We start from the raw sequence: 1122015 nt of genomic DNA on the forward strand, positions 1-1122015 counted from the left end.
AAGCATTTCTTCTTATCTCTTCCCTGCTGTGCACCATCTCTTCCCTCTGTCTCCTCTTTCCCTCCATCCCTATGCACCATTTCATCCCTCTCCCATGGTCAGACATCTCTGTCTTCCCCCCTCATATGGTCTGGCATAGCCTGGAATTTCTCTCCTCTCCCATGGTCTAGCATCTCTCTTTCCTTCCCTCCCTCTTCCCAAAGTCTAACATCTCTCTCTCTCCTCCTTCCCTTCCATTCTCTCTCTCTCCTCCTTCCCTTCCATTCTCTCTCTCTCTCCTTCCCATTCCAGTGGTCTGACATCTCTCCCTTCTTTGGGTCATCTCTCCTCCCTCCCAGTGTAACATTTCTCCCTTCCTCCTCTCCACCAATTCTTCCTTTCCCCATACACATCATCTCTCTTTTCCTCTCATGCCACATACCTATGTCCAACAATTCTCCATTCCTTTTCCCTTCCCCACCGGCAGGATTTCTTTCACTTCCTTCCCATTACTCCACCTGTGCAGCATCTCTCTTTTCCTCCTTTCCTAACACCCCCACTTGTGCATTTGTCCTTCCCAACCCTCTCCCAGTATGTGCCATATCTGTCTTCCCAACCCCTGAACATCTGTCCTCCCTGCCTTCCCAACTCCCTACCCCCAACACCCAGCCTCTCCCTGCCAGGCTATGCACCGAGCCCCCTTCCCTCCCTCCCTGTCATGCTCTGCACCCAGCCCCCTTCCCTCACTACCCCCTGTCAGGCTCTCTGCACCCCGCCTCCCTCCCCCCTCCTGTCAGACTCTGCACCCAGCCCCCTTCCCTCCCTCCCCGTCAGGCTCTGCACTCTGCCCCCTTCACGGCTCTACACCCAGCCCCTTTCCCTCACTACCCCCACTGTCAGACTCTGCACTTAGCCCCCTTCCCTCCCCCCCCCCTGTCAGGCACTGCATACAGCCCCCTTCCCTCCCCTGTCATACTCTGCACCCAGCCCCCTCCCCCGCCCTGCCCTCCTACTTCGCTGCTAACCCGGTGGGTGGCGGCATCCACAGGATGCATTTTCTTCTGCCGCTCAGCGGCAACAAGCACGCACTTTGGCATTCCTGCTCGGTACTGATCGGCTTTTTGACTGGCTCCTGTGAATTCCTACGATTTTTTGAAAGCCAGTCAAAAAGCTGCACCTCTGGACCACCAGGGCTAAATTTTGGGGGAGTCACAGCCCCTGTGGTCACCCCCGTTCCGACACCTATATAGCTCGAACTCCTCTTACTGACCGACAGGTGCATTCATTCTGTAGCTCCTCAGTATCTCTCCCTACACCCTTCCCCAGGAGCTCCATTCATCAGGTAATTCATTCTTATCTGTACCATTCTTCTCCACTGACAACTCCAGACTCAATTCCTACATACAAACTAAGATATCTATGTCAAGAGCCCTAATGAAATAATGTAAATCCTGGACATGGCCAGGCTCTTCTAAATTGTAAATCCCATTGAACTCCTTCTGGGGGCATATTAGCGATCCATAAATACTCATGTAATGTAATATAGGGAAATTACTTTATCTGCCATCATTTACTATGTTACTTCTGTCTTGCTGCACTGTATGCCTGGAATAGACTTCCCGAATCACTGTCAGTACATCATACTCCATGTCTGGCCCAATTCAAATCCAGACTAAATGTCCACCTTTATAGGCTGCCTTTAGCTCTTAACTTCATAGTTACTTATTTAATACCCATATCGTTTTAATCATTCCCATAATAAATTAAAATCCCTAATACCTTATTTGTCCTGTTTGTCTCTCATGAATAGCTTGTAAGCTCTGTCAAGCAGGAACTATCTCTTACATGTTTATATAAAGCACTGTGTACACTCTAATGGCACTGTAGGAAAAGTAATAGTGATATTCAGCAGTGGAGCATCACCAAGACACTGGCTCTAAAGATGGCTCAGCTCATTGGAAACTTGTGAAAGGATGTGCACACTGGAAGCATACAGTAGCTTGAGCCAGTGTGGGCCAAGCTTTAAGAATAAGGTGACTGGGGTTTCATAGCATCATACTGCCCAGCCCAGAATGTTGGCATAGTCTGACAAACTATGCCGAGTTTGACAGACTTACACTATATTATTGAATAACAAGAAGCAGAGCAATCACTTCAGCATAAAGATACCATGAATGGATGAGGAAGAGAACTGGCTTGTGAAAGTGGAGACATTAGGAAGAGATTCCACAGCCACAAGTGGCACTAAGAGAGCATGCACATGTCCCTAGCCTTGCACTCTCCTTCCACCAGGGCTGTAGCAAGCTATAATTGTGCTCTGTGTGACTCACCCACCAGGGCACCCCCCAAAACCATCTATCCCCCTCCCAAAGATGCCCCTCCACATGCACATCCATCCTGAAAGCCTCCCCAGAAGAGTTTGCCCTCCTAAAGATATCCTTCCCCAAGAACATACACTCCCCTAACAAGGAAACAGCAATCCCATTCGCTGCTGCCCATACCATTCTGGGTTCAAAATTGTGGCTGTGACTTCAAGCAGATAAACAAGCATTCATAGATAAATGGATAGCTATTTTGAACAAGTGTGCAATAGATCTTATGTTGCTTATTACAGACACTACATCCCAAGCTGACACAGAAATGAAAGATAAAATTATCAAACAGGAACGGAATCTTAAACATTGCAGGATTTTGATAAACAATTTACGGAATTACAAACAAGCCTTATTGCAGTTTGAGCATGCAACTTAATTGCATTGAAAATTGCCAATTAACAAGCGATTCTTGGCATGAATTGACACTAATTAGAATGTATGTGCATAGCTTTCTAAGCATATTCTCTAAAGTGGTGTGTGTAAATTTTAGTGTATGGTTCTTAAAAGGGATGGCCAAAGGAGGAGCATGGGCAGGTCATAGGCATTCCTAAAAGTTAGCCACACTATTATAGAAGATTCTAGATCCATGCACAACTTAGGCACAGACATTTAGGCCTGATTTTAATTGGCACAAATGCCTGTACCTAAATGTTAGTCACACAGATGGGGTTATGTGTGATTCTATGGATGGATCATGTCAATAAATCAGACACTGACTCATGGCAACATGCCCCGTGATTTTTATTTATTTATTAAAAAATGTATATACCGCATATAACTATGCGGTTTACATATCACATACATAAAATCTTACTTTCCCTGTGATTTCCACATATAGCGTACACTTAACTAGACAACATCATTAACATTCCCCCAATATAAAATGTCACTATACCAAATCAAATCAGAAATTAGCAATTAAGGAGGCAAAAAAGCATTGGCTCAAACTATCCATTCCATGGTAGATGACAAAACCAATCAACATATACAGGCAGAACAAATCAAATTCAAACACTTCAGAAATGCAAACAAACTTTAAATCATATATTACTGTCAGAATATTCTGAAAAAGGTATTTTCAGATGAAATAAGCATCAGCATAGAAAAGCATTAGCAAATAATTGCGTTTTCAGCATTTTCTTCAGCAGTAATCTGTTATTGCCTTCTCCCATGCAGTGTGTGGCTCTATTATATTGCTGCCTACAGCACCTGGTATTCTAAGGTGGTCTCCCATCCAGGTACTAGAGAGTTGCGTGGGGACATAAATCCTACCCATCCCCACCAGGATCCTCTCCGTCCCCACCCATCCCCGCAAGGATTTACCTCCATCCCCACCCATCCTCATAAAAATCAGCAATTGCTTCCGACAGGATCATCAATTCCACAGTTTCTTTTGTGTTTGCGCTGCTGTTTTCCTTGTGGAATCTCTTTGGTGGAACCCTTTTTTTGTTTTCTGTTCAGGTAATTAACTTATAACCCCCCTCTTTTACTAAGGCTGACGTGTCCATTATATTATATGGATGAACCCTGCTTCCAAAGCCTTCCATCCCCGTGGGAGTCCCGTTGGCTAGAGCAGGGTCCCCGTGGGAGTCCCGTGGGCCAGAGGGGGGCCCCCGTGGGAGTCCCGTGGGTTAGGGGGGGCTTCCCGCGGGACTCGCGGGATTCCCACGATCCCCGTTCCCGTACTGACCTCTACCAGGTACTAATCAGGCCTGACCCTGCTTAACGATAGTAAGAGCAGGCTTACTCAGGCAGCCAAGCTGTAAGCTTGTGTGAGTCTATAAGCCATGCCTAACTTGGAGGCGGTTTATAGAATAGTGCTAAGTAGAGAATGGCACAGGGCCAAATTTTTCCTTGTCCCCACGGGAATTTTTTTTCATCCCATTCTGCACAAGCCTCAAATACTTTAAAATCATAAGTATTCGAGGCTTGTGCAGTTAAGACAGAGCTTACAGGAATGGGGCAGGGGCAAAACTCATGGGGACAGGAAAGGGTAACTGAGTTCCTGTGGGGACGGGGACAAATTTGTCCCCATGTCATTCTCTAGCGCTAAGCGCTGATTTTTGTGGCAACATATATAGAATTTACTACTTTTGTGTCTTTTGTAACTTTGATAAAACTTCTCAAAATTTTATGTGAGGAAAAAGTTATTTAAATATTACATATAAGGACTAATTGGTCTATCTAAAAATGTAATATTGGACTGATGATTGTACCTGTAGGAGACCCAGATATAATGATCCACCTTTGACATCCCTACTTCAAGTTTCAAGTTTATTGACTTTTAATATACCGACCATCAACAAGTATCTGGCCGGTTTACAATAAAATATTTAAAATAGAAGTTAAGATAATAAATATTTACTTACAGGATATATATGGTTTGAGAACTTTGAGGACCTTGTTAAATTAATTTGAGGTGTTTTTGTTTTTAACATTGGTTTGAATATCCACCTCTAGTTCGGGACAATTGCTTATCTGCTGATACTTGTCCTGAAGATGCTATTTGAATTTGAAATTTCCATATAGTACATTACATGAGTATTTATGAATCGCTAATATCCCCCGGAAGGAGTTCAATGTAATTTACAATTTAGAAGAGCCTGGCCATGTCTGCAATTTACATTATTTCATTAGAGTTCTTGACATAGATATCTTGGTTTGTTTGTAGAGAACCATGTTGCTGCCCTTAAAATGTCTATTGGAGCTACTATGCATTACCTCCACTCAAGAGGTTGCCAGGCTAGAAGAATGGGCCATTACTGCTACTACTTGTCAATTCTATAGTGTTGCTAGATGTACGCAACGCTCTCATATGTTCTCTTTGGAAAGAATAAAAAAGTCTCAAGGCTACTATTTCCCTCTGACTATATGTGTTATAAGCAATGGTGAAATGTTTCTGAATAAATATAAAGATTTGCTATATTATTTATTGTAGATGCTATTGCTTATATGAAACTATCAGGTTCAGGAAAAATACATGACAGCATAGGCGATTCTTGCCAGATCAAGTTTAATTCATACTCTACAAAAGTATATTTAAGAGGCAAGTGCTCAGATCTGGACAAATGAAAGCACAATTGATGCATTTACATATGTTTACCTTAGAACATACAAGAGAGTATACCCTTTTGGTACACTTGATTTTTTGTTAATATGCCAATTTCAAAGTACGTATATTCCTTCCCTGGCTCCTTTAACAGCATGAGAAAACAACACACATCCTGTCTGAAGCTGAAGTTCACAGTGTCTGGGAGAGAAACCTAAAGAGCCCCTTTGAGCGGGATTTCTATTGTTTGGAAGGGCTACAGCAGGCACTGGGCCTGTTTCCTGCGCACTTAAGGGCAAACAAAGCACTTGGCTTCCTTGTCTCCATGGCAACTTTCACTGATGCTCTAGTCTAGCTGACGCCTTGCTGCCATCTGCTTGCCATGGGGCACAGCTGCAGCTAGGATTTTCAACCTCATACTGTTTGAAGCTGGCTTTTTGCATTCAGCAGTCAGATTGACCCAAATATTGTAAGAGAGTAAAGGGTCGTGGATATGATATACCACATTTCTGTGGTACAACTAATGCAGTTTACATTTATTTTTTGCAGGTACGTTTTCTGTCCCTAGTGAGCTCACAATCTCAGATTTTGTACCTGGGGCAATCGAGTGTTAAGTGAGTTGCCTAGGGTCACAAGGAGCCACAGTTGGACTCAACCTAGTCCCCCAAGTTCTCAGCCATTAACCATTAGCACTAACCTTTAGCAACAATAACCTGATAACTGCTACTTAATTGACTAAGGCTATGGTTTGAAAGCAAAAGAGAAGAAGACTTTAAACTTTCCACGTGAAGGGCCACAGGTAGCATTTTAAACAATGGAGGGGGCCAAACATGGAGTCTCCCAGGGCCAAGAGTTAGCAGAGCAAGTGATGGAAGAGAGACCATGTATGGCATTTTAACTGATTTTAAATGCAGAGTTAAGAGGCAGGCAGAGGCATGGATTCTAGGATTGAGACAGATAACACTACCCCAATCCCCCTTAAGCACCTGCCTCCAGAAGGAGTGGGAAGCAGATGGATAGAAGGATTGTGTGTGTAAGTGTATGTACATGTGTGGCAATTAACCTCCCTACTTTCCCTCTCCTTTTCTTTCATGGCCTTTTTTTTCCAATCTTTTTCTTCTTTCACTACCCTCTCTTGCTCCCTGTCCTTTACGCTGCTTTCTCATATTCCTCTATCTTATGCTTCTCTTCCTCTTCCCTCTCTCATCTTCACCCTTTACCACCTCCTCCTCCAGTTCTACAGGCTTGGAGCCAGACACCACCCATACACATGCTTCTGGTGCTGCATCACTGAAAGCAGGGAGTCTCCACACACATCCCAGCCTTGCAGTCCCTGAGTAGGGTGCAATGAGCATCCATACATGCCTGTCCACACTACATCTCCGGGAGTCAGAAGCACTTCTGCATGCCTCTGGTGCTACAGCCCTGGAGCAAGATGATAACCTGCACATCTAAACCTGCATTGCCAAGAGCAGGAAGCATATTTTCCCTTGATAGAGATGGTGCCTAGCCCATGACAGGTGAAAGCTGAGGCTGAGCTGCGATTTTAAGGACCATAGACAGTTGGGTGGATTCAAGTTTGGCAGGTTTAGAAGTTTGAAGTGCTGGAGGCAGTGGCTATTCTCAGTTCTGTTATATTTTTTTGTTTAAGTTTATTTTATTTTTCCATTAGTAGTTAAACAGATAGCCAGATACAGTACTGTGACACAACCAATAAAGAAACCATCAGTCCTGTTACTTTTCACCTTCTTCCTGAGGCTTTTCACACTTTCCCAGCAGAGAGGAAGAAGAGGTCCTAAGTAGAAGGAAAGATGAATAAGGAAGAGAAAAAGAGGGCTGAGAGAGGGTTGCCTATAGTCTTCTGGCTGAACCCCCCCCCCCTCCTAAACTGAGGCAGAGAGGGAGGAAAAGAAAGAGACAGGATCAAGTGCTTAGATAAAAGAAAGCAAAAAAGCTTGCTCTGAGGGCTGGATTTGAACTGGAGACAGGAAAAGCATGAAGGACCAGAAAAAATAGCTCAGAGGGCCACCTTCAGCCCAAAGGCCTTACCCCTAGTCCTTACCCTTAGTGGCATAGTAAGGAGGGATGAAGAAGCCCAAGCATCACCTTGGCAGGGACACTGACATCTCTTCAAATTTTTGCTGGCAATGAGTAGGATCTTTTACCTACTGCTCATGGTGGCCTCATCCATCCCTTTGGTGTCATTTCCTCTTAGTGGAGACCAGGAAGTGACAGAGAGAAGGATGAGGCCAGCATGAGCAGTGGGTAAAAGAAGCTGCAGAGGTATGGTGGCTACCACAGGGAAGGATGCATAGGGAATGCATGGCATGGTGATGCCGGGGGCAGTAGGGGGTACAAGACACGGCCATGCTGTATGTCTCCACCCCGGGCACATGCTACACCACTGTTTACCCCTGCAGAAAGTGAGAAAGTATAGTAAGCCCATCCAGTCACTAATCGGGTGAAATGCGTTTTCCATCTCCTGTATTACTCAACTAGATCTTTCACTTCACCATCAGCATATAGAGATAGTAGATAGTTTTAAGTATAGTGTGTGGCGCAGTGATTAAAGCTACAGCCTCATCACCCTTGGGTGATGGGTTCAAACCCATGCTGCTCCTTGTAACCCTGGGCAAGTCACTTAATCCCCTCATTGCCCCAGGTACATTAGATAGATCGTGAGCCCACCAGGACAGACAGGGAAAAATGCTTGAGTACCTGAATAAATTAATGTAAAACCATTCTGGGTTCCCTTGGGAGAATGGTATAGAAAAATTAATTACAGTAATTAAAAAAAAAATTGGGAATTATAACTGACTAATTATACGAGGACGCACAACATATAATATGTTCATATAATGACTCAAAATGTTGTGTGATCGTGGCACCGAGGTACCCTCTTCAAACCCAGCATGCACCCCAAAAGAGGGAGAAAAAGCCTCAGACTAATGTAGCAGTATAGAACCAAAAGGTACAAATCAAAACTGCTTTTGATAATTTAACTGGCCAAAAACTCCCTCACAGAACAGCTGTCATTTGAGAAGCAGGTTTCATCTACAGTTGCGAAAGGATTTGGGGCATTAAGACAGCTTAGAGCTATTCGAGATTTCCTGGATGAGAAATCGTTACATACTTTAGTCCATGCTTTTGTTCTATTTAAATTGGATTATGGCAACTTGGTATATGTGGGAATAACAGTTGGGCAACTGAAACATTTACAAACAGTACAAATTGTGGTAATTCGGCTGTTAGGTCGCGCACACATCTATGATCATGTAACTCCATTATATTTGAAATTCCATTAGTTACCAATGGAATTTAGAATTAAATTTAAAATCCTGATGCTGGCACAAAGGGCATTATTTGAATTATAACCATTATATCTTTCTAATCTAGTGTTATTTTGCACACCTAGTCGTTCGTTGAGATCTTTAAATGACAACAGAGTAGCTGTTTCCCATATCTCAAAGGCTCACCTTGCCTCAACCAGAAATGGTGCATTTTTCTACTTAGTTCCAATATTGTGGAACAATTTACCAGTAGAGTTAAGGAAGGAAGAATCATTTCAAAATTTTAAGAGACATCTAAAAGCACATTTTTAAAAAATGGCTCTCCCGAATTGAATAATGGAATGGGAACTGCAATCTGCATTAATTTGTATTAACTTGTACTGATTCGTGTTGATTTGGATTTATTTATTTCATATAACAGTTTTAGTGGATATGTTTTAGAAATGTTAATTTCTTTGATGCTCTCAAGCTCTGCCAGTGATGGCAGATGAAATTCAATGTAGAGAAATGTAAAGTCTTGCATGTAGGAAACAGAAACCCGAAGTACAACTATATGATGGGAGGGCTGTTATTGGGTGAGAGTACCCAAGAAAGGGACTTGGGGGTAATAGTGGACAAGACAATGAAGCCGTCGGCACAGTGCGCAGCAGCCGCTAAGAAGGCGAATAGAATGCTAGGTATTATCAAGAAAGGTATTACAACCAGAATGAAAGAAGTTATCCTGCTGGTGTATTGGGCGATGGTGCGCCCGCACCTGGAATACTACGTCCAATATTGGTCACCGTACCTTGGCAATACTCAAGAGGGTTCAGAAGAGAGTGACACGTTTGATAAAAGGTATTGAAAACCTGTCATACGCTGAAAGATTGGAGAAACTGGGGCTCTTTTCCCTGGAGAAGCAGAGACTTAGAGGGGACATGATAGAGATTTACAAGATCATGAAGGGCATGGAGAAAGTGGAAAGGGACAGATTCTTAAAACTTTTGAAAACTTCAAGAACGAGAGGCCATTTGGAAAAATTAAGAGGGGACAGATTCAGAACCAGTGCTAGGAAGTTCTTCACCCAAAGGGTGGTGGACATCTGGAATGCGCTCCCAGAGGGCGTGATAGAACAGAGTACGGGATTGGGATTCAAGAAGGGATTAGACAATTTCCTGAAGGAAAAGGGGATAGAAGGGTATAAGAATATAAGAAGTTGCCCCCGCTGAGTCAGACCAGAGGTCCATCCTGCTTAGCGGTCCACTCCCGCGGCGGCCCATCAGGCCTAGTGCCTGAACAGTGGTCCCTGATTAATTTTGTAACTTACCTCTAATCCCATCCCTATAATCTACCTCTACTCTTATCTGTACCCCTCAATCCCTTTGTCTTCGAAGTACCTATCCAAAGCTTCTTTGAACCCCTGTAGCGTGCTCCTGTTATCACATCCTCTGGTAGCGCGTTCCATGTATCTACCACCCTCTGTGTGAAAAAGAACTTCCTGGCGTTTGTTCTAAACCTCTCCCCTTTCAGTTTCTCTGAATGCCCCCTTGTACTTGTTGATCCCCTTAATTTAAAAAATCTGTCCCTGTCTATTTTTTCTATGCCCTTCATGATCTTGAAGGTTTCTATCATGTCTCCTCTTAGTCTCCGCTTTTCCAGGGAGAAAAGCCCTAGCTTTTTCAGTCTGTCAGTATATGAGAGGTCCTCCATGCCCTTTATTAGCTTAGTTGCTTTTCTCTGGACCCTCTCAAGTACCTCCATGTCCTTCTTGAGGTACGGCGACCAGAACTGAACACAGTACTCCAGGTGCGGGCGCACCATAGCACGATACAATGGCAGGATGACTTCCTTTGTCCTGGACCTGATGGGCCACCGCGTGAGCGGACTGTTGGGCATGATGGACCTCTGGTCTGACCTAGCAGAGACACTGCTTATGTTCTTATGATCTGTGAAGTATGCTGTGCCGGGAGTTGTATTAAAACCTGCACTAAAATATAACTGTTTGCTATCAGGCCATTTTAGAGACTTTTCTATCCCTTAAATTTGTTTTATTTTATTTTTAATTTTTTATCTTCTTTCATTATTTCTATTTTGTATTTCTTTGATTTTTGATTTTGGAAATGTATTATATGTTGTTATTACTTATTTTTAGTGTATCAGGTACTTTAGCTAGATTGTGAGCCTTCGGGACAGAGAGGGTAGTTTTTCTCAAGTACCTAATTAAATTTTAGTTTGATACATTGTAAACTGCTTAGGTCAGTAAAATGCAGGAGCGGTATATTAAATCTTAAATAAACATACTCACAAAAACAGAGAAAAATTTTTTTTTTACATTCAAAAAGTTTTATTGTTTTAAAATAAGAGAACAATATAATATTACAGATATAAAATTGCACAGAGAAAATTATGGTAGAAAAAGGTTTGGGTGTTAGTATTCAAAGTGATATAACCTGGCAGGAATAAATCACTCATGTAGAGCTGTCCACTGATATGCAATGACACTCAGTCAATTAGTCCCACTGAATATCAGCATTAACCTCTAAAGTCATAACCAGTGATTTTGTGGGCAGTCCTCTGGGGATGAAAATCACTGCAACACCTTAAAATAATACACTGGTATTTATAGCTGGTACCATTGGTGCAAAGGTTGTCTCGAGGTGGTTGACCTCAATGAGGATGCATACCATGAGGGGGAGACAACCTGTGATGCTAGGGAGTGTTGGCGTCTATGTTCGGTCTGCATCAAGAGGCTCGATGCCATTGAGACCTACGATGCTAGGAAGTATGCACCAGTACTGATGGCTCAACAGCCGGTACCATATGTGCAATAGGTTGTCCCGAAATGGATGACCTCGATGAGGATGCATACCATGAGGGAGACAGAGCCTGGGAAGCTGGGGAGTATTGGCTTCGTCAATTGGTCTGCATCAAGAGACTTAATGCTGTAGAGACCTATGATGCTTGTTGCAAAGTGGATGCTTCTGAGCTGACTTCCCTGATGTTGAAGTCAATGCCAATGCAAAAGCTTTTGATATTAATGGCAGAGAAGATCTGGCGATGTTTATGGTCGCGCCAAACAACTGCTACTGCTAAGCTCGACGGGCCTTACAGAGCGCGATTTGAAAAGGAACACCGAGTACAAGCCCCGATGTGGAGGGAGAACACAGGGGAACATTCTGAAACCTTCAAAACCTCACTTTCCCAATCTTACCTGATGTCTCTCACAGGGTGTCAGCCTGTGTACTCACTGTGACCTGACAGAATCAGTGTTACAACCTGCATTCAGCTCTCATGCACAATGCTGGAAATACTTCTGCAAATCTGATCTTCGGGCTGCTAGTCAGACTGCTATGTCTGACTACACCTCCACCTCTGCGGACCACCGGATGTGCACCAGGACAGGCAAAGGTGTGACGCCACAGCCGGCACCCTGAAAGACCCCGCCAAGCCTCTGAAGGGTGCCTAACAGCCTGCGCTGGATTCCTGATTAAACAGAAGATGAGACCACCTCAGGGAGAGCCCTGAGCTCCAGAGAAAACTATGCAGGCTGTCTAACAGGTACCCAGAGGGATTGGCCTGTCAGCTGCAGACCGAAGTCTGTAAATTTTCAAGCAGGCAGAGCTTTAAATTCACTCCAAGCACTAAAAGACCCAAAAAGGGGATGAAATTATATTGAATTAAAAATAATAAAATGGTGAGAGCAGAACCAACACATCTGCAGTCATGCGTACAGAAGGAAAGAACTGTAGAGAAAGCTAAACAGCCCAGTGAAGTACTATAGAGGCAGAGTGAAAAATCCAGAGTGGATTCCTTCTGCATCATATAGCTAAAGGGAAATAACCCTACTATCTAGCTCTAGAATGTCTCACCTATTGCACTGGAATTGCCTTTATTGATGCATGTGGCACCTATAAAGCAGTATAGTAGGGTTATGGTGGATGTTCATAGGACTTTTATACATGTGTTTTTATTCATGTGTTTCTGTATTTATTTTAAATTTATAAAAATAAAAGATTGTTTGTCCCAAGGTTGACGTGTCCTTTCCCACTTCCCACTTGTTCTCTCTTTGTTGGATTTTACATGGGGTTTCTGTTCCCTTTACTTTGTCCTATATTTGGGCTCATACTTAACACCATAGATGTTGTTAGAGTGCCTTATGGGTCTGGCTCCTCCTCTCTATGGTTCACTAGCCCGCCCACCTGGTTATTTAAGACACCTGTGTGATGCTGTACTAGGATTTTCCATAACAGATGCTGCTGTTCTAGAGACAGGTACTGTTTCATTCAGATCTTTGTAGGTGGAAGGGAATCAATGACTACTGGGGGAGTTGGGGGAGGGATGTCATGACTTAATTCCTCCAGTGGTCATCTGGTCAGTTTGGTTACCTTTTGGCACTTAGATGCTTCCAAAACATCTAAAGTTCCATCCAGGAAGTATTGGGAAAGGTTTGATTATCCCCACAAGACGTCCAAGTCTAGCATGCCCAAGGCATATCCATAACACATCTATTAATATGCCCCCTTGAACTCTGAATGCATAGCAGAGGAAACGTCTCGCTAGACGTTCAGGAAAATGGTTTTGAAAATTGGTGCTTGGACATCCCAGCAATTAGAGCATCCAAGTGCCGACTTAGGTGTTTTTTAATGGATGTTTTAGTTTTTTGATTGTTCCCCTAGTTGTATAATATATTCAGGTCAGCTTAGGAAATATTCTGTTATGGCCAAATTTACCACTACATTAAATTTTTGCAAACCCTCAAATAACACATTATAGAGGCCATTGTAAGCAGTATATCATTGCTCAAAAAATACTATATATCTCAAATTTTTGGCTAGCTATTAGCATTCCTGCCTTAATAGTCACGCCACAGGTTGGAGCCTGTATAGAATTGATAATTGTATAAAATATATTTCATGCATGCAGACCATCTGCTCTTAATTTTTCAAAATAAATGTAGCACGTCATCTCTACAGAGAAATAATTTTCTTGTGGCATTTGAACTCTGAGCTCATAGTTTAATTGTTCATTCTTGTAAGCTCTGTTCCACCTGTCTGCTTCTACAACATAAAACAGTAACAAAATATTTCTGGTAGAATACCATACTATAAGTGTTCTGCAATTATTTATAGAGAAACAAAATCTTGTACAGCATTTCTGCTTTTTCAGGGGTTTGTTCTTTAATTTCAGGGGGAATATACATAAACCTAAAATGTCTTTGCAATACTGTACTTGTAAAGCTCCAAAGTAAAAAGGGATGCCCAACAGAATCCTACTTGTCATGTGCTTATGTATATGTTTATCAAACTTTATGTACTGCCTTTCCTATTGCATATAGCAAAGTGGTTAACAGACTAATATATATGGAAAAAAAGTATAGCTACATAGCTACATGCTTATGATATATTTATTTATTTGATTTTCTAGCTCATCCTCCCAAAAGAGCCCAGAACGGGTTACAAGTTTACATACATAATCAAGGTTAGCGACAAGGTAGGCACAGTCTTTATACAATAGTGAGATATTTATATACTCGGTAGAAGTTAGTTGCTAGGTTAGCAGGAAACCTGCCAGGTTAGCAACTAGATGGGTACGTTATATAGTAGTGAGACAATATCTATACACAGCATGAAAAATTATTGAGAAAGACATGGGGGAAGCCACTGCTTGCCCTGTATCGGTAACATGGAATATTGCTACTCCTTGGGTTTTGACCAGGTACTAGAGATCTGGATTGGCCACCGTGAGAATGGGCTTCTGGGCTTGATGGGGTGAAAGGGTGGTTGACTTCACTGAAAGGGTGGTTGATCGCTGGAATAGTCTTCCACTTCGGGTTATTGAGGCCACCAGTGTGGCGGATTTTAAGGCCAGATGGGATAGACATGTGGGATCTATCCGCAAAGATAGATAGTGAGGATCACTGGGGTGGGCAGACTTGATGGGCCTTGGCCCTTATCTGCCGTCTATTTCTATGTTTCTATGTTTCTATGTTTCTATTGGTCTGACCCAGTAAGGCTATTCTTATGTTCTTAATTGAATATGTGTGTTGGCACTCGTTACAGCAATAAGACAATTGGTAAGGCACTTTTAACGATTTGGCACATACACTAGAGAGACAATTTCTATAAACAGCATGAAAAATCAAAAATATGTGTTGGGACTTAATTACAGCAACAGTATGATTGGTAAGGCACTTTCAACGACGTGGTCACAACTCTTAGAGTAGTAGGACAATTCCTATTTGCAATAAGAACTCTAGCATACGAGATAGGACTAAATTGCCACAACATTACAACAACTTGTTTCAACAGTGGGAGAGTTTTAACAATTCTTTATAGATCATTGGGGGTGGATCCCCGGGATAGCATATCAGAGATTTAGATAAATTGGTTTAGGATTAGGCGGTGTCTTTATGGGTGGCAATAAAGTAAAAAGGTGGTTTTTTACAGTTTTCCTGAAGTTAAATATACCTGCCAGTGATCTAATACTCGTAGTTGGTGGGATTTTGTTCCATAATCTAGGTAAGAAGTGTGAATAGGCATGTTAGAGGGTATTTTCCTGTAGACAGTAGATGGTGGAGTAGATAGTCTTCTCTTACCTTGTGATCGCAGTGGTTGGTTGGGGATGTAGGTTGATAGTTTTCCTGCCATGTAGGGTGTGACCATTTTGTCAAAGAATTTGAAAGCTACTGTCAGAGCTTTAAAGATACAGTGTTTCCAGATGGGTCGCAAGCGTAGAGCGGCCAGGGCTAGAGTGACAGGGTCGCAAATAGTTAGGTTTTTCAGTAGGCGAACTGTTGCATTTTGCAACAGACTAATACACAGTTTATTGAAAACATACCAGATTGGCCACATTTCACCCACATAACATAACATAATGCCAGATTTCTAGACCGCATAATCATTAGTTCTATGCGGTTTACAAAAGCTTATTAAAAAGATACATTAAGGATTATTGGGTCAGAAATTTTGAAAAAAGGAAAGTTTTCTATTGTTTCTAAATTGTTTGTAACAACAGGGTGTGAGCAATAAATGTTGAATATCTCTATCATGGTATGCTGCTTGGTATGCTAACGTGTGTTCAAGATAGTTCTTACTTTTGTGTCCTTTTGACTGATGGAAAGAAGGAAAGAGCGTGTGACTTTCTTCTATTCTTGTAAGAAGCTATAAGAAATACTGTGTTTCCCCCCAAATAAGACAATGTCATATTCATTTGGGGCCCAAAAAAGGCACCAGGTCTTATTTTCAGAGTATGCACATGATCATCTCTCCCTTCCTCACCTTCACCCCAATTCTTCCTCTTTCCTTTCTCTCCCCCACATGTGCAGCATCTTTCCTCCCCTCCCTCCTATCCCCCTGTGCAGAAGAAGTTTGCCCAGCTTCTATCCATCCCTCCCTCCCATTCCTTGTGCAGCAGAATCCTTGAGCACCCCCTGCCCCCATCACGCAGCCAAACCCTGCTGACCCTCCATCCTTCTCTTCACACCAACCGCGAGTGAGCCCTACCTTCATCCAAAGCAGCGTCGGGCCAGCAGCACTCTAAACAGGCTGCTTGGCATAGACTAGGGATGGAGCCAGAGGCATAGCAAGGACGGGGAGGTTCACCCCAGATGTAGGGAGCTCAGGGGTGCTGGAGCAGTCGTGGATCTGCGGTCCGCCTGCATGCAGCCATAAGCTCCAATGGTCCCCCACCCCATCTGACGTCAACTTTCTGTTCCAGGGTGGGAGATCAGCAGAGCCGAGACCCATGTTCAGGGGGGTGCTCTGGCCTGAGGAGGTACTCCACCCTGGGTTCCCATCCCACCAAGTAAGCCTCTGGATGGAGATAAGCCCCGAAAATGGCTCAGTAGTGATAGAAGAAGCTTTCACTACTCCTCCTTGCTCTTCCCTGCTTAGCGGATGCTTGATTTCAGGAGAAAGGGGTCTCTGGCTAGTATCCTTGCATTTGCTGTTTCAACAGTATGACAGAACTAGAAGTTTGGTGTGTGCAATTTTCTTCCCTTATGGCTGGATTTGCACACGCCCACATGCACAGCTTGGAGGGAACAGTGGTGCATGGAGAAAACCCATGTAAGGACACACTAATGACTAGTCAAAAAGCGGGAGAAAAATAAATATACACAGGATTTCTCATATAAAGATAGTAAAAAAAAAAATCCTATTAACTCAATAAGCATATAAAAATATAAATAACTAGCTTTATAGCCCGTTACAGTATTTAGATCAATGCTGTCTTGTTAAAATGTTTATTTTATTTTTATTTTTCCTCTAACTCTACTTTTCACTTCTCTATTACCCTCCAGGTACTTTAGTTAGATTGTGAGCCTTCGGGACAGTAAGGGAATTTTTCAAGTACCTTTCTTATTTCTAATCTTAATGTATATTTTCTGTAAACCGCTTAGAACCTAACGGATGTAGCGGTATATAAGAAATAAATTACATTACATTACATAGAGTCCCCACTATCCCCACTACTCTTCAACGTCTATATATCTTCACTAGGTACGCAACTGACCAAGCAAGGTATAAAAGTATTCAGTTACGCAGATGACTTCACAATCATTATCCCGTTTAATGCGTCACCCTCCGAAATCACCCCCATAGCAACAGAAGCACTAAACCTGATGGAACAATGGACCACAGAATTCAAACTGAAGCTCAATGCAGATAAAACTAAATTCTTTATAGCCTCGCCACATGCACATAATACGACAAAATCATTACTCATCAACAATCTTAATTACCCCATTCAACCAACGATGAAGATTCTCGGGGTAATACTAGACCAAGGGCTAACCATGAAAGACCATGTGGACTCCCTAATCAAAAAAGGATTTTTCACTCTCTGGAAACTTAGGTCCATTAAAGCATACTTCCACGCTCCAGCATTCAGAACACTAGTACAATCCCTTATACTAAGCCACCTTGATTATTGTAACATTACCCATCTGACAATCTCCCAGAAGCAAATGCAAAGACTGCAACTGATACAAAACGCAGCAGTCAGGCTAATCTTCGGGCTGAAGAAGTCCGATCACATAACCCCTTCCTACCAACTCCTGCACTGGCTGCCAATGGAGGCACGCACGAAGTTCAAGCTGGGATGTCTCTACTTCAAGGTATTATATGGTCTAGCCCCTAAATACATAACAGACCTCTTCTCATTCCCATCCAACAGACATGAGAGAAGTACACACCTGAAGTTCGTCTCCCCACCGGCTAGAGGATGCAAATATAAGAGATACCACCAACAACTTCTATCGTATCAAGCAGCCTTATGGGGCAAAGACTTAGAAAAACTAATTACTCACACAAATGACTACGGAGAATTTAGAAAACACCTAAAAACGTACCTGTTCTCGAAACACCTAGGTAACGAACCAGGACAATAGCCCCCTTCGCAATATCATTCCCAAAACTGAATTTGTAAACTGTTAACCCCCAATCACAAACTATGAATACCCCATCCATTTATGGAATTTTTCCAATTCTTTGTAAGCCGCATGGCACTTCAAGGCCCTGCAGCATACGAACTGTTGTTAATATCATCAATGTTCCCATTATCAGAAGTACACTGCTATACTCTGTAATGCGCTGTATGTACAGTTTCTCTTTATTGTAAACCACCTAAAAGTCACAAGATTGTTGGCGGTATATAAGAATAAAGTTATTATTATTATTATTATTACATTAATGGGTGCTAGAATATATGTGTGTGTCTGTCTTTATTTCTTTCTCTCTCTGTCTCCTTAGCCACTTTTTCCTGTCCATTCTCCCTTCTTTTTACCTCCCCTGTGTCCACCACCACCCCTTCACTGCTCCCCTTATCCAGCAGCAGCCCTTCTCCCTTTGTTTTACCTCCCCCCTGTCCATCAGCACCTCTTCCTGCTCCCTCTGTCCAGCAGTAGGCCTCCCTTCATTTGCCCCCCCCCCCATCCATCAGCATCTCTTCCTGCTCCCCCTGTCCAGCAGTAGGCCTCCCTTCATTTTCCCCCCTGTCCATCAGCACCTCTTCCTGCTTCCCCTGTCCAGCATTAGGCCTACCTTCATTTTTCCCCCCTGTCCACCACCACCCCTTCACTGCTCCCCTTATCTAGCAGCAGCCCTTCTCCCTTTGTTTTACCTCGCCCCTGTCCATCAGCACCTCTTCCTGCTCCCCCTGTCCAGCAGTAGGCCTCCCTTCATTTCCCCCCCTGTCCATTAGCACCTCTTCCTGCTCCCTCTGTCCAGCAGTAGGCCTCCCTTCATTTCCCCCCCCTGTCCATCAGCACCTCTTCCTGCTCCCCCTGTCCAGCAGTAGGCCTCCCTTCATTTCCCCCCCCCTTTCCATCAGCACCTCTTCCTGCTCCCCCTGTCCAACAATAGGTCTCCATTCCTTTTGCTCCCCTGTCCATCATCACCTCTTCCTGCTCCCCCTGTCCACGGGAGTTAGTACAGGGCCGGTCTCTGCTGTTCTCCCCAGAGTTTTTTATTTACTCAGATAGAGTCCTTGCCGCCCCCCCTTCCCTTCCCGCGTACCCGATTACGAACTCGGCGATTTAAGCAGCCTGTGCAGCAGTCTTCACACGCTGCTTCGGGTTCTTCTACTGCCCTGATTTACTCTGGCACGTCCCTGATGACATCATCAGAGACGCAGCAGAGCAAATCAGGGCAGTAGAAGGGCCTGAAGCAGCGTGTGAAGACTGCTGTACAGGCTGCTTGAATCGCCGGGTAGGTATTCAGGTCAGCAGCAAGGGAAGGGGGGTGAGCAGCAAAGGACTCCTCTGGTCTGTTGCGGAGGGCGGGCCCGGCTCCATTTCTCGATTCGTTCTGGAGAGGGGGGGGCAAATGCACTGTGTTGGGGGGAAGGGTAGGCAGACGCGGGGACCGGGTTGCGCACTTTCACGCTCAGTATATTTTGCAGCTTCTGTGGTGCCTGAGCTGCAGGAGAGGGAGCGGGTTGTATGCGGCGGGGGAGGCCCCGACTGCCCCAGCTGCATCTTCTTCATCATGTTGGAGAGGGATTGGACTGGTGAGGAGCTTCGGGGGCTGCTGCTGTTCTTCGCTTTTCCTGAGTGAGCCAGTTGCCATGTGTGACGTAAAAAGCGCACATTCGCACTTGTGTGGCCACATCCCGACAGAAAAGGGATCAGGAAACACGCGTCGCGAGTGTGCATGCGCGGACTAGCATTTTATTAGTTAAGATAATAGTGCTCAGTAGAAAAACACCACTTAATACCGGCAACAGCATATAGTAAGAGGTGTAATACCAAACATCATTGCATCCCCTCTACCTCCATAGCTGCTGACAAGATCTTCAATAAGTCAATATATCAAAGATATACACAAAATAATATTTTACTTATCTTTGATGATGATGAACTTTGTTGCATTGGTAGTTTTTTGCAATAAATCTTCAGTATTCTATTCCATTAATTGGCAATCCAAATCAAATGAAAAAATCCCTATGTAGTGCAAAACCAGTGTTCAAAAAATCTCAACAAAAATAATTTTGGTCCAACAAAAAATAATGTTACAAGAATCCATCAAAAGCCTAAATAATATAAAATCAAAAAGAATGTTCAATCAAGAAAATTAGCTTTTAACAATCCAGTAGAGTTCAAACAAGCCACGAGTCTTTTCTTCTTCAACACCGATCGTGTTTCACCTCAGCTTCGTCAGGAGGAAGAACTCCATTCTAGGAGCATGTATATCACCTTAGAAAATAAGCAAGCAGGATAAACAAATTTCCTTTCTTCTTTTTTTTAAATTCTTTATTCATTTTTACATCAAATACATAGTACAAACAGAAGAACAAACAAGTAATATATCATACTGCACTCTGTTCCAATCAAATAATATACAGTTATTAAATCCCACCTCCCAACCTCCCTCCCTCCCCTCCTGTATAACACTCTTTCACAAAACAAAGGGAACTAATATTAATATATCATAACTTGCAGTAATTTGGTAATGGGCCCCAAATGTCCTTATATTTACTATGATGTTCCCTTTGTATAGAATAAATGTTTTCAAACTTATAAATTTGACTTAAGGACTCCCACCAAAAACTATAATTCAAGTTATCCCAATTTTTCAGTATCATCTGCATGACCATTCCTGTCATGATGAGGAGCAATTTATTCTGATTTGCATTTATAGGTTTCTTGATTAAATAATATCGTTCCAAATAATACTATTTCATATGATAGTGATAAAGGAACTTCCAATATCATAATAATTTGACCCCAGATAGATTTCCAGAATTTGAGTATCAAAGGACAAAAATAAAGCAAATGCTCTAATGTCCCTATATCAAGATGACAATGCCAGCATCTATTAGATTTAGAATTATCCAACCTTTGCAACCTAACCAGGGTCCAAAAAGATCTATGCAATATGAAAAGCCAAGTCTGTCTTATAGATGCTGACGCCAGTGGCATACCTAGGGTATGTGGCACCCGGGGCCCATCATTTTTTGACAACCCCCCCTATGTAAAAAAATATTTTTTGTAATGACCATGAAACTGAATAAATGGTCAGAATAGAAACAGGCAGTGAAAATTTTCTTATATTCCAAACATAACATAACATAAATTATGTCTGAATTGTCATGACATCAGAAGTACATAAGGAGTAGTTGCAGGTGATGCTTGGGACAGTTCTGATTGTGTTAGTTCAGTTTTATGTATTTTTTGAATAGAAGGGTTTTTATTTCTTTTTGAAGGTTTTGCAGTATGTGGTCGATGTCAATTGGTTGTAGGGTTGGGGGTCGAGTGTTGCAGCTCGAATGGCTAGGAGGTTGTCGAACAGTTTTTTTCTTTTGACGTTTTTGGTTGGAGGGTGTGTGAATGGTGCATGAGTTCTCCTATGTCTGTTAGAAGTGGATTGAATTATTTAGCTGAAGAAATTAGTTACCCCCTCATCCCATACACATTAATTCTCTTCCATTTTTGTTCCCATTATAAAAAACACTGATAAGTTCCCAGAAAAAAAATACATTAAAATAAGAAGTGAAACAAAGGCCCCTACAGATGAGAACATAACATAAGAATAGCCTAACTGGGTCAGACCAATGGTCCATCATGCCCAGTAGCCCATTCTCATGGTAGCCAATCCAGGACACTAATACCTGGTCAAAACCCAAAGAGTAGCAACATTCCATGCTACCTATCCAGGACAAGCAGACACTTCCCCCATGTCTTAATAACAGATTATGGACTTTTCCTCCAGGAATTTGTCCAAATCTTTCTTAAAACCAGCTACACTATCTGCTTTTACCATAACTTCTGGCCACTTCATTTTTAAGTTTAGATCTTTCCTTTCAAACAGAGACCTTGCTAGATGTCAAATACAGCACAAGGTAACTTCATATGGACTTAGCTGTGCAGGAAATGTGAATCTCCTCATACACCCACCATATAGTGCAAAAATGTGCAAAGGTCTGTTTTTTTCTTTCGATCACTACATAGCCTAATGCCACACAAGCAGCGCTGTTACAAACATATTCTGTAGGTCAATGTTAAGGATAGCAAAGTTTCCTTCCTTGGACCAGAAGGAGATACTGATAAACCACTGGAAGAGATCCCAAAACAACACCCAAAGACCCACTCAGTGTGTGAACCAGTTGAGTGGAGTGGACTAACTGGGGGGTGGAAATGGGCCCGGAGTTTGCTCAGCAGAATTTCCCAGACCACCTCTTCCTCTCAACACATTGACACGCTGCCACCACCACCACTAGGAACACCTCACTGGGTAGGCCAGCTATGCTATAAACTTTATAAAACACATTATTATATTTTCTTAAAAAGCATTATATTTTAACTGAACTCTCTGACATCCTCAGCCTTTCCATTCACAAAAATAGAAGGAAGAAAAGTTCCCATTTCCTGCTGTCTCATGTCCCCGGCCTATACAATATTTTTTTTCTGCAGACCCTTCAAAAGTCTGACCAAATCCTCGTTTCACTTGCATTATAAAGTACTGAGGATGCCATCTCTCCCCAATCCCAGGTCCTAAAGTCTAAGACAGTAGCGCAAACTAATGCTGCCAGATTCAGGAAAAAAATTTTTGATTCGATTCAGCCTATTGAATTGGTTTTTCAATTCGATTTTCCTGCCCAGTTGGGTGATTTTTTTCAAAACTCCTGGTGGGTTTTATAGCTTTTTCACCCCCTTTGGCTTCTCCTAACCACACTGGCGCTGTGGTGTAAATAAAATAAAGAAATAAAAAGGACTTTTCCTCTCTCTGTTAAATCCTAGCTCACGTTTGCAGTCCAACACCAGCTCTGGCAGGATACACATTTCAAATCTGACATATTATAATCACAAAACAGAAAATAAAATTAATTTTTCTACCTTTTGTTGTCTGGTTATATTTCAAATCTTGTTGGTCCAAGGCTCTGGTTTTCTTCTGATAACTTACTTGCCAGGGTCTCCTTCTTTCTTCTTTCTGCATGCTAACCATCCATCTACCAACTCTGTCCTCCCTTTCCATTTCCCTTTCCTCCCCAGGAAGTCTGGTATCTTTCCTTTTTTTCATCTCCCTCCACAGATCCACCTTTTCTTAACTATCCTTTCATCCGGCATCTCCCCCTCCTTCCCCACCACCCCAGAGTCCACCATCTCTCCCTTTCTTTTCCCAATTACCCTCCTATCCAGTATCTCTAGCCCTCCTCCACACCATCCCTTGAGTCCAATTTCTCTCCCTTTCTGTTCCTTCCCTCCCTAAATCCCATGGTCCATCATCTCTCTCCCTCTCCTCTATTTTCAGACCCATTATTTCTTCCCCCCCCCCAAAGTTTGGCATATGCACATCTCTTTGAACACCCTTTCCCTCCGTGTACCTCTAAACCAGGGTCCCCCCCAAAGGCCTATCCCCCCTTAAAGGTCTGCCTGTCCCCCCTTGAAGGCCTGCACCCCCCTTGAAGGCCTGTCCCACCCCCTTGTAGGCCTGTCCCCCCCTGTAGGCCTGTCCCCCCCTTGAAGGCCTGCCTGCCTGTCCACCCCTTGAAGGTCTGCACCCCCCCCCTGAAGGCCTACACCCCCTGAAGGCCTGTCCCCCCCTTGAAGGCCTGTCCCACCCCCTTGTAGGCCTGTCTCCTCCTTGTAGGCCTGCCTGCCTGTCCCCCCCTTGAAGGTCTGCACCCCCCCCGAAGGCCTGCACCCCCACAAAGGCCTGCACCCCCCTTGAAGGCCTACACCCCCCTGAAAGCCTGTCCCCCCCCTTGTAGGCCTGTCCCCCCCTTGAAGACCTGCCTGCCTGGCCCCCCCTTGAAGGTCTGCACCCCCCCGAAGTCCTGCACCTCCCCGAAGGCCTGAACCCCCCCTGAAGGCCTGCACCCCCCCCCGAAGGCCTGTCCCATCCCCTTGTAGGCCTGCCCTCCCTTGAAGGCCTGCCTGCCCCCCCTTGAAGGTCTGCACACACCCCCCGAAGGCCTGTCCCCCCCTTGAAGGCCTGCCTCCCCCCTTGAAGGTCTGTCTGTCCCCCCCCTTGAAGGCCTGTTCCCCCCTGAAGGCCTGCACCCCCCCGAAGGCCTGCACCCCCCTAAGTCCTGTCCCCCCTTGAAGGCCTGTCCCCCCCCAAAGGCCTGCACCCCCCCCGAAGGCCTGTCCCCCCCTTGAAGGCCTATCCCACCCCCTTGTAGACCTGTCCCCCCCTTGTAGACCTGTCCCCCCCTTGAAGGCCTGCCTGCCCCCTCTTGAAGTCCTGCCTGCCCCCCCCTTGAAGGCCTGTCCCTCCCCCTTGAAGGTCTGCACCCCCCCCGAAGGCCTGTCCCCCCCCTTGAAGGCCTGTCCCCCCCCTTGAAGGCCTGCCTGCCTGTCACCCCCCTCCCCCTTGAAAGCCTGCCTGCCTGCCCGCCTGCCCCACCCCGAAGGACCGCTCGCCCCCCTGGTCTCCCCGCACCACCTATGAAGCGGCACTACCTATGCTCCCGGCCTTGCCGTTCAGTCCCCCCACCACCACCCCCGAAGGACCACTCGCCCCACTGACCTTCCTGCACCACCTATGAAGCAGCCGCCGCAGGATCGTGACGTCAGCGATCCCTGCGCTACTTAGGCGCTGCTTCCTGCGCTGCAGTCCCGCCCCATCTCTGACGTCAGAGGAGGGGCGGGACCGCAGCGCAGGAAGCAGCGCTCATTCAGCTCAGGGATCGCTGACGTCGCGATCCTGCTGCGGGCTGCTTCACAGGTGGTGCAGGAAGGTCAGTGGGGCGAGCGGTCCTTTGGGGGTGGGGGGGGACTAAACGGCAAGGCCGGGAGCACCCCCTCAGGGCTGGCACCCGGGGCGGACCGCCCCTCCCGCCCCCCCCTTGGTACGCCACTGGCTGACGCTGTACATCTCATCCTCCAATTCCAAATTCGTGGCCATTGAGATGCAGAAATCTGTTGCTTTGTCTCAATGCTCCAAATGTCTCTAAGACAAGTTTTGGGTTTTTTATTCAAAAGATCAGATATTAATTTGTACCACTGGGTAGCCTGATGACCTAGGAAATCTGCCTGGAAGCACAGGAACAGCAAGCTATACTGATCTTTTAAGTTCCGCCATTCAGGGAACCCTTTCTGAATAGCCTGCTTCAACTGCAACCATTTAAATGTTTGAGACTTTGAAATACAAAAAGATTGTTGCAGTCGTGAAAACTCAAGCATCTTTCCATTTGATATCACATAATCTAGCGTACGTATGCCTGCCTGCATCCAGTGCTTCCAGATGACTTTATATCCTACAATTTGGATCTTGGAGTTTAACCATAGGGACTGGCACGTGGATTGATGAATCGGAATTGGTGTTAAATTGTTTATGAATTTTAATGTTTGCCACTTGGAAACTAAAATTCTATTGTCCTTATAGAGCCTGGGCATCTGTATACCTCAACACATGACTTACATGCAATGGAGACAGGATTTGCCATTCCAAATATAGCCAATCCGGAAGATGCTCCAAAATTTCAGGAAGGAGCCAATACATACCCTGCCTCATGATAAAATCCTGGTGGTATCTATAGACATTTTGAAAATTTACCCCACCTGCCTCAATTGGTTTCTGTAAAGTTACTAAAGCAATTCTAGCCTATTTCCCCAGCTAAATAAATTTCGTAAGGATACTATTTAACTTTTTATAAAATGACCCCTTAAAATATACTGGTAACATGATCATTTGATAACAAACTACAGTAAGAATCATCATTTTAACTGCTTGGACTCTCCCCCACCAAGACAGATGTAATGGGTTCCAATGCTCATACATTTCTGAGACCTTTAGCAATAAGGATTTTTCATTTATTTTTGCCTGCTATGTTTTCCTGGTTGTGTGTCCTCTGCGCCTGCTGTGGTCTCCTTCTGCTCTCCTTTAGCGGTGGCTCGGCCCTTCTCAAGGCCCTTTCGCAAAGGCGCTCTCACTAAGGCGAGCGCCTTTAACGCTCACCTTCGACGCACGCCAAATGGCTGAGCGCCATTGACCCTTCCCCTTTTAAGGAGGAGCTCCGATGGATGATTTCAGGGGGTGGGCGGAGCTACCTCTCACCAATGCCCCTTGCTCTCTCCTGCCTTCTGTTGCTCCTTCTTCCCCTCTCCTGTTCTCTGTTCTGCTTTTCTCTCCTTCTCTTTTCCTGCCTCCTGCTTGCCTGCCCAGAGAAGTGCATGAGAGTGTAATTAAAGAATAATATTTAATATATTTTTCAAAACTATACTAAATAAAGCTTGTGTTAAGAAATTCAGGGGTTAATTTGTAACTGATTCATGGAAGATGGAAATAAGAATCCAATGTTAAGAAGCAGCTGCAGGGAAATAAATGGGAAAGGTGAGGTGTAGTTTCTCAGAAAAACAAGATACATAGGTTTTAACAGAGGAAACCAAAAGGATAAATGTTTCCAATAGTTAAGCAAATATTGAAAGCAAGAAAAAGTAACACAGAGGTTATAAGGATAGAAAAAAGTGAAATACTGCCATCTACTGGACTTAATGTGAAAGTGGATGTACAGAATGGAGAATTACATTTATTATACAGTATAATATAAACAATTCTCTGTTTTTGTTTTACTTGGGTTTTTTAAAATTCCAAACGTCAATAGTGCAAAAAACAAATATGTAACATATGTCAATAAAAGCACATTCATCGTACAAACATACATTACCAACCATTTTATCCCACCTACCTACCCAATGACTAATCAATAAAAACAAAAACAGATTCTTTCAACAACCTTTCCCTATTCAAAATAATAATATCCTCCCACCCACCCTAGATGTATATACTCAAAGGACAAAATTAGGACAGAAATAAAAATAGCCCCCCCCCCCCTCACCCCACCCTGGATGTGTATGAAAATAAACAAAAATTGACTTAAAAACAAAAGCCAACTATAGTGAAGTAATAAAAGATGTCAACGGGCCCCAAACCCGTTTAAATAAATTACTATGCTTCAACATATCAGCATTCATTTTTTTCATACCTATAGCTGGAACATAAATTTGCTCACCAAAAAGGAAAATTAAGACGATCATAATTTTTCCAGTTACGAATTACCATCTGCATAGCTATCCCAGTCATAATTAGGAAAAGTCAGCATTTATAGCGGTTCATGGGGGGCTTAATATGTAATAATGTTCCACATATGATTACCTCATATGTCAATGGAACTGATGTTTCCAATATTTTATTAATCTTTTCCCAAATTGACTTCCAAAAGTTGAGTATCAAAGGACAATAGAACAACAGATGATCCAGTGTCCCAATGTCTAGATGACAGTGCCAGCATCTATTAGATTTAGAACTGTCTAACATTTGTAATCTAACCAGGGTCCAAAAAGATCTATGTAACAAGAAAAACCATGTTTGTCTCATAGATGCTGACGCTTTACATCTCATCCTCCAAGTCCAAATTCGTGGCCATTGAGACGCAGAAATATACTGCTTTATCTCAATGCTCCAAATGTCTCTAAGACTAGATTCTCTGTAACATTTTTTAATTATAGGATACAAAGAGTTAAATACATTTTAAAAATTATGATTCCATAAAGGGCCAAATTCTATAAATGGCATCCCAAATGTAGGAGGCCAACTGCTGCCAAATCAGCCAATCGGGACGCACATTTTGGTTTTAAAAAAAAAACCTCCCAAGGCAGGCTGCCTACATTGTAGGTGCCTCCAAGAGCCTAGGGAGGCGCATAGGTCTCGCTGAGATGGAAGAGCGGGAATATACTGTATGACAGAGTTGAAGAAGAGCTTCCAGACGTTGTTATGGAAGGAATGCTCTGAGTTGGACAGTGTCCAGAACAGCTCCAATGAACTGTAGATTCTGTGAAGGCTGAAGTTGAGATTTGGGAAAGTTGATTTCGAATCCCAAACTTTGTAGGAACCAGGTAGTCTGTTGGGTCGCTACAATAACCCCATGAGATGTGGAATCTTTGATGAGCCAGTCTAGGTAGGGAAATACCTGAAGACCATGATTTCTTAGAGCTGCAGCTACCACTACCAGGCACTTGGTGAACCTCTGGGAGACGAGGCCAGGGTAGTACTCTGTATTGAAAATGCATATTCCCCACCCAAAATCTGAGGTACTGACGGGAGGCCGGATGAATGGGGATATGAGTGTAGGCCTCCTTGAGATCCAGAGAGCATAACCAGTCGTTCTGCTCGAGAAGGGGATAAAGGGATGCCAGGGACAACATGCAAAACTTTTATTTGATTAGAAATTTGTTCAGCCCAGAAATCGAGAATGGATCACAGATCGCCCGTCTTCTTCGGAACTAGGAAGTAATGGAAGTAAAACCCCCTGTTCTGCTGTTCCAAGGGAACTGGTTCGATGGCATGGAGACGAAGCAGAGCTTGAGCTTCCTGAAGAAGGGCGGTCTGGGATGGATTGGAAGGATACTCTCTTGGAGGAAACTCTGGTGGAATCTGAGAGAAATGAAGAGAGTATCCTTCCCTGATGATGGAAAGTACCCAGAGGTCGGATGTAATAATCGTCCATCGGTGGTAGAAATGATGGAGACGACCTCCTATAGAGGGAAAATGAGACAGAATCAGAACGGTGGAGGTTATGCTCTGTTTTAAACAGTTAAAAAGGCTGAGTAGCCTTCGGTGCAGCCGAAGGTTGAGGCTTCTGTTGTTTTGGAGGCTGCTGTTTCTTTAGAGGATGACGATTATAAGGAGCCGTCTTCGGAGTAAAACGCCGCTGATAGGTAGGAGCAGGGCGTGCAGGTTTTGCAGGAGCTGGCTTCGGCTTGGGTCTGACAATAGAAGCAAAGGATTTCTCATGGTCAGACAATTTCTTGGTGGCTGCCTCGATGGATTCATCGAAGAGGTCATTACCATCCCAAGGGAAGCGGTCTTGAAGATTAGGGTCCATGTAAATGGTACGAAGCCAAGCAAGACGACGCATAGCCACAGAACAAGCAGCTGCCCGGGCAGACAACTCGAAGGCATCGTAAGATGACTGCAGGAGATGCATTTTGAGTTAGGATAAAGAAGCCAGGATTTCTTGAAATTCAAAATGCTTTTGAGTATCCAAATAAGACAAAAGCTTTGGCAATAGAGAAATAAGGAATTCAAAATAAGTGATGAATTAAAAATTATAATCTAGAACTTTAGAGGACATCATAGCATTTTGATAGATGCGATGTCCGAATTTGTCCATAGTTTTCCGTTCCCTTCCAGGAGGAACGGTGGCACAAACCTTGGAAGGATGGGACCTCTTTAAGGAGGACTCAACAAGCAGGGATTGATGAGATAACTATGAGTTGTCAAACCCTTTGCGATGCACAGTTTATACCTAGAGTCCAATTTTCCTGGAACAGCTGGTATGGAAAAAGGGTGTTTCCATGCATCGACCAAAAGTCTGATTCAAAAGCTTATGAAGTGGAAGCTTAAGAAACTCTGCCGGAGGTTGAGGAAGATGCATGACTTCGAGATACTCCTTAGAGTATTTGGAGCCAGTATCTAATTGAAGATCCAAGTCCACAGCCATCTGACGAAGAAAAGATGAGAAAGATAGCTGATCTGCTAATGCTTTGCCTCGAGAAGGACTCGAGGACGTCGAGGCAACCTGGGTCAAAGACGAAGCTTTGGCAGGAAAAAAGGCATCAAACGAATATGGTGACTTGGACGAGGCAATCGAAACCGGGACATCCTCGAGGTCCTGCATTGGAGACCTCAAACAAGGAGTCGGTGGTCTAGTCGAGGTTGGAGTAGATCGAGGCTTAGTGAAAGAAGGTCTTTCTTTAGAAGAACTATGCCTGGAAGGATGCCTCGAAGAAGGCCTCGATCGTCGATGAGAACTATGCCTGGAAGCAGATCTCGAAGATCGAGGAGACTTCGCCTCAGAGATGGAAGCAGCCGATGATATCAATGAATGTATGGGACTGGAGGCTGTAGATTGAAACTCCAGAGGTTTAGTAGAAGAGCCTCGATGCCCTCCCAAAGACTCTGCAAGTGCCTCGGAAGGAATCCTCACACTATACAAGGAGCAAAGAATCTGCTCCTTGCTGTATGTGCACCGATGCCAGACCAGACACTCGCAGAGACTCTGCTCCCTGCAAAGAGTGTGGAAGGTCAGCCTGAAGCAGTGGAAGCGGCTCGACCTCGCGGGAGACTGCTGAATGCCCAGGCTGGATAAGAGGAAGAAGCTTTGTTCTCATATTAGTAAGGAACTGAATGAACTGCTTCTCCAACATGGTCTGGAAAGAAGCCGGCAAGGATGGATCCGCGTCTGAAACTGGACCACCTGCCTTTGCTGGAGGTTCCTTCAAGGTAGTGTGAGTGTGCTTCGACCTGGGAGTCTTAGGCACTTTAATCACTACCCCTGGAACCGACTGCTGAGCTATCCGACCTGAGGAAACAGGGGAAGATATAGCAGATGTCATCAAAGAACGAGCCGCTGCAAACGACGAAGGTTTCATGAGGCTCGAGGTGGAAGCAGTAGAAGCAGGAGGAACCTTGGCAGGAGTCGAGGCCGAGGTCGCCTTCAAAGTTGAGGGATCAGTAGAAGATTCCATCTCGAAGAGCTCATCCACCAAAATACAACAACAATTGAAAGCTCGAGGCTGAAGTGTTTGACAGCGCAGGCACGATCTAGGATGATGTTTAGGCCCAAGACACTTGAGGCAGCGACGGTGTGGGTCCGTAAGAGAGATCGCGCGCTGACACTTGTCACACTTCTTGAAGCCCATGACAGGCCGGGACATAGAAGTGAAAATAGCCGTCACAAGATTGAAGCCCTCGGGCTGCGGCCAAGCGGCCTGTCCCAGAAAATGGACGGAAGAAGAAATTTTTATTTTTTTTTTAACTGAAAATGAAAGAAAATAAGAACAGCGATTCGTAAGGAAAAAAACAAAAAACCACGGTTCAGAGAAGGCACAAGTAACGAAGTTAATGCAGAGTCAAAGACGGACTTCTTGGCTCCGTGGAAAACTGAGAAGATGCGCCCTACGCTGGCATGCGCGGTACGGGTGACTCAAAACTTCGAGTTTCTTCAAGCAAGTCTGCTTGTGAGGCGTCCGCATCCGGGCTCCATCGGTGACGTCACCCATATGTGAGAATACCTGCCTGCTTGTCCTGGGATAATGACATATTGTTATCCAAAGGCATTATAGAACCTGGTTTGTCTCCATACAGTACACCTCTGTTTCTGGTGTGCAAGCCTAACAGCAAATGGAGGATGGTACATGATTTAAGGCATTGAATGATGTTGTACAGTGTGCATATCCAGTAGTTCCAAACCCCACTATTATCCTTTCATAAAACCCACTGCATGAATATCATTCTATTATAGACTTATCAAATGTATTTTTGGGGATTCCTGTTGAACTGCAAGTAGGAAGTTTTTCTCTTTTCAGCTTGAGGTGTTTTCAGTTGGCAAGATTACCTCAGGGATATACTGAATTCCCCAGTATTTTTCAGAACAAGTTTCACTTGATTTAGAAACTTTAGGGATACTCTTCCTGCTGTTGCAACACTGATTCAGAATGTAGATTTGTCGATTTCAGCCATTTTAGAGACAGATTGTAAAAAGGACTCTGTAGCTCCAATTCAGTTCCTGGGACAATTGGGCTATAAAATCAATCTTTCCAAATGACAGTATTTTCAGAGGATAGCTCAGTTTTGGGGAATGACTCTTGAGTAGTAAGAGTCCAGAAGACAGCATACATAAACACTTGCTGTCTCACTGCCTACCTCAGTAAAAGAACTCCTTGCAAAATTAGGATTTTTAAATTACTGTAGACAGTGGATTCCAGCTTATAACATTCAAACTAGTGCTTTGCAACCACTACTTAAAGATAGATTCCATAAGAACATAAGGAAGTTCTTCTTCACCCAGAGTGGCAGAAATCTAGAATGCTCTTCCGGAGTCTGTCATAGGAGAAAACACCCTCCAGAGATTCAAGACAAAGTTAGACAAGTTCCTGGTGACAAGACCATACACTGGTAGGGCTAGTCTCAGTTAGGACTTTGACCAGAGGGCCGCCGCTTGAGCGGACTGCTGGGCATGATGGACCACTGGTCTGACCCAGCAGCAGCAATTCTTATGTTCTTATGTTTCCCTTAAGAGCTCTGCAGCAGGAGCATTGCAGACATTGTTAGCAGATATGTTAGGTCGGTCAAAGATATGGGGTGGGCCTCACTATCATTAACCTTAACAGCTTCCATTTTCAAAATTAATTGATTTAATTTCCAAAACAGACTATGATACAGTGGAGATATGTATCTGTGTACTCTCCCACCTCTAATAGTATTGTTGAATGAGCTAATGGTTTGATAAAACTCCACAAGCTAAAGGTATAGTTAAATAATTGGTTGAAATGCCTACCAGCTTGTAAGCAAAGTTGCTTACTTGTAACAGGGGAATGCAGCCACACTTGAAGGTGAAGTCAATTGACTGAGCCTGACTGGCGGTACTCTCCCCTAATGGTAAGCTTTGCGCTTACTGGGCATGTGCAAGAGGACCCTACTCCTTGAGCCCCTCCCTCTGCCCTGACAGTTGTGTCCCTAGCAGTAGATAATGTAATAGTTGAGGGGGATGGTGGGCGTGCAAGTGTGGCTGCATTCCCCTGCTGTCTAAGGAGAACATCTGTTACAGGTAAGCAACTTTGCTTTCTCCGGAGACAAGCAGGGGATATGCAGCCCAACTTGAAGGTGAGTCCCAAGCTGAAGTATTGAATGGGTGGAAGCAAATTGCGCAGAACTGATTGTCCAAAGCGTACGTCTTGTGATAAGCCCTGGTCTAAACAATAATGCTTTGTAAAAGTGTGTATGGAAGACCAAGTGGTCGCTGTACAGATATCCTGAAGAGGGATTGATCTCACATTTGCAATGGTGGAAGCCTTAGCTCTTAGTGCATGTGATCCAATAGAGCCAGGAGACTGAGCCTGAGCTTGAGGATAACAGAATGACGTTGCTTTCAGGTAAAAAAGTAAGGCTTGTCTAGAGTCCAAGTTATGCAGGAGTTGCTCTGCTGGAGAGGAGTGCAGAGGCAGAAAAAACGATGGTAAAGTTATAGCTTGATTCAAATGAAAGTCCGTAACCACTTTGGGAAGAAATTTGGGGCGACTTCTCACCTGCATTCTGTTAGGAAAGAACTGGAGCTAAGGATAATAAATGACAAGAGCTTGGAGTTCACTAACTCTCCTAACCAATGTCAGTGCTGTGAGAAATGCTGTTTTCCACGTGAGGAATGAGAGAGATGCAGATCCCAATAGTTCATATGGAGCCTTCATCAATTGATCCAAGACTAGATTGAGATCCCATGATGGAGGAAGTTCTCGTATTGGAGGTCTGATGTTAGAGAGGCCTCTCATGAAACGAGATACCAAAGGATGTTGAGAAATCGGTTTATTGTCCAGGAAAGGATGATAAGCTGTAATTGCTACTAAATGAAAATGGACAGAGTTTGACTTCAGTCCTGAATCTGACAAGTGAAGCAGGTATGTTAAAATGTAGTCGAGAGGGCAGTGAAAAGGGTTTTGCTTTTGAGCATGTGCCCAAACAGTAAACCGCTTCCATTTTGACTGGTAGGATTTTTGAGTCAAAGGACATCATGTTGCTAGGAGAACTGACTTAACAGATTGAGAGAATGGAAGTCGAGTTAGGAGTGAGCTTTCAACTTCCAAGCTATCAGGCTGAGGCTGCACAGATTGGAGTGAAGAAGTTGACCATTCTGCTGAGATAGAAGAGAAGGATGATTACCCAGTGGAATTGGAGGCACATCAAGAAGGTCCAGTAAAAGTGGATACCAGAGCTGTCTGGGCCAGCGAGGTGCTACGAGTATGACATGCGCCTTGTCTCTGATAATTTTCTGAAGAACTCTGGAAATGAGGGGAAAGCGTACAGTAGATCGTTCCCCCAGTGAATGGAAAAAAGCATCTCTTGCTATGGCTTGAGGAGCCAGACAGAGTGAACAAAATTTGTTGCATTGGGCATTGTCCTTGGATGCAAAAAGATCCATGTGAGGGTTTCCCCATTGTTAGAATATTTGTTGGATAACCGGATTGAGAGTCCACTCATGAGGATTGAGTTTCCTGCTGAGGGAATCCGCAAGGATATTGTGTTCTCCTGGTATATAAATCGCCTGAAGGTGTATGTGAAAGGAGAGAGCATATTTCCACAGATGGTAAGCCTCTCTGGAAAGAGGGAGGGAGGGAACCTGAGCCCCCTTGCTTGTTTACATAAAACATTGTGACTTGATTGTCCGTTTGTATGAGGACCCACTTGTTGAGAAGCCAGGATCGGAAAGCTTAAAGAGCATAGAAGACTGCTCGGAGTTTTAATGATTTATATGAAGACTCTTTTCTGTTCATAACTAAGGGCCCTGAGTGCACAGGTGGTCTAGGTGTGCCCCCAATCCTGGTTGGATGCATCTGTTGTTATGGTGAGCTCAGGAGGCAGAGGATAAAATGGACAACCCTCTTGGAGAGTCCTGGAATGAATCCATCATAGAAGAGAAGCACAAATATTTTTGAGGCAGCGGCACCCACCTTACGAGTGAGACATTTCTGATTCCAATTCAGTTTGAGATGCCACTGAAGGGGTCTCATATGCAGCTTGGCAGCTTAGTATTGGGAATGAGAGAGATCGAAGCTGCCATGTGGCCTAATAGTTGTAGAATAGTGCTAACTTTCTGATGGTCTGATGCCTGTCCTGTGGAAGATAAAGCTTGTGCAGATAGTATGTCTAAGCATGCTCCAATGAAAGTGAGGGAATGCACTGGAGTTAGAAAGGACTTCTGGAAATTGATGATGAATCCCAGATGTTTTAACATTTGAACAGTATCCTGGATGGTGAGCAACAAACGTTCCTTGGAATGTGCTACCAGAAAACAATCGTCCATGTAGGGAAATACCATATGATCCTATATGCTTAGGTGGGCAGTGACCACTGCGAGACACTTTGTGAAACTTGAGGGGCCGATGATAGGCCAGAGGGAAGAACAATGTATTGGAAATGCCCTTTGAGAAATTTGAAGCAGAGATGACAGTGGGACAGATGGATTGGAATATGCGTGTACACATCCTTCAGGTCTAGGGCGGCTAACCAATCATTGGGAGATAGTAATGGTAGAATTACTGGAAGGGAAATCATTCAGAACTTTTCTTTTTTGAGGCAGGCATTGAGAGGTCTGAGGTTGAGAATCGGTTGGAGACCTTGTGTTTTCTTTGGGATGAGGAAGAAGTTAGAGTAAAACCCCTTGCCCACTTGGTGGGAGGGAACCTCCTCTATGGCATTGCTCTGCAAAAGAAGAGATAGCTCTAGAGCAAGCTGTGGTATATGCTGATGAGGAACCTGTGAAGGCAGGGGTGGTTGGTATGGAAGGGATGGGGTGAGGAAATATCCCTGAGAGATTGTGCTGAGTACCATTGGTCCGTGGTGATTGCCTGCCATGCTGAAAAGAAATTGGTTAGCTGCCCGCTCACTGGTAAGTGGTCAAAAATCAGGATTAGGCTTTAGAGGAGCTAATTGTGAAGCTGGAGATTTTTGGTCCTGTGGACACTGCTTTTGAGTATAAGGAGAAGACTGTGTTCTTTGAAGATTGGGTCTGTTGTAAGGAAATCTGTGAGGATAATACTGCTGGAAAAATTGTTGATAGTATGGTTTGCGGTAAAGCAAGGAAGAAGAAGGCCTACAAAATTGTTGTGGCTGATTCAAAGAGTGTGCTGAGAGTTCTCTGCTAATTGTAACATCTTCTTTAAGTTGGGAAACTGTTGCTTGCACTTTTTCTCCAAAAAGCAGCATCTGCCAATCTGTCATGGAAATCTTCTCTTAAATCAGATGCTCTAAGCCAGGCTGTACGTCTGGCCGCTATTGCCACTGCTGACAGTCTGGACAGCATATCATAGGCATCATAATTTGTCTGAATTAAGTGATAAGAAGATTCTTATAGAGCCACCTGGAGGTTGGGAAGTGCCTCTGGAGTAGCAGTGTCAAGCTGTTATAGAACAGAATGCTGAAAATGCAGGATCTGCAGCTGATGAGCTATAATTTTAGAGAACAGCATAGAACGCTGATAGCCCTTGTGGCTAATAGAATCAATTAAGTGATAATCCTTCCCTGGCAGAGCGGCAGATGGAGACTTAATTGTTTTCCCCTTTTGATAGCAGATTCTGAAACCATTGAATGGTGCGGGAGCTACTGTAAATCATGACCAGGCGCTTTCTATACTTCAATTCTAAGCATTTAGACAGAAAGTTGTAAATCCTGCAGTATGTGGTGCACTGGGAGGGTTATCTGTTCCTTTAATGGAGTTTTACAGGATTGTAGAATAGATTGAAAATCCTGAGTAGTCACGGGAGTTGCTGCCTAAGTGAGACTCAACAGGTTAGATACCTTTTGTAGAAATTTGGGATAGGAAAATTCCTCAGGTGGAGTAGGTGGCAGCATGACCCGAGCTGATTGATCTGCACTGGGCATAGGAGCATTCTCCTGATCTACCCCGTCATTAAGAGAAAAAGTATCTTATGCTGGAGATGAACAGATAGGAGAGCAGGGGCCCCATCTAAATCCTGTGGGATTTCCCCTGAAGAGGGTAAAGGAAGTGTCCCTGGAGGGTTCAAATCCTCACATGCTGGGCACTGTTGGGGAGTTAAGAGGCATAGACTGTGCAGGAGGAGCAGGCTGGAATAGGGTGGCACTATTCTGCATAAATTTTTGAAAGAGGAAAAAATCTGACATGGTCTGACTAGAACCCAAAGGATTGGCAGGAGGGTCTGACTGACAAAGAAGGCCATTTAGGAGGGATTGGGACCCGACTAGGAGGCAATGGAGAAGCTGCTCATTTAGTCTTAGATTCATAACCTCCTTTGAAATACCTGGGAGTCCAGGAGACTGTTGACTAGGGCAAGGAAAGAACTGTGAAGCCAAGACAGGGCCCATGGGAGTCTTCGCTGGACCCTGCACACTTATAGTAGCCGCTTATAGCCACCGTAAATAGAGTGGACCCTTAGGAGAGGTTACTGACCACAGACCCCCAATAGGTGTAGGCCTTTGCTATTGCCAACTGTTATTTTTCCTGATATTTTTTAACTGTTCCTCCACTATTTCATGCTTACCCATTGCGTTCTCTCTCCTTATGCTACTGTAGGAATGGCACTAGTCAGAATTTGGGTGCCAATTTATTGTTTGTCACTCATAACAGACAAGGACTAAAAGGCATAATGGATGTTTTGGCAGGGTGGTACTACTAGCTAGTGAATAGCCCTTTGGCTCCTTGTATGCACTGGTGTTTATAGCACTATATTCCAATTTCTTTGTTTCTCTCATCCCCTTATTCCCATGCACCTTCACACGTTAAAAAAACCGCATCTAATTATTTTGTAGATACTGTTGTCCCTGATGAATTTCATTTTGTTTTCCTGTATAGAGACCAAGCTTGCTTCTTTCGTTGCAGGAGGTGAGTAAACTGCTACAAATGCTAAATGGATAGAAAAAATTCAATATGAACTGATATAGTCTGTTAGCCTTACTACTTGCAGGTCTTAATGCTATTTCCACAGCACTGGCTACGAATACCCTTATGATTCAGAGTAGGTTAGCTTTGGCTCATCTTCTCAAGGTGGGATCTGTGTATTGTTTAGTTCATGTACCTATATTCCATCAATTACAGTACGCCATGGAAGTCTAACCTATGTGATTCAGCAGTTACACTCCTTAAATGAAAGCAGTATAACTGCACTTCAAATATGCAATTCTGGTAACCACAGCTCAAAAAAATGTAGCTGAATTAAAAAATAGGAACAGAACAACTTGTAAGAAAAGGTTAAAGCAGCTAGAGCTCTTCAGCCTGGAGGAGATGGCTGAGGGAAAATATGATAAGAGGTCTATAAAATCATGAGTTGACATGAATTGCTTGTTTACTTTTTTTTCCAACAGTACAAGGACGTGGAGGGGGGATACCTGGGTGAAGTAGTACACATAGAAACATGATGGCAGATAAAGGTCAAATGTGTCATTTACAGAATCCACTATCCCCTCTCCAATGTGCTTGTCCCATGCTTTCCTAAATTCAGGCACTGTCTCCACCACAAGACTATGCCACACATCTACTACCCATTTTGTAAAAAAGTTCTGAGCCTATCACCTCTTAATTTCATCCTATGCTCTCTGTCTGGTGTTTTCTTTCAAAATGACTCGCCTCATGTGCCTTTATGCCACATAGGTATTTAAACATCTCCAATATTGGATCTGTTCCTCACAAATGGGGAGAGTATCTCTAATGTTTGAGTGGGTGCTCACCTGGGAAGTAGCAGTCACACAATACTTAAGTCCTAGATTTCAAACGTACAGACTAATAAATTGGGTGAGTACCTGAAGAAAGCTGTTAGGATGAGAGGAAGTGGAAAGATAGTGGTCCAAGCTGAAAGGAGCAATAAAAATGGCTACAGCCCTTTGTGAAGAAAAATAAAATCAAGAGAAATGGGAAACACATATGGTTCTCCAAACTAGTGGCAAAGAAAATAAAGGCAAAAAGTTGGCATTCCTGAAATATAAAAAATCCCCCAGAGTACAGAAAGGACTGCAGGGTGAAACTGAAAGAAGCAAAGAGAGCTACACCTACCACAGGCAGAAGAGCCAATATTAGTGAAAGGAGGAAGATGAAAAATGGAATTGCAAAACTAAAAGATGCTATGAACCAGTATGTAGAGGGATGAGGAAAGAGCAAACGTGCTAAACAAATACTTCTGTTCTTTGTTCACGGAAGAAAACCCTGGAGAAGGACTGAGATTGACAAGTTATACAAGAAAATTGAGTAGATTCTGTGCCATTCAGAGGAAAGTGTTTATGAAGCCTAAGCAAAGGGACCAGACAGGATCCATCCCATGGTACTGAGGGAGCTCAGAAGTTCTGTTGGGTCCTAGTAAAGATTTGTTCAATAAGTCTCTGGAGACAGGAGTGGGTCCTGGGGATTAAAGAGCATATGTGATCCCTATTCACAGAGAAGAAGCGGAAGAAGCCTCACTTCGGTTGTTGGAAAAATAATGGAAGTGTTGCTAAAAAAGATTGGAAGAGAGCATCCACCAGTGGAGAGACTGCTTCAAAAAAGGAGTTACTGTAATTTGTTGAGAAAGTGGATCGGTAGCTTGTTGCCACTGAGAGGCCAGGGTCCACTGAGGTATGTGAAAGTGAAGTCTGGCAAAAGGTGTCATGTGAACCGTAGAAGCCATGTGACCGAGGAGAACCATCATTTGTCTTGCTGAAATTGATGCGAGATAAGACACTTGATGGCAGGGGCGAATGAGAGTATCCCGACGTGGTGGAGGTAGAAATGCTCTGAGTTGGACAGTGTCCAGAGTGGCCCCAATGAACTGAAGAGACTGAGATGGAGTCAACTGGGATTTTGGAAAGCTGACCTCGAACCCCAGACATTGGAGGAACATAAGTCTGTTGGGTCGCTGCAATAACCCCTTGTTAAGCCAGTCGTCCAGGTATGGAAAAACTTGAAGACCCTGGGCACGGAGGGCACGTGAAGACTCTGGGGGATGAGGCGAGTCCGAAAGGAAGAACTCTGTATTGTAGATGAAGATTCCCCACCCGGAATCGTAGATATTTGCGAGAGGCTGGATGAATCGGGATACGAGTGTAAGCCTTTTTGAGATCCAGAGAGCATAGCCAATCTCCCTGATCCATCAGGGAATATAAGGTTGGTAAAAGAAAGCATCCAAAACTTCTTTTACTAGAAATTTGTTGAGGGCTCCGAGGTCCACAATGGGTCGCAAATCCCCCGTCTTTGGCACTAGAAAAGAACAGGAATAAAAGCCCATGGCCCGTTGGTTCAGAGGGACCTCTGACAGCTCGAAGGCGAAGAAGAGCCTGAGCTTCCTGAAAAATGGGAAGTTGCGACGAATTGGAAGGAGACTCTTGGAGGGCAATCTGGAGGCACCTGAAGAAAGTGAAGTAAGTATCCCTACAGAAGGATCTGAGGTGATCATCTTCCACTGGTGATAAAATTGGTGAAGATGACCTCCTATGGGCAGAAGAGAATTTTGATGCAGGGAGGTTGGTATGCTCAGATGTCAAAAAGACTGAGCAGGTTTAGTTGCAGTAGGAGTTTGAGCCTTCTGCTGTCGTTGTTGCTGTGGAGGCCTTCTAGGCTGAGGCCTGGAGAAAGCTGGTGTTGTTTTTTGGGGATAATGACATGGTGGTTGCTTGTATGGCTGAGCAGGAGGAGTCTTAGGCTTCAGCTGAATCAAGGAAGCAAAAGAGCGCTCTGTAGCAGCTTCAATAGAATCAAAGAGTTCATTTCCCTGGCAAGGCAAGTTCGCTAGACGGTCCTGCAGATTGGGATCCATATCAACAATGCAGAGCCAGGCGAGACGACGTATGGCTACTGCAAAGGCAGAAACTCTAGAAGAGAGCTCAAAAGCATCGTATGTGGCTTGCAGAATGAAGAGTCAAAGTTGAGACAGAGTTCTAATGATCTATTTAAATTCAAGACTTTGTTTCTCCAGAGCCGGGTAGAACTTAAGCATCAATTTGAAGAAATGATTAAAATAAGCAGTGAAAATGTAGTTATAATTGAGAATTCTGTTAGCCATCATGGAATTCTGGTATAACCTACGGCCAAACTTGTCCATGGTACAGCCCTCCCTGCCTGGAGGGACTGCAGCGTAAAGCTTAGATGGATGAGCTTTCTTTAAAGAAGATTCCACAACCAAAGACTGGTGGGACAATTGAGATTTCTCGAAGCTTTTGCAAAGTACTGTGCGATACCTGGATTCCAGCTTGGATGAAATGGCTGTAATGGAAAAAGGAGTTTCCATATTCCTTAAAAAAGTTTGTTTTAATACTGAAGTCATAGGAAGCCTCAAGGTCTCCTTGGGTAGATGAGGCAACTCCATGTTGGCCAAGTATTCAGGCATATATTTGGAATCAGAGTGGAGATCCAGTTGAAGACCTTTTCCCATGTCAAAGACGAACCTGGCAAAAGAAGCAGACTTCAAGGTCGAGGCACCTTCCGGAGGAGTGCGAGACCGAGGAACTGAGTAGGACAGAGAAGCCTCTCTGGAATACTGAGACAGAAGTTCAGAATCCAGGTGCATAGTGATTAAGGAAGCTGCACTACCTGCATGAAACGGAGTCAGTGAGTGAGTGTTTGCGCTTCAAAACCCTCGATGGTGAGGTCCCTGGGGTTTGAGGAACAGAGTGGGTCAAGGCAGGAGGACAAGGCTCCCTTGGAGGCAGTCTCGATGGAGGAGTCCTCAACCTCGATGGACTGAGGAGAAGCAGACGGTGTAATATATTACATTACATTACATTAGGGATTTCTATTCCGCCATTACCTTGCAGTTCAAGGTGGATTACAAGAGAATTATCCAAGATGTATTACAAGAACTTACAAAAAAAAAAAAAAAATTGGTCATCTTCAAAAAGAGTAAGAAATGGGTAAGGTTATTTGTTTGGGGTAGTTGGCTTTAGTGAGAGGTGGAGTTTGAGACTTGCAGTATTATTTCTTTTTTCAGAGTTTTCTTGAAGAGTATGGTCTTTATTTCTTTTCTAAAAGTCTTGTAGTCGAGGGATGCCGTCAGTAGATTGGCGATTTGGTTGTCTAGTTTGGCTACTTGAGTGGCCAGGAGGCCATCATATAGTTTTTTCCGTTTGACCTCCTTAATTGGGGGGTATGAGAATGGGGTGTGAGCTTTCCTATGTCTGGTTGCGGTGTTGTGGATGAGGCGGTTATTCATGTAGTTTGGACTGTCTCCGTATAAAGTCTTAAATAGTAGGCAGTAGAATTTAAATTGTATTCTTGCTGGGATCGGAAGCCAGTGCGATTGGAGATATGCGTCTAATGTGATCATGTTTCTTTAATGAGTAGATGAGTCTTAGTGCTGTGTTTTGGATAGTTTGTAGTTGTTTTGTTATAGTTGTAGGGCATGGGAGATAGAGGATATTACAGTAGTCAAGTAAGCCTAGTATTAAAGGACTGAACTATGAGCTGGAATTGAGTTTTCTCGAAGAATTTCCGAACTTGGTCTTAAGTGTCTCATGACTAAGAATGACTTTTGTATTGTTTTATTGATTTGTGGTTGCATGGTTCAGCATCTGTCGATAGTTATTCCTAGCAGTTTTAGGGTGGTTTGTATGGGGTAATTGAATTCAATGTTGATTATGGTTGGTATTTTGTTGTTTTCTAGGAGGATGAATTTCGTTTTATCTGGGTTCAATTTCAGTTTGTGATCTTTCATCCAGGTTGCTATTGATTTTAGTGTTTGGTATATTGTGTTCGTCATGGAGAGCTCAGGTTGATCGAAGGGTATGAGAATGGTAATGTCATCGGCATAGCTGTAGGAGGTTAGGCCTTGTTTGTCCAGGTGAGAGCTGAGGGAGGCTGTATAGAGATTGAAGAGAGTCGGGGATAGAGAGGATCCTTGGGGAACTCTGCAGGGGTTTGACCAAGGTTCAGATTTTTGTTTGTCTGATTTTACTCTATAGGTTCTTGATTTAAGGAATCCTTCAAACCATGTGTATACTTCATACAATAGCTGTGCGAGATTTGTTTAAATTTGGAAGAAATCTCAGTAGCCTTGGATAAACAAGGCATAGAAGTCTCAGTATCCAGAGAAGGCGAGAGTTTCTGTTGTAGAGATGTCTCCTGAGGAAGCTTGGAAGCGAGATGCCTCGAATGATGCTTCGGTCAAGGTGGAGGAGACTGTGTCCGAGGAGTAGGTGAAGAATCATTGGATGAGAACCGGCGAGACTTCCAAGGCTTTGCCTCGAGGTGTTTCGATAGGAGTCCCAGACTGCTGCTCAGGCTGGCTTGTAGGAAGTAGGGTCAAGGACGGAAGGAGTTGAGCCACGACCGAGGAAATCTGAGTGGTCAGAATGGCTTAACATGTCCTCGAACATAGGCAGAGAGACAAAGGGATCAGGTCTCGAAGGTGCAGCAGTGCACTCCAAGGAGGGCGACCTCGAGGATGAGTATTCCCAATGCTTGGAGGCATGCTTAGTTGGAGGTCTCGAAGAGGCTGGCAGGACCGTGGACATGGCCTGGAATCCTGAGACTCTGGAGGCTTCTTAGGAATGTACTGAAGGAGAGACAGGAGACTTACCCATCGAGGACGACTTCAGAGGAGCTGCCGGCGAGGCCTTCGAGACCGAAGATATCGAGGTCGAGACCTTCTCAGGCGGTTGGTCCATAGTGCCAAAAAGTTGTAGAAACTGGCTCGGCATCGACAAAAGGCTCGAGGTTGAAGGATAGCACAGCGCAAGCAAGTGTCGGGGCAATGTTCAGGACCCAAAACAAACAATATACTGACTATGGGGATCGGTGATTGAAATGGTCGTGTTGCACTGGCTACACTTTTTGAACCCGGTAAGAGGCCGGGACATAGAAAAAACAAAGTCTGATGTACCGAACGAGATGAGCGGCCAGGTCTAGGCCAAAAGGCCGCTGACTGGAAAGGAAAAAAAAAACCGAAAAATAAAATTTTTTTTTTATATAAGAACGAATGGAAATGAGAGCACAGCGAATAAATAAAAAGCCACGATAAGAGAAGGCAACAAAGGCTGCAGAGCTGAAGATGACTTCTTGGCTCCACGGAAAACGTTGAACTGAGGTTCCTCACAGGAGACGTGCACCCTAACTCGGGTGAGAAGGCACTTGCACATGCACAGTGCATCACTCGGAAGCTCTTACAAAGATCTTCAAGCAAGTCTGCTTTCGAGGCTGTCCACTGCGGGGCTCCGTTAGTGACGTCACCCACTGTTGAGATTATTCTGCCTGCTTGTCCTGAGATAAGAAATGGTTTGCTTTTTGTGGATGATACCAAGATTTGTAACAGAGGACACTGAGGGAGTGGAAACCAAGGATTTACAAAAAAGTTAGAGGAATGGTCTAATATCTAGCAACTAAAATTCAATCACTTAAATCTAGTTTTTGACTGCAAATTTTCTTCCCATCTAAGCCCCCTAGAATTCATTAAATTTAAACTGAAAACCAATGTTATTCATAACTGTCTACTCTTATACCTCCCACCTCCTATTTCCCAAAAAAAATTTCATTATTACAATCCATGATTTCTGTACCTCTGACAATCCCCACGTTCTTGGAGACTAACATACATTTTGAAGATTCTAATAACATAGCTCTGAGATGACAACCCTCTTCAATGATCTAAATTTACTCCCATTAATAAACTGATTACTGATTAAAGCTGCTGTTCCCTGGGTGGGAGGGATGGTTGCTGTTTTTCTACAGATAGAAGATTGTTTGTTGTGTTCTTATTGTACATTGCTGGAGGTTAAAATGGAAATGTTTAATAAAAATGATTTAAACAAATATCTTCTCCAACTGAGAGTAGGGCATGCATTTGATACGATTTTGGTACCAAAATCCATAGCCTCAACTTTTCATTCACTTCAAATATTACTGTGCTTTGGTCAGGTCACTCCCTTATTATTTCTCATTATTGGACTTCAGGGTCCCAAGCAAATCAGTTTCCATGATTATTCAAAATTAGAAGCCCCTACCATTTCTTCCTCTTAATTTTAATCAGGACTATTCCTGACGCAACTATGGACAATTTCCTCACAGAATGGAACCATTCTACAGTATATCCACTCTTAGATAAATTTGCTCCACGCCAAACTCAATTTGTTTCTAACAGAAGACATAAAAATCTGTGGTATTCATAAGAACTTATTTTGATTAACAACTACGCTCTTTGGAGAGAAAGTGGAGGCAGGATAAATCCTTGACCAACCTTTACAATTAAAGAACATGCTGCTTATTACAAATCCAAAATCGTTCAAGCTACATCTCTACTATTCCAAACAAATTTCAAATGCTAAAAACAACTCTATAGGATTGTTTGCTCATTGACCTCAAATCAAAGTCATTCTGATTCTTTAGTTACCTTCTGCGCAAACCCTGGCAGACCATTTTACAGACAAAATTCAAAATATCATTCCAACCCTCAAGCTCAGTCAAACTCTGTCCTTTCCGCTACTGATCCTCAGATACCTGGCCTATCCTTTTCCAAATGTTTGTTTTAAGACCCTCTTCACTTTGAGATCCAACAAATTATTAATTCAATGAATATAAAGGGTTCTAGCATAGAAACCATTCTAAATGGCCATTTCTCTATTTTTGATCCCCATATACTTGATTTTGTTTCCACCAGCCTTACCTCGAGCACCATTCCAAAAATCTGGAAGGAAGCAACCATCTATCCTACTATCAAAGATTTTAAGGTTACTGTGGCTGAAAAATCAACTACCATCCCATTTCTAACATTCCATTCTTAGCAAAAAAAAATCAGAGAATGTGGTCTTCTCCCAAATCTGACTTCGTGGAAAAAACAAAAATGTCCTACATCTGAACCAAACTGGCTTTCGAAAACATCACTCTACAGAACTCATTTATTGGCCTGATCACCAATATCACATACCATCTGGATCATAACTCAGTCGTACTTATCTCTGGTCTTTGACACAATAGATCATCGTTTTAGTTCGCCATCTTCAAGAAACAGGCATATCTGATCAAGTGTTAGATTGATTCATCTCCTATTTCAAAGACATACATCAAAAGTTTCATTCAATGGCTCTTCCTCTGACATGTATTGTATTCCTCAAGGCTCAATACTTCCCCTCTTTTCTAACATTTTCCTGGCCCCTCTGATTACTGTAGGGCAGTCCATTGACTTTTCCGTTTGAGTTTGTAGATGACATTCAGTTAACCCACTCAATAGATCTTGATAACCCAAATGACATTTCTACTATTAATCAAAAGTTGGAGAAAATAAGTAATTGGCTCAATTCTAACATGTTATTAGCTCAATGTTAACTAAATCCATGGTTTTTCCCACTTAAGAACAATTCAACCTTACTCTCTCCTACAGAATTTAAGTCCATTTCAGTACAGTCCATTAGTGTCTCATCAAAGCTGATTTCCAGAAGATTAATGGTTCTAACTTTCCACAAACATTAGCTCTGTTGTACAGAAATGTTTTTATCATCTCCGAATGATACACTCTTGCACAGTTACTTGACCATTCTTCCCTAAATATCCTCATTCACTCTTTAGTAATCTCTTGTCTGGACTATGGTAATACCCTATAAGGGAATAACTAAGAAAGAAAGTAGGCACCTACAAATAGGCCAAAATATTGTCATCAAAATAATTTTCAACACAAAAAAATTTGATCACATCACACTTCTGGTCAAAGCACATTGGCTTCCTATCGAGCACCGTATCACTTACAAAATTATGATGTTGATAATGACATTCAAAACTAGAAAAGCAGGGCAGCCTGAATTCATTAACAGACTTGATACCTCACTCTTCGATCATCTAACCAAAATCTGCTTGCAATCCCTTCATTACAACATATTAATACCATGAGAAAACATTTTTTTCCATCACCGCCCCCTTGTTCTGGAACTCAGCTCTGAACTATTTAAGAGATCAACACTAGATAATTTTAAGTCCAGCCTAAAAAAATCTCTTAAAAGATGCTTTTGAAGTATGACCGCCATTTTAAGAATGTTTTAAACCAATGTGTCCAGCCTTTCTGGCAAAACCCTCTGTTCCCGTCCTTTTGTTTTTCTCTGTTTTTCATTCTTTCCTTTACAATCTATTGTAGTTCTTCCCATTCCTCTCATGCCAGTCTGTTTAGGTAAGTCTTATCTTGTTTTTGATGTTTCTTTGTAGTTAAGTGGGTTGTTTACCTGTTTTACTTAAACCTTATGCAAAACCGCTTTAAATTTTGATAAGGTGGGATAACAAATTTTTAATGAACTTGGAAACTTGGCAAGGAAATGCAGAGAGTAATGCATTTGGGGATTAATCGGAAGGAGCCATATGTGCTGGGAGGTGAGAGGCTGATATGCACCGATGGGGAGAGGGACCTTGGGGTAATAGTGTCTGAAGATCTAAAGGCAAAAAACCAGTGAGGCCCAACTTGAGTATTGTGTTCAGTTTGAGACAATATCTGGCGAAGGACATAAGACTTGAAGTGGTCCAGGAGGAAGGCAACAAAAATGATGAGGTTTGCGCCAAAAGACGTACGAGGAGACTGGAAGTCCTGAATATGTATACCATAGAGAAAAGGAGGGACGGAGAGATGATTCAGAAGTTCAAATACTTAAAAAGGTATTCAAGAACAAAAATCTTTTCCAGAGTAAGGAAAATGGTAAAACCAGGACAATTTGAGGTTGAGGAGCCTGGACAGACTCATCAAGCCCTGTGACCACTTCCCCATGATTCTCATCCACGTCGGAACCAACGACACTGCCAGGAGCACCCCGGAGAGCATACCTGAAGACTTCAGAGCCCTGGGTGAGAAGCTGAGGAGGATGGATGCTCAGGTGGTCTTCTCCTCGATCCTCCCAGTAAGGTGCAAGGGCAGTGCCAGGGAGGATCGTATCCAGAGGGCAAACGACTGACTGCAGGGATGGTGCAAGGATATGAACTTTGGGTTCTTGCACCATGGAGAGGCATTGCAAGGACTACAGGGACCAGACGGGTTACACCTGACCAGAAGAGGTAAGAACGTCCTGGGACACCCTCTAGCCCGCCTACTACACAGGACTTTAAACTAGGTAAGTTGGGGGAGGGTACGGACACAAACAACCTACCTGGCGAGCTAAGCTGCCAATACTTTTTTTGAGACTAAGGGTCAGGGGAGAGTATACACACTTTCGAGTCTGGGGTTGGCTCACATTATAATTCTGGGTCACATTGTAATTCTGGGTCTAAGGGGAGTACACATTGTAATTCAGGGTCCAGCGAGAGAACATACATTGCAAATTGTACTAAAGGAGTTCAAGTAGCCCAAGCGGAAATACCCCCACAGGGTACACACATTTCAGAGTCTGGGATAGTAACACACTGTAGTTCTGGGTCTGGGGAATCCAGGATAGGTGCACGTTGTAACTCTGGGTCTAGGGAAAGTACAAAACATGCGAATAATGCTAAAGATGTCCAAGTAGCTCAAGCGGGAACATCCCCACTGAGACGTAACAAACATACATGGAGGGCTATATACGTAAACGCCCATAGTCTGGGAAACAAGATCCTGGAATTAGAAACAGAAATGAGGAATGCCAACCTGGATGTGGTGGCGATATCTGAGACCTGGCTCACAGACTCCCACGGGTGGAACATGGTCATACCGGGTTACAACTTGCTTCGCCAGGACAGGGAGGGCAAAATGGGAGGAGGTGTAGCATTATATACTAAAGATGACATTAAGGTCACCAGAATCAAAGATGTCCACTACACTGGGGAATCCCTTTGAGTAAATTTGGCCAGAGGGAAAGACAAATGCATAATATACAGACCCCCAAGATAACAGGATGACCTAGATATGGAATTAATCGGAGATATAGAGAATATCACCTTGCATGGGGACACAGTATTGTTGTGACTTCAACATGCCTGATGTGGATTGGGACACGCTTTCCTCTGCTTCCGGCAGCAGCAGGAGGCTATTAAACTCTATGAAGGGAGCAAGACTCAGGCAACTGGTGTTGGAACCAACAAGGGATCAGGCAATACTGGACCTGATACTTACCAATGGAGAAAGTGTCACAGAGGTCTCGGTGGGCGACACATTGGCCTCCAGTGACCACAACATGGCATGGTTCAATCTCAGGAAAGGTTTCACTAAATCTACCACACTGACCAAGGTCCTCAAATTCAAGGACACAAACTTCAAAGAAATGGGAGACTTCGTTCACCAGGCGCTACAAAGCCAAGCAGAAACCGATAACGTGGAAAAAATGTGGTCGACTTTGAAAGCCACCATACAAGAAGCAACAAACCGTTATGTTAAATCAGTAAGTAAACGGCAAAGGAACAATTAGCCACAGTGGTTCCCTGCGGAGATTTCAGACCTCATCAAGGAAAAGAAAAAAGCATTCATCTCTTACAAACAATCAGGGAAACAGGACTCTAGGGAAGTCTATCTGGCCAAGTCAAAAGCCGTCAAAACAGCAGTTAGGGAGGCCAAATTCCGCATGGAGGAGTCTCTAGCGAAGAACATTCAGAAAGGAGATAAATCCTTCTTCAGGTATATCAGTGACAGAAATAAGAACTCAGGCGGGATAGTACGTCTTAGGAAACCAGACGGAGACTATGTAGAAGCGGACACGGAAAAAGCCCAACTGTTAAATGAATACTTCTGCTCAGTCTTCACCCGCGAGACTCCAGGACTCGGTCCTCAGCTACAGACAAGGGTTGACGCAGATGACCCGTTTAGTAATTTTGAGTTTACACCCAGCAGAGTCTACTGCGAGCTGTCAAAGCTTAAGGTTAACAAAGCAATGGGGCCTGACAACCTACACCCCAGGGTGCTCAGGGAGTTGTGTGATGTCTTGGCGGAACCACACTCTCCGCACTCTTCAATCTCTCCCTTAATACGGGTAACGTCCCGTTGGACTGGAAGACGGCTAACGTCATTCCACTCCACAAGAAAGGCTTCAAGATGGAGACAGCAAACTACAGACTGGTGAGTCTCGCATCAATAGTGTGCAAACTAATGGAAACTAATCAAACGCCAATTGGATACGATCCTGAACGAGGAGAATCTACGGGATCCCCGTCAACATGGATTTACTAAGGGGAGATTCTGCCAATCCAACCTGATCAGCTTCTTTGACTGGGTGACGAGGAAGCTGGATGTTGGGGAGTCCCTGGACATCGTGTACCTGGACTTCAGTAAAGCATTCGATAGTGTACCACACCGCAGGTTGCTGAGCAAGATGAGTTCTATAGGATTGGGCGACACATTGATGAAATGGGTTGGGAACTGGCTTGGAGGTAGGCTTCAGAGGGTAGTGGTGAACGGCACCCCTTCCGAAATGACGGAGGTAATCAGTGGAGTGCCGTAGGGCTCAGTCCTGGGCCCAATCCTATTCAACATCTTTATAAGAGACTTGGCAGAAGGGCTGCGAGGTAAAATAACATTATTCGCTGATGACGCCAAACTAAGCAATGTAGTGGGCAAAAGCACAACAGACATAAATTCAATGTCCGACAACATGATGCACGACCTACTCCTAGTGGAGCGCTGGTCTAGGTCCTGGCAACTCAGCTTCAATGCCAAAAAATGCAAAGTCATGCACCTGGGCAGCCAAAATCCATACAAGACTTACACCCTTAATGGCAAGATCCTAACAAGAACTGAAGCAGAACGAGACTTAGGGGTGATCGTCAGTGATAACATGAAGACTGCCAATCAAGTGGAGCAAGCTTCATCCAAGGCAAGGCAAATCATAGGTTGCATACGCAGGAGTTTCGTCAGCCGTAAGCCTGAAGTCATTATGCCATTGTATAGATCTATGGTGAGGCCCCCACCTGGAATACTGTGTGCAATTCTGGAGGCCGCATTACCATAAAGATGTGCTGAGACTGGAATCGGTCCAGAGAATGGCCACCCGGATGGTCTCGGGACTCAAGGATTTCCTGTACAAGGAATGGCTGGATAAGTTGCAGCTGTACTCACTCGAGGAACGCAGAGAGAGGGGTGACATGATCGAGACATTCAAGTATCTCACGGGCCACATCGAGGTGGAAAATGATATCTTCTTTTTCAAGGGTCCCGCAGCAACAAGGGGGCATCCGTGGAAAATCAGGGGCGGGAAACTGCACGAGGACACCAGGAAATTCTTTTTCACTGAAAGGGTGGTTAATCGCTGGAATAGTCTTCCACTTCAGATTATTAAGGCCAGCAGCGTGCCTGATTTTAAGGCCAAATGGGATAGGCACGTGGGATCTATTCACAGAGAAAGGTAGGGGAGGGTCATTGGGATGGGCAGACTAGAGGGGCCGTGGCCCTTATCTGCCGTCTATTTCTGTTTCTATGTTTCTAAGAGCAATGCAAGGAAATTTTTCTTTAAGGAGAGGGTGGTGGATGCCTGGAATGCGCTCCCAAGGGAGGTGGTGAAGAGGAAAACAGTCAAAGAATAAAACAGGGGAAACAAAACCACAAATGCAAATGCACAAAGACAGAGTGGGATTGTCCTAATCAGAATGATGTGCACAAATAGTGTCCTTTAACTCATCTGATGTTCAAAACACCTTTATTCTTCCAAAAGCTCATTAATTCATCCAATGTCTCGACATGTTAATTATAAACAGTGACAAGTTAAAAAAAAAAGCATGGGATGAACAGAGGATCTAGATCAGGGGTGTCAAAGTCCCTCCTCGAGGGCCGCAATCCAGTTGGGTTTTCAGGATTTCCCCAATGAATATGCATGAGATCTATTAGCATACCGTGAAAGCAGTGCATGCAAACAGATCTTACATATTTATTGGGGAAATCCTGAAAACCCAACTGGATTGCGGCCCTCGGAGGGACTTTGATAACCCTGATCTAGAATCAGAAAATAGTAAATATTGAAGAACCAAGACCAGTACTGGGCAGACTTGCAAGGTCTATGTCCATATATGGCCGTTTGGTTGAGGATGGGCTGGAGTGAGCTTTGACAGAGACTTCATAGAACCTAAGCACAGTACCGGGCAGAGCTTTGTATTCTTGCCCAGAAATAGCTTTAAAAAATAAATTAAATTGAATCAGGTTAGGCAGACTGGATGGACCATTTGGATCTTTATCTGCATCATCTACTCTGTTACTCTCTTGCCTTTCCTCCAAAGTAAAGAAATTAAGTTCTTAAGTCTGTCCCCCATATGCCTTTATGATGAAGACTACCGACCAGTTTAGTAGCCTTCCTCTGGATCAACTCTCCCCTGTTTATACCTTTTTGAAGGTGCAGCCTCCAGCATTGTACACTATTCTAAATAAGGTCTCAGTGTCTTATACAGGGGCATCCATACCTCCTTTTTCTTAATGGCCATACCTCTCCCAATGCACCCTAGCATTTTTCTAGCTTTCACTATTGCTTTTTCAACTTGTTTGGCCACTTTAAGATCATACTATTGCACTCAATTCCCACTCCTTTCGTGCAAAGTTCTTCACCCCAAAACTGTATTGTTCCCTCATGCATATTCATTAAGGAAACCCTGACAACCCAACTGGGTTGCTGCCCTCAAGGACCAAGGTTGCCCACTCCTACTCTAGAGGTTACTCCCTACTCCTCTCTAAGAGGATCATTAGAGAAAATCATCTTCCAATAGTTTTGACAAACTCCTTTTTGAAAAACAAATCTAAATGAGGCGGAGTGAAAACTTGTAGTTCTCTTCTGCAACTCATGCGGGTGAAGAGAAGTAACCCTATGGTCTAGAACAGTGGTTCCCACCACCAGCCAGTCAGGTTTTTGGGATAGCCCTAATGAATATGTACGAGAGAGCTTGGCATATAATGGAGGAGAGAGGCATGCAAATCTGCTCCATGCATATTCATGCATTTCAAGACTGTCCTGAAAACCTGACTGGCGGGTTTGTCCTCCAGGACAGGGTTGGGAACCACTGGTCTAGAATGTCTCAACTATTGCACTGGAACACAGAAGACTTGAAATCCAGATTTCCAGTTGGCAAAGGCAACTGAGGCAAAGGATTTCCCTGTAAGCTGACTGCCCCACTACCACAGCTGGAGACCTCCACCATTGTGAACATGTTGCGCAAACGCCTGGTGGAGGTCTGGATCCGATACATAGAATACTCCTCCTTGGATCACCTAGTTCAGTGTTCAACCTTTTGATATCTATGGACTGGCAGAAATAAAATTATTATGTGGACTGGCAGTTGAAGAACACTGGGCTAAGTCGTGCCCATCTCTACCCAATTTCTGCCCCAGATCCCGCCCCATAATAGTACTAATTGTAACACAATTTTTTCCATCCATTTTTCATATATACACACATACAATATAATTATATTAACACAATGGTTTACCACAAAATTAAAATACAAAGTACACTATGCTTTTAAACATTCGTTCCTACCTGAAAACAGATAACCCCATGCAAATCCAGGACCAAAAACTAAAAGTACTAATATTCACAAACAAATCCTAAGATACAAAGACTCTGCAAGCAGAACAACCCTCGGAGAAAAAAAAATGCATTTCTTCCTGAACAGTTAGGACAGACAAGGCAGATGTAAAATCACTAAATACTAATATTCACAAACAAACCCTAAGATACAAAGACTCTGCAAGCAGTACAACCCTCGGAGAAAAAAAAATGCATTTCTTCCTGAACAGTTAGGACAGACAAGGCAGATGTAAAATCACTAAATAAAAAAAGTAGAATTTCCCCTTCCGTTGTCCTCTCCCTCCATGTTCCTTGCCATCTAGCCTGCCCCCCGGTGTTAGCTTCAGGCAGGTCAATGGTACTATCAAGGCAGGGTCTTCGGGCCAGCTCCCTGAGTGTTACATTGCACAAAGCTGTGGAAGCAGCTCCTCATGCGCACCCCGCACCTCATCTGGAAGCCTTCTGGGTCAGGCACAGGTAGGAGCCTTTTCCCACAGCTTTGTGTACTACAACACTCAGGGAGCCAGCCCGAGGACGCCGCATTGATCGTACGGAGGACCGGCTGCTACAGAACAATCTCTTGGGCCTGATAGAGGTGCTGGCCCTGTGGACCGGCTGAAAATTTCTGCAGACCGGCACTGGTCCATGGACCAGCAGTTGAACACTGACCTAGATCATTCAAGAACAGCATGTTTCCTTAGGTAACCAGTCATAATCCAAGATGTTCAACAAAAATGAAGGCAAAAAACAATAAGGCACCACAAGGTTTAAAAAAGTCTGAAATGCTGAAGATCAGACATCTGCAGAAAGCTATTAAGACTGCTGTTGGTCTTGTGCTTGCATACTAAGCAAGAAAGCACCTGTGGGATTTTGGCCAGGACATCTTAAACAGCCTACTGGACAGCATTCACATCAGGCTCAGCCAAATGTCACCCAGTTGTGACATTATAGCCTGCTTGACCTTGAAAGTTATTTGAAGCAGCTTTATAATGAAGTCATGACATTTCATATTTGTTTGTACATAGAATTTGTTTTCTATCCCATTCTACCCAATGAGTTCAGAACAGCTTACAGGATTAACAAAGTGTTGATTTAGCCCAGGGGTGCCCAACACCTCGATAGCGATCGACCGGTAGCTCAGGAAGGCAACGTGAGTCGATCGCAGAGCCCATCCCGGGCTCCGTGATAGACTCATTTGCCGTCTCAATCTACCGGGCCTATCAGCCTTCCTCTCCCCAACGTCAAAGACACCGACGCCGGGCATTAGGCTGTTTTTGTCATTTCAGGGGGGGGGGGGGGAGCGTGGCAGCAGCAGCCTGAAAAAGAAATCATCCTGGCCGGAGTCAGTGTCATGCTCCGGAGCTTCTACAGCCTTCTTATCTCCCTCTCCCTTCTACCTGCTTCCGGCCACACCCCCTGCTCTGCAGCTCTCTTCGGCAACTCAGCAGCAGCGATCGACACAAGCTTCCGACGTCTGGGCCTACCCTCTGCGAGTCCCGCTTGTTTCAACTTCCTTTTTCCACAAAGGCGGGACTCGTAGAGGGAAGGCCTCGATGTCGGCAGCTTGTCCTAATCACCGCCGCTGACGAGTTGTTGAAGAGAGCCGCGGAGCAGGGGGGTGTTGCCAGGTGCAGGTAGAAGGGTGAGGGAGGAGAAGAGAGAGAAAAAGAGAGAGGGGAGGGAAATAAAAGGAAATATTTCATACTGGGCTGGGCCGGAGTGGAGGGAGGGTGGAAAGATTCTGGCTACAGGGTACAGTAACAAAGGAAAAGGGGGGAAAACTGAAAATGGAGATAGTGACAAAGAAGAGAAAGGGTAAGCAGGACCTACTGAATAAGGATAGAGATAGAGGGGACATGAAGAGGAGGTGAACTAGACATAGAAGTAATGCTGAAAAAGTGGGGGGGGGGGAGATAAATACATTGAAAGGGCAAATGGTGAACATGGGGTAAAGACAAGGACAGAGACAAATGAAGATTCTGAAAAAGTGGTGAGATAGGGATATAGGTGAGATGGACACAAAGAAGGGTGATGCTGGAAAATAGGTGGAATGGTAATTCTGACAGACACAGAAGGGAAATGCTGGATCGAGAGATGGGGCTCAGGCTGGATGGAATGAGGAGAAATGCCTTGTTTTCCCGAAACTTCCTCTCCTACGTCAGAATTGACGTCAGGGAGCGGAATTCTGGTCAGCGCGACGCTTCTGCAGGGAAAGCTTGGGACGGCAGTGGCTTGGGGGCTGTTCCCCGATGGCGGTGGCAGCAAACCGAGTGGCTTGGGGGAGAGCACGGAGAAAGAAAGAAAGGGGGCAGACAGGGAGACAGAAAGAAAAAGTTGGGGGAGAGAATGAGTCTGGAGGAGAGGAAACATACAGGAGGCTGAAAAAAAGGAAGAAAGATTGGATGCAGTGTCAGAAGAAGAAAGTGCAACCAATGAAATCACCAAACAGCAAAGGTAGGAAAAATGATTTTATTTTCAATTTAGTGATCAAAATGTGTCTGTTTTGAGAATTTATATCTGCTTGTCTATATTTTGCACTATGGCTCCCTTTTACTAAACCGCAATAGCGTTTAGCGCAGGGAACCTATGAGCATTGAGAGCAGCGCGAGGCATTCAGCGTAACTCCCTGTGCTAAAACCTACTATTGTGGTTTAGTAAAAAGGGAGGGGGTGGTATTTGTCTATTTTTGTATTTTGTTACTGAGGTGACATTGCATAGTCATCTGCCGTGACCTCTTGAAAAAACCCAGAATATGAATAATTAACATTTTCTCTGCCTTTCAGTGTGCTTTGTGTTTTTTTTAAATTTTTTTGTTGGTAGATCATTTTGACTTAGTCATTATAAAAGTAGCTCGCAAGCCCATAAAGTATGGGCACCCCTGATTTAGCCTATTTCTCACAGAAGAAAACTTCCCAGCATTCTATACTATCCTTACATCTGGGAAAGGAATCGGGTGAGAAGACCATCTCTTGTATCCTAATTTACCAAGGGCAGATGTCATACCATTAAATCCCCTGGTATTTCTCAGAAGAAATCACACACAATCTACATTCCTACTGAGAGTCATGAGCGACTTCAGGAAGATTTGATCAATTCTTTTGAAACTGGACAGGATGAATACAGGACAGAAATTTGGAATTATTCACCTGCTTAAAGTCTGAAGGCAATGTCTTCCAGGAGATTCCTCAGTTTGTCTCCAGCAGATAAAGGGCATGTCATTGCAGCTGGTTTAAAGGGGTGGATGCTTCTGCATATTAAGCATAAGAAATCCAAATATCAAATGGAATGTTCCCCCACCCATCCCCTTGAACCCGAAGTCCCTTCCCCTGGATCAGCTGGCCTTTGGCATAGCTCCCCACCACCATTAAAAAAAGCACAAGTCCAATGGTGTGTTGATCTGGACTCAGCAGGAACAAAAGCAGGTGCTGTCAGGAGTGGCATGGAGAGGTTTGCTTCATTTCTAGTAGGCACAGAAGTGCTGATGAGTACAGCAGTGTATGAGGCCCCAACAGAGAATGCTCAGTGCTGTTCTCCAGCAGTCACTGGTGAAGCTTGGGTCAATGAGGCAGAACAGAGTTAACTACTGTAAACATTACTCCCATGTGGAAAAGAGACATGTTTCAACTGCTTAATTACATGTTTATTTATGTAAGCCACATTGCTCAAGTAATTTTTTTTTTTAACAGAAAACATGGATATAGCCAACATTTAGAGCATCTATGAACTTTTGAACAAGCAGCTTAACAGTTAAGGTGTACAAGAGGAAGAGACTTGCATGTACTGCTTCACCAGTTAGTAAGCATCTTAATTCTAAACAGCAACATGTCCTTGTAGGTGCTGTTAATTTAAAGCATAGTCCCTTCAGTTCTTAAGCTTTACTAAGTGCCACAGCAGAGAACCGGACTTCTCCTTTCTCACGGCTTGTAAACTGACTGCAGATCTTGGCAGCATCCTGTAAGCAAGAAGCACTAGGTCACATACTGTAAGCTGTGCAGGTACGAGTTTACTCAATACAAAGTTCATATACATCAAGTGGTAAATACGTTTTTGGTATTTATTGCAGGATCCAGTAAACACATGCTGAGCTGTAGTGCATTTTGGCAAAATCAGCCCCCCCAAGTTTCATTTGTGAATTACCTCTTAATATGTTAATCAAAGCTGCAAAAAAAAAAAAAAATACAAACAAAAAACTCCATCATGCCATAATATCTGAATCACCAAAATACAAAAATTCCCAGTGATGTGAATGTGCAATCATGTATTCATACTGATTACTGGGGTATCAGAGAGACCACGTGAGGTGAAGACACCACAAAGGTCTTGTCTATCTTCATTTATCCCCTATAGCGTAATCATAGTTAAATTTGTTGTTATTAACATTGTATAAATGAGTAATAACTTAGCATTTTATCAGCATTTTGTTCTTTTTTTCTTGTTATTTCATAGTTTTTCAAGTGATTGCTTCTGCTTTCTCCAGCGTTCTGAATAGATCGTTCCCCTGCCAACGCGTTTCGCCTATCTTTGTCAAGACATGGGGTTCTAAGTCCTAACAGGTTCCTAACTTGTAGTTGCAGCGGCTTCAAAAGGCCGCTGCAACTACAAGTTAGGAACCTGTTAGGACTTAGAACCCCATGCCTTGACAAAGATAGGCGAAACGCGTTGGCAGGGGAACGATCTATTCAGAACGCTGGAGAAAGCAGAAGCAATCACTTGAAAAACTATGAAATAACAAGAAAAAAAGAAAAAAAGAACAAAATGCTGATAAAAAGCTAAGTTATTACTCATTTATACAATGTTAATAACAACAAATTTAACTATGATTACGCTATAGGGGATAAATGAAGATAGACAAGACCTTTGTGGTGTCTTCACCTCACGTGGTCTCTCTGATACCCCAGTAATCAGTATGAATACATGATTGCACATTCACATCACTGGGAATTTTTGTATTTTGGTGATTCTATACTCTTTTGTTTCACATTTTCAATTTGTAATAATATCTGAATCACATTATATAACTATCTTCACTAATCGAGGCAGTTGCAATACACTGCTTCTCATCAAGACCATTTGACTTCACACTTCCAAGGCACCATTAGTTAAGAAATCCTGGCTTGGGTTGTGATATTGCTGGAGTACAAAAGAACCAGTGTTTTTGCTGGCAAAGAATGCTGTAAGTTACAAAAAGCACTGTCACTTATCATAACAGGTGTTATCCAGGGACAACAGGGTGACGTCACTGACTGAGCCCCGGTACGGACACTTTAAAAGTGAATCACAACTTTAAAAAGTTTAGAAAGTTTGCGATTAGCTCGCACTGTGTATGCACTTGTGCCTTCCCGCCTTAGGTAGGCGTGCGGACCCTCAGTTAAGATAAGCCAGCTAAGCCAACCAGGGGAGGTGGGTGGGTTGTGAGAATATCTGTCTGCTGTCCCTGGATAACACCTGTTACAGTAACTAACTGCTTTATCCCAGGAAAAGCAGGCAGCATATTTTCACACATGGGTGACCTCCAAGCTAACCAGAATGGGATGGTGGGAGTGTTTGCCTTCAAGAAAGCGAAATTAGGTTCTTACTGTTATTTTACTTTCTTTTAGCTTCTCCAGACCAGTAGAGGTAAATCTTTACAAGTGGATATATCTCATTATGACCAGTGGACAGTAGTCTAGAGAGGTCCTTACAGACATCTGGAAACATTGAGTATAGTGAAATGTACTAAACTGAAAGTGTACAAAAAATTGCTTTTTTTCTCTCCTTTGAAAAAAAAAAAAAAAAAATTAAGTTACCTGCAGCAATGAATTCTCCGATGTGGAGCCATGCTTCACAGGAAATGGCATTCTTCCATCTGTGAAGATATTAGAGATCTTTAGTAATTTGATTTAACTCAACTAGACCAACTTATTTGATGGTACTTGTAGGCCTCAAGTCTGTTAAGTGTATACAATATGTAAGTTTGTCAAACCAGCTTTTGTGGGATAAGATTTGATATGGTATAAGATGTTAATTTACTGGTCTAGCACTGAAGGACTTAAGCATCTCCTTCCTTGTACCTTAGTGTACAAGTATAAAAAGATTTTCCCTCTAAGAAAGGTAAAACTTCCTATCTCAGGTTTGTACACAAGCAGCGCCTATGGATAGCTAACTCCATTTGAGTTAGTCATGCCTCAGACAGTGAAGTGGACGAGTGTTGAGGGGTATCTGACAACCTAGAGAAAGTAAAGACATTCTAGAACTTGGACACACAAGGAAATGGTCGGTTAAGAGCTGTGCTCCAGGCTAAACAAGCTACTATTTCAAATTTAAAACTCCAACAATTCAATTTTATTTGGAAAAAAGATTGATAAGAAGAAAATGTCATCAAACAAACAAAATAAAAACGATGCAGGAACCGGAGGATCAGGAACCAGCAGTAACAAAAGATCAAAGCCAGAACCAGGGACACCATCAAGAGTACCACTGCCTGCAGAAGATCAAGATATGATGGCAGAAATAAAACAGATAAAGGATATAGTACTGGAGATCAAAAAACAACTACAAAAAGCAATAGATGATGTTGCTATATTAACAAAAAGAGTTGATCTAATTGACAACAAAATGACACACTTAGAGGAAAGAGCAGAGGAAGTACATACTGAGGTTATACAAAACAAACAAGCCTGGAAGGAAATGGAAATATTAAAGAAAGATCTGGAAGACTGTGTTAATAGAGAAAAAAGAAATAATTTAAGAATTATTGGGATGCCGGAAGGAGTGGAAAAAAATGATCCTATCAATTTCTTAGAACAATTCCTCCCAAAGATACTGCCTATAAAATCCAAGGTGCCTCTTGAAATAGAGAGGGCACACAGAATACCGGGACAGAAAACAACCACACAAAAAGGTCCAAGAACTTTTATTTTTAAACTACTAAGATATCAACATGTAGTTGAAATATGCCAGCTAGCTAAAGCAAATAAAAACCTAAGATGTCAAGATGCACGGATACATATTGTGCCAGACTTTGCTAGAGAAACTGCTCAAAAAAGAAAACAACTCCTTGATTTAAGACCTCAACTACGAGCACTAGGAGCAAGATATGGATTACTCTACCCAGCGGTGATGAAGGTAACATTAGGAAATAAAACACAAAATTTTAATGATTCTAAAAAACTAGCAGAATACTTTGAAACATTTGAACAACCAATGACATCTTAAAAAGAAACTTTGGGAATATTTTAAAGTATTTAATATAACAAGAAGACATTAATAACTTTTCACTTTGATTTATTATATACAAAATAATCTAAACATTAAAAAACTGTAAAAAGTTTAGAATGCTAGAAATTTTTTTAAAAAAGCAAATAACAGGAAAATGGAACAACTTGAAAAGAATGCAAACATGTCAGTAACAGAATGTTGTGGAGGGGAAAAAAAAAAAAAAAAGAACATTGATCTACCTGGAAAATTCAATATATATGCAGCTGAAGGGACGAGATGGAGGAGCTTTTTGAAAGATATCCTCTTGCAGCATGGATTATATGCTCACGGAGAGAAATGGAGAAAGGTGGAACACTAGAGATACTATGTTTGCTGAGTTGCTGAGTAGAGGAAGAGATCTGCGTGTCAACAGGAAGTACAAACAGTAGTGCAACCTGCGTGAAAACTTGTGGTCGATTGGGAAGTGTCTCATTAAAAAAAAAAAACCAAAACAAAAATCCTGAATAGAAGGCTACCAACACATGAGTAAATTACAAACTGAATCTGCCCTGCTCCTATGAATATCCCGGAAGACCCAAACGCTAAGATGTGGAACATAATGACTACAATTATATTAGTAAAAGAAGCAGAAAGTTAATTCCCACCCAGTTGGAGGAGAACAGCTGAGCCCTTCCTTTATGTTTGCCATATGTGCAAACAAGCTTGTAACCATTCCCAGCTGATACACTGAGCTAACTGTTATGCATTCTTGGCATGTTCCCTGACAAAGATAGTGAAGAACGTTAAGTTTATTATAGAAGTACTTTAAAAAAAAAAAAAAATTGTCTTCAAATGTTGTATTTCTTCTATATCTTTTTCTTATCTATTTTATTCTCATCCTTCTCATACTTTACACATATAATTTTGAAAGAAGAGAATATTGCATTTTATTGGATATTTATTTACCAATGACTTTCACTATATACTTAAACTGAATTTATTTATTTACTTAAAAATGGGTTAATAGATACTTTGACTAACCTGACAATTAATATATTGCAATTTTAGGAATCCAGATTAATAATAATTATTTAATAAACACTTTCTAGGCTTTTAAGTTTTTAGTAACGCCTTTAAGTTCTTAGGAACTAAGCTTTTAGTCAGGCTTGATTGAATTATATGAAACTCTGTTAAAATCCTGTAGATTAGAATCATTTCTTTGCTCTATTCTGTTTTAGAGTAATTTTTTGTAAAATAAAGAAAGGTAAGAATTATAAGGGAGAAAAAAAAATATATATATATATATATATATTTCTGAAAATGAATAAAAGAGAAAATAAATATAACAAATATTAGTATAAGGATATATTATACTATGTTATTACTCCATGCTAATAAGTATAAAACTATAATTTATTTTTTAGCTTGTAATGGAGTAATGTTAAACCTGATCTATGTTGTGTTTCCAAGTGATCGTATACAAATGGGGTGGGAAGGGAGGGAATGGGAGGGTATTAAATTTTAAGGGTAGGGGTAAAATAGATAATTCCTCAAATTATCTTATTTATGGGAAAATGAAGTTCATAAAAAACATTGCAGATGGGATTGTTATAATACATATTACATTAAAATTAAATGGATCTTAAAATAATCTCTTTAAATGTTAATGGTCTAAATCACCCGATTAAAAGAAAAAAGGCATTATTATTTTTGAAAAGGCAAAACGCTGATATATGCTGCATACAAGAGTCACATTTATCAAATAATGAATCCATAAAGCTAAAAGGTGATTGGGTCAAGCAATGTTACTTTTCTGCAGCAATAGGAAAAAAAGCTGGAGTTGCAATATTAATAAATAAAAAATGTTCCGCTTCATTTAAGTTTAAGGCAGCTGATCCTTTAGGAAGATGGATATATATAGAAATGGACATGGGAAATACCACCATGACGCTTTTCAATATATATGCCCCTAATTCAAATCAAAATTAATTTTTTAAAACTCTGCAACAGTTGATTCTTCCACTGGCTACTTCAAATTTAATAGTGGCAGGAGATTTCAATGCTGTGATGGATCCATTGATAGATAAAAGCCCGAGAAGATTTATAAAATCATTAGGTCTTGACAATTTGGTGCAATCTTGTGATTTAAAGGATATTTGGCGTATACTTCATTTTGATGGTCGGGAATTTTCGTTTTGTTCACAAGTCCATAATTCTTTTTCTAGAATAGATTATATTTTTGTTTCTAATCAATTAGTACATCAAGTCACACAGGCTGTCATTGATCCAATTGTATTATCTGATCATGGTGGAGTGTGGATTGAAATTAAAATAATAGATCAAAATATAAACAGACCTATATGGAAATTGAATAATACATTGCTTGCAGATAATGACTTTTGTACAAATCTTATAAAAAAAATAGAAGAATATTTTCAAATTAATGATACAGAAGAAATTTCCATAGAGACTTTATGGGATGCGTTTAAAGCATATACTAGAGGACAAATTATTTCTTATTCAGCAATGAAAATAAAAAAAGAAAAACAACAATTTATAGAATTAGAAAAATTAATAAAGTCTCTAGAATCAAAATTAATTGAAAAATGGGATTATTTGACACAACAAGAATTGTTAAAAGCTAAAGGTAAATATAATGAAATTTCTTCAAAAATCATTAGAAAAGATTTGTACAACAAGCTCTGTATTATGGAAATTCGAATAAGGCGGGAAGATTGCTTGCAAATTATCTCAAAGCAAAAAGGAAAAAAACAAAAATAATTGCAATTCAAAATGAAAATAAAGAAATGTTATCTCAAACTAATCCCATAATAAAACAATTTTTAAAATTCTATAAAGATTTGTATTCTTCCGAGCCCTATTCAGAAAAGGAAAAAGATGGTATAGAATTTTTAAAGTTAATAAATGGACCAAAGATTCCTGAACATATAAAACGAAGTTTAGAAGAACCAATATCCTTAAGAGTTAGGTACAGCATTGAAGTCCCTCAGAGTTGGATCCGCTCCAGGTGGAGATGGTTATACAGTAGAGTTTTATAAATCATTCCAAAACATCATAATGCCCTATTTATTAAAATTATATCAGAAACAACTAAATAAAGGTTGTATTACAGGTACTATGGCTGAATCAATAACTATAGTTTTACCTAAGCCAAATAAAGATCCTACTTTGGTATCAAACTATAGACCTATTTCTTTAATAAATGTGGATGGAAAAATTTTAACTAAGGCAATAGCATTAAGATTGGCTAAAGCTCTCCCTTTCATTATTGATATGCATCAAACAGGTTTTGTTGCTCAAAGACATTCGTCTCATAATACTAGATTGGCACATCACATGTTATATTTGACAAAATCCATCAATGACCCAGCATTCTCTATTTCATTAGATGCGGAAAAAGCTTTTGATAGAGTGGAATGGTCCTTCATGTTTCAGACAATGGAATGGTTTGGTATAGGATCCGGTTTTATACAAATAATAAAGGCATTGTATAACTCCCCTGTTGCTAGATTATATATTAATAATGATTTTTCAGAAAAATTTATTCTACAAAGAGGGGTTAGACAAGGATGCCCACTATCTCCTTTGCTTTTTGATATCGTTTTAGAACCCTTGTTATTAGCTATAGAACAGATAAAGGAGATACAGGGTATTCCACATTCAGATAGAGAATATAAATTATCAGCATATGCGGATGATATATTACTTTATTTGAGAAATCCGGAAACAACCATTCCAAAACTACTCGAACTGATTGAAAGATTTGGAAAATTTTCAGGATATAAAATAAACTGGAATAAATCAGAAGTACTTCCACTCAACGTACATTGTACAAAAAGTTTATTTGACTCATTTTCTTTTATTTGGAAAGAGGAAGGATTAAAATACTTAGGAATTTGGATTACAAAAACTATAGAAGAAACTATGATAACCAATGAAAAAAATTTATTACAAAAAGTGTCAGAAATGTGTGAGCAATGGAATCCTTTGTGCATATCTTGGTGGGGGAGAGTGCAAACTGTAAAAATGATGATTTTACCAATAGTTTGTTATCAAATGGGTATGATACCAATTTTTTTCCAGGGGTCTTTTTACAAAAAATTGGATAAAATATTAACAAAATTTATTTGGCTTGGAAAAAACCCCAGAATTGCTCTAGTATCTTTACAAAGACCAATTGAGGAGGGAGGGGTAAATTTTCCAAATTTTTATAGGTACCATCAAGCCTATATTATGCGTCATGGTATGTATTGGATCCTCCCAGAACCCATTGAACATATACCAGATTGGTTCTGGTTAGAATGGAGATTAATGTTTCCTTTACGTCTGAGTCATGTGATAAGTATTCAAATGCCAAGGTTATATAAAGATCATAAAATATTAATGGATACTTGGAAAACTATAAGATATAAGTAATCTAACTCCTATTCTAATAACTAAATCAACGACTCAAACAATATGGCTTAACCCAAAGATCAAAGTTGGCGGTTTTAAAATTATCTGGAAACATTGGATGATGGCTGAAATTTGTATTTTAGAAGATGTAATAAATAAAGGTAAACTGCTTGAGTTTTCACAATTGCAAAATAAATTTGGTTTAAATAAATCACAATATTTCAGATGGTTGCAATTGAAGCAGGCCATTCAGACAGGGTTCTCTGAATGGAAAAATCTTAATAATTATCATAGTATGGAATTCTTATGTTTTCAGATAGATTCCATGGGACACCAGGCCGCAATGTGGTATAAATTAATATCTGGATTTATACATAAAAAAAAAAAAAATGGTCTTAGAGATATTTGGAGCATTGAGATTAAGCATCAAATTAATGCATCTCAATGGCCACGACTTTGGTCTTGGAGGATAAGATGTACAATGTCAGCATCTATGAGACAAACTTGGTTTTTTATTTTACATAGAGCTCTATGGACCCCTACACGTTTACATAGAATTGATAGCTCTAAGTCTAATTGATGCTGGCATTGTCATCTAGAAGCAGGGACATTAGATCATCTTTTATTCTATTGTCCATTCATATTAACATTTTGGAAATCAATTTGGCCCCAAATAAATAGGATGTTAGAAAATCCAGTAGCCTTGACATATGATACAATTCTATTTGGTACTACAATGAGAGCCCATAGTCAAATCTCATCAAATAACAACAAACTTTTATTTATAATGACTGGAATAGCAATACAGCAAATTACACGTAATTGGAAAAATTGGGACAGATTGAACTATAATTTCTGGTGGAACTCAGTTTGCCATATATATAAGATGGAACATGCATTTGCAACACAAAAAGGATATATGAATAAGTTCAAGAAGATTTGGGGACCATTAACAGAATATTGCAATATTTGAATTTCAATTTCCCATGATAAGAAAATAGTATAAAGAAGGAGGGGGGGAGGGGTTAAGGGGAGGGAATTATTCTCTTTATCATATATTATAATAGATGATATTCTTACATGAAAATAACGTAATAAAGGGAGGGGGAAAAGGTTCATATTTAAATAATAATAGATAAAATCAATATATATATTGTATAACTTTATAAGAAAAATAATTACAATTATATGATATATAAAACCATAAGAAAAATAAGACAAGAAATGTTATATATAAAATATATTATAAAAATATCAAGTGTATTGTTAAGATAATTGTATGAAAATTTATGACACTTGTTGTTAAATGGAAAAAAAATTCAATAAAAAAAACTTAATAAAGAGAAAGTAAAGCCTTGGGGAAAAGACACCCAGCTTTTTCTATAAAGAGATTATGTACTTACCCTGGTAAGCTCTCTTTTCTAGTAGATAGGTAAGACATTCTAGAAAACTGCAGGATTCCACTCTAGATTTTTTTGCTATACTTCACTGGGCTCCTTAGCTCCACTTGCAGTTAGTACCCAAGAACTGAGAGCCACCAAATAGAGGCACCTGTACTAAACTGGCTCAGAAACAACTGCTCAAAAAGTAAAACCAAACAGTAATGTTAACCACCAAAGGATTCAAAAGTAACTCAAACTGTATGAAACCTATATACAAATTATTCCCAGCATACAAGGGCTGACAGGCATCTAAGAATCAGCTTGGAGAAGCATAAACAGATTGAAAATGAAGCAGGCGGAGGAAGAACTGGGCATGAGTCTAGAACAGCGGTCTCAAACACGTGCCCCCCCCCCCCACCCGGGACTATTTTGCGGCCCGAAATCTGTCCTCTCCACTTCACAAGTTTTCCGATTGTGGAGAGGACAATCGTGTACAGGCCTCGACTGCTGCTCGCCTAAAGCAGGGGTCCCCAATCTGCTTCCCTTCTCACTGCCCTCCCTCAAGCCACCGCAATCGGGGAACAGGCCAGCGCTGAGGTCTTAGCTCTCCCTGCTTATCTTCCCCAGCTCAGAGCCGACCAATTCTCGCCACCCGACATCAATTCTAACGTCGGGGAGGAAGTTCCGGGCCAGCCAATCGCTGCCTGGCTGGCCCGGAACTTCTTGTCCAACGTTAGAATTGACGTTGGGTGGCGAGAATTGGTCGGCCTCACGCTGGGGAAGATAAGCAGGGAGAGCTAAGACCTTGGCGCTGGCCTGTTCCCCAATGGTGGTGGCTTGGGGGAGGGCAGGCAGAAATAAAGAAAGGAGGGGACAGGGAGACGGGACACAGACAGAAAGGGGCATGGAGAGATAAAGACAGAAAGAAAGAAAGGGGGCACGGAGAGAGAGAAAGAAAGAAGGGGACAGGTGAAAGAAATAAAAAGTTGGGGGATGGAAGGAGACAGATGCCAGACCAGGGGAAAGAAAGGAAGGAAGGGGGGAGAGAAAGGAAAGAAAGAAATGTCAGACCATGGAAATAGGGACAGAAGAGAGATAGAAGGGAAGGTAAGACATGGAAACTTAGATTTTGAAAAGAAAGCAGAAAAATTGAATATTAAGTTAATGCCAAAGATGGATGCAAGGCAGAAAGTGAAGACGGAGAGAAAAACAGTCAAAGGACAAGAAGGCCCTGGAAACAGTTAAAAGCACAGAAAAATAAAGTCACTAGCCAACAAAGGTAGGGAAAATGATTTTATTTTCAATATAGTGATTGAAATGTGTCTGTTTTGAGAAAGGAAAGATATTAAACTTTAAATGTGAGGGCTGCAGAATAAATAGGGTACTTGGAGGGCCGCAGAAAAAATAGTTAATGACAATTTTGCATAAGGTAAAACTCTTTATAGTTTATAAATCTTTCCTTTAACTGTTAAAGGAAAGATTTATAAACTATAAAGAGTTTTACCTCATGCAAAGTTGTCATTTCTTTAATAAGACATTAACTATTTTTTTCTGCGGCCCTCCAAGTACCTACAAATCCAAAATGTCACCCCACTATGAGTTTGAGACCACTGGTCTAGAATGTCTCACCTATCTATTGGAAGAGAGCTTACCAGGATAAGTGCATAATCTTTTTCCAATGCAACAGGTAAGAATCTAGACAGAAGGGATGTACAAAAGCAGTCCCCCAAAAAGCTAGGCTTGCTGCACCGACCCAAGACTGAGAACCCAAAGGTGAGTCCTGTCTTGCCCATGGTGTAAATAGTGCACCTGTCACTAATTAACTAATTGCTGATTGAGGTACAATTTTTTTTATCATAAAACATGCATTTTATGAAGTCAAAGCTAATAGGTTACTGGGTACTCAAAGATATAAAAAAAATAAAATATAATCCAGTGTAAATCACTAACCAATTTTTATTTGATCCTCAGTAGGCTTGTATCAACTCATGGGTGCTTGTAATCATGCCGTCATAGCATGAGCCATTTCTTCACTGGATCTTTATATTATTTTTTGTATTTTTCTTATATAAACTCATGAGAATTTCTCTATAATATACTTAAAAATAGTGAACTTATATTTTGTCAATAGTGCTGAAGGAGAGCCCCCACCAACACGATCATGTTTCAAAAATTTTTCTTCAAGGTCAAGGAGACTGGCATCCATGAGAAGCACTATCCATTGGGGCTGATCTAGGCTCACTCCCTGAATCAGATTGGAAGACTGTAACCACCAGCTCAGGCTGCAACAAACTAACCCCCGAAGAGGAACAGAGAGTCCAGATCATGAATCTGTAGCAACCATTGCTGAAAAAGCACATACTAAAGAGAGTGCATGTGAGCCTCAGGCTACCTGGCCACTTCCAGGGAGGCCGCCATCAACCAAGACCTGCAGAAAGTCCTGCACCTGAGCACAGCGACAGACCATCAGGGAGCGAATTTGAGACTGCAATTTGCACACCATGGCTTCTGAAAGGAACACTCCTTAAACTGGTGTTGAATAGAACATCTAAATACTCCCAAGCGCCGAGACAGTCAAACAGTTCTTAACAGGTTGACCACCCAGCCCAGGGACTGCAGAAACTTCACAACCCAAGTCGTAACCTGGGAGCTCTCCTGAAACAACTTTGCATGAATCAGTCATCCAGATAGGGGTGTACCAGAATGCCCTTCTTGTGCAAGGCTCCCACCACCATAATCTTTGTGAAGGTCCACAGCACTGTGGCCAAAGGGAAGCACACAAAACTGATAATGTTCTCCCAAGATTGCAAAGTGAAGGAATTGATGGGAGGCCCAAATCAGAACATGCAGATAGGCATGCCTGTCGATTGAGAGAAGTCAGAAATTCCCCAGGATGAACTGCCAGAAATAGAGATTAGTGTTTCCATATGAAAAGCGGGAACCCAGAGAGCCCTGTTGACACCTTTTGAGGTCCAAAATGTGCTGAAGAGACCCCTCTTTCTTGGGCACCACGAAGTAAATGGAGTACCTGAGAAGTAGAAGACTATGTAAGAACTGTTCCTGCCTTTCCAAGGCAAGAGGAAGGTTGCCCGAGATGATGGCAAATTAAGACACGCTTCCCGCCAAAACTGAGGGAAGGGCCATCGTTAAACTGTCACATACAGCACTGAAGGTATAGCCAACCCTGCCGCTATAGCAGCAACAAAATCCCCAGCCTCCCTGGCAGATGCAACATCAAAGCCGACTGACCATAGACAGCTGAGGAAAACCTGGCATGGGCAACAGGGAAGACCGGGTCTCATCCCCGCCAACGAGCAATGCATGTGTGAAAGAGAACCCGGCACACCAACACCTGAAGCCGAGTCTCCTTCGAGGCAGCTGGAACATTTCCACATCAACCAATCGGTGCCACAAAAAGTGCACTACTTTTTTGAAGTGCTCATAATGAAAGAGCCAAAAACTCACTCACAACACCACCATGTAAAAACAGAGGCCTCTTTTTAATATCAATGCAAAACTCCTTTTAATTTTTTGTGTCTTTATTTCTTCTCACAGCCAACCAGCTGTATATCAAGAGAAAGCAGATCCCAAATGCACTCTGTAGTCAGTGCTGGTATTGGTTGCAAGGCATACAGTTGAGGCTCCTCTAGATTCAGAAAAAACCTGGGGTGGTGGGGGGACAGACTCCATCCCTTCCAAGTGTGACACCCCCAGAGCTTGGTAGGACCCCCCCCCCCAAGAGGGTCCCCCAAGCTTAGTCTAGACAGACAAAGGGGCAAGAAAGATTCACTAACCAGATCAACAGGCCTTAAACCTCAGACTGCACAGTCTACTCCACCTGCTGGCAGAGGAACGTAAACCCATCCCATTTCTGTACCTGTCTGGAGGGACAATAAAGAACAGTGCTTTGGGGATTATTCGGGGGGGGGGAGGACATCCAGAAACCGCCAAGACCCTACTTTTCCAACCTCCTCTAATGTCTCACAGGCATCAAGCCTGTGTACTCACTGTGCCCTAACAGGATCAGTGCTGCAACCTGCTTTCAGCTCTCACAATAGCTAGATGAGAATTCACTGCCACAATGCTGGGAATGCATCTGCAAAGCTGATTTTCGGGCTTCCAGTCAAACTCCTATGTCCTACTACACCTCTATCCCTGTGGACCAATGGATGTGCACCAGAATGGGAGAAAGTGCAACGACGCAGCTGGCACCCTGCAAGACCCTGCCCAAGCCTTCATAAACTTCACTTAACAGCTGCACTTGACCTCTGATTAACAGGTGGTGAGACCACCTCAGGGATGACCAGAAAACTATGCAGGCTGGCTAATAGGTAGGCAGAGAGATTGGCCTGTCAGCTACAGATTGAAGTCTGAATTCTCGGGGGCGTGGCTTAACGCGAGCACAAATGGAGGTGTGATCGCGACGCTCCTCTTCACTAGGCAACTATTAATAAAAAATTTAACCCCATATTACAGAATTTTTATTAAAAAAATAATTTCCTACGATCCTGAAGTTGTGATGGATTAATATTGACCTCCTTCGCTGAGACGGAAGAGACGCTAAAAAGGTGAAAAGCCAAGAAGTAAAAGTGCCGTTTTTTCTATCCTGAGCAGTGCGGTGTAAAGAGCTGGAGACCGACGGGGTTTGAAACTGGCGGTGAGCTGCCTAACGACAAAGAGAAAATTTTCCTCTTTATGAATAATTTATATGGTAAGCTGGTGCCTGTCAGTCTCTATAGTATGGCAGTTTTGAAGTAGCCCTTCTCTGCCGGTGATGAAGCGAGGTCTGGTGTGAAATCAACTTGGCAACGATTTTTGAAATTATTCCCTTGTTGTTAGTTCGGAGAAAACAAGAATTGTGACTGAATGATATCTATATTGATCTCCTCTGCTGAAATTGAGACGGATTCTGAGAGAGGAGAATCAAAGGTGAGATTGCCGGTTTTTATTCAGCGCTGGAGCAGCGCGGCATCAGGGCAACTGACAAAAAAGACCTGAAGGGAAAAGAAAAGTAAAACTGCTGGTTTTTATTGTTTTTATTATTGGCTTCACTTTTGTGTTGATGTGGCACGGTGGTGGGGAGAGCTGTTGAAGTTTTGAACTGTCTAAGGTATTGAAAAATAGAGGAAAAAAATCGATCTCATTATAAGGCAGTTATCAGTTTAACTTCTAAAGCTGTGACAGTTTGAAGCAGCTCTCTCCTGCCGGTACAGAGTTGGAGTCCTGAGAGAGATCAATTCATCCTCTGCTTGAAGCAGTTTCTTGAGATACAAAGTCAAGACACTTTAAAAAGGTAGAACATTGAGTGCTGCATTTGATTAATAAATAGAAAAGTTTTTTTTTATGTTGCTTTGGCTCCAGACAGGGATTGGATATTAAAACTTTTCTTTAAAAATAGATCCAAAGACTTCCTGGGACAGCATATTCAGATTTTCCCTGATGTCTCTAGAGAGACTCAAAAAAGAAGGAAAGAATTTTTAATTCTAAAACCTGGAGTGACACAAATAGGGGGTATTTTCTTTTTGAGATATCCATGTAAATGTGTAGTTAGATATCTATCATTGAAGTATATATTTACAGAGCCATCTCAACTGATTAGCTTTCTCACAATGAAACGTCTAGAAAAAGGAATAACAACGTCCATGGAAAGTTAGTTTCCTGCACTTTAGTCAGATAAGGATTTTTCTTGTTTAATTAATTTGAAATATATATGTTCTACTCTTAATTATGGACCCAATAATATTGAGGACTAGTGTGAGATCAGTTAGATTAGTATTTCCTTGAAGTAAATATTAATTTTGTAATTTTATTTCTTCTTTTGAGCTCACTTTACTGTACAAGATGTATATGCTTGGAAATATTGTAAAAATTTTATAAATAAATAAATAAATAAAAATAAATAAATAAATAGAAAAGTTTTAACTTCAGACTGATTGGGATAGAGGGCTGCCTGTCAAGGATAAAAGTGTGACGGTTTGAACGTGGCCCTCTCCTGCCTGATGTCAAGGCAAAGCCTGAGGAGAAAGAAAACTAATTGTTTCTTCTGTGCTGAATGGTATAGTGTTGGGTGCTGGGATTTCTAAGGAGCTGAAAGACATTAAAAGGAGGCTTGTTTTTTTTTTCCTTTCTCATTGAGGCATTAAAGCAGATAACTGATAAGAAATTAATGTGGAGAAAATTTCTGCTGCTTGAAGTCAGAATGAAATTCTGAGAGAGAGAGACTTGAGAAGAAGAGGAAAAGGATTTCTCTTTTGTTGACTAATATATTTGGATAAGTTCTTGACAGAGTGACTGATTTGCAATCTGCTCAGTGCTAGAACAACGCAACACTGATGTAAAAAAGATATCAAAGACAGATTACAAAAAATTGTGACTGAAAGATATTTTAAGATTCCTAACAAACCTGAAGAAATAAAATCCACGAAAAAAGAAACAGCATGGCAAGTACCAGACAAAACAAAAATGAGGCTGGCACGTCAGCAAAAAGACAAAAACAAGATCAAACAACACCAAGCAAGATCCCACTTCCTGTTGAAGAACCTGACATATTGAGTAAAGCAGAAGTTATGGAAGAACTAAGACAAATTAAACAAATGCTTAAGGATACAGTAACCAATATGTCTGAAATGAAGGAGGAAATATTAAACATTCACAGACAAATGGAAAGTAATAACAAAAGAACAACTGAATTAGAATCTAAAATGGAGGTCATAGAAAGCGAAACAAACAGATGTAAAAATGATAGTCTAGAATTAAATAAATTGAAAGATCAACTGGAAGACTATGAGAATAGAGGAAGAAGGAAAAACATTAAACTTTTTGGAATACAAGAAAATTTAGAGGGAAAAAATACTATTCTTTTTCTAGAAAATTTAATTCCAAAAATACTACAACTGGACTTGAAACAACCACTAGAAATAGAAAGGGCGCATAGGATTCCAGTTAAAAATACAGAAAATAAAGGCAGGCCAAGACCAATAATTTTCAAAATGCTTAGATACCAACAAGCATTAGAAATATTAAATGCTGCAAAGAAAGACAAAAATCTAAATTATAAAGGATCTAGAATATGGTTCTTGCCGGACTTTGCCAAAAACACAGCAAATAAAAGAAAGAGACTATTAGACATGAGACCTCAACTAAAAGAAAAAGGTTTTAAATATGGTCTATATTATCCGGCGAAAATGAGAGTATCATCTAGAGATAAATCCTTGTATTTCGAGGATCCAGAAAAACTAAAAGCTTTTCTTTCTAAACCAGAACCTATGATATTTTAACATAAAATTTTAAGATGGGTTTTGATGTCTTTATGAAATAATTATAAAAGTATGAAATATTGAAATATCTGAAAAAAGAAAAAAATGATATAAAGAAAAGACAATAAAAATTTATAAGAAAGAAAGAGCAAGATATAGGAAAAACATTAATAACATACTAAATATATGTTTAAGATAAAATTTTATGATGTAAATAATAATACTAAGGAATTATAAATTAAAAACTGTTAAATGGATAAAGACACATTAATGAAATGTTATGAAAATATGACTAAAGATATTAAAGGTTAATATAAATAGATAGAAGGGGAATTTGATTGAATATTGAATGCCTAGAGGGGAGGAGAATGTTTAGGTTACAGTTCCAATGTGTATCCTTAAGCAGCCATTGTATTGGGTGGGAAAGGGAGGGAAAATGAGAGTATTTACTAGAATGATTAAGGAAAAAATAAACAAGGGATTAGATACTTTAGGGGTAAATATGTGTGTCATGAAAAACATTTTTTGGATTCTAAATATGAAAGAAGAGGAAAAAAAGATTATAATGAGAAGTATTAAAATGTATAATGTCTTTTAAGATATATTCTATTAATGTCAATGGCCTGAATCACGTAATCAAAAGGAAAAAAGAATTAACATTTTTAAAAAAGCAAAATGCGGATATTTACTGTCTGCAAGAGACCCATCTTAGTATAAAGGAATCACAGAAACTATCGGGTGGGTGGGTAAAGGATTGTTTTTTTGCTCCAGCAGAGGGTAAAAAAGCAGGGGTAGCAATCCTTATAAATAAAAAATGTATGGCCAAGATTAAGGTAAAAAATTCAGATCCACATGGAAGATGGATACATATTGATATAGGTATGGGAAATGATGCCCTGACGTTGTTTAATATATATGCCCCTAATTCGAATCAATCAGAATTTTTAAAAAAATTACAAAATATGTTGTTACCGCTGGCTGCTTCTAATTTAGTGGTGGCTGGAGATTTTAATGCTGTAATGGATCCATTATTGGATAAAAAACCAGGTAAAAGTATAAAATCTTTAGGTTTAGATAATTTGGTTCAATCATGTGATTTGAAAGATATATGGCGTATTCTTCATTTTAATGATCAGGAATTTTCATTTTGTTCACAGGTTCATAAATCATATTCAAGAATAGATTATATTTTTGTTTCAACAAATAAAGTGCAACAAGTGATTAAAGCTTCCATAGATCCTATTATTATTTCAGATCATGCGGGAGTATGGATAGAATTACAATTAGATCAATTAGAGAATGGTAGACCTCTTTGGAGATTTGATAATACATTGCTTGTGGATGACAAATTTTTGGAAAATTTTAAAATACAAATTAATGATTTTTTTCAACTAAATTTAGTGGAGGATACATCTATAGAGAATGTATGGGATGCATTTAAAGCAACTATGAGGGGAAATATTATATCATATTCAGCTTTTATTAGGAAACAGATTAAAATACAATATATAGAATTAGAAAAAGAAATAAAAATATTAGAAGCTAAATTGGTAAGTAAATGGGAAAATGAAGTTTTGCAAGCTCTTTTGAAAGCAAAAGGTAAATATAATGAATTAACTTCAAAAATGATAAGAAGAGATTTGTTTTCCAAGCAAACAATGTATTATGGAAATTCTAATAAGGCGGGGCGATTATTGGCAAATTATCTTAAAGCAAAAAAAAGGAAAACTAATATTAATGGAATAAAAGATGATAATGGTATAATAACAAATCAAACAAATATAATATTAAAACAATTTTTAAAATTTTATAAAGACCTTTATTCTTCCGAGCCTTATTTGGAGAGACAAAAAGATGGAAAAAATTTTTTAGATTTAATTAATGGACCTAAGGTTCCTGATCATATAAAACTGAGTTTAGATGAACCTATATCATTAAAAGAATTAGAAACAGCATTGAGATCTCTTAGAGTTGGATCCGCTCCAGGTGGTGATGGTTATACAGTAGAATTTTATAAAACATTTCAAAATGTCCTTTCCCCATATTTACTAAATTTATATCAGACACAACTTATAAAAGGTGATATTAAAGGTACTATGGCTGAATCAATAATAATTGTTTTACCTAAGCCAAATAAAGATCCTACTTTGGTTTCGAACTACAGGCCTATATCTTTGATAAATGTTGATAATAAACTTTTGGCAAAAATTTTGGCTTTGAGATTAGCCAAAGCTCTCCCACATATTATAGATATGCATCAAACGGGTTTTGTTGCTAAAAGACATTCCTCTAATAACTCTAGATTGTTTCATATGTTAAACTTGTCAAAAAAAATAGATGAACCAGCTTTTACAGTTTCATTAGATGCTGAAAAAGCATTTGATAGAGTAGAATGGAATTTTATGTATCAGGCTTTAGAATGGTTTGGTATAGGTTCTGGATTTATACAAATGGTAAAAACATTGTATAGCTTCCCGATTGCAAGATTAAATATTAATAATAAGATATCTGATGGTTTTCAATTGCAGAGGGGAGTTAGACAAGGTTGTCCTTTATCTCCTTTGTTATTTGATGTTGTATTAGAACCCTTATTGTTAGCAATACAACAAACAAGGGAGATACAAGGTATTCCATATTCAGATATGGAATATAAAATTTCAGCTTATGCTGATGATATTTTGCTTTATTTGAGAAATCCAGAATCTACCTTATCTTCTTTATTGGAATTAATTGATAAGTTTGGCAAATTTTCAGGTTATAAAATTAATTGGAATAAATCTGAAATTATACCTTTAAATATTCATTGTGTAAAAGGATTATTTGACACTTTTCCATTCATATGGAAAGAAGAAGGATTTAAATATCTTGGTATTCAAGTTAAAAATACAATTGAAGATACTGTAAAAGAGAATGAAAAATATGTACTAAAAAAAGTTACGGAGTTATGTGAGCAATGGAACCCATTACATATTTCTTGGTGGGGAAGAGTACAAACTATTAAAATGATGATATTACCTGTGGTTTGCTACCAAATGAGTATGATACCTATTTATTTTCAGGGGTCCTTTTATAAAAAGCTCAATAGCATTTTAAAAAAATTTCTTTGGCTTGGTAAAACACCTAGAATAGCTTTAGTAACTTTGCAAAAATCAATTAAGGAGGGAGGGGTAAATTTACCAAATTTCTATAGGTACCATCAAGCCTATATTCTACGTCAGGGTATGTATTGGATCCTCCCAGAACTTATAGATAATGCACCAGATTGGTTATATTTAGAATGGCGCCTTATGTTTCCCCTAAATTTAGTTCATCTGCCAAGTATTAACATACCTAGAAGATACAGAGAAAATAAAATATTAATGGATACTTGGAAAACGTTGAGGTTTATTGATAAATTAACACCTATACCAATAAACAAATCAACTAATCAATCTATATGGATAAACTCCAAGATCAAAATTGGCGGAGCTCAAATCCTTTGGAAGAACTGGATTATTGCAGGCATTAGATCTCTAGACGATGTTATTTCAGAAGGTAAACTGCTGGATTTTTCACAATTGCAACATAGATTTGGTCTTAATAAAACACAAAGTTTTAAATGGTTGCAATTGAAGCAGGCCATTCAAGTTGGGTTCCCTGAATGGAAAACATTAAATAATCAATATAGTTTAAAGTTCTTATGTTTTCAAGCAGACTTCCTAGGACATCAAGCCGCATTGTGGTATAAATTAATATCTGGATATTTGAATAAAAAACCAAAAAATGGTCTAAGAGATATTTGGAGCATTGAGATTGGACATCAGATTAATGCATCTCAATGGCCACTAATTTGGTCTTGGAGAATGGGATGTACAGTGTCAGCATCTATGAAACAAACTTGGTTCTTTTTATTACATAGAGCTTTTTGGACCCCTACACGTTTGCAAAAATTAGACAGTTCTAAGTCCAATAAATGCTGGCACTAATCTGGAACCAGGAACATTAGATCACTTACTTTATCATTGTCCCTACATTAAAATTTTTTGGAATTCAATTTGGCCACAAATTAATAAATTAATGGAAAATCATATAGCAATATCATATGATACGGTATTATTTGGAATGATGATGAGGAAAAATAGTCAAATTAAACCAGAAAATAACAAGCTTTTATTAATAATGACAGGGGTTGCCATTCAACATATAACCAATAATTGGAAAAATCATAATAACCTAAATTATACATTTTGGTGGAATACAATATGTCATATATTTAAAATGGAAAGAACAATAGCAATACAAAGAGGGACATATACTAAATTCATAAAAATATGGGGGCCATTGACAAAATACTACAATGAATAAATATTAAGATTTTTCTTCTTCTTTTCTTCTTTAAAGTATCTTTTTTATGACACACATAGAGGGGGGTAATGAAAATAATATCTACATAATATTATATAATATGTTATACTATATGTATGAATGAAAAATAATAAAAGGGTGGGGGGAGGGAGAGGGGATAAAAATATATTTAGAATATGATGTATTAGATACAAAAATGATATTGTGTATTTATCAATTGTAATTTAATATTTTGTACATTTTATGTAAAATTTGAAAATTAAAAATATTATATTAAAGTAATAAAAGGGTGGGGGGAGGGTGAGGGGGAAAATCAAACTTAGATATATAATGTATTAGATATAAAAGTGATACTATGTATTTATCAATTGTATTTTAATATTTTGTACACTTTATGTAAAATTTGAAAATAAAAAATAATGGGGAAAAAAAAAAAAAAGAAGTCTGAATTCTCAATCAGGCAGAGCTTCAAAAATGCTCCAAGCACTAAATTACCCGAAAAGGGGGCAAAATTTACATCATATTAAAAATAAAATGGAAAGCAGAGCAGGCACATGTGCAGAAGGAAAGAACTGAAGGTGGAGCTAGAGAGTACAGTGAAATGCAACTGAGGCAGAGTGAAAATTCCAGCATAGATTCCTTCTGCAGCAGCATGCAGCTATGGGGAAATAACCCTGTCTAGAATGTCTCACCTATTGCACTAAAAAAGTAACTTATCTGATAACTGCACGAGACTACCTATAATCTGGTTCAGTGACTTGAAATACAACTATTTACATACTTTAAAAAAGGAATAGTTGTACATTGAGTAAAAGCAGCTTGTGCTTTGTTCCATACCCTAATTTAACTGCCTCAGGTACATTAGTGGGAGCTCACTGGGACAGAGAAAAATGCTTAAGACTTGCACAGGGTCACAAGGACCAACCACATCACTTACTGCAGCACAGGGTGAGAAAGCAGGGCCTTCAAAGGTCATGAAAACTCAATGTTTGATACTTTAAAGTCTGCACAGTCATTGTATCAGAAATGCACTGAACCATGGAGCAGGTGAGGGAAGCATGAGACTATTTTAGCTACAACCCAATTCATTTTGACAGGCATGCAGGATCTTAAGAGTGGATGCTGAGGATAGGCAGATTAGATGGGCCATTTGGGGAGCCCCGGTACGGACCTTTTTAACTAGAAAGTTCTAGTTCGCCGCACCGCGCATGCGCGAGTGCCTTCCCGCCCGACGGAGGAGTGCGTGGTCCCCAGTTAAGATAAGCCAGCTAAGAAGCCAACCCGGGGAGGAGGGTGGGACGTAAGAATATCTGCCTGCTGTCCCTGGATAACACCTGTTACGGTAAGTAACTGTGCTTTATCCCAGGACAAGCAGGCAGCATATTCTTAACGCATGGGTGACCTCCAAGCTAACAGAGAGGGAGGAGGGATGGTTGGCCATTATGAAAATAAATTTTGTAACACAGATTGGCCGAAGTGTCCATCCCGTCTGGAGAAGGCATCCAGACAGTAGTGAGTAGTGAACGTGTGAACTGAGGACCAAGTGGCTGCCTTGCAGATTTCCTCGATGGGCGTGGAACGGAGGAAAGCCACAGAAGCAGCCATAGCTCTGACCCTGTGGGCCGTGACAGCACCTTCCAGTGAGAGACCGGCCCGAGCATAACAGAACGCAATGCAGGCAGCAAGCCAGTTGGAAAGCGTCCGTTTAGAGACAGGACAACCTAGACGGTTAGGATCGAAGGTCAGAAAGAGCTGAGGAGACGAGCGGTGAGCCCTGGTACGGTCAAGGTAGTATGCAAGGGCACGCTTACAATCCAGCGTGTGCAACGCCTGTTCCCCAGGATGAGAATGGGGTTTAGGGAAAAAGACCGGCAACACAATGGACTGGTTGAGGTGAAAAGCCGAGACCACCTTGGGGAGGAATTTAGGGTGGGTACGCAGAACCACCTTGTCATGGTGAAAAACAGTGAACGGTGGATTGGCGACCAGTGCATGCAGCTCACTAACCCTCCTGGCAGAGGTGATGGCAATGAGGAAAAGCACCTTCCAAGTTAGAAGTTTGAGCGAAGTCGTGGCAAGAGGCTCAAAAGGAGGTTTCATGAGGGCTGATAAAACCACATTTAGGTCCCAGACGATAGGAGGAGGCTTCAGAGGTGGTTTGACATGGAAGAGGCCTCTCATGAACCGGGAAACCAGAGGATGAGCCGTGAGAGGTTTTCCGAGGATAGGCTCATGAAACGCAGTGATGGCACTGAGGTGGACTCTGATTGAGGTAGACTTGAGGCCAGCATCGGACAGAGAGAGCAAATAGTCCAGTACAGTTTCCACCGCCAATGAGGTGGGATTGTGATGATGCAGGAGACACCAAGAAGAAAACCGGGTCCACTTCTGATGGTAACATTGAAGAGTGTCCGGTTTCCTGGAGGCATCCAAAATGCGACAGACAGGCTGAGACAGATTCTCTGGAGAGGTCAGCCCGAGAGAAACCAAGCTGTCAGGTGGAGCGAAGACAGATTGGGATGTAGTAGAGACTGATGCTGCTATGTAAGTAGAGTAGGAAACACAGGAAGAGGAATGGGCTTCCTGGAGCTGAGCTGAAGCAGAAGGGAGAACCAGTGTTGTCGAGGCCACCGAGGGGCGATGAGAATCATGGTGGCCTTGTCCCTGCGGAGTTTGTATAGCGTCCGCAACATCAGAGGGAGTGGAGGAAAGGCATAGAGGAACCGATCCGTCCAGTCGAGCAGGAATGCATCCGGGGCCAGACGGTGGGGAGAGAAGAGTCTGGAACAGAAGTGGGGCAGCTGATGGTTGTGAGGAGCTGCAAAGGGGTCCACCTGTGGAGTGCCCCAGCGAGCAAAGATGGAGTGGAGTGGTGGAGGGTCCAGAGTCCACTCGTGAGGTTGAAGGATGCGGCTGAGATTGTCAGCCAGGGAGTTCTGTTTGCCCTGGATGTAGACAGCCTTGAGGAAGAGACTTGTGGTCCGTGGCCCAGGTCCAGATGCGGAGAGCCTCCTGACAGAGGAGGCGAGATCCGGTGCCGCCTTGCTTGTTTATGTAGTACATGGCGTCTTGATTGTCTGTGCACAGGAGAAGAACCTGAGGGCAGAGAAGGTGCTGGAAGGCCTTGAGAGCATAGAACATGGCTCTGAGTTCCAGGAAATTGATGTGATGTTGACACTCCTGAGGGGTCCAGAGTCCCTGGGTGCGTAGATCTCCTAGGTGAGCTCCCCACGCATAGGGGGAGGCATCCGTGGTTATGATCATGGAGTGAGGGGGTAGATGAAGGAGTAGACCCCTGGAAAGATTGGAGGAGTTCAACCACCATTGAAGAGATTGCTGAAGAGACAATGTCACAGAGATGGGATGAGAAAAAGGATCCGTGTTCTGTGACCATTGGTTGGCTAGAGTCCACTGAGGTGTCCTGAGGTGGAGTCGCGCCAGAGGAAGTACATGGACCGTCGAGGCCATGTGGCCCAAGAGGACCATCATCTGTCGAGCTGGGATGGTTTGATGAAGGAGCACCTGACGACAGAGGTGGAGCAGGGTCTGATGTCGGTCGGAGGGGAGAAACTCCCTCAGAGTGGTGTCGAGAACTGCTCCGATGAACTGAAGTCGCTGTGTGGGAAGCAGATGCGACTTGGGGTAGTTGATCTCGAACCCCAAGAGATGGAGGAAAGAGATGGTGTGATGAGTGGCTTGCAGCACAAGTGGAGACGTAGTTGCTTTCACCAACCAATGTAGGGGAACACCTGGAGGTTGTGAGACCTGAGGAAGGCCACTACCACAATAAGGCACTTGGTGAACACCCTGGGCGATGATGCGAGGCCAAAAGGTAGTACCTTGTACTGATAGTGGCGGTGCTGAATCTGAAAGCGGAGGTAGCGACGTGAATTCAGATTGATGGGGATGTGAGTGTAGGCCTCTTTGAGGTCCAGGGAACATAGCCAGTCGTGATGAGAGAGAAGAGGGTAAAGCGTGGCCAGGGAGAGCATTCTGAACTTCTTTGACCAGACACTTGTTGAGGTCCTGGAGATCGAGGATGGGGCGGAGGTCTCCTGTTTTCTTGGGAACCAGGAAGTAGCGGGAGTAGAATCCCTGACCCCTTTGGTCCGGAGGCACCTCTTCGATGGCATTGAGAAGAAGGAGGGATTGGACCTCCCTCAGGAGGAGGGGGGTTTGGGAGGAGTGAGAAGCAGACTCTACGGGAGGATTGTCTGGTGGAAGAGTCTGGAAATTGAGAGAGTAGCCGTGGCGAATGATGTTGAGGACCCATTGGTCTGATGTGATGACCTCCCAACGGCTGAGGAAATGCTGGAGGCGACCTCCGATAGGCTGAGGAAGAGGTAATGATGTTGGGAGACTGGCTATGCCCTAGAGAAAAGAGTCAAAAGGGCTGAGATGGTTTTGACGGAGGTAGCGGCTTGGCAGGTTGGTGAGACTGAGAGCGAGCCTGGGTTTGATGTTGTTGCCGAGGTCGGCGTGGCTCCTGTTGAGGCGGATTGAGAGGTCTGGCCGAGAACCTGCGTTGGTAAGAAGACTGTTGCCTGTAGGGGCGAGCAGGTGGAGTCTTCTTTTTAGGTTTGATCAGAGTGTCCCACCTGGTCTCGTGTGCCGAGAGCTTCTGGGTGGTCGAGTCCAGGGATTCTCCAAAGAGTTCATCACCCAGACAAGGTGCGTTAGCCAGGCGGTCCTGGTGGTTAATGTCTAGGTCAGAGACTTTCAGCCATGCCAAACGGCGCATGGCCACCGCCATGGCAGATGCGCGAGAGGTCAGCTCAAATGAGTCGTAGATGGAGCGAACCATGAATTTCCTGAGTTGGAGGAGGCTAGAAATATGTTGCTGGAAAAGAGGTACCTTACGTTCAGGAAGATATTTCTTTAAGGAGGAGAGCTGTTGCACCAGATGCTTCATGTAGAAGGAGAAGTGGAAGGTGTAGTTGTTGGCTCTATTGGCTAACATGGCATTTTGGAAAAGGCGCTTACCAAATTTATCCATGGTTTTTCCCTCTCTGCCAGGAGGGGTGGAGGCATATACACTGGAACCCTGAGATTTTTTCAAGGTAGATTCCACCAGGAGGGACTCGTGGGGCAATTGAGGTTTATCAAACCCTGGGATTGGGATAACCCGGTATAAGCTATCCAATTTACGAGGGGCTCCAGGAACCGTGAGGGGAGCTTCCCAGTTTTTATAGAAAGTTTCCCGTAAGATGTCGTGGACGGGCAACTTCAGAAATTCTTTGGGAGGTTGCTCAAAGTCTAGGGCATCGAGGAAAGCCTGAGACTTTTTAGAGTCGGACTCCAAGGGAATGGAAAGAGCTGCTGACATCTCCCTAAGGAATTTGGAGAAAGAGGATTGCTCTGGTTTGGAGACGGTGTCGGTCATGGAGGGTTCTTCATCGGTTGATGAAGCGTCCTCCTCGGTACCGTGAGGGGAGTCTTCCCACAAATCTTTGTCCCTAACGTCGGGGTGCGTACGTGTGGACATCTGTGTGGAGGGCTCGGCATGGCGGGTCTTTGAAAGAGATTTGCCTGAGCGCACCGAGGCGGTACCGGGTGAGGAAGACCGATGTCGTTCCTGGGACCGGACAGGGTCGGCAGCATCACGGGTACGTACTGTAGGTGTTTCTGCCAAGAGCACCAGCATGGAAGTATTAATCGGTACCGAGGGGGTCGACACCAATGGGACAGTGTGAGGCTCGGACCGGTCCTGTACCGGAAGGTGCGGTGCCAGCAACGCCGGCAACAGTTGTTGGAGCTGTTGTTGCAGCTGCTCCTGTAACTGTGTTTGGAGTATTCCAGGGGAGGCACCGGTACCGCTTTTTTCTTCTTCGGTACCATAGGTGCCGCTCTACGCTCCGGCGATGAGGAGGCCGATGATGAGGCACTCACCGAGATTGGAGCGGAGCGTTTGGCAACGCACTCATCCGTCGGGCGGGAATGCTGCATGCTTGTCCTGGGAGACACACACACACATACATATATATATACATATATACATACACACACACACACACATTAAGATAATATCTACTGCAGCCTCCAATGTATATTTTTGTGCACGTGATACCTCTGAAATAGATGTGGCCTTCTGATTAAGGAGGTTTCTCACATCTGGTATAGAACTAGGACACTTAAACTGATCAATGAAACCCTCCCACCCCTTCCTATACCATATGTCTACTAGTAACTGACAGTTACATATGCTGCTGTTATCCACCAAGTGTTAACATTTCGCTGAAATCAGTTGTATGTTATATTATACTACCAATAACTTTCCTATTAAGTGCCATGGGGTGTTCTGAGAACTGATGGAAGATTAGGTTTCTACCGTTCCATCTAGGATTCCATATGCTAGGGGTTCAATCCCAATCTGCAGTTCAGGTATTGCAGAAATCCACAAATTTTCTGAGCACATGCTCAACCCCCTTAACTAGATTTGTTTACCAGCTCTTAGGCTAAATTCCAAAACCAAGCAACATACCTGAACAAATCCATGACAAGGGGGTTCAGGGAGAATCCCCATCAACAGAAATAATTCATGTTTAATATTTTGCAGAGCAAACCAGTTCAGGTGATAACAGGCAAAGGCAACTCAAAAACATTAAGTACTAACTTGCACTGTGCAGAGAGCACCCCAAGAAAGGCCTTCGGTAATGTGTATACTCGCAGAAACTTTCCACAGGATCTGCCAACTGGTTGGAAAATATTCAAGCCTGAAATCTTCAAGGCAGAAAGTTGCAGGCTACCCCAAACAACTGAGTGAATATTAAAGTTTAAAGTTAAAGTTTATTAGGAATTTATATACCGCCTATCAAGGTTATCTAAGCGGGGTTTTTTTTACAATCAGGTACTCAAGCATTTTTCCCTATCTGTCCCGGTATATAGAGTGGGTCGTAGGAAATCTTTCCAGGACCAACAGAAAGAAAATTATCTAAGGTATAAATCTAATCTTCCATTCTGTTACATCCCTTCTAGATTCCATATGCTAGGTGACGTACCAAAGCCATGTTACTAGGGAGGAACAGATGAGCCTGCCTTCAAACCCAAGGTCCCGAGAAAAACAAAACAAAACAGAATGCACCACCACAAGCACTCAGTAAAAACAGGTAAAAGTATGAAGAGAGGACCAAGTAGCCACCCTACAAAGTTCATTTGGATGAATTGCGTGAGATTCCACCCATGATGCAGCCACACTTCGAGTGCTTTAAAGCAAAAATTGGCAGCTGCGTGTCATGGGTGATGTAAGTTGCAGAAATGGCCATTCAAATCCATCAGCGGTTGAGAACTTGGACCATGGCAAGGTGAAACAGTTAGAACAAAAGGGAAATCAGACAGCCTGAACTCATTAGCTCTCTCCAAATAATGGAGCAAGACCCATCGGACATCCAATTTGTGCAAGATCTGATCTTTGCACAGTGAACCTGTTGGATGAAAAGCAGGCAACCAAACCTCCTGGTCGACATTAGACGAGACCACCGTCAGCAAGATGGAAGGTAAAAAATGAAGAAAACACACTTGCATCCATAATATGGAGAAGGGTTCCTTAAACAAGAGCATAAAGCTCTAAAATATACTGTGCTGAGAATGGTGACCAGATAGTCGATTGATAGGGTCCAGAAGAAATTCATCCTATAGTGGTTCAAAAGGGGCCTCATCAAGGCCCTACAAAGCAATGGTAAGATTCCACAAAAGTAAAGGAAGATACAGGGGAGGACAGACAAAGCACTCCCATATACACCTGGAAGAGCAATAAGCAAACTAGCGCCTCCATGCGCTTGAAAATACGACAGGTCCAGAACTTTCAGGGAGGCCACTGCCAAAATGTTGTCTAAACCCTCCTGAAGGAAAGCTGGGAGCCTTCTCAGACTGCTTAATTCCTAGCACCTCACTGTGGGAAAGCCTTCCAGGCTTTGGCAGAAGCTGAAGGAGAGGGTTAACTTTGAGCGCACATAAATCGAGATATTACCTCCAAATAATGGACACCGATCCCTGAGAAGATATCGATTAAAGGGGAGCATGCACCCAAGACTAGGATTGAGCAGGTGAGAGAGTATGTGAACACTAGAGCTCTCTTGTGATGTACATATGACACCGCCATGACAAAAAAAATTGCACCACTGGTCTTTCTGCTAAAGCATCGGACATTTGGTCAACCAACTGAATAAAACAAACCAACCCCAACATTGCAGACCATTAGTCCACTGTCCCCAAGTGAAGCAAGCCCGCAACCCAATAGGTTGGCATCAGTCATAAGAATCATCCACTCAGAAAACCAAAGAAGCCAGCCATGGCCAAAAACCATCCCCTGAAGCCACCAGCTCAAATTGCTGCTAGCTGGCTCTGACCAGGGGAGTGGCATCTGAAGGGGGAACAGCGAAAACCACCAAGACAGAAGGTACTCCCGTCAAGGGTTCATGGGCACTCCGGCCCAGGGAATTGCCTTCAAGGAGGCTGCCCGAGACCCCAGAACCTGCAGATAAAACCAGGTTGAGACAGCAAGACAGTCCAAGAGAATTCTGATCTGTTGACCAAGGTTCTGAATACTGTCCCCGAGAAGGAACACACAACCCTGTCTGGAGACAAAGAGAAGCCACAGAAACTGCGAGGATGTTAAGAGTCTTTCTGAACGCACCAATGCCTGCAGCAGAGACACCAGTGTCCCCACCGCACCTTCATATCTGAGGAGCCCAGATCATGTGATATCCCAGGAAGGGTGGACTTGAACCCTCTGCAGGCAGAAGCCACTTCCAACTACAAGCACTTTGACGAAAGTACAGGAGCTGCTGCGAGGCCCAAGGGGCAGAGCTGTGAATTGGAAATGTTGCAGAAACATGAAAACAGAAACCTGTGATCCTCTGGGCAGATGGAAATATGTAGGAAAACCTCCGAGATCCAAGGACACTATAAACTCTCCCATTTGTCAAAAAGGGAACTTGCAAGAAGTGAGTGACCTATTGTAGATCCAGAATAGGTCTCCAATCCTCTGAGCCTTTCTGGTATGAGGAAGTATATCCACCTAAGCTACCATTCAAGGTCTGAGAAGTTCTAGCATCCTGAAGACTACAATGTTGCAGAATCAGACCCTGGACTCTGCTGTGGTCAACTTGCTGTAGTCCAGAAACCAAGCTGTAGTTGGGCAAGGGAGGACTAACAAGTTTCTGATGAATGTAGAGACCACTTCTAACAAAACTGGAAGACAGCCTTTGAGGGAGGAAGCCACACCTGATCCCTGGTGACAATGGCGCTTTTTTTGTGAAGCGGAGCCACTACATAAAGATCTGTGGAATTGGAACTGTGGCAATGTGGGTGAAGCCCTGGGAATGTTTAGAAGGAAAAAGCACAGTTACTTACCGTAACAGGTGTTATCCAGGGACAGCAGGCAGCTATTCTCATATGGGTGATGTCATCCGACGGAGCCTCGATGCGGACGCCTCACAAGCAGACTTGCTTGAAGAAACTAGAAGTTTGAGTCGCCCGCACCATGCATGCGCGAGTGCCTTCCCACCTAGTGCACAGGACGCGTCTCCTCAGTTCAGATAGCTAGCAGAGAAGCCAACCAGGGGAGGTGGGTGGGTTGTGAGAATAGCTGCCTGCTGTCCCTGGATAACACCTGTTACGGTAAGTAACTGTGCTTTATCCCAGGACAAGCAGGCAGGTATTCTCACATATGGGTGACCCCCAAGCTAACCAGAATAGGATGGTGGGAGTGTTGGCAACTTAGGAGAATAAATTTTGTACTACTGTTTGGCCAAACTGTCCATCCCGTCTGGAGAAAGTATCCAGACAATAGTGAGAAGTGAAGGTATGAACCGAGGACCAAGTAGCAGCCTTACAAGTTTCCTCAATAGGTGTAGATCTGAGGAAAGCTACTGAAGCTGCCATTAATCTGACTTTATGGGATGTGACTTTACTGTGAAGGGGTAATCCAGCCTGGGCATAGGAGAAAGAAAGAGATACAAGCTGCCATCCAGTTGGAGATGGTACGCTTAGAAATAGGATGGCCCAACTTATTTGGATCGAAGGAAACACAGTTGAGGAGCAGTTCTGTGTGGATTGGTATGTTCCAAGTAGAAGGTCAAAGCACGTTTACAGTCCAGAGTATGAAGAGCTGATTCTCCAGGATGAGAATGAGGCTTTGGAAAAAACACTGGAAGTACGATGGATTGGTTGAGATGAAATTCCGAGACTACTTTAGGGAGGAATTTAGGATGAGTACAAAGAACCACCTTGTCATGATGAACACAGTGAATGGTGGGTCAGTAACTAAAGTTTGCAGTTCACTGACTCTTCGAGTGGAAGTGAGGGCTATGAGAAACACCACTTTCCACGTGAGATACTTCAGATGATCCTTATCAATTGGTGCAAATGGAGGCTTCATGAGTTGAGTAAGGACAACATTGAGGTCCCAAACCACATGAGGTGGTTTGAGAGGAGGTTTAACATTGAAGAAGCCTTTCATGAATTTGGAAACCACTGGATGAGCAGAGAGGGGTTACCTTCAATAGGCCGATGGAAAGCCGCAATTGCACTGAGATGGACTCGGATAGATGTAGACTTGAGGCCATAATTGGATAAGAGCAACAGGTAGTCCAAAAAAGAAGATAAGGAGGAATGCTGAGGCTCCTTATGATGAGAAACACCACATAGAAAATCTAGTCCATTTTGATGATAGCATTGTCTAGTGGTAGGCTTCCTAGAAGCTTCTAAAACATCTCTTACAGATTGAGAAAACTGAAGAGGAGTTATGTTGAAAGGTACCAAGCTGTCAGGTGTAGAGACTGCAGGTTGGGATGAAGCAGAGATCCTTGACTCTGTAAGCAGAGAAGGAAAAACTGGTAGAAGGTATGGCTCCCTGGTGCTGACTTGAAGTAGAAGGGAGTACCAAGGTTGTCTTGGCCACCGAGGAGTGATTAGAATCATGGTGGCATGATCGTTCCAACTTGACCAGAGTCTCGAGAATGAGAGGAAAAGGAGGGAATGTGTAGAGGAAGAGATTTGTCCATTCCAGAAGAAAAAGCATCTGCCTCGAGGCGGTGAGGAGAGTATATCCTGGAGCAGAACTGAGGCAGTTTAAGTTGTGGGGAGCAGCAACGAGGTCTGAGGGGTTCCCCACTGTGAAAACATGATGAGGAGGCGAGGAATGGAGTCAATTTGTAAGGTTGCAGAAGACTCCTCAAGTTGTCTGCCAAGCAATTCTTTGCCCCTTGAATGTAGACAGCTTTGAGGAAGGTGTTGTGGCAGATTGCCCAGTCCCAAACCTTCAGAGCTTCTTGACAGAGAGGCAGATCCCGTCCCTCCCTGTTTGTTGATATAATACATGGCGACATGGTTGTCCGTCCGAATGAGGACTACCTGATTGTGAAGGTGTTGAAAAGCGTTGAGAACCTTGAAAATCACTCCGAGTTCCAACAGATTAATTGACGATCCGTACTGGTCCAGTGGCCTTGAGTACTGAGACCATCGAGATGAGCGCCCCAAGTGTAGGTCGAAGAGTCTGTCATGAGGACCTTCTGATGAGGGGGGAATTTAAAAAAGTAAGCCTCTGGAAAGATTGGAAGAGAGCATCCACCAACGGAGAGACTTCAAGGAAGGAGTGACTGAAATGTGTCGAGAAGGGTCGCAAACTTGCGTCCCATTGAGATGCCAGGGTCTACTGAGGAATTGAGGTGAAGTCTGGCAAAAGGAGTCATGTGTACTGTGGAGGCCATGTGACCCAGAAGTACCATCATGTGTCTCGCTGAGATGGAAAAGAGGGAAGACACTGTGTGACAGAGTTGTAGAAGAGCCTCTAGACGTTGTGGAAGGAATGCTCTGAGTTGGACAGTGTCCAGAACAGCTCCAATGAATTGTAGATTCTGTGAGGGCTGAAGTTGAGATTTGGGAAAGTTGATTTCGAATACCAAACTTTGTAGGAACCAGGTAGTCCGTTGGGTGGCTACAATAACCCCTTGAGATGTGGAGTCTGATGAGCCAGTCGTCGAGGTAGGGAAATACCTGAAGACCATGACTCCTCAGAGCTGCTGCTACCACTACTAGGCACTTGGTGAACACTCTGGGAGGCCAGGCCGAAGGGTTGTACTCTGTATTGAAAATGCAGATTCCCCACCCGAAATCTGAGATATTGACGGGAGGCCGGATGAATGGGGATATGAGTGTAGGCCTCCTTGAGATCCAGAGAGCATAACCAGTCATTCTGCTTGAGAAGGGGAAAAAGAAATGTCAGGGACAACATTTGAAACTGACTAAAAATTTGTTGAGCCCTGAGATCTAGAATGGGTCGCAGATCGCCCGTCTTCTTCGGAACAAGGAAGTTAACAGGAGTAAAATCCCTGTTCTGCTGTTCCAAGTGAATTGGTTCGATGGCATGGAGAGAAAGCAGAGCTCGAGCTTCCTGAAGAAGAAGGGCGGTCTGGGATGGATTGGAAGGATACTCTTAGAGGAAGTTCTGGTGGAACCCGAGTGAAATGAAGAGAGTATCCTTCTCCGATGATGGTAAGCACCCAGAGGTCGGATGTAATTATCATCCATTGGTTGTAAAAATGGAGACGACCTCCTATAGGGGGAAAAGGAGACAGAACGGTGGAGGTTATGCTCTGTTGTAAACAGTCAAAAAGACTGAGAAGCCTTAGGTGCAGTAGAAGTTTGGGGTTTGTTGCTTCTGAGGTTGCTGTTTTTTCAGAGGAGGGCGAGTATAAGGAGCCGGCTTCGAAGCAAAATGCCTTTGATAGATAAGAGTAGGGTGTGCAGGCTTGGCAGAAGATGGCTTTGGCTTAAGTCTGACTATTAGAAGCAAATGATTTCTCATGGTCAGATAATTTCTTGGTGGCTGCCTCGATGGATTCAAAGAGGTCGTTACCCTCACACAAGGAATGTTAGCCAAGTGGTCTTGAAGGTTAGAGTCCACATCAATGGTATGAAGCTAGGCAAGATGACGCATAGCTACAGAGCAAGCAGCCGCTCAGGCAGATAACTCAAAGGCATCATAAGATAATTGGAGGAGATGCAGACGTAATTGAGAGAAAGAAGCAATTCAAAGTAAGTGATGAAATAAAAAATTGAGGACTTTAGAGGACATCATAGCATTCTGGTAGATGCAACATCCAAATTTGTCCATAGTTTTTCCCTCCCTTCCAGGAGGAACTGTGGCATAAACCTTGGAAGGATGGGACCTCTTTGAGGAGGATTCAACAAGCAGGGATTGATGAGATAACCGAGTTGTTAAACCCTTTGCGATGCAGTTTTATACCTAGAGTCCAATTTGCCTGGAACAGCCGGTATGGTTGTCTCCAGGCATCAACCAAAAGTCTGAGACAAAAGCTTGTGAAGAGGAAGCTTAAGAGACTCTGCCGGAGGTTGAGGAAGATGCATGACTCGAGGAACTCCTTAGAGTATTTGGAACCAGCATCTAATCGAAGATCCAAGTCAACAGCCATCTGACGAAAAGATGAGAAAGATAACTGATCCGCCAATGCTTTGCCTCGAGAAGGACTTGACGTCGAGGCAGCCTGGGTCAAAGATGAAGCTTCGGCAGGAAAAAAGGCATCAAAAGAATATGGAAACTTGGACGAAGCAATCGAAACTGCTGCATCCGAGGTTTGGAAGTGGAGACCTTGAGCGAGAAGTTGGCGGTCTAGTCGAAGTAGGAGTAGAGTGAGGCTTAGTTGAAGAGGGACGTTCTTTGGAACTATGCCTCGATGAAGGCCTCGATCGTCGGCAAGAACAATGCTTGGAAGCAGATTTCGAAAAATCGAGGAGACTTCGCTTCGGAGACAGAAGCAGCCGATGCCACCAAAGAATGGATAGGACTGGAGGCTGTAGAGCGAAGCTCCAGAGGCTTGATGGAGGAACCTCGATGTACTCCCAAAGACTCTGCTCCTTGGATAGAGTGTGAGGATTCCTGCCGAGGCACTTGCAAAGATTCTGCTCCTTGCTTCACATGCTTGGATACCAGACTAGACACTCGCAGAGACTCTGCTCCCTGCAAAGAGAGTGTAAGTTCAGACTGGGGCAAAGGAAGTGGCTCGACCTCAGAGTCTGCTGAATGCCCAGGCCGGATAAGAGGAAGCAGTTTGGGTCCCATGTTAGTAAGGAACTGAATAAACTGCTTCTCTAACATGGTCTGGAAAGAAGCTGGCAAGGATGGATCCGCGTCTGAAACCGGATCACCTGCTTTGGCTTGAGGTTCCTTCGAGGTAGTGTGAGTGTGTTTCGACTTAGAAGTCTTGGACAGTTTAATCACCACCAGTGGAATCGACTGATGAGCTATCTGACCTGAGGATACAGGGGAAGATACAGCAGATGCAGATACCGCAAGAGCTGCTGCAAACGACGAGGGTCTGATAAGGCTCAAGGTGGAAGCAGTAGGCACAGTCGGAGCCTCGATGAGGCTGAAGACGCCTTCGAAGTCAAGGGATCAGTAGGAGACTCATCTCAAAAAACTTGTCCACCAGAATGCAACGATGCTTAAAAGCACGAGGCTGAAGTGTTTGGCAAGTCAGGCACGACCTAGGATAATGTTTCGGCCCAAGGCACTTGAAGCAATGTCTGTGAGGGTCCGTAAGAGATCTCGTGCAATGACACTTGCTACACCTCGAAGCCCGTAGCAGGCCGGGACATAGATGGAAAATAGCCGCCGCAAAGTTGAAGCCTTCGGGCTGCAGCCGAGTGGCCTGTCCCGGAAAACGAACAGAAGAAAATTTTTTTTTTTTTTAATAAAAGAAATAAAACAGTGATTCGTAAAGGAAAAAAAAACAAACAAACTGTGGTTGAGAGAAGGCACAAAGTGAACGAAGTTAAACGCAGAGAGTCAAAAACGAACTTCTTGGCTCCGCAGAAAACTGAGGAGACGCACCCTGTGCTGGGCGGGAAGGCACTCGTGCATGCGCGGTGCGGGTGACTCGAAACTTCGAGTTTCTTCAAGCAAGTCTGCTTGTTAGGCGTCCGCATCCAGGCTCTATCGATGACGCCACCCATATGTGAGAATACTCACCTGCTTGTCCTGGGATAATTATTATTTCTGCCGGTCCATAGGTGTCAAAAGGTTGAAGAACACTCTAAAACATTGTATAAAGGATGCCTAGTGGTCAACCATATGGATCAGTGCCTACAAGTTAAGCACCGCTAGGTGCTTTTTATAGAATCAGGCCCAGTATGCCCTTTATAGAACTGTCACAGGACACAAACTGGCATTTAGGTTTATGCAGTCTACGTGTATAAATACTACTATTCAGAAGCTTTTAAATTGCAACTGAGTGACCTACTATATAGCACAGTTACTTACCGTAACAGGTGTTATCCAGGGACAGCAGGCAGATATTCTTAACGCATGGGTGACGTCACCGACGGAGCCCTCGGTACGGACCTTTTAACTAGAAGTTTCTAGTTGACCGCACCGCGCGTGCCTTCCCGCCCGACGGAGGAGTGCGTGGTCCCCAGTTAGGATAAGCCAGCTAAGAAGCCAACCCGGGGAGGTGGGTGGGACGTAAGAATATCTGCCTGCTGTCCCTGGATAACACCTGTTACGGTAAGTAACTGTGCTTTATCCCAGGACAAGCAGGCAGCATATTCTTAACGCATGGGTGACCTCCAAGCTAACAAAGAGGGAGGGGGGATGGTTGGCCATTATGAAAATAAATTTTGTAACACAGATTGGCCGAAGTGTCCATCCCGTCTGGAGAAAGCATCCAGACAGTAGTGAGTAGTGAACGTGTGAACTGAGGACCAAGTGGCTGCCTTGCAAATTTCCTCGATGGGCGTGGAACGGAGGAAAGCAACAGAAGCAGCCATAGCTCGGACTCTGTGGGCCGTGACAGCTCCTTCCAGTGAGAGACCGGCCCGAGCATAGCAGAATGCAATACAGGCAGCAAGCCAATTAGAAAGCGTCTGTTTGGAGACAGGACGACCCAAACGGTTAGGATCGAAAGACAAAAAGAGCTGAGGGGATGTTCGGTGAGCTCTGGAACGATCAAGGTAGTAAGCAAGGGCACGCTTACAATCCAGCGTGTGTAACGCCTGTTCCCCAGGATGCGAGTGAGGTTTAGGGAAGAAGACGGGCAACACAATGGACTGGTTGAGGTGAAAAGCCGAGACCACCTTAGGAAGGAATTTAGGGTGGGTACACAGAACAACCTTGTCATGGTGAAAAACAGTGAACGGTGGGTCAGCAACCAGTGCATGCAGTTCGCTAACTCTCCTGGCAGAGGTGATGGCGATTAGGAAAAGCACCTTCCAGGTAAGAAGCCTTAGCGAAGTTGTGGCAAGAGGCTCAAACGGAGGTTTCATGAGTGCAGATAAAACCACATTCAGGTCCCAGACGACAGGAGGAGGCTTTAGAGGTGGCTTGATATTGAAGAGACCTCTCATAAATCTGGAAACCAGAGGATGAGCCGTGAGGGGTTTTCCGAGGATAGGCTCATGGAACGCCGTGATGGCACTGAGGTGGACTCTGATGGAGGTAGACTTGAGGCCCGCATTGGACAGCGAGAGCAAATAATCCAATACAAGTTCCACCGCTAAAGAGGTGGGTTCATGATGATGCCGGAGACACCACGAGGAGAATCTGGTCCACTTCTGATGGTAACATTGGAGGGTGGCCGGTTTCCTGGAGGCGTCCAAAATGAGGCGGACCGGTTGAGATAGATTCTCTGGAGAGGTCAGCCCGAGAGAAACCAAGCTGTCAGGTGGAGCGAAGACAGATTGGGATGCAGTAGAGACTGATGCTGCTGTGTAAGTAGAGTAGGAAACACAGGAAGAGGAATGGGCTCCCTGGAGCTGAGTTGGAGCAGGAGGGAGAACCAGTGTTGACGAGGCCACCGAGGGGCGATGAGAATCATGGTGGCTTTGTCCTTGCGGAGCTTGGACAAGGTCCACAACATCAGAGGAAGTGGAGGGAAGGCATACAGGAATCGATCCCTCCAATCGAGTAGGAATGCATCCGGGGCCAGACGGTGAGGAGAGAAGAGTCTGGAGCAGAAGTGGGGCAGCTGATGATTGTGAGGTGCTGCAAAGAGGTCCACCTGTGGAGTGCCCCATCGAGCAAAGATGGAGAGTAGAGTCGGAGGGTCCAACGTCCACTCGTGAGGTTGAAGGATGCGGCTGAGATTGTCGGCCAGGGAGTTCTGTTCGCCCTGGAAGAGATTGCGGTCCGTGGCCCAGGTCCAGATGCGTAGAGCCTCCAAACAAAGGGGGCGAGATCCGGTGCCGCCTTGCTTGTTTATGTAGTACATGGCGACTTGATTGTCTGTGCACAGGAGAACCTGAGGGCAGAGAAGATGTTGGAAAGCCTTGAGGGCGTAGAACATGGCTCTGAGTTCCAGGAAATTGATGTGATGTCGACGCTCCTGTGGGGTCCAAAGTCCCTGGGTGCGTAGATCTCCTAGGTGAGCTCCCCACGCATAGGGGGACGCATCCGTGGTGATGATCATAGAGTGAGGGAGCAGATGAAAGAGCAGACCCCTGGAAAGATTTGAGGAGTTCAACCACCATTGGAGAGATTGCTGAAGAGATGATGTCACAGAGATGGGATGAGAAAGAAGATCCGTAGTCTGTGACCATTGGTTGGCGAGAGTCCATTGAGGCGTGCGGAGGTGGAGACGTGCCAGAGGAAGGACATGTACTGTCGAGGCCATGTGTCCCAGGAGGACCATCATTTGTCGAGCAGGAATGGAGGGGTGTTTGAGCACCTGACGACAGAGGTGGAGCAGAGTCCACTGACGATCGGAGGGAAGGAAAGCCCTCATTAGAGTGGTGTCCAGAACAGCTCCGATGAATTGAAGTCGCTGGGTGGGAAGTAAGTGCGACTTGGGGTAGTTGATCTCGAACCCCAGGAGGTGGAGGAGAGAGATGGTGTGATGAGTAGCCTGTAGCACAAGTTGAGATGAAGGTGCTTTCACCAACCAATCGTCCAAGTAGGGGAACACCTGGAGGTTGTGAGACCTGAGGAAGGCCGCAACTACTATGAGGCATTTGGTGAAGACTCTGGGTGAGGAAGCGAGGCCAAACGGTAGTACCTTGTACTGATAGTGGCGGTGCAGTACTTGGAACCGCAGATAGCGGCGAGAAGTCGGACTGATGGAGATGTGAGTGTAGGCCTCTTTGAGGTCCAGGGAACATAGCCAGTCGTGTTGAGAAAGAAGAGGGTAGAGCGTGGCAAGGGAGAGCATTCTGAACTTCTCCTTGACCAGACACTTGTTGAGGTCCCTGAGATCGAGAATTGGACGGAGGTCTCCCGTCTTTTTGGGTACCAGGAAGTAGCGGGAGTAGAATCCCTGACCCCTTTGATCGGGAGGTACTTCTTCGATGGCATTGAGAAGGAGGAGGGATTGAACCTCCCTCAGGAGGAGGGTGAAGCAGACTCTACGGGAGGGTTGTCTGATGGAAGAGTCTGGAAGTTGAGAGAGTAGCCGTGGCGGATGATGTTGAGGACCCACTGGTCTGATGTGATGACCTCCCAACGGCTGGAGAATATGGTGAGACGACCTCCGATTGGTTGTGGAAGAGGTAGCGAGGGTGGATGACTGGCTATGCCCTGGAGAGAAGAGTCAAAAGGGCTGGGATTGCTTAGCAGGCTGGAGAGGCTTGGAGGGTTGAGTGGCCTGAGAACGAGCCTGGGTATGGTGCTGTTGTTGACGGGGCCGCCGAGGTTGTTGAGGAGGCGGATTGAGTGGCCTGGCTGAGAACCTGCGCTGATAAGACGACTGAGGTCGATAAGGTCGGGCAGGCGGAGCCTTCTTCTTTGGCTTGATCAGGGTGTCCCACCTGGTTTCATGGGCGGAGAGTTTCTGGGTGGTGGAATCCAGTGACTCTCCAAAATGTTCATCCCCGAGACAGGGGGGGTTGGCTAGACGATCCTGGTGGTTGATGTCCAGGTCGGAGACTCTCAGCCAGGCCAGGCGGCGCATGGCTACGGCCATGGCAGAGGCACGGGAGGTGAGCTCGAATGAGTCGTATATCGAGCGGACCATAAACTTGCGCAATTGAAGAAGGCCAGAGATGTGCTGTTGGAACAGTGGAACCTTGCGCTCCGGCAGGTACTTTTGGAGGGCGGACAGCTGTTGGACCAAATGTTTCATATAAAAAGAAAAATGGAATGAATAGTTGTTCGCCCTGTTGGCCAGCATGGCATTCTGGTAGAGCCTCTTGCCAAACTTGTCCATGGTCTTACCCTCTCTGCCAGGAGGGGTAGAGGCATAGACACTGGAGCCCTGAGTCTTTTTTAAGGTGGATTCAACAAGAAGGGACTCATGAGGCAATTGAGACTTGTCGAACCCTGGGATAGCGATGACACGATAGAGGTTATCCAGTTTACGGGGGGCCCCCGGTACTGTAAGGGGGTTCTCCCAGTTTTTGTAAAAAGTCTCCCGTAGGATGTCATGTACGGGAAGCTTGAGGAACTCCTTAGGAGGTTGTTCAAAATCTAAAGCCTCCAGGAAGGCTTGAGATTTTTTTGAGTCAGATTCTAGAGGAAGGGATAGGGCTGCAGACATCTCCCTAAGACATTTCGAAAAGGAGGACTGCTCCGGTTTGGAGGTGGCATCGAGTGCCGACGGGTCCTCATCAGATGAGGAGGGATCCTCCTCGGTACCGGGAGGGGACTCCTCCCATAAGTCAGGGTCCCGGACCTCTGGTGCATGCCGAGACACCGGGGTGGAAGGTGCGGTATGGCGGGTCTTAGATAAAGATTTTCCAGAGCGCACCGAAACGGTACCAGGAGAAGAGGACCGGCGTCGATCCCGGTCCCGGGAAGTATGACGCTCTGCCTGGTGCCGAGGAGGATCCGTCGTGGTATGGGAGTGGACCACCGGATGGGTATGAAGTTGCTCGGCCGAAAGAATCGGCATGGAGGTGTTGATAGGTACCGATGGGGTGGATACCGGGGGCTCGGTACGGGGCTCGGGTCGGTCTGGTACCGGAAGGAGCGGTGCCAGGATAGTGGGCAACAGGTGCTCGAGCTGTCGCTGTAACTGTTCCTGGAGTTGAACTTTTAAGATGGCCGAAATACGGTCATCTAAGGGTGGCATCGGAACCGCTTTCTTTTGCTTCGGTTCCTTAGATGCCGCTCCACGCCCCGGCGATGAGGAGGCCGATGAGGCACTCACCGAAATCGGGGCGGAGCGCTTGCGGGGTCGGCGCGAGGCCGGCAAGGTCGGTGTCGCCACCGTAGTTGGAGGGCGCTCGAGGGAAGAGGGAGGCTTCTTAGCCGGCTTACCTGGCGCCAGAGACGCCGATGCGGGGTCGGGCGGTGTCGAAGTAGACGGTGCCGATTTCTGTGGTACCGCTGTCGATGTCGAGGAGTCCATCGCCGACCCGGTGCCGAACAAAAGAGTTTGTTGAATTTTTCGGTTTTTAAGTGTTCTCTTTTTAAGAGTGGCACAGCGGGTGCAGGAGTCCGCCCGATGCTCCGGACCCAAACACTGCAAACACCAATTGTGTGGGTCAGTGAGGGAGATCGGGCGTGCACACCGCTGGCACTTTTTAAAACCGACCTGCGGGGGCATGAAGGGGAAAACAGCCTCCGCAAAATCGAACCCCGAGGCCTGTATAATGGCAACAGGCCCCGCCGGGGCAAAATCGAAAAAAGGGGAAAAAAAGCAAAGTTTTTTTTTTTTTTTTTTCAAATCAAAGGAAAAAGAAACCCGAAGGCAAAAGAAGAAAAAATAGGAAAAAAAGCGCGAGCGGGAAGGCAAAAAAGTGAACGGCCGTTGAAAAAACACATGCGTCTTCTTCGCTCCGCGGAAACGAAGAAACTGGGGACCACGCACTCCTCCGTCGGGCGAGAAGGCATGCGCGGTGCGGCCAACTAGAAACTTCTAGTTAAAAGGTCCGTACCGAGGGCTCCGTCGGTGACGTCACCCATGCGTTAAGAATATGCTGCCTGCTTGTCCTGGGATAAATATATATATACCTCTTAAAGTATATATAGGAGTACAACAGCCTAGCTGTTAAGAGCAGTCAGTACCAAAGGCAATAGCAATTAAAACCTGCCTAAAACTTTATTGTAACTCTGCAGACAGAGCAATTAAACTGTACTTGCTTGTTTAAAACTAGCTCTAACATGCCTTCAGATGTTAAAATGAATCAGCTGTTAAACTTATCCATAATGCCAAGAAATACGACCACGTTCTAAGTTCTGCCGCTCTCGATCCCGCCCCCCTCAGAAGTGACTTCCTGTTTTTGAGGGGTGGGATCGAGAGCAACAAAACTTAGAGCGATGCAGGCAAGTGGAAAAGTCCCGCGGCGTCTCTTTGGTTTTAGCGTCCAGTTTAGCATTACTGGCGCAGCCGAAGGTAGGGTTGGCAACTAAGAGGGCTGCCCGGATCGCTGGGCCCCCTTGCAAACCCCAATGCCAGCCCTGATTCTGCACCTGGTGGGCCCCTGACCATTTCGGCGCTGTAGGGAGGGAAGGAGGGAGGCATGCTTTAGCGCGGGAGGGGAAGCGAGCGCTGGTCCCTTTTCCCTTTGCACAGCTTTGGGACGCTGTCCCTGAAAACAGGACATTTCAGCATCCCGAAGCGGTGGGTCAGTCCCATAACGGGACGGTCGGTCCCACTGAAAACGGGTCACCTTAAGCATACCTAATTCATAGAGGCTACCATCCACATTGATGAATACTATGAAATGGAAGTTCACCCCATCTTCCACCTATCACAAAAAGTAAAGACACATTTTAGTCTGGCTACATTTCACAAGAACATATTTCATAGTACTGCTGTTAAATATCAGTATTTGTAAAGATAAAACTACTGGTTGCACAAGCAGCAAAATCATGCTTCCATTTTCAGGATGGAAGTTACAGTAGAAGAAGGATGTCATTCCATGTTAAGTGGTCTAATTTTAGACAAGTGCCCCATCTCACCACCATGGACTGAATAAATTTTGCATGCTAATTATACATGACTTAACTTGGTAAACTTAAGATTTGTCAGTGGCATACATTTCAAATAGTGGCCACTGAACTGATCGCAGAAAGAGAATCTCTGTCAAGTTGACTGGCAGGAGGTATGCCCAGTCCAGAAAAAGTGCCCCTACCCTAAACACCTCCCCCCCCTCAAGCCCACCCGGATCCCTCATGTACCATTTTCTTGCAGGCTAGCTGGAGGAATGCTTAATTCCTCCAATCAGCAGGCCTGCCTCTGTGGGCCTTCCCAGTGCACTGGAGAGGGGCCTAAGGCTCCTCAGGTGCCTGTACCAACCGGAATCTTAGGCCTTCCTCCCAGTGCATTCTGGGATGCACTGGGAGTGGCTTAAGACTCAGATGGCCAGATCCCAGGTGGCCTAAGGGATCTGATCAGAGCATTAGGTAACTCCTAGTGCATCCCAGAATGCACTGGAAGGGAGGCCTAAGATTCTGGTTGACCCAACACCTCCTACAGAAGGCACCTTACACCCCTTCCTGGTGCATTCCAGGATGCACCAGGAAGGGGAGGTCCCACCAATCTGGAGGCAGGCCTGCCGACCGGAAGGAGCAAGCATCCCTCTGGCTGGCCTACAAGAAAAAGGTTTGTGGGAATCTGGGTGTTAACATTTTTTTCAGGTGGGGGGGTTCCGGAAGAAGGGACTGGACATACCTCCTGTCTATGATCTTTGGGGGAGGGGGTGGCAAGAGGAATTAGGCACTCCTACTGCCAGACATTCGGGGGAGGGGGTGCCGCTTCAGGGGTTCCTACAGGAGGGCCTAGGTATCCCTCATGTTGGCTGACTTTGCAGCTGGGGGGGGGGGGGGGGGGGGCTTTCCTATCATGACTGCTGAGCTGATCATGGAAGGGATATACCCTTGCTGCAATCAGCTCAGCGGCAACATGATTCTCTAACCGGTGCCTGAGACATGGGTGTAGGCCTCCTTCAGATTGAGGGAGCAGAGCCAATCGCCTTCGCTGATCAAGGGGTAAAGGTTCGGAAGGGAAAGCATCCGAAACTTTTCCCGTACCAGAAACTTGTTCAGGCGCCTTAAGTCCAGGATCGGGCGCAGGTCTCCCGTCTTCTTCAGTACCAGGAAGTAGCGGGAGTAAAACCCTTGGCCCCTTTGATTTTGGGGGACCGGCTCCACCGCCCGCAGGCGGAGGAGGTCCTGTGCCTCGGAGAGGAGGAGGGGCAACTGCGCTCGATTTGGAGGACACGCACTCGGTGGGCTGTCGGGGGGTACCTCCCAAAAGTTGAGCGAGTACCCTGATGAGATCACGCCAAGGACCCATGAGTCCGACGTGATGGCTTTCCAGCGAGGGTAGTAGGCTTGTAGGAGGCCCCCGATGGGGAGGAGGCCCGGTGGAGGTGCGGAGAGGGCCCGCCCCCGTCCGCTCATTCCATCAAAAGGACGGAGACGGCTTCGCCTGCGCCATGGGCTGTGACTTTGGTGGAGCCCTAGAGTGAGCCTGGGGGCGTCGCGGCGGTGGTCTGGAAAAGGCCGGTGTGGACTTCTGGGGGTAGCGGCGAGGTAATCCCTGGAAAGGGCGAGAGGCCTGTGGTTTAGGCTTCTGCCGGACAAGAGACGCGAAGGAACGTTCGTGTTCCGACAACCGTTTCGTAGCCTCGATGGTGTCGAAGAGCTCCTTCCTGACGCAAGGGAGGTTGGCTAACCGATCTTGCAGGTTAGGGTCCATATCGACGAGTCGTAGCCATGCCAGCCGGCGCATGGCCACCGCAAAGGCTGCGACCCTGGAAGACAGTTCAAAGCCGTCATAAGCGGCATGGAACAAGTGCAGTCTGAGGTTGGAAAAATCCTCGAGGAGGAGGCCGAACTCTGTCTGGCGAGGGGTGGGTAAGCTCTCCGAGAAGGAGGCAAGCCGCCCAATGAGGTGCTTGAGGTAGGAGGAAAAATTAAAGGTGTAGTTCAGGACTCTAGCGGTCATCATAGAGTTCTGATACAACCGGCGTCCGAATTTGTCCAGTGTCCGGCCTTCGCATCCAGGAGGGACCGCCGCAGACACCCTAGAGGGGTGAGCTTTTTTTAGAGAAGACTCCACCAGTAAGGATTGGTGGGACAGCTGTGGTTGCTCAAACCCCGGGTAAGGTACCGTCCGGTACTTAGACTCCATTTTAGATGGGACCGCCGTCACCATGTAAGGAGTTTCGAGGTTCCTGATAAGGGTCTGCCCGAGTACCGGGTTCAGTGGTAGCCGGAGGGACTCTCGGGGCGGGTAAGGCATATCCAGCTCCGCCAGGTATTCATTGGAGTACCTTGAGTCAGATTGTAAGTCCAAGTCAAGGGCACGTCCCATGACCTGGACGAACCTCGTGAAGGATGGTCGGTGGGGTCCCGTGGCCCCTTGTGGGGACGGTGACCGAGACCTCCGTTTGGCCGAGAAGTAAGGAGAAGCCTCCCTCGAATAGCGGGGTTCTCGCTCAGACCCTCGGTCCGATACCGGAGACGCACTGTGGAAGCGCTCCGGGGTCGAGGACCCGCGTTGTCTCGGGGAGCCCCTCGGGGACGACGCCGGGGTTCTGGGTACCGACCAATGTCTGGTCGGGGATCCCTCCCCGTACTCCCTCGGCGAAAGCCTTGGGTCTCGGACCGGAGCCCCGGACCGAGGGGAGTCAATAGGAGCTGTGGGTTGGTGAGAGATAGCTCGGTAACCCTTAGCGGCCCCCCCGATCGAGTCGAGGGGGTGCACCCTCGAGCCGGAGGGGAACTCCGGGCTTTCTTAGAGAGGGTCTCGATTTTCGTTTTGTCCCGCGGTGCTCCGCCAGGGACGTGCGCCTCGAATGCCTCTGAGAGGAATCCGATGAAGAGGAGAAGCGACGAGAACGGCGCACTTTACCTCGAGGGGTCTCAGCGCGTTGCTCAGGCTGCTCCGGCGCACGCGAGGTCGAGGCCGGTTGAAGGTGAGCCATGGCAGCGGATAGCTCCGTTGTGATCATTGCCCGGAGCAGTTCCTGGAATACTGGCACGGACAGCATCGATGGCATGTCCAAGGCCGCTTTGCTCTCCACCGGGGGCGATCTCGCTTCGGAGCATTCCCGAGTGGTGGAGGCACGTCCTGAGGTCTTCGGGGTTTTCGCCAGGGCCATGGGTAAGGAGTTCCCATTCTGTCCGGCCATTGTCGCCGAGGTTGGCTTCTTCGACGATGTGGAACCTGAGGAAGGAAGAGGGGACTTACCCGGGGCAGAGGACTTCTGAGAGCTCGAGGCCTTCGAAGTCGAGTCCCGAAGCGGGGCCGATGTACTCGAGGCCGAGATAGAGGCCGAGGGTTGGTTGTAGCAAATAGTTCCGCCATGCGGGCCCGTCGTCGGAGCGCCCGCTGTTGGAAGGTAGCACACCGGGGGCAAGTTTCTGTTGGATGATCGGCTCCCAGGCAAAGTATTCACCAGCGATGCGGGTCTGTGAGAGATAGAAGACGCTCGCACCCGGTGCACTTTTTAAAGCCCGTAATGGGCCGGGACATCCAGGTGGCTGCAGCCAATCAGGCCTTGTGGTCGCGGCGATCTGGGAGCCCCCGGATCGCGAGAAAAAGGGCGCGAAAAGCGCGATGAGCAGGAAGAAAGAAAAAATTGTTACGCACAGCGACTTAGTGACGAAAAAAGGAAAAAATATAATAAATCGTGGTGCAAAGAAGGCACTGGGGCAGCGCTAAGAAAAACGTGTTTTCTTAGCACAGCGGAAAAAAATCGAACTGGAGACCACGAGGAGGGGATGCGCCCTCTAGTGGAGCAGGAGGCACACATGCGTGGTGCAGTCAGCAAGCTTGAATCTTCAATCAAGTTTGCTTGAAATGCTGTCCGGATCGGGGCTCCGTAGATGACATCACCCACATGTGAGAATATTATGCCTGCTTGTCCTGGGATAAACAAAAATTTTAACTAAGTTGTGAAATTTTGCAGGAATATAAAAACAAAGCTGTATCTCTACCAAGTATTCTACTGGTGGATCTTAAAACTTCAGAGATTGGTTGGGTCATGTAAAATTCAGTACACAATTTCATCAAAATCCATTATGGTGAGTTGGGGAGACTTAGACCACTTAACATGGAATGACCCAGATGCTACATTGAAATTAACTGTCGTCCCCCCCCCCCCCCCCAAAAAAAAAAAAAAAAAAGTCTACTGCACTGTGGGCACCATTTCCTTATTGGCGGGATGAATAAAATTAACACACCAAAAACCAGTTTATTGTATAACTGAACTTGTATAACCAGGGCAAGATACCCAAATTATTCTTGGCAGCTCTTGAAAAGCTACCATTGTTCTACTGGATTACCACCTAATTCAGTGGCTCTTAAACATGAATTGGGGGGGACTCCCAGCCAGGTTTTCCCTAATGAATATGCAAGAGGCAGTTTTGCATGCCTTTTACCACATGCAAATCTGCCTCTTGCATATTCATTAGGAATATCTTAAAAACTGGTTGGAGTCCCCCAATTCATGTCTAAGAACCACAGATCTAGCTCATTCATTTTTAACAAAGTAAAAACAAAACCATACTCAACTTGTGCTGAAAGTTTAATCCTTATGATCAGCCAATTTAGCTTGTATCATGATTCAAGAGTTATGCAACACTAGGATATGTTAAGCTGATACCTGCCTTGGGTGAATCTCTTCATAAAAGGTGGTTAATAAATCGCAATATAACAAAGCATATTACCCGACACTGTCCTTCCTGGGCTACTGCATCATGGACTGCCTGAATAGCCTAGAATAAAAAAGAAACCATGTCGTCATATAAACTTCTAGCATTGCTGTTAAAATAGAATATTTATTAATATCACCTCATTCTTTTCAAGATGGGAAGCCCTTTCTTCAGGAGAAATATTGCTAGTTTCTGCCAAGAAACTTTTCAGGATGGAGCTGTCACCTATTTAAAAATTTAACAGTAAATTTATTCTCTTTATTATACATTATAAAAAATATATCATAATGAGTGATAGTCTTATGTGAAATTAATGTGATAAAGGGAGGGAAAAGGGTTCATAATTAAATAATAATTGATAAAATCATTACAATATATATGTTATATAAATTCATAAGAAAAATATAAAATACATTAGAGATCAAGTGTATTGTTAAGATAATTGTATGGAAAATTTATAACACTTCGTTGATATATGAAAAAAAATCAATAAAAAACTTATAAAAAAAAAAATTTTAACAGGTTAAAAATTAAGGCAAAATTTAGCATGAAAGTTATTATCTAAAAAATGGATTAATACTTTCAAATCCCTGCAGAAGTAGCAAGCACCACCTTAACATCTCACGCCAATTTTTCTATCTTGGCATGGTTAGACATGTTTTAGCTGTATGATAGCTTGATCACTGACTTAGTGATCTGTTTGCTCTGTTACCTTTTTGTAAGGAAATGAAGCAAAATAGAACTTACTAATACTTGACCAATGCAGAATTGTCAAAATCATTTAGCCAAGATTCTTACCTACCCTAGTCGTGTTAGTCAAGTGGACAGAAAGGAATTTACAAGTCTTCAATATTACCATGTAGATAATCACATATAAAAATACATAATTGCAAAGCTTTCACAAAAAGTTGAATATGATTGAGCTCCCTGAAGATATGTTTTGAGGCTGTTAAGGTACAGAAAATCCACTCTGCTTGAAAAGCCCTACTGCGAGAGATTGCCTAGGTTTTACTAAGCGAGAACCTGCTTTAAAGCACCCATTTTACTCAATGAAAGTAAAGAGTTTGGCTAGATACTGTATCTGCTTAACTACCCAAAACTGCACTACTAAGAACTAATGACAGATTAGGTACTTACCTTGGTAATCTAGGTTCTGTTAGGATACATAGGAGTCCATACTTGAGCTGTTGATGCCCATTTCCCGCGAACTGTAGAAAAATATCCCTTTAAGAACTTGAAAACTCCTACCCTTCTGCAGTGGAGCACAGCAACACCCTCAGTTGGTATCAAAGCAAACGCCACTGAAACATAAGAAAAGAGTAGATGCACTGGGATCTTCCCTGGCAGAACACATTCTGTTCTGAAACTTATAAAATAGAACAATGATCAATAAACATTTAACTAGGAAACAGACTATCAAATTCACCTGCTAAGGGTAACAAGTTATAGGGCCCTCTCAAGAGGAAAGGGAAACCCCCAGTACTTAAACATCTACTCTTAATCCCAGGCACAGAAGATGTACCTAGATGCAGACTGGCAACATCCAAGGCAGAAAGCAGGCAAATCAAAATGAGTCCATGCAGGGATTTCTGTGTATCTGCAACAGAACGACAGACTTGAGCTGACATACCAGAGCAGTGCCATAGCATCTAGGGATGGACAGATTAGACTGCCCACAATACCAAGAACCCAAAGGCGGCATCCTCTCGAGCCGCCACATCCACTCTGTAGAACTTTGTAAAGGTATGCAGAGTAGCCCAAGTAGAAGCTCTGCAGATTTCATCAGGCAAAACAGCCCAAGATTCCATCCAGGTCACATCACACTGGAATCCATAATATGGATAAAAGGATATCGACAGGAGAGCCTGAAGCTCTGAAACCCTATGGGCTGAGTAATAGCCACCAGGAAGACGGTCTTGATTTTAAGATCCATAAAGGATACCTACTTGAGGCTCATATGATGGACGAGCCAAAACGACGGAGAACCAGATTAAGATTCCAAGTCAGACAGGTAAGGTGCAATGGAGGCTTAAGTCTCAGGAAGCAGGCCATATATGGATGAGCTGCCAATGAGTCCCTCAGACGAGTGCCCATACAAGAGATCAGCAATCTGCACCCAGAGAGAAGCTACCACTAGGCCCTACTTCAGGTCATCCTGCAGAAACTCCAGAACAGAAGGAACATAAGGGTCCACCTGTCTCAGGACACACCAGGTCTGATAACATCTCCAAGCTTTTGCATAGGCAGCCACTGTGGCTTTCCTTTTGCTGTGAAGAAACATGGCAATCACAGCTGTAGAATAACCCCAGCTAGTTAAGGCCATGTGCTAAGAGCTATGCCGCAAGACCAAAGCGGCCTGGATCCTGCATGAGGCAAGAATGACATAACATAAGAATTGCCACTGCTGAGTCAAACCAGTGGTCCATAATGCCCAGCAGTCCGCTCACGCGGTTGCCCTCTGGTCTAAGACCAGCACCCTAACTGAGACTAGCCCTACCAGCGCACGTTCTTGTTCAACAGAAACTTGTCTAACTTTGTCTTGAATCCTTGGAGGGTGTTTTCCCCTATAACAGCCTCTGGAAGGGCGTTCCAGCTTTCTACCACTCTGGGTGAAGAAGAACTTCCTTACATTTGTACGGAAACTATCCCCTTTCAACTTTAGAGAGTGCCCTCTTGTTCTCCCTACCTTGGAGAGGGTGAACAACCTGTCCTTATCTACTAAGTCTATCCCCTTCAGTACCTTGAATGTTTCGATCATGTCCCTCTCAATCTCCTCTGTTTGAGAGAGAAGAGGCCCAGTTTCTCTAATCTTTCGCTGTACGGCAGCTCCTCCAGCCCCTTAACCATCTTAGTCGCTCTTCTCTGGACCCTTTCGAGTAGTACTGTGTCCTTCAGGTACGGCGACCAGTGCTGGACGCAGTACTCCAGGTGAGGGTGTACCATGGCCCGGTACAGCGGCATGATAACCTTCTCTATCTGTTCATGATCCCCTTCTTTATCATTCCTAGCATTCTGTTTGCCTTTTTGTTGCCGCCACACATTGTGTGGACGGCTTCATCGACTTGTCGATCAGAACTCCCAAGTCCCTTTCCTAGGAGGTCGCTCCAAGTACCGCCCCGGACAGCCTGTATTCGTGCATGAGATTTTTGTTACCGACATGCATGCATTTTTGTTTACACTTATCCTGCTGGAGCCGAATCAAGTCAGCATACCACAGCTGCCTCAGCTAATCAAGTGTGTCCAGATCACCGGACATCTGTGGGCTGCTATCCGTCTCAGATGCCTCATGGGCCATGGAAGGTAGACAAGAGACCTCCCCGTGGTTAGGGCTGAACCAGAACATCCAGGCCTTTGCTCCTGCTGATTTGCTTTGTTGGCCGCAGTTGCCCTACAAAAAAAAAAAAAAAGTGGAATGTCCCACTGATCTGTGACTGAACGCTCCTTTGAGATGACTCTGGGGTCTCGAGTGATGACTGAGAACATGCTTGAACATTGTCCATGCGCCACTAACAGCGCCACTAGGTGTGTCTTCACCCACCAGAAGAGAATCTGAGCCTCCATGCTCAGGGAGGACTCCTCATGCCCCCCTGATTGACATAAGCCACTGCTGTAGCATAGTATGAGAATGTGGACTGCTCGACGACGGAGACGACCCTTGGAGTGGAAAGAGCAGGCTGAATTGCCTGAAGCTCCAGGCAATTATCAACCACTGCCCTGGATAAGACTGGCACAGAATGGGTCCCACTGGATATTCCGGTGAGAAAGCAAGAGCATCCTGTAGCAGACGCAGATCGGCTCCTGCCCAAGGGACATAGATTACAGGTTCTGGGGACCATGGTAGTAGCAAATACTGTCATGCCATTGAGACTGGAGTAGCTTGAAGGCTCCTAATAACCTGATGGAGATTCTCCTGATGGGACAGACACAGGCAGGAACAATTTCTGTCCCATATGAAATCAAACTCCTAGGTATTCTAAATCCTGTGTCGATTTGAAGCGACTCTTCCTGAAATAGAGATCACCCAGTCCAGGTGCTGCAGGAACTGTACTACCTGCTGAACAGCCCCAACACCCCTTGGACTTTAAGGGAACTCAATCAGTTGTCAAGATACGAGTTAACCAAGACAGCCAGGGTGCTAAGATGGGCCACCCAACACCACAATCACTTTAGTGACAGTCCTGTGTGCCATCGCAAACCCAATAGGCATAATTGCAAACTGGAAATGTTGAACCAAGATGTGAAACCTCAGATACTTCAGTGGTCTGGAAAAATGGGAATGAATGTACACCTCTGTCAGATCCACGGAGGCTAGGAACTCCTAGTACTATCAATGCTCTCACTGAGCGCACCATCTCCATGGAGAAGTGGGGCACTTTCAGAGCTGCATTGAGCTACCTTGAGGTCCAGAATGGGTCTCCAATAGCTGGAGCCTCTCTTTGGAACAATGAAGTATATTGAGCATCTCCCAGAGCACGAGTCTCTCTGGAACAGGTTTTATGGCTGCAATATCTAATAATCCGTTTACCCTTATCAGGGCAGTCCACTAGGAAATCCAAAAGATACTCAGAGGATAGAGGAATGTAAAATTATGTCCTACCTGTTAATTTTCTTTCCTTTAGAAGCAGCAGATGAATCCAGAGACCAGTGGGATATAGCTCACATCGACCAGCAGGTGGAGATAGAGAACTGATTTCCAGTTGGCCTTATAGCCTGGTGTTCCTCCTCTTGAATCAGTTATGCATATTGCCCCAGCATCCCAATAAAGGAGCATGAGCCTTCAAACCAAAGGAAAAAACTTCATTCCAGTGAAAAATCTTGTAATCAGAAATGTAAGAAACTAATAATAATCACCAACAATCTCCCAACCGAACTCAGAATTCCAAAGAACACGCGATAGAGAGCGAGAGAGAGAGAGAGAGAGACCATCTGGGTGGGGCTCTGGATTCATCTGCTGCTTCTAAAGGAAAGAAAATTAACAGGTAGGACATAATTTTACATTCCTTTGCAAAGCAGCAGATGAATCCAGAGACCAGTGGGATGTAGCAAAGCAACCTCAAACTGGGTGGGACGCCAAAGTCGCCTCTGCAATCACCGAAGCGCCAAAATTTGCCTCCGCACAGGCTGCCACGTCCAGCCGATAATGCTTAGAAAAGGTGTTCCCTGACGACCAAGTGGCCGCCCGGCAAATTTCCTCCAAAGACATACCACCGGACTCTGCCCACGACGTTGCCAATGCCCGAGTGGAATGTGCACGAAGCTGTTCCGGCACGATCTTCCCTGCCAACAGATAAGCCGACGCAATAGCCTCTTTTACCCAACGAGCTATCGAAGCTTTTGACGCCGCCATACCCTTGTTTGCCCCTGCAAATACCACGAAGAGATGATCCGACCGGCGAAAGTCGTTAGTCACACTTAAATAATGAAGAATCATACGGCGTACATCCAATAACCGTAATAACGCGAAACGCGCCCCCCAATCCTCCTTCCGAAAGGCCGGGAGGAATAAACTCTGGTTTACATGAAACGAAGAAACCACTTTAGGAAGAAAGGACGGCACCGTCCGCACCGACACCCCAGCATCCGAAATGCGCAAAAAAGGCTCCCTGCAAGACAGCGCCTGCAGCTCCGACACTCGTCTTGCAGACGCCATAGCTACCAAAAATACAGTTTTTAATGTGATATCCTTTAGCGTCGCCGCCGACAGAGGCTCAAACGGCGCCGCCTGCATCCTAGTAAGTACCAGCTTCAAATTCCAAGCTGGACAGGTGCGCCGTACCGGCGGCCGGATATGGTGAACCCCCTTAAGGAATCGCACCACGTCCGGGTGAGATGCTACTGACGAACGCGACACCCGGCCCCTATAACATGCAATGGAGGCCACCTGAACCTTAATCGAGTTATAGGCTAACCCTTTAGAAACGCCCTCCTGTAGAAAAGACAGAATAGCCGCCAGAGACGCCTGGAAGGGCGCAATACTCTGCTTCCCGCACCAAGTCTCAAAAACTTTCCAAACTCTAGCATAAGAGGTAGACGTAGAAATCTTCTTCGCTCGAAGAAGAGTGGCAATAACCTGATCCGAATAGCCCTTCTTACTCAACCGCGACCGTTCAATAGCCAGGCCGTAAGACCAAAGTGGGCCGGATTGTCCATGGAGATTGGACCCTGGGTCAGCAAGTCCGGAGTAACCTGGAATTTCAACCGATCGCCCGACGCGAGTTGCATCAGATCCGCGTACCAAGACCGACGCGGCCAATCTGGAGCTACCAGGATCACTCTGCCCTGAAAGAGAGCGATGCGTTGTAAGACTCGACCTATCATCGGCCAAGGGGGAAATACATACAGAAGGGAATTCGGAGGCCATGGGAGAGCTAAGGCGTCCACCCCCTCCGAGCCCTTCTCTTTCCGTCTGCTGAAGAACCGCGGCCGCTTTGTGTTGCGGGATGAGGCCATGAGATCCATGTCTGGCAGCCCCCACCGAAGGACCAGCAGCTCGAACGCCCTCGGAGACAACTCCCATTCGCCGGGATCGAGACGATTCCTGCTGAGGAAGTCCGCTTGAATGTTTTCGCGACCCGCAATGTGTGCTGCTGAAAGAAGCGGAACATGCCTTTCCGCCCACTGAAACAGCAGCATCGCCTCTTCGGCTAATTGAAGACTCCGAGTCCCCCCTTGGTGATTGATATATGACACCGCCGTGACACTGTCCGAAAAGATCCTGGTCGGATGGTCCTGAACCATGGCCTGAAACTCTCGTAGCGCAAGCCTTATCGCCCTCAGTTCCAACAGATTGATCGAACACTGTGCCTCTCCCGAGGACCACACACCCTGCACGGAAGCTTGCCGGCACTGAGCCCCCCATCCTCGGAGACTGGCATCTGTCGTAATCACGACCCAATCCGGCGTCGCTAGCGGCATGCCCCGGAACAGATGGACCTCGGTCAGCCACCAGTGCATGCCGCGAGCCACCCGAGGACTCCAACGGAGCCGGCGACAATAGTCCAGAGACGCCGGGGACCACCGAGAAAGAAGCGACATCTGCAGGGGCCTCATATGGAACCGAGCCCAGGGAACCACTTCCAGAGTCGCCACCATCGAGCCCAGAACCTGAACATAATCCCAAACCTGAGGATTGGGCGACCCGAGAAGCCCTCGAATTTGAGACTGTAATTTCTCTCCCCGTTCCCGGGGTAGAAACACCATTCCTAGGCCAGTTTCGAACCTGACCCCCAGGTGCACCAAAGACTGAGAAGGGGACAGAGAACTCTTGGGAAAGTTGACGATCCACCCTAGCGACTGAAGGAGCGAGATTACCCGTTGAGTTACCGCCACACTCTCTTGCCTGGACGACGCGCGGATTAACCAGTCGTCTAAGTACGGGTGTACCCGAATCCCTTCCTTGCGCAAAAAGGCAGCCACCACCACCACCATCACCTTCGAAAAGGTGCGGGGAGCCGTTGCCAGGCCAAAGGGCATAGCCCGAAATTGATAATGCTGGCCGAGGATCGCAAACCTCAGGAACCTCTGATGCGGAGGCCAGATTGGAATATGGAGGTACGCCTCTTTGAGATCGAGGGACGTGAGAAACTCTCCCGGCCGTACGGCCGCAATCACCGAGCGAACCGTCTCCATCCTGAAATGGCGAACACTGAGAAAATTGTTGACTCCTTTTAGATCCAACACTGGCCTGAAGGAACCCCCCTTTTTTGGAACCACAAAATAAAGGGAATAAATACCGCGGCCTACCTCTTCCGGCGGTACAGGTACTACCGCCCCTAGATCCAGGAGACTTTGAAGAGTTAAGCGGACCGAATCTCCCTTGGCTGCCCCATTGCACGGGGATACCAAGAAAGAATCGGCGACGGGAGCGGCGAATTCTAACTTGTACCCTTCTTGAATAATATCCAACACCCAACGATCTGACGTGATCTTGGCCCACTCCGCCCAAAACGCCGACAGGCGTCCCCCTAATGGAAAAGCAGAGGGGGCCAAGACCCCGTCATTGAGGGGCGCGACTTGCCGGGGTACGAGCTGGCTGCCCGGCAGCAGGTTTCGTCATACGAAAGGAACCTCTCTGTCGACCCTTAGGTCTAGTCGAAGAAAAGGCACCATACGCGGAACCAAAGAACGGTTTCCCAGACCTATACCTCCTCACCTCCCTGAAACGAGGTCTAGATGACGAGGACTTCAAAGGGGGCCTAGGCCTATCTTCCGGTAACCGCTGGGTTTTGGTATCCCCAAAATCCTTTACCAATCTCTCTAAATCTTCCCCAAACAATAAACCCCCTTTAAAAGGGAGTTTCACCAGACGAAGCTTAGAAGCCGCATCTGCCGCCCAATGTCGAAGCCATAAAGACCTGCGAGAGACAACTGAAAGCGACATTTGTTTCGCCGAAGCGCGAATAATATCATATAAGGAATCCGCTAAATAAGCCAAACCTGATTCCAAATCAGCCAGTTCCGAAGGAACAGCACCCCCGGACTCCATCAAATTATCCACCATCCCTTGAGACCACTGCAGACAGGCTCTAGCCGCATAAGAGCTGCAGATTGCGGCCTGCAAAGTCACTGCAGCAACCTCAAAAGATAACTTCAGCGAAGATTCAACCTTCCTATCCTGGGCATCCTTTAATGTAACCCCCCCCTCTACAGGCAAGGTCGTCTGTTTGGTAACCGCGGCTACCAGTGCGTCCACCTTAGGCAATTTAAATTTCTCAAATTTGTACGGGACTACTGGATACAAGAGCTGCATGGCCTTTGCTACCCGTAACCCGGCATCCGGCGTATCCCATTGAGCCGAGATCAGCTCCTGCATGGCTTCATGCACCGGAAAAGCCTTCGGTGGCCTACGGGTACCTGCCATAAGAGGGTTACCTGAAACTTTCGAATCCCCCTGAGAAATGTTTAAACTCAATAAAGCTTTTGAAATTAAGGAGGAAAGTTCTTCCCGATGGAAAAGACGGAGCGCGGAAGGGTCATCCACTTCCCTATACTGGGAATCCTCCTCTTCCCACTCCTCTACCTCACCTTCCTCCAACAACTCCGGAAGGGAAAAAGGGGAAACAACCATAGGCTCGTCCGCGGACGCGAGTCTGCGCTTTTTAAATATCGGCGATTTCACCGGAGAACCATCTCCCCTCGCCTTCTCCCCAGCATCCACTTTCAGGGGAACAGCCGGGGGCCCAGAAAACACCGGCAAGTTCACCGAGACCGGAGGAACAGGCTGACTGCACTGCAGCATGAAAGCCTTATGTATCAACATAATAAACTCCGGGGTGAACGAGCCCAGGCCAACCGCGGAAGCACCCCCCTGTTCGGCGCCGGAGAGCGGAGCCCCCGCGCCCTCCTGCACTTCCGACTCCCCCCCCCCCCTGCCGACCCCCCTTCGGCCGTGGCAGTACCACGCCGTGAGGCCGAGCCGACCGCGAGGGGCGGGGACGCCGAGCGCGCTTCACGGACGCGGGAACTGGCCCCCTCGCCTGCCTGCAAAAAAGGATCCTCAGCCGGTGCGTCTAAGCACCCCGCTGAGCACACTCCCGCCGGTGTTCGACGCTTCCCACAGCGTGAACACCGCTGACGAGCCTCTTCCGCCATCACCACGCCGCCCCTCCCAACCAGACCGGCACTCGAGGCGGCACAAAAACAAATAAATGCAACAGAAGTTCAGTACTCACCACGCTCTCAGCCCGCCCCCCTGCAGTCAGGATAAAGCTGGTAATTAATCCAAAGTTACCTCACCAGGGCACAGCTCAGCACAGGCAGAAGCGTTTTGTTTTTTTTTTAACTGGAATGAAGAAACTACAAACGCTGAGAGCAGGCAAATTCCCTCAATCACTCGGAGGGGAGGGTGGAGCAGGGACCTGGGAGGGCCCAGGTGTAACTCCTAAAGCCGGCACCAATCAGCCAGGCACCCCTATCCAACTGAAGAGCCAAAGGCTCAACATAGGAGATCACCAATCCACCAGGCACCGTTAGATTCCAGGAGCTAGAGAAATAGTTCCACCACCGCTGGGAGATAGAGCAAAACTGATTCAAGAGGAGGAACACCAGGCTATAAGGCCAACTGGAAATCAGTTCTCTATCTCCACCTGCTGGTCGATGTGAGCTATATCCCACTGGTCTCTGGATTCATCTGCTGCTTTGCAAAGGAACTCCGGTTTGTAGCCATCTGCGAACCTCCAAGACCTAGCAGTCTGAGATAGTGGCCTACCACTCCACCAGAAAAACCAATATCTTCCCCCCCCCCCATGCATGGGAGGGGAGGAAGACATCAGCCTAGCATCAGAATTGCTTCTTCACAAACACCCTGAACAAAACAGGGCAGGGTCTGGGCTGGTCTGGAGGTACTAAAAGAAAATTAGCAGGGAAGGACCTAATTTCTCCTTTAGTGTCCCTCCAGACCCACACAGAAACGGATGGGATGTACCAAAGCAGTACAAGAGAAGTTTCAGCCCAAGAAGCTGCCTGACCAAGTGGAATGAGCTTTGAGAAATTCCGTAACAGGCTTCTGTCCAGAAGGTATGCTGAAATGATAGCCTCCTTGATCCAGCATGCAATGGTAGCCTTGGAAGCACCATCCCCCTTTAAGAGGGCCCGCTCTAAGAGGACAAAATTTTGATCCGACTTACGGAATTCCTGGGTCTGCTGAACATAAGAGCAAAGGACCCTACAGAAACAAAAAAAACATCTTCGCCTATCCTAAAAATCACTGGCCGCAAATACAAATCCTTCCTTGACAGAACCTTCATGTTCCAAGTTAACAGGCAACAATCCCCCTAGCCCATTGGGTGCACCAGCTTTTCGCTTCCCCCTCCCCCAAAAAAATTGGGTGCAGAAGCAGAATATTTCTCTTCCCCCTCCCCTATTCGGTACAGCAGCAGCATTTCTCTTCCCATCCCTCCCAGCTCAAACCCGTCGGTAGAGTTGCTAGGCAAGTTGTAAGCTTCCTTCCATCGCTGACCTATCTTTCATAGGTCAGCGATGGAGGGAAGCTTACAACTTGCTGCGGCCTTCCTCGTTGCCAGGTCCTGCCTACTTTGTTTCTGCGAAGGCAGGACCCGGCAGCGAGGAAGGCCCGAAGGAAATAAAAGCAGTGAGTTGTAATCTTCCCTCCGGGGCTCTTATCATGTGCGTGCCGGCTTTCCTTCTCTTTGAAACTGAAGTTGCATCCCGTTGAGGGGGAGGGAAGAGAAGAGATAGAGTCCGAGGGAAGCTTACAACTTACTGCTTTTACTTCTTTCGGGCCTTCCTCGCTGCTGGGTCCTGCCTTCGCGGAAACAAAGTAGGCAGGACCTGGCAACGAGGAAGGCCCGAAGCAAGTAAAAGCATGCTGGCAAAAAAAAAAAGGCAAGCATCAAAACAAAATTTAGGCAGAATTTCGGCAGAGAGTCAGCCTGGGAAGGAGCATCGGCGGCAGCAGAAGGATTTGCTGGGTGGTCATCTAAATTAGCTGGGCGGTGCGCCTGGCTAAAAGGCCTTGGGGAGAACACTGCACTTTGAGGTCCAGCAACCTGAGCAGTGTACTGAAAACTCCCTCCTCTTCCAAGTTGCTTGACAAGGAGGACTTGATCTGGCAAAGGTCATGAGAAACGCCAGAGCAGGGGTCCCTAAAGTCCCTCCTTGAGGGCCGAATCCAGTTGGGTTTTCAGGATTTCCCCAATGAATATGCATTGGAAGTAGTGCATGCACATAGATAGGTATATTCATTGGGGAAATCCTGAAAACCCAACTGGATTCGGCCCTCAAGGAGGGATTTTGGGGACCCCTGCTCCAGATCATAACAGTGCTGAATCACCTTTAGGACCCACTGATCTATTGTATCTCAGCCCATCCCCAGTAAAACTCCAGCAACTAGACTCCGATTGGAACCAAGGGAAGGACCAGCAACAAGTCATTGGGCCAGACGGGCAGAGGAGCCTCTGGAGATGTTGCAACTCTACCAAGTAGGACTGCATGCATTAGAAGAAACATCCTCTGGAAAATAAAAATATAAAAGTTGCCCCTCAGCCAGGGAGAAACCTACAAAATTAATATAAAGTTGCCCCTCAGCCAGGGTGAAACCTACAAAATTAATATAAATGCCCCTGGACAAAACCACTTCTTGAAGCCTGGTGAGGTCAGTCCTCTGATGAGAGGCACTTTGAGATGCGATCTTGTCACTCAAGGCCGCAACTGCCAACCAACCCTGAAGCCATAGGGTATAGCAGGTCACTACAATGAAAGCCATGGACTTGGTTGAGTCAAGTAAAAGATCATATACGGCATCAGAGAAATAAGAAGCTCGCAGCTCAATCTTAGCAACTTCCTGGTCCACTAAGGATGATCTGATCCACGGTCAAGAACTCAATACCACTGGAAACAAGGCCAGACTACCACAAATAGGGTAGAGTCTGGACAGGGACTGCATCCAGAACTTTCCACCAAGCATGCACTACATCAAAATATTCAGGAGAGGGTCCACAGCATGAGGGAGGTCCTTATGCTTCCTCTTCAAAGTGTAAAATGGAAGACACCTGAAGAATGAGCTCCTGCAACTCTTCCTAATGAAATACGTGCACAATTGACTCATCCTCGCCAACCAGCACCTCTGAAAAGTTTCCATTCAAAACATTAGTGCCCCCCCCCCCCCCAATGGATCTGTAATGTCCTCCCCTAGATCCAAGTCCTCATCTGGAGAAAACAGATCAGCCATAAAAGAATCCTCGTTCCATGACACCCACAGCCATTTGGACAATGGCTGAGGGGACTGGACAGAGGCAGCTGTAGCAGGAGACTGAACAGGTGTGGCTGTGGAAGGGAGAAACCCCACGGACGACCCCCAAGACTGAAGCAGGACTCCCAACCACCTGTAAATAAGTCTTGCACATGGCTAACAAACTTGGGGCAAAAAATTCCCAGTGGCAATCCAGAAACCATAGCAGGCGCAGAAGACTCATTTAAGACCTGTTCCTGTTATTCCAAGACAGGAGAGAGGTCGTCCGAGGACATCCTTCCCACCAAAACCAAGGGAAGGGCCATCGACAAATTATCCCCTAAAATACGTAGCACCAAAGCCAAACTTGACCCCCTGCCGCTACAGAAACTACAGCCACCCCAGCTGCAGTGGTAAGGGAATCCCCAGTGGTCCACGACACCAAATCTGACAGACCGCTGGCAGATGAGGAAACTGGCATGGGCAGCAGAAGCAGCCTGGGCTTCACCTCTGCCTCTTGCTGACAAGCAATGTGTGTGCAAAGGGGAGCCCAGCACACAACACCTGAAGCTGGGTCCCCCTTGAGGCAGCTGGAACATTTTGTGCACCTGCCAGCTGCATCCACCACTGTGCCCACAGAAAATACACTTGTGCTGATTCAGCTTGTCTTGGGATTGGAGCAGGCAGGAGAAGTTGTGCTGAGGAGTGAGGCAAGGGAGAGAAGAGACACATGCTGAGGAGGCAGAAGAGAAGGAGCAGAAGAGGAGGCAGAGGATGATGGGCTGCGGCAAGAGGTAGCTCCACCTACCCCCTGATGTGACCCGGAGCTCCCCCTTAAAAGGGGAGGGGCCAACGGCGCTCTGATCCAGACGATTCAGCTTGTCTTGGGATCGGGGCAGGCAGGAGAAGTCGGGCTGAGGTGTGAGGCAAGGGAGAGAAGAGGCAGAAGGTGAGGGGCTGCGGCAAGAGATAGCTCCACCCACCCCTTGACGTCACCCACAGCAGACCCGGAGCTCCCCTTAAAGCAGAGAGGCCAACAGCACTCAGATGTTTGGCGCGTGAAGGTGAGTGTTAAAGGTGCTCGCCTTAGCGAGAGCACCTTTGCGAAGGGCCTTGAGAAGGGACGAGCCACCGCTAAAGAAGAGCAGAGGGAGACCACAAACGCAGAGGACATCCAACCAGGCGGACCAAGCTGATAGAGGCACACAACCAGGCAGACACAGAGGACATAACCCAGCAAATTCAGGAGACAGGCAAGCGGGCAGTAATGGAAGCAGCAGACAGAAGCATGATGTTGGGCTACCCAGTTTTCTGCACAGTTTGCCATATGTATGACTACCTCCCTTCTGGGAGGCGGTCTTACGTATGCACTTGATGTGGAGAACTGGAAAGCCTGAAGAAGCAAGTCAGGCTCCTGGAGAGCAGAATACTGGAACTGGAGGCACTTCAAACAGTAGAGGAAGAAGGCAGATGCAGAGATCAAGACAGACACCATCGAGGAAGAAGTCCGGTAACACAACAATATGAGCATGAGTAAGTCGATGTGGAGGCAAACCCCCCTCACATAAGGCCTGACATAGAGCCTGAAAGGGACCAATCACCCGATCCCCAAGCAGTTTGTAGTATTCAGGGCCCAGGCCATCGGGGCCCGGTGCTTTCGCAAGCTTTAAAGCCCGTATAGCTCTCTGAATCTCAATTCCCTGCATCGGAGCGTTAAGCGCATCTCTCTGGGCCTGTGTCAAAGCAGGAAGAGGAAGGCCACGAAAAAACTCTGCTCAGTGTCACAGCTCCCCCGATCATAGAGAGCCTGATAAAACTTTACAAAGCTCTGTTGAATAGCTGCTGGCGAAGTCGCCTCAGAGCCATCAGGAGCCCAAACAGCACAGTTACTTACCGTAACAGGTGTTATCCAGGGACAGCAGGCAGATATTCTTAACACATGGGTGACGTCACCGACGGAGCCCTCGGTACGGACCTTTTTAACTAGAAGTTTCTAGTTGGCCGCACCGCGCGTGCCTTCCCGCCCGACGGAGGAGTGCGTGGTCCCCAGTTAGGATAAGCCAGCTAAGAAGCCAACCCGGGGAGGTGGGTGGGACGTAAGAATATCTGCCTGCTGTCCCTGGATAACACCTGTTACGGTAAGTAACTGTGCTTTATCCCAGGACAAGCAGGCAGCATATTCTTAACACATGGGTGACCTCCAAGCTAACAAAGAGGGAGGGGGGATGGTTGGCCATCATGAAAATAAATTCTGTAACACCGATTGGCCGAAGTGACCATCCCGTCTGGAAAAGGCATCCAGACAGTAGTGAGTAGTGAACGTGTGAACTGAGGACCAAGTGGCAGCCTTGCAGATTTCCTCGATGGGCGTGGAACGGAGGAAAGCTACAGAAGCAGCCATAGCTCGGACTCTGTGGGCCGTGACAGCACCTTCCAGTGAGAGACCGGCCCGAGCATAGTAAAAAAAAATGCAGGCAGCAAGCCAATTTGAAAGTGTCCGTTTGGAGACAGGACGACCCAAACGGTTGGGATCGAAAGACAAAAATAGCTGAGGGGATGTACGGTGAGCTCTGGTACGATCAAGGTAGTAAGCAAGGGCACGCTTACAGTCCAGCGTGTGCAACGCCTGTTCTCCAGGGTGCGAGTGAGGCTTAGGGAAGAAGACGGGCAGCACAATAGACTGGTTGAGGTGAAAAGCCGAGACCACCTTGGGAAGGAATTTAGGGTGGGTACGCAGAACCACCTTGTCATGGTGAAAAACCGTGAACGGTGGGTCGGCAACCAGTGCATGCAGTTCGCTAACCCTCCTGGCAGAGGTGATGGCAATTAGGAAAAGCACCTTCCAGGTAAGGAGCCTGAGCGAAGTTGTGGCAAGAGGCTCAAATGGAGGTTTCATGAGTGCTGAGAGAACCACATTCAGGTCCCAGACGACAGGAGGAGGCTTGAGAGGCGGTTTGATATTGAAGAGCCCTCTCATAAATCTGGAAACCAGAGGATGAGCCGTGAGGGGTTTTCCGAGAATAGGCTCATGAAACGCAGTGATGGCACTGAGGTGGACTCTGATGGAGGTAGTTTTGAGGCCAGCATTGGACAGCGAGAGCAAATATTCCAATACAGTTTCCACCGCTAAGGAGGTGGGTTCCTGATGATGCCGGAGACACCACGAGGAGAATCTGGTCCATTTCTGATGGTAACATTGGAGGGTGGCCGGTTTCCTGGAGGCGTCCAAGATGAGGCGGACCGGCTGAGATAGATTCTCTGGAGAGGTCAGCCTGAGAGAAACCAAGCTGTCAGGTGGAGCGAAGACAGATTGGGATGCAGTAGAGACTGATGCCGCTGCGTAAGTAGAGTAGGAAACACAGGAAGAGGAATGGGCTCCCTGGAGCTGAGTTGGAGCAGGAGGGAGAACCAGTGTTGGCGAGGCCACCGAGGGGCGATGAGAATCATGGTGGCGTTGTCCTTGCGGAGTTTGGACAAGGTCCGCAACATCAGAGGAAGTGGAGGGAAGGCATACAGGAACCGATCCCTCCAATCGAGCAGGAATGCATCCGGGGCCAGACGGTGAGGAGAGAAGAGTCTGGAACAGAAGAGGGGCAGTTGATGATTGTGAGGTGCTGCAAAGAGGTCCACCTGCGGAGTGCCCCATCGAGCAAAGATGGAGAGCAGAGTCGGAGGGTCCAACGTCCACTCGTGAGGCTGAAGGATGCGGCTGAGATTGTCGGCCAGGGAGTTCTGTTCGCCCTGGATATAGACCGCCCTGAGAAAGAGATTGCGGTCCGTGGCCCAGGTCCAGATGCGCAGAGCCTCCAAACAAAGGAGGCGAGATCCGGTGCCGCCTTGCTTGTTTATGTAGTACGTGGCGACTTGATTGTCTGTGCACAGGAAGAGGACTTGAGGACAGAGGAGATGTTGGAAAGCCTTGAGGGCGTAGAACATGGCTCTGAGTTCCAGGAAATTGATGTGATGACGACGCTCCTGTGGGGTCCAAAGTCCCTGGGTGCGTAGATCTCCTAGGTGAGCTCCCCACGCATAGGGGGACGCATCCGTGGTGATGATCATAAAGTGAGGGGGTAGATGAAAAAGTAGACCCCTGGAAAGATTTGAGGAGTTCAACCACCATTGGAGAGATTGCTGAAGAGATGATGTCACAGAGATGGGATGAGAAAGAAGATCCGTAGTCTGTGACCATTGGTTGGCGAGAGCCAACTGAGGCGTGCGAAGGACATGCACCGTCGAGGCCATGTGACCCAGGAGGACCATCATCTGTCGGGCAGGAATGGAGGGATGCATGAGCACCTGACGACAGAGGTGGAGCAGGGTCCGCTGACGATCGGAGGGGAGAAAAGCCCTCATTAGCGTGGTGTCCAGAACTGCTCCAATGAATTGAAGTCGCTGGGTGGGAAGCAGATGCGACTTGGGGTAGTTGATCTCGAACCCCAGGAGGTGGAGGAGAGAGATGGTGTGATGAGTAGCCTGTAGCACAAGTTGAGATGAAGGTGCTTTCACCAACCAATCGTCCAAGTAGGGGAACACCTGGAGGTTGTGAGACCTGAGGAAGGCCGCTACCACTATAAGGCACTTGGTGAAGACCCTGGGTGAGGAAGCGAGGCCGAACGGTAGCACCTTGTACTGATAGTGGTGGTGCAGCACCTGGAACCGCAGGTAGCGGCGAGAATTCTGATTGATGGAGATGTGAGTGTAGGCCTCTTTGAGGTCCAGGGAACATAGCCAGTCGTGTTGAGAAAGAAGAGGGTAGAGCGTGGCAAGGGAGAGCATTCTGAACTTCTCCTTGACCAGACACTTGTTGAGGTCCCTGAGATCGAGAATTGGACGGAGGTCTCCCGTCTTTTTGGGTACCAGGAAGTAGCGGGAGTAGAATCCCTGACCCCTTTGATCGGGAGGTACTTCTTCGATGGCATTGAGAAGGAGGAGGGATTGAACCTCCCTCAGGAGGAGGGTGAAGCAGACTCTACGGGAGGGTTGTCTGATGGAAGAGTCTGGAAGTTGAGAGAGTAGCCGTGGCGGATGATGTTGAGGACCCACTGGTCTGATGTGATGACCTCCCAACGGCTGGAGAATATGGTGAGACGACCTCCGATTGGTTGTGGAAGAGGTAGCGAGGGTGGATGACTGGCTATGCCCTGGAGAGAAGAGTCAAAAGGGCTGGGATTGCTTAGCAGGCTGGAGAGGCTTGGAGGGTTGAGTGGCCTGAGAACGAGCCTGGGTATGGTGCTGTTGTTGACGGGGCCGCCGAGGTTGTTGAGGAGGCGGATTGAGTGGCCTGGCTGAGAACCTGCGCTGATAAGACGACTGAGGTCGATACGGACGGGCAGGCGGAGCCTTCTTCTTTGGTTTTATCAGGGTGTCCCACCTGGTTTCATGGGCGGAGAGTTTCTGGGTGGTGGAATCCAGTGACTCTCCAAAAAGTTCATCCCCGAGACAGGGGGCGTTGGCTAGACGATCCTGGTGGTTGATGTCCAGGTCGGAGACTCTCAGCCAGGCCAGGCGGCGCATGGCTACGGCCATGGCAGAGGCACGGGAGGTGAGCTCGAATGAGTCGTATATCGAGCGGACCATAAACTTGCGCAATTGAAGAAGGCCAGAGATGTGCTGTTGGAACAGTGGGACCTTGCGCTCCGGCAGGTACTTTTGGAGGGCGGACAGCTGTTGGACCAAATGTTTCATATAGAAAGAAAAATGGAAGGAATAGTTGTTCGCCCTGTTGGCCAGCATGGCATTCTGGTAGAGCCTCTTGCCAAACTTGTCCATGGTCTTACCCTCTCTGTCAGGAGGGGTAGAGGCATAGACACTGGAGCCCTGAGTCTTTTTCAAGGTGGATTCAACAAGAAGGGACTCATGGGGCAATTGAGACTTGTCGAACCCTGGGATAGGGATGACTCGATAGAGGTTGTCCAGTTTACGGGGGACCCCCGGTACCGTAAGGGGGTTCTCCCAGTTTTTGTAAAAAGTCTCCCGTAGGATGTCATGCACGGGAAGCTTGAGGAACTCTTTAGGAGGTTGTTCGAAATCTAAAGCCTCCAGGAAGGCTTGAGACTTCTTTGAGTCAGATTCTAAAGGAAGGGACAGGGCTGCAGACATCTCCCTCAGAAATTTAGAAAATGAGGACTGCTCCGGTTTGGAGGTTGCATCGGGTGCCGACGGGTCCTCATCAGATGAGGAGGGATCCTCCTCGGTACCGAGAGGGGATTCCTCCCATAAGTCAGGGTCCCGGACCTCTGGTGCATGTCGAGACACCGGGGTGGAAGGTGCGGTATGGCGGGTCTTGGATAAAGATTTCCCAGAACGCACCGAAACGGTACCAGGAGAGGAAGACCGGCGTCGATCCCGGTCCCGGGAAGAATGACGCACTGCTTGGTGCCGAGGAGGATCCGATGTGGTATGGGAGTGAACCACTGGATGGGTATGAAGCTGCTCAGCCGAAAGAATCGGCATGGAGGTGTTGATAGGTACCGAAGGGGTGGATACCGGGGGTTCGGTACGGGGCTCGGGCCGGTCTGGTACCGGAAGGAGCGGTGCCAGGATAGTGGGCAACAGGTGCTGGAGTTGTTGCTGTAACTGTTCCTGGAGTTGAACTTTTAAGATGGCCGAGATACGGTCATCTAGGGGTGGCATCGGAACCGCTTTCTTTTGCTTCGGTTCCTTAGATGCCGCTTCACGCCCCGGCGATGAGGAGGCCGATGACGAGGCACTCACCGAGATCGGGGCGGAGCGCTTGCGGGACCGGTGCGATGCCGGTAAGGTCGGCGTCGCCACCGTAGTTGGAGGGCGCTCGAGGGAAGAGGAAGGCTTCTTAGCCGGCTTACCTGGCGCCAGAGACGCCGATGTGGGGTCGGGCAGTGTCGAAGTAGACGGTGCCGATTTCTGTGGTACCGCTGTCGATGTCGAGGAGTCCATCGCCGACCCGGTGCCGAAGAGAAGAGTTTGTTGAATTCCTCGGTTTTTAAGGGTTCTCTTTTGAAGAGTGGCACAGCGGGTGCAGGAGTCCGCCCGATGCTCCGGACCCAAACACTGCAAACACCAATTGTGTGGGTCAGTGATGGAGATCGGGCGTGCACACCGCTGGCACTTTTTAAAACCGACCTGCGGGGGCATGAAGGGGAAAACAGCCTCCGCAAAATCGAACCCCGAGGCCTGTATAATGGCAACAGGCCCCGCCGGGGCAAAATCGAAAAAAAGGGGAAAAAAAAGCAAAGTTTTTTTTTTTTTTTTTACAAAGCAAAGGAAAAAGAAACCCGAAGGCAAAAGAAGAAAAAATATGGAAAAAAGCGCGAGCGGGAAGGCAAAAAAGTGGTTTCAACGGCCGTTGAAAAAACACACGCGTCTTCTTCGCTCCGCGGAAACGAAGAAACTGGGGACCACGCACTCCTCCGTCGGGCGGGAAGGCACTCGCGCACGCGCGGTGCAGCCAACTAGAAACTTCTAGTTAAAAAGGTCCGTACCGAGGGCTCCGTCGGTGACGTCACCCATGTGTTAAGAATATGCTGCCTGCTTGTCCTGGGATAATTTGGGAATATGACGCCTGCGGGCCTTGTGATTAACCAAGGAGGCCAACAGTTTCCCCGCCTTATTTCCCCACCGATGTAAACGGTATTTGTACAGCTGAATATCCCGTAGGGCCCTCTGCGCCAGTAAATCATTAATTTGACGTCGCAACTCCATGTATTGGCTCTTGAGGGCTGTGGACCCCTTTCTATGCAACTCCCCCCGCACCATGCCCAGCTGACGGGCCAAATCCATTAGTGCCTTATCTTGTACCTTCCGCTTATGGGAGGTGTAAGCTATAATTTTACCCCGTAAAACAGCTTTACTGGCCTCCCAAAAACACCACCTCGGAAACATCAGAAGAAGAGTTATCGGCTAGATAAGAATCCCATTGGTCTACCAAGAAAGTGCGGAAGTCATTATCCTCATGCAATGTGGGATTCATTCTCCAGCCAGACAAGGTCCTCTGGGGCGCCTGGTGATCAAGGAGCTCCATCCAGACCACATGATGATCGGAAAGTACGCCATCCTCAATCATCACTCTCCGGACTCCAGACAAAAGGGGTGGGGCAACTAACAAGTAGTCTAATCTACTGTGTACTTTATGCACTGGAGAATAATAAGTAAAATCAGATTCATCTGGATGGAGCGTGCGGCACAGGTCCACAAGGCCCAACTGTGAATTAACAAAGTTGACCCCCTTGTGTTCCCCCTGATGTAAACGAGGCTTAGGAGGCTTACAGTCAATAAGGGGATCAGCAGTGATATTGAAATCCCCACCGAGCACCAGTTGGTACTCAGAGAAGGGAGCAAGAGCAGCAACCAAAACAGAAAAGAAACGATGAGAATACACATTAGGGGCGTATATAGAGCAAAAAACATATTTCTTTCCCAGGAACACACCTGCCCAGATTACATACCGGTCCTCAGAGTCCGAAATCACTTTATGCACAGTACAAGTATGTTTCTTATGGAAAAGCACAGCTACACCTCTGTCTACTATTAAAGGAAGCAGAGACAAGCTCACCCACCCAGTCCCTGCGGAGCTTAGCATGCTCAGAAGCACTGAGGTGTGTCTCTTGAAGAAGCAAAACATCCACCTGCAGTTTCCTACAGTACTGAAGTACCTTACTACGCTTAACAGGAGAGTGCAACCCATCTACATTAAAGCTAGCAACCTTAACCCCAGACATAAGTACCGGATATATCCAAAAAGCACAAAGAAGACCAAAGACGGTAGCACCAGCTTCCCAGCCGAGCCGGCACGCCGTCCTCTCAGACAAAGAATCAAACTGAACCAGATTCCCAGGATGCAACCCAGCCCCCCCAACTACCCATGAACTCAACTGCCAACTCCTCCAAACAACCCCCCCCCCCGCACAATCAAAGTGGCCCACCCCCCTCCCTCCCAGCAGCCCCACCACCCCTTCCCCCATCCATACTGGCGACCACACCCCCATATCACCAACACCCACTGCAAACAAACAGATACTCACACTCACCCCTCCCCCTCCCCCAATCTCCCCCCCATTGAGCAAGTCTAACAGCAAGTACCAGTCTCGTCCACGACCGAAATGAAATAGAACATTAGAGAACTGAGGACAAGACGTCCAAAACTCTAGACATAAGGTCTAAAAAAAAAAAAAGAGGTCAAAAAGTAGCAAAAGAGAAACCAAGATAGCCAGACCCTCACATTAAAGGAAGGCATCCAGCTCTCTCGGTCAGGCCAAAGAGAGAGTCTGAAAATGTCTATCAGATGTCCAAGCCTGCTCTAAAGCCGGCTTGGAGAGGCAGCTCCTCCACAAATAGCTTTCCTGCAAGCCACCAAAGTTCCCCCCCCCCCACGTATCTGGAGGCAGTGCAACTATGTCCAATCAAAGAAGCTCCATCCAAAGGGCAGCAAAGGAATCCAGACAGGCAATATTGGTCCTTGTCCTAGATGAAACCACTGGAAAGCACGGGAGGCCCAAAGGCTCATCCCCAGACCAGAACTCTCCTCGTCCTCCGGCAGGAATGCCCCCTGATAAGCAGACTCATTACTGAGCAGGGAGGCTCTCAATGAAGTGCTTCAGCTCTTCTCGGTTCTCATAGGTCAAGCGCACCTTAGCCGGGTAGAGAAAGGCAAATCGAATTCCTCTAGAAACCAGTTGAGAGCAGTAAGGCGTGAAGGTTCTTCTTAGCTCCGCCACTTTAGTAGAGAAATCCTGAAAAATCAATAGCTTAGCGCCCCCATTGAGCAGATGTCGCGACTTCTTAAACAGGTCAAGCAAGTGAGCCTTAACAGCATAGTGTGGAAACGGGCCAGCACAGCTCGAGGTCTGCCGTTGCCATCAGAATCACGCCGTTGCCCCACACGATGAACATGCTCCACTACCACAGGGCCCTCAGTGTCTGGCAAACCGAGCTCCTTGGGCAACCATTGTTCAATCAAGTGCCGGAGCTCAGAATCTTTCAGTCTCCGGGATTCCAATGATTCTAAGATTCTTTCGACGAGCCCGGTTTTCCTGGTCTTTCACCTTCTCCTCCAGCTGGGAAACACGGGCCTCCAGAGAAGCAAGCCTGCCATCAGCCACTCCAGCTCTATCTTCCTGGGCTGATAGCCTCTCCTCTACTTGTTGCAGTTGTGCAGCCTGCCCCACCAGGGAATCTTTAAAGTCGTCCATAGAGGCATGCAGCTTGGCCAGTTTTTCATCTAGCAGCTGCGAGAGGTGCCTCATGGAGACCTGCAGCACCTCATCCAGGGAGTAGGCCGCCGCAGCGTCTGTCTGGGTCTCCGCCATCTTGCACGCCGGGCTCCCATATGTTTTCGTCGGCCGTGAAACTTTTGGCGGCATGCTCCACCGCTAATGAGTGCAAGCCGCGTTTCCCCAGCACACCGCCGATTCCCGGTGCCTAGCAACGGCTGCGCCTCGAAGGCAATTTCATGTGCCGGTCAGGGGAGGAAATCGGGGAAAGCAGAGCGGAGCTCAGTGCTCAGATGTCCGGTCAGGAACCAGCCATCACGTGACCAGACACACATATTCTAGCACCTGTTAATGTAACGGGCTTAAAGACTAGTGTTAGATATACTGATCATATGTTAGATATATTGAGAGCCCACCGGGACAGAAAGGGAAAATGCTTGAATTCCTGATTATAAAACTGTTTAGATAACCTTAATAGGCAGTATATAAAAACCTAAGAAACTTGAAACTTGATTAGCTTTTGGATGCATTGATAAAGTGGGACAATTTTTCCCCCCATCTCCACAGGAACTCATTTTCCAGTCCCATCCTAACAACTTCCTTTTCTGTTCTGCCCCATTGCTGCAACTGTCTTCATCTGCACAAGTCTCAAACACTTTAAAATCATAAGTGTTCTTTAGTGTCCTTCCAGATTGGCACAGAAATGGATGGGTTTATGCTCCTCTGCTAGGTACAAGTTGGCTGCGCAATCCCTATTACAATCAGTCTTTTCTCGGTCTCCAGTAGGTGGAGTAGTAAGCTGTATGCCATTTTGATAGCCAAGACCACCACACACACCACCAGCGACTTCAAGGTATCCCTATCCCCCTCCGGGATGGGATACAGGCAAAATGGCATAGACTGAGCAAAATGAAAAGGCACAATATCCCAAATATCCTGATGCATAGGAAGCGGTAGGTTAAGCGGATCCCCTCAAGTGGGAGGTCCACAACACGTGGGGGCTTCTTTGCATCTTCCTCAAAACACAACACCAAGGAAACCTGAATAAGCTCCTGGAGCTCTTCCCGCTGAAAAATGTGCAGACGCATCCGCACCAGTTGGCAGAACCAAAAAACCTCCGCCAGCGGCAACTGTTCCCCCCCTCCCCCCCGAGAGGATCTTGGAGGTCCCACTAAGGGGTCCAAGTTTAGAACACATCCTCGTCCCAAGATACCCTCGGCCACTTGGACGAAAGTGGGGGGATGGGGACAAAATCAGAGCTGAGGGGGGAAATGGAGGGAAAACCCCTCCCCAATCCAACTGAAGATAAGCCTTGCACAAGAAACAAAATCAGGGGAAAAATCCCCTGGAGGCCCAATGGGACTTGCTGCCAAAGCAGGAGACCCAAGCAGAAACCTGCCCCTGCTCTCCAACACAGGGAGAGTCACCTAAGGCTGTAAACAAGATGGAGGAGCTGCCCACAAAAACTGCTGAAAAAACCTCCTGAGGCCAGTAGCAGCTGAGAGGCCTGAACTGCCCCAGCTGTTAAAGCAGGCAAGCCAGCAGCAGCAGTAAGGGAGTCCCCAGCACTATCGGTGGTAAGGGAAACCTTATTTCACTGATTGCTGGTGGCTGGGGAAACCTTGTGTGTGTGGTGAGGGAAGCCCAGGCTTCCCCACTACTGCTGCCAGCACCCGAGGCACTAGAGAAGGGCATCCCTAGACACTGGCACCCAAGCCTTCATGATGGACGGCTGCATCGAACTAGCATTTGGAGCACAATGAGCACTTTCCCTTTAAAAAAGTGCTCATTGCGCAATATGCAAATTAGCTAAAAGATAAGTGCTGGTTAGCAATATAAATCAGTTACAGACAATTGAATGCTTCCCTTCAGACTGGCACTGCTTCAGGATTCAAGATTTTTTTTTCCAGAACAGACTCTACTGGCCATTTGCCTTGCCGGTATTGGTGGCAAGGCTTACAGCTAAGGCACCTCTATAAAAATTTTGGGAAGGTGGATAAAATGAGGGGGGAGGGATTCAACCCCTCAAGTGTGACACCCCCCCCCCCCCCGAGGTAGGATGGGCCCCCCAAAAGGGTCCCTCCAAGCTCAGTCCAGCACCAGGCAGGGACAAGGCCACTAAACTTCCAACAGCCCTCACTCCAGGGAAGACTGCAACAGCTTAACAGCTTAACAGCTTAACAGCTTAACAGCTGGAGACTGAGAACAGACTGGTGTTAGGGGCTGCACAGCTACTTGTATTACAGCCAAAAAGGTCTCAGTCTCCACCTGCTGGTCATGGTGAACTATTACCCATCAGTTAACTGTGCCAGTCTGGAAAGAAGCTAAATAAACAAACAGTTATTACACAGAAGTGTAGTATGTTTTGTTTTTCCTTCTCTGAACACAGAGGGGCAGATTCTATAAATGGTGTCCTGATTGTAGGTGTCATACTGCTGTCTAACCAGCTATGTCGGGGACACATTTTCAAACCCCTTCCCCCGAAGCAGGCAGCCTACACTGTAAGTATCTTGTCACTGATGCAGGGAGATGCATTGGGACACAAGCTCATCTTAAGGTTGCATATGATTTCATTGAAGTGGCCTTCGGCAAGCTGGCCTACAATTCAAATAGATGTAGCCGCAGAGTCGATCACAGCAAGGAAGTCTCCCTGCTGTGATCAGTTGAGTGGCTGCAGCAAGGAACCCATCCCCCTGTGAAGTAGGTCAACAAGAGGGATGCCTATGGTGCAATTCTCTAACTGGCACCTGTGACATGGGCACTAGTTAAGAGAGTTGGGATGGTTAAATGTCTTTCCATTAGGACAGATGCGATTCTGTATAGGACACCAGTTTATGATTCTTAGACTGCTTCTTAAGTGGCTGCCAAGACTTGCATCCTAGTCAGAATTTCCCCCAAAGTGTTCCATAACAAAAGCATTTTCTTTTTAAAGCAAAGCATCGCTATTTCTTTGGAGAGTGGTTTCATGCTCTAAACAAGTGAAATGTTATGCAGAGCACTGGTTGCTTAACATAGGTAAAAATCTGTTCACTCACCAAGCTCCATTTTGTTATTGGCTACTGCATGTATAAGGCCAACAGTCCCGCAGGAGTTGCCAATGGTCTGCTTCATGAAGTAAATTTTAGGACTTGTTTCTTGTCCTTTAAGTCCTTCAATCTGTTTCTCTCTAAAATTTTCATGCTATAAAGAGACATGAAATTGACATTTTGAAGACAGAGCAATTCATTAGGTGGGCTATAATTTATTTTTTTTAATGTTTTTTTTTTAACACAAGTTTCCCTCATTTTTCTAGGAAAACTATTTTTACTGCACAACTGGGGCTACCAGATATGTCTACCAGTAAATCTACATCCTTGTTCTGCAATCAACATATTTAAATGAAAAAGTTCAAGTTTTGTTTTTTCTCCCCAATTCTTTATTCATTTATCTTATTTCTAAGTACACATTACATCAATTGAATCATACACATCACTTGAAATTCTTTCAATTGTCATCTTAAATATATAAATTATCTCCCTCCCCCACCCACCCTTTTCACAAATATTGTAATCAAAAAATCATGTGTTATATTCATAGAATTAAACCCCCTTTCCCATAATTATACTTTCAGTGTAAAAAGTTGGATAGCTCTAAGTCTAATAGATGCTGGCATTGTAATCTGGAAGCAGGGACTTTAGATCATTTGTTATACTTTTGTCCCTGTATCATGGCCTTTTTTGAAATCAATTTGGTCTCAAATTAATTGTTTATTAGAAAACCATGTAGCTATCATCTAAAGTCCCTGCTTCCAGATTACAATGCCAGCATCTATTAGACTTAGAGCTATCCAACTTTTGTAATTTAACTGGGGTCCAAAAAGCACAGTTACTTACCGTAACAGGTGTTATCCAGGGACAGCAGGCAGATATTCTCTACATGTGGGTGACATCATCCACGGAGCCCCAATCAGATACTCTCGCAAGCAAACTTGCTTGAAGATCTTCAAGCTTGCGCGTGTGCCTTCCCACTCCACTAGAGGGCGCGTCCCCTCCTCATGGTCTTCAGTTCAGATAGCTAGCAAAGAAGCCCACCCGGAGAGGTGGGTGGGTTGCAAGAATATCTGCCTGCTGTCCCTGGATAAAGCACAGTTACTTACCGTAACAGGTGTTATCCAAGGACAGCAGGCAGATATTCTCTACATGTGGGTGACGTCATCCACGGAGCCCCAACGCGGACAGCTTTTCAAGCAAACTTGATTGAAGATTTCAAGTTTGCTGGTGCTGCACCACGCATGTGTGTGCCTTCCTGATCCACTAGAAGGCGCATCCCCTCCTCATGGTCTTCAGTTCAGATAGCTAGCAAAGAAGCCAACCTCGGGGAGTTGGGAGGGTTGTGAGAATATCTGCCTGCTGTCCCTGGATAACACCTGTTATGGTAAGTAACTGTGCTTTATCCCAGGACAAGCAGGCAGCATATTCTCTACATGTGGGTGACCTCCAAGCTAACCAAAAAGGGACGGAGGGAAAGTTGGCAATTATGAAAACAGAGTATGGAACCCCGACCGGCCAAACTGGCCGTCGCACCGGGAAAACCGGCCAAACAGTAGTGAGAGGTGAAGGTATGAACCGAAGACCAAGTGGCAGCCTTGCAGAGCTCCTCAATAGGCACGGCTCTGAGGAAAACAGATGCCGCCAGCTCTTGGACATAACGTCCCGTGACCCGATCGTGTAGCGAGAGACCAGCCCGAGAGTAGCAGAAGGAAATACAAGCAACCAACCAGTTGGATAAGGTGCGCTTGGAAACAGGGCGACCCAACGGACGAGGATCGAAAGAGATAAACAGTGGAGGAGCCGTCCAATGAGGCTCAGTAGGATGCAGGGAAAAGGCTAACTCCCTCATACAAACCAGAGTGTGAAGCACCCCTCGCCCGGGGGCGAGAGGGCTTCGGAAAAAAGACCGGAAGAAGAATGGAATGATTGAGATGAAAGTCTGAAACCACCTAGGCAAGAACTAGGGATGAGTACGCAGGACCACCGTGTCATGATGAAATACAGCAAAAGACGGGTCCGTAACCAGAGCTAGCAGCTCACTGACTCTACGAACAGACGCGAGACCAACCAGGAATACCACCTGCCAGGTGAAGTATTGCAAAAGAGCCTTATCAATGGGTTCAAACGGAGGTTGCACCAATTGAGCCAGGACCACACTAAGATCCCAAACCACCGGAGGGGGCTTGAGCGGAGGATGAACATTGAAGAGACCCTTCATAAAGCAGGAAACCGTCGGATGGACGGAGAGCAGCTGCCCATCAAGCGGCCAAAGAAAGGCAGGAAACGCACAGAGGTGGACTCGAATAGATATCAATTCGAGACCCGACTGAGACAAGTGGAACAGATAATCCAGCACTGAAGGCAAGGAGGCAGACAGCGGATCCATGCAGTGCTCAGCACACCACGCAGCAAATCTGGACCATTGCTGGGAATGGCATTGCCGAGAGGAGCTCTTCCGCGAGGCCTCGAGAACATCCCCACCGACTGAGAGAAACAGAAGGAGGGAAACACGTGGCGAGGAACCAAGCTGATAATTGGTAGACTGCAGATTGGGATGCAACAGAAAACCTCAACACTGAGACAGCAGAGAAGGAAACATAGGTAGAATCAGAGGCTCCCTGACACTGAGCAGGGAGAACCACGGCTCCCGGGGCCACAGAGGAGCCATCAAGACCATAGTGGCGCAGACCAACAGGAGGTGTACCAAAGACCTGAGAATCAGAGGAAAGGGAGGGAACGCATAGAGGAACCTGCCCTTCCAATTGAGAAGAAAGCATCCGCCTCGAGGCGAACCCGGGAGAACATCCTCGAGCAGTATCGAGGCAACCAGTGAGTGAGGGGCGAATAGAACAGAACTACCTGTGGAGTTCCCCACTGAACCACCACCTGCCACAGAGTCTGAGAATGGAGCGACCATGCATGCGGCTGAAAAGCGACCCAACGTGTCCACCAGACAACGCTGCTCGCCCTGGAAATACACCGCCCGAAGAAAAAGGTTGTGGCATAACGTCCCCTACCAATAACGAAGGGTTTCCCTGCAAAGTGACAGGGAACCAGTACCCCCTGGCTGGGTCACAGAACACATCGCCACCTGGACGTCTTTACGCACCAGTACCCTGCAATCCTGCAGCCAAGAATGAAAATCCACCATGGCAGTGGAATGGCCCGGTGCTCCAGCAGGCTGATGTGGCAGCGACAGTTCGCCCTCGACCAAAGACCCCGAGTCCGAAGGCCGCCAAGGCACACCTCTAAGCCTATGCAGAGGAGTCCATCGTCAGAATCTTCTGATACAAAGAGGTGGCCCTCCAATGAAGCAAGCGTTTCAAGGAGGGAGGCACCGCAATGTGCTGGGAAGCCGGATCCCGGATCCTGCCACCACTGAGAAGCTGAGGTCCAGTGGGGAACACGAAGATGAAACCAGGCGAACAGGGGGACCTGAACCTTGGAGCCCATGGCCCCAAAAGGAGCATCATCAGCTCAGCCAAGACCGAAGACCGCTGAGACACCCGCTGACTCAGGTGCAGACGGGCGGCTGCCAAGGCAGTGCAGAAAAGACCGGAGGTGGACTGAGGACAGAGGGGCCACCTGCCGGCATAAATGAACAAGGGCCTCCCCCTGAGGCCGCGACAAGGAGCGCAAACAAACTGGGTTCAGGTCCGCCCGACGGACTCCCGAGACTGGGGCAGACAGAAGCTGAACAGCTCCTGGACTAGAAACTAGTGCAGGGCAGGAAGGGCCAGGACCAGACTCAGATGGGCAGATGGGAACGCCCAACCGACAGAAGCGAGGCTACACCCCCGGTGCGTAGACACGAAGGAGACACCCCTCCTGAAGGGAGGGGAGGAATCCCCAGAAGGAGAGCAGCCCGAAGGCTATGCGAGAATAGTCAAAAAGAAGGCCAGGAGCCGCCGAAGCCGGCAGCTGGACCATAACCCGGCGCTGCTGCAGCTATTTCGGCCGCTGCGAAGGAGGTAGAGATAACACAGGAAAGGTATCCGGAGGGCCCCGCCGGAGAAGGAGCCAAGGCAGAAGGGATTCAGCTGAAGGCATCTAGATAGGCGAAGGACCAGTCGCGTTCTGAGAGGCAGTTAGTGGCCGCCGCAAGAGAGGCCTCAAGAAGCGCAGGACCTACGCAAGTAAAATGGCGAGAAGATCCTGGAGGTTCGGATCCCCAGCCACACTCTGCGCCAAGCGAGACGACGCCTGGTGGGAGCAATAGAGCCGGAGCAGGGAGAGAGTCTCCTCCAGAAGACCAAACTCCGTACTACAAGATTCCGGCACGTCCGCCTGGAATGAATCAAAGAGAAAGCGGGGAACCCTCCTGAACAGGAGCCGGAGACGTCGAGGCACAGAGTCCCAGACGACGTCGAGGCACTAAGACCCCGTCTATAACGGGGCACAAAACCGCAGTCTATGCCGAGGCCCAAGCCTCAGCCGATGCCGAGATATAAAGCCCCCAGCGACGTCGCGGCACCAAGCCACAGTCGACGTCACGGCACCAGGCCAGTCAACCAAGGGGCACAAAGCACCAGACGACGTCAAGAGGCATGAAGCCACGGTCAACGACGAGGCACAGAGCTCCAGCCAACGATGAGGCCCCCAGCCTCAGTCGAGGCACAAACCTCAGGCAACGAAGCACAAGTGTCAGGCGACGCGGAGCACACGGCCGCAGCCGATGTCGAAGGTACAAAGCATCCGCCAAGCCTCAGTCGACGTCGAGGCAGAACGGCGAAGCACAAAACCTCCGATGGCGTCGAGGCACGAAGCCCCAGTCGGCGTCGAGGCACACCAAAGTCGAGGTTCAGATGTCGGCACCGTACCAATGAAACTGGTAATGAAGGTGCAGCAGTGCGCTCCATAAGGGCAACCTCGAGATGAGTATTCCTATGAAAGGAGGCACACTTCGAAGGTCTCTTAGAGGCTGGCACAACTACACGCGATGCCTGGAATGCCTGAGACTCAGCCGGTGGTGTTACCGAGGTAACGCACCTTGAAAGAAAGAAATACTTACCGGGGATCAACACTACTCAGTCCGATTGAAGGAAAATGGGTCCCGGCCATTCTGCTCACACGAGGTGATCAAAGAGAGAGGCCAGGAAAGAAGAAAACACAGCTGCAGCCAAACGAGGCCTAGCAGCATGGCTGAGGCCCGAGAAGGGCCTGCCAGTGGAATCACAAGAAAGTTTTTTTTTTTTTTCTTTTTGAAACAAAGAAAATACACAATAAAACAACCGCACAGCGACTCCAACAAAATAAAGAAACCGCGGTGCTAGAAAGGCACTTAGAAGAACACAGAGAAGAGAGACAGGGCTTTCTGGCTCCGCGGAAAACTAAGAACTGAAGACCATGAGGGGATGCGCCCTCTAGTGGATCAGGAAGGCACACACATGCGTGGTGCAGCACCAGCAAACTTGAAATCTTCAATCAAGTTTGCTTGAAAAGCTGTCCGCGTCGGGGCTCCATGGATGACGTCGCCCACATGTAGAGAATATGCTGCCTGCTTGTCCTGGGATAACACCTGTTACAGTAAGTAACTGTGCTTTATCCCAGGACAAGCAGGCAGCATATTCTCTATATGTGGGTGACCTCCAAGCTAACTATAAGGGGATGGAGGGAGAGTTGGCAAGTAAGGAGAACAGGATTTGCAAAACCGACAGGCCAAAGTGGCCATCACACCTGGAGAAAGCATCCATACAGTAGCGAGAGGTGAATGAATGAACCGAGGACCAAGTGGCAGCCTTACAGATTTCCTCAATGGGAGTCGAGCGGAGGAAAGCAGACGCCACCATCGCACGCACTTCGTGGCCCGAGACTCGACCCGGCAGGGAGGGCCAGCCTGAGCATCTAAAAACGCTTCAGATTCAAGGGGAATAGAAAGTGCCTCAGACATCTCCCTCAAAAATTTAGTAAAAGAAGTCTGCTCAGGTTTTGAAGCAGGACCCTTAGAAGAGTCATCCTCATCAGAGGAGACATCCTCTGCTGATAAAATAGGCTCCTCCAAATCCTCCCACAAACCAGAATCTTTCAATAAAGGAGCAGTGGAAACTGGTGTCAAAGGTTCCACATGTCTAGTCTTATGAACAGACTTGCCTGATTTAAGAGACATCGACACCGACTCCGGCGACACTGTTGATCGATGTCTAGCAGAATCTGACACCGCCCCAGAAGACACCCTACTCGGTACTGAGGAATTTTTCTTTGACAGTGTCGGAGTATGTAAACCTGCTCGCATCGATGACGCTGATCTGGACGTCGTCAAAGTCGATGCCGAGATCATGGGCTCAGACCAGACCGGCACTGGAGGAGCCAGTGTCGACATAATAGGAAGCAGCAATTGTAACTGCTCCCTTAATTGGTCTCTCAATTGCTCTTTAACCACTGAAGCAATCTTATCTTTGAGAGACTGCACCGGTACCACTCGACGCTCCGGAGATGGAGGCCGATGAGGCACTCACCTCTATGGGAGCGGAGCGTTTCTTTGGACGTCTCGAGGTCGGCAGGACTTGGCTCACTGCACTCGTGACCTGAAAGCCTGAAAAGGAAGGGGAAGGCTTCTTAGCCAGCTTACTCACTGACACCACCGGAGAATCTTGTGATGTCGAGTGCTGCGACGATGACTTCGGTGTAGCTTCCACTACCCGTGTTGCTGAAGAACTGCCTTCCATGCCGGTACCGAACAACAACTACTGCTGAAGCCGACGATTTTTCAATGTTCTTTTCTGCAAAGTGGAACAGCGTGCGCAAGTCTCCGCCCGATGATCTGGCCCGAGGCACTGAAGACACCAATGATGAGGGTCCGTAATCGCAATCTGACGAGAACAGCGTTCACACTTTTTAAATCCCGTTAATGGATGTGACATTAAAGAAAAAACAGCCTCAGCCAAATCAAAAGCCGAAGGCTGAGTCTGATAAAAGGCCCTGCTGGGCCGAGTTCACGAAAGCATGAAAATTTTTTTTTTTATACAACAAATATAAAATAAGAAAAATTAAAACTAAACAAAAGTACAATAAAAAAAGATCAGTATAACAAACCGCGCGAGCAAGAAGGCAGTTGGAAAAAACGCACAAGCAAAAGAGCCAACTGACTAGCTCCGCGGAAACTAAATAACTGACAAACCGCGCGCCTCCTGCAGGCGGGAAGGCACTCATGCATGTGCGGTAGGGATTCAAGAACTTTCTAAGTTCTTAAAGTGGTCCATACTGAGGGCTCCATGGTGACATCACCCATCAGTGAGAATATAGGCCTGCTTGTCCTGGGATAATGGACAACCTTGTCTAACCCCCCTCTGCAAATTAAAACGCTCTGATAAATTATTATTAATGTACAATCTTGCAGCAGGGGAGCTATACAACATCTGAATCATTTGTATAAATCCTGAACCTATTCCAAACCAATCCAATGCTTGATACATAAAAGTCCATTCAACTCGATCAAAGGCTTTCTCTGCATCTAAAGAGACAGAGAAAGCCGGATCATTCATAGCTTTTGTTAAATTTAACATATGAAAAGCCAATCTAGTATTGTTAGAAGAATGTCTCTTAACAAATCCTGTTTGGTGCATATCAATAATAAAAGGGAGAGCCTTAGCCAATCGTAAAGCCAATACCTTAGCTAAAAGTTTTCCATCAACATTAATTAACGAGATAGAACTGTAGTTTGAAACCAAAGTGGGATCTTTGTTTGGCTTTGGCAAAACAATTGTTAATGATTCTGCCATAGTACCTGTAATACAACCTTTAGTCAGTTGAAACTGATAAATTTAGTAATACTTTGAAATGATTTATAAAACTCTACTGTGAAACCATCACCACCTGGAGCGGATCCAACTCTAAGAGACTTCAATGCTGTTTAATTCTTTTAGTGATATAGGCTCCTCTAAACTTTTTATATGTACAGGAACCTTCGGACCAATAATTAGATTCAAAAATTCTAAACCATCTTTTTCCCTATCTCCATAAGGCTCAGAAGAATATATGTCTTTATAAAAATTTAGAAATTGACTTAAAATATTTTCAATTTTAGTATGTGTCTCTCCATTTTCATCCTTTAATGCAATAATTTTTGTTCTTTTCTTTAAGACAGGGGTGTCCAATGTCGGTCCTCGAGGGCCGCAATCCAGTCGGGTTTTCAGGATTTCCTCAATGAATATGCATGAGATCTGTGCATGCACTGCTTTCAATGCATATTCATTGGGGAAATCCTGAAAACCCGACTGGATTGCGGCCCTCGAGGACTGACATTGGACACCCCTGCTTTAAGATAATTTGCCAATATCTTCCCGCCTTTGAGTTTCCATAATACTGAATTTGTTGGGAAAACAAATCTTTCCTTTTGAATTTAGAAGGTCTCATTTACCTTTTGCTTTTAATAAAGCCTGTAAGGTATTTTGCTCCCATTTGTCAACTAATTTATTTTCCAAATTATAAAATTTTTTAAGTTGTTTTCTAATATATGCTGAATATTAACATTAGTGACCAAATTACCACTCCAGTCCAGAACTCCATATACAAGACCACATCTACCCACTCCAAACCCAATCTAGGATTGCACCTAAAGCATGGTTATCTAATATAATAAAACGCTAGACCACGCATGCGCACTTCCTATGTGTGCGCCGGTTTTCCGTGAGCTGTAGCAACACATAGGAAGTGCGCATGCGCGGCTTATGCTCTTGTCCTGCTCCCTGTTGAAAGACGCAGCTTCTCCCTTACACTAACTGTGCCGTCGCCGCCTCTCCGCTCTCTCTCTTCCTCCCCTCCCCCGAGGCGGATGGCCAGCGGCTTACGCGCATGCGCTGGCTTTGCGCACCAGAGGGCAAGATGAAGGGGGTGTGAAGCAGCGCTGGCGGCGGCAGTGTCCGGTAGAGAACATGTCCACGAGTCCCCCCTCCCGCATCAACTGCTGCTGCTCCTGTTTGAAGCGGCCTGCTGAGGTTTGCGGCCGGCTGTAGCGAACCTCTCAGGCCACTCTCCACATGGAGCACGTTCCCTCTGACGCGATTGCGTCAGAGGGAACATGCTACCATATGGAGAGCGGCCTGCGAGGTTCACTACAGCCGTTTGTGAACCTAAGCAGGCCGCTTTGAACAGGAGCGGCAGCGGCGGAAGCAACCATGGGTGGATGGAGGGAGGGGAAGCGAAAAAAAAGGCTATGGAGCAGGCAGGAAAGAGGGCTGCTTTGGGGGGGAGAGTTGTGCTGGGGGCAGACAGCAATCGGGGGGAGGGAGGAACAGAAGGGGGGGCCACGGAGCAGGCAGGCATTGCACAACAGGGGGAGAGGTGAAAGGGGGCTGCTTTGGCAAGCAGGGGGGGCCAGGGAGACAGACAGAAAGAAAGACGCATAGACAGGGGACCTGGGAGAAACACAGACACAAAGAATGACACACAGCCAGCGTCCAGGGAGAGAGACAAATAAAACAAACACACCATACATACAGACATCTACTCTAGCACCCGTTAATGTAACTGGCTTAAAGACTAGTTTACCATAACAGGTGTTATCCAGGAACAGCAGGCAAATATTCTCACATGTGGGCGATATCCACGGAGCCCCAGTATGGACAGTATTAAAGACCATGGACTGATTGACTTAAGGTGAGACCACCTTCAGCAGAAAGAAAGGAACAGACCATAGCACCGTCCACTCCAGAAGTGAGGCCTACAAGAGAAAGCCTGCAACTCAGACATGCATCTCGCAGAAGTAATAGCCACAAGGAAACCACCTTGAGAATAAGGTCCTTCAACAAGCAGGAACCCCAGGGACTTAAGGAGGGTGCAATATCACAGACAGGACCAGATTGAGATCCAAGGCTGGAACCGAAGGCCACATTGGAGGTCAAAGCAATTTAGCCACCCTCAAAAAGCAAACCATGTCTGAAAAGTTAAACACGAAAAGTAGACAAAGCTTCAAGCTGAACTCTGACAGACCAGGCCAGGTCCCTATCCAGGCCATCCTGGAAGAATTCCAAGATGTTAAGCAAAGAGGCATGAAAGGAAGCCACTCCACACACAGCACACCACTCTCCAAAAATACACCAAACCTGCACATAAGCCAGAAGGTCGGGCGAGAAGGACAGTGGAAGAGGATCTGCCACGAGAAGACTAACCAGACCCTTGTACCATGGGTGCCTGAGCCAGTCTGGAGCAACCAGGATCACATGGCCAGGATGCCAAGCAATGTGAAGGAATCTGCCCATCACTGGCCATGAAGGAAAAATGTAAAGGAGGCCTGCTGTCAGCCAAGACTATCAGAGCATCCCTGCACCGACTGAAGAACCGTGGCACTTTGGCATTGACATTTGTGATCATCAGGTCCTTGACCGGCAGTCCTGAAGATTGCACAATTAATTTGAAGGCTACAGGACTGAGAAGCTGAATCTCTGCCCACAGCATGAGCAGAGCAACCTCCTATGCCAGCAGAAGACTCCTGGTTCCCTCCCAATGACTGACATAAGCCACTGCTGGGGCATTGTCTGAGAGAACCCAGACTTGCCTGTCAACAACATCTGGAATGCTAGCAAAGCCAGCCGGATGGCTCTTGTCTCTGAACATTGAATGACCAAGATGCCTCGAGCCACTGAGCTCCCCAACTGAGGAGAATGACGTCCATGAGAAGCCCTGTCCACTAAGGCTGATCCAGACATCCTCTGCACCAGATTGGAAGAATGGAGCCAACTGAGACTGCGACAAACTAACCCCCGAAGAGGAACGGGAGAGTCCATATTGTACAAATGGGTCAACCACCACTGAAGCAGTCACCATGTGAGCCTGGGCCCAAACTACATCCAGGGAAGCCACCATCTACCACAAGACCTAGGGGGAAACCCCCTCCCAAAAAAAAAAAAACAACAAACAACTTGCAGCTGAGGACACCGGGAAACCAGAGACAAATCTGCAACTGCAAACTGACCATTCATGCCTCTGGAAAGAAGATCTTCCCCAAGCTGGTGTCGAAAAGAAACCCAAGTACTACCGGTACTTAGACAGAGCCAACTGGCTCTTGTAAAGGTTGACTACCCATCCCAACGACTGCAGAACTCCACAACCTGAGCCGAAACTCGAGAACCCTCCTGAAAAGACTTTGCTCTGATCAACCAGTTGTCCAGATAGGGGTGAACAAGAACACCCTCCCTTGTGCAAGGCCACCACCACAACCACAATAATCTCAGTAAATGTCTGCAGAGCAGTGGCTAGACCAAAGGGAAGCACACAACTGATAGTGCCGTCCCAAGACAAGATTGCAAAGCAAAGGAACCGCTGATGGGAGGTGCAAATCAGAACATTCAAGTAGGCCTCTGTCAGATTGAGAGGGAATTTTGCTGAACCACCAGAATGAGATTTCAGGTCTCCATAAGGAAAGATGGAACTTGCAGGGCCCTATGAGCCCCTTCAATCCAAGATGGGCCTAAGAAGTCCCCTCTCTTGGGCACCAAAGTAAATTGCCACACCAGTGCAACACTCCTGTGGAGACACCACCACCACTGAGATTTAGCAATCTTCAAGTGTCTGGTAAAAAGCCCGCTTCTTCTATGCCACCCAAGCAGCAAGAAAGTGATCTGGCAAGGAGTGGGAAAACTGAGCATAACCGTCCCGAATAACCTCCAGGACCCATTGATCTGTTGTGATCTTGGCCTACCCCTGGAAAGGCTCATCCAAGCGCCCACTGGAACCAAAGCAGTTTGAGACCACTGGACTAGAAAGAAGCACAGCTAAAGTCTCCACCTGCTGGAGAGATGCTAAAGAAAACACTTCTGCTTTTTAAACAGTGCTCATATCGTACATGCAGGAAATGATTGCTGGTTAGAAAAGGAAAAAAAAATAATAATTTTCCTTTAAACTGGCTGCCCCAGGCCTTTTTATTTATTTTTATATATGTTGCCACAGCAAATAGTTAAAGGATAACAGCAGACCCCACAGGCTCTCAAAGCTGTAGTCTGTGCCTAAAGGGTGACCAGACAAACAGCCGAGGCTCCTCTAAAGCAATAAAGTTAGGTAGGAGGAAGAATTCAACTTGTTGTGTGGCGCACCCCCCCCCCCCCCAAGGTCATATGTACTCCCAAAAGGATCCCCCAAGCTCTGTTCGGAGAGCAAAAGGACAATGAAGTTCACTAATCAGATCCAACAGGCCCTAACTATCAAAGGAAAAGGCTGCACAAGCTTATCACCTACACCTGCTGAAGACCGAGAACAGACCGATTGTAAACGGGACTGCACAGCCTACTTGTACTAATGCCAAATGTCAAGTCTGCACCTGCTGGCAGTGGAACTTTAAACCCATCTGTTCTGTGCTGGTCTGGAGGGATGATAAAGAAGTCCATTTGAAACTCTTGTAGAGGGTTTTCTGGATGCTTCAATGAGGACCAATACTGGAGCAGGGTGAAGTGCCATGCTGCGAGTGTTGAGCATAGATGGGATGGAGGAGAGTGCCTTTGCTCTATGTGAGCCATGCTGGAAATAGTTGCAATCTAATGGGTTCCCAGTAAGCTGTAGGAGGGAATCAAGGTTATGGCCAACAGGGTACAAGAGATCATGGTGCCCCAATCTTAATGAAGTTTGATTAGAATTTACCTCAGTGAGAGGTATTGGAGGAAATGCATATAGGAATTTGTTTCTCCGGTCCAGCAGAAAGGCATACAACTCCAGGCAACTGGGAGCATATAGTCTGGAGCACTGCTCCTTGCTGCCTCTGAATGGTGCCTATTGGCTGGCTGTAGATTTGCCCACTAACTACCAATCACTCAGATTATCTCAAGTCCTACTCCCTAGTTAAGAAAATCCCTCAGGGTGGTGTATGACAAAGCATGACAAAGGTATAAAGCACATGGTCCATAGTGCGCACCTTCATGTGCCTGAGAATGCCCTATTCTTACTCGTACTACCACACTCCTTTGTACATTTCTCTGTTCCTCTCCTTATGGCTCAAATTCACTTTCTGCTTCTCATTCTCTCCCCAATCTTACTCCTTATCCCCTTCCACAATACCCTTCTTCCTTTCCCATCACCTCAGCCAACTTGTCTACCTTATTCTCCACTCTCAAGTTAACATCACCCCTTCCATACACACCTCATTTCTCTGTGTGCACCTCCCATCTTTGTCATTGCTATCACACTTCCCTTTTGCTTCAACCCTCTACCCCTTCCTTATTCATATACCTCTCCCTTCCATCCTCTTCCTTTCTCATGTGCCAAGAATGTTCACTCTGCCGCCAACTGCTCTACAGTCACAACCTCTGCGATTTGCACCATGCACTCTGCCTCAGCTATATCCTCTCCCACAGAGGCTACCAGTTCTCCCATACTCTAACTATTCTAGGAGGTAGCATTTGGCTCCACACCTTCTTGCAGATTTGACCTTCTCCCACTCCAATTGCACCACTTCCATTTGAAGTAAACTATGCCTATTAACGCCTCTACCTCTCTGGATAACAAGTCATTTATCATCCACTTCAGTTTCACTCAAGAGTGACTCCTGGCTTTCCATCTTGCATTATCTCCCTCTTGAAAGATTAAGATTCACACAGACAATCCCTCCAACACTTGTGCCTTTAAGTTTGTCTTAACTTCATTTGACCTCATTATGCTCCACTACCCCCACTCACCAGCTTAGCCACTGCCTCAATCTTGTCAGATGGAGCAGTTGGAGAAGATGACCTTCCCACTTAACCTCCCCCTCAGTCATAACCAACATGTTTTGAAATCTTCAAGCACTATCCTTCCATGCTCTCCACCACCATTTCACCTCTACTCATTTACTATGTTATCCAGGTCTGTCGCTAAGGATGTCTCATACAATTCTAGTCTCTTCTGGTTACTCATGCACCCCCTGGTCCCCACTCTAAGGCACACCAACCCTTAGCCTTGGTTCACGCCAGCATCTTACTACTTATGTTCCTTTACTTGTTCCACCAAACACCTTTGGCTTAAGTCTCATGCATGCCAACTAACTACTTTAAACTTATTCTGCTCTTATATTGGCCAAGCAAGACTACTATACTCAGTTAACAACTTTCTTCCAATCCCTGTCTTTGCCATGCTGAATGCCCTCAAAGCGCCCCCTCCTTCCCTCACCAGACTATGGCTGAATCCTTCCATGACAATTATCACCCTTCAATTTGCTGCAGTCACATCCTTCTCCCCATCCACCAACCTGCCAGCTTTCACCATCCCTTCTTCCTTTGCCCAAAGGACTTAGGGTGAGAGGGGTCCAGAATGGGGGGGGAAGGATGTGTTTGTTCCTCCTATCAACCCTACAACTCCCAACTTTTCTTCCCTCTCTGAAATCATGGAGAACTGCACAACTTCTGTCTTCAGCCAAGCCCACTACATACCCCTCTGCTTGGCTCCATCTCAAACAATTATGCCTACTGTTATTTCCACAACCTATCCATTTCCACTGCAGCTGTTCCCAAGGCCTTCAAATATGCAGTTGTCAAGCCACTTCTCAAAAAAAAAAAAACAAAAAACAAAAAACACAAGAGTTCACTGGACCTCACTTGCCTCTCCAGCTATTGCCCCATTTACCTTCTACTCTTACCCAAGCTACTCAAGAATCCTGTCCATCACTGCCTTAGACTTCCTTTCGTCTTAACCAACTTTTTATCCTCTACAATGTGGGTTTTGCCCCCTCCACTCCATTAAGACTGTCCTTACCTGTTCCTGGCCAGATCCAAGAGCCTTTACATCATCCTCATCCTTTTTGACGTGTCTGCTGCTTTTTGATAGTTTAATCACTGCTTATCCCTCACTTAGATTCCACAAATCTGTCCTTTCCTGGTTTGTATCCTACCTCTCACATCACACCTTTAGTGTATGTGCCGATGATCCTCTGTTGCTATCCCACTAGCAGTCAGTGTTCTGTTGTAGGATTTCTACATTTCTTCCCTCCCATGGCTTCCATCACCAACTATAGGCTGATATTCCCAGATCTACCTCTCCCCACTCACAATTTCAACAAAAATCCAAGAAAAGTTTCCACCTGTGTCAAACTTTCAAGTTTGAGTTGGCTGAAAATTTGATTTATAGTTCTTTGCAAAACCTAGGAGCTCCAGTAGACAAACCTGAATTAATGGCATACTGAGCTAGTTGCCATGATGAAACCTTGATCAACCAATCTAGGTAAGAAAATATGTTACCACCTCCCCCATAAATGGTCACAGCTACTACAAGGCTGAAGGGTAGGACCTTGAACTGAAAATGCCAAGAACCCACTCAAAAGGAGACTTCCTATGAGCAGGTAAGATTGATATGCAAGTGTACACTTTTGCGGTATAAATCATCTTTCCCCAAAAGTGTCACTAGGCTCCCAGAGACCATGCAAAATTTCCTTCACTAAGTATTTGAAAGTATAGAGATCTAGAATTGATTAGAGATCTGTCAGATATCAGGAAACTTGTTCTACTGCACCGAGCTAGAGAAGGGCCGAGAATTCTTGGTGAAGGAGGGTCTTCTGGAGCGAGCTCAAGTGACTTGTGAATGGTTTGGAGGTTTATATAGTTACGAACAGGGCATAACCCACCGAAATGCGCCTGGCTAAGATGACTACCAAAAGGAACACTTGACCTTTAAGATCCAAGAGATGTGCATACTTAAGCGGCTCAAAAGGGAGCCACTGCAAGCCCTTTTAGTATCACATTAAGGTTCCCTATTAGAAAGGACTGATGCAAGGGCAGTTGTAGATGAAGTACCCCACTCCCATCTCCTGAAAAATCTGACCATTTCAGGGTGAGTAGTAAGCAAACTGGAACAGATGTTTAGGCTCTGAAACAGGAAAATCCTGCTACCTGGACCTTGAGGGAAGCCACTGCCAGGCCTTTTCTAGACTGCCCTGAAAAAGGCTAGATTGTGATGGGAGCAGACAATGGCTCCATCTGGTTCCTGGCACACCATTGCTGGAAAGTCTTCCAAGCCCTTGCGTAAGCTGGCACAATAGATATAAAAAAAACTTCAAAAGAGTGGTAAAGAAGCTGTCACCATCTCAAAGTATCCTCGTTGCCTCAAGAACCAAGCTGTAAGACCAAAGAGTGAAGGGTTCATCAGAACAGGCCCCCTGATTGAGGTGGTCTTGAAGAGATGACTGAGCTTCTTTCCCTCTGAAGATGGACCAGACATGCATACCATGGCTGGCGAGGCCAGGCCAAGGCCACTAGAATCACCAGGCCTGGATGAGCTGTGATCCTGCATATAACTTAACTCACCATGGGCCAAGATGGAAATACATAGAGGAGCTCTTGAGTCAGCCAGGGCTGAACTAACATCCAGTCTTAAGCTTCCTGGCTGTTTTGCAACTGAAGCAGCACTTGACTATAGGTGTTCTTAGCCGATGCCAACAAGTCCATCGTTGGTTCTGCCCCATCGACTCACAAGGAGACGAAAAGCCCTCCAAGGCTTAAAAACTGAAGTTGGAAAAAAAGCATGAAAATTGGAAAGGGACGCTAAAGGAAACTTGAAAATCAGAGTCTCAGTTTGGCAGAAAACTAACTGCAGGTCTCAAGCCAGGGTCAAAGCAGGAAGGTACCAGCATAGGTGCGTTATAGGCAATCCTAGAAAATTTAGGACAGTACAGCAACTGTACCTGGGTCTTAGACGACATTATCCACATGTGATATAGCTGCTTCTCAAAACAGATTTAACCACAACAGTTAGCTTTGCTTTACCTTTTGATGTAAAGCCAAGAAACTGCTATAGCAAATACTCCTAGTTGGATTCTGCAAGAGCAGAGTTCATCCCACCCCCACCCCCCACCAAGCAGACTTTTGCACCTGCTATTCAGAATTCAGTGCAGACACAGGGCAGTAAAGAAAATAACCTGCTGAACAGTGGGTCACCTTGTGTGCAGGTTTAAACCTGAGCAATTCACATAAACCATGCCTTGCATGTGCAGAATTCCAGATTAAAGACAGGGTAGGAAGAAAAGGAGGGGGGAGTAACGTTATATGTTAAAGATCATATTAAAGCCACAGAATTGCAGGATCTGCAGAGCAATGAAGAGGCAATTTAGAAAGAGGGAATGGTGAATATATTTACATTGGTGTGATATACAGGCCTCCTTCAGACAGAAAAAGTAGATAGAGACTTAATAGCAGACATTCAGAATATATCTAAAAAGGGGAAAGTCTTACTAATAGGTGAGGTGATTTTAACATGCCGGATGTTGATTGGGGTATACCTATTGCAGGGTCTAGAAGTAGGGAGATCCTGGATTCTCTACAAGGAGAACTGTTCTAGCAGTTGGTAATGGAACCCACATGGGATGGGGGTCATACTGGACATAGTGCTTACAACCGGGGAAAGCGTTTGATGTTACAGTGGGTGATACATCTGGCATCCAGTGATCACTGCATGGTATGGTTTAATATTAAGATGGGTATAGAGAGGGCTCATTCAAAAGCAAAGGTTCTAGACTTTAAAATAAAAATAAAAATTGTTTGGATGGGGGCTTATGTCAAGGAATTGTTGTCTGGGTGGGAATGTCTGGAAGGAGTAGACATTAGGGTGGGCAAAACTGAAAGAATTGTAAGGCGACAAACCTTTGTGAGGCAAGTAAGAGGAAAAGGCCACTTTGGTTCTCAAAAGTAGTAGCTGAGAAGGTTAAGGAATAAGAGGTTAGCTTTCATAAACTACAAAAGATCGTAAAGAGGAAGACAGGCAAAAATACCTGAAAAAGTAAGAGGCTGGATGTGTAGTCAGGAAAACAAAGATGCAAATGGAAGAAAAAATAGCCGACTTGGTAAAACTGGGAGACAAGGCTTTTAGATATTAGTGATAGAAGTGCAAAAGTGGCACTGTAAGACCAAAGGTGAAGGGGAGGAATATGTAGAAGCTGATAAAGAAAAGGCTGAATTGCTTAACAAATTTGTTCTATGTTCACAGCTGAAGCACCAGGAGCGGGACTGCAGAAGACAAACGTGAATAGGGATGGAGAAGTAATAGACCCTGATCGATTTTCAGAGGGCTGTGTTCGTGAGGAGCTAACTAAAATAAAAGGTAGAGAAAACGATGGGGCCGGATAGTGTACATCTGAGGGTCCTGAAAGAAACTTAGGAAAGTTCTGGTAGCTCTGCTGATTGACCTTTTCAATGAGCCTCTAGAGTCAGGAGTGGTACTGTTGGACTAAAGGGCAGATGTGGTCCCTCTCCACAAAAGAGAAAGTAAGGTTTTGGTTTTAAATTTATTTGTTTTTATAACTTACCTCAAGTTTAACAGGAAACATTTAAATTGTAAAACATCACTTGGATTTGCTATAATATCTGGAAATCATGAAATTTAACCACCCTTTCCATCCCTAATACATCAAAAATATTCATATATTTTATACATTATATGATTTAATAAAATATCAAAAAATACCACCCCACCTACCCATTCCCATCCCTTCATTTCAAGTAAGGAAGAAGATGGGAATTATAGGCTGGTAAGTCTGACTTGTGGTAAGCAAATTAATGGAAACGCTTTTAAAACAGAGAATGGTCAAGTTTCTGGAAGCCTGTGGATTACAGGACTGGAGGCAACATGGATTCACAAATCTGGTCAATTTTTTTTGACTGGGTGACCAGAGAGCACAGGTGTCAAGTCAGTCCTCAAGGGCCGCAATCCAGTTGGGTTTTCAGGATTTCCCCATTGAATATGCATAAGATCTATTAGCATACAATGAAAGCAATGCATGCAAATAGATCCCATGCATATTCATTGGGGAAATCCTGAAAACCCAACTGGATTGCTGCCCTTGAGAAGGGATTTTAACACCCCCTGGGATAGAATGTGTGTGCTACATGTGGTGTATTTAGATTTTAGCAAAGCCTTTGACAATGTTCCACACAGATATCTAATAAATAAACTGAGTGCCCTCGGGATGGGTCCCAAAGAGATGGGCTGGGTCAGGAACTGGTTGAGTGGAAGGCGACAAGAGGGTAGTGATCAATTGAGATTGCTCTGAGAAAAGGGATTTTACCAGTGGTGTGCCTCAAGGTTCTGTTCTTTAACATTTATAAATGATATGGCTGAAGGGTTGTCGAGTACGATTTGTCTCTTTGCGGCTGATACCAAAATCTGCAATAGAGTAGACACGCTGGATGGTGTGAACAACATGAAGACATGGTGAAGCTTAAAGAATGGTCTGAAATTTGGCAACTAAAATTTAATGCTAAGAAATGCAAAGTCATGCATTTGGGCTGAAAAAAACCAGTGAGGGAACAGTACAGTTTAGAGAGTGAAGATCTTATGTGCACAACGGAAGAGCGGGACTTGGGTGTGATGATCTTAAGGTGGCCAAACTGGTTGAAAAGGTGACAGCAAAAGCTAGAAGGATGCTAGGTTGCATAAGGAGAGGTATGGCCAGTAGGAAAAAGGAGGTATTGATGTCTCTGTATAACTCTGGTGAGACACCATTTAAAATAGTGTACATTTCGGAGGCCGCACCTTCAAAAAGATATAAAAAGGATGGATTTGGTCCAGAGGAAGGCTACTAAAATGATGTGTGGTCTTTGTAATAAGGCATATGTGGACAGACTTAAAGATCTCAATCTGTATATTTGGAGGAAAGGCGGGAGAGGGTCGTTTAAATACCTACATAATATAAATGTAGGCGAGTTGAGTCTTTCATTTGAAAGGAAACTCTGCAATGAGGGGGTGTCAGATGCATGGAACAGTCTCTTGGAAGAGATGGTGGAAACAGACAGTCTATATTCAAGAGGGCCTGGGATAGGCACATGGGATTTCAGAGAGAAAGATAATGGTTACCATTTGGCCTTTAATGCCGTCATGTTTCTAAAAATTTCAAATGCCTCAAATTTGCTAAAATTAAACACATTTAAACACCACCACTTTTAAAGGAGTTTAAATACCACTTGTTCAAAGGTCTGTCAAAGAATATGGGGACAGATCTCAATATGCATACTCTGCAAGAAAGGCAGGAGGGGATGAGTTGAAACATTTAAATATCTATGGAATTAATGTGCAGGTCAGACTTTCAAATGAAGGGAAACTTCAGAATGAGAGTCACAGTATGAAGTTAGGATGTAATAAGCTCAGGAGTAACTTAATACTATTTTACAGAAAGGGTGTGGAGATGTATGGAATAGTCTCCCAATGAAGTGAAGACAAAAAGATATCTTGAATTCAAACTGACATGGGACAGGCCTGTGGAAATTCTAGGAAGTAATATCTACAGTACCATTGATGGGCAGACTGGAGAGGCCATTTGGCCTTTAACTGCCATGTTTATAACCTGTCTAGCTTTAAACTGCACATACTTTCATAGTAACTTGAATTATCTTCCCTATCACACAGCCCTAGCTAGTTATGACAACACCTGAAAATTGTGTGATCTATTAGATCCTCCTTATCTCAGACTAAATTCAGATTTGCTCCAACCAGCTGACTCCAATTTTACTTTTAATTTAACATATTGCTATGCCAATACTATATAGTTCATGATCAAAATCAGGATGGGGTGCTACGATATGTCCTGGGGGGGGGTGTTTCCGAGGGTTTTACATGGAAAATTGTATTGAGCACCTCTTGTTCCTGAGACATCTGATCTTGGTTGTTTATGACCTTTGTTCTCTGTATGCCCGGTAGGGCGTTTTTTTCTGGATTGCTGGATGTCACTTTACTCTGTTATGTTGTGTTTACTGGTTTGCTTATTTCTTATGTGGAGTTGACAGTCTAGTGGTTAGTGAAGCAGCTTGAGAACTGGGTTTGATTTTCACTGCAGTTCCTTGCAACTCATTTAACTCTCCATTACCCCAGATGCAAATAAGTGTCTGTAAACTATATAAACTGCTTACTGTATACTATATAAACTGCTTTATTTTTAAATACATTTCTCACTTTTAAGCTTTATGTAACAGCTGTAGTCCTACACAATATTTACACTTCAGTATTACACAAATATAGGATACCATGCCCCATTGACTATGGAGAAATCTAGAAAAAGGAAAGGCAGCGTGTAGCCTACAAGCAGATATCCCTCGTCTTGTTCCACAGGACCAAAGTACCTGTGCAGCTTGGTACCAGCTATGAACTTCAGCATGGAGAATTGGCACCATATTCATAAATGCCTCGCTTGTCCCACCCCCCTCCAACATTCCAAACAGAACAAGCAGGACTTTTTGCATGTGGTGCCAAGGTCACTCTATGATGAAGTGGAGTGAATGAGGGAAGACAAGGGATGTTGGGATTGATGAAAGTGAATGAAAAGTGATAGAAAGGCAATGGGGGGAGACCCATATATGGGCAAAAGTTCTGGGATTAGTGTGGTATTTATGTAGAAGGAGAATATCTTAGGAGGAGATTCCCACTTTAGAATGTAGCAAATCGCATTCCAAAAGTCAAGAGGAAATAGAAGTTTTTACTTTTAACCTCTATTAAAGCAAAGTTCCAGTTTCAATGATGCCCATTAAGTCCCAACCACAGACCAATTACTACCAAAATGAAGTTGCATTCTTTAACATATGGTTTACCCCACAGGTGTAAGAGTACACCTGAATTCTCCTTCTACATGAGGTGTTTACTTCTGCCTGAGCTAAGTTCTCCTAAATTTTTTGGGATTACAGACTTAACAAAAACGCTAGGCAGGAGGGGGAGAAGGGCCGATGAGGTTGTTTCCCTTTCTAGTGCGGCTGTTTAGTTAACTGGCTGACAGCACAGGGGGATTTGAGGCCACTCCTTTTATAAAATATACAGTGTGAAGATTTGATATTGAAAGACTGTTGGAGATAAGTTTAGATGGAAGAATACTTATCACTGGTCTCTGGTTAGAAGTACTAAAAGTGAATACAGAGAGGTATGATTGATAGTATTTAGATTGGTCTCTGTGTCCTACATATAATATATTTGTGTTTACTTCTCTCCCCTGGGGCAGCAATGGTACTGAGTCAGTATAAGGGAGATGAAGGTAAGATACACTCCTCACAAGGTAGGGAGGAAGAAGGGGAGAGTTGCTAGAAAATCACAGGGGGAGTAGGGAAGGAGACATTCTGATGCCTTGGGGGTGGGGCTTGAGGACCCCAAACAAAAGAGCACTCTGCTGTCTCTGGTTTACCCTTTTAGTACTATGGGAATATCGGCAGTTACCAGTATATGTTTACTACCAGAGCACAAGATGGCACACCACCACAGCTTTATCGTCTTACACAGTATTATGGACACTAGTCTCCCACTAGTAATTATAGGCGGAGTGATAAGGCTAGAGTGGATTTGTCCATAAGCACCATTGATCAAGTAAAGGCAATAACTCTTCAGCTTCCAGAAAACCAAGATAAGATTTCAAAAGGAAAAAAATACTTCCGGTAAGAAAACAACAAAAAGCTTCCACTATGTACTGGCTAACCCAACCTCCCTCATGCAAGAACCACCACCCTACCTGTGGTGTCAATGGGAAGAGCAGCAGCAGGGCGCAGACAGGAGACGGCACCGAGCGCAGCGATTCCGACTCCAGCCCCAGCACATCCACGAAGCGCCAGCTGCCCGTCACCCCGAGTTTGGCGAGCACCTGCGTAACACCACGAGACAAGAGGGGGTTAAGGGGAGCTGCCGCAAGACCCCGCCCCACGCAGGCGCCCACAATCTCCGAGCGCGCGGTGACACAGCACAATCAACCACTAAATCTCCCACGCCAGCTTCTAGCTGCGCGGCGATTCCCAGAGGGAAATACACACGCGCTCCAGCAGGGATATTATAACGGAACACATGTTCACAAGCCAGGCATCTAATGGGGGAAAAAAGGCGAAAGTCTCCAAATGATTGTTCACCATCTCATCGCGTTTCCCATCCACCCAATAAGTTTGCTAGTATTCTGAAACAAACACACCCTGCTGTAGCTCTATTGCTTTAGAAAAAAGATAACGGACAATGACAAGCTCTTTAGGCCATCCTTTGAACCCCAGGACCACGCCCTCATCCTCCAGCAGCCCCCATCCTCTCCCCTTCAGACCCATTTAGGAAACCTTAGCGGGCTAGACTTATTCGCGATCTAAAGTAATTATTTGTAGATCGCAAAACAGAAAAAAAAAAGCCCCAACCAAAACGTTATCTAGTCTATGGATTAAATAGTCTCCATCCAATACTTATAACCACGGAGATAATGGACTAGCCATCTTCACTGACTCACTTTATTCAGCATCTGTTAAAAGAAAAACATATATAACAAGTTAATAACCTAACAACATAATTAATTTAGAAAAAAAACTGACAGATTTTCCGCTCACCTCGGGGTTAATTTCCATCGCTTTCCACTGCATTTTGGCAACTTATAAGGAGGACCCTGCTTCAACCACAATACCTAATCCTACCAAATAAAAACGAAAGCCTAGTAGGTGCCGCCCGAAGTGGTTTTATATAGCTCTGGACCAATACCACTACTGCCTGAGAAAGAGGGGAGGCCAGGTCCGACCACACCCACAAACGGTATTTTCTCCTGCTAATGGCGAAGCTTGGAAGGACCAACCGACTGCAGGGGCCCTGCGGGGGCGTGGCTCTGTGCCGAATTCGTGCCGGACATGGGAAGTGATTGGCCGAGCGCGATCTCTCTTTGTGTGCTGAGGAGAACGCTTCACCTGCTTTGGGTTGATGCTGTGTCCCTCGTTGTTTTCTGGAAGTTGCTGGTAAAATCGCTCGTTGTTTGATAGCGCAACAAGAGGCAGCCTGCCTGCTCCCAGCCACCGTACGGGAAAGGCTCTTTCAAGAAGATCGGTGAATCAACGTATTTATCACTCTCGATTGCGTGCTTTCCCAAACTATCTCTTGTTCCAACCAACACCTGCAATGAAGAATAAAATACAGTACGGTCCCCTATGAGAGATATTGTGATTAAAGCAAAAGATGTGTTAAAGTTTGAATCACAGTGCTTTTAGGTATAGAGCTCATAGCTGGTGGTGTCAGTCTTGCCAGATTGCCTGTAATGTCATCATGACATATTACGGTACTACTACTACTTACCGTATTTCTATAGCGCTACTAGATGCAGCACTGTACATCAAAACATAGAAGAGCTTACATCTAAACAGACTAAACTGGACAAGAAGGTGCAGCTATACATAGAGCTCAGGTGGGGGAATGATGATAGGTGTTTAACACGTAGGGGAATTACAGAGGGAATGATATTAAATTATATACAATATAGTGTAATTTTTTTTTAAGTCTATCTCACCTTATCAACTATAACCAAGTTGTCCAACCATCACATGACTAACCTTCAAAGTTAACAGCTTGCTCCTGTGAGAGATTAGTCCTTATTTTATAATTTCTATCTCAATCCTTGTTTTTCTGCAGAATGGATTGGGATGAGAGTTACAAGGACTAATCTAATATCTCACACAAGCAAGTTGTGAGTGTTGCAAGTTAGTACACTTGAGTTGTGAATCTTAAGATCCCAGTTTGATTTGCAGAAAGCTACTGTGGGCAGTTACTGAGCAGTCTATGTGCACATACATACCAGGTACAGTATGTGATGCTGAAAGAGGTTCAGCGCTAGAATTAATTTACACAATAGAGGACACAGCATATTAAAATATAGATTAAAGAGGCTATTAGTCATTCTGCAGCAATGCAAAAAAAAGTACACTGTATATTTTAAAGGTGAGCACAACACAAGAAACATACTGCCAAGTCTGAGTTAGTGTAGAAGAGTTAGTTGCCCTGATGTAATGTAATGTAATGTAATGTAATTTATTTCTTATATACCGCTACATCCGTTAGGTTCTAAGCGGTTTACAGAAAATATACATTAAGATTAGGAATAAGAAAGGTACTTGGAAAATTCCCTTACTGTCCCGAAGGCTCACAATCTAACTAAAGTACCTGGAGGGTAATAGTGAAGTGAAAAGTAGAGTTAGAGGAAAAATAAAAATAAAATAAACATTTTAAAAAGACAGCATTGATCTAAATACTTTGGAAGGTAGAAGAGAGGAGAGAAAGGAATAGAAGCAGAATGGGTCAGCGTCAGTGATGAAGTGGAGCAAGTAAGTTTAGGAGGAGCGATTGACGTATCCAGAAAGGGCTTCTTCTGGCCGACAGTCCCAGGATGCCTATGTCTCCTCCCCTGCGATGTTCTCCCATCCATGCATTCCCTCCCAGACACACTGCCCGTGCCCCAGCCGCTCCAAGGAGGCTGCCCCAGATGAGGTCCACGGTGAATGCAGGATTCTCTGATAGTCTAATGCCACCTTGACCTAATGATCCCTACATCATGGACTGACACCCCCCCCCCCCCCCTGATGTAAAAATAATCCTTGGTAGTCTAATGGACCCTCTGAACCTGACCCTCCTGCTCCTGACATTAAAAAATCACTGAACCGCCCCCCCCCCCCCGGTGGACCCTTATCACCCACCTCATAAAGTGGAAAGGAAGTAGCAATGCCATCGATGACATAGTAAAGAGGGTGCGAGAGATCAGACTTCCCTGGGTGCAAAGTCAATGTAGGCACTGGCACCTCTCCACCTCACCCTGCCACCCTTGTGCCATCCATCCAGTCCCCCCACCTCCCTCCATATTATCTTCGCTAACACAAGCAACTTCTGCCTGTTGCTTGTGCCAGCCTGGTTCCACTCTGAATCACTTCCGGGTCACGGGGCCAGGAAGTGACATCAGAGGGAAATCCAACACTTGTGCAAGGAGCATGCTTGCAGAAGCCATTCACGCTGGCGAAGATTAAGAGGTATGGGGGGAGCACAAATGTGGAATGGGGCGGGGACAAGTGGGGGGTACAGAAGGAGTGAAGGGGCACAAGGGGGGGCACCCCAGGTACCTCCTACCCTTACTACACCACTGAATGCCATCATTCTAAACGACAGCATTGTGGTGTAGTGATTAGAGCTACAGCCTCGACACCCTGAGGTTGTGGGCTAAAACCATGTGCTGCTCCTTGTGACCCTGGGCAAGTGACTTAATCCTCTACTGCCCCAGGTACATTAGACAGATTGTGAGCTTACGAGGTCAGATAGAGGAGCATAATCAAAGTGCGTCTAAGTCTGAGTCACTGCATAGAAGAGCAGAGGGCAACCGCAGCAGACACAGAACACTCAAGAAACAACCAAGCAGGGAGAAACCACTTCAGACAGCAAACCGACAAGCGGATAGCAATGGAAGAGCAGACAGAAGTAGGATGTTGAGCTACCCAGTTTTCTGCACCATTTCCTATATGTATGACTACCTCCCCTCTGGGAGTCGGTCTTATGTATGCACTCAATGCGAAGAACTGGAGGGCCTGAATACTGGAACTAGAAGCACTTCGAGCAGTGGAGGAAGAGGAGGACCGAGAGGCAGAAAACTTCAAGACAGAGGAAACCATTGAGGAAGAAGTCTGGAAGTTAGAGAAGTTCATCGAGGAGGCATACAGGGAAGCCGTGGAAAATCACAAGCAACAGTGGAACTGCCCAAGATACACCCACAGTGAGTGAAGACCACCTGGAGGACAACCACATGGAAGAAATGGGTGACACAACAGCGACTCCTGGAAACAGCTGAGGGAACCCACAGGAAGACTAGTACAGTACAAGCCAACACCAGGTAGAGGAAAGATGGAAGTGCACAGAGGACACGGACCTACGGCTGGAGAGATGGCATACACCAGGGACACGGACCTGCGGCTGGAGAGACAAGGACAGGGATGGTCGTGGAGGACTCCATCATCAGCCAAGTTGACAGCCACATAGTGGGAGGAAGAAAGGATTGGCTGGTGACCTGCCTACCGGGAGCCAAGATAGAAGACATAGTGAGCCGCATCAACAGGATCATCGACAGCATGGAAGAGGAAGATACGGCGGTGGTGATCCATGTGGGGACAAACAACGTGAGCAACAGGAACTACAGCAGGAAAGGACTGAAGAACCAGTTCCGGATGCTAGGAAGGAAGCTGAAGACCAGAACGCCGAGGGTAGCATTCTCAGAGATCCTGCCGGAACGCAGGGTCAATGAGAAGAGGCAGATGGAGCTGCAAGCGTGTATGAGGCACTGGTAGGAAGAAGAAAGATTCCACTTCGTGCACAACTGGACTACATTCTGGGGAAAGAGCAAGCTATTCAGGAAGGATGGACTCCACCTCAGCGGAGACAGAATGAGGCTACTTGCAAGCAACATCAAGAGAGAAATTGAGAAGTTTTTAATCTAGGAAGAAGGGGAAAGCCGACAGTCGAAGGTTTGGGAACCGGTATACCCAGATGATAACATGCAAGAAGACTCACCGGATCATAGGCAAGACAGAAATCCTGGCAGATCGAAAGGGACACAAGAGGGGAGGAAATGCAAGAAAGTAACAGGCCGCAAATTAAAATGTATGTACACGAACGCAAGGAGCCTAAAGAATAAGATGGGTGAATTAGAAGCTATGGCACAAAAAGATAACCTTGACATCATCGGCATCACAGAAACATGATGGAATGAGGAAAACATCTGGGACACTGTGTTGCCAGGATACAAGCTATACCGCAGAGACAGAGTGGGTCAAAAAGGTGGGGACATTGCCCTATATGTCAAAGAGCGAATTGAGTCTACCAGAGAGAACACACCGGAAACGAAGAATAAGAGTGTCTATGGATCAAAATAGCGGGAACACATGGAATGGAAACGAAGATTGGCATCTACTACCGACCCCTAGGGCAGTCCAAAGAAATTGATGGAGAGATGATGGACGAGATTAAACACAACTGCAAGGGAGGCAATGCAGTTATCATGGGTGACTTCAATTATCCAGGGATAGAATGGAACCTAGGCACCTCCAGCTGCGGTAGGGAGACCAAGTTCCTGGATGCTATGGGCGATTGCTTCCTGCAACAACTTGTCAAGGAAAATACGAGAGGACATGCAATTCTGGACTTAATTCTAAATGGACTACGAGGACCGGCGCAAGATGTAGAAGTAAAGGGGACGCTGGGAACCAGTGATCACAATATAATCCGCTTCGACCTGGACACAGGGGCAAAACATTGATCCAGAACGACGGCCACGGCATTGAACTTCATGGGGATTACAAAGGGATGAGACTCGGTGGGGAAGAAGATTAAGAAGAGGATTAAGAAAAGGATAAGCACTGTAAAAACACTAGAGCAAGCATGGTCCCTTTTTAAGGTCAGTCACCGAGGCGCAAAATCTATATATATATTGCGTATCAACAAGGGATCCAAGAGGAAAAAGAACAAGGAACCGGCATGGCTCACTGTAGCAGTGAAGGAAGCGATCAGAGACAAGAAGACTTCGTTTAAGGAATGGAAAAGGTCAAAAACAGACGAAAACAGGAAAAAGCACAAACAGCATCAAAGAAGGTGCCATAAGGCGGTATGAGGGGCCAAAAGAGACTATGAGGAAAAAATAGCCAAAGAGGCGAAAAACTTCAAACCGTTCTTTCGATATATTAAGGGGAAACGATCCGCGAAGAAAGCGGTGGGGCCAAAGGGAGTGCTAAAGGAGTACTAAGCCATCGCTGACAAACTGAACATATTTTTTGCGTCTGTATTTACCGAAGAGAATATACACAACATACCGGAAGCTGACAGGCTATACGCAAGAAATGAAGACGGGAAACTGACAGGGTTGACGGTCAGTCTAGAAGAGGTATGCAGGCAGATTGATAGGCTTAAAAATGATAAATCCCCGGGACCGGATGGCATCCATCTGAGGGTAATCAAGGAACTAAAAGGGACTATAGTTGAAATGCTTCAACTGATAGCCAATCTGTCGATCAAATTGGGAAGGATTCCGGAAGACTGGAAAGTGGCGAATGTTACACCGATCTTCAAGAAAGGTTCGAGAGGAGATTTGGGAAATTAAAGACCGGTGAGTCTGACCTCGGTACCGGGAAAGATGTTAGAGATGCTGATAAAAGACCACATCATTGATCACCTTGACGGACACAATCTGATGAGGACCAGCCAGCACGGCTTCAGCAAGGAGAGATCTTGCTTGACGAACTTGCTGCTCTTCTTTGAGGGAGTAAACAGGCAGATAGACAAGGGCGAGCCGGTTGACATTGTATATCTGGATTTTCAGAAGGCATTCGACAAGGTCCCTCGTGAACGACTACTACGAAAAATTGCAAGCCATGGAATCGAGAGTGACATACTCATGTGGATAAAAAACTGGTTGGCAATAGGAAACAGAGAGTGGGGGTAAATGGACAATACTCGACTGGAAAAGCGTCACGAGTGGAGTGCTGCAGGGTTTAGTGCTTGGACCCATGCTAGTCAACATATTTATGATTGTACTGTTTGTTTTCTGTTGGAACAATAAAAATCATTTGAACATAAACGAAATTGGTACGACGAGTGAGGTGATTAAATTTGCAGACGATACAAAGCTATTCAGAGCAGTTAAGACGCAGAAGGATTGCAAAGACCTGCAACAGGACATAAACACGCTCAAGAAATGGACTGCGACATGGCAAATGAGGTTTAACATGGATAAGTGTAAGGTCATGCATGTCAGTAACAAAAATCTTATGCACGAGTACAGGATGTCCAGTGCAGTACTCGGAGAGACCCCCTAGGAAAGAGACTTGGGAGTACTGGTCGACAAGTCAATGAAGCTGTCCGCGCAATGCGCGGCAGCGGCAAAAAGGGCGAGCAGAATGCTAAGAATGATTAAGAAGGCCATCACAAACAGATCGGAGAAGGTTATCATGCCGCTGTACCGGGCCATGGTATGCCCCCACCTGGAATACTGCATGCAGCACTGGTCGCCCTACTTTAAGAAGGACATAGTACTACTCGAAAGGGTCTAGAGAAGAGCAATCAAAATGGTTAAGGGGCTGGAGGAGTTGTCGTACAGTGAGAGATTAGAGAAACTGGGCCTCTTCTCCCTTGAAAAGAGGAGATTGAGAGGGGACATGAAAGAAACATTAAAGATAATGAAGGTAATAGACTTAGTAGATAAAGACAGGTTGTTCACCCTCTCCAAGGTAGGGAGATGAGAGGGCACTCTCTAAAGTTAAGGGGATAGATTCTGTACAAACGTAAGGAAGTTCTTCACCCAGAGAGTGGTGGAAAACTGGAACACTCTTCCGGAGGCTGTTATAGAGGAAAACACCCTCCAGGGATTCAAAACAAAGTTAGACAAGTTCCTTCTAAACCAGAATGTACGCAGGTGAGGCTAGACTCAGTTAGGGCACCGGTCATTGACCTAAGGGCCTCCGTAAGAGCAGACTGCTGGGCATGATGGACCTCTGGTCTGACCCAGCAGCGGCAATTCTTATGTTCAGAAGGCTTACAAACTGTGATCTTAAGTTCAGATCCAAATTTATTTCATATATATTGTGGATACCTGAAAAGCCAAGTAGCTAAAGAGGTAACTAGGGAATGTTTCCTGAGTTGAAGTGAAAGCATTTTTCTTTTGAGCAAAGGACTGAATTAATATAAACAAAACTTTCTGTTAAGTTACCCTGCAAGTACTTCTTACAGATAAATCCATAGACATGCTGTCATCACGTGACCGGGCTATGTGGTATACTTGTCATATATCCACAGCCCCAGCTACCATAGTTCTCTGTAAAAACATAACAGGGTTACACACACAGTCCACATTAATTCCCTTAACATTCCCTGACCAGATCTTCCCGACCTCCTGGTTATCCTAAGATCCTCCCTAGACTCCTCATCTCTCCAGGCTTCTCCAGAGTCCTTCCTGACCCTCCATTAGCCCTCCAGGTCTTAGGAAGTGTCCAGTGCTCTGTTGCCCAGACTTATCTAGCACACATGAACTGAGGGCTCTCCCAACCCCTCAGTCATCTTCTCGGTCCCACCTCTGGTTGTCAAGCCTAAGCCCCTCAATTCCAGGCTCTACTGGGTTCCTGGCTACTTCAGCTCTTTCCTTGCTGGTGTATAGGTCCTCGGAACCATCCCACCACTGGGCTTTCACTACTGCACCAGTCCTCCCTGTCAGGACAGGTCAACCACATAGGGCCAGATCTCTGTCTCTACTAGTGTATAAGTCCCTGCAGACCCTCCCACCACCAGACTTCCATTCTCCGCTGCACTGGACCAACCAGTTAAAACTGATTAGCCTGGCCACTTTACTCCGCTACACTGAGCCCCTTATCAATCAGCAGTAGTTTTCAGGGCTTAACAAAAGTTAGGCTGAAGCCAGCACTTCTCTCCCTGATGGTCACCCAGCTCCCAAAGGAGCTTAATGTCTGAGCTCTTTGTGCTGGGAACTGTTCTTTTCAGTTCCACAATCAACTCAGGGTGATTGGACAGCTCCCATCAGCATGTGTAGCTCTTATGCAAATTAGCTAGGCTCACTCAGGCTCAGGATTTCTCTGTTGGCCAGTGGCAGCTACTCCACCCTGTCACACATACACATCATGCATGTGTAGATAGATAGCTACCTGAAGGTTTGAAATAATTCCATGAGCCATCCTCTGCATCCTTTCCCTATTTGTTCACTTATAGTTTAACTATAAGTTTATAGCTACTCTGAACTTTACTCAAAAGTTATGAGTGTATAGCATAGCACAGAGGGAGCACTGTTCCCCCTATATAAGCTTTATTCAAATAAATCCAAAACCAAAAAAAAAAAAAAGGAAAGCAACAGATCTCACAGTGGTAAACCAGTCAAGAAAAGTAGGACTAGATAAATGGTCTATCAAAAAAACTCAGACACCTAACAGAACAAGATTGGAAGAGGTCCAAACAACAGTTTTATTAAATAATAGGTTAAAAGAGCTCTCAGGGCCTGATTCTGTATAGGACACCAGTATTGGGAGATGTCTAAGAAGTGGCCACCGACTGCATGTCAATCATGCAGTGGCGTCCTATGCAGAATCAGGTCTGCACTCCTGGACAGATGCCTTAAAATTAGGCCAGCATTTTGCAGGCCTATATTTAAGGTGTCTGTCTCCTGTCTATGGAGACGTGTACCAACGCTTATGCCTGCACAAGGCCACTTCTGGGTGAAACCACACCCACTCCCCGCTTTGGGCATGCTTAAGCATACCTGTGCGTCTCCATAAAAGCACCACAGATGCCTTCCTTGCAGGTGTCCTTCCTCGGAAGCATTTTTTCTAAAAATGTGCGTCCTGATTGGCTGCCAGACAGCAGTAGAAAGCCTACTGTTGCCTAAAATCAGGACGCATGGTTTGAAAATCAGACCCTCAGTGTCCACTGTGAGCCTGCTTACATTACTGAATGCAACTTGTCAGCATGGCCTAACCAGAGGGGCAGCAAATAACTCTGGGGTATTATATTAAACAAATCTGATCTTGGGCGTGTCAGTGCAGATAGACCAAAGGCTCCTGACCATTCAGCCTTAGAATGTCACTAAATTATTTCTAAAATACCAGTACTTGAGATTAATAAAGAACCTTGACAGAGTGCTGGTAAGAGCCACCAAAGCCCTTGCGTTTCAACAGAAGTGCTAAAGACAGATGCTTAAATTAACCAGACAAAGAATGGCCCAAGTTGCCTGTTCTTAAAGACAGGTACTTAGGGCTCCTTTTATCAAGTCGCGCTAGCGGTTTAACACACCTAATAGCGCGTGTTAAACCGCCGGCCACAATAGCCGTTAATGCCTGGCTTGAGCAGTCGGTAATTTTTTGGCCAGCACGAGGGTTAGCATGTGATTAAAAGTCACGCGTGCTAACCCCGCTAGCGAGACTTGATAAAAGGAGCCCTTATTGTCAATTGAGAGCCATTGTTTCAAACAGTTTCCAAATTATGAACAGAAGAAAGATACTGGAAAATATGTTCTTAATAACAATAGATGCTATGTTTTTTAGAACAAGATTCAAAACTATAAATACAAGCTAAAAGTTTTACCACTTCTCTCTCCAACAGTCTCCTCCTGCTGATCTCTCTCTCTTGACTCTTGCTTATCCCCCTCTCTGCTTCCTGTCTCCCCCTTCACAGCAACTCCACATCTCACCTATTCAGAGACACATAGGAAAAATGGTATTTTCTCTTTCATTCAGAAAAGCATAGAAGCAACTTTAAATTCATAGTGTATCTCTCATCTATGAGTTGCACCTCTGTAATATTAAGTCTATTTCTATAAAATATATTCATTATACAACTACTCTTGGCTATCATTGTCATTAATTTACTTCCTGCTGCCCTTCTTGAGGCCTGGACCCTCTCGCATACCCACAAAAGACCAGTCAAAAACGTACAATTAAATATGAAAGGTTATATCCACAAAGCTATGACTTGGATATTGAGAGCTCTTTTAACCTATTATTTAATAAAATTGTTGTTTGGACTTCTTTAGAATATAATCACTTAACCCTCCACTGCCTCAGGTACAAAACTTACTTTGCAAGCCCTCTGGGAACAGGGAAATACCTATTGTACCTGAATATACTATATTTTTCACTCCATAAGATGCACTTTTTCCACCCCCAAAAGTGGGTGCGTCTTATGGAGCAAATACACCTCTCCCCCTGCCCCTGATTCGCGAGAACTGATGGCAAGCCAATCATGGAGCGGAGCAGGACCAGGCAGGAAGTGCAAAGGGTGCTCCTGCCTTTTGCACCACTTTGCAGGGATAAAGGCTGTCATCCAGCACCGACCACGCCAGTTAAATAAAGGTACCAGGGAGCTGCGGGCTTCCCAGCACCAGACCACCAGATACACCTGTAAGGTTAGACCCCCCCCCCAAAAAAATGTAAGGTTTAGAGGGGTTATATTGAAGCGGCCTTACACTCCGCAAGGTCACGGGTTCAATATCCTCACAGAAGATTCATTAGGAAGTAAAATCAAATGACAAGCACAGCCAGAAGTGATTGCATAAAGAATATAATATAGAAATACAGAAAAGCAAGATTCATAAAGATTACAATTAAGCATTACAATTAAGGAATAAGGTTTACAAATACAGACTGCTTCTGTGCTCTTGTGAATGAGAGAGAAAAACAGCTTCCTGAATTGGTGTTGTGAGGACTAAGAAAGAGAGAGAGGTAGAGAGAGAAAGGGGGTAGGGAGGGTGTTGTTCCAAGCTTCGGGTTCCAGAGAGAGAGAGAGGGGGGTGTTGCAGAGAGGAGGCTTTTATAGCTTGGAATCTTATTCTAAATATAGAAACTATTGTATTTCCCAGTATCTTTCTGTGGGGTTTTTTTTATTTTATGTTTAAATCATTTTTATTAATTTGCAAACAAAAGGATCAGCAAATATACTACAACAATATAGCAAAGTAAAAAAAAAAAAAAAAAAGAAACAAAGACATCACAGTCCCCAACCCAAACCAACTCCCCCCACCCCCCTCCCCGGGAACAGCAGCAACTATGAGTATAGAAAAGGGCAAAGCTATAATGCAGTACAGGTAAACAGGAAATGCCTAATCAAATCAGTACCAGAGTCGTCCTCTAACATAGGACGTTAAGGTACTACTACATGGAGACCACACTGAACAAAGCGTTGACCAGCAGGTGAACTTAAATCTGGAATATCTCTGCATTCCAAGAGGACTTGTTGTATCATGAATGCTCTACATTGTGACATGGTCGGTGGGTTTGAAGACAGCCAACAGGCCAAAATGTTCTTTCTTCCAAACATGAGAGCCTTGCGAAGAAACGCCTTAAATCCCGGTTTAATGGGATGCAGGCGAGCAGACATAGTAAAGAGAAAACTTGGATGCAAACGCCAAGTACAGTCTCATAAACTCGCCCCATAAGCCACCAATCTGGTCCAGAACTGAGAAATATACGGACATGTCCAGAACATATGTCCTAGCATAGCGTGAGCTTGAAAACATTTGTTACATTGGTCAGTAGCACAGAGCCGCATCTTGTAAGCTCTATTAGGTGCACAATAAGCTCTCAATAAGAATTTATAGTTCCGCTCCTTCTCAGCTGCTTGGGAAATATGTTTAATTCCAAACCGTATGCCCTGTTTAATCATATCAGCAGTGATAGGAACGTAAGTCAGTTGTCCACTTACGAGCAAGGTCCACATAATTTAAGTCTCCTGCCAACTCCTGCAAATATTTATGGTGGTAGCGCAATGGGATGGGAACCTGTGCAGTAAGATACAACGCCTCTGACATCTTTTCCTGTATCTCTTCATTTAAGACATCTGATGTTAAAGCAATCAGATAATGATGTAACTGTCTATATTGTGGCCGGGCCAGTCCCCGAGTATGTGGGAAACCCGCCTCGGACCACAGGTAGATTTATGTAGCGCCTTTTATGTGGCTGGCAAAAAGGAAAACCCGGATTCTGGATTTCTGGTCCAAGTCCTCCAAGTTTATTACCACATTCAAAATAAAGAAAAACAAAAAGGGTTAAACTGTGTAATGGCTTACAATGTCACTTTGGTGCAATGTCCAGCAACTCAGTTCAATATTCTTGCACCCAGTTATGAGGACCGTGAACAAACTGGTTCTTGTCCCCCAAAGAAAAAAACCAAAAATCAAAATCCAGTAGCAAACTTTCCCAAAGTCTCTGTTTCTTCTACTGGCCTTTATTTTCCCTCCCCCAAGGTCACTGGCAACTCGCAACCACTGCTATTTGGCTCCCATCCCGTGGGGCAGGTCTTTTCCTCACATGCTTCTATTAATCTTAGCATCACATAATTAGTAATTTTGGGTTTTTCCAAAAGTAATGATTTACCCACCTTCACCCCAGGGGTATGCACCGCTTTGCTTGATAAGCCGTGCAAGGGGCAAGCCTCCCGTAATTAGGTCTTCAGGTCCCCCCAAAATCATGCCCTCCAAGACCCCTCTGTGTTTAGCTTTTATATGGCAAGGCAACATAAACTTTAACCAAAATAGTTTCCTTCAGCAACAGGACTGCCTTTGCCCTGCTCCCAGCCTTACTCCAGAATTCCACAATAACCTGAACTGGATTCTCCTTGGGCTGGAGGGGACACTTCACACATCAGTTCCCCCTAGTTCCATGTCTTCCTCATATTCAGTCTCATCAGGGATACTACTCATCTCCCATTCATTAGGTAGGGTCTCAAGGCTATTTCCCCATTCCCTTATCTGAGGTTATTCCTCCCATCCATTACATTACATTACATTAGTGATTTCTATTCCGCTTGTGCCTTGCGGTTCTAAGCGGATTACATTAGAAGATGGCTGGTCATTTCCAGGCGATGACAATACAATTCTTTACATTACTTTACAAACTTTGCATACCTAACTTTACATAACTTTTTGTACATAACTTTACGTGGAATTACTTTGCATTACTTTACATTATCTTTACAGTACTTGCATAACTTGCATTAACTTTACATAACTTATCATACATAACTTTACAAAACTTTACGTCCCCCTCCTTGCCTGCTTGTCAGCTCTCTGGCAACATTTCCTCTCTGAGCCACAACTCCCTCCCAAGGTTTGGTGGGCCAGGCACTGTACCTTTCAGAGATTACACTCTCCCTCCTGCTGGGCTGGCCTCTAGGAAACGTTCTGGGCTGGGGAGTAGGAACACCCTGGTAGCTGCAGTCACGGCTGGTTGCTGGCCTCTCTGGATTAGAACCACCTGAGCTTCCCTGATTGACCTCCTTGCTCCTTACTTGAGGCAATTTGTTTGACACACCCCAGGGTCTGACTCCACCCCCTCCTGGGTTGGTTTTCAGTTTCTGGTCTAAAGAAAAGATTGATAGAGGAGATAATTAGTTTTCAGTGCCCTCCCCACCTGGCTTTTGGGCTGTGCTACAACCTGCTTATGCACTTTCCTTCCTGGCTGAGCCGGCTGTCTGGGCTTCATGCCAGGTTTTCCAGGGACCAGGGCTGTGTGCTTGCTGGGTTTAGTAGTCCTTTTAGCTGGGACAGGAGCTTCCCTGTCACAATATGCATATCAATCAGCAGCTGATATGCGATAGGACCATTGTAGTTGCTCAAATCCAAGTGGGGTTCCCTCCCAGGTTACCACCTGTGGACACATAATGTAGGCCACTGTCTGCCCACGTTTTGAAAGTAGCTTGAAGCAAGCCAGGGCTGAAAGAACCATTACCCACCAAAGGCAAACATGGTGTGGCAAAAGGTGAAACTTTTAAAAGTTTGCAAAGTCGTTTCCAAGTCAGACGCATAGCTGGCAAAAATAAGTCGTGCTGCAGAGAAGGTGTGTCTGGTAATTTCTTAGCATGTAATAAGTAACTAAAATGATAAGGGTTATAAGCAATGCATTCTACCTGGGGGACTGAAAAATTAGCAGTATTGCAGTACCAATCATTAATATGCCTAAGCTGACAAGCCATATTCAATTTACATATACTTAACAAACTCAATCCACCCTGGTCTTTAGGTAACATCAGAATGGACATCGGTATACGGCCCCGCCTACCCGCCACAAGAAGGCGGACAGTGAATCCATACGTTGGGCATTATGGCAATTAGTCAACATCAAAGGAAGCATTTGTAGCAAATAAAGCCATTGAGGTACTATCATCATATTATAAAGGGCTATATGACCCAATAAGGAAAGTGGGTAATCCCGTCATGCCGGTAATTTAGCCGCCATCTTGTCCAAGAGAGGAAGCACATTCAGCTTATACAAATGTGTCAAGGCCCGGGGGATTTTAACCCCTAAATATACTAAATAATGGGCCGCCCACTGTAATGGAAATTCTCCCACCCACCCAGTTTGAATTGAAAGGTCTGTAGGAAGTACAATGGACTTCTGCTGATTTAGTCAGCCCAGAATAAATCTGAAACTCATCTAGAAGGTCTAAGGCCCTATATAATGAGCGCCGAGGGTTCCCCACAAGTAAGCAAAAGGTCATCAGCAAAAGCTAATACACGAAGTTGAGACGCACCCTCCGGTAATCCCTCAAGGCCATCATCCCGCTCTAGTGTGCGAAGAAAGAGATCTAAGTATAATATGAACAGCAAGGGTGACAATGGACAGCCTTATCTCGTGCCCTTACCCATGGGTAATTTCTCCATACGTATCCCATTAACCAATACCGATGCCACAGGATCTCGATATAATGCCTGCAAAGAATTATAATACCACCCAGTAAACCCCATATATCTCAAGAGAGAAAACAAATAATGCTAAGGAACCTTATCAAAGGCCTTAGCTGCGTCAAGCCCTATGAGGAGCCCAGGATGACCACTGTTCTGCGCCCTAGCATATGCAATCAGTACCCTACGAACATTAAGAACTAAATGGCGCGTCTTCACAAACCCCCGCCTGCTCCGATGTCACTAAAGCAGGTAAGAGCGATGCCAATCTATCTGCTAGTATACGTGCAAAAATTTTCAGATCTACATTAAGTAGAGATATTGGCCTATATGATTCCAATTCTAGGGTTGGCTTGTCTGGTTTCGGTATCAAAGAAATTAAGGCCTCATTAGCATAAGGCGGCAAGATGCCTGCTTTCGGTATGGATTCATAATAGGCCAAGAGTGGACCCCCAATAGAAAGAGACAGAATTTTATAAAACTCAGGGGAATATCCATCAGGCCCTGGTGCCGTACAAAGCTTTTGCAACTGTATTGCCTTTAGCACTTCCTGTAATCGTAAAGGTCTTTTCAAAAGGGCCAGCTGAGCCTCTGATAACTTCGGCATACCAGCATCTTCCAAGTAGTCAAATACTTCAGGACCAGCATAAGGTTCCGTAGCTGCATAGAAGGTTTTAAAATATTTATAAAAACAGGCTGAAATATCTGGCTGCTTAGTTAAATATCGGCCTCCCACGTCTCACAACGCCGATATATATCGTGACTCTCGCCAGTGTTTTGTAATCGAAGCGAGCAACTTTCCCGCCCTATTACCATATTTATAATAATGGTATTTACGGTAAAGCAAAGACTTTTGCGGCCGATCATGAATTAAAGCATTAAGAGCAGTTTGCGCCGCCTGATAAGCCTCTAGATTAGGTGGCGTAGGGAATTGGAGGAAAGTAGCTTTTAAACGAGAACATTGTTGTTCAAGGCTAATAATCTCCCGCAAAATGCGCTTCGCCCGAGCCACCATATATGCTATAATATCGCCGCGAAGAACAGCTTTCGCCACTTCCCAAAATAGAGCAGGATCTGTAAGATGTGATGAGTTAAAGGTTAAGTATTCCTCCCATTTAGTCAAAAGATACTGAGAGAATTGGGAGTCCCTGTGTAGATAAGCAGGAAATCTCCAACTCATCCCCCTATTTGAACCCCCATCCAACTGCACATCTATCCAAATCATATTGTGGTCAGATACCTCTAAAGGTCCTATGTGTGCTCCTATCACACGGGGGAAAAAGGATTCCGAAGTTAAAATATAGTCTATCCGTGAAAACGTCTAATGCACCCGGGATTGGTGAGTATAATCATGATCAGTAGGATTCAAAAGTCGTCAAGGGTCCAATAGTCCCAAGGAACGACACAGATACGGTATCCCCTTGGTCTGTTTGATGGACATAACACTTCCCGGACCGGACCTATCAAGGTTTGGATCCAGTACCTGATTAAAATCTCCAGCTACAATTAATGGTAGGTCTGAGTCTCCAATGCACGCATTCACTAAATTCTGGAAATAAGGGTGAGAATATGCATTAGGACCATAGACCACCAGAAGTCGGACCACTGTTTCCTGTACCGCTATGTTAGCCAACAAATATCGACCCTGAGAATCACGGCGGAGTATACTAACTTCACACGCTAACTTCTTGCGAATAAGTGCAACCCCAGCTCGCCTACCAGAAAAAGAAGCTGAAAACACTTCACCCACCCAGCCACGTCTCAATTTTTGATGTTCCAAATTGGAGAGCCTCATCTCCTCTAAACAAGCAATAACAACCCTATGATGTTTTAATTGAGCTAAAATTTTTGTCCTCTTAATCAGTGAGGTAACTCCCGAGACATTCCACGAAATTATACGAAGTGGATGGTCACCCAACGGTCTCCCAAGAGTAATGTATTAGCCTGTTAAAGAAAAAGAGGACCCCCAGGCGCCCAGCCCCGCCTAAAAATTGACTCCAACAAAAAATAAGCTTAACCATGTACCTGCCCGCTACATATAGCATCAAAGTACAAAACCCAAACATGCCCACACTTAGCAAACCTAATAAAATAGCTGCTGTTCCCAACAAACAACCCCCCCCACCAATTTCCCCACCTATCCTTACCATGAAGGATACTAAAGGAGTCATCCACAGACACAAGGAAAATAGGGCAACCCAGCCTATTAGCCAGCCAGCCATGTAACTCCTATAACTCTAGCAAATGGGACATACTGCTCCTACAGTAAGTACTTCACAAAGAATGTCCAGAGCAGAAAAGTCAAGTACCGTATTTTCGCGGATATAACGCGTGCGTTATACGCGTTTTTACCTACCGCACATACCCCCCGCGCGTTATATGCCTGAGCGCGGTATACAAAAGTTTTTAAACATAGTTCCCACCCCGCCCGACGCCCGATTCACCCCCCCCAGCAGGACCGCTCGCACCCCCACCCCGAACGACCGCTCGCACGCGCTCCCACCCGCACCCGCATCCACGATCGGAGCAAGAGGGAGCCCAAGCCCTCTTGCCCGGCCGACTCCCCGACGTCCGATACATCCCTCCCCGGCAGGACCACTCGCACCCCCACCCCGAAGGACCGCCGACTTCCCGACAATATCGGGCCAGAAGGGAGCCCAAACCCTCCTGGCCACGGCGACCCCCTAACCCCACCCCGCACTACATTACGGGCAGGAGGGATCCCAGGCCCTCCTGCCCTCGACGCAAACCCCCCTCCCCCCCAATGACCGCCCCCCCCAAGAACCTCCGACCGTCCCCCCAGCCGACCCGCGACCCCCCTGGCCGACCCCCACGACCCCCCACCCCCCTTCCCCGTACCTTTGGTAGTTGGCCGGACAGATGGGAGCCAAACCCGCCTGTCCGGCAGGCAGCCAACGAAGGAATGAGGCCGGATTGGCCCATCCGTCCTAAAGCTCCGCCTACTGGTGGGGCCTAAGGCGCGTGGGCCAATCAGAATAGGCCCTGGAGCCTTAGGTCCCACCTGGGGGCGCGGCCTGAGGCACATGGGCCCAACCCGACCATGTTCCTCAGGCCGCGCCCCCAGGTGGGACCTAAGGCTCCAGGGCCTATTCTGATTGGCCCACGCGCCTTAGGCCCCACCAGTAGGCGGAGCTTTAGGACGGATGGGCCAATCCGGCCTCATTCCTTCGTTGGCTGCCTGCCGGACAGGCGGGTTTGGCTCTCGTCTGTCCGGCCAACTACCAAAGGTACGGGGAAGGGGGGTGGGGGGTCGTGGGGGTCGGCCAGGGGGGTCGCGGGTCGGCTGGGGGGGCGGTCGGAGGTTCTTGGGGGGGGGGGGGGGGCGTGGGGGGGGGGGGGGGGTTTGCGTCGAGGGCAGGAGGGCCTGGGATCCCTCCTGCCCGTAATGTAGTGCGGGGTGGGGTTAGGGGGTCGCCGTGGCCAGGAGGGTTTGGGCTCCCTTCTGGCCCAACTACACAAAGGTACGGGGAAGGCGGGTGGGGGTGTCGTGGGGGTCGGCCAGGGGGGTCACGGGTCGGCTGGGGGACGGGCGGAGGTTCTTGGGGGGGGGCGGTCGTTGGGGGGAAGGGGTTTGCGTCGAGGGCAGGAGGGTCTGGGATCCCTCCTGCCCGTAATGTAGTGCGGGGTGGGGTTAGGGGGTCGCCGTGGCCAGGAGGGTTTGGGCTCCCTCCTGGCCCGATATTGTTGGGGAGTCGGCGGTCCTTCGGGGTGGGGGTGCGAGTGGTCCTGCCGGGGGGGGGGGAATGTATCGGACGTCGGGGGGGGCATCAGGCTTTCAGGATGGGGACAGACCTTCAAGGGGGGACAGGACTTCAAGGGGGGACAGTGCACGGAAAGTCAGGGGGGTGAACGGAGAGTCGGGACAGCGCACGGAAAGTCAGGGCGGGCGAAAGGAGCGTTGGGCATCATGCGCGGTATACCCGTGAGCGCGGTATACAAAAGTTTTTGTACATATCATCGTGATTTCTGCGCGCTATACCCGTGTGCGCGTTTTACACGGGTGCGCGTTATATCCGTGAAAATACGGTAGATCCTGAAGCAGGGTATGAATGTAAATACCAGCTGCCTCTGGCGTATCAAAAGCTTTCCAAACTTCATTAATATAAATCTTCAATAGCGCCAGATATTGAAATTGGAATCTCTGTTTAAGTTCCACCAATTTCGTGCATAATGGATAATAGGGTTTTCGTTTGTCCTGTAATGCCATAGAGAAATCCTGGCTAAGACGAACTGATACTCCATCATACTTCAGTATATCCTTCTTAGCCTGGTACTTGCAAAGCAAATCCACCTTGTGGCGATAATTTAACAATTTCACAATCACTACTCGAGGACGAGTATCTCGGCCATTCTGGGGCCCAAGATGATGTACAAGTTCAAGACATATAGGACCCAGAGAGGGAACAGGTGGAAACTCCTCCCCTAGCCAGCGCTCCAGCACCTCCAAAAGCTGGTGGTCCGGAACTGTTTTTGGGAAACCCAAGATCCGCAAGTTAGATCTTCGGGATCGATTTTCAAGATTCTCGAGTTTCACCGCCTGTGCCTGAACCTGTTCCTTTAGGGCCAGCAATCCGCAGTGTGCGTAGTAGCGGTATCCTCCACGGAGGATACCCGTTGCTCTAATTCAGCTGTATGTGTCGCTGCTTCCGATAAAACCTGCTCAAGGTGAGTAATTTGGGAAGATAGATGGTCTACCTGAGACCCCAATACTTGAGCAACAGCTGTCTTAATATCACTCAGAGCTGCCTCCGTCAGCTGAGACACTGTCGCTGGCACAGCTTCCGCCATCTTAGGTTCCAGCGGCCTCACCCGATCGCAGTCTTTTTTAGCGGTATTAGCCGACATAGAAATGTGCGAGCGTGTGAGATATCTATCCATATAACCAAATAAGCACCCGGAAAGCGAGGTCCCCTAATGCTGCTTCAAAAACAAGAAAATTAAGCTGTTTGGTCAGGAAGCCCCAGAGCAAGCAAAGCAAACGTCTTTACCAGCTCATTGCATCATGTGACTCCCTTTCTGTTTATAATTTGTAAACTGTTTGAAACAATGGCTAGTTTAATTGATAAGGAAGGTGTGATTCTTGCAGGCATGGTAGATGGGATTAGTCTCTGGCTTCTTTGTCCCATTCAAGTAGCCTATCTTCTTGATAAACAATCCAGTCTGGCTGGATACTTAAGGTTCCTTTTATCAAGCCGCGCTAGCGGGGTTAATGTGCGCGACTTTTCTTCACGCGCTAACCCCCGCGCTGGCCTAAAAACTACTGCCTGCTCAAGAGGAGGCGGTAGCGTCTAGCGTGGCCGGTGGTTTAACGTATGCTATTACGTGCGTTAAACTGCTAGTGCGGCTTGATAAAAGGAGCCCTTACTGTATGTGAATTCTGTGCAGGAGCATTTAGGGTCTATCTGCATCAACATTCCAGAGTCAGATTGATATAATGTCCCATAGGCCTTTGCTGACATTGGTTAGGCCAACCGAAAATGCTGACTGCTAGCAATGCTAGGCTGACAGCACCTACTGTAGAGGAGGAAAAACCAAGAAAAAAAAAATTCGGAACCAAAATTTCCTCCTCTACAGGCGGGTGTGTCTTATGGTCTGGTGCATCATATAGAGCGAAAAATACGGTAATTTGTCTTTAGCTATTACTGAGAAAGCTGTGATCTAAACCCAAATTCCAGTACCAGACATGTGAAGTAATACAAAACACTACATATGTCACTGGGGACCTACAGAATAATTCTACCATAGCAGTAACTTACACAAAACACACAAGGACCTACCTAGGAAAACACAGCACCACAAACACTGCAGTGGCGAATCAAACATCAATAAACCTATAGGAAAACTGAACAAGCCAGATTAGTGCAGATCAATCCTGCACAGTTAAAGCTAACAGAATACTATCCCCTCACTCCCCTCTTGATATTCAGCCAGTGGCAGTGAGCATTTTGTTGCCTGCTGCTGGCATTATTCCCAGATATTCAATGTCGGGCCCTGTCTGGGCTTCTGCATTGAATATCCTTTTTTTTAACCAGCTAAATATAGCCAGCTAAGTCAATATTCAGCACTTGACTGTATAAGCCAAACAGCTTAAAGATAGAACTGCTATTTATGTGGCTCAATTTAAGCAGTTTACTTATGTGTTGAGGAGCCTAACCTGAAAAAGTCCTGTTTTGCCACCTGAAACTAAATATGTCCAAGACTGAGCTGCTCTTCTTTCCTCCATTCTCCATCTGTGTAAATAATACTGCTATCGTTCCTGTCTCCTCTGCTTGTAACCTTGCAGTCATCTTCGACTCCAACCTCGCATTTTCTATGCACATCTAATAGACTGAGAAAGCCTGCCACTTCTATCTCTACAACATCACCAAAATGTGCCCCTTCCTCTCTGAGCACACTACACACACCCTTGTCCACATCCTCGTAACCTCATGCTTAGACTACCGCAATTTACTTCTAACAGGTCTCCTATTGCATCACCTCTCCCCCCTACAATCTGTGCAAAACTCTGCTGCATGGTTCATCTTCTGCCAACCTCGCTACCCTTATGTTACCTCTCTCCTTAAATCACTTCACTGGCTCCCTATCCACCTTCACATACAGTTCAAACTCCTATTACTAACCTATAAATGTGTTCATTCTGTAGCCCCTCTTGTCTCTCTTTTTATGCTTCCCCAAGAACTCCATTCCTTGGATAAAGTTACTTTTATCCGAACCCTTTTCCTCCACTGCCAGTTCCAGACTTCGTTCCTTTTACTTCACTGCCCCATATGTCTGGAATAGATTACCTGAGTCTGTGCATCACTTCTCTTCCCTTGTTCAAAAATAGACTGAAAGCCCACCTTTCTAAGATTGCCTTCAATGCATAACCCTCTCCCTCTGCTTATCACCCTATCCAGCAGTTTAACCATTCCCCACTAACTGGCATCCTGTTTGTCTGTCTTGATTAATTAGATTGTGAGCTCATTCAAACAAGGACTATCTCCTTCGTGACTCTGTACAGCACTGCATATGTCTGGTAGCGCTCTAGAATTAATAATAATAATAGTAGTAGTAGTTGTAGTAGTAGTAGACTCTACCCCTGGAATGTTCACAAGTTAGTTGCTTTTGAATTTGATGCTAACTGGTAATTTTCAGTGAATGTAACTGGTTAAATGCCACTGAAAATGACTGGATGATAGCAAAAAAATGATTTAATTGTTTGGTGGCCATTTCCTGCCAGTTAAATCATTTTGAATATTGCCCAGTATGTCTCTTTCACACATGCAGATTACAGGTAGACCCTCACTGGGTATAGATTAAGTAACCACAAACTAAAAATAGAAATATGTAGAGAAAAATTAAACTAAATCCCCAAGAAGTCAGACTCTGCATACAATGCAACACCAGAGAATAGAAACATAGAAACATAGACAATGACGGCAGAAAAGGGCCATAGCCCATCAAGTCTGCCCACTCTAATGACCCACCCCCTCGACTTTACCCCCCTAGAGATCCCACATGCATATCCCATTTACTTTTAAAATCTGGCACGCTGCTGGCCACAATCACCTGCAGTGGAAGTTAATTCCAATGATCAACCACCCTTTCGGTGAAGAAATACTTCCTGGTGTCGCCATGAAATTTCCCTCCTCTGATTTTTAGCAGATGCCCTCTTGTGGCCGAGGGTCCTTTAAAAAAGAAGATAGTATTATCTTCCACCTCGATTCGGCCTGTGATATATTTAAATGTCTCAATCAAGTCTCCTCTCTCTCTCTACATTCCTCGAGTGAGTACAGCTGCAATTTATTCAGCCTTTCCTCATACGGGAGATCCCTAAGCCCCGAGACCATCCTGGTGGTCATTCTTTGTACTATCAACAAATAAAGATAACAGACCTAAATTTTAAAAAATCGACCTATTCCAACCACTACATTATAAATTATTCAATGCTAATAAAACAACAAATGGAAATATGATTAAATACATTTTCAATTAAATTTGCAGATGACACTAAACTGTTCAAAGTTGTTAAAATGCTTGCATATTGTGAAAAATTGAAGGCAGACCTTAGGAAATTGAAAGAATAACCCAAATCAGTTAGAAAATTAAAAAGCTCTTTAAAAAGTTTATTGTATAAGGATGCATTTGAGACATAGATAGGATAATTTGTCTATCATTAATGCTTATGCTCTAATACCTAATAACCAGACCTTATGTATAGGTCGCAATCTTTACTTTCTCTTCTAGGCTTATCCATGCTTTCATTATTATTTTTTGTTACCCTCCAGATGTATTTTCCCTAAATGTTTCTTTACTTTCTTTAAAGATTGTAGTTCATCCCCCTCTCCTTTTATATTAGTAATTATTTGTATGTATATATTGTGAGGGGCATTAAAAAAAAGTCTAAGTCCCCTTTTGGCCTAAGGCCCTAAACGTTGAAAGTAGAGACAGGAAAAATGTCCATTCTAAAAAAAAAACGTCCAAAAGGAGTTGTTGTTTTTTTTTATAATGGCCTGCCTCTACGTTCAGCTGTTTAAATGCCTCATACCACCACTACGTCTACACTTACCACATATAATGAACCCAAAGAAAGCCTAACCCAGCACATGTGCCTAAGGTCCCGCCCACAGGAGGGGCCTAAGGCAACTGGGCCAATTCCGGTTGGCCCAGGTGCCTAAGGCCCCTCCTGTGGGTGGGCCTTGAGGCGCCTGGGCCAATCAGGCCCTAGGGCCCGCCATTCTGAGGATGGTAGGCCTGCCAGATGGACAGGTTTGGGACCCGTCTGTCCAACTTTTTTTTAAGGTAAGAGGGGTTGGAGGTGGGGGGTGGTATTGCGGGGTCGGTGAGGGGTATCGCAGGTCTGCAGGTGGGGGGTGTTCGGCGGGCCAATCGAGGGTTCAGAGGGAGCGGTTGTAGGGGGGCTGCTTTGGGGCAAGAGGGCCTGGGATCCCTCTTGCCTGGATCGGTGTCAGGTACAATTGGATCGATTTTTCACTCCATCAAATATTACAAAGGCTATGGGAACACTTAATGAAGTTACATGGAAATACTTTTAAAACCAATTGGAGGAATTTTTTTTCACTCAGAGAATAGTTAAGCTCTTGAATGCGTTGCCAGAGGGTGTGATAAGAGCGGATTGCGTAGCTGGTTTTAAGAAAGGTTTGGACAAGTTCCTGGAGGAAAAGTCCATAGTCTGTTATTAAGAAAGATATGGGGGAAGCTACTCCTTGGGTTTCGGCCAGGTACTAGTGACCTGGATTGGCTATCGTGAGAACGGGCTACTGGGCTTGATGGACCATTGGTCTGACCCAGTAAGGCTATTCTTATGTTGGTTGCTCTTCTTTGAACCTTTTCTAGTGCTGCTATATCTTGACCGTGCCATTGAAGTTAATTAATAAATTTTTTAAAAATTGAAGAGTTCTATGTGGAACTCAGAGGGCGCTTAGCGATGCCTAAGTCAAGGTGACCGCCAATACCTACCTGAAAAGTAGGCATGGTTATGGGGCAGAAAATGGGCATGGTTGACTTAGACATTGGTAGGCATCCGAGTTAGGTGCTGGTAAATTAGGCCAAGTAAAACCTGGCCTAATGTACCAGCGCCTACCTCTAGGATGCCTAGTAACACCTAAGCATGCCTAGATGCCACTAGGCGAGATTCTATAAAGGATGCCTAGCAATTGATTGACAACCGCAGAGAGTTGCACCTACAATGTACATGCATTTAGGTGCCGTTTATAGAATCTGGCCCTTTGTGCTTAATTTTGGGCATGAGCTTTTATACCTGCCATAGGCTGGTATAAACATAGGCAGCGTAACACTGCTTTGTTTTGGGGGGCCCAGGAGCTCTGCCCTGGCACATGAGCTCTAACCAGCGCCTGAGTCCCACATCCTCCTCCTCCTGGCGCTTAAGTTAAATCTTCAGCAGCCGCCGCAGAGTGTCCACAAGACCTGTATAATAACGGGTTCCAGGTCAGGTCTGCTGTCTGACGCTGCATGGCGGCTGCATAATTGCTGCCCGAAGATTTAAACAATGCCACCAGGATAAGGGTGGGCGGGAGGGCCAAAAAAAAAACAAAGCGACCGAGAATTTGGGAGGAGGCCATGGCCCGTGTTCTTCCCCGTTCTGACGCCTATAGGTGTAAATGTCCACGCCACACTAATGGCAGTTATGCATGGAAAAGTAGGTATTCTGTAACACCGCACCTAAACTCTGGGAACACCCCTGGCCCTCCCATGGCCATGCCCTCTTTGGAGTTGCGCACTATGAAAATTAGGCAAACATGTTTTAGTATAGGGCATAGGGCAGATCGACGCATAACTTCTGACTGCCAATTAAGTGCTTGTCAATGCCAATTATTGAATGTTATCATCAATCTAGCTAATTACTTTGTGCAGGACTCTCACCATTGCCTTACACTATGAGTGCCTAGCTTTAGGCGACCTACACAGAATCCCCTATAGTACTTGTGCATGTAAGCATACACATATATTGCAGCAGTGCCAATATTCTATAATTTTAGCATGGAAATTGCGTTTACATGTGGGCGCTAAAGTTATAGAATGAGGGGAATAGTGCACTTCAGTGTTTCTTAATCTGGTCCTGAAGTATCCCTTGACCTGTCTATTTTTAAAAATATCCATAATGAATGTTCATAAGAGAGTTGCATAATCTGCTCCCATTTTATGTCTATAGATCTCATGCATATTCATTTTGGATGCCCTACAAACAAGACTGGCTAGAGCAGCCAAAGGCAACTCTGGTCCTCGAGGGCCGGAATCCAATTGGGTTTTCAGGATTTCCCCAATGAATATGCATTGAAAGCAGTGCATGCAAATAGATCTCATGCATATTCATTGAAGAAATCCTGAAAACCCGATTGGATTCCGGCCCTCGAGGACCGGAGTTGCCCATGTCTGTTGTAGGGCATCCAAAATGAATATGCATGAGATCTATAGGCATAAAATGGGAGCAGTGTATACAACTCTCTTATGAACATTCATTATGGATATTTTTAAAAATAGACAGTTCAAGGGATACTTCAGGACCAGATTCAGAAACACTGAAGTGCAATATTCCCCTCATTCTATACAAGGACCAGCTTGAGAAGCACTACATCAATACACTACGTCTTAGGACTTTACCTACATGTTTTAGTGCAGGAATACTGCTTCTGCCTTCCCTATTGAAAGAAGAACTGATAACAGTTGACTTCAAAAGAAAATGATAAATGCTAAATTTATTTATTTCCCTTTAGCCAGGTGTTTTGTACTAAATTGTTTAGCTCTGCCAATTTGATAGTTTGAATTAACTTGTGAGCAATATTAAAATATAAAATCTTTTTAATATTAGTAATAAAAGTTCCCTATTTTTTTTTTACTGCATTTTTCATATGTACTGTATGTGTGTATGGATTAACTAAGCTTAATTTCATGCAGGCCAAGTAGATGATGCAATGGCGATATTCCCCTTTGGGAAATCAATGTGAAATATATGCTAATTAGTTCTTCTCCACAGGAAATTAATATTTTATTATTTTGCTTGGTTATGTCTTTCATCTTCCGGATAGGGTAGCAATGCTGCAATGGCTAGTTAAATCCTATACTTGAAAATTAATGCGAGAGCAAAGTGTTATGTTATGTTCTTCATGTCCTAACTAGGAGTAGCAAAGATAATAGAGGGTGCCTTCGAAAGTCAATAGAAGCAAGATCTGATGTGTAGAGCCCCTTGAATAATGTTCTCCAGGTACCATTTATGTTTAAACATTTTTTATTGAACTAAAACAATATTCATTTTGATACAAAAATACACATAATTTTAATTTAGTTATACGACTAAATCCCTCTTCCATCTTCCTCCTCATCTTGTGAACAATAAAATGGAACAAATACAAAACGGTAGCTACCACTGGAAAATTGTGTATAGTCATTACCTACACCCCCCTTGCCCTTCCCTTCCCTAGACATTAAGACCTAAAGAATAGTTGCCAAGCGGTCCAAAAGTGTCCAAGGATCCATTATACCCATCAACTACCTTTCCCAACCTATTTCTCCTCCTCTCAAATGGGGTTCCAAGTGTTGATCAAATATGGAGTACATGTGGGAGGAAGGAGAGAGAGAACCACCATTCATAACCAAACCACCCTTCTTACCCATTCCACTAGTATAGCCATGTGGCAGAATACAACTGGTTGTATCTTAAAATGAATTGAGCACCAAACTGCGAGCCCTTGGGGAAGGAGATTGCACGTATGGGTCCCACACCAAGAAAAATTGCTTCCCTCAATGTGAAGAACAGGCCTTATTTCATTCCAAAAGCATCATATTCTGCAGTTGATTTCCGCATTCCCATAATGAGAGCACCCGTGCGGAGGTCCACTTCCTTAGAATCTTTTTTTTTTTTTTTTACCAAGGATTCCCATCTTCCTGATTATCAATCTGCCTCCCGCCCCTGGAACAAAAATACTTCTGTTTTATCTAAGAGAAACTTCATAGAAAAAAGTGGTATTGGAGTGCCTGTCCAGCTTTACTGTGCTGGCAAGTCCAGAGTTCAAGCAAAGGATCCTGTGATATTATATTAAAACAAATCTGACCCAGAGACTGTTTGCAGATAGTAACATATGGGCAGAGGCCATTCAGTCTAACAAAAGACCTTTTACTTAGAATGCCACTAAATTACTCCTAAAAGACCACTACTTGAGATTAACGAAGAACTTTTTGCATAATACTGGGGAGTATCCTGCAAAGCCCTGGAATTTCATAAGATGTGATAAGGACAGGTACTTAATGAATTCAAAAGAAATTAAACTGTGGAAATCCAATGTTCTTGACGCTTCTTTTATTATTCAGTTAATCCTTTAAAAACAATGTCCACATTTGTCATGGAGGACCCAACATGGGCCGTGTTTCAGCAAAACATGCCTTCCCCGGGAATCCGAGAGAATGAATACGCAACCTTTTGCAAATGTGGGATAACATAAATGTCTTGGCAAACCAAACTGAAAATCGCTGGAGAGGCACAAAACCTGAGCACTGCAGAAGTTTGCAGGAAGAATATGCAAATGTGGCCCTAGGGGCTGTGGAGCAACTGATTGGTAAGTTCCAAGGTTTGTGTATGTAGATGGTGGGGCAACTCATAGGGCCTTTGTGGATGTGGAACTGTTATTGTATTTCAGTCTGTGAGTTCTAGATAGGAATAGTGTCTAGGGCTCTGGGAGGGGAGTTTAAGAATATGATCTTTGCAGGAAGGGAGGGGCTAAATATTTTGAAATGTGCAATGAATCTGCTTAGGAGGTATGAGGAATGGGTGAGCCTGGCCTGCAGGGAAGAAGAACTGACCAAAGTAGAGTGAGAGGAAACAATAGGGGAGGAATTAAAGGGTAGGTCAGGAGAAAGCAGAGAGCAGAGAAATATAGAATGGGGGACTACAGTAGGCATGGAGCAGGATTAAGCATCCTACCCCAAAACACTACATTCAGAGAAAAAAGTGAGGAAAAAATATAAGATGAGGATAAAGAAGGCATTAAGGTGGGGAGGGACTGAGAAAGAATAGTGCTTGGGGATCCCCACCAGTCACAGCAAGGACTGGACTTCAACACTGGAGAAATAAACCCAGAAATGCATTTCCTTTTCTGTTTACCACAATACAAAGATACTGCTATATACACTTCCAAAAGCTAACATATTTCATTCAATAAATTCCTTTTTTATTTTTACCTTTGTTGTCTGGAACATAAGAACATAAGCAGTGCCTCCGCCGGGTCAGACCACAGGTCCATCCTGCCCAGCAGTCCGCTCCTGCGGCGGCCCAAAACAGGTCAAGACCTGTCTGAATCATCAGAAGGGGCTCCCTTGCCACCTTGGTTTCCCATTTAAGTCCTGCCTTCCTATCGAAGTCCTAGCCCTCCGGTCTTGCACATGCACGACCAGGTTAGTTTATACTCATTACCTGATTTACTTCCTATACTTGTGTTATATCCCAGCTCCTCCCTCAGTATCCCACGATCCCTTTATCCCTCAGGAATCCATCCAATCCCTGTTTGAATCCTTGTACCGTATTCTGCCTGATCACTTCCTCCGGTAGCGCATTCCAAGTGTCCACGACCCTCTGGGTGAAAAAAAACTTCCTTGCATTTGTTTTGAACCTGTCTCCCTTCAGTTTCTCAGAATGCCCCCTCGTATTTGCTGTCCCCTTCAGTCTGAAGAATCTGTCCCTATCCACCTTCTCTATGCCCCTCATGATCTTGAAGGTCTCTATCATATCTCCCCTGAGCCTCCTTTTCTCCAGAGAGAAGAGCCCCAGCCTATCCAGCCTCTCGGCGTATGAGCAGTGTTCCAGCCCTCTTACCAACTTACCCCCCTCTTCTACGAAACTGCGCTAGTTCCTATGAGCATTGGGAGTAGCGCGGGACATTCAGCGCAGCTCCCCGTGCTAGAAACTGCTAGTGCAGTTTCGTAGAAGAGGGGGTTATTTTTCCATCAAGTTGGTTCCAGTTTCTCTTTTTTCTATTTTCCTGTCTTCTGCAAATTCTTCAAGCGGTTGCTGTCCATTGGTTCCTCCTAACATAGTCCAGCATTTCTCTCTTCCCTTCCTCCCTCCCATTGTACAGCATCCTTACACCCTTCTATCCTAGATCCATCTCCCTCTTTTTCCCCTTCCCACTCTTGTACAGCATTTCTTCTTCTCTCTTCCATCCCCATATGCAACATCTCAAGTTTCTCAGGATTTTATATACCACCTATCAAGGTTATCTAAGCGGTTTTTACAATCAGGTACTCAAGCATTTTCCCTCTCTGTCCAGGTGGGCTCACAATCTATCTAACGTGCCTGGGGCTATGGAGGATTAAGTGACTTGCCCAGGGTCACAAGGAGCAGCACGGGGTTTGAACTCACAACCCCAGGGTGCTGAGGCTGTAGATCCAACCACTGTGCCACACACTCCTCATGTCTCCCTCTCATTCCTTCCCTTACTGCAAAGGGAGTGGGAAAAGAAAAAGATCCAGGGATACATCTCTCTCACCCCTCTACAGTAAAATTTCTCACTTTCTCATCCCCTGGCCCTTGGGCAGCATCTTTTGACCCTCCCCACCAGCTCCATGCCCAATATTTCTCCATCACCATGCAGCGTTTATCCCTTCACCACCATGTCCAACATTCCTCCCTCTTGCATCCTTTCCATCTGGCCCACCCTTCTCTCTCCACCATGCCACACAATATTTCTCCTTCCTTCCTCTCTATCACCATGGCCAACAATTCTCTCCCGTCAAATTTGGTTAATTCCCTCTCCCGAGCCTACCGAAGTACCTGGTAGTCCAGCGGGAGCTTCATGGCAGGAGTGCGGCACTTTTTCTCCTGCCTTCTCATGGTTGCCTTCTAAAATGGCTGCTATGACCTTTTGTAGGTGCTCTTGGCATTTCCTACAGTACCGCAAGACGTCACAACTATTTTAGAAGGCAGCTGCAAGGAGACAGGAGCAAAAGGGCTGTGCTCCTGCCACAAAAGCCCCTGCTGGAACATCAGATACTTCGGTAGGTGGGGGGGGGGGGAGAAGAATAGTCTCAGATTGCTGACCTTGCCCTAGCCAATGTAGCATCTCTTCCCTTCCTTCCCAAACCTTTCCAGCATCTTTTTCTCTCTCTTCCCATCCCACCCCCACCCCCAGTCCATGAAGCATCTTACTGGCCTTTCTCTTCAGGCTGCTGGCAGCATTCTTTCGCTCCTCCATGCTACTGGTGGCTGATCTGGAAGCCTACTTCTGACACATATGAATCAGTGGGCTTCTCTCTGATTGCATCAGAGGGAAGCCCTCCCTCTGATGCAAAATGCATCAGAGGGAAGGTTTCTGGGTCAGTCGCCAGTAGCATGGAGGGAAGGCTGCTGGTGGCCTGAAAAGAGCGAGGGAGTACGTCTGCATAGTACCTGATGCTGAAAGAAGGAACCATACCCGCAGGCTATGTGAATTCCTGTTGTCCCTGTTCCCGTGCAGCTCTCTAACTTTCAATGCTACCCTTAGCATTTCTTTTACGCACAAGTCCTCCATGTGTTTGCGCTAACTGCTGTGCTCTTCATTTAAAGACTGTCCAACCAGCTATGTTCATAACGCACTATGCTTTAATTTCCTTTATACGGACTTAGTAATTTGTGCCAAGTTGAGCACCCCAATAATTTTGAAAGGTTGGCTCCTATGCATGGTCACACATTACATTAAAATGAATGTGACCATTGAGTACTCTGTGGCAATGCATAGGGGTAAACTGGGGCTTCCGATATGCTGTTACTGTCCAAAGCTGTGTTCAAGGGTGTGCTGCTGGTTTTATCTCCTTTTACCTGAAGGAAACCCTGCAAGGTTATAAGGCAGACAAGAAGTTGTAGACATGTGTATGTCTGAACAAAACTGAAAAACTGCCTTCACACCAGTCTTTTCATTTGGCTGTGGGCAGTAGCATACACTGGTTCTCCGAACAGTAGTGTTTCATATGATGATTGAAAAGATTTTGTGAATTTGTACATCTTACCTATCATGATTTAATTACCAAGATTCCTGAGGCAGGCCCCTTTGGGCCGAAACATGATCATGTCGAGTCTATCATAATAAAAGAGACTGAGCATTAATTGGTCACCTTTGTTGTTTTTTGCTGAACAAAACTGAAAGCACATAAATTTTGCAGAACAGATGCTGATGTGTGCTGCTGACATGTGGACAAGAACCCATGTGTATTACAAAACCTTTTTGGTCATACATCCAGCTTGTTCACCCCTCCTCCCCATTAATAACAAGTTTTCTGCACATAAAATTCAGTACATCTATCTGCTTGGTATAGTATTATACTTGCGGTAGAAGCCAGAGGCTCAGACATCCACATGCAGTTCTACTGCAAACCTTTCTGCATTAGCCCCTGAAAGTCTGTCTTGAAAAGATAAAATAAGGAAGAAGAGCTAGGCCAATGTTCCAGAAAAGATGCAATGCCTTTGATGTGCTTGTACCATATAGAAAACAAGATCAGAAAAAGAAACATAGCACTAATAATTTAGGAAATATATCTCCACTCATATAGCAAGTCATATTCCCACACTGTTCTATCCTTTCTAATTTCCACATGACTAACTGCATACATTCCTTTAACTTACACTACATTTCAGACTAGAAATGAGTTTATAGACCTATACAGAATGTGCAAGAGCTGGTGGAGAGAATGTCCAGCTAGCTGTCATCTGGTAGGGTTTTTCATCTTGATCGCTGTGTAAGAAGTCCTAGAGGTAAGAATTTATATGCTGGTCAACTCTTACCATCCGCTTCATCCTCTGAACTTCAAAAGATGATATAATACCAGAAGACATTAAGTCAGAAAATACTAAACTTCAACAATGCAGTCAAATAAAAAGCCCACTAGAGGTCATATATATTACAGCTTATTGAGTTTGCGAAGTTTAGTATTCACTCTGAATAAGGGTAAAGGGAATGGGATTGTATACTGCTTTTTTGTGGTTACACATTCAAAGCATTTTACATATATACAGTACAGGTACTTATTTTGTATCTGGGGCAATGGAGCAGTGCTGGGATTTGATCCCACAACCTCAGGGTGCCGAGGCAACAACTCTACCACTATGCACTGAGATGATATAATAAAAGTGCCCTGGACAAAAACAACATTACTTTAGGTTCAGCATATATTTTGGTGTACCAAAATGACTTCCCGCACAGTATGTTTAACAGGTAATTTTAAAAGCTTGTACACCTGTAAATAGCAGCATTTACGCATGTAGATGGCATAGATCTGCATATACAATTTAACTGCTTGGTTACAACATGGAAAAGGCGGAATATCGAGTCCATGAGCCCTTGATCCCTAGACCTGCAAACAGCAGTTCTAGAAAGGCACTATTTATATGTGTAGGTGGCCAGGATGCAGACATTTGGTTTGATCATGGGCATGTTTTCAGTAATCTGAAAAATATGTGTGTATTTCCCATATGTGTGTGCTGGCTTTTGTGCCTTCTGCAAAACACAAGTTCTAGCTGATCCTTGGGACCTGGTGCCTCCATCAGTGATTCAGGGGGCAACTGCACTAACCCAGGGGTTGGCAATCTCGACCATCGAGGGCTGCAACCCATTGGGTTTTCAGGAATTGTCCAATGCATATGCATGGGGTCTATTTGCCTATACACTGCCTCTATTGTATGCAAAGAGATCTCATGCATATGTATGAGGGAAATCCTGAAAACCCAATCAGGTTGTAGCCCTTGAGGATTGAGGTTACCAACCCTTGCATTAAGCTCTGTGGTGTATACCACCACCTGGAAAATGAAAATGTTATTTCACTCCTCTCCTTAGTTGACACCTTTCGTACATGTACCTTTCTTAACAATGACCCTTATACACACATATATTGTGATAAACTATTTAAATAGTGCTGCCAGATTTTTTTGGGAGTACACTATTTTTTCCTACAAAAAAGTGGAATGTTAGTTGTGCTCTTTTTTTTCTGGCAACACCAGCCAATGATAGCTTCTGTGCTCCAGAAAAGCATAGTTAATTTGGGCAATTTTCTACTCTCAATGCTTGTTGAACCCTTGAGGCTGTTTTTCTATATTGTTATAAGTATGTGTCACACCCTCAGTAGGAAAAGAAAAGAATACACACTAGTTGCTTTATACAATTGTTAGTTTGAACTGTGCTCCCTCATTTTGTGTGGTTATATGTTAAATAGGCACCTACATGTGTAGATGCACTGCTTATACCAGGGCTTGAGTTGGTACACAAAACCTTCTGATTCCTTTATTTATGGTATCTCCACTTCAACTCTGTCTCTTTTATATATCTATATAGGAGTTTGCGGGGTCGGGACGGAGTTTGCAGGGACAGGAACAGAGCTCGTAAGGATAAGGTGTGGACGGGGGACAAACTTTGTCCCCATGTCATTTGCTAGGTGCCACTTTCATTAATATCATAAAATATATTACATTTTGTAATCATCAAAGGACTTGACATCAAAATATATTCTAAATGTAAAATGTTCTGAAGCAAATGGGTTAGTTAAATTATTATCTGTAAAATAATAAATTTAAGCATTATACTATCTAGACATACATACAATTTAACTCTATTAGGAGTTGGAATCGGCACATTTTCACCGACTCCACAGCCCAAAAATTGCTTTTGACTCCAATTTCATAGGCCTAGATTATATATCTAATACAGTGGTACCTCGGTTTAAGAGTACACCGGTTTGTGAGTGTTTTGCAAGACAAGCAAAACATTTGCAAAATCGGTGCCTCGGAAATCAAACGTGCTTCGATTTGCGAGCGGCGCCCCCCGCGATCCGGCACCCTCCCCCCGCGATCCGGCACCCTCCCCCCGTGATCTGGAACCCTCCCCCCGCGATCCGGCACCCCCCCGCCGCGATTGGGCACCCCCCCGCCGCTTCTTACTGTCATCTGGGCCTGGGCACCGACATATCCTGTGCGTTGGTGCCAGTGCCCGAAGATCGGCCTCCTCTTTTTGCTGGGCCTTGAGCATCTACGTATGCTCAGGGCCTGCGAGTTCACGCTCTGTCCGAGATTCTCGGAGATCTCGGAGAGAACGTGAACTCACAGGCCTTGAGCATGCACAGATGCTCAAGGCCCAGCAAGAAGAGGAGGCCGATCTTCGGGCACTGGCACCAACGCACAAGACATGCCGGTGCCGGTGCCCAGGCCCAGATGACAGTATGAAGTGGCGGGGAGGGTGCCGAGCCGAATCGCAGGGAGGGGTGCCGAATCATGGGGGGGTGCCGGATCGCAGGGGGGGCCTTCGGGGGGAGCAATGCCGGTTCTTGGGGGGGGGGGAGTGATAGAGCAGCGCTGCTGGTCTCGGGGGTGGGAACGTATCAAAGCGAGTTTCCATTATTTCCTATGGAGAAACTTGCTTTGATAAACGAGCATTTTGGATTACGAGCATGTTCCTGGAACAGATTATGCTCGTAATCCAAGGTACCACTGTATAATAAAACCCTAAGCCGCGAATGCGCACTCTTACCTGCTTGCTTCCGTTTTCCATGCGCTGTAGGTCCCCGCAGGTAGAAGTGCGCATGCGTGGCTTAGGGTTTTGTCGGCTTCAGGCGGCGCAGAGGCTGTCGGCCGCGGCGGCTCTTGGCGTTTGCAGACCGCGATGGCTGTCGGCAGAGGGCAGACGCGAGGTAAGGGGTGCTGCTAGACAGGGGAAGAGACGGGGGGGGATAAAAAGGAAGGGAGGCCTACTGCTGGACGGGGGAGCAGGAAAGAGGTGCTAGAGGGGAAGAAAAAGGAAGGGAGGCCTACTGCTGGATGGGGGAGCAGGAAAGAGATGCTGATGGACAGGGGAAGAGATGGGGGGGAGAAAAAGGAAGGGAGGCCTACTGCTGGATAGGGGGACAGGAAAGAGGTGCTGCTGGACAGGGGGAGATTAATAAAAGGGAGAAGAGCTGCTGCTGAATAAGGGGAGCAGTGAAGGGGTGGTGGTAGACACAGGAAAGGTAAAAGGAAGGGAGAATGGGTGGACAGCCGAGGAAAAAGAAAGACAGAAAGAAAGACAGAAATACAGAAAGTGGCTAAGGAGAGAGAGAGAAAGAAATAAAGACAGACACACACATATATTCTAGCACCCGTTAATGTAACGAGCTATAAGACTAGTATATATATATATATATATATACACTGTAGCTTCTGAACAATATCACTGTTTCTGCACATGTATGTAAAATAAATGCTCTGGGTACATGCTAGAAAATACATGTGGACTCTATGCCCTTATACATATTTTACGAAAGGCTCCACATTTAGCACATACATTTAGGTGACCTATCATAGAATGAGGGGTCAAATTTCCACCTCTAATTTCAGTTTATATATGTGTAGATCACCTTGAACCAAGTGCCTGGGTAAAGCGATATAAAAATGCCATATTAAATTAAATTCCAGACGTACCAAGAGAGGAACTTTTAATCACATTTAGTGAGACTGCCTTAAAATAAAACCTTTCTGGGAGAAAAAATTGTCAATGGGATGACACATCTATAGATAACTTTAAAATATACGTTGATGCTTCTAGGCTATCTTGATAGACCAGACCACATTGTGTTGCATAAAGAGTCTGATAGCTTATTTGCTCTTAGCAGCAAGATTGATGATAGCCTTTAAGTGGAAATGCCAGCATCTCCCCAACCATTAAGCAATGGAATAAACAACTGTGGAAATGTGAAATAATGCACCTTACAGCTAAGATAAAGGCCTTTGTTACTATATGGGCTCCTTACCCGAAGTGTGCAGATTTCATAAGACTACTGGAACATACATGCACTGTGATGTAATTAAAGACTAACACTACACTCTGTATATGACATGGGATCGATATTCAAAGCAATTTAAATGCCCACAAGTTCATCTCCTCTCTAGCTCCCCTCCACTGCAGTCCTCCCAACATGTGGTGGGTTGCCACAGAGGCAGCTATGGAAACAAACTACCTCCTACTTGCCTCACCAGGACCTTTCCTGTGTGGCGTTTGCCTCTCTGATACTTAACTTCCAGTGGGATCAGGGGGAGAGAGAAGGCAGAAGGAATTACCTAGGAGTTAACTAGGCATTTGTCAATATTCAGACCAGTGTCCTCTTAGCTCTGCAGAAAATGTTAGGACAATCATTTTGCTGTCCTAACTTTATTCACTTACTTAACTGTTTAGGTAACCAATTAAGTATCAACTCCACCTAAGCTCAGTTCAGACTCTGCCCATGGACTACACTAACTGGACAGTGCAGGGGCAGTTAGAGCCGATATTCATTTGTACTGTTCAGTTAGTGCCGTTGAATATCAGTAGATAGGCAGGAAGATGTGATTTCACTGGGCAGGAGTCTCTCCTGCCTAAATTACTTTGAATATTGGATGGATTGTTTATTGCAGGTCTGTGGAGTAGGAAGCAATTTTTGGGTCACTAGAGTTGGAATCTGTGAAAATGTGTTGACTCCAACTCTGACTCATAATAGAGTTGAATTGTATGTTATGCAAATATTATAATGCTTAAATTTATTTCACAGATAATAATTTGACTAACCCATTTGTTTCAGGATGTTTTACTTTTAGAATATATTTTGATGTCAAGTTCTTAGATCAGGGGTGCCCAATACGTCGATCGCGATCGACCGGTAGCTCAGGAAGGCAACGTGAGTCGATCGCGGAGCCCATCCCGGGCTCCCTAATAGACTCGTGTTGCCGTCCTGATTTACCGGGCCGATCAGCCTTTCTCTGTGTTCTCCCTAGGGCCTTTTAGCTGGGCGGTCCACCCAGCTGTCATATGCTGCTGCCACCGCTGCTGAACATGAAAAAAAACCCCGGCTTGGAGATTTCAGCCCATAGCGAACTTATGCTCCGGGCTCTAACGTGTGCATGCCGGCTTCTCTTCTCTTCCCTCCGAAACCAGAAGTTATGTCCAGGGGGGGGAGAAGGGAAGCCGGCATGCACATGTTGAGAGCCCTGAAGCAAGCGTTCGCTACGGGCTAAGGCGGGAGACAGATTAGTGAAGCATTTCCTCTTCTTGCTGCCGGGTCCTGCCTACTTTCTGTTTCCGCGAAGGCAAGACCCGGCAGCATTTCCCCCAATAGGTCGATCGCGATGCTGGTCGGCTGAAGCAGGGAGAGCTTGGGGCGGCGTCGGTTTTCAGGCCTGTTATTGGTGGCGGTTTGGGTCCTGGTCCCCAATGGCAGTTTGGGTCCTGGTCCCCGATGGCAGTGGCAGTGGCTTGGGGGAGGGCAGGGAGAAAGAAAGAAAAAGGGCAGACAGGGAGACAGACGGAAAGAAGAGAAACAGAAAAAAAGAAAGGGAGGCAGAGAGAAAGAAAGGGCAGGGAGAGAGGAAGGAAAAGTTGGGGGAGGGAATGAGGTCTGGAGGAGAGGAAGCATACAGGCTAAAAGAAGGGAAGAAAGATTGGATGCACAGACAGAAGAAGAAAGTGCAACCAGAGACTCATGAAATCACCAGACAAGGTAGGAAAAATGATTTTATTTTAAATTTAGTGATCAAAATGTGTCTGAATTTATATCTGCTGTCTATATTTTACACTAAGGTCCCCTTTTACTAAACCGCAATAGAGGTTTTTAGCGCAGGGAGCCTATGAGCGTCGAGAGCAGCAGCTCCCTGCGCTAAAAACTGCTATCATGGTTTAGTAAAAAGGGAGGGGGGTATATTTGTCTATTTTTGTATGGTTGTTACTGAGGTGATAAGTGCATAGAGTCATCTGCTTTGACCTCTTTGAAAAATCCTGGAATAGGAATGATAATTAACATTTTCTATGCGTACAGTGTGCTTTGTGTTTTTTAAAAATTTTATTGTTGGTAGATCATTTTGACTTGGTCATTTTAAAAGTAGCTCGCAAGCCCAAAAAGTGTGGGCACCCCTGTCTTAGATGATTACAAAATTTAATATATTTTATGATATTTATATTAGTGAAAGTGGCACCTAGAGAATGATATATGGAGACAAAGTTTATCCCCATCCCGTCCCTGTGAACTCTGTCCCTGCGAACTCTGTCTGATCCCAATTGCACAAGTCTTGAATACTTATGATTTTATATTGAATAAAAAGGTGTGGTAGCCATGTTAGTCCACTCTTCAAGGTGATATGTAGAAATAAAACAAAAACATAAAGGAAAATAAATATAATATCATTTTTATTGGATTAACAATGTAGTTTATGATTAGTTTTTGAAGGTAACCCCTTCTTGATTTTATATTGAAATAATTTTATTAAAGTATAAAAAAATTAGTCTGTACAACTGTCAGTTTAAAAATCACAAATACAGAGTATGGATTAACAAAAACCCTGTCTCCCTTCCCCCCTCACAAATATCCTCTCCACCATAAAGACAAACTGACCAAACCAAATTACTTAACTACCAAATGCTACATAGATAAATCATGCTAATAGAATACCTTGGTCACACACGGAGAACACAAATGCCAAATCCATAATAACTGACCAAAAATGATAAACATAAATTAAACCAAAATTCCAAAAAGCCACACCTTGCATCTAGTATAACACTTATATAGCCAAGCAATTGATGCACTAACATCGCTTGGCTATGCATAAATAAATAAATAAAAAAAACAGGGGTTTTAGCTATCGGAAAAAAAACGACTGATCTCAGTAACTGTGTTACCGAAAGGTCTGTCTGGGTTTTTTCAATTCAAACAACAAAGATTCTCCCAAGCCCCAAGAAGAAAACTGAGATGAGAGGGAGAGACCACTGGTAGAGAGGGTCCACTCAAAATAAATGTTAGATCTATTAAATATTAAAGAGAGCCCTCAGTCACACAGCCATCCTCCAGTCCCCCAGAGGTAACGGCTGTCACTGGTTTGCACCCAGAAAGGTGTCAACTGTGAAACATCCCCGGGCTCTCTTGTGAGTTTTAGTGATAAATCAGTTGAAGTTAACAACTACTTGAATTATACCAGCTGTCACCCCACCAAACTTAAACAGTCTTTGCCCATAAGCCAGTTCTTACGAATTCGTAGACTGTGTATGGACCTAGGTGAGTTTCGGAGACAAGCTCGCATCTTGTATACCCGCTTTAGGCAACGGGGGTATCCTCACAGAGTTCTCGCTCACGCCTACAATAGAGCCCTGTACACTAATAGGGCTTTACTTCTCTCAAAGGCTCCTTCCTGTGAGGATACTAAGACTATTTGTGTCCTTTCATTTTCGGACCATGCCTCCGAAGTGGCCCGGAGTATTAGGTCCCACTGGCACATTCTCCAGCTTCATCCTAGCTTTCAAGACTTACCTTGTATCGCTTATGCTCGCCCTAAGAACATTGCTGACCATGTGATCCATTCCAGATATATTTCCAACTGGACCCAGACTCAGTGTGTCGGTCAGCATGTAAAATGTGGCGACAACTGTGATATATGTGCCAATTCGATCGAGGGTTCTACGTGGCAACATCCTGGGACCCTGAAACTGTACTCTCACAAAACGGACACATCATGTACTTCTAAGTGGGTTATATACATAATCGAGTGTCCGTGCCATATGTTATATGTGGGGCGCACCCAAAGGACCATCAGAACACGTCTCATAGAACATCGGAGCCAGATCAACACAAAATCTATGAGTTCTCCTATGGTGCCTCATTGCATACAATTTAATCATACATTTCAGGACCTACGCTGGGCTGTTATTGAGCAGATTTACGAAGACTACCAGGGGAACAAACTAACTCTGTTACAACGAAGGGAACAGTACTGGATTTTTGAACTCCAAACCCTGTCCCCTACAGGACATAATGAATACATCGAGTGGCATCACACTTTTTAACCACACTCAGTGGCTCCAGCATTATTTGTGTCTTTTCTTGTTTATTTTGGACTTTATTCTTTATTACGTTTGGACTTATACAACCAACGCGAGAGTCAGTGAAACCTTTTTTTCCCTGCCCTCAGCTGTTCAGTCATGTGATGCGTCATCATAGTGACGTCTCCTGTTCTGCAGTTTAAATCGGAGGCGTCCATTCCGGTTCAAGCGCCATTTTCCTTCACTGCCAAACCGCTACAGCCCGATGATTTGGGGGCTCTTGCTCTGAGCCAGCCGTTCCTGAAGAAGGGGGTCTACCCCCGAAACGGAGTCCCGTAGGACGCTTGGTTATCTGCTGGCTGTTTTTTCTGAAAAGCTAAGTATCTTCCATTGGCTTTATTATTGAATTTGGACACTTGAACTTTCGTGTTTGGCCCCCCTGGATCAGGGGCAGAGACCACTAGTAGAGAGGGTGTTTTCACTTTTTATGCACTCCTTTGCACTTTTGTGTTATTTATCACTAAAACTCACAAGAGAGCCCGGGGATGTTTCACAGTTGACACCTTTCTGGGTGCAAACCAGTGACAGCCGTTACCTCTGGGGGACTGGAGGATGGCTGTGTGACTGAGGGCTCTCTTTAATATTTAATAGATCTAACATTTATTTTGAGTGGACCCTCTCTACCAGTGGTCTCTCCCTCTCATCTCAGTTTCCTTCTTGGGGCTTGGGAGAATCTTTGTTGTTTGAGCTGTAATTTCTTCTCCCATTTTTCGGGTTTCTTCAGGACTGGGTTTTTTCAATGGCACAGATATTTTGCCAAGCAAAATATCTGTTCCATTAAAAAAAAAAAAAAAGACCCCCACTGCTGATGATGGCCCTCCCCAATGAACAAGGCACCGGGAATTCCCCCTCCATGAGAGAAAATTGGCAGGAGAAATTCTTACTCCCTCCTGCCATGCCGTCCCCACCACCCCACATGAGAAAAAATTGGCAGGAGGGATGCCCACTCCCTCCTGCCAAGAGACCCCTCCCCAGAACAATCCCCTCCCCTCACACACACAAAAAAAGGATGGATGCCCATTCCCTCCTGCCAAGAGACATCCTCCTTCCTCTCGAACATCCCTCCTACCTTTTTTCTTTCAGGAGGAAGGGGGGAGGGGATAGTTGGGGGTGGTCAGTGGCATGAAAGTCCAGGACCGGGTGGGTGTATGGTATTTGGCCAGGCAGGAGGGAGTAGGCATCCCTCCTGCCATTTTCACTGCCATGGGGGGGGGGGAGGGTTAGTGGGGGTTTTTTGGGGAGGGCCATCAGCATGGGAGGGCTTTTTTCTTTTTATTTAATGGGGCAGATAGTGTGTGTGTAACACACACACACATCTGTGCTATTAAAAGAAAAGAAGCCTTATCAGCAGTGACAGGAGGCTGCTTTCCCTGTCACTGCTGTTAGGGCTCTGTGCATGCGTCAATCATTCACTGAGCGATTGATCTGTCAGGTTTGCATGCAAATGATTTGCACCTCCATTTACATGCAAACTTGGTAGCACATAGATCGCTGTTCCATAATTGGCCAGAGAATCATCCAACAGCAATCCTGTCGGTATTACTGACTGACTTTAGTGCATCTAGCCCTTGGTCTTTCGCAGTTAAAGTAGTTGAGTCCCAGCGCAGTGAAGGATCGTCACGATCACAGCATTCTTTGAGGATTCAAAGGAGTTCCTTCTTGGAGGCGTTTAGTTGTAATTTGTTGATGGACATTCAGTTTTTGATTTCTGAGAGGCAGTTTAGGAGTTTCATAATCTGGGCATCATGTGTTTCTCCTAGCGGTAGGTACAGTTGGATGTCATCCGCGAAGGATTGAATCTGTATTTAATATTTGCAGGTTATATCTAGGACAGGTCTAACGTAGAGATTGAATAATAGGGAGGATAGTAGAACCCCCTGCAGAACATCGTATTTGATCAGTTTCGATAGCATGTCGTTGAGCAGAATGCTTTGGGATCAGTTATTCAGGTAAGAGAACTATTGTAGCGCAATGTCTCGGATTCTGATTTTAGAGAGTCGCTCAATGAGGAGAGGATGGTCAATAGTATCAAAAGCCGCGCTGAAATCCAGCAGCACCAAAAATACATCATTACCCTTGTCCATGAGTTTCCAGCAGTTGATGATGTCAAGAAGGATGGTTTCAGTACTGTGGAATTTCCTGAATCTCAATTGGAAGGCGGATAAGGCGCCTTGTTCGTCAATGAAGATTGTAATTGGGTTAACACAGTTTTTTCCAAGATCTTGGAAACGAAGGGTAGGTTGGAGACAGGTCTAAAGTTGCCGGGCATGTTAGGGTTGATTGTGTTTTTTTTCAAAATTGGTCTGATGATAGCCGACTTCCAGTTTGTGGGCACTATGCCTGTTTGTAGAGAGATGTTGATGAGAGGAAGGATGGAGTCTACAAAGGCGTCTTTCACCGCCACTGGGAGGTGTAGCGGACAGGGGTCCAGGTTGGAGTCAGAAGAGCGAATTGTGTCTAGTATCTCAGCAATATTGTTGTGGAGGTCCAAGCCCTCTTGCCCCACGATCCCCAACCCCCCCCCCCCCCAATTACATTCAGGGCAGGAGGGAACCCAAGCCCTCCTGCCCCGCGATCCGCAACCCCCCCGAGTCCAATCCGGCCAGGAGGGAGCCCAAGCCCTCCTGGCCTCTCGCCCCCTAAAAGATCGGGCAGGAGGGAGCCCAACCCCTCCTGCCCAGGCGGACCCCCTACCCTCCACTACAATACGGGAAGGAGGGATCCCGGGCCCTCGACACAACTCCCCTGATTGGCCCCGCCCCGCTGACCTGCAACCCTCGCCGACCCCACCCATCCATACTGTGAACCTGCCGGTGCCGGGTTTTACAAATGGCCACCGGGCAGGGTTCAGTAACGACCGACTTAGACGTGTCCTCAAAAGAAATTGAAGATCCTGCTGGTTCTTATCAATATAAAACAAAATAAATGTCAGGTCCAATAAAGGTTTGCAAAAGTATTTTAGTTCAACTTTATTGCTGTGATAGCGAACAGCTATAGTGCAGGCTTTGCACTCAAATATAAACAAAAATCTGGGCTTACAAAAATTCCAGCCCACACCTTTCTTTCAGGTAAGTTTAACAATGACTCTATGGTAGCCTTGCCCTGTTAGATTCACCGTCCCCAAAGGGCAAGCTAAAGCCACCAAAATTATATAGTCTTTATACGGGAGCTTCACAATGGGATTTTAAACACAGTTAGCTTGTACTGCCTAGGCCTGGGTTTTAGCCGGCCTTTCCCAGCCAACTTAACAGATAGTTGGTGGGGGAGGGGAGTGGCTGAATCCACTAATTTATAGCTTGCCAAAAAACTGGCCCCACAATCCCGCCCTGAGGATCTTGTGTGAATTCTTCCTCACTACTACCCCTTTTTTCCGGGCAGCTACAAAATCCCATTCAAACAGAGAGACAAAACCAAAAGTCCAAATGTTCAAACAAGAAAAAAAAAACCTCTTTCTTCACTGTCATAGGTAATAAGGCACACCTGCAGCTGTGAACCTAGCACTGCTCACACTGCCTGCCCTTGCCTTGCGCTCCTACACAGCCTTAAAAGAAGACCACATTTAACAGCCACCAAAAACCCCACAGCTTATCAAACTTAGCTTTGATCCATAGAGCTATCTTCAGGTTCCAGGGAAGTATCCATGAATTCAATGGTATCCTGGCTGGTTGGTCTCAGGGACAGAGGTAACATCTGCCATCTCAACATCCAGATTCTGTGAGAGATCAGGAGCCCAGTCCCTTGAGCCTCCTTCTTGGGCTGACCCAGGGCAGACTGCCTTGTTTCTCCTGAACTGAGCCTCAAAAGCCCTGAGCTGGACACGCCCTAACCTGCAAGGGGAAGGAACAATCTGTAGCTTCTGCTGGGCTTTCTGATTAGCCCTAATTGGGTCCAGCAGTTGTGCCTTGGCTGTGCTGTGAGCCTGCCTCTTAGGCTGTTCTTTTTTCAAAGGCACCTCCTGCTGCACCGGGCTATTCCCACTCTCATCTTCCCCTCCCCAGGGCCCTGTAAACTGATGGTTTAATGGGAACTCAGGTCTTTTCTGCTTGTCTGAGCTCAGCCTGTCACTCTGGTTAGCCCTTTTTAAGGTAAGCTTAGGGATAGGCGCAGCCTTCCCTAGCACAAGCCGGGCTTCAGGGCTAGGGTTGTGACAATACCTGTTAAATGTTGGCTGGATGGACGGGTGCCAAGCCCGCCCGTCCGGCAGGCCAGCCGGCTCCGGAATGGGGCCGGTTTGGTCCAGGTGGCTGAAACCCCACCCACAGGTGGGGCCTAAGGTGCCTGGGCCAACCAGAATAGGCCCGGGAGTCTTAGGCTCCTTCTGTGGGCGGGGCCTTAGGCACATGGGCCTGGGATCCCTCCTGCCCGTATTGTAGTGGGGGGTCCGCCTGGGCAGGAGGGATTGGGCTCCCTTCTGCACGATCTTGTAGGGGGTGGGGAGTGAGAGGCAAGGAGGGCTTGGTCTCCCTCCTGGCCTGATCAGACTCGGGGGGGGGGTTTGGGGATCACGGGCCAGGAGGGCTTGGGTTCCCTCCTGCCCTGAACGTAATCTGGGGGTTGGGGATCGCTTGGGCTCCCTCTTGCCCAGATCTTCATTGGGGGTTCGGGGGTGCTGCGGGGCAAGAGGACTTGGACTCCCTCTTGCCCCAATGTCGTGGGGGGGGGGTTTACAGAATCCAGCTTTTGGGCGAATGACTGGCTCCTCCTTCGCCTAAAAGCCCTTGTGTTGGACGTTTGGGGCTTAGGCGTTTTTTAGGTTCATTATGGGTATACGTTTAGACGTAGTGTGATGGTCTGGCCATTTAAACAGCTGAACGTAGAGGCAGGCCATTATAAAAAAAAAACCTCATTTTGGACGTTTTTTTAAATTATGGGCATTTTCCCTGCTTTTACTTTCAACGTTTAAGGCCTTAGGCCAAAAGGGGACTTAGACGTTTTTTTTTATTATGCCCCTCCACGTCTATATGTTTTTCCAGAGTCAGAAGTTTGTCGAGAGTTACACCCAAAATTTTTATAGATTGTTCAATGTTATATTCTCGTCCGCTCACATGGATCGTGTTTTCTTTTATCTTTTCATTAGGCGTTCCTAAGAAGAATTTTGTTTTCTCTGAATTTAATTTTAATTTAAAAACAGTCATCCAAAGCTCAATCTGATTTAAAATATTAGTTAAAAAAAGTGATAAAATCAGGTGACAAACAGGTTAACAGAATAACCTCAGTGATGTCATCTGCATAAATATAAAAGTTGAGCTTTAGACTTTGCAGCAAATTACCCAACGAAATAAGATAAATATTAAACAATGTTGGAGATAGAGGGGAGCCCTGCGGCACCCCACAAATGTTGTCCCAGGTGTAGGATAAATTGTTATCCTGAAACACCCGGTAGGATCTTTTGCCTAAGAAATCCTGGAACCAGTTTAAAACATTTCCTGCAATGCCAATGGATTCCAGACAATCCAGTAGAATGGTATGGTCCACGAGATCAAAGGCACAGCTGAGGTCCAACTGTAAAATTATAGCGCTAGTGCCTTGACTGAAAATGGAAAATAAATAATTTAGTAGGGAGCCCATAACTGTTTCTGTACTAAAGCTGGACCTAAAACCGGATTGGTTATTATGCAAGATGTTAAGCTTATCTAAGTAGTCAGTTCTGCATTTACCATCCCCTCCATTAACTTAGTAACCAATGGAATACTAGCAATGAGTCTGAAATTAGATATATTATTTGATGATTCCTTAATATTCTTTTTGATAGGTGTTATTACAATTTGGCCCTGTTCCTCTGGGAACTTCCCTATGGATAATTGGAGATTAACCCAAACTAGTAGATTGGCTTTAAAATTAATCGGGGCCACCTTCATGATGTCTGGAGGGCAACTAGCCAGTCTGCAGTATGATTTAATGTACTTATTGTAGAACTTGTTAAATGTTTGCCAATCTATCTTAGAGAAATTAGTCCAACCCAAATCTACTATAGGGGCGTCCGGGTCCTGGACTAAAGTCTTATGCAGTAAGTGGAAACAATGCACTGAAATAACTATTGATTTTTGCTTTATTTGTGGAGAAAAACCTTAAAGCACTGCAAGCTGGAAACCGGGCATAGCCCAGCTACAACCTGACAGAACCATGGTGGCCATCTTGGAACCTGGTAGATATTGACCAGCCTCTGTCTTGTGCAGAGTGAATCATTGCCATCTATTATCACTGTTGTTTGTGTTTATGGTCTTTCTCAGAATGCTTTATTTTGTGCTATTATTTTATGTTTAAATATATTTATTGATTTTCAAATCATATAATCAAGAATACCTTGTACAGAAAGCAAATTAGCAATTCTAAATAAAGCAAGAAACATTCCAATAACATTAAATCATATATTAACTAAAATGCTCAAGTCCTCTAAATTGGATCCAAGATTTCTTATAAAATAAAGCCAAAATTAAAGAATTGAACTTAATGTACACTCTTTCATAAAGTTAGCTGGAAGGCTGATTGCTGGGATTAACCTATAGTCATAGGGCTTATGATTTTTCTACCTCCAATCGGGAGAGTGCTAAAAAAGAAGTCAACTGATTAGGCTCAAAGAAAACATATTTAACTGATCGGTGATGGACTATACATTTACAAGGGTGTCGCAAATAAAAAGTAGCACCCAAAGATATAACACCTGGCTTCAACAAAAGAAATTCACGACGACGCCTTTGCGTCTCTCGTGATAAATCAGGAAATACCTGGACTTTACAACCCATAAATTCTTTCTGTCTATTTTTAAAGAACAGTTTTAACAACCATGCTTTATCAATAGAGAGAGCTACTGTTATAATCAAAGTACTCAGTTCTACAACCTCTTTATCTGATTTTTCCAATAACTCTGATACATCCAATAGTCCTTGATCCGACGGCTTTTTTGGTAATTTAGTCTTATTAGGTAGATAATAGACTCGTGATAAAGGAGGTAATGAATCTTCTGAGGCCCCCAAAACTTCAAGAAAATATCTTTTAAACATTTCTCTAGGAGATGTCAGTGGAAACTTAGGAAAATTAATGATTCTTAAGTTATTGTATCTAGAGTTATTTTCTAAGTTCTCCATTTTTCTTCTAAGATTGATATTGTCTTTCATTAAAACTTCCTGTAATTGTTTGGATGATTTAATGTCCTGTTCAAGCTTTTGAACCGAGAAATTAGAGGCAGTCATATCCTTTTTCAAATCTTTAAGTTCAGTAGAATGTTGAGATAATTTCCCCTCAATTAACTGAAGTTTGGGACTTATGGTCTTCACTAGTCCGGCCATAAGATCCCATAGTGAGTCCAGAGTTACTTCTGAGGGTTTTTCCAAAGAAAATACAGGTAAAGAAATGTCATAGTGCTCACCGTCCAGTTGAATAAGTTTACGCTGTCCCTGAAGGTTAACTCGCCTCTCAGATGATTCCCCCTCAGCTTCTTCAAAGGAGCTCATATCCATAGGAGCTCCTGTCAGCAGGCTCTGTGATGGACTACTTGCCTCAGGGGAAGACAAGACCCCGACCTCCGGGGTTTCCTTACCCCTTGGAGAGCTGCTTAGCTGAGGTTGCGGGGGCGGCGCCCTAACGTCGGGGCTCAACGATGTCTCCAATCCCGGAGGAATCTCCACGGCCTCACTGACGCCGCTACTCCTCTGCGGGCCTCCCTCCGACGCCGAAAAAATACCCTGCATCCGCCTGATGAGTTCCCCGATGTCTCCAGCCGCGGGGGTGGCCGTGGGCCGCGAGGCACCAGCGGTGCTACGGCCCCTCCGTTTAGGCATCGGGTAAGTAAAAGAGCCACTTGCTGAAAATTGAAAATTGTTTAAGAAAAATCTTCAGAGCGGCGTCTCAGCGCGTCCAGCCAGACGCCATCTTGGATCCCTGTGTTTGTGCTATTATTTTAAGTGTAAAGACTTGTACAATAAACCTTTGTTTTTCATTTTTTGAAACTGAACTCTTGGTTTTATATGGTTTTATTTTATTTATTTGTTCAATTTTCTATCTATCTAATCTAATGCAATTAAGTGACTTGCCCAGAGTCACAAAGGAGCAGCATGGGTTTGAAGAAACACTAGCTAGGACTTCAGAGGAACGGGACTTTGGGGTAATCATCAGTGCAGACATGAAGGCAGCCAAACAAGTAGAGAAGGCCTCATCTAAGGCAAGGCAAATGATGGGATATATCAAGAGAAGCTTCGTCAGCCGCAAACCTGAAGTCATAATGCCACTCTACAGAACCATGGTGAGACCTCATCTGGAATACTGTGTGCAATTCTGGAGGCCACATTACCGGAAAGATGTGCTTCGAGCTGAGTCGGTCCAGCGGATGGCCACTAGGATGGTCGCCGGACTCAAGGGTCTCTCATACGAAGAAAGACTGGGCAAACTGCAGCTCTATACCCTAGAGGAGCGCAGGGAAAGGGGTGACATGATTGAGACGTTTAAGTACGTCACAGGTCGTGTCGAGGTGGAAAATGATATATTCTTTCCCAAGGGACCCTCGGTCACAAGGGGGCACCCGCTCAAACTCAGAGGAGGGAAATTTAGTGGTGACACCAGGAACTATTTCTTCACAGAAAGGGTGGTAGATCACTGGAACAAACTTCCAGTGCAAGTGATCAAGGCCACCAGTGTGCTCGACTTTAAGAATAAATGGGACACCCACGTGGGATCCCTTCGAGGGTCGAGTTAAGGAACCAGGTCACTAGCACTCAGACTTAATGGGGTGGGTCAATAGAGTGGGCAGACTTGATGGGCTGTGGCCCTTTTCTGCCGTCATCTTTCTATCTTCTATCTATCTTTAACCACTGCGCTACACTCTGGGTTGTCTGAAAGGAGTGCTCAGTGTTTCAGACTAACACCCCCTATAGGACTTCAGCCTTCTTTATGAAACGTCCCTCATTTTCTTTTACTGCCAACTGGTGGAGGACTGCTGTAAGGTTACCGCGGACCCTGGCCGGTGACAGGTTCCCCCGGGGTTATGGGGATCCCGTGGGGACCCTCCAGGGTCGTGGAGATCCCACAGGGACCCCCCCAAGGGTCATGGAGATCCCATGGGGTTAGAGGCACTTCAAGACTTGAATACCTTAGTGCGCCTTCTTTTCCTGCCCTCCAGCCGCATTCACCCCTCCACAAAGTAGCGTGCAGCACTCCCAGCACGCTACCCGCAGCCAGCCCAGAAGCTTTCCTTCTAACATCAGAGCAGATGTTAGAAGGAATGCTTCCAGGTCAGCCACATGCAGTATACAATTGGTCTGTTGCCCTGCAAAGAGGTGCAACTGGAAGGAGGCGGCTGACCTGGATGGCTCCGGTACAGTCTTGTGGGAGTAAGGCACTGAGATAGTTGGGCTACAGAAAGGAGGGAGGGAGCGAGTGAGTGCACGTTGGACCAAGGAAGGGAGAGGGGGGCATGAACTTGGGACAAAGACTGGAAGGAGAGGGAGGGCACAAACTTGGGACACAGAATGGAGGGGGCACGTTTGGACACAGAAGGAATGGAGGGGGCATGAAACTGGGACAGAGAAGGGAGAGAGGAAGGGGGGCACAAACTTGGAACATAGGATGGAGGGAGGAAAAGAGATGCTGAGGTAGGGGAGGAAATAGAAAGGGAGAATCGTTGGGCATGAGTGTGTGAGAGGAAAGAGAGATGGTGCACAGAGGGAATGGAAGAAAAAGGAGAATTTTGGGGCATAGGGAGGGAGCGGAGTGAGGTAGAGATGCATGGGAAAGAGAAAGATGAGAGGGAGAAATGCTGGATATGGTGGTGGAGAGGGAACAGTGGGACAGATTGAAAGGGATGCAAGAGGAAGGAATGTTGGACAAAGTGGTGGAAGGAGAGATGTGGCATGGTGCTGGAGAGGGGTGATAGAAGGAGAAATGTTAGGCATGGGGTTGGTGAGCAGGGATGAAAGATGCTGCACATGGTCCATGGAATGAGAGAGGGAAAAATGTTGGATGTGGCAAAAGAGGGGATAGGAGAGATGAACCCTGGATCCCTCTCTCTGTTTCCCAATTCCCTTTGTAGCAAGGGAGGGAATGAGAGAAAGAGAGATGCTGGACAGTGAGAGAGGAAGACATGTTGCACATGTGGGTGGAAGAGAGCAAGAAATGCTGTGTGGGTGGAGGAGAAAAAGAGGGAGAGATCCAGGACAGAAGGGAGTGAGGATGCTGTACAATGGGAAGAAGGGAAGAGAGGAAGAAACACTAGACCTTGGTAGGAAGAAGCAATGGACAGCAACAGAAGAACTTGCCATTGAAAAAAAATGAAAAAAGAATTTGCCATTGAAAAAAACAAAACAAAACCCACAGGCAGACATGTCGGTTTTTCTGATCACTAAAACCCTCCCTTTTTTGAATAGCCAGGAAATGTTAGTGCATCAATCGCTTGGCTACTTTGCATGGGGGTTTTAGCTAATTTGCAAGGCCGGATCAGGAAAATGGGCGACTGCGGAGAAAAACATTCGGTGGGCCATTTTGTGCATTGGGTTGGTAAAAGTGATCGTTGCTGAAGATGTGAAAACAGGTTTAGTGACGATCGTTGACTTTAGTGCATCTAGCACTTATTTTTTTCATAGTAGAAGTGTAAACATTTGGAATACTGATTTGTTCCATTACTGTTTGAGGTATTTTCCCCCAATTTTTCAGTATGACAATGAAAATATAGATACTCGTCGACTTACGACCTATGCAAGTTACGACTGTTCTACTTTACGTGTTTCGACAGTTTCCCCGCCAGCTGTTAGCAGCGCCAGTCTCCCGCACTCCCAAGGCTCACTACGCAGCAGTAATAATATACGCAGTGGTGTTGCCCCACATGTGTTTGTGTCTTGTTGTTTTGGCAATTTTCGATAATAATATACCCTTAACATGTCTACCAAGAGGAAATTGTCTCTGTCCACTCCTCAGCCTGCCAAAAAGGAAAGAAAGGCCATTGATTTAGAAACCAAAATGATGATAAAAAACAGTATGAAGGAGGAAATAAAGTGAATGCCGACTTACGTCCCGATCAACTTACGACCTGTCAGTCAGAACCAATTGCGGTTGTAAATCGAAGAGTACCTGTACTGCTCTAATCAGAATTGCAGAGCTATGGCTTGAGTGTTATTTCAATACTGTTGAAATAACTCTTCATTATGCTGGTTTATAAACTGCTCATATTGTGTATAATGTAAGTACGGATATTGGCTATCTAATGTTTTCTGGTGGGCATGATTTAATGTTAATGATGTTTACTCTAGGGGGCTATGAAAACAAAGTTGGCATCTTTTATGAACCTTGAGTAATGGTTTACCCTACCAGACCTGAAAGCCTGCCTCTTTTAGCACAACTCTTTAATAGGATGACTGCTGCACTGTAATAAGTGTTGCAGAGAAGCTGAGCCACAACTGGTTATACACCATAAACTTAATTGCTGACTTTTGACTGGTTTTTACATTTTTATCATTATGTATATTTCCCAGTGCATTTTCCTACATCTTTTGAAGTTTTATTCTATTCAAAATTCAGGACATTAGAACAACTGTGTGCAGTTTGGTAACAGCTAGTCTGTGAGAGAAGGTGTGAAGTTGTGAATGAAAATGAGAAGAGCCTTAGATTAGGATGAGAGAAGTGTGAGTGATGTATAAACAAGAAGATATGCTAAAATGGATTTTAAAAGACTGCCATTCCAGAGGGAAAGTGGCACTTCCCCATTAATAGCATATTTTCAATAGTAAAGTTTCAAAAATTTAACTAGGGGAAGGCTGCTAAGCACTTTTTATTATTTGAGAAAAACATTAATTTACAGCGCTCTGTGCATCTGCCAGCACTAAGAAATAATAAGTATTAGTATTTAAACTATATTTCCTAGAAAAAAAAATACTTTAAGTATTTATTTAATATATTTCATTATCTGCACTATCCACAGTTCTAGGCAGAGTACACTTATAAACTATACATTACGATTGTCCAGAAAGCACAGTTACTTACCGTAACAGGTGTTATCCAGGGACAGCAGGCAGATATTCTTAACGTATGGGTGACGTCACCGACGGAGCCCTGGTACGGACCTTTTTAACTAGAAAGTTCTAGTTGGCCGCACCGCGCATGCGCGAGTGCCTTCCCGCCCGACGGAGGAGTGCGTGGTCCCCAGTTAAGATAAGCTAGCTAAGAAGCCAACCCGGGGAGGAGGGTGGGACGTAAGAATATCTGCCTGCTGTCCCTGGATAACACCTGTTACGGTAAGTAACTGTGCTTTATCCCAGGACAAGCAGGCAGCATATTCTTAACGTATGGGTGACCTCCAAGCTAACAGAGAGGGAGGAGGGATGGTTGGCCATTAGGAAAATAAATTTTGTAACACAGATTGGCCGAAGAGTCCATCCCGTCTGGAGAAGGCATCCAGACAGTAGTGAGTAGTGAACGTGTGAACTGAGGACCAAGTGGCAGCCTTGCAGATTTCCTCGATAGGTGTGGAGCGGAGGAAAGCCACAGAAGCAGCCATAGCTCTGACTCTGTGGGCCGTGACAGCACCTTCCAGTGAGAGACCGGCCCGAGCATAACAGAACGCAATGCAGGCAGCAAGTCAGTTGGAAAGCGTCCGTTTAGAGACAGGACGACCTAGACGGTTAGGATCGAAGGTCAGAAAGAGCTGAGGAGACGAGCGGTGAGCCCTGGTACAATCCAGGTAGTATGCAAGGGCACGCTTACAATCCAGCGAGTGTAACGCCTGTTCCCCAGGATGGGAATGGGGCTTAGGGAAGAAAACAGGCAATACAATGGATTGGTTGAGGTGGAAGTCCGAGACCACCTTAGGCAGAAATTTAGGATGGGTACGCAGAACCACCTTGTCATGGTGAAAAACAGTGAAAGGTGGGTCGGCAACCAGTGCATGCAGCTCACTAACCCTCCTGGCAGAGGTGATGGCAATGAGGAAAAGCACCTTCCACGTAAGAAATTTGAGTGAAGTTGTGGCAAGAGGCTCAAATGGAGGTTTCATGAGGGCTGAGAGAACCACATTCAGGTCCCAGACGACTGGAGGAGGCTTCAGAGGTGGTTTGACATTGAAGAGGCCTCTCATGAACCGGGAAACCAGGGGATGAGCCGTAAGAGGTTTCCCGAGGATAGGCTCATGAAACGCAGTGATGGCACTGAGGTGGACTCTGATTGAGGTCGACTTGAGGCCAGCGTCGGAGAGAGAGAGCAAATAGTCCAGTACAGTTTCCACCGCCAGTGAGGTGGGATTGTGATGATGAAGGAAACACCAAGAGGAGAACCGGGTCCACTTCTGATGGTAACATTGGAAATACGACGGACGGGCTGAGACAGATTCTCTGGAGAGGTCAGCCCGAGAGAAACCAAGCTGTCAGGTGGAGCGAGGACAGATTGGGATGTAGTAGAGACTGATGCTGCTGTGTAAGTAGAGTAGGAAACACAGGAAGAGGAATGGGCTCCCTGGAGTTGAGCTGAAGCAGGAGGGAGAACCAGTGTTGGCGAGGCCACCGAGGGGCGATGAGGATCATGGTGGCTCTGTCCCTGCGGAGTTTGAAGAGCGTCCGCAACATCAGAGGTAGGGGAGGAAAGGCATAGAGGAACCGATCCGTCCAGTCGAGCAGGAATGCATCCGGGGCCAGACGATGAGGAGAGAAGAGTCTGGAACAGAACTGGGGCAGCTGATGGTTGTGAGGAGCTGCAAAGAGGTCCACCTGAGGAGTGCCCCAGAGAGCAAAGATGGAGTGGAGTGTGGGAGGATCCAGGGTCCACTCGTGAGGTTGAAGGATGCAGCTGAGATTGTCGGCCAGGGAGTTCTTTCGCCCTGGATATAGACAGCCTTGAGGAAGAGACTGTGGGCCGTGGCCCAGGTCCAGATGCGGATGGCCTCCTACAGAGGAGGGGAGATCCGGTGCCGCCTTGCTTGTTTATGTAGTACATGGCGACTTGGTTGTCTGTGCACAGGAGAAGAACCTGAGGGTAGAGAAGGTGCTGGAAGGCCTTGAGAGCATAGAACATGGCCCTGAGTTCGAGGAAGTTGATGTGATGTTGACGCTCCTGAGGGGTCCAGAGTCCCTGGGTGCGAAGATCTCCCAGGTGAGCGCCCCATGCATAGGGGGAGGCATCTGTGGTTATGATCATGGAGTGAGAGGGTAGATGAAAGAGTAGACCCCTGGAAAGATTGGAGGAGTTCAACCACAATTGAAGAGATTGCCGAAGAGACGATGTCACAGAGATGGGATGAGAAAGAGGATCGGTGGTCTGTGACCATTGATTGGCTAGAGTCCACTGAGGTGTCCTGAGGTGGAGTCGCGCCAGAGGAAGTACATGGACCGTCGAGGCCATGTGGCCCAGGAGGATCATCATCTGCCGAGCTGGAATGGAGTGATGAAGGAGCACCTGACGGCAGAGGTGGAGCAGAGTACGATGGCGGTCGGAGGGGAGAAATGCCCTCATTAGAGTGGTGTCGAGAACTGCTCCAATGAACTGAAGTCGCTGTGTAGGAAGCAGATGCGACTTGGGGTAGTTGATCTCGAAACCCAAGAGATGGAGGAACGAGATGGTGTGATGAGTGGCTTGAAGTACAAGCGGAGACGTAGGTGCTTTCACCAGCCAATCGTCCAAGTAGGGGAACACCTGAAGGTCGTGAGACCTGAGGAAGGCCGCCACCACAATAAGGCACTTGGTGAACACTCTGGGCGATGATGCGAGGCCAAAGGGTAGCACTTTGTACTGATAGTGATGGTGCTGTATCTGGAACCCTAGGTAGCGACGTGAAGTCGGATGGATTGGAATGTGAGTGTAGGCCTCCTTGAGGTCTAGGGAGCATAGCCAGTCGTGGTGGGAGAGAAGAGGGTAAAGCGTGGCTAGGGAGAGCATTCTGAACTTCTCTTTGACTAGACACTTGTTTGAGGTCCCTGAGATCGAGGATGGGACGAAGGTCTCCTGTTTTTTTGGAGACCAGGAAGTAGCGGGAGTAGAATCCCTGACCCCTTTGGTCCGGAGGTACCTCTTCGATGGCATTGAGGAGAAGGAGGGATTGGACCTCCCTCAGAAGGAGGGGGGTTTGGGAGGAGTGAGAAGCAGACTCTACGGGAGGATGGTCTGGTGGAAGAGTCTGGAAGTTGAGAGAGTAGCCGTGGCGAATGATGTTGAGGACCCACTGGTCCGAAGTGATGACCTCCCAACGGCTGAGGAAAAGCTGAAGACGTCCTCCGATAGGTTGAGGGAGAGGCAGCGATGGTGGGAGAATGGCTATGCTCTGGAGAAAAGAGTCAAAAGGGTTGAGACGGCTTAGATGAAGGAGGAGGTTTGGCAGGTTGAGTCTGTGGGCGAGCCTGAGTCTGATGTTGGTGGCAAGGACGGCGAGACTGTTGTTGAGGCGGATTGAGAGGTCTGGCCGAGAACCTACGCTGGTAAGAAGACTGTTGCCTGTAGGGACGAGCAGGTGGAGTTTTCTTTTTAGGTTTGATCAGAGTGTCCCACCTGGTCTCATGTGCTGAGAGTTTCTGGGTTGTTGAATCCAGGGACTCTCCGAAGAGTTCATCGCCCAGACAAGGTGCGTTAGCCAGATGGTCCTGGTGGTTAATGTCTAGGTCAGAGACTCTCAGCCATGCCAAACGGCGCATGGCCACCGCCATAGCAGAGGTGCGAGAGGTCAGCTCAAATGAGTCGTAGAAGGAGCGAACCATAAATTTCCTGAGTTGGAGGAGGCTGGAAATTTGTTGCTGGAACAGAGGGACCTTACGTTCAGGAAGATATTTCTGTAAGGAGGAGAGCTGTTGCACCAGATGCTTCATGTAGAAGGAGAAGTGGAAGGTGTAGTTGTTGGCTCTATTGGCTAGCATGGAATTTTGGAAAAGGCGCTTACCAAATTTATCCATGGTTTTTCCCTCTCTGCCAGGAGGGGTGGAGGCATATACACTGGAACCCTGAGATTTTTTCAAAGTAGATTCCACCAGGAGGGACTCGTGGGGCAATTGAGGTTTGTCAAACCCTGGGATTGGGATAACCCGGTACAAGCTATCCATTTTACGAGGGGCTCCGGGAACAGTGAGGGGAGTCTCCCAGTTCTTATAGAAAATTTCCCGTAAGATGTTGTGGACGGGCAACTTTAGAAATTCCTTGGGAGGTTGCTCAAAGTCTAGGGCATCGAGGAAAGCCTGAGACTTCTTAGAGTCGGACTCTAAGGGGATGGAAAGAGCTGCTGACATTTCCCTAAGGAATTTAGAGAAAGAGGATTGCTCTGGTTTGGAGGCGGTGTCGGTCATGGAGAGTTCTTCGTCGGTTGACGAAGCGTCCTCTTCGGTACCGTGAGGGGAGTCTTCCCACAAGTCTGGGTCCCTAACGTCGGGGTGTGTACGTTTGGACATCGGCGTGGAGGGCTCGGCATGGCGGGTCTTTGAGAGAGATTTGCCTGAGCGCACCGAAGAGGTACCGGGTGAGGAAGACCGATGTCGTTCCTGGGACCGGACAGAGTCGGCAGTAGCACGGGTATGCACCGTAGGTTTTTCGGCCAAGAGCACCGGCATGGAGGTATTAGTCGGTACCGAGGGGGTCGACACCGATGGGACAGTGCGAGGCTCGGACCGGTCCTGTACCGGAAGGTGCGGTGCCAGCAACAGTTGTTGGAGCTGTTGTTGCAGCTGCTCCTGTAAGTGTGTTTGGAGTATTCCAGGGGAGGCACCGGTACCGCTTTTTTCTTCTTCGGTACCATAGGTGCCGCTCTACGCTCCGGCGATGAGGAGGCCGATGATGAGGCACTCACCGAGATCAGAGCGGAGCGTTTGCGGGGCCGGTGCGGCGCCGGAATGGCCGGTGTCGCAACCGTGGCAGGAGGGCGCTCGAGGGAAGTGGAAGGCTTCTTAGCCGGCTTACCTGGGCCCAATGACCCCGAGGAAGGGTCCGGTTGTGTCGACGTCGTCAGTGCCGACTTTTGAGGTGCCGTCGACGTCGCGGCAGGTTCCATGGCAGATCCGGTACCAAACAAAATATTTTGCTGGATCTGCCTATTTTTCAAAGTGCGCTTTTTAAGCGTAGCACAGCGGGTGCAAGTGTCAGCCCGATGCTCTGGACCCAGGCACTGGAGGCACCAATTGTGCGGGTCTGTGAGAGAGATCGGGCGTGCACACCGCTGGCACTTCTTAAAACCCGGTTGAGGGGGCATGAAGGGAAACACGGCCTCCACAAAATCAAAGCCGGAGGCCTGTATGGTGACAACAGGCCCCGCCGGGGCCGGCTCGAAAAAATAAAGAAAACTTGACGAGTTTTTTTTTTTTTAAGGAAAAATAAAGTAATCCAAAGGGAAAAAAGGAAGAAATTCGGAAAAAATACGCGAGCGGGAAGGCAAACTAATGATTTCAACGGCCGTTGAAAAACATGCGACTTCTTCGCTCCGCGGAAACGAAGAAACTGGGGACCACGCACTCCTCCGTCGGGCGGGAAGGCATTCACGCATGCGCGGTGCGGCCAACTAGAACTTTCTAGTTAAAAAGGTCCGTACCGGGGCTCCGTCGGTGACGTCACCCATACGTTAAGAATATGCTGCCTGCTTGTCCTGGGATAAAAAGCTAAAGTTGGAAAAATTGTGCGAATTGAAGTTTTTTCCTTGAATTTGACTGCGTTTGATCAGAAAATAATTTTTTAAAGCCCATTCTGAGATCACTCGAAGCCACTGATTATATAAAGCTCTGCTTTACTTTAAATTTGCTATTATATTTGCTTAATGGAGCAAATTTCTTGCTATTAAAACCATACATCTTTTGTTTTCACACTCAGAAATGATACATTGATAAAGACATTTTATGCAAAAAATTCTAGCAGTATTTTATTAAATGAGCCTTCAATATCTGCACTTTATTGTGGAAAATAATAGAAATTTAACATACTTCACTAATAGCTAAATATGTACACTTTGGTGGAGTCAACTACCAATGGCATTATAAACACTCAAGCATTCAGGGCTAGATGCATTAAACACGGTCGCTAAGACAGTGTGAGTCGGTTTTGGCTGATATTTTAGTCGATTGTGGAACAGCAATGTTCTAATAGGTTTCCATGCAAATTATTTGCATAGAGGTTTGTTGTAATTTACATCAGACCATTCGATCTGAGAGCAACTGGACACATGTGCAGAGCTGGTTTGGGGAACCACAAACAGCTGAGTGGCAGGGGAAGCCACAGCCTCATATCACTCAGCTGTTGGGGCTTTTTTCTTTTTAATGGCACAGATGTTTGTGTGTTACACATGCACAATATCTGCCCCCATTAAAAAAGAAAAAAGCTCCTTCCCCACTGCGACTAGCAGGAGGAATGCCAACTCTCTCCTGCTACCCTGGCCCTTCCAAACCCCCAAACCAACCCCTTCAATTGAAGGTTGGAAAGAGGTATGCCCAGTCCTTCCTGCCTTAGCGCATCCTGCCCTTGCTGAACTTACAAATTATGCCTATATAGGAGGAAAAAAGTAGGATGATGGAGGGGGGAGATGAAATTAGGGAAAAAGAGGAATTGATTGGAGAAAAGTGCTATAAATGGCTTGAATGGAGGTAAGGAGAGAGTATGATGCTGGGCAGGGAAGAAGAAAGTAGCTGGACTCTAGCTTTTGATCTTTCCACATTCCCTGCTCTCCCTCTTGACATTTAGATGCAGGCTGGTTATCACTACCATTTGCTTCCAGATGTACTTTGTTTTTCCTTTTTTTCTTTGTTGGGTAAAGGGAAATTTGTGCATTACGAGTTGAGTGTAAATAAGGGAACACAAGAGCCCAGGAGAGAGCTGAGAGCGCTAATTAGGGGCTCGGCAGAAGAAAAAGGCAGTGCTGAAGAAGCCAGCCAATCAGGGGACACGGTGGGCCTGCCAGAAGAGGGGGGCCAATGGACGAGGAGACAGCAGAAAGCCAATCACTCAGACCGGCGTGAAATTTGAGCAAATTGAAGAAAGGAGAACATCTGCCAAGCAAATTGAAGAAAGGAGAATACTTGCCTAGCAACAATAGTCTGCACCAATCATACACCAGGGAGAAGAACCCCAAGGGAGACTGGGAAGGGGCCAGGAAGTAGGGCAGAGTGGAGCTATGCTACAGGAGTGAGGGAGAAACAGGCGGATTGGAGGAAGAGGAAACGGACAAGCCTGGGCCAGAGCAGAACTGCAGGAGAGACTGACTGGTTGCAGGTAGCCTGCCAAAAGAGGTGAGCCCTAGGGGACACTGAAGCAGGAGAGCCTGGTTGGAAGAGGGGGCTGGAGGAGAAACCTGCATGAGAGGAGAAGAAAGAGAAAGAGTTGCCTAAAGAGAGAGCTGCACGAGGGGGAGGACCTGGCCACAGAAGCTACAGGAGAGACAGAGAGCGATCAGAGAGAAGAGCCATGTAAGGGACCCTTGTGTGGAGAAAAAAAGGCCCGTTTGAGCCCCAAATAGCCTCACCCAGCTCCTCAGAGAACTTTAACTGGCATGGTCTACCCCTGGAAACCGCATGTAATCCTGCCCTCCAAGAACTGTACTTGGAGCCTGCCTGCTAAGACCTGTCTCAGAGCCTGCTTTTGGGGGTTAGCGGTAATCAGCCAGCCAGTGATTACAGTGAGCCTAGGATGGGTGGAAAGAGTCTGCCTGAATGTGAGCACAGAAGCCATTGCTGTTAGGGAGGGATAGATAGGAAACCCGTTTCATTTTTTTGTCTTGCATCAAGTTATCCCCCTTTCTTCTGTCAGCTCCTTTTTTTAGATTAGGGTTTTCTTTTATTGGTTTGTTTTCAGCTAGCGCAGTAGGTAATCCTGAGGTCCTGAGCCAACGAGCTGAGTCCAGAGGTCTGATTAGGATGTGGACTAGTGCTGCCCGATTTACGATTCGAATCGGTTCACCGATTCACAACGGGTGAATCAATTTGAATCGATTTAAATTTTTTAAAAATCGGCTTCCGATTCGGACCCTCCCCCCTCGCAACCTAAAGCAGGAGCGGCAGCGATGCTCTTGCTGGCCGGCCGCTGCCGCACCTGCTTTAGAGGGCGAGGAGGGAGAGTCAGTCGGGAAGTGCTGCTATCCGGCTTCCCCCCCTGGCGTCCGGCTTTCTCCTGGCTTCCCGCTTCCCCTCTGGCCTCCCTGCACCGTTTAGCACAGTGTTATCCAGGGACAGCAGGAAGCTATTCTCACATATGGGTGACGTCATCAGCGGAGCCCGGATGCGGAAGCTCGCAAGCAGACTTGCTTGAAGAAACTCGAAGTTTCAAGTCGACCGCACCGTGCATGCGCGAGTGCCTTCCCGCCCAGCGCAGGGCGCGTCTCCTCAGTTCAGATAGCTAGCAGAGAAGCCAACCAGGGGAGGTGGGTGGGTTGTGAGAATAACTACCTGCTGTCCCGGGATAACATCTATTATGGTAAGTAACTGTGCTTTATCCCAGGACAAGCAGGCAGGTATTCTCACATATGGGTGACCTCCAAGCTAACCGAAAAGGGATGGTGGGAGTGTTGGCAATTTAAGAGAATAAATTTTGTAATATTGTTTGGCCAAACTGTCCATCCCGTCTGGAGAAAGTATCCAGACACTAGTGAGAAGTGAAAGTATGAACCGAGGACCAAGTTGCAGCCTTGCAAATTTCCTCAATAGGTGTAGATCTGAGGAAAGCTACTTAAGCTGCCATTGCTCTAACTTTATTGGCTGTGACTCTACTGTGTAGGGGTAATCCAGCCTGGGCATAGCAGAATGAGATACAAGCAGCCATCAAAGGAGACAAAAAGTTGAGGAGCAGTTCTGTGTGGTTTGGTGCATTCCAAATAGAAGGCCAAAGCGTGTTTACAGTCCAGAGTGTGAACAGCTACTTCTCCAGAATGAGGCTTCGGAAAGAACACTGGAAGAACAATAAATTGATTAAGATGAAATTCTGATACCACTTTAGGGAGGAATTTTGGATGAGTACGTAGGACCACCTTATCATGATGAAACACCGTGAAAGGTGGATCAGCAACTAAGGCTTGCAGCTCACTGACTCGTCGAGCAGAAGTGAGGGCAATGAGAAACACCACGTTCCAAGTGAGATACTTCAGATGAGCCTTGTCAATTGGTTCAAACGGAGGCTTCATCAGTTCAGCAAGGACAACATTGAGGTCCCAAACCACAGGGGGCAGTTTGAGAGGAGGTTTGACATTGAAAAGTCCTTTCATGAATCTGGAAACCACCGGATGAGCAGAGGGATTTCCCTTCAATAGGCTGATGGAAAGCCGCAATTGCACTGAGATGGACTCGGATCGATGTAGACTTGAGGCCAGAAGTGGATAAGTGCAAAAGGTAATCCAAAACAGAAGATAAGGAGGAATGCTGAGGCTCCTTATCATGAGAAAAACACCATGTAGAAAATCTAGTGAGAGCTGAAGTTGGGATTTGGGAAAGTTGATTTCGAATCGCAATCTTTGTAGGAACCAGGTAGTCCGTTGGGTCGCTACAATAACCCCTTGAGATGTTGAATCTTTGATGAGCCAGTCATCGAGGTAGGGAAATACCTGAAGACCATGGTTCCATAGAGCTGCTGCTACCACTACCAGGCACTTGGTGAACACTCTGGGAGATGAAGCCAGGCCGAAGGGCAGCACCCTGTATTGATAATGCAGATTCCCCACCCGAAATCTGAGATATTGACGGGAGGCCGGATGAATGGGGATATGAGTGTAGGCCTCCTTGAGATCCAGAGAGCACAACCAGTCATTCTGCTTGAGAAGGGGATAAAGGGATGCCAGGGACAACATTCAAAATTTTTCTTTGACCAAAAATTTGTTGAGAGCCCTGAGATCTAGAATGGGCCGCAGATCGCCCGTCTTCTTCGGAACAAGGAAGTAACGGGAGTAAAACCCCCTGTTCTGCTGTTCCAAAGGAACTGGTTCGATGGCATGGAGACGAAGCAGAGCTTGAGCTTCCTAAAGAAGAAGGGCGGTCTGGGAAGGATTCTCTCTTGAAGGATGCTCTGGTGGAACATGAGTGAAATAAAGAGAGTATCCTTCCCTGATGATGGTGAGTGCCCAGAGGTCAGATGTAATAGTCATCCTTCGGTGGTAAAAATGATGGAGACGACCTCCTTTAGGGGGAAGAGCAGTAAGAGTCAAAACGGTAGAGGTTATGCTCTGTTTTAAACATTCAAAAAGGCTGAGTAGCCTTAGGTGCAGCAGAAGGTTGAGGTTTTTGTTGCTTCTGAGGCTGCTGTTTTTTAAGAGGAGGGCGACTGTAAGGAGCCATCCTTGGAGCAAAACGGCGTTGATAGATAGGAGCAGGGTGTGTAAGTTTGGCAGGAGCTGGCTTTGGCTTAAGTCTGACAATAGAAGCAAAGGATTTTTCATGTTCAGACAATTTCTTGGTGGCTGCCTCGATAGACTCATCAAAGAGGTCATTGCCCGCACAAGGAATATTAGCTAAGCGATGCTGAAGATTAGGAGTAATAAAATGAAAATTATAATTGAGGACTTTAGAGGACATCATGGCATTTTGATAGATGCGACGTCCGAATTTGTCCATAGTTTTCCCTTCCCTTCCAGGAGAAACGGTGGCATAAACCTTGGAAGGATGGGACCTCTTCAAAGAGGACTCGACTAGCAGGGACTGATGAGATAACTGTGAGTGGTCAAACCCTTTGCGATGCAGTCTTATACCTAGAGTCCAATTTGCCTGGAACAGCCGGTATGGTATAAGGGGTCTACAGGCATCGACCAAAAGTATGAGACAAAAGCTTGTGAAGAGGAAGCTTAAGAGACTCTGCCAGAGGTTGAGGAAGATGCATGACTTCGAGGTACTCCTTAGAGTATTTGGAACCAGCATCTAATTGAAGATCCAAGTCAACAGCCATCTGACGAAGAAAAGATGAGAAAGATAGCTGATGCGCCAATGCTTTGCCTCGAGAAGGACTCGAGGACATCAAGGCAGCCTGGGTCGAAGATGAAGCTTCAGCAGGAAAAAAGGCATCAAAAGAATATGGAGACTTGGACGAAGCAATCGAAACCGCTGCATCCTCGAGGTTCGGAAGTGGAGACCTCGAGCGACGAGTCGGCGGTCTAGTCGAAGTAGGAGTAGAGTGAGGCTTAGTTGAAGAGGGATGTTCTTTAGAAGAAGAACTGTGTCTGGAAGTATGCCTCGATGAAGGCCTTGATCGTCGGTGAGAACGATGCTTGGAAGCAGATCTCGAAGATCGAGGAGACTTCGCCTCGGAGACAGAAGCAGCCGATGCCACCAAAGAATGGATAGGACTGGAGGCTGTAGAGCGAAGCTCCAGAGGCTTGATGGAGGAACCTCGAAGCACTCCCAAAGACTCTGCTCCTTGGATAGAGTGTGAGGATTCCTGCCGAGGCACTTGAAAAGATTCTGCTCCTTGCTTCATGTGCTTGGATACCAGACCAGACACTCGCAGAGACTCTGCTCCCTGCAAAGAGTGTGTAAGTTCAGACTGAGGCAGAGGAAGCGGCTCGACCTCGTGGGAGTCTGCTGAATGCCCAGACTGGATGAGAGGAAGAAGCTTTGGTCCCATATTTGTAAGGAACTGAATGAATTGCTTCTCCAACATGGTCTGGAAAGAAGCCGGCAAGGATGGATCCACGTCTGAAACCGGACCACCTGCTTTGGATGGAGATTCCACTGAGGTAGTGTAAATGTGCTTCGACTTGGAAGTCTTAGGCACTTTGAGCACCACCGCTGGAACTATCTGCTGAGCTATCTGACCTGAGGAAACAGGGGAAGATACAGCAGGTGAAGAGAGAGCCGCTGCAAACGACGAAGGTCTGATGAGGCTCGAAGTGGAAGCAGTAGAAGCAGAAGGAGTCTCGGTCGAAGGTGAGGCCGAGGGTGTCTTCGATGTTGAGGGATCGGAGGAAGAATCCATCCCGAACAGCTTCTCCATCAAAAGGTGATGACGTTTAAGGGCTTGAGTTTGAAGAGTAGCACAGCGCTCGCACGACTTCGGGTGATGTTCCGGCCCAAGGCACTTGAGGCACCGACGGTGTGGGTCCGTAAGAGATCGCGCGCTGACACTTGTCACACTTCTTGAAGCCCATGACAGGCTGGGAAATAGGAGGAAAAATAGCTGCCGCAAGATCGAAACCCTTGGGCTGCGGCTGAGCGGCCTGCCCTGGCAAACGGACGGAAGATTGAAAATTTTTTTTTTAAAACTAGAAATAAAAGAAAGGAAGGAAAAACAGCGATTCATGAAGAAAGAAATACAAACCGCGGTTCAGAGAAGGCTAGCTATCTGAACTGAGATGTGCCCTGCGCTGAGCGGAAAGGCACTCGCGCATTCGCGGTGCGGTCTACTCAAAACTTTGAGTTTCTTCAAGCAAGTCTGCTTGCGAGCTTCTGCATCTGGGCTCCGCTGATGACGTCACCCATATGTGAGAATAGGCTGTCTGCTTATCCTGGGATAAACCTTCTACGTAGGTGCAGCCTGGAGAAAAGATCGTGGTACTAGTGTCTTTGCATACTGCTTGGAGCTGTTTTCTCTGCTGCGGTCCCGCCCCTCCTCTGACATCAGAGGCAGGATTGCGGAAGAGGAAACAGCTCCAAGCAGTATGCAAAGATGCTAGTACTGCGATCTTCTCTCCAGGCTGCACCTACTATAAGGTAAACGGTGCGGGGAGGCCTTCCCGGGGTGTGTGTGTGTGCGCTGTCCTTCAGGGGGGGGGACAGGCCTTCAAGGGGGGACATAGGCCCTTTTTTTTCAAAAAACAGTGCAGGCATTTCAATGAATATTCATGTGACATAACTACTAGCAAATATATACAGTCAAACCTCGGTTTGCGAGTAACCTGGTTTGCGAATGTTTTGCAAGACAAGCAAAACATTTTCGCAAAACTTGTCTCGCAAATCGAGTGTTAACTCGATTTGCGAGCACCCCCCCCCCCGAGAACCGTCATCGCTCCCCCCACTTGCAAAGCCCCCCCCCTGCTCAAACCGGCATCCCTCCCCCCTGCATGAACCGGCAACCTCCAGCCCGAACAACTTGAAACTTACCCCCCCCTCGTCTGGCACCGGCACGCAGCCTACAGGACGTGCTTGAAGAAATTCCTGCCTCTGCCGGGCCTTGAGCATGCATCTGCTTCTAATTCTCCCTCTCACCGAGATTTAACAGAGGAAAAGTCTTTTTTGTTTGTTTATTTTGTTTACATCACAGCGCCAGTGTGGTTAGGAGAAGGCAAAGGGGGTAAAGAGGCTATAAAATAAACCCACCCAATTGGGCAGGAAAATCGAATTGAAAAACCAATTCAATAGGCTGAATCAAAATTTTTTTCCTGAATTGGGCAGTACTAATGTGGATGGCGAGGATCATGGTACCTAACATAAGACAGCTGCAACGTTTCCGAAAACCTTCTTAGACTGGTAACATTGTGTGCACACCTATTTACTACAGTAGCACTCATTTATGCAAATGACACTCCTCAGACTTGAGTATCCAAAGTAGTGGTAATCATGTCAAACTGATTGTAGATTATAGAGATTAATCAGGCCATTGAACTGTTACTCGGAGGGGTGACCTGTAACATTCTTTTGCCTCTATAATTTATCCTATAGTATTAACATCTTGCATTATCTAATTGTACCAATTGGTACCTATTTGAGGAGCTTACCTGCTCTTCTCCTATTGATATCTAATAAATCTTACAATTCCTTTTCTTGGTGAATACCTTAGTTGTATGGAGTTATTTGGGAACCCTTATAGGTACCGTAATACTTGCACCAACTTAAATCTGGAGGTAGCTATACTACTCCACCAACAAGGGGTCCACATTGAGCACCCTCAATCATTTTCAAAAGTTGGCTCCTATGTGTATAGCTCCTGTGTGTATAGCTCAGTTTGTGCAGGGGTTGGGAATTGGGGCAGGGCAGGGCTATGCATCTTTTTTGTAGCCTCTTTACCCACCCCCACCTCCCTTTGCCCTCTCCAACTCCATGCTGGCACTGTGGTGTAAACAAAATTTAAAAAAAAACAACTTTTCCCCTCTCTGTTAGGTCCTAGCTCACGCTCGCTGTCTAACACCAGCTCTGGTAATCACAAAATAGAAAATAAAATTATTTTTTCTACCTTTTGTTGTCTGGTCATTTTATTATTCAAATCATATTGGTCCAAGGTTCTGGTTTCTGTTTCTCTTCTGTTAATGTCTCATCAGGGTCCCCTGTCCATTTGACATTTTCTTCTTTCTCTGTGCTCACTATACATCTTCCATCTCTGTACCTTTTACTTCCACTGCCATATCCAACTTTTCTTTCCTACTGTCTCTCTCTCTCCCTGTCTTGTGCCCTGGGTCAAACCTCTCTATTCCTCTCCATGCAGCATCTCTCCTTTCTTCCATTATCATGTGCAACATTTATTTCTTTCTCCCATGCTCCATCTCTCCCTGCCCTCAACCCTATGTACATTTTTCCCTCTCTTCTCTATGCATGATTTCTCCTTCTCACTCCTTTCTACCTCTTTGTTTCATCTTTCCCTCCTTCACCCCAATTCCTCCCCTTTTACCGATTCCCATGTGTAGCATATTCCCATCCCTCCCATCCCCCTATGCAGTAGCTTTCTATCCCCCTGTGCAGAGACCTGACATACCTCTGAGACCTCCTAAGGCAGCAGCAGTGCTCAGAACAGTCTGCTTCCCGGCTTACCCCGCCTTGCTAGGGCTTCCCTCTGTCGCATCACTGATGAGTTCATCAGTGACAGGACAGAGGAAAGCAGGACACATGTAACTGGTTCTGAGCGACGTCTCGGAGGTATGTTAAGTCTCACCGGGGTGGTGGTGGTGTCACTGAGTCCGATTTTCTCGGATAATGAATCGATTCGTCGAATCGGGCAGCCCTACTACCAAGTCTACCCTTAACTCCGTCTCCCAAGTCTATGCATCCGTTTTATGTATAAAATTATCGAGAGAATTAACAAGAACAAAAAGACATGCAATCAGCATCGATGCCGATCTTACAACTCCGGATGCATTATTTAACATTTACCGCTTTGGTGGCACCGTGCAGCAAGTCTTTCGAGTCGCTGTTTGCCAGGGCTGATACAGCAAGGCTCATCATGTATGAGCTAGTGCCATCAGGCTTGGGGGATCTGGCTACACGTGGAGATCGCCACACATGCGCCAACAGATCAGGTGATCTCGATGCAGTTGGCCTGTGCATATGTCAGTGAGAACTTTGCTGCATCAGCTCGGGGAGAGAGTTAATGTGGCTTACTTTGGAATTATTGCAGGAAGAAGTGGTACTTGGATGTCTTAGGAGACCCCAGGTAAGTAGTTAATCACTGAGAGGCTCGTACACTCCCACGTGAACGTCGAAGAAATTACTTCCATTCCGGTGAGATTCCTATAAACTCGACGTTCCCGTGTAGCTCTCTGCTTCCAACTTGCCTCTGAAATCGCCCGCTTCAGGCCCCGCAGCTTTCCTTCTCCGGGTCCCGCCCTTATCTGACGCAACGCCTTCAAATCTCCAGCGTCCTGCCCACTTCGTATGCAACTTCCTGTTTCCGGTAAGGCGGGACGTATCCGAGGGAGAGGCGCAGTATCAGAGGGGACGGTGCATTGGAGAAGGAAAGTTGTGGGATTGGTGCTGGGCGATCTCAGGTATGAGTTTGATGGTAGGTTGGGGGCTTGTGGGAGAGGGGCTGGATTGCGGATAGGGAGGAAAGAGGGAGGCATGTTGGACCTGGGAGAGATGGTAGTCGTAGAGGAAAGACTGGTCACTGGATGCGTGTGAAGGGGGTGCTTTGGTGTGTGAGGGTAGCCGAATGCGAGTGACTTGGTATCTCTGTCAGGTGATATGCTGCTTACACACCGTGCCACTTCATATCTGTTCTAGCCGGACCTGTAATTGTTGGAGAATGCACGAGGGGGAGTTGATAGCATAAAGTGAATTTTTTTTTCTGGTTTGGATGTTAGACTTGCGCTTACCTTATTTATCAATTTCTCCCTTCTGTTTCCGTCTCGCTTAGGTGAATGCATTGATTTTATTGGAGTCTGATATTAGTTGAGCATCCTGTCTGTGACTTATTGTCCGCCAGCATATGTTCCGCATTAATTCTGGAATGAATTGGATACTGTCTGCATTCTAATCAGGTCATACGCTAGATGTTCCGGCAAGCTCTGTTCTCTGCATTTGCTTTGAGGTGTGTACCGCTGTATTTTAGAGCTGTTTTAAAAGAAACAAGCACTGATTCGGCTTGCCTCCCTTATTTCATCGTCTGGCTTTCTTGCAATTTGACACATTTTTAAGATTGTAACAGTAAGGGTATCGTATTCGATTTATCTCGTAAAAACGTGGTGTATTATGAAAACTATAATATTTTTTTATATTCCTCGGAGGCTCACAATCTGTAAATATTTTTGTTTGTGAGGCAGTGGAGGGTTAAGTGACTTGCCTAGGAGCTACAGTGGGATTGAAACCCAGTTCCCCTGGTTCTTAGCCTACTTTATTAGGCTGCTTCAAGGATTGGATATATTAAAACATTTTTCCCTGGACATAAAGGGGGCAATTCTACAAGTGGGCATCTTCATTTAGGCACTTTGATGCTGTGCAGTGACAGCCTGTTCAAAAACAGCATTTGGGCACCCAGATACTGTAGTAGAATCCTAGAATAACCCAGTATCGGCGCCTTATATTTCTTCTTGTAGTTAACACTAGCCATGGACTGAGCGTAATTGTGTTCTTGCTGCATTTACATGACCACAACTTATATATATATATATATATATTTTATTTATTTTATTTTTTTAAAGTTAGGGATCAGATTCAGTGAATAGTACCCACATTTGGGTGCTAAAAAATAAATGAGCTCTGTTTTATAAATAGTGCTCAAGAGTTGAGCATCATTTATAGGATACCACTTAAATGCTGGGATCCACACCCAATTTTGGGCACAAGGATTTATACCAACTGAAACCTGGTGTAAATTTGCAACTAACCCCCCTCCTTTACTAACACATAGTGCGGGTTTTAGCGCTGGCAGCGTCGATAATTGATCTGACGCTCATAGGAAGTCTGAGCGTTGGATCAGTTATCGACGCTGCCGGTACTAAAACCCATTCTACGCATTAGTAAAGGAGGGGGTAAATTAGGTGTAGATCCTCCAAATACTGTGTACATTTTTTTAGTTAACACCCCTGACCTGCTTGTAGCCCTGCATTTGTAGCCACACCCTCTTTTCAGTTGCCTGCTAAAAATGTATTTGTGCCACTTTATAGAATATTGCCTAGTGAGATGTGTGCATAAATTCAAATTGTTGCCAATTAGCACCAGCTTATTCAGTTAAATTAAATGTACATATTAGGTGCATTCCCAAATTTGTATGCACAATTTTAAGTGCTATTTACAGAGTTTAGGAGCTGATGTGCAAGTGGGCATCTGTCCTTGCTAAGCCTATATGTAAGCAACACCCTCTTGTGTTAACATGTTATGATTATGCGCACTGTTACAGAGGAGCACTTAGGTGCCCTGCTGACACTTTCACGAGTAAGAGTGCACTTGTGTATAAGTGCTAGTTTCCTGTACATTTATGCACACAAAGATATATAAATACAGGCACCCAGTTATAGAATTACCCTTAACATTTGGAAAATACCTTTAGTGCATCTGGTTCTCTGTCTGTTTTGCATGGGGTTTTCATAAAACATATATACATAGTAACATAACTTTATTCTTCTATACCGCCATAATCAATTGACTTCTTGGCGGTTTACAAGGAAGAAGACTGGCAATCAGCGGATTACAAATAATTAAAATACAATAATTTTCTTAAATATACTCAATATCAGATTATCATGATGACGGCAGCTAAAGACCATCCAGTCGGCCCAACTTGATTCAATTTAAATTTTTTAAAATTTAAATTTATTTTCTTCTTAGTTATTTCTGGGCAAGAATCCAAAGTTCAACCTGGTACTATGCTTGGGTTCCAACTGCCGAAGTCTCCATCAAATCTCACTCCAGCCCATCTACACCCTCCCAGCCATTGAAGCCCTCCCCAGCCCATCCTCAACCAAAAGGCCATTTATAGACGCATACCGTGCAAGTCTGCCCAGTACTGGCCTTAGTTAAATATTTACTATTATTTTCTGATTCTAGATCCTCTGTGTTCATCCCACACTTCTTTGAACTCTTGTCACCGTTTTCCTCTCCACTATCTCTCGGGAGCGCATTCCAGGCATCCACCACCCTCTCCGTAAAGTAGAATTTCCTAACATTGCTTTTGAATCTACCACCCCTCAACCTTAAATTATGTTCTCTGGTTTTACCATTTTCCTTTCTCTGGAAAAGATTTTGTTCTACGTTAATACCCTTTAAGTATTTGAACATCTGAATCATATCTCCCCTTTCCATAGCAAAGCAGCAGATGAATCCAGACTAGTGGGTATAGCTCACATCGACCAGCAGGTGGAGATAGAGAACTGATTAACAGTTGGCCTTAAAGCCTGGTGTTCCTCTTGTTACTTCAGTTTTGCTCTATCTCCCAGCAGGAATGGAGCTTACTCTACTAGCTCCTGGATTCTGGCTGGGGCTGGTTTAGGTGGTGTTCCTGTGGCTTCCTCTGTTGAGACTCGATCTCTTCAGCAGGACAGGGGTGCCTGGCTGAGCGGTGCCGGCTTTGGGAGCTACACCTGGGCCCTCCCAGGTCCCTTCTCCACCCTCCCCTCCGTTTGATTGAGTGGGTTCTTTGGCCACTGCAGGAATGTGTGCTTAGGTTTCTTCATTCCAGTAAAAAAAAAAAAAAAAAAACCAACGACTTCCTGCTTGTGCTGAGCCATGCTGTGTTCGTGTGGCTTTCAGTACATTTACCAGCTGTAACCTGGCTGCAGTTAGAGCGGGGGACCGGTTGGTGAGTAAATTGTTTGCGGGCTGCCTCCTCATTCGTTAGTCGGTCGTTCGTTTCGTACCGGCGGTAGCGGGGGGGGCGGAGTCGGCGGTCGGCGGCGTGTCGCCGCGTTAGTGAAAAAAAAAAAAAAAAAAGTTTTTTGGAATTCGCTGTTACAGCGATGGCAGCAGAGGCTACTCAGCGGTGCTCGCGCTGTGGGAAGCGCAGAGCACTGTCGGGCGTCTGTTCGGCCGGGTGTGTGGAGACACCGGCAGAAGACGCTTTCCTGCTAGCTTGTGAGTTAGCCATCTCCCGTGTCAGCGAGGCACGGTCTGCGTCCCCGGGCCTCGGGGGCGACTCAGGGGGACTGCAAGGCTCTTCCGCTGCTGAGGGGAAGTCAGCGGCGGTCGTGGAGCTGGGGTCGCTAGGGGACGGCGCGGCTGCGCGCCCCAGCGTTGATCAAGGAGGTGCACCTTTATTGGGGGTGAGCTCCTTCTCTCCGGAGTTTATTATGATGTTGCACCGAGCATTTCTGCTACAGGGCTCGCAGTCGGCCCAGTCGGTGCCGGTGTCTGGTCCGTCCCTACCTGGGCCTTCTACCTCTGCGGGTTTGGCCGGTGCTAATGCCGGACCGTCTCCGGGTCCTGGGTTGTCGCCGGGGCGGTCGCAGGGGGCGAAGAAACGCAGACTCGCGACCGTGGACGCAGAGGGTACTCTTCCCTTATCCCCTTTCTCTCTTCCTGAATCTTTAGAGGAAGGTGAGGTCTTGGATTGGGAGGCAGAGGATCCCCCGGGCAGGGAGGTTGATGATCCTTCCGCGCTCCGGCTGTTTCATAGAGAGGAGCTGGCGTCCTTGATTTCCAAGGCTTTGCAGGGTTTAAATATCTCTCAGGAGGATGCTAAGGTGTCGGGTAACCCCCTGATGGCAGGTACGCGTAAGCCACCTAGGTCCTTTCCGGTGCATGAAGCCATGCAGGAGCTGATCTCGGTGCAATGGGATACGCCGGAGGCCAGTTTACGAGTGGCAAAGGCCATGCGGCTCCTGTATCCGGTTGACCCGACCGAACTTGAAAAGTTTAGGTTACCTAGGGTGGACGCTTTGGTGGCAGCGGTAACGAAAAAGACTACCTTGCCGGTGGAAGGGGGGGTGACACTAAACGATGCGCAGGATAGGAAGATTGAATCTTCACTAAAAATGTCCTTTAAAGTAGCGGCGGTTACCTTACAGGCCGCTATTTGCAGCTCGTATGCGGCGAGGGCATGTTTGCAGTGGTCACAAGGGATGACCGATAATTTATTGGAGTCCGGGGGTTCTGTCCCTTCGGAACTGGCTGATTTGGAGTCAGGCTTGGCCTATTTGGCAGACTCCTTATATGACATTATTCGAGCATCTGCGAAACAGATGTCTCTCTCAGTGGTATCGCGCAGATCCTTATGGCTCCGACATTGGGCAGCAGATGCTGCATCCAAGCTTAGGCTGGTGAGACTCCCTTTTAAAGGAGGTTTATTATTTGGAGAGGACTTAGAGAAATTGGTGAAAGATTTTGGGGATACCAAAACACAGCGTCTACCGGAGGATAGGGCTAGGCCCCCGGTGAGGTCCTCCTCGTCTAGACCGCGCTTCAGAGATGTGAGGCGGTCCAGGCCTGGTAAACCAGTCGTCAGATCAGCATGTGGTTCTTTCTCTGCGTCGAGGCCTAGGTTTCAGCAGAGGAGTTCCTTTCGTACGACGAAACCCTCTTCAGGTCAGCCAACACGTACCCCACCAAGTCGCACTCCGCAAGGACGGTGGCTTGGCTCCCTCCGCCCTTCCCTTAGGGGGCCGGCTTTCGGCGTTCCGGGCGGAGTGGGCCACAATCACGTCGGATCAGTGGGTGTTGGACATTGTTCGAGAAGGGTACAAGTTGGAGTTCGCCTCTCCCGTCGAAGATTCTTTCTTGGTGTCCCCGTGCCAGGGGGCGGCCAAGGGAGAGGCGGTCCGCATGACTCTTCAGGGGCTGCTCGATCTGGGGGCGGTGGTACCGGTACCCCCGGAAGAGGTAGGCCGCGGGATATATTCCCTTTACTTCATTGTTCCAAAGAAGGGGGGGTCGTTCAGACCGGTGCTGGACCTCAAAGTGGTCAACAGATTTCTCAGTGTTCGCCATTTCCGGATGGAGACGGTACGCTCGGTCATTGCGGCAGTTCGACCGGGAGAGTTCCTCACGTCCCTAGATCTCAAGGAGGCGTACCTACATATCCCGATCTGGCCTCCGCATCAGCGGTATCTAAGGTTTGCGATTCTTGGCCAGCACTATCAGTTTCGGGCAATGCCCTTTGGCCTGGCGACGGCTCCCCGCACCTTTTCCAAGGTCATGGTCGTGGTAGCAGCCTCTCTTCGCAAGGAAGGGATTCGGGTACACCCCTTCTTAGACGACTGGCTGATCCGCGCCTCGTCCAGACAGGAGAGTTTGTCGGTTACTCAGAGGGTAATATCTCTCCTTCAGTCGTTAGGGTGGATCGTCAATTTTCCCAAGAGTTTTCTGTCCCCGTCGCAGTCTTTGGTACATCTGGGGGTCAGATTCGACACTGCTCTGGGGAGAGTATTTCTACCCCGAGACCGGGGAGAGACATTGCAGGCTCGGATTCGCCTACTTCTCGGGTCGCCCAGACCTCGGGTTTGGGTTTATGTGCAGGTTTTGGGCTCCATGGTAGCGACTCTGGAGGTGGTCCCCTGGGCTCGGGGCCACATGAGACCCTTACAACAGTCGCTTCTCTCTCGCTGGTCCCCAGCTTCTCTGGACTACAATGTGCGTCTCCGATGGAGTCCTCGGGCGGCTCGCAGCATGCAATGGTGGCTACACGAGTTGCACCTGTGGCGGGGCATGCCGTTAGCCACACCGGAGTGGGTGGTGGTGACGACGGATGCCAGTTTGAGGGGCTGGGGGGCCCAGTGCCGGCAAGCGTCGGTGCAGGGAGTGTGGTCCTTAGAGGAAGCACAGTGGCCCATCAATTTGTTGGAGTTAAAAGCGATCAGATTGGCGCTGAGGGCTTTTCAGTCCCTGATTCAGGACAGGCCGACCAGAATCTTTTCGGACAGTGTCACGGCGGTCGCATATGTCAATCGTCAGGGGGGCACTCGGAGTCCGCAGTTGGCCGAAGAGGCCAGGAAATTGTTTCAGTGGGCAGAAGGGCATGTTCCGCTTCTGTCGGCGGCATACATTGCAGGTCACGAACACGTGCAAGCGGACTTCCTCAGCAGAAATCTTCTAGATCCGGGCGAGTGGGAATTGTCGGCTCGAGCGTTCGACCTGCTAGTCCATCGGTGGGGGTTGCCAGAGTTGGATCTCATGGCTTCGTCCCGCAATGTGAAGTTGCCTCGCTTCTTCAGCAGGCGCACGGAGAAGGGCTCGGAGGGGGTGGACGCGTTGGCCCTCCCAGGGCCTCCAAATTCCCTTCTGTAGGTGTTCCCGCCTTGGCCCATGATAGGGCGGGTGTTACAACGCATCGCTCTCTTTCACGGCAGGGTGATCCTGGGGGCTCCGGATTGGCCGCGTCGACCGTGGTACGCAGATCTCGTTCAGCTGTCAGTAAGCGATCGGGTGACGTTCCAGGTAACTCCGGACTTACTAACTCGGGGCCCAATCTGGATGGAAGATCCGGCCCGCTTTGGTCTTACGGCCTGGCTCTTGAGCGGTCAAGGCTAAAGAAGAAGGGCTATTCGGAGCAGGTGATTGCCACGCTTCTTAAAGCTAAGAAGATTTCGACTTCGACCTCCTATGCGAGAGTCTGGAAGATTTTTGATGCTTGGTGCGGTCAACAGGGAATCGCGCCCTTCCATGCATCTCTGGCGGCTATTCTTGCCTTTCTGCAGGAAGGCGTAGAGAAAGGATTAGCCTATAACTCTTTAAGGGTTCAGGTGGCGGCCCTTGCCTGTTACAGGGGCCGGGTGGCTGGCGCGTCGCTGGCGTCGCAGCCGGACGTGGTCCGTTTCCTCAAAGGGGTTCACCATATCCGCCCGCCGGTAAGGCGAATTTGTCCTTCCTGGAATCTTAAACTCGTCCTGGGGAGGTTGCAGGGGGCACCTTTTGAACCCCTGTCAGCGGCCACTTTGAAGGATGTCACGCTGAAAACAGTGTTCTTGGTGGCAATGGCTTCGGCGAGGCGAGTATCGGAGCTTCAGGCGCTTTCTTGCAGAGAACCCTTTTTACGTTTTTCTGAGACGGGGGTGTCAGTGCGGCCGGTGCCGTCCTTCCTGCCTAAGGTGATTTCTTCATTTCATGTGAACCAGAGTGTATTCCTCCCGTCCTTCCGGAAGGAGGATTGGGGTAAACGATTTTTGTCTTTGCGTCGACTGGATGTGCGGCGTATGCTTCTCCATTATTTGGGGGTGACGAATGATTTTCGTAGGTCGGACCATCTCTTTGTATTGTTCGCGGGTAAGAACAAGGGGATGGCGGCGTCTAAAGCGTCCATTGCGCGTTGGGTCAAGGAGACGATTGCTTCGGCTTATGTGTTGACAGGTAAGAAAGTACCGGAGCACCTTCATGCTCATTCCACTCGGGCATTGGCTACGTCTTGGGCGGAGTCCGGGGGGATGTCTTTGGAGGAAATTTGCCGAGCGGCCACTTGGTCGTCGGGTAATACCTTTTCGAAGCATTATCGCTTAGACGTAGCAGCCAGTGCGGAGGCAAGTTTTGGCACTGCAGTACTGGCGGAGGCGGCATTGGCGTCCCACCCGGTTTGAGTTTGCTTTGCTACATCCCACTAGTCTGGATTCATCTGCTGCTTTGCTATGGAAGGTAAAATTATGGTCTTACCTGTTAATTTTCTTTCCTTTAGAAGCAGCAGATGAATCCAGAGCCCCTCCCCAAGTGCACTGTATGTGTGTAGGGTGTTTGTTTATGGTTTCAGTTGGGATATGGTTGGTAATTGTATTATTTAGGGGCACATTTTCTACTGGAATGAAGTTTTGTGGATGCTCATGCTCCTTTCGGGCTGCTTGGGCAAAAGGCATAACTGAAGTAACAAGAGGAACACCAGGCTTTAAGGCCAACTGTTAATCAGTTCTCTATCTCCACCTGCTGGTCGATGTGAGCTATACCCACTAGTCTGGATTCATCTGCTGCTTCTAAAGGAAAGAAAATTAACAGGTAAGACCATAATTTTACCGTCCCTCCTTTCCTCTAGGGTATACATATTCAGGGCTTCCAGTCTCTCCTCATATGTCTTCTGGCGCAAATAAAGATCAGCACAGCAGACTTCCCTTGATTTGCTTCATATTCAGATTGATTTGCAAAGTAAGAAGAAATTTGCTTAATTTTAAGTGAATATATGTGTATCCCCCACCCCTTCATGTTTGGGCTGGAGGACCCTAAGCATCACTGTTTTTAGGCCAGCAGGGGTTAGCAGTCATTTTTGCCTCCATTCCTAGAGTCAATACACCTAATCTCACCTGGTCCAGATATAGAGGGAGACTTAATCAAGTGTCCTGTTCCAGAGCAAGTGGTGTTGTGACCCAAGTCATCCTCTTCAGTTTTTCTGTTGCCTTTTGCTGGGTAATTCGAAGTATGTGTTGCACAGTTGCAGTAAAACCTCTTCCCATGTATGCCACTTAACCCTTCTTCCCAACATACCAGGGAGATCTGCTGAACAGAAAACTTCCTTTTTTGTGTTTATCTGAATTTCTGGAAGAGAGCAGTTTTTGGATAGAAACAATGTCTGCCCTATCCACACTTCCATTGTAGGGCACTAACTCTTCCATTTGCTGTGGGAACTTTCCTGAGCTGCAGCATTCCTGTGTTCTCCTCAAGGAATCTCAAGGGACAAAGTCACAGTTGTAAGTCTGGTACATAATAGGAAGTAGAGGAAGATGACATGTACTGGGAAGTGTTTTTGGCTTCCTGAAAAGAATCCACAAAGCACACAATTACTCTGCATCTGGCCCTAAAATACTGACAGAGCTACATTTCATGCTAATTCAATTATTTTCCAATTTAAAAGAAAAGGTCTCAGTCTGTCTTAAAACACTGATAACTTCTGGGGAGCAAAATACTCTTGGTATTGTGATTTGCATCTTAATAACTTTTTTTTTTTGAACTGCTTTGCAATAAGGTTCCCACTTTTAGTAAGGGTTTTCATTTGCTGAAGAAGGTGGTGCCTGGGACTAAATAGAGAGTGGGTAAGTTTGGAAGGGCATGAGAATTGCAGGTTTGTGACTCCCCAGAGGCTATGCTATTTTCTGGCTCAAGCAGGAACTGAAAACTTAAAAACGTCAAGATTGAGATGTACAGTGGTGTAGGCGAGACAAGATCCAGATACTGAGTTTATTGAACAAAAACAGTTTCCTTTGTGATATATGTACTGTTCCAATAAGGAAATCATTTTAATATTGCTATTAGATATATATCTTGGAGCACAATAGCTGTTATTTTTTCTACTTTATTAAATTAAAATAGTCTGACATAGAAAAAGAGAGCTGTCACTGTAATGGGAACGAAGCAGTTTGATCCCTTTCTCTGAGGTCAGCAGTGTCTTGGCTGAGCCATATCAAGAGCCAGTCACCAGAATGGGTTTTCCTTTTATTTATTTATTTTTTTTAATAAAATGAAAGTTTTTGCATATGAAATCTCTCCCCCTACCTTAGTTGACTGATATGTCTTTCTGTTGTGATCCAAGCATATTCCAGTCTCTTTCAGAGTTTGAGAGCTTTCATTACGCATGATTGCTAGACTGTCTCATTGTGCATACTTCCTCACATTGAAGGCATAGGATATCATGCCTCTATACAACACAGGGTGTTTTCTTCATTATGGATAGCGCTGTTTTCTTTCCTCATAAGGTCTGAAGCACCATTTCATAAGTCATTTAAGTGGTTAACACAGGTCCAGCTTGGCAATATATTGTCTTGACTCCTATGCCCTCTAGGTCCACAGTGGAATGAGGACTATTCCAGTGTGTCATTAATGCAGAGTGACCTTGAAAGTAAACACTTATCACTGCTGTAAATAACCAGTTTAAAGCACAACTTTATCCACAAATTCAGTGCAATGTTGGTCAGTATGCATCTTTTATTTTATTTATTGGTCATTTACTATACTGCACAAATCTGACTTGCATGGGTGGCTAGGTGGTTTACAGGCTAAAATACAAACAATGAAAATAACTCTCTATTAAGATAGGAAAGTCAGAACATGTCAGACAGTTAGACCCAAGAAAACAACCTCCAGAAACTGGTGTGTTGTGGATCCCAGTAACGGGTATAAATCTAGGAGGGTATACTTGTTGAAAAAGCTATGCTTTAAGGCTTGTTTTAAAGTGCCTTAGTGACAAGTCACATCTCAAAATTGCACAAATTAAATCCTCAGTTGATCACATACAAAGAGACAAACAAGGATGGGGAAAGAATTATGAGCCATTCTCCATATACTTTCCCTACTTGTTTTTAGTCTGAAACTTATATGGATATAGTCTGTTACTGATACATTTAATAGCCCTTTCCTTTCCTTGGCGGGTCTCAACTGCAGTGCGATATAGTTATCAGATGGTAAAGCTTACTACTACAGGGACCATTACATTTATATTTTAAAGACTTTATGGGACTTTGTCCTTGCTAGTGAGTCCTGTGTATGTATGTATTGTTGAATTGCATAATCTGACATTACTCTTTGGGTGAACAACGAATGCCCGACAAGTCCTTTTAACACATTTTAAAATCCACCATTTATTTTGTGGTAAGAAGATCTCAAGCACTGTAATTACATTACATTAGAGATTTCTATTCCGCCAATGCCTTGTGGTTCAAGGCGTTTTACAAAAGAATTACAAAAAAGGTATTACATAAAGAAGATATCTGGTAATTTCTAGAGGAGATGAAGAGTAGATGAGGTTGCTTTGGGGATTCAGGAAGGTATTGAGAAGTGGTATTGGGAATTGGTAAGGAGCTAGCGGTATTTAAGTCGTTTGTAGGAATTTCTTGAAGAGTAGAGTCTTTATTTCTTTTCTGAATGTTTTGTAGTCTGGGGTCATAATTAGTAGATTGGAGATTTGGTTTTCGAGTTTTGCTGCTTGTGTGGCTAGGAGGCCATCATATAGTTTTTTTCCATTTGACTTCTTTGATTGGAGGGTACGTGACTGGAGTGTGGGTTTTCCTATGTCTGGTTGATGTAGTTTGGAAGAGACGGTTGTTTAGGTAGGTTGGGCTGTCGCCGTTTATGTCGCCGTAATGAAAGTAATTGAGTCCATTATGAATGCAGCCTTTATCATGCATGCAGAACTGCATTTTTGTTGCAGGATGGCTTGGGATGTTGTGTTGGGGGGGGGGGGGGGTAATGTTCTGTTATAAACCTGGAATGTTTTGAACAGGAAAGTGTGTGGCTTTAATATGGGATTTCATATTGAAATTCTAAACCCAGACATTTTGGCAATTCTTGCTCAGGATAGATTTCAGACTCTGTTAATATTTACAACCTGTCTTGGATTTATTCATGCTGAGCATGTTATTTGAATCTCTGGATTCAAATGTAGGAGGAAAAGCTAGATGGTGAGTAGCCCAGGAAGGATATTTCTGGTTCACTGCCACACCCTCCCCTCTTCTGCTTTGGAAATACAGATGCATGCTGTTCCCTTTCCAGGGTCACAGAGTGGGTTGTGCATTAAGTCGCAGTAATCTTAGGGAAGTATGGAGTGGACACTACTAGAGTTTCACCACTGCTTCAGCTCTTTATTACCCTGGCAGCCTGTTTACTGCTGCTTTTGGCACTCTGAATTATTATATGAAATCCCCAGTGTGATCTCTGAAAAGAAATGTATCATTCCTGGGTTACATTAAAATTACACTGAGGGAGAAGTGAGCATAGGTATTGGAAAAGGGGAGAAAAGTATGCTGTCACGGATGAGGAGAAACCCAGAGATAAATGGGAAGTAAGCACTTGCAGGGGAAATGAGCCGCTTGACAGACTCAGTTGATTAATTTGATAAACATTAATGTAGAGGAATTAACTTCAATAACAAGATTATTAGCGTGTCTAGGTACATATATAGGGATTTCAGCAAGGACACTTCTAGACATATACAAACCATTCATGTGGAATTAATTAAAAGATGTCAAGGTTTTGTAGGGCCAGGGAGGAATTTTAAAGAAAATAATTTATGAAGGAGAATTGGCCATTAGGAAAGATGCATATAAATGCAGCATTATGTTGTCATTGTAATCAATCTGTTATTTTTGAGAAACACACCTTTTAAAGAGTGCTTGTTGTCATAGGTCCATCTGTATGGAGATTGATGGACTTTGGTAAAAGAGATGGGGGAGGGCAGGGGTATCTGCACTTTAACAGTGCCGGACTTGGTAGCAATGCAATAGGAGATGCTAAGCATTGGGGATATGTTGCTACCTGCCAGTATTTGGTCTTTCAATCTTGTATTTATTAAGAGATGTGAGGTTGGCCTCACAACAATAGGAGATGATGTAGCTTAAGCCCTTCATACCTTATCTCTTCTATAGCCCGCTTTATCCCAAAAAAGGTTCAGAGTGAGGTTGCATATATAAGAAGCTGATTGACCCTGGAAACAGAATTGGGATCATACAATATACAAATATCTTAACATTTCGCAATTCATCAAGAAGGCATGGGATAGGCATATGGAACCTCTTAGAGAGAGGAAGAGATAATGGTTACTGTGGATGGGCAGACTGGTAGGACCATTTAGCCATTATCTAACATCATATTTCTGTGTAAGATTTTTGCAGAATAGACAGTTTTTCAATTACAGTAACTTAGTAAAATGATGGCAGATAAAGACCTGAATGGTCCATTCATTCTGCCCAATAGTCATACATCTTATAAATTCATGATTACATTTGTCTTTTCTTCTTTGATGATTCTGGAACATAGACTGCAGAATTATCAATAGTCATACTGGGTCAGACTGGTGATCCATCTAGCCCAGTGTCCCGTCTTCATGGTGGCTAATCCAGATCGCAAGTATCTGGCAAAAACCTACATAGTAGCAGCATTTCATACTACCAATCCCAGGGCAAGCTTGGTTTCCTCCTTGTCTGCTTCAATAACAGACTATGGACTTTTCTTCCATAGTCCAAACTTTTTTTTTTTTTTTTTTTAACCAGCTACATTAACCACTCTCATCATATACTCTAGCAATGCATTCCAAGTTAACTGAAAGAAAAAAAATTCCTTCTATTGGTTTTAAAAGTATTTTCCCGTAACTTCAGAGTATCCCTTAGTCTTAGTTATTTTTGGAGTAAAAAAATTGATCCACTTATACCTGTTCTACACCATTCATTGGGTTCCAACTACTGGAGCTGCCATCAGGGCTGTGGAGTTGGAGTCGGAGGAAATTTCGGGTACCTGGAGTCAGAGTCAGAAGTACAAAAAACTGAGGAGTCGGAGTCGGAACATTTATCTACCGACTCCATTTTTGAACTTGGCATACCAATCACGAGCGATTCTTTCAGCTATAGCATCCACTATATACACAGCACAAATGTTGCGAGCAGCTTCTGCGGCCTTAGAACCTTGATTGAAAGCAAAAAGAAGGTGGTGTTGAAAATGCTCATTTCTCTCAACTTGACATTCCATTTTAACGATCTGAAAATTAACCAGTGCTGTGGAGTCGGAGTCGAGGAGTCGGAGGAAATTTCGGGTACCTGGAGTCGGAGTCTGAAGTACAAAAAATTGAGGAGTCGGAGTCGGAACATTTATCTACCGACTCCACAGCCCTGGTTGCCATCGAAGCTCACTCCAGCCTAAGTGAACCATCTTGTCATTTGTGGGATACAGACTGTAAGAGTCTGCCCAACATTGTCCTCATGTTCGTAGTTTACTGAGTTTCCTTCAAAGTCCTCCCCAGCCCATCCTAAACCAAATCACCATTTCCCTAGCAACAGCAGCAGATGAATCCAGAGACCAATGGGATAGCTCACATCTACCAGCAGGTGGAGATAGAGAAACTGATTAACAGGTGTACTTATTGGCTGGCACTCCTCCTGTCTCATCAGTATGCTCTATCTCCCAGCAGGGGAATGTCGCTATTCCAATTGCTCCTGGATTCTGATGATGGCTGGAAATTCCATTTCTCCTGTTGAGATTTTCTCTTCAGTGAGCTTACAATTGATTCTATTTCTCCTGTTGAGATTCTTTCTCTTCAGTGAGACAGGGGTGTCCGGCTGAGCGGTGCCGGCTTTAGAGGTTACACTTGGGCCATCCCTTGTCCCTGCCTCACCCTCCCTCCTCTGATAGAGGGTTTATCTGGGTCTCTAGTTTTCTTCTTTCCCTGAAAAAAAAAAAAAAAAAAAAGAGACTGCAGTTGCTATCCACGATTGGGTACTCTTAGTAGTACTCACCCTGTTCCTACCGGAGTCTTACAGCCTTGTAAGCTGGGTTGTGAGTATGCCTTTTGTTACTTTGCAAGTGCAAGTTATATTTTGTTGGTTGTTGGTGGTGTTTGGTGCTTCGGGGAACAGTCGCATGGTTAGCCGGTTGTTTGCTCTTTTCTCAGCCACTAAGCTTTGGTGAGCGGTTCGTTTTTGGCAGCTTATTTTCTTGTTGTGGCATAGGTGAGTGGACTGAGCCCCCGTGTTGTAGTTTGGGCTCGGTTGGAGGAGCTGCTGCCTTCCCACGCACGGGAGACGCTTGGGGGTTTCCTGTGTGGGTGGGGGGGAGGTGTCCTCGCATTTGCAGCGTGGTACGCTGAGGCTGCCCGTCGTTTGGCAGGGACCGCGGCTGAGGTCGGGGTAATATAGAGTAGAGAGCCCGTGCCTCTTCCGTGGGCTGTTGGATCGCAAGAGTGCTCTGACACTGGCAGACGCGATGGGGCGTTCTTCTGGTCTGTTTCGGCGGTTTTCTTTCTCTCTGCGCCTTTCTCGGTCTCCCTGTTGTTACCTCCCAGTTCCATGAGGCCGGCGAAACCAGCATTGGTATTTTCGCTGGCTCGGCGGAGCACGTCACAACGTGGCTTAAGTTTCCTGCTTGCCACGGCGGTGTTTGAGTCTCCGGCTAAGAGCCGCGGTCTTTTCTGAGTAAAAGACTAGCGCTCCTGCTCTGGGGGGAGGATGCCGCGGCGTTCAGTAGTTTCTCTGATATCCGGCTTCTATTGGCTCAGCCGTTGCTTCTCGGCCTTTCAGGTCGAGTGCGACGGCAGAAGCTTACAGTTTTCCTGTGTTGATATTGGGGCCCAGGGTGGGGGAATCTCCCAAGTTAATTGAATGGCTGTGCTTCGGTGATCTCCTATGGGATTTTTTTGCAGCCCCATTTGCATGCGGTTTGGCGCTATTCTTCTCCCCCCAGTTTCGGATTCCCTCCATACTGGGTTGGTAGAAGCCGTGTCTCACGATAATTGGGTCAGTCGCAGGAGAGGTCCCAGATTTTTCACTTTTGGGACTCTCTGCATCTCTCTCGAGGTCTCCCATGGGTGACACTATGTATGTTCAGCGATTTTCTTACTTTTGATACCTTTGAGGCTGCACTGACGGTGTCTGGTGGCGCTATTGAACTGCTTCCGGACCTTTGAAGCAGTTTTTGGGACATAGGGGCTATTTCCGATTTCCTTCGGGCATAACTATCTTTTTCTGTGTTCCTAGGCCCATCGTTTGTCTTCCCTGGGCCACCTTGAACTGCATACCCTCTGTCAGCTCTTTCGGCTCTCCCAGGGTCAGGGACCTGTCATATGGGCAAGTCACAATGCGTTTGCCTGATTCCTGTTGATTTGCTGTGGTTTTCCTAAGAGATGTTATTTTTGGTTCATATAGGAGGGCCAGGGGCTTCTTTCCGGAGACGTGGACGTTACGTCTTGGTCTCAGAGTGGATTTCTTTGTCTCTTGTCTGGTCTTAGAGTATGGGATGGGATTCTAGACAGTTTCTAGGTTCCTTTTTGCTAACTCACTGGGAACTTCGGCTTGCTACCCCCTTCTGCTACTAAAGCTGTTACTTTAGTTTCAGTTGTTCCCAGTATCTCTGGGATCCATTTATTTAGGATGCTCCTCCTGCTTCGCTCTGGGAGATGTGATGGCTCAGGGTGATGTTGCTTTTAGAGACTTGCCTCGGTCTTTGCTGGACTTGCTCTTGTCCTCTACCCATTCCGAGCTGTCGGGTTGGGGAGACTCGATGGCTTCCTTCCTCAGCTCCTGGAGTCTGGTCTTCAAGAGGCGACTCCGTACTTGTTCATTCTTCTACTCTTGAGCAGGGTCAGGCTACCTTTCTGGAGCTTCTGATTATTCTCCTGGAATACTGCTAAGGATCCTTTTGGTCAGTATTAGGATGGAAATTTTTCTCTACAGCTTGGGCAGTAGGTGTTGTACTCGGTTAGCAGGGGAAGTTGTTCTGCTTCATTGGGTGGACTCTTACCTTCGTCTTCTGTTGGCAGATCCTTTTTTGAATCAGGATAAGGGTGTGAATTGACTTTCTCTCCGCGGAAACTGAGCCTGACCCATTTCTTGGATGTTTCTGTGTACAGCGCTGTGTACGCTTTTGGAAGTGTGCATGTTAGTACTAGTATAATCATCTGCATCCTGAATATTGTGATTGTGGCTCAGGCATTCTAGCTCCTTTTAGGGAAGCGAGATCTCTTTGACCTGGACCTCATGGCCCCTTCTCTCAATTCTACTTTTCCTAGCTGCTTCGGCGGGCCCAGGGAGTGGGAGTTAGAGTGGGTTCCTGCATAGCTCCTTTCTCGCCTCTGCCTTCTCCTTTTCAGTGTTTTCCGCTGGCTGATGATGACTTGGATTGGCCATCTCGAGCTCGCCTTCCGGGCACAGTATGTGTAGAATCCCTAGATTGAGGGCGCCTTCCTTCCTATGCGGATTTGATGAGTCTTTCGACAGCTGAACTCGGAAGTTTCCTGGTTTCTCCGGCTTTGCCCGCCTAGGGTCCGATCCACGTGGATATTTGTACTACTTTAGTATTTCAACCTAGTTTTTTGGTCACTCTTGACTAACGTGTACGGGTTATGCGAAGATGGTTGTTTCTTCTCTTATCCAGAGGCTACGGGCATCTCCTGTGTCTTCTGCTTCCAATGGAGGGTTTTCCGTTATTGGGCGCTTCTTCAGGTTTGAACCACTCCAAAGTTCATTTTTGGCACTAGTGTATTGCCGGGGACTTAGCGTTCACTTCCCTTCAGCTTCTGGTGTTATTCTTGGCTTGTTACAGGGACTAGGTATATGGCCCTTCGCTGACTTCTCAGCTTCCTGTAGTTCAGTTCCTAAACAGAGTGCGGTATATTCGTGCGCCTCTTAGAGAGCCCGGTTTGGAGTACAATCTTCACGTTCTTCTTCTACGTTTACCGATGGCTTCATTTTAGCCTAGTCCTTTGGGACTCTAAAGAGCTGGGCCGTTCACCATGGGATTCCTTGTGGCCATGGCTTCAGCTCGGCAGTTGCGATGTTGCAGGCCTTGTTCAACGGGGATTCCTATTTCTTATTTCCATCATATGGGGTATCAGTTCAGATGGTACCACTATTTCTTTCTAGGGGGGTGTCATCCTTTCTTTTACATCATGCTCGCTCTTCCTTCTTTCGTCCTGGGAGGAGATAGTGGGAGCAGTGCTTTTATTCACTGCATTTTTTGAGACGTATGTAGCGTTCTCCGCGAGCTCGGTGTCTTAACAACTGTTAGATGTTTATATCTCCTTTTTGTATTCTTCAAGGGACGCCTCAGCCATATGGCGGCGTCCGATGCCTACCTCGCTCAATGGGTCCAGAAGGACATTCTTTATGCTTGCCTGCTGGCAGGGGAGCGGGTGGCGTTTGAACTTCATGACCATTCCGCTGGAGCGATGGCTACTTCTTGGGCTCGGCCCAGAGGTGGTTTCCTTGGAGGATATTTGTCTCGCGGCTAACTAGTCTTCCAAGAGTGCCTTCTCTCCGCGTTTCTGCATGGATGTGTGGGCACATACAATAGAGGCTTTTTGGTGCTTCGGTTGTTGCGGAGGCGGTATTTGCTTCCCACCCAGGTTGAGGATTGCTTTGCTACATCCCATTGGTCTCTGGATTCATCTGCTGCTGTTGCTAGGGAAGGTAAAATTATGTCTTACCTGTTAATTTTCTTTCCCTTAGACGCAGCAGATGAATCCAGAGCCCCACCCTTTCTGATATTTGGTGGTCGGTTTCTGCGTGTGCGACTTTTAGTGATTGGTTGTTGTTAATGGTTGTATTCTGTATCGGTGCTGTTTCCAATGTATTCTGGGAAAGAAGTTTTTTACATGCTATGCCTATTGATGGTTAAATGTGCTTGGGCATGGAGCTATACTGATGAGACAGGAGGAGTGCCAGCCAATAAGTACACCTGTTAATCAGTTTCTCTATCTCCACCTGCTGGTAGATGTGAGCTATCCCATTGGTCTCTGGATTCATCTGCTGCGTCTAAGGGAAAGAAAATTAACAGGTAAGACATAATTTTACCATGTTAAATTCCCATAATGGGACATATCTGAGAAGATGCTTGTCAGCTAGTGGTAGCCTTGGGAAGGTGGGGAAACCAATGATGGTGGCTAGTAATGTAGATTGATGGTTTGGCTTTTTGATTTCTGAGCCTCACTGCTGATGTTCTATGTATATAGAATACAAGGACTGACGGAAATGATTTAGTCATAAATCCATCATATAGCTTGGGCTAAACTCTCTCTTTAAAAAAACAAAAAGTCATTTGCATGCATGAGATAGATTTACATATAATAGAGGTGACAGGCATGCAAATCTGCCCCATGCATATTCATTAGGGCTATCCTGAAAACCAGACTGGCTGGTGGTCCTCTAGGACAGGGTTGGGGACCACTGTCTTAAGGTGTGCTTAATGCGCAAAAAAGTCTTCTGCACAAATGTGTTAAAGCAGGGTTGTCCCAACATCGATCGGTTTTCAAGATTTCCCCAATGAATTTCCATTTGTATGCAAATAGTTCTCATGCATATTCATTTAGGAAATCCTGAAAACCCAACTTGGCAAGGGCTAAGGTTGAACGCCCCTGTGTTAAAGCGTTTAACAGTATTTTTCCTGTTTACCTGCTATAGTATATTGAATTTTCAGGGATATTCTGCGAGGGGCTCTATGCAGGGCTGTGGAGTCGGTAGATAAATGTTCCGACTCCGACTCCTCAGTTTTTTGTACTTCAGACTCCGACTCCAGGTACCCGAAATTTCCTCCGACTCCACAGCACTGGTTAATTTTCAGATCGTTAAAATGGAATGTCAAGTTGAGAGAAATGAGCAATTTCGACACCACCTTCTTTTTGCTTTTAATCAAGGTTCTAAGGCCGCAGAAGCTGATCGCAACATTTGTGCTGTGTATATAGTGGGTGCTATAGCTGAAAGAATCGCTCGTGATTGGTATGCCAAGTTCAAAAATGGAGTCGGTAGATAAATACTCCGACTCCTCAGTTTTTTGTACTTCTGACTCCGACTCCGACTCCAGGTACCCGAAATTTCCTCCGACTCCTCGACTCCGACTCCACAGCCCTGGGGCTATGACATGGGTGGAAAATGACGATGGAAGCAGCCGGCTAGTGTGTTATGATTACCCTGTGCTAACTGTTAATGTGGAAGCATTTAGCACCACATAAATAGGAAGCAGTAAGTGTTCCTTTGTTTTATTTTGATTTATATCCTGTCTTCCCAGAAAGCTCAGGACATGTTATAGGAGAACATACATAGATGCAAACAAATGGCACAAGAACTACAATCTTCAACACATAGGAGGGACATAGTTGTTGAACGGGGGCAGAGCAATATAGCATGTGCTAATTAGCATTGTATTAATTACATTAATGCATGACCTGCAATAATAATAAAAAAGGAGCATCCCCAAAAAGTGCTGTACTAAATTTGGGCATAGTGCATGGTAAAATCTGCATTAAAAGCATTACGCCTTGATTCTAGCACACTTTTTTTAACTTAAAAGGGCCCTTCAGGGTTGGTTCAAAGTACTGTGGCGCCCTGACCCAGCTTTTGCATTGATACCCCCTCTCTCAGCTGTGATAGCTTAAAAAAACCTAAATCCCAGTATAACTCGCTCTCTTCCGCTTATTGGAGAAGGAGAGAGATCCTGGACAGGTATTTTAGTGTCCTTTATCATTGATACCCTGAGCCAATACCTCAGCGTGTCCATAGGCTGAGCCAGGTCTGGGACCCTTAGTCGTGTTTTAAGAGATTCTGACTAGATGAAAAGGTGGTATAACGGAGCTTAATTTGTAGACAAAAAAGAAATGGACCTGTAGATTTTGAGGAGTGGTGAGCGGATGGTGCAGGAGCAGCAGAAGAGGGGCTGGATTAGCCTCTTCTCCAGGCTCTCTCTCACTATAGTTTCCTGGAAGTAAGGGTCTGTAGCAGGACACTACTGCTCAAAAGTCTAAAAAGAAGTGGCAGATTTAAGTTCACGCTTTTATCACAGAAATTGAACCCAGAGTATAATAAAGCAATGCTATTATTGGCTTATTACTGTTTTAAGTCATTGAGCTATTCTAATACGTGTTTGGATGAAATAATTGGCAAAGAAGGAGGCATGAAATGGTGCCAGGAAGGTTCTAATCTCATTTTACAGGTCTGCAAATGCTTCCAAACAAATATCTCAGCAACATGAGATTATATCTTTATTGAAAATTTATATACCACTTATGACTGGAAAGTCAATTCAAAGCGGTTTACAATAAACATTCATTATTTTATTTACAGTATACACTCGACACCTGTGTAACATATATATATATATATATATATATATATATATATATATATATATATATATATATATATATATATATATATATATATATATATATAGTTATACTGCTGAGTAAAAATATATACCTTTTTTATAATGTTTCTTCCCCCCCGGTATACCTTCCTAGTGGCTGGCAGTATTTTTTATCAGCTAAAGTAGCCAGGAGAAAAGAATAGTCTTCAGTTTATTCTTGAATCTGCCAACATACATTTCCATTCTTAGTTCCTTTGGTAGGGCATTCCACCACACTGGAGCCATTACAAAGAACATTCTTATCCTGATATGTTCATATTTAACATCTTTGAAAGAGGGTATTTCCAGCAATGGTTCTTGGCTTAAATGTAAGGACCATGGTGACACATGTTTGTGTAATCTGGCAGATAGGTGCATGACCTTGAATGTCGGTAGTATAGTCTTGACTTTCGCCCTGCTCTCAAATGGGAACTGGTGCAGTTTTTTCAATAGGGTGGTGGCACTCGTCCCCTCGTTTGTTGTGATTTTCCCAGTAATAATCTTGCTGCTGCATTTTGCACTGTTTGGATTTGTCTAATCATGTTCTTTAGTTCTGTCTCCGACTACTGTAATGCTGTCCTGTTGGGATTTCCAAAGAAACTACTATATTGGTCATTGCTTGAAAGGAAAGGTATGATTTCAGACCCTTAACTCAGTAGTTTTCCATAAGAATTTTTAATAATGCACTAGATCTATATTGACATATCAAAACTTGGGTTCAGTTAGCATACCCTAGCCATGGATGATTCTACTGTATTGCTATTCAGTTTTAACTGGAATCGTGGACTCTGCCCATTTGTTAATAGTAATTCAGTTTTTTCTTTCTTTGCTACCAGACTATTGGCTTGAAACCATCCAAATATTTTTTTCAGTCCCATCTTAACCATTTGTGTAGCTTCTATAATGATGATCCAAACCCAGGTTCCCAACACTCATCTAAGATGATCCTGCATGGGTAAAAACCAGCAGACTGAACAGAGATGACACATCAGTGCTAAGACATTCCACAATCACATGGAACTAGTTTGACAAAGCTCTCTCAACTGAAATTTTTCAGTGGCTTGAGCATAGGCTATAGGTGCCCTGAGTAAGAACCCTTGGGGTATCAAGAATCCAGCTGCATATTTTGTATGTCTGTGTCTGCTCCCCCTCCCCATCGTGCTTTGAAGTTCTATAGGGAGTGGAAGTCTTGGATGGAGTTGGTCTGATGAGCAGGCCAAACTGGTTTGGAGCAGTTATTTGACGTTTGAGGCAGAAAGTCTTTTCCTTTCCATCTCTCTCAGCTGCAGGAAAAGCTAACAGGCAGGCATTTTCACAGAAAGTACAGCCCCATATTTCCTATGGGAAAATCAGGAGGGAGGGAATAAAAAAAAAAAAAATATATATATTTTTTAGGGTTTCAGGTCAGGTTTAGACTCCATGCCACTTATCTTGGGGCTCAGAGATAGTCCTGGAAGATTCAGGTTCCCTGTTTGGGTCCAGTAGCCAAGATGCCTCTTGGGCATTTGACCTGAGAGATGATCTTTGATCCATAGTCTCTTCAAGTTGGTCCACCATTTTATAGTGGATGTTGTTAAGGTGTTGAAGCTGGAGGTTCAGCCCTCCACTTCCCAGTGCATGGTCATGACTGGCTCTAATTCTAGCACATCCAAACATTACTGCCCTAGTTACAGCAGTGGGAAACCCCAAAGGGGTCCTAAAAGATTGCTAAAGGCATATTCAGATTCTATCCCATGGCACCTGAGTTCCAGTAGCTGTTTAATCAGTTGAAGGAGCACTCTACAGTGGCTCAGATCACCAAACACATGGCTCCTTCTGAGTGAGGGAGGAGTTATCCTGAAAGATGTGTAAGATCGCAAGGTGGACATGGTTTTAATTTGAAGCTCTAGCTCTGGGAGCTTGGTGGCAGCTTCTTTTTCTGCTCGGGCCTGCCACACCTCTTTGGAGGAGGACTCATGTCCCCGTCTTATACTAGAAGGGGTGGATTATGTGGCAAAAGCCCTATATGACCTTATCAGGGTCATGAGCAAAGTATCAGCATAGATGGTTTCTGCTTGCAGAATGCTTTAGATCTGGCAGTGGACAGGCAACCCAGCATCCAAGACAACCTTAAGCAGACTGCCTTTTTAAGGTGCAGATGCTTTTCAATAAGGGCCTAGACAACCTTATGGCCAGTGTAACAGATCACCACTAGAGAATCTCTGCTAGAGAATAGGCTGTGCCAGTCCCCAGGTGGGAGTAGAGGTAATTTTTCATTTTTCACCATTCTTGCCAGTACAATTTGAGTTCCTTTACCCAGAGATCCTTCCAGGGTTACAGGCAGTGATCCAGCAGCCTTCAGGGTCTCGTGTCAATCCATCCTCCAAAAAGTCTCAGTGACGCCAAGTTGGTAGCCGTGCCTCCACATATTGGAGGAATGCTGCTGGTGTTTAGGAGAGAATTTCCTCAGACTGATGGGTGCTGGACCTCATCCAAGTGAGTCAGAAGATCGAGTTTATCATCGTCCTATGAATTTGTTCCTTAATTCTCCAGCTGGACTGCCAGAAAAGCAGGCTAAGATCCGAGCCATTCTTCAAAGGCTCTTAGATATTCAGGCTATAGATCCTTTTTCAACGATGAATCGGACTCGGGCAGATACTTTTTTATGCCCAAGAAAGGCAGAGAAGACTGGAGGCCCATCTTGGATCTCGAAGCCATAAACGTATTTCTAAGAATTTCATGTTTCTACATGGAAATGGCCTGTTCGGTCATTGCGGCGGTGGCTCCAGGGGAGTTTTTTGCCTCTCTGCATCTGATGAAGCATATCTGCATATTGGGGCCACAGAAGATATCTGAAGTTTCATTACTTCAGGAAGACTTTCTGTTTACAATTCTCCCATTCAGATTGGCAACAGCCCACTGCATTTTCACTAAGATTATGGTGATGGTTTGAAGCTCATCTCCAAAAGATGGGGATCCAAGTACACCCCTGATTGGCTGATCAGAACTCCATCCAAATGGGAGTGTGACGGGTGTTGGATTTACTTCAGCAGTTATGCGGGATAGTTAGCATCAAGAAAAGCATCTAGAACCAACCCATAGTTTAGAGTACCTGGGCATTCATTTCAACATGGCTCAGGGCTGTGGTTTTCTTTGAGCCACGCAAACAGAAGCTGAAGCAACAAATCTTGACTCTCTCTTAGCAATGCTGATTCCTACTACTTGGCATTTCCTTCAGGTGTTGGGCTCTATGGCAGCATCTCTAGAGGTTGTTCCCTGGGTCTGGGCGCACATGCAACCTCTCCAGAGTGGGTGACTCATGACTGATGCCAGTCTTTTCAATTGGGGGAGCACATTGCAGGGACTGCTTGATTCAAGGCCAGTGGACTTTCCATCAGAAGGGGTGGTCCATAAACCATCTGGAGCTCCAAGCCATTCAGCTAACATTGAAAGCTCTAGAAAATGCCTTTGAGGGAAAAGTTGTAAGAGTGTTCTCTGAAAACACTACAGCAAATAGCATATGTGAACAGACAAGGAGACACCAGAAGCTCTCCCTTAATCTGGAAAAGCAACTGAGATTCCAGTGGGCAGAGTCCATCTGCAGGCTCTTTCTGCTGCTGGAGTGGAAAATGTTCGGCTGTCTCAGTTGTCAGGTCCTGGACCTAGAGGAATGGTGTCTGTCCCAAATGGTGTTTGATCTCATTGTGCTTCGCTGGGGCAGGCTGATAATGGATTTGATGACTTCTACCAAAAACTCAAAAGTGAAGCACTTCAGCTGAAGAGAAGACTAGAAAGCTTAGGGTTGGACATGTTGGTTCAGCCCTGGCCCAGATAGAGACCTGTGACTTCCCACCTTGACCTATAGTGGGTCTGGTCATCCATAGGATTGCGACTCATCCAGGTCTTGTGATCTTAGTGGCCCCAGACTGGCCTCACCGCCCGTGGTATGCAGACCTAGTATGTCTTCAGCAGGACAGGAGCTTCAAGCTTTCTCTTCGTAGGCTTCTCAGTTCCAGTCCCTATAGAGAATTCAGAGTGCGTTGGTCTTATGGCATGATTCTTGAGCGCATGGCCCTAGTTTGGAAGGGATATTTGGACATGGTTGTCACTCTTCTCCAGGCTAAGAAGCCTTCTAGTATGGCAACCTGTGCCAAAGCTTGGAAGGTTTGAAGGTGTTTTTTTTTTTTAACAGTGGAGTGAAAGAGACTGGGTGGAGCCGCTTCAAGCTCCTATTCTGGTGGTCTTTGCTTTACTATGGGCTGGGCTGAAAAAAAAGTCTTGCAGTGTCTTCCCTCAAGTTGCAGGTGACTGGCCTTTTATGCTTCAAGGTGCAAAGTAGTAAAGTTTCACAGATGGCTCACCCAGATGTGACCAGATTCCTAAGAGGGGTGCTCTGGTTGAGGCCTCCGCTAAGGCATTGTTTCATTAATTCAGGAATAGTGTTAGGGGAGTACAACTAGGGCAACTGCCCCCTGGTCAGGGAGAGCCCTAAGCCAGTCTGGAAGCTAAAGAAGCACAGCCTGGGCTTTGCAGCAGTTCATATGGTTTACACAATAGGTACTCAGCATACAATATAATAATAACATTATGTATGATGTTATTGTATTGTATGCTGAGTACCTATTGTGTAAACCGCTATGAACTGCTGGTTAGGCAGTATATAAAAATAAATTATTATTATTATTAAAACCCCATATGTACCATGCAGACGCATCCCTTTTGGATCTCATAGAACAGTGTTTTGACTATCTTGGAACTATAAGCCCTTTTTCTTGTAAAGAGCCCTTTCTCAAAATTGCGGAGGTGGGGGTAGTAAAGAATGCCGTGAGAAAACATTTTGAGCTTGATCCTGCCCCATCCCCGCAAGCAATCTGATACAATCCATACAAGCCTTGAATAGTTAATAAAAATAAGTTCAGTATAAAAAGAAACTAGGAAATTCGACCATGTAACTCCTCTTCTTAGGAAAGCGCATTGGCTCCCTATATCACACCGGATAACATAAATTATGCATACTTACTTTTAAATCCCTATTTTATAAAACTCCAGCATTCATTTATAAATTATTATTATCCCAGGACAAGCAGGCAGGTATTCTCACTAGTGGGTGATGTCATCAGACAGAGCCCCGGTACGGACGTCTCACAAGCACGTGTTGCTTGTAGAAACTTAAAGTTTCTAGATGCCCGCACCGCGCATGCGCCGGTGCCTTCCTACCCGGAGATCCGGGCGTGTCTCCTCAGTTCTTTCTTTTCCGCGGAGCTGAGAAGTTCAACTTCATCATGCGCTAGCTGAATTCAGTTAAATTTGCCTTCCTTGTCCGCGTTTTCGCCTTTCTTTTAATTACAGTTAACAGTTCTTTTATTTTCGTAAAAAAAAAAAAAAAAAAAGAAGATTATTTCCTCCGGCGGGTCGAACGGGCCGGCCACGTGGCTCAGGCCCACTGGCTTCGACCTCGCGGCGGAGATTTTCCGGCCTATGTCCCGGCCAACCACCGGGTTTAAAAAGTGCAGCAAGTGCCAACGCGCGATTTCACTCACGGACCCTCACTGGCGCTGTTTGCAGTGTTTGGGCCCTGACCACATCCCGAAATCGTGCGGGCCTTGCTCTACCCTTACGGCACGCTCATTCAAGCGGCGTTGCCTATTGTGGGAATCGATGTTCAAGATGGACGCAGCTAAGGATCCCACAGCCTCCACTTCATCTGATACCTCCCCGGTTCGGGCGAAACCGGCATCGACCACCCCTGCATCGAGTGTGGTGAAACCGGCATCGCTCGCCCCGACACCATCCACGAGCTCGACGTCGGTGCCTGCCCCGGTCTCCTCGGTTCAGGTACCTCTTCCTTCCACAGTGCCACCAATGGTCATCAAAGTGCCGAAAGCTGCTAAGCAGAAGCACTCGACCTCGAAGGAGCGCGATGTCCGTGCAGGAGGACCCCCTTTCGGTGCGGATCCCTCCCTATCGGCTTCGCTACGGTCCGTGCTGGAAGCTCAATTCGTTGAGCTCATGCAGACCATCGGACCCGGGCTCATCGCTGCCATACAGGGTGACCTCCCGGTACCGACCCAAAGGGGCGGTCCGCCCCCTCCCCCTCCCCCACACCGTTCGACCTCGACAACCGACGAGGACGAACGGGGGAGGGCGGCGATGCCCACGCGGCAAACCTCGCTTACCGATATGCCGCCATTAGAACCCATTACGCCTCCGCGCCAACATGGGACCAGACCCCCGCTCGATACTCGAAGCCCTGGGCATAGTCAGGAAGAGTTCTTCCGCACTCCTTACCAGACTTGGGTAGCATCGCAAGAATCCGCATCGCAAACCCAGTTGCGATCCACCGCTTCCAGCCCTATCCACTTGGGGGCCTCGGGAGACCATGCAATGCACATACGATCCCGATCCCCGTCCCGCCACCGAGACGGGCACCGATCGAGACACTCATCCTGGCACTCCTCACGCCATTCGGAGGTGTCACCGCAGAAAAAACTGCAACGTAGGGGATATTCCTCAACAGAGGCGTCCCCTCCGAGGGGCCCGGAGTACGAGGAGACACCGGTACCCGATTCTCCTTGTCACTCCCCGATGTCCACAGACCTGGAGGCCTCATCCTCCTCCAGCCCGTCCCACAGACCGACGCTGGCGGAACAATTGTCCTTCTCATCATTCCTCCGACAAATGGCGGATGATCTGGATGTGACCCTTGACACGGGCTCCAGATACTCCAAAGAGTATCTGGACACCATGCACTTACCTAACCCTCCAACGGAGTCGCTCCGGCTCCCCTTGCATAAATTACTGGACCAGACCTTCATGCAGTGCTTCGAAACGCCGTATTCCATACCGGCGATCCCCAGCAAACTCGATGCTCGATACCGCATCGTGCACCATAAAGGGTTCGAGGGCCCCCAACTCTCCCACCAATCCCTATTGGTCGAGTCCTCCCTCAAACGCTCTCATCCCTCCCAGGTCTACGCTTCTGTACCGCCGGGCCGAGAGGGAAGAACGATGGACAAATTTGGTAGAAAATTCTACCAAAACTCCATGATGGCGTCACGGGTGCTAAACTACAACTTCTTTTTCTCTTCCTATCTGGAGTTCTTCTTGCCGGTACTCCGCAAGTTCACTCCGTTCATAGACAACCAAGCTCGATTCGAGTTCGAGGAAGTGGTAGCCTCCCTCTCCCAATTACGCCTCCAGCTGATGCAATCCTCCTTCGATGCATTCGAACTCTCGGCACGCGCCGCCGCAAGCGCGGTAGCTATGCGTCGCCTGGCATGGCTCCGTACTATCGATATGGATCCCAACCTACAGGACAGACTCGCCAACGTACCATGTGCTGGAGCCGACCTGTTCGATGAGTCTATCGAAACTGTTACCAAGAAGCTGTCGGATCATGAAAAATCCTTTCAATCCATCCTACGGCCCAAACCCAAACCTCAACAGTCTCGACCTTCCAGGCCACCCCTGATTTACCAGCGGCGTTACATGCCCAGACAAACGCCCGCGGCGAGACAGCCTGCGAAGAGACAACCCCCCCAGAAGTCTCAGCAAAAAGTCCAGCCACCCGCTGTACCTAAGGCTCCCCAGCCCTTTTGACGCCCCTCCCGGGAGCATAACCTCGGCCTCTCCCATAGGGGGCCGCCTCCATCTTTTTTACCACAGATGGGAGGCCATAACCACGGACCTATGGGTCCTCTCCATCATAAGAGAAGGATACTCCCTTCAATTCCACCGGGTCCCCCCGGACCATCCTTCAAGAGAGTATCCTTCAAGCTCGACGCAGACCTCCCTTCTTCTTCAGGAAGTCCAAAACTTACTTCAGCTTCGGGCGGTCGAGACGGTCCCGTCAGACCAATTGAACCGAGGGTTTTACTCCCGGTACTTCCTCGTCCCGAAGAAAACGGGCGACCTGCGACCCATTTTAGACCTTCGGGCCCTCAACAAGTTCCTGGTCAAAGAGAAGTTTCGCATGTTGACTTTGGCTTCTCTATACCCCCTCCTCGAGCAGAACGACTGGTTATGCTCCCTGGATCTCAAAGAGGCCTACACTCACATCCCCATTCACCCGGCCTCCCGAAAGTTCCTCAGATTTCGGGTGGGAAATCTGCACCTACAGTATCGAGTGCTACCATTCGGCCTATCTTCGTCCCCCAGAGTCTTCACAAAGTGCCTGGTGGTAGTGGCCGCAGCACTCAGGGACAGGGGTCTACAGGTTTTTCCATACCTCGACGACTGGCTCATCAAGGCCCCGTCAGCCCCAGAGGTCACTTCGGCGGCCTTGGCTACAACCTACTTCCTCCAGAATTTGGGCTTCGAGATCAACTTCTCCAAGTCCCATCTACAACCTACCCAGTCCCTCCCCTTCATCGGAGCGGTCCTGGACACCACCCGACTCCGAGCATTCCTGCCCCGGCAACGCATGGAGTCTCTTCTTCACCTCTGCCAGTCGGTGATCACTCACCAAACCATACCGGCGAGACAACTGATGGTGCTCCTGGGCCATATGGCCTCCACAGTACACGTGACACCCTTTGCCAGACTCCACCTCAGGATCCCCCAGTGGACCCTGGCATCACAGTGGAATCAGACATCCGATCCACTATCCAAACGCATCGTAGTCACACCTGCTCTTCGGCAGTCTCTACTTTGGTGGATGACCTCTTCGAATCTATCCAGAGGTTTGCTGATGCACTCTCCCCCCCATCAGAAAGTTCTCACAACCGACTCGTCGAATTACGCATGGGGGGCCCACCTGGAGGGTCTCCGCACCCAAGGATTCTGGACCAGTGCGGAAAGACTACACCAAATCAATCTATTGGAACTCAGAGCCATCTTCAATGCGCTCCAAGCTTTCCAACACCTACTTCACGACACGGTAATCCTCATTCGCACAGACAATCAGGCTGCCATGTATTACATCAACAAGCAAGGGGGCACGGGCTCGTCCCTCCTTTGCCAGGAAGCTCTACGAGTCTGGGACTGGGCGGTGCGCCACAACGCCTTACTCAGAGCAGTATACATCCAGGGGGAGAACAACGTCCTAGCAGACAAACTAAGCCGTCTGCTACAACCGCACGAATGGACTCTCCATTCCAACCCCCTTCACCAAATCTTCACGCAATGGGGGACGCCTCAGATAGACCTCTTTGCGGCTCCCCACAACGCCAAACTGCCTCAGTTTTGCTCCAGGATCTACACTCCTCATCGCCTCGAGGCAGATGCTTTTTTACTGAACTGGGGGAAACGATTTCTATATGCGTTCCCACCATTCCCGCTGATCCAGAAGACTCTGGTCAAGCTGAAACTCGAACGGGCCACCATGATTCTAATAGCCCCTCGGTGGCCCAGACAACCTTGGTTCTCCCTCCTACTTCAACTCAGCAGCAGGGAACCAGTACCACTTCCAGTGTTTCCTTCACTACTTACTCAACATCAAGGATCACTACTTCATCCCAACCTGCAGTCTCTCCACCTGACAGCTTGGTTCCTCTCAACGTAACCCCTCACCAATTCTCACAAGAAGTGAGGGAAGTCTTGGAAGCTTCCAGGAAGCCCGCCACTCGTCAATGCTACTCCCAGAAATGGACCAGATTCTCCTCATGGTGCGTTTCTAAGTCAAAGGAACCCCAGCGAGCTTCCTTATCCTCCGTGCTGGACTATCTCCTGCACCTATCTCAATCTGGGCTCAAGTCCACATCCATACGAGTCCACCTGAGCGCTATTGCGGCGTTCCACCAACCTCTACAAGGGAAACCCCTCTCGGCCCATCCGGTGGTCGCCAGATTTATGAAAGGACTCTTCCATGTTAACCCTCCTCTCAAACCACCCCCAGTGGTTTGGGACCTCAATGTAGTCCTTTCCCACCTCATGAAGCCCCCGTTTGAACCACTCAACAGGGCCCCTCTGAAGTATCTCACCTGGAAAGTTCTTTTCCTTGTAGCCCTTACGTCCGCTCGCAGAGTCAGCGAACTCCAGGCATTGATGGCGGACCCACCATTCACAGTATTCCACCATGACAAGGTGGTCCTCCGCACTCACCCGAAATTCCTGCCTAAGGTGGTCTCCGAATTTCATCTCAACCAATCCATTGTACTTCCAGTATTCTTCCCTAAGCCTCATTCTCACCACGGAGAATCGGCCCTTCACACTCTAGACTGTAAACGTGCCTTGGCTTTCTACCTGGATCGCACCAAGCCACACAGAACCACTCCTCAACTTTTTGTCTCCTTCGACCCTAACAAGTTGGGAAGACCCGTATCAAAGCGCACCATCTCTAACTGGATGGCGGCTTGTATCTCTTTCTGCTATGCCCAGGCTGGATTATCACTCCCTTGTAAGGTCACAGCCCATAAGGTCAGAGCAACGGCAGCCTCAGTAGCATTCCTCAGATCAACACCAATCGAGGAAATTTGCAAGGCTGCCACCTGGTCCTCGGTTCACACATTCACCTCACATTATTGTCTGGATACCCTATCCAGACGGGATGGACAGTTTGGCCAAACAGTATTGAAAAATTTATTCTCTTAAGTCGCCAACTCCCCCTCCATCCCACTGAGGTTAGCTTGGAGGTCACCCACTAGTGAGAATACCTGCCTGCTTGTCCTGGGATAAAGCAATGTTACTTACCGTAACAGTTGTTATCCAGGGACAGCAGGCAGCTATTCTCACGTCCCACCCACCTCCCCTGGGTTGGCTTCTCAGGCTAGCTACCTGAACTGAGGAGACACGCCCGGATCTCCGGGTAGGAAGGCACCGGCGCATGCGCGGTGCGGGCATCTAGAAACTTTAAGTTTCTACAAGCAACACGTGCTTGTGAGACGTCCGTACCGGGGCTCTGTCTGATGACATCACCCACTAGTGAGAATAGCTGCCTGCTGTCCCTGGATAACAACTGTTACGGTAAGTAACATTGCTATCCCGTATATTCCAAATAGAACACTGAGATCCAATGAACAAAATCTATTGACGATCCCTTCTCTTAGGGTTATTAATACAAGACGGCAATTCATTTTTTCAGTCATTGCACCTCAAATTTGGAATTCTCTCCCTATTTACTTAAGGGAAGAACGTAATCTGGAGAAATTTAAGAGTAATTTAAAACTTTTCTTTTTAAGGATGCTTTTGATAATTAGTTAACAGTCCGCTGGTTAAAATTTTTATTTTATTGTTTAATATTATGATTTATGTTTTCCCTGCCTTTCGTTTTTTACCCTGATTGTCTTACTTTTCTTTAAGGAATTTGTATTTCTTTCTCCGTTTTCCTTGTGTTCACTCTTTAAGTATGTCTTTTAGTCCGCATGGATGTAAAAATCGTTAAAGTATTGTATTGTCCCCCAAATACTGTAATTTTTTAAAATGTTCATCGCTTAGAAATGTGATTAAGCGATTAATCAAAAATTTTATTAAACTTGAAACTATAAACACAAATAATACACAGCAAAAATCAACAGGACCCCTGTGTCCTCTCCCCTCCCCTTCACAAATATCCCCTCTATCAAGAAAACTGAATAAGCCAAATTATTACAGAATGCTACAAAGAAAAGTCATGCTAATAGAATACCACAGTCACACATGACAGGAATAGTGTTAGGGGAGTGCAACTAGGGCAACTGCCCCCTGGTCTTCTTTCTCCATGCTCGCTATCCATCTTTTATCTCTAGGTATGTATTGTTTCTCATGTTCAGAATCTCCCCTCTCTGTCTCCAATGCGCCCCTTTCTAACATCTCCTCTGTGCCCATCTTCCTGCCTTCATCTCACCATTCTATGATCCCCTCCTATGTACAGGGAGTGGGGAAAAGAGAGAGATCCAAGATGCATCTCTCCCACTCCCTCTCTCATCCCCTGGATCATGTGCAACATTTTTCACCACTGCTTACTAGCCCCATGCCCAGCATTTCTTCTTCTATCGCCCCTCTTCAGCACCATTTCACACCTCTCCCTCCCTCAATATGTCCAACATGTCAATATGGGTGAGAGGCTGAGGCAGATGGGAGCGCAGGTGGTCTTCTCCTCGATCCTCCCTGTAAGAGACAAGGGAAGAGCCAGGGAGGAGCGTATCCAGAGGACGAACGAGTGGCTACATGAATGGTGCAGGGACATGAACTTCGGCTTCCTGGATCATGGAGAGGCACTAAAGGGACTGCAGGGGCCAGATGGACTCCACCTGACAAGGAGAGGCAAGAACGTCTTCGGACATCGACTAGCCCACCTCCTCTGAAGGGCTTTAAACTAGGTAAGTTGGGGGAGGGTACCCACTCATGTACTAGCGCAGTAAGTAATTTTCCAGGAGAGGTGAATCGACACTCCATTTCTGAGACCGAGGTAAGTTCACACAGTAAAAACAATCATACAAAAGCCACTCAAACTCAGGTGGGAAATTCTACACAGGGTCTTAGCAAACATAAAGTATGGAGGGCTATGTATGTTAATGCACACAGCTTAGGCAATAAAATTCTAGAATTAGAGACAGAGATAACGAACGCCGACCTCGATGTAATAGCGATATCTGAGACTTGGTTCACAGACTCACATGGGTGGGACATGGCTATACCAGGATACAACTTACTTTGTCGGGACAGAGAGGGAAGGATAGGGGGTGGGGTAGCACTATACACTAGAGATAACATCAAAGTCACCAGAATCACAGATGTCAACTACACCGGGGAATCACTCTGGGTGAACCTGGCCAGAGGAAACGAAAAATGCTTGTATCTGGGTGTAGTATACAGGCCCCCAAAACAGCAGGAAGACAGGGATATGGAACTAATCAAAGACATTGAGAACATCACTTTACGCGGGGACACGGTTCTGCTAGGGGACTTCAATATGCCCGATGCTGATTGGAAGACACTTTCCGCTACTACCAGCGGCAGCAGAAGGCTTTTAACCTCCATAAAAGGGGCACGACTCAAACAAATGGTGCTGGAGCCCACCAGAGATCAGGCGACACTGGACCTGATACTCACCAACGGAGAAAGCGTTTCAGAAGTTTCGGTAGGCGATACACTAGCCTCCAGCGACCACAACATGGTATGGTTCAACATCAAGATAGGCTTCACTAGATCAAACACAGCAACAAAGGTCCTCGACTTTCGGGGCACTGACTTTAAACGCACGGGAGACTTCGTCCATCAGGCGCTACAAAACCAAGCTGAAACCAATAATGTAGAGGCTCTGTGGTCAATCCTGAAATGCACTTTGCATGAGGCAACAAACCGCTATATAAAAACAGTAAGCAAACGACGGAGAAAGAACAAGCCCCAGTGGTTCTCTGCAGAGATCTCGGATCTTGTCAAGGAAAAAAAAAAAAGCTTTTATTTCCTACAAGCATACAGGAAACAGGGTGACAAAAGAAGACTATCTGACCAGATCTAAAGCAGTCAAAGCGGCAGTCAGAGAGGCCAAGATTCAAACAGAAGAACAACTAGCGAAAAACACTAAAAAAGGGGATAAATCCTTCTTCAGATACATTAGTGACAGGAAATGAAACACAGATGGGATAGTACGTCTCGGGAAAACAGACGAGACCTATGCAGAAACGGATTCTGATAAAGCCAAACTACTAAATGAATACTTTTGCTCAGTCTTTACTTGTGAGGCGCCGGGGACCGGTCCACAACTGCAGGCAAGGCAAACCTCGGAAGACCCGTTTCAAAACTTCAAGTTTACACCCAGCAGCGTCCATGTTGAACTATCAAAACTCAAGGTGAACAAAGCCATGGGACCGGACAATCTACACCCCAGGATTCTTAGGGAGTTGTGTGATGTCCTGGCGGAACCGCTATCCGTGCTGTTCAATCTTTCCCTAAGTACCGGAAAAGTCCCCATGGACTGGAAAACAGCTAACGTCATTCCATTGCACAAAAAAGGTTGCAGAATGGAGGCTGCGAATTACAGACCGGTCAGTCTCACCTCAATAGTGAGCAAACTCATGGAAAGACTTATTAAACAAGAATTAGATACGATCCTGACCGAGGAGAATCTACAGGATCCCCAGCAGCATGGATTCACAAAGGGAAGGTCCTGTCAATCCAATCTGATCAGCTTCTTTGACTGGGTTACAAGGAAACTGGATATGGGGAAGTCTCTAGACGTCGTGTACTTGGACTTCAGCAAAGCTTTTGATAGCGTCCCGCACCGCAGATTGTTGAGCAAGATGACTTCGATGGGATTGGGAGTGATATTGACGACATGGATCAATGACTGGTTAAGCGGTAGAATCCAGAGGGTGGTGGTTAACGGTACCCCCTCCAATACATCGGAGGTGACCAGTGGAGTGCCACAGGGATCGGTCTTGGGACCGATCCTTTTCAAAATATACATAAGAGACCTGACTCAAGGGCTTCAAGGTAAAATAACACTATTCGCCGACGACACCAAACTATGCAACATAGTAGATAACAGCACCTTACCCAACAGTATGGAGCAGGACCTGCTCTTATTGGAACATTGGTCCTCGACTTGGCAGCTGGGCTTTAATGCCAAAAATTGTAAGGTCATGCACCTTGGCAGCAAAAACCCATGCAGAACTTACACTCTGAATGGTGAGACCTTAGCTAGGACTAGGGCAGAACGTGATTTGGGAGTAATCATTAGTGCAGACATGAAAACTGCCAAGCAGGTGGAGAAAGCTGCATCCAAGGCCAGACAAATGGTGGGATGCATCCGTAGAGGTTTCATCAGCCGGAGGCCCGAAGTCATAATGCCCCTGTACAGATCCATGGTGAGACCTCATCTTGAATATTGTGTTCAATTCTGGAGACCACATTATCAAAAAGATGTGCGGAGAATCGAGTCGGTTCAGCGAATTACCACCAGGATGGTCTCGGGACTCAAGAACCTCCCATATGAGGAAAGACTGAATAAACTGCAACTATACTCGCTCGAGGAACGTAGAGAGAGGGGGGACATGATTGAGACTTTTAAATATATCACGGGCCGCATCGAGGTGGAAGATGATATCTTCTTTCTTAAAGGACCTTCAACCACAAGAGGTCATCCGCTGAAAATCAAAGGTGGGCAATTTCATGGCGACACCAGGAAGTATTTCTTCACCGAAAGGGTAGTCGATCATTGGAATGAACTTCCATTGCAGGTGATTAACGCCAGCAGCGTGCTCGATTTCAAAAAGAAATGGGATATGTATGTGGGATCTCTAGCCGGGTGAAGTCTGGGGGTGGGTCATTAGCGTGGGCAGACTTGATGGGCTACAGCCCTTTTCTGCTGTCATATTCTATGTTTCTATATAACATTCCTCCCCCTTGCATTACCTTCAATCTGTCCCTCTGTTCCCTCTCCACTACCATATCTAACATTTCTCCCTCTCATCCTTCTCTTCCCCATGCATCTCTACCTTACTCCTCTCTTTGCTCAACAATTTTCCTCTTTCTTCCTTTCCCCATGTGCACCATCTCTTTCCCTCTCACTCACACACTCGTGCCCAAAAATTCTCACTTTCTATTCCCTTCCTCCCTTGTGTCCTGAGTTCATGTCCCAATGCTCATCCCCTCCCCCTTTCTCCGTTTGTCCCACATTCATATCCCCTCTCTCCCTTACTTGTTTCCTTTAGGGCCATGCTTGCTATCTTCAGGGCCATTCAGCTGGCTGCTGCTTGCCTTCAGCTGCACTTGTTCTTTGCAGGGATGCAGGCAGTGGCTCTTGCTCTCTACATGTGGCTGACCCACAAGCATTCCCATTATATCAGAGGGAAGGCTTCTGGGTAAGCCATGTGCAGCGAGCAAGAGCCACTGCCCGTGTCCCTGCAAAGAACAAGTGCGGTTGAAGGCAGGAAAGAGCAATCCACCTGGAAGGAGTACTGTTGAGATAACTGGGATCCCCGGCTGACCTTGAAGGCTTCCCTCTGACGTCAGCTCTGACATCGGAGGGAAGCCTTCTGGATTGTGTTTGGCAGAGGGGGGGCATGCAGCTGGAAGGCAGGAAGGAGGCCTGTTTACAAATGGGATCCCTGGTGGTGGCTGCAAATGGCAGTGGCTCCACATTGGGGAGGAAGGGTACGGGAGACCCGCATATGCTGTGTACCCTCCGCAAATGGTTAATGACGGAAAGGAAGAAGGGGGTGCTTCCGGTAGTGGAGACAAAGCTTTACATCGTTCTTGTGGTGGTGAAAAGTTTTGTTTCCATGTCTGTAGTGAGTTGGTCTTTGGTGTCTCTGTAGCCTCGGGCAAACTGTGGCTCGCTGTGGTGTTTGTTCACCATGTCATTCTCTAGGGTGTAGCTCTCTGGGCTGTTCCTTCCTTCCAGGAGGTTTGTCTGCATGCTTTTCAACCTACAGGCTCAGACGAGCAGGATAGGATATTGAGAAAACTAGTTTGTGCCAAGTTTTACTTCACTACTTGGAAAAAACCAATAACTTTAATTTTATGACCATCTGTTTGTGTTTTAACTAGCAAGTCCAGGTGTGGTAGACTGGCATCCATGGCTTCTGTAGCCAGATGCATTCACTTGGCCATTTCGTTGGCCTACATTGCCTGTAGTAAACAGCTGCTGTTTGTTTGTTTTTGGGGTTGTTTTTTTTTTTTTTTTTCTCAAGGTGCACTCATCCAGGAATTTTGCATCTTTATGGGAGGAGACTCTGGCAGTTCCTTCTGCAGAGCTTTGTAGAGCAGCTACTCGGTGTACTCTGCATACCTTTATAAGATTTTACAAAGTGGATTTGGCGGCTCGAGAGAGCTCCTTGGGTCAATCGGTCTTTCAGGCAGGCTTTTCTGTCCCCATTAGACAGTCATTGCTTTGGTATGTCACCTAACGTACAACTCTTGAGTAGATATAACAGAATGAAAGATTAGGTTCTTACCTGGATAATTTTCTTTCTGTTAAATCAACCTGCCCTCAGTATATCCTGTACATTTTTAGATTTCACGCCTAGAGTTCTTCTCCTATTTAGCCAGATGACCAAGCATAAGGAAATACTGTATAAGTGTATTCCTCAGCCTGTGGCTCCTTTGATGTTGGTGCTTATTGTACACAGCAGGTAGGTTTTCCTTTGCTGCTATGTTTTAAATTTCTGCTGATTATTGTTCTGCTCTGCAATTTAGAAAAAAAATTAGAACAGAATTGTATGATATCTGTGGGGAGGTTCCCTGTACCCTCCTTCTTTGTATACTATTCCAGTGGAGCTCAATTTGCTTTGGGACATAACTGAAGGGAGGATGTGCTGAATGCTATAAGTATAACACTTTTGCAAAACCCATTTTGTGGGAATGCAGTGTTCTCCCTAGCGCATTTTAGCCGGGCACTCTGCCCGGCTAATTTAGGTGAGTGCCTGGCTGTCATCTCAGAAGATCGCGAATCAACCTGACTGATCGCGAACTTCATTAAGATTCAAAATAAATGTTTTGGGGTTGATACCATAGCCCCTCAGCTGCCTTGCACTGACCAAAGGAAGAGCCAACACTTAAGATTGTTTTATTAACTTTCATCCATGTACCTTTTCTACAATCTACCACCTCATTTATTTATTGACCAATCGCAGAGCGTCGTGCTGGAAAATTTCGAGAGAGTTTTGGAATGCAGGTTTGTTTTTTTGGGGGGGAATCTGCATTCCATATATGGTTTCTGGAGAAGGCTGGTTTCTCCCCATTTGTCAAGGGTTTGAACATTGGGTGTGGCCCATGTGGTGGGAACATTTGGATATTGTTGGTTTTTGAAGTTATCAGGGGCCTTGAAGAGTACAGGCATTTGGGTGTTGGTTAGAGACTCGCGCATCCTGTTCCGGATTAAGTGGGCGCTCTTAGTAAGACCACTTCAACAGGGGAAGATGGAGTGTTCATGATGCCTTAGCATGGGTTGAACAAACTGTTAAGAGCCCATTTTTAAGTTTGGATTGGATTGGCAACTTAAACTCTAACAAAAGAAATGTGCGGGAATGATTAAATTTTGTAACATGCTGAAGCCGGTGTTTCTTTTGTTTAATTTTTTAAAGTTTTGTTTGTGGAGTCCTGTCAATGTTGACTTCTTTGCATGTGCTGAGTTTTCTAGTTACTAGGAAATGAGTTTTTACTGGTGGTGATATTGCTATAATTAAATGGGCATCTAGGGATAAAATTAAGATAGGGCCCTTATGATGCCATATTGCTTGTTATAGAGTGAATACTGTCCTGTTTTCAATGTTTTAGATAGGGAAAGGGTGTGAGTATGTATGGAACTTGGATATGGGAATCTGGAGCAGGAGCATGTGTAGAGGGTATTTAGGATAATGTATATGGGTTAGTTTGTGAAATGGGGCAGCTGGGATGCTAGTAGTTATAAGGAAAGGGATGGCAAATAAGACAAAGAATATTATAAGGTCTCTGTACTGCTGTATGGTGTGACCTCACCTTGAGTATTGCATTTGGTTCTGATTGTCCTATCTCAATAAAGATATAGTGTGGAAAAGTTTCAAAGAATACTCCTAGTGGAATTCTGTGCAATTGCGCAGCATTCCCCATTCGCACAGAATTCTGCACAGACCTTCTGTTCTACCCTGACCTGCGAGCCTCCTAAAGAAGCAGCAATGGTGGTGGTCAGCTGGCAGAGGCAGCGCTCACCAGGGCCTTCCCTCTGCTGCGTCACTACTTGTGACCTGCGTTGGCCACTATTGGCAAAAGTATACTGGGTTAGATGGGCCATTGGTTTGACCTAATATGCCTGTTTTTATTTATACATTGGGTTTCTGGGGCAGTAGTATAGTGGAGTTTTTTGAGATGGGCTAAGTATGTGTTAGACAAGTGTGTACAGGTATGCAGCAGGATGTGAGTTGGTGGATGGGTTACGTCTAAGGAGGGTGTTTAGGAGAGTGCTTAGGGAAAGAAGAGGGTATTTGAGGTGGATGTGCAAATAAGGTGTAAGGAGTGGAGTGTAGAGTTGGGAAAAAAAATCTATCCTCCAGGATAAAGCTTTTCAGCCTGTTGTGTTAAGTAGGAAGGGAAGGAGATGAGATTTTATGATTGGTATTATTGCTGAATATTAAGTGATATTCTCAATGTGCAAATGTGTTTATGTATTATCACACTTATTGTACGTATAAAAATGAATAAAGATTTACAAAAAAAAGAAAATAAAATCTGAATTAGTGAGCTGAGTAAACCAAATTTCTTATAAATTAATGAAAAATGTGTCTTGGTCTTTAAAATTGTGTCCTAGAACATATTTTTTTTCCCCCCCTCCTTTTGCTTTACAGTTGTTTCTCAACCATTGTGGCTTGAAATTGGCAGGGCTGGTTTAGTTTCCAGGATTCGAGAATCTGTAAAGGAGTTGGTCACATCCTTCACACCAGTGCAGGATGGATTGGGTGTAGTAGCTTCCTGTACTAATGCAGTCAGAACTTCCAGATTTTTATGAATGATTATCTTTTTGTTCTGTTAGGTAGATTATATTTTAAGGAATTTTTCAGCTCTTACGATTTTGTCTTAGAAAAATGATTTTCACAAAAAGGGGTTTTAGTATTTTAGTATTATTACTACATCTTATAAATTAAACATTGAACTTAAGTTGGAGAAATATTAATTCCATCAAAAGAAAAATTTTAAGCCCCCAACACCCCTTATTTTTATGTTCAAAAAAATCAGGGTAAAATAAGCACACACATATGCACGCAACTGGAGGGCTGGGTAACAGCCCACAAATTTAGAGCTATGGAAGCTTCTGTAGCTTTCCTTAGATCTTCCAGCTGGTCCTCGGTTCATACATTCACCTTGCATTAATGTCTGGATTCTTTTTCCAGACGGGATGGCTATTTTGGCCAAACAGTATTACAAAATTTATTCTCCCAAACGCCAACACTCCCACCATCCCATTCTGATTAGCTTGGAGGTCACCCATATGTGAGAATATGCTGCCTGCTTTATCCCAGGACAAGCACAGTTATTTACCGTAACAGGTGTTATCCAGGGACAGCAGACCGATATTCTCACAACCCACCCACCTCCCCTAGTTGGTTTCTTGGCTAGCTATCTGAACTGAGGAGATGCGCACCCTATGTTGGGTGGGAAGGCACTCGCGCATTCGCAGTGCAGCAGTCATGAACTTTCTAAAGTTCTTCAAACAAGATTGCTTGTGCAGCTGTCAGCATCAGTGCTCCGTGGATGACATCACCCATATGTGAGAATATCTACCTGCTGTCCCTGGATAACACCTGTTACGGTAAGTAACTGTGCTTTTATGTTTGTTATATTCTTTTGTTTAAGCTAATGATCTCGATTTTCACAGTTCACATCACTTGGATTGATCCACATTTTTATATTGATCAAAGTAACCATTTCATTAGCCCCGTGGAGATAGCTATATATATGTCACACTTCTTGTCATTCATCAATTACAATTTGGTTCTACTCACTTTCACGTGAACTGTTCGCATCCTCTAATTTTTAATATATCTTGTGTTCACATTATTATGGCCCCTGAGGAAGACTTTTAATCGAAACACAGACTGTGTTGGGTCCCTATTTCTTAAAACTGATGTGGATCACTTATGGATATGCGCCATTATATTGTGTTTTATTGACTGAATAAAAGCCTGCATAAAGTACATTTCCTCCACAGTTTTTCTCTTTTGTTATGTTCGATTTCATTACTTTGGACTGCAGATTTGTTGGGTTTTCTAATGACTTAGGATGGGCCATTTGGCCTTCATCCGCTGTTTGTTTCTATGACTTATGGGGGCTGCCACTTGCATTGGCAGACTTTTAGGATGGTTTGCTTTTGCTTTCCCCTTGGCCAAGGCTAGGTACTCATTTACTAACTGAAAAGTGAATGGTTGGCCAGAGGCTGGCTATCTGACAGAAATCCCTTTGCAGGATTCAAACCTGGGTTGTGAGCATAGTAGGCAATGACCTACTAAATGTACCATGAGGCCTTGCTACTAGCTGGCTAAATACCAAGGAATATCAGGCCAGAAATATTAAGAATTAGAAACCTGTGTTTTAATATAGTTAGCTCATTGATAAAAACAAAGTCTAAATACCACCCTGAAAATAAGAAAAGGAAAAAAAGCTTTCCTGAGTTTCGTGTGGATAATTTTTAAAAATAGATCTGACTAATTGGATAAAGTCTATCCTGGTCCAGAAGCAACTGTCACAATTGTAGTATAAACAGAAACCACTCTGTATTTATTTTTGGAAATGAATATGCGTTCTTATGCTGTCACCTTTTACAGGGCAAGGACTTGTGAAAACATATCATTGAGTCTGCTGAGCAAAAATGGTATATAACATTTACTGCAGGTGTAAAGAGCCAAGGAAAGAGGAGAGCCATGTGAAGGATGGCAGCATTTATCTGCCACTCCTCCCTCATGTTTACCCTTATAACTCACTAAACCATGAATTGGAATTTATAAAGACTAAAATAGTAACTTTCTTTTTTTTTTTTTTTTATTTATCAATTTTAAACATTATCATTTATACAAATAATAATACAAGGAACATAATATCACAATCTTTGAAAATAAAATTAATCTTACATTACTGTCATTGTCCTCTAGTCCTCATTACGGGAGATTATCCTGATCTTAACTTCAACTATAAACTAAAAATATAATCAAGATCTTAGAACTAAGATCAATTTTACAGTGCACTATTCTACTGAACTCATATTACAATTAAATCAAGTGGCAATTACTTGTGTTTCATGAAGCTTTAGAAACTGTTCTAATTGTATAGAATCCCAAAATATATAATCACTTTCCTTAAATTTCACTAAACATTTGCATGGGAATTTTAAATAAAAAGTAGCTCCTAAGGCTAGCAGTCTTGATTTTAAATTCAAAAATTACTTTCTTCTCAATTGTGTAGCCTGGGCTACATCTGGAAATATTAACTATCTGGAACTATCTGGAAATATCCACAAAACTATGCTTGCTTATTTTGAAAATAAGCTTTCATAATTAAAGATTTATCTAATTCCCTAGCACAAGTTATTAATAGGGTAGACCTAGTTTGGATTACATCTTGTGAGTCTTCCAAAAAACCTGTTAAATCAAATTCTATCTGTTCCAACTGGTCTACTCCCAATTCTGCCGAAACTTTCTTTCTCTGTGGGATATAATACATATTTGTTATGGGCAAGGAATCTGGGTCTGCCAACCCCAAAACTTCTTTAAAATACTTACGAATCAAAATCTCTGAGGTCAATAAATGAGTTTTTGGAAAGTTGACCAATCTCAGATTCTTTGCCCGAAGTATATTCTCCATTTTTTCAAATTTTGTATAAATAATATGTGAATCTTTAAGGACAGAAGATGACAAAGTTTGTAATGTTGATACTTGCGATTCCATAATCAGAGAACGTTTCTCAATAGTTTTCAAATTTGAATCAATATTTTCTAATTTAGTAACTACTTCTTTTGAAAACTTCACATTTTGTGTTACCACTGATGTTAATAACTCTTCTACTCTAACATTTATTAACCATAAATCTTTAAGGGAAATTTCCTGTGGCTCATTCCGGGCTTCTAATGGAGCAAAAGCCTCTCTTTGAAAGGAGATAGCTTTAGGCATCTCCTCATAAAATAATGAAGAAGATACCTCCTGCTCCATAGGAACCACAGTTTGAGAATTGGAACCTCTTTGGGAATCCAAACCAACAGCAATTTTCGGTAGAGGAGGAGGAGTTCTTTCTAGAGGGCTAAGCGATGCCCCCGATAAAGATGCAGCATCCTGATTACCTCCTCTAACATCAGAAGACATAAAATATCTATCTATAGGACCAACTACTACTGGAGTCGATACTTTGGGTTTAGCTTTCCTTTTCCCCATTTGATTTAAATTAAGCAACTTACTAGCATACAGCTCCAGCAGTCCTTATTGTCCAGTGTCTCCCAGTGTCTCCCCAAGGGGCTCCCAAGGGGCCTAACGTGCCCCTTAGGGCACGCCCCTTTGGCCACGCCCTGCGGCCACGCCGCAGTAGCGGCGTCCTTTTCACTGGCTAGTGTAGGACCCGGCTGACGTCAGGGCTGTTGTCTCCGCGGGTGCCCGCCGAGATTCGGCATCCGAAGTCAGCCGCTCTCGATGTAATCGGAGCACTGCTGCTATCCGGGGCACGGGAACACCTCCAGAAACGCTGCACCTCTCACAGGTAACCTCCACAGATAGGCAGTAGCGGCGTCCTTTTCACTGGCTAGTGTAGGACCCGGCTGACGTCAGGGCTGTTGTCTCCGCGGGTGCCCGCCGAGATTCGGCATCCAAAGTCAACCGCTCTCGATGTAATCAGAGCACTGCTTCTATCCGGGGCACGGGAACACCTCCAGAAACGCTGCACCTCTCACAGGTAACCTCCCAATAGTAACTTTCTTTAAAAATAAAAATCTTTATTTTTTTGCAACTTAAGTCATGCGGAGTAGGGGAGGCAATAGCTTCAATTTTGGCAGCAGGAAACAATAACACATCTAACATTGGCTCTGGTTTGTTTTAAACAATGTCTGGGTGGTTTACCATATGATAAATACATGGAATTCATGCTCAGATGGCTGAACCATTGCCTTCATCATAGGTTAAACTTGGCAATAGTCCACTGCCAAATCTACAGTTCAGATAATTACTAGTAAACACTATTTAGGCTAAGAACTGACTAAGAAATTAACACATTTGAATAGTATGTTGTATAATTAAATCAGCTGTGCTTGTCATTTGGGGAAAGCCTCCTGTGAATAAAGACTTTGATTAGAAAAAGCTGCAGAGCCTAGCATTTAAGCTTCTTCTTTATTATATGTTTTGACATGAAATGTGGGTAAGCCTCTTGGTAAATCATCGCTCTTTTTTTTTTTGTTGTTGAATCCTTTGATGTTATGTTGGTTAAAAATTGTGGAATTGCTGAAGGAAGAATGTAATGCAAGTGTTCTTCCTGTTCTGACAAAATAGTTACTTTAAAAGAAAACCAATTACAGTTAGGTAGAGGTGATACTTCAGTAGTCTAAGGCAGTGTTTCTTGACTTTAAGCCAACTTACCTCCCCCCCAGTCAACTGTTAGTGGTTCCCTCCCGCCTCCTGGACCCCTCTCCAACATACCTTTTTAAACCCTGGTGGTCTAGTGGTGAAGAGGGGCAGGAGTGACTTTTCTTCACATCTGCCCCATTGTGTAGCCATGATCAGAAATGACCGCGCAAGTTCCCGTGATTCTGAATGTGGTCTCTTCTGTTGCTCTTCTGAATGAATTGGCTCTTCTAATCAAACGTGGCTTGCTGGTAGGTTTCTAATTCTGCTGCTTCTCTTGGCTGCTACTGCTGTGTGTTCCTCTCCTTTTCTTTCCCTGCAGATGGGAAGTTAAAGCCAGACCCATTTGTGAGCTTTCCCCTGATTGACTATGTGTGCTGTGCTGGTTTAAGCTAGTTTTCTGCATAAGGTACAATGGATCTGGTTTGGCCTTAGGATCAGGACAGAAAATCTCTACTGGGCTAGGACAGGTGAATTCAGAAACTATATTACTAGACTTTGAGCTAGGAAATGATAAACAGGTACTAACTAGGCTGCTTAGGTTCAATCTGAAAAGTTATTTGAGGCAGTACTTTTTTCTTTCTGCACTAACCTAGGGTGAGCAATGAGTTTGGGATTAACAGGAATCTCTGCTAATCTGGCTGTTTTTATCTACCCCTGGCTTCTTCAGGTCTCATAGTGTTCACAGGGTCTTCCCTGTGACAATATACACAGGAGTCATCCATACTTTAGTTGTTGATTCCCATGAATCTGCATAAAGGTGTTGTGTTAAGATCTTGAACTCCTCCTCTTCTGCAGTGGAGCAACAACAACAGTTTTATTTTTTTCTATAGCACTACCAGACACATACAGCACTGCACATTGTACTTGCAAGAGACGGTCCCTGCTCAGAAGAGCTTACAATCTAATGATGACAGACTCACAGGACAAAAGGGGAGTCAAGAGCATAGTGCTCATGTAGGGAATTAGAGGGGTGGAGGCTGATGAGGTGGAATCGCATAGGTCAAAAGGGTCTAAACTTGTTGCTCATGAAGGGAATTGGAGGGGGCTGAGGAGGTGGGAGGGGATTGGTGAGAGGATGACAGACAAGATATGTTGGTAGGGTTATGATGTAAACACAGTTTCACATAAGTCGGCTTTCAGTCTGCATTTGAATACTGCCAAAGATGGAGCCTGACGTAACGAGCCAGGCAAGTTGTTCCGGACATATGATGCAGCAAGATAAGAAGAATCAGGAGGATAGCTCGTTCTAGCAGTTTGGATAAGAAGGGAGATGGGTCAGGTAGGATCCAGGGATGTGGTGTTTGTTTTTTCAGGAGCAGCATAACTACGGTGTGTTTGAAGGCATGGGTACAGGCTCGGTGGAGAGCGTTAGATTGATGATATGGCAGATAGAGAGGATGACGGTTGGGGAGATGGTGATTTGTAGACGGGTGGGAATGGGATCAGAGGAGCAGGTAGTGAGAGAACAGTTCCCTATCTACAGTTTTTCATTCTGCAAGCAAACTCAGAAGGTGTTCTGATCTGCGCACTGCTTTTTATTGTTTTCGGGTATTTTTGCTATTGGTCTTTGGAATTTTCTGCATGGCTTTGGTGCTCTGAGGTCCCCTTTTTAGACTTGCTGTGCTGGGGATAGGATGCAATCCTGTGTGGATGGACTGCAGCTTCCAGGCCAATCTCTTAGACTACCTGTGGAGCCAGCTTACTTTGTGTCCATCACTGGTCCATCAGGTCCATCACTGGGAGCTGCAGATTATCAGAGGCTTGAGCACAGGCTGTGGGGTCCCTGTGTAAACAACCCTCTGGGTATCGAGGAGTTGGCTGTGAAGTTTCTCCTCCCGATGCAGTGTGTGGATTTCTGGGGGGGGGGTGGAGGAGTCCAAGGTCGGGGTCTGCTTGACTGGCAGCCTGAAGATCTCCATCGAAGGACTAGTACAGGCAGAAATTTGTAGAGCAGCTACTTGGGCTACTCTTCTCACTTTTACGAAAGTTCTACAGAGTGGATTTGGTGGCTTGAAGATGCAGCTTTTGGGTCCTTGGTTCTGCAGGCAGGCTCATCTGTTCCTCCATAGATGTCTGGCACTGCTTTGGTACATCAGCTAAAGTATGGACTTGTGTATATGAAACAGAATGAGAGATTAGGTTCTTACCTCGATAAATCTTGTTTCTGTTAATATGCACAGGAATCTGTGCAGCCCACCCTGTGCGGACTTTTAATTCACCTGATTTCTGCTTCGGACGTTGCTAGTGTCTATCTCGGAATCTATTCTACTGTATCTAAGATTCAGCAGAGACATTTCTACAAGAACAGGGGGCTCCCTGTTCCCTTTCCCTTGCCCCTACTAGTTGCACTTAGCAGGTTGGTTCCTAGCTACTTATGCTTGTGACTTATTGTTTACTGTTTGCTTGTTAAATGTTTATTGCTCATTGTTCTATTTCCTAAATTTCAAAACAGAATATTTGTTGTTGGGATGGCTCCCTGTGCTTCTCCTCTTTTTCTTCTATTTCAGTGCAGTTCGATTTACTTTGGTACCAACTGAAGAGGGAGCTGTTCACTGTAGAAGGAAGAGGCATTCAAGATCTTAGTGACACTGTTCTGCAGATTCGCAGTTAGTGGAACTCAACAGAAAAGTATGGACATTAACAGAAACAAGATTATCGAGGTAAGAACCTAATCTTTCATTCAAAGTATATTTTGTAAGAAGTAATGTCAGTTCCTTAGGTGATGACAGAGAGCTTTGCTAAATATAAGGTTTACCTCCTGTATAGTTTGCTTTTTTTATGAGGCAGCTGGTTCATGGAGTTTAGAATAGCTTAAGTTCTTGTCTTGAGACTTGTCACTTAGTGGCTAGCTGTCAAAACATAAGTGTGTTGTGTGATTTCTAAGGCTTCGAGTTGGATAAGCACTTTGTGATTTCGTGAAGTTTACAGTACTGAAAGTTGTGAGCTGTGTAGGATAGTCTGTATTTATAATCAAAACATGATTAGATCCTTGTCTAAAACCTGATGAGAGGACTACCCCAGTGGATGAATGAAGCAGTAAAAAAAAAAAATGTTTATTCAATAAATATCTTTTTGAGAAAAAATGTGAACTTCTCCATTCAGTAACAGGTGGTAACTTCTTGAGCACATTTTTCCATACAAAACTGTTTTTAAACTGTATGATATTTGAGGGCTTTCTTGCTTAAAACAGCTCACTTTAGGTCTTTCCACAACATTTTTAATAGGGTTTAGGTCACAGCCTTGACTTGGCTAGATAAATGCACAAGTTTCCTCCTTCAGTCATTCTGGAATAGATTCAATTGAATGTTTTAGCGTCATTGTCTTGCAGCATGATCCATTTTTGGCATAACTTCATCCCATGGATAGATGGACTGACATTTTCTTAGAATTTTCTACTATGATGGAATCAGTCTAGGCCGTGATGCAGCAAAGCAGCCTTACACCATGAGACCTTCACCATCATGCTTGACATCTGGGATGAGATTTTCTTTAGAAAACTGTACCAAGTTATTGTCAAACAAACATTGAGCTTTTCAGACAAAATAACCAATATTTAACTTAACAATAGGTAACATCCATTATGTTTGTTTGTTTATTTATTTAAGATTTGATATACCGCTCCTGCATTTTACTGACCTAAGCTGTTTACAATGTATCAAACTAAAATAAAATTAGGTACTTGAGGAAAAACTACCCTATCAGTCCCGAAGGCTCACAATCTAGCTAAAGTACCTGATTAAAATAAAAATATGTAATACATTTGTAAGATCAAAAATCAAAGAAATAGAAAATAGAAATAATGAAAGAAGATAAAAAATTAAAGATAAAATAAAACAACTTTAAGAGATAGAAAAGTCTCCTGAGGTAGCTTGATAGTAAGTTCAGTCTGCAGAACCAGGTCAACTGGTCGCCACCAAAGAAGCAGGCCCAGGAACCGTGCCAATGAAGACCACCATGACACCGGACAGGCAAAGCCGGGTTCCCTTTGATGTGTCCAACAACGCAGCTGCAGGAGTGCAAGTCTGCTGAGGAGAGAGGGCAGGCCACAGGAGATCCTCCGATGCCGGCATCAATCCACTGCTGGTGACCACGTCTGGGCCGTTCTGCATCACGCCAATGGCTTCCCCCTTCTGCTGCCAGACAAGAGCCCGGATAGGGAAAACTGTGTTGAACCAGCTGATAGAATCCCCAGGAAGAGCAGCAGTTGGGAGAGATGAAAGAAAACACAGTTCCCTCGGAACCTGGTGTACTTTTTCTCAAGTGACTTATAGAATAGCGTTTGAGTTCTAATCTTGGCACCCAAATTTGTAGTGCCAAAATTATGCCTACCGAAACCAGGTGTAATTTTGGGTGTACAATTCTGGTATTCTATAACACTGCGTAAATTTTAGGAATGCTGTTAATTCGCTATGTACCTCCCCATGGCTATGCCCTCTTGAGTTGCGTGCCATGGGGTTTGGGTGCACACTGTTAGTGCATGCAACTCCAAATTGGTGCCAGTTAGTGTTGACAGTGCCCAATTGTTGGGAGCCAATTCAATTGAGTGCACATCTTGGATTTGATATATTGAATACGGTTGATATTGATTTAATTAGGTTCGTTTGACCATTGTTGTGGTATTTGGGGTCTTAGACATGAATTAATAGGGATCAATGTCCAGTAATTTTAATATTGGCTTCCATCACCCAAACATTTAGGCCCTCTTTTACAAAGGCGTGCTAAGCGCTACACGTCCATAGGATAACATGTTAGTGTTTAGCGTGTGTTTAGTTGAAATGGTTTAGAAGTTTTTCTTTGGCAGTTGATACCAGCAGACAAACCTCCTATTGGTAAGCTGTCCATAAAATTATCTTGGTTGCAATATTTGCCATCATCACTGGACGACTTTGGAACAGTCTCAATGGATAGTATAAATCTGAGTGGTCCTTGAAAGTGATTTTGTGAAGAGAATCGCCCTCCCAGACTGGAATAATTTCTGATTATATTATCACCATGTGACAGGAGTGTCAAGTCTATACATTTCTTGATCCTTAACAAGTTATGCAGAAGACGTTATAGACTTAAATCCAAGGTTCTTTCACTTGTAATTAGCTTTATGCTTAAGATATTTTTTTTAAATTTGGTGGATGGTTGGTATTTTTTTTTTTTATTTCCTTAAAATTTATCCCAAGCAACTTGAATTTTTGTCTGCTAGAGTCCGATACAATTATGGTGTCAGATGAATGGGGGGGGGGGGGGAAAGGAGTTTTCAAATTGTGATAATTTTGTTCATTCTTTGTAGGTTCCCTTGTTTTGTTTTTCTCCTTAGCAATGTGAAATAGTGTGTAAGGTTAATTTTTTCATATTAGACCCCCTGTAATATATTTGTGGTCAGTAATAGAGGTGCTTTTTTATTTGATGGAGTGTAATTTTATTTCCTTTTACCTCTTCCCTTCCCCCATCCTGGTCATTAAAGTTTGTCTTAAATGTACAACAGTATGTTCTAATTTTAAAACAATAAATGAGACCAAAACCAGTAGATTCCATTATCTTATTTGACACTAAAGTTAGGCTTACTGTTATTTGGTTACTTAGATTTTCCTGGAAGCTCTTTTTTGAAAATCAGTATTACAGTGGCTACCCTTCAGTTCTCGGCTACAGAGATATATTTTAGATTGCAGATCTTCTACTGGCAATCTTGTATTGGCATTCCTTTAAAATCCTCTGGGGTGAATACCCTTGGGTCTCGTTGATTTACTGTTTAGTTGCTCTAATTCAGATGCACACCGATTTTCAAGTAACTGATTTCATTATGTACATACAGTGGCTTGTGTTTTAAAAGCTGAAGCAAATAATGCATTTAGGAGATCTTTTTACTAAGCTGCATTAAGCAGCTAATGCAGGATTTATCACATGGTAGACACTAGAAAGATCCGCACAACTGTCTCTACTGTGCTAAAACGAGCAGCGTGTGGTAAAAATCACACATTAAACTGCCTAACGTGGGAGAGAGAAGGATTTGTATGTGGAATGGGCAGGTACTATAGAAGAGTGGCTGGCTGACAGTTTGTCTGTGGGTCTGTACCATACTCTAGCTGTCATGATATTCAGAAGTTCAAGAAAATGCTTAAGACCACTTTTTATAGAAGCATTCCAATGAATAATTTTGCTTTATTCCGGTTTTTGGATTGATATATAATTGAGCGCTGTGAATTAATTGTTCTCTTTGAATGATCTGAAATGTCTGTTTGTATAAATTTTTGTTTTTTTTCTGTACTTTTATTTTCTGTATGTTGCCATTTGTAAAGCCGCCTAGGAATAGGAGGTTGAGAAATCTTTTTAAATAAATAAATGACTGCTAATATGCAGCTGACCATACCATTATCAAGCAAGAGGAGGTGGTAAGTGCAGTTGTGCTTCCGACAGTCCAGTAGCATAGTGTTCTCTGAATGGAGATGTGGGTGCTGCTTTCCTCTGCACATCTGATCCTTCTGACTAGTGCTGCCCAATTTTGTAATTCGAATCGATTCACTTCGGGTAAATCCATTTTGAATTGTTCTGTTTCTGAAGAAAATCGGACTTACCAATTCGTCGGCCCCCTTGTCAGAGACCCATTCGGGCTTTCCTTCTGCCACCAGAAGTTACATTGAAGCAAGGACGCCAGTGGCAGAGGGAAATCCTGAACAGGTCTCTGCGTGCAGATCGGCGGCAGCAAGGCTCTCCTTCCCGCCCAAGCGTCATTCCAGTCTGATGGAGGAGCAGGAAGGAAAGACAAGCAGACCATCAGGGCACTCTGCCTTCAATGCAGAAAGGAGCCGAGAACAGGCAGGACCAGGGATATTCAAATGCCCACCAGCTGCACACTGGATCAGGACCGCCCCCCCCCCACACACACACACAGCTCCCTCCGACCACTGCAGAGCTTCTAAGACTAGCAGACCAGCATAGAGTGGGTTGACTGCACTTTCTTTGCCCACACATGGTGGAGTCCATTCAGAGCTGTTCTCTCCGCTAATGTGCAGCTCCAGCGCTCATCCCAGCTCAGCGTCCTCCACGATTTGTCTTTTAATCAACCATCTTTTCATTACTCCAGCCTCCTTGGAAGCCTAACGTAGTTCTTTTCTGCACAAATTAATGCTTGCAATATCTTTCATTGGATTTACAACTTACAAAGGGTCAATTCTTTTCCATGATCAATAAAGATACAAGAATTGAATTGTAACATTTCTAAAAGTTTAGATCCTTTAATGCACATCTTTTCTTTCTGCCAAGTCATTAAACTAAACAAGATGTATTGAACGTGATAAGGGATCTGAGCTTTCAGTTCCAAATGTAAAATCATTTTTACTTTAAAAGAGAAATAGCCTTATATGAAGGTATTGTTGGGCTCAGCATTTGGCTTCCGAGTACATACATGCCCTTAATATGTAATGATAGATTTTACAGTATTTCTCCTCTCCTCCCTGGCAAGGCAAAAGCAGCAGTAGCAAATGACTCCGGGCGTCTCTCTCCATTTGGCCGCCCAAGCGGAAACGGGAAGTTTTCACTGAGGGTGGGCCACAGTGAAGAGAAGATGCAAGGAGTGGTGGCAGGAGTGGATCGCTAAATAACTACCGCCACCGGCAACACGTTGTAACATCAAAATAAAGATAGATGGAGAGAGATGGGAGATGGACTTGGGGGAGTTGGTGGACTGGAGGAGAGATGGGGAATGTTGCAGCTTCTGTACGAGAGAGATTGGTATCTCGCACAACATGTAATGTCTTCGCACCTGCTGATGCGGCTGCCGCAACAGCTTTACGGATTTGTTTTTCATTCTTTTTTATGTACCTAACAGTTGACTCATTGATGCCATAGTGTCAAGCAACAGCAGAGGAGGACTTTACTCTCTGCAGCATATCCAATAATGCTACCTTTTCTTGTAAGGTTTTCACTTTTTTTTCCCTTTTGGGAGCACTTTCAGTAGCACTTGAACTCTTGCGCTTTGTAGCCATGGTGGGAGACCTGACCTGTTCTTGAAGGAGAAGCAATATCCCAGATATGTTAGTGCTTTTGGCAGGCAAGCGGCGATTCCCAGTGCTTTTGGCAGGCAAGCGTTTTGCTCTTTGCACACTGGGAAGCAGCAATTTTCAGGGTGAAAGTTTTTTTGAAACTTCGATTTTGTAGGAGAAAGCATGGATTCAGAGAGAATATTGGTAAACGTTTTAAACTATTTTTACTGTACAGCAACAGGAAAGGAACTTTAATCATGATGTAATTTTTTTGGGGGGTGGAGTCAGCTGACAAAAAATCTCAAATACGTGAAACTACGAGTGTCGAAACCGAAACCATGAATAGGGAGGGAGAAGTGTAGAGTAATCAAATCTCCCATTGAGTTTCGCATTTAATATTTAGCTTCATCATCTTAGTCTGGTGGATGAAAGTAAATCCTCCCCCCCTCCCCTTCCCAGATATACTTTTCCCACCATGCAATCCATAGAGAACTTGCAGATTTTTTAAAAAATTTATCTTCTTAGACCGGTGTCTCTGTGTGCCACGGCACAGTGGTGTGCCTTGAAGAGAATTTAGGGTGCCACGAGAGATTCCAAAATGTTACTTCTGAAGGGAATTTTTAAAAATATACAGTACTCCCCCAATATTCACGAGGGTTCTGTTCCAGGAACCCCCGTGAATGTAAAAAAATCGCAAATACAGTTTTTAGACAGGAAAGACAGAAGAGGGCAGCTGGAGAGGCAGGAGAGGGCAGCCGGAGCGTGAAGAAATCACTCGCTGTATGCTCTGACTGCCTCTTCCTGTACTAAAGTCAGGTCTCACCAATCAGGAGCTGTGTATCAAAGCAGCTCCTGATTGGTGAGGCCTGACTTTAGTACAGGAAGAGGCGGTCGGAGCATACAGCGAGTGCTTTCCTTCACTCGCCAGTGCTCCGGCTGCCCTCTCCTGCCTCCCTTCCACGGTCTCAAAATACCGCAAATGATTGGGGCCGCAAATTCGCAGGGGGAGCACTGTACACTAGAATAGATTACATGTATGTCGCATACACAAGAGTCTGTCAATGTTATGAGCGTCTGTGTGCATAAGGATACAAGCATCATTCTTTGTGATTGTTCCTTGAAAATTAACAGCACATCCATTTTATTTTTATTTTATGCAGTGTTATTCTAACTTGAGCAGCAAGGCAATCAAGGTTTTGTTACCGTTTAGATCTTGTCTTTACAAACCTGGATTTTCAGCTCTGGCAGAAATTAAAGAGAAAAAATGGTGCAGATGGTGGATGATGAAATGCATGTTTGCTTGTTGACTATTGAGTTGCATTTTGAGTTAATTTGTATTGAAAAACAAGCACATCCATTGCATTGATTAGCAATTCTATTCTATCTACTTTAGTTTTACTGTAGGAGAGCTCAGAATGGTTTACATTAATTTATTCAGGTACTCAAGCATTTTTCCCTCTCTGTCCCGGTAGGCTCACAATCTATCTAATGTACCTGGGGCAATGGGGGGTGGGATTAGGTGACTTGCCCAGGGTCACAAGGAGCAGCGTGAGTTTGAACCCAAAACCCCAGGGAGCTGAGGCTGTATGTAGCTTTAACCACTTCACCTCAATCTGATGTACTGCGAAAAATATTTGCTCTGTTTAGTGTGCCGGAACTCCTCCTCCTCCTCCTCCGCATCTGCATCAGCATCATCATCCTCTTGTGGCAAATAAGGGCTTTTACCTGCTGGTCAAGACTACGAGTAAAATATTAGCAAGATAAGAATCTAATCTTTCCATGTGTGCGTGCTATCTGCATGCTAAATAAAGGAGTGACCAAAAAAGATTCTTTCTTATTCTTTTTTTTTTTTTTTTTAAATATCATGTTTATTGAGACAAGAAACACTGAAACAATCACCGCCATCTATAGAAACAAAGGCAGTACAGGTGCACAAGAAACATAACAAGGGCTAATCATAAGATCTATGGTCTTATCCAGCATTATACAGAATTATACATAGACAGTGAGCAGATCAGTAGGTCAAAAGAGTGCATCTTAAGCCTATAACAAAGTTGTGACCAGCAGTAGGAAAAGGCAGTGTCGGCCAGCACTCCCCGTCCATTTTCCAATAAAGAAAAGCAGGAACAACAACAGCTAATGGGATCCCCAAACGATCCTTCCCATCCATACAACAGGCACATCCCAGACAGTTCAAGCATCCCCCATTCATACCACAGGCATACCACAGGCAATCCAACATTCGCACAGGAACAAAGAGTAAGTGGGTACCTAAATATGCAAGAACCCAATAACCAAAAACTCAAAGATACAGAAGACATGGGCTCTACATTCGAGCCACATTCAAGCCCGTGACCGGAGAAAAGTGGAAAGTAAAAAGTAAAAGGTAAAGAATAAAAAGTAACAGGTAGACAGGATACCTTGCAGAAGAAGAGGAGAGACTGTAGAAAGAGCATGCACAGTAACAACCAGTGCAGGGACCATCCCTATAAAGGGTTCTAAGCAACCTGAGTTAAGGTCTTTCTCCAGAAAGAGCAGTAAAGTTTCCAGTGGGGCTGGGGTCGTGAGGCATATGTGTCCAGCTCGAACCGGGCCTGTAAATGCATCCGGGATATCCACATGCTAAAATGCGGCACGTCCTCTGCAGCCCAGTATTTCAAGACAAGTTGTTTGCCAACGAGGATCGCATGAAGAATATACTTGTGTGCAGAGAGGTCCATGCCCTGTAGTCTGTAGTCGGAGACATCTCCCATCAGTAGTGCGGGGGGGTTCCATGGTATCGAGCACTGCAGGAGTTTTGCTAAGTAGCTCTGCACGGAGCCCCAGAAGTGTAGTTTGGAACATGTGAAAAATGAGTGGACATAATCACCCCTGTGAGATTTACATTTAGAGCAGATATCATCTCGCCATAATCCCATATGGTATCCCCGGGCCCTAGTAATGTAGGAGCGGTGTAGAATTTTGTATTGTGTTTCCTGTAGGCCCGAGGCCTTCACATGCATGTATAGTGTTTGAAACAGGAGCCGAAGATCGTGAACTGAGACCGACAGCTCGAGTTCTGTAGACCACTCACCCCCCAGAATATTGAGGCAACCTTCTCCCGAGTAATCCCTTCCCACTCTGTACCAGGTAGAAATCTTGTTAAAGTCAGTGGTTGTGGAGAGGAAAACCAGATCCAAAGGGCCACATCGCCACCCATCCCCATGAGCATGTACCAAAGAGTGATAGTAGTGGTGGATTTGCAGGAAAGTGTACATGTGTGCAGGTGAGAGGCGCCATGATGTCCGCATCTGTGCGAAGCTTGGAAACTCCCCTCTTCCCAGGGCTAAAACATCACCTATGGTCGTGGTGCGTGCTGTGCGGTCCCTCAATCCCGCCAGGCCCCCCACCCCGGAAGCAAAGTCAGGATTGCGAAGAAGGGAAAGAAACGGGGATGCGGTGGGCAAGCGACGCTGCAGGACCCGCCACCAGCGCCATGCCCGTCGAAAAGGAAGGAGGAATGGCAGAACAACGGAACGGGGCCCAACGCCCCCTCCCCCCGTCCCATGAAGAAAAGAAGAAAAGGACCAAGGTAAACAGCAGTCCTCAAGTAAAGACTCAGGGGAATAACGACGTGAGGAAACTAATTGCTCATGAATCCATCGTAGAAGCGCAGCAGCATTGTAGAAGCGCAGAGCGGGTAGACCCAAACCTCCTCGATCACGGCTCTGGAACAACTTAGTGGAATTGATGCGCGCTTTTTTCCCCCTCCACACAAAAGAGCAAATAATAGATTGATAGGCTTGCTCGTCTGAACGAGATATCCAAACAGGTATAGTCTGCAGGGGGTAGAGCAATTTCGGAAACATCACCATTTTGACTAGAGCCACCCGTCCCAGAAGCGAGAGCGGTAACGATTGCCACTTAAGACATAGAGTTTTAATCCGTCCGATGACCGCAGAGATATTAGCCTCATACAGCTTACGCGGGTCCCTATAAAGCATGATACCCAGATATTTCAATTTACCGGGAGCAAGGCTCACACCCAGGTCTCTACACCAGGGGTCCGTCGATGTGCCCCCCAGCAAGAGGGCCTCCGTTTTATCGAAATTGATTTTCAATCCAGAGAACGTACCATATTCACGAATTATAGACATCAGGATAGGTACATTCTGATCTGCGTGATTGACATATAAAAGCATGTCATCAGCAAACATGCTTATACGAAACTCCTGTCTTCCCACCGACAGGCCCTCCAGCCGGGTGTCCTGACGAATACGAGCCGCCAGCGGTTCGAGCGAAAGGAGGAAGAGGAGGGGAGAGAGAGGGCATCCCTGTCGAGTGCCCCGACCCAAAGGGAAGGGGCCAGAGAGGTCACCGTTCACTAAGATCTGGGACGAGGGTTGATGATACAGAGTCTCAAGCCAGGCTAGAAAGTCACCCTGGATTCCAAAACGGGCCAGCGTCCGAAATAAATGGGGCCAGGAGACCATGTCGAACGCCTTCTCCACGTCCAGGCTAGTGATAATCGCCCTATCCGAAACAGCGCGGGGATGTTGTAACACTGCTAGCACCTTCAAAAGATTCATAGAAGCGTGCCTACCGGGTACAAATCCGACTTGATCTTCGTGGATGAGTGAAGGTAAGAATGTGTTTAGGCGCGCCGCCAGAATACTAGCCAAAAGTTTTATGTCTTGGTTGAGAAGGGAAATAGGGCGGTATGACCCCAAGGCGTCAAGCGGGCGCCCAGGTTTGGGGAGAACTATGATGTGCGCCCGGTTATGGGAGTCACCTGGGGGGGTAGATTTACGAAGTCCCATAAAGTATTGTTGCAAGGAGGCCAGAGCCGGAGGGTTCAGTAACTTATAAAATTCCGGGCCAAAGCCATCCGGGCCTGGCGCCTTGACCAGTTTGAGTTTTTTAATAGCAACCTGCACCTCCTCACCTGAAATAGGTCCATTAAGAGCAAGAGATTGGTCTTCCGTCAGGGAGGGAAGGCGAAGGCCCTGGAAGAACTTATCACTGACATTCGTGTCATAGGGTTGCGCTGTATACAGGTCAGTATAGAAGTGCACAAACTGCTCCGTGACGGCCGATTGCGTGATATGCATGCCGCCCTGTTTGTCTTTGATGGAAGTGATAATGTGACGAGCGTTGTGTGGGCGCACCAGATTAGCTAGTAGCCTCCCCGTTTTGTCTCCCCATCGATGCAGTTTGTATTTATAACAATAGATATTTCGACTAGCCCTTTGTTCTAAAAGAAGGTTGATCTTTTCCTTAATGCCGCACATGGCTTTTTTAGAGTCATCGTCAAGTCGTGAAATGTGAAGAGAACGGAACCCGGCTAGGTCCCGAGATAAGGCTAATAATTCCCCATCCCTCTTTTTCTTCAAAGACGCCGAGTACGCTAGTATATGGCCCCGCAAGACCGCCTTGGCCGCCTCCCAATACACGACGGGGTCCACGTCCTCTGCTGAGTTAGTATCGTGGAATTCGGCCCACCGCTGCTGTAAGAATTTTCGAAACTCCACGTCCTTGTAAAGAAAAGGAGACATCCGCCAGACCCGGTTCGTGGCCCGGGGCCCGAAATGTAAATCCAGGCCCAAAAGAGCATGGTCAGATACCAATGGAGCCGAGAGGCTCGCAGCTGACAAGTTCGGAAATAGGGAAGCCGAAATGAGGAAGTAATCTATTCGAGAATGAGACGAGTGGGGATGAGAATAGAAGGAGAAATCAAGCTCAGTTGGGTGCAGCGTGCGCCAAGAGTCCACTAATCCCAATTCTCTGAGCAGAAAGTGCACCCCTTTGGCGAAGTGGCCCCTTGGAACCGGTCTAGCCGGCCTACGGTCCCACTGGGGATGTGCCACAAAATTAAAATCACCTCCCAATATAATCGGCTGAGGCATCAGGGGCGCCAGGTGACCCACCACCGATGTGAAAAAGGCGTGAGAGTATGTGTTAGGAGCGTAAATGTTGCACAATACCAGTGGTTTACCCCATAATTCACCCACCATTATGAGAAACCTCCCATTGGGATCGTCTATTTGACTGTGCAGGTGAAAAGGTATGTTCTTATGAACGAGAATAGCTACTCCACATTTTCGGGTTGTAAAAGATGCAGAATACACCTGACCCACCCATCCTCTGCGTAATTTCCCATGTTCCGCCACACTCAGATGGGTTTCCTGCAAGAATGCTATGTCCGTATGTTCACGTTTCAGGTATGCCAGGATTTTTGTACGTTTGATAGGCGAATGAATCCCATCTACATTCAATGACTTAACATGCAATTGTACCATGTGACTTACAGTAAAAGTGATTATATGCAGCAATTAACCAAAGAAAGAGCGGGAGAGGCCGTCCCAGCCTATGCCTCCCCCCACTCGTGAAATGCGTAGTTTACTTGTTCAAGCGAGAACACCGGGTCACCCTGTGCAACCTCATACATACTACCATACTATCCCCAGACACACCCCCCATACAACCCAAGCACATCAGAAACAGCCATACATACATTCTCCCAAGCATGTTCACCCTTCCCCCCTTCCCCTCTCCCCCCCTCCCCCCAATCCCAGCACGGAAAACCCTGCTAAACCAGAAAATATAACCCAAAATATGAAACAACTCCAGGCCATGCCTCCCAAAAGTAAAACCTGTAATACAAAGAACACTAGACAGTGCTATCAGGAGGCTCTTAAAGTCTGGATAAGTGAGTCAGGATACCAGGATACTTGCCCTTGGTGGCCCGCCGGCTCAGGCCAGTTCTCAAAACACCCCTTCCTACTCCTATGCCGGAGCATGGAGCGGGAAGTCTTGCAAAAGAAGCAGGACTCAGTGAGTTAGTCACTGTGTATGGAAAGCAGCATATGCATCAGCACAGCAGCTCCCGCTGCCCCCAGCAACAGGCCAATGCATCAGTCAGAGTCCTCCACCGAAAGGCCGCAAAGGCCGCCGATGAGCCGCACATCCGCTACTCACCCGGGGGTGTGTACCAGGTTCCGGAAGATTAGGAGTTCCCGCTGGGTGCAAACGGAAAAACGCCTGCATAAAACGATGTGCTGGTGGCACCCAGTAGAGCGCAGCCAAGGTGAGTCGGCTAAGATGCGAGCCAGGTTGGTAAATGTAGGTGGGTAGACCACCAAGAGCAGAGTGGTAACAAAAAGGTCCTCGTAGAGTCGCCGCACGCCGTCTTCATGGCAACGGCAGCCACCGCGACTCCAGATCTCCGCGGACCCCCCTCCTCACTATCATGAAGGCCGGATGAGAAACGCGCCAAGAGGGAGTCATGCCAACCCCGGGTCCACACGCAAGGGCGCCGGCAAACTCTGGATGAAGTGCTCGAGTTCGGTCGGTGTCTCGAAATATTGGATTTTGTTATTGAAGGAGACACGGGCCCTAGCCGGATACAGCAGAGACACCCTTATATTTCGTTGGTAGAGGGCGTTGCAGTGTGGAGCCATTGCCCGGCGCTTTGAGGACACTTGCGGGGAAAAGTCCTGAAAGACTAAAATCTTCTGCCCCTCATATAGAAAACCTGTCCCTCGCCGATATCTGGTAAGAATGCGCTCTTTCTGGGCGAAGTTAAGAAAACGTGCAAGGACAGGTCGGGGCCTCTGCTCTTGTTCTCTCCGGACTCCCACCCGATGGGCACGCTCAATGAGCACCTTTTCCCCCGGGGCGTCTGTCTCCAAGGCGGTCGAGAGCCACGATTCCAAGCATGCTCGTAGGTCAACGTCCCTGATGTTGCTAGGCATGCCAATAAATCTTAGGTTGTTCCTACGGCTCCTGTTTTCATGGTCATCCAGACGTTCATAACAGGCTGTTTTTGCAGTCTCCAGGGCCTGCAACCGTTCCTCAAAGTTAGCGGTTCTATCTTCTTGCTGGGCCACTCTGTCCTCCACCCTTTGTATCCTGCCTGCATGGGTTTCGATTGTTTCACGGAAATCCTCCATGAATGTTTGTATTTTAGCAAGCTTGTCTTCCATGACTAGGGTGAGTGATTTGGTGAGTTCTTGTATAGCCGCTTCCTGGATGGTAAACATCGGTACCTCGTGGCTCTCCGCCATTTTTGTTTCAGAGATCTTTACCTTCCCTCGGGTGTCCCTTTGTGCTTTTGCCGTCATCCCGAGCGCGGAGCCCCGTGAAAAACGCTCCTGTGGTGTCCAACAACCCCGGGAAATCAGCGGGGGTGAAAGGAGGAGGATTTTATAGCGTTTGTGTGTTAAATTGCAGTTAGTAAGGCAGCATGGCCCGGAGCTGTGCAGAGGCACGTCCGATCAACAGCTCGGCATCACGTGACCTCCTCGATTCTTTCTTATTCTTAACCTCTCAGGAAAGTGTAACAGTTGTATAACTAACCTTATATCATGAGTATACCAAACAAAAAGCAAACAGGCACTGTGATATAAGGTGGTCCTCAGTAATTACAACTCAAAGACACTGTCATTAGAGTTGCTAAATAAAGGAGGCATGTCTGGGGGCAGACAGTGGGCGTTCCCTAATCGGTGCAGCTACATTACCATGCCCTAACTGGCTAATGCAGGAATAGCGTGTGAGCTCTCACTGCCTACAAAAATGGCTGCATACTAATGGCAAAGTTAGCATGTGCCCGTTAATATAAAAACTAGTAAAAAAGCTATCTTGCATGCCTTAATGTGCCCTTTGCACAGGTTTTCCCTGCAAGCTAAAGCCTTTTTTTTTTCTTCTGGAAAAGGACCCCATAGTTATAGTTTGCATTAATACTTAAATAATAAAGGATTGAAATAAGAGAGTCTACTAAAACATAATACAGCAGAATACCATCTAAAAGAGGAATAGAATTGAGTCAAGGAAGAGTGGTGCAAGATCATTATACTTCAAGAAGCAGATTTATATGATCATGTTAAGAATTAAATTAGAAATAATGTGGGAGATTAGTTTGGAGCCTTTGTAAAACGGTTTCTGGATATAATAAGGCTGATTTATAAAAGGGTTTTGTGTTATTTTGTACCTATAGGAAAACAGTTATTAAAAAGGAAAAATAAATTAAGCTGTGTTTCATGTAGCGTGTCCTCTCCTCTGCTTTCTTACGAAATGGCAATGGTTTTGAAAGCTTGTCTATAGTGAAATGGGCAGCATGAATGTTTAAAGAACAGGGGGATAAACCACAATTTATGACCTGACTGCAGTATAATGCTGAATGAGCATGGCATGCAAGATCTCGTATTTTTTTTTCCTTTTAGTGATTGTCCTAGGATACAAAGCTTAGTGGCAGTATCAAAGGTATTGAAAACCACCAGCCTGAAGTGTTGAGTCGAAAACCAATACAAGGCAGGGGTAGCCAAATCAGAAATGGAGAGGAGTCAATATATACGGTATATTATAAGAGTACATCTGGCAAAGAAATGTGGTGATCTTGACATTTAATAACCTAGGCCTCAGACAGTAGTAGATTGCCTTGCAACCAGGAGGCCCATACTGTTACATGAGAGGAACTGTGGTAATTTCTGGAGTGAGGTGCTCAGAGTAAGAGACATTCTGCGGGATGCACACATTCTGTTGACTCTTAATATTTAAGAAGTATATCATTAGGATTTTTTTTTTTAAAGACAAATGTAAATATTCTCACAAAGTATTGAACCAAAATATCCGATATGTAAAAAAATAACAGAATCAATCAAATTAGAATTAGTTTGGAGCCATTATAAAAGCTTCTGACTGTAAGACTGAGACAAACTCAAGAGGTATAATACTTACCTAGGTATACCACACGAAAACCTGCCTGCCACCATCAAGTAATCCCCACAAACTTGGAAACTTGGCCTAGTAAATGCCAGATCAGCCAATAAAAAAATGTTTCTGGGATCCACTGTCATGGGTAGGCAATTCCGGTCCTTGAGAGCTGGAGTCGGGTCAGGTTTTCAGGATATCCACAATGAATATGTATGAGATGGATTTGCATGCACTGCCTCCTTGAGATGCAAATCTATCTTATGCATATTTATTGTGCACCTCATCTGTCCTCCAGACCTCATTCCATTCCCAAACCAATATCTCTCTCTGTCCCTCCAGGAGTTGAACTTTTCTTCTTCTCTCCTCCACCCCTATTGGCAACATGTCTCCCTCTCTCTCTTCTGTTAAGATCTTGCATGTCTCTGTTCTTCCTCAGGATCTGTCTCTTCTGTCTGCACCTCCCATAGTCCAGCATCTGCCTCCTGAGGACAGAAAAGGGGATATGTGTGAGAAGGAGACTAAAAAAAGGACATGTGAGAAAAGGGAACTGGGGCTGGAAGCTGAAAGGGAAAAGATGGGAGAAGGGGACTTGGGGACCTAAAAAGGGGGGTTTGGAGCTGGGGCTGAAAATAGGGGACGTGAGGGAAGGAGGCTTTAAAGGGGTTCTTGGGAATGGACGTGAGGGAAGGAGGCTTTAAAGGGGGTTCTTGGGAATGGACCAGAGTCCAAGCCACACTTCAGAGGCAAAAGGGGTCAAATAGGAGAAGGGAACTAGGGGCTGAAAAAAAGTGGTAGATGGGAGAAGCAGGCTGGAGCTAGGGTTGGTATTGTAAAAAGGGAACATGTTAGAGAAAGGAGCTGGGAACTGACAATGGGGATTGTAAGAGAAGAGGACTGGGGGTAGAAAAGGGGGATATGTGTGAGAAGGAAGCTGCAAAAGGAACATGTGAGAAAAAGGGGCTGGGGCTGGAAGCTGAAAGGGAAAAGATGGGAGAAAGGGTTTGGAGGGGCTAAAAAGGGATTTGGAGCTGGGGCTGAAAATAGGGCACATGTGAGGGAAGGAGGCTTTAAAGGGGTGGGGGGGGTTCTTGGGAAAAGAGACCCAGTGTAGGAGGCTGTTAAAAGAAGACAGTTCGGAGAAGAGGGATGGAGCTTGGGACTGCAAAAGGTGAGTTGTGAGAGAAGGGCTCTGGGTCTGGATTTAGGGGCTGAAAAGAAGGACAGGTGTGATAAGGACACGGGCTAGAACTGAGGGCTGGAAGAGCAGGTATGAGAAGGGGGGTTGGGGGCTATAAAAAGGGAATGTGTGAGAGAAGGGAGCTGGGGATGAAAAAAGGGGGAAGGAGGCTACAAAAGGGGATGTGAGGGAAAAGGACTGGGATTGAAGCTGGGGTCTAAAAAAGGGGGCATGTGAGACAGTGGCGTACCAAGGGGGTGCACGCCCTGCCCTGGGTGCATAGCTGGCCACCCTCCCTATTCTGCCGTTGCTGCCTTTCCTTAACCAGTAGCAGCGGCAGTAAACAGGGGTGTCCGTGGGTGCTCACTGACGTTGCTCAGCTTCTGGCTGGCTCCCCTGCTGAAAGCCACGGGTGTCTGTTCCTCGGCTGCGTCGGAAGCATTCTCTTTGACGTCACAACGTCGGAGAGAAGGCTTCCGATGCAGTTGCGTATCGGTGAGGTATAGACATAAGAACATAAGAAGTTGCCTCCGCTGAGGCAGACCAGAGGTCCATCCTGCCCAGCGGTCTGGCAGATAAAGGCCACGGCCCATCTAGTCTGCCCACCCCAATGACCCATCTCTACCTTTCTCTGTGAATAGATCCCACGTGTCTATCCTATTTGGCCTTAAAATCAGGCACGCTGCTGGCCTCAATAACCTGAAGTGGAAGACTATTCCAGCGATCAACCACCCTTTCAGTGAAAAAGAATTTCCTGGTGTCCCCGTGCAGTTTCCCGCCCCTGATTTTCCACGGATGCCCCCTTGTTGCCGCAGGACCCTTGAAAAAGAAGATATCTTCTTCCACCTCGATGTGGCCCGTGAGATACTTGAATGTCTCGATCATGTCACCCCTCTCTCTGCGTTCCTCGAGTGAATACAGCTGCAACTTATCCAGCCGTTCCTCATATGGTAGATCCTTGAGTCCCGAGGCCATCCGGGTGGCCATTCTCTGGACCGACTCCAGTCTCAGCACATCCTTACGGTAATGCGGCCTCCAGAATTGCACAGAGTATTCCAGGTGGGGCCTCACCATGGATCTATACAATGGCATAATGACTTCAGGCTTATGGCTGACGAAACTCCTGCATATGCAACCTATGATTTGCCTTGCCTTGGATGAAGCTTGCTCCACTTGATTGGCAGTCTTCATGTTCTCACGGACGATCCGACACATGACCCCAGTCCCAGGGACGACTGAACAGCTCCCCTCAAAGAAACGCAGGGTAGTGGTCATTGGGGATTCCATGTTAAGGGGCACCGAGGGACCAATTTTCAGACCGGATATACAATCAAGGGAGGTTTGCTGTCTGCCTGGGGCCAGAATCCGAGATGTCACCACCTGTCTAGATAGACTTCTCAAACCACAGGACCACTTCCCCATGCTTCTCATCCACGTTGGGACGAATGACACTGCCAGGAACACCCCGGAGACCATACCCAAAGACTTTGGAGCCCTGGGTGAGAAGCTGAGGCAGTTGGGAGCGCAGGTGGTCTTCTCATCAATCCTCCCGGTAAGAGGTAAGGGTAGAGCCCGGGAGGAGAGGACTAACGAGTGGCTACATGGATGGTGCAGGGAGATGAACTTTGGATTTCTAGACCATGGAGAGGCACTGCAGGGACTTCAGGGACCAGACGGACTCCACCTGACCAGAAGAGGTAAGAACGTCTTCGGACGTCGACTAGCCCGCCTACTTCGAAGGGCTTTAAACTAGGTAAGTTGGGGGAGGGTATCCATTCATTCTCTGGAGCAGTAAGTAACTATCCTGAGGAGGTGAGTCGCCACTGAGTCTGAGGTAAGTGCACACACTGTAAACAATACATCAGGGGTCACACTAACTCAGGCGGGAAACTCTGTACAGGGACCTAGAAAACATAAGGTATGGAGAGCTATGTACGTCAATGCACACAGTTTGGGCAATAAAATTCTAGATTTAGAGACGGAAATAATGAACGCCGACCTAGACGTAGTGGCGATATCCGAAACTTGGTTCACGGACTCACACGGGTGGGATATGGTTATACCGGGTTACAACTTACTCCATTGAGACAGGGAGGGCAAGTTAGGAGGAGGGGTAGCTCTATACACTAGAGAAGACATCAAAACTACCATAATCACAGATGTCAAGTATACCGGGGAATCCCTCTGGGTGAACCTGGCTAGAGGAAATGAAAAATGCCTGTATCTTGGTGTGATTTACAGACCTCCAAGACAACAGGTAGACAAGGATATGGAATTAATCGAAGACATTGAAAACATCACCTTGCGTGGGGACACAGTACTGTTAGGGGATTTTAATATGCCCGATACAGATTGGAATGCACTTACCGCACAAACTAGCGGCAGCAGAAGGTTGTTAACCTCCATAAAGGGTGCACGGCTCAAACAATTGGTATTGGAGCCCACTAGGGACCAGGCGTTACTAGACCTGGTACTCACCAACGGAGACAGTGTATCGGAAGTTTCGGTAGGTGATACGCTGGCCTCCAGCGACCATAACATGGTTTGGTTCAACCTTCGGAAGGGTTTCTCCAGATCGACCACAACAACAAAGGTCCTAAATTTTCGTGGCACTGACTTCAAACGCATGGGAGACTTCGTCCATCGGGCACTGCAAGACCATGCCGAAACCAATAATGTAGAGGCTATGTGGGCAAACCTGAAATCTACCCTACATGAAGCAATAAATCGCTATATAAAAACAACAAGCAAACGACGGAGGAATAACAGACCCCAGTGGTTCACTACAGAAATCTCGGACCTCGTTAAGAAAAAGAAAAAAGCATTTGTTTCCTACAAACACTCAGGAAGAGGAGCAGTAAAAGAAGACTATCTGGCCAAGTCCAAAGCTGTCAAAATGGCAGTCAGAGAGGCCAAGCTTCGGATAGAAGAGAATCTAGCAAAGGACATTAAGAAAAGGGATAAATCCTTCTTCAGGTACATCAGTGATAGGAAAAGAAACACAAATGGGATAGTACGCCTTAGGAAAGCAGACGGGACTTATGCAGAATCAGATTCCGATAAAGCCGAACTACTAAACGAATACTTCTGTTCAGTCTTTACCTGCGAGGCGCCAGGGTCCGGTCCACAGTTGCAAGCAAGGCATAGCTCAGATGACCCGTTCTGGAATTTCGAGTTTACACCCAGCAGCGTCTACTGCGAACTATCAAGACTCAAAGTGAACAAAGCCATGGGACCGGACAATCTACACCCCAGGGTGCTTAGAGAGCTGTGTGATGTCCTGGCAGAGCCATTGTCTGTGCTCTTCAATCTTTCCTTGAAGGCGGGAAGAGTCCCCTTGGACTGGAAAACAGCCAATGTAATCCCACTCCACAAAAAGGGCTGCAGGACAGAGGCTGAGAATTACAGACCGGTGAGTCTCACATCCATAGTGAGTAAACTCATGGAAACACTAATTAAGCATAAATTAGATACGATCCTAGACGAGAAGAATCTACAGGATCCCCGCCAACATGGATTTACCAAGGGCAGGTCCTGCCAATCCAATCTAATTAGTTTCTTTGACTGGATAACAAGGAAACTGGATGTGGGTGAGTCCCTAGACGTCATTTTACTTGGACTTTAGTAAAGCTTTTGATAGCGTTCCGCACCGCAGACTATTGAACAAGATGAAATCAATGGGACTGGGAGAGACGTTAACTACATGGGTCGGTGATTGGCTAAACAGTAGACTTCAGAGAGTGGTGGTAAATGGTGCCCCTTCAAAAACGTCGGAGGTGATCAGTGGAGTGCCTCAGGGCTCGGTCTTGGGCCCGATCCTCTTCAACATATTTGTGGGAGATCTGACTCAGGGGCTTCAGGGTAAAATCACATTATTCGCCGATGACGCCAAACTATGCAACATAGTAAGTGAGAACACTTTACCAGACAGTATGACGCAGGACCTACTTCTATTGGAACACTGGTCCTCGACTTAGCAGCTAAACTTCAATGCTAGAAAATGTAAGGTCATGCACCTCGGCAGCAGGAATCCATGCAAAACTTACACACTAAATGGTGAAACCTTAGTTAGGACCAAGGCGGAACGTGATTTGGGGGTGATCATTAGCGAAGACATGAAGACTGCCAATCAAGTGGAGAAGGCTTCATCAAAGGCAAGACAAATGATGGGTTGCATCCGAAGAAGTTTTATCAGCCGGAAGCCCGAAGTTATAATGCCATTGTACAGATCCATGGTGAGGCCTCATCTGGAATATTGTGTGCAATTCTTGAGGCCACATTACCAAAAAGATGTGCTGAGAGTTGAGTCGGTTCAAAGAATGGCCACCAGAATGGTCTCGGGACTCAAAGACCTCCCGTATGAAGAAAGGCTGAATAAATTGCAGCTATATTCACTCGAAGAACGTAGAGAGAGAGGAGACATGATAGAGACGTTTAAATATATCACCGGCCGTATTGAGGTGGAGGATGATATCTTCTTTTTTAAAGGTCCCTCTGCCACAAGAGGACATCCGCTGAAAATCAGGGGTGGGAAATTTCATGGTGACACCAGGAAGTTCTTCTTCACCGAAAGGGTGGTCGATCGTTGGAATGAACTTCCACTTCAGGTGATTCAGGCCAGCAGCGTGAAGGATTTTAAAAGGAAATGGGATACACATGTGGGATCTCTAGGGGGGTAAATTCAAGGGGGTAGGGTTGTTGGAGTGGGCAGACTTGATGGGCTGTGGCCCTTTTCTGCCGTCATCTTCTATGTTTCTATGTTTCTATGATCACCCCTAAGTCTCGTTCTGCTTCAGTTCTTGTTAGGATCTCGCCATTAAGGGTGTAAGTCTTGCATGGATTTTGGCTGCCCAGGTGCATGACTTTCAATTTTTTGGCATTGAAGCTGAGTTGCCAGGACCTAGACCAACGCTCCAGTAGGAGTAGGTTGTGCATCATGTTGTCGGACATTGAATTTATGTCTGTTGTGCTTTTGCCCACTACATCGGCGAATAATGTTATTTTACCTCACAGCCCTTCTGCCAAATCTCTTATAAAGATGTTGAATAGGATCGGGCCCAGGACTGAGCCCTACGGCACTCCACTGATTACCTCTGTCAGTTCAGAGAGGGTGCCGTTCACCACTACCCTCTGAAGCCTACCTCCAAGCCAGTTCCCAACCCATTTCGTCAATGTGTCGCCCAATCCTATAGAACTCATCTTGCTCAGCAACCTGCGGTGTGATACGCTATCGAATGCTTTACTGAAGTCAAGATACAATGTCCAGGGACTCCCCAACATCCAGCTTCCTCATCACCCAGTCACAGAAGCTGATCAGGTTGGATTGGCAGGATCTCCCCTTAGTAAATCCATGTTGACGGGGATCCCGTAGATTCTCCTCGTTCAGGATCATATCCAATTGGCTTTTGATTAGAGTTTCCATTAGTTTGCACACTATTGATGTGAGACTTACCGGTCTGTAGTTTGCTGTCTCCATCTTGGAGCCTTTCTTGTGGAGTGGAATGACGTTAGCCATCTTCCAGTCCAGTCCAACGGCACGTTACCCATACTAAGGGAGAGATTGAAGAGCGCGGATAGCGGTTCCGCCAAGACATCACACAACTCCCTGAGCACCCTGGGGTGTAGGTTATCAGACCCCATTGCCTTGTTAACCTTAAGCTTTGACAGCTCGCAGTAGACACCGCTGGGTGTAAACTTGAAATTACTAAACGGGTCATCTGCGTCAACCCTTGTCTGTAGCTGAGGGCCGAGTCCTGGCGCCTCGCAGGTGAAGACTGAGCAGAAGTATTCATTTAACAGTTGGGCTTTTTCCGAGTCCGCTTCTACATAGTCTCCGTCTGGTTTCCTAAGACGTACTATCCCGCCTGAGTTCTTATTTCTGTCACTGATATAACTGAAGAAGGATTTATCTCCTTTCTGGATGTTCTTCACTAGAGACGACTCCATGCGGAATTTGGCCTCCCTAACTGCTGTTTTGACGGCTTTTGACTTGGCCAGATAGACTTCCCTAGAGTCCTGTTTCCCTGATTGTTTGTAAGAGATGAATGCTTTTTTCTTCTCCTTGATGAGGTCCGAAATCTCCGCAGAGAACCACTGTTAAGGGGAACCGGCCGAACATGCTAGGGGAGAGGGTAGAAATGCTGTGCAGGGAAGGGGGGAGGGTGGAAATGCTGCAAAGGCAAGGGGGGGGGGGAGAAATGCTGCTGCACAGGGAAGGGGGAGAAATGCTGCTGCTACAGCACCCAATTGGGGAGAGAGAGGAAAGGAGAGAGGAAGAACCAGAGATGCAAAGTCCATGGGAGGGAGGGAAAGGAGATACCAGACTATGGAGGGGGAAGAAGAGATGCCATGGCATGAGGGAAGGGAAGGAGATAGAGATACCACACCATGGTGTGGAGTGGGAAAGAAGGAAGGAAAAGAGAAGAGAAAGAGAGAGATGCCAAAGCATAGGGGAGGGGGTGGAGACAGAAAAATGGAGACGGGGGTGAAGCTGAAATGAATCTTGTGCAAAGTAGAGAAGGGACCCCAGATATACAGTTTATTGAAGGGACATAGAAAGAGGGAAGATGCCATATGGAAGAGAGAGAGGGTGGGCAGTAGATGGAAGGGGTAGAGAGAGAGGGCAGAAGCTGGGTGGAAGGGGCAAGGAGAGGACAGATGTTGCATGGAAGGGAGAGACGACAAACTGTATAGAAAGAAGAAAGCAAAGAGAAGATGATTAAAGCAGAAACAACAAAAGGTAGAAAGTTTTTGTTTGGTTTTTTTTTTGTTGTTGCTTTACTTAGAATCAAGTAGTATTGTAACTGTATTGATAAAAGTTTAGAAATAGGAAATGGAAATAAGGGAATTTTTTTGGACTAAACCCCAGTATACTGTACTGTTCTGAAGAAAGATTTGGCCTCTGAAAGCTAATTGAAAAATGGATTAGTCCAATAAAATGGTATTTTCTTATTTCTCATTTGTTTTATTTCTATTTGTTAATTTGTAAAGTGGTGATTGTTATGTATCAGTTTTTTCAAATTTACATCTACTGTCTTTATATTTTGCACAGTATTGGGGACATGTCACTGTTTTTGTGGTGTTGCATTGTATGCAGAGTCATTTCTTGGCAGTTCAGTTTAACTTTTGTCTACATATTTCTATTTTTAGTTTGTGATTATTCCATATTGGGCGAGGGTGTATCTCTGTTCTGTGTGTATGAAAAGGACATAGTTTTCAATTGGCATTGACTGTGAGGATCTGGCTTGTTTAGTTTTACAATGTATGTGTTGGTGTTCTAGTGCTCACTGCAGTGTTTAAGATGCTGCTTTTCCTAGTTACACTCTTGTGCGATATGTGGATTGTTACTAAAAATCATTTTTCATATAGATGCGATGGGGGGGGAGTCAAAAAATGATGAACCCTGGGTGTCACATATACTAGGTACACCACTGATGTGAGAGAAAGGAGCTGAAGATAGGAGCTGGAAGAACAAATGAAGGTTGATGGGGAGAGGGAGTTCTATGGAGGTGAAGGACAGATTTTAAGTTGTTGAAAAAAGGTGGAAATAAGGAAGGTAAAAGGGGAAATGGGAGCCTAAATATGGGGTAAGAGATAAGAATAGCCATACTGGATCTGACTAATCTATTCTAGCACCCGTTAATGTAACGGGTTAAAATACTAGTGTTTCTATCAGTGGTTGTGGTTCTTAGAGTTTGGTTTTAGTGACATTTTCAGTGTCAGGGGGAAGGGGGGGGTTCAACCTTTATTGGGATTACCCTATGCATGTGGTTGGCACAATTCTATCGTAGGGGTGACTCCATGATGGACTCTGTGTTCTGAGGGGTTATCTGATCTACTATTGATAGGGGTGGAGTAAGATTTGGTTTGTCTGCTGATCAGTAGGCAAAGAATAGTATGATCTAATCCAGTAATTTTTTGATATTGTATAACTGTAAAACTAATCCAAAAGTAAATTTTTTTTAAAAAAATTAAACCTTCATCTGGTTGTAAATACTCATTAAGATTATAATTGAGAATTAATCTTTTTGTAGAAAACCATGATTTATATCGAGTTTGTCTCTATATAAAATTATTAAAAGAGTGAGGGGAGACAGAGATTCAAGATAGCGGACTGACCTGCTGCTCACGTTTGAAGTGGAAACGCTGCTGGAGTTTTTTTCTTTAAATTCAATATTTCTTCATGAAATTATGCCTCATACAAAACGTAAAGGCATTATGAGGGGGATACCATTGCTAACGCCTTCTTTGACATCTTCACCGGTACTGCAGACCCTCAAATGCTATGCAACAAAACTTTCAAGCCCGAGACCAAATGATAGCCCTGCTGGTATAATTGAGGGAGGAGCTTCCTTAATCTCGGGGCCTGAAACATCGCTATCTCCTCTGGAGATCCAATTGCTTTCATGTCTTTTGGAGACCCTACCTGATGCGGAAGACTGGAGTCTCAGGCAATGAGTCAGACCCGCGGTATGGCCTGCTGAGATAGTGCATGGACTGGAAACAGTTGAAGATTGCCCCAAGGAGGTAACACTGGAATCTTATCTGGAAGGTTCTTCAGCAAATGAACAATACTATGTCGAAATCAACTCAAGCAAAGGCAACCTTGGTAAGCAGAGTTGATCTAATATCGTAATCTTTAGAAGCGTTTAAACAGGACAATAATATACAAATTCCACAGATTAAGGATGAAGTTAAAGAACTTAAACACACGTGCTTGTGAAAGATAATATAATGATGCATCAAAGGTTTGAACACATTGAGAACTATAACAGAAGACTGAATTTATGTATTCCGAACGAAGTTTCCAAAATCTGAACTTGTATGTCCTTTGGAACTTTTAAAGAAATTTCTTGTTGAAAACTTGGGGTTTTTCTTCGACCAATATTCCTCTTTTAAGGTTTATTATATACCTACTTCCTTAAAACCAGAGGTACCTTCGGAAAATGTGTTTCAAGATCTAACTTCGATATTGGAAAATTCATTGTCAGATGTCTAAGTTAGAGCTGCATTAATTGTCTTCTTTGTTTTTGAGAATGGTTCTTAAACATATTTTTCGTAAATCAGCTTCATTGTTCTGTGGCCAAAAGATATGGATCTACCCATACGTAACAAAAAGTTAATGGCTGTGGGGAGTTCCCGACGTAGTCTCGAGAGACTACGGGAACTCCCAGCAGCCATTTCCTCATGGTGATCTGCACGGGGCAGGAGCATAGGAAGATTGCTCCTGCCCCGAAAGCCCTCTAGACCACCAGGTAAGGCCGGGAAGGCGGCAGGGAGGAAAAAAAGATGGATTTTTTTTACATTAAGACTGTTTTTTTAAAGTTTTCCCCCTCCCCAGAAAAAATTGCGATTATATGAAACCGCGAGTGCAGGAACTGCGAATGGGGAGGGGGAAGTGTATAGCATTTCTTTGGAATTTAGGGTTCCTTTTATCAAGCCGCGCTAGTGGTTTAACGCGTGTAATAGTGCATGCTAAACCACGGGACGCGCTAGCTGCTACCGCCTCCTCTTGAGCAGGCGGTAGTTTTTGGCCAGCGTGGGGGTTAAGTTAATCCTGTTAGCGCGTCTTGATAAAAGGAGCCCTTAGTTTCCTTTAAAGTTCTACTATGATAAATCTCTCTCCCTTATAGTGGTCTAAGGAGGAGATAAGGTTACTTCAAAAGTTTTCCTGCTGATATAATTCCGTGTTGCTTAATAAAGTTTAATGCTTGTATATGATTTGTAAAATAATAAATATAAAATAAAAATTAGTAAAAGTGCCCCTTAGAGCATTAAGCCCTTAACCTCAGTTAGTGCATGCAAACAAGCTATTACAGAAATGCTACTTAATAAAGTTCCTTTCTGTTTACAGGCAGTACTCATTCCATTTACACCGAACATAAGAAACAGTGCATAATATCTTTGGCATAATATCCTGGCCTACCTTAAGAGTCAGAAGAACAAATGTGACGGATCCTGAGAAACTGACTGATAGGAAGTGCTCGTTTTGAGTCTGGTAGGATGACAACTATTGTATTGCAAGTATGTGTTCCTATCGGTTCTTTTACAGAATACTGTGGTATTTAGAACAGTACCATTTTTATATACCTTGGTGTCTAAAAAGGTAACCTTGTTCATGTTCCATGTCATAGTAAATTTCATGAGTCTGTTCACAATATTTGAACTGCTATAAACTCGTGTAAGGCTGTAAGGCTGCTCAGTATGAGTCCAAATTTAAAAAAAAAAAATGTCATTGATTAAATCTAATGCAAACTTCAATATGCTGGCATACGTTAAAAGCATTTGTGGTACTTTTCCTGTTTGCATGGTAATCTGTGCACTAATTTTTAAAAAATACTTTTTGAAAGAGGATGTGTCACCAGGAAGTGAGTGTCCCTGTGGTAATGATCTAGCATGTTCTGATTAACATATGCTAACTGGATAATGCAGAGATGGGAGCCCTTATGAGCAATAGATGCTCCCGTATTAACTTTTTTGGCAGGTACCATGCACTAATAGGAGCATTAGCACATGATCTATAAAAACAAAAATACAAAAATGCCCTTCAAAGTGCTGCATTAAAGCTGGGCTTGACGCACAGGAAAATCCCATGTTAGAATGCACGAAGCTCACATTTATTGCAGTTTAGTAAAAGGGCTCCTTAGGCTCCTAGAGACAAAAATACCAAATATACTTAATTTAGTGAAACATTCCTGGAAGTTTAAAGAAGCTAAATCAATTCATACAATACCACACAGGTCAAACATACTCTGAATTCTTAAAAGCAGAAGGAATTTGAATTCATTGTGCCTATTTGAGTAGGTATCTGTTATAAAAGTTGTTCCAAAGATGCCAGAAAGAGGATCCTTTCTGTATGGTGTAAGGAAAATGACATTTGTGCTCTAGGAAATGTAATTTGGCCATTTTATTGTGGAGCACTCTATTGTTCTTTCAAGGCATGACAAAAAAACAACCATGTTTTAAAATGATGGTTAAGGACAACTGGTCAGTGCACTCTGATTCACTGAATACCGCTGGTGCTTTTAGAATGATTTTCAAGCAGCTGTTAACAAGAAAAGCTGCAGAAAACCCCAGGATGGTGATAAAAACATTCGTTTAACTTATCTGGTCAACCGTTTCTTTTAAAGTTTTTCTCATTTGACTTTCAAGGGCATATTTTGTCTGGTTAATGCCACGATTACAACAGCTGGCATCACTAGGTCTGGGATCACAGATCTTACCCTGGACCTTTAACTTGGTGGCCATAAAGCAGATGAGCATCAAACTGGGGAGAAAAATAAAGGCCAATAAAGAAGCTGAGGCCCAGGGCTCCATAAACAGCAGCTAAGGGCTGTAACAATTCATTGTAGAGTGGAGGCTACAAAGCAGATAATTTCTGCCACAGTGATGTAGCCCATTACAGAAGAGTTCTCATTGCTTATCCTGCACTCACTGTTTTGTTTAATTGTGTTCTCTTAGCATTTGTCAAAAGTATCTGAGCTGCAGCTAGTTATTTACAAATCTATGCAAACAATTTGCCTGCTGGCCTTGGGAAATGTGGGCTAGAACAATTTAACTGAACATTTAAATTTTGGGGAAGGAGGTTATAAGTAACTAACTTAACTCTTTGGCAGCTTCTGATTTTAAGTGTGACTGGGTTGTAGGCAGTGTTTAAATTTTAGTGGAAGTGATCTTTTTTGGGGGGTTGGAGGGAGTGGAATGAGTCTTTAAATAAAGAGGATATAATTTGCCTGCTAACCAGAATGCAAACACCCATTTTATTCATGGTTTTATTTTGTTACATTAGAACCAGTTTTTGTTAATGACCCCTGCTATAATGTAGCTTTTTATTCATGTAGATATAATTAGCTATTGTGTTTTACCCAGTAGTTTACCCCATATCCTACTTTACCTACAGTCTTTAAGGCCTGTTAATTGCCAGATCTTGTTTCAGGTGTTCAAAATATGTTGTATAATTTTGTTCTGCTGCACTACCATATTTTTTTTGCTCCATAAGACTCACCTGACCATAAGACACACTCACCTGTAGAGGAGGAAAAACCAAGAAAATCCACCTCTGGTGGTCTAGTGGTAGGCTGGGACAGGGTATAGGGCACATCTAGTGGTGGACACGTCTAATGGTAGGCACATGTAGTGGCAGCTAGCTCCCAGCCCACAGTCAGTGCCCAGCCAGCCAGCCCCAAGGCAGTCAGCCAACTAGCAAGCCAATCCCAAGGCAGCCAGCCAAATAGCCAATTCACCCCAAGCCAGCCAGCCAGCCCAAAGGCAGGCATGCACCCCTCCCTCCAGTATCTTTTTTAGCCTTCCCCATGGTCCAGCAAAAAGCGCGTGCCTGCCTCATGCACCACTGTGCCGCTGCCGGAAGAGAGCAGAGGAACCGAGGCAGGAGCACAGAAAGTGAGCTGAACTGCTGGGATGGCAAAAAAAGGTACAGGTTTATTTTATTTATTTATTTTTTTTTTACATTTGCTCCTTAAGACGCATCCTTATTTCCACCCCCTTTTTAGGGGTGGAAAAAGTATGTCTTATGGAGCGAAAAATACGGTATATATGCAGATATACATCACAAGAATATTTATTATGAGAATTTGGAAAACTAAGCCTGTTTAGGGGGCTCAAGAGCTGAGAACTACTGTTGTATAGCTTGGTGACCTTGGATATACATATACAATTTAGCAGAATTATTTTTTTATATCAAAATTGAATTATTGTATAGTAGAGCTAGCAATATCTTGAAAACGAGTAGGATTCTGTTTTGCTTGCTAAGTTATGTTATATCTTCTATTAACAATTGTTCAACCCAGATATTTGTTCTGTGACTTAACCCCCCCCCCCAACATTCTCCATTTGTTTGGGTGGACAATGAATTACATTATCTGTTATTGGAAATGCTGTCTCTCAGATCTAGACTCTCAGCCTAAAAGAGGCCACTACTTAGTTCAAACAGTACCTTTGGGACTTAAAATCTCCCTAGAATAATAATAATAATAATAATAACTTTATTTTTGTATACCGCAATACCACAAATCAGTTCAGAGCGGTTTACAGGCTAAGAGACTGCACATTTACAGCGAAGTTACAGCATATCAGAAAAACAGTTCAGAGCAATTTATGCATTTCAGGTGCAGAGAATAGTTAACAATTATTTAGTATAAACCAGTGAACAGTTACAAAATGATCCAATAATTGTTGCATGGGGGGTGCAACCGGGGAGGGTAAGGGTAAGGGAGGGAGGCGAGGTTGGGATTATTGGTTTGGTAGGGGGGCGGGGGTTAGAGGAATTTATCAAAGAGGTATGTTTTGAGAGATTTCCTGAACGATTGATAAGTAGGGGCAAGAGAGATGAGAGTGGACAAGCAGTCATTCCATTTGCCAGCTTGGAAAGAGAGGGTCTTGTCGAAAAATCTTTCCCAGTCAATGAGGTTGTGTTTTTATTATATCGCCTTATTTCTTTGCTTAGAAGCATGTTCATTTTAAGTGTGCCATCTGGTAAGGGTTTACCATGTCTAGTGAGCTTCTTTGAAAACAAAAACTGTGGATACAGATGTTCTGGAGATAATTTATTAAACACTGACATATAAAACCATGAAAATTCAATTAAAAAAAGTACAATGATAAAAAATACTGTGATAAAAATCCAACCGGACTCTACACGTTATGAGACTGCCTGTGGTTGCAAGATATGATGATTTATTAAATACTTCTGTTACTGACGGACTATGCACCATGGAGAGATGTCGGCTTGGGTGCGGCTGGGGAAAGTCTATAATTTTTGTTCTTGTACGATCCCACTCTATTCCTGGACTAGCAGGTTATTTTCCCATACTCGCCAGAGCTTTTAGGAACCCTCTTAACAGTCTTGAGCCCCTCCTCTCTTAACCTCAGAACTGCTCCCCAGGAAATCGTTTTTTTTTCTACAAGCCAGACTGTAGGAGTTTGTCTTCTCCAGCCACCTTCTTGTGCTGGCAGGTCCTGCCCACAAGGGCAGGCTAGCTTCCATAGCCACCATTTCCAGATGGATCTGTATGGCCGTTTTCCCCTCTGCTTTCATGATGGCCAGAAAGAAGGCCCCCCACTTGGTGAGGGCTCATTCTGCCAGAGGCATCTTGTTCTCTTAGGCTGAGTTGGCGGTGATCTCTTTGGGGGGAAGCTTTGCAGGGCTGCTACCTTTGTATACCTTTGCTCTTTGCATACGTTCACCATGTTTTACAGGATCAATGTGACAGCCAAACAGGATGCTGATTTTGGTTCCTCTGCTTTTTGGCAGCAGGCTCATCGGTCCCACCCTAACTCTTCGGGACTCCTCTGTTACATCCCACTAGTCCAGGGATCTCAAAGTCCCTCCTTGAGGGCCGCAATCCAGTCGGGTTTTCAGGATTTCCCCAATGAATATGCATTGAAAGCAGTGCATGCACATAGATCTCATGCATATTCATTGGGGAAATCCTGAAAACCCGACTGGTTTGCGGCCCTCAAGGAGGGACTTTGAAACCCCTGCGTGACTAGTCCATGCAAATGGGGAAAGAAGGAGAGAGAGAGATAGGAAGGGGGAAGGTAAGACATGGAAAAGTAGATTTTGAGAAAAAATCAGAAAAATGGAAAAATTGAATGTTAATGCCAAAGGTGGATGCAAGACAGAAAGTGAAGGAGAGAAAAAGTCAATGAATAAGAAGGCACTGGAAACAGAGTAAAAGCATAGAGAAATAGTCAACAGACAACAAAGGTAGGGAAAATGATTTTATTTTCAATATAGTGATTGAAATGTGTCAATTTTGAGAATTTATATCTGCTGTGTATATTGTGTGTGTATATGAAAAATGAATTGAAAAAAATGCATTACAATTAGTAAAATGGGTGGGATCTGGGGCAGAGTTTGGGAGGTCTGTAGTTGGGGTCTCAGTTGATATTTGTTAGACTTAGGAGGTACTTAGTTTGAAGTGGTTGAGAAACACTGCTGTAGGCAATTAGCCGGCGCCAGCTCCTCTCATTCTCTCTGTCCGTTTTCTCAGGGCTGTCTGGAGGGCCTCTGTCCATGAACGGATGTCAAGTGGTGATGTCACGCATGCGCGTGATGTCATCACAGCAATGTCTGCGCACTTCCACTGTGCCTTCAGCCCTGGCCACTACCTTTAAGCCCGGATTCTGTATAGGACACCCAGGACAGAATTGAGCCTGTGCCTGCCTAAAACCCGATTCTGTAACCGACGTCCATGTTACAGATACTGGTTACAGAACTGGGTTAGTGTAGACATGGCCACTGCACTTATTGCGGAAAGGGATCTCCCTGCTGCGATAGGCATAGCGGCCACTTCTGCCTGCCCTCCTCCCCCCCGAATGAATGAGACAGAAGGGATGCCCAATCCTTCTGCCCGAAAGACCCCCCCCACCCCCTGACGATCGCCAGCAGGAAGGTGCTCAACCCCTCCTGCCAGAAGACTCCCCCCACCCCCCTGCCCATAGGAGGGGCCTTAAGCACCTGAGCCAATCGGGCCTTAGGCTTCTCAGAGATGTACCGGAAAGGGGCAGGCCCGCCTCCTTTTGACGGAGGTCGGCTGGCTGGCCGGTAAGAAAACCGGTCCGTCCGTCCAACTTTAAGGTTAGTGGGGGGGGGGTGTTACTTCAGGGGGGGATCGTCTTCCGGTAGGTGGGGTTGGGCACCCTCCTGCCAGCAATTGTGGTGGGTTGTCTTCTGGCAGTTGGAGTTGAGCACTCTCCTGCTGGCAATTGGGGGGGGGGGGAGCATCCGGCAGGAGGGGTTGAGCACCCTCCTACTGGCGATCAGGGGGGTGGGGGGCCTTCCGGCAGGAGGGATTAGGCATTCCTCCTTCCTCATTTGTTCTGGGGGGGGGAGACAGGCAGCTGCGGCCACTATACCTATTGTGGCAGGGAGATCCCTTACTGCGATAAGTATAGCAGCCACACCTACTTACAATATAGCGGGCCTCCCGGAGGTGCCTTCAATATAGGTGGCCTACCTGATGAGCATTTTTTTTTTTAATACGTGCATCCCGATTGGCTGATTAGACAGCTATAGGACGCCTACAGCTGCCTACAATCGGTACGCAGTTTGCAGAATAGAGGTCCCCGGTGTGTCCCAGCTTGAGTGAGTTTGAGAGAGACTGCTTTAGACAGATGTTTCTGGATATTAACCGAGATTCTAGCTTTTCTGTTATTGCAATGACACTTTGGAATTCTCTCCCATTACATTTAATATCTGAAAAATCTCTTAAGTCATTCAAGGCACAATTAAAAACATATTTTAAAATGGCATTTGAAATATGTTCCTTATAGCTTCTTTCTGGTTTTTCTTCATTCTTTTTTTTTTGTTAAATCCCTTCACCCTTTGGTTTTTCCTGTTTGTTTTGTTTGGATTCCCCCCCCCCCTATGATATTGTAAAACTTTCCAGCCCTTGTTCGCCTAATTGTGTCCAGTTTGTTAATTTGTCTACTTCTTTTTACCTTGTCTATACTTATTGATTTTTAACCTTTGCCCATTGTTTTTATTTTTTATAAACTGCTTTGACTTAACTTTTCCTGTTAAAAATTGCGGTATATTAAATAAAATGACTAATGATCTGTATAACTATCTGTGTGTCATTCCTCTACCCTATCCACCTTATCAGTCCTCCTTGTAATCCCTTACCTAAGCATCATGTATAGATTCACCCTTTTATCCTGAGTGTCTGTCATAATTAGATTGTAAGCTGTTTTGAGCAGTTACAGGGGCATGTTTAATGTACAGCATTTCATGCATCTGGTAGCGCTATAGAAATAAAAAAATATTCGTAGTAAGAGGGAGCAGAAGGATGGCAAAGATGTCCAAACATTTTACAGGAGTTGAAAACCTCTTCAACTTCCACTGCCCCTCCATATTAATAAGTCTACCCTTCTGCTTCCAGTGTGATTATTTTCCAGCAGGGCAAACTGTGTCCCCCCCACCCCCCAATTTACTAGTGATCTTTACCATCTAAATTTGTAGGGCTCTTGACGAGTATCTCAACTGATCCTGTTTACAAGACCTGTATCAGAGCCCCAGAGTTCCAGAGTCTTTTCTTTGTATTGGTAACAAACAAGTAAGGGGAGGCCTTCCTGTGATTACAATCAAAGTGGTTTGCATATTATATACAAATACGTTTTCTGTCCCTAGTACGAAAGCTATTCTGATCTAAAGATGATTTAATATTGCGTAGCTGATGTATCTTGTGGAATACCTTTCTAACAAGAAAATTTACTTGGTTCTTCATAGTTAATCCCAAGTCTAGTATAACACCTAAAACTTTGAATTTATTTTCAGTTTGGAGAGTGTCTCCAGTTAGAAGTTGTAAAAATTTATAAGGAATGTCGTCATAATTGCCAGACCAGATGATTTTAGTGTTTTACTTAGTTTGAGGAAATTATCTGTAGCCCATGTATCTACCACACCAATGACCTTTAATAGAGAATTAATAGTATTGACATAAGAATCCAATGCTGGAGAAATTAAAAAGTGCTTCTCTCACTGGGATGTGAAGGGCAGTGGCAGGACACAGTTTGGGATTTCCCTCGGGGTCAGAGCCTTCAGATTTGGCATTGGTGGTGGCAGTGCCATTGGGTTTTATAAAAGTCTTATACCTCAATCACTGGCACCCATGGCCATCTTAAAACCTTTTGTTTCAAGCTCTGCAGGTGAGAGGTCTCCCTGCTGTTTTATCAGCCAGCTAATTTCAGTGCTTGTGCCTCTTTCTCCAATGGACTCGGACACTTCTGCCTTTAGGCTCTTAGGGTTTATCTCGGGTATTTTTTAAGGTCCCCTCCTTCAAGGAGGTGCTTGGACTCTGTTCTTGAGCCAGTGCATTTGCTGCTACTTTCTAGAGCTTTCTGGAGGGGCATTCTGTGATTCCTCTTAGCATTTCTGTTACTTAGTTTGTTTGGGGGTTTTTTTTTTTTTGCATTTAATTATGTGGCCTGACTGCAACTGTGGACCTTTATAATAATATGAAATCACCTAAATGGAGGTGGTTTAATTGAAAAATCAGGAAGAGTGGTAGTGATTGTCACAGTGAGATTTGCTTTGTCTGCTGTGGTGGAAAATACAAGTGTGTCATATTTCTTTGGGAGTACAAGGCATTGCTCTGTGGCTCTTGCTTATGTTGCCTACACCCCGGTCTTTCTCCATTTGCCCTTTAAAAGGATTGACTGTGTTTTAGCTGCTAATGCCCTTCTGTGTGTTTGAATGTGTGGGGGGTTGTAGGAGGTTGCAAGCAGCCTCCGCTTGTGGGGGTTGTGGGCAATTCCATCTCTGAATGGTGGGAGTGGTTCAATCGTGGTTGGGGGAGATACTGATCCCTATCTAGCTGTGGAGCGCAAGTTCATCTTTGGGATTACACAGCACCCCGTTTTGGCTTGTATGGCACTCCACTGTCTTTGCCTCTCGGACTTGGCTGCTCTTCTAGGAGTGGAATGTGACTTTTCTCTTTGGTTCTCTTGGGTAGCTCCATTATTGGAGGTAGAATGAACTTGCCTTTGGGGCTTGGTCATAGCTTCAACTCTGGAAGTTGGACGCTCCTTCTCTGAGCCTCGAGCTTGGTCTCATCTCAGAGTGTGGCACTTTCCCCCATCTTTGATTCTCGAGGGTAGGTTAATTTCTGGGTATAGAACACTATCTTTGACTCCTGAGCTTCGTTCCTTCTCTGAGCGTAGAGTGCACTAGCATCCTTTTTGAAGTGGAGGCTGTCTCCATTTCTGACTGTAGAGTGGGCGCACTGACGTCTTGGGTATTTGAGCGCACTGCTATTTCTGGATCTAGGGCATAACTCCATCTCTGGATGTGGAAAGAAAGAGTTGCTATCTAACATAAAAACATAAGAATTGCCATAGACCGAAAGTCCATCAAGACCAGTATCCTGTTTCCAACAGTGGCCAACCAAGTCTTAAGAGCATGGCTCCATCTCTGAATGTAGGGCATGCACATTGCCATTTTTGGCCCTTGAGCTTGGGTCCATCTCTAGATGCAGAATATGCACACTGGCATCTCTGGTCTTCAAGTTTGGCTCCATTGCTAGCTGTGGGGTTGTGGGCAATTCCATCTTTGGATTGTGGGAGTGGCTCCATCATGATTTTGGGGGATGCTGATCCCTACCTAGCTGTATAGCATGGTTTTGCCCTTGGATGTAGAGTGTCTTTTTCTGGCGGTGCAGCTCAGCTTCATTGCTGCATGTGAAGCATGACTCCGTCTGACTGTACAGAATGTTCCCATCTCTGGACGTGGAATGTGGCTTGACCTAGCAGTATGGCATCACTCCATTGATGGATAAAGAGCATGGCATCATATATCCATTCGACAGGTCATTCCATTGGTGGGGCATACTTTTCCTTCCGGGGTAGAGATCCTTCGGATGGGTGATCTCTGAAGTGTATTTTGGAGACGGCGGTTCTACTTTGGTCCAACCTTCAATTCCTTGGGGGACAGTGGACCACTTGGCTTGGTATCTCATGCTTTTTACATTGTTTTCATTGTCCCTTCGTAGTGAGGACCGCTTTGCTACAATCTCTCTGGATTCATCTGCTGCTGATGACAGTGACTGTGCTCTTGGCAGCGTCTGTGCTGGTTCTGTGGATGGCCTAGCCCACATACTAGAGTATATGCCTACTCTCCTTGGAGAACACCTGCTACAGGTACGTATCTTTGCTTTATACACTTATTCTTTTAGAAATAGCAGGAAATTCCTAGACCTATGTAAATCAACAAGGAAAGAAATTAATTGTGGATTTAGCAACACCTTTTCAGTAGTATTACACTCAGGTAGAATGGGTATTCCCTGTCTACTGAGAGCTTATAATCTAACTTTTTGTACCTGAGACAGTGGAGGATTAAGGCTGTGGTTAAAAAAAAAGAAAAATTGGCCTTTGCTTGCCCTCACGAGAGTCTTTCCCCTGTGCCATGGTCATTTTTACCATGGCCATATAAAGCTCTGATTTTTGTATTTATTTTAAGGCAGTGTGCTAATGTTGCCACTAGCGTGCAGCCAGTTTTAAAAATTACTATGGGAGCACTCACTGCCACCTATTTTGTAGGTGGTAAGGGCTCTCACATTGTCTGTGTGCTACCTGGTTTAATGTGCGAATGTCCTGACATGTCCCCTCAAAAAATGAACAAAAAAATATTTAGCTGTGCACATCCCAAAACTAAATGAGTTTGTCCCACTTCAGGGTTTTTTGCTATGTTAGGCACCTATGTGACTTTTGAAAGATCACAAGGAGCAGCAATAGGATTTGAGCCCTGGCTTACCTAGTTTTCAGTCCAAAGCTCTAATCCTTAGGTTATTCCTCAACACCTTCTATCAGTGTGTTAGAAGATTAGGGTTCTGGGCATGAAATAATTTTGATACATCTGTAAATACCTGGCAAATTTTCAGAAGTTTAAATATGTGGATATAGCTGAAAAGCAGACACCAAATGTGATCAGCAAAATGACTTTTCTCTGATTTAAATGTACTCTTTTCCCTAGGAAGATATAGATTGCAGTTAATTCATTATAGAAAGGTTAAGCTTCGTTTCCTGGTCTGAATGATTCATTTCTGGGCTGTAATTAGTGAGACACTTCTGGATTTGCAGAGCAGCTTCTAATGCTGCATTCAGGTTTGTCTTTATCAGCACCGTGTTTTTACTTTCTCAGTTTACCTCTTCTTGTATCTCCTTGGGATTGTGTTGCTGTTTGTGTGGCTGGGAAGAATAAGAAATGACCCCCTCCCCCCAAAAAAACAAACAAACAACAAAATACAATGGAGACTTTCCTTCTGTCTTCACATGCTAGGATCCACCTTGGGGGTTAACGCCCAAGAAAAGGATCTGGGTGTCATTGTAGACAATGCGATGAAACGTTCCGTCCAATGTATGGCGGTAGCCAAAAAAGCAAAAAGGATGCTGGGAATTATTAAAAAAGGGATGGTTAACAAGACTAAAAATGTCATACTGCCCCTATATCGCTCCATGGTGTGACCTCATTTGGAGTATTGAGTTCATTTCTGGTCTCCTTATCTCAAGAAAGATATAGTGGTGCTAGAAAAGGTTCAGAGAAGAGCGACCAAGATGTTAAAGGGGATAGAACTCCTCTTGTATGAGGAAAGACTAAAATGGTTAGGGCTCTTCAGCTTGGAAAAGAGATGGCTGAGATATGATTGAAGTCTACAAAATCCTGAGTGGAATAGAACGGATACAAGTGGATTGATTTTTATTTATTTTTTTATTTTTTTTCCTCCTTCAAAAATTACAAAGGATAGGGGACACTTAATGAAGTTACATGGAAATACTTTTAAAACCAATAGGAGGAAATTTTTTTTCACTCTGTGAATAGTTAAGCTCTGGAACGCGTTGCCAGAGGATGTGATAAGAATGGATAGCGTAGCTGGTTTTAAGAGAGGTTTGGACAAGTTCCTGGAGGAAAAGTCCATAGTCTGTTATTGAGAAAGACAAGGGGGAAGCCACTGCTTGCCCTGTATTGGTAGCATGGAATATTGCTACACCTTGGGCTTTGGCCAGGTATTAGTGACCTGGATTGGCTACCATGAGAACGGGCTACTGGGCTTGATGGATCATTGGTCTGACCCAGTAAGGCTATTCTTATGTTCTTATGTCATTCCATCACGTCCACAAAGCACTTATTGGGGCCCAATTCTCAGGATTCCTGAGCTCTGCACTTGTGCTGCTGTGTGTATGATTTCCTCCAAGTCATGAGGTTGGCTTAGTCCTATATGCCTTCCCTTTTAGTTTTTATAGCACCTGCAGAAGTGATACAATTCTTTTGCTATATTATCACTGGTATGGTGGGAAAAATACAATTGGTGTAGCACAAAATTTTTTTTTTTCTTTCCTCTTCTGGTCCAGTAGTGTTCATCCTACTTTTTCTTATTTATAGACCACCATTTCTCTTGGAATATGGTGCAATGTGGCTTCATTTACAACAACCCAGGTTTTTCCCTCACTTTATTACCCCACTTCACTAAACTCAACCATTGTCATGACGGTTGCAGTCTGTGGCTCCTGGCCAAAGGCTAAGTGTAGAACTCCTTATATCTCACCTCAGTCTGGCAACTGGGTGTCATCAGTGTGCAAAAACTAAGATCTCCTCTTCCCTTGAGAGCCAACCTAGGAAGAAACCAAGCCTTGGAATTTAGCCCAGGTTGTATATGCCAGGGCTCAACACTGCTGCTAGTTCACCGAGTCAGCCCAATGAGGAATAGCTGTAAACCACTGTTTCTTGGTTTATTTAAAAGAAAATAATGAAAGCTACTTGTAGCATGTCTGCATTTTGCTAGATATTAAGTGTAGTTCTTTATATTTGGGCAGATAAGACTTGACTGGCCTGAATATCAGAGCTGCTGAATTATCTTTTCCAAGAGGGAGAATTTTTTTGACTGGTCTTGTATTTCTGCCAACCTCATCCTGGTGCATTATGACACCTGCAGCACTGGTTTCAATGGATAGAATTGTGGACTACAAATACTACTCTGCTTTGGAATGTAAGTTTAAAACCAGGACCAGCCAAAAGGTCTCCTCTTGGCATGGATAATTTTGGCAGCTCTGAAATATAAGGAGTCGGGACTCGCAACTAGAAATACTGATTACGTTGAGCCAGTAGGATCATATATTACCTTTTTTATGATTTCTTGCAAAAATTACTTGCTGCTTTTTGATCACCCAGTAAGATTTAAACCTCTCAGGTAAATCCATGAATTTTAATTTAGTCAGGCATAAAACAAATTCTCTATAAAAATAAAACCATTTTGTGAGTAGATGTCTGTGCAGAATATTAATGGTTCAGGATACCAAGTGTAGCTCACATTTACTGTCTCTGTTGCAGGGAAATAGAAAGCTGCTTTTCTAGGTTCTCAGTCCACTGCCATTTTGCATAGAAGTAGGTCAGAAAAGGGATGCCCAGAATGGGATGTTAAGTGTTTTCTGGACTTGAATGTGGAGCACTTTTCTTACTCTCTTATTTCATCTTTGTCTTTCTTCTGATTCCACCTCACTTTCATTTGTTGGTCCTTTCCATGGTTCTAAGTTTCTTCTCCCCTCCTTCTCTTACTGATTCTTTTCTGTTGGGCCTTCTTCTGTCCTGCTGTTTCTTTTGGATCTTTATTCTTGTCCCTTTTTCGTTTTGCTTCTTTAAGCTTATTTCACAGTGACTTTGACTTTTTAGTGCTTCCTTTCCTCTCAATTCCACTTCCTTGCATGCATACCTCTTTCCTCTCTTGCTAACACACCTCTTTCTAAGTCTCACATGTAAGCACAGCTTGCTTTCTCTCTCACACTACACATACATCCTCTTTACCTTTCCTCAATTTTCTCTTCCCCTACATTGTTTTGTTTACTCCCTCATGTCTTACCACCCTCCAATTTCCTGTTTGTCTTCTCTGGCTTCATGATATTTCTTTCCTTGCCTCTCCTTTTCTTCCATAACTTTCTTTTCCATATCTCCCTTCTTTCCCCGACTTTAAGCTGCACTAGCATGGGGTGTCCTAACCATATGTAGTGCTGAACAGGAAATGCCACAATTGAGGGAGGAGGTTGGTTGTAGGAGGAGGACGTTTCACCTGATCAGGGACTCCACAGTCCATGCTGCTCCAACCATGGCACCCTCAAGCAGTTGGATCAATGCTGAAAGATAAGAATTGGCCCCTTGTAGCCATATAACATCTTCCTCTGACATCACTTCCCTGATGCCACTTGTACATAGCTGCTGGCCACACAGTTGGAGTCAGGACTGGTGTCTATGGAAGCAAGCAGCCTACAAAATGTCATGCTTTTATTTATGAGCAACCTGTTATGCAGGGCATAGGCCAGCGTTTCCTTTTGCCCAGCAATAAAAGCAGTCTTGCTTAGAGGAGGTATAAATGATGATGGGGAAAACTTCTGAAATATGTTATTAAAATATACCTATACTTTCATTTTACAAAGTCCACCCAAAGCATTCTCATAAGGTGCTCCCTTTGAAATCTGCTCATACTGCAGATACACACGTGTTAGCTATTTTTAAAAAATATTTTGGGAGGGGGAGTGTCATAGGCGAAGGGTGGGCATTCCCATATTAACTAGCACATTAGGATTAGCATGTACTAACTGGATAATACAGGGTTAACACAGGAGCACACATGTCACCTAAACAGGAGGTGGCAAGTTCTCCCACATTAATCTTTTTTTCAGATACCATGTGCAGATGGAAACATTAGCATAAGACCTTAACCCCCCCCAAAAAAAAAAACAAAAAAAAAACCAACAAACCTTACAAAAATACTTTTATTAAATCTGGGCTTAGCATGCAGGAAAGTCTTGCATTAAAATATGCTGTGCCCAGATTTTAGTGAAAGGGCCCCTAAGTAATTGTATAATATAATTTTTCTTAACAGGATAACAGTACCCCAACAAAAGAAAGCCATCCCATGATAAAGTATATATATTTTTTGAAAAATAAGGCCAGAACACTTGAGCCCTTTTGGCCTGTCTTGAATTCAGTAGTGGTGACTGAACTTAATGAAGATGAGGCTCTATTTCTAGCGTCCCTTATGCTTAAGCCACAGCAAATGAACAACAGGAATCTGCATGATTAAAATTTTACACACTGGGAGCAAAGCAGATTGGAAATGGTAAAAGAGAAAGAAGAGAAGAGCATGGGGGGTGGGGTAATTGGTTTTAGATTAGGGAATTTATTCTCACAGAAGGTATTTAAAGCACAATATTTTGTTTATAGCTGTACAAATTTTATATCATAGAAACAGAACAGTGCTAAGGGAGCAAGGACCACTAGCTATTGATGAGAAAATGGATGGAACATCCTCCTTTCCTTTTCGGTTACACTTTGGAAGAGTCCAGTAACCCCTGCTGCTGCCGCCGCCGTTTACAATGGCCCCCTTAGTGCATTTCCATACAGTGTGAGATGCTAACAGGTGAATATCTGAAGCATGCTCATAGGGAGCATGTGCCGCTGAATTATAACGCTTTTCCTTCATCCTCTATAAGTAATGAACCAACATCTGAGAGTCAAATAAGATTAAAGCAAAATCTGCCTGCCGGAGGTTGCAATGATTATTATGGTGAATGACTTGATTCCTGCTAAGGTACAGTTTAGACCAGTGTGCCTCCTGAGATTTCTGGAGTGCCGCAACACACTGGTGAGGAGGGGAGTCGTCCACACTGGCTGCCTGCCTACAGGACGTGCCTCTCTCCGTGAGAGGCACGTCCTGTAGGAAGTCAGCTGGCGCAGATGACTCTTCTCCTGGCCGGCGTCTCTCCTCTTCTCCCCACACCTCCCGGTGGGGTCGTGGCTAGACAGGTCTCTGCGTGGATGTCGATGCGATGATTTCACACACGTGCGTGATGTCATCGCGTCGACTTCTGAGTGCCTTCCGGCTGGGGCATTGGATTTAGTGTGCTGCTGACCGGAAAGTTTGCGACACACTGGTTTAGACTGCCCACACACACAATGTTTGTCATCACCTTTTTGTTGTAGGGGAGTAGTATCTGTGCAAAGTTCAGCTTAAACTGAAAAACAAATATTTGGATATTTAAAATAATTTAGGGTCTAATATAGGATGAGCTAAAACATTCTGTGATGGTTTTGCCATTAGTGTGGACCAAACATGCAGTGGTAATTAAAAAAAAAAATTGGGAGGGGGCGTATTGGGGCAGAAAATGGGCATGTAAGCCCTAAATGGCTATTTTGAGTGGCAAATGCAAAGAGCTCTCGGTGTCCACCAAGAAGATAAGACTCAACACGGGGCCATGTTAAAGCCTGCATCAGGAGTCGTAAATCTATGTATTCAAAGCAAAATGAGAGCAACATATAAGCCCTACTCTTTTTGACTGTTCTACTACTGTAGGGTTTGGTGCTTTTCTTTTTGTTGTTGCACTAAACAACTAGCACATTGACATCACTACCACTCTAACTGGTTAGCATGCTTCCAAAGTAGGAGATGGTAAGTGGTCCCACAGTAACCATTTTTTTTTCCTCCAGTGACTACGTGCTAATGTTAAAGATAGGACAAGAATTGGTGAGACACAACCTTGGTATTATCTGCATAAATATGATGAAATCACAAATAGTAACTTATGAAATCCATTTTTTTCACCCCTTGTCCCCAAAATCTTTGCTTTCAAGTTAAAAGAAAATTGTTGGTACATACAGGACCAACTTTGAGGTTGGTGATTTGGTAGCCACACCCTCTGAAATAGCCACAAGGCATATGAAAGGCAGCATCTTCCTCTATAATATTACCAAAATCTGACCCTTCCTCTCTGAACACACTACCAAAACCCTTATTCATGTCCTCATCACCTTGCGGTTAGACTACGGCGACTCACTACTCTCAGGCCTTCCGTTTAGCTATCTCGCTCCCTTCCAATCTTCCCAAAATTCGACTGCACGACTCATATTCCAGGAGAGCTACTTTTACTCACATTACCCCCCTCCTAAAGTCACTTCATTGGCTTCCCATCCATTTCCAAATACAGTGCATTTGTAGGTCAGTAAGAGGAATTTGAACTCACTTAGCTGCCCCACACTATCTTTCTTGACTTTTCTCCCCCTATGATTTCCCCCCCCCCACCCATGAGCTCTGCTCAGCTGGTAAGTCCCTCCTTTCTATGCCCTTCTCTTTACTGCCAACTCCAGACTCCATCCCTTCTGCATTGCTACACCATATGCTTGGAACAAGCTGCCCAAATCCCTACGGTGGGCTCCGTCTCTGGCAGTGTTCAAGGCCCATGCTTTCGACTCCTAACTCCTCTCACCTTGGGTTCTGCATCCCCACACCTATATGTCATGTATGTCTGTCTGTCCAAATTAGATTGTAAGCTCTTCTGATCAGGGACTGTCTATAAATGTCAAAATATACAGCGCTGTGTACCCTTTCAGTGCTATATAAGTGATTAGTAGTAACACTCGAAATATTACACCAACCTACAGTATCTCTTATTGGGGAAAATAGAACCAACAAGATTCTGTACTGTACATAGGATAATTCTCCTAAAGACAGCCAGGTTAAACACATAAATGGGACTGCATGAAAGGATGTCCTTGTTTTGTGGTAATCCATAGCTGGTTAATTGCTGAATAGCGCACTTGGATGGGTCTGCAAAACTGGATGTTGGGTTCTGGTCCGGATTTGGCTTGGTATTAAATATCTAGGAATAATGGCAGTGGCATTCAGCAAAACACAAAGTGCTGCTGGCTGAATATTGCCCCCTTACTATTACTGCTACTACTACTACTATTATTTCTGTAGCATTACCAGATGTATGCAGCGCTGTATAGAGTCATAAAGAAGACGGTCCCTGCTTGAAAGATCTTACAATCTAAACAGACAAGACAGACAAACAGGATGTCATGGATATAGTTAAGCGAAACAATTAATCTGTTGGCTAGGTTGGTGGGCCGTGGGGAGTAGGATTATGGATTGAAGGTTTTTTTTCAATCTCCTTTTAAACAAGAGAAGGGGCTTGGCGGACAAGCTCAGGTAATTTATTCTAGGCATAAGGGGCAGCTAGATGAAAGGAACGAAGTCTGGAACTGGCAGTGGAGGAGAAGGGTTACGGCTAAGAGCAGCTTATCTGAGGAACAGAGTTCTACGGCACCGGTCCATGGACTGGTGCCGGTCCACAGGGCTGGCACATGCATCGGGCCAGAGACAGTGTTCTTCAACCGCCAGTTCACAGTCCGATTGATGCGGTGTTATCTTCGGGCTGACTCCCCCCCTTATTATTATTATTTTTCCTTACTGCCGCAGTGCACAAAGCCACGGGCAGCAGCTCCTATGTGCGTCCTGCGCCTGAACCAGAAGCCTTCTCTCCAACATTGCAACATTAGATGGAAGGCTTCCTGATGAGGTGCGGAACATGTGAGGAGCGGCTTTGTGCACTGCAGCATTAAGGAAGAGGGGAGCTGGCTCGAAGATAACACCGGGAGCGACATAAAACAGCCAGGCGGGAGCAGGCCAGAAGGTAAGGCACAGCATGGAGCATGTGTACAATGGAGAAAAAACCCACTGCTCTTTGAGACCTCACTGCTTAAATAGTATCCTGGGCTAGCTTTCCACTGCCCTATTTTCTAACCTGCTGATTTTTTTTACATGGTGGATAAATCATATAGCACAATCATTAATTTTTAATCGCATTGTTACATAATGTTCTGTTCATCCACAAAACAAAGCATTAACTTAGGCAAAATTGTCTGATCTAGTTGAATCCTTCCAATTTACTTTTTATATTGTGTGTGTGTCTTTTTCTTTTGGCCGTCCTGAAGTGTGATGTCTCAGAATCAGCAAATATAGTCTCGATGGAATGAAGCAAAAGACCACAGAAAAATGTTGGCTGGTGTCTTGCATTTTTCTGGTTTTCTGTGAGTTGATATCTTCATGCATTCTTTCCTCTTTGGCATGCCTTTCTGCTGTGATTTGAAACATCTGGTTTGCTCTTTTATGTGCTAAGGAGTATTATCCTTAGTGAGGCTGATGCTGCAGAATTAGGTTAGATAGAATATTCAGAGTGGTTTGCCTAATGAGACTTTTCTTTATTTGCTTGCTTCTCCATCCCCAATTTCACAATCATTGTACAAATAACAAATCGAACAAGTAAAACCACAGGCACATTCAAGTCTCTTACCAGAGGAAACTTATTTCTTTTAGGAGCTTTTCTGAGCAATATATTGTGGTTTCCATGCGAGTCTGAAAGAAGGGGTAACACACGTGACACCATTTTGTTGGACTAATTTAATGCATCTATTCCTAGTTTTCAAGAGCTATGCTCATTTCATCAGGCCAACGAAGTCATAGAAATATGATGGCAGATAAAGGCCAAATGGCCCATCTAGTCTGCCCATCCACAGTAACCATTATCTCTTTCTCAAAGATCCCACGTACCTATCCCACGCCTTCTTGAATTCAGACACAGTCTCTATCTCCACTACTTCTGGGAGACTGTTCCACACATCTACAACCCTTTCTGTAAAAAAGTATTTCCTTAGATTGCTCCTGAGCCTATCACCTCTTAACTTTATCCTATGCCCTCTTATTCCAGAGCTTCCATATAGGTATTTAAATGTCTCTATCATATCTCCCTTCTCCCGCCTTTCATCCAAAATATACATATTGAGATCCTTTGTCTGTCCCCATATGCCTTATGATGAAGACCATGCACCATTTTAGTAGCCTGCCTCTGGATCAACTCCATCCTTCTTATATCTTTTTGAAGGTGTGATCTCCAGAATTGTACACAATTTTCTAAATGAGGTCTCACCAGAGTCTTATAGAGGGGATCAATACCTCCTTTTTCCTATTGGCCACACCTCTTCTTATATACCCTAGCATCCTTCTAGCTTTGCTGTCACCTTTTCAACCTGTTTGGTTACCTTAAGATCATCACATACAATCGCACCCAAGTCCCGCTCTTCTGTCATGCATATAAGTTCTTCATCCCCTAAACTGTACAAGTTAGTACTTTGTGATAGCTTGAAGAAAGAATTGACCTGGAAATCTAGCCACAGATGTACAGTAAGAACATAAGATTAGCCTTACTGGGTCAGACCAATGGACCATCTAGTCCAGTATCCTGTCTTCGCAGAGGCCATTCCAATTCACAAGTACCTGGCAAAAATCCAAAAAGTAGTAGCATTCCATGCTATCATCCATGTCTGTGTCAGTAGCAGACTATGGACTTTTCCTCCAGGAATTTGTCCAAACCTTTCTTAAAACCAACTACGCTATCCACTCTTACCACAGATTACTCGTACAAAATGGCTGCGGAGAGTCCCGTTGTAGTCTTGTCCAATAAGATAAACTCATACCCCCTGATATTCAGCCAGCGGCGGACAGTGATATTTTGTTTGCTACCAATATTAAAACTAGACATTCAAGGCCAAACATTGTCCAGGCTTGGCATTGAATACCTGGTTGTTTTTTTTTTAATTTTAAGCCTGCTAGCACACGATTAGTTAAATCTGAATATCACTTAACCATCCATGGGTTAGTGGCTAAAGATAGTACAGCTATTTTTGCAGTCTTACTTATCCACTAAACCTATCTGGTTAAACTGGACTCTGCCCCTGAAACTCCCCCACCCTCCCAACATAGCTGGCTTAAGGTTCAGTGTTATCTGATCAATTTCTGTGGCATTAACTGGTTTTTTGCCACTGAAAATGATTGGATAAGTGCAAACAAGCGAGTTAAATCAGTTGGTGGCCATTCCCAGTCAGTTAATTCCCTTTGAATATTGGCTGAACAACATATAATATGATGCGATATCATAGATGCATACTTGAATCTTTGATTTGTTCTTTCCATTTTCAGGACACAGACTATAGGAGCTCAGAAGTATGCAGACTTTTCAAATGTGTATAGAATGATATACTAGATCTATGGAGCATAAGTTTATTAAATCCATAAATGAAAGGTAGATTTTTTCTATAGAGTATGGAGAGGGGAAATTCACATACAGTTTTACAAGATGCTTTACTAAATGTAGAATAAGTGTAAGGCTACATATAAGTCCCTCTGCATACAGAGGGAGCAGTGAGATCAAAAAGCTATACATGGGGAAAGATTATGAACTTCCTAGGTCATGATCATTCTATAGTTCTATATAAATGCAAAAAGGGACATCATACGTTGCAATATTGCACTTTGTTTTGCAGGTAAAAGTATGTGCTGAGGATTCTTTGAATTAATGCAGCTGTCAGGACTTGTTTTGTATTGAATACAGCTGCTTTATGTTGACCTACCCCTAGAAGCTACTGCCTAGTCTTGCCTAATGGCTGAGCTGGTCCTGACTGTTGAACTATTCAAGATGCTGTCTTTGAATGAGAAATTAACCCCAGACTTCTCTGTGCATATAAAAACCACATAATACCTTACACAACCATAGGGATATCGATCCTCATGTTAAGCTCCAGTCTGACAGTTTATATAATTAGCTACCTGAGAAATGATCAGATTAGTTTTGAAAACCATTTCTGACAATATGCTGCATTCTGTTAATTCACATACATAAGAACATAACATAAGAATAGTCATACAGGGTCAGATCGATGGTCTGTCTAGCCTAGGTTCCTGTTTCTGTAGTAGTCAATCCAGGTCACAAGTACCTGGCAGAAACCCAAATAGTAGGAACTTATATGGGGTGTGTTTTTAAAACCCAAATGCATCAGGTAATTTATAAGCTATCAGTACTCAGTAAAGCAGACTTGGGGAAGCTTGCACTGCTGCTGCCTGTACTGTACGTGAACTAAGCATAAATGGAAGATGTTGGTTTCCAGTGCATCAATCTGACTTCTTACATGAATGCTAAATTCCCCAAGGGGGGGGGGGTGGAGGAGGAGGAAGCAGATGCAGTCAAGGGGACCATTTGAATAGCTGCCAGTATAGCAGCTGTTCTCTGGAGACTATTTCTGTGCACTGAACTGCAAGGAACAGAGGTAGCAATAAGAAAAATAACATTTCTATCCTCCCTTGCTAGGTTCCTGGCTTTTAAATTAAAGGTGTAGGAAGCTGTTTGACAGCACTATGTATACATGTTGATATGACTGGATAACACTTTCTTGGATGACTGTCTAATCAGAGCTCCCTCATTGGCCAAGGATTGACACACAGTGGATCAGGTGATCCAGCTTCTAAAGACCTTGGTTGGATTGTGAATTACAGAAAGAGCAGTCTCGCCCACGCAGTCTCTGGTATACTTGGGTGTTCTTCAACACGGTTGCGGGCTGCATCTATCTTGCAGAGGCACGCAGACAGAAACTTCGTTCCCAGATTTCTTCCCTTCTGGGTCAACCAGCTCCTTTGGTGTGGGACTATCTTCAGGTCCTGGGGTTCATGGCTGGCCACGTTGGATGTAGTTCCTTGGGTGAGAGCGCACGTATGTTCTCTCTGACATGCCTTACTGTCTCGCTGGTCTCTGGATAGGGATGCATTACAGCCCAGACTTCCCTGGACTCTGGAGGCTCGGGTCAGCATGGATTGGTGGCTTCTCCTGCAATCACATGGGCGTACCACAGCGGATTACCTCCTTAGTTGTGGTGATGACAGATGCCAGCTTTTGTGGCTGGGGAGCCCACTGCAATTGTCATCACAATCAGAGGTGTTGGACGCCCTCTTAGAGGAAATGATCAATCAACCAGTTGGAACTGAAAGCCGTTTGGCTGGCTCTAGTGCACTTGCAGAAAACTCTGGAGGGCCAAGCAGTCAGTCTTCTTTAACAGTTCTACGGCAATAGCCTATGTCAATCGCTAGGGAGGTACCAAGGACAACTTGCAGGCTCAGGAGGGCTGTTGCCATTTTCTGTGAGCTTGAGGGCAAGGAGGACAACCTCCAGGTGCTCTCAGCAGCACATGTGATGGGAGTCGACAATGTTCAAGCAGATTTCCTCAGCAGACGGACCTTGGATCATGGTGAGTGGGTATTGGCCCCAGCGGTGTTCTGAGCCATTGTGCGATGCTGGGTTTAGCCATGGCAAAGAACAAGAAGGCAGATCGATTCTTCAGTCGAAGAACCGAGCTTGGAAGCGAGGGTCTCTGGTGCAGCCATGGCCTCAGAGGATTCTCCTGTATGTCTTTGGCCCAATACTAAGAATGTTATAATGCCTCTATCGCTCCATGGGGTGACCTCACCTAGAGTATTGCATTCAATTCTGATCTCCTTATCTCAAGAAAGATATAGCAGCACTAGAAAAGGTTCAAAAAAGACCGCCCAAGATGATAAAGAGGATGGAACTCCTCTCATATGAGGAAGACTAAATAGGTTAGGGCTCTTCAGCTTGGAAAAGAGACAGCTATGGGGAGGTATGATTGAAGTCTACAAAATCCTGAATGGAGTAGAATGGGTACAAGTGGATTGATTTTTCACTCTGTCAAAAATTATAAGACTAGGGTACACTCAAAGTTACAGGGAAATACTTTTAAAACCAAGAGGAGGAAATAGTTAAGCTTTAGAAAGCATTGCCAGAGGTTGTGGTAAGAACGGATAGCATAGCTGGTTTTAAGAAGGGTTTGGATTAATTTCCTGGAGGCAAAGTCCATAGTCTGTTTATTGAAAAAGACATGCAGGAAGCCACTGCTTGCCCTGGATTGGTAGTATGAATTGTTACTACTCTTTGGGTTTTATCCAGGTACTAGTGACCTAGATTGGTCACCTTGAGAATGGTCTACTGGGTTTGATGGACCTTTGGTCTGACCCAGTAAGGCTATTCTTATGTTTGGCTGAGTCATTCGACAGATCTTGGAGCATCCTGGCTGTGTCATTCTGGTGCCTCCAGACTAGCCTCACAGGCCGTGATATGCAGATCTGATGCGTCTTCATAAGGGTTATGGCCTTTGGTTGATTGCCCATCCAGACCTGCTTACGCAGGGTCTGGTCTGCATGGAGGACCCGGATCGCTTTGCTCTTACAGCACACAGCCTTAGAGCTCAAGGTCTATTCTCATGTGGTCATTGGCAATCTTCTCAAATCTAGGACATTGACTACTGTGTCTGCATATGCTAAGTTGTGGAAACCTTTTCAGAATTGATGCACTCAAGTACAAGTGGAGCCCGTATTCAGCTCTAATTTCGGTGGTGCTCGCCTTTCTTCAAGCTGGTCTTGATAAAGACCTCACTGTGGCATCACTGTGGATCCATGTGGCTGAGCTCTCTTGTTTTAACATAGTAACATAGTAGATGATGGCAGATAAAGACCCGAATGGTCCATCTAGTCTGCCCAATCTATTCAATATAAAAATTTTGTGTGTGTGTGTGTGGGGGGGGGGGGAGAGGTCTTTTCCTTAGCTATTTCTGGGCAAGGATCTAAAGCTCTGCCCAGTACTGTTGTTAGGTTCCAACTACTGAAGTCTCTGTCAACGCTCACTCCTGTCCATCTATATCCTCCCAGCCATTGAAGCCCTCCCCAGCCAATCCTCTCCCAAATGGCCATATACAGTCACAGACTGCAAGTCTGCCCAGTACTGGCCTTAGTTCTTCAATATTTACTATTTTCTGATTCTAGATCCTCTATGTTCATCCCATGCTTTTTTGAACTCCATCACCGTTTTCCTCTCCCACCCCTCAATCTCAAATTATGTCCTCTGGTTTTACCATTTTCCTTTATCTGGAAAAGATTTTGTTCTATGTTAATACCTTTCAAGTATTTGAACGTCTGAATCATATCTCCCCTGTCCCTCCTTTCCTCTAAGATATACATATTCAAGGCTTCCAGTCTCTCCTCATACGTCTTTTGTTGCAAACCTATCATTTTTGTCACCCTCCTCTGGACCGCTTCAAGCCTTTTTGTGTCCTTTGCCAGATATGGTCTCCAAAACTGAACACAATACTCGAATGGGGCCTCACCAATGCCCTGTACAGGGGCATCAACACTTTCATTCTTCTACTGGTTATGCCTCTCTTTATACAGCCCAGCATCTTTCTGGCAGCAGCCACCGCCTTGTCGCACTGTTTGTCGCCTTTAGATCTTCGGACACTATCACCTCGAGGTCCCTCTCCATCTCCATGCATATTAGCCTCTCCCTTCCCAGCATATACGGCTCCTTCCAATTATTAATCCCCAAATGCATTACTCTACATTTCTTTGCATTGAATTTTAGTTGCCAGATTTTAGACCATTTCTCTAACTTTTGTAGATCTTTTTCAAACTTTTGTAGATCCTTTTCATGTTTTCCACTCCATCTTCGGTGTCTACTCTGTTAAAAATCTTGGTATCATCCACAAACTTTTCCTTCTAACCCTTCAGCAGTGTCACTCACAAACATATTGAACAGGATCGACCCCAGCACCGACTCCACTATTCACCTTTCCTTCCTCCGAGTGACTTCCATTAACCACCACTCTCTGGCATCTGTCTGTCAACCAGTTTCTAATCTAGTTCTCCACTTGAGGTCCTAACTTCAACCCTTCAAGTTTGTTCAAGAGCCTTCTATGAGGAACTGTGTCAAAGGCTTTGCTGAAATCTTAAGTAAATTAACATAACATAAGTGCCATCTCCAGAAAAGACCCTAGGTCCATCAAGTCCGGCGATCCGCACCCGCGGAGGCCCCGCCAGGTGTACCCTGACACATAGTTTTAGTCTCTATCATTCTAAGCTTCTCATAAGGAGATGTGCCTATGTCACCTTATGCCACTCATAAGGAGATGTGCATCTAGCTTACCCTTAAATCCTAGAACGATGGATTCCGCAATTACCTCTTCTGGGAGAGCATTCCCGGTGTCTACCACTCGTTGCGTGAAGAAGAACTTCCTGATATTTGTCCTGAACTTGTCCCCTCTTAGCATATGCCCTCGATCCAGTTCTTCTGTCACCCAATCAAAAAATTCAATCAGGTTTGTTTGGCACAATTTACCTTTAGTAAAGCCATGTTGCCTTGGATCCTGTAACCCTTTAAATTCTAGGAAGTTCACTATTCTTTCTTTCAGCAACACTTCCATTATTTTTCCAACAACCGAAGTGAGGCTTTCCAGCCTTTAGTTTCCCACTTCATCCCTATGACCACTTTTGTGAATAGGGACCACATCCGCTCTTGTCCAGTCCCCAGGAACCACTTCAGTCTCCAGAGATTTGTTGAACAAGTCTTTTTAATAGGACCGCCAGAACCTCTCTGAACTCCCTCAGTATCCTGGGATGGATCCTGTCTGGTCCCATCGCGTAATCCACCTTCAGTTTTTCTTTCTTTCTTTTTTTTTTTTTTTTTTGCAAATCTGTCAACCAGAGGAACAAATGGGATATAGTAATAAAATATGCAGACAGAAGTGTCTGTGAACAATGCAAACAATCAGCAACAGCTTATAATATATGAATAACATAATGACCATATGCATAAAAGAAAGAAAGATAGAGGAGGAGGTGCCCAGGACCCCCTCCAAGGGTAAACCAAGAAAAACAAATGCATAAACCATAGAGAGGGTGAAGTCACTGAGCGGAGCCCTCCCCTCATGCCAGGAAGAGGAAAACAACATTAGGCAGAAAACTCCAAACCGCACTTCCAGGACAATCCATCAGCAGGAGCATCCTGGTTCCCCCATTGACCCCATAAATTTTTCAAAGTGTAGTACTTATCCCTAAGAATCCTCAACGCAAGGGGCAACACCCAGACCTGACAACACAAACCATTTAAGCAATCATTCAATCAGGCACCACACACACTCCCCATTCAAACACCCCTCATCCCTCCCCATGTCGGTAGACTAGGGATAACCGCAGGAAAACTTGTGAATTAAATGAGACAGGAACCAAAGGAGAAAAAATACCATATAGGATTTTGAAAATGACTGTTGCACATTTAAATTGGATCCTCCAGTAAACAGGAAGCCAGTGAAGGGATCTCAATAAATGTGTGACATGATCATATTTATGTTTACCATATATCAGTTTAGCCTCCGTATTTTGGATAAGTTGTAGCCTCCTCAAATTGCATTTACTTAAACAAGCATAAAGTGAGTTGCCATAGTCCAACTGAGATAAAATAATGGCCTGACCCAAAACTGCAAAATGTTTCAGAAAAAAAGATGACGTACTCTTCTAAGCATCTTTAAACTGAAAAAGCATTTTTTAGTAGCATGATTAATTTGACTAGATAATGAGAGTGAAGAATCCAGAATAAAACCCAGAATTCTAGATGAAAAATCAATTTTCAGTGAGTCACCAGAGGCTAAAAAAATTGAGCTCAATTTTTGGCTCAAACCATAATAATTTTGTCTGCCCGATCTTGGATTCTTAAGATGCAGGAATTAAATGTTTGATTTCAAACTATTCAGAGAAGGATCAACTTCCAACAAGATAAAAATATCTGCATAATTATAAATTGTTTTGATTGGAAATAGTTTCAAAGTTTGCAAATTAGTCATATAAGTGTCATTGTTGAGGATTCGTTGAAATTCTCAGCTCAATGTATGGCGGTAGTTAAAAAAGCATAGAACATTAGGAATTATCAGAAAGGGAATGGAAAACAAGGATGAAAATGTTATAATATCTTGCATTGCTCTATGGTACAGATGCAACTTGAATACTGTATGCACTTCTGGTTGCCGAATTCAAAAAAGATGTAACAGGATTAGAAAAGATAGAGAAGGATGACAAAAATGATAAAAAGTTTGGAACAACTTCTCCTTTCAGGAGAGAAACATAGAAACATGATGGCAGATAAAGGCCAAATGGCCCATCCAGTCAGCCCATCTGCAGCAACCATTATCTCCTCCTCTCCCTAAGAGATCCCAAGTGCCTATCCCAGGCATTTTTGAACTCAGACAGTCTCTGTCTTCACCACCTCTTCTGGGAGACTGTTTCACGCATCTACCACCCCACCTCTTCTGGGAGACTATTCTACGCATCTACCACCTTTTCTGCAAAAAAAGTATTTCCTTAGATTGCTCCTGAGCCTATCACCTCTTAACTACATCCTATGCAGTCTCATTCCAGAGCTTCCTTTCAAATGAAAGAGACTCGACTCATGTGTATTTACATCATGTAGGAATTTAAATGCCTCTATCATATCTCCTCTTTCCCGCCTTTCCTCCAAAGTATACAAATTGAGATCTTTAAGTCTGTCCCCATATGCTTTATGACGAAGAGCACGCACCATTTTAGTAGCATTCCTCTGGACTCCATCCTTTTTATATCTTTTTGAAGGTGCGGTCTCCAGAATTGCACACAATATTCTAAATGAGGTCTCACCAAAGTCTTATACAGGGGCATCAATACCTCCTTTTTCCTACTGGCCATACCTCATCCTATGCTCCCTAGCATCCTTCTAGCTTTTGCGGTAACCTTTTCAACCTGTTTGGCCACCTTAAGATCATCACATACAATCACACCCAAATCCTGCTCTTCTGTCATGCACATAAGTTCTTTACCCCCTAAGGCTAAAGTGGCTAGGGCTTTTCAGCTTGGAAAAGAAATGGCTCGGGGGTTATATGATAGAGGTCTATAAAATACTGAGTGGAGTGGAAAGGGTAGATATGAATTACTTGTACACTCTTTCCAAAAATACTAGGACTAGGGGGCATGCTATGAAACTACTAAGTAGTATACTTAAAACAAATTGGAGAAAATATTTCTTCACACAATGTGTAATTAAGCTCTGGAATTCATTGCCAGGTTAGCAGGGTTTAAAAAGGCTTAGATAATTTCCTAAAAGAGAAATCCATAGGCCATTATTGAGATGGTTTGGGGAAATCCATTGCTTATTCCTAGGATAAGCAAAATAAAATCTGTTTTACTACTTGGGATCTAGCTAGGTACTTGGGACCTGGTTCTGTCACAGTTGGAAACAGGATACTGGACTTGATGGATCTTTGGTCTGTCCCAGTATGGCAATTTTTGTGTTCTTATGTCCTTCTTGGCTTGAGTTTTTTTCTAAAAATGTGCATCCTGATTGGCTGCCTCCCGTCACCTACAATCAGTACACCTATATGTAGAATCATCCCCTGTGTCCCTTTTTAAAACCAAACTGAAAGGGCATTAATCCTTGAACTTGATCCTTATGCTCTTCATCTGCATTAACACTATCTTCTCAATAAGTTTCCCTACTCAGGGCAACACTAAAATTGGTCTGAAGCTGGACAACTAGTCAGCATCTAACCTAGAATTTTTCAACCGTAGTCTAATAGTGGCACGTTTAATCATACGTGTAGCTGGCATTACTCCTAATTCTACAGATTTCCGTACCATAACCAGCAATGAAGGAACTAACATCTACGCTAATGATCAACAATGAACAAGGATCTAAATAAACTTTATAGGTTTCAACTGTGAGAGCACAGCTCTAAGTTGAGACACATTTACCTCTAAAAAAGTGGTTCCACAACAATCTCTCCAGTTACACTAACAACTACATTAACTTCATTTCTACCCTCACTCAACCCTTTGGGACCTATTTCCTCTTGCACTCTATCCTGGCCTCTGTTACACATTCTGACCGCAGATTAGCCTCTCTTCAAATACAGGATAAATAACTACAGACTAAGTACTAATGTAGACAGAATTAAACTGAAACCTGAGATACCAAACTGCATGTGATATAATACCAGAGAAATAGAAAAACATTTTCCTCCTGTACAGAGTAAAATAATGCCAGCATATATAAATTTTCAAAGCTGACATAATTCAGTCTCTAAACAGAAAATTAAGAACATAAGTATTGCCTCCGCCGGGTCAGACCAGGGGTCCATCGTGCCCAGCAGTCTGCTCCCGCAATGGCCCCCCAGGTCCATGAGCTGTAAGTGATCCTTTACCTAAATCGTGTATTCCTTATTCATTTAGTGTCCTGTATAGTTACCCTCTATCTGTATCCTTCAATCCCCTTCACCTTCAGGAAGTCATCCAATCCCTTTTTGTAACCCAATATTGTACTCTGTCCTATCACCTCTTCTGGGAGCGCATTCCAGGTGTCCACCACCCTCTGAGTGAAGAAGAACTTCCTAGCATTCGTTTTGAGTCTGTCTCCTTTCAGTTTTTTCTGAATGCCCTCTTGTTTTTGTTGTGCCCGCTAGTCTGAAGAATCTGTCCCTCTCCACCTTCTCTATGCCTTTCATGATTTTATAAGTCTCTATCATGTCCCCTCTAAGTTTCCGCTTTTCCAGGTTAAAGGCTTCTCCAGCCTTTCAGCATACGAAAGGTTTTCCATGCCCTTTATCATCTTAGTCGTTCTTCGCTGGACCCTCTCGAGTAACACCATATCCTTCTTAAGGTACAGCGACCAGTATTGGACGCAGTACTCCAGATGCGGGTGCACCATCGCCCGATACAGTGATAGGATGACTTCCTTCGTTCTAGTAGTCATACCCTTTTTGATAATGCCCAACATTCTGTTCGCTTTCTTTGAGGCCGCTGCACATTGCGCCGCCGGCTTCATTGTTTTATCCACCAGTACCCCCAAGTCTTTTTCTAGGTTGCCTTCCCCCAGTACCCTCCCTCCCATCGTATAGCTGTACATCGGGTTACCTTTCCCTATATGCAAGACTTTACATTTCTCTACATTGAAGCTCATCAGCCATCTTTCTGCCCACTCGCTCAGTTTATTCAGGTCTCATTTTTCCTACCTTTGTTGTCTGGTGACTTTTAAAAAAAAAAATTTCTTGTTCCCCGTCTCTGGTTCTGTTTTTCCCCCTCCAAGCTCCTACTTCAGGACATCTTGTCCATTTACTTTTTGCTTTCGTCTCCTTTCTCCACTTCCTGCCCTACATCTGTCTTTAGCATTGATCTTTCAAGTTCAGCATTCTTCCATTTTACTACCTCTTTCTCAGATCTGTCTAGTTTACCACCTCCTTCTTTCTCTTTCATCCATGTCTAGCATGTCCCCCTCTGTTTCATTCACAGCATATCTTCCCCCTCCATCTCCACAGAGTATTTTCTCTCCATGTGCCGCATTCCTCCTCCTCCTCCCTCCTTCCGTTCCATGTAATCCATGTGCAGATTGTAAGCTCTTTGAGCAGGTACTGTCTGTTGCGTGTTTAATGTACAGCCCTTTGCCATTCTGGTAGCGTTATAGAAATAATAAAAAGTTAGTAGTAGTACTACTTCCCCCTTTCCTGTCACTGCCTGCCCCCCTCAAGGGCCTTACAACCTTGCAGTGTTCACCAGCAGCAATTATGTCAAGCTTTCTCCAGCTGTTTTGAGGCTTTCCATCTGCCACATCCTTGCCACATGGCAACAGGAAGTTACGGCAGAAGGAAGGACCCCCGTGGCTGGCCAAAGAGAGCCTAATGTTTATCGCTGCCAAAACTATCAGAGAACACTGTAAATTTGTAGGGCCTGAAGGGAAGGGGGCAAAGGGAAGTAGGGAAATGATGGCAAACCTGCAAGAGGGAATGGGGAGGAGAGAGTGAGGTAAGTTGAAAATGCTATATTCACAGGGATTAGTGTGCTGATAACGGAGTGGCAAGGCAAATTTCTGGGGTGACATATGCCACCTTGTAGCAACACCTATTACTGAAAACTGCTTACTAGATTTAGCCATCAATATATGCAAACAGAAAAATAATCTTAAAATCTCTTATTTTTTGAGCAGAGTGATACAAAATGCCAAAACTTAAAATAACTGGTGACATTATACTTTTTATTGTCCTCCATTGTGCTTTGTATTTGTTCAGGTGCAGTTAGGATAGTAAACATTATAGCCTTCCGACTGAAACAAAAATAAATACTGCTTTTTTGTGGTTCTACTTGAAGTAATTCACAACAAGTAGAATCATAGGGCAGTTATAAACATACTTCCAGGGTGTTTCTTTCCATTGACTGTTTTGAGTTTAGTGCTATGTTTTAGTTGCCTTAAACTGAAACTTGGAATTTCATCAACCTCTTTTTTTTTTTTGTTGTTGTGTTGGGTTCCATTTGGTCTAGCTCTTCTTCTTTGGCTAGGTCTAGATCTGTGGAGGCATGTGACTTTGGTATTATGCACCCAAGAATAAAGTGCCTTCCTCTGTGGGCATCTTGAACTTTTTCTTTCCAAACAGTTAAATCTGGGGTGATCAACCTATGGCCTGTCACTGAGACCACGGGAAGTACTGTATATTCACAAAATGTCATGAACTAACACTTTTGTGATTAAATACTGTTGCGCAAATATTTTTAGAATAGCCACTTTAGTAGTTTGTTTCCACCATTTTTAATTCAAGTTTTTACTTAAGGTACTTATCACAAAAGATCTATGGAGCTCAGTGCATTTCCTGTTCCTGAGACTATGAAACATTCATGAGGCCCTCTGACTAAAAGGTTTGTCCACATCTGGGTTAAATGTTGTTCAAACTTTGGCTTATTCTTCATTGATAGACACACAAGAAACGTAAAAAGTGATTGAACAGCCTTACCAAGGAAGCGTACATATACCTAGGATTTAGCACAGACACAGCAGTTCAATGTGTGTTTTCATTCTTTTGTTTCCACTTTTGGAATGTCTCTTGATCCTATTGTGATCAACGGTTGTTTTTCTCCTGTTTGTTACAAGTTTCATGTGATTTATTGGAAGCAAAACTAATCTTGTAGCTGATGATGTTTGACTAATGCGTCGTAAATATCCCTATTCCTAAAGGTGTGTTGTACTCTTTTATTTTCAGTGTTATTACTGATAAAAAGTCTATTTTGGCAGTGGCAGTGGAACAGATTCTTCTTTAAAAAAAAAAAAAAAAAGGAAGGATTGGAGGGACAAATCAAACTAATATATCCATGTTAACACTCCAGAAAATAAATTTAAACACAGCTCACATCTTATAGACAACTTATTAGAATATGGATGGAGGAAAAAGCCTCAGATAAAGCTGTGGGCTCTTACAGTGTTCCCATAATAAGATTGAGTTCACATATTGAAAAAAAACACTCATTCCACTGGAAGATTCTACAGCTAGGATGATGAAAACCCCTGTGTATAATACTGTACAATATCTCTATACTTCAAGTGGAGTGTTACAATACCACTAATTCCAACTGCTAGAACTTCTTGTAAGTTTTTTTTTTTTTAATGTATTTGAAGGGGTTTTTTTTTTCTTCAGAGGGTGGCGCAAAGATGTTGGGTTTGCTGTGGGTTTGTCTTTCAATTCTGCTTTAACTTTTTTACTTCAATAATACCAGGAAAGTAAAAGGAGATTATTAGTATCTGCCCCTTGAGTGGGCAAGTGATTTCTTCTTTCCAGCATAAGACTGATGACTTTGCAGTGAGAGAGACTCCAGTTGGGGAAGGGGCTAGTTAATCTTGCATTGGATCCAGCTGAGGGGAGGATATAATTTTTTGGGAGTTGAGACCTCTCAGCCCCCTTTCTCCTCCACTGGTGGCAGTAAGATATACAAATGCAACATTTTCTGCCTGGAAGGGGCACTGAAGAGATGTCCTCTTACTGAACCTGAATGCTGAGGAGCTCTGTTAACTGTGTTGGATAGAAGAGGGACCATGAGAGGAGACATTTCATTGTCGGTGACTAGTGAGGAAGTACTGGGTTATGGCCTTGCCTGCTTCTTGGGTAGAAGAACATTGAACCGTGTGTCCCTTTTAAAGAATTACTGATAGTGACAAGGGAGACTCTGTGATCTGTGCTGCTAAGATTAGATACCTTTTTGAATGCTTGTACTACTGAATTGAAGACTTTGCTGTCTGAGGTGAAGGGGAAGAACTTGCTATTGTCTCATTGGAAAAAGATATGGTAACAATGGAGTAGTTAAATGGGCTGGTGAAAAATAAAATCCAGTGCAATAGAAAATTGGAGCATCTGGAAAATGTTTCTAGGAATTTGAATTTGTAGAACCTTAGGAAAATCTAATACTCATCACAAACTGATGGACTATATAAAGTTTGTGTGAAAAATAATTTTGAAAATTCTGGCAGTTAAACTACTATTTGCCTGAAGTAAAATCTAATAAGGCTACCATCAAGGCACCCAAGGGAGAGACTTTGTTATGGTTTGGTCCAGTGGACATAAATTTAAGAAATATTGAAGTTATCAGATTTGGTTTATTATGCTAGGCCAATGCTATTGTATCTGTGGTTTTTTTACAAGACATTTAATATGGTTATGCATAGAGAATGACACGGGGACAAAGTTTGTCTTTGCCCTATTCCAGCAAGCTTTTTCCCCATTCTCGTGAGTTCAATCTGATTCCATCCACACAAGCCCATGGTTATGATTTTAAATATAAAGCATTTTATTAAAGTATAAAAAGAAACAATATTATGTACAACTATCACTTTATAGATCAGAAATACAGAAAAAGGATCAACAAAACCTGTCTCCCCTCACAATATCCCCTCCAGTATCAGGAAAAGTGAATACTATATAGAAAATTCATCCTAACGAATACCTCGGTCACACACACAAAACAAATGCCAAAAACATAATAGCTGACCAAAAATGATAAACATAAATTAAACCAAAATCCTAAGAAGCCACACACCATCTGTGTGGTGCAACACCAAAGAAATAGAAAGATCCATGTCCTCCTTTACTGTGGAAAATATAAAGATCGCACATGCCAGGGATGGGGTTAGGCCAAGGAGTGCAATTAGGGCAACTACCCCCTGGCTAGAGAAAGCCCTAAACCTGCTGGAAGCTGAAGATGGCATGGGTTAGTAGTGGGCTTGTGGGTCCCCTCCCAAATTTCTCCTCTGGGCCCTACCCATGTCTTAACACCAGCACTGGCAGGATAAACATTTCAGTTCATATATATTCTAATCACAAAATAGAAAATAAAATTATTTTTTCTACCTTTTGTTGTCTAGTCATTTTATTTTTCAAGTGATTTGGGTCCCAGGCTCTGGTTTCTGGTCTCTTAACTTAATCGCCAGGGTCTCCTGCTCATTTGAGATTTCTTCTTCTCTGTTCTCACCATCCATCTTCCATCTTTGTGTACCTATCTTTCCCTTCTGTGTCTCCTATACTTCCCCATCCAGCATCTCCCTTGTGTCCATCTCCCTGTATTTATCATCACTTATTCAACGTCCTGCATTACTCATCTATCTCCCTTCTGTGTTGCTATTTTCTCCTACATCTAGCACTTTCCCTCTGTATCCATATACCCCCTCCCATGTCTGCATTGCCTTTGTCTATGTACCATTCCCATGTAGCAACTCCCTTTGTGTATCTATCCCTATTCTCCTCTCCATACTCTATGCCCTTTATTTCCCCTCTGTTTCTGATACATCCCTCTCCCTCTATGCTGTGTTCAGTAATTCCCTCTTCCTTCATCTGTTAAGTATAACATCTATTTTTCCCTTCTCTTCCCTTCAGCCCCTCCCCCAACAGGTCAAATACCTCTCCCTCTTCCCTCCAGCTACCCCCCTTCCACAGGTTCAGCACCTCTCCATCTTCCATCCAGCTCCCTCTCCTACTGGTTCTGTAGCTCTCTCCCTTCAGTTCCAGCCCTCCCCTCCATAGGTCAAGCATCTTTCTCTCCCTTACCTTCAACTCCAGCCCCCTCCTGTGACTCCCTCCAGCCCCAGACCCCACCTGTGCCCTTTTTTCCTGCCCCAGCCCTTCTTCCTGTGCCTTTTCCTCCTGCCCCAGCATCTGCTTTGCCTTGTATTAGCTCTTTCACTTCCTCAGGGCCAATGTCTGCAGCTCCCCCTTCGCGGGTCTAGCGCCCTCTCCCTTGTGGATCTGGCAAGTCCAGCCAGCTTTACTCTCTCTCTGCCGCTGGCACATACCATGTAGGAGATCAATCCAATCTCTATACAGGCCTGCTCACGGCCTTAAGAACATAAGAATTGCCGCTGCTGGGTCAGACCAGTGGTCCATCGTGCCCAGCAGTCCTCTCAAGCAGCGGCCTCCAGGTCAAAGACACGCATTTGTTTTATATGTTTACATATGTGCTGGTAATCTATAAATATACATGCACAGTTGATCCCTAGTTTTAGTTTCTCTAGTATACAATGAAGGATTACTGACCCAACTTCTGGAGAGAGAGAAAGAGAGGTCCCTTCTCTGAGGCTTAACTTAAATGCCACTCGATTTGTGAATGTGGCTTCCTTATTGCTACAATGCATTTTTGAATGTGGCTTCCTTAGTGGAGATAGAGAAACTGATTAACAGGTGGTCCTATTGGCTGGCACACCTCCTACATCTTCAGTATGCTTTATCTCCCAGCAGGTGATGGTCGCTATTCAACTAGCTCCTGGATTCTGGCTGTGACTGGACAGTTATTTTCTCCTGTTGAGGTTTCTCTTCAGTGAGATGGCAATTTTATTTCTCCTGTTCAGTGAGACAGAGGTGTCCAGCTGAACGGTGCCGGCTTTAGGGGTTACACTTGGGCCCCCCCAGGTCCCTGCCTCACCCTCCCTCCAATGATAGAGGGTCTGACTGGGTCTCGATTTTTCTTCTTTCCCTTCACTGTAAAAAAAGAGACAACAGTGACTATTAAACAATTCTGCCCTAATAGTGCTGAGCAACCGGCATCTCCCGGCACTATCAACAAAGTTGTGAGTATATGTTTTATTTACACTTCTTTTCTGGTTTCTGGTTGTGGTGGAGCTGTGGGTTCGGTGTGAGTCTACAGAAGGAATATGTTTTTTATCAAACACTATATTTTGTAAAGTTGTGGAACATTTGTATGAAGTTTATTCAGTAAAGGGCTTCGGGTGTATGGATAGAGAGCTCCGTTGACGGAACTAGTGTCTTCCCGCGTGTTGTAGGCGCGCGCTTGTTTTCATACTCTGGCAGCAGCGCCACAGCAATAGTGGGATTTCTCTCCGAGGCAGACTCTGCTTGGCATTTCCCACGGCCGGGTGAAGATAAATATTTGGACAGCTCCGGTGTGTTCTTCACAGAGCTGGTTTCTGACTGAGCGCAAGAGGCGTGTGCTTATTTTCCTAAGTTGAGAATGAAGCAGCATTCATTTATTTCTCTCCAATGTTCATTTTAAGCATTTTATACTATGACAGTGGGAAAAATATTTTAATGTTTGGCTCCGGATAGGTTTTTAATGCATTGTTGATAGAGCCAGCTCATTTCAGCATGCGGGAGCACCGCAGCATTCATGGAGTTTATTTTGCAGCTGACTTAGGTCACTATTCCGCGGCTTCCCTGTTTTCGGGGTTCTACATGTCAGGAGTGTTTCAACAGCTTTTTCCACTGTTGCGGTGATATACCTTGTGTGTGTGTTTCCCCACTCTCTCTACTTGAAAAGACTTAACTACTTTAATTGCAACTATACTGTTATGCCTCACGGTGCTTAAGAAAGAGATTCTGCCCTGTGCTCAGCCACCCAATCTCATTTTTTTTTGCCGTTATGGGTTGGCAGAAGGCAAATTGCTGTACAGTGATGTCAGCGGCATAAGAGTACCCTGTGTTTCATATGGGTATCTTCTTGTCTCTCTCGGTGTCCCTGAAGGGGGAGTCTGTGTAGGTTTAGAGGTTTTCTTCTTCTTTGTGCCTCTGTGCAGCGCTGTGTGTCTGGTAGCATTATAGAATTGATTCCTGAACTGTCTTTTCTATTTCTAGTGTGCCAGGGACTGCAAGTTTCAAAGCTTCTTGCACAGATTTCTCAGGTCGCCATCTTTTTTATGGCACCTGCTAGACAGTCCCTCAAACTGGCAGAAAGAGCTGTGTGGCTCCTTCTAACCAGGGTCAAGTTACCTATTCTCCCAAACCCACAGAGTAGCAATGCTATGTGGCTGTTGGAATCATCCCTGAAGCTCTCTTTAGGGATGTGAGCTTTATCTGATAACAATTAGTATGCAGATTGTTTCCCATTGGGCGGTCAGTGCAGCTTCTAGATTACGTTTAGTACGTCTTCACTTTAAAGGCAGTAAGTTTTTGGCTAACATTACATGGAGTTAGTACTGTTTTCAGAATTCCAACATACTCCATCTTACATCGCAAAGCTGGATTTTTTGTGGGAAAGTTCCTTTCTGCTTCCAGATTCTATAGCTCTTGTCCAGCTGTTCCCCGACTGTCTGCTTTTCATTCTGAAGGGATCTTAACTTCCTCTGGCAACTCTTTATGCTTTCTCGTGAGGGGGGAGACACTATGATGTCAGGTCAGGGGGCTTCGGGCATTTTTCAGAATGCTTGCAACTTTAAATCCTCCTCCCATTTCAGATTCTTTCTTGCAGTGCAAGACCCCTTTTAAGTGTTACTGATGCTCGGGGCAGTAGTTTTAGTTCTTCCTGTACTAATTATTAGAATATCAGGGGATATTCACGTAGGAGAAGAATGTGTTTCTTCCCAGAGACTGGGGCAACAGATTACAGTCTCGGGTTTGCCTTCTTCAGTCACCAAGAACAAGAGTATGGGATTCTGTACAGGTTCTAGGATCTATGGTGGTGACTCCACTGGGAACTTTGGCTTGCTTTCACATGAGAACGCTACAGCAGTTGCTTTTGTTCCAGTGGTTCCCGGTATCTCAAGGCTCCAATTGTAGTATCTAGTAGGTTCCTCAAGCATCGCTCAATATAATTTGGTGGCTCAGCGAGATTAATCTTTTCACACGCATGCCTCGGTCTTTGCTGGACTGGCTCAAATTCACCGAATATCACAGGCTGTCGGGTTGAGGGGGCTAGGTGCCTTCAATCCTCAGTGCAAGGAGTCTGGTATTAAGAGGAGACTCAGTACTCGTTCATTCTTCTGGACTGAAGCATGGTCAGGCTTCCGTTTCAGGAGTTTCAGACCATTTTCCGGAATGACGATAAAGGTCTTTTAGGACAGTGTTGTGACAGTGGTATTTCTCTACAGCCAGGAAAGTATTTGACGTACTCAGTTGGCGAGTAAAGTAATGTATTACTTCAATGTGTAGAATCTCATCTTCCTCTTATCAGCGCATCATTTTACAGGACAGGAAAAGGGTTTAGATAGACTTTCTCACCACAAAATCTGAGCATGGACCGTCTATTGTATGTTAAAATGTACAGCGCTGTGTACGCCTTTCAGCGCTTTAGAAATAATAAATAGTAGTAGTAGTAAAATCTTGTACATCCTGGAAATTGGGAACTATTTGCTCAGGCGTTCCAGCTCTTTGTATAAAGGTGAGATCTGCTAGAACTAGACCTCATGGCCTTGTCTCAAAATTCAAAGCTTCCTAGCTGCTTCAGCAGACACAGGGAGTGGCAGGCAGGGGGTAGTAGCGTTGCTTCTTTCTCGCCTCTGGTTTCTCTTTTTAAGTGGTTTCCCCTGGCTGATGATTGGATGAATTTGCCATCTCAAGCTCGCTTTCAGGGCACAGTAATTAGAGAATCTCCAGATTGGCTGCACCATCCTTGCTATGTGGATCTGATGAGTCTTTCGACGGCTAAACTGTTGAGATTCCTGGTATCTCCGGATTTACTCACCTAGGGTCCTGTCAACATGGATATTTGTCCTATTTTGGTATTACGACCTAGCTTTTGAAAAGTCATGGCTGACGTGTAAGGGTTATGCGAAGCAGGTTATTTCTTCTCTTCTCCAGGTGATACAGACATTTTCACCTGTGGCTTATGCTTCCGTTTGGAGGCTTTTCCTTTCTTGGGTACTTCTCAATATTGGCACCCTTCCAGAGTTCTATGATTTATATTCTTTCTTTTTTGGCACAAGCGTATTGCTAAGGGCTTAGCGTTCATTTCCCTTCAGCTTCAAGTGGCAATCTTAGCTTGTTACAAGGACTAGGTATCTCGCTCTTCGCTTACTTCTCAGCTTCATGTAGTTCAGTTCCTAAAAGGAGTACAGTATATTCGTACACCTCTTAAGAAGCCCTGTCCGGAGTACAGTCTTAAGGTACTTCTTCGCAGTTTATAGAAGGCTTCATTTCAACCTTGTCTTTTGAGACTTTAAAAGGCTGTAACGTTGAACATGGTGTTTCTTGTGGCCATGAGTTCAGCTCGGCGGTTTTCTGAGTTGCAGGCCTTGTACGGTAGGGATTCTTATTTCTGATTTAAAAATTCTGGGATGTCGGTTCAGACAGTACCACAATTTCTTTCTAAGGTGGTGTCATCCTTTCTTTTATGCCACTCTCACTTTTCCTTCCTTCTTCCTGGGAGGAGTAATGGGGAGACGTGCTTTTCTTCACTGCATTTTTTTTTGAAAGTGCATAGCATTCTCCGCAATCTGTAGGTTTCTAACGACTTTTAGTCGTTTAGATCACCTCTTTGTATTCTTCAAGGGATGCAACAAACATATGGCAGCGTCCAAAGCCTCCATCGCTCAAAGGGTCCAGGAGGACATTCTTTACGCTTCCTTAAGGCAGGGAAGTGGTTGGCGGAAGAACTTCATGATCATTCAGCCAGAGCAATGGCGGCTACTTGGACATAGTCCAGAGGCTTTTTCCTTGGAGGAGTTTTGTCATGTGACTACTTGGTCTTCCAAGAATACTTTATCTCAGCATTACCAGTTGGATATGGGGACGTATGCGGAGGCAGCGATTAGTGTTTCGGTTGTTGCAGAGGCGGCGTTTGCTTCCCACCCAGATTGAGGATTGCTTTGCTACATCCCATTGGTCTCTGGATTCATCTGCTGCTGTTGCTAAGGAAGGAAAAATGATGTTCTTACCTGTTAATTTTCTTTCCTTTAGACGCAGCAAATGAATCCAGAGTCCCACCCTTTCTGGATATTGACTGTCTGTTTTTTGTTTTGCAACTTTCGAAGTCTTTTATTATTGATAGTTGTATTCTGTATTATTACCTTTTGAAATTTGTTATGGGAAAGAAGTTTTTATATGCTAAGCATATTGATGGTTACGGATGCTTGGGCAAAGAGCAATACTGAAGATGCAGGAGGCATGCCAGCCAATAGGACCACCTGTTAATCTCCATCTGCTGGGAGATGTGTGCTATCCCATTGGTCTCTGGATTCATCTGCTGTGTCTAAAGGAAAGAAAATTAACAGGTAAGAATATAATTTTTCCATCTCCACCCTTAAATTCCGTAATATCTCCCCCCTTGAACTCCATTCATCAGGTAAGTCCCTCATATCCATACCCTCTGCCTCTGCTACCTCTTCTGCCTCCATTCAAAATTCTGCTGCACAACTTATATTCTACCAAAGCCGCCATATCTCCCCCTTTGAACACCATTCATCAGGCAAGTCCCTCATATCCATACCCTCCTCTTCTGTCACCTCTGCCATCTGTCACTGCTGCCATTGCCTCTGCCGCCAACTCAAGACTTTGTCCCTTCTATCTTGCTATGTTATGTCGTTATGTCTGGAACAGACTACTTGAGTCAATAGCTCAAGCTTCATCTCCAGCAATATTCGAATCCAAGCTAAAAGCCCATTTTTTCGAGGCTGCTTTGGAATGTCTAACTTCCACTCACCATAAGATAACTGTTTATCCTTAATTCTCTCTGCAAAAAGTTCCGTAACCCCTTATGTCCTCTCTGTTTGTCTGTCCAAATTAGATTGTAAGCTCTTCGGAGCAGGGACTGTATTACATGTTTAAATGTACAGCACCGTGTACGCCTTTCAGCACTATAAAAATGATAAATAGTAATAATAGACTTCATTTGAGAATGTGGCTTCCTTATTGCTGCAGTGCAGTAATCTGCTGATTAAAAACCTGCTGTCATAAGGCTCTTTTCAAAGCTGAAGTGTGGAAGCTAGCCTGGAATTCAGACCAAGTCTCGGAAAAAGAAGGCAGAAATATGTGCATTTGTGTTCTGTAGCTAGTACAATTGGAATATATATACAGTATATATTTTTTTATTTTGAAGGCTAGTCAAAAAATCTAAATGAGTATATCTTTACTGTCCACCAGAAAGAAGGCCTTTTTCCTTACTGATTCTGAGTTGTTTTGGATTTTTAATTGCAGGAAGCGGTGAACTCCGCAGGGAAGATACTATTTCAGGCTGTAGAAAGCAATTAGAGACTCTAGGCTCTTTTGCAAAGCCAGAACTTTCCTATAATTAGTTTGCAAATCTGTGTTCTGTACTGTATGCAAGTACATAAATTGCAATTTCTGCTCTTAATACTGCAGCCTCAGGAGCTGAGGACTTTGCCATTTTGGGGAAATTTTTTCTCTTCTCTCACACCCATCCCCACATCTGGATGTTTTTTTAATAATTTATGCAGGTTTTACATCCTATAATGTAGGATGTCTTATTTTGGTCACACTGTCAGAAGAGAGAGATCACTGGAGAAGGACATTGCTTGGGAAGATTGAAGGAACCAGGCAAAGAGGGTGACCTGCAATCAGATGGCTGGACATGTTGAAAACAACCATGGGGATGACACGGGAGGACCTTACTAGATAACGCTGGAGGACCTTACTGGACTAGCACAAAACCAATCTCTTTTTAGATATGTAATTCATCCAGTCGCTAGGACTCGAGCATGAGTCAATGGCACCTAACTAACTGCATAACTTAATTTGAGCTTATATTAAATACCCTTCAGCAAAGCTGCATGTTAAAACTTTTTTTGTAGAACTTTTGAAGCAACAGTTAGGATTTGAAATTCAGTTATGCAGCACACACTGTGAAGTTGTAATGATGGTTAGTCAAACCTGAATCAACTACATTAATAAAATGCTGTTTACTATAAATGAAATGCATAATGGCTCTCCTCCCCATCACAAATGCTGTGTCCTTATTGTTTTCTCGCAAGGAGGAAGGGTTTCCATTGCTAACCTATGGCCACTTTACCATTCACTAGTTGTGGAAATCTTTTTTCTTGTTCCTGATATGGCATAGTGAAAGTTTTCCTGGTTGACCCATTATGTATTTTTGTAGGTAATATATCTATAGGCAAGATTTGAAAAATCTCTCACTGGAGCAAGTGGATTTTTCTCTTGGGTGGAACATCATCTTTCAGAGCCCAAATAGAAAGGTTATATCTTTGGTCCTGATTAATGCACCAGTTTGACTATTACAGCAGTTGTTGAGGAGGAGAGTGAAAGAGCAGGGGCAGGAGAGAAAGACTGGAGGTGGAGAGAGAGAACTGTGTATGTCTGAGGATAGTGGACAGGGTCAGCTCAAGGGTGTCTGATGAGCAGTCAGCCTTGCATTCCCTCCCACCAAGGAGCAGTTCAAGGCCCTCCTCCCATATCTAGTACCTTCTCTTCCCTGCTTCTAGTCCAGCTTCCTTTTGCCCTTATGGTGTCCAACATCTATCCTTTCCTTTCATTCCCTCCCTTTCACCCCAATCTGTGGTGTTAAGTTCCCCTGTTTCTTTCCTCCTCCCCTTCCCCCTATAATCAGCATTTCCCGTTCCCTTCTTCCCCTGCTGTTGTGTTCAGTATCTACCATACCCTATGCTACCCTATTTCATCCCAGCTTGGTAATCAACAGGTCTACAAAATATATATTGCAACCGGTATAGGGCCTTGAATAGCTGCATATGCTGAATGCCTGCTGGTCAGAGAATGACACGGGTACAAAATATGTCCCTGTCCTCTTCCCCCCCCCTTGCTGGCTATACCCCCATCCCATAGACTCTGTCATCATTTGCCCAAGCCTCAAACACTTATTTTATATTTAAGTCTTTTTATTAAAGTATAAAAAGGGACAATACTTTATACAACTGTTTATGAATTGCAAAATAAGCCTTCTTTTTTTAATCTGTTTTTGGTACAATCTTCACAGATTCAGTTGCTTATGGTTTTACATCACCTGGGAAGGTAATTGAATCGTCTTTCAGACATGGGTGTAGAAAAGAACCTAAACTGTGTAGTGGATGAACAGGAAAATAAGTGTCTTAAATGTTAGAAATGTTCCTTGATAACAACAATGGATGAATCTGTTGCAGTAACAGTAAGATGCTTGAGCAGCTGGGCAAATGATGGAAGGATGTTGTAGACAGTAGGAGTCTGATCAGACAAGACACTTGTTGCCACATCAAAGGCAGACAAAACACAAATGATATCATTTAAAACCAAAAGCAGATTGCAGGGTTTTTGTTTTTTTTTAATTTAAATCATTGAATTCAGTTGACAGTTCCCTAAGGTGTGTAAGTTTTTACATATTTATATTTGTCTCAAGTTTTTAGAGAATGACTTGGGAGCAAATTTTGTCCCTGCCCCGTGGGTACCCATCCTGTTATCATTCTCTACAGCTGGGTCCTGCCCCGTGACAATTGCAATGAGTCTTATTAAGACATTCTGACTGCCATACTGGTGCCACACCCCAATTTTCTCCGCTCTAAGTGAAAACCTAGTTCACCTAGAGGTTGGGCTGGCCTTGTTAGGGAAGTATGCACTTGCCAAGTAAGATTTTTGAGAGAGAGAATTCTTGTCTCCCCAAAATGCATTTCTTCAATCCCAATCGAATTTGTACCGAATATCAAAATTCTAGGAGTGATCCTGGACAACACGCTATCTTTCAAATCTCAGATCAGTTCTGTGGTACAAAAATGTTTCTTCAAACTAAAAATGATTAGATCTCTCAAATCACTACTTAGCCCGAATTCAATTAATATTCTTATCCATTCTTTAGTAATTCCAACTTTAGATTATTGTAATTCACTTTATCAGGGCATCACTCAAAAAGAGATCAGGAGACTACAGGTCATCCAGAACAGTGCTATAAAAATCATTTTTAACGCTAAAAATTAAGATTACTTTCAAAATACTACTTGTTACTTTAAAGTTCAATCTAATCACATTCCATCCTTTATAGAAAGGCTGTTAATCCCATATGATCCACATAGAACTCTACATTCTTCCCAACAAAACCTTTTAGCGGTCCCTTCAGTACGCCATCTGTTTTGTGATACAACACGGAAAACAGTCTTCTCTGTGACCGCTCCCACACTGTGGAATACATTACCTCTGACCTTGAGACAAGAAAAGAATCTCAATAATTTTAAATCTAATCTTTAAAATATTTCTTTTCAGAGATGCTTTTGAGATTTATACTTAATTTTTTAATTCAAAATCTCAGACATCAGGCCTTACATTAATTATTCCTTTTGTGCATTTTGTTTTTTACCTCCCCTTTTTTTATTATTTTATACAATGTATCCTCCCCATTTGCCCATCTGTATCGTATTGTGTCTGTATAGTAAGAACATAAGTAGTGCCTCCGCCGGGTCAGACCATAGGTCCATCCTGCCCGGCAGTCCGCTCCCGCGGCGGCCCAAACAGGTCACGACCTGTCTGAATCACCAGAAGGGGCTCCCTTGCCACCTTGGTTTCTCATTGAAGTCCTATCTTCCCATCGAAGTCCTAACCCTCCGGTCTTGCACATGCACGACCTGGTTGGGTTTCTATACTTATTACCTGGTTAGCTTTCTATACTTGTGTTACATCCCAGCTCCTCCCTCAGTATCCCACGATCCCTTTATCCCTCAGGAATCCGTCCAATCCCTGTTTGAATCCCTGTACCGTACTCTGCCTGATCACTTCCTCCGGTAGCACATTCCAAGTGTCCACGACCCTTTGGGTGAAAAAAAACTTCCTTGCATTTGTTTTGAACCTATCTCCCTTCAGTTTCTCTGAATGCCCCCTCGTACTTGTTGTCCCCTTCAGTCTGAAGAATCTGTCCCTATCCACCCTCTTTATGCCCCTCATGATCTTGAAGGTCTCTATCATATCTCCCCTGAGCCTCCTTTTTTCCAGAGAGAAGAGCCCCAGCCTATCCAACCTCTCGGCGTATGGGCAGTGTTCCAGCCCTTTTACCAGTTTCGTTGCTCTCCTTTGGACTCTCTCAAGTACCGCCATGTCCTTCTTGAGGTGCGGCGACCAATACTGAACGCAGTATTCCAGATGTGGACGCACCATCGCTCGATACAATGGCATGATGACTTCCCGCGTCCTGGTTGTTATGCCCCTCTTTATGATGCCCAGCATCCTGTTGGCTTTTTTTGAGGCTGCTGCGCACTGTGCAGATGGCTTCAGTGATGCATCCACCAGCACACCCAAGTCTCTCTCAAGTCTGCTGTCTCCCAACAATGCCCCCCCCAATTTGTAGTTGAACAACGGGTTCTTTTTCCCTATATGCATGACCTTGCATTTTTCCACGTTAAAGCGCATTTGCTATTTGTTTGCCCAGTCTTCCAGCTTGTCCAGGTCCCTTTGCAGGTCCTCACACTCCTCCCTGGACCTAACTCTGCCGCACAGTTTGGTATCGTCTGCAAATTTTATAACCTCGCACTTTGCCTCCTTTTCCAGGTCATTGATAAATATGTTGAAGAGTAATGGCCCCAGCACCGATCCCTGTGGCACACCGCTTGTGACTCCCCGCCAGTCAGAATATTGGCCCTTCACTCCGACCCTCTGCAGTCTACCCGACAACCAGTGCTTGATCCATCTGTGCACATCCCCTCCCACCCCGTGGTTCCACATCTTCCTAAGCAGCCTTTCATGTGGCACCTTGTCGAAAGCCTTTTGAAAATCGAGGTAAATGATGTCTATGGGTTCCCCATTGTCCACCCGACTGCTTATTCCCTCAAAGAAGTACAGAAGGTTCGTTAGGCACGACCTTCCCTTACAGAATCCGTGCTGGCTTGTTCTCAGTAGGCCATTCCTCTCGATGTGCTCGCAAATGCCGTCCTTGATCATAGCTTCCACCATCTTCCCTATTATTGAAGTCAGGCTCACCGGCCTGTAGTTCCCGGGGTCACCCCTCAATCCCTTCTTGAAGATAGGTGTGACATTCGCCAATTTCCAGTCCTCTGGTACCTCACCAGTTTTCAAGGATAGGTTGCAAACATGCTGGATTGTGCCCGCTATTTCTTGTCTTAGTTCCTTCAGAACCCTTGGGTGGATCCCGTCCGGGCCCGGTGATTTACCGCATTTTAACCTGTCTATCTGTTTGAGGACATCCTCCTTACTTACCTCTATGTGCTCCAATTTTTCGGCCTGTTCCCCACTCATGAGATCCTCTGAGTCCAGTATATTAGATGTGTCTTCGCTCGTGAAAACCGACGAGAAGAACGTGTTCAACCTCTCAGCTACCTCTTTATCCTCCTTAATCACTCCCTTCCTATCCCCATCATCCAACGGCCCCACCTCCTCTCTCGCTGGTCGCTTCCCCTTTACGTAACTGAAGAATGCCTTGAAGTTTTTCGCCTCCCTGGCCAGCCCCTCTTCGTATTCCCCTTTCGCTTTTCTAACCTCTCGGTGGCATTCCTTTTGGCATTTCCTGTGCGCCTGGTGATTTTCCTCCGTTGGGTCCTTTTTCCATCTCCGGAAGGATACTTTTTTGTCATTTATTGCCTTCTTTACTTCAGTTGACATCCAAACCGGGTCCTTTGATCGCTTGTTCTTGCAGCCTTTCCTGAAACTGGGGACGTACATTCTTTGTGCTTCCTGCAGGGTGTCCCTGAATAGGGTCCAGGCGCTTCCCACAGTCTCCATCCTAAAGATGTTTCTGAGCTTCCTCCCCACCATTTCCCTCATAGCAACATAGTTCCCTTTCTTGAAGTTGAGCGCAGTTGTTGCGGTCCTCCTTACTATGGGTGTCCCCCTTTCTAATGTGAATCTGATTGCGTTGTGATCACTGTTGCCTAGTGGTCCTCCCACTTCTACCCCTCTTGCAGGCCCCCCTAATCCGTTTAGGATGAGGTCAAGAGTAGCACCCCCTTGCGTCGGTTCTTTGACTAGTTGCTCCATGAAGCAGTCCCTCACAGCTTCTACAAATCCTGTTTCTCTAGTGCAGTTGGAGTGACCCGTACTCCAGTCTATTCCCGGGTAGTTGAAGTCCCCCATCACTGTTACACTTCCAGTCCTGCATTCCTGTCTCAGTTCCGCTTTCAAGTCGTGTCCGACTCCTTCTGGCGTACCAGGTGGGCGATAGTACAGCCCCAGTTTTATGCCTGCACCCTTGTTTCCCGGCAATTTGACCCATAGCGATTCCAGCCCCTCTGCCTTCGTTGCCATATCCATCCCGACCGAGTGGATAGAGTCCTTTATATATAGTGCTATGCCTCCCCCCTTCTTGTGGGTCCTGTCCCTCCTGTAGAGCTTGTACCCCGGCAGCGCCACATCCCATTGATTTTCCTCTGTCCACCAGGTTTCTGCAATTCCAATTATATCTAGGTCCTCCCCTTTGGCCACGACTTCTAGTTCACCCATCTTGGCCATGAGGCTTCTTGCATTTGTGTATAAGCACCGTAGGTCCCGTCGTTTTTCCTCCACCTCTGCATTTACCTGGGCCGCCTGCCCTTGGATTTCGGGCAGTTCTCCCATTCCCTGTGCTTCTGCTTTGCCCTCAGCCTTTACCCTCTTAGCTTTCAGCTTCCCCACATTCCCGCCACCCCACTTCCCCGCTTTTCCTCTGGGTTTTCTAGCCCTACCGGCCCCCTCCTGGGCTATCATCCCTTGAGCCTCTGTTTGATCCCCCTCGCCTTGTGGTACCTCTATATTGCCCTCAGCTTTCACCCTCGTGCCACCCAGTCCCCCTGTGTCTCCATGCCCCTTAGTCTTCTCCCAGCAAGCTCCCTTTACCTGATGTTTACCTCGCTGTCTGATCATAAGATCCTCCGGTCCCTCTGCTTCCTCCCTGCAGTCAGCCCGTTCAGCATCTGTCCTGGATACTGTTGTCCGAAGTGTCAACATCAGATCAGCTGTCGGCTTTCCCCCTCTCCTCAGTTTAAAGCCCTCTCGATCTCCTTCCTCACATTGGCTGCCAGTAGTCTAGTTCCCGCTGTGCTCAGGTGCAGGCCGTCCCGCCGGTAGAGCTTGCTCTTTCCCCAGAAGGACGTCCAGTTCCTCACAAAGTGGAAGCCCTCCTCCTGGCACCATCTCCTCAACCATGCATTCACAGCCTGGAGGTCTGCCTGCCTCTTTGCATCTGCTCTCGGTACAGGCAGGATCTCTGAGAATGCTATCCTCCGTGTGCTCCGCTTCAGCTTTCGTCCCAGGACCCTGAACTGGTCAGTCAGTGTGGCCATGCTGAAGTTCCTCCGGCTCACATCATTCGTTCCGACGTGGATTATTACCGCAGTCTCCTCTGTCTCTGCTTCGTCCAGGATCCTCTCGATCCTATCAGTGATGTCTCGTGTCTTGGCCCCTGGGAGACAAGTCACTAGCCGGTCCTCCCTTCCTCCAGCTACGTGACTGTCTACCTCTCTCAAGATCGAGTCTCCCACCACAATAGCAGACTTCCCTTTCCTCAGCAACCTCCTCTGCCTCAGGTCCGTGTCCTTGGTGTAGTGCGGTGTCTCTCCCTCGGGGTCCCGGTGAGTCGCGGTCTCCTCCTCTTGCGTGGTTCCTCCGCTAGGTCCTTCCCCGGTGTCGCCTTGTGGATCCTGGGTCTCGTCTGCCAACATCCGTCTGTGCAGCTGCTGGTCCCGTTCCTCCACCTTCCTTTAGGCCTCCTCAATGAATCTCTCGAGGTCCCTCACCTGGTCCACAATGGGGCCTGCTCCGTCTGTGTTCTGGGTTGACCAGCTCGTCTCCTCTGTGTAGCGCAGTCCCTCCAGTTCCTGGACCCTGACCCTCAATCTGCCGACCTCCATCCTCAGGCTTTCCAGTTCCTGACACCGACTGCATATGTACTCCCGCCTTCCCAAGGGGAGGTAGTCGTACATATTGCACTCTGTGCAGTATACCGGAAAGTACCTCTGGGATCCTGGGTCCTCCATCGCTCTCGTAAAGTGCTGGTGTGCTCCTGCTGATTGGAGCCTGTTATTTTGTTAGCTTCAGAATCCAACTGTCGTCACTGCAGGCGCTTCACAAAGGCGCGCGACAAAGGTGCGCCGAACGGCTGAGCGCCGTTGGCGCTGTGCTCTTTTAAATGTTCCCTTTCGGTCAGGGAGAGGGGCGGAGCAGGGCTCCCACGCTGCCTCTCTTCGGGAACAATCTGGATAAGCTGTCTCCCGCTGGTGGATTTTGTTCCCTTTATTTTATTTAAAAAAAAATCTTTTTAAAACTTTGTATTAATTGGAAACCGCTTTGACTATAAAAGCGGTATATCAAGGTTTAAATAAACTTGAAACTTGATATCCTGTAAACAGGATGGTTGGATAGGCTGGAGTGAGCTTGGATGGCAACTTCAGCATTTGGAACCTAGGACAATACCAGGTGGACTTTACAGTCTATGACCCAGAAATATCAAAGAAGAGACAAGTTAAATTAATCATGTATTTTTAATGGGTATAACTAATGGGCACACTGGATGGACCGTTCAGGTCTTCATCTGCCGTCATTTACTATGTTACCCATTTGGTAAGTAACTGTGTTTTATTATTTATATTCAGTGTTTTTTTGAAAGAGGTCAAGGCAGATGACTGACTTTAAAATGTGGAATTTCATCTCGGTAACAACTATAGAAAATTAGATAAATATAGTGCAAAATATAGACAGCAGATATAAATTCTCAAAACTGACACATTTTGATCACTAAATTTAAAATGAGATCGTTTTCCATACCTTTATCTGGTGTTTTTAGTAGTCTCTGGTTGCACTTCCTTCTGACTGTGCATCCAACATTTCTTTCTGCTTCCTGCATGCTTCCTCTCCTCTGGACCTCATTCCCTTCCCTAACCATCATCTCTCTGTCCTCCATGAGTCCAACTTTTTTTTTAATCTTTCTCTCTCTTTCCCTATGTGCACCATCTCTCACACACTCATGCCCAACAATTTTCCCTTTCTATTACCTTCCTCCAATGTTCATGCCCCCTCCCTACATTTCAACTTTTGTCCCAAAATTAAGTTGTACACTGGGGATCCCTGCCTGCCCGCCCCTACTGAAGCCACTGCCGGGGATCCCTCCCTCCCTCCCTCCCTACCTGCCTGCACCCCCTCTCCTCCGAAGCTGACCCAGTTGCTTGTTGGAGCCGCACTTGCTCCCTCCACTTCCAGCAAACTCTGTGCAAGGATGGCGCGTGAAGCAACTCGCACGTGGCTGACCCAGAAGCCTTCCCTCTGACGTCAACTCTGATGTCTGAGAGGAAGTTTCCGGGTTAGCTGCTTATGTGCAGCATGAGAGTCGCAGCCTGCGCTGTCCCTGCACAGAGTTTGCTGGGTGCAGAGGGAGGGAGTGCAGCTTAAACAAGTAACTGGGACAGCTTTGGGGGGGAGGGGGGGTGCAGGGAAGGAGGGAACCCGGCAGTTGCTTCTGGGGGTGGGGGGGGAGAGACAGGAATCTCTGGCGGCAGTGGCTTCTACTGATAGGCAGGAAATATCCTCCATGTTGGCCAGGCCACGTACCCCCAACAAGCAGCCTGCATGCCCCTTAAGGGTACATGTACCATGTGTTGAGAAACACTGATTTAAAGTTCATTGCCAAATGAGGCTTAAGGAGCTGGTCAGGAAAAGGCGACCTTGAGGTCAAATTTCTGAAAAATTCAAATAAATAGGGATAGTAGGAGAAACATAGTTATGAAATTACAGTAATTTGTTTAGAGTTCTGCACTGCCTGCCGGCTCTTCATCTTCTGTGTAAAGTTGCCTAAAAATCACCATGGCTGCTCTGAATGAGAAGGTGTTCTGTATTTCTATATCTCAGAATAGCTTTAAGGGTGGTTTGCCACTTGAAACAAAATCTAGAACTGAGTGGGTCAAGTCATTTCAGCCAGCACTAAGAATTTCCTCCTTTATATTGCTGTCAACTCAGCAATTTATATCCATCACCTTCTGTCAGAAACATCTGTCACTTCAAGCTCCTTTTCAGAGAGCATCTTGCCTCTGCTGCATCAGTTAGCATCTATTGCAAGATGATTTGAGTGCATTCTTTTCTTTTGCTGACAGATGCTTAAATCTTGGCTTCTTGCTGCTGCTGTTCACCCTTCTTTCCCCTCCCATGTCTAATACCTTGATCACTTTATGACTAACCCTTTTCCCAGTTTCTAGTTCTTTTCCTTCTTGTTTTTCTTTCTTGTAAAATTTGCTGATATTAACCATTTTTTGGCAAGCTTTGCAAATTCTTGAGATACTTTCTTCATTAAACGAACATTGCTGTAGAGATGGTAACACTGGCCCTGCTCGCCTTTTGTTTTAAATATGTGGGGTTTTTTTTTTTTGCTTTTTATTAAGACTGTGGTTGCTAGAAATACTTTGAAGAAGAAAACAAATCTAAGGGATGTTAATAGATAAAAAACAGTAATTTTTAACAGTAATTAAGGCCTCTTCTGTCATGGTTTTATATGTAGGAAAGCAAGGAGAGGCTAAAGTGACTAGGGCTCTTTTGTTTGGAGAAGAGACGGCTCGGGGTGATATAATAAGAGGTATATTAAATACTGAGTGGAGTGGAAAGGGTAGATGTGAATCACTTGTTCATGCTTTCAAAAAATACTAAGGGGCATGCGTTGAAGCTACTAAGTAGATTAGCAGACTAGATGGGCCATTGGGCCTTTATCTGCCATCATGTTTCTATGATTTAAAACAAACTGGAGAAAATATTGCTTCACACAGCGTGTAATTAAACTCTGGAATTTGTTGCCGGAGAATATGGTGAAATCAACTTAGCGGGGTTTAAAAAAGGTTTGGATAATTTCCTGAAAGAGAAGTCCATAGGACATTTTTGAGATGACTTGGGGAAATCCACTGATTATTCATAAGAACAACCTTACTGGGTCAGACCAGTGGTCCATCAAGCCCAGTGGCCCGTTCTCATGGTGGTCAATCCAGGTCACTAGTACCTGGCCAAAACCCATGATGTGGCAATATTCCATGCTACTGATACAGGGCAAGCAGTGACTTTCCCTGTGTCTTTCTCAATAACAGACTGGACTTTTCCTCCAGGAACTTGTCCAAACCTTTCTTAAAACCAGCCACGCTATCTGCTCATACCACATATAACACGACCAGTTCCTACCCAAACCCCACCTACCCATTCTATACTCTTAATATACTCTAATATGCCCCCAACTAATGCTAAATGCCTCTATTTACCTAACACTTACCACCTTAAGATCTCGACAACTCTTTGGTAATTCATATGTAACTCTTACAACATCTCTTACGCTATTCCTGTAAACTTTTATGTAATTTCTGAAAACTTTTATGTAATCTGCCTTGAACCGCAAGATATTGGCGGAATAGAAATCACTAATGTAATGTAATGTAATGTAACGCGTTCTGTAGCTTAACTATTCTCTGAGTGAAAAAAAATTTCCTCCAATTGGTTTTAAAAGTATTTCCCTGTAACTTCGAGAGTCCCCATGTCTTTGTAATTTTTGACGAAATAAAAAATCGATCCACTTGTACCCATTCTACTCCACTCAGGATTTTGTAGACTTCAATCGTATCTCCCCTCAGCCGTCTCTCTTCCAACCTGAAGAGCCCTAAGCATTTTAGTCTTTCCTCATACGAGAGGAGTTCCATCCCCTTTCCTATCTTAGTCGCTCTTCTTTGAACCTTTTCTAGTGCCACTATATCTTTCTTGAGATAAGGAGATCAGAATTGAACGCAATACACCAGATGATGATAAGCAACATAAAAACTGTTTTACTACTTGGGATCTAGCTAGGTACTTGAGACCTGGGTGGCCACTGTTGGAAACAGCATATTGGGGTTGATGGATCTTCGGTCTGTCCAGTATGGCAGTTATGTTCTTAAATTTATGTCCTACAGGATATAAAATCTGTTAGAGAAAGTGCAGGCCATATTGATACAGTCCATGCTCCATTATTTGTGCATTACCGATGTGTGATTTCACCTATCCGTGGTTGCATCAATTGCAACCAATATTCCCCATTCACACCACTGTGTTTGCATATTTGCAGACTGGCACGTAAAAATCCCCCAGGTTTTTGCTTTCACTTTCACTTTACATCTCACGGTCAGGCTTTACTGAGGAGAGTGTGGTGTAGTGGTTAGAGCTACAGCCTCGGCACCTTGAGATTGTGTGTTAAAAACTCCACGCTGCTCCCTGTGATTCTGGACATGTCACTTAATCCTCCACTGCCCCAGGTACATTAGATAGATTGTTAGCCCAGTGGGATAAAAAGTTTTGAGTGTAGTTGTACACATCTCCCTCAGTATTCGCGGGAGTTAGGGGATCAACATGACCGCGAATACCGGAAAACTGCAAATAAATTTTTGATGAAACCGCGAATAACAATCTTGCGTTCCGGTAGCTCAACCTTATTCCAACCTTACTTCATCCCCGCTCCCCCTCTGACGCAACCACTTTCCCTGTGCTATGTTCCGCCTCTCATCTTGACTCAACTTCCTGTTTCCGGCGGGGTGGGACGTGGCAGAGGGAAAGCTCCAGGGCTGCCACAGGCAACCCCATGTAAACTACCGCCGCTGCCGGCAACCTCAGAGACAAGTTTGAAGGCAGAACCAGTGGGGTTTGAGAATGAGCGAGAGATGCCAGACCTCAGTCGCAGTAGGATCGTGGAGGGAAAGATACCGGACCGTGGGGTGGGGGGGGAGGCATGTTGACTGGGGAGAGCGAAATAATCGAAACCGCGATTGTGGAAACCGCGAATACGGAAGGAGAAGTGTATACCGCCTTTTTGTAGTTTTATATAAGTCCTAATCCTTTCCTCTTTCCCCTTCCAGATATGGCCCACAAGTGTCTGGAGAGTAGAGAGTTGCGCGGGGACAGAAATCCCACCCGTCCCCACCCGTCCCCGTGAGGAATCCCACCCGTCCCCGTGAGGAATCCCACCCGTCCCCGTGAGGAATCCCTCCGTCCCCACCCGTCCCCGCGAGGAATCCCCTCCGTCCCCACCCGTCCCCGCAAGGAATCCCCTCCGTCCCCACCCGTCCATATAAACTTCAGAAATAGTTATTTCATTTAATTATGCTACTGAATTAAAGGCTCTGGTAGAAACCCATTTACAAATAAGCAAAAAGACTTTATTAATTTGAAAATATTAATTGGGAAGAATACATACTTTGCAAATGGGTTTCTACCAGAGCCTCTAATGTTTATAAATTTTTATCAACACAACTAATATACTTTATCCTGAAGCAAAATAAAAAAAAAGAAATATAATTTTTTTCCTACCTTTGTTGCCTGGTTTCTGCTTTCCTCATGTTCTCATTCAATTCCTTCCATCCACTGTCTCTCTTCCTTCTGCATCTTCCATTTGCTCTGTTACTGTGCCTCTCCCTTTCTTCCCCCTTCCAAATTGGTCTGGCACCCATCTTCTTCTCTCCGCTCCCCCCATAGTCTGGCATCTGTCTTCTTCCCTGCCAGCGTCTTCTCCCTACTATCTCTTCCCCATTTCCTTTCAGCGTCCTTCTCCCCCCATCTTCCTCATGTCCTGTCAGCGTCCTTCTCCCCCCTCTGTCTTCCACATGTGCTTTCAGTGTCCTTCTCCCCCCTCTGCTTCCCCATGTCCTTTCAGCGTCCTTCTCCCTCTCTGTCTTCCCCATGTCCTTTCAGCGTCCTTCTCCACCCCTTTGTCTTCCCCATGTGCTTTCAGCATCCTTCTCCCCCCTCTGTCTTCCACAAGTGCTTTCAGAGTCCTTCCTCCCCCCTCTGTCTTCCACAAGTGCTTTCAGAGTCCTTCCTCCCCCCCCTCCCTTCCCATGGACTTTCAGCGTCCTTCTCCACCCCTTTGTATTCCCCATGTGCTTTCAGCTTCCTTCTCCACCCCTTTGTCTTCCCCATGTGCTTTCAGTATCCTTCTCCCCCCTCTGTCTTCCACAAGTGCTTTCAGAGTCCTTCCTCCCCCCCCTCCCTTCCCATGGACTTTCAGCGTCCTTCTCCACCCCTTTGTATTCCCCATGTGCTTTCAGCGTCCTTCTCCCTCCTCTGTCTTCAAGTGCTTTCAGAGTCCTTCCCCCCCTCCTCCCGTCTTCCCCATGGCCTTTCAGCGTCCTTCTCCCCACTCCTTCTCTACCGCCCCGGGTGCAGCACAGCCGGCCAGGTCCCCTTACTTTTGTGGCACTTCCCCGACCGACTGACAACAGCCCCGGTCCGACAAACCTCCCTGCCCTTAACTGCGAATCTAAATTACCTTATTACAGCTGCTGTAAGAAGATAATTTAGATTCGCGGCTACAGGGCAGGGAGGATTGTCGGACCGGGGCTGTTGTCGGTCGGTCGGGGAAGTGCCACAAAAGTAAGGGGACCTGGCCGGCTGTGCTGCAACAGGGGCGGGGTGTGGCGGGGCGGACCGCCCCCTCCCTTGGTAGCCACTCGAACCGCGAGGCTACTCTCCTCCTTACCTGCACTGCCTGCAGCACAGAGCCGAACGGAAGTCTTCCCGACGTCAGCGCTGACGTCGGAGGGAGGGAGGGCTTTGTTTAAGCCCTCTCTCCCCTCCGACGTCAGCGCTGACATCGGGAAGACTTCCGTTCGGCTCTGTGATGCAAGCAGAGAAGGTAGGGAGAAGAGCCGCGCGACTGAGTACATCCAGCCCCGCGGGATCCCCGCGACCCTCGGAGGCGTCCCCACGGGATCCCCGCGACCCTAGGGGGCGTCCCCACGGGATCCCCGTGACCCTAGGGGCGTCCCCACGGGATCCCCGTGACCCAAAGGGGGAACCCGCGGGTCCCGCGGGATTCCCGTCGTCCCCGTTCCCGTGCAGCTTTCTACTGGAGAGTGAATTACAGGTACTTTCAAGTGTCCCATGCAGGAATCTAACCCTATTTTCCCATAGGATCTACTATTTACTTTTCCGCAGTTTTGAGGCCGGAATGTGTAATGTTGGAACCTAACCTCCTATTTCCCATAGACTCAACATTTTAATTATTTGTGATTTTGTGGTTCACAAACATTCGATAACCGTACTACAGTGAATAGTGGACTGTACTTGCACTATATATCTGACTTCTCTTTAACCTTGTTGCTGTGTGCCAGCATCAAGGGTTGAGATTTGTGTGTATATGGCCCCTCCCTATATCCTTATGTGTGGGTATTGAGATTTTTCTGTGCCTTAGTATGTTGGATATAAACAGAGAAACAGATTAAGACCATATGGTCTATCCAGTTTGCCCATCAGTGCCATCTCCTATCCCTTTCTGTCCCCTTGAGATCCCATATACCTGTCCAAAGCACACTTGCTCTCACCCTTTCTCTTCAACAAATCCACCATCTTATCCAGACGTGTGTAGGCAATAAAAATGATCTCTTGAGACAGTATGCAAATTAAATTGCAAAGCTAAAATAAGATGTTGGTTGTTTTCTTCCTCTGAGACTCTTGCTCTTTGGGTTCTTAATTTTGCATTTCCTTGGCTCTCTGTTCAGGACTCCACGCCTCTGCCGAGACTCTTTGGATCTTTGAACTGCCGTTCCCTTTTTTTTTTTTTTCTCCTCTATAACAATTTCAAATTAACATCCAAAGAAACAACTTTGAATGAAACATATTAAGGCAAAGTTTATAAGAAATATCAATATATACAAGGCCATATCAATAAACTTTCACCCACCAGGTTTTGGGAACCAAGGAAGAAAATATAACACTGGTTAACAAGCATTTTGCTACTGGAGTTCTGTTACCTGTATGTTAACAAGAGTCACATGCTGACTCTAAATCTGAAAACAGTTTTCGTCTATCACATCCTGTTTTGTAAAGTTATGCGTCAAGTTTGTGTTTATTTCATTTTTGTCAATAACGCTACCGTGAAGTGTCTGTATTTTACTGTTTCTATAACAAAATATTGCATTTTAGGACTGCTCATCGATCACATATACCAGTAATTTGAAAGTTTATACTAAAAAGTGATTGTGCTGTTTTTTCTACGTGTGAATTTTTATATTATGTATGATGTAATTATTATGAACAGACGAGGTTGTGTTAACCATCCTGATAATTTCTGTTATGTCTGCGGACAATTTACTGCACAAGATCAACAAAAGAATCTGTCCTGCAGACTTCAAAGTGCATAGAAGCATTATTTTGGCTGTAAAGTTGGTGACCAAGATAAAGCACTTTTCAAAAAACTGGGTCTGCTGAAAAATTTTGTCAAGGCGATGGACAGAAATGGTAATACATTTCAGCACCTAAGAAGTAAGTTTGGTTTTGAGAAAAGTGAAGCCAAAATTAAAGAAGGTGTTTTTGTTGGTTCCAAAATTCGTGAACTGATCCTTCATGCATTCAAGCAGAAGCTGAAGAACAGAAGCTGGGTTTTCCTTTTCCTCAATTAACATTTACACACTAATTTCCTTTAGCACATGGTCATTAGAGCGGGAGCCCTTACCAACCTGGTTGCCATGCTAACCATGTGCTGATCGGTTAGCAGGTGTTGATGTAGCTGTGATTAGCGCTGGGCATGCCTACTCTCTGCTCCTAAATGCTCCTTGCTTCCCATATTTTTCACATATAAGAAGCATGTGCAGATGCCCAAACTTCCACGGGGCGCCTAAGCATATCACGAGGTAGTAGATTTTGCAAAGAGATGGTTCATCCACAGCTAGTTAATTGTGGGATGTTTAATTGCAGCTGCACTGAAACGGCCGTGCTGAATTGTTTTATTTCAAGCCAGGCACCAGTACTCCGGGGGTGCCGCAAGCTTGCTCATTACTTCTTCTTTGATATTTCCTCTTTGAAGCTGGCGTCTATTTACACGCTAGTTTTTGTGGGCTGCTTCTCTTTCACCTTGGGATTGTTTGCAATCTGCGAGAGTGTCTAACGGGTAGAGAGAACGTCCAAGCCAAGGCGATGGGAGTGGGTAATTTGGGCAAGGCCGCTGGTGTGCTGACTGCTGAAGAGGGGGGGAGGGTATCATTTTATAGGGGTATGGGGGCATTGCTTCCCCAAACACTGATTTGTACTGACCCAGACTTGGAATGGGAAGATTCATCATGGCCAGTATATCGCAATGAAATGGCCATGATAAACTGTCTGCAATTAATCATCCTAGACTTGTAGACTTTAACCTATGGTAAGCACACATTAATGCTTGCATGCAGCTTAGTAAAAGGGGCTCCTAAATGATTTGTTGTTTTAAGTGTTGAGTTGGACTTTTTTAAAGCATAGTTGTTTTTTTTTTGCGGGGGGCGTTAGTTTATTTCACTAGTTCTTTTTTGGTAATCCCACTTTTTTGTTACCTTGCTGGCTGGATCTATACCGATTTGCAGAGGTAAACAAACAGCTCTTTAGCTTATTCTTAAGCATTACATACAGCCCTTTTGAATCTATACCACACTGAAAGGCTGCACTCTTTGCTATATGGATTGCAAACTCTCTCCCTTTCTCTCCACCTTATTAGTAGCTGCGTAGCCACCTTCTACCCACCTTAAAAATATACTTGAGGCCCTCCCAATACGGTGGGTTTCCTGAAGAATGACTGCTTTTTAATGCACATTTCTCAGACTAGAGAATCTTATATGCATTATTGATGATTAGCTCCTTCACATTCCATGTCTCTCAGTTAATGCCCCCTTACTCATTTTCCATTCCACACTCAGTCATCAAATTGGCCTTTCATCCTTTTCAGTCACGCTGATCATTTGTATATGCTTCTTTCACTTGAATATATGCACTTGTATCCCTGACCATCCCCAATCTAACCGATCTTTTCACTTGAGCTAACCCTAACCCCTCCCAAACTCCCTCTACTCCCCATGAAACTCATGTGGTAAGCCACTTCCCCACCAATGCAGCCCTTTCACAATCACCATTAACTTTCCCTGACCAGCTCTCCTACTCCTGCCCCATCTAACAGTTTGTTGGAAATCTTAATATCATACTAACAGAATCGGTGTTCAGCAAATCAGCTCTACCCCATTCTTCATCATCCTCAGAATAATCACCCTCGGCAATACCAGCAGTTTTTTGAATTTCAATGCAATTATTTTGATCAGTTCATATCTCAAATCCGTCCTCAGTCCTGCATTTCACTCCTCACGTGTCTGAGGGCTAACTTTGTGCCATTCTTCCCTACCCTTACATTTCTGCAATTCCACCAAGTCTCCATTAGTTGCCACCAAGTATGCAGCAATGGTTTCAGGAATAGCAAAGTCCTACTTGTCGGCAAAATTCACACTCAACTTATTCACAGTAGCCCAAATTGTACATTCTTTTTTCGTAGTCTGCATTTATAACTATAGTTTGGGATGATTGTTGCCTTGGCTTTCTTGGTAAGCCATATTTCCCAGTCCCCTAGTCCTCAAATTCATTTTTTGATTATAAATTTGTGTACTTCACTAAGAATGATCTCAGGAAATTCTGCTTCTCCTTCATCCATTCCGGAACTCTGTGAGCTTGCTCTAATTCAAACTTGGGGTCTCGCTCATGTGGACACAATAATTCTACCAGTAATGTTTCCAAGTTTTATTTAAAATTTGATATACCGCTTAAAAAGTTGTCTAAGCGATGTACAAAGTCATGAGCAGATAAAATCAAGGGGGGACATAATTAGACAACAACGTACTTAAATGACATTGACATTGAAACAAGGGGGAAAGGGAGAGAAATACAGTTGGCTATAGGAGATAGAGACAATAAAGGTCAATACAGTAGGAGGGGGAGATGCTCTTTCTTCTTTCTAAAGTACAGGCCTGAAATATTGTTTACCTTTCATTTCCCTAAGGTGTCTGTAATTCTGTGATTTGAGCATCAGGGTCTGTCCACCAAATAAGCTACCTTGGCCTGCAGGATACCCACCTACTCCTGGAGGCAGGCAGATATGGCACCAGAGCAGCAGCAGGACCATAGGAAACTCCAGAAGTATAGCAGCAAGCAGAGAAGTCTCCAGAGGACAGTGGCCGTGCCCAGATGTGGTAGCAGTAGCAGGTAGATAAGATCTGGGAGGGGAGAAAAGTGACAGACTCCCAAGAGTGTCAGCAGCAGATGGCTGCTTCAAAAGTTATGCTTGGAGGTTTTGGTGGTGGGGGAAGGGAAGAAAAAGTGTTTAGATCTATGTAATTAGGCTTGTTTTTGTTTTCAATTAACTTTCCTTGTGTACTTTGGTGATATGATGGCTTTTTTTTAATGAATTTTGCAATACTTCCTATCCCTTTTGTGGTTTGTCCTGTTTTTGTGTCCTTAAGCCAAGTTTTCCTGTTATGTTTTTGGTTTTATCCTTGTATTGTTAACCACTTTGATATTCATTGGAAGAGCAGTACAGTAAAACCTTGGTTTGCGAGCATAATTCATTCCAGAAGAATGCTTGTAATCCAAAGCACTCATATCAAAGCGAATTTCCCCATAGGAAATAATGGAAACTCAGATGATTCGTTCCACAACCCAAAAACCTTAATACAAATTACTGTGCGTACTTGTATTCGCAAGACCTTACTCATTTAGAACAAGTCACTACACTCCCGCAGCGTCAGAGAGAACCATCAGCTCAGATGTGATGTGTGTATATTGTATGTGCTTCTATTGCAAGACTGTGCTTGTATATCAAGTTAAAATTTAATAAAATGTTTTACTTGTCTTGCAAAACACTTGCAAACCAAGTTACTTGCAATTCAAGGTTTTACTGCATATCAAACCCTGCCATCTAATTTCTCTCTATCCTGTTTGAGATATAGCTCCCAGAACTGAAAACAGAATTCTAGATCTGTGTTTCTCAACCTTTTCAAGCCAAGTACCCCCTAAGCCTAAGAAATGCAACAGAGTACCCCTGCCCAAGCTCCGCCCCTGACCCACTCAAACTCTGCCCCTGACTCCACCCCCATAATAATAGTACTAATTGTAATGCAATTTCTTCCATCCATTTTTCATATACACACAATATAATCTTATTAAAACATAATGGTAACTACAAAATTATAAAAACACAAAGCACACTGTACACAGACTGTTAATTATCATTCCTATTCGGGGAGTTTTCAAAGAGGTCAAGGCTGCCTGGCTGGCCCGGGGAAGTCTTTTTGGCTGGCACTGCACATAGCCATGGCCAGCCCCTGCTACGTAGTTTCTGCTGGGGGAGGGACTGCTATGGAGTTTCTGCTGGGGGAGGAATGGAGCGTGTCTGCTCCTGATCAGCTTTGGGGGTGGGGGGGTGGAGGGTTGTGCAGGGGGTGGCAGGGAGGGCAGGGGTGAGAGTGGAGGGCAGGCAGGGATTCCTGGCGAGAGGCAGGGCAAGAAATCCCTGGCAGTGGCCAGGCCACATACCCCCAAGAGGCGCCTCACGTACCCCCTGGGGTACATGTACCGCAGGTTGAGAAACACTGTTCTAGATGATGCTTCACTGATCTGTACAGAGGTATGATCATGCTTTCGATTGTGACTGGAGCAGCCACAGAAGAGCTGCTGATAGCTTCATTTTTTTCACTGCACTTTGACATGGTTTAAAATGGTTGCTTCTGTCAGTTTAAAGCAGTGGTTCCTAACCCTGTCCTAAAGGACCACCAGTCAGTCGGGTTTTTAGAATAGCCCTAATGAATATACAAGAGAGATATTTGCATATAATGGAAGTGAGAGGCATGGAAATCTGTTCTATGCATATTCATTAGGGTTATCCTGAAAACTTGGCTGATGGTCCTCTAGGACAAGATTGGGAACCACTGGTTTTAAGTAAACTAAAAACAAAGCTGAGAGTATCCAGCAGTTCTGTTGGGTCTCCAACTTTTTAGCCAAGAGAAATAGTGTTCACCACCTGTCAAATAAGCCAGCTTGAATTTTGACCATGAGATTTTTCACTATAAAAATTGTATGACACGGACGTGGCACAAATCTGAGGGCTCATTAATAATGCTCTGTACCTGAGAATTCCAGCCTTGATAGCCATGATGATTAGCCTAATTTCAATGTACTATATATCAGAAGGTTCATAAACATCATGATGAAGGATGAATCTGAATTGGATTTAGATATTTCTCACTAATCCTTTGGAGAGGGTCAGACCTTTTTAATAAAACAGGGGAGATTGGATTTGGGCATCCATTTGAGTAGATTGTGACATGCTTTGCATTTAGCATAGCTAGATCTGTTTATAGACTGCTAAGGACCTTTGTGTTGTTCCAGCCTGTGGCAACCTTAAGTACAGTTCCTGGACTTGGCTGATCAGGACTTACAATCTTTAAGAGGGAGGAAGTTGTCCAGAGATGACAGAGGTTGTTTGACTGTAGAGTAGAGAATTACACTGGGACGAGTACCCATGGTTAACCGTGGGATGGGATGGGTATAGAGACCAGAGCCTGTGAGGACAGGGTCGAACTTTGTCCACTTGTCATTCTCTAAAACTGTATCGCAAAATTGTGCCTCTTGAGATTTCTGGAGTGCCGTGACACACTGGTGAGGAGGAGAGTTGTCCACGCCCGCTGCCTGCCTACAGGACGTGCCTCTCGCAGTGAGAGGCACATCTGCAGGAAGTCAGCTGGAGCAGTTAACCCTCCTCCTGGCCGGCATCTCTCCTCCCTGCACCTCCCGGATCCTTCCACCAGTAGGTTGTGGCCAGATAGGCCTCCACGCATACGTTGACGTCCACGCACCTGGCTGGGGCACTGGATTTAGTGTGCCACCGGCCGGAAAGTTTATGAGACACTGCTCCAAAAGCTTGAGACTAGTATCGGTATGTAAAAATTTAATGCATCTTAGACAATCTTAGGCAACTGAATTCAATGATTTAAAAAAACTGCAGAAGCTGCTTTTGGAGTTAAATGAACTACTGTTAAATGACATCATTTGTGTCTTGGTCTGCCTTTGATGTGGCAACAAGAGTTTAAGTTCCTACCGTCTGCAACGTCCATCATATGCCCAGCTGCTTTAACATCTTATTGTTACTGCAATAGATTCATCCATTGTTTCTGGCATCAAGGGGCATTTCTAATATTTAATAAACACTTATTTTCCTGTTCATTCGCTACACAGTTTAGGTTCTTTTCTACACCCATGTTTGAAAGACAATGAAATTATCTTTTTAGATGATGTAGAAACACAGGCAATGGAATCATTGGGAAGGTTGTATCAAAACCAGATCGAAATGGAAGGCTGTATTTGTGATTTATAAACAGTTTACAGAATACAGAATATTGCCCCTTTTTATACTTTTAATAAAAAGATACATAATTGTATTGCCCACGTTTTTATCTAGCAAGGGTATATAGAAGTCACCTCCACCAAAGCTCCAGAATAATAAGATACTTTATTGAATATACATCAAATAATACGTCAGATAATACCAAGCAATGCGGATAGACATCAGATAATGTACAAGAAATATAAACACTAAACAAAGTACTTCACCATGTTTGGCACGCCCCCATCCAATATTGATCGGGAATCTGTTCGATCTGGAAGAGACCCAACCCACGGTTCCCGTGGCTGCGCAGCAAGATTCAAAGTCCAGTCTGTGACTCTCAGTCTTTTATAGCACAGAAAGTGCTGAATACCAGGCTGCCTCTTTCTCACAGACACTGCTGCTTCTGCAGTAACTACAGGTGTCTCCCTTATCTCCTAACTCTCACAGATGGAATGTTCACCGCTGCTCGAACCCTCCCTTATCCTTGTAGCTTGAGAGCCCTTCCTCGGCAAGACATGAAACAGTATAACACAAGCTGATAACGACTTGCTCTCATGAAAGTAAGCTGTAAGGCTGCCTAATTAAAGCAAGGGGATCGCAGCTGAAAAAGCAAGCATACATGAAGATTCACACCTAATAACCAAAGTGACCACTTGCCATGCCCTGGCCAGCCATGGGCATAACAGTAATCAAAACACATACATAGCAATAAACACAAAAATTTCAACACATACACAATAATGAAAGCAAAGCATAAAATCTCAAAGAATAGGCGACCAGCGCCTACATACAAATCAAAAAATGATTCAGCTCCTATATTTCATCATACAAAAGAGATGTCTTAAGTGTTTGAAGTTTGTCCAAATGAAGACAGCTCACAGGGATGGGGTAGGGATGGAGGTGGAACTTGTAGGAATAGGGTGGGGTTGGGAACAGAGCCTGCGAGGACAGGATGGGGATAGGGAAAAACTTTGGGCTCCTTTTATCAAAGTGCGCTAGCGGGGTTGGCGCGTTGGCTATTTCATCTCGCGCTAACTCCTGTGGCAAGCCAAAAAACTAATGTCTCGTCAATGGAAGCGTTAGCGACAAGCGCGGCAGGCGGTTTAACATGCGGTATTCCACGTGTTAAACCCCTACCGCAGCTTGATAAAAGGAGCCATTTGTCCCCATGTCATTGTCTACTTGTTGAGTATATTTATATTGTACTGTGAAAGGATCTTTAGACTCTGCCTCTTTGTTGAGGATTATCACTGTGATTTGTAGGCTGGGCTGAGAATAACTAATCAACAAACAATGGAAAAAGTCCTCGTTTTCCAACCAACACACTGCAAGGACTTCTGAACATAATTGTCTCCAATATGTGTGACATGTTTTGCAACAAAGCTCTCGGATGCCTGCGCTGATTATTCACAGAGTTTTTAAATCAGCATTAGTAGGTATAAGGTATATTTCATTGAGCTTAATGCATGCTACTTTATAATTTTATGCTTTCAATATCTAAAGTGCTTAGTGCTATCAGTTTTAATAATGACAGGAACCTGCACTTATCTTAAACTTTTTCAGCCGGTTTTTCTGTCATATGTTTTTGTGCCACGTAGATGCTGCCAATTAAGTTGAGACTGCAATTTTGACTTACAGTAGACTCTCTGCTAACCGGAACTCAAGCAAACAGAAAAAAAAAATCAAAGAAATACTGTAATATTAAAAAAAATAAATTAAAAAATTAAAATCAACTTCTGGCAGAAATTGAAGTGCAAACTTGGCATGCCACACCTGAGTACGCCCACGCTTTGTCTACCACATGTCCAGTAGTTTGTCTGGAACAGTTTATGGTATGGCATAGTATGGGGTATAGTATTAGTTAGGCCTATTTTTAATAGTAACTCTCAAGCAACCAGAAAATACATTTATCTGGCATATACCAATCCCCATGGGTGCTGGTTAACTGAGAGACTACTGATTTTGGAGGTAGACATGAAATGCATGAGATTCAAAGGGAGAACAGCTCCTTTAGTTCTTCAGGTAAAGCTGTGGCTGAAACAAGCACTTTTTAAATAATCTACATGTGCCTTTTAGCAGGTGTAAATCTCAATACAAACATTTTCCCCCCATACACATATATTCCCCTTGTAAAGAGAGGAATGCACATGTAGTTTTGAGTCCTGTCCAAGCTATGACCACACTTGTTCTCTTTAAAACTCTGTTTAAAATTCTGTGGTGGTGATTTTCAGGTGCAAACTGTGATTGTGAACCCTCCAGGGGCAGGGAAATACCTACTGTACTTGAATGAAACTTGCTTTGAGCTACCCTTGGAAAAGGAAGGAGCCAAATCCAAACAAATAATCAGGTGTAAGCATTAGCTTTTGTAAAATCAGTATTTCTCTATGTGTAAATGCCACTATTTCCACATGGATATGTTTCTAAATAATGGCTGTAGTAACAGTGAATGATGGCAGAGAAAGACCAACATGGCCCATCGAGTCTTCCTATTTCTGTGGATATTGCTTTCCTCCTCCCTGTCTTGTCTGCTCGCATCCTTGGGGTAATTTTTGACTCTGCTGTCTTCTCCACTCAGATCCAACAAACCGCTAAAACTTGTCTCTTCCTCTTTAATATTACCAAAATCCAACCTCTCCTCTCCAAGCATACTACCAAAACTCTTATCCACGCTCTCATCTTTCGCTTAGACTACTGCAACGTACTTCTCTCAGGTTTCCTGTGCATATGTCTCTCTCCCCTTTAATAAGTTCAAAATGCTTTCACGACTCATATTTTGTGAGAGCTGCCATGCTCACATTACCTTTCTCCTCAAATCACTTCACTGATTCGCCTTCCACTTCTGAATACAGTTTTAAACTCTTCTTACTGACTTACAAGTGCATTCACTCTGTAGCCTCTCAATATCTCCTCACTTATCTCCCCTAAGCTCCCTCCCATGAACTCTGTTCATCAGGTAAGTTCCTCTTATCTGTACCCTTCTCCTCCACTGCCAACTCCAGACTTTGTCCCTTCTTTCTTGCCGTATGCCTGGAACAAGCTGCCAGAGATGATACGTCATGCCCCGCCTCTAGCGGCATTCAAATCCAAGCTAAAAGCCCACTTTTTGAAGCTGCTCTTAACTCCTAATCACTTTCAGATACCTATACCCATTGTATTATTCCTTCTGCCAGAAACTTCCCAACCTGAAATATCCTATCTGTCCAAATTAGATTGTAAGCTCTTTTGAGCAGGGAATGCCTATTGATTATTAAATTTACAGCATTGCATACGCCTTTCAGCGCTATAAAAATGTTATATAGTAATAGTAGTAGGATTCTGTCTTCTGTGCATTGTAGGTTACTGCTATGTGGCATCAGAATTTGTGGGAATCCACAAACCATATTTTTCACTCCATAAGACGCACCCTAGATTTAGAGTAGGAAAACAAGAAAAAAAATCCATTCTGAATCAAATTACATTACATTAGTGATTTTTATTCCGCCATTACCTTGTGGTTCAAGGCGGATTACAGAAGAGGATTTCTGGACATGTCCAGAGGTTTAGAGTAGAGCGGGTTGCTTCAGAGGATTGAAATGTTTCATACGGTGTTAGTTAGTCTTCATGGATTTGTGTACTAATATATACCAGGCTCTGCTCCAGCCCCCCTCACTCCCTACCAGGCTCTACACTCAGCCCCCCTCACGCCAATCGGCTGGCCCTTCCCTTCTCTCCGACGTCTGAACTGACGTCGGGGGAAGGCTTGTGGGCCGGTGACATGCAATCGCACGCTTTCCCTTCCCTTCCTGGAATTGTGGCACAGTGGCGGCGAGCAGGGAGCAGTGACGACAGGCAGGCGAGCAGCAGTCAGCCCGTGTACCCCCAACAACGGGATATTTAAAAAGGTACGACGGGGTGGGTGGGGGGCATTAAAAAAAAAAAAAAAAAAAATTATCTTCGCTGCATAAGACGCACAGACATTTCCACCCACTTTTGGGTGGAAAAATGCATCTTATGGAATGAAAAATAATTAAATCCCCCCCCAAAAAAAACAAAAACAAAACCAAACCCTGACAACCCCTCTGTAGGATGAAATTTTAGCAGTTAAGACTGGGAAATTTGATAGAGATGGACAAGGTTATTGGGCCAAAGACAAATAAAAGAAATTATTTTTTTATTCATTAGGATTTGTTTACCACCTTTTCATGGAAAGATTCACCCAAAGCAGTTTACAATACATTGAATAACAATCAGATACTCTTAAGTATTTTCCCTATTTGTCCTGGCAGGCTCTCACAATCTGATTGTGGTACCTGGGGCAATGGCGGGTTAAGTGACTTGACTAAAGTTAATTCAGATGTATAAATAAAGATGTATCCAAGCTGCCAGCCACAGAACGTAACCACCTCCAAGAAGTTTCCTTATCCTGAACTGTGTTCTTAGGCTTCTGCAGCTGGCCTCATGATTGCTGTGGTTTTTTTCACTCCAGGTCTTGCTGTGTCTGAGTAAGTGAAACCAATGGCTTAGCCATTGTGCTGAGGCTGAAACGGTTCATTTACTCCAGGGATCTCAAAGTCCCTCCTCGAGGACCGCAATCCAGTCGGGTTTTCAGGATTTCCCCAATGAATATGCATTGAAAGCAGTGCATGCACATAGATCTCATGCATATTCATTGGGGAAATCCTGAAAACCCGACTGGATTGCAGCCCTCAAGGAGGGACTTTGAGACCCCTGATTTACTCGGACATGACAAGACCCACATCATGGAAATGTTTGATTCAGAAGGATTAATCATGCATTGGATTACTGTAAAATATTTTGTGAATCAGAGCAGATAAAAACAAAGAAGTGAAATACAAGCATATGTTTCTGGTTTAAAATTTAATTGTAGAGACAAAGCCACAAAAGCAAGGAAACTGGGCAGAGGCTGCAGCAGCTCCATTATTACTGTCTAGTTTGCGCAGATCACTATAGCTGGAATAAACATTAGCCAATGTGTCCCACAGTGGAGCTGCTCTTGTATTTATTACCCAGATTTATGATCCATGAGAAGGACAGCAAGAAACAGTAGTAATAGGAAAGATCTCTGAGACAAGTTGGTGCCCAATACCTCATCAATGTCCTTTTGCATACAAGCTGTGCAGGTTTGTCTGTTTCAGTTACATCTGACAATGCTTGCACTGGGGTCTCGCTGAGCCAGCATAATGCATGTGTGATGCCATTGTTTGCAGATAATTAACTTTGTGTCTGGAAACGTTGAGAGCAGATCAAGTTCTTGCGATCTCGGTGGAATCTTGTGAGCCCTCATATGCTGTATTGATGAACTGAGTGGTGCGAAAGTCTAATCACCAGAGCGTGTGTTGCTTTTGATGTTTCTGAATAAAGCAGTTCTGATGGGCACAGAATTAAAAATGATTCCAAACAAGAGAGTGCTAAGAACACCCTGTTGATTGTGAGGACCAGTACTGAGAATTATCCATAATTTACCTCTGTATTCAGTTGTAGTAAAACACTAATGTATGTGCAAGAGCCTTTCCTGTAGAAAGGCATGCATGTTGGTGATTGCATGCCTGCAGCTCCTGAGAAACCAGAGGGATTTCCAATGCTAGAGCATGAAAGATGTGTGATTGGGGAGATGGATAGAGACTGCTTTAAAACAATTTTACTTTTGATAAGCTGCTATTTCAGTCCCCATTTTTTAAGCTGTTCTTATTGAAGAACTAAATACAATATACAGAAGAAAGTATGGGTTATTTTGACTTAATCTTAGTCTCACTAGTATCAAAGATGTGTTTGTTTTTTTAAACAATTAAATAGCATCATCCTTCCTCCTCCCTCTAGAAGGAGTCCAGAAGCAGGAAGATAAGAGAACCTCCAATCATACACTTAGCACCAAAAATGGCTTTATATATTTACCAGAGAGCAACATGCTCTTGGTAAGGGAGTAGACCAGTAAGGTTTCTAAAGCAGCTGAAATTCTTTTCCATTGTATCTTTTTTTTTTTTTTTTCCTTTCATCTATCCCCAGCCTTTTCATAACTAATAAAAAGGTCATTTGAATTCTCCACTGGGACACGTTGGGGGCCATGGAAAATTTCAATTCAACAGTATACATTTACAGGCCAACAAAAAGGTCTTCAATTTCTTAATAGCTTGTATGGACAGTAGATATATCTCAAAACTGAAATCAGGTTGCGATATCACAGTTATGCCCAAAATACTTCCCCGATGCGCACAAAGAGAATTCCAGAAGTGTTGTATTTCTATACATAACCAAAGCATGCGAGTCAAGTCAGCCCCTGAGATTTATCTTTAGGACATTCATCTCTTAACAATTGTGTGCTTTCTGAAGAGAGATATGGGGGCCTTACACAAATCTTGTTTTGCATTTCTTGTAAATTATTTCAGTTATTTTAAGGCTATGGATTACTATATTTTTCACTCCATAAGACACACCTGACCATAAGATGCACCATAGATTTAGAGGAAAAGCCAAGAAAAAAAATTCTGAACCAAATAGTGTATCTTGTCCCACCACCCTGCCCTGTTTCCCCTCTGGTGGTCATGTGGTGGGACGGGGCAGGCATGCCTAGTGCTGGCAGGTAGGCAGGCAGGCATTCGGGTGCCCAGATCGCCAGGAAGTCTATCTTTATACCACATTTTCGACCAAAATTTCATCCAAGTCCGAAACACCCAGAACAAGACCATGTGGATGTGGGAGGGGCCAGTCCTGTAATGGACTGGCCACCCAGACATGGCAACAGAACAGTGGGGCACTGCCAGCTTGCATCTGATTGAACCTAAACCTCTGGGCACATGATGAAGGAGGAGGCTGCCAAAAAAAGAAGCAAGGCATGGGATATCTTTGGAAAATCCCTTCCGAGGGGGAGGAGTGAAGAGGCTCTGCTACTATGGGACTGGAGGAGCTGCAGTGCTATAGCCTGAGGCCAACTCTAGAGACCTTCCAAGAACCTCTCACCCAGGACTTCTAGGTCAAGAGCCCTTCTGACTTCTAACCAGCTGCAGCTCATATAGGTCCTGTGCTTCACGGTCCAGGAGCCACTAAAACAGCCATTTTCCAGCCATGGCAAAGTGACCTTAGAGTGTGGGAAAGACCCACCTAAGGGGATGCAAAGGCCCCTTTTTGCTGCAGCCCCAAAGTTTCTCACCATTAAAATTCAGAAAATGCTCCCCATTATACTTGGCACTGGGTTATTTTCTGCATGAAAAAAATGAGTCTATTTACCAGGGATCAGGCTGCAATAGTAAAGTAACAGTAGAAACTCATCAAAAAAATACTCAAGTCAAAGAGTATAGCCTCTTAAAACAACTTTTTTATTACAAAGTAAAAAGTATTGGAAAGACCACTGGGGCCCTGTGTTTTAGTAGATCCAATGCTGCCACGTGTCAGTGACTTGTAGCTGGAACAAGCCAGCATATGTTTTTGAAAAACAAATGGTGTGCTGCTGGCACACAGTATCATTGTCAGTCTCTTCCACCCCCCCCCCCCCCCGGTACCTTTTTTAAATTGCGCTTTATTGGCAGGAGCTTTCCATGCTCCTGCCCTTCCATCCGTAAACCGCTGCCTCCCGATATCTTCCAGCCGCTGCAGAGCGGTGCAGAAGGCAGGCGCGAGCTTTTCATGGCCTGCCTGGTCCTGCGCTGCTCTCTGAATAGCTTCGCGTACCATGAGAACTGACGGAAACTATTCTGAGAGCAGCGCGGGACCAGGCAGGCCGTGAAAAGCTTGTGCCTGCCTTCTGCATCGCTCTGTAGCAGCTGGAAGACATCAGGAGGCAGCGGTTTACGGAGGGACGGGCAGGAGCATGGAAAGCTCCTGCCAATAAAGCATAATTAAAAAAGGTACCTGGAGAGGGGGGTGTATTTGCTCCATAAGACGCACCCTTATTTCCACCCACTTTTTTGGGGAAAAGAAGTGCGTCTCATGGAGCAAAAAACACGGTAATCAAATTAACTATTTTTTGCACAATTGAACATTCACAATTAATCTTATCCAAGCATTGTTGTATTTGCCCGAGTTATGAGCAAATGTCTGCAATGCAAGCAGGCTTTCTCTCCTGGCCTGAAAGCCTTCCTACAGCAATAGAAACAGGAAGTTGCTTCAGAGGAGGCAGGAAAGTGCTCGAAGTTGATGGAAGAAGTCTGCTTGCATTGCAGATATTGCCCTGAGTCCCAGGCAAGTACAGTGATGCTTAACGTGACCATTTATTTTTCATCAAAATGGGACATCTATTAAATCTCAGTCCCTCCCTCAATCCTGCCCTAGCCCTGCCCCATCCCACCCTAGCCCCGCCCCCAATTTATTCCATTCATTTTTCATGTACACATATCTTATTCATAATGGTAATCATAAAATTTAAAAAAACACAAAGCACACTATATGCAGAGGAAATGTTAATTATCATTTATATTTGGGGGGTTTTCAAAGATGTTGAGGCAGATGACTTTAAAATATGCAATGTCAACTCAGTAACTATAGAAAAATAGACAAATATAGTGCAAAATATAGGCATCAGATATAAATTCTCAAAACTGACACTTTTTTTTTTTAAACATATGTTTATTAACAATGAAGCAACACATACAGTCAGGTGGCAACAACGCCAGCGCATAAAAGCAGATATCAGATGACATATAGAAAGAACAGGCATAGGCAAACAAACCATAAACATCAGGAGGTCTGAAGTAATCCATTAACAAGAATCACAGGAAAAATCCCCACCCGAAGTCTGTGCAAACTCCACCTATTTTTTCTCCTTTGTTGGTGTTTGTGGGCGCAAAACTGACACATTTTGATTATTAAATTGAAAATAAAATCATTTTTCCTACCTTTGCTATCTGATGATTTCATGAGTCTCTGGTTGCGTTTCCTTCTGACTGTGCATCCTTTCTTTCATTTCTTTCTGCACTCAGGCCCAACAATTGTCCCTTTCTATTCCCTCCCTCCTTCCTTCCTATATCCTTAGTGCCCCCAGTGCTCCTTCCTATGTCCTTAGTGCCCCCAGTGCCTACTTCCTATGTCCTTTGTGCCCCCAGTGTCTCCTTCCTATGTCTTTAGTGCCCCTTCCTGTGTCCTTAGTGTCCCCAGTTCCCCTTCCTATGTCCTTAGTGCCCCTTCCTGTGTCCTTGGTGCCCCCAGTGCCCCCTTCCCATGTCCTTGGTGCCCCCAGTGCCTCCTTCCCGTGTCCTTAGTGCCCCCAGTACCTCCTTCTCATGTCCTTAGTGCTCCTTCCTATGTCTTTAGTGCTCCTCCCTTGCCAAAGCCAGCCTGATTGCCTGCCTCCCCCTCACTGCCTTCCAGCCTAAAAAGAAGCTCTGGAATGAGGGAGGCATAGAATGTGAAACAGGGTAGATTCAGGAGGAATCTAAGGAAATACTTCACAGAAAGGGTAGTAAATATGTGGAACGGTCTCCTGGTGAAGGCGAAAACTATCTGAATTAAAAGAAGCATGGGACAAGCACATAGGATCTCTATGGGAGAGGAAGTGATAATAGATAGAATGGATGGGCATAGTAGATAAGGTTGTATGTTCTTTATCTGCTGACATTTTCTGTTTCTGTGTAACATAATTTCCATTATGTCCTAGAGATCAATCCAAGGACTTCAGATTATGTCCATTTACTAGCAGGTGGAGATAGCGAGTGACAGCGCTCTGCCAAATAAGATACTATGCAGTTCTTTATTTGTTGCTGGCTCCTGGCCTGTCCCTCAGGTCTAGTAGAGCTTGGGGGGGGGGGGGAGTTTCAACAGTGTCCATCTAGAACAGGGATCTCAAAGTCCCTCCTTGAGGGCCGCAATCCAGTTGGGTTTTCAAGATTTCCCCAATGAATATGCATTGAAAGCAGTGCATGCACATAGATTTCATGCATATTCATTGGGGAAATCCTGAAAACCCAACTAGATTGCGGCCCTCAAGGAGGGACTTTGAGACCCCTGATCTAGAAGTTAGGTATACACCTGAAAGTGTCGGCCTCCCCCCCCAAAAAAAAAAAAAAATCTTTTTCTTTTGTTTGACTAGTCCAGGGATGGGCAACTCCTCGAGGGCCGGAATCCAGTTGGGTTTTCAGGATTTCTCCAATGAATATGCATAAGATCTATTTGCATGCATTGCTTTCAATGCATATTCATTGGGGAAATCCTGAAAACCCAACAGGATTCCGGCCCTTGAGGTCTGGAGTTACCCACCCCTGGACTAGCCTCTCGTTGAGAATGACTAGTATCACCCTGCCTCTTTTAAAAAAAAAAAAAAAAAAAGCTGGTGCTGCTTTTGCAGTCAGCTATCTTGAGCGCCTCTGCCAACACATTTTGCCTGGGCACTCTGGATCTGTAAGTGCATCTCATTTTGTCTTTGCTTGGCATCTAAAATAGTTGTATGCTGTACCTGGTGTGAGAGCCAGGGAGCAGCATTGGGTCTGCAATCTGAGGTGATTGCACATCTTCTCCCAGTCTCCTGTCTTAAATGCGAGGGGAGCACCAGGTTTTGGTGAGCTCAGTGGTTTCTCACTTGGCGTCTGGGCTGTGCAGGGGTATCTTGGAAGCACACTCGTGCTACTTGACAGCTGTGTCATTGCTGGGTCCCTTTTAGTCTGTAGGATATTCTGCTGTAGGTGATTTGCAGGGGCTTGAGTTGCCTGCCTGTTGCCACTCTGGACAGGATATGTCATAAGAACATAAGAACATAAGAACTGCCATCTCCGGATCAGACCCATGGTCCATCAAGTCCGGCGATCCGCACACGCGGAGGCCCAGTCAGGTATACACCTGATGTAGTTTTAGTCACCCATATCCCTCTATGCCTCTCATAAGGAGATGTGCATCTAATTTGCCTTTGAATCCCAGCACAGTGGATTCCTTGATAACCTCCTTTGGGAGAGCATTCCAGGCGTCTACCACTCTCTGCGTAAAACAGAACTTCCTGACATTTGTCCTGGACTTGTCCCCCCTTAGCTTCAAACCATGTCCTCTTGTCCGTGTCGCGTTGGACAATGTAAATAATTTATTTTCCTGCTCTATTTTATCGATGCCTTTCAGCATTTTGAACGTCTCGATCATGTCCCCTCGCAGCCTTCTCTTCTCAAGGGAGAACAGTCCTAGTTTCTTGAGTCGTTCCTCATATTCCAAATTCTCCATACCTCTTATTAACTTCGTTGCTCGTCTCTGCACCCTCTCTAACAGTTTTATATCCTTCTTTAGGTTGGGAGACCAATGTTGGACACAGTATTCCAAGTGTGGTCTGACCATTGCTCTATAAAGCGGTATTATGACTTTCTCCGATCTACTCGTGATTCCTTTCTTTATCATGCCTAACATTCTGTTTGCTTTCTTTGCCGCTGCCGCGCATTGTGCCGACGGCTTCAGGGTCCTATCTATCAGTACACCCAGGTCCTTTTCTTGTTCGCTCTTACCCAGAGTTGCGCCTGACATTCTATACTCGTATTCCTTATTCTTACTACCTAAATGCATTACTTTGCATTTCTCCACGTTGAACTTCATCTGCCATTGATCTGCCCATTTCTCTAACTGATACAAGTCGCTCTGGAGTTCCTCGCTATCCTCCTGCGATCTGATTGCCCGACATAGCTTTGTGTCGTCTGCAAACTTAATGATCTCACTGGATATTCCGTCTTCCAGGTCATTGATATAAATATTAAATAGGATCGGCCCAAGCACGGAGCCCTGGGGCACACCACTAGTCACTTTCTCCCAGTCTGAGAACTTTCCATTTATGCCCACTCTCTGCTTTCTGTTTTCCAACCATTTGCCTATCCACCTTTGTATATCTCCCTCTATTCCATGGCTTTGTAGTTTCCTGAGAAGCCTTTCATGTGGAACTTTGTCGAATGCTTTCTGGAAGTCCAAATATATTATGTCCACCGGCATTCCACTATCAATTTGCTTGTTCACGGTTTCGAAAAATTGAAGTAAATTCGTCAAACATGATTTCCCTTTCCTGAACCCATGTTGACTGGGTTTCATCAAGTCGTGTGTATCTAGGTGCCGGACTATGCTATCCTTGATCAGTGCTTCAACCATCTTTCCAGGGACAGACGTAAGACTCACAGGTCTGTAGTTGCCCGGTTCCCCTCTCGATCCTTTTTTGAAAATTGGCGTGACATTCGCTATCTTCCAGTCTTCTGGTATCTGTCCAGTTCTGATTGTCAGATTGGCAAGTTTCTGCAATAGCTCTCCGATTTCAACCTTCAATTCCTTTAAAACTCTCGGGTGAATTCCATCCGGTCCAGGGGATTTGTCACTTTTAAGTTTGTCTATCTGGCAGTATATCTGGTCCAACTCCACTTCAACTGTGGTGAGGCTGTCTTCTATTACTCCACTAAACACTTTCACTGCTTCTGGTATTTTAGCGGTATCCTCCTCCGTAAAGACGGACGCAAAGAAGGAATTTAGTTTGTCAGCAATTTGTTTATCTTCCTTGATGTACCCTTTCCTTCCCTGGTCGTCCAGGGGTCCCACCGCCTCTTTTGCGGGTTTTTTCCCTTTCACGTATCTAAAGAAGGGTTTGAAGTTTTTGGCTTCTTGCGCTATTTTTTCCTCATAGTCCTTTTTGGCATCCCTCACCGCCTTGTGACATTTCTTTTGATCATCTTTATGTATTTTCCATGCTTTGGTTGTTTTCATGTGTTTCCATTTTTTGAAAGAGTCCTTCTTTTCTTTTATGGCTACCCTCACCTGTCTGGTAAGCCATGCCGGTTCTCCCTTACCTTTTGTTCTCCCCTCTTTGGAGATCCTTGGAATGTGGAGATTTTGTGCTTCTGAGATAGTATTTTTCAGTAGGGACCATGCCTGGTCTACCGTTTCAAGTTTGTCCACCTTTTTCTTGAGTCGTTGTTTCACCATGGCTCTCATGCGATTGTATTTGCCCTTTTTAAAATTAAAGGTTTTGGTTAAGGTTTTGGCACGTTTTCTATTCCCAATGTCAAGCTTAAAGTTGATCACATTGTGATCGCTCGTCCCCAGCGGTACCGTAACTTCTACTTCTTTTGTCGGTCCCGTGAGGCCATTTAGTACCAAGTCCAGGGTGGCGTTGTCTCTTGTCGGCTCCTTTACCAATTGTTCCAGGAAGCAATCCCCTAGCACCTCCAAGAACTTGGCCTCCTTGCCGCAGTTGGAGGTTCCTAGTTTCCAGTCTATCCTCGGGAAATTGAAGTCTCCCAATATTATTACATTGCCCGTTTTGCTTTCTTGTTTGATTTCCTCTATCATTTCTGAGTCAGTTTCCTCCGCCTGTCCTGGGGGACGATAGTAAAGGCCAATTTTCGTGTCTGCGCTGTTTTGGCCAGGAATCTTGACCCAGAGGGACTCTAGCTTCTCTTTTGTTTCCGTTGTAGCCACTTCAACAGATTCTATTCCTTCCTGAACATATAGGGCAATACCTCCACCTTTCTGCCCTACTCGATCTCTTCTATATAGTTTGTATCCCTGCAGTACAGTGTCCCATTTGTTTTCTTCATTCCACCATGTTTCTGTTATGCCAATGATATCCATGTTCTCATGTCTTGCTATCGTCTCTAGTTCTCCCATTTTGTTTCCTAGACTTCTAGCATTTGTATACATGCATTTAAGTTCCCTTCGTGTTACCTTTTTGGACTTTCTACTCTTGGTTGTCCTTACAGTTTCCTTTACTGCTCCTGTGTTATCTCCCATGTTTGTTGTGTGGTCATCCCCTCCTGTGTCTGGGTTGTCCTTTCCTGCTTGTTCTCCTTTGTTGGCTGTGAGGTTGACCTCTTTTGTGTATGAGTAGTAGTCCTTTGTTCCTACGTCAGGGCATCCTGTTGTCCGTACCATCGACCGGTCGTCGACTGTCGGCTTTCCCCTGTCCTTCAGTTTAAAGCCTTCTCTATTGCTTTCTTCATGTTGCCTGCCAAAACTCTTGCTCCTTCCTTGTTGAGGTGTAGTCCATCCCTTCTGTAGTACTTGCTTTTTCCCCAGAACGCCGTCCAGTTTCGCACGAAGTCGAAGCCCTCGTCTTCGCACCATCGTCTCATCCAGGCGTTGATCACTTGCAATTCCCCTTGTCTCTTTCCATCTGCTCTTGGTACAGGGAGGATTTCAGAGAAGGCCACCTTCACCTCCCTGATCTTCAGTTGTCTTCCGAGTGAGCGGAGCTGGCCCTTCATCTCTTCCCTGTCATACTTCCGCCCGCTCACATCATTTGTTCCCACGTGGATAAGCACAGCGGTGTCCACTCCCCCTGCGCCATCTATGATCCTGGAGATCCTGTTGGTCACATCCTTTACTCTTGCTCCAGGCAGACAGGTGACGACTCTGTCCTCTCTTCCTCCTGCGGTGTGGCTGTCCACGTGTCGTATGATGGAGTCGCCTACGATGATCCCCATCTTCTTTATTCGGGAGTTCCTTGGGGGGCGTAGGTCCACGTCCTTGGAGTAGGGCCAGTCATTTTCCTCCAATGCTACTCTTGAAATTGTTTCCTGTTCTTTGAGCGGGGGGACATCTTCCTGTGCTCTCATTTTTCCTCCTGGTGTGCGGTTGTCTCCTACCTCGTCTTCGTTTTCTTCTGTGTTTGCATGGGTGTCTTCTCTATTCACATGGGTTTCCTGAGTACAGTTTTCCAGCCCTGGGATCTCTACGTGGTGCTGATGGGCTTCCTCTATGAACATTTCTAGATCCTTGACCTCGTCGTTTGGGTTGTACTCCACTAGAATCTTCTCCTGTACTCGGATTCTGTCTTCTAGTTCCATCACTGTTCCCTCCAATAGTCTTACCTGACATTTCAAGCTATCCATCTCCATGCATCGATCGCAAATGTATGCCTGGATCCCCGAAGGGAGGTAGTCATACATATTGCAGTCAATACAGAAGACAGGAAAGCTCATCTTCTGACTTCCTTGGGCTTCCATTTCGTGCTTTACTCGTGGGTTGTCTGAGTGATTTGATGTGACCTACTTCTGCTCTTTTTCCTATTGATCCTACCTCCCCCTTACCTTCTGACTTCCTGACTGCAGGCTTCCTATTTGAGTGAGTCTGTTTGTGTTACAGTGCCTGTGCCTTTGTGTGCTTGTGTCCCTTGCCTGCTGCTTCCTTGTGTTGCTTGTCTTGTTGTCTCTCTCGTGTGTGCTGTCTCTGCTCTACCTCACCTTGATTGTATGTGCAGGTTGGTTTCTTTTTGTGTCTGTCTCTTTCTTATCTTCTGTGTCTGTCGGTTCCTTACCGGTCTGGGGTCCGGCGCTGCCTCTGACGTGTAGGGGGTGGGCGGAGCGTACTCTCGCCGCTTCCCCGAGTCTTCGGCTCTCCTTCCTTCGGCTCTCCTTCCTCTAAATTAGTGCATCCTCGGTTGTTACAGCCTTGTCAGAGCAGCAGTGGAGATAGGGGTTTATTCCAGCATAGGAGCCAAATTTGCAACAGTCTCAGGGTTAAATGAACTAAAGCGTCCAATCATCTAACAAACAACCCAATTTAAACATTGAGCATGCTTCCCCAGTTGCCTAAAATATATTGAAATATGACTATATTTGAGATTCTTTCCTTTCAGGTAATGCCTGGAAATCCATATTCTTATGAACCTTAAAGCTGTTGTGAGCCATATGCTATGTGACGGTTACTATTTTCAACCCAGCCAGATCTTTGGACACCTGTTCTAATGGTAGTTAAAATTCTATATCCATAGCTTTGATCTGTGCTTAAATCTTTGATCACTGCATCACTGAGCTGACGATGATCAGGACCAACAGAGATCTGAGTAAAGTCAGGATTTATTTCCAGTTCAGTAGTAGAATCCAACATTTTTCCAATTGGGATCTGCCCATTTGTTGTTGCTTAATGTTTTGCCATCTAAAGCAGTCATCAATTGCCTGAATGGTAGTTTGCATGTGTTTAGGTTATGGACCGTCCACACCTACTTCTTTTGTTGATTTTTCTCATCATAATGCATTAGTCCTTCCTTCCAGTGTTTTCATTATGGGAATCACCTCCAATAGCTTGAAGAGTTGTTTGTTTTTTTTGTCTGCTCTTCTTTTTCTCAGCTATGCAGCCAAATTATAAGCAATTATTTTTACACGAGCCCTTTCCTTTAGTTGCTTTTGTAGGAACAAAATGCCACAGATATCTACCTCCTGACTCCATATAAACTGTGTAATGTTCCTCTCACCACATCTGGATCATTTTTCCATTCTTTCCTGCCTTTAACATGACCCTGGTACCATGACGATGATCAACAAAGAAAATGCAACTAAGAACATAAGAATAACCTTACTGAGTCAGACAAATGGTCTATCAAGCCCAATAGCCCGTTCTCATGGTGGCCAATCCAGGTTCCTAGTACTTGGCCAAAACCCTAGGAGTGGCAACATTCCATGCTACTGGTCCAGGGCAAGCAGTGGCTTCCCCCATGTCTTTCTCAATAATAGACTATGGACTTTTCCTCCAGGAAATTGTCCAAACCTTTCTTAAAACCATCTTCACTATCCGCTCTTACCACAACCTCTGCTGCATTTCCTTCTCAAACTCTACATCCAATTTTTTTCATGATTCTTACTTGAGCCCTCTTCACTTTGTTGTGATCAACCACCAAAGCAGTGTCCAAGTGGGTGATAAGTCCTGCATCAATCCAGGCAGAGTAAAAATGCTGCCTATCCATAGGGGACTTCTGCTGGGGTTGCAATGAAAGACTAGAATTAGCATATAATGCTCTTGGATATATTTGTTGAATTGTCCATCCCAGGTATAGTCTTGCCCGGAAGCGTTTCATGAAAATTTTGGCTTGATTTTTAAATTCTTGATCCATAGAACAGATTCTCCGGATTCGGAGATATTGGTAAAGCCTGTTTTAGCCTGGTAGGGTGACAACTGTCATATGAGAGAGAGGTGTTTTTATCAGTGGTCTTGCGAAAACTAGTTGATTCATCTTTGTCACCTTCACATCCAAAAACGTGACCTCCTTGATGTTATGTGTCATAGTAAATTTCAGATTCTTGTCAATGGCATTAAGCCATCCAGTAAAGTCCACTAAGGCTTGTTGCGTGTTTGTCCAGATGAAAAAAAAAGTGTCATCTATAAAGCGAACCCAGATGCTAATATATTGACACCACTGAGATTTATAAAGATGGCTTTCTTCAAAATCCATGACATAAAGGTTAGCCACACTTGGGGCCATGGCTGTACCTGTTTGCAGGTAAAGGGGTTTGCAGATAAAAGGTGTTATCAGACTGAAAATAATTATTTTGTAAAACAGCCAGACTTTTTAAGGAAAGATGCTGGAACACGTTGGGAAGATTGTATATTTTCAAGAACCTTACTGATAATATCAATGGCAGCCTTTATATGCATTACAGTAGGGTTGCTCAAGTCTGATCCTCGAGATCTACTGGCAGGCCAGGTTTTCAGGCTATCCACAATGAACATGCATGAGAGAGATTTGCATACCAAGAAGGCAGTGCAGGCAAATCTCTCTCATGCATATTCATTTTGAATATCTTGAAAACCTGACTTGCCAGTAGATCTCGAGGACCAGACTTGGGCAGCCCTGCATCACAGTATATGCTAATCCTAGTCTTATTTCAACCCCAGCAGAAGTCCCCTGTGGATAGACAAGTTTGTGTATTAACATATTCTGCTAAAGCTCCAATGGTAGCAAAAATCATATGAAAACATTGGCATATCTTGTCTATGCATGAGACCTTGAGGAAGGGACCATGCATTATTTTTCGAGGCCTAAAAATCTCACTAATCACCTAACAGTAAGTCAGTTAATTATATGGGGGAAATAATGACATCCAGGGGCCATCATCCATGCAATGAATGTACAATGTGTGATACTTCTCTGAACTGCCAACATCTTAACTCATCTTCGTAGTGGTAAGACATACAAATTACATGGAGTTATGTACGTTATTTGCCCATGTCAGATGATGTATGTGGGTTGTACTACAAGACAAGTAATGATAAGATTACTTGAACACAAGAATAGAATACACACTACAGTAGAAACAGCTCCTAATGTTCCTCGCTGCATTGAGAGAGCTCACACCTTTCAGGATCTCCGGTGGCTTGTGATTGAACAAATTTCTGAAGCGTTTGTTGAAGATAAGAGGGCCTGTATATATTTAGGTGAACAATATTAGATTCTTGAGCTTGGTACCGTGATGCCTGGTGGATTAAATTAAAATATTGAATGGAACTCTTTATTGTATAATGGTTTTTTTAATCTTTTCTTAGTGTGCGAACAATAAAGTTTAATTTTGCCTGATATGACGTCACCTTTCCAGTTTAAAAGTTTCAGCTCGTCTTCCCTTCCGTTCTGCTTGCTGGTAGCACTGCTCTCTTGGCTGCATGCTCTCTCGGAATGTTCATGAGATTGTGGCATTGGAATTTTACATGTGGCTCCTGAGCTTGGTGTAGAGCCTGATAACCTGAAGAAGAAGCCAGGATTCAAAATATGAATATACGGCAGCACCAATTAATGGAACGCTGAGAAATATGACCGGGGAGACACCTGAGATAAGCACTGCAAACTGCGCCAGTTTGGAGCATTTAATCTTGATAAGTTGGCAACAAATGATATAACATAATTATAAGGTTTGCACAAAGCACAATCACTTTTTCACGTGTTTTGCACTTATATAATTTAAACACACAGAGTGTACATCTATGATGGTATGTAGCGTGGCTTGAAAAAGAGCCTGCTTAATATGTATAAGCCTGGAACTCTGGCCATTTTTCCAGTGTCCTGTTAGCTTTCATAATCACACTGAGGGTATACTTACTATAAAAATTATAAATGATTTGATTTGATACTATTTGAGAATTCCCTTATTGGATTTTTCTATATACCTGGAGAGCAAAAGGCAAACCATAATGAAGTAAAGGAAGCAATCCTCACCTGGCTTCAGATGCAGCTGAAAAACTTCTCTGTAGGAATGCAGAAGCTAGTTGAACGATGCAACAAATGGGGACTATGTGGAAAAGTGATATGTTCAATTGCTCACAGTTACTTCTATTAAAGCTGTTAAATATATTTTGCCTTTACTTTTTGATTTACCCTCGTATTTATGTTCTTCATTATAGCCTTTGGGTTAAGGTTTCTGGTTCTCTTGATGACTCATGAGATAGCAGTTGGTTGCATTGTGGCTAATATTTAAATTCTTCTCTACATTAAAGGCTTGCAAACATTTTACTGGTTTGAATGTTTTTGAGCTACAAGAAAACCACAGGGCCTATCAGATCAGTCAGAAATATTTGGTGCGTTTGAGTTGCAATGACATAATTGTTATAAAATTCAGTTCAAGAAATCTCAACAGGCTGTGGTCCAGCTGGCTAATTTTTTCCTCTTTCTTTTATTTTTATTGATCAAATCCTTCATGCTACTGCTGACTGAGCACCCCTCCTGCTCCTGACTTAAAGGTATCAGGGAGGAGGTTGGCCTCCAATGGCAGGAGGGAGTGGGCATCCCTCCTGCCATATTTGAGTTTAGCGCAGGGGGGAGCGTCTGGTGGCAGGAGGGAGTGGGCATCCCTCCTGCCATTTTTCTTGGTTCAGGGAGGGAGGGGCGCTTTGTTGGGGTGGTGCTTTGCCGTGGGTCATTGAGGAGGGCTGTCGGGAGACTTTTTTTCATTTTTTTTAATTGGGCAGATATTTTGCTTGTGCAATACATGCAGAATATCTGTGCTATAGCAAAAAAAAAAAACCAAACTCAAACAAAAAACAACAAACCCCAGGTAGACCTATCAGTAACACAGTTACTGACAGGTCTACAGCAATTGGGTTTTAGGATCGGTAAAACCTGATGCTAAATAGCCAAGCGATGTAAGTGAATCAATCGCTTGGCTATTTTGCATGGAGTTTTTCTAATTTACATGGCCAGATCAGAAAATGGGCGATCGAGGGGAAAATAACGTGATGGGCCGTTTAGTGAATCAGGTTGGTTAGCAGCTGACTTTAGTGAATCTAGCCCTAAGTATCTTAATAAAAAATTCAGCCCATGGCTTAGCCTCTGTTTTAGATTTCGGCTCCTTATGTTATTGAGTTTGACACCCCTGCCTTAGGCTATTCTCTTGGTCAGGCTTTCTTGTTAACATTCTAAAACATAAAACTAAAGCCAGGCATAGGGTATGCCTTCCAGTTGCACTCATAACTTTACCAGCTGATTCTCTTTCTTCAGTGGTTTGTGGGCCTCTCTTCTGTTCCAGGTTGCATATTATGCAGCTGCTTGCATTTTGATTGGTGCTAATCATTTTCAGGGTAGTTCTGCAAAAGTGCTGAGAAAATTTAGTGCATGTGTCTTATCACGTATTTGCAAAGGGGGCATACAAATAGATGGAACATGAGCATGTCCTCCAACACACCCATATAAACTATTAGATGCCATTGACCTGGCCTAAATGATCATGCCTACGTGTAGGCATGCCAATTCAGGTTTATGCTAATATTCTGTATTGCCAATTTGGCAGACAGATGCCATTAATTGATGCTCAGTATGTGGAATTGTTATATCTAACTAGGGGTGCAAAGTTATAGAATTGCCCATTTAAGCATATAACACATTGATCTGGCTATTATTTGGCACATCAAAATCATGATTTTAATTATAGCATACGGAATACTGCGTGATGATGACCTAGTTGCTGTTATGGCTCTTTGTATGTGTATCTTCCACTTAGAACAGTGGTCTCAAACTCGCGGCCCGGGGGCCACATTCAGCCTGCCGAGTACTCTTTTGAGGCCCTCGGTATGTTTATCATAATCACAAAAGTAAAATAAAAGTTTCTTGATCACTCGTATGTCTCTTTAGCTATAAATGACAATATTATTATTAAGACTTAGCTAAAAGGAAAGATTTATAAACTATAAAGAGTTTTACTTCATGCAAAGCTGTCATTTCTTTAATAAGACATTAACTATTTTTTCTGAGGTCCTCCAAGTACTGACAAATCCAAAATGTGGCCCTGCAAAGGGTTTGAGCTTGAGACCACTGACTTAGAACCTTACCTTTTGAGAATTGGTGATTGTTGGAAGTCCTCATAGTGTGAGAAGTTCGGCATTGTGAGCCTTGTGAGCAATACTTTTCAGTTGTCACAGATATTTTGTGGAATGTGTTACCAATTAGACTTTGATAAAATACATAAATCTTTTTTGAAAACAGGCACGCAATTCCATCTACTTAGAAGCAGGCACGTTATGATTAGGCAATTTGCAGTCAGCCAGTACTTTGTTGCTTTTATTAAATTTGTTTTCATTTTATTTAGTCTATATGCTGTGTATTGTATTTTAATTTGTATTCTTTGTATTTTACTTAGTTTATATTTTGAGTATTTTAGTTTGACTTTGACTTGTATTTTTTTGTAACTCGCATTGATCATTGGGATACAGTGATCTATACATTTTGAAAATAAATGTATATTCTTCAACCCATAAATATATTGCATCCCGCATGCACTACCCCATTCTCAGAAGACATTATTAGCCTGGCTTAAGGTTTCCATTCTAGCAGCCAAACTGATCCACAGCTCATTTCAAGGATTTAATAATTTTTGAGTATAAGCTACAAAGCTGGAGATTTGTACTTCAGGTGAGCCTCTCACATAGCAGTGTTTGGGGGACCCCCTCAGATATTTGATTTTTTAAAATTTCTAACATACGTGTATATAAAATAACTTGCATATGATGATGCGATTTATATATGAAGCTAGTTAATTTGCATTTAAATCTGTTGGGCATTCAGAAGGACTAGATAATAAAAATCCATGTGCCGGAGTCCCAATTATGAAGACTTTAATCCTAGTTACAGTTCATTCGCATAATCTTTCATGTATGTTCATAATTCAGTTTTCTTGAAGATAACCCCCCCCCCCTGAATTTTCAAAAATGGAAGCTTCGGACATTTGTTGGTCAGGATTGATAGATAAATAAACATAACTCATGCATGGATCAGGAAAGGACTTTACGTTTTGTCAGTAATCCATAAAGAATTTTCGTAGGATGTAATATGTTGAACTTTCTTGGATCCAAGGGCAAGATGTGTTAATTTAAGATGTGCTTACATTTTGGATCCATTTTTTTGGGTACTTTATAAGATAATTCCCAGTTTAATGGGGATTTACTATTCCACTGTTCCATTTATCTGAGCGGCTTACAAAACTGAATTATGGAGTAGAGCAAGATAGATATGACAAGATAGATTCTAGTTCAAAAAGCATATGAGTCTTTGAACCAGTGGGTTTTATATGTCTACTTCTGAATCTGTGTAGAAGGTATCATTTTAAATTCTTCAGCTCTGCTTCCTCTGCATTGCTCTTTTGCTCTGTTTCATCTTTGTACACATGAGTTAAAGGTGTCGCTGTGATCTGCCTGTTTTTCTTTATTTTAGGGAATTTTTTGTCCATTTTCAAGGGCTTTTTGGTGCTTAAGAGGTACCCAGTTCCCCTGGGTCAGCTCTGCCTCTGTGGAAACCCAGACTCTGTGGCAGAGGTCTTTAGCTGGGATGTCCACATGGTTAAAGGGCACCAACCTAGTTGGCCTGCATTAATTCCTCAAGCTGTGCTGGGGCTGAAGCACAGGCTGAGCGTGTCTGTCCTTGGGATTTTTAAAAGTTTGTTTGAGGCAGTAAGTCGCCACATTATTCTAATCTGTTCTTGCTGGAGTAATCAACTTCTTATGCAAATGCAATATCGCCACATATTTCTTCATTTAATCTCGCTCAATCTTCAGAAGTGCTACTTATGAGCTGTGTTTGTGCTACATAAAAGCAGGGCTAAGGGCCAAGTTCACCATTCGTGACCACCTTCAGGATCAACAACATGAAACTGAAGACAGGATGGCTTGTGTGGTGCCCTATTACAATCGATCTAAGGAGCTCATAACAAGCATGCGACACCATTGGCATGTTTTACAACTAGTTCCTGGGGTGTTGGAGTTCCCTATGATTGCCTTTCAAAGGGGGGGGGAAACATTGGTGAGCTGTTGGCAAAATATAGATATGAGATAGATGGGGAACAAATTACTTTATATGTAAATGTGAGATGTGGCAACTGCCAGTGGTGTGATAAGATCATTGAGAGAACTGAGTGGTTACACGGGGTGGGCAAGTATGTGATTAAAGCAAGGAAGGAAAACCCAACATGCAAATTTTATTATGTGGTGTATATCATAACATTTGCTATATGTGGGGAGGAGTAATAGGCCAATTCATATTAGACTTGATGAACATAAATCGAGAATTTTGAATTAGGTCTCAAGCGCCTTTGGTCTAGCACTGGAAGAATTTTACACACAAGAGTGAAGATATACATTGGAGAATTATTGATGGAGTGACTGAAGGGTGGGCGGGTGGTCACTATGAGAAATGTCTGAATTTTAAAGAACAAAAATGGATATTTACCTTGAACGCTGTAGCACCATTCAGTCTGAATTAGGAGATTGAATGGATGTCTTTGATATGAGGGATGGTTGGCTAGGAGAATCAGCTGATCGATGGGAGGGAATTTAAAAGGATCTAAAGTTACTGCCATCTTTTGACAGCAAAATATAGTCAGGATGGTAGCGAGTGAAAAGTTGGGGTAAGCAGATCAAGTATACTGATATATTTAAATTGGGATGGCGAAGGGAATACATCCCTAGCGAAAACACTAATTGTGAAATTCTGTTTCCTAGGGGACTTGCTTGATAAAGCCGACATCGAAACATGTTGGAGAAACATGTCCCCCCCCGACGCTGTGTATAAGATAAGTCTGATATAAGCTTATATTAAATTGTTCAATAAGTCTTTTATAAAGTGAAAACTAAGTTTATGCAAACAATAATTGAAAAAAAAAAAACCAAAACCAAGTAAATGTGAATAATAATAGAAGATAGCTAAAGAACCACTTGATCAAATGAGGAACTGAGTGCAGAGAATCTTATGTAGCACAAACATAGCTCATAAGTAGCACTTCTGAAGATCAAGCAAGATTAAATGAAGAAATATGTGGTGATATTGCATTTGCATAAGCAGGTCATTGAAGTGAACAGTATCAGAGAGTAGAACAGTTAAACAAATCTAGCTGGAATAATGGCACTGTGAGTTCCTTGCCATTATATCCTAAGTACCTTTTGGGGGTTTTTTGGGGCTTGGACTTGGGTTCCCCACCTTCATAAATCTTTTTAGGAGTGTTTTTAGTTGTTTCAGGCCATTTTTGGTACCAAAATGCTGTTGCAGCAGCCAACTTGAGTATTCGATCCAATTTTTAAAAGCCTCTATTTGCCTCAGAATTTAATTAATTTGGCTCAAAATCAATTGTGATGGACTCATTAGAGTGTTTTACCCCTGATTCATGCCAGATTTGCCCTGAATGGGCCACCTGAGGAGTGTTCTTGTTCCAAGTGACGTGGAGCACTTGAAGGTGGGTGTGCTAAGTGTAGCCCCTTCTGGCCCTGCTAGGCCCTCAGTCGTGGGTGGCTCAGTTTTTGAGGAAAACCCCATCCCTAGAGCCTGTAGTCAGCGACTCAGCGTTGTCTGCTAAATGGCAATGCACGGGATATCCAGGACCACAGGGGAGCAGGGGAAGTCTTTGGAGGTCAGCACATGCCTACTGTTTCAGGGCTTTACCCTATCAAGGCCTATCTATCTATCTGGGGTTCTGTCTGCTAGCTCTTATGGGGGTTTTGCCCAGTGTTCCCTCCCCTCTGTGCTGACTCAGTCACAGGAGTTAGAGGTCCAATCGGAAAAAGACTGGGAAGACTGGAGGTCTGAATCAAAACCCATGCTCTCTCATGTAGGGACTTCTGTGTGGGAGGATACAGGGTCCCAGATGGGAGCTCAGAATCAGGAGTCCCTAATTCTTCTGGGCCAGGGGAAGCCCCTGCAGTATGCTGTCTAAGTCAGTGGCTTTAATAGAGGCTATATAATCAAATTCCTCATTTTATATGCCACATCATCCCTGCAAAAGAGGGCTTGATGTGGTTTACATTAAGACTTTTGCACAGTATATTAAAAAAAGAAAAGAAAAAAAAGAGTCCCTGCAGATACTGCAGCTGGATCTCCCTCAGACCTCTTCTGCTCAGTGTACAGTGATGAGCAGTACTAAGATTCAGTCTAATTTCTTTCCCTCATACCCAAATATCACTGTGATGCTCACAGAACACTGGGAAGCCCTAGAAGGACTTATGCTGGTAGCTTAGACCATTTCTAAGCTGTATCTGATGACTCCGGATTTCCAGGAGCTTTGTCCAATTGAAATGGATTTCTTGGTAGTGCAGTTTACCAGACCTACAGTCGTAAAAAATTAGGACATCCCATGAAATATTCAGTTATTTCTTAAGAAATGTTCACATATTGATATCAAATCTTTATTTATTTCTGGAAAAGAAAGTGATGTAATTGTAGGTAAACAACAAAAATTTGTATATTCTAACTGAGGAATAAATTAGGATACCCTATACCCTAATAGCTAGTGTTATACCCTTTGGCTGACGTAACTGCAGTGAGACACTTCTTGTATCCATATACCAGTCTCTGACATTGGTCTGAGGAAAATTTGGCCCATTCCTCAATGCAGAATTCTTTCAGCTGCAAGATGTTTGAGGAGTTTCTTGCATGTATAGTCCGTTTCTAATCACCCCACAGCATCTCAATGGAATTGAGATCAGGGCTTTGACTTGGCCACTCCAGGATTCTCCATTTCTTAGTTTTCAGCCAGTCCTTGGTGGATTTACTGGTATCTTTTGGGTCATTGCCATGTTGCAGGGTCCAGTTCTGCTTCAGCTTTAATTTTCTTACAGATGTCTCACATGTTCCTCAAGCATCCTCTGATACATGGTGTATTCTATGATGGTGAGCTGGCCAAGTCCTGCTGTAGCAAAGTATCCCCAAACCATGACACTTCCACCTCCATGCTTCACAGTTGATATGAGGTTCTTTTCCTGGAATGCTGTATTTGGTGTATGCCAAACATGTCCTCTCTTCTGGTGTCCAAATAATTCAATTTTAGACTCATCTGTCCATAGAACATTATTCCAGAAGTTTTGGTGTTTGTCTACGTTCTCTCTGGCAAACTTCAGTATGGCCTTGATGTTTCTCTTAGCAAAGGTTTCCTCCTTGCTCTCTTCCTATACAATTTGAATTTGTGCAGTCTCTTTCTGATTGTAGAGACATGCACTTTCACATCAACAGTAGCAAGAGCCTGCTGTAGATCCCATGATGACATTTTAGGTTTCTTGGAGACTTCTTTTAGCATCTTGCGGTCTGCTCTGGGGTTCAGCTTGCTTGGACAGCCAGACCTGGGCATGTTTTGGAAAGTCCTCCACTTGTACACTATTTTCTGGACTGTGGAATGGCTAATATCAAATTATTTTGAGATCTTTTTAAATCCCTTACCAGACATATAAGCTGCTACAATCTTCTTTCTGAAGGCCTCAGACAGCTCTTTTGATATCATCATGGTAGTCACTCTCACTGCAGCAGTCATGAGCACACCAAACTAAATGTCTGAGGTTTAAGTAGGGCAAACCTCCTTCAAAATGCTGAGTAACGATGTTCTAATCATGTGCACCTGATGTGATATACCTGATGTGAAATTTGAGCTACTTTAAATGGGAGGATATGTGGGGGTGTCCTAATTTATTCCCCTGTTAGAATACACATTTTTGTGGATATCTTTTGTTTCATGCTTACCTGCAATTACATTACTTTCTTTTCCAGAGATAAAAAAAAAAAGATTTGACATTGGTATGTGAACATTTCTTAGAAAGAACTGAATATTTAATGGTGTGTCCTAATTTTTTCACATGACTGTACCTCTCTACTTAGTGAAGGCGGGGTGGTCCTTAAGGAGGCTTAGGTTTGCAGGGTAGACTTAGTTCTTAAACAACAGTTTGAACTCCTGGTTTTGGGGCTGAAACCGGCAGCAGCATCTTATTTTGTAGTCCGAGCCTGCCATACTCTTTTGCATTAGACTTCAGCCCGGGAAGAGGATGCCTATCCCCCAACTTTTAGTTCTGGGGGTGGATTATGTAGCCGATGTTCTGTGATATTTTCAGGGTCTTGAGCAAATTCTCGGCCTTTTCTGTTTATGCCTTGAGACTGATATAGATTTAACATTGGGCTGGAGAGGCTGCATCTAAAGCTACCTTGAGCAGGTTATCTTTTAAAGGTTGCATATCTTTTGGTAAGGGACTGGACAATCTTATGGCTGGTGTCAGCCTAAGTTGCTCCCAGACAGCATACCATGTGCCCCTCCTTTCAAGGGTCATAGTAACATAGTAGATGACGGCAGATAAAGACCCGAATGGTCCATCCAGTCTGCCCAACCTGATTCAATTTAAAAATTTTTTTTTTTCTTTTTTTTTCTTCTTAGCTATTCTGGGCGAGAATCCAAAGCTTTACCCGGTACTGTGCTTGGGTTCCAACTGCCGAAATCTCTGTTAAGACTTACTCCAGCCCATCTACACCCTCCCAGCCATTGAAGCCCTCCCCTGCCCATCCTCCTCCAAACGGGTCTTGACATCTTTGTCATCCCACCGTGGGATCTTATACCTGGAGGGCATTTCAAGCCTCTAGATAAAACTTTAGGGCCAGATGGGCCCAAGGAGCAGCCCCACATTCTACAGGGGCTCCCAATAAGCCACAATGATCCCAGGCTAGAAACCAACCTGCCCTGGTTAGGAGGGTGGCTGTTGACCCACTGGGAGGCCTGGGCAGCTATTTTTTTGGACCAGTGGCTGTTGGACATCATTCAAGATGGCTACAAATTGGAATTCCCTAGACTTTAGCTGGATCTCTTTGTAGACTGTCCCAGAGGATGTCCGGAGAAAGTAGAGTCTGGGCGACGGTACAGCAGCTCTTGGCTCTGAAAACCATAGAACCAGTTACAGCAGTAGAAATGGGCTTAGGCAGATACTCGTATACTTTATCATGCCAAAGAAAGACTCGGACGACTGTAGACCCATTCTGGATCTCAAGTCTGTCAGCAAGGCTCCGAGTTCCATGATTCTGCATGGAGACAGCACAGTCAGTTATCGCCTCCATGGTGCCAGATGAGTTTTTAGCCTCTCTGGACCTTACAGAGGCATATTTGCATAACCTTATTTTCCTGGCACATAGGAAGTTCCTGAGGTTCCATGTGCTGGAGCAGCACTTTCCGTTCTTGGCATTTCTCTTTGGGCTGGCTATGGTGCCTCTCATCTTCACCAAAGTGATGGTCGTGGCAGCAGCTCACCTGTACCTGAATGATTGGTTGATTTGAACACTATCCAATATTGCTTGTGACTTTGCAGTGATATGGGTTGACCAGCTCTTGCAACACCTTGGTTGGGTGATCAAATTTCGAAAGAGTCACCTGGAAATGACAGTCACTGGAGTACCTGAGTGTGTGTTTTGACATGGTAGAGGACCATGTTTTTCTTCCAGAGTTTTGCAAACTGAAGCTGAAGAGCCAGATAATGAACATCGTAACCTTGTCAGCTCCCACGTCTTGGCAGTATCTTGCTGGGGGTTGATAGTGGCATCCATGCTGGGGGTTGATAATGGCATCCATAGAGTTTCCTTGGTTGAAAGCTCACCTCCAATCTCTTCAGGTGGATCTGCTGTCCTGCTGTTCCTCGCAGAACAGTTTGCTCCAGATGACACTATATTGGATGTTGGAGGCCTGCAGGATCTTGCAATGGTGGCTTTGACCAGAGTCCCTGTTGAAGGGCCTACCTCTCCAATTTCCTCTTGGATAATTCTTATGACGGAAGCCAGTTTTTTCAGCTGGGGGGGTGAATTGCAGTGATTTTCCATTGCAGGGCCAGTGGTAGCCTTCTCAGCAGAGATGGCTGTGCGCAATTCGTTTGGTGCTCCAGGTGTTGGAGCAGACTCTGGAAGGTAAGGATGTTGGGGTCTTCTCGGACAATGCACGGTGGTGGTGTTCAGCTGGCAGGGAGGGCACCAAGAGTGCTCCATTTGCAACAAGGGGCCCAAGTTGCTGTTCAGTTGGACCGAAATCCACTTGCAAGCGCTGTCAGGAGTGCATATGGCAGGAGTGGAGAATGTACTGGTCAACTATCTCAGCAGGCAGACACTGGACCCAGAAGAGTGGTCCCTATCTAGGAAGGCTTTTGCTAAGATTGTAAGTCAATAGGGGTCACAGACGTTTGACTTGATGATGTCGGCAATCAACAAAGCTCATTGCTGCTTCAGCTGAAGGTACAAGCCTGAAGTGTCAGCGTGAACATGCTAGTGCAGCCTTGGACACAGAAGGAGCTGTTCTATGTTTTTCCTCCATGGCCCATGATCGGCAGAGTCATTGGGGGGATTGCAGACCATCAGGATTTGTAGTCCTGGTTGCTCCATGTGGGCGCATTGTCCATGGTACATAGATTTAGTCCATCTTCAGAGGGATTGCTTTGGGTTTACGGCATGGCTCTTGAACACGCAGCCTTAGCATGCAAGGGTTTTTTGGACTCTTCTGTCTCCCTTCCTCAGATCTAAGATGCTGGCAACGGTGGCTGCCTGTGCTAAGGCTTGAAGTTGTTTCAGTGCTATTGCGCAGAATAGAGCGTGTAGCCGTTTTGGCCCTGCTTACGATAGTTCTGGCATTTCTACAGGATGGTCTAGCGAAAGGTCTGACGGTTGGATCCCTTAAGGTCCAGTTGCTTTCAGAGCCAGATGCAGGACGTTTCTCTGGATTTCCATCCAGATGTGGCCAGGTTTTTGAAAGGGGCCATCAGGTTGAAACCACCTGTGTGGCAGCTTTTCCTCATATGGAATCTGATCATTATTCTATATTCACTAAATAAGGCTCTGTATGAGCCTTTGAAAGAGGTGTCGCTGATTAATCTATCAAAACATTTTTTTAGTGGTTATTGCCTCGGCAAGGAGAGTGTTTGAGCTTCAGGCTCTTTCTTACAGAGAGCCCATTCTCTGTTCTATGGAACATAAGCCCATTCTCTGTTCTATGGAACATAAGAAGCGCCATCTCTGGAACAGACCCTAGGTCCATCAAGTCTGGCGGTCCGCACACGCGGAGGCCCCGCCAGGTGTACCTTGGCATAGTTTTGGTTTCCATATCGCTCTAAGCTTCTCGTAAAGAGAAGTGCATCTAGCTTACCCTTATCCATGTCACTTCATTCCACTCATAAAGAGATGTACATCTAACTTACCCTTAAATCCTAGAACGGTGGATTCCGCAATTACCTCTTCTGGGAGAGCATTCCAAGTGTCCACCACTCGTTGCGTGAAGCAGAACTTCTTGATATTTGTCCTGAACTTTTCCCCCCTTAGCTACAGCCCATTTCCTCATGTTCGTGCCACATTGGACATTGTAAATAATGTTTTTTCCTGCTCTATTTTATCAATTCCTTTCAGTATTTTGAAAGTCTCGATCATATCCCCTTGCTGTGGTTTTTTTGTGCACAGTTCCTTCTTTTCTACCAAAAGTTGTTTCAGCCTCCCATGTCAACCAGGAAGTTCGCTGCCCACTTTCCACTCCACAGGGTCCAAAAAAAGGGACAAAGCAATGGCCTTGCTGGATGTCAGAAGAGCTCTTATCCATAATCTAAAAGTGATGAATGACTTCTGTCTGGACCATCTTTTCATGTTAATGCTAGCTGACTAGGGAGGCCAGCATCTAAAGTCTCAATTTCCACATGGATTCATAAAGCTATTTCGTCTGCGTACATTGAGAGCGAGAAGCAGCCTCTGAGTTTTGTGAGGCCAAACTATCAGAAGTGTCACTTCTCTGGGGGTTCTGCCTAAAGAGATTTGTAAGGCTGCCATGTGATCCATCCTTCACTGAGTTCTACAGGGTGGACTTGACGAGTGAGAGAATGTTTCCTTTGGGTTCTCAGTTCTGACAGCAGGCTCATCTATCTAACCCTAGATCAGAGGGTCTGCTTTGGTACGTCCCACTGGTTCAACACTCATATGCCTTTTGCCTTTGTTAATGCTTTATTATAAAGTGCACCTACTTTTATTCTTCTTGTAAGATATAGTGCTAATAAATATCTGGGTTTTAACTTTTTACAGTTTTATTGCTAAACGTTTTATTGATAAAATGTTTGTCTATTGTTTGTTCATATTTATGCAACTAAAGGGCGATCAGTATATTATGTGTGTAACCAATATGTGAACTGCATAGTTTTATGCGGTATATAAATTTTTAAATAAATAAATATATACCACTTATAGCCTTTAGCTAGATTGTGAGCCTTCGGGACAGATAGGGTAGTTTTTCTCAAGTACCTAATTTCATTTTAGTTTGATACTTTGTAAACCGCTTAGGTCAGTAAAATACAGGAGCGGTATATCAAAACTTAAATAAACAAACATAAATATTCAGGTACTCAAGCATTTTTCCCTATCTATCCTAATGAGCTCACACTCTAATGTAACTGGGGCAGTGGGGGATTAGGTGACTTGCCCAGTCACAAGGAGCAGCATGGGATTTGAACCTACAACCTCAGGGTGCTGAGGGTGTAGCTCTAACCACTGCACCATACACTCCCTAGAAGGGAAGATTAGGTATTTACCTTGATCTTCTTTCTAATTGAAAGGCATATGAGTCTTGACATCCTGCCCTGTCATTTTGCTATTTCACTTGCTTTACTGCCTCAGTAAAGTATGTTTCCTTGCTGTGCTTGATCTTCTGTTTCAGGGTTTGAAGAGTGTTGAATATCCTGAAGGTTTCCACAAAATCTGAAGGAGAGTTTCCTCAGGAGGATGCATCATACAATTATGATCACATTGGAAATAGTGCCGGTAATAATAATAATAATAACAGTTTATATACCGCAATACCGTTAAGTTCTATGTGGTTTACAATAGATTAAGCGAGGTACAAATTGATTGAATTTAAGAGGGGGGAAGAGGAGAGTTAATAGGACCGGAAATGCATTGTTGAGGAGAAAGAGATTAATAGGACAGAGGAATCACTATGGAGGAGAAAGAAGATGAGTGGGTCAGTTGTCTAGATACTTTAGGAACACTTTACGGTAGCACTCAGGTAGGTGACTTTTAGAAGTTATGGCTGGATAAAAGTTAAATTTGTTACGTTTCCTAATAATTTTTTTTGCTGTCAGAGCACTCTCATTGTGCAGGGAGTTCCCCATCCCCCTCCTCTTTCTTTTCCTTTTTTCGATGCTTTGATATGAACTGAGCAACACAGAACAATGCAGAGGAGGCGGTGCCAAAGAATTTAAAGTGATACCTTCTACACAGCCTCACGAGTAGGGGTACAAAACCCACTGGTCTAAGACTCGTATGCCTTTCTACTAGATCAGGGATGGGCAACTCCAGTCCTCGAGGGCCGGAATCCAGTCAGGCTTTCAGGATTTCCCCAATGAATATGCATGAGATCTATTTGCATGCACTGCTTTCAATGCATATTCATTGAGGAAATCCTGAAAACCCAACTGGATTCTGGCCCTCAAGGACTGGAGTTGCACACTCTGTACTAGATAGTAGGGGGATGAACTACAATTTCCATAGGACAGAGGGGCGGGCCAGCACATTAGAAGTTAGCTGTGTTCTCTATAGCCACTTTGGGAACCTGAGAGAAAAGGATTCAATGCTGTGTGAATGTAAAAGGAAATGTTTTAAGGTCTGTTTTGGGAGGTTTTTTTTAGCTTGAGGTGTTGTGGCAACATGTTCAGGTGTTCTGGGCCTTTGATCTGAAAACTGGAAGATTATATATGGTCATGAAGTCCCTGAATGAGGGAGCAAGTAAATGAGTTTGCTGAGATGATTGCAGAGATCTTGATGAACAATATGGGACTATGAGATAAGAACATAAGATGCGAATGATAGTAGGTCACTGTTTTGTAAAAATTTTAAAGGTCAGGATTAATGTTTTTTGTAAATTACTGTATATACACGAATATAAACCTATCTGAGTATAAACTGATAGAAGTCCCTCTCTCCCCCCAATAAGGGAGAAAGTATTAATGCAGTTACAAACCAGGGGGTTTATATTCATGTATAAGATAACTTCCTCTCACCCCCAATAACAGAGCAGATATTTTCCCACTCAAGCCCTCCCCACAAAGACCATGGCACTGCTATCCTCCTACTCAGTGCCCCCCCATGACTACCAGTGCTGCTGTCCTTCCAAACAAACCTTCCCCTCCCTCATCACTGGCGCCACTATCAGAAAGACTTGATCTAAATCATGATTTTCTACAGACTCATTCTTGGTGGTATGATCTTAATATTTACAAGCAGATGTAATCAGAATAGGCCAGTTCTTGATATATTGCTCTTAACAGTCCACTACAGAATTCCATCTAACATCTTGTGGAAGCATTAGCTTGGTTCCACACATTCTTTTCAGAGTTGTTGCAGCAAAATGATTGTTACGGAAATATTTAGCAATTTTAATTACATTAATCTTTATTTCTGGGACACTGATGTTTTTGGGTAGGAGGAGCAGCAAATGAGCACAACAACCATATGTTATTAGCTTGGTATTCTAGAAACATGATTGTAGATAAAGGCCAAATGACCCATCCACTATCTCCTCTTCTCTTTATTCTCTTCTAAATTTCTTCTCATCTTGGATATATTTGCCGCATTATTTGTTTAAGCAGCATTATTTGTGTCTAAACAGCATAGTAGACATTTGAATTTTTGTTCACTTTTTATGATAACTTTTGCTGGTACTTCCTTTAAGTATTCTGCTGTATGAGCATTTTGTGAGTTATTAATTGCTTCTGTAAGAAAGACATTCTTCTCCGTTATACAAGCACATGCAACAGGTTCATTGTGGACATTACTCCACTCATCAAGAATTAAACCCCATGATGAATAATTTTTGGACTATAATTGTAACTCCAACCAACCATTTCCAGTTCCTACCAGCCCTGCATCTTCAACAGACTTTACAAACTACACTCCCACTATGAAGGAACTCTACGCACTATTTGTACTCTCCATAAGCCTTTTAAGCTTAACTGTTGCTATACCAACAATCCACTGGCAAACCTTTCCTGCATGGTTCCCCATATGTCACATTTATCCAAGGACAAGCAGGCAACATATTCTCACATGTGGGTGACGTCATCCAAGGAGCCCCGGTAAGGACAGGTTTAAAAGTGCTTCGCCACTTTAACAACTTAAGAAAGTTTTAACTGCCTGCACTGCGCATACGCGAGTGCCTTCCCGCTCAGTGTCACTTGTGGATCCTCAGTTCTTAGTTTTTCACGGAGCTAAGAAGTCGTGTTTTTTAGCATCGTTAAAATTTTTGCCTTTGCCTTCCCGCTCAATGTGTATTTTTTATTTGTATTTTATCTGCATATTTAGTTTGAGTTAAAAAACAAACAAAAACAAAACAGCCAAGGACATTTTTTTCCTCGCTGTTCTCACCTCACAGGTTTCGCCCATCGAGGCCTCTTCATTTTCTTCAGCCATTGAATTAAATTTGGCTGAGGCAATTTTTCTGTCGATGTCCCAGCCTCTAACAAGTTTTAAGAAGTTTGCAGGTGCCAACGGCAAATTTCCATCACTGACCCAAATAGCTGGTGCTTACAGTGCCTTGGCCCTGAACACCGTGTTGAGTCCTGTGCACGGTGTTCTACCCTGCAAAAACGTACTATTAAGAGTCGCAAGCTCCAACAAGAGAAGTTGTTCGGCACCAGTATGGACATAGGGAAGACATCACATCCTTCTACATTGAAAGCATCAACTTCAGCGTTGGGAACATCGCTATATCAGGTAAGCCAGTTAAAAATTCACCAGCTTTCCAACAGGTCTCGCAGGTCAACATTGCATTGAGTCCTTTGATGCTGACTAAGCGACGACCGCTTTTACTTCTGGCCGCTCCTCCATCGAGATGTGCATCCTCTTCGAGGTCACCCTCTCCGAGGCCAGACAAGGCACTACTAGTACTGGCAGAATGCCAAACGGTACCGGTGCTCTCATACCTGGAAAAGCTCAAAGCACTGTTCCAAGTCAGTGATATGTTCAAACTCCTTGCTTTGACATGCCATCGTTACCGACCCAGCCTGAGCTTAAGGCCACCAGGTCCTGTGGTACTGATACTGGATCTCCGGTACAACATCTATGTTCTAAGTATAAGCACTGCTCACAAAGAGCCCATTCTCCATTCAGTTCCTCGAGGCATCAGCGTTCTTCCTCATCTCAGCGATCCAAGTCTACTCGGCATCTTTCATCCTCAGCTGCTTTGAAGTGCAAGCATCGCTCTTCTTCCCACTTCTTCGTCGACATCAGTCCCGACGCATTCCTTCACCAAAAGACTTTTATGATTTGGACTTAGTCTGACTCTGCGGATGATGAAAAGGAGACTGCGTGGGGATATGATCGAGACCTTCAAAATACTGAAAGGAATCGACAAAATAGAGCAGAGAAGATTATTTACATTGTCCAATTTGACACGGACAAGAGGACATGAAATGAAGCTAAGGGGGGGCAAGTTCAGGACTAATATCAGGAAGTTCTGCTTCACACAGAGAGTGGTTGACATCTGGAATACTCTCCCAGGGGAGATTATTGAGGAATCGACAGTCCTAGGCTTCAAAAGCAAACTAGATGCATATCTCCTTGAGAGAGGCATATAAAGATATGGTTGGATATAAAATAAGCCAGGTGTATACCTAGCAGGGCCTCCGCGTGTGCGGATCGCCGGACTTGATGGACCGAAGGTCTGATCCGGAGATGGCGCTTCTTATGTTCTTATGTTCTGTTCCTGAGTTCACTACAGAACCTTATGATGCTCCTTCTTCTGAAAAGTCTCCAGAAAGAGCTAAGTTTCCTACTGAAAAACTCTTTCACAAAATTGAAAAGGCAATTGGTTAAGGAGGTCCCAGTCTACCTACATTGCTGAATATCTGGAGGCTTTGGACTACGATAAACTTCCTAAAGAACTCTTTTGATTACCATTACAAGGTATTCTCAGGGAGACTCTTCATAAGAACTGGGAAACCCCCCCCCCCCCCCAATACCGTTACTGTGGCTCCCAGAAAATTGGATTTTTTATACAAAATCATTTCTTCTCTTGGTTTTGACAAGCCACAACTCCAGCATCAATCCCTGATGGTAGAGTCGACTTTGAAAAAAATCTACTCCATCCAGAGTCTATGCATCAGTGCCACCAGGACTTGAATGGCGCACTATGGACAAATTTGGCTGTCTCCTGTACCAAAATTCCATGTTGGCCAACAGAGTCCTCAACTGCAATTTCTATGTTTCCTGCTAAGTCAAGACTCTAAGAAATTGTCGTCTTTGATAGGTACATTCCCACAGCAATTACAGGATTTTTGTCACATCTCTCACACCCTTGTCCTGGCTAGAAGGTATAAGGTGAGATCATCTTATGATGCCTTTGAATTATCTTCAGAGCCTCAGCTATGTCAGTGGCAATGGGACATCTGGCATGGCTCAGAGTCTCCGATATGGATGTCAATCTCCAGGATAGATTGGCTAACATTCTGTGCATGGGTGATGAGCTAACTGCAGTGATAAATCCCAGAGAATAGCCGGAGCATAGACAAGATAAATATACGGGCTATACTCAAGAAAACCTCAAACTGAACACAGCGAAGACCAAAGTAGTATGGTTTCACAGTTCCCTGCAAACAGTTCCTACAGCTATCACTCTTGTCCTCAGTAACCAAACTAGATATTGACAAAACTTCCAAAAAGAGTTAAATACAAGTGCATATTGTAACCACTCTGCTGCCCGAAATCGGGACTCAATAGCACTACTAGTGGTGAACAAAAAGAAAACTCTGAAGTGTGACCCGGCCTGGAGTCACCCTGCAGGATTGGATTGACAAGAGGAACTCAGCTCAATAAATCGCCACACAGTTATATAATCAAAACATAAATTTACTTTCAAAAATAAAAGTCAGAATGGCATCAGCAAAATGAATAATGCTTCTTGCAAAAGAATCCCAAAGTAAAACAAACCACAAAGCAAACTAACTCAAAACAGTTCAGGATTCTTTCCTTGGAACAAAGGATCCTAATCCTCATGAGATCCTGCTCTCATTAGAGCTTGTTTCCTCAGTTAGTGCTTAACCTGCTCCTCAGCAGGTGATAATACAAGCAATAGAGTTCTCTGCTCTGGTATGTATCCGGTGCACAGTTTTCAAACAGAAGCCTCCAGCAGCCTTTTGAAGCACTGCTGGGAAATTAAAGAGTGTCTTAGGTTTGCCTTATAAAACACAGCTATCACAATTCCCTCCCTGGGTGTTAACAAACCTCACCCAAGAGACACACTCACAGCTTCCAGTATACAAAAACAAAATGCAGAGTTCAAAAATAGTCCCAAACAAAAACTCAGTCAAGTAGTTCATTCCTGGCACCTGGTAGTAAATCCAACCTCCATCGGTTCAGGATATTCAGCAACTTCCTCAGGCAAACTCCCTTGTAATTCCATCGGGGTCTCTTCGTCCAGTAGTTGCAGATTCAGAGCTTCTCCAGCCTCAGTAATCTCCATGGGTGTGTACAGCTCTCACCTCTGCCTGGACCAGGGGGATCATCCTGGGAGAGGAACCTTATCCTTCTCCCTAGCCTGCCTAACTGCTTCTCCCAAACTGCTGCCTTTTCTAGAGCAGGGCTCCGCCCTGATCTAGCTGAGTCAGCAGGTGCTTACACAGCTCTTGGGCTCCTCCGTTGGTGACTTGAATGTCTGCCACCTGGCAAGTTCTTGGGCCTACCGGCTCCCCCTAGTGGACCACCCATGAAAACACCGTGACCAAAGCAGGACAGACCCTACTTGGTCACAATATTTAACACGCTTATCACCTACATCGGTACAGAGACCTGGAACAGCTTCCCGAAAGCCATCATAGCACAACCCTATTACCTTAGATTTTGAAGAAACTAAAAACTCTCTTCTTTGAGATAATGGACTCCATTGACAATCAGTAGTATGCTCACTCATCAACAATGAATATCATGACTTCAATCAGTGTAAACTCTACCTCTAATGTCCTCTCTATATGACCCCTTATAATAGACTCAATTCCTTTGTATTTTCTATTATCTCCACCAAGTATGTCGTCTTATAACTACTGTATTATTCTGTACATATTGCATATATCTTGAATTGTACATCGCCTTGAACCTAATTGTTCACAGTGCGACTCATAAATCTTAGATTAGATTAAATAGAAAACTATCTTTAGAAATTTTTCCTCAAAAAAGCATTTTATTTAAAAAAAAAAAAAAAATCCATTTTGCTATCGTCCCACTCATATCCCTCCTCCCCGAAGACTACCTGCGCTACTATCCTCCATGCCATCTCATTCTCAGAGAGGGCAGGAGCCATTAAGTCTTGAGCATGCTCAGATGTTCAGGGTCCGAACATAGAAACAGGACAGTAGATAAAAGCCAAATGGCCTATTCAGTTTGTTCATCTGCTGCATCCACTATTTCCTCAGTCTGCCTCTACTACTTCTACTGACCTAGCATAGAACATTAGCTCCAGCCTCCTTCAGCACAGAACACATATGATAAGGACAGCAACAACGATCATCTAGGAAGTGGAGGGGAGAATAGCAGTGCTGGTGGTCTTTGGGGGTGGTGGGTTGGAGTGGAGGAAAGTAGCACCAGTGGTCTGGGGGGGAAGGCTGAGTAGGAAGATAGCAGTGCCAGTGGTCACTGGGAGGGGGCTCGAATGTAAATCGAGATCCCTATTTTTTTTGGTCCAAAAATCTGTTTATATTTGAGTATATTCTCACATGAGGTTGGTGATGTCCCTGGAACCCAGTATGAACATTCCTAAGTGTACCATCACTTTAAATCTGTGTATGTGTATATGCCAGTGCCTTCACACCTGACATCAGCTTGCGAGATCATCAGTTCTTAGTTTTCTGCAGAGCTGAAAAGTCGAGTCTTCAGTGTTCTCTTCAATACATCAAACTTAGACATCTTTTTTTTTTTTTTTTTGGTGCCTTTCTGATATTATTTTTTTGCTATATTCATAATTCTTTGTTGTTGGGTATTTTTTTTTTTAGCAGCTTTGACACGCAGCTCCTGATTGGTGAGTCCCGTCTTTAGTATAGGAAGAGGCGGTCGGAGCATACCACAAGTGATTTCCTTCACTCGCCAGCGATCCGGCTGCCCTCTCCTGCCTCTCTGGCTGCCCTCTCCTGCCTGGTCATTCGCGATCGGAAAATACCACAAATGACCGGAACTGTGAATTGCAGACCGTGAATTTGCGGTGGAGCACTGTATTATGATTTTATGAATGATTGAATTAGAGGCTTCTGTGTGTTATTAGTTTGTATGTTTTGTGCATTTGAGTATTTATATTGAATAGGTTTTGACTAATAATAAAATATTTAATATATTATATATTTATCAATTGAATAGTTTTGTATGGTATGTATATTCATTAGGGATATCTTGAAAACCTGACTGACTAGGGGTCCCTCAGGACAAATATAAGAATTGCTCTTCTAGAACATCTGTAGTTGCAAGAGCTATGTGCTGTTATACCTTGGTTTAAATGCAAATATGGAATGGCGGCATTTTTATTAATGAGTTGTAACATGATTACAATAAAGAAGGCAAAGTCAATGTGATTTTGACATAGAGATTGATGAGAGGCTGGGATGTGTGTCAGCATCTAAGAAGAATACGGCCATTTTTTCTGTTTAAATCAGTGACAGAAGTTTGTTACAAATGAATAGAGAACTAAAAGTGGAGCTGCTGTATGTAAAGTCCTGATGCAGCAGTTTAAGGTGAAGTACCAAAAAATTCTGGCCACGTTGAGTGAGTTAATTGATGGCGCTTCAGAAGCTAGAATGATATGATTGGCAGTCAAAATTACATACAAGAATGGAGTGGATACTTCACTATTCACGGAAGAAAGTGTTAATGAAAAACTCAAAAAATTAAAGGTGGACAAAGCCATGGGACCGGACAGCATCCATCCCAGGATATTGAGGGAGCTCAGAGAGGTTCTAACGGCTCTGCTTAAAGATTTGTTCAATAAATCCCTGAAGATGGGAGTGGCTCTATGGTATTGGAGAAGAGCAGATGTGGTTCCTCTTCACACAAGTGGTCGCAGAGATGAAGCAGGAAACTACATGCTGGTAAGCTTCACTTCAGTTATTGGAAAATAATGGAAGCGTTGCTGAAGGAGAGGATAGTGAAATTCCTAGACTATAATGGGTTACAAGATCTGAGACAACATGGCTTTACTAAAGGTAAATCATGATAAACAAATCTAATCTGAATTCTTTGACTGGATGACCAGAGAATTAGAAAAGGAAGTGCGCAAGATATAATTTACTTACATTTCAGCTAAGCAGTTGACATGGTTCCTCATAGGAGGTTTTTGAACAAACTTGACTGGCTGAAGTTAGGACCCAAAATGGTGAACTGGATTAGAAGCTGGTTGATGGACAGATGCTGTATGTTTGACTGTGTGGTTTTTGTTACCCGCCTAGAATTGTAGGATAAGCGGGATATAAATTGTTTAAATAAATAAATGATTGAATGTCAGAGGGTGGTGGTTAGTGGAATTTGCTCGGAGAAGGAAAGGTGTGAATAGTGGAGTGCCTCAAGGATCGGTGCTGGGGCCGATTCTGTTCAATATGTGTGTGAGTGATATTGCCAAAGAGTTAGAAGGAAAATTTTGTCTTTTTGTGGTTGATACCAAGATTAATAACAGAGTAGACACCCCGGAGGGAGTGGAAAACATGAAAAAGGATCTGCAAAAGTTGGAAGAATGGTCCAAAGTCTGGCAATTAAATTCAACGCAAAGAAGCACAGAGTGATGCATTTGAGGATTAGAAATCTGAGGGAGATGTATGTGCTGGAAGACTAGAGGCTGATATGCATAGATGGGAGAGAGGGACTTTGGTGTGATAGTATCTGAGGCTCTGAAGGCGACAAAGAAATGTGACAAGGCAGTGGCTATAGCCAGGAGGATGCTAGGCAGTATAGAGAAAGGCGTAACAAGCAGAAGAAAGGAGGTGTTGATGCCACTATACAGGTTGTTGGTGATGCCCCACTTGGAGTATTGTGTTCAGTTTTGGAGGCCGTATCTGGCCAAGGATATTAAGACTTGAAGCAGTCCAGAGGAAAGTGACAAAAATGGTAGGAGGTGTGTGCCAAAAGTAGTATGAGAAGAAACTAGAAGACCTAAATATGTATACTCTGGAGGAGAGGAGGGACAGGGGTGATATGATACAGACATTTAAATATTTGAAAGGTATTAATATAGGACCAAATATTTTCCAGACAAGGGAAATTAGTAAAACTAGAGGACATAAATTGAGGTTGATGGATGGTAGACTTAAGAGTAATGTTAGGAAATTGTTTTTCATGGCGAGGGTGGTGGATGCCTGGAATGTCATCCCGAGGGAGGGAAAACTGTGATGGAATTCAAACAAGCATGGCATGAACACAGAGGATCGCTATCTTCTATAATAAAACCCTAAGCGCGCATGCGCACTTAGGGTTTTCTGATCGCTGCCGCCGTGCTGTGTCCTTCCTTGCCGAATTCCATTTTGGAACACAGAGGCAGGGAACACGCCAGTGACTCTCCCCTCCCGCCCTCACTCACCAATCACTGCCGACGGCACTGCTCCTCTTCAAAGCAGCCTACTGAGGATCGCAGCTGGTTGTAGCAAACCTCGCAGGCCGCTCTACACCTCGGTAGCACGTTCCCTCTGACGTACTCAAGTGGAGAAGGCTTCATCTAAGGCACGGCAGATGATGGGTTGTATCAAGAGAAGTTTCGTCAACAGGAAGCCTGAGGTCATGATGCCATTATACAGAGCCAAGGTGAGACCTCATCTAGAATACTGTGTGCAATTTTGGAGGCCACATTACCGTAAAGATGTGCTCAGAATTGAGTCGGTTCAGCGGATGGCCACCAGGATGGTCTCGGGGCTAAAGGGTCTCTCGTACGAAGAGAGACTGAACAAATTGCAGCTCTATACTCTCGAGGAGCGTAGGGAGAGGGGAGACATGATTGAGACATTTAAGTACATCACGGGACGGGTCAAGATGGAAGATGATATCTTTCTTCTCAAAGGACTCTCGAACACAAGAGGACATCCGCTCAAACTCAGGGGAGGGAAGTTTCGTGGAACGAGTTTCACGGAACGAGTGATAGAGCATTGGAACAAGCTTCCAGTACAGGTGATCGAGGCCCGCAGTATCCCAGACTTCAAGAATAAATGGGATACCTATGTGGGATCACTGCGAGAGTCATACCAATGAATAGGGTCGCTAGGATATAGACTTAATAGTGCAGGTCAGTAGAGATAAGGGGGCCAGTAGACTTAAAAGGGGGTCAATGGTATGGACAGACTTGATGGGCTGTAGCTCTTATCTGCCGTCATCTTTCTATGTTTCTATGTAGGCTGCTTTAAAGAAGAGGAGGGCAGACGCAAACGACAAGGAAGCCGCATGCTGGACAGGGGGAGCAGGTAAGGGGTGCTTCTGGACAGGGGGAGCAAGTAAGGAGTACTGCTGGACAGGGGGAGCAGGGAAGAGGGATAGGGGGAGCAGGAAAGAAGGACTATGTTACTGTGAAGTGGAGTGGTGATTTAGAAGGAAAATAGCATTTTAAAATATCTGCTTTGCATGGCCGGATTCTGGCTCTTTGCCCACCTAGGGTTTTCCCTGGTATTTTGGAGGCATGGCAGCGGGACTTGGGTAGGGACTTGGGGGACAATTTCTTGTTAAAAACCCTGAATCGAACTGCGGGCTTGGTACATAGTGCCGAGCTACGTGAATGTCACTTTCGAACTGTCCTGTGGGCCTATGCTTCCCAAAGTCAGGCTTACCATATGGGTTGTATTGATACTCAGTTATGTAACCGCTGTTCAGTGGAGATAAATTCTTACTTTCATGGTCTTTGGAGTTGTGAGGGGATTCAGACCTTTTGGACGGAGATGGCCTCCTTTTTACAGGGCTTGTTGCGGACCCCTGTGCCAGTATCCGTGCAGTCGATGCTGTTTGCCCATTTTTCATTCTTGTATATGTACAATTCTTCTGAAAAATTATTTCTTAGTAAATGTTTTATTTGGGGGAAGAAATGTATCTTGTGTTGCTGGCTGTCCACTGAACCACCTTCATTCTGGTATTGGAGGAATCGCCTCCATGAACTTATGGGTTGGGAGGCCCATTTGGCTTGTTCTTCTCGACGCCGGAGCAGAGATTTTGTTCATATTTGGACTCCATATTTGAACATTTTGACTCCTGAGAGTCGTAGCCGGGTCTTGAATAGACTCCACCTCTGAAACTGTGCTTCTAGGTGTCTCTGCTGTTCCCTGCTTACGAGTTTTTCTGTATCTGTGGGGGGATGGGGAGGGGTGGGTGGGGGGTAGGGGTTTCTTTGTCAGGGGGTGGGGTATGGTGGGTCCGGGGAGGACATAAGAGTCCAGTCCTCCGCGGGTGTTTGATGAAAATGCATACCATGGTTATTATTGCTGTTGTATTTAATGTTGCTTAATAAAATAGATTTGAACATAAAATCTGGATGGTGATATGAAGAGAGATTTGCACCGAAAAGGATTTTTGAAATAATATACTAAACTGATTGAGAATGTTTTTGCTGACACTAATTGTTTGCAGGAGGCTGTGATAGTGCTGAGGAAAATGTAACTTTTTGTAGAGCAGATTGTTTATAGTACTGAGAATGAACCTTTGGACAATTTATCTTTGAAGTTTTTTGGTTTGTTGTTTTTGCACAAATTGAAGGTGGAAAGGAAACGCTCAAAACATTCCAGGACTGCCTCCTTCAAAATAGAGTTGCGCGGGGACAGAAATCAAACCCGTCCCTTCTAGGAGTCAAACCGGTCCCCGCTGGAATCAAATCCGTCCCTGCTCGTCCCTATAAACTTCAGAAGTAGTTATTTCATTTAATTATGCTACTGAATTAAAGGCTTTGGTAGAGACCCATTTACAAATAAGCAAAGACACTTTATTAATTTGGAAATATTAATTGGGAAGAATACATACTTTGTAAACAGGTTTCTACCAGAGCCTCTAATGCAAATATAAAATATGAATACTCAGCTGATGAGGACCCCCAAGCTGTCAGCTGAGGACTTCCTCTGCAGTTGGCCAGGGGTCCCTTTTGCCAAGCTTGGCAGGCAGCAGTAGCGTCCCTGAGTCGCAAATGCTGGCACCTCTCAGTGACTCATGGATGCTGCCAGCAACTGCTGTGCTTGATAGAGGGGAATTCTGGCCGCCTATGGAGGAGGTCTTCCGCTGGTGGTGCTTGGGAATCCACACCAGCCACAGCAAAGGTCAGCAAATACTTCAACACTGTAGAAATAAAACCAGAAATGCATTTCCTTTTCTTTTGAACACAATACAAAGACATCTGCTATATACATTTCCCAAAGCTAATAATTTTAGTCAATAAATTCCATTTTTTACCTTTGTTGTCTGGAGACTTATTTTTCCATAAAGTTGGTCCCAGTTTCTTTTTTCCGCTTTCCCATCTTCTATAAATTCTTCTGTTGCTGTCCATTGGTTTCTCCTACCATGGTTCAGCATTTATCCCTCTCTCATCCACCGGACCATGTGCAACATCTTTCGCCCCTGCCTGCCAGCCCCATGCCCAACATTTCTCCTTCTATCACCCGTCTCCAGCACCATGCCACATCTCTCTCTCCGTTCCCTTCACTACTATGTCCAATATTCATCCCTCTTGCATCCCTTTCAATCTGTCCCACTGTTCCCTTTCCACCACAACATTTCTCCCTCTCATCTTTCTCTTCCGTATCATCTGTACCTCACTCCCTCCCTATGACCAAAAATTCTCCTGTTTCTTCCATTCCCCGTGTACACAACCATCTCTTTCCTTCTCACTAACACCCATGCCCAATTCTCTGAGGCACTTGAGCCAATCATGGCCCCTCCCTGTGCATCACATGATGCACCGGGGCGGGGCCTAAGGCCAACATTGCGTCGCAGCGGCCCGGGGAGGAGCAGGAGGACTTTGCGGTTCCTCCTGCTCCCGAAGACTGGTCATAGCTGGAGCCAAACGGAACAGGAGGGACTGAGCACTCCTCTTGCTCCCAACAGGTATGGGGAGGGGGACGTTCATTTTTTTTGGGGGGGGGGCAGTCAGGAGTGGGCCCAATGGCAGGAGGGAGTCGGCAGCCCTCCTGCCATATTTTTAAGTGCAAAATATCTACCTGATTAAAAAAAAAAAAAAATTGGAAGAATTAGGACAGATTGAACTTTAACTTTTGGTGGGAAATTTTGTCAATATTATAGATTTTAAAGAATGAATTCTGAACAAATGGCACATAATAACAAATTTAAGGAAACATGGGGTCTATTAGTGGAATTTGTTAAAACTAAGTAATCGAATATGCCTTTAATTCCTAATTGATCTTTATATGCATCCAGGTAGGGTGGAGGGAAATATACTGTGTATCATTATTTGTTTGAATGTAAGTGCTGTTTAATGCATTAATTGATTGCAAAGAATATACACTGTGTGTTTGATTTGAAAATTAATAAAGAAAAAAATAACGGCAGAAGCCCTGACAGCAGTGAGCGATTGAGTTGAGAGTTGCATGCAAAAAAGATAGTGAATCAATCGCTGTTTTATAATCAGGCAGGAATCGGCCAACAGCGATTGAATCGCTATCTTTAGTGAATCTGGGCCTATGATTCTGGAAGTCTTCTCACATCATCTCTTCTGGACTGAGAAGAAAATAATTTCTGCTCCACTTACGTGTTTATATATCTTTGAGTCACACTGCAAATAGTGTGTCAGTAGGGCTAATATAGAAGTAATGGAGCTTGTCATTTTGACTGGTACAGCTTAATGAGGATTATGTCATGGGAACTGGTCCTTGTGATGCAAAGGTCTAGTGAGTCACTTAAACATGCACAACCCATTCTCTGATAGGCCCATCAAAGGTGAGTCTCAGCAGACCTCCTTTCTGATCACCTTCATGGGCAACTGTAATTATCCAAGATCATGGTGGCCTAAATAACCTTGCACTACGATTCTTCTGTCCCATGATTTCATCTAGAATATATACTCCAGCTTCACATTGCAATGTTCTGTAGTACACCAGCTTGGATCAATAATGCTGACAGTTTAATTCTCTTAAAAATATAACTCAGGCCTGGTCTGGACAACTGTGTAGCAAAACCTAATTTGTTCTAACTTCCTGTTAGCCTACATGCCCAAAACCACCCCAAAATTAACCATAACAATGCCATTTTCTCTCATTTCCTCTTTTTTCAAAATTATTTTGCATTCCCCCTCTTCTTCATCAGATATCTCCGTTTTCATCCCCTTAAAATTACCGGTAATCTTTAAAATGTTGTTTAAATTCATTTTCTCACATCCTTCTCTTCAAATTCCTCTTAATTTCTTTGAGTACATAGGGTAGAGAAAGCAGATTAAAGGCCTCTTTTACAAAGCCGCGCTAGCGACTGTGCTGCACTAACGGCCCCGAAGCCCATAGAGATTTAAAGGGCTTCGGAGCTGTTGCTGCGCGGCAGCCGCTAACGCGGCTTTGTAAAAGAGGCCAAAAGTTTTAAAACATGGTCAGATTAACATTTCAACTGGAGCACTCAGCATTTTTTTAAAATTTCAGATGGAATAATTAAATTCAGATATTAAGTTTGGTGTGTGGATATCCATATTCAGTGCCTATTGGGGTGATAGGAAAAATGCTTGAAGTACCTGTATGTAAACTATTTTGAGTGTGGTTATATAACTATAAAAAGGCGGCAGAGCAGTCCTACTCTCCCTCCCCTCTTTAGTTAAGATTAAGGCAGCTTTTTTGCTGACCTATCTTTACCTGGCTTGTGGGCTGAATATCAATCTTCACCAGAAAACTGCCAGCTCTGGGGCAGTGTTTAAAGAAAATCAGCGGTATTATCTGGATAGTCAGTGGCCATTATACTGATAAATAGCTTTAAATATTACCTTGAATAACGTTACATTACATTATACAGGACTTATATCCGCAGATACCCAGATAGTTCACTGCAGGTTACAATAAAAGAAAATTGAACCATTCGTTCAGAAAAAGATACAAAAATTAACCACTAAACAATCTTATTTGATTCTACATGGCTATAAACTTCCGAAAAAAAGAAAAGTTTTAAGTGACTTTCTAAAAGCTAAATAATTATAAATTTTCCTAACATCTAATGGTAAAGAATTCCAAAAGGACACTGCCTGATATGAAAAAAAAAAAGACATTAATTTAGAAAACCTAACCCTCTTCACAGTGAGGAAATAATAATAATAATTTTATTCTTATATACTGCCAAAGCCATAGTAGTTCGAGGCAGTTTACAATAAGAGGAGCTGGACAATCAGTGATGATAGCCACAATGTAAAGTTAAAGAATACATGTAAGCAGCATATAGTTGGAACAATCAGCGAGAATAGGCACACTGTAAAGTAAGCAGAGTACAGAGAGGGTTTGAAAGTTCTTGGTTACAAATCGGTTGAAGTATAAAGAGATAGGGCAATAGGAGTTCTTAGGTTACAAATCGGTTGTACAAGTTTGTTTTTACTAGTTTTCTTAAACTTAGATAAGATGAGGAGTGCGTAATTATGTTACCCAGCCAATTGTTTATTTGGCCTGCTTGGAAAGCAAGTGTTCTGTCCAAGTATCTTTTGTATCGGCAGGCCTTTATTGTTGGATGGGTGAGCATGTGTACTCTGCGTGTAGGCCTAATAGAACAATCCAAGTTGAAATGAGAGACCAAGTACGTAGGGGCCGAACCAAGAATGGATTTGAAACAAAGACAGACAAATTTGAACAGAACTCTTGCCTCCAGGGCAACCAATGAAGTTTTTGATAATAGGGGGTTATGTGGTCCCATTTTTTAATGCTAAAAATCAGTCGTACTGCCGAGTTTTGGATAATTCGGAGTCTTTGAATGGTTTTCTTGAAAGACCCCAAATAAATGATGCTGCAGTAGTCGAGCATGCTTAGAATGGAGGATTGCACCAGTAAACAGAATGAAATTGCATCAAAGTACTTTCTGATGGTTCTTAGTTTCCATAATGTTGAGAAGCCTTTTCTAACCATTAACTCCATGTGTGCCTCTAGGGTAAGGTAATGATCCAGAGTCACTCCCAGAATTTTTATGGAATCGACAATAGGAAAGACTTGACCATTCAAGGAAATTGAAGAATCTTTGAGTTTGTTATTTGGGCTCACTAGGAAGAATTTGGTTTTTTCTGAGTTGAGTTTCAATTTGAATTTGGCCATCCATTGATCAATTTGCTTTAATATAGATGCCAGATGGTTCTTCGTCTAAGAAGTCAGGTTTGTTAGGGGAAAAACTAAAACTAAAATGATGTTGTCGGCATAGATGTAAAATTTGACTTTTAAGCTTTGCAATAGATTCCCCAACGAGGCTAGGTAGATGTTAAATAGTGTAGGGGATAGGGGGGACCCCTGTGGGACTCCACATGAATTAACCCAGCTGAAGGATTGTTTGTTGTCACTGTAAACTTGGTACGATCGTTTACTCAAAAAAACCATTTTAACACATTATCTGAAACTATTTTAACACATTACCCGAAAGTCCAATTGACTCCAGGATTTCAATTAGTATGACATGATCGACTAAGTCGAAGGCGTTAACTTAAATCAAATTGCAGGACTAGTGCACTTGTACCCTGACTAAATAAGCTATGGAGGGAATCTAGCAGTGAGGCAATAACTGTTTCCGTGCTAAACCCGGAACGAAAACCTGACTGGTTGTCATGTAGTATGCTGAATTTATCCAAATAGGTTACTAAGTCCTGGTTAACCAGACCTTCCATCAGCTTTATAAAAAAATGGAATGCTCGCGATGGGTCTGTATTTCAATGTCAACTTAATAGATTCCTTGGGATTTTTTACGATCGGAGTGATCAGAATCTGGTCTAAGGCCTCGGGAAAAATGCCTGACAGTAGTAGAGAAGAAAGCCAATTATGTAATTTGGCTTTTAAGGTGATTGGAGCAACTTTCATAATATTTGGTGGGCAACAGTCTAATTTGCAGTAGGAGTCAGCGTATTTTGAATAAAATTTGCAGAATTGTTGCCTGGTAGGGGTAGTAAAATTATTCCAGAACATGTCTACCCTAGGTTCGTCTATATGTTGAGCAACTGGGTAGTTCGAATGATTGGTTGTAGTGACCTAAAGGATGGATCTCAGGTTGATAATTTTGTTGTTGAAAAACTCAGCCAGTGCATTGGCCGATGGTGGGGAATCTAAGCTAGGGCGGGAAAAGGTCTGTATGTCGTAGAGATTGTTGACTAATTTAAAAAGATTTCTAGTGTTGGTGTTTGGGGAACCAATTTTTTGTGCATAAAAATTAGTGCGTTTTACCGTTACTAGTTTTTTATATTCTTTTAATTTTAGTCTCCAATTCGGTCTCCCTTTACTGTCACCTGATTTCAGCCATTGTCTTTCAAGTTTTCGTAACTCCCGTTTCACTGTTTCTAGTTCGGCATCAAACCAGCTTTCCAGATCTTTGTTTCTCATTTTTCTTGATTTGATGGGGGCCAGGAATCTACCAAGAAGGTGTCGGGGTCTGAGTTAAAAGTAATATCATAGTGTGACCAGAATTCCACAGGGTTTACTAAACCTCTAGTGGCTATCATTGTCTTATTCCTTTTTGCCACCTTGGGATTGGATGGGGAACGTCTTGCTTGCCAGCTGTATTGGAAATTACATAATCGGTGGTCTGACCATAGAGAATCAGTCCAAGTGGCTTGCTCCCAGAGAATCTTGGGATGAACTAGTTCTTTAGAGGAAAAGGTTACTAGGTCTACTTGATGTCCTTTTTGATGGGTCTTTTCTGGGGCCGGCGTGAAAAAGTCTAGAGAAGCGATAAAGGATAGTAAATCTTTGGCGTCATCCTGCTCTTCCTGCTCTAGGTGAATGTTCAGATCGCCAGTCAGTAGGTTATATGGACCCGCTGTTGAGTTAGTAAGGAGGAATTTGAAGAAGTTGTCTTTAGCGGTGGACCATTTCTTGGGATGAATATAAAATAGCGTAATAATTAAGCCATCTTCTAACTGGTCTGACAAGAGTCTGCAAGAAAAAATTTTGAGATCCATTGAGGATAGTGAGGCTAAGATGGTAGACTCAAATGAGTCTCTTACAATAATAGCTAATCCTCCCTCTCTTCCCCGGCTTCTGAGTTGGAAGATAATTTTAAACCCAGGTGGAAGACACTCACTTATTATGATTTTGTTGTCGGAAACCAACCATGTTTCGGTTGGTCTCCTCTAACCAGTCTTTTACCAACTGGGACTTGTTCCTAATAGATTGAATATTTAAGTAGAAACCTTGGACTTTTTGATGGGGGGGGGGTCTGTTGTTACTTAGTAGGAAATTTTCCTCAACCTCTGTTGTTTTTTACAATGAGGTCTGTTTGGTTAAGTAGATGATCAGACTTATGACCCAACAACAACCGATTTACCAAACCTACTATGTTTGGGGAAGTGCCTTATACAAAATTGTAAAAACCATTACCCCAGTTTTAAACTATATCTTTGTCTCGACTGGTAACTAGTGAAGTTAAAGCTTTAATGAAGGGGATGCCTTTTATTCTGGAGGTGTGGTATTGGCCACTATATTTCTGACACTGTCTTCCATGCCTACAGTGTGTAGTGTGTTTCTTGTTAGCTTTCTAACACTACCATAAGCTGTTTGTCAGCTGCCACCAGAGCCATGCATCTGTTAAGGTCTACCTTTCTCTGTTGCTTCACAGTTGAATATGCATGGAGCAGATTTGCATATCTGTCACTTCCATTATATGCAAATCTCTCTCATGCATATTCATTAGGGCTAGCCTGAAAACCTGATTGACCTGGTGGTCCTCCAGGACAGGGTTGGGAACCACTGCTTTAAGGCATCTATAGCGAGATGGATTAAGGCTATTGAGTCAGCTTACATCAGTATGGGTTGTCTAGTGCTTCAAGGATTGAAGGCCCACATGACCAGGGTTCAAGTGGCATCCTAGATGGAGGCCTGGGCGGTTTTGCCTGAGGAGATTTGCAGGTGGCAACATGATATTCCTTCTATTCTTTTGCTAGGCACTATAGGTTGGATGTTCTGACCAGGGTCCATTTGGACTTTGGCAGAGCTGTTATTCAGGGGACCTTGTCTTCCTCTGCCCATTAGGTCTGCTTTGATACATCCCGCTGGTTCAGAATAGTATGAACTGAAAAGAAAGGTAAGACATAATTTCTCCTTGTTAGTTTCAACCCCCTGTACTTCTGGGATCTGTTATTCGTGAATATCGAGCTATTGATCTGAATTGCGTAGACCTAGATATTAGTGCAGCAGTTCTGGACCTTTTTGCTGTCTGTAACTTAGTAAATGTTTGCTGACAGATTTATATCACCTTTATGTTTTTTTTATTATGATAAATTTTCACTTGTTAGCTGTATGATGATTTGTGGGCATTCTGCATAGTTTACTGTTGTGAAACCACAGTGATGCATTCTTATAAGGGCAACTTGATAGTAATTGAAAATGATGTCTAAGCATCTAGTTCTCCTTCAGGAACTCTTCAGGGTTGATTTCACTGCTGATCTGTTGATAGTAATGGAGACATCATTAAGATGGAGCTGCAAAAGTCCATTTGCTGGGTGACTGATGGCAATAGAAGTACTGCCTGTTTTCCTTAGTACTTGCTGTGCAGTCATTAGACCTCAAAGGAATTTCTGCCACTATGAAGCTATGAAATAGCTTAAGAGGGGTATTCCATATATTTATTTGAAGAACACTATTCTGAATGAACACTTGTCTCTGCAGAGAACAATGCACATCTTCATCTTATGTGTTTCATTCATTTGACAAAGTTACACATTTACATATCTAAGCTGCTTACAATTAAGATATCAACTCTATTTCATAACACATACTCATTCTGTAACAGGCTGTGTAAAGTTAGGCACAATTTATGTGTATCTGTTAAAATATGCTTACATATGTGAAGTAATGCGAGCTGTGTGCACATCAGTAACACATATACAGCTGTCTTTGGACATAAATTTAAGGGCGTGTACTTCCATTTACATACAGAATTTGCAGAATGCTGAAAGTTATGCACATAAGTACCGCATTTAGGTATGCCCATTTATGTTTGCTGTAGACCAGGCTGCCTGAATCAATACGTCGTGCTCCATCCATGGCAGTGTTCAAATCCAAGCTAAAGGCCCACTTTTTTGAAACTGCTTTCAACTCTTAATTCCCATTCACTGCTGTCAGATACCTATACCCACTGTATCATTTCCTCTACCATAATCTCCCCAACCCTGTAATGTCCTGTCTAAATTAGATTGTAAGCTCTTCTGAGCAGGGATTGTCTATTGTATATTAAAATGTACAGCGCTGCATACGCCTTTTCAGTGTTATAGGAATAACAAATAGTAGTAGTAGAAGACCTGTCATAAGTGGTTGGGCCTAAATGTTTGTGTGTTCCTGCAGACTTACACTAGAATTTTAAAATAGAATCTGTGTGCACAGATACCATTATAGAATACACGCTCCCTGTGCTGCATCTGGGTTCCCAAATGGAGGTATCTAGTGATAGAATTGCCCCTATTAGAGGGGTGGGGAATGAGAAAAGCAAATTAAATGATAGTCATGTGAAATGACAGTCTGGCATCACAATATAGCTGCCTTAATTTAAAAACTAGAGGAATGTGATGAGAAGACAAATATAAAAACTACTGTATGTTCTCAGACTGGCTTTTTAAATAGATACATGAGCTCTGCAATCTTAAATAGACAGTTTTCCAAAGAGTAGGACTCGGAGCAATCATTCTAAAGGCAGTGCTGCAGGTAGATTCTGATTTTGGAGTGATGAGGAACAATGAGAAGCTTTGTTCTGAGCTGATTTAATAGTACTTGAAGGAAGATAGGGAAAGATCAAAATTTACAGGAACCATGGCACAATCTAATCCTGAAGGAATCCACTGTTTAAATTGCAGGGTGGCAGTGTCAGTCTTTTTAGCACTATATAGTAGCTTAATTGCCATGTTCTGTATTAGTTGAAGCTGCTTAATAAGAGAGATTTTACAGTCTTGATACAAAGCATTACTATAAACAAGCCAGCCAAAAAGATGACAATACAAAGTTTGTTGAGGCCTAGTATTAAATGAGTGGAGCAGATCTGTTTCAAAGCAAAGAATGATTGATTTCTTCATTAAAGGTCCTCTGGATGTCTAGGATGACATCCAGGACTTGGATAGAGCTCTTACTTATGGTAAATATACCCTGGATAAATGATAGAATGGGGTAATGCAGAGGATCTATGTCTCAAAGAAAAAATAGTTTTAATGTTATCTGGGTTCAGTTTAAGTAAATGTGGAAATAGCCAGCTAGCTATAGGCTCCAAATTGTTTATGATTTCTTGGATCCTCTATGGATCATTTGGATTGAAGGCTGTTGGAAGTTGAATATTGAAACACAGAAACATGACGGCAGATAAAGGCCAAATGGCCCATCTAGACTGCCCATCCACAGTAACCATTATCTGTTTCTCTCTCTGAGAGATCCCACATGCCTATTTCAGGCCCTCTTGAATTCAGACACAGTCTCTGTTTCCACCACCTCTTCCGGGAGACTATTCCATAAGAACATAAGAATTGCCGCTTCTGGGTCAGACCAGTGGTCCATCGTGCCCAGCAGTCCACTCTCGTGGCGGCCCTTAGGTCAAAGACCAGTGCCCTAACTGAGTTTAGCCTTACCTGTATACATTCTGGTTCAGGAGGAACTTATCTAACTTTGTCTTGAATCCCTGGAAGGTGTTTTCCTCTATAACAGCCTCCGGAAGAGCATTCCACGCATCTACCACCCTTTCCATAAAAAAGTATTTCCTCAGATTACTCCTGAACCTATCACCTCTTAACTTCATCCTATGCCCTCTCATTGCAGAGTTTCCTTTCAAATGAAAGAGACTCGACTCATGCATATTTATATTACGTAGGTATTTAAACATCTCTATCATATCTCCCCTCTCCCACCTTTCCTCCAAAGTATACAGATTGAGATCTTTTAAGTCTTATCACGAAGACCGCACACCATTTTAGTAGTATTCCTCTGGACCGCCTCCATCCTTTTTATATCTTTTTGAAGGTGCAGCCTCCAGAATTGTACACAATATTCTAAATGAGGTCTTACCAGAGTCTTATACAGAGACATCAATACCTCCTTTTTCCTACTGGCCATTCCTCTCCCTATGCAACCTAGCATCCTTCTAGCTTTTGTGGTAACCTTTTCAACCTGCATAAATGATGAAAGTGAAGTCAAGAGAGAGTATTGATGTTACCAGGGATCTTAGGAATAGATGAGGATGGGAGTCAAGACAGAATCTTGCATAACACCACTGTGCAACAGGTTACTACAGCAAAGTTTGTTTATTTGTATTTATATTCCATCTACATGTATGTTCTAGGTCAGGGGTGCCCAACGCGTCGATCGCGATCGACCAGTAGCTCAGGAAGGCAACTCAAGTCGATCGCACTCGTGTTGCCGTCCTGATCTACGGGCCGATCAGCCTTCCTCTCCAGTGTTCTCCCTAGGGCCTTTTAGCTGGGCGGTCCGCCCAGCTGTCATCTGCCGCTGCTGAACATTAAAAAAAACCACCAAAAAAACGGCTTGGAGATTTCAGCCCCTAGCAAACTTATGCTCCGGGCTCTAACGTGTGCGTGCAGGCTTCTCTTCTCTTCCCTCCGAAACCGGAAGTTATGTCCGGGGAGGGGGGGGGGGAGAAGGGAAGCCTGCACGCACATGTTGAGAGCCCTGAAGCAAGCGTTCGCTACGGGCTAATGCGGGAGACAGGTTAGTGAAGCATTTGTTCTTGTTCCTGTCGGGTCCTGCCTACTTTCTGTTTCCGCGAAGGCAGGACCCGGCAGCATTTCCCCCAATAGGTTGATCACGATCTTGGGCTGATCAGCCTTCCTCTTCCCGACGGCAGAATTGACGTCGGGGAGAGGAATGCTGGTTGGCCGAAGCAGGGAGAGCTTGGGGCCTGTTATTGGTGGCGTTTGGGTCCTGGTCCCCGATGGTAATGGCAGTGGCAGTGGCTTGGGGGAGGGCAGGGAGAAAGAAAGAAAAAGGGCAGGCAGGGAGACAGAAGGAAAGAAGAGAAACAGAAAAAAATGAAAGGGAGGCAGAGAGAAAGAAAGGGCAGGGAAGAGGAAGGAAAAGTTGGGGGGAAGGAATGAGGTCTGGAGGAGAAGAAGCATACAGGCTAAAAGAAGGGAAGAAAGATTGTATGCACAGTCAGAAGAAGAAAGTGCAACCAGAGACTCATGAAATCACCAGACAAGGTAGGGAAAATGATTTTATTTTAAATTTAGTGATCAAAATGTGTCTGAATTTATATCTGCTGTCTATATTTTACACTAAGGTCCCCTTTTACTAAACAGCAATAGAGGTTTTTAGCGCAGGGAGCCTATGAGTGTCGAGAGCAGCGCTGGGCATTCAGCGCAGCTCCCTGCGCTTAAAAACTGCTATCGTGGTTTAGTAAAAAGGGAGGGGGTATATTTGTCTATTTTTGTATGGTTGTTACTGAGGTGATAGTGCTTAGAGTCATCTGCTTTGACCTCTTTGAAAAACCCTGGAATAGGAATGATGATTAACATTTTCTATGCATACAGTGTGCTTTGTGTTTTTTTTTAATTTTATTGTTGGTAGATCATTTTGACTTGGTCATTTAAAAAGTAGCTCGCAAGCCCAAAAAGTGTGGGTACCCCTGTTCTAAGTGATGTACAGATCTACATAACATAATGAAACATTCATACTAAAATATAAAATTAAGTTTAAAAACAGTACACCAACAAAAATGCCAAAAGATAGAGACGGTTCAGTTTTCTAGGAAAGGGTGACACCAGTTGAGCACTATTTCACACCGATTTCAATTTTTTGAAGTCTGCGAATAAGCATTATGTGATGTATTAGAAATGGAGGAATAGTTTAATGGTCAGTGTAGTGGACTCAGAACCTGGTTCAACTTCCACTGCATCTCCTTGTGATTCTGGCCATGTCAACCCTCAATTCCCCCAGGTACAAATAAAAATATTTAGATTGTGAGCCTATTGGGGACATATACTTTCAGATTCTATAAAGTTGCCCAATTTTGGGTGCGATCGTGAGTTGCATGTGCCACTAGCACAATAATTGGTTGCTAATTATTGGTGTTAATTGACACTAATTTGGAGTTGTGCAATTCTATAAATTATGTGCAACCCAAAAGAGAGTGTGGCCATGGGTGAGGCATATGTGGGTCAGACGTTCCAGAAAACTATACCTAGTGATACTGAATTTGGGAGTTGCGCAAGAGCATTTATACCAGGTTACAATGGGTGTAAAGTATTATGCCCAACGTATGATGCGGGAATCCAACTAATCACTATTCTATAAAGGGTGCTTAGACTGGATTATTATAGAATAGCGCTGATTGTGGATGTTTCTCAGTGCCTTTTGTTTGATGCCATTTATAGAATCTAGCCCATAATGTGTACAGTGCTGCATACATCTAGCAGTGCTGTAGAAATGATTAGTAGTAGATAGTACAGTTAACTACTATTACTAATATTAAGATCCTTCCCCTCAAATTTCATGCAGATTCATCCAATCTTGCCAAAGCCAGCTCCGTACTCTGATGAAGCCTGATTGTGGATGAAGAGCGGTAGTTTTGTTCAAGGAATCTAAAAGTTGTGTGAAAACCACCTTCTCTACTACTTCTGATACAAAAGATAGCTTAGATACTGGATGGTAATTGGGTTGGAGGGGATGGAGGAAAGAACAGCTGCCATATTTTTTGAATTGGAACATGCACAGAGTTAGCTTTTTTCCCAGTATTAGGAGATAAAATCATGGTCACCATCACAGTCGCATGCAACGATAGCAACCAAAAGCATTTAGGAAAAGTGATTACTAATTTTGCATAGTGGTGCAGTTTTTACCCATCCTCCGAAAGAATAACTCAAGGTTTTTCATGTTGGCTGGGATAACTTGTGGACTGCAGTTTTGTCATGGATTTTCTATTGGATTCAGGTCTGAGTTTGTCATAGACCATTTGAGGACATTCATTTTCTTCTTGCTGATCCACTCAATTATTAATTTTGCTTTGTGCTTAGAATCATTGCTGAAAGATGAATTTTCTTTTTTAGTCCCACATCTAGGACAACCTGGAAAAAGTTTTCCTCCCAGATCTGTCTGTTTTTGCACCATCCATCTTTTCTTTGTCTTCATACACCTTTTTTCCTGTGCAAATAGCATACAGTTCCTTATGAATGGGTTCTGTACCCTAGCTCATGAGTTGGATTGCAGTAGATGTCCAGTCATTTTCTCAGCTTCACCTCCTTGTTTCCATGGGCAGTGCCCTCTCTTCAGTCTTAACTTCTGCAAGCAAGTTGGGAAGGTGTTTCATCTTTGCACTGGATTTCTTATTTTGAATTTGATTTTTTTTGCGAGGCTTTCCTATGCTAAGAGGTTCCCAGTAGTCCTGGAACAACAGCTCTGCCTGAGAGAGGATCCAGACATTGGGGTCTGCAGCTAGTAGGGCAACCCTTTTGAAAGAGTACCTGCTTGGCCAGAATTACTTGGAAGCTCGGAGATAGGTCCCCTGGGAGCAGTGCTCACCCCTGCAGAGATCAGGCACTGGAGCACAGGCTGAATTCATCCAAAAACTGGTCAGGAGGCTTGGTAGTGATAGGCTGTGTTCCTCCCCCCAAAAAAAATCATGCAGGGTTGTGAGTTTCGGGCTCTGAGCCTGAATTAAAGACAACCCGAAGAGACAAGCTGCTGGAGCCACCCTTGCTTGTCTGAGGCAGAAAATCCTCCTCCATTTCCAGCTATAGTGAGAAGTTTATGCAGTCACAGAACATGACAGTTCTGTGGGTACAGATCATTACTTTCTATGGAAGACATTGGGGTGGGTCTGAATTAAGCAAAACTAAGGGTTTCTGGGGTTGTCCCAAGGGTCCCACATCTCTAAAATCCTGTTTTCAGGATTTTTAAAAAAAATTTTGTTTTTTCCCATGAAAAGTTTTTTAGTGCCAAAAAGCACCCACAGTGACCTTCTTGCATTTTCCAATTTTATTTTAAAAACCTCTTTCTGCCTCCAAACATCTCAATTTTGTTTAAATCAATTATAATGGACTCTTCAGGTAGTTTGACTGCTGTATCAAGCCAGGAATGTATTGGTTGGTTGCCTGAGAAGCATCTGTGTACAGTGTGCCTTGGGGCACATGCGAGGGGAGGGAGCGGGAGCTTAGTCCCCTCTGATCCATCCATGGGTCTGGGATCACTGAAGCCTCCAGAGCTGGGCAGTAAAGCCCTGCTGGAGTTGTGTAGGGGCAATTCTATGTCGCTGGCAAAACACATCCACATAGTTGTTGCTGACCCTGGGAGGAAGAACGTGGTAGACCGACAGATCCCTGGAGGATTCAGGTTGGGTCTGTAACCTTGATTTTGTGACCTTGATGTATGCAGCATTCCAGAAATATAAAGGGTTGTAAGTGCTCAGAGGAATTTCCCTTCTCACTGTGAAATTCTGGGGCAGCCGGTGGTCCTGCAGGACCAGGAGGATGAGGTCCAGTCCGAAGGGGACTGGGATAATTTAGGGTCAGATTCCATTTCACTGCTCTCCAAAAATATATCCTCAGTGGAAGAGTCTGGGTCTCAGTTTGGGACAGACAACCAGGATTCAGTGGCAACCCTAGACTAAGGAGAGGATTTAACTGTGCCAGCGGCTTTGACTATGGTCATTATAGTGTCTATGTGGGAGTTGGACCTGGAGTCCCCAGAGGTGTCTGCTGTCCAGCTTTCACTTTTTTACAGTACCAAATCACAGTCCACGTGCTTCCCTTCGCACCCCGAGATTACCAAGGTGATAATGGACCATTGGGAAATGCCAAATAGTCTCTAACTCCTTCGGCTTGGCATTATCTTCAGGTCCTAGTGTCCATTGTGGCAACCATAGAGGTAATTCTGTGGGTGAGAGCTCACCTATGCCATCTACAGAGTACCCTACTAGCATGTTGGTTCTCTCCCCCCCCCAGTCAGACTATCTTCAGGTGGAGTTAGTGTGGATGGCGGAGGTGTGCCAGAGTTTAATTTTAATTTAATTCTTATATACCGCTAATAACTGTGAGGTTTCTAAGCGGTTTACAAAAATGATGCATTAAAAAGATACAATAGATAAAAATAAATAAGATAGGTACTTGGAAATTTCCCTAACTGTCCCAAAGGCTCACAATCTAACTAAAGTACCTGAAGAAACAATTAATGAAAAGTAAAGATAAAAATATAAAGAGAGAGGTAGAGATAGAGATAAATATGAATATTCCAACAAGTAATATATAAATAACTATTTTACATCTTACAATTGAAATTATTCTAACATCAGCGAAATATCATGATACAATTATGAAGAAGGAATTTTTAGCAGACAGGGAATGTGGATACCTAGTGTGAGGAAGAAATTCAGGATAAGGTGTTGAAGTTATGTTCGCGGGAGAGTGTCTGGCTAGGACAAGAATTTCTTAAACAAAGTGGTCTTTAGTTCTTTCCGGAAGATGCTGTAGGTCAACCTAGCGGTATCCATGAGATAGCCTAGCCATGATTGCTGTCTACCAGCTTGAAACTTGAAAGTTCTGTCTAGGAAGGTTCGAAATCTGCAGCCAACGATTTTCGGGTATGCAAACAAGTTGTTGTTTCTGGTAGATCTACTGGGGGAATAGAATTCAAAATGAGATAGGAGGTAATTAGGGGCCATTCCCCAGATTAATTTATAGCAAAAGCAGGAGAACTTGAATAGAATTCTTTCTTCGATTGGTAACCAGTGTAGCCGTTTGTAAAAGGGACTAACATGATCACTTTTCTTTAGTCCGAATATTAAGCGGACGGCCGTGTTTTGAATTATTCGCAGTTTTCTTACGTTTTTTTTAGGTATTCCCAAGTAGATGATGTTACAATAGTCCAGGGTGGATAGAATTAGCGACTGAATCAGTAATCTGAAGGATAGAGGGTCGAAATATTTTTTTATGGTTTTCAGTTTCCAAAGAGTGGAGAAGCATTTTTTTGTCACCAAGTTTATGTGATCGGTCATAGTTAATTTGGTATCAAGAGTGACTCCTAATATTCTTATAGTTTTTAATATTGGGTGGTCGTGACCATTTATTTGTATTGTTGTTGTGGTGATTTTTTCCTTTGGGCTAGCCAGGAAAATTTTTTTTTTTTCAGAGTTTAGTTTCAATTTAAAGTTTGTGGTCCATTGTTCAATTTCCGTCATAATGAAGGAGATGTGCTTGGATGTGGCATTCGTCACATTTGTTATTGGAATTAATATAGAGATGTCATCTGCATAAATGTAATGTATTAGATTTAACTTTTGCAGTAGGTGACCTAGGGAGGAGATATATATGTTGAACAAGGTGGGAGAAGCGGGGAGCCTTGAGGGACTCCCGAGGGACTTTTCCAGGATTCCGAGTAATTTCCATCATTGTCCACTTGATATGATCGTTTAGATAAAAAGCCTTGGAACCAGGTCCACACACTTCCCGATATTCATTGCATCTAGACACGTGAGCATTATTTCATGATCCACTAGATCAAAAGCACTACTAAAGTCTAATTGTAAGATCAGGGCGCTGGTGCCATGACTGAAGAGATTGTATAGGTGATTAAGGAGAAACCCAAGGACTGTCTCAGTGCTGAATCCTTTTCTAAAACTTGATTGATGGTCATTTAAGAGATTTAATTTTTCGAAGTTATTTACAAGTTCCAGGTTGACCAATCCTTCTAAAATTTACGCTGGTGGTTCCATCTGGAGTCATTTTCCAGAGGTCTTCCTCTCTAGATAAACCTCTGGGTCATCCTGGCAAACAATGTAAGACTTTACAGCTGGGGAGGGGGTGGGGGATGTCACATAGAACAAGTCCAATGGTTGCCCTCATCAACACACTGGAGTTGAGAGCCATTCGGTTGGCCCTTTGATTCTTTCAGACATGTCTGGAGGGCAAAGCAGTCCAGTTTTCGGATAATGCTACAGACATGGTATACGTCAACAGGCAAGAAGAAACCAAGAGTGTTCAACTGAAGCTGGACGCTCAATTGTTCCGCTAGGCAGAAGTCCACTTACAGGCTATAGCAGAGGCTCATGTAGCAGGAGTTGACAAGATCCAGGCCAGCTATCTCAGCAGATAGACCATAGATCCAGGAAAATGTTCGTTGTCTCAGTGTGTTCATCTGCATTGTAATTTGCTGGGAGTGGCTTATGGTCAATCTCATGGTGTCAGTGGTGCCAGCAGCTTCAGTTGAAGCTTTGAGCAAAGATGCATTGGAATGGACACTCTAGTGCAGCTTTGACAAACAAAAGAACTCTTGTATGTGTTCCCTCCATGGCCGATGATAACCCAAGTCATTCGCAAGATAGTGGCTCATCAGTGATTAGTGATCCTCGTGGCTCCAGATTGGCCATGTTGTCCATGGGACAGCTGTCTCAAGACTGCTGCTGCATCAGGGCCTTCTGTCTGAGGGGCCCATCACTTTAGACCATGGGTCTCAAAGTCCCTAATTAATGTGCATGAGATCTATGTGCATGCACTGCTTTCAATGCATATTTATTGGGGAAATCCTGAAAACCCGACTGGATTGCGAGCCCTCAAGAAGGGACTTTGAGATCCCTGCTTTAGACAATCTGGAATGCTTTGGTCTTAGGACAATGCAGTTGAACTCGCTGCCTTAGCATGCAGAGGATATTTGGCTAGAGTTATCATGACTTTTCTAAGATATAAGATAATATGTAGAAATAAAAACATAATGGGGGGCCCTTTCTTATTGGACTAACTTAAGATCTAAGAAGTCAGTGACAGTGGCGGCCTATTCTAAGGCATAGAAACTGTTTCAGCAGTGTTGTAAACTCAAAATAGTTAGACCTGGGCCAGGCTTCCATTTCTGAAGTACTTTCCTTCCTGCAGGAAGGCCTGGAGAAAGACTTAGCGGTTGGATCTGTTAAGGTTAAGGTGGCCAGCCTTTCCTGTTTCAAGGCTAGAGCAGGCAAAACGTCCATGGCTTCTCATCAGATGTTTCTAGATTCTTGAAGGGAGCATTGAGGCTCTGCCCTCTGGAGTGGCAGTGGTTTCCTAAGTGGAATCTTAACATTGTCTTATGAGTTCTCTCTACGGCCCCGTTTGTGCCTTTATCAAAAGCATCTCCCGCGAAGACAATCTTCTTAGCAGCAATCACCTTGGCGAGGAGGGTGTTGGAGCTATGGAGCTCCATCTTGTACTGAGCCTTTTCTCAGAATCATGGAAGCAGGGGTGTCCTTGCACACTGTGCCGTCTTTTCTGCCAAAAGCTGTTTCGACATTTCATGTCAATCAGGAAGTTCAATTGCCTGCATTTCAGTCCACGGGCAAGAAGAGACTGGACAAGGTTTTGCAGTTTCTGGATGTTTGGATAACACGCTTTTGCTACCTGGAGGTGACAAATTAATTTTGTCTTTCAGATTACCTGTTTGTCTTATCCAGGGTAATAGCTTTTAAGGCTTCTGTATCACGATGGATACGCATTGCTATCTCTATAGCATACATTAGCTGTGGTAAGCACCCCACAATGGCCTTAAACTCACTCCACCAAAAGTGTGGCTTTGTCTTGGGTCAAGTCCATGGCTGTGCCATCTGATGAAATTGTAAGGCACCAGGCTTATCTGTTCATGAGTAGACCAGTTGGCGTTGGCGTTTCCACCTACCTGAAGCACATGTAAGTGCCACTAAAGAGGCAGATATAAAACATTGACCCTCTCCACTCCCCCCCCCAAAAAAAAAAATCCTTGTAGCCCTGCACCCAGGCAAGTACGGCATGAGGAAAAACCCTCTAAACCTCTGTCATGCCAGACACAACACTCCAGCGGAGTCATATCCTAGCAGTTAGGCTTTTTTTTAATGATTATTAGTGGGAGGCAGGAGCAATTCCTGGATGTTCCTACTCTGTGGGCACCAGTCAACTCCTAGCAGTAGTCTCATATTATGTGGTAGAACTGACACTACTGGTAAGGGTCAACTGATACCATTTTAAACCCCAGTGCTTTTGAAGCAGGAACATTCAGCAGTCGACCCTGTCCTCTCTAGGGGACTCCCCAGTAAGTGCCAGGAGTGTCTTTCAACTCCTCCAGTCCCGACTCCTCCAGAACTGCCCAAAGCCTTCCCCTCTCCACGCGGCATCCACTATTCAGGCAAACTGGGAAAATCCCTTCTCTTCAAAATCACAGGTCTTTGGAACGACCTCACCACCCCGCTGCAGAACCTGAGCTCCCTTCAGTTATTCCGCAAACAACTGAAAACCTGGCTTTTCAGCAAATTGTAGCTCTATCCTTCCCCCCCTTTCTCTCTCCCCTTCTACACATAAGTTCATGTAATCCTTTTTCTTCTTCTCTACCCACTATTTTAAGTTCTTGTAAACCGTGTCGAGCTCCATTCTCATGGAGATGATGCGGTATATAAACTTAAGATTTAGATTAGATTAGATTAGGAATGTGATCTGTGGGAATGTGTGGTCTTGCCTGTCAGAGAGAGGGTTTACAAGGTATTATCTTAAGGGAGAGGAGTGGATTAGGGATGGGATTTATGACTATCATGAACATGGAGGTGAGAGGGTTCATGACAGTTAGGAGCAGTGACTTTAAAAGGCTGCGGACATACACATTTGGGGAGGTTGGCATACTTTTATTTACCTGCATGCAACTTTGTAAAATTGTCATTCCTGTTGGATGGGCTGGAAAATAGTATTTGCAGAAGTCCTAAGTATTTTACACATGGCTCCACTTTTGGCAGAGCTTTCTGTAAAACAGGGGAATTATACATATCCAGACCTGGATATCTCAAGTCCCATTTCAACATTCCAAATAAAATGGACCTTTCAGTATCCCTTTGTAAAGAAATATGTGAACTCTTCATTCAATAGTTGACAGCACCCGACTGTGCCATAGAATTTCCAATGTATGCACATACCTGTCTCACAAGTTATGTAGCCTATTATACAATTTCCTTCTTATTGGGGATAATGTTGTAAAGCTAACAATAGATGCACAGGGCAAGATCCATTTGAGCTTCTATTTACCCACTGAGACGTGCTGTAGAACACTAATTTTAAACCTGCCACTGCCTTCTAGCAAATGGAAAAAATAATTCTGCCAACTGCATGAGGGAATAATTTATGAACATAGTTACCTTAAAATTTGTAGTGGTCGTTAGCATTTTAATGGAAAAATGGTAGCAGTTGTACTAAATCTTGTTTTTGTTTTGCTTTTCTCCAGATAGGCCTTTGAGTCATTTTTGAGGAGTACTTTGTCAGCTGTTTTCAAAGCTGGGTAATGTGCTGACTGGCCATTATGGGAAGGCGATACCCAGGGGCTTACTATCGTCCAAGCAGCTCATGTACGTATGTCACCAGACTTTATAATTCTCCTTGACTGCTGTCATGTTTTCCTGTGATGTCTTTCCTTGCTGATATTGAGAGATTCCTTTTTTTCAGCGTTTTAGAATTTCCTAATGATTTTAACCAGGAAGTTATATTGTGCTATAGACAGTGGTATAGCGTGTATAAGTGGTGCCCCTAACCCACCCACCCCGCCACGCATGCGCTTTCCTTCCTTTTCTCTGTACCTCTTTAATTTTTCCAACGTGACCAGCATTACAAACGTGCTGTCCGTGTCGTGTCGGCTTTCCCTCTGATGTCACTTCCTAAGTGTGGGACCCAGAAATGATGTTAGAGAGAGCGGACACCGACTTGAGTAGCAAGTTCCTGATACCACTCGTGTCGGGAAAATTAAAGAGGTATGAGTGAAGGGAAGGGGCACACGCGTGCGGCAGAGGGTTTGGGAAGGAGTGGGGGAAACATAGAGTAGGCCAGGTGCTGGCGCCTCCACCAAGATGGCACTTGGGGCGGACCACCCCTTCCCCTCTTACTACACCACTGGCTATAGATTTATAAATGAAAATGACAAACAGTATATGTACGAGTACATGCAAAATGGAATGTGTGGATATTGAAATGAACTTCCTGTGGCAGACCTGCCAAGTCTCCTGCATTTGACGGGAGATTCCTTCTTTTGTGGGTCCTCACCCTCAGGGCTGGATGTCTTAATTCATCCCTGGGCAAGCAAGGGTCTCCTATTTCTTTCCTGCTTGACCCCATGGTGGGCCTGGTCATTCGCAGGATCGTGACTCATCCAGGACTAGTGATTTTAGTTGCCCCAGACTGGCCTCACCGACCGTGGTATATAATCCTAGTACATCTACTAAAAGACAGGCCATGTAAAGGCCTCCTGTTTATCCGGGGATTCTCCATCAGCGACCAGTTCCCATGGAGAATCCAGAGCGTTTTGGTCTTTTGGCATGGTTCTTTAGTGCATGGCCCTAGTTCACAAGAGCTATTTGAATGTAGCTTTTGCTACTCTACTCTACTAAAAAGCCTTCCACGATGTTGAAGCCCTGTAACGTGCTTGTGGTAGGCAGAAGCACATTACAGGGCTTCAAAGAAGGTTTGGATAGGTTCCTAGAGGGATTGAGGGTTACAGATAGGAGTAGAGGTAGGTTATAGGGATAGGAATAGAGGTAGGTTATAGAAATAGTCAGGGACCACTGCTCAGGCAATAGACCTGATGGGAGCGGACCGCTAGGCGAGATGGACCTCTGGTCTGCCTCAGTGGAGGCAACTTCTTATGTTCTTATATGGCAAGGCTTGAAAGACTTTTCAATATTGGCCTGAAGGGGATTAGCTGGAGCCGCTACTGGCTCCCATTCCAGTTATCCTTACCTTTCTGCAAGCCAGTTGGGGAAAAAGGACTTGTAGTTGCATCCCTCAAGGTTCAAGTGACAGGCCTTTTATGCTTCTAGGCATAAGAAGGTTAAGTTTCGCTGACAGCTTATCCATATGTGTCCGGATTCATAAGAGGTGCATTCTGGTTATGGCCTCTGCTATGTCAACCTTTTCAGTTCTGGAATCTTAATATCATTCTGAAAGGTCTCACTAGAGTTCCATATGAGCCACTGCAGATGGCGTCCTTGGATCTCATGGAAAAGATGGTGTTCCTGGTGGTGATTGTCTCAGCAAGATGAATATCTGATTTGCATGCTTTTTCCTGCAGAGAGCCCTTTTTCAGGATCGTGGAGGCTGGAGTAGCTTTCTCTGCTGTTCCTTCCTTTTGAAGGTTGTATCAGATTTCCACATCAACCAAGAGGTTCATCTACCTGCTTCTCAATTCAAGGGCTCGGGTAAGCAGGATAGGATTTTACAGAAACTGGATGTGTGAAGAGTTTAACATCACTACCTGGAAAAGACCAATGAATTTTGTCTTTCTGATCATTTGTTTGTGCTAACCAGCCAGTCCAGACAGGGTGGACTGGTGTCCAAAGCCTCTATTGCCAGATGGATTCGCATGGCTGTTTCATTGGTATACTGTGGCAAGCAGTCACCAATTTCTCATAAGGCACACTCGACCAGGATTATCGCATCTTAATGGGTGGAGTCTCAGGCAGTTCCTCCCACAGAGATATGTAGAGAGGCTACTTGGCCTACTTTCTTTTCCTTTCCAAGATTTTTACAGAGTGGACATGGCAGCTTGGGAGACTGCTGCTTTTGGATCCTCGATCTTTTGGGAAGGCTCCTCTGTCCCACCCTAGATGTTGGCCATTGCTTTGGTGCATCACCTAACGTAAGGACTCCTGTGTACATGTAACAGAATGAAAGATTAGGTTCTTACCTGGATAATCTTCTTTCTGTTGATCTTCACAGGAGTCCTGATTCACCTGCATTTCTAAATTCCAGAACTGGAGTTCTTCTCCTGTCAGATGGCTAAACATAAAGAAATCCTGTGATTAGCAAGTGACTTGTTGAGCACCTTCTCCTTTGATGTTAGTGCTAGTTAGCAGATTGGTTTACTTTTATTGCTAAATGCTTGTTAATAATTGTTCTTCTTTTTATAAATTGCAGAGCAGAATAGATAGTGTATGATGATTGCAGGGAAGATCCCCATATCCCTCCTTCTTTGCATTCTATTCAAGTTGAGATGATTGCTTTGGTACAAATTGAAGGGTCACTGCTCTCCACTAGGAATGAGGGAGGTGCTGAAAGCTGTGACTTCTGCAAAGCCGGTTTGCAACTGGGGATTGATAATCTTCAGAAAATTCCTTACATTAGGTTAACAGAAAAGATTATCCAGATAAGATCCTAATCTTTCAATCCAGTGATAGACAAAAGATTTGTTCTAAGCACATAAGCACATAAGCAATGCCTCTGCCGGGTCAGACCTGAGGTCCATCGTGCCCAGCAGTCCGCTCACGCGGCGGCCCAACAGGTCCAGAACCTGCGTAATAATCCTCTATCTATACCCCTCTATCCCCTTTTCCAACAGGAAATTGTCCAATCCTTTCTTAAACCTCAGTACCGTACTCTGCCCTATTACATCCTCTGGAAGCGCATTCCAGGTGTCCACCACCCGCTGAGTAAAGAAAAACTTCCTAGCATTTGTTTTGAATCTATCCCCTTCTAATTTTTCCGAATGCCCTCTTGTTCTTTTATGTTTTGAAAGTTTGAAGAATCTGTCTCTCTCCACTTTCTCTATGCCCTTCATGAACTTGTAGGTCTCTATCATGTCTCCTCTGAGTCTCCGCTTTTCCAGGGAGAAGAGCTCCAGCTTCTCCAATCTTTCAGTGTATGAAAGGTTTTCCATGCCCTTAATCATTCATGTCGCTCTCCTCTGGACCCTCTCAAGTATTGCCATATCCTTCTTAAGGTGCGGTGACCAATACTGAACACAGTACTCCAGGTGCGGGCGCACCATTGCCCGATACAACGGCAGGATGACTTCTTTTGTTCTGGTCGTAATACCATTTTTAATAATACCCAACATTCTGTTCGCCTTCTTCGCGGCTGCTGCGCATTGCGCCGTTGACTTCATTGTTGTATCCACCAGTACACCCAAATCTCTTTCAAGGTTACTTCCCTCTAATACTAATCCCCCCATTTGGTAGCTGAACATCGGGTTCTTTCTCCCTATATGCATGACCTTGCATTTCCCTACATTGAATTTCATCTGCCATTTATTCGCCCACTCCTCCAGTTTGCTTAGGTCCCTTTGTAGGTCCTCACACTCTTCCGTAGTTCTGACCCTTCTACAGAGTTTAGTGTCATCCGCAAATTTTATAACTTCACATTTCGTCCCCGTTTCCAGGTCATTCATTATATCACCTCACACAAGGGTTGCCAACTGGTTGTTTTTTTCAGTATCCAGGCCAGCTGCTGACAGACCATTAAAACTATCCATGAAAAAGTCTGTTTTTGTGCCCTGCTCATGTATACCAGCCAGTATTTCTTTGCTTTCCTTTTCTTTCCTTTCCCTCCTGCAGGTCCAGCTTCTTTCCCGCTTATCTTTCCCTCTCTCTTCCTGTAGTCTTCCAAAAATGAGTTGTTTGCGGCAGCATAAAAAAAAGATACACTTATACTGGTCAACCTTGCACCTGTTTTATGTCCGGCCTCCTTTTGATGCAACTTCCTGTGAGCAGACCAGAAGCAGCATGTCTTTATTGCTGCTACTGCTGGCAAATTCACTATGTTTGGAGGGCCATGGTGGTGAAAAGAGGTAAAGGGAAAGATGCTGGACATGTGGAACGGAAAGAGGGGAATGAAGAAAGGGAGAGATGCTAGACCCAGGGTGGAGGAGGGGCAAGAGAAAAAAAGAGAGAAGGATATCAGACCTTTGAAATGATGAAGGGGAAAGGTAAGTGGGAGGGATGCCAGACCTATTCACAAAATCAGCGCCTCGGAAACCGAGCGTGCCTCAATTTACGAGCGCCCCCCCCCCTCCCCGTGATCCGGCACCCTCCCCCCCGCAATCCGGCACCCTCCTCTGCCGCGACCTGAAGTCCCCCAGACCCACCCGAACCCGCTTCATACTTTCATCTGGCCTCGGCACCGGCATGTCTTGTGCATTAGTGCCGATGCCTGAAGATCGGCCTCCTCTTCTGTGCTGGGCCTTGAGCATCTGCGCATGCTCAAGGCCTGCGAGTTCACGTTCTCTCCGAGATCTCTCCCTTCCCTCTAGTCCACCTCCCATGGGTCCAACACCTTTATCCCCTCCCTTCATCGCCCAGATGTGGGTCTAGCATATCTCCCTTCCCTCCAGGTCCACTCGACCCACCACTTGGCCCAGCACTGTTTACCTTCTCCCAATCCCCAGACCATATCCAGCAACTGTCTCCCTTCCCTTCAGCTTCAGCCTTTCCTGCAGCCCAAGCAATCCCCTCCCCCTATCACAGGTGCAGCAGCAGCCCCCTCATGAATCCAGCAGCCCCCTCACGAATCCAACAGCCTGACTCCCTATCACAGGTCCAACACCCTCCCTCCCTTGCTCCCAATCATGGCTACTAGCAAAAAAACAAACAAACAAGCAAACCTGCGATTCCCCTGGGTCGGCCCCTTTGCGCCTCCTGGATGGGCCTACCAGCCTCTTCGAAGCTTCCTGGACGAAAAGGCAACATTGCACGCAGGGCTACTTCGGAACCTTCTTCCTGCCAAGTCCTTCGATCCAATGTAACTTCCAGTTTCGCTATCATCCTTATTTATTTTTAAAAATTTCTATACTGTTTACAAAATGGTTATATACATAAAATGTTAAAAACAAATCAGGACAAGTAGAAACAGACAGAATTAATTCTTACAACAATAAAAAATCAATATTCAAAGAAATGCATCAACAAATAGTTGTGTTTTTAACAGTTTTCTGAATGAACTCCTATCACTGCATTTCCGAATTTGGCCAAAAAGGGTATTCCACAATTTTACTCCTGCACATGAAAAGGCCATTGCATTGGTTTCTGCATATTTTGGATTGACATTTGTTTTCAACAATGCAGAATTTTCTGAACGTAATGATCTTGTTGGTTGATAACCAGACACCTTGCTCTTAAAGAATTCTGGGATTGTGCCATATAAAAACTGGTCGGTATTGTGAATAAACGGAGGAGCCCGGAGTAGTTATGTGTACCATCTACACCATTCAAAGTTAAGTTGTTGTGAAATTTATGATTTTATTTTTATTTAAGTTTTATTTTCTGTTATTTAGTCTTTGTTTGGTGGAGGAGAATGTGAACAACTATGATGGTCTCCTTAACAGCTGCCCCGTGAACTTGTTTCACCGGACCTCAGCTGTGGGTCTGAGTGTTCACTTAACCACATCAGCCTTGTGTTGAAATTAGTGCTTGAAGTAAAACAAAGGTGATTAGTACAACAGTGATATAAAAACTGGTGACAGATCATAATTGCTTTGTATTGGCTTCTAAATGCAACTGGCAACCAATGCAGTTGTCGAAGATATGGCATAATGTGCTCATATCTTGATGTTCCTGTTATCAATCTAACCGTGGCATTCTGTACCACCTGTTGGATTCCTATAGGTAATATAAATCAGACAGTTCCCACTTATAATCGAGAGCAAACTCTATTCTGCATACAGGAGTCGGCCTCAGTAATGGAGCCTACGCGTAGTCGTATTCAATGACTGAGGTATTCAGCGTAGTTATGTTAGCTCCTTTTTCTCCAATCATTGGCCTTACTCCAGTATCTTTTATTTATTCAAAATCATTAAACTTTACCTATTTTATTATAAAAAGTTTCAGTTAGCTATTTCTATTTTTTCATTTTTTGAACATTGTGTTAAAATTCAATTTTCTATTAACTTATAGCATTTACTTTCACTACACTCTTTCATATTTCATGAGACTACATTCTTTCATTTATCCCTCTTTACAGTTGCTATCAATAGATAGTGTTCAGTGCTGTTTAAGGTTACTTATCTTTAGTCAGCGCTTGTATTTCAAAAAAGCCAACGTGGCCAGCGTTTCGTGGGCAAAGATTCAAACCCACTGCATCAGGGCCGAATTAACTGTGAATCAAGCCGCTGTGAACGAAACATAAAGTTAGTAAACAGTAATAGTTTTCCTAAGATTTATTCATAATAAATTATCTTACTTACTGCTCTGTGTGGGTCTCAAAATATTAGCAAAAATGGCGACAGCCTCAGTTTAAAAAGCTTAGCAGCGTACTAACGTCAGTCAGAGTATCAGATTCCATTGGAGCATATCTAGTTGGTCTATACTACATTCAGTAAGACTGGAAACATTCAAAAGCCCGGAGTTGAAATCCAGCTTCATTTAGTAAAAGTGTTGCCATTCAATCTGTTTGTTCAGACCATTGGGATACAGTGTGTTCAACCGACTACCGTATTTTCTCGCATATAACGCGTGCGTTATACGTGGTTTTTACGTACCGCGCACACCCTTGCGCGTTATACGCGTGAGCGCGTTGTACAAACATTTTTTTTTACATAGTTCCCCCCCCACGTCTGATTCACACACCCCCCGCAGGACCGCTCGCACCCCCACCCCGAAGGACCGCTCGCACGCACCCGCACCCCCACCCCGAAGGACCGCTCGCACGCATTCCCACCCGCACCCACCCCCCCCCCCTGAAGGACCGCTCGCACCCCCACAGCCTCCCGACCCCCCCCCCCCCATCATGTAGAAGCTCCTACCGGTGTCCTGCTGCTTCCTCTTGGCGGTCCCGACACGATCGGGGCAAGAGGGAGCTCAAGCCCTCTTGCCCCAGCCAACCGCGGCACCCCCGACACGATCGGGGCAAGAGGGAGCTCAAGCCCTCTTGCCCCCCTGACTCCCCGACACGATCGGGGCAAAAGGGAGCCCAAGCCCTCTTTCCCCGCCGACTCCCCAACTCCCCGACAATATCGGGCCAGGAGGGAGCCCAAGTCCTCCTGGCCCTGGCGACCCCCCCCCCGCTAGTTGTTCGGGCCAGGAGGGAGCCCAAACCCTCCTGGCCACGGTGACACCCCTACCCCCACCCCGCACTACATTACGGGCAGGAGGGATCCCAGGCCCTCCTGCCCTCGACGCAAACCCCCCTCCCCCCAACGACCGCCCCCCCCAAGAACCTCCGACCGCCCCCCCAGCCGACCCGCGACCCCCCTGACCGACCCCCATGACACCCCCAACCCCCTTCCCCGTACCTTTGTATAGTTGGCCGGACAGACGGGAGCCAAACCCGCCTGTCCGGCAGGCAGCCAACGACGGAATGAGGGCGGATTGGTCCATCCGTCCCAAAGCTCCACCTACTGGTGGGGCCTAAAGCGCCTGGGCCAATCAGAATAGGCCCGGGAGCCTTAGGTCCCACTTGGGGGCGGGGCCTGAGGCACATGGGCTCAATCCGACCATGTGCCCAAGGCCCCGCCCCCAGGAGGGACCTAAGGCTCCCGGGCCTATTCTGATTGGCCCAGGCGCCTTAGGCCCCACCAGTAGGCGGAGCTTTGGGACGGATGGGCCAATCCGGCCTCATTCCGTCGTTGGCTGCCTGCCGGACAGGCTGGTTTGGCTCCCGTCTGTCCGGCCAACTATACAAAGGTACGGGGAAGGGGGGTGGGGGTGTCGTGGGGGTCGCGGGTCGGCTGGGGGTGCGGTCGGAGGTTCTTGGGGGGGGCGGTCGTTGGGGGGAGGGGGGTTTGCGTCGAGGGCAGGAGGGCCTGGGATCCCTCCTGCCCGTAATGTAGTGCGGGGTGGGGGTAGGGGGTCGCCGTGGCCAGGAGGGTTTGGGCTCCCTCCTGGCCCGAACAACTAGCGGGGGGAGGGGGGGGTTCGCAAGAGCCAGGAGGACTTGGGCTCCCTCCTGGCCCGATATTGTCGGGGAGTTGGGGAGTCGGTGGGGCAAGAGGGCTTGGGCTCCCTTTTGCCCCGATCGTGTCGGGGAGTCGGAGGGGCAAGAGGGCTTGAGCTCCCTCTTGCCCCGATCGTGTCGGGGAGTCGGGACCGCTAAGAGGAAGCAGCAGGACACCGGTAGGAGCTTCTACATGATGGGGGGGTCGGGAGGCTGTGAGGGTGCGAGCGGTCCTTCAGGGTGGGAGTGCGGGTGGGAGTGTGTGCGAGCGGTCCTTCGGGGTGGGGGTGCGGGTGCCTGCGAGCAGTCCTTCGGGGTGGGGGTGCGAGCGGTCCTGGGGGGGGGTGAATCGGACGTCGGGGGGGGGGGGCATCAGGCTTTCAGGGTGGGGACAGGACTTCAAGGGGGAGAGGAGAGTCGGGCGGGCGAAAGGAGAGTCGGGGCGGGCGAAAGGAGAGTCAGGCGGCGACGGGAGAGTCGGGCAGCATGCGCGGTATACGGGTGTGCGCGGTATATAAAAATTTCTGTACATAAATGTGTGTTTTTTGCGCGCTATACCCGTGTGCGCGTTTTACACGGGTGCGCGTTATCTATGTGAAAATACGGTAATCCATCGCTGTTCATGCTGGGCTAGCATATGCCTGAAATTACCACCCCTGTTGTCAGGTTTAACAACTTCTATAATGACAGCTCTTAATGTCAAAAAGTCATGTTTCTTTGCAATATAGTGTCTTGCTAATGGGGCCCCCATATTTAAATTTTTAATATTGCTTTTATGTTCGGTCAACCGAACATTGAATTTCCTTGATGTTTGACCTATGTATATTAGATTACAAGGGCATCTTAAAGCATAAACGACCCCTTGAGTCTTGCAGTTCGAAGTGTGGTTCAGAATGTAATTTCTATTATCTTTGGGATTCAAAAATGTTTTAGTGCATTCCATAAGAGCAAACATTTGACAATTACCACATATTTGGTGACCCAGTACAGTATTTCATTTGCTGTATTAGTTGATTCCTATAGGTCCCAGAATTGTGTCACTTGTAGCACAGAACAAATGTAAAAGGATTAGAAAGCTGGGGGATCCCACATTGCATAGCCATGGTTATAACGCTAACAAATCTGCTTGACACAATGGCAGGAACAGGGATGAGTGGTCAACTAAAAGGGCAAGTGGCAGAAGGGAGAAGCAGTTGTTTGGGTTTTTTTTTCCACTTAATTTTGATACGGCAAGTGCAATATCAACATACAAAGATAAGAATACATTTTCAGATTGAAACATTTAAGCCAACTGCAACAATAAGCCCTACCCCAACCCCCTCCCCCGTCCCAACAGGAGAGGCAGTTTTTATTTAAATTTGGGATTTTATACTGTATTCTCATCTGCCCAGAATGGTGGTGGACTTGAGTTAGACAGTAGGGCAAATTGAAGGGATAAGTTGGTCCTTTTCTGCCATTTTCTACTAAGTCACTAGGATGAAAAAAACACTTATCAAACAGAAAAATAAAGATATTCTTCTGGGGCTACTTTAAAAATGAAAACATTTGGACATTTAACAGCATTATGTTAATGTATTTTTTAATTCAACTGTTATATGCTTCAGAGTCCTCGGTATAGCCCATTTGCTGTGTTTTGTCCATTACTGTGACACTGACAAATTCTTCCCATTACTGTCTTCATGTATAAAGCAGGTAAGTGGGAGAGGAGCAATTGTGTAATTCTTCGTATTTCTTGAGAAAGTGTCAGGAAGAGTTCATTAGTACTGCCTGGGCTTTTACTTTTTCCAGTGGTTGTGGTTTTTCAGGTTGGTTTGGAAGCGAGCTCCAGGTGGCAGATAAAGATAATCTCCCCTTAGGATGGGCTGTAATTATGAAATCCGTCTGTGCACCATTTTCCCCTTTGCTTTTCATTAACAGGCAAGCAAACGCCAATCCTTTCTGCTGGAACTTAATCATCTGCTGGTCGATTGGGGCACTGCAGAGAGTGAGCACGTGTGTATGTGCTGCTTCTGTTCCAGGCTTCATATTGGGTAAAGTGGGAGACATCAAAATTCTGTACCTCTGATTACACAGAACTAGAAGAACTTGAAGGTGTCTGTAAATACCAGATGAATGAAAATGGGCCTTCTAATTTATAAAACCAGTCTTTTCTGGCTCTGTACTGATAATCCTGTAATGTCATTAATGAATAATATGTACACCATAGGTGTAGGCTGCTAGATAAAATCATTTGCATTTCCATATGTTTAGAATGTATGTAAAGGGACAATATTTTATAATTATCACTAAAATGCTTATCTCCTTGGATCCCCCTCCCTTTAGTCCTCTTTGTGTTAGGGTCTTCTACCTTGCTTACAAAGTTTAAAAGCATATTTGATGGCTAAACTCATGGTGTTGCAGAAAAATAGGCTGGTGCAATATACAAAAATACAGTGGTGCCTCGCATAACGGACGCCTCGCACAGCGAACGCTGCGCACAACGAACTTTATGTCTTGATTCGTACAACGAACTTCGTTTCACACAACGAAGTCGCCCGAGCTGCATCCTTCCGCGCAGGCACTGCGCTTAACTGCCCTCTCTCCGCCTGGCTCCCTCTTGCCCCCCCCCCGACTCCCCGACACGATCGGGGCAAGAGGGAGCCCAAGCCCTCTTGCCCCCCCCGACTCCCCGACACGATCGGGGCAAGAGGGAGCCCAAGCCCTCTTGCCCCCCCTCGACTCCCCGACACGATCGGGGCAAGAGGGAGCTCAAGCCCTCTTGCCCCCCCGACTCCCCGACACGATCGGGGCAAGAGGGAGCCCAAGCCCTCTTGCCCCCCCGACTCCCCGACACGATCGGGGCAAGAGGGAGCTCAAGCACTCTTGCCCCCCCGACTCCCCGACACGATCGGGGCAAGAGGGAGCCCAAGCCCTCTTGCCCCCCCGACTCCCCGACACGATCGGGGCAAGAGGGAGCTCAAGCCCTCTTGCCCCCCCGACTCCCCGACACGATCGGGGCAAGAGGGAGCTCAAGCCCTCTTGCCCCCCCGACTCCCCGACACGATCGGGGCAAGAGGGAGCCCAAGCCCTCTTGCCCCCCCGACTCCCCGACACGATCGGGCCAGGAGGGAGCCCAAGTCCTCCTGGCCACGGCGACCCCCTAACCCCACCCTGCACTACATTACGGGCAGGAGGGATCCCAGGCCCTCCTGCCCTCGACGCAAACCCCCCCTCCCCCCAACGACCGCCCCCCCCAAGAACCTCCGACCGCCCCCCAGCCGACCCGCGACCCCCCTGGCCGACCCCCACGACACCCCCAACCCCCTTCCCCGTACCTTTCTGTAGTTGGCCGGACAGACGGGAGCCAAACCCGCCTGTCCGGCAGGCAGCCAACGACGGAATGAGGCCGGATTGGCCCATCCGTCCCAAAGCTCCGCCTACTGGTGGGGCCTAAGGCGCCTGGGCCAATCAGAATAGGCCCGGGAGCCTTAGGTCCCTCCTGGGGGCGGGGCCTGAGGCACATGGGCCCAACCCGACCATGTGCCTCAGGCCCTGCCCCCAGGAGGGACCTAAGGCTCCCGGGCCTATTCTGATTGGCCCAGGCGCCTTAGGCCCCACCAGTAGGCGGAGCTTTGGGACGGATGGGCCAATCCGGCCTCATTCCGTCGTTGGCTGCCTGCCGGACAGGCGGGTTTGGCTCCCGTCTGTCCGGCCAACTACAGAAAGGTACGGGGAAGGGGGTTGGGGGTGTCGTGGGGGTCGGCCAGGGGGGTCGCGGGTCGGCTGGGGGGGCGGTCGGAGGTTCTTGGGGGGGGCGGTCGTTGGGGGGAGGGGGGGTTTGCGTCGAGGGCAGGAGGGCCTGGGATCCCTCCTGCCCGTAATGTAGTGCAGGGTGGGGTTAGGGGGTCGCCGTGGCCAGGAGGACTTGGGCTCCCTCCTGGCCCGATATTGTCGGGGAGTTGGGGAATCGGCGGGGCAAGAGGGCTTGGGCTCCCTCTTGCCCCGATCGTGTCGGGGAGTCGGGGGGGCAAGAGGGCTTGGGCTCCCTCTTGCCCCGATCGTGTCGGGGAGTCGGGGGGCAAGAGGGCTTGGGCTCCCTCTTGCCCCGATCGTGTCGGGGAGTCGGGGGGGGGGCAAGAGGGCTTGGGCTCCCTCTTGCCCCGATCGTGTCGGGGAGTCGGGGGGGGCAAGAGGGCTTGGGCTCCCTCTTGCCCCGATCGTGTCGGGGAGTCGGGGGGGCAAGAGGGCTTGAGCTCCCTCTTGCCCCGATCATGTCGGGGGTGCCAGGGACCACACGGAGTCACCCACCGTACCACCCGATTCGGGTAAGCGCAGGTATCGGTGGGTGGCTTATTTGCGGGGGGGGTGCCTTATTTTACATTTTTTTCTAAAAAGGGGGGGCTGTCTTATTTGATGGCCCTGCCTTATCATCGGGGAAACACGGTAGAAAAAAAAAAAAATGAACAGTTAAGTCCCAGTTTTTGCCGCTGAGACTCTGCCCTCTCTCACTGTAAAATTAGACTCTACTTAGTCTGTCTTTAAATTTAAAAAATGTGTGTTGTTTTAAAAAACAATTATGTTTTTAGATGTATCTAAATAAAAATAATAACCAAAAATTTATCTTTTTTTATGTCATCTTAGCATATTTTATGCTGCAGAACGAATTATTTTTTTTTACATGTATTCTTATGGGAAAACGCGTTTCACATAACGAACGTTTCGCATAACAAACTTGCTCCTGGAACCAATTAAGTTCGTTGTGTGAGGCACCACTGTACATAGAAACATGATGACTGATAAAGGCCAAATGGCCCATCTAGTCTGCCCATCCACAGTAACCATTATCTCTTTCTCTCTCCGAGAGATCCCACGTGCCTATCTCAGGCCTTTTTGAATTCAGACACTGTCTCTGTCTCCATCACCTCTTCTGGGAGACTGTTCCATGCATCTACCACCCTTTCTGTAAAAAAATAGTGCTTTATATTCCGGAGCCTATCACCTCTTAACTTCATCCTATGCCCTCTCATTGCAGAGTTTCCTTTCAAATGAAAGAGACTTGACTCGTGCGCATTTACATTACATAGGTATTTAAACGTCTCGATCATATCTCCCCTCTCCCGCCTTTCCTCCAAAGTATACAGATCTTTGTCTGTTCCCATACGCCTTTTTAAGACCACATAACATTTTAGTAGCCTTCTTCTGGACCGACTCCATCCTTTTTATATCTTTTTGAAGAAGCGGCCTCCAGAATTGTACACAATATTCTAAATGAGGTCTCGCCAAAGTCTTATACAGGGGCATCAATACCTCCTTTTTCCTACTTGCCATACCTCTCCCTATGCAACCTAGCATCCTTCTAGCTTTTCCACCACTTTTTCAACCTTTTTGGCCACCATAAGGTCATCACATACAATTGCACCCAAGTCCTGCTTTTCCGTCGTGCACATAAGTTCTTCACCCCCTAAACTATACCGTTCCCTCGGGTTTTTGCAGCCCAAATGCATGACCTTGCATTTCTTAGCATTAAATTTTAGCTGTCAAATTTCAGACTATCATTCAAGCTTCACCAGGTCTTTCTTCATGTTATTCACATGATCCGGTGTGTCTACTCTATTGCAATACAGGCCGTGTTTCGGTGTGAAACGCCTGCATCAGGAGTTGGCTAATAAGCAAAATACAATTACTAAACTTCGGGGATCAGAATTGGTCGTAAAGCCTGAGCACAGAGAGCAATCTTAGTCCTGTGTTGCCTATTTTAACTCAAAAATATCAGCACAAGCATTTTGTTAGCTAATTTTCATAGAGAAAGTACATCCACAGAATGAAAAGTATATACATATGGGAGATAGAAATTAAAAGTAGCCTTGAAAAGGTGAGCTTTTAGCCTAGATTTTAATACTGCCAGAGACAGAGCTTGACGTAGGAAGTTAACAAAAAGAAGGTGGGTAGGTACCTGGAATGTCCTGCCTTGGGAGGTGGTAGAGATGAAAACAGTGGCAGCATTCAAAAATACTTTGTATAAATACAAAGAAATCCTGTTTGGAAAGAGAGAGGAATCAAACTTACCCTTCCCCCTTTTACAAAACTGTAGCGTGGATTTTTGCGCCGGCTGCAGCGATAACATCTCAGACGCTCCTAGAATTCCTATGAGCGTTAGAGCTGTTTCTGCCATGACCGTCACTAAAAACCACATTACTGTTTTGTAAAAAGGAGGGGGGTTAGTGGGCTTAAATGACAACTCCTGTAATTGGGAAGCAAAGCTATTGCAGGACAGACTTCTACTGTCTGTGCCCTGGTCATAGCTGGAAAGATTTGAATGAACTGGAGTGGGGCTTTGGTGATAACTTTAGTAGTTGAACAAGGCCAGTGCTGGGCAGACTTTTATTGTTTATGCTCTGAAAATGGCAAGAACAAATCAAGTATGCATATATATAGTATCGCATTGTACCCTATGCTAAGTGTGGTCTGTACTGGTATTTATCTGCAGTCATCTATTATGTCTTTATAAAACAGGCCACAAAGAGAAATACCCCACTACTTCCCCCCCAAAAAAAAAATCACACGAGATACTTAAACGAGATACAAAAAAATAGCTGAATGGCGTTTCTGCTCGAATGCATACTTGCTCCCTATAAGATAAAAAATTTTGTGAAATAATGCGAATCCTCAGTGTGAGGTAGTAAGCTCAAAGAAGGCCAAACCCAATGGGCTCCACCATGCATCCTCAAAACACTTAAATGGAGGTGCACAGTTGCAGAATTGCTCCCTTAATGTAGCCATAATAACCTCAGCTGGCAAAATGTTACATAAATATATCATCTTCCTTTCTTGCAGGCAAAAATTTTTTATTGTAAACTGCTTTGGTGTTTTTGTATAAGGCAGGGGTGTCCAATGTTGGTCCTCGAGGGCCGCAATCCAGTCGGGTTTTCAGGATTTCCCCAATGAATATGCATTGAAAGCAGTGCATGCACATAGATCTCATGTATATTCATTGGGGAAAACCTGAAAACCCGACTGGATTGCGGCCCTCGAGGACCGACATTGGACACCCCTGGTATAAGGTGATATATAAAATTAATAAATCACACTAGGTAAAAGATTGGCTGTAGATTTTCAGTTTCACATTGAGTTCAGTGAAGCTATTTGTTTAAGTATCTCTTTTACTCTTGTCCCTGATAAATAGTACCAGTTCGGGATATTTTTCAGGCTGTGCTAGCTCCTGTGCTCTCTTTATTATTTCTGTCTCCTATTCTTTGCACCTTAAAGTATAAGAGCCTGTATGGTATACTTGGTACTATCTTGCAGGACTATAGAAAAGCTGCATAAAGAATACAAAGAAATGTTGTTTCTTAGGTTGATGTGACATGGACAGTACTCGGCCTTGCCATTAGAGGCAGACTGAAATGCATGTTTTCAAGCTGTACAGTCTTGTAGTGCTATTACAGTGCTGAATTCTAAATAATAATTCAGGATTGTAATTTAAAACAAACAAAGGCTTGTTCTTTTAAAATAGAAGATTAGGCCATGGCTTCTCCTCAACAAAATCATCAGAGACAGAGCTAAAATAAACAATTTTAAAATGTATATACTGGCTCAAAGGAATGTTTTTGAGTTGTGAGGCAACATGAGTAAATTGTGGGTATAAAGAGATGTGGAGAAAAAAAAGACCACAGTCAACAATGCTAACAGCCTTTTATTAAGGTCTTTTTTTTATGCACTCAATTTACTCATTTTCCCTCACAACACAAAAACATATTCTGTTGAGTTGTGCATAATATATTGATCAGGGGTGGGCAACCTGCGGCCTTTGGTGGGTTGAACGCAGCCTACTGTTGAATTTTATATGATTTGTGAAACCATGAGATGTATACCCAGAAATTGTCATTAACCAGAGTTTTGGCTATTTTAAATACTATATATTGTAATTATTTTCATTTTTCAGAATAGCCAGTCTAGCAGTTTATTTCTATTGGAGTTAAATTTTTATTTACCGTATTTATCACAGAAGGCATATGGAATGCTGTGCATTTCTGGTTCTAACATTATGTAATACTGAGGCCCACAAGTGATAGTACTGACATTCATGCAGCCCTCTGGGTTTAAGGTTGTCCATCCTTGATATACTATAGATACAGTATTTCATGATTGTTTTTCTTCCCTTGTCTTCCCCTTCCCCTAAACAATCTAGATATCATTTTGTCTTCAGCCACTGATAAAGTTTACAGTATGTAGAGGATGTAGCTCATACTTTATAGCTGTAGAAGTTAACCTGTTCCCTAGAGCCCTGCAGCGATTTTTGAGTTGAATGTAGCCCCATAAAAGCAAATCCAGAGTCTGCCTTTATTGCTTGGGAGCTCTGAGGTAGAGGCTTTGATGTAAGTTGGATCACCAGCACTCGCCTTACCCCCACTCAGATTTAGACACATCCCTCCTTGGGGAATTTCTGCTTGTTCTCTGAAATGTTTCCTATCTGAATTGAACATAAAGCTGTAGTGCAAGTAAGTACAGTCTACATCTAGCTGGCTTTACTGATTGATTTTGACACTGGTTTAAAATTGAATAATGAACTGTCTTCAGTGATCTTAGAAAACATTTATAACTGGTTTGAAACTTGGTTACAGGAACATTTGTAGATAAAGTTAATTGAGCACTCTGCTGTGGCTGTGTAAAAGATCTTTCTGTAAAGAGAAGTATTGTTTGCACACAGAATTTACACATTGCACTTTTTATGGGTTAACATTAAGCGACAAACAGCAGAATTTGGGGCTTTTTTTCTGCTAAGTAGAGGTTTTGAAGTTAGTTGTTTTCTGTGGTTTGGAATTGGCAGCCATCTTTTGTCCCCTTTCTGCTGATACCAGCATATTTCTCTGGATGCATCTTTGTATTTTCTCTGCAGTTAATGAACTGTGGTGATTATTAGCATTCCCTTCCTGATGTCATGTTTCCTGCCTCTGTTTTTCAGACCCCTTCCTCAGAGATGCCAAAGGTGATCCTTAAAGAGCTCTCTCTCTTCCCCCCATGCATGTTCCTCTCTTTCTTTCTCCTTCTAACTTCCTCTCCTGCTGTTTCTCTCTTCCCTCCCGTCCAGCACTACTGTACTTCCTCCCCAAGCCGGTCACTGTAATTGAATCTTCGGGCAGCAGCAATGAGGTAGGTATCAGGTCAAAAGCGCGCCGGGACAAAGGCGCGCGCCTCAGAAAATTACAGTTTTTACGGCTACGACGGGGGGGGGGCGTGGGGGGGAACCCCCCCACTTTACTTAAGAGAGATCGCGCCTCGTGGGGGCGTTGTGGAGGGTGTGGGGGGTTGTAACCCCCCACATTTTACTGAAAACTTCACTTTTTCCCTGTTTTTAGGGAAAAAGTTAAGTTTACAGTAAAATGTGGAGGGTTACAACCCCCCAAACCCCCCACAACGCCGGCGCGATCTCTCTTAAGTAAACTGGGGGGGCTCCCCAACAAAACTCCCCGTCGGAGCCCTTAAAAACTGTAATTTTCTTCGGCGTGCGCCTCCATCTTGCGCTCAGTTGTCGGCACGTGCCTTTGTCTTTCGCGGGGTTGTCTATGAACCAATGAGGTAAGCCTGCTACCGCCTGCCTGCCCTGGAAGTTGCCCTTCTGCAAGTCCCACCTAAGCAGGAACAGGAAGTCACTGCTGGCAGCCCAAAGATTCAATTACAGCAGCCAGCCTGGGGAGGAGGTACTTGTGGAAATCAGAAGAGGCAGCTAAACCCAGACAGACTCCCTTATTTTAGAAAAACCAATTCAGGCACCATGACAGTCCTCGGAAAAAGAGGACATGTCTGTGTTTCCCGAACATCTGGTAACCCTAACTTCACTCTTTATGAAGTGGAACTAAATAGGTTGTTTGTTTCAGCTTTGAGAAAAGATGACTGACATAACATAACATAAAAATCAACTTCTAGACCGTATAACATTGAAGATCTATGTGGTTTACAAAAGATTACATTAACTTACAACTGAGCGATCACCACAGAATTTAATTACCCCAAAATCTAGAGAATAAATAAGTTTTCAAACGCCTTCTAAATTCCAGATATGAGAAAGACATAAGAGATGATTGTTGGAATTCTTTGTCCCAACTGACAGCCTGGTATGAAAGCATGCGTTATGGAATCTTTTGAGCCTCACATTAATGTTTTTGAGAAAAAAATGAATCTGAATGCTGTTATGTCAAAATAAGAGTGTAATTTCCATAGGTTATGGAAATCCTTATGTACTATCAAATCCACTTGGATCTTCATGGACAAATTCTGGTCAAGTGTGACTCCCAAAATTTTGACCGAAGAACAAACAGGATATTGTGTATTCTTAATAGTAAGAGAGTCCTCTAATTTAATGCATTTTTGCGAGGTGAGGCAAAGAAAAACATGGTCTTCTCAGAATTTAATTTCAGTCTGAAGTCCGACATCCTCAATCAGTTCTATTACTTCGGCAATGATATGAATAATGTTAGAAAGCCAAGATGGACAAGGAATTATAATCGTAATATCAGCCTAGCTGAAGAACTTTACTCCCAGTTTTCTGAGTCTGCTACCCAAAGAAGAGAGAGAAACATTGAATAGAAGGCGAGAGAGTGGTGAGCCCTGAGGAATGCCACATGGGTTTTTCCACTCTTCAGAACAGACATTATCCATTCGTCATCGGTAAGTACGTGACTTCAAAAATCCTTGGAACCAAGTAAGCACCTTATCTTGAATCTCAAATGCATCAAGGCATTCTATACGTTTGGAATACACAACTCAAATCAAATTGCAAAATAAGGGCACAACTGCCTTTACTGAATAGATTATGAAGAAAATCCAAAACTTTAGCAAGAACACTTTCTGTACTATACCGAGACCGAAAACCCGACTGGGTATCATGTAACAGAGAGTGACTCTCCCAAAAATCTGATAATTGTACATTTACCAGCCTTTCCAGTATTTTGGTGAAAAATGGGATAGAAGCTATTGGTCTCTAGTTAGACACTAAAGTTTAAACTATTTAGCTTAACTTTTACCCTATTTAACTGTTTTAGTAATACTGTATGTAGTATGTTTTACCTTCATGTATTTATATGGAGTTTCTTTCCACTTATATATATTTTTTTCTTTTATTGTAAACCACTGTGATTTGCTTGTGCAACTTTGGTGATATTGCAAAATTAATAAACAATATAAAATTATGTGTAGGTTGGAACAATTAGATAATAGTTGTCTAATCTCTCAAACATAACAAAAACGAGGAGAGCCATTGTTCATCCTTGGAAATTAATTGTTTTGGGGTCTGCCAGCTACTTGTGACCTGGCTTGACCACTACTGTTGGCGACAGGATTCATGATTTTTCTTATGTTAAGCAAAATTGCAGGTAAGTAAGCAACAAAGAACTTAAATCTTTAAAAAAAATGATGATGGTATTTCTCCATTAATATTTTTGATAGTTCATCACACATATAAACAGTCCTTGATTTTAAAGACAAGTTAAAACAATTTGAAGTTTAATGTCAGTGTGAAGATGATGGGACATGGATAGGGATTGATGGGACTGAAAAAGCCATAATATGTCAGAAATGCACATTCACCAAACTGTCTTTATACCAGAAGCGTAGGCAGACCTCAGTTTTTGGGTGGATCTGACACACACATTGCTGTTCTGTCCACCCACTCCACCCTTCCCTGCTAAAACAGTAAAATTAAATCCCCAGGCCCCACCAACTGAACAGTCCTTTCTGGAGTCCCAAGAGAATTTATCCTCCCAGCAGTTAAGCAGCACATTTCCAGCTGCCAACATCAGCACTCTGCACACATGCATGACAGTTCTAAGTGAACTGAGCAGGCATGCGAGGGGAGAGGGATGTGTCAACGTTGGTAGCTGGAAATGCACTACTGACTGCCAGGAGGATGAGCCTGTTCGGGAATCCAGAAAGGACTCTTTATTTGGCAGGGCCCGGGGGTGCCTGCTAGTTACATTAACAATGTTCATTGCCACTGGGTGGGCCCTTGCCCACCTATGGCTATGCCTCCTCTTTGTACTTTACTTAATATAAAATGAAATGTGTTTGTTTCTAGTTCTCATTTTGCGTTGCATGCAGAATGGATTGTTGGAGGTTTCCATTTTGGGTTTTGTCTCCCTTGTAGTCAAATATTCTGTATTTGGTGAAAGTCTGGTTGTGCTTTGGTGTGTGTTGCTGGGGTGAGATGCTTTACTAGTGCATAGAGGGATCTGTAGCAATCTTTTTTTATTGTGGGACTTATTGCTGCTATGGTATGGCAGGTTTGCTACATACTATATTTAATGAGTATTGTTTTTGCAGGTATTTTAAGGGAAAGTGTGGTGGCCATGTTAGTCCTCTTTCCCAAGGTAATAAGAAATAAAATAAAAAACAAAGAAAATAAGGTGTTACTTTTTTAATGGGCTAAATTATTGCATTTTATAATGAGCTTTTGAAGGTAATCCTTCATATCAGTGAGTGGCCCCCAGGGCAGTGGAGCCCCTCTCTCACCCTCCTCCCTGCCCCTTCCCTGTACCTTTTTATCTTCAGCGCGAGCAACAGCTTCGGCATTCTCTGATGTCACTTCCTAGCTGTGGGTCCCGGAAGTGATGTCAGAGAGCGCTGAAGCCAACGCTGAAGATAAAAAGGTTCCTGGGGGAGAGGGTCACGCGTGAGGCAGGGGGGCAGAGAGCAGGAGGGGTGCCAACGCCCTGAGGAAGACTGCGTCCGGGGCAGACCACACCCCATATACTATGCCACTGAAGTTGACAAATATCAGTATATATAAGGAAAACATGAAAGCATTTCAGGGATAGAAGAAGGGGTGGATGGGCGGGCAGGAGACAGAAATGTGGTAGAGAAGTTTTTAAATGTCTTTATAGTGGGGAAAGAAAGCCCAGATCTCTGTTAAGTCCTGTCTGGTAGGTGTCAAAATACCTTATTTTTGATTTCAAAGGTTCTATGTTCTTGGATTGTTTTAAAGTTCTCTTAGTATTCTCACCATAAAATCATTGGTGTAGTGGTCATTTTTTCCAAAGTGTCGTCCTACATCCTGGTTGGTATTGCAATTCTTAATATGATATCTATGTAAGTTGATTCTGGTCTTTAGCATTTGGCTTGTTTCACCAATGTAACATGCCTCTTTGCTCTTTTTGCACTGAATAATGTATACCATATTAGAGGATGAACATATGAAGTAGAAAATGACACTGGGAAAAATTCTGTCCCCGTCACTGCCCCGTCCCCGGACCACCATCCCCTTCACCACCCTGTCCCCGCAGCATCCATACAAGCCTCAGTACTGCAATATTTAGCTTATTCCTTCCTTCTAAATCAAAGTTCTGGCTGCTGAACTAGAGAAAGAGATGTTCAGCTGGCAGGGCTTTGTTTATACATTTTTATCAACACAACTAATATACTACTTTATCCTAAAGCAAAAAAAAAAAAAAAGGAAATAAACAGAAATTTTTTTTTCTACCTTTGTTGTCTAGTTTTTGCTTTCCTCATCTTCTCATTCAATTCCTTCCATCCACTGTCTGTCTTCCCTCAGCATCTTCCATTTGCTCTTGTTATTGTGCCTCTCCCTTCACCCCCCCCAATTGGTCTGACACCCATCTTCTTCCCTCTGCTCCCCCCATAGTCTGGCAGCTCTGTCTTCCCCATTTCCCTTCCAGCGTCTTCTGTCCACTCTTGTCTTCCCCATTTCCCTTCCAGCGTCTTCTGTCCACTCTTGTCTTCCCCATTTCCCTTCCAGTGTCTTCTGCCCACTCTTGTCTTCCCCATTTCCCTTCCAGCGTCTTCTCCTCTCCATCTCCCCACCAGCAGGACCCTTTGCGCGGTCCAGCAGCTCCCTCCTGACGGCCAGCCATGCATCTCTCTCCCTCTCTTCCCCTTACCTTCTCTTTGTGACGATTTCTATAAGGCTATCTGTTGTATTGCAGCTATCTATTGTATTGCACATGCTCAAAGCCTTCTGGTCTCGCTCTCAATCTCAGAGAGAGCGAGACCAGAATGCTTTGAGCATGTGCAAATGCTCAAAGCCAATCCAGCCCAGCCCAGACCAGAAGAAGGAGGATCTCCGACGCACCGCCCAGCCCAGGCCGCGCCAGAAGAGGGAGGATCTTCGGGCACCGGCACTGGTGCCAAGTCGGGTAAAGGGTATCATTGACTGCTCGGGAGGGGGGAAAGTAGGATCGCGGTGGAGGGGGGGCAACGCGAGCGGGGGGGATGCCGGTTCGCAGGGGGGGGGGAAGCTGGATTGTGGGGAGGGGTTTGGAACAGTGTCTGATTCCTCAAGGGGGGGGGAGAATGGAGCAGCGCCGGTAGCCTCGGGGGGGGGGGGGGAGGAGGTGGAACCAATCAAAGCAGTTTCCCTTACTTCCTATGGGGAAACTTGCTTTGATATACGAGCAATTTGGTTTACGAGCATGCTTCTGGAACGAATTATGCTCGTAAACCAAGGTTCCACTGTATACTGATATTTGTCAACATTTGCTTTTCTTGATCTGAAGAAGGCGGGTTTACCTTCAAAAAGCTCATCATAAAATGCATTGTGTTAGTCCAATAAAAAAGTTATCACCTTATTTCCTTTGTTTTATTTCTTTATATTACCTGTAGGTATTTTAGAATTTTACAATATGCTTGGTAGTGGAGAGAATTTACATTGCTGTTACTGATAATAACACCAGACTCACAACTATTTTTTTGCATTATGAGTTTTATGGGAAAGTCCTATTTCTGCTCTGCACCCAGTGATGGAGGGGAGTGGGGCAGTTTTCTGAAGATGCAGAGTATAGTGTTCTTCTGCGAATTTGGAATTGTGGACTCATTAATTCGTGGTATACTCTGACTGCCTCTTCCTGTACAAAAGTCAGCTCCTGATTACTGTAGCCTGACTTCAGTAACAGGAAGAGCTGGATGGAGCATACTGCAAATGATTTTCTGCACCCACTGGCGCCTCAGCTGCCCTCTCCTGCTTATTGACAGGTGCAAAACCGCACTTGCAGTTTTTCGAAATTCACGGGTGTTCCTGGAGCAGAACCCCTGTGAATTTCGGGGGGAGTACTGTATTTCTTTACATTTAACAATGTGATAGTCATGTCTTTTTATACGTGTGATGCACTATATATAATATCAATCAGATGTATCCTGACAGAACAAAAGATTGAGGGTCACTGCTATGAAGATATGTACTCTCAACATATATATTTCTGCTTTTATATAAATTTAATTTAGGAGCTCATTCATTTGAATTGTCCGTATGCAGAAATTTCATTTCAACTGTGTGTAACACTAGAAGTATAATGGACCAGTGTTCCATAGAGCAGTATAATAAATTTTCCAGTTTGTGAGCATCTTTTCTAGGCAATGTGACTTTGCCTTTCTGCTACTTCTCGTGCTTTGTCTTACTTGTTTAATTTTAGATGTCATTACTCATAAATCATTTTTGTGTTCAGTCCACTAAAGGGATTTTTTTTTTTTTTAATTCACTGCATTCTCTATTAAGGTGATTGTTTCCTATTTGTGCCGTCTTGAATTTATGAACTTTATATTTCTATCTGCTGTCTTTCCTTATATTCCTATTGAAATCATGGACATGTAGATTCTGTTATTTAACCAAATACACAAATGAGAGCAAGAGACACTCGTACAAACTTGTAATACAAAATAAATATCAGAGCGTCGGGCTCAATGTAGGGAACTCCAAATGTAGCCAGGCTTTACATACTTAAGAATAAAGGACCTCAAAATCCAATGGAATAAAGCTCTCTGAAGCACAAGGGCTTAGGAAAAGAGAGCCTAACAGACTATCACTGGTCCTGCTCTGGAAAAACTAAACCAGCGGTAACAAAGGTGAAATCTAAAGTAGGTAGAATAGCATTGCTAATCAATGCGATGGATGAGCTTGTTTTTGAGTACAAATTAACTCAAAACATGGCTCGATAGTCAAAAAGCAAACACACATTTCATCATCCCATCATCTACAGTCATTCTCTTTTTTTTCAATTTAATTTCTGCAAGAGCTGAAAATCCAAGTTCACAAAGATAAAATCCAAACAGTAACAAAGCCTTGATTGATTTGTTGCTCAAATTAGGATAACTAATGCATAAAAAATAAAATTACTTGCCTTAGTTTTCAAGGACCAATCATGTCAAAGAATGATACTTGCCTGGATGGTTGTATCCTTATGCACACAGACGCTCATAACGTGACAGACTCTTGTGTACACGACATACATGTCATCTATTCTAATGTATCAAAAAACACTCAGATATTGTGAAAAACACTAGTAATAAACAAAACACTTTTACAAAGATAGAATATGATGATGGTATAATGGTAATAAAGCACAAGCAAAAGACCAGTCTTGATGGAGGAAAAAGCCTCAGACAGGGGCCCGCCCACCTCCACAATGGTGGAATATCGGTGTTCGAGCGGTCACTTCACTGGCTCAAAACCTCCTGTTAAAGATGGTCCAAGCAATGTGCTAGGTTGGTAATTGCTTTGAAAAATTGAGTGAAATAGAAGAAAAAAACAACTTATCTTTCTTTCTTAAGGATTGGTACACCAACGATGGCCAGCGTTTCACTATTAAGCTGCCTCAGGGTGTAACATGTCCGATTGCACTCTCATTCGGACGCTGACCGCGTCTCAAAGATCCAAAGATCTGTCTGTCAAAAAGAACACTGGTTACAGGATTCCCTCCCCCCCAGCAACGATCGCGGCAGAAGACATAGCCAGTCTCTTCTGCCGCGATCCACCCCCCTCCCCGATCGGATCGGGCAGGAGGGAGCCCAAGCCCTCCTGCACTGGCGAGCCGCGATCCTCCCGACACAATCGGAGCAGGAGGGAGCCCAAGCCCTACTGCCCCAGCAAGCTCCTCCTCCTGCCCCGGCAAAACCCCCTCCCCCCCACCCCCTCTAAGATACAGGCAGGAGGGATCCCAGGCCCTCCTGTCCTCGTCACACCCCCCCGATCACCCCCACAGACCCCCCCACCCAGCAACCCCCAACCCCGACACCCCCCCAGTACCTTAAGAAAGTTGGACGGGTCCCAAGCCCGTCTGTCCAGCAGGCCCACCATCCTCAGAATGGCGGGCCTTAGGGCCTGATTGGCCCAGGCACCTCAAGCCCCGCCCAAAGGTGGGGGCCTAAGGTGCCTGGACCAACCAGAATAGGCCCAGTTGCCTTAGGCCCCTCCTGTGGGCAAGGCCTTAGGCACATTGGCTGGGTTGGGCCCATGTGCCTAAGGCCTAGCCCACAGGAGGGGCCTAAGGCAACGGCCAATTCCGGTTGGCCCAGGCGCTTGAGGCCCCACCTGTGGGCGGGGCTTGAGGCGACTAGGCTAATCGGGCCCTAAGGCCAGCCATTCTGAGGATGGCGGGCCTGCCGGATGGATGGGCATGGGACCCGTTCGTCCGTCCAACATTAAGGTACAGGGGGGTGTTGGGCATGGGGGGGTCAGCTGGTGGGGGGGATCTCAGGCTTTGGGGTGCTGAGCAGGAGTTCGGGGGAGTGTGTCGAGGACAGGAGGGCCTGGGATCCCTCCTGCCCATATCTTAGTGGGTGTCGAAGGGGGTAGGGGGTTTCTCGGGGCAGGAGTGCTTGGATTGTGTTGGGAGGGTCGTTTCACCGGGGCAGGAGGGCTCGGATCGTGTCGGGCGGGTTGCAGTTTCGCTGGGGCAGAAGAGCTCGGGCTCCCTCCTGCCCCGATCGTTGCTGGGGTGGGGGTGGATTGCAGCAGGAGAGATGACTCATCTCTCCTGCCGCAATGGTGACCGGCCACTCCCCCGAACCGCAGCACTTCAGAGTGAGGATCGCAGCAGGACAACTCTCCTGCCGCGATCCTCACCCCGAAGTGCCGCGGATTGGGGAAGTGGGCGATTGCAATCACGGCAGGAGAGATGAGCCATTTCTCCTACCGCGATCGTTGAGGTAGGGGGTAGGCAGGTTGCTGAGGCTGCCGAGCTGATCGCGGCCGCTGCGTTAAGCTCAGCGGCCCCTTTTTCAGCACTTATACCTGTTTTGACTAGGACTAAGTCAAAACGTATAAGTGCTGACTAGGCAACCTGCCTAAACCTTTGGTTATACCTGCTGTATGGCTATTTCTAGGTCAGCTCCTCCTCCCGCCCTTTCCCCTCCTCTAAAAACGCCTCTTTTCACTCTATGCATTTAGAGTCAGGGGAAAGGCCTTAACTGGTTCTAGATACGTCTAAAACCAGCTTTGGTTATGGGTACTTGCACGATCAGGCTTTTTGATTGTCCAAGTACCAATTTAGGCCACTTTTTAGAAGTTTGTTTTGATTATGAGTCTCTTAGGCTCTAACCACTAATTTTCAATAGCAAAGAAACATTTAAATTCCACTGAAAATTAGCAAATAGCCTCAAATAAACAATTGAACTTGTCAATGGCCATTTCGGATTGGCTAAATCATTTTGTATATTGATCAGATAGTTGCCAATTTATGTTGGTATTCTCTAATTGAATTTTGGTGTCCATATGCCATTGTAGAATTTGGGCTGGGGAGGGCTTCAATGGCTGGGAGGGTGTAGATGGGCTAGAGTAAGTCTGAAGTGAACAGAGATTTCGGCAGTTGGAACCAAAGCACAGTACAGGGTAAAGCTTTGGATTCTTGCCCAGAAATAGCTAAGAAGAAAAAATAAAAAAATTTAAATTGTATCAGGTTGGGCAGACTGGATGGACCATTCGGGTCTTTATCTGCCGTCATCTACTATGTTACTATGTAGCATCTAGATATCTAAATTGTGGTGCCTAGTTATGGAATCTTCCCTCAGTGTACATTTTTTTCAGTGCTTAACACACTTCTTTGACTTATATTCTTTATGGTTTTGTTGTTTTTCTTTTCCCTTTGATTTTTATTTCACATTTGTTGATGTTGGAACTATGAGTTATAGCTTGTATCATAAGATATTTTGCTTTGTTGTAATTTATTGAATGGTCCATCTTTTCAGATTTCAAATTATAACCCTTGTCGTGCTGAAGCCCCTGTGATCCATGTCAGAAGTACTTCCAGGTCAGACTCCCTTTCACATATTTCAGTAAAGCAGAGGATGCTGATATTACACTCACATGTTCATTGAGCCTTGAATGTAAAAACAAAAATACAGTTTTAAAAGGAAATTTGTATGTGTTTTTTTCCAAGTATTTCCTTTAGAAAACTGCTGCTGCTGTGTGATCTTACCTGAGAGTACACGCTGAAGACACTGCAGCTAAATCAGTAATTTATTCATCTACTGTTGGTAGGCAGTACGAAACTCTAATTTTAAGTAGCACCACTGTGTGGGGAATATGCTATTTATTTTTCACCTTGATATAATACAATCAAGAAAAAGGTTTTTTTGGTGCATTTTAGGTGGATTCTCTCCATGGATGACCAGTTGAACATAGTTTGTCCTTCTGTGCTCTTTCAAATAAATGAGTTTGTTGAAAACTGGTATGCATCTGTATTTATTCACTGTCACTAAATTGCTGATTAAATCTCATTACTTGTGCTCTCTTTTTTTGACAAAACTGCTAGCCTCAGGAATAAAGGTCACAAACTCCTTCTACACCTCAAGGTCAACACAATGCTACAAGCTTGCCTTCCCATCTCCTCTTCATATTGCCATTTTAGAAAACTGCTTAAGAGACATCTCTTCTTGAACTGATTGTCTTGGAAATGCTTAAGACATATCTAATAATTACCATTTATTACTGTTTCTCTTGAATTCTTGTTGTAAACGCATTGAATCCTTATCTAAACTTATGGTATATAAAAAAACTGTATAGTATGGTTAATATTTAGGTGTATGGATTTCCGCTGCAGTGTATTATGAGTATTGTGTTGGTGTAAAGGCTGACTTTATACTTTTTTTTTTTTTTTTATAAATGTACTGTGAGATGTTGTATTGCTCTTTGTGTTGATTTTGCTGCTTTGTGAGGTGAATTCTGCGGCTAGGTTGATTTTTGGTAAAGGTAAATTTGAGCATATTATCTCTGATGCTGGCTAAACTTCACTAGCTTCCAATACTCTCCAGGATATGCTTTAAATGTGCCTGTTTAACCTTTAAGATCTTATTCAGGGTTCATAGACAAAACCGCGGAAGACAAAGGCGGCGCCGAAGAAAATGACAGTTTTTAGGGGCTCCGACAGGGGGTTTGTTGGAGAGCCCCCCCACTTTACTTAATACAGATCGCGGCGGTGTTGTGAGTGGTTTGGGGGGTTGTAACCCCCCTCATTATACTGTAAACTTAACTTTTTCCCTGTTTTTAGGGAAAAAGTGAAGTTTTCAGTAAAATGTGGGGGGTTACAACCAGTCAAACCCCCCACAACGCGGCGCGATCTGTATAAAGTAAAGTGGGGGGGTTCCCCCCACACCCCCCGTCGGAGCCCTAAAAACAGTTATTTTCTTCGGCGCGCGCCTCCATTCTGCGCTCAGTTGTCGGTGCGCGCCTTTGTCTTCCGCGGTTTTGACCTGACACCCTTATTCAGCATTTGCCCTTTTCTCATTCCTCTGTCATGGAACTCTAAACCCCCCCCCCCAAAAAAAAAACCAAAACTCTTAACCCCCCCCCCCAAAAAAATATTAAAAAACAACAAAAATAAATGACAAAAAAAACTGGGTCTGGTTAGAACTATGCAAAAACTTAAATTGTCTTTTCTTTCTCTGAAAGATATACCCCCTCTTCTATTAAACTGCACTAGAAGTTTTTAGCGCAGAGAGCTGCACTGAATGGCCCATGCTGCTCCCAACGCTCAGGGACATGGTTAACAAGATTAAGAATGTTATAATGCCCCTGTATCGCTCCATGGTGTGACCTCATCTGGAGTATTGCTTTCAATTCTGGTCTCCTTATCTCAAGAAAGATATAGTGGTGCTAGAAAAGGTTTAAAGAAGAGCGACCAAGATGATAAAGGGGATGGAACTCCTCTCATATGAGGAAAGACTAAAACGATTAGGGCTCTTCAGCTTTGAAAAGAGACGGCTGAGGGGAGATATGATTGAAGTCTACAAAATTCTGAGTGGAGTAGAACAGGTACAAGTGGATTGATTTTTTACTCCGTCAAAAATTACAAAGACTAGGGGGCACTCGATGAAGTTACAGGGAAATACTTTTAAAACCAATAGGAGGAAGGAGGAAATTTTTTTTCACTTAGAGAATAGTTAAACTCCGGAACACATTGCCAGAAGTTGTGGTAAGAGCAGATAGTGTAACTGGTTTTAAGAAAGGTTTGGAAAATTTCTTGGAGGAAAAGTCCATAGTCTGTTATTGAGAAAGACATGGTGAAGCATAGAATATTGCTTCTCCTTGGGTTTTGGTCAGGTACTAGTGACCTGGTTTGGCCACTGTGAGAACGGGCTACTGGGCTTGATGGACCATTGGTCTGACCCAGTAAGGCTATTCATGAAAAGTTGGGCATGTCCAAGGTTAGTGCAAGATGGGTTCCAAGAATGCTAATGCCTTTTTAGAAGGCCACGAAGCTCCAGTGCTGTCAGGAGAACTTTGCGATGCTCCATGAAGACAAAGTTAATTTTTTTTCCATTGTTTGATGACTGAAGATGAGTATCAGAGTTCCTGAGTCTAAAATGGAGTCAATGCAGTGCAAGCACAAGTCATCTCCCACCCCAGAAAAGTTCAAGACAGAAAAATCTGCAGGCAAGGTCATGACAACTGTTTTCTGGGATGATGAAGGACTTTTGCTTCTGGAGTTCATGCTGCACAAGACAATCATAACTTGGGATAGTTATGCCAACACAATGATTTCTTTGCAGGAGTTGAGGAAAAAACACAAGGAAAAATCACAGCAGGTGTGCTGCTCTTTTACAACAATGTGCTGGTGCACATATCATGACAATCACAGGCTGCCATCCAAGAATGTGGTATTCAGCAGCTGAATCATCTACCCTATAGGTCTGATCTAGCTTCCTCAAGATTATTTCCTGCTTCGAGTTTTGAAGAAATTTTCTCTGGACAGTGGTTTTCAAGTGATGAAGACGTCAAAGAAGCAGTGACGTTCTAGTTTGAAAGTCAAACAGAAGAATTATTCTCAAAGGGGTTAAAGTTATTGCAGGAGAAGTGGATGAAATGTTTGGAGGCTATCGGGGGACTATATTGAAAAACCCCCCCAAATATTTTTTTGAAAACTCTTCTTTCCTACTCATGTAGATAAATTATTGAACAGTCCTTATATTGTAATATTTGCAAAGATGGCTGCATATACAGTACATAAAATTATGTGGTGGTTAATGTTTGTACTAATAGTATAACTTTCTATAATTTAAAAATTGCTGCCCACAATGATAATTTCTCTTCTGCTAATACTGTCAGAAACCAAAAATTTAATAGTAGTAAAGTTATTCTTAATTATGGATACCATCTCTTGAACTTTTTCATATTTTAATATTTATTGAAATTTTTTTACATCTCTCTTTCTCAAGTAAAATAGAAGATGAGACAAATTAAACAAATTCGCATTTACTGCTTCAAGAAGAAAATAGTCCTTCTTTCTTAGACCACTAACTCACAGGAGGGAGGAGAATTGAATATATTGAGGAGATAACGAACATAGGAAATAACTACCGTATTTTCACTCATATACCGCGCACCCGTGTAAAACGCGCACATGGTATAGCGCGCGGGAAACTGTAATTTATGTAAATAAATTTTTATATACCGCGCACACCCCTATACTGCGCATGCCTGCCCGACTCTCCTTTCGCCCGCCCCGACTCTCCTCTGGCCAGCCCGACTCTCCTTTAGCCCGCCCCGACTCTCCTCTGGTCAGCCCGACTCGACTCTCCTCTGGCCAGCCCGACTCTCCTCTCCCCCTTGAAGTCCTGTCCCCACCCTGAAAGCCTGATGCCTCCCCCCCCCGACCTCCGATTCACCACCCTCACAGGACCGCTCGCACCCGCACAGCCTCCTCCCCCCTCATCATATAGAAGCTGCCTACCGTCGTCCTGCTGCTTCCTCTGCCGGCGGTCCTGCCCCTTCTCTTAGCCCTGCGTCTACGCTGCTTCCTCTTCCGGCGGTCCCGCCCTTTCTCTGACGTCAGCTAAGAAGGGGAAAAAAAAAAATTGAATCAGGTTGGGCAGACTGGATGGACCATTCGGGTCGTTATCTGCCGTCATCTACTATGTTACTATGTTAGTAGATGCACAGTACCGAGCAGAGCTCTGGGTTTCTGGCCCAGAAATATCTAAGAAAAAGAACAATTTAAATTAAAAGCATTAAATTATAGTGTATGTTTGGGCAGACTGGATGGACCATTCAGGTCTTTATCTGCCATTATTTACTATGTTTGTGTGAGTTTGATATACTGCATAATCTAACACATGGGCCTAAGCTGTGTACAATATTCAAAAAGAGATGTAGAAAAGGAACTCCAAACAAAAATAGGAAAGAATACATGCATTAATTAAAGAAACAAGAGGTAAAAGTAAGAAAAACATAGGACTTAAAATAGCCATATTTGAATTATCAAATTGTGAATCTCCTAAGTTCCTCCAGGAAGTGCACCAGATCAGGAAAAGACAAAGTTATCAAGGTGGAGTAAAGTTATATGCTTTTTCAAAGAATAGAGTCTTTAATAAGACCTTAAACTTTGGAGAGCTTTTTTTTAAGGCGGATATATGGGGGAAAGTTAATTACATAGTTTTGGTGCGAAGAATAAAAAAGCAGCTTTTCTAGTGGTCTTATAATAGGCTTGTTGGGGAACTGGAAGGACCAGATAGTTAATATCAATGGACTGCAAATGACATGAAGGGGTTAAAGGAATTACTGATTTAGAGATACTGAGGATGGCCAGAGTGCAATGTTTTATAAGTTTGACATAGAATCTTAAAGATGGGCCGAAACTGTATGGGTAACCAATGTAAGCAGAAGAATAATGGAGTTAACTTTTCGAAGCAATAAGAAGCATGACAAAGAAAATGTAAAGCAGTCTTAAAGGAGGGTCTGTAGATGTTTCAATGATTTAAAGTCAAGAAAAGAATGCACTGAACAAAGTTGACATAAGGAATAAAAAACTGAGCAGATAGTGGAGGAGATATATTCCTTAAAAGACAGCTGTGAGTCTGTGGTGATGCCTAGATAATGAAAGGAGGAAACTGGTTGTATTTGTCGATCTCTAACAGAAGAGAAATCATGGAAGACATAGGTAGGAGCCCAGTTATCCAGTTATAAAATAACATAAAATTTTATTTATATACCTCTATATAACTGATAGATCATTTTGTTAACAGTATTGAACTAACGGTGAATATAACCAGCACACGTATTAGAAAAACAGTAATCTAAAGGCTGGGCAGTCATAGAAATGTACATTGATCAGTGTTCTATCGGGAACTTATACAAATTTTTTTTTTTTTTTTTTTGTTACATCCCTTCTGGATTCTGTAGCAAAGTGTTTCATCTCAACTCGTGAACTGGGTCTTGCAGAAAACCACACTTTTTTTTTTCTTCTGCTCCTCTCACTTGACTGAGGAATACAGAGGCCCCCTGCAGTTTTCATTTCTGCAAGCAAACTGTGCAGAAGTGCTTCTGATCTGCTCTGCTTATTTTTGTGCTCAAGTTTATCTTTTTTGTGGCTTTGATGCCTTGAGACCCCTTTGAAGGGGTTCTCTGCCTGGGAAAGGAAAGTATCCATGGAGCTGGACTGCAGTTTCACAGGGCAAGCTTTGGGTGGACCTATGGAGCCAGCTTGTTCAGTGCCACCTTCAGAGCTCTGGGTCAATCTCCCTGGGAGCATGCTTACCTTCTGACCCTGTCAAAGGTTTAAGCGCAGGTTGTATGTGCCCTGAGTAAGAACCCTTGGGGTTTCAGGGTGCAGGCTGCATTTTCCAGCCCCCGATCACAAGGAGAGGTTTTGAGGGGGTGAAGGTTTTGGTCTGGGTCCATCTGTCTGGCAGCCCAAAGATCCTGAAGATTGGATTGTTCGGAGAAAATTTCAGAGAGATATACCTTTCTCTTTACTTCAGCTGCACGGACAGAGCTGACAGGCATGCTCTTTGGAGATTGAGTACAGCCCCATTGCTCCCTTTGGGAGAATCAGGGGAGGTTCCTAAATACAGGGCTTTTAGAACTTTCTGGGATAGGGTTCAGGTCTTCCACCTCCAAAACCCCTAATTTGCTATTTTTTTGTGTTTGTTTCCATGAGCTGTTTTTGACGCAAATTTCCTGGCAGCAGCCATCTTGGATTTTTAGCAATCTTTTTTTCAACATCTTTTTTCTGCTTTATAAACCCTCAATTTTGCTAAAAGGTCATTAGGGATGGACTCCTCCACCTCTACTCATTTGAATTCATGTATGGATTGTGCTGTATTACTGGTGGATGAGTTTCTGTGTACTGCATGCCATGGCACACTAAAGGAAGGGGTGGGAGCTTCAGGCCTCGTCTCCTCTGGGTTTTCTAGGGCTGGGGAGCCTGTGGGTCCAGGAAATTGGCTGGAAATCCCACCCAGTGCCAGGTTTTGGTGGCAAAGCAAAACACAAGCATACCTCGTTTAGGGCCCCTAGGGAGTTGATGACAACCCTGGTTTCTGGGTTTTCTCAGAATTTGTTCAGTTCATAGAAACATAGAAATTGACGGCAGAAAAGGGCCACAGCCCATCGAGTCTGCCCATACCAATGACCCACTCCCTGACTTTTACTCCCCTATAGATCCCACGTGAATATCCCATTTTCTCTTAAAATCTGACACGCTGTTGGCCTCAATCACCTGCTCTCCAGTTCATGTGGAGAGCATTCCTTACGGACTTGGCTCAAGTGGCGCAGCCAATGAGCATGCCGCAGACTTTTATGCCCGTGTCTTCCTTTGCAGGGGTCACTGCTCAGTCCCCCAGCGCCACTGTCACTATGGACCCAGACTGTCTTAGCTAGCACACTGACACTATGCTGGATGTTACTTTCGCCCTGAATGACACTGATTCCCTAATGGCACAGTTAGCCATGGAGTGGACGGAGACGTACATAGATGGATCAGAAACTGGTTGGCGGGTAGGAAACAGAGGGTAGGGGTGAAGGGCCACTACTCGGACTGGATGGGGGTCACGAGTGGTGTTCCGCAGGGCTCAGTGCTCGGGCCGCTGCTATTTAATATATTCATAAATGATCTAGAAACAGGCACGAAGTGTGAGATAATAAAATTTGCGGACGATACAAAACTATTTAGTGGAGCTGGGACTAAAGAGGAATGCGAAGAATTGCAAAGGGACTTGAACAAATTGGGGGAATGGGCGGCGAGATGGCAGATGAAGTTCAACGTTGAGAAATGTAAAGTATTGCATGTTGGAAACAGAAACCCGAGGTACAACTATACGATGGGAGGGATATTATTGAATGAGAGCAACCAAGAAAGGGACTTGGGGGTAATGGTGGACATGACAATGAAGCCGACGGCACAGTGCGCAACAGCCGCTAAGAAAGCAAATAGAATGCTAGGCATAATCAAGAAGGGTATTACAACAAGGACAAAAGAAGTTATCCTGCCATTGTATCGGGCGATGGTGCGCCCGCATCTGGAATACTGCGTCCAATATTGGTCTCCGTACCTTAGGAAGGATATGGCGTTACTCGAGAGGGTTCAGAGGAGAGCGACACGCTTGATAAAAGGGATGGAAAACCTCTCATACGCTGAGAGATTGGAGAAACTGGGTCTCTTTTCCCTGGAGAAGAGGAGACTTAGAGGGGATATGATAGAGACTTATAAGATCATGAAGGGCATAGAGAGAGTAGAGAAGGACAGATTCTTCAAACTTTCGAAAAATAAAAGAACAAGAGGACACTTGGAAAAGTTGAAAGGGGACAGATTTAAAACGAATGCTAGGAAGTTCTTCTTTACCCAACGAGTGGTGGACACCTGGAATGCGCTTCCAGAGGGAGTAATAGGGCAGAGTACAGTACAGGGGTTTAAGAAAGGATTGGACAATTTCCTGCTGGAAAAGGGGATAGAGGGGTATAAATAGAGGATTACTGCACAGGTCCTGGACCTGTTGGGCCGCCGCGTGAGCGGACTGCTGGGCATGATGGACCTCAGGTCTGACCCAGCAGAGGCATTGCTTATGTTCTTATGTTCTTATGTCTCTGAGAGCCCTGATGTGGGTGATAACCCCTCCATCCACTGGCTGTTTAAATTGGCTTCTGTTCCCCATTTTATAGCAGATGCCATAAAATTAGAACTAAAATTAGCATCTCAGCCCTCCATGTCTCGATGCACCATCATGAGTCATTCTAATGCTCTGATGTTCTTTTTTTCTGGCACATCTAGATTTCGGGGCTCTGGTTACTGAGCAGTGGGAAACTCCAGAATTCCTTCAGATTAACTAAGCCTATGGATAAACCTTATCCTATGGTGCTAGAATTTCAGCAGCTATTTGAGCAGCCAAAGGTAGATTCAGCGGTGGCTCAGGTCATAGGTGGCGGAATGGAGGGGGGGGAGCACAGGGGCCATGGCCTCCCCAAAAATTGCCCAGTATTAGGAGGGAGCAAACAGGGCAGCTGCCCTATCTCCCACCGTAGCCTGTAAACGACTTCGCTCATGCTCCGGGGCTCTAACGCTGTGCTTGCCGGCTTCCCAACCTTCTCCAATAAAACTGGAAATTGCATCTTGAGGGGGGAGGGAGGAGAAGCGAAGCCGACAAGCACAGTGTTAGAGCCCCGGAGCATGGGTGAAGTCACTTGCTGGTTAGGGCATCAGCGGCCGGAGACAGGACAGGGAGGGAGGTGTTCAACTCGCTGCTCCTGCTTGCTTTGGGCCTTCCTTGCTACAAGGTCCTACCTTCGCAGAAATAGAAAATAGGTGGGATCTGGCAGCGAGGAAGGCCCAAAGCAAGCAGGAGCAGCAAGTTGTGAATACTGCACTTCAATAGGGAAGGAGGGAAGACCTTTTAACTTCTGTAAACTATGTTGAGCTCTATATTTATAGAGAAGATGCGGTATATAAGCTTAAAGTTTAGTTTAGGAGAGGTACGAGAGATGCCAAGTCCATTGGGGGAGGGGGGAGAGAAATGCTGCTGCTGCACCCAATTGAGGAGAAAGAGGGAGAAGGAAGACCAGGGAATGGGGGGAGAGAAATGCTGCTGCTGCACCCAATTGGGGGGAGAGAGGGAAAGAGGGATAAGGAAGACCAGAGCAGAGAAATGCTGCTGCTGTGCCCAATTGGGAGAGAGGGAATGAGGGAGAAGGAAGACCAGGGAGAGGAGAGGAATGAGAGATGCCAAGTCCGGGAGGAGGGAAGAGAAATGCTGCTGTTGCACCCATATTGGGGGGGAGAGAGAGAAGGAAGACCAGGAAAGGGAGAGGAGAGCAACGAGAGATGCCAAGTCTGTGGGAGGGAAAGGAAAGGATATACCAGACCATGGAGGAGGGAGGGAGGGATGCCTGGGCATGGGGGGAGAGAAGGAGACAGATGCCAGACCAGGGGAAAGGAAGGAGGGAGGGAGAGGAGATACCAGATAATGGAGGGGGAGATGGAAGGAGAGCATAGGGGAGGGGGTGGAGACAGAAAAATGGAGAGGGTTTTAAAGGCTTATATTAGGTGCCTACGTCCTTTAGAGAATTGCCTAGCAGTGCCTAAATCTTTCTCCACCCATAAACACACCTACTTTGCTGCTAGGTGTTGCTGGGCACCATGCAATAGGTGACTATTTCCCAAGTAAATTTTTTTTTCCCAATTATGAGCTTGTTAAAGTGCATTTACTGAAGCCAATTTACTAATTAAGTTAGGTGCCTAACTTTAGGTGTCTTTTATAGAATTTACCCCTTAGTGACCAAGCTGAAACTAGCTATTTTGTGGACAGTCCAGGAGTAGAGTCGGCACATAAGCAGTTAAGTGCCTGAAATTCAGCACTTAACCATGCAAGGTAACTGCATAAATAGGACCACATAAAGCAGTCTTATTTCTATGCATTTAACCACATAAGGGTTAGCCACCTGAAGATGCCCAGATATTGCATGCCAGTGCCCAGGCACGAGCTGACATTGAATATCTGGGGATAATGCTGGTAGCGATCAAAAATCTGTTAACCACTGCCAGTCAAATATTTACCTCTTTGTATTTAAAAAATATATACATGCGTAGATACGTTTTGAACTAAGCTAATACCATAAAAGTTACTCATTTTTTGCCAATGGAAGTGCACTTTAATAAATTGGGTGCATAGGAAATAGTTCTATAAATGCTTCTGTGTGCCATTTCTATCACTGGTGTCAAAATTCTTTATAGAAGACTAACGTGAGTCAGCATCAATGCACCTACATTTATATGTGTTCACTTTAGTGCTGCCCAATTCAGAGAAAAATATTTCGATTCAATTCACCCTGTTGAATCGATTTTTCGATTCGATTCGATTCACTTCACTGTTAATGACACAGCTTTTTAAGTTTAAACAAAGTACAATAAATTTCACGAAGTACTTAAAAAAAAATCACATTTTTCCATTAAAGCAGTTTTGGAAACATTTGCTTGAACAGTCTTTTTTCCCATTCCATAAGCAAGCAATATGAAAAAGATTTCCTTAATTATCTATTCAAACATTTTTGCTATTTACTTTCATTGTACCTAGACTATTATTCAGTAGAAAAAAATGTAGTTTGTTCAATCAAGCAGAACATTCACTCATAGAAGTCCAGTGTCCAGACAGGATTTGATTGAGCAAACTAAATTTTTTCTACTGAATAATAGTTTAGGTATAATGAATAGCAAAAATGTTAAAGCCACACAGAAAAGCAGTAAAAGTCAATAGGTTCTCCGAATGGGAACAACCTGATGTCTCAGCACTTAAGGAAAAGACCACGTAATAATGTTTATAAGATAAATCATATAAATGATTATACTGAAGCAGGGTTTCCTCAGCGTGAGAGGTAAGCGAGAGGAGAGAATTCTCCAGCGCTTTACACAATAAGGCACAGGTTAATCACCCTCTGCCTGCAGTGCACACCATCATAGGACACCTCACATGTGCTCAAATTAATCAATGTGATAAATTAAACAGTGATATACAATTGGTCAATCACACGAGTGCAAGATCAAACAGGTTGTTCCCACTCAGAGAACCTATTGACTTTTACTGCTTTTCTGTGTGAGTAGATAATTAAGCAAATTTCTGATAGCCTACAGAAATGATTCTCAGCTTCCATCCCCAGGCACCCTGCCGATTCTGAGCTTCCATCCCCAGCCCCCCAGACTCACCAGCCCCCCTGCTGATTTCAGCCCCCAAGACTCACCAGCCCCTCTGCTGATTTCAGCCCCCAAGACTCACCAGTCCCCCTGCTGATTCTCAGCTTCCATCCCCAGCCCCCAGACTCATCAGCCCCCCTGCCAATTCCCAGTTTCCATCCCCAGCCCCCAAGACTCACCAGCCCCCCTGCCGATTTCAGTTTCCATCCCCAGCCCCCAAGACTCACCAGCCCCCCTGCCGATTTCAGCCCCCAAGACTCACCAGCCCCCTGTCGATTTCAGCTTCCATCCCCTGCCCCCAAGACTCACCAGCCCCCCTGCCGATTTCAGCTTCCATCCCCAGCCCCCCTGCCGATTTCAGCTTCCATCCCCAGCCCCCAAGACTCACCAACTCCCCTGCAGATTTCAGTCCCCAAGACTCATCAGCCCTTCTGCCGATTCGGAGCTTCCATCCCCAGCCCCCAAGACTCGCCAGCCCCCCTGCTGATGTATTTACTTACTGCCTGAATTGGATATTAAATCGTGGGGAAAGAGCCAGCCAAAACTATTATTTGTTGCTACCGAGTGCCATGGCCTACTGCATGAGGTCCACTCGCTCGCCGCTTGACTCTCCCACTGCTTTCGTTTCTTCCGATGTAACTTCCGGTTTCGCAAAACCGGAAGTTACATTAGATGGAAAGAGCCGGCGGCATGAAATAGCCCGAATTCGTCTTGCGGCTGAATCGGTGAGTCCGGTTTTTAATAAAAACGAACTGATTCAAATTGGGCAGCACTAGCTCACTTATACCAGGTCTATGGCCGTCATAAATTTGTGCACCTAAGTACTTGCAATTTAGTATTCCATCTCCTCCTCCTACTTATCATTTCTATAGCGCTGCAATATGTATGCAATGCTGAATAACATGTAAGATAATCTCTGCTTGATTGGGCTCCACCCACATGTATCCCCCCCTTGCAAGTTATACACTATAGCCCAGGGGTGCCCACACTTTATGGGCTTGCGAGCTATTTTTATAATGACTAAGTCAAAATGATCTACCAACAATAAAATTAAAAAAAAAACACAAAGCACACTGAAAGGCAGAGAAAATGTTAATTATTCATATTCCGGGTTTTTTCAAAGAGGTCACGGCAGATGACTCTATGCAATGTCACCTCAGTAACAAAATACAAAAATAGACAAATACACCCCTTCCCTTTTTACTAAACCACAATAGTAGGTTTTAGCACTGGGAGTTACGCTGAATGCCTCGCGCTGCTCTCAATGCTCATAGGCTCCCTGCGCTAAAAAACGCTATTGCGGTTTAGTAAAAGGGAGCCATAGTGCAAAATATAGACAGCAGATATAAATTTTCAAAACAGACACATTTTGATCACTAAATTGAAAATAAAATCATTTTTCCTATCTTTGCTGTTTGGTGATTTCATGAGTCTCTGGTTGCACTTTCTTCTTCTGACTGTGCATCCAATCTTTCTTCCTTTCTTTCAGCCTCCTGTATGTTTCCTCTCCTCCTCATTCTCTTCCCCAACTTTTTCTTTCTGTCTCCCTGTTCCCCCTTCTTTCTGTCTCCCTGTCTGCCCCCTTTCTTTCTTTCTCCGTGCCCTCCCCCAAGCCACTCGGTTTGCTGCCACCGCCATCGGGTAACAGCCCCCAAGCCACCGCCGTCCCAAGCTTTCCCTGCAGAAGCGTCGCACTGACCAGCATTCCGCTCCCTGACGTCAATTCTGACGTAGGAGAGGAAGTTTCGGGAAAACAAGGCATTTCTCCTCATTTCATCCAGCCTGAGCCCCATCTCTCCTTGATCCAGCATTTTCCTTCTGTGTCTGTCAGAATTACCATTCCACCTATTTTCCAGCATCACCCTTCTTTGTGTCCATCTCACCTATATCTCTATCTCACCACTTTTTCAGAATCTTCATTTGTCTCTGTCCTTGTCTTTATCCCATGTTCACCATTTGCCCTTTCAATGTCTTTATCTCCCCCCCCACACTTTTTCAGCATTACTTCTATGTCTCTATTTCACCTCCTCTTCATGTCCCCTCTGTATCTCTATCCTTATTCAGTAGGTCCTGCTTACCCTTTCTCTTCTTTGTGTCACTATCTCCATTTTCAGCTTTCCCCCCTTTTCCTTTGTTACTGCAACCTGTAGCCAGAATCTTTCCACCCTCCCTCCACTCCGGCCCAGCCCAGTATGAAATATTTCCTTTTGTTTCCCTCCCCTCTCTCTTTCTCTCTCTCTTCTCCTCCCTCACCCACCAGTCCTGCATCTGGCCCTCTCCCTTCTACCTGCACCTGGCAACACCCCCCTGCTCCGCGGCTCTCTTCAGCAACTCGTCAGCAGCGGTGATCAAGACAAGCTGCCGACATCGAGGCCTTCCCTCTACGAGTCCCGCCTTTGTGGAAAAAGGAAGTTGAAACAAGCAGGACTAACAGTGGGTAGGCCCCGACATCAGAAGCTTGTGTCGATCGCTGCTGCTGAGTTGCCGAAGAGAGCCGCGGAGCAGGGGGTGTGGCCAGAAGCAGGTAGAAGGGAGAGGGAGATAGGAAGGCTGTAGAAGCTCCAGAGCATGACACTGACCCCGGTCAGGATGATTTCTTTTTCAGGCTGCTGCTGCTGCTGCTGCCACTGCCACGCTCCCCCCCCCTGAAATGACAAAAACAGCCTAATGCCCGGCGTCGGCGTCTTTGACGTCGGGGAGAGGAAGGCTGATGGGCCCGGTAGATCGGGACGGCAACACGAGTCTATCACGGAGCCCGGGAAGGGCTCTGCGATCGACTCACGTTGCCTTCCTGAGCTACCGGTCGATCGCGATCGACATGTTAGGCACCCCTGCTATAGCCCTTACATGATCCGTTACCAAATAGTTCTTTGTGTACATAAGTGCCAATTAAGATGCCTTCTTTCCTGCTAAACAAGCAACCATATGTAATTTTTACCGACCCTCAGTGGCACCACTCAGGACTCAAACTTTTCATTGTCCTGAGCTTTACGTGTCTGCTCGTCACTGGGTCTCATAATCTTTTTAGAGCTAAATATTTTTAGACTTTTTATTTTATTTATTTATATTTTTATATATGTTTTTATACTTAGCTTAAAACTGTGGCTAAGTCTGCTTGGCTTGAGATGTCAGCGTTTATAAGGGATGTCCAAGCCGACATGTTTCGCCGAGATAGCTTTTTCAAGGCTTCATCCCTCTTCACCACCGACTACCACTGTAACCGCCAATTCTTTACCAATTCTTTAAAAACAAATGAAAAACAAATAGGTTAAACAATACTGTTGAAAAGACAGTACTTTTATATGAATGTCTGTTCAGCTGTGTCTGTAAGTCAATTTTTAAATTATTTTATTTAGTTCTTTATGAAACACTATAATGACTTTATTGCTCCATAGTTGTTGCCTTTTGTAATTTAGAAATTTTATGTCGAGGGAACAATTTTTAAACTATCTGTATTGCTGGAAAATCTATAGGTACTTTATACTTGTGGTCTCTGCTTCAGTTTTCAAAGTAAGTCTGCATGCATTTTCACTTTGAGAATTGCTAAGGAAAAAAAATCCATAATGTTCTGCATATACCTTTTCTGACAAACACAATGCACCTAGTTTTCTCTCTTGATCTAAACTTGTCCTGAGAGCATATAAACTACATTGTACGCATGAGAAAGACTAAAGAGGTTAGGGCTCTTCAGCTTGGAAAAGAGACAGCTGAGGGGAGATACGATTCAACATGATCCTGAGTAGTGCAGAACAGGTATAAGTGGACAGACTTTTTTTGCTCCATCAAAAATTACAAAGCTAGGGGACTCTTGATGAAATTATAAGGAAACATTTTTAAAACCAATAGGAGGAAATGTTTTTTTCACGCAGATAATAGTTAAGCTCTGGAACACATTGCCAGAGGAAGAGCGGTTAACATAACTAGTTAAAAAAAATAAGATCCTGGAGGAAAAGTCCCTAGTCTGCTATTGAGACAGGCATGGGGGAAGCCACTGCTTGCCCTGGATTGGTAGCTTGGAATGTTGCTACTATTTTGGTTTTTGCCAGGCACTTCTGACCTTACGTAGTCACTATGAAGACAGGATACTGGGATAGATGGATCATTGGTTTGACCCAGCATGGCTATTCTTATGTTCTGAAACAAAAACCAAATGTTTTTACCTGCTTGCAGTGTGAGCAGTTTTCAGACAATTTATGTGCATAAAACTCTTTTTTGTGTGTGTGCAGTAATCTTTCTGAAATTGTTTCCCTCATTAATTATAGGGTTTTAGTTGGAGGGAGTATGTAACCTGTTTCCTATTTCCTTGAGATGGTAACATTATTCCTGCAATTTCCAGTGCAGCCTTTTTGCTGTCCCACTAGACTCTGATGGCTTGAATTCCTAGGAAACCAAAATGACTTACTTACAGTACCAGGTACTGGAAACCTGGTTTGGCCATGGTTGGAAATAGGATACTGGGCTTATGTACTTTTATAAATCACTGGGATGGTCCAACACTATGGTAACAGTTAACTTGCTTTTAATTGGTTTATCTTCTTTCCATCTAAAATTTATGGAACACTGAATGAGTGGATTAAAATTCATTGGTTTTATGTTTGAGGGGATTAATTACTTCCTTCTGCAGTCATTTTTGATTAATAGCTAAACAGCTGTCCTGGATAGGAAACTCTGCTCTTCTGCATGCAATAACAAGGGGATGATGAGACTTAATGTCTGTCTTTTGTTAATATGTATTTCTTTTCTTTTGTAGTTGACTCCAGTGTGGATACATTGCCAGTGTTTATGGCAAGTCACAGTGCAACAGATATTGCAAATCGAAACGGCCCTGTCACTCCTCCTAACACTCTTAATCTACGCTCTTCCCACAATGAACTACTAAATGCAGAAGTCAAACATATAGAAACCAAGAATACCACTCCTCCAAAATGCAGGAAAAAATATGCATTGACTAGCATTCAGACTGCCATGGGTCTTGCTGACCCTGCAACCCAACCTCTGCTGGCAAATAACTCTGCGAATATCAAACTGGTAAAAAATGGGGAAAACCAGCTTAGGAAGGCAGCAGAGGAGGGGCAACAGGATCCCAATAAAAACATCAGCTCAGTTGGGGTTATCAACATCATTTCAGAAAAGTTGGAGGGCAAGGAGCCAAACCTGCAGATTTCCTCAGGCTGTGAAATCTTAAATTTACAGCCCCGGAAAACCAAGAGTTTCCTTAATTACTATGCAGACTTAGAAACTTCAGCCAGGGAATTGGGAGAGACTCTCGGGAACAGCCATAACGAAGAGAAATCAGCATCAAGCAATAGCCAGGCCACTACCATTGTTAATGAGGACATCCTTCATAATGGGAAACAAGGCAAGTCTTTAACTCCAGATGATGGCCAAATGGCCACTGCCTCCTCAAGTCCAGAGACTAAGAAGGACCACCCTAAAACTGGAGCAAAGACAGACTGTGCATTGCACAGGATTCAGAATCTGGCACCCAGTGATGAAGATTCCAGTTGGACAACATTGTCACAGGATAGTGCTTCACCAAGCTCACCAGATGAAACAGGTAGCAAATGAGGAAACATTTCTCTGAAAGTTTGGTAGCTTTTGGCACATATAATGCAATTTTATAAGCCATATCAGTGCCCAAAATAGTGATTTTAATTAATGAATAGGTGTTCCTAAAATGGTCTGGGCCAGTGGTCTCAAACTCAAACCCTTTGCAGGGCCACATTTTGGATTTGTAGGTACTTGGAGGGCATCAGGAAAAAAATAGTTAATGTCTTATTAAAGAAATGACAGTTTTGCATGAGGTAAAACTCTTTATAGTTTATAAATCTTTCCTTTTGGACAAGTCTTAATAATAATATTATAATTTATAGTTAAAGAGACATATGATCAAGAAATTGTTTTATTTTACTTTTGTGATTATGATAAACATACCGAAGGCCTCAAAATAGTACCTGGTGGGCCACATGTGGCCCCCAGGCCGCGAGTTTGAGACCACTGGTCTGGGCTATATTCATGTAAAAGTGTTCACTAACGAAACATTTCTACAACTGGGCACCTCCATTTAGGTGCTCCAAGGATGCATGGTAGAAGCCTATTTTATAATAGAACCTGGGCGACTAGGTTCCATTATAGAATACTATTGTAACCTGGCTTGGTGTAACATCGGGCACCTAAATGTAATAGGGATGTATGTTACTTAAAGTAGTCTGTTAAATTATGTGTGTGAGCTCTGCCTGTGGCCCATCCATTCTCCCTGTGTGCATGTTTCCTTTGCAAATATGCACTTTGTAAGTTAAGCATTTAAAGAATAGAGCTGAGATGCCATGTTAGCACTTTACACAGATAAGTATACACATGTGTGCATAAGTGCTAGTATTCTAGACATATATGCAAGTAGAGTATAAATGCAGGTGCCTAGACTGTAGAATTGTCCTGCACCAGCCTATTACTGCCTACTTTTACCTGGAATAAGTGGAGGCGTTCTTAAGATAGGCATTTGTGTGGGGTTTGTACTTAATGCACATGCAACTTTGGGACTTTCCAGAAGGGTCAATGTTGAAATGGTATTTATGTGCATATTTTCTTTATAAAATAGGTGCAGCATATATGCATATCTGCCACTCAAGCAGCCTTTTATACAATTACTCCTATAATGGTCTATAGTGGTGTGTGCAGCCACATTAGGTTTAGACAGAGGTATTAGTATTGACCTACAAAATACTTGAGGCTTGATCTAGACCAGTGGCTATCAATCTTTCTTCTGTTGTGATACATTAAACACTATAGTGTCCAGCTGAACAAAGGAAAAAAATCCTATATGTCATTTAATTGTTGCTAACAATGATGTCAGGGAAATATAGATGCATTGAAGGTGACTTCAGGGTAGAAGAGAGGGATGAACATTTTTCATTTGAGGCTAATAACATGTAGGGAAAGTCCAAAAACAAAAGAACTGTGGAGGCTGTTTCAGATGTAGACTTTATTACCATAAGAAGAGTCAATAAAAACATCTACGATTTCAGTATTGAAGAGGACCCAACATGTCCATGTTTTGACCTAATAGTCTTCCTCAGGGGTCCTAATAATCTTCTTATGGGTTATAAATTGGTGTGTCAGTATATGTGGACATGTCTGATAGAGAAAACTGTGAAGAGCAGTTTACCCTGTGATAGTGAACCAATATGGTGACTTGTGGGCTAAATATATAGCTGAGGTGTAAGTAATGGTGTTGAATATGAAGATCAAAACAGAAAGAACAGATGACACTCTGTATCTCTGTATATTTATGGTGTATAGAGCCGGGGGTGAAAAAAAAAATCTACTATGTGCCTAATAAAACAATATTACACAAGACCTAATATGAGGTGTTAAATAGCCAAACATATGTGCATAAAAACTGTGTCAATCAAGAGCAAAGAAATGAGGTGCAGAATTTACGTACCCGGTGTGTTCTCTTCTGAGGTATGTGGATATTTACGCCCTTGAAATATATTAATTTTCATTAAACAGAAAAAATTAAAAGATTAAAAAGAGAAACAAAACTCAAAAACAAGGTCTACATACAGAGGTCTTTTGAATCAAGTTTCAAGTTTTACTGTATTTTTCGCTCCATAAGATGCACGTGACCATAAGACGCACCCTAGATTTAGAGGAGGAAAACAAGAAAAAAAAAAATTCTGAATCAAATTCTCCCTGCCAGGCTCTGCACCCAACCCCACACTCCTTGCTAGGCTCTGTACCCTGTCCCTCCTCTGGTGGTCTAGTGACCTAGTAGCAGACAGGCAGGCAGGCCTAATGGCCTAGTTACAGGCAGGCAGGCCTATTAGCAGGCAGGAAGGGCCCCCCCCATCCTGAGGCAAGCAGGCAGGGCCCTCCCGTATCCCTCCTAGCTCCCTGAACTCCTCCCCTCCATATGCTCAAATTTATTTGTCCTACAAATCAACCCTTCTACCTGATATTTTAATTTTAATGAAATCTATACATAAAGGCCACAGCAATAATCCAAGTGGGGCATATCGGGGCTGAGGTAAAATTCTAGATTTCTCTACATGAAGAGGAGAGATGTTGCAGTTTCCAAACAGTGTCCGTTGACCAATGTATTTATTTAAGCTTTCATTGTATTAATTGAGAATATCCTGAAAACTAGACTGGCTGGTTCCCAAGGATCAGTTTGGGTGCTACTGATCTAGACTGCTGTTTCCTAAGTATGCTTAGAAAACCAAAAAAACTCTGTGGAGTGACGATGTTCCCAAATTGACTTTATTTGAAAGTATCAAAGTTCCAAAGGTACACTAAAATCATCCACATAAAATAATTCCATCCACATAAAAGTAAATCATCCACTTAAGAGCCTTAAAGGACCTAGTCCGCTAGGGATACAGGACCCAACACGGGTCTCACTTCCGGTTCACCACACAATTGGACCCCTGAAGAAGACTTTTTGTTGAAACGCGGACCGTGTTGGGTCCTGTATCCCTAGCGGACTAGGTCCTTTAAGGCTCTTATGTGGATGATCTACTTTTATGTGGATGGAATTATTTTATGTGGATGATTTTAGTGTACCTTTGGAACTTTGATACTTTCAAATAAAGTCCATTTGGGAACATCTTCACTCCACAGAGTTTTTTTGGTTTTCTCTGGATTTTCTTTTTTGTGGATATTTTGGGGTCAATTCCTTTTGTTTTTTCCTAAGTATGCTTATCCAGTTGGGTTTTCAAGATTGCCACAGTGACTGCATACTGTATGAAATAGATTTACGTACCCCAATGCTTGCAAATTGTTACATACAAGCTAGACAAGCTACAGCACATGTGTCAGACACAAGGCCTGCGGGCCAAATCTGGCCCGCCTGTCCTTTTTATGTGGTCTGCGGCAATGTTCCCGAACTGCCCCTTTTCACAGCCCAGCATGTCCTCCTGTGCCGGTCTAATGTCGCCATCATGCCGGAAAGTCTGCTGGCTTGGGCAGTGATTTGGCAGTGTTGTATATGGCTCGTCCTCCTGCCTTCCAACCGCCGCGGTCCTCCCGGGCGGAAACAGGAAGTTACACGTCATTGGAGACAGACGCGCCAGGTGAAAAGCAGGAGGGAGTGCCACATACACTACTGCTGAATCACTGAGGCTGGCAGACTCCTCGGCTTGGCAGCGACATCGGACTGGTGCTAGAGGGAAAGATACCGGGCTGTGAGGAGAGAGGGACTGGCGCTGGAGGGAAAGGCAAGCTGGGCTGTGAGGAGAGTGGGACCGACGCTGGAGGAAAAGGCATGCTGGGCTGTAAAGAGAGCGAGATGAAGGGAGAGAGGTTGGACCTGGGGTAGTGTGGAAAAAGATACTTGAAGGGAGAACTGTTGGGAAGAGAAAGGGTGAAATGGTGGACCTGGGGGGAGGCAGGCAGGCAGGGGGAGAGATGGGATGGGGGGCAGTTGGGAAGAGAAAGGGAGAGAAGTTGGATCTGGAGATGGAAAATTGATAGGTAGCTGAAAATTTAAAAAGGAGGATGAGAAAGAGGGCGAGATTTGAGTGGACAGAGGCAAAAAAGAAAAAAGGAGAAAAGTTGAAAGGGAAAAATCAATATGTTGGAGACAGGGACTGGATCAAGAGAGAAGAGAAAAAATTGGACAGCAAACACTGGAAAGAGAATTAGAAGACAGACAAAAATCAGAAAGAGAAACTGGGACCAAAAGCAAAATGACCAGACAACAAAAGGTAGAAAAAATAATTTTATTTTCTATTTTGTGATTACAATATGTCAAATTTGAAATGTGTATCTTGCCAGAGCCAGTGTTAAACAGCAAGTGTGAACTAGGACCTAAAAGAGAAGAAAAGTCTTTTTTATTTATTTTGTAGCCGGCGTGGGGTTGGAGAGGTTGTATTCCTATACTAAGACTAATTTCCTTCTTTGCTGGCGCGCAGCGTGGGTTTTGGCAGCGGCGGTGATTGATCCAATGCTCACAGAAGTCTTGTGAGTGTCGGAGCAGCCGTCGGTGCTGGGGCCCACACTGCAGTGGCGTACCTAGGATATGTGGCACCCGGGGCCCATCATTTTTTGAGACCCCCCCATGTAAAAAAATATTTTTTGTAATGACCATGAAACGGAATAAATGGTCAGAATAGAAACAGGCAGTGAAAATTTTCTTATATTCCAAACATAACATTTAAAATTATGTCTGAATTGTCATGACATCAGAAGTACATATGGAGTAGTTGCAGGTGATGCTTGGGACAGTTCTGATTGTGTTAGTTCGGTTTTATGTGTTTTTTGAATAGAAGGGTTTTTATTTCTTTTTGAAGGTTTTGCAGTCTGTGGTCGATGTCAATTGGTTGTAGAGTTGGGGGTCGAGTGTTGCAACTTGAATGGCTAGGAGGTTGTCAAACAGTTTTTTTTCTTTTGACGTTGTTGGTTGGAGGGTGTGTGAATGGTGTGTGAGTTCTCCTATGTCTGTTTGAAGTGGATTGAATTATTTAGCTGAAGAAATTAGTTACCCCCTCATCCCACACACATTCTCTTCCATTTTTGTTCCCATTATAAAAAACACTGATAAGTTCCCAGAAAAAAAATACATTAAAATAAGAAGTGAAAACAAAGGCCCCTACAGATGAGAACATAACATAAGAATAGCCTAACTGGGTCAGACCAATGGTCCATCATGCCCAGTAGCCCATTCTCATGGTAGCCAATCCAGGACACTAATACCTGGTCAAAACCCAAAGAGTAGCAACATTCCATGCTACCGATCCAGGGCAAGCAGTGGCTTCCTGCATGTCTTTTTCAATAAACAGACTATGGACTTTGCCTCCAGGAATTTGTCCAAATCTTTCTTAAAACCAGCTACACTATCTGCTTTTACCATAACTTCTGGCCACTACTTTTTTAAGTTTAGATCTTTCCTTTCAAACAGAGACCTTGCTAGATGTCAAATATAGCACAAGGTAACTTCACATGGACTTAGCTGTGCAGGAAATGTGAATCTCCTCATACACCCACAATATAGTGCAAAAATGTGCAAAGGTCTGTTTTTTTTCTTTCGATCACTACATAGCCTAATGCCACACAAGCAGCGCTGTTACAAACATATTCTGTAGGTCAATGCTAAGGATAACAAAGTTTCCTTCCTTGGACCAGAAGGAGATACTGATAAACCACTGGAAGAGATCCCAAAACAACACCCAAAGACCCACTCAGTGTGTGAACCAGTTGAGTGGAGTGGACTAACTGGGGGGTGGAAATGGGCCCAGAGTTTGCTCAGCAGAATTTCCCAGACCACCTCTTCCTCTCAACACATTGACACGCTGCCACCACCACCACTAGGAACACCTCACTGGGTAGGCCAGCTATGCTATAAACTTTATAAAACACATTATTATATTTTCTTATAAAGCACATATTTTAACTGAACTCTCTGACATCCTCAGCCTTTCCATTCACAAAAATAGAAGGAAGAAAAGTTCCCATTTCCTGCTGTTTCATGTCCCCGGCCTATACAATATTTTTTTTCTGCAGACCCTTCAAAAGTCTGACCAAATCCTCGTTTCACTTGCATTACAAAGTATTGAGGATGCCATCTCTCCCCAATCCCAGGTCCTAAAGTCTAAGACAGTAGTGCAAACTAATGCTGCCAGATTCAGGAAAAAAAATTTCGATTCGATTCAGCCTATTGAATTGGTTTTTCAATTCAATTTTCCTGCCCAGTTGGGGTGATTTTTTTCAAAACTCCTGGTGGGTTTTATAGCTTTTTCACCCCCTTTGGTTTCCCCTAACCACACTGGCGCTGTGGTGTAAATAAAATAAAGAAACAAAAAGGACTTTTCCTCTCTCTCTGTTAAATCCTAGCTCACGTTTGCAGTCCAACACCAGCTCTGGCAGGATACACATTTCAAATCTGACATATTATAATCACAAAACAGAAAATAAAATTAATTTTTCTACCTTTTGTTGTCTGGTTATATTTCAAATCTTGTTGGTCCAAGGCTCTGGTTTTCTTCTGATAACTTGCTTGCCAGGGTCTCCTTCTTTCTTCTTTCTGCATGCTAACCATCCATCTGCCAACTCTGTCCTCTCTTTCCATTTCCCTTCCCTCCCCAGGAAGTCTGGTATCTTTCCTTTTTTTCATCTCCCTCCACAGATCCACCTTTTCTTAATTACCCTTTCATCCGGCATCTCTCCCTCCTTCCCCACCACCCCAGAGTCCACCATCTCTCCCTTTCTTTTCCCAATTACCCTCCTATCCAGTATCTCTATCCCTCCTCCACACCATCCCTTGTGTCCAATTTCTCTCCCTTTCTGTTCCTTCCCTCCCTAAATCCCATGGTCCATCATCTCTCTCCCTCTCCTCTATTTTCAGACCCATTATTTCTTCCTCCCCCCCCAAAGTTTGGCATATGCACGTCTCTTTGAACACCCCCTTCCCTCCGTGTACTTCTAAACCAGGGTCCTCCCCAAAGGCCTGTCCCCCCTTAAAGGTCTGCCTGTCCCCCCTTGAAGGCCTGCACCCCCCTTGAAGGCCTGTCCCCCCCTTGAAAGCCTGCACCCCCCCCTGAAGGCCTGCACCCTCCCTGAAGGCCTGTCCCCCCTTGAAGGCCTGTCCCACCCCCTTGTAGGCCTGTCCCCCCCTTGTAGGCCTGCCTGCCTGTCCCCCCCCTTGAAGGCCTGTCCCCCCCCCTTGAAGGCCTGCACCCCCTTGAAGGCCTGCACCCCCTTGAAGGTCTGCACCCCCCCTTGAAGGCCTGTTCCACCCCCTTGTAGACCTGTCCCCCCCTTGAGGGCCTGCCTGCCTGTCCCCCCCTTGAAGGCCTCCCCCTCTTGAAGGCCTGTCCCCCCCCCCTTGAAGGTCTGCACCCCCTTGAAGGCCTGTCCCACCCCCTTGTAGGCCTGTCCCACCCCCTTGTAGACCTGTCCCCCCCTTGAAGACCTGCCTGCCCCCCCTTGAAGGCCTGCCTGCCTGTCCCCCCCCTTGAAGGCCTGTCCCTCCCCCTTGAAGGTCTGCACACCCCCCCGAAGGCCTGTCCCCCTTCTTGAAGGCCTGCCTCCCCCCTTGAAGGCCTGCTGTCCCCCCCCTCCCTCTTGAAAGCCTGCCTGCCCGCCCGCCCGCCCCACCCCGAAGGACCGCTCGCCCCCCTGGCCTCCCCGCACCACCTATGAAGCAGCACTACCTATGCTCCCGGCCTTGCCGTTCAGTCCCCCCCCCTCGAAGGACCGTTCGCCTCACTGACCTTCCTGCACCACCTATGATGTCAGAGGAGGGGCGGGACCGCGGTGCAGGAAGCAGCGCCCAAGCAGCTCAGGGATCGCTGACGTCGCGATCCTGCTGCGGGCTGCTTCACAGGTGGTGCAGGAAGGTCAGTGGGGCGAGCGGTCCTTCGGGGGTGGGGGGGACTGAACGGCAAGGCCGGGAGCACCCCTTCAGGGCTGGCACCCGGGGCGGACCGCCCTTCCCGCCCCCCCCCCCCCTTGGTACGCCACTGCCACACTGTGAGTCAGCAAAGGGGATATCTTAATAAAAAAAATCCAGCCTGCGACTTAGCCTGTGTTTTAGATTTCGGCCTCTTATGTGATTTGAGTTTGACACCCCTGAGCTATAGCTTAGGGCCTTGCATTACAAAGGGCTTCATGTTTCATTAGCATGAAAAATTACTAAACCTACAATATACTTCCTAATTGATCTAAAGGGACCTCTTGAATATTATAGCTAAGGAGCTGCAATCACACATAAAGTAGCCCTGGGCTGGGCAGGCCACAAGTTGAGAAAAGCTGATCTGGATAGAAATGTTAGGAAGAGCAGGAACCATACAGACCATGACTTTTGTGGGCTCATATATTCATCTAAATTAAACCCATACAGGGCAATTTAAGTACCCCAATGCTGTGTGCTTAATGCCTTTTCTACAAATGGCAACTTGATGCCATGATTCTACTACAAAATACTAGCATATGGTGACCTTGACATGCTCATGTGTAGGTGCTATCTCTTGTCATGTGAATGGCAGGCAATAAGTTGGCATGCCTTATTTATAGCATTCTGTAAACTGCACGTGTAACAGGGAGACATGCCTATAGCCACTGTGTATTAGTGCTGCTCGATTTCCGATTAGAAGCGATTTACCATTTCGAATCAGGTGAATCGATTCGAATCGGTTCGTTGTTAAGAAAAATCGGACTCACCGATTCGGCTCTGAGACCTGTTCAGGTTTTCCCTCTGCCACCGCCCGCCGGAGTCGTTCCCATCTAATGTAACTTCCTGTTTTGTGAAACCGGAAGTTACATCAGAAGAAACGAAAGGACCTCGTGCAGATCGGCGCCGGTGGCAGCAAAGGAAATATTTGTATTTTTGGCTGGCTCTCTCCTTTCTCCTTCGTGCATTTCTCCTCTTCTCCCTGCGATTCTACATCCACAATGTAAGTATATGAATCGGGCAGGGGGCTGGGGAAGCTGAGAATCGTCAGGGGGGCTGAGGAAACTTCGGGGATGATTTGCTTTGGGGAAGCTGTGAATCTGTTTCTAACTAATTTTACAGCTATGTTTAGTTTGGATGTTCCTATTTTTGACATGATATTGCCTTGGTTAAATAAAAATGTTTAAACTTAAAAAGTGAATCGAATCAAATCGAAAAATCTTTTCAACAGGATGAATCAAATCAAAATATTTTTCTCTGAATCGGGCAGCACTACTGTCTATGCTCTACCCATGTGTATACCCCCTCTTTACAGTTAAGTGCTATGGCACTTAGGCCCTGATTCTTGTAGGGATGCTGAAAGGTAGGTGGTGGTATGCTTTCTACTGCCACCTAACTTAATTGGTTTAATTGGTGATAAATGACATAGTAATTGACCATGTCATTTAAAACCAATTAAAAACTAATTTTTAAAAAATATAGGTGCTTATAGGCACCTACAGAACAGGCCACTGATGTCCCATCCACAGAGGTGACTACCGGCACCTATGGTCAAAGTGGGCATGGCTTGCACCGGAAGTGACCATAGGCAGATAGAATCCCCCATGGACACAATTCTCGTGTAGAGCAGGCGTTGGAAATGTAGGCCAGCAAATTCTGGACTACATTTCCAGCATCTGCTTTGCCCATCCTCGCGATTCTGCAGCTGGCGCTGGTACATGATTGACATATGACTTGTGCCACTTTTGGAGGTGCTGGCCGATACAGGCACCAGTTGCAGAATCTAGCCCTTAGGCACTACCTATTAGAATAATGTCTAGTACACATAGGTTCCTATCAACCACTGGCACCTTTGACCAGGGTGGATTTGATTTAAATCACAACTTAAATCACTAGTCAAAAAGACTTGATTTAAATCATTGTTTTCTCATTGTATTCATTGCCACTCAGTACTGCCCATAAAAGGAATATTTGCTTGTTTCACATCTTTATTTCTTCTTAACTACTGTATCAAAATAACAGTAACATGTTCAAATATGACAATTCCTCATGGCAGTCTTTAAGAAATATGATGAAATCTAAACATTTACTAACCTGAAGATCCTGCCTGTTCAAGCAGTTCCTTTTGTCATATTCATTAAAGCACTTCTCATAATGATATTTCATTTGGGCCACCAGGCCTTGCATGCCTTTGCTGCAGTGTTTACATTTTCACGCATGCTCTTCTGCGCAGGGACTGTCTATCCTATGTTAAAATATATAGCGCTGCGTGCGCCTTTCAGTGCTATAGAAATAATAAATAGTAGTACTCATAGGTAGAGGAACTTAATTAAAATATTCCTAAACTGGGTCTTTTATGGCCTGCTGCCATTATAGAGTTTTCTCCTCCAAGGAGCGAAAAATATGATAAACCTCAGGCTATACATATAACAGTCCCAAGACTTGTGGAGTATTCTGCTCTAAAGGTTTCACATTAATTTTTACTGCTTGTCCTTCCCTCCTCACATTTAGCTCCTTATGCATATATATAAATTTCGCACTTAAGAGGTAAGGGGTTGATTCTGTGTACATCGATTTGCAAATAACAGTTTTGCTATGAAGAAGAATCTTGCATGTTATTTCTGCAGACACAAATTCACAGTTCTGAGAAATGCAAAACCAAGCATCTGTGATATCTTCTAGATGGAAATATTGCCTGTGACATTATGAATGGATTAATGGAATTCATTTACCAAAAAATGTAAACATTGCTTGAATATACAGCCTCATGCTTCATAATTAAAACTAATCCTTATGTCATGATGAATAACTTTTGGACTATAATATATCTTAAATGGAAACCTATTTTGGGTAGATTTTTCCTCATAAAAGCATTTTATTAAAAAATAATCCAATTTTTTTTTTTTAAATCAATTTTTTGACTCACCTAAGTGGCATGTACCTCTAAGGCTGAACTTATAGAATTTGGAGAGAGTTTTAAAGTTCACTGCTTCAGGGCCTTTTGCATTAGATGATGTGCAGCATTCAAAAATATATCATATTTGCTTACGTGCATTCTTTGAAAATTATAAAAAAGAAGGGTATTTTCTTGATTTCCATGTCTGCTGGAGAGTTTGTAGCACTCTAGATAATTTTTTTAAGCATTTAGTAAAAAGAAAACCTAGCTTGGCCTCCGCGTGTGCGGGTCACTGGACTAGATGGACCTAAGGTTTGATCCGGTGAAGGCATTTCTTATGTTCTTATGAGTAATTCAGGTTAATGTAAACATATTTGTATGTACTGTTTACTGTAAATATAGATATTTTAATGTTAGTTGAGAACTGCAGTGTGATCTGGTGCACGTCTGAGGGGGGAAGCAGGGATGAGCGTTTGTTGGACTGTGCTAAAGGGCTGGTGTAGGTCCAATTGGGTAAGAAAACATTAGGATTTAAGTTGCGAATTTTAGAGATTTTGTTTTCCTCAATGAGGTTGTAATTGAAATAACACAAAAATCCTTTTTTAAAAGATAACCAAGAAAATCTGTTCATTGAAAGAAAAGTGATAATATGCCCAAATATTGACTGCTACTACTACTGAAATGTTAAATACAATTGGAATTATTGATGAACGATGAAAGTGACTAGTAGTTTTAAAAATATTCAGTATCAATCAATGAGTAGTATCCCCTCCCCCCCCCTTTTTTTTTTTTTTTTCAAAACCACAGAAGCAGTTTTTAGCACAGGCCAGCACCCTTAATGCTCTGTGCTGCTCCCGACATTTATAGGAACTCTTGAGTGTTGGGAGCAGCACAGAGCATTCAGCGTGCCAGCCGGTGCTAAAAACTGCTTTTGCGGTTTTGTAAAAGTGTGTTTGGGGAGGGGGTGGATGAACATTTTTGTAATGGAATTAAATCTGGAGCTAAAGTAGAAAATTTTACCACCAAGATCACCTGCTTAAAAGTAAGCACTGATTCCTAAATCATCTGTAATTGAGGCCAAAGGGCTCAAAAATATGTTAAAATAGTTTGATAAGGCAGAGCCTTGAGACACCCAAAAACTTAAGGAATATGATTGATACAAAAAAATGTACCTGTAGAATATTATTGACCTGTAGAAATTGTAAAAGTACATTTTGATAGAAAAAAGATAACCGATTCCAATACTGTAACAGTTAATCCAATAGATTACAATCCCTTTTTTTAAAAACTAGGTTTCCAAAAATAATTATAAGCATCCAGTCATTATAGAAAAAGAACGAATTACATGGAAAGAAAAATAAATAAGATTTTAAAAAACTTTATTTGGACAAGAACTTAAGAGTTGCCATACTGGGACAGACTGAAGGTCTATCAAGCCCAATATCCTATTTCGAACCATGGCCAACCCATGTCACAAGTACCTGGCAAGACCCCAAAGAATAAAACAGATATTATGCTGCTTATCCTAGAAATAAGCAGTGGAATTTCCCAAGTCCATCGTAATAATGGCTTATGGACTTTTGTTTTAGGAAATTATCCAAACCTTTTAAAACCCTGCTAAGCTAACTGTTTTACCACATTCTCTGGCAACAAATTTCAGAGTTTAATTGCATGTGGAGTAAAAGAATATTTTCTCATGTTTGTTTTAAATCTACTACTTAGTAGCTTCATTGCATGCCCCCTAGTCCTAGTATTTTTGGAAAGAGTAAACAAACAATTCACATCTAGCCATTCCACTCCACTCCACTCAGTAAACCATTACCGTATTTTCACGCAAATAACACGCACCCGTATAAAACGCGCACACGGATATAGCGCGCAGAAATCACGATGATTTGCACAAAAACTTTGATATACCGCGCTCACGGGTATACCGCGCATGCTGCCCGACGCTCCTTTCGCCCGCCCTGACTTTCCGTGCGCTGTCCCGACTCTCCGTTCACCCCCCCTGACTTCCGTGCACTGTCCCCCCTTGAAGGTCTGTCCCCATCCTGAAAGCCTGATGCCCCCCCCCCCGACGTCCAATACATCCCTCCCCCCCCCCCCCGAAGGACCGCCGACTCCCCAACAATATCGGGCCAGGAGGGAGCCCAAATCCTCCTGGCCACGGCGACCCCCTAACCCCACCCCCGCACTACATTACGGGCAGGAGGGATCCCAGGCCCTCCTGCCCTCGACGCAACCCCCCCTCCCCCCCAAGAACCTCCGACCGCCCCCCAGCCGACCCGCGATCCCCCTGGCGACCCCCACGACCCCCCCCACCCCCCTTCCCCGTACCTTTGGTAGTTGGGCCAGAAGGGAGCCCAAACCCTCCTGGCCACGGCGCCCCCCTAACCCCCCCCCGCACTACATTACGGGCAGGAGGGATCCCAGGCCCTCCTGCCCTCGACGCAAACCCCCCTCCCCCCCAAGAACCTCCGACCGCCCCCCAGCCGACCCGCGATCCCCCTGGCGACCCCCACGACCCCCCCCCCCCCCCTTCCCCGTACCTTTAGTAGTTGGCCGGACAGACGGGAGCCAAACCCGCCTGTCCGGCAGGCAGCCAACGAAGGAATGAGGCCGGATTGGCCCATCCATCCTAAAGCTCCGCCTACTGGTGGGGCCTAAGGCGCGTGGGCCAATCAGAATAGGCCCTGGAGCCTTAGGTCCCACCTGGGGGCGCGGCCTGAGGCACATGGTCGGGTTGGGCCCATGTGCCTCAGGCCGCGCCCCCAGGTGGGACCTAAGGCTCCAGGGCCTATTCTGATTGGCCCACGCGCCTTAGGCCCCACCAGTAGGCGGAGCTTTAGGATGGATGGGCCAATCCGGCCTCATTCCTTCGTTGGCTGCCTGCAGGACAGGCGGGTTTGGCTCCCGTCTGTCCGGCCAACTACTAAAGGTACGGGGAAGGGGGGTGGGGGGGGCGTGGGGGTCGCCAGGGGGATCGCGGGTCGGCTGGGGGGCGGTCGGAGGTGCTTGGGGGGGAGGGGGGTTTGCGTCGAGGGCAGGAGGGCCTGGGATCCCTCCTGCCCGTAATGTAGTGCGGGGTGGGGTTAGGGGGTCGCCGTGGCCAGGAGGGTTTGGGCTCCCTTCTGGCCCGATATTGTCGGGAAGTCGGCGGTCGTTCGGGGTGGGGGTGCGAGTGGTCCTGCCGGGGGGGGGGGATGTATCGGACGTCGGGGAGTCGGCCGGGCAAGAGGGCTTGGGCTCCCTCTTGCTCCGATCGTGGATGCGGGTGCGGATGGGAGCGCGTGCGAGCGGTCGTTCGGGGTGGGGGTGCGAGCGGTCCTGCTGGGGGGGGTGAATCGGGCGTCGGGCGGGGTGGGAACTATGTTTTAAAACTTTGGTATACCGCGCTCACGCATATAACGCGCGAGGGGTATGCGCGGTAGGTAAAAACGCGTATAACGCGCGCGTTATATGCGTGAAAATACGGTATTCTCTCCACAGACCATAATTTACCTTTGGTGGGAGGCAGAAAATAAAAAAGTGGAGATCTATCTCCCTTCTGCTAATACGAGGGGGCATTCTGAGAAACTGAAGGGAGATAGGTTCAAAACAAACGCAAGGAAGTTTTTTTTCACCCAGAGGGTCGTGGACACTTGGAATGCATTACCGGAGGAAGTGATCAGGCAGAGTACGGTCCAGGGATTCAAACAGGGATTGGACGGATTCCTGAGGGATAAAGGGATCATGGGATACTGAAGGAGGAGCTGGGATGTAACACAAGTATAGAAAGTTAACCAGGTAATGAGTAAAAACCAACCAGGTCGTGCATGTGAAAGACCGGAGGGCTAGGGCTTCGATAGGAAGGCAGGACTTAAATGGGAAGCCAAGGTGGCAAGGGAGCCCCTTCTGATGATTCTGACAGGTCGTGACCTGTTTGGGCCGCCGCGGGAGCGGACTGCTGGGCAGGATGGACCTGTGGTCTGACCCGGCGGAGGCACTGCTTATGTTCTTATGTTATGTTCTTATGTTCTTATTCTTTGAATCTACTTCCAAGAAAAAGGCATTCAGATGAAAATCTCCATTTTACAATTCTCATTATAGAATACCGTAATTATTGGGCAAAGCGGAATGATTTATGATTTTTAAAAATTTGGTTAATTGCTTTTCCTCCATCTACTTAAGCCTAACAAAGAAAAGCCTTTATAGACTTCAGCGGATTCAGAATACCGCGGCTAAACTAATCTTCGCAAAAGGTAAATTTGACCATGTCTCCCCGCTTCTGTCTAAGCTTCACTGGCTTCCAGTAACCTTAGGGTTCACTACAAATGCGCCTGTCTAACCTTCAAGACTCTACACGGCATCCTTCCTCCCCTTTTTCCACTATCTTGGAACTCCTCGAATCCCAACACCACCAGATCCACTCAAAAATTCAAACTATCCTTCCCCTCATTAAAAGACATATCCCATGCAGGAAAACTCGGGATATCCCTCCTCTTCAGGATCACTGAGCTGTGGAATAGCCTCGCTGCCCTGCGTCAGAGTCTGAGCTCCCTCCAACTCTTCCGAAAACACCTGAAAACTTGGCTTTCTCTAAAATATAATTACCCCTCACTCTTCGATATACTAAGTCCCTTTAAACTTTCTCTTTACTAAGTCCTTCAACTTTTCATTTGAGTTCCTTTCTATATCAATTCCTGTAAACCGTGCCAAGCTCTACATTTGTGGAGAGGATGCGGTATACAAACTTAAGGTTTAATTTAGTTAGTTTAGTTAAGATGACAAGCCAATGTGCAAGTTAATAAGAAAATCAGACAATGCCAAATTTACTAACAAAAAGAGAGAAATTGAAAAGGGAGGAAATAAAGTCATACCTAAGAAAGTAGCACTCTTGAGCTGGTGGATCCCCAGAAAACTGTTTGGCTCCAGTTGAAACTGAGAAGACCTTTACAAAATGTCATGTCTTCAGTTATACAGTACTTTAAACTTAGGCCCTTTTCTGTCAAACTGCGATAGCAGTTTTTAGCTTGGGGAGCCTGACTGCTCCCGACGCTTATAGGAACTCAGTGAGCATTGGGAGCAGCGTGGGTCATTCAGTGTAGCTCTCTGCGCTAAAAACAGCTATCACAGTTTGATAGAAGAGGGCCTTAGGGTAAGAGCATTCTAAGTGGATAGTAGGAGAGAATTTCAGAGCAAGGAGAAAGCCAAACAAAAGAAGCACATATTAATAATGGTTCTCTTTCAAAGAGTGAATTCTCAAGCAGTTGACATTAAGGGAATGAAGGGCTCTAGTTTGGGATATAAGGGATGAGTAAAAGGGACAGGTAAGAGGGGGGTATCAGAATAGTCTATATTATGAGTAAGGACTAGGATTTTATAGTGGATACAAAATTAAACAAATGGTCAATTATTTTTGGATGAGAAGAGAGATAACATGATCAAATCTGGTAGTGAGGGTAAGAATTCAGACAGTTATGTTTTGGATTGTCTGAAGAGAGCAAAGTGTGTAGAAGGCCTGAGTAGATATTACAGTTATCAGGATGTGAAATGAGAGGAGAATAAAGAAATGTCATTTGAGAAGAAATATCAGGATAGGATCTAATGCTTTTTGGGTTGACATAAAAATAGGAAACAGGCTTGGGCTATGGATTACATTTGTTGAATAAAGGAGAGTTCTTGATTATAGGATAATTTCTAGGTATCTGAAGTGAGATAGAGATTGGAAATGTGGAAGAGAATGATGAGGACGAGTTAAGCTATCCAACTTGCAATTGCTCTTGTGGTGTTGTTGGTCAACCATGATTTGACAGAGGCCAAGGCTGTATTAAGGTTAGTCAGTGCTGGGTTTAATGGGTCAGTTTCCAAAGGGAATAGGATAATGTATCTGCATAGTAGAAGGTACAAATGCCAGATTCTTGAATCAAATTGGTCAAGTGGCTAAGAAAAATATTATATAAAAGTGAGGCTAGGAAAGTAACTTGGAGTACCTGCAAGACATAGGGTATATGCCAGAGCAGGGGTCCCCAAAGTCCCTCCTTGTGGGTCGAATCCAGTCGGGTTTTCAGGATTTCCCCAATGAATATGCATTGAAAGCAGTGCATGCACATAGATCTCATGCATATTCATTGGGGAAATCCTGAAAACCCGACTGGATTCGGCCCTCAAAGAAGGACTTTGGGGACCCCTGTGCCAGAGGATGAATAGGCACTAGGAATGTGGAAGATGTGATATTTATGATAAATGAAGTAAACAATGTGTAGACAATACCAGAAATACTTGGTTTTAAGTCCAAAAAAGAATGTACAGGTAGTCGTCGACTTACAACCGCAATTAGTTCCGACTACTAGGTTGTAAGTGGATCAGGACGTAAGTTGGCCTATGTTAAATTAAGACAAGAATATTAGACTGGGTAATGATATTTTAATCAACTTAAAGCAATCTGTTAACAACATTTTCTTTCTTCGGAGAGTGGAAGTTGCGTCGTAAGGTCGAACAGTCGTAACTTGGATAGGTCGTAAGTCGACGACTACCTGTAGTTGTTCAGGAGCAACATTAAGGTCATTTACAAGGATATTGAAAAAGAAAAATAAGAGACAGTTTCTTGATGTATTGATATAAATCATTTACATCTGTTCCTGAGTGAATGAGCCAGGTCTGGATAAATCTATATCCTTTGTCTTCAAAAATAAGCCAATGCTTAACTGAAGTAAATCTCATTATCTTATTTAAGTCATGTTCAAATATAAAGCTGACTGAATAAATATCTAGTAGAAGATAATTTACTAGATTAAAAATGGACACCAAACCTAGAAAAACAGTTAATTCAGGTACAAGATCCTTTATCTGAAATTCCAAAAACTGAAAAGCTCTGAAAACTGAAATTTGATACTTCATTTATGTTTGACGGTATTGCTCCAGTTCCATAGTTTGGAACATGTTTGTGTTTCAAATGCTTAAAGTGTTTTTGCCATATTTTGAAATAAAAAAAAGTCTGGTGGCAATTTTATAGTTTTTTTGATCTGTCTTTTTCTGATTAACATTACCATTCCAAAATCTGAAAAGTTCCAAAACCGTAATATGCCTGGTCCCAAGGATTTCAGATAAAGTATCATGTACCTGAACTTCAGACATCAACTTGTATTTATTCTTGGATATTCAGTTTCAGGTTGTTATGAGAGAACCAGGTATCATCAATATTCAGCACTGGTACCTGGATATGTTAGGACAGTAAAGCTGAATATTGGTATTTCCCAGATAACTTTCAGTGGCTACCTTATACCAGGTATTTGGTTAAAACCTGGTGCTGAATATTCGAGTATAAATTTAATGTCACAATGTGTACTTGAAGCCAGTGATGATAACTAACAGCAGATATGGCACAAACAAATTCTAATGCACATATCTGATTTCAGTTTTCTCTGTCATGTCCGGAAATTCTTTGAAAGAACACAATTCCAGCTCATAGTGCAATCCCTCATCCTTGGATTGCTAGACTACTGCAACATCCTCTACCTCCCATGACCAAACAACTTCAAACAATCCAAAACACAGCTCTAAGACTCATCTACTCACTGAGGAAACATGACCATATCACAGAAGCTTACATCAACTCACACTGGCTACCAATCCAAGAAAGTATACTATTTAAATTCTACTGCATGTTATTTAAAACTCTAAATGGAGACAGCCCATCCTACCTGAACAACAGCCTCATCCAAGCATCTTCAACCAGACATAGGAAAACGCATTCCCCTTTCACCCCCTTTCCCCCCCCTGTTTAAAGAAGTAAAACAGACAAAATTATACGATGGCCTCCTGGCCACTCGAGCCGCGAGACTGGATAACCAGATCTCCAACCTTCTGATAACCACCCCAGACTATAAGTTATTCAGAAAAGAAATAAAGACTATACTCTTCAAGAAATTCCTGAAACAACCCTAACTTCACTTACTCCCCCTTCACCCCCTCCCTCCTCCCGACTCACTGAAACTACCTGACCCTCTCTGTACACCTCTACTCCATTTTTTACTTCTTGACAAATGACCTTATTGCTTACAACTCTACAACTTCTCTTCTCTACTCTAGAAATGACATTTGTTCTTCCATTGTAACCCCATTAATAAATCTTTTGTAATCCGCTTTGAACCGCAAGGTAATGGCAGAATAGAAATCTCTAATGTAATGTAATGTGATGCATTATTGCTATGTAGCTGTCCGAAGTTATCTAGATGGTTATATGAATACCATCTCTGAATACCTGAAGTACCCAGTTAACTACAGGCTCCATTTCCGGTTGTGTCAGAGGAGAAGCTTCCGCCCACAGATGCATGCGACTGCTCGCAGGCTCCGGCATTTTGAACGAGCTACTTTAAACTTAAAACGTGCCATGAAGGTAAGGGGGAGGGAGATGCTCGGACCGTGCGAGGTGTGCCGAAGGGCGGTGAGGTGGCGAGAGAGAAGGGTGGTGGAGGAAAGGAAAGGAACAGATGCTGAAGGGGGGTGGAGAGGAACAGACGCTGAAAGGAAATGGGGGAACAGATAGTGGGGAGAAGATGCTGAAGGGAAAGGGGGGAGAAGACGCTGAAGGGAAATGGGGAAGACAGAGTGGGGAGAAGACGCTGAAGGGAAATGGGGAACAGAGTGGGGAGAAGACGCTGAAGGGAAGATAGAGATGCCAGACTATGGGGGGAGCGGAGGGAAGAAGATGGGTGCCAGACCAATTGGGGGGGGGGTGAAGGGAGAGGCATAGTAACAGAGCAAATGGAAGATGCAGAGAGAAGACAGACAGTGGATGGAAGGAATTGAATGAGAAGATGAGGAAAGCGGAAACCAGACAACAAAGATAGAAAAAAAAATTATATTTCTTTTCTTTTCTTTCTTTCTTTTTTGCTTTAGGATAAAGTAGTATATTAGTTGTGTTGATAAAAATTTATAAACAAAGCCATGCCAGCTGAACATCTCTTTCTCTAGTTCAGCAGCCAGAACTTTGATTTATAGGGAAGGGAATAAGCTAAATAATAATAATAATAATAATAATTTATTTCTTATATACCGCTATACCGTGAAGTTCGAAGCGGTTTACAATAAAGATATATTTGACAGTACATGGGATAGAAACGGTTTACAATAAAGATACGTTTAGTCAGTACATGGGATGCAAGTGGTTTACATTAAAGATTCATTTTGTCAGTACATGGGATACAAGTGGGTTACAGTAAAGATATATTTTGTCAGTACATGGGATGCAAGTGGGTTACAATACAAGTGGTTTACTATCAAGGTGCATTTTGTCAGTGTAAGGGATACAGGTGGGTTACCATAAAGATACATTTAGTCAGTACATGGGTTACAATAAAGATACGTTTTGTCAGTACATGGGGTGCAGGTGAGTTACAATATTGCCGTACTGAGGCTTGTATGGATGCTGCGGGGATAGTAGTCGCGGGGACAGGGTGTGGACATTGGTTGTGGGGAAGGGGTGGGGACAGTGGTCGTGGGGTCGGGACGGTGACAGGGATGGTGGTTGCGGGGACGGGGCGTTAATGGGGACAAATTTTTTCCCTGCGTCATTCTATAATTCCTATCCAAGCTCTTAGCCTACCAAGTATATAAATAAATAATTATGTTATGTTATAACTTGAACAGACCTCATATGTGTGAGGAGAGGGATTCCTATGTTCTCAAGGAGGCTATTTATTTTTGTAATTGCCTGATAGACTCCGTTTAAAAAAAGCTACTTCATTCATCTGGGCAAAAGACCTGGCAAGTGGTTTAGGGATTTTCTTTGCCCATACATGTATACATGTACTGCCCTTAGTTGGTATCCTATAAACTGAGTATGCAAAATCCATAATGCACAACTGCAAGGAGAGCATACATCTGGGGGTGGGAACATGGCTGGGTCAGCTGCATACTTAGCACTTACCAGTCCGAAGTCTCCCTCCCTTCCCCTCACCTGCCCTGTCTACCTTAGAACATGTTTCTGTTCACAGGGTGTTGCCAGCATGGGAACAGTTCTGATACTCTGCCTGCAGCTGACTATCTCTGTACCATCTCTCTGCTGCATTCTACCCCCTTCTAATGCTACTTCCTGTTTCAACCTAGGTAGAGGTTGCGGCAGAGGAGTAGCCATAGGTAGTGTATAAGAATTCTTGCTGCACTGGTGAATCTCTGTGAACAAAAAGTTATGTAAGATAGAGAAGGTGAGGGGAAGGGAATGGAGGGAGTGCTCTGATCAGGGTATTGATAATGGGAAGAGATGCCCCCCCAACATGCCTTCCCTGAACTTGTCTGTATAGAATCTGCTGGTGAAATGCTGGGCACCTTACTGCAGGTCCTTTGAACTCAAGGTGAATTGCTTTTGGCTGTTAACACATATTAAATGCAGAAATTGACCGCTAAATATAAGCTTTAGTTATTGGGAATGTCATGTTCTCAATATCTATTTACAAAATATGGAAGGATATTTATTCAGAAGTAAAGAAAAATTATTTTGAGGAAACTGAACTGGATAAGACAGAGAGGGATATTGGTTTGTTTGTTTTTAAAGATCAGAAGACACGAAGCAAAGTTTTGGGCATCATCATTGACTCTACACTCTCCTTTAATGACCACCTTAACTCCTTGTACAATCTCTCATCCTTTCCAGACTGGACTATTGTAACTCCATCTATTTAAGTCTAACCAAGAAAAGTCTTCAAAGACTTCAGCGGATTCAGAACACTGCGGCTAAGCTAATCTTTGCAAAAAGTAAATTAGACCATGTCTTCCCGCTTCTGTCCAAATTTCACTGGCTTCCAGTAATTTCCAGGGTTCACTTTAAATGCGCCTGCCTAACTTTTAAGATCCTACACGGCATCCTTCCTCCCCTTTTTCCACTATCTTGGAACTCCTCGAGCCCTGATACCATCAGATCCACCCCAAAATTTAAACTATCCTTTCCCTCGACAAAAGGCGTCATCTGTGCGGGAAAATTAGGGACATCTCTCTCCTTCAGAATCACAGAGCTTTGGAATAACCTTACTACCCCACTTCAGAACCTGGGCTCCTTCCAACTATTCCGAAAACATCTGAAAACTTGGCTTTCTCAAAAATGTAACACTTTCTTCTCTCTATATTCCTCCTCTAACCCTTACTACGGTGTTCCCTCTTTATACCAAGTTCCTTTAAACCTTCTTTATACTAAGCTCCTGTAAACCGTGCCGAGCTCTACGATTGTGGAGATGATGTGGTATATAAACTTAAAGTTTAGTTTAGTGTTTAATGAGTAGAGCACCTAAACCAAAAGAGTGGGGATAAGTCCAAAAACGAAACAACCTGTGGTGTCCAAATGATGTAATGAACAATGTAGTCTCCAAAAAAATAACTTAAAATCAAAGACCAGACAGGTCCATGTTTTGGCCTCACAGGGACCTGCCTCGGGGTCATAGCAAATACAAATTGTAAGTAACTTCACTACTGCTGAGCAGAAACAATTTTGTTTATACTGCAAATCAGCTAATGGCTGTATTCCCCTTACAACAAGCTTTGATACTGAGTATCTGATCCACAAATCGTTGGAAAAATAGAGCAGCCTGACTTCCATAGATTGACTCTACTGGTTTCATATTACTGTAGTACAGTTGCTCAATCTCTTAGACAAAATTCAGAAGGCCAGAAAGTTCCTAAAACTGAAATTTGTTTTTCATGGAGGTTATCTATACACCAAAACTCATATTTGGGGGCTGATTCTGCAAGTGGCGCCTACTGCAGCAGGTGCCACTTACAGAATCAGGTATACCGGCGCATAGCAAGGAACCTAGGCACTGGACATTTAGGCCAGAGTTTTATAAGCTTGCAGAATTGCAGACAGCTGTGCCTAGTGATGCCGAAATCCAGCGCCACCCTTAAATACACCCACTTATGATTTTTGTACATCACTAGGTGCCATGGATCCAGGTGCTAGTCCCAGATGTTGATGAGCAGTGTGTAATTTTTTTAAATTAGGTTTTTCATTTGTTTTTAATGGTGCAACCAATTATCGCACCACTTAAAACAAATTAAAACCTTAAGTTAGGCGCCGGCAGGTGCAATCTACACACCTGATGGCGCCTAACTTTCAGTGATTTATTTATTTTTTTGAGAATCCGGCTCTTGGTGTAAAACATGCCCCAATATGACACAAACTCAACCCAAAGGAGCTGCAGATTCCTTTATTGGTAATGGTGAGAAGCAGAAAAGTAACAATATTTACTAGTTAGTACTGATAAAGTTTTATGTACTACTTTTGCTAAACTCCTAATCCCTATCTTCCTGACTACCATTCCAAAATCCAAAAGATTCCTAAATCTGAAATATCTGCTTTCAAGAATTTTGGATAAAGTCAGGGCGCCCAAATTTGGCTGCTAAAATTAGCAGTCAATGCTGTATATCTTTGAGTGCCTATTATAGAATAGCATTGGATGCTGATTTTTTTTTGTGCATGAATGTGAGCTTTGATTGATTGCTTCTGTGGGTTGTTGGGGGGGGGGGTGTTGAGTTGAGGGGGGGTTGTCTTTGAACCAATTTATGAATGTAGGTCATAGAGCATAAATGTAGGGGGATATTCACATGGGCAGTGCATGGGAGGCATAGGCAAAACTGCCACTGTGTAACATCAGGGCACCAAAAAGGAGGCACCCACTTATTGAATTTACCCCCAATGAGGGCAATTCTACAATTTAATGTAGGTACCCTGTTGCAGTGTAAGGAGAGCCTATTCTATAATGGCATCTATATTAGTGTATATCCACTCTGGCACATTTAAATATAGATGTGTCCAGTTATACCAGGGGTGTCCAATGTCGGTCCTCGAGGGCCGCAATCCAGTCGGGTTTTCAGGATTTCCCCAATGAATATGCATGAGATCTATTAGCATACAATGAAAGCAGTGCATGCAAATAGACCTCATGTATATTCATTGGGGAAATCCTGAAAATCTGACTGGACTGCGGCCCTCGAGGACCGACATTGGACACCCCTGAGTTATACCAATTGGCAAGGACAAATGAGAGTGCCTAAATACTACAACTGCACACACAATTTACAGAATTCTATAACTTGCATGTGTAAATGGGAAACACCTCCATGCCCTCCACACATGCTGTCCATCTGTATGCCTGTCTTACAATTACACGTAATGCTACATGCTCACCATTGTAGAATAGTGGTTAGTCTGCTTGTGCGCAGAAGAGGTACTTTTTGCTGCATTTATGTATGCAAAGCATATGTAATTGTAGGCACGTAGTTATAGGTTTGCTTATTGTATGTTTGTGTAACAGTATTCCCAGAAGCAGTGGCCCTGAATATATACCGTCTATTTCAGTGGTCTCAAACTTGCGGCCCGCCAGGTACTATTTTGCGGCCCGCAGCCTCTACTAGTGCTGCTCGCTCTTTGCAGTGTCCTTTGGCTTCTCTCTGGCCTCCCACTCTTACCTTCAGATAATTACCGCGGCCTGCAGAGAGGATTGCCGGTGCTGCAGCGATCCTTTCAGGCTGTCGTGTCCTCAGCAGCATGTTCCCACTGCCGCAATCCTGCCCCTGATGTCAGAGGAGGGGCGGGACTGCGGCAGAGGGAACGTGTTGCGGAGGCCGATGGCAGCCTGCAAGGAACATTACAGCACCGGCGATCCTCTCTGTAGGCTGCGTTAATTAGCTGAAACTAAGACTGGGAGGCCAGGGGGGAAGCTGGAGGACGCTACAAAGAAGTGGGGAACATGCAGGCCTCCAGGGGAGGGGGGAAGATTTATGAACTATAAGGAGTTTTACCTCATGCAAAATTGTCATTTCTTTAATAAGACATTAACTATTTTTTCTGCGGCCCTCCAAATACCTACAAATCCAAAATGTGGCCCTGCAAAGGGTTTGAGTTTGAGACCACTGGTCTATATACACTCTTAAGACCACTGACAAATTGTACCAAACAGCAAATCTAGAAGCAAGCTCTGACTGCTAGTAGAACTGATAAGTAGAAAGATATAAACAAAACTGGAAAGAAGTGAGATCACAGGTGATTCCTAAGGTCATCAACATAAGATGGCATCAGCCCTACCAGAACAATTCATACACCTGGAGAATCTAGAAGCTGAAAGTGTCAGAAAGTTGCCATTCTGGGACTGCAGGAAAGGAGTAAAACCTATCCTGGAAAGAAACAAATACAAATTTCTACCACATATTTTTCTACAACACATTTTTCTATAACATATGTGTGTGTGTGTGTGTATATATATATATATATATATATATATATATATATATATATATATATATATATATATATATATATATATATATATATACTGAGGAATAAATTAGGACACCCTACACCTAATAGCTAGTGTTAACCCCTTTGGCTGAAATAACTGCAGTAAGACACTTCTTGTAGCCATCTACCAGTCTCTGACATCGGTCTGAGGAAGGTTTGGCCCACTCCTCAATGCAGAATTCTTTCAGCTGTGAGATGTTTGAGGGGTTTCTTGCATGTACAGCCCATTTTAAATTGCCCCACAGCATCTCAATGGGATTAAGATTTCATGGCTTTGACTCTGCCACTCCAGGACTCTCCATTTCTTAGTTTTCAGTCAGTCCTTGGTGGATTTACTGGTATGTTTTGGGTCATTGTTGTGTTGCAGGGTCCAGTTTGCTTCAGCTTTAATTTTCTTACAGATGATATCACATGCTCCTCAAGCACTCTGATACATGGTAGAATTCAAGGTGGATTCTATGATGGTGAGCTGGCCTGCTACAGCAAAGCATCCCAAACTATAACACTTCCACCTCCATGCTTCAGTTATTTATTTATTTAAAAATTTATATACCACATAAAAACTATGCGGTTTACAAAATTACATGCATACATATTTAAGAAATGCTAAACATGTTTCAACAAGACAAACACAAAAAGACATTACCTAATGGTATCATTATTAAAATCTTCTTTTAAATTAATCCTATAAGGTGGAAACACAAAATCCCATAAAATCATTTACATGACAGGAAGGCATTAACAGAGAATAGCGTTAGCACAGGAAGTCATTGGCAAATAATTGCATTTTTAACATTTTCTTAAAGTTCAGTCTCCCATCACAGAATCGCAGAATACCAGGTAGCGCATTCCAAAGCTTGACGCCAGTTACAGACAGCATTGTTGCCCCAATCTTAACATGAAAGACAAACATCTTACCCTCCAAACTCAGTTTCATACTATTTTCAGATCTCAAATATTTTCTGGGTTGATAGATTTCAAAAAACCCATTTAGTGTCATTGCAGAAACATGATATAAGATTTGCTGTATGATTGAAAGAATCTTAAACTGTACTCTGCTGCGTAGGTTCTATTCCTGGAATGCTGTATTTGGTGTATGCCAAACATGTCCTCTTTTCTGGTATCTAAATTCAATTTTAGACTCATCTGTCCATAGAACACTATTCCAGAAGTCCTGGTTGTCTACGTTTACTCTGGCAAACTTCAGTCTGGCCTTGATGTTTCTCTTAGAGAGCGAAGGTTTCCTCCTTGCACACCTCCCATACAAGTTAAGTTTGTGCAGTCTCTTTCTAATTGTAGAGGCATTCATTTTCACATCAACAGTAGCAAGAGCCTGCTGTAGGTCCTGTGATGACATTTTTGGCCTTTTGGAGACTTTAGCATCTTTCGGTCTGTTCTGGGAGTCAACTTGCTGGGATGGCCAGACCTGGGCATGTTGGCAGTTGTTTGGAAAGTGCTCCACTTGTACACTATTTTCTGGACCGTGGAATGGCTAATGTCAAATTCTTTTGAGATCTTTTTAAATCCCTTACCAGACTTATAAGGGAGGGAACAGTACAGTTTAGGGGGTGAAGAACTTATGTGCACGACAAAGAGTGGGACGTGGGTATGATTGTATGTGATGATCTTAAGGTGGCCAAACAGGTTGAAAAGGTGACAAGGAAAACTAGAAGGATGCTAGTAACATAACATAGTAACATAGTAAATAATGGCAGATAAAGACCTAAATGGTCCATCCAGTCTGCCCATAAGGGTGCATAAGGAGAGGTATGGCCAGTAGGAAAAAAGAGGTATTGATACCCCTGTATAAGACTTTGGTGAGACCTCATTTAGAATATTGTGTACAATTCTGGAGGCCGCACATTCAAAAATATATAAAGAGGATAGAGTCGGTCCACAGGAGGGCTACTAAAATGGTATGTGGTCTTCATCATAAGGCGTATGAGGACAGACTTAGATCTCAATCTGTATACTTTGGAGGAAAGGTGGGAGAAGGGAGCTATGATAGAGACGTTTAAATACCTATGTAATGTAAATGCGCATGAGTTGAGTCTCTCATTTGAAAGGAAACTCTGCAATGAGAGGGCATAGATTGAAGTTAAGAGGTGATAGGCTTTGGAATATAAGGCAATATTTTTTACAGAAAGGGTGGTTGATGCATGGAACAGTCTCCCAGATGAGGTGATGGAGACTGAGACGGTGTCTGAATTCAAAAGGGCCTGGGATAGACACATGGGATCTCTCGGAGAGAGAAAGATAATGATTACTGTGGATGGGCAAACTAGATGGGCCATTTGGCCTTTATCTGCCATCATGTTTCTATAAGCTGCTACATTCTTCTTTCTGAAGGCCTCAGACAACTATTTTGATCTCACCATGGTGTTCAGTATCACCTCTGCAGTCATGAGCACACCAAACTAAATGTCTGAGGTTTAAATAGGACAAACCACCTTGAAAATGCTAAGTAACGATGTTCTAATCATGTGCACCTGATATGATACACTGGTTTGTGATTTGAGCCACTTTAAGTGGGAGGATATGTTGGGGGTGTCCTAATTTGTTCCTCAGAATACACATTTTTGTGGATATCTTTTGTTTCATGAGTAAATCGAGGAAAATGTTTGTTGTTTACCTGCAATTACATCATTTTCTTTTCCAGTATCCCATCTTCACAGAGGCCAATCCAAGTCATAAGTACCTGGCAAAACCCCAAATAGTAGCAGCATTCCTTGATACCAATCCAGGGCAAGCAGTGGCTTCCCCCCATGTCTGTCTTAACAGCGGATTATGGACTTTTCCTCCAGGAACTTGTCCAAACCTTTTTTAAAACTAGCTACATTAACCACTCTTACCACAAGAGCTGCTAAACAGATATTCAGTGATATTCAACCTGCTGCCTTTACAGCTATACCAATGTTTAGGACAGCCATTTTCCTGGACTAAATTTATCTATACTGTATAGTTATACAGCTGAATATTCCTGGCTATCCATAGACTTGTGGATGAAAGAAAATGTATTTGCTGGACTATAATAATCTGCTAATAAATTTACAGTTGTGTCAAATCAAGGGGCACTGCAGATATTCTACTAAACTTTTATAGCCTTGAACTCACACTGGCTCCCTGTACAAGCACGTATACACTACAATTATTTTTTTTGTTCTTTATTTATTGAAATTTAAATTTTACATGATGAAATGAAATAAACAATCATTCAGAAATTAGCAAGGTACAAGAAAAATTTCACAAGAAAAAGAAAAAAAATACAGGCAATAAATCTCAACTGTACACACTTTGCTAATTAGTCCACAATACTTGGGGAGTGCTAAAATGAAAAGAACAGAATTAGTTTAAAATCATATCATATCAATTTAAGGAAAAGAAAGAATGTGCCTGTCATGGATCCTTCCATATTAAGTTGAAGTACTCGGTTAAATATTAGAGGGAGTACTTGAGGGTACTACTGCTTTTCCAGAAATAAATTTAGACAATTGTGAGGGTTCAAAAAACATATGTCTTTATCCCTGAAATATAATTAAACATTTACAGGGGTATTGTAGGAAATATTTTGCACCCAGCTGTAGTACTTGAGGACGTAACAACAAAAATTGTCGTCTCTTCTTATGGGTGACCCTAGCCACATCAAGATACATACGGATTTTCTGATTTAGAAACAGAACATTCTGATACTTGAAAAATAATTTCCTGTCAGAGTCCAATGCCAGTTGGTGACACTGCCTCAGCCGCTGATCTTTCTAAGAAATTTGTTAAGTCCAGACTGTCTATTGATAAACCCTGCTGGGCTGAGGAACTTTTCTTCTTCCTCGAAGGAATCTAATATATTTTTGAGATCGGTGGGTATGAGGTTTCAGGAACTTTTAACACCTCAGCTGAGTATCTCTTAAACATGTCAATAGCTGGTACAGATATTATTTTAGGAAAATTTATTAGTCTTAAATTGTGTAGTCTGACAATATTCTCCATAGTCTCTAATTTATAGGTATAATGAATGTTCCCACTGTCTTTAATCCAAGTATGACCTTGGGCTTCAACCATTTCTAATCGGGTAGTTTGTTCTCTAACTTTGTTCTCCAAGGCATTAATTCTTTCTTTTCTTATACCCAAATTAGTCAGTATTTCTCTACACTGGGAAGAAATTTGTTGGATTTGGGTCCCCAAAGATAACTGTAACGCTCCTATCGTGTCCCAAACTGTATCCAAATTAACCACAGCCGGTCTTGGTAATACAGTTAATAGAGCTTGTGAACCCAAACTTTCTCTACTCAGAGTTCAAATTTGAGGGAATAGCAGATAGAATTCTCTTTCGGTCTTCCCCCGATGTTAAACCGTCCCCCTCCGATTCTATCGATGATAATAGAGGCTCTGCTGGAGCCACGGAATCCTTCCCAGTGTTCTCCCCAGAAATTTTTTCAGCCGGGTGGCATGAAAAAGTAGCTGGGTGGGGCAGGAAAATTTGGTGGTTAGAATAGGGTCATTAAATCCAGTGGCATACCTAGTATATATGACAACTAGTGCTAATCATTTTTAACAACCCTCTCCTCTATATAAAAAAGTTATTTTTAGTAATAATCCATGAGTCACACAACAAAGGTGCACCTAGGACAAGGCAGCATCTTAAACACTGCAGTGAGCACTAGAACACCAACACACGCACTCTAAAACTAAACAAACCAGATCCTGCACAATCAATTGATCCTGTACAGTCGATGCTAACAGAAAACCATGTCCTTTTCATACACACAAAACACAGATACACCCTCCCCCAATATGGAATAATTACAAACTACAAATAAAAATATTTAGACAAAAGTTAAACTGAACCGCCAAGAAACCAGACTCTGCATACATTGCAACACTACAGAAACAGTGACACTTGTCTCCTAATACTGTGCAAAATATAGACAGTAGATGTAAATTTGAAAAAACTAATACATAACAATCACCACTTTACAAATTAACAAATAAAAATAAAACATAAATTGAAGATAAGAATATACCATTTTATTGGGCTAATCTATTTTTCAATTAACTTTCAGAGGCCGTAGCCTCCTTCAGGTCAGTATAGTATACTGCTGTTACATTATACTGTCCTGACCTGAGAAAGGGGTTTTTGATCTCTAAGTTAGTAAAAATGTATTAAAATAAGTCCAATAAAAATATTACCTTATTTTCTGTTTCTAAAAGTTTTATCAATACAACTACAATACTATTTTATTCTAAAGCAACAAAAAACCTTTTTTCTATCTTTTGTCGTTTCTGCTTTAATCATCTTGTCTTCACTCTCTTCTTTCTAGCCAGCATCTGTCCTCTCTCTGTCTTCCATGCAGCATCAGCTCCTTCCATCCACTGTCCGCCCTCTCCCTGTTCATCTTCCTTCTTTCTATGCTCCTTCCATATACTGTCTACCCTGTGCCCCATCTCTCCTTTGTACATGATTGATTTCAGCTCTGCCACCTCTCCATTTTTCTCTCTCTGTCACCACCTCTTTTGGCATCTCTCTCTTCTCCTTTCTTTCCTTCCCACCCCACGGTCTGGCATCTCTGTCTCCTTCCCTTCCCTGATTCCCTGGAATCTCTCTCCTTTTCTTCCACCTCTTCCTCCCCCTCCATGCCCTTGCATCTCCTTTCATTCCTTCCTTTCCCACCCTCCCTCATCTTCCTTCTCCCTTTCTTTCTCCCTCCAGTTGCATGCAGCAATCCTCTCCCCCCCTCTGCTCCTTTTCCTCCTTCTGTCACCCTATCCCCGGTCATGAACTTCTTCAAGCAGCAGCAGCATCATTCACAATTCGCTGCTGTTGCCGGCTTCAGGCCTTTTCTGTTGGATTCTACCTTCATGGAAACAGGAATTAGGCAGGACCCGGCAGAGAGGAAGGCCTGAAGCTGGCAACAGCAGCGAATTGTAAACACTGCCCGAAGAAGTTAATGACGCTAGGCCTTGGAGCAACCAAGGCAGCCCACTTCTTCCCCCCGCCCAGATGACCCTCCTATCTCTCCCTTCCATGCGAACCCCACCGTGAGATGACCGACAAACCTCCTCCAGCAGCATTGGCAGGCGCAGCAATCTAAACAGTTATAGCTATAATACCAAGAAAATTGCTTCATTAATCAAAAATAATAGCAAATTTTAAGAAAAATGGAGCTTTGTAATCAGTGACTTTGAGGGACCCCAGGAAGGGCTTTCAAATTTAAAAAAAAATTATTTTCTGATCAAGTACAATCAAATTCATGGGGGAAACTTCAATTCAGTTTTTCCAACTTTAGATTTTTCTGAACAGCCTTTGAAAGCAGACATGGAAAATTGGCTCAGCCTTCTGGACAGAACAATGTGGTGGTGACACTTCTCTCACTCACCGTTTGTCCTTTTGTGGGAGGAAGGAGGAGCAGGAAAAATGGAGTGGGGGCTCTGAAAATGACAATGAAGAAAAAGCAAATTCTGTAGTGACAGTAAAGGAGAGCTAAAAGACTGCTCAGTTTGGCTCTTCTGAGCTGCCAAAAACAAAACCCCCCAGCTGAAATAACTACCAAGAAAACAGCAGAGCACTAGTAGAGGGCATGCAAGAATTTCCATTAAGATGGCAATTTGTTAGTGCACTTTTTAAACGAATTATTTATAGTAGTACAGCCACTCTGCTCACACGTTTATTTTGAAACTCAGCTGGTTATAAGTAATAAAAACCCCATATACACCCCCCAACAACCCCACGGGGCCTGATACCTTCTCACTCTGGCCACTTTCTACCCCTACTCTCGCGCTTCCCGTGCACCTGCGTTGTAGAAGCAATTGAGCACGCTGGTCTTGCCAAAGTCCAGTTTGCTGAAATGCAGCAGCTCCAGGGCGGCTGCCACACTCTTGCACGCCTCCCGCAGGCATTGCAGTACCACCGCCGGGCTCGCCTCATTGATTACATAAGGCCGCCATCGTCCTCCTGTTGCTACTGCCTGCGCCAGTAAAGTGCTGGCTGTGGTAACCACAGCCGATGGCCCCTCACTGCACCACTTGAAAAAAACTAAGGAGCGATGTTGTAGAGAAGTGCTGCCGGGTCCTGCCTTTGCGGAAACAGAAAGTAGGCAGGACCCGGCAGCAAGAGCAGCAAATTGTAAGTTTCCCACCTTAGCCCGTAGCAAACTCATGCTCTGACGTGTGTGTGTGCTGGCTTCCCTTCCCTAACCTCCCACCCCCTTCCCCCCAGACATAGCTTACGGTTTCGGAGGGAAGAGAAGGGAAGCCGGCACACACACTTTAGAGCCCCGGAGCATGAGTTCGCTACGGGCTAAGGCCTGAAATCTCCAAGCCGTGGTTTTTTGTTTTTTTTTTTTATGTTGAGCAGCAGCGGCAGCAGAATTTGCGATCGGATGACAGCCGGGCGGTCATCTAAATTAGCTGGGCGGAGCGCCCGGCTAAAAGGCCCTAGGGAGAACACTGCTTCCGTTGGCCACTACCACCAGGCAAAGACTCCTCGCTCTCACTTCTCGGCGCCAAATCAGGCGACGAGTGCAATTGCGGCTGCGTCGGAGGACTTTGAGCTTCAGGAGAGAGACTGATAGCTACGAAAGAGTCCTGAAGATCTTCCGTCTGATTCCCTCCTCGCGCCAAAGCATTTTCCTTCTGAACTATTGAGGGACCACGCTCCACATAATGATCCATCGGGCCAGGTAAATTTTCAGACCTAGGTTCAGATGGAAAAACCCAGGTCTTTGACTTCCTTTTTACCATTGCTCCGTTAGTTAGCATGACGGCGTTGTTGCGGAGACTTCATGGTGCCATCTTGCCTAAGCTCCTCCCCTACACTACAAATTCTACTGCACCTTATTCAAAGCCCTGAGTGGCGATGGATCAACCTATCTAAACAATCGCCTAACCAGGAACAACACATCCAGACCAAAGAGAACACACGCACCCGATACTCGCCCCCCCCAATCAAAGGCGTGCAATGCAAGAAAATGTATGATGGCCTATTAGCCACCCAGGCAGTGAAATTAGACCACCGCCTCTCCAACCTGCTGACCACGATGCCCAACTACAAAACCTTTAGGAAATAATTAAAAAACAAGTTATTTAAGAAATTTGTCAAATGATATAACCTTCTCAATATATCCCTGGATCCTAAATGCTTCTTCTATATCTTGTAATTTCTCTGGGTATGCCCAGACCAATTCTTTTGAAATCCGCCTAGAACCAGAAGGTATTGGCAGAATAGAAGACACTAATGTACTGTAATGTAATGATTGCTCATATGTTGCACATTTGTCTGTACTAGTGTTTTGTGCTTTCCTGAAAACAGACCAATTCATTTTCCTGACCTTTCCCTTCTTGTCAGGTACATTAGAGAGATTTTGAGCCTACCGGGACAGATAGGGAAAATGTTTGAAGTACCAGTAAGTAAACCGCTTTGAGTGTGGTTGTAAAACTACAGAAAGGCGGTATACAAGTTCCAATCCCTTTCCCTTGTCATGTTTTTCATCACTAATGATGTAACATACTTAGGGCGATCCCTTTGGCAGTATGTGGGGGCACAAACACCATAACAATTTATTTTGTATTCCACAGCATACCTTTTAGTTCAGCATGGATAACAGTAATAAAAACTAGTCAAAAACCAGGGATTACAGCAAATCAAAGAAGCAAACAGTACATTAGATTAATGAAATATGATTTCTATCACTAGGTTCTAAAATTTATCCAGAAAAAATTTTCTAAACAAATAAGTTTTAAGCTGATGTCTACACTCCCTATAATCATCTACTGTCAGTAAAAGAAGAAATCTCTTTAGCTAATTTAGCAGCTTAAGGCTACAGCATTTCCACGCATTTCGATCTCGATTTACCCCATATCGAAAGGAAAACAAAGGAGTATATATTCTTGAACGATCTGAAAGGAACTGAAAAATTAAAATTTTTAAATAATGCAGCACTACTTCATATAACAATTTGTTTAAAAGATAATAAAATGTAAACAAAGTTCTAGCAGGCATGAATTTTAAGGTTAAAACTTGAGATGCTGTCCGATTTTTTTTTTGTTTGTTTGTTTCAATGAGTAAAGCAGTATACTGAATTGTTTGTAATGTTTTCATCGGATGATTTGGACACCCCAAATATATCCAGTAAGCTTAACAGCAAAGCTTGTACAGTTAGGCATAGTAGATGATGACGGCAGATAAAGACCCGAATGGTCCATCCAGTCTGCCCAACCTGATTCAATTTAAATTTTTAAATTTTTTTCTTCTTAGCTATTTCTGGGCAAGAATCCAAAGCTTTACCCTGTACTGTGCTTGGGTTCCAACTGCCGAAATCTCTGTTAAGACTTACTCCAGCCCATCTACACCCTCCCAGCCATTGAAGCCCTCCCCAGCCCATCCTCCACCAAATGGCCATATACAGACTCAAACCGTGCAAGGCTGCCCAGTACTGGCCTTAGTTCAATATTTAATCTTATTTTCTGATTCTAGGCCCTTTGTGTTCATCCCACGCTTCTTTGAACGCAGTCACAGTTTTACTCTCCACCACCTCTCTCGGGAGCGCATTCCAGGCATCCACCACCCTCTCCGTAAAGTAGAATTTCCTAACATAGTCAGCCACACAACCCACAAAATTGCTATTCTTTAAAGTACTTGTAATGCAATGCAATTTGTGCATAAGTAGAAACTTAACAGTGTGCTACCCAAGAAAGTATTTAAAATGAAGGATTTATGAAGGTCTGAGTATGCCATTTGTGATATTTTCTATTAAACATTCTTTACTCTCTCAAATTGATCATTATAGCAGTGTGGTAGAAATTTGTAATCTGATTGGTTCTTCCCAAGATAGGTTTCACGCCTTTCCTGCAGAACCAGAATGGCCGCTTCATGACACTTTCAGCTTCTAGATTCTCCAGGGGTGTGAGTTCTGATAGGGCTGATGCCATCTAATGTTGTTGACCTTGGGGGATCACCTGTGATCTCACATCTTTCCACTTTTGTTTATATCTTTCCACCTGTCAGTTCTATTAACAGAGCTTGCTTCTAGATCTGCTGTTTGGTACAATTTGTCAGTGGTCTTAGAGTGTACCTCATAAAGCTCTATGATATGGAGATTCTTTATGGACTGACCTTCATTTTTCTGAAATGAGTTGGGCTTGCAGAGATTCTTATTCTTTTCTATTTTAGCTGTCGTTTACTAGTGGTCTTGGAGTCATAGCATTCTCCCTGTGACCAGGTCCGAAGGATTGACTTACATGCTAGGTTTTTGTAAGGAATGATGAGTTGTTGTTTATTAAAATTCATATTTCTTGATTCTTGCTTTGTGCAGTAGGAAACGAAGTGGACTGAATGGTGTAATTCTTAAATGTAGCTTGCTGCCTGTTAAATACTTTAAAATATTAATTTTTTTCATGAGATCCAGTGCTGTAGTAAAGAGTTCTTTATTAAGTCAAAGCTTAATTCCTGCGTATTCATTCTCTTGCTTTCCAGATAACTCTTATGACCTTAAGCTTCATGGCTGCTTTGAAGTAATAATTATTAGCAAAAACCAAAAAAATGACCCCAAAATCTTCACAGAGAAGAAAATCCAGAAGAAACCAAAAGAAACTCTGTGGAATGACGATGTTCCTAAATGGACTTTATTTGAAAATGTCAAAGTTCCAAAGGTACAATAATATCATCCACATAAAAGTAAAATGATCAAAATGATCTCACTTCCAGCTCACCACATATTAGCTTTCCCACGTATTCATCATTATAGGACCCCCCAGGGACCTCTGAAGAAGACTTTTTGTCGAAACGCGGACCGTGTTGGGTCCTGCATCCCTAGCAGACTAGGTCCTTTAAGATTTTTATGTGGATCATTTTACTTTTATGTGGATGATTTCAGTGTACCTTTGGAACTTTGACATTTTCAAATAAAGTCCATTTAGGAACATCGTCATTCCACAGAGTTTCTTTTGGTTTTGTAACAATTATTAGAACAGGCTGATGTTTTTGCTGTCTTTTCTGATAGTTTCTCCTTTGTCCCTCATTTAATGCATACCCTCAGTATTATTCATTATCCAACAGGGGCTATCAAAGTAAGAAGCTACCATTTATACACTTTATTGTATGCTTTCCCCCTTTTCTTGTGTTCTATTTTGTTTTTAGCAATTAGTTGATATCTTTGCTACAATACTTTGGGTCTACTGTATGTCTTATCATTTTCATCATATTGCAGTTTCTTCATTGCTCCCTTTGGAGCAGAACCAAGTGAGTGAGGATATATTTATATAAAGTTTAGTGATGATTGAAGTTTGGATGATCTTGTTTTGGACTTCTTGTTGATACTTTGCATGGACATTTTACCATGATGTCTGTGTTATGAGATTAGGCTTACTATACCATCTACTCACTACGTAGAACTTCACGGTATTGCGGTATATAAGCTGTTATTATTATTATTATTACGTCATAATGTTGGAATACTTGGAAAAGATTTATTGTAGGCTGTGAACCAGAGTTTTGGAATAAACTTTCAAGTTGTTTAAGCAAGATGAATGATTATTATACCTTCAGACACTCTGAAAATATATTTGTTGATTACTGTTTACTGAGGGAATACATTTTTTCTTAGGATATTTTAAATTTAAGTATGTTGTATATTTCCGGGATGTTAGCCCACTTCTCAAGGTTTTGTGACTTGCCTTGAGCCATAGAACTTGGTTAGGTGGAATAGAAATATTTAGATTAGACTAGAAAAGTGGACTAAGACCCAGGGAAGCCAGAATTTAAATCCTGCTGAAGCTCCTTGTGATATTATGTAAGTCATTTAACTGTCTATTGCTCTGTTCTTCAATACAAGGCCTGCAAGCCAATAGCAGCCTTCGGGGACCTCTTGGACAGCCCACACAAGGCCGGTGTCAGGAGGGGCAAAAAAGGCAGTTGCCCTGGGCCCCACAACTCAAGTGGGCCCCCTTGGGCTGGGATGTCCTTCCCTTCTTCTCATTCGGTTCTGAAGCCCTCCTCATCTGTAAAAATGCAAGAAGGTCACTGGCATGGTAGTAATTTACTATTGCTACCTGCGGCCTCCTCGCTGGTATGCCTTTGCTGCAGTTCACCTCCCTCCGAGGCAACATCCTGTTTCCACTTAAGCAGACCGTAGCAAAAGAATACTGTTGAGGAGGCCACAGACAGTGCTAGTGAGTCAGTGCCATGCCAGCAACCTCCTTACATTTTTAAAGGTGAGGGGGGCTTCAGAACTAGGTAGGGAGAAGGGAAGGACACTCCGGCCCATAGGAGCCTCCTGGAGGAGCTTCCTAAAATGAAAGAAGGGATGCTGGATGGCAAGGTATTTGTTGGACTTGGGGATGGTAAGGAAGGAGGAAGAAGGGAGAGATGCTGGATGGAAGGACATTGGTAGGTAAGGGAATCGGGAGAAGGGCAAGGAGGAGAGGAATTGGGGAGGGAGACATGGATGGAGGGGAGGGAAAGGAGGTGGTACACCGGATAGAGAGGACAGGAATAAATGGAAAGGTAGATTTTAGATGAGGTCAGAAAAATGGAAGAAAGCTGAATGTGAAAAATCAGTACCAAAGATGGATGTAGTGCAAAAAGTTAAGAGAGGAAAGAAACAACAAATGCATAAGGAGTTCTTGAAAAAAGAGTTAAGAGGGAACAAAATGATCAGAAAAATAAAATCACCAAACAACAAGGGTAGGAAATATGTTTTTATTTTCAATTTATTTATTGAAATACGTCAATTTTTAAATTTTATATCTGTTGTTTTTATATTTTGGACTGTTCAGGAAGAAATGCATTTCTTTCTATTTCACTTGTGCAGAGTCTGGCATCTTAGAACAGTGTTCTTCAACCTTTTTACACCTATGGACCGGCGGAAATAAAATAATTATTTTGTGGACCGGCAAACTAATAAGACTGAAATTTTTTAAAACCCCATTGCCGCCCCGTCCCCGCGAGCTCGGTCCCGTTAACCATCTGATCCCATCCGCACAAACCTCAAATAGTTATGATTTTATATTGAACATATTTTATTAAAGTATAAAAAGAAACACTATTCTGTACAATTGTCATTTTATAAATATAAATAATACAGGGCATGAGCATAAGAACATAAGAAGTTGCCTCTGCTGGGTCAGACCAGGGGTCCATCGCGCCCAGCAGTCCGCTCCCGCGGCGGCCCATCAGGTCCATGACCTGTAAGTGAACCTTTGTCTAAAAACCCTTTAATCCCCCATTTTTCTTCTATCTATACCCTTTCATGGTCCTATCTCTACCTCTATCTATATCCCTCAATACCCGTATCCTTCAGGAACTTGTCCAATCCCTCTTTGAATCCCCTTAATGTGCTCTGTCCTATCACATCCTCCGGAAGCGCATTCCAGGTGTCCACCACCCTCTGAGTGAAGAAAAATTTCCTTCCTGTCCCCTTTCAGTTTCTCCGAGTGCCTCCTTGTTCTTGTAGTTCCCAATAGGCTGAAGAATCTGTCCCTTTTCACCTTTTCTATGCCCTTCATGATCTTGTAAGTCTCTATCATGTCTCCTCTGAGTCTTCGCTTCTCCAGGGTGAAGAGCCCCAGCCTTTCTAGCCTCTCTGCATATGAGAGGTTTTCCATACCTTTTATCATTTTTGTCACTCTTCTCTGAAGCCTCTCAAGTATCTCCATGTCCTTCTTTAGGTACGGTGACCAATATTGGACACAGTACTCCAGATGTGGTCGTACCATCGCGCGGTACAGCGGCATGATGACTTCCTTCGTTCTGATTGTAATACCCTTCTTAATAATACCCAACATTCTGTTTGCTTTCTTCGAGGCTGCTGTGCATTGTGCCGTTGACTTCATTGTTTTGTCCACCAGTACACCCAAGTCTCTTTCAATGTTACTTCCCTCTAGTACTAATCCCCCCATTTGGTAGCTGAACATCGGGTTCCTTTTCCCTATATGCATGACCTTGCATTTCCCTACATTGAAGTTCATCTGCCATTTATTAGCCCACTCCTCCAGTTTGTTCAGATCCCTTTGTAGGTCCTCATATTCTTCCACCGTTCTAACCCTACTACAGAGTTTAGTGTCATCCGCAAATTTTATAACTTCACACTTCGTCCCTGTTTCCAGGTCATTTATAAATACTTTGAACAACAGCAGTCCAAGTACCGACCCCTGCGGAACTCCGCTCGTGACCCTCCTCCAGTCCGAGTAGTGACCCTTCACTCCAACCCTCTGCCTTCTGCTGGCTAACCAGTGTTAACCCATCTGTGTACATCCCCTTCCACCCCCACAACTTCCTAAGTAGCCTCTCATGGGGTACCTTGTCAAAGGCCTTTTGGAAGTCGAGGTAAATAATGTCTACGGGTTCCCCTTTGTCCAACTGGCTGTTTACCTCCTCAAAGAAGTGCAGTAAGTTTGTTTGGCACGATTTTCCTTTGTAGAAGCCATGTTGGCTCGCTTTCATTAGCCCATTTTTTTCGATGTGCTCAGATGCTGTCCTTTGTCAGTGCTTCTACCATCTTGCCCAGAACTGATGCCAGACTTACAGGCCTGTAGTTTCCCGGGTCTCCTCTCGAACCCTTTTTAAAGATAGGTGTAACATTTGCTATCTTCCAGTCCTCCGGGATCTCGCCAGTTCTCAAGGATAGGTTGCAAACTCGGAGTATTTCCGCTATCTCATTTCTTAGTTCTTTTAGTACCCTAGGGTGGATTCCGTCCGGGCCTGGTGATTTGTCGCTTTTCAATCTATCTATCTGTTGGAGGACATCCTCATGGCTCACCTCTATTGTCAACAGTTTTTCTTCCTGGCCTCCGTTGAAGATCTCTTCGGGTTCTGGTACACTGGATGTGTCCTCGCTTGTGAAGACTGACGAGAAGAACTTGTTTAACCTATCGGCTACCTCTATTTCCTCCTTGATCACTCCCTTTCTGTCTCCATCATCCAACGGTCCTACTTCCTCCCTCGCCGGTTGCTTCCCTTTAACATATCTGAACAACGATATGAAATTTTTTGCCTCCCTGGCTAGTCTCTCTTCATATTCCCTTTTCGCTCTCCTAACCACTCGATAACATTCTTTTTGGCATTTCCTGTGTTCCTTCCATTTTTCCCCGGTTTGGTCCTTTTTCCATTTCCGGAACGATTTTTTCTTGTCTCCTATCGCTTTCTTCACTTCATTTGTTATCCATGCTGGGTCTTTTGTTCGTGATTTATTTTCATTTCCTAGCCTTTGTTTGATTTGTTTCGCATCCGTACTTCGACAACTGGCTGATCGGGGTTTGCCCTCGTGCTGCGGATTAACTCTGTGGGAGTGATCCTTCGGCGGGAGATCACAGACATTTTAAATTCTGTCTGCTTCTGGAGGGTGCTCTGTAAGCTTAAACTGCAGTAAGCCCTCTAGATAGCCTGCAGATTGGATCGGGTCTCCGGGAACAGGAACCATCTCTCCCCTGGTTCATCCGCAAAGGGGTAGAGCGCAGGCTGCTGTGGTTCCATGGAGGTATGCCGGGATCGGAACCGGACCGTGCGTCTTCCCTAATTTCCCTGAGGGGTCTGGTGGTCGTGATCTGTGGTGACAGGGAAGGTGAGGAGGTCAGAAGATTTGAAAAATCCAGTTTATTCAGCTCCTGAGGTACTGATCTCCTTGCTTGTACTGTATATTGCAGACTGCCATTGACTTTCATTGCTGTACATGACTCTGTTGTGTCTGTGAGTCAGAGTTTGGCGATTTTGGAGGGTGCTGAAATCGGGGTTTGGGTGGCTTCCTTCAATGCCCTGGTCCCCCACCTGTAAAATCATCATTTTTCGTGGTTCCCTGCATTTTTCTCAGGCAGTTTTAGGGCAAAATTGGCACCTGCGGTGGCCATCTTAGATTTTTAATAAAGTTTTCAAAAGTATTTTTTTGGGACTTAGAAGCTTCATTTTTGCTCCAAACTTTACAGATGGCAACCTCAGGACAGGATGGCATGGATTCATGCCTTAAATGTGGTGGATGGCTGACGGATTCGCAGCCGTGTATCACGTGTGCCGTGGCCCATGAAGGGTGTGAACCGTGTGTGGATCCCGCACTATCCTCCGGGGAGGCCCTGCTTTCCTCCGATCCACCGAGACGTGATTCCAGTGTCTGGGATGCCAAAATTGGGCGAGGAGGGTGCTTTCATGAAACACAAGTAAAGCTCATGTGTCTTCTAAACCAGTGTACTTCAATCTTTTGACACCTATGGACCAGCGGAAATAAAATAATTATTTTGTGGACCGGCGCCGGTTCACGAACCGGCGGTTGAAGAACACTGGGCTAAGTCATGGCCCAGACCCCGCCCATCTCCACCCAATCTCTGCACCCTTAATAGTACTAATTGTAACACCATACGGGACCAAAAACTAAAAGTACTAATATGTACAAACGAAACCCTAAGATTCAAGACTCTGCATGCAGTACAACCCCAGAGAAAAAGAAACAAATGCATTTCTTCCCGAACAGTGCAAAATACAGACAGCAGATATAAATTCTCAAAATTTGTCTGGGGGTGCGGAGACATACGCATAGGCAGGAGTCGGTGGTGGAAGGCAGGAGTACCAGCATAGCGACGGCAACAGGAAGTTGCACGTCAGCTGACACCGGCACCTTTTGCTGTGGCGGGGACCTGAATCCTTCGTGGACCGGCAAGATTTTTTTGCAGACCGGCACCAGTCTGCGGACCGGCGGTTGAAGAACTGTGTCTTAGAGTGTTTTTTGTGTATATTAGTACTTTTAAGTTCTTGCTTAGGCTTCCACGGTGGTGTCATGATTGCTGCAGTTTTCCTGGTCTTGCTGTGTCTGGATAAATAGAACCAACGTTTCAGCCATCATGCTGTGGCTTTCTTCAGGGTATGCTGTGAGGTCTGCAGTTTGTGTTTATATACAGTGGGTCCTCAAACTTGATTGGCTGGGACCAGCAGACTTTCCTGCCAAGATTCAAATTTGTGACCATTGGACTTTCCTGCCTCGATCACCTCAAGCCCCAGCCGATCAGGTTTGTGGACTCACAATATATAGAACTCGCAGCATACCCAAAGAAATCCACAGCATGATGGCTGAAACATTGGTTCTACCTACTCAGATGTAGCGAGATCTGGAAAACTGCAACAATGATTAGTACTTTTAGTTTGTGGGTCTGCATGTGAACAGGGATTTTTCTGTTTTCTGCATGTATGACTGAGGCCAGGTGTTCTGGTGTGGATAGAAGTTAAGAAACTTTGGTTGGTGTTGTGGCTCCAAGTAGGAAGATATTTGTCGGCTCTCCTTCAGCCCTTTTGGATTCAAAACAGCCCCAACTTAAAAATTAGTGAAAACCACTGCTCAGGTATAAACCTAGGTGTCAATTCTATAAATTTGTACCAAGATTTAAGCACTCCAATAGTATGCACTTAATGCCAATTTTATAATAGCATCTACCTGTTATAAAATGCAAGAGTAATTTGACATTGTGCATTTAAAATCAGGTGTAATTATGCCAACTCAATGGCAGTCGTAACTGTTGTTACCTAATTATGCACCGAAGTGCACATAATTTACAGTATTCTGTAAGTTAACTCACATGCTCATTATCCACTTAATCATTGCCCACATGTGTACGCTTCAAACTTATACGCTAAGAGGTATTAGGTCATGCCTAAATCATTATAGTATACTACAGTAGAACAAAGCAGCCTGGGCATGCCACTATCTAGGCATCACTGTTCATGCTATGTCAATGGCAGTTTGAGGTAGTGTTCCTTAAGAGCACTGTCATTGAAGCAGAGCCACTTTAAGAATAGGGATATTAGCCTGTCTGGCCAGGAGGATGGGACTCGAGCAAACAGCAGGAAGTTAGAACCCTTTAGCACAGAGGTTCTCAACATGTGGAACGCATATCCCAGGGGGTACGTGTACCAGTGGCAGAGGTATGTGGCATGTCATCTCTTGCCCTCCTGCTGCCGGTACCGCCGCATCCTCCCGCCCTTCTTCCATTGCTGCGGCCATCAATTTGGCTCCTATGCCTCTCCCAGACTAGCAGCCTCAGCAGCGTCTCATCTCCTCCATCAACGCACACCCCTTCACAAAGTAATGTGTAGGCTCCCAGCACGTTGCCTAAGCTGACCCAAAAGCCTTCCCTCCGACGTCAGAGCTAATGTCAGAGGGAAGGCTTCTGGGTCAGTCACGTGCAGCGTGCAGGAGCCGCTGCCCCTACGAAGAAGCAAGTGTGGCTGAAGGCATGAAGAAGAAGGCCCACCAGGACAGCCCTGAAGGGAGCGAGCACATTGGGAAAAGTAAGGAAGAGTGGGGACATGAACTTGGGACAAAGGAAGGAGAGAGGAGGGGGAAGGACCGCGTTGGGATATGGGAGGGGCATGAACTTGGGACACAGAAGGGAGGAAGGGGTCATGAACTTGGGACATAGGAGGGAGGGAAAGAGATGCTAAGGTAGGGGAGGGAATAGAAAGAGAGAATTGTTGGGCATGAGTGTGAGTGAGTGGGAAAGAGATGGTGCACATTGGAAACGAAAGAAGAGGAAAGGAGGGAGGGAGAGGAGTGAGGTAGGGATGCATGGGGAAGAGAAGGATGAGAGGGTGAAATGTTGGATATGGTGGTGGAGAGGGAACAGTGGGACAGATTGAAAGGGATGCAAAAGAGAGGAATGTTGGACAATAGTGATGGAAGGAGAGATGTGGCATGGTGCTGGAGAGGGGTGATAGAAGGAGAAATGGTTGGCATGGGACTGGTGGGCAGGGGTGAAAGATTCTGCACATGGTCCAGGGGATGACAGAGGGAGAAATGTTGGATGTGGCAGTAGAGGGGGGTGGAGAAAATCACCCTGGATTACTCCCTCTCTCCCCACTCCCTTTGCAGCAAGGGAGAGAAAGAGAAATGGTAGACAGAGAGAGGGGGAGCCATGTTGCACATGGTGGTGGAAGAGAGAAGAAATGCTGTGCAGGAGTGGGGAGGGGAAAAAGAGGGGAAATGATTCAGGATAGAAGGGAGTAAGGATGTTATACAATGGAAGGGAGGGAAAAGAGAAATGCTGGACCATGGTAGAAGGAACCAATAGACAGCAATTTCTTGAAGTAGAAGAATTTACAGAAGAAAGGAATGCAGAAAAAAGAGAAACTGGAACCAACTAGATGGAAAAAAAATCTCCAGACAACAAAGGTAAAAAAAAAAAAAAAGGAATTTATTGACTGAAATATATTAGCTCTGGGAATTGTATATAGCAGATGTCTTTGTATTGTGTTCAACAGAAAAGGAAATGCATTTCTGGTTTTATTTCTCCAGTGTTGAAGTACTTGTTGACCTTTACTGTGGCTGGTGGGCTCCTCAAGCACTGCCAGCTGAGGACCTCCTTCAAAGGTGACCAGAACTTCCCTCCACCAAGCATAGCAGTCACTGGCAGCATCACTGAGCCACTGAGGTACCAGCATCTGTGACTCAGGGACGCTGCTGCTGCCTGCCAAGCTTGGCTAAAAGGATCACTAGCCACCTTCAGAGGAAGTCCTCAGCTGATATAGCTTGAGGTAGAGAATGACACGGGGGAAAAATTTGTCCCTGTCCCATTCCCGCAAGACATATGATCCCATCCACACAAGCCTCGAATAGTTTATACTGAACTCATTTGTCAAATTACTACAGAGTGCTACATAGAAAAATCAATCTGACAGAATACTTCAGTCACACATGGCAGGAATAGTGTTAGGGGAGGGCAGCTACCCTCTGGTCAGAGAGAGCCCTAAGCCAGCTGGAAGCTAAAGAAGCACAGCGTGGGCTTTGCAGTCCCCAGTTATGTCTAACACCAGCTCCAGCAGGATACATATTTCAAATCTGATATATTCTAATCATAAAATAGAAAATAATTTTTTTTCTACCTTTTGTTGTCTGGCCATTTTATTCTTCATATCACATTGGTCTAAGGCTCTGGTTTCTGTTTCTGTCTGTCTACTCTTAACTCACTTGCCAGGGTCTCCTGACCATTTGACATATTGTCTTTCTCCATGCTCACCATTCATCGTCCATCTCTGTATATTTTTTTTCCCATGTTCAGCAAGAATCTCCTTTCTCTGTCTCCTATACTTCCCTTTCTAGTATTTCCCCTGTGCCCATCTCCCTGCCTTCATTATCTCACCATTCTATGATCCCCTCCTCCTGTATACAGTATCACTCCTCTATATCCCTATGCCCGCCTGTCCAGCATCTTCCTTCTGTATTCTTATTTTCCCTCATGTCTAGTCATCTTCTCTCTATGTCCATATACCTTCCCATGTCTAGTATTACCCCTCTGTGTCCATATACCACCCCCATGCAGATGCAGTATTCCCCTTTTTGTCCCTATTCCTATGCTCCCATCCATGCCTATCATCTCCCCTCCTTTTTGTATATTTCCGTGTCCAGCTTTCCCCCTCTTACTTTCTCACACCAATGTCTCTCTTGCTCTCTCTTTCATCCCTCCCTCCGCTATATTCAATATTTCACTCACTCTTCCTTCATCCCCTTGGTTCAGGTTTTCTCTTCCCCTTTCCTTCTCTCTCTTCCTCCCTGCAGGTCCTGCATCTCTCTCCCTTCCCTCTATTCCCCTTCCCATGGGTCCAACACCTCTGTTTCCTCCCTTCAGCGCCCAGGTGTGGGTCTAGCACCTCTTCCTTCCCTCCAGCTCCACTCCACCCACAACATGGGCCCAGCACCTGTTTCCCTTCTCCCCCTAATCCCCAGACCAGATCCAGCAACTATCTCCCTTCAGCTCCAGTCAGGCCAGCAGCATAAGCAACCACATTCCCCCTTTGCAAGTGCAGTCCCCTCCCTCTTTCCCCCTCGTGGGTCCAACAGCTTGCACCTTCCGTCCCTTCCGATGGTGGGCGACACCCCCCCCAAAAAAAACAACAAACCTGCAACTCTCCTGGGTTGGCCCCTTTGCGCTTCCTGGGTGGGCCAGCAGCCTGTTAGAAGCTTCCTACACGCAGGGCTGCTCCAACCAGAACCTTCTTGCTGCCGAGTCCCTCCTTCCAATGTAACTTCCGGCCTGAAGTTGGGAGGTGCGAAAGGGCCGACCCAGTAGAGTTGCATGTTTGTGATGTAATTTTTTTTTTTTTTTTTTTTGCTGCCTGCCATTGGGAGGGAGGGAGGGGGGGCTGTTTGCTCCATGATATGGAGGGAAAGAGGGGGGCTGCTGAACTCATGGGGGGGGGGGGCGGCTGCTGTATCCATGATCGCGAGGGAGGGCTGCTGACCGGAAGGGGTGGGAAGGGAAGCAACTCGCAGCAGATACTTTACTGCAGGGACAAGGCCATTCACCGCTCCACTGGGCGTTGAATGGCCTTGTCCCCGTGGCAACTAGTCTTCCCCCCCCCCAGTTCCTGCGGGTTACCCTCAGCTAGCCATGGGTAACGGTCACTGTGTCATTCTCTAGCTTATATTCTCTAGATTATATTGTATGTATATGAAAAATGAATGGAAGAGATTGCATTACAATTAGTACTATTATTATGGTGGTGAGGTCTTGAACAGAGCTTGGGAGGGTCTGAGGCAGAGCTTGGTTGGGGGTACTCAGTTGATATTTCATAGACTTAAAAGGGTGCTTGGCTTGAAGTAGAGAATGACATGGGAAAAATTTTTCCCCGTCCCTGTGGGAACTCATTTTCCCGTCCTGTCCCTGTGAGTTCTTTTCCTGTCCCTGCCCTATTCCTGCAAGCTCTGTTCTCAACTGCACAAGCCTCTAACACTTTAAAATCATAAGTGTTCAGGCTTGTGTGGTTAAGGCACAGTTTATAGGAATGGGACAGGGACTGTGACAAAACTGACAGGGACGGGGAAATTTGAGTTCCTGCGGGGATGTGGAAAAATTTGTCCCCCTGTCATTCTCTATAAAGAAGTTGAGAGACACTGCTATTAACACAACAAGGCAGGAAAGCCCTGAGTAAGGATCCTCTCAAGGTATTGTGGCTTGGCTACAGTACTTGAAAGGAGTTCCGGGAAGAGGGGTGGCCCTAGTGCTGCCTGATTCAGGAAAAAATTTTTGATTCAATTTGGCCTTTTGAATTGATTGTTTTGATTCAATTCACTTTTCCTACCCAATTGGGTGTTTTTTTTTTGTTTTTTTTAAATTCTTTATTCATTTTCAAGATTACATTAAGTATTGTTTATGTGAATGAATATATTTTAATAAATACATCACTTATAAACAATCATTAACACATTTCATAAATTTTTATCCCCTCCCCTACCCCAACCCTCCTTCCCATATATTCCATTATCATATAAAACATATAACAATAAAATCCCCCCTCCCTGCTCCTTAAATTAATAAAATATAAGGGAAACAATTTTTTTTTAAATTAATCTTTACAATATTTCGTTAATGGTTGCCACACATCCTGAAATTTCTTAAAATAACCCCGCTGTAATGCAATAAACCTTTCCATTTTATAGATATGGCATAAAGAGTTCCACCAGAAGGTGTAATTTAATCTCTTCCAATCCTTCCAATTAAATGTGATTTGCTGAATGGCAACACCAGTCATTATTAGTAGTAATTTATTATTATTCGCAGAAATATGACTGGTTTTTTTTTTTAATGTCCTTCTGAGTTTATTTTGTAGCCTCTTCACCAACCCCACCCCACTTTGCCCTCTCCAATTCCACACTGATATTGAGGTGTGAACATAAAAGACTTTTCCTCTCTCTGTTAGGTCTTAGCTCATGCTCGCTGTCTAACACCAGCTCTGGCAGGATACACATTTTAAATCTGACATATTGTAATCACAAAATAAAAAATAAAATTATTTTTTCTACCTTTTGTTGTCTGGTCATTTTATTATTCAAAACATGTTGGTCCCAGGCTCCATTTCTGTTTATCTTCTGTTAACTAGCTCGCCAGGGTCTACTGCCCATTTGACGTTTTCTTCTTTCTCAGTACTCACCATCCATCTCTGTACCTTCCCTTTCACTGCCATATCCAATATTTCTGTTTCTTTCCTACTGTCTACCATCTCTTTCCCTGCCTTGTGCCATGAGTCAAACTTCTTTATTCCCCTCTATGCAGTATCTCTCCCTTCTTCCTCTCCATTATGTGCACCATTTCTTTCTCTCCCCATGCACCATCTCTCCCTGCCCTTTACCCTATATCCAACATTTCTCCCTCTCTTCTCCATGCATGTCTCTCTCGCCTTCACCATTTTTTCTCTCACCCCTTTCTACCTCTTTGTTGCATCTCTCCCTTCCTCTCCTCTACCCCATGCCCAGCAATTCTTCCTCTTTCCCCCCATGTGCAGCAGATTTCTATCCCTCCTATCCCCCTTGTGCAGCAGCTTTCCATCCCTCTCTCCCATCCCCCTGTGCAGCAACTTTCCCTCCCTCCTATCCCTCTGTGTAGCACCTCCCGACCGACCCCCCCTCCATCCTGAGATCTGATATACTGGCCTCCCAAAGCAGCAGCAGTGGCCGGCAGGTAGAGGAAGTGCTCGGAACAGGCTGCTTCTGGCCTGCCCCACCAGGGCTTCCCTCTGCCGCATCTTTAGTGGTGTCATCAATGATGCAGCAGAGGTAAAGCCCCAGCGGGGCAGGCCAGGAGCAGCCTTTTCAGAGCACTGCCTCTTCCTGCTGGCCACCGCTGCTACTGCTTTAGGAGACCCGGAAGTGTCAGGACTCATTGAATCGGTGAGTCTGATTTATTTTAGAAAGCAAATTGATGGCAAATTAATTAGAATTGGGCAGCACTTGATCAGCCACTTGCATCATGTCTTTTAAGAAGGCTTAAGTCTATGCCTCCAAGGGATTGTGTGAGAGATGATGAAGACTTCCAAATTGAACAGATATCCCTTGGTTATTGGAACAGTGATTATCCTTGAGAAAGCTTATTACATATTGAAGTGTGAATCCATGTAAGGAACAGGCTATTGAAAATGTGACTGTGCTTAGAGACTTTATTTGAAGTACCAAGTCTCTGAGAAAACAGGGCTAGCTATTTCTCTTAGTATACGTAAAGTATGTTTTACTTTTGACTTTTACTTGAAAGCTGTGTGTGCTGCATTTTGTCAGGTTCTGCAATCATGCGCTAATCCACACTACCACAGACAGGTGTAAATTGCTACCATTAGGTATGACTTGCAGTATGCACAACTCTTAATATCCATAAGATACATGCTTCACTAGACAGAACACTCCTGTTGCACTGACAGGTGTGTTCTACTTGTAGCTGCATGCTAAGCAACATGTGTGCCATGCTTACAGACTAGCTCCTAGCACTTAGTGTGTATTTAGCAATTAAGAGCATCAGTCCTTCACATTGCTGCTATTATTTGGTACATATTGGTGCACAATTGGTGCCTTAGTCTCTAAAATAAGTGCCTAAATTAACACAAGTAATTATGTATGTAAAGGTTAATATGTGGTGCCAGTCATACACATAAATACTACTATTCCATAACTAATAGATACAATTGGGGGTAAATTCAATAAATGGTGCCAAAATTTAAGTGCTGGGAGGATTCGCGCTGAGTTCTAATTCTATAATGGCAGTTCCGTGTGGAACTTCCCTTACAGAATGCTAACATAAGGTCATAGTTTCACACGTAACCTTAGGTGTTATCACGTCTGCTATGTCAGTCTGGTGTAGATTTTTGCACCTGTTGGCAGTTAAGCACATAACCCCTAATATTCTATAACCTACACTAGTCTTTAAGCTCGTTACATTAACGGGTGCTAGAATAGATGTGTCTGTCTCTCTGTCTGCTTAGCCACTGTCTTTCTTTCTTTCTTTCTGTCTCTCTCTTTCTCCTTGGACGCTTTCTATGTCGTTCTTTCTGTTTCTCTCTCTCTCTCTCCTTGGCTGCTTTCTGTCTCTCTTTGGCTGCTGTTTTTCTGTCTGTCTCTCTGGCCCCCTGTCTGTTTGTCATTCTTTCTGTCTGTCTCTCCCTGGCCCCCTGCCTCTCTGGCACTAAGATTGCTGCCTGCCCCCAAGCATACCCCTGCCCCCAAAGCAGCCCCTTTTCCCTCTCCCCCCTCCACTTCTTTCTGTCTGTCTCTGTCTCTCTCTCTGGCCCCCCGAGCAAACCAAGATTGCTGCCTGCCCCCCAGCATACCCCTCTCCCCAAAGCAGCCCCTTTTCCCTATCCCCACTCCACTTCCCTGTGCAGCAGTAGCAGCCGGACACCTTGCAGCACCTCGAAGGACACCCTCCTGCAGTTGTTCTCAGCGCCGCAAGCCGCAAATCGAACATGGCCACGGAGTCATAAATCACGCTGTCAGGGATCACGGCGTTGTAAGTGCGCATGCGCGCTTAGAGTTTTATTATAGAGGATGTGTAAATTTTAGCCATGCCAAACTCACCCATGACTCTCCCACGCCCCTTAGAAGTTACATGTGACAGAAATTATGCAAATAGCTTCTAGAATATTGACTAAGGACAGTTGTGCATGCAACTGCCAATTGGTGCCAGTTAACATCAATTTAAACCAATAATTATTACTATTTATCATTTCTATAGCGCTGCAAGGCATTTGCAGCACTGTACATTTAAATAGCCATTAACGCCAATTAATCAGTTATTAAATTGTTTTGCTTGCCTTATTGTTTACCTTATTCTGTAAATTTGGGCACCCAAAAGTGTAAAGTTAGGTGCTCAGTTTTATAGAATTAGAGGGTTGATGCTTATCTTTAGGCACCAATCTGTAGAATTACTACTCTTAGATTGTAAGCCCTCTGGTGATAGGAAAATCCTAATTATATCTGAATGTAACTTGCCTTGAGCTACAAATGATAAAAAGTGTAAGCCAGTGCTTATTAAACATTGTGCAAATGCAACTTCATTATTTGAGGCTACAAAAAGCATGGAACCATCAAAGGTGTGGGCCAATGACTTCTCCATGGAGGGCTTGCCTAGGTTGCTACCCCAAATGCATGTTTTGTGACTTAACAGTTTGGGAAGTTCTGGTGTAACTTAAATTCAGAAGCCCTTCTCTTCCATATCTCAGATATTGCTGACATGAGCAGAGAAACTCTACAAATATTTTTAAGAGAGAAAATGAACTTCATGCATATTGTAATGAAGTTAAAAATTAGAGGGTGCAGGACATAAAAGAGGGGTTCTTTGACTTCTTCCAGGTAGGTAGTGAATAACATTTGGCAGTGAACTTTTCTAAGCTCTGAGAGGAAGATTTTCAAAACTTACTGTGTCCTTAATGATAATCGCTAAACCTGTTCTGGCTGATTATCAAAATGGCTCACCGTGGTTTTTTCCGAGCTTTCTAGTAGTCTACGACTCTGCCACACAAATGTAGTACAGCGAAGTCATTGATATTAAAATGGTAGTAAAATGGGCTCATCAATATTCAAAGGAGCACTCTGGGTGATTCTCTTTCATTTCTGTGTGATTTCCCAAGCGTGGTGCTAGCTTTTTGTGACCAAAAATCACCGACTGCTCCAAAGGTGCCGGTACTGTGAAAATTGCATCTCGGGTATGTGTTTCTGGCTGTGGCTTATGATAAAATTTGACATTAAACAAAAATATAACAAGATTTACATGAATTATAGTAGATTGGTTTTGGCTTTTGTTTTTTTTTTGGGGGGGGAACAAAGCACGCTTCTTGAGCGTGTGTATTATAGGCGTGTCTCGTGTTTCCAGCTAAGGCTCATGATAAAATTTGACATTAAACAAAAATATAACAAGATTCACATGAATTATAGTAGGTTGGGGGTTTTTTTTTTTGGGGGGGGGTTGGGGGGGAACAAAAGCATGCTTCTTGAACGTGTGTATTATAGGCGTGTCTTATGTGTTTCCAGCTATGGCTCATGATAAAATTTGACATTAAAAATTACAAATTCAAAAGCCTGTGAATTATAATCATTTGTGAGCTGCACATGTTTTGTGCTACAATAGCAGACAATATTATGGATAGTGGTTCTTATCCTCACTCTTTCCATGTTATCCTGATGAGAAGATATGCGATGAGACCTAAAGATGATGATAATGGCATTGCTTTTCCCTGCACATGCACACATTTAAGCCTCTTTTCATGGCATATTCTGCACAAGTGCTGATCGCTATCACCAGTGACTCATCATATGTAAATTTAGAGACCCTTCATGAAATTCCGTGAACCTCATATGCATGCGTGTTTTTTTGAGAATGACTTCTTTTTTTTTAAATTGTTACAATAACGGCCATGGTAACGGCTGTCGATTTTACTGGGAACATTAGAAATTGACCCTTTACTACTATCACTACCACTACTATTATTTCTATAGTGCTATAGTGCAGTGCTGTACAGAATCACAAAGAGTAAGAAAACAGTCCCTGCTCAAAAGAGCTTACAATCTAAACAGACAAGATGTCATGGATACAGTTAAGGGGAACGGTTAATCAGTTGGCTGGGTTGGAGGGCAGAGAAGTAGGGTTAAGGATTAGTAGTAGTCGTAGTAGGATTGAAAGCTATATCAAAAAGTGTAATAAAGTGAAATAAATAAGCTTCTGTCTCTCAGAGAATGAGAGCTTCTGTTGTGGACAATTTTTATTAAAATAATGGCAGTGATTTCTCCATTTTTCCATTGCCTTCATCATTTGCAAAGTGATTAGGTCGAATTCACTGGTATTCATGGGGTTCACATCTAATGTACCATTTCCTTCTATATCTTGGATTTTATTACTCCACTTGGAAAAATTGGCTGTCCCCTTGGTCAATTTGTCTGTCATAGCTCTTGGCTTTGTTTAAATTATTGATTATGGCAAGGGGAGGGACCTTTTGTTGAGAGCAGCACTCTCGCTAATAGAACTCTTTCACTAAATCAATTTCTCCCATTGCTGTAATGTACCTTCAGGGAATTAAAGGTTAGATGCCTTTGGAAAAAAATTATTTTCAAACATTAGAGTCTTAGTTTTTAGGGGCTAATAATATTTTTCACATTTGAACAAATCTGTATGAACAGATCTTACTTTTTTATTCCTAAATTGTCAAATGTTTTACCCTTACGAGACTTTTCTACCTGAGCTATTTTAAGGCCTACATTTGATTAAATCCTGCTTTGATCAATAACCAAAGGCTTTTCAGTTTGAATGTTCAATTTTGAGGACCTGGCTTTTAAACAGAACCAGTCAGAAAAATACGCCAGTGCCTCACGAGTTGGAATCAGTTCAGTAGAGGATGCATTGTGTGCCCACAGTACTGTAATTTGTTTATTGCTGTCTTGTGTCTAGTTTATTAGAGACGGCACTTCATTTATATGCTCACCATGTGGTGTTTCAGCTGTGAACTGTGCAGCCATTGGATTGGTTATGGCATGTACATGTGGGGAGGTTCTTTCTCTTCTCTCAAAACTCAACCCTTTTAGGCTAATTAAATAAATGCTTGTGGTACCTGGGAGGCTCTTTGGTTCTGTGGTGTATATTCTTTCTTTGGGAATCACTTTATAGCTGGAGAGCATGAAGCTGCTGGAAGGTTTACACACTGTGGCTAAGTTAAAGAATGCTGGTTGCAGGCCATCTAAGGCTGAATTGCACGGGAGCAGCTAGTAATTGTAAGTAATGGTATTCTCCTTTGCCACTCCAGGAATTGCACCCTCTTTCTTACTACCCTCATATTTAAAAGTTACTGTTTTAGTATTTGTTTTAACGCTTTCTTCCTATCCCTCCCCCCCCATCACCTTGAAAAAGAGACTGTGTTGTGGAAAGAAAGCCAAGTGAATTAACTGAGCAAGATTTGCTTGAGTGGGTCATACAGATGGAAACAGCAGAGAAGTCTTTTCTGAGCTCATTACACGGAGAAGGATTGCTTATTGCCCGGCCTGAGCTCCCTTCATTGAGTAATTGTTCATTCTTTCACATATTCTCTCAGTTCTTAAAAACCCCTGGGGAGGGGTTAACGCATCAATTTATTCAAACAGAAAATGTGTAATGCTCTCCATATAATATAAACCAAGCACCTCGGTCTCAATAAAATGATCTGCGGCTTAAGAGTTTTAATTCCAGAGTCTTGGGCACACTCACTTGGACAAGATTGTGAAGCTTTGTGGCACTAAGATCCTACTATTGAAGTTTAATACTTAGATGGAAAAATATCCATTGTTTAATCATGAGTTTGTGAAACAATGGATTTTTCCTTTTTGATTGTGTAATGCAGGCTTTTCAGTTCTCGTAAAATGTACCGGTAATTACAGTAACACATCTTACATTTTTGGGAGTCGACTGGTTTGTGGTGGATGAGGAGATGAAAATGGTATGAATTTTGAAATTAAACAGGCAACTTAAGGGCAGTCTGCTGAGTTAAGTAGCAATTTCCATTTTTCTGAAAAGACATAGGACAACGTTTCCCATAAAAATTTTTTATGCCCAAAACGGGAAAAATTCCCTCCACAATTTTTTTTCCCTGTATCATATTGTAAATAACTTGCATGCTTCCAAAAGTACAGTTTGTTGGGAAATAATGTTGTATACACTTTTGGGAACCAAAAAGACTAAGACAAAGGGCTCCTTTTACGAAGCCGCGTTAGCGACTTCAGCGCGCATGACTATTCATCACGTGCTAACCCCCGCGCTAGCCTAAAAACTACCACCTGCTCAAGAGGAGGCGGTAACGGCTTGCGCGGCCAGAGGTTTAGCGCACGGTGTTACGCGCGTTAAACTGCTACCGCGCCTTCGTAAAAGGAGCCCAAAGAATTGGCAACCTGATATTATGCACCTTTTCTGAAAGTGTGTACTGTTAAAGGTATCGTTCCCATAAAGTCAAAGTAAAAAAAACAAACCCCAAAATGAGAATTCCTATAAATGACACGGGGAAACTAAACAAAATGAAAAATTGTGGGCTGCACACACCTAGGTACAAGGATGAAATTGCCGCAGCAAAGAAATTTCCTTTTCCAAAGCATTTGACCTATAGATTGTTCAGGATTTTGCCTGAACTCTTGACACAATTTTTCTCTTTAAAAAAAAAAATATTAAGAAAAAAAAAGATGGCTGTCTCATCGTTTCTTCACACTCAGGAACCGATACAGTAACTTGCTCTAGGCTTTGCACACAGGTTAGCTTGGCTTTTGCACACAATTTTGTATGTCATATGCAGTAATGAGTTTTGTAAATTAACAAACTGTGCAAAAAGCCTTTGGATGATATTAATGTACAGCATACTTAAATCTATGCTATTAGCTATTCTCAGGGCTGGATTAAGACCAACTGATGCCCTAAGCGCTGCCCAACAGGGGTGCCCCTTGGCCCTTTTCATTGCTTAACTGACAAGACATTAACCCCCCTCTTATCAAGCTGTGTTATAGGTTTTTAGCACAGGCTGGTGAGGTAAGTACTCTGACACTCAAAAGAATTCTATGAGCGTTGGAACATTTACCACGATGGCCTGCATTAAAAACCTCTAGTGCAGCTTGATAAAAGCTGGCCTAAAGACTCAAAGTGCTGAGAAATATCAACATTGTACAAAACAAAATATCATATTCATGATGATTCAAAAAATACTGAAATTCAGGTTGGATAATGGGTTTGAGAGATGGCAGTGAAAGAGTTAAGGGCATTATAGGTAAAAAAAACTGTGGTGCTTCCCTTCCTTTTGGTGCCCTAAGGGCATGTTTTGGTTGTTTTTTTTGTTTTTTTTCTTAGTGGTTAATAAAGGGCAGGCTATTCGGTGCAATGGAGAGGAGTACCTAAAAGACAAATAGGATGGGTACAATTCTGGGGATTTAGTGCAAAGTCTGAGGAGTAAAGGTTGAGCTCATTTTCCTGTGATACCATTAGCAAGGATTTCATGCCTGTAGTGTGAGCTTAAGAGCCCTCTTTTTTATGGCTTCCATGAAGAACACTGATAAAAACATAAGGTAGAGCTGAGGGGGGGAGGTATGCTGAAGAAAGAGTAAAATGATGGACTGTTCACAATTGCACATTGGTACTTGTTCGATCTGTAAATACGCAGGAGTATTTTGTGCATAATTAGTATCTTATACCCAAGAACATTTCTGAATTAAATCCAATATACACAGGTCGACTTTTAGACCTTCAGTCATATAAAAGTGCTTCATGGATGTAAAAATCATCAAAAAGCTTAACGTTTCGCCATAGGTCCGAGTATTACCGTAATTTAATACCATTCCTAAGGAGCATTTGATAAATACTATATCTTTTCTTTAAAGATTGATTTTTTTCCTCTTTTTTTTTTTTTACTTTTATCATGTACAGTACAGACTCAATTATGAAACCTTTGCTAATATGATTATCCAGCATATCCGACAGATACCTCCACCCTGGTGATATCATTGCATCACAGTTAAACACAGCTTCTCTTTCTGTTTTCCGGTGTACCAAAGAAGGAGGTTTCACACCCGAGACAATTTGTTTTGGATCTGGGACACTGCTTTTACTGCCTTTGTGTATGCATTGTTTGAGGAGTTACCATTGTTTTCCATATTATACAACTTTTTTTCTTATCCATCAATGGGTCAGTCTTGTTTACTCTGAATTGTTATGTTAGTTTCTCCTGGCTTCTTATGGACTGAGGGGCAGATTCTCAAAGCTAAAATCTGCCTTTAACGTGCTTGCTAAACCGATACCAGTTGGTTTAGCATGCATGTGTTTTAGCGGTAGATTATCAAAACGGCTTACCGAGGTCTTTTCCGAGTTTTCTAGCAGTCTCTGATACTGCAATGCAAATGTAGTACAACGAGGTCATTAATATTTGATTAATTCCCCCCTAAGCATTTCTGTTAATTACTTTAATTGCTAATTTCCCCCTAGACACAGGGATACACAGGGAGGAGCCTAAAGCCCTGATTGGCTCAGACTAGAGAGTTACGCGGTGACAGAAATCCCACCCATCCCCGCCCGTCCCCATCAGGATCCTCTCCGTCCCCACCCGTCTCCGTCAGGATCCTCTCTGTCCCCACCCATCCCCACAAGGAATTACCTCTATCCCCGCCCGTCCCCATAAAAAGTAGCAATTGCTTCTTATAGGATCATCAATTCCACAGTTTCTTTTGCTGTTTTCCTTGTGGAATCTCTTTGGTGGAACCCTTTTTTTGTTTTCTGTTCAGGTAATTAACTTATAAACCCCCTCTTTTACTAAGGCTGATGTGTTGATTATATTATATGGACGAACCCTTTTTCCAAAGCCTTCCATCCCCGTGGGAGTCCCGTTGGCTAGAGAGAGGGGTCCCCGTGGGAGTCCCATGGGTTATGGGGGGATTCCCGCGATTCCCGTTCCCATGCAAACCTCTAGCTTAGACACCTAAGGCCCCTCTCAGGGTAGAAAGATACTTTCAATTTGAGTGCAATTGTTGAATATGTAGAAAGGGAGGGGGTATGATATATGTATTTTTCATAAAATATAATTTGATAGAATTTAAGTGCTGTTAACATATAAAATGCATATATAATATGTTGCACTTATTTTTGGTTTTAAAATGAATAAAGATATTAAAAAAAGATCCCATTTTAATAGTAATGAGGTCGTTTGCATGCCAGAGTCAGACTTTTGTTCGATCACATGGAAAACCACGCAGTGAGCCGTTTTCAACATTGTGTCAGCAGATTTTGACAGTCGCTAAACTACGTGGATAACATTAATCTAACATTGAATGCTAAAATAAAAATTAGTAAAATTTTAACTGCCTCCTCCCATCCCACCACATCACTTTCTTTCAAGGTAAAGAATGTTGTTAAACACTTGACTGAAGTGAAGAGATAAATTTTGTATGAAATCCAATTAAGAAGACTGATTTTCAGCTGTATGTTTAATCCTGGTCTGCTTTGGTGGCCTGGGTGATACAGCCTGTCCCATCAGCACAGCTGTTTATTTGTTTTGTTAAAGTGAGACCAGTAGCTTACTGGCTAGAAATATGATTTGCACTTCACTTGTAACCCTCTAAAAAAAGAATATGAAAAGAAAAAAAAATGTCTTTCTCCCCTCTCCAACAAACCTATCTTTTTTTTTTTTTTTCTTCCTCATTTCACATTTGAGATGGCAGCTTTTGTCCCACATCTCTTATATGAAATGACATTGTCTCTTCAAAATCCCTGGTGACCAGGTTTCTATATCATAAAGTCAGCTCCTGCTTTCTTATCTTGATCCTATCAGTCACCTCTATTAAGAGTGAGCGCTTTGAATCACTCCACCTCTCACCTTTGCACTTCCCCCATTGATGGAACTGAGAAGTACGGAGAGCTAACATGTATATGAATACATTGCCTTGAAATTGGTTTTTTGACTATCATTTTGTGAGCATTATGCTTTTTTTATGTCTAACAGAATCAACTCATTTAATGTTTTCTTTTCTCCCCCTACCCCCAAAGATAACTAGAATGAACCACAGAGTTCACTGACTCTATTTAGTCTGTGGCTCCAATATCAGTATAATATTTTAAGCTATTTTCTGCATGTAAAAAAAGATCTAAATTACACATGGGAAATGACTCTCTTAAAATTGCACACAGGTTTACAGGTGTAAAAGTGTGCTCTGTGACAATTCCATGCTTTTTTGTTTTTTTACACATAGACCACACATAGATATTTCCAGGACAGGGCTATGAAGTACGTTTCCATTTTATAATTGTAACAGCGTGAGCGAGGTTTGGGTTTTGGACCTATGAACACACTGCTAGACATGAGCAGCAATATTGTAGAAAAGTTAGTTCTTTGACTTGAAAAAAAATCCCTGAATTTCTCACAGGATCAGGCACACAGGAAAACAGTCTCTTGGTTTGACAAAGTCCTGAGCTGAGCCTGGAGCTTGTACTGCCATACCCCAAACACAGACTGCAAAATGTCTTTCTCAAAAAAGGTATTGAGGTCTGGAGACAGAGACTGTGTCTGAATTCAAAAGGGCCTGGGATAGGCATGTGGGATCTCTCGGAGAGAGAAAGAGATAATGGTTACTGCGGATGGGCAGACTAGATGGGCCATTTGGCCTTCATCTGCCATCTATGTTTCTATGATCTTAGCCAGACCTTAAAACAAGGCTCACACGTAGTTAATACAAGACATTTAGCTTACCTCAGCCAAGCAGAATGCAAGGAGTTTGCTGGAGTCGGTGACAAGATAATTGCGTGCCAGACACCAGCGCGCCGACAATCCAGCGGAAGACAGAAGCGCGATTGGTTAGTGTTCGCGCTGCCGTTGTGGGGGGGGGGGGGGTGTGGGGAGTGAAACCCCCCACATTATAGAGAAAATGGAACTTTTCCCGAAAAATCAGAAAAAGTTCCGTTTTCGCTATAATGGAGGTTTCCAACCCCCCGAATCCCCCTCCAACAGCAGCACAAACACTAACCAATAAAGTGGGGGAGGGGTTGCCACGCCAAACCCCCCGTCAGAGCTCTTTAAAAATTACTTTTTCCCCCGTGTGCTTCTGTCTTGCGCCGAATTGTCGGTGCTGGATTGTCAGTGTGCTGACGTCTTGAACTCCACTGTCTATGAACCACTGGAGTCACTTCTCTGAGAAGTCTCTTGCTGTGGGATCTCTTCCCCTGGGAATTCCCTGACTGACTCAGCTCTAGGGCATTTAAACTCCTCCCTGCCTGAGTTCTTCCTCTATCAAGATGGCTTACTCTTGCATTCTCTATACTAGCACCCTCTCCTGCACAAAGGCATAATTGCAGTATTAGTGAGGCAAGTATACCTCGCTTCCTCACAATAAAACTATATATGTTAGCACCTGGATAGAAGGAGTGTGCTAAATGTCACATATTTAGATTTTAGCAAATCCTTTGATAGTGTTCCACATGGGTGTCTAAAAAAATAAACTGAGTGCCCTTGGTGTGGGTCCCAAAGTGACAAACTGGGTCAGGAATTGATTGAGTCGAAGGTGACAAAGGATAATAGCCAGTGGAGAGCACTTTGAGGAAAGGGATGTTATCAGTGATGTGCCTCAAGGTTCAGTTCTTTGACCTGTTCTTTTTAAAATTTTTGTAAATGATATTGCTGAAAGGCTGTCGGGTAAGATTTGCCTCTTTGCGGATGATACCAAAGTCTGCTATAGAGTATGCACCCCTGATGGTGTGAATAACATGAGAAGGACCTAGTGAAGCTTGAAGAATGGTCTGAAATTTTGCATCTAAGATTTAATGCTAAGAAATGCAAGGTCATGCATTTAGGCTGCAAAATCATAGGAAGCATTAGTTTAGGGGTGAAAAACTTTTGTGCATAAAATAGGAGTGGGACTTGGGTGTGATAGTATGTTATGATTTTAAGATGGCCAAACAGGTTGAAAAGGCAACAGCTAAAGCTAGAACATAAGAATTTGCCGCTGCTGGGTCAGACCAGTGGTCCATCATGCCCAGCAGTCTGCTCCCGTGGTGGCCCCCAGGTCAAAGACCAGTGCCCTGAGATAAGCCCTACCTGCTTACGTACTGGTTCAATAGGAACCCGTCCAACTTGGTCTTAAATCCCTGGAGGGTGTTTTCCCCTATAACCGCCTCCGGAAGAGCGTTCCAGTTTTCCACCACTCTCTGGGTGAAGAAGAACTTCCTTACATTTGTACGGAATCTATCCCCTTTTAACTTTAGAGAGTGCCCTCTCGTTCTCCCTACCTTGGAGAGGGTGAACAACCTGTCTTTATCCACTAAGTCTAATCCTTTCAGTATCTTGACTGTTTCTATCGTATCCCCTCTCCTCTTTTCAAGGAAGAAGAGGCCCAGTTTCTCTAATATCTCACTGTATGACAACTCCTCCAGCCCCTTTACCATTTTAGTCGCTCTTCTCTGGACCCTTTCGAGTAGTACTGTGTCCTTCTTCATGTACGGCGATCAGTGCTGGATGCAGTATTCCAGGTGAGGGCGCACCATGGCCCGGTACAGCAGCATGCCAACTCTCTCTGTTCTGTTCGTGATCCCCTTCTTGGATGCATAGGGAGAGGAATGACAGTAGGAAAAAGGAGGTATTGATGCCTTTGTATAAGACTCTGGTGAGACCTCATTTAGAATATTGTGTACAGGCCTGGAGACTGAACCTTCAAAATCCTTAGCACCCTAAGGATGTGGATTCAAACCCCGTGTTGCTCCTTGTGACCCACGGCAAGTCACATAATCCTCCATTACCCCAGGTACATTAGATAGATTGTAAGCCCACCGTGATAGATAGGGAAAATGCTTCAAGGTTACAAGCTTGAGTTCTTTCGTCCTCTCCCAGACCACTTTATGGACTCCCTGTCATGGAAGCCAGAAAAAAAGTGGCCAAAGTCAGAGCAATAGTGCAAGATTGCTAGATCTGGAAACCATAGAGCCCATACCAGAGGAAGACGTGGGTTCCAGCAGATACTCAGTATACTTCATCGTGCCCAAGAGATGCTCTGAAGAGGTGGAGGCCTATTCTAGACCTCAAAGTGGTGAATGCAGCCCTCAAGATACCACATTTCCGAATGGAGACAATGATGTTGGTGATTGCTTCAGTGATGCCAGGGGAGTTTCTTGTCTCCCTGGATTTGACGGACACCTATCTGCACATTCCCATTTTTGTGGAGCACAGGAAGTATTTGCAGTTCCATGTGTTGGAGCAACACTTCCAGTTTGCAGCTTTGCCCCATTGGCTGGCCATGGTGCCAGGGACCTTCACCAAGATGATGTTGCGACTCATTGAGCCTAATATCATGTTTTCAACAGTGGCCATCCCAAGTACCTAGCTAGATCCCAAGCAGAATTTAAAATTTGCCTCTTGAAAATGTTTCTGTTTTTTCTCCTCACCCGATATAAAATATTGTAATCTTGTAGGCCTGATATTCCAAGCAAGATACCTGTTTGCTGGCAGGTAGCAAATGTATAATTTTTTTAGCACTCATGTATAAAATCTAACTGTTTAGCTTGCTAAATAGCCTGATCTTATGTGTATAAAAAGGGCGTGACATTGAGTCTGGGCAAAGACAGCTCCACTATTTATCTACAAGATGGTTAAGTTATATATTTGCAATTAAACCTTTCTAAATTGCATACTTATATTTAGTGCTGCTAGTTAAATGGATAGCATGTTTGAATATATGATTAAACTTTAGATGTGGGCTACCACTGTTTAATATCAGGCCCTGGGTATTTTCCTATGAATTTCTAATTTAATTTCATTTAAGTGTACCTTTCATGTATTGTTCAGTGTTTCAGTAAAAGTACTACTGATATCTGATATTAGCAAGGTTCAGAAGACTCAGACCACCTCCTCGTTTGAACTTGATCAGGTGTGGTTTATTCTCATAAACCTTAGTTCCTGTGGATCTCATGGGGAAAACTGAGGAAGGAGCATTAGGCAAATATGTCTTAATTTGCCATGATCAGAGAGGTTAATATGTATTTCTCTACTGCACTATGGGCTAGATTCACTAAGCCCACCGATCAAGTCCCGACCACTTTACGACCCAATTTCCTTCCGACCCAATTTACTAACTTCGTGACCGATCATCCTCCAATCCGATCTGATCCGCACATGCAAATGAGGGGAAACGGCATGTAAAGTAGGCAGGCAGCGATTCACTAACCTAAAACTGGAACACCGAGTAGGCTAGCCGATCAAGAAACAAGCAACTGCTGGGGACCAGTCACTCACGTCGTTTCCGACTGCATCTCCTGCTCTCTGTCCCAATCGCCGCCCTGCTTCTGCCCCGACTCTCCTACTCTCTCTGCTATGATTTTCCAGCTCTTTCTCTCTGCCCCTGACTCTCCTGCTCTCTGTCCCGATCGCCGCCCTGAGTCTCCTAGCCTTCGCCTGCAGTGCGAGCCCATGGTTTTAACTCGGGTTAAAACCACGGGCTTGCTATAGTCAAAAGTTTTAAAAAAAATGTCGCTGCTCTGTAAGCATGCGTAGACCATCTACAGATGGTCTTCGCATGCGTCGGGATCGCTACTCACCGATCCCTGCAGTCGGTTGGGGGCTTGATCCCGAGCGTCCTTATTTGCATGAGGATGCTTCATGAATCAGCCCCCTGCCCACAGATCAGATCGGATCGGATCAGATCCGTGGGCTTAGTGAAATTTCATTTTAAGTGTGGGCAGGAGATGATTACTTAACAAGCTACTAGCAGTGAAATGCCAGCCTTTTCAACTGTTAGAGCTCTGCCTGAATATTGATGCCTTGAAATTTCAAGTGTTTGAAGTGGTTTCGAAGTGGGGCATTCTACTTCAGTATAGCACTGTCTATCTTTGTGGGAAGGAAATAGGAAATTTTAATTTTTGAATAAGCATTTTCAAAATGTCTGTTTTCTCTCTATTGCAAGCACCCATCTAATTGGGCTAATGGAATGCCCTGTTGCAGTCTCTAAAGGTACAAATTTAGGGGTTCAGTGCATGCAATCTCAGATTCATTTGCAGCATTGTCTGTGACTAACTGCATACTAGATATTTGAATTTTTGTTCACATTTTATTATAGCGTTTGAATTCTAATTCCTGTAAGTATTTTGCTGTATGTGCATTTCCTGAGGTATTAATTGTTTCTGCAAGAAAGACATTCCTTTCTTTTATACAAGCGCATACAATAGGATTATTATGAAAATTACCCATCAAGACTTAGCAAAAAATGTAAACACTGTATGAATGCATAGGAGAAAGGCCAGAACGACAATATCAGGTAAAAAGAAGGTAAATATAAATTCCCCCTTTACCAGTACATTCATGGTTCTGGGATACCTATCTCCAGAGCTATATGTATATTAACCGGAGACAGATTACTTCTCCCTACTCCAAACTGCTTCCTTCCTCTTCTCATGCCAACTGCTTTCTCAGGTTGAAAAAACTGACTCATTCAAAAGAGGAAATATTTTATTTGGGGTTTTTGGGGTTTTTAGCCCATCTTCCCAAAGGAGCTCAGAATGGGTTACAAATCAGGTACTCGAGCATTATCCCTATCTGTCCCGGTGGGCTTAGTCTATTTAATGTACCTGAGGCAATGGAGGATTAAGTGATTTGCCCAGGGTCACAAGGAGCAGTGCAGGGTTTAAACCCACAGTCTTAGGGTGCTGAGGCCATATCTCTAACCACTACACCACAATCTCCCCTAACTCTCTGCTCTTGGCAGTGGGAGGAGTCCATACAGTGTGCATGATAGCCTCCCGTTGTCATGACAGCAGAGGCAAAGCAGCCCCCTGCACCTTGAAACTTCTGAAAGATAGTGAACAGAGGAATCCCCCCTCCTCAAACAAACATGAGTTTTTTTGAGCTTAAACAGTGATCTTGCATATTATATAGCGAGAGGCTGTGTTGATTTTCCCAGTGTCCTCAATAATTATCTTGGCAGGAAAAACTTGTGCTCTAGAATTTGCATCCTTTTCTGTCAGGCCTAAGTTTAAGGGATGATTTGACTCTTCTCTGTTAACAGTCCTATATATAACATAACATAAAATTTTATTTATATACTGCTATAGACCTTGTAGTTAACAAAATTACACTATCTAAAGGGTGAGCATAACTAGCAAATAGTACAAGAGCAGTGATCTAAAAGCTGGGCAAAGTCAAAGAAATATATGGATACATAAATCAGTGTTCTATCAAGAACTTATTGTACAAATGGGTTTTCAGGTTATGTCTGAAGTGCACGTATGAGGGGGAGGACAATATAATGGGAAGCAGCTCCTGGCTTAAATGGGCTGCCTGCTAAAATAACAGTTTTGACGCACGTTTTCCATGATTTCCCTTGCAAGGAGGTAAAGGAAAAGATGGAATTATTGCACAAAGAGTGTGTGGGGGTAGCAAAATCAAACACCTCCATCATATAGCTTGTATGTCACCTACATATTGCAAATAGCTTGTGAATTAAGAAGCTATTCTTTAGGGATTATCAATGGCAAGGCAGTTGCTGAAAAATGTACCATCCTCATCCATCTTCTGATTTTTGCTCAGCTTTGCTGGAATACCCCACTGTAAATGTCTATTATATGCTGTTTGATATTAGTGACATTCTGGATAGGAAATTATGTACATTATCTTGCTTAGTTTTGTAGCTACACTGGAAACAGGTCATACACTATTAGCTTTATCTTTTTCAAAGGCAAAAAAATTGCACCATCTAGTGGCTAAATGAGACTTAAATTTTGGTTCCTGAGAATCTTAATGCTGGCTTTTACTAAATTGCAGTAGAGTTTCTTACCACAAGCTGGCAAGGTAAATGCTCTAACGCTCATAGGAACCGAATGAGTATCAGAGCATTTACCTCACTGGCTTGTGATTAAAAGCTCTACCATGGTTTAGTAAAAGGAGCCCTAAATGACTCTTGCATAGCACAAAATCCATCCAGGTCCTATTCATTATTCCCGCTAAGGATGGATGGCTTACAAAATTTTCCACCAATTAACAAAAATTTCCACTGACCAAATTTGTAAGCAATTTTGTGCAGCAGAAATTCTTGATTAAAAATCATAAGGCACAAAATTTGGGAAAATGTTATATTTTTATTACCTTAATAGTAATAGAGTATAGTAATATCATCCTTTTCATGAATTCTAAAAGGAACGTATTTCAGACTTCAGATGGAAAGTTATTGAGAACCTCCACTGCCAAAAAAACTCTCACATCAGGGCTTTTTAAAACCAAATCAAGCAGCTTTGATGGAACATTGATGGTGACGCCATCACTATTTAAATTTTAACAATCTATGATTCCTGTGAAAGAGACCAGAACATAAGAATAGCCTTACTGGGTCAGACCAATGGTCCATTAAGCCCAGTAGCCCGTTCTCACGGTGGCCAATCCAGATCACTAGTACCTGGCCAAAACCCAAGGAGTAGCAACATTCCATGCTACCGATACAGGGCAAGCAGTTGCTTCCCCAATGCCTTTCTCAATAACAGACTATGGCAGGGGTGTCCAATGTCGGTCCTCGAGGGCCGCAGTCCAGTCGGGTTTTCAGGATTTCCCCAATGAATATGCATGAGATCTATTTGCATGCACTGCTTTCAATGCATATTCATTGGGGAAATCCTGAAAACCCGACTGGACTGCGGCCCTCGAGGACCGACATTGGACACCCCTGGACTATGGACTTTTCCTCCAGGAACTTGTCCAAACCTTTCTTAAAACCAGCTACACTATCTGCTCTTACCATACCCTCTTGCAACGCGTTCTAGGGCTTAACTATTCTCTGAGTGAAAAAATTTTTCCTCCTATTGGTTTTAAAAGTATTTCCCTGTAACTTCATCGAGTGTCCCCTAGTATTTGTAATTTTTGATGGAGTGAAAAATCGATCCACTTGTATCCATTCTACCCCACTCAGGATTTTGTAGACTTCAATCTTATTTCCCCTCAGCCGTCTCTTTTCCAAGCTGAAGAGCTCTAACCATTTTAGTCTTTCCTTATATGAGGGGAGTTCCAACCCCTTTATCATCTTGGTCACTCTTCTTTGAACCTTTTCTAGCACCACTATATCTTTCTTGAGATAAGGAGACCAGAAATGAACGCAATACTCCAGATGAGGTTGCACCATGGAGCGATACAGGGGCATTATAATATTCTTAGTCTTGTTAACCATCCCTTTTTTAATAATTCCTAGCATCCTGTTTGCTTTTTTGGCCACCGCCACACATTGGGCGGAAGGTTTCATCGTATTGTCTACAATGACACCCAGATCCTTTTCTTGGGCGCTAACCCCCAAGGTGGACCCTAGCAGTGGTTGCGGGGACGGGGATGGGGCAGTGACAGGGACGGTGGTCGCAGAGAAGGGGCGGTAATGGGGACAAATTTTTTCCCAGTGTCATTCTCTAGGCTGGACAGATTATATGGCTGATGCCTTGCTTATATGATCTCTTGAGAGTGTTAGCAAAGGTGGCAGAGTACTCCATCTTTGCCCGCCGGATGCTTTGAGTCAAACAGTGGGCTGGTGATTCCACTTCCAAGGCTACGTTGGCTAGGCTGCCTTTTAAAGGGGCAGTTATTATTTGGCAAGGGTCTGGACGGCCTCATTGATTCTGTGATGGACTGTCGCCCTAAGAATCTGCCTGATAGTAGACCCAGACCCTCCTTGGTGGTGTGGTTGTTCTAAATTTTGTGGCTCATGATGCTCCAGACCGTATGCCAGTGCCACGTCGCTGAGATTTTCACATGGCTTCTGATGACAGAATGCTGGCTACAGGCGTTCCCAGTCTTCCACCTCCCGTTCTTTACCCTTTGCCAGAAAGGCTCAATGACACCAGGCTGAGGGATGCCCCTTTTGAATAGAGGGCTGGCTCTCAGCATTTCTTCCTGCCTGGATACACATTACATCTGATCAGTGGGTCTTGGATATTCAATCAGGCTGCAAGCTAGAATTTGCTTGGCTTCTGACAGATTGGTTTGTGGACTCTCCTTCAGGTCACCCAGACAAAGCACTCGGGGTTCAAGTCACCATTCAATGCTTACTGGATATTCAGTCTATAGAGCCGATTTCATCCGACCTCTCAGGCTCAGGCAGACACTATTTACTTTATCGTGCCAAAGAAAGGCTCAGAAGATGAATGCACCTCTCAAGATTCTCCACTTTTGAAAGGAGACTGTTCATTCGGTCATTGCAGCAGTGGCCCCAGGAGAGTTTCTTGCCTCTGGATCTCACAGAGGCATACTTGCACATTCCCATTTTTCTGGCCCATCACAAATTTTTGAGGCTTCACATTGTGGAACAGCATTTCCAGTTCTTGGCCCTGCCCTTTGGGCTGGCAACAGCACCCTGGACCTTCACCAAGGTGATGGTGGTAGTGGTGGCTTACTTGCGAAAGATAGGTCTCTAGGTTCACACTTATTTGGATGATTGGCTGATCAGAGCTCCCTCATTGGCCAAGGGACGGTGTACGGTGGAGTGGGTGCTCTTTTGATCAATGCTCACTGGCTTCCTATAGCTCATCGAATTTCCTATAAAATAATGTTGCTAACTTACAAGTCCAAAACTTCTAGCCAACCTGATTTCATTAACAGGCTGTTAATCTCCCATTCCCCCATCGTACACTGCGCTCATCTAATCAAAACTTGCTATCCATCCCCTCTTTAAGATACATTAATACTATGCGCACTAGCATTTTTTCTGTCACGGCCCCTACCAAATTATATAAGAGAAATTACATCCCTTGATAAATTTAAAAGTAACTTGAAGGCTTTTCTTTTTAAAGACGCATATGGTGTATAATAGTCCTTTTAAGGATGGTAATGGAAATCTGTTCCTTGCCTTTTTTTTAAATCATTTTAGCTTATTTTATATAATTCTAGACTTTTTATACTTTGTTCCCCTTCCTTTTGTCTTGATCCCTCTTCCCCTCTCTTTCTCTTCATACAAATTATATTTCTGCCCTTCTCCATCTTGTATCGGTAAGTTTATGTTAGTCAGTGCGTTTGATTGTTTGTAGCATTGTTTGTAATTTGTTTTTAATGTACATTTTTATTATTCTAGGTTTTTATATTATGTAAAACCACTTTGAATTTTTGATAAGGCGGTATATCAAACTTTTAAATAAACCTGAAACCTCCAGGTGCTGGAAGACCTGGTCTGGATTGTCAACTTCAGGAAAAGCCATCTGATTCCCATGCAGTTGCTGTAATACCTGGGAGTTCTCTTCGACACGGCTACAGGCCACATCTATCTATCAGAAGCTTGCAGGCAGAAACTGTGTGCTCAGATTTCTTCCCTTCTTGAGCGGCTGGCTCCTTCAGCATAGGATTATCTTCAAGTTCTGGGATCCATGGTTGCCACACTGAATGTGATTCCTTAGGCGAGGGAGCACATGTTACATCCTCTTCAGCGTGCTTTGATCTCTCGCTGGGCTCCGCACAGGAATGCCTTGCAGGCCTGTCTGCCTTGGACTCTGGAAGCCTGAGCAAGCATGGACTGGTGGCTTCTCCCACAATCGCTCCACAGGGGTGTACAGCTACACATTGCTTCCTGGATAGTGGTGATGACAAATGCCAGCCTTCGGGACTGGGGAGCCCATTACAATCGTCCTGTTCAGGGGTGTTGGACACCCTTTCAGCAAAAACAGTCAATCAACCAGTTGAAACTCAGAGCCATTCAACTAGCTCCGACAAGATTGCAGAAGACTCTGGAGGACCAAGCGGTCAGGGTCTTCTCCAACAGGTAATTGAGGCAAGCAGCGTGCCAGATTTTAAGAAAAGATGGGATTGGCATGTGGGATCTCTTCATGGAGGTAGTTAGGGGGTGGGCCATTAATGTGGGCAGACTAGATGGGCCGTGGCCCTTTTCTGCCGTCATGTTCTATGTTTCTATGTTTCTAATGTGACAGCAGTAGCCTACGTCAATCGCCAGGGAGGGACCAAGAGCATTCTTCTGGCTCAAGAAGTCTGCATGTGGTGGGAGTAGACAACATTCAAGCAGACTTCCTCAGCAGACACTCTGGATCCAGGCGAGTGAGCCCTGTTCCCAGAGGCATTCCAAGTGATAGTGGGATGCTGGGGGTGGCCCCGCTTTTGACCTCATGTCCACGGCAAGTAACAAGAAAGCGGATTGCTTCTTCAGTTGAAGATCCAAGCCTGGCAGCATGGGGCTCGATGCTTTGGTGGAGCCATGACCTCAGGAGATTCTAATGTATGTTTTTCCTCCTTGGCCAATGATCGTCCAGGTCATTCGAAGGATCGTGGCTCATCTGGGTCACGTCATTCTGGTGGTTCCAGATTGGCTTCGCAGATCATGTTACACAGATCTGATACGTCTGCATAGAGGTCGCAGCCTTCGGCTGAGCGCCTATCCAGACCTTCTCACACAGGTCCAGTTTCCATAGAGGATGCTCTTACAGCATGGCTTTTGAGCGCGCAGCCCTAGATCATAAGGGATATTCTTCAATGGTTGTTGATACTCTTCTGAAGTCTAAGAAGTCATCCACGGTGTCAGCTTACACTAAGGTGTGGAAGGCCTTCCAACATTGGTGTGCAAGACTAGGTGAACCCTTATTCAGCTCTGATTTCGCTAATTCTCACCTTTCTTCAGGCTGGTTTGGATAAAGGCCTCACTGTGGCTTCTCCTCGGGTTCGGGTGGCCAGGTGCTCCTGTTTTGGATCTCGGGAGCATTGGTCCTCCTTGGCATCTCATCCTGATGTCACTAGATTCTTGAAGGGGGCTTTTCGTGTCAGACTGCTTTTCTGGGATCTTAAACTTGGTGTTGTCTTGCCTTACTAAGGCTCCTTTTGAGCCCCTTAGAGTCTTGTTTTTCTGGTTGCCATTACTTCAGCATGTCGTGTGGAAGAAATGCAGGCTTTGTCTTGCTGAGACACTTTCCTCCGTATTTTGGAGGTGGGGGTTTCCCTTCAGACGGTTCCTTCCTCCCTGCTAAAGGTAGTTTCGGCTTGCCATGTTAATCAGGAAGTGTGTTTACCTGCCTTTCACCTGACCGACTCCAAAACACAGGACTGCCTGTTGAAGAAACTGGATATGCGCAGAGTTCTTATGCATTATCTGGAGATCACTAACAAATTTTGGCTCTCTGACCACTTGTTTGTGCTGACTCATTCAGTTAAGCGGGGTGCTCCCACTTCCAAGCCCACAATTTCCATATGTATCCATAGGGCCATTGCGTCAGCTTACATTCTTGCTGGGAAACAGTCTCCTATTTCCGTCACGGTGCGTTCTACCAGGAGTGTGGCTTCTTAATGGACCGAAGCTACATCTGTCTCCCCTGGGGAGATTTGCAGAGCGGCAACGTGGTCTTCTCTTCATATGTTTTCCAAGTTCTACAGAGTGGATGTGGCTACAAGACAGGACTCCACCTTTGGATTCTCAGTCTTAAGGGTCGGCGCAGCAAAGCCCGCCCTAGTTTTGTGGGGGACCACTTTTGTACGTCCCTACTGTCTTGAATATGTCACCTGTTGCACTGGAAAAAAGATTATGTACTTATCCTGGCAAGCTCTTTTCCAGTGGATAGGTGAGACATTCTAGTTGCCTGCCCTGTCCTTCCTGCGCCTGCTTACAGTTTTCAGTCTGTTTATGTTTCTCCTTGCTGATTCCTGTGACCCCTTGAGGGCTGGGAAGAATTTGTATATATGTTTCAATTTATTGGGGAGTAGTTTCTGAGCTTATTGAAGCCTGTGTTGGCAGTTAACAACACTGTTTAGTTACTTTTGAAAAGAACAATTTGTTTAAGCCTGTTGCTAAGGGTACTTCTACTTCACATGTATTGGGTGGCTCTACGTGCTTGGGTACTAACTGAAGGTGGAGCTAGAGAGCCCAGTGAACAACAGTACAAAAGAGGCAGAATGAAAAATCCGGGGTGGATTCCTTCTGCAGCAGCATTCTGCTATGGGGAAATAACTCTACTGTCTAGAACAGTGGTTCCCAACCCTGTCCTGGAGATTTGCATATAATGGATGTGACAGGCATGCAAATCTGCTCCATGCATATTCTTTAGGGCTAGCCTGAAAACCCGATTGGCCTGGTGGTCCTCCAGGACAGGGTTGGGAACCACTGGTCTAGAATGTCTCCCCTATCTTTTGGAAAAGAGCTTACCAGGTTAAGTACATAATCTCTCTTCATAGATTGATAAATAAATATACTTTAAATAAATATACTTTTAATCAAACCTATGAGATTTTTAAAATGACATTTGACCCTGCCTGAAATGCTTGCTTACAGTTAACTACATAAGTGTCTTTTTCACTTACGTGTATCACTTCCTCATATAACACTAACTCAAATTAAAATACATTAATGCACATTAATGTATGTTGTTAAATGAGGTCCTTCAATTTTAAGAATTTTTTAGGCAAAGGAATATCTATTCCATATCCTCATCAAGCCGGTCTAGAGCTAATAGTTGTGCCCATCAGCCAGCAGATGGCAATAGAGTCTAATTGTTTGCAAGCTGTTCCATATAAAGAGCACTATGTAGCCCAAGCTCATTGGTTTTCTGTAGCTTCTGCAGATGGTCACAGACATAATTGTCTAGATTCAGTAAATGGTACCCATATTTGGGTGCTAAAAAATGCACACTGAGAACTATTCTATAAACAGGGCTCCGAGATGGATGCAGTTTATAGAATAGTGTGTAGCACCAGGATCAACACCCAATTTTGAGCACAAGGATTTACACCAACTGAAACCTGGTGTAAATTGTCACCTGTAAATTTTTAGTGAACACCCCTGATTGGCCCATGCCTTTCCCATGGCTATTGTCCCCTTTTCAGTTGCACACTAAAAGATTTGCACGTGCATCAGTATAGAATAGTGCTTAGCTAGATGCACGCTCAAATCCAAATTTTTGCCAAATATTGTCTATATTAGTACTCAGTTATGGGTACTGATTGGCTAGTTACTCAATTAAATTGTACGTGCAGATTTGAATGCCCAATGTAAAATCAGGAAAAATATGTCTGGTTTGGTGTGGCTAGCTCTTGGACCTGTTGGAGAATTAGTGACCAATTGAGCAGAGAGGAAAGAGCAGGAATCCAGGGCTCAAAGAAAAAGTTAAGGACTCAGAGTACTTCCTCTCCTATCCTCTTCTGAGCTAATCAGAAATTGACTTTTTTCTGTGCTCCTTTCCTCTTTTTTTTCTGTTTCTATCTTCCTCCTCCTAGTGCAGTAGATACTAAATTTTTTTTATTGAGAAGCAAGTAGTTTTACTAGGAGTCATATATTTGTTATGTCATGGGGGAAGAGTTGCTTACTCTGGCTCCTTATAGGAACTAATGCAGGAGATGGGAAGCAGAAGAGTTGGCTTACATTGGGAGTGGCACCAAGAGTTTTCCTAGAGCAGTATTAATATTTCTGGGCTCAGACTACTGGTTTTCCGTATGGTAATGCATGCAAACCTCAGGGAATCTTAGGTCAGTGTGGTTCTTGCTGTCTTACAACAGATCATCCTACCCAGGGAGGGGGAGTAGCCCTGTAAGAGGAGGAACAGAGGATTCTTAGTATACCTCAGCTCCTGGAGGGGTTTTGTAGGAGAAATATTGTTTGCAGCTGGCCAGTGGCATCGTAAGGGGGAGGGGGAAGATTGCCTGGATGCTGTCTTGGCAGGTGTACCGGTATCTCTCCCCCCCAACCCAGTGATAGGGGAGTTATTTCTTAATTGCACTTCCAGTGCACTAGGTGAGACATTCTAGATAGATGGGTAGTATCCCCATGGCCGTGTGCCATCTACAGAAGGAATCCATTAACTCCACTTACAATTTTTCCTTGTGTTTGTTCTGCTCTCCACAATTTATTTTATTTGATTATTTTTCGTCCCTTTTTCGAGGTTTCTGATGCTTGGAGCGAATATTCAGCTCTGCTTGCATTAAGATTTCACAGACTTCGGTCTGCAGCTGAGAGGCCAACCTGCAGTCACCAAGATCCATCAAGCTTGACTTCCTTCTGATGGTGGCTAATCCTGATCACAAGTATCCAATAGATCCCAAAAAGTAGATCTATTTGTCATTATTCATTTTCCAGGATGATCATTATTTCTTCCAGTCTACTTGGCTAACAATTTTTTATAGACTTTCCTGTTTTGATCTTATTGTTGGTCACCTTGACTACAACTTCCAGCAATAGATTTTACAGCTTAATTATGTGCTGAGTGGGGGAGAAAAGGTTTCTACAGCTTTTTAATTTACATGTTCATTAGTTTCATGGAGTGTCCTGTTGTTTGAAAGGTTAAACAGCCATTTCCTATTTAACCATTTCACACCTTCACGATTTTATACATTTCTATGATGTCCTCTGTCAGCTGTCTTTTCTCCAAATTGAAGAGCCCTAACATGCAGGTCTGGGCCCAAACATTAGACAGGACTAGTTGATCACCTGGAGCAGCAAGGAAGTAGCCATCAAAGCAAAATAGATCCTGATAGCCATGTAAGAGCCATCAGCAAACTAACCTGAATTTTAATAAAATTTTCTTTTGTACCTACATATAATTGTGAAGATTTTCCCTATATTTATCCATTGCATTTGACGTCGGAGGAGGGGCGGGACTGTAGCGGAGGACAGCTCCGAAGCAGTGCAAAGATCACTGGCATCACGATCTTGCTGCAGGCTGCTTCGTTAAGGTAAACGCCGGTGCAGGGAGGCCAGGGGGGAAGCAATATGCCGGGGGAGGGGTGAGGGGAAGCGAGATGCGGGGGGGTTGGGGAAGCCGGATGCCACGGGGGGGAACTGGACAGCAGCACTAACCGGCTGAGGCTCCCCCCTCGCCTTCTAAAGTAGGTGCCGCAGCGGCCGGCCAGCAAGAGCAGTGCTGCGCTTCTGCTTTAGGGGCGAGGGGGGAGGGTCAGCCGAATCGGGAAGCTGATTTTTGTTTTGTTTTGTTTTATTTTATTTTTTTATCGATTCACCCGAAGTGAATCGGTGAACCGATTTGAATCGGGCAACACTAATATATGGAATGAGCGTAATGTCACCCTATATATTAAAGGCTTAGGCTTTACCCGCTTTCTGGAGAAGTAGTCTCGAGTTAGACATAGCCCTTCTGCAAATAAATTCCAGAGCTTAGGGGCTACTCCTCAGAAGGGTACAGATTGTTGATGCTCCTTGAGAGGACTTTAGAGGTCTCAAAGGTATGTAAAGGGCTAACTTATTCTTTAAGTACTCTGACCTATTTTGTCTGAGGAGCTTGAAACTCAAACATAATTTTAAATTTAGCCCTGTAAGGTACTGGTAACCAGTATAGTTTTGTAGGAAAGTTGTGATGTGGTGTTGCTATTTGCAGCCTTCTACAAGTATTCTTTGTGCTGCAACATTCTGAATTATTTGGAGCTGATGCAAACTCTTTATGGCTTGACCAGTGTATAGGGCATTATAGTAGTCTAGTTGTGATGTCATAACATAGACCATAGAAATTTTGTAGCTGCTGCAGGTGAGACAGTTTTTAAAGATTGTTTGAATATGCAAGATCAGAGTGAATGATGAGTCTAGCAGTATCCCAAGATTCCTGCTCTCTGATTTTAGGGGGTGTTTATACCTCCCAAAAGGTATTTTGAAATCAGGAGTTTGTCCACTTGTGTTAGATACCCAAAGAATCTGTTTTGCTTGGGTTAAAAGAATTTGTTTTATGCCCACTCAAAAGTTGCAGTTAGACAGGCAGTCAGTTTACTCAAAGCTATAGGTAGATGTGGTTGCACATCATCGACATAGATCATAGGCATCGGAATGGGGGACCACAGAGGCCGTGGCCTTGCCAAAAATTAGCCGTGGCTCCAGGGCCAGCGTTAAGGGGGAGGAAACTCTATCTCCCGCCATAGCCTGAAAGCGAATTCACCCATGCTCTGGGGCTCTAACACTGTGCTTCCTGGCTTCCCGACCATTCCCCTCTGAAACCGGAAGTTATGTCATGAGGGAGAGGGAGGAGAAGAGAAACCGGCAAGCACAGTGTTAAGAGCCCCAGAGCATGGGTGAATTTGCTTGCAGGCTATGGCGGGAGATAGGGCAGCGAGGGAGTCGAAGGGAGGGAGGGAAGCTTAAAATTCGCTGCTCCTGCTTGCTTTGGGCCTTCCTCGCTGCCGGGTCCTGCCTTCGCAGAAACAGAAAGTAGGTGGGACCCGGCTGCAAGGAAGGGCCGAAGCAAGCAGGAGCAGCGAATTGTAAATGCTGTGCTGCCAACGGCTGTGTGAGATGGGGAAGGGAGAAGAGAAATGCTGCTGTTGCTGTACCCAATTGGGGAAAGAGAGAGAAGGAGGGATAAGGAAGATCAGAGAAGGGAAAAAAGAGGAAAAAGAGATGCCAAGCCCATGAGAGGGAGGGAAAAAAAATAGGAAAAGGAGATACCAGACCATAGAGGGGGAGGAAGAGAGAAGGAGACATTTGCATGACCAGGGGAAAGGAGGGAAGGAGAGAAAGAAAGGAGAGGAGATGCCAGATAATGGGGGGAGAGGGGAGATGGAAGGAGAGGAAAGAGATGCCAGGTCATGGGAGGAGGGAAGGAAAACTAAGGAGACAAATGCCGGACCAGAGGGAAAGGAAGGAGAGGAGGTGTCAGAGCATGGAGGGAGAGTTAGGAGAGGGAGATGCCAGGGCATGGGGGAAGGGAAGGCGAGAGGCCAGACCATGGAGTAGAGTGAGAATGAAGGAAGGAAAGGAGAAGAGAGACATGCCAGAGCATAGGGAATGGGGTGGAGACAGAAAAATTGAGAGGGGTAAAGCTGAAATGAATCATATACAAAGGAGAGAAGGGGCACAGGATATACAGTTTATTGGAGGGACATAGAAAGAGGGAAGATGCCATATGGAAGGGGCAGAGAGAGGGTGGACAGTGGATGGAAGGGGCAGAGAGAGAGAGGGCAGAGACTGGGTGGAAGGGGTAAAATAGAGGGCAAATGTTGCATGGAAGGGAGAGAGGACAAATGCTGTATAGAAAGAAGAGAGTGAAGAGAAGATTATTAAAGCAGAAACGACAAAAGGTAGAAAGAAATATTTTTTGTTGCTTTATGTAGAATAGTATTATAACTGTATTGATAAAAGTTTAGAGAAAACCAAAAAAATTCTGTGGAGTGACGATGTTCCTAAATGGACTTTATTTGAAAATGTCAAAGTTCCAAAGGTACACTGAAATCATCCACCTAAAATAATTTCATCCACATAAAAATAAATTCATCCACATAAAAGCCTTAAAGGACCTAGTCCACTAGGGATATAGGACCCAATTCGGTCCATGTTTCGACAAAAAGTCTTCTTCAGGGGTCCCTGTGGTTCCTATAAAGTGAATACGTGGAAAACAATTGTGTGGTGAGCCGGAAGTGAGACACTGCTTGCATTTGGTCCCTTTCTATTGCTCATTGACCAAAGCAGTTTCAGCCAGAGGCTTGAGGTAGATATTAAATAAAATGGGAGACAGTGTAGATCCTTGTAGCACCCCACAGTTCACTATTCAAGCTGTAATGGTGTGTTCTTGTTGAACAGAACTAATTGATGTTTGTCTGACAAATAGGATTTGAACCATCTAAATACTGAGCTGCTAATACCTATTTCTGCCTTGTTTAAGCATGATGATATGATCCACAGTGTTGAAGATACTGAGAAATCCAGTAACATAAGTATTGAGGCAGATTCTCCTGTCGCGGTTTCTGTGCAGATGAACAAAACTATTTCTATTCCAAGTCTGAGGCCAGATTGACGACATTTCAAGGAAGGCAGCAATGGTGGTGTCTGGAGTTTCTATAGTGCTACTAGAAGTACACAGCACTATGCACAATAGTGTATAAGTACTTTCTCTATCCCTAATGGGCTCACAATCTTAAGTGCTTTTTTTTGTACCTTGGGTAATGGAGAGGTAAGTAAATTGCCCAGGATCAGAAGAAGTTACAGTAGGAATTGAACCCAGTTACCTAGGATCACAGTCCATTGCACTAACCATTAGGCTACTCAGGGTTACCTTGGTCATTGGATTCAGTAGTTCTTGCACAGATATGTTGTTGCAAGGTGCTCTGTAGACCATGAGCACCCACAGAAAGGATGGTAGATGCATGGAATAGTCTCCTGGTAGATGTGGTAGAGACGAAGACTGTCTGAATTCAAGTAAATGTGGGAAGGCACATGGGATCTCTTAGGGAGAGGAGGAATTAGTAGATGTTGCAAATGGGCCATTTGGATGAGCCATTTGCTTTTATCACGGATGGGCAGACTGGATGAGCCATTTAGTTTTATCTGCTATCATGTTTCTTTTTATCTCCCAGCTGGATTAGTAGGCATTCTGACTCAGACAGGTGGGGGATGGAGAGTCTGTGCAGTTTGTTTCTTGGATAGGCTGCTATTCCTCCACTCCACTTCCTTTGTCTTGGGTGGTGCAGAATAGTGATTCCTGTGGGGCATAGTTCAGCCATCGGTACTACTCCACTTTATCCAACTAGGTCTGTTATTCCCAAAATGTCTAGGTGGTATTCACTGATGACAACCTGGATCATAGGGACTTTTTATTTTTATTGGCTGATCTGGCATTAGCTAGGCACAAGTTTGCCAACTGCTTTTAAGAATCGACACCATCCCTAATGTTATATCCCCACCCCTTCCCTTTTCTTTTCAACTCTTAATTTTTTTTTTAAACGATGTAACTATCAACCCCTTCCCCTCTTTTACCCCCACGTTCATGTTTGTCTTCGTAAAATGTCTTTTAATGTTCACTCTCCCCCTTCCTATAAGTATTATTTTAATTTTTTATTTTATTTTAGCATTGTAAACCGGCTAGATACTTGTCGATGGTCTGTAAATTAAAAATAATAAAACTTGAACTTTACAAGTAATGCTCCCTGGCTTGCTGGAGGGATACAGGTACACCCTTTCTCATGTGGGCTTTGTATCTGCTGATTTTGTTGTTGTATTTCTCCGTACCCTTCCTGGACAGTTTGCACTGTTGTTGGGTCGCATTGTGGTGCGATTTGTGTTCCATATTTTTTGTATTGGCTGCTTTACCAATAAAAATTATTTCAAATAAGTAAATCTCCCTTGGTTGTGGGATTACCATAGACACCTTACAGTACATAAACAGCATTGTTACTTCATCAAGACTCATGTATCCTTGATGTAATAAAACCAGGCTATTCCAGATGCCCATAAAATCAATTAAAAGCAGCCCTATGTGTAAGAATCATGCAGGATTATACTAAAGGAAAATGTGCTAATACAGGAAAAAGGGAAAATAGGTTCTTATAGGAGTAATGTGGGTAGCATATGGCTCTAGGAGGTCAGAAGATGAATCCTTTCCTTTCCAGTCTGGTTTTGAGAGTTCCAGGAGGAACTCAAGAACCCAGTTTGTTTTCAGAAGTGTTTGTCTCACATCTCCAGAACAAAGAAGCCTAGTTGGAGTCAACCAAGACAGAAAGACATTGAAGGCTGTAAGTAAAGATGCCTGAAAGGCAACTCCAGAGAAACTCTTGAGAAAATAAGGTATTGTTGTGCACAATATATTGAAATCTTCTGCTTAATGTGTGGATGCAGCCACCAAAAAAGCAAACAATATTAGAAACTGTTTCATTTTGTATTTTTTCCTAATAAAGGATATTATGATTCCTTTATATCACTCCATGGTGAGACCTCCATATTGAATATTATGTATCGTTCTAGTTGCCACATCTCAAAGATATAGTGGAATTAGAAAAGCTATAAGAAGTGTGACTAAAATGATTGAACTCCTCTCCTATGAAAAAGACGTGAGAGATAAGGACTCTTGAGCTAGAGAAGAGAATGCTGAAAAGGGATATAAGAGTTTTCTAAAATCCTGAGTGGACTGGAACAGGTAAATACAAATTGATTACTCCTCAAAAAAGTACAGAGTGGTGACATTATAGGGTCCTTTTACTAAGGTGTGCTAGCTGTTTTAGCATTCGCCAAATATTAACGCGTCCATAGAAACATAGAAATAGACGGCAGATAAGGGCCACGGCCCATCAAGTCTGCCCACTCTAATGACCCTCCCTATTTATCTTTGCGGATAGATGCCACATGTCTATCCCATCTGGCCTTAAAATCTGGCACGCTGCTGGCCTCAATAACATGGAGTGGAAGACTATTCCAGCGATCAACCACCCTTTCAGTGAAGAAGAACTTCCTAGTGTCACCGTGCAGTTTCCCGCCCCTGATTTTCCACAGATGCCCCCTTGTTGCCGCGGGACCCTTGAAAAAGAAGATATCTTCCTCCACCTCGATGCGGCCCGTGAGATACTTGAATGTCTCGATCATATCTCCCCTCTCTCTACGTTCCTCGAGTGAGTAGAGCTGCAACTTCCCTAACTGCTCCTCGTATGGGAGCTCCTTGAGTCCCGAGACCATCCTGGTGGCCATTCTCTGGACCGATTCCAGTCTCAGCACATCCTTGCGGTAATGCGGCCTCCAGAATTGCACACAGTACACCAGGTGCAGTCTCACCATGGATCTATACAGTGGCATAATGACTTCCAGTTTACGGCTGACGAAACTCCTGCGTATGCAACCTATGATTTGCCTTGCTTTGGATGAAGCTTGCTTCACTTGGTTTGCAGATTTCATATCTTCCCTGACAATTACCCCTAAGTCTCTTTCTGCTTCAGTTCTTGTCAGGATCTCGCCATTTAGGGTGTAAACCTTGCATGGATTTCGGCTCACCAGGTGCATGACTTTGCATTTTTTGGCATTGAAACTGAGTTGCCAGGACCTAGACCAGCGCTCCAGTAGAAGTAGGTCATGCATCATATCGTCTGCCATTGAATTTTTGTCTGTTGTGCTTTTGCTCACTACATTGCTTAGTTTGGCATCATCGGCGAATAATGTTATTCTACCTCGGAGCCCTTCTGTCAAATCTCTTATATAGATGTTGAACAAGATCGGGCCCAGGACGGAGCCCTGTGGCACTCCACTTATCACCTCAGACATTTCGGAGGGGGTGCCATTCACCACTACCCTCTGAAGCCTACCTCCAAGCCAGTTCCCAACCCATTTGGTCAATGTGTCGCCCAATCCTAAACAACTCATCTTGCTCAGCAACCTCCGGTGTGGTACGCTGTCAAATGCTTTGCTGAAATCCAGGTAGACGATGTCCAGGGACTCACCAGCATCCAGCTTCCTCGTCACCCAGTCAAAGAAGCTGATCAGGTTGGATTGGCAGGATCTCCCTTTAGTAAATCCATGTTGGCGGGGATCCTGTAGATTCTCCTCATCCATGATCCTGTCCAATTGGCGTTTGATTAGGGTTTCCATTAGTTTGCTCACTATTGATGTGAGGCTCACTGGTCTGTAATTTGCCATCTCCATCCTGGAGCCTTTCTTGTGGAGTGGAATGACGTTAGCCGTCTTCCAGTCCATCGGGATGTTACCTGTACTAAGGGAGAGATTGAAGAGTGCAGATAGCGGCTCCGCTAAGACATCACTCAACTCCCTGAGCACCCTAGGGTGAAGGTTGTCAGGCGCCATTGCCTTGTTGACCTTGATTTTTGACAGCTCGCAGTAGACGCTGCTGGGTGTAAACTTGAAATTACTAAACGGGTCAACTGATTTAACCCTTGTTTGTGGCTGAGGGCCGATTCCCGGCGCCTCGCGGGTGAAGACTGAGCAGAAGTATTTATTTAACAGTTAGGCTTTATCCGAGTCCGTCTCCACATAGTCTCCGTCTGGTTTTCTGAGACGTACTATCCCGCCCGAGTTCTTATTTCTGTCGCTGATATAACTGAAGAAAGATTTATCCCCTTTCTGGATGTTCTTTGCTAGAGACCCCTCCATGCGGAATTTGGCCTCCCTAACTGCTGCTTTGACGACTCTTGACTTGGCCAGATATTCTACTCTAGAGTCCTGTGTCCCTGATTGTTGATAAGAGATGAATGCTTAGCGTTAGCATTTAGCAAGTGCTAAAACAGCTAGCACGCCTTAGTAAAAGGACCCTATAATGCCCCCCACTGTACTTTTTCGTGGAGTAATCTAGGTGTTGCGGTTTTCTCCTAATGGTAGGTATAGTTGGATGTCATCTGTGAAGGAGTGAATCTGTATTTGTGGACTATATCTAGGACTGGTCTAATGTAGAGGTTGAATAATAGGGGGTTAGCAGAACCCCCTGCAGATCACCATATTTGATCGGTTTCGATAGCGCATCGTTGAGCAGTATGCTTTGGGATCTATTATTCAGAAAGGAGGCGAACCATTGTAACAGTGTCTCAAATTGTGATTTCAGAGAGCCATGCAATGAGGATAGGGTATTCAATAATGTTAAACGCCACGCTGAGATCTAGCAGCACCATAAGGACATAATTACCCTTATCCATGATTTTCCAGCAGTTGTCGATGTCTAGAAGAATGTTTTCAGTACTGTGGAATTTCCTGAATCCCGATTGGAAGGGGGATAGGGCTCTTTGTTCATCGATGAAGGAATGTAATTGGTTCAACACTGTTTTTTAGGATCTTGGAGACGAAGGGTAGATTGGAGACAGGTCTAAAGTTGCTTGAAACATTAGAGTCGAATGTGAGGTTTCTCAAGATCAGTCTAATGACCGCTGACTTCTAGTTTGTGGGCATTATGCCTGTTTTTAGAGAGGTGTTGATGAGAGGAAAGATGGAGTCTACAAAGGCATCTTTCACAGCCACCAGGAGGCATGGTGGACAGGGGTCAAGGTTGGAGCCAGAAGGGCGAATAGCATCTAGTATCTTGGCGATGTCACCATGGGAGACAGTTTCAAAGTGAGGTAGGTTCCCAGTTGTAGTTTTAATTATCTTGCCTGAATCATGGGCGGGACAATGTCTAGCACAGTAGAATCGAAGTGAGACTGTGTTTTGTCTACTTTGTCAGCAAAGTAGTCTGAGAGGGTTTTGCTGCTGTTTGGTATTAAGGTATCAGTTGTCTCCTTGCGACGCTGTATCTTTTTTGTTAGTTGAAAAAAGGATTTTTGATTTATTTGTGAGTATTTGCGGGATAGTATTTAATCTCTTTAACTGGGGCTAGCCCTTCATATAGGATTTTACCTCAGTGTGCCAGTCCTTGGCAGCCTCATCAACAGATTCAAAATTGGGTTTTAATGTTTCCACTAGGTTAGACAGGCCTGTGGAGAGATCTTCTAAGTTGATAGCATCGTTGTTGTATATCTTCTTACGCTGGGTTTGCTTTCTGTTTGATGGTTGATTTTGTTGTGTAAGTGTGGTTGAATGTGATCAAATAGTGATCAGACCAGAGTTTGGTGGTGCAGTCAGGAGGTCCTGTGGTGAGCTGAGTATCTTTTTGAATAAAGATTAGATCTAGGATGCGGCCCACAGAGTGAGTCAGTGAGAGGACCATTTGCCGGAAGCCTAGGTCCAATAGTGAAGTGATGAAGTCTGCTGGGAATCTGGGTCGTTTGGGTAGTTTGCAAAGTTAATCTCCAAGTATGATGACCCAATTGTATGTGATGACCAGTTTGCTAAGGACAGATAGCAGGTCATCTAAGATAGACATTGAAGAGTGCGGTGCTCAGTATACCACTTAGAAGGTAAGGCACTCAGTGCATCTTGTGTGATGGTGTCAATCAGTCTTGGGTTGAGGCTGGACTTAATAATGATGGCTATACCTCCACCTAGTGTTAAGTGTGTGAGCAAACTATTTGCTTGGTACCCTGGTGAGCAAAGCATACCCAAGGTAGCGCCTTCATTATCTTTAAGCCAGGTTTCAGTAATTAGGAAGATGTCACAATTATTGTCTGAGGAGATCATTTAATATAACGTCTTTGTTGTTTATGGATCTTGCATTTGCTAGTGCAATTTTGAGATTATTGGGTGTGGGTGGTAGTGGGGTGATGGGAATAGGCCTAAGGTAGCGGGGTCTGTGTACTAAGGATTTGCTGTGGGGAAGGTGACTCGGGTCACCATATCTACCTTGGCCTGTGATGACTGGGATGGAGGAATACATGTTGGCTAGGAGAGTAATCGGCATGAAATAGGAGAGCAGAGATTGTGGCATTGGTATTATCAAGGTAGTGTAATTATGAAGGACTGTGATGGCTAAGCTTGGGATACAGAGCCTTGGTCTGTATTTTTGTTGTGATACTCTTAAGGCTATCCCAGCTATCTGTTAAAGTATGACTGGTGATAACTGTACAATACATGGTCCTCTTCCAGTCTACTTCAAAGTTAATATGTGTATTTGAGTAGGGTCAGGTTTGATTTTGTGTTATTTATTTGAGTGGTAGGTGGGTGGAGTGAGTGAAAATATGGGATCACTAGGGCACAAATTAAGCTCTGAAACTCAATGCCAGTGGATGTGGTAAAAGCAGTTGGCATAGCAGGGCTAAAAAAAAAAAAAAAAAAAAAAGGTTTGGACAAGTTCCTAGAAGTCCATAAATTGTTATTAAGGTAGACCTGTCTCCCTAGCTAGAGAAAGCCCTAGCCTGTTGGAAGCTGAAGATGGCACGGGCTAGTAGTGGAATTTGGGGTCTCCTCCCAAATTTCTGCCCTGGGCCCTACCCATGTCTAACATGGATAATCATTTCAGGTCTCATATATTCTAATCACAAAATAGAAAGTACAACTATTTTTCTACCATTATTTTTCAAGTCACGTTGGTCCCAGGCTCTGGTTTCTGTTTACCTCTGCAATAGCAAAATCTCTTAACTCACATGCCAGGGTCTCCTGCTCATTTGACATTTCTTCTAGAGAATGACATGGGGATAAATTTTTCCCCGTCACCACAGGAACTCATTGTCCCATCCCAGCAAGTTCTGTCTCTGTCCCTGCCCCATTCCTGCAAGCTCTGATCTCATCTGCATAAGTCTCAAACAGTTTAAAATCATAAGTGTTCGAGGCTTGTGTGGTTAAGGCAGAGTTTACAGGAATGGGACAGGGACACTGACAAAACTCACAGGGATGGGATGAGGAAATTGAGTTCTTGCGGGGATGGGAAAAAATTGGTCCCCATGTCATTCTCTAATTTCTTCTTTTCTGTGCTCACCATCCATCTTCCATCTTTGTGTACTTCTCTTTCCCTTCTCTATGTCCCCTATACTTTTCTCAGCAACAGCTTGGAATTTCAACATGAAATTTTATAGCTTTATCTGTTACTCTCTACGTTTATGTGCTGAGTGGAATGAGATTCATTAAACATAGTAAAGTTAGACTTTTTAGCATGACTATCCATTGATTTTTGTATGTTCAAAAATGTTTTCATTGTAAAACTGCAAAAACAAGAAGACCCAAATTTCCACAGGAAAAGAAGAGCAAATCCAAACAAATGAGACTGTGGAAAGTCAATGTTCTCGGACCTTGAGTTGTAGTTTATTCAACATATTCTTGACAACAACAATAGAAACAATAAGCACAATAAAAGCTCTATCCACATATGTCATAAGAGGACCCAACACAGGCTGTGTTTTCGGCTAAACACGCCTTCTTCATGGATCCAAGATGTAATAATGCAGTCTTTGATAGATGTGGACAAATTTTGGACAAGCCTAAAAAACAATTGTTGCAGCCAAAAGCTGAGTGCAAGATAGCAGTGCTGGAAGCAGTACTAAAGGAAGACATTTTGATGACATTAAGGCCCTGATTCTCTAAAAGTGCATCCCGATTTTAGGCAGCTGTAGACGTCCTACAGCTGTCTAATCAGCCAATCGGGATGCACGTTTAAAAAAAAAAATGCTCCCCAGGCAGGCCTGAAGGCGCCTCCGGGAGCCTAGGGAGACCCGCAAGATGCCTAAGCTCGTCTAAGGGCCTTAGGCTGAACCTAGGCGGCCCTAGCATCTCCCTAGTAGATGAGAAGCTTAAAAATGTAGGCCAGCAAAATGCTGGTCTACATTGTAAGTAGACGCGGCCGCTATACTTATCGCGGCAAGGGATCTCTCTGCCGCTATAAGTATAGCGGGCCGTGGCCCCTGACTGATCACTGGCAGGAGGGTGCCCAAACCCTCCTGCCCGAAGACGCACCCCCCTCCCCGACACTACCGACCGCCCCCCCCCGACACTACCAACCGCCCCCTACCCCGACATTACCGATCCCCCCCCGACAATATCGGTCGCTGGCAGGAGGGTGCCCAATCCCTCCTGCCCGAAGACGCACCCCCCCCGGCGCTAACAACCCCCACTCCACCAAACCTGTTCTTACAGATGGGTCTTGCACGTCGAGCAAGCAGGCACGCCTCGTCGAAATGAGGTGGGCCCAGCCCATCCCGCCGAAGCCTAAGGCCTGATTGGCCCAGGCTCTAGAAGCCTGGACCAATCAGGCCTTAAGCATAGCGGGTCCGCCCATCCCCACTTAATCTAAGGCCTGATTGGCCAATCAGACCTTAGACTTAGTAGGGATGGGCGGACCCGCTATTCCTAAGGCCTGATTGGTCCAGGCTTCTAGAGCCTGGGCCAATCAGGCCTTAGGCTTCGGCGGGATGGGCCGGGAAGGGGCGGGCCCCCCTCATTTCGACGAGGCGTGCCTGCTTGCTCGACGTACAAGACCCATCTGTAAGAACAGGTTTGGTGGAGTGGGGGTTGTTAGCGCCAGGGGGGGGTGCGTCTTCGGGCAGGAGGGATTGGGCACCCTCCTGCCAGCGACCGATATTGTCGGGGGGGGGCGATCGGTAGTGTTGGGGGGGGCGGTCGGTAGTGTCGGGGAGGGGGGTGCGTCTTCAGGCAGGAGGGTTTGGGCACCCTCCTGCCAGTGATCGGTCAGGGGGCCACGGCCCGCTATACTTATAGCGGCAGAGAGATCCCTTGCCGCGATAAGTGTAGCGGGCCGTGTCTAATCTAACCCGATTCTCTAACCCGCGTCTGTAACATGGACGCCGGTTACAGAATCGGGGTTTAGTTTAGGCCGATTCTGAATAGGACGCCTCTCCCGAGCGTCCTATACAGAATCAGGGCCTAGGTGTCTTGCGGGCCTCGCCTTTAATATAGGCGGCCTGCCTGGGGAGCATTTTTTTTTTTAAAACGTGCATCCCGATTGGCTGATTAGACAGCTGTAGGACGCCTACAGCTGCCTAAAATCGGGACGCACTTTTAGAGAATCAGGGCCTAAAGGTAATACGACGACAGCTCTGATAGCCATTCCAGAAAAAGAGTTCCAAAATTGCTTTGGTGTACTAGGCACTGGCATTGGTGCATTGCTTTCCAAAGGGAGCACTTTGAAGGTGACCATAGTGATATTCAGTAATGAGGTATGTAGCACTTTTTCTAGGATGAATTCGCAAACTTAATTGTCAGGTCTAATATATTTTCTTTATCCTTTGATCTGACAGTGTTTGCCAGCTTGAAATATAACTGATTATCTCTGCCCCCTTCTGCTTGTCTAAACATTTATGGTATAACACTTCCTTTCAGTTTATATCGCATGTTGTATAAGTTCACTACTAATGTAACAGGTAGTATTCAGTATAGCACACAGTTCATCTGATGTCATCGTTTTCTTTTCTACCATCTTCAATAAGAAGAATCAAAGGCAAAACCATGTCATATTTATTTTTAACTATTTGATAGTACAAAGAAGGGTAATAACGCACTAGGAATATCAGTGTTGGCTTTAATCTTTAAAATGGGTTCTCATAGTATATATTTTTTTTCTATTTTATGTATCTTGGCTACGATATGAAATGTGTCTCTTCTGTTGCCATTTTCTCTATTTCGTTACTGTTTTGATAGTCTCCTAAATCGTGGTTGACAGCTTTTCAGTAAGAGCTGCTGTTCCTGCGGTGGTTGATGGAATTTTAATGCCTCTGACAGGTGATAAATTTATGATTTTTTTCCCCCATGCTTTTGGGCTTTTTAAAGTAACTAAATTTACTGTCCTGTAACAATGAGTGCTGGACCTCATAAAATAGTGATAGTGTCAGTGAAAAATCACATTTTCAGGGGGTATTGGATTCTAGCATTATAATCCATTATTTATAATCTAAAATTAGTACTTCTTGTATTTTCACATTGACAGGCAGGGGAAAATATATTTAGCCTGATTGATCTCTGATGACCTGTGAGCTTCCACTCCCCCAGGCCCTTTTTTACTAGTTCAAGGCCCTTTTGCTTCCTCTCCTCTTCTATAGATCTCTGCTATTTCTGCTTCTTCCCACAAATTCAGGGTCAGTGGGTGTGCTGTTGCTGCTGCCTATAGCTCCTGCTACCAAATCTGCCAAGCCTCCATGAGTGGACAAAGAAGCATGAAGAGAAGAATTCCTTTTTGTTTCTGGCAGAAGCACAGAGGAACTTAGTGGAACATTGCAGCATTCCGTTTAATTCTGTGACTTCAGAATTTCCATCTGAGATTACCACACCAAATGAATAAGTGTACCGTATTTTCACGCATATAACGCGCGCGTTATACGCGTTTTTACCTACCGCGCATACCCCTCGCGCGTTATATGCGTGAGCGCGGTATACGAAAGTTTTAAAACATAGTTCCCACCCCGCCCGACGCCCGATTCACCCCCCCAGCAGGACCACTCGCACCCCCACCCCGAACGACCACTCGCACGCGCTCCCACCCGCACCCGCATCCACGATCGGAGCAAGAGGGAGCCCAAGCCCTCTTGCCCGGCCGACTCCCCGACGTCCGATACATCCCCCCCCCCGGCAGGACCACTCGCACCCCCACCCCGAAGGACCGCCGACTTCCCGACAATATCGGGCCAGAAGGGAGCCCAAACCCTCCTGGCCACGGCGACCCCCTAACCCCACCCCGCACTACATTACGGGCAGGAGGGATCCCAGGCCCTCCTGCCCTCGACGCAAACCCCCCTCCCCCCCAACGACCGTCCCCCCCCCAAGAACCTCCGACCGCCCCCCCAGCCGACCCGCGACCCCCCTGGCCGACCCCCACGACCCCCCCACCCCCCTCCCCCGTACCTTCGGAAGTTGGCCGGACAGACGGGAGCCAACCCCGCCTGTCCGGCAGGCAGCCAACGAAGGAATGAGGCCGGATTGGCCCATCCGTACTAAAGCTCCGCCTACTGGTGGGGCCTAAGGCGCGTGGGCCAATCAGAATAGGCCCTGGAGCCTTAGGTCCCACCTGGGGGCGCGGCCTGAGGCACATGGTCGGGTTGGGCCCATGTGCCTCAGGCCGCGCCCCCAGGTGGGACCTAAGGCTCCAGGGCCTATTCTGATTGGCCCACGCGCCTTAGGCCCCACCAGTAGGCGGAGCTTTAGGACGGATGGGCCAATCCGGCCTCATTCCTTCGTTGGCTGCCTGCCGGACAGGCGGGTTTGGCTCCCGTCTGTCCGGCCAACTTCCAAAGGTACGGGGAAGGGGGGTGGGGGGGTCGGCCAGGGGGGTCGCGGGTCGGTCGGAGGTTCTTGGGGGGGGACGGTCGTTGGAGGGAGGGGGGTTTGCGTCGAGGGCAGGAGGGCCTGGGATCCCTCCTGCCCGTAATGTAGTGCGGGGTGGGGTTAGGGGGTCGCCGTGGCCAGGAGGGTTTGGGCTCCCTTCTGGCCCAACTACCAAAGGTACGGGGAAGGGGGGTGGGGGGGTCGTGGGGGTCGCCAGGGGGGGTCGCGGGTCGGCTGGGGGAGCGGTCGGAGGTTCTTGGGGGGGGCGGTCGTTGGGGGGGAGGGGGGTTTGCGTCGAGGGCAGGAGGGCCGGGGATCCCTCCTGCCCGTAATGTAGTGCGGGGTGGGGGTAGGGGGTCGCCGTGGCCAGGAGGGTTTGGGCTCCCTCCTGGCCCGATATTGTCGGGGAGTCGGCGGTCCTTCGGGGTGGGGGTGCGAATGGTCCTGCCGGGGGGGGGGATGAATCGGACGTCGGGGGGGGGGGGGGGGAACGGAGAGTCGGGACAGCGCACGGAGAGGCGGGGCAGTGCACGGAAGTCAGGGGGGTGAACGGAGAGTCGGGACAGCGCACGGAAAGTCAGGGCAGTACACGGAAGTCAGGGGGGGTGAACGGAGAGTCGGGACAGCGCACGGAAAGTCAGGGCAGTGCATGGAAGTCAGGGGGGGTGAACGGAGAGTCGGGACAGCGCACGGAGAGGCGGGGCAGTGCACGGAAGTCAGGGGGGTGAACGGAGAGTCGGGACAGCGCACGGAAAGTCAGGGCAGTGCACGGAAGTCAGGGGGGGTGAACGGAGAGTCGGGACAGCGCACGGAAAGTCAGGGCAGTGCATGGAAGTCAGGGGGGGTGAACGGAGAGTCGGGACAGCGCACGGAGAGGCGGGGCAGTGCACGGAAGTCAGGGGGGGTGAACGGAGAGTCGGGACAGCGCACGGAGAGGCGGGGCAGTGCACGGAAGTCAGGGGGGTGAACGGAGAGTCGGGCAGCATGCGCGGTATAATCGTGAGCGCGTTATACCAAAGTTTTTGTGCTTATCATCGTGATTTCTGCGCGCTATACACGTGTGCGCGTTTTATACGGGTGCGTGTTATTTGCGTGAAAATACGGTAACTGATGCACTTTTCACCTGTTCCTGATGTGCAGTTGTATTGCCTCCTAGCTATGAGCAGAATGACAGCATCACCCACTATGCACCACGTGTTGTAGCTACTTGCATGCTGAACCAACCACCCTCCTTTTCTTCTTTCACTGATACTTAGTTGTTAATATTTTGTAAAACCAGATCAAGCAGCAGGAACTGATAAAGATCTAAGGCAGCCTTTTTTCAGTCAGGGTGCGACTGCTCCATAGGTGTGCCATGGGAGTTTTGGGGTCATTTTAATTACGGACCTTATTTATGCCAGTGAACTTCTTTCCCTCATGTCTTCTCCCCAGCCAGTGACCCAGTATCTCTTTGTCTCTCTTAACCCCCTTCCCTCCTCTGTACCTTTTAAAGTTTCTTCTGTAGTAGTCGGTGGCAGTGGGCAGTGATACAGGCAACATACTACTGCCAACCTCAGAGTCTTCTCTCTTATGGGGTTGGCATAAGCAGGATGTCTGAATAGCTGCCTGCTAGAAACACAAAGGAGCCACTCATAGGAGCCAACTTTTCAAAATGATTGGAGGTGCCAAACCACAGTGGAATTTACCCTTCCCTGAACACAGTCTTATATATCAGTGTTCTTCAACCACCGGTTGACAGACCAGTGCCTGTCCACAGAAATTTCCAGCCGGTCCACAGGGCCAGCACAGTGTTCTTCAACCGCTGGTCCATGGTGCAATCGATGCAGCGTTATCTTTGAGCCAGCTCCCTCTTCCTAACTGATTCAGTGCACAAAACCACAGGCAGTGGCTCCTAGGGGCATCCTGCGCCTGAACCGGAAGCCTTCTCTCGGACATTGCAACGTCAGAGGGAAGGCTTCCAGATGAGGCATGGCATGTGCAAAGTGCAATTAGTACTATTATGGGGGCGAGGTCTGGGGTGGAGATTGGGTAGAGATGGGTGGGGTCTGGCCCACAACTTAGCCCCGTGTTCTTCAACTGCCGGTCCATGGACCGATACCGGTCCACAGAATAATTCTTTTATTTCTGCCGGTCCATAAGTGTAAAAAGGTTGAAAAACACTGATATAGATTGTTCAATATTAGGGGTGCTTAAACCCCCATAGAGCTGGCTCCTATGTGTACACTTACATGCAAAGAGCAGCAAGGTGCCTAAATGCTATTCTGTAATGACATGAATAAGTGGCATGGTGCATAACTGCAAGGGTGGGTAGAGCATAAAAGGGGCATGTAAGGTACAGAATTCAGTAAGTTATGCTTATATATGCTACATTTAGAGATCTAGTACAGAGGGGTAGTCTAATGGTTATAGAAATGGGCTGAGAATCAGGAGTCCTAGGTTCAAATCCTACTTCAGCTATTTATTTATTTAATTTTCTATCCCGTTGTCCCTAAAGAGCTCAGAACTATCTGGATGATCAGACTGGATAGGTCATATAGTTTTCACCTTCCTTCATTTTTCTGTTTCTATAACTGTATCTCTGAATTTTTTTTATTTTTTTTTTAAAAGCTTGGGAAAGTACATAGGTCTCTAAGGGGGAAGGATAGTAGATGGCATGGATGGACAGATTGGATAGCCAGTGTTTTCCAAGTTGGTCCTGAAGTACCCCCTTGCCAGTCAGGTTTTCTGGATATCCACATTGAATATGCATGAAATTGATTTGCATACACTGCCTCCACTATATGCAAATCCTTCATACATATTCATTGTAGATATCCTAAAAACCTGACTGGCAAAGGGGGGGGGGGGGGTACTCCAGAACTGTCTTGGGAAGGATAGGCCAAATATTTATCTGCCTTAATTTTTCTCTGTTTATATTTCTACCTTCAGTTTTACTAGATCTGTGGCAGGTGTAATTATAGGCATGTGAATATCATATAGAAAAAGTCTTAAATATATATCAAAGTGCAAGTTAATACTTATATCATCATATTTTATAACCTCAGGGTCTTCAGTATGCCAGTTGGGTCAACAGACTCAAACTGGCTAGGCTCTTCTTTAGTCCCGTTGGTTAGTTATGTGTTGTTTTTTTATATTTAATTCATTCCTTTTGTGGCATGTACTTCATAATTTACTTTTATAACTCCATGTTGGTATTTCATCAATTCATAACACACAACCAAAACTATGTGCGCTTAGCTTGCTTAGCAGCATCACCTCTCTGACGGAACATCCGTTTCAGCCCTTTCTTCAGGGAGCAGGTGAGCTTTTAAAGCAAAATGCTGCAAAGCCCAAAAGATCGTATTAATACTTGTACAACTAACGTCTAAAAACAACTTTTGAAATTTAGCACCTCGGCATCCCCGCTGACTCAACTACTTAAATCTCTTATTAAATTATCAAATCTAAATGGTAAAATTCTGGATTTATATCAAAAGCCACTCACCGGGTAGACGGTGTCTATAACATATTGCTGCGAGTCTGTGTGAATATGGCTGCAGCGTCTCTCTCATTTAACAAGGAAACCTCTCCCACAAAGAACGTGAGCTAGAGCCCAACAGCGGATATACGCAAATTTGCGTTTGATTAATCGGCCACTGTGAGCTAATCAGCTTCCTCATTTAGACCTACTGGCACTATGCTATTGATTTCAAAAATCCATTTTAATTCTCTACGAGCTAGCAGTCTATATAAATCTCCTTCCTCCCTCCCACCCAACATTGATAACGTCCATAACTGTTCACCATAGGTCTTGTAAAGTATGTTAAGAACATAAGAACATAAGCAATGCCTCTGCTGGGTCAGACCTGAGGTCCATCGTGCTCAGCAGTCTGCTCACGTGGCGGCCCAACAGGTCCAGGACATGTGCAGTAATCCTCTATCTATACCCCTCTGTCCCCTTTTCCAGCAGGAAATTGTCCAATCCTTTCTTGAACCGTACTCTGCCCTATTATGCTCTCTGGAAGCGCATTCCAGTTGTCCACCACACGTTGGGTAAAGAAGAACTTCCTAGCATTCGTTTTGAAACTGTCCCCTTTCAACTTTTTTGAATGCCCTCTTGTTCTTTTATTATTTGAAAGTTTGAAGAATCTGTCCCTCTCTACTCTCTCTATGCCATTCATGATCTTGTAAGTGTCTATCATATCCTCTCTAAGTCTCCTCTTCTCCAGGGAAAAGAGATCCAGTTTCTCCAATCTCTCAGCGTATGAAAGGTTTCCCATTATCAGACACGTCGCTCTCCTCTGAACCCTCTCGAGTAACGCCATGTCCTTCTTAAGGTATGGCGACCAATATTGGACGCAGTACTCCAGATGCGGACGCACCATCACCCGATACAATGGCAGGATAACTTCTTTCGTTCTGGTTGTAATACCCTTCTTGATTATGCCTAGCATTCTGTTTGCCTTCTTAGCAGCTACTGCGCACTGTGCCTTCGGCTTCATTGTCATGTCCACCATTACCCCCAAGTCCCTTTCTTGGGTACTCATTTAATAACATCCCTCCCATCGTATAGTTGTACCTCGGGTTTCTGTTTCCCACATGTAATACTTTACATTTCTCAACGTTGAACTTCATCTGCCCTCTCGTCGCCCATTCCCCTAGTTTGTTCAAGTCCCTTTACAATTCTTCACAGTCCTCTTTAGTCCGAGCTCCACTAAATAGTTTGGTGTCGTCTGCAAATTTTATTATCTCACACTTCGTCCCTGTTTCTAGATCATTTATGAATATATTAAATAGCAGCGGCCTGAGCCCCGAGCCCTGCGGGACCCCACTCGTGACCCTCCTCCAGTTCAAGTAGTGGTCCTTCACTCCTACCCTCTGTTTCCTACCCGCCAACCAGTTTTTGATCAATCTATGTACGTCTCCTTCCACCCCATGGTTCTTCCGGAGTTTCCGGAGTAGGCGTTCATGGGGCACCTTGTCAAAGGCTTTTTGGAAATCTAGATATATGATGTCTATGGGGTCTCCTTTGTCCATCCGTTTGTTAATTCCTTCAAGGAAGTGCAATAAGTTCGATAGACACGATCTCCCCTTGCAGAAACCATGTTGGCTGGTTATCAGAAGTTTGTTCTTTCAAAATGTTCATCGATGTTTTCTGCTCGATTTCCATTGAAGAATTGCTCAGGTTCCAGTATGTTGGATGTGTCTTCGTTTGTAAATACAGACGAAAAGAACATGTTAAGTCTTTCTGCCACTTCTTTCTCCTCCTTCACCACTCCCTTCCTGTCTCCGTCGTCCAGCGGTCCCACTAGCCGGTTGCTTCCCTTTAACGTATCTAATGTTTGCCAATGCCTAACTAAAGGGGCATTTTCCTTCAATGTATGGACTCTAGACATGTGTTCTGTAAGTCTAATTTTGATGGGTCTTTTAGTACGCCCTATGTAGATTTTATTGCAGGGGCATTGTATCATGTAGATGACTCCAGCACTGTTGCATGTAGAATTATGTTTAGAACAGTATCTTTTATCTGTAATAGTATGGATCCAACTATTGCCACATGCGCCACATATGGTATGACTCCCTAAATGTAAATTTACATTTTGTTCATATAAAGGGCATTTAAGCATTTCTCTAATATTTTTAGTACGGTGATATGCCATTAAAGGTTTGTCATCAATAGTGTCCATTCCTAGCTTAGCTGCATGCCAGTGCTTACATATAATGTGATTAATTTGTTGAGAAAGAGGAGAAAATTTCTGCACAAAAATGGATTTTTGAAATCAATAGCATAGCGCCAGTAGGTCTAAATGAGGAAGCTGATTTGCTCACAGTAGCCGATAAATCTAACGCAAATTTGCGTATATCCACTGTTGGGGATGCCGAGGTGCTAAATTTCAAAAGTTGTTTTTAGACTGTTAGTTGTAAAAGTATTAATACGATCTTTTGGGCTTTGCAGCATTTTGCTTTAAAAGCTCTCCTGCTCCCTGAAGAAAGGACTGAAACGGATGTTCCGTCGGAGAGGTGATGCTGCTAAGCAAGCTAAGCGCACATAGTTTTTGTTGTGTGTTATGAATTGATAGAATACCAACATGGAGTTATAAAAGTAAATTATGAATTACATGCCACAAAAGGAATGAATTAAATATAAAAAAACAACACATAACTAACCAACGGGACTAATGAAGAGCCTAGCCAGTTTGAGTCTGTTGACCCAGCTGTTGACCCCGAGGTTATAAGATATGATGATATAAGTATTAACTTGCATTTTGATATATATTTAAGACTTTTTATATATAATATTTACATGCCCATAATTACACCTGCCACAGATCTAGTAGAACTGAAGGTAGAAATATAAACAGAGAAAAATTAAGGCAGATAAACATTTGGCCTATCCCAGTGTTTCTCAAGACAGTTCTGGAGTACCCCCCCACCCCTCTTTGCCAGCCAGGTTTTTAGGATATCCACAATGAATATGTATGAAGGATTTGCATATAGTGGAGGCAGTGTATGCAAATCAATTTCATGCATATTCAATGTGGATATCCAGAAAACCTGACTGGCAAGGGGGTGGGGGGGGAGGTACTCCAGAACTGACTTGGGAAACATTGGGATAGGCCAAATGTCCATGAGGACAGACGCTATTCTTTATAGGACGCTCATGTGCAATTCTTAAAAGCCACTTAGGTGGCTTCTGAGCCTTGGCGTCCTTATACAGAATCCGGCCCTCAGAGTCTATTCTTTCTTTTGTGCCTGATAATTTGGGGTTTTTTTCCTTGAATTTATTTTTGTGTAGCTTACTTTCCATCTTGTTTGTTTTTTCCGTATTTTTCTATTTTAATTTGCTGATTTTCTGTACTGGTTATCATTGTTTGTATATGGTACTTCAAACTATCTTCTACTATACAGCCAAGTCAGTTTCTGAAAGAGTGAAAATCCCTTGATCCAAACCAGACTTGGTTTCAATCAGGCCACTAGTGGATCTTACCAGTGATCATTGCAGAAGTTTAGATATGATGAGGACTCTGTGGTATTTTTACGTTTATCCACAGTTTTCGACAGCATGGACTACAGTATCCTGTTGGATCATCTAGTCAGTGGGTTATATGATCTTGAAGACACAGTGGTTTGAGTCTTGTTTAAGAGACCCTCTATCACTGAATTTAGTTAACTCACTGGTCAGTCCTTCCCCTTAGGCATAATTTGAGATTGAGTTATTTAATACATACTGTATGAATAACATCCAAATTTACATGAATTTAGGAAGTGATTGAGAGCTAGATGTATTAAACAGGATCGGTGAGACCGTGTGGGTCCGCTCCAATCTGATTTTGGGCTGATTCTAAAAGAGCTATTGATGCACTCAAAATTTTGCATACAAATGATTTGCGCAGAGGTTCATAATAATCCCTGTCTCTCCCATACAATTGATCACTAGATAATCTAGATCAGGGGTGTCCAACCTGCGGCCCCGTGAAGTATTTTGTGCGGCCCTGGTCGAGGTTGTTGCAGTGTTTTCCTCTGCTGCCTCCGGGTGTTTATCATCTTGCCGGCTCCTTCCTCTGTCTTGCTGCAGTGTTTGCATGTTTGTGCGGCCTCAGAAACATTTTTTTCGGCCAATGCAGCCCAGGGAAGCCAAAAGGTTGGACACCCCTGATCTAGATAATTAGTGTTTTCTTCTTTGGGGGGGATTGGGGGCCTAGTTAATGCATTTTCATTAGTAGTTCAAAGCAAGCTGCATTCAGAATTAAATTGGAAGTATAAATCTTGGGAATTATGTTTGGTTCTGTACTAACCATGCAGTAACAAATAAGTAATATGGTTAATCTTTCAATCTTTCTTTTATAGTTTATCCACAATTTAAGACCATATTTATTAAGATAATACTTTGCATTGTACTCCCTTGGTAATGGTGTGCATTGACTACTGTAAGGGAGCAGCATCACAATAGCTTACCACTTTAATTCAGGACACTGATGGACTCTGTGTGTTCATATTTAAAAAAAATCACATTTTTTTAAAAATCCAGTTTGATTTCTTCTCTCTCAGCAGATATATGGAGTGACCATTCATTTCAGACAGATCCAGACTTACCACCCGGCTGGAAGAAAATCAGTGACATTGCTGGTATTTATTACTGGCACATACCAACGGGAGCAACACAATGGGAACATCCTGTTTCTATCGTTACAGATCTGCATGGGTCAAGAAAGGGATCCCTCAGCTCAGTTACCTCATCTCCTACCCCAGAAAATGAGGTAGGACATGGTGCTATTTACCAATGTTTATAATCCACTGTGCTGTGTGCCTCTGTGCCAAATTTGATTTGAGGTGTGTGGGGCGGCTTGCGGCACGTGCAGCGATTTGAGCGGCGGTGGCGGTTTGACTTCTGCACTGCTGTTGCCAGGACGCCTCTTCTCACCCCCGGACCAGCAAACGTAGCAGCTGCGGGGCATTTGCTAGGCCGGCCCACTTCGATAATGCGAGGTGGGCCGGCCTAGCAAAAAGCCCTGAGGCTGCCTGGGCTAGCGGATGCTAGACAGGGGGAGCAGGGAAAGGAGACGGGGTATTACTGGATAGGAGGATCAGGTAAAAGGTGCTGCTGGACAAGGGGGGAGGTAAGAGGAAGGGAGAAGGCCTACTGCTGGACAGGGGGAGCAGGGAAGAGGTGCTGCTGGACGGGGAAGGTAAAAGCAAGAGAGAAGACCTACTGCTGGACATGGGGAGCAGGGAAGAGGTGCTGCTGGACAGGGGAGAGGTAAAATGAAAGGATAAGGGCTGCTGCTGGACAGGGGTGCAGGGAGGGGTGCTGATGGACAGGGGAGAGGTAAAACGAAGGGAGAAGGACTGCTGCTGGACAGGGGGGAGCAGAGAAGGGGTGCTGCTGGACACGGTGGAGGTAAAAGGAAGAGAGAAGGGCTCCTACTGGACAGGGGGAGCAGGCAAGAGGTGGTGGTGGACAGCCGAGGAATGAGAGAGACAGAAAGAAAGACAGACAGTGGCCAAGGAAAGAGAGAGAGAGAGAGACAGACAGAAAGAAAGACAGACAGCGGCCAAGGAGAGAGAGAGACAGAAAGAAAGAAAGACAGACAGACAGCGGCCAAGGAGAGAGAGAGACAGAAAGAAAGAAAGAAAGAAAGAAAGACAGACAGACAGCGGCCAAGAAGAGAGAGTGACAGAAAGAAAGAAAGACAGACAGCGGCCAAGGAGAGAGAGACAGAAAGAAAGACAGACAGTGGTCAAGGAGAGACACAGACAGAAAGAATGACAGACACACACATCTATTCTAGCACCCGTTAATGTAACGGGCTTAAAGACTAGTATACAGTATAAAATGTTAGGCGGTAATTCTATAAGAAACTGTTAGGCGGTAATTCTATAAGAAACTGTCTAGTTTTAGGCAGCAGGAAGGCACATAAATGGTGGTATTGTAGTTATTTACTTGCAAAGTTGCCACTTATGTGGGTAAATGACCTCTTATAAAATTCTTCTAGTGGAAAAGTATGCACCATGGTTTGAAGGTGCATCTTTCCTGGTAGGTATACAGGTGAGTGGAGTATGAGCAGAGCACATAGAGCAACATAGTTTGTATATCTGTCATTTATTGCGATATGCAGGCCAATGTTGCTTGTCGCTGTAGTAAAGATTATTAAGCACAATGAAATATTAACCCACCTTAGCATAGAGAGAAAAGGTACCCTGTTTGAAGCCTAGAAAGCCCAGAAAGGGGAAAAGGTTCATAGAAGCAGTGAAAGCCTGGAAAGGGGAAAAAATTCTCCAGGGGCAGTGAAAGCCTGGGGTTGATGTGCAATTGAAACGGTATACCGTATTTGTATGTTCGCTGCAAAGAACTAAGCTCTCAAGAGAACAAATCTGTTCCCTTGAGGCTAGAATAGCAGACTTGGAGCAGCTTAGAGAGACAAAGAGGTACATACAGGAGACCTTCAGGGACGTTGTAGAAAAGTCCCACCTCCAGTCTGGCAGGCCCTGTGCTGCCTTGGAGGAGGGAGGTCTCTTAAAAGGAAAGCTTCACCCTGGTGAAGTAGAAAATAATCCTGTCGCCAGGACCTGTCCACCAGGGGATGCAATATCCTCTCGCACTAAGGAGGGGCTTCTGCCCAGGAAGGAAGGGCTAGGACATCTGTTGTAGTTGGTAAGTCCATCATTAGGCATGTAGATAGCTGGGTGACTGGTAGGCATGAGGATCCCTAGTTACTTGACCGTCTGGTGTGAAGGTGGCGGACCTGATACATCACTTAGATAGGATTTTAGATAGTGTTGGAAAGGAGCTAGCTGTCTTGATATATGTAGGTACCAAGTTCTGGAAGCCAAATTTAGGCTCTTAGGTAGAAAGCTGAAATACATATTCTCCAGGGTAGCATTTTCAGAAATGCTTTGTGATCCATGTGCAAGAGGCAGGCAGAGCTCTGAAGTCTCAATGCATGGTTGAGATAATGGTGCAGGGATGAGGGATTTAGATTTGTTATGAACGGGGTAACCTGGGAAAAGGGGAACCTATTCTGAAAGGATGGACTCCACCTTAACCAGGATGGAACCATGCTGCTGGCTCTAACGTTTAACCTAAGACGGCGGTGGTGGGGGGGGGGGGTGAGAGGGGAAGCCGACAGTTTCACAAGAGTGGATGGTTTGGTGTGGAGTATCCTTGAAGGATACTATTAAAACAGGATATTTAGGGAGTCCCAATTGTAAGGTTTCAATAATGGTGAAAGAAGCCAAGAGTGCTTAAGAGTAAGACCAGAGTAAAGGACTCAAATTATGCCTCTCATCTTCTCAGCCCGTAGATACGAGGGATCTTCAAAGCATTTCCACACTTTTATTTTTTAAACATTATTTATTATATATCTCAAACGCAAATTACATCACTTCTGTGATACATTTTTCCCAGTGTTCTAGTAACACCCACCTTTTTGATTTAGCCTTCAATCCATAACCCTACTCCTCTCTGCCCACTATTTACCATCCTAGCCAGCAGATTAACCAACCCCCCTGTTTGTCTGTCTTGTCTGTTTAGATTGTAAGTTCTTTTGAGCAGGGAGTGTCTCCTTTGTGACTCTGAACACCACTGCTTATGTCTGGTAGTGCTCTAGAAATAATAGTAATAGTATTACCACTTGTCCCGCCTCAACCATTTCCCGTGAAAATTTGAAAGTGCAGAAACTTTTTGAAGCCACAATTTGAAGTGTCTGTTTACAAATCACTGCGTCACTGAATATATAGCACTGAATGATGAGTTAGATATAATAGGCATCTCAGAGACCTGGTGGAAGGAAGAGCATCAATGGGATACTGTATTACCTGGGTACAAATTATATCGCAAGGATGGAGTAGATCAAATTGGAGGGCGGGGTTGCACTATAAGTTAAAGAAGGAATTGAATCAAACAAAATAAACATTCTGCATGACATAGCAGTGTGGAATCCATATGGATAGAAATTCCATGTATGAAGGGAAGGAATATACTGGTAGGGTTATGCTACTGTCTCCTGGGACAGAATAAGCAGACAGATTATGAAAGCTGGCAAATTGGGCAACAGTAAAATAGGTGGTTTCAATTACTCCAGCATTGACAGGATAAATGTTACATCAGGGAGTGCTAGGGAGATAAAATTCCTAGATGTAGATTCTTGGAGCAACTGGTCCAGGAGCCAACAACAAAGTTGCTACTTTAGTTTTGGTTCTTAGAGGAATGCAGGGCATAGTATGGGATGTAACTGTGTTGGGTTCTCTGGGGAACAGTGATCATAAAGTGATCAAATTTGAGCTGATATCTGGAGTGACATCTAGAGAAATGTGCTCTAGTGGCATTTAATTTCTGAAAGAGTGATTATAATAAAATGAAGAAAATGCTTAAAAAGAACATAAGAATAGCCTTACTGGGTCAGACCAATGGTCCATCTAGCCCAGTATCCCGTCCTCATGGTGACCAATCCTGGTCACAAGTACCTGGGAAAACCCAAACAGTAGCAACATACTTTGCTATCAATCCAGGGAAGCAGTGACTTCCCCTATGTCTGTCTCAATATGGACTTTTCCTTCAAGAACTTGTCCAAAGCTTTTTTTTTTTAAACCAGCTACATTAACCACTCTTACCATATCCTCTGGCAATGTGTTCCAGAGCTTAACTATTCTCTGAGTGAAAAAAATATTTCCTCCTATTGGTTTTAACATGTACTTGTGACCTGGATTGGCTACCGTGAAGATGGGATACTGGGCTCGATGGATCATTGATCTGACCCAGTAAGACTATTCTTATGTTCTTATGAGGTATCCCAAAAACATGAAGCCAAAGGTGGTAGGAATAGTGTTTAAGGGAGGCGGAATTAACCACATGTTAATTTTGGATGGGATAGGGATACCAAGAAGCTCTTTCTAGTATAAGCTGGTTACAAGTTTATGGTTGTCTTTTTGTTTGACATTAGTTAGTGTTTAGCCTTCTAAACCATTGACTTCAGTGTAAAGTTTCCTATTTAAGAAGCTAAGGTAGGACTGGTAATTTTAGAAGTGTGAGAATCCTCTGCTTCATATAACCAGCAGATGGCACTTCAGAGAGGTTGAAGACCTGAGTAGAATGGTGTTAGCACCTCTTCTTGATCACAATTGGTGGCAGTGGCCTGAAAGCTTCATCACATTATGCATGTACAATATGTGTAAGGCATGGGCTTTTATATCAGTTATAGGGTGGTCTAAGTGCTTGTGCCTTAATGTATGCACGTTTTCTGTCATTTCCACAAAAAGAAAAATAGAAACGGAGAAATATGGCAGATTAAGGACAAATGGCCCATTCAGTCTGCTTATCCTCTCTCTAAGAAATCCCGCATGCCTGTCCTAAGCTCTCTTGAATTCAGACAGTCTCCATCTCCATCACCTCTTCTGGGAGACTGTACTACGCATCTACCACCCTTTGTGTAAAAAAATATTTCCTTAGATTACTCCTGAGCCTATCACCTCTTAATTTCATCCTATACCCTCTCATTCCAGAGCTTCCTTTCAAATGAAAGAGACTCGACTCATGCGCATTTATGCCACGTAGGTATTTAAATGTCTCTCTCATATCTCCCCTCTCCCGCCTTTCCTCCAAAGTATACATATTGAGATCTTTATATATGTACCCATATGCCTTAGAATGAAACATAGAAACATAGAAACATAGAAATTGACGGCAGAAAAGGACCACAGCCCATCGAGTCTGCCCACACCAGTGACCCACCCCCTGATTCTTACTCTCCTATAGATCCCACATGAATATCCCATTTCCTCTTGAAATCTAACACGCTGCTGGCCTCAATCACCCGCTGAGGCAGCTCGTTCCAATGATCGACCACCCTTTCGGTGAAGAAGTACTTCCTAGCATCACCCTGAAATTTCCCTCCCCTGATTTTCAGCGAGTGTCCTCTGGTTACCGAGGGCCCCGTAAGACTGAAGATATCATCTTTCACCACTATACGCCCAGTAATATACTTAAAGGTTTCAATCATGTCTCCTCTCTGTCTTCGCTCCTCCAATGAGTACATCCGCAGTTTTTTTAACCTTTCTTCATATGTGAGATCCCTGAGCCCCAAAACCATCCTAGTAGCCATTCGCTGAACCGACTCAATTCTCAACACATCTTTTCGGTAGTGTGGTCTCCAGAATTGAACACAATACTCGAGATGAGGTCTCACCATGGATCTGTACAGTGGCATTATTACTTCAGGTTTTCTGCTGACAAAACCCCTACGGATACAGCCCATCATTTGTCTTGCCTTGGACGATGCCTTCTCTACTTGATTGGCAGCCTTCATATCGTCACTAATGATCACTCCTAAATCACGTTCCATCGTGGTCCTGGACAAGGTTTCACCATTTAGTGTGTAAGTTCTGTGTGGATTTTTTTTGCCTAGATGCATTATTTTACATTTTTTAGCATTGAAGCCTAGCTGCCAAGTTGATGACCACTGCTCGAGCTTTCTTAGGTCCTGCGTCATAAAGTCAGGCACACTGCTGTTGCCAACTATGTTGCATAGTTTGGCATCGTCGGCAAACAGTGATACTTTTCCTCTAAGTCCTTGGGTCAAATCTCCTATGAATAAATTGAATAGAATCGGCCCTAAGACGGAGCCCTGAGGTACTCCACTCATCACTGCTGACGTTTTGGAGGGGGTACCGTTTACCATCACCCTTTGAAGCCTACCATCTAGCCAATCCTTTATCCATGTAGTGAATGTATCCCCTAATCCCATCGATTTTAGTTTGTTCAACAGCCTTCGGTGTGGGACGCTATCAAAAGCTTTGCTGAAGTCCAAATATATCACGTCAAGGGACTCACCGGCATCCAGATGACTGGTCACCCAGTCAAAGAAGTCAATCAGATTAGATTGGCAGGACCTTCCCCTGGTAAATCCATGTTGATGTGGATCACGTAAACTTTCTTCGTCTAGAATTTTGTCAAGTTCTTGTTTGATCAGTGTTTCCATGAGTTTGCACACTATGGATGTAAGACTCACCGGTCTGTAATTTCCTGTCTCTGTTCTGCATCCCTTTTTGTGGAGTGGAATTACGTTAGCCGTTTTCCAGTCTAGGGGTACTTTTCCCGTGCGCATGGAAAGATTGAAGAGTACGGATAGTGGTTCAGCCAGAACTTCACTCAGCTCTCTGAGTACCCTGGGGTGTAGATTATCTGGTCCCATGGCTTTGTCCACTTTGAGTCTTGAAAGTTCGTGGTAGACGCTACTAGGTGTAAACTCGTAATCGCGAAACAGGTCATTTTGGCTGTCTCTTATTTGTAGTTGTGGACCATCTCCCGGTGCTTCACAGGTGAATACTGAGCAGAAGTATTCGTTTAGCAGTTCTGCCTTGGTAGTATCAGATTCTGCGTAGTTTCCATCTGATTTCCTAAGGCGTTCTATTCCATTTTTGTTTCTCTTCCTGTCGCTAATGTACCTAAAGAAGGATTTGTCCCCTTTTTTAATGTTCCGTGCTAGATTTTCCTCTGTTTGAAGTTTGGCTTCCCTGACTGCCTTTTTGACAGCCTTAGATCTGGCCAGATAGTCTTCTTTTGCCTCCCTTTTCCCAAGATGTTTGTAGTTGATAAATGTTTCTTTTTTCATTTTAATGAGGTCCGAAATTTCCTTGTTGAACCATTGTGGTTTTTTGTTTTTCCGGCGTTTGCTTACTGTTTTTACGTAGCGGCCAGTTGCTTCATTCAGGATGGATTTTAGATTTGACCACATAGTTTCCGGATTGTCAGTTTCTGCATGGTTTTGCATGAAGACCACACATTATTTTAGTATCCTTCCTCTGGACTAACTTCATCCTTTTTATATGTTTTGGAAGGTGCGGTCTCCAGAATTGTACACAATATTCTAAATGAGGTCTCACCAAAGTTTTATACAGGAGCATCAATACCTCTATTTCCTACTGGCCATACCTCTCTCTATGCACCCTAGCATCCTTCTAGCTTTCATTGTCACCTTTTCAACCTGTTTGGCCACCTTAAAATCATCACGTACAATCACACCCAAGTCCTGCTCTTCTGTTGTGCACATAAATGCTTCACCCCCTAAACTATATCGTTCACTTGGGTTTTTGCAGCCCAAATGCGTGAACTTGCATTTCTTTGCATTAAATCTTAGCTACCAAATTTCAGACCATTATTCAAGCTTCGCCAGGTCTTTCTTCATGTTATTCACATAATCCAGGGTGTCCACTCTATTGCAGATTTTGGTATCATCCGCAAAGAGGCAAATCTTACCCGATAGCCCTTCAGCAATATTGTTCACAAAAGTGTTAAAAAGAACTGGTCCAAGAACAGAACCTTGAGGCACATCACTAGTAACATTCCTTTCCTCTGAGCAATCTTCATTGATCACTACCCTTTATCACCTTCCACTTAACCAGTTCTTGACCCAGCCCATCACTTTGGGTCCCATCACAAGGGCACTCAGTTTATTTATTAGATGTCTGTGTAGAACACTGTCAAAGGCTTTGCTAAAATCTAAATACACCACATCTAGCACACTCCCTCTATCCAATTCTCTAGTCACCCAGTCAAAGAAATTGGATCAGATTTGTCTGACAAGACCTACCTCTAGTGAATCCATATTGCCTCCGGTCCTTTAATCCATAGGATTCCAGAATCTTCACCATTCTCTGTTTTAAAAGTGTTTCCGTTAATTTGCTTACCACAAAAGTCAGACTTACAGGTTTTCTTTTATTTATAGACTCGGTTTTCAATAGACACCTTAAATAGCTCCTTTAGTGGGAACCCTATTAAAGAATTACCCTTTAAATTTCTTTTTTCCTTGATTGCTCTGTGAAGTAGATTTGAATTCCATGTTCTTGAGCCTTTCTGGTGATTTTCTAAATCCTCTCTGGCCTTGGAGACTGCATCCATCTGTTGGAAGTTCTGCAGATCTATGGTTCTCAGTGTAGTTGGGATGTTCACAATGACTTGCATGACATAGATCTGCATGCCTTCTTCTTTGGTATGCTTGTCTCTCATGCATATTCATTGTAGCTATTCTGAAACCTGACTAGCTTGGTGTACCCTGAGGCTGGGGTTGAGAACCATTGCTGTAGATGACTGAGTGGAGCACTTTAAAGAAAAAGAGAACAATGAACCTATAGATTTCCAGTGAAAAACTAAAGGATGTGTTGTTAAAAAGATCCTTTAGTTTTTCACTGGAAATCTATAGGTTCATTGTTCTCTTTTTCTTTAAAGTGCTCCACTCAGTCATCTACAGCAATGGTTCTCAACCCCAGCCTCAGGGTACACCAAGCTAGTCAGGTTTCAGAATAGCTACAATGAATATGCATGAGAGACAAGCATACCAAAGAAGAAGGCAAAGTTAAAAAGATGACTAAACTCCTGGGTACAGTGTCCAACATAAAACCTGCAATAAATTTTTATGTTGCACACTGTATCTAGGAGTTTAGTCATCCTTTTTACCCTATTTTTGTGCTTTTCTCTATGAGTAGGGCACTTCAGTCATGGGCTGAACAGAAGAATCCATGGCTGCTGCTGCCTTTGCTGCACTTCAAAAAGTTGTCCATGGGTGCGGGAAATGTGCTTTTTAGTGCCCCCCTCTGAGGCTAGACCTCCAAGGTCAGTCTTGATCCTGTCTCTTACCCTGCACTTCACTATATTAAGAGGACCTACTGAACACTATCCGAGTCTTTTATCACTTGAACACAGGCCTTAGTTCAAGACAATGTAGCCACAGCTACTTTTTCAGTGGACCTGACTTTTCCAGACTTTTCATTAGTGAGGACCACTGTGTGGTCTTAGATGGGGTAGTTTTATAACAGGAGCCTTGTAGGATGCCGAATTTAATATTGTACGTTTGAGATGTAGTGTTATTGAATATTACTTTTGAAGAGTGATCAGCAAAATATGATTTGAACCAGCTGAATATTTGACCTAAAATACCAATGGAAGATAGCCTAGCTAGCTATAGATCATAATCAATAGTATCAAAGGCCATGGATAGATTAAGTGAGATAAGAATGACTGATCTGTGATGGTCAAGTTGATACACTATGTTTGTCGTCATTCCTATTAGAGTGCTCAGTTGAATGATGATTGTGAAATCCTGTCGGGTTAGGATGTATTGCATTCATTGATTCAATGAATTCTGATACTTGATTAAGCACAATCTTCTCAGTTAGTTTGCCAAAAATGGGATATTTGAGATCGGATAATAGTTAGATGAATCCTGAAGGCTAACTTTATGAACTTTTACAACTGGGAAAATTGTTGCTTATTTTTTCACTAAAGTAATCGGCCAGATTCTGGGTTGTAAGTTTACCCTCTGTCATAAGATCTGTTGTTTGGATATTAGGAGCAATAGATTTAAAAATTGCAAAGAATGCAAAGAACGTCAAGCCAGAGGAAAACATCGAGGAAGAAGTCCGGGAGTTAGAGAAGCTCATCGAGGAGGCATACAGGGAGGCCATGGAAAATCACCAGCTACAGTGGAACTGCCGAGATACACCTGCAGAGAGCAAGGACCATCTGGAGGACAACCACAAGGGAGAAATGGGTGACATTGCAGCAAGATCTGGAAACAGCGGAGGGAACCCATAAGAAGATGAGCCCGGTGCAAGCCAATGCCAGGATGAGGGAAGATGGAAGTGCACAAAGGACACAGACCTACTGGAGAGATGGACATACACCAGAGACACAGACCTGTGGATAGAAAAGTAAGAGAAGATAGAGAGGACAGCGATCATCGTGGGGAACTCCATCATCAGACAAGTTGACAGCCACATAGCGGGAGGAAGACGAGATCAACTGGTGACCTGCTTACCGAGAGCCAAGGTAGAAGACATAGTGAGACACATCGACAGTGTGGAAGAGGAAGATACGGCGGTGGTGATCCATGTGGGGACAAACAACATGAGCAACAGGAACTACAACAGGGAAGTACTGAAGGACAAGTTTCGGATGCTAGGAAGGAAGCCGAAGACCAGAACACAGAGGGTAGCGTTCACAGAGATCCTGCTGGTACCCAGTGCCAACGAGAAGAGGCAGACAGAGCTGCAAGCAGTCAACGTGTGGATGCGGTGATGGTTTGAGGAAGAAGGATTCCACTTCATGCGCAACTGGACAATGTTCTGAGGGAAGAGCAAGCTATTCAGGAAGGATGAACTCCACCTCAGCGGAGACGGAATGAGGCTACATGCAAGCAACATCAAGAGAGAAATTGAGAAGTTTTTAAACTAGGAAGAAGGGGAAAGTCGACAGTCAACCGAGAGTCGATGGTTTGGGAACTGATATACCCAGACAATACCATGTAGAAAGATAGCGGGGAAGACTCACCGGATTATAGGCAAGACAGAAATACTGACGGATCGAAAAGAACACAAGAGGAAAGGAAATGCAAGAAAGTAACAGGCCGCAAACTCAACTGTATGTACACGAACGCAAGGAGCCTAAAGAATAAGATGGGTGAATTAGAAGCTATGGCACAAAAAGATAACCTTGACGTCATCGGCTTCATGGAAACATGGTGGAATGAGGAAAACGTCTGGGACACAAGCTATAGGACAAAAATGTGGGACAAAAATTGCCCTATATGTTAAAGAGAGAATTGAGTCTACCGGAGAGAACACAAAGAATAAGTCAGAGTCTCTTTGGGTCAAAATTACGGGAACAAATGGAATGGAAACAAAGATCGGCATCTACTACCGACCCCCAGGGCAGTCAGAAGAAATTGATGGAGAAATGATGGATGATATTAAACACAACTCCAAGGGACGCAATGCAGTTATAAGAACATAAGAACATAAGAAGTTGCCTCCGCTGAGGCAGACCATAGGTCCATCCTGCTCAGCGGTCCGCACCCGCGGCGGCCCATCAGGCCCATTGCCTGAGCAATGGTCTATACCTATCTATACCCCCCAATCCCTTTTTCTTCTAGGAATCTATCCAAACCTTCTTTGAAACCATTTAATGTTTTCTTGTCTACAACAGCCTCTGGAAGCGCGTTCCATGTATCCACCACCCTCTGAGTGAAAAAGAACTTCCTAGCGTTTGTTCTAAACCTGTCCCCTTTCAATTTCTCCGAGTGCCCCCTTGTACTTGTGGCGCCCCTTAATTTGAAAAATCTGCCCCTGTCTATTTTTTTATGCCCTTCAGGATCTTGAAGGTTTCTATCATGTCTCCTCTAAGTCTTCGCTTCTCCAGGGAGAAAAGTCCCAACTGCTTCAATCTGTCGGTATATGGGAGATTTTCCATTCCCTTTATCAGTTTGGTTGCTCTTCTTTGTACTCCCTCAAGTACCGCCATGTCTTTCTTGAGGTACGGCGACCAGTACTGGACACAGTACTCCAGATGCGGCCGTACCATTGCACGATACAGCGGCATGATGACTTCCTTCGTCCTGGTCGTAATACCCTTCTTAATGATACCCAGCATTCTGTTTGCTTTCCTAGAGGCTGTGGCGCATTGCGCCGATGCCTTCAGTGTTGCGTCTACCATCACTCCCAGGTCTCTCTCCAGGTTACTAACCCCTAGTGGTGTTCCCCCCATTTTGTATGTGAACATCGGGTTCTTTTTCCCCACGTGCATGACCTTGCATTTCCCCACGTTGAAGCTCATCTGCCACTTTTCGGCCCATTTTTCCAGCTGCGTTAGATCCTTTTGGAGATCCTCGCAGTCTTCCTTGGTTTGAGCCCTGCTGTATAGTTTGGTGTCATCTGCAAATTTAATGACTTCACACTTAGTTCCCGCCTCTAGATCATTTATGTAGATATTGAACAAGAGCGGTCCCAGCACCGACCCTTGCGGAACTCCGCTCGTGACCCCTTTCCAGTCTGAGTAGTGGCCCTTTACGCCAACCCTCTGCTTCCTGTTTGCCAGCCAGTTTTTGATCCATCGGTGGACCTCCCCTTGTACCCCGTGGTTCCATATCTTTTTAAGCAGTCTCTCGTGTGGCACCTTGTCGAAGGCTTTTTGGAAGTCGAGGTAAATGATGTCTATAGATTCCCCTTTATCCACCTGGCTGTTCACTCCCTCAAAGAAGTACAATAAGTTTGTGAGGCATGACCTACCCTTACAGAAGCCATGTTGACTCGGTTTTAGCTGCCCATTTTTTTCGATGTGTTCACAGATGCTGTCTTTAATCAGTGCCTCCATCATCTTTCCCGGGACTGAGGTCAGGCTCACCGGCCTGTAGTTTCCCGGGTCCCCCCTTGCGCCCTTCTTGAAGATGGGCGTGACATTTGCTATTTTCCAATCCTCCGGGATCTCTCCGGTTTTTAAGGATAGGTTGCATATCTGTCGAAGTGGCTCCGCTATTACGTCTTTTAGTTCCTTGAGTACCCTTGGGTGAATACCATCTGGACCCGGCGATTTGTCGCTCTTTAGTCTGTCAATCTGCTTGAGTACATCTTCTTGGCTTACCTCTAAATCGACCAGCTTATTGTCTTGTTCTCCTATTACGATCTCCTCGGGTTCTGGTATGGTGGTTATATTCTCCATCGTGAAGACTGATGTGAAGAACTCATTTAACCTGTCAGCTATCTCTTTCTCTTCTTTTACAACTCCCTTTCTGTCTCCATCGTCCAATGGGTGACTTCAATTATCCGGAGATAGACTGGAACCTAGGCACTTCCGGTTGTGGTAGGGAGACCATGTTCCTGGATGCTGTAGGCGATTGCTTCCTGGAACAACTCGTGAAGGAAAATACAAGAGGACTGACGCAAGGTGTAGAAGTAGAGGGGACACTGGGAACCAGTGATCACAATATGATCTGCTTCGACCTGGACACAGGTGTAAGGTGATGCATGTCGGTAACAAAAATCTTATATACGAATACAGGATGTCTGGACCCTCCAGGAGAGAGAATTGGGAATACTTGTCAACAAGTTGATGAAGCCGTCCACGCAATGTGTGGCGGTGGCAGCGAAAAGGGCGAAAGGAATGCTCGGAATGATTAAGAAGGGGATAATGAACAGATCGGAGAAGGTTATCATGCTGCTGTACCGGGCCATGGTACGCCCTCACATGAAATACTGCATCCAGCACTGGTCGCCATACATGAAGGAGGACACGGTATTACTCGAAAGGGTCCTGAGAAGAACGATTAAAATGGTAAAGGGGCTAGAAGAGTTGCTGTAAAGCGAGAGATTAGAGAAACTGGGCCTCTTCTCCCTTGAAAAAAGGGGACTGAGAGAGGACATGATAGAAACATTTAAGATACTGAAAGGAATAGACTTAGTAGATAAAGACAGGTTGTTCACCCTCTCCATGGTAGGGAGAACGAGAGGACACTCTCTAAAGTTAAAAGGGGATAGTTTCCGTACAAACATAAGGAAGTTCTTCTTCACCCAGAGAGTGGTGGAAAACTGGAACGCTCTTCCGGAGGCTGTTATAGGGGAAAACACCCTCCAGGGATTTAAGACCAAGTTGGACGGGTTCCTATTGAACCAGTACGTAAGCAGGTAGGGCTTATCTCAGGGCACTGGTCTTTGACCTGGGGGCCACCACGGGAGCAGACTGCTGGGCACGATGGACCACTGGTCTGACCCAGCAGCGGCAATTCTTATGTTCTTATACAGAATAGATGGGTTTTCATTTGTATGAATTTTCTTTGAATAATAAATAGTTTTTCTTAGTCTTTTTTAATGCGGCGTGTTCATTATACCTTTTAAGATTGGTTACTGTATTTTTTGCGTCTCTTTCCAAGAACCTTAGTTGTTTTTTTGGGAGTGCAAGTTCCCCAGTATACCAGGGGTTCATCAGCTTATGTGATAAGAGTTCTTGTTATCTAAGGAGCTGAGTTCCTGACAAATAAGCTGATGGCTGTTTCCCATACTCTTAGTTGATAATCTGGGGATAAATTTTCTAAGTCAGAGGTGGAAATGCCTAGGAAGGGGTCAATGGAAGAAGAATCTGGGCCAAAATGTCTTAACATTTAGTATCATTTAAATGAAACACAGTACAATCAAATCTAAAAAGATCGTGTCAGTTTGCAAGGAATAAAGGAACATAATGAATAAATAACAAAAGAAACTTAAATGATAGCAGAGTAGAACAAATGCAGGCCAAATACAGGCCAAATACAATTATGAGTTTATTGGATCAGAGCAGTTGAAGGGAGAAGCATGATTGAAGTAGAGAAGGAGGCATAATGTATCTAATAAAGTACCTGTGAAGTGCATACAAGAAAGTAAGAATGAAGGTGGCATGGAGAGGTGCATAGAAATAAATAAGGTTAATAATAGATGCTGAGGAAGAACCATGGATTGAGCAGCATGTTATGCTTTTATGCAAGAGCGACGTAAAAATAAGATGTATATCGGCATAAGAAACAATTTAAGCTACTGGCTATAGACATGGAGTGGCGGAATCAAATGGGAAGCCGATTCAGAGAGGCATGCCAAAGGTAAAACGCTAAAATAAAACTAAAAGTTAATATTACATATCGGGTACTGGCTGATAAATGAATGTAATCAATGTAAGCGGCTGAGCTAAACTGTAAGGAGGAGACATGATTTTTTTTTTAAGTCATTTAAGTACCAGGAAGACACAAAGGTAAAAAAGTGAAAGTAAACCATGGACTTACTGTGTCGGCGTCACTAATGCTGTGTGCACCAAACAAAAAACATCAAGCATGCGCTGGCACGACCTTTAAAAAAAAGTATGCTGAGCATGCGCAGGCTGAAACTTTAAAATAAGGGCCTTCAAAGACATGAGGGGAGAGACGTCAAAAAGGGCGTGTGAAAAAGGAGACAAAGGAAACAGAGCAAAGGTCTAATGAAACAAAATGGAGATAGACCCCTGTTGTACTTAACTTTAAAAGGCTGACCTGAAATAAAAGGGGTACTGCTATATAAAATGAGAGACAGTGTGATTCTTCAGAGCTACCACTGCCTCTTATTTTCTTATCAAACTGAAGAACTACTCTTTTGTAAAAATAAAAAAAATTGATAATTATCCAAGCCAGGAACTGAAAATATTTTGTTCCAAATAGGTCTCCAAATATGTATGAACATTTTCACAATGAAATAGTAAATTTGAAAAATTATCTTTCCTCAGAATTCTTGCTGCTTTGTTAGGCATTCATTATGCTTTCCCCTAAATTCTGTATATGGCACCTTAAGTTGTGTATGCAAATTGGTGCGCACCGCTGATTTGTGTATTCAATGGTTTAACAAGCCTAATTGGTGCTGATAATTGGCAATTAACACTTCATAATTGATGGTAAATATGCATTCTGTAAAATAGTGCGTCGGTTCTAGTGCACAAACCTGAAAAGGAGGCATGGCCAGGGGATGATCATGGGCAGATCATGTCCATTCCTAAAATTTATGTGCACTGTTATAGAATATGCCTGATACATGCACAAGTTAGGTGCAGGTGTTTAGGCCTGGTTTTCCTTGCTCAAATTAGATCCATTTTGCTTGCTTATCAAGACCATAGCATCTTTGGAAGTAACTTCATTGTGTCTGTTTTAAATTCACATTTTCATATTAACTTTACCATTTCCAATCATTTTATTTTGGTAAGTACTTGTAAAACTGTGTGGGGGTGGGGGTGGGGGGGTTCTATCTTGATCCTCTCAACATCCATCCTATATTAGACTAATTAGCGGAAGTTTGAGTTGTTTTGTTCCTAACTCATCATATGAAAATCAGTGCTAACAACCATGTCTTGTGTTTTTTTTTTTTTTTTCTATCAATGTCTTCCTCTGTGAATAATTATATGTCTAGAGACAGCCATGGAGTGATTTTGCTGTACTGAATGGGGGAAAGATTAATAGTGACATATGGAAGGCAAGTATCTGGTCTGATTTCAGATTGTTCCATTATGTTTTATCCCCTTTGTATTTTGCATGGCAGTGGCTGTGTGTTTTTCATGGGGCTGTTCACAACACAGGCACAAAAGCAGAGTGATCATTGGGGCAATGCCTAGCTCACATACATTCTTTTCCATTTCTCATCTTTTCATCTTAACGGGGTCTTTTATACTGAATGGGGGTAGGGGAAGGGGGAGTGTCGGTACTGCTGTTACATCTTAAGCAATAAAATGTTTGTCCTGAATGAAGCGTTGATTTGCTTTGAAGCCGTCCAACACTTTAGAGAGTGTGCATGCTTCTTCCCTAATCTTGCTTTCTTGTAGGGAGGGGAAGATGTTGTATGTATCTGTTTTGTCTGCTCTTTAAGGATGAGAAGCATTAGAGTAAGCTGTGTCATTGCAGTGTGCTCACACTCCCACTATGGTCTTCTCTTCAGGATTTGCATGCAGCCACAGTGAATCCAGATCCCAGTTTAAAAGAGTTTGAAGGAGCGACATTACGTTACGCCTCATTAAAACTCAGGTAGGATGTTTGATTTGGATTTTTGAATGTAATTCAAAATTTTGACAGCTGCTTCTGCTTTTCCAGTCCTATTTAGCTCCAATGAATATTAAGTAACAGTTCTTAATTGGTGGTGTCCTTAGCATCTAGGGCAGGGGTCTCAAAGTCCCTCCTTGAGGGCCGCATTCCAGTCGGGTTTTCAGGATTTCCCCAATGAATATGCATGAGATCTATGTGCATGCACTGCTTTCAATGCATATTCATTGGGGAAATCCTGAAAACCCAACTGGATTGCGACCCTCAAGGAGGGACTTGAGATCCCTGATCTAGGGTGTGGGAAGATATCAAATGGGGTGCAGAGAAGGGTCTTGAAATCTGAGGAAGTTTATTTAAACTTTTTAAACAATTTTCAAAATACTATTACTACTACTATTAATAATTTCTATAGCGCAACTAGCTGGATAAATTCCTTGAGCTGAAAACTTAATTTAATGTTCACACAGGTATATTATTCATCCACGTTATGTACAATTTATGTAGCATTATAGCTTTGTGTGACTTAGTAGTATAACTGTTCTGCTGTAATTTTAATGATATGTTAAGTTAGCATTGCTTTAGGTTAACAGCAATGTATGTATCTGTATGTAGTCACTAGTGGACCTGTGATTTGGGAAAGGGGAGTGATAGTTTCATTACTCAGTTACGGGATGTTGGAGCCAAAAAAAAGTTAAGAGCCTGCTCCAAAAATACTGTGTGGGTGGTGAAGGGGAGGGAGCCTGATTCTTATTGGAAGCCTCTCCTTATAAGTGTCTAGATGATGCATATGTTAGAAGGGGCTCGTAGGCAAAATCCCCACAGCTTTTACTCAAAAGAAAGTGTAAAGTTAGAAGACACATAGAAGCATGATTGTAGATAAAGGCCAAATGGGACCATCCAGTCTACCCATCTGCAGCATCCACTATCTCCTCTTCTCCCTAAAGAGATCCCACATACCTATCCCATGCTTTCTCAAACTCAGACACAGTCTTTGTCTCCACCACTTCTACAGGAAATTGTTCTACGCATCTACCATCCTTCTGTAAAAAAGTATTTCATTAGATTACTCCTGAGTCTATCACCTCTTAACTTCATTCTATGCCCACTTATTCTGGAGCGTCCTTTCAAATTTATGCCATGTAGGTATTTAAACATCACTATCATATCTCTCCTCTCCTGCATTGGGGTCCAGAAATGATGAATTGTATAGAAACAAGACTTAGAAGGAAAGCAGTAGAACTCCAAAATAGGCAGATTAACTTTTTGTGAGCTCTAGATAGTGCTACTGTTTGATATGGTAGCATCCATCAAATGTATGTGACAACCAGGGATGTACACTGCCCACTCAGCAAAGCAAAAAGAGTACAAACTGCCTCTTGGTTACAGTTTTACTTTTGCTGATAGTCTCTTATTGCCATTGTTTGGTAGACTGTTCTGTAGAAAGAGAGAGAAAAATAGAAACATAGAAACCTGATGGCAGATAAAGGCCAAATGACCCATCTAGTCTACCATCCATAGTAACCAATTATCTCTTTCTCTCTCTCAGAGATCCCATGTGCCTATTATTCAGACACAGTCTCTGTCTCCACCACCTCTTCTGGGAGACTGTTCCATGCATAAACCACCCTTTCTGTGAAAAAATATTTCCTTAAATTATTCCGGAGCCTCTTAACTTCATCCTATGCCCTCTCATTGCAGAGTTCCCTTTCAAATGAAAGAGACTCGTGCACATTTACATTACTTAGGTATTTAAACATCTCTATCATATCTCCTCTCTCTCGCCTTTCCTCCAAAGTATACAGATTGAGATCTTTAAGTCTGTCCCCATATGCCTTTTGATGAAAACCACACACCATTTTAGTAGCCTTCCTCTGAACCGACTCCATCCTTTGTATATCTTTTTGAAGGTGCGGCCTCCAGAATTGTACACAATATTCTAAATGAGGTCTCACCAAAGTCTTATACAGAGGCATCAATACCTCCTTTTTCCTATTGGCCATACCTCTCCCTATGCAACCTAGCATCCTTCTAGCTTCCTTTGTCACCTTTTCAACCTGTTTGGCCACCTTCAGAACATCACATACAATCACACCCAAATCCTGCTCTTTGTTGTGTGCAAAAGTTCTTCACCCCCTAAACTGTACCGTTCCCTCGGGTTTCTGCAGCCCAAATAAATGACTTTGCATTTATTTGCATTAAATTTTAGCTGCCAAATTTCAGACCATTCTTCAAGGTTTGCCAGGTCTTTTTTCATGTTATTCACACCATCCGGCGTGTCTACTCTATTGCAGATTTTGGTATCATCCGCAAAGAGGCAAATCTTACCCGATAACCCTTCAGCAATATCGTTTATAAAAATGTTACAAAGAACAGGCCCAAGAACAGAACCTTGAGGCACACCACTAGTAACATCCCTTTCCTCAGCAATCTCCATTGATCACTATCCTTTGTCACCTTCCACTCAACCAGTTCTTGACCCATCCCGAGGGCACTCAGCTTATTTATAAGACATCTGTGTGGAACACTGTCAAAGGCTTTGCTAAAATCTAAATAGACCACATCTTGCACACATCCTCTATCTAATTCTCCGGTCACACAGTCAAAAAATTGATCAGATTTGTCTGACAACACCTACCTCTAGTGAATCCATGTAATCCATAGGATTCCTTAAACTATTCTATTCTCTGTTGTAAAAGCATTTCCATTAATTTGCTTACCACAGAAGTCAGACTTATCGGCCTGCAATTCCCTACTTCTTCCTTACTTCCACTTTTGTGAAGAGGGACTACATCCGTCCTCCGTCACCACTCCTGACTCTAGACTAGACGCTTTTGTAAGCACTAAGTACAGTATGACCCCCATCCCGCATGGGTTTCATTACCAACTGCTGGATCAGTTCTCTTTGTAGAGAATCCAGAATCTCCCTACTTCTAGATACCCCAATCAACATCCAGCATGTTAAAATTACCTATTTGTAAGACTTTCCCCTTTTTAGATATATTCTTAATGTATACTATTAAATCTCTATCTACTTCTTCAGTCTGTGAAGAAGGCCTGTATATCACGCCAATGTAAATATATTCACCATTCCCTCTTTCCAAATTGATCCACAGTGCCTCTTCCTCTTGTCAGCTCTTCAAATAAATGTGTACACTGGATGAATTTAGAAGGAACCTTGTCTGCATCTAATACTGTATTACAACAGGAAGCAATTCTATGAAATCACAAGGGGAATGGAAAGCAGAGGTGGTATCTGTTGGGCAGTTCTCAAACCAAAGAAGTAAAAACTGAGGAGGGAGTGTACTGTTCTTTGAGCAACCCTACAAATAAAAGAGCCTTAGATTTCTGCTGTTGATGTCATGAACTGTTTGATAGAGGATGTTTGTACATGCTGTTATGTTCACAGTTCATAAAACTTAAAATACTTTTCTTCTTAGAAATGGTCCACAGTCGGATGAAGATGATTCCGGTAGCATCAACAGTGACCCAGAGGCCAAGGTTAGTAAAGAAGTACATCCCTGAATGTTGAAAAAACTTATCTGGGTGTATTATTGTCTTTCTGATTTTTGCTGTCTGTTGAAGCTGATGTATATCTTGTAAATCAGGGGTGTCCAACCTTTTGGCTTCCCTGGACCGCATTGGCCGAAAAAAATGTTTCTGGGGGCCGCACAAATGCGCAAACGCTGCAGCAAGACAGAGGAGGGAGCCGACAAGATGGTAAACACCCAGGTGCAGCAGAGGAAAACATTGCATCGCCCTTGTCCGGGGCCGCACAAAATACTTCAAGAGGCCGCAGGTTGGATACCCCTGTTGTAAATGTATGGTGTTCTGCCAAAGCACTCTGCTTACTTTTTACTTATTTAAAATATTTCTATACTGCCCATTCTCCAAAGTTCAAGGCAGTTTACAATAAAGATATACTGCATAAAAACATAATTTTAAAAATTATAAATAAAATATATCTTTAAAATATGCAAAAAATACATCATAAAATAAAAATAAAATACAATATCATACTTCAATACTAATGCCCCCTTTTACAAAGCCATAGCAGTTTTTTAGCGATGGCCACGGTGGTAATAGCACTTCTGTGAGCGTCTGAGCTGTTACCGCCATGGCCGGTGCTATGGTTATGTAAAAAAGGGGGGAGGGGGTAAAAGCATGTCTAAAAAAATATATTAACTTTTACAAAACTGCATAAAATCTTGCATATCCTTAATCTCACTCAGAAGCTGGAGCTGCAGCTGCAAACATTCGGTCACAAGTACACTGTAGACATACAACTTTGGCAGAAGGAATTACAAAAGTATTGTTAATATGCATCTATAGGATGATATGAATTGTAAGGACCTAACAAAGAGAAGACATTCCATGTAAAACATCAAAATCAACAACTTAAACCTAAAAGAAAAGGTTACTGCAAGCTTGAATTAAACAAGGGGTAATATGATCAGTACATGAAATACCAAAGATAATTCATGCAGCAGCATTTTGTAAGATTTGTTGTGCTTTTAGAGAATTCAGTGGAAGCCCCAGAAACATGAGGTTTCAGTAATCATGTTGCATGTTACACTTCAGTAGGCTTTGTCTTTTGTTGTCAGTTTTTCATGAAATTCATATCTAACATAGTAAATGACAGCAGATGAAACTGAACAGTCCATCCAATCTGCCCTATAATTACATGCTTTACAATTTCATGGTTAAATTAAGTCTTTTTTTTTTTCTTCTTTGTTATTTTTGGGCCATAGACCTTAGGAGTCCATTCAGTACTATCCGTAGCTTCCAACTACTGGAGTTGCTGTTGAAGCTCACTCCAGCCTATCCAAACCATCTCATTTGCAGGATTCAGGCCATGAAAGTCTTCCCATTCTTATTCTAATTAGAGATCCTCTGTGTTTATCCTATGCTTTTTAAAATTCTATCACAGTTTGCCTCGCTCGGGAGGGCATTCCAGGCATCTATCACCCTCTCCATGAAAAAGAATTTCCTAACGTTACTCTTAAATCTATTACCCCTCAACCTCAATTTATGTCCTCTATACCAATTTTCCTTCTCTGGAAAAGATTGGGTTCTATATTAATACCTTTCAAATATTTAACTGTCTGTACCATTTCACCCCTATCCAGAGTATACGCGTCGAGGTCTTCTAGTCTCTTGTACTTTTGGCACAAACCTAACCATTTTCATCACTTTCCTCTGGACTACTTTGTCTTTTTATATCCTTGGCCAGATATGGCCTCCAAAACTGAACACAATACTCTTAAGTGGGGCCTCACCAATGACCTGTATAAGGGCATCAACACCACCTTTCTTCTGCTGGTTACGTCTCTTTCTATACAACCTAGCATCCTTCTGGCTACAGGCACTGCCTTGTCACATTGCTTTGTATCCTTCAGATCCTCCGACACTATGACCCCAAGGTCCCTCTCTCTATCCATGCATATCGCCTGCCTTGGATTTCTACTCCATAAATGCATCAATCTGCACTTCTTTGAACTGAATTTTAGTTGCCAGACATTAAATCATTCTGAAGGGTGCTTTCCTCTATAACAGTCTCCAGAAGAGCGGTCCAGATTTCTACCACTCTCTGGGTGAAGAAGAGCTTTCTTACGTTTGTACAGAATCTTTTCCCTTCTAACTTTAACGAGTGCCCTGTCGTTCTCTTCACCTTGGAGAGGGTGAACAATCTCTCTGTCTCTACTAAGTCAATTCCGTTCAAAATCTTGAATGTTTCGATCATGTCCCCTCTCAGTCTTCTCTATTCAAGGGAGAAGAGGCCTGGTTTCTCTAGCCTCTCGTATGGCAACTCCCCCAGTCCTTTAACCGTTTTTGTCGCTCTTCTCTGGACCCCTATGTCTTTTTTCATGTACGGCAACCAGTATTGGATGCAGTATTCCAGGTGGGGGCGTACCATGGCCCGGTATAACGGCATGATAACCTTTTCAAATCTGCTTGTGATCCCCTTCTTAATCATTCCTAGCATTCTGTTTGTCCTTTAGTGATCTTTTTTTTCCCCCCCTGGCAAACTGCTGGGATGGAGTCCTTGGGAGTCTCCTTATGTGAATTCATGCCAGGATTGCACAAATTTAGGGCTTTTAGAGCGTCCTTGTGCCACGTGGTGCAACTGGAGGGGGGCTGTAGTGACCAGCTTAGCTTTCCCCCCACAGAAGCCTAATAGCTGGATTCTCTAAATGGTGCCTTTGGCAGCTACTGATTGCGTATAAATCATGTGACAGAGTTGTTTAGAGAACTGCTCCTCCGGAAAAAGTAGGAGCCAGAAATGTAGGCCAGGGTTTCCAAGACCTACATTTCTGGCATCTACCTTTGACATGAATCACGCCTAATGCCACTTCTGGCATTAGCCTTACCTACAATGGCGTTAGGTGCCTGTAGGTACCTCCAGAGGTGCAATTCCAGTGCCATTTGTTTAGGCGCTTTGAAATTTTATTTAAGTACCATTTGAAATTGCATGTCCCTCTTAGGCACTGGTAGGGTGCCTACCGGTGTCTTAAGGTGTCATTTATAGAATTTCCCCCTAAATGCACTGCTTTCAAATAATATGGGAAAACTTGCAGATCCTTACTGAAACTAACAGTTGGACAGTCCTCATATACTGCACAGCACCATGAAAACAAGGACCCAGGTCTGTTTGTGCTCACAGGACATTGCTTACTCTATGCTGTGCTCTTTCCATTTTTAGGAGCAAACTCTATATGCCACTGTTATCTACATGTCAGCTGAGGGAAAAAATCATATTCCTCCAGAACCCTGAAAAGACGAGGTGAAAAGCATTTTGTAACATGTAGTTCATTTTCCCAAGTATAGGTAATCAATATAATAAGATTTCAGTTTAATAATGTCTTTATAATATGCAAATTTACACCCAATAAGTCTTGCAGTGGGCCTAAAATCAAGCGTGCAATACAGATCATCAATAAGACATCATAAAATAATAAATACACCTTCCTCTATTCTCATTAGAGACTATTTAGTATTCTGAATATGAGACAAATGTACTTTGTCATTCTGAACTACCAGTATTACAACTTTATGGGTAGGAGAAACAACAGAATACAGACATAATTATTTCTTTTGGGGGAGGCTGTTGGATACATTTGCTTTTCAGTATTTCAGTTCTTTGGTTTTGCTGAAGTCATTTCTGCTGTTTGCCTTTTATAAAATATGTTCTGCTTTTTTCCTATTGTTTCCCATGGCACTGGCTGGTATGTGTTTTAAAGCTCATTGAAATAAAATTGCAAGCTGAATGAAATATATTTTGTTGTCTTGCCTTTAGATCATGACAACACTGCTGAGATTCTGCTTCATGTGCTGGCTTTGCTTAATTGCAGATATCAGAATGGCACTATGTTTAAATAAAGATGAGGATATTGTGCATAACTGTAATACTGGACAATATTGTACTACACAATAGAAATTGCTAGGCCTAAAAAGAAATTTATTTGTGGTTGCCAAAATGTGCACTTACCTCATAGCAGCATTTTCATATATAAGAACATAAGAATAGCCTTACTGGGCCAGACCAATAGTCCCATCTAGCCCAGTAGCCCATCCTCACGGTGGCCAATCCAGGTCACTAGTACCTGTAGCAACATTCCATACTACTGACTAGCGCTGCCCGATTCAAGAAAAAAAATTTCAATTTGATTCAGCCTATTGAATCGATTTTTCAATTTGAGTTTCCTGCCCAATTGGGTGTTTTTTTCAAACATCCTGGTGGGTTTATTTTATAGCGTCTTCACCCTTTTTAAAGCCTATTCACCCCCTTTGCCCTCTCCTACCCACACTGGCGCTGTGGTGTAAACAAAATAAACAAGACTTTTCCTCTCTCTTTTAGGTCCTAGTTCATGCTTGCTGTCTAACACTACCTCTGGCAGGATACACATTTCAAATCTGACATATTGTAATCACAAAACAGAAAATAAAATTATTTTTTCTACCTTTTTGTTGTCTGGTTATTATTCAAATCATGTTGGTCCCAGGCTCGGGTTATCTTCTGATAACACTCTTGCTAGGGTCTCCAGCTCATTTGTCATTTCCTTCTTTCTCTGTGCTAACCATCCATCTTCCATCTCTGTCCTTCCCTTCCCTCCCTCGGTGGTCTGGCATCTTTCCTTTTTTTTTATTGTCTCCATCCCCAGAACCACCATTTCTCCATTTCTTAACCACCCTTTCACCCAGCATCTCTCCTCTTTCCCCACCACTCCAGGGTTCACCATCTCCCATTCTCTTTCCAACTACCCTCCTAACCAGTATCTTTATCCTCCTCCCTACACCATCCCTTGTGTCCAACTTCTCTCCCTTTCTGTTCCTTCCCTCCCTAAATCCCATTGTCCACTATCTCTCTCCCTCTCCTCTGTTTTTAGACCCATTATTTCTTTCCCTCCCCCATTCTGGCATATGCACATCTTTTTGAACACCCCTTCCCTCCCTCCATGTACTTCTACACCAGGGCCCCCCCCGAAGGCCTGTCCCTCCCCGAAGGCCTGCATGTTCCCCCCTGACCTCCTTGTCTTACCTTTACTTAATTACATATGGGAGGGGGTGTTGTTGTTAAAAAATGATCGCCCTGGGTGTCATATACCCTAAATATACCACTGTTTATACCAAGACATAAAAGGAGACCAGATGAGTATATTCCTCCAGATCTGAAGACTCACCAAGATTGATTGCCCATATACAGTAATATCTCACTACAACACAGGTTCTCTTTTCGCTCCGATTATGATTCAAATATGGAACAAAAATGGAACGCGTTCAGGCGTCTGCACCCAGACTTCCTGCTCAACGCTAATTGGGGCAGACTAGCAGCGGTGGATCTTCCCTGCAGCGCGGCGAGAAGGGAGGTAGGGCTAGCGAGCTCCTTCTCTTCATTACAGGGGCTCCAGAAAGTCGAAGATAGAGATGGAGCTGAAGATAGATGAGGGAAGAAGGTAGCATATACACTTAAACGCAAGCCGGTGGCTTGTCAGGGCTGTGCTCCCTTCCCACAACCCCCCTATCTAACTCCTTCTCTAACACCCCTCCCTTAGCTGAAAAAACGCTAGTGCCTCTGACAGATACAGGCTCGGGCTCATTGCAGGGAGGGTGGAAGTAGGAAGAAGCCGGGTCTGTGCTGTTACTAGCGTACATAGGAAGGGGAGACTCGTGGCCGGAGAACTCTTCTTTATGGAATTCTTAAGCGCACGTGCTCACTTGGCTGCTGTAATTAAGTAAAGGGAGGCCAGGGGGGAAGCCGGGGGACGCTGCTGCAGCACTTCCCGATGACCCTCCCCCCTCACCCCCTAAAGCAGGAGTGGCAGTAGCCGGCCAGCAAGGGTCAGTCACTGAATTGGCCAGGCCAATTTTTTTTTTTTTTTTTAAACCCACATTGATGCGAATCAATTCACCCAAAGTGAATCGGTGAATCGATTCGAATTGGAAATCGGGCAACACTACTACTGATCCCAGTAGCCCTTCCTAACAGTCTCCAATCCAGGTCACTAGTACCTGGCAAAAACCCAAATAGTAGCAACATTCCATGCTACCGATCCAGGGTAAGCAATGGCTTCCCCCACGTCTGTCTCACTATGTATGGAGTTTTCCTTCAGGAAATTGTCCAAACATTTCTTAAAACAAGCTGCGTTAACTGTTCTTACCACAATCTCTGGCAACGCATTCCAGAGCTTAACTATTCTATTATTTACCTATTGTGACAAAACATTTTTTGTGAGACTTTTTTCTCCTACTTCATGAACGTGAATGATTGACTCTGTGGTGATCCATAATCTATTTGTTTATATGAGACTACGACGTTTATGGTCCTCGCAATATCTTCTGCTGAGAAAGGGAGAAGTAACGAAACCTTTAGATTGATGTCTAAGCAGTGGGGTATTGACTCACTAAGAGAAATGAATATGGATTGCAGTGGCCTGTCAGGTGATTTCACTGGATTTTTGTGTAGGGAGAACTTGTATACAGATGGAGCATGAGGACACGGGCCAATTTAAACCAGAATCACTTTTTCATGAAAAAAGAGCATCTGACAGGGCAGCAGTGATTAACCTGTTTGATATTTTGTTAAATACTTTGCCAGATTTCTCATTAACCCCTGACAGCAGATGGTATCTGACAGTTTGTGTTTAATCTCTGGCATAATCTGGTTTGCTCAATATAATGAGTTTAATGCCCTTGCTGATTGACTTAATCTCTGCATTTCAAAGACTTTGGGCTCCTTTTACTAAGGTGCGCTAGTGTTTTTAGTGCGCGCTGAATTGCTGCGCGCACTAACCCTGTGCTACGTAGCTAGAACTAACGCCAGCTCAATGCTGGCATTAGCATCTAGTGCACGCTAAAACCTCTAGCGCAGCTTAGCAAAAGGAGCCCTTTGTAATTCTATTAAGAGCTACAGTGTCAGGTCTAGATTGCTTGTGCTACTTCCTTTGCCCCCCCCCAAAAAAAAGTGTATTCTGAAGGCAAGTTACATCACTTTGAGAATCTTTCTAGAATCAGCACTCCAAATTTAAGATTGCGACATTTCCTATTTTAAATCACTTATTTTTTCATCATATGGTCTACTTCAGATTTTTCTTGCATCCTTTAGTACCATCACCCCAACAGAAATCCTTTAGAAATCATTAGAGGACAAATCAGAAAATTATGTAATGATTTGTGGTGGTCTCACCAATAAATGTGTGGAAGAGTTTATAGTTGGATTTATTCAATTCCCCTCTTTCTTTTGGGAGGGGGGGGGGGGGCAAATGAATATCTAAAGTTTCTGTCCAGAATGAGACAAATGTGTAATAAATAAAATGGAAAATCTAATAACATAAGTTTTTTTCCATTGGTTTACATCATCTGAGGCAGTGGTTTGCATCTTTAATAAGTCTGACCCCTTTCTTTACCACCCCCTTCCTCAACCTAAGAATAGCTTTATGTAGATTTCAGCCCCTGATTTAGGCTGGAACATTGTGTATACAGAAAGAATGGACAATGGCATTGGCCATGGTCTGCTGGTGACATTTGCAGTGAGAGCACTGGTAGGGTAGCAGGAGCAACCAGAGATCTCATTTATCCATGATGATGTAAAAAAAGAATAAGATAAGCTATGATGAGCCAAACCAGGTCCATGGAGCCCCGTATCATGCTTCCTGTATATAAATATACAGTATATAAGGATGGAGGTGTGGTAGACCCTGAACGATTTTCAGAGGATTCTGTTTGTGAGGAACTAGGTAGACATGGGGACAAATTTGTTGCCGTCCCCGCAGGAACTCAATTTCCCTGTCCTGTCCCTGCGAGTTTTGTCGCTGTGCCTGCCCCATTCCTTGCCTTAAGCGCACAAGCCTCGAACATTTATGATTTTAGGGTGTTTGAGGCTTGCGTGGATGAGGACGGAGCTTGCAGGAATGGGGCAGGGACAGGAAAAGAACTCAACTGGGACGGGAAAAATTTGTCCCTGTGTCATTCTCTAGTGGAGACTTGGTCAGCCTTGATCCCAACAGGAGGTTGGAAATGGATGGAGACAAACACAAATCTTCCCGATTCCCCAAAGCAACCTCGTCTACTCTTTATCTCCTCTAGAAATAACCAGATATCTTCTTCTTGTAATACATTTTTTGTAATTGTTTTGTAATCCGCCTTGAACCGCAAGGCAATGGCAGAATAGAAATCTCTAATGTAATGTAACTAAAGGTGGACAAAGCAATGGAGTTGGATAGTGTGCATCCGAGGGTACTGAGGGAAGTTAGGGAAGTTCTGGCAGCTCCGCTGGCTAACTAGAGAAAGGTGGATGCAGTCCCTCTTCACAAAAGTAGAAGTAAGAAAGAGGTAGGGAACTACAGGCCCGTAAGTCTGACTTTTGTGGTAAGTAAAATAATGGAAACTCTTTTAAAACAGAATGTGAAGCTTCTGGAATCGAATAGATTACAGGACTAGAGGCAGGTCTTGTCAGACAAATCTGATCAATTTCTTTGACTGGGTGACCAGAGCCCAGCCATCCCCCCCAGCGAATCCCAGAAACCGGGCTTGTTTGGACCTGATCACGAGGCTGTTTTGAGAAGATACATCTCCTCGTTTGATTACAAGACCACCAGATGAATTCTTAAGCTAAGTGCTGTGTTTTGTTGCAGGGGATGGCTGAGGGATTCTCACAGTGGGACTTCATGCACTATTTATGCACATTGAGTGACTTATAAATATTAACTATCACAGTTCATTTGAACACTTATTAATTGTTTTGAGCACATGTGAGGTGTCCAGTGATGGTGTGCAGGTGAGTGGGTTTTTACCCGCTTTCCAGTTGTCAAGTGCTGGAGAAATTTCTCCCTTCACTGACCCCTCACATTGAGGACACCTTGCTTCACAAATTAATTAATTAATTTGTGGAATATGTTTATGTGCGCAGGTGAGTCCCCTGTAAGAACCTATTGACTAGTTCTGCTTTTCTGTGGTATCTTTCTAAGTATCTATAACAGTTTTATTGGAGATTTTGATTGTGATGCTTAATGATACTGTGTGATTGGTCTGTGTGCTGGTTTTTATTTACTGGCTCTCGATCCAGATTTAGTATACTAGATTCTTTGTTTGGTATTTAAACCTTGGAAGACAGGAAAAGTCATTGGTAAACGACCAATCTGTCTAAATTCTTGAAGGTGGGGAAAAAGTCATTGGTCTGTAGGAGTTAGGCCTGCACCTAGATTTTTCCACTGAAGTTGAATACCTTTCACCTCTGAAATTAAGAGACTGTGCTTGAAGCAGGAAAAACCTCTGGTCCACTTCTGTTCCTACAGTGTCTTATCAGTAACACACTGAAGTGAAACAGCTGAGACATGTTATTATCATACGTTATAGACTTGAAACCGTATCTGGACATACCGATCCTTTCAGATAACTTGGAACTCAAACAGTTTGGAGGCCACCAGAAGGAGCCAAGGTTCATGGAATTTTCCCGGAGGTAAAGTCTAAAGAATATGCTGAGGTCAAGAGGTCAGAACAGGAGGTATGGAAAGCATCATTTTCCCAGAGAGGAACCAAGTCCAAAAGATTAAGAATGAACTCCCAAGAGTGCTCATAGTTCCTGGCAACCATTCTCTTAAGAAGGGGGCCTGCTGCTGGTTCCTGCTCCTGAGGCCAGTAGACTATGCTATGCCTGAGCTTCTCCTCTGAAGAAAATGCCAGGGCCCAGACTACAGTTTTAGGTACCTAGCTGCCTTCTTCAGAACACTTGCAGCATTCCTGCCTCGAGAGGTGTATCTCCCACACAGACCTTGTTGGCTGTGTTCCTTTGATCCTGCATCCGGGCCAGAGTTCAAGCACAGGTCATATAAGCTTCTGGACTAGGGGGAGTAATTACGATGTTTCCAGTGCTGCCTCTGCTAACCTGGCTGTCGCAGCTCCTTTGGGTAAGGGAGGGAAGAAGGGAGAGGGTTAGTGGGTCAGAACCACTGCCATTGCTGCTTCGGGTAATGGGAGTCCAGGAGGCCAGAACCACGTTGAGGGAGGGCAGACCTGGGGGGGGGGGAGAGGTGCATCAGAAGTATATATGTATGGGGGGGGGAGGGTCCAGCAGGGTGATGGGGAGGGGAGATGGGTGGATGCTGGACCCATGAGAAGGGGGAGAGAGAAAGTTACCCAGACCAGAAAGGAGGGTGGAATGGGTGGAACAGATCCTGAACCTACAAGTGGAAGTGGGGGGTTGATAGAGAGAGGAAGAGAGTGAGGTGGAATACTATTTTAAAAATAACTCTCAAGCAACCAGAAACTACTAATCCCCATGGGTCTCAGATAACTGAGAGTTTACTGTATTCCTTGTTCCAGAATGCTGATATATTATAACTCTTCATTCCATTGTCCTGGCTTATAGTCAGGCCATTTGGGTGGATTCTGTTGCCATACACCCCTAAAACACCCACAGGTCCTTGGCACAATATTTTTAGGTGTAGAAAAAGATATTAGATTCTTACCTTAATAATATCTTTTCCAATAGATAGGAATGGTATGCTGAACCTTAGAGTACTCTGTCCATTTTTGTGAGCATACTGCAGAAAGATATCAATCACAGCTTTTGAGACTTCCTCCCAGGAGTCTGCTGCCCTCTTCAGTTCATTCCAAAGCATGCAAAAGCTCTAGAGGAAAAGACAGGCAAAAGAGGGACACGGGGAACTCCTCAAAACCAAGGTTCTAATCTGCTCATATAATGTTATAGCAGTCAATAATGTATAAATGAATGAACATTACCATTGAACAGTAAATAAAAGCAACAGCTTAAATATTAGTGGAGCACAATTATCTCTTGAGATTCTATTTACAAACTGATTCTAAACCCATAGTCGAGGATGGAGCCACCAGCTCGTGCCATTGCGGGCTGCCTCTATCCAGGGAAGAGGGGCCTGTAGGGAGTCTCTCTGGGGAGACCAATGAGATTAATGCATCCTGAAGTGGACTCGCATGCACCTTTGCCCAGGACATAGGTCTTAGCTATGGAGAGGACCATGAAGCATAAGGCAGAAACAGACACATCAGAAATTATCGGGGGGGGGGGGGGGGGGGGGAGGGGGGAAGGTCCTACCTTCTGGAAAAGATATTAGCAAAGTAAGAAAGAAATCTCTTTTTCCAGTGCAATAGAAATGGTATGCTAAACCTTAAGGATGTACCTAAGCAGTCTCCAAAGTCCCAGATGGAAAAGATAAGCCTGCTTTCAGTAGGCTCCAAAAGCAGAATCCTCATGCGCTGCCTCATCCACTCTATAGAATTTAGTGAAAGTGTATAGGGAAGATCATGTCACAGATCTACATAGCTCCTCCAGAGGTATCACCCTCAATTCTGCCCAAGAGGAAGCTACTCCTTTGGTCAAATGTGCTTTCAACAATACTGACAGTTGTTTGTCACAGACAAGTTGAGGAGGAGATTGCTGTCTGAATCCACCAAGAAATGGGGAAGGGATTGAGACTTGTATACCACCTTTTTGTAGTTTTATAACCACATTCAAAGCGGTTTCCGTACAGGTACTTCAAGCATTTTCCCTATCTATCCCAGTGGGCTCACAGTCTATCTAATGTACCTGGAGCAGTGGAGGATTAGGTAATTTGCCCAGGGTCACAAGGAGCAGCATGGGGTTTGAACCCACAACCTCAGGCTGTAGTTCTAACCACTGTGCCACTGGTATTGGAGGCTGGTCTGCCTCAGGTTGACTCTTTGGTTAGAACAAAGAGTTGGTTCAATAGATAAAACTCATTAGTCATTTCCAGGTAATGCAAGAGAACTCTGCAGATGTCCTGCAGCTTTAAAGTCTTGTCTTTCATTCTTAGAACCCATAGGTTAAATGACTGGAAGCCTGACTTCCTGGTTGATGTGAAATGCTGAAACAACCTTTGTCAAAAAAAGAAGGTACTGTATACAAGGTAGCTCCCATTTCCATGATCCTCAAAAACAGTTCCCTGCATAACAAAGCTTGCAATTCTGAGACTCTTCTGGCCAAGAACATATGTGCACAACAGAAAAGCGGGACTTGGGTACGTGATGATGTATGTGATGATCTTAAGGTGGCCAAACAGGTTGAAAAGGTGATGGCGAAAGCTAGGATGCTAGGGTACATAGAGAGAGGTATGGCCAGTAGGAAAAAGGAGGTATTGATGCCCCTGTATAAGACTGGTGAGACCTCATTTAGAATATCGAGTGTAATTCTGAAGACCGCACCTTCAAAAATATATAAAAAGGATGGAGTCGTTCAAGAGGAAGGCTACTAAAATGGTGCATGGTCTTCGTCATAAGGCATATGGGGGACAGACTTAAAGATCTCAATCTGTATGCTGTGGAGGAAAAACGGAAGAGGGGAGATATGATAAATGTTTAAATACCTATATGGCATAAATGAGCATGAGGTGATAGTTGATGAGTTGATATGATAGAAACGTTTAAATATCTTCATGGCATAAATGCACATGAGTTGAATCTCATTTGAAAGGAAGTTCTGGAATGAGAGGTCATAGGATGTTCAGGAGTAATCTAAGAAAATACTTTTTTACAGAAAGGGTGATAGATACATGGAACAGTCTCCCAGTAGAGGTGTTGGAAACAGAGACTGTTTCACATGTGGTCTCAATAAAAAAAAAAAAGCATGGGATAGGCACGTGGGATCTCTTAGAGGAAGAAATAATGGTTACTGTGGAGGGAAGACTGGATGGGCCATTTATCCTTTATCTGTCATCATGTGTCTATGTAAATATTAGTTTACAGCATTGCCCTTTACATGTGCAACCAGTGGCAAGATCATAGCATATACCTTTGTGTGTTTGTATGTTTGCTGGTTGTACATGTACATTTTTGCTTTTTGAAAAGTATACAAATGCAATTGAAACTGCTAGCAGCACCCTCTTTAAATATGTATTAGATTGCGTCCTTGCGCAAATGTTTATAGATATATGTCGTGCCAAATTTTATAAAATATTTTTTGTATATAACCCCACTTAGAAAAGCCTAAAGTTCCGCCTAAGTGAGTAGTTTTGTCAAAATATGACTTTCAAGAGAATCTGTCTGTGTATTTCAGTAGAGCGTCAATAGAAGCCATAAATTTTAACAGAAAGTTTATTGCCCTCACGAGAGAGAGAAAAAAGTAATTACTTGACGCAATTAATAGGTTTTTTTTTTTCCTGAAGTCAATTTTTAATTCAATGGAGTAATTATTTTTTTTTCTCCTTGGTCTCTAATGTGTAGTTAGCAGTTTGCTAAAATAGGGAGCTTTCAAGGACATCCACAGAAGTTAATTTTCCCATATGCATCAGTTCAAGCATTGTACTTTAACTGGTAGAGCACTTACCTCTGCGGGGACAGGGAGATAAAGCAGAGGTGAAAGCTTCCTAGGCCACAGAAGGGAGTGCGTTTAATATGCCAGCAGCCCCAAGATCACAAGCTGCAGTGTGGGGAAGAGAGTGAGAGATACAGAGGTGGGGGGAAAGAAATGTTGCACCCAATTGGGAGGGGTAAACAAGAAAACTGTCAAATTGAAGGGGAGGGAGGAAGAAGGAAGGAGACAGATGCCAGACCATTTTTGGAAGGGAAGGGAAGGTAGAGGTGAAGATAGGAGAGAAAGATGGCAGCCCACAAGGGAGGGAAGGAGAGGCGAGAGAGACCAAATTGCATGTGTGTGGAGGATGCCAGGCTATTTAGGGAGGGTACTGTTAGTAATTTTTTCACAGTGCCCTAAGTCAAAAGAAATACCTGACACACTAAGGGTGCCTTGAACTGAAAAGGTTTGGGAACCAATGGCCTCTACGGCATTGCAATAGAAGGTAAACTGACCCTGAAGTTTCTTCTGCCTTGTATTCTTTCTTTCCTTAAAAGTGGCAGCAGTACATATCCATACATGCAGTGCAAGGTAATACCAGGGCTACATTAGCCTGTTTTATAGGATCTGGTGGCAACCCTGTGACTGGTCTCGTCCGCTACATTGGCACTGCTCTTCTTGTGGTAGTAATTGAATGAGGGCTGTTACAGGAAAGGATAACTAAAAGAAATGATGGTAATATATATCCCTAATGACATGTTCTACAGAAGATACACTAATGAAACAGCGTACATCTTTGTGTGGCTATTTGGAGAGGCTGAGGAAGTATTTTCCTTTCTCTCTGGATTGAAGTGGTCTGTACTAAATTTGTTCCTTCCTTCATGAGAAATGTTAGTTTTACTGTTTGTCATTACATTTATAGTGATAGGGTAACATCAGGATATTTCTGACTTTTTGGATGTCCACCATATCCCCCACCCAATGTTAACATTACGAGGGGCGTTCAATAATTTACATGAGTATGAAAGAAAGTAGCAAGCGTCTTGAAACAAGTTTGCATATTGTGACATGTCTCTATGTTATTCATGCACAGTTGCAGCTCAGTGCAAGTCTAGCACCAGTGCAAGTCTAGCACCAAGAGGCAGGATATCAGGAGAGTCCTCGTTCAAATCAAGTAAGAAACTTCTAGATTTGGAGCACCATTCAATGATAAAATTTCTCACAAAATAAAGGAAAAAGCCAAAGGAGATCTATGATTGCAGATTATGGTGAGTCTGTCCCATTATCCTACAAAGTAAAATTTTGGAGCAAGCAGTTTAAGTGGGTAGAGAATCTATTGAAGATGACCCTCACACTGTACGGCTTGTGAAAGAAACTTCCACAGAAACATGCAAGAAAGTTAAGGATTTAATTTTGTCAGACAGATGAATAAGGATTCCCGAATAGCTGACGAAATGGTCATCCTGGCAGGTATAGTTTGGAAAATAATTCATGAAAAGTTGGGCATGTCCAAGGTTGGTGCAAGATGGGTTCCAAGAATGCCGACACCATGTTAGAAGGCTTCGAAGCTCCAGTGCTGTCAGGAGAACTTGGAGATGCTCGATGAAGACCAAATAAATTTTTTTCATTGTTTTGTGATTGGAGATGGGACTTGGGTCTATCATAGAGATCCTGAGTTCAAAATGGAGTCAATGCAATGGAAGCTCAAGTCATCCCCCACCCCAAAAAAGTTCAAGATGGAAGAATTTGCAGGCAAAGTCATAGCAACTGTCTTCTGGGATGATGTAGGACTTTTGCTTCTGGAGTTCATGTCACACAAGATGACCCTAACTGGGAAGAGTTACGCCAACACAATGATCGCTTTGCAGGAGTCAATCAAGGAGAAAAGATGAGGAAAACTCACAGTTGGCATGCTACTTCATGACAATGCGTCCGTGCATGTTTCATGATAATCATAGCTGCCATCTGAGAATGTGGATTTCAACAGTTGAACCATCTATTCTCCAGTCCTGAAAGCTCCCTCGGATTATTTCCTGTTCTGAGTTTTGAAGAAATCTCTCCATGGATAGCGGTTTTCAAGTGATGAAGAGGTCAAGGAAGCTGTGATGCCTTGGTTTGAAGATCAAAAAGAAGAACTATTTTCAAAGGAGTTAGTCATTACAGGAAAAGGGGACTATATTGAAAAATTAAACAAAAGTTTTTTGAAAACTCTTTCTGAGGTAAATAAATTATTGAATGCCCCTTGTATATTTGACTTCGATTTAGTATTTATTGCACATAGTGCCGTTTGTGTCAGTTGAGATCTAAGAATGTGAAACAACTTTCTGTGGTAGCTTTGCATACTTTGAATTATGTAAAATCAAATTTGGGTGCTTTTTCAGTAGCAAGTCCATTGTTATGGAACAAGCTCCTGGCCATGTGATTTTTGTTCCAATTTATTACAATTTAAGAAAGTTTAAAAAATGTATCTGTTTTTTCAAGCCTTTTCCAGTTTGACTGCGTAGCAGCCATCCAGTATATTTAGGTTGGGGCCACTGATTTGGAGAATTTCAAATTGAAGTCTGTTTGTATGTTTTATGTAGCACTTTTTATGTTGTTGTTTTTTTCCATTGTAAATTGCTTAATTTTAAGCAGGATATAAATGTTTTAAATAAAAAATAGAATTCCACAGAGAATATGTAGTACTTATTCACAATTTCATCTACCGTATTTTCACGCAAATAACACGCACCCGTATAAAACGCGCACACGTGTATAGCGCGCAGAAATCACGATGATAAGCACAAAAACTTTGGTATAACGCGCTCACGATTATACCGCGCATGCTGCCCGACTCTCCGTTCACCCCCCTGACTTCCGTGCACTGCCCCGCCTCTCCGTGCGCTGTCCCGACTCTCCGTTCACCCCCCTGACTTCCGTGCACTGCCCCGCCTCTCCGTGCGCTGTCCCGACTCTCCGTTCACCCCCCCCTGACTTCCATGCACTGCCCTGACTTTCCGTGCGCTGTCCCGACTCTCCGTTCACCCCCCCTGACTTCCGTGCACTGCCCTGACTTTCCGTGCGCTGTCCCGACTCTCCGTTCACCCCCCTGACTTCCGTGCACTGCCCCGCCTCTCCGTGCGCTGTCCCGACTCTCCGTTCACCCCCCCCCCCGACGTCCGATTCATTCCCCCCCCCGGCAGGACCATTCGCACCCCCACCCCGAAGGACCGCCGACTCCCCGACAATATCGGGCCAGGAGGGAGCCCAAACCCTCCTGGCCACGGCGACCCCCTACCCCCACCCCGCACTACATTACGGGCAGGAGGGATCCCAGGCCCTCCTGCCCTCGACGCAAACCCCCCTCCCCCCCAACGACCGCCCCCCCCAAGAACCTCCGACCGCTCCCCCAGCCGACCCGCGACCCCCCCTGGCGACCCCCACGACCCCCCCACCCCCCTTCCCCGTACCTTTGGTAGTTGGGCCAGAAGGGAGCCCAAACCCTCCTGGCCACGGCGACCCCCTAACCCCACCCCGCACTACATTACGGGCAGGAGGGATCCCAGGCCCTCCTGCCCTCGACGCAAACCCCCCTCCCCCCCAGCCGACCCGCGACCCCCCTGGCCGACCCCCACGACCCCCCCACCCCCCTTCCCCGTACCTTTGGAAGTTGGCCGGACAGACGGGAGCCAAACCCGCCTGTCCGGCAGGCAGCCAACGAAGGAATGAGGCCGGATTGGCCCATCCGTCCTAAAGCTCCGCCTACTGGTAGGGCCTAAGGCGCGTGGGCCAATCAGAATAGGCCCTGGAGCCTTAGGTCCCACCTGGGGGCGCGGCCTGAGGCACATGGGCCCAACCCGACCATGTGCCTCAGGCCGCGCCCCCAGGTGGGACCTAAGGCTCCAGGGCCTATTCTGATTGGCCCACGCGCCTTAGGCCCCACCAGTAGGCGGAGCTTTAGGACGGATGGGCCAATCCGGCCTCATTCCTTCGTTGGCTGCCTGCCGGACAGGCGGGTTTGGCTCCCGTCTGTCCGGCCAACTTCCAAAGGTACGGGGAAGGGGGGTGGGGGGGTCGTGGGGGTCGGCCAGGGGGGTCGCGGGTCGGCTGGGGGGGCGGTCGGAGGTTCTTGGGGGGGGACGGTCGTTGGGGGGGAGGGGGGTTTGCGTCGAGGGCAGGAGGGCCTGGGATCCCTCCTGCCCGTAATGTAGTGCGGGGTGGGGTTAGGGGGTCGCCGTGGCCAGGAGGGTTTGGGCTCCCTTCTGGCCCGATATTGTCGGGAAGTCGGCGGTCCTTCGGGGTGGGGGTGCGAGTGGTCCTGCCGGGGGGGGGGGATGTATCGGACGTCGGGGAGTCGGCCGGGCAAGAGGGCTTGGGCTCCCTCTTGCTCCGATCGTGGATGCGGGTGCGGGTGGGAGCGCGTGCGAGTGGTCGTTCGGGGTGGGGGTGCGAGTGGTCCTGCTGGGGGGGTGAATCGGGCGTCGGGCGGGGTGGGAACTATGTTTGAAAACTTTCGTATACCGCGCTCACGCATATAACGCGCGAGGGGTATGCGCGGTAGGTAAAAACGCGTATAACGCGCGCGTTATATGCGTGAAAATACGGTACTCTGAAAGCTTTGATTAGGTTATTCCTTATTAACATTCTCATATATAGTTTTTAATTAATGAGATATGCCTTCTGGCTTACATTTATCATGTTCAAATGAGAAATGAGGGCCATGGAGGAGAGAAGTTGTATCTCAAGATGAGTTTAGAATGAAGTCTCTTGTTTGTAACCATCTCCTCTGAGCTGTGGTTACTTCATATTGGAACAAGGGGTATTTTTGTGCTTTATATTCCCTCAGCATCTGTAGTCAGTTTTGCCATTTACTGAATAGCTAGACTCACTGGAGTTTAATTCACAGTCGACTCCGCTTAGGTGCAAGGCCTCCGGACTGGACCGCAACATGCGCTTAAACGGAGTGTGTGCTTGATCGGAGTACCACTTTTTAGTCATGAAAAATCACAGTACGCTGTAGTCAGATGCAATAAAATTTTTATTCAGCAAAAAACACACCGAATACAATTTAATACGGTTCGGTTATAGAAACAGCACTGTTCCATCTAATGCAATACATTGTAAACCTTTTTTTAAACCAACATTCTACGAAATAATCAGTCATTGTTTTCTGCATGCAGATTGCACGATTCAGGCTGTGTATTTGACTACTGATGCTGTAAAACTGTCCATAATGTGACATCCATTTATCTCCAGATAACAACGCAGCATGTGTAGGGACTTTAGCGCATCCGAGAAGGAAACAGTCTCTACAGGTATTTCATTAGTCGTGATGTCCGCAGCAATATCTCCATCCTCATCAGACTCTTGGTTGTCTGCAGTGTTCTTTATGACTGTATAGATATTGGAATTAGTGCTGTCAGATGATGTGGGCACATCGTTGTCAACGACGACATACAGCTCAAACTCTTGTGGCGAGAGTCCAACTGGGAGTTCAATGGATGAAGTGTCAGTTTCAGTTGTCTCATCAGATGCGTGAATGAAGCTCGTCCTTCGATAGCAATTTGAAATCGTTGATGATGAGACTTGACATCCATTCCTCTTGTACCATGTGAAGAGAGTTGAGCACTGTCATTTTTCTAACGAGCTCGGGGGCTGGATTCCGTGCTTGCATCAATCACTGCCATCACATATCTTAGGACGAGTGACCTGTAATGATGTTTCAAGTTTGCGATTATCCCTTGGTCCATCGGTTGGATCAAAGAGGTCGTGTTTGGCGTAAGAAACACGAGTTTGATGTTGGTTAGTCGTACGTCAATACTGTGTGCTCCATAGTTATCACACAGCATAATAGTGTGCCTCCTACACCTTCTCATCAGATTGTCAAGCTTCTGCAATCATTCAATCTACAATGTCGCTGTCATCCTTGCGTTTTTGTTGCTTTCATATTCAACAGGCAAGCGTTTAATGTTTTTGAAGTACTGAGGATTTCGATTCTTCCCAATCACCAGTGGCTCGAGCTTTTCACTACCATCCATATTGCAACTGAGCAGCAATGTCAGTCATTCCTTTGGCACCTTGAAGCCAACAGTTTCGCTGTGTTTGAAAGCCAATGTTCCATCAGGGATGGCACACCAGTACAGGCCCATCTCATCGGCGTTGAAAACGTCGTATGGTTCATATTCACCAATGTGATGGTAACATTTCCATGACCCATCTTTCTGCACCAAACTCATCCGCGTCTTGTATTTCGCCATGCTGCTTCTTAAATTTTATGCCATTGCTTTGAAGTCTTCTATGCCCAGTTCTTTGGATAGCTGTGCTGCTTTCTCCATCAGCAGAGGTCCACTGATTGGCAGTTGGCGACTTCTAGCTTTAGCAAACTATCGCAGCAACACCTGTTCAACGTCTCCAGCTTTCCCAATTCTTTTCCGTTTTCTGGTAGGATTGCTGCTGTTTTGCCAGTCTTTCAATATGGCTTGCTTTTTTTTGTAAATCCGAGAAATCTGGCTAGGATGAATGCTGTAATGTTTTGCAATAGAGACCTGACTCTCCCGTTGGTCAAGTGTCTTTAAGACATCAACACGCTCAGCCAAAGATAATGATTTTTGTCTATGCAATGCCATGATGCAGTTCCGAAAGTTCGAACACCCGGCCAGGCCTAGACTGCTGTTCCAAGACACGTGACTCATCCACGTGAGAACGTGATTGCTTTTAACCAGCGTGAACGTAACGTGAATGAATAGAGATTGGACCTATAACATACCAGTGTGCATAAGCAGATTGTGTGCTTATCAGAATTGCAATTTTCCAGAGTTTACGTCCATTAACTTTAATGTAAAAAAATGGGGCCATTGTGGTAGGCTGCAGATAACTGAAGCGTGCGCTTAACTTGACATGCACTTAGGTGGAGTCGACTGTATCTCATATTTTTGTAACTGAAGATTTTAATGGCCATTCTCATGAATTGCTGGTTTCAGCAATAGACTTTAATCATATTGTGTTACCCTTAGATTTTTAGCAACTCTCTATTTGTGACGTTGGTCAAGTCACTTAATCTCCACTGCCCCAGGTATATTAGATAGTGAGCCCACCAGGACAGATAGGAAAAATGCTTGAAATTCCTGTATGTAAACTGCTTTGAATGTGGTTGTAAAACTACAAAAAGGCGGTATATAATTCCCAATCCCCCTTTCCCTGTTTAGTACTGCAAGCTCCAATTCTATCCAAGATAGACTTTTGCAATATAATTTACTTAGGTTGTTCCAAGAATTTGCTAAGGAAATTGCAAGTTGTACAAAATATGGCTGTTTGGCTTATCTGCTTACTAAATAAATTTGATAAGACTACACCTTGTTATTATGCAAGAGGGGTATAGAATATTTCTCTTAGGTAGGATTTTATTTTGATCTTTCCTGTTTTCTCTGATCTTGTCACTGTGGAGAAGCTGATTATACTGTTTTCATGGAAATTTTTATTTGGATGTCTTTCAGCATTTTTTTTAAGATTAACCCTGATTAAAAAAATGTTCTAAGGTTAGATCAGCCAAACCAATTATTGAGTGTAGGATAGTAGATGGCTCCATTAGTGAATGTAGTTCAACTTCATATCTCTGAAGTTTTCTTTGAAAAAAGAAATTAAACTCCTTGGAGTATGGCTAGACTCTGGTTTGGCAATGGAAACTCACATTAACAATTTGATTCAAAAGGTTTTGTTTAAATTGAAGTTACACAGACAAAAATATTTTTTAGAGAGACATTATTTGGGTTATTGTAATATTTACCTAATACTAGCTAAACCACAAAGACTTCAAGTTTTACAAAATGTAGCTACCAAATTGGTTATGAGTAGAAACAAATTTGATCATGCCTTTCCGTTTCTGTGTGAGTTGCATTGACTACCTATTCAGACAAGGATAGAATTTAAGATCCTAATTTTCATTTTTAAAATTTTATATGGATTGAGTCTCAAGCACTTAACCTTACTATTTATGAACCATGTTGATGCCTGCTGTCTTCACAGGAGTAGTTGTTGGTTCCACCATTTCACATTCTCTATCAGTTGATTAGTAACATAGTAACATAATAGATGATGGCAGATAAAGACCCGAATGGTCCATCTAGTCTGCCCAACCTGATTCAATCTAAAAATTTGTTGGGTTTTTTTTCTTCTTCTTAGCTATTTCTGGGCAAGAATCCAAAGCTCTGCCCGATACTGTTCTTAGGTTCCATCTACTGAGGTCTCCGTCAAAGCTTACTCCATTCCATCTACACCCTCCCAGTCATTGAAGCCCTCCCCAGTCCATCCTCCACCAAACAGCCATATACAGACACAGACCGTGCAAGTCTGCCCTATAATGGCCTTAGTTCTTCAATATTTACTATTATTTTCTGATTCTAGATCCTATGTGTTCATCTCACGCTTTTTTGAAGTCCATCACCGTTTTCATCTCCACCACCTCTTGGGAGTGCATTCCAGGCAACCACCACCCTCTCCGTAAAGAAGAATTTCCTTACATTGCTCTTGTCTACCATCCCTCAACCTTAAATTGTCCTCTGGTTTTACCATTTTCTTTTCTCTGGAAAGATTTTGTTCTACGTTAATACCTTTCAAGTAGTTGAACATCTGAATTATATCTCCCCTGTCCCTCCTTTCCTCTAAGGTATATTTATTCAGGGCTTCCAGTCTCTCCTCGTATGTCTTGTCGCAAACCTCCTACCATTTTCGTCTACCTCCTCTGGACCGCCTCAAGTCTTCTTATGTCCTTCACCAGATACGGTCTCCAAAACTGAACACAATACTCCAAGTGGGGCCTCACCAACGACCTGTACAGGGGCATCAACACCTTCGTTCTTATACTGGTTATCCTCTCTTTATACAGCCCAGCATCCTGGGAACTTTGGAATAGTTTACCATCTAATATAAGAAATATTTCATATTATTTGATCTTTAGGAAAGCTGTAAAAATGTTTATAGAACCTATTGTTTTTATTTGTACTTCACTGTATTTCTTATTGTAACCTCCTATGAATGTAGCAGTTATGCGGGATATAAATGCTTATTTTAAATTAAATTATGTTCAATTTCACTGCCTACCTATGGAGACCAGAATTTCTTTTAAATTTACTGTTTATTATTCAAGATTATTCATGGACTTGCTGTGTCTTATATGTTCTCTTACCATTTGACATTGTTTCTCCCCACAGAGAATTAGGTCTGCTGTGGCCAGTCCCACCTTTTGTAATGTGCCATGTGTCCCTGCTGTCCCAAAGGCAGAGATAGCAGGGAAACTTGGTAAAACTCCCTTGGAGGCCCATTAGGAATGCACCCATTTTGAAGTCTCCAACGATTTCCCAGGCATATTCCAAGGTGCCTAATAAGGTCTTGATGCTGTTGTAATTCTCTTTGAGGTGCACCGAGTGAGCCATTGGATGAGACGGGTACTGGTTCCTATTATGGAGCAACAAGGCTTTGATGCTGCTGGGTGAGCTGTCAGTGAAGAGACACCAGCCACTCTTATCCGTAGGCATTGGCATCAAAGTCAGCACCGGCATCCTGCTTGGTTTTGGCTCCAACAGTACCATCGACTTTTCCTCCTAAGAATGTTAAGAAGTGAGCCTGTGCTTCTCCCTTGACCCATACATTGGTGTCTTCTCAAGCATCCAGTAAGTAGATACACACCAAAAGCCAAGTTAGCATCTCATCATAGGCACATCATCAAAGTAGCCAATGCCTTGACACACTGCAGCACCAGTGGCACCATCTGTACCGATAACAGTACCGGTGCAATCCTTACAGAAGCAAATTAGTGTTTCTTCAAACAGAGTTGGCACTTATGTTTCAGTCTCAACCAGCCCCTGTACCTTCCTTGGCTCCATTGATACTGTTCCAGCCCGAGCATCGCACTATTAGGGACTCCGGTATCGAGCCTATCATCCAACATAGGCATCACAGTTTTTCATAGTGCTCCACATTGGATCGGCACCGAGATACCAAGAGGAGCTCTTCCAGGCACTGCAGTCATAGGGCTCCATATTGACACCGATCTAAACCAAGAGACCACTGCTCCCAAAGGAGGTGGTAGAGACTGAGTCTGAAATCAAGAAAGCATGGGAATAGGCACATGGGACCTCTTAGAGAGAGAAAGAGATAATGGTACTGCAGATGGGCAGACTGGATGGGCTATTTGGCCTTTATCTGCTATTATGTTTCTATGTCTTATAAAATAACTGATTATGATTCAGATCTCTTGGATTCAACATATGATCTAGAAGTCTCTGCACCAGAGTCCTATGGTATCACTTTTGATTCTTCTAATCTACCTTCATCTGAAGGACTCCACTGGAAAGTTTGTCATTTACCAGATTCATCCATCTAATGAGGCATGCCCTACCAGCAAAAAAATTGATTCTGAATCTGAGCCGACAGCAGATTTGTTTGATGCCTTGGACTTTGAATAAATTTGTAAGGATTGTTTTAAGTTTCAATTTCATCATCTTATGAAAGACACTGTTTAAAAATAGGCGCCTCTACATGTGCCTGTGGACTCTAGAAAACTTGACTCCCTTTACAGAGTCCTGGCATGTCCAAAGTTTGACAAGGCTTAACTAAAACATCATTCTTTTAGTGAAGTCTGCCCTGAAAAGATCATCCAGTACTAGAACATACAGTATGCCAGTACTCCTCCTGGAAGGGAAGGCCAAGCCCTAGACAAATTTGATTGATAATTCTATCAAAATACCATGTTTATGAATTTATCCTCAGCTATAACGTTTGTATGACTTTAAACTTCAAACAGTTAGTCCAGCAGTTGGCCACCTTTGAACCATATTTCTGCTTTTTGAGCAATACCAAGAAATCATCATAATCTGCTCAAAACCAGAAAGTTCATGGCCAGATCAGTATTTGATCCCACTTCAAGAGCTTCAGTACTGTCTGTTGCCATGCATCATCAGGCTTGGTTGTGGGTCTCCGACCTGGACCCTAATGTGCAAGATTGTCTTGCTAATATTCCTTATCTGGGAAATGAACTGTTGGTGACAATATTGAACAGGCCACTGAGAAAATAACAAAACATGAACAAAGTATGACAACTTTGTCTACTTCAAAATCTTCCAAACCCCAGACTACTAGGAGATATTACAATCCTAGAGATCAGTCAACATCTTTTAAGAGACGCTATGTTCAACACGTCTTTTTCTAGGCCTCCTTCACAGAAGCATCCCAGACAACAATGATCCCAGAAACAAAAATCTACTTGTAAGGATTAGCAACTGTCCAAAATGGAAGGTTTTGGAGGGGTAATATTGAAGCAAATAAGCCCCAATGATATAATGTGGCAGCCTTACAATCCGCCAGGCCCCGGGTTCGACACCCTTGTTGAAGATTTAGTAGGAAATAAAATTACTGACAATGACAGCCCAGAGTGATTGCATAAAGAATATATATTATGCAGAAACAGGCTTAATATTACAGAAAGGCAATGTTATTATACATCCAGCATATACTGTATTACAAATGTACAGAAAGAAATATATATAAGCTTTACAAATACAGAGTGGATTCAGAGACTGCTTGTGTGTGTATGTGAGAGAGAGGACCGTTTACTTGCTTTACAAAGTCCAGAGGAAAGAGAGAGGGAGGGGAGGGGGTGATGGTCCAGGCTTCAGGTTCCAGAGAGAGAGATGGGTGTTGCAGAGAAGAGGCTTTTATAGGTTGGAATCTTTTTCTAAAAATAGAAACTATTGTATTTCCCAGTATCATTCTGTTTATAATTTGTAAACTGTTTGAAACAATGGTTAGTTTAATTGATAAGGAAGGTGTAACACTTACAGGAATGGTAGATGGGATTAGTCTGTCTGGCTTCTTCATCCCATTCAAGTAGCATACCTTCTTGATAAATAATCCAGTCTGGCCTGATGCCTAATGTATACGAGTTCTGTGCAGGAGCATTTAGCTGGGGCTAGTGTTCATCTTAAGTACCAGACCTTAGCACATCTTTAGAATCTCAGGTCTGTTAATAACTGATACTTTAGATGTAATTTTCTGAGGCTGTCTGCACTGACATGCCCTAAGGTAAGATATAACTGATATGATCTCCCATAGGCCTTTGCTGACATTGATAAGGCCAGCAAGTTAAGGTTGGGCTGACACTACTTAGTCTTTTTAACTCCCTCATCCAGAGAATAGCCACCTTTCTACCATCCAACCCTCCTCTTCATCCCATTGGAGGTCGCCTAACTCATCACCATTGTTGGACCCTAATCACCAATGACAAATGGGTCTTGCAGATCATAACAGAAGGCTATGCTCTCTGTCTTTGCAAAGTGTCTTCACACAGGCCTCTAAAAAAGTATTCTTTCAACTCTCAGAAGACCTCCCTTCAACAAGAACTCTTGGGCCTTCTTCGGCTGAATGCAATCAAATCAGTACCTCCTCAGCAGAGGGGATGAGAGTTTTCCAAATATTACCTCATACCAGAGGATTGCACCCAATCCTTGACCTCTGAGCCTTTAACAAGTATTTAGTCAAAGAGAAGTTTGCTAGGAAGACTGAGCAGAATATCTACGAGCTCCAGAGAATAAGATCTGACACTAAAAGAGTTAACAGAGGAGGTGTGTCTCAGTCCAGTGAAGAACACGCTGTGCAGCCAATCAGAGAGAGAGTTTTTTTCCAAGCAGGCAGGGAATATGCAGGTAAATTGAGCTCAGCTGGTCTATCAGAGAAGCTGCAGATGTTCTCAGAGACACGAGGAAACAGGAAAGGACAGGCAGTCTCCTTAGGCAGAAAGCTACCTGCTCCTTCATACCCCAGCCACTTGAATTCACAGGAGAGCCCTACTGAGAAAAGGAAAGTTCTTAAACCTAAGGTAGTGGTGTGGGAAGGTGTGGGGGAAGGGGAAGCATTTGAAACTGCTGAGAATGTCCATTTGTCTCCTGAAGCAGAAAGCAGAGAGGATTGTGCAGAGCCTGATTGCTTAATGGATTATGAAGATGTTGAATCTGTTTATAGTGATCCAGAGCAGGGCATGGAATGGCTAACTGAAGGAAAAGCCTGTGTGAATTAAGGTATGTTTGAATAAAGCCTCAGTTTGAACCAGTGGGGTATGAAAGCAAATGCTGCAGTTTCAAAACGGAAAGTGTGTGTGAATGCTATTGAATTCCCCAGCTTGGAATGAGAGAAGGGAATTCACTGCACAAGAGCTAGGTGGGAAAACTTAGGGAGCTAAAAGTTGCCTTCTGCCAGAGCTCTAAGGAACTTATAAGGGGGCCGGGAGGGCATGATTCCAACTATTATGCAGGGAGGAGTGTCCCCCAGCACTCTGACCATGAGCAAACTGGTCAGTAGTGCCATAGCCCAAGTTGGGCAAAAGTACTGAGAGAAGCATTGCAGTGAGCTTGGCTATAGCCTGAGGAGGAATAGAGAAAGAAGAAAATAAAAGCCCCTTTTTCCTGTGTAGTGGAGCGCAAGGGAGAGAAAGCAGTATCCCAGCCAGGAGGTTAGGGTTTCTTTTAACCCACACTTGGGAGGGGGGAGAAGAGGCTGCTGGAACTGTGTTTAATGAGAAGCAGCCCTTTGCATCAAGTACTACCATTCTTACTGAACTAAAAGAACAGTTGAACTGTGAAAAGCTTATTTTGGTTATTTGGAAGTTCATTATATGGATCATTATATGGATCATTATATGGATCTGAATGAGAGGAAATAGTTTTTGTTTCAAGAAAGAATAAAAAGGTTTGCTGGGAAATAATACAGACTGGGTCCTTTTTTCTTTGGGGCCCTAAACCTCATACCATTGGCACTCCAAAGAGGTGTGGATCCCAAGTGTGCAACAGACGTCGTGGAGCGCAAGGGACTCTCAGGCATCCACAACCCTGCCACAACACCCATTGATTTCAAAGTTTATGAAGGGATTGATGCACACAAATCCCCTAATTAAATCCCCTCTGGTTTCTTGGGACCTCAATATTGTACTTTCCATACTCATGAAGCCACCATTTGAACCGATAGCATCTTCTTCCTTCAAATTTCTCAGGTGGAAAGTAGCCTTTTTGATTTGCATCACTTCAGCTCGATGCATCAGTGAACTTCAAGCACTGATTTCAGATGCACCTTATATAACTTTTACCATGACAGAATGGCCCGATGTACTCATCCCAAATTCCTACCAAAAGTTATTTAGGAATTCCACCTCAACCAGTCTATAGTTCTGCCTGTCTTCTTCCCAAGACCACATTCCCTTCCGGGTGAAGTTGCACTTCAGACATTGGATTGTAAATGTGCTTTAGCTTACTACCTGGATTGAACAAAGCCTCATAGAACCTCTACTCAGCTATTCCTCTCATTTGATCCTAACAGACTGGGAACTCCGGTTACTATGAGAATTTTTTCTATATGGTTGGCAGACTGCATCTCCTTCTGCTATGCTCGGGCTGGGCTACCATTGGAAACTCATGTCACAGCACACAAAGTTAGAGCAATGGCAGTCTCAGTTGCTTTTCTCCGTTCCACTGCTATTGAGGACATCTGTAAGGCTGCCACCTGGTCTTCAATACATACTTTCACATCCCATTACTGTCTAGAAACTCATTCCAGACAGGACCGTCTGTTCGGCCAAGCAGTTCTACAAAATTTATTCTCTACGTAATAAATTTACGTAGAGAATAAATTTCCCAAGTTCCCTCAATCCCTTTCACAGTAAATAGGGAGTCCCATCCTGTGAGAATATACTGTCTGCTTGTCCTCTGCTAAAGCACAGTTACTTACCTGTAACAGGTGTTATCCATGGACAACATGCAGATATTCTCACAACCCTCCCTCCTCCCCTAGTTGGCGTCTTAGCTTTTTTACTGAACTGATGGTTCCTTGAGTTGACATCAGGTGGGAAGGCACTGCAAGTGTGGTATGGGCAGTTGCAAGACTTCAAAAGTTAAAAGTGACAGTATACTTTTGCACTGTCCATACCGGGCTCTGTGGATAATGTCGCCCATCTGTGAAAATATCTACCTGCTGTCCCTGGATAACACCTGTTACAGGTAAGTAACTATGCTTTACTTGGATAACTTCCAACGACTACCTATAACCCAGATATTTAATGCCAGTGTTAGATTAGCCCCAGCATTTAATATCCAAGTCAAATTCAGTCTGTTGGTTGATTCGACTCCTTTATTTTTATATTGTCCGACTCCAGCTCCTACTGATATTAGGCTTTCAATTTTTTGTTCGTGATCTAAAATACTGGTAAATAGAACTTAGATTTGCCACTACAGCAGACCCTCAATATTTGCGGGGGTTAGGGGCAGAGCTGGCCAACGAATATTGAAATATCGTGGATAACTTTCATGGCCAGCTTTGACCCACCCCCACCCAGACCTTACCTGGACCTTACCTGGTGGTCTAGCGGCAATGCGGGGCAGGATCAATCATCCTACACTCCTGCCCTGTTCAGAGCCGTCGTCAAAATACTGCTGTGAGTTCCTGTTGTAGTCTACAATGGGAACTCACGGCAGCCATTTTGATGACAGCTCTGCACGGGGCAGGTGAGTAGGATACTCAATCCTGCCCTGTGTTACCGCTAGACCACTAGGTAAGGTCTGGGATGCAGCATTTCTTAAAAAAAAAAAAAAATTGCAAATAACCGAATCTGCAGGTACTGAAACTGCGGATTCGGAGCAAGGTACTATACTTTAGATCCAGAAAAAAGATACGGTAGATATATGTATAAAATTATAAATTTACCATATATTATAATGTAAGTTTTTATTTTGAAGATTAGTCTACTTTCCAAGGTAGTATAGAGAAATAAAACAAAAAAAAAACAAACCAAAAGAAATAAGATGATACCTTTTTTTAATTGAACTAACTCAATGCATTTTATGATGAGCTATTGAAAGTAACCCTTCTTCAGATCAGAAAAAAGCAAATGTTGAAGCTGGAATTGAGCTCTGTACGTTTTTACTGACTCCAACTCTGATTCCATCTAAAACTGCTTTCAACTCCACAACTCTGACTCGAAATCCATAGCCCTGGGAACCCAGTGTGGTATTTTTGTGGGGTTTTTTTGGGAGGGAATTACCTACAACATTTGACATTTTAAATAAATACTGGCCACCATGGGTTTAATATTAGCCCTTTGTATCACTGTTGGTGACATGGACTTCCATTCAGTTCCATCCTTCTACAAAGAAATGTAGAAAAGCAGCACTGCGCACATTCAGTAGCTAACATTAATTCTCTCTGCCATTTCATTTTACCCTCCACTGGATCATGTTGGTGTAGACTCCTCTCTTTAATTTTGTAAAAATATATCATACCAGAAGGGAGAGTGTGTTCGGTGACCTGCATTAGAAACCCAAGACTAAGCTCCCAGACTCCCTGCTGCATTCAATAAAGATCTAGCGGTATATAAGAAATAAATTACATTACATTACATTACATTTTCATTAGAAAAACAAACAAAAAACCCTTAGTGAAATGACCATAAAATTGAATTGTAGCCTTTCCTAGAATATGGTGGTATGTAGTGGGCATAAGTAGCTCACCGTTACATATAGCTCTGCTTAATGAGGCAGTAAAGATCAGATCTTGATAAATCATATCTGCTCTCTGAGCCATTGCATAAGGTGATATAGAGTTAATGTATTTTTCGCTCCATAAGACGCACCTCACCATAAGATGCACCCCAGATTTAGAGAAGGAAAACAAGAAAAAAAAATAATTCTGAACCAAATTGTATACTAATATATACCTGACACCTTTAAATTCTGTCCCAGCCCCCCCCCAATCAATCATCACTTTTACATACCCCCTGGCACCTTTAAATTCCATCCCAGCCCCCCCCCCCCCGGCGCTACCTTTAAATTGTGGTGGTCAGTGGATGGCTGCCTGCTGATTGTCGGGGTCCACGGTGCACAAGTGCACTAATACCTGGGCCTGTGACACTTCCTAATTGTGCTAGTCGCTGGTGCTTCACTGGACGGCAACCTGCTGATTACCGGTATGTCGGGGGCCTGGGCCTGTGACACTTCCTAATTGTGCTGGTCACTGGTGCTTCGCTGGATGGCAACCTGCTGATTACCGGTATGTCGGGGCCAGTGGTGCACAAGCACGCTGCTGCATGGGCATGTGCCACTTCTGAATGGCTGCCTCAGTTCTCGCGAGAATCCTATCGTATGAGGATGAAATGGCTTGCATTCTGAATCTTGAATCCTATTGTATGAGGATGAAATGGCTTGCTTCATAGAGTATTTTACTATTTAAATTGAGCTTAAGGATGCTTGTTGAAATGTTCTTGGAGCATCTGTCTTACCATGACTTCTCATTCCTCAGTTCTTTAGCAAGAATCTGTGTATCATCCTAACTTTCTAAAATTATGGAAAAGTTATACACTATGACAGAAGAGCAGGACTTGGGTGTGATTGTATGTGATGATCTTAAGGTGGCCAAACAGATTGAAAAGATGACAGTGAAAGCTAGAGGGATGCTAGGGCGCATAGGAAGAGGTGTGGCCAGTAGGAAAAAGGAGGTGTTGATGCCCCTGTAAGACCCTGTAAGAAAGGGTGATAGATGCGCAGAACAGTTTCCTGGAAGAGGTGGAGACAGAGAAGTGTGTCTGAATTCAAGAAAGCCTGGGGATAGGCATGTGGGATCTCTTAGAGGAAGAGATAATGGTTACTGCGGATGGGCAGACTGGATGGGCCATTTGGCCTTATTACATTACATTACATTACTGATTTCTATTCCGCCTCAACCTTGCAGTTCTGGGCGGATTACAAAAGAGACAACTGGACATTTCCAGGATAATTACAGAGAGAATTCCTTATCTGTCATCATGTTTCTATGTTTCTACTCTGAGACCTCATTCAGAATATTGTGTACAATTCTGGAGACCACATCTTCAAAAAGATATAAAAAGGATCGAGTCGGTCCAGAGGAAGGCTACTAAAATGGTGTGTAGTCTTCATCATAAGGCTTGTGGGGACAAACTTAAAGATCTCAATATGTATAGTTTGGAGAAAAGGCGGGAAAGGGGAGATATGATAGAGATGTTTAAATACCTACGTAATGTAATTACAATTGAGTTGAGTCTCTTTCATTTGAAAGGAAGCTCTGGAATGAGAGGGTATAGGATGAAGTTAAGAGGTGGTAGGCTCAGGACTAATCTAAGGAAATCCTTTTTTTTACAGAAAGGGTGGTAGTTACATGGAACTTTCTCCCAAAAGAGGTGGTGGAGACAGAGACTGTGTTTGATTTCAAGAAAGGCTGGGATAGTCACGTGGGATCTCTTAGAGAGAGGAAGAGATAATGGTTACTGTGGATGGGCAGACTGGATGGGCCATTTGGCCTTTATCTGCCATCATGTTTCTATGTTTCTACTTTAGCAACATACAGTATATAGAATTTGTATGATCTGCACTCTAGCCTTAGTGCTACTTAGACTGGTCCTTAGGATCTCTCTCCATTTGCATGTCACTCTGATTTTCAATGTTTCCCTTATAAATACCCATGAGATATATTTGCATACATTAGAGGCTGTATTTGTGAATATATCTCAGTTATATTCATTTGAGGCATGGTAATTTTCTTAGAAAGGTACCTGCTTACCAGTGGTGGAAGGTAGAGGATACAAGGAAAATGAAAAACACTTCAGATTAGGGATGACTTGTAAACTAGATTGGTAGTGGAAGTAGGGCCAAGGACCAGTTTCATCAGTTCTGATTTAGCTTTGCAAACCAAACATCATTTTGCATCTCTAAACAGTGATCACAATATGATCTGCTTCGATCTGGACGCAGGGGAGAAACAATAGTCCAAAATGACAGCCACGGCACTGAACTTCCGAAAAGGGAATTACGAAGGGATGAGACTCATGGTAGGGAAGAAGATTAAGAAGAAGATAAGCACTGTAAAAATGCTAGACCAAGCCTGGTCCCTTTTTAAGGACACAGTCACCGAGGCGCAAAATCTATATATACACCATATCAACAAGGGATCAAAGAGGAAAAAGAACAAAGAACCGGTGTGGCTCACTGTAGAAGTGAAGGAAGCGATAAGAGAGAAGAAAACTTTGTTTAAGGAATAGAAAAGGTCAAAAATGGATGAAAACTGGAACAAGCTCAAACAACATCAACGCAGGTGCCATAAGGTGGTAAAAAAGGCCAAAAGAGACTACGAGGAAAATATAGCCAAGGAGGCGAAGAACTTCAAGCTGTTCTTTCGATATATTAAGGGGAAACGACCCGCGAAGGAAGCGGTGGGACCATTGGATGACCATGTAATAAAGGGAGCACTAAAGGAGGACAAAGCAGTCGCCGACAAACTGAACACATTTTTTGCGTCTGTATTTACCGAAGAAGATGTACACAGCACACCGGAACCCATCAGGCTATATGCTGGAAATGAAGACGAAAAGCTGACAGGATTGACAGTCAATCTAGAGGAGGTGTGTAGCAGATTGATAGGCTTAAGAGCGATAAATCCCCGGGACTGGATGGCATCCATCCGAGGGTCATCAAGGAACTGAAAGGGACCATAGCTGATCTGCTTCAACTAATAGCCAATCTGTTGATCAAATCGGGAAAGATTCCGGAAGACTGGAAGGTGGCGAATGTTATGCCGATCTTCAAGAAAGGTTCGAGGGGAGATCCGGGAAACTACAGACCGGTGAGTCTGACCTCGGTACCAGGAAAGATAGTAGAGTCGGGCTGATGAGGACCAGTCGGCACAGTTTTAGCAAAGGCAGATCGTGTTTGACGAACTTGCTGCACTTCTTCGAAGGAGTAAACATTCAAATAGACAAGGGCAACCCGGTCAACATTGTATATCTGAATTTTCAGAAGACGTTTGTCAAGGTTCCGCATGAACGACTACTTCGGAAAATTGCGAGCCATGGAATCAAGGGTGAAATACTCACGTGGATTAAAAACTGGCTGGATCATAGGAAAAAGAGAGTGGGGATAAATGGACAATACTCGGACTGGAAGAGCGACACTAGTGGGGTGCCACAGGGCTTGGTGCTTGGACCCGTGCTCTTAAACATCTTTATAAATGATCTAGACATTGTGACGACAAGTGAGATGATTAAATTTGTGGACGATACGAAGTTATTCAGAATAGTGAAGACACAGGGGGATTGCGAAGATCTACAACGTGACATAATCAGGCTCGAGGAATGGACATCGACATGGCAGATGAGGTTCAACGTGGATAAGTGTAAAGTGATGCATGTAGGTAACAAAAATCTCATGCACAAATACAGGATGTCCGGGGCGGTACTTGGAGAGACCTCTCATGAAAGAGACTTGGGAGTTATGATCGACAAGTCGATGAAGCCGTCCACGCAATGTGCGGTGACGGCAAAAAGGGTGAACAGAATGCTAGGAATGATAAGGAAGGGGATCACGAATAGATCGAAGAAGGTTATCATGTCGCTGTACCAGGCCAAGGTGCGCCCTCACCTGGAGTACTGCATCCAGCACTGGTCGCCGTACACGAAGAAGGACACGGCACTACTCGAAAGGGTACAGAGAAGAGTGACTAAGATGGTTAAGGGGCTGGAGGAGTTGCCGTACAGTGAAAGATTAGAGAAACTGGACCTTTTCTCCCTCGAACAGAGGAGATTGAGAGGGGACATGATCGAAACATTCAAGGTACTGAAGAGAATAGACTTAGTAGATAAAGACAGGTAGGGAGAACGAGAGGGCACTCTCTAAAATTGAAAGGGGATAGATTTCGTACGAACGTAAGGAAGTTCTTCACTCGGAGAGTTGTAGAAAACTGGAACATTCTTCCTGAGGCTGTCGTAGGGGAAAAGACCCTTCAGGGATTCAAACAAAGTTAGACAAATTCTTGCTGAACCAGAACGTACGCAGGTAGGGCTAGTCTCAGTTAGGGTGCTGGTCTTTGACCAAGGGCTGCCACTGGTCTGACCCAACAGCAGCAATTCTTATGTTCTCTTTTGCATTTAACTGTCCTTTTTTTCCTTGATGTGAACTTGATGATTTAAAATGTATAATTTTGTAAATTATGTGAGAAATTATTTTTCTTTTGCTGTAGATATTCTTGGGAATGTAATACTCATGAAAGCATTAAAAAAAATTATTTTAAATTTTTGCTTCTTGTTTGGCTAGAATGGCACTATCTTATTTCTCTCAGGTGCTATGACTTCATCAATCTCATTCAGTGAGATCAGAAGCTAAAAGATGGTTTGTGCTGCCTCACTTTGCAAAATTGTTGTCACTACTGAAGCAGTTTTTTTTTTGTTTTTTTTCAAATTAGTGGGCCTCTCTTTTGGGACCAATTGTCTGAGTTTTTGAGGCTTATTTCTGATCTTCTATACTTCAGAAAACAATTGAGAGCACATTTATTTTTTAGGGGTTTTTTTTTTTTACATGAATTATGAAAAATTTGATGTTGAACAACATGTTTGATTTTTGATGTGATGATTTGCATTTTAGCTGTTTATGATCTAATTACCCAATAAGCAGACTACAAATGTATAAAATAAATAACATTTCATAATTTACGCCAACATTTATAGTTTTGGTAGTTTTTCTGTCCATAACTATGCTTGTGCTGCTCTCTGTTTGAATAGATTTGCCCAACCTTTCAGTCTATTCCCATGAGAAGAATTATTTTGCACAACAGTGGTGATCTATCTTCTTTAAAGATCATGGTAGTGTTTTTCTAAAATTTTGAGTAATATTTTATTTCTCAGAACCAGGGAAACTAAAGTCAAGATTTAGTGACTGAGATTTGCAAAGTTTGAAGGAAACAGAACTCTCAGCTCATGGAAACGGGGTCTTCCATCAGCTCTGCTGTAATGTTTTCCCTTGAATCTTCAAATTACCCAAAATGTGTTCTGAGGATATAGTGTTTGCTCTGCTGGGTTAGAGTTTGATACAAGGACATTCACTGTGAAATTTACTGCCAATTGTATCCTATAATTATTTTCACACTCATAAATGAACAGACTTTTGCTGGAACCACATCCATTTACCTATTGTCTGGGATAGGGCAACCATCTATCAGTGTATATTGAGGGTAAATGTCTTTGCTTTAAAGAACAACTAATACCATCAACAGCTACACTGGTTGCCGATGGAAGCTCATGTAAAGTTTAAATTCGCCTGTCTCTGTTTTAAAGTTTTCTACGGTCTAACCCCTAAATACATCACTGACCTATTCTCCTTCTCAGCCAACAAACACAAGAGAAGCTCCCACTCGCACTTCGTTTCTCCCCCGGTTAGAGGATGCAAACTAAAAAAACACCATGAGCATCTTCTCTCACATCAGGCTGCCCTATGGGGTAAAGACCTAGAACAACTCCTATTGCCCACCACTTATGAGGTATTCAGGAAATGCCTCAAAACTCACCTATTCCTGAAATACCTAGACAGCTGACCCACTTCCCTCCTTCCCCTCTCTTGCCCTTTCTCCCCATTGTTCCCACATCCCTTAAGTTAACTCAACTTGTACGTCAACTCAACTTGTACCCCACTAATCTTCTGTAAACCGCATAGAACTTAACGGTATTGCGGTATATAAACTGTTATTATTATTATTATTATTATCCACAGAGAGGATCTGGTCTGCCCTTAAGTGGAGAGTATTTCATTCCAGTGGTCTATTATATCATCTGATCAGCCATGTCAATCAGAACCCCAAAGCCATTCAGGACAATATCCCCGAACCATCCAGTTTAATGTATAGAGAGTTGTGTTTTCATTGTATTCATTTATTAAGATTTATTAACTGATTTTTCATGAAGAGATTCACCCAAAGCGGTTTTACAATACATTGAACAGTAATCAGGCACTCTTATGTATTATCCCTACCTGTCCTGGCAGGCTCACTATCTTAACTGTGGTACCCTGGGGCAATGGAGGGTTAAGTGACTTGCCCTCTTCAAGGCTTCTTACACAACTCTGAGGTCCGTAGTATTTGTCCTCCCCCCCTATCAGAACCATGTACTACACCAGAGCTTCCCAAACTGTGTGTCAGGATCCTCAAATGGTTCTCCATAGGTGCATTATTGTTCTGCATCTCCAGGAGGTCACACAGTTTTATTTGGCTATCATGGGTCACAACCACAGAAAGATTGAGAAATACTGCACTACTTCATTTCAGCTTCTTAGAAGATCAGTACAGATATTAAGATACAATTAATGTGACCTCTGAATGTTACACTAGCAGCATATCCTTCTTAATTTTATAGAACTGTTAAAAGTGCTTGAGCATACCACATCTTTGATGAAATTAGGGAAATCAAAATTTCAATTGTTTGGTGAGGGTATTGATATTTATAGATGGCTTGTGACATTTAAAGCAGACCCTTGCAAGAACTGCCCTCTGCATAACCTCCATATCTGCAGACATTCTAGAACAAGAATGGAAAAACTGATATTCATAATTTCTCTTTCATTCTGGTCAGACTGGTTCCAGAAACATATTAAAGGCTAGATTCAGTAAAGCACTCAAAAATCACCATTCAATGCTATTCTGTAATGGGCACTCAAAGATAAGTGCCCATTATAGAATAGCATTGATTGCTAATTTGGGCATCAGGACTTGCACCTGTTGAAACCAGGTGTAATTCCTTGTGCCCAGTTTGGGTGTATGTCCCCAGTATTCTATAATTTTAGAAATGCTCCTGACCTCCCCCCCACCCCCTCAATGTACCTTCTGTGACCACACCCATTTTGAGTTGTGTATTATGGGACTTGGGCTCACATTTTCATAGAATAATGCATAGCAAGATGTGCATGCAAACTCAAATTAGTGTCATTTAGCACCCAATTTTAAGCACCAATTTTGGGTGCCATATATAAAATCTGGGTTTAAGAGTGTGCTCTTTAGGGGAAGCTTTATTGTTAATTGCAAAATTTAAAGCATTGATAAAATAGTATGTTTACTATGCCACTCTACTTGAAAGCACCAAAATAAAGGCTGCCTTCATCTTTATTTCTGTAACTTAAAAGTGGTGCATGTGCTAAAATTATTTTCTAAGTGATTTAACTGACAGTTTAAATTAGATCAATAGGATCCTCCTTTATTTATTCTAAGTTTTGTTTTGTTTGTATGAATGAAAATATTAAATTACAGGTCAATAATCAGCTGACATTGGTGAGCATTTCTTTAAACGCTGACTGTCTGCAGATAAAATTTTACCCAGATATTCAGTGCCAGTTCCTGTCCAGGTCATTGACAATTAATTTCCAGCTCTTTAGAAGCACCTGGAAATTATGCCCAGGGGTTCTCAACCCAGTCAGCCTGGGTTTCAGAATACACATAATAAATTGTATGAAATGAATTTGCATGCACTCCATCCATTGTATGCATATTCATTGTGGGCTGAAAACCAGACTTGCTAGGTGTGTCCCAAGTACTATGTTGAGAACTCCTGCCTTAGCCATATACCTACTGTATTTTTCGCTCCATAAGACACACCTGACCATAAGACGCACCCTAGATTTAGAGGAGGAAAACAAGAAAAAAAACATTCTGAACCAAATTCTCCCTGCCAGGCCCTGCACCTAACCCCACACTCCTTGCCAAGCTCTGCACCCTATCCCCCCCCCCCCTTCCCTGCCAGGCTCTGTACTCTGTCCCCCCTCTGGTGATTTAGTGGTAGACCGGGACAGGGCAGGCAGGCAGGGCCTCCCCCCTGTACCTTTTTAAAATCCTGGCAGGGCCTCCACCCCGTATCTGTTTTTAGGTTTAAACAATTTTTATTGATGATAATAAAACAGCCGAGCATCATGCTGTAGAAGACAAATAAACATACTAAGAGATTACAAATCAAACAAGCAGTAAGCAGGGAAATCCAGATCACCAAAGTTTTCCATATTAACAGAATCCAGCCCCCCTGCCCACCCCGCTCCCCCTAGCAGAATATCGTACGTTCCACCTCTAACATGGGAAACACTCCTTAATACCAGCAGAATAAGAATGAAAAACCAAGACCCCCCAAAAGCATAGAGTAAAAGAAAAACAAAACAATAAATGCAGACATCATCAGTATCACATATACCCAACCTCTGCCCACCTCAAGTGACCCCCCTCCCCCCAAGCCAGAATAAAGCTATACAATACAGTATCTAAGACTATACCTAGCACATCAGTGCCCTGGACTCTGATGGGCACTGGAGACTACAAACCCCCAGCCCTCCCCCAACCCGCCTCCCTACCTCTACGAGCAGCCCCTACCATTCCTAGGCATGCCGGGCAATAGAATAAGAAAAAGCAGCATGTCGAAGAAATCAGCAGTCAAATGGTAGAATGAGAAGCGTACCTGTTTTTAATCCTGGCGCTTCCCTTGCTGGACAGCTGCGGCAGTGAGAGGCAGAGCGACGAACAAGGCGCCTGCCTGAATGACTGCAGTTAGTTCTCGCAAGTTGTTAGAACTGACTGCAGCCATTCAGGCAGGCGCGCCTGCCTTATTCGCCACTCTGCCTCTCGCTGCCACAGCCATCCAGCAAGGGAAGTGCTGGGATTAAAAGCAGGCATGGGAGGTGGTGACTCACTGCCGGGGGGGGGGCTCACTGCCGCAGCCCTCCAGTGAGGGAAGCGCTGGAATTAAAAGCAGGCACGGGGGTGGCGGCTCACTGCCGGGGTTGGGGGGGGCTCACTGCCGCAGCCGTCCAGCGAGGGAAGCGCCGGGATTAAAAGCAGGTACTGGGGGGGCCCTGCTGTGATTAAAAACAGGTGGGGTTGTGGCATTCGCTCCATAAGACGCACCCTTATTTTCATCCACTTTTTGGGGTGAAAAAAGTGCGTCTTATGGAACGAAAAATACGGTAATCGTGCAGAGTTAAGACCGCTTTATGTGCGGTCCTACATGATCAGTTAGCTGTGCAGGCACTATACATTGCTGGTGCCTACATAAGTCCCAGCTCTACTCCTGGACTTCTGTTCCACTAACTGCTTGCTGCGTGTGCCTGGTAGTGCTATAGAAATAATTAATAGTAGTAGTAGTAGTAGTAACTGACAAGTGCCATAGTGGTACGTTTGGTCTTCCCTGCTTCCTTATACCACTGACCATTCTGAGTAGCACCTCCTTTTCTAGTGAATTCGTCCTCATCACATGTCCAAAATAGGTCAATTTCTGTCTGGTAATCTTGCCTTCCAGGGACAACTCTGGGTTTATATAATCAAGAGCATCTTTGTGATTTGTAGAAGTTTTCTCCAGCACCACAACCCAAAGGCATCAATTTTTCTTCTATCTGCTTTCGTGAGTGTCCATATCTCACAACCATATGTCGTGTTTGGTGACTGAGATGTCCTTGCACTTCCATATTTGGTCCATGCTCGCTTCTCATAGCCAGCTCAAAGTTCCAGAAGCGTGGCAACATATGACATACCAACTGCGGCAGTTGTGTGACTAAGTGCTATGGGTTGGGGAGAGACCTGGTGACCTACCCCATAAAACCTTCACCATGAAACTCTACGGATCAGAATCAACATGCTTCAGTATGGTGCTTGACAGTGGGCCCCCTGGGCTGGACAGCATTTTTCAAGTGACCGGGGAAGAGCAAAGGTGGACCCGAAGTAATCAGGACAAGATGACATGAGGGGGGAAACCCACATTTGGGCCTGATTGCCAATGTAGTCCATGATGAAAAGGGCCACCTGAACTGCAAAGATCAATATACTACTGAGAGGGATGAACACTGGAAAGCTGGACATTATCACGAGGGAAATGGAAAGAACAAGTAGGGACTTAGTGTGAGTCAGTGAACTGCACTGGACTGGATCTGGGGACTTCAGCTCAGACGATTACATCATTTATTACTCGTGCAATGAGACAGAAAGGAGAAAGGAAGTTGCCATTGTGGCCAACAAAAGGATCACAAGGTGCATACAGAACCCCCAGTACATCAATCATGTCCATCCACATCAGAGGGAAACCTCTGAATGTGACCATTATCCAAGTCTACGCAACAACAGCAGGCTTGTCAGAGCAGGATATTAAAGACTTCTATGCCGAGGTCCAAAGTGCACTCAATAAAACCCCAAGAAAGGACATCATCTACATTATGGGTGACATCGGTGCCAAAGTTGGAGAAGGAGAGGATGCATGAGTGGTCTGCAGGCACGACCTAGGGGAGAAGAATGAAGCTATGGACTGCCTTGTGCAGTTTTGCCAAGAAAACAAGCTTAGAATCACCAATACCTTCTTCACCTAGTCGAAGTGGCACCTCTGCACCTGGACACCATGGGCAGCATCACGACCAAATTGACTATATTGCCTGAAAAAGTGGAAGGGATCAATTTTCTCTACAAAAACACTGCCAGGCACAGACTGTGAATCTGATCACCAACTCCTTGTGGCCAAACTCAGGGTCATGCCTGAATTTGGGTGTCAGTATTTATGCCAGCTGAAATTTTTTGAATGCCCGAGCCACGCTCCTCTTTTTGAGTTGTGTGCTAAGATTTGCAGGGTTATAGAATAGCACCCAGGAAGATGCATGTGCAAAATATTAATGTCAATTAACTGCAGTAATTGATTGTTGATAGCAATTTATTACAACTAATAAGTGATAATTGTGAGCAAGAAATTTTACAAATAAATATAAACCCTTTGTTTACTCTTACTTTTGTAACTGATTTGCCTAGTTAAAAATAGAATTTCTGAAAATCAGTTATTTCTGTTTTTTAAAAAATGTCTCTAGGCATATAATTCCTGGTTGTTAATGCAGTAGTTTTCTTTTGTGTTTTCCAGTGTTTTGCTGTCCGCTCTTTGGGCTGGGTGGAAATGGCTGAAGCAGATCTAGCACCTGGAAAAAGCAGTTTTGCTGTAAACAGCTGCATCAGACAGTTATCATACTGCAAGAATGACATCAGAGACACAGTTGGCATCTGGGGAGAGGTAAGAAAAGACTTGAGCTGCCTGTACACATGCTTATTCTGCAGAAGCAAACCTCTAAGTGTATCGTGGGACATAGCTGTTGATTTCTGCTTTCCTATTTTAATATACAGTAATCTCTTAAAACTATATTACAGGAAAATGTAGATGGAAAACTTGATTCTGTATACCTGTTACCTGTTTTTAACCCAACATAATGATTTTTGAATCTGGCTCTCAAGTGATCTTCAGGCCTGGTTTTCAGGAAACCTACTATGAATATTTATGGTATGTTTGCATTTCCATTTAGTCACAGAGTTGGATTAATTTGCTTACTTAAGTAGTTGTAAAAACCAGCCTTTTGGGGATACTGGACAATTGTGGGGTAGATTCAAGAAAGACTGCCAAACTTTAAGTACCAGGATGATACGCGCTAAGCATGAATTCTGTAATGGCAGTTCTGTGCAGACCCACTGTTATAGAATATTAGTATAAATTCACAGTTTTGTACTTAAACTGTAGATATAAGCACTTAATCCATGACAAAGTCTGACATAAATGCTTGCGCCTAACTGTTAGCAGTGAGATGCTTAACTGCTATTATTCTGTAATTTGCTCTTGTAATTCCTAGACATGCTACTGACCCGCCCATGCACCTCACACATCCACCCCCCCCCTTAGAAGTTGTGCGTGATAAAAATTACATTTACAACTTCTAGAATTGAAACTAAGGACAGTTCACTCACAGCTGCTAATTGGGACCAATTACTACCAATTTAAGACAGTAAATAGGCTTAGCTCCAATTAACATCCCAGGATGCACCGGGAAAGGGAAGGTCCACCATTATGAAGAGATGGGCTTGCCTGGCCGGAAGGTGTAGGCATCCCTCCGGCCGGCTTTACTACAAAAGGTACCAGGGGGGTGGCAGAGGGGGTTGGGGCTTGGGGGCTGTCATGGTGTGGAGTTCAGGAGTATCAGTGGTTGGGGGGGTCATGAATTAGAGGGTGGTTGGGGTTTGGAGAGGTGTCAGGGTGGGGGTATTGGTGGTTGAAGTGGGTCATTTGTTCAGAGGGGCCTGCAGGAGGGAGTGGGCATCCGTCCTGCCTATCGCAGTTGGGAGGGGTGCTTTGGGGTTCTTGCAAGAGGGAGTGGGTATCACTTCTGCTGATTGGTGGGGGTTCCCCTGCCACAGCCGCTCAGCTGATTGTGGCAGGGATAACTCCCCCACTCACACTGCTTCAGGGATATCTGCCGGCTCATCTGATCAGGGATAACTTCCTCTGCTGTGATCAGCTTATGGCTGCTGCGGCCTGACTTTAGGATCCCACGGCGGCATAGATAGGCAGCTGATATGTAGGCCAGGGTTTTTCGGGCCTACATTTCAGCTGCCTATCTTGGCTGAATTTAGGGGTGTCAGGTCAAAAGCGCGCCGGGACAAAGGCGTGCCCAGACAATTGAGCGCAGCGCGCGCCGCCGCACCGCTCTAAATTACTGTTTTTAGTGCTCCGACGGGGCGTGGGGGGGAACCCCCCTACTTTACTTAATAGACATTGCGCCGCATTGTGGGGGCGTTATGGGGGGGTTGTAACCCCCCACATTTTACTGAAAACTTCACTTTTTCCCTGTTTTTAGGGAAAAAGTTCAATTTACAGTAAAATGTGGAGGGTTACAACCCCCCCATAACGCCGGCGCGATGTCTATTAAGTAAACTGGGGGGGTTCCCCAACAAAACCCCCTGTCGGAGCACCTAAAAACTGTAATTTAGAGCGGTGCGGCGGCGCACGCTGCGCTCAATTGTCGGCGCGCGCTTTTGTCTTTTGCGCCGTTGTCTATGAACCGAATTTAGGCACCATTCTGTAACCGGCGCTGTTGAGTGATTTACACACGATTGGCGGCCACCGACATAGGCACAGTTACAGAATCCGGCCCTAAGGGCCTGATTCTGTGTAGGTTACTAAACAATGAGCACTGACTAGTGCAGCGCTAAGCGCGATTCTATACAAGTTAGGCACTCTGTATAGAATCACACTTAGAGCCACCTAAGCGACTTTAGATGTTGCTAAGCATCCTAACTTTTAGGCACACTGTATTTTCATACCAGGGTTTTTTTGGCCTAAATGCCTGTGCCTAAGTCAAACACAGGCACCTAACTTGAAAAGACACCCTCAATCTGCCTCTAACCATGCCCACCTTTAGGTAGCTGCTTTGGATTAGGTGCCTACGTTTTTATAGGATTGCGTTTTTCAAGTTAGGTGCCTAACCGCTTTGAACTGTAAGGCTTATGTGGTATATAAATAAAAAATGATGTTATGTTAATGCTAACTTTCCAATTAATAGCAATTATGAGGTAAGTGTCATTTATCAGCACCAGTTTAGCTTATTAATCAAATTAGGTGCCTGCACAGACTAGGGTCACATGAAATTGAAGTATTAAAATAGGGTCATACTGCTTTGAATGTAGAGGACTTCACCACTGTGGGAGGCCAGGACTCTAGATTATGCAAAATGTGACAGCAGCAGAATCTTATATCCTCAATTCTTAATTGGGAGCAGAGAGAATTTATGAACTACAACTAAAAGGTCATTTATCCCCCTCTCTACTCGCTTCACTACTCAGGCACAACTCATCTTATTACAGCAACGCTTAACTACAAAAGCAGAACACCATGCAAGATTGGTGTAGTGATTATGAGAAGCTGACAAAAATGTACAGATGAAGAAAAGTTCACAGTTCAGTTTAGGGATTGGGACTTTTTACCACCTTTTTGTAGTTTTTCAACCATACTCAAAGTGATTTACATACAGGTACTTCAAGCATTTTCCCTATCTGTCCCAGTGATCTTATAATCTGTCTAATGTACCTATTGCAGTGGAGGATTAAGTGACTTGCCCAGGGTCACAAGGATCAGTATGGGGTTTGAGCCCACAACCTCAGAGTGCTGAGGCTTTAGCTCTTACTACTATGCCACACTCTCCTCCTTAGTAATTGTACCACAAATAAATATAATACCTAAGAGATTTACAACTTGAAATAAACATGAAAGGGTAAAGGGAAATTACATAAAGAAGGCCTGGGTTACATAGAAAGTAATGTTATAAAATCAAAAGAAAAACATGGGAATTACCGTATTTTCGCGGATATAACGCGCGCGTTATACGTGTTTTTACGTACCGCGCATACCCCTCGCGCGTTATATGCCTGAGCGCGGTATACAAAAGTTTTAAAACATAGTTCCTACCCCGCCCGACGCCCGATTCACCCCCCCAGCAGGACCGCTCGCACCCCCACCCCGAACGACTGCTCGCACGCGCTCCCACCCGCACCCGCATCCACGATCGGAGCAAGAGGGAGCCCAAGCCCTCTTGCCCGGCCGACTCCCCGACGTCCGATACATCCCCCCCCCCGGCAGGACCACTCGCACCCCCACCCCGAAGGACCGCCGACTTCCCGACAATATCGGGCCAGAAGGGAGCCCAAACCCTCCTGGCCACGGCGACCCCCTAACCCCACCCCGCACTACATTACGGGCAGGAGGGATCCCAGGCCCTCCTGCCCTCGACGCAAACCCCCCTCCCTCCCAACGACCGCCCCCCCCAAGAACCTCCGACCGCCCCCCAGCCGACCCGCGATCCCCCTGGCGACCCCCACGACCCCCCCACCCCCCTTCCCCGTACCTTTGGTAGTTGGCCGGACAGACGGGAGCCAAACCCGCCTGTCCGGCAGGCAGCCAACGAAGGAATGAGGCCGGATTGGCCCATCCGTCCTAAAGCTCCGCCTACTGGTAGGGCCTAAGGCGCGTGGGCCAATCAGAATAGGCCCTGGAGCCTTAGGTCCCACCTGGGGGCGCGGCCTGAGGCACATGGGCCCAACCCGACCATGTGCCTCAGGCCGCGCCCCCAGGTGGGACCTAAGGCTCCAGGGCCTATTCTGATTGGCCCACGCGCCTTAGGCCCCACCAGTAGGCGGAGCTTTAGGATGGATGGGCCAATCCGGCCTCATTCCTTCGTTGGCTGCCTGCCGGACAGGCGGGTTTGGCTCCCGTCTGTCCGGCCAACTATCAAAGGTACGGGGAAGGGGGGTGGGGGGGTCGTGGGGGTCGCCAGGGGGGTCGCGGGTCGGCTGGGGGGGCGGTCGGAGGTTCTTGGGGGGGGCGGTCGTTGGGGGAAGGGGGGTTTGCGTCGAGGGCAGGAGGGCCTGGGATCCCTCCTGCCCGTAATGTAGTGCGGGGTGGGGTTAGGGGGTCACCGTGGCCAGGAGGGTTTGGGCTCCCTTCTGGCCCAACTACCAAAGGTACGGGGTGGGGGGGTCGTGGGGGTCGCCAGGGGGGTCGCGGGTCGGCTGGGGGGGCGGTCGGAGGTTCTTGGGGGGGGCGGTCGTTGGGGGGAGGGGGGTTTGCGTCGAGGGCAGGAGGGCCTGGGATCCCTCCTGCCCGTAATGTAGTGCGGGGTGGGGTTAGGGGGTCGCCGTGGCCAGGAGGATTTGGGCTCCCTCCTGGCCCGATATTGTTGGGGAGTCGGCGGTCCTTCAGGGGGAGGGATGTATCGGACGTCGGGGGGGGGGGCATCAGGCTTTCAGGATGGGGACAGACCTTCAAGGGGGGACAGTGCACGGAAGTCAGGGGGGGTAAACGGAGAGTCGGGACAGCGCACAGAAAGTCAGGGCGGGCGAAAGGAGCGTCGGGCAGCATGCGCGGTATACCCGTGAGCGCGGTATACCAAAGTTTTTGTACATATCATCGTGATTTCTGCGCGCTATACCCGGGTGCGCGTTTTACACGGGTGCGCGTTATATCCGCGAAAATACGGTAGTTACTCTAAAATCCAGAAAGACTTCACTTGTAACCCTCATAGTAGAGCTACAAGTGAAGGCAGGATATGGTCCATGTTAACTACTGGTATACTCAACAAGGAAATTAAATAAAAACTAATTCTTTTTCTCTGTCTGTACCATGAGTAATGTGTTCCTGGTTCCAGAAGATTCTTACTTTTAAGCCAGGAGCCAAGTAGTTCTGCAGATTCCTTAGGCAAATTCAAATCACCTACTAGATCATTAAGTGCACTCTGAGAGAACCATTGTGGAGTAAAGTCATATTCAGGCTGGTAGACAACATCAGTATCGTCTTTTGTAATTGCGTCAAGTTCACTTACAACAGGGGTGTCAAAGTCCCTCCTCGAGGGCCGGAATCCAGTCGGGTTTTCTGGATTTCCCCAATGAATAAGCATTGAAAGCAGTGCATGCAAATAGATCTCATGCAGATTCATTGGGGAAATCCTGAAAACCCGACTGGATTCTGGCCCTCGAGGACCGACTTTGACACCTGTGACTTACAACATCTTCTGCCAGGTTCTCTAAAACAGCAGGAGGAAGATGAGCATGCAGGTCTTATTATTGGAATTGCACCCCTGAACATTAACTAAACAGAATTAACAGTCATTAAAATGGTCTTTAGGCTCCTTCCACATCATAGGAATTGCAAATGGCATTTGTCCACAATCTTAACCTCTCAACACAATAGCAGCAAACTTTATTTGGCGTCCATGCCTTATCCTGATCACCAAGTTTCACTTTAAAATAAGCTTTAAAATAAGCATAGTAAGCTTTTTTCACAAAGTCTGTTATATCTGTTCTTTGCTTAAGCACTGTATAATTTCCACAAATGTAGCAGAAAACATTTGGATTGTTCACACACTTGCGAGTAGACATTGTAGTACCTGCAATCACAATAGAGAAATAAAATGAGAACAGCACTGGTAATGCAAGCTTCTGAGATAAACAAAACTTCCAAGGTCACACAATGACAACTAGCAGCAACAGTTGTGCCATCCTAAAGGCTTACAGGTCTGTATTGAGAAATTTCCCTCCAAGTATTGAGATATTTCCCTCCAACAATACTCATTATCTACTGGCACAGCAATAAATCCTAAGTAAAATTGTGAAAAAACTATATGTGATAGAAGAAAGCTAAGAACAGTTCTGGAATCGGTATAAAAAAGTGAGGTAATATCACATATTAGTTTTCAGTCATCCGAAATCATGCGGACTAGGGTTATTGGCGCTAATTGGCAACAATTTGAATTTACATGTGCGTCTTTCTAATCAGTATTCCAGTGTCTTGCAAACTTTTTTTTGCCCTGGCACTCTAAACTTGGGCCCGCGTCTGGAGGGCCTCCATGCAAGTATGGATGTTGACGCAATGATATCACAAGCACACATGATGTCATCACATTGATGTCTGCGCATGTTCGGACGCCCTCCAGATGTGGCCCCTGAGCTTAGGGACTTCTAAAACCCAGACAAACTGCCAGGTTTTGGAAATCCCTCTATCTGCTAATCCTGAAATTACTACTCTGAGGGGGGGGGGGGAGCAGAGAGGAGGTACGGCACCGGCACCAGCTGACTTGCGTACATGTCTGGAATCTTTGACAAAAAAAATATTCAATTCAAGCTGAATATATGAAAAAACAATACACCACACAAAATATATTCAGAAAACCCCCACTATATCTGAGGTAAATCCAGACAGTGACCTAACTCAGGGGCTTCAAGGTAAGGTAACGTTATTCGCTGACGACGCCAAACTATGCAATATAGTGAGAGATGGCAACTCACCCGATAGTATGACACAGGACCTACATTTGTTGGAGCTTTGGTCCTCGACCTGGCAGCTGGGCTTCAACGCTAAGAAATGCAAGATCATGCACCTCGGCAGCAGAAATCCGTGCAGAACTTACACCTTGAATGGTGAGACCTTAGCTAGAACTTCAACAGAACGAGACTTGGGAGTGATCATCAGCGCAGACATGAAAACTGCTGATCATGTGGAGAAGGCTTCATCTAAGGCAAGACAGTTGTTAGGTTTCATCCGCAGGAGTTTCGTCAGCCGGAAGCCTGAAATCATAATGCCATTATACAGAACCATGGTGAGGCCTCATTTGGAATACTGTGTGCAATTCTGGAGGCCACACTACCGAAAAGATGTGCTGAGAATAGAGTTGTGCTGAGAATAGAGTCGGTGCAACGGATGGCCACCAGGATGGTCTCGGGGCTCAAGGATCTATCGTACCGAGGAAAGGCTGAAAAATTTGCGGCTGTACTCACTCGAGGAACGTAGGGAGAGAGGAGACATGATTGAGACGTTTAAGTATATTACCGGCCGTATCGAGATGGAAGAAGAGATTCTCTTTCTCAAAGGACCCTCAGCCACAAGAGGGCATCCGCTCAAACTCAGGGGCGGGAAATTTCATGGCGACACCAGGAAATATTTCTTCACCGATAGAGTGGTTGATCCTTGGAACGAGCTCCCAGTGCAGGTGATCGAGGCAAACAGCGTGCAAGAATTTAAGAGCAAATGGGATGCCCATGTGGGATCCCTTAGAGGGTTAAGCCAAGGGAACCTGTCACCAGGAGTGGGATCCCTAGGATAGTAGACTTGGGGGTGGGTCAGTAGAGTGGGCAGACCTGATGGGCTATGGCCCTTATCTGCCGTCATCTTCTATGTTTCTATGTTTCTGTTTCTATAAACAGTACCCAACTGTGAGTGCTGTTTATAGAATAAAGCTTGGCACTAGAGAATGACATGGGGACAAATTTTTCTCCGTCTCTTCGGGGAACTGACTGAATTTCCCCGTCACCGCGAGTTTTGTCACTGTCCCTGCCCCATTCCTGTAAGCTCTGCCTTAACCACACAAGCCTTTAAAACTTATGATTTTAAAGTGTTTGAGGCTTGTGCAGATGAGGACAGAGTTTGCAGGAATGAGGCATGGACAGGAAAAGAACTCACTGGGGTGAGACGAGAAAATGAGTTCCCATGGGGATGAAGAAAAATTTATCCCCGTGTCATTCTCTACTTAGCACTCATTTTTGTGGTGCCCAAATTGGGCATTATTTATAGAATTTGGCCAGTATGTGTAAATATGTCTGCAGTGTTGCAGAATTAGGGGTAAGGGTATAATATTTTGATCTGCCCATACTACTTTCAAGACATGTGCATTTTGAATCTGGGCATCTCAGCCTTGTGTACACATGTAACTAGCAGTATTCTGAGATCACCATTTACATGTGTGTAGAATTTACACTTGAAAATTCCTCTATTTACACATGCCACTTAAGGCCAAGACGTCTAAAATGACCTTCTAAATATTTATTTTAAATACAAGTTTCTGTACTGTTGTATATGATTACACTTGTAACAAATAACATGGGGCTAATTTGTTTTCTTGATGTTCAAGATACATACTTTATTGTCATGAAGTTAATTAATGTAAGTAGGAAGCTGTTATTAAAGCCTGACAGTTTGACAGCACACACTTCGGTAGATCTATTTGTGCTTAGCCAGCATGTCACACACTGAAAATGAGGGAGCTGCATTTTACACTCCACAGACTTTTCTGCCTGAATGTGGCTTTTGTGCCATGATTGTACCCAAAGCATGTCAATGAATGTCGCACTATGTCATAACTTCCTAATATCACTGTGCCCCCGGCAATAGAAACATAGAAACATAGAAAGATGACGGCAGAAAAGGGCTATAGCCCATCAAGTCTGCCCACTCTACTGTCCCACCCCATTAAGTCAGAGTGCTGCTCGACCCACGTAGAGATCCCACGTGGATGTCCCATTTATTCTTAAAGTCGAGCACGCTAGTGGCCTTGATCACCTGCACCGGTAGTTTGTTCCAGTGATCCACCACCCTTTCTGTAAAGAAATACTTCCTGGTGTCACCACCAAATCTCCCTCCTCTGAGTTTGAGCGGGTGCCCCCTTGTGACTGAAGGTCCCTTAGGAAAGAATATGTTGTTTTCCACCTCGACACGACCTGTGACGTACTTAAATGTCTCAATCATGTCACCCCTCTCCCTGCGCTCCTCTAGAGAGTAGAGCTGTAACTTGCCCAGTCTTTCCTCGTATGAGAGACCCTTGAGTCCGGAGACCATCCTAGTGGCCATTCGCTGGACCGACTCAGCTCGAAGTACATCTTTACGGTAATGTGGCCTCCAGAATTTGTTTATATTTGATTGTAGATCAGCTGTACTAGGTATTTGATTTGTTAAGCATGGAAGCTTCTCGTTTAGTTTTTGAAGTATTTTGTGTGTCATTTAATTATATTCAAAAAAATTTCAAAACTTTTTTTTCAAAAAACAACATATCAGTGAAATTATTTTGAATTTATATTGAAACATATGAATAATTTTATGTAGGTGGTTTTTTTTTTGTTTTTTTTAAACCAAGCTAAGAGGCTGCAGAAAACACTAGTACATGCTTACCACTGCTAAAAATGGCTTATTATGGGGCATGATTACCATATATCCATATATACTTGAATATAAACTGAGATTTTGGGTCCAAAAAAGGCCCAAAAATGGGGTCTCAGTTCATATTCGAATCCTCGGCTCTGCACCTCCCACCCAGACCCATTGCAGGTCTCCTATGGGCCTGCCTTAAGCCCTGGTGGTCCATTGTTGATCCAGGACAGGAGTAATCCCTCCTTCATCCTGTCCCGTCCAACTCTTAACTACCCCGCCTCCTTCCCACTTCCTGGACCCTCCTCTACACCTTACCTTTAGAGCTGTGATGGTCCAGCAATAAAGTGAGGCAGAAGCAATCTTCCTATGCTCCTGCCCCATGCAGAGCTATGATAAGAAAAAATAGCTGACACAAGTTCCCGTGGTGATTTCTGAAGGTTGTTTCAGGAATGTGCAATGTGCCTCTGGGAGGCGGGGTCGTTCAGACTAAGCTGGAACACTATGTGGGAGGGATCGCTCCTGTCCTGACTCACCACTGGACCACCAGGGCTTAAGGCAGACCTGTAGTGGGCATTGTGGGCTGGGTGCAGAGCTGAGCAGAAAGGGAAGAAGGGCTGGGTGCAAGGTACTTGAATTAAAAAAAAAAACAGTTTATATTCAAGGCAACCTTATTTTTTTACCCCCTTTTTTGGGAGGAACAAAAGGTTACCTCAGTTTGTATTCAGAAAGGTTTATATTTGAATATATATGGTAGGTTATATGCCTTTAATTCATTGAGACTGTGGACCTGACCTATCTTCTGATTGACAGGGGAAGGACATGTATCTGATCCTGGAGAATGAAATGCTGAACTTGGTGGACCCCATGGACCGCACTGTCCTCCACTCACAGCCTATTGTCAGCATCCGTGTATGGGGAGTGGGCCGAGACAATGGCCGGTGAGTTCCTCAGCTCTTGCAGTCCTGTGATGGGACTCCATGACAACAATAACACTAAATGATCTGTAGAGTGACTTATAAACCTACAAAGTTTCTGTAGTACTCATGCTGACTTCATTCACTTCAGATTCCTCCTGACCTTCTTCCAGTCTGCTCTCTCACTTGCCAAACAAGCCTACTACACCCACCTGACTGACTATTTTCTCTCCAACTCTTAATATCCCTTTGCCACACTGAACTCCTTACTCAGGGTCTCCCTACCTCCTTTCCTTCCAGACTATGGCAGAGTACTTCTATGACAAGGTTCGCAAAATTAGCCTTGAGTTCTCAATTGAGCCATCTCCCCCAGCCTGCTTTATCAATCCCCCCTCCCCCCAGGCCCTTGCCATTTTCTCTTCCTTTCCTGAAATTACTGAGGAGAAAAACGCTCATTTTCTTTCCTCCTTCAAACTCACCACTTGTTCTTCTGATACCATCCCCACTCATCTACTAATCACTATATCTCCTACTGTCGTCCCCTCTATCTGCTATATTCTCAACCTACGAGTATCACTTTCCACTGCAATTGTATCCAGCACCTTCAAATATGCCGTCGTTACACCACTCCTTAAAAAAAAATCGCTGGACTCTACCTGCCCTTCCAACTATTGCCCTAACTTCCTCCTCTCCTTATCCAAGCTACTTGAATGTGCTGTTCACTGCCATTGTCTTGACTTTCTCTTATCTTGAGCTATCCTTGACCCACTTCAATCGGGCTTTTGACCCCTTCATTCTACAGATACTGCCCTCACTAAAGTCTCCAAAGACCTGCTCTTTACCAAATCCAAAGGACTCTATTCCATCCTCATCATCCTTGATCTATCTGTAGCTTTCAACACAGTAGATCACCACCTATTTATCGATAATGCTATCCTTGCTTGGGTTTCAGGACTCATGGTTTTCTTCCTTTCTTTTCCATCACACTTTTAGTATATGCTCTTGTGGATCCTTCGCCACCACAATCACGTTATCAGTCGTTGTACCTCAGGGCTCTATCCTGGGACCACTTCTTTTTCCATCTACACTTTTTCCCTTGGTGCTCTAATCTCCTCCTATGGCTTTCAGTATCGCCTCTATGCCGACGATTCAGATCTCTCTCTACACCTGAAATTTCTACTGACATTCAGGTCCTAGTCTCAGCCTGCCTGTCTGACCTGACCTGGATGTCTCATTGCCATATTAAACTAAACATGGTCAAGACTGAGCTCCCTTTAGTTCCTCCTAAACCCACCTCTCCTCTTCCCCCGTTCACTATTTCTCCTCCATTCAGTATTTCTGTGGACAATGCCCTCATCCTCCCTGTCCTTTCGGCTCACAACCTCGGGGTAATCTTTGACTCATTTATCTCTTCTCTTCACAAATCCAATTGACCACCAAAAACCTGTCATTTTGCTCTGCAACATCGCAAAAATCTGACCCAACCTTTCTGAGCACACTGCCAAGACCCTCATCACTTCTTGCCTAGACTTCTGCAACCTGTTTCTCACTGGCCTTCCACTAAACCAGCTCTCTCCCATTCAGTCTGTTTAGAACTCTGTTGCACACCTCATATTCTGCCAGTGTTGCTATTCCCACACTACCCCTCTCCTTAAGTCACTTCATTGGCTCCCTTTCCATTTCCAAATACAGTTCTAATTCTTCTTACTGACCTACAAGTGTATTCACTCTGCAGGTCTTCAGGATCTCTTCTGTCTTATCTCTCCCTATACTCCTCCCCGGGAACTCCAATCATCAGATAAGTCTCTCTTATCTGTACCCTTCTCCTCTACGGCCAGCTCTAGACGCCATCCCTTCTTTGTTGCCCCGTATGTTTGGAACAAACTGCCTGACTCAGTAGGTCAAGCACAGTAGGTCAGTATTCAAATCCATGCTCAAAGCCCGCTTGACGCTGCTTTCAATTCCTAACTCCAACCTACCTGCTAAGCACCTGTATCTGTTTTATCATTCCACTTGCAATTCCCCACCTGAGCACTGTGTATAGATGCATCTTTTTGTCCAGTTTATCTGTCATAACTAGATTGAAAGCTCTTTCAGGCAGGGACTGTTTCTTCCATGTTTTGTGTACAGCGTGTTGTATACCTGGTAACGTTATATAAATGATACAGGTCTGCATTATCGCTCTCCATCTGAGCTTTTAAATTTCATGGTGTTTGGCCTTTTCTTTGATTTAAAACAAAAAAAATTATTTATGCCTTTGGTTGTCTGTACAACAAATTGGCCTTCTGTCTATCTGTATAAAGACAAATGAGAATATTTTGAAAGGACAGGGGTATTTATAAGAACCTTGGGCTGTGTCCTTTTGTACGTTATATTCTCTCTGTCATTTGTTTTCTGCCTGCTGAAAGGTTATTTGTGGTGTAAGGAAAATCATGTTTTGTCCTACCAAAGTTCTGTTAGCTACCTTGTGACTGGTCCCTTTTGTATCCTTCCTCACCCCCTCCCTTTTGATGTTTGTGTGAAAAGATTTGCTTCTGTGAGACTACAGGCAATGTATATATTATTTGGCTTCAAGGTGAGTGGAAATGCAATGAATTGTAGCTTGCAATTCAGCAAATATTTTGTGTACATTTTCAGCAAGCTCAAACACTATCAGGCAAGCAAAAATAAAATGCTAAGATGTTTGCTTAGGAAGTTTTCAATATCTTCAGAATGCCCCAGGTGCTGAATAGGATATCTTAACAGATCCACTAGCTCGCAGGAGCAAAACTCCAGGGCAAAGGCGCGTTACTGTCTGCTTGCCAGTTTTGGTTCTTATTTTGGAAGAATATTTTAAAAGGGTATGCTCAGTTTGAAATGACGGGAAGTGGCAAGATTTAACAGGACATGAATAAAACATCTTTGCTGAAGAAAATTCATCTATTGCACATTTGCTCTCCTGTCAATTTATATATATTGTGACCCTTGCTTTTAAGGAACTGCGTCAGCCTCTGCAGGGACACTTTAGCATGGTTCAGATGAGTGGTGTGAAAGCACCTTTCATTTCAGAGGACGAACAAGGTGGGAAAGGTATACTTGGAGTACAAAGAGGATCCCAATTTGTACTTTGCTGATAGAGTAGTGCTTAGGTGCTCTTCTGCTTTATCCCTTTTTTCCTACTGTGTGAGACTGCAGATAGCCAAACATAGTGCCTCCTTAATGTGATGCGCAGGAAAAGGTCACTGATCCTCCTCCAGGGCAACAGTCTAGCACGGTAAGATTGAGTCAACTGTCCCTCCTTGCCACACCAGAGATTACCTTTCGCACCTGAATGCCAGCGTTCCCGCCACGACCGACAAGCCCTGCTCACAAAAACGTTCAGAACTGGCCCCTTGCCCTTAAATGTCTGACATACAGGAAAAGGCAAATGATCCTCCTCTGGGGCAGCAGTTAAGCAAGGGTAAGGAGGAAGTAGGGAATTACAGGCCAATAAGTCTGACTTCTGTGGTAAGCAAATTAATGGAAACGCTTTTAAAACTTAAGAATGGTGAAGTTTCTGGAATCCGGTGGATTACAGGACTGAAGCAACATGGAATCACTTGAGGTAGGTCTTGTCGGACAAATCTGATCAATTTCTGTGACTGGCTGACAAGAGAATTGGATAGAGGGAGTGCGCTATTAGATTTTAGGCAAAGCCTTAGACAGTGTTCCACACAGATGTCTAATAAATCAACTGAGTGCTCTCGGGATGGGTCCCAAAGTGATGGGCTAGGTCAGGAACTGGTTGAGTGGAAGGTGACAGAGTAGTGGTCAATGGATATTGCTCTACGAAAAGGGATGTTACCAGTGGTGTGCCTCAAGGTTCTTTTCTTGGACCTATTCTTTTTAACATTTTTATAAGCGATAATGCTTGAAGATAGATAACATTTGCCTGTTTGCGGATGATACCAAAATCTGCAGTAGAGTAGATACCCTGGATGGTGTGAATAACATGAAGAAAGACCTAGCGAAGCTTGAAGAATGGTCTGAAATTTGGCAGCTAAACTTGAATGCTAAGAAATGCAAGGTCATGCATTTGGGCTGCAAAAACCCAAAGGAACGATACTGTTTAGGGAGTGAAGAACTTATAAGCATGATAGAAGAGCGGGACTTGAGTGTGATTGTATGTGATGATCATAAGGTGGCCAAATAGGTTGAAAATGCGAAGGCGTAAGCTAGAAGGATGCTATGGTATATAGGAAGAGGTATGGCCAGTTGGAAAAAGGAGGTATTGATGCCCCTGTATAAGACTCTGGTGAAACCTCATTTAGAATATTGTGTACAATTCTGTAGTCTGCATCTTCAAAAAGATATAAAAAGGATGGAGTTGGTCCAGAGGAAGGCTACTAAAATGGTGTGTTGTCTTCAACATAAGGCATATGGGGACAGACTTAAAAGATCTCAATATGTATACTTTGGAAGAAAGGCGGAAGAGGGGAGATATGATAGAGACGTTTAAATTCAAAAATACAAAAAGATATTACTCCCCAGGGATGGGCTATACTTCCCCAATAAACATTTCATACAGAAGGCGGAGAAAAAGCCTCAAACTTTTCATAAACGTCAGCAGTCAACTATCAATAATGATTTAAAGTTCAAATCTGTAAATGGCACTGAAATTTCAATGCCCCCCCCTTAAAAAAAATGTACACAGAGCACTCTTCTATAGATTAATAATAGAGAAAAATGAAGGCAGCTAAAGACCATATGACGTATCTAAATTATTTATTGTTGGCATCTACTATCTTTTCTTCTCCCTTCAAGATCCAATATACTTGTCCCAGGCTTTCTTGAATTCAAATACATTTTTCAACCAAGAGGGTGTTTCACATATTCACCACCATGAACAAGTATTTTCTGAGATTATTTCTGAACCTGTCCCCTTTCACCTTCATCCTATGCCAACTCGTTCTAGAGTTTCTTTCCAATTGAAAGAGACTCGCCTCAGATGCATTTATGCCAAATAATAATAATAATAATAACAATAACTTTATTCTTCTACACCGCCACAATCTTGCGACTTCTAGGCGGTTTACAATCAAGAGAGCTGGACATTCAGCAAGTTACAATGTGCAGATAGTCAGAGGAAATAGAGTGCAGAAACATTAAGGAAGCAAAATTATAGATATACAATTTGCTGAGCGAGAGTATAAGGTATACAGATTGGAAGAAATTTCCAAGTGGGCCTGTTAGTAGAAGGCCGAAGTATTTAAACATCTCTATCATAAGAACATAAAAATAGGCTTACTTGGTCAAATCAATGGTCCATCTGGTCCAGTATCCCATCTTCATTGTGGCCAATCCAGGTCACAAGTACCTGACAAAAACCCCTCTCCCACCTTTCCTCCAAAGAATGCATATTGAGATCTTGAAGTCAGTTCCCATATGCTTTGACGAAGACCACTGACCATTTTAGTAGCCATCCTCGGGACCGGCTCCATTTGTTAATATTTTTTGAAGATGTGGTCTCCAGAATTGTATACAATATTCTAAATGAGGTTTCACCAGAGTCTTATACAGGAGGCATACTTACGTCCTTTTTCCTACTGGCTGTTCCTCTCCTTATGCACCCAAGCATCTTTCTAGCTTTTGCTATCACCTTTTCTACCTGTTTGGCTACCTTAAGATTATCACATATGGGGGGGGGGGGGGGGGGGAGGCATGGCTTGGAAGCCTAACATGGTGGAAGCCTAATCGTTGAGCTCCGTACCTCCAAAGCCTCTGTGGTAGTACTGAAAAATAAAATCTCCTTTAAAATGATCGATTTTAAAATTGGCGGATATAAGGTCATCTGGAAATATTGGATGAAGGCAGATATATGTACTTTAGATGATGTTATTTCTAATGGTAAGTTGCTTGACTTTTCACAATTGCAACATAAATATGATCTTAATAAATCACAAAATTATAAATGGTTGCAATTGAAGCAAGCCATTCAGGCAGGGTTCCCTGAATGGAAAAATCTTAGTGATAAGTACAGTTTGCCTTTCTTATGTTTTCAGGTAGACTTCCTGGTACAAATTAATATCTGGATTTATGAATAAAAAACCAAAGACTGGTCTTCGGGCCATTTGGAGCATTGAGATTAAGTATCAAATTACTGCGTCTCAATAGCCACGAATTTGGTCTTGGAGGATGAGATGTACAGTGTCTGCATCTATGAGACAAACTTGGTATTTTCTGTTACATAGAGCATTCTGGACCTCGGTACGTTTACAAAAATTAGATTGCTCTAAGTCTAATAGATGTTGGCACTGTCATCTAGAAGCTGGTACATTGGATCATTTATTGTTTTTTTGTCCTCTAATACATAATTTTGGGAAATCTATTTGGAGTCAAATTAATAATTTACTTGAGAATCTGGTAGCGCTTTCATGTGATACGATATTATTTGGCACATCAATGAGGAAAAAGAGTCAAATATCCTCTAAAAACAATAAATTATTACTCATAATGACAGGAGTTGCCATTCAACAAATTATGAAAAACTGGAAAAATCATGATAGATTCAGTTATAATTTCTGGTGGAATTCATTGTGCCATATTTTTAAAATGGAGAAAATATTAGCTATTCAACAATTTATTGATGTTTGGGAGCCTTTAACAAATTATTGTAAGGATTGATTATATTTAATTTATTTCTTCCCCTTTTATTTATCGAGATATGAGGTGATGGTAGGGTGGCTTTAATTTCAAATTAATCTGAAATTTGTATTGAAAGTTATATTGAAGTTATATTGAAGGAAGGGTGGGAGGGAGGAATTATATTATGATTCAATATATGTGTGATCAGAAAGTAATATTAAAGTGTATATGTTTGTATTTTATTATAATACACTTGTTGAAAGTATAAAAATGAATAAAAAATTTTTAAAAAAAATATTAACACATATGATCACATCCTTCTCCAGTATTATTCTCAACTCTAGAGAAGTATTGGAAAAGTCAACCAGCCGTGCCAGCAGAGCTTCCCTAAGATGTATACCATCTGGCCCTATTGCTTTGTCCACCTTTACTTTAGCTAACTCCTCACAAACACAGTCCTCTGAATCATTCAGGGTCTATCACACCTCCATTCCTATTTGTGTTTGCTTATGTGGTCTTGCTCCTGGCCCTTCAGCTGTGAACACAGAACATAAATATTTGTTAAGCAATTCAGCCTTATCTTTACCAGATTCTAAATATTCCTCCCCTTCACTTTTGAGTCTCACAGTGCCATTTTTGTACTTCCTCCTATCACTAATGTATGTATAAAAAAAAAAAAAGTCTTGTTCCCCCATTTTACTATGTTGGCTATCTTTTTCTTACATTTGCGTCTTTGCTTTTCTTACTGCCAACTTCTCTTTAACTTTTCAGATATTTTTGCTTGTCTTCCTCTTTCTGTGATCTTTTGTAGTTTATGAAGGCTAATCTTTTTCCTTACCTTACCTTACTACTTTTGAGAACCAAAGTGGCCTTATTTTCCTCTTACTTATACTTACTTTCCTTACAAAATGATTTGTTGCCCTTACAATAGCTCCTTTCAGTTTTGCGTACTGCTTTCTTACTTCTTCCAGATGTACTCATTCAGACAACTTCTTGAAAAAACCCATATCTAAACAAAGTTAGTTTTTCAAAATCTAGAACCTTCACTTTCGAATAAGCCCTCTCTGCACCTCTCTTAATATTAAATAACACCATCTGGTGATCAATGGATGCCATATGATCACCCACTATAACATCAGAAACATTCTTTGCATTCATAAGCACTAAGTCCAGTATGGCCCCATCCCATATAGGAGACCCTGCAGTTAGGGATGGCTTAATCAAAATCTGGCATATTAAAATCACCTATTACTAATATTTCACATTTTACAGCAATATTTTGAATGTCTTCAATTAAATTTCTCTCCATTTTTTTTCTCTCTATGAGGGAGACCTATATATCACACCAATGCATACATTTTCCATTTCCTAGTTCAGAGGTAGGCAAACTCATTAGTCAGAGCCAAAGATCAGCAGTACAACGATTAAGATTTATTTTGAGAGTCATACCCCGCGCTTGCTTGCGCTACGACGGCTACGTCAACCCGACTGACACCCTGCTTGCCCACACATAGTCGAAATCGATTCATGGCAAAGCCTAGAGAATGACAAGGGAAAAAAATTTGTCTTCGTCCCTGGTCCTGATCCCATCTACACAAGCCTCGAATAGTTTTATACTGAACTTATTATATTAAAGTATAAAAAGAAACAATATTCTATAAAATTGTCAATTTATAAATCAGCGTCTTCTCCCCACGCTCTCTTCCCCATTTCCCTCAGCCAATCCTCAGCCCACTCTCTCTCTACTTCCCTTCAGCACATGCACATAAAAACAAGCAAGCAATTTTATATCATTTGCATTTTATTCATTCATAGAAATTAAAGTGTAAATAATGCCAGTCACATAACAAAACATGATTTTACAAAAATAATTCCCTGCACAGTCAAGCCTGCAAGGATTACTAGATGTCTTACAGCAGCTCCCCTCCCTCCCTCCCTCCCCCTTACCTTCGTAGCCAATTCAAAATGATCTACAAACAATAACATTTAAAAAACACAAAGCACATTGTACGCAGAGAAAATGTTAATTATCATTTATATTCCGTGGGTTTTCAAAGAGGTCAAGGCAGATGACTTTATGCAATGTCACCTCAGTAACAACTATACAAAAATAGACAAATATACCCCCTCCCTTTTAACTAAACCGCGATAGCAGCTTTTAGCACAGGGAGCTGCGCTGAATGCCCTGCGCTGCTCTTGATGCTCATAGGCTCCCTGCGCTAAAAATCGCTATTGTGGTTTAGTAAAAGGGGGCTATAGTGCAAAATATAGACAGCAAATATAAATTCTCAAAACGGACACATTTTGATCACTAAATTGAAAATAAAATCATACCTTTTCATACCTTTGTTGTCTGGTAATTTCTTTTTTTTTTTTTATATATATATATTTGTTGAAATTTTCAATATATTACAAGAAATAAACATTCTTGCTAAGGAAATACAGCCAAAATAAATGGTAACACATCATATCAGATTATATAAAAATAAAATTCTTGCTTCCTTAGACCACAAAATATTGGGGACTAATGGCAATTATTATTAAGAAGTTAAACAAAAAGGAAAAAGAACCAATCAACGAAAGGCTATAACATACTCTGCATTGTCATAATATTCCCCGCTAAACACCAGCAATTTTCTTAAGCTCCAGAAATAATTTTAGCTGCTCTGGCTGAAAAAAAATATATTTAACCTGAGTAAATTTTACTACACATTTACAAGGGTACGCCAGTAAAAAAGACGCCCCAAGTGCCCTGGTCTCCTGTCGCAAAGACAAAAATTGTTTCCTCTTTTCCTGGGTAACCTTAGTTACATCCAGGAATACCCATATCTTTTTACCATGAAACAATTCTTTTGATAAACGGAAATAAAGTTTCATAAAGGAATCCAAATCTTGTTGAAATATAAATGAAATCAGAAGTGTCACTCTCAATGAAGAGTCAGATATTGACTCTTCCAAAATATCTGATATATTGTTAACATCCAATTGCGGTGTATCTGGTTGAATTCCCTCCATTGATTCCCGAGGTCTAGCTGTTTGTGGAAGATAATATATTTTATTTAATGGAGGAATATGGTCTGGTGAATATTTTAAAACTTCCAACAAATATCTTTTAAACATCTCATATGCAGAAATCCCGGGTACTTTGGGGAAATTCAAAATTCTAGCATTAAGTCTGCGATTGAAATTCTCAATATTTTCTATTTTTCTTTAAAGCATAGTATTGTCTTTAATCGCAGCTACTTTGAAAGCTTGCAAAACTTGAACTTCTGATTGTACTTTCGTTATGGAATTTTTCATTTCTATATTAGAATGTTCCAAGGTTCTTGATATATCATCGATTTTACCAGCCAAAGTTTTTACCTCTTCTGATGTCTTTGAAGCAGCCTCTGATGTTTTAGCTGCAGCCTTATCCAATTTCTGGAGCATTTGCCAAATTGCTGCTAGAGTCACCTCATTACTGGGGTTTTTCTCCCCAATGTTGACCTCCATCGGTACAAACTCGTCTGCCCCTGCTGCTTCCTCCACCGGAACTCCAGGCGCGTCCCTAGCAACACTGGCTGTTCCCGCCTCCAGGGCTTTCGAGTTCGCCGGACAAGGAGGTGACTCTGCTTGTGGTGGCGAAAGTGAGATCTCATGCCCCAGTGAGGTAAGGTCTTCTTTACCTTTCCCCAAAGCGGGGCTTAATTCGCCAGGTCCAATGCAGATGCCGGGCAATAACTGCTCAATCGTCTGTTGTATAAAAGGTGGTACCGGCGTCGAGGAAGAAGGCGCCTTAACCAACCCTTTTCTTTTATGCGGCATATTTCTTACTTAGAAAGGGAAAACGCTGACAGCCACGAGAGCTCGATCTCAACGCCCGGTCCGTGCCGCCATCTTGGCCACTCCCCTCGCATTTGTTGTCTGGTAATTTCATCAGTCTCTGGTTGCACTTTATTCTTCTGACTGTGCATCCAATATTTCTTCCCTTCTTTCAGCCTGCTTATGCTTCCTCTCCTCCAGACCTCATTACCTCCCCCAACTTTTTCTTTCTTTCACCTTGCCCCTTCTTTCTTTCTCTCTCCATGCCCCCTTTCTTTCTGTATGTGTTTCTTTCTCTCTCTCTCTCTATGCCCCCTTTGTTTGTCTCCCTATCTTTCTCTCTCCATGCTCCCTTTCTGTCTGTTTCCCTTTCTTTCTGTTTCCCTGCCCCCCCTTTCTTTCTTTCTCCCTGCCCTCCCCCAAGCCACTGCCATTGGAGAACAGGCCGCCACCGCCGCCAGAGAATAGGCTGCCACCACCACTGCCACAATCGGAGACCAGGCTGCCGCCGCCGAGTTCTGACCTCTCCCTGCTTCCCTTCCCTGTAAAGAGGACGCTGAAGCACCAGGCTGATCAACCTTCCCCACCCGATGTCAATTCTAATGTCGGAGAGGAAGTTCCGGGCAAGCCAGGCAGCAATTGGCTGGCCCAGAACTTCCTCTCCGACGTCAGAATTGACATCGGGTGGCGAAGATTGGTCGGCCCGGCGCTTCAACGTCCTCTTTACGGGGAAGGGAAACAGGTTGGACACCCCTGCTCTAGCTAGCTGATCCGCGAGCCGCACTCAAGTGGCTAAAGAGCGGCTCGCGAGCCATGGTTTGCCATCCACTGCCCTAGTTGCATGCCATGTATAGAATGGTGCATAGTGCTGGGATCCATTCCAAACTTTGGGTGCAAGGATTTACACTGAATGAAACCAGCTGTAAATCCTGGTTCATAAGTTAGATGCAGATCTCTCCCAAATTGTATAATACTGCATGCATCTATAGTGAACACCCCAACCCGCCTATACTCCTCGCATGACCACACTTCCTTTTTTGTTTGCTAAAAATTTGTATGTGGATCTTTATGCAAAGCACTTAGCAAGATGCACACGTAAATTCAAATTGTCATCAATTAGCCTCAATAATTGATAGCACCAAATTTATTATCCAATTTATTCATGTACACATCTCAGAATAGCACGCAATTACAGTATGAACACATAAATTCGGGTATTATATATGAAATCTGGGGGTTAGCGCCCAACTAGCACTTACACACATAACTTTAACAGTCATGCACACACATGCTAGTTTTGAAAGGCTGGCTGCTTAGCCCTTCATGAAATGACCTCAACACCAATACAGTTGCAGTTTCATATAAGTATTTAAGTTTAATGAAAAATGAAGCAATTGTGGGAGCGGAAAACGACACCCCCAGATGCATGTTTGTCTGGGAGCCCTGAGGCTGCTCAAACTTCCCTATGTCACATCTACTTTTGTACTTTCACAGCTTTACATTAAAATCTTACTAAGCTTACTCTAGTAAAAGTCATTAACATATTTGATTGGCTGGTTATAGATATACATTTACCCTTTTAATTGGCTATGTCCTTTACTGACATTAAAGCCATTAGCATTGACGTATGCCGTCATTACTTACGTATGCTATTTCCAAACTTGGGGTGTTGGCCAAAAACTACCTAACTTATCTGTCTTTGGGGCTTTTCACTAAAGTCATTTGAAGCATGACCTCTGTCTTTCCCAAGTGGCCCCCACCATCTCTTAGTTGCTCATTCTTCTGTGCGTATGTGCTGGCCGGCTGGTATCCAAGTTTCCATGGGCCAAGTCAAATGCAGTTATTTCCGCCTTCTGTGCTGGTCTCAAGTGTTATCTGATGCCCAATGATGCTGTACGAATGTCCTCAAGCGCTTACTCTGAAATTGCCCCATCTGTGACTTGGATACTGTCAGTAAGACTAGGCTGTTAGAAGTTTGCAAATTCACAAGGTCCATGTTATGCATAGTCCTTATGTTTGGCCTGCTTTTCCTTGCTTGACCAGGCCTGATTCTTTACAAGAAATTTAGGGTTCAATGCTGGAGGGTCTCACATCTGCATCCCATAGCTGGTTCACCCCCATAGCTGCTATAACTTTCTTTCCATGCAACATCTTACAAATTTCTGTTTCTTTTGTGCTTGCTTATCTCAATGGCCCGTCCAGTCTGTAGGAAATTGCCACATAATTCAGAGAAACAGCATATCTGAGCTTTGAAGTTTCACAGTGTTTGAGAGATGACCTGTTAAAACTGAAGTTACACAGAAACCATTTTAGCTCAGCTTGGCCTGTTTTCTGTCCTCTAGCCCAGTGTTTTTCAACCGCTGTTCCGCGGCACACTAGTGTGCCGCGAGATGTTGCCTGGTGTGCCGCAGGGCCGCCATCAGGGCAGTACTACCAGTCCTGCATTCAGGGGCCCGGAGCTGACAGGGGGCCCGAGGCAGGGGCGCCAGTAGCTCGCCAAAGCAAAGTGAGTCGCTCACCCAGGACTCACTTTGTCTTGGCGATCTAATCTATCGAGCCGATAAGTCTTCTTCTCCCCGACGTCAATTCTGCAGTCGGAGAGGAAGTTCGGGCCAGCCAATCGCTGCCTGGCTGGGTGGAACTTCCTCTCCGATTGCAGAATTGACGTCAGGGAGAGCATGCGTCGGCGTCGGCTTTGGGTCCTGTTATCCATTGGTGGGTCCTGTTCCCCGATGGCAGCGGCAGTGGCAGTGGCTTGGGGAACGGCAGGGAGAAAGAAAGAAAGGGGGCAGGCAGGGAAACAGAAGGAAAGAAGAGAAACAGAAAAAAAGAAAGAAAGGTCAGGGAGAGAGGAAGAAAAAGTTGGGGGAGGGAATGAGGTGTGGAGGAGAGAAAGCATACAGGCTGATAGAAGGGAAGAAAGATTGGATGCACAGTCAGAAGAAGAAAGTGCAACCAGAAATCACCAGACAAGGTAGGAAAAATGATTTTATTTTAAATTTAGCAAAGTGGAGGCAGTATTACCACAGTTTTCAAAGGAATTTGCCCAAATAACTTAATAGTTAACTGGGTAAATTCCCAGAGATGAAAACTTCCCTTCACGTACTATGCACAGTTCTGAATTTATATCTGCTGTCTATATTTTACAATATGGTCACCTTTTACTAAACCGCAATAGTGGTTTTTAGCGCAGGGAGCCTATGAGCGTCAAGAGCAGCGCTGGGCATTCAGCGCAGCTCCCTGCGCTAAAAACTGCTATTGTGGTTTAATAAAAAGGATGGAGGGTATATTTGTCTATTTTTGTATGCTATAAAAACCAAATACAGAGAGAGACTGAGAGCTGTTGACGAAGAGCTACGTGTGTGTCTTTCTTCCATTCCAGCCAGAATATCAGCTTTGTGTTCAGCCAAACAGGCCCAGGTTTCGCACTGAATAAAGTATTTTATAATTTTTCACTATTCTGTTTACTTAATATTTCATAATAAAGTAATTATAAAATACTTTCTTTGTGTTTATTTGATTCCTATTCAAGAGAATTACTTTATATATAGTCAATATAGGCACAGAGTTAAATTTTTTAACATTTTCTAATGGTGGTGTGCCTCGTGATTTTTTTCATGAAACAAGTGTGCCTTTGCCCAAAAAAGGTTGAAAAACACTGCTCTAGCCTAATACCCAGAGTCTGATGAGAGAGGGTCTTACAGGGGTCTTCCTCAGTATTCTATGACTTATGTTCAGAAGAGGCACATAAATTTAGCTGTGGGATTATAGCATGAGGCGGTAAGTGACCACATGACTGAAGAGGTAGCATGAGCAAACCTGTCGCTGCTTCTCCCTTCTTTCTGTGGCTCCACAAACTGTTTGTTTCACACTTTCTTTGTCCTGCTTCCTGTCCAAAACCTGCGGTTATATTTACAACCTTCCCTTCCCTTCTTCCATTCTCTACCATGTCATGCAGTGGGACAACATAGTGGTGAATGGGTAGGGTAAAAGAGGGATACTGCTGCTGGGGAGGGGGGATTTGGAGTACATTTTGAAAGAGAGTGTAATGCAGTTGTTGAGGTGGAGGAAGACAGAATGTTTTCATGCTCCTTTCTTTAGGAAAGCCAAGAAGTTTGCACCAGCCTTGGCTGGGACTCACTGGGGTATTAGTGTGGCTCTCTTTCTGAACTATGAGAGTGGAGCTGAAGTGGTTGACTCTCATTTTACTGTCCAGAGGTGACCTGTAAATCCTGTACCATGCTTCTGGCAGTCATTTTCTTTATATAAGAAGCATTTAATGGTGTAGTTCTTTAGTCTGTTTGGGAGTGAATATATTCAGGGCTTGGAAGAGGTAGCTGCATGGCTGCACTGCTGACTCGTAACTCATTCTGGCTTGGTGTTCACAGCCCAGTGTTCTCCACTATGGAGGAGTGTCTCATTTTTTCTCAACTGGCTGAGAGCCAAGAGGAGTATTTATTTTAAATTTAGCTTTTAATGTGGACATTCAAGCATGGAAATGTGATCAAAATAGGAACTGCATGGCCAGATGCGGAGGGGGGGGGGGGTAGGATAGATAATTATAAAGGGAAATCAAGTTATCACTGAGAAAGATAAAAGAAGCAGTCTATGGAAAAATTTCAAACAGGTGATCCTTAATTCTTCATAGTACTTGTTGATGGATTATTTGTAGCCATACCCTGGCACTTTAAACAGACTAGCTATGGTAAGAGATCTGATACCTTGGCTGCAGCATACTATATACATAAGGGAGTGATTATAGAAGGTCATTTTCAAGCATATATGCATCATGTAAAAAGTATGCACAACGGCTAAATCGCTCATACTTGCATGCATGTTTGGAATGGAGGTCTGATATCCCTGCATATTTTTAAATAAGTATAATTACACATAGTGTATGTATACATATTTACCCTGTTCTTGAGCAAGTATACCTGTCCATGTGTTCATTTTACCTGCAATTTCTGCAGGATTTATGTTGGTGTTTTATAAAGGCACACAGGAGTCCTTTTACTAAGGTACGCTAATGATTAGTGAGTGCTAAATGCCGTGTAGTCTATTGTATGCCTATGAGCTGTATGGCACATAACACACACTAATTCGTTAGCACACCTTAGTAAAAGGCCACCTTAGGTACCTGTGTGTCTTTATTAGATAGGCTGCAAATAAGGCACAGTTATACTTTCTCAGTCCAGGTTAGTGCTCCCCGATTCAGGAAAAAAAATTTTGATTCGATTCAGCCTATTGAGTCGATTTTTCTGCCCAATTGGGTGTTTTTTTCCAAACATCCTGGTGGGTTTATTTTATAACCTCTTCATCCCCTTTGCCCTCTCTTACCCACACTGGCGCTGAGGTGTAAACAAAATAAACAAACAAAAAATACTTTTCCTCTCTCTATTAAATCCTAGCTCATGTTTGCGGTCCAACACCAGCTCTGGAAGGAATCACATTTCAAATCTGACATATTGTAATCGCAAAACAGAAACTAAAATTATTTTTCCTACCTTTTGTTGTCTAGTCATTTTTCAAATCTTGTTGGTCCCATGTTGGTCTGGTTGTCTTCTGATCAGGCTCTCCTTCTTTCTCCGTGCTAACCATCCAACTTCCATCTCTGTTCTCCCCTTCTGTTTCCCTTTCCTCCCCCGGAGGTCTGGCATCTTTCCTTTTTTCATTTCCATCCCCCCGCAGTACAGCGATGGACCCCACCATCCACAGATCCACCATCTCTCTTTTTCTCATCTACCATTTCATCCAGCATCTCTCTTCTGTGTCCCCCATGTGTCCCTGCTCCTATGCTCCCTCTATGCCCAGCATCTTATCTCTCCCCCATATCCAGCTTCTTCTTTCTCTCTTCCTTACCTCCTGTATCCCCTTTCCCAGGTACAGGCTTTCTCCTACTATCTCTCCTGCACCCTGCCCACCTACTTTGGAGCAGTATCTGTCCCTCTTGTACCCTTCCCCTTGTAGTCTTGCATTGCTCTCTCTCTTTCCCTCTCTCCCCCTCTCTCCATTAGTCCAGCACCTCTCCTCTGCTTTCCTCCCCCTCTTTTTGGTTTAGTCTCTCTCTTCCCTTCCCTTCACCCCAGATCTGGCATCTCCCCTCCCCTCTCTTACTCCTTCATCTTCCTCCCTCTACACAAGCTTGCCTCCCCACCGCTAAAGGAACTCTTACTCCTCCTCCCTCTGCACAGGCCTGCCTCCCTGCCTTGAAGGCCTGCTCCCCACTGTGAAGACCTGTTCCCCCAACGAAGGCCTGCTCCCTCCCTGCCGTGAAGGCACTTTTTCTCCTCCTCCCTGCCGCGAACGCCTGCTCCACCCACAAAGGCCTGCTCTCCCCCGCCGCGAAGGCATTCTTTCTCCTCCTCTCCGCCGCGAACGAACGCCTGCTCCCCCCACAAGCCTGCATCTTTCCCGCTCTTAACTCCTGCCGCGATCCTGCCCCTGACATCAGAGCAGGGGCAGGAAGTAGCAGAAAGAATGTGCCGCTGAGGACCATGGGCAGCTGCAGGGATTGCTATAACACCAGCGAGCCTGCAGGCTGCCCTATTAGCCTTAAGGAGGTAAGAGCGGGGAAGCTGGGGGAGGCAAGAGCGGGCAAGCTGGGGGAGGCCTTTCTGACTGACCCTCCCCCCTCAAGTAGGAGCAGCAGCGGACGGCCAGCAAGAAGCAGCGCTGCAGCTCCTGCTTTAGGAAGGCACAGGTCAGCCATTGAATCGGGAGGCCGATTTTTTTAAAAAATTGAATTGATTCGAATCGATTCATCTGATTCAAATCATGAATCGGGCAGCACTAGTCCAGGTGATCAGTTGTAAATTACCCTCGAGATGCAGAATTATAATAAAAACATATCAATAATATTTTGTATACTGTTTAGACAACAGACATTAAAAAAATAATGACATTTCATGTCGTTTGTCTTTAAAACAAATAGGAGGAAATATTTTTTTCTCTCAAAGAATAGTTAAGCTCTGGAATGCATTGCCAGAGGAAAGGTTTAGACATATTCCTGGAGGAAAGTCCATAGTCTGCTATTGAGATAGAGATGGGGGAAGCTTTTTTGCCCTGGGATTGGTAGCGTTGTTGATGTTACTACTATTTGGGTTTCTGCTGGGTACTTGTGGCCTAGATTGGTCACTGTTGGAAACAGGATACTGGGCTAGATGGACCATTGGTCTGACCCAATAACATAACATAATTAATTATATACCGCGCAAATGCCTTTCAGTTCATGGCGGTGCAGAAAAGATACAACAAAGGAGAAATTGTTAACATTAAAATTGGTTAAACCATGAGGAAGTTCGGCACACACAAACAGTGGTACAGAAGTGTTTCTCCTGGCTGCGTATGATACGTTCTCTTATAAAACTTCTTGATTCTTCTTCCATCAACATCTTAATGCATTCCTTGGTGATCTCGTCTCGATTATTGTAACGCACTTTACAAAGGCATAACCCAAAAAGAGCTAAGACATTTGCAAATAATACAAAATACGTCACTTAAAATCATTACTAATTTAAAATAATATGATCATGTGACCCCATTATTAATGAAAGCTCACTGGTTGCCAATTGGGCACAGAATTACATATAAAATTATTCTATTAACATTCAAAACTTGCGTTTACAATTGTCCAGAATTTATAAACAGATATCTTATACCATACACTCTATCTAGATCTCTCAGATCAGCTTCCCAACGCCTCTTATCTATTCCATATATAAATCATATCAATACAATGTGCACAACTATTTTTTTTCAGTAACAGCACGTTCGTTATGGAATGCCGGGCCTATTCATTTAAGTGAAGAAATGTCCTTGGTACATTTTAAATGAAAATTAAAAGCATTTTTATTCAAAGACGCCTTCAATATATAATCGTCCTTCTTAGGATGACTTGAGAGTCTCTCTCACTTTTTAGCTGATTTAAAATCCCCTACCACTTGTTTTTACCTTATTTGTTTCTTTCCTTCGCCTACTGTATTTGTATGTTTGTCTGACTAAGTTAAGGTCATATGTACATTGTTTTTTTTGTAAAGACCTATTTTAATTGTACATTGCATAGAAACCTTATATAGGCAGTTTAACAAATTTTAAATAAACTTGAAACATGTTATGACTTTTGGCTTTGACTTTTCTTTGTAGATACAGCATGTCTTCTTTGCTGCTGGTGGTGAATGTTTTATCATCTGCATAGTGCAGGTTGTTTATATTTCAGCCACCAACTTTGAAACTAATGCTCTCTTCTTCCAAATTTGCTTTTCTGAAGATGACTTCGCCTTAAAGGTTGAACAGATAAGGTGAAAATCTGCATCCTTGCCTGACTTCCCATTTTATTGGAAACCAATCAGTGTTCTCACTACAGCTTCTTGATTATCATATAGTCTTTCTATCAGCTGAGTTTCATGTTTGGGTATTCCTATTTGCGCTAGAATTCTCCATAGTTTATGATGATCCACACACCAAAGCTTTGCTGTAGTTGAAGCAAAAGTATAGGGACTTTTGGTATTCTTTGTTCTTCTCTAATATCCATCTAACATTAGCAATAATGTCTCTTGTTCCTCGACCTTTTCTAAAACCTGCCTGAACTTTGGGTAGTTCTTGCTCAACGTATGATTGTAGCTTTGCATAAGAACATAAGAATATCCTTACTGGGTCAAACCAATGGTCCATCAAGCCCAGTAACCCGTTCTCATGGTGGCCAATCCAGGTCACTAGTACCTGGCCAAAACCCAAGGAGCACTTCCGGTGATGTTACCAAACCTGATGGAGGGTTAGAGACAGAGCTCTGACCTCTACGAGCGAATACTCTCCCTCCCGAAGTGCTTGTGAGTCGGGTGAGCAGATAGCGTTGCTGGTACAGCCACCCGACGAGTGTGAGAGACTAAGAATTGCGTCCAAAAAGAAATGTGAAGAGGGGAGACCGCCAGACAAAGCGGCGGGAAAATGCGGCCTGCACCATGTGCGAGGAGCCTCCAGCGCTTCTGTGTGTGAGTCTGGGGAGAGCGGCTCTCAAGAGGAGTCGGAGCGTGGCGCCTCTCCACAACTGCAGCATGTGGATACCTCAGCTGCAGTCACCAAAGCGGACCTACAGCAATGGGCCACTTCATATCAAATATAAAGTGGCAGCCATGAAAGGGAAAATTAAGGACGCCATGAAGGAGATGAAGCAGGATATCGCTGATCTGCTGGGGAGAGTGGAGTATACTGAGCGCCACATTGGAGAGCAGGAAGATGTGGTCCAAGAATTGAGCAGAGCATTTGAGATGGCACAGAAAGATTGGCAGGACTGTTATTCGCAGGTGGAAGATCTGGAAAATAGATCACACCGAAATAACATGCGCATCCGAGGTGTGCCTGCCACAGCTCATCATTCGGATGCCCCGCGCATAGTGCAGGAGATTTTTCAGGCCCTACTGTCAGAGGAGGGATATGCCCAAGATAGGCATTTTTCGTTTCTTCTGGCCAGGTTCACCCAGAGTGATTCCCCGGTGTACTTGACATCCGTGATTCTGGTAGCTTTGATGTCTTCTCTAGTGTATAGTGCTACCCCTCCCACTATCCTGCCCTCTCTGTCGCGACGAAGTAAGTTGTAACCTGGTATAGCCATATTCCATTCATGTGAGTCCGTGAACCAAGTCTCGGATATCGCTACCACATCCAGGTCGGCGTTCATTATTTCTGTCTTCAATTCTAGAATTTTATTGCCTAAACTGTGTGCATTAACATACATAGCCCTCCATACCTTATGTTTGCTAAAACCCTATGTGAAATTTCCCGCCTGAGCTTGAGTGACTCTTATAGTATTGTTTTTACTGTGCGTACTTACCTTGGTCTCAGAAATGGAGTTTCAATTCACCTCCCCTGGATAATTACTTACTGCATGAGTGGGTACCCTCCCCCAACTTACCTAGTTTAAAGCCCTTCGAAGTAGGCAGGCTAGTCGATGTCCGAAAATGTTCTTACCTCTTCTGCTCAGGTGGAGTCCGTCTGGTCCCTGGAGTCCCTGTAGTGCCTCTCCATGGTTCAGGAAGCCGAAGTTCATTTTTCTTTTTTGTTGTATTATATTTTTTTGATAACATCATACAATTATTTTAAATTAAGAAATTAAATTATGCACTCTTAGCCAAGTTAATTGATAGTTCTTTTTGCAAATTAACTAATTAAACAAATAAATAAATAAAATCTTTTTTAGGTAGGAAGGAGGTTTGAAGTAAATGATTATATCATATGCATTCAGGATTAAGACTTGAAATAATTGATCCGTGTGTTTTTATGAGACTGGCAGGTATTATGATTCTACCTAAACCAGGTAAGGATAACACTCGATGTGGGATTTATAGGCCAATTTAACTTTTGGGCATTGACACTAAAATAGTCGCCAGTGTATTGGCAGACAGATTATCCCATCATATGCCCTCATTGATTCATCCTGACCAAGTGGGGTTCATTAGAGGCAGGCAGGTAGCTGATGGAATTTGTAAGGTCCTGAATCTGGTATGGCAGGCCCGTAGTGGAACCTCCTAGGTGGTTGGTGGATGATGAAAAGGCTTTCATGGTGGCAGTGCTCCGACATATGGGGTTGGGGGCCCGCTGTGCATCCTAGATATTGTCCCTGTATAACATGCCGATAGCCTGTTTTAAAGTGAATGGGGTATATTCTGCCCCCTTTGAGCTGAGGATGGGGACAAGGCAGGGATGCATGCTCTCACCTCTGCTTTTTGGTTTGGTAATTGAACCCCTCGCACATAAGATTAGCAAAAGATGAGCATAAGTTGTCTCTATTTGCTGATGATATCTTAGCTATTGTAGAGGAGTCGTAGAGTTCGTTCAAGACGTTGCAGGATCTTATGACGGAGTATGGCGCATTGTCGGGGTTCCAAGCTAATATGAACAAAACTGAGATTTTGAATATCTCAGTTCCTGAATCAGCTATCTTGGGGATAAAACGAGCTGTACCTTTCAGATGGGTTAAGGGACCTATTCGATATTTGGGCATTCAGCTAGGGGTAAATTGGACATCCCTATTTGAACTTAATTATATCCCATTGATGGCGGCCCTCTCGAGAGATATAGATTGGTAGGACAAATTATATGTTTCATGGATGGACCGCATGAAGGTGACTCAGATGTTGATTTTACCTAAGTTTCTGTATTTATTTTAGGTATTGCCCATTGAAATACCTAAGCAGTATTTTCAGCGTTGGCATCGGTAAATGACTCACTTCGTATTGGGTGGAGGGAGACGGCCCCAGAAGGCCCAGAATGCTATGTTTAAGTTTAAGGTGGAAGGGGTGCTGGGTGTTCCTCATCTGGAACATTACTATAAGGCAGCACAGTTGAGGGCAAGGGTTGATTGGCACGCTCAACCTTTGAAGCGGTGGGTGGAGGTTGAGCAGGGATTAATGGAGGGCTATTTAGGGAAGCGGGCCCTGGGTGACCTTTTCTGGGTGGAACTGGGGGGAAAAGACCTTAAGGCTATATCTAATCTGTTCACTAGGTGGACTTTGCGGGTTTGGAAAGGGGTAGCGTGAAAAGTTTTGGGTAAGGGGAGGGCGGCATTTTTAGATGGTGGGCTCAGAAAGGGTTGCAGTACTTTGGCCAATTTCTAGAGGAGGAGTCCATCAGAGCATTTCCTGAGCTCCAGACTTTATATCAGCTGGACTCCAGGGTCTTCCCATATTTGCAAGTGAAAAATTATTGAATGAGAGCGCATCGGGTTGACCCTGTTGCCTTTCGGAGTTCTGAATTTGAGCAGATGTTAGGTACTCCAGTACAGCGAGGTTGTATCTCTCTGTTGTATAAACTGATGCATCGAGATGGGGGAGGGAAACCCTCTTATTTATTGGCCTGGGAACTGGACCTGGGGAGGGAGTTTGAGGAGGCTGAGTGGGAGCGGATCATGCTCCAGATCCATCACTTAGCTGTGGCACCAGCCTTGGTGGAAAATGCTCTAAAACTTTCGGTGCGGTGGTATATGACCCCCAGTTATTTTGAGTAAACTGTCTGCCACAAGCACCGATCTGTGTTGGAAAGGGTGTGGGCAGCAGGGAACGTTTTTCCACATGTGGTGGAGCTGCTCGAGGATTCAAGTTTTTTGGGCGCAAGTATTTTGCTATGTAGGGAAGTTACTTCAGGTACCCTTAGTGGAGAGGGCAGAGGTAGCGCTACTTGGGATCTTTATGGGGGGTGCGGAGATCGATGACACCTAGGATAGGTTGGCTAGGCTGGCGTTCACAGCGTCTAGGCTGACTGTAGCTTATCACTGGTGGAGTGCATCTGCTCCTACTTTGCCCTTAATGAGGGAGAAACTGGGATGGGTATGTGAGAAGTTTCGGCTTTCGGCCCTACTGAATGGGAAACGGCAGCAATATCGTGATATTTGGGGTAGATACTTGGCAGTGAAGGGAACGGATTTGGGGAATGCTGTAGGGGAGTGATTTGCTGGATTTTGGACCTGGAAGGACGGTTGGGAATGTACTTGGGACCTCTCTGCCTCCTATGTTGTTCTGTTTGTTTTCTTTTTCTTTGGATATTTGATCACCTAATGTGTTGCTGTATTGCTATGGCCATGGGGGATTGCTTGTCTAGATCTGCTGTTACTCTTAGGGATGGGGGGGGGAGGAGGGATAGTTGGGGATGATTTGTGACTGTTTTAACTCATCACGAGGTTAGCAGGTGTTTATGCTTTGGCTACTTTCTGCTGTAATGATGATTGTGTGTCTTGTTTCTTATTATAAATAGAGTTACAAAACCCAAGGAGTAGCAATATTCCATGCTACTGATACAGGGAAGCAGTAGCTTCCCTCATGTCTTTCTCAATAACAGACTATGGACTTTTCCTCCAGGAACTTATCCAAACCTTTCTTGAAACCAGCTACGCTATCCGCTCTTACCACATCCTCTGGCAATGCATTCTAGAGCTTAACTACTCTCTGAGTGAAAAAAATTTCCTCCTATTGGTTTTAAAAGTATTTCCCTGTAATTTCGAGTGTCCCCTAGTCTTTGTAATTTTTGACGGAATGAAAAATCGATCCACTTGTACCCGTTCTACTCCACTCAGGATTTGTAGATTTCAATCATATCTCCCTCTAGCCTCCTCTTTTCTAAGCTGAAGAACCCTAACTGTTTTAGTCTTTCCTCATACGAGAGGAGTTCCATCCCATTTACCATCTTGGTCGCTCTTCTTTGATTCTTTTCAAGTGCCACTATATCTTTCTTGAGATAAAGAGACCAGAATTTAACACAATATTGTATTATTTTCAGCAATATTTTGCTGCCATGTGGAATTAATGCAATTGTTCTATAGTTACAATCCTTGGTGTCATCTTTCTTCAGTATAGGTATGAACAGTGATATTCTCCAATTGATTGGCCATGTTTTCTCCTTCCAAATCTGTTGACACAGATGACTGAGGGCCATAATAGCACTTCTGAGCCTTTGATTTATTCAATGAGAATACCGTTGATACCAGGTGACTTGTTTTTTGATAAAGCTTTAATTGCTGCTATGACTTTTTCTTTTAAAATATCTGTTTCTTCTTTGGCATCAGTTTCCAGTTCAAGTTCCCCAATGTTATTCTCATATACCTGCAGTATAATTGGGAAGAATGTCAAACATAAGGACATAAGATTTGTCGCTGATAGGTCAGACCAGTGGTCCATCGTGCCCAGTAGTCCGCTCATGCGGCGGCCCTTAGGTCAAAGACCAGTGCCCTATTTGAGTCTAGCCTTACATGTTCTGTTCCAGTAGGAACTTGTCCAACCTTTTCTTGAATCCCTGAAGGGTGCTTTCCCCTATAACAGCCTCTGGAAGAGCATTTCAGATTTCTACCACTCTCTGGGTGAAGAAGAACTTCCAGGCCCATACAGTAATTAGAGAGGAACATAAGAACATAAGAACATAAGAATTGCCATCTCCGGATCAGACCCATGGTCCATCGAGTCCGGCGATCCGCACACGCGGAGGCCCAGTCAGGTATACACCTGATTGTTCTAATCACCCATATCCCTCTATGCCTCTCATAAGGAGATGTGCATCTAATTTGCCTTTGAATCCTAGCACAGTGGATTCCTTAATAACCTCCTGTGGAAGAGCATTCCATGCGTCCACCACTCGCTGCGTAAAGCAGAACTTCCTGACATTTGTCCTGGACTTGTCACCCCTTAGCTTCAAACCATGTCCTCTTGTCCGTGTCACATTGGACAATGTAAATAATTTGTTTTTCTGCTCTATTTTATCGATGTCTTTCAGTATTTTGAATGTCTCTATCATGTCCCCTCGCAGCCTCCTCTTCTCAAGGGAGAACAATCCTAGTTTCTTGAGTCGTTCCTCAGGAGCAGATAATGAATGGGAGGGAGAAGAAATAAAACAGAAAATTCTGTATAGTATGCACAAACAGTAGACATTGCCCCCAATAGGTCTAATTTGCCTTCTGTGTTAGAAATGCACTGGTTCAGTAAATTCTTGTCATCCATTCTTCAATCTGCTAAAGATGGGTATTTCATCTTATTTTGTGGCTTTTCTATCTCATTCACTTTCTCTCTCTACAGATGGATTGGCACTCCTGATAAACAAACTGTTTCCACCCCTTCCTGTTGATAATGGGATCCTGACTCTCAGGACTAGTGGTTCTTGGCCTTCTTTTCACTCGTACTAGAGCAAATCTGGTTACAGTATCAGATATGCATAAAATATATTTGCATATATTAGACCTAAGCACCAGATTCATCCATGCAGATACAGCTTATAGTACAGTGGAACCTTGGTTTACGAGCATAATTTGTTCCAGAAGCATGCTCGTAAATCAAAATACTCGTATATCAAAGCGAGTTTCCCCATAGGAAATAATGGAAACTCGCTTGATACGTTCCTACCCCCCCAAACCCCCCCCCCCCCGAGGCCCGCGGCGCTGCTCCCCCCACCCCCCGCTCGCAAAGGCCCCCCTCCCGCTCGAACCAGCACCCCCCGCCCGAACAACTTGAAACTTACCCCACCCCCCGGGTCTGGCACCGGCATGCAGCCCACAGGACGTGCTGGTGCCGCTTGAAGAACTTCCTGCCTCTGCCGGCCTTGAGCATGCATCTGCGCATGCTCAAGGCCTTCTAATTCTCCCTCTCGCCCAGATTCTAGGAGATCTCTAGATTCTCAGAGATCTCCGAGATTCTCGGCAAGAGGAAGAATTAGAAGGCCTTGAGCATGCGCAGATGCATGCTGAAGGCTCGGCAGAGGCAGGAAGTTCTTCAAGCAGCACCGGCACATCCTGTGGGCTGCATGCTATTGCCAGACGGGGGGGGGGGGGGGAAGTTTCAAGTTGTTCCGGCGGGGGGTGCCGGTTTGAGCGGGGGGGGGGCCTTTGTGAGCGGGGGGAAGTGATGCCGGTTCTCAGGGGGGTGCTTGCAAATCGAGTCAACACTCGGTTTGCGAGAATGTTTTGCTCGTCTTGCAAAACACTCGCAAACCGGGTTACTCGCAAACTGAGGTTTGCCTGTATTTGTTTCCCTGTGTGCCTGAAGTGGTATTATGCTGTTTTGAAGGTTTTTGCTTGCAGACTCGCATAACTAGCCCAGAAGTAGGTTTTTTTAAATTGACATGATTCTTGGCTGTTAGCGTCCAGTGTTTGATTCAAATGGCAGAGCTGCTGTATGGTGAACAGATAAGTAGTCCCCTTTTCTTATATAAAATGGATTTCTTGAATTATTTTGAATAAATGTATGTTTTTATAATGATATTAGCACTTATTTTTAGAGGAAGATGGGTTTAGAAAAGTGAAGGAAACTCTCTTTTCTAGGTCTCCGGATCTGGAATAATAGTGGGTTGTAGGGGATCATAAGAAGGTAAGAATAGCCTTATTGGATCAGAACAATGGTCCATCAAGCTCAGTAGCCTGTTCTCATGGTGGCCAATCCAGGTCCCTAGTACCTGGCCAAAACCCAAGGATTAGCAACATTCCATGCTCCTGATCCAGGGCAAGCAGTGGCTATAACATGTTTAAATTATTTACTGATGTCTTTGTCTCTCCTTGTTCATTGCACATATTAATAGTTTGTGCAGGTTTATATAGTGATTTGTGTGCTGCAGGACAATTTTTTCCCTTTCTTTTCTCTTTTATATGATTTATTATGTGTAGTCTGAAAACAGATACGTTAGAGTGCTTCCAAGAAATGGATTAAGAACTGCTTCCCAAGTCTGGGCTTGATCTTTCTTGCATTAAATCTGTGTACCAGCCCCCTGCTGCTATGTGATCTCAGAGCTTGAATTGCAGTATAGGACAAACATTTTAGCTTTTAAATTGCAGTTTATTGGAGTCCATTGTACATTGTAATAAAACACCCACAGAGGAGACTGTGGTGCATAAGCATTCATAACTACAGGGCTATTTCTTAGGACCTGCATCCTTGAAAAATTATCACAATCTGCAAAGGTTCCAGTTGTCCCAAGACTAATCTGGCTACTGGAATTTAAATTGCAGTTTATGCAAGTCTGATATCATCTAATAAAAAAGCCCTATAGAAAAAAAGCATACTGAGTTTACTGCCAGAATGATTTTTTATTAAAATTCTGCTGTCTTTGTTCTGTAGTTAAAGCACTGTATGAAAAAAAAATATCTAGGAATATGTTTGATATTTGGCATATAACCAGACAAAATTGCTTCAACGTCCCTGCTTCTGGGCCCATTGTGATCCATTAATGATATTATAATGTCAGCAAATTGTGATACAAAATCACCATCCTGTAATTATTAATATTTGTGCTAATTCTTCCAGTCTCAGTAACTTTCCAATAAGCATCGCAAGCAATGTATGCGAACCACCATCTCTTCCTTCACCTTCCCTTCCCAGAAATGTGCTTGGATTTGCAAGCCATTTAACAAAATGTACATTTTGTAATAGTTGGTGAGTGGGTCAAGTGTTCATTTAGTAGAGTTGGCCCCAGGCTATGGGACTTGGGAATTTGCACATTCTTAAGGATGTGAAAATGCTCTGTTCAGTGATCCTAACAAACTTGAGTATCTTTTTATAAAGTTGTATCAGATAATATCTTTTGCATTAACCTTCTCATTTTGCTTCAACCTGATGAAGAATGTAGAGCTTCTGAGAGGTGGTCCAGAAATCAGGTGTAGTTTGAGGTGGGCACTAAAGATGAGCCCCTCCACCCCAATGCTGTGGATGCTAATGGCTGATTGGTCCCTATGTCCTCACTGCTAATATGGCTTTCTTACCCTTTTTTCCCTCCAGAGCAAGCAAGCTAAATTGATTCTAGAAATGTGTTAAGTTAGTCTAATGCAAGGTATTAGTATAATTTTTCTGTTGACCTTTGTGTCTACAGTTATGAATAGAGACACTCTCTGCTAGGCTACCAGACAAGCAAAATTTTGCTGAATATGTGAATGTGGAAGGCATGCACTCTTCTTTTGCAGAATTATAGAAGCCTAAATTACGATGACAGTTAAAGACCATTAGGCGTATCTAGTCCCCCCAATATGATTCCTGTAGTGCCGCAGACCCCAGTGGATATCTGCCCCTCACTGCTTCATAACTACAAATCCGCTGCTTTCCTGTTATTTTTTAAAATTTCATTATTGTTACCTGCAGTGGAGTATACAGTCCACTTTATGAGCATAAAGAACATAAGAATAGCCAATCCTGGTCAATAAGTACCTGGCCAAAACCCAAGGCATAGCAATATTCCATGCTACCGATACAGGGTAAGCAGTGGCTTCCCCCATGTCTTTCTCAATAACAGACTATGTTCCTCCAGGAACTTGTCCAAACTTTTCTTAAAACCAGCTACAATATCCGCTCTTACCACATCCTCTGGCAACATGTTCCATTACATTACAAATTACATTACATTACATTTTGTAGACTTCAATCATATCTCCCCTCAGCCATCTTTTCCAGGCTGAAGAGCCCTAACCTTTTTAGTTTTTCCTCATAAGAGAGGAGTTCCATCCCCTTTACCATCTTGGTAGCTCTTCTTTGAACCTTTTCTAGCACCACTATATCTTTCTTGAGATAAGGTGACCAGAATTGAACACAATACTCCAGATGAGGTCGAACCATGGAGCGATGCAGGGGCATTATAACATTCTTAGTCTTGTTAACCATCCCTTTTTTTAATAATGCCTAGCATCCTGTTTGTGCTTTTGGCCACCGCCACATATTGGGTGGAAGGTTTTATCGTATTGTCTACGATGATACCCAGATCCTTTTCTTGGGTGCTAATCCCCAAGGTGGACCCTAGCTTCCGATAACTGTGATTTAGGTTATTCTTCTCAATGTGCATCACTTTGCATTTGTCCACATTAAATTTCATCTGCCATTTGGATGCCCAGTCTTCCAAATTGCTAAGGTCCGCCTGCAAGTTTTCACAATCCACATGCATTTTAACAACTTTGAACAGTTTAGTGTCATCTGCAAATTTAATCACCTTACTCATCGTTCCAATTTCCAGATCATTTATAAACAAGTTAAATAGCACCGGTCCCAGTACAGACCCCTGCTGCACTCCACTGTTTACTCTCCTCTATTGAGAAAAATGACCATTTAACCCTACCCTCTGTTTTCTTTCCAATAACTAATTCCTAATCCACAACAGAACTTTGCCATATACCCCATGACACGTTAATTTTCTCAGAAGCCTCTCGTGAGGAACTTTATTTAAAAGCTTTCTGAAAGTCTAGATCCACTGTATCAACCGGTTCACCTTTATTCACATGTTTATTCATACCTTCAAAGAAGTCAAGCAAATTGGTAAGGCAAGATCTCCCTCGGCTAAACCTATGCTGACTCTGTCTAATTAAATCATGCTTGTCTACATGTTCCACAATTTTATTTTTTATAATTGTTTCTACCTTTTTGCCCAGCACCAAAGTGAGGCTTACCGGTCTGTAATTTCCTGGATCTCCCCTGGAGCCCTTTAAAAAAATTTGGCGTAACATTGGCCACCCTCCAATCTTCAGGTACTACAGACGATTTTAGCGACAGGTTACAGCAGGTCAGCAATTTCATGTTTGAATTCTTTTAGTACCCTGGGATATATACCATCAGGTCCTGGCGACATATCACTTTTTAACTTGTCGATTTGGCTCAGTACATCTTCCAGATTCACCGAGCTGTGGTCTGCTTCAGCTTCTTCCCTGCATGTCCCTATGGCTACAGGCAACCCATGTGTGGGACAGGAAAGGGAGGGGGGAGGGATATCAATCCACCAAGAGAAATTCCCAAATATGTACCAATACTTACTATTATCCCAGGACAAGTAGGCAGCATATTCTCACTGATGGGTGATGGCACCGACGGAGCCCTGGTACGGACACTTCAAGAACTTGAAAAAAGTTCTTGACGCCTGCACCGCGCATGCGCAAGTGCCTTCCCGCCTGACGTAGGCGCGCGGTCCCTCAGTTAAGATAAGCCAGCTAAGAAGCCAACCCGGGGAGGTGGGTGTTTGTGAGAATATCTGCCTGCTGTCCCTGGATAACACCTGTTAAGGTAAGTAACTGTGCATTATCCCAGGACAACCAGACAGCATATTCTCACTGATGGGTGACCTCCAAGCTAATAGAGATGGGATGGTTGGAGAGTTGGCCAAAGAAATACAATTGGAAAATTGTATTTTCCAATTTGCGCCACACCTCATTCCTTCTTCTGTCATCTGGACTATTCCTATGGTTCTTTCCTGGTTGTTGATGTTACCATTTGTAACAATGGTGTCAGCTCCACTTGACTTTCTTACCTGGAAAATGTTTTTTCCTTATGTCTCTCACCTCTTACAGGGGGATTGGTGAGTTTCATGCCCTGCTAACAGCTTCATCCTTATCAGTGATAAGCGATGCACATTGGGAAGAATAACCTGAATCACATTTATCGGAAGCTAGGGTCCACCTTGGGGATTAGCGCAATTTGCCCATCCCGTCTAGAGAAAAAAAACAGACAATAGTGAGAAGTGAAGGAATGAACTGAGGACCAGGTGGCAGCTGTACAGAGTTCCTTAGTAATGTAACTATAAGGAAAATAACAAAAACTGCCATAACTTGAACTTAGGGACTGGGACACAGTATCCCCGTGCCAGGCCAGTCTGAGTAAAAAACGAGAGGGAGACAATCAGCCAAGTGAAAATCGTTCCGATGAAAATAGGATATCCAAACTGAGTTGAATCAAAAGAAAAGGTTGGGATAAAATCACTGCGGCTCCAATCTGCATAACAAGGAGGACAAAAAACCGCTTATAAGACAAACCATATAAAGCCAGGATCCTCGTAGGAAAAACGAGGTGCAGGAAACAACACAGAAGAACTGACTGAGCGAAATGAAAACAGTAGAAGATACTGAGGACGTGAACACAGAATCACACTGGCTTGATGAAAGACTGATAAGGATGAAGCTGCTAGCAGGGCATGAAACTCACCAATCCCCCTGTAAGAGGTGAGAGACATAAGGAAAAACCATTTTCCAGGTAAGAAAGTCAAGTGGAGCTGACACCATTGTTACAAATGGTAGCATCAACAATCGGGAAAGAACCACAGGAATAGTCCAGATGACAGAAGAAGGAATGAGGTGTGGTTACATACATGAAAAAAAACCCTGCCATGAGCCTGGGAACCAGAGAAGAAATCAAAGAGGTTGCTCCTCGACAGATCAAGGGAAAAAATGCAATAGCATAAAAAAGAAGTCTGAGAGCTATAGACTTGAGACTAGAATCAAACAAAAAAAAAAATACCACCGGTTAGGAAGGTGGAAACAGGCAGAGAAAAAAACACCAGGAAAGAAAACAAACCACTTTTGATATCAACAAGGGCAAGTGGCTGGTGTCCTGGCAGAAATCAACAAACGGGTTGAGAAAGATGTAAATGAAATGGACGTAGCCCAAAGAAAAAAACAATGAAGAGTGGAAGAAATCAAAAATTCCTGAGTCGGAGTGAACCGAGTAGGAAAATGAGAAGAAGAAAGGGCTCCCAAAATTTGAGTGGACGAAGAAGGGAGAACCCATGTTGACTGGGTCATCATGCATCATGGTGGTAACAGTTCTCGTGAGCTTGTCAAAAAAGCTCTACAGGAGAAGAAGCGAAGGGAATGCATATAAAAATATGCTCGTCCAATCCAGGAGAAAAATAATCTTTGCCAGCCGAAGAAAAATCCTAGAGTAAAAGGATTAAGGAATCCTGCTGAAAGTTGCTGCTAGAAAATTCAGCTCCCCATGAGCTGATGGCCAATCGTCTCCAAGGTCATAAAAACAGGGCCTCCTGCCATAACAGGAGAGAGCCCTAGACTCCTTGCTCAATTACATGTAGTGTAAAACTGTGCAAGGAAGGAGGACTTGAGGACAGAGTAGATGATGAAAATCATGAGGGCCTAAAAATATCATTAGAAAAAATTTGGAAAAAAATGGGAAAAATCCGATGCCTAACAGTCGAAAGACCCTGAGGCTGTAGAATGCCCATATGAACCCCCCAGGCAGAAATTAGATGCAGCAAGCATGAAGACTATGCAAGGAGGTAACAAATAGAAAAGGGAACCTCCATAGAGACTAGAGGAGATCAAAGATATACAAGCTTTGAGAGGCAAACCCTCGCCTAGTACTACTGGAAAACAAAAGACCACTGAGGAGTACAAGAATGTAGTCCGACCCATGGCATAACAGAAACAGGAGAATGCCTGTTGTTCAAAAGAACAACGTGTGAGATTGAGAAGAATCTGAAAAAAGAAACACTCTCAGAAGAGTGGAGTCAAGAAGTACCCCAAAGAAACACAGACATGAATACGGATACGGAAAATGAAACGCTAAAGAAAATGAGATGAGTGAGAAAAACGTCTGAACCATCTCTCAGGGAAAAAACAACCGGGTAAAAAAACGGATGTTCAAAAAGTGGAAAAACAAGAAGGCCCTGTAATCGAATAGATCAACCAGGTAAAAAAACGGATGTTCAAAAAGTGGAAAAACAAGAAGGCCCTGTAATCGAATAGATACGGCCAGCACAATCATACACCCCCTGAATAATCTGGAAAAAAAACAAAACTGGTAAGGAGAACGGTTGAAAAACACAGCTCGAAAGCTGTATGAATTGGATCCTGTAGCGACTGCCCAGAAAATCAGGCAGCAGAGCCATGAGGTCTGAAATCCAGAAAAAACAGTCATCCAGTGGCCTTGACAATTAAAAGAAAGACTAGTAATCGAAGAGAACTCTTCAAGGGGAATTAGCAGGAGAAAACAGAAAGGACTGCCTAAGATCCCACGCAGACTCACAAAAGAAAGCAGAGTCTGAGAGCAGGGTGAAAAGATTAAGTGAATAAAGCCTCCACATGAAGAAAACTCAAGAGAGCCTAGGTTCATAGGAGTACATGAAGACTGATAAGATAGCCGCCGTGAAAGTGAAAACTGCTACACAGATGCGGCCAGAGAAACTCATCAGGTCCATAATGTAGAGGAAACATGTTCCACACATCCCCAGGAACACCTCCCCAAATCAGACATATTCAATAGCCTGTCCTGTTGAGTAATGATAAAAACAGACACTCAGATGCAGACCTTAGTAAAAGAGGAGGTTAGTTTCAAGATCCCATTGGGACAGATAGGGAAATATGCTTGAGTACCTGAATGTAAACCACTGAGGCTATAAGTGGTATAGAAATACTAATATAATAATATATACTATATAGCAGCACACCTGCTTCAAAAAATCTGTAAATGGTATGTACTTTATATGTACTCCGCTTCTATTCCATCTAAATGTTGGCTCATAGTTTGATCAGAAGAAAAGATAGTGAGCTTTCTAGAATCCATTTGGTTGCATTATCTGAGGCAACATGATTTTATCAAAGGAAGATCATACCAAACAAATCTGTTTTTTTAAATTTGGTGACCAGAGAACTAGATCAAGGATATGTACTGGATGTAGTCCATTAGAATTTCAGCAAAGCCCTTGATGCGTTTCCTTGTAGGAGTCTCATGAATAAACTGAGTAGACTGGGAATGGGTCCCAAGATGGTGAACTGGATTGACTGACAGATGATAGAGGGTGGTGATAAATGAAATTCACTTGAAAGAAGGAAACGTGAGTAATAGAATGCCTCATTGAACAGTCCTGGGACCCAAGTCTATTCAGTGTCTTTGTGAGCAATATTGTCAAATAGTTAGAAGGAAGAGTTTGCCTTTTTGCAAATGATGTGAAAATTTGCAACTGAGTGAACATGAGACACAATCTACAAAAATTAGACGCATGGACTAATGCTTGGTAGTTGGGCTTTAATGTAAACAAGCAGAGTGATGCGTGTGGGGTGTAAAAATTCTGAAGAAGCTATATGTGATAGTTGGAGAAAGGCTGATGTGCATGTTACAGGAGAAGAACTTTGGCGTGATAATGTCTGAGGATCCCAAAGTGGTGAAACGGTGTGAGAAAGCAGTACCTTCTTTCTCTTTTGTATGTATCCAATAATGTGAGCCATAAGGTGTTATATTAAAACATTGCATTACAAGTACTTTTATATTCTGCAAACACTGAAAAATTCTATGTGGATTGCAGCTAAGAATGCCAGGGTAGTCCCTGGGAAAGGATATTTAAATCATAAAATTAAAATAGTCTAGACATTTCAACATCTCATCTCTAAGTATTTTTTGAAAAAAAAAAAAAAAAAAAAAGATTTCAGAGCCTTTCTAAATATCAGATAATTCTGCATCATTCTATTATGAAGAGGTAAAGAATTCCCCACAATGAATGCTTGATAAGAAAAGCTCTATGAAAGACACTTTTACAACATAGCTGTAAGGATCAGGAAAATGCCAGCAGCATTGGGCTACGCAGTGTCTTAATCTTATTTTCTTTAAGCATATGGTACATATAACAGTGCACTCCTATATATTATCTTGTGCACAATTTAAATTGGATTTGTGCTTCATTAGGCAACTAGCGAAGATCTCTGTACAATGAAGCAACTCTATCATAGAAAATGACATGGGGATAAAGTTTGTCCTCATCCTTGCAGGCTCTGTTCCCATCCCCTCCTCATCCCTGTGGACTCTCCTCATTAGACTCTATGTTGGGGTGGGGGCATGCTTTCGGGGGGGGGGGGATTCCAGCAGGAGGGACTGGGCATACCTCTTGCCGGTGATCTGGGGGTGGCGGCAGGAGGAATTGGGCACTCCTGCCATGGGCATTCCTGGGGGTTCCAGCAGAAGGAACTGGGTATCCCTCCTGCTGGGGGGACACCTGTGGGTGACGGCAGGAGGAACTGGGCACTCTTCCTGCTGCAGACATTGAGGGGTTCCAGCAGGGGGGAGTGGGCATCCCTCCTGCTGGCCAACTTCACGGGAGGGATGGGATCTCTGCCATGACTGCTAAAATGATCGCGGCAGGGAGATTCCCTTTCCACGAATGGCTTAGCGGCCGTGTCTATTTGAAATGTAGACCAGCATTTTGCTGGCCTACATTTCAGGTGCCTATTGTGTCCCTAGAGAGACGCCTAGGGCTGCCTAAGCTTGCCTAAGGCCACTTCCGGGCAAAACCATGCCCACGCCTAGCCTTGGGCGAGCTTAGGTGGCCCTACGCATCTCCTTAGGCTTGCAAAAACACCTACAATGTAGGCTGTCTGCCTCGGGGTGGTGTTTTTTTTTTTTTTTTTTTTAAATGTGCGTTAGATGCCTACTGCGTTAGATGCGTTAGATGCCTACTGCCGTCTACAATTGGGACATTGTTTATATGATTTTCCCCTTATTGTTTTTCAAATGCTGCACCCAGTGCAGGTCTTGGCAAATACTTGAGCAAATACTTTCAAAGTCATATGTAAAATACAGGAGAATTGAACATTTTCTGACCTGAACATTTCAGTTCCTCCCTTACGTAAAAATGTGGCTTCATATGTGAAAAATGACTATCTTTTTGTCCATGCATTGAGCAAGGCTGGATTAACAAATAGGCAAAGTAGACATGTACCTTGGGCTCAAGATATCAGGGGGACCCAGTGTTCTGATCCGATGACATAATGTCCAGGTCTCATTCTTGCAACAATGCTTTGGATGCTGTTAGTCAAGGGGTGATCTTTGTTTTTTGTTTTGAATTTTAAAATAGAGAAAAAAAGAAATCAAGTGGAAATAAAGAAGTAAATAAGCAAGCAAACAGATAAATAAATGGAGGTATGGGGCCAGGGGGCCTTGTATGCCTAGAGCCCACTGAAGGATTAATCCACCCTGGCAATGGGATAAAGTGAGCTCAGAATCTGAGAATGGCAGACAAGTTTTTATACCAGCAAGGGTATCACCAGATCATTTAGAGAGGGAGAAAATTCATTTATAAGACATTGTTTTAAAGATTGAATAATTTCCTTCCAGAAAAAGCAAAGTAATAGTACAGAAAAGAGACTAATTAAGATGGGGTGTGAGCTCTCACTCAGCATAACAGCTGTGTGGTTTAAAAAAGAGAAAAAAAGCCCCCGTTTTGATACTATCCACATCCAATCAGCACATCATTGCTGTGAGACTGAGAGGAGAGTGAGGGTGCCTGAAGCAGTGGCGGCAGCAGCAACAGAGATGCATCTGACAAGCTTCACCTCCGCTCAATAAGGAATGAATGAGCAAGTCTTCACTCTGGTGTTGCACACGGGTGGCCAGAGTGCATGGCAGATGTGAGGGTACTGTGCATCGGCTGGCTGCTGACCCTAGGGAGGGGCACAGGAGCAGGCAGATGTCGTGCCTGCATCTGACGTGCATGGCATTAAATTTCCTCTTGCTTCTGCAGCTACTAAAACAATAAAAAGAAAAAGGTAAGGTAAAGTTTAGAGTAATCAGAAAAGAAATCCTCACATTTTTAATGCCTTTGTGTATATCTGCTTGCTATTTGTAAGTTCAGACATCGCATGTTATGTGCATGTGCTTGCAATGAATACAAAAGATTGCTTGCAAGGTGAACAGCAGTTTCCAATGTAGCATTGCTGATACTTAACCTAATGCAAAGTTCTATGGCAGAGAGGCTTGCTTTTCTTAAGTAGACTATGAAAACTGTGAAGCTGTTTCTAGCTCTTCTGCATGCTGTTTTAGATTCTTGTTTTCAATTTGTATTTTGTGTTTCTTATCTTTTCATTAGTATCAATTTAAGGTTTTTGGGGGGCTATATTTCGATTAAAATTTATAATTGTGATTAATCGTGCGATTAAAAGTATGTTTATTTTTTTATCCACTGGGCAGTGAAGGTTAAGTGGCTTGGCCAGAGTCACATGGAGCTGCAGTGGTGGGAATTAAATAAATAACATACCTTTAATTGTGCAATTAGTCGCGATTAAAATTTTAATCCAAACGTAGCCCTGCTTAGAAGCAGACACATGCTGCATCTTCAGTAGCCTAACACTTGAAGATGCTGAGCATGCTGTCTGCTAGTTCTGAATTACCTGCTACTGGGCGGGATCTGGTCCTCATATAGGTCTCCCATTCCTTATGTCATGTGCTGAGTTTTTGCATTCCAGGTAGCACTGGGATTTTTGATGTTGCTGTGTTGATAGCTAAAACTGTTCAATAACAGTAAAGTACCCAGATAGTGTCTGCTGAGACTTCCTGATGAATTATTTGTTTTTATTTATTTATTTTTGATTTTATGTGTGACCACTCTGTATAGTGCAGGGGTAGGCAATTCTGGTCCTCAAGAGCTGGAGCCAGGTCAGGTTTTCAGGATGTCCACGATAAATATGCATGAGATAGATTTGCATCTCAAGGAGGCAGTGGATGCAAATCCATCTCGTACATATTCATTGTGGATATCCTGAAAACCTGACCTGGCATCGGCTCTCGAGGACCGGAATTGCCTACCCCGGTCTAGTATATAAAGACATTATGTAGATTTCATATAATGACTTCAAAACTTTAAAAGTCGATTTACATATGCTAAGATATTGAAAGTTTACATTGCAACCCTAAGGTGAGTATGTAATGCAGTAATAACAGCTAGATTTATATAATAACCTTTTTAGTTCTGAACAAATTCAATAATATTTAATAAATTTGATATACCACTCCTTGAAAACTGACACTTAAAAATAAAACCAAAACTGAAAGTTTAACTGTAGATTACCGTGTTTTCACGCATATAACGCGCACATGTGTACAAATCGCACACGGGTATAGTGCGCGGGAACAAGGAATTTATGTAAGAAAATTTTGGTATAACGCGCCAACGCGTATACCGCGCATGCTCCTCATTGAACTTTCATAATCCATGCCAGCTTTTAAGTCCTATTTATCTAACTGTTGCTTCGTATGCAAAATGACTTCACAATAAATATTAGCTGAGCTATTTTAACTATCAGCAAATGCCGCCAGCAGGGAAATTACCAATGAAGTAATTTTGTTTCCCAGGTTTTCTATTGTAATGCCTATTCTATTGTGATGCGGTGTTTTCTATCTTGCTGGCGCCCTCCTCCATCTTCCTGCATCGTTCGCTGAAAGCCGCGGGCAGCGGATCCTATGTGCCTCTTGCGGCTGACCCAGAAGTGTTCCTCTGACGTCAGAGGGAACGCTTCCCAGCCGCTGGAGGCGCATGGAAGCCGCTGCTGCGGCTTTCAGTGAACGCTGCAGGAAGATGGAGGAGGGCGCCAGCAAGACAGAAAACAATTGTATAACGCGCTCACGGATATTACCCGCATGGCTATTGTGCGGTTTGTAAAATCTTGTATAATGCGCGCGTTATATGCGTGAAAATACGGTAAATGATGTTTTAGTAATGTTCTGTGGGTGTTTGTTGTATTGAATTTATTTGGAAACTCAGAATGGTGTGTATGCAGCCACCTCTAAGGTGGGTAGCTTGCCTGGTGATGCATGACAACTTCTGAAAGGGGAGGGACAGTAAAAAATCAATGATGGCCTCTTTATACTAAATAACTGTTCAGTGCTGGAGGAGATTTTGTTTGAAGGCTGCATTATTGTTCAAACCCTTGCCAGGAAAATCCGATTTCTCTTCAGGTCTTTGTATCTCACCAATGAATTTGAAAACACACAAATGGAAGGTTGGGTGGGGGTGGGAAGGCAAATTAATTTAGTTGTCGTCTTGACTAGCTATAACTCTAAATGTTCATTTAAGAGGATTAATTGATGCAGTCTTTTGGGGGGGTTGGTACTCTTGCAGCCTCCCTCTTCAATTTGTGCTATGTGGGCACTACCAGCTTTTTTCCCATTGTCATCGATGTTGGTGCTGTTTATAAAAAATTATTTTCCTTCTTTTAAATGTTTTTTTTCAAAAAATGTATGTATGCATTTATTTGCAACTTTTCTGTGCTAAGCAAACAAATTTAAATTAAGGTCCAGGATCAAGTGCCAGAAAAACATAATGAATGATCTGTCAAACCTTTCTTTATATTGCAAAGCTTCTGTTTTGTTTTAGTTGGGGGGGGAGCAGCCATCTGTTAGATTTGCCATTGGAGAAATAGTCTTCTACGTTTTTGAGGTTTTATTTAAGGTTGTTTTTAGCTGTTTTAACTATAAAAGCTGATTAAATGAATTATAACTGAATAATATTTATATACCCAGTCACTGTACTTTACATTTTCTTTCATGTCCATGTAAAATATGCAGAAATGTTTTGTTCCTTGAACCTTTTTCTTCTCTAGGGTTGCAATGGCATGAAAACCTTTGTCAAGTGGCACTGCTAATAAAAAAAACAACTGGTTGTGACTAAATGGCAAAGCCTCGATAGCCCTTGCAGGATTTGTCTTGCAGCCAGGCAGTTAATAAATTGCATAATTCATGGGAATGATGTCACGTTCATGAGTTACAAGCTAATGCTGACACTACCCCTGTGAATTATGACCAACCAGGGCTGATAGCTAGGGAATGATTGATTGAAAGATTGTCCAGTAGCAGATTGTTTGGGGTTCACAAGGGATTGCAAAAATACAGACCTCCTAGTGCACAGTTGACGCAGCCCTTTTGCCTTTGTCCTAGATTTCTAATGTCTCCAGATGCTGTATTCATTGTGAATTTTATTTGCAAAATTACTTTTTTAAACAAATGGAAAAACATTTTGAATGATGCTGTACTCTGGATTTGTAACCTGTTCCAGGATGCTGCATCGCTATTCTATCTTGTGTTTCTCCTGTGCCATTAAGAGACTGTGGTTGCTTTTGAACAATGGTGCAGGAAATGTTCTTATAGTGTATCAACTTAAATCTGAAAATAGGCCACTCTAGCATTCAAAGGAGATTGTTGTGATCAGTGAATGTTACTCTACAAGAAAAGACCACATGACAGCACACACGGCTTTAGGCCATGTGGTATAGTGGGTAGGTGTATCTGTTATTCTTTTGACACACAAATTGGTCTTAAGCTTCGTAAGTTATTGAATTTTGATACCGTGAAAGAAAAACTAACTTACTGTATGTAGGAAGAATATTGAATGTATGGGATAGATTTGCAAAAGTTGATCCTGAACTGATGAAAGCCTGACCAGGAACGACTGAGAGTTTGTCAGTTAGAGAGGCTGATGCTCTGTTTATATGTACTGCTATTTGAGGGAAAGATTAGGAGTGCATTTTTATTAAACCAGCCTTAAAGTACTCTTCCCAAAAAGCCAGGTCTTGCCTTTTTTCTCTGTGGTAAATAAAGTAAACCATAAACCATTGTAAGAAATTAGTATGGACCTAAATTAACACTTACTACCTATTAAAACCAACCAGTGCGCACTAGCTGCTTAATCTGGATATGGGTGATGACAGGGATGGAGCTGAGGAGTGGTCTGCTGTGACACTGCTGATAGTGCAGTTGCATTCACCATCACTTCAGGATGGAGGTAGTAGGTACATTTGCAGTATCTGATAAAGTGACTGTGCGTAAAGCCACTGCACAGGTGACTTCTATATTCCTCTCTAACGCAGTTCCCCTCCAAATCACCTCCTCCCAATTCCAGAGCCTTCCTGATCCACTTATCAAATTCCTCACTCCAATCCCCCAACCCTCCCCCTCCCCTTGGAGCTGACTCCTGACAAACTCCTCCCACAAACCAAGCCCTGCCCACGTGTCCTAAAGCAGTGGTCTTCAGTGCAAGGCCCGCAAGCCAATGGTTGCTCACGTAGTTTACTTGGGCAGCCCACACACCTGTCTGTAGTTCCCCCCACCCCACCCCATGGTGGGATCCAGTGCTTACTCACTGTTCTTGTTTCCAGTGGAAAGGCTCTTTGGGCCACCGGCTACGTAAGTGAAGTACATATGCTGCCTTCGGCAGCCTGTAAGCTCTCCCTCTGCTACTGCTTCCTGTTCCTGCATGGCCAGGAAGCAGTAGCAGAGCGAAAACTTCCAGGCCGCTGAAGGTAGTGTGTTTACTTCACTTGTGCTACCGGCAGCCCGAAGAGTAAAAGCATCATCGCTGGGAATGAGAATGGTGAGCAAATATCGAATCCTGGGGGGGGGGGATGACTTTAGACAGGTGTGCGGACAGCCTAGAAGGTCTCTGTGGGCAGCCATTTGGAATTGCATAGGGAGGGTAATAGAGAGATGCTGGATCATGGGGATGGGGAGAAAAGGGAAAGAAAGATGCTGGACCTCCAGAGAAAGAAAAGGAAGGGGCGGATAGAGATTGTAGACCATGAGAGGGGAAGGGCAGGAGAATGAAAGTGACAGAGGAGAGAGAGATACCATACCACAGAAAGGAAGGAAGAGAAAAAGATATCAGACCACTGGAAGGGGGAGAGGGAGGGAAGGTGAGAGAGAGATGCCATGGAGAAATGGAGGAGGAAGAGATTGCAGACTAAGGTAGGGGGAGAGGAAAGAGAAACAGAGAGATGATAGACCACAAAGGGGGGCAGAAGGGGAAAGGAAGGGCGAGAGATGCCAGATTGTGTGAGAAGGAGAGGAGAAAAATGACAGACCATAGGAGGGGGAGAGGTGACAGATGTCAGTCCACAGGAAAGGGAAGGCAGGAGAAGGGCAGAGAAAGGGAGTGGATGGTGCACATGGATAGATGGGAAGGGAGGGGAAGAAATGGAAGTAAGTTGAATGTTAAAGTTAGTGTCAAAGATAGATGTACAACAGAAATGTTTCTATCGACTAAGAATGATACGTTCTCTCGCCAAGCTACTCGAACCAGCCTCCCTTAATACATTAATTCACTCCTTGGCAATTTCCTGCTTAGATTACTGTAACGCCCTCTACAAGGGCATCACAAAAAAGAAATAAGACGGCTTCAGATCGTGCAAAACACAGCTATTAAGATCATTTGCGGAGCAAAAAAATACAATCACGTTTCTCCCCTTTTGTTCAACGCACATTGGTTATCAGTAGAACATAGAATTAGCTACAAAATTTTACTTTTAACACTCACAACGAAACTAAATGATCAACCAGATTTCATCAACAGACTCCTAATTCCTTATAACACATCAAAATCTCTTCGTTCAACTTCTCAGAATCTTAGTTATACCCTCTTTAAAATCGCTTAATACATTGCACTCTAATAACTTTGCGGTTACTGCCCCCACTCTATGAAACTCATTATAAAAGGAACCCTTAATCCCCTCATTGCCCCAGGTTCATTAGATAAATTCTGAGCCCACAGGGACAGACAGGTAGAAATGCTTGAGTACCTGAATAAATTCATGTAAACCATTCTGAGCTCCCTTGGAAGAATAGTATTGAAAACTGAATAAATAAATAATTTTAATATTGTATACAGGCAGTCTCTGGATTAAGAACGAGTTAAGTTTTTATAAAGCTGTCCTTAAGTCAAATTTGTATTTAACTCAGAACTTGTAGATTTTAAGATTCTTGCTGCTTACCTTTGCTCCCAGCTGACAAAAGGGCCAACTGTCCCTACCAATGTTCCCTCTAAGGTACACCAATCACAACCATACACTGTTCTTAATGCGACCTTTCATCATTCCTGAATATGCTACATGAGAAGTGTAGGAGTCTATGCCACTGGAAATACTGCTCAGTGAAATCAAATGAAGCTGGAACTGTTTTCTTTGTTTTTTAAAAAATTATTTTATTTATTAAGTTTCAAAATATTTTCCAAGCATATAACTCTTGAACAGAAAGTATGAGTAAAACATAATGTAATACAGAAGATTGCATTTTAAGCAATAAAAGAAAGAAAAAGAATAATCTTTTATGTTGATTACATTAATCACACTCAAGTCCTCAAATAGGAATCCAAGACATAAATGAGTAATATTTTTAAAGAAAAATTATTTTACAAAGGAAAAATATATCCGCTGCTAGGCAATGAGACAAATTATTCTTGAGAAGTTGTTAGTCCCTCATTTTCTAGGCGTTTTTGAGATTTAAAAAAACTTGTCAGCTGAAATGGGTCAAAGAAAACATATTTTAAGGAACGATGCATTTGCATGGGTAGCAAAGAAAAAGACACCTCCAATCTGTATAACCCCTGGCGTCAGAGGAGGGGCGGGACCGCGGCGGAGGAAATGGCTCCGAAGCAGTGCGAAGATCACGGGCATCGCGATCTTGCTGCAGGCTGCTTCGTTAAGGTAAACGCCGGTGCGGGGAGGCCAGGGGGGGTGAGCAGTCCTTCAGGGTGGGGGGTGGAGCGAGCAGTCCCTCGGGATGGGGCAGGCAGACCTTCAGGGGGGGGCAGGCAGACCTTCAGGGGGGGCAGGCCTTCAGGGGGGATGCAGGCCTTCAAGGGGGGGGGGACAGGCCTTTGGGGGGATACAGGCCTTTAAGGGAGACAGGCAGGCCTTCGGGGGTGGGATGCAGGCAGGCCTTCAGGGGTTGGATGCAGGCCTTCCAGGGGGAGAGACAGGCCTTTAAGGGGGACATGCAGGCCTTTGGGGTGGGATGCAGGCAGGCCTTCAGGGGTGGGATGCAGGCCTTCAAGGGGGAGGTCTTCAAGGGGGGACAGGTCTTCAGGGGGAGGTGCAGGCCTTTAGGGGGGGACAGACCTTCAAGGGAGGGGACAGGCAGGTAGGCCTTCGGGGGGGATGCAGGCCTTCAAGGGGGGGCAGGCATTCAGGGGTGGAATGCAGACATTTAAGGGGGGGACAGGCATTCAGGGGAGGGGGCCCTGGTGTAGAAGTACACAGAGGGAGGGAGGGAAAGGGTGGGTTTCAAAGAGACACGCATATGCCGGACTTTTTGGGGGAAGAAATAATGGTTCTGAAAATAGAGGAGAGGGAAAGAGATGATGGACCCTGGGGTGGTGGGAAGGGGGGATAGATGCTGGATGAAAGGGTAGTTAAGAAAAGATAGATCTGTGGAGGGAGACAAAAAAAGGAAAGATGACAGACCTCCTGGGGAGGGAAGGGAAACAGAAGGGGAGGACAGGGATGACAGATGGATGGTTAGCACAGAGAAAGAAGAAAGAAGGAGACCCTGGCAAGCAAGTTATCAGAAGACAACCAGAGCTTGGGATCAACAAGATTTGAATAATGATCAGGCAACAAAAGATAGAAAAACTAATTTTATTTTCTGTTTTGTGATTACAATATGTCAGATTTGAAACTTGTATCCTGCCAGAGCTGGTGTTAGACCGCAAACATGAGCTAGGATTTAACAGAAAGAGGAAAAGTCTTTTTTGTTTGTTTATTTTGTTTACACCACAGTGCCAATGTGGTTAGGAGAAGGCAAAGGGAGTGAAGAGGCTATAAAATAAACCCACCAGGATGTTTGAAAAAAAACAAACACCCAATTGGGCAGGAAAATCAAAATTTTTTTTTTCCTGAATCGGGCAGCACTAGTCCTTACTACCGACAATTATATTGGCTGCCATTTGAGGCAAGAGTTTTGTTTAAATTTGCTTGCTTCTGTTTTAAATCTCTGTTTGGTTTAGCTCCAGCTTACCTTTCCTCTCATTTTGAGCTACATAGGTCTATTAAATCTACTCGAAGCACTCATCTATTTGTTTACCTGACACTAAAATCCTGTCATTATAAGATTTTGGGGTAAAACGTTGGCTTTTCAGGCATGCAAAATGAACACCTGGTTGGGCGCAATTATTCCTCGTGCTTCATCTTATTATTCCTTTAGAAAACTGGTGAAAACCTATTTGATACATTTGTTGCTTGATTTTGTCCTCATTGTTTGTATTTCCTTAACATTTGTATTTTCACTGACTGTTTAGTTCTCTTTATTGTGAACCGCCTAGAACTGTGTGGTGTGGCGCTATATAAGAATAAAGTTATTATTATTTGTCTAAACTTTTTACTTGTGGACTAAGAGTTCCTTAAATTTACAACCAAATCCCAAAGGGCTTCTAATGTAACCTCCGAGGGTTTAACAGCCACAACTACAGAAGCAAGCATAGTTAGTGAATAATCGGCTGCTTATTTTCCCTCTTGAACACTGTCCTCCTCTACAACTTGTGATGTTCCCACGTGGGTTCTTTATCGGGGATTAAATCACTCCGGGAGATCTCCAATGGTGAACTCTCCGATCTGCTGGCCTCCCAGGGTGAGAGCACTTCCTCTTCGGGTATGCTCTCATCTCGCGGTGAGCTGGCCCCCCTGCGCCACCGGCTGTGAGGGCAGGAATCTTGCGTTGGGGCTCAGAGTCATGTCTACCCTTGGATATACGCCATAGCATTACTCCCTGCCGGTGTCTCCAGCGGGCGGTGCCTCGACAATGGTGGCTCTTGCTGAAGTCGTCTAAGAAACTTATCGATTGTAGCAAGAGGGGCTTCTAAGCGCCAGGAAGCACCATAATACTTTTTCCCCATCGCTTCAGCATCAGCAAAAGAGTTTCCACTCGTTAATGAAGAAAAATCAGAGAAGCGATCAAAGACTTCTGCAACTCAGGGACTTCCTGCATTTGTCTGAATTAAGTGTTGATGTAAATTTGAAACTACAATGGCCAGGCTGGTTTCTGTATTTGTGATAGAGCGATAGGTAGGTAGGTAGATAGATAATATTAGTAAAGAAGGAATATGCAGGTCTTTCCCACATGCTAATTCTATATCTAGCATGGCCATAAAAAGAGCTTTTTACTATTTGTTTCGTTTATGGATGTGGGCTAATGTTAGCATTAGTGCACAGCCATTAAAAAATATTTCTGCGAGAGCACTTACAACCTTCTATTTAGATTGTGCTAAGGGCTCATGCATTATGAACAAACTGGCATAGGAGGGGCATGGGGGTGAAGTATAATAGAATAATTGAATTGCATGCCAGGATTTACACCAGGTTTCAGCTGACATAAGCTCTTGCACCAAAAGTTGGGCACAGAACATCCTTTATAGAATATCTGGGGGATGCACAAAACTTAACGATAATATCCCGATTGTCGCTAAACTGGTTTAACCAGTTTAGTGATCAATCGAATCAGATTTCCCGATGCACAAAACTGCCCACCGCGTGTTTTCCGATCTGACCCATGCAAATTAGTAAAACCCCATGCAAAATAGCTAAGCGATTGATGCACTAACATCGCTTGGCTATTTAGCATCGGGTTTTACCGATCCTAAAACCTGATTGCTCTAGACCTGTCTGTAACTGTGTTATCGACAGCTCTGCCTGTTTGTTTGTTTTTTCTTTTCAGTGGCACAGATATTTTGCTTGTATTACACACGCAAAATATCTGTCCCATAAAGAAAAAAATGAACTTACCCCCTCCCCAAAATGGCAGGAGGGATGCCTGCTCCCTCCTGCCACGAAGGAGCTCCCTCCCTGTGCATCCTGAATGTCTTTTTGTTTTGTTTTATCCATTTATCCCTCAATAAACCTCATTGCCTATAGCTCCTTAACTAACATTTTGGCCCAGCAGTTTTATCCTGATTCTTTTGAATTTCCAGCTCAGTTGGAACTAGCATCTCAGCCATCATTCACAACTATCTGAAATGTTTCCTTGTTTTTAGCTATCTTCCACCCTACCTTGTGGAACTTGAGCTATGAGGCTAGCTTCTGGCTGTAACCATAGTGTGATAGTTCAGACACACGTTCATTTTATCCTCCAGGCATTGATGACCCAAGGATCATAAAATGGGCTTGGAAATCAAACCTGTAAATGCTCAGTGGCAGAGCTAAATACTATCAGTCTAGTAGTCCATCCACTAACAATTTTCATTTGATTTCAGACCAGTTTCCTGTCACGATCCTAGCGTTAGCACTTTGGAATCCACTTACCTATGTTAACTCTGTTGCCCTTTATTTAGCATTCTGATCTTAATACGTTTTATCCTGGCGAAGCTTGAATAATGGTCTGAAATTTGACAGCTAAAATTTAATGCTAAGAAATGCAAGGTCATGCATTTGGGCTGCAAAAACCTGAGGGAACGGTACAGTTTAGGGGGAGAGTGGGACTTGGGTGTGATGTATGTGATGATCTTAAGGTGGCCAAGCAGGTTGAAAAGATGACAAAGGAAGCTAGAAGGATGCTAGGTTGCATAGGGAGAGGTATGGTCAGTAGGAAAAAGGAGGTATTGATGCCTCTGTATAAGACTCTGGTGAGACCTCATTTAGAATATTGTGTACAATTCTGGAGGCTGCATTTTCAAAAAGATATAAAAAGGATTGAGTCGGTCCAGAGGAAGGCTATTAAAATAGCGTGTGGTCTTCACGATAAGGCGTATGGGGACAGATTTAAAGATCTCAATCTGTACACTTTGGAGGATAGGTGGGAAAGGGGAGATATGATAGAGACACCTATGAATATAATATAAATGTGCATGAGTCGAGTCTTTCATTTGAAAGGAAACTCTGCAATGAAAGGCATAGGATGAAGTTAAGAGGTGATAGGCTCCGGAGTAATCTGAGGAAATACTTTCTTTACAGAAAAGGTTGTGGATGCATGGAACAGTTTCCCAGAAGAGGTGGTGGAAACAGAGACTGTGTCTGAATTCAAGAGGGCCTGGGATAGGCACATGGGATCTCTCAGAGAGAGAAAGAGATAATGGTTACTGCGGATGACTAGATGGGACATTTGGCCTTTATCTGCCATCATGTTTCTTTGTTTCTATCCTCCAAATTCTGTATATGTTGCCCAAAATTGGAAATGCAATTTTGGGTGCAGATAACAGATACACACATAAAGTAATTGGCTTAAATTAGTGATAAGGCAGTAATTGAACATAACAAGTGCTAATTGGCACTAATTATTAGTTATATATGTAAGTTATTATTATTACTTATATCTACTCTGTACCAGTTTTCTTTAACCTGCATTCCTAATTTATCTTGTGTACAGCTCCAAAGAAGCATGTCCAAAGGAAAGGATTTTCACTTGAAGTTATAGAATACTTCCATTTCCATGCCTTTTTCATTTTTAGTGTGTACTACACCAGACACCATTTATCAGAGCTGCAGTCATTTCAGTTTACCATAGCATGTATTGAAGTTCTCTTGGAAAATTGCATGAGTTTATCACAAGACTCCTGAGGCAGGCCCTTGTGGGCCGAAACACGATCGTGTCAAGTCTATTTATCAATAAAGAGACTGAACACCAATTGGTCACCTTTGTTGTTGTATTTGCTGTTCACCGCTGTGAGGGCAGTTTCTCCTGTATGTATCCTTAGAGGTTAGGCGTAGGCATTTATACAATCGTTGACAAGTGTAAATGCTTGTGTCTAAAGTTAGACACAAAAATGATTTAAGTATAAATTGATGTTATGACCTGGATTCTCTATAGGGTGCCGTTATTGGCATCCGCCTAAAAAGCGACTGATGATCACGTGTAAATCACCCTAAAGAGAATCACGCCCCTATGAAAGCTAGGCACCAGGGTTTTCTGGGCCTACATTTCTGGCACCTATCTTTGTTGTGAATCACACCTACCACTTTCGGTGTTAAACACGCCTATACTGACATTAAGTACCGTAAAGCACCTATGTAGGCATGATTCTGGCACCTTTTATTTAGACACCAGTAGCTGCTTTAATTTTACCATTTTTTGCCATTTTAAATGGCTTTCTCAATTTAGGCACCTAAGTTTTGACTCTGTTTATAGAATATCCTCCTATATGCGTTAGTTCTTAGGTTAACATCTCTTTAAATCAATTTTTCGTGCATCCCCAACTCAGACCAAAATAAGTGCCATAGGAAATACAGACACAATACCCTGTCCTTCACTATTGTAGTGGAGCAGTATGTGATTTAAAGTGCTCAGAATATTTCTTGGGGGAGGTTGTTTTTCTTTTTGTATCTTAGTTTTTACATAATACACTTCTCCCTCTGTATTCGCTGTGATAGGGGATTAACAGAACTGCAAATACAGAAAAACCGTGAATAACTTGAAAATTATTCGCTGTTTTCTATTAAAAACCATCGTGAATATAGTGAAACCGCGAATGGTGGGAGACCTGGTCTGTTCCTGAAGAAGAGGCAAAATATGGTGCAGAAAGTGCTGGGAATCGGCGATTTTCTCTGTAAACGCTTGGAATCGGCGATTTCTCTATTTAAGCTGATGTAATTTGGGGGGAGGAGCCAGCAAGCTAAAAAACGTGAATAATCGAAACCGCGAATGCTGAAACCACAAATACGGAGGGAGAAGTGTAGTTTATTTTTTATGCCCAGTCCTGTATCTCCATGGTTAATAGTATCCCTGATCAACATTTTCTTCTACCAGGGCCTGCACTTCTATTTAAATGTTCACCAATTGCATTGCTTTTATTTTCATCTTTAATACTAGATTTAACTCAAATTTATCTGGCATTCAGATCCTTCTCTCCCCCTCTCCCAATCCTTTCAGCTTCATTTTTTTTAACACTATTGAGATAATTTTATAAAATATTTTCTGTGTTTTATGTGTAGAAATTGACTGTTAATAACACCGTGCACCCACCATGTGTGTTGAGTTATGTGCAAGTATTTGCATAGAAAACATTCTCAAGTTTATACTGTTTTCGGAGCATTAGCATTAGGGCTGGTCCCGGCTGCCTGTTTTTATAATGGCAATGGGCATCAATTAACTTATTAGCATTATGTTGCCTTATAAATGCCTGTTTGTTGGGGGGGGGGGCTGCCTAATGACCATGAGTTCATGTTGCTATTTTCTAATTAGCACAGGAATGCCCACTCTCCGCCCCTGACATGCCCCATAAAAAAATTAGAAACATTTTTAGATGCACAGTTAGCACACGTAGATTCAAAGTTACCGCAGGGTGTCTGAGTGCATCTTTCTGCTGTGTTGGGCACATATTAGCTCTTATTGCAGTTTAGTAAAGGAACCCCTAAGAAAAGCATTTTCATAACTATACAGAATTAAGTCATTTTATAATAGGGCAGATGTTTTAAATTTCTAAAAACAGTGCCTATTTTGTAAAGGCACATCATGAGGAAATTGCTTTTACTGCTGTGGTTAAAATGACTTTAGCATACAGGAAAGACCCATGTAAGGGTACGCGAAGGCCCCTTTATATCGCAGCTTAGTAAAAGGACCCTTAGGACTCCTTTTACGAAGGTGTGTTAGGGCCTTAACGCGCGGAATAGCGTGTGCACTAGCCGCTACTGCCTCCTCTTGAGCAGGCGGTATTTTTTTAGCTAGCGCACGCTATAGCGCTTGCTGATACGGTGCGTGCGCTAAAAACACTAGCGCGCCTTCGTAAAAGGAGCCCTTAGTGTTCCAATAATGTCTCCAGTTTGGGTAGACAGTATTTTTTTTTCAGTTCTTTTATTTTTTTCATGTAACCCTATGGCATTTATATGCTATCACTTTAATGTACTGTTCTTCTAACCATGAGGTCTGCTTGGTTCATAGACAATTGCGCGCAAGACAATTTCGCGCAAGACAATCGCGCGCGGACAAAATCGCGCAGACAATCGAGCGCGAGACAACTGAGCGCAAGACAAATGAGCGTGAAGACAACTGAGCGCAAGACAACTGAGCGCAAGACAATTGAGCGCAAGACAATTGAGCGCAAATTATTTTCATGAATGTGCACGAGCGAGACAACTGAGCGCAAGACAACTGAGCGCAAGACAACTGAGCGCAAGACAACTGAGCGCAAGACAACTGAGCTCAAAAACAACTGAGCGCAAGACAACTGAGCGCAAGACAACTGAGCTCAAGACAACTGAGCGCAAGACAACTGAGCGCGAGCAACTGAGCTCAAAAACAACTGAGCGCAAGACAACTGAGCGCAAGACAACTGAGCTCAAAAACAACTGAGCGCAAGACAACTGAGCGCAAGACAACTGAGCGCAAGACAACTGAGCTCAAAAACAACTGAGCGCAAGACAACTGAGCGCAAGACAACTGAGCGCAAGACAACTGAGCGCAAGACAACTGAGCGCAAGACAACTGAGCTCAAAAACAACTGAGCGCAAGACAACTGAGCTCAAGACAACTGAGCGCAAGACAACTGAGCGCGAGCAACTGAGCTCAAAAACAACTGAGCGCAAGACAACTGAGCGCAAGACAACTGAGCGCAAAAACAACTGAGCGCAAGACAACTGAGCGCAAGACAACTGAGCGCAAGACAACTGAGCTCAAAAACAACTGAGCGCAAGACAACTGAGCGCAAGACAACTGAGCTCAAGACAACTGAGCGCAAGACAACTGAGCGCGAGCAACTGAGCTCAAAAACAACTGAGCGCAAGACAACTGAGCGCAAGACAACTGAGCTCAAAAACAACTGAGCGCAAGACAACTGAGCTCAAAACAACTGAGCGCGAGCAACTGAGCTCAAAACGGTTCATAGACAATTGCGCGCAAGACAATCGCGCGCGGACAAAATCGCGCAGACAATCGAGCGCGAGACAACTGACAACTGAGCGCGAGCAACTCAGCGCGAGGCAAGGCAACTTCCCTCATTATTTTGGAGACCTTAAAAATGCATTATTAATTTTGTTAGGCACATGCCTCTGCCCTGCGCTCAGCGGCCTTTGTCTTGGTGTGGTCTTGACCTGACACTGTTAAAGCAGAGATGATAGGAATGGGAGAGGGACAAGGACAGCTACATAACTCATATGGACAGGATGGTGAATTTAGTTCGTGTCATTCTCATATTGGAAAAAAGAGTTTAATAAATCAAAGTAACAGGGTGGCCAGGTTACCCAGTTCCAGGCTGCAGATTTTGGGATAGTTCCAAATTTTTTCCCCAGGTGTTTTTGTCCCGTTACCAGACACATTAATTGTGGACTGTGAGACCTGTAATAGTGGAAGGTAAATGGGCATAGTGGGTGTTTGCATTGGGGTCATAATGAAATGCCCATAGTCTGATGCCTGCAGTGTCTATTCATCTGATCCATCTGTCAAATGCTAAGTTTCATTATTTCTGTTTGTCTTGCATGATATGTTTGTTGTATGAATTGTAAAAATTTGTAAAGCTGAATTAGCTTAATAATCGTTATATGACATAATATATGTTTTAAGTGTTTATGACGATCATTATGTCATTTTCTTTGTTTGTTTAAATCGTTATTCATGTTCAAACTTACAAGTGTCTTCATGCTCTGTCGTCTTCACGCTGAGTTGTCTTCAGGCCCAACAGATTTCAAAGATTAAAGACAAGCTTCACTGCCCCTCCCCACCGAATAAAACCCAAACAAAACTGTCCACAATTTGTTTGCAGCTTTCTAGTTATTGATTTTATGAAGTGTTTTAATATGTTAAAAGACAATAATAAACAATTTGTTAAATGACGTTAGTCATTATAAGTTCATAATGTCATTGGAGTTTGTGAGTGTAAAATAAATTCTGGAATCAATAGTTGTGTTATAATGTTTTTATTTCTGAGTAACTGTATTATTGAAGAAAGCATAATACAGTGAACATATAGAATGGATAACATAGATCTCCCAGGGCAAAGTTAAATGCAAAGTAAGTATTATTGAACACAAGTAAACATGATGTGAACAGCAAATAATAACATTGAATGATAAAGATTATTATAAGAATATTGAAATTGAAAAGATTTTGAAATTGGTCTAAAAATAGGATGATGATGAGGGCGAAAGCATAAATTCACAGAAAGAAAAGTATTCTGTATGCTTGAGATTCAGTGTTTGAACTGGAGGATGTAAAAGGCTATGAACTTTAAAAGATCATATATAGAGAAACATACATAAATTTAGTCCAGATAGAGTATGTTTTGTGCAATGCTAAAGTATTGTTTCCCCATCAAGCACAGGAACATTTGAAAAATGGACATAGTGTGGAGAAAACTGACTCTTTGGCTCTCATTCAGTCAGTGTGTGTGTGTCTGTGTGCAGTGTGAGCCACAATTGTGGTGAGGTACTTAGAATAACTGAGTACTTTGCAAAAATGTCATAGATTCACAGAGAAGATGGCTTCCTATTATGGATTTTGTGTGCCAAAACACAAGTTCTCCAAGCGTGAAGTACTCTGATTAACTGAGTACATGTCGCTCAATGCTAAACTGCTATTCCCCATCAAGAGGAAAGTTAGAAATATAGGTGAAATGGACTGGGCCTGGGCCAAACTGGCGCACCTGTTCAATGCTAGTGTTTTGACACTGCACTCAGGAAGTACTTAGATTAACTGAGTACTTTGCAAAAATGTCATAGATACACAGAGAAGATGACTTCCTATTATGGATTTTGTGTGCAGAAACACAAATTGTCCAAGCGTGAAGTACTCTGATTAACTGAGTACATGTCGCTCAATGCTAAACTGCTATTCCCCATCAAGAGGAAAGTTAGAAATATAGGTGAAATGGACTGGGCCTGGGCCAAACTGGCGCACCTGTTCAATGCTAGTGTTTTGACACTGCACTCAGGAAGTACTTAGATTAACTGAGTACTTTGCAAAAATGTCATAGATACACAGAGAAGATGACTTCCTATTATGGATTTTGTGTGCAGAAACACAAATTGTCCAAGCGTGAAGTACTCTGATTAACTGAGTACATGTCGCTCAATGCTAAACTGCTATTCCCCATCAAGAGGAAAGTTAGAAATATAGGTGAAATCGATTGGGTCTGGGGGAAACTGGCGCACCTGTTCAATGCTAGTGCTTTGACACAGCACTCAGGAAGTACGTATTAAATACATGCTATTACGTCAGGAGACCAGTGCCCCTGTTTTATTGATGGTAAGTAGTTCAGGATTTAAAGCAAACTAAATGTGCATCTCCTTACAAGAGGCATACAGGGAGATGGGTGACTAAAATTATGTCAGGTGTACACCTTATACATCTATCACATTTTGTGTGCACGAAAGGAAAGATGTTAACATATCACCTCAATGCATTTCATCTAATTTATACTTAAAGGATTAAGCATGATAAGTGTTATACTCTATTAAGAACATCTCTAAACAAGATAAGGTGTCAATCATGTAGCATTACAAATTCTACCTAGTTGACACAGCCATGTAAATTAACACTTATGTTTGATAAGGTTTTGCATTTATCCAGTACGCAGTTGTCCTTTATTTTCAATAAGTTGTATATTAAAATGTATTTTTAAAAGTATCATAGATATGATGTCAGATTTTTCTGATCATCGAAGGAGAGCTGGCAAGCCAAGTCCAGATGTGGGAGCTGAGACGGTAGGAGGCAGGCGAGTCATGATGCTGGAGACATGAATTGTGAAGTTGTAGTCACCACTGCTGCGACACAGGAGGCTGGAGGGCAAAGAAAACACTGTGGTAAGGGAGAGAGAGGGAGGGAGGAAGGGAGGGAGAGAGTGAGAGAGAGATAGAGAGACACTCACAGGAGGACTGAAGATCCCACGAGACGGTAGGAGGCAGGCGAGTCATGATGCTGGAGACATGAATTGTGAAGTTGTAGTCACCACTGCTGCGACACAGGAGGCTGGAGGGCAAAGAAAACACTGTGGTAAGGGAGAGAGAGGGAGGGAGGAAGGGAGGGAGAGAGTGAGAGAGAGATAGAGAGACACTCACAGGAGGACTGAAGATCCCACGAGACGGTAGGAGGCAGGCGAGTCATGATGCTGGAGACATGAATTGTGAAGTTGTAGTCACCACTGCTGCGACACAGGAGGCTGGAGGGCAAAGAAAACACTGTGGTAAGGGAGAGAGAGGGAGGGAGGAAGGGAGGGAGAGAGTGAGAGAGAGATAGAGAGACACTCACAGGAGGACTGAAGATCCCACGAGACGGTAGGAGGCAGGCGAGTCATGATGCTGGAGACATGAATTGTGAAGTTGTAGTCACCACTGCTGCGACACAGGAGGCTGGAGGGCAAAGAAAACACTGTGGTAAGGGAGAGAGAGGGAGGGAGGAAGGGAGGGAGAGAGTGAGAGAGAGATAGAGAGACACTCACAGGAGGACTGAAGATCCCACGAGACGGTAGGAGGCAGGCGAGTCATGATGCTGGAGACATGAATTGTGAAGTTGTAGTCACCACTGCTGCGACACAGGAGGCTGGAGGGCAAAGAAAACACTGTGGTAAGGGAGAGAGAGGGAGGGAGGAAGGGAGGGAGAGAGTGAGAGAGAGATAGAGAGACACTCACAGGAGGACTGAAGATCCCACGAGACGGTAGGAGGCAGGCGAGTCATGATGCTGGAGACTGTGGGTGGAGTGGGGTGGGTATGGTGTGAATGGATGTGAAGGGGTGGGAGTGTGGAGGGGGGTGGATGGAAAGGGAGGGAAGAAGGAGAGGGAGTTGTTTTTATACTTTTTTTGTATTTTTTCTGGGAGGGCGAAGGGCAGGAGGGGGAGGGAGTGAGGCAGAGGGGGAAGAAGGGGAGGGAGTTGTTTTTATACTTTTTTTGTATTTTTTCTGGGAGGGCGAAGGGCAGGAGGGGGAGGGAGTGTGGAGGGGGGGGGATGGAAAGGGGGGGAAGAAGGGGAGGGAGTTGTTTTTATACTTTTTTTGTATTTTTTCTGGGAGGGCGAAGGGCAGGAGGGGGAGGGAGTGAGGCAGGGGGGGAAGAAGGGGGGGGGGTTGTTTTTATACTTTTTTTGTATTTTTTCTGGGAGGGCGAAGGGCAGGAGGGGGAGGGAGTGAGGCAGAGGGGGAAGAAGGGGAGGGAGTTGTTTTTATACTTTTTTTGTATTTTTTCTGGGAGGGCGAAGGGCAGGAGGGGGAGGGAGTGAGGCAGGGGGGGAAGAAGGGGAGGGAGTTGTTTTTATACTTTTTTTGTATTTTTTCTGGGAGGGCGAAGGGCAGGAGGGGGAGGGAGTGAGGCAGGGGGGGAAGAAGGGGAGGGAGTTGTTTTTATACTTTTTTTGTATTTTTTCTGGGAGGGCGAAGGGCAGGAGGGGGAGGGAGTGAGGCAGGGGGGGAAGAAGGGGAGGGAGTTGTTTTTATACTTTTTTTGTATTTTTTCTGGGAGGGCGAAGGGCAGGAGGGGGAGGGAGTGAGGCAGGGGGGGAAGAAGGGGAGGGAGTTGTTTTTATACTTTTTTTGTATTTTTTCTGGGAGGGCGAAGGGCAGGAGGGGGAGGGAGTGAGGCAGGGGGGGAAGAAGGGGAGGGAGTTGTTTTTATACTTTTTTTGTATTTTTTCTGGGAGGGCGAAGGGCAGGAGGGGGAGGGAGTGAGGCAGGGGGGGAAGAAGGGGAGGGAGGAGTGGTGACAAGAGGGTGCAGCTCCCTCGTTAACAGTGGAGCCATTCACGGGGTGGGAGGGGTACCGCGAAGTGCTTCTAGCAAGACCTGCAGTGCCCCTGTCACGTGACGAATGTGTCGAACGGATTCTTCAGCACAGTCGTTCATGTGCTCCACCCCTGCTAAGATGGTAACCACCGCCGTGTAAATGTCCTCCACTGTTACAGAACTGGGCGGAGGATCTGTGTTTGTGGCAGCGTGAGCCACAATAGTGGTCGCTGCAACAGGGGTGGTGGCCGTTGCAGGGTTGGTCCCACAATCTCTGGTTGAGGGTCGGAGGGGGGCAAAACAGGTGGAACAACGGTTGGGGCTTTGAATGGGGAGTGGGGATGTTGACAAAGGCGGCGAAGAGGAGGGGGATGCCAATATATCTGTAATGAAAAAGAGCATGAAAAGCAGGTGGACATTGAAAAGACAATTATGTACAGTGGAAGCATCTATGAGACAAACTTGGTTGTTTTTGTTACATATGAACAAACCTAAGCATTTTATATTATATTATTAAAATTCAAGTGATGTCTTAAATCATAAATGTGTTTATTAATTGTACACTTGATGTACGTTGTAAAAATGAATAAAAGCTTTTACAGTACAAAAATTACAGAATAAAAATATCATAACACTTACCGGACTGGACAGAGAGGTCGCTAAATCTGTCCAGGATGGGGGTTGAGGCAGTACTCATTGAGGTACGTGGGAGGGCTGGGGGAGAGGTGATGACAGAGGGTCGAATTTCAGGGAAAAGTTTAAGGCAGAACTTGGGTTTAGGGGGTGGGAGGGAGGGGGAACAGGGCATTGGGAATGAAGGGGCAGGGCAGGGTTTGGGGCGTTTTTTTAGGGGGATCCTAGAGGGTGGTCTAGGGCGTCGGTGGGGGGAAGTTGGATGAGACTGGGCGGAGGTGGAAGGGGGTTGGGACGTTGGATGGGACTGGGCGGAGGTGGAAGGGGGTTGGGACGTTGGATGGGACTGGGCGGAGGTGGAAGGGGGTTGGGACGTTGGATGGGACTGGGCGGAGGTGGAAGGGGGTTGGGACGTTGGATGGGACTGGGCGGAGGTGGAAGGGGATTGGGAGGTGGGGCGTCTGCGGGGGATAAGGAACGGCCGGTCAGGGATAGGGGTGTCTTCCTCCTCCTCCTCCTCCTCCTCCTCCTCCTCCTCTTCCTGATCCTCCTCCTCCTCTTCCTCCTCACTCGCATCTGAAGACATAAATGCATGTAGTGTCAGAAGTATATGAAAAACTGTTAATGTTTAAAATGTTTGTCTGCGCGCGATTGTCTTTCGAGTTTTTGACCTGTCAATGTTTAAAATACATGATTGTTCAACACAGATATTATGACTGCACACCTTATACCCACCCGATATTTTACTGTAACATACCTGGGGTGTTGTACAGATTGCGGCGGACAGCCCGGACCCATGCAGGGTGATGTAGCCTGAGCTCGCGGGCTTTTTTCTTCAAATCCTCAACCTATTACATAATGGAGAGACATGAGTGAGCCATGATATATGGTTCATAGAGAATAGCACGTGGACAAATCGCGCAGACATGATATATATATATGCATTGAAAGCAGTGCATGGAAATAGATTGCAAGCATAATAATTATGTAAATTTTGAAAACCCGACTGGAATACAGCTAATTAAATCAAATAAGTACATGAGAGACACCATTATCAACTGCAAAATTTTTCAGCAGATGTATGATGACGCAGTGCGCGATTTCAGGAGATGCGTATCCATTTTTGCCTTCCGCGCAAAAAAATAAATTCTTTATCCGCGCCAATTTGTCAGCGCGCAATTGTCTATGAACAACATGTATTTGATAAATACTTACGGAGCGCGGTGTGATAGCGCGGGCGTTGAACAGCTGCGCAAGTTCTCCCCAGGCCCTGTCCATTTCACCTATATTGCGTCTTTTCCCCTTAACGGGGAAAAGCAGTTTAGCATTGAGCGTGAAGTACTCAGTTAATATGAGTACTTCACGCTCGGAGAAATTGGGCTTACGTCCACGGAAACCCACATAGGATGCCATCTTCTCTGTGAATCTATGACGTTTTTGCAAAGCTTAAATACCAGTCACATGACCGATGTTGTGTGAATATCGTGAGATTTCCCCTTTTCAGCGCTGCTATTGGTTATCTAAAACACGTGTTAAATGGTCAATAGTCAAACAGATTTTACTACATTGTAGTGATGAAATGCACATATTAATTGAGTATGTGTGTATTTTATAATATAAAGTTTTGTAGTAATTGATTGAAACACAATTAGCGTTAGCATGGCGCGCATATGTGTTGAAACGCGTGATGACATCAGCTTGTCTCCATTAGTGCATAATGATGACGTATATCATCATACTAAAGTTATAGTACTTTTTCGCGCAATTGACGGATTAGTTTCCCAGTGCGCAATTGACGGGTTTTAGTATAATGAGCGCAAGTTAAAAATGCGGACGAACAGAGTTAATGGGAAATCTGAATAAATGGTGATATTTGTAAATGCGGGTGGGGGGCCTAATTGCAAAGCTTAAATACCAGTCACATGACCGATGTTGTGTGAATATCGTGAGATTTCCCCTTTTCAGCGCTGCTATTGGTTATCTAAAACACGTGTTAAATGGTCAATAGTCAAACAGATTTTACTACATTGTAGTGATGAAATGCACATATTAATTGAGTATGTGTGTATTTTATAGTATATAGTTTTGTAGTAATTGATTGAAACACAATTAGCGTTAATGGGAAATCTGAATAAATAAATAAATAAATAAGCTATTACAGTGTTTGAATATGGGAAACACATAAGAACAATAAAATTCTATTAATTTTAAAAAGATCAGGGAGTCATGAGTAAATTATTGTAATTATTACACATCATTTTCCACTCCTAATATATTAATACAGTCATACATCACATATGTTTGTGAAGAGGGATGCAGAGAAAGCACAGTTACTTACCGTAACAGGTGTTATCCAGGGACAGCAGGCAGATATTCTTAACACATGGGTGACGTCACCGACGGAGCCCTCGGTACGGACCTTTTTAACTAGAAGTTTCTAGTTGGCCGCACCGCGCGTGCGCGAGTGCCTTCCCGCCCGACGGAGGAGTGCGTGGTCCCCAGTTAGGATAAGCCAGCTAAGAAGCCAACCCGGGGAGGTGGGTGGTACGTAAGAATATCTGCCTGCTGTCCCTGGATAACACCTGTTACGGTAAGTAACTGTGCTTTATCCCAGGACAAGCAGGCAGCATATTCTTAACACATGGGTGACCTCCAAGCTAACAAAGAGGGAGGTGGGATGGTTGGCCATTAGGAAAATAAATTTTGTAACACAGATTGGCCGAAGTGTCCATCCCGTCTGGAGAACGCATCCAGACAGTAGTGAGTAGTGAATGTGTGAACTGAGGACCAAGTGGCCGCCTTGCAGATTTCCTCGATGGGCGTGGAACGGAGGAAAGCTACAGAAGCAGCCATAGCTCGGACTCTGTGGGCCGTGACAGTTCCTTCCAGTGAGAGACCGGCCCGAGCATAGCAGAATGCAATACAGGCAGCAAGCCAATTGGAAAGTGTCCGTTTGGAGACAGGATGACCCAAACGGTTGGGATCGAAAGACAAAAATAGCTGAGGGGATGTTCGGTGAGCTCTGGTACGATCAAGATAGTAAGCAAGGGCACGCTTACAATCCAGCGTGTGCAACGCCTGTTCCCCAGGATGCGAGTGAGGCTTAGGGAAGAAGACGGGCAGCACAATGGACTGGTTGAGGTGAAAAGCTGAGACCACCTTGGGAAGGAATTTAGGGTGGGTGCGCAGAACAACCTTGTCATGGTGAAAAACAGTGAACGGTGGGTCGTCAACCAGTGCATGCAGTTCGCTAACCCTCCTGGCAGAGGTGATGGCAATCAGGAAAAGCACCTTCCAGGTAAGGAGTCTAAGTGAAGTTGTGGCAAGAGGCTCGAATGGAGGTTTCATGAGAGCTGAGAGTACCACATTCAGGTCCCAGACAACTGGAGGAGGCTTGAGGGGTGGTTTGATATTGAAGAGCCCTCGCATAAATCTGGAAACCAGAGGATGAGCCGTGAGGGGTTTTCCGAGAATGGGCTCATGAAACGCAGTGATGGCACTGAGGTGGACTCTGATGGAGGTAGTTTTGAGGCCAGCATTGGACAGCGAGAGCAAATATTCCAATACGGTTTCCACCGCTAAGGAGGTGGGTTCCTGATGATGCCGGAGACACCACGAGGAGAATCTGGTCCATTTCTGATGGTAACATTGGAGGGTGGCCGGCTTCCTGGAGGCGTCCAAGATGAGGCGGACCGGCTGAGATAGGTTCTCTGGAGAGGTCAGCCCGAGAGAAACCAAGCTGTCAGGTGGAGCGAAGACAGATTGGGATGCAGTAGAGACTGATGCTGCTGCGTAAGTACAGTAGGAAACACAGGAAGGAGAATGGGTTCCCTGGAGCTGAGTTGGAGCAGGAGTGAGAACCAGTGTTGGCGAGGCCACCGAGGTGCGATAAGAATCATGGTGGCGTTGTCCTTGCGGAGTTTGGACAAGGTCCGCAACATCAGAGGAAACGAAGAAACTGGGGACCACGCACTCCTCCGTCGGGCATATTCTTAACGCATGGGTGACGTCACTGACGGAGCCCCGGTACAGACCTTTTTAACTAGAAAGTTCTAGTTGGCCGCACCATGCGCGAGTGCCTTCACGCCCGACGGAGGAGAGCGTGGTCCCCAGTTAGGATAAGCCAGCTAAGAAGCCAACCCGGGGAGGAGGGTGGGACGTAAGAATATCTAGTGAGTAGTGTGTAACATCACCCATGCGTTAAGAATATCTGCCTGCTGTCCCTGGATAACACCTGTTACGGTAAGTAACTGTGCTTTACTGCTCAATGCAGAAAGTAGGTATCATTATCCTAAGGTGTGTATCGGGTCGTTTGTTCATTCTTATCTTTGTCCTAAAGTTAAGTGACCTAATGTTAACATGAAAATGGAATCTAAGTCACTCTGCACTGATAATATGCCACCAGGTCAATTGTACAGGAGATGATTTAACCTACATAAATGAAGGAATTGAAAATTATATTTTTCTATTGGAATTGTGAACTTGAAAATGGATGAAATAAACCTTTTAGAAAATGTACATTTAGTGGAAGAACTTCAGATGTATTCATTTGGAAGCATTGGATGTTGGCAGGGATATGTTCTTTAGAGGATGTAATAACTAATAGTAAACTGCTTGACCTTTCACAATTGCAACATATATTTGGTCTAAATAAATCACAATATTTTATGCTTTCAGGTGGTATAACTTAATAGCTGGACTTGTAAATAAAACAACAAAACATGGTCTAAGAGACATTTGGAGCATTGAGATTAAGCATTCAATTGATGCATCTCAATGGCCACAACTTTGGCCTAAAAAATATTGCCACTATCATCTTGAGGCTGGGACATTAGATCATCTTTTATTGTATTGTCCATATATATTATTAGTTTAGAAATCAATGTTGCCTCAAATAAATAGGATGAAGGACAATCCAGTAGCCTTGACTTATTATTGTATTATGGCAAATTATGTATTTAATTATGTCGGAATAAATATGATTTCAGGAAATGTTATTCATGTTTTAATCTTACATCAAGTGTTAAAAAAAAAAACAAATTTTAATTTAAATGCAGCACTTGCAATTCTTTCTAACACTTAATTGTTTCCATTGTGTCCTTACGTGTTACTTAGTTGGATAGTACAATACAAATTTACATTTAATGGCATAGTTATTAATGTCATACTAACATAAAGAAACAACAAAATGTTTTAAACATTGGTAAATGTTTATTAAAATATTGCATATGTGATAAACATGTAATACACATATGTTCAAATGCAGTGTCAACAACACAAAATCTTTCAGTTCACCATTCATGATCTTTTATGTACAACATACTGAATTATATCTTTATTCGTTTTAAATCATAAACAAGTGTGCAATAATATATCCATTAAAGGTGGCACAGCAGTTAAACATCAGTGACAGTGAGTAAGGATGTGGTTATAGCAGTGAAAAAACATCAGGAGCAAATTAACAGACAGTTTAAGTGAAACAGTAGAAACAACAGTCTGGACCACCAAAAGGAGTGGGGGACATAGACAATTTAAAGTGTATCATCTGTTCATGCACCATGTGTGGAAATCACACATTTTGCTATACGACCTTTGAAAAAGAAAGACCATACACACCCTTCAAATTAAATGAGCAACAGTGGGAGAGAGTGAGATATTGGCAGAGCAGTTAACCAACATCTGTGAGAGTGAGAGCAGTGGTTTCAGAGACAGCACCTGACTGACATTCTGCTGGGGGGGGGGACTCTGCTTCTGGGTCCTGCAAAGGCCAACACCTGACTGCCACCATCACGTTTGCACCCTTGTCAACCCATTCTGGGTCCTGCAAAGGCCAACACATGACTGCCACCATCAGGTTTGCACCCCTGTCAACCCATTCTGGGTCCTCATCTTTTTCTGAATCTCATGGCTTCAGAGACAGCACCTGACTGACATTTCTGCTTATGTACTTTCTAGGCCACCAAAAACAAGGGAGGAAATGTACAATTTCAAGTTTTACAAATTTTCCTTAACACAGCCGCTTTCCCTGAAGCCGCTCCATCCAAGATACCATCTGACCTTCCCTACGTGAAGGAAAAAGCCTTTGAACACCACCCACAACACCTTGAAAATGTCAAAGCGAGTACAGTATGCTTGAGTGGGTTACCTTGCTCGGCATAAAAAACCTTCACGCTTGGCACATGTCAGAGCAGTGGATACTAGGATAGGTAGGGGTCAGAGGAGGGCTTCAGAGAAACTCCTGGGGGAGAGATCCTGAGCACAACAGTTTGCAGGCCTGTAGCTTTCGGGCCACCAAAAGGAGAGGGGGACATAGACATTTCAAAGTGTCTCTCCTGTTCCTGCAGCATATGTGCTTGGGAGACCATATGGACATGTCAAAGCAAATTTCAAATCTCAAAGTGCACACAATTGTAGCATAGCAACAGGAAAACCTGAACTTCAACATCAAACTCTACAGTTCCAGATTATGTGCTATACCACGGAGATATTGAAAGAGAGGTGTTTGACCATATGTTGGCAGCAGCGTTGTTAGTCTTTGCGTCACTCTCACATACGTGCTCTTACTGCTGGGTGGTGCGCGGTTACCAGCCTGGAATCGAGCAAGCAACTGTTCTGTGTGATCTTGCTCACGCTGTATATGTTCAAGGAGTTTAAAGATGGTTGGATGGTGGCATGCAACAGAGGATTGAAATGCATGGTGCCAACCTTCAACGGAATTATTGGTCCGAGGCAGTCCATCTTCCACACGGGAGCGCATATTCCACAGATGAATAGGAAAAGGTGGCACCCGTCTCCCATTTGGCCGCAATCTCCCGATGTAATTGTCTTCCCAATAGTCATACACCAGGGTCAGTTCATCTGGTCGACTCTCCTCCAAGGTCTGGAAACACTCAGCAACATCATCCACAGGAACAAAACTTAATGCTAACAGCATTTTGGTGAACATTCTTACTCTCTCCTCATCTCTATAGCTGGCGGTCAGTCCCTCATGTTGAATTCTGCGCCACAATGATTGACCCAGATGGAACAGGCAGCCAGAAACTGTAGCATTGGGAAATACAGTGCGGGCAGCTTGCAGACTTGCTCTCTCAAAGTCCATCAAGATTGTCAATGGTGCCAACGTGTTTCTGGTTTCCAGCAGTTTCCTCAACACACGTTCATAGTCCTCCTCCCTTTTACTGTTCAACAACACGTAGACCATGGGAAGTGCACGATTGTCTACAAATGCATGGATGGTAAAGACTTGGACAAACAAATGGGGGGCAACTTTGAATGTCCCATCCATGAACCAATGTCCATGTTGCTCCAACACCTCAAGATTAGATTCTGTAGTGAAAATGAATATGCGTCTTTCATCATTTTCACCTGAATCCCACAACAGTAATTGTTCACCACGTGTGCTTCTTTGTAGCGGCTCAGGAATTTGTATGTCTCTTATGCACCTGGGATTACCCATTGCTAGATGGCCTGCATTTCTCTTTCTATTAACTGTTCTCTGCATGGAGGTGTATGCAGGCAATAATGTAGCTGCTTCTAAACTTGTCCCAGCTGTTGTGCCATGAATGATCTGACGTGGCCTTTCAACCGTAGCCACAGCTCTTTCACGTATGTCTCCCATCATTCGATCAGCTTCAATTCTAGCATTGTTGGGTGCATGCACATGCGCCGTTATCTCAACAGAAGATCCATCAACGAGCCTCTTTCTTCTTCCCACACAGTCACGGCGCACACACCTCCAGGACGTGGATCCGTCTGCCATCACTCGGTCACGCCGATATCGATAGCCCTCATTAACCCAGTGCTCTCTCCCACGCTGTGAAGTTATTACTTCCATGTCTATGTCAAATCACTCCTGAAACCATACAATTAATAACATTATCCTATTTTGACTTGCAATTGATATACAATTGCCTATATCATGAATGCACTACTCAAAAGAACATCATACCTGTAAGACTGGAAGTATATCGATGAAACCCTCAGGAACTGTAGTCGACCTTCAACCCTGAACCAGTACCTGCAAGAATTATAACATGCATGTAAACTTAATGTTCACCCCCCACCAATCTCCAGCACACAAAAAAACATGCAAAGGTCAAATAGGTGAGGTTAGGCCATACATATGTAGAGTTTAGTGCTATGGCACAACACCATATACCTGCAAGGGTGCGATTCCTGTCAGCAAAACACTGAAGATGTCTGTCCTCTGTTGACTGTGGTGTCTTGATTGTAGTCTGTTGATTGTAGTCACCTTCAGTAGTAGATTAGATAAGGTTATTATATACATAGGACATACAAATCCCTATATGTAAAGTTCAGTGCTATGGCACAACACCATATACCTGCAAGGGTGCGATTCCTGTCAGCAAAACACTGAAGATGTGTGTCCTCTGTTGATCGTGGTCTCTTGAATGTCCTCTGTTGATTGTAGTCACCTTCAGTAGTAGATTAGATAAGGTTATTATATACATAGGACATACAAATCCCTATATGTAAAGTTCAGTGCTATGGCACAACACCATATACCTGCAAGGGTGCGATTCCTGTCAGCAAAACACTGAAGATGTGTGTCCTCTGTTGATCGTGGTCTCTTGAATGTCCTCTGTTGATTGTAGTCACCTTCAGTAGTAGATTAGATAAGGTTATTATATACATAGGACATACAAATCCCTATATGTAAAGTTCAGTGCTATGGCACAACACCATATACCTGCAAGGGTGCGATTCCTGTCAGCAAAACACTGAAGATGTGTGTCCTCTGTTGATCGTGGTCTCTTGAATGTCCTCTGTTGATTGTAGTCACCTTCAGTAGTAGATTAGATAAGGTTATTATATACATAGGACATACAAATCCCTATACCTCTGTACTTACGTTGCCTCCAAGATTGAACTTCTAGACAACACTAGGGTTTCAGCAAATTCATATCCCTCAGCACATGACTGCAAGACTAAAATTTATAAGGTTAGCACATAGATATAACAAACAACACCCACTATGTCTGTACTTACCTTTGCAATCATACCTGTAATAGTTAAAATCTGGCTTGCCAACCATCATGGATTAAGAACGTCATTATACCTAATCGCAGACAGAAGGAAGGCAGAGAGGCCCAAAACAAGGACCCACAACAATTGTATACAATCACCCTCACTACACACCCAAGGCTAAAAGTGTACCCCAATAAGCCCTACCATCAGACTATTTATCCTATCCTATTGTTCCAATTTAGCAAAACCAAAAAATGAAGCTATGCATATACCTGTAAATGTGAATATCCTCTTATGTATGATACCTGCAAAAGAAAATGGTACCCAATGCCTTTATAAAACTATAAACCGTGAGCACACTCGGTTTTTTAAAAAATCTTTATTCATTTTAAATGACACATCATGTGTACAAGAATCAAAACATTAAAATGAAATACATCACATGTCAATCAAGTACCTCCCTTCCCAACCCACTTCCCCACTCTTACTTTTCCCAATATGAATGATAATAGTATAATTTAGACACCCTCCCAACAATAAGACAGTGTATCTTTAAATAGAAAATAGTGTATATTCATTACAGTAAGATGTTAATGTCTCCCTTTTTTATTGTTACTGTTCTTTCCATTTTGATAATGTGACATAATGAATTGTACCCAAAACTAGATACTTTAAAATTATTACTTATATGTTGAATGGTGACTCCTGTGCTGATATTTTCCTTTTTTTTTTCTCATGCACTTACCCAATAATATTGCATCATTACATCATGATACAATCCTCAAATTAAACATATTCAGATACTAGTGTTGCTGGCATAAGAGTTTTTACCTCATGCCAACAAGTTTTTTTAGATATTTATTACTTTTAAAATCTATAACTCCATCCAATTATGCTTCCAATTAATATCCATCATCACATTATACATAATCTTAATACCATACCTCAACCTTCTCGCTCTTTTAACATGCGGGAAAACTAAGCGCAAGACGGGGTGTCCTTAAAAATCCGCGTTCCGTGCCCCTTTTCAGGTCCCTGCCCCTGACAGGGCTGGATGAGAAGGTTCATAGACAACGGCGCGAAAGACGAAAGCCAATTTAAGGCAAGGCGCGCCGCCGAACCGCAACAAATTACAGTTTTTAGGGGCTCCGATGGGGGGTTTTGTTCGGGAACCCCCTTCTGTTTACTTAATAGACATCGCGCCGGCGTTATCGGGGGTTTGGGGGTCGTAACCCTCCACATTATAGTAAAGTGGGGGGTTCTCCCCCCCTCGCCCTCCGTCGGAGCCCTAAAAACGGTCATTTAGAGCGGCGCGGCTTGCGCGCAATCGTCTATGAACCCGTCGGAGCCCTAAAAACAGTAATTTAGAAAGGCGCGGCGTCGCGCGCTACGCTCAATAGGGTGGGCACGCCTTTGACCCGGCGCGCCGGCGCGCTTTTGACCCGGCACCGTATGGGAATTTAACTCTGACGGATCCTAGCATGGGGAAGGGAAAGCATTAGGATCCTTCAGAGTTAAATTATCATACAACTCTGTCAGAGCCAGAGACTAAATGTGGCAGGGACCCGAAAAGTGGCGCAGAACGCGGATTTTTAAGGACCTGTGCGTTTAGATACGGGACCAAATCGCGGTTCATAGACAATTGCGCGTAAATATAAACTGGTTTCATAGACAATTGCGCGCAAGACAAGATTTTTAAGGACCTGTGCGTTTAGATACGGGACCAAATCGCGGTTCATAGACAATACGGGACCAAATCGCGGTTCATAGACAATTGCGCGTAAATATCACTGGTTCATAGACAATTGCGCGCAATACAAGAACTGAAAATGTAAATATCAACATACCTATATAAACTTGAGGATCAATTGCGCTGAGTTTTATGATCGCGATTGTCTTGCGCGCAATTGTCTATGAACCATACCCCCCCTCCCTTTTCTTGCGCGTGAAGCGTAAATATAAACATACCTGTAAATGAAGAAATGTGGACGTTCGCTCTCACCAGAGGCGAGATAAATCCGCGCAAGACAAATATTCGTTATAGATCAAGTACCAGCAAAACCAGATCTTTACCTATAACGGACACGGTCAGGCAGCGAAAGGAAGGCGGGAAAGGAAGGAGGACATATATAATGTAGAAACGTAACCATAGTAACGAAAATGCATTCACGTGACTTGTATTTAAATGCTGTTCGGAGAATATATATCATGAGATAACGTAACCATGGTAACGAAAATGCATTCACGTGATTTATGTTGAAAACGCAAAGAGTCAACGTTGACGTGATGACGTGTTCGGAGAATATATATCATGAGATAACGTAACCATGGTAACGAAAATGCATTCACGTGATTTATGTTGAAAACGCAAAGAGTCAACGTTGACGTGATGACGTGTTCACGTGCTGTACGTGCGCGTGTCCTCCGATGGTCAAGCGGCCTCTAGTGGCGCGCTCAGTTGTCTTGCGCTGAGTTGTCTTGCGCTGACTTGTCTTGCGCTCAATTGTCTTGCGCGGAGTTGTCGCTGCGCTGAATTGTCTTGCGCGGAGTTGTCGCTGCGCTGAATTGTCTTGCGCGCAATTGTCTTTGCGCTTATTTGTCTGCGCGCGATTGTCTGCGCGCGATTGTCTTGCGCGTTTTTGACCTGTCACCGGTCTGCTTTATTGTATATTTCTTATAAACCCAGGATGGACAAAACAGCCTCCCTAAATCGAGCTTTTACTTTAGTTGCATGCATTTGTCTAATTTTTGTAATGGGATAGTCACCCAGAACAGCTTGGGGGAGGGGAGGAATGAATCGAGCATAAGACAAGCGTGGGAGATTATTAGCAGTGGAGAAAGAGAAGTGCAGTGGTTTGGTACTCTACTGAATCAAAAAAAATGTGAATGAATCCTGGATGGACCTTCTACTCTTTTTCTTCCATCATAATCAGTGTTTTTCTGGAGTACATTTATCATCTGTACTATTCAGAACTCATTGCAGCTAGTTTTATCACATGGCAATGCTCTTTTTGTCTGGAATGATCAGTATAAGAGGCAGCTCTGTCCCTGCTCTGCCATGTGAATGTCCCCTTGCAAATATGTGCAGTATTTGTAGAATAGCACTAAACCTTTGAGCTGGACGTTTCACGGGTAAGTAAACATGTGCACATAAGTGCTAGTATTCTAGACATTTACATATGCATGAGGCACATGAATGCAGGCGCCAAGATTGTAGAACTGCCCTTCATGTAAGTAAATATGTAACTTCTATAAATGTAATATTTGCCAGAGTGTGAAGAAAACAATTTTATTGTATTCTTGAGTGTGTATGGTTAAAAAGAGGTAGGTTCCTTTCTGTGGTATTTCATGTTTAGTTTGCTGGGGTTCTTTCTCTGTTTGTCTGTGATATTTAAAACTCAGTTGTGTTACACTGCTGATAGGCTGTATCTCTAAATTCAGTCACTGTCTTTTGGCTGCAGTGCAAGTTTCTATAAATACAAATATTGCACAGATAGAATTCAACTGGGAAAAAAAAACCAGAGCACAGGAAAATGGCTCTCCTGGTGAGGTAAAGCAGCAAAGGTGCCAAGTGTACCTCAGAGCAGATGTTCTTCCCTACCACGTGTCTTTGTGTGGAGCAGGATCTTTTTGTTTTTCCATTGTTGTAGCTAAAGCTGCCTAACTCGCTCTTTCTGCTCTATTTCTTTCTGCTTTCTGGGATACAGAGAAAGGTAAACAATTTTCTTTTTCTCTCGATTTGTGTGTCTGCTGTGCTTAGATCAACATAGATCCTTCTCTCTTAATTCATGTGCACTGTAGAGCCTCCTGTGTCTGTGAATGTGTAGCTTAATGGGAACTGGATTTTGAGATAGAGGCCTGAAGGGAACACTGTGTTCTGCCATAAAATGGGTTGTGATTGTAGGAGCCTAGAAACATGGGACAATAAAGCAGGTGGCAAATCTGAGTTATCTCTAGTAGCTGCCTTTCTGTTTATTATTATACTCTGCTTGGTTTGCAAGAGCTTTTTTCTTTTACTTAAATGCAATTTTTTTTCTTTCAGGCACAACTGTTAAACATCCTACATTCACTTAATACTGTTTTGTTAAAGGTGAACATTCACCTGACAGAAAACATTTTATTCTGTCTTGTGATTGATTATTAGCAGAACAAAGAAGTGAAGTTGGCCACAAGAAAGGGATAAGGGAAGCAAATTGTACTGAAAACCCAACACAGAGCTGGATGTTTGCTGGAGGTTCCACTTCAGAAATTTGGATTCCATTTTGGATCAAGTTGCTGCAAGAAGCAGTTTACTATACATTAGAGAGTGAAACAGTGGTGGTTACCCGCAGCTAGCCGCGTTTAGCCTTGGGTAACCCGCCAAAACGGTGACAAAAAAAATGGTCACCGCGAGTTTGGGGACAAGGCCATTCACCGCCCTGTGGAGCGGTGAATGGTAGCATGGGACGGTGAACAAGGAGTGAACGAGCGTTCGAACTGGCAGCCCACTCTCTCCCGCCGGCCGTCCATGCATCTCCCTCCATCCTTTTCCCTTACCTTTTCCTCTTAAAACTGGCGATTTCTATAAGGCTACGAGCTGTATTACAGCCGGAGCCTTGAAGTCGCGTCACGTTGCCTGCTGGTAAAAGTCTCCTCTGATGCAACTTCCTGTTTCCAGTTGCATCAGAGGAGACTTCTAAAAGGCAACCCGACGCGGCTTCAAGGCTCCAGCTGTAATACAGCTCGTAGCCTTATAGAAATCGCCAGTTTTAAGAAGAAAAGGTAAGGGAAAGGAGGGAGGGAGGGAAATGCACGGCTGGCCGGCGGGAGGGAGCTGCTGGACCACGTGAAGGGTGCTGGGGGTGGAGGGATGGAGAGGAGAAGACGTTGAAGACGGGGACGGGGCGGTGAAAGAGACATCGGGGCGGTGACGGGGACGGGGCAGTGAAAGGGACAGCGGGGACAGGGCGGTGCAGAGGATGGTGGTCCAGGGGTGGTGACGGGGGACAGAATTTTTCCCCGTGTCAATCTCTACTACACATCCAGATATTTGATAAGACCCCATGTTGCAAGCAATATGCCGAAATACGGCTCATTTCAGGTTTTCTATAAAATTTGCTTTCTTCATCCCTTCTTGTGTCTGACTTCACTCCTTCGTCCTGCTATTTGGTAACTTGATTCTCTCTAATTTAGGGCTCTTTTTACTAAGGTGTGCTAGCGTTTTTACCGCGCGCACAAGATTAGTGCGCGCTAAATGAAAAATACTAACTCAAGCTCTATGGAGGTGTTAGTGTTTAGCGTGCGCAGCATTGTAGCGTGCACTAAAACCACTAGCGCACCTTTGTAAAAGGAGTCCTTAGTGTGCTGTGATTGATTGTTAAATGCAATTTATTTAGGGCTCCTTTTACAAAGCCGCGCTAGGGCCTTAACGCGCGGAATAGCGTGCGCTAGCCGCTACCGCCTCCTTTTGAGCAGGCAGTAGATTTTCAGCTAGCGTGCGCTAATCCGGTGCGTGCGCTAAAATTGCTAGCGCACCTTCGTGAAAGGAGCCCTTAGTTACAGATTTAAAGGTCCCTTTTACTAAAGCCATTAAAACTTCCTTCGTGTTAATGGACAAAATTAATGCACGGTAACTGCAAAGCCTCTGTATTAATATTTGGAGGCATGCCTAGCATCTCCCATACAGGAGACTTAAGGGGCAGTTCTTTATAGTTTGCCAAAATTCCGAGTGAAACGATAGGCACTATTCTGTAATGACATCTGCATGACCAGATTCCATTTTAGAATACTAGCATAAGCCCACATTTACACAGTAAAATTTAGGTACGATCAGTTACACTTCCTATCTATTATGGCCACTGTAAATGTGTGTGGCAATCTAATCTGATCTGGGATTTGTGAGTCGCGCTATGTCTACAGAGGTTCAAGGCGGCTTACAGTACAGTTCATGGAGAATTGTTTAATACAGTTCAAGGATGCTCAGAGATTCATGACTAGAAACATTACAAGACCTTTGGGAAGAGACAGTCATTTGAAGAGGTAATTCGGTACAACTCAGAGGTGCTGCGGGAAGGTATATTAAATTAACATTTAGGGGAGATTTACATACAGCAAGAGAGCTAATATGGTGCAATGAAAGATACCATGAGGTAGATAATCTTACAGTCATTAATCAGTGATTGGCTGTGTACTTGGTTCCATGGTGGCAATTGGGTGTTCTGCGGTTCTGGGAGTCTATTGCATTTGTCTTGTTCAGAACTGATGGTAGTTTAAGAAGTCGAATGGAAAGGTTTTTAGTTTCTTGTGAAACGTGGAGTAATTAGAATCAGAGATGATGGTTGTTGGGAGGTCGTTCCATGTTTTCACACCAATGTGAACATTGAGTGGAATACGTGTTTGTTCCTGCCCACGATTTCTTCAAGTGTATGCCCTTTGCAATTATGTAGTAGCATTTAGGCACTGCTTATAGAATAGCTCCTAAGTGCAGATAAGTGCTTAACTGCAAATATAGGCACCATGTGGCATATAACTGCATTCATCATGCTAATTTTGTGCCAGTTGTGCAACTTGTGCGACAGTTTATAGAACTATGGAGCTAAGGGGTAGTTCCGTAATGGGAACTAGTGCTGCCCGATTCATGATTCGAATCATTCACCGATTTGCTTCGGGTGAACCGATTCGAATCGATTTAAAACAATAAAAAATCGGCTTCCCAATTCGGACCCTCCTCCCTCGCCCACTAAAGCAGCGCTGCTCTTGCTTGCCGGCCGCTGCCGCTCCTGCTTTAGAGGGCGAGGGGGGAGGGTCAGTTGGGTAGTGCTGCAGTGTCCGGCTTCCCCCCTGGCCTCCCAGCATCAAATTTATCTAAATCCATCAGCCTGCATAAGATCGCTAGTGCTAGCGATCTTTGCAAGCTACCGTCAGGTCTTCTGAGCTGTCTTCTCTCTGCTGCGATCCCGCCCCCTTCTCTGATGTCAGAGGAGGGGCAGGTCTGCGGCAGAGAGAAGACAGCTCGGAAGACCCGAAGGTAGCTTGCAAAGATCGCTAGCACTAGCAATCTTATGCAGGCTGATGGATTTAGGTAAATTGAGGTCAGAGGGAACACGCAGGCTTTCCGGGGGGGGTGCAGTTCTTCATTGGGGGGGTTGTACAGGTCTTCCGGGGGGGGTGCAGTCCTTAGTGGGGGGGTTGTATAGGCCTTCAGGGGGGGACAAGCAGGCCTTGGGTGCAGGCCTTCAGGGGGGACAGACAGGCCTTGGGTGCAGGCCTTCAAGGGTAGGATGTAGGCCTTCAGGGGGGGGACAAACCTTCAGGGGAATGGGCCCTGGTGTAAAATTACACAGAGGGAGGGAGGGATGGAAAGGGGGTTCAAAGAGATGTGCATATGCCGGACTTTGGGGGAAGAAATAATGGGTCTAAAAATAGAGGAGAGGGAGAGAGATGATGGGCAATGGGATTTAGGGAGGGAAGGAACAGAAAGGGAGAGATGGTGTGGAGGGGGAGATAGGGATACTGGATAGGAAGGTAGTTGGGAAGGAGGGAGAGATGCTGGATGAAAGGGTAGTTGAAAAAAGGTGGATCTGTGGATGGAGACGAAAAAAAGGAAAAATGCCAGACCTCTAGGGAAGGGAAACGGAAGGGGAGGACAGAGATGGCAGATGAATGATTAGCACGGAGAAAGAAGAAAGAAAGAGACCCTGGCAAGCAAGTTATCGGAAGACAACCAGAGCCTGGGACCAACAAGATTTGAATAATGACCAGACAACAAAAGGTAGAAAAAATCATTTTATTTTCTGTTTTGTGATTACAAAATGCCAGATTTGAAACATATATCCTGCCAGAGCTGGTGTTAGACCGCAAACGTGAGCTAGGATTTAACAGAGTCTTTTTTGTTTGTTTACACCACAGCACCAGTGTGGTTAGGAGAAGGCAAAGGGGATGAGACTATAAAAGGGTGAAGAAATTATAAAATAAACTCACCAGGATGTTTTAAAAAAAACACCCAATTGGGCAGGAAATAATAGGCTGAATCGAATCGAATTTTTTTTTCCTGAATCGGGCAGCACTAATGGGCACTACAATTTATGCATGCTGATGCTGCATTGAGCATCAATTCTATAATGGCATCTTGGACCAAGTTAGTGTAAGTTGGCATCACTGCACTTAGGTGCTTCCACTTATGCCAGGTCAGTGGCTAGTGTAAATGTGCCTAAATGCAGCATTTTAAAGTATAATTTACAGTATTCTGTAAATGGTGGAACTCCCACATGTATACTTCCTTGCATTTATGTGTTAAGGGCTCCTTTTTCTTAAATATGCAAAATTTCTTTTGATTTTCCACTAAATAGACTGATAATATGTGCTTACTTGGCCTTCACACATAGGTGACATGTTATAAGATTATGTACATATAAGGTGCAGTCCCTTCCCAATCCCTTCCTCTGTTGGTTTATGTGAGAATTTAATACACAGAGGGTAATTCTATAAAGGAGCAACTGCTTTGAATAACAATGAGAAATTTTACATATTTAATAATACATATTACTATTAAACAACATTTAATTGACTTAAGCCAGTGGTTCCCAACCCTGTCCTGGAGGACCACCAGGCCAATCAGGTTTTCAGGCTAGCCCTAATGAATATGCATGAGAGAGATTTGCATATAATGGAAGTGACAGGCATGCAAATCTGCTCCATGCATATTCATTAGGGCTAGCCTGAAAACCCGATTGGCCTGGTGATCCTCCAGGACAGGGTTGGGAACTGCTGACTTAAGCTATATTGGTATTACTGACATTTTAGTGTTACTGCCTAGTGATTTTTGTGCATTAAAAATGTTCTAGCTAAAACACAGTAAAATAATGTAATTCAAGTGAAACAGTTTACAATATGTCATAATTTTTTAGTCACTGTGGATACACAAGGCCTTCAATCACATTGGGATGTTCTTAACAACCTTGTTGATTGGTCCTTGTGGCTGGTTACCCCAAATCTGCCAACACCTTGCCCATGATTGCTTTTCCAATCTAAAATGCCTTTAAAGAAATTATCATATTATGAAATAGAAATGATGTATATTCAAATTATTGTTTTCAAAAGTCTGTCATTGTGACATCATTAATAGTAAGATGGTAACCCCATTTAAAAAAAATAAGAGTAGCCTTACAGTACAAATATTTCTGAAAACATGGGTGAATGCTGCTGGGTGTGGTCATGATAAAAGGTCGATTTAAAGATAATCTCATTCCACTTGGTACATAAACGTAGATAGTAACAACAAATCTGTAAAATTTCACATTGAAATTTTAAGTGGTTGCTGTGAGAAATTTTGCCATACCCTGTATAATGGTGTTTATCATATTTAGATTTAGGAAAAATTAACTTAGCTACCCTATTCTGTAAAACCTGCAGTCTCTTCCAGATACCAACTTGGCTTTCCAAATATAGCTGAAAGAAAAAAGAAAATATACTGAAATAAAATATAGCTGAAAGAAAAAAGAAAGTCATATTACACAAAGCAAGTAGGAGAAGGTTCCCAAGACACAAAAAAGCTATTCTAATTTCTAAAAGAACTCACAGACACCACACCATATCTGACCAATAACTCCCCCCCAGCCATCTTATTAGCCACATTCTTCAAAAATAAGATTGCAAATATCAGAGCCACATTTAATGGAACACCTGCTCACCTAGAAGAAATCTCAACTTCCCCCCACATAAAAAGAATCGATAGCAGCAGACAGAATCTGGCACCACTTCTCACAAACTATATAACAAATACAGTCACGCAGCCTGTGAACATAACCACTGCCCACTATACCTATTGAAAACCTCCAGTACGCTATTCCTCACTCTGCTCCTACAATGGATACAAACCATACTCACAGATGGCCAGTTCCCACAAAACCTCAGCAAAATCATCATAACTCCAATCCTAAAAGACCCCAAAGGAGCAGCGGACCAACCATCCAACTACAGACCCATAGCCTCAATCCCACTTTATGTCAAACTAATGGAAGGCCTAGTAGCTAAAGCCCTAAATGTAAACCTAGAAAACCACAACATACTCCACCCCAAACAGTCTGGCTTGAGATCCAACTACAGCACTGAGACCCTACTAGGAACACTCATGGACATCGCGAGACAACATCTCTGCACAGGCAAGAAAATGATTATCATACAACTAGACCTCTCCGCAGCCTTTGATCTAGTAGACCACAACATCCTCTTACAAACTCTAGACTCAATAGGAATTATAGGAAAAGTTCTAACATGGTTTAAAGGATTCCTACAATCCAGAACTTATAGAGTGAAAACAAACAAAGAAAAATCAGAACCATGGTCCAACCCATGTGGAGTGCCACAAGGATCTCCCCTATCTCCCACATTCTTCAACCTATACATTGCCTCTCTAAGCTCCTACCTAGATAAACTACAGCTACGCAGATGATATCACCACACTCCTCCCCTTCGACCGACTTGAGCCCTCCATGATAGACACAATACACAGAACACTTGAAACAGAAGCAACATGGATGAAAGAACACAAACTAAAACTTAACCCGGACAAAACAAACTTCGTCCTCCTTGAAAACAGAAAAACCCCAACCTTGACTAACCTAGTAATAAACTCGATCTCATGCCCCATTCAACCCGCACTAAAACTCCTCGGAGTGCTGATGGACAGAGGTGGTGCCATGCAACCACAAATCAACAAAATAATAAAAACATCATTCACCATTATGAGAAACCTAAGACAAGTTAGAAAATTCTTCGACAGAAAACAATTCCTACTCATAGTTCAATCACTAATCCTAGACCTAATAGATTACTGCAACATACTATATCTCCCCTGCCCAGCAACAATGATAAAACAACTTCAAACAATACAAAATACAGCCCTAAGACTTATCTATTCGTTGAGTAAATACGACCACATCACAGAGGCATACCATGACTCACACTGGCTCCCAATACAAGCCAGAGTACACTTCAAATTCCATTGCCTACTATTCAAAGCTATAAACAGAAACAGCCCTACCTATTGGAACAATCGATTAACTCATTCCACCTCAAACAGACATAGAAGAACCCACACAATATTCGCACACCCACCAACCAAAAATGTCAAACGAAGAAAAATGTATGACAACCTACTGGCCACCAGAGCAGCAAAACTGGACCGACAACTCACCAACCTGCTGACTTCGACCACAGACTACAAAACCTTCAAAAAAGAAACAAAAACCCTACTCTTCAAAAAATACATAAAACCAATATAACACAACCAATAATGTTCTGAATCCCGCCTATATTACCAACTACCCCTTAGCAAATTAGATAATATTCAATCTGTTCCTAAGTACTTCTTCATATCTCTTCAATATGTACTTCTTAAGATCATAGCAATTCTTATGTAATCCGCCTTGAACTGAAAGGTAAAGGCGGAATAGAAATCACTAATGTAATGTAAGTTACAATAATAAATCTGTGAAAGAATTGTAGATTGCGCTATAATTATAAATTTGTCCTGTTCAAAATAGTACCTAACATGTCTCAGTTTGTTTTTTTTTAAATTTCAGCCATTGACTCGATCACAGCTTTAGCTTACAAGTCAAATAATAAAATCCTATTTATTACAACACCAAGATTTTTAAACATGAGTCCAGTTTGAGGAATACTAGCATAATAGATAAATAAAAGCATTTATTTTAGGCACACCCACTTAAACTAGTCAAAGATCGATTGTAAATGCCCGCTCCTAGCTCAGGCTGCCAGGTCCTCATACATACATGCCCATGTGGACCCACCCCTCGATCCTCTTGTTTCAATATGTTTATTTGTTGAATATATATACATTTTTTATCCTCTTTTAAATTTTTTAGTATTGTAAACCGTCTAGATACAAGTTGATAGACGGTATAGCAAGTATAGAATAAACTTGGAAACTTGGGGCCATTTTACAAAGCCATGCTACCGGCTGCAGCGTGGTAACGGCCCCGAAGCCCATAGAGATTTAAAGGGCTTTGGGGCTGTTGCAGAGTGGCAGCCACTAATTTGGCTTTGTAAAACAGGTCCCTGGAGTCATGAATACAATCTGCATTTTGACAATCTGCTCTTTCTTTGCTACTACCAAAATTGGATCTTGCAAACTATTTGCTTGACTGTTCTATTGGCCCCTAAATGATAAGCTACTGTGTAAACTTTTAGCACATGCTAATTCCAGCATTAACTTCATGCCATACTTTGTGTGGGGGGGGAAGGCCTGTTTGTTGTATTCTTTTTAATAAATAAATAGGGGTTGCTGATCAGAGTGTCTGCTTTACACATAGTATAAATACTTTTTAAGGTATATTAAAAGCAAGAAGCCACTAAAAAAATTAATTGAACCGCTAGATGACTGAAGGGTAAATGAGGCACTCAGGGAAGACAAGGCCATAGTGGAGAGATTAAATGAATTCTTTCCTTTAGTCTTCACCAAGGAAGATATGGGAGATACACCATTGCCAGAAATGGTATTCCATGCTGATGAGTCAGAGAAACTGAACAAATCTGTAACACTGGAAGATATAATGGGGCAATTTAACAAATTGAAGAGTAGCAAATTGCCTGGACCAGAGGAGGTAAAAAGGTTGACTAGAATATAAACCGGGGTGTGTGTGATCTGAATGGCTACTGCAAGTTCTCATGAGACCACAGGAACTCCGAGGTTGCTATGAGTACTCGCAGCAGCCATTCAGGTTGTGGCTCTGCACAGAGCAGGAGGGTAGTAATATCACTCCTGCTCCGGTTCACTGCTGGACCACCAGGGATTTTAAAGGTACACATTTTACTAATCGGGGAGGTGGGAGGAAGGTGAGAGCTGTTAGAGTTGTCCGGGATAGGAGGTAGGAGAGATCCCTCCTGTTCTGGCCCACCGCTGGCCCACCAGGACTTATGGCAGGCCCGGTGGAGACCTGCACCAGGCCTGGGAGGGTGGGCAGTGACCTGAATATAAACCAAGTCCCCCATTTTTGGGTCAAAAATCTCGATTTATATTCAAGTATATACGGTAGTAATTAGTAATTTATCTTTAAAATCCAGCATGATTCCAGAAGCCTGGAGGATGGCCAATATAATCCTAGTTTTTGAAAAGGGATCCAGAGGTGATCCGGGAAATTATAGATCTGGTGAGTCTGATATCAGTGCCGAGTAAATTGGTAGAGACTATTATAAAGAACAAAATTACAGAGCATATACATAAGCATGGAATAATGAGAGAAAACATGGCAGATGAGGTTCAACGTGGATAAGTGTAAAGTGATGCATGTAGGTAACAAAAATCTCATGCACGAATACAGGATGACTGGGGCGGTACTTAGAGAGACTTCCCAGGAAAGAGACTTGGGAGTTATGATCAACAAGTCGATGAAGCCGTCCACGCAATGTGTGGCGGCGGCCAAAAGGGCAAACAGAATGCTAGGAATGATAAAGAAGAAGATCACGAACAGATCGGAGAAGGTTATGCCGCTGTACCGGGCCATGGTGCGCCCTCACCTGGAGTACTGCGTCCAGCACTGGTCGCCGTACATGAAGAAGGACACGGTACTACTTGAAAGGGTCCAGAGAAGAGCGACTAAGATGGTTAAGGGGTTGGAGGAGCTGCCATACAGCGAAAGATTAGAGAAACTGGGCCTCTTCTCCCTTGAACAGAGGAGATTGAGAGGGGACATGATTGAAACATTCAAGGTACTGAAGGGGATAGACTTAGTAGATAAGAACAGGTTGTTCACCCTCTCCAAGGTAGGGAGAACGAGAGAGCAATCTCTAAAGTTGAAAGGGTATAGATTCCGTACAAACTTAAGGAAGTTCTTCTTTACCCAGAGAGTGTTAGAAAACTGGAACACTCTTCCGGAGTCTGTTATAGGGGAAAACACCCTCCAGGGATTCAAGACAAAGTTAGACAAGTTCCTGCTGAACCAGAACGTACGCAGGTAGGGCTAGTCTCAGTAAGGGTGCTGGTCTTTGACCAAGGGCCATCGTGTGAGCGGACTGCTGGGCATGATGGACCACTGATCTGACTCAACAGTGGCATTTCTTATGTTCTTAAAACCAACATGGATTAAGTCAAGGGAAATCTTGTTTCTCCAATCTATTACTTTTCTTCGAAGGGATGAATAAATGTGGATAAAGGTGAGCCAGTCAATATTGTGTATCTGGATTTTCAAAAGGCATTTGGCAAAATACCTTATGAAAGACTCCTGAGAAAATTAGAAAGTCATGGGTTAGAAGGTAATGTCCTGTTATGGATTAAGAACTGGTTAAAAGAAATAAAAAAGAAGAGAGTTAAATGGTCATACCGGACTGGGGGGGGGGAAGAAATAATGGGTCTAAAAACAGGAGAGGGAGAGAGATGGTAGACAATGTGATTTAGGGAGGGAAGGAACAGAAAGAGAGAGAAGTTGGACATGGACACAAGGGATGGTGTTGAGTGGGGGGTGGGGGATAGAGATACTGGATAGGATGGTATTTGGAAAGAAAAAGAGAGAGCTGGTGGACCCTGGGGTGGTTGGGAAGGAGGGAGAGATGCTGGATGAAAGGTAGTTGAGAAAAAGAGAGATGGTAGATCTGGGGATGGTGTGGGGTCCCTCACTGGAGGGATAGAGATGAAATAAAGGAAAGATGCCAGACCTCCGGGGGAGGGAAGGGAAACGGAAGGGGAGGGCAGAGAAGGAAGATGGAAGGTTAGCACAGAGAAAGAAGAAAGATGGAGACCCTGATCAGAAGACAACCAGAGCCTGGGACCAACATGATTTGAATAATGACCAGACAATAAAAGATAGAAAAATTGATTTTATTTTCTGTTTTGTGATTACAATATGTCAGATTTGAAATGTGTATCCTGCCAGAGCAGGTGTTAGACTGTGAATGTGAGCTAGGATTTAACAGAGAGAGGAAAAGTCTTTTTTTGTTTGTTAATTTTGTTTACACCACAGCGCCAGTGTGGGTAGGAGAGGGAAAAGGGGGTGAAGAGGCTATAAAATAAACCCACCAGGATGTTTGAAAAAACAAACACCCAATTGGGCAGGAAAATCGAAAAATCGATTCAATAGGCTGAATTGAATTGAAATTTTTTTTTCCTGAATCGGGCAGCACTAGTAAGTACTATGCAAGTGATATTCTGCCAGTTGCAGGAAAGGTTTAGATTAGCAATTGCTGGTATTAGCTCTTCAGTCAAGATCCACTAATCAATATTCACTTCTTTTTTTAAAATTTATCAGAGATAGCTGGATTGGAATGCAGGGTTTGGTTTTTTCCCCTAAGGTCTGATTTGAGCCTTCCTGCTTTGCTATGTGTTGGCCATCAGCATGATTTACTCAGTGTGGGGTTAAATGCTGGATATAGAGCACCATTCAATCAAAATATTGCCCTAAATTGTGGTCTGAATCAGACCTTCAGTAATTAGAAAAGCAAGGAACAGGTTAAAGCAGAAAAAGAGGAGGAGGAGGATGGAACAGGATAGGGGAAGAAAAGAACAATTCTTGTGGGAAGAAAAAAGAATGTGTTGAAGCTTTGAGTGATCTTTGATTTCTTTGTTAAATGATTTGGAGACAAGCTTGACCTTATCAGTTGTTTATAGCTTATACAAAAGGATCCAGGGTTATTAACTCCCCCATGTTCCAAATAACACAGCTCCCCTGTACTGATTTTCATACCAGTTTCACATGCTTATAAACCAGGTCTTATACAGTTATTGATTGCTTAAATGATATAGCCCTGCCAGCACTAACCTTTTAAATATTTACAGCCAGTACAGCTCTTAATTATGTAACTTGGCTGCATCTCTAGTGTCATCTTCTTTGATTTAGTGCATTATCAGCTTTTTGGTGTTTCTTTGTAGATACATAATTCATGATAGACCAGCACCAAAACCTGAGATTTTGTCTGTGTTGTTCTTTATGTACCCTGTAATTTTATTTTACTGCCTTTGTTACTCTTTTGCTAATTGTTTCTCTTTGGGGGTTTTTACATTTCTATAAAATACGCATTCACAGTTGTGTGACAGTTATGTTTATATGCACAATTTATTGTATTTTCTCTAAATATTCAGTAAACTATTTTAGATGGAAAAAAGAATACTGACATATACATACACATAAGTATGTACATATACATACATGTAAGCCAAATTCTTCCTAAGTGCTATTCTGTAAATATGCGCATATCTTATACAGTCACCAAATATTCTGGCCAATGAGTTATGTATTATCTTCTGAATAAAGCAAAACTTTACAATGAAATCTCATAAATCTCACTCTTAAATCCAAATCATAATATTCTTTTCAATTATTTATAAACACATCATTTAACATATTTCAACAATGACCTCAGTGGCTACACTAAAACAGCATATTTTATGTGAAGTTCGAGTTTATTGTAGCAAGCCTCCTCATCGGTCAGGCCTTAGCTTCGCTCATAAACAGTGCAACTTAATGCCATCAATAACGTATCTTAGCAGACTGAATGGGGGACCTTGACATGAATTCACATTTCACAAATGAGCTGTCTCAATGAGTATCCATTGAAATAATAAACAAGATATAAACACTATTCATATCACTGTCACATTCAATATAAATAACCTCAAACAATCAAATATATGCTCACCACAACTTCCGTGCTGTTCTAAAATGGCGGCGGTGTCTTAATTCACCCTTTAAATATGATATCAGCATTTAACATCCAGTCACAGAGCACCAAACAAAACACTCCTACTTTCAAAACAGTCATCCATTCAATCTCCGCATTCAGCCCAAAGAGGCTAACAGCTTTCAACTCAAAAATCCATTTTTACTCGCAGTAATTAAGAAATCTTTCTAGATCACCACCCTCCCACCCTATCTCAAGATAAGTGATAGGTCTGATATGCATGGTACGCATGGATGTTATGGTGCCCCTCAGTGGTGCGATTTGAGTGTGCAAGGCCCAGCTTGGACTGATCCTAATACGGGTAGGAAGATTTTCTCTAATAGTCTCACGAATTGCAATAGCAGCTAGGTGGTTTATATCTTGATCTGCCCCTGTGATAAAATCTATGTGGGGAGAAGCAGTAGACAGATTAAGATTCGTTTAAATGAACATAAATCCAGGATTATGACTAGATCTGAGCAAGCACCTATTGTGGCTCATTGGTTGGAAAAACAGCACAGTGTGAATGATCGGAGATGGCGTATTGAGATAGGGTGAGAAAGATAGGGAAATCTAGAAAGAGTTCTTAAATACTGTGATAAAAAATAGATTTTTAAGTTGAAAGCCACCCCAGAAACAACCCCTGGCAGGAGGGATGCCCAATCCCTCTTGCCGGCACCCCCCCAACATCTCTGGAAGGAGGGATGTCTAATTTCTCTTGCCGGCACCCCGTCAACATCCCTGGAAGGAAGGATGCCCACTCCGTCTTGCTGGCACCCCTCCAGTCCAGAGGAAGGCTACTAAAATGATGCGTGGTCTTCGTCATAAGGCGTATGGGGACAGATTTAAAGATGACTTTCAGTGACAAAACAAAGATGTTCAAAAAATGTTTATATGTATAAGAGGAAAAAGGAACTCAGAAGCCTGCTCAGAAATTGGAATACTAAAAGATTAAAGTCTGAGATGTATCAATTCCATATTTCAATCACTGATCCTATAAAAACCTCTCATTATTTTATTGTTTTTTTAACACCTTCGAAGGAATAAACAAGCAAATGGACGAAGGGGCCCCCATAGACATCGTATACTTGGATTTCCAGAAAGCCTTTGACAAGGTACCCCATGAACGCCTGCTTAGGAAACTGAAGAACCATGGGGTGGGAAGGGGATGTACATAGGTGGATCAAAAATTGGTTGGCGGGTAGGAAACAAAGAGTAGGAGTAAAGGGCCACTACTCGGACTGGAGAAGGGTCACGAGTGGTGTTCCTCAGGGGTCAGTACTCAGACCACTGCTGTTCATTGTATTCATAAATGACCTAGAAACAGGGCTGAAGTGTGAAGTTATAAAATTTGCAGATGACACAAAACTTTTTAGTGGGTTTAGGAATAAAGAGGATTGTGAAGATTTACAAAGGGAACCTGAACAAACTGGGAGAGTGGGCAAATAAAATGGCAGATGAAGTTTGATGTAGAGAAATGTAAAGTCTTGCATGTAGGAAACAGAAACCTGATGTGATGGGAGGGTTGGTAATGGGTGAAAGTAGCCTAGAGAAGGACTTGGGGGTATTGGTGGACAAAACAATGAAGCTGTTGGCACAGTGCGCAGCGGCTTCTAAGAAGGCGAATAGAATGCTAGGTATTATCAAGAAAGGTATTACAACCAGAACGAAAGAAGTTATCCTTCCGTTATATCGGGTGATGGTGCGCCCACATCTGGAGTACTGCATCCAATATTGTTTGCCGTACTTTAAGAAGGATATGGCGATACTTGAGAGGGTTCAGAGGAGAGCGACGCAACTGATAAAGGGTATGGAAAACATTTCATATGCCGAACGATTAGAGAAACTGGGCCTTTTTTCCCTGGAGAAGCAGAGGCTTAGAGGGGACATGATAGAGACGAGATCATGAAAGGCATGGAGAAAGTGGAGAGGGACAGATTTTTTAAACTTTCGAAAAATATAAGAATGAGAGGGCATTCGGAAAAATTAAGAGGGGACAAATTCAGAACCAATGCTAGGAAGTTCTTCTTCACCCAAAGGGTAGTGGAGACCTGGAATGCGCTGCCAGAGGGTGTGATACAACAGAGTATGCTACTGGGTTTCAAGAAGGGATTGGATGATTTCCTGAAGGAAAAGGGGATTGAAGGGTATAGACAGAGGATTGAATGATTTCCTCAAGGAGAAGGGGATTGAAGGGTACAGATAGATGATTACTAAGCAGGTCCTGGACCTGATGGGCCGCCGCGTGAGCGGACTGTAGGGCATGATGGACCTCTGGTCTGACCAGCAGAGGCATTGCTTATATTCTTTTTTTGTTTTTAAATCTTTATTCATTTTTTTATGTTACAACAAGTGTTACAGATAAACTCAATAGAAACTTAAATACACACTTGACTAACTCATATATTAATATCAAGTTTAACATTAATATAATAATCCCCTGTCCCACCCTCCTTCCCAACCAATAATACATAAATCAATTTTATTGTATATTCTTTAAATATTAATTTAGTATGTGATAATCAAAATTGAAAAACCCACCCCATTTCCCTCTTTACAATTATCTTATCATGGGAAAAATTCATAAGAGAAATCATGTTAACGGTCTTTAGATGTTTCCAGTGTTATTTATGGGAAAAATTATCCTTCATTACAAAAATCGGTTAATGGTCCCCATATTTTTTTAAATTTATTCATGTATCCTTTGTGTGTTGCAATAGCAAGTTCCATTTTATATATGTGGCATACCGAATTCCACCAGAACATATAGTTCAATCTATCATGTTGTTTCCAATTGAATGTAATTTGTTGTATTGCAATTCCAGTTAAAATAAATAAAAGTTTGTTATTACTGGATGAAATTTGGCTTTTTGCTCTCATAGTTGTTCCAAATAATATAGTATCATATGTCAAGGCTACCGGATTTTCTAACATTCTGTTAATTTGGGGCCAAATTGATTTCCAGAATGATAGGATAAATGGACAAAAGAATAAAAGATGATCTAATGTCCCAATTTCAATATGACAGTGCCAGCATCTATTAGATCTTGAACTATCTATTTTTTGTAAACGAGTAGGGGTCCAAAAAGCTCTATGAAGAAGAAAAAACCAAGTTTGTCTCATAGATGCTGACACCGTACATTTTAGCCTCCAAGACCAAAGTCGTGGCCATTGAGATGCACTAATTTGGTGTTTTATCTCAATGCTCCAAATGTCTCTAAGACCATTTTTTGGTTTTTTATTTATATATCCGGATATTAATTTATACCACTGTGCGGCTTTGTGACCTATTGAGTCCATCTGGAAACATAAGAATTCCAAACTGTGATATTTAGCGAGATCTTTCCATTCAGGGAACCCTTTCTGAATAGATTGCTTCAATTGCAACCATTTAAAATATTGTGTTTTATTGAGACCAAATTTTTGTTGCAATTGTGAAAACTCCAGCAATTTATCATTTTTAATTACATCATCCAAAGTGCGAATGCCTGCTATCATCCAATGTTTCCAGATGACTTTAAAACCGCCAACTTTGATCTTGGGGTTTAGCCATATAGTTTGGTTGGTTGATTTACTAATTGGAATTTGAGTAAGATTACTTATGTATTTTAGAGTTTTCCAGGTATCCATAAATATTTTATGATCTTTGTATAACCTTGGCATTTTGATACTAATTACATGATTAAGACGTAATGGAAACATAAGCCTCCATTCTAGCCAAAACCAGTCTGGAATATTATCTGTGGGTTCTGGGAGGATCCAATACATACCATGACGTAAGATATAGGCTTGATGATACCTATAAAAGTTGGGAAAATTTACCCCTCCCTCCTTAATTGGTCTTTGTAATGACGCTAGAGCAATTCTTGGTTTTTTATTAAGCCATATAAATTTTGTCAAAGTCCTATTTATTTTTGTATAAAACGAATCTTGAAAGAAAACTGGTATCATCCCCATTTGGTAACATACTACCGGTAAAATCATCATTTTTACAGTTTGTACTCTTCCCCACCAAGATAAGTGCAAAGGATTCCATTGCTCACACATTTCTATTACTTTTTGTAATAAGCATTTTTCATTAATTTTCATTGTTTCATCTACTGTTTTTGTTATCAAAATTCCAAGGTATTTAATATATTCTTCCTTCCAAACAAAAGGGAATGTATCAAATAAACCTTTTGTACAATGTATATTTAGTGGAAGAATTTCTGATTTATTCCAATTAATTTTATATCCTGAAAATTTTCCAAATTTCTCAATCAATTCAAGTAGATGTGGAATGGTGGATTCTGGATTTTTCAGATATAGTAATAAATCATCTGCGTAAGCAGATATCTTATATTCTTTATCTGAATGAGGTATACCCTGTATCTCCTTAGCTTGTTGGATAGCTAATATTAAGGGTTCTAAAACAATATCAAACAGCAAAGGGGATAAGGGACATCCTTGTCTAACTCCTCTCTGTAGATTAAATTTTTCTGAAAACGTATTATTAATATATAGTCTAGCAGAAGGGGAGCTATACATTGTTTGTATCATTTGTATAAATCCAGGACCTATACCAAACCATTCCATTGCTTGATACATAAAAGGCCATTCTACTCTATCAAAGGCCTTTTCTGCATCTAATGAAATTGCAAAAGTAGGTTCATTCATTTTCTTTGTTAAATATAACATATGGAATGTTAATCTGGTATTGTGAGATGAATGTCTTTGAGCAACGAATCCTGTTTGATGCATACCTATTATATGGGGGAGAGCTTTAGCTAATCTTAGCGCAAGTATTTTTGCTAATAATTTTCCATCTACATTTATTAAAGATATTGGTCTATAGTTTGATACCAAAGTGGGATCTTTATTGGACTTTGGCAAAACAATAGTCAAAGATTCTGCTATAGTGCCTTTAATACAACCTTTATTGAGTTGATATTGATAGAGATTTAATAAATAGGGTAATAAAAAGTTTTGAAATGTTTTATAAAATTCCACTGTATATCCATCACCACCTGGAGCGGATCCAACTCTAAGGGACTTCAAAGCTGTTCCTAATTCTTTTAGTGATATTGGTTCTTCCAAACTTCGTTTTATATGTTCAGGAATTTTTGGACCCTCTAACATTTTTAAAAATTCAAAACCATCTTTTTCTTTATTTGGATAATTTTCAGAAGAATAAAGAGATTTATAGTATTTTAAGAATTGTTTTAATATAGGTTCAATTTGTGTATATGTATTTCCATTTTCATCTTTTATTGCTATTAATTTTGTTTTTCTTTTTTTCGCTTTAAGATAGTTTGCCAATATTCTTCCTGATTTGTTTGAATTACCATAGTACAATGTTTGTTGAGAAAATAAATCTTTCCTAATCATCTTAGATGAGATCTCATTATATTTACCTTTTAATTTTAATAATTCTTGTTGAATAGAATATTCCCATTTTTCTATAAGTTTTGATTCTAAATTTTTTATCTCTTTTTCTAAGATTAAAAATTGTTTTTTAATTTGTTTTTTTAGAAAAGCCGAATAAGAAATTATTTGTCCTCTAATGGTTGCCTTAAAGGCATCCCATAAAGTTTCTCTGTTAATATCATCATTATCATTTATTTGAAAAAATTCTTTCATTTTTATTAGAAGATTTTCACAAAAATTTTTGTCAACCAACATTGTATTATCTATTTTCCAAATTGGTCTGTTATTATTTTGATCTGTAGTTTTAATTTTGATCCACACTCCACCATGATCAGATAGAATAATTGGATCAATGGCTGCTTGTGTCACTTGATGTGCAAGATGTTTTGAAGTAAAGATATAATCTATTCTTGAAAAAGAATTGTGAACATGAGAACAGAAAGAAAATTCCCGACCATCAAAATGAAGTATTCTCCATATATCTATTAAATCGCAAGATTGAATCAAATTATCTAGTCCCATAGATTTCATAACTCTACCTGGGTTTTTATCTAATAAAGGATCTATTACAGCATTGAAGTCCCCTGCTACTATAAGATTTGAAGTAGCCAGTGGTATGATCAGTTGTTGAAGAGTTTTAAAGAATTCATTTTGGTTCGAATTAGGGGCGTATATATTGATTAACGTCATGGTAGTATTTCCCATATTCATTTCCACCATTATCCATCTTCCATGAATATCTGAAGCTTTTAGTTTAAATGAAGCAGAGCATTTTTTGTTAATTAAAATAGCAACACCTGCCTTTTTCCCTATAGCTGGTGAGAAAAAACACTGTTTGACCCAGCCTCCTTCTAGCTTTTTAGATTCTATATGTGAGAGGTGGGTCTCTTGTATAAGGCATATATCAGCATCTTGCCTTTTTAAAAATGATAGTGCTTTTTTCCTTTTTATCATATGATTTAGACCGTTAACATTTAAAGACATAATTTTAATATCCATTTATTTTTAAATTTTCAGGTATTAAATTATGTATATTTTCCCAATGTTTTAAGTATTTCATTTCTCTTTTTTCCTTTATTCCCATGATTTCCTTATATATTTCCCTTTTATTCCCTCCCATCCCTCTTATCCCTCCCTTCCCCCCCTTATTAATTACGAAAACTTGGATACGCAGGTTGAGGTTAGATTTAGATAACTCCCACAAGCTATTAATAATTATCTAAAGTACTACCATTTTTTTTTTTTTTTTCTCTATTTTTGTATATTTTCTTTTATTTTATTCTTAATTATAAGAATAAATAAAAAGTTTTACATTCTTATGTATTGAAAGATTATTTTCTGTATTTGTATATCTTTAAATCCATAAGAATGATTATATTAAATCAATTATATCTAAGAACATTTCAATTACTATTCATTCCTTTTCAGGTGGTATATTGTTTTTACTTTAAAAAGCTTTCCAATTTAGCCTCTTTCCTCAGAACTGTGACAAGAGTTTACAGCACAGGAATCCACTCATCTCTTATATTCATTATTTTCTTATGATTCACGAGAGAATTGTCAATTAAGAGGAGCTAACATTCCCATCAGTGTTCTTGTAAGTTTTGTCTCATTAGCATACTCTCTAGACATCTATGATTTTAAAGTATCTGAGGCCTGTGCAGACAAGAGTGAAGTCCTGTGCCAAAAACTCTCCTTTTATCTCCCATAGAAGATTCCCAGGTTGAACTATTGTGGATACTAAATTAAACTTAATAAATAAAAGAACATAAAATTTGCGTTTCAGATTTATTCTTTTCATATATTTCGTATTGAAATGCATTTTAATATATCTGAAACGCAAATTTAAACCTGAAGTATCACCTTCAACCGGAAATACAACAAACCAATCACTTCATCTTTTTTTTTTTTTTTATAATATTCTTTGTGATTGAAGGATGATTTTCTTTCTCACTATTACTCCGCTTTCAAAATTTCGGATTCAATCAGTACATTTTTAAGTTTGTTGAAGAAACTTTCTTCGTCATCATTTGAGTTCGGAGATGTGTTTCAAATCATTTACGTTCCTGCCATTCAGTTTATTCTATTTATTCTGAATAGAATTTTTATATTTTTCAGTTTTCTTGTTTTCTATGTAGAATGTTGCAAGTTGTTTAAGTCTTTAATTTGATCCTTGTGTGTTCTTTTTCCATTGCTTTCCGTTTTGATCTATCTTTAACCGTCAATAGACTTTAGTATGAACCCATTAATTGTTCTTTAGATTGTCATAGGTTGCTCCAGTTGATTTATAAATTCCTGTAGTTTTTCTGGATCTGTAAAGTTTTGCGTTTTGTTAGCAACGGTAACCTTCATAATTGCCGGGTACAGGAGCCCAAATCTAGCTCCTAGAGATCTTAGTTGTGGTCTCATGTCTAAGAATAGTTTTCTTCTTTTTGCTGTTTCTTTTGCAAAGTCCGGAACAATGTATATTTTTGAATCTTGGCATTTAAGATTTTTGATTTCCTTGGCTAATTGGCATATTTCAATTGCTTGTTGGTGTCTTAAAAGTTTGAAAATTAAAGTTCTTGGACCTGTTTGAGTGTTATTTCTTTGTGTTGGAATCCTATGGGCTCTTTCAATTTCCAGTTCCGTTTTAAATTTCAATGGTAGTATTTTAGGTAGAAATTTTTCAAGAAATGCTATCGGATCATTCTTTTCCACTCCTTCAGGTAATCCGATTATTCTTAAATTATTCCGTCTTTCACGATTCCGGCTGTCTTCAAGATTTTTTTTTATCTCTGTTATTTCTTTCCATATGATTTTGCTGTGATTCATATCTGTATTTAATTGTTCTGTAATATCTTCTAATGTTGAAATTCTATTCTCTGTAATGTCCACTCTTTTAGTTAGGATTGCGGCATCTTCCATTGCTTTTTGTAGTTTTTTGTTACTATCTAAGACAATTTCTTTTATTTGTCTTAGTTCTTCCATAACATCCAGATTTTTTTCTGTTGGTAATGGGATTTTAGAGGGTGTACCTGGCTCAGGTTTCGACCTCTTATTGCTTCCTGATGTTCCAGCTCCCAAGTCAGCTTTATTTTGTTTAGTTGAAGTCATATTTCAACATATATTTAAAATATTTAGTAATAATTCTTTTTTGCATATAAGGAGCTATTGTTTATCCAACCATCCGTCCAGGCCACGCCCCCTTTTTTATATTATTCTTAAAGCAACTGTAAGTTATTTGTATTAGGTTCTATTGCTGTGAGGAGAAAAAATGTCAGTATTCTTTCACATTTAGCTTCAGCGCTGAAATAATAATTTGTAGCCTTCTTTTCTGGCTTCCTCTTATAAGCCCAATCGCAGCTTTTTCCGAGGAGAATAGTGTTTCATCCAATATATTTACTTTAGTATATGTGTATATATATGTATTTCAGCGTCTTTCTGATGTCTCAATATCACTTTTCTTCAGGTTAAAGAAATAATTAAATTATTTGTCCTTTTTCTCACATCCCAATCGCTTGTTTCATATCCAGCAGAGGATAATTACTTTTTTAAAACAGTTTATTTCCTTAGTATGACAGGCATCAGGCTTTTCAAAAAAAAAAACTTTATCCCTGTTATTAGGCAGCTCATCGGCAGTCTCAGACTTTGTCAATTTTTTTTTTTTTGATCCAAAATGGCCACGGTCGCGGCGCACCTAGCAACCGCCTGCAAAACCCACCCTCGGGAAACTTCCTCTCCACCTCTCTTACTCTACGCCGCAGAACTTCGATCGTGCCCAAGAGGAGGGAAAGGGAGCCTTCACAGCCTCACAGTTAAATTACTGAGCTGTGGCGGTTTGAAAATTGCCTCACGGCGTCCCGAACCAGCGTCCTCCGGCAGCACTGAAGAGCCGCTGAGACGGACCCACACCTCACTTCCCAGAAATAAAAACGGCACTTCTATCTCCCGACTTTCACTCAAAGAATCTCTCCGACTCAATTAAGGAGGTAAACTCTGATTCTTATACCATCAAAAATGTAAAATGTAGTTTTTTTCCTAAAAATTAAGCTTGTTAGTACGGAGCTTTTTCTTTACCCAACCGTCATCGTTCGCGTCCAAGCCACGCCCCCCCCATTGCTTATATTCTTATGTGATTTTTTTTATATTTAATAATTAGTTTCTTTTTAATATAATTTTAGTTTATGTTTCAACTGCACAAAAAATAATTTCAAGTGATAGCTGACAAATGCAAAAGGAGCCAGAAAATACTGTATACTGTCTTGATATGAAAAGGTATGACTGGATATAAATAAAGCTATTATTATTATTAAAACTTATCTCAAATTTATGATTGCATCAGTCCAATCCAAATTGGCTTCTTCAGAGGATAAACTTAGGACTGGAAAAAGTAGAGATGCTATGAACAGAAAGGAAAGAAAGTGAAATTCCTGTTCCTAAAGTTTAAGCTGACAATACAACAATTTTCTCGAGCCAATTCTACTTTTTCCAATCCTAAGTGTATCACCGGAAGAAGCCATTATTTCTCTGGAATAAAGGAATACATGTCCCAAATCTTCAAGCATCTACACTCATTATTGAGTGATATTTTGTTTGCTGTGTACTTTGTATTTCCTTTCATAGCGTGCTGTATGTTTCTAAGTGACATCTGGTCTTAACGCATCTTAACATGGGACAGTCCCACATATTAAGCCCAGATTTAGTACAACACAATTTAAGACTTTTTTTTAAATAAATTTTTTCAGGTTGTGAGCTAATTAATTTGGATTTATATCCCATCCTCTTAGAAGAGCTCAGAAAAGATTACAAGTTTACATACATAATAAAACATAACAGAGTATAGAAATGTAGATAATGACAGTACATTTTAGATTGTGACATGATAGGACAATACATAAGGGAACACAGTAGTATTCAAAAAGCATAGCAATACTTAATAGGATATGACAGGACAAGACTTCATAGAGTGGTGATAATATTATGAATTTGGTATAATATTGCGGTAACAAGTAGAGTTCAGTAGTGAATTATGATGCATGACAATACATGGTATGGCACACAGTACATAAAAGAGCATAGCAAGAATGTAACAGTGCATGGCCTGGTAGGACAACACATAACTACGAATGGTAATATGTGCATGGTATGATATAGTATCTGACAAAGCGTGGATTATCTGACAAAGCATGGAAGTGTCAGCAATGACAGTACATGGCACAGCATGGTAATACATGAGAAGGTGTGTTAGGGATGATATGATATGGAATGGTAATATCAGTAATGGTTGATCTTATTGCATAGACGTGGTATTTAGACTGGAGTTAATTAATGGAAAGCTCGAGGAACAGGTGAGTTTTTATTGGATTCCTAAAGTCCAGTAGTCCTTCTAGTGATATGATGTGTTAATTGGTTCCAGAAGTGTGATAGATAGTGTGAGTAGGATATTTTCCAGGCTTTCTCAAAGGTGGAGGGAGTGTTCTGAAGGTGTGTATAGTCTTTTTTCTTCATGCAAGCAAAGTTGCTGGTTTTGGGTATAAGATGGTAGTTTGGAGATCATTTAGATTGGTACCATGTTGTGGAAGACTTTGTAGACCATTACCAGGCATTTGAATACACATCATTTGTTGATAGGTAGCCAGTGAGCTGCATGCAGTCCAGGGGCACTTGGGTAACGTATGTCAAGGTTTTTTAGGAGGCGGATAGTACATTGTTTCCTTTGTCTAGCATGTTCAGCAATCATCGATGATGGCTGCCAGGACTGTTTTCATGCTGTGGAATTTCCTAAAGCCAGATTGGTAGGAGGAGAGGGCGTCTTGTTTGTCGAAGTCTGGATTTGCGATTGTACAGCTTTTTCTAGGATCTTTGAGATGAATGGAAGGGATGGAAGGTTTGAGACTCGTCTGTAGTTACTGGGGGTCATTTGGGTCCAAGGTGGGTTTTTTTAAAGATAGGTCTGATGATGGCTGATTTCCAGCTTGTGGTACTATTCCTGTTTGAAGGGAGGAATTTATTAGGGGAAAGATTGATTTAGTGAAGACATCCTTTATGGACGTCAGGCGGTTGGGTGGACACGGATCAAGGATGGAGCCAGAGGGTCGTAGTGTGCTGATTGTTTTAGCAAGATCAAGGTGAGAGACTGGTTCACAGTGACTTAAGATCTCGATTTTCTATCTGGGTAGGGATTGTTTGGTGGGGTTTGGAATGTGGAATCAAGATTCAAGCATGTACGGTCAATTTTTTCTTGGAAGAAGGTGAAGAGGGTTTTACTGTCTAGACTGGTTGTAGGTTTTGGTGGTTTCCTTGTAAGAATGTCAGTAAGTTTTGTGTCAGTGTAAAGAGGTTCTTAGATCTGTTTGGGGTTTGTTGTAGAAGTTTGGATAGTAGGTCTGTTTAGTTTCATGGATAGCTAATTTGTAATCCTCTAGTAACTTTTTCCTGTGGGTTTTGTCATTTTAGTCTTTGGATGTACATCACTTCCTTTCCACTTTCAGTAAACCAGGGAGAGTAGAAATTGCTGGTGTTCATTTTTATTTTCTTGGCTTTGGCAAGATTCTCATAGACAGTCTTGACGCACGTGTGCCAGTTTGATGCAGCTTCTTTGATATGTGTGAGGTTAGGCTCATTCACTTCTATTATTTCAGCGATGCCGGATAAGAATTATTTTTTTTTAGGTCAACTGAGTTTGGATTAAGTACTTTCCTGGGTGGGGTGTGTCTTTGATTGCAGGATTTGTTGTGGCATTGGTGAAGTTGGATGAGATTAGATAGCGGTCGGACCAGGGTACTGGTGTGGTGACAAAGTATAGGCTTTGGGTGTCATGAAATTGATCTTTTTGTATGAAGACTAGGTCTTGTATATGGCCAGCATAGTGAGTGGTTGAGGTGATGGTATGGTGGAAGCCTAGATAGAGTTGTTATGAAGTCAGCTGGAGCCCTGGTGGCGTTGAGGATGATCTGTTTATGAGAGATAAGTAGTTAGCAGGTGACAGTTATAAGGTCATTTAGGCTCTCATAGGTGAGTTTGGGACTCTGTATATCAGGGCAGAGGTCAAGTCTCTGGTGTGGCCAATGGAGAAAGTAAGGCATTCAATGCCGCTCAGTGTGATAGTGTCTATCAATCTTGGAGTGATGTTTGATTTTATAATAGCTGCTGCTACTCCTCCCTTTTTGACAGTTCTAGAACATGCTAGGGCCTGGTAGCCAGCGGGGCATATCATACCATGTGTGACTCCATCATTGTCTTTCAGCTAGGTTTCAGCCATCAATAAGATGTCCCATTTTTCTTCAATGAGGAGGTTGTTTAATATGATGTCTTTGTTAACTGATCTAGCATTTATTAGGGCAATGGACAAGCTGCTTGCTGTAGTTTTATCAGGGGAGATGGGTATTGGTTTTAGTTTGGAGGGATTAAGTTTAGAAGGTTTTTTGCAATGGCAATATCTCAGGTCCCCATATTTACCCTGGCCAATGACTGGGAATATTTGCTTTAGTGCGTAGTACCTGTAAAACAATAACAGGGGAGCTCTTAGTTCCCATGTTAACTTCATATTAGCTAGTTAGCATGCACTAATGTGAACACGCTAGTAGGTTAATACTTCTATGCTCATTCTCCACCCATGGCATGCCACCTCCAAATATATATTTTTTAAAACAGCTAACAGTAACCTGTTTTTCCTATGCTAAGCACACAGGTCTTAACGCTCTTAAGCAAAAGGGCCCCTTAACCTGCCATTGTCCCGGGTACAAAAAAAATTTGATTGTGGACCCACTATGGACTAGATTCTGTAAATAGAGCCCAAATTTGGACACTGAAAAAAATGAGCACTGAGCTCTATTCTATAAATGGTGCTTTGAGTTGGATTCTTGTATAAATTCTCATGCATAAATTAGGCGCAGATCTTCCAACTTCAGTAATACTGTACACATCTTTACTGAATGCCCCAACCCATCCATGCTCTTCCCGTAGCTAAACTATTTTCACACTTCTTTATAGAAGTGAGATGCATGCATAAATCCAAATTGTTGCTAATTAACTCATTACTCAAATTGCACATGCAGTTTTGAGTGTCATATATAGAATTCAGGGGAATATGTAAACCAATTTGGCTGTACCACAAAAAGAATTTAATAATAAAAATAAGCAAATAAGCATACTGATCAAAACTACTAATAAATGCATACAGTGATGGTTCAAAGAAATTAAAATTATTAAAACAATTTAACTACATTGGAAACTGTGTATTAGATACCATTAGATTTGTAACACAACATTGATGTATAAAAACTTCTTCAAGTTAAACTACCCCCCCCCCCCCTTTACAAAACCATAGCACAGTTTTAGCACCGTCCGCGACGGTAACAGCTCCAACACTCATAGGAATTTTATGAGCGTCGGTGCTGCTACCGCTACGGCCAGTGATAAAACCCACACTATGGTTTTGTAAAAGGGGAGGGGGTAAATTGCTGTTCAGTGTACCTAATAAATATAACAACATACTCTTTTTTAGAAATATGTGGAAGTTTGATTGTGAGGGGGGAGGGGAGTGTAAATTTATTGTTACTTATTGTATAAGGTATTGATTATATGATAAGAAAGTGTGGGAAGGGTGGGAGATAAGAGCATATTATTTGTACCATTGATGATTATTAAGTGTTATATTTATTGTTAATTTGTAAAGAATTAAAAAAAAAAAAAAAAGAAATATGTGGAAACAGTAAAAATGTCTTGCTTCTTTTAATAATTATACAAATTGAAACTTAAGAGGCCGTTAAATCATGTTTGAATAATGAATATATCACTGCTACATATTTCCACAAATTAATTAAATTTGTCTTTCTAAATAACATGTCAACCAATGGTGTCTTTCCATTAATTATGCAACTTTAACTTCATATAAAACTCTGAAACATGTTTGCGATCAGTTTTACTACTTTTGTCCCCTTGTTATATAGGAAATCAACTACAACCCTATTTGTCAACCAGCAAACTTAGTCAACCAGCAAAAGTAATACATGCCTTGCTTAAAATCCTTCAATGCAACTGTTTGTCGTTGGGGTTTTTTTGTTGTTGTTTTTTTTTACCTTAGAGAGTAGTGTTTTTCAACCTTTTTACACCTATGGACCGGCAGAAATTCTGTGGACCGGCATCGGTCCATGGACCGGCGGTTGAAGAACACGGGGCTAAGTCTTGGACCAGACCCCACCCATCTCTACCCAATCTCCTCCCCATAATAGTACTAATTGCACCTTGCACGTCCCGTGCCTCATCTGGAAGCCTTCCCTCTGACGTTGCAACATCAGAGAGAAGGCTTCCGGTTCAGGTGCAGGATACCTGTAGGAGCCACTGCCCATGGCTTTGTGCACTGAATCAGTTAGGAAGAGGGAGCTGGCTCGAAGATAACGCCGCATCGATCGCACCGTGGATCGGCGGTTGAAGAACACTGTTTTGGGCCTGATGCACGTGCTGGCCCTGTGGACCGGCAGGAAATTTCTGTGGACCGGCACTGGTCCATGGACCGGTGGTTGAAGAACACTGCCTTAGAGCACACACTGTTGCACTACAAACAGTACACTCAGTATTATACTGGTTTAACACATGTGCACACGATAACATTTAGAAAGCAATAATAATGTAAAAATCACTAAAGCTTCCCAAATTAGTATTTTGCTCCTCTTATTATTGAACCACTGCATGCACAAAAGCTGAATAAATAAGCATGTAGAACTGTTACTACTGCCAAAAAATCAATAAGTAATGGCAACCAGACAATATTGCTGCAATTTGATATTTCCACAGTTTTTGACACTGTGATCATAACATTTTACTGTACAGACTAAATGAGCTAGAACTCTTGGGCATCATTTTAGAATTTTTTTTTTTATTTTTAATCAATAGGTCATATGTAATTAGAAGAGAGAGAACATTTTTGCACAAATTGAAGCCAATATGTGGAGTGTCGCAGGGCTCACTGCATTTATCATTACTTTTTAACATCTACATGTATTTTTTAAGTATGGCTACTTTAGAAAATGAACAATTTTTTTTCTCCTATACCAACAATAAATTTACTGATAACTTTTTCAGAACATAAGAATAGCCTTACTGGGTCAGTCCAATGTTCCATCAAGCCCAGTAGCTCATTTTCACGGTGGCCAATCCAGATCTTTAGTACCTGACCAAAACCCAAGGTGTAGCAAAATATTCCATGCTACCGATACAGGGCAAGCAGTGGCTTCCCCCATGTCTTTCTCAATAATAGACTATGGACTTTTCCTCCAGGAACTTATCCAAACTTTCTTAAAACCAGCTACGCTATTCGCTTTTACCACATCCTCTGGCAACGCGTTCAGAGCTTAACTATTCTCTGAGTGAAAAAAAAATTCCTCCTATTGGTTTTAAAAGTATTTCCCTGTAACTTCATCGAGCGTCCCCTAGTCTTTGTAATTTTTGACAGAGTGAAAAATCGATCCACTTGTACCCGTTCTACTCCACTCAGGATTTTGTAGACTTCAATCATATCTCCCCTCAGCCATCTCTTTTTTTTTTTCCAAGCTGAAGAGCCTTAACTGTTTTAGTCTTTCCTCATACAAGAGGAGTTCCATCCCCTTTACCATCTTGGTCGCTCTTCTTTGAACCTTTTCTAGCACCACTATACCTTTCTTGGGATAAGGAGACCAGAATTGAACGCAATACTCCAGATGAGGTCCCACCATGAGCGATACAGGGGCATTTTAACATTCCGTAGTCTTGTTAACTATACCTTTTTTAATAATTCCTATCATCCTATTTGCTTTTTTGGCCGCCACCGCACATTGGGCAGAAGATTTCATCGTGTTGTCTACTACAGTGTTTTTCAACCGCTGTTCCGCGGCACACTAGTGTGCCGCGAGATGTTGCCTGGTGTGCCGTACAGTCAGGGCCGCCATCAGGGCAGTACCACCAGTCTAGGGAGAGGGGCGGTCCGCCCCACGTGGACAGGAGAGAGCTGGACGGGGGACCCGCGGAGTTCAATACATCTCAAGCCGCGAGGCTCGTCTTCTGTTCCTGCCTGCCCTGCAGCTAACATATAGCCGATCGCAAGCGTTCCCCGATGTCAGCGCTGACGTCGGAGAATACTTCCGTTCGGCTATTTGTGCGCGGCAGGACAGGCAGGAAGCAGAAGACAAGCCTTGCGGCTTGAGCTTCGTTTTGCTGAGAAAGTTGCAAAGATGGGCTGGGAGGCAAACACGGTACACAAAAGGGGGGAGGGAGTGCGTTTTGGACACAAGGCATGAACTTGGGAGAGAGGAAGGGAGGGAAAGAGATTCTGAGGTGGGGGAGGGAATGGGTTTTTGGACACAGAAGGCATGGACTTGGGAGAGAGGAAGGGAGGGAAAGAGATGCTGAGGTGGGGGAGGGAATGCGTTTTTGGACACAGAAGAAATGGACTTGGGAGAGAGGAAGGGAGGGAAAGAGATGCTGAGGTGGGGGAGGGAATGCGTTTTTGGACACAGAAGAAATGGACTTGGGAGAGAGGAAGGGAGGGAAAGAGATGCTGAGGTGGGGGAGGGAATGCGTTTTTGGACACAGAAGAAATGGACTTGGGAGAGAGGAAGGGAGGGAAAGAGATGCTGAGGTGGGGGAGGGAATGCGTTTTTGGACACAGAAGAAATGGACTTGGGAGAGAGGAAGGGAGGGAAAGAGATGCTGAGGTGGGGGAGGGAATGCGTTTTTGGACACAGAAGAAATGGACTTGGGAGAGAGGAAGGGAGGGAAAGAGATGCTGAGGTGGGGGAAGGAATGAGTGTTTGGACACAAGGCATGGACTTTGGAGAGAGGAAGGGAGGGAAAGAGATGGTTGTGTACACGGGGAATAGAAGAAAGGAGAATTTTTGGTCATAGGGAGGGAGTGAGGTACAGATAGTGGCATACCAGGGTGGGGGGGGGCGGTCTGCCCCACCCCTGGTTTACGTCCCAAGGGGGTGCACAGCTGGCCACCCTCCAGTGTTGTCCCTAGGCCGGCAAACTGCGGCTCTTTAGCCACTTGAGTGCCACCGCCGCCAACGGTGTTGTTGGCGGTGGCAGCATTATAAAATACTTTCTTTGTGTTTATTTGATTCCTATTCAAGAGAATTACTTTATATATAGTCAATATAGGCACAGAGTTAAATTTTTTAACATTTTCTAATGGTGGTGTGCCTCGTGATTTTTTTCATGAAACAAGTGTGCCTTTGCCCAAAAAAGGTTGAAAAACACTGGTCTACTATAATACCCAGATCCTTTTCTTGGGCTCTAATCCCAAAGATGGACCCTAGCATCCGGTAACTGTGATTCAGGTTATTCTTCCCAATGTGCATCACTTTGCATTTGTCCACATTAAATTTCATCTCCCATTTGGACGTCCAGTCTTCCAATTTCCTAAGGTCTGCATGCAATTTTTCACAATCCGCATGCGTTTTAACAACTTTGAACAGTTTAGTGTCATCTGTAAATTTAATCACCTCACTCAATGTTCTAATTTCCAGATCATTTATAAATAAGTTAAATAGCATCAGCCCCAGTCAGTGGCATACCTAGGGTATGTGGCACCCGGGGCCCATCATTTTTTGACAACCCCCCCCCCCCATGTAAAAAAATATTTTTTGTAGTGACCATGAAACGGAATAAATGGTCAGAATAGAAACAGGCAGTGAAAATTTTTTTTTATTGAACCTCATATATTACATTACATTACAAGAAGCGCTGTTAAAACATATTCTGAAGGTCAATGCTAAGGTTAACAAAGTTTCCTTCCTTGGACCAGAAGGAGATACTGACAAACCACTGGAAGAGATCCCAAAACAACTACTCAGGAACAACACCCAAAGACCCACTCAGTGTGTGAACCAGTTGAGTGGAGTGGACTAATTAAGGGGTGGAAATGGGCCCGAAGTTTGCTCAGCAGAATTTCCCAGACCACCTCTTCCTCTCAACACATTGACACGCTACCACCACCACCACCATTAGGAACATCTCACCGGGTAGGCCAGCAATGCTTATAAACTTTATAAAACACATTATTATATTTTCTTATAAAGCACATATTTTAACTGAACTCTGACATCCTCAGCCTTTCCATTCACAAAAATAGAAGGAAGAAAAGTTCCCATTTCCTGCTGTCTCATGTCCCCGGCCTATACAATATTTTTCTTCTGCAGACCCTTCAAAAGTCTGACCAAATCCTCGTTTCACTTGCATTATAAAGTACTGAGGATGCCATCTCTCCCCAATCCTAGGTCCTAAAGTCTACGACAGTATCACAAACTAGTGCTGCCAGATTCAGGAAAAAAATTTTTGATTCAGCCTATTGAATTGGTTTATCGATTCGATTTTAATGCCCAATTGGGTGTTTTTTTCAAACATCTTGGTGGGTTTATTTTATAGCTTTTTCACCCCCCTTTGGCTTCTCCTAACCACACTGGTGCTGTGGTGTAAATAAAATAAAGAAACAAAAAGGACTTTTCCTCTCTCTGTTAAATCCTAGCTCACATTTGCGGTCTAACACCAGTTCTGGCAGGATACACATTTCAAATCTGACATATTGTAATCACAAAACAGAAAATAAAATTAGTTTTTCTACCTTTTGTTGTCTGGTTATTTTTCAAATCTTTTTGGTCCAAGGCTCTGGTTGTCTTCTGATAACTTGCTTGCCAGGGTCTCCTTCTTCCTTCTTTCTGCATTCTAACCATCCATCTCTGTCCTCCCTGTTTCCCTTCCCTCCCCCGGATGTCTGGCATCTTTCCTTTTTTTCGTCTCCCTCCATAGATCCACCTTTTCTTAAGTACCCTTTCATCCAGCATCTCTCCCTCCTTCCCCACCATCCCAGGGTCCACCATCTCTCTCTTTCTTTTCCCAACTACCCTCCTAACCAGTATCTCTATTCCCCCCCTCCACTACATCCCTTGTGTCCAACTTCTCTCCCTTTCTGTTGCTACCCTCCCTAAAACCCATGGTCCATCATCTCTCTCCCTCTCCTCTATTTTCATACCCATTATTTCTTCTCACCCAAAGTCCGGCATATGCACGTCTCTTTGAACCACTCCCCCTTCCCTCGGTGTACTTCTGCACCAGGGCCCCCTCCCCTGAAGGCCTGTCCCCCCCTTAAAGGTCTGCATCCCACCCCTGAAGGCCTCTCCCCCCCTTTAAGGCCTGCACCCCCCCCGAATGCCTGTCCCCCCTTGAAGGCCTGTCCCCCCCTTGAAGGCCTGTCCCCCCTTGAAGGCCTGCACCCCCTCTCGAAAGCCTGTCCCCCCCTCGAAGGCCTGTCCCCCCCTCGAAGGCCTGTCCCCCCCTTGAAGGCCTGCACCCCCCATTGAAGGCCTGCACCCTCTCTTGAAGGCCTGCACCCCCTCTCGAAGGCCTGCACCTCCCTCGAAGGCCTGTCCCCCCCTTGAAGGCCTGCACCCCCCTCGAAGGTCTGTCCCTCCCATTGAAGGCCTGCACCCCCCTCTCGAAGGCCTGTCCCCCCTTGAAGGCCTGTCCCCCCCTTGAAGGCCTGTCCCCCCCCCTTGAAGGCCTGCACCCCCCCTCTTGAAGGCCTGTCCCCCCTTGAAGGCCTGCACTGCCTCTCGAAGGCCTGCACTGCCTCTCGAAGGCCTGCACTGCCTCTCAAAGGCCTGCACCCTCCCCCGAAGGCCTGCCTGTCCCCCCCTTGAAGGCCTGCACCCTCCCCCGAAGGCCTGTCTGTCCCCCCCCTTGAAGGCCTGCCTGCCTGTCCCTTCCTTGAAGGCCTGTCTCCTTCTCCCCCCCCTCCAAGGCCAGCCTGCGTGCCCTCCCGCCCCCCCCCTCCCTGAAGGCCTGCACCCCCCCTCCGCAGGACCACTCGCCCTCCCACCACCTCGAAGGACCACTCATCCGCCCAGCTTGCCTGCACCATTTACCTGAAGCAGCCTGCAGCAAGATCACGATCCCAGCGATCTTTGTGCTGCTTTGGCTCTGTCTCCTCTGCCATGGTCCCGCCCCTCCTCTGACGTCAGAGGAGGGCGGGACCGTGGCGAAGGAAACAGCCAAAGCAGTGCAAAGATCGCTGGGATCGCGATCTTGCTGCAGGCTGCTTCAGGTAAATGGTGCGGGGAGGAATCCAGATGCGAGACGTCGGGGCTGAACCGGACACAGGGTGGGGTGAACCGGACCGGGAGCACCCCCTCAGGGCTTGGCACCCGGGGCGGACCGCCCCCCCCCTTGATACGCCACTGGCCCCAATACATACTCCTGCGGCACTCTACTGTTTACTCTCCTCCATTGAGAAAAATGACCATTTAACCCTACCCTCTGTTTTTTATCTGATAACCAATTCCTAATCCACAACTGAACTTTGCCACCTATCCCATGACACTTTAATTTTCTCAGGAGCCTCTCGTGAGGAACTTTATCAAAAGCTTTCTGAATATCTAGATATACTATATCAACCGGCTAACCTTTATCCACATGTTTATTCACACCTTTAATGAAGTCAAGCAAATTTGTGAAGCAAGATCTCCCTTGTCTGAACCCACGCTGACTCCGTCTCATTAAATCATATTTGTCTACGTGTTCCACAATTTTATTTTTTATAATCGTTTCTACCATTGTGCTCGACACCGAAGTGAGACTTAACGGTCTGTAATTTCCCGCATCTCCCCTAGAGCCTTTTTTAAAAATCAGCGCAACATTGGCCACCCTCCAATCTTCAGGTACTACAGATGATTTTAACGACGGGTTACAGATCACTAGCAGCAGGTCAGCAATTTCATTTTTAAGTTCTTTTAATACCCTGGGATGTATACCATCCGGTACTGGCGATTTATCACTTTTTAACTTGTGGATTTGGTTTAACTTGTGGATTCACCGAGATTTCTTTCAGTTCCTCCGCATCATCACCCTTGAAAACCATTTCCGGTTCAGGTATATCTCTTACATCTTCTTCCGTAAAGACCGAAGCACACTTGAATTTTTGAAATTTGGTGTGCTAATAATTTTTGGGGTGGTTCCTCTGAGGGCTGTTACAGTGTTTTTCACATTGCTGATTGTCTGCCACATGTGTGTTTGTGACTTTACCTACTTTGGTCCTATAAGTGGAGTTTTTTGCCATATGAAGCTGAACTGAGGCTTTTTCTCCACTTTTTTCTGTTGTTTGACTGAGTGGGTGTGTTTGCCATGTGTGTATAAGTGCAGTGGGCATTCTTTGCAGTGTCTCGGGGGGGGTTCCTGATAGGACATAGTTTGAGAAGCTTTAGTGATTACATATGTCCTTTCCTTAGCATTTTTGAGTAATTGAAATCACCCATCATTATAGTGTTGCCCATTTCTCCAGCTTTTCTAATCTCTGAAAACATTTCTTCATCTGTCTGCTCATTTTGTCCTGGGGGTTGGTAATATAACCCAACCTTTATATTCCTTCCCTTCACAGATAGAATTTCTATCCATAAGGATTCCACACCGCTTTCTATGCCATGCAGAATGTTTGTTTCTTTTATTTGATTCAATTTCCTCTTTAACATAGAGCACAACCTCTTTTGCCAAAAGATATCTAATTTTATAGCTAAAATCAATATATAGGTCATCTCTCATATGCTGAAACTGAATGCTGCTAAAACTAATAGTATTATGGTTTAGAAAAGCTGATGAACAACAAGCTAAGTTTATTTCTTTGTGCTCAGTCAAAACCTTGAGAGATCTAGATGCACTAAAGTCAGTGATCATCGCTAAACCAGTTTTGCCAAAACAGCTCATTGCATGTTTTTCTCCTCAATTGAAGAAAAAAGAAAAACAAAGGGGAAGACCTGTGGTGCTCAGTCTTTTTATTCACTGAAGACCCGACACGTACGTGTTTCGGCCATGAGGCCTGCCTCAGGGGTCTTTTCCTCTATGTAGACTACTTTCTGTGATTGTCCTCTTATAACATGCAAACAATATCTAATTCAACGATGATTGACTCAATAAGATGACTTAAAAAAAAAAATCCAAGCCATTGTATGCAGGAGCAGTATCTTGTCTAAAACCCAAGCCATTGTATGCAGGAGCAGTGTCTTGTCTCTACTGGATCAAAAGTCATCTTGTTGAGTCATGTTTCTTCCTCTCTCATCCCCCAGATCATTTTTCACCACTGCCCACAAGCCCCATGCCCTATGCCCTTTTCTCCTTCTATCATCCTTCTCCAACACTATGCCACATCTCTCCCTCCATCACTATGCCCAACATTCCTCCCCCTTGCATCCCCTTCGATCCATCCCTATGTTCACTCTCCACCACCATATCCAACATTTCTCCCTCTCATCCTCTTTCCCATGCATCTCTACCTCACTCCTCTCTATGCCCCATTTTCCTCTTCCTTTCCCATGTGCACCATCTCTTTCCCTTTCACTCACACACTCAGGCCCAACAATTGTCCCTTTCTATTCCCTTCCTCCCTCCTCCCTATGTCCCAGGTTAGTGCCCCTTCCTCCCTCCTCCTTCCTATGTCTCGTTAGTGCCCCTTTCCACCCTCCCTCCCTCATTCCTATGTCCTAAGTTAGTGCCCCCATCCTCCCTCCCTCCCTCCTTCCTTCCTATGTCCCAAGTTAGTGCCCCCTTCCTCCCTCCTTCCTATGTCCCAAGTTAGTGCCCCCTTCCTTCCTCCCTCACTCCTTCCTTCCTATGTCCCAAGTTGTTATGTTCCTCCTTCCTATATCCCCCTCACGGCCTTCCAGTATTTGTCCCACCCCCTCCCCTGAAGCCTGCCTCACTGCCTTTTAGTCTTTGTCCCATTCCCAAAGCCACGCTGAAGCCGACCCCCCACCGATTCCTCCTCCCCTGGTCCCCTGCTGCTCGCCACCCACTCCATTTAATTACCTCCCTGCTGCTGCAGCAACTCTGGGAAGGACCAGGGCTGTGCGCTGCTTTGATGGCCTGGACCTTCTCTCCGACATCAGAATTGACGTCGGGGGGAAGGCTTGCGAGCCGGCGGCATGCAATTGCTGCACTCGTCTGGCCCTTTCCTTCCTAGAGTTGTGATGGGGTTTGTGTGTGTGTGTGTGTGTGTGTGTAATTAAATGGAGTGGGCGAGCGGTGGCGGCGGGCGGCGGTCAGCCCACGTACCCCCAACAGATGGTCCACATACACCCTAGGGTATGCGTACCGCAGGTTGAGAAACCCTGAGCTAGAACACAGGGCATAATGAAAGGTTTTTGTTTTTTTTAGGAGGTGGGTGTGTGTGTGTGTTCTGTAGGAAGTAAACAAAAAGGAATAATGGAGGAGAGGTGGCTGACAGGAGAATAAGAAAAAATGTAAAATCTGTAATCTATTAACAATCTATTAACTAAGAGATTTATTGTAGGGCAGCCTCACTGCTGTGTAGCAGTGAACCTGGCTTTGTTTTGCCAGCCCAGCAGATGTTAATCTAGCAAACCATTACTGGCCATTTTGAATAATGTATAGTTCTAAAGAAATTAGTTTTGATAAAATTGCCTGATTTTCAATTCATTAGGTGTAGTGAACATGTTATTAGTTGTTGGCCATCTGTTGTCATCAATTTGTAAACATCAATCGTTCTACCAAGCACTTTTAACAAGAATAACGTCAATCTGTTTCAGCTTTGTTATTCCTTTGTAAAAGGAAAAGCATAGAATCATTGTAAAATAGAATGTGTATTATATTTTATGATTAAATGCCAATTCCTCTCTTTGTGCTTCCAATAGACTTTGATGTGGAATAACCAGAATTTTTAGTTACATTAAGCAGTGTTCATTGAGTAGACTGCATTAGAAATAGAGCTGCTGGCCTCTTCTGAGGCTGCAACAAAGGGTAGGAAGCTTGGCTTTTCTGCTCTAAAAATGTTTTACTTTACAGTTGGTTTGCACTGCCTGAAGGATGAGATTCATCTTGTTTTCCCTTCCCATTCCTTCCCTCTGTTATATTTTGTAAATTTTCTTCTTCCTATTATCCTCTTGTTTCAATATCTAATCCTATATTGTCTTTGTTTTTAATTGACCCCCTTACTTTTTAGATTGTTTAATTATTGAATCACTTTACTTGTAAATCACTTAGACTTTTATTGTATAGGCAGTATATCAAATAAATAGAGCCTGATCTTATAATCACAGAGGACATTCTTTCTTCTTACCTCAGCTATAAAACCCATCAAAACCCTGAGCTGAATGAGAGGAGGAGGAGAGCAACAATTCATCAGGCAACATTTCTCCTCTACTATGTAGAGCAAGAGTCGGTTTGAACCATATTGCACTACTCTGTATTCTATGGTTCAAATCCTGAGCCTGATCTCCAGTTGTAGAGGGTGAGAATGTGGCCCAATATATTGACTTATTGCCAGGAGCACAAATCAGCTGTTATGGACTTAGAGGTGAGATGGGTGGATGGTAGAGTAGACTGCAAGTGAGGATTTGGTGAGAGAAAAGAATAAGGACATTGATTCAGGGCTGTGTATGCTTGTGAGAGAGGAAATGCACACCTGTGAGAGAGATGAGGACATAAATGTATCCTTTGCTTAATAATAACTTAAAATTTGGCATACTGGGACAAACTGAAGATCCATCAAGCCCAGTATCCTTTTTCCAACAGTGGCCAACCCAGGCCCCAAGATCCATAGTAGTAAAACAGATTTATGCTGCTTATCCTAGGAATAAGCTGTGGATTTCCCCAAACCATCTCAGTAAAGGCCTATGGACTTCTCTTTTAGGAAATTATCCAAGCCTTTTTTAAAACCCTGCTAAGCTAACTGATTTCACCACATTCCCCAGCAATGAATTCCAGAGTTTAATCACACATTGTGTGACGAAATATTTTCTCCAGTTTGTTTTAAATCTACTACTTAGTAGCGTCATCACATATCCCCTAGTCCTAGTATTTTTGGAAAGAGTAAACAAGCTATTCATATCTACCCTTTCTACTCCACTCAGTATTTTATAAACCTCTATCCTATCACCCTGAGCCATCTCTTCTCCAAGCTGAAGAGCCCTACCTGCTTTAGCCTCTCTTCAAAGGAATGTCATCCCAAACCTTTTATCATTTTTGTTGTTCTTCTCTATACCTTTTTTAATTCCGCTATATCTTTTTTGAGATACGGCGACCAGTATTCAAGTTGTGGATATACCATAGAGCTATATAAAGGCATTATAACATTTTCATCTGTGTTTTCCATTCCTTTCCTGATAATTCCTAACATTCTATTTTATTTCTTAGCCGTCACCGCACATTGAACTTGAGGGTTTCAATGTATCCTCAACAATGACACCTAGATTCTTTTCCTGGGCAGTGACTCTTAACATAGAACCCAGTATCACATAGCTATAGTTCAGTTTCTTCTTTCCCACATGCATCACTTTGCACTAGCTCACATAAAAGTTATCTGCCATTTTGATGCCCAGTCTCCCAAGGTCCTCTTGCAATTTTTCACAATCATCTTGCGATTTATCAACTTTGAACTTTGTATCATCAACAAATTTAATTATTTCACTAGTTATTTCCATCTCTAGATCATTGATAAATATGACACATATTTACTCTTCTCCATTGAGAATATTGACAGTACCTCTCATTCCTAAATTTTCCAGTTTTCTCAATAACAAATTTAAATCAGCGGAATCAAAGGCACCAGAAATGTCAATCAAAACCATCCAGTATGTCACATGTTCATCCATGCCCTGTCTCAAAGCGTCTCCAACAGTTATTAACAACAGTTCTACACTATGGGCCTTTCGAAACCCGAATTTATGATGATTTAAGCATTCATTCCGATCAACAAATTTGACTAACTGGCTTAACACTCTTTTTTTCCAAAGAATGGAACCGTAGATAATGGGCGATAATTAGTCATCTGGTCAACACTTATACCTCACATCTTCATTAGTGGCTTAAGAACATAAGAATTGCCGCTGCTGGATCAGACCAGCGGTCCATCATGTCCAGCAGTCCACTCACGCGACGGCCCTCTGGTCAAAGACCAGCGCCCTGAGGCCAGCCCTATCAGCGTACGTCCCTGTTCAGCAAGAACTTGTCCAACTTTGTCTTGAATCCCTGGAGGGTGTTTTCCCCTATGACAGAGCATTCCAATTTTCTACCACTCTCTGGGTAAAGAAGAACTTCCTTATGTTTGTATGGAATCTATCCCCTTTCAACTTTAACGAGTGCCCTCTCGTTCTCCCTACCTTGGAGAGGGTGAACAACCTGTCCTTATCTACTAAGTCTATCCCCTTCAGTACCTTGAATGTTTCGATCATGTCCCCTCTCAATCTTCTCTGTTCAAGGGAGAAGAGGCCCAGTTTCTCTAATCTTTCGCTATATGGCAGCTCCTCCAACCCTTTAACCATCTTAGTCGCTCTTCTCTGGACCCTTTCGAGAGTACCGTGTCCTTCTTCATGTATGGCGACCAGTTCTGTACACAATACTCCAGGTGAGGGTGCACCATTGGCCCGGTACAGCGGCATGATAACCTTCTCCAATCTGTTTTTGATCCCCTTCTTTATCATTCCTAGCATTCTGTTCGCCCTTTTCACCGCCGCTGCACATTGCGTGGACAGCTTCATCGACTTATCGACGAGAACTCCCAAGTCCCTTTCCTGGGAGGTCTCTCCAAGTACCGCCCTGGACATCCTGTATTCGTGAATTGTTTACATCAGGGCTGCCTAAGTCTGGTCCTCGAGATCTACTGGCAAGCCAGGTTTTCAGGATATCTACAATGAATATGCATGAGAGTGATTTGCCTGCACCGCCTTCTTGGTATGCAAATCTCTCTCATGCATATTCATTGTGGATATCCTGAAAACCTGACCTGCCAGTAGATCTCGAGGACTGGACCTGGGCAGCCCTGGTTTACATCCTTCTGGATATACTCCTCCTAGAGATTTATTCACTAATTTCATAAAAAAGGAGCTTACTTGTGCTGCAAGCTGCCGTATAATCCCTACTGAATAGGTATCCCTACTGAATAGGATCAACAAAACCTATCTCCCCTCACAATATCCCCTCCAGTATCAGGAAAAACAAAATGCTACATAAAAAACTCATTCTAACAATATGTCAGTCACACACAGAACACAAATGTCAAATACATAATAACTGATCAAAAATTATGAACATAAATTAAACCAAAATCCCAAGAAACCACACCTTCTGCATAGTACAACACTAAAGAAAAAGATTCATTTCTTCCTATACTGTGCAAAATATAAAGATCACTCATGTCAGGGATGATGTTAGGCTAAGGAGTGCAATTAGGGCAACTGCCCCCTGGCAAGAGAAAGACCTAAGCATGCTGGAGGCTGAAGACGGCACGGGCTAGTAGTGGGCTTTGGGATCTCCTCCCAAATTTCTGCCCTAGGCCCTACCCATGTCTAATACCAGCACCAGCAGGATAAACATTTCAGTTCTCATATATTCTAATCAGAAAATAGATTAGAAAAATAAGATTATATTTCTACCTTTTGTTGTCTGGTCATTTTGTTTTTTAGACAATGTTAGTCCCAGGCTCTGGTTTCTGTTTCCCTCTGTCATCGCCAGGGTCTCCTACTCATTTGATAGTTCTTCTTCTCTGTACTCACCATCCATCTTCCATCTTTGTGCACCTATCTTTCCCTTCTCTGTGTCTCCTATACTTCCTTGTCCATCATCTCTTGTGTGTCCCATCTCCCTGTATTTATCATCACTACTCTATGTCCTGCATTACACATCTCCCTTCTGTGTTCCTATTCTCTCCCACATCTAGCACTTTCCCTCTGTGTCCATATACCCCCTCTCATGTCTGGTATTGCCCCTCTCTGTCCATGTACCGCTCCCATGCAGCATCTCCCTTTGTGTCCCTGTCCCTATTCTCTCCATGCCCATTATTTCCCTCTGTTTCTGAAACCTCCCTGTGTCTATCCCTCTTTCTGCTGTGTTCAGTATTTCATTCCCTATTCCTTCATTCGCTTAGTATGACATTTCCTTTTCCCTTCCCTCCAGCAGCCCCCCTTCCACAGGTGCAGCACCTCTCCCCCTTCCGTCCAGCACCCCTTCCTGCAGGTCCTGTAGTTCTCTACCTTCCCTTCAGCTCCAGCCCTCTCCTCCATAGGTTAAGCACCTCTCACTCCCTTACCTTTAGCTCCAGCCCCCCTCCTGTGCCCTTTTGTCCAGCCCCAACCCCCCTTTTGGGCCAATTCCTCCATCTATTTTGCCTTACATTGCTCCCTCTCTTGATTGGGGCTGACGGCTCCAGCTCTCCCACTCGCTCACGGGTCCAGTGGCTCCCCTCCTTCCCTACCACTAGCACACACCTTGCAGAGCGATCTGATCTCTACACAGGCTTGCTTGACAGTGCTTAAGGCCTTCTCTCTGCCGGGCTCTTCCTTATGATGCAACTTCCTGTCTTGTGTAAAAAAGAAGTTGTGTCATAAGGAGGAGCCCAGAAGAGGGAACACCTTTAAGCAAGTCTGTGTAGAGATCAGATCATTCTGCAAGGTGTATGCCAATGGCAGGGAGGGAAGAAAGCTGGCTGGAGCCACCGGTGCCATGAAGGAGGGGGGTTGCAGCCACCTAACCCACAAGCAAGGGGGGTAGGCTGGAGCTGCCAGACCCATCAGCGAGGGGAGGGCCTGGAGCCACCAGACCTGCGATGGGAGGGAGGGATGGTGGGATATCAGAGAGCTGTGGTGGGTGGGGTTCCCTGCGAAAATAAATCAGTTTACCATTCCGCAGAGCAACAAAAAGCTTTGTTCCCGCACCAGCAGTAAGCAGATATAAATTTTACTCGTTCCTGCAGTTTTATTGTGGTTAGCCACAGTAATGGCTTTAAACTAGGTAAGTTGGGGGAGGGTTCATACATACATACCAGAGCTGCAAGGATCCACCCTGGGGAAGCAAGTAAAACCCACACTTCTGAGCCTAAGGTAAGTACCCATAGTATACACAAAAAAACAAGACACACACTAACAGGGATAGGCATCTCATCACAAATTTGGAGAGCAATGTATGTTAATGCACACAGCTTGGGCAACAAAATCCTGGAACTAGAAACAGAGATAAGGAATGCTGACCTTGACATAGTAGCTATATCCGAGACCTGGTTCACAGACTCGCATGGGTGGGATATGGTTATACCAGGCTACAATCTACTTCGTCGGGACAGAGAGGGCAAATTAGGAGGGGGGGTAGCACTATACACTAAGGATAATATCAAAACTACCAGGATCACAGAGGTTAGATACACAGGGGAATCACTTTGGGTAAACCTGGCCAGAGGGAAAGAAAAATGCCTTTACCTCGGTGTGGTATACAGGCCTCCAAGACAACAGGAAGACAAAGACAAAGAATTGATTGAGGACATAGAGAACATCACTTTGCGCGGTGACACAGTACTGTTAGGCGACTTCAACATGCCAGATGCAGACTGGAACACCCTCTCAGCAACTACAAGTGGTAGCAGAAGAGTATTAACCTCCATTAGGGGTGCACAACTCAAACAAATGGTATTAGAGCCCACCAGGGAAAAAGCAATACTAGACCTGGTACTCACAAATGGAGACAGTGTCTTGGAAGTATCCGTGGGAGACACGCTGGCCTCCAGTGACCACAACATGGTATGGCTTAACCTCAGGAAAGGCTTCTCTAAATCAAACACAGCAACGAGGGTCCTCAACTTTAAGGGTGCAGATTTCGACCACATGAGAGACTTTGTCCATCAGGAGCTGCAAAACCATGCAGAAACTGACAATCCGGAAACTATGTGGTCAAATCTAAAATCCATCCTGAACGAAGCATCTAGCCGCTACATAAATAAGGTAAGCAAACGCCGGAGAAACAAAAAACTACAATGGTTCAACAAGGAAATTTCGGACCTCATTAAAAAGAAAAAAGAAGCATTTATCACCTACAAACATCTTGGGAAAAAGGAGGCAAAAGAAGACTATCTGGCCAGATCTAAGGCTGTCAAACAGGCAGTCAGGGAAGCCAAACTTCGAACAGAGGAAGATCTAGCACGGAACATTAAAAAAGAGGACAAATCCTTTTTCAGGTACATTAGCGACAGGAAGAGAAATAAAAATGGGATAGAACGCCTTAGGCTATCAGATGGAAACTACGCAGATTCTGATACTACCAAGGCAGAACTGCTAAACGAATACTTCTGCTCAGTATTCACCTGTGAAGCACCGGGAGCTGGTCCACAACTACAGATAAGAGACAGCCAAAATGACCTGTTTCATGATTACAAGTTTACACCCAGTAGCGTCTACCATGAACTTTCAAGACTCAAAGTGGACAAAGCCATGGGACCAGACAATCTACACCCCAGGGTACTCAGCTCTCTGAGTGAAGTTCTGGCTGAACCACTATCCGTGCTCTTCAATCTTTCCATGCGCACGGGAAAAGTACCACTAGACTGGAAAACAGCTAACGTAATTCCACTCCACAAAAAGGGCTGCAGAACAGAGACAGAAAATTACAGACCGGTGAGTCTTACATCCATAGTGTGCAAAATCATGGAAACACTGATCAAACAGAATCTTGACAAAATTCTAGACGAAGAAAATTTACGTGATCCACACCAACACGGATTTACCAGGGGAAGGTCCTGCCAAACTAATCTGATTGACTTCTTTGACTGGGTGATCAGTCATCTGGATGCCGGGGAGTCCCTGGACGTGATATATTTGGACTTCAGCAAAGCTTTTGATAGCGTCCCACACCGTAGGCTGTTGAATAAACTGAAATCAATGGGATTAGGGGATACTTTCACTAAATGGGTAAGGGATTGGCTAGATGGTAGGCTTCAGAGGGTGATGGTGAATGGTATCCCCTACAAAACGTCAGCAGTGACGAGTGGAGTACCTCAGGGCTCCGTCTTAGGGCCGATTCTATTCAATTTATTCATAGGAGATTTGACCCAAGGGCTTAGAGGAAAGGTATCACTGTTTGCTGACGACGCCAAACTATGCAACATAGTAGACAAAAGCAGTGTGCCTGACTTTATGACGCAGGACCTACGGCAGCTAAAACAGTGGTCATCAACTTGGCAGTTAGGCTTCAATGCTAAAAAATGTAAAGTAATGCACCTAGGCAAAAAAAATCCACACAGAACATACACACTAAATGGTGAAACCTTGTCCAGGACCACGGTGGAACGAGATTTAGGAGTGATCATTAGCAATGATATGAAGGCTGCCAATCATGTGGAGAAGGCTTCGTCCAAGGCAAGACAAATGATGGGCTGCATCCGTAGGGGTTTTGTCAGCAGAAAACCTGAAGTTATAATGCCACTGTACAGATCCATGGTGAGACCTCATCTCGAGTATTGTGTTCAATTCTGGAGACCACACTACCGGAAAGATGTGTTGAGAGTTGAGTCGGTTCAATGAATGGCTACCAGGATGGTCTTGGGCTCAGGGATCTCACGTATGAAGAAAGGTTAAAAAAACTGCGGATGTACTCACTGGAGGAGCGAAGAGAGAGGGGGGACATGATTGAGACCTTTAAATATATCACGGGGCGTATAGAGGTGAAAGATGATATCTTCAGTCTTACAGGGCCCACGGTAACCAGAGGACACTCGCTGAAAATCAGGGGAGGGAAATTTCAAGGTGATGCTAGGAAGTACTTCTTCACCGAAAGGGTGGTTGATCATTGGAACGAGCTGCCTCAGCAGGTGATTGAGGCCAACAGTATGTCAGATTTTAAGAGAAAATGGGATATTCATGTGGGATCTATAGGAGAGTAAGAATCAGGGAGTGGGTCATAGGTATGGGCAGACTCGATGGGCTATGACCCTTTTCTGCCGTCAATTTCTATGTTTCTATGTTTCATGTCATTCTCTATTCTGAAGGGGCTCAAAAGAAGCATGACACTTTTGCCATGCCCCTTTGGATATGCAGCCACGGGCCCATATCTCAGTCAGGGTTCAAAGATAAAGGCCCCAAAGATGATGTCAGCAGGATGCCCGCAACTTGCCTGCAACAGTGGCATCAGGAACATTGGTCAGTCCACACACCCATGGTCAGTGCTCAAAGAAAAAGGTCCCAAAGATGTCAGCAGGGTGCCGGCAACGTGCCAGCAGTGTTGCTGTCAGGAATGCTGGTCAGTCAAGATTTCTTCTTTAAATTAATCTCTTTAATTTAATTTTTGCTGACCTGCATATGAGGATATTTAATGTGTTTTGGCAGAAATCTATATATGAAATTATTTCTGATTTTTCTTTTTTCCTTTCTCACGCAGTAGTCCCCTCCCCCCAACACATGTCCTAGGTTTTCTTTTTCTGAACTATTGGTACATTGTACTGCCTATTCATGATGTATTTTAATTTGTATTAAAATTTCAATTTAAAAAAAAAAATGAATTCTGCATGCAAGTATTTGCATAGTTCCCTAGGGTGTAACTGAAGAGTGTATGAGACACAATACACTTCTCTATGACTTCATAGTGACGGGCTGGGTCAGGAACTGGTTGAATGGAAGACAACAGAGAAGGTTCTGTTCTTGGGCCTGTTCTTTTTAACATTTTTATAAGCGATATTGCTGAAGGGCTGTCAGGTAAGATTTGCCTTTTGCAGATACACCCCTGATGGTGTGAATAACATGAGGAAGGACCTAGCAAAGCTTGAAGAATGGTCTGAAATTTGGCAGCTAAAATTGAATGCTAAGAAATGCAAGGTCATGCATTTGGGCTACAAAATCCCAAAGGAACGGTACAGTTAAGGGGCGAAGAACTTATGTGCACTACAGAAGAGCGGGACTTGGGTGTGATTATATGTGATGATCTTAAGGTAGCCAAACAGGTTGAAAAGGTGATGACAAAAGCTAGAAGGATGCTAGGGTGCATAGGGAGATGTATGGCCAATAGGAAAAAGGAAGTATTGATACCCCTGTATAAGACTCTGATGAGACCTCATTTATAATATTGTGTATAATTCTGGAGACTGCACCTTCAAAAAGATATAAAGGATGGAGTCGGTCCAGATGAAGGATACTAAAATAGTGCGTGGTCTTCATCATAAGGCATATGGGACAGACAAACTTAAAGGTCTCAATCTGTATGATTTGGAGGAAAGGCGGGAGAGGGGAGATATGATAGAGATGTTTAATACCTATGTGATGTAAATATGCATGAGCTGAACCTCTTTCAATTGAAAGGAAGCTCTGGAACGAGAGGGCATAGGATAAAGTTAAGAGGTGATAGGCTCAGAAGTAATCTAAGGAAATACTTTTTTACAAAAAGGGTGATAGATGCGTGGAACAGTCTCCCGGAAGAGGTGGTGGAGACAGAGACTGTGTTTGAATTCATGAAAGCGTGGAATAGACCAGTGGGTTCTCGTAAGAGGAAGAAATAATGGCTACTGTGGATGGGCAGAATGGATGGGCCATTTGGCTTTTATTTGCCATCATATTTCTATAATTCAGTGACAGTAGAGATGCTTCTGTGACATCATCAAATATCCATGAAACAGAAGTACAGGACTACACTAGTCATTCAGGTGGCAAGTGTTGTATACATGTGGTCCTTAGTTGAGTCTTACCACTCTCTGGGTTGACTGAAGCTGCTGTATATCTTCTAAGTGTTACTATAGCTTCAGGGCTCGCCAGCACATAATAAGGCACAGTGAACCTCATAAACAGATTTATTAGACCAACTGCTGTAAGCCTAATGCAGCTTCAAATTTTACACTCCAGTGAGATACAGAATGTATTATGTGCTACGTAGGGGATCTCTGTTAGCACTAGTTAGCTTTTGTCTAATTTGATTAAATTATCCCAAGAGTTTAAAATGTGTTTATTTTATATAGCTCTATAATAATTGACTTTGTTCCAAGTCATAAGTAACAGATTAATAAGAGTAATGATGCTCTCAGTGCTGTACACATTGTATTTTCCAATGTTTTTCAAATACACTGTTTGCAATGCAGACATCTTTCAGGTTAAGTACATTTGTATGTTTGCTTGTTCATATTGTAAAGTAGCTGAATTATGCCTCATAATATTAACTCTTTTGTTCATGTGTATCCCAGTTTCTTGTTCATATTGTAAAGTAGCTGAATTATGCCTCATAATATTAACTCTTTTGTTCATGTGTATCCCAGTTTCTGAGTAAACATATTAAATCATGTGATTTACAGCAGGACAGGAGAGTGCATTTTTATTCTTTCCAACCCAATGGAACTCAGAAAGAATTATACAAATGGGGTTGAAAATTATCTGTCTGCCTAGAGGCAAAATAAGTCTCCAAAAATGTAACCACAGTGCATTTCTATGGAGGCGTTCCAGTTTCTGTAGCATAGAAACTTACATAGAGGGAAATGGAGCAGTTATGGAATTCTTCTATTCAGACTGTGTTTTACTACTCTCCCCCCCCACACACACACACACCACCACCACCACATCTATCCCTACTCCTAAAAGCTGTCTCCTTCTACAGCGCCACCGTCCTGCAAATTAACCCATCTCAACTCTTCCACTATCCATGCAAATTGCCCTATTTCCAGTGACACAGGGAAAAAATTTGTCCCCTTCCCAACCCTGCGAGCTAGGTCCCCATCCTCGCAAACCATCTGATCCCATCCGCACAAGCCTCGAGCAGTTTTATACTGAACTTATTGTATTAAAGTATAAAAAGAAACAATGTCTGTACAATTGTCATTTTATAAATCAAAGTTCTAGCTGCCAAACTAGAGGAAGAGATCTTCAGCTAGCAGGGCTTTGTTTCTAAATGTTTATCAACACAGCTAATATACTACTTTATCCTAAAGCAAAAAAAAGAAAAGAAATAGGATTTTTTTTTCTACCTTTGTTGCTGGTTTCTGCTTTCTTCATTTTCTAGTCATTCTATTCCTTCCATCCACTGTCTGCCTTCTCTCTGCCTCTTCCATATGGCATCTGCTCTGTTATTGTGCCTCTCCCTTACATCTCTTATTTATTTATTTAATTTGATTTCTATTCCGTTCTCTCGGGGGCTCAGAATAGGTTACAATTGACATTCACAAAAAATTACAGGACAAAGGCATACCTAGAAGAGACAGGAGTGTGAGAAAAGGAGAGAGAAGAGGGGAAGGGAGGGGGAGCACAAGAAGGCAGGGAGTCAGAGGCGGGAAGGGGCAGAAGGAGGAGGGAGAGGAAGAGAGCAGGGGGTAGGCTGATCGTTAGCACTGTTCAGGTGAAGAGATGGATCTTCAGCATTTTCTGGAAGGTCATCAGCGAGACTTGAGATCTTATCTGGGCAGGCAACTGATTTCAGAGACGGGGATGAAGTGGCTGTATGAGTGTTTATAAGCCGTTTCCCTCCACCCCTTTGGTCTGACACCCATCTTCTTCCCTCTGCAACCCCCTCCCCATAGTCTTACATCTCTGTCTTCTTCCCTTCCATCTTTTCTTCCCTCGCCCAGGTGGTTTTTAGCATCTCTCTCCTCCTTTCCTCCCTTCAGACCTGGTATCTGTCTCCCAAATCCAGCATGTGCCCTTTTTTCTTCATCCCCTCCTTCCATCTAGTATGTGCTCCCCTCTCTCTCTCCTCCCCACTTTCCTTCAGCGTCTGCTCCTCTCTCCTATCCCCTCCCCCTCTCCCCTTCCCTTCAGCGCCCTTCATGTGGTTCAGCAACCCCCTTCCTCCCGATCACCACAGTATGGGCATCTCCCTCCCTCCCTTCCCCTCACCTTCGCTTAAGATTTTCATTTTTCTGTCTCTGAGCAGCCTTAAGTTGCATCTGCACTGAAACTTCTCCTCTGATGCAACTTCCTGTTTCAGGTTGTGTCAGAGGAGAAGTTTCAGGCAGCCGCGCACAACTTGTATAAAGACTTGTGTCGCTTGATGAAAGAAAAATGAAAATCGCCAGCAAAGGTGAGAGTGAGAGAGGTAGATGCCCAGACCGCAGCAATCGATAGGTAGGGGGCTGCTGGACTGTGTGATTGCAAGGGGTGATAAGTATTTTGCGCGCATTGCCTCACTTAACTGCGGAGACAAGGCCATTCATCACTCCACAGGGCAGTGAATGGCCTTGTCCTCATATCCACGGCAACCAGGTTTATTTTCTTCATATTTCGGCAGCAAAACTTAACCACTCCATCTCCAACCTTTTGACGGCAACGGGCGACTTCAAAACTTTTCGAAAAGAAATCAAAACCCTACTTTTCAAAAAATTTATCCAGATATCTTAACCCAACCCTTCCCCCTCCTCCTAGATAAATTCTCCCCCTAAACCTCCACTTAAATAATCTCTTCCTCCCCAAAACGCCAACCAAGTATTCAGATCCCTGAAATGTAATGTAATCTTATTTGTACTCTAACTGTAATCTATTTGTTATATCACACAGTAACGTACAGTCAATTTAATATCCAATTTGCAAGTTCTTCCGGAATTAATCCAGGTACCTCTCCTCCCTTGTAACCAAACCCCCCCCCAAAAAAAAAAACTGTTGTAACTTCACTGGAAATGTCCAGTTAGCTCTTTTGTAATCCGCCTTGAACTGCAAGGTATAGGCGGAATAGAAGTCCCTAATGTAATGTAATGTTACCCGCAGATTGCCATGGGTAACAGTCACTGTGTCAAGTTTCAAGTTTAATAAAGTTTTGATTAATCGCTTAATCATAATTCTAAGCGATGTGTCATTCTCTAATTGTGACCCATGTCTCTCAATAGAAGAGGATAAAGATATTGGTGTATACAAGATAATATTTATCCTTTCCTAATTTGTTTTGTTTTGGTGGTGTTATCCCCAATATAGAGAGCCTTATATATGATGTGTTGCCAAGGGGACTTGGGTGATCTTAAACTCAAAAATTGCTATGCTTCTGTCTGTTTTGTGAACGACAGTATCTTTGCATTACAGTCAACGTTGCTTAATGCATGCCCTTCGGACCTGGTCACCATTTGCGCTTAAACGTAGTGTGTGCTTAATAGGAATACCACTTGTTAGTCATGAAAAATCACAGTACGCTGTAGTCAAATGAAAAATCACAGTACGCTTTTAGTCAAATGCAATAAAACTTTTATTCAACCAAAACCACACCAAATACAATGTAATATGGTACAGTTGTAGAAACAATACTGTTCAGTCTAATGCAATAAACATTTTTTTTAAACCAGCATTCTACTGAAATAATCAGTTATTGTTTTCCGACGCAGATTGCATGATTCAGGCTGTATATCTGACTACTGATGCTTTAAAACTGTCCATAGTTGCGACAGCCATTTATCTCCAGATAACAGCGCAGCTTGTGTAGGGACTTCAGCATGTCCAAGAAGGAAACAATTTCTGCAGGTGGTTCATTAGTCTTGATAACAGCAGCAGTGTCTCCGTTATCATCAGACTCTTGGCTGTCTACAGTGTCATTTATGACTGTACAGATATCGGAATTAGTGCTGTCAGATGATGTGGGCTGATCGTTGTCAATGGCGACATATAGCTCAAACGAGAGTCCAACTGGGAGTTCAATGGACAAAGTGTCAGCTTCTGTTGTCTCATTAGATGCGTGAACGAAGTTTGCCCATCAATAGCAATTTGAAATCGTTGATGATGAAACTAGACTCCATGCCTCCTGTACCATATGAAGAGAGTTGAGCACCGTCATTTTTCTCGCCAGCTCGGGGGCTGGATTCCGTGCTTGAATCAGTCACTGCCATCACATATCATAGGACGAGTGACCTGTAATGACGTTTGAAGTTTGCGATTATCCCTTGGTCCATCGGCTGGATCAAAGAGGTCGTGTTTGGTGGCAGAAACATGAGTTTGATGTTGGTCTTACATCATTGCTGTGTGCTGCACAGTTATCACACAGCATTACAGTGTGCCTCGTATGCCTTCTTATCAGATTGTCAAGCTTCGATAACCATTCAATCCACAATGTTGCTGTCATCCGTGCGTTTTTGTTGCTTTCATATTCAACAGGCAGGCATTTAATGTTTTTGAAGCACCGAGGATTTCGATTCTTCCCAATTACCAGTGGCTCGAGCTTTTCACTACCATCCATATAATATTGCAACTGAGCAGCAATATCAGTCGTTCCTTTGGCACCTTGAAGCCAACAGTTTTGCTGCGTTTGAAGGCTAGTGTTCCATCAAGGATGGCACACCAGTACAGGCCTGTCTCATCAGTTCATAACCACCAATAACTGATGGCAACACTTCCATGACCCATCTTTCTGCACCAAACTCATCTGTGTCTTGTTTTTCGCCAAGTTGCTTCTTAAATTTTATGCCATTACAAACTTTCCACCTCTCTAACTATCCATTTGTCGCTTTGAAGTCTTCAACACCCAGTTCTTCAGATAACTGTGCTGCTTTTTCCATCAGCAGAGGTCCACTGATTGGAAGTTGTCGACTTCTAGCTTCAGCAAACCATCGCCTGTATAAAGTATCCAGCCTTCCTAATTCTTTTCCATTTTCTGGTAGGATTGCTGTTGTTTTGGCAGTCTTTCAATATTGCTTACCTTTTTTTTGTAAATCCGAGAAATCTGGCTAGGATGAACGCTGTAATGTTTTGCAATAGAGACCTGACTCTTCCTTTGGTCAAGTGTCTTTAACACATTGGCACGTTCATCTAAAGACAATAATTTTTGTCCAGCATGGTGGACACATTCGGCAAAAGACAATGATTTTTTGTCCACGCGACACCATAGTGCAGTTCCGAAAGTTCAAATACCTGGCCAGGCCTAGGCTGCAGTTCCAAACACGTTGCTCATCCACGTCGGAATGTGATTCCATTTAACCGGCGTGAACGTAACGTGAGAGAATGGAGGTTGGACCTAGAACATCTTTGTGCATAAGCAGATTGTGTGTTTATCAGAATTCCAATTATCCGGAGTTTACGTCCATTGACTTTTAATGTAAAAATAATGGGACCGTGCTGGTCAGATGTGGATAACCAAAGTGTGTGCTTAACTGACGTGCACTTAGGTGGAGTCGACTGTACATATTTTCTTTGCATATATAAATGAAAATTGTGCTTCGTTCTTTATGCTAGAGACAAGTAATAATAATATTTCTAGTTTATTCAAAGATTGTGGCTGAGTTTTTGTAGGTGTCTCTGAAGAAGGATAAATTAGAAAGGGTAGCTTATGTTGTCTCACAGGGATCATCACATGCATCCTTTGCTTATAAGGCCCTGAAGAAAAATACAAGTACAATTAGAAGTAAAAGATACTCATATTAAGGTAGAGCTGTTACTATTCAACTGCATTTTAAATTAATGTGAACACAGATTCCAGTTATTGAACTGTCATTCTGTGAAAATGAGGTCACTCTTGGTACTCTTGGGAAATTTCCAATAGGGATGATGTATCTAATCAAGAAGATGTAAATAATTGTAGGAGAGCAGGATCGATGGTGGTTCTTGACGTTGATAGATCGCTATATAGACAATTGTTGAAGTAAATGATGAATGAATAAACATTTTAAAATCAGTATTCAGTAGGTGGGAGTAAGGACACAGATGATTATTTTGGTGGTGGTGGTTGGGGGGGGGGGTTGTCAGATTATCTTATAAGGTCTGATTCATTACAGTTTTCCCTTAGCCTGGAAAAAAAGTTCTAGATGAATCAGACCCATAGGAAATAGCTTCCTGGGTATTAGATTGAAAGTAAGAAATTTAGCAAGGTACAAAATCAAGAAGTCCTGTCACTGCTTATGGAAGTGAAACACTATTAAACTATGTTTCAGCCTTGGAAAGATGGAATGTGGTAAGGTAATGTAACAGGGATAGCAAACTCTAGTCTTTAGCACTGCAGACAGTCCTACTTTTCTGTATATATACAATTAATTGTCATGAGATAGATGTGTTTGCATTCAGTCAGTCTACAGGGTGAGGCACAAAGATTGATGCTTGGCGTTTTAATAGACCAGTGTGATTTTTGTAGGTGTGTACTTCAGCTTTTACCAAAGCAGCCTTATGGGGCAAAGACCTGGAAAAACTAATTATACACGCAAATAACTATGGTGAATTTAGGAAACACCTAAAAACATACCTGTTCTTGAATTACCTAGGTAACGAATCTATACAATCGCTCCCATCACAATCTCTCCCTTAAATCTGATCCCGTAAACTGTTAGCCTCTAATCTCTAACTATGTATGTTCCATTCAATTTGTAGCATCTTTCTAATCATTGTAAACCGCATAGAACTTCACGGTCCTGCGGGATATATACAGTTATTATTATTATTATTTTTCTTTTTTCCCCTCTTCTTTTAGTGCATATTACAATTAGATAGCTGTTTTGATCCTATTGTAATGTAGCAGCATTCTTCCCTACGATCCTTTGTGACGACCTCATTGTTTTACTTTAATATTATAGCTATCTAAATATTTGGAGGAGAAGCATCTTAGTCATCTATCCCATTACCGTAAATTCGGTACTCGGTGCTTTGATTTAGATAACCTATCCTATAGTATTGGCACAGAATTTTAGCACTGTCAGCATCTATATAGACAGTCCAGCTTGTGACATCAGCACTTCTTATTATGTGTGCAGTTCACCAAATATTTATGTTTTTCATGGTCATATCATTTAATTTTTTTCACTTTTCCGTTATTTACTTTTTGCTCTAGTACTTTGGAGGTTTAAACCTTTGTGATACGCATCTTGATAACGAGGCTGTAGCGTTCATTTCAAATAGAGGCAATAATGTCTTTCTTCGTAATAATAATAAGGATGTAACATTCAGTTTAAATAGAGGCAACAGTGTTTTTTCATAAGGATTCTTGAAGATGCTCACTTTTTCTTACCTCCATTTATGTGAACAACTATACAGTTGTAGGTGAGTGGTACTATTTGTAGATCCTTTTATTTATCATTCCATTATTATTGGTGGTACACTTCAACGGCATGCCTCTGCTGGCCACTGCTGCTGATTTAGGAGGCCCAGAGATCCTGTCAGTTGAATTTTAGATGACAGAAAAGTGGGTGTGACAAGCTATTACTTTCATCCACCTGTGTATTTTTGACCCCTGAGGCAGGTGTTATCATATGTTGAAACATGATGCCATGTTGGATCAACATTTTTGTAGATCCATACAATAAACTTATGTTTTTACTGATCCTTCTGGCTCTTCATTTGGAGTAATTATTTGCTCTTTTGGAGGAAATTGTTCATTGGCGGCCAAGCTTTCTGTTTAGGATTGCCGCGCCAGCTCTGAGCAATTTTTTAGGTTTCATAAGATTGATTTCTGATTAATTTGGCAAAATGTTAGACCTTCCATCATTCTACTATAGAGACTCCTGAGGCAGGCCCATTTGGAGCCAAAACACTTTCATGTCAAGTCTTGGCACATAATAAAGTACTTTGAGCACCAGAGTCTACTTTTGATGGTTGTTGCTTCCTCAAATTTTAAATTGAAGTTATTTGAATGGATTACCGACTCCCTGGATATAGGAAAATTTCCTTCAGATGCTGGTAATATAATAATTACCCCGATAATTAAAAATATTAAGGAATCTACTTCTCTGCTTACCAGTTACAGACCAATAGCATCTATTCCCTTTTTTGTTAAAATCATGGAAGGTCTGGTTCATATCCAATTGACCAAACATCTTGAGCAACACTCTTCTCCATGATTCACAATCAGGATTTAGATCCTACTTCAGCACCGAAACAGTGATAACTGCATTATTGGATTATTTAATAAGCCTTCTAAGTAAAGGCAAAAGTGCACTAGTGCTTCAATTCGATCTTAGTAGCGCCTTTGATCTAGTAGATCAACCTACTTTATTAATTTGTTTGGATACTCTGGGCCTTCAAGGAAATGTTTTCGCCTGGTTCAAAGATTTTCTGGAGTCCAGATTGTACCAAGTTAAGTTTAGGACCCACCTCTCTTCAATCTGGAATAACCCATATGGTGTTCCTCAGGGTTCTCCACTTTCACCTACACTATTCAATGTATATTTTTCATCATTGGGCTCATGTTTGAGCAGCCTGGATGTAGAACTGTTTAGTTGCGCTGACATTACTATTGTCATACCTTTTACTTCAGCCCTATCCCAGATTACCACTAAAGTTGAAATTGTAATGGAACAGATGGATTCCTGGATGCAAAAATTTAAACTCAAACTAAACTCTGGCAAAACAAAGTTTTTCATGGCAAATGCAAGTAATATTTCTTCTGAACCTTCTATTAGTATAAATTCAATTCAGTATATAATTCATCCAACGATTAAAATTTTGGGAGTTATTTTAGACCAGCATCTTACAATGCATGCTCAGATAGATGCTGTAGTATGTAAATGCCACATCACATTATGGAAATTGCGAACAATTAGATCTTATTTTGAATTTACTGCTTTTAGATTACTGGTTGAATCGTTACTACTGAGTCTTCTTGATTATTGCAATATTATCTATCTGACAGTCACCAAGAAAGAATTAGCAAGACTTACAATAATACAGAATACCGCGGTCATGTTACACCCTTTTATTGCGAATTGCATTGGCTGCCAATGGAGGTCCGGGTATTGTTTAAACTAGGCTGTTTCTGTTACAGCTCCTTCTTACTTAGTCAGTAGATTTTCTTTAGCATCATACAGACATAGTAGAAGAACTCATCCTTTGTTTAATTTTCTATCTGTCCACGGTTGCAGGTGTAAGAAATTTCTGAATCATACTTTGGCATCTCAGGCAGCTATTCATGACAACAAATTCCGAATATTGTTGCTTACTACCCATTCCTATGGACATTTTAGAAAACAATTGAAGACCTATCTTTTTTCTAAATACAGTGGTACCTCGGTTTACGAGTTTGCGAGTGTTTTGCAAGACGAGCAAAACATTTGCAAAATCGGCACCTCGGAAACCGAGCATGGCTCGATTTATGAGCCCCCCCATCGTGATCCAGCACCCTCCCCCGCTATCTGGCCCCCTCCCCCCCCCCCCGCGATCCGGTTCCCCCCCACCGCGATTGGGCACCCCCCCGCCGCTGCTTACTGTCATCTGGGCACCAGCACCGGCATGTCCTGTGCGTTGGTGCCGGTGCCCGAAGATCGGCCTCCTCTTCTTCACGGAGAGAACTTGAACTCGCAGGCCTTGAGCATGTGCAGATGCTCAAGGCCCAGCAAGAAGAGGAGGCCAATCTTCAGGCACCGGCACCAATGCACAGGATATGCTGGATTGGTGCTGGTGCCCAGATGAAAGTAAGCAGTGGCGGGGAGGTGCCCAGTCGCGGCGGGGGGTGCCAGATCACGGGGGGGAAGTGTGCCGGATCGCAGGGGGGCCTTCGGTGGGAGCAATGCTGGTTCTCGGGGGGGGTGGGGGGATAGAGCAGCGCTGCTGGCCTCGGGGGGTGGGAATGTATCAAAGCGAGTTTCCATTATTTCCTATGGGGAAACTCGCTTTGATAAACGAGCATTTTGGATTACGAGCATGCTCCTGGAACGGATTATACTCGTAATCCAAGGTACCACTGTATTTGACTGTTTAACGAATCATCTTATTTCATGTTTACTTATAACTTTTTGTAAACCGCATTGAACTTCTGGTTATGCGGTCAATAAGCACAATGTTATGTTATGTTACTTCACTGATTGATTTCTACTTTCTAAGCTTTTGGGAAGTTTAGCATCTCCTGTTTCTCTGGAAATCCCCCAGCACATGGACACATCCTCATAGCTCTTTATCAATTATAACCCCATATACCCTTCTGTGGTACTGTCTACCAGAATTGACTCCCCCCCCCCCCAGGCCAAGATTAATTAATCGAGGGCCCCTAGGCACACAAGTACACTGGGCCCCCTGCCCCACCCCACATGAGATAGATTTGCATCTCAAGGAGGCAGTGCATGCAAATCCATCTCATACATATTCATTGAGGATATCCTGAAAACCTGACCTGCCTGTGGCTGAGGACCGGTATTGCCTACCCCTGCCCTAAGGTATTGCCTATGTAATGCCTTGTTTTCCCAGTTAGCCAAACAGATTTCTAGTATTCGGTTATGTACACTTCTCCCTCTGTATTCGCGGTGATAGGGGAATAGCAAGACAGCGAATACAGAGAAACCGTGAATAACTTCTCGTATGTTATTCGCTGTTTTCTATTAAAAACCATAGCAAATATTGAGAAACCTCGAATAACAAAAAAGATGATTCGCGATTTAAGTTGAAAATATTTATTGCAGCTTTTGAATAACACAGTGCTGTACATTAAACATGGGTGATCCAGTACTGTATAAAGTACTGTACAGTAATTATTTCTTACTCAGTCGGTGTCTTCCTTCTCATCGTCCCATACATGTACTGCATGCAGTACAGGAGGAGGAGAAAAAGAGGATAAGCAAGCACTTGGTCCCTCCTCAGGCAGTGGAAGTGAATCTTCAGTATGCGGTACAGGTGTAGGAGGAAGACGAAAAAACAATAAGAACATAAGAACTGCCATCTCCGGATCAGACCTTCGGTCCATCAAGTCCGACGATCCGCACATGCAGAGGCCCAGCCAGGTGTACACCTGGCATAATTTTAGTCACCCATATCCCTCTATGCCTCTCGTAAGGAGATGTGCATCTAGTTTGCTTTTAAATTCTAGAACAGTGGATTCCTCTGGGAGAGCATTTCAGGTGTCCATCACTCGTTGCGTGAAGCAGAACTTCCTGATATTTTCCTGGACTTGTCCCCCCTTAGCTCCAGTCCATGTCCTCTTGTCCGTGTCACATTGGACATTGTAAATCATTTTTTATCCTGCTCTATTTTGTCGATTGCTTTCAGTATTTTGAAAGTCTCGATTATATCCCCTCGCAGTCTCCTTTTCTCAAGGGAGAACAATCCCAGTCTCTTAAGTCATTCCTCGTATTCCAAGTTCTCCATACCTTTTATTAGCTTTGTTGCTCGTCTCTGCACCCTTTCCAGCAGTTTTATATCCTCCTCTTGAGGTTGGGAGACCAATGTTGGACATAGTATTCCAAATGTGGTCTGACCATTGCCCTATAAAGCGGCATTATAACTTTCTCCGATCTACTCGTGATTCCTTTCTTTATCATGCCTAACATTCTATTTGCTTTCTTTTCCACTGCCGTGCATTGTGCCGACGGTTTCAGGGTCCTATCTATCAGTACACCCAGGTCCTTTTCTTGTTTGCTCTTACCCAGAGTTGCACCTGACATTCTATACTCGTGTTCCTTGTTCTTTCTGCCTAAATGCATTACTTTGCTCTTTTCCACATTAAACTTAATCTGCCATTTCTCCGCCCATTTCTCTAACTGACACAAGTCACTCTGGAATTCCTCACTATCCTTCTGCGATCTGATCGCCCGGCATAGCTTTGTGTCATCTGCAAACTTGATGATCTCACTGGATGTTCCTTCTTCTAGGTCATTGATGAAAATATTAAATAAGATGTGCCCAAGTACTGAGCCCTGGGGCACACCGCTAGTCACTTTCTCCCTTGGGTGGAAGAGGTGGATGGAAAGGCAGTGACTCTAGGTATCTTTTGGAAATACATTGTGATTTCCATCTGTTCTTCTGCTTCATCATTTTTTAAATATATTTTTATATGTAGAAATTGCTGCTTCTGCTATCTCCTTCATCTTTAACGCACATACCATGAATGGGTTGATGTCATAGAAAAAATCGATTGCACCATTGAACCTGCGTATGCCCTCTGCAATATTATCCATTGTAAACTTGTCTTCTAACACTTCTTTTTCTTTTTCTACTCCTTCCTCCTCTTCATCTGGTATTGCCTCTCCTTCAGGAGTAGTCAGGTCAATTAAGAACATAAGAACATAAGAACTGCCATCTCCGGATCAGACCTTTGGTCCATCAAGTCCGGCGATCCGCACACGCGGAGGCCCTGCCAGGTGTACATCTTCCGTTAGTTCTTTTGCTCTGGTGTCTATTAAGTCTTGAATATCCTCCATATCCATATCTTCAAAGCCTTCCCCCCCCCTCACCTGCCTTGCCAAGTCCATGATGTCTTCCGTAATCTTGGACAGGCTCTGTGATATTGACAGTGTTCTCCCTTTTTATGCATTCAGACCAAAGATTCTTCCAGCACAAGTTCACTGACTCTGGCTTGACTGCTTTCACTGCTCTTTCAATAATATTGATGGCATCAGCAATACTGAAGTCCTTCCACTTTTTCATGATGTTATTCACGTTTGGGCCTTCGTCCATCACATGCACAATCCTCTCCAATGAATACCTTGTGTAGTATGCCTTGAATGTCCTAATTACCCCCTGGTCAAGAGGCTGGATGAGAGATGTTGTGTTGGGGGGGCATATAAACAATCTCAACACCCTCAATGTGGAACTCATGTGGGTCTGGATGTCCAGGGGCATTGTTCAATATCAACAGAACCTTGAATTCCATTCCTTTATTGGCCAGGTATTTTCTTACTTCAGGCACAAAACACTGATGAAACCACTGTAGGAACAGTGCTCTGATTGTCCAAGCCTTCTGGTTGCACATCCAATAAATAGGCAGTTGGAACTTATCTTTTCCCTTCAAGGCTCGGGGGGTCCTCTGCTTTATAAATCAGTGTTGGCTTACTGCATTTGCACAAAGCAGCATGGTTACCGTATTTTCGCGGATATAACGCGCACCATTGTAAAACGCGCACAGGGGTATAGCGCGCAGAAATCACGATGATATGTACAAAAACTTTTCTATACCGCGCTCAGGCATATAACGCGCATGCTGCCCGACTCTCCTCTGGCCACCCCGACTCTCCTTTCGCCCTCCCCGACTCTCATCTGGTTGCCCCGACTCACCCTGACTTTCGGTGCACTGCCCCGACTCTCCTCTGGTTGCCCCGACTCACCCTGACTTTCGGTGCACTGCCCCGACTCTCCTCTGGTTGCCCCGACTCACCGTTCACCCGCCCTGACTTTCGGTGCACCGCCCCGCCTCTCCGTGCCTGTCCCCCTTGAAGTCCTGTCCCCCCTTGAAGGTCTGCCTGTCCCCCCTTGAAGGTCTGCCTGTCCCCCCTTGAAGTCCTGTCCCCCTTGAAGATCTGCCTGTCCCCCCTTGAAGTCCTGTCCCCATCCTGAAAGCCTGATGCCCCCCCTCGACGTCCGATTCTTCTCCCCCCTCGGCAGGACCACTCGCACCCCCACCCCGAAGGACCGCCGACTCCCCGACAATATTGGGCCAGGAGGGAGCCCAAATCCTCCTGGCCACGGCGACCCCCTAACCCCACCCCGCACTACATTACGGGCAGGAGGGATCCCAGGCCCTCCTGCCCTCGACGCAGTTTGGCACGGGTTTGGCCCATGTGCCTCAGGCCGCGCCCCCAGGTGGGACCTAAGGCTCCAGGGCCTATTCTGATTGGCCCACGCGCCTTAGGCCCCACCAGTAGGCGGAGCTTTAGGACGGATGGGCCAATCCGGCCTCATTCCTTCGTTGGCTGCCTGCCGGACAGGCGGGTTTGGCTCCCGTCTGTCCGGCCAACTTCCAAAGGTACGGGGAAGGGGGGTGGGGGGTCGGCCAGGGGGGTCGCGGGTCGGTCGGAGGTTCTTGGGGGGGGACGGTCGTTGGAGGGAGGGGGGTTTGCGTCGAGGGCAGGAGGGCCTGGGATCCCTCCTGCCCGTAATGTAGTGCGGGGTGGGGTTAGGGGGTCGCCGTGGCCAGGAGGGTTTGGGCTCCCTTCTGGCCCAACTACACAAAGTACGGGGAAGGCGGGTGGGGGTGTCGTGGGGGTCGGCCAGGGGGGTCGCGGGTCGGCTGAGGGACGGGCGGAGGTTCTTGGGGGGGGCGGTCGTTGGGGGGAGGGGGTTTGCGTCGAGGGCAGGAGGGCCTGGGATCCCTCCTGCCCGTAATGTAGTGCGGGGTGGGGTTAGGGGGTCGCCGTGGCCAGGAGGGTTTGGGCTCCCTCCTGGCCCGATATTGTTGGGGAGTCGGCGGTCCTTCGGGGTGAGGGTGCGAGTGGTCCTGCCGGGGGGGGGATGTATCGGACGTCGGGGAGTCGGCCGGGCAAGAGGGCTTGGGCTCCCTCTTGCTCCGATCGTGGATGCGGGTGCGGGTGGGAGCGCGTGCGAGCGGTCGTTCGGGGTGGGGGTGCGAGCGGTCCTGCTGGGGGGGTGAATCGGGCGTCGGGCGGGGTGGGAACTATGTTTAAAAACTTTTGTATACCGCGCTCAGGCATATAACGCGCGAGGGGTATGCGCGGTACGTAAAATCACGTATAACGCGCGCGTTATATCCGCGAAAATACGGTACTCTATCCCTTGCAGCCTTGAAACCTGGTGCTCGCTTGTCCTCTTTGCTAATGAAAGTCCTCTATGATGTAATTTGGGGGAGGAGCCAACAACCAAAAAAACCTGTAAATAATCAAAACCACGATTGCTGAAACCACGAATACGGAGGGAAAAGTGTATTCATTTTTCTTTTCTGTCACTTTAATGATGATCTTTCTGGAAACTTCAATTAACATTTTGTCATTGCTGGTCCTGATGTAATCATTCAGTCTCCGTTTTTCCTCTTTAACAATTTACCTAACTTGGAGGTCAAGACCAAGTGCAAAGAAAAGGATCTGGGTATCATCATAGACAATACGATGAAACCAAAGCAAACGGGATGCTAGAATTATTTAAAATGGGATGGTTAACAAGACTAAGAATGTTATAATGCCCCTGTATCACTCCATGGTGCAACCTCATCTGGAGTATTTCATTCAGTTCTGGTCTCCTTATTTCAAGAAAGATATAGTGGCACTAGAAAAGATTCAAAGAAGAGCAACCAAAATGGTAAAGAGGATGGAACTCCTCTCATATGAGGAAAGACTAAAATGGTTAGGGCTCTTCAGCTTGGAAAAGAGACAGCTGAGGGGGAGATATGATTGAAGTCTACAAAATCCTGAGTGGAGTAGAACGGGTCAAAAATTACAAAGACTAGGGGACACTCGATGAAGTTACAGGGAAATACTTTTAAAACCAATAGGAGGAATTTTTTTTTCATTCAGAGAGTAGTTAAGCTCTGGAACGCATTGCCAGAGGATGTGGTAAGAGCAGATAGCGTAGCTGGTTTTAAGAAAAGTTTGGACAAGTTCCTGGAGGAAAAGTCCATAGTCTGTTATTGAGAAAGACATGGGGGAAGCCACTGCTTGCCTTGTATCGGTAGCATGGAATATTGCAACACCTTGGGTTTTGGTCAGGTACTAATGATGTGGATTGGCCACTGTGAGAATGGGCTACTGGGCTTGATGGACCATTGGTCTGACCAGTAAGGCTATTCTTATGTTCTTATAAGAGAATTTCCCTGAGGTAATTTTTCACACAAAGGTATGCCCATTCTAAAATGTGCTGGTACTGCACAGGGAAGAGCATGTGCATACTATTTATGTATGTGATCAGTTACAAAATTACTGTACCCAAATCATAAGAACTAGCTTAAAGTGTTTCTAATACTATTTTATAGTGTAATTTGATTCCTGCTACATGAAGTATTCTGCTAGCTAGGTGGTATGACAGGCTTCATGAACTTTCTTTAATGATGATAAGTGATCAGTTTCGTTTTGTTCTGTGGTTGATGGGCCTTTTCATTCTACCATGATGTGATTGTACAAGCATACCATTAGAACTCCTAGGACCATTTGATTTATGGGGTGCGAAAAGCTACTCGTGAAATACAGTTCTGTCTCATATGGCACAGCCCTGACTTTGACTTATTTCAAATCATCTGTCTTCCTTGTGTGAACCAGAATTGTTTCCAGATTTTTATGTGATGACTTCTCATCGGTGTCCTCTGCAGGGAAACACTGCAGGTGATGGAGCACTGAGAACATGCAAATGGGATGATGATTATAAATCCTCTGTCATTTTAGTTTTATTACAGAGCTCTTCATCTTGGCTAACTTCCAGAACATGTACAAATCCTGACCCTGAATATGAATCTCAGTCAGAAAAATATAATCTTCTAATTCTCCATTTGTGTTTTATTTATTAATTTATTTTGTTCAAGTACATGAGAGAGGCTTACAGTGTACTTCCGTTTGCACTAACAATATAGCTAATGTGTTAAATTTATTTTCTTATGTCCAGGGATTATAATAACTTTTTGTTATTAGCTTGTGAATATCAGAGCTTTAAGCTAAATTGATCTTTCTTGCTTGAGGTTTGTGACTATCTTAAATGTGAATCGCTTATAATTGCTTGAAGCTTGGAATTATTTTCCACTTTAGATAACTATAATGCGATTGGGTGAAATTAGTTAAAAGAGAAAGGTGGAAGTTAGTGAACAGAGAATGTTATTTATTGTCGATGAATCTTGTTTTTGCAGAGACTTTGCTTATGTAGCGAGAGACAAAGACACAAGAATTTTGAAATGTCATGTGTTCCGGTGTGACACCCCGGCAAAAGCTATTGCGACTAGTCTCCACGAAATCTGTTCAAAGGTAAGTGACTCGTGGACACAAACTAAGAACATAAGATGTTATTAATCACTGAATTATCATATACATTGGTATGTGTTAGGTAAGCCATAGAAATATGGTAATTTTCAAAATAGCATTTTTATTTTGAGATATTTATGAAACTCATAATTACACATTCACCAGCAGAGTGAAATCTTTGATTTCACTCAGGTCTAAAAATAATTCTTAAAATGTTTATATTGGCATTGTGGAAGTGATTTTACAAGGATGGGAACCACCCTAGAGAATGACAGGGGGACAAATTTGTCCCTGTCCCCGCAGGAACTCAGTTTCCCTGTCCTGTCCCCGCAAGTTTTGTCGCTGTTCCTGTCCCATTCCTGTAAGATCTGTCTTAACCACACAAGCCTCGAACACATATGATTTTAAAGTGTTTGAGGCTTATGCAGATGAGAACAGAGCTTGCAGGAATGGGGCAGGGACAGGAAAATAACTTGCAGGGTGGGATGGGAAAATGAGTCCCTACGGGGATGGGGAAAAATGTGTCCCCATGTCATTCTCTGGGCCACCGAGTTAAAGTATCTTATTAAGGGACCTTTTTACCAAACTATGGTGAAAAGTGCCTTAGTGTGTCCTTACTCAGGACATTCCCATGCGCTAAAGCCATCTTTACTGCTGGAATAAAATTCTCCACCCTCCCCCAGCCGGCCCGACGTTCTTCAGAGTTAGTTATTCTGGTTCCTGAGGAAGGGAGTTTCCTGAAACCATGCTTGGTTGACCCATCTTTTTGGCGTTCTTCTTTGCTTTTGGGGAGTTCGTTCTACATCTTATTCCAGCTAAGTTGGCGTTTTGTGATTCTTGTTTTTTGGGGGAGGTTCTCTTAGAGACTGTTGCCTGTCTGTACTCGTGTGTGTTGCTTTGTGCTTTAATTTTGCACTTTTTACACTTATTGATTGATTTATTTCACACACACTGGAAGAGCCCTATGATGGTGTGGGGGCAGGGACTGGTTGTCCTTATCTCATGATTTGCGCGCAGGAGCATTGCTCCTTTCGCTGCCTTATCACACTGAGGGCACTTCCTAATTAAATTATTGATTTTCTTATTTCCTTGTGGAGCTCACTGTTGTGTGCTGCGAGTATTTAGACAGTCAACAATCTCTTCGAGAACCTATTGATCTTCTCTGCCTCTTTATTTGGTATCTTGCGGAATATTGATGGCCACTAACCTTCCATTAGCGTGTGAACTCCTACCTCCACCTGTTTTGTAGGCGGTAATGGCTCATGCACTGATCAGTTAGTGCAGAACATGCCCTACTCTCCAATTCCAGACCTGTCCCATACTAAAAAATAAATTTTATTTTAATGCCTGGGTAGCACCTACACATCCAAAAATTACCATGGGATGCCTTTTTTTTTTTATTTTGCTGCAGGAAGCACACGTTGGTGCTTATCACAGCTAGGGCCCCTAAGGCATTAGTGGAAAGCCTATTTTATAAAAACAAGTAGGAACCTATTTGTCTTTCTAAAATATTAGCGGCAGGCATGGACATTTGCACTAGTCCTACAGCTGTGGTAAATGTTCATGCCAATATTTGTCAAGTTCACATGTAAATTACTGTATCTTGTAATCTACAGAATACTTTTGCCTGTGCATACCCACCATCAAAGTACACGCCATCAGTTCAAAGTACATACGCCAGTTAAGAGCTTATAAGAGGTCATTTGCATACATATGTGGCCATATACTCATGTAAATAATGACGTACTATCAAAGTGCGCATGTTCTATACTATTTAAAGTATTCACTGCCTGGTGCCCACAGTGGTGATGATGTGGGAGAAATTGGGATGGGTGTGTGAGAAATTTAGGCTTTCAGCTCTGTTAATCCGCCGGAGGCAACAGTTTGAGCATCTTTTGGGGCTCATAGACTGCGCTTGGCTAAAGGTGGGTCTGGTACTTCTTAGGGGCTTGGTGTTCTGACCCCCGTCCTTTTCCTGCCTTACCGGTTAGGGGACTAAGGTGCTTTTCGGTGAATGGACGTTCCAGCTGGTTCTCAGGGGGTGGGAGGGAAGGGGGGTGGATGGGATGGGCTTTGGGGGGGTCCTTCGTTGGGGGGTGGGTTGACAACTATTGTACACTGTATTACTGCTTTTATGGTTGTGTGGGTTCTGTGGCGCATCAGGGATGTGCACTGTACTGTTCCATTTTGTTGTTTGCACAGTGTTTGATTTCAAGTTTATTAGGTATCTTGATGAATCGCTTAATCAAACTTCAAAGCGATGTACACATTAAAATTTACATTTGTTAGGTAACTGTACAATACATACAAATATTTAAAAAAAAAAAAAAAAAATTACACTGTTTAAATAAAGAATTACAAAAAAATAAAGTATAAATTACTCTCTGTATATGACAACATGGGTAAAACAACTTGTGTTAGACCTGATAATCACCGCTAATTAACCAGGATTGAGAGGCCTCTCAGGTAGTGTTGTCAGATCATTGCTGAATTTTTAGTGGCACATAATCAATAGTGCCCAAAGTATTGCAACACTATCCTAGGGTGGAGCCTGGAATTAACCAGTTAGTTGTGATTGTTGTAGTAGTAGTAGTAGTAGTAGTAGTAGTAGTAGTAGTGGGTAACTACCGGGATAAAATTAGGACAGTAAAAAGAAATAGGCCAAACATTGATTACCTGGGTCAAATTCAGTATGTGGTAGTCAGTACCTTAAAAATCTCTGATCTTCATCTGCTGAATATTAGGTCCCATGGGTTTAAATCATATCCTAAGACAATTTTATAAAACACTGAAGTATGGGTAAGTAAAGAATTCCGGAACTTGGAGGCGAGGAGGATGGCAGTTTGAGTGCAGAGCTCCTCTCCCTGGACAATCTGCCTGCTTTTAAATATCAGCAGCAGTGGGAGATCAATTGCTTTTACACCTAAGCAGCAACGGGACCAACCCACCAAAAACCCACAGTCCCGGTCCTGCAAAAATATGAGCTCCACCCTCCCTGCAGTTCGCTAGGAAAATCAACTGCTTTTACACCTAAGCAGCAGCAGGACCAGCCACCACTACCAAGAGCCCTTTGCCCCGATCCAGCCAGGCATGTGAGCTCCTCCCTCTGCAGTCCATTGGAGAGATCAATCTACCTGCTTTTAAATATCAGCAACAGTGGGAAATCAACTGCTTTTACACCTCAGCAGCAGCGGAACTATCCACAACTACCAAGAGCACACAGACCCGATCCAACCAAGAGTGTGAGCTCCACCTCCCCCTGCAGTCCACTAGGAAGATCAACTGTTTTTTACACCTAAGCAGCAACAGGACCAGCCACCACTACCGAGAGCCCTTTGCCCTGATCCAGCCAAACAAGTAAGCTCTTCCCCCAGCATTCCGTTGGAAAAATCAATATGCTTGCTTTTAAATATTATCAGAAGTAGGAGATCAACTGCTTTTACACCTAAGCAGCACCAAGACCAGCCGCCACTATCGAGAGCTTTTGTCCCAATCCAGCTCCTCCCCCTATATCCCGTTTAAGAGATCAATCTACCTGCTTTAAATATCAGCAGCAGTAGAAAAACAACTGCTTTTACATACAAGCAGCAGCAAGACCTACCGCAACCACCAAGAGCCCACAGACCCGATCCTGCCAGGAGTGTGAACTCCTCCCCCTGCAGTCCATTGGAGAGATCAATCTGCCTGCTTTTAAATATCAGCAGCAGTGGAGATCAACTGCTTTTACACCTAAGCAGCAACGAGATCAGCCACAACCACCGAGAGCACACAGACCCGATCCTACCAAGAGTGTGAACTCTTCCCCCCATGCAATCCGCTAAGAAGATCGACTGTTGGCTCTGGGTGGCTTTCCCGCAGAGGAGAGAATCCTGCATTCACCGTGGGCCTCATCTGGGGCAGCCTCCTTGGAGCGGCTGGGGCACGGGCAGTGTGTCTGGGAGGGAATGCATGGATGGGAGAACATCGCAGGGGAGGAGACATAGGCATCCTGGGCCTGTCTGCCAAGTCTCTTCCCTGAAGAAGCCCTTTCTGGAAACATCAATCGCTCCTCCTAAACTTACTTGCTCCACTTCATCACTGACGCTGAAACCGTGGATTGAAGACAAAGTTTTATTTTATTTTTCTTTCCAGCTTATGATTTATCTTTAATCTTATCTATTGTTTTGCCTTTTGTCTTTGTTTTGTTCTATTTCTATCATTTAAATTTCTCCAGAATTCTACTATTCAACGACTCCCCCTTCTGCTTCTATTCCTTTCTCTCCTCTCTTCTACCTTCCAAAGCATTTAGATCAATGCTGTCTTGTTAAAATGTTTATTTTATTTTTATTTTTCCTATAACTCTACTTTTCACTTCTCTATTATCCTCCAGGTACTTTAGTTAGATTGTGAGCCTTCGGGACAGTAAGGGAATTTTTCAAGTACCTTTCTTATTTCTAATCTTAATGTATATTTTCTGTAAACCGCTTAGAACCTAACGGATGTAGCGGTATATAAGAAATAAATTACATTACATTACATTAAAGTATATTTTCCAGAGAGTTTTGCTAAATAGTGCAGTGGTTCTTACCCAGTCCTCTGAGCACATCCAGCCACTCAAGGTTTTAGGATGACCCTAATGCATATGCATGAGATCTATATGCATTGCCTCCTCGATATACAGATCCATCTCATGGATATGCATTTTAGCTATTCTAAAAAATGGATTGGCTGAGTGTGCCCTAAGAACTAAGGTGAAAAGCATTGAAATAGTACATTTGCATAAAGTGTAACTAATCATTTGTTTTTTTCAAAATAGTGTTTATTCGTGAGTCATAAACACTTTTCCTATACTGTCCATCAGTTGCATGCTGTGACATTTATGGCAGGGATTCAGTGCATGAGCTAAACCAGGTGTGAACAACCACAGCCCATGCCAAGTCAGGTCTTCAGGATTTCCACAATGAATATGCATGAAATATAAATGCATACAATGGAGACAATACATGTAAATAATCTTATGCATATTCATTGGAGAAATCCTGAAAACTCGACTAGATTGAGGCTGAATACTTCTGTGCTAAACATTAGTACCCTTAACCAAGGTTAATGTACTCACTATTTGTGCTGAACGATGTCGTGTCTTGGTCTCTTTCAGAGAGTCATAACATTTGCTACTTGTCCTTTTGCCTTCTGTACTGCTACCACCTTTCCAAAATCTGTCCATCAGAGTTATACACAGATGCATTATGTGGTGTAGAACTTCAGATTCACTAAAATCAGCACAATAAATCAGTGCTTTGGCCTGCGAATTGCTTCTTTCTTGGTCAGAAACAGTACTAGGATTCTGTGCCATGAGCCTTTATCCACAACTACCCTTTTTCCAAGAGTCCCAGGACAATAACAAAACAAGTGCTATATTATTAGCTTCATCCTTTACAGAAGGTGACACATTTTACAATTTGAAGGCTTATTCTAAGCTGGAGAATGTACTATTATTTTAAATTATTGGACCTTGTATAATAAATTTCCTTCTTCTGATGTAGTGACTACTTCTTGAAGCCAGTTGTACCTTTTATATTTGTTTTCAGACACTTCTGCATCTGATCAGGCCCTAATATCTGGTCAGAGAATATCCCAGTGCCAGAATTATAATGTAAAGTTACTGCCTTTTCTGAAGTTAAGGAAGCAGATAATTTAGAAACATTAATATTCAACCAAATTATCTTTTGTGTACATACAGCAATATAAAAAGACATATAGGAAACTGTAAACTCATAGGATTACAAAAAAAAAAACTACTGTAAAATTCTCTAACTTTACCACACAGTTGTGTGTGTGAGAATCTCAAGAAAACCTGCACCAAAGTATTCAAGGTAACCAAATAACAGTGCATGTTGCACAGCAAAGAAACAAATAAGGACATATTTTATGTATCGGAAAAGATAGGACTTGAGCCAAAAAGAGGCCAGTGTTCTTCAATGCAAGTCCCAGAGGCCAAGGAAAGCCCCTGAAGTCCTCTGGGGCAGCCCTTGTCATCATTCTGGATGTTTTTCTGCTTCTCTTTGCCTCTCTGCCTAAGCTCATGACACAAAGAGGAAAGTGGATGGAAGGAAAAGCCACATGCCTGAAGGAGAAGACATTTCTCAGCAGATGAAGAAAATGCATTTGGAAATAGGCAGAAGTACGCTATAGGGCTTCAAAGAAGGTCTGGACAGGTACCTAGAGGACAAAGGGATTGAGGGGTACAGATAGGAGTAGAGGTAAGGTTATAGGGACAGGATTAGAGGTAAATTACAAAATTAGTCAGAGACCACTGTTCGGACAGTGGGCCTGATGGGCCGCCGCGGGAGCGGACCGCTGGGCAGGATGGACCTCTGGTCTGCCCCAGCGGAGGCAACTTCTTATGTTCTTATGTTCAGCATACACACAATATAAAGTCTGAAGTGGGGTAAATGTCATTGATATACTGTCACACTGGTCAGCAGTGTTATAGCCTCGCATGAGAAGATAACTGGTGGCTCTCCTTCAGCTCAGTTGGATCCAAAGTGGCTCCAGCTTAAAAATTAACTAAGACCATTGCTTTAGGCATAACGGATGCATGCTTCTCTACAAGTGCCATCTTAAGGCTTTAACTGGAAATCTTTTTGTTAATTCATGTGGATTTATAATACCTAACTGGCAACCAACTGGCTCTTTACCCAAGCCTTTAATACATAGAGTGATTAACTATATATTCGTTCTGCACCAGGACTAGATCACCAAACATGCTAACACCCCCCCCCCCCTTTTACTAATTTGTAGTAGAGGTTTCTACCAAGACCTGAAGTGCTAAATGCTCCGACGCTGCTCTGATGCTCATAGAATTCCTATGAGCGTCGGAGCATTTAGTGTGCCAGGCCGCGGTAGAAACCTCGACTGTGGCTTAGTAAAGCAGGGCTTAAGTCAATTCCTTATACCTTGTTTAACTGTATAAACAACTTGCCTTGAGTTTAGCCTTCCATATTTTTATCCCAAAGCACTCTGCACCACCCATCTTGTCCCCATCTAATATTTACATTTGACTTCTCGGCTGTAGAATAAGCTGTATTATAAAGAAAAGCATTAGCATCATATCTATGTTAATTTGAATGTTCTGATTTGTGCTCATTAGATGAAAGGAATGAAGTCTGGAATTGGCAGTGGAGGAGAAGGGTATAGATAAAAGCAGTTTATCTGAGAAATGGAGTCCTTGTGAAGGTTTATAAGGAGAGATACTGAGGGGCTACAGCATGAAAACACTTGTAAGTTAGTAATAAGAGTTTGAACCCTATGAGGAGGCAGATAGGGAGGCAGAGAAGTGATTTCAGGAGAGGGATAAGGTGAGTGCAATGAGGTTGGCGGAAGATAAGTTGTGCAGCTGAGTTTTGCTCTGATTGCAGGGGGAAAAGACGATTCAGCGGGAGACCTCCTTCATAGGGCCATCCACTAAATTATGCATACTATTTTACATCTATGTGCCACAGTGCACTTAGTGCATGGTAATGTCCATTATCACATGGTAAGCTTTAACATAAAGGTTCTTAGGGCTCCTTTTACTAAGCTGCGTTAGGGCTTTAACGAGCGGAATAGCGCGCGCTAGACCTTAACACCAGCATTGAGTTGGCATTAGTTCTCGACGCGTAGCGCGGTAATTTCCTGCGTGCACTAAAAACGCTAGCATACCTTAGTAAAAGGAGCCCTTAAACTTCTGTAGGAACTCCACCACCACGTATATGTCTGACTCCCTCAAATCACTATTTCCTAACTCTTTGTGTTTGTGAGAGGTTTTTGTTGTCTTTCTCTGGCTAAGTGATCTTCAAAAATCCCCAGGCTTTCACAGTCCCTTCTGCCCTGTAAATTTGTAAAGGTTTGAGCTAGCCAGTTTTAGCTTTAGCTGGCAAGAATTCTTAAATAAAAACTGATCTTATAATCTAATCTGCTTATTCCAGCCTTTTTGAAAACACATGCAACTTCAACTCAGCATTTTATATTTCCTGTTCTTTGGCTCTGTCATCCCATATTACTAAGGGAACACTCAGGCACCCCCCACTCCCATTTCTAAAACTGTACCAATTACCTTTCATTATATTCTGTGTCATGGTTTTAGTTGCTGCTGCCTCTGCCAATAGGTTATTTCCAGGGCCAGCTCTAGACACAAGCAAAGCAAGTGCATGCTTGGGACAGCACATTTCTGATGGATGGCATTTCAGACATTGTTTCGTCAATAAAGACTATGGATATGTGTGTTTTAGCATGTGTTTGGTTTGTTAATGTGCATTATAATCTTTAGTACACTGATTATGTGGACAATTGATTTGTGTACTTAAAAATTTCTAATGCACATTAAAAATGCAAAGCAGAGGCAGGGATAAAAACCCAACAAAAAATTAACAGAGGGAAGCAGCTGAAAATCCTTTGCTTGAAGCAGCAGAAAAGCTAGAGCCAGCCATGGGCTATTTCAGGCACCTACCATCCCATGCCTATACATATTTTTTCTCATGATTCCTTCATCTCTTCCTCCCTGTAAAGTCAGTTTGTGATCCCTTCTCTTTGACTTTTCTTTTGTGTAGAACCTTTCCGTACTTCATGGAAGCCTATGAAGTATGTACATTTTTCTATTATATCATCTTATGCATTCTTTCCCCCCAGCAAGTACATTTTGAATGTCTTCAGACTCTGTTTGCAAAGTTTACTGTATGTTGCAAACCTTGTATACTTTTAGGAACTTTTTTCTGAACCACTTCAATCCTCTCAATGTTTTCACATAGATAAAGCCCCCACAAATGAACATATTACTCGCTAGTAGTGGCATGTGGTGACATTTATAGCAGAGGATTCAGTAGATGTGTCATTCCAGGGGTGCCAAACCTCAGCCTTTGCGCTATAGAAATAATAAATAGTAGTAGTAGAATATACACAGGATCTATCAAATTTCAAGTTTGATTAATAATTGCTTTACTGCTCATTGTGGGGGCGTGTCTAAGGGCAGAGAGTAGGTGTGTTCTGCACTACACTTCTCCCTCCGTATTTGCGGTTTCAGCATTCGCGGTTTCAATTATTCACGGTTTTTAGCTTTCTGGCTCCTCCCCCCAAATTACATCAGCTTGCATAGAGAAATCGCAGATTCCAAGCGTTTACAGAGAAAATCGCTGATTCCCAGCACTTTCTTCACCATGTTTTGCCTCTCCTTCAGGAACAGACCAAGTCTCCCACCATGTTATTCAGTTTCACCATATTCACGATGGTTTTTAATAGAAAAACAACAAATAACATATAAAAAAGTTATTTGCGTTTTTTCAGTATCTGCGGTTCTGTTAATCCCCTATCACAGGCGAATACGGAGGGAGAAGTGTAGTCGGTTAGTGCAGCTACATCACTGCGTACTGATAAGTTAGCGCAGGATTTGCACGAGCCTTTACCACTTTAAAGATAGAGGTTCAGTGCTCAGTGCTAATTGGGAAATTAGAGCATGGCCATTAATGGGAATAATGGAAAATGGGGCTATTTTACCCCCGATCGAAAAATGGCTTCAGTGTATGGGAAAGATCCACACTGGGGATAGTGCAGGCCACTTTTTTTAACACTGCTTAGTAAAAGGGCCTTTTGGTTTGATACATCTTTTTCTCATTTCTTGCTTTTGATCTTATAAGTGACACATGCAAAGGTAATATTACATCATTTTTCTTTATGATGAATCTACTTATGTAATCAGTGTAAGCAACCATATTATTGGCTTTTCCAGTTGTTTTGTTAGATTGGCTGGTCTCTGCTAAAGACTTTTTGTTTTGTTTTTGTCTCATCTGTAAGCAAGCATATTTCTCCATCAGGTTCACTGAGATATTTTAAAGTACTGTTCTTAGTACAAAGTCCTGGGATACTCCATTGGTCTCTGCTTTAACTAAACCAGTTTCTGTTCCAGTTAATAGCTTTCTGTCTTACTGTAGTTATGCTCAATTTTCTTACCAGTCTTCTGTGTAGACCAGTACCAAAAGCCATATAAAAGTCCAAATAGGTACTAATACACCTTCCTGATAACCACTGTTATCATTCCAGAATACAGATAACATAAGAACATAAGCAGTGCCTCCGCCGGGTCAGACCATAGGTCCATCACGCCCAGCAGTCCGCTCCCGCGGCAGCCCAAAAGATGGTGGAATAAAAGAAGGAAGTAGACATATACAGTTTTTCTGAGCATAACATATTCACTAAATTAATTGTATTCTTTTTCATTCTTATTAGTGTAGGAAAGAAATTCTGGCAAATACATTGGGACATCAATAATACAAAATTTTTTAAGACTGATGAATAGAAGTACTGTCAGCAGACAGGAAGATGTAAAGCTTTTCATATCTAAAAACAATAACATAAAATTGCTTGTCCAAAAATAATGTTAGCATTGTATTAATGAATAATGTATTGCATTATTCAGAAAGTATTGTGGTTTATGGCTTATTGAAATGGACTATACTGCTTAATCTAAAGCACGGGTCTAGGAGGTTTACATAAATTCAAATTAAAAGCAGGAAAGAAACTCCATTTCATAAAAGGAAAGGAAAATAATCCAAATATACAGAGAAGGCTAAATTTTGAACCTGTCTCCAAAACATTCATATCAAGAATCTATAGTAAAGAATTACAGACAACCTTCCAACCAAGTTAATTCTGCTTGTCTCCTAGCAAAGCCCCAGGGAAAGACACAAATAAATAAGGGATCCTTTTACGTAGCTGCAGTAAGCACTAATTAATGCATGCTTACCACTAATTAAAAAGCATTATTGCTAATCAGCTGCATGGTAACCAATTAGCTCATGAACCCTTACCACTTACAAAATACTGTAGGTGGCGGTAAGTGCTCACAGGGTAATGGGAAGAATAGTGCTTGGCCATTTCCTAACAGTGCTAAGTGCTTAGTAAAAGAGGAATCAAATATGACACCAAGATAATGAACTGAAGGAACTGGAATAAGATCAATTCCAAACAAACTACTTTCTGGAGTAGGTTGTGAAAGTAATCCCGAAATCCAACAAACTGTGGTTTTGGCTGCATTAAGCACTAAACCATTAGAAGAAAGCCACTTTGCAAATCAATATCAAAAGGAGATAAGTAAAATATCATCAGCTTAAATAAAAGCCGTAATATTATGATCTTGAATTAATGTGGTCAATGGACTAAGAAAAATATAAAACAGAGGCAATAAAATAGAGCCTTGCAGAACCCCACAGTCCAAAGGAATCGTGAAGATAATGTAGTTGAAGACATCGGTACTTGAAATTGCCTGCTGGCAAGAAAAGATGTGAACCTTACCAATACTGGTTCGTCAACACCTATTGATTTTAAATGCAAAAGTAGTAATGAGTGAGCCACTAAATCAAATGTTGAGGTAAGATCTAAGGAGACTAAGGACAGATTCTTCAAACTGTGGGGAACCACAAGCACTAGGGGTCACTCGGAGAAATTGAAAGGGGACAGGTTTAGAACTAATGCTAGGAAGTTCTTTTTTACCCAGAGAGTGATGGACACATGGAACGCGCTTCCGGAGGATGTGATAGGCCAGAGCACTTTACAGGGGTTCAAGGAAGGTTTGGATAGGTTCCTGGAGGATAAGGGGATTGAGGGGTACAGATAGAACTAGAGGTAGGTTATAGAAGTGGTCAGAAACCACTTCACAGGTCACAGACCTGATGGGCCGCCGCGGGAGCGGACTGCTGGGCGAGATGGACCTCTGGTCTGACCCAGTGGAGGCAACTTCTTATGTTCACTATTTTACCAGCGTCTAAATATGAATGAAGATCGCTATTTAAAGCTGTTATTGTTGTTTCTGTATTATGATGTGACCGAAAACCAGTCTGCCAAGAATGTAAAATCAAAAGCTTGTTAACATAATAAAAATGGTTTATGGACTTTTGTTTTAAGAGATTATTCAACCCTTTTTTAAAACCCTGCTATGCTAACTACTTTCACCACAATCTCTAGCAACAAATTCCAGATTTTAATAATTATAATAATAATTTTATTTTTCTATACCGCCATAGTCAAAGTGACATATTGAGTGAAAAATATTTTCTCTGGTTTCTTACTACATAGGGACCATGTGATGCCATGAGCAATGTAGGACGTGTTTTCCTGGCGCTGCCTGGAGGGCCCCCTAGAATCTCCATCCATCCACCGTTAAACTTTCATTTTGTATTTTCCACTAACATTGGGGAGAGTGACTTAATTCTATGGACAGATATATAATCAAATCTCCAGACTCGATGGCAAATAGAACTACAAAAAAAGGACAAAGCCCTGCATGGCAAGGCCGTGGAGGATAAGGTGGTGCCTAGCTCCCCTCTGAAAGATGAAATCACCTCAGCAGTGGTTAGTGCATTGGATTCTCATTTTCAATTGATCTCTGAACGATTTATCTCGCTCCACAATGTGCTTTCCAATGTTGCAAAGCATATGGGCAAATTGGAGGTACGGGTCTCTGACTTGAAAAATCAGACTCAGGCCTCCCAGTTGGAGGTTGTACAGCTACAGAAGCAAGTTCAGAAGGCATTTGATTTAGAAAACAGATCATGCTGTGATACTTTACAGTTTGTGGGATTTCCGGAAACTCTCTGATGCTCAGCTGCCTTTGGTTTTGGAGGATTTGGTTGTTGCAACAGTTCCCTTCATCGCTGGATGGACAGCCTTATCGGATTGAGGGAGCTCACCGCTTGGGTCGGAAATGTGAAGGTGAAGTGTGGCTCCAGCTGATTATTGCCAAGTTTCATAGTTACAAGCAGAAAGCGGAACTCCTCCATCATTACAAATTGAAGCGAGTGGATCTTCACTTTGAAAATTTACCTATCCAGATTTTCCAGGACTACTCCCAGGCCTTATCTGACTGCTAGGCATACCATGAGGTCTGCACAAGACTGGTAGATCACAAAATGTGCTTAATGCTCCTTTACCCAGCCCAACTTAAAATTAATATAGAGGGCAGTTGGCGGGCCTTTGTATCAGTACAAAAAGCGCAAGCCTGGTTGAATACTTTGGGAGAGCCATCTCAGACCTTGTAAGAGCTGTGACTTTGCCCATTTGAACCTTTTTGGATTCTCTCTCAGTGACTGTTCGGTGGAGGACTATTCGAGACATAGGACTTTGCTTTCTCTTTGTTAATTTCTTTTGGACTATTACTTCTGATATGGAAGCATAATATGGATGGAGGCCCCGGGGCGGTCTCTCGTTGGCTATGTTCACATGGTTCCCTACTTTCCTTCAGAGCTAGCACACTGAAGGAAATTCGGGGGGGTATTTTGTAGGGTAAAGTTTGGGGGCTTATGAGTTGGGAGGGGAGGTTTGGGTAGGTACAGTTGTAGGAAGAGCAGAGTTTGGAAGGTTGGAAATGTGGGGGGGGGGAGGAGAGTGCATATGTATTGATGCTGGTAGTGTTTCCTTTCCAAGTGGTGTGCATACTGGTATGATTGGCACCTGTGGTGAAGGCTGGGCACCCAGGTTGCTTTTGACTTCTCTGCCTGCTGGTCTGCTTATATTGTGGAATAACTGGGGCTAAACCTGCTTCCTCTGTTAGGGTGGTATCTTGGAATGTCTCGAGGGTAAATTCTCCTATAAAACTGACTAAATTGCTATTTCATTTCTGCCAACAAGCGGTAGACATTGCTTGTCTACAGGAGACCAAACTGTTAGATGTCAGGCACATGAAATTGAAAACAAGTTGGGTGGGAGAAATATATTGTTCATCCACAGAGTGTAAAAAAGGTGCAGTTGCAGTATTGATTAGTAAATGCTTATTGACTCAGACCAAATTGTTTGCTAAAGATAACTATGGCTTTTGCAAGTAACGGTTAGTACCTGCAGTATATACTTGTTAGTAGTATATGCTCCTAATGTTCATGAACATGCTTTCTTTCAATCCATGGTGAGAACAGTCCTGGGACCGGACTCTGGCCCCTTGATACTGGCGGGCGACCTTAATCAGGTACTGGATCCACAACTTGACTGCTCTTCTCCAAGTCAGCAGCCATTGAGTCAGCACAAAGGGGTCCCATTTCTGTGTTCTACATTGACCTTGTAGATCCATGGAAATTGTTGCATCCCTCTGATTGGGACTACACCCACCTGTCCCGCTCCTATTCTACGCAGTCTAGAATAGACTATATCCTTGTCTCTCATAGTTTGCTTCCTCTGGTTCTCTAATCTACCATTGGACCACAGACCATATCTGATCATGCAATGGTGGTAGTGGACTGGAAGTGGGGGGAGTGGAGGTAGAGGTTGCAGATTTCCTTCCTACCTTCATGATGATCCTCATTTTTAGCAACATTTAGCTGAGCGGTGGGCTGATTATATGCATTTCAATGAACAGAATGCTAGTGGTCCGGTGTTATATTGGGAAGCCTCTTCGTGGGGACATTATCACTTATGTCATGGCTAGAAACCGCTGTATCGTGGCAGGGATAATTTCTTTGGAGAGACAACTTCAAAAGGCTAGATGGACCTATCAGCGTCGCCTCACTCATGCCCATAAGAAGAATATGTTGGCGGCGCAAGTGGCCTTAAACACCTTACTGTATGATTGGGCTAAGTGTAGTACTATCTTTCAGAAATTTAACTTCTTTTGCTTTGAGAACTGCCTGGGGTGCTTTCTTGCTCGCATAACTAAATCTTGGTGTGGTTCTCAGTCCACTCTATCTGCCTCCCTGATGAGACTCTTACTAATGCAACAAAGACGATATCTGACTTTTTGTGACTATTTCTCTTGCCTTTATACTGCTAGCTCTGGCTCTCAGCTCTCCTTGGTGGATGAGTATCTGGAGGACGCCACTCATTGAATGCGCCCTTGAGAGCAATGGAAATCCAACAGGTTATTAAGTCCATGTCCACTTGCAAGGCCCCTGGGCCTGACGGATTCATGGCAGAATATTATAAATCTCTGCTATATCACCTCCCGGGACCATTGGTGGTGTGTTACTTTACTAGTTGTGTGGACAGGACATCCTTTCCTAGCCGTGCAATAGATGCTCATACCACTCTACTCCCAAAGACAGGGAAGGACGCCTTTCAGGTTGAATTGTATAGAAAAATGTAGATCTTAAGATTTTCGCATGTGTATTATCGGACCGATTGGCAATACATCTTCCCCTGTTAATTGGAGAAGAATAAGTCGGTTTTGTGCGGGATCGCAAATCAGTGATAAATATTTGTAAGGTCTTGGCTTCTCTGGCGGATAGTCAGGACGCCCAAGTGCCCAGCTTACTGGCTAGCCTTGACACTAACAAGGTATTCGACTGAGTGGAATGGTCCTTTCTTTTTCCTACGCTGTCTCACATGGGCATGCATGGTTGGTTCCTAGAGAGTCTGCAAACCTTGTATAACAACCCCTAGACATCAGTACTTATTAATGGAACATGATCCTCAGCTTTTTTGATCTCCCGGTGCAGCTGCCAGGGTTGTACCCTATCCCCACGGCTATTCCTTCTCTACCTGGAACCCTTATTGTGAACCTTGAAGCACAATGTTCATATATCAGGCTTCACTATAGCAGGCCATGATTTGAAGGCCCTAGTTTTTGCGGACCACTTAATGCTCATTTTGATGGACCCTGAGCACACTCTACCCTGTCTCCTAGGGGTTTTGGGTGAATATGGGTTTCATTCCAGCTTCTTGCTCAATAAACAAAAGTTTGTTGCCCTCCCATTTCAGGATACCCTGCCCGCACAGTGGCGCGGCACCTTTCCTTTGTCTTGGGCATCTGGAAAACTTGTGTATTTGGGGATCACTATACCACAGAACTTAGTAGATTTGCATGATATAGACATACAGCCCTTGGTAGCAATGTCTCAGCTCTGTCTGTTGACAGAGGCATTTCCCTGTCTCCTTGCTGGGACACATTGCTCTTTATAATATGACTAGTGTTTAAGCTAGAATATATGTCTGTCTGTCTTTCTTTCTGTCTCTCTCCTTGCCCCTGTCTCTTTCTTCCTTTCTGTCTCTCTTCCTCCCGCTGACTATCTTTCTTTCTTTCTATCTCTCTCCCTCCCGCAGTCTGTCTGTCTCTCTCCCTGGCCCCCTGTCTGTCTGTCTGTCTTTCTTTCTGTCTGTCTCTCCCTCTGGCCCCCTTTGTCTGTCTGTCTTTCTGTCTGTCTCCCTCCCTGGCCCCCCTGTCTGTCTCCCTCCCTGGCCCCCTGTCTGTCTGTCTTTCTTTCTTTGTGTCTGTCTTTCCCTCTGGCTCCCTATCTTTCTGTCTTTCTTTCTGTCTCTCTCTCTGGCCCCCTGTCTTTCTGTGTATTTTTCTTTCTGTCTGTCTCTCCCTGGCTCCCTGTCTTTCTGTGTATCTGTCTTTCGTTCTTGTGCACTGAGATGCTTCAGCTCCAGTCCACTTCTCCCACCTACCCTTAAATCAGTCCTTTTGCCTCCTCCCCAACCTGAACAACCACCAACCACAGTCCAAATGCTGAGCGTCAGTATGCCTGCTTCTGTAATTTTTGTGCTCTCCTTGGTCCTGTTAGATGGAGTGAGGGCGGGAGGGCGGAGTCGCTGCTGTGATCACTGCCTCTATGCATCCGTGCTTAAGGTGCCTCCGCATGTGCAGTAGAAGGAGCCAGCGTCGCCGAGGAAGGGCAATGGGGAAACCGCTGCTGGCTCCTTCTACTGCGCATGTGTGACATGGAAGCACAAATCACGGAGGCAGGGATCACGGAGTTTGAAGTGCGCATGCGCGCTAAGGGTTTTATTATGATAGATGATACTTCCCCAATGGCTCTATGTTTATCAAATGCTACCACTGAGTTTGACGGGGAAGGTGAAACGTCGGTTGAATCAATTGTTACAAGGATTGCTCTGGTCGGAAGGCTGGCCTCGACCCCTTTGCGACAAGTAGCCTTGCCGGTAGATAGTGGAGGGAGAGGGGGGGAGGGAGGCGGTTGGGTTTGTTATCACTGTGGCATTTTGTAGCTGCTTGTCATTTGCAGTATATCCATGATTGGTTCCTATCAACATCTTGGACTGCGGTGGAACAGAGATTCTGGAAATCATACCATTTCAGTTATCTTTTCCATGTACCCAGGCTCCCAGATGCTGTCTTGGGGAATGCTCACCTTTTTTTTTTCTATCTCCTTTACGCTTGACATGGTGCCAGGTATGCAAATAAATGCAATTTGAATATCGTGTGACCCCTCTTTTGCCTATTTGTGAAGAGAAATAACCATTACCACAAATAGGCAAATAGGTTACACGATAATCAAATTGCATTCCCTCCAGTACGCCAAGCCAACGATGTAATAAACTAGCATTTATTAAACTAGCCAGGTTTAGCAGCGCTGTGTGTTGTCACTTAGTCGGCATGAAGTTTAAACGCTAGTTTATTACATCATTGCACCTCATCCCCTGATGAAAGTATTGAAACGGGGCTCATGTCGGTTGAGGTGACACTACAAGATATGTTTTCTGCCATGTAATTTATCATGAGTAATTTATAAAGCATTAATGAGAAAATAAGAATATTATTGAAATGGAATTGAAAGTTTATATGCATTATGAGTAGAAAATAATCGGGATTAATGAGGATTGCAGCCAGTTAAGGTTATGCTACCCGATTGGCAGTCTGATGATCCCTACTCTCCATAAGGTGTAATCAGTGCTGTCCCTGCTGTGTGCATTTATGTACAGCTCCATATCTTAAAGCAGTATGTTAAACAAGCAGAACAACAGTGGTGACAGAAGATATCAATGAAGCCTTGCCTTATAAAAAAAACATGTTAAGCAGATATGTGCAATCATTCAGGCTAAAAGAGACTACTATACTAGGTCCTGTACCAATTAGAAAATTGCACAAAGAATTTGTTTAGCCTTTTTTTTTTTTTTACTAATTGTTGTTCAAGAAACAGAAGACAGTTTGATACTGGATTTATATCTGCTTCCTTTTCTTTTTCTCATACTTTTCAGTAATAGCTCAAGGTGAATTATATTCAGGTACTGCAGGTATTTTCCTGTTCCCTGAGGTCATACCATCTCAGTTTGTACCTGAGGCAATGGAGTGTTGAGGGACCTGCCCCAGGGCACAAGGAGGTTCAGTAGACCTCAAATCTCTGGGATCTCTGGTTCTCAGCCCCCTGGTCTAACCATCAGGCTACTCCTCTACTTTGTATATTTCTATTTTGTGCTCTTTCTTTCCTCCTCAGCCTTTCTCCTGTAGCTCTTCCTTCTATTACAATCCCACAACTATGATAGTAGTAACCCAGCACTAAGTTCGGTAATCTTTCTTTCCTCCTCGTGCAGATTATGGCAGAGAGGAAGAATGCCAAAGCTGTAGCTTGCAGCTCTCTACAGGAACGGAATCACAACAGCCTGGATGTTCCCCTGCAAGGTACATTGGAATTAACAGTCACACTACTGTGCATTTCAAGATGACATATCTCCCGTGTTTGTTTATTCCTTTCTAAGAATGGAGTAGAAAGACAAGTGTAAATAACCAGGCCAGTATTCAAAAAGGCTTGGTTAGCACTGCCTGGGTAAGTCTGGTCAGCCAAATATTCAGTAGTGCTAGTGCTAGTGCTAGGGCAGTCCATGAATGGAGTTGGCACTTATCTATACAGCAGTGATTTTCAGCGCCACTAACCGGATAACTAGGACAGAGGTGTGTTTAAGTATCTCCATAACAGTCAAATAGCACCGCTTTCTGTATAACTGCAGTGCTGACCTCAAACTTCAGATATTCAGAGGCCGCCACTGTTCTGTAGTATTTATAAACTGCTAAATCCCAACAGGTTAAAAATGGTGTACAACAAATGAATCCTACTACAGTTACTACATATCACAATATCCCATTAACAATCATATAAAAGTAAGTAATTAAGAGGGGAATTCATTAATCTGCATTAGGGCCTTAAGTTACATTATTTGGGCCTTAATGTAACTTAATGGCCCTAACACTACTTGCGATGATATTTGTCACTACAGGTTACATAGTAATGAGAAGCAAAACATGCCAAAACATTGAGAATATGCGAATGCCAGATTGCTAAGGAAAATAAAAAAAACCAAAGGCTTTTATCAAGTAATTTGTCAGAGTGAGTGCATATTAAACCCTGGGTCAGGCCATAAAGTTAGGCTGACTATTATTATCCTTTAGCAGTAATAGAGCTGGCACACAACCTGGTGATGATGTCTTCTCTTGAAGAGATGTGGCAGGAGTCAAGAGCCAGTGGTTTTTTTTTTAATATATATATTGCCCCTCGTTTCTCTTTTCAGGATGTAGCTGTTTTGGTTTTATTTTCTGTTTTAACGAAAACATTTTTATTCAAAATACTTGCAATAGCAAATCACCTTTCAAAATGTTATTTTCTGAGCTATTTGAATTCCGTTGCCTTTCTTACTACCATCTCTTTCACAACCTTATTTTTGTCTGGAAGCATTAAAACTATACTAATTAGGGCAGTACTAGGTACCATAGGCCATGCCTAGCTGTGTTACTGTTAAGTGCAATCATTCTTCTGTTTTCATGCAGTAGATTTCCCAACACCAAAAACTGAACTGGTACAGAAGTTCCATGTGCGATACTTGGGTGTGTTACCTGTAATGAGACCAGTGGGTAAGTGACAAACTTGTTCTCCGCTCACTAGAAAAATAGTATTAGTTAGAAAAACTGACTAACAGGCAATTCACCAAGGAATTTTCTCTTATCTTAAAAGTAGCCTCTGTTTGGTATGATTAGCCCCACATGAGCTTGATTTACTTACAGTATACAGTACATTTTCATCAACTAAGAAACAAATGTGTTCAGTTTTGCAACAGACTCCTTTGGGTAACCATATTGTGCTTTTACCATTTCAGGTATGGATATGTTGAATAGTGCCATAGAAAATCTCATGGCTTCATCCAGTAAAGAAGACTGGACCACAGTTATCATGAATGTTGCTGATGCCACTGTGACCGTAATCAAGGAAAAAGTAAGGCAGAAGATTTTAATGTGGGAGAAATAGCATGGATTTTCAGGAAATAAACAGAAGTTATGACTTGCCATCTTTTTTTTTTTAAACTGGAAATTTTATATTTTATAAGAAATAATATAGAAAAGGGTAGATCTCATCTTTAAACAAGAAGGATTTTTTTAAAAAGTGGTGAAACTTGCTATGGAATTATTCTTCCTCAGGTTTCCATGTGCTTCTTGCCTAAAATTGTTTTCTAGTGGAAGCAGGGATTGAAAGAGAAATCTTGTTCAGGTTTGTCAGTTGGGTTGATATTCAAAGCGATTTAACAGGCTAGAAACTGCTCCTAGCCGGTTAAATCGCCTATTCCTTTAACAATTAATTTTCCACAGCACCAAACCAGTTAGGGCTCCTTTTACGAAGGTGCGCTAGGGTCTTAACGTGCGGAATAGCGTGCGCTAACTTGCCACGCGCGCTAGACACTACTGCCTCCTTTTGAGCAGGCAGTAGATTTTCGGCTAGCGCACGCTAATCCGGTGCATGCGCTAAAAACGCTAGCGTACCTTCGTAAAAGGAGCCCCTAGTGTTGCTGAAAAATCTAGGTAATCATCAACATTCAAACCAGCTATTTTGTTCCAGAGGCGGTGTTGGCACGTGGCTGGGTAAGTGCTGATAATCAGCACTTAACTGGCCAGGTTAACTGCATAAATGAAGCCACAAAAATGGCTGTCCTATCTTTAAGTGATGAAAAGAAAAAAAAAAAGGCAAAAAATTCCACACACTCTAGTCAATAAATAAACAATAAAAGTGGAGAGAGAGCGATTTCAAAAATATTCAATAAAATGATAAAATAACCACAATCAATTTTTTTTTTAAAATATTGAATTATATCAATGTTCCAGTGTACAGTATCTGAGGACTTTCTTAAGAGATCAGACTCCACAGGTGACCGTTGAGGGGAGGAATGCTGGCCTAGTGCCTAACCCTCGGTAAGCCTGGTTCTAAGAGAGAGATTGTAGAGACTCAGCATTAAAGTTTTTCACAGCAACCTGTGAACTACTGTCTGGGAAAGGTAAACTTTGATTTCAGTAGGTTTATATCATTGTAGTTCTCTTTTTTAGCTCAGCAAAATCAGGCAATAGTGTAGCCTTTGGATTTATACTTGGGATTTACACTATGAACTTGGCGCACGTGACTCTATGTAGGGTTTTGACAATTGCCGTTCCCCATTTCGAGTGCGAAACGGGGTACACCCGTCAGGATTTCAGTGTGGGAAATGTGAATGTGCTGCTATAAAGAAGAAGATTGATTTTGTGACTGGTGTGTGGATTATAATTTCAACTGTGGGAGCGTGTCTGGACAATACACGGAAGAGTGTTTGAAATATCAAGAAGTGGATCGGTGCTGCAGCTGAGAGTGACATTAACCAGCTAAGTGACTCTGTTCATTTTTTTGTTGTTGTTGCTTGTTTTTTTTTAATTTTGACATTTGGGGTTTGATTTTTGTTCTTTATTTTTGAATGCTTTAAAGTTTGGATTGGGCAGAATTAACTTGAACTGAATTTGAACTTTATGAACTTGTGCTGGGATTTACACCGTGAACTTGGCAAAGCACATGATTCTGTGTAGGGTTTTGATAATTGTCGTTCCCCATTTTGAGAAGAACACCAGCTTCAGCATTATACAATCTGTTTGGAATTATTGGAGGGTTCCCATGCAAAGAGATTATGTAAAGACTTTGCACCGAGATATATTGATTCCAAGTGTTCGTGGGAATGGACTGTTAACAAGTTTGATGATGTGTGGAATTTTTTTCAGACCAGTGATTAGTGTGTGCCCTCTCGATTAGATTGGCTTTTTGCCTTTTTGAGGGGTGTGCTTTTTTCTCCACATTAAGTTTGGACTGCAGTACCATTCGTGCGTCTCTTGAAGAGAATAGTGTATGTTGAATATATTGAGTTAGTTTTTATTCCCCAGCTCAGATATGCATCTTTGTGCCTTCTATAATATTAAGTCACTGGTAACTAGGCACAGGAATTTACACTTGCTCCAAGGCAAGCTCAAATGATCTGCCAAGTATGAGTTGATATATACATATTTTACAAATCTACTCCAGCATTGCCCAACCTCCTGTCCATATAGGGAAAAATTCTATATAGCCAAATATTAGGTGCTATTCCATGGCAAACTTTCTGAGAAAAAAAAAGTGTTGTAATGGCTGCAACATGCGAAAACACATTTACATGCTCATTTATAGAAGAATAGCAAGTAAGTGCTTCCATGTGGATCTGCAAAAAGAGCATGGCCACAGGAGGGGCATGATGGGGCCAGTGGGTTCCCTTAAAATGCATGCAGTGTTACAAAATTCAGGGGATTCACACCCAAATTGTGCACCACGATTTACTGGCTTCAGTTGGTATAACTCCTCATGCCCAAAGTTGAGTGCAACTTGTGGTGCCTTGCGCTATTCTATAGAGGACACTTATTCCAGAATACTGTTCAGTGCAGAATTTTGAGTGCCATTTATAGAATTTTCACCATGCTGTGTAAAAGTATGCAATGTGCATGAGTACTACATACTTTTGTATACATATATCCTTCTGATACTATTCTAAGCACCACCTTGAGTATGTAAAATTCTGTTCCGCACACTGAAGTTGCTTAAAAAAAAATACTTCCAAAATTTCTAATACAATGTGTCAGGAAACTACCTTAAAATTTTAGTTAGTCATCGTGGGAGGGTGTGGTGCAGTGAGTAAAGCTACAGCCTCAGCACCCTGAGGTTGTGGGTTCAAACTCGCGCTGTTCCTTGTGACCCTGGGCAAGTCACTTAATCCCACCATTGCCCCAAGTACACTAGATAGATTGTGAGCCCCCCAGGACAGACAGGGAAAAATGCTTGAGTACATGAATAAATTCATGTAAACTGTTCTGAGCTTTTTAATCTTTCCCACAAAGTGCTAGATTATTTATTTTTGTGTTCCCTTCCCTTTTGTTTTGATCCTTCTCCCTCTCTTTTACATTATACAAATGTATTTCCACCCTTTTTTCATTTTGTTTCGGTAAGTTAACGTTTGTCTGTGTGTCTGATTGTCTGTTTTATTAATTATAATTTGTTTTTAACCTATGCCTTTTTATTCTCTGTTTTTAAATCTTATGTTAAACCGCTTTGAATTTTGATAAGGCAGTATATCAAATTTTTAAATAAACCTGAAACCTAAACCAGTGTAGAAAACTGAATAAATTTGTATGATTAGAAATGCGTGTAACACATATCTCCTATTCCATCTATTTGTGACAGTTTTATAAAGGACTATCCTGAAGCCTGAACTTTCTCCTTAAACCTGTGCCTCTGACAGCTGTTCTTTGCCAATACATATGTTGCTAAAACTAATATAAAGAAATGGTGGAAGTCAAAACACACTCATACAAAAATTAAAAGTCCCAGTGTGTACAGAATGATAACTGAATTGCGAACACTAAGCAGAACTGGTTTCTATTATGAGAAAAAAATCCTCCAAATCAAACAAAACAATCTTTAGTTCAAAGCAAGGCAATTTCAAACAGTTTCTAAACAAAATATCTGTGAAACAATGTAGGCAAGCACTAATCTTGTAATTCTTGATGGGGTCCCATGATTGTAAAGTATTATATCTGTAAATCAAAATCTGTAAAACATCAGCTTTGTACAGAAATTGTGTGATTCAAAAATGACTAAATTCACAGGAAAACAAACTCGCATCACAGAAAAAATGGCGCCTATATGTTTTATAGACACCAACAATCTGGACACACCCCATTGCTTAAAGGGAACAAGTTCACTCTAAGGGCTCCTTTTACAAAGCCACGCTAGGGCCTTAACGCATGGAATGGCGCGGGCTAAATTGCTGCTACCCCCTCCTTTGGAGCAGGCGGTAGATTTCCGGCTAGCGCTTGCTAATCCGGTGCGTGTGTTAAAACCACTAGCGTGGCTTTGTAAAAGGAGCCCTAAGATTTCGTACTGTCTCAAGTTCCAAATAACTGAAAAACTAAATTGAACAGTCTTTCACCACATGCTATTTAATCTCACTGAACCCTTAATTATATGAAGGAAGCCCATTCAATGCCAGAGTCTATTTGGCATCTTCTGTGGATTTTTTTTTTTTTTTTTTTAAACCATTCACGATCTTCTCACCTAAGCGGAATGCTCGATTGAAGTTCCTGATTTGGGTGTCCTATCCCTGAAGCTGTACAGTATGTAGGTAAAATGGCATTGAATAAGGAAAGGGGAGCCTTTACCAGTCATAGCTCCTGAAGACGCTTATTAGGGAAACACACTTGTGTCGGGCTGGATTGTTTGTGATGTTTTACTGTTTGGAAGAACTACAGTGAACTTGACTTTCATGAAGTGAAGAGAGGATTTGTGGCATGATAATGAAGATCTGTTGAAATGTTGCTATGAGACAGAGATCAACTAAAATAATTTTGATACTCAATGGACACTTGAAGGATTTTTAAATAATTAATAAGTATAAGACAAGGAAGACTGTATGTATTAGAAGTGGAGCAAGTTTGAAAATGTATTTATGTATTATAATGATTAATATAATGTGTGGGTAAATTGTTCTTTAATAAATGCTTTAATATATGAAACGTTAGCTTCTTTATATTGGAGACACTGAAGCTAATCTTTTAATTGATTAAGTCCTGTAGAATTGTTTTGTATTGACCTTCTTACATCAAGGATACTTCACATTTTTTTAACCTGTTGACAGATGTTGATTTCCCTACCATTGATCAATTTTTGATGGTAACTTTAGACATCGTTATATACTTCAATTTCACAGCATGATGCTTTGAATGTCATTAAGAAAATTTTGCGTCAACAGCCAAGGCCACATGATATCCCAACTGATTTTCTGTTTGATTTGGCTTCCATAGCAATGTGTGAGCATTATTATTATTTTTTTTAAATCATTTTTATTAAATTTTTCATATATATAAAAACAAGTCTCAACAAACCAACAACCATCAAGAAGAGGAAGTGCTGAAACAATCAGGTCTTTCGCGTTAGTCCTTCACGAAGACCCCCCCCCAACCTACCCCCGTTTGCACTCCAGTGTCAAAAGTTCAATAAACAACTGTGAGCTCTAGGGACCAATCCCTCCCAAATGGGAGCCCATATTCTCCTGAATTTCCTCCAAGACCCAGGACCTCCCCTCCGAACATCCAGGTATTCAAATTTTAACAGAGTAAACAGTTATTCCTCCACATAGTATAAGGGTCAGCACTTCAGCTTGGCGCCACAACAAAAGTATATACTTCCGGGCCAACAAAGAGGCCTTTTGCCCCATCTGGACAAACCCAAATGAACCCCCTGAGAAAAGAGCAGAACATCCATCCTCAAAGGAATCTGCTTACACAAAGCAGACTGCAGGTACAGAGCTACAAAGGACCAGAATGTTTGAATGTGGTTACAAGACCAAAACATGTGAAGCAAGCCTGCAGGGGCGGACTGGCACTGAGGGCACCGAGCATGAGAGGCGTATCCAGAAACACAGGCCCGGAATGGAAAAACATGCAGCCACAATAGAAATTTGAAGTGTTGCTCTTGCAGTACCACAGAACGAGTCATCTGAGGAAGATGTTTCATAAGAAGACAAACTCCAGAGCCCGTGATATGGTCAGATGGGGAGAGATCCTGATTCTACACAGCTGCCACCACCTCAGGGTCCCAAGGGGCCACAAAGCAGCCCAAGCTGACTTAATGAAAGGATAAACTAATCCGAGTCAGGCGGGACAGAGTCAGAGTCTCACACACCACATCCGCCCTGTCTTCATTCAAGGTAGCAGCATCCAACGAGCAGATATGAGACACCTGGCGGTAGAAAAGCCAGTCCCGAGCCTCAAGAGACCTGTAGATCCTGGAAATAATGGGGCACACCCTCCTCCGACACCACATCTCGCACATAACATAGTCCACGAGCACTCCAGTGCTGTAAATATAGTTTGGAAGCATCATGATCCAAGGCTCGATTACCCCATAAAGGCAACAGGATCGTAGAGGTGAAAGGTAAATGCATATGTTTGCACAACCATTGCCAACATTGTCTCATGGAGCGCAGCAAAGGATGAGACCTGGTGGGAAAAATCCGGTGTGGGCGCCTAGCATGAAGATAGTACATCAAGTGAGTAGGAGCCATCAACTGCTGCTCAAGAGTGACAGGCATATAAAATTGAATGTTCTTAATCCAGTCCACCAAGTGCCGAAGACAACAGGCTATGTTGTATCTCCTCAGGTCCGGGAGTGCCAGTCCACCCTGTACCACAGGGAGAGATAATTGAGCAAGAGTCAGTCAGGTTAATATTAGTCATATACAGTGGAAAAGTCTGCATCACATAGACCCACTTAGGGAACAACACCATTTTGTAAAGAGCAATTTGACCCCGTAGGGACAATGGAAAATGAGCCAAAGACTCAAAAGATCCCTGGACTTGTTCAAGAGCACTGTGAAATTTTCCTTATAGGCCCGGGACAGATTCCCAGTAATATATACTCCCAAATATTTAAGTTTGTGCACCACCTTTCACAGAGGGAATGGGATTGACCAATCCTCATAAGCGTACCCACCAACAGCCAAAGCCTCAGACTTGTCCAAATTTAACTCCAAACCAGACACCCCGCCGTGAGCACCAACCAATTGCAACACCCTGGGAAGAGACAGACCCGGTTGGGTCAACAACAGCAAGATGAGCATTATTTTTTGTTTACAATGATATGTTTTTACAGATTTCTGGAGTGGCAATGGGAGCAACCTTTGCTCCCACAATTGCCAAATTGTTTATCTGATTATGAGGACAATGGATCACTAATTCCCCTTTCAATCATTTAATTTATTTATGGCGAAGATTCATAGGTGACGTGATTGTTATGGTTGAGAGATCAAGATACTCTAACATCTTATATATTGTGGTTAAACACCCGGAATCTAGTATTCAGTTTGCCATGGAATTTTCTTATGCAGAGGTTCATTTTTTGGACATTAAGGTGCATCAAGAACATAAATGTTTTGTCACCCAGGTTTTTAAGAAACTCACAGATTCCAACACGTTTCAATATTGAAATAGTCATCAGAATGAGCTGAAGAATAGTTTACCATATTCTCAGTTTTTGCACATAGATAGGATTTGCACCAGACATCAAGCGAACTGCTTTTGAAGGAGTCATTGATCAGAGGTTATCCGTTATGGGTACTGAAAAATGCTTATCGATGTGCCAAATACACACATGTGGAATGAACATATGAATATATGTGTTAAGATATTCATATTGGATGAAGGAGGAAGGGCTAATATGGTGGCTTGACTGCTGACAGCGTTTGTTGGTGAGAGAGATGAAGCTGAAAGTTTACCTCAAGTTCCTTTGCTTATTTCATGATAATGCCTCAAGCAAAGAGAGGGGATTATTCAGTCCATACTTCATCCCGACTCAGCTCACCCTCAACCATTTCGCAGTCAGACCTGCTTTGGAGACACCGAGCCAGAGGGGTCCTGCTTTAGAGAGTGGTGAAGGAGAGCTGCTCTCTTCTTTGGGACAAGATATCACTCTGTCCCTGCCAGCTGCCAGAATTCTGCTATGTCCAGCAGAGCAATGGGGTCGACCTGGGAGGGAACAGAGGTTGATGCTGTCTCCGCTGTTGCTGATCAAGAGGAAGGAAGGCCTGGTGAATCAACTGTTGATGTTACGAGTAAGGGAACAATACATTCTTTTATTACTGCCCCACTAGTTACCCTGGAAGGAATCTTGAAGACTATAAAAAGTTTAAATATATGGGACACCGTCTGGTTGCACTTTTTGCAACATTACAACATTCGTTTAAAGATTTCAAGTGTTTAGTGATTGGCAGTGTTCCCTTAAATAAAAGAGGAGAAGATTGTGGAAGGAGATTAGTTCAGCGTGAACAATGGATTTTTTTTTTCTATAAAGACCTGTGAACTGGAGGGACTAAACTCTGGCACTGAATGGGCTGCCTTCATGTAATTAAGAGTTCAGTGAGATTACAGTAACCAGTTTTTCAGTTATTTGGACCCTAATACAGTACAAAACCTTAGTGTGAGCTTGTTCCCTTTAAGGGGCATGTCTAGATTGTTGGCGTCTATAAAACACATAGTCGCCATTTTTTTTCAGTACATGGCATGAAGCGAACCCAGTGAAATGAAATTTATGGGTGATGTGAGTTTGTCTTCCAGTGAATTTAGTCATTTTTGAATCACACTATTTCTTTGCAAGGCTGACATTTTACAAATTTGATTTACAGATACAGCACTTTACAATCCCCTGACGAAGCCATATGTGGAACAGGTCCCTATCAGAAATTACAAGTTAAGTGCTTGCCAGATATTTTGTTTAGAGACTGTTTGAAATTGCCTTGATCTAAAAATTGTTCTGTTTGATTTGGAACTTTTTTGCCCATGATAGAAATCAGTTCTGCTTAGTGTTTGCAACTCAATTATGCTGTATACACTGGGACTTTTGAGACTTTTTCCTCCATTTTTGTATGAGTGTGTTTTGACTTCCATCGTTTCTTTTTTTTGTTGTTCGTCTACATTTGGGTTTGTTTGTTTTTTTTGGCTAAAATGAATATGACATGATCTTTATTTTTCCCTGATAGAATGAAGAAGAGATCCTGTTGGAATGCAGAGTACGCTTCCTGTCGTTTATGGGAGTGGGTAAGGACATCCATACATTTGCCTTCATCATGGACACAGGGAATCAACATTTTGAATGCCACGTTTTCTGGTGTGAACCGAATGCAGGCAATGTATCTGAAGCTGTGCAAGCTGCTTGTATGGTAAGCCTATTCTAAACAGAAACATTTAAAAGCATACTGCTCACACTAAGGAGTTCATTTTGAAGCAAATGACTCAGAATGGCCAAGAACCAGATCTATCAGCCAAAAACATCTAAATTGTAATTTTCATCAAGGCAGGATTTGGATGTTTTCTACCAAGTTCATCCAAATAACAAGGGGGCGCGTTACCCCTCGCGCGTTATACAAAATTTTTTTTACATAGTTCCCACCCCGCCCGATTCACCCCCCCCAGCAGGACTGCTCGCACCCCCACCCCGAACGACCGCTCGCACGCGCTCCCACCCGCACCCGCATCCACGATCGGAGCAAGAGGGAGCCCAAGCCCTCTTGCCCGGCCGACTCCCCAACTCCCCGACAATATCGGGCCAGGAGGGAGCCCAAACCCTCCTGGCCACGGCGACCCCCTACCCCCACCCCGCACTACATTATGGGCAGGAGGGATCCCAGGCCCTTCTGCCCTCGACGCAAACCCCCCTCCCGCCAACGACCGCCCCCCCCCAAGAACCTCCGACCGCCCCCCCAGCCGACCCGCGACCCCCCTGGCCGACCCCCACCCCCCTTCCCCGTACCTTTGGTAGTTGGCCGGACAGACGGGAGCCAAACCCGCCTGTCCGGCAGGCAGCCAATGACGGAATGAGGCCGGATTGGCCCATCCGTCCCAAAGCTCCGCCTACTGGTGGGGCCTAAGGCGCGTGGGCCAATCAGAATAGGCCCTGGAGCCTTAGGTCCCACCTGGGGGCGCGGCCTGAGGCACATGGGCCCAACCCGACCATGTGCCTTAGGCTGCGCCCCCAGGTGGGACCTATAAAATAAACCCACTAGCGTGTCAATGTGTTGAGAGGAAGAGGTGGTCTGGGAAATTCTGCTGAGAAAACTCCAGGTCCAGCGCACGGAGAGGCGGGGCAGTGCACGGAAAGTCAGGGAGGGTGAACGGATAATCGGGACAGCGCACGGAGAGTCGGGGAGGGCGAAAGGAGAGTCAGGGTGGCCAGAGGAGAGTCGGGGCGGGCGAAAGGACAGTCGGGCTGCATGCGCGGTATACCCGTGAGCGCGGTATACAAAAGTTTTTGTACATAAAATCGTGGTTTCTGCGCGCTATACCCGTGTGCGCGTTATCTGCGTGAAAATACGGTATTTAAGTTATTTATATATGATCTGGAAATTGGAACGACGAGTGAAGTGATTAAATTTGCAGATGACACTAAAATGTTCAAAGTTGTTAAAACGCATACAGATTGTGAAAAATTGCAGGTGGACCTTAGGAAACTGGAAGACTAGGCATCCGAATGGCAGATGAAATTTAATGTGGACAAATGCAAAGTGATGCACATTGGGAAGAATAACCTGAATCACAGTTACCGGATGTTAGGGTCCACCTTAGTGAGTTAGCACCCAAGAAAAGGATCTGGGTATCATTGTAGACAATACAATGAAACCTTCTGCCCAATGTGCAGCGGTGGCCAAAAAAGCAAACAGGATGCTGGGAATTATTTAAAAAAGGGATGGTTAACAAGACTAAGAATGTCGTAATGCCCCTGTATCGCTCCATGGTGCAACCTCATCTGGAGTATTGCGTTCAATTCTGGTCTCCTCTCAAGAAAGATATAGTAGCGCTAGAAAACGGCAAGATGGTAAAGGGGATGGAACTCCTCTCGTATGAGGAAAGACTAAAACAGTTAGGGCTCTTCAGCTTGGAAAAGAGATGGCCGAAGGGAGATATGATTGAAGTCTACAAAATCCTGAGTGGAGTAGAACAGGTGTCAAAAATTGCAAAGGCTAGGGGAGACTTAATGAAGTTACAGGGAAATACTTTTAAAACCAATAGGAGGAAATTTTTTTCACTCAGAGAATAGCTAAGCTCTGGATGTAGTAAGAGCAGATAGCATAGCTGATTTTAAGAAAGGTTTGGATAAGTTCCTGGAGGAAAAGTCCATAGTCTGTTATTGAGAAAGACATGTGGGAAGCCACTGCTTGCCCTGTATTGGTAGCATGGAATATTGCTACATCTTGGGTTTTGGCCAGGTACTAGTGACCTGGATTGGCTACCGTGAGAACGGGCTACTGGGCTTGATGGAGCATGGGTCTGACCGAGTAAGGCTATTCTTATGTTCCTATGAATCCCTTCCTTTTCCCCAAGCTGCTTTAAAGTCCTATTTCCTACTTTTAGCAGAGGCTTGTTTTTAGTTTTTTCTGGCCTCAGAGCCTGACTTTTAACCGTGGCAGGTGCCTGCCTGCCAAATAATACACATTGTGCATCGAAAAAAAGACACCAAAATGTTTTTGTTGTATCTTCCACAGAACTTGGCCAATTATGAAAATTTGGTGTGTTGTGTCCTGAATGAAGCTGATGTAAAATGTTGTCAATATATCCCACCATACCATACTACCTTGTGAAAATGAATTTTGAACTGAATAATGCCCCTGTATCGCTTCTTGGTCAACCTCATATGGAGTGTTGCATTCAATTCTGGTCTCCTTATCTCAAGAAGGATATAGTGGCACTAGAAAAGTTTCAAAGAAGAGCAACCAAGATGATAAAGGGGATGGAACTCCTCTCGTATGAGGAAAGACTAAAACGGTTAGGGCTCTTCAGCTTGGAAAAGAGATGGCTGAGGGGAGATATGATTGAAGTCTACAAAACCAGAGTAGATCAATTTTTCACTCCATTAAAAATTACAGAGACTAGGGGACACTTGATGACGTTACAGGGAAATACATTTAAAACCAATAGGAGGAATTTTTTTTTTCACTCGGAGAGTAGTTAAGCTCTGGAACGCATTTCCAGAGGTTGTGGTAAGAGCAGATAGCATAGCTGGTTTTAAGAAAGGTTTGGACATGTTCCTGGAGGAAAAGTCCATAGTCTGTTATTGAGAAAGACATGGGGGAAGCCACTGCTTGGCCTGGATCAGTAGCATGCAATATTGCTGCTCCTTGGGTTTTGGCCAGGTACTAGTGACTTGGATTGGCTACCGTGAGAACTGGCTACTGGACTTGATGGACCATTGGTCTGACCCAGTAAGACTATTCTTATGTTCTTAAAAAGTTTTATGACGTAATTATTTATTTATTCAATTTTCTATACCATTCTCCCAAGGAAGCTCAGAATGGTTTATATGAATTTATTCAGGTACTCAAACATTTTTCCCTATCTGTCCCGGCGGGCTCATAATCTTTCTAATGTACTTGGGGGGGACTTAAGTTACTTGCCAGGGTCACAAGGAGCAGCATGGGTTCGAACCCACAACCTCAGGGTGCATTAACTGTAGCTTTAACTACTGCACCACACAGATATTCAAAGTGTGCTCCCTTTGCATGGTCACCACTGATCTATGGTCTTGTCAATGATGCTCTGCTTCAGCTCAGCCCAAACAAAGATGAGGTGCTGTTTAAAGGTCTTCAACATCAAATATCGCTGTCTGGTAGTCATGTGTCTGTATCAGCCCCCAGAACTGGTAGTTAACTGGGTTTAAGTCTGGTGAATTTGCAGGCCAGAGGTCTGAACCAATGAAGTCTGGGGTCTCCCAATATAGCAGTTCTACAATGCCCTTTGCCTGATGTGTTGGGGCAGTGTCCTGTTGGAAGATAGTCTCCTGACATGCGACAGATCACTAGCAACAGCTTCTGCATCAAGAGGACATCCTGATAGTATGCGCCATTGTTGATTTTAACTCCAGGATCAATGAAGAACAGATCTATGATCCTGAGTTTCAAGATTGCGATCGAGACCATGACTGACTGTCTGAAGGTTGGGTGGGACCATAGTAGATGTTTTCCATTAACTTCATGCTTCAGTGTTGTTGAAGGCGATTATTCTGTGTTAATTGGTGGAGCTACTGTAAATATCTTTTCATCTGTAAACCAGATGATGCTGATGCTATGCTCCAGGCCTTGGTCAAAAGTTGCTTGCACTGTTTCAGGTGTGTGTCTTTGTTAACTCTTGGGCATAACATTTTTAAGACAGTTTAATTTCAGATCATCATGAATTATCCTGTCTGGCTTATTCCTGCTTCTCTTGCTATTTGGTAAGTTATTTGGTATGTTTGTAGCGCGTCCTCCTAGTTCAGTACAATATAGTGTACAACATCAGTGTGCTTTTGCTTTTGTGTGTGAATCGAGTGCGATCTTTTGCTACCTGGCTTACGATCCACAGTGACTGTTACTCAGATCTCGCGTAGCAGCACATCAAGGCCGTTTTTGTTCCAACTCTTCTATGGGAACTCTTTCAACAATCGTCAACTGCTATAATATAAGAAAATAAAAATGAATGACTACTTAACCACTAGATCAGTGGTTCTTAACTTTGTTGGAGGTACTGAACCCCACCAGTTTCATATGCGTGTTCACCGAACCCTTCTTTATTCCCTTAGTTTTGCCGGAGCTAGACTAGAATTACTCAACTTGGCATTGCAAATCATGCAATTAGGACGCTGACTCCCATCACGTTCCGTTATACATGTGAATCCATATTGTACATATTCGTCCGACCACTTTCGTATTTTGCTCGATATAGTTAGTAAGGGATTAAAATATTAAGATAGGTATCACACGACGTACTATCACAACAGTTACAATTCGACTACTGTGCGCATCAAATCCCCTGCAGCACAGATAGGCCAAGCGATGTTGTGTGATCACCTGCAGCCAATTATGGACAAGCTGGGCATATCATCACGAATCATAAGCGCTTCGGTCACGTTCAATCATCTATCAGTTAAATCACAAATTTTGATCAGGAATTGATTGATGTATATAAGGCGTTAGTTACAGATTGATAGATCAAGAAACCGAGTACACGATCATTCTTGATCAAAATCACTGAATAACTGATAGATGATTAATCATGACCGAAGCGCTATATGAGTCGGAGGTGTGTTTTGACCTCCGCCGAACCCGCGAGACTGATTCACCGAACCCCTGGGGTTCGGTCGAACCCAGGTTAAGAACCACTGCACTAGATGGATTAAGAACATAAGAATAGCCTTACGGGGTCAGACCAATGGTCCATCAAGCCCAGTAGCCCGTGCTCACGGTGGCCAATCCAAGTCATTAGTACCTGGCCAAAACCCAAGGAGTAGAAATATTCCATTCTACTAATACAGGGCAAGCTGTGGCTTCCCCCATGTCTTTCTCAATAACAGACTATGGACTTTTCCTCCTTAATTACCTAGTGGGTGCTGTCCCTCTCGCACACCCACTAAGAACTAAAACCAGGTATTATAGGAGAAGCCTAGTGAACTGTGAACAAGGGGGTCCAGGACCAAATCCTACTCCCATAGTACATTTGTGGTGGAAATGTTGTTTTCCAAAACCACCAAATTACCTACTTTTCCTATATATAGGAGACACCTGCAGGGTAGAAGGCAATTGTGTGGTGTACAAATAGGTGTCATCGGTTTTATGCTCTTCCTGGTGGTCTCTCAGTACAAAATAAAGGTGTTATAGTGGGAAATGTACCATTTGTGTTATTATTTAAAGTCCACTTCACTGACCATTAGGCTGCTACTCTGATCTGTGTAGCCATTTCTCTCAAAATTATGCTAGATAGATGTTCTTGTGCCTGCTTTTGTGTTCATAAGTTGGGCTTGGTTTGATATCTTTTATGCAAATACATCCATCTTGAAGCCATTTTTGAAAGGGAAATGCAGACATTTTTCCTGTTTGAAAATGGCTCTAAGATGGACATTTTGTTGGATGTATTGATCTAAACAACCCAAAACTTGGATGTTTTTGAAAAATGCTCCTCTTAAGCTACATTTGATTGAACCACAGAAAACAATATGCTTTAAAAAGAGATTAGGTTCCTACCTTGCTAATACCTTTTCTAGTAAATAGGTGTGTCATTCTAGACAGTGGGCTATTCTCCCCATGCTCACAACCCTTACAGAAGGAATCCATTCCAGGTGTTCAAGTCCTCCTCCTCCTCCAGAAGGCTCTGCTGCCCCCTTTAGTTTGTACCAAAGCAGGCAATAGCCCTATATAGGAACACATAAGAAGGAGGAGTACAGTGAGACTCCCCAAACCACAAATCTGTTCTGCTCTGAAAGTATACCAAACTTGTTAAAAATGGTAATTGAACAATCAAAACATCAAAATAACTATACTAATCAGAAATATTTATGGAGCTCAAACATTCCCTCAATATGTTATAGCAATAGATTATTCTTCATAACCCTAAAGTCTGACTGATATCAAAATTTCAGTTTTGTCTCGAACTTCTCGAATGAGACAATAGGCAGGCAGAGTAAATATTGACAGGGTGGGGTCCCACAATGACACACCTATTGACTAAAAAAGATATTAACAAGGTAAGAGCCTAATCTTTTTCTAGTACAATAGGTGTGTCATTTTGGACAGTAGAGACGCACAAAAGCAATCCCAGAATCTAGGGCAGGTCCTCTGCCTGCTCGTAACACCCATGCTGCCACGTCCTCCCATGCTGCTACATGCACTCTATAGAACTTGGAGAATGCATGCAGAGTGGACTAGATTTCGGTCCTACAAATCTCCCCAGGTGAAATTGCCTAAGCTTCTGCTCACAAAGAAGCCATGTTTCTTGTGGAATGTGCTTTCAAGGAGACTGGCAATTGCTTGCCACAGGCAAAAACAAAAAAAAAATGACCCCAAAATCTCCACAGAGAAGAAAATCCAGAAGAAACCAAAAGAAACTCTGTGGAATGACGATGTTCCTAAATGGACTTTATTTGAAAATGTCAAAGTTCCAAAGGTACAATAATATCATCCACATAAAATAAAATCATCCACATAAAAGTAAAATGATCCACATAAAAATCTTAAAGGACCTAGTCCGTTGGGGATGCAGGACCCAACACGCTCCGCGTTTCGACCAAAAGTCTTCAGGAGTCCCTGGGGGTCCTATAATGATGAATACATGGGAAAGCTAATATGTGGTGAGCCGGAAGTGAGCCTCTGCTTGCATTTGCACCTCCAATGCAAACAGTGTCTCACTGCTGATGCCTAACAGCCTGAACTCAAGCCCCTGCAATTCAGTAGGAGAGCTAAGCTATTAGGGATAAGGACCCCGAGTTCCACAAAGTTTTTTTATAGGCTAGCAAAACAGGTCCCCAAGGGATTAACTTGCTGGTTGCAGATACAAGTTTGCTTCTTTTCCACACAAGCAGAGCCTTACCCCACACTAGGGAGCTCTGGTGCATTGATAGCCACAAAACCCACCAAAATAATAAAGAAATATACAGAGCAGATGAGAAAGCACCTTCCAGCTCGCGTGCAAATGGAAAAACTGAAGGGGGGCAGCAGAGTCCTATGGAGGAGGAGTAGCTAAAAACCTGGAATGGATTCCTTCTGCATATCTCATGAGCCATGGGGAGAATACCCTACTGTCCAGAATGACACTCCTATTGCACTAGAAGTCCAAGTATAGGCAAAGAAAATACATATTTGGATGTATATGTATGTTTGGTCGTATGTATGACTTTCTAGAAACTCTCACAACCCCATAACCTTCCCAGCCGAACTACAGTAGATACAACATCTAATATAATAAAATGGTAGGATGCGCATGCGCACTAAAAAAAATTGTGTTCCCTGATCCCGTCGCGGAAACACGATTGCGCATGCGCGGGTTTTACGTCACCAAGCTCTGTTCCTCCTTCACCATGCCACGCCAGCCATGTCCGCCGCCGGCCTCGAGCTCCTGGGGGCCCCATGTCCGGCACCGGCCTCGAACTCCTCAGGGCCGGCGGCACGAGCCGCCCGGCCGGTGCTGAGGCCCCGCCTCCCACTTCCGCCCTACACGCTCTTCAATTCCTCCAGGCAGTGGCAGACCAAACAGGACCCGATCGGACACCAGGGCTCTACACACTCGCGGAACCCAAGCTAATGTTCACAAATAATTAATTTTTAAGTTCAGCAGACCCCAAGGTAATGTTGTGGCCGAAGTTATTTTTTAAGTTCTAAGCCGCCGCCGCGGCTCTTCTCACGAGCCGCACTTGCGTCTGAGAAGGCTTCCGACGCAGGCAGGGATCGTGAGAGAAGCAGAACTTAAAAATAACTTCGGACACAACTAAGGGAGGTTTTTAGCTACTCCTCCTCCATAGGACTCTGCTACAAAGCATTAGGCATTACTCGCGATCCCGGCCGCTCCTCACACCCACTAGCCTGCAAAACAGCTTCCCACGAGGAAATAAGCAAAATGGCCCTACACTCACAGACCCGTGAGCAGGGTTGCCATGGAAACGCAATCGCAAGGGTCAGTGAGAGGGGATCAGGAGCGACATGCACAGCAGGGGCTTAGAGAGCAATAGAGTTGCAGTTGGAGAGACTGAGGAAGGGAATGTTCAGATAAAGAACTGAGACTGAAGAAGGAATTAAAAAAAAAAAAAAAAAAGGAAGAGACACCTACAGGGAAGTTTGCAGGAATCAGGAACAGGACAGGGTAGGTAAAAGGAAGGGAGAATGGATAGGGGGAGCAGGCAAGGGGTGGTGGTGGACAGCCAAGGAAAAAGAAAGATAGAAAGCGCAAAGGACAGACAGAGAGAGAGAAAGAATTAAAGACAGACATACACACATATATTCTAGCACCCGTTAATGTAACGGGCTATAAGACTAGTTAATGAAATATTATTGATAATCATTTATATAACACTAGAAGCTGTGTGCAGCTCTGTACAGACATATAACATTCATTCTGGATTAGACCTCTTGCCTAATCTTGACAAGTATAAATTAGTGTAGCTGTAGATAAAGATTTGGATTTTTATGAGATTACTAGTAAATTACTGAAGATTGCTTACCTTTTCTGAGCTGACAGGTTGCATATTCAGGTACATGAGTAATTATTCTGCCCAAATCTTACAATCTAGTTGTACCTGAAACAATGAAGGGTGAAGTGGCATGCCCAAGGTGACAGAGTGTAAGAAAAACAGAGCTTGAACGTTGACTTCATTAGTTCACAACCTGCTTCTGTAACCATATATCCTGAATCAACCGCTCCGCTCGCAAGATGAAGAGCGATTGTATGCCCTCAGGATGAGTCCTCTGCCTTGAGAACATCTGAAAAAGATCTTACTCGCACTACCTAACATGCCTCTGGAACAACTACCTACCTGCATAAGATCGTTAGAAGGCCCACTGAACTTCAGGAAGGCAATAAAAACTCACCTCTTCCCCTGACCCTCATTGAGAGTGCGCCAATCAAATTCCCTTAACCTTCTGACAAAGTGCCTGATCCTCCACTGTCTCGAATCTAAAACACTATGTGCTTCGTTCTATATCTGACTATGCCATGTTTTCTCATACAATGTTCTTCCAAACTCTGACATACTATTTGCCATCTTTGTCCTATGCGCCATATTTACCATATTATGTTTGCCGCACTGTCTACCATGCTTCATGCCATGTCTGCCACACAGTATTTGCTGTTCCATGTCTTCTATGCTGTGTTTCATTACACACACTTGCCTTACCAATTTTGTCAAGTCTTGTCATTCTGTTACCCATGCTTTGTAATAGTAGGCTCACCATACTATTTCTCACCATACCATGTTTGTCATATGTTTTACCATGCTTTGTTAGCTATGTTTTGCCATCATGTCAAACAGTGTTTGCCATGCTGTCTCCTACCATACTATGTCTGAAAGTGTGGTGCAGGGGTTGGAACTACAGCTTCAGAACCCTGAGGTCATGGGTTCTGACATGCACTGCTCTTTGTGACCTTGGACAGGCCACTTGGTCCCCCCAATACCCCAGGTATTGAATACCTGAATTAATTCATATAAACCGCTCTGAGCTCCCCTGGAAGAACGGTATAGAAAATTGGATGAATGAATGAAGAGATCTGTGTATGTAAAATAGGAGTTAGGAGTTAAGCACATATGTTAGCTGAATGCACTTATGTCACCTAATTCTGAGGGCAATTTTCATACTGACTGCTTATCTGCAAAGTTGGTGGGTAGTTTTTATCCACAGACTATGCACCAGTACCGTGGTACATTAACAGTACCTGAAAACTGCCTAAGAAAAAAGTATCCACAGTTTTACCCTTGTATCAGACTGAGCAATTTCCAAAGTGCCTATTTCCATCAGAAAAGGATGTTGTACCTGTGAAAATGCTTGAAAATTGCATTAATTGTGCATAAATATGGCTACATAAAATAGCATTATTCCAGAGTGCATTATGAAACTTCATTTGTAACTTTAATTTTCAAAATGTTTGCCATCATTTTGATACACAACAACCCAGTATTCAAACACGATTTGTTTCTGCCTTATATTTTGAAAACAAGGGGGCCTTTTGTATACTTAAGTCTGTACCTAATTTTACTGTTAATATATGTATTGAAACATTATCCCAGTGTGTTCTGGCAATCATAACAGTTGTGGAAATATCTGTTTTATTCCAGTTACGATATCAGAAGTGCTTGGTAGCCAGACCACCTTCACAAAAAATGCGACCTCCACCTCCTCCGCCTGCAGACTCGGTGACGCGAAGAGTCACAACCAGTGTAAAGCGAGGAGTCTTGTCCCTCATTGACACTTTGAAACAGAAACGCCCTGTTCCTGAAATGCCATAGCTGAATAAGTGAAAGTTTCCTTGAACGCTTACGTTAATCCTTTACTGAAGATATAGTAGCTACACTAAAAAGAAAAAAAACTCCAGCCTTCCATTGAATTACTGCTGCTTTGTCTTCAGACAGTTTATCCTTAATGAAAACAATGTTAGACAAGCATGTTCTCTCGTTCTTGGTCACCTTTGTGTGATATGAAAAGAAGCATGAATATATCAGTTTTTAAATTTTTTTATTTTATGCTGTCAGTGAGTTACATTACGAGCAGTGGAAGGTCGGTTTCTGATTGTAAATACAACAAACATTACTGATGCTTGCAAGAACAAGAATATATGGCCCATCCGTCCCAGTGAACAAATACTGAAGTCCTTGGAGTGAATGATGTCCGTCTAAATCTTTTCAGTTTTCTTGAGCTGAATGTGGCACAATTAGTCCTTGAATCCCTACAGCACTTTGCACAATTTTCAGCACTGAAGCGAATACAGTAAATTGGAAGCAACACCATTTTGTTACCTTTGTTTAGCAGCCATATTTTAATTCCATCTCTCATTTGGCAACGTTCATCATCATTGAATCATTTACTCCCTGAAGACATTCCCTCAGTATGCTTTGAATCCAAGGTGATGTCATTTCATATGTGTCATTTCCACAAAGGTTTGTCACAGTGGAGATGGAATGACCTAGGTCTTTTCTAAGATGATTTTCAGACTCTTTGAAAATCAAAGTCAACAGAAGAGTATGGAACAGGAAATCAGAATAATGTATTAATTGTGTGACATGCTAAAAGTCTTATTGCAACAGAAGAGCATAAATAGGGCGACTTGTAGGTTTACAAAATAAGACAGTCATTCTGATGCATTTGGAGGAAAAGCATTCTAAATTGTGAATATCAGAACACTTGTTGATCAAGACTGAACACTTGGCACAAATGGGTCTATTTAGAGTAGAAATATTTTGCACTTACTGTAACTGATAAGGGGCATGTCCTCTGCAGTTACCACACACAAATGTTCCTTATAATGCATTAAGTTCACTTGCAATTAAAATGGATACACTTGATGCCATCTCTTGAGGAGGTATTAAGTGGCAGTGTATGTTAATTACTGTATGCTAAGTAGAATGTGCAGTTCACGCTCAATCTCTGCCCATGCTTCACTCACTCACCCCTTTGCAAGCTAAGCAGCATAGGACTTTTAGCATAGAGCACGTGGTATCTTTTAGCGTAGGCCGGTGCTAGCAGTGTATGCTGAATCTCACACTAACTATATTAGCACACTTCGGTAACTGTCCCCCAAAGTTTTTCTGATGGGTTTCATGCACATACAGAATTTAAATTTAAAACAAACCGGAGAAAATATTTCTTCACTCAATGTGTAATTAAACTCTAGAATTTGTTGCCAGAGAATGTGTGATAAAAGCAGTTAATTTTAGCAGGGTTTATAAAAGGTTTGGACAAGTTCCTACAATAAAAATCCATAAATCATTATTAAGATGGACTTGGGAAAATCCACAGCTTATTTCAGAGATGAGCAGCTTAAAATTTGTTTTATTTGGGAGGGGATCTTGTCAGGTACATGTGACCTGAATTGGTCATTATTAGATACAGGATACTGGGCTTGATGGATCATTTGTCTGTACTTATGCAATGTGTGTGTTTTGTTAAATGTCACTGAACTGTGGGGATGATCCTTTGACAGTTGACTCATCTGTGGAAGCAGTTGTGCAATAGCAAAAAAGTTTATATATATATATATATATATAGGCCATTCAAGATTTTGAACAGTTCATCTGTTGGCATCAGCAATATTCTACGATCTCTTTAATGGTAATGGTGAAAGAACCATTAAAGAGACAGTAGAATATTGATGATGCCATCAGATGAACTGTTCAGAATCTTGAATGGTTTGGCACAAATGTAATGTCACAGGACTCGAGTACATTCTTGCTTCTTCTGGACTGCTGCTAGACAAGTACTGTAAAGCACATTCATACTATATTATACTTTGACAGTCAAAAGACAAATATGAAGCTACTATTACATTTTAATATGACACACTGGTGAAGAATCATTTGTTGAATTCACTGTCCAGTTATCACAAGATTATGACATATATCTTTCACAAATATTGTATAATTTGGCTCTCGCCACCACCTGCAAAAGTTGAATTTTTAGTTAAGTACTTAAATTAATACACAAGGCTTAGCTTTGAAATGTAGAACTGAGCATATAATCTGTTCTCTTAGACTTCCGCAGCTGGTGTCAAGATTATTGCTGTTTTCCGGGTCTCGCCACGTCTGGGTAGGTAGAGCCAATGTTTCAGTCATCATGCTGTGGTTTTCTTCGGGGTATGCTCCCTGTCCTCAATCAGGTCAGTGGACCCACTATATATAAAGACAAACTGTAGGCCTCACAGCAAACCCTGAAGAAAGCCACAGTATGATGGCTGAAATGTTGGTTCTACCTACCCAGACATGGCGAGACCTGGAAAATGGCAACAGTCATGAATGAATGATTATTTGTGACTAGAAGTGTGAATCAAATCTCTAGTTTACACTACAAGTTGCATTGTGCATAAGATACCATCTTCTCACTACTTTGAAGAGGAGGCCTTGTAAAACTGTATTTGCTGTTTCAGACATTGTGTCACTATGCAGCTCTGCTAAAGGAGGCTTAACTTCATTTCAGATGCCCTTGCATTGATGAGAACCGGTTTCAGTGTCATAGTGTATCAAACAAATAGAAAAATCTTATTCTGGACAGGCGGAAGTAGTCATTTCAGGTAGCATTGGCAGTATACATGGGTTTCATGCGAGTCTTTCAGCTTTGCATACTTTCTCACAAAAGCATCCTCACCATGTCTAGGGTGGAAAACATAATGAGACCCTAAATATCAGTTTATTTTACCTGTATTGTGGGTGTTCGATGCTCTTGGAGCCAATATGGCCACCCATTCCCCATTTCTTTATTCGTAACATTTTGTTTGGCAGTGAGACATTAGAAAAAAAATACAAAACACCTGAGAGCTACAGAATGATGATCTGGAATTTTTATTTCATATTTTGCAGTTTTTCAGATCTCCCCTTTCAACACTATTGAAATTGTTGCTTTTTACCAGCTCTAGCTGCAAAGGCAATTCACTTATATAGATCACAAGAACAAATTATGCATGGGTATAAACTAGTATCTACATAGCTTTTAAAAAAACATTTGCATTCTGTCTTCCCCTGAATTATATTGACTTTTGGTATGCTAATAGTTGAAAGCTGAAATGACCTTTCATTGAAGGCCTTAGGAGCATGAATGACTTTTACACCCTTTTTAGATGCCAGCCATGAGTAGGGTTGCCATACTTCTGGTAAACCCAGACATGAGAGCTACACTTGAATGCCATTGCCAGGATTTACATTTGTAGTTCATGTGAAGAAAGTCTTCAGTAGCCTGATAGGAAAAGCTGTTGCCCGAGAATATCATGTATGTGGTACGCTAGTCCTTTCTGTGGTCCTTTCTCCTGTTTGATTTTACTAGTAATGCTGATACCATATTCAAACAAAGACAGATTTATGCCAAGTGCTACAGTTTTCATTTGCTCCGCTTCCGGTGTGGTTTGGATTTGATGCCTGACATACCTGTTACAAAGACCAGTTTGTTAACTTTGCTTTCTGAGCAGCAGATTCAACACACACATATATGCAATGAAAATCAAAGCAGTAAGAAAGCATTTGCTGAAAATAGAAATGAAAAACTAGTTGCAGAGATTTTGTTTTAAGAAGAGCTTTGCATATTTTACCAAAATGCAGATTAATTTTATAAAAATAAATAGTAATTTTAAGTATGTTAAGTCACATTCTTGTACCATGGCCAAAAAGTATGAATGTAATAATATGTGTGAGGAAATGCCAGTGTTTTACTTAGACTTCAGTTATCTATGCATTCTCTATATCCAGTGCTCCTGTGAGCCGGCAGCCATGTTCATAAGACATTCAAGGCCTTGTCTTATTTTATTTTATTATTAATCTGTCAAATACAGCATAAATATTTGTATTTTATTTATTCTATTTTTACTGAAATATCCTGTATTATTATGTTGGTGTATTATCATTACTGGATATCCTCTTGCAAGGTTTCTGGTACTAATTAATCTCGGTGTATTATAGATTGGTTAAAGGTGGTTTTTGTAAGAGTCTTCACATTTTTATTGGAAAATGTAAAACAAATTTTTATTTTAAAATGCAAGCTGATAGACACAGACCTCTCAAGTCTCCTCAATATGCACCTTTGCATAGGCAAGGAGAGACGGGGAGTCACGTGTGAGGTCAATAACTTTACATTTCACCCTTGCAATGCAAAAGTACAAAATTGGTTGAATCTGTTTTTATAGTATATTTATTTAAACCACATGCTGCCTCAAGAAAAACATTTATGTAAGGAAACCTTGCCGGATACTTAGTGAAGTAACAAATTTTATGTGTAATGCTGCCTGTACCTATAAAACAGATTGCCCAAACCGCTCTCCTTTTGTTTTCTTGTCTTAGCACATGTTTTCATTGAGCAGTGTCTTCTACCCCTCCCTTCTTAGATGGCTTTCCTGGTCAGTTCAAGTGACCCTCCTACAAAGAGAACCTTCTATACCACTCGGTGGTCAGCAGGGGCTGCCACAGAAACAACCGCTGTCTTCCCTTGCTCCTTTGGCATGAGTCTTGGGGCTGGCCCCATTGATCTCACTTTTGAACTGAGTAAAAGTGTATTGTAAAATTCACTTTATTTCTATCCCTCATCTCCACATAGAAGGGCTTGACCTTTGGATTAGCTGATTCTGCCTTTTCTGGCACAGACCCTCTGCCAGGGTAATGCACTCATGTAAAGCTTGAGTCTTCTGGGTTCTTTCAAAGCTGTGATATTTCTTTTGTTGCATCAGAAGAAGGGTCTGATGTGGTCTCAAACTCGCATACCTCCACTTCTCTCCTCATAAAGATGCCTTTCTTTATGAAATATTCACCATTTCATATAAAGCTATGGATCTATGGCTTAAAAACTCACTGCTAAATGATTTTCAAAGAACAAAGTAATTGATTCCTGCGGCTGGTAAAAACTTCCCCTGTAAAGTGCAGCACTAGAAGTGTTAGTTCTTTACTGACAGGCTTCATCTTAGTGCATCACTACACCATGTGTTGGTAGATGAGAAAACGTAAGGGGCAAAGCACTTGTTGCAGAGCAGTCGTAAAGCTCACTGTTATATAACATAGAGAATTCATCCTGAAGAGGACTTTTCCCCCCTGCTGTTGACCACTTTTACACATTTAAATGTAATCTGTTGTGAGAATAAACTTAACTTCAACTGCTTGCCTCAGTTGTTTGTTTGCTAACTGATAAATAAAGCTGGAAAATCAGTACATTTCAGGATTATTTAAACAAGTACATCAAATGTTTTAGAATATATATAGATAACAGCTATCATTGAATAATTCAATGCCTCCATATCCATTTGGAATAAAAATATTTGTAAAAAAAATGCGTATGTGTAAGCCCGACTACTGCTTTCATCTAACAGAGGTGAAACTAGAAGAAATTGGAGGGACAAGACCCAGCCACTAGTCAAAGCTGAGTTTGAATGGAAAGGATTTCTTTGCCTCAAAACTGCAGGCTGTTGGACAGACGCCAGAGGGTGGTGGTTAATGGAAGTCGCTCGAAGGAAGGAAAGGTGACTAGTGGAGTCCCTCAGGGTTCGGTGCTGGGGCCAATCCTGTTCAATATGTATGTGAGTGACATTGCTGAAGGGTTAGAAGGAAAAGTGTGCCTTTTTGCAGATGATACCAAGATTTGTAACAGAGTAGACACCGAAGAGGGAGTGGAAAACATGAAAAAGGATCTGCAAAAGTTAGAGGAATGGTCTAATGCCTGACAACTAAAATTCAATGCAGAGTAATGTATTTGGGGATTAATAATAGGAAGGAACCGTATATGCTGGGAGGAGAGAAGCTGATATGCACGGACGGGGAGAGGGACCTTGGGGTGATAGTGTCCGAAGATCTAAAGGCGAAAAAACAGTGTGACAAGGCAGTGGCTGCTGCCAGAAGGATGCTGGGCTGTATAAAGAGAGGCGTAGTCAGTAGAAGGAAGAAGGTGTTGATGCCCCTGTACAGGTCATTGGTGAGGCCCCACTTGGAGTATTGTGTTCAGTTTTGGAGACCGTATCTGGCGAAAGACGTAAGAAGACTTGAGGCGGTCCAGAGGAGGGCAACGAAAATGATAGGAGGCTTGCGCCAGAAGACGTATGAGGAGAGACTGGAAGCCCTGAATATGTATACCCTAGAGGAAAGGAGAGACAGGGGAGATATGATTCAGACGTTCAAATACTTGAAGGGTATTAACATAGAACAAAATCTTTTCCAGAGAAAGGAAAATGGTAAAACCAGAGGACATAATTTGAGGTTGAGGGGTGGTAGATTCAGGGGCAATGTTAGGAAATTCTACTTTACGGAGAGGGTAGTGGATGCCTGGAATGCGCTCCCGAGAGAGGTGGTGGAGAGTAAAACTGTGACTGAGTTCAAAGAAGCGTGGGATGAACACAGAAGATTTAGAATCAGAAAATAATATTAAATATTGAACTAGGCCAGTTACTGGGCAGACTTGCATGGTCTGTGTCTGTGTATGACCGTTTGGTAGAGGATGGGCAGGGGAGGGCTTCAATGGCTGGGAGAGTATAGATGGGCTGGAGTAAGTCTTAACAGAGATTTTGGCAGTTGGAACCCAAGCACAGTACCGGGTAAAGCTTTGGATTCTTGCCCAGAAATAGCTAAGAAGAAAAAAAAAAAAAAAATTTTAATTGAATCAGGTTGGGCAGACTGGATGGACCATTCGGGTCTTTATCTGCCGTCATCTACTATGTTACTATGTATATGGAACTGAGTGGTACCATTTGCTTCAACTGTTGCACTAGCCTTTAAGGACTGACTTCACTGTCAGTCAAACTCTTAGATTTACAGATTTATCATTAATAAGCTAGTGAACAAATCTACTGCTTTTCCAAGATAATAATCAAAGTAATCTAGCTTTGCAACAGTGTGTGAGATGGAGGAGCCATGTTCAAATCTAAACCTAGAGCTTCAAAAGGAGATTTTTTTTTTTAAAAACTAAAAATCCCTCATGTTCTCATATAATTTTACTGAAGTGATGTGATAGATGTGTTAGTCAGCCTACTGAATTGGTTATTCAATTCGATTTTCCTGCCCAACTGGGTGTTTTTTTTTCAAACATGTTGGTGGGTTTATTTTATAGCCTCTTCACCCCCTTTACCTTCTCCTAACCACACTGGCACTGTGGTATAAACAAACAAAAAATACTTTTCCTCTCTGTTAAATCCTAGCTCATGTTTGCGGTCTAACACCAGCTCTGGCAGGATACACTTTTCAAATCTGACATATTGTAATCACAAAACAGAAAATAAAATTAGTTTTTCTACCTTTTGTTGCCTGGCCATTATTCAGATTTTGTTGGTCCCAGGCACTGGTTGTTTTCTGACAACTTGCTTGCCAGGGTCTCCTTCTTTCTCCGTGCTAACCATCCATCTGCCATCTCTGTCCTCCCCTTCCGTTTCCCTTCCCTCCCCAGCAGGTCTGGCATCTTTCCTTTTTTTCATCTCCATCCAAAGATTCACCTTTTCTCAACTACCCTTTCATCCAGCATCTCCCCCTCCTTCTCCACCATCCCAGGGTCCACCATCTCTCCCTTTCTTTTCCCAACTACCCTCCTATCCAGTATCTCTATCCCCGCCTCCACACCATCCCTTGTGTCCAACTTCTCTCCCTTTCTGTTCCTTCCCTCCCTAAATCCCATTGTCCAACATCTCTCTCCCTCACCTCTATTTTTAGACCCATTATTTCTTCCCCCCAAAGTCCGGCATATGCACATCTCTTTGAACCCCCCTTCCCTCCCTCCGTGTACTTCTACACCAGGGCCCCCCTCTCCTGAAGGTCTGCAGTCCTATACCTCCCCCCTGAAGGCCTGTACCCCCTTGAAGGCCTTGCCTGTCCTCCCTGAAGGCCTTTGCCACCATCCCTGGCCTGTCCCCCCTTTAAAGGTCTGCACCATGCACCCCCCCTTAAAAGCCTGTTCCCCTCTTAAAGGCCTGCACTCCCCAAGGCCTGCCCCACCCCCTGAAGGACTGCCCCCCGAAGGACTGCCTGTCCCCCCTGAAGGCCTATGCCACCATCCCTGGCCTGTCCCCCCCCCTTAAAGGCCTGTTCCCCATTAAAGGCCTGTTCACCCCTTGAAGTCCTGCACCCCCCCAAGGCCTGTCCCACCCCCTGAAGGACTGCCCACCCCCCAGGAAGGCATCCGTGTTCCCCCAGGCCTCCCCGAACCGTTTACCTTACAGCTTCAGCCTGCAGCCGAAGATTGCGGTTACAGTGTCTTTGCACTGCAGTGCTTTGAGCTGTTTCCTCTGCTGCAGTCCCGCCCCTCCTCTGATGTCAGAGGCAGGATCGCGGCGGAGGAACAGCTCAAAGCACTGCAGTGCAAAGACGCTGTAACCGCAATCTTCGGCTGCAGGCTGAAGCTGTAAGGTAAACGGTTCGGGGAGGCCAGGGGGAACACGGAGGCCTTCCCAGGGGGCAGTCCTTCGGGGAGGCCAGGAGGGAAGCCGGACGCAGCACTTCCTGACTGACCCTCCCTCCTCGCCCTCTAAAACAGGTGCAGCAGCAGCCAGCCAGCAAGAACAGCGCTGCCGCTCCTGCTTTAGGGAGTGAGAGGAGAGGATCCGAATCGGGAAGCCAATTTTTTTAAAATTTAAATCGATTCGAATCGATTCACCCGAAGTGAATCAGTGAACCGATTCAAATCGGGCAGCACTAGTCCACACAGATAGGGAAAGATAAAGGTCATCAACTTCAAGGGCCTTAGTCTAATTCAGGTTAATTATCATAGAGCCACCTCAGTATTCTTGGAGAATCCATGAATTTGCATCTAGGTAGAATCTAGCAGATTGGCTGCATACTCTGCTGACCAGGGCCAAAAAGAGGTAACAGTCTAAGCTGGCATAAGCAGCATGAAATCTGTTTTACTTTTCTGGGATCCTACTATGTATTTGTGACCTGGATTGGCCACTGTTGGAAACAGAAGTTTAGACACAAATGGATCTTTGGTCTCTCTCAGTATGTGCCTATGTCCCCATGTAAAAAGATTTATGGGAACAACGCTGGCAGCAGTAGGGCAGAGAGGGAGTGTGTGAGGTCTAGGCAGTGGGGACAGACCTGAAAAGAGGCAAGAGAAAAGACTACCCAAGGGGAGTTCACTTCTTTTTGATGTACTTCTGGAGAATTCTGCTTAGAGAAGTAAAAAATTTTCTAAGTAATACAGAAAAAAAAAACCCAAACCAATTAAATTGTGGTGCTGTGCTAAACATGCAGAATTTAAAAAGATCAAGCTTGCATTGTTACTGTTTTGGTGCAGGAGTACATTGATTTTTAGATCTCTTTTACTTCTTTGCAGTTAAGGATCCTCTGTGCTTATGCCTTCTTGAATTCTGTTACTGTTCTGATGTGACTTTTTGGGACTCTTTTGTTAAGCTGTATTAAGCAGCTAATGCAGCTTTTACTACATATTAGATGTTGGCAAGTAATTGTGTTAACATCTACTTCGTGCTAAAGCCAGCTACTTAATGTGGGTAGGGATAATAACAAGGCATGTGACATGGTCAGTCTGTAGGAATGGCCAGCAATGACAGTGCAAGGTACTGCTCCATAAGCTAGCTATCTGTCACAACTGTTGATAGTGTGGTTGCACTTACAGCTACCCAAAAGGAGGTGGTAGGTGCGGATGTGCTATCTGCGGTTCAGTAATAGAGCTGCTGCCAGTGGAGGTTCTGTGGCATTCCCTCCAGAAATCTGATTCCTCTTGATACCCCTCTCAATACAATCCCCCAACTTTGAACAGTGTGACACCCCTTAATCCAACAAATATTTTAAAAATATTGTTAAATGTGTGGTGGTGATGGGGGTAGGTTGGGAAAAGGGAGAAATTTATATGAGTAGAAAATAAAGATGGATAACAGGGTTCTGCATCCTGAAGTCACTGTTTACTTTTTCCACAGTATAGGGTAGGGCAGGGATAGGCAATTCTGGTCCTCAAGAGCCTCAGCCAGGTCAGGTTTTCAGGATACACTATGAATATGTATGAGATGGATTTGCATGCACTGCCTCCTTGAGATGCAAGTCTATCTCATGCATATTCATTGTGGATATCCTGAAAACCTGACCTGGCTGCGGCTCTCAACTGGAATTGCCTACCGCTGGGGCAGGGTAAGCATGGGAGAGGGATGAGAAAGTTGGAATACAATATAAGTGAGGGGAAGGGGGAAGAAATATAGCTTCTTATTGGGTAGGAGAGCCTGAGACTGGATGAAATTGTGACCTGGAACATCGGAGAAGTTGAGGTTACCAATTAAAAGGAAAAAAAGGTACTGACAGCTTTAAAATAATTAGAAGTGGGAATAGTTTTCCTTCCAGGAAATACCAAACCATGAGCATAAAATAAAATTACTTGGGTAAATATTGTTGTTCTACATGCCCTGTTAGTAAAAGGGCAAGGATTATGATTTTAATTCATAAAGCCATACCATTTGTGAAATACAGGGCATTGAAGGATCAATTTAGAGTGGTCCATAAGACTATGGTAAAAATTCAACCTTATCAGAACATGCCTCCACAAGTCTGAATATATTCTGACTTATGTCAGACTTGTAGTTACAAACAGGGGTCCTATTTGTCCCTTCTTTGTCCCAATTTGCCCCTCTTTCTTCCATATCCCAACTCGCCACTCTCCCTCTATTCTGTGCCCCCCCCCTCCTGCTGCCTTCCAACTGCAGTTGTTTCTCTTCGCAAAGTCATGGGCAGTGGCTCCTAAATGCGGCCCATGGCTGACCCAGATGCCTTCCCTCTGACATTGGAGGCTTATCTTTATCCACATGTTTATTCACACTTTCAAAGAAGTCTGGCGAATTGGTGAAGCGAAAATCTCCCTCAGCTGAACCCATGCTGACTGTCCCATTAAATCATGTTTGTCTACGTGTTCCACAATTTTATTTTTTATAATTGTTTCCACTGTTTTGCTTGGCACTGAAGTCAGGCTTACCAATCTGTAATTTCCCAGATCTCCCCTGGAACCCTTTTTAAAAATTGGCATAACATTGGCCACCCTCCAATCTTCAGTTACTACAGACAATTTTAGCAGCAGGTCAGCAATTTCATGTTTGAGTTATTTTAGTATCCTGGTATGTATACTATATCTAGGTGATTTATCACTTTTTAACTTACCCTCCCTCAGTGTCTCTTTTGCTCCTTGATTATCCAACGGTCCCACGGATTCCCTCACAGGTTTTCTGCTTCTGATGTACCTAAAAAAATTGTTACTATGAGTTTTTTTCTTCTTTCGCAAGTTTCTCTTCATATTCTTAGCTTTCTTTATCAATGCTTTGTATCTAACTTGCCAGTGCTTATATCTCTTTATTTTCTTCATTTGGATCCTTTTTCCATTCTTTTGCAATGTCACTCCAGGTATCGGCTCAAATTTGATCACATCATGATCACTTTCCCAGCGGACCCAACAGTTACCTCCTTGCATTCCACTAAGGACCAAATCTAAAATAGTTTAGTGATTATGCGCCAATTAGCTGTAACCTGAATATGTCGACCACATATGTTTATCCATCTAAGAAATTCTGCCAATTTACTTTCTGTTCCTTCCCATTCAAAAAATAAATCATCAATAAATCTATATCATCTGCTCACCTTCTCAAAATGTGCACCAGGATAGAAAAATAATTCTTCAAATCTGGACATAAACATGCTATAGATGGTACCACTGTAGCACCCATTGATGTTCACCAAATCTGCAAGTAAAATTTGTGCAAAAATTGAAAATAGTTTTTCTGTAACACTATTTTTGCTAAAGAAATCAAAAATTCCACCTTCTCTTGTGATAGTAACTCTTGGTGGAGTAACACTTGTGAGATAAGAGTAATAGACTGATCCTGCAAGATATTAGTATATGTTATGTCCATAGTAATCAAATAAATTGATTTATCTTCTGGAAACTTGATCAAAGTCAATTTATTGATCAGGTCAGCAGAATCCCTAAAATAAGACTTAGGGCTCTTTTTACGAAGCCGCGTTAGCGGCTTTATCGCACGTACTTTTTTAGCACGCACTAATTCCCGTGTTAGCCGAAAAACTACCGCCTGCTCAAGAGGAGGCGGTAGTGGCTAGCGTGGCCGGCAAATTAACGTGCCCAATTACGCGCGTTAAACCACTAACGCGGCTTTGTAAAAGGAGCCCTTAATCTTAGGTACTAACAGATTTAAATAAAAATCCAAATACTTCAATAATGGCTCCAATAAGGACTCTATTCCTGTCACTATCAGGCAGTCTGGAGGTCTTATCAATGATTTATGGATCTTTGTAACAAAATATATACAGGGTCTATTCAATCTCAATACTTTAGCTGATCTAATCCCTTTTGCTGTTGCTCTGACCAACACTGACTCGAGCTCTTTCTGAAAAATAAGGGTTGGATCTCTTTCCAATTCTATATAAGTATTAGTATCTGACAATTGTCTTAAGGCTTCTTGTTCATAATCCCCCAACCTAAAACAACTATAGCACCCCCATTATCTGCTGTTTTTATTACTATAGACCTATCTTGCGTTAAAGAACTAATTGTTTCTCTTTAGCCCTTAGGTTGGTGGTACTTATCAGAAATTTTGGCTGGCATGGCCTTTTTTTGATAACAGACTACGCAATTAAATCCAAGATGGTGGCAAACCTTCAGCTTCCACAATCCATAAGTTCAGTGAAACTTCTCAACTGCCCTCCTGAGTCACTTGGTCCCATTGACTTGGCATCGTGTATAACAAAGAGAACTTAAGTCGTCTTTGGTGTTCTTGATATAAATGGACAAAATAAGGCTCAACAATTTCTGGTTAAAAATCCTGCAAACTGAAGAGATGATACAAACTACCAGTATTTGAAGCCATCAGCATAATCAATGACAGTAGCCAACAACTCCACTGAAAGAGCAATTACTTTAATGCAGCAGTATAATTGAAATTTCACAAAGAATGAGGAGCAGAAGCAGCTCCTCCTTTGCCTTGTCGCTCAGCACAGAAAGACCTATCCAACTTGCTCCAAAGCCACACTAATTGAAAACTGATTGAATGTAAGACCCGTTCAGCATTTGCACATAACGAACATTTTATATGTACTGTTATGACATTAGTTATCAGTCGTGCAACGCTGAAAAATGCATAATAAATCATTAGGCCAACATGCCTATTTTCAGCTGTAATATATATTTTAACATCTTTTTATGTGCATTTGCTGACAATCAAGGTTTAGATGGACAATTAATATAAATTGTTCATCTTGCATTTTATATATTAAATTAAAATCGTTGAGTGACCTCTAAATGTTCACCAAAAGGCTTATAATTTGGCACAATTAATAATAATAATAATAATAATAACTTTATTTTTCTATACCGCCATAGTCAGGTGACTTCTAGGCGGTTTATACTGTAAGAAGGCTGGACATTCAGCGAATAACAAGGTCACAATGCAATACAATAAGTCAACATACAATACAAGACAAAACAATACAATACAATACGATACAGTGAGTGTATGCAACACAGTACAATATAATACAACGAGTCTAAATATAATACAATACAATAAGTCTAAAGACAACACCATACATAAGTAATGTAATGTAATGTAATTTATTTCTTATATACCGCTACATCCGTTAGGTTCTAAGCGGTTTACAGAAAATATACATTAAGATTAGAAATAAGAAAGGTACTTGAAAAATTCCCTTACTGTCCCGATACAGTGTCTAAATACAGTGGCCAGACATATGTAGAACAAAAATAGATTTGTGGAGGTCATGTCCGATGAACTTGAATTTTTTGGGACCACCCTAAGGATCATGCAGTGGACCATGAAGTAAGAGAGACTTCCCATGCACTATTTGGTTGCAGAACATTATGATACTCAAGCCATGAATCAGACATTCTAGCATAGTGGCCATTGATAGAGGAAAAAGCTGCCAGATAATATGAACTCAATCAGATATTCTGACTTATTGCCTATTTTTGGTTATTTGACTAATATACCTGCCCTGCTGTGAGGGCACAGTGTGGCAGGTGAGCAATAGCTTTTTTTTTTTTTTTTAAACTTTATTTAAGGCAACTTGAGACAAGGTACTTTAATGTGGACAATTCACCTTAAGCTTTATCTGTTGCAACCCTAATGGTATCCACTTCATCATTACCTTGGTTTTCAGGAAGTGTGGCTCCGGGGCTATCTTTAAATGGTGATATAAGTTGGGGGGAGGAGGCAAGTCGCACTCACACTACCAAGTCTAAGGTAAGTACCAATGATATCCACAATAATTCAGGGAGAAATATCACTGATAATTTAGGAGCCACACTAGCTCGTAAAGGAATCTCTTCACAGATATGGAGGGCTATGTATGTTAATGCACACAGCTTGGGCAATAAAATTCTAGCATTAGAGACTGAGATAACAAACGCCGATCTTGACGAGATAGCGATATCCGAAACCTGGTTCACGGAATCGCATGGGTGGGATATGGTTATACCAGGGTACAACCTACTTCGTTGCGACCGAGAGGGTAAATTGGGAGGAGGAGTAGCACTATACACTAAGGAAAGCATCAAAACCACCAGAATCACAGATGTTAGATACACCGGGGAATCCCTCTGGGTGAACCTGGCCAGAGGGAATGAAAAATGCCTATACCTTGGGGTGATATATAGACCTCCCAGGCAACAGGAGGACAAAGACATGGAATTAATCGAGGACATAGAGAACATCACACTGCGCGGGGACACAGTAATGCTAGGAGACTTCAACATGCCAGATGCAGATTGGAACACACTCTCCGCGACTACGGGTAGCAGCAAAAGAATATTAACCTCCATAAAGGGTGCACGTCTCAAGCAATTGGTATTGGAGCCCACCAGAGACCAGGCGCTACTAGACCTAGTTCTCACCAACGGAGATAGCGTCACGGAAGTCTCAGTAGGAGACACACTGGCCTCCAGTGACCATAATATGGTATGGCTCAACCTCAAGAAAGGTTTCCCTAAGACAAACACAGCAACAAGGGTTCTCAACTTTAGAGGCACAGACTTCAACCGCATGGGAGATTTTGTCCATCAGGAGCTAGATAAACAAGCAATATCTGACAATGTGGAGGATATGTGGTCGTCTCTGAAGTCCATCCTACACGAAGCAACAGACCGATACATAAAGACAGTAAGTAAACGCAGGAGAAACAAAAGACCCCAATGGTTCAGTAAAGAAATTTCAGACCTAGTTAAACAGAAAAAAGACGCATTTATCACCTACAAACATTTAGGCAGAGAGGGGGTGAAAGAGGACTATCTAGACAGATCTAAAGCTGTCAAAACAGCAGTCAGAGAAGCCAAACTCCGAATGGAGGAAGAGCTAGCATGGAAAATTAAGAAAGGGGATAAATCTTTCTTCAGCTATATTAGTGACAGGAAAAGAAACAAAGATGGGATAGTACGCCTGAAGCAATCGGACGGTAACTTTGCGGAATCAGATTCTGAGAAGGCAGAACTACTAAACAAATACTTATGTTCAGTGTTCACCCGCGAAGCACCGGGAGCTGGTCCACAGCTGCAGATGGGAGATAACCAGAAAGACCCGTTTCAAGATTTCGAATTTATGCCCAGTAGCGTCTATGACGAACTATCAAGACTCAAAGTAAACAAAGCCATGGGACCGGATAACCTACACCCCAGAATGCTCAGGGAGTTAAGGGAAGTCCTGGCAGAACCATTATCTGTTCTTTTCAATCTTTCCCTAAGCACAGGAAGGGTCCCCTTGGACTGGAAAACCGCCAACGTAATCCCACTCCACAAAAAGGGCTGCAGGACAGAGACAGTAAACTACAGACCAGTGAGTCTCATGTCTATAGTGTGTAAACTCATGGAAACACTGATCAAACAGAATTTTGACACAATCCTAGACGAAGAAAAACTGCGTGATCCACACCAACACGGGTTCACCCAGGGTAGATCCTGCCAATCTAATCTGATTAGCTTTTTTGACTGGGTTACTAGACAACTGGACGCCGGAGAGTCACTGGACGTGGTATATTTGGACTTCAGTAAAGCATTTGATAGCGTCCCTCATCGAAGATTACTGAACAAGCTGAAATTGATAGGATTAGGAGACACTCTAACTACATGGGTTGGGGATTGGCTGAGCCGTAGACTTCAGAAGGTGGATGGTACCCCATCCGAAGCATCGGACGTGATCAGTGGAGTGCCGCAGGGCTCGGTCCTGGGCCCGATTCTATTTAACTTATTCATAAGAGATATGATGCAAGGACTTAGAGGAAACATAGAAACATAGAAAGATGACGGCAGAAAAGGGCTACAGCCCATCAAGTCTGCCCACTCTTCTGACCCACCCCATCAAGTCTGAGTGCTAATGACCCAGTTCCCTAGCTCGACCCCCGTAAGGATCCCACGTGGATGTCCCATTTGTTTTTAAAGTCGAGTACACTGGTGGCCTTGACCACTTGCACCGGAAGTTTGTTCCACTGATCCACCACCCTTTCTGTAAAGAAATACTTCCTGGTGTCATCATTAAATTTCCCTCCTCTGAGTTTGAACAGGTGCCCCCTTGTGACCGAGGGTCCCTTAGGGAAGAATATATCGCTTTCCGCCTCGACACGACCTGTGATGTACTTAAACGTCTCAATCATGTCTCCCCTTTCTCTACGCTCCTCAAGAGTGTAGAGCTGCAGTTTATCCAGTCTTTCCTCGTATGGGAGACTCTTGAGTCCGGAGACCATTCTAGTGGCCATTCGCTGGACCGATTCAGCTCGAAGCACATCTTTTCGGTAGTGTGGTCTCCAAAATTGCACACAGTATTCCAGGTGAGGTCTCACCGTGGTTCTGTAGAGCGGCATTATGACTTCAGGTTTGCGGCTGATGAAGCCTCTATTGATACATCCCAACATTTGCCTTGCCAGGAAGGGTATCACTGTTCGCCGACGACACCAAACTTTGCAACATAGTAGGCAAAAGCTTATTACCTGATAATATGACACACGACCTACTGTTGCTGGAACAATGGTCAACTACTTGGCAGCTAGGCTTCAATGCTAAAAAATGCAAGATAATGCACCTGGGTAAGAGAAACCTGTGTAGAACTTATGTACTAAATGGTGAGACCTTGGTTAGGACCACGGCGGAACGGGGTGATCATTAGTGAGGACATGAAGGTTGCCAATCAAGTGGAGAAGGCTTCCTCCAGGGCAAGACAAATGATGGGGTGTATCCGCAGAGGTTTCATCAGCAGGAGACCTGAAGTTATGATGCCGTTGTACAGAGCCATGGTGAGGCCTCACTTGGAGTACTGTGTTCAGTTTTGGAGACCACACTACTGAAAGGACGTGCTGAGGATCGAGTCAGTTCAGCGAACGGCCACCAGGATGGTCTTGGGGCTCAAAGATCTCACGTATGAAGAAAGATTAAAATAATTGTGGCTGTACTCACTTGAGGAAAGAAGAGAACGGGGAGATATGATTGAAACATATAAGTACATCACGGGACGCATCGAGTCAGAAGATGATATCTTCTGGCTCATGGGACCCTCGACCACCAGAGGGCATCCGCTGAAAATCAGGGGAGGGAAGTTTCATGGCGACTCCAGGAAGTACTTCTTCACCGAAAGAGTAGTGGATCATTGGAACAGACTCCCACTCCAGGTGATAAAGGCCAGCAGCGTGACGGATTTTAAGAGAAAATGGGATACTCACGTGGGATCTTTAAGGGAGTAAATTCAGGGGAGGGGATACTTGGAATGGGCAGACTTGGTGGGCTATAGCCCTTTTCTGCTGCTTTTTTCTATGTTTCTATGACATCAGAGTCCAGTCCTCTTGGAGGGGGGCACCCTTTCTTGTATACTTCAAAATTCCTTTTCTGCTATTTTGTATTTGTTGATTTGTGGTTTTGATAATAAAAACAGATTTACACTAAGGGCTTCTTTTACAAAGCCACGCTAGGGCCTTAACGTGCGGAATAGCGCGTGCTAAATTGCCACATGGGCTAGCCACTACTGCCTCTATTTGAGCAGGCGGTAGATTTCCGGCTAGCGCGTACTAATCCGGTGCGTGCGATAAAACCGCTAGCGCGGCTTTGTAAAAGGAGCCCTAAATGGTGATATAAGCAAAAAAGGTGTATGTTCCCTTTTTTGTTAGAATTTATGGTGTGATTTAACCTGCTTTAGTAACTGTACTTCATTTCAGGACATAGACTATTTCTTGACATTTTTTCAGCATTTTTAAAAATTAATTTAACATAATATTACACAGTGAGAGTTCTAAAATGAAGGGAAAAATATAAAGAAAATATGTATACACTTCCTTAGACAACAATTTAAGTGGGAGAGTTTAGCTTGAAACAAATAAGGACTATAAAGTATTATAATCAATAGGCCCTTAGCATTATAATCCCTACTCTCTATATAACCAGTCAGCTAATGCAAAAGGCTCTTAAATTGCTCTGGGATGAAAAAAAAACATACTTCAAGCCTGCATATTTAAACATTTACAGAGATTAATAAGTAAAAATGAAGCACCAATAGATCTTGTTTCTTGGCCCATTGCAAGAAACTGTTGTCTCTTCTCTTGAGTAACTATAGTTACAACAGGATACATCCATATTTTTTCCCCAAAAAAACAGTCCAGAGGAATGTTAGAAATAAAGTCTCATAAGAGTGTTCAAGTCCTGCTTAAAGACAAAGGACCCTAACAGAGTAGCCCTAATGGAGGAATCAGTCATAGACTCATCTAAAATAGCTGAAATGCTATTTGAATCCATTTGAATAGATTGAGGGTTATTACCATTTATTTCTCCTTGGGTCTCCTCTGATATGGTAGGCAAGTAATATATCTTATTTACTGGAGGTATAAATTCTGAGGACTATTTCAGTATATCCACCAAATATTTTTTGAACATTTCTAATGGAGAAACTCCAAAGTTTTGGGGAAAATTTAGGATTTGCAAATTTAGTCTGCAATTATAATTCTTTTTCAGTTGTCTTTCATTGAAATAGAGATTAAGTAACAAGCGTTTCTAGTTTTACCCAGAGGTTCTATGCTATACCAATTGATTTGTATACATACTATATTTCCTAGTTCAAAGTTTATTGAATAATTTCTGTAGCATATGTATTTTAACAATTGTAGCAATCCCAACAAGGCACCAATAGTGGCCAGGTTGCCACTCCACTTATACAATAGTCTGACAATAAACATCTAAAGAACTCCAAACATTTTTAAAGTTTGGCAAAATATGCATTTTAATAGCAGCTACCTCCTGTACTAAATAAATGGCATTCCACTAAGCACACTCAAAGCTAAACTATTTTTCCAGCAGCTGTCATATAGGTATAATGATGCAACTTAAAATCTGTAAAATTAGCACCTCCTCTTTCTCTAAGCAGTTTAACTTCCAAACTTTTATACAATGAATCCAAAAAAGGCATAGGCATCAAACTCAGAATTTACCTTGGGGGGGGGGGGGGGCAATATCATTTTGTCTGCCTCAAGCTTACCCCAACAGGACAAATATAAAGGAAGCCAATTAGTAACCAAGTCATCAACAATTGAAATCAAGTGCCATACCAAACCCTCCACAATACGTTACCTCTAAGTTTACCAATCATTCATACCAGCTATATTAATGTTCTTAAGAGCCTCAGTGCCACTGCTCCACTGCTCAAAAGACTTTCATAGCAGTGAGCTTTATGTGTCTGATCATCATTGGCTCTATATCATTTTATTATATTTTCTCTTTTTTCTTTCGTTTTTGTGCTCTCAATTAGAAAGATTTTATATATATCTCAATATTTCTTAAATATATATAAATATATGTATATAAATATGTATAAATACCTGTACTTTATCATTTCAAATTCTTAAATAAATTACTTATCTCAGAAAATTTTCTCTTAAGCTCGACCTGGGAGGGCTGGACCCAACATGTTTTGCACAAGCTTTATCAAGGGTCCTCCCTACAAATGAAAGAATCAGAATCAGTAATTTATCCCTTATCTTTCTTTGTTAATATCCCCAAGCACAGAAAATTCAAATATAAGCAGGAACTTTAAAAATTACAGTCTTACCGCAGTCGCCATTATCATCAAGCCCACTACTATTTTTAGAGTAAGATGGTGTCGTCATCTTGTGACATATATATAAATATATATAATATATATGCAAATTTTTTAAATAAACAGCTGACTTTCCCTGCTCATTATTGGTTAGAACTATCAAATCAACGAACCCCACTCTACTTCAGCATTTAACCCGTTAGCTCTACTGTAGCCAACTGGTACATCCACCTCTGATCTTTAAAGTTCAATACTCGTTCTGAACTGGGGGAATTAGATATAATTCACCAACATGAATTGCATTTGAAATCATTATGTAAGGTCCCATCAAAATGGGTCCCTCCAGGATTGATGGACCCAGTGATATCTACATTTCGAGACCTGGTATTAATGGCATTATCAGAAATGGCATTAACAAAACCCCAAGGCAATGTAACAAAACCCCTAGGCTGAATCCCATTGACTCCAACAATTGATTTCAAATAGGGAAATTATTGTTTTGAAAGCAGATAAAGGAGCTGCAACAGTCTTGATGACAGGAAAGATTATGATGAGGAAGCCAAACACCAATTACAAGATACTAGGGTATATGAGAAACTTGATCGAGATCCTACAGAAGAACTGATGATACTTATATCTGAATGGTTGACAAAACATCATAAGGAAGGTATGATTACATCTAAAGAATATCAATTTCATATTGAAAAATTTCCCAGGGTCCCTAAGATCTATTTTGAACCAAAGATCCATAAGACTTTAAGTAGACGCCCTGGTACACCTATTGTCAACACTTGTCAATCAGTATTGGAACCTTTATCAAGTTGATTTTTTTCTATGTGAGGAGGCTGCTGAAGTGAAATCATATTTGAAAGATTTATCACATTTTTTTTGCATATACTGTGCAATATGGAGAAGATCAATGAAGATGCTTGGTTAGTGACATTAGATGTCACATCACTCTACACTCAGATCCTCTAGTTGCAGGCATTAGAAATGATATCTGAAATGCTCCAACATCGAGATCTCCCTCAACGTATTTCCACAGATTTCTTGGTCCAATTGGCTAAATGGGTTATTCAATGTAATTATTTTGAATATCAAGGGGATTTTTATAAACAGATACAGGGAGTGGCAATTGGGGCAACACTAGCACCCTCGGTGGCTACTCTCAACTTGGCTAGGTTTGAAGATCTATTTGTATATAATGCCCCTTATTTTTCAAAAGTCCTTTGGACTCAATTTTTTGATGATATTTTTTTTGTATGACAAAGACCATGTGAGGAACTGGATAATTATGTACAATACTTTAATTCTGTGGATGAACAAATGCATTTTACAATGTCTTACCATCAGACCAGAATTGAATTTTTTTACCTATTGATAGGTTTAGATAATGGGAAGTTTTCAACTACCCTATATAAGAAGCCAATGGCACAGAATAACCTTCTCTATTTTGCCAATTTTCACCCTTATAAGTTAAAATTTAATTTACCTATCAGTCAATTTTTGAGAATATGTTGGATATGTTCATCAATCAATGATTTTAATACTGAAGCAAGACTGTTGGAACAGTGTTTTTTGATAAGGGGCATCCTAAAAAAATCTATTAAACAGGCCTTTTGAGACTTGCTTCTACAAGATAATTCTAGATCTAGTAAGGAGGAAAGTGGTAGATTGATGTGTGTTTTATCATATTAACAGGTGGCAAATAAACTAGTGACTATAATGAAAGGTTTCTGGCATATTTTACAATTACATTCATCCTTACAACAATTCCCCTTAATAGCATATAGTTGTGGAACAACTATAGGGCAGGTGTTTAATTTTAAAAAATTTGACAATAACAAAATAAGTGAGATGACAGGAGGACATCATAGCAAATGTGGGATGTGCCAATGGTGTACAAGTGCTATAAAGAGGTCAGAATGGATAATAGCAGGGAAGAACTATATAGTAAAATCTAAGGGTAACACAGATTGTAATGGTAAGCTAGTGATTTATGCTATATGTCCTTGTGATCTAGTCTATATAAGGAGAATTAACAGACCAACAAAAGTAATGCTTGCTGAACATAATTCACGTATTTTAGCGGATAATTTACAAGCCCTTAAGGTACAAGACTGGGTTCAGATGCATCATCCAATAGAGGGGCTGAGATGATGCATTGTTGATCAGTTAATACAAGGGAGGGTGGGTGGTAATTCAGAACGAGTACTGAACTTTAAATAGCAGAGGTGGATATACCAGTTGGCTACAGTAGAGCCTAACAGGTTAAATGCTGAGGTAGAGTGGGGTTCGTTGATAGTGTAGCAATTACTTATGATACTCTAAGTAGAGAGTTGAGAAAATTAAAACATTCATTCAAGATACCAAACCCTCCAAGCACTTCAACTTTGTGGCCTATCTACTTTTAAGTTATTCCTCCTTCATTTTTAAATAGGGGAAAGGGACTGAATTTATGTATGTTGAAGATGACATTTTAAGACACAGGGATATGTACAAGCTCAAATTTATATTTTGCTTTCTCCTGCTAATTTACACCATTGGATAGTTTAGATGTTGCTTTTTTAAAGTTGATTTCTCAGTGATGGCAATAAAGGCTGTTTTGTGCAATGAAAATAATACTAATCAAAGTGGGTAGGTTAGTTAATGCACCAATATTAAACTATTTAATATTTTTCCATTACTGTAGGGCAGATCGTATGCTTGAGGGATCTATGCATATAGAGGGCCATAATTGAAAGAAACATCTCAGTCTGATTTGGACATAAGGTGCTAGTCACCTAAAGTCGGCAGCCGCAAAAAGTTCATTCTCGAAAAGCACGTTCAAAAGATTTTTTAAAAAATTATCTCTCTGTATGTCCAGGCATTTGATTGTCCAGACCACTAGTACGTCCACCACTAGGACTGGCCACCCAGAAATGGCAAGAAAACAGTGGGGCACCTTACAGGGCACTGCTGTGAACTTCACAAAAATGGTGCTACATAAACATCTCACCAGAACTCCCTTATAGATCATAGTGAGCCCCCCCCCGCCCAAACCCATTATACCCACCAGTCTACAACCCCAAAAGTCCTTATGGCTGCAGATGCAGGAGAGTAGGGTTTGGGGGGGAGGGGGTTTGGTGGCCTCACATTTTTCACCATACATACAGTGGTTAGAGTGGCTTATAGGCCTAGGTCCTCCTCTCTATGGTTCACTAGCCTACCCCCCAGACTACTTAAGCCACCTCTGCCAAGTGCTGATGTTCTGGATGCAGGTATGTACAATTTTATTCTGATGTTCCTATGCCAAGTGCTGATGTTCCAGAGGCAGGTATGTACATTTTTATTCTGATTTTTATGGTGGTGTGAGGGGGGTCGGTGAACGGGGGGGGAGTGTGTGTGGGTCTTTACTTTGTCCCTACAGGCTGGCGAGTCTGACCTCGGTACCGGGAAAGATGGTAGAGGCACTGATAAAGGATCGCATCGTTAACTACCTTGATGGACATAATCTGATGAGAACCAGCCAGCACGGCTTCAGCAAAGGAAGATCTTGCTTGACGAACTTGCTGCACTTTTTCAAGGGAGATAACAGGCAGATAGACAAAGGTGACCCAGTCAACATTGTATATCTGGATTTTCAGAAGGCGTTTGACAAGGTCCCGCATAAATGACTACTTCAAAAAATTGCGAGCCATGGGATTGAGGGTGAAATACACATGTGGATCAAAAACTGGTTGGCAGATAGCAAACAAAGAGTGGGGGTAAATGGACAATACTCGGACTGGAAAAGCATCACCATTTGAGTGCTGCAGGGTTCGGTGCTTGGGCCTGTGCTCTTCAACATATTTATAAATGACCTGGAAATTGGACGACGAGCGAGGTGATTAAATTTGCAGATGATATGAAGTTATTCAGAGTAGTGAAGACGCAGGAGGATTGTGAAGACCTGCAACAGGACATAAACACGCTCGAGAAATGGGCCGCAACATGGCAAATGAAGTTTAACGTGGACAAGTGTAAGGTGATGCATGTTGGTAACAAAAATCTTGTACATGAATACAGGATGTCTGGTGTAGTATTCGGAGTATTATACAGTGTGTCTGGTGTAGTATTCGGAGTATTATACAGTGTGTCATGCTCTTTTGACTTGTTACACTGTATTTGGCTTATAAGTTGTGAGACAAGTTTGGCACTGTGGGCTTCCCCCACGCAGACCTTGATGTGACTTGGTTGCCTTCTTTGTTTTTTGTAGTATTCGGAGAGACATCCCAGGAAAGAGACTTGGGAGTACTGGTCGACAAGTTGATGAAGCTGTCCGCGCAATGTGTGGCGGCGGCGAAAAGGGCAAACAGAATGCTTGGAATGATTAAGAAGGGGATAATGAACAGATCAGAGAAGGTTATCATGCCGCTGTACCAGGCCATGGTACGCCCTCACCTGGAATACTGCGTCCAGCACTGGTTGCCATACTTGAAGAAGAACACAGTACTACTCGAAAGGGTCTAGAGAAGAGCAACTAAAATGGTTAAGGGGCTGGAGGAGTTGTCGTACAGTGAAAGATTAGAGAAACTGGGCCTCTTCTCCCTTGAAAAGAGGAGACTGAGAGGAGACATGATTGAAACCTTCAAGGTAATGAAGAGAATAGACTTAGTAGATAGACAGGTTGTTCACCCTCTCCAAGGTAGGGAGAACGAGAGGGCACTCTCTAAAGTTAAAAGGGGATAGATTCCGTACAAACGTAAGGAAGTTCTTTTTCACCCAAAGAGTGTTAGAAAACTGGAACACTCTTCCGGAGGCTGTTGTAGGTGAAAACACCCTCCAGGGATTCAAGACAAAGTTAGATGAGTTCCTACGGAACTGGAAAGTACGCAGGTAGGGCTGGACTAGGTTAGTGTGCTGGTCTTTGACCTAGGGGCCACCGCGGGAGCGGACTCCTGGGTACAATGGACCACTGGTCTGACCCAGCAGTGGCAATTCTTATGTTCTTATGTTCTATGGTCACTTTGGATACCTTTTGAGCACTTATATCTGGTTTTAGATCACCTAAGTCGCAATGTATAAGTTCCATCTAAGCAGTATGGTCAAACTTTATATTATCCCTGCAGTGCGACTAAGTCTAGGTCGGCCCACATCCCACCCTAACCACTCCTCCAAAAACACCCCTTTTTGTTCTGGGCGCAGTGGGATTCAGAGGTCTAAAAAGTCTCTGGATACGTCTAAAAACCTGTTTTGATTATTGGCACTTGGACGACCTGGGCGGGCTTTTAGATGTATTTCATTTTTGATTATGAGCCCCGTATTGTTTAGTAATATATCCTCTCATTTAGCCAGTCCTTTTCTTACACTTGGTGGAAACTAGTCCAATCAACTAAATGGCAGGCAGAGGGGGGTGGGAGGAGGGTAACATTACATTACATTAGTGACTTTTATTCCGTCATTACCTTGCGGTTTAAGGCGGATTACATAAAAGGTTATCTGGACATTTCCAGAAGAGTTACAGAATTGAACGGGTTACTTCGGAGGACTGAAGTGCTTCCTGCGGTGTTTGTTTTAATGGATTTCTTGAATAGTAGGGTGTTTATTTCTTTTCTGAAAGTTTTGTAGTCTGAAGTCGTGGTCAGTAGATTGGATAGTTGGTGGTCTAGTTTCACTGCCTGCGTGGCTAGTAGGCTAGCATACATTTTTTTGCGTTTGACTCCTCTGATTGGGGGGTGCACGAATGGTGTCTGGGATCTCCTTTGCCTGGTTGTGGTAGTTCAGATAAGGTGGTTTTTATATAAGCTGGGCTATCTCCATTCATGGCTTTAAATAGTAGACAGTAAAATTTGAATAGTATTCTTGCTTGTGTTGGGAGCCAGTGTGAGTTGAGATAGGCAGCGGTGATATGCTCGTATTTCTTCAGCGAATAGATCAGTCTCAAGGCTGTATTTTGTACTGTTTGTAGTTGTTTTATCATGACTGTGGGGCAGGGGAGATAGATGATGTTGCAGTAGTCTAGAAGTCCTAGGACTAGGGATTGGACCATGAGCTGGAATTGTTTCTGTCGAAGAATTTTCGGATTTGCCTTAAGTTTTGCATGACCGCGAATGATTTCTGTATTGTTTTGTTGATTTATGGTTGCATGGTACAGCTTCTGTCTGTCATCACTCCCAGAAGTATTAGGGTGGGTTGAATGGGGTATGTGATTGAGTTTATTACTAAGTTTGTTATGGTTGGGGTTTTGTTTTTTTCGAGGAGTATAAATTTTGTTTTGTCTGGGTTTAGTTTGTTTGTGTTCTTTCATCCATGTAGCCACTGTTTCTAGTGTTCTATGTAGTGTGTCTGTCATGGAGGGTGTTGGTTGATCAAAAGGAAGGAGGATGGTGATGTTGTCTGCATAGCTATAAGAAGTTAAGCCTAGTTTGTCTAGGCAGGTGCCGAGGGATGCAATGTAAAGATTGAAGAGTGTTGAGGATAAAGGCGACCCTTGGGGTACGCCGCAGGGGTTGGACATTGGTTCTAATTTTTCTTTGTTTGTCTTTACCCTGTAAGTCCTAGATTGTAGGAATCCTTGAAACCATGTGTGCACCTTTCCTGTGATTCCTATTGTTTCTAGTATTTGTAGTAGAATGTCATGGTCTACCAGGTCAACCAGGTAACCTTACAGTGACTCTACAGTGGAGGTAAATCAGTACCAAAGAAGAGGGGAGGGATTGGACATTTGATGTGTGTGGTTTTTCTTTATGTTCTTGGGGGGTTTTTTTGTACTATATTGGAGGACAAGCGTTAACTGAGTTTTTATTATGACCTTATGGCACCTTCAGTATATAGAGAGGAGACAGCTGGCTGGGACATTCCTTTCCTCTTCATAATTTGAGTGCATACTTTGTTGGAAATCAGAACAGTTACATGGCCACATGCAGTCATAATTTCTTGGAATGTAGGAGTGTCATCCCCTATTAAGAGACAAAAAATATTACAAGTCTTGAATAGACAGAGCGGATATGTCTTTACTATAAGAAACTAATTTATTCTTGGTGAAACAAAAAATAGTGGTGGGTAGAAGACGTGGTAAATAACTCAGCAGTACAATGCAAAGCAGGGGTGCTTATCCTATTCCAAAATGGTTTAAATGTACAAATACATAAAACTATTCAGTGATCAGATGGGAGCTATGTGTTGACCAACATTATGCTAGATTGTCAGCCAATGTTGCTGTGTAACATATATGATAAAAATATTTTTTAAAAGCTAATGAAGATCCTGCTCTTACAACCATGCCTAAATATAATCTTGGGGGGAGATTTCAGTTCAGCATATAACCAAAGTTGGATAAGTCTAACCCCCATCATCATGATAGTTAATCCCGTGAGGGGTCCTGCAACACATTAGACTTAACTGATATATGGAGAATTATACCTCTGGGTGACCATGGTTTTTCACACTTATCAAAGGCACACTCAACACAATCCGGTATAGACTTTACATCTCTTTTCTAGAATGCAGTTGGCTGAAATAGGCCCCTAAGAGACAGCTCATACATTGATTTGGATTCAGATAGATACTATTAGAACTACCAAAGATGGATATCACTAGAAGTTCCCTTGGATCAGCAGTTCCAGGCATTTTTATGTGAGAAAAGAAAAAATTATAAGATGCATAATCTGGAACATATAAAGCAATCTAAGTGATTTTTGTTTAAATCTTTATTGATTTTCAAACTTTGATAGTGCAAAACAATTGGTAAATCATAAATACTGCATAGAATGCACTAATAACTATATAATTATTATATTAAACAATCATTTACTCCCATCTTCATTTTAATTATTAATACATTAATACATATGATGTGATTTCAATATAATAATTTAACTCCTCAATGTACATTTCCCTCCCCCACCCACCCTCCCTGGATGTGTAAAGAATCTTTACAAATCTAAGTGATTTTTGGGCAAGGCTAAGGCCTTACTAGGGGGCAAAATTATAGATTATAATTCACATTTTAAAAAATGAGACAAAGAAATACCAAGGATTGATGAGAAACGAGAGGATGCATTTTGGGGCAAACCCAACTAAGCAACACAAATCAACTCTGGCAGTCCTGAATTAGTTATTTCATCAAAAAGCTTCTAAATCATTGACTTGCTACAACTATCAGTTGTATTTGTATGGGGAAAAAATGGCAAACTTTTAGCACACATGGTTAAAACATGGAGAGAGACCCTTCAAAAATATTACAACTACATGGGGAGGGAGGTCAGGTGGGTTGATCTGGCTCAGGAAAGAATAACATTTTTAAACAATTTAATAAATCTTTGTGGCTCTAAGTGAAGAGCCACTAGCTGGGTTTGGGTCAATGTACCTAGGTAACCTAGATCTCCCCGCAATTTCAGAGGCTCATTGGGTCCTTTTCAGTACTCCAATATCTGCTGTTGCAGTTACATAGCAATACAATAAAATGCACTTAGGAAATCACTGGGCCCTAATGAATTCCATGCTGAATTCTATAAATTTCAGGGAGCTATTGGGACATTTCTGGTGATGTTTTTTAATCAGATAATGCAAATGTCTTTAAAAACAGCCCATATAAAGTCTTGCTTAAACTGGGGAAAGATCCACTTAACTGCTACCTCATTTTGCCCAATCTAATTCTTCAATCATGAAGCATAATTATTTGCAAGAATTCTGGCAAATGGATTAGCACAATAGAGGAATTACAGGTGGACTTTGTGAGGGGTATCAGGGCAATACTTGCCTTCTCTGCTCATTAGTTTTGATTCAGAGAAAACATTACTAATCCCCAAGCTTCACTTCTTGTGTCAATGAAGGCTTTTTGGGAGTTTGGGATTTTTTCAAGTTTCAAACTGAATTTCTCAAAGTCCTTGGCATTGGTCTCTTTGGATATCATACAAAGGGAGTGAGAGGGACAATTTCCTTTACAATGGGAATGTGGTGACATGAGCAAGGACAGGCCATGGAGTCAGGTAAGACGCCACACACACTCAGATAGTGGAAGCAAATAATATTAAAGGTATCCGGTAAGGCCTCTTGTTCACAGGAAGGTAGGGGGAGCATACTCAAAGTTAATTGTGTAAACGTAACCATGTGTTCTCAGTAGCCTGCTTTACTTAGAACTGTTTGCGCTCCCATTGGCGGGGGGGAGGGGCACACATCCCATTATAGAGGAAACAGCCCTTTTCCCTGTTTTTTAGGGAAAAAGTACAGTTTCCTCTGTAATGGAGGGATTCCCCCCCAACCCCTATCCCCAACGGGAGCGCCAACAGTTCTAAGAAAAGTGTGTGTGGGAGGGGGTTCCCTCACACACACCCTTGGAGCGCTTTAAAATACTGTTTAAATCCAGCACGCAGATGTCCTATACATGATTGTCAGCGCGGCTTTGACCCGTCACCGTTCCAGCTAGGGCCACAGCATACATGTATGTCTCTCAACTCAGCAGTAACTCTTACTCTTCTCTGGCCAGGTCCCCTGGATCAAGAGTTACCAGCTCAGTCTCTAGCGGGTGCATAAGGCTGGCCTGCAGCCTGCCAGATCAAAATACAAAGTCTTCAAGTTTCCAAGTTGCTTCCATCTCCCATTAATTTAGCTCTGGCCTGGCCTTTTATACTTCCATGATCATGCCCTCCTGGCTTTACCCCTTCTATATTACTTTACTCTTGCATGAGACTAGAGATTTTAAGGTGGTCGTGACACTGTGAGGGAGTGTTTTTAAGGGGAAGTAGCAGCATCCTATAGACTCCCTCACAAAGCAACACAATTTTTCTGATATTTAGGAATACAATTGTCAATGAAGCTATCCTTCTTAAATCATTTAAATATATCTAAATAGGTTTCACTTCTACTACCTTAACTGGCTGGCCATAGCTGCATGGCAGAATTCACTTGCTTTCAGATGATTGAATTTCAATTTTATTAGGTTTTTATGTACCGCCTATCAAGATTATCTAAGTGGTTTTACAATCAGGTACTCAAGCATTTTTCCCTATCTGTCTTGGTGGGCTCACAATCTATCTAATGTTGGCTTTATAGAAATTTATAAACATGATTGCAGATAAAGGCCAAATGGCCCATCCAGTCTGCCCAACCACTATCTCCTCCCACGTGACTGTCCCACGCTTTCTTGAATTCAGAATAATCTCTACCACCTTTACAAGGAGATTATTCCATGCATTTACCATCCTTTCTGTAAAAAGGTCTTGTCTTAGACTCCTGAGCCTTTCACCTCTTCACTTCATCCTATGCCCTCTCATTCCAGAGCTTCCTTTCAAATGAAAGAGACTTGACTCATGTGCATTTATGCCATATAGGTATTTACTTTCAGTTTTATTGATGACAAAGGTACAAATCAACAACATATGTATCAACCATTATGGAATACAACCAGCCAATAACTGCTAATGCAGTGTCCAGTCATCAAAGGGATTATCATATTACACCCTGACCTCCCCCTCTGCAAACATTATAAGCTTTGACTGTGTCTGTCCACCCTCCAGCCCTGACCCACAGCCTTTAATAACCCATTGTCACAGCAACAATTTTAATCTAACAGTGAAGTCATGTATTATTCATTGAAATGCAACCATATCCAAACCCAACCTCCCCTCCCCAAGGAAAGAGGAACAATGATAATGCTAATCCACTAAGTATTAAAAGACCCCCCCCCAAATAAGGGCATGTATAATCACCAGAAATAGGAAACCTCATGCCCCTCATCCATCAGTGTCGTTTCTACCCAGTCCACACCAATCAACCCCAACAGCAGCAGGTACAGTGTAATAGCAGCTCTCTAACGCACCCATCAATGTCCTTCCCATCCTATGACCCCAATCATTCAACAGGAGGCTATGGCCTCCTCAGATTCAAACTTCTAAGGGATCCCAGATCTTCAAGAAGTGTATATGACCTTTTCTGGAACCTCTCACTTTCTTAGCCTCCCAGTGAACCAGTTGATGAACAGGGTCTCTGAGGAGGTCCAGCTCTTAAGAATTCCCTTAAGGGCTAACAGGCTCAGTTTATGGCACAGTTGCTCTGTCCTCCTGTCTTATGTAAGCCCCAGGGAGATCAAGCACCAGTTGTTCTTTCGTTCCCTCAATATTAATTCCCAAGCTATGTCTTATATAGAGCATGATCTCCATCCACTACCCCTGTATATAGCTACACCACCAAAACATATACCAAAGTGTTCCTTCAGCCAGTCCATATTTAATACACCCTGCTGCTGGGAGCAAAATGCCCAATACAACACCCTGTAATAACACTCCCAAAGGGAAGCTGCAGTTGTCAAATTGGGGATGCTCTTCAATTGTACATGCATGTCCCAAGATTCAAGGGGTAATTGCAACTCATGTGCCCACCCCTTATATGTCCAACTTTTTACCTGGTGCCAGTTTCACTAATTTCTTATAAATATTAGATACTGAGTTCACTTCTCCTGCTTCCAACCCCAAAAAACTCTCACAGGCAGGCTCCCTCCCATATGGGCACTTAAGGGGACCGGATCTAAAGTAGCCCAGAAGTGTATTCCCTTATTGCACCCCAACTCTTTCCTGCAGGGCATCTAAGTCCACCAAATCCCCAGCCTCAGTCAGGACATACTCCAATTTAACTAGCCTCTCCATTTCTCATCGCTCAAACACCACATTCTCATTCCCGGGTATGAAAAGCGAGTGACCTCTCAATGGAATCGAATCTATGGCAAAGGGATGCCCATCCATTTTTCTAATCAACCATCTCCATGCTGCCACTGTTGATTTCAACAAGAGACTATCTTTAAATTTCAGTGGCATCTGTGCTCCTGTCAAATGCAATAGGAAGAAATAGCAGTCCGGGACATAATACTCCTCCATTGATACTGGAGTATACTGCTCCATTTGTGCTAACCATTTGTGTCTTAACAAGCAGGCAAGATTGTAGTGCATTATATGAGGAATTCTCAGCCCCTCTAATGCCCAAAAATCCACCAAGTAAGGGAACAGTAATTTGGCTTTTTTATACACCCAACAGAATTGTACCTGCATTCTATTCAACTTTGAGACATCCTTCTTCAGAAGCTTGCGGGGAAGTGTCTGCAATAGGTAGAACCATTTTGGCAGTATAAGCATCCTAACAAGATTCACACGACTAATCATTGAAAGCGGAAGTGCTCTCCAGCACTCTAACATCTGTCTAGTCTCCCTCAACAGAACCGGCACATTAAGTCAATATAGAGCATTCATAGCAATCTGCACTCCCAAATAATGGAAGACCGATGCCCGTCATATGGGCAAGCCTACCTCCTAGCCTTCCCAAATAACTGTGACTGAGGGGAATGCTTCTGTTTTGAGATTAAGTCGTAGCCACGAATGGTCACCCTATTCCTTCACCATTTCCAGAAATGGAGGCAAAGAAATCTGAATGGTGCACCAAAAGGTCATCTGTGTAGGCAGCCACTTTAAAATGAAAGATTCCCACAGGTATGCCCATCATCAACTTCATGTCCACATCCCTTATAAATGGGTCTAACATTAACGCGAACAATAGAGGCAACAGCGGGGATCCCTGCTTAGATGCCTAATTCCCCTGCCTATCGAAGTCTCCGAGTTTATTTTATATTTGATATACCGTCTATAAAGATATACCTAGATGGTATACAATACTAAATTTAAAAGAATAAAGTAATTCAAAATAAAAGTAAAGGGGAATGTTTCATGGTTAAAAAACGATTGACAGATAAGACGAGGTACGCTGATACGATGGGAATCAAAGGGAAGGATGATGAAAAAATGCATTGAGGTTGTGACCAGTCAGGCTTTGTGCCTGCCATGGTTCCAGTAAAATCTCCTAGAAAAGGTAGGAGCAAGCCCAAAAAGGGGAATCTGCAAGTTAGACCACAGTCCCAGATAAAACAGCCTGATGATTTTTCAGACTCAGAATGGAAGAACATGGAAACCCTCCCCAGTCACTCCACACCTTTAAGCGACCTAGAAACAGGTTTTAAACCTGATTCTGTTTGTAGGAAGCCATGCAGTTTTCCTAGCATCCACCGGGGAGCCCAAGAGAGCCACAAGTGAGAGCAAGCTCAGCCAGATCAGGGCATGGCTCTCCCCATGAAGAGCCTGCAGATTTCTCAAGTCTAGGCTGTTAGAGAGGATAGGGAAGAGAAACAGACCTCTCCCCAAGGAAGAAGTTTCCAGCTTTAGCCAGGGTAATGGCTTAGACCAGGGGTGGGCAACTCTGGTCCTCGAGGGCTGGAATCCAGTTGGGTTTTCAGGATTTCCCCAATGACTATGCATTGAAAGCAGTGTAAACAAACAGATCTTACGCATAGTCATTGGGGAAATCCTGAAAACCTGACTGGATTCTGGCCCTTGAGGACTGGAGTTGCCCACCCCTGGCTTAGACCTAAAGGAAGTGGAGGAAGCTGGTTCCACTCCCGAGTTTGCAGCACAAGTCCAGGAGGAGCCGATGGAGCTTCATGAGTTGCTGATTCCAGTTAATGGATGTGAGTTTGGCTGCCAAGCATTACTAAAGGCAGTGCTGTGTGTTTTTGGATTGCTGAGTTTGGGACACTTTTGAATAAGTCTGTTTTGCTCCATTTTTCTTTTTGTGATTTTTTTCTCATTTGCTGCCTGAACTGTACTGATTGTGGTGCCAGAATGAAGTACACTATGTTTACCCCCCCCTCCCCCACTAGTTTTTGGACTGTGTGGGGATGGGGCACGGTTGCCTTGCAAAAAGGGTGGGGAAATGTGTTTTTTGGTTTTCATTTTAAAACCCAAGTTTATAGGAAGCTGGGGTTTTGTCTTTTGGGGGGAGAAGTTTGCCACTATTTGGGAGGGAATTTGGGAAGCTGTTTATTAAGCTTTTTGAAGGGCAAACTTGAGGCAATTCTCCTGGCCCCAGCACTGCTTCTGCAGCTGGAGGCTTCCATAGATATACAAATCCAGTCTCTCTGGGACTTTATTACTGATTACTATACCAGCTGTTTATACTTTTACAAGATGTGTATCCAATTATTTTCCTTTCTTTTTTTATGAAACTTCATGCAAAGTTTTTTCTGGATAAAATTTTGGGTTTGCAGTGTTAAAGGGAAGGGATGCAAGGTTTATATAAAGTAATACACACAATTTGAGGTTTTTGCAACTTTATTTGATTCATCACAGCTTGGTAAACTATTACCAACATGATATTACAGGGTATTTGATTATTTGACCATGCATTATTTGTACCTGCATTCTATTCAACTTTGAGACATCCTTCTTCAGAAGCTTGCGGGGAAGTGTCTGCAATAGGTAGAACCAAATTTGGCAGTATAAGCATCCTAACAAGATTCACACGACTAATCATTGAAAGCGGAAGTGCTCTCCAGCACTCTAACATCTGTCTAGTCTCCCTCAACAGAACCGGCACATTAAGTCAATATAGAGCATTCATAGCAATCTGCACTCCCAAATAATGGAAGACCGATGCCCGTCATATGGGCAAGCCTACCTCCTAGCCTTCCCAAATAACTGTGACTGAGGGGAATGCTTCTGTTTTGAGATTAAGTCGTAGCCACGAATGGTCACCCTATTTCTTCACCATTTCCAGAAATGGAGGCAAAGAAATCTGAATGGTGCACCAAAAGGTCGTCTGTGTAGGCAGCCACTTTAAAATGAAAGGAAATGGAGGAAAAGATTCACAGGTTATAACAAATATGTGATTTATGAGACTTCTTTTCTTTATGTTTCATTGTTCATTATTGGTTCATTGTTTTTATTTTGTTTAGCTTTCATAAAAAAAGATTGGAATAAATGTTAAATCCTGCACTCATACACCACCCCCCAAAAAAACAAACAAACCCCACTCTTACCCAAATAGCTTTATTCCAAAATCTTCATACATGAATTAAAGGAGAGGATTTAAAGATGACAAACTTCTAAGTCACTTTCTTGCAAAGGGAAAAACCATGGATACAATTGTGTCTGTTGCAATCTTTCAAAGAAGAAAGAGGGCTGTCTTCCAGACAACATACCTTGTTTAGTGAGACACACAAATTGGATCCAAGAGATAAGTACCTTCTGTACTATGGCTGTTTATTTGATCCAATGCTCTTGCAATATTTTTTACATAGGGCATGCCATGAGAGCCATACGACTCAGGATTACTCAACATCTCAGCAAAATCAGGAGGGGTGAAATTGAAGCACCACTGGTTCAACATTGGCTCTCACAGTCACATCAACTGCAAGACTTGTGCTACACGGTGTTGGATTCAGTATACTTACCCCGGGGAGGGGGGAATGTGGTGGCACGGTTATGGTTTAGGGAACAAGAGTGGATATACTTCTGGGCTACAGTGGCACCATCAGGGCTGAATTGGGAAGTGGAATGGTGGGCATTTCTACAGTGAGTAACATCTTGGGGTTTGAGATCAAGCTGCTGTCCGCTGGGTGAAGAATAAGTATTATCCATTTAAATAGACCAGGTTACAGCATATACAGCATATATTCAGTGATGCTTTTGCCAACCAATCAGCAGACTGATATAGCGTGCTCAGACTCCATGTATGTATGACTTAAGAAGGGAGGAGCCTTCTATCAGGTTGGTGGGGTGTTTTTTTTTTAAACTGTTGAACAATTTGAAGCTTGTATGGATTCTTTAACTGGTGTCATGAATGAAGTTTTAAATTATGTGAAGGAAAGTGTGTTTTTCACCACTTATCTTTAATGCTACTTTAAATTTTTTCAGAGACAGCAAAAGCAGAGTCCTTTTGAAGACCAACAGGGTTCTCTGAAGCAGCCATTGGTGAAACGCATCAGAACCTGTTAGAAGATTCAACTATCTTCTTTAAAAGCTAAGTTTATGACGGTTTACACCAGGGGTGCTCAAAAGGTCGATCGTGATCGACTGGTAGATTGCGAAGGCAACGCAAGTCGATTGTGTTGCCTTCACATTCTACTTGCTTCCCGACTCAGAAGCGTCGAGCCGACCAATTCCCCACCCGACGTCAATTCTGACGTCAGAGAGGACGTTCCGGGCCAGTCAATCGTTGCCTGGCTGGACTGGAACTTCCTCTCCGACTTCAGAAATGACGTCAGGGAGAGGAAATCTGGTCGGCCCGATGCTTCTGTGTGGGGAAGCAGGGAGAGCTTGGGGCGGCAATGGTTTGGAGGCTTGTTCCCTGATGGCAGCGGCAGTAGCTTGGGAGCAGGCAGGGAGACAGATAAAAGGGGAAGCAGGGAGAAAGAAAGAAAGGGGGGGGACAGGAAGACAGAAAAAAAGGGGGCATGGAGAAAGACAGACAGAAAGAAAGGGGGGCAGGGAGACAGAAAGACAGAAGGAAAGGGGAGGGGCAGGGAGAGAGGAAGAAAAAGTTGGAGGAGGGAATGAGGTCTGGAAGCATACAGCAGGCTGAAAGAAAGGAAGAAATATTGGATGCACAGTCAGAAGAATAAAGTGCAACCAGAGGCTCATGAAATCACCAGCCAACAAAGGTAGGAAAAATGATTTTATTTTCAATTTAGTGATCAAAATGTGTCCGTTTTGAGAATTTATATATGCTGTCTATATTTTGCACTATGGCCTTCTTTTACTAAACTGCAATAGTGTTTTTTTAGCGCAGAGAGCCTATGAGCATTGAGAGCAGCGCAGGGCATTCAGCGCAGCTCCCTGCGCAAAAAAACGCTATCGCAGTTTAGTAAAAAGGGAGGGGGTATATTTGTCTATTTTTTTATAGTTGTTACTGAGGTGACATTGCATAAAGTCATCTGCCTTGACCTCTTTGAAAACCCACGGAATATAAATGATAATTAATATTTTCTCTGCGTACAGTGTGCTTTGTGTTTTTTTTAAATTTTATTGTTGGTAGATCATTTTGACTTGGTCATTTTAAAAGTAGCTTGCAAGCTCAAAAATTGTGGGCACCCTTGGTTTACACAATTTAAAAAATTTAAAGCAAGTAGTGTTGAATTACAATCAAGTATACAAGTAACACTGTGCGATGATTGGAAGAAGAACTGTTTAACAGTGGGCTGTTTGCTTTCTTAAAGGTCTCGATATCTACACAGCTCTAAGCACAGAAGAAAATGTCTAGGTATTCTTTTATTTTAGTAGATCTGGTGCATGTTTTGTGGTTTCACTCAAAAAGGTTTTTGCACCAGGTGTTTATGAAATTATTTTCGGGTAGCCTGTAACATGGGTGCCAGTTAGAGAGTCGTAGTGGTTAGGCGGTTTAGGGTGATTCTGTATAGGCCGCCCGTGTGTGATTCTCAAAAGCCACTGAGGCAGTTTCTGAGACCGGATTCCATATACAGAATCTGGGCCTATATGTTTTACTCTTTGGTATCTTGTCAGGTACTTGTGACCTGAGTTGGCCACTGTTGGCAACAGAATACTGGGCTTGATCGACCTGTGGTCTGTCTCATTATGGCAGCTCTTATGTAAAGGTAAGTTGGTTCATATCATGTGTCTGAACTTTCAGAAGGCGTTTGACAAGGTACCTAATGCATGACTCCTAAGGAAATTAGTCATGGGATATGAGATTGTATCCTGTTGTGGATTAAGAGCTGGTTAAAACAAAGAGTAGGGTTTAAATGGTCAATATTATCAATGGAGAAGGCTTAATTGTTGTGTTCCTCAGGGATTTCTGCTAGGACTGCTGATTTTAGACATATTTATAAATAATCTGGAAACAGGAATAATGAGTGAGATGATCAAATTTGCTAATGACACAATGTCATTTAAAGTTGTTGAATCACAAGAGGATTGTGAAAAAATTGCAAAAAGACCCAGGGCTGTGGAGTCGGAGTCGAGGAGTCGGAGGAAATTTCAGGTACCTGGAGTCGGAGTCGGAGTCAGAAGTACAAAAAACTGAGGAGTCGGAGTCGGAACATTTATCTACTGACTCCATTTTTTAACATACCAATCACGAGCGATTCTTTCAGCTATAGCACCCACTATATACATAGCGCAAATGTTGCGAGCAGCTTCTGCGGCCTTAGAACCTTGATTAAAAGCAAAAAGAAGGTGGTGTCGAAAATGCTCATTTCTCTCAACTTGACGTTCCATTTTAACAATCTGAAAATTAACCAGTGCTGTGGAGTCGGAGTCAAGGAGTCGGAGGAAATTTCGGGTACCTGGAGTCGGAGTCTGAAGTACAAAAAACTGAGGAATCGGAGTCGGAACATTTATCTACCAACTCCACAGCCCTGAAAAGACCTTACAAGATTGGGAGACTAGGCTTCCAAATGGCAGATGAATTCAGTGAGAGCAAGTGCAAAGTGATACACATAGGGAAGAGGAGCCCAAATTAAGCTACGGTATATGATGCAAGGTTCACATTAGGAGTCACTACTAATGAAAAGGATTTAGGTGTCATCATCAATGATACATTGAAACCTTCTGCTCAGAATACAGCAGCAGCTAAGAAAGCAAATGGGATGTTAGGAATTATTAGGAAAGGAATGGAGAACAAAACTGAGATTCTACTAATATCTTTATATTGCTCCATGCTACGACTGCACCTCGAATATTGTGTTCAATTCTAAAACTGCATCTCAAAAAGGATTTAGTGGAATTAGAAAAGATACAGAGAGCAATGAAAATGATAAAGGGGATGGAAAGACTTTCCTATGAGGAAAGGTTAAAAAGGAGATGGCTGAGGGGAGATATGATACAGGCTTATAAAATACTGAGTGGTAAAGAACAGATACACATTAATCATTTGTTTACTCTTTCCAAAAATACAATGGTTAGGGGGCATACACTGAAGTTACCAAGTAGTACATTAAAAAAAAAGAATAAATCTGAGAAAATATTTATCTACTCAAATTTGTAATTAAATTCTGGAATTTATTGTTAGAGAGTGTGGTAAAAGTACAGTGGTGCCTCGCATAACGGCCGCCTCGCACAGCGGACGCTGCGCACAACGAACTTTATGTCGTGATCCGTATAACGTACTTCGTTTCACACAACGAAGTCGCCCGAGCTGCATCCTTCCGGGGTTCCTGCGGGGTTGGATCGCAGCGGGGTTGGTCGAGGGTAGTCTCCTTCTCCTTACCTGCCCTGTCGCAGCACACAGCCAAACGGAAATCTTCCCGACGTCAGCGCTGACGTCGGAGGGAGGGCTTAAGCAAAGCCCTCCCTTCCTCCGACGTCAGCGCTGACATCAGGAAGACTTCCGGTCGGCTGTGTGCGGCTGCAGCAGGGCAGGTAGGAAGAAGGCAATGGCGAACGAAAGAGGGGGGAGGGGGCGGTCCGCCCCGAAGAATGTGCACAGCTGGTCAGGTCCCCCGATCGACCGACAACAGGCCCGGCCGACAAACCTCCCTGCCCTGTAGCCGCGAATCTAAATTACCTCTTACAGCAGCTTCAATAATCCAGCTGCTGTAAGAAGGTAATTTAGATTCGCGGCTACAGGACAGGGAGATTTGTCCGACCGGGCCTGTTCTGTTGTCGGTCGGGTGCAAAAGCGCCACAAAGGTGGAGGCAGGGAGGGAGGAAAGGTGGAGTGGAGAAGAAAAGACGCTTAAGGGGGGAGAAGGCCGCTGAAAGCACATGTTGGAGCAGGGGATGAGAGGGAGGGAGAGAAGGGGAAATATTGGACAAGGGCAGAAGGGATGCTAAATCATAGGGTGACAGGCAGAGAGAACAACAGGAAAAAGAGTGGAAGCAATCTTGAACCCTGAGGGTGAGGGCAGAGAGAGGTGGTGAGATGATTGATCATGGGGAGAGGGACAAAAGGGAATAGAGATGGGATAGGAAGATAGTGGAAGTAAAAGGACAGGGAGATGTATGTTTTTAGATGTATCTAAATAAAAATAATAACAAAAAATTTATCTTTTTTATGTCATCTTAGCATATTTTATGCTGCAGAACGAATTATTTTTTTTTACATGTATTCCTATGGGAAAACGCGTTTCACATAACGAACGTTTCACATAACAAACTTGCTCCTGGAACCAATTAAGTTCGTTGTGTGAGGCACCACTGTAGTTCATTAGATTTTTTTAAAAAAGGTTTAAACTAGTTCCTAAAAAAAAAATAAAAAAAGTCCATAAAGCATTAATAGGACAGACTTGGGAAAAAATCTAGTGCTTATTCCTAGGATAAACAAAATAAAGTCTATTTGTGACCTGGATTAGCCATGGTTGGTAACAGGATACTGGGCTTGATGGTCCTTTGGTCTGTTTCAGTATGATGATGCTTATGTACTTATGGGCCATAGCAGCTCCTCCAGTGAAAGGGAAGAATATAAGAATAGCCTTACTGAGTCAGACTAATAGTCCATCAAGCCCAGTAGCCATCCTCACAATGGCCAATCCAGGTCACTAGTACCTGGCCAAAACCCAAAGAGTAGCAACATTCCATTCTACTGATCCAGGGCAAGCAGTAGCTTTCCCCGTGTCTTTTTCAATAACAGACTAGGACTTTTCCTCCAGGAAATTGTCCAAAGCTTTTTTAAAATCGGCTACGCTATCTGCTCTTACCACAAACTCTGGCAATGCGTTCCAGAGCTTAACTATTCTCTGAGTGAAAAAATATTTCCTCCTATTGGTTTTAAAAGTATTTCCCTGTAACTTCGAGTGTCTCCTAGTCTTTGTAATTTTTGACAGTGAAACATTGATCCACTTGTACCTGTTCTACTCCACTCAGGATTTTGTAGACTTCAGCCATCTCTTTTCCAAGTTAAAGAACCCTAACGTTTTTAGTCTTTTTTAAGTCTTTCCTCATACGAGAGGAATTCCATCCCCTTTATCATCTTGGTCACTCTTTGAACCTTTTCTAGTGCTGCTATATTTTTCTTGAGATAAGGAGATTTTGGTTTATTGAGATTTAATATACTGTCTTTCATGCAGAGTAAAGCAAAACGGTTTATAAACAAAATAATTTGAAAAGAGAAAATATCATTGATTGATAGGGCAGGAAATCCTAGAAAGAAGAATAAGAAGGGGTAGAGGACAGGCAAAAACAGAGTCATCAGAGTTGGACTAGTCTTGATCTTGAAAAGACCTGGAAGAAAAAGAGTGTCTTTAGTGTTGATCTAAATTTAAAGAACAATGGTTTTTGTTGAAGAGGTAGAAAAAGTGAGTTTCGTAGTGTTGGTGGCAGAAAAAAAAGGCAGAATTTCTTAAGGTCTTATATCTGGCAACCACCGGTAATGGAATAGTTAACTGAAAGCAAAATGCAGAATGAAGTAAGTGAATTAGGGTATAGAGAACTGTCTGTGATGTATGATATTGAGGATGATGCTTATAGAGTGCTTTGTAGGCAAGTACTAGACATTTAAACCATATTCTAAATCTAAAAAGTAGCCAATATTTCTGGATAAACAGTAATGCCACCCAATCAACTTTCCTAACATGGCAAAGAGCACAAATTGCAGCATTCTGTACAAATTGTAGAAGTCTGAGTGTTTTAGTAATACCACTATATACTGAATTACAATAATCAAGACATGATGTAGCATACATATAAAGAAGTGATAGCTAGGTTGGTTTATCAACAACCAAATGGACAGAATGGAATTGGTAAAGAATCGAAAAGCAATGTTTTACAACTTGTAATACTTGAGGTTCGAAGGATAATTTCAGATTAATAAAAGTGCCAAGGCATTGGAACACTGAATGAACCAGCATAATGGAGTTATAACTCAAAGTAAGGTAGAGCTAGATTCCAGTGATCCAGATGGTTGCAAAGCCAGGAATCAACTGCATCTAAACAAGAATGAAGGTGGATAAGAGAAGGATGACATGGGTCAAATTGAGAGAATAGCACTATATCATCAGCATAAAAATAAGCTGAGACACTACAATCCTACATCAAGATAGCTAGCAGGTCTGAAAAAGATATGAAAGAGTAAAGGGGATAGGAATTGATCCTTCTGGAACTCTTTATGGCAGAGGTTGAGTAGTTAAGGCAGAAGGCAGCAAAGCAATAGAGAATGAATGATCTGTCAAAGTGTAAACCAATCAAGAATTTAACCTGAAGTGCTGATTTCCACAACATGATTAAGCAGTTGTGATCACCAGGTCAAAAGCCAAGAAAAGGCAACAGATTATCTCAGATATAAAACATTGGGGGATTCTACATGCTGTGAGAGCTACTGAAAGACTATCTTCTCAATGAGCATAGTTATATAGGGGAGGTTAGAAAATTATCTATAGCTTGAATAGAGGGATTGGTTCCAAAGTTATTCCTTTGGATTGGACAGATAAGAGCTTGTTTCCAGGCTACTGTGACCACTCTGTCCATCAGACTGAAGTTAACCATAGAAAAGAGAGTTTGAAGTAGGCCTAGTGAGAGGAGACAAATTCAGGGCAATAGAAAAGAGTCAAAGGGCAGATGGTAATCTTATATCAGGAGAAAAGTTTGGCCAGCAAAAGCATGTAAATCAGAAATGTTATAGAGAAGCAACTGATGGCTGTCACACTAGCTGTGGAATGACCCGAGTGTGTGCAGAATACAGACAGAAAAAAATGTAAATTAGTGGTATTTGTGTTTGTCTGTGGGATTCCGGAGATACTGGTGGGAGCTATGTTGAGGAAGAAGCAAATTTTGAACAATAGGCTTAGGCAGTGTGGTTATGTGGTTATGTGCTGCAGCAGCACCTAACAATGGAGTGTAGAGTAAGAAAGTGAACATTAGGAGCTGGAGATGTGTGAGACGAAAAGCAATAGAGGGTTGGGGTGAAAGAAGGCAATGGGACGTATGTTAGAGTGAACAAAGGAGGTATGAAACAGAAAGTAATGAGGCCTGATGAAAAGCTATGTTATGGAAAACAGAGGAGATGGAGGGTCATAGTAGTAGTGATTATGATCTTATGTTTGTATGTGTGTGCGCTAAGTAAAGCATTAATGGCAGACAACTGAGAAGACTCACTCACTTATACAACTTACTTCTCTCAATCAATCTCATATAAATCCAGACACATTTTCTCTTACCATTTCCCTATATATCAATAATTTATCTACCTGAGTAGGAAAGAAAAGACTTTTTTAAAAAATTTATTTTTCAATATAGTGCTTTGATAGCTACATACACTTCATCAATTTTTCCTGCAATGACATTAACCCCTTTGAAAATAATCTTTCTGTTGACCATCCAAGACGTCACAGCTTCCTTGACGTCTTCATCACTTGAAAACTGCTGTCTGTGGAGAGATTTCTTCAAAACTCGAAACAAAAAATAATCTGAGGGAGCCAGTTGCTGAAACCCACATTCTCAGATGGCAGTTGCAATTGTCGTGACATGTGCACCGGTACATTGTCTTGAAGAAGCAGCACCCCTGCTGTGAGTTTTCCTCATCTTTTCTCAACTGACTCCCGCAAAGCAATCATTTTGTTGGCATAACTCTCCCCGGTTATGGTTGTCTTATGTGGCATGAACTCCAGAAGCAAAAGTCCTTCATCATCCCAGAAGACATTTGCCATGACTTTGCTTACAGATTTTTCTGTCTTGAACTTTTTTGGGCTGGGGGATGACTTGTGCTTCTACTGTATTGATTCCATTTTGGAATCAGGATCTCTATGATAGACCCAAGTCTCATCTCCAGTCACCAAATGATTAAAAATATTCACTTGGTCTTCATGGAGCATCTCCAAGTTCTCCTAACATCACTGGAGCCTCAAGGCCTTCTGACATGGTGTCAGCATTCTTGGAACCCATCTTGCACCAACCTTGAACATGCCCAACTTTTCATGAATTATTTTCCAAACTGTACCTACTAAGATGTCCATTTCTTCAGGTATTCTGTCTGACAAAATTAAATCCTTGGCTTTCTTGCAAATTTCTGTGGAAGTTGCTTCCATAGGCCATCCAGTGTGTGTGTGTGAGGGTCATCTTCAATGTACTCTCTACCCCACTTAAACTGCTTGCTTCAAAATTTTACTTTGTAGGATGATGGGACAGACTCGCCATAATCTGCAATCACAGATCTCCTTTGGCTTTTTCCCTTTTTTTGTGAGAAATTTTATCACTGAACTGTGCTTCAAATCTAGCAGTTTCTTACTTGATTTACACAAGGACTCTCCTGACATCCTGTCTCTTGAATGTTAGACTTGCACTGATCCATAACTGTGCATGAGTAACCTTAAGACAAGTAACAACATGCTTGCTACTTTCTCATAATCAGGTAGATTATGAGTGCTGGGAGCAGCACAGAGCATTCAGCATGCTGGCCTGTGCTAAAAAACGCTATCATGGTTTTGTAAAAGGGGGGGTCTGTTAGCTGGTAAGGGAGGTATGAGTCATGGCAGGGGAAGAGAATAAAAGACAATGAACCTAGTATATAAAATTTCTTAGTAATTATAATTAATCCAGCATATGAACATTCTTGAGAATATCCTATAGCAGCTAGAACAGAGTGGAATATAATATGTTGTTCCAACTGCTATAAGTATTCTGATGCATATTCATTAGGGATATCCTGAACATCTGATTGGCTGGTGGTCCCCCAGAACAGGTTTGAGAACCACTGCTCTACACCATGAAACATTTTTTACTGTCAAATCTTGCCATTTAAGGGCATTTACTATTAATTTTAGCTAGCTCCTTAAATAAAGATTTTATTTTCATTAAGAGTGGAAAAAGGGCTTCCACAAGGCACAAATGGCAATTCTTGAGATGTAAAAATCACTCTGCTTGCATTGATGAATAACTGCTTATTGCATGCAAAAATGTGACATTTAGTCTTAAGAGTAACCTTTTCAGGCTATTATGGTTTGACTATTTCAGCATCTTTGTGATAAACTACTGGGAAAGCAGATGATACAGACAGTCATATCTGACAGGCTAATGATAGCCTGCTACATTGGTTCGTGCCAAATGTAGAGTACCATAAAATAACAAATGTTGACAGAAAATGACCAATTGGCTTATCCAGTATGATTATATTCCTGTTCACGTAACAAGGATATACCCCCATCTGTCAGACATAGCTTTACCTTTCATTAATCCAATACCCTACTCCCTCTTCCCTCTTCCCCCACACCCAATCTCCATGTCCTACCACCAGTCTTTGTAATATTGTAAACTACTACCAAAACTTGTAAGATTGTTAATCAACCATGGATTTACTTCACCATAACTGGCCCTATCTGGCTTTGACTTTTTTTTTTTTTTTGAGAACTGCAGCCTATTGTCATGCAGTGCTAGTCATGCAGTGCTTAAATATCCAAAAACAAATTTATGCAATGGTTTGCATAACTTTATTTAATGGTGCCCAAGTAAAAGGTTTTATGATGGTTACAGAGTTTATGCATATATATATATGAATTAAAATTGTTTTTCCAACACTGCATCCTTTGGTTTAGGTTACGGATAGATTATCGGTTTTAATCAAAAGACTACCTTGTAGCTACGATCATTAATCTGAAATTCAGATGTTCCTCCTCTTAAGAATTTACTGGTCTCAGCAATTTAATTTTGGAATATAAGAGGGAAGGCAGATTCATCTGTAGTTCATAGTCGAAAATTTCCTTGATCTAAGTATGTTATAGATTATGCCAATTCTGATTCTCAACTCATATTAAGACGGACTGAATGGAAACTGCACATCACAGTCCTCGACAGTAGTTTCAAAATAAAAAAAATTTAAAAAAAGACTACAGCACTCTTAAGGACATGAAAAGTTATTTAAAAATGCCCAAGTTTTAAGAGACTATGTCTTCGACAATGAACCTGCTACAAAAAGCATCCATTTTCACAGCCAAGGTCGGGGATGCCTAACCACAAAAGGCAAAGTTTCTTTTTGTTTGTTTAGTATGGTTAATGATGGTGCTAGTGGGTTTTGTAAGGTGTTCTTTACTCCATTCAGGCGGTAAAAGCCAGGATACAAGTTAGATGGATTTCCCGCTTTGTTTCCTGTTGAACTGTAGAATGGCAACAGTACTGGAGGAAGAACTATTTCTACAGGTTTCAATGCAACCATTTTGTCTTCTGGCTTTGGCTTCATGATAGTTTGCTTGTCAAACACCTTTGACATGGATGAAAGGCTGCTTGTATTCTTTACTGTCCCAAGCCCAACTGTACTTGTGATCTGCTTGAGTACTCTTTTATTCTGAATGTTACTGTTTATTTGACCTACGCTTTTCTGTAATATAGTACTAGATTGTTTTGATAAAGGAATTTTTGTGTTTGAATTACTACTCTCTTTGTTCAGGAACTCTGCAATTTTTGCCTGAGTAATAGAGGCACTGGAAGTATTCTTTTGTAGTACTGTTTTGGATTTCTTTTTCTTGTCCTCTTTTTTGGGGGGTTTTGCCATCTCAACCCCCTCCAGTAGTCCTTTAGCAGCAGCTCGAGCCAACACATCTTTAACAGATACAGTCTCAGATGGATCACGCTGAAAATTAAAGAAAAAATGTTACATTAAAACAACAGCACTTCTGCACCCTGACTATAGCAAACACTGAATGCTTTCTGAAATGTTAAAATGCACTCTTATCTTAATTTTCAGCCTCTAGGCCTCAAATGTCCTGGCATGCAATACGAGCAGTTTCTCCAACCACTGTGGCCCAAAAAAACAAGAAACTTGTTATAAGGAAAGTTAACTTATTCTTCCTATCTCATTTGCTGTGGGTCTGCCCTGTCTCTGATTTGGCAGCAGCATAAAGACAGTGACCATATGCTCCTGTTTCCAACCTGCTGCTCCTCCTCCAATCTCTATGTTTCTTATGTGGAATCTGGAATGAGCTGCAAGCCTTCAATGTTTCTTAAAAGAAGAATATATTCAAAGAAAGTAAAGGGGTAGGACTACAGGGAAGGGACAAGGAGATCACATAAAAAAGGGAGAAAGAAGGAACCTAGGGAGAAAGCAAAAAGAACATGGAGAAGAGAGAAAGGGGAGATGGAAGCAAAAGTAGAGAAAAGAAGAACCCAAAAAGTATACAAATGGCAAAAAAGACAATGGCAGTGGCAATGGCAAAAAAGGCACCCCTCTCAATCTGGATTCAGAACCAACCACAGCACAAAGACAGTACTAGCAACCTTACTTGACACAGCTCGACAACACCTTAGTAAAGGAAAAAGGATGTTGTTAATTCAACTCGATCTCTCCGCTGCATTTGATCTGGTAGACCACACCATACTTCTGCAGATACTAGACACCATAGGGATCTCAGGCGGGGTTTATAACTGGTTCCAAGGATTCCTTCAGACAAGAATAAACAGAGTGAAGTCAAACGATCTCAAATCTGACCCCTGGTCTAACCTCTGTGGAGTACCACAAGGGTCACCACTGTCGCCCATGCTCTTCAACCTCTTCCTATCCTCCCTTGGTACCACTCTAGATACCTTAAATGTAATATCATTCAGCTACGTAGATGACATTACCATACTCTTCCCCTTCGACTCCCTAGATCTCACCTCAACCTGTAACCTGAAAGCAACACTGGAAGCAGTGGAAAAATGGATGCTGGACCACAAACTGAAGCTGAACGCGGACAAAACAAAATTTCTACTACTTGAAAAGGATAAAACCCAATCCATAACAGAATTAGAAATAAATGCCACCAAATACCCCTTACAGGCCTCTCTCAAAATCCTTGGAGTGACGATAGACAGATGCTACACAATGCAGACCCAAATCAACAAAACGACTCAAAAAGCATTCTTCACCATGCGCAACCTACGAAAAATAAGAAAATTTTTCGACAAAGAGCATTACAAAATCATAGTTCAATCACTTGTCCTAGGACTAATGGATTACTGTAATATTCTCTACCTACCTTGCCCCACAAACTCGATAAATCAATTACAGTCCATTCAAAATACAGCTCTCAGGCTGATCTATTCTCTTGGAAAATTTGGCTTCCGTTACGAGCACAAATTCAATTCAAATTATATTGTCTATTATTCAAAGCAATAAACGGTATTGCTCCCACCTACCTAATAACCGTCTAATTAGAAACCTTTCTCCCAGATCCTTTTCTCCTTCCCACCACTCAAGGGCAATCAGCGCAAGAAGATGTATGATGGCCTCCTAGCAACGCAGGCAGCAAAACTGGACCCCTCCATCTCCAACCTGCTGACAGCAACAATTGACTTTAAATCTTTTCGAAAAGAAATCAAAACTTTGCTTTTCAAAAAATATATCCAGCCTTCTCAACCCTCCCTCTCTTCTCCCCCCTTCCTTGCAATTCTCCCTTCGACCTCCTCGCCTCTTGCAACTCCCCCTCAATGACTCTAACCAGTAACCTTCCCCCTCAACCCCCAACTCCCCTAAAGATATTCCTCAAAATTCTACCTATCCTCTTTTATTCTAAAACCTCTCCTATGTATCCAATCGCTAATTTGTAACTTCCTGTTAATGTCCAGCTGTCTTCAAATGTAATCTGCCTAGAACTGCAAGGTACAGGCGGAATAGAAGTCGCTAATGTAATGTAATGTAATGTAATGGAAAGAAGAGAAAAACATGGGTGTGGGACAAATTTTGCAAAAGGTATGAAGGAGACCTGGGGGACATATAAAACTGAGTGGAGGTAAGAGAGAGAACTGGGGGGAGGGAACAGCTGAAGGTCTCAGACAGCATGCTGGAGGGAGAGAACAGGGGTGCAGAGGAAGAACAAATTAAGGGGCACAGAAAGAAAGCTGAAAGGTGTCCACCTTTAAGAAGGATCAAAAAAAACTGGGAAACCTACCAAGGTAGGAGAGATGTTCAAGCTAGGTTGGGATTAGACAGTTGAAGAATATGGAACCTGGAGAGTGATATAGTTGAGGAGGGGCCATAATCTGACAAGGGAAAAGGCAAGCATGGGGGTGGATTTCAGGCCTGTGGGAGGAGTCAAGCCTTAAGCTGGGAGGATTCCATACAAAAAAAATTATTAAGATTTTTAAACTATTATGAATAGAAATTTCAAATTTTTTCACAGAATTCTCCCAGCTGTTGAACTGCCTTTCCCACAGAAATGCATTGGGCCATCTTTACAAAAGCTTAGCACTAAATGATGCATGGTCCATAGAATAAAGTGGGCTGCATGACACTTAAGGTGTGCTGTCTGCTAGTGCACACCTAATCTTTAATAAACATGGCCCTTTATTTCTCTGGATCCCTTGATGGTGAAAAAGGAGACTGTGGTTTACATAATTAACTATTTTAAAATACAAACAGAATTTAACAGGAAAGTAGGTAAAAGCTCTCTGTTTGTAAGGAGGAAGTGAAGTCAGCCCTGAGAAGGGATGCTTGAGAGCAAATTCTCAGGCTCCACTTGAAAAGAAGTATTCATGGCTGTCTTTTCCTCCCACGTGACATGGGAACTGATTCTGTGACTTGAGGATGGCTGTGGTGGGCTGCATGACTTGAGCTGAGATATGTAGAAGAGCTCCATGACTTCTGGAGTGAAATCCATGAGACAAGAGGTGAGCTTACCTCCAAAATTGAGAAGCTGCACGGAGATTAAAGACCTGGACACTCATGTAGAAGAACCTGAATGGCTGGTGAGGGAGACTAACAAGACCCTACAGGATGCTCAGTCTAAGCTGGATATTCTAGCAGGCCAAGATGACAAACTTAAGTACAAATTAGATGATCTGGAGAACCAAAATCAGTCTCAGAACCTCTGATGGAAAGTTCCAATCAGAAGAATGTACTATTGTTTGCCCATACCTTCTGCCAACAGTTGTTGGGGGAGGAAGTGAGTACTATGGAAATGGAATTGGCCCTGGGAAACTGGTCAGACACATAAAATATGCAGACAAAGAAAATGTTGCAAAATGAATGGGCAAATGGGTCCTTCACTATCAAGACAGTGTGATTCAAGTGTACCATGACTCTTACACTTTAAGAAAGTGGAGAAAGCTTAAGCTGGTGTTGGACAAGCTAACCCGTGAAAAGATCAGGTACTAGTAGGACTTTCCATTTGCTCTTTGCTTCCCACTGGCTGGGAAAATTTGGCAGGTCAGGACTTTGGAAAAAGCATGGCATATCCCAGAAGATGCTCCTGTGGTGAAAGCCCCAAGTGCAGCATAGGTGATGCACTCTAAGTCACAATACTGGCAGAGTCTGTTGGCCAAGAATAACTAGGCTCACCTCGAGTTCTTATGGAACCTGGAGGCCTATGACAGCTGCCATCATTTGAATGGCTCATATGACTTTTGTCTTTGCTTTATTTTGAGTGGAGGTAGAGGAGTGATCTAACTCTATATCAGTGGTCTCAAACTCAAACCCTTTGCAGGGCCACATTTTAGATTTGTCGGTACTTGGAGGGCCGCAGAAAAAAACAGTTAATGTCTTATTAAAGAAATGACAATTTTGCATGAGGTAAAACTCTTTATAGTTTATAAATCTTTCCTTTTGGCTAAGTCTTAATAATAATATTGTAATTTATAGCTAAAGAGACATATGATCAAGAAATTGTTTTATTTTACTTTTGTGATTATGATAAACAAACTGAGGGCCTCAACATAGTACTTGGCGGGCCGCATGTGGCCCCCAGGCCACGAGTTTGAGACCACTGCTCTATATGAAGTGAGATTTTTGCATTGGATTAGATATTAAAACTTAAGGGTGGGGTGTGTGTATGTTTTTCTCTCTCTGGATGGATATATAATATATGATGTGGAAGGAGAAAAATGGGGGCCTAGGGGAAGGTATCTTTACTTGAATGGGGGAGAGACTTAATAGGAGGCTGAGGGTTAGGTCCTTCTAGTGTCTTCTGTTCCAGGGCTACCTGCAGCCAGAGGCTGATAGGAGGTGTTGAATATGTTGGAGGTAAGTAAGAGAGGTGGGTAGATAGAACCTTTAAAATGGGGTTGGCTTCAGGGGGATGGGTTCAGAATGGGGGTGTGGTTGGGTGTGGTTATGGTCTGCTATAAGTTCTTTTGGTCCATGAGGTTATTGTTGTTGAATGGGAAATATTTTGATGGTTACTGGGGAATCTGACTTCTGCTTTCAGGCTAGTATTCTCAGAAATGTTCCCTGTTGCATAAGCAAGACCACAGAAGCAGGCAGAGCTCCAATGTCTCAATGTATGGAAGAGATGATAGCTGGGGAAGGAAGAACTTACATTTGTTAGGAACTAGCAACCTTCTATGGAGGGGGAGCCTATTCTGAAAGAACAGTCTCCATCTTAATTAGGATGGAACCAGGCTGTGGGTGCTAACTTGTAAAAAGTAAATAGAGTAGCTTTTAAGTTAGAATTTAGGGGATAGCTGACAGTCTTTCAGGAGCATATGATTCAGAACAAAGCATCTTCAAGAGATACTGGTAATGTGGAAATTGGACTATCCCAATAGGTTATAATAAAAGCTGAAGTAGTCCAAGAGAATATAAATAAACAGAGATAAATGATTACAAATTATTATGTCAACAGCTAAGCAGATTGTAAAAAAAAAGTTAGAAAAAAATCCAAGAAAAATACGTACTTGAAATTGTAAATACAAGAACTTTGATATATAAGATGGGAGAGTTAGAATATATGGCATTAATAATGAATACATATAGGTATTTGATAGACCTGGTGGAAAAATAGTACCAATGAAACAGCCTGGTATCACTCTTCAAATTATACTGAAATGATAGGGTGGATCAGATTGATGGAGGGATGATGCTATATGTTAAAGAATACAAATTCTGCAAGAAACATGTAATGTGGAATATTTTTTATACCACCATTCCATATGTGATGGGAAGGGAGCATACTAATGGATATTCTACCATCTACCTGGACAAGATAGGACAGAGATAGTGAAATGTTACAGAAATCAGGAAAGCTAACAAATAACAATGAGATATTTCAATTACCCTAATATTGATGGGGGAGAGAAGGGAGGGGGTGTCTAATTGGGACATGCTAGGGAGGTATATGTTTCTAGATGCCATAAACAACTACTTCATAGAGCAGTTGGTCCAGGAACTGACCAAAGGAGAAACTACTTAATATCTAGTCCTTACTGGAACACAGAACAAGGTGATGGGATTGCTAGGCAATATTATCACAATACAACTGAATCTATCATTACTGGAAGAAAGACAGATCAAAACAAAACTACCGTCAAGGCAGTTATAAAGAACCAACAAATCAAATTGACAAGCTAAAGAGCAACAAATCATCAGGATCAGATGATATTTACCCCAGAGTCTTGAAAGAGCTCAAACATGAAACTGCTAACCTGTTACTAAGAATCTAACCTATCATTTAAAATTGCAACAATATCTGAAGACTAGAAGGGGGCTAATATAGTGTCCCGCAGGTGATCTTCGCAGGTGACAATCAAGGCATGGTGTGCCTGCTCTAGCTCAACGTCAGGAGAGGTCTCAGTCATGTTTAATATCTGTCGACACAAGGTTTGAATAACAACTCTCACATTTTCTTGGTTATTGCTTTCAGGCATCCCTCGAAACTGCAAATTATTTTGAGGGCCTATGTTTTCTATGTCATCGAGTTTATGTTGCATGTCTTCTAGCTGAGCTTCCAGGGTCATGCATTTAGTTTGGCGGTCCAAGTCTCTCCTGCTCCTGGAATGGGTCATTCGTCACGGCCAGTTCATTGCAGGATGTTTCATAGTATCTGTGCTGAAATGGCTGCGCTGAATTGTCTCATTCCAAGTGCTGGTGCTCTGGGGGTGCTGCAGGTTCGCTCGTCGCCTCTTCTTGTGATGTTTTCTCTTTGCAGCTGCTTCTCCTTTTCACTTTTGCATCATTTGCAATCCATGAGAGCCTATCCCTGCATCCCATCCTTGGTTCCCGATGTCAAAGAATGGATAGAAGGAATGTCTGAGCCAAGGCGATGAGAGAGGGCAAGCAGGTGAGGGCGCCAGGAAGCCGATGGTTGAAGGGGGCTCACCTGCTCCTGCCAGCATTGCTGGGGCATAAGGAAAAGGTATAATTTTTTTTTGGGGGGGTGCATTGCCCCCCAAACGCTGAATCATACATGCTAGACCCAGACTCAGAATAGGACGATCAACTGTGGCCAGTTCATCATGCTGAAACAGCTGCAATAAACTGGCCGCAAAGAACCATCCTAGACCCCTCAAACAGCCTCCATGTCTTCATAGCATGATTCCAAGTCTCTAAGCTCTCAGTGTATTGTATCAATATGGCACTGTATTGCAAACTGTGTGCTATGGCAAGATTCTGGATGTGCCACAAAAGAGATGAGTCAGTCATGCCGGCATTAGTGCCTCTTCTCCTCTTTGCACCACTCCTCCCCCTACCCATAATGGAGGGATTTCCAAAACCCGGCAGTTTGTCTGGTTTTTGGAAGGTCCCCAAGCTCAGAGCTGCATCTACAGGGCCTCCGAGTATGCGCGGATGTTGACATGACATCACACACATGCATGTGACGTCACTGGTAAAAGTCTGCACATGTTTAGAGGTTGTGTAGACTCAGCCCCGAGTTTAGTGTGCTGTGGTGGAAAAAGTATGTAAGACACTGCAATGCGGATAGCAAACTCACCTCTCATATCTTTCAGCAACTTGTGAAGATCTTTAAAACATTTCTTAACATCTTGGCTTAAGCTGCACAAGTTAACCAGTTCAGACTCCCTTTCATCATCAGATCCACTTGGCATCTCAAGTGCTGCAGCCTGTGTTAGTGAGCTAGGCCTTTGATGTCATCTTGGCCAATGAGGTGATATTGCTTCAAAGAAAGTTTCTTTCACTTCTGACATTTTGAGTTTGTGTTTCATCAAGGGTGGTTTGCCGCACAGTTCAGGTGAGAAATAAGGTTTCCAATGGCTGATGGCGCGAGATAGAAGCTATTATTTAGGAGAGAAGGCAGGAGCTCAGAATCAGATGACCATTCAGCAAGTCGATGTCACGTCCTCCCCATTCATCCAGTTCTTAAATAACTTTTCCAGATCCTTCCCGAACAGGAGCTTGCTCATGAATGGAAGTTTACCACGCCTCAGGTTTGAGGCCACATCTACTGCACAATTCTGAAGCCAGAGTGCTCAATGGGCCAATACCAGAGCCCACTGATTTTATTTATTTATTTTTAGTATTTATATACCACTTATAGTCTAAGTAGTTTACATTCAGGTATGATAGGGTGCTCTTCCCTATCTGTCCTGGTGGGCTCACAATCTATCTATTCTACCTAGGGTATCTTGCCCCAATACTATGTCATACAGAACATCTGCCACAAAGGCAGCTCACAATTCCAGCCAGACTGCCTCTGATTGCAGCAGCTGTTGAATCTACTGCTAATTGCAGCTCCAGTGCCCGGCTTCAACAGTGATCCTGTCCTCGGCGTCCTTCAGGGTCACTTTGCCCTCTATGAGGATCATTAGCTCTTTCCATGACTTTCATTACTAGTGTGTCCACCCTCAGAAGCCTGAAGACCTGATCCAAATCATCTTGGGGCAAGGAATAAAGCCTGCTCATGATCTTAAGTGTCTCTAAACACCATCCTGTGAATGCTCTTAGGAAAGGAAAATGACTTTGCTGGTCTCCTCAGAACCTCCCTCTGAGGATTCCTCTACCAGAGCCCCAATAAAAGAGACAAGAGCTATTCCTATCTAAATAGGCATACCACTGGAGACCTACCGAATTTGGAGGGGGAAAGCTGCCCCTGCCCCTCCCGGAGAAAGGCTACCCAAGGGAGATAAAACATCCCTTAAATGACCTATCAGCCACTTTGCTCCCTGAGCTGAACAAGGACAATTTTAGTTCTACTCCTGTGCATCTGGCTCCTTTTTAGGCATCTTCTGTCCCCTTTTCTGGATATTCTGGACATTCTATCAGTCTCTTCCCCCAGTTGCCCTGATGCAAAACAGGGTAGCCACATAGCTATCTCCTGAAACAGATAGTGTTTCAGGACTGAAAAGCTTGATTGGCCCTAGTTCGATGCCTCCTCCAAAGCACTGTTCCTTCTCAGCTGAGCAGAGTCCTCCAACTGCATTACTGCCAGTAAGAGGGTGGTGCTTCAATATTTTGTTTTCAATTACTAGGGACAGGCATATTCCATGGATTCTTACAGAGCTTGTCTGTCCCTATTGAAAATATGATAGTGAAACAGCACCCCTCTACTGGCAGGACTATAGGTGAAGGACTCCTGCTCAGCTTTGAGGAAACAGTACTTCAAAGACAACTACAAAGACTTCAAATGTTTCCACCTTTGGGACTGCTCCCTGCCCTCCAAAATGGCTGCTGTGATTTTTCGTGGCAGCTCACAGTACTACATGATGTACCATGAGAGGTCGTTGCAGCCATTTTGGAGGTGCCAGAAAAGGGGCAAGAGTGAGGGGGGCATACTCCTTCACCCAACGAACCCCCCCTGAACTATCAAGTATTTAGGTAGGCCCAAGATGAACTCAACTAGGTGTGAGAGGGGTTGGAAGGGAGATCAGGAAAGGGGGGGGGGAGGGCTGGGATTACCAAAAAAAATTACGTGGGCCCACTTTATTTGGGCTAGTCAGAGTGGATATACTGCAGCATCGCCCAGCTTACTGCCACTGAATATCAGCAGTTGGCTTGCTTAAATCGCTCTGAATTTTGGCCCAACTGAAACTTAATGCACATTGCTTCTATCTGCTGGAGAGTACAAGCCACTAGTCTAGATTGGTCTGACAGGAAGAGCAGGAACATATGATTTTTAAAGTCTAACATTTTATATAGAATAAATACTTCATAGTGCCACTAGCACCTCTATTAAACACATACACACAATTTTTCCTTAGGCTTACCTCTCTTGAAAGAACAGCCAGAAAACAACCACTAGTTAACTCCGATGGTTCCATTTTGAAAAATTTATCAGATGCCAACATAATTTCTGATTGGTGACAAAGAGGAAGAACAGGAGGGCTAAGCCTGTGTGAAAATACCAAAAGTCAAAACTATATGAAAATATATATTTTTTAAACACCCCAGGCTGACCATTGCTTCGCATTACACATTTAAAATCATTGTATGTATGTACATACAATTTGTATTGATATCTAGCCTCAAATTTATGGCAAATATTGTTTTAAAGGGCAAGTTAATATTTAAAGCCCCATGAGTACATTTTTAAAGAACAGGAAGGAAAGCACCTTAGAACACATGAGAAGCACATGCAAGTACTGTGCTTATCAAAACCAACCAATCATGGGCAAATAAACTTATTTAACATGAAAAAAAAGATTTCAAATGACCTCTTTGAAAAATAGGTTCGCCTCCTACTGATCCATTATAGCATCAATACTCATCTGCTATTCACAGAGGTCAGTGATTTAATATATTACTTTTGAATATCAAGCTACCCATTCTTAAATTTATTTGACTATTTGAAAGTTGTTTTCTTTCCAAAGGAGTACTTAATTCATACAGTGAAACCATACTACTTTCTCTATGGAATCAGAATATATAAGAGAAAGGGGAAAATATTTATGTGCAATTGTAGTTCTCCAAAGCCAATTCACCAACATGGGGCTTTTGAAACACTGAAAACGATTAGTTTATTTTTACATAACAGTGGTGTAGCCATGGAAGGCCTTGCAGGCTATCCCCCTCTCCTCAAATCAGGCTCAGTTCTCCTCCAACAATATGGCAGCTAGTACTTGAATGGCAGGAGTTATCAAGTCCCACCAGTCAAAGATCCCCTGTTGGAGCCAGCCATGCTGCCTGAGCAGCAGGAGGTCGACAGGGTGCTCTGGTGGCTGAAGCAGCACTTCTGCACATGCTCAGTTCACATTCATTGAGTATGTATGTAATTACTGAGTGTTAGAGACTGGAGCAGCCTGACTTCTACTGCTCTGGCAGCAAAGGTATGATGGGAAGGGGGAGTTCGGCAATGGAAGCAGTAGCAGGAGGGAGGTTTAGTAACGGTGGCAATAGCAGTGAGTGGAAATGGCGATAGTGGCAGCACAGGGGGACTGAGAGGAAAGGCTTGGCATCCACAGTCCATCTTTGCCCCCCCCCCCAATAACCTTCTGGCTATGCCCCTGCTATGTAGTAGCATAGTAAATGAGAGCAGATAAAGAGAGTGTGACGCAGAAGTTAGAGGGACAACCTCATCACCCTGAGGTTAAGGGTTCAAACCCACACTGCTCCTTGCGACTTTAGGCAAGTCACTTGGTCCCCCCCATTGCCCCAGGTATATTAGAACAGTGTTTTCCAACATGTGGTACACGAGCTGCTTCTTCAGGGTACGCAGAACTTCGCGGGTCTCCCACCCCTCTTCCTCCTTTGGCTGCTGCTGAGGATTCCATGCCCTCCTTATTGCCTGCCCACCCACCCCCTCCGCCGAAGCCGCTGCCAGGGATCCCATGCCCTCCTTCCTGCCCACCCCATTCCACTGAAGCCGACCCAGAAGGCTTCCCTCTGATATCAGAGCTCACATCAGAAGAAAGCCTTCCAGGTCAGCAGGGAATCACAGTTACCTCCTTCCAGGTGGGCTGTTCCTTCTTGCCTTCAGCAGCACTTGTTGCAAGGAAGCGTCAGTGGCTCTTTCAAGCTGCATGTAGCTGACCTGGAAACCTTCTCGCTGATGTCAGAGGGAAGGCTTGTGGGTCAGCCAAGTGCAGCATGTGAACCGCTGCCTGCACGTTCGTGTAACAAGTGCTGCTGAAGGCAGAAGAAGCAGCCCAACTGGATGGCCCTGAAAGAAGTGAGTGCGACCCTGTAGCAAGCAAGTAAGGGAGAGATGGGACATGATATGGGACAAAGGGAGAAAGGAGAGGGGGGAAAGGAGCATCTTGTGACATGGGAGGGACACGATTTTGGGACAAAGGCTGGAAGGCAGGGAAGGAGGCACGAACTCGGGACACAGAAGGGAAGGAGGGGGCATAAATATGGGACATAGAAGGGAAGGCAGGAGTGGTGCTAACTTGGGACATAGGAGGGAGGGAATAGAAAGCGAGAATTGTTGGGCATGAGTGTGTGTGAGAGGGAAAGAAATGGTGCATATGGGGAAAGGAAGAAGAGGGAAATTGGGTAGAAAGAGAGAAGTGAGGTAGAGATGCACGGGGAATAGAAGGATGAGAGGGAGAAATGTTGGATATGGTGTTGGAGAGGGAACAGAGGGACAGGGACAGATTGAAGTAGATACAAGGGGGAGGAATGTTGGACATATTCATGGAGGGAGAGTTGTGGCATTGTACTGGAGAGGGGTGATAGAAGAAGAAATGGGCAGTGATGAAAAATGCTGCACATGATCCGGGGGATGAGAGGGAGAAATGTTGGATGTAGCAGTAGAGGGAGTGAGAGAGATGCACCCTGGATCTCTCTCTCTCTCTCTCTTTGCAGCAAGGGAGTGAATGAGATAACAGAGAGGGAGACATGCTGACAATGGGGGTGGATAAGAGAGGAAGAAAAGTTGACACTAAACTGTTCAAAGTTGTTAAAACGCATTGGGATTGTGAAAAATTGCAGGCAGACCTTAGGAAATTGGAAGACTCAGTGTCCAAGTAGCAGATGAAATTTAATGTGGACAAATGCAAAGTGATGTACTTTGGGAAGAATAACCCGAATCACAGTTACCAGATGCTAGGGTCCACCTTGGGGGTTTGTGCCCAAGAAAAGGATCTGGGTGTCATCGCAGACAATACGATGAAACCTTCTGCCCAATGTGTGGTGGCGGCCAAAAAAGCAAACAGGATGCTAGGAATTATTAAAAAAGGGATGGTTAACAAGACTAAGAATGTCATAATGCCCTTGTATCGCTCCATGGTGCGACCTCATCTGGAGTATTGTGTTCAATTCTCGTCTTCTTATCTCAACAAAGATATAGAGGCGCTGGAAAAGATTCAAAGAAGAGCGACCAAGATGGTAAAGGGAATGGAACTCCTCTCGTATGAGGAAAGACTAAAAAGGTTAGGGTTCTTCAGCTTGAAAAAGAGACGGCTGAGGGGAGATATGATTGAAGTCTACAAAATCCTGAGTGGAGTAGAACAGGTACAAGTGGATCGATTTTTCACTCCTTCAAAAATGACAAAAACTAGGGGACACTCAAAGAAGTTACAGGGAAATACTTTTAAAACCAATAGGAGGAAATTTTTTTTCACTCAGAGAATAGTTAAGCTCTGGAATGCATTGCCAGAGGTTGTGGTAAGAGCAAATAGCGTAAAGGTTTGGACAATTGCCTGGAGGAAAAGTCCATAGTCTGTTATTGAGAAAGACATGGGGGAAGCCATTGTTTGCCCTGGATCAGTAGCATGGAATATTGCTACTACTTGGGTTTTGGCCAGGTACTAGTGACCTGGATTGGCCACTGTGAGAATGGGCTACTGGGCTGGATGGACCATTGGTCTGACCCAGTAAGGCTAGTCTTATGTTCTATGCTCTAAGACTATGAACATTCCTAACCTATTTATTTATCTCCCTTCCTATAAAACCCTGATTAACCTCCCTCTATGGTATCTATACAATTTTCAGTCTTCTCTCCTTTGCTGTAGCTCACTGATTCTCCTCAACCATTTTTCTGTAAACCGCCTTAAACTGAAAGGCTTTGGCGGTATATAAATAAAGATTTATGTTATGTTATATACATGTGCAAATACCACTTCTGAAAATGTATGTTTTTGCTAAATGTGTAAAACTGATGCACATATTTTGTAGTTCATTGTAATTAACTTTTGCATTTCCCTCTAACTCCACCCTCTCACACCCTGCATATCTTTTATCTTTCCAGACCCCAGCCTAGATGACTCCCTTCCCTTCTCACCTTATGAAACAGCTTAAAGATTGTTAACCCAGACCATTCTACAACTTTCCTGCATTCATGTAAACCCAGCTGGAATGCACCTCTCACCCTTGCTACTTCTGACTCTCTTCAGGGACACTTCCGAAAAATGTCCATTATTATAGTATAAGCTACCTCTAGGAGATCTCTTATGATAGGCTGAGTTCATTGTGAACTCAGCCTGGGCCCACTTACCCTCCCCTCAACCCACCCATCCCTAGGCTCACATTAAATATACAGTTTAGACTAGGGTTACCAGACATCCGGATTTCCCCGGACATGTCCTTGTTTTGAGGACATGTCTGGGGGTCCGGACGGCTTTTCAAAACCTGGCACTTTGTCCGGGTTTTGAAAAGCTGTGTCGGGCAGGAAGTCTGCACATGTGCAGCCGTCACGCGATGATGTCATCACGTAGTGTCCGCGCATGCGTGGACTTCCTCCCTGCCCGACAAGAGCAGGCAGCGGGGGCGGGGCTAGGGCAGGCCTGGAGGTGGGGCTAGGGGGGTTTGGATTTTCTGAAAGGAAAATCTAGCAACCCTAGTATAGACCCACCCACCAATCACCTTCCCACCTGTTGCCCAACCAAATCCAACCAACCCAGAATAAAAGTAACTAAATTAAAAATATAATTCAACAACCCCAAAGCTATACCTTAAACTTACAATAATCTTACCCATCATGTGCTTTCCTATCCCAGTTATCGACCAGGACTGATATACTGACCCCAAAAAACCCTCCCAACATATTCCCCACAACCTGAGATGAATCTCCTTTTCCTCATACACCCCTACCACAAAAAACACATCTATCACCTTCATAAATGCCAGGCCAGTAAATAACAAAGATATAATACTAAAAGACCTCACAGATAAAAACTGGGACATATTCCTGACTTAAATGTATTTATTTATTTATTCAGTTTTCTATACCGTTCTCCCAGGGAAACTCAGAACGGTTTACATTAATTTATTCAGGTACTGAGACAATGATAGTTACACCAAGTATATGTCCCTTATGCTATCACATTTTAGCAGGCTCCCATACACACAAAGGAGTAACAACCATTACCTGCCCATGACAAATGGATTGCAGAGAAATGTATATTGGTACTAGAACTCAACATGTGTCGAATTAGGTTAAAAACTTATATTGAAAAAACATGCACTGCCAAGGATATCCATGCAAATTGTAACCTGGAAACTCTATTTGTACTAGGAGACAACCTTGTATAGTAATTGTCTTGTTTAATTATGTCAAATTGTAACCTGTCAACTATATAATATGTATGTTTAACCTGTAAGCTGTTCTTTGGGGACAACAGGATAGAAAACAAAATAAATAAATAATAATAAATGTATTCTTGTATAGCGTCCAACCACAAAGTTCCAGGCGGATAACAGCAAAGAAGAACTGTTCAATCAGTGAAAGATACATCAAGTTAAAAAAAATGAATGGTAAGAAGAAAATTACATAGTTATTTAACAAACTTATCAAACAAATGTGTTTTAAAAAATTTTCTAAAAGTATTATAAGAATCTGTTTGACAAATAAGCGGGCTTTTACGAAGTCACGGTAGCGGATTAATGTGCGTAATAGCGTGCGCTAAACTGCCAGCCGCGCTAGCCGCTACCGCCTCCTCTTGAGCAGGCGGTAGTTTTTTGTCTAGCGCGTAAAAGGAGCCCCAAGCATTCAGTTTGCCTAGTTGAAAGGCAAATATCCTATTCAAAAATTTCTTGTAACGACAGTTCTTAACTGAAGGATACATAAACATTAACTTATTACGAGTATTTTTAATGAGGTATAAAAATTAAATTGAGAGGCTAGATATCCCGGAGCCAAACCAAAAAGAGATTTGAAACAAAGACAACCAAATTTTAAAAGAATACGTGCCTCAAAAGGCAACCAATGTAATTGCTGATAAAATGGGCTAATGTGATCATATTTCTTCAGGCCAAAAACTAAGCGCACTGCCATATTTTGTACTAATCGAATACGTTGTACATTTTTCTTAAATGATGCAAGATAGACAATATTACAATAATCGAGGACAGACAGAATTGAAGACTGTACCAAAATTCTGAAAGAAACAAAATCAAAATATGCCAATTATTTCCACTTGGAAATCAAGGATATGGCTTCTAAAATAACTGCCTAAATATATTTGAAAAGGACATTTTCACTTTGGGCTCTTTTTACAAAGGTGCGCTAGCGTTTTTAGCGCGTGCGCTACCCAAAAAACTACCGCCTGCTCAAGAGGAGACGGTAGCAGCTAGCATGCTCAGTTTCACACATTAAAGCCATAACGCACCTTTGTAAAAGGAGCCCATTGTGTCCAAGAAAGAATACCTTTTCAATTTATATATAGAATGAAAGATGAACTAAAGATATCTGGCTAAACCTGACCAGTTTAAAATTACTCTTAAAAAAGAAATTACCACATGTTATGAGACTTTAAAATCAACATCCATGGGACAACAGATATTGATTAACAATTTATAAATGTGTCCAAACTGCCTTGAACACAATAGCATTAATGCTAACAGTGACCCAATTTGCTGAATATGGCTGCTCTAGTTAAGAAAAGTTAAATTCAATCAATATGCAGTGCATTATGCTTACTTTTAATGGGACAGAGTCAGCATGGGTTCAATCGAGGGAGATCTTGCCTCACCAATTTGCTGGACTTCACTATTTGGGTTTTTACCAGATACTAGTGACTTGGACAGGCTACTAGGCTAGATGGACCACTGGTCTGACCCAGTAAGGTTATTCTTATGTTCTTATTCTTTCAGCATAACAGATGTAGATGAAGAAACCAAAATGTTACAAAGATATATAAATATGTTAAACAAAATTAGTTACCTGTAGCCAGAGTTCGCCGAAGACAACAGGATATATAACCATATGTGGGTGATATCATCCAACAGAGCTCTGCATGAAAACCTTTGAAAGTGTTCTGCCACATGTGCACACACCTGTGCAGCTGTTACTCTAGTCAAGTTTCTAACAAATACAACTCCAAAGGGGAAGGTGTGTGTGTGGGGGGGGTGTAGAACATCTACTACAGGTAAGTAACTTATCTCTGAGGAAAAGCAAGATACTACCAATCGTTTCTATAGTGTTACTAGAGATATGCAGTTCTTAATCACTTCTACTACTATTGAAACAGAAGTTACAATCCACTGTTGCAGAAGAAATACAGAAGCCAGAGTCATATCTAACTAGCTAAGGAGTTTAATACCAATTCTGGATAGGCTCTTAAACTTCAGAAGCTTCAGCTGTTAAATTTTCCAATCACACATTACCTTTCTCCGATGGAGCTCTTGAGAATGTATTTGAGGGAGATATTACATTATACTAAAGTGGAGACCTTTGAGGTTGATAACCTATATTACATCTCAAGAGACTCCAAGGAAAAGGTCGTTGAAGGTGGAATGGATAGAATAGTGTTACCTGATAGTTTGAATATATCACAGTTTTTGGAGTCATCTAAAGACATAATTGATAAACGAGCAACTCTTCTCATGACCTTTAAGACAGAGCTTGAAAAACAAGATATTTTGAAGTTATATTTCCTGAAAAAACAAGAGATGTTTTGTGGTCAACGGGTGATAATTTTTCCAGATGTCTCTAGACAAACTCAGTTCAAGAGGAAACAGTTCCTTCAGCTAAAGCCTAAGGTTTTGGCAGTCGGAGCTACTTTCTTTTTGAAATTTCCATGTAAATGCTTGATTTCATATGGAAGTGATAAATATGTGTTTTTTGATCCAGCCCAGGTGGAAGATTTTATTAAAGAGAAACCTTTGCTAAAAGTTTAATTTCTAATATTGAGTTTACTTTTGGAGGATGATGTATAATATATAAAAGCCATTTGCCTGTTCCTAGATAGTAGATAGAAAGACTTGATTTGATGATTTATTTTAAAATACTGGCGATCAGCAATAATGTGGACTAGGATATGGTTGATTAGTTTCCTTATATATTTTGTTGTTCCTTGTAGGGAATTTACATTTGCATTTTTTGTGTTCATTCATGAATGTTTGTTACTAAGGTATTGTAATGAATAATCCAATAAATAAAGATTTTAAAAAAAAAAAGAAACTTCTGAAAACTACATTTGTAGAAGAATTTTAATAAATGGTTTTTTGGAGTTATGAATGTTTCTGTCTTGATACGCTGTCAAGTGCTGTAAAATATGGCTGATATGAAGGAACTATTATTGTTTGCATAATATATGTGCTGTATGTTTCTTATTTTTGTATGATTGTTTCTTTTATAAAATCGCTTAGTTATAGGCAGTTAAGAAATCTTTTAAATAAATGTGGGATGGAGTCATACTGGACTTAGTGCTTACAAACGAGGAAAGTATTTTTGATGTTACAGTGGATGATCATCTGGCATCCAGTGATCACTGCATGGTACGGTTTAATATTGAGACGAGTATAGAAAGAGCTCATTCAAAAATAAAGTTCTATACTTTTAAAAAAATGAATTTTGTTCAGATGGGGCATTACGTCAAGGAATTGTTGTCTGGATGGGAACATCTGGAAGGAGTAGAAATGAAGTGGGCAAAACTGAAAGGAGTTATTGTAAGGGCGACAAACCTTTTAGTGAGGCAAGTACGTAAAAGGAAAAGAAGGCCACTTTGTTTTTCAAAAGTAGTAGCTGAGAAGGTAAGGAATAAGAGGTTAGCTTTCATAAACTACTACAATATCTGGAAAAATATCTGGCAAAAATATCTGGAAAAGTTAAGAAAGGCTGGTTGGGTAGTCAGGAAAACAAAAGATACAAATGGAAGAAAAAATAGCTGCTACAGTACAACGAGGATACAAAACATTTTTTTTAGATATATCAGTGATAGGAAGAAGTGCAAAAGTGGTATTGTGGTGAAGGGGAGAAATATATAGAAGCTAATTTTAAAAAGGTTGAATTGCTTAACAAATATTTCTATTCTGTGTTCCTGGTTGAAGCTCTGGGAGCAGGACTGCAGAAGACAAACACGAATAGGGATGGCGTAGTGGTAGAACCTGATCGATTTTCAGAGGATTCTGCTCGTATGGAGGTAGCTAAATTAAAGGTAGACAAAGTGATGGGGCCAGATGGTATACATCCGAGGGTGCTGAAGGAATTTAGTGGAGTTCTGGTGGCTCCGCTGATTGACCTTTTCAATGCTTCTCTAGAGTCAGGAGTGGTACCAGAGGACTGGAGAAGGGCGGATGTGGTCCCTCTACACAAAAGTAAAGTAAGGAAGAAATAGGGAATTACAGACCAATAAGTCTGACTTATGTGGTAAGAAATTTATGGAAACATTTTAAAAAAAAGAGAATGGTGAAGTTTCTGGAATCCAGTGGATTACAGGACTGTAGGCAATATGGATTCATTAGAGGTAGGTCTTGTCCGAAAAATCTGATCAATTTCTTTGACTGGGTGACCAGAGAATTTGATATAGGGAGTATGCTAGATGTGGTGTATTTAGATTTTAGCAAAGCATTTGACAATGTTCCATGCAGACATCTAATAAATAAATCGAGTGCCCTCGGGATGGGTCCCAAAGTGACAGGTTGGGTCAGGATCTGGTTGAGTGGAAGATGACAGAGGGTACTGGTCAATGGAGATCCCTCTGAGGAAAGGGATGTCAGTGGTGTGCCTCAAAGTTCTGTTCTTGGGCCTGTTCTTTTTAACATTTTTATAAACGATATTGTTGAAGGGCTGTCAGGTAAGATTTGCCTCTTTGAGGATGATACTAAAATCTGCACTAGAGTAGATATCTCAGATGTTGTGAATAACATGAAGAAAGACCTAGCGAAGCTTGAAGAATATAACATAGTAACATAGTAGATGACTGCAGATAAAGACCCGAATGGTCCATCCAGTCTGCCCAACCTGATTCAATTTAAAAATTTTTTTAATTTTTTCTTCTTAGCTATTTCTGGGCAAGAATACAAAGCTCTACCCGGTACTGTGCTTGGGTTCCTACAGTCGAAATCTCCGTTAAAACCTATTCCAGCCCATCTACATCCTCCCAGCCATTGAAGCCCTCCCCAGCCCATCCTCCACCAAATGGCCACATACAGACACAGACCGTGCAAGTCTGCCCAGTACTGGCCTTAGTTCAATTTTTAATATTATTTTCTGATTCTAGATTCTCTGTGTTCATCCCATGCTTCTTTGAACTCAATCACAGTTTTACTCTCCACCACCTCTCTCAGGAGCGTATTCCAGGCGTCCACCACCCTCTCCGTAAAGTAGAATTTCCTAACCTTGCCTTTGAATCTACCACCCCTCAACCTCAAATTATGTCCTCTGGTTTTACCATTTTCCTTTCTCTGGAAAAGATTATGTTCTACGTTAATACCCTTCATGTATTTGAACGTCTGAATCATATCTCCCCTGTCTCTCCTTTTCTCTAGGATATACATATTCAGGGCTTCCAGTCTCTCCTCATACGTCTAGTGGCGCAAGCCTCCTATCATTTTCGTCACCCTCCTCTGGACCACTTCAAGTCTTTTTACATCCTTTGCCAGATACGGTCTCCAAAACTGAACACAATACTCCAAGTGGAGCCTTACCAATGACCTGAACAGGGGCATCTACACCTTAGAAACATAGAAACATAGAAAGATGACGGCAGAAAAGGGCTATAGCCCATCAAGTCTGCCCACTCTACTGACCCACCCCATTAAGTCTGAGTACTAATGACCTAGTTCCTTAACTCGACCCTCGTAAGGATCCTACTAGGGCATCCCATTTATTCTTAAAGTCAATAACGCTGGAAGCTGCTCTGGAAGCTTGTTCCAGTGATCTACAATCCTTTCTGTGAAGAAATACTTCCTTATGTCACTATCGAATTTCCCTCCTCTGAGTTTGAATGGCTGCCCCCTTGTGACCGAGGGTCCCCTGAGAAAGAAGATGTCTTCTTCCACCTCGACACGTCCCGTGATGTATTTAAATGTCTCAATCATGTCCCCCCTCTCCCTGCGCTCCTCTAGAGTGTAGAGCTGCAATTTGTTTAGTCTTTCTTCGTACGAGAGACCCTTGAGCCCCGAGATCATCCTAGTGGCCATCCGCTGAACCGACTCAACTCTAAGCACGTCTTTACGGTAATGTGGCCTCCAGAACTGCACACAGTACTCCAGATGAGGTCTCACCATGGTTCTGTACAGTGGCATTATGACTTCAGATTTGCGGCTAACGAAGCTTCTATTGATACATCCCATAAGTTGCCTTGCTTTGGATGAGGCCTTCTCTACTTGTTTGGCGGCCTTCATGTCTGCACTGATGATTATTCCCAAGTCTCTTTCTTCTGAAGTCCTAGCTAGTGTTTCTCCATTTAAGGTGTAAGGTTTGCATGGATTTCTGCTACCGAGATGCATAACCTTACATTTCTTAGCGTTGAAGCCCAGCTGCCATGTCGAGGACCAGTTTTCCAACGTAAGCAGATCCTGCGTCATACTATCCTGCAGATTGCTTTCACTTACTATATTACATAGTTTGGCGTCATCAGAGAATAGAGTTACTTTACCCTGAAGCCCTTGGGTCAAGTCTCTTATGAATATGTTAAAAAGGAGTGGACCCAGGACCGAGCCCTGTGGCACTCCGCTGGTCACCTCCGATGTCTCAGAGAGGGTGCCGTTGACCACCACCCTCTGACGTCTTCCACTCAGCCAATCTTTGACCCATGCAATTAGTGTCTCACCTAACCCCATTGATTTCATCTTGTTTAATAGTCTACGGTGTGGGACGCTGTCGAAAGCTTTACTGAAATCTAAGTACACTATGTCCAGAGACTCTCCCGAATCTAGCTTTCCTGTTACCCAATCAAAGAAGCTGATAAGATTGGATTGGCATGACCTACCCCTAGTGAATCCATGTTGACTAGGATCCCTTAGATTCCCCTCATCCAAAATCGTGTCTAATTTACATTTAAGTAGTGTTTCCATGAGTTTACACACTATTGATGTGAGACTCACTGGTCTGTAATTTGCAGCCTCCGCTCTGCAACCCTTTTTGTGCAGAGGAACGACGTTAGCTGTTTTCCAGTCCAGGGGGACTCTTCCTGTACTTAGGGAGAGATTGAAGAGCATGGTTAATGGTTCCGCCAGGACATCGCACAGCTCCCTGAGCACTCGTGGGTGCAATTTGTCTGGTCCCATGGCTTTGCTTACCTTGAGTCTTGACAGTTCGCTGTAAACATCAGCTGGTGAGAATCCAAAATTCTGAAATGGGTCTTCCTTGCTTGGCTTTGCTTCCAGCTGTGGCCCGTGTCCAGGTGCCTCGCAGGTAAAGACTGAGCAGAAGTAATCGTTCAGTAGTTTGGCTTTTTCGGAATCTGTTTCCACATAAATCCCATCTGCTGTTCTAAGACGTACTATCCCGTTTGTGTTCTTCTGCCTGTCACTAATATACCTGAAGAAGGATTTGTCCCCTTTCTTAATGTTCTTCCTTCTACTGGCTATGCCTCTCTTTATACAGCCCAGCATCCTTCTGGCAGCAGCCACTGCCTTGTCACACTGGCAGCAGCCTGGTCTGAAATTTGGCAGCTAAAAATTAATGCTAAGAAATGAAAAGTCATGTATTTGGGCTACAAAAACTTGAAGGAACAGTATAGTTTAGAGGGTGAAGAATTTATGTGCATGACAGAAGAGCGGGACTTGGGTGTGATTGTTTGTGATGATGTTAAGGTGGCCAAACAGGTTGAAAAGGTAATGGTGAAAGCTAGAAGGATGCTAGAATGAATAGGAAGAAGTATGGCCAGTAAGAAAAAGGAAGTATTGATGCCCCTGTATAAGACTCTGGTGAGACCCCATTTAGAATATTGTGTACAGTTCTGGAGACGACACCTTGAAAAAAGGTGGAGTTGGTCCAGAGGAAGGCTACTAAAATGGTGCATACTCTTCATCATAAGGTGTATAGGAATAGTCTTAAAGATCTCAATATGTACTGTATACTTTGGGGAAAGGCAAGAGAGGGGAAATATGATAGAGACGTTTAAATACCTACATGGCATAAATGCACATGAGTTGAGTCTCTTTCATTTGAAAGGAAGCTCTGAAATGAGAGGGCATAGGATGAAGTTAAGAGGTGGCTCAGGAGTAATTTAAGGAAATATGTTTTTACAGAAAGGGTGATGGATGCATGGAACAGTCTCTGGGAAGAGGTGGTGGAGACAGATTGTGTCTGAATTCAAGAAAGCATGGGATAAGCACATGAGATCTCTTAGAGAGAGGAAGAAATAATTACTGCGGATGGGCAGACTGGATGGGCCATTTGGCCTTTATCTGCCATCATGTTTCTATGTTTCAAAACAGCTGTTAATACATACTTGTCTGAGGTAGACAGTGCAGTCTATCATAGTACTCATCAAAAACAATCTACTGCTTTTGGATTGTGGATCCAAACAGTGGACTTTGCTCTTTAAAAACAATCCACTCTTCAAACAAACAGTGGAATCCTATGAATTCCAATCTCTAAGACAGGTAGAGCTGTGACTTGGAATAATTTATGATGAACCCTAATAACTTTGACACATGAATGATCAAATGCACCGATTCATTTGCTCCTTCTGTTGTTTTCTTGACCAACCACTTATCCAAGCAGGGAAACACATACACTCACAGTCAATGTAGAGAGTTTGACAACTGCTAGACATTTTATGTATACTCTTGGTGCCGCTGTAATGCCAAAGAGCAGAACATATTACTAGAAGTGGTGTTTCCCTACAGTGAATCTAAGATACTACTCTCTTTTTGTAGATTGGGAATGAGGATGAATAAGGAAATCATCTTGAATTTTTGCTTAGGGCCCCAATGGAATAGACTGACCCTAAATCTTGGGTGATCCTACTACCAAAATGGGTGTGGGAATGAGGATGAATAAGGAAATCATCTTGAATTTTTGCTTAGGGCCCCAATGGAATAGACTGACCCTAAATCTTGGGTGATCCTACTACCAAAATGGGTGGAGAACTCTATGCAGTTCTCTTCTTTCTTTCTCTGCATCCCCACACCAACTCAAATATCAAATACTGAACTGGGAAGAATCCCCCAGCTCCACTAGCTGAATATATCTGTGAAAACACCTAGTGGGATGTTGGATGAAGTTATGTGAGATGTAAGAAGAGCATTCTGTAAACATTTTCCCAAAACTTCAATGTTCTCACCTCCTTGCCTGTGGGAATTGAGTTGTCTTTGTACTCTTGGTTGCAGCTTCTCGAATCCTGAAGCTTTCTGGACTGCATTCAGAAGTTACAGAGAGGAAGGCCTCCTGCATCCTCATCTGTACTTCCTTCAGAATTCTGTGAATGTGCATTGTTGCACCTTCCTTAGAGAGGGTTCTGAAACTGGAGAATATCCGATGTGTCTAGTCTGCGCTCCTCCTCTGTTTCTAAAGAAACTTAGTGAACAAGAGCTCCTCTGAGGAGGCAGATTTATGTCTCTCTTGTAGCACAGCAGGATCTAATCAGAGACCCTCCTCTGAGAAGATCTCTGGCTCTTCTTCATATACCTAGGAGTGCTCTGATTCAGACTCATAGAAGAACTCAGCAGGAGATATCTGTCTTGAACAACTGACCTTTAGATCAGTTCTGGGCCTAGGGTACCGCAGCACTGGAAATCTCCAATACACCAGGAAAGCTTCCTCTCCTGATAGACTGGATGGAGATCAACAATGAAGTGGTCAGCATTAACTCAGCCCTTTTGAGGCCTCTATGTTGGTTTCCCTGAAGAAACTGAATGGGTCTCATGCATTGGTTAATTACTTCAAGTCTCTGCATTGCTACTGAAGCAGTTGCCTTGCCTCAAGGGGAAAAAAAAAGCATTCCATCCATTCCTCAAAGTTTTTCATGACTGCTCCTTGATGGCTGCCATTGACAAAAGCAAGGGTATCACTGCAGAAGTGGCCAGTCCTTCAGAGTTACTTGGGGTGTATCAAAAGCTATGTCTTGGCTCTGTGGAGGCTATTGTGCCCCCTTTGATACCAGGGAGGATGAACAGTCCTCACGTTGGGGTGTTTCATTAATACTGGTGATCTTGGTGCTCTTCATCCTGTGCTACAAAGAGGCTCAATGATGGTATTCCACAGCCTCCATCTGATATCCAGCATCTTTGTCCCTCGTTGTTAATGAAGAGAATCCTTCCTCTTCCTAGCAGGGTGGTGTGTGTGTGTGGGGATCAGATGATTACTGATCCCAGTAGCATTTATTGACACTTAGTCAATGGTTATTGAGACACTCTTGATGTCTATTTGGCCCCAGTATTCAATGCAGCTCTGTGAGCCATGGAGACTAATGCTGTCAAAATTTGATGTCGATGGACCAGTCTCATCGGTGCCAAAAATTAATTTGTGCTGCTTTCTGTGATAACAGATTCTTCTCTTTGAGACCTGTGAAGATAGAATACAATGAGAAGAATCATAATCAGGTTTCAGGCATTTCAGGAACCAGAAATAGATACCTATCACAGATGTGGTCTTTCTGTACCAGGACCTTTCCTCTGAAACATGTCCAGAAAAATAGCTACAGCAACCAAACAACTTGATTAAAGATACCTGACTAGATATCCGAGACCTACTGAGACTAGAATCAAGCCGACAAAAAATAAAATTTAGAAATAACCAAAAAAACCTAAGGCAGTCATTGTGCAAAAATGACCACAAGACTTAGTGAATGACCCCCTCACTCAAAAAATATAGCTTGAAAAATGCCTTGAGTCTATTACCAAACAAGCTGAGAGAGAACACCAGAAAGTGTGAAGATTGAGTTCCATGGAAAAATGCAACTGGTTAGTGGCAGGCAGAAAGACACACAAACACTCTCAAAAGGTTTTGTTGAAGCTGGAGAGATGTTCCCATGCAGGGCTCCATCAAATAATGTCACTCGCATCTGAGGATATCTGTATCCTACTTGTCCTTGGAGAAACGACAGTATAGAGAGCTTTTTTCCTGGGGGAAAATAGAGTAGAAAATATTGGATAGATTCTGAACCATCACACACCTAACTAACAAACCTCCCTACCATATCTGTTCTCTCTCAATCACTTTTTCTGATCGATCCTTTCTCTTAAATCACCATCCATCTGATTCTTTCTCACTCAGTTGCCCCATCTCCATCTTCAAATCGCAATCTTTTCCCTTGCTTAGTCTTTCTACCCTCAAGAGAAGGTGACTTGACTTATTTCCAGAATGAGACTGCTCCAGTTATAATCAAATCCACTCCCACCCCCTTCCATTAGAGTTTGGAAGGCAGTTAAACTTGAGAGAAGAATGAAGTCAGCTAGCAGAAGAGGCAGATACAGAGAAGTAGCTATACATAAATAAGTATTAAATATCCTTCCCTTGGCTGGAAGGAAATTTGCAGAACAGGCTTTTGCATTGTGTGATCTATGCCTCTAAGGTTCAATGCCCCTCCCAACTCCATTCTGCATATCTTTCCACATCAAGTGGAAAGAGGGAAAGAGAAGATTTGGGCTCTGGACTCAGAATATGGGGACAGAGCAAAAGGGACACTGACTAGAAAAATAGAATGGGGGAAATTATGTGGCAGACACCGTCACCACTGAAGAGTAAGTACTCTGCTGAAGTGTCACCAGTGTTGTGGTGGGTGTCTATTATCAGTTTTTGTGCAAGGTTGTGGTTAGCCAAATCTGGGTAAAGGATCAGCCAGTAGAAAAATGTAAGGTGATGTAGACAAGACTCAGGTTTGTGTAGAAGGCGTTAGATGCCATCGACTCATGTTTGATGAATTACAGATCTAAAAAGAAATCTGTTTTGTGCTAGTCCAGTAAGGTCCCCAGCATCATCCTCATGGTTGTTTTCAACATGTCCAGCCATCTGATTTCAGATCACCCTCTTCGCCTAGTTTCTTCAATCTTCTCAATCATGATGTCCTTCTCCAATGATCTTTCTTTTCTGACGGTGTGACCAAAATAAGACAGTCGTAACTTCATCATTTGGGCTTCAAGTGACATAGCTGGTTTGATCTCTTCCAGAATTGGTCCATGGCACACAAAATCCTTCTCCACCACCAAAGCTCAAATGAGTCAATCTTCTTCCTTTCTTGTTTCCGTGGTGTCCAGCTTTCGCATCCATAATTGACCATTGAGAAGATGAGTGCATGGACAAGTCTGATCTTCATTTAGAGTGCTATTTCCTTGCCTTTGAATACTTTGTTGAGAGCCTTCACTGAAGAGACCACTAAGATCATCCTCTCAGAATCTTTTAACCATTCCCTCTTTAAAAATAATAGGCACAAGAAGATTAGACATGTTCTCGGTAATGGGCCCCCAATGGTGGAACTCATTACCACAGTATATTAAGAATGAAAAGGAGCTTCCCTCTTTTAAAAATCACTAAAATCTCATCTTTTTAAAGATGCTTTTAACATTTAAATTTAAATTTTTAACCCTCCCCCCTCCTTTTGTTCTTCTCCTCTTATTGTTCTCTCTTCACAATGAAAAATTGTAACTTTTCCCCCTTTTCCTCCCAACTCAAGTATGTCTTGTTGTCAAGTAATTGTTATTTTGTTCGTTAGTTTTGTATTTCTACTCTTTTTATAATAATGTGCATCGCTTAGCAAACCGATTAAGCGATACATCAAATATTAATAAACTTGAACTTGTAGGGAATTTAAAAAAAGGTATGGGGGGGAGGGGGCAGGGAAATCAATGCTTTCTTCCATACAATGATGCAAGCCTTCATCTGCTGCCTTGACCCATCTTACAGTCGCAGTTGCTTTAGTGCTGTTGACTCATTATCTATCCTATTCTTAAACTTGTATACCATCTTCTTCCTCACAGCAGAGATAAAATAAGCGCCATAAAATAGTCCATCCTCCCCTCTGTTGCTATGGTGGATGGGTGCTTGAACATAAGTATTGCTGCACTTACTCAAAAAAAAGAGTCTATCAAGTCAAGTATTCTAACAGTGACCAATCCAGGCCACAAGTTACAGCTTGTCAGGATCCCAGAAAGTACAAGATTCAATACTGTTTATCCAAGGATAAGCAGTGGTCACCTTAATAGTGATTTATGAACTCTCTTCAGGAGCTTACCAAACTTGCTAACTGCTTTTACCACAGCCACTGGCAATACATTCAAGAGCTTAATTTTACACTGAATGAAAACCAATTTCTCTTATTTGTTTTAAATATACTACTTAGTAACTTCATGGCATGTCCCCTAGTCTGTACTTTTTGAAAGAGTAAACAATTAGAACATAAGAACAGCCCTAATGGGGCAGACCAACAGTAGCCTAGTATCCTGTTTCCACCGTGGCCAATCCAGATAACAAATATATAGCAGAATATCAAATAGTAGCAAAATTCCACGGCTTCCTCATATCTGTCTCAATAGCAGACTATGGACTTTTCTTCCAGGAACTTGTCCAAACCTTTTTTAAACCCAGCTATGCTAACTGCTGTTACCACATATTCCAGAAATGAGTTCCAGAGCTTAACTATTCTATGACTGAAAAAATATTTCCTCCTATTTGTTTTAAAGGTATTTCCATGTAATGTTGTCAAGTGTCTCCCAGTCTTCATAATTTTTGAAAGAGTAAAAAAGTGATTCATTTTCACCCATTCTATACCACTCAGGATTTGTAAACCTCAATCTCCCCTCAGTCGTTTCTTTTCTAAACTGAAGAGCCCCAACTTCTTAGCCTTTCTACATACAAGAGAGGTTCTATCCCCTCTATCATTTTGGTCGCTCTTTGAATCTTTTCTAACTCAGCTATATTTCTTTTAAGATATGGTGACCAGAATTTAACATAGTACTCAAGGTGAGGTTGCACCATGGAACGATACAGAAGCATTATAATATTCTCAATCTTCTTTACCGTTCCTTTCCTAATAATTCCTAGCATCCTGTTTGCTTTTTTGGCCACAGCCACACATTGGGTGGATGATTTCAGCATATTGTCTACAATAACACCTAGATCTTTTTCTTGGGTGCTGGCTCCTAAGTTGGACCCTAGCATCCGGTAACTGATTTGGATTATTCTTCCCAATATGCATCACTTTGCATTTGTGCACATTAAATTTCATCTGCCATTTGGATGCCCAATCTTCCAATTTCCTAAGGTCTCCCTGCAATTTTCAAAGAGTCCGCTTATGTTTTAACAACTTTGTGTGTATGTGAAGGGTTTAGTATCATCTGTAAATATAATTAGCTCACTTATCTTTCCAATTTACAGATCATTTATAAATATGTTAAATAGCACCAGTACCAGTACAAATCCTTGCAACACTCCACTATTACCCACCTGAATTGAAAAAAAATGACCATTTAGCCCTACTCTGTTTTCTGTCCAATTACCTATTCCTAATCCACAACAGAGCAGTGCCTCCTATCCCATAACCCTTTAATTTTCTCGGGATTCTCTCATGAGGAGCTTTATCAAAAGCCTTCTAAAAATCTAGATATACTACATCAGGGGTGCCCACACTTTTTTGGCTTGTGAGATACTTTTAAAATGACCAAATCAAAATGATCTACCAACAATAAAATTTAAAAAAAACACAAAGCACACTGTACGCAGAGAAAATGTTAATTATCATTTGAATTCAGGTTTTTTTTTAGAGGTCAAGGCAGACGACTTTAAAATATGCAATGTCACTTCAGTAACAACTATAGAAAAATAGACAAATATACCCCCTCCCCTTTTACTAAACTGCGTTGGTGGTTTTAAGTGCAGGGAGCTGCGCTGAATACCCTGCGCTGCTCTTGATGCTCATAAGCTCCCTGCGCTAAAAACCGCTATTGCGGTTTAGTAAAAGGGGGCCATAGTGCAAAATATAGACAGCAGATATAAATTTTCAAAACGAACACATTTTGATCACTAAATTGAAAATAAAATCATTTTTCCTACCTTTTTGTCTGGTGATTTCATGAGTCTCTGGTTGCACTTCCTTCTTCTGTAAAGCCAATATTTATTTATTTCTGCCTTTCTTTCTCTCTCCCCTTGCCCCCTCTTTCTTTCTGCTTTCTTTCTCTCTCCCCCTGTCTGCCTGTCTTTCTTTCTCTCTCCCCCTGCTCCCCCAAGCCATCGTGCCCATTTCTCCACTTCCCTGATTCTTTCCCTACCCACACCCCCAAGCCACCATGCCGATTTCTCCATGTTGCTTCCCCGAGCTAGGCCTGGCACGTACAAGCACCGGGCCCATGAGACTTCACCTCCGACGTCAATTCTAACGTCAGGGAGGAAGTTCCAGGCCAGCCAGGCAGCGATTGGCTGGCCCAGAACTTCCTCTCCAAAGTTAGAATTGACGTCGTAGGTGAAGTCTTGTGAGTCCGGCACTTGTACACGCCAGGCCTGGCTTGGGGAAGCAGCAGGTAGAAAAAGATCGCAAAGGCAACGCGATCTACCGGTCGAACGCGATTGATCATTTGGGCACCAGCTCATCTTTATCCACATGTTTATATTCACACCTTCAAAGAAATGAAGCAAGTTGGTGAGGCTAGACATCCCTTGGCTGAATACATGCTGACTTTGGCCCATGTTTGTCTACGTGTTCCATAATTTTATTCTTTATAATAGTTTCCACTATCTTGCTGAAGTCAGGCTTACCAGTCTGTGATTTTCTGGATCACACCTAGAACCCTTTTTTAAAAAATACATTGCATTGGCCACCCTCCATTCTTCAGGTTCTATGGACAATTTTAGCGATAGGATACAGATCACTAACAGCATGTCAGCAATTTCATGTTTGAATTCTTTCAGTACCTGGGTTGTATACCATCTGGACCAAGCGATTTATCACTCTTACTTGTTCATTTGGCTCAGTACATCTTCTAAGTTCACTAAGATTTGAGTTCCTCCACATTGTCATCCTTGAAAAATATTTCTGGTTCAATTAGATCTCTTAAATTCAGTATCTCCACTATGGCCTTGTCCTCTCTCAATACCCCTTCTGCTCCATGATTTAGCAGACCTATGGATTCCCTCATAGGCTTTCAATTTCTGATGTACCTGAAAAAGTTCTTACTTGCATCTGTGGCAAGTTTCTCTTCATAGTCTCTCTTAGTCTTCTTAATCAATGCTTTGCATCTTATTTTCCAGTGCTTATATTACTGTGCTTTAAGATTTTCTTCCTGTTTTGTTTTTATTCATCTTACTTCTTACCTATAGTTCATACCAATACTTTTCAAGCACTTTAGCTTAAATTGTGATCCCAATCTGGGACAGATAAGGAAACTGTGCCTTATTACTCATACAAATGGTTCTATTAATTTTAATGTTAAAAAATTTTTCTTCTTTGTTGTACCTACTTATCTGTAACCGCATCGAACCAAAAGGCATATTGCAGACTTGTTATGTTATGTTACTTCTTTTCTTCATTTGGATCCTTTTTCCATTCTTTGAAAGATATTCTTTTGGTTCTAAAGTCTTTCACTTCACTTTTTAATCATGACACTGTCATTTGCTCCTCTCACCTTTGTTAATACGTGGAATACATCTGGTCTGAGTTTTTAGGGTGGTTTTTTGTTTTTGTTTTTTTTAAAAACAACATACATGCTTGATTTAAAGTCCTAACCTTTTTGGCTGATCCTTTTTGCTTCTTTTTAAACCATTTTCCTGATTTTACCTTAGTCTACCTTTTGAGAATTGAGTGCTGTTACAGTAGATTTCATCTGTGATTTCAGTCCAGTTATCAGCTCAAATTTGACCATATTATGATCACAGTTTCCCAGCACACTCAATAACTTTAATTCTCGTACTGTCCTGCATTCCACTAAGGACTATATCTAACTTAGCTCCCTCTCTTATTGGTTCCTGGACCAGTTGCTCCAAGATGCAGTCTGCAGTCATTTAATACATCTAGGAATTTTACCTCCTTAGCACTCCTTGATATAATATTTATCCATAGTAACATAGTAACATAGTAGATGATGGCAGATAAAGACCCGAATGGTCCATCCAGTCTGCCCAACCTGATTCAATTTAAATTTTTTTTTTTTTTTTAGCTATTTCTGGGCGAGAATCCAAAGCTTTACCCGGTACTGTGCTTGGGTTCCAACTGCCGAAATCTCTGTTAAGACTTACTCCAGCCCATCTACAACCTCCCAGCCATTGAAGCCCTCCCCTGCCCATCCTCCTCCAAACGGCCATACACAGACGCAGACCGTACAAGTCTGCCCAGTAACTGGCCTAGTTCAATCTTTAATATTATTTTCTGATTCTAAATCTTCTGTGTTCATCCCACGCTTCTTTGAACTCAGTCACAGTTTTACTCTCCACCACCTCTCTCGGGAGCGCATTCCAGGCATCCACCACCCTCTCCGTAAAGTAGAATTTCCTAACATTGCCCCTGAATCTACCACCCCTCAACCTCAAATTATGTCCTCTGGTTTTACCATTTTCCTTTCTCTGGAAAAGATTTTGTTCTACGTTAATACCCTTTAAGTATTTGAACGTCTGAATCATATCTCCCCTGTCTCTCCTTTCCTCTAGGGTATACATATTCAGGGCTTCCTGTCTCTCCTCATACGTCTTCTGGCGCAAGCCTCCTATCATTTTCGTCGCCCTCCTCTGGACCGCCTCAAGTCTTCTTACGTCTTTCGCCAGATACGGTCTCCAAAACTGAACACAATACTCCAAGTGGGGCCTCACCAATGACCTGTACAGGGGCATCAACACCTTCTTCCTTCTACTGACTACGCCTCTCTTTATACAGCCCAGAATCCTTCTGGCAGCAGCCACTGCCTTGTCACACTGTTTTTTCGCCTTTAGATCTTCGGACACTATCACCCCAAGGTCCCTCTCCCCGTCTGTGCATATCAGCTTCTCTCCTCCCAGCATATACGGTTCCTTCCTATTATTAATCCCCAAATGCATTACTCTGCATTTCTTTGCATTGAATTTTAGTTGCCAGGCATTAGACCATTCCTCTAACTTTTGCAGATCCTTTTTCATATTCTCCACTCCCTCTTCGGTGTCTACTCTGTTACAAATCTTGGTATCATCTGCAAAAAGGCACACTTTTCCTTCTAACCCTTCAGCAATGTCACTTACATACATATTGAACAGGATTGGCCCCAGCACCGAACCCTGAGGGACTCCACTAGTCACCTTTCCTTCCTTCGAGTGACTTCCATTAACCACCACCCTCTGGCGTCTGTCCGACAGCCAGTTTCTGACCCAGTTCACCACTTTGGGTCCTAACTTCAGTCCTTCAAGTTTGTTCAACAGCCTCCTATGAGGAACTGTATCAAAGGCTTTGCTGAAATCCAAGTAAATTACATCAAGCATATGTCCTCGATCCAGCTCTCTGGTCCCCCAATCAAAAAATTCAATCAGGTTCGTTTGGCACGATTTACCTTTTGTAAAGCCATGTTGCCTCGGATCCTGTAACCCATTAGATTCAAGGAAATACACTATCCTTTCTTTCAGCAACACTTCCATTATTTTTCCAACAACTGAAGTGAGGCTCACTGGCCTGTAGTTTCCTGCTTCATCCCTGTGACCACTTTTATGAATAGGGACCACATCCGCTCTCCTCCAATCCCCAGGAATCACTCCCGTCTCCAGAGATTTGTTGAACAAGTCTTTAATAGGACTCGCCAGAACCTCTCTGAGCTCCCTTAGTATCCTGGGATGGATCCCGTCTGGTCCCATCGCTTTGTCCACCTTCAGTTTTTCAAGTTGCTCATAAACACCCTCCTCCGTGAACGGCGCAGAATCTACTCCATTTTCTCGTGTAACTTTGCCAGACAATCTCGGTCCTTCTCCAGGATTTTCTTCTGTGAACACAGAACAGAAGTATTTGTTTAGCACATTTGCTTTCTCCTCATCACTCTCTACATATTTGTTCCCAGCATCTTTTAGCCTAGCAATTCCTTTTTTTATCTTCCTCCTTTCACTAATATATCTGAAAAAATTTTTATCTCCCTTTTTTACATTTTTAGCCATTTGTTCTTCCGCCTGTGCCTTCGCCAAACGTATCTCTCTCTTGGCTTCTTTCAGTTTCACCCTGTAGTCCTTTCTGCTCTCCTCTTCTTGGGTTTTTTTATATTTCCAACTCTTTCGCCTTTATTTTCTCAGCCACTAGGTTGGAGAACCATATCGGCTTCCTTTTTCTCTTGTTTTTATTGATTTTCTTCACATAAAGGTCCGTAGCCATTTTTATCGCTCCTTTCAGCTTAGACCACTGTCTTTCCACTTCTCTTATGTCCTCCCATCCTAACAGCTAACCCCCAGTCAATACTGGGGTTGTTGAGGTTCAGTATGACATGAGGATCACCTTTTTGAATATCTTAGTAGAGATAACGGAATCATTTTGAGGCAGTACAACAAAAAACAAAAAGAAGACCCAATGTTCCACAGTAAGAGTAATCCAAATGATAAAAACAAACTGTGGATGAAGATGTTCTGAAGGATGATTTATTTGTCACTCTTCGCATTAAAAGCAGTGGACTAAAAACAGTACACTTGTCTTTGAACAAGTCACCAAAATCACTGTTGTATAGACAGAGCAGTGCGAAAAAACACTAAAGTCCACGTTTTTAGTCCACTGTTTTTATCTGAGACTTTTATATCAAACCGGACCCCTGAGGAAGAAGGCATGTTCACCGAAAACGGACTGTGTAGGGTCTGATAGGACAAACATATGAGGACTATCATCTTGCATTTGTATTTGCTTTTAATGTGAAGAGTGACAAATAAATCATCCACATCTTCATCCACAGTTTCTTTGTTTTAATCATTTTGAGGCAACAGTGTTAACTAAAACAACAGATAGGAATTCTTTGCTTGCATTTTCTAGTATGCATCCTTATCCTATGAAGACAAATATTGCCCAGTTTTTGCGATGATACTGGATATATGATACTAATCAGTAATTTACGGAGAAGTCAGAAGAGAAGTAAAGAAAATTTGTGGTACATGGGTATCCAGTGTCTATTGTGTCCAAAGCACATAAGAGAGCTTTTCAAAATCCAGGGGAAGAGCTGTAGATGTATCAGGAGCGATGAAAAGCGGAAGCAGTTGTGGTATTTGTGTCCAAATATACCAGGCTATCAGCACATTCCTTTTATTATTTTGGTTGACCTTCTCTGGGTCACTGAACCAGAAAAAAGCACTTAATTTACCTCATTGAGGGCCCCTTTTTACAAAGCTGCGGTAGCACTTCTCTAGCAGTAAATGCACCAAAGCCTATTCAATTCCTATGGGCTTTGGTGCATTTGCCAAAGGAGAACTGCTACTGTGGCTTTGTAAATGGGACCTAAATCTTTGTATACATTACACATTATGAGAAAAGTTTATTTCTCTTACCTATAAGGCTGTACTTTATTTCCTTCTACACTGAGTTCCAGTGCTTTCATTACAATATTTTCATTTTCTTGAGCATAAACTGAGCATGTGCAGTAGACAATTGCTTGTGCTTTATTAACTACAAAATACAAATAAAATCACTATAGTTAAAAAAGGGTCACCATCATATAAATAAACCTAATGTAATAACATGGGAACAAAATAGATGGTGTCTTCCATCTTCTTTGGTACTCTACCTTCTTGGATAGATAAACCTACAATATCCCTGATTTTATTTAATCCAAAAACCATCTCAAGTTTAACCATTATACTTTATAACCATCTATTTATGCATTTTTATTAGATAATATAGAAACATTTTATTATAATATAGAAACATAAGTATCAAAGAAATAAAAATATGTTTCCATATACTCAGCAATTAATATATTCCTTTTTTTAGTGCAAAGATTTTATTGATTTTAACAATAAAGAAAATACAGAAAAGGTAACAAACTCATGATACAGCCTAGTTCCATTAGTGAAAATAATCAAATAGCATTCCGAAAAGAAATCAAAACACTACTATTCAAAAAATACATTCCATCATCTTAATCTTCCCCTTCTTCCTACCCCCTCTGCATATCCCCCTCGAACCTTCTCCCCTCTGGTAACATCTCTTCAATGTCTCTAAACGCAACCTGAAACCTCAATATGTAACCGAATCCAGCTTTCTCCCAATGTAATGTAACCTACTAGAAAAGTCTCCTCATTGTCTCTAAAGGTCCGAAACCTCAATATGCATCCTGTAACCAGCTTTCTTCCTATGTAATGTAATCTCCTGGAAATGTCCAGCTATCTTCTAATGTAATCCACTTAGAACCGCAAGGAACAGGCAGAATAGAAATCACTAATGTAATGTAATGTAGAAAGCAAATATTTCAAATGTAGTACAACAGGCCGATCATTAACCATCTTATGAGAAAGTTCAGCACAAGTCTCAACAGTAAAGTGTATTGGATATGTTTCAAGCAAGCCCATGAAAGAGTACCACATATACCGATGCAAGAACAATAACCTTAGGTTCCATACTATCATGAATCAATTTCTGAATGTTAATGGTCTAGTTCACAATATAAAGCAACAAGGCTCCACACTTTATGATAAGCATGAACGGATCTGTGTTTTTCAGTGATAACGCTTTCATATTTAGCGGTTAAACACATTGTATTCCACCATGATATATAATCTACCTTGAAGAAATCTTTCCAACCGTGTAGTATATTCTTAATAGCTAAGAATAGTAATATGTTAAGTAACCTGGAGTTATGTTGAGGTAAGGGTTTTGAGAGGCCATAATGACCTAGAATAATGATTTTCAGCTGTAATGGTTCCATACTTTTTGTCCCAATAGATGGATAGTTGGTTGCAGTTATATAGCACATGTGATAACGAGCTTTCTTGCTTTTCGCAAGACCACATAAGTTAGATTATCCCTTTGAGATTTTCGCAATTCTGGTTGGAATCCAGTGCGTTCTATGTAAAAGAAAATAGATGGATTGAATGACACTAGCAGATCTAATGGACTTAAACATGTTAGACCAGACCACCTGCCACATTTCCTCAGTTAATATTACATCCAAATCTTTGTGCCAAGCACTCATCATCTTGGTCAAAAGAAGGGTTGTTGATTTCCGCAATACAGAGTACTAGTTAGCAGCGGCTCCTTTTTTGTAGTTGAGTGATGTGATCATCGATATCAAGTCTGGTGAATCTTATAGTTTTGTTAAGTCTGTATAGGTAGCATTCAGACAGTGTTTCAATCTGAGCCATCTATATTGTTGGTTTGCTGGTAGGTTGTAAATGTCACTTAGATCATTGTAAGTCATCTATTGAAAATTTTTAACCACATCCTGGATGGTCCATATGCCACAGGTCTGCCATATCTTCCAGTTTAATGTAACATTTTGGATCTTTTATGTTTTCGTTATGCCATAGCGATATTTTACGAGAGTCAGACCATTTAGTGTTCAAACGCCTTGAGGACAGTATTTGTGGAGTGGTAGATGGGATGAATCTTTTCTGTCGAGCTAAGGGTGATTGATAGGTTAAGAGCTAGATTGTTGGAACCAAATGTTTTCCTTTCCAGTTTTAACCATTTGGGAGGGTCATGTGGGTTGTTGTCTTTAATCCACATCGCCCCTTGTCTCATAATGAAGGCTTGATGGTATTTGAAAAAGTCAGGGGATTTGACACCTCCCGTCGACTTATCACTCTTGAGTTTGTGAGAGCAATGTGGGGTTGACTATTTTTCCACAAAAATTTGCTGAGAATGTGTTTGATATCATGGTAGGTTTTCCGCTGTAGTAAGAACAGCAAGTTTCCAAGTTTATTATAAAGTTTGATTAATCGCCTATTCTACATTCTAGGCGATGTACAAATGGTTAAAAATATCTAAAATCATGGGTAACATTACATAGACATACAGTATATCATATTAAATTAAAAACAGAAAAAAAAAATGTAAATACAATATCAAAACAACAGGGAAATTATTTAGTGGTTACAATCTGTATTAAATTTAATATATAAAGGTAAAAACATTAGGAGGGAAGACAAACATGAAAAAAAGAAATGTAAGATAAAGATAGATTGAAGAATTATTTATTCACTAAAAGCATCATTAAAAAGGAAACTTTTAAGTTTAGTCTTGAATTTGTCTAAATTCTTTTTCTCTCTTATATAGAGTGGGAGATCATTCCAAGACTGAGGAGCAGTCACTGAAAAAATAGTATGACGCCTCGTATTAACAACTTTCAGTGAGGGAATGGCCAATAAATGTTGATCCTGTGATCTCAGTGTTCTAGAAGTGGTATAAGGAATTAAAACTCTAAAAATAAAAGCGGGAGTTTGAAATATTAATGATTTAAAAGTAAGTAAACATAATTTAAATAAAATGCGATGTGCAACAGGTAGCCAGTGTGCCTCCCTGAGTAATGGTGAGACATGATCAAATTTTTTAGCTTTGCGAATTATTTTATTAGAGGCGTTCTGAATAATTTGAAGACGTCTAATTTCTTTTTGTGGCAAGCCTTGAAATAAGGCTTTACAATAATCGATTTTGGAGATCACTAGAGAATGTATTAGATATTCTGGGATTTTGCACATAAAAATTTGGCCACGGAACGAATTTGGCGCAGTCTGTAAAAAGTAGATTTAACCACTTGGCTTATATGATCGTGATATGATAATTTATTGTCAAATATTATTCCTAAAATCCTAATGTTTTGGGTTGTCTGCAATGAAATGCCTTTAATAGAAATTGGAATAAGCGGTGTGCTACAGTCCTTCCATGGAAAGAGCATAACATTAGTTTTATGAATATTTAAGGCTAGTTTATTAGCATCTAGCCAATGATGAATTTGATCCAGTTTGTCATTTATTGCTACTATTTCTTGTGGATTATTGGGATCAATTGGATGTAATAATTGTATATCGTCTGCGTAGGCGAATACCGAAAATCCGATGGATTGACATAAAGTCATAAGAGGAGCAAGGAAAATGTTAAATAAAATAGGAGAAAGTATTGATCCTTGAGGGATACCATAAGGTAATGAGAAACTGTTTGAAGTCATATTATTAAACAAGACATTGGAGGAACGGTTTTCAAAGTAAGATTTAAACCAGTGCAGAACTAGATCAGTCACACCGATAGATTGAAGCCTATTTATTAAAAGAGTATGGTCAATGGTGTCAAAGGCAGACGAAAGATCAAGAGAAATCAATATGACAGAAGAGTGGTGATCTAAATGGTAAAGTATGGTTGTTGTCATACCGATCAAGGAGTGCTCTGTAGAATGATTTTGTCTGAATCCAGTTTGATTTGGATGTAATACATTAGTTTTTTCTATATATTCCGATATTTGATTAAACACAATTTTTTCCGTTATTTTTGCTAAATAAGGGATATTGGCAATTGGCCTGTAGTTAGTTTTTATATCAGAACTAATTTTTTGATCCTTAAGAACTGGGCGTATAGTAGATTTTTTCCAAGCTAATGGCACAATACTTTGTTGTAAACAAATGTTAATTAAGGTATGTATATAGGGACCAAAGATAGAAAAATATTTCTTGAGGATAGTAGGAGGAATGGATTCCGTAAAGGATCCTTTAGGATTGATAGTTTTGATGATTGATTCTAGATCTTTAAGGCTTGGAAGGTTGAAATGGGAACATTTCGAAGTAAGTAATGGATTCCTTTCGTGATCTAATGTAGTAATGAATTGTTGTTTTAATGTAAAATTTTTCCTAATATTATTGACTTTCTCAACAAAGCAATCTGCTAACTCTTGTGCAGTTGGAGGGGGTTTTGAATCATAAGGCAAGTTTTTGGATTGATGATTAATGGATTTTAAAATACTATATATCATGGAAGTATTTTTAGCCTGTATAATTTGTCTAGAATAGTATGCCGATTTTACTTGAATTATTTTTTCTTTGTAATATATTGCATGTTCTTTAAATTTTGATAAATTGAAATGATTTTTGTCTTTCCTCCAAGTTCGTTCCAACGAGCGAAGTTGTTTTTTAATTAAATCCAACTCAGCGTTAAACCATGGATTGCTTTTCTTTCTTGATGAAATGTATTTTGTTTGAGTTGGAGCTAATTTATCAATTAAGAACTGGGTAGAGTCGTGCCATTTACATATAAAGTCTTCTAAAGAGGATGATTCTAAGTCTCCAAAGTCAAGACTAAAGTTTGATATAATTAACTCCGAAGATAGTTTACTAAAATCTTTAAATTTCCTAACTTGGGAAATTTCATTTAGTTTAGGCAATACAGCTTCAAAGGTTGTTGTTATTAAAAAATGATCTGACCATGGTACTGGTTGAGAGGAATGAAATTGAAATTGAAATTTATTAAATGAGGAAATAGAAGTTAAAATCATGTCGATCGTGTGGCCAGCTATATGTGTTGGTGTTGAAAATAGTGGAGATAGATCTAGCAGTCTAAGATGGGAAAGAATGTCTTTGGTATAGTTATTATTTAAATCTTCGAAATGAATATTAAAATCACCTAAAATCAGGGGGTTAATAGTTGAAGAACCAAAGTCAAATAGCAACATACTCAAGACAGTTTATTTTAGGTTGGATCATCATTTTGATGGCGACAAGACGCCCCCACCATGTCATCTTGCGCGCGACCATTTGTTTGTTGATTTTGTCCCAGTTTGACAACTGGCAAGATCTCAAGGAGTAAAACAGATTTTATGCTGCATATCCTAGAAATAAGCAGTGGACTTCCTGAAGCAAACAATGACTTATAGACATCTCTTTTAGGAAACTATCCAAACCTTTTTAAAACCCTGCTAAGCTAACCATTTTCACTACATTTTCCAGCAATGAATTCCAGAGTTTAATTATGAACATAAGAATAGCCTTACTGGGTAAGACCAATAGTCCATCTAGCCCAGTAGTACATCTTCACGGAGGCCAATCCAAGTCACAAGTACCTGGCAAAAGCCCAAACAATAGCAGCATTCCATGGTATCATCCCATGTTTGTCTCAAAAGCAGACTATGGACTTTTCTTCAAGGAATTTATCCAAACCTTTTTTTTAAATACCACATCGTCTAGCAACGCGTTCCAGAGCTTGACTATTCTCTGAGTGAAAAAATATTTCCTCCTATTGGTTTTAAAACTATTACTCTGTAACTTCATCAAGTGTCCCCTAGTCTTTGTAAATCTTGATGCAGTAAAAATTTGATCCACTTGGATTTTGTAGACTTCAGTCATATCTCCCCTCAGCCATCTCTTTTCCAAGCTGAAGAACCCTAACCTTTTTAGTCTTTCCTCATACGAGAGGAGTTCCATCCCCTTTATCATCTTGGCCTCTCTCTTTGAACTTTTTCTAGTGCTGCTATATCTTTTTTGAGATAAGGCGACCAGAACTGAATGCAATACTCAAGGTCAGGTCACATAATTGAGCAAAATTGAGGCATTATAACATTCTTAGTCTTGTTAATCATTCCTTTTCTAATAATTCCTAGCATCCTGTTTGCTTTTTTTTTTTTTTTCTTTATTGCATTTCAATTATTTATATGTTCATAAATATTATTCCAAATAAGCAATATCTTTTAAATCTTTACAAAAAGAAAAGAAATTTCAAACAAACAAAATATTTTACATTGCTCAATTGTTTGTCCACAATAAGTATGGTAGATAGCTTTAAGAAATCTGATAAATCTTAATCATTATCGAATCTTCATAAGAAAACTGAATAGCATTCCTGAGAACTAATCTAGTTCAAAAGTCACGAGCCTTCCTCCTGAGACTTAGTAGGGGTACTAGCAGAAATCACATCTTTAACCATTATAAATCTTGAAAGCTGTGACGACTCAAAAAATATATATTTAACTCCTTGGAACGTAACACAACATTTACATGGAAACCTAAGTATAAAAGTACCCCCAAGTTTTAAGACCTGAGACCTTAAAAGGAGAAATTGTTTCCTCTTTTTTTGGGTAACTCTAGAAACATCTGGATATGTTCTATCTTTCTGATCTAGGAATAATTTATCTTTTTTTTTTTTGGTCTGAAACATTTTTATTAAGAAGCAAACAAACAAACACAGCAAAATCAGCCAAACAAGAGGCAGATACAAATACAAGGTAAAAAGGAAGAAGAATACAGTACAATACCCAAATCCCAGAGCATACAGCTCTTTCGGATGGTCTTGTTTTCCAAGTGGCTTTATGTTTTGCAGACGCTGCCTCTGAATCTTTTGGTTAAGGACATCCGGGCCTTTTACACTTTGTAATCAAAGTTTTGTTTGGGGGGAGGAACCTATGTTGCAGTGGCAATTGCTGGTGGGCTCTTGGGACCGAGGTGGCTTTGGCGTGCCGGATATTGCTCTTTATAATCAGGCGTGACTTTTACGGCATGTCCGGGATTGGGTCTTGGGTACAGCTCTCTATACTGACACCTCCATGGAACGTGATTACTTTTATCCTGCCCATCTCCTCTCTCTTCTTCATGCCAGGTTGGCGGAGGTGCTGGCTCCCAGTAAATGTAGTATTTTATTTCACCCGCTTTGGGAGGTGTGGCGGCGTTTACTTCCACTTTGGTGACAGGATCCTCATATCACTGTTTTGCTGCCGTTGATGGGTAACCTTTCCTTTCTGCCGGGGTTGCTCCCCCCGGTCTTTGGGTGCTGGCGGGCTGGGAGCATTGAATTTCTCTACCAGGTTCTGAGAGATGACGGGAAGCTCCTGTCCTGTGATGAGTTGTTGCAGCGTGGTCTTTCCTCTCCAGGCCTTGCTTTTGCTGCTTGTCAATTACGGCATTATGTGCAATCCCTCCCTGGGGATTCCCTTTCCTTGGATTTTGGGCTTCGTTTTCGTGCCTTCGTGGAGGGGGAGGAGGATTCGGAGCCTTGGATCTCAGTCTCCTATTTTCAAGCACAGCTTGGTGCCCTTGGGCCCCCTCGAGATTTTTCCTTTGTGTTGGTGGCCTGGCAGGGGGATTTGGGGAAGGAGCTTGGGGCGGATTTTTTGCTACGCGCTCTTAAACGTATCCCAGTTTTGGTGCATAGTGCTGAACTCCGAGAATGCCACTTGTTGAGAGCATATACCTCCCAGAGTTGGGCCTATCATATGGGTTGTGTCGCTACCCAATACTGTCTTACCTGTACCACGGAGGTGAATTCTTATTATCATGGCCTTTGGAGTTGTGAAAGTATTCAGAGCTTTTGGGGGGCTTTGGCTTCCTTTCTTCAGGGTCTGTTATGAGTCTGTTTGGGGGGGAGGGATGAGGTTTGGGATGCATTGTACCCTGGGAGGACATCAGAGCCCAGTCCTCTTGTCTGCTGTGTTGCATTCGTTGCTGTGTGGTTTTTCTTGTTAATAAAAAACAAGATTTAAACATAAACGATCTGGAAATTGGTACGACGAGCGAGATGATTAAATTTGCAGATGATATGAAGTTATTCAGAGTAGTGAAGACGCAGGGGGACTGTGAAGATCTGCAATGTGACACAACCACGCTCAAGAAATGGGTAGCGACATGGCAAATGAGGTTCAACGTGGATAAGTGTAAGGTGATGCATGTCGGTAACAAAAATCTCATACACGAATACAGGATGTCCGGGGCAGTACTTGGAGAGTCCCCCAAGGAAAGAGACTTGGGAGTACTGGTTGACAAGTCAATGAAACCGTCCACGCAATGCGTGGCGGCAGTGAAAAAGGCGAACAAAATGCTAGAAATGATTAAGAAGGGGATCACGAACAGATCAGAGAAGGTTATCATGTCGCTGTACCGGGCCATAGTACGCCCCCACCTGGAATTCTGCGACCAGCACTGGTTGCCGTATATGAAGAAGGATACAGTACTACTTTAAAGGGTCCAATGAAAAGCAACTAAAATGGTTAGGGGGCTGGAGTTGCCGTACAGTGAGAGATTAGAGAAACTGGGCCTCTTAAGAGGAGATTGAGAGGGGACATGATTGAAACATTCAAGATACTGAAGGGAATAGAGAACAAGAGGGCACTCTCTAAAGTTAAAAGGGGATAGATTCGGTAAGGAAGTTCTTCTTCACCCAGAGAGTGGTAGAGAACTGGAACGCTCTTCCAGAGTCTGTTATAGGGGAGAACACCCTTCAGGGATTAAAGACAAAGTTGGACAGGTTCCTACTGAACCAGAACGTACTCAGGTAGGGCTGGTCTTGGTTGGAGTGCTGGTCTTTGATCTAGGGGCCGCTGCGTGAGTGGACTGCTGGGCATAATGGACCACTGGTCTGACCCAGCAGCGCCAATTCTTATGTTCTTATATATAAGAAATAATTCTGTCCCAAAGAAACGCCTTAGCTGCCTCCCAAAAAATACTATCAGAAACCTTCCCGCCCATGTTGGTGTCACAATATTGGCTCCATTCCTCATTAAAATAGATATGAAAATGTTTGTCCAAATAGGGGGTAGGATTAAGGCACCAAATGCGATCATGCCCATGGCCCATGGCCATTGCAAGGTGAGTTACGGCAGCATGATCACTGAAGGGAACATCAAGAATATGGGTGTGCACCACCAACCCAATGGACTGTGAGGACACCAAAATATAATCCAACCTAGAGTGAGTATGGTGCATCCCTGAATAAAAAGTAAAGTCCACCTCACTCGGATGATAGGCGCGCCACATGTCCACTAAGCCCAGCTCACTCATCAAGAAATTAATTCCAATCTGCTCATTATTACTCTGCACCACCCCCGGGGGGGGGGGGGTTACAATCCGCAGAGGGATCGCTGGTAATATTGAAATCCCTAGCGACTATGAGTTCGTAATTGGGCAAGGTCAAGAGATAGGCCAGAATCTCCCAAAAAAAAGAATGAGAGTAGACATTCAGGGCATAAACATTGCACAGAACCACTGGTCGATCCTGGAGAGTGCCAGCCCAGAGGACATAACGACCCTGGGGGTCAGTAAGGATCTCATGTGGGACCGCCACCACTGCCTTGTTGATAAGAATAACAACTCCCCGTTGTCTAGAAGTAAAAGAAGAATGGGCAGCCTCCCCCACCCAATCCCACACCAGTTTCATATGCTCCCTAATAGTGAGATGCGTCTCTTGCAGGAGAGCTACAGACACATTGAGGGTTATATTGGTCAGGTCAGCCTTACCCATGGGATTTACAAAGAGAATGTAACAGAGAGATACACAGCATTTATCTTCCCCAGCAGGCCTCCCAGCTGGGCCCCCAGATAAAAAGGAGAAAAACACCCCAGCCGCTGAAGGACAACCCACCCGCCTCCCCACCCCTCCCCCATTCCCCAACCCACCAAGCGACCATCCAGACTCCAAGAACAATCATAACTCACACCACAAGCATACTCCACTGTTCCCGGACAATCCTCCCACCCCTCCCCAAAAAGCCCTCCCATCCCAACCATATTTAAAACACACCAAAGAGAATGCTCACTCCCAAACCCCCCTAGGCTCAGAAAAAGACCCAAGAAGAAACATCAGCCAAAACTAAGAAGAATGGTCCCAAAAAGAGGAAACCAACATATACACACACAGGTAAGTCCCAAAATCAGAGAGAAAATAACTACCACTGACCCCCAGGGCAGGATTAATTCGTCGAGGGCCCCTAGGCACACAAGTACACTGGGCCCCCTGCCCCGCCCCACCTCACCATGTGCCTAGGCGGAAACAGGAAGCTACATCAGAGGGAAGCTTTAGGCAAGCAGTATTGCTTGCAAAATTACAATTCCCGTTGCCTTTCTTACCTGCGTTGCTTGCTTGTCTTACTTTCCATCAATGGTGGGGGGGGGGGGGGTGCATTGCCAATCAATGCTGGAGGGGCCCATCGCCGTTTGGAAAAAACAATGTTGATGCTCTCCTTCATCGGGCCCCCCTGACCATTTTGGGCCCTAGGCACATGCCTACTTGGCCTATTGGTTAATCCTGCCCTGCTGATCCCCATAGTAGACTGAGGTAAAAGAAAGAGAGGGTAGATCAGGCACAGAACAGCCTTTTCCCCCACTCTCCCCTGTGGAATCTACAGCAACAGTCCCACATAGAAAGGACCAACAGAGTCCAAATGGAGGCCCATAGTGGCTCACTCAAATCCCCTCCAAGAGCATATACCAGGATGGTCCTCAAGGGTCAGCCCAACTTGCATCCAGCAAGCCAAAGGACCTGAGCAGCCCCCTCCAGTCTAAAGAACATCAGAGTCAGAGGCAGATAGCCGGCTCACAGGGCCCCAATGGAAGCTCAGAGGCAGTTCAACAGAGGTTAGTATTGCACCCCTGTGTAGCGTGGTCCATTCTGAAGGCACAGTCCACCGGGGGAAAAGAACGAAAAAAGAAGAAACAAGCCAGGCATCCGCAGCATAAGGCAACCAAGGGAAGTAGATCACCAGAATGCCATGAACCTAAGGAAGGCAAGCCAGCGTCCCACAGGCCACCGCGGAGCAGGACACAAAAGTCACGGAGCCGCCGCTCCCTTCATTCCCTCTGTATAGGTCTTGAGATCTGCCAGGGTGTCACAAAAATGAGGCCCAGATGCCTCCTGAATGCGGACTCGAGCAGGAAACAGCACAGTGAAGGGGACCCTGCGGTTCTGCAATTCAGGACAAGTAGGGTGCCAGGGCACGAAGACTCGCAGCCATCGCTGACGAATAGTCATTGAAGAGTAGCAGATGTGTTCCCTCGTATTCCAGTGAGCCAGCCTTCCTGTAGAAGTTCAAGATATGATCTTTGGTGGCCGCATTCAGAAAGCGGGCGATCACGGGACGCGGCCTGGTCTCACCCTGGCAAAGGCCTCCAATTCGGTGAACCCGTTCCACCACCGCACGATTCCCCGCCATGTCCAGTCCCACCTGTGCTGGCAACCACTTTTTCACCAAATTCCATAGGTCCGCCTCGCGCACCCACTCCGGCAGACCAAGAACCCGCAGGTTGTTTCTGCGCCCACGGTTATCCTGGTCCTCTAAGCGAGCTTGAACGGTAGAGTACAGAGTCTCTAGGGCACATATGTGATCCATCTCCTGAGTACCCCGGTCCTCCTGCGCCGATACTCTCTACTCCAGCTGAGCAATTTGAGACCCGTGCCGCTCCACACTGTCCTTCATCTCCTCCATGTATGCCTGGAACAGTGAGTTTGTCATCAATGAGGGCCGAGAGGTGCCGCAAGAGCTCCCGCAGCGTCTCTTCTTGCAGGGTGACGGTGTTCCGCACCAGAGCTCCCTCCGACGCCATTTTGGGGGAGAGCATGGTCTGCCAATATTTGAGCGGCTGCAGGGCCTTTGCCGGCATAACACTGCTCGCGCTCGCCGAATCGCCCCGATTTGCACTCCCGCTTGTCCCCTTGGATGAACAGAGCTAGGAATGCAGGTAAAAAGGGGGGGGGGGGAAAAGACTCACCGTGCCAGTTTAAAAACAAGAAAAGGGTAGGGGAAGGTTGGAACTATGGCAGAGAGCCACTGTTCAACAGCGCGTCATAAAATAATTTATGTTTATACTTAAAAGTTTTTCAAAAGCCAATCTCTGTCCGAATCCAGTGCTAACTGGACAAAGAGTGTAGCAGCCATCACCAGCTTAGAATCTGAGCTCTCCAAAATATTTGTTAAATTCAACATGTCATTTCTGGAGCTTGTTGATCTTCAGGTGTTTCCTTCTTCTCTACCGGGAGATAGTACAATTTTGAAACTGGGGGATAACGCATTTTGGGTAATCTTCAAAATCTCAGTGAGGTACCTCTTGAACATATCAAGAGCAGATGTTGTTATTAATTTTGGAAAGTTAATTAGTCTCAAATTATTTCTTCTTGATGCGTTCTCCAACCCTGTTTGCTTTTTTGGCTGCTGCCACACATTGGGTGGAATGTTTCATTGTATTGTCGACGATGACACTCAAATCCTTTTCTTGGGTGCTAACTACCAAGGTAGTATCTGGTAACTGTGATTCGGGTAATTCTTTCCAATGTGTATCGCTTTGCATTTGTCCACAGTCTTCCAATTTCCTAAGGTCTGTCTGCAATTTTTCACAATCCCAATGCGTTTTAACAACTTTGAGCAGTTTAGTGTCATCTGCAAATTTAATCACCTTGCTAGTAGTTCCAATTTTTAGATCATTTATAAATAAGTTAAATAGCATCAGTCCAAGTATAAATCCCTGCGGCACACCACTATTTACCCTCTTCCACTGAGAAATATGCCCATTCAACCCTACCCTCTATTTTCTGTCTGATAACCAGTTCTTAATCCACAATTGGACATTGCCTCCTATCCCATGACTCTTTAATTTTCTCAGGAGTCTCTCATGAGCAACTCTCAAAAACTTTCTGGAAATCTAGATACACTACATCAACTAGCTCACCATTATCCGCATGTTTATTCACACCTTCAAAAAGTCAAACAAATTGGTGAGGCAAGACCCCCTTAGGCTGAACCCATGTTGACTCTGTCTCATTAAATCATGTTTATCTACATGTTCCACAATTTTATGTTTTATAATTTTTTCCATTATTTTGCCCAGCACAGAGGTCAGGCTTACCAGTCTGTAATTTCCAGAATCTCCTCTGGAACCCTTTTTTTAAAAATGGCATAACATTGGCCACCCTCCAATCTTCAGGTACTGCAGATGATTTTAACTACAGGTTATAGATCACTAACAGCAGGTCAGCAATTTCATGTTTGAGTTCTTTAAGAACCCTGGGATGTATACCATCCAGTCCAGGTGATTTATCACTCTTTAACTTGCCAATTTGGCTTAGTACGTCTTCCAGGTTCACTGAGATTTCTTTCAATTCCTCCACCTCATCATCCTTGAAAACCATTTCCGGTTCAGCTAGATTTCTTACATCTTCTTCTGTAAAGACCAAAGCAAAGAATTCATTCAATCTCTCTGTTATGGTTCTATCCTTCCTGAGTGCACCTTTTACTCCTTGTTCATCCAAAGGTCCTTTTAGGTTTTCTGCTTTTGATATACTTTAAAAAATTGTTACTATGAGTTTTTGCCTCTTTGGCAAGTTGTTCTTCATATTCTTGTTTAGCTTTTGAGGATGTGGCCCTTAGGATGGGTATATTCCTTCCCTTCACACATGGAATTTCTTTCCATATGAATTCCACACTGCTATCTGTGTTGCTCAAAATGTTTATTTTGTTCGATTCAATTCCCTCTTTAACATATAGCATAACCCTCTCCCCTCACCCCCCCTTAGAGCCCTAGCAGCTTTAGCCTTTAGGAAATTGTCCCATTCCTTTTATCATTTTTGTCACCATTTCTGTACTTTTTCTAATTCTGCTATATCTTTTTGGAGATGCGGCAACCAGAATTGCACACAGCATTCGAGATGTTGCTATACCAAGAAGTGATACAAAGGCATGATAGCATTTCATCTTTGTTTTCCATCTTTCCTGATAATTCCTAACATTCTATTTGTTCTCATCCTCCCACTTGTCCTTTCCACTTACACAATGTTTTTTATGAAATTACCCTCTTTCTGCATACAATGTGTTTTCTTATGGTGCAATAATGTTTTTTTAAACAAATTGTAATAAAACGTACATTTTATTGCATGTGTTAACTCTTGCATCTGTTGTCTGGCAAGAATGTGTAGCTTATCTTCTGCCACAGCTCCTTGAGAGAAATCCTGAAGTAACCCTGCATCTGCATGACAAAAAACAAACAAACAATAAAATCATTCTTTCAGCAATGTATATGGAAACACTGGCTTTTCAGAAATTATATTAAAAGTAATTTCAAGCATACATGCAAGTGGGTATATTAGTTTTGTGTTATTTTAACACTGTATGAAAGCTGAATTTGGTAAGTTTGTATACTGTCTTTGAGAAAAAAAAACCTTTTTTATACTGTGTTTCCCCGAAAATAAGACCTACCCCGAAAATAAGCCATTTCAAAACATCCTTTTTTTTCCTATCTTCATATTTCTTCCTATAAGTCCTTGGTGGTTGATTTTGATGTGTCACAGTTTATCTTGCTGAAATAGTCAACCTCCTTTTAGTTGCAACATAAAAAGGCTGCTGTCCAATGGGCGTTATGTCAGTTCATTTGAACCTGGTACATAACCAGGGGCATATTGAAAAGGAGCAAAATGTATTGCCTATCTGGAACTAATTTGGTTCTTAGGTACATTAGATAGATTGTGAGTTCACCAGGACTGAGTACCTGAATCTAAAAACTGCTTAAACAATCTCCACTGATAGGTGGTATATAAATAACAAATAAACTTGGAAACTTCTATAAGACGGCAATTCTTCCAGTTATGTTTTCAAAAAATAATTAACCTGTCTCAGTTGTGTAATGAGGAACCAGGGTATCGAACAACATGAAGAAGGTCAAAGTACTCGTACATTGAAACCAATCCAACAAAAAAAGCACAAAGGGGTTTGATGAACTGGGACTAGACTTTGACCCAACACGAGCTGTGTTTTGGCGTAAAACACTTGCATCAGGAGGCCAAATAAACAATACCTAACAATAATTGCACCAGAGCGCAGAACTGTTCTGATAAATTGCTGCATCCCAACAAACAGCAGGGAAGTAAGTGCCATGGTATTGCCCATATTGGCAGATCACCCACCTGCTGCTCAATGATTTACTAATCCTCTGCAATTAGAATGAAAAACCCTATAATAAAGCAGGAGAATAGTAAAGTCTGAAATGTGGTGCCCCCATGACACCATTCTGTTTAAGCTGGTTTTTAAAATATTTATCAATGATCTAGATATGGGAATAACTAGTGAGATAATTAAATGCTGATGACACAAAGTTGTTCAAAGTTGTTAAATCTCAAGAGGATTTGAAAAATTGCAAGAGAACCTTGTGAGACTTGAAGATTGGGCGTCAAAATGGCAGATGATATTTAATGTGAGCAAGTACAAAGTGATGCATGTGGGAAAGAGGAATCCGAACTATAGCTATGTGATGCTGGGTTCTGTGTTAGGAATCAATGCCCAGGAAAAGGATCCTATCAGCTCTTTCTTCACATACTCCTCCATTTTAATGAAGTCCACATGTTTGAAATCCAGAACTTTTGAGTTTTGTGTGGCTGCCTGCCACTTTGTTATATCAAATCAAACCATTTGAAGAAGATCACTACCGTCCAGGTGGGCACCCATTTGTCTGAGCAGAGCCCCTTGAAGGGCATCCATTATCTCTCTACTTCTTTCTGATTCTGCAGATGGAACTGGTAGGTTGAAATCACCCAGCAACAGTACTTCTCCTTTGTTCCCTAGCTTTTGGATATCTGCAACATGATCTTTATCAATTTGTTGCGCTTGAGTTGGAGGTCTGTAGTCAACACCCACATTGATAGAAGTTCCATTTCCTCTTTTCAAAGCTATCCATATCGCTTCTTCTCCTCCTCAGGCCCCCTGTATTTCATTCACTTGGATATTACTATTTACATAGAGAGCTATTCCTCCACCCTTTCGATCCTCTCTCTCTTTCCTAAAAAGATTATAGCCCAGTATGTTTGCATCCTGTCCATGGGAATCACTGAACCATGTCTCTGTGATTGCTGCAATATCCAATTCTGTCTCTAACATCAGGGCTTGCAGATCATGATTTTTGTTGGGAGCTGTACACATATGTTATGCACATACATCCATAAAGTCAACATTCTACCCCACTATTCTATAAAATCTTACTGTGTACTTGACAGACAGGCATACACATGGGCAGATCTCACATATATGTAACTTATAGAATTCAATTAAGTTATGCATGTTTCAGCAATATAGGCCTAAGCTTTATGACTGGCATTAATTGCTCATGCTTAAATTATAGGAGTATATTTCACCGGCTTCATTAGTATTCTATAAAATAAAGTAGATACAGAACAGGTACTTAAATATAGGCATAATTTATAGAACTGCCCTCCATGAGAGTAATTCTAGAAAAGGGAATCCACTATAGGCACTGATTAGGTGGCCTATTTTATAAAGAAAAGTAGGTGTCTAATTTTCATTAATACATACTTGTGCAACTGGCTAAAAGTGTGCATACTTTAAAGCACAATCACTTACATAAGCCTATAGTTAGTATAAATGCCTGAACCTAGATGTTAAGCATGTAAATGAAATAATTCTATAATTTATGCAAGTACCCGTGACCTCTGCCAAAACTTTGGCCAAGAGCATGCTCACCAGCAAGTACACACCATCAAAGCATAACACATTCACTTGATCCCAAATGATAAACAAAACAATAAGTCTTCCCCCTTTCTCACCTACTATCTCCTCCTCTACTCATCTAAAGCAGGAAGATGACAGCGGTGTTACCAGCCAGAACAGAGCCTGTGAATTAGTATGCGCTCATGAACACCCTATATTCTGCAGGTATGCATCCTAACAGGAAGTCTACTCAAGAAAAAGTGGAGCTTATGAACGTTCACTGACCTAACCTGACCACCACTATAAGGCATAGGTTACAATGGAATTGCAGAGAGGGAGAGAGAGGAGTGACCCTGTTTTTGACCCTATCCTCAGATGTCACTATTTGGAGTTTCAGTCCCCAGTTTGAGAAGCAATGGCCTACAACATATTTTCTATAACTGGCACTGAATTATGAGAATAATGTATCTGTATATTAACTAATGGCAAATTCAGCAAGTACTATATCTAAGAAAACCTCAATACTAAAATATAAAATTACCTCTGTGTTCACTTAAGATGAATTCTACAGGATCACTAACACCTGAGCCAGAGCACATAGGCAGCAACAGAATGATTTTTGCTTTCTGTAATCTGTGATCTGTTGGGTCAATGTCCATGAAATTTTCATGAAGCAATTTAATATCTAAAAATTAAAGATTAGATATTTGTGAAGCATGAAGAAACATGACACAGAATGACACATGCTGAATTACAACTCATAGAATGACTAAGTCTGTATGTTCTGCCTGTAAGAAGCTTTGACCATAACTGAAAACATGCTGAAAGAGAGAGAGACACATCAAAGGATACCCAATCAATCATTTCATCCTGACTATGGCCACTATTGCACTGACTAAAAATTATTTTTGTATTTAAATGCAACTCACTTTGAGATGTTACTGAGAAGATGTGAGCAGAATCCTAAATCATCCTCTTAGTTCAGGGGTAGGCAATTCTGGTCCTCTAGAGCCAGAGCCTGGTCAGGTTTTCAGGATATCCACAATAAATATGCATGAGATAGATTTGCATCTCAAGGAGGCAGTACATGAAAATCCATCTCATACATATTCATTGTGGATATCCTGAATACCTGATCTGGCTCCGGCTCTTGACGACCGGAATTGCCTACCCCTGTCCTAGTTGATTCTTTAATTTACCATGATTTCATGAGAAACATTAAATCATATAGCAAGGGTGTGATATTTCTGTTCTTTCCTTAGCTGCAGAATTGCAGGAAATGGAGGGCTGTGACTTGGTAACGATCCAAGTATAAACTCATAGCCTGGGTTTTAATTTTAAATTATACTTCTAGCAATTTACTCAAGGAAAAAGAGATTAGGTTCTTACCTTGATAATATCTATTCCAGAGATAAGGATGGTATGCTGAACCAAACGTTCACTGGGAATAGAAAGTTCCAGGACTCCACCTCTCATCCAGGTGGGAAACCCAAGAAATGCAATAACACCAGGCTTCTGTGCAAGATCAGAAACAGGCTGCAGAATCTTCCATCTGCTCCTGCGAGTCCATTGCAGGAGATACTGATCACTGTTTTCAGCACTTCCTCCTTCTCCCTGCTGCCCCCAGCGACAGCCCTATAGGAGGCAACAGGAGGAGAATGGGGAGGAAAACCCCCCCCCAACAGGAACTTGATGTGCTCATACCAAATAACACAATGCTCACAGACATGCCCAGGAGAGGAACAAAATTAACAACCCTTAATAGCAATAAGCCATAAGAAACCATAGATCTCAGGGGAAAACTCTATATCTATATACATACAATGTACAATTTCTTCAAAGTAATATTAGCTGGTAGAAAGTTCAGAGAAGCAACCTTCAGGCAGCAGATAGTCCAGGCAGGCGCATCAACAACGATGGGTGGGGGGTTCAGCATACCATCCCTAGCTACTGGAAAATATATTATCAAGGTAAGAACCTAATCTCTTTTCCAGTGCAATAGGGATGGCATGCTAAACCAAGGGATGTACCTAAGCAGTCCCTGAAACCCTGGGTGGGAGAGATAAGCCTGCCCACAAAATTGAGGCTCTAAAAGAGGAGCTCTCCTGCACCACCACGCCTACTCTATAAAATTTGGTGAAAGACTGAAGGAATGACCAAGTCACTACTTGGCAAATCTCATCCGGTGGAATAGTTCTAAATTCAGCCCATGAGGAGGCAACCCCTCTAGTCAAATGCACTTGAAGAGCGAAAGGAAGCAGCTTTCTGCAGACAATGTAGGAGCATGAAATAGCTGACCAAATCCATCCAGCCTCCCCTTCTTTGCTGGATTCATCAGAATGAAGAGATGGTCAAAGACATCATTTGTGACTTCCAAATACTGCAAGATAGCCCTGTGAATATCAAGCACCCTCAAAACTTTATCCTTCTTTCTAGAACTAGAGGGCTGGAAAGCCGGAAGTCTAACCTCCTGGTTGATATGGAATGCTGAGACCACTTTTGGCAAAAAAGAAGGGACAGTCCATATGGAGACCCCTGCATTCGTGATACAGAGGAAAGGACCCCTGCAGGACAAAGTTGCAATTCTGAGACACGTCTAGTAAAAATAATGGCAACCAGAAAAAACAACTTGCTAGTCAGGTAAATGAGTGTGGCCTCCTGTAAGGGCTCTAACAGAGGCTGAAAGAGCCTCTCTAGCATGGTGTTAAGGTTCCAGGAAGGACAGGGCTGGTGAACCGGAGACCTATGCCTCAGGGCACCCTTTCCAGATTTTTATACATAAGCTAAATAGCACTGGTCCCAGTACAGATCCCTACATCACTCCACTGTTTACTCTCCTCCATTGAGAAAAATGACCATTTAACTCTACCCTCTGTTTTCCATCTGATAAACCAATTCTTAATCCACAATTGAACACTGCCTCCTATCCCATGACTCTCTTTAATTTTCTCATGAGCCCCTCAGGAGCTTGTTCCACCCCTGCCTGAGACGTCAGACGCTGTATTGGGCTTTAAAACATAGCCCGGGAAAAGTCTTCTACCACCTACTGACTTGATTCTGATCGGGTGTGTGAGAGCTTGACCCACCCCTGCCTGAGACGTCAGGAACTTCTTCAAGTGGCACCAGCATGTCCTGTGGGCTGCTTGCCGGTGCCAGACTAGGGGGGGGGGGAAGTTTGAAGTTGTTCGGGTGGGGGATGCCGATTCGCGCGGGGGGAGCGATGCCGGTTATCAAGGGGGGGGGGGGGTGCTCGCAAATCGAGTCAACACTCAGTTTGCGAAACAAAATTAGCGAGAATGTTTTGCTCATCTTGCAAAACACTCGCAAACCAAGGTTTGACTGTATTAGAGACCTACTAGATCAGTGTTATTCAACCGCCGTTCCGTGGACAGCACCTCCATCAGGCCCAAGACAGTGTTCTGCAGATGCCGGTCCACAGTGCGATCAAAGCGGCATTTTCGAGCCGGCTCCCTTAGTGCTGCAGTGCACAAACCCGTGTGACAAGGCTCCTACATGCGTCCTGCACCTGAACCTGAAGCCTTCTCTCTGGCGTCGCAATGTCAGAGGGAAGGCTTCCAGATGAGATATGGGACGTAAGCGAGGAGCCGCTGCCCACAGCTTTGTGCAATGCAGCATTCAGGGAGCCAGCCTGAAGACACCGTGTTGATCGCACTGTGGACCAGACCAAAGATAACACCAGGGGGCAGGCCAGAAGGCAAGGCACAGCATGGAGGGAGAGAGACAACAACGGTAGGGGGAATGCTTTTATTTTTTTATTTAGTGATTGATTTACATCTATTGTCTGTTCAGGAAGAAATGCATTTGTTTCTTTTCCTCTGGGGTTGTACTGCTTGCAGAGTCTTGCATCTTAGGGTTTGTTTGTAAATATTAGGACTTTTAGTTTTTGGTCCTGCATTTGCATGGGGTTACCTGTTTTCTGGTAGGAATGAATGTTGAAAAGCATACAGTGTGCTTTGTGTATTTTAATTTTGTGGTTAACCATTACTGTATTTTTCGCTCCATAAGACGCACCTGACCATAAGACGCACCCTAAATTTAGAGGAAAACAAGAAAAAAAAAAACCATTCTGAACCAAATTCTCCCTGCCAGGCTCTGCACCCTGTCCCCCCTCCCTGCTAGGCTTTATACCGTTCCCCCTCTGGTGGTCTAGTGGTAGGCAGGGGCAGGGACAGGGTACAGATGTCAAGGCAGATGACTTTTTAAAATATGCAATGTCACCTAAGTAACAACTATAGAAGAAGACAAATATAGTGCAAAATATAGACAGCAGATATAAATTCTCAAAACTGACATATTTTGATCACTAAATTGAAAATAAAATCATTTCTCCTATCTTTGGTTGTCTGGTGATTTCTTTCTTTCCTTCCTCAAGCCCAACAATTGTCCCTTCCTTCCTTCCTCCTATGTTCCCCTCACTGCCTTCCAGCCTTTGTACTCTTCCTCCCCCCTCTCCCTTTCCCCGTTGTCTGGTGATTTCTTTCTTTCTTTCCTTCCACAGGCCCAAAAATTGTCCCTTCCTTCCTTCCTCCTATGTTCCCCTCTTTGTCTTCCAGCCTTTGTCTTCTTCCCCACCCACTCAGGCCCAACAATTGTCCCTTCCTCTCTCCCTTCTATGTTCCCCTCACTGCCTTCCAGCCTTTGTCCTCTTCCCCCCCCCCTCAGGCCCAACAATTACCGGTATTCCTTCCTCCCTCCCATGTTTCCCTCACTGCCTACCAGCCTTTGTCCTCTTCTGCCCCCACGCCTGCCCTCCCACTGAATTCAATTACCTCCCGCTGCTGCTGCTGTGAGGATACATCAACGAAGCAGCAGAGGCAGGGGTTTGGACTCCTGGCTCAGCAGCGAATCGAGGTTGCCAGCACGGCGTGAATTGTTGGGAAAGGCCAGGCGGGTGCAGCGATTGCACACTGCCGGCCCAGAAGTCTTACCCCTGACGTCAATTCTGATGTCGGACTGAAGGTCCAGGCCAGTCATTGGCTGGTCCGGACCTTCAGTCCGACGTCAGAATTGATGTCAGGGATAAGGCTTCTGGGCCAGTGGTGTGCAATCGCAGCACCCGCCTGGCCTTTCCTTTCCTCTTTTTATGCAGGCAGGAGCAGAGCCCAGGAGCATCGGCAGTGGGCAGTGATCGAAATAAGATAATGGCTCCGGGGGGGGGGGCCCGCGGGGGTTGTATTCGCTCCATAGGATGCACCCTTTTTTCCACCCACTTTTTTTGGGAAAAAGTGCGTCTTATGGAGTGAAAAAAAATGGTATGTGTTGTTAATATGATTATATTGTGTGTGTATATATGAAAAAATGGTGTTACAATTAGTACTATTATGGTGGCAGGGTCTGAGGCACAGATGGGCACGATTTAGCACAGTGTTCAACTGCCAGTCCGGGAACCGGTGCTAGTCCACAAAATAATTATTTTATTTCCGCCGGTCCAAAGGTATCAAATGGTTGAAGAACACTGTACTAGATGATTTAGATCCCGGTTTAATGTGTATCACTGAGACCTGGATTTCTCAGGAAGATATATTTTCTCAGAGTGAACTTTGTCCATATGGCTTTAGTAGTCACATGCAATAAAAGAGGTGGACTAGCATTGATTTATAAATCCTTTTTCAATGTGCAATTAGTGGACAAGAGCAGCCTCCTAGAACTGGAATATCTCTTGGTATCTGTTAAGGATGAATTGTCATATTATCCTTTGTGTATCCTCCTTTTATATCGCCCTCCAGTTCCATGGAATAAATCTAGTCCTCGTTACTAGAATTATTGCTAATTATTCAGTAAAATTTCAGAGATTACTTGTAATAGGTGACATTAATTTACATCTTGAGGATGTAATGACAAGGATACTCTTGATTTCATCTCCTTGCTTCACTCTCGGGAGCTATCCTTGCCCCAAGTGACACCTACTCATGAGAAAGGTCACCTTTATGGATCTTACCCCTCAGAGCTCTATTTTGATAATGTAGCAGAGGGTTCTGTGGTCTGACCATTATCTTGGTGAATTCACACTGCCTATCTTTATGTCTCATATACCAGAAAAGGTTCAGCACAAAAGAACTGTAACTTTTAGAAAGAAAATTAGTCCAGATTTATTCTGGACTCAAATTTTAAAGTTGTTATCTTGCTCTCCTAGAGAAGACTCTGTAGATGGCAGTTGGGCTAATTGGAGAACAGTTTCCAACAGTTTCCAGTATTTAACTCTTGCTCCACTTGTTACTAAATCCATCTCTCATTCCAGGAATTCTCCTTGGTTCACACCATATGATAGAGAACTTAAGCAAATGTAGAAAACTTGAACGAAAATGGAAGAAATCTACTTCAGACTTAGATAAACTTAATTGGAGGCTTACTGTAAGAAAATATAACTGAGTTGAGGAAAGCAAGAATAAACTCCTATGGAGGTAAAATTGCTAATTCTAATAATCAAAGTAGTACCTTATTTAGACTCTGGCGTATATTGACCAATTATGATCATACATCTTCTCAGGCTTCACTACCCACAGCAGACTCTCTTGCGGCGGCAGCGAAGAAAGCAAATAGGATGTTAGGCATAATCAAGAAGGGGGTCACGAGTAGGTCAGAGGATGTTATAATGCCACTTTATAGAACAATGGTCAGACCACACTTGGAATACTGTGTCCAACACTGGTCTCCATACCTTAAGAAGGATAAAATTCTGTTGGAGAGGGTGCAGAGGCGAGCCACGAAACTGGTCAAAGGCATGGAGAATTTAAGCTACAAGGAACGCCTCGAGAGACTGGGACTGTTCACCCTCGAAAAGAGAAGATTGCGTGGGGATCTGATAGAGACTTTTAAAATATTAAAAGGATTTGACCAAATTAACCAGGAAGCAGCATTACTGACATTTTCAGATGTGACAAGGACAAGAGGTCATAGCCTGAAACTGAGTGGCAGCAGGTTCAGGACAAATGTTAGGAAGTTCTGTTTCACACAACGAGTTGTGGGCGCTTGGAATGCTCTCCCGGAGGAGGTGGTGGCAGAGGCTACTGTTCTGGGTTTCAAACGCAAGTTGGATGCACACCTTCTTGCAAAACATATTGAGGGATATGGGAAATCCAGGTCTCCAACAAGGAGCACCTAAATGGGCCTCCGCGTGTGCGGATCGCTGGACTAGATGGACCTTGGTCTGTTCCGGTGAAGACGTTTCTTATGTTCTTATGTTCTTTTTTTTGAAGACAAAATTGTTACTATATTTCCAGCAGTGAACCTTGGTCTCTTTTTAAGGGATTCTAAGGGTAGTCCAATGCTGGTATTCATTTGACTCAGTATCTGAGTCTCAAGTCTCAAAACTTTGTGCAAAATTGATGAGATGCAAATGCATTCTTGATCCTTTCCCTCTTATCTTTTTACCAATATTCCTCCTCAGGCAATCAACTGATTGACTATATTATTAAATTACGCTTTGGAAACAGGATTTTTCTCGCATGATATGGGTATAAGTTTTACCCCCTTCTGAAAAATCTCAGATCGCGATCCAACTGTCACCTCCCACTATAGACCGATTGCTAACATATCTCTCTTAACTAAACTTATGGAATCAATTGTTGCTACCCAACTCTCAAGTTTTCTAGAGAAATTCTCTATTCTCTTGCCTTTTCAGCATGGGTTTCGCCCGAACTTCAGTACAGAAATTCTTTTGATTTCTCTCCTTTCTAAGATCCAACAGTTACAATCCAGTAAGAAACATGCTATCTTACTTAATTTTGATCTCTCTGCAGCTTTTGACATAATTAATCATAATATTCTATACTACCTGCTTTCAGAAACTGGCCTTGACCAACCTGCTTTCAGAAATTGGCCTGGACCAAAATGTCTTAGATTGGTTAGATAAATTTTTATCCTCCCCTTCTTATTCAGTTAATATGGAAGGTTCCAACTCAAAATCATAGAGAGCCGATTGTGGTGTCCCCCGGGGCTCTCCATTGTCTCTCCATTGGGCCTCATTGGTTCACATTCACACAACCAAGATTTGGGGCTCCTTTTACAAAGGTGCGTTAGGGCCTTAACGCGCGCAATAGCACGCGTTACATTCCCAAGCGCGCTAGCCACTACCACCTCCTTTTAGGAGGCAGTAGATTTTTGGCTACCACGCACAGTAATTTTGTGCATGCGCTAAAAACCCTAGCGCACCTTCGTAAAAGGAGCCCTTAATTCTCAGTTTTGGCCAAAACCAGGTAATAAGTTTTGTCGGCAGTTTCAGCTAAAAGTGGTTAGACAGTTTTAGTAGCAGTTCGGTTTTGGCCCAATACTAAAAAAAAAAAGCAATTTCAATTGGCCTTCAATTCATGTTAACAGTCTGGTTCCTACTGTGCCCTGCTACATCAAGAAGGGATGCAGCAGGCTGAGACAGGCTGTGTTGATGGGAAGGACACCAATCATATAGGATCTTGAAGTGGAGGTACAACATATAATGGCACAGGGACTAGCTGATATACAGTTGTATAAAAAAATGAATCAATAATTAAAGCATTTCCTGCAATTGAATAAGTAAAACTGGAAACCATATTTTTAAAGTTATCAAGAACATGAACAATATGAAGAAAAAGACTGAATTGCAAACAAAAGAAAATAGGAAAATACATACTAGGCACATACTTTTACATTCTGTTCGTGAGAACAGTTCCTGCAGTTCAGATTCCTTAGTCTCTGACTTTATCCCACATACAAAAATGTTGCAAGCAAACTGGTTTGTGAGCATAGACATATGGGCAAGAGTTAGCCCTGTGCATCCATTAGTTATTAAGATATCGTCATCCATGTTCAGTAATGCCTTTACAGAATGCACGGCAAGACTGTGATACTTATCCTAAAAGAAAATTAAAAAATACAGTTAGAACATATTCCATATGTTAACAAAAATTTGCAACATAAAATTATCAAACTTGCAAAACTTCTTAGATTAGTGGTTCTCAAACTTGATTAAAAGGGGATATGATAGAGACTTACAAGATCATGAAGGGCATAGAGAGAGTAGAGAGGGACAGATTCTTCAAACTTTCAAAAAATAAAAGAACAAGAGGGCATTCGGAAAAGTTGAAAGGGGACAGATTCAAAACAAATGCTAGGAAGTTCTTTTTTAACCAACGTGTGGTGGACACCTGGAATGCGCTTCCAGAGGACATAACAGGGCAGAGTACAGTACTAGGGTTTAAGAAAGGATTGGACAATTTCCTGCTGGAAAAAGGGATAGAAGGGTATAGATAGAGAATTACACAGATCCTGCACCTGTTGGGCCGCCACGTGAGCAGACTGCTGGGCATGATGGACCTCAGGTCTGACCCAACGGAGGCATTGCTTATGTTCTTATGTTCTCTCAGTTTAGATTCAGATGTGGAAAAGGAGTCAATAGGACCAGTGTAAAAATGGGAGAATAAGAACAGCAAACCTAGACTTACATGTAGCAACAGTATAGCAACTTATCAAATCAATGCTAAAAGTGAAAGAAGCTGTGGTAGGGTACAGCTGTGGGCAAGGGCCTCCCATCTGTACAGGAGCAGACAGTTTAAAACAAAAGAGAGTCTTATGCTTTTATTCATGCAGTTTGATTCACTGTATAATAAACCCGTCTTCTCCCTCAGGCAGGCAAACCAATTTAACATAAGTAATCTTTCATTGTAACCACTGCAAAGGTAAAGTCTCTAACAAGCTTGACAATCAGACTAAAAAATGGGTTCTAGCAGTCTGCTCTATGTATATAAAGGCCTGACCTACCTTGCAGGCTGTAATACTCAAACTCCTATAGCTACAGCTGCCCAGGTTTGGAAGCTTCCCTTAGCTACAGCTAGCAGGGTGCTGATGCTAGGCCTAAGGCATCCTGAATTGGAGGAGATGCCAGCCTATTTGAAAGCGCAGGTATTGGATGTGGGCTGGAAGAATGGAAATATGTATGTACATTTCCTTGAGATCCAGAGAGCAAAGTCAGTTGTTCTTTTCTATGAGGAAAGCATGTGGAATTTTTCCTTGGATAAATATTTGTTGAAAGCACAGATGGCAAGAATCTGTCGTAGATCTCCAATCTTCTTCGATATGAGGAAATACTTGGAGTAGAACCCCTGGTCCTTCTGCTGAGCAGGTACTGGTCCGAATGCATTGAGTTGCAGAAGGCCAAAAGTTACTGAAGAATGGGGAAATTCTTTGCTGAGAAATGAAAGAGGACTCTTGATGGTTTGTTTGGAGCAATTTCTCACAGATGAAGAGTGTGCCCTTTCTTCACCACCCATAAATCTCAAGTGTCAGTGGTGATGACAGTCCAACGTTGGTGGCAGTAAGTGCGTCAACCTCCGATAAGATGGGGTGGAAGTTGAAAAGGCAGAACTGTGGCTAGGCTCACTAGAAGCACAATGTTATGCCCATGGCTGGCCAGGGTATGGCATATGTGGCCACTTTGGCTACTATATGTGAATCTTCATGTCTGCTTGCTTTTTAGCTGCAATCCTTGTCTTACATCTGTGCCAAACATTTAGGCAGCCTTTCAACTAACTTTCGTGAGAGCAAGTTGTTTTCCACTTGCATTATATCTCCTGAACTGTTTCATGTCTTGCTGGGGAAGGTCCGAGGAAGGTTTCTCATGGTACTGCAGTTAGGGAGGGTTTGAGCACATTCCATCTGTGATAAGGGAGACACCTGTTGTTACTGCAGAAGCAGCAGTGTCTGTGAGAAAGAGACAGCCTGGTAAAATTTAGCACTTTCTGTGTTATATAAGACTGAGAGTCACATCTTAGACTTCGAATTCAGCTATGGCCCTGGGAACTATGTACTGTACCAACCTATTGATCGCTCAAATTCCCGATCAGAATCAGGCGGAACGTGGCAGACATGGTGATGTTTTCTATTCTGTGTATATAGATATCCTCTGCTTCTATCATGTATATTATCTGAAATCTGCACCATTTGGTGATTATCTGATGTTTATGCAATAAAGGATTATATTACTCTGATGCTTTTCTTGGAGGTTACTTTTACACCCTTATTAGAAAGATACGTGGCAGAACACACATGAATAAGCGTAGACTTATGCTTATAAGTTTCTGGGAACATTGGTTTCTAGTGCACTCTTGATCTTGAGTCCTGGAGGACATTGGTGTTAAAGTGTAGTCAGTCCAATAAAAGGCAAGGTAGATGTCCATTCAACCAATAAGAAGATCTTTATTCATAAAAGTAGTCCCAAGATCTTTATTCATAAATATAGTTCCAACTAGGATCCAAGTTTCAGAGTAATCAAAATGCCTTCATCAGGGGACACTGATAAAAACATTAAAAATACAAATATAGGCATATATAAAATTATGACATGATTAGAAGCAAAAAAATCAGAATACCAAACAAATGGTATATATCACCAAAAGGTATTCACTCAATATATCCCACTATCTGAGACTAGTTAGAGCAGGGTCCTAATACGGAGAAAAGACCTCAGTGTTCCCCGAGAGACAACTCGGGAAACTACTATGACAATTACTAAGTTGTCATAGAGAGCACATCCTCGGTCATAGAAAAACTCCATTAAAGTGCAGTAAATGTTTAAATATATGAGTAAAATCTCATTAAATAGAAATACTTGTGACAAAAAAGAAACCTGCACTTATCTCAATAATGTCCTCAGATATGGGAAAGATCACCGCTGCTCGATAGAACACACTCTCCTGGTGCAGAAATTCAATTCAGTGCAGGTTTCTTTTTTGTAGAGTAGAACTACAATTTATCAAGTAAAAGAGAGAACATATAGGGAAAGAACAATAAGGGAGGGAATAAAACTATGTAGCCCTAAAAAGGGCATTTAGGTCTCAAAAGCATCAAGAAAAAGAAATGTTTTTTAATTTGTCTTAAAATGGTGAAGAGTTGATTCTTCATGTAAGTGGACCGGAATATTATTCCAAAGAGATGGAGCGCTGACAGAGAAAATGGTGGACCTCATTGTGTTGATAATCTTCAAAGATGGAACAGATAACAGATTTTTAGAAGAAGATCTGAGAATCTTAGAAGAGATATAGGAAATAAGAAGGTTATTAATGAAAATTCTGGTTGACTATTTTGTCTAATTTTAAAGGTTAGTAAAAGAATTTTATATGTGATTCTATGTTCAACCGGCAGTCCATGAGCTTCATAAAGGAGGGGAGTAACATGGTCCAACTTCTTAGCATTAAATATGATCTTAACTGCAGTGTTCTGTATAATTTGGAGTCTTCTTATTTCTTTTTTAGTTATACCCTTAAAGAGCGCATTACAATAATCAATACAGGCGACCAGAACTACACATAGTGTTTGAGTGATACAAGGGCATTATAGCATTCTCATCTTTGTTTTCCATTCCTAACATTCTATTTGCTTTTTTAGCTGCCACTGCACACTGAGCTATTTCAAAGTACTGTATCCTCAAAGATGACACCTAAATCCTTTTGTTGGGCTGTGACTCCTAACGTGGAACCCTGCATCAAGTAGCTATGGATCGTGGTTAGGAAAGCAAAAAGAGAATATGAAGAAAGACTGGCAGGGGAAGCAACAAACTTCAAATCATTCTACAGGTACGTCAAGGGGAAGCAACCAGCTAGGGAGGAAGTGGGACCCTTGGATGATGGAGACAGAAAGGGAGTGGTAAAAGAGGAAAAGGAGATAGCGGACAGGTTAAATGAGTTCTTCATGTCGGTTTTCACAAGGGAGGACACAACCAACATTCGGAAACCCGAGAAGATCGTAAAAGGAAATCAGGATGAAAATCTGGTTCAACTAGAGGTGAGCAAGGTGGATATCCTCAGGCAGATAGACAGGCTAAAGAGCGACAAATCGCCAGGTCCGGACAGCATTCACCCAAGGGTACTCAAGGAACTAAGGAACGAAATAGCTGAGCCACTTCGACAGATATGCAACCTATCCTTAAAAACTGGAGAGATTCCGGAGGACTGGAAAATAGCAAATGTCACGCCCATCTTTAAGAAAGGCTCAAGGGGAGACCCGGGAAACTACAGGCCGGTGAGCTTGACCTCGGTCCCGGGAAAGATGATGGAAGTGCTAATTAAGGACAGCATCTGGGAACACATCGAAAACAATGGGCAGCTAAAGTCAAGCCAGCATGGCTTCTGCAAGGGCAGGTCATGCCTCACAAACTTATTATACTTCTTTGAGGGGGTAAACAGCCAGGTGGATAAAGGGGAATCCATAGACATCATTTACCTTGACTTCCAAAAAGCCTTCAACAAGGTACCACACGAAAGACTGCTAAGGAAGCTATGGAACCATGGGGTGCAAGGGGTGGTCCACCGATGGATCAAAAACTGGCTGGCGGACAGGAAACAGAGGGTTGGAGTAAAGGGCCATTACTCAGATTGGAAATGGGTCACGAGCGGAGTTCCACAGGGGTCGGTGCTGGGACCGCTTCTGTTCAATATATTTATTAACGACCTGGAGGCGGGAACAAAATGTGAGGTTATTAAATTTACAGATGACACTAAACTATACAGCAGGGTCAAAACCATGGAGGACTGCGAAGACCTCCAAAAAGATCTGACAACGCTGGAAGAGTGGGCCAAAAAATGGCAAATGAGCTTCAACATAGGGAAATGCAAGGTCATGCATGTTGGGAAAAAGAACCCGATGTTCACTTACAAGATGGGGGGATCACCACTAGGGGTGAGCAACCTTGAAAGAGACCTGGGAGTGATGGTAGACACAACATTGAAGGCGTCGGCACAGTGCGCCACAGCCTCAAGGAAAGCGAACAAAATGTTGGGTATCATTAAGAAAGGTATCACGACCAGGACGAAGGAAGTCATCCTGCCACTGTATCGTGCAATGGTGCGCACGTACTTGGAGTACTGTGTCCAGTACTGGTCGCCGTACCTCAAGAAGGACATGGCGGTACTTGAGAGAGTCCAGAGAAGAGCAACTAAGCTAATAAAGGGTATGGGGGACCTCTCATATACTGACAGACTGAAAAAGCTGGGGCTTTTCTCGCTGGAAAAGCGACGACTTAGAGGAGACATGATAGAAACCTTCAAGATCATGAAGGGCATAGAAAAAGTGGACAGGGACAGATTTTTCAAACTATGGGGAACCTCAAGTACAAGGGGGCACTCAGTGAAATTGAGAGGGGAAAGGTTTAGAACAAATGCCAGGAAGTTCTTTTTCACCCAGAGGGTGGTGGATACATGGAACGCGCTACCGGAGGTTGTGATAAGCAGAAGCACGCTACAGGGCTTCAAAGAAGGTCTGGACAGGTACCTGGAGGACAAAGGGATTGAGGGGTAAAGATAAGAGTAGAGGTAAGGTTATAGGGATAGGATTAGAGGTAAATGGTAAAATTAGTCAGAGACCACTGTTCAGGCAGTGGGCCTGATGGGCCGCCGCGAGAGCGGACCGCTGGGCGAGATGGACCTCTGGTCTGCCTCAGCGGAGGCAACTTCTTATGTTCTTATGTGTTCCTCTTTCCAACATGCATCACTTTGCACATACTCACATGAAACATCATCTGCTATTTTGATGTCCTGACTCAAATGGTCCTCTTGCAATCTAATAACTTTGTGTCATCAGCATATTTATTTATCTAATTATTTCCATCTCTAAATCATTGATAAATATGTTAAAAAGCAGTGGTCCCAGCACAGAACTGATGGAAAACCCCACTATTTATACTATTAGAATACGCTCTCTATAGCTAGTTCATTACTTTGTGTTTATTATATGGTTTATAATGCAGATGGAAGCAATGTCATTTTCCTCAAACTAGACAGACACTCTCAAAGCTGCTCAGGACAATGACTTTGCCTCCATCAGTATAAACCATATAATAAACATAAAGTAATGAACTGACTGTAGAGAGAGTATTCTAATAGCATAGTAAAATTTTCTCTCTTATTGCCTGTATAGATTGGGAACCCCACTATTTACCCTTCTCAATTGAGAATATTGACTATTTAACCCTACTCTCTTGCTTTCTATTTTTTAATCAGTTCTCAGTCTGTAAAGCACAGTTACTTACCTATAACAGGCATTATCCATAGACAGCAGGCAGATATTCTCACATGTGGGTGGCATCATCCATGGAGCCCAGTATAGACAGTGCTAAAGTGTACTGTCACTAAGTTTTAACAGAGCTTCGAGACTGTCTGCAGTGCACATGTGCGAGTGCCTTCCCACTCAACATTAGCTTGCGATATCTCAATTCTGTAAACAAGCTAAGAAGCTAACCAGGGGAGGTGGGAGGGATGTGAGAATATCTGCCTGCCATCCCTGGATGACACCTGTTACAGGTAAGTAACTGTGCTTTATCCCAGGACGAGCAGGCAGCATATTCTCATAAGAACATAAGAACATAAGAAATGCCTTCACCAGATCAGACCGAGGTCCATCCAGTCCGGTGATCCGCACACGCAGCGGCCCATTTAGGTACTCCTATTTAGAAACCCGGATTTACTGTATCCCTCAATATGATATGCAAGAAGGTGTGCATCCAACTTGCGCTTGAATCCCAGTACAGTAGTCTCCTCCACAACCTCCTCCTGGGGTGCATTCCAAGCACCCACCATGCGCTGTGTGAAACAGAACTTCCTGACATTTGTCCTGAACCTGCTGCCACTCAGTTTCAGGCTATGTCCTCTTGTCCATGTCACATCTGAAAATGTTAGTAATGCTGCTTCTTGGTCTATTTTATCAAATCCCTTTAATATTTTAAAAGTCTCTATCAAATCCCCTCTCAGTCTTCTCTTCTCGAGGGTAAACAGTCCCAGTTTCCTGAGTCGATCTTTGTAGCTCAAATGCTCCATTCCTTTGACAAGTTTCGTGGCTCGCCTCTGCACTTTCTCCAGCAAAGTTATATCCTTCTTAAGGTATGGAGAACAGTGCTGGACACAGTACTCCAAGTGCGGTCTGACCATTGATCTATAAAGTGGCATTATGACATCTTCCGATCTACTCGTGATCCCCTTCTTAATTATGCCCAACATCCTGTTTGCTTTCTTCACCGCGGCCGCACATTGTATTGATGGCTTTAGGGTACTGTCAATCAGTACCCCCAAATCCCTTTCTTGTTCGCATTTTGCTAATGTGCAAGGCCAGCCGAAGGGAGACTGTAGGAGCTGTGCCTAGTCCTGAGCACATGGTAGCAGAGTTCTGAGCACATGGCAGAACAGTGAGCGGAGAGTGTGCTAGCAGGAAGAAGCAGAGAGAGGAGCAGAGAAGGCGGTGCTAGCAGGGGAAGAGGCGAGAGCTAACTCCGCCCACCCCTGACATCACCAGCCAAACTCCCCCCATAAAAGGGGACGAGCCAACGGTGCGCAGCCGTTCGGCGCGCGGCGAAGGCGCGAAGGGCCTCAAGAAGGGCATCAAGAAAGGGCTATCAACTATAGTCGGACTCCCAACTTATAAGACTAGCTAACTAATCAATTGTCTTCAGTCTTTCTTTAGCGTTCTACCAAGTCTTTAACTATCAATCTACAACTTTCTACCAAGTCTTTAACTCTCAATCTTACAACTTTCTATCTCACCAACAAGCTACTAAATCTTTCTCACTAAACAGGCACACTAACAAACAAACGTTCTTAACTGACAATTAACTGTTAACTAACTAACTACTACTACTAACTAACTAACTAACTACTCCATCCCTCAGACCAAGAACTAACTAACTACCTCTATCCCTCCCTCAACACTTACTGACCAACACCTAACAGCCCCCACCCTAACAAACATCCTAAAAAAAAATAAATAAATAAAATTTTAAATTAAGAAATAATAACAATAAACCTTTGTAATGGCAGGTAGGACTAGAAGCAGCAAGACTTCAATCAAAACAGGCAGTTCAGTCACCGAGAGCACCCAGGGGATGGCTATGGTCCGAGTACAGATGGAAGGAGAACCAGGACGGAGGGCAGAGGTCTCTGTACAGACCGAGGCCATCCCCTCAAAGATGTCTACAGTCTCAACGCAAACAGAAGTAATGGTTCAACCGGATGAAAGCCTTTTGATGGAGCTAAAGAGCCTGAGAGAGGAGGTTCAGCGCTTAAGGAGCATCCGAGACGACGAGACCTTCATCGATGGAGTCATCCAGGAGCTGTCTCAGATCGCTGAACAGGAACCTGACAAGACCACCCTGGGAACACCCATAGCATCCAAAACGGCCACCTTGAGACAAACTACCGGAATGCAGGAAGTGGTTGGAGACGCTGACTCCTGGCAGTTGGTGACTTCCTCCACAAGAAAATGCAGAGGACCTAACTCTGTCTCTTTTTCCCCCATACAGGACAGCTCAACATCGACACCTCATATCGCCCTGAGGAACAGATATCAGCTGCTACAGGAAGGTCCGGAGAAAGAGCTACAAGTAGTTGTTCAGCAGACGGTTCCAACTCCGGAATCAACAGTACAGCCCACCCCTAAGAAGCGCAGAGTGGTGGTCATCGGAGATTCGCTGCTGAGGGGCACCGAGGGACCAATCTGCAGACCAGACCTACAATTAAGAGAGGTCTGCTGTTTGCCAGGGGCCAGGATCCGGGCTGTCACTGCTTGCATTGACAGACTCATCAAGCCCCGAGACCACTTCCCCATGGTTCTAATCCACGTCGGAACCAACGACACCGCAAGGAGCAGCCCGGACAGCATACCTGAAGACTTCAGGGCCCTGGGGGAGAAGCTGAGGAGGATGGATGCGCAGGTAGTCTTCTCCTCGATTCTCCCAGTGAGGGGCAAGGGCAGAGCCAGAGAGGATCGAATACAAAGGGCGAACGACTGGCTGCGAGGATGGTGCAAGGAGATGAACTTCGGGTTTCTGCACCATGGAGAAGCATTGCAAGAACTACAGGGACACGACGGGCTACACCTAACCAGAAGAGGGAAAAATGTCCTTGGACACCGCCTAGCCCGCCTACTCCACAGGGCTTTAAACTAGGTAAGTCGGGGGAGGGTACAGGCACAAACAACATACCAGGCGAACTAAAATGCCAATACATTTATGAGGCTGAGGAAAGTAGACACCGAAATTCTGGGTCAGGGGTGAGTGCACACACTTTTGAGTCGGGAGTAGGGTCACATCATATTTATGGGTCACATTGTAATTCCGGGTCTAGGGGGAGTACACACTGTAGTTCTGGGTATATGGGGAGTACACATTGTGGTTCTGAGCCTCAGGAAAGCACAAATAACACAAACAATGCTAAAGGTGTTCAAATAGCTCAAACAGGAATATCCCCACTGAGACATAACAAAAATATAACATGGAGGGCTATGTACGTCAACGCACACAGTTTAGGAAACAAGATCCTGGAATTGGAAACAGAAATAAGGAATGCCGACCTGGATGTGGTGGCGATATCCGAAACCTGGCTCACAGACTCCCACGGGTGGGACATGGTCATACCGGGTTACAACTTGCTTCGCCGGGACAGAGAGGGTAGGAAGGGAGGGGGTGTAGCATTTATACTAAAGATGACATTAAGGTCACGAGAATCTCAGATGTCCAGTATACTGGGGAATCCCTTTGGGTTAATTTGGCCAGAGGGAAGGACAAATGCTTGTATCTTGGCGTAATTTACAGACCCCCAAGACAACAGGATGACCTGGATATGGAAATAATCGAAGATATAGAAAATATCACCTTGCGTGGGGACACAGTATTGCTAGGTGACTTCAACATGCCTGATGTGGATTGGGTTACACTTACCTCTGCTTCCGGCAGCAGCAGGAGGCTATTAAACTCTATGAAAGGAGCAAGCCTCAGGCAACTGGTGTTGGAACCGACAAAGGATCAGGCAATACTGGACCTGATACTTACCAATGGAGAAAGTGTCACAGAGGTCTCGGTGGGCGACACATTGGCTTCCAGTGACCACAACATGGTATGGTTCAATATCAGGAAAGGTTTCACTAAATCTACTACACTAACCAAAGTCCTCAAATTCAAGGACACAAATTTCAAAGAAATGGGAGACTTCGTTCACCAGGCGCTACAAAGCCAAGAAGAAACCGATAACGTGGAAGACATGTGGTCGACTTTGAAAGCAACCATACAAGAAGCAACAATCCGCTATGTAAAATCAGTAAGTAAACGGCGAAGGAACAATAAGCCACAGTGGTTTACTGCGGAGATCTCAGACCTGATCAAGGAGAAGAAAAAAGCATTCATCTCTTACAAACAATCAGGGAAGCAGGACTCTAGAGCAGACTACCTGGCCAAATCAAAAGCCGTCAAAACAGCAGTCAGGGAGGCTAAATTCCTCATGGAGGAGTCTCTAGCAAAGAACATCCAGAAGGGAGATAAATCCTTCTTCAGGTATATCAGTGATAGAAGAAAAACTCAGGCGGGATTGTACGTCTTAGGAAACCAGACGGAGACTATGTGGAAAAGGATTCGGAAAAAGCCCAACTATTAAATGAATACTTCTGCTCAGTCTTCACCCGAGAAGCGCCAGGGCTCGGCCCTCAGCTACAAACAAGGGTTGGCTCAGTTGACCCGTTTAGTAACTTTGAGTTTACGCCCAGCAGTGTCTACGGTGAGTTATCAAAGCTCAAGGTTAACAAAGCAATGGGGCCGGACAACCTGCACCCCAGGGTGCTTAGGGAGCTGAGTGATGTCTTGGCGGAGCCACTGTCCGCGCTCTTCAACCTCTCCCTTAGTACAGGCAGCGTCCCGTTGGACTGGAGGACGGCTAACACACTGAACTCCACTCCACTCCACAAGAAAGGCTCAAAGATGGAGACAGCAAACTACAGACCAGTGAGTCTAACATCGATAGTGAGCAAACTAATGGAAACTCTAATCAAACACCAATTAGATAAGATCCTGGATGAGGAGAATCTACGGGATCCCCGACAACATGGATTTACTAAGGGGAGATCCTGCCAATCCAACCTGATCAGCTTCTTTGACTGGGTAACGGGGAAGCTGGATATTGGGGAGTCCCTGGACATCGTGTACCTGGACTTTAGCAAAGCATTCGATAGCGTACCACACCGCAGGTTACTGAGCAAGATGAGTTCTATAGGATTAGGTAACACATTGACGAAATGGGTTGGGAGCTGGCTTGGAGGTAGGCTTCAAAGGGTGGTGGTGAACGGCACCCCCTCCGAAATGACGGAGGTGATTAGTGGAGTACCACAGGGCTCAGTCTTGGGCCCAATCCTATTCAACATCTTTATAAGAGACTTGGCAGAAGGGCTTCGAGGTAAAATAACATTATTCGGCGATGACGCCAAACTGAGTAATGTAGTGGGCAAATGCACAACAGATGAAGATTCAGTGCCAAACAACATGATGCACGACCTACTCCTACTGGAGCGATGGTCTAGGACATGGCAACTAAACTTCAATGCCAAAAAATGCAAAGTTATGCACCTGGGCAGCCAGAATCCATGCAAGTCTTATACCCTTAATGGCGAGATCCTAGCAAAAACGGTAGCAGAACGAGACTTGGGGGTAATCGTCAGTGAGGACATGAAGTCTGCCAATCAAGTGGAGCAGGCTTCGTCCAAGGCAAGACAAATCATGGGCTGCATACGAAGGGGTTTCGTCAGTCGTAAGGCGGAAGTCATTATGCCATTGTATAGATCCATGGTGAGGCCCCACCTGGAGTACTGTGTGCAATTCTGGAGGCCGCATTATCGCAAGGATGTGCTGAGACTGGAGTCGGTGCAAAGAACGGCCACCCGGATGGTCTCGGGACTCAAGGATCTACCATACGAAAAACGGCTTGACAAATTGCAGCTATACTCGCTCGAGGAGTGCAGAGAGAGGGGGGACATGATCGAGACGTTCAAGTATCTTACGGGCCGCATCGAGGCGGAGGAAGATATCTTCTTTTTCAAGGGTCCCACGACAACAAGAGGGCATCCGTTGAAAATCAGGGGCGGGAAACTACGAGGTGACACCAGGAAATTCTTTTTCACTGAAAGAGTGGTTGATCGCTGGAATAGTCTTCCACTACAGGTGATTGAGGCCAGCAGCGTGCCTGATTTTAAGGCCAAATGGGATCGGCACATGGGATCTATTCACAGGGCAAAGGTAGGGGAGGGACATTAAGGTGGGCAGACTAGATGGGCCGTGGGCCCTTATCTGCCGTCTATTTCTATGTTTCTATGTTTCTAATGTCACCCCCAACATCTTATACTCGTGTTCTTTGTTTTTCTTTCCTAGATGCATCACCTTGCATTTGTTTGTATTAAAGTTCATCTGCCACTTTGCCGCCCACGTTTCCAGTTGGTTCAGATCTTTCTGGAGGTCCTCGCAGTCCCTTTGGGAGCCAACCACCCGGGATAGTTTTGTATCATCTGCAAACTTTATTATATTGCATGTTGTTTCCTCTTCCAGGTCGTTTATAAAAATATTGAACAAGATAGGCCCTAGAACCGAGCCCTGGGGTATGCCGCTAGTAACTTTCTCCCAGTCCGAGAATTTTCCATTTATGCTAACCCTCTGCCTTCTGTTTTCTAGCCAATTGCCGATCCATCTGTGCACTTCACCTCCTATTCCATGGCTTAGTAGTTTCTTCATAAGCCTTGCATGTGGGACCTTGTCAAACGCTTTCTGGAAGTCCAAGTAAATTATATCCACTGGATCTCCACTATCCATTTGTTTGTTTACCTTCTCAAAGAATTGTAGTAAATTTGTCAAACATGACTTCCCTTTCCTGAAACCGTGTTGACTAGCCCTTATTAGACTGTGATCCTCCAAGTGTTGTATAATGTTATCTTTAATCAGTGTTTCAATTATCTTCCCTGGAACCGATGTGAGGCTCACAGGTCGGTAGTTTCCTCATGTGGTACTCCCTAGTTTAACTGAAAGGGATGGAAGGAGAGCTGACGTTTTAGTAGAAAATAAGTTTTGTAAAACTGCTTGGCCGCACCTACCATCTCATCTGGAATAAGTCTCCAGACAGTAGTGGGAACTGATGACCAAGTAGCTTCTTTAGAAATATCTTCAATGGGAGTAGAACACAGGCTACTGAGGCTGCCATTGCTCCAAACATGTAGAAATAATTCATTTGGTTACAGGAATTCCCAACCACCAACCATGTAGAAATAATTTATTTGGTTATAGGAATTCCCAATCTGAAAGAGATGAAGAGTTGAGAAGTCTTATGCGGCTTAGTTCGTTCTAAATATTAAGCCAAGCACGTTTGCAGTCCAACGTGTGAAATGCAGTTTCACCAGAGTGAGAATGTGGTTTTGGAGAAAAAACAGGCAGCACAATGAATTGATTAAGGTGAAATTCCGTGACCAGGAAGAAATTTCAGATGCATTCAAAGAACTACTTTATCGTGATAAAAAACTGTGTAATAGAGGTTTTGAGTTCATAGTCCTTTCATAAACTTGGAAATTAATGGATGAGTAACTAGGAGGTTTATTATTGGAAGGAACATGGAAGGCACCAACAGCACTAAGGTGGTTTTAAGTCCAGAGTTGGAAAGGTATAGAAGGTAGTCTAACACTGAAGGAAGTGAGCATGAATCAGGATTCAACCGGTGGTGATTACACTATGTGGTAAAGCGTGTCCACTTAAAGTGGTAGCATCATTGAGTGGATGGTTTTTTGGAAGCAGCTATATGAGCATCAACTTGAGCAGAGAGATTGAAATCCTCTACATGCATGTTGAGAGGTACCAGGCTGTTAGATGTAGAGACTGCAGATTGGAATGAAGAAGAGAACCTTGGTTCTGGGTTAGTAGAGATGGAAAGATATATAGCGGAATAGGATCTTTAATACTTAGTGAAGTAGATGGGAAAACTATGGTTGTCTTGGCTACTGAGGAGCTATAAGGATCACAGTTGCTGGTTCTTGCTTGAGTTTGAACAGTGTCTTTGCAACAAGAGGGATCAGTGGAAATGCATATAGGAACTTGTGTGACCAATCCAGATTTTTTTCTGAACTCTTAGCGAAGTTGACGATGTACCAGGACTACCATCCTATAGTAGGAGGAGACTTCAATATCACTGCTGATCCTTCCATGGATTGCGGTCCAGCCATGAGAAGTCCGAGGGACCATGGAGCCAAAGGGGTAAACTTTTTGAAGGGACAGTTAGGTTTAACTAGATATCTGGCGGATCATGTACCCCAATGAATGCACTTACATTTTCGTCTCTCACCCGAATGGTGTTTCTTCTCGCCTGGATTACCTGCTGGATTCACCTATCCTGCTTCCCCCCCCCACGGGTGGTAGTTGTACATATACAAGATGTGCTGTTATCTGATCATTCTCCGATAGTTCTAGCCTTCCAGATCACTTTAGACCCTAAAGAGCGCACCTGGCGCTTTCCAACTCATTTATATCGCGATCTGGATTACTGTCAGCATAACCAGACTCTAGATGTAGATCCGGTAGTTTTTTGGGAGGCTTCTAAGGTGGTTCTCAGGGAGTTTATCATCCTTTCAGCATAACCAGACTCCAGATGTAGATCAGGTATTTTTTGGGAGGTTTCTAAGGCGGTTTTCAGGGGGTTTATTATTGTATACGTTTCAGGACGGAAGCAGGCACAGGGTGCGGCCTTTCTGTCTCTCTCTCAGGAGTTGGCCTCCCTGCGGGGGAACCCTGTGGCTACTTTGAGTGTGGCAGATAAAGACCGCTTGAAAGAGGTGAGGCAACAAATAGATCTTATCCTCACTCAAAGAGCATCCAGGAATATTTATTATCAACATTACAAGCTATATAGGTTGGGGGGAAGGGGGAACAGGGCAGCTTTTGGCTATGCTGGTGCATCCCTATCGAAAATGTCAGATCATCCTGCCCATTAAAGATGCATAGGGCACGAGATACACTTCTGAGGTGCAGATTCAACAACAGTCTTATATTCTAAATGCTCATTTCACGAGCAGGACAGGGACACCTTTTTCCAGGGACTAGTTTTACCTCAGTTGTCCAGAGACCAATGAGAGGTGCTGAGTGCCCCTATTTCATCTGGGGAAATATTGGCGGACATAAAAGCACTGAAACTTACTAATTCACCGAGAATCTCCTTGATAAAATCTTCCAACTGGACTGGATCGAAAAACACATATTTATCGCTTCCATACGAGATAAGGCACTTGCATGGAAATTTTAAAAAGAAGGACGCTCCAACTGCCAAGATCTTCGGATTTAGCAGTAGGAACTGCCCCCTTTTAAACTGACTCTGTGTAGAGATATCAGGAAAAATTATTACCCGTTGGCCACAAAACAGGTCTTGCTTTTTCACAAAGTATAATTTCAAAATAGCCTGTTTCTCTAACTCTGTCTTGAAGGCCACCAGGAGCATTGCTCGTTTATCTATTATGTCTTTAGAAGATTCAAGAAACTCTGATACATTCAGACTATCAAATGAAACTAATTTATCCATTTCACCTTCTACTATTTCCTTTTTTTTTAGACTATTTAAATTATTTAGTTGGTTTTTAGACTAAGCCACCCAGAAGGCTATGACCCTTGGTGTGGGGTAGAAAATTTAATAAAACTTGGATAGACATTTAAATAAACCTATGTGGCACAAGGCAAATCTTTCATTTGAAAGGAATTTCCAGAATGAGAGGGTATATAGGATGAAGTTCAGAGGCGATAGGCTAAGGAGTAATCTAAGGAAATACTTTTTTTTTATAGAAAGGGTGGTAGATGCGTGGGATTTCTTAGGGAGAGGAGAAGATAGTGGATGTTATGGATAGGCCATTTGGCCTTTATCTGTCATCATGTTTCTATGGTATGATGGAATAACACCCACTCAATCAGAACAGTACAGCCCCAGACAAGGAATACCCAATTTTTAAACATGGTGACTTCATTTTTAATTTTGGTAAACACTGTTTTAGAAGAATGTCACAATCCAGTGCACAATAATCTAGTGACCTTGAAGGAAGTTAAAGAACTAAGTATTCACAGCAAGGAAGCTTTATACAATATAGAAACACTAGTCTTTAAGCCCGTTACATTAACGGGTGCTAGAATAGATGTGTCTGTCTGTCTTTCTCTCTCTCTCTCTCCTTGGCTGCTTTCTGTCTTTCTTTCTTTCTTTCTTTCTGTCTCTTTTTCCTCCGCTGTCCATCACCACCCCTTGCCAGCTCCCCCTGTCCAGCAGTAGCCTTTCTCCCTTCCTTTTATGTCCCCCATGTCCAGCAGCATCCCTTCCCTGCTCCCCCTGTCCCTCTTCCCTGCTCCCCCATCCATCAGCACCTCTTCCCTGCTCCCCCATCCATCAGCCCCTCTTCCCTGCTCCCCCTGCTCCCCCTGTCCCTCTTCCCTGCTCCCCGTCCATCAGCACCTCTTCTGTGCTCCCCCATCCATCAGCCCCTCTTCCGTGCTTCCCCTGTCCCTCTTTCCTGTTCCCCCGTCCATCAGCACCTCTTTTGTGCTTCCCCTGTCCCTCTTCCCTTCCCCCCGGTCCATCAGCACCTCTTCTGTGCTCCCCCTGTCCCTCTTTCCTGTTCCCCTGTCCATCAGCAGCTCTTCTGTGCCTCCCCTGTCCCTCTTCCCTACTCCCCGGCCCATCAGCACCCCTTACCTGCTCCCCCTGTCCAGCATATTCATTTGCAGCCTGGTGAGGATAGCAGCCAGCTGTAGCGAACCTCACAGGCTGCTATGCACCTCAGTAGCAAGTTTCTTCTGATGCGATCGTGTACATCAGAGGAAACGTGCTACTGAGGTGCTGAGCGGCCTGCGAAGTTTGCTACAGGCGGCCGCTATCCTCACCAGGCTCCTTTGAAGAGCGGCGCCGGCAGCATTACTGGGCAGTTTCACAGCAGCGGCGGCCACCGCGGCCGGCATTTGGGTGGCAATGATGCGGCTCTGGCACCGCTGGGAGAAAGCTGGTGAATGAGGGCGGAAGGAGGGGAATGGCAAGTGTTCCCTGCCGCCAGGTTCTAAAATGGAACACGGCCACGGATCACACACCATGGCAGCAGGGAACATGAAACCTTAAGTGCGCATGCGCGCTTAGGGTTTTATTATATAGGATGACAGCAGATAAAGGCCAAATGGCTCATTCAGTCTGCCCATCTGTAGCATCTACTATATGTCAGCCTAGAGGCTTATGGGAAATTATATCAATCTGACCCTGGCATGGGAAGGCAGATAGACCCTTCGTGCAGGGAGACTGTGTTAAGTATCCCTGATATGTTTTAAGTTTCCCTGATTGAATCATGACTAGCTAAAAGGTGTTAATGTCTGATTAAGAGGGTGCTTAGGACAATGGTGCACAGATCAAGCCAGAGACTTAATCCCATCACCATGCTTGCAGATGTCACACTCTCCTTTGTCAATTAAATTGACCATTGTCTCAAACAGTTTGCAAGTTCTAAACAGAAAGATACTGGGAGATACAGAGCCCAGAGCCCAGCAGAGGAGAGGCAGCGTGGGAGCCCTGCTCCGCCCCTCTCCCCGACCTGCGAGGGACCCGACTCCACTCCCAGCAGCGCGGACATCTTTTTTCTCACAGCCCAGCAGAGGAGAGGCAGCGTGGGAGCCCTGCTCCGCCCCTCTCCCCAACCTGCGAGGGACCCGACTCCTCTTCCCAGCAGCGCAGCCTTTTGCCACAGAGCCCAGAGCCCAGCAGAGGAGAGGCAGCGTGGGAGCCCTGCTCCGCCCCTCTCCCCGACCTGCGAGGGACCCGACTCCACTCCCAGCAGCGCGGACATCTTTTTTCTCACAGCCCAGCAGAGGAGAGGCAGCGTGGGAGCCCTGCTCCGCCCCTCTCCCCGACCTGCGAGGGACCCGACTCCTCTTCCCAGCAGCGCAGCCTTTTGCCACAGAGCCCAGAGCCCAGCAGAGGAGAGGCAGCGTGGGAGCCCTGCTCCGCCCCTCTCCCCGACCTGCGAGGGACCAGACTCCTCTTCCCAGCAGCGCAGCCTTTTGCCACAGAGCCCAGAGCCCAGCAGAGGAGAGGCAGCGTGGGAGCCCTGCTCCGCCCCTCTCCCCGACCTGCGAGGGACCAGACTCCTCTTACGCCACCACAAGCCAGAGTCTAAACACATAGGCGATCACCTCACCAGAGAGGAGAGCGATTAGAATCTCTCTCCATCCTCTTCCGTGCCTGATTACTATTACAAAAAAAAAAAAAAAATACACTCAAAACCACCAACACCATTGCCACAACTCTAACCAAAGAGATACCAGATCCAAAGAATCTTCCACCCCACAAACAAAATGGAAAATCACGCATACAAAATCATACTTGCCCTCCTAATACTCTCACTACTCATTTCAAACTGGCAAACCACAGGATATCACCTATCACCCATCCCAATTCTGACAAAAACCTTCAGACAACCACACCCACCCAGAAAAATCCACACCACCAGAACCCTAACATCCTGCCCACTGACCAGCCAAGAACACATTCCCACCGTCTGGGGAAAACGACCTCCACCAAAGCACAAGACCACCACACAACAACAACAAACACCAGCAAAAAATATCCTCTACCTCAATTGCAACCTTAACTCCAACACAAAACACACCTCATTAGCCTGTGCCTACATGAATATAAGATCAATAGGCCCAAAAGCAAATCTAATCAAAGACTGGATAATCAAAGAACAACTAAGCTGTCTCTTCCTAGCCGAAACCTGGCTAACATCCAACTCAGACCCATGCATAACCGAATTCTGCCCCAAAGGTTACAAACTAGAGATGGTATGTCGAGAAAACAAACGAGGGGGAGGACTAGCGATTCTAGTAAAAAACAATCTCAACCTAAAAGTGCTACACAAACAATCAACCCCTCACTTAGACCTTCTTGTATGCCAACTCTCCGACAACACACTTACAGGCACCTTGAACTGTCTGCTATGCTACATCACTCCAGGAAAATGGAACACCTCAAGACTTGATCTCGAAGAATTCTTATTCCAGAACTCTCTATCCTCCACATACAACTTGCTCCTAGGAGACATCAATCTCCACCTCGAAGACCACACATCCAAACAAGCAAACGAAATACTCTCATACCTCGACGCCTTATCCTACCAGATCCTCAATCCGGAACCCACGCATGAAAAAGGCCACCAACTGGATATAGCAGCATTCACGCCGCATAACCTCCACACACCAAATATTCACATCACCAATGGTACCTGGCATCCCTCTCTTTGGTCAGACCACCACAAATACACCTTCACAATCAACTGGCCTCAAAATAACATAAAACCTATGCCCCAAAAAACAACCTTCAAATCTAGACAGAAAATTGAACCAGCCACATTCTGGGAAAAAGTGGACCCTGAAATCGACCCCACTGACCCTACGGACTTCATAAACCACTGGCGCACCCTAAGTGAAGCAACCTTGAACGAGCTAGCCCCAGAAAAAACCAAACACAGAACCTGCAGACCCTCAGACAAGTGGTTCGACTCCGAACTCCACCTACTAAAAAGGCATTGCAGGCAACTTGAAAGATCTTGGAGAAAAAAGAGAAATGACCAAACCAAATCCGCATGGAGAACCCAAATCAAACTATATAACATCAAACTTAAGGAAAAGCGCAAAACATACTACACTAAACTAATTGGCACAAACAACTCCGACACAAAAACACTCTTCAACTTAGTAAAAAAACTTACGGACACAAACCCATTCCTTGCCACTCAAGGCAATAAAACACCAACAGCTCACCAATTAGCAGACCATTTCAAACTCAAGATCATCAAAATCAGAACAACCTTCAACAACTTAACTACCACACTCGACGAGTTAATAACAACCCCCACAATGGAAGAAGCCATAACTGCAGACAGAACATGGACCACCTTCCCAACTCTACAATGGCCTGATTTGAACCGACTATATAAAAAATACAGCCACACCTCATGCGACTTGAACTACTGCCCATCGTATCTACTCACAAATGCCTCCCATAAATTCAAAACCAGCCTCACGCAGTGGATACAAAGCACTCTCATAGAAGGCCAATTTCCACAAGATCTTGGAGAGATCATAATCACACCCTTACTGAAAGACCAAAAAGGTCCAGTAGACACACCTACCAACTATAGACCTATCGCTTCGATCCCATTATATGTCAAGCTGATTGAAGGACTTGTGGCTCAATACCTCACCAACTACCTAGCTGACCACAATATACTTCACTCATCTCAATCAGGATTTAGATCTCACCACAGCACGGAAACACTACTAGCAACACTACTGGACATAGCCCGACAACACCTCAGTAAAGGACACAGGATCCTAATTATCCAACTAGATCTTTCCGCCGCCTTCGATCTAGTTGATCATACCATACTACTCCAGATACTTGATGCAATAGGGATCTCAGGGGTGGTTTACAACTGGTTCCAAGGATTCCTTAAAACAAGAACCTACAGAGTTAAGATAAACGATATGAAATCTAACCCATGGTCGAATCCATGCGGAGTCCCGCAGGGATCTCCACTTTCACCCATTCTATTCAATCTCTACATCTCCTCCCTTGGTACCACTCTTGACAACCTAAAAGTAACATCATTCAGCTACGCAGACGACATAACTATTCTCCTCCCCTTCGAAACCCAAGACCACACCTCAACAGGACACCTGGAAACAATACTGAACGAAGTAGAAAAATGGATGACAAATCACAAATTAAAACTAAACTCGGACAAAACCAAATTCTTAATGCTCGAAACAGACAAAAACCCATCCATAACAAACCTGGAAATTAAAGCAATCAAATACCCAATCCAAACCTCCCTCAAAATCCTGGGAGTGCTGATAGACAGATGCTGCACTATGCAGACTCAAATCAACAAAACTACCCAAAAAGCATTCTTCACAATGCGCAACCTAAGAAAAATAAGGAAATTCTTTGACAAAGAACACTACAGGATCATTGTACAATCCCTGGTACTAGGTCTTGTGGACTACTGCAATATCCTATATCTACCATGCCCTACAAACATGATCAAAAAACTACAGACCATTCAGAACACAGCTCTCAGACTAATCTACTCCCTCGGAAAATATGACCACATCACCAACGCCTACCTAGACTCACATTGGCTACCGATTAAAGCCAGAATTCAATTCAAACTGTACTGTCTAATCTTCAAAGTTTTCAACGGTACTGCACCTGCCTATCTAAACGATCGCCTAAACCGTAACCTTCCACCCAGAATAAGAAGAACACTGACACCATTCTCATATCCACCACTCAATGGCACTCATCGTAAAAAGCTTTATGATAACCTCATAGCAACGCATGCAGCAAAACTCGAACCCTCCATCACTAGATTGTTAACCTCAACATCTGACTTCAAAGCATTCCGTAAAGAAATCAAAACGCTGCTCTTCAAAAAGTATTTACAATCTACCTAATCTCCCTCTCCTCTTCCACCAACCAGGTTTGCTCACTCCCTGGCACCATACCATCAATCGACAAAAAATACATATAAAAAAATAATAAATAAATAAAAAAAAATACCTGGAACCTAATTCACCCTACCGAAACCGATTACCTACCAAAGTATGGAAACAGAATATTTGATATGTATAGTAATGTAACCTGATTTATCTTCCATTGTTATTATGTCTACACCCTCACTCTGTCATTAAGTCTATACCCTCAATCTGTATTCTCCAATGTCATGTACCCTCCTGGAAATGTCCAGCTCTCTTCTTATGTAATCCGCTTTGAACCGCAAGGCACAAGCGGAATAAAAATCACTAATGTAATACAATATTTTCTCTAGTCAGAATAAGATTCCAAGGTATAAAAGCCTGCTCTCTGCTCTATCAATAGGTCTCTTTTTCTATGGAGCTATCAATATCTCTTTTTCTATCAAGCTATCAGGAGAGGGGTCTTGGCCCTCTCTCTCTCTTTCTTTCTTTCTCTGGCTCTCTCTAGAACTGCAGGCTTCTATGTCTCTCTTTTCCTCTGAACTCTGTAAGGCAGGGAAACTGCTATGTTCTCTATTTAATTGTAATGCTTAATTGTAATGATTATAAATATTGCTTTTCTGTAAGACTATTTCTATAATATATTCTTTATATAATCACCCCTGGCTGTGCTTCTTATTTGATTCTATCCTTAATGGGACGCGGAGTGTAAGGCCGTGTCAAACATAACCCCTCCAACCTAACATTGTGGGGGTGCGACCATCCTTACATTTTATTAAACTTACATTATCTTCTTCTCCCTAAGAGATCCATGTGCCTGGTCCCATGCTTTCTTGAATTCAGACAGTGTGCTTCCATCACTGCCTACTTTTTCCTAAACCCCCTAAACTGTACTGTTCCCTCAGATTTCTGCAGCCCAAATGCATGACCTTGAATTTTTTAGCATTAAACTTTCAGACCATTCATCAAGCTTCACTCCTCATGTTTTCCATACCATCAAAGGTGTCTATTCTATTGCACATTTTGGCATCATCTTACCAGAAAGCCCTTCAGCAATATCGCTTACAAAAATGTTAAAAAGAACAGGCCCAAGAACTGAACCTTTATGCACATCACTGTTAACATCCCTTTCCTCAGAGTGTCTCTACTGATCACTATCCTCTGTCATTTTTGAGCCCATCCCGAAGGCACGCTATTAGACACCTGTGTGGAACACTGTTAAAAGTTTTGCTAAAATTTAAATACACCACTTCTAGCACTCGCCCTCTATCTGGTCATCCAGTCAAAGAAATTGATCAGATTTGTTTGACAAGACTAACCTCTAGTGAGTATGTGCTGTGTACTCATTTTTACAATATATATGAGTTTCTGAAAGAAACAAATTCATCATGGTTGGCTCACCTGTAACATAAGTTTATGCTCTGTGTACAGCTGTAAATTGTTAAGCTCCTCTCTGAGGTGAGGAGGAAAGACAAGTACATCTGGACAGTGTTCATCCGCACAGAAGGCATAGCCCTCAAGTTCTGAAACAGCATTTACTTTAGAGTACCCCTCTTTCTTCAAGGTGACACAAATGTCTTCAAAGCTGTCAGTAGTAGAAAGAAATTTATTAATCAAAGAAATAAATTTACAAAATGTTCATATTATACAATTCAGTTCTTATATATTGCAAATACCAGCAAGTAAATCTATGCAGTAGTGCTGCCCGATTCAGGAAAAAATATTTTGATTCAATTCAGCCTATAATTTTCCTGCCCAATTGGGTGTTTTTTTCAAACATCCTGGTGGGTTTATTTTATAGCCTCTTCACCCCTTTTGCCCTCTCCTACCCACACTGGTGCTGTGGTGTAAACAAAATAAACAAACAAAAAATATTTTTCCTCTTCTCTGTTAAATTCTAGCTCATGTTTGCGGTCTAACACCAGCTCTGGAAGGATACACATTTCAAATCTGACATAATGTAATCACAAAACAGAAAATAAAATTATTTTTTCTACCTTTTGTTGTCTGGTCATTTTTCAAGTCATGTTGGTCCCAGGCTCTGGTTGTCTTCTGATAACTCATTTGCCAGAGTCTCCTTCTTTCTTCGTGCTAACCATCCATCTTCCATCTCTGTCCTCCCCTTCTGTTTCCCTTCCCTCCACTGGAGGTCTGGTATCTTTCCTTTTTTTCATCTCTATCCCCTTGCAGCTGCAGCGATGGACCCCACCATTATCAGATCTACCATCTCTCCTTTTCTCAACTACACTTTCATCCAGCATCTCTCCCTCCTTCTCCGCCACCTCAGGATCCACCAGCTCTCCCTTTCTCTTCCCAACTACCCTCCTATCCAGTATCTCTAGCCCACCCCCCTCCACACCATTCCTTGTGTCCAACTTCTCTCCCTTTCTGTTCCTTCCCTCCCTAAATCCCATTGTCCATCTCTCCTCTCCTCTGTTTTTAGACCCATTATTTCTTCCCCCTCCCTCCCCCATTCCAGTATATGCACATCTCTTTGAACCCCCCCCCCTTCCCTCCCTCCGTGTACTTCTACATCAGGGCCCCCCTAGCCCTGCATGTTTCCCTAGTTTCCCCTGTCCACCATCCATCCTCTCTCTGAATCCCTTATCTATCATATCCAGCATCTCTCTTCTGTGTCCCTGTCCCTATTCTCCTCTCCAGTAGTGCCCCCTTTGTGTCCCTGTTCCTATGCTCCCTCCATGCCCAGCATCTTTTCTCTGTTTCATTTCTCTCCCCATATTCAGCTTCTTCCTTCTCTCTTCCTTACCTCCTGTATCCCCTTCCCAAGTACAGGCTTTCTCCTACTATCTCTCCTGCCATCCTGCACCCTGCTCACCTACTTTGGAGCAGTAGCTGTCCCTCTTGTTTTGTTTTGTTTTTTTATCTTTATTTTATTAATTTGGAAAAAATATCACAAGTAATACACTTGTTGCAGAAATACAGAAAGTAAAAAGCATCAAAAAGAAACAACATTGTAAATGTGGCATTTCAATTATTATCTTTCTTAGACCACAAATTTAGGGAAAGGAGAGATCCATTAATTCCATGGAGAGAAATAAAACAAGAAACCTGATTATTAGGAAAGCTGACTACTCTTAACAACCCCACTTATCTTTTAAATCCAGCTGATCATATACATTACAAATCTCCAGAGATCTTTTTAAGGTCTAGAAAGGCTCTCAATTGTGATGGTAAAAAGAAAGTGTACTTAATCCCCAGGTAACGAATCAAACATTTACAGGGATATGCCAAAAGATAGGAAGCCCCCAAACTTTTTGTTTCATCACGCATAGAAAGGAATTCTTTTTTGCGATCTTGTGTTATCTTAGATACATCCGGATAAATCCAATTTCTTTCTTTGTCTAGAAAAATCTTGGTGTGAATTCTGAAAATAAAGTTTCATTATAAGGTTTAAATCTTGTTCAGATATAAATCTTGTTCAGATACGAAGGAGACTAAAAGCGTCCCCCTTTCCTTAACATCAGAGAGGGATTCCTCCAACATTGCAGTCGAGTTTTTTTCCACTACCAAATTTCCTCCTTCAGCAACCTTAGTCATAGCACTGGGAATATAATATATTTTGTTAATAGGAGGAATAGCTTATTGAGGAATTTTGAGGAATTCCATTAAGTATTTTTTAAAGTAGTCAAGAGGATTTAGAGTTGGTGATTTTGGAAAATTTAGTAACCGTAAATTTAGCCTCCTATTAAAATTCTCAAATTGTTCCAATTTAGGATAGTAACATAGTAACATAGTAGATGACGGCAGATAAAGACCCGAATGGTCCATCCAGTCTGCCCAACCTGATTCAATTTAAAAATTTTTTTTTTTTTTTTTTTTCTTCTTAGCTATTTCTGGGCGAGAATCCAAAGCTTTACCCGGTACTGTGCTTGGGTTCCAACTGCCGAAATCTCTGTTAAGACTTACTCCAGCCCATCTACACCCTCCCAGCCATTGAAGCCCTCCCCTGCCCATCCTCCTCCAAACGGCCATACACAGACACAGACCGTACAAGTCTGCCCAGTAACTGGCCTAGTTCAATCTTTAATATTATTTTCTGATTCTAAATCTTCTGTGTTCATCCCACGCTTCTTTGAACTCAGTCACAGTTTTACTCTCCACCACCTCTCCCGGGAGCGCATTCCAGGCATCCACCACCCTCTCCGTAAAGTAGAATTTCCTAACATTGCCCCTGAATCTACCACCCCTCAACCTCAAATTATGTCCTCTGGTTTTACCATTTTCCTTTCTCTGGAAAAGATTTTGTTCTACGTTAATACCCTTTAAGTATTTGAACGTCTGAATCATATCTCCCCTGTCTCTCCTTTCCTCTAGGGTATACATATTCAGGGCTTCCAGTCTCTCCTCATATGTCTTCTGGTGCAAGCCTCCTATCATTTTCGTCGCCCTCCTCTGGACCGCCTCAAGTCTTCTTACGCCTTTCGCCAGATACGGTCTCCAAAACTGAACACAATACTCCAAGTGGGGCCTCACCAATGACCTGTACAGGGGCATCAACACCTTCTTTCTTCTACTGACTACGCCTCTCTTTATACAGCCCAGAATCCTTCTGGCAGCAGCCACTGCCTTGTCACACTGTTTTTTCGCCTTTAGATCTTCGGACACTATCACCCCGAGGTCCCTCTCCCCGTCCGTGCATATCAGCTTCTCTCCTCCCAGCATATACGGTTCCTTCCTATTATTAATCCCCAAATGCATTACTCTGCATTTCTTTGCATTGAATTTTAGTTGCCAGGCATTAGACCATTCCTCTAACTTTTGCAGATCCTTTTTCATATTTTCCACTCCCTCTTCGGTGTCTACTCTGTTACAAATCTTGGTATCATCTGCAAAAAGGCACACTTTTCCTTCTAACCCTTCAGCAATGTCACTTACATACATATTGAACAGGATTGGCCCCAGCACCGAACCCTGAGGGACTCCACTAGTCACCTTTCCTTCCTTCGAGCGACTTCCATTAACCACCACCCTCTGGCGTCTGTCCGACAGCCAGTTTCTGACCCAGTTCACCACTTTGGGTCCTAACTTTAGCCCTTCAAGTTTATTCAACAGCCTCCTATGAGGAACTGTATCAAAGGCTTTGCTGAAATCCAAATAAATTACATCTAGCATATGTCCTCGATCCAGCTCTCTGGTCACCCAATCAAAAAATTCAATCAGGTTCGTTTGGCACGATTTACCTTTTGTAAAGCCATGTTGCCTCGGATCCTGTAACCCATTAGATTCAAGGAAATACACTATCCTTTCTTTCAGCAACACTTCCATTATTTTTCCAACAACTGAAGTGAGGCTCACCGGCCTGTAGTTTCCTGCTTCATCCCTGTGACCACTTTTATGAATAGGGACCACATCCGCTCTCCTCCAATCCCCAGGAATCACTCCCGTCTCCAGAGATTTGTTGAACAAGTCTTTAATAGGACTCGCCAGAACCTCTCTGAGTTCCCTTAGTATCCTGGGATGGATCCCGTCTGGTCCCATCGCTTTGTCCACCTTCAGTTTTTCAAGTTGCTCATAAACACCCTCCTCCGTGAACGGCGCAGAATCTACTCCATTTTCTCGTGTAACTTTGCCGGACAATCTCGGTCCTTCTCCAGGATTTTCTTCTGTGAACACAGAACATCTTTTATCTCTAACCAAAGTTGATGTTATTTCCTTTAAGTCTTTAACTTCAGTTTTAACACAAGTTATTTGTTCAGCAGAATCATGTTTGGTCTGTTCAATAATTTTAGACAAATTTTCCACCTTCCCTGAGAGATTAAGTACCTCTTGTGTTGATTCCGTCAGCTTGCTATCGAGCCTCTGCAAGGCCTGCCAAATGATCTCCAGTGTTGCCACTGGGGGAGTCAGAGGCAGCGGCAAACTCGCTGACGCTCACAAAGTCGATTGCTCAGCTGTCTTTCCCATAAGCGCTCTTCCCTCCAGACTCAGGTCCAGGTCCGCGACTTCCGCCCCTGGAATCCCTGCTGGGGCAACCCGTGCCAACGTTCGACACGGTGGTGCACTGGATACCGGAGGGGACAGCAATACTTCATGCCCTATGAGGCTGGACGCTCCATCGTCCAAACTTGCAGCAGCGCCCTCTTCTCCCAGTAACGGGGTTGTGAGCTGGCTCAGAAACCTCTCCAGGATTTGTTGCTGTATCGGCGTGGAGGTTCTGAGCTGAGAGGGAGCTGTTCTCAGAACGCAGTAGAGAAGGAAAACACTGTGAAAAAATCACGATGTTGAAGAGTGCTAAGGAATTAGCCGCCTCCACGGGAGAGGTAAGAAACACCAGCACTAACGTGCAGCCATCTTGGATCATCTGTCCCTCTTGTACCCTTCCCCTTGTGGTCTTGCATTTCTCTTTCCCTCTCTCCATTAGTCCAGCACCTCTCCTCTGCTTTCCTCCCCCTCTTTTTGGTTTGGTCTCTCTCTTCCCTTCTCTTTACCCCAGGTCTAGCATCTTCCCTCCTTCCCTCCTCTTACTCTCTCTTGTCCCTTCCTCTTCCTCCCTCTGCACAGGCCTTGCAGGCATCTCTCAATCTTCAACATACGAGTATAGCAAATGTGTTATACTGCCCCCCCCCCACGAAGGCCTGCTCCCCCTGCAAGCCTGCATGCTCCCCCAGCTTCCCTGCTTTTAACTTAAGCTAATACGGCAGCCTGCAGGATCTCTGGTGCTATAGCAATCCCTGCAGCTGCCGTCGTCCTCAACGGCACGTTCTCTCTGCTACGGTCCTGCCCCTCCTCTGACGTCAGGGGCAGGATCGTGGCAGAGGGAATGTGCCGTTGAGGACAACGGCAGCTGTAGGGATCGCTATAGCACTGGCGATCCTGCAGGCTGCCGTATTAGCTTAAGGTAAGAATGGGGAAGCTGGGGGAACATGTAGGCCTTTCCGACTGACCCTCCCCCCTTAAGGAGTGGCAGCGGACAGCCAGCAAGAGGCAGTGCTGCCACTCCTGCTTTAGGAAGGCATGGGGGGAGGGGGGAGGATCAGTCATTGAATTGGGAGGCTGATTTTTAAAAAAAATTTTTTTTTTCCATTATTTTTTTATTTTCAAATTTTACATAAAGTGTACAAAATATTAAAATACAATTGATAAATGCATAGTATCACTTTTATATCTAATACATTATATATCTAAATTTGATTTTCCCCCTCACCCTCCCCCCACCCTTTTATTACTTTAATATTTAATATTTTTAATTTTCAAATTTTATAGAAAATGTACAACATGTTAGAATACAATTGATGAATATTCAATAACATTTTTATATCTAATACAATATATTCTAAATAAAATTTTATCCCCTCTCCCTCCCCCCACCCTTCTATTACTTTTCATTCATACATTGCATATTGTATAATATATTATAACATATTATGTAGAAATTATTTTCTTTACCCCCCCTCTATGTGTGTCATAAAAAAAAAAGGGATCCCTAAAAAAAAGAAAAGAAGAAGAAAAATCCTCCTATTTATTCGTAACAGTATTTTGTCAATGGCCCCCATATTTTTATAAATTTAGTATATGTCCCCCTTTGTATTGCTATTGTTCTTTCCATTTTGAATATATGACATATTGTATTCCACCAAAATGTATAATTTAGGTTGTTGTAATTCTTCCAGTTATTAGTTATATGCTGAATGGCAACCCCTGTCATAATTAATAAAAGCTTGTTATTTTCTGGTGAAATTTGACTTTTTTTCCTCATCATCATTCCAAATAATATTGTGTCATATGATATTGCAATATGATTTTCCATCAATTTATTAATTTGTGGCCAAATTGAATTCCAAAAAGTTTTAATATAGGGACAATGATACAATAAATGATCTAATGTCCCTGGTTCTAGATTACAGTGCCAGCATTTATTGGACTTAGAACTGTCTAATTTTTGCAAACGTGTAGGGGTCCAAAAAGCTCTATGTAATAAGAAGAACCAAGTTTGTCTCATAGATGCTGACACTGTACATCCCATTCTCCAAGACCAAATTAGTGGCCATTGAGATGCATTAATCTGATGTCCAATCTCAATGCTCCAAATGTCTCTTAGACCATTTTTTGGTTTTTTATTCAAATATCCAGATATTAATTTATACCACAATGCGGCTTGATGTCCTAGGAAGTCTGTTTGAAAACATAAGAACTTTAAACTATATTGATTATTTAATGTTTTCCATTCAGGGAACCCAACCTGAATGGCCTGCTTCAATTGCAAATATAATAAAGGACTAACAAATGTATCATCAAGATAGAATTCAATCTCTTCAGCTCTCAGATGCCTGCGTTAGCTAAATCATAGTGTATAAGCCAACTATAGCAGACCAATTGGTATCTTTCATTGAGCTATGAAGAGTTTTTTCATGGATAACTTAAATGTTTACAAGTTTTTAAGTTTTTTTAATTATGCAAGTAAAATTTCAAGCTTCTTGTTAAGAATGCATTGAATAGTCATACAAAAACCGGCACTTAGCTTTTAAGTGATGTCTCCGGTATACTCCGTTAGTAATCCCCCAACGGGCCCCGTTTCACCCAAAAAAAGGGCTTCATCAGGGGTCGGATTACTGATCGAGCAGTTTAAGCTCGTTCTTTTAGATTGTAAAAATGGCGATTTTTACAATCTAAAAGAACGAGCTTAAACTGCTCGATCAGTAATCCGACCCCTGATGAAGCCCTTTTTTTGGGTGAAACGGGGCCCGTTGGGGGATTACTAACGGAGTATACCGGAGACATCACTTAAAAGCTAAGTGCCGGTTTTTGTATGACTATTCAATGCATTCTTAACAAGAAGCTTGAAATTTTACTTGCATAATTAAAAAAACTTAAAAACTTGTAAACATTTAAGTTATCCATGAAAAAACTCTTCATAGCTCAATGAAAGATACCAATTGGTCTGCTATAGTTGGCTTATACACTATGATTTAGCTAACGCAGGCATCTGAGAGCTGAAGAGATTGAATTCTATCTTGATGATACATTTGTTAGTCCTTTATTATATTTGTACTTATCTATAAGAGGACTTTTTCCATTTGACATTTAGTCTGCTTCAATTGCAACCATTTAAAACTTTGTGTTTTATTAAGACCAAATCTATGTTGCAATTGTGAAAAATCCAGCAGTTTACCTTCTGAAATAACATCGTCTAGAGATCTAATGCCTGCAATAATCCAGTTCTTCCAAAGGATTTGAGCTCCGCCAATTTTGATCTTGGAGTTTATCCATATAGATTGATTAGTTGATTTGTTTATTGGGATATGTGTTAATTTATCAATAAATCTCAACGTTTTCCAAGTATCCATTAATATTTTATTTTCTCTGTATCTTCTAGGTATGTTAATACTTGGCAGATGAACTAAATTTAGGGGAAACATAAGGCGCCATTCCAAATATAACCAATCCGGTGCATTATCCATAAGTTCTGGGAGGATCCAATACATACCCTGACGTAGAATATAGGCTTGATGGTACCTATAGAAATTTGGAAAATTTACCCCTCCCTCCTTAATTGATTTTTGCAAAGTTACTAAAGCTATTCTAGGTGTTTTACCAAGCCAAAGAAATTTTGTTAAAATGCTATTAAGCTTTTTATAAAAGGACCCCTGAAAATACATAGGTATCATACTCATTTGGTAGCAAACCACAGGTAATATCATCATTTTAATAGTTTGAACTCTTCCCCACCAAGAAATATGTAATGGGTTCCATTGTTCACATAACTCCGTAACTTTTTTTAATACATATTTTTCATTCTCTTTTACAGTATCTTCAATTGTATTTTTAACTTGAATGCCAAGATATTTAAATCCTTCTTCTTTCCATATGAATGGAAAAGTATCAAATAATCCTTTTACACAATGAACATTCAAGGGTATAATTTCAGATTTATTCCAATTAATTTTATAACCTGAGAATTTACCAAACTTATCAATTAATTCTAATAAAGAAGATAAGGTTGACTCTGGATTTCTCAAATAAAGTAAAATATCATCAGCATAAGCCGAAATTTTATATTCCATATCTGAATATGGAATACCTTGTATCTCCCTCGTTTGCTGTATTGCTAACAATAAGGGTTCTAATACAACATCAAATAACAAAGGAGATAAAGGACAGCCTTGTCTAACTCCCCTCTGCAATTGAAAACCATCAGATATCTTATTATTAATATTTAGTCTTGCAATCGGGAAGCTATACAATGTTTTTACCATTTGTATAAATCCGGAACCTATACCAAACCATTCTAAAGCCTGATACATAAAATTCCATTCTACCCTATCAAATGCTTTTTCAGCATCTAATGAAACTGTAAAAGCCGGTTCATCCATTTTTTTTGATAAGTTTAGCATGTGAAATAATAGTCTAGAGTTATTAGAAGAATGTCTTTTAGCAACGAAACCCGTTTGATGCATGTCTATAATATGTGGGAGAGCTTTGGCTAATCTCAAAGCCAAAATTTTCGCCAAAAGTTTATTATCAACATTTATCAAAGATATAGGCCTGTAGTTTGAAACCAAAGTAGGATCTTTATTTGGCTTAGGCAAAACAATTATTATTGATTCAGCCATAGTACCTTTAATATTACCTTTTATAAGTTGTGTCTGATATAAATTTAGTAAATGTGGGGAAAGGATATTTTGAAATGTTTTATAAAATTCTACTGTATAACCATCACCACCTGGAGCGGATCCAACTCTAAGAGATCTCAATGCTGTTTCTAATTCTTTTAATGATATAGGTTCATCTAAACTCCGTTTTATATGATCAGGAACCTTAGGTCCATTAATTAAATCTAAAAAATTTTTTCCATCTTTTTGTCTCTCCAAATAAGGCTCGGAAGAATACAGGTCCTTATAAAATTTTAAAAATTGTTTTAATATTATATTTGTTTGATTTGTTATTATCCCATTATCGTCTTTTATTCCATTAATATTAGTTGTTCTTTTTTTTGCTTTAAGATAATTTGCCAATAATCTCCCAGCCTTATTAGAATTTCCATAATACACTGTTTGTTTGGAAAACAAATCTCTTCTTATCATTTTTGAAGTTAATTCATTATATTTACCTTTTGCTTTCAAAAGAGCTTGCAAAACTTCATATTCCCATTTACTTACCAATTTAGCTTCTAATATTTTTATTTCTTTTTCTAATTCTATATATTGTATTTTAATCTGTTTTCTAATAAAAGCTGAATATGATATAATATTACCCCTCATAGTTGCTTTAAATGCATCCCATACGTTCTCTATAGATGTATCCTCCACTAAATTTATTTGAAAGAAATCGTTAATTTGTGTTTTAAAATTTTCCAAAAATTTGTCATCCACAAGCAATGCATTATCAAATCTCCAAAGAGGTCTACCATTCTCTAATTGATCTAATTGTAATTCTATCCATACTCCCGCATGATCCGAAATAATAATAGGATCTATGGAAGCTTTAATCACCTGTTGCACTTTATTTGTTGAAACAAAAATATAATCTATTCTTGAAAATGATTTATGAACCTGTGAACAAAATGAAAATTCCTGATCATTAAAATGAAGAATACGCCATATATCTTTCAAATCACATGATTGAACCAAATTATCTAAACCTAAAGATTTTATACTTTTACCTGGTTTTTTATCCAATAATGGATCCATTACAGCATTAAAATCTCCAGCCACCACTAAATTAGAAGCAGCCAGTGGTAACAACATATTCTGTATTTTTTTAAAAAATTCTGATTGATTCGAATTAGGGGCATATATATTGAACAACGTCAGGGTATCATTTCCCATACCTATATCAATATGTATCCATCTTCCATGTGGATCTGAATTTTTTACCTTAATCTTGGCCATACATTTTTTACTTATAAGAATTGCTACCCCTGCTTTTTTACTCTCTGCTGGAGCAAAAAAACATTATTTTACCCACCCTCCCGATAGTTTCTGTGATTCCTTTATACTAAGATGGGTCTCTTGTAGACAGTAAATATCCGCATTTTGCTTTTTTAGAAATGTTAATACTTTTTTCCTTTTAATTACGTGATTCAGGCCATTGACATTAATAGAATATATTTTAAAAGACATTATACATTTTAATATTTCTCATTATAATCTTACTCTCCTTTTCTTTCATTTTTAGAATCCAAAAATTGTTTTTCACGACACACATATTTACCCCTAAAATATCTAATCCCTTGTTTATTTTTTCCTTAATCATTCTAGTAAAAATTCTCTTTTTCCCTCCCTTTCCCACCCAATACAATGGCTGCTTAAGGATACACATTGGAACTGTAATCCAAACATTCTCCTCCCCTCTAGGCATTTAATATTCAATCAAATTCCCCTTCTATCTATTTGTATTAACCATTAATATCTTTAGTCATATTTTCATATCATTTCATTAATGTATCTTTATCCATTTAACAGTTTTTATTTTATATTTCCTTGGTATTATTATTTACATCTTAAAATTTCATCTTAAACATATATTTAGTATGTTATTAATGTTTTTCCTATGTCTTGCTCTTTCTTTCTTATCATTTTTTTCTTTCTTCAGATATTTCAATATTTCATACTTTTATAATTATTTCATAAAGTCATCAAAACCCATCTTAAAATTTTATATTAAAATATCATAGGTTCTGGTTTAGAAAGAAAAGCTTTCAGTTTTTCTGGATCCTCGAAATATAAGGATTTATCTCCAGATGATACTCTCATTTTCGCCGGATAATATAGACCATATTTAAAACCTTTTTCTTTTAGTTGAGGTCTCATGTCTAATAGTCTCTTTCTTTTATTTGCTGTGTTTTTGGCAAAGTCCGGCAAGAACCATATTCTAGATCCTTTATAGTTTAGATTTTTGTCTTTCTTTGCTGAATTTAATATTTCTAATGCTTGTTGGTATCTAAGCATTTTGAAAATTATTGGTCTTGGCCTGCTTTTATTTTCTGTATTTTTAACTGGAATCCTATGCGCTCTTTCTATTTCTAGTGGTTGTTTCAAGTCCAGTTGTAGTATTTTTGGAATTAAATTTTCTAGAAAAAGGATAGTATTTTTTCCCTCTAAATTTTCTTGTATTCCAAAAAGTTTAATGTTTTTCCTTCTTCCTCTATTCTCATAGTCTTCCAGTTGATCTTTCAATTTATTTAATTCCAGACTATCATTTTTACATCTGTTTGTTTCCCTTTCTATGACCTCCATTTTGGATTCTAATTCAGTTGTTCTTTTGTTATTACTTTCCATTTGTCTATGAATGTTTAATATTTCTTCCTTCATTTCAGACATATTGGTTACTGTTTCCTTAAGCATTTGTTTGATTTGTCTTAGTTCTTCCATAACTTCTGCTTTACTCAATATGTCAGGTTCTTCAATAGGAAGTGGGATCTTGCTTGGTGTTATTTGATCTTGTTTTTGTCTTTTTGCTGATGTGCCAGCCTCATTTTTGTTTTGCCTGGTACTTGCCATGCTGTTGTTTCTTTTTTTTCGTGGATTTTATTTATTCAGTTTTGTTAGGAATCTTAAAATATCTTTCAGTCACAATTTTTTTTGCAATCTGTTTTTGATATTTTTTTTTTTTTTTTAGACCAGTGTTGCGTTGTTCTAGCACTAAGCAGATTGCCAATCAGTCACTCTGTCCAAATATAATAGTCAACAAAAGAGAAATCCTTTTCCTCTTCTTCTCAAGCCTCTCTCTCTCAGAATTTCATTCTGATTTCAAGCAGCAGAAATTTTCTCAACAGTAATTTCTTGTTAGTTATCTGCTTTATTGTCTCAATGAGAAAGGAAAAAGAAACAAGCCTCCTTTTAATGTCTTTCAGCTCTTTAGAAATCTCAGTGTTTAACACTATATTATTCAGCACAGAAGAAATTTTTTTTTTTTTCTCAGGCTTTATTTTGACATCAGGCAGGAGAGGGCTATATCAAACTGTCATATTTTTGTCTTTGACAGGCAGCCCTCTATCCCAATCAGTCTGAATTGTAAACTTTTCTATTTATTAATTAAATGGAGTATTCAATGTTCTACCTTTTTAAAGTATCTTGATTTTTTATCTCAAGAAACTGCTTCAAGCAGAGGATAATTTGATTTTTCTCAGGACTCCAACTCAATACCGGCAGGAGAGAGCTGCTTCAAACTGTCTCAGCTTTAGATTGTTTAACTGAGAACTGCCTTATAATGAGATCGATTTTTTTTAAAAAATACTTTAAGTAATTAATTGATCTTCCAGGGCTCCGACTGGCTGTAAAGGGCAATTTCAAACCGCCACAGCTCAGGAGTTCAACCGACAACAGGCTTCACACTAGAATCAGTCTTTCTCTTACTTCCTTTCCCTTTTTGGTCAGTTTAAATTTCTAACAACTCTTCTCTATACCGTGCCGATCCAACTTTCTCTATTCAATAGTCTGTCCTCATAAAAAGAAACCGGCAAAAGGACAATATTGATCTCCCTCATTCACCTGATTCAAATCAATGAATCAATTAGAATCAAAAATTGGGCAGTGGAAGACATAAGACAGAAAAGAAAACAGAAGACATAAAAAAAACCAACTACTACTACTTATTTCTATAGCACTGCCATATGCACTGCTGTACATTAAACATATAAGAGACAATCCCTGCTCAATAAAGCTTACAGATAAACAGGACAAATAGGGGTTAGGGAATTTCCCTCCTCTTAATATAACTTGTAAAACGCTTAGAAATCTTGATTTGCGTTTAATCAAAATTTTATTAAACTTGAAACTTGAAGTGAATCTCAACCCTCCACCAACCTAACCATAACCAAAATCCCTTCCCCAAACCCCTTCTGCCCTCCCCCCCAATGCCTTAAAGCCATTTTGGTATGAGATGAAAAGGTATACAATTGAAGAGAGAGTTTTTGTGGGGGTTTTTTTACCTTTCCTCCTTCGCTTTTTGAATAATAATAATACCAAGGAGCTTCATGGAGTCAAAAGAAGTGACTGTTGTTAAAGCACTGGGGAAATGCGATTGCTTGCAGTGAAATAACTGTGAGAGCTGTTTGGAATGTATTTTGGTTTTGTTCCAATAAATTGTGCCTATCAAAAGGAATAGAGAGAATTGGCCCTTTTTTAAATCTGTGCTTTACTCAAGTCTCCACCAGCCTCAAATCTATTCGCTTGGTCTGTTTACATGTACCCTGCCCTAGGCTAGGTGACTGCCCTGCCTACACTTGGTCACAATACGCATGAGAACTATTGGCCTTCATTATATGCAAACACATCTCATTCATATTCATTGGGGAAATCCTGAAAATCCAATTGGGTTGCAGTTTTCGAGGAAAGAAGTTGATGTACCCTGATGTAGAGCATCACCGAAGAGTTTCATATTAGAATGGACATAATGAACAAAACTTGCCATGTAGTAAAATATTTGTTTAAAGATTTCTACTTACCTAGCTTTAGCTATGTTGATCCAAGCATAGAGGGGTAAAGTAAAGGCTCTCTGCTCCTGTTTCCGCACATTTTCGGGTAGAAAATGGTCAATTGTAAGAGCATCATATTTAATTCGACATCTTGCAAGTGAAGCAGCCAATTTTGTTTTATAGCTGTAAATATAAAACAACTCTCGGCATCAAAACATAACAGGATAGTGTACCCTTGTCTGTGCTTCTGTTTACATTAATGTTATGCTTGCATTTCTTTTATTGAGATCATAATATACTAGAGAACATTATAAAGGAAAATATACACAAATGATTATTTTTTTTAACTTACATTCTGGACAAAATAATCTATTTTACTTACTTACTAAAGCTTCTTGATATACCATTATAAAAGCCTGTGAGCAAAGAAAGAGGTTTATGGTAAAATGAAAAGTTAGAAAAGGCAAAGAGGGGGGGGAGAAGAAAAAGGCATGTGTATATCTTTAATATAAGGCTAAAAGTTCTAATCATACTGTAGGTTCAGCTAGTTAGTATTATTCCAATAATAGTATTCATGTGCAAATTCAAAATTTCATATTTTGCAACCAACATTCCCTCTAAGCTGTACTTTTTAGGAGGAGGCCGCACAGCCGGTGGGATCAGGACCAACACCTTCTGCCGCTGCTGCTCTCCCGAAGCAGCAGCAGCGGGACCTTCCCATACACACCTGTGGCTGCCAGCCCACCCTCTCTGAAGTTATCTTCTTCCAGGGCAGAGCCGGAAGCCGCAGATATGTATGGGAAGATTCTGCAGCTAATTTGTTTCAGTTTGCTGTTGCTGCTTTGGGAAAGCAGGAGCAACGATGGGGATGCTAAGGGGCAGATGGTGGATATGGAGTGGGGGAGAGAAAGAGGGCATACTCTGGTGGTTGTGGGGTGGGTGGGACAGAGAAAAGGTGGAAATGGGTGAGGTCAGACGTTGGTGAAAGATGGTAGGAGAGAGAGGGGGCAGTAGTGGTGGAAATGGTTTGGGGAGAGAGGGGCAGAAGCTGGTGGATGTGAGGTGGGTAGAAGAGATGGGCAAATACTGGTGGAAAAGGGGTAGAGGATAGAGAAGGTAGGCACTGGTGGAAGTGGGGTAGGAGAAGAGGGGGCAGAAGCTAGTGGAAATGGTTTGGGGTAGAGAAGGGAGGGGCAGATATTGTATAGAACAGGGAAGAGAGGGCAGATGTTGGGGGGGTGAGGTACAGAGAAGAAGAACATGATGGAATGGGGGAAGTGAAAGGGGAGATGCTGGATGAAAAATGAGGGGGAGAAAGAGGGTAGATGTTTTATGGAAGGGGAGAGATACAAAGAGGGACATATTGATGGAAAGGGAGAGAGGAGAGAAGCTGGATGGAAAGGGGAGGAGGGAATAAGTTGTATAGGAGGAGAAAGACAGAAGTCTGGATGAAGAGGGAAGAGGAATGAGGAAGATGATGGAAGAAAAAAGTGAAGGAGAGAGAGGAGGCAGACACTATGGAAGGGGAAGAGACAGGAGAGATACTGACAGAAAGGGGAGAAAGTGTGGAGTGCTAGATAGAAAGGGGGAGAGAGGAAGCAGATGCTATATAGAAGGGGCAGATACTGGATGTAAGAGAAGAGAAACTGGCAGATGTTTGGGGGGAGAGACAGAAAGGAGGGAGATGATGGAAGGGGAAAGAAAGGGCAGATATATAGGGCAAACACTGTATAGAAAGGGGAGAGAAAGAGGGCAGAGTTAGTGAAAAACCACAATGAGGGAAAGATGGAAAGCTACTGATAGACTGTAAAAAAGAGAGAACTTGACTAGAGCCACAATAAGGGAAAGATGGAAAGCTACTGGTAGACCGTAAAAAAGAGGGAACTTGACTAGATAGTAAGAAATGAGTTAAATCTGTACACAGAGGTAGAAAAATAAAATTGAAGAAAGCTGAAGGGAAAAGGAAGAGAGGAAAATCCTGGCAAGGATTTAAGACAGAGGAAAGCAGAAACCAGAAAAGTAAATGGCCAGAAAACAAAGGTAGAAAAAATAATTTTATAAAGGTTAATAAATATAAATAGAAAACAGAATTAAGATGATATCTTTTCATCGTGTCTGGAAAGAATTCCAGAGAATAGAGAGAGATGAACGTGTGAACTGAGGACTAAGGCCAGGATTCACTAACCTGCCCGATCTAGGAAGGTCCGACGAATTCATCAAACTCCAACATGCAGATGAGGGCGATCAGAGGAATGCCTCCATCTGCAGGCACGTATCACGCTATAGCGATCCCGCGCATGCGCAGACCTTCTGTAGATGGTCTGAGCATGCGTGGGACTTCTGGGCTGTCGGAGTTGGTTTTTTTTCTAAACTTGCATCTATAGACAGAATCACCCAATCTGAGATCAGAGGGGAAGGCCCCTAGAAAGCGAGAGGGGTTGACCACCATGCAAGACTGTTCCACAGTTGTTCAGGGCAAGGGCGCATGTAATGGATCCCACTGGGGATTCCAGCAGGAAAGCAGAGCATCTTGCAGCGGACACAGATGGGCTATGGCCCAAGGGACCACATCTATCGTTGCTACCATGGTCCCCAAAACCTGAAGAACTGCCATGCTATCGGAACCAGAGTGGCCAGAAGAGCCCCGACAGCCTGTCAAAGCTTCTCCTGATGTGAAACCGAACTCCCAGGTATTCCAGATCCTGCATCGGCTCGGCGTGACTCTTCTGAAGTTGATCACCCAGCCCAAGTGTTGTAGTAACTGCACCACCCACTGAACAGCCTGACACCCTTCAGACAGCAAGGGAGCTCTGATCAACCAGATATGGATGAACCAGTACACCCAGAATGCGAAGATGGGCCGCCGCCACAATAATCTTCATCATCATCTTGGTGAAGGTTCTGGATGCTGTTGCCAAAGGGCATCACTGCAAATTGGAAATGTTGCCCCAAGACATGGAACCACAGAAAAACGGGAATGTGGAGATGCACCTCCGACAGATCCAGGGGGGTTAAGAACTCCCCCGGCACCACTGATGCTATCACTGAGCGCAGTCTCCATGCGGAAGGAAGGCATTTTCAGCACTGCAATGACCGCCTTGAGGTCCAGAATCGGTCTCCAATTGTCATATCCTTTCTTTGGAACAATGAAGTATATCAAGTATGTCACAGAGCTCGAGTCTCGCTCTGTGTAGGCAGATTTATGTGTATAACTAATTAGTGCAACATAAACAAGTCACGTTCATGTCAACCTAGCTATCGCTACCATTCAGCATTTTTAGTTGGCATTACTTATGTCAGCGAAGGCCTATGGGAAATTATATCAATTTGACTCTGGCATGGGAATGCAGATAGACCCTAAGGGCAGGGAAACTGTTTTAAGTATCCCGGATATGTTTTAAGTAGCCCTGATTGAATCATGACTAGCTAAAAGGTGTTAATGTCTGATTAAGAGGGTGCTTAGGACAATGGGACAGGTGCACAGATAAATGGGACAAAGAAGCCAGAGACTAATCCCATCTTCTCACACCCTCCTTTATCAATTAAATTAACCATTGTCTCAAATAGTTTGCAAGTTCTAAACAGAAAGATACTGGGACATACAATATTTTCTATATTCAGAATAAGATTCCAAGGTATAAAAGCCTCCTCTCTGATCTATCAATCTATCTATTTCTGGAGGAGAGGGGTCTTGACTCTCTCCCTCTCTCTGTCTATCCTTCCCTTTATCTATGGAACACGAAGCTTAGACCATCCCCCTTTTCTCTCTCTGGCTCTCCCTAGAACTGCAAGCTTCTATGTCTCTCTTTTCCTCTGAACTCTGTAAGGCAGGGAAACTGCTTTGCTCTCTGCTTAATTGTAATGCTTAATTATTGTAATGCTTCAGAATATTGCTTTTCTGTAAGACTATTTCTATAATATATTCTTTATGCAATCACCTCTGGCTTTGCCTCTTTGATTCTACTTCCTGGTGAGTCTTCAGTGAGGGAATCTGGGACCAGCGTTTGTCAGTACGCCTTTCACTTAACCCCTACCACCATATATTGTGGGGGCCACTAACAAACTGACATTTCACATCTCATATCTAGGATATCCCACAACTGCAGTCATGGATTCGGATTTATGCCAACTTATACGAATACAGAGAAACCCAAGCTATATGAAATATTTTATTATAGATATAAAAATATATATTCACAAGCCAGCAGCGAATAATTCGTTTTCTCACCCTTTAGATTATGCCTCAGCAGATCTGGGAGATGGAATTCTTCTTTTTCCTCAGCTTAGCAGATGATAGAACTTCTTCTGATCAGACAAGTCCGTTTATCACTGGAGCAGCTGTAATATATATTAGCTAGAGTTCCTTTTGCGATAGAAACCAGATCTGTTTAAAAGACAGTTCTGTGTCTTCACTCTCATATGAGAGCAGGTCACAAGAGGCAACTTTTATCAGTTCTTATTGTTACGGTGTAGTACAGAGAAACCTAAGTTTTGATCCGAGTTCCCTCACATCAAAACATAATCTAAATCCTCGCAAACACCTTTCTCCTTAGGTCGTGTCAGATGACCCTCCAGGACCAATCAAAGCAGAACAGCAAACATGAATAGTCTTTTCTTGTGCAGAGGCCTTGGATGGCACCATGGATGATAAGCACAAAACATAGAACATAACATAGTTCATAACTCCTCCAGGTTTCACACACAAGCTAGACAAGTTAGGGTGGGCCACTTGTCCTTGACTGAAACACACAGTTCTTGTAAACACATCTAGAATGCATCAAGCAGAGATGGTTCATGCAGAAAAGATAGTTCAGGCTTGCTTGACATGAATGAGGCCTAACCTTAGATGTGAGGCGGGAATCACCCCTACATCTGGGACGGGTTCTATGGACGCAATATCCAGAAGCCTGCAGACTGTGGCCTGCCCCTAGGGTGGCCCGCAGGTGAATCCAGAAAACACTCAGTCAGAGGACAGAGAAACTCCAGTTTGTAACCATCCCTGAGAACCTCCAGGGCCCAGTGGTCAGAGGTTATTGCCTGCCATTCTGCCAGAAAGGCCAACAACTATCCCCCAATTTGCAGGGAAGGAGACACCGGCCTGGCGTCAGAACAGTTACTTCGCTGGAGTTGCCAGACGACTTCTCGTGGACTGTGTTTCAGTCATTGCCCTATGTCATGGAGGTTACCTTTTCTCCCATATGCCTCGTCCAGTTGGTCACAGAAGAGGAGTTATTCTCTCCCTCCTGTAGATTTCAACCTCTTCTCCTACCTCAGTCTCATTGCTTCTCCTCCGAAATTCACTTCTTCCATCTATTCACTCCCCTACCTCTCCAAATAGCAGTCATTTATTGACCCTCTGATATCTTCCTTTCTCACGGACCTCGACTCCTGTCTCTCCATCTTTCTCAAACCTTCATCTCCTTCCCTTATCCTTAGTGACTTTACATTCATGCTAATAACCCCTCTAACTCCTATACCTCAAAATTTCTTGCTCTAATATCCTCATTCATTCATTTATTTTAAAAACTTATATTCCACTTATACCTAAGTGGATTACAAAAAAACAACAAACAACCATAAGATATAAAAACACCCAAAGCCGTATGAAACACAATAAAACAATCAATCTTCAACTGTGCTCCAATACTCCCACACACAGGAAAAACCACTGCTTTGATCTTGTCCTCTTTTCCCACTGCTCAATTGCCAGCTTCTCCACCTCAATTCTTCCCTTCTCTATCATCTAGAAACCTTCACAACTCGCAATTCCCCCAAAATATGACCAATCTTCACCAATACTTTCAAGAATCTTCAGGCTATTGACTCATGTACTCTCTCCACCACTGTCTCCCCTCTCCTCTCAAACATTACACTATATAAGTCCATCAATGAGGCAGTCTCTTCCTATAATACAGCGTTCTCAAACTTGCCCCTCAGGTCCTATTTTGTGGCCCACGATCTGTACGCGATCTTGCACACTTGGCAGGAAGAGAGGCTCCGGCGTCAGCTGACTTGAAACTTCCTGTTGCCATCACGTATGCCAGGTCTCCTGTCTTCGTGTATCTGCTGGGACTCATTACCTCCTTTCTCTAGCCTGCTGCTGGTCCGGGGGTGCGGAGACAAGACAAAGGCAGGAGTCCCAGCAGATATGCGAAGGCAGGAATCCCGGCATACACGACGGCAGCAGGAAGTTTCAAGTCAGCTGATGCCGGCGCAGGACCCTCTCTTCCTGCCCACTGTGTGAGATCGCGTACAGACTGCGGGCCGCAAAATAGAGGCATTGCTGGACAAGGGGAGAATGGAAGGGAGAAGGGGTGTACTGCTGGACAAGGGGAGCACGGAAGGGAGAAGAAGTGCTGCTGAACCTGGCGGAAAGGGAGGGAAAGAAAAGGTGGAGGGGGAGGGGTGAGATGGTGCAAGGGGAGAGAGCATGTTGGGTTGGGGGGCTGGGAAGAAGGGATGCCCTTGAGGGAAGAGGTAAGGACAGAGAGGGAAAGCGTGCAGGAGGCATGGAGAGGGCAAGATAGATGGGGAGGACAGAAAAGAGAGAAGGAGAAATGTTACACTGGGGAAAGGGGGAGGGTAGAGAGGGAAAAGTTGGACTCATGAAGGGAGAGAGAGAGATGTAGTTTGGTTGAGGGAAGGAGGACCAGAGGAGAAGCATGCAGGAGGAAGAGAGAAAAAAATGTTGGTCTTGTGGAAAGAAGGGAGAAATGTTGGACAGGGAGGGAGGCCAGAAAGGAGGAAGCAAAGGGAGATGGACTGTAGGGGGCAGAAAGGAAGATGGGAAAGAGAAATGTTACACTGGGGAGGGGGGGAGGACAGAGATGTCAGACCATGGAAATAGGGAGGGAAGGAGAAAGAGATAGGAAGAGTAACACATGGAAAAGTAGATTTTGAGAAGAAAGCAGAAAAATGGAAAATTGAATGTTAAGTTAATGCAAAAGATGGATGCAAGGCAGAAAGTAAAGACAGAGAGAAAACAGTCAATGGACAAGAAAGGCCCTTGAAATATAGTTAAAAGCACATAAAAATAAAGTCACCAGACAAAGGTAGGGAAAATGATTTTATTTTCAATACAGTGTTTAAAATGTGTCAGTTCTGAGAAAGGAAAGATGTTAAACTTTAATTGTGAGGGCCGCAGAAAAAATAGTTAATGTCTTATTAAAGAAATTACAATTTTGCATGAGGTAAAACTATAGTTTATAAATCTTTTCTTTAACTGCTGACCTCTTTCCAATCCGCCCTTTCACTTGTGAAACAAGACTGCTACACCCACTTGACTAAATCTCTTGGATCCAACCTTTTGCCATCTTTCTGCCACATTCAGCTCTCTACTTAAAGTGCCCTCACCTCTGACCCCTCCTTCGCTTTATCCCCAGACTATGGCTGAGTACTTCCCATGAAAAGGTTCACAAGATTAACCTCAACCAAATCAATTCCACCTCTCCCTCCTCCAGCTCGCTCTGCCGAACCTCCATCAACCCCTGCCACCTTTTCTTCCTTCTCTGAAATCACTGAAGAGGAAACTACACATTTTCTTTCCTCCTCCAAAGTCACTACCCATTTACAGATCACCATTTCTCCGCCATATGCTCAAATGATTGCTCTCCACTGCAACTGTGCCTAATGCCTTCAAACATGCCATAGTTATGCAGCTCCTCAAAAACCTTCACTGGGCCTTAGCTACCCCTCCAACTATCGCTCCCATCTCCCTCCTCCCCTTTTTTATCCAAGCTATTTGAATGTGGTGTTCTCTGCCATTGTCTTGACTTTGTGTCTTGAGCTCTCTTCGACTCACTTCAAATTGGGCTTTCACCCTCTTTATTCTAGGGAAACTTGCTAGAGTCTCCAATGTCCTATTACTGGCCAACTTTGGGATCATCTTTGACTCTCCTTCTCTTCACACATCCAACAGATAGCCAAAACCTCTTGTTTCTTTCTCTACAATGTCACTAAAATCTGACCTTTCCTCTTTGAGCACACTGCCAAGAAACTCATTCACGCTCTCATCACCTCTCACCTGGACTACTGCAACTTGCTTCTCACAGGTCTTCTGTTATGCTATCTCTCTCCCCTTCAATCTGTTAGAATTCTGCTGCATGTCTCATTTTCCGCCAGTATCATTATGCTCACATTAACCTCACCTCAATCACTTCACTGGCTCCCTGTCCATTTCTGCCTACAATTCAAACTCCTCTTATTGACCTGTAAGTATATTCATCCTGCAGCTCCTCCTCTTATCTCTCCCTTTACTCTGTCCTGGGAACCCCGTTGATCAGGTATGTCTCTTTTGTCTGTACCCTTCTCCTCTACTGTCAACTCCAGTCTCCGTCCCTTCTACTTTGCTGCGACATATGCCTGAAACAAACCTCCTGACTCGGTACATCAGGCTCTGTCTCTAGCAGTATTCAAATCCATGCTGAAAGCTCACTTTATTGAAGCTGCATTTAAGTTCTAACCCCAACCCATTTGTAAAGCATCCATACCTTTTTGTCATTCCCTCTATAGTCCCCTACATTATCTACCTCATCATTTCCTTTTTAATTCTCTACCTGACCACCCTTTTTGTCCTGTTTGTCGGTCATAATTAGATTGTAAGCTCTTATGAGCAGGAACTGTCTCTTGCATGTTTAATATACAGCACTGCGTGCATCTGGTAGCGCTGTAGAAATGATAATTAGTAATAGAAGTATCTGATCGAGGCCCGGTTTCAGTATAGTTTGACCCAAATTGTGTATGCAGATCTGTGCACAGCACAGATTTATATGTGAAATTTAAGCTAATCAGTGCTGATAATTGCAATTAACAACTAATCAATGCTAATTGGCACTAATTAGATGTTACAAGCACAACTTTCTAGGCAAATTGGTGGTGTGCATAAATTGTAGTAAATGATTGTCAAAAGGGTGTGTGTCCAGGGGAGGAACATGGGCAGATCGCGGGCATTCCTAAAAGTTAAAAGCACTGTTATAGAAAACACTCGATCTGCGCACAACTTAGGCGCAGGTATTTAGGCCTGGCTTTCATCGTTCTCAATGGATGTTCCCAAATGTTAGTCACACTTATGGGCACTATGCGAGATTCTATATATGGCGATGCCTTGTATAAAATCATGCTAAGCGCTGCTCTGGTTGGCACTGATTGTTTAGATGACATATAGAGATTATGTCCTTACCTGGATATAATCTTTTCCAGTAGATAGGTGTGTCATTCTAGACAAGCGGGTTTTCTCCCCATAGCCGTGAGCCATATGCAGAAGGAATCCACTGTGGATTTTTTCTATGTCCTTCCTACTTCACTGGGAGCTCTACTGCCACCTGCAGTTAGTACCCAAGCAAACAAGCTCCATCGGAATTAAATGAAGTAAAGACAAAAACTGGAAATTTCCCAAACAAAACAACTGTTCTGCTCAAACATAACACTTGAAACCTTCATGAACCAGTAACATAATAATAATAATAATAATAATTTTATTTTTATATACCGCCCTACCACATAGTTCTAGGCGGTTCACATACAGTACTAAAAATATACAAACAGTGAATAAAAATACAAGATCTAAAAACAGCTATAATTACGGTATACAATAATTAAATAAAATGCATTCACAAAAATAGATAGATATTCCTTAAAAAGTACAAATGCAAAGTCAATGTGCAAATTTCCAATCCATATTCTGAAACATAAGAAGCAAAGGAACTCAGGTAGTACCCCTGCAGACACTAAAACATATTATACAGTTTTCTTCAGGGTCAAAAGGGATGACTTAGAAAAACATAAACAGAATGAGATAGTAGGCCGGCGCAGAAAGGCCATGGAGGGAGTGATACACCTATCTTCTGAGCAGGGACAGTCTATAAATGTCAAAATGTACAGCGCTGCATATACCTTTCAGTGATAAGTGATAAATAGTAGTAGCAGTACTATCTACTGGAAAAGATATTATCATGGTAAGGATATAATCTCTTTTTTCCAGTGCAATAGGTGCGTCATTCTAGACAAGTGGGATGTTCAAATGCAGTCCCAGAAATCTAGGGTGGGCTGACTGTATTGGCTCGCAACACAGAGGAACCAAAAGCAGAGTCCTCTCGTTGCAATGTCCACCCTGTAAAACTTTGCAAATGTGTGTAGAGTAGACCAACGCTGATCTTCAAGCTGCCAGTCCGACACGGTGTCTGACTGTACCTCCACCCCCGCAGACTCAGGGCATTGGTCTTTGACCTAAAGGCTGCCACGGGAGCGGACTGCTGGGCACGATGGACTACTGGTCTGACCCAGTAGCGGCAATTCTTATGTTCTTAGATGCACTTACAAAAAAGGAGGGAGGTGAAAAGTGCAGCTGGCACTCTGCAAGACATCACTGAGTCTCCTATGGAAGCCTAACAGCCTGCACTCAGACCCCTGCTAAGCAGTAGGTGAAAATGAAAAGTGGGGACAGCCCTGAGTTTGAAAAATACTTGTGCAGGCTGGCCAACAGGTACTACCAGGGATTGGCCTGTCAGCTACTGACCGGAATTTGCTTCTTTTTAGGCATGCAGAGCTGAAACCAAGGTGAAAGCTCCGACCACTAAAGACACAGAATAAAGGTCGAAAACACTGAATAAAATAAGAAAAAGAGAGAAGGAGAATAGAAACACTCCTTCTGGCTCATGTGCAGAAGGGAAAAATTGCAGGTGGCAGTAGAGCTCCTAGTGAACTTAGAGGGACACAGAAATAATCCGGAGTGGATTTCTTCTGCATATGGCTCGCAGCCATGGGGAGATAACCCGCTTGTCTAGAATGACACACCTATTGCACTGGAAATAGAATTTGGGGGATATGTGTAACTTACAGACTATTCTGTTAGGTGGGTATGTGCAGCACTTAGGCACTAACACACAGCTCTATGGCTGGCAAGTGCTCACACACACATATAATGCTACACACATATATAATGAGTAAGCTAGTAGGAAAGTAAGCACTTATTTTCTTTTATAGAATAAGCTCCTCTACTTTTAGGTGTGCGTTATACATGCCATCAGGGCAATTCTATGTCAACGTTCTGAATTTTCCTGCCACTTTTTGCGCACTGACAAAATCCTGACTTTGGCAACATGTCTTAGTTTTGAATAAAAAAGGCTAAAACAATGAAAAACAAAAGTCAAGAACCAAAATAAATGAGAAGTTTGTTTCCTGTCTGTTTGATTGAGCCTTATAAAATCCTAAGTTGAGTAGAATGGGTAAATATAAATCAAACGTTTACTGCTTCAAATAGTACAATGACTTAGGGGGACCCCCCCCAAATGGAGTTACATGATAACACTTTTAAAACAAATATTTTTTCACTCAATGAATTGTTAAGCTCTGGAACTCATCGACAAAGGATATGATAACCAGCACTAGGGTATCTTGGTTCAAAAAAGGTTTGGACATGTTCTTGGAAGAAAAGTCTATAGTCTGCTACTGACATAGACATAGGGAAAGTCACTACTTATCTCTGGGAACAGTAGCATGGAATCTTGCTATTCTTTGGGATTCTGCCAGGTAATTGTGATCTGGATTGGCTACTGTTGGAAACAGGCTACTGGGCTAGATGGCCCATCAGACTAACCCAGCATGATTAGTCTTACAGTCTTATGACTACTTTGCAAAGGTATGGTCACAAATGAGCAGAGCTTACTGAATTCTGGGAAAGCAGTTCCATCCCAGTGGTGTCATATGACATCACTTACTTGGGTGCCCGACTCAATGTTGATGCAAAAAGTCCTTTCTAAAATCATCTCCATAAACACACAAACATACCCAGAGAGAAAAATCTCAGGCACTGGATCAAGAAAATTATGAGCAAAACTGACCATACCTGAACAGGTAATGTTCTATTTCTTGAACTTCTGGTATGAGCTCTTCTTTGTTAGAAATAATTCGAGGTTGGAATTTTCTATCTTGGTAATCATACAGTATAACAATCATTAGGCTGGTTGTATCATCTGCCTACAACAGTAAAACATGTAAAGAAAGTATAAATATAAGGCACTTCAACATTAGATACCAATATACAGCATGTACAATACTTTTCAGTGGTGATACAGCATTTTGATGATAAAGTCTCTAGAGGTCGCCTACAGTTTTAGGCCCAAAGATGATGTGCACAAAATGCAAATTCAATATCAGCAATTATGTGCCAGCAATGAGGCATGTAATTGCTAGTATTCTAAAATATCTGCCCATAAGTGCTAGATATGCCCTTGACTCGCCTATGCCCCTCTCAGGTATGCACCCCCCACCCTCCCCGGCCCCTCTGAAGTGCCACACTATAACACCATAGATTTTGCATGCTTAATTTGTAGAATATTAAGGACTGTCGAGTGCATAACTGCCAAATAGTGCCAGTTAATGGTTAATGTTGAACTTGTAACTGATAATCTTCTACAAGCATCAAATTGTGCATGTAAATTTATAGGATCAGTGGTTTGGAAGGTTTCCTTATTCACAAGGCCTAAAAAGGACCTTCAACAGTAGGACCAGCAAATAAACCCTTTAGGGGTCTTTACAAAACTGCAGTAGCAATGCTGCCATGGTAAATGCACTGAAGCCCATTTTAGTTCCTATAGGCTTCAGTGCATTTACTGTGGCAACATCGCTACCATCTTTGGAAAAGATCCCTTTTGTTCTGGTTCCTATTTCCGTAAATTTGATCAGTACACAAGCAGTCTGGATTTGGAATGCAATGAAGGGTTACACAAAACCTACTGTATAGTGTTAAAGGCTTATATCTTTGATACCAGTAGGTTTCAGAATGCTGGCAATCTTAGCAATAGGAGCCAAAATTTTCAACTCTGCTAAACTCAATCTTTCTACAGCGATACATTTTCCCATATGATGCACAAACTTTACCTCTGTGTAATCTTCTTCAAACGTTTTAAGGAACATAAGAATTTTTAGGCTGGGTCACATCAAAAGATCCATCTAGCCTAGTATCTTACTTCTAACAGTGACCAAGCCAGATCATAACATAACAAATCATCATAAAATTTATATTCCACATAAGCCCCCCCCCCCACAGTTCTAAGCAAATGACAATTCAAGCAGTTGGCAATATCCCAGAAACTATAAATGCAGTTATGCACAAGCACAAAATATGGGAAGATTAGGTTCTAACCTCGATAATCTTTCCAGTATAAAGAGACATGAGTTTTCACCAGGTGGATTATTCTTCCTTTACCTGCGAGTTTTGCAGAAGGAATCATCTACAACTTTTTATCTCTGCCTCCTTGTGTCAGTGGGCAGTAGTGCTTTCCGATTCACGATTTGAATCAATTCACCGATTCAGTTTGGCTGAATCGATTCAAATCGATTTTGGTTTTTTTAATTGGACTTGCCTATTCAGGCATCATGGGGGGAGGGAGTCCACCCTAGGTGCAGACCATAAGGGGGTACTCCCAGGGTTGATGTCCAAATTTCTTCCCCTTCCGATGGCAGCGGTGGAAGCAGTATTTATCCAGCATTGGGCCTTCCTCTCTGCTGGGTCATGGGAACAGGAAGAAGGCGGGATCAACAGAGAAGAAGGCCTGACGCCGGCAAAGCAAAAGACTGCCACTGATGAGACAGGTTGCCACTGTGCATCCCCCAACTCTTCTCCACCGCTTGAAAATCTCCCCCACTGTTCTCTGTCACTTAAGCGCCTCCCCACTCTTCTCTGCCGCTTAAGTGCCACTTGTGTACCTCTTGACATGTTCGCCGGCATGAGCATCTTCCACCTGCTGCTCCCTTTTGACATCAAATCCTAGTCCTGCAACCTGGAAGTGACATCAGAAGGGAGACAAGGCCGAAGTGAGTAGCAAATGGAAGAGGTATGCGGGGGGGGGGGGCGAGGAGAGGTGCCGGTCCATCCCCTTACTACACCACTGATGCCAGAGCATGGAGGGGGAGGGGAGGGGGGAGGGAGAAGGAGAGATGGAAAGGAAGGATAGGAGAAAGATGCTAGGGCATGAGGGGAGGGAAGGGAAGAAAACAGATGTCAGAACATGAGCTTGGGGTAGGGGTGGGCTAAAGGAAAGAGAGAGATGGTGCTGTCCACATGGGATGGGAGTGGGCTGGAGGGAAAGGAAGAGAGGGAGAGGGTGCTGTGCAAATGGGGTGAGGAGGCAGGAGGGAAGGGAAGAGAGGGAGAGGGTGCTTTGCACATGGTGAGTGGGCTGGAAAGAAAGGGAGAGACACTGGACTGGGGGCTGGAGCTGGAGTAGAAGGAAGAGAGGGTGCTGAGTCTGCAGGGAGTAGAAGAGAGAAGGGAAGGTACAGAGATGGAAGATGGATGTTGAGCATGGAGAAAGAAGAAAATGTCAAATAGGCAGAAGACCCTGGCGAGTGTGTTGACAGAAGACAAACAGAAATCAGAGCAAGGAACCAATATGATTTGAATAATGAAATGACTAGACAACAAAAAGGTAGAAAAATGAGTTCAGTTTCTATTTTGTGATTACAACACATCAAATTTGAAATGTGTATCTGCCAGGGCTGGTGTTAAGACAGCAAGCGCAAGCTAGGATCTAACAAACAGTTTGTTTTGTTTACACATGACAGTGCAGGTGTAGGGTTGGAGAGGGCAAAGGGGGTGGGGTGGATGTGTCAGGAAAAAAGGGTAGTGAATCACATCCTTCCTGCTTTGCATGCTGATTCCCCTCATTTGCATGCAAGGATCGGGATCGGATCGCTACACAGGTTAGTGAATCAGGTTAGAGGGAAATCGGGTCGCAAAGAGCTCGCAAACCAATCGGTACACGATCGGTTTGCTTAGTGAATCTAGCCCTTAATATAATCACACAATATACTATATAATCTTAAGGATTTTATATTAGTCTAATATTCCTAATTTCATAACAAGTTTTAAATTAAACCTCAGTAATACTAAGATGAAACAGCAGTCCAGCAGTGAGAGGGGTGCTATCCAGTCTACTGTACTGAGTGCCACGTGCATAATTATGTCCCACTTGGCAAGAGGAAATGTGTGTGTGTCCATTCTCTTGAGGCTAGGGTAGCAGACTTGGAGAAGTTGAGGGCTATGGTATGTAGGAGAGAATGGCAGACCTCATGTGTCACCTAGACAGGATCTTAGATAGTGCTGGGGAGGAGCCTGCTGTTTTGGTACATGTGGGTATCAATGATATAGGAAAATGTTGGAGGTGATTCTGGAAGTCAAATTGAGGCTCTTAGGTAAAAAGCTGAAATCCAGATCTCCAATGTAGCATCTTCCACATGCAGGACCCAAGAGACAGGCAGAGCTCTGATGTCTCAATGTGTGGTTCACACAAAGGTGCAGGGATGAGGGATCTAAATTTGTTAGGAATTGGGCAATATTCTGGGAAAGGGGGAGTTTATTGCAAAAAGATGGACTCCACCTTAAACAGGATGGAACCAGGCTTCTGGCGCTAACATTTTAAAAATGGAAAGAGCAGCTTTTAAACTAAGATGGGGGGGGGGGGGGGGAATGGGGAAATCCAACAGTTGCCCAGGACCGCAAGGTTCGGCGTTGAGTATCCTTGAAGGATACTATTGAAACAGGACATTTAGGGAAGCCCAAAAGAGAGGTTTCAATAATGGCAGAAGAAAGCCAGGAGTATTTTTAAGAATGTAACATAGGAACAGCCATACTGGATCAGACCTATGGTCCATCTAGCCCAGTATCTTGTTTTCAGAGTGGCCAAACCCAAATAGGAGTAAATTTCAAGGCTACCAATCCCAGGACAAGCAGTTGTCTCCCCCATGTCTTCCTCAATATCAGACTATGTACTTTTCCTCCAGGAACTTGTCCAAAACTTTTTAAAACCCAGCTATGCTTCAAGTTTCATTAGGTTTTATATACCGCCTATCAAGATTATCTAATCAGGTACTCAAGGATTTTCCCTATCTGTCCCGGTGGGCTCACAATCTATCTAACGTACCTGCTAACCACCGTTGCTACATCCTCTGGCAATGAGTTTCAGAACATAACTATTCTTTTGAGTGAAAAAATATTTCCTCATATTGATTTTAAAAGTATTTTCATGTAATTTCATTGAGCATCTCCTAGTCTTTGTAATTTTTGATACAATAAAAAAAACCAAACAACTATTCACTTGTACTCATTCTACAACACTCAGGATTTTGTAGACTTCAATCATATCTCCCCTCAGACGTCTCTTTTCCAAGCAGAAGAGCCCTAACCTCATATAAGAGGAGTTCCATCCCCTTTATCATCTTGGTCGCTCTTCTTTGAACCTTTCTAGCACCACTATATCTTTATTGAGATAAGGAGACCGGAATTGAACACAATACTCCAGATGAGGTTGCACCATGGAGCGATACAGGGGCATTATAATATTCTTAAGTCTTGTTAACCATCCTTTTTTAATAATTCCTAGCATCCTGTTTGCTTTTTTGGCTGTCGCCACACATTGGGTGGAAGGTTTCATTGTATTGTCTACAATGACACCCAGATCCTTTTCTTGGACACTAGCCCTCAAGGTGGACCCTAGCATCCAGTAACTGTGATTTGGGTTATTCTTCCCAAGGTGCATCACTTTGTATTTGTCCACGTTAAATTTCATCTGCCACTTGGATGCCCAGTCTTCCAATATCCTAAGGTCTGTCTGCAATTTTTCACAATCTGCATGCGTTTTAACATCGGGACGTCATGAGGAGGCAAATCTGAGGCTGCAATTTGCTTACCCAGGCCTCTGGGAGGAAGACTTTCCCCAAGGAGGTGTCGAACAGAACCCCAAGATACTCCAGGCACTGAGAGGGTGCCAACCGACTCTTGGATAGATTGACAACCCATTCCAGAGACTGTAGGAACTCCACCATCCGAGCCGTGACCCGGGTGCTCTCCTGGAATGACTTTGCTCGAATCAACCAGTGGTCCAGGTAGAGATGAACAAGAATGCCCTCCTTGCGCAAAGCCTTCGCCACAACCACAATAACCTTGGCAAACGTCCAAAAGCAAGTGCACAAAACTGATAGTGCTGTCCCAAGATATCAAAGCGAAGGAACTGCTGATGGGAGGCCTGGATCGGAACATGCAAGTAGGCCGCTGTCAGATCGAGAGAAGTCAGATACTCCCCCGGCTGAACTGCTAGAAAAACGACCACAGCGTCTCCATGCAAAAAGATGGAACCCTAAGAGCCCTGTTGACCCCTTTCAAATCGAGGATGGGCTGAAAAGTCCATTCTGTCTTTGGCACCACAAAGTAAATTGAGTATCTGCCGGTGCAACACTCCTGAGGGAGTACTGGAACCACTGTTTTGAGATAAGAACATAAGAATAGCCTTACTGGGTCAGACCACTGGTCCATCAAGCCCAGTAGCCCGTTCTCACAGTGGTCAATCCAGCTCACTAGTACCTGGCCAAAACCCAAGGAGTAGCAATATTCCATGCTACGATACAGGGCAAGCAGTGGCTTCCCCCATGTCTTTCTCAATAACAGACTATGGACTTTTCCTCCAGGAACTTGTCCAAACCTTTCTTAAAACTAGCAATATTTGAAGGGTCTGGCAAAAAACCTGCTTCTTCCACACCACCTGACACGGAAAAGCTAGAAAATGATCTGGCAAGGAGCGGGCAAACTCCAGAGCATAACCGTCCTGAATCACCTCCAGGACCCAGTGATCAGACATGATCTCTGACCACTTGGGATAGAAGTCACGCAGATGGGCGCCAACCAGAACCAGAGGAGGCGCCGACAAGTAGTCATTAAGCAGGACAGTCAGCGGGGGAATTGGCAAAGGAATTCCCAGCTCCCCGGCAGGCCTCCTGAAAGGACTGCATGTGCTGAAAGAAATGACCCTGGGAGGATTTGGGGGTTTGAAAGGAAGTGGCCCCTTGACCAGGGCAGAATCACGCAAGTGCCCTCAAGCAGTGCCACCCCGCACCAGCAGCCTAGCCCTATCTTCAGGCACGCGAAGCATCTTAGAATCATTTAAGGTCTGAGCCAAGTTGTCCAAATCCTCTCCAAACAAGGAAGACCCCTAAAGGGGAATTTCATCAGCTTAGCCTTGGATGCCGTATCCGCCGACCATGGCCAAAGCCACAGCGAAGCGCAGCCACCATGAGAACCATAGACTTGGCCGAAGCTCATAAAAGGTCATACATGGCATCCAAGTGATAGGAGGCACTCATCTCAATCTTAGCAAATTCCTCCTCTACCAAGTCCCAGTTATCAGACACAAGGTTAAGGACACGCTCGGCCCAGCGAAAACAAGCCTGAGCAACCAGACCGCCACACATTGCTGTCTGGACTGCCATGGCAATAACATCAAAACTCTGTTTAAGGAGGGACTCCACTTTATGCTCCTCAGAGTCCCTAAAAGTAGAGCCACCCTCAACCAGCACAGTATTCCGCTTTGCGGTGGCTGAGACCACCGCATCCACCACAGGCGATTTTAAAGTGTCCTGACCCCCCCCTCCAGGATGGGTACTGGTGGGTCATAGAACCCGCAAAGTGAAAAGGGGCCTCCTGCACGAGCACAACATCCCAAATATCTTGATGCATAGGGAAAGAGCGGAAAGCCGAGCAGGGAAGCAAGGGATCCACTACACACAGGGGCTCCTTCTCGGTTTCCTCAAAAAGTAAAACCGAGGAGACCTGAAGAATAAGTTTGTGAAGCTCATCCTGCTGAAAAATATGAACCACGGACGCATCCTCATCAGCAGGCGGAAGGGCAAAACCACCGTTAACGGAATCCGTTCCCCTAAGAGGATCCTGATGGTCACCCCAACGGTCCAGGTCCTCATCAACCAACTTCTGCTCCTCCTGATAAAAATCGTCATCCCAAGAGACCCGTGGCCGCTTAGATGAGAGAGTAGAGGGAGACAAAACAGGTGCTGTTTGGGGATGAGCCGTAGAGGACACTGAGGACACCCCCTGAGGCGGAAGCAGGACCTTCGGCCGCAGTCAGATAAGCCTTACGTAGGGCTAATACAAAATCTAGGGATAAACCCCCTGGCGGCCCCCATGGGACTCCCTGCCACAGCAGGAGACCCAGCTGAAACCTGCCCCTGTTTTTCCAGTACAGGAGGAAGGTCATCTGAGGCTAAGGAAAAAATGGAGGTGCTTCTCGCCAAAATTGGAGCCGAAACCTCCAAAATCGGAGCTTTGGAGGCCTGAATTGCCCCAGCTGCTACAGCAGGCAAGCCAGCAGCAGCGGTAAGGGAGTACCCCAGCCTTTTCAGTGGTATGGGAATCCTTTTTGCCTTGACCGTTGGCAGTGGGGGAAGCCCGGACTTCCCCGCTGTCTGCTGCCAACTTGCAGAGGAGGGGAATCCCTGGCCGCCAGCACCCGTTGCCGATGAGGATCACCCACCGCTCCTGCCTGTACAGCGCTTGCACAAACTGGCCGCAAGTGCCTCGAGTCTGGAGCACAATGAGCACTTTTTCCCCTGCAAAATGCTCATTGCTCCACACGCTACCTAGCTAAAAGAAAAGTGCTGGTTAGTTGAAAAAATACCGTAAAATACAGCAAAATTAAAAGGAAAGAGCCCTCTCTAAGCCAGAAGCCTGACCGGTATCGGTGGCCAGGCTGCTAGTTGAGGCACCTTGACAAAAACTTGGGAAGGTGGGGGAGGGACCCAACTCAAGACCAGTCATAGAAACATAGAAAAATGACGGCAGAAAAGGGCCATAGCCCATCAAGTCTGCCCACTCTATTGACCCTCCCCCTTAACCCTCTGAAAGATCACACTCTGATGACCCACCCCCTTAACTCTATCCTCTTAGAGATCCGACATGGGCATCCCATTTATTCTTAAAATCTGGCACGCTGCTGGCCTCGATCACCTGCACTGGGAGCTCATTCCAATGATTAACCACTCTTTTGGTAAAGAAATACTTCCTGGTGTTGCCATGAAATTTTCCGTCCCTGATTTTCAGCGGATGCCCTCTTGTGGACGAGGGCCCTTTAAGAAAGAAAATATCGTCTTCCACCTCGAGACGACCAGTGATATACTTAAATGTCTCAATCATGTCTCCCCTCTCCCTGCGCTCTTCGAGAGAGTACAGCCGCAATTTGTTCAGCCTTTCCTTGTACGAGAGATAATTGAGCCCCAAGACTATCCTGTGGCCATTCGCTGAACCGACTCAACTCTCAGCACATCTTTACGGTAATGTGGCCTCCAGAATTGTACACAGTACTCCAGATGAGGTCTCCCCTCCAAGGTCGGACGGACCCCCAAACAGGACCCATCCAAGCTCTGTCCAGAACCAGTAAAGGGGACCAGGAGTCCTAAACAAATTCCAACAGCTCTAACAAGGGGTGCCTTAATTTTGTCTACCTGTTACCACCTGCTTGGAGACTGAGAAAGACAGGTGTAGGAGGGGGAGCCTCAGCTAATATACTACAACCAAAAAGTTTGATCTCAGTCTCCACCTGCTTATCACAGAGAGATATTACTCATCAGTAAAGAACTGTACCGGTCTAGAGAACGATAAAGACAAAGGTTCAAATACATCTTAAAACAGTTTGATATGTACTTCAAGCTTTAGAATATTTCATCCATGTTACAACTTCAAGTTTTCATCAAAATTAATGATATTTATAATATTATGGTCTGTATTTGGTAACTGAAGAATAACCAGTTTCCTTGCAAATGCAGTGAAAATGATGAAACTCGAAGGACTCGCTGCTTAAGATTAGTGGACCCTTTTTACAAAGCTGTGGTAGTGATTCCTGTGCAGCAAATGTGATGCAGCCCATTCAATTCCTAAGGGTTGCATTGCATTTGCTGTACTGGGATTTTTATGCAGCTTTGTAAAAGGTGCCCAGTGTTTCTCACAGCAGGTTTTAATATCAGCAGTAAGACTACCTCTCTCATCTCATAGAAAGAAAGATGTGTGCTGAATAGCTGACTTGTTGCTCAAGTAAAATATTTATAAGATACTTATACTTACCATTGATGGACATGGGTAAAGACCACTGTCAAGTAATATATTTTCAAGAAGGTCTTGATCTGCAATAGAGCACAAAGCATAGTTACTCACCTGTAGCAGGTGTTCTCAAGAGGACAGTAAGCAGATATTCTCACGTGGGTGATGTCATCCATGGAACCCAGCACAGACAGTCAAAAAGTATACTGTCACTTTAAAACTTTAATACTGCCTGTACCGCATGCATGCCAGTGCCTACCTGCTTGACGTTAGCTCGCGGGACCATCAGTACAAAACTAAGAAGACAACTAGGGGAGGAGGGAGTGTTGTGAGAATATCTACCTGCTATCCTCGGATATTACCCGCTACAGGTGAGTAACTATGCTTTATCCGAGGACAAGCACATAGCATATTCTCCCTATTCCAGGCTCTTGCCTCTGAGAAGTGGGTTATTGTCAACCACCATGAGCCTGGCAAAATGAAAAAGGTTGAAGGGAAGTTGGCATCTAAGTAGAGAATAAGTTTTGCAGAACTGCTTGGCCAAACCGACTATCCTGCCGGAAGTGATTCGCCAAACAATAGTGGAATATGAAGATATGAACTGAGGACCAAGTGGCTGCTTTACAGATGTCCTCAATGAGAGTGGAACATAGATGAGCCACTGAAGTCGCCATTGCTCAAAGTTTATGTACAGTGACATGGCCTTCAAGCATCGGCTCAGCCTGAGCATAGCAAAAGGAGATGCAATCCCCCAGCCATGTGGAGATGGAACTCCTGTAACCAAGAGAACCAAGTCTGTTTGGATCAAAAGAAAGGAAATTTGCTTCACCAGTCAAGAAGGAAGACATTTGACTCCAGGTGATTGGGAGTGTAGAGTCTGGAACACGATAGTGGAAGTTTATGGTTGTGAGGGGAAGCAAAGAGGTCCTCCTCTGGTAAGATGGTTGAGTTGAGTGACCACTTGTGAGGTGTAGGATTCTGCTAGGATATTTTGCTTGCTTGCTAGATAAACTGCTTTTAGAAATATGTTGCGATAAATCGCTCAGGACCAGATTTGGATCATTTTCTGGCAATCCTTGTTTGTTCATGGCTTTCTGGCTGTCTGTTCAAATGAGTACTACTTGATTGAGGAGGCGATCTTGGAATGTGCCTAGAGCTTTGTGAATTGTTCAAATTTCCAAGAGATTCATGTGGCAAGTTCAAGTTAAATTTATTTAATATACCGCAAATATAAAACCAAGAGTAAATCTAAGCGGTTTACAATAAAAAATTTAAAATAAATAAATGTAAGATAAATAGGGTAGGGAACAAAAATTAAAATACAGTCAAACCATCATAGAAACACTTGGAAAGTTTTCTCATGTGGAATCTAGGTGCCCTGAGTTATGAAGGCTGTAGAGGAGGGCTCCCCAACCAAGCATTGTCAATATTTTTTGATAAGGTGGAGTGTGAAATAGAAGGTCCCTGGAATGATTGGCCAGCAATAGCAACCATGAAGGGACTGATGAAGGTCTGAGGTCATTTGTATCTGCTGGGCAAATGTAGTCACATTAACTATAGATACCATGTGACCTAGAAGACACATCAAAGAGAGGAGCTCATCGGGAAGATATGAATCATTGTGTCAAACCTATTGTGGTAGATCTGCTTGAGTTTGAGTTGTATTTAAGAGAGCTCCAATGTACTCTAAAAGTTTGAGTGAATTGAAGATGGGGTTTCAAGAAATTCCAATAGTTGAATTGTTGAGTTGATGGTCTGGTAAGTTGCTGAGGCCATGAGACCTTGATTAACCAGTCATCTGGATAAAGGAACACATGAAAGCCACAAGAGCAAAAGGTTGCAGTCACTACCACTAAACATTTGGTGAACACTCTGGTGCTGATGCCAGCCCAAATGTTAGTATTTTATATTGGAGATGGCATGTTCCCACTTGAAAGCAAAGATACTTCCTGTGGGCTGGTAGGATGGAAATATGGGTGTATGCTTCCCTGAGGTCTAGAAAGCAGAGACAGTCATTCTTCTATAACAGTGTTAACAGAGTTCTAAGAAAGACCACGTGAAATTTCTCCTTCACCAAGTATTTGTTGAGAGCATGGAGGTTCAGTATTGGACAGAGACCTCTGGTCTTCTTCAGCAATGGGAAGTATCTGGAGTAACATAGAAACATAGAAGATGATGGCAGATAAGGGCCATAGCCCATCAGGTCTGCCCACTCTACTGACCCACCCCCAAGTCTACTATCCTAGGGATCCTCTGCTGCATGGGAACTTGTTCTATGGAACTGAGCTGGAGGAAGGCCAAGAGCTCCTGATGAAGGAGGGTCTATTGATGGGGAGTTGAAAAAAGAGACTCTTTTGGAGGATGGTTCAGAGGTTTTCACTGTAAACAAAGGACATAGCCTTGACTCACCACCTGATATTATGATAAAAGTGGTTGAGCCTATCTCCTGTAGGTAGAGTCTGAGGTAAAGGTTGATATATACCATCAATGCTCTCTATTATGGAGTCAAAAAGACTGCTGCAGTTTATGATTAAGGCTGCATTTGAGTCTTCTGCTGCCTCTGTTGTCTAGAATGCCTCAGAATTGGTTGAGCGAGTAGATGAAGAAGGCTGGTTACACTTTTGTTTAGAATACTGTAATAAGTTGAGCGTTTGTAGGTATTAGGGTATCTCTTTGGTGCCTGAGACTAGGGTCGACTTGCTGGATGATAAGGTGGTCATGAAGTCTCTGTGTCTTGATTTTTTTGTGTTGCTTCTTCTGTTTTGATCTCCAAAGAAGTCATCTCCTATACAGGGTGTGTTAAAAAGCCTGTCTTGAATATTGGATTCTAGGTCCAATATCCAACACCAAGCCTGCTTACACATAGCAACAGAGACTGAGGTGTGAGGAGGTGATATCAAAAGGTGAGTACACCATATATTTTCTAGTCTCTAGGAGATCATTTGTAAAATGATGATAGGAATTAAGATGTTCTAGCAGAATATATTGCTAAAAAAATACCATTTTCTAGATTTCATATAAAATGTCATATAGAAGTTATAGTTTAAAATTCTGTTAGCCAGCATGGATCCCTGGAACACTCTCCGCCCAAAATTTATCCAATGTCCTGCCTTCTCTGCTCAGTAGAGAACTTGTGTAAGTTCTGGTATTGTTTGCTTTCTTTAAGGCAGACTCTACGACCAAGCACTGGTGTTGTAAGTGTGCCCTGTCAAAGCCTGGGCAATACTGTATTCTGTAAAGAATGTCCAACTTAAGTGGAGCCACTGGGATAGAGAGTGGAGATTTCAAGTTTTTAAATAAGGCTTCCTTCATAAGATTGTGGAATGGAACCTTTATGCAGTCCTTAGACCAATTCTTATAGTCAAGAGCATCCATGAACTCTGTTTGAAGTTCTGTCTCAGATTCCATATTAATTGGAAGCGCCACTTCCCATCTCTGATAAATTTTTATAAATGACACAATTTCTGAAGGTTACCTTTGATGAGGAGGTGAGGAAGATTGATCATTTGTAGACATGTCAGGATAATCCTTAGAAGAGTGTGGTGACAAGTCTAAGTCATACTCCTGTATGTCAACCCTTGCAGATGAAGATCGTCGAGGTGAAGGTCAAGAAGAGCATTTAGGCAAATGTCAAGATGAGCAATGAGAATGTGGTGGAGATCTATGTTCTCTAGAAGAGGATGAATGTCTCTGCAGCTTGGATGCTCGATGTCATGGTGTCCGAGACTGATGCCTCGATGATTTTGTGGTCGGTGCTCAGAATGGATGTGTCTATGCAGGAATTTGCAAACTAAAAAAGTATCCAACTAATCACTCCAAAAAAGTAGATGGACTTTGCATGAAAGTATTCCTCCTTCTGATATTCAATATAATACTATTTTTATATATCTATTAGTTTGGAGAGGGGATACCTCAAGTGCCTGCGGCTGTTTTAGACATTGGAACTTGTTCTGTCTATACAGCCTTAATGCAAGCTATCATTGGTCCCTTGAGCTTGTTAATTCAAACTATTGTTTTACTTATAAATATTTAAATGTCATTATAATAACGTTAGTAAACAGTGTTAAAACATGTACACAGTTGGTTTAACTTTTGTACTTAGCTTTTGTTTTTTTCAGCCTCAAATATGGGACAATTGATGAAAAGCTGTTATGTGTAGGTTAAACCAGAGCCTTGCAGTGCTCAAGTGTTTAAGCATTTAAGCACTTTAAAGAGCACTTGAGCAATGCTATGGTCTGGGGAAGTTGAGTATAGGGAACAATGACAAAAAAAAGTTCACACGCCCAGCCTGAAAGCAGGCTGAAAAGAGCCCAAAGGCCCAAAAAACAAAGTTGGGAAAAAATTAAATTTTATAAAAGAAAATATAATATGTCTAAAATGAAGAAAAATTTAAATGGGAAGGCACAAAAAGGAACTAGCTTGATGCACTTAAACTAGATCAAAGCTTCTCAGCTCTGCAGAAAACTGAAAACTAACGGTCCTACAAGCCAATATAGGGTAGGAAGGCACTGGCACAAGTGCAGTACAGGTGGTCTTAAAGTTTTAAAGTGACAGTACACTTTTTGACTGTCTGCCAGGTTTCGTGGATGACGTCGCCTATATACGAGAACATGCTGCTTACTTGTCCTTGGATAACAATATAAGTTTCTTTAGGAAAGATCAAAACTAATCACAGAAGGGTTTATTAGATATTCTAATCATTTCATCTGCGAGGCTTGATATGTATAGATATAATTTTTTTTTAATATCACAGAGCAAGAATATGTACCTTCAAGAAGTGCTTAAAAACCACTTTGGGCTTCTTTTATCAAGCCGCGCTAGCAGTTTAACGCCTGTAATAGCGCACGTTAAACCGCCGGCCACGCTAGCCGCTAATACCTGCCTTGAGCAGGCAGTAGTTTTTTGGCCAGCGCAGGGGTTAGCGCGTGATTAAAAGTCGTGCGCGCTAACCCCGCTAGCGCGGCTTGATAAAAGGAGCCCTTTGTTTCAGCAATCATTTAAGAACCTGATTGAATGATGCCATTGAATGGTTATAATTTGTGCCAATCTATTTGGCTTAATTATTAGTTTTTAATACACCTCCAGGCTCATTTTCAAAAAAGACGTTCAAAAGACAGCATAATTCTGCAATTACATCTTACTAGACAAAATGTCCAAGTGGGCATTTTCAACACAGACTTTCTGGATGTCTTTCTGGTTGTTTTGTCTCCAGTGCATCTAAATCTTAAGGGGGTATGTTAGAGGCATGATTTGGGCGGGGATTAGCACTTGGATATTCGGCAGGAAATATCTCGATGGTTAGAATCTAGGCCCAAACTGAAAAGATGATAACCGCTGGAGAGATTTAGGCATGAACACCCCCCCCCCACACACACACACACACACACTTACTTCCCACTACCCAAAGATCTAAAAAAAAAAAAAAAAAGATACTGGCCAAGCTATCCAAATGGCTTGCCATCAGCCGATCGTGGCAGGGGAATCCCAATCAGCCGAGTCAGTTTTGTGGAGTCCTGCTGGCTCAGCTGACTGGAGATTCCCCAGCCAGAATCAGTTGAACCAGCTGCGAGAACTGCAATTCCTCTCTCCCTCCCCTCACTCCATGAAGCCTTGATTGGCTCAAAATCCATTTTAAGCCAATCAAAATCTTAGGCCCCTCCCACTGCACCCCAAGATGCATTGGAAGAGGGAAGGCCCATCATTCTGAAGAGGCAGCCCTATTGGTAGGAAGGAGTGGGCATCCCTCCTGCCAAATTTTCATCAGAAGGTACAAGGGGGGTGTCGGTGATATGGGGGGAGGGAAGAGGGTGTAGGGCTCTGAGGACAGGCTGTGGAGGTGGGCTGGGGGGAAATCATTGGGCTGGGGGGCTGGAGGAAATCAGTGAGGGGGAAGAGAGGAACCATGGTTCTCCCTGCTGATTCAGCTGATCCTGGCAGGGGAATCCCCAATCAGCTGAGCTGGTAGGACTTCAAATAACCAGCTCAGCTACTTGGGATTCCACTGCCATGATCAGCTGATGGCCAGCCTTTCAGACAAGGCAGTTGAGTACCACGTCCAAAAGGATAGATATATTAGGGTTCAAAACATCTAGAAAGATCATTCTCAAAAGAAAAAGATAAACATCTTGCTGTTTTGAGAATGAGTCTTTTCTCTACTGGATTTCTGGATGTTTTTCCCAAGACATCCTATTGAAAATGCCCTTTGTGTATGTATTATATGTTCCCTGCCAAGAACATATATGCTTTGTGGGTTATATATTTTTAAAATAAATAAATAAAAAGCTCTACCAATGATACAAAATTTGAACTGATCATAAAACGTTTCAATAAATTATGAACAATACAAAAGTAAACTGCATATTTGGGATTAAGGATGTTAAGAACATAAGAATAGTCTTGCTAGGCCAGACCAATGGTCCTTCAAGCCCAGTATCCCGTTCTCACGGTGGACAATCCAGGTCACTAGTACCTGGCCAAAACCCAAAGTATAGCAACATTCCATGCTACCGATCCAGGGCAAACAGAGGCTTCCCCATGTTATAACAGACTATGGACTTTTCCTCCCAAGAATTTGTCCAAACCTTTTTTAAAACCAGCTACGCTATCTGCTTTTACAACAACCTCTGCAGTTTCAATTTCAGTTGTAATTTTTGATGGAGGGAAAAAAACCCAACAAAAAAACGATCCACTTGTACCCATTCTACTCCACTCAGGATTTTGTTGACTTCAATCATATCTCCCCTCAGCCTTCTCTTTTCCAAGCTGAAGAGACCTAACCTTTTTAGGCTTTCCTTATACGAGAGGAATTCCATCCCCTTTATCATCTTGCTTGCTCTTCTTTGAACCATTCTAGTGCTGCTATTTCTTTCTTGAGATAAGGAGACCAGAACTGAATGCAATATTCCAGGTGAGGTCACACCATGGAGTGATACAGAGGCATTATATCTTTAGTCTTCCCTTTTTAAATAATTCCTAGCATCTTACTTGCTTTTTTGGCCGCCGCCACACATTGGGCAGAAGGTTTCATCGTGTTCTCTAGAATGACACCCAGATCCTTTTCTTGGGTGCTAACCCCCAAGGTGGACCCTAGCATCCAGTAACTGTGATTTGGGCTATTCATCCCAATATGCATCACTTTGCATTTGTATAGAACAGGAGACCCAAATCCACAAACTCAAAGACACAAAGGGCCTGATTCTCCAAAGTGCGTCCCAATTTTAGGCAGCTGTAGGCGTCCTACAGCTGTCTAATCAGCCAATCGGGATGCACGTTTTTTAAAAAAATGCTCCCTAGGCAGGCCGCCTATATTGAAGGCGCCTCCGGGAGCCTAGGGAGACCCGCAAGACGCCTAAGGGCCTTAGGCGAACCTAGGCGGCCCTACGCGTCTCCCTAGTAGAGGAAGAGAAACTTAAAATGTAGGCCAGCAAAATGCTGGTCTACATTGTAAGTAGACGCGGCCGCTATACTTATGGCAGCAAGGGATCTCCCTGCTGCAATAAGTATAGCGGCCGCCTGTCCCATCGCCGACAGGAGGATGCCCAGTCCTCCTGCCGAAACCCCCTTGGAACCCCCCTCCCCCCCAAACTGGTAATCGCGGGCAGGAGGATGCCCAGTCCTCCTACCGGAACCCCCCTGGATCCCCCCTCCCCCCCAAACTGGTAATCGCGGGCAGGAGGATGCCCAGTCCTCCTGCCGGAAAGCCCGACGACCTCCCCCACCCCCAAAACTAACCTCCCTCCCCCCAACTAACCTTTACATGTTGGTCGGCTGGACGGGTCTTGTTGCCGTCCAGCCGACGGGCCCGACTCGTGGAAATGAGACGGGCGCGCCCCTTCCCGGCCCATCCCCGCTAAATCTAAGGCCTGATTGGCCCAGGCTCTATAAGCCTGGACCAATCAGGCCTTAGGCATAGCGGGTCCGCCCATCCCCACTAATCCTAAGGCCTGATTGGCCCTGGTGCCTAGCAGAATCGGGGTAGGAACGATTCTGTATAGGACACCTCTCCTGGGCGTCCTATACAGAATCAGGGCCAAAGAGTGGAAATGTCCTATATAGATTGGTGGACTCAATCTATTGTAAAAATGTCCTTTTATTCATCCAACTCAATGACTCAACATATACATGTTTTGGCTGAAATTGCCTGCTTTAGGAGTCAACAAATATAGACATAAAAAATTAATATATCAATAGCAAATGCATCAGATTACCAATAACATAATTTAATAATAACAATAAATATGAACATTCTAATAATGACAACCCAATATGAACAAATACAATAAAATCAAGCGTAGATAAATACATGCAGAAACAGTTCACTATGGAATATCAAATGCAATGTTAATAAATACACCTCATAAAAAAACTGTAAGAAGGATCAAGAACAATCTAAAAAAATGATACACAAAGCAAAGTGAAATTACTATGAAATATTAAATACATTAATAATGAATGCAACTCATGAATGCTTTAAAGTTACAAAATACAAGAAAGATCAAGGCAAAAGAAATAAATCACGTTAATAAATACATGCAAACAATTAGATATAAAATATGATAATAAATAAATAACGTATAATACAAAACAATTTAAAATATACATCAGTGGGAACACAAAGTAATGAAATAATAAACCTGAGGTTGGGAACAGAAGATCTCAGAGGGAAGGTCAAGTCAGAGCAAGGATCACTCCTAGACCCAAGAAATAGCATAGTTAACTCATCTGTAGCAGGTGTTCTCCAAGGACAGCAGGCAGATATTCTCACATATGGGTGACATCATCCATGGAATCTGGAACGGACAGTCAAAAAGTGTACTATCACTTTAAAACTGCTGTTGCTACACATCTGCTGATGCCTTCCCGCCCATTAGTTCGTGGGACCATCAGTTCAGTAACAAAGCTAAGAAGCCAACTAGGGGAGGTGGAAGGATTATGAGAATATATGTCCGCTGTCCTTGGGAAAACATCTGCTACATGTGAGTAACTATGCTTTCTCTGAGGACAAGCAGGCATTATATTCTTACATGTGAGACTCCCAAGCTGCCAGGATCATGCCTCTGAGAAGAGGGTTATTGACCACTACCATGAGCCTGGCCAAACCAAAAGGGTTGGAGGGACGTTAGCATGTAAGGAGAGGATAAATTTTGTAAAACTGCTTGCCCAAATCGACTATCCCATCTGGAATGATTCTTCAAACATTAATGGGATGTGAAAGTGTGAACTGAGGACTAGATGGCTGCTTTACAGATGTCCTCAATGGGAGTCTAACTTAAATGGGCTACTGAAGTCACCATTGCTTGAACCTTGTGCGCTGTGGTGACACAACCTGCAAGCGTAAGCCCAGCCCCTAAACATAGCAAAAGGAGATACAATCTGCTAGCCATGTGGAGATGGTTTTCTTGGTGACAGGAGATTCAAATCTGTTAGAATCGAAAGACAGGAACAGATGAGTGGAAGTTCTATGAGGTATGGTCCGATCCAGGTCCAACATGTGGAGTGCTGCTTCAATTAGGGTGAGAAAGCGGTATCAGGCTGGTTGAGATGAAATACCGAGACAATCTTTAGGAGGAACTTTGTCATGGTAGAATGTTGTTGTATAAAGTAGATCTGATATGAGCACTTGAAGTTCACTGAACAGGCATGCAGATGTAAGAGATATGAGGAAGACTACTTTCCAAGCAAGATACTTGAGAAATGAAGTCAAGAGTGGTTCAAATGGAGTCTTCATCTGAGTGGAAAGTATAACATTAAGGACCCAAGCAAGAGGAGGCTTGAGAAGTGACTTGGTATGATAAAGGCCTTTCAAAAATCTGGAAACCAAAGGACATATAATGGCTTTTTGTCCAGTGGTGTATGAAAAGCACTAATAGCACTGAGATTAACTCTGACTGAAGGAGTTTTGATACTAGAGTTGGAAAGGTATAGAAGATTATCTAGAACCGATGGGAGAGGACAAGTGATTGGATCTAGTGAGTGGAGATTATACCAGATTGTGAAGCGAGTCCACTTGAAATGTGAACAGTGCTGTATATGTGGTATTCTAGAGGTGCTTCAATGATGGATGAAACTGGTACAGAAAATGTGAAAGCATCTACTCGGTGGGAAAAAGATACCATGCTGCGAGTGCTAATGAATGTAAAATTGGGATGAAGGAGAGAACTGTGTAAGCAAAATTGGAATAATCTGAAGTGTGATGGGTTCCTGTATTCTGAGTTGTAAGAAGAGAAGGAACCACGATTGATATGGCCACCAAGGAGCTATGAGAATCATGGTGGCTGGTTCTTCACAAAGTTTGGCTACCGTCTTCCCCCTTTTTAAGACCTCCCAAAATCTCTGATTTAGGCTGTCAGCTCTCCTCTACTCACTGTGACTGACATGTGCTGAATGAGAGAAACTGCAGGCAGAGCCGAAACAGCTCACAAGGAGATCCTGTGCCTCAGTGAACATGGAAAAATGGATTTCAAGTCTTCTGACTGCCCCACTAACCTGACTACCAAATCCGGAGACCTCCACTACCTTTGGACACGCTGCACAAACACCTGGCGGAACGCAATCTGGTTCCTATCCCAGTCACGCCTCCACAGAAACATTCAGCCTGCGCTCCATCCACTAGTGGATGAACCTGGTGTAAGCAAGCTCCCAAAGGATTGGTCCCTGAAACCTAGATGTGATGTGAAGGCTGTCCATGGGACTTACTGCTATGCAGGGAACCCCTCAGAAGCAGATGTTCTCCAACAGTGTATGATCTCCCGCAGGGAACCTCTGCAGCATGAGGGTGAAAATCACAAACAAGAAATATTGAAATATCACAAAAGTAAACACAAGCAGAAAAGATAAGCTCCTACAGCCTGGCTGATGAGCAGAGGAGCATGCTCAGTGATGAGGTATGAGGATGAAGGGATAAAAGCACCTGAAGTTTGAGGCTTCTTACAGATTCTGGCGGGTGGAGGGAAATAACGCACTGGTTCCGGAATAAAATGGGATTGTACAAGAAAAGTCCGATACAGATAGACAGTCCTTGTCGCAACTCTAGTGTTGACTCTGGGACTTTTTTTTAGTTCCACTGTATTCTTTAAATTGAGTAAATATGTGTTGACTGATTGTCATAAAGGACAAACAATTTTTTATTTTTTTCTAGTACTTTGAATTTAAAAATATGTTGACCAGTATCATGAGTACAAGTACCAGTATATTTTGTTTCCTTTTCGCTGTATTTTGAAATTGTTGAATTGCTGCAGAAATAAAACAACTTGAAACATTTTAAAATGTTTCACGCAGTATTTGTTCTGCATACAAAAGCTTGTATTGCCTGCACTCAAGTATAACCCACGGCACGCCAACTCAAAACATACAATTGTGTATTACCTACAGGGTATAATAAACATGGGAAAATATGGTAATAGGCATCTGTTCACCAGCACTAAATATCACCTCCCCCAAGGCCACTGGCCCCTACTCCATTCCAAACCCCTCCCCCCAGCAATGTCCCCCCCCAAAAAAAACCTCAACATCCCCAGTGGCCTATGGGACAAAGTGCAAGAGCAAACCCCACTTGCTTCTGCCCATTTTAGCTTCAGCTTCCAAAATGGTTGCAGTGACCTCTAGTGGCAGTCTCATGCTACAAAGAATATACAAATTCTCTCAATACTAGGCTCCTTTTACAAAGCCGCGCTAGCGGTTTTAACGCACACACTGGATTAGCATGTGCTAGCCAGAAATCTACCGCCTGCTCAAAAGGAGGCGGTAATGGCTAGCGTGTGCGGCAATTTAGCACGCACTATTCCGCGCATTAAGGCCCTAGCGTGGTTTTGTAAAAGTAGCCCTATATGTTAACAAATAAATTTCTCGGCTAAAGCATTAGCACATCTTGTTGCTAACCTTAAAGTAATTTATACTCACATTTTAAAGTGCTAAAAGCCAGTTCATAAGACCAGCGCTGAGATTTTTCATCTTTGAAATTTGGCAAGGTGAATCCACTACCACTTCTATATTTTATTACAACTTTATCTGGTGGTTTTTCCACATGAATATTCTGAAAAATCTGTGCTGCATTCAGAAAGATATGATCAGGATAGTTCTTTTCATGGAAGAATGTTGAATTTTTTGCAACCGGTTCTGTGCTGCTTGAAGTTGTCAGGTCTTTCAGTTTTAGGATTTCATCTACATCTGTTATATTTGAATTCTCAAAGTCCACATTGCTTTTAACACTGAGCATGTTTTCCTCTGCAGACTTCTTAGGAAAAAAATACTGAAGAGGCCAGGATCCAGCTGCCTCTATAAAAATAAAAAGATATGCAATTAAAATCATTTACTTATATGGTTGGTTAAATACAACACAGATTCTAAAAAAATATTTGCTACCTTAAGTTCAAAAGTGTATTATACTCATAATGTAAATTATTAAGCTATAAATCACCTTGAATGGATAGAAGCAATGTTTTATTTTTAATGTAAATCACCTTCCTGGATAGAAGAGGGTTATAAATGTCAAAATAAATTTCATTATTAGTACCAAAAAACACTAAGGCCCTGATTCTCTAAAAGTGCGTCCCGATTTTAGGCAGCTGTAGATGTCCTACAGCTGTCTAAACAGCCAATCGGGATGCACGTTTTAAAAAAAAAAAATGCTCCCCCGGCAGGCCAGAAGGCGCCTCCGGGAGCCTAGGGAGACCCGCATGATGCCTAAGCTCGTCTAAGGGCCTTAGGCTGAACCTAGGCGGCCCTATGCATCTCCCTAGTAGATGAGAAGTAGAGAATGACACGGTGAAAAAATTGGTCCCCGTCACCGCCCCGTCCCCGTCTCACCATCCCCGTCACCGCCCCGTCCCCGTCTCACCATCCCTGTCACCGCCCCGTCCCCGTCTCACCATCCTCTTCACCGCCCCGTCACCGCCACTGCCACCCCATTCACCGCCCCGTCACCGCCACTGCAACCCCATTCACCGCCCCGTCACCGTCACCGCTGCATACATAAAAGCCTCAAACGGGTACGATTTTATATACTTTTCTTTATTTACGTATAAAGGAAACATTCTTTAAAACTTTAAAACTTAGTTAAATATTAGTTAATAACTATACAAAAACAAAACACGCAGAGAAAAAATTAATTAATATAAATTCTCAAAACTGACACATTTTGATCACTAAATTTAAAATAGTTATTTTTCATACAGTTTTTCAATCACTAATCTTCCACCACCCCTGGGGCTAGCAATGCAAAAACAAACACGACATGTACTTTAAATGCTTACAATGTTAGCCTACATGGTAAGTAGACGCGGCCGCTGTACCTAATCGCGGCAAAGATCTCCCTGCCGTGATTAGCATAGTGACCGCGGCTACGGCTGCAAGTCTCCCCTCCCCCCAGCGATCACGGCAGGAGGGCACCCAACCCCTCCTGTAGACCCCCCCAACGGCCCTCCCGACAATCGCAGCAGAAGGGTACCCAACCCCTCCTGCCGGTCCTCCCAATGGCCTCCCCTAAGATCGCCGGCAGGAGGGTACCCAACCCCTCCTGCTGGACACCCCCACAACGAACCCTCCCACCCCGGAACCCCCTTAGTCTTACTTTCCAAGTTGGACCGGACGGCTCCTCACACGTATGGCCAGCAGGCTTGCCTCCATCCAAATGAGGCGGGCCCGCCCCTACCCTGCCCAACCCACAGGATCCTAGGGCCTGATTGGTCTAGGCACCTAAAGCCACTCCCGCTATAGGAGGGGCCTTAGGTGCTTGGGCCAATCAGGCCCTAGGATCCTGTGGGTTAGGCAGGGGAGGGGAGGGGCGGGCCCGCCTCATTTGGACGGAAGCAGGCCTGCTGGCCAGACGAGCGAGGAGCTGTCCGGTCCAACTTGGAAAGTAAGACTAAGGGTGGTGTTTCGGGATGGCGGGGTTTGTTGGGGGAGGGTCCGGCAGGAGGGGTTGGGCACCCTCCTATTGGCGATATAGGGGGCCGTTGGGGGTGCCGGCAGGAGGGGTTGGGCACCCTCCTACCAGTGATCATAGGGGGGCTGTTGGGGAGCTGGCAGGAGGGGTTGGATATCCTCCTGCTGCGATTGTCGGGGGGGCTGTTGGGGTAGGCAGGAGGGGATGGGTACCCTCCTGCCGCGATCGTTGGGGAGGGCTGGTTCTGTCGGCATGAAGGGCTGAGGGCGATCGTGGGGGGGGGGGCGTGTTCTATTGGCAGGAAGGGTTGATCTGACAAATGAGGAGCACGGTGAAACACAGGTAAATAGCGGTTCCTAGAAGGGGGGACATTGGCCTGCGGGGACAAATCTATTCACCGTTTTTGCGGGCGGTGAAAGGATTTGTCCCCGCGTCTGCGGCGATTTGCTAATGAGGTCACCATAACCCGCAGCCAAACCGCAGCCACGCAGCGGTTCGCTGCGGGGATCGCTCCCCGTGTCATTCTCTAATGAGAAGCTTAAAAATGTAGGCCAGCAAAATGCTGGTTTACATTGTAAGTAGACGCGGCCGCTATACTTATCGCGGCAAGGGATCTCTCTGCCGCTATAAGTATAGCGGGCCGTAGCCCCTGACCGATCACTGGCAGGAGGGTGCCCAAACCCTCTTGCCCGAAGACGCACCCCCCTCCCCGACACTACCGACCGCCCCCCCCCCGACACTACCGACCGCCCCCCCCCCGACATTACCGATCCCCCCCCGACATTATCGGTCGCTGGCAGGAGGGTGCCCAATCCCTCCTGCCCGAAGACGCACCCCCCCCGGCGCTAACAACCCCCACTCCACCAAACCTGTTCTTACAGATGGGTCTTGCACATCGAGCAAGCAGGCACGCCTCGTCGAAATGAGGCGGGCCCGCCCCTTCCCGGCCCATCCCGCCAAAGCCTAAGGCCTGATTGGCCCAGGCTCTAGAAGCCTGAACCAATCAGGCCTTAGGCATAGCGGGTCCGCCCATCCCCACTTAATCTAAGGCCTGATTGGCCAATCAGACCTTAGACTTAGTAGGGATGGGCGGACCCGCTATTCCTAAGGCCTGATTGGTCCAGGCTTCTAGAGCCTGGGCCAATCAGGCCTTAGGCTTCGGCGGGATGGGCCAGGAAGGGGCGGGCCCGCCTCATTTCGATGAGGCGTGCCTGCTTGCTCGACGTGCAAGATCACTGAAATTCCGCAGAAGTCTTCAGGGCTCAAGCTTGGGACAAGTACATATATCTCTAAGGGAGGGGAAGGGATAGTAGATGGGAGCACAGAATAGACAGGCCCTCTGGTCTGTATTTGCCTTCATTTTTCTTTGTTTCTATGGAACACTATAATACAGGTATGTTAATATCTGTATTATAATCTGTCACTAAAAAAAAGTCCCTCTTTTTTCTTAAGTTTCCAACAGAAAACAAGTTGTCAGTGTGAAAATGATAGGGTTGGATTCCATGCTCTGGAATTTATTCCCAGAGGAGCTACGTCTAACTCCAGACTACCTCTACTTCAGGAAACAGGTCAAAGCCTGGCTCTTCACCCAAGGGGTGATGATTATACACTCATTCTGCACTAGGACTAGCTCGCCACACATACTAACTAAATCAAATCCTTATACCTTGTTTAACCATATAAACAGTTTGCCTTGAGTTTAGCCTCCCATCTGTTTATCCCACAGCACTCTGTACCACCCATCTTGTCCCCATCTAATATCTGCTTTTGACCCTTTCGGCTATAGGATAAGCTGTATAACAGAAAAAGCATTAGCATCATATCTGTCCTATTTGAATGTTCTGATTTGTGCTTATTAGATGCATCATAAGTGTTGTCTCCCTTATTTGAATTTCAGTGCTGTTAAGTATATTTTTGAAATTGTTTCAGATAGTCTTATTATTAAGTTTCAATTTACTAATTTTAACACTACCTCATTCATTCTATTTGGTCTTTTTATTATTGTTATGCTGTTAAAAATGTAAGCTTTATTTTGAATTATACTTGCTGTACACTGCCTTGGGGTGAATCTCTTTGTATAGGTGGTTAATCAATCTCAATAAATAAATAAAATTAACATATCTTATAATGTCTAAGTATATCTGGTATGAACACATACATATAAGTAAGACGATCAAAGTGCCGGTAACATAAGTAGGATCATGCCATAATTATGCTGGTATTAATAACTCTGTATTGTTAACACAGCTACAGAAGCCCCTGTATAGAGCCCATGTATTGTAACACCTCGCAGAAGCTCATGTAACCGCTCTGAATTGACTTCCTAGTCATTAGCAGCGGTATAGAAGCTCACAATAAGCATCGTTCAGTTGTTTCCCCCAATTCATGGCAGTCTCATATTAAATCAAAAGAAAGCAATAGAAAACACTAAGGGCTCCTTTTACTAGGCTGCGTTAGCGGTTTTAGCGTGGGCTGAATTGCCGCGCCCGCTAGACACCAATGCCACCATTGAGCTGGCGTTAGTTTTTGCGCATAGCGTGGGGGGCAACGTGCGCTAAAAACACTACCGCAGCTTAGTAAACATAACACACACAGAAGCCACTGTCCATCCAAACCAAGTGCTCAGTTCTACAATTCCGTCCTCTCTCTCAGGGATCGTCTGTATTTTATTTTACTTAAATACTATCCTTGCCTCAACATCTCAGCTAGGAAGCTGTTCAATTCATTCAACACCTTTGCTGTAAATAATAAATTTAATACTGCTACTTAGTCTACCACCTATCATTCTTGTCCTGTAACTCCTTATTCCAGAGCTCTTGAAAGAGGCCAGCCCTCTCTGTACAGTTGTATCTCGGAGATATTGAGTGTCTTACCATATCTCACCTATTTTACTTTTCCTCAAGGATATTTAGATATTTAAGCTTTTTCCAACTGTTTTCACCTGCTTTATGAATGGTACACAGTACTCCAAATGAGGTCTGACCAGGCTCATAAACCCTTCCTTCCTTCCCCCCTCCCCGGGGAATTTCTTGTCCTATGTACTCAACCACCCTTCAGGCTTTTTTAAAAAAAATCAAAAAGGAATCTTTACAATAAGCATCCCCCCCAATTTAGATATTTTATTTTTTAAAAATTAAACATAGAAGACACAACCATTGTTTAATGTCACTTCACACTAAAATTTGATAACATCAAAACAACAAACAACTTGTAGTTCTCATAGGAAAGTAAAACAAATAGGTATACCATCCTGGTCTTTATTACACTCTATAGCCCTGCAAAAATAAATCTAGGCTGGAAGAATATTTCCTCTACAGCAGGAGTGGGCACTCAAGCCTCGAAAGCCACAACCAGTTGGGTTTTCAAGATTTCCCTAATGAATATGCATTTTCATACAATGGAGGCAGTGCGTGCAACTAGGTCTTGTACACACACATTCATGCCATTCAAAAGCTGTGTTTAAGTCTCATGCCTTTTACAAAATAATAATAATATCTTTAAAAAGTGATCTGTTCAGAAATGCCAAGCATACAGTAAAAAAAAATAAATAATAATAAAATAAATCCATTCCAATAGCACATTTACAGACTTGCTATTATTATGTTTGGAGATCAGCTGTTGATTACAAGTCAAAAAATCCACTATATTAAGTTCTTCATATAAGCAGATGAATGGATCTGGTAGACAAAATAAATGAAATTTTCTAGTCATTCAAAATATAGTACTGTATTCATCTGATCTGCATATTTATTGGGAAAACCCACTGGGCCATGGCCCTTGAGGACCAAGATTGCTTATCAGAAACTTTAAAATAATTAAAAAATGAACTACTGTATATAGAGCAGGAGTGGGCAATAACAGACAATAGAATGTTCATAGCCATACAGAATAAGTTCATGAGGAACAGTAGGGCCAGTTCCCCCATGGATTCTTTTTTAATAAAAGCTGTACCAAGATCATTTTATTTCATAAAAAAACGTCATGCAGTGGATGAATATGAAGTTGCAATCCTTAAACAAATAAATATCTGTATCTCATTGCTGGTCCATTTAATGCTCCAAATCAGAAAACGTTTAAATTTAATAAATTAAGTTATTAACTGTTGTATAAACTACAACAGTGGTATCAGAGTAAGAAATAATACCATGTTCAAATTTATGCTCAGCAATTTGTCTTTCAAGTAAGCTTGTCAAATGGGATAGGGAAAGGAGTTTCTAAAAACAGCGAAATTAAAACATACTAAGATAAAAATGGTAGCAGTAAAGAAGGTGGTATTATTTGCCTTCTAAAGCAAATAAAAAATATTACGTTAGTCCAATAAAAAGATATATTATTTTAGTTTCTTTGTTTTATTTCTATTACTTTTAGAGCCTACAAAGCATTTAAAATCATCTAATATTAGAAGAGAAGGGTGTATATAACAGTATATATATATACACCGCATAACAGTACATATATATATATATTAGCAGTTTAATGCAAACTAGCATAGGGTTAAAGCACAGGCTGCTTTTTCCTAATGCACAATAAACAGACACATGAGTGATAAATTCTGCTTTTATGCTTCATAATCAGTTTAGTTGTAACATCACCTAAGCTAGAACTTTTTATTTCGGCAAGAAAATGAACCACTATACTCAAAAAAATGACACTGCAATCACTACCTATGCATAAGTAAGAAAACATCTAGTTATTCTGCAATCTTAGGATCGTTACTAATGGCACAGAGATAAAATATATTCACGAGCCAAAGTACGAGCCCCTGAATACCACAGCGCGACACTGTGACAAAAAAAAACCTCAGACTGTCCCGGTACAGTGGCGATTCGGTCCTTCCTTACCGTGTGTTACTGTGCCTGCATTCGCTTGACACTGCCAGCAGCTTCGAGGGCACCGAGGAACTAAGCTCGAGCCGACTATTGCCAAACTAGTGCACCCTTCCGATGACAAAGGGGGTGATGGTGCCGCAGCAGCTGCCGCCGCCGCAACCAGAGTCCGACTTCCCTCCGTACTTTCTGCTGTATCCAAAAATACGCTCCCGCAGCCGTCGAGGGGGGACGAGGGTGGGGCGCAGGGAGGGCACGCCCGCGGCCTCTCCAAGAAGAAAGGAAGGGGGTCCTCGGTTCTGGGGGCCGTGATTGGTGGCTCCCTAGGGACTAAGGAGAAGGCGGAGCTCCAAAAGGGCGGGTAGGAGGTGATTGGCGGGAGAGAGGGAAGGGGCGAGGCTTGAAGCTGAGTGAGTGTATTTTGATATGGCGGCGCGCGGCTGAAAGAAGGGAGAGGAGAAACGGGGGATATGATAGGGGGGAAAATGAGGGACCGTTTCATTCAAACGTAGAACTAACCGATGCTGGTGCTCGAGAAGAGGGGAAAGGGGATGGGGATGTGTGGTGGAATCTTTTTTCTCCGTAACTTCATCGGATGAGCTCCATGCCGTGATTTGTAGTCCTAGCAAATGGAGGGGCAAAACACATAATGGTTGCGTTTGCGTGTTTGGTCACAAACCCTAGGGGACTTTTTTGAGTAAATGTTTTTCAGTCACTGATGCTTTCCGGGCTGTTGTGGGTTTCCCTTCCCCTTCCCCCCCCCTAAACTTCCTGTCCGATAGTATTGTCCGGCTCCACCGTTTCCACGGCAACAGTGGTGCGTTTTGTTTTCTTTTGTCTCCAGAACCTTTTGCAAGAAAATTGTAAGATGGCTAGTACAACAACAAACTCTTTCACAAAGTCTTGCGTTTCGTAGCTCCCTTTGAAACGCAGTTTTATACTTGTTAGATGTCTTTAAGTTTGGCAGCCTAGCTACTTTGGAAGACGTTTCTTTCGCTCTGATTTTTGGTGCCGGTCGAGCTGAGAAGTCATGTCTGTGACGTATTTTAGGGCGGTCGCTGCAAGAATAGTTGCAAGTCTCCTGGCATTCGTGGCAAGACTTCATGGACTAGTCTAGTAGTTAGAACAGAGAACTGAGAATATGAAAAGCTAGGGTTGAAATTCTGCGTCACACACTGATGGTCCAGGCAGACCACCTAACGCTCTATTGCCACAGCTACTAAAGAGTTTTTATTTATTAACCTATCTTAACCCATTAATGTAAATTATGTTCGTAGAGTAGTAAATAAGGCTATTAAGATTGTATGCTGCCTTGGATATCTACTGTACCTGTATATAACTTACTTTGAGCTCAGATTTTGAAAGGTGAGAGCAATCGGATCTTAAAATCTAGGCACCTGTGATAGTGTGTTTTAAAGAGAAGAGACATTGCTTTATTTGTTTATATGTTACAGATAGTTCTGTTAAGATTTTTGCTTGGGCCAGGCTCTGATTCGCCATGTTTATGGTGTCAACAAAGAGCAGCAGGATTTAAGTACAAGGGGAAAAAACTGATGCAGATTTATTTCAAAGTTTTCTAAAACTGGAAAGGTCTATAATGAACTGGATTGCATAATTTGGGAGTTTCTATGTAGATGGATATATTATATGAACATGTAAATTATTGGATGAAAGCTCTAAATATTTGATCATTTTTACATTTATCTCCTTATTACTTACCTGAATTATCTATTTTATGTTTCTTCTCTCTTTCTCTCTATGCAGTCCAATTATATTTGGATCCACTTTTCATGTTCCGGAGGCACTTAATCTTTGGCAACATGCAATGAACACATCATGAAGACTCTTCCAATAGGAAGGCAGCATTAACAATCCTTGCTGACACCATAATGTACACTAGTCACACCAAGATTTCATGTGAAGCAGATGATCATAGTCGCTAATGCTAAATTGATTACTTCCCCTAACTTTTTAACTATTTTCCCCTAAAATTGGCAATCAAACTACCCCTATGCCTGAGTTTCCCAGAGAAATACAATTAAAAAAGTCAACTTTTAATCTAAAAGACTACATTAGTACTTATTTCTGTAGCGTTACTAGATGTATGCAGCACAGTACACATAAATATAAGCCAAACTTGATGAACCTTACAAACAGGACAAATAAGAAATTGGGGTTAAGATTTAGAAGCAGGTTCAAAAAGGTGGACTTTTAGCCAGAGAAAGGTCATGATGCATCAATTCTGGAAGACTATTTCAAGTACACTGCAACAAAGTGCAAAGAGCAGAGTGGAGGAGGAGAAGGGCACAGATAACAGTGACTTGCCAGATATTGTTCTGAGGCTGAGGAGCTACAGAATGAATGCATTTGTAAGTCAGAGAAGTTTGAACCATATGCGGAACAGATAGGGAGCCAATGAAGTGACATGTATTTGAGTGTAAGTGACACTGGCAGAAGGTTCAGCAGAATTTTGAATAGATTGAGAGTAAGATATCTCAGCGGGAGACCTTTGAAGAACAGATTGGAAAAGTCTAAGCAGGAGGTGATAGACTAGGATTTTGGTAGTATTTGTTAGAAAGAAAGGGATGAACTTTGGTAATTTATAAAGAAAGGAATGATATATGCAGAGAGATGAGTCAGCCTCACGGTTATGAACTGAGAATGGGAAGATGATAGTGTTATCCAGCAAAATAGAGAAAGTAAAGTAGCATTCTTCTGGGCGTGTTTTGAGGGCATTGACATATTTCACAGGGTCTGAAGATATGAGGCCACATATGTGACTAGGGTATGAATCGGAATCCTGTATAAGAGAAGTTTCAACTTCACTGACTCAGTTGACAATCTTGAAATATACATAGAAGTCAAATTATTTTCTCTTTCAGAGACAAGCAGACTATGTGAAAAACAGTCTTTATTTGCCACTTTGCCAATAAAGACAGTGTTTTTCATATGGTCTACTCTTCTTCATATTGGATTCCTTAAACCATTTCCTTTGTTTTATCAGGTCTTTCAGACTGTATTTGCAAAGTTAATTGTGATTTGGGGATTGTCCTTTCTTCCCTTTGTGAGTGAATTCCAAGCTTTTGTGGAGCCAATCAAGGAGCCTCATACTACAGCTTCCCAGTGGATTTTGTAGAAGATAATTGAAAATACTTAAAATCATGAACAAAATAAAGTTTCCTCAATGGGGGACAAAGTACAGTAGTACAAAAACAGAGAAAGTCAAGGAAATTAAGTTGAAAGAGTTTAGAGCCTGTTCTAAAAGATTTGTGATCACAGAAGGGAAACAAATTAAAGCCATGATTGAGGCTTATCTAAGATGAAAGTAATGGAGTGAAAAACCTGCTAAGACCTTTTTTTAAATTTATTTATTTGTATTAACCACTTTTATGAAGAGATAACATGAAGAAGGACTACTGAATTGTTAAACAAGGGATACTGAGTTTAATTAGCCAACACTGAAGAATTTGTTACATTAGGGATTTGCTATAACTAGCTCCCAGTAGCATGCAGAATGGAGTCTTAATTATAATTTTGTATATACTGAAACATTTTTACATAAACTTGTATCAAAATAATAATTATTCTTTGGGGAATGTGTTAAACATTATATAATGCATGATGCTGTAGTACATATTGTTGTGATACTAAAAAGATGAAGACATTTATGGTATAAAGTCATAAAAGCTACAAAATATGATATGAAAAAGAAGAAAGCTACTGTGTTTCCCTGAAAATAAGACACTGTCTTTTATTAATTTTGGGCCCAAAAAAGGCATTAGGTCTTATTTTTGGGGTAGGTCTTTTTTTCATGTACTGTACAATGATCATTTCTCCCTTCCGTTCCTCCATCCCAATTCTTCATATTTCCTTTCTCTCCCCCATATTGCAGTGTCTTTCCTCCCCTCTCATCCATCTCCTTGTGCAGTGTCTTTCTATCCCTCCCTCCCATCCTCGTGTGCAGCAGAAACTTTGCAGCTTGTATCCCTGTATCCCTCCTATCCCTTGTGCAGCAGAACCCTTGCAGCTTGTATCCCTCCCGCTGTGCGCCCACCTGCTGACCCTTTCAACTCTTCCGCTGACTGTGAGACTGAAATACTGTACTTTGTAACAAACGGCAGCATCGCAGCAATGTAGACAGGCAGCTTCACGGCCTTCTCCTGCCTGGGCGCGTGTACTGCGTTGCTGATGACATCATCAATGATGCGGCAGAGGAACACCCAGGCAGGAAAAGGCCACAAAGCAGCCTGTCTGCATTGCTTTGACGCTGCCATTAGTTATAAGGTACAGTATTTCGATCTCGCGGTTGGCGAGAGAGATGGAAGGGTCGGCAGGGGGGTCGGCGCAGGGAAGCACTGCTGCCGGTGACTAGGGCTTATTTTTGGGGGTAGGGCTTATATTAAGACCTACCCTGAAAATCATGCTAGGGCAGAGATCTCAAACTCACAGCCTGCCAGGTACTATTTTGAGGCCCTCGGTATGTTACCATTGTTCTGGAACATTGCCTGCCTCACTGCTGTAACCTCACGCAAGCGCTTTCCTGTGTCTGTATGCGATTGTGAGATGGAGTGGAGAGGACAATCGCGTACAGACAGTAGTGAGGTGGGCAATGTTCCATAACGTAAGGTAACCATTGGAGGCAGTGCAGTTTGTACACATGTATGTAATATCGTGAACTCTTGCAAAATTCTGCACCTGTCCTGGTGGTGACTGCTTGATATAAGATGGCGGTTGTGTCCCAGTGCTGGAGGAGGTGAGAGCTGAAGGCGGTTGTGGATGCGACCACCGGACACTTAAGGCACAAGTCGGATATTGATTCTCCCCTCTACAAAAAAGCCTAGAGGACTACACCAAAATCTTGCATGAGGGTAAAACTATACACAGCTGAAAGCAGTTCAACATGCAGAAAGTGAAGTTTAGATAGTTTTTCTGCATGTTGCACTGCTTTCAGCTGTGTATAGCTGAAATTATCAGAAGCACTTAAGGAAAGATTTATAAACTATAAAGAGTTTCAGCTCATGCAAAGTTGTCATTTCTTTAATAAGACATTAACTATTTTCTGCGGCCCTCCGAGTACCTACAAATCCAAAATGTGGCCCTGCAAAGGGTTTGAGTGTGAGACCGCTGTGCTAGGGCTTATTTTGGGGGAAACTCAGTAGTGTTAATAGACTTAAAAATAAATGTAGCAAAGAGATATAATGAGCTATAAAAATAGACAATTTTGAATGCTTTTATACTTTTGCAGTTTTTCCAATTTGTCAGTTTTATAGGTAGAGCATTTTTAGACATGTTTAGCATAAAGTAATACTGCTATTTTCAAAGGATCAGGCTGTCTTTCTATCTGCTTACGTAGTTTTGTTTGTTTATCTGCCAACAAAGCTATATGTATGGATAGATTGACACTACCAGCATGGGCAGAGAAAGGAATATGAGTACATATCAATATAAAATGAAACAATCTTAGAAACAGGATGGCAGATAAAGGCCAAAAGGCCCATCTAGTCTGCTCATCCGCAAGTAGCCATGCCATGAAAAACAATAGAGTTTTAAAGGAAACCTGTCACAATGCCACCTGAATAGAAAGGAACAGCCTCCTATTGCAGGGTATGAGAGAAGGAGCTGGTGGAAATTCTTATGCTGGTGAAGGTGAGATGGCACCTGTGGGAGAGATGTATTTATACCATGGGGCCTGCCTGCTGAAGAAGCAAAAATTCCCAAGAGGGCATATTGTAGCAGGTTGGGAATCTGGGTCTTCCTGCCAAAGGGAAAAGATTTGCTAAAGCTGTGCATGGCCCTCACCCTCCAACCAAGAAAAAATACAGGGGAAAGGAATGCTGCCTCACCACCCTTGGCACTCATACTTTACTTCCTGCAGCCCCAGATGACTCCTTATTCTCCCCTCCCAATCACTCAGTTCCTGGCACTTTCAGTATCCTGACGAAAACAAGAGAATTGACCCAATGATCTCCACAGACAAATCCAAGAAGAAACAAAAAAACAATGTGGAGAAATGATGTTTCTGAGATGGACTTTATTAATATGAAAATAATATTAACACTTGGCAAACCACATAAAAACCTCTAGGACACAGTCCCCTGAAAAGCTTTGGACCCTGGACATCTCTTAGTGGCATTGCTTCCTTGGGCAAATCCTCAGTTGGTCCCTGTTCCTGGGCTGACTGACCCTGGTATGGGAGACACTGATGATGATGTCCAGCTGGCTGACCCTCTGTTTTCTGGGGCAGTGCTGCCCGGGGTGGGGAACCAGGATCTGTATGCTGGATCTTTGGATACTTTGGAACCAGGGGATGATTCAGAAGTTCTGTGGTTTTGCTGGACCTCATTTTGGAGTCTTTGCAGGAGTTGATTTTAGTCACTTAGCAAGCTCCATCTGCTTCTTCCTGGCTGTGTGGTGTGTGCTCTGTCTTCCTCCTTTTCCTGCCATCCTGATATGAGTGTTCTGGTTTTGGAGCAATGGGGCTCTCCAGAAGGAGCCCTTAAGATAGTGAGGTACCTCTCATTTATATCCTATTCCACAGGAGTACCAGCAGCTTCTAGCAAGTGACTAGTTTTCAACAACTTTTATTGATGAAAATGCAAGGTAACATCACAGCCATAATAACAGTAACAAGTTGGCATCATCACTTTATACAGAAATTAATCCCATACCTCCCACTTGCCATGATCCATCAACAGGAATTTGTGAGCCTAAAGAAGAAGAGCATAAACCAATAAAAGGAGCTTAACATCACAGCGTTAAATTCACTAGCAGGAGTAAGGTACGAGTAGTCTCCACCTTTCCCTCCCCCCCAAAAAGGGGTGGGGGGGTGGGTTCCATTTCACAGCAGCACAAAATAAGAGAAAACACTAAGCACTCTCTCTGGGGGGTCATGACAATCGACCCCCCTCCTTAACGCTAGGTGTCAAAAAGGAGTTAAGAATAAGGCTTCTAGCCCAACGTGGCAGAGAATGTATGTAAGCTCCCCAGATTTGTAGAAAAATTGTTTCTTCTTAAAAGAGGTACGCATCAGATCACATTCCAATAACATGAAGGCAATTACGCTAAGCCCAAACCGAGAAAGTGTCGGCAGTGGTTCATACCCATAAGATAGCCTTTTTAGCCAGCAGCCCAGCTTTCCACACCAAAAGCTTATTAAAGCAGGTATCAAGTTGGAAAGCCTCATATTTGTCCAGAAGAAAACCTGGCAAAAAAGCTTGATCTAACAGGGTCTCTAAATGCCTAACTACTCGTTTCCAGAATGTCTTGCCTGCCGGACAACCCCTGAAAGCATGGGGGGAAAAAAAGTTCACTCCCAACTTGCACTTCATGCAGCATGGTGAATCAGTCAAAGTGATGCATGTTGGGAAGAATAACCTGGATCACAGTTACTGGATGCTAGGGTCCACCTTGGGGGTTAGCGCTCAAGAAAAGGATCTGGATGTCATTGTAGACAATACGATGAAACCTTCTGCCCAATGTGTGGCGGCGGCCAAAAAAGAAAACAGGATGCTGGGAATTATTTAAAAACGGGATGGTTAACAAGACTAAGAATGTTATAATGCCCCTGTATCGCTCCATGGTGTAACCTCATTTAGAGTATTGCGTTCAATTCTGGTCTCCTTATCTCAAGAAAGATAGTGGCGCTAGAAAAGGTTCAAAGAAGAGCGACCAAGATGGTAAAGGGGATGGAACTCCTTTCATTTGAGGAAAGACTAAAACAGTTAGGGCTCTTCAGCTTGGAAAAGAAACAGGTGAGGGAAAATATGATTGAAGTCTACAAAATCCTGAGTGGAGTAGAACGGATCCAAGTGGATCGAATTTTCACTCCGTCAAAAATTACAAAGACTAGGGGACACTCGATGAAATTACAGGGAAGTGCTCTTAAAACTAATAGGAGGAAATTTTTTTTCCCTCAGAGAATAGTTAAGCTCTGGAACGCATTGCCAGAGGATATGGTAAGAGCAGATAGTGTAGCTGGTTTTAAGAAAGGTTTGGACAAGTTCCTTGAGGAAAAGTCCATAGTCTGTTAGAGAGAAAGACATGGGGGAAGCCACTGCTTGCCCCATATTCATAGCATAGAATATTGCTACACATTGGGTTTGACCCAGTAAGGCTATTCTTATGTTCCTATTTAGCAGCTTGCCTTATTACTTTGACCCTAATGGAGGGGGTAAATTTGTTTTGTTGGGTTTTATTTTTTGTTCTGTTTTTGCAGTGGCATTCTGGTCTCTTCTCGGAGGTCTCAGTGGCGAGAGCCTCCTTTGTAACCATGTCTGTTCTTACTATAGTTTTTGACACTCTGAGGTGGGGCTATAGGCTGATATGTCGTTTCCCCTCCTTTCAGTTAACTGGCTAGTTCCCTTCCATCTTTTTCTGGCTCAGTGGGATACTGGCTAAGTTGATATCTTGGAATGTGAATGATGACTCCTGATGAGCGCCTTTACATCTTCAGACTGCTTCTGGTGCTCTGGGGCGAGTAAGGTTCGGAGCTGCTGGACATCCATGCTGTGCCTAAAAGGAAATACAACAGAGAAATGAAACCCAAGTGTGGCTTCCTTTTAAAGCATTGCTGGAGCCTGACCCAGACTACGTCCCCCAACTACGCTGCCAACCCTGTTATCCTTCACCAGTCTCCCCTTTAGTACCCGTACCGGAAGTATTGGTGAATCTAGGCCATAGGCCAGACAGCTGGCGAGGACTCCTAGATCTCAACTGGGCCCCAACAGGTGCCGCCTTCTGGATCTGCTGTTCATGCCAATGGATGTTTTTGCTGGACTCTCCATCCAGTCCCTCGCTGTTCTATCACATGCCTTCCACACTCCAGACACTTACAGTTCACTCAGTTTCACCAAAAGAAAAAACACAGCATAAAGTACTGTTTTCCCCCCCCAAAAAACCCAAAAACACAACTAGGTCCTTATAGGTGTTTTACTCGTAGTCTCCAACAGGAGGTAGTAATTATCCCATATAGGACAGCACTTTGTCACCGGCACCCTCCAGCCGCAGCGGGTCCGGGTGGCACATGACGGGTATAGTGTGCACCTGTAGAGGTCGCAAAGATTTATAGGAGACTGCTGAGTACTGGTGTTTATAATGCTACTTTAGCTTGTCTACGGTGTTCTTTGCTCACACGTTTAAAGATCATAGACTGTTTTCAGTCCAATTACAGTGGAACCTTGGTTTACGAGCATAATTCGTTCCAGAAGCATGCTCGTAAACCAAATTGCTCGTATATCAAAGCAAGTTTCTCCATAGGAGAGAGCGAGACCAGAAGGCTTTGAGCATGCGCAAATGCTCAAAGCCAGTCCAGCCCAACCCAGACCAGAAGAAGGAGGATCTCCGACGCATCGCCCAGCCCAGGCTGCGCCAGAAGAGGGAGGATCTTCGGGCACCGGCACTGGTGCCAAGTCGGGTAAAGGAAGTGGGGGGGAAGTAGGATCACGGTGGAGGGGGGCAACGCGAGCGGGGGGGGGGATGCCGGATCGCTGGAGGGGATGCCGGATCGCGTGGGGGGGGGGGCGCTCGTACAGCGAGGCAAGCTCGGTTTACGAGGCACCAAGTTTGCGAATGTTTTGCTCGTCTTGCAAAACACTCGCAAACTGGTGCACTCGTAAACCGAGGTACCACTGTATTTATATATGCATTTGCAAACCATTGGACCCCTGAGGAAGGCGTATTCGCCGAAACACGGACCATGTATGGTCTGTTTGGATTTTTATCATTGTACTTTTTATCATTGTATTTTTATGATTTTATATGACAGTGTACAATAAATCAATTCCAGAACATCTGTATCCACAGTTTTTTGTTTTTATCGGTGTACTGGTGTTTAACCATTAAGACACCACACACTAGCTGTAACTGAAATATGGACTATGCTTTATTACAACTCAGTTCAAAAGGGTGTCTGGCTTTTACAAACAACAAAAGAAAGTCCAAAAAGAACAATTCAAAAGACAATTGCAAAAGACAAAAATCAAGATACAGTTCACAGTATTATAATGCTCCCAATCAAAAGGAAATTTCAGCATCAGTTGTAACAACAAAAAGAAAAACGTTTGGAAACAGCTCCTGGGCTTCTCTGTGCTTCCCAATCTTTACTTCAGTTGTGTTCTGATCCAGGTGTTCTTTAAGCCATGTGCAGTGCAAGCACGGAAGTTCACACAGGTAGGATCTTTAGGAAAGAGTCCTGCACTCACCCTGAGTTCAAGCATATAAAAATCTCAGTGAGTGAAACAAAAACAAAACTTCCTTTCATAGCTGTGCTGCACAGCTCCAGTGCCCCAGCACTAGACAGTTTTCTTATACAAGCCCAGAGAAAAAAAACCTCACACAAGAAAAAAACAACTTTCAACTGTTCCTCACAGAACCTTGGTATCACACAATACTGTGTAGCAAACAGTTCCTTATTGCAAAAGAAGAAAAATTAAAAGTCTTTAGCACTGGTCATCAGCAAGAGGCAAAACTACTCTTCACCTTTAAACATAGTCAGCGTTTCATAACAGTTTCACTTGCCTTAATTCAAACAGTCCTCTATTGCTTGATGGTCTGTATTTGCCTCTTATAAGTCCATGGTTTGTGGCAGTTCCCCTACTGCCTGACCCTCAGTCCTGGCTTCTCCCTGGCCATGTGACTTGGATACTTCCTCTGTCTGGTACTCTTCTCCTGTCCTAAGACACCACCTCTAGAAGTGCGGCCTAGCATTTTAATAGGCTAGTGCCCTGCCCCCAACCACTAGGTGAAGAAGCTTCACATGGCATACTGCAGCTCTCTGTTAAGTGTGTGTGCTAGTGCTGTCCGATTTCTGATTCAAATTGATTCACTTCGGGTGAATCAATAAAAAAAAAATCAGCCTGGCTGATTAGGTGACCCTTCCTCCTTCCCATGCCTTCCTAAAGCAGGAGCTGCAGCGCTGCCTTATGCAGGCCTTTCGCCACTCCTGCTTTAGGGGGCGAGGGAGGGATCAGTCGGGCAGAGCTGCTGAAATCCTGGTTTTACCTTGTTCCGTGCTTAGGCGCTCTTTGCTGCATCCTCTAGTTTCCTCCCTGGCCTCCTGCTCATACCGCAGCCTGCAGAGAGAATCACTGGTGCTCTAGCGATCCTTGCAGGCTGCCGTTGTCATCAGAAGCACGTTCCCTCTGCCGCGGTCCTGCCCCTCCTCTGATGTCAGGGGCAGGACTGCGTCAGAGGGAATGTGCTGAGGACGACGGCAGCCTGCAAGGATCGCTAGAGCACAGCAATCCTCTCTGCAGGCTGTGGTAAGATCGGGAGGCCTGGGGTGAAGCCAGAGAGGGGGGGAATATGCAGACCTTCGGGGGAGGGAGGCCGTGGTCTAGAAGTATACTGAGGGAGTGAAGGAAGAAGTGGTACTGCTGGACAGGGGGAGCAGGGAAGGGAGAAGGGGTACTGCTGGACAGGTGGAGCAGGGAACGGAAGAGAGAAGGGGTACTGCTGGACAGAGGGAGGTAAAAGGAAGGGAGAAGAGATCTGCTGGACCTGGCAGAAAGGGAGGGAAAGGACAGGTGCTACACACTGGAGGGGAGGGTGAGATAGTGCATGGGGAGAGAGCATGTTGGGTTGGGGTGGAAAGGAGGGATGCCACGTGAGGGAAGAGGCAAGGACAGAGAGAAAGTGTGCAGGAGGCAGAAAGTGGACTCATGGAGAGGGCGAGATGAATGGGGACAGAAAGGAGTGAAGGAGAAATGTTACACTGGGGAAGGAGGGAGAGATGCTGCATGAAAGGCTAGTTGAGAAAAGGAGAGATGGTGGATCTGGGGATGGTGGGGTCCATCGCTGCAGCTGCGGGGATGGAGATGAAAAAAGGGAAGATGCCAGACCTCCACAGGAGGGAAGGGAAATGGAAGGGGAGGACAGAGATGGAAGATGGATGGTTAGTGCGAAGAAAGAAGGAGACCATGATCAGAAAACAACCAGAGCCTGGGACCAACATGATTTGAATAATGAGCAGACAACAAAAGGTAGAAAAAATAATTTTATTTTCTGTTTGATGATTACAATATGTCAGATTTGAAATGTGTATCCTGCTAGAGCTGGTGTTAGATCGCGAATGAGAGCTAGGATTTAACAGAGAGAGGAAAAGTCTTTTTTGTTTATTTTGTTTACACCTCAGCACCAGTATGGGTAGGAGAGGGCAAAGAGGGTGGCTATAAAATAAACCCACCAGGATGTTTGAAAAAAAGCACTCACTTGGGCAGGAAAATCAAATCAAATCGAACATTTTTTTCCTGAATCGGGCAGCACTAGTGTGTGCTGTAGTATAGACCAATTTGCCCTCTTGCTCCCTCTGGTGCTTCTGGAGAAAATAACACCAGTTTCAGGATTTTCAGTTTTTTACCAGAGCTGGAATGTCTGTTATAGCCTCAACTGGCCCTGCTGTCTTAGGGACACTTCTAGCAAGCATACACTGCAAAACAGGGATTATTCTAAATTCCTGACAGAATATCTTCAAAACGTACTTGATAAGTCCAAGAGCTAAGAAAATATTTAAATCAGTGAAACACCTGTCCAGAGATACCTATACCATCTAAGCAGTCAATTAATATTTTGTGGTCTACTAGATCAAAAGCACTGCTCAAATCGATTTGTATGATAAAGGCACTTAAGCCTGTTGTGAACAAAGAAAACAGGCAATCTAGCAGAGATGCTAACACTGTCTCCGTGCTATGTTGGGTGCGAAAACCAGATTGTGAGTCATGCAAAAGTGAAAATTTATCTAAATATTTTAACGAAAGGTCACTCATACACAATAATCAGAGACTTGAAGAAAGCAACAGGGTTTATTCAGCATATATGCGACTCACGAGCACCAAGTTGGCAGCTTAAGTTCAGAAGTCCCGAAACCAGGAAGTTACAGAGATATTTATTCATTTTTCTGGCTATACAACTGAATTCTAGAAAAACTTTTCACGTGTTACTTTTCTTAACAATCATTGGTCCTAAGCTCACACTAGCAGGTCACTTATCTAAGCCCTGTAGTCTTTCTGTTACATGTTCAGGAGGTCGGAATACAATATGCTGAGATAACCATAAGAAGCTAAAATGCCCAAGCTAAAACACCCAGTCCAGGCAGACTAGAACATGAGATAAGTTAGGTCTGCAGCTAAACATAATTCAGCATTTTATTAAAAAGAAAACTTAGTTCAACACTCAGGAAAACCAGTCCCAGACTCCTTCAGTAATTGTAAGCAAATGGCACAATAGCGTGAAGAAGAGGGGTGTCAGGAAGCCCTGATCCGTGAAACGTTGGCTTTATAGTGACACCACATTTTTAGTTCAATACTTTCAGCAGCATTGCTAAACAAGCGATTTTTGTCCCAAGCTGAAATTGAGCCTAGCGGCAAGTATAAAGCCTTTGCGGAAGTTTTTTGTAGCCAATGATGTGGGTGGAGGAGGCTTGAGCACGTATGCTATGCTTAAACAAACCTGAGGCTTTTTCTTCCATTTAAAGACATTACTCTTGGCTAATAGTTACATAGAAACATGAAACATGATGGCAGATAAAGACCAAATGGCCCATCTAGTCTGCCCATCCGCAGTAACCATTGTCTCTCTCTCCGAGAGATCCCACTTGCCTATCCAGGGCCGCCATCAGGGCAGTACTACCAGTCCTGCATTCAGGGACCTGGAGCTGACAGAGGGCCCGGGCTCCCCCAGGGTCCTAGGCAGTGTTCTAAGGCAGAGGCGCAAGTAGCTCGCCAAGGCAAAGTAAGTCGATCACCCAGGACTCACTTTGTCTTGGCGATCTATCGGGCCGATCAGTCTTCCTCTCCCCGACGTCAATTCTGCAGTCAGAGAGGAAGTTCGGGCCAGCCAATCGCTGCCTGGCTGGGCGGAACTTCCTCTCCGACGGCAGAATTAACGTCGGGGAGAGGAAGACTGATCAGCCCGAAGCAGGGAGAGCATGCGTCGGCGTCGGCTTTGGGGCCTGTTATCCATTGGTGGCGTTTGGATCCTGTTCCCCGATGGCAGCGGCAGTGGCAGTGGCTTGGGGAAGGGCAGGGAGAAAGAAAGAAAGGGGGCAGGCAGAGAAACAGAAGGAAAGAAGAGAAACAGGAAAAAAAGAAAGGGGGCATGAAGAGAGAAAGAAAGAAAGGGCAGGGAGAGAGGAAGAAAATGTTGGGGGAGGGAATGAGGTGTGGAGGAGAGGAATCATACAGGCTGAAAGAAAGATTGGATGCACAGTCAGAAGAAGAAAGTGCAACCAGAGACTCATGAAATCACCAGACAAGGTAGGAAAAATGATTTTATTTTAAATTTAGCAAAGTGGAGGCAGTATTACCATAGTTTTCAAAGGAATTTGCCCAAATAACTTAATAGTTAACTGGGTAAATTCCCAGAGATGAAAACTTCCCTTCACTTACTATGCACAGTTCTGAATTTATATCTGCTGTCTATATTTTACAATATGGTCCCCTTTTACTAAACCGCAATAGTGGTTTTTAGCGCAGGGAGCCTATGACGCCTATGAGCGTCAAGAGCAGCGCTGGGCATTCAGCGCAGCTACCTGCGCTAAAAACTGCTATTGTGGTTTAATAAAAAGGATGGAGGGTATATTTGTCTATTTTTGTATGGTTGTTACTGAGGTGATAATGCATAGAGTCGTCTGCCTTGACCTCTTTGAAAAAAACCCAGAATAGGAATGATAATTAACATTTTCTCAGCGTATAGTGTGCTTTGTGTTTTTTAATTTTATTGTTGGTAGATCATTTTGACTTGATCATTTTAAAGTAGCTCACAAGCTCAAAAAGTTTGGGCACCTCTGAGCTAGAGCGTTGAAACTGTGTATTTCTATTTTATTCCCCCTTTTACAAAACTGTGGAGCGTTTTTTAGCGCCAGCCGTGGTGGTAGCAGCTCTGATGCTCAGAATTCTATGAGCGTCAGGGCTGTTACCACCGTGGCTAAAATCCACACTACAGTTTTGTAAAAGAGTGAGGGGTTAATTTGTGATGACATATTCCATACTAGGCGAAGGTGTTTTCTGTGTTCTGTGTGTTCGAAAGACATGGTTTTCTGTTAGGATTGACGGTGTAGGATTGATCTGTGCTGGTCTGGCTTGTTTAGTTTTACAATGGGTGTATTGATGTACTGCTCACTGCAATATGTAAGATGCTGCCTTTTCCTAGGTACTCATGTGTGACGTGTGGTTTGTTACTAAAAATCATGTTTTTCTTACAGATGGGGGGGTGCCAAAAAATGATGGGCCCCGGGTGTTACATATGCTACGTACGCCACTGTATGTAAAGATACCAGAAAGCTGGCATAGCAAAAACTTTAAGTAAATTGTTATTCTTCTGTTTTGAGTATTTAACCCTCCCACAATCTCACGGGCACTCGTTTCAAGTTTATTGAGATTTTGATTTAAACGCAATATCAAATATTTTCAATGCGTATAACAAAAATAAATTTGGGGAAATAAATAAAACCATTTGAACAATAAACATACAAACATATCCATAGATGATTAAAATTACATAAGGAGTACAAGGATAAACTACATTTGTTTAAAAATGCATTCTCCGCGCCTGCTCATAAATTTGTTGACTGGAAGGATCCAGCAATGTGGCCAGATGTCATTCAGGACAAAGATAGAGAAAGAATTGTGCAATTTGGATTAATGATGGAAGATGATTTAAAGCAAATGGCACAGTCTATGAGTAAAGATCTTGACCGACGTTCTTTTTATGAATATCTCCTCTATGCCAAATCACCCAATGGACGTGAGAAGATTTTAAGGGACTGGCTTAGGTGGAGCATTAGTAGAAAAGTATGTGTGTATTCGGCCCATGGGAAGAAGGGGGAGGGGGCTCGGGGGGGGGGGGGAAGGGGTGCGTGGGGGGCCCAATAGTATTGCTCAGTAAGGGGCCCAGAAATTTCTGATAGAGAGCTGCACGGGAACGGGGACGACGGGAATCCCGCGGGACCCGCGGGCATCCCGCGTGTTCCCCCTTTGGGTCATGGGGATCCCGTGGGGACGTCCCCTACGGTCACAGGAATCCCATGGGACGCCCCCTAGGGTCGCGGGGATCCCATGGGGACGCCTCCGAGGGTCACGGGGTTCCTGCAGGGCTGGATGTACTAAGTCGCGCGGATTTTCTCCCTACCTGCTCTGCTTGCAGCACAGAGCCGAACGGAAGTCTTCCCGACGTCAGTGCTGACGTCGGGAAGACTTCCGTTCGGCTCTGTGCTGCAGGCAGGGTAGGTAAGGAGGAGTAGCCTCGCGGCTCGAGTGGCTACCAAGGGAGGGTGGTGGTCCGCCCCGCCCCAGGTGCAGCACAGCCGGCCAGGTCCCCTTACTTTTGTGGCGCTTCCCCGACCGACCGACAACAGCCTTGGTCCGACAAACCTCCCTGCCCTTAACCGCAAATCTAAATTACCTTCTTACAGCAGCTGTAAGAAGGAAATTTAGATTCGCGGTTAAGGGCAGGGAGGTTTGTCAGACCGGGGCTGTTGTCGGTGAAATGGGGAAGAGAGAGTGGGGAGAAGACGCTGGCAGGGAAGAAGACAGAGATGCCAGACTATGGGGGGAGCGGAGGGAAGAAGATGGGTGCCAGACCAATTTGGAAGGGGGGAGTAAGGAAGAGGCACAGTAACAGAGCAAATGGAAGACGCAGAAGGAAGAGAGACAGTGGATGGAAGGAACTGAATGAGAACATGAGGAAAGCAGAAACCAGGTAGGAAAAGAATTCTATTTCTTTTTTTTCTTTTTTTTTGCTTCAGGATAAAGTAGTATATTAGTTGTGTTGATAAAAATTTATAAACAAAAGAGGCTCTGGTAGAAACCCGTTTACAAAGTATGTATTCTTCCCAATTAATATTTCCAAATTAATAAAGTCTTTTTGCTTATTTGTAAATGGGTTTCTACCAGAGCCTTTAATTCAGTAGCATAATTAAATGAAATAACTATTTCTGAAGTTTATAGGGATGGGCGGGGACGGAGGGGATTTTTCACGGGGACGGGTGGGGACGGAGGGGATTCCTCGCGGGGACGGGTGGGGACGGAGGGATTCCTCACGGGGACGGGTGGGGACGGGTGGGATTCCTCACGGGGACGGGTGGGGATGGGTGAGACTTTGGCGGGGACGGGTGGGGACGGGTGGGATTTCTGTCCCCGCGCAACTCTCTAATTTCTGATGGCGGCCCTGTGCCTATCCCAGGCCTTCTTGAATTCAGACACAGTCTCTGTTTCCACCACCTCTTCCGGGAGACTGTTCTACGCATCTATCACCCTTTCTGTAAAAAATTATTTCCTTAGATTACTCCTGAGCCTATCACCTTTTAACTTAATCATATGCCCTCTCATTGCAGAGTTTCCTTTCAAATGAAAGAGACTCGATTCATGCGCATTTACATTATGTAGGTATTTAAACGCCTCTATCATATCTCCCCTCTCCCGCCTTTCCTCCAAAGTATACAGATTGAGATCTTTAAGTCTGTCCCCATGCTCCTATTTTAGTAGCCTTCCTCTGAACCGACTCCATCCTTTTTATCTTTTTGAAGGTGAGGCCTCCAGAATTATACACAATATTCTAAATGAGGTCTCACCAAAGTCTTATACAGGGGCATCAATACCTCCTTTTTCCTACTGGCCATACGTCTTCCTATGCAACCAAGCATCCTTCTAGCTTTCGCCGTCATCTTTTCAACCTGTTTGGCCACCTTAAGATCATCACATTCAATCACACCCAAGTCCCTCTTGTTAAATTAGGCACTAATTAGCTATAATTGGAGTTGGTGCAAGTGAGACTAATATAAGAGTAGGCCAAATTAAATTACCTGGAGCAAAGGTGGATATATTGCCTAGATACTGTGATTCCCCATGGGTTAAACCTGGAATTAGAATGTAATGTAATGTAATTTATTTCTTATATACCGCTACATCCGTTAGGTTCTAAGTGATTCTCTGGGAGTTCTACGAAATTCCCCCCAAAACTTTAATGGGAGTAGAAAATATCGATTGACACTTGGAGAAAGAACCCCTTAGGTCTAGGGGTGATGCAAGGGATCGGGCGATTGGCCCCTCCCTTCCACATCTCACTTCCGGGTTTAGGGTTATATAAGGGAGATTTGTACCACGCCGCGGCCATCTTAAAAGACTTAGATTGGGTGGTCATGTCGTGAAAAAATTGGTACTAAAAAGGTAGGCATGTATGGCTAATTTTTGTAGTATGCATGGTGTTGATGTTTATACTTAGCGTTTCTCCGATTAAAGCGAGGTTTTCTTATTGCAGGGATAGTAGCCCTGAGGAAACCCCCTCTACGGGTGAAACATGTTGGCTCATTAATCCCTTGCTAACCACCAACCACCAGTGAAGCTAAGTATTCGATCTATACAAAATAATATTCTTTAAAACTATTTATTGTTTTAAAATTAACTAAATTTAAAAAACGATAAAAAATTAGTAATTGACACACACCATATATTGACCCGGTGACGATTAGGTGCGTAAAGCCAGAGGATATGATAATATGATCTTCTGGTGGCGTCTCTGAGGGTCTAAAGACTAACATTGTAATTTCTTTTGGATACAAGGTATAAAGGGTGAACTAACAGTATCACCTTGGATAATTCAGTAATATAAGAGTAGAGCATTTTTGTTTTGTTGTACTATATCACAGTTTGATGCATTTCTAATACCCCATGTAAATGAATTGGTTGACGAATTTGGGAATGCTCAGTTTCTATTGACTCTCGATCTCACCAAGGGCTACTCTCAAATTCCTCTGGATGTGGAATCCTGGGAGAAGACAGCCTTTGTAAGCCATCAAGGTCTCTACTAATTTACAGTCCTCCCATTTGGACTACGCATAGCCCCAGCAATATTTCAACAAATAATAAATTAGATACTTAGACCTCATTACAAATATGCTAAAGCTTACTTAGATGATGTTGTAATATTTTTGGAGGCTTGGGATTGACATGTATGTTGAAGCACTCTGACAAGCTGGCCTTACATCCAACCCCAAGAAGTGTGCCCTTGGATAGAATGAAGTTCAGTACCTTAGTTACTTTGTGGGACAGGGATGGGTCAGGCCCATGCCATCCAAAGTAGAAGCAGTCCAGTCAGTTCAACATCTGAAAACAAAAAAACAGCTTCAGAGATTTCTTGGGACGATTGGTTAATATTGAAAATTCATACCACACTTTGTGGAGACAGCTACTTGTCTGACCAACCTGTTGAAGAATTCTCAACCAAATATCCTGAAATTGGGATGTGGATACCAATCAAGTTTTCATGCAGCTTGAGCAGGCCCTTTTCCAAGAGCTGGTCCTGAGAAATGTCAACTTTAATCAAGAATTTGTTCTACTAACCAATGCCTCAGGAGTGGGCCTGGGAGTAATCCTGAGTCTGGGAGTGTGAGAACATGAACACCCTGTATTTTTCCTTAGTCAAAAATTGTTAGAGACAGAGCAATGCTACTCTGTGACAGAAAAGGAATGCCTGGCTGCAAAATGGGCTGTAGAGTCCCTACAATATTACCTTCTAGGGAGACGATTCACCTTGATCACAGATCATGCCCCCCCCTCAAGTGGCTCAGCCAGATGAAGAATAGTAATGGTCGCCTAATGCGGTGGTACCTTATGCTACAGACCTACAACTTCAAGGTAGAACATAGGGCAGGGACAGCACACCTCAATGTAGACTTTTTATCCTGGAAGGCAGGCCTTGACAGACCTGATGCTCAACCATACCCAATTGAGCTGAGGGGGAGGGTATGTGACGGGGTATACATTCTGTCACATGAGAGTCAGGTACTGGGAAGAAAGAAATCTGAATGGAAGCCATATGCAAAGACAAGCTGGGTCTAACAAGCTCCCATGAGGTCTTTGGGAACCTCTTTTGCATATGTGGTCTCAAATAAGAAATCTATGAGGGAAAAGGAGTTGGCCAAAGCTGACAGTGAGAAGGAAGAGAGGTAGAAAACTAGGGATTTCAAGGGACCATCCCTAAGGGGAGGAAAAGGGGTACCTAGACTGACCTTTGGGGGCCCACCTTCACTAATTAGGGGGCCAGGCCTTAGGACTTCCCACCTCATAAGCTCAGTTAGGAGGAACAGGTCTGGCTTCTAGGTGACCCTCAAGGGGAGGAAGGCTGGCATAAGCCTAAGCAAGCCACCATCTAGACCACAGTTCTTCAACCGCCGGTCTGCAGAAAATTTCTGCCGGTCCCCCCAGGGCCGGTGAGATCAAGTCGGCAGTTAAATTTCCTGCCGACTGCTGTTCCTCCTGACTGCGGTTCCTGCTAACTAATGTTCCTCCCAGCCTCAGGCGATCAAGACAGGTTGCCGACATCGGGGCTTTCCCTCTGTGAGTCTCGCTTGTTCGGAAACAGGAAGTTGAAACAAAATAGCCGGGACTCAAAGAGTGAAGGTCCTGACGTCGGCAGCCTGTCTTGATCACCGCCCCTGCCGAGTTGCTGAAGAGGGCCGCGGAGAAGTTGCGATTAGAACAGAGAGAGCTGCAGATTCAGGTAAAGGTGGAGGGAGATGGTCAGCGTGTGCGAGCAAGATCCTGGGGAGCCTTCACAGTGGCTGTCTCCCCTCCCACCAGCTCTCCTATTTGCCAGGGCAGTGATTTACGGGCAACTTCCTGCAGGCAAGTACTGAGAGCTGCTGGAAGGGGAGACAGCCACTGTAGGAGGCAGGGAAGCTGCTGGATAAAGGGAGAGCTGTTACTGGACTTGGAGAGAGTTAGAAGGAGAGATGCTGCTGGGAGGGGAGGAGGGAAAGGGATGGGAAGAGAGTAAATGTTGGATAGAGAGAAGAGGGAAATGAGAAGAAGGAGAGATGCTGCTGGAAGGGGAGGAGGGAAAGGGATGGGAAGAGAGTTAATGTTGGATAGAGGGAGGAGGGAAGGGAGAAGCAGGAGAGATGCTGCTGGGAGGGGAGGAGGGAAAGGGATGGGAAGAGAGTTAATGTTGGATATAGGGAGGAGGGAAGGGAGAAGAAGGAGAGATGCTGCTGGGAGGGGAGGAGGGAAAGGGATGGGAAGAGAGTTAATGTTGGATAGAGGGAGGAGGGAAGGGAGAAGGAAAAAAAGGAAGGAGGGAAGGGAGAAAGAAAAAAGGAAGGAAACAGCTGGTAGGGAGATTACAGGAGGGGAAGGGGGTCAGGGTGGAATGGAGAGATTAGACAAGGAAAAGGGGAAAGGAATGAGAAAGTAGAGAGACATTGATGCTGGAAAGGGGGTCAGCAGAGAAATGAGAGAGGGATAAAGATGCTAGATCTGATGTAGGAGAGATAAAAATGAAGAAGGCAGTGAAGCTGGAATGAATGATGTAAAAAGGAGAGAGGAGGAACAGGCTGGATGGACAGGGAAGAGGGGCATAGAAAGAAGTCAGATACATATGGAAGGGGGAGAGGGCAGACATTGGATGGAATGGGCAGATGCTGGAAGGAAAAGAGTGAAAAGAAGATGAAAGCAGAAACCAGAGACAACAAAAGGTAGAAAAAAATAATTTTATTTCTATTTTGTCATTAGAATATATCAAATTTGAAACATATATTCTGCTAGAGACATAACTGGGGACTGCAGTATTCTGTTAGCATGATATTTCTATGTAGCATTCTATAATAACTTGGCTTGTTCAGTTTTCTTGATAGTAGAGGGGATATATGTGAAGGGGAGGGGAGACAGGGGTTTTGTTGGTCCGTGCTCTGTATATTTGTATTTATAAAATCACAATTGTTCAGAATATTGTTTCTTTTTATACTTTAATAAAATATGTTCAATATAAAATCATAATTGTGGCTTTTGCAGATGGGATCAGATGGTTTGTGAGTACCGAGCTCGCGGAGATGAGGCGTAAACGGGGTTTTTAAATTTTAGTCCTAGTAGTTTGCCGGTCCCCAAAATAATTCTTTTATTTCTGCCGGTCCACGGGGGTAAAAAGGTTGAAGAACACTGATCTAGACCAAAATGGTGCTAAGGCTTCACAATGCTGACTATTTAAAAATTATAGGCTCCACCTGCAAAGTAAAGATAGAGTATTTAAGGAAGGTGGAATGAAATGGGGGGGGGGGGGGTAGCTTTAACTGAGTGTTTTACTGGGCCCTTAGAAAATGCAATTTATTTTGAAAATAGAAAAAATATGTGTGCATCTCATTTTCAATCTAAAAAAATCAGAACATGTAACACTATACTTTCGAAAGTTGCATTGGCTTCCGGTAGAGGCAAGAATTTAAAAATTATTTATTATACTACTATTAATTATTTCTATAGCACTACCAGACGTACGCAGCACTGTACAGAAAAGAATACACAGTCCCTGCTCGAAAGAGCTTGCAATCTAAACAGCTAAGACAGACAAACAGGATGTCATAGATACAGTTAAGGGGAACAGTTAATAAGCTGGCTAGGTTGGAGAGCAGAGGAGTAGGGTTAAGGATTGAAGGCTATATCAACAAGATGGCTAAATATGTAAAAAAGGGAGATAAAAATTTTTTCAGATATATTAGTGAAAGGAGGAAGATAAAAAATGGAATTGCTAGGCTAAAAGATGCTGGGAACAAATATGTGGAGAGTGATGAGGAGAAAGCAAATGTGCTAAACAAATACTTCTGTTCTGTGTTCACAGAAGAAAATCCTGGAGAAGGACCGAGATTGTCTGGCAAAGTTACATGAGAAAATGGAGTAGATTCTGCGCCGTTCACGGAGGAGGGTGTTTATGAGCAACTTGAAAAACTGAAGGTGGACAAAGCGATGGGACCAGACGGGATCCATCCCAGGATACTAAGGGAGCTCAGAGAGGTTCTGGCGAGTCCTATTAAAGACTTGTTCAACAAATCTCTGGAGATGGGAGTGATTCCTGGGGATTGGAGGAGAGCGGATGTGGTCCCTATTCATAAAAGTGGTCACAGGGATGAAGCAGGAAACTACAGGCCGGTGAGCCTCACTTCAGTTGTTGGAAAAATAATGGAAGTGTTGCTGAAAGAAAGGATAGTGTATTTCCTTGAATCTAATGGGTTACAGGATCCGAGGCAACATGGCTTTACAAAAGGTAAATCGTGCCAAACGAACCTGATTGAATTTTTTGATTGGGTAACCAGAGAGCTGGATCGAGGACATATGCTAGATGTAATTTACTTGGATTTCAGCAAAGCCTTTGATACAGTTCCTCATAGGAGGCTGTTGAACAAACTTGAAGGGCTGAAGTTAGGACCCAAAGTGGTGAACTGGGTCAGAAACTGGCTGTCGGACAGACGCCAGAGGGTGGTGGTTAATGGAAGTCGCTCGAAGGAAGGAAAGGTGACTAGTGGAGTCCCTCAGGGTTCGGTGCTGGGGCCAATCCTGTTCAATATGTATGTAAGTGACATTGCTGAAGGGTTAGAAGGAAAAGTGTGCCTTTTTGCAGATGATACCAAGATTTGTAACAGAGTAGACACCGAAGAGGGAGTGGAGAATATGAAAAAGGATCTGCAAAAGTTAGAGGAATGGTCTAATGTCTGGCAACTAAAATTCAATGCAAAGAAATGCAGAGTAATGCATTTGGGGATTAATAATAGGAAGGAACCGTATATGCTGGGAGGAGAGAAGCTGATATGCACGGACGGGGAGAGGGACCTTGGGGTGATAGTGTCCGAAGATCTAAAGGCGAAAAAAACAGTGTGACAAGGCAGTGGCTGCTGCCAGAAGGATTCTGGGCTGTATAAAGAGAGGCGTAGTCAGTAGAAGGAAGAAGGTGTTGATGCCCCTGTACAGGTCATTGGTGAGGCCCCACTTGGAGTATTGTGTTCAGTTTTGGAGACCGTATCTGGCGAAAGACGTAAGAAGACTTGAGGCGGTCCAGAGGAGGGCGACGAAAATGATAGGAGGCTTGCGCCAGAAGATGTATGAGGAGAGACTGGAAGCCCTGAATATGTATATCCTAGAGGAAAGGAGAGACAGGGGAGATATGATTCAGACGTTCAAATACTTAAAGGGTATTAACGTAGAACAAAATCTTTTCCAGAGAAAGGAAAATGGTAAAACCAGAGGACATAATTTGAAGTTGAGGGGTGGTAGATTCAGGGGCAATGTTAGGAAATTCTACTTTACGGAGAGGGTAGTGGATGCCTGGAATGCGCTCCCGAGAGAGGTGGTGGAGAGTAAAACTGTGACTGAGTTCAAAGAAGCGTGGGATGAACACAGAAGATTTAGAATCAGAAAATAATATTAAATATTGAACTAAGGCCAGTTACTGGGCAGACTTGCACGGTCTGTGTCTGTGTATGGCCGTTTGGTAGAGGATGGGCAGGGGAGGGCTTCAATGGCTGGGAGGGTGTAGATGGGCTGGAGTAAGTCTTAACAGAGATTTTGGCAGGTGGAACCCAAGCATAGTACCGGGTAAAGCTTTGGATTCTTGCCCAGAAATAGCTAAGAAGAAAAAAAAAAAAAAAAAAATTTTTAAATTGAATCAGGTTGGGCAGACTGGATGGACCATTCGGGTCTTTATCTGCCGTCATCTACTATGTTACTATGTTTTAGATCAGGGGTGTCCAACCCGTGGCTCAATAAAGAGTTTTGTGCAGCCCAGCTTCTCCCTCCCTCCCTTCTGTGCCTCCTTCTGGCGGGTAGTTTTCTGGCCAGCTTCCTTGCTGCAGTCGTCGGCATTGGCTCCTTGTGCGCGATCTGTGGCTGTATCAGAAGTGTTCCCTCTCACATCATGACGTCAGAAAGAAGGCTTCCGAAGCAGTCTTGAATCACACGTGAGGAGCCGCCACCGCTCGCGGATGACTGCAGCAAGGCAGCTGGCCATAAAATAAACACTTGCCGGAAGGCACAGAAGGGTGGGAATGCTTCCAGCACAGGTGCGGATCGCCAACAGCCATAAAATAAATGCTTCCAGCACAGCCATGGATTCTATGAGGAACCAGCCACCACCGCCCACAGCTTTCACCAGAAAAACGATTGCAGCAAAGGAGCCAGCCCAAAGGTAAATACCTGCCAGAGGGAGGCACAGAAGGGAGGGAGGGAGGGAGAAGATCGTTTTGGGACTTGAGAGGGAGGGAGCACAAACTTTGGACAAATGACGAAGGAAGGAGGGAGGGTGCATGAGCCATAGGATTGAAGAATGGAGGGAGTGAGGGAGGGAATAGTAAGGGAGAATTGGGTATCTGAGAGATGGTGCACATGGAGAGATGAAGAAAGAGGAGAACTGTTGGGCATAGAGAGGAGGGAGGGAGAGAGAGAGAATTATTGGCTGTGGTGGGAGAGGAGTGAGGTAAAGATGCATGGATGTGGAGAGAAGGGGGGAGAACATCCTGGGCCGAGGATGCCTCATGGACTGTTTTTTTTGTTAAAAAGTACAGGGGGGGATGGTATTAAAAGAAGTGCCAGATTGGGCCTGGGGGGACAGCTTATGGGGCGAGAAACAGATGACAGAGAGAGAGAGATGGTGGGCAATGGTCTGAAGGGAGAGAAGTTGGATCTGGGGTGGTGTGGAGGAAGAGGGAAAGAGATACTTGAAGGGAGAACTGTTGGGAAGAAAGAGGGAGAGAAGTTGAATCTGGGGATGGAAGGGAGGGAGAAGTTTCAAGTTTATTAATATTTTGATATACCGACCATAACAAGTATCTGGTCGGTTTACAATAATAAAAAGTAAAAAAATTATTTAAAATATTAAAATTAGGTATATATAAAAAAAGTCTAAATAAAAATAGGGGGATTGAGATCAAAACATAGACTTGATTACAATGGGTATGGGACAAAAGGAAAGAAAAGAGAAGAGAGAGTTTTTTTTAAATATATGGTATAAGTAAAAATAAAAGGAAGGGAAGGATAGAACAAGAGGAAAAAATGGGGTATCGCTTCCTGAAAGCGTTTGGGAACTTAGTTGGAATTTTGATAAGCGTCTTTAGAGAGGAATGTCTTAAGGTGTGTTTTAAACTTGTTTAGGGAATTTTCAGAGTGAAGGTTCGATGGCATTGCATTCCATAGAGAGGGCACGGCAACAGAGAAAATTGTGTTTCTAGAAATGTTAGACCTGTGGATGGAAGGCAGAGAGATGCAGCATCTCTTTGTTTTCCATCATTTCATTGTTCAGCATCAAGGGGGGAGGGAAGAACAAAAACAGAAAAGAGAGGGAGCAAAGTATTGGACCATGGGGATAGAGGAGCAGAGATGGACCCATAGGAGAGTAGGAGGGAAGAGAGCTCGGATTAGAAGATGCTAGGAGAAGGAAAGAAAGGGACAGGGAGTTATAGCCTGACCAGAGGAGAGAAGGAGGGGGATTCTGAAAGTGGTTAGCCATGTGGATGAGGTCAAAAGGGAGATGACAAGATGAGTGAGAGAGCAGTGAGTACAGTGGTAGAAATGTGATAATGGGGAGTAGATAGCAGGAAATAGGAGGCTGGAAAGGAGTGAGATTGGAAATGGGAGAGCTAGGGACTGAGAGAATATGGAGAATTGAGAGGTAGCTGAACATTTAAAAAGAAAAAGAGTGAGAAAGAAAGCAAGTATGGACAGAGGCAAGAGTGGACAGAGGCAAAAAAGAAGAAAAATTTAAGAAAGCTGAAAGGGAAAAATCAATAGGTTGGAGACAGGCATAAGAAGGAAATAAAACAAGAGAGAAGAGGAGAAAAAAATGGATAGCAGACACTGGAAAGAAAATTAGTTGAAGATAGACAAAAAGTAGAAAGAGGAACTGGGACCAAGATGATGGAAAAACAAAATATCCAGACAACAAGGTAGAAAAAATTGTTTTATTTTGAATTTATTAACTGGAATATGTTAGCTTTGGGATATGTGCATCACAATTATTTTTGTATTCAGTGACGTAGTCATATACAGCTGATTTGGGGGAGGGATTGGAGCCCAAAATTAGTGGATGGGCACCAAAGTTTCTCCCTGCCTGAGTGCAATTTATAAATACTTGAGCTAGTGGGGATTTCCAAGCCCTGTCAACTGAAGACATCTTCCTCCAGTCTGGCAACTCAAAATCTCCAAGCTTTGCAGCCAATGGCAATATCCTCAAGCTGCCCCTGCTTTCATTCATGCATGAAAGCCAAGGGGGGAGGAAGCAGGGAGGAGGGAAGGCAGCAGCTCTTAAATATTGCTGCCAGTTGCAGAACTTGGGAAGTTGGAGGGGGAGGAGGTGGCCGTCAGTTGGTAAGATTTGGGGATCCCTACCAGCTACAGCAGGGGAGATGTTCATTTTGAGGGAGCTTAAACTCAAAGTGGGAGGCCCAAAAAAGCAATAATATTTACCCTGACTGAACGATCCTCCATGTGCGCCGCTGATAGCTGATTCAGCATCCCTGCTCTGATAAGGCTCACCTCTGAAGAGGCTCACTGTAGCTGTAATAGAAGTGAATGGGAAAACCAGGAGCGCGCATCCCTGCTCATCAGAGGGGGGATGTGGAAGCTTGTGGCTGCTCCCACTGTCAGCGGTGCATGTGGAGGATCACTCAGTCAGGGTAAGTATTACTGCTTTTTTGGGTTTCTTTCCACAGTGTCCCTTTAATGAAGGTTTATTATTTGATACGTACATCTTCTATATTAGTGATTGCAAATTTGGGACCTACTCAGCCTTTTCTTTTTTCTCATCAGCTAGTGATAGTGTTTGTGTGGCCCCAGAAAATTTTTTTTTGTCCAATGTGGCCCAAGGAAGCCAAAAGGTTGGATACCCCTTTTTTTTTAGATCATTTTGAATTAATAGAAAACAGACCTTCTTCGCAAAACACAACCTTATTTCCCCCCCCCCCCCTCAATATAAGGTTGTATATTCAAAATATTTCTTAATAGAACTCTCTCCTTTCAGGCAGGACTTTGAAACAAAAGTTTTAGTGGTTTGATCTTAAATTCTTCTTCTTACCAGGCCTTTAGAAGATTGTTAAAAACTTATCTGTTTGATAAATATGTATAATCTAGATAAGTTAATAATTTCTTAGTGTTATATTTTATATATAATATATTGTGTTTTGTGGTGTAAATTCACTGTGTTTTTACTTAAGAACATAAGAACATAAGAACATAAGAACATAAGCAGTGCCTCCGCTGGGTCAGACCACAGGTCCATCTTGCCCAGCAGTCCGCTCCCGCGGCGGCCCGAACAGGTCACGGCCTGTCTAAGTCACCAGAAGGGGCCTCCTTGCCACCTTGGTTTCCCATTGAGTCTTATCTTCCCATCGAAGTCCTAACCCTCTGGTCTTGCACATGCACGACCTGGTTGGATTTCTATACTTATTACTTGGTTTGCTTTCTATACCTGTGTTACATCCCAGCACCTCTCTCAGTATCCCATGATCCCCCTATCCTTCAGGAATCCGTCCAATCCCTGTTTGAATCCCTGTACCGTACTCTGCCTGATCACTTCCTCCGGTAGCGCATTCCAAGTGTCCACGACCCTTTGGGTGAAGAAAAACTTCCTTGCATTTGTTCTGAACCTATCTCCCTTCAGTTTCTCCGAATGCCCCCTTGTGCCTGTTGACCCCTTCAGCCTGAAGAATCTGTCCCTATCCACCCTCTCTATGCCCCTCATGATCTTGAAGGTCTCTATCATATCTCCCCTGAGCCTCCTTTTTTCCAGAGAGAAGAGCCCCAGCCTATCCAACCTCTCGGCGTATGGGCAGTGTTCCAGCCCTCTTACCAGTTTCGTTGCTCTCCTTTGGACTCTCTCAAGCACTGCCATGTCCTTCTTGAGGTACGGCGACCAATATTGAACGCAGTATTCCAGATGTGGACGCACCATAGCTCGATACAATGGCATGATGACTTCCTTCGTCCTGGTTGTTATGCCCCTCTTTATGATGCCCAGCATCCTGTTGGCTTTTTTCGAGGCTGCTGCGCACTGTGCAGATGGCTTCAGTGATGCATCCACCAGCACACCCAGGTCTCTCTCAAGACTGCTGTCTCCCAATAATGCCCCCCCCAATTTGTATTTGAACAACGGGTTCTTTTTCCCTATATGCATGACCTTGCATTTTTCCACATTAAAGCGCATTTGCCATTTGTTTGCCCAGTCTTCCAGCTTGTCCAGGTCCCTTTGCAGGTCCTCACACTCCTCCCTAGACCTAACTCTGCCGCACAGTTTGGTATCGTCTGCAAATTTTATAACCTCGCACTTTGCCTCTTTTTCCAGGTCATTGATAAATATGTTGAAGAGTAACGGCCCTAGCACCGATCCCTGTGGCACACCGCTTGTAACTCCCTGCCAGTCAGAGTATTGTCCCTTTACTCTTACTTCTTATTGTAAACCGCACTGAACCATGAGGTATTGCGGTATAAATAAATTTATTATTATTATATGTCATGCTCAGTTTTGCTATCCCGCACATTTCTGATTTACAACATGTTTTGCGCCCATTTGTTATACATTATAATAATTCCAGGTACTATTATATTTTCAAAGATTCAGTTAAATGCTGTCTCGTATTTTTTAAATACCACCTTCAAGACATTGAAATAGTGTATGTTCAGTACAGTAAGTATTTTTCTGTCCATAGAGGGCTCACAATCTGAGTTTGTACTTAATGGAGGGTTAACTAACATGCCCAAGATTACAAAAAGCTACTGTAGGATTTAAATTGGGCTCCCCATTAGGCTACTCTCTCTATATACAGTATAAATAACAATGACCAAGTCAGGGAATAGATTTCTGAACCAAATGACACTCAGATCAATGTAGTCTTCATTTGCAATCAAAATCAAAATCCGACTACCTTGGAGACTACAGAGGATATGTGGGAATTTGGATTTGAAACACTGTCTTCAGGACATCAATCTTAAAAAGCAGTGACTGGATGCAAACAAAATTCTTGTGCTCATTCATGACAAGATTGATTTGGACATATTGGAATCTCACAAAAGAAAGGTCTCTCTAGTTAAAGAGAGCAGTAGCATGTGAGATGGTTTTCATTTAGTTGAAAAAAAAAAAAGATTCAGACTGCTATCATAGCTTCACTGGACAAACTTTTAGACATTGGCGTAACAAGGGGGAGGGGGGTGGTCCGCCCCGGGTGCATGCCCCAAGGGGATGCACAGCTGGCCACCCTCCCTATTCTGCTGCTGCTGCTCCCTATTCTGCTGCTTAAACAGGGATGTCCGCGGGTGCTCATTCCAGCGTTGTTCAGCTGCTGGCCGGCTCCCCTGCTCAAAGCCACAGTCTCCTCGCGCGATCCGCGGCTGCATCGGAAGCGTTCCCTTTGATGTCACAATGTCAGAGAGAAGGCTTCCGACGCAGCCACGGATCGTGTGAGGTGTAGATGCCCGCGACTTTGAGCAGGGGAACCGGCCAGAAATGCTGGGCAGGGAAGAGAACTGTTGTGAAACATGGCCTGTCGAGAGTTATAAGATGGGAGTTATAAGATGGTAGTTACAAGATTTTCATTACGCTGAATCTCTGCACTGGGAAAATAGAGCAGCGATGATCTTTCCCACACCTGAGGATAATATTGAGATAAGTGCAGGGTTCTTTTTTGCTATGAGCACTCTTTTTTGTTATAAGCATCTTTGTTATTACATTTAAATATTTATTGCACTCTTATGGAGTTTTTCTATGACCAAGGATGTGCTCTCTATGACAACTTAGCAATTGTCATAGTAGTTTCCTGAGTTTATTCTTAGGGAACACTGAGGTCTTTTCTCCGTATTGGGACCCTGCCTTAATCAGTCTAAGATAGAGGGCCAAATAGAGTGAATACCTTTTGGTGATATTTTTGATTTGTCTGGTATTCTGCTTGTGTTATTTTTATTTTTTGTCTATAATTTTAGATGCCATTTTAGGAATGCCCTTAACCCTCTCATGGCCACACCCCGTAAAGGTTGTACTTTATGGGATTTGGGTGCACATTGTTATAGAATAGCGCGTAGCATATGTACGTGCAAATTCAAAGAGGTGCCAATTAGCTCCCAATTATTGGCACTAATTGGTCATTTGTGTGCACATCTTCGATAAGCACACCAATATTTGTGCTCAATCTGTGGGGCTAGTGTAAACATCCACAAAAGTGCTGTTATTCTGTACATTTACGTCTGCAAAAAGTCAGAAAATGCAAGTGCACAGATAGACATTTGCCCTGTCTGTGTTAGTGATACATCCTATAACTGTTCACCAGAAGGTGGATATTGATTAAGGTGATGTCTAGAAGAACGTTGTGAATTTTTGATTTTAATACTCTACCTTTGGGAATTAATCAACAGATGTATGCTTTATTGTAAAGAAATAAATATAGTTTATAGAATGATTTGAATAGTTATGATCAATTATATTATCACCCCTCCCCCTTTATACAAAGCTGTGCTAACAGCTGCTGCATGGCTAAAGCCCCAAAGCCCTTTAAATCTCAATGGGTTTTGGGGCAGTTACCACAGTAGCCCGCAGGCCCGGACTATCAGGCTTTGTAAAAGAGGGGGTTAATTAGGAGTTTGTTGAAAAGGAATTGGATTTTCTATGTCTTTCAGATTGTGTATGTCTGTGTTGATCACTAGCCCCTTGAGAAAGCTTTAGTGCATGGTATGTTGTTGAGATGAGAGGCATCTTCTCTAAGCTCTGATTATTGAAAACAAAAGATTTTATTTATTTTTATGGCAAAAAAAAGTCTTGCTCAGTTTGTGATTAAGCACAGCAACTGAATGGAAGAATTACTTCACACATAGGAATTTACAGAAATAAGATCTTTATTCTGTTTATATAAGTGGTTGCCCTTGTTCATAGAATAATGGAAGACAGAAACTCAAAACTAGCATGGTACACAGGTGCTAAGCTCAATACAAATTTATGTCAACAGATTTAACATGATTATTCTCTCACCAAAGTCTATCAGATCTGGAATTCTATTTTCACTAACAACATAAGCTTTTACATAGAATTCATGCACCTCTAATATTCATGAAGAAACGCATAAATCAAAAACAAAATGGAATTGTGACAGGGTATCAAATCCACCATAGTAAAACTAGGGAGTTAAATCAGAAGCTACAAACTAGCAATAAAAAAAGACACCAGCTCAATCCCAGGGGAAAACAGAATAATGATAAAAGTTGCTTTGAAAAGGAAGAGTTTCTCCAAGGAAGGGGGGTAAATTCCAGAAGTAAAAGAGTTGACATTCTACTCAGCTAGCAGGTCCATTCATGCCTATATATGATGCAGAAGGCATCGTTTGGGAGGAGAACCAGTTCCTGCATCTCCCAAATCCAAGAAAAGGTTGCTTCTGTCCAAGGAAGAAAGAAATACTAATTATTCCTTAACCTTTATCTATGTCTAACTTATTTGTAATTTGTAGAAGCTGAAATGTAGTATCTGTAGCTCAAGAGTGATGGCCAATGTGACCTTGTTCCACTGGTGTGATCCTTAACCTCTACCAGAATTCTTACATGCTACATTTAGAGGATAATAATTTTATAAAGCATTTTCCGCAAATAAAACATGTTTAAACACACAACATGTACCAAAAATTAGAAGTGCAAAATATAGGGGCTTAGTGTCAATTGTATAATGGCAATTGTGTTACAAAACAGCCATTATAGAAGAGTGTAAGCATGTGCACTTCTATCTGTAGATATGAGCACCTACACCATGTCAAAAGTTTATGTAAATGGTTGCACCTAAAGTTAGTAGCTGAGGATGTAAATGATAGTATTCTATAACTTATATAAGACTCACCCTGATCCACCCATGTGCATGCTCTCTTTGTAGTTGTGCGCTATAGCATTTAAGTGCTAACCTTCTAATTCTATATTTTGCATTCAAAATTGTTCATGCAAATTTGGGCACACTCTCAATTTGCACATGCAAGTTAATTGAACAAGCCAATTAATGTCACTAATTGGACGTTAGCATTTATTAGCACTAAGTGACACTAATATTAATTTATGGGTGCATCTTTGTAGTTGGTATTCTATTATTAGGTTGTGCTTGTAACCTTTCCCTCTAATTAGGTTGTATTTAATTGAGGTATTAATAGCTGTATGTCTGAAATTGTATTTTAACCATGATGTATAAATTTGCTCATAGTAATGAGTATGTGATTGTATTTATTAATTGAAATGTTTTTTAATTACACTGTTGTGAACCGCCTAGAACAGGGGGTCTCAAAGTCCCTCCTTGAGGGCCACAAACCAGTCGGGTTTTCAGGATTTCCCCAATGAATATGCATTGGAAACAGTGCATGCACATAGATCTCATGCATATTCATTGGGGAAATCCTGAAAACCCGACTGGATTGCGGCCCTCGAGGAGGGACTTTGAGACCCCTGGCCTAGAACTACTGGCAGGGCGGTATACAAGAAATAAATTATTAGTATTATTATTATAAAGATGTGCTCATAAATTCTGCCCATGGATTCCAAAGGGGACATAGTCATGGGAAGAGCATGAGTGAGTCAGGGGGATAGCATTATAAAATAAGGCAGGTCCATGCATAATTTAGGAGCGAGAATTTACACCAGGTGTAAATCTTCTTGCCTAAAACTGAGCATGAATCTCAGCAGTACAACTATTCTATAAATTGCACTCAACTCAGTATGCCATTTATAAAATGCCACTTAGTGCCCCAATTTGGGTGCCTTTTACAGAATTTAATCTTAAGTGTATAGAATAGTGCATATACTGTACATAACTACAAATCAGTGCCAATTAGCATCAATTAAAGCCACTTAAGGGCTTTTATTTTACTTAAGGCCAATTGGTGCCTATTTAAACAAATAACTGACAATTCTATAACTTGCATACCCAAATGTGCATGCTAGTCAGAAATTTGGATGCGCAATTTTATAGAATCTGGAGGAATGTCTCTTCTAAAATAGTGGGTGTGGGAGGTTTTATACATATGTACAAGTACAATACATACATCTACTTTAGGCCTCCTTTTATCAAGGTGTGTTAGGGTATTTTTATTGCAGGCCGCAGCAGTAAAAGCTCCGACGCTCATAGAATTCCTAAGAGCATTTTCAATCCTGTTCTCCTCAAAGAGCTCAGAACAAGTTACAGGTTAACACACATAATATACAGTTTACAGGTTAAATTTGACATAGAGTATGTTTTTTTTTAATACATGCTTTTATCCTAACTCAACATATACTAGGGATCTAATACCAATACACATAATATACAGTTTACAGGCTAAAATTGACATAGTTAAATTTGTGTGTAGGCATTCTCAAGGGAATGGTTTGGGCAGAGTAGGGTGAACTTGTGATACAAATTATGCAAGTATATGCATAGAGTACACATAGCTATTTATACCTGCCTTGGAGCAGATATATACAGAATGATCACATGTAGCCTTCCACCCCTTGAGTTTTGTGAAAAGAGACCTTTAGAACAGTTGTTCCCAACCCTGTTCCGGAGGACCATTAGCCAGTCAGGTTTTCAGGATAATAATAATAATAACAACAGTTTATATACCGCAAGACCGTGAAGTTCTATGCGGTTTACAATGATTAAAAGATGGTACAAATTGAGTGAACTTAACAGAGTTAAAAGCTAGTGATTAACAGCTCTAGGGATCAGTTATTGTGGAGAAAGAATTGTACGGGTCAGCTACCTAGATACTTCAGGAACAGATATGTTTTTAGGCGTTTCCTAAATTCCCCATAAGTAGTAGGTGTAAGCAATTGTTCTAGATCTTTACCCCATAATGCTGCCTGATGTGAGAAAAGGTGTTGATGATGTCTTTTGAGTTTACATCCTCTAACTGGAGGGGAAACAAAGTTCAAATGTGAGCTTCTCTTATGTCTGTTGGCTGAGAAAGAGAAAAGGTCAGTTATATATTTAGGAGCTAGACCGAATAGTACCTTAAAGCAGAAACAACCAAATTTAAACTTCACACGTGCCAGTGCAGCCAATGCAGCTGTCAGTAGAAAGGTGTCACATGATCAAACTTCTTCAGCCCGAAAATCAGTTTGACCGCTGCGTTTTGCACTAATTGTAATTGTTGCATATTCTTTTGGGAAATTGCCAAATAGGCGATATTATAGTAATCAAGTTGAATCAGTACGAGGGATTGTACCAGAATTCTAAATGCTGACATATCAAAATATGCTCTAATGGACCGAAGCTTCCAGAGAGTGAAAAAACCCTTTCTGATTAAGGAGTCTACTTGGTCTTTCATGGTTAGGCTCTGGTCTAGTGTTACACCCAATACCTTCATAGTAGACTGAATAGGATAACTAAGCTTATTGATGCATAGTGGTGTTTTGGTGTCAAGCGGGTGTGGCGAAGCTATGAAAAATTTTGTTTTTTCTGAATTAAGTTTCAGTCTGAAATCAGTCATCCATTGCTCCATCAAATTTAGTACTTCTGTTGCCATGGGAGTAACTTCCGAGAGAAAGTTAGCAAATGATAAGATGATCGTAAAGTCATCTGCGTAATTAAATAATTTTATCCCTAGCTAGGTCAATTGCGCACCTAATGAGGACTTGTAGACATTGAAAAGCAATGGGGATAGTCGTGACCCCTGCGGTACACCAGATAGATTGCATGGGGCAGATTTGAATGCCTGTTACCTCTATCATATGCAAATCTTTCTCATGCATATTCATTAGGTCTATCCCGAAAATCTGACTGACTGGTGGTCCTCTAGGACAGGGTTGTGAACCACTGCTTTAGAAGATGGTGTAATAGCGTAAGCAAGGGTTATGCGTGGGTCTGTGCAAACACAGCCAGACACATTCATAGGTAGTAAAGAAAAACTCTTTATTAACTCAAAAACCCTGAGTCCTATTACTTCACAGGAACAGTTCAATAAGCAAAAGTCTTGAGATGGGCCTGTAACTACCATGCCCCAAACACAGTCTTTCAAAAGTCTTTCTTCAGTCAGGTAGCCCGGTCTGGCCCCAGCCAGAACTCAGAATAAAGCTCACAAGTACAAAAGAAGCTGGCTTACTTCAGCCAAGTAGAATATCTAGCTGTTGTAGTTAAGGTATATACCGGAATCACTTATTTTGTCTCCCGTGTGCCTCCTGGGCCTCCAGCTGTGGACCTGCTTCTTATATATCCTGGCAGTAGCTTCCCTGATTCCACACCCCCCATGTCACTTCCCTCTAGGGAGGTGCTATGTAAGCCCCAGGTAGTTCTGGCAATGTGAGGAAGTATTCAGTAGGGGGAGTGGTAACATTCTTTGGATTCCCTCACAGATGGGTATTATAGATTAAACAATAATCTGTTCATATAGATACTATCAGCTGGCACTTCCTTTTTGGTCAAGTAATTTTATTATTTTGTACTAAAAAGCTTTCATTAACCATATTTATCATAAGATACCACAAAATATTCTCAAGAAAACTATTACAACACTATCTGCTTAGAAGTATTTCTCAAAAAATGTCATTCCGAGACAGTAGCCCATTTCTTAAAATAATTTTCTTAGGAGATGACTGACATGATATTATATTTGGCACACTGCATCAAGGAGTCCAGTTTCTTGAAAAGCAAATCAAACATTTTTAGTCAATCTACATTTTCCATATCTTTTCAGACTTTCAATTCACATAATGGCATAGGCTAAAATGGCAGCAGTAACTTATAGTTACTGTAGATTTCAAAGATGCCATGTGATCATCAAGCACAGATTTCACACTGACATTCATTAAACTTCTGTGTTCAAACCACAGAGGTGTACTGCAGCCAGTCAATAAACAAAAATAAAAACACCAGATGTTGTCTGTAATTCAATAGCCCCTCCCTGTTTAAGCTATGATGCCTGAGAAACAAAACAAAAACTGCAGATAATGTACAAGATGCAGGCACTGTTTATTGCAACATTAGTGGTATAAATCCTTATTACCAACCAAGGGACCCAACATGGTCCGTATTTCGGACAACATGCCTTCCTCAGGGGTCCTAATGAACATAAATAATGATACTGGTATTATATAATTCTCAAATTACTCCTTTTTTATTATATAATTCTGACATAATATATTATTGCGACACATTTTTGCACTCGGTATCGGAGTCTAAGCGGCACTCGGTAAGATCTCAAGATTTGAAAATTTAAAGTTATCTAATTCAATACAGCACTCTGGATTCATTATTTCTGCATTATTATCTGTTTGAATTGTTTTAATTTTTAACTGCATGAGTATTTAATTTTTTAACTGCCAAATCATTATAGGGCCCTCAGATTCACATTTTCATGGCGTTATGGTCATTCGTCTTTGGTAGTTAAAGTTTCTTTATTATCCTAAGCATTCCGGATTTAATCATCCTATTATTTTTATTTTTATCCGTTAAAGTATTTTGTCACCATCGGGCTTTCACACATACTTCCTTTACGTCACAAAGCTCGTTTTGTCCTGGGATTTTTTAAAGCTTCTTAATAACTTTTATTTTCATTATTTTTACAATTTTTACTTTTAATTATCATGGTGAGTTTTTATAACTTAGGTTGCACAGTTTTTCCTGACATTGCTACATCGGTTTTAGCTTAATGTTGCTTTATGAGTGTGGTGTTCATTTATACTTGACCAGGCCGCAGGGTTAGATCATAGCCTATGCATTATTAACATCGGGGGCCTCTTGGGCACTTTATTGCTCACAAATTCTAAACTAGGGGTTAATCACCTTATTTTTATTAAATAAAGTCTTATTATGATTATTATATTTTTAGTTTCTTAACAACAGTTGTTTATATATGTGCCTTTTAATATGTCCTTTAATTGAAGCTTATACCTCTCTTTTAGGCTATATATATATTTGTAACATATTATATTGTCTGATTAATTTTTATGTCTTATTCAGTTATGTGGTACTAGTAATATACAATATTAATTCATTGATTTCTATATTCCATTTAGCTATGTGATACTTATCTGGTTTATGTTTTTATATATTAGTTTATTCCATTTATTGCTGTTTGTTTCAATACCTTATTTACCACGGTATGTCGTTTTTGATTTCTTTATTTATCTGGGTTTTCATGTCACTTCCCCTTTGTCTTTTTTCTCATATTTCTTTTTACTTTTTTTTCTTTTTTCTTATCACTCTCACTGTCACTTTGCTTTTCTCTATTCACATTCCACTAAGGTTTCCACAAATTTTTCCTCTTTACTCCAAACTTTTCCTCTTTACTCAATTTAATATGTTTACAGTAATTATGACACATGACAATGCAATTGGTCCTCCACACCAACCTTTTCACATATTTTGGCTTATCCTTTATTATTATACCACTTTTTTCACATATTTGGGGTTATTATATTTTATATTTGGGATTATATTATTTTATCACTTCACTCATTCTATCACACCATCACTATTATTATTTATAATATATTATGTCAGAATTATATAATACCAGTATCATTATTTATGTTCATTAGGACCCCTGAGGAAGGCGTGTTGTCCGAAACATGGACCGTGTTGGTAATAAGGATTTATACCACTAATGTTGCAATAAACAGTGCCTGCATCTTGTACATTATCTACAGTTTTTGTTTTGTTTCTTGCTCGTCCTTTTGTTTACTGCAGTCTTTGTTGGATTCTTTTTTGTGTTCCCTAAGCTATGATGCCCATCTTCTGAAGATCCAAAGTGAAAGTCTACATGGGAGTAGCCTTTGCAAAACAGATGTGTTTTTAAGAATATTTATAATCATCTTTTATTTATTTATTAACTGTCTTTTTTTCCATGAAGAGATATATCCAAAGCAGTTTATAATATATTGAATAGTAATCAGGTACTCTTAAGTATTTTTCCTATCTGTCCTTTGTAGCGCAACCGTCCCTCAGCCAACAGTAGGGCCTAGGACACACCACTTTACATAGGCCCCGGCGTACTTCCCCAAGATGGAGGAAGTCCCTGTTAAGATGGAATTCTTAATTTCAATATAGATTCAGGCAGTATCCAGAGATACGAGTATTCACCAGGGTCAGGTTTATTTGATACCACAATTTCAGCAAGAAAAAAACAAAACTGGTCAAAATCAAAATGTTCAGGATGTTCATCAAAAGTTCAGTACCCTGGCCTAGCAAGGCTTCTGAGCTTCACTTGCTCTCTTTAGAGTTTAGCAAAACACAGTCTCTCAAAAATGTCCATAATACAAAGCAAAACATTTCAGGAATTTTTTCATTGAATCCTACATGGCCTTTTCTTCAACTGTGCCCAAAAACTGTGACACAGCTAATCTCAGCTCTACAGAGCTGTAGGAGGGAGAATTAGCAGATTTGCCAAAAATATCAGCACTTTATTCAAAATGCAGCCCACAATCCCACTCCAAAAGATGATGGGGCACGTCTCCCCAAATTCCCTTAAATCTCCTGGGTGTTGTAATAAACAGTTCCAAAAAGGCACCACCAAATAAAACTTCAAACAAAATAGTTCAATAACCAGCTTTTCACTTGTGCTGGCTCAGTTCAATACTTTCTTTCCCTTATGGAAACCATCTTGTGTCCTGCCCAGCAGTCAGGGTGAAATCAAAAATATACTTTTCAGTAGCAACAATAGTAACAAGAAACTCCATTCAAACAAACTGCAGTGGTGTTGAGCCACACTTTGCCTGTCAGCTTTCCCGGGTCTGCAATTGTCCGTAGTTCATTTCACTAAAAAAGAAAACTCAGCAAACTCAGAAAGGGAAAAACAACAACAACCTTGGACTTTAGCAACACACAACCAGTTCTGTTCAGAGCGGGAAATCAACTTCAGTTGAGTCCAAAGCCTCCATAGGCTCCACAGTACTATCCTGAGCTATTTGTAAATCCTCCTCAGGTTCATGCATTTCCACATCTTCAGGCTGCAGTGTATCAAGAGCCTCACCAAGTGTTTCTGTTTCCCTGGGCTGCCTCTCCAACTGAGGCTTCCAGGCTTCAAATTCTAGGATCAGAATGAGGTTTTAACTTTGTGCTGTGTATGTCAGTTCTACACTGATTTTAATTTTTTTTTTTCTTGGCACAAGGCTGGTACTGGTGCCGGGCTTGCGACACCTTGCAGGCTCACAATCTAACTGTGGTATCTAGGGCAATGGAGGTTTAAGTGACTTGCCCAGGGTCAGAAAGAGCAGGCTAAGGCACTACCCCCCAACTGTCTAGAATTATTTACTCAGATATGCATTAGGAGTTGAATAAGGAGTATGTGTATTCATTATAGAAGTATAGTGATGTCATCAATAGATGTGAAGGATAAGACTTTCAGTACATGCAGTGATATTGGATTTTGGTGCTATTGCTGATTTTTTAATATTTTTTCTTTGTGTGTACTTATATAGATCCTAGGCACCTGGTATAAGAGGCTTGGGGAGGCTAAGCCTCCTCAGCCCCAAACGGAACCTACGGTACTCTGACTGCTTAAGCTGCCAACCAAACTGTAGTACTTTTTGTTCCTTCCCTCCTGTTGCCATCTCTGCTAGCCTCAGTAATAATTACACAGCAAAACCATGCAGGACCATGGCTCTCTGCAAGCTGTGGCTGCTTCTTCCAGACCAGCCCCGTCTCCTCCTGTATAACTTTCTCTTTTGGAGACAACAGGGTAGGAAGAGGAAATAGCATCCACAGTATGCAGAGAGCCATGGTCCTGCGCAGCTTTGCTAGGTACAGTAGTTATTACTGCATACTGGCAGAGATGGCAACAAGAGGCCAGGTACAAAATGTGCTACAGCTCAGCTGGAGGCTTGGGGGTAGGAAAGAGAGACAGGAGCAGTGCTGAGGCCAGGGTAGAGAGAGACAGGAGCAGCACAGGGGAAGAGGCAGGAAGATAGGAGCACTGTTGGGGGGAGAGACAGAGTAATGCTACTGGAGGATAGTAACACTGTTGTGGAAAGATAGGGGCAATGCTAGGTGGGGGGTTGGTGGTAGAGAGAGAAGCAGGAGCAATTCTGAATGGTGTGGGAGAGAGACAGATAAGTGGAGCAATAGTAAGGTGACCATATGTCCTGTTTTGGACGGGACCATCCTGTTTTTAGTTCCCCTGTCCCCACACAGCTTCGGGACATCGAAATGTCCCGTTTTCAGGGACAGTGTCCCGAAGCTGTGTACGGGGACAACAGGACAGGCGATTGCTTCCCCTCCCTCCCTGCCACGCAAAAGCCAGCCTGCCTGCCTCCCTCCCTCCAGCGCCGAAGCCTCCCCCCGGACTGGCCCCCACTGCTGCCTGCTACCCGCCGGAACCGGCCCACAAACTTTCTTCCCAATGTCAATTCTGACGTCGGAGAGGAAGTTCCGGGCCAGCCAATTGCTGCCTGGCTGGCCTGGAACTTCCTCTCCCCATCAAAATTGACGTCGGGAAGAAGGTTTGGGTCAGCTTCCCTCACTCCTACTCTCTCGCTGCTCTCTCTCCCATAAGCACAACTTCAGGGCGGCATTACCAAGGTGCACGGTGGCATACCCAGGTGCCTGTAGCACGATTTGCCGCCGGGTGCAAGAAGCGGAGCAGCCAGGTAAAAAAAAAAACAACAAACCTGCCAACCAAGCCAGGCCGGTGATAAACCATGGGAAGGCTGGGTTGCTGGATGTTGGACTGCAGACGGGAACGGAGCCGGGGCAGCTGATCGGGGCGGTGAGCCTTCCCTGTGGCTGCCCGAGGGCCCTGGCCCGCTGGGCTCGGAGCCAAGGAAGAGGTGGCTGAAGCAAATTCTCTGCTTATAGGCCCATGCTGTGCTGGTGCGGGGAGGTTCCTGCAGGGATAAAGCCTGCAGGTGAGGAGCGGGTCCTTGTCACTACCTGCAACTGGCCTTGGGGAGGGAGGCAGCTCATGGAGGACGATAGTAGAAGTCTACACATGAACTAAAGTGGCTGTTTGACATTGAAAGAGGACGAGACCTTGCTAGTATGTACTTTTCAAACTTTAAGGCTTGTATTTGTTCTATATATCTTGGTGTAATTAATAGAGGATTTTTTTACTTACAACATCTTAATCCCCTTCCCCACAAATTGACTTCGATTTTGTCTATATGATTGTATTTATTTTATATTATTGCTTTTAATATGTTTATGTTGCAGCCCTCCTTGTTGTTTTAATTATGAAAAGGGAAGCTGACCTTACCAGGCAGTGGGGGGGGGGGGGAAGTAGAGAAATACTGATGCACCCAATGGGGGGTGGGTTGGGAAGAGAAATGCTGATGCACCCAATGGGGGAGAGCTTGAGGGAAGGAGGGAGAAGGAAGATCAGGAAAGGGAGAGGCGAAGAAAGAGAGATGCCAAGACCATGGGAGGGAGGGGAAGGAAAGGAGATACCAGCCCATGGAGGGGGAAGGAAGGGAAGGAGACAGATGCCAGACCAGGGGAAAGGAGGGAGGGAGGGGAAGGCAGGAGAGAAAATGCCAGATAATGGAGGGGGAGGGAGAAATAGAATAGAAGGAGAGCAGAAAGATGCCAGGGCATGGGGGTAGGGAAGGGAAACTAAGGAGACAGATGCCAGACCAGAAGGGAAAGGAAGGAAAGGAGATGCCAGGGCATGAAGGGGGAGGGAAAGATAGAGAAGTAAAGAGTGGGGTTGGGTGGGATAGGAGGCAGGGTTCGGTGGGATAGGGGATGGGTGGGGCAGGGGGGCCCAGTGGACATGTGTGCCTAGGGGCCCTCAGCAAATTAATCCTGCCCTTGGGGGGAGGGGGTTTGAAGCGGCGGTAGGTCAGGCTTCGGCAGGCAGCAAGCAGAGCGGGAGCCGGTCCGGGGGAGGGGGCAGGCTTCGGCACTGGAGGGAGGGAGGCAGACAGGCAGGCTGACTTTAGTACGGCAGGGAGGGAGGTAGGCTGGCTGACTGGCTGGCTGGCTTCGGGGGAGGGAGTAGGACAAAGACTGGAAGGCAGTGAGGGGGCCAAGGTGCAAAGGAGAACTGATACTGGATCTGGGGGCACTAAGGACATAGGAAGGAGGCACTGGGGGCATTAAGGGCATAGGAAGGGGCACTAAGGACATAGGAAGGAGGCACTGGGGGCATTAAGGGCATAGGAAGGGGCACTAAGGACATAGGAAGGAGGCACTGGGGGCACTAAAGACACAGAAAGGGCAGAAAGAAAGAAACGAAAGAAAGGATGCACAGTCAGAAGGAAACGCAACCAGAGACTCATGAAATCACCTGACAGCAAAAGTAGGAAAAATTATTTTATTTTTAATTTAGTGATCAAAACGTGTCAGTTTTGAGAATTTATATCTGCTGTCTATATTTTGCACTATATTTATCTATTTTTCTATAGTTATTGAGGTGACATTGCATATTTTAAAGTCATCTGCCTTGACATCTTTGTGTTTTTTTTTTTATAATTCTTTATTCATTTTTACAAATTACATTGTGTTAATATTTTCATTCACAGTAACAATAAATACATCACTTATAAACAATCATTGGTATATTACATATATTCTTATCCCTATCCCTCGCCCATCCCCCCAACCATATACTCCATTATTGTATGATATATGTAATAATAAAATACCCCCTCCCTACCTCATAAACTAATAAACATAAGGGAAATAATTTTACTTAACCCTGACAATATTTTGTTAATGGTTTCCATACATCTTTGAAAAGCCCCCAAATTTAAATGATAATTAACATTTTCTCTGCATATAGTGTGCTTTGTGTTTTTTAAAAAAAAGTTTTATGGTTACCATTATGAATTAATAAGATATTATGGGCTTCTTTTACTAAGGTGCGTTAGGGCCTTAATGTGCAGAATAGCACGTGCTAAATTGCCACTTGCTAGACCTTAATGCCAGCATTGAGCTGGCTTTATTCTAGAAGCATACCGTGTGGTAATTTCATGCGTGCATTAAAAATGCTAGCGCACCTTAGTAAAAAGAGCCCTATGTGTACATGAAAAATGAATGGAAGAAATTGGGGGAGGGATTGGGGTGGGGCTAGGGTGGGATGTCCCGTTTTGATGGAAAAAAATTAATGGTCACATTAGGCAATGGTGAAGGGATAGACAGATGGTGGATGGCAGGGGTTGGAGAGGTCCACTGATTGTGTTGAGAGGCAAAAAGGGAGGTCTGGAATGTATTAGGGGTGAGTTGGGAAGGTCCATTAATTATGCCAAGGGGGAGTAGAAAGTACCCTGAAATTGTGTTGGAGGGTGGTAGGGGCAATAGGAGTTTGCCAGAGTGGGCAAGATGGAGGGGAAGACTGTACTCTCCAAGCCTGAATATTGCTGACACCCGCATAAACTAAACTATACCTTCCAGCTCCTCCATGGCTGCACCTCCTGTACTGCCCCTCACCTGCCCACTTTCAACAATAGCAGCTGGGCAGGAACAGGCAATTTATACGGGCACTTCATTCAGTTTTGTTTTTTTTTTAAATTATAATTGATATATGTAGACCATCTTGAGGTTGATTGACCCTCTGATTTTCAGTTTAAGAGTTATATACTGTTGAAATTAGCATACACAAAAAGTGGTAACTTGGCAGTGGTGTATTCTACTTAAGCTGCAAAAATGTGCTTTACATTAAAATACTATACTATGTGGTCTCATCAAGGTTGATTGACCTTATTCTAATATTAACCCTTTAATTGGCAGATGGTGAAATGGCTGCTTTACGTAACTTGATATTGAATGAGAGCAACAGTGCCAGGTAAAACAGACATTTGGAGATGCAGATCTCCCATAAGAGCCATAGAAGACACATGTTACTTCTGAGCAACAATGCCAAATAAAGAGTAAAACCTGTGGATGAATTAAACATCCATTGTGTGAATAGGCTGCTCTCTGACTTTTTATCCTTGCTTCTCTTTTATAATTCTTAGCATTCCTCTGGCAAAGCATGAAGATTTATACTTAAGCTAACTCATATTTCAAAAAGCAACATGTCATTCATTATATTAAACAGAGTTCAGTTCATTAGATCTTTTAATAACATTCCAGAACAAATATTGTGTATTACCTAACACAGGGGTTAGCCAGCAAGATAAAAGAATGAGTTGTTTGTATTTCCAGTCCACGCTGCCTTCTTCATTCCATGTTCTGCCCATAACACTATGTGGGGGGTGGGGGGGAGGGGGACGGGGGCGGGAGGAATGGAGATAAGACAGAAGGATTGCGAAGACCTGCAACGTGACATAAACACACTCGAGAAATGGGCAACGACATGGCAAATGAGGTTTAACGTGGATAAGGTAATGCATGTCAGTAACAAAAATCTTATACACAAATACTGGATGTCTGGTGCAGTACTCGGAGAGACCTCCCAGGAAAGAAATTTGGGAGTACTAGTCGACAAGTCAATGAAACCGTCCGCGATGGCGAAAAGGACGAACAGGATTCTAGGAATGATTAAGAAGGGGATCACGAACAGACCGGAAAAGGTTATCATGCTGCTGTATCGAGCCATAGTACTCCCCCACCTGGAATACTGCGTCTACTACTGGTCGCCATACTTGAGGAAGGACACAGTACTACTCGAAAGGGTCCAGAAAAGAGCGTCTAAAATGGTTAAGGGCATGGAGGAGTTGTTGTACAGTGAGAGATTAGAAAAAATGGGCCTCTTCTCCCTTGAAAAGAGGAAACTGAGAGGGGACATGATCGAAACATTCAAGATAATGAAGGGAATAGACTTGGTAGATAAAGACAGGTTGTTCACCCTCTCCAAGGTAGGGAGAACGAGAGGGCACTCTCTAAAGTTAAAAGGGGATAGATTCCATACAAACGTAAGGAAGTTCTTCTTCACTCAGAGAGTGGTGGAAAACTGGTACACTCTTCCGGAGGCTGTTATAGGGAAAAACACCCTCCATGGATTCAAAACGAAGTAGGACAAGTTCCTGCTGAACCAGAACATACTAAACTAAACTAAACCTTAGGTTTGTATACCGCATCATCTCTACATTCGCAAAGCTCGATGTCAGGAGGGGCGGGACCGCGACGTCGGAAAAAGCTAAGAAGCCGTACAAAGATCTCTAGCACCGCAATCTTGTTTGCAGGCTGTTCCTCGAAGGTAAACAGTGCAGGGAGGCCAGAGGTGGAAGTCGGATGCCAGGGGAGTGGAAGCCGGATGTCGGGGGGGGGGGGGAAGCCGACAGCAGCACTTCCCGACTGACCCTCCATCCTCGCCCTCTAAAGCAGGTGCGGCAGCGGCCGGCCAGTTTGAGCTGCGCTGCCCCTCCTGCTTTAGGGGGCGAGGGGGGAGGTTCAGGCGAATCGGGAAGCCAATTTTTTTTTGTTTTTAACCGATTCAAATTGATTCACCCGAAGTGAATCGGTGAACCGATTTGAATCGTGAATCGGGCAGCACTACTAAGCACCCCCAATATTTTTCCCTGTAAGTCTATAGATCTGCAGCAGCAAATTCCATTCTGCAGAACTACAGGAAAACATAAGAAGTGCTTCTGTATCTTAGTTACTGCTCCCGCCTACCCTGCAGCTCGTCTAATAGAATACAAGGGAGGAAGGAGTTGCTGTAACCTAGTAGCTGCCATTGGAGAAGGCAAGTGCAGCAGACTGACATTGACAAAATGAACAGACAGTTTCAGATAACTTTATTAGCAAGACAATTTTACCTATGTTGACAAAGTAATATCTATAGAAGTTAAGTTAGAGTCACAAGAGAGGTATTGGGAGAGGAATCAAGGTAGGGTTACAATATGGCTTCAGAAAAAAAGAGGACTGATTGAGATATCCAGGTTTTACTTCCATTGAAAGCAATGGAAGTAAGGAAGACAGATAGAGACATCCGGATTTTACTTCCATTGAAAGCAATCCCCCTCTTCACTATAGACCCAAGTAGCTGTGGAACCACGGGGTGCAAGGGGATGTCCACCGATGGATCAAAAACTGGCTGGCAGGCAGGAAACAGAGGGTTGGAGTAAAGGGCCACTACTCAGACTGGCTATGGGTCACGAGCGGCGTTCCGCAGGGGTCGGTGCTGGGACCGCTCCTGTTCAATATATTTATTAACGACCTGGAGGCGGGAACAAAATGTGAGGTTATAAAATTTGCGGATGACACCAAACTTTGCAGCAGGGTTAGAACCGCGAAAGACTGCGAGGACCTGCAAAGGGACCTAACGATACTGGAAGAGTGGGCAAAAAAGTGGCAAATGAGCTTCAACATAGAGAAATGCAAGGTCATGCATGTAGGAAAAAAGAACCCGATGTTCAGCTACAAAATGGGGGGATTGCTGCTAGGGGTAAATAACCTTGAAAGAGACCTGGGGGTGATGATAGACACAACATTGAAGGCGTCGGCACAATGCGCGACGGCCTCAAGGAAAGCAAACCAAATGCTGGGTATCATTAAGAAGGGTATCACTGCCAGGACGAAGGAAGTCATCATGCCACTGTATCGTGCAATGGTGCGCCCGCATCTGGAGTACTGTGTCCAGTACTGGTCGCTGTACCTCAAGAAGGACATGGCAGTACTTGAGGGAGTCCAGAGAAGAGCGACTAAACTGATAAAGGGTATGGAAAACTTCTCATATGCAGACAGCTGGGGCTGGGGCTATTCTCCCTGGAAAAGCGGAGACTTAGAGGAGACATGATAGAAACCTTCAAAATCCTGAAGGGTATAGAAAAGGTAGACAGGGACAGATTCTTCACACTGTGGGGAACCACAAGTACAAGGGGGCACTCGGAGAAATTAAAAGGGGGCAGGTTTAAAACAAATGCTAGTAAGTTCTTTTTTACCCAGAGGGTGGTGGACACGTGGAACGCGCTTCCGGAGGCCGTGATAGGACAGAGCACGTTAAAGGGCTTCAAAGAAGGTTTGGGTAGGTTCCTAGACAATAAGGGAATTGAGGGGTACAGATAGGAGTTGAGGTAGGTTATAGGTATAGTCAGGGACCACAGCACAGGTGATAGACCTGGAGGGCCGCCGCGGGAGCGGACCGCTGGGGGGATGGACCTCTGGTCTGACCCGGCGGAGGCAAATTCTTATGTTCTTATGTTAGTATATCCAACAAGAATAACCCTGCACATCTCTAAAAATGTATCACAAACCAGCATTCAGACTGTGTCTGAATTCAAGAAGGCATGGGATAGGCATGTGGGATCTCTTAGAGAGAGAAAGAGATAATGGTTACTTTGGATGGGCAGACTAGATGGGCCATATGGCTTTTATCTGTCATCATGTTTCTATGTTTCTATAAAAGCCCTGTGAGGACCACTCCAGACTAGCAAGCAAGCATCATTGATCACCTTGACGGACAAATATAAGGAAATTCTTCTTCACCCAGAAAGTAGTGGAAAACTGGAACGCTCTTTCGGAATCTGTTATAGGGGAAAACACCCTCCAGGGTTTCAAGACAAAGTTGGACAAGTTCCTGCTAAACTGAAATGTACACAGGTGAGGCTGGACTCACCCTCTCCAAGATAGGGAGAACGAGAGGGCACTCTCTAAAATTGAAAGGGGATAGATTTCATACGAATGTAAGAAAGTTCTTCTTCACTCAGAGAGTGGTAGAAAACTGGAACACTCTTCCGGAGTCTGTCATAGGGGAAAACACCCTCCAGGGATTCAAGACAAAGTTAGACAAGTTCCTGCTGAACCAGAACGTACGCAGGTAGGGCTAGTCTCAGTTAGGTCTTTGACCAAGGGCTGCCGCGTAAGCGGACTGCTGGGCACGATGGACTACTGGTCTGACCCAATTCATATGTTCCTAAGCTTTACATGTGAATGTGGAAAAATATCTTAGTGATTATTGTGGAGAAGCGAGGAAAGATTGGCATGGAATGGGCCACGGAAGATCTTTAGGAAAAGAAGGAAAAAGGGACAACTGGAGAATAAGGGATGAAAAGGAAGGAAATAGGGAAATGAGTGTGTAAGATCTGGGCTCAGAGGAGAAAGGCTGGAAGGACAATCCAGAAGCCAGTAAGGAGATGGAGAAAGGATTTCTTCTTTCAATCCTATTCCTTGTCCTCCATAGGTATTTCCTCTCACAAACATGCCATGGCACATTTCCATGCCTCTCTCTTGCTCATTCACCCCCTCCTCCACATGCATCTTTAGGCAATTATCCCTCTCTCACTCATGTATCTGCCCTGGACACTGTAACCCCTGGCCTCTTATAGTATACGCTGTGGCTGGTTATGTGTACAAGAGGCAGGCCAGAAGGATACTATTAGGTAAAAAGAGGGTAAATAGGACAAATAGAAATTCCCCCTTCACCAGTATATTCAGGTTTTTGGGACACTGATCCTCAGAGCTAATATATAGAAGTTTAGAGACATTATCTTTCAGCTCCTACAAAACTATTAACTAGAGAGAGACAAGCTGCCTCTCTCTCTCTACTCAAAAATTGCTTCCTCCCCCTTCTCCCTACAACTGCTCTCTGTTTTTTTCTACACTGTTTATCAAGCTGAAAAATCTCTGATTCTTTCAGAAGAGCCAATAGTAGATCTCTGCTCTTGGCAGTGGGAGGAGTCTGCACAATGTGCATGATAGCTTCACTGTTGCTATAACATCAGAGGCCTGCCTGCTGAATCTCTATACTTAGATTCAGTGAACAAAGAGACAGATTTAGGGAACACAGTAATCCTCCTCCTCACTGCACTTTGAAAGATGTAATGAACATGGGAATCCTCCTCTTCACACTCTCCTCTCCACAATTGGATGGTCCCCATGTCCACCTTTAATGCAAGGGTGGTAAGCACAATTGCTACCTAATACAGCAGAGTCATCCTGACTACCCAGTTGAACATATTTACTCAGGCATTCAAGAACTGTCAACCAATCAACAATGACAATCTTTGCAGAAATTTGTATAGACTGATTAGAAGGGGTACCCAATTTATCATAAATAAGTTTAATACACAGATTTATGAGCCTTGTCTGACCTGCATACCACTACAGTATCATCAGGATGCTGACCAGATGAGACGTCTGAAACAGCAGGCATATTTTCATCATCAGCTGCATTTCCCCCAATTATACCAATTAAAGGTATAGGAACATTAATGTTTGCCAATATTCCCTTGTAAAGACTGTTATCAACTGTAGAACCACTAAGCACAGGTAGAGATTCAGATTCACTGGTTTCCCTTCAACTTTCAAGGATGCCTAAGGCCAATGTGAGTGGCCTAAGACTCCGATTGGCCCAGATGTCTAAGGCCCTTCCTATGGGAGAGGTTTTAGGCATATGAGCCAATCAGAACCTTAGGCTCCTCCCTAGTGCATCCCATAATTCAATGGAAATGGGAAGGCCCATCATTTTGCTGTGACGGGCCTGCCAGCCAGAGGGAGTAAGCAAACCTCTGTCTGGACTTTCTACAAAGAAAGGGGGGGAGGGGGTTTAGAAGCTTTGGGGGGGAGTTTGGGGAAGTCTGGAGGGAGTGTCACTGGTGGGGGGGATCTGGAGGGGGAATGTCACTGGTTGGGATAGGCTGGAATTAGCTTAGATGCTGACTCAAGTGTTGGAGCACCGTGGTCGATGCTGGGTGGACTTTTATGGCCTGTATCCTGTACGCAGCAATATGGATCAGGAGCAAGAAAGTACTTTTTTTTTTTTTTTTACCACATTCATATAGTCTGAGTACAGATCTTGCTTAGCACAGGGGAGAGGGGAAAAAACATCTTATAGTGGAACTTAGCAAGTAAAATGAATAATTGCTGGATTGTTGATTTAACATTGCCTCAAAAATGAATGTGATTGTTGGGAAGACCGGATGGACCACACATCTACTATATTACAATGTTACTAAGTAAGAGACTTGCCTCCTGTGCATTAAAACCACAAAGGTACTTAAAAATCTCTATCATAGCTCCTCTCTCCTGCCTTTCTTCCAAAGTATATATATTGAGCTCTTTAAGTCTGTCCTCATACACTTACTGACAAAGACCACTGGGCATCGACATGGCAAATGAGGTTCAATGTGGATAAGTGTAAAGTGATGCATGTCGGTAACAAAAATCTCATGCACAAATACAGGCTGTCTGGGGTGGTACTTGGAGAGACCTCCCAGGAAAGAGACTTGGGAGTTCTGATCGACAAGTCGATGAAGCCATCTGCGCAATGGCGGCGAAAAGAACGAACAGAATGCCTTAATGATAAAGAAGGGAATCATGAACAGATTGGAGAAGGTATTATTGTGATTGTTAGTAGCATTTAGGCAAACTAATAAAGTCCAATATCAAGAGGAAAGGTGAATGATCATTGTTAAATGAAGAGTCAGTCATGGAGTCATTATGAAAGAATCAACCATTCCAAATTCCAGAGAAGTGAAAAATTCTGAAAATGTAGGAAAAAAAAATCAGAAATCAATTCTATTCCCATGGGCTTCTTCGCATTCAGTGTGCTTCTAACCGGCAGCACAGCTTTGTAAAGTGAGTCCTCGGAACACAAAAGTTCCCTTTTACAAAGCTGTGATAGCGATGCTGCGACAGTAAACGCATGGAAGGTCATAGGAATTGAATAGACTTCGGTGCATTTACGAGCAGCAGCATCGCTACCGCGGCTTTGTAAAAGGGGCCCATAGACAAACAAGGTTTAATGGGACAGAGTCAGAATAGATTCAGTCAAGGGAAGTTTTGCCTCACCAATTTGCTTCATTTCTTTGAAGGCATGAATAAATATGTGGATAAAGATGAGCTGGATTATGTAGTTTTTCTAGATTTTCAGAAAGCTATTGACAAAACTTCTCATTAGAGACTCCGAAGAAAATTAAAAAGTCACGGGATAGGAGGTAATGCTTTATTATGTATTAGGATTTGGTTATTGGTCAGAAAACAGAGAGTATGGTTAAATGGACAGTTTTCTAAATGGAGAAGGGTGAATAGTGGAGTGACAGAGGGATCTGTACTGGGACCAAATGATCTGGAAATCAAAATGACAAATGAGGTGATTAAATTTGCAGATACTGTATAAAACCTTTGCAGATATAAAACTTTTCAGAGTTGTTAAAACAGATGTGGACTGTGACTGATTGCAGGAAGAACAAAGGAAATTGGAAGTCTGGTAATTCAAATGGCAGAAGATATTTAATGGAAAAATGCAAAGTTTGAGATTATTTGAGAAAAATAAGCCAAACCATAGTTAAAGATGCTAGGGTCCACCTTGGGAATCAGTGCCCAAGAAAAAGATTTAGGTGTCATTGTTGACAATACGCTGAAATCTTCTGCCCAATGTATGGCCAAGGCCAAAAAAAGCAAACAGGATGCTAAGACTTATTAGGAAAGGGATAGTAAATAAGGCCAAGAATATTATAATGCTTCTGTGTCACTCTATGGTGTGACCTCTCCTTAGCTATTGTGTTCAATTCTGGTTGCTCTATCTCAAAAAAGATATAGCAGTATTAGAAAAGGTTCAAAGAAGAGTGACTGAAAGGATAAAGTGGATGGAGCTCTTCTCATATGAGAAAAGGGCTCTTCAGTTTGAAAACAAGATGATTGAGGGGAGATATGATTGAGGTCTACAAAATCCTAAGTGGTGTAGAATGGGTTAAAGTGAATCAAATTTTTTTTTTTTACTCTTTCAAGTACAAAAGACCAGAGGACATTCAATGAAGTTACATGGAAATACTTTTAAAACAAATAGGAAGAAATATCTTTTCATTCAACTGGAACTCATTGCCGGAGGACAATATAGCTGGGATATAAAAAAAAGTTTAGACAAGTTCCTGGAGGAAAAGTCCATAGTCTGGTATTGAGATAGACATAGGAGAAGCCACTGATTCCCCTGTGAGATTAGCAGCATGAAATGTTGCAGCTACTGTATTTGGTTTTCTGCTAGGTACTTGTGACCTGAATTGGCCACTGTTGGAAACAGGCTAGATGGATCATTGGTCTGACTCAGTATGGCTATTCTTATGTTAACTTTTATTGCATTATTACTATAATATTTCTCTTCATGGTATGTGTATAGGCCTTAATGTCTGATTAAAATCTTGTGGAGGCCAAATGCACTCATTTATTTATAGTCAAAAGATCTGGTGAAAGACTTGCTATGTTTCTTACTTTCCCAGTGAGAAAGATTTGAGGGATCTACAAAATGATAGAATGCAATATGATTATCAATTACAATTTCTACAACATTAGCTAAGAAGAGAAAAATAAATCAAATATTCTCAAATGCAGTTAGCATTTTTTTTTGTGTGTGTGTGTGTGATTTTAAAAGCCATGCAGCAGTGTGAAGATTATTATACACCTATAGTTATGTTTTCAGCAAGTAAGTGAGTGTTTGTGAAAGGCACAGATGATTTACTAACTTGTTTCATATATTGCAGTATAACTAGTGCTAGAGCTAGGGTCACATCAACTGGAAAGCAGAGAAGGTGGGTGTTATTTATGAGTATTGTGGAGCCAACCTGTTCACTGCTGTGCTTCAGTGTGGGAAAGTGCACTTCAGAGAAGGCCAAAAGTGATATGTCTGTATCTTTGGCAGAGGAAAACTCTTGCACATTGATTAACTGAGCTGTTTGGTGGTCTCAACCTTTCAAGTGAATCCCAAGTGATCAAAAGCTACTGCCATGGAATGCAAAACTCAGGGGGACTTTCAGAAACTGATGCCCTTAGATAATGGAAAGGCTTTGTTAAATGATGTCTGCTTTTGTAAATCTTCATGCATTGTGAAAAGAAGAAAATTATATGCAGAAGATTAAACAAACATGACCTTTTCATCATTGAGAAATTTCATGGAAGCAATATGAATGACTCATCTTTATCTAGTATCTTATCTCAGGAAGGCATTTTTTAGGAGAGATCCCTCTGAACAATGATTCAATCTTACCGTACTTCTCAGCCTCTCTTTGGCTAAGATCCATGTATTGGTCTTGAGTCATAAACTGATATTAATCCTTCTTGGCCTTTAGGCCCAGACTGAAACTTTTGTAATATAGTTAGAGGGGGTAGAGAGAGAGAGGGCATGAATATATTTGAAAATATTCTTATGACCAAATCAGGAAGACAAAAATTTATCTACTAGTGGACTGTTCTCATACTTAACTTATTTCATTGTTCTTCCTTTGGTGGTTCATTATTTCACAAGCTCCGATTTGTGTTTCACACACAAAGAACCACATGCCAGCATGGCTATTAAATTTATTGTCTCTCTAGGTACATTTCCTGGACTAGAGTCTAGCAAACTCACGCTAATTAAAACAAAAAACATATGTTGTGCAATTTCATATGGTAAATGTATGGGAAGGATGGTTTTATGAATCGAATTTTACCAAACAGAAATCACAAAGAAAATAAAGGAATGGGGATGTTGTGTGGTAGATTGTGCAATAGTCACTAAGGAAGCTTAAGGAGTGCCTTTGTAGAGCTGGAATCATTGTACTTGTTACCTGAGTTACAAAAACAAACTAAGATGACGATTGCTGAAATAGCTTCTGGTATTACAATCTGCCAGTGGCGTACCTAGGGTATGTGGCACCCGGGGCCCATCATTTTTTGACACCCCCCCCCCCCCCATGTAAAAAAAATTTTTTTTTTTTTTTTTTTTTGCAATAACCATGAAATGGAATAAATGGTCAGAATAGAAACAGGCAGTGAAAATTTTCTTTTATTGAACCTCATATATGTAACCATTATTCCAAACATAACATAACATAAATTATGTCTAAATTGTCATGACATTAGAAGTACATATGGAGTAGTTGCAGGTGATGCTTGGGACAGTTCTGATTGTGTTAGTTCGGTTTTATGTGTTTTTTGAATAGAAGGGTTTTTATTTCTTTTTGAAGGTTTTGCAGTCTGTGGTTGATATCAATTGGTTGTAGAGTTGGGGGTCGAGTGTTGCAGCTCGAATGGCTAGGAGGTTGTCGAACAGTTTTTTTCTTTTGACGTTTTTGGTTGGAGGGTGTGTGAATGGTGCACAAGTTCTCCTATGTCTGTTTGAAGTGGATTGAATTATTTAGCTGAAGAAATTAGTTACCCCCCATTCCACACACATTAATTCTCTTCCATTTTTGTTCCCATTATAAAAAACACTGATAAGTTCCCAGAAAAAAAATACATTAAAATAAGAAGTGAAAACAAAGGCCCCTACAGATGAGAACATAACATAAGAATAGCCTAACTGGGTCAGACCAATGGTCCATCATGCCCAGTAGCCCATTCTCATGGTAGCCAATCCAGGACACTAATACCTGGTCAAAACCCAAAGAGTAGCAACATTCCATGCTACCGATCCAGGGCAAGCAGACACTTCCCCCATGTCTTAATAACAGATTATGGACTTTTCCTCCAGGAATTTGTCCAAATCTTTCTTAAAACCAGCTACACTATCTGCTTTTACCATAACTTCTGGCCACTTCATTTTTAAGTTTAGATCTTTCCTTTCAAACAGAGACCTTGCTAGATGTCAAATACAGCACAAGGTAACTTCACATGGACTTAGCTGTGCAGGAAATGTGAATCTCCTCATACACCCACCATATAGTGCAAAAATGTGCAAAGGTCTGTTTTTTTCTTTCGATCACTACATAGCCTAATGCCACACAAGCAGCGCTGTTACAAACATATTCTGTAGGTCAATGCTAAGGATAACAAAGTTTCCTTCCTTGGACCAGAAGGAGATAAACCACTGGAAGAGATCCCAAAACAACACCCAAAGACCCACTCAGTGTGTGAATCAGTTGAGTGGAGTGGACTAACTGGGGGGTGGAAATGGGCCCGGAGTTTGCTCAGCAGAATTTCCCAGACCACCTCTTCCTCTCAACACATTGACATGCTGCCACCATCACCACTAGGAACACCTCACTGGGTAGGCCAGCTATGCTATAAACTTTATAAAACACATTATTATATTTTCTTATAAAGCACATATTTTAACTGACCTCTCTGACATCCTCAGCCTTTCCATTCACAAAAATAGAAGGAAGAAAAGTTCCCATTTCCTGCTGTCTCATGTCCCCGGCCTATACAATATTTTTTTTTCTGCAGACCCTTCAAAAGTCTGACCAAATCCTCGTTTCACTTGCATTATAAAGTACTGAGGATGCCATCTCTCCCCAATCCCAGGTCCTAAAGTCTAAGACAGTAGCGCAAACTAATGCTGCCAGATAGAGGAAAAAAAAATTTTGATTCGATTCAGCCCTATTGAATTGGTTTTTCAATTCGATTTTCCTGCCCAGTTGGGTGATTTTTTTCAAAACTCCTGGTGGGTTTTATAGCTTTTTCACCCCCTTTGGCTTCTCCTAACCACACTGGCGCTGTGGTGTAAATAAAATAAAGAAACAAAAAGGACTTTTCCTCTTTCTGTTAAATCCTAGCTCACGTTTGCAGTCCAACACCAGCTCTGGCAGGATACACATTTCAAATCTGACATGTTATAATCACAAAACAGAAAATAAAATTAATTTTTCTACCTTTTGTTGTCTGGTTATATTTCAAATTTTGTTGGTCCAAGGCTCTGGTTTTCTTCTGATAACTTGCTTGCCAGGGTCTCCTTCTTTCTGCATGCTAACCATCCATCTGCCAACTCTGTCCTCCCTTTCCATTTCCCTTCCCTTCCCAGGAAGTCTGGTATCTTTCCTTTTTTTCATCTCCCTCCACAGATCCACCTTTTCTTAAATACCCTTTCATCCGGCATCTCTCCCTCCTTCCCCACCATCCCAGAGTCCACCATCTCTCCGTTTCTTTTCCTAATTACCCTCCTATCCAGTATCTCTATCCCTCCTCCACACCATCCCTTGTGTCCAATTTCTCTCCCTTTCTGTTCCTTCCCTCCCTAAATCCCATGGTCCATCATCTCTCTCCCTCTCCTCTATTTCCAGACCCATTATTTCTTCCCCCCCCAAAGTTTGGCATATGCATGTCTCTTTGAACACCCCCTTCCCTCTGTGTACTTCTAAATCATGGTCCCCCCCCAAAGGCCTGTCCCCCCCTTAAAGGTCTGCCTGTCCCACCTTGAAGGCCTGCACCCCCCTTGAAGGCCTGTCCCTTCCCCTTGTAGGCCTGTCCCCCCCTTGAAGGCCTGCCTGCCTGTCCCCCCCTTGAAGGTCTGCACCCCCCGAAGGCCTGCACCCCCCGAAGGCCTGTCCCCCACTTGAAGGCCTGTCCCACCCCCTTGTAGCTTCTCCCCCCCTTGTAGGCCTGTCCCCCCCTTGAAGGCCTGCCTGCCTGCCTTTCCCCCCCTTGAAGGCCTGCACCCCCTTGAAGGACTGCACCCCCCCGAAGGCCTGCACTCCCTTGAAGGTCTGCACCCCCCCGAAGGCCTGTCCCCCCCTTGAAGGCCTGTCCCACCCCCTTGTAGGCCTGTCCCCCCCCTTGTAGGCCTGTCCCCCCTTTAAGGCCTGCCTGCCTGCCTTTCCCCCCCTTGAAGGCCTATCTCCCCCTTGAAGGCCTGCACCCCCCTTGAAGGCCTGCACCCCCCCTTGTAGGCCTGTCCCCCCCCTTGTAGGCCTGTCCCTCCCCTTGTAGGCCTGTCCCCCCCTTGTAGGCCTGTCCCCCCCCCCTTGTAGGCCTGTCCCCCCCTTGAAGGCCTGCCTGCCTTTCCCCCCCTTGAAGGCCTGTCTCCCCCTTGAAGGCCTGCACCCCCCTTGAAGGCCTGCACCCCCCCTTGAAGGCCTGTCCCCCCCCTTGTAGGCCTGTCCCCCCCTTGTAGGCCTGTCCCCCCCTTGAAGGCCTGCCTGCCTTTCCCCCCTTGAAGGCCTGCACCCCCTTGAAGGTCTGCACCCCCCCAAAGGCCTACACCCCCCCCCGAAGGCCTGCACCCCCCTGAAGGCCTGCCTGCCCCCCTTGAAGGCCTGCACCCCCCCCCGAAGGCCTGTCCCCCCTTGAAGGCCTGCCTGCCTGCCTGTCACCCCCCTCCCCCTTGAAAGCCTGCTTGCCTGCCCGCCCGCCCCACCCTGAAGGCCTGATGCCCCGACCCACCCCGAAGGACCGCTCGCCCCCCTGGCCTCCCCGCACCACCTATGAACAGCCGCAGCAGGATCGCGAAGTCAGCGTCAACGATCCCTGCGCTACTTCCTGCGCCACGGTCCCGCCCTCGGAGGGGCGGGATCGCGGCGCAGGAAGCAGCGCAGGGATGCTGACGCTGACTTCGCGATCCTGCTGCGGCTGTTCATAGGTGGTGCGGGGAGGCCAGGGGGGCGAGCGGTCCTTCGGGGTGGGTCGGGGCATCAGGCCTTCAGGGTGGGGCGGGATCGCGGCGCAGGAAGCAGCGCAGGGATGCTGACGCTGACTTCGCGATCCTGCTGCGGGCTGCTTCACAGATGGTGCAGGAAGGTCAGTGGGGCGAGCGGTCCTTCGGGGGTGGCGGGGGACTGAACGGCAAGGCCGGGAACACCCCCTTAGGGCTGGTACCCGGGGCGGCCCGCCCCCCCCGCCCCCCCCCTAGGTACGCCACTGCAATCTGCCAAACATTATTAGATGCTAGACTCCAAGAATATCAACCTATAGCATGGAATCAGCTTATAGACTGGACTTTCTGGCTGAATTTTATTTGCTTAATAGTTTTCAAAATAAGAAACAGTATAGTCAGTGAAGCTTTGAAAAAAAATCTCTAGAAAGAAGAATGAAACTTTTTAGAGAGAGTTAATGGTGGGGGAATGGGGAAGTGAGAGACTGTTAACAGGCAAACACAGTCCGTTACAAGATAATGCCCTATTAAGAAAGAGAGAGGAGTAAATAGTCTTTTTAATTACAAAGTTGCACCTATTTTCATAAAAGATTCCTTAAAAAACAGATTTAGCAGATATTTCATGTCATTAGACACTCTCCCAATCTTGTGTTTACTTCACTGTAACAAAGAAAGTACAGTAGTATTGATTTTCCTTTGTATAATAGAGTGTTCAAGCAGTCTGGGGTCTAGGCCTGTGGAAAAGCTTCTCTAGGAATTCCTGCGTTACCTTTCCAGGCTCATAAAACAATACAGCTTTTCCTCATTCCTGGATGAGACTCCCCACTTCTTTCTGGGCCTAGACCAGGGGTGTCCACACTTTTTTGGCTTGTGAGCTACTTTTAAAATGACCAAGTCAAAATGATCTACCAACAATAAAATTTAAATAAACACAAAGCACACTGTACGCAGAGAAAATGTTAATTATCATTTATATTCGGGGGGTTTTCCAAAGAGGTCAAGGCAGATGACTTTAAAATATGCAATGTCACCTCAGTAACAACTATACAAAAATAAACAAATATACCCCTCCCCTTTTACTAAACCGCGATAGCAGTTTTTAGCGCAGGGAGCTGTGCTGAATGCCCCGTGCTGCTCCCAACGCTCATAGGCTCCCTGCGCTAAAAACTGCTATCGTGGTTTAGTAAAAGGGGGCTATAGTGCAAAATATAGACAGCAGATATAAATTCGGACAATTTAAAATAAAATCATTTTTCCTACCTTTGCTGTCTGGTGATTTCATGAGTATCTGGTTGCACTTCCTTCTTCTGACTGTGCATCCAATCTTTCTTTCTGCCTCCTGCATGCTTCCTCTCCTCCAGACCTCATTCCATTTCTCAACCAACACCTCTCTCTGTTCCTCCATGAGTCCAACTTTTACTTCCTCTCCCCCTGCCCCTCCCCTTTCTTTCTCGCTCTCTCTGCCCCCTTTCTTTCTTTCTCGCTCTCTCTGCCCCCTTTCTTTCTTTCTCTCTCCCTGCCCCCCCCCCCTTTCTGTCTGTCTTTCTCTCTCCCTGTCCCCCCCCAGCCACCGCCATTGATTTCTCGCTGCTTCCCCGATGCCAGGCCAGGCGCATATAAGTGCCGGGCCCACAAGCCTTCCCCTGATGTCAATTCTGACATCGGAGAGGAAGTTCTAGGCCAGCCAGGCAGCGATTGGCTGGCCCAGAACTTCCTCTCTGACATCAGAATAGACATCGGGGGTGGGGGGGAGGGAGGCTTTGGGCCCAGCATTTGTACACACCTGGCCTGGCGTCAGGGAAGTAGGGAGAACAGAACACAAAGGCAACGCGAGCAATCGACTCGCGTTGCCTTTGCAATCTACTGGTCGATTGCGATCAACCTTTTAGGCACTCCTGGCCTAGGTTTTTAACTTCCTTCTCTGGGCCCTGTCCTCTAAGAAAAGTTCCCAGGTATATTCATGTTATGATGGGCTGGGCTGTTGCTCTTTAAGGAGTGGAAAATTATCCCATATACTCCTTCAAAATTTGAAAAACATAATTACATTGTTATATGTGTGTAGCCCCTAGCTTCCTATAGTACCCTTTAGCTGGTTATGTGCTTAGGAGGCTGGCCAAAAGGACACCATCAGGTAAAAGGAGAATAAATAGTACCAATAGAAATTCCCTCTTTTCCAGTATATTCAGGGTTCTGGGACACTGATTCCCTGAGCTATATACATAGAAGCAGCTAGCTGATTAGAGAAATTCTCTCCCAGCTTCCCCAAAACAATTAACCAGAGAGAGAAACTTTCTCTGGAGACAAGCAGAAGATATGCAGCCACACTTGAGGGTAAAGTCCTCTTACTGAGCATGTATGTCGGTGTTCTCCCCTAGCTACAGTAAACTTTTGGCTTACTGGGCATGTGCAGAGACTCCCGCCTTCCAAAGCTCCTCCCCTTGTCTGTCAGTTTTTTTTTTTCTTTGACTGGGCTCCTCACAGGTCAAAGCTATCCCCTCTCCTTGCCTTTTTAGAAAAAAAGAAAAGAAAAGGAAAACCTGACTCAGAGAGCGAGAACATTATTTATTGCTTAGCTTAATAAAAAAAAAAAAAAAAAAAGGATTCTTCAGAAAGTGTCATTAAATTTTTCTATCTATTCAGACTACAAAAAAGAAAAAAGAAAGGAAAAGAGAACCCTGAGAAATTTTTTCTAAATGGCAAACTCCTTGCCATTTTAACCTGGCAGTTGCCAAGACCGCAAAGACTCTTTTCTTCATGGATGGAAGGTGGCTCCTTCACAGCAGCGCTTCACGCCAATGGAGACGGGAAATCCCCAAGGCCACAATCTTCGCTGCTTGCTCTTCCCCGTCAGGGCCCAGGTTAGATACCACCGTGGGAAGGAAGCTCACCATGACCGCAGCCATTGGAGAAAGTGAAAAAAGGCACCTGCGGCCAGCACTTAGGAAAAAGCAGCTGGTGCTAGAGGCATGCAAAACACCTTCTCCTCCAAGGCAGTACATGGCTCTCAGAAACAGCTCGTGATCCTAGGTATAGTCCGAGAGGCCTCCCATGGGCACTGCTCCTGCTGCACAGTCTTCTTCTGCCACAAAACAGGACTCCACAGGTAACTTTTTGAATTTTTCTAAGTAACTTAGGTAATAAAAAAAAAGCCTATCTCCCCAGCCCAACTTTCTGAGGACATGGTACCTCCTAAGAAGTTTTCTATGTCTCAGATACTGCCAGCAGTTTCTACAAAGGCACAAAATTCAATGCATACAGTAGTTAATTTTTCTAGTTTTTACAGAATTTTATGAAGGATAGTGCTGCTTTATTGCACAAAACTCCTCCCTCCTTCCACCTCAGTGGAAATTCAACAGTGCCCTGACTGTGTTAAGCAGCATAGTTTGCACGACATTCTGTGCCCAGAACCTTTTTCAAATCCATCAGATATTGCTACAGCCTTTCTCTACAGACAGCAAGGTGCCCATGCTGGAGGCAAAACCAAGGCCTGTAGTTTCCTCATTCTGCCTCTAAAGCAGTGGTCCCCAACCCAGTCCTAGAGGACCCACCAGCCAGTTGGGTTTTCAGGATAGCCCTAATGAATATGCATGAGTGAAATTTGCATATAATGGAGGTGACAGGCATGCAAATATACCCCATGCATATTTGTTAGGGCTATTCTGAAAACCTAACTGGCTGGTGGTTCTCCAGGACAGGGTTGGGGACCACTGCTCTAAAGTACTGGGAAGGCTCCTATGGGCCCAGCCTTGACCTCACAGTCCTTTTCCCTCTTCTAGTAAGAAGCCACCTAAATTTGAGTTTTTTTTAGACCCATGAAGGTGTTTAACTGAGGTCTTTTTTTTCTCCATTATTTTTATTGATGCTCCTCTATGTTTAATTTGAGTTTTTTTGAACTAATTGTGGGTATATTCAGGACTACCTGGTTGAGGTGTCTAGCATATATATTGCTCTTTAATATTTATGATTTCAATTACCCCAACATTGACTGGTTAAATGTTACATCGGGGAGTGCTAGGGAGGAAAAATTCTAAGATGTCATAAATGACTGCTTCTTGGAGCAACTGGTCCGGGAACCGACAAGAGGGAGGTGCTATTTTAGATTTGGTCCTTAGTGGAATGCAAGACATTCCACTGTTAACTGTGTTGGGTCCACTGGGAAACAGTGATCATAACGTGATCAAATCTGAGCTGATACCGGGAGTAACGTCGCAAAAAAAATCTACTGTAGGGGCATTTAATTTACAAAAGGGCGACTATGTGCCTAAGGCCCCGCCCACAGGAGGGGCCGAAGGCTACTGGGCAGATTCTGGTTGGCCCAGGCGCCTCAGGCCCCACCTGTGGGCGGGGTTTGAGGTGTCTGGGCCAATCAGGCCCTAAGGCCCGCCATTCAACGGATGGTGGGCCAGCCAGATGGATGGGCTTGGGACCCGTCCGTCCATCCAATTTTCTGAAGGTACGGGGAGGGTGGGGGTAGTCGAGGGGTTGGCAGGGGATCACAGGGTCGGCAGGTGAGGGCCGATTGGGGGTTTGGGGGGGGCAATCGTGGGGGGGTGCGCCGAAGGCAGGAGGGCCTGGGATCCCTCCTGCCCATATCTTAGTGGGGGTTGGGGGGGTAGGAGGTTTTGCCGGGGCAGGAGGGCTTGGGCTCCCTCCTGCCCCGATCATTGTCGGGCCGGGTGGGTAGTCGCCGTGGCAGAAGGGCTTGGGCTCCCTCCTGCCCCGATCGTGTCAGGCGGGTAAGTAGTCACCGGGGCAGGAGGGCTTGAGCTCCCTCCTGCCCGATCATGTCGGGGGGAGGGGTGGATCACGGCAGAAGAGATGGCTCATTTCTCCTGCCACGATAACGATTTCAAGTGCCGCGTTTGGCTGCACTTGGTGGTATCACTATCGCAGCAGGGGAGATGAGCCATCTCTCCTGCCACGATCATTGCTGAGGAGTGGGGGGTAGTGTGTGGATTCTGTAACCGGTGTTGTTTTTGACAGACACCAGTTACAGAATCCAGGTTTTAGGCAAAGGACTGTCTCCTCCTTCGCCTAAAAGGCCTGGCTTTGGGTACTTGGGACTTAGGCTTTTTTTTGGTTTATTATATGTCTTAAGTCTAGATGTAGTGGTGGACTGGGCTGAACATAGTCTGAGCTGGTCTGGGCTGAATGTAGAAGCAGGCCATTATAAAAAAAAATCCTCCTTTTGGACATTTTTTTTGAGAATGGACATTTTCCCTGCTTCTACTTTCAACGTTTAGGGCCTTAGGCCAAAAGGGGACTTAGACTTTTTTTTAAAAATTATGCCCCTCCACGTATATCTTTTCATTACCATTACTAGGATTTAATTTGCACATCTCCAAATGAACCCTATTGATTGTATTTTATGCTTGCATTTGGTTATTTTACTCTTAACACAACATAAATTGTGTCTATTAAGCTATATCTGTTGTAGACTACCTTGGGTGGATGGAGAGTCTGAGGATCTCTCCTTCCCTGTAAAGAACATAAGAATTGCTGCTGCTGGGTCAGACCAGTGGTCCATCGTGCCCAGCAGTCCGCTCACGCGGCGGCCCCCAGGTCAAAGACCAGTCCTCTAAAATGAGTCCAGCCTCACCACTGTACGTCCCAGTTTAGCAGGAACTTGTCCAGCTTAATCTTGAAACCCTGGAGGGTGTTTTCTCCTACAACAGACTCCGGAAAAGCGTTCCAGCTCTCCACCACTCTCTGGGTGAAGAAAAACTTCCTTACGTTTGTACGGAATCTATCCCCTTTCAACTTTAGAGAAAAATTACTATGGTATTTAGGGCTGGGGGATTAGGGATGATCCAGAAAAGATTATTTGTTTTGTTTGCAGCAGCAAGGACTCAATATATATTTTTATTTTTAATCCCTTTTTTAAAAATAAATTTACCCCCCCCTTTTTTTTTTTTTTACTAAGCTGTGGTAGTGGTTTCTACCACAGCCCAGAGCGCTAAGTGCACTGATGCTCATAGGAATTCTATGAGCATTTAGCACTCCAGGTCGCAGAACCTCTACCATGGCTTAGTAAAAAGAGGGGGATAATTTTTTTTTGTTTTGTTTTATTATTGACATTTCAAAAAATGAAAACAATAAAGTAATAAAAATGAAGTGAAAAATGAAAGCAAAATATCTGTGCACAACATTCTTTGTAACTAAAGAAAAAAATGTTTGTAATTGTGTGGACTTAGAAAATATAAAGTTTGCCACCAGATGGCAGGCCTCTATTAGTAATATAATATCTGTAAAGCACTTAGAACATAAGAAATGGTATTTTGTGTTTAAGAACATACGTAAATGTTTTTGTTTCTTTTGATACAGGTCCAAAACCACATTTTAATTCTGAAAATAACAAGTGCTGAAAGCAGTTGGTTCAAAAAATTCTTTCCATCCCCTTTAGAAAATAAGGTTAAATGGTCAATATTCTCAATGGAGAAGGGAAATAGTGGGGTTCCCCAAGGGTCTATGCTGGGACTCCTGCTTTTTAACAAATTTATCAATGATCTAGAGATGAGAATTACTAATGAGATAGTTGAATTTTCTGATGACACCAAGTTGTTAAATTGTAAGAGGATTGTGACAAATTGCACGAGAACCTTGTGAGACTGGGCATCAAAATGGCAAATGACAGTTCCTTCCCCCCCCTTTACAAAACTGAAGCTCCGGCCACAGCGGAAACAGCTCCGATACTCATAGCAATATATTTTTTGAGATATGGTGATCAGAACTGCACACAGTATCCGTACCATAGATGGCTTGGGGAAATCAACTGCTTATTTCTAGGATAAGCAGCATAAAATCTATTTTACTCCTTTGGGATCTTCCCAGGCACTTGTGACCTGGGTTGGCCACTGTTGGAAACAGGATACTAGGCTTGATGGACCTTCAGTCTGTCCTAGTAGGGCAACTCTTATGTTCTTAGTTGTTACCGTATATGTGTGAGGGTACCGTATGTGTATTTGTATGTGTTGCCTCTGCATAGGTGTGTTGGTGGTGTTTTCTGTGACCTGGAAAGAGGGGGTGGGGGCACTGTATTGGTTTGGAAAAAAAAAATATAATGAAACCAAGTTTGATAATATATCTAACCATTAGTATCAGTCAACAGATTTCAAAGGATGCATTTTGAAGTTTTTTTTATTGGGGTTCTTCACCCATAGGAGGCAGTACACATAGCAACAAGTAGCAAATGACACTGTTCAGTCACTAAGGGACTCCAAAAAACCCCAAACAAACAGATGTCCAAAAGATGGCATAAACCAACACTTGGACGTCTTACTAATCAAAATGTACAAGTGGACATTTTTGAAACTGACTTTTTAGACATCTTTCTGGTTGTTTTGTCTCCAGTGCATCTAAATCTTAAGGGGGCATGTTAGAGGTGGGTTTTAGGCAGACTTAGTACTTGGACGTTTACAGCAATAATCAAACATTTTACAAAATGCCCAGGGCACAATTTGGAAGTTTTGGGCTAGACCCGTTTTTAAAATGAATAAGGGCCAAAAAGGACTGGCCATAGTATCTGCAGCTGTCACAGAAACAGATATGTACTGTTTCATGTAGGTATTTGGGTATTGGGAGGGGGGTCAGTGACCACTGGGGTCCATGTGGGGGCCATATTTCCATTCCTCCAGTGGTCATCTGGTCAGTTTGGATAACTTTTTGAACCTTATTTGTTTTAAAAACAGATCTAGCCCAAAACTTCCAAATTTTGCCCTGGACGTTTTGTAAAATGTTTGATTATATCACTATAAATTCCAAGTATGGTACTAAGTCTGCCCTAATCCCACCCAAAACACACCTCTAACATGTCCCCTTAAGATTTAGATGCACTGGAGACAAAACGATCTTCCAACCTCCTTTCGGTTCCCTCGTTGAAGGTGATTGGAACTAGGCGAAACGACATGTTCTCTGTTATTGCCCCTCAGTCTTGGAATCTCCTTCCGCAACACATTAGGGAATTAAAAGATTTAACCATTTTTAAAAAAATACTAAAATAGTTTTTTTTAAAAGATGCATATGATTCTTAATATTTTATTATTCTTTTTTTATCAATAAATACATATCCCCCTCCTATTTGTTTTTCCCTTGTTATTACTTTATCTTTACTGTCCAATTATTGTAATTTCTTCCCCATTTATCCTCACAATTCAAGTATGTCTTTTTACCCCAACTAACATTTTATTATACGCACGTAATTTTTTATCTTTAACAAAATTCAGTTTAAATTGTCACTAATATTTAATTTGTATGTATTTAGGTATTAATTTCTATCTATTAAGGTTTTGTACATCGCTTAGTGATTTAAAATAGGCGATTCATTAAGAATAATTAAACTTGAAACTTGAAACTTGAAAGACATATAAACAGTCAATTTCAAAAATTCCCACTTGGATATTTTGACTAGTAAGTCATCCAAATGCCATCTTTTGGATGTCTATTTTTTTTTTCAATGAGCTCCAGAGTATTCTAGATGTTTGGTGCCTAATTTACAATTTTAACACCTGCAGGGTCATTCTTAGGGCACCTTTCTTCCTCTTTGCTACATGGTTGGGTTTGGAGAACTATTTTTTTGCACTGTTTCAGTGGTATGGGGTGTGCACTCTTAGCTCTACTGGAAAAAAAATAATAGTTTCAACAGTACACACTATCTGATAAGACAGCATGAAATACATTTTCACATTTCTTCTGACTGATTTCGAGTTTTAATGGCAATTCTCATCTCCAATAACAACCATTAGAAAAGATATACATTACAGTTTCACAATACAATACAGATATACAATACAATACAATACAGTTTCACAATATAATACAGATATACAATACAGTTTCACACATCTGAATCGCTGGTGGGCCGATTCTCAGAACTTCTGTGACAGAGCCAACAGTGTACACCCCACATAGCTTTCCAATGTTCACAGTAAATGATATTCAAATTACTGTATATGTGTGCTATAAAGGCAAAAACAAGGAGGAGGAACCTTGTCAGTGCATGTGGAGAAGAGTTTTGTGGTAAGAGCAGCTCTTGTGCATATGCACCATGCAAACTCGACTATGTAGCACACATTGGTGCCGCTTTTCTGCACCCTTACATATAAGCTTTTTAATTTTTTTTTTACTTGCAAGGCTTATATTTCAGCATAGAAAGCAAGCACCAATATGCACTTTCACTTTTGGATTTGCCTGGATTCATGCACATTCTTTTTCTCAATACCAGTGCTTACAGGGGTGTGGCAGCTGGAAACCAGCGACATGGTAGGGTAGGCAAGGCAAGGCAAGTCAAGTCACGTATGAGGAGGTGCTGAAAAATTCTCAGCCCAACCAAGAAGAGAATGATGTGGATATGGTTCAATTTCAAAAACACAGAATTTCATTTCTGCAAATTACAACTACAGCTACAGCTACAGCTACAGAGGCAAACTAACACTCAGAATTTAGGAAGTTGGTTGGTTGGACTGAACGTTTCAGCACCCCTTCGTAAAGTAATCCTTGTGGAATTATTTCCAAACTCTGCATCTGTGTGTGTTTATATCTCTGCCTTTGGGTGATGGGCATGCATATTTATTTTTGTGTGTATGGATTTTTTTGTGTCTATATACTGTATATCTACAGTATGTATAAGTGTCTGTGTACCTGTATGTGTTTGTGTGCATCTCTGTGCGAATCTGTGACTTGAGATCAATGCAAAAGTACGAGGGGCTGCTGAAAAGTTCTCAGCCCCAAACAAGAAGAGAATGATATGGAGTCATGAAACTAACAAGTTATTCTACACTTTTTTTTTTACACTTTTCATTTCATATCATTGAAATGAAAAGTGTCAAGAAAAGTGTGGAATAACTTATAAGTTTTATGGCTCCAAGTTTCCAAGTTTTTTAAAAATTTTCTGTCCCACCTTAGGGAAAACCATCAAGGTGGCTTACAATCTAAAAACATGTTCAAAAATACAGTGTACAAAAAATAATCAACACATTATACAAAACATAAAAATCAACACATAATCCAAACACAGATCAAAGAAACCTGTCACAAATTAACATCAATGGTATTCTTTTTGTCCTCCCAGCAATATGCATTATACCTAAGAATAGACTTCAGAAAAAAGATAGGTCTTTAAATTTTCCTTAAACTTATCCACTGAAGTTATAGTTTTCAGTGTCAATGGTAGAGAACTTTTCATGGCCTTGTGTATTGGGTGCCTTAGATGAACCTTCAGCCCCCCCCCCCCTTAAGTAATTTTCAGGTCTCTAGTCCATCAGCTTCCCCCTCCAAGATTTTGATACTTAATCTCTAAAATCCTATAAAGATTCATAATCACACATCACATTTTTAAATATTAAATAAACATTGTGTTGCAGATAAGATTACTTGCTGATGGTTTTTTTAGTTTGTGTAGCTCTCAGGACTTCTTTTGCTTTGACTTCAGCTACGTTTTGCTGGTCCCTAGAAACTACAAAGTTTAGGGAACTGTCTAGTCTTGCCTAATGGTTAGCCCAGCCCTGCTGTGACTGGAAGAGGAGAAAAGAATGGAATAGCAGTTTGAAAGAAGCAATTTCATAGCTGCTATGTTTCATTGTATTGGTATTTCTATGTTTCAGCGACTGAACTTTCTCTCCTATAGGAATGCATTGGACTATCATTGAGGGACTTTATTTCTTTGAGTCTTCAAAATTGATCTGACTTAATTTTGAATTTGATGTGGTCAGTTCCCTATTTTTTACCCATGTCTGAAATTTGGTCCCATTCCATTAAGATTTCAGAGCTATTTTGCCCTGAGAAAGGCAAACACATGGACAAAGAGTCATTAAGGGCCCAATATTCAGTGTGATTAAGTGTGCCAGAAAGGCTCTGGCTTGCTTAAATCACCGATCAGTGGCTAAACACTGATGTTCAGTGGCACTAAACCGGACAATGTCATTGAATATCAGCTCTGACCGGCTCCCCATAAAAGTGGGATGTCAGGGGCGGTGCTGGGGAGGAGCCGGGGCTTATGCAAGCTCTGGCGATATTCAATCAAGGTCCCCATAAAATGAACGGGTAAATTTAGGACAGCTCAAAAGCTGTCCTAAAAATCGCTCGCTGATCTTATGCGGGACCCAGCTGAATATTGGGTGAGGTCCGGGGCCTGCATAAGTATTTTTCTGTGTTTTGTTAAAAGAAAAACAAAAACAAAAAACAAATTAGCAACAAAAAAACCACACTCCCTCTCACCCCCCCAAATGCCTCCCCCTGCCATTGTCAAAGCCACCTCTGTCTGGTAACCCTCCCCATGTATAGATAGTCTTCCTGGGCCTATCTACATACCTGGTGGTCCAGTGGGTGCTTTCAGGTGGAGAACAATCCCCTCACTCCTGCCCCCTTGTGGTGGCCTTTCAAAACGGCCACCATGACCTCTCATAGCAAATGTCAATATTTCCTGTAGTACTGTTAGTTGCTGTGAGAAGTCGCAGTGGGCATTTTGAAAGGCCGCCATGAAGGGGCAGGAGTGAGGGGGCTGTTCTCTACCTGAAAGCACCCACTGGACCACCAGGTATGTAGGAGGCTCTTGGGGGGGGGGGGGCCTACCTTCACATGAGAGGAGGTCACCAGGCAGGGGGGAGGGCTTTGAAGACAGCATGGGGGAGAGAAGAGGCATTCATGGGGGCGGGGCAGGAGAGAGCATTTTTTAAAATGTTTTTTTTCATAACACAGAAAAATACTTATTTAGGCTCCAGCCCAATATTCATCTGGGCCCACATAACACTTATACAGGCCTGGTTGAATATCGGCTCGGCTTGCATAAGCTCCAGGCAGCTGGGCCACCTAGAATTATACCCTGATATTGAGTGCTAATGCCCGGACATGGCCCAGCACTGAATATCAGGTCATGATTTATCTGGTGATGATCAACGCTTAAAAAAATCTTTAACCACCGCCGGTTAAATATCGGGGGATAAGAATTGCCATACTGGGTCAGGCTGAAGGTCTATCTAGCCCAGTATCTTTCCTTTAAAATAGGTCAATCCAGGTCTCAGGTACCTGGCAGAATACCAAAAAGTAGCAAGATTCCATACTACTGACTTCAGGGATAAATAGTGACTCTTCTCCATCTGTATCTTAAAAGCAGTTTATGGACTTTTCCTCTGGGAACTTATCCAAATCATTTTTAAACCCAAACATGCTGTTTTAACCATTTCCTCTGGCAATGAATTCCAAAACTTAACTATTGGTTGAGTGAAAAAATATTTTCTTCTATTCGTTTTAAAAGTATTAACATGTAAGAATAATCAATTCACATTTACCCATTCTGCTCCACTCAAGATTTTGTAGACCTTTATCATATCCCCCCTTATGCTCATTTTACATGGGGCTTACGTGGGGCCCAGCTGAATATCGGGTCAAGGCCAGGGCCTGCAACCCCCCCAAAAAAAATCTAGTAACAAAAAGCACGTCCCCTCCCATCTCCCATCTCCCCCCTCTTTAGCCATCTCATCTCCATCCTGAAGAGTCCTGACCTTTTAAAACTTTCTTCATATGAGAAGAGTCCCATCTCCTTAATAATCTTGGTTTTCCTTCTTTGTAGCTTTTTTAATTCTGCTATATCTTTTTTGAAATGCAGCGACCAGAATTACACATAATACTCAAAGAGGGCCTTTTTACTAAGCTGCAGTAAGCATTAGTGCGTGTTTACTGTAGATTAAAAAGACTTACTGTGGAACGCGTTCTGGCGTCTCGTGGTAAAATGTGCACCTTGCATGAGCTAAAAATTAAATTTTATTTTTGTGATCGGGGACATGTCTGAGGGCGTAGAGTAGGTGTGACACCGTGAATCAGCATGTGGGTCATTGCCGCACGCAAATTGATTAGCAAGGGGTTAGTCCAGAGGCCCTTACCTTCTACAAAATGGGAGGTGGTAGGGGCTCACATGCTAAGTTTTTTAATGGCCTCACCCTAATTGCAAAATTAATATGTGTCCATTAATTTGGAAACGGAAAAATCGATCATTTTCTAGCCATGAGAAAAGTGGCATTAGTGCATGGGAAAGACTTGTGTAAGGGGTGCGCTAAGGCCATTTTTTGCCACAGCACGATAACAGAGACATACTTGGATCCTTATGTATAATTTGATTAAGTTGGGAAAAATTAAAATCCATATACTGTAGTATTCAAAGAAGCAGACTGCAGTGCAATCAACGGTGTCAAAGTTCATTCCTGAAGTCTATGCCAATTTTATCCTTTTTTGCTAAAAGCCTTATTTGAATCACTTTCTGAACAATTGCTGGTTTTTCCAGATTTTAAGTCTTTGGTTAGGTGATTCTAGTGGCTTAGTGGGCAAGAGTGGTACACTGCTACATAAAACCTAGTAACATAGGACCCAATGGCAGAGAAAGATCATATAACCTATCCAGTCTGCTCATCCACACCTCTTGCTCATTTTTACAATCTTTTTCCCCTCAAAAATCCTCTGTGCCTGTTCTCCAATTGTTATTTTCTCCACTGCTTCCACTGGGAAGAAATTCTAAGCATCCACCATCCTCTTGAGATTACCCCTGTCTCTTTCTTTCACCCTCATCTCATAATCCCTTGTTTTAGATTCTCTTTTCCATTACAAAATGCCTGCTTCTTGTGCATTTTAAGTATTTAAATGTCTATCATATCTGTGCTTTCCTCTAGAGCAGTGTCCCGCAAACTTTCTCGAGCCACGGCACAGTAAAGGTAGAGGCCGTGATGACATCATGCACATGCGTGACATCATGATGTCGATGTCCGCGTGTGTGTGAAGGCCATCCAGGCGGGCCCTGAGGTGCCAGTGGGGGTTGCCAGAAGAGAAGAGGGCCAGAGAGAAGGATAGGTGCTGACACCCACCGATTGCCTACAGGACATGCCTCTTGCCACGAGAGGCATGTCCTGTAGGCAGTCAGTTGGTGCCAGCGCCTCTCCTCCTCCCCATGTACTGCGGCACACCTGAAATCTCAGGAGGCACACAGTTTGAGATACACTGCTTTAGGGTAATAATTAAACATACTTTTACTTGTCATCAAAAACAAAGCAGATACATATGTGTGTCACAAACACTAATACAGGGGTACTACAACAAGTACCCAGAGAAGCAGAACAACCAATAAAATGAAAAAGAGAAGATAAAAGCTTCAGATCCCAAACTCCACCCTACAGAGACAGTTAGATGTATAGATATATAAGCATCTCTGAGCCCTGGTGGAAGGAGGACAATCATGTACTATAATAAAACGCTAAGTGCGCATGCGCACTTCTACCTGCGTGATCCGTGATCCGTAGGTCCGTGGCCAGCAGGAATGCGCATGCACGCTTAGCTGTGCCAGTGGCCGATTGTAAAGCGCGGGCCTCCCTGCTCTCCAGCCATCGAAGCGGCATACTTCTCCAAAACAACCAGGGAGCACACTGCTGTCCTTCTGTTTGCCCTCCTCCTCAAAGCAGCCTGGTGAGGATCGCGGAAAGCTGTAGTGAACCTCGCAGGCCGCTCTGCACCTCGGTAGCACGTTCCCTCTAATGCATGGGATCGCGTCAAAGGGAATGTGCTACCAACGTGGAGAGTGGCCTGCGAGGTTCACTACAGCCGGCCGTGATCCTCACCTGGCAGCTTTGAAGAGGAGGGCAGACAACAATGATGATAATGCGCTCACTTTGCCATCTTATAATGATTGTAGGATCTAAATATAAGTCTCCGTTTAGCCTTTTTTTAAGCCCAAGTTGTTTTTTCTTTGAGTGCCATCCTGCAATTTTTCTGCTTCTCATTGGGCCAACTAACCCAAATTATGCAGAATGATGATGGACAGGGGGAGCAGGGGGGAGAAGGCCTACTGCTGGACAGGGGAAACAGGGAAGAGATGCTGTTAGACAAGGGGGGGAGGTAAAAGGAAGGGAGAAAGCCTACTGCTGGATAGGGGGAGCAGGGAAGAGGTGCTGCTGGACAGGAGGGAGGTAAAACGCAGGGAGAAGGGCTGCTGCTGGAGCAGTGAAGGGGTGCTGCTGGACACGGGGGAGGTAAAAGGAAGGGAGAAGGGCTACTGCTGGACAGGGGGAGCAGGCAAGGGGTGCTGCTGGACAGGGGGAGATGTAAAACAAAGGGAGAAGGGCTGCTGCTGGACAGGGGGAGCAATGAAGGGGTTCTGCAGGACAGGGGGAGACGTAAAACGAAGGGAGAAGGGCTACTGCTGCAAGGGGAGCAGGGAAGGGGTTCTGCTGGATAGGAGGAGACATAAAACGAAGGGAGAAGGGCTGCTGCTGCTGCACAGGGGGAGTAAGGAAGGGGTGGTGGTGGACACGGGGGAGGTAAAAGGAAGGGAGAAGGGCTGTTGCTGCACAGGGGGAGCAGGCAAGGGGTGGTGATGGACAGCTGAGGAAAGAGAGAGACAGAAAGAAAGAAAGACAGACAGAAAGTGGCCAAGGAGAGAGAAAGAAAGAAAGACAGACACACATATATTCTAGCACCTGTTAATGTAATGGGCTTAAAGACTAGTGAATAAATAAAGCAATGATAAATCAGATCATATTGGAGGGGGGTTGCACTATATGTTAAAGAGGGAATTGAATCAAACAAAATAAACATTCTGCATGACACAGATAACAGTGTGGAATCCATATGGATAGAAATTCCATGTGTGAAGGGAAGGAATATACACGTAGGTTTATACTACCGTCCCCCAGGACAGAATGAGCAGACAGATGAAGAAATGTTTTCAGAGATTAGGAAAGCTGGCAAATTGGGCAACAGTATAATAATGGGCAATTTCAAATACCATAAAGTACAAAAGAATTGTGCTCATTCACTGTTGGGGAAAACTACTGCCCTCAACCAAAATGTTCAGACAGGAACCATTCAGAAACAAAAAAATAGAAGAAAACCCACAAAAAAGTGGAGGAAAAAAAGACCTCAGTTATTCTTCATGGGTCTTATCTGTAAATCTTTATTCATTTTTATATATACAATAAGTGATAATACATAAACACATTTGCACATTGAGAATATCACTTAATATTCAGCAATAATACCAATCATAAAATCTTATCTCCCTCCCTTCCCACCATGGGTCTTAAAAAAAAACTTTAACCCACAGTCTTTTCTTCAACAACATACAAAGTATTCAATCCAATTCCAGTATTAAAATATATTCAGTAATACAGAGCTGCAGTTCCCTCACTTTAGACAAAATTGAGATAGACATGGGAGAAGCCACTGCATGCCCTGGATCAATGGCATGGAATGCTGCTGCTATTTGGGTTTTTGCCAAGATCTTGTGACTTGAATTGGCCTCTGTGAAGACGGGATGCTGAGTTAGATGGACCATTGGTCTGACTCAATAGGGCTATTTTTATGTTCTTATGTTCCTAGGACAGCAGGGGGTGGTACAATGTAATTTTCCAGTGTTTCTCTGTTCTAACCATTCGTTAATACACCCTGAGCAAACAATATAGTTTCATAGCACCACAGGACTAACATTGCACAATAAAATTCCTTGATTCCCCTTAGGCTTAATCTGTTTCCTTCCTCCTTTAAAAGGAAAATGGAAAAACCCCAAATGTGCAGTTTAACCTAATTTCACTTAACTAAATATATTCCAGTTATCTTTAGTTTAAAACAGTCACTCACATACACACGTATATAAATAAAAGACTAAAATGGCTAGGGTTCTTCTGCTTGGGGAAGAGATGACCTAGGGGAGATAAGTGCAGTGGAACAGATACTGTGTTTCCTCCAAAATAATATACTGTCATATTAATTTTAGGCCCAAAAAAGGTACTAGGTCTTATTTTCGGGGTATGCACATGATCATCTCTCCCTTCCTCTCCTTCATCCCAATTCTTCCTCTTTCCTTTCTCTCCCCCACATGTGCAGCATCTTTCCTCCCCTCCCTCCCATCCCTTGTGCAGCAGGACCCTTGTCCAGCTTCCCTTCCCTCCCTCCCATCCCTTGTGCTGCAGGACCCTTGCCCAGCTTCTATCCTACCCTCCTTCCCATCCCTCGTGCAGCAGGACCCTTACCTAGCTTCCCTTCCCTTCCTCCTATCCCTTGTGCAACAGGACACTTGAGAGAGCACTGCCCCCCCAGCACCCGCCCCGACCGTGCAGCCTGTTAAGAGTGCAGCTGGCCCGATGCTGCTTAGGGAGATAAGTAGGGCATGTGGCGGGGTTCCAATGGGAGGGAAGGATGGGGATTCGGCTGCGTGGCAGGAGCGGGTGTTTGGGTGGGGGGGATAGGTGGTGCTCACTCACTCAAAGGTTCTGCTGCACAAGGGATGGGAGGGAGGGAAGGGAAACTACCAGCGAATCCCGGGACTAGGGCATATTTTAGGGGTAGGGCTTATATTAAGACCTACCCCGAAAATTCTGCTAGGTCTTATTTTCAGGGTAGGTCTTATTTTCGAGGAAACATGGTAGATGTGAATTACTTGTTTACTTTTTCCAAAAATACTAAGAGTAGAGCGCATGCAATGAAGCTACTAAGTAGTAGATTTAAAACAAACCAGAGAAAAAATATTTCTTCACTCAATGTGTCATTAAATTCTGGAATTTGTTGCCAGAGAATGTGGTGAAAGCAGTTAGCTTGGCAGGGTTTAAAAAAGGTTTGGAAAAATTCCTAAAAGAAAAGCCCATAAACCATTATTAAGATGGACTTGGGAAAATCCAGTGCTTATTCCTAGAATAAGCAGCATAAAAACTGTTCTGTTCTTTGGGATCTTGCCAGGTACTTGCGACTTAGGTTGGTCAGTGTTGAAAATAGGATACTGGTCTTGATCACCTTTGGTCTATCCCAGTATAGCAACTCTTATGTTCAAGATAGTTCCAATAAATGTTGAGAATGATTTCAAGGGGGAGGGGGAGAAACAGTAGCAAAGGGTCAGTTTATAAATCTGCTCACGTAGATGCAAAGTCCACAAGTAGTTTTAAGCATAGGCTTTGCATTAATTTTCAAATAAATAGTACATATTACATTACATTACATTAGGGACTTCTATTCCGCCTATACCTTGTAGTTCAAGGCGGATTACAAAAGAGCTAACTGGACATTTCCAGTGAAGTTACAACAGTTTTGTTTTTTTTTGGTTACAAGGGAGGAGAGGTAGCTGGATTAATTCCGGAAGATCTTGCAAATTGGATATTAAATTGACTGTACGTTACTGTGTGATATAACAAATAGATTACAATTAGAGTACAAATAAGATTACGTTAATTTCAGGGATCTGAATACTTGGTTGGTGTTTCGGGGAGGAAGAGATTATTTAAGTGGAGGTTTTGGGAGAGAATTTATCTAGGAGGAGGGGGAAGGGTTGGGTTAAGATATCTGGATAAATTTTTTGAAAAGTAGGATTTTGATTTCTTTTCGAAAAGTTTTGAAGTCGAAAAGAAATCAAAACCCTACTTTTCAAAAAATTTACTTTCCCTTGGAGTATTATCCCAGATTCAAATCTTTACCAGTATTTTATTCTGTTTTTTCTGCAGGCATTTTTCCACACAAGTATATAGGCTACATCAGGGGTGCCCACACTTTTTGGGCTTGCGAGCTACTTTTAAAATGACCAAGTCAAAATGATCTACCAACAATAAAATTTTAAAAAAACACAAAGCACACTGTACACATAGAAAATGTTAATTATCATTCTTATTCCAGGGTTTTTCAAAGAGGTCAAAGCAGATGACTCTATGCACTATCACCTCAATAACAACCATACAAAAATAGACAAATATACCCCCCTCCCTTTTTACTAAACCACAATAGCAGTTTTAGTACAGGGAGCTGCGCTGAATGCCCAGCGCTGCTCTCGACGCTCAAAGGCTCCCTGTGCTAAAAACCTCTATTGTGGTTTAGTAAAAGGGGACCTTAGTGTAAAATATAGACAGCAGATATAAATTCAGACACATTTTGATCACTAAATTTTAAAATAAAATAATTTTTCTTACCTTGTCTGGTGATTTCATGAGTCTCTGGTTGCACTTTCTTCTTCTGACTGTGCATCCAATCTTTCTTCCCTTCTTTTAGCCTGTATGCTTCCTCTCCTCCAGACCTCATTCCCTCCCCCAACTTTTCCTTCTTCTCTCCCTTCCCTTTCTTTCTCTCTGCCTCCCTTTCTTTTTTTTCTGTTTCTCTTCTTTCCTTCTGTCTTACCTGCCTGCCCTTTTTCTTTCTTTCTCCCTGCCCTCCCCCAAGCCACTGCCACTGCCAACGGGGACCAAACTGCCATCGGGACCAGGACCCAAACTGCCACCAATAATAGGCCCGAAAGCCGCCGCCGCCCCAAGCTGTCCCTGCTTCGGCCGACCAGCATCGCGATCGACCTATTGGGGGAAATGCTGCCGGGTCCTGCCTTCGCGGAAACAGAAAGTAGGCAGGACCCGGCAGCAAGAAGATGAAATGCTTCACTAACCTGTCTCCCGCCTTAGCCCGTAGCGAACGCTTGCTTCAGGGCTCTCAACATGTGCGTGCCGGCCTTCCCCCCCCCCCCGGACATAACTTCCGGTTTCGGAGGGAAGAGAAGAGAAGCCGGCACGCACACGTTAGAGCCCGGAGCATAAGTTCGCTACGGGCTGAAATCTCCAATCCGGGTTTTTTTTTTATGTTCAGCAGCGGCGGCAGCAGATGACAGCTGGGTGGACCGCCCAGCTAAAAGGCCCTAGGGAGAACACAGAGAAAGGCTGATCGGCCCGGTAGATCAGGACGGCAACACGAGTCTAGCGATCGACTCACGTTGCCTTCCTGAGCTACTGGTCGATCGCGATCGACGTGTTGGGCACCCCTGCTCTAGGGTATACATATTCAGGGCTTCCAGTCTCTCCTCATACGTCTTCTGGCGCAAGCCTCCTATCATTTTCGTCGCCCTCCTCTGGACCGCCTCAAGTCTTCTTACGTCTTTCACCAGATACGGTCTCCAAAACTGAACACAATACTCCAAGTGGGGCCTCACCAATGACCTGTATAGGGGCATCAACACCTTCTTCCTTCTACTGACTACGCCTCTCTTTATACAGCCCAGCATCCTTCTGGCAGCAGCCACTGCCTTGTCACACTGTTTTTTCGCCTTTAGATCTTTGGACACTATCACCCCAAGGTCCCTCTCCCCGTCCGTGCATATCAGCTTCTCTCCTCCCAGCATATACGGTTCCTTCCTATTATTAATCCCCAAATGCATTACTCTGCATTTCTTTGCATTGAATTTTAGTTGCCAGGCATTAGACCATTCCTCTAACTTTTGCAGATCCTTTTTCATATTTTCCACTCCCTCTTCGGTGTCTACTCTGTTACAAATCTTGGTATCATCTGCAAAAAGGCACACTTTTCCTTCTAACCCTTCAGCAATGTCACTTACATACATATTGAACAGGATTGGCCCCAGCACCGAACCCTGAGGGACTCCACTAGTCACCTTTCCTTCCTTCGAGCGACTTCCATTAATCACCACCCTCTGGCGTCTGTCCGACAGCCAGTTTCTGACCCAGTTCACCACTTTGGGTCCTAACTTTAGCCCTTCAAGTTTGTTCAACAGCCTCCTATGAGGAACTGTATCAAAGGCTTTGCTGAAATCCAAGTAAATTACATCTAGCATATGTCTTCGATCCAGCTCTCTGGTCACCCAATCAAAAAATTCAATCAGGTTCCCAAATTTGTTTGGTGAATCGCGTCCCTACCTACTTTGCATGCCGTTTCCCCTCATTTGCATGCATGGATTGGAAGTGGAACGCAGGACAGGTTAGTGAATCGGGTTGGAGGAAAATCGGGTCGCAAAGGGGTTGCAAACCGATCGGTACATGATCGGTTTGCTTTGTGAATCTAGTCCTAAGTATTTCCCTATCTGTCCCAGTAGTGTCACAATCTACCTCAGCCCTACTCTCTGTTTTCTGTTTTTTAGCCAGTTTGCAGTCCATAAAGGGTGTGGTCTCCTGCCCCATCACTGTTTAATATCCTAACCTAAGGTATTTAGCATGTGGAAAGTAATTCTATAAAGGAGTGCCTATTTTTAAGTACCAAGAACACACATAAAGATCAGAATATCAACAATATGCTTATGTGAGCATATACTAAATGCCAATATTCTGGCTATATGCAATTTTATATAGGAGGCAAAACTGCATAATTATTATTCTTTTCATCTAGAACAGGGATCTCAAAATCCTTCCTTGAGGGCCGCAATCGAGTCGGGTTTTCAGGATTTCCCCAATGAATATGCATTGAAAGCAGTGCATACATATAGATCTCATGCATATTCATTGCGGAAATCCTGAAAACCCGACTGGATTGCGGCCATCAAGGAGGGACTTTGAGACCTCTGATCTAGAACATGCCAATGTAAATTAGTGCTAGAGTTTTCTCTTAATTGTAGATAGGAGCATTGAGCTCTCTCAGAACTGGTAATGTAGTCATGCTGCATCAGTGGCCTAGTACTTTAAAACCCATCTGGTTGCCACTTCAGTAAACAAACATCCTTGAAGCAAAGCAACAATCAGGAAAAAGGATTTAGCTTAGTATGCAGCAAAATCATTTCAACTTGATGTGCAAGTTTGTTCAGTATAGCCAGCTGGTAATATTTGTTCACCAAGGACACGTCAGAGATAACCTCCACTCATTCGCTCCCCCCTCCCCACAAAATAGTTCATTGCACACAAAAATAAACCTTCCTGGTCCTACTCCACAAGGATATATTTAATATCTGTGCAAGAGATTCTTCCTGTGGAGTTCTACACAAGCTGTAAATGAAACAAAGAAAGAAAGAAAAAAATCCTCTATTTAGAGTATCAGAGGCCACAAAGTAAACTTGTAATACTCAAATAAGTGCAAGAGACTGATTTGTATAAGTTTATCTTTCAATATGTTAAAACAATACTAAACTTACCAGCAGATAAATGGCTTTATGGCAGTGATTTTCAGCTTTCCTTATTGTAAACCTGTGCAGTGAGTGAACCTATTATGAAGTACAGCGCCAGTAGTGATTTAGAGAGTGGAATGGGAGCCTGTTAAGCACAGTGGGTCTTGATATATTGCCTGTGAAGCAGTGGAACTGATACCCCTGACGTAGCGAGACAAAGCGAAACGGAGAGTTCCCTGTTTGGTCAACTGGCTGCAGGGTCCAGGAGTGAGAGCTGGGATTGAAACGAACCTGGACATTATTGGCAGCTAAGTTTTTCTGTTTTATTCTGTCTCCTATGCAATAGTAGTGACTGCAGTGCTGAAGTGCTCATTTACCCACAATATCACGGTTTGGGGTTTTGTTCCCTGGCGTGCTGTATGACATTACTCTACAGGCTATTACAGTGCTTTTTTCACTTTTTGTGTTCACATGCAAGTGGTTATCTTATGAAGTGGTGTTTTTTACCAGATGAAGCAGAACTGAAGCTTTTTCTTCACTTCTTTCTTGTTTATCTTTTGTCTTTTCCACTTGTGTGTGAATGTATGGTGTGTTTGATTGAGGCCTTTTAGTGTTGCAGAGTTTTTTGTCAGTTTCATATGGGGTATAGACATAATCTGGTCCCCACTTCCACCTGCCCTGGTCAATTAATTCCATCTCCACCCCACTATAGCTTGATCTGCTGTCAATGTTATATAAATTATATAAATTAAAAATTAATCAAACAAAAGCAAAATTTTACTCAGGAAAAATATTAAAAGCTAAGAATCCATCAGCACTATATGCATTGGTAAATTCATTAACAGATACAAAAATACAGCAAACACAAGGTCATATTTCTTTACCAACAGCACAAGATCTTTCAGATTATTTCACGGAGAAAATTAATAACATTAGAAATTCTTTGACAAAACAGAAGCCTAATATCGAACAAGATCATACTATCACAAATTTGTCATATTCAACATGCTCCCACTTCAACCTGCCAAGTCTTAACGAATTAGAATTGATATTAAAATCCATTAATATTAAGAGCTCAAATGCAGATTTTTATCCTCCATTTATTCTAAAAAAATATTTTGAAATTTTTGGTCCTTACGTCCTAAAATTAATAAATGAAAGATTAAAACAAAGTATTATGCCTAAATCTTGGAAATCTTCTATTATTCGCCCTATCATTAAAGATCATAAGATTAGTTCAGAAAAAGTTTCAAATTACAGGCCAATAGCTAATCTCCCATTTATGGCAAAACTGACGGAAAAAATTGTGTTTAACCAAATTTCAGAATTTATTGAAAAAACCAATGTTCTTCATCCAAATCAAACAGGATTTCGACAATATCATAGCACAGAACATTCATTAATAGGAATGACTTCATCAATACATTATTTCTTGGATCATCACCAATCAGTTTTACTAATATCTATAGACCTTTCTGCTGCCTTTGACACCATAGACCATCATATTTTATTAGAAAGACTGCAATCAATCGGCATTACCGATCAGGTATTATCATGGTTTAAATCTTACTTTACAGATCGTACATCCACAGTTGCTTTTAATAAAGTTAATTCTGAAAGCTCATTATCCTCCTATGGTATTCCTCAAGGATCTATTTTGTCCCCGTTACTTTTTAATATTTTTCTCGCACCTTTAATGACAGTCTGTCAATCTATAGGATTTCATGTTTATGCATATGCAGACGATATTCAACTTCTGCATCCTTTAGATCCCAATAAAGCATCAGACATCATATTAATTAATAATAAACTTGAACAAATCCATCAATGGCTAGATACAAATAGGTTAGCACTTAATATAGAAAAAACAAAAACATTACTTTTTCCATGGAAAGAAACTCCTAAAATCAGTGCACCCATCACAATAAAAAATATTCCTTTACAAGTAGTCAATAGTATTAAGATCCTAGGAGTTATATTTGACAGCAAATTAACCTTTCATGAGCATATAGGCAATATTGTCAAATCTTCATTCTATAGACTCCGCCAAATTCGTTCCTTGTCGCAATATCTTTGTTCTAAATCATTAAATATTCTTATACATTCATTAATAATTTCCAAATTGGATTATTGCAATGCACTTTTTAAGGGAATTGCACAAAATGAAATAAGACGGTTACAAATAATACAAAATACTGCCATTAAATTAATAACAAAAAAAAAAAATTTGATCACGTAACGCCGCTTCTTAAGAACGCCCACTGGCTTCCAGTAACCCATAGAATAACATATAAAATATGTCTATTGACTTTTAAAGCAATGTTGTTTAAAACTCCTGCTTTTATCTATAAAACCCTGATTCCCTATTCCACAAATAGAGTTTTGCGATCTAACGAACAGCATTTACTGTCAATTCCATCTCTTAAAATTATAAATACTAGAAGACAATTCATCTTTTCTGTTACTGCTCCACAAATGTGGAACTCCTTGCCAATCTTCCTAAGAAAAGAGCACGATATCGATAAATTTAAGATTAATTTAAAGACGTTCCTTTTCAAAGACGCTTTTGATTAATAACTTATAATCTGGAACACAATGATTCAATATTTAAAGAAAATAAATTCCTACCTTATGTTTTTACCCAACCTCCTTTTAATTATATTTTGTAGTTCTTATCCCTTTTTTTCCCTAAATTCATGTCATGTCATGTTTTTTTGTCTCTTTTACATTTATTTTTACTATTATGTATAATTAATGTTTTAATTTTTGTTTTTAAGATTGTAATATTAACTAATTCTATTTATATATATGTATGTTCATCGCTTTGAAAAATGACAAAGCGATTAATCAAAAATTTTAATAAACTTGAAACTTGAATGTTCACAGTCTGTTAATGGCACTGTTCCGCCCTTTGACTGTCATCAGATATAAATGATCTTTCAGCCTTGGATCCAATGTTGCTGCCAAGTGTGTCTATGTAACCAGGGCCGCCATCAGAAATTTCTGGGCCCCTTACTGAGCAATCCTATTGGGCCCCCCACGCACCCCTTCCCCCCCGACCCCCCCCTTCTTCCATGGGCCGAATACACACATACTTTTCTGCTAATGCTCCACTTAAGCCAGTCCCTTAAAATCTTCTCACGTCCATTGGGTGATTTGGCATAGAGGAGATATTCATAAAAAGAACGTCGGTCAAGATCTTTACTCATAGACTGTGCCATTTGCTTTAAATCATCTTCCATCATTAATCCAAATTGCACAATTCTTTCTCTGTCTTTGTCCTGAATGACATCTGGCCACATTGCTGGATCCTTCCAGTCAACAAATTTATGAGCAGGCGCGGAGAACGCATTTTTAAACAAATGTAGTTTATCCTTGTACTCCTTATGTAATTTTAATCATCTATGGATATGTTTGTATGTTTATTGTTCAAATGGTTTTATTTATTTCCCCAAATTTATTTTTGTTATACGCATTGAAAATATTTGATATTGCGTTTAAATCAAAATCTCAATAAACTTGAAACGAGTGCCCGTGAGATTGTGGGAGGGTTAAATACTCAAAACAGAAGAATAACAATTTACTTAAAGTTTTTGCTACGCCAGCTTTCTGGTATCTTTACATACAGTGGCGTACGTAGCATATGTAACACCCGGGGCCCATCATTTTTTGGCACCCCCCATCTGTAAGAAAAACATGATTTTTAGTAACAAACCACACGTCACACATGAGTACCTAGGAAAAGGCAGCATCTTACATATTGCAGTGAGCAGTACATCAATACACCCATTGTAAAACTAAACAAGCCAGACCAGCACAGATCAATCCTACACCGTCAATCCTAACAGAAAACCATGTCTTTCGAACACACAGAACACAGAAAACACCTTCGCCTAGTATGGAATATGTCATCACAAACTAACCCCTCACCCTTTTACAAAACTGTAGTGTGGATTTTAGCCACAGTGGTAACAGCCCTGACGCTCATATCTGAGCATCAGAGTTGCTACCACCACAGCTGGCGCTAAAAAACGCTCCACCATTTTGTAAAAGGGGGGATAAAATAGAAATACACAGTTTCAACGCTCTAGCTCAGAGGTGCCCAAACTTTTTGAGCTTGTTAGCTACTTTAAAATGACCAAGTCAAAATGATCTACCAACAATAAAATAAAAAATCACAAAGCACACTATACGCTGAGAAAATGTTAATTATCATTCCTATTCTTGGCTTTTTTCAAAGAGGTCAAGGGAGATGACTCTATGCAATGTCACCTCAGTAACAACCATACAAAAATAGACAAATATACCCCCCATCCTTTTTATTAAACCACAATAGCAGTTTTTAGCGCAGGGAACTGAGCTAAATGCCCAGTGCTGCTCTTGACGCTCATATGCTCCCTGCGCTAAAAACCACTATTGCGGTTTAGTAAAAGGGGACCATATTGTAAAATATAGACAGCAGATATAAATTCAGAACTGTGCATAGTAAGTGAAGGGAAGTTTTCATCTCTGGGAATTTACCCAGTTAACTATTAAGTTATTTGGGCAAATTTGAAAACTGTGGTAATATTGCCTCCACTTTGCTAAATTTAAAATAAAATCATTTTTCCTACCTTTGGTGATTTCATGAGTCTCTGGTTGCACTTTCTTCTTCTGACTGTGCATCCAATCTTTCTTCCCTTCTTTCAGCCTGTATGCTTCCTCTCCTCCACACCTCATTTCCTCCCCCAACTTTTTCTTCCTCTCTTCATGCCCCCTTTCTTTTTTTCTGTTTCTCTTCTTTCCTTCTGTCTCCATGCCTGCCCCCTTTCTTTCTTTCTCCCTGCCGTTCCCCAAGCCACTGCCACTGCTGCTGCCATCGGGGAACAGGACCTACCAATGGATAACAGGCCCCAAAGCCGACGCCGACGCATGCTCTCCCTGCTTCGGGCCGATCAGTCTTCCTCTCCCCGACGTCAATTCTGCCGTCGGAGAGGAAGTTCCGCCCAACCAGGCAGCGATTGGCTGGCCCGAACTTCCTCTCCGACTGCAGAATTGACGTCGGGGAGAGGAAGACTGATCGGCCTGATAGATTAGATTGCCAAGACAAAGTGAGTCCTGGGTGATCGACTCACTTTGCCTTGGCGAGCTACTGGCGCCCCTGCCTTAGAACACTGCCTAGGACCCTGGGGGAGCCCGGGCCCCCTGTCAGCTCCGGGCCCCTGAATGCAGGACTGCCCTGATGGCGGCCCTGAAAAGAACCCCTAAGTATCTTACAGTTTTGGCCTATGACTAAGCCTTTTTTTCAGATTTTGGCCCCTTACGTGATTGAGTTTGACACCCCTGCTCTAAGCTGAGCACCTGAGCAATTGCTCATACATTCTAGAAGTATTGCTCACAGATTTTGCATGGTTGCTCCCAAAATACTTGCAAATCTGGAAAATTGTTGGTTTTGTTCACACAAAAAATTTTGCTCAAATAAGAAAAAAATTGCAAGCACCCAACAATACTCGGAGGAAGCATTAGTTGGGAGCAATTTTGATTTTCCAGGACATGCTCAGCAAAAATAGCATGCAAATCATATGCATAGTGTGTATGAGTATCCTGGTAAATGTGATCTGCAATTGCCTTTCCTTGTGAGAATTTCTCATCCAAACCTCAATCATGTAGGATTGCGTAGAAGAGAGAGAGAATCTGCCTGACCTGCTGCAGGTTTCCCCTTCCCTGACTCACAGACAAAACTTGCATAAGGCTTTTGTCTCTGCTGTTTGCCCTAAAGGCCGATCATGCCATATCTGACTGTATTCCCTGCCCATGGGCAGCAGCAGCACTGAAGTTGACATAGAGGGCTGGTGTGGTTGGATCGGGGCTGCTGAGGGCAGGCACCTGTCCGATGTAATACTACAGATCTGAACTAAGTTTCATTTTATTTGTATTTGACATACTGCCCATCAGCCCAGCCTTCTGAGCAGTTCACAATCTAATCTAAAACAGTCAAAAATTGGAACCACAGTTTGGATTGTATGGAGGTAAACGATGCATTGTGAGGGTTTGGGGAGGTGCTGAGCGGCTTCTCCCCTCTGGACTGGGGTTCATGTCTCCTCCAGGCCCTCTGGCTTGATCATGCTGCGCCTGGGACACTGTTGCAGGAGGTGGGAGAGAAGGTCACTTCCCGGCAATCAGCAAATTCACACATGATATGCATGCAGTTGTGTGAGTGTGTGTCCCACGCCTAACAGCTGCATTCTGACTATAGGCACAGGATATACACTCAGACAACACACGCATAAAAAGCTGCTGGAAAATTTTGCTGGTAAGAGGTGAGTGTTCCCTTCTGTGTACAATTAGTGCTCATTTTAATGCTAATAAGTTCTTTGTAAAGCATTTGCATAGGGTTCTCAATGGTTGCTATTGTGATTGGTAAAAGCCCCTCTCCCCCCCCCCCCCCCGATCCCTTTTGAGCATCAGAGGTTGAGCTGCCTTGCAAGTAAGACTGGCTACAACCAATCTTACTTCCACTGCAAGCTTTTGAGCATCTCTCCCTCAGTTTCTTGGCACAGATAAACTATTAAGAAATCTATTTCACTCATTTCAGAGCAAATGATTAAACTCCTAATAACATACAATTCCGAAGAGAAACTGGCATCCTACTGGTTCAGGCTGAAACACAATGTACTCCCTCTGATTGGAAGATAAAATTGTCAGTCCTGAGGGTCCTGGAAACAGAATTTCTTTTACAAGCTTAGGACAAGTTAACCCTTTAAATGCTGCATTATTCTGGTCCTGTGAGAAAACAATCTAGTCTACATCAATGGTTCTCAAACCTTTTCTGGGGGACCCCCGGCCAGTCGGGTTTTCAGGATATTCCTAATGAATATGCATAAGCCAGGTTTGCATGCCTCCCACCTCCATTATATGCAAATCTCTCTCATGCATATTCATTAGCAATATCTTTGAAAACCCGACTGGCTGAGGGTCCCCCAGAAAAGGTTTGAGAACCAGTAGTCTACATAAAAATAATATGTGTGGTAAAAACACAACTGGCATCTCACAAGTTAGATATATATTTAACTTTTCTAGTTTGCTTCCAGACTTAAAAATGATCATCTGTCTGGGAAATTCTTAATTATTTTCACATGCCACTCTCTGAACAAATGTGGTTAAATATTGTAGACCTCTTTGAACAAATAATGTTTTTACTAATGGACAAGAAATTTGTAAATATGAATTCCCCCCTCCACCCCCACTTAGGCACTGAAAGCACAAGTTACACTGATTCTTCCACTTGCTTCTGCTCTATCTAGTTTCAAAGAACTGCAAATTTTGAGAATGACTACTCCATAACAATTAGCCAAAATGCAGAGATGCCAAGTTACACAGTTCTAGGTTGGATACTTTTTTGCCAGTCTTGGTTTTGAACCCACATCCAAAGCAGTGCGGGGTTTGTAGTGCCTAATGCTGCAAATCCCATAACACATCAGGATGGGGTGATCAGAAATCCATCTCCAGTCTTGGCATCTATGAAAATGGAATTTGTACTGGCCTAGTTAATGAAAAACTGATCCTCTCATCTAGTTTAGTTATTATTCCTATTACACTGTCTGCTCCATTGAGCAAGAATGTACTGAAAAAGTTTTTTAGCATCCCCCTGCCTCCTTATTTCTTAAACAGCTTCTTCTCTTTTGCTTTCTCCGAGACTGGTATAATGGTAAAAGCTTCCAGTCAGTGGCGTACCTAGCATATGTACCCGGGGCCCATCATTTTTTGACCCCCCCCCCCATCTGTACGAAAAACATGATTTTTAGTAACAATCCACACGTCACACATGAGTACCTAGGAAAAGGCAGCATCTTACATACCGCAGTGAGCAGTACAACATCAATATACCCATTAAAACTAAACAAGCCAGACTAGTACAGATCAATCCTGCAGTCAATCCTAACAAAAAAACATATATTTCGAACATACAGATCAATCCTGCAGTCAATCCTAACAAAAAAACATATATTTCGAACATACAGAACACAGAAAACACCTTCGCCTAGTATGGAATATGTCATCACAAACTAACCTCTCCCCCTTTTTACAAAACTGTAGTGTGGATTTTAGCCACGATGGTAACAGCTGATGCTCATAGAATTCTGAGCATCAGAGCTGCTATCACCACAGCTGGCACTAAAAAACGCTCCACGGTTTTGTAAAAGGGGGGATAAAATAGAAATACATAGACAAAGGTTAAATTGAACCAGCAAGAAGCTGAATTCTGCATACAATGCAACACCACAGAAACAGTGACACATGTCTCCTAAAGCAATAAATAAATAGAAAATTTTTGTTCTACCTTTGTCTTCTCTAGTTTCTGCTTTCCTCATCTTCTTGTTACTCTCTTCCTTCCATCCACTGTCTGCCGTCTCTCTGCCCCTATATGGCATCTTCTCTCCTATGCCCCTTCCAGAAACTGTATGCCTCCCCCTTCCATCTCTCCTTTAACCCCCATTGATCTGGCATCTTTCTCCTCTTCTTCCCTCTCCCACACCTCTCCTCTGCAATCCCTTTCCCTTTTTTCCCTCATTTTCCTTTTCAATTTATTTTCTGCATCCATCTAGATTATGTTTTTACTACCCTCTCATCAATTTCCTTTTTTACTGTCTATCTACAGCTCGTCACCTCTTTCCCTCACCCCCTCCAGTATTTCCCTAACTCAATCCTTTTCCCCCCATCATGTGCCCTCCTTTTATTTATCCCCTTTCATCATGTGCCCTCTTTCTCTACGCCTTCCATCTAGTACCTTCTCCTCTCTGTCTACTTACATCCAGCGTGTGCTCCCCTCTTTCTCTCCTCCCATTTCCTTCCTGTATTTGCTCCCTTATCTCTCCCATCTGCACTTCCATCCAGCATAGGCTCCCCCTCTACTCTCCCCACTACCATCCAATGTTTGCCCTTTCTCTCTCTATCCACCCCTCTTCAATCAGCATCTGCCCCCTTTCTTTCCCTCCACCACTCTTCCATTCCAGCAGTCCTGCTCCTTTCCCGTAATGACTATAGCTGCCAGCTGCCGGTCCACCCCATTCTGATGTACTTGCTCTGGAGCGGAGTCGGCAGCCGCGTGCTGGAAGGTCCTGTGATGACTCATAGAAACATAGAAATAGATGGCAGATAAGGGCCACGGCCCATTTAGTCTGCCCACCCTAATGACCCTCCCCTACCTTTACTTAGCGAATAGAACCCACGTGTCGATCCCATTTGGCCTTAAAATCAGGCACGCTGCTGGCCTCAATCACCTGCAGTGGAAGACTATTCCAACGATCAACCACCCTTTCAGTGAAAAAGAATTTCCTGGTGTCACCTCGTAGTTTCCCGCCTCTGATTTTCCACGGATGCCCTCTTGTTGCCGTGGGTCCCTTGAAAAAGAAGATATCTTCTTCCGCTTCGATGCGGCCCGTGAGTTACTTGAACGTCTCGATCATATCCCCCCTCGGAGGGGGTGGATCCGGCAGAAGCAGGGAGTTGTGGCAAAGTCCTGCAATGACTGCGTCTGCCGGGTCCACCCCCTCCGACGTAACTTACTTCTTCTGGAGCAGAGCCAGCAGATGAGTCATCGCTGGACCTTCCTGCACCTCCGCACGACTGCAAACTCTGCTTCAGAGCAAGTAAGTCAGAAGAGATCCACCAACAGCCGTGCGGAGGTGCAGGTAAAACATAGAAGATGACGGCAGATAAGGGCCAGAGCCCATCAGGTCTGCCCACTCTACTGACCCACCCCCAAGTTTACTATCCGGGAGATCCGAGTCCGGGGCATGCTCCCTGGAGGGTGACCTCGGTCTCGAGTATTCCCTCGGGGCGTGCGAGGTCGGAGCCTTAGGCGGGGCCGAGGATGACCCACCCGCCTTGGCCGGAGCCGAGGATGGCTTCTTAGTAGACCCTGTAGGGGATGGAAAGGAGGACTTACCTGAGGCAGGTTTTGCTCCCGACGACGACTTCGAGGTCGAGGGCCGAGGCGAAGCCGAGGCCCCCGAGGTCGCCGAGGCCGAGGTCAAGGCCGGGGCCGAAGCCGAGGCCGACGTCGAGGCCTTCACAGGCGCGGGGTCAATTACAAACAACTCCGCCATTCTCGCCCGTCGGCGGCGGAGAGCCCGGGGCTGGAAGGTGGAACAGCGGTCACAGGAGGCCGTAGGATGATCTGGGCCCAGGCAAATTATGCACCACCGGTGGGGGTCAGTTATAGAGAGCAACCTCTCACACCGGCTGCATTTTTTAAAGCCCGTCACAGGACGGGACATGTACGATGAAACAGGCCGGGAACGAGCGACGTCCCGCGGCCACGGCTGCCGGGAGCCCCCGGAGCCCAACAAAAAGAAAAATATATATATATTTTTTTTTTTTGAAAAAAACGAATCGAAACGACACGAACACTAAAATAATAAAGCACAGCGACCGAAAAGTATTCAGACGCGGTGGCAGAAAGGCAGGCAAAGGGAGCTCAAAATCCACAGGGCTTTCTGGCTCCGCGGAAAAAATTGAACTGAGGACCACGAGGTGGGATGCGCCCTCTAGTCGGCGAGAAGGCATGCACATGCGTGGTGCAGTGTGCAAACTTGAAACTTCAATCAAGTTTGCTTGAAAAGCTGTCTGCGCTGGGGCTCCGTAGATGACGTCACCCACATGTGAGAATATCATGCCTGCTTGTCCTGGGATAATACATATTATACATAAACTGTAATCCTTTTTAAGTTAAAATCACTCTGAATAAATACTTAGTTTAATAATGTTGCGTAAAATCAGTGCCTCTCCTCTAGCCACACTCTGTTGCATTACATTGCACTAGCTTTTTTCGCACTAGCTGCGACGGTGACAGCTCGGACACTCATAGGAATTCTATGTGTGTTGGAGCTGTTAGCGCCGCAGCCAGCACTAAAAATGCTAACGCGGCTTTGAGGTTCTAGTGTCACTGATTTTATATGATGAAATAAAAGCCCAGTTTTAATAGATTCCTGTTAAATGATAGCTGTCAGTAGCCTGTTTTAAGCTGTAAGCTGTTCTGGAATTTATGTAATAAAGTTCCATTATTTGCCGAAAACTGCTGAGTAAATGGACTCTTGTTTAATGCTATGTAACAATATAGCGGTGCCAGATCTACTTTTCACTGAGACACAAAGCATACTGGTGTGATCAGCAGCAGGAAAGTAGTGGAATAATTTGTTTCTTGTAGTTTGGCATGAATATGTGAAACTTTGATTAAACACTTAACTGCTGAAAAGGGGCACATTTACAAATCTATTAAGACTTTCAGACAGATTTATCAGTCATTAAACATAGTAACATGTAGGGGTTCATAGATAAGAACTTAAAAGTTGCCATACAGACCAAAGGTCCATCAAGTCCAGTATCCTGTTTCCAACAGTGGCCATCCCAGGTCACAAGTAGCTGGCAAGATCCCTTAGAGCAGTGTTCTTCAACCTTTTTACACCCGTGGACCGGCAGAAAAAAAAGAATTATTTTGTGGACCGGCAAACTACTAGGACTAAAATTAAAAAAACCCGTTTCCGCCCCATCTCCGTGAGTCGGTCCCCACAAATCATCTGATCCCATCCACACAAGCCTCAGTTATGATTTTATATTGAATGTATTTTATTAAAGTATAAAAAGAAACAATATTCTGTACAATTGTCATTTTATAAATACAAATAATTCAGAGCAGGATCAACAAAACCCCTGTTTCCCCTCCCCTTCACATATATCCCCTCTACTATCAAGAAAACTGAACAAGCCAAATTATTACAGAATGCTACACAGAAATATCATGCTAACAGAATACTGCAGTCACACATGACAGGAATAGTTTTAGGGGAGTGCAACTAGGGCAACTGCCCCCTGGTCAGAGAGTGCCCTAAGCCAGCTGGAAGCTAAAGAAGCACTGCCTGGGTTTTGCAGTCCCCAGTTATGTCTAACACCAGCTCTAGCAGGATATATATTTCAAATCTGATATATTCTAATCACAAAATAGAAATAAAATTATTTTTTTCTACCTTTTGTCGTCTCTGGTTTCTGCTTTCAATTTTCTTTTCACTCTCTTCCTTCCAGTGTCTGCCCTCTCTGTCTCTTCAATCCAGCATCTGCCCCTTCCATCCACTGTCTGTCCTCTCCCCCTTCCATATGGTATCTGTCTTCTTTCTATGCCCCTCTCCCCTTTCCATCCAGCTTGTGCCCCCTCTCTCCTTTTTACATGATTCATTTCAGCTTCACTGCTCTCTTCATTTTTATCTCTCCTACACCAGATCTATCATTGTTGTCCCTCTCTGCTTATTTTTCTGCGGACCCATTCCTATCATCAATCTCTCTACTTTCTCATGCCTGTGTCTCCCCTTCCCGTCCTCTAATCTCTCTGCCAGCTGTTTCCTTCCTTTTTTCATTCTCCCTTCCGTCCTCCTCCTGTCCAGCAGTAATTCTCTTCCCTCCCCTCCCAGCAGCATCTCTCCTTCTCCCTCTCCAGTAGCAGCTGTCCCTTTTTTCCCCTACCCAGCAGCTTCCCAGATTCCTTTCCCTCCTCCCCTCCCAGAAGCATCTCTCCTTCTCCCTCTCCAGTAGAAGCTGTCCCTTTTTTTCCTTGCCCAGCAGCTTCCCAGATTCATTTCCCTCCTCCCCTCCCAGCAGCATCTCTCCTTCTCCCTCTCCAATAGCAGCTGTCCCTTTTTTCATTGCCCAGCAGCTTCCCAGATTCATTTCCCTCCTCCCCTCCCAGCAGCATCTCTCCTTCTCCCTCTCCAGTAGCAGCTGTCCCTTTTTTCCCCTGCCCAGCAGCTTCCCAGACTCTGATAGTAGTTTTCTCCCATCCCAGCAGCTCTTCTTACTTCCCAGCGCAGCGATTAATGAAGGCAGCCTCGGGTCCTTTGTTGGGTCGCGCCGCCTCTGAGGAAAGAGGAAGTTGCATCATCAGAGGCAGCCGCGACTCAGCAAAAGCCCCGAGGCTGCCTTCGTGAATCGCTGCGCTGGGAAGTAAAGGAGAGCTGCAGAGAGGGGAGAAAGCCACTGACGGAGGCTCCCCAAGATCTCTCCGGCCCAGCGCACCCTTCACATGTTGATCTTGCCGGCCCTGCGCGGACCGGCAGGAAGTTGAAGTAAGTCAATCTTGCCGGCCCTGTGCGGACCGGCAAAAATTTCCTGCGGACCACCACCGGTCCGTGGACTGGCGGTTGAAGAACTGTGCCTTAGAGTATAACAGATTTTATGTTTCTTATCCTAGGAATAATCAGTGGATTTCCCCAAGCCCATCTTAAAAATGGCTTATGGACTTTTGTTTTAGGAAATTATCCAAACCTTTTTTTAAACCTTTCTAAGCTAACTGCTTTCATCACATTCTTTGGCAAAAAATTGCAGAGTTTTATTTCACATTGAATGAAGGAATATTTTCTCCAGGTTGTTTTAAATTTACTACTTAGTAGCTTCATTCTCTTTAACTTTGTAGCACTTCTGGGCCTACAAACTGCTTCCCTCTGTGGCCCAGCCTCTTGGCTCTTTCTTGCTTGATTACTGACTCCAGGGCACTTAAGGGCAAATTCTATAAGAAGCGCCCAAAAGTTTGGCACCTACTTAGGCTCAGCGTGATTCAAGTAAAATTGGGTGCTGTTTAATGAATCACGCTGAGCGGAACCTATTTTGAAGGCGCCCAAGAAATAGGCCAGCTCTAGGCACAACTAAAAGTTAGGCACCTGGCTGAGCGCTTAAGCACGCTTAAGAGCAGCAATTATGCAACAAGGCTCCTAACATGTAGCCACGCCCATGCCTAACGTGCATAGTGTCTATTTTTTTTGAAGGCCGCCTAAATTTTTAGAGGCGCCTTGTTGCAGAATCGCTCTTTCTTGATAGGCGCCTAAGTTTCAATTATTGCTGATTAAAAAGCTTAATTGCTTGTTACTCGATTTAAATAGGCGCCTATCTAGATGGGCGCCTCCAAAATAGGTGCCTAACATTAGGTGCCAGTTACAGAATTTGGGCTCTAACCTCTTGTGCTCATCTGGCTTTTGCCAGGATCCTGTTGCAAGAGCAGCCAAGCTTCCTGCCATAAACCCATTCTGGTCTTTCCAGTAAACTGGAGCACTGGCTAAATCCACACCAGGACTTTCAGCAAATCCTGTTTTATTTTTGTTTCCTCTTTGTAGAGCCCTGGTAGCTATCTCCAGCTAATCAGTGAGGTAATTATGCATGGAAGGGCTGCTGGCTGAGCAGGTATCCACAGTGGCTTAATTAAGCCTGTCAGCACTTTCCTTGTCCTCTCTGCCTTGGTTAAAACAATACTCAAATAAAGCAAATAAGCCAAATAAAATCCTGCTTATCCAGCCCTATATACCTGTTATAATGTCCCTTACTATCTTTGCCACCAGAGCTGTAGCTCTTAACATTATAAATAAATATTAGTCTACATTATTCAATATATTGATGGGAATGGCAATCCAGCATATCTTGGGCAACTGGAAGAATATTTCTGAACTCTCGATGTATGCATGGTGGAATGCTGTATGTCTGGTGCGGAAATATGAGGAGGTTGCAGCAATGAAATATGGTTGAATGAAGCATTTTTGAAAAATTTGGCACTTGTTAGATTCTTATTGCTTAGACAACATATAATTTATATGTATATTGTAATGTTCATATGGGGATCGGATCTTTTCCAGATAAGCCCCTCCAAAAAGTTAACCCCCGCCACAGTTTTAGCTAACACCATGCTAAGTGAATACTTGGGGAAAGTGATATACAAGGGAGGGCGGAGCCCCCCCTTGAACCTCCCCGAGTCATTATTCAAATCATGCAAATAATTTCCTCAGAGGGCTTCAATAGTTTAATAATTTATAAGGTGGCGTGGCTTAAGTTTTTGCCCGTGCACTTTTTGCATTAGTGGCGGGGCTTATCTGGAAAAGACCCTGGGGATCTGGCTATAACTTGTATATTATGAGGTTAGTAATGTTGTTTCTTCTTGAAAATCATTCAATAAAAATTGTTTAACTAAAAAAAATAAATAAAAAAGTGGCACTAAGGATTCATGTGTTAATTTCTGTTAATGGTTATGCATTATTGGCAACATAGTGTATGGCCATTAATTCAGAAACTGGAAAATTGGCCATGGCAAAAAGAGACCTTAGCATGTGGAAAAGACCTGCATAAGAGCGTACTTAGGCCACTTTTTTTGACACAGCTTAGTAAAAGGCCTCCTTTTTTTAAAATATTTTTTATTCTTTTTTTAAATTCTTACATCAAGTGAAATACATGTAATACATTCAATTATGAAAAAACACTTGAAATTATTATTAAATGTTCTTACAATGTGAATTAAATAAACCCTTTATCAGAATTTTATATCATATTAATATTACAATAGTTTTCCCTCCCTATCCCTTCTATATGTTCTATACATGTGTTATTATATCTGATCAGTAGAATAATTTGTCAATGGTCCCCATATTTTATTAAATTTTTTAATATAACCTTGTTGTAATGCCAATACTTTTTCCATTTTATATATATGACAAATTGAATTCCACCAAAAAGTGTAATTCAATTTAGTGTAATCCTTCCAGTTCTGAGTAATTTGCTGTATGGCGACCCCTGTTAAAATTAATAAAAATTTATTATTGCTAGCTGAAATCGGACTTTGTGTTCTCATTAGTGGAAATGCCCAACATTCTTTTATCTTAAACAAATTCCTGCAAAATTAACATGAGCCTGTTTCCGCTTATGTTGCTGCTGGTTGCTTCTATGACTGACTAGAAATTGATGGTCAGGTTCTTCCTTGCCCAGTCACTTAATCCACCATTGCCTGACAAAATAAATATCGCTGGCATCCCCATTCTCACCAAACTTCTTGAAACCCACATAAGCAAATAACTAACAGCATACATAGAGCAACATTCATGCCTTCATCAGACACAATTCAGTTTCAGACAACAGCACAGCACGGAACTCCTCATCCTGACCTTATTAACCAAAATCAAACAACTGCTAAGTACAGGCCGTCAGGCCATTCTCCTTCAATTCGCCATATCTGCAGCATTTGACTCAGATGATCATCAATTACTCCTCACAAAACTCTCTGAGATAGGTGCAACAGATACGGTACTGTGCTGGTTCAGACTTCCTCATGAACAGAGAATACACCGTCAAAAAAGATGATGTTTACTCCAACACCTGGAGGACCTTCTGTGGAGATCGGCAGGGATCACCAATCTCACCTATTCTTTTCAACCTGTTCATGAGCTCACTCAGAGACATCCAACTTGAAGATGAGAGCAAATGTCATATGTGGATGACATCTTACTTCTCATACCAGTGGCAGAAAAATCAAGCTAATACTCCCAAGAAAATTTCTGATAATATAGAAAAAAATCCAAACAAGGGCAAGCGCTCAAAAACTAAAACTAAACGCCGCCAAAACCAAGGTCCTTTATTTCCACAATGCCCAACAAACAGTGCCAACAAACATCACGCTCCAATCGGGCAGCATACTTACTGTAGAAAAAACCTCTAAAATTATTGGCTGTATACTAGACTCATTGAGGACAAAACTAATTTCAAGTAGATTTTAATGCCAGACTTCAAACACCCAAGGCACTACTCTTAACTATTTTCGTGCCTTTACAGGGGTGGTGTTTTCATCATTGGTCTTGGCAAAATGACGTATGCAAAAAAATTCATTCAAAATCTATATTTTAAACAGGATCTATATAAATTATAAAGTGCATATAGTGCTGTAGAGGAAAGACACTTAACTTTCTGCACTATATGCACTTTATAATTTATATAGAGCCTGATTAAAATATAGATTTTGAATGAATCTTTTTGCATCCCAAGACCAATGATGAAAACACGACCCTAGTAAGGGCACAAAAATAGTTAAGAGTAGTGCCTTGGGTGTTTGAGGTCTGGCATTAAAATCTACTTGAAATTAGTTTTGTCCTCAGCTATTTTGCATTCGTATAGACATAATGAACATTTCTGAATTTTCCTTATTCATTTGATGTATACTAGACTCCACATTATCCATGGAACCTCAAGTATTCCATCTTCGAAAGAAAGCCCTCTTCACCATGAAACAACTAAGACTCATCAGACCATACTTCCACAAGCATCACTTTGCCATCATTGTCCAGATGATGATTCTATCCCAACTGGTCTACTGCAACTCCGCCTACCTAGGAATCAATACCACCCTTACCCACAAAATGCAACTTATTCAAAACACTGCAGTAAGACTCATCTTCGGTCTGAAAAAATACGACTCCATCTCAACCCACCACAAACAACTCCACTGGCTACCCATTACAGCCCGTATAAAATTCAAAACAGCCAGTATCATGCATCGCATCATCTACGGAACTCAGCAGTCCCACTTATCAAACTTTTAACTGATGCATGGCCCAGCTCACACAGAATTCTCAACAAGATCCAGCTGAACCTCCCCTCGACAAAAAATCTCAAGTACAGAAGAATCTTCCAGTCCATGTTCACCTTCCTCAGAATCAAAATTTGAAACGATCTCACAGAGACTATAAGAACGGAAAACAACCATACTCGATTCCGAAAGAAACTGAAAACTTCACTCTTTGACAGCTAATTCTTCTAAGATCTTCTTAAGCACCTGACCTTATTTAATCTGCCTAAGTTTATGTTTCCTGTCCCCTCTGCTCCTTCCACCCTAACCCTTTTCCCCTTCCTTTCCTCAAGTCACCTAGAGCCTGTTTAGGTATGCGCGACTCACAAATACTAGATTAGATTAGACTATATATATGTAAACTGCTTTGAATGTGTAACCACAAAAAAGTGGTAAACAAGTCCCATTCTCTTTCCCTTTCTTCCAGAAGTCATCATCATAACCTTCAGTTACCTACTCCTTATGCACCAGACTAATATTACCTATTGGCTCATTCTTCTTTCCTCATAATTTAACCTGATTTTCTAGCTAATGTTTGTAAAAGTCCATTTTACATAGAAGATTGATAAAGAAAGCTGAAAGATAACTTGAGGAGAAACTTACCACAGAGGCAAAAACTTACAGTAACAACTTTTTCAGGTACATCAGAAGCAGAAAGCCTATGAGGGAATCCATGGGATTGTTAGATCATGAAGGAGCAAAAGGGGTATTGAAGGAGAACAAGACTACAGCAGTGAGACTGAATGAATTTTTTGTTTCAGTCTTTATGGAAGAAGATATAAGAGATCTACCTGTACCAGAAATGGTTTTCAAGGGTGATGACATGGAGGAAATGAATGAAATCTTTGTGAACCTGGAAGATGTACTAAGCCAATTAACAAACTAAAGAGAGATAAATCACCTGGACTGGAAGGTATGCACCCCAGAACTCAAACATGAAATTGCTGATCTACTGTTAGTGATCTGCAATCTGTTGTTAAAATCATCCATTGTACCTGAAGAATGGAGGGTGGCCAATTCAATACTGATTTTTCAAAAGGGTTCCAGGAGTGATCCAGGAAATTACAGACCAGTAAGCTAGATATCAGCGCAGGGCAAAATAGTGGAAACTATTACAAAGAATAAGATTACAGAACACATAGACAAGCATGGTTTAATGGGATAAAGTCAGCATGGAAGCCTCATCAATTTGCTTCATTTCTTTGAAGATATGCATAAACATGTGGATAAAGGTGAACCATAGATGTAGTTTATCTAGATTTTGAGAAAGTTTTTGACAAAGTTCCTCATGAGAGACTTCTGAGAAATTAAAGAGTCATGGGCTAGAAGACAATGTTCTATTGTAGATTAGGAATTGGTATTGGACAGAAAAATGAGGGTAAGGTTAAATGACCATTTTTCTTAATAGAGGAGGGTGAATAGTGGAGGGATATGTACTAGGACCAGTTCTATTATTTATAAATGGTCTAGAAATTGTAATGAAAAGTGAGAAGATTAAATCTGCAGATCACACAAAACTTTTTAAAGTTGTTAAAACACAAGTGGACTGTGAAAAATTGCATGAAGACCTTAAGGAGTTCAAAATCAAAAAAACAAACACATCCAAAAATCCTGTGTAAACATCCAAATCGAATGTATTAAAAAAATGTCTAGGATGGCACTACGTTCATGTGAACACATACAAAATAGAGGTGTTCCATGGGTGTGTTTATGGTCTGAATGTTCAAGTACTATAATGAAAATTAAGATGATCAAGCTTTGGATGTCGGTACTTAGACCAGTTTTAATAGTGTATAAGTTAGTGGCACAATCATTTTTAACCTATTAGCGATCTGCCTGTGTGGGAAACTTGAGCCAAGTGTTGGTGTTAATAATTGCAGAGTCAGAGTGCTGTACATTATCCACCTCTCTGTGTTCCTATGTGTACATTAACCTAACCTGCACTACTCTACTTTTCTGCTGCACCTATTTCTCACAATCAAAAAGGAAAAAGGGGGGTGATAACCATCCAAACTAATACAACTCTTAACATTCATAAATGTAAACAGCAAAAATGCCCACTTAAATGAAAATCAAAATTCAGATCTACATACAAATCTAAATCTAAAGGAGGAATAGGACATCATAGTGAATTGTGGATCAGATCATAGAATCTCTTATGACACACAGAAAATTCCAGATCCCCATCTTGCTAGAACAGGCTCTAATCATCTGTCCAATTCCTCCATTCACCTACAGGTGAAATTAATTAATAAGTTTGAGTAAGTTATAGTACTCTATCATTTAAAAAAACCCATGTAGCCCAAATACAAAAAAACTTGTGATAAAGTTGCTACTAAAGCACTGGCACTTATCTTAACAATCCCATCAAACTCCAGCGCTGACTAGATTAAAGACTCTCCTGACGTTTGGACATCTGTAATTTCTTCACACGTTATCCAATACAATTGTTTCGATCAATCTGATCTTCATCTCGGGAATGTGCCCTCCGATATAGTTTCGGAGATCCTAGTCCCTCTATGATAATAGCACATTGCTCAATTAATTTTAAAATGGCGATTTAGGAGTCAGGTAACGCCACTATTTAGAAATGAGCACCCAAGAAAAAGATATAGGTGTCATTGGAGAAAATATGCTGAAATCATCTGCCAAGTGTGTTGTGGCAGCCAAAAAAAGTAAACAGTACACTAAGAATTATTAGGAAAGGGATGGCAAATAAGACCACAAGTACTTTAATGCCTCAGATGGCACCATGGTACAACCTCACCTTGAGCACTTGGTTACTGTATCTGAAAAAAGGCATAGCAGAATTAGGACAGGTTCAAAGAAGAGCAACCAAAATCATAAAGGGAGTAGAATGTCTCTTACTCATATATGAGGAAAGGCTAAAGATGTTAGAGCTCTTCAGCTTGGAAAAGATATGACTGAGAGGAGATATGATTGAAGTCTACAATCATTAGTGGGGTTCATAGACAACGGCGCGAAAGACAAAAGCGCGCGCCGACAATTGAGCGCAGCGAGGAGGTGCGCGCCGCACAAAATTACAGTTTTTAGGGGCTCCGATGGGGGTTTTTGTTGGGGAACCCCCCCAGTTTACTTAATAGACATCGCGCCGGCGTTATGGGGGGTTTGTAACCCTCCACATTTTACTGTAAACTGAACTTTTTCCCTAAAAACAGGGAAAAAGTTAAGTTTTCAGTAAAATGTGGGGGGTTACAACCCCCCACAACCCCCACAACGCCCCCACAATGCGGCGCGATGTCTATTAATTAAAGTGGGGGGGTTCCCCCCCACGTCCCCCCGTCGGAGCCCTAAAAACAGTAATTTAGAGCGGCGCGTGCCTCCGCGCTGCGCTCAATTGTCTGGGCGCGCCTTTGTCCCGGCGTGCTTTTGACCTGACACCCATTAGTGATGTAGAACAGATAAAAGTGAATTAATGTTTTACTCTTTCAAGAAGTACAAAGGCTAGGGGACACTCAATGAAGATACATGGAAATAGTTTTAAAACAAATAGGAAGAAATATTTTCTCACTCAATGAATAGTTAAGCTCTGGAACTTATTGCCAGAGCATATATCAATGGTTAGCATAGCTGGGTTTAAAAAAGGTTTGGACAAGTTCCAGTGGGAAAATTCCATCGTCTGTTATTGAGATAGATATGAGGAAGCCACTGCTTGTCCTGGGATTGGTAGCATGAAATGTTGTTACTGTTCAAGTTTTTGACAGATACCTGTACAGTACTTGTGACCTAGATTGGCCACTGTTGGAAACAGGATACTGGGCTGGATGGACCATTGATCTTAATCAATGGATAATCTTATGTTCTTATTGGAAACAGGTGAAATTTCAGAAAAGGCTGTGCTGAACAAGCAGCCTTTTATAAAATACAGGAGTGAACTTTTATCTGCTAGCATGAAGTGAGAGCAGCCATTCTACAAATAGAAATTTGGAAAAAATAGCAAAATGAATTCATCAGCTTCCATATATAGCTCTCCCATTTTGCACACTTAAATGCATAATTGCTGCCAGTTAAATAGAGAGACTATAATGTTTTTTTCTTCATTTTGAAGGCGGAAATAAACAATAGGGGATTAAGGAGAATCACGCCCTTAATCCCATATGTAAAGTCCTTGTTGAAATGAGCACATTTAAAAAATATGTGTATGCCTTTTAGAACCCAGTGGGAAAATCCGTTGGCATAAACATTCATTCCCTTTGTAGAACGAGGATGTTTTTCCTACCAAGCCATATTCCCATCATACCCCTGTTAATGCATGGTGTGTAAATACAGTACTGGTTTTCTGTAATCAATATTTACTTGTGTAGGCAAGCTGTAGTTTCAAGTTTTATTTTAATTTGATGAGTCGCTTAATTTCATTTTTATTAAGCGAGTTACAACATAGAAAAAAATAACATTTATTTTAACATTATGTTTAAAAATTTTAAAACAATAGTTAGGACCAACAGACATTCAGACTAGAGAGTTGTGCGGGGACAGAAATCACACCCATCTCCACCCGCCCCGCCAAAATCCCACCCGTTCCCACCCATCCCCACGAGGAATCCCTCCGTCCCCGCCTGTCTCCGCGAGGAATCCCTCCGTCCCCACCCGTCCCCGCGAGGAATCCCCTCCGTCCCCACCCGTCCCCACGAGGAATCCCCTCCGTCCCCACCCGTCCCCACGAGGAATCCCCTATGTCCCCACCTGTCCTCGCCCATTGCCCCATAAAAGTTACCTGTCCCCATAAAAAGCAGCAATTACTTCAGAAAGTTTTGATTTTTTTAAAAGCCTTAGTTTATTTAAACCAACAATAAAATACAATCTTTTTTTTTAACACCCCCCTCCTTTTTTTAATACACCCTCCTCTCTGTAAAAATATATTTTTTAGTAATAATCCATGAGTCACAAAGCAAGGGTGCACCTAGGAAAAGGGAGCATCATAAACACTGCAGTGAGCATTAGAACATTAATCTACCCATTGTTAAACTGAAGCCAGATTAATACAGATCGATCCTGCACAGTCAATGCTAAAAGAAAACAGAACATAACCTCCCTACCCCCTCACACTGGCCCACTTGCTTCCTTGTCACCATCACCACACTCTCCCTACCCCTGATCCTGTCACCATCATTTCTGTACCCCCTTATGCCTGTTCCTGTCACCAGATTCTCTCCCTTCCCCTTCACCCCATCCAGCCTGCCACATCATTCTCCCTACCTCGCTCTCTGCCCAAGGTGGAAGGCTATCACCTTGGCTGTCCTGTCTGCCATCTTATTCTCTAGCCACCTGTAATCCCATGCTCCGTGTCACCATTGCCTCATTCTCTCTACACCTCATGATGGTCGTCACCTGTCCCTTTTGCTAGTTCTCATATTAGCTATACTGTCATCTCTGCTATCTTGTGCCCAACCTCCTCTCCCTGTCACCTCACTCTCTCCCTTCATGCTAGCTCTCACTCTTCCTTCTCCTTACCCTGGCCTGCCTGTCACTTCCCTCTCCCTTCCCCCTAGCTGTCCCCCCACAATCCCAAGCCCACCCCTGCCTAACCTGTGGGCCAAATTGACTCTCCTCCCCCCCCAGCACCCACCATGCCTTTCCCCCACCCCCACTAACCTGACCTCAGCAGCACCAGCCAGCTCCTGCCAAGTGGTTTGGCAAGGGGAGTAGGCCCTCTCCCAGCCAGCCACCCCAGTGCCCAGGAGCTGCAGCCACCTTCACTATGGCAGCGGGGAGCCATGGAGGGGGAGGTGCAGGATTCTGTCCTGATCCACCCCGCCCCCCGAGGTCCTTCCCTTCTACAGTCCCAGTGCCCACACTTATCCCGTGCAACTTTGGCCAGCTCAGGTAGGGGCAGGGCAGAACACAGCTGGGAGCCAGAGAGCCATCCTGCTCATCGCTCGGGCGGCTGCACAAAGGCAACGAAAAATGAAACACTGCAGCTCCCCAGAAGCACCTACTCGGCCGCCGGCTCTCCCTCTTCTGGAGCTCATCACATAGGCAGTAAGCTCAACACAGGCACACATTGGTTCAGCTGCAGCACAATGGGCCAATCACAAACGACCTTAGAACTCTGAGGTTGTTTGTGATTGGCCCATTCTGCTGCAACTCTGAGGTTGTTTGTGATTGGCCCATTGTGCTGCAGCTGAACCAATCTACACTACAGTCATATTCCTCCCTGTTTAGCCTTACCTAACCCTATCAACCAGACTTGAGAAGGATGATTCTTCTATTTTTGTGAAAAAAGGAACATAATATTCATCTCCATGTCTCTATTAGTATCTTGAACTATAGGCTTTTTCCATTACAGGTTTTTTTTTCAGTCAAAATGAGTAGGTCCCCCCCCCCCCCAAAAAAAAAAAGGAGGCCTAAGGAAGTCCATACACCAGTTTTATTGAGTGGCAAATGCAAAGTGCTCTCAATGTCCTCCAAAAGATACAATTCAATAAGGGGCCAACATCAGGAGTCATAATCACATGGCTTTTTCTTGCTTGATTACTGACTCCAGGGCACTTAAGGGCAAATTCTATAAGAAGTGTCCAAAAGTTAGGCATCTACTTAGGCACTGTTCAGCGCGATTCAAGTAAAACTGGGTGCTGTTTAATGAATCACGCTGAGTGGAACCTATTTTGGAGGTGCCCAAAAAATAGGCCAGCTCTAAGCACAGCTAAAAGTTAGACGCTTAGCTGAGCGTTTAAGCACACTTAAGAGCAGCGATTCTGCAACAAGGCACCTAACGTAGCCACGCCCACACCTAACGTGCATAGTGCCTATTTTTTTGAAGGCCACCTAAATTTTTAGAGGCGCCTTGTTGCAGAATCGCAGTCATAAAGTGTTAGGGTTACTAGATTTTACATATGTAAAATCCAGACCCAAAAACCCGCGCCAGACCCACCCAGTTATGCCCACCCTGTTATGCCATGGCCCAGCCTTGCCCCCCTCAGCCTGCTCGTCTCGGTCGGGAGGGCATCCGCGCATGTGTAGATGCCCCTCCCAACGCAATCTGCTTTTCAAAACCCGGACAAAGTCTGCAGGGACATGGTGTACATTACTGTCTCTCACCACAGCAGTACATTTTATTATCTTTGCCCCGACAGATCAATTGCTTAGTGAGCCTCTTGTCACTGCTGTTAGGGCTTTTTTTTTTTTAATGGCACAGATGTTGTGCATGTGTTAAACACACATAATCAGCCCCATTAAAAAGAAAGAAAAAAGCCTTCCTGCGCTGATGGCCCTCCCCAATTACCCCCTCCCCTATGAACCGGCACCACAACTCCCCCATGGCAGTGAAAATGGCAGGAGGGATGCCTACTCCCTCCTGCCTAGCCGAATACCCCCACGCCATGCCCCCACCTAATCCTGGACCCCACACCACCAACCCCCCCAACCATCCCCTACCCTTCCCCCTTCCTCCCCCCCCAAAAAAAGGCATGAGGGATGCCTACACCCTCCTGCCACTGGATGCTCCTCCGAACACCACCCCCACTTCCCGAATTTCCCTGTACCTAGACATTGGGAGGTGGAGGGAAGCACATCCCTCCAGCTCCAAGCCCTACCCATGGAAAATGACAGGCCTTCCCCTCCCTGGTACACCATGTGATGTATGGGGAGGAGCCTAAGGCAAATCAGGGCCTTAGGCTCCTCCCTCTGTATCCCATGTGATGCATGGGGCAGGGCCTAAGGTCCTGCTTTGCTCAGATGTCAGACCTTAGACCCCTCCCTGTGCATAACATGGGATACAGAGGAAGGATTCTAAGGCCCTGATTTGCATTAGGCTCCTCCCCATGCATCACATGGTGCACCGGGGAGAGGCCTGTCATTTTACATGTGCGGGGCTTAAAGTTGGAGGAATGTACTTCCCTCCAGCTCCTAACATTTAACAAAGGTACGGGGCAGTTTGGGGGAACATCTGGTGGCAGGAGGGAGTGGGTATCCCTCCTGCCTTTTTTTTTGGGGGGGAAGGGGGAGGGTAGGGGATGGTTCAGGGGCCTCCATTGGCAGGAGGGAGTGGGCATCCCTCCTGCCTTTTTTTTTTTTTTTTCAGGGGATAGGTCTTCCAAAACCTACTGGACCCAACTGTACACCACAACAATAAACTGTATTCCTGCAGGTGTTTCCAAGTTTCATTATTCTTTGATATACCGTTTATCAAATATGTACCTAAACGGTTTACAATAAACAATGGTAATTTAAAAAAGTAAAAATAAAATTATTAAAAGGGAGAGCAATACAAACTGACTTACTGGAACAAATGAGGGAAAAGGTAAGTAGATAAATACATCGAGATAAAAGAAACCATAAGAGGGAGGGAAGAGAGGGAGGGGTAGAAACAATAGAGTAGGGTCACCTATATGTAGGTACAGTAGGATGTGGGTGGATTATGGAAGGCTTACATATTCTGCCATAAGTGTAGTAGTTAGAGTGGGGCATGGGCCTGACTCCCTATCTCTATGGTTGACTATACTGCCCACTAGGCTACTCCAGGAACTTTTTTGCTTCTCTATTAGGTCTGGCCATAACATCTGAAGCTGTCATTAAGGCAGGTATTTACTATTTCATTCATATCTTTAGAGGGTGGGAGGGGGTCAGTGACCACTGGAGGAGTGTAGGGGGTATATGCCTTTACCCCTCCAGTGGTTATCTGGTCAGTTTGGGCACCTTTTTGGCACTTATTCATTGTTAAAACAGGTCTAGCCCAAATGTCCAAGCTTTGCCCTAAATGTATTCTAAAATGTTCAATTATTTCAGAAAAATGTCCAAATCATAAATCCGCCCTAGTCCTGCCTAAACCACACCTCTAATACATCCCCTTGAGATTTAGATGTATTTTAGAAATCAGTCTAGAACATAGGTTTCGAAAACAGCAAATTGGCGAGAAAAACATCCATCTGCCCCTTTTTGCCACAATTTGAATGTTTTTCGCTTTTGAAAATGAGGCCCATAGTGTGCTAGTAGTTAGAGGCCAATGCTTAGCTATAGGTGCTAAAACAGAAGTCATATGCCAAAACAGAAGTAAGCAGCAGTTATGCATGGACTGCACCTAGGCCCTATTCTATAAGATAGCATCTAAATGCTTTAGTGCGTTACGGTAAGGGAACTTGCACATGGGCGGGTCATACACTTTCATGTGAAACTTATAGAACACTGTAAGTTGCGCGTGTTAATGCCAGTATTTAGATGCTGCTGTAGAAATGGCATAAATGGGTATGTCTAAATATAGGCACATCACTGCTGACTTACATAGCTATTCTATAACAGCTTGGGAATTCAAATTTGCCATTATAGAATACTCGCTTGAAGCTCACACATAAGAATTGCCATATTGGGAAGGTCAATCAAGCCCAGTATTCTGTTTTCAACAGTGGTCAACCCAGGTCACAGGTACCTGGCAAGATCCCAAAGGAGTAAAATAGATTTTATGCTGATTATCCTAGAAATAAGCAGTGGATTTCCTTGGTGCCTAATCTTTAGTGCCCTTTATAGAACTGTGTCCATAGAGTACATGCCCACATTTACACCTTTCTAAGGTGTTTGGAAATTTGCATGCTTTTTGGGCTGGTTCCGGGAGCTTAATTTTTTAAGGGATGAGGACTTTCGACATAGGTACCCTGTTATAAAATTACATCCAAAAGTGTACAAATTTTACAGATGTTTTAAAAGTAATAAATTTATGCATGTATTATGTGTTCCACTCTGATAACGCCTACATACTCTGTGTATATCAGCATGAGTGATATTTGCTTACTTGAACACATGTACTATATATATTTGCGTAATTTTATAGAAGCCTTTTTCTGCATGTAAAACAGACTTGTCACATGAAAAAACATTTATAAAATGGCACCCCCCCCCCCTTGAATTTTGCTGAGCTTGGTAAAATGTAGTTAATAGTAATAACTTTAAAACACTGTGAGATACTTAGTGGGATTGACAGGGTTTGTTTGTTTTTTATTTTAAAGCTGAGCAGGACCACCATGTAAAAAGTTCCTGCTGTGTACAGACGTGGCACAAGACGTGTGAGGACCTGGCAAAATTAATAGTTACTCAGCAAAAAGTCTACTTTTATTTTCTTCCCTGCCCCTCTCCTGGAAGCTTATGCCATGAAAATGATCTAAAGTGTAAAGTGTATCATGAACAATAAATTGTTAGCTTCTCAAGAGGCTTTCCTTTTAGTCTCAGTGATTCAACATGAGCTGTGGGAGGTGACTGTGAATATCTCCTCTGTTGTAAGGGCATTAACTGGCACCTCTTTGCAATTCAGGTACTGAATGGTTGACTTCCAAAATTAGGGAGCTGAATAGGTTTACAAAGCTTAACATTCTAACAGCAAGTGGCAGTCAATCCCTGAAGCTAAATCAAATTCTCAAGTGCTCATTAAAAATAATAATAATAAAAAATACCCTCTTTTAACATGAAAGCACATGAAAAGGAATCCTGCAGTCAGATTTAAGGAGCATTGTGATTATTTGCTACAGAAAGCTTAGGCTGTGGGCCTTTTGCTTAAAACTGCAACTGATGAACTTACAGCTCCCTACTAAGATTCTTCTAAAATATTTTGAGCTAAATTAATAATTTAGTACGCTTTCAGTTAAGGTATGGTCCTTTGAAGTTCATAAGGAATCAGCAGATATTAAACGTTCAGAGCCTTTTCATTTCCTCCCCTCCCTTCAGGACTTAAGAAAAGTTTCCAGTAGAAAGTGAATAAAAATAATTATATTTTATGTCTGAAAACTAATATACTCCATCTATGCAAGTTTGAGGCCACTGTGTATGTAATAACTGTCAGGCTAAAGGTCCTTCAAGTCCAGAATCCTATTTTTAGCAGTGGCCAATACATAGACTGCCAGACATTCAGTGCTATTTAACCAACCAGGAAATGGCTCCTAACTGGTTAAATAGTGCTAAGCCAACTAAGCGCTAATATTCTGTGCAAGATGGCTGCTGCTGAATATTAGTACTTAGCCGCTAGCCCGATCAACAGCTATGTTGCACAACATAGCAAGTTAGTGCTAATATTCATTAGTTGATTGGCTAACTTTAGTGGCTAGATAGACCAGCATAAATAGCAAATCTATCTGTGGCTGCTATAACTTAGCTGGTCAGCTGATGAGAGTGTGGCCTAGTGATTAGAGCTACAGCCTTAGCATCCTGAGGTTGTGGGTTCAAATTCTATGCTGCTTCTTGTGACCCTGGGCAAGTCACTTAATTCTCCACTGCTCCAGGTACATTACATAAATTGTGAGCCCACCAGGACAGATAGGGAAAATGCTTGAAGTACCTGTATGTAAACTGCTTTGAGTGTGGTTGTATAACTACAAAAAAGGCGATATACAAGTCCCAATCCCTCAATATCAACTTAACTGGCTATGTGAAAAATGGCCAACCCCTCTCTTGGAAAATCAATGCTGGAAGCCAGATATGGCCTGGTTCACCTCTGACCGCAGGACTTAGACAGCCTTCTTTCTGAGGTCTCAATATTGGCTCCACTGAGTTTTGAATTTTTAGCAGTATGTATTCCTTCATCTCCAAGTAAGTCATTCATGAGAATCCTTATCCATTCCCACATTACCTTCCTCTTAGACTACTGCAACTTGCCCTTCACAAGGATCCAATTGAACCATCTTTCATCACTTAAGTGAATTTAAAAGTCAGCTGTACAGTTTATCTTCTACCATTACCATAATGACCATATATACACTCTTCTCAAGTCACTATATTGGCTCCTCATCCACTTCAGAATTCAACTCAAGCTTCCTACATTCATGTCCCAATGTCTTCACTCTAGCTCCTCATTAATCTTTTATCTTAACCTAAACACTTTTGAACTCCATTTTTTGTAATACATTATTTAATAATTAGGATTGGCTAATGCCTTTTTCAGTAATAGTTCAAGGTTATATTCAGGTCCAGATGTAGGTGCCTACATAAAGTAGACTCCTACCAAATACCTTCTGGTGCCCTGTTATACGAAGATCAAAATCAACAAATCACAAAACCTATCCCAGTGATGTAACAAAAGCAGAGTACTTCCGCCATGGGATGTCAGATTGACCATATAGACCATATAGATCTCTAATTCCGATAAGGGTATCGCCTTTATTCAACATTATTCACCTTTAGCCCATAAGATTATGCAGAACATTGCTAAACATTGGCATGTAGTAAGGTTAGCCAACCCTGCTCTTGAAGACCGTCCTATTTTTTCTTATAAAAGAAAGAAAAATATAGAGGAATATGTCAATCACAGTTTTGTGAGGGATCATACCCCCAGAGTTGAGGGTTGTCACTTACATTGTGGGCCCTTTTGTCAATGGTGCCCTTTTATTATGTCAGGTGAATTATGGGCTCATCCTTTTACTAGAGTTACTTATCGCTCCAGAGCATTGACTAACTGTAACTCTAGCCAGGTTATATATCTTATCCAATGCCCATGTCCAAAATTATATGTAGGACGTACACTGAGATCCATAAAAACGCGGTTGACTGAACATAAGTCCCGGGTCATACTCACAACGAAGCTTCCCCATTGATACGTCATTGGAAGCTTTGTGGGCATACTTTAAATGACCTTAAATGGAGAGTACTAGATGTAATTACAGTAGGTTAGGAGGGAGGTAATGTTGAAAGAAATCTCAATTTAAAAGAACTTCGATGGATGTTCATGCTGAACTCCATGGCTCTGGAGGGGCTTAATGAAACATCTGATTGGTTAGCTCAGGTTGATCTTAATTAAAAATTCTCCGGATATGATGTCAGGAGTGGGGAATATTTCAGTGAGTGTAAGGATGCCGCGGCCATCTTTCGGATGCCGATTGGCACTTTAAACAGTAATATCACGTTATGCAGGTATGTTGCTTTTTAACATTGATGTTTAGAATACTAATATCACAAATTCTAATTTGAGATATTTTGTGTGTTCTTCTCTAGTGTCCCCAGCCTTGATAAAGAGTGGCGAAACGCGTTGGCAGAGGGGAGTGTTTTTTGAACGCTGGAGAAAAACATTTGCAATATGATATACCAGCAGATATACACATTCAAAAAAAGTTAAGTTATTTTAAATACATAACTTATTCTACTCGTATTTAAATATGCAAAATAAGAGAAAAAAATATAGGGATGAGTGAAGACTTGACAGACCTATGAGTTATACCACTCTATATGGTCAATCTGACCCATTTTCTGGCCTTCCGATAATGATAGGTGTAGATTTTAATGTTGTGCACGATTCTAGCTTGGATAGGTCCAATTCCTGCCCGCAGGACCATATGGATTCCATAAAAGGGATACCACTTCTCTGCTTTTCCTTTGAGCTTCTTGACATCTGGCGCACGCTTCATCTAGGAGAGCGGGATTATACCCATCCTTCTAGGGCCCATGGGATTCAGTCTAGACTGGATTATTAACTTCTCTGCAAGACTTTCTTTTCTGGTACACGTCGGGCTGAAATTGGACTGTACTGTGCCTTAATCTGGTGTGAAGTGGAGCTTGGCCGAGATGAAGCTGGGATGTTCCGCTGGAGATTTCTGCCAGCGTTATATAAAGATCCGAAGTTTTTGGATTTTCTACTTGCCAAATGGAGAGATTTTCAATTCCATAATGTGGGTCATTTGGAGTATCCTGTACTCTACTGGGAAGGCTGTCTTGCATGGACATATCATTTCGTATACTAGTTTTCAGAAGAAGACTCGAGATCGTGATATTCTCCGTTTGAGAAACAAGTCAGGGCAGATCGGATGTGGTTTGCTTGTAATCCTACACCTCAGTGCCAGAAGGCCTGTTGGCTACGCAAGCTGCCCTTAACGAAGCTATACATGCTAGGACTGCTCGGTCGCTGCAATACTTCAAACATAAATTTCACTTTCATGGGAATAAAGGCGATAGAAAGCTAGCCAATTTAGTACGTACTTTGGACGGCTCTATGAGGGTCGTACAGATTGAGAATGAAAGGGGCCTTCAGGTACGCATGGATAAAGCTATAGCCGGGGTGTTTAGGGAGTTTTAGTGAGGGGTTGAATAGCGACCTATACTTGGATAACATACTGGTTCCTAAACTTATTCCCTCTCAATTGCAGCAATTGAATACCCCTATTTCTGCAGATGAAGTTCTTCTGGCTATTCAATCTAGTAAGTTATGGAAGGCTCCTGGACCTGATGGATTCCGTTCGGAATTTTATAAGTTGATAACCGCGGAGATTACACCTATACTAGCCTCTACATTCAACGTCTTTGTTCAGCATGGTTCCTTGATGCCTTCTTTGAGGACAGCCCATATCATTGTACTCTTGAAACCAGGATGTGACCCGAATCTGCCTGGGTCCTTTAGGCCTATTTCCCTCCTGAATGTGGAGGCGAAGTTGTTTGCCAAAATTCTGGCTAATTAGCTGGCTAGAATCTTACCTGCTTTAATTGCGGATCCCCAGGTAGGATTTGTTAGGGATTGGAAGGTTACTCGTAATCTTCAGAGAATACTTACTTCCCTGGAACATGTTGCCCATCATCGCTTGCCCTCTTTACTAGTTAGTTTTGATGCAGAAAAAGCCTTTGACCACATTTCCTGGGAGTTTTTATTTGCTATGTTGCATCATTATGGGTTCCAGGGGGTTTTCCTGGATGCCATCTCAGCGCTATATGTATCGCCATTTGCTTCCATATGGGTCAATGGTCTGCTTTCAGAACCTTTTGACATAGGCCATGGTACTCTACAGGGTTGCCCGCTCTCGTCTCTCCTGTTCATTCTTACTTTGGATTCTTTAATACAGGATATTTTGCTGATCCTGGATATTCGTGGAGTCTCCGTGGGTGCGGTAACCTTCAAAGTGTCAATTTTGCAGACGATCTCATGGTCCACCTTACAGACCCGGAATGTTCCCTCTCAACATTGTTGGAAATGATGGTGGAATATGGGGATTTCTCGGGTTTCAAGTTGAACGTCTTGTTAAATCCTTGGCCCTTGCTACATTGGCGGAGGTGCGAGCGGGTTGGAGAAGGGTGTTTCCACTGATATGGGCTGATCGTTCCTTTTGTTATCTGGGTTTACACCTAACGGCCCATACCTCTCAACTTAAAGAGGTCAATTTGGCTTTATTGATGGATTATACCCGCCATCGTTTGGATTCTTGGAAACTGTTCCCTCTTTTTCTCCATGGCAGAATCCAGTTGTTTAATATGATGATTTTCCCAAAATGGCTCTATGTGCTCCAGCTTCTCCCTCTCCGCTTGCTGCAGAAGGATCTCTGCTCTCTGTATAGACTTCTTTCTCACTTCTTGGGGGGCAGGAATCTCTGAGTGGCTTTTTGCTCTCTATTGGGATCTTGGTCTCATGGAGGGATGGGGTGCCTGATATGCATTGGTATAATTTGGCCTGCTTGCTTCGATATCTAGGGGATTGGATCTTGGGCCAAGAGATATATTCTTGTTTTACTTATGAGCTAAAACCAAAATAAAGAAAACTGCAGACAGATGTACAAAGATGCAGGCTAAATTTATTAAACCAAAATCATGAATACTCCGCCGTTGCTCTTACTCTTGAAGGCTAAGTTTTTGTTTGCGGTTTTATTTGATACCTTATCCACATGGGACCCCTGATGAAGGCGTGTTTACCGAAACACGGACCGTGTCGGATCCTTTGGTTTGGTTCAAGGTGGTAACATTAACCACATTCACGATTTTGGTTTAATAAATTTAGCCTGCATCTTTGTACATCTGTCTGCAGTTTTCCTTGTTTTGGTTTGTGTTCTATTTACTGCAGATCATGTTGAATTTTTTTCCTTTTGTTGTTTACTTATGAGCTAGCCAGATACTGCCCCTGGCACCTCAATTCTTTGCTTCAGGCCCCCAGATCTCTTCTTCCTTCCTATTTGCGGTCCAGCTTCTTGCTTGGTTCTCTGAGAGACACTTGGAGGGCTCTGGTGACCTTCTTGGGGGAGGGGGGGGCGTCCGATTTATTACCGTTGAGAGGGAACCTTCAGTTTCTGCTGGGCTGTGATAATGCTTCCTTTTGGATGTGGGATGATTTAGGCATCTCTTTGTTATCCCATGTTCTCCGGGCTGATGGGTCACTGATCCCTTGGGGTGAATTTAGGTGTAAACCGGGCATTGTGCCGGTGGATTTTTTCGCTTATCTTCAGTTACAGCATTATGTGGCATCCTTGGAGGCGGACAACTTGCAGTGTGGTTTGGGGACTAAGATCATAGCTTTCTGTGATAGATTTGACGAGGAAGGCCTGGCTTTCACCTTACTTCATAAGGCTTTGTATCTCATCTCCCATAGCAGATCCTGGGAGCAATTGTGCAATCGTTTGGCACCAGATTTAGGTCTTCTGCCTCAGGATTTGGATATGGGCTACCTTATCAGCTGCATTCTGTCCCTGTCCACCTCTGCTGAGCTTTGTAAATGCCAATTTTGGGTGTTACATCGGGCGTATTTCACTCGGGTACAACTCTATAGATCGGGTTTGTCAGATGGCCCAATGTGAACGCTGTCAGAATGTGGATAAGTCTTTTTTTCATGCCTGTTGGAGCTGCCAGGGGATGCAAGCCTTTTGGAGGAGGGTGGTTTGTTACCTTGAACGTTTATTAGGCCGTCCTATTCCTTTGACACCAGTGGGTTTCCTATTGGATAAATATGAGGCCTTCCACTTGCCTGCTAGTTCTCCTCGGCTTTTAATTCAGAAGGCTGGGCTTGTAGCCAGCAAAGTTATTTTAGGGGTGTGGATCTCCACAGCATCACCCTCTTTTTGGATGTGGCGTAACAAGATTCATGCTCTCATGCTTCTAGAGAAGGTTCAGGTGAGGGGCTCCTTCTGACTGAAGAAATTGTTTCTACAAATTTGGGGTCTATATATTGATTCACTGCTGCATAAAGCTCGCAGTCTCGCCTTGAATTCCCTCTGAGTCTGGTGGATTCGGTGATGGATTTCCATGGGATTCTTTGCTCTCATCCTTCTTCTGCCCTTACTTTGCCATGTCTCTATATGAAGCCTCCTTTATTTTTCTCCTCTTCTTTCCAGCTCTCTTTGCCTCTTTTTCTTTCTCTTACTGTCTCTCTTTTCTTTGTTTTTAGGGATCTGGGTGAGCTTGCATAGGGGAGAGCGCTGTTGTTATATCTACTAAGGTTGGCTTTTTCTATTGTAGTGGGTTCCTTGCTTGCCCACGTTTCTTTCTATCTTTGTCTTTCATCTTTCTGACCACTCTACCAAAGGAAGGGTTGGTGGGAAGGGGGGAGAGGTTGGGTGGGGGAGGTTCTGTTCTGGATCCTTGGGGTCCATCAGAATCCAGGGCCCTGAGCTGGCTGTGATTGTACTCTTGCTTTATATTTGGGATGAGAATGTTTGTATTCTATCAGTTCTCTGTTAAAACTTGATGATATTGTTTGCCCTTGCTGCTTTTATTTCTGTTTGTACTTTTTCTCCAATTTTGGTTACCTGTTTGTACATTTCTGTTGGGTTCTTATAATCTAGAAAAAATTGTTTCGATCAAAAATTAATCCGTGCACAAATCTACCTTCAATGGCAGGAACAGCAGGATGCTAAACCCAGACCATTAAAACCCTTCCAGTTTCACCACATCACTTCTGGGTCCCACAAAACTCAAAACCATCCAACTGATCAGTAAAAGGCACACCATTCAATTCTTTAATTCAGCCCTTGTGGCCACCTAGTTTTGTAGTGTAAAAATCCAATTTAGTGTTGTTCAGTCTGATGAAGTGTTTTTCTAGCATGCCCATGCTGTTGTGAGAGTAACAAGGAATTCAATACTGTACATTTTAGATCCTGAAAAATATATTTTTCACACACACAATGCTGATACAATACATCCACACTTTTCTTATGATTAATACTGTACCAATGTTCAAAGATACACGTTTTTAAAGAACGAGATGTTTGTCCTATGTATGTAGCCCAATCAGTATGAAAACAAAACAAAAAACTGTGGATATAGATATTCTTTGTTGTGAATTGTTTTCCCTGTGGATCATCGGGTCTCCCCATTTTTCTTTGTTGTGCTGCCCAATCAGTTTGGACATATTAAGATATACAGTATATCATAAATGTGGAAACACATGTTAATCTTTTCAATACAACTTTATGTTGTAAGGAGACCATAACTTCCTTCCCTTCGATCATATTCTCACATCTTCCACATATAAAATGACTTCTCATTCTGTCATATCGTTCAGTCCACACATTTACAGATTTACAGAGTTGGTCTTCAGATTCATTACTCTACTATAGGCAAGCATACAGTCCATATCCTTAAAATTTTGATGCCCTTGAAGCATCCTCCAATATTTTTTTATACTCTTGCCAATAATAGGTGCCATAGGAGAATATTGAAGCACATATGCAAAATTATGAGTGTCTCTAGTTTGGCTTTTATATTGTAGAAACTGTTCTCTTGGGTTACAAAGGGCTCTCTTGTCTGCTTTCTTTATAACTGATCTTGAATACCCCCATTTCATAAACTGCTGCCCAAGGTTCTCTGCCTGATTACCATACTTCTCCATCGATTCACATATCTATCGCTATCTCAAAAATTGTGATACCGGTAAGCTATTTTTTAACTGTACAGGGTGCCTACTTGACAGCAGGATGTTCCGATCAATGTCCTTTGTAGACTGTGGTTTTAAACTGTTGTTGTTGACACCTAATGATTCTCACATCCCCAAAATGGATTTCACTAATGTGAAACCTGACTTCAAATTTAATCATAGGGTGGCAACTATTCAAATATCATATAAATTGCAGCAAATTCCTTTTGTGCCATCCCACAAAAGAAAGATGTCATCAGTAAATCTACAGAGTGGCAAAAATTTCCAATTTTTGTGATGGAGTCAAATAGATACAATTAAAGTAATCCCTACTCTAGTAGATAGCTTCCAAACATATCAAAATTTCAATTTGTGCTTTAGTTCATAGACACAAGCTTTAATAATCTCAAAAAAGCTTCAGAAAAAGTTCATAAATCACTTCAGAAAACAAATCACAGCTTTAGTTCATTCTATTTTTGAGAGGAAAAGACCTCACGGCTACATCTACCCAAGCTCAAAGCTATTATAGTGCAGATTTCAACATAGCTAGCCTCCTCACTGGTTATATTCCATCCTCCAAATCCATTATCGCATTTCTCATAAATATTTTTATAAATTAGTTCAATAGATTAGTTAGTTTAATAACTTAGGACTCTTTTTACAAAGGCGCGCTAGCAGTTTAACGTGCGTAATAGCGCACGCTAAACCACCGGATGCGCTAGCCGCTACCGCCTCCTCTTGAGCAGGTGGTAGTTTTTGGCCAGCGAGGGGGTTAGCGTGTGATGAAAAGTCACGCACGTTAACCCCGCTAGCGTGCCTTTGTAAAAGGAGCCATAAGCTTTTATTGCATATCTGAACGGGACTCTGACATAGATCCACATTTCGCTAGGGCTGTTTTAAGGTGTAACTCCTAAAAAAATTTAAATATATAAATGAGAAACTTTTTTTAACTTTATTAATTTTCAATTCGAGAACAGTGCATTAAATATATACATACAATTAACATCATAGACAGCACTTACAATCGATCAAAGAATACAAAATTTCCCCCCCTCCCTCCCTCCCTAATTCGAGAACAAAAGCAGCTCTTGATTGGTGAGGCCCGACTTTAGTACAGGAAGAGGCGGTCGGAGCATACCGCGAGTGATTTTCTTCACTCGCCGGCGCTCTGGCTGCCCTCTTCAGCCCGGTCATTCATGTTTGGAAAATACCGTGAATGACTGGGATCACGAATTGCCAACCACGAATTCATGGGGGAGCACTGTACAACAAAATATATTACCCACCCTCCCTGGCTGTGCAAATGAAATAGGAAATAAAGGCATAATCCAACTAATCAGAGTTAACAAAATTTGTCAATGGACCCCATGTTAATTTAAACAGTTTATTATGACACAATATTTCTGAATTCATTTTTTCATATTTATAACATAAACATAAAGTTTCCCACCAAAAGGAAAAATTAAGTCTGTCCCAATTTTTCCAGTTCTTGGTAATCATTTGCATGGCTATCCCAGTCATAATGATAAAGAGTCTGCTTTTATACCTTTCTAACGGAGGTTTAGTTGACAACCATGTCCCACAGATTACCACCTCATAGGACAACGGAATCGAAGATTCCAGTATGAAATTAATTTGTCCCCATATTGATTTCCAAAAATTGAGTATCAAGGGACAATAGAACAACAGATGATCCAGTGTCCCTATTTCAAGATGACAGTGCCAGCATCTATTAGACTTTGAACTGTCCAAATTTTGTAAACAAACTGGGGGTCCAAAAAATTCTATGTAATAAAAAGAACCAGGTTTGTCTCATAGATGCTAATGCTGTAGATCTCATCCTCCAAGTCCAAATCCATGGCCATTGAGTAGCAGAAATCTGCTGCTTTATCTCAATGGTCCAAATGTCTTAAGCTTTTTTTTGTTTTTTTATTTAAATACTCAGATATTAATTTGTACCACTTGGCGGCCTGATGCCCTTGGACATCTGAAATTTTGAGATGCCGAATGATTGTTGCAGTTGTAATAAATATAGCATTTTCATTGTATCAATAAATCTACACCATAGCCTTACACTCACGTCTTCATTAGAGTAAACATATTTCTCTTCAAATTTAGCCATAAAAAGGTTTGCTACAGAGGGTGGTGAAAATGAGGCCCCCATTGCATTACCTGAACTCTGTTGAAAAAAAATTTCCATCAAAACAAAAATGATTTTATACATGGCTACAGCTGCCAAGTCCACCAAAAATACTGTAGGTACTAAATTAGGGACAATCTGTTAGATCCAAGTATTCTTGAATCTCTTCCAAGGCCTCCTGATGTGGAATACCAGATGTATAAGAATATCCTTATTGGGTCTAGTCCAGTATCTCATCTTCACGGAGGCCAATCCAAGTCGCAAGTTCCTGGCAAAAACCCAAATAGTAGCAGCATTCCATGCTGTCGATCCAGGGCATGCAGTGACTTCCTCCATACCTGATTCAATAGTAGACTATGGACTTTTCCTCTAGGAACTTGTCCAAACCTTTTTTTAAAACTAGCTATATTAACCACTCTTAGCACATCCTCTGGCAATGTGCTCATGAGCTTAACTATTCTCTGAGTGAAAAAAATATTTCCTACTATTGGTTTTACAAGTATTGCTCTGTAACTTCACTAAGTGTCCCCTAGTCTTTGAAAATCTTGATGCAGTACCCATAGTAACATATATAGTAACATAGTAGATGACCCGTTCTACATCATTCAGGATTTTGTAGACATCAATCATATCTCCCCTCAGCTGTCTGTTTCCCAAGCTGAAGAGCCCTAACCTCTTTAATCTTTCCTCATACGAGAGGCGTTCTATCCCCTTTATCATCTTGGTCGCTCTTTAAACCTTTTCTAGTGTCACTATGTCTTTTTTTGAGATAAGGAGACCAGAACTGAATGCATTACTCAAGGTGAGGTTGCACCATTGAGCGATACAGAGGCATAACATTTTTAGTCTTGTTTGCTGTCCCTTTTAAAATAATTCCTAGCATCTTGTTTGTTTCTTTGGCCGCCCCGCTTCACATTGGGCAGAAGGTTTCAGCGTATTGTCTATGATGACACCCAGACCTTTTTCTTGAGTGCTGACCCCCAAAGGTGGACCCTAGCATCCGGTAACTAAGATTTGGATTATTCTTCCCAATGTGCACATTAAATTTCATCTGCCATTTGGATGCAAGGTCTTCCAATTTCCTAAGAACTTCCTGCAGTTTTCACAGTCCGCATGCGTTTTAACAACTTTGGCAAACAACAAAAGTCAAATGTTCCACAGTGATAAAGGAAATCCCAAATGAAAGGCAGAAACTGTGGAATCGCTCTCAATGGGAGGAGTTAAGATGGCGGATGGCTTGTGACTGAGCTCCAAGTGCTCTTACAAAATTATTTCTTGGTATTACCTTGAACTGGCTATGAGAAGCTATTTTTCTTTATTTCTTGGATTTTCACTATGCTGCACACAAAAAGGAAAGGAATGGTGAGAGTCGTGAAGTTGCCAGCTCCTTCCACTGCTGTTGGATCGTTGGATGCTCATTAGCCTTTGGAGTGACCCTCGGGAGATAGACCTTGCTGTGGAATCGAGCAAGGGAGCGCTTGGTTCCTTGGAGCCAGACATCTCTTTGTCGCTCCTGACGATCTTGACATCTCTTTGTCCAGCGGAGGTGCGGAGTGGTGATTCTTGCACTGGGCAAAAGAAACCCCAGAGCTAGATTTGGGTGGAGCTTCACCTGCAGCTGCATAACATAATCGAGAGAATGCTGAGGGAGCTGGAAACCTGGTGGCAATACCGGCAGTCGCTCTGGAGACACTCCTTGAGGCCATAAAGAAAATGGATGCAATGGTGGGGAAAACAGCTCAGGACATAGAGGTATTAGTAACTAAAATAGATGCACTCTCCTTGAGTATTGAGAAAATTAAGCAAGACTGTATGGACAAGATTCAACAAGAGACTGTTACATTGAAAGACTCTATTACAGCAGTTATTAAAGATCAGAGCCTATTTTCATGGAAGATTGAGCAAACTGAGAACTATAACAGGCCATTATATCTTAGAGTTTTAAATTGTCCAAAAATTCAGGCTATGCCCCCAGCTGAAGTTTTTAAAAAACTTCTAATAGAAAATTTGGATTTTCCCCTGGATAATATGCCGATTATAAATAAAGTATATTATTTACCATTTCCTAAGAATAAAAATCCTGAGGCAAGATGGCTCTGTCGAAGATAATTTACAAAATCTTACTGCAATCCAAGAGGATTCGCTATCCGAAGTCAAGGAGAAAGCTACTTTGCTAGTGAATTTTGTTTTTGAGCAAGATCTTACTCCTGTTATGAGACTGTACTTCAAAAAGGGTGGAACTCCTTTTTGTGGCCAGTATGTATGGATCTATCCAGACATTATTAAACCAATTCAAGAGAGGTGTAGAGAATTTCTTGCTATGAGGGAAGAAACGAGAAAACTAGGAGCCACCTTTCTGTTAGCTTACCCTTGTAAATGTGTTGTCAAATATAAGGGTTTAAAATATGTCTTTTTCCTGCCTGAACACCTAAGATCTTTTTTGGACCTCAAGGGATTAACCAGTGGAGCGGCTAGAAGTTCAAAATGAAGTGCCGAGGGGAGGACCATTTAAGCCTAATTACTTTTTTAATATAACTTAAATAATTCTCTATTTTCTAAAATTCCTCCTTAACTAATTATAGTGGTCTAAAGAAGACTCTATACCCATTACTGTAATAAGTTTCTTTTTTTTAATTTCTTTACTTTGGAATTGTTTATTGGGGGATATGATTCTGTATTTCTATAACAAGAAATTGTACTTGTAAAGTTTATATAAATAAATTAAAAAAAAGTAAAAAAAAAAAAAGAAACTGTGGAATCCAATGTCCTTGATGTGATATTTATTGAGATAAATTAAACAAATATATCCACTGTAAAGAGCAGCTGACCCAAATGGGTTGGTAGTGGAGCCAACACGGTCCGTGTTTTGGCTGACACAAGCCTTCCTCAGGGGTCCAGGTCAGTATATACTCAATACATATAAGAAGGTGGATATAAATATAGGTGGATATATTTGTTTAATTTATCTCAATAAATATCACATCAAGAACACTGGATTTTAACAACTTTGAACAGTTAAAGTGACCATTAACTCTTTAGTAAAATCTTCTGACTGAGCTGATAACAAATTCAAAAAATGTGTGGTATTTATTTATTTAATTTGTTTTCTATCCCATTCTCCCCAAAGAGCTCAGAATGGGTTACAGGTTAAACATACATAATATACAGTTTGCAGCTTACAATTTGTCATAGTTACAGTGCAAGGTTTTTCAATACAAGCTTTTATCCTAACTCGATACATACTAGGGATCTAATACCAATATACATAGGGCTCTTTATACTAAGCTGTGCTAGCGGTAAATTGTCCCGCGCACTAGACGCTAACGCTTCCATTGAGCTGGCGTTAGTTTATCTGCATAGCGCAGGGGTTAGCGCATGCTAATCTGCAGCGCGCGCTAAAAACGCTACCGCAGCTTAGTAAAAGGAGCCCATAGTATGCAGTTTACAGGTTAGATTTGCCATAGTTACAGTGCAAGATTTTATCTTGTAAATAGGAAAGAATCTTCATCATGTATGATCTCAAAACATTTTTACAAATCCTCTCCAACATGGACCCATTGGCCAATACAACTGGACATCCCAGATGGATCTGCATATTCTTATGCACTTTAGGCAAAAAAATAGATGACTGGTATTTGAAAATTCCGATTAGTCAAATATTTATATTCAACCATAGTTTTAAAAACCCAGTTTGTTTCCCTTGTAAAGTAATTTCTAATATTTTTGCATAAATAGCATCTGAGAGGGGTCTTCCATCAATAAATCATAAATATCAATGTCATTTAGTTGAGAATAAGCTTCCTGTAGATATTTCACCTTGTCCATAAGTACAAAGCAGTCAAATTTCTGGCTAAAGTGTAGCTGTGTACAATTACATAGGTTTAGGAGCTGGTGCAAAATGGCTAAAATTGGCATTGTATAAGATTCCAACTGCTTTGGTACTAGTAAATATGAAAAGATGTATATATACACATAGATGTGTATTTTATAACCTATTTGCATACTTCATGACAGCACCCAAGCTCTACTTAACTCCTTCCCCAAATCTATCTACACTCAGGCATGCCTCAGGCATCATAGTATGTACTTTTACATATGGGATAATTCTATAAAAGGTTTTTTGCGTACATAAACTGGCAAAGATATGCAAAAGTTCCTTTATAAAGTTACCCCTTAAAGGCAGCATGAGAACATATATCACAGTTACTTACCATAACAGTTGTTATCCAGGGACAGCAGGCAGCTATTCTCACATATGGGTGACGTCACCGACGGAGCCCGGATGCGGAAGCCTCACAAGCAGACTTGCTTGTAGAAACTAGAAGTTTCGAGTCAGCCATACCGCGCATGCACGAGTGCCTTCCTGCCCAGCGCAGGTCTCCGCAGTTCAGATAGTTAGCAGAGAAGCCAACCAGGGGAGTTGGGTGGGTTGTGAGAATAGCTACCTGCTGTCCCTGGATAACAACTGTTACGGTAAGTAACTGTGCTTTATTCCAGGACAAGCAGGCAGCCTATTCTCATATATGGGTGACCTCCAAGATAACTAGAATAATAATAATGGGATAGAATGGGATGGTGGGAATGTTGGCAACTTAGGAGAATAAATTTTGTAATATTCTCTGGCCAAAATGGCCATCCCGTCTTGTTTGGATCGAAGGAGACAAAATGTTGAGGAGCAGTTCTGTGTGGTTTGGTGCGTTCCACACAGAAGGCCAAAGCAGTCCAGCAGGAGTCCTCCACCCACAGTCTCACCAATAGAGGGTGCTGTTTTACTGTCACATTTTTCAATTGTGAGGGACAGGCAAGTTCTGCAGGACTCCAGGGAGCATACCTGTCCTTAGCGACTGAAAATATTCCACCCCCTAGTGGTAGCAATGCAGCTGGAGGACACCTGCTCAGCTTAGAGGGAACACTGTTAATTGTAGCTGATTCTCCAGAGTGAGAATGAGGCTTTGGAAAAAACACTGGAAGATGAAATTCTGAAACCACTTTAGGTAGGAATTTAGGATGAGTACGAAGGACCACCTTGTCATGATGGAACACAGTGAAAGGTGGATCAGCAACTAAAGCTTGCAGCTCACTGACTCTTTGAGCAGATGTGAGGGCAATTAGAAACATCACTTTCCAAGTAAGATACTTCACATGAGCCGTAGACATTGGTTCAAATGGAAGCTTCATCAATTGAGCAAGAACAACATTTAGATCCCAAACCACTGGAGGCGGTTTGAGAGGAGGTTTGACATTGAAAAGTCCATTCATGAATCTGGAAACCACCAGATGAACAGAGAGGGGTTTCCCTTCAATAGGCTGATGGAAAGTAGCAATTGAACTGAGATGGACTCGAATTGATGTAGACTTGAGGCCAGAGGTGGATAAGTGCAAAATATAATCTAACACAGAAGATAAGGAGGAATGTTGAGGCTCCTTATCGCGGGAGATGCACCATGTAGAAAATCTAGTCCATTTTTGGTGGTAGCATTGTCTGGTGGTAGGCTTCCTAGAAGCCTCTAAAATGTCTCTTACAGGTTGAGAAAACTGAAGAGGAGTAATATTGAGAGGTACCAAGCTGACAGGTGTAGAGACTGCAAGTTGGGATGAAGTAGAGATCTGTGACTCTGTGTAAGCAAAGATGGAAAAACTGCTGCTGAGTTGAAGTAGAAGGGAGTACCAAGGTTGTCTCGGCCACCGAGGAGCAATCAGAATCATGGTGGCATGAGTGTTTTTCAACTTGACAAGAGTCTTGAAAATGAGGGAATGCATACAGGAAGAGATTCGTCCATTTCAGTAGGAAAGCATCTGCCTCGAGGCGATGAGGGGAATATATCCTGGAGCAGAACTGAAGCAGTTTGTGGTTGTGGGGATCTGCAAAGAGATCTATCTGAAGAGTTCCTCACTGTGAAAAAATGTGATGTAGAGGCGAGGAAAGGAGTGTCCATTCATGAGGTTGCAGAAGACGACTCAAGTTGTCCGCTAAGCAATTTTGCGCCCCATGGATGTAGACAGCTTTTAGGAAGGTGTTGTGGTGGATTGCCCAGTCCCAAACCTTTAGAGCTTCTTGACAAAGGGAGGAAGATCCCGTCCCTCCCTGTTTGTTGACATAGTATATGGCAACTTGGTTGTCCGTCCAAATGAGGACTACCTGGTCGTGAAGAAGATGTTGAAAAGCTTTGAGAGCATTGAAGATCGCTCTGAGTTCCAACAGATTGATGTGACACCTTGAGTACGGAGACCATCGAGGTGAGCGCCCCAAGCGTAGGTCAAGGAATCTGTTGTGAGAACCTTCTGATGGGGGGGGTGTTTGAAACAGTAAGCCTCTGGAGAGATTGGAAGACAGCATCCACCAGCGGAGAGATTGTCTCAAGGAAAGAGTGACTGCAATGTGTCGAGAAAGTGGGTCACAAGCCTGCGTCCACAGAGATGCCATGGTCCACTGAGGAATTCTGAGGTGAAGTCTGGCAAAATGAGTCATGTGTACTGTGGAGGCCATGTGACCTAGGAGTACCATCATGTGTCTTGCTGAGATTGAAGAGCGGGAAGGCACTGCATGACAGAGTTGAAGGAGAGCTTCCAGACGTTGTTGTGGAAGTAATGCTCTGAGTTGGATAGTGTCCAGAACAACTCCGATGAATTGTAGATTCTGAGAGGGCTGAATTGGGATTTGGGAAAATTGATTTTGAATCCCAAACTTTGTAGGAACCACGTAGTCCGTTGGGTCGCTACAATAACCCCCTGAGATGTGGAATCCTTGATGAGCCAGTCGTCTAGGTAGGGAAACACCTGAAGTCCATGATTCCTTAGAGCTGCTGCTACTCCTACCAGGCACTTGGTGAACACTCTCGGAGATGAAGCCAGGCCAAAGGGTAGCACTCTGTATTGATAATGCAGATTCCCCACCCGAAATCTGAGATATTGATGGGAGGCTGGATGAATGGGAATATGAGTATAAGCCTTCTTGAGATCCAGAGAGCATAACCAGTCGTTCTGATCTAGAAGGGGATAAAGGGACGCAAGGGACAACATGCAAAATAAAATTAAATAAATAAAAGAACACAGCAATTCATGAAGAAAATAAGCACAAACCGCGGTGAGAGAAGGCATGAAGTAACAAAGTTAAACGCAGAGTCAAAGACGGACTTCTCGACTCCGCGGAAAACTGAGAACTGAGGAGACTCGCCCTGCGCTGGGCAGGAAGGCACTCGCACATGCGCGGTGCGGCTGACTCAAAACTTCTAGTTTCTACAAGCACGTCTGTTTGCGAGGCTTCCACATCCGGGCTCTGTCGGTGATGTCACCCATATGTGAGAATAAGTGACTTTATCAAATAAGCTTAAGCCTCAGCAGCATACAAATGCTAATGCACAAATTTATTGCTACTACTACTATCCATTCAGTCATGTCTGACCCTTGGATACTCTGTAGACTAGTCCTCTCTATGCTTCCCTGTTTTCCATGGCTTCTTTCAATTGATTGATGTTCATTCCCATGTCATTCTTGATGGTATCCCCTGCTTCCTTTTACCACTGACCATTCTGAGTAGCACCTCCTTTACAAGCAAACTCGCCTTCATCACATGTACAAAATAGGTCAGTTTCTGTCTGCTAATCTTGTCTTCCAGAGACAACTCTGGGTTTATATGATCAAGAGCATCTTTGTTGGTGATCCTAGCTGTCCATGGTATTCATAGAAGTCTTCTCAAGCACCACATCTCAAAGGTGTTGATTTTTCTTCTATCTGCTTTAGTGAATGTCCATTTCTCGCAGCCTTATGTCATGATTGGGAACACAGTGGCCGTAATCAGTCTGTCTGATGGTGACTGAGACATCCTTGCACTTCCATATTTGATCCATGCTCACTATGACTGCACAACCCACAAAAGGTGTATATTTATGCATGTACTCTGCACATATACTGTACATGCATATCTAATAAAATATGAACATTCTGATTTCAGTCTCCTTTGACACTGTCTTTCTCTCTCTCTCTCTCCACTCAGTCACCATTTGTCCAATTATCAAAAAGAACAGCTTCTTACAATAGTGGCATCCTTAAACAAGCTTGATGCTATTTCTTACCTGAAAAAAAGTGCTTATTAAGAGCTTTATGGTATTTACTTCTGTGGATTTTGTAGCTTTAGTGAAGAATGAAACATGAGTACTCAGCATAGCTAATTACCTGATTAAAGGGGACCTAATCATAACAAAAGTGTTTAATGATGTTTTGCCATCTGGTGTAAGGTGATTTCCATCTAAAGACGAAGAGCCCAATATTAGAACTTTGAGGGAATAGTCTGAATTGTCTAATCTGGACACTTCAAATTATTCTTGTATTCTGTGGTGCTATACATTCAGCGAGTCCCACTAGTTTAGCCAGAATGATTATTTTAGAAGTGCTATTCACCTTTTAGATGAACATAAACCAGCATTTAGACATTTATATTGCATAAACGTCCAAAGGGTATAGCTACCAATGTGGATTACCATTAAGATGTGTTATCTTACTATTAACTTATGCTAGTTCAGTACAGTTTCTATTTTATTAATAAGTGGGATTAAATTAACATGATTTAGTGGTACCCCACATTGATAACTTCTCCTCTAAATCCCAATTTTAAAAAGCTGGAATATACACCTCTAAAACTGAAAAACTTACGTAGGGCAAGGGGACATGCTGTAGGTGTGTTTTAAATGGGTTAGGGCAGGCTAAAAAGTAAACATTTCACATTTTGGAAGGGGAATATGGGCCTGATTCTTTAAACGGCACCTAGGAAAATAGTACTTACTGTATGCCTTTCAAAGTTAGGCTTCATTATTGCCAGCTGGTTTTGTGGGACAGAGATAGGATTGCTCACAATCTGGAGTGCCGCTGACTCCTCATTAACCTCCTTCCGGTGGCCAGCAGACAGCATGGAGGACTGCCGCTGGGAGAAATCAGCTACCTGCCTTGCATGTTGGGCCTGCTCCTGACCCGTAACTCTGTTGGAAGAAGCAAAGGGTAAAAGGTGATGGGGAGAGATCTTGGATGTAGATGGAGGGGGGAGAGAGAGATGAGGTGTTGGAGGAAAGAGGGGAAAGGATATGCTGAATGAAGGGGGCAAGACAGTAGATACTGGTTAGAAGAGTAAAAATAAAGGGGGAAGAGAGAGAAAGAGAAGATGCTGGAAGGGGGAGAGAGAGGGAAGAGTTATAAAAAAAAACCTGGAGAAATAAAAATGCAGAAAAATAAATTGAGGAAAACTGAAAAGAAAAGGTTAAAGACAGAGATGGATGTAGGAGAGGAAGTGAAGACAGAGGCAGATAGACTGCAGACCCTAGAAAAAAAATTAAGAAAAGACAGAAGAAAGCAGAAACTAGAATAAACATGAATAAAATGGCCAGACAACAAAGGTAGGAAAAAATAATTTTATTTTTTATTTCATGAACAGAAAATGCAGTTTTACTGTAAATTTGTTCTGCTTTCTTTTTAGATTCTTTTTTTTTTTTTTGTAATTCTTTAGAAGAAAAAACAGAAACACAACACAAGCAGCATATCAACAAGCAGAAACTGCAACTCCAGAAACATATCCCTCCCGCAAGGTTAGCTGCCTATAATCCCCCCACCCACCCACCCCCGAAACAGCAGGCGCAATCCTTATAACCCTTGTCCCCAACAATGCACTGTCGAGAAGGCACCCCCATTACAGCAAATGTAAACAGTCTAAGAGGACATAGTAATGGAAAGAATGGGAAAAAACCTGTCCTGACCTCAACCCCCCTCCCCCGAAGACCCCCAATCACCCCTGGTTATTTGTCCTCAAAAGCAAACCCTCCACTGCCAAAAATCTACCTCAAATATCCAAATACTATTGCCATGACCTAGTCAACAAGGCTGAGAGCCGATATTTATCATACTCAACCCAATTTTTCCCGCAAGAGTGGAGGGAGGGCATAGTTGAGCTCCTCCAAAAGTGAGCCACAGTCAGCCTAGCTGCTGTGAACGCTAGCCGGACCATTTTATCCTGAGTATCATCCACCCCTCCCGAGGGCATCCCCAAGAGCGCTATTTCCGCGATCGCCTCCAAAGGCACCTGAAGAATTTGTCCTACATAGCCAAATACCTGCTCCCAATAACCCTGAAGCTCCGGGCAACTCCACCACATATGAAAAAACGTATCCCGCTGCCCATATCCCCTCCAACAAGTATCAGAACTAGTGGTGGATATTTTGCCAAGGTAACAGGGGTCATATACCATCTCACCAACAATTTAAGAGCATTTCCAACCAATACAGGCACCCTAGCGACATGGTGAATCCAAAACACTATCCGCTCCCAGTCCTCCCCCTCAAGGATCCTCCCCAAATCCACTTCCCAAGCCAATAAAGAAGATGGTTTGCAACCCCTGACCCTATGCACCAATTGGTACAGCTGAGAGATGCAACTCCGTTGCACCGGTGCCCCTAGCATAAGTTCAAACTCAGAACTCCTATAAATGGTAGGATCAACCTGATGGGCCTGCATGAGATAGTTTTTCACTTGCAAGTAGGGGAATAGATCCCTAGATTCCAGCTGAAACAGATTGCTCAATACTAGAAAGTCCCGAATGGATTCCCCCTCCAAAAATTGGCCAAAGTACTGCAACCCTCGTCGCTCCTACCTCCTAAATATGCCCTCCTCTCTACCCGGTGCAAAATCAGATGTAAATCTCAACGAGAGATGTACTAAGCCCTTAACCCTGCCCATGACCTGGCGAGCGTCCCCTTTCCAGACTCTCAACGTCCAACTAGTGAACGGATTAGCAATGGCCACAAAATCCTTTTCCCCCCCCCGCTCCTCCCACATCAGGGACCCAAAATCCCGTTCCCCTAGATAACTCTCCAATAAGCCCTTTTTCACCTGCACCCACAATTTCAATGGTACTGCATGCCATTTTACCCCAGCCTGCAACTGCGCCACATGCTAATAATGCTCCAAGTGAGGAATATCCATACCGCTTTCCACCTTGAACTTAAACATGTCAAACCATGCCACCCTAGGTTTTCTCCCTACCCACATGAAATGCGTCAAGCTCCTGTTCTAACGATGAAAGTACTGCTTTGGGATTTCAATAGGCAAGACCTGCAAAAAATACAAAAACTTGGGTAGAAGCATCATCCGGACTACCTCCATACGTCCCATCCAAGAAACATAGAGCTTACCCATCGAGCCATATCCCGGTTTACTCCCTCCATCAATGGTCCATAATTAAGCTGAAATAGGGACTGGCAGTCAACCCCCAACTGGATCCCCAGATATCAGATAAGCCCCTTAACCCATCAGAAAAGAACCGCCCGTTGAATCTCCGGGATATCTGAGTCCAGAACTGAGATAGTCAATAGCTCTGTTTTAGTCAGATTGGCCTTAAACCCCCAACAACGCCCCATATTCTTCCATAAGATATTGAAAGATCTGAAGCGAGCTCACCAACCCTTCCACTATTGCCAAAATATCATCAGCAAATAATGATAACTTGTACTCACACCCCCGAACAGGTAAACCCCAAATCCGATCGGATAATCGAATCTTTTGTGCAAGAGGTTCTATCACCAATGCATAAAACAGAGGCGATAGCGGACACCCCTGCCGCGTCCTCTCCGAAGTTCAAAAGGAGAAGTATATACCCCATTTATTTTAACACAGGCCAGTGGCGTATTATACAAAGCCAGAATCCAAGCTATATACCAACCCCATCTGGCCCAGGACCGCCACCATAAACTTCCAACCGTTTGAACCCTTTTTGGCATCCACCGTGACTGCCACCTAAGGTTCCCCACTACGCCGGGCCTGCCACACCAAATTCAAAACCTTACGGATCCTATCAGCAGCCTGCCGTCCCCCTATAAACCCCTCCTGATCAGGATGGATGAGCGCCGGCATATGAACAGATAGTCTATTTGCCAACACCCGTGCCAATATTTTAGTATCGATCCCCGGTTTAGGCAAGATCATAATCCCCGCCAACCTCATGAAAAAAGACAATTGTGTGCCCTCCTTAATATCATTAAACACCCTGACCAATAGCGGAGCCACTAGCATCGAAAGCTTCTTATAAAATAGGCCCGTAAACCCATCCAACCCAGGAGACTTCCCCGTTTTAAGCTGGCATATCACTCCTTGTACCTCCTCTATCATGATGTCAGTATCTAACCCCTGAGCCTCAGACTCCGACAAGGATGCCAAGCCCAGATCCTGAAAATATTGCCGAATGCCATCCTCCGACCCCTGACTCTCAGGTGTGTAGAGTTCTTGATAAAATTCCCTAAACTGCTGCTGAATATCTTCCTCAGCCGTCAACATCTTCCCCATGCGATCCTTTATCCCCATGATATTAGACTGTGTTTGTTTAAATTTAAGGTGGTGGGCTAGCAATTTCCCTGCCCTATTCCTGGACTCAAAGAACTGAAGACGAAGTCTCTCCAAGTTAAATTTAATCTCCTCATCCTCAAGTTTCCCAAACTCCTCCCAGATTTCCCATATCCTCAACTTAAAAGGTTCTTCCCTTTGGCCCCTCTTGTGTTGCTCCACTAACTGTTGTAGGATCTCCCTTAGACTTTTCTCCTTCTGCAATTTAGACCATTTCTTATGGGTCGCCAACGAGATAAGTTCACCTCTAAGTACAGCTTTCAAACTCTCTCATATTGTTGTCGGCGAATACTGATTGATTATTATGCTCCAAAAAGTCTAAAATAATCTGCTCAACTTTACGCACCATCAAAGGGTCTCTGAGCAAACTATCATTCAACCTCCAATAACGGTCCCCCCCCCTCGGAGCCCCCCACTTCACATCCATCCAAATAGGAGTATGGTCAGACTACCCAATATTCCCAATTCGTGCATCCAACAGCCTTTCACTTCATGCTAACCTTTCTAGGAATGAAAATTTGGAATGGCTTTGCAGAAATGATCAGAACAGAGCCTAACCACACCACATTCCGAAAAAAAACCCTGAAAACCCTTCTCTTTGATGCCTGAACTTCTTGTTTCTCTTAGCTCCCCTCCAGCAGTCTGTCTTCTCTTTTTTTTCTCTCCTCTCTTTCACTTCGCCTAGTATATGGTCTGCCTTTCTCACCTTCCTCTTGCTGTAAGTCGCCTTGAGTCTGCATAGGCATGAGCAACACACAAATAGAAGATTAGATTAGATAGCTGATGGGGAGGGAGGGTGAATAATCTTTATAGATTGGCTCACCATTATAATCCAAATTTCTAACCTCGATTTATATTCCATGATAATCCAAATTTCTAACCTCAGTTTATATTCAAGTCAACCCTTTTTTCCCCTTTTTGGAGGGGAAAAAAGGATACCTCGGTTTATATTCGGATAGATTTATATTCAAGTATATACGGTAACTATTATCTTCTACGTACAAAAGATAGTAAAGTTACATCAGAGCACTGCTCTGGAACTAGACTATCTCCACATATGATCAAAACTGCAACATAGTGTATAAATCCTGATTATATGCACTCTAGCATGCAGGAACTTAAAGGAATACATATGTTTGTGATCCTTTTATTTTGTTTCCTTGAGTCTGAATATAACGTAATGGCTTATAGAGATATCCCTACTTACTGTCTGTACTAGGGAAAACTCCTCCCTCCATTTTAATTCCCTTCACATACCTGGGATTTTTGCTTGCTCTGTGCACATCTCCAGTGTCCCCTCTTCATCAGAATTTTGTTACCTGGATTATACTAGGAATGCGTATTTGTTTGAATTACACACTTGTTTGAAATAACCTGAGAAATGTCAACATTTCTCACATAATTTTAACGCAAACTATTAGGGGATTGCTATAGCAAACTGGCCTTCTCCTCTAAGTTGCTCTACTCGAAATATCCCTGCTACTAAGAACACACTATTTTACCAAAGATCCAAATGGTCTTTGCATATGAAACCCTTCTTTGTTGGTAGGTCACTAACAGGGCAACTCTTCTGAATGGCTAAGAAATCAGAAACCCTTACAATTTGTAGCATGCATCCACTCCCACAATGCTCCTGTTATCTTTTGCAGTTCAGCAGAAATGACCTATCTTTTTTGGCACTCTCCACATTGATGATGCATAATTTATAGTATATGCATTCCAATTTTAGAACAAAATACAAACCCCACAAACTTCCAAGCACCTAGTACATATGAAGGGAAGCTCATTTGCTTCCTTTATGTGCACTTCATTCTGTGCACACACACTGGGCTCTTATCTCACAGAATTTGCTTAGAAATAAATCAGACATTCCACATGAATTCCACAAATCTGCAACTATCCTGTATCCACCACTGAAATGAATGGGATACAGTATTTCATGCAATCAAGGCACTGTATTTTTATCCTGCTTTGCTCTTTCAATCCATGCTTTCAGTCCTGTCGTAGTGTTGCTTTGTGTCTCTTCAAAATTTATATTTCTGTGTTCTCCTGCCACTGCCTTTTATCAAGCTGTGTTAAGCTGCTAATGTGAGTTTTACTATACATTAGACCGTGCTAAAGTGTACTATGGGGCTCATTTTCAAAAGAGAAAAATGTCCTTAAACTGTCACAAGGGAGGGTTTGGACGGTCATGTAGGCACGTGGAGGGGCATAATCAAAAATGTGCCTAAGTCTGAGGTTGAACTTCGTTAGAAAAACATACAGGGACTCATATGTGAATACTAGTCAGTAAATTGAATGAAATAATAATATTATTATTAAGTCTGAGGTTGGACATTTTGTGCAAGATGTCCACAAACCCAGCAGGAAAAATATCCATTTTCAAAGCTGCCAAACATCTATCTTTTATTTTTAAAAATGAGCTAGGTATAAGTTTTGGTCCTTAGAACGTCTACCTTTTTTGTCCATTTTCAAAAATAGAAATGTCCATGCGAAAATGTACATAAGCAAGTTTTGAAGACATACCCACCAACTACCTTGTCTGATCATTGCAAAAGGAATACCCATCAGCTGAACTTTTTTCAGGGATTCCTGGCAGCTTAGCTGATGGGGATTCCCCCTGCCAGGATCAGCTGAGCCATGGAGCCCCAAACCCCTTCCCCTGACATTCCCCACATCCTCCCGTCATTACGAACCTCCCCCAACATATCCTGACACCTCCGCCCCCCCATATCACCCCCATATCCTGAGACCCTCCCACATCCTCGGACCCCGCCCACCACTACCTTCAGAAGAGCAAACGGCTGGAGGGAAGCTCACACCCTCCTGCCTACAGGGCCGTGTACTGAAAATGAAGGAGTTTTCCCCTCCCAATGCATCTTGGGATACATTGGGAGAGGCCGAAGGCCCTGATTGGTGGTATAGAAGCTCTCAATAATCAATGAATAATCAATACCACATTCTTGACCAAAATTTCATCCAAGTTCCAAATGCCCAAAACAAGACCATTTGGACATGGGAGGGGCCAGCATTGTGATAGATTGGCCAACCAGACATGGCAACTGAGCAGTGGAGCACCTTACAGGGCAGTGCCGTGAACTTCACAAAAAGAGTGCCACATAAACATCTCACCAGAACTCCCATATAGGTTTTGCTGAGCCCCCCAGAACACCCTCAAAACCCACTATACCAGGGATCTCAAAGT

At 43.5% G+C, this 1122015-nt stretch overlaps 5 protein-coding genes across 33 annotated transcripts; 1 reads left to right on the top strand and 4 right to left on the bottom strand.

The window, feature by feature from the left end:
* Nucleotides 1–56626: 56626 nt before the first annotated feature.
* On the bottom strand, nt 56627–166436 carry UCHL1 (ubiquitin C-terminal hydrolase L1). 2 transcript variants are annotated; one of them, XM_033946864.1, is made up of 10 exons: nt 166324–166436; nt 153248–153798; nt 153151–153162; nt 152404–152532; nt 130050–130194; nt 104279–104364; nt 104155–104202; nt 99155–99221; nt 58795–58853; nt 56627–56960 (listed from the first exon to the last, which is right to left on the bottom strand). In XM_033946864.1, exons 2-10 carry the CDS (start codon nt 153278–153280, stop codon nt 56877–56879), a joined length of 663 nt encoding a protein of 220 aa, XP_033802755.1. In that variant the 5' UTR covers nt 153281–153798; nt 166324–166436; the 3' UTR covers nt 56627–56876. The 2 variants fall into 2 exon arrangements, with proteins under 2 accessions (XP_033802755.1, XP_033802762.1); XM_033946871.1 differs by lacking the exons at nt 152404–152532; nt 166324–166436 and adding an exon at nt 162783–162885.
* Nucleotides 166437–220328: 53892 nt separating this feature from the next.
* APBB2 (amyloid beta precursor protein binding family B member 2) lies at nt 220329–807270 on the top strand. 25 transcript variants are annotated; one of them, XM_033946745.1, is made up of 19 exons: nt 220658–220758; nt 221127–221300; nt 294297–294466; nt 389100–389203; nt 421705–421825; nt 449055–449116; nt 465012–465818; nt 562291–562499; nt 578458–578520; nt 578980–579065; nt 582518–582578; nt 623561–623707; nt 633737–633864; nt 766403–766517; nt 784776–784863; nt 786004–786087; nt 786330–786445; nt 795075–795254; nt 805655–807270. In XM_033946745.1, the coding sequence occupies exons 6-19, from the start codon at nt 449098–449100 to the stop codon at nt 805823–805825; spliced, it is 2274 nt and encodes a 757-aa protein (XP_033802636.1). In that variant the 5' UTR covers nt 220658–220758; nt 221127–221300; nt 294297–294466; nt 389100–389203; nt 421705–421825; nt 449055–449097; the 3' UTR covers nt 805826–807270. The 25 variants fall into 25 exon arrangements, with proteins under 25 accessions (XP_033802592.1, XP_033802520.1, XP_033802501.1 ...); XM_033946645.1 differs by lacking the exons at nt 389100–389203; nt 449055–449116 and adding an exon at nt 354145–354347; XM_033946636.1 differs by lacking the exon at nt 449055–449116.
* On the bottom strand, nt 689483–692631 carry LOC117361468 (extensin-like). Its single transcript, XM_033946858.1, has 2 exons — nt 690254–692631; nt 689483–689997 (listed from the first exon to the last, which is right to left on the bottom strand). The coding sequence occupies exons 1-2, from the start codon at nt 690831–690833 to the stop codon at nt 689633–689635; spliced, it is 945 nt and encodes a 314-aa protein (XP_033802749.1). The 5' UTR covers nt 690834–692631; the 3' UTR covers nt 689483–689632.
* Nucleotides 696055–701246, bottom strand: LOC117361456. 3 transcript variants are annotated; one of them, XM_033946828.1, is made up of 4 exons: nt 698958–701246; nt 698406–698498; nt 698196–698264; nt 696055–698099 (listed from the first exon to the last, which is right to left on the bottom strand). In XM_033946828.1, the coding sequence occupies exon 4, from the start codon at nt 698079–698081 to the stop codon at nt 696699–696701; it is 1383 nt and encodes a 460-aa protein (XP_033802719.1). In that variant the 5' UTR covers nt 698082–698099; nt 698196–698264; nt 698406–698498; nt 698958–701246; the 3' UTR covers nt 696055–696698. The 3 variants fall into 3 exon arrangements, with proteins under 3 accessions (XP_033802719.1, XP_033802729.1, XP_033802738.1); XM_033946838.1 differs by lacking the exon at nt 698406–698498; XM_033946847.1 differs by lacking the exons at nt 698406–698498; nt 698958–701246 and adding an exon at nt 698774–698790.
* A 42505-nt stretch (nt 807271–849775) lies between the features above and the next one.
* NSUN7 (NOP2/Sun RNA methyltransferase family member 7) lies at nt 849776–989086 on the bottom strand. Of its 2 annotated transcripts, XM_033946886.1 has the most exons (12): nt 988756–989086; nt 981931–982305; nt 970057–970115; nt 961000–961130; nt 949188–949340; nt 935183–935366; nt 912109–912319; nt 904013–904156; nt 900902–901003; nt 886859–886976; nt 861621–861744; nt 849776–852339 (listed from the first exon to the last, which is right to left on the bottom strand). In XM_033946886.1, the coding sequence occupies exons 2-12, from the start codon at nt 982244–982246 to the stop codon at nt 851698–851700; spliced, it is 2184 nt and encodes a 727-aa protein (XP_033802777.1). In that variant the 5' UTR covers nt 982247–982305; nt 988756–989086; the 3' UTR covers nt 849776–851697. The 2 variants fall into 2 exon arrangements, with proteins under 2 accessions (XP_033802777.1, XP_033802787.1); XM_033946896.1 differs by lacking the exons at nt 970057–970115; nt 988756–989086 and having other exon boundaries at nt 981931–982064.
* Nucleotides 989087–1122015: the final 132929 nt, after the last annotated feature.

Source organism: Geotrypetes seraphini, chromosome 1, assembly GCF_902459505.1.
Source record: "Geotrypetes seraphini chromosome 1, aGeoSer1.1, whole genome shotgun sequence".
NCBI lineage: Eukaryota > Metazoa > Chordata > Amphibia > Gymnophiona > Dermophiidae > Geotrypetes > Geotrypetes seraphini.

What these genes read in the sequence shown, in the direction of transcription:
- UCHL1 (XM_033946864.1), bottom strand. Translation starts at nt 153,280, where the DNA reads ATGCAGTGGAAAGCGATGGAAATTAACCCCGAG. An exon ending in CCCAGGAAGGACAGTGTCGG is followed by an intron (nt 99,222 to 104,154) that starts GTAATATGCTTT and finishes TTTTTGTGATAG; the next exon opens with GTGGAAGATGGGGTGAACTT. An exon ending in TGGTAGCCTCTATGAATTAG is followed by an intron (nt 58,854 to 99,154) that starts GTATGCTTAAGG and finishes ATATCTTCACAG; the next exon opens with ATGGAAGAATGCCATTTCCT.
- APBB2 (XM_033946701.1), top strand. Translation starts at nt 421,780, where the DNA reads ATGGGAAGGCGATACCCAGGGGCTTACTATCGTCCAAGCAGCTCAT. An exon ending in TACGCCTCATTAAAACTCAG is followed by an intron (nt 579,066 to 582,517) that starts GTAGGATGTTTG and finishes TTTTCTTCTTAG; the next exon opens with AAATGGTCCACAGTCGGATG. An exon ending in TCCACGAAATCTGTTCAAAG is followed by an intron (nt 766,518 to 784,775) that starts GTAAGTGACTCG and finishes CTCCTCGTGCAG; the next exon opens with ATTATGGCAGAGAGGAAGAA.
- LOC117361468 (XM_033946858.1), bottom strand. Translation starts at nt 690,833, where the DNA reads ATGTCTTCAGATGCGAGTGAGGAGGAAGAGGAGGAGGAGGATCAGGAA. An exon ending in CGACCTCTCTGTCCAGTCCG is followed by an intron (nt 689,998 to 690,253) that starts GTAAGTGTTATG and finishes TTTTCATTACAG; the next exon opens with ATATATTGGCATCCCCCTCC.
- LOC117361456 (XM_033946838.1), bottom strand. Translation starts at nt 698,081, where the DNA reads ATGGAAGTAATAACTTCACAGCGTGGGAGAGAGCACTGGGTTAATGAG.
- NSUN7 (XM_033946886.1), bottom strand. Translation starts at nt 982,246, where the DNA reads ATGCTCAGTGTTAAAAGCAATGTGGACTTTGAGAATTCAAATATAACA. An exon ending in ATAGAACATTACCTGTTCAG is followed by an intron (nt 949,341 to 960,999) that starts GTATGGTCAGTT and finishes TTATATTTACAG; the next exon opens with CTATAAAACAAAATTGGCTG. An exon ending in AGCATAAACTTATGTTACAG is followed by an intron (nt 912,320 to 935,182) that starts GTGAGCCAACCA and finishes ATTTTCTTTTAG; the next exon opens with GATAAGTATCACAGTCTTGC.